General features: G+C 49.7%; 3 protein-coding genes across 6 annotated transcripts in view; 1 reads left to right on the forward strand and 2 right to left on the reverse strand.

Annotated features, from left to right (window-relative positions):
* Nucleotides 1–327,739: 327,739 nt before the first annotated feature.
* On the reverse strand, nucleotides 327,740–329,653 carry LOC142906568 (uncharacterized). Of its 4 annotated transcripts, none has more exons than XM_076054699.1 (2): nucleotides 329,479–329,653; nucleotides 327,740–329,315 (listed from the first exon to the last, which is right to left on the reverse strand). In XM_076054699.1, the coding sequence occupies exons 1-2, from the start codon at nucleotides 329,651–329,653 to the stop codon at nucleotides 327,787–327,789; spliced, it is 1,704 nt and encodes a 567-aa protein (XP_075910814.1). In that variant the 3' UTR covers nucleotides 327,740–327,786. The 4 variants fall into 4 exon arrangements, with proteins under 4 accessions (XP_075910814.1, XP_075910812.1, XP_075910815.1 ...); XM_076054697.1 differs by having other exon boundaries at nucleotides 327,740–329,120; nucleotides 329,185–329,653; XM_076054700.1 differs by having other exon boundaries at nucleotides 327,740–328,664; nucleotides 328,975–329,653.
* A 12,427-nt stretch (nucleotides 329,654–342,080) lies between these two features.
* LOC116938463 (fibroblast growth factor 14-like) lies at nucleotides 342,081–900,038 on the reverse strand. The gene is made up of 5 exons (XM_076054702.1): nucleotides 898,502–900,038; nucleotides 636,603–636,713; nucleotides 594,195–594,298; nucleotides 590,919–591,117; nucleotides 342,081–342,547 (listed from the first exon to the last, which is right to left on the reverse strand). The coding sequence occupies exons 1-5, from the start codon at nucleotides 898,677–898,679 to the stop codon at nucleotides 342,159–342,161; spliced, it is 981 nt and encodes a 326-aa protein (XP_075910817.1). The 5' UTR covers nucleotides 898,680–900,038; the 3' UTR covers nucleotides 342,081–342,158.
* A 214,570-nt stretch (nucleotides 900,039–1,114,608) lies between these two features.
* Nucleotides 1,114,609–1,153,433, forward strand: part of NALCN (sodium leak channel, non-selective) — a 164,462-nt gene continuing 125,637 nt past the window's right edge. The window contains exons 1-11 of the mRNA XM_032978490.2: nucleotides 1,114,609–1,114,913; nucleotides 1,132,408–1,132,547; nucleotides 1,134,572–1,134,754; nucleotides 1,136,232–1,136,315; nucleotides 1,139,481–1,139,620; nucleotides 1,140,244–1,140,372; nucleotides 1,144,261–1,144,412; nucleotides 1,146,872–1,147,014; nucleotides 1,151,010–1,151,114; nucleotides 1,152,186–1,152,326; nucleotides 1,152,978–1,153,109. Of these exons, the coding sequence (XP_032834381.2) occupies nucleotides 1,114,625–1,114,913; nucleotides 1,132,408–1,132,547; nucleotides 1,134,572–1,134,754; nucleotides 1,136,232–1,136,315; nucleotides 1,139,481–1,139,620; nucleotides 1,140,244–1,140,372; nucleotides 1,144,261–1,144,412; nucleotides 1,146,872–1,147,014; nucleotides 1,151,010–1,151,114; nucleotides 1,152,186–1,152,326; nucleotides 1,152,978–1,153,109 (1,638 nt within the window). The 5' untranslated portion in view covers nucleotides 1,114,609–1,114,624. The remainder of the gene's footprint in view (nucleotides 1,114,914–1,132,407; nucleotides 1,132,548–1,134,571; nucleotides 1,134,755–1,136,231; nucleotides 1,136,316–1,139,480; nucleotides 1,139,621–1,140,243; nucleotides 1,140,373–1,144,260; nucleotides 1,144,413–1,146,871; nucleotides 1,147,015–1,151,009; nucleotides 1,151,115–1,152,185; nucleotides 1,152,327–1,152,977; nucleotides 1,153,110–1,153,433) is intronic.

Here is a 1,153,433-nt window from a genome sequence, read left to right on the forward strand (position 1 = left end):
AGACTCACACAGAGACCCACAGACTCACACACAGAGACCCACAGACTTACACAGAGACCCACAGACTCACACAGAGACCCACAGAGACCCACAGACTCACACAGAGACCCACAGACTCATACAGAGACCCACAGACTCACACAGAGACCCACAGACTCACACAGAGACCCACAGACTCACGCAGAGACCCACAGACTCACATAGAGACCCACAGACTTACACAGAGGCCCACAGACTCACACAGAGAGACATAAGACTCACACAGAGACCCACAGACTCACAGAGACCCACAGACTCACACAGAGACCCACAGACTCACACAGAGACCCACAGACTCACACAGAGATCCACAGACTCACACAGAGACACACAGACTCACACAGAGACCCACAGACTCACACAGAGACCCACAGACTCACACAGAGACCCACAGACTCACACAGAGGCCCACAGACTCACACAGAGAGACATAAGCCTCACACAGACGCCCACAGACTCACACAGAGACCCACAGACTCACACACAGAAACCTACAGACTTACACAGAGACCCACAGACTCACACAGAGACCCACAGAGACCCACAGACTCACACAGAGACCCACAGCCTCATACAGAGACCCACAGACTCACACAGAGACACACAGACTCACACAGAGATCCACAGACTCACGCAGAGACCCACAGACTCACATAGAGACCCACAGACTTACACAGAGACCCACAGACTCACACAGAGACCCACAGACTCACACAGAGACCCAAAGACTCACACAGAGGCCCACAGACTCACACAGAGAGACATAAGCCTCACACAGAGACCCACAGACTCACACAGAGACCCACAGACTCACACACAGAAACCCACAGACTTACACAGAGACCCACAGACTCACACAGAGACCCACAGAGACCCACAGACTCACACAGAGACCCACAGACTCACACAGAGACCCACAGACTCACGCAGAGACCCACAGACTCACACAGAGACCCACAGACTCACACAGAGACCCACAGACTCACGTAGAGACCCACAGACTCACACAGAGACCCACAGACTCACACACAGAGACCCACAGACTTACACAGAGACCCACAGACTCACACAGAGACCCACAGACACCCACAGACTCACACAGAGACCCACAGACTCATACAGAGACCCACAGACTCACACAGAGACCCACAGACTCACACAGAGACCCACAGACTCACGCAGAGACCCACAGACTCACATAGAGACCCACAGACTTACACAGAGGCCCACAGACTCACACAGAGAGACATAAGACTCACACAGAGACCCACAGACTCACACAGAGACCCACAGACACACACACACAGAGACCCACAGACTTACACAGAGACCCACAGTCTCACACAGAGACCAACAGAGACCCACAGACTCAAACAGAGACCCACAGACTCACACAGAGACACACAGACTCACACAGAGAGACCCACAGACTCACACAGAGACCCACAGACTCACGCAGAGACCCATAGACTCACATAGAGACCCACAGACTCACACACAGAGACCCATAGACTCACACAGAGACCTACAGACTCACACATAGACCCACAGACTCACACAGAGACCCACAGACTCACACAGAGATCAACAGACTCACACAGAGACACACAGACTCACACAGAGACCCAAAGACTCACACAGAGGCCCACAGACTCACACAGAGAGTCATAAGACTCACACAGAGACCCACAGACTCACACAGAGACCCACAGACTCACACACAGAGACCCACAGACTTACACAGAGACCCACAGACTCACACAGAGACCCACAGAGACCCACAGACTCACACAGAGACCCACAGACTCATACAGAGACCCACAGACTCACACAGAGACCCACAGACTCACACAGAGACCCACAGACTCACGCAGAGACCCACAGACTCACATAGAGACCCACAGACTTACACAGAGGCCCACAGACTCACACAGAGAGACATAAGACTCACACAGAGACCCACAGACTCACACAGAGACCCACAGACACACACACAGAGACCCACAGACTTACACAGAGACCCACAGTCTCACACAGAGACCAACAGAGACCCACAGACTCACACAGAGACCCACATACTCATACAGAGACCCACAGACTCACACAGAGACCCACAGACTCACACAGAGACACACAGACTCACACAGAGAGACCCACAGACTCACACAGAGACCCACAGACTCACGCAGAGACCCACAGACTCACATAGAGACCCACAGACTCACACACAGAGACCCATAGACTCACACAGAGACCCACAGACTCACACAGAGACCCACAGACTCACACAGAGATCCACAGACTCACACAGAGACACACAGACTCACACAGAGACCCACAGTCTCAAACAGAGACCCACAGACTCACACAGAGACCCACAGACTCACACAGAGGCCCACAGACTCACACAGAGAGACATAAGCCTCACACAGAGACCCACAGACTCACACAGAGACCCACAGACTCACACACAGAGACCCACAGACTTACACAGAGACCCACAGACTCACACAGAGACCCAAAGAGACTCACAGACTTACACAGAGACCCACAGACTCACACAGAGACCCACAGACTCACACAGAGAGCCCACAGACTCACACAGAGACCCACAGACTCACGCAGAGACCCACAGACTCACATAGAGACCCACAGACTTACACAGAGGCCCACAGACTCACACAGAGAGCCCACAGTCTCACACAGAGACCCACAGACTCACGCAGAGACCCACAGACTCACATAGAGACCCACAGACTCACACACAGAGACCCATAGACTCACACAGAGACCCACAGACTCACACAGAGACCCACAGACTCACATAGAGATCCACAGACTCACACAGAGACACACAGACTCACACAGAGACCCACAGACTCACACAGAGACCCACAGACTCACACAGAGACCCACAGACTCACACAGAGGCCCACAGACTCACACAGAGAGACATAAGCCTCACACAGAGACCCACAGACTCACACAGAGACCCACAGACTCACACACAGAAACCCACAGACTTACACAGAGACCCACAGACTCACACAGAGACCCACAGAGACCCACAGACTCACACAGAGACCCACAGCCTCATACAGAGACCCACAGACTCACACAGAGACACACAGACTCACACAGAGACCCACAGACTCACGCAGAGACCCACAGACTCACATAGAGACCCACAGACTAACACAGAGACCCACAGACTCACACAGAGACCCACAGACTCACACAGAGACCCACAGACTCACACAGAGGCCCACAGACTCACACAGAGAGACATAAGCCTCACACAGAGACCCACAGACTCACACAGAGACCCACAGACTCACACACAGAAACCCACAGACTTACACAGAGACCCACAGACTCACACAGAGACCCACAGAGACCCACAGACTCACACAGAGACCCAAAGACTCATACAGAGACCCACAGACTCACACAGAGACCCACAGACTCACGCAAAGACCCACAGACTCACGCAGAGACCCACAGACTCACACAGAGACCCACAGACTCACACAGAGACCCACAGACTCACGCAGAGACCCACAGACCCACACAGAGACCCACAGACTCACACACAGAGACCCACAGACTTACACAGAGACCCACAGACTCACACAGAGACCCACAGAGACCCACAGACTCACACAGAGACCCACAGACTCATACAGAGACCCACAGACTCACACAGAGACCCACAGACTCACACAGAGACCCACAGACTCACGCAGAGACCCACAGACTCACATAGAGACCCACAGACTTACACAGAGGCCCATAGACTCACACAGAGAGACATAAGACTCACACAGAGACCCACAGACTCACACAGAGACCCACAGACCCACACACACAGAGACCCACAGACTTACACAGAGAGCCACAGTCTCACACAGAGACCAACAGAGACCCACAGACTCAAACAGAGACCCACAGACTCACACAGAGACACACAGACTCACACAGAGAGACCCACAGACTCACACAGAGACCCACAGACTCACGCAGAGACCCACAGACTCACATAGAGACCCACAGACTCACACACAGAGACCCATAGACTCACACAGAGACCCACAGACTCACACATAGACCCACAGACTCACACAGAGATCCAGAGACTCACACAGAGACAAACAGACTCACACAGAGACCCACAGACTCACACAGAGACCCACAGATTCACACAGAGACCCACAGACTCACACAGAGGCCCACAGACTCACACAGAGAGACATAAGCCTCACACAGAGACGCACAGACTCACACAGAGACCCACAGACTCACGCACAGAAACCCACAGACTTACACAGAGACCCACAGACTCACACAGAGACCCACAGAGACCCACAGACTCACACAGAGACACACAGACTCATACAGAGACCCACAGACTCACACAGAGACCCACAGACTCACACAGAGACCCACAGACCCACACAGAGACCCACAGACTCACACACAGAGACCCACAGACTTACACAGAGACCCACAGACTCACACAGAGACCCACAGAGACCCACAGACTCACACAGAGACCCACAGACTCATACAGAGACCCACAGACTCACACAGAGACCCACAGACTCACACAGAGACCCACAGACTCACGCAGAGACCCACAGACTCACATAGAGACCCACAGACTTACACAGAGGCCCATAGACTCACACAGAGAGACATAAGACTCACACAGAGACCCACAGACTCACACAGAGACCCACAGACCCACACACACAGAGACCCACAGACTTACACAGAGAGCCACAGTCTCACACAGAGACCAACAGAGACCCACAGACTCAAACAGAGACCCACAGACTCACACAGAGACACACAGACTCACACAGAGAGACCCACAGACTCACACAGAGACCCACAGACTCACGCAGAGACCCACAGACTCACATAGAGACCCACAGACTCACACACAGAGACCCATAGACTCACACAGAGACCCACAGACTCGCACATAGACCCACAGACTCACACAGAGATCCAGAGACTCACACAGAGACAAACAGACTCACACAGAGACCAACAGAGACCCACAGACTCAAACAGAGACCCACAGACTCACACAGAGACACACAGACTCACACAGAGAGACCCACAGACTCACACAGAGACCCACAGACTCACGCAGAGACCCACAGACTCACATAGAGACCCACAGACTCACACACAGAGACCCATAGACTCACACAGAGACCCACAGACTCACACATAGACCCACAGACTCACACAGAGATCCAGAGACTCACACAGAGACAAACAGACTCACACAGAGACCCACAGACTCACACAGAGACCCACAGATTCACACAGAGACCCACAGACTCACACAGAGGCCCACAGACTCACACAGAGAGACATAAGCCTCACACAGAGACGCACAGACTCACACAGAGACCCACAGACTCACACACAGAAACCCACAGACTTACACAGAGACACACAGACTCATACAGAGACCCACAGACTCACACAGAGACCCACAGACTCACACAGAGACCCACAGACTCACGCAGAGACCCACAGACTCACACAGAGACCCACAGACTCACGCAGAGACCCACAGACTCACATAGAGACCCACAGACTCACATAGAGACCCACAGACTTACACAGAGACCCACAGACTCACACAGAGACCCACAGACTCACACAGAGACCCACAGACTCACACAGAGGCCCACAGACTCACACAGAGAGACATAAGCCTCACACAGAGATCCACAGACTCACACAGATACGCACAGACTCACGCAGAGACCCACAGACTCACATAGAGACCCACAGACTCACACACAGAGACACAGACTCACACAGAGACCCACAGACTCACACAGAGACCCACAGACTCACGCAGAGACCCACAGACTCACACACAGAGACACACAGACTCACACAGAGACCCATAGACTCACACAGAGACCCACAGACTCACACAGAGACCCACAGACTCACACAGAGATCCACAGACTCACACAGAGACACACAGACTCACACAGAGACCCACAGACTCATACAGAGACACACAGACTCTCACAGAGACACACAGACTCACACAGAGACACACAGACTCACACAGAGACCCCAGACTCACACAGAGACCTACAGACTCACACAGAGACCCACAGACTCACCCAGAGACCCACAGACTCACACAGAGACCCACAGACTCACACAGAGAGACATAAGCCTCACACAGAGACCCACAGACTCACACAGAGACCCACAGACTCACGCACAGAAACCCACAGACTTACACAGAGACCCACAGACTCACGCAGAGACCCACAGAGACCCACAGACTCACACAGAGACCCACAGACTCACACAGAGACCCACAGACTCACACAGAGATCCACAGACTCACACAGAGACACACAGACTCACACAGAGACCCACAGACTCATACAGAGACACACAGACTCTCACAGAGACACACAGACTCACACAGAGACACACAGACTCACACAGAGACCCACAGACTCACCCAGAGACCCACAGCCTCACACAGAGGCCCACAGACTCACACAGAGAGACATAAGCCTCACACAGAGACCCACAGACTCACACAGAGACCCACAGACTCACGCACAGAAACCCACAGACTTACACAGAGACCCACAGACTCACACAGAGACCCACAGAGACCCACAGACTCACACAGAGACACACAGACTCATACAGAGACCCACAGACTCACACAGAGACCCACAGACTCACACAGAGACCCACAGACTCACGCAGAGACCCACAGACTCACATAGAGACCCACAGACTCACATAGAGACCCACAGACTTACACAGAGACCCACAGACTCACACAGAGACCCACAGACTCACACAGAGGCCCACAGACTCACACAGAGAGACATAAGACTCACACAGAGATCCACAGACTCACACAGAGACGCACAGACTCACGCAGAGACCCACAGACTCACATAGAGACCCACAGACTCACACACAGAGACACAGACTCACACAGAGACCCACAGACTCACACAGAGACCCACAGACTCACGCAGAGACCCACAGACTCACACACAGAGACACACAGACTCACACAGAGACCAATAGACTCACACAGAGACCCACAGACTCACACAGAGATCCACAGACTCACACAGAGACACACAGACTCACACAGAGACCCACAGACTCATACAGAGACAGACAGACTCTCACAGAGACACACAGACTCACACAGAGACACACAGACTCACACAGAGAGGCATAAGACTCACACAGAGACCCACAGACTCACACAGAGACCCACAGACACACACACAGAGACCCACAGACTTACACAGAGACCCACAGTCTCACACAGAGACCAACAGAGACCCACAGACTCACACAGAGACCCACATACTCATACAGAGACCCACAGACTCACACAGAGACCCACAGACTCACACAGAGACACACAGACTCACACAGAGAGACCCACAGACTCACACAGAGACCCACAGACTCACGCAGAGACCCACAGACTCACATAGAGACCCACAGACTCACACACAGAGACCCATAGACTCACACAGAGACCCACAGACTCACACAGAGACCCACAGACTCACACAGAGATCCACAGACTCACACAGAGACACACAGACTCACACAGAGACCCACAGACTCAAACAGAGACCCACAGACTCACACAGAGACCCACAGACTCACACAGAGGCCCACAGACTCACACAGAGAGACATAAGCCTCACACAGAGACCCACAGACTCACACAGAGACCCACAGACTCACACACAGAGACCCACAGACTTACACAGAGACCCACAGACTCACACAGAGACCCACAGAGACTCACAGACTCACACAGAGCCCACAGACTCACACAGAGACCCACAGACTCACACAGAGAGCCCACAGACTCACACAGATACCCACAGACTCACGCAGAGACCCACAGACTCACATAGAGACCCACAGACTTACACAGAGGCCCACAGACTCACACAGAGAGCCCACAGTCTCACACAGAGACCCACAGACTCACGCAGAGACCCACAGACTCACATAGAGACCCACAGACTCACACACAGAGACCCATAGACTCACACAGAGACCCACAGACTCACACAGAGACCCACAGACTCACACAGAGATCCACAGACTCACACAGAGACACACAGACTCACACAGAGACCCACAGACTCACACAGAGACCCACAGACTCACACAGAGACCCACAGACTCACACAGAGGCCCACAGACTCACACAGAGAGACATAAGCCTCACACAGAGACCCACAGACTCACACAGAGACCCACAGACTCACACACAGAAACCCACAGACTTACACAGAGACCCACAGACTCACACAGAGACCCACAGAGACCCACAGACTCACACAGAGACCCACAGCCTCATACAGAGACCCACAGACTCACACAGAGACACACAGACTCACACAGAGACCCACAGACTCACGCAGAGACCCACAGACTCACATAGAGACCCACATACTTACATAGAGACCCACAGACTCACACAGAGACCCACAGACTCACACAGAGACCCACAGACTCACACAGAGGCCCACAGACTCACACAGAGAGACATAAGCCTCACACAGAGACCCACAGACTCACACAGAGACCCACAGACTCACACACAGAAACCCACAGACTTACACAGAGACCCACAGACTCACACAGAGACCCACAGAGACCCACAGACTCACACAGAGACCCACAGACTCATACAGAGACCCACAGACTCACACAGAGACCCACAGACTCACGCAGAGACCCACAGACTCACGCAGAGACCCACAGACTCACACAGAGACCCACAGACTCACACAGAGACCCACAGACTCACGCAGAGACCCACAGACTCACACAGAGACCGACAGACTCACACACAGAGACCCACAGACTTACACAGAGACCCACAGACTCACACAGAGACCCACAGACTCACGCAGAGACCCACAGACTCACATAGAGACCCACAGACTCACACACAGAGACCCATAGACTCACACAGAGACCCACAGACTCACACAGAGACCCACAGACTCACACAGAGATCCACAGACTCACACAGAGACACACAGACTCACACAGAGACCCACAGACTCAAACAGAGACCCACAGACTCACACAGAGACCCACAGACTCACACAGAGGCCCACAGACTCACACAGAGAGACATAAGCCTCACACAGAGACCCACAGACTCACACAGAGACCCACAGACTCACACACAGAGACCCACAGACTTACACAGAGACCCACAGACTCACACAGAGACCCACAGAGACTCACAGACTCACACAGAGACCCACAGACTCACACAGAGACCCACAGACTCACACAGAGAGCCCACAGACTCACACAGAGACCCACAGACTCACGCAGAGACCCACAGACTCACATAGAGACCCACAGACTTACACAGAGGCCCACAGACTCACACAGAGAGCCCACAGTCTCACACAGAGACCTACAGACTCACGCAGAGACCCACAGACTCACATAGAGACCCACAGACTCACACACAGAGACCCATAGACTCACACAGAGACCCACAGACTCACACAGAGACCCACAGACTCACACAGAGATCCACAGACTCACACAGAGACACACAGACTCACACAGAGACCCACAGACTCACACAGAGACCCACAGACTCACACAGAGGCCCACAGACTCACACAGAGAGACATAAGCCTCACACAGAGACCCACAGACTCACACAGAGACCCACAGACTCACACACAGAAACCCACAGACTTACACAGAGACCCACAGACTCACACAGAGACCCACAGAGACCCACAGACTCACACAGAGACCCAAAGCCTCATACAGAGACCCACAGACTCACACAGAGACACACAGACTCACACAGAGACCCACAGACTCACGCAGAGACCCACAGACTCACATAGAGACCCACAGACTTACACAGAGACCCACAGACTCACACAGAGACCCACAGACTCACACAGAGACCCACAGACTCACACAGAGGCCCACAGACTCACACAGAGAGACATAAGCCTCACACAGAGACCCACAGACTCACACAGAGACCCACAGACTCACACACAGAAACCCACAGACTTACACAGAGACCCACAGACTCACACAGAGACCCACAGAGACCCACAGACTCACACAGAGACCCACAGACTCATACAGAGACCCACAGACTCACACAGAGACCCACAGACTCACACAGAGACCCACAGACTCACGCAGAGACCCACAGACTCACACAGAGACCGACAGACTCACACACAGAGACCCACAGACTTACACAGAGACCCACAGACTCACACAGAGACCCACAGAGACCCACAGACTCACACAGAGACCCACAGACTCATACAGAGACCCACAGACTCACACAGAGACCCACAGACTCACACAGAGACCCACAGACTCACACAGAGACCCACAGACTCACACAGAGGCCCACAGACTCACACAGAGAGACATAAGCCTCACACAGAGACCCACAGACTCACACAGAGACCCACAGACTCACGCACAGAAACCCACAGACTTACACAGAGACCCACAGACTCACACAGAGACCCACAGAGACCCACAGACTCACACAGAGACACACAGACTCATACAGAGACCCACAGACTCACACAGAGACCCACAGACTCACACAGAGACCCACAGACTCACGCAGAGACCCACAGACTCACATAGAGACTCACAGACTCACATAGAGACCCACAGACTTACACAGAGACCCACAGACTCACACAGAGACCCACAGACTCACACAGAGACCCACAGACTCACACAGAGGCCCACAGACTCACACAGAGAGACATAAGACTCACACAGAGATCCACAGACTCACACAGAGATGCACAGACTCACGCAGAGACCCACAGACTCACATAGAGACCCACAGACTCACACACAGAGACACAGACTCACACAGAGACCCACAGACTCACACAGAGACCCACAGACTCAGGCAGAGACCCACAGACTCACACACAGAGACACACAGACTCACACAGAGACCCATAGACTCACACAGAGACCCACAGACTCACACAGAGACCCACAGACTCACACAGAGATCCACAGACTCACACAGAGACACACAGACTCACACAGAGACCCACAGACTCATACAGAGACACACAGACTCTCACAGAGACACACAGACTCACACAGAGACACACAGACTCACACAGAGACCCCAGACTCACACAGAGACCTACAGACTCACACAGAGACCCACAGACTCACCCAGAGACCCACAGACTCACACAGAGACCCACAGACTCACACAGAGACCCGCAGACTCACACAGAGAGACACACAGACAGACACAGAGACCCACAGACTCACACAGAGACCCACAGACTCACACTGAGACCCACAGACTCACACAGAGACCCACAGACTCACCCAGAGACCCACAGACTCACACAGAGACCCACAGACTCACACTGAGACCCACAGACTCACACAGAGACCCACAGACTCACCCAGATACCCACAGACTCACACAGAGACCCACAGACTCAAACAGAGACCCACAGACTCACACAGAGACCCACAGACTCACACAGAGACCCACAGACTCACGCAGAGACCCACAGACTCACACAGAGACCCACAGACTCACACACAGAGACCCACAGACTTACACAGAGACCCACAGACTCACACAGAGACCCACAGAGACCCAAAGACTCACACAGAGACCCACAGACTCACACAGAGACCCACAAACTCACACAGAGAGACACACAGACTCACACAGAGACCCCCAGACTCACACAGAGACCCACAGACTCACACTGAGACCCACAGACTCACACAGAGACCCACAGACTCACCCAGAGACCCACAGACTCACACAGAGACCCACAGACTCAAACAGAGACCCACAGACTCACACAGAGACCCACAGACTCACACAGAGACCCACAGACTCACACAGAGACCCACAGACACAGAGAGACCCACAGAGACCAACAGACTCACACAGAGACCCACAGACTCACACAGAGGCCCACAGACTCACACAGAGAGACATAAAACTCACACAGAGAGACATAAGACTCACACAGAGACCCACAGACTCACACAGAGACCCACACACTCACACACAGAGACCCACAGACTTACACAGAGACCCACAGACTCACACAGAGACCCACAGACTCACACAGAGGCCCACAGACTCACACAGAGAGACATAAGACTCACACAGAGACCCACAGACTCACACAGAGACCCACAGACTCACACACAGAGACCCACAGACTTACACAGAGACCGACAGTCTCACACAGAGACCAACAGAGACCCACAGACTCACACAGAGACCCACAGACTCATACAGAGACCCACAGACTCACACAGAGACCCACAGACTCACACAGAGACACACAGACTCACACAGAGAGAACCAAAGACTCACACAGAGACACACAGACTCACGCAGAGACCCACAGACTCACATAGAGACCCACAGACTCACACACGGAGACCCATAGACTCACACAGAGACCCACAGACTCACACAGAGACCCACAGACTCACACAGAGACCCACAGACTCACACAGAGGCCCACAGACTCACACAGAGAGACATAAGACTCACACAGAGACCCACAGACTCACACACAGAGACACAGACTCACACAGAGACCCACAGACTCGCACAGAGACCCACAGACTCAGGCAGAGACCCACAGACTCACACACAGAGACACACAGACTCACACAGAGACCCATAGACTCACACAGAGACCCACAGACTCACACAGAGACCCACAGACTCACACAGAGATCCACAGACTCACACAGAGACACACAGACTCACACAGAGACCCACAGACTCATACAGAGACACACAGACTCTCACAGAGACACACAGACTCACACAGAGACACACAGACTCACACAGAGACCCCAGACTCACACAGAGACCTACAGACTCACACAGAGACCCACAGACTCACCCAGAGACCCACAGACTCACACAGAGACCCACAGACTCACACAGAGACCCGCAGACTCACACAGAGAGACACACAGACAGACACAGAGACCCACAGACTCACACAGAGACCCACAAACTCACACAGAGAGACACACAGACTCACACAGAGACCCCCAGACTCACACAGAGACCCACAGACTCACACTGAGACCCACAGACTCACACAGAGACCCACAGACTCACCCAGAGACCCACAGACTCACACAGAGACCCACAGACTCAAACAGAGACCCACAGACTCACACAGAGACCCACAGACTCACACAGAGACCCACAGACTCACACAGAGACCCACAGACACAGAGAGACCCACAGAGACCAACAGACTCACACAGAGACCCACAGACTCACACAGAGGCCCACAGACTCACACAGAGAGACATAAAACTCACACAGAGAGACATAAGACTCACACAGAGACCCACAGACTCACACAGAGACCCACAGACTTACACAGAGAGACCCACAGACTTACACAGAGACCCACAGACTCACACAGAGACCCACAGACTCACACAGAGGCCCACAGACTCACACAGAGAGACATAAGACTCACACAGAGACCCACAGACTCACACAGAGACCCACAGACTCACACACAGAGACCCACAGACTTACACAGAGACCGACAGTCTCACACAGAGACCAACAGAGACCCACAGACTCACACAGAGACCCACAGACTCATACAGAGACCCACAGACTCACACAGAGACCCACAGACTCACACAGAGACACACAGACTCACACAGAGAGACCCACAGACTCACACAGAGACCCACAGACTCATGCAGAGACCCACAGACTCACATAGAGACCCACAGACTCACACACGGAGACCCATAGACTCACACAGAGACCCACAGACTCACACAGAGACCCACAGACTCACACAGAGATCCACAGACTCACGCAGAGACACACAGACTCACACAGAGACCCAAAGACTCACACAGAGGCCCACAGACTCACACAGAGAGACATAAGACTCACACAGAGACCCACAGACTCACACAGAGACCCACAGACTCACACACAGAGACCCAAGACTTACACAGAGACCCACAGACTCACACAGAGACCCACAGAGACCCACAGACTCACACAGAGACCCACAGACTCATACAGAGACCCACAGACTCACACAGAGACCCACAGACTCACACAGAGACCCACAGACTCACGCAGAGACCCACAGACTCACATAGAGACCCACAGACTTACACAGAGGCCCACAGACTCACACAGATAGACATAAGACTCACACAGAGACCCACAGACTCACACAGAGACCCACAGGCACACACACAGAGACCCACAGACTTACACAGAGACCCACAGTCTCACACAGAGACCAACAGAGACCCACAGACTCACAGAGAGACCCACAGACTCACACAGAGACACACAGACTCACACAGAGAGACCCACAGACTCACGCAGAGACCCACAGACTCACACAGAGACCCACAGACTCACACAGAGATCCATAGACTCACACAGAGACACACAGACTCACACAGAGACCCACAGACTCACACAGAGACCCACAGACTCACGCAGAGACCCACAGACTCACATAGAGACCCACAGACTCACACACAGAGACCCATAGACTCACACAGAGACCCACAGACTCACACATAGACCCACAGACTCACACAGAGATCCAGAGACTCACACAGAGACACACAGACTCACACAGAGACCCACAGACTCACACAGAGACCCACAGACTCACACAGAGACCCACAGACTCACACAGAGGCCCACAGAATCACACAGAGAGACATAAGCCTCACACAGAGACCCACAGACTCACACAGAGACCCACAGACTCACGCACAGAAACCCACAGACTTACACAGAGACCCACAGACTCACACAGAGACCCACAGAGACCCACAGACTCACACAGAGACACACAGACTCATACAGAGACCCACAGACTCACACAGAGACCCACAGACTCACACAGAGACCCACAGACTCACGCAGAGACCCACAGACTCACATAGAGACCCATAGACTCACATAGAGACCCACAGACTTACACAGAGACCCACAGACTCACACAGAGACCCACAGACTCACACAGAGACCCACAGACTCACACAGAGGCCCACAGACTCACACAGAGAGACATAAGACTCACACAGAGATCCACAGACTCACACAGAGACGCACAAACTCACACAGAGACCCACAGACTCACATAGAGACCCACAGACTCACACACAGAGACACAGACTCACACAGAGACCCACAGTCTCACACAGAGACCCACAGACTCAGGCAGAGACCCACAGACTCACACACAGAGACACACAGACTCACACAGAGACCCATAGACTCACACAGAGACCCACAGACTCACACAGAGACCCACAGACTCACACAGAGATCCACAGACTCACACAGAGACACACAGACTCACACAGAGACCCACAGACTCATACAGAGACACACAGACTCTCACAGAGACACACAGACTCTCACAGAGACACACAGACTCACACAGAGACAAACAGACTCACACAGAGACCCCAGACTCACACAGAGACCTACAGACTCACACAGAGACCCACAGACTCACCCAGAGACCCACAGACTCACACAGAGACCCACAGACTAACACACAGTCCCGCAGACTCACACAGAGAGACACACAGACAGACACAGAGACCCACAGACTCACACAGAGACCCACAAACTCACACAGAGACCCACAGACTCACACTGAGACCCACAGACTCACACAGAGACCCACAGACTCACCCAGAGACCCACAGACTCACACAGAGACCCACAGACTCAAACAGAGACCCACAGACTCACACAGAGACCCACAGACTCACACAGAGACCCACAGACTCACACAGAGACCCACAGACACAGAGAGACCCACATAGACCAACAGACTCACACAGAGACCCACAGACTCACACAGAGGCCCACAGACTCACACAGAGAGCCATAAAACTCACACAGAGAGACATAAGACTCACACAGAGACCCACAGACTCACACAGAGACCCACAGACTCACACACAGAGACCCACAGACTTACACAGAGACCCACAGACTCACACAGAGACCCACAGACTCACACAGAGGCCCACAGACTCACACAGAGAGACATAAGACTCACACAGAGACCCACAGACTCACACAGAGACCCACAGACTCACACACAGAGACCCACAGACTTACACAGAGACCGACAGTCTCACACAGAGACCAACAGAGACCCACAGACTCACACAGAGACCCACAGACTCATACAGAGACCCACAGACTCACACAGAGACCCACAGACTCACACAGAGACACACAGACTCACACAGAGAGACCCACAGACTCACACAGAGACCCACAGACTCACGCAGAGACCCACAGACTCACATAGAGACCCACAGACTCACACACGGAGACCCATAGACTCACACAGAGACCCACAGACTCACACAGAGATCCACAGACTCACACAGAGATCTACAGACTCACACAGAGACACACAGACTCACACAGAGACCCAAAGACTCACACAGAGGCCCACAGACTCACACAGAGAGACATAAGACTCACACAGAGACCCACAGACTCACACAGAGACCCACAGACTCACACACAGAGACCCAAGACTTACACAGAGACCCACAGACTCACACAGAGACCCACAGAGACCCACAGACTCACACAGAGACCCACAGACTCATACAGAGACGCACAGACTCACACAGAGACCCACAGACTCACACAGAGACCCACAGACTCACGCAGAGACCCACAGACTCACATAGAGACCCACAGACTTACACATAGGCCCACAGACTCACACAGATAGACATAAGACTCACACAGAGACCCACAGACTCACACAGAGACCCACAGACACACACACAGAGACCCACAGACTTACACAGAGACCCACAGTCTCACACAGAGACCAACAGAGACCCACAGACTCACAGAGAGACCCACAGACTCACACAGAGACACACAGACTCACACAGAGAGACCCATAGACTCACACAGAGATCCACAGACTCACACAGAGACCCACAGACTCACACAGAGATCCACAGACTCACACAGAGACACACAGACTCACACAGAGACCCACAGACTCACACAGAGACCCACAGACTCACACAGAGACCCACAGACTCACACAGAGGCCCACAGACTCACACAGAGAGACATAAGCCTCACACAGAGACCCACAGACTCACACAGAGACCCACAGACTCACACACAGTAACCCACAGACTTACACAGAGACCCACAGACTCACACAGAGACCCACAGAGACCCACAGACTCACACAGAGACCCACAGACTCATACAGAGACGCACAGACTCACACAGAGACCCACAGACTCACACAGAGACCCACAGACTCACACAGAGACCCACAGACTCACACACAGTAACCCACAGACTTACACAGAGACCCACAGACTCACACAGAGACCCACAGAGACCCACAGACTCACACAGAGACCCACAGACTCATACAGAGACCCACAGACTCACACAGAGACCCACAGACTCACACAGAGACCCAAAGACTCACACAGAGGCCCACAGACTCACACACAGTAACCCACAGACTTACACAGAGACCCACAGACTCACACAGAGACCCACAGAGACCCACAGACTCACACAGAGACCCACAGACTCACACACAGAGACCCACAGACTTACACAGAGACCCACAGACTCACACAGAGGCCCACAGACTCACACAGAGGCCCACAGACTCACACAGAGAGACATAAGACTCACACAGAGACCCACAGACTCACACAGAGACCCACAGACTCACACACAGAGACCCACAGACTTACACAGAGACCGACAGTCTCACACAGAGACCAACAGAGACCCACAGACTCACACAGAGACCCACAGACTCATACAGAGACCCACAGACTCACACAGAGACCCACAGACTCACACAGAGACACACAGACTCACACAGAGAGACCCACAGACTCACACAGAGACCCACAGACTCACGCAGAGACCCACAGACTCACATAGAGACCCACAGACTCACACACGGAGACCCATAGACTCACACAGAGACCCACAGACTCACACAGAGACCCACAGACTCACACAGAGATCCACAGACTCACACAGAGTCACACAGACTCACACAGAGACCCAAAGACTCACACAGAGGCCCACAGACTCACACAGAGAGACATAAGACTCACACAGAGACCCACAGACTCACACAGAGACCCACAGACTCACACACAGAGACCCACAGACTTACACAGAGACCGACAGTCTCACACAGAGACCAACAGAGACCCACAGACTCACACAGAGACCCACAGACTCATACAGAGACCCACAGACTCACACAGAGACCCACAGACTCACACAGAGACACACAGACTCACACAGAGAGACCCACAGACTCACACAGAGACCCACAGACTCACGCAGAGACCCACAGACTCACATAGAGACCCACAGACTCACACACGGAGACCCATAGACTCACACAGAGACCCACAGACTCACACAGAGACCCACAGACTCACACAGAGATCCACAGACTCACACAGAGACACACAGACTCACACAGAGACCCAAAGACTCACACAGAGGCCCACAGACTCACTCAGAGAGACATAAGACTCACACAGAGACCCACAGACTCACACAGAGACCCACAGACTCACACACAGAGACCCACAGACTTACACAAGACCCACAGACTCACACAGAGACCCACAGAGACCCACAGACTCACACAGAGACCCACAGACTCATACATAGACCCACAGACTCAAACAGAGACCCACAGACTCACACAGAGACCCACAGACTCACGCAGAGACCCACAGACTCACATAGAGACCCACAGACTTACACAGAGGCCCACAGACTCACACAGAGAGACATAAGACTCACACAGAGACCCACAGACTCACACAGAGACCCACAGACACACACACAGAGACCCACAGACTTACACAGAGACCCACAGTCTCACACAGAGACCAACAGAGACCCACAGACTCACACAGAGACCCACAGACTCATACAGAGACCCACAGACTCACACAGAGACCCACAGACTCACACAGAGACACACAGACTCACACAGAGAGACCCACAGACTCACACAGAGACCCACAGACTCACGCAGAGACCCACAGACTCACATAGAGACCCACAGACTCACACACGGAGACCCATAGACTCACACAGAGACCCACAGACTCACACAGAGACCCACAGACTCACACAGAGATCCACAGACTCACACAGAGACACACAGACTCACACAGAGACCCAAAGACTCACACAGAGGCCCACAGACTCACTCAGAGAGACATACGACTCACACAGAGACCCACAGACTCACACAGAGACCCACAGACTCACACACAGAGACCCACAGACTTACACAAGACCCACAGACTCACACAGAGACCCACAGAGACCCACAGACTCACACAGAGACCCACAGACTCATACATAGACCCACAGACTCACACAGAGACCCACAGACTCACACAGAGACCCACAGACTCACGCAGAGACCCACAGACTCACATAGAGACCCACACACTTACACAGAGGCCCACAGACTCACACAGATAGATATAAGACTCACACAGAGACCCACAGACTCACACAGAGACCCACAGACACACACACAGAGACCCACAGACTTACACCGAGACCCACAGTCTCACACAGAGACCAACAGAGACCCACAGACTCACAGAGAGACCCACAGACTCACACAGAGACACACAGACTCACACAGAGAGACCCACAGACTCACACAGAGATCCACAGACTCACACAGAGACCCACAGACTCACACAGAGATCCACAGACTCACACAGAGACACACAGACTCACACAGAGACCCACAGACTCACACATAGACCCACAGACTCACACAGAGACCCACAGACTCACACAGAGGCCCACTGACTCACACAGAGAGACATAAGCCTCACACAGAGACCCACAGACTCACACAGAGACCCACAGACTCACACACAGTAACCCACAGACTTACACAGAGACCCACAGACTCACACAGAGACCCACAGAGACCCACAGACTCACACAGAGACCCACAGACTCATACAGAGACGCACAGACTCACACAGAGACCCACAGACTCACACAGAGACCCACAGACTCACACAGAGACCCACAGACTCACACACAGTAACCCACAGACTTACACAGAGACCCACAGACTCACACAGAGACCCACAGAGACCCACAGACTCACACAGAGACCCACAGACTCATACATAGACCCACAGACTCACACAGAGACCCACAGACTCACACAGAGACCCAAAGACTCACACAGAGGCCCACAGACTCACACACAGTAACCCACAGACTTACACAGAGACCCACAGACTCACACAGAGACCCACAGACTCACACAGAGACCCACAGACTCACACACAGAGACCCACAGACTTACACACAGTAACCCACAGACTTACACAGAGACCCACAGACTCACACAGAGACCCACAGAGACCCACAGACTCACACAGAGACCCACAGACTCATACAGAGACGCACAGACTCACACAGAGACCCACAGACTCACACAGAGACCCACAGACTCACACAGAGACCCACAGACTCACACACAGTAACCCACAGACTTACACAGAGACCCACAGACTCACACAGAGACCCACAGAGACCCACAGACTCACACAGAGACCCACAGACTCATACAGAGACCCACAGACTCACACAGAGACCCACAGACTCACACAGAGACCCAAAGACTCACACAGAGGCCCACAGACTCACACACAGTAACCCACAGACTTACACAGAGACCCACAGACTCACACAGAGACCCACAGACTCACACAGAGACCCACAGACTCACACACAGAGACCCACAGACTTACACAGAGACCCACAGACTCACACAGAGGCCCACAGACTCACACAGAGGCCCACAGACTCACACAGAGAGACATAAGACTCACACAGAGACCCACAGACTCACACAGAGACCCACAGACTCACACACAGAGACCCACAGACTTACACAGAGACCGACAGTCTCACACAGAGACCAACAGAGACCCACAGACTCACACAGAGACCCACAGACTCATACAGAGACCCACAGACTCACACAGAGACCCACAGACTCACACAAAGACACACAGACTCACACAGAGAGACCCACAGACTCACACAGAGACCCACAGACTCACGCAGAGACCCACAGACTCACATAGAGACCCACAGACTCACACACGGAGACCCATAGACTCACACAGAGACCCACAGACTCACACAGAGACCCACAGACTCACACAGAGATCCACAGACTCACACAGAGACACACAGACTCACACAGAGACCCACAGACTCACACAGAGACCCACAGACTCACACAGAGATCCACAGACTCACACAGAGACACACAGACTCACACAGAGACCCAAAGACTCACACAGAGGCCCACAGACTCACTCAGAGAGACATAAGACTCACACAGAGACCCACAGACTCACACAGAGACCCACAGACTCACACACAGAGACCCACAGACTTACACAAGACCCACAGACTCACACAGAGACCCACAGAGACCCACAGACTCACACAGAGACCCACAGACTCATACATAGACCCACAGACTCACACAGAGACGCACAGACTCACACAGAGACCCACAGACTCACGCAGAGACCCACAGACTCACAGAGAGACCCACAGACTTACACAGAGGCCCACAGACTCACACAGAGAGACATAAGACTCACACAGAGACCCACAGACTCACACAGAGACCCACAGACACACACACAGAGACCCACAGACTTACACAGAGACCCACAGTCTCACACAGAGACCAACAGAGACCCACAGACTCACACTGAGACCCACAGACTCACACAGAGACCCACAGACTCACCCAGAGACCCACAGACTCACACAGAGACCCACAGACTCAAACAGAGACCCACAGACTCACACAGAGACCCACAGACTCACACAGAGACCCACAGACTCACACAGAGACCCACAGACACAGAGAGACCCACAGAGACCAACAGACTCACACAGAGACCCACAGACTCACACAGAGGCCCACAGACTCACACAGAGAGACATAAAACTCACACAGAGAGACATAAGACTCACACAGAGACCCACAGACTCACACAGAGACCCACACACTCACACACAGAGACCCACAGACTTACACAGAGACCCACAGACTCACACAGAGACCCACAGACTCACACAGAGGCCCACAGACTCACACAGAGAGACATAAGACTCACACAGAGACCCACAGACTCACACAGAGACCCACAGACTCACACACAGAGACCCACAGACTTACACAGAGACCGACAGTCTCACACAGAGACCAACAGAGACCCACAGACTCACACAGAGACCCAAAGACCCATACAGAGACCCACAGACTCACACAGAGACCCACAGACTCACACAGAGACACACAGACTCACACAGAGAGACCCAAAGACTCACACAGAGACCCACAGACTCACGCAGAGACCCACAGACTCACATAGAGACCCACAGACTCACACACGGAGACCCATAGACTCACACAGAGACCCACAGACTCACACAGAGACCCACAGACTCACACAGAGACCCACAGACTCACACAGAGGCCCACAGACTCACACAGAGAGACATAAGACTCACACAGAGACCCACAGACTCACACACAGAGACACAGACTCACACAGAGACCCACAGACTCACACAGAGACCCACAGACTCACACAGAGATCCACAGACTCACACAGAGACACACAGACTCACACAGAGACCCACAGACTCATACAGAGACACACAGACTCTCACAGAGACACACAGACTCACACAGAGACACACAGACTCACACAGAGACCCCAGACTCACAGAGACCTACAGACTCACACAGAGACCCACAGACTCACCCAGAGACCCACAGACTCACACAGAGACCCACAGACTCACACAGAGACCCGCAGACTCACACAGAGAGACACACAGACAGACACAGAGACCCACAGACTCACACAGAGACCCACAAACTCACACAGAGAGACACACAGACTCACACAGAGACCCCCAGACTCACACAGAGACCCACAGACTCACACTGAGACCCACAGACTCACACAGAGACCCACAGACTCACCCAGAGACCCACAGACTCACACAGAGACCCACAGACTCAAACAGAGACCCACAGACTCACACAGAGACCCACAGACTCACACAGAGACCCACAGACTCACACAGAGACCCACAGACACAGAGAGACCCACAGAGACCAACAGACTCACACAGAGACCCACAGACTCACACAGAGGCCCACAGACTCACACAGAGAGACATAAAACTCACACAGAGAGACATAAGACTCACACAGAGACCCACAGACTCACACAGAGACCCACACACTCACACACAGAGACCCACAGACTTACACAGAGACCCACAGACTCACACAGAGACCCACAGACTCACACAGAGGCCCACAGACTCACACAGAGAGACATAAGACTCACACAGAGACCCACAGACTCACACAGAGACCCACAGACTCACACACAGAGACCCACAGACTTACACAGAGACCGACAGTCTCACACAGAGACCAACAGAGACCCACAGACTCACACAGAGACCCACAGACTCATACAGAGACCCACAGACTCACACAGAGACCCACAGACTCACACAGAGACCCACAGACTCACACAGAGACCCACAGACACAGAGAGACCCACAGAGACCAACAGACTCACACAGAGACCCACAGACTCACACAGAGGCCCACAGACTCACACAGAGAGACATAAAACTCACACAGAGAGACATAAGACTCACACAGAGACCCACAGACTCACACAGAGACCCACACACTCACACACAGAGACCCACAGACTTACACAGAGACCCACAGACTCACACAGAGACCCACAGACTCACACAGAGGCCCACAGACTCACACAGAGAGACATAAGACTCACACAGAGACCCACAGACTCACACAGAGACCCACAGACTCACACACAGAGACCCACAGACTTACACAGAGACCGACAGTCTCACACAGAGACCAACAGAGACCCACAGACTCACACAGAGACCCACAGACCCATACAGAGACCCACAGACTCACACAGAGACCCACAGACTCACACAGAGACACACAGACTCACACAGAGAGACCCAAAGACTCACACAGAGACCCACAGACTCACGCAGAGACCCACAGACTCACATAGAGACCCACAGACTCACACACGGAGACCCATAGACTCACACAGAGACCCACAGACTCACACAGAGACCCACAGACTCACACAGAGACCCACAGACTCACACAGAGGCCCACAGACTCACACAGAGAGACATAAGACTCACACAGAGACCCACAGACTCACACACAGAGACACAGACTCACACAGAGACCCACAGACTCACACAGAGACCCACAGACTCACACAGAGATCCACAGACTCACACAGAGACACACAGACTCACACAGAGACCCACAGACTCATACAGAGACACACAGACTCTCACAGAGACACACAGACTCACACAGAGACACACAGACTCACACAGAGACCCCAGACTCACACAGAGACCTACAGACTCACACAGAGACCCACAGACTCACCCAGAGACCCACAGACTCACACAGAGACCCACAGACTCACACAGAGACCCGCAGACTCACACAGAGAGACACACAGACAGACACAGAGACCCACAGACTCACACAGAGACCCACAAACTCACACAGAGAGACACACAGACTCACACAGAGACCCCCAGACTCACACAGAGACCCACAGACTCACACTGAGACCCACAGACTCACACAGAGACCCACAGACTCACCCAGAGACCCACAGACTCACACAGAGACCCACAGACTCAAACAGAGACCCACAGACTCACACAGAGACCCACAGACTCACACAGAGACCCACAGACTCACAAAGAGACCCACAGACACAGAGAGACCCACAGAGACCAACAGACTCACACAGAGACCCACAGACTCACACAGAGGCCCACAGACTCACACAGAGAGACATAAAACTCACACAGAGAGACATAAGACTCACACAGAGACCCACAGACTCACACAGAGACCCACACACTCACACACAGAGACCCACAGACTTACACAGAGACCCACAGACTCACACAGAGACCCACAGACTCACACAGAGGCCCACAGACTCACACAGAGAGACATAAGACTCACACAGAGACCCACAGACTCACACAGAGACCCACAGACTCACACACAGAGACCCACAGACTTACACAGAGACCGACAGTCTCACACAGAGACCAACAGAGACCCACAGACTCACACAGAGACCCACAGACTCATACAGAGACCCACAGACTCACACAGAGACCCACAGACTCACACAGAGACACACAGACTCACACAGAGAGACCCACAGACTCACACAGAGACCCACAGACTCACGCAGAGACCCACAGACTCACACAGAGAGACATAAGACTCACACAGAGACCCACAGACTCACACAGAGACCCACAGACACACACACACAGAGACCCACAGACTTACACAGAGACCCACAGTCTCACACAGAGACCAACAGAGACCCACAGACTCAAACAGAGACCCACAGACTCACACAGAGACACACAGACTCACACAGAGAGACGCACAGACTCACACAGAGACCCACAGACTCACGCAGAGACCCACAGACTCACATAGAGACCCACAGACTCACACACAGAGACCCATAGACTCACACAGAGACCCACAGACTCACACATAGACCCACAGACTCACACAGAGATCCAGAGACTCACACAGAGACCCACAGACTCACACAGAGACCCACAGACTCACACAGAGACCCACAGACTCACACAGAGGCCCACAGACTCACACAGAGAGACATAAGCCTCACACAGAGACCCACAGACTCACACAGAGACCCACAGACTCACGCACAGAAACCCACAGACTTACACAGAGACCCACAGACTCACACAGAGACCCACAGAGACCCACAGACTCACACAGAGACACACAGACTCATACAGAGACCCACAGACTCACACAGAGACCCACAGACTCACACAGAGACCCACAGACTCACGCAGAGACCCACAGACTCACATAGAGACCCACAGACTCACATAGAGACCCACAGACTTACACAGAGACCCACAGACTCACACAGAGACCCACAGACTCACACAGAGACCCACAGACTCACACAGAGGCCCACAGACTCACACAGAGAGACATAAGACTCACACAGAGATCCACAGACTCACACAGAGATGCACAGACTCACGCAGAGACCCACAGACTCACATAGAGACCCACAGACTCACACACAGAGACACAGACTCACACAGAGACCCACAGACTCACACAGAGACCCACAGACTCAGGCAGAGACCCACAGACTCACACACAGAGACACACAGACTCACACAGAGACCCATAGACTCACACAGAGACCCACAGACTCACACAGAGACCCACAGACTCACACAGAGATCCACAGACTCACACAGAGACACACAGACTCACACAGAGACCCACAGACTCATACAGAGACACACAGACTCTCACAGAGACACACAGACTCACACAGAGACACACAGACTCACACAGAGACCCCAGACTCACACAGAGACCTACAGACTCACACAGAGACCCACAGACTCACCCAGAGACCCACAGACTCACACAGAGACCCACAGACTCACACAGAGACCCGCAGACTCACACAGAGAGACACACAGACAGACACAGAGACCCACAGACTCACACAGAGACCCACAGACTCACACTGAGACCCACAGACTCACACAGAGACCCACAGACTCACCCAGAGACCCACAGACTCACACAGAGACCCACAGACTCACACTGAGACCCACAGACTCACACAGAGACCCACAGACTCACCCAGATACCCACAGACTCACACAGAGACCCACAGACTCAAACAGAGACCCACAGACTCACACAGAGACCCACAGACTCACACAGAGACCCACAGACTCACGCAGAGACCCACAGACTCACACAGAGACCCACAGACTCACACACAGAGACCCACAGACTTACACAGAGACCCACAGACTCACACAGAGACCCACAGAGACCCAAAGACTCACACAGAGACCCACAGACTCACACAGAGACCCACAAACTCACACAGAGTGACACACAGACTCACACAGAGACCCCCAGACTCACACAGAGACCCACAGACTCACACTGAGACCCACAGACTCACACAGAGACCCACAGACTCACCCAGAGACCCACAGACTCACACAGAGACCCACAGACTCAAACAGAGACCCACAGACTCACACAGAGACCCACAGACTCACACAGAGACCCACAGACTCACACAGAGACCCACAGACACAGAGAGACCCACAGAGACCAACAGACTCACACAGAGACCCACAGACTCACACAGAGGCCCACAGACTCACACAGAGAGACATAAAACTCACACAGAGAGACATAAGACTCACACAGAGACCCACAGACTCACACAGAGACACACAGACTCACACAGAGACCCCAGACTCACACAGAGACCTACAGACTCACACAGAGACCCACAGACTCACCCAGAGACCCACAGACTCACACAGAGACCCACAGACTCACACAGAGACCCGCAGACTCACACAGAGAGACACACAGACAGACACAGAGACCCACAGACTCACACAGAGACCCACAAACTCACACAGAGAGACACACAGACTCACACAGAGACCCCCAGACTCACACAGAGACCCACAGACTCACACTGAGACCCACAGACTCACACAGAGACCCACAGACTCACCCAGAGACCCACAGACTCACACAGAGACCCACAGACTCAAACAGAGACCCACAGACTCACACAGAGACCCACAGACTCACACAGAGACCCACAGACTCACAAAGAGACCCACAGACACAGAGAGACCCACAGAGACCAACAGACTCACACAGAGACCCACAGACTCACACAGAGGCCCACAGACTCACACAGAGAGACATAAAACTCACACAGAGAGACATAAGACTCACACAGAGACCCACAGACTCACACAGAGACCCACACACTCACACACAGAGACCCACAGACTTACACAGAGACCCACAGACTCACACAGAGACCCACAGACTCACACAGAGGCCCACAGACTCACACAGAGAGACATAAGACTCACACAGAGACCCACAGACTCACACAGAGACCCACAGACTCACACACAGAGACCCACAGACTTACACAGAGACCGACAGTCTCACACAGAGACCAACAGAGACCCACAGACTCACACAGAGACCCACAGACTCATACAGAGACCCACAGACTCACACAGAGACCCACAGACTCACACAGAGACACACAGACTCACACAGAGAGACCCACAGACTCACACAGAGACCCACAGACTCACGCAGAGACCCACAGACTCACACAGAGAGACATAAGACTCACACAGAGACCCACAGACTCACACAGAGACCCACAGACACACACACACAGAGACCCACAGACTTACACAGAGACCCACAGTCTCACACAGAGACCAACAGAGACCCACAGACTCAAACAGAGACCCACAGACTCACACAGAGACACACAGACTCACACAGAGAGACGCACAGACTCACACAGAGACCCACAGACTCACGCAGAGACCCACAGACTCACATAGAGACCCACAGACTCACACACAGAGACCCATAGACTCACACAGAGACCCACAGACTCACACATAGACCCACAGACTCACACAGAGATCCAGAGACTCACACAGAGACCCACAGACTCACACAGAGACCCACAGACTCACACAGAGACCCACAGACTCACACAGAGGCCCACAGACTCACACAGAGAGACATAAGCCTCACACAGAGACCCACAGACTCACACAGAGACCCACAGACTCACGCACAGAAACCCACAGACTTACACAGAGACCCACAGACTCACACAGAGACCCACAGAGACCCACAGACTCACACAGAGACACACAGACTCATACAGAGACCCACAGACTCACACAGAGACCCACAGACTCACACAGAGACCCACAGACTCACGCAGAGACCCACAGACTCACATAGAGACCCACAGACTCACATAGAGACCCACAGACTTACACAGAGACCCACAGACTCACACAGAGACCCACAGACTCACACAGAGACCCACAGACTCACACAGAGGCCCACAGACTCACACAGAGAGACATAAGACTCACACAGAGATCCACAGACTCACACAGAGATGCACAGACTCACGCAGAGACCCACAGACTCACATAGAGACCCACAGACTCACACACAGAGACACAGACTCACACAGAGACCCACAGACTCACACAGAGACCCACAGACTCAGGCAGAGACCCACAGACTCACACACAGAGACACACAGACTCACACAGAGACCCATAGACTCACACAGAGACCCACAGACTCACACAGAGACCCACAGACTCACACAGAGATCCACAGACTCACACAGAGACACACAGACTCACACAGAGACCCACAGACTCATACAGAGACACACAGACTCTCACAGAGACACACAGACTCACACAGAGACACACAGACTCACACAGAGACCCCAGACTCACACAGAGACCTACAGACTCACACAGAGACCCACAGACTCACCCAGAGACCCACAGACTCACACAGAGACCCACAGACTCACACAGAGACCCGCAGACTCACACAGAGAGACACACAGACAGACACAGAGACCCACAGACTCACACAGAGACCCACAGACTCACACTGAGACCCACAGACTCACACAGAGACCCACAGACTCACCCAGAGACCCACAGACTCACACAGAGACCCACAGACTCACACTGAGACCCACAGACTCACACAGAGACCCACAGACTCACCCAGATACCCACAGACTCACACAGAGACCCACAGACTCAAACAGAGACCCACAGACTCACACAGAGACCCACAGACTCACACAGAGACCCACAGACTCACGCAGAGACCCACAGACTCACACAGAGACCCACAGACTCACACACAGAGACCCACAGACTTACACAGAGACCCACAGACTCACACAGAGACCCACAGAGACCCAAAGACTCACACAGAGACCCACAGACTCACACAGAGACCCACAAACTCACACAGAGTGACACACAGACTCACACAGAGACCCCCAGACTCACACAGAGACCCACAGACTCACACTGAGACCCACAGACTCACACAGAGACCCACAGACTCACCCAGAGACCCACAGACTCACACAGAGACCCACAGACTCAAACAGAGACCCACAGACTCACACAGAGACCCACAGACTCACACAGAGACCCACAGACTCACACAGAGACCCACAGACACAGAGAGACCCACAGAGACCAACAGACTCACACAGAGACCCACAGACTCACACAGAGGCCCACAGACTCACACAGAGAGACATAAAACTCACACAGAGAGACATAAGACTCACACAGAGACCCACAGACTCACACAGAGACACACAGACTCACACAGAGACCCCAGACTCACACAGAGACCTACAGACTCACACAGAGACCCACAGACTCACCCAGAGACCCACAGACTCACACAGAGACCCACAGACTCACACAGAGACCCGCAGACTCACACAGAGAGACACACAGACAGACACAGAGACCCACAGACTCACACAGAGACCCACAAACTCACACAGAGAGACACACAGACTCACACAGAGACCCCCAGACTCACACAGAGACCCACAGACTCACACTGAGACCCACAGACTCACACAGAGACCCACAGACTCACCCAGAGACCCACAGACTCACACAGAGACCCACAGACTCAAACAGAGACCCACAGACTCACACAGAGACCCACAGACTCACACAGAGACCCACAGACTCACAAAGAGACCCACAGACACAGAGAGACCCACAGAGACCAACAGACTCACACAGAGACCCACAGACTCACACAGAGGCCCACAGACTCACACAGAGAGACATAAAACTCACACAGAGAGACATAAGACTCACACAGAGACCCACAGACTCACACAGAGACCCACACACTCACACACAGAGACCCACAGACTTACACAGAGACCCACAGACTCACACAGAGACCCACAGACTCACACAGAGGCCCACAGACTCACACAGAGAGACATAAGACTCACACAGAGACCCACAGACTCACACAGAGACCCACAGACTCACACACAGAGACCCACAGACTTACACAGAGACCGACAGTCTCACACAGAGACCAACAGAGACCCACAGACTCACACAGAGACCCACAGACTCATACAGAGACCCACAGACTCACACAGAGACCCACAGACTCACACAGAGACACACAGACTCACACAGAGAGACCCACAGACTCACACAGAGACCCACAGACTCACGCAGAGACCCACAGACTCACACAGAGAGACATAAGACTCACACAGAGACCCACAGACTCACACAGAGACCCACAGACACACACACACAGAGACCCACAGACTTACACAGAGACCCACAGTCTCACACAGAGACCAACAGAGACCCACAGACTCAAACAGAGACCCACAGACTCACACAGAGACACACAGACTCACACAGAGAGACGCACAGACTCACACAGAGACCCACAGACTCACGCAGAGACCCACAGACTCACATAGAGACCCACAGACTCACACACAGAGACCCATAGACTCACACAGAGACCCACAGACTCACACATAGACCCACAGACTCACACAGAGATCCAGAGACTCACACAGAGACCCACAGACTCACACAGAGACCCACAGACTCACACAGAGACCCACAGACTCACACAGAGGCCCACAGACTCACACAGAGAGACATAAGCCTCACACAGAGACCCACAGACTCACACAGAGACCCACAGACTCACACAGAGACCCACAGACTCACGCACAGAAACCCACAGACTTACACAGAGACCCACAGACTCACACAGAGACCCACAGAGACCCACAGACTCACACAGAGACACACAGACTCATACAGAGACCCACAGACTCACACAGAGACCCACAGACTCACACAGAGACCCACAGACTCACGCAGAGACCCACAGACTCACATAGAGACCCACAGACTCACATAGAGACCCACAGACTTACACAGAGACCCACAGACTCACACAGAGACCCACAGACTCACACAGAGACCCACAGACTCACACAGAGGCCCACAGACTCACACAGAGAGACATAAGACTCACACAGAGATCCACAGACTCACACAGAGATGCACAGACTCACGCAGAGACCCACAGACTCACATAGAGACCCACAGACTCACACACAGAGACACAGACTCACACAGAGACCCACAGACTCACACAGAGACCCACAGACTCAGGCAGAGACCCACAGACTCACACACAGAGACACACAGACTCACACAGAGACCCATAGACTCACACAGAGACCCACAGACTCACACAGAGACCCACAGACTCACACAGAGATCCACAGACTCACACAGAGACACACAGACTCACACAGAGACCCACAGACTCATACAGAGACACACAGACTCTCACAGAGACACACAGACTCACACAGAGACACACAGACTCACACAGAGACCCCAGACTCACACAGAGACCTACAGACTCACACAGAGACCCACAGACTCACCCAGAGACCCACAGACTCACACAGAGACCCACAGACTCACACAGAGACCCGCAGACTCACACAGAGAGACACACAGACAGACACAGAGACCCACAGACTCACACAGAGACCCACAGACTCACACTGAGACCCACAGACTCACACAGAGACCCACAGACTCACCCAGAGACCCACAGACTCACACAGAGACCCACAGACTCACACTGAGACCCACAGACTCACACAGAGACCCACAGACTCACCCAGATACCCACAGACTCACACAGAGACCCACAGACTCAAACAGAGACCCACAGACTCACACAGAGACCCACAGACTCACACAGAGACCCACAGACTCACGCAGAGACCCACAGACTCACACAGAGACCCACAGACTCACACACAGAGACCCACAGACTTACACAGAGACCCACAGACTCACACAGAGACCCACAGAGACCCAAAGACTCACACAGAGACCCACAGACTCACACAGAGACCCACAAACTCACACAGAGTGACACACAGACTCACACAGAGACCCCCAGACTCACACAGAGACCCACAGACTCACACTGAGACCCACAGACTCACACAGAGACCCACAGACTCACCCAGAGACCCACAGACTCACACAGAGACCCACAGACTCAAACAGAGACCCACAGACTCACACAGAGACCCACAGACTCACACAGAGACCCACAGACTCACACAGAGACCCACAGACACAGAGAGACCCACAGAGACCAACAGACTCACACAGAGACCCACAGACTCACACAGAGGCCCACAGACTCACACAGAGAGACATAAAACTCACACAGAGAGACATAAGACTCACACAGAGACCCACAGACTCACACAGAGACCCACACACTCACACACAGAGACCCACAGACTTACACAGAGACCCACAGACTCACACAGAGACCCACAGACTCACACAGAGGCCCACAGACTCACACAGAGAGACATAAGACTCACACAGAGACCCACAGACTCACACAGAGACCCACAGACTCACACACAGAGACCCACAGACTTACACAGAGACCGACAGTCTCACACAGAGACCAACAGAGACCCACAGACTCACACAGAGACCCACAGACTCATACAGAGACCCACAGACTCACACAGAGACCCACAGACTCACACAGAGACACACAGACTCACACAGAGAGAACCAAAGACTCACGCAGAGACCCACAGACTCACGCAGAGACCCACAGACTCACATAGAGACCCACAGACTCACACACGGAGACCCATAGACTCACACAGAGACCCACAGACTCACACAGAGACCCACAGACTCACACAGAGACCCACAGACTCACACAGAGGCCCACAGACTCACACAGAGAGACATAAGACTCACACAGAGACCCACAGACTCACACACAGAGACACAGACTCACACAGAGACCCACAGACTCGCACAGAGACCCACAGACTCAGGCAGAGACCCACAGACTCACACACAGAGACACACAGACTCACACAGAGACCCATAGACTCACACAGAGACCCACAGACTCACACAGAGACCCACAGACTCACACAGAGATCCACAGACTCACACAGAGACACACAGACTCACACAGAGACCCACAGACTCATACAGAGACACACAGACTCTCACAGAGACACACAGACTCACACAGAGACACACAGACTCACACAGAGACCCCAGACTCACACAGAGACCTACAGACTCACACAGAGACCCACAGACTCACCCAGAGACCCACAGACTCACACAGAGACCCACAGACTCACACAGAGACCCGCAGACTCACACAGAGAGACACACAGACAGACACAGAGACCCACAGACTCACACAGAGACCCACAAACTCACACAGAGAGACACACAGACTCACACAGAGACCCCCAGACTCACACAGAGACCCACAGACTCACACTGAGACCCACAGACTCACACAGAGACCCACAGACTCACCCAGAGACCCACAGACTCACACAGAGACCCACAGACTCAAACAGAGACCCACAGACTCACACAGAGACCCACAGACTCACACAGAGACCCACAGACTCACACAGAGACCCACAGACACAGAGAGACCCACAGAGACCAACAGACTCACACAGAGACCCACAGACTCACACAGAGGCCCACAGACTCACACAGAGAGACATAAAACTCACACAGAGAGGCATAAGACTCACACAGAGACCCACAGACTCACACAGAGACCCACACACTCACACACAGAGACCCACAGACTTACACAGAGACCCACAGACTCACACAGAGACCCACAGACTCACACAGAGGCCCACAGACTCACACAGAGAGACATAAGACTCACACAGAGACCCACAGACTCACACAGAGACCCACAGACTCACACACAGAGACCCACAGACTTACACAGAGACCGACAGTCTCACACAGAGACCAACAGAGACCCACAGACTCACACAGAGACCCACAGACTCATACAGAGACCCACAGACTCACACAGAGACCCACAGACTCACACAGAGACCCACAGACTCACACAGAGACCCACAGACTCACACACAGAGACCCACAGACTTACACAGAGACCGACAGTCTCACACAGAGACCAACAGAGACCCACAGACTCACACAGAGACCCACAGACCCATACAGAGACCCACAGACTCACACAGAGACCCACAGACTCACACAGAGACACACAGACTCACACAGAGACACACAGACTCATACAGAGACCCACAGACTCACACAGAGACCCACAGACTCACACAGAGACCCACAGACTCACGCAGAGACCCACAGACTCACATAGAGACCCACAGACTCACATAGAGACCCACAGACTTACACAGAGACCCACAGACTCACACAGAGACCCACAGACTCACACAGAGACCCACAGACTCACACAGAGGCCCACAGACTCACACAGAGAGACATAAGACTCACACAGAGATCCACAGACTCACACAGAGATGCACAGACTCACGCAGAGACCCACAGACTCACATAGAGACCCACAGACTCACACACAGAGACACAGACTCACACAGAGACCCACAGACTCACACAGAGACCCACAGACTCAGGCAGAGACCCACAGACTCACACACAGAGACACACAGACTCACACAGAGACCCATAGACTCACACAGAGACCCACAGACTCACACAGAGACCCACAGACTCACACAGAGATCCACAGACTCACACAGAGACACACAGACTCACACAGAGACCCACAGACTCATACAGAGACACACAGACTCTCACAGAGACACACAGACTCACACAGAGACACACAGACTCACACAGAGACCCCAGACTCACACAGAGACCTACAGACTCACACAGAGACCCACAGACTCACCCAGAGACCCACAGACTCACACAGAGACCCACAGACTCACACAGAGACCCGCAGACTCACACAGAGAGACACACAGACAGACACAGAGACCCACAGACTCACACAGAGACCCACAGACTCACACTGAGACCCACAGACTCACACAGAGACCCACAGACTCACCCAGAGACCCACAGACTCACACAGAGACCCACAGACTCACACTGAGACCCACAGACTCACACAGAGACCCACAGACTCACCCAGATACCCACAGACTCACACAGAGACCCACAGACTCAAACAGAGACCCACAGACTCACACAGAGACCCACAGACTCACACAGAGACCCACAGACTCACGCAGAGACCCACAGACTCACACAGAGACCCACAGACTCACACACAGAGACCCACAGACTTACACAGAGACCCACAGACTCACACAGAGACCCACAGAGACCCAAAGACTCACACAGAGACCCACAGACTCACACAGAGACCCACAAACTCACACAGAGTGACACACAGACTCACACAGAGACCCCCAGACTCACACAGAGACCCACAGACTCACACTGAGACCCACAGACTCACACAGAGACCCACAGACTCACCCAGAGACCCACAGACTCACACAGAGACCCACAGACTCAAACAGAGACCCACAGACTCACACAGAGACCCACAGACTCACACAGAGACCCACAGACTCACACAGAGACCCACAGACACAGAGAGACCCACAGAGACCAACAGACTCACACAGAGACCCACAGACTCACACAGAGGCCCACAGACTCACACAGAGAGACATAAAACTCACACAGAGAGACATAAGACTCACACAGAGACCCACAGACTCACACAGAGACCCACACACTCACACACAGAGACCCACAGACTTACACAGAGACCCACAGACTCACACAGAGACCCACAGACTCACACAGAGGCCCACAGACTCACACAGAGAGACATAAGACTCACACAGAGACCCACAGACTCACACAGAGACCCACAGACTCACACACAGAGACCCACAGACTTACACAGAGACCGACAGTCTCACACAGAGACCAACAGAGACCCACAGACTCACACAGAGACCCACAGACTCATACAGAGACCCACAGACTCACACAGAGACCCACAGACTCACACAGAGACACACAGACTCACACAGAGAGAACCAAAGACTCACGCAGAGACCCACAGACTCACGCAGAGACCCACAGACTCACATAGAGACCCACAGACTCACACACGGAGACCCATAGACTCACACAGAGACCCACAGACTCACACAGAGACCCACAGACTCACACAGAGACCCACAGACTCACACAGAGGCCCACAGACTCACACAGAGAGACATAAGACTCACACAGAGACCCACAGACTCACACACAGAGACACAGACTCACACAGAGACCCACAGACTCGCACAGAGACCCACAGACTCAGGCAGAGACCCACAGACTCACACACAGAGACACACAGACTCACACAGAGACCCATAGACTCACACAGAGACCCACAGACTCACACAGAGACCCACAGACTCACACAGAGATCCACAGACTCACACAGAGACACACAGACTCACACAGAGACCCACAGACTCATACAGAGACACACAGACTCTCACAGAGACACACAGACTCACACAGAGACACACAGACTCACACAGAGACCCCAGACTCACACAGAGACCTACAGACTCACACAGAGACCCACAGACTCACCCAGAGACCCACAGACTCACACAGAGACCCACAGACTCACACAGAGACCCGCAGACTCACACAGAGAGACACACAGACAGACACAGAGACCCACAGACTCACACAGAGACCCACAAACTCACACAGAGAGACACACAGACTCACACAGAGACCCCCAGACTCACACAGAGACCCACAGACTCACACTGAGACCCACAGACTCACACAGAGACCCACAGACTCACCCAGAGACCCACAGACTCACACAGAGACCCACAGACTCAAACAGAGACCCACAGACTCACACAGAGACCCACAGACTCACACAGAGACCCACAGACTCACACAGAGACCCACAGACACAGAGAGACCCACAGAGACCAACAGACTCACACAGAGACCCACAGACTCACACAGAGGCCCACAGACTCACACAGAGAGACATAAAACTCACACAGAGAGGCATAAGACTCACACAGAGACCCACAGACTCACACAGAGACCCACACACTCACACACAGAGACCCACAGACTTACACAGAGACCCACAGACTCACACAGAGACCCACAGACTCACACAGAGGCCCACAGACTCACACAGAGAGACATAAGACTCACACAGAGACCCACAGACTCACACAGAGACCCACAGACTCACACACAGAGACCCACAGACTTACACAGAGACCGACAGTCTCACACAGAGACCAACAGAGACCCACAGACTCACACAGAGACCCACAGACTCATACAGAGACCCACAGACTCACACAGAGACCCACAGACTCACACAGAGACCCACAGACTCACACAGAGACCCACAGACTCACACACAGAGACCCACAGACTTACACAGAGACCGACAGTCTCACACAGAGACCAACAGAGACCCACAGACTCACACAGAGACCCACAGACCCATACAGAGACCCACAGACTCACACAGAGACCCACAGACTCACACAGAGACACACAGACTCACACAGAGAGACCCAAAGACTCACACAGAGACCCACAGACTCACGCAGAGACCCACAGACTCACATAGAGACCCACAGACTCACACACGGAGACCCATAGACTCACACAGAGACCCACAGACTCACACAGAGACCCACAGACTCACACAGAGACCCACAGACTCACACAGAGGCCCACAGACTCACACAGAGAGACATAAGACTCACACAGAGACCCACAGACTCACACACAGAGACACAGACTCACACAGAGACCCACAGACTCACACAGAGACCCACAGACTCACACAGAGATCCACAGACTCACACAGAGACACACAGACTCACACAGAGACCCACAGACTCATACAGAGACACACAGACTCTCACAGAGACACACAGACTCACACAGAGACACACAGACTCACACAGAGACCCCAGACTCACACAGAGACCTACAGACTCACACAGAGACCCACAGACTCACCCAGAGACCCACAGACTCACACAGAGACCCACAGACTCACACAGAGACCCGCAGACTCACACAGAGAGACACACAGACAGACACAGAGACCCACAGACTCACACAGAGACCCACAAACTCACACAGAGAGACACACAGACTCACACAGAGACCCCCAGACTCACACAGAGACCCACAGACTCACACTGAGACCCACAGACTCACACAGAGACCCACAGACTCACCCAGAGACCCACAGACTCACACAGAGACCCACAGACTCAAACAGAGACCCACAGACTCACACAGAGACCCACAGACTCACACAGAGACCCACAGACTCACAAAGAGACCCACAGACACAGAGAGACCCACAGAGACCAACAGACTCACACAGAGACCCACAGACTCACACAGAGGCCCACAGACTCACACAGAGAGACATAAAACTCACACAGAGAGACATAAGACTCACACAGAGCCCCACAGACTCACACAGAGACCCACACACTCACACACAGAGACCCACAGACTTACACAGAGACCCACAGACTCACACAGAGACCCACAGACTCACACAGAGGCCCACAGACTCACACAGAGAGACATAAGACTCACACAGAGACCCACAGACTCACACAGAGACCCACAGACTCACACACAGAGACCCACAGACTTACACAGAGACCGACAGTCTCACACAGAGACCAACAGAGACCCACAGACTCACACAGAGACCCACAGACTCATACAGAGACCCACAGACTCACACAGAGACCCACAGACTCACACAGAGACACACAGACTCACACAGAGAGACCCACAGACTCACACAGAGACCCACAAACTCACGCAGAGACCCACAGACTCACACAGAGAGACATAAGACTCACACAGAGACCCACAGACTCACACAGAGACCCACAGACACACACACACAGAGACCCACAGACTTACACAGAGACCCACAGTCTCACACAGAGACCAACAGAGACCCACAGACTCAAACAGAGACCCACAGACTCACACAGAGACACACAGACTCACACAGAGAGACGCACAGACTCACACAGAGACCCACAGACTCACGCAGAGACCCACAGACTCACATAGAGACCCACAGACTCACACACAGAGACCCATAGACTCACACAGAGACCCACAGACTCACACATAGACCCACAGACTCACACAGAGATCCAGAGACTCACACAGAGACCCACAGACTCACACAGAGACCCACAGACTCACACAGAGACCCACAGACTCACACAGAGGCCCACAGACTCACACAGAGAGACATAAGCCTCACACAGAGACCCACAGACTCACACAGAGACCCACAGACTCACGCACAGAAACCCACAGACTTACACAGAGACCCACAGACTCACACAGAGACCCACAGAGACCCACAGACTCACACAGAGACACACAGACTCATACAGAGACCCACAGACTCACACAGAGACCCACAGACTCACACAGAGACCCACAGACTCACGCAGAGACCCACAGACTCACATAGAGACCCACAGACTCACATAGAGACCCACAGACTTACACAGAGACCCACAGACTCACACAGAGACCCACAGACTCACACAGAGACCCACAGACTCACACAGAGGCCCACAGACTCACACAGAGAGACATAAGACTCACACAGAGATCCACAGACTCACACAGAGATGCACAGACTCACGCAGAGACCCACAGACTCACATAGAGACCCACAGACTCACACACAGAGACACAGACTCACACAGAGACCCACAGACTCACACAGAGACCCACAGACTCAGGCAGAGACCCACAGACTCACACACAGAGACACACAGACTCACACAGAGACCCATAGACTCACACAGAGACCCACAGACTCACACAGAGACCCACAGACTCACACAGAGATCCACAGACTCACACAGAGACACACAGACTCACACAGAGACCCACAGACTCATACAGAGACACACAGACTCTCACAGAGACACACAGACTCACACAGAGACACACAGACTCACACAGAGACCCCAGACTCACACAGAGACCTACAGACTCACACAGAGACCCACAGACTCACCCAGAGACCCACAGACTCACACAGAGACCCACAGACTCACACAGAGACCCGCAGACTCACACAGAGAGACACACAGACAGACACAGAGACCCACAGACTCACACAGAGACCCACAGACTCACACTGAGACCCACAGACTCACACAGAGACCCACAGACTCACCCAGAGACCCACAGACTCACACAGAGACCCACAGACTCACACTGAGACCCACATACTCACACAGAGACCCACAGACTCACCCAGATACCCACAGACTCACACAGAGACCCACAGACTCAAACAGAGACCCACAGACTCACACAGAGACCCACAGACTCACACAGAGACCCACAGACTCACGCAGAGACCCACAGACTCACACAGAGACCCACAGACTCACACACAGAGACCCACAGACTTACACAGAGACCCACAGACTCACACAGAGACCCACAGAGACCCAAAGACTCACACAGAGACCCACAGACTCACACAGAGACCCACAAACTCACACAGAGTGACACACAGACTCACACAGAGACCCCCAGACTCACACAGAGACCCACAGACTCACACTGAGACCCACAGACTCACACAGAGACCCACAGACTCACCCAGAGACCCACAGACTCACACAGAGACCCACAGACTCACACAGAGACCCACAGACTCACACAGAGACACACAGACTCACACAGAGAGAACCAAAGACTCACGCAGAGACCCACAGACTCACGCAGAGACCCACAGACTCACATAGAGACCCACAGACTCACACACGGAGACCCATAGACTCACACAGAGACCCACAGACTCACACAGAGACCCACAGACTCACACAGAGACCCACAGACTCACACAGAGGCCCACAGACTCACACAGAGAGACATAAGACTCACACAGAGACCCACAGACTCACACACAGAGACACAGACTCACACAGAGACCCACAGACTCGCACAGAGACCCACAGACTCAGGCAGAGACCCACAGACTCACACACAGAGACACACAGACTCACACAGAGACCCATAGACTCACACAGAGACCCACAGACTCACACAGAGACCCACAGACTCACACAGAGATCCACAGACTCACACAGAGACACACAGACTCACACAGAGACCCACAGACTCATACAGAGACACACAGACTCTCACAGAGACACACAGACTCACACAGAGACACACAGACTCACACAGAGACCCCAGACTCACACAGAGACCTACAGACTCACACAGAGACCCACAGACTCACCCAGAGACCCACAGACTCACACAGAGACCCACAGACTCACACAGAGACCCGCAGACTCACACAGAGAGACACACAGACAGACACAGAGACCCACAGACTCACACAGAGACCCACAAACTCACACAGAGAGACACACAGACTCACACAGAGACCCCCAGACTCACACAGAGACCCACAGACTCACACTGAGACCCACAGACTCACACAGAGACCCACAGACTCACCCAGAGACCCACAGACTCACACAGAGACCCACAGACTCAAACAGAGACCCACAGACTCACACAGAGACCCACAGACTCACACAGAGACCCACAGACTCACACAGAGACCCACAGACACAGAGAGACCCACAGAGACCAACAGACTCACACAGAGACCCACAGACTCACACAGAGGCCCACAGACTCACACAGAGAGACATAAAACTCACACAGAGAGGCATAAGACTCACACAGAGACCCACAGACTCACACAGAGACCCACACACTCACACACAGAGACCCACAGACTTACACAGAGACCCACAGACTCACACAGAGACCCACAGACTCACACAGAGGCCCACAGACTCACACAGAGAGACATAAGACTCACACAGAGACCCACAGACTCACACAGAGACCCACAGACTCACACACAGAGACCCACAGACTTACACAGAGACCGACAGTCTCACACAGAGACCAACAGAGACCCACAGACTCACACAGAGACCCACAGACTCATACAGAGACCCACAGACTCACACAGAGACCCACAGACTCACACAGAGACCCACAGACTCACACAGAGACCCACAGACTCACACACAGAGACCCACAGACTTACACAGAGACCGACAGTCTCACACAGAGACCAACAGAGACCCACAGACTCACACAGAGACCCACAGACCCATACAGAGACCCACAGACTCACACAGAGACCCACAGACTCACACAGAGACACACAGACTCACACAGAGAGACCCAAAGACTCACACAGAGACCCACAGACTCACGCAGAGACCCACAGACTCACATAGAGACCCACAGACTCACACACGGAGACCCATAGACTCACACAGAGACCCACAGACTCACACAGAGACCCACAGACTCACACAGAGACCCACAGACTCACACAGAGGCCCACAGACTCACACAGAGAGACATAAGACTCACACAGAGACCCACAGACTCACACACAGAGACACAGACTCACACAGAGACCCACAGACTCACACAGAGACCCACAGACTCACACAGAGATCCACAGACTCACACAGAGACACACAGACTCACACAGAGACCCACAGACTCATACAGAGACACACAGACTCTCACAGAGACACACAGACTCACACAGAGACACACAGACTCACACAGAGACCCCAGACTCACACAGAGACCTACAGACTCACACAGAGACCCACAGACTCACCCAGAGACCCACAGACTCACACAGAGACCCACAGACTCACACAGAGACCCGCAGACTCACACAGAGAGACACACAGACAGACACAGAGACCCACAGACTCACACAGAGACCCACAAACTCACACAGAGAGACACACAGACTCACACAGAGACCCCCAGACTCACACAGAGACCCACAGACTCACACTGAGACCCACAGACTCACACAGAGACCCACAGACTCACCCAGAGACCCACAGACTCACACAGAGACCCACAGACTCAAACAGAGACCCACAGACTCACACAGAGACCCACAGACTCACACAGAGACCCACAGACTCACAAAGAGACCCACAGACACAGAGAGACCCACAGAGACCAACAGACTCACACAGAGACCCACAGACTCACACAGAGGCCCACAGACTCACACAGAGAGACATAAAACTCACACAGAGAGACATAAGACTCACACAGAGCCCCACAGACTCACACAGAGACCCACACACTCACACACAGAGACCCACAGACTTACACAGAGACCCACAGACTCACACAGAGACCCACAGACTCACACAGAGGCCCACAGACTCACACAGAGAGACATAAGACTCACACAGAGACCCACAGACTCACACAGAGACCCACAGACTCACACACAGAGACCCACAGACTTACACAGAGACCGACAGTCTCACACAGAGACCAACAGAGACCCACAGACTCACACAGAGACCCACAGACTCATACAGAGACCCACAGACTCACACAGAGACCCACAGACTCACACAGAGACACACAGACTCACACAGAGAGACCCACAGACTCACACAGAGACCCACAGACTCACGCAGAGACCCACAGACTCACACAGAGAGACATAAGACTCACACAGAGACCCACAGACTCACACAGAGACCCACAGACACACACACACAGAGACCCACAGACTTACACAGAGACCCACAGTCTCACACAGAGACCAACAGAGACCCACAGACTCAAACAGAGACCCACAGACTCACACAGAGACACACAGACTCACACAGAGAGACGCACAGACTCACACAGAGACCCACAGACTCACGCAGAGACCCACAGACTCACATAGAGACCCACAGACTCACACACAGAGACCCATAGACTCACACAGAGACCCACAGACTCACACATAGACCCACAGACTCACACAGAGATCCAGAGACTCACACAGAGACCCACAGACTCACACAGAGACCCACAGACTCACACAGAGACCCACAGACTCACACAGAGGCCCACAGACTCACACAGAGAGACATAAGCCTCACACAGAGACCCACAGACTCACACAGAGACCCACAGACTCACGCACAGAAACCCACAGACTTACACAGAGACCCACAGACTCACACAGAGACCCACAGAGACCCACAGACTCACACAGAGACACACAGACTCATACAGAGACCCACAGACTCACACAGAGACCCACAGACTCACACAGAGACCCACAGACTCACGCAGAGACCCACAGACTCACATAGAGACCCACAGACTCACATAGAGACCCACAGACTTACACAGAGACCCACAGACTCACACAGAGACCCACAGACTCACACAGAGACCCACAGACTCACACAGAGGCCCACAGACTCACACAGAGAGACATAAGACTCACACAGAGATCCACAGACTCACACAGAGATGCACAGACTCACGCAGAGACCCACAGACTCACATAGAGACCCACAGACTCACACACAGAGACACAGACTCACACAGAGACCCACAGACTCACACAGAGACCCACAGACTCAGGCAGAGACCCACAGACTCACACACAGAGACACACAGACTCACACAGAGACCCATAGACTCACACAGAGACCCACAGACTCACACAGAGACCCACAGACTCACACAGAGATCCACAGACTCACACAGAGACACACAGACTCACACAGAGACCCACAGACTCATACAGAGACACACAGACTCTCACAGAGACACACAGACTCACACAGAGACACACAGACTCACACAGAGACCCCAGACTCACACAGAGACCTACAGACTCACACAGAGACCCACAGACTCACCCAGAGACCCACAGACTCACACAGAGACCCACAGACTCACACAGAGACCCGCAGACTCACACAGAGAGACACACAGACAGACACAGAGACCCACAGACTCACACAGAGACCCACAGACTCACACTGAGACCCACAGACTCACACAGAGACCCACAGACTCACCCAGAGACCCACAGACTCACACAGAGACCCACAGACTCACACTGAGACCCACATACTCACACAGAGACCCACAGACTCACCCAGATACCCACAGACTCACACAGAGACCCACAGACTCAAACAGAGACCCACAGACTCACACAGAGACCCACAGACTCACACAGAGACCCACAGACTCACGCAGAGACCCACAGACTCACACAGAGACCCACAGACTCACACACAGAGACCCACAGACTTACACAGAGACCCACAGACTCACACAGAGACCCACAGAGACCCAAAGACTCACACAGAGACCCACAGACTCACACAGAGACCCACAAACTCACACAGAGACCCACAGACTCACACTGAGACCCACAGACTCACACAGAGACCCACAGACTCACCCAGAGACCCACAGACTCACACAGAGACCCACAGACTCAAACAGAGACCCACAGACTCACACAGAGACCCACAGACTCACACAGAGACCCACAGACTCACACAGAGACCCACAGACACAGAGAGACCCACAGAGACCAACAGACTCACACAGAGACCCACAGACTCACACAGAGGCCCACAGACTCACACAGAGAGACATAAAACTCACACAGAGAGACATAAGACTCACACAGAGACCCACAGACTCACACAGAGACCCACACACTCACACACAGAGACCCACAGACTTACACAGAGACCCACAGACTCACACAGAGACCCACAGACTCACACAGAGGCCCACAGACTCACACAGAGAGACATAAGACTCACACAGAGACCCACAGACTCACACAGAGACCCACAGACTCACACACAGAGACCCACAGACTTACACAGAGACCGACAGTCTCACACAGAGACCAACAGAGACCCACAGACTCACACAGAGACCCACAGACTCATACAGAGACCCACAGACTCACACAGAGACCCACAGACTCACACAGAGACACACAGACTCACACAGAGAGAACCAAAGACTCACGCAGAGACCCACAGACTCACGCAGAGACCCACAGACTCACATAGAGACCCACAGACTCACACACGGAGACCCATAGACTCACACAGAGACCCACAGACTCACACAGAGACCCACAGACTCACACAGAGACCCACAGACTCACACAGAGGCCCACAGACTCACACAGAGAGACATAAGACTCACACAGAGACCCACAGACTCACACACAGAGACACAGACTCACACAGAGACCCACAGACTCGCACAGAGACCCACAGACTCAGGCAGAGACCCACAGACTCACACACAGAGACACACAGACTCACACAGAGACCCATAGACTCACACAGAGACCCACAGACTCACACAGAGACCCACAGACTCACACAGAGATCCACAGACTCACACAGAGACACACAGACTCACACAGAGACCCACAGACTCATACAGAGACACACAGACTCTCACAGAGACACACAGACTCACACAGAGACACACAGACTCACACAGAGACCCCAGACTCACACAGAGACCTACAGACTCACACAGAGACCCACAGACTCACCCAGAGACCCACAGACTCACACAGAGACCCACAGACTCACACAGAGACCCGCAGACTCACACAGAGAGACACACAGACAGACACAGAGACCCACAGACTCACACAGAGACCCACAAACTCACACAGAGAGACACACAGACTCACACAGAGACCCCCAGACTCACACAGAGACCCACAGACTCACACTGAGACCCACAGACTCACACAGAGACCCACAGACTCACCCAGAGACCCACAGACTCACACAGAGACCCACAGACTCAAACAGAGACCCACAGACTCACACAGAGACCCACAGACTCACACAGAGACCCACAGACTCACACAGAGACCCACAGACACAGAGAGACCCACAGAGACCAACAGACTCACACAGAGACCCACAGACTCACACAGAGGCCCACAGACTCACACAGAGAGACATAAAACTCACACAGAGAGGCATAAGACTCACACAGAGACCCACAGACTCACACAGAGACCCACACACTCACACACAGAGACCCACAGACTTACACAGAGACCCACAGACTCACACAGAGACCCACAGACTCACACAGAGGCCCACAGACTCACACAGAGAGACATAAGACTCACACAGAGACCCACAGACTCACACAGAGACCCACAGACTCACACACAGAGACCCACAGACTTACACAGAGACCGACAGTCTCACACAGAGACCAACAGAGACCCACAGACTCACACAGAGACCCACAGACTCATACAGAGACCCACAGACTCACACAGAGACCCACAGACTCACACAGAGACACACAGACTCACACAGAGAGACCCACAGACTCACACAGAGACCCACAGACTCACGCAGAGACCCACAGACTCACATAGAGACCCACAGACTCACACACGGAGACCCATAGACTCACACAGAGACCCACAGACTCACACAGAGACCCACAGACTCACACAGAGATCCACAGACTCACGCAGAGACACACAGACTCACACAGAGACCCAAAGACTCACACAGAGGCCCACAGACTCACACAGAGAGACATAAGACTCACACAGAGACCCACAGACTCACACAGAGACCCACAGACTCACACACAGAGACCCAAGACTTACACAGAGACCCACAGACTCACACAGAGACCCACAGAGACCCACAGACTCACACAGAGACCCACAGACTCATACAGAGACCCACAGACTCACACAGAGACCCACAGACTCACACAGAGACCCACAGACTCACGCAGAGACCCACAGACTCACATAGAGACCCACAGACTTACACAGAGGCCCACAGACTCACACAGATAGACATAAGACTCACACAGAGACCCACAGACTCACACAGAGACCCACAGGCACACACACAGAGACCCACAGACTTACACAGAGACCCACAGTCTCACACAGAGACCAACAGAGACCCACAGACTCACAGAGAGACCCACAGACTCACACAGAGACACACAGACTCACACAGAGAGACCCACAGACTCACGCAGAGACCCACAGACTCACACAGAGACCCACAGACTCACACAGAGATCCATAGACTCACACAGAGACACACAGACTCACACAGAGACCCACAGACTCACACAGAGACCCACAGACTCACGCAGAGACCCACAGACTCACATAGAGACCCACAGACTCACACACAGAGACCCATAGACTCACACAGAGACCCACAGACTCACACATAGACCCACAGACTCACACAGAGATCCAGAGACTCACACAGAGACACACAGACTCACACAGAGACACACAGACTCACACAGAGAGACGCACAGACTCACACAGAGACCCACAGACTCACGCAGAGACCCACAGACTCACATAGAGACCCACAGACTCACACACAGAGACCCATAGACTCACACAGAGACCCACAGACTCACACATAGACCCACAGACTCACACAGAGATCCAGAGACTCACACAGAGACCCACAGACTCACACAGAGACCCACAGACTCACACAGAGACCCACAGACTCACACAGAGGCCCACAGACTCACACAGAGAGACATAAGCCTCACACAGAGACCCACAGACTCACACAGAGACCCACAGACTCACGCACAGAAACCCACAGACTTACACAGAGACCCACAGACTCACACAGAGACCCACAGAGACCCACAGACTCACACAGAGACACACAGACTCATACAGAGACCCACAGACTCACACAGAGACCCACAGACTCACACAGAGACCCACAGACTCACGCAGAGACCCACAGACTCACATAGAGACCCACAGACTCACATAGAGACCCACAGACTTACACAGAGACCCACAGACTCACTCAGAGACCCACAGACTCACACAGAGACCCACAGACTCACACAGAGGCCCACAGACTCACACAGAGAGACAGAAGACTCACACAGAGATCCACAGACTCACACAGAGATGCACAGACTCACGCAGAGACCCACAGAATCACATAGAGACCCACAGACTCACACACAGAGACACAGACTCACACAGAGACCCACAGACTCACACAGAGACCCACAGACTCAGGCAGAGACCCACAGACTCACACACAGAGACACACAGACTCACACAGAGACCCATAGACTCACACAGAGACCCACAGACTCACACAGAGACCCACAGACTCACACAGAGATCCACAGACTCACACAGAGACACACAGACTCACACAGAGACCCACAGACTCATACAGAGACACACAGACTCTCACAGAGACACACAGACTCACACAGAGACACACAGACTCACACAGAGACCCCAGACTCACACAGAGACCTACAGACTCACACAGAGACCCACAGACTCACCCAGAGACCCACAGACTCACACAGAGACCCACAGACTCACACAGAGACCCGCAGACTCACACAGAGAGACACACAGACAGACACAGAGACCCACAGACTCACACAGAGACCCACAGACTCACACTGAGACCCACAGACTCACACAGAGACCCACAGACTCACCCAGAGACCCACAGACTCACACAGAGACCCACAGACTCACACTGAGACCCACAGACTCACACAGAGACCCACAGACTCACCCAGATACCCACAGACTCACACAGAGACCCACAGACTCAAACAGAGACCCACAGACTCACACAGAGACCCACAGACTCACACAGAGACCCACAGACTCACGCAGAGACCCACAGACTCACACAGAGACCCACAGACTCACACACAGAGACCCACAGACTTACACAGAGACCCACAGACTCACACAGAGACCCACAGAGACCCAAAGACTCACACAGAGACCCACAGACTCACACAGAGACCCACAAACTCACACAGAGAGACACACAGACTCACACAGAGACGCCCAGACTCACACAGAGACGCCCAGACTCACACAGAGACCCACAGACTCACACTGAGACCCACAGACTCACACAGAGACCCACAGACTCACCCAGAGACCCACAGACTCACACAGAGACCCACAGACTCAAACAGAGACCCACAGACTCACACAGAGACCCACAGACTCACACAGAGACCCACAGACTCACACAGAGACCCACAGACACAGAGAGACCCACAGAGACCAACAGACTCACACAGAGACCCACAGACTCACACAGAGGCCCACAGACTCACACAAAGAGACATAAAACTCACACAGAGAGACATAAGACTCACACAGAGACCCACAGACTCACACAGAGACCCACACACTCACACACAGAGACCCACAGACTTACACAGAGACCCACAGACTCACACAGAGACCCACAGACTCACACAGAGGCCCACAGACTCACACAGAGAGACATAAGACTCACACAGAGACCCACAGACTCACACAGAGACCCACAGACTCACACACAGAGACCCACAGACTTACACAGAGACCGACAGTCTCACACAGAGACCAACAGAGACCCACAGACTCACACAGAGACCCACAGACTCATACAGAGACCCACAGACTCACACAGAGACCCACAGACTCACACAGAGACACACAGACTCACACAGAGAGAACCAAAGACTCACACAGAGACCCACAGACTCACGCAGAGACCCACAGACTCACATAGAGACCCACAGACTCACACACGGAGACCCATAGACTCACACAGAGACCCACAGACTCACACAGAGACCCACAGACTCACACAGAGACCCACAGACTCACACAGAGGCCCACAGACTCACACAGAGAGACATAAGACTCACACAGAGACCCACAGACTCACACACAGAGACACAGACTCACACAGAGACCCACAGACTCGCACAGAGACCCACAGACTCAGGCAGAGACCCACAGACTCACACACAGAGACACACAGACTCACACAGAGACCCATAGACTCACACAGAGACCCACAGACTCACACAGAGACCCACAGACTCACACAGAGATCCACAGACTCACACAGAGACACACAGACTCACACAGAGACCCACAGACTCATACAGAGACACACAGACTCTCACAGAGACACACAGACTCACACAGAGACACACAGACTCACACAGAGACCCCAGACTCACACAGAGACCTACAGACTCACACAGAGACCCACAGACTCACCCAGAGACCCACAGACTCACACAGAGACCCACAAACTCACACAGAGACCCGCAGACTCACACAGAGAGACACACAGACAGACACAGAGACCCACAGACTCACACAGAGACCCACAAACTCACACAGAGAGACACACAGACTCACACAGAGACCCCCAGACTCACACAGAGACCCACAGACTCACACTGAGACCCACAGACTCACACAGAGACCCACAGACTCACCCAGAGACCCACAGACTCACACAGAGACCCACAGACTCAAACAGAGACCCACAGACTCACACAGAGACCCACAGACTCACACAGAGACCCACAGACTCACACAGAGACCCACAGACACAGAGAGACCCACAGAGACCAACAGACTCACACAGAGACCCACAGACTCACACAGAGGCCCACAGACTCACACAGAGAGACATAAAACTCACACAGAGAGACATAAGACTCACACAGAGACCCACAGACTCACACAGAGACCCACACACTCACACACAGAGACCCACAGACTTACACAGAGACCCACAGACTCACACAGAGACCCACAGACTCACACAGAGGCCCACAGACTCACACAGAGAGACATAAGACTCACACAGAGACCCACAGACTCACACAGAGACCCACAGACTCACACACAGAGACCCACAGACTTACACAGAGACCGACAGTCTCACACAGAGACCAACAGAGACCCACAGACTCACACAGAGACCCACAGACTCATACAGAGACCCACAGACTCACACAGAGACCCACAGACTCACACAGAGACACACAGACTCACACAGAGAGACCCACAGACTCACACAGAGACCCACAGACTCACGCAGAGACCCACAGACTCACATAGAGACCCACAGACTCACACACGGAGACCCATAGACTCACACAGAGACCCACAGACTCACACAGAGACCCACAGACTCACACAGAGATCCACAGACTCACGCAGAGACACACAGACTCACACAGAGACCCAAAGACTCACACAGAGGCCCACAGACTCACACAGAGAGACATAAGACTCACACAGAGACCCACAGACTCACACAGAGACCCACAGACTCACACACAGAGACCCAAGACTTACACAGAGAGCCACAGACTCACACAGAGACCCACAGAGACCCACAGACTCACACAGAGACCCACAGACTCATACAGAGACCCACAGACTCACATAGAGACCCACAGACTCACACAGAGACCCACAGACTCACGCAGAGACCCACAGACTCACATAGAGACCCACAGACTTACACAGAGGCCCACAGACTCACACAGATAGACATAAGACTCCCACAGAGACCCACAGACTCACACAGAGACCCACAGGCACACACACAGAGACCCACAGACTTACACAGAGACCCACAGTCTCACACAGAGACCAACAGAGACCCACAGACTCACAGAGAGACCCACAGACTCACACAGAGACACACAGACTCACACAGAGAGACCCACAGACTCACGCAGAGACCCACAGACTCACACAGAGACCCACAGACTCACACAGAGATCCATAGACTCACACAGAGACACACAGACTCACACAGAGACCCACAGACTCACACAGAGACCCACAGACTCACGCAGAGACCCACAGACTCACATAGAGACCCACAGACTCACACACAGAGACCCATAGACTCACACAGAGACCCACAGACTCACACAGAGACCCACAGACTCATACAGAGACCCACAGACTCACACAGAGACCCACAGACTCACACAGAGACACACAGACTCACACAGAGAGAACCAAAGACTCACACAGAGACCCACAGACTCACGCAGAGACCCACAGACTCACATAGAGACCCACAGACTCACACACGGAGACCCATAGACTCACACAGAGACCCACAGACTCACACAGAGACCCACAGACTCACACAGAGGCCCACAGACTCACACAGAGAGACATAAGACTCACACAGAGACCCACAGACTCACACACAGAGACACAGACTCACACAGAGACCCACAGACTCGCACAGAGACCCACAGACTCAGGCAGAGACCCACAGACTCACACACAGAGACACACAGACTCACACAGAGACCCATAGACTCACACAGAGACCCACAGACTCACACAGAGACCCACAGACTCACACAGAGATCCACAGACTCACACAGAGACACACAGACTCACACAGAGACCCACAGACTCATACAGAGACACACAGACTCTCACAGAGACACACAGACTCACACAGAGACCCACAGACTCACACAGAGACCCGCAGACTCACACAGAGAGACACACAGACAGACACAGAGACCCACAGACTCACACAGAGACCCACAAACTCACACAGAGAGACACACAGACTCACACAGAGACCCCCAGACTCACACAGAGACCCACAGACTCACACTGAGACCCACAGACTCACACAGAGACCCACAGACTCACCCAGAGACCCACAGACTCACACAGAGACCCACAGACTCAAACAGAGACCCACAGACTCACACAGAGACCCACAGACTCACACAGAGACCCACAGACTCACACAGAGACCCACAGACACAGAGAGACCCACAGAGACCAACAGACTCACACAGAGACCCACAGACTCACACAGAGGCCCACAGACTCACACAGAGAGACATAAAACTCACACAGAGAGACATAAGACTCACACAGAGACCCACAGACTCACACAGAGACCCACACACTCACACACAGAGACCCACAGACTTACACAGAGACCCACAGACTCACACAGAGACCCACAGACTCACACAGAGGCCCACAGACTCACACAGAGAGACATAAGACTCACACAGAGACCCACAGACTCACACAGAGACCCACAGACTCACACACAGAGACCCACAGACTTACACAGAGACCGACAGTCTCACACAGAGACCAACAGAGACCCACAGACTCACACAGAGACCCACAGACTCATACAGAGACCCACAGACTCACACAGAGACCCACAGACTCACACAGAGACACACAGACTCACACAGAGAGACCCACAGACTCACACAGAGACCCACAGACTCACGCAGAGACCCACAGACTCACATAGAGACCCACAGACTCACACACGGAGACCCATAGACTCACACAGAGACCCACAGACTCACACAGAGACCCACAGACTCACACAGAGATCCACAGACTCACGCAGAGACACACAGACTCACACAGAGACCCAAAGACTCACACAGAGGCCCACAGACTCACACAGAGAGACATAAGACTCACACAGAGACCCACAGACTCACACAGAGACCCACAGACTCACACACAGAGACCCAAGACTTACACAGAGACCCACAGACTCACACAGAGACCCACAGAGACCCACAGACTCACACAGAGACCCACAGACTCATACAGAGACCCACAGACTCACACAGAGACCCACAGACTCACACAGAGACCCACAGACTCACGCAGAGACCCACAGACTCACATAGAGACCCACAGACTTACACAGAGGCCCACAGACTCACACAGATAGACATAAGACTCACACAGAGACCCACAGACTCACACAGAGACCCACAGGCACACACACAGAGACCCACAGACTTACACAGAGACCCACAGTCTCACACAGAGACCAACAGAGACCCACAGACTCACAGAGAGACCCACAGACTCACACAGAGACACACAGACTCACACAGAGAGACCCACAGACTCACGCAGAGACCCACAGACTCACACAGAGACCCACAGACTCACACAGAGATCCATAGACTCACACAGAGACACACAGACTCACACAGAGACCCACAGACTCACACAGAGACCCACAGACTCACGCAGAGACCCACAAACTCACATAGAGACCCACAGACTCACACACAGAGACCCATAGACTCACACAGAGACCCACAGACTCACACATAGACCCACAGACTCACACAGAGATCCAGAGACTCACACAGAGACACACAGACTCACACAGAGACCCACAGACTCACACAGAGACACACAGACTCACACAGAGACCCACAGACTCACACAGAGGCCCACAGAATCACACAGAGAGACATAAGCCTCACACAGAGACCCACAGACTCACACAGAGACCCACAGACTCACGCACAGAAACCCACAGACTTACACAGAGACCCACAGACTCACACAGAGACCCACAGAGACCCACAGACTCACACAGAGACACACAGACTCATACAGAGACCCACAGACTCACACAGAGACCCACAGACTCACACAGAGACCCACAGACTCACGCAGAGACCCACAGACTCACATAGAGACCCACAGACTCACAAAGAGGCCCACAGACTCACACAGAGAGACATAAGACTCACACAGAGACCCACAGACGCACACAGAGACCCACAGACACACACACAGAGACCCACAGACTTACACAGAGACCCACAGTCTCACACAGAGACCAACCGAGACCCACAGACTCACAGAGAGACCCACAGACTCACACAGAGACATACAGACTCACACAGAGAGACCCACGGACTCACGCAGAGACCCACAGACTCACACAGAGACCCACAGACTCACACAGAGATCCACAGACTAACACAGAGACCCACAGACTCACACAGAGGCCCACAGACTCACACAGAGAGACATAAGCCTCACACAGAGACCCACAGACTCACACAGAGACCCACAGACTCACACACAGTAACCCACAGACTTACACAGAGACCCACAGACTCACACAGAGACCCACAGAGACCCAAAGACTCACACAGAGACCCACAGACTCATACAGAGAACCACAGACTCACACAGAGACCCACAGACTCACACAGAGACCCACAGACTCACACAGAGACCCACAGACTCACACACAGTAACCCACAGACTTACACAGAGACCCACAGACTCACACAGAGACCCACAGAGACCCACAGACTCACACAGAGACCGACAGACTCATACAGAGACCCACAGACTCACACAGAGACCCACAGACTCACACAGAGACCCAAAGACTCACACAGAGGCCCGCAGACTCACACAGAGAGACATAAGACTCACACAGAGACCCACAGACTCACACAGAGACCCACAGACTCACACACAGAGACCCACAGACTTACACAGAGACCCACAGACTCACACAGAGACCCACAGAGACCCACAGACTCACACAGAGACCCACAGACTCATACAGAGACCCACAGACTCACACAGAGACCCACAGACTCACACAGAGACCCACAGACTCACGCAGAGACCCACAGACTCACATAGAGACCCACAGACTTACACAGAGGCCCACAGACTCACACAGAGAGACATAAGACTCACACAGAGACCCACAGACTCACACAGAGACCCACAGACACACACACAGAGACCCACAGACTTACACAGAGACCCACAGTCTCACACAGAGACCAACAGAGACCCACAGACTCACACAGAGACCCACAGACTCACACAGAGACACACAGACTCACACAGAGAGACCCACAGACTCACACAGAGACCCACAGACTCACGCAGAGACCCACAGACTCACATAGAGACCCACAGACTCACACACAGAGACCCATAGACTCACACAGAGACCCACAGACTCACACAGAGACCCACAGACTCACACAGAGATCTACAGACTCACACAGAGACACACAGACTCACACAGAGACCCACAGACTCACACAGAGACCCACAGACTCACACAGAGACCCACAGACTCACACAGAGGCCCACAGACTCACACAGAGAGACATAAGCCTCACACAGAGACCCACAGACTCACACAGAGACCCACAGACTCACACACAGTAACCCACAGACTTACACAGAGACCCACAGACTCACACAGAGACCCACAGAGACCCACAGACTCACACAGAGACCCACAGACTCATACAGAGACCCACAGACTCACACAGAGACCCACAGACTCACACAGAGACCCACAGACTCACGCAGAGACCCACAGACTCACATAGAGACCCACAGACTTACACAGAGACCCACAGACTCACACAGAGACCCACAGACTCACACAGAGACCCACAGACTCACACAGAGGCCCACAGACTTACACAGAGAGACATAAGCCTCACACAGAGACCCACAGACTCACACAGAGACCCACAGACTCACACACAGAAACCCACAGACTTACACAGAGACCCACAGACTCACACAGAGACCCACAGAGACCCACAGACTCACACAGAGACCCACAGACTCATACAGAGACCCACAGACTCACGCAGAGACCCACAGACTCACACAGAGACCCACAGACTCACGCAGAGACCCACAGACTCACATAGAGACCCACAGACTTACACAGAGACCCACAGACTCACACAGAGACCCACAGACTCACACAGAGACCCACAGACTCACACAGAGGCCCACAGACTCACACAGAGAGACATGAGACTCACACAGAGATCCACAGACTCACACAGAGACGCACAGACTCACGCAGAGACCCACAGACTCACATAGAGACCCACAGACTCACACACAGAGACACAGACTCACACAGAGACCCACAGACTCACACAGAGACCCACAGACTCACGCAGAGACCCACAGACTCACACACAGAGACACACAGACTCACACAGAGACCCATAGACTCACACAGAGACCCACAGACTCACACAGAGACCCACAGACTCACACAGAGATCCACAGATTCACACAGAGACACACAGACTCACACAGAGACCCACAGACTCACACAGAGACCCACAGACTCACACACAGTAACCCACAGACTTACACAGAGACCCACAGACTCACACAGAGACCCACAGAGACCCACAGACTCACACAGAGACCCACAGACTCATACAGAGACCCACAGACTCACACAGAGACCCACAGACTCACACAGAGACCCACAGACTCACACAGAGACCCACAGACTCACACACAGTAACCCACAGACTTACACAGAGACCCACAGACTCACACAGAGACCCACAGAGACCCACAGACTCACACAGAGACCCACAGACTCATACAGAGACCCACAGACTCACACAGAGACCCACAGACTCACACAGAGACCCAAAGACTCACACAGAGGCCCGCAGACTCACACAGAGAGACATAAGACTCACACAGAGACCCACAGACTCACACAGAGACCCACAGACTCACACACAGAGACCCACAGACTTACACAGAGACCCACAGACTCACACAGAGACCCACAGAGACCCACAGACTCACACAGAGACCCACAGACTCATACAGAGACCCACAGACTCACACAGAGACCCACAGACTCACACAGAGACCCACAGACTCACGCAGAGACCCACAGACTCACATAGAGACCCACAGACTTACACAGAGGCCCACAGACTCACACAGAGAGACATAAGACTCACACAGAGACCCACAGACTCACACAGAGACCCACAGACACACACACAGAGACCCACAGACTTACACAGAGACCCACAGTCTCACACAGAGACCAACAGAGACCCACAGACTCACACAGAGACCCACAGACTCACACAGAGACACACAGACTCACACAGAGAGACCCACAGACTCACACAGAGACCCACAGACTCACGCAGAGACCCACAGACTCACATAGAGACCCACAGACTCACACACAGAGACCCATAGACTCACACAGAGACCCACAGACTCACACAGAGACCCACAGACTCACACAGAGATCTACAGACTCACACAGAGACACACAGACTCACACAGAGACCCACAGACTCACACAGAGACCCACAGACTCACACAGAGACCCACAGACTCACACAGAGGCCCACAGACTCACACAGAGAGACATAAGCCTCACACAGAGACCCACAGACTCACACAGAGACCCACAGACTCACACACAGTAACCCACAGACTTACACAGAGACCCACAGACTCACACAGAGACCCACAGAGACCCACAGACTCACACAGAGACCCACAGACTCATACAGAGACCCACAGACTCACACAGAGACCCACAGACTCACACAGAGACCCACAGACTCACGCAGAGACCCACAGACTCACATAGAGACCCACAGACTTACACAGAGACCCACAGACTCACACAGAGACCCACAGACTCACACAGAGACCCACAGACTCACACAGAGGCCCACAGACTTACACAGAGAGACATAAGCCTCACACAGAGACCCACAGACTCACACAGAGACCCACAGACTCACACACAGAAACCCACAGACTTACACAGAGACCCACAGACTCACACAGAGACCCACAGAGACCCACAGACTCACACAGAGACCCACAGACTCATACAGAGACCCACAGACTCACGCAGAGACCCACAGACTCACACAGAGACCCACAGACTCACGCAGAGACCCACAGACTCACATAGAGACCCACAGACTTACACAGAGACCCACAGACTCACACAGAGACCCACAGACTCACACAGAGACCCACAGACTCACACAGAGGCCCACAGACTCACACAGAGAGACATGAGACTCACACAGAGATCCACAGACTCACACAGAGACGCACAGACTCACGCAGAGACCCACAGACTCACATAGAGACCCACAGACTCACACACAGAGACACAGACTCACACAGAGACCCACAGACTCACACAGAGACCCACAGACTCACGCAGAGACCCACAGACTCACACACAGAGACACAGAGACTCACACAGAGACCCATAGACTCACACAGAGACCCACAGACTCACACAGAGACCCACAGACTCACACAGAGATCCACAGATTCACACAGAGACACACAGACTCACACAGAGACCCACAGACTCATACAGAGACACACAGACTCACACAGAGACACACAGACTCACACAGAGACACACAGACTCACACAGAGACCCCAGACTCACACAGAGACCTACAGACTCACACAGAGACCCACAGACTCACACAGAGACCCACAGACTCATACAGAGACCCACAGACTCACACAGAGACCCACAGACTCACAGAGACCCACAGACTCACACAGAGAGACACATAGACAGACACAGAGACCCACAGACTCACACAGAGACCCATAAACTCACACAGAGAGACACACAGACTCACACAGAGACCCCCAGACTCACACAGAGACCCACAGACTCACCCAGAGACCCACAGACTCACACATAGACCCACAGACTCACCCAGAGACCCACAGACTCACACAGAGACCCACAGACTCAAACAGAGACCCACAGACTCACACAGAGACCCACAGACTCACACAGAGACCCACAGACTCATACAGAGACCCACAGACTCACACAGAGACCCACAGACTCACAGAGACCCACAGACTCACACAGAGACCCACAGACACAGAGAGACCCACCGAGACCAACAGACTCACACAGAGACCCACAGACTCACACAGAGGCCCACATACTCACACAGAGAGACATAAGACTCACACAGAGAGACATAAGACTCACACAGAGACCCACAGACTCAAACAGAGACCCACAGAGACCCACAGTCTCACACAGAGACCCACAGACTCACACAGAGACCCACAGACTCACAGAGAGACCCACAGACTCACACAGAGACCCACAGACTCACACAGAGACCCACAGACTCACACAGAGACCCACAGACTCAAACAGAGACCCACAGACTCACACAGAGACCCACAGACTCACACAGAGACCCACAGACTAATACAGAGACCCACAGACTCACACAGAGACCCACAGACTCACAGAGACCCACAGACTCACACAGAGACCCACAGACACAGAGAGACCCACAGAGACCAACAGACTCACACAGAGACCCACAGACTCACACAGAGACCCACAGACTCACAGAGACCCACAGACTCACGCAGAGACCCACAGACTCACATAGAGACCCACAGACTTACACAGAGGCCCACAGACTCACACAGATAGACATAAGACTCCCACAGAGACCCACAGACTCACACAGAGACCCACAGGCACACACACAGAGACCCACAGACTTACACAGAGACCCACAGTCTCACACAGAGACCAACAGAGACCCACAGACTCACAGAGAGACCCACAGACTCACACAGAGACACACAGACTCACACAGAGAGACCCACAGACTCACGCAGAGACCCACAGACTCACACAGAGACCCACAGACTCACACAGAGATCCATAGACTCACACAGAGACACACAGACTCACACAGAGACCCACAGACTCACACAGAGACCCACAGACTCACGCAGAGACCCACAGACTCACATAGAGACCCACAGACTCACACACAGAGACCCATAGACTCACACAGAGACCCACAGACTCACACAGAGACCCACAGACTCATACAGAGACCCACAGACTCACACAGAGACCCACAGACTCACACAGAGACACACAGACTCACACAGAGAGAACCAAAGACTCACACAGAGACCCACAGACTCACGCAGAGACCCACAGACTCACATAGAGACCCACAGACTCACACACGGAGACCCATAGACTCACACAGAGACCCACAGACTCACACAGAGACCCACAGACTCACACAGAGGCCCACAGACTCACACAGAGAGACATAAGACTCACACAGAGACCCACAGACTCACACACAGAGACACAGACTCACACAGAGACCCACAGACTCGCACAGAGACCCACAGACTCAGGCAGAGACCCACAGACTCACACACAGAGACACACAGACTCACACAGAGACCAATAGACTCACACAGAGACCCACAGACTCACACAGAGACCCACAGACTCACACAGAGATCCACAGACTCACACAGAGACACACAGACTCACACAGAGACACACAGACTCACACAGAGACACACAGACTCACACAGAGACCCCAGACTCACACAGAGACCTACAGACTCACACAGAGACCCACAGACTCACCCAGAGACCCACAGACTTACACAGAGACCCACAGACTCACACAGAGACCCACAGAGACCCACAGACTCACACAGAGACCCACAGACTCATACAGAGACCCACAGACTCACACAGAGACCCACAGACTCACACAGAGACCCACAGACTCACGCAGAGACCCACAGACTCACATAGAGACCCACAGACTTACACAGAGGCCCACAGACTCACACAGAGAGACATAAGACTCACACAGAGACCCACAGACTCACACAGAGACCCACAGACACACACACAGAGACCCACAGACTTACACAGAGACCCACAGTCTCACACAGAGACCAACAGAGACCCACAGACTCACACAGAGACCCACAGACTCACACAGAGACACACAGACTCACACAGAGAGACCCACAGACTCACACAGAGACCCACAGACTCACGCAGAGACCCACAGACTCACATAGAGACCCACAGACTCACACACAGAGACCCATAGACTCACACAGAGACCCACAGACTCACACAGAGACCCACAGACTCACACAGAGATCTACAGACTCACACAGAGACACACAGACTCACACAGAGACCCACAGACTCACACAGAGACCCACAGACTCACACAGAGACCCACAGACTCACACAGAGGCCCACAGACTCACACAGAGAGACATAAGCCTCACACAGAGACCCACAGACTCACACAGAGACCCACAGACTCACACACAGTAACCCACAGACTTACACAGAGACCCACAGACTCACACAGAGACCCACAGAGACCCACAGACTCACACAGAGACCCACAGACTCATACAGAGACCCACAGACTCACACAGAGACCCACAGACTCACACAGAGACCCACAGACTCACGCAGAGACCCACAGACTCACATAGAGACCCACAGACTTACACAGAGACCCACAGACTCACACAGAGACCCACAGACTCACACAGAGACCCACAGACTCACACAGAGGCCCACAGACTTACACAGAGAGACATAAGCCTCACACAGAGACCCACAGACTCACACAGAGACCCACAGACTCACACACAGAAACCCACAGACTTACACAGAGACCCACAGACTCACACAGAGACCCACAGAGACCCACAGACTCACACAGAGACCCACAGACTCATACAGAGACCCACAGACTCACGCAGAGACCCACAGACTCACACAGAGACCCACAGACTCACGCAGAGACCCACAGACTCACATAGAGACCCACAGACTTACACAGAGACCCACAGACTCACACAGAGACCCTCAGACTCACACAGAGACCCACAGACTCACACAGAGGCCCACAGACTCACACAGAGAGACATGAGACTCACACAGAGATCCACAGACTCACACAGAGACGCACAGACTCACGCAGAGACCCACAGACTCACATAGAGACCCACAGACTCACACACAGAGACACAGACTCACACAGAGACCCACAGACTCACACAGAGACCCACAGACTCACGCAGAGACCCACAGACTCACACACAGAGACACACAGACTCACACAGAGACCCATAGACTCACACAGAGACCCACAGACTCACACAGAGACCCACAGACTCACACAGAGATCCACAGATTCACACAGAGACACACAGACTCACACAGAGACCCACAGACTCACACAGAGACCCACAGACTCACACACAGTAACCCACAGACTTACACAGAGACCCACAGACTCACACAGAGACCCACAGAGACCCACAGACTCACACAGAGACCCACAGACTCATACAGAGACCCACAGACTCACACAGAGACCCACAGACTCACACAGAGACCCACAGACTCACACAGAGACCCACAGACTCACACACAGTAACCCACAGACTTACACAGAGACCCACAGACTCACACAGAGACCCACAGAGACCCACAGACTCACACAGAGACCCACAGACTCATACAGAGACCCACAGACTCACACAGAGACCCACAGACTCACACAGAGACCCAAAGACTCACACAGAGGCCCGCAGACTCACACAGAGAGACATAAGACTCACACAGAGACCCACAGACTCACACAGAGACCCACAGACTCACACACAGAGACCCACAGACTTACACAGAGACCCACAGACTCACACAGAGACCCACAGAGACCCACAGACTCACACAGAGACCCACAGACTCATACAGAGACCCACAGACTCACACAGAGACCCACAGACTCACACAGAGACCCACAGACTCACGCAGAGACCCACAGACTCACATAGAGACCCACAGACTTACACAGAGGCCCACAGACTCACACAGAGAGACATAAGACTCACACAGAGACCCACAGACTCACACAGAGACCCACAGACACACACACAGAGACCCACAGACTTACACAGAGACCCACAGTCTCACACAGAGACCAACAGAGACCCACAGACTCACACAGAGACCCACAGACTCACACAGAGACACACAGACTCACACAGAGAGACCCACAGACTCACACAGAGACCCACAGACTCACGCAGAGACCCACAGACTCACATAGAGACCCACAGACTCACACACAGAGACCCATAGACTCACACAGAGACCCACAGACTCACACAGAGACCCACAGACTCACACAGAGATCTACAGACTCACACAGAGACACACAGACTCACACAGAGACCCACAGACTCACATAGAGACCCACAGACTCACACAGAGACCCACAGACTCACACAGAGGCCCACAGACTCACACAGAGAGACATAAGCCTCACACAGAGACCCACAGACTCACACAGAGACCCACAGACTCACACACAGTAACCCACAGACTTACACAGAGACCCACAGACTCACACAGAGACCCACAGAGACCCACAGACTCACACAGAGACCCACAGACTCATACAGAGACCCACAGACTCACACAGAGACCCACAGACTCACACAGAGACCCACAGACTCACGCAGAGACCCACAGACTCACATAGAGACCCACAGACTTACACAGAGACCCACAGACTCACACAGAGACCCACAGACTCACACAGAGACCCACAGACTCACACAGAGGCCCACAGACTTACACAGAGAGACATAAGCCTCACACAGAGACCCACAGACTCACACAGAGACCCACAGACTCACACACAGAAACCCACAGACTTACACAGAGACCCACAGACTCACACAGAGACCCACAGAGACCCACAGACTCACACAGAGACCCACAGACTCATACAGAGACCCACAGACTCACGCAGAGACCCACAGACTCACACAGAGACCCACAGACTCACGCAGAGACCCACAGACTCACATAGAGACCCACAGACTTACACAGAGACCCACAGACTCACACAGAGACCCACAGACTCACACAGAGACCCACAGACTCACACAGAGGCCCACAGACTCACACAGAGAGACATGAGACTCACACAGAGATCCACAGACTCACACAGAGACGCACAGACTCACGCAGAGACCCACAGACTCACATAGAGACCCACAGACTCACACACAGAGACACAGACTCACACAGAGACCCACAGACTCACACAGAGACCCACAGACTCACGCAGAGACCCACAGACTCACACACAGAGACACACAGACTCACACAGAGACCCATAGACTCACACAGAGACCCACAGACTCACACAGAGACCCACAGACTCACACAGAGATCCACAGATTCACACAGAGACACACAGACTCACACAGAGACCCACAGACTCATACAGAGACACACAGACTCACACAGAGACACACAGACTCACACAGAGACACACAGACTCACACAGAGACCCCAGACTCACACAGAGACCTACAGACTCACACAGAGACCCACAGACTCACACAGAGACCCACAGACTCATACAGAGACCCACAGACTCACACAGAGACCCACAGACTCACAGAGACCCACAGACTCACACAGAGAGACACATAGACAGACACAGAGACCCACAGACTCACACAGAGACCCATAAACTCACACAGAGAGACACACAGACTCACACAGAGACCCCCAGACTCACACAGAGACCCACAGACTCACCCAGAGACCCACAGACTCACACATAGACCCACAGACTCACCCAGAGACCCACAGACTCACACAGAGACCCACAGACTCAAACAGAGACCCACAGACTCACACAGAGACCCACAGACTCACACAGAGACCCACAGACTCATACAGAGACCCACAGACTCACACAGAGACCCACAGACTCACAGAGACCCACAGACTCACACAGAGACCCACAGACACAGAGAGACCCACCGAGACCAACAGACTCACACAGAGACCCACAGACTCACACAGAGGCCCACATACTCACACAGAGAGACATAAGACTCACACAGAGAGACATAAGACTCACACAGAGACCCACAGACTCAAACAGAGACCCACAGAGACCCACAGTCTCACACAGAGACCCACAGACTCACACAGAGACCCACAGACTCACAGAGAGACCCACAGACTCACACAGAGACCCACAGACTCACACAGAGACCCACAGACTCACACAGAGACCCACAGACTCAAACAGAGACCCACAGACTCACACAGAGACCCACAGACTCACACAGAGACCCACAGACTGATACAGAGACCCACAGACTCACACAGAGACCCACAGACTCACAGAGACCCACAGACTCACACAGAGACCCACAGACACAGAGAGACCCACAGAGACCAACAGACTCACACAGAGACCCATAGACTCACACAGAGACCCACAGACTCACAGAAACCCACAGACTCACGCAGAGACCCACAGACTCACATAGAGACCCACAGACTTACACAGAGGCCCACAGACTCACACAGATAGACATAAGACTCCCACAGAGACCCACAGACTCACACAGAGACCCACAGGCACACACACAGAGACCCACAGACTTACACAGAGACCCACAGTCTCACACAGAGACCAACAGAGACCCACAGACTCACAGAGAGTCCCACAGACTCACACAGAGACACACAGACTCACACAGAGAGACCCACAGACTCACGCAGAGACCCACAGACTCACACAGAGACCCACAGACTCACACAGAGATCCATAGACTCACACAGAGACACACAGACTCACACAGAGACCCACAGACTCACACAGAGACCCACAGACTCACGCAGAGACCCACAGACTCACATAGAGACCCACAGACTCACACACAGAGACCCATAGACTCACACAGAGACCCACAGACTCACACAGAGACCCACAGACTCATACAGAGACCCACAGACTCACACAGAGACCCACAGACTCACACAGAGACACACAGACTCACACAGAGAGAACCAAAGACTCACACAGAGACCCACAGACTCACGCAGAGACCCACAGACTCACATAGAGACCCACAGACTCACACACGGAGACCCATAGACTCACACAGAGACCCACAGACTCACACAGAGACCCACAGACTCACACAGAGGCCCACAGACTCACACAGAGAGACATAAGACTCACACAGAGACCCACAGACTCACACACAGAGACACAGACTCACACAGAGACCCACAGACTCGCACAGAGACCCACAGACTCAGGCAGAGACCCACAGACTCACACACAGAGACACACAGACTCACACAGAGACCCATAGACTCACACAGAGACCCACAGACTCACACAGAGACCCACAGACTCACACAGAGATCCACAGACTCACACAGAGACACACAGACTCACACAGAGACCCACAGACTCATACAGAGACACACAGACTCTCACAGAGACACACAGACTCACACAGAGACACACAGACTCACACAGAGACCCCAGACTCACACAGAGACCTACAGACTCACACAGAGACCCACAGACTCACCCAGAGACCCACAGACTCACACAGAGACCCACAGACTCACACAGAGACCCGCAGACTCACACAGAGAGACACACAGACAGACACAGAGACCCACAGACTCACACAGAGACCCACAAACTCACACAGAGAGACACACAGACTCACACAGAGACCCCCAGACTCACACAGAGACCCACAGACTCACACTGAGACCCACAGACTCACACAGAGACCCACAGACTCACCCAGAGACCCACAGACTCACACAGAGACCCACAGACTCAAACAGAGACCCACAGACTCACACAGAGACCCACAGACTCACACAGAGACCCACAGACTCACACAGAGACCCACAGACACAGAGAGACCCACAGAGACCAACAGACTCACACAGAGACCCACAGACTCACACAGAGGCCCACAGACTCACACAGAGAGACATAAAACTCACACAGAGAGACATAAGACTCACACAGAGACCCACAGACTCACACAGAGACCCACACACTCACACACAGAGACCCACAGACTTACACAGAGACCCACAGACTCACACAGAGACCCACAGACTCACACAGAGGCCCACAGACTCACACAGAGAGACATAAGACTCACACAGAGACCCACAGACTCACACAGAGACCCACAGACTCACACACAGAGACCCACAGACTTACACAGAGACCGACAGTCTCACACAGAGACCAACAGAGACCCACAGACTCACACAGAGACCCACAGACTCATACAGAGACCCACAGACTCACACAGAGACCCACAGACTCACACAGAGACACACAGACTCACACAGAGAGACCCACAGACTCACACAGAGACCCACAGACTCACGCAGAGACCCACAGACTCACATAGAGACCCACAGACTCACACACGGAGACCCATAGACTCACACAGAGACCCACAGACTCACACAGAGACCCACAGACTCACACAGAGATCCACAGACTCACGCAGAGACACACAGACTCACACAGAGACCCAAAGACTCACACAGAGGCCCACAGACTCACACAGAGAGACATAAGACTCACACAGAGACCCACAGACTCACACAGAGACCCACAGACTCACACACAGAGACCCAAGACTTACACAGAGACCCACAGACTCACACAGAGACCCACAGAGACCCACAGACTCACACAGAGACCCACAGACTCATACAGAGACCCACAGACTCACACAGAGACCCACAGACTCACACAGAGACCCACAGACTCACGCAGAGACCCACAGACTCACATAGAGACCCACAGACTTACACAGAGGCCCACAGACTCACACAGATAGACATAAGACTCACACAGAGACCCACAGACTCACACAGAGACCCACAGGCACACACACAGAGACCCACAGACTTACACAGAGACCCACAGTCTCACACAGAGACCAACAGAGACCCACAGACTCACAGAGAGACCCACAGACTCACACAGAGACACACAGACTCACACAGAGAGACCCACAGACTCACGCAGAGACCCACAGACTCACACAGAGACCCACAGACTCACACAGAGATCCATAGACTCACACAGAGACACACAGACTCACACAGAGACCCACAGACTCACACAGAGACCCACAGACTCACGCAGAGACCCACAGACTCACATAGAGACCCACAGACTCACACACAGAGACCCATAGACTCACACAGAGACCCACAGACTCACACATAGACCCACAGACTCACACAGAGATCCAGAGACTCACACAGAGACACACAGACTCACACAGAGACCCACAGACTCACACAGAGACACACAGACTCACACAGAGACCCACAGACTCACACAGAGGCCCACAGAATCACACAGAGAGACATAAGCCTCACACAGAGACCCACAGACTCACACAGAGACCCACAGACTCACGCACAGAAACCCACAGACTTACACAGAGACCCACAGACTCACACAGAGACCCACAGAGACCCACAGACTCACACAGAGACACACAGACTCATACAGAGACCCACAGACTCACACAGAGACCCACAGACTCACACAGAGACCCACAGACTCACGCAGAGACCCACAGACTCACATAGAGACCCACAGACTCACATAGAGGCCCACAGACTCACACAGAGAGACATAAGACTCACACAGAGACCCACAGACGCACACAGAGACCCACAGACACACACACAGAGACCCACAGACTTACACAGAGACCCACAGTCTCACACAGAGACCAACCGAGACCCACAGACTCACAGAGAGACCCACAGACTCACACAGAGACATACAGACTCACACAGAGAGACCCACGGACTCACGCAGAGACCCACAGACTCACACAGAGACCCACAGACTCACACAGAGATCCACAGACTAACACAGAGACCCACAGACTCACACAGAGGCCCACAGACTCACACAGAGAGACATAAGCCTCACACAGAGACCCACAGACTCACACAGAGACCCACAGACTCACACACAGTAACCCACAGACTTACACAGAGACCCACAGACTCACACAGAGACCCACAGAGACCCAAAGACTCACACAGAGACCCACAGACTCATACAGAGAACCACAGACTCACACAGAGACCCACAGACTCACACAGAGACCCACAGACTCACACAGAGACCCACAGACTCACACACAGTAACCCACAGACTTACACAGAGACCCACAGACTCACACAGAGACCCACAGAGACCCACAGACTCACACAGAGACCCACAGACTCATACAGAGACCCACAGACTCACACAGAGACCCACAGACTCACACAGAGACCCAAAGACTCACACAGAGGCCCGCAGACTCACACAGAGAGACATAAGACTCACACAGAGACCCACAGACTCACACAGAGACCCACAGACTCACACACAGAGACCCACAGACTTACACAGAGACCCACAGACTCACACAGAGACCCACAGAGACCCACAGACTCACACAGAGACCCACAGACTCATACAGAGACCCACAGACTCACACAGAGACCCACAGACTCACACAGAGACCCACAGACTCACGCAGAGACCCACAGACTCACATAGAGACCCACAGACTTACACAGAGGCCCACAGACTCACACAGAGAGACATAAGACTCACACAGAGACCCACAGACTCACACAGAGACCCACAGACACACACACAGAGACCCACAGACTTACACAGAGACCCACAGTCTCACACAGAGACCAACAGAGACCCACAGACTCACACAGAGACCCACAGACTCACACAGAGACACACAGACTCACACAGAGAGACCCACAGACTCACACAGAGACCCACAGACTCACGCAGAGACCCACAGACTCACATAGAGACCCACAGACTCACACACAGAGACCCATAGACTCACACAGAGACCCACAGACTCACACAGAGACCCACAGACTCACACAGAGATCTACAGACTCACACAGAGACACACAGACTCACACAGAGACCCACAGACTCACACAGAGACCCACAGACTCACACAGAGACCCACAGACTCACACAGAGGCCCACAGACTCACACAGAGAGACACAAGCCTCACACAGAGACCCACAGACTCACACAGAGACCCACAGACTCACACACAGTAACCCACAGACTTACACAGAGACCCACAGACTCACACAGAGACCCACAGAGACCCACAGACTCACACAGAGACCCACAGACTCATACAGAGACCCACAGACTCACACAGAGACCCACAGACTCACACAGAGACCCACAGACTCACGCAGAGACCCACAGACTCACATAGAGACCCACAGACTTACACAGAGACCCACAGACTCACACAGAGACCCACAGACTCACACAGAGACCCACAGACTCACACAGAGGCCCACAGACTTACACAGAGAGACATAAGCCTCACACAGAGACCCACAGACTCACACAGAGACCCACAGACTCACACACAGAAACCCACAGACTTACACAGAGACCCACAGACTCACACAGAGACCCACAGAGACCCACAGAGACCCACAGACTCACACAGAGACCCACAGACTCATACAGAGACCCACAGACTCACGCAGAGACCCACAGACTCACACAGAGACCCACAGACTCACGCAGAGACCCACAGACTCACATAGAGACCCACAGACTTACACAGAGACCCACAGACTCACACAGAGACCCACAGACTCACACAGAGACCCACAGACTCACACAGAGGCCCACAGACTCACACAGAGAGACATGAGACTCACACAGAGATCCACAGACTCACACAGAGACGCACAGACTCACGCAGAGACCCACAGACTCACATAGAGACCCACAGACTCACACACAGAGACACAGACTCACACAGAGACCCACAGACTCACACAGAGACCCACAGACTCACGCAGAGACCCACAGACTCACACACAGAGACACACAGACTCACACAGAGACCCATAGACTCACACAGAGACCCACAGACTCACACAGAGACCCACAGACTCACACAGAGATCCACAGATTCACACAGAGACACACAGACTCACACAGAGACCCACAGACTCATACAGAGACACACAGACTCGCACAGAGACACACAGACTCACACAGAGACACACAGACTCACACAGAGACCCCAGACTCACACAGAGACCTACAGACTCACACAGAGACCCACAGACTCACACAGAGACCCACAGACTCATACAGAGACCCACAGACTCACACAGAGACCCACAGACTCACAGAGACCCACAGACTCACACAGAGAGACACATAGACAGACACAGAGACCCACAGACTCACACAGAGACCCATAAACTCACACAGAGAGACACACAGACTCACACAGAGACCCCCAGACTCACACAGAGACCCACAGACTCACCCAGAGACCCACAGACTCACACATAGACCCACAGACTCACCCAGAGACCCACAGACTCACACAGAGACCCACAGACTCAAACAGAGACCCACAGACTCACACAGAGACCCACAGACTCACACAGAGACCCACAGACTCATACAGAGACCCACAGACTCACACAGAGACCCACAGACTCACAGAGACCCACAGACTCACACAGAGACCCACAGACACAGAGAGACCCACCGAGACCAACAGACTCACACAGAGACCCACAGACTCACACAGAGGCCCACATACTCACACAGAGAGACATAAGACTCACACAGAGAGACATAAGACTCACACAGAGACCCACAGACTCAAACAGAGACCCACAGAGACCCACAGTCTCACACAGAGACCCACAGACTCACACAGAGACCCACAGACTCACAGAGAGACCCACAGACTCACACAGAGACCCACAGACTCACACAGAGACCCACAGACTCACACAGAGACCCACAGACTCAAACAGAGACCCACAGACTCACACAGAGACCCACAGACTCACACAGAGACCCACAGACTGATACAGAGACCCACAGACTCACACAGAGACCCACAGACTCACAGAGACCCACAGACTCACACAGAGACCCACAGACACAGAGAGACCCACAGAGACCAACAGACTCACACAGAGACCCACAGACTCACACAGAGGCCCACAGACTCACACAGAGAGACATAAGACTCACACAGAGAGACATAAGACTCACACAGAGACCCACAGACTCAAACAGAGACCCACAGACTCACACACAGAGACCCACAGACTTACACAGAGACCCACAGACTCACACAGAGACCTACAGAGACCCACAGACTCACACAGAGACCCACAGACTCACACAGAGACCCACAGACTCACACAGAGACACACAGACTCACACAGAGAAACCCACAGACTCACACAGAGAAACCCACAGACTCACACAGAGACCCACAGACTCACGCAGAGACCCACAGACTCACATAGAGACCCACAGACTCACACAGAGACACACAGACTCACACAGAGACACACAGACTCACACAGAGACACACAGACTCACACAGAGACCCCAGACTCACACAGAGACCTACAGACTCACACAGAGACCCACAGACTCACACAGAGACCCACAGTCTCATACAGAGACCCACAGACTCATACAGAGAAACACAGACTCACACAGAGACACACAGACTCACACAGAGACACACAGACTCACACAGAGACCCCAGACTCACACAGAGACCTACAGACTCACACAGAGACCCACAGACTCACACAGAGACCCACAGACTCATACAGAGACCCACAGACTCACAGAGACCCACAGACTCACACAGAGAGACACATAGACAGACACAGAGACCCACAGACTCACACAGAGACCCATAAACTCACACAGAGAGACACACAGACTCACACAGAGACCCCCAGACTCACACAGAGACCCACAGACTCACCCAGAGACCCACAGACTCACACATAGAACCACAGACTCACCCAGAGACCCACAGACTCACACAGAGACCCACAGACTCAAACAGAGACCCACAGACTCACACAGAGACCCACAGACTCACAAAGAGACCCACAGACTCATACAGAGACCCACAGACTCATACAGAGACACACAGACTCACACAGAGACACACAGACTCACACAGAGACACACAGACTCACACAGAGACCCCAGACTCACACAGAGACCTACAGACTCACACAGAGACCCACAGACTCACACAGAGACCCACAGACTCATACAGAGACCCACAGACTCACACAGAGACCCACAGACTCACAGAGACCCACAGACTCACACAGAGAGACACATAGACAGACACAGAGACCCACAGACTCACACAGAGACCCATAAACTCACACAGAGAGACACACAGACTTACACAGAGACCCCCAGACTCACACAGAGACCCACAGACTCACCCAGAGACCCACAGACTCACACATAGACCCACAGACTCACCCAGAGACCCACAGACTCACACAGAGACCCACAGACTCAAACAGAGACCCACAGACTCACACAGAGACCCACAGACTCACACAGAGACCCACAGACTCATACAGAGACCCACAGACTCACACAGAGACCCACAGACTCACAGAGACCCACAGACTCACACAGAGACCCACAGACACAGAGAGACCCACCGAGACCAACAGACTCACACAGAGTCCCACAGACTCACACAGAGGCCCACATACTCACACAGAGAGACATAAGACTCACACAGAGAGACATAAGACTCACACAGAGACCCACAGACTCAAACAGAGACCCACAGAGACCCACAGTCTCACACAGAGACCCACAGACTCACACAGAGACCCACAGACTCACAGAGCGACCCACAGACTCACACAGAGACCCACAGACTCACACAGAGACCCACAGACTCACACAGAGACCCACAGACTCAAACAGAGACCCACAGACTCACACAGAGACCCACAGACTCACACAGAGACCCACAGACTGATACAGAGACCCACAGACTCACACAGAGACCCACAGACTCACAGAGACCCACAGACTCACACAGAGACCCACAGACACAGAGAGACCCACAGAGACCAACAGACTCACACAGAGACCCACAGACTCACACAGAGGCCCACAGACTCACACAGAGAGACATAAGACTCACACAGAGAGACATAAGACTCACACAGAGACCCACAGACTCATACAGAGAGCCACAGACTCACACAGAGACCCACAGACTCACAGAGACCCACAGACTCACACAGAGAGACACATAGACAGACACAGAGACCCACAGACTCACACAGAGACCCATAAACTCACACAGAGAGACACACAGACTCACACAGAGACTCCCAGACTCACACAGAGACCCACAGACTCACCCAGAGACCCACAGACTCACACATAGACCCACAGACTCACCCAGAGACCCACAGACTCACACAGAGACCCACAGACTCAAACAGAGACCCACAGACTCACACAGAGACCCACAGACTCACAAAGAGACCCACAGACTCATACAGAGACCCACAGACTCATACAGAGACACACAGACTCACACAGAGACACAGAGACTCACACAGAGACACACAGACTCACACAGAGACCCCAGACTCACACAGAGACCTACAGACTCACACAGAGACCCACAGACTCACACAGAGACCCACAGACTCATACAGAGACCCACAGACTCACACAGAGACCCACAGACTCACAGAGACCCACAGACTCACACAGAGAGACACATAGACAGACACAGAGACCCACAGACTCACACAGAGACCCATAAACTCACACAGAGAGACACACAGACTCACACAGAGACCCCCAGACTCACACAGAGACCCACAGACTCACCCAGAGACCCACAGACATCACACATAGACCCACAGACTCACCCAGAGACCCACAGACTCACACAGAGACCCACAGACTCAAACAGAGACCCACAGACTCACACAGAGACCCACAGACTCACACAGAGACCCACAGACTCATACAGAGACCCACAGACTCACACAGAGACCCACAGACTCACAGAGACCCACAGACTCACACAGAGACCCACAGACACAGAGAGACCCACCGAGACCAACAGACTCACACAGAGACCCACAGACTCACACAGAGGCCCACATACTCACACAGAGAGACATAAGACTCACACAGAGACCCACAGACTCAAACAGAGACCCACAGAGACCCACAGTCTCACACAGAGACCCACAGACTCACACAGAGACCCACAGACTCACAGAGCGACCCACAGACTCACACAGAGACCCACAGACTCACACAGAGACCCACAGACTCACACAGAGACCCACAGACTCAAACAGAGACCCACAGACTCACACAGAGACCCACAGACTCACACAGAGACCCACAGACTGATACAGAGACCCACAGACTCACACAGAGACCCACAGACTCACAGAGACCCACAGACTCACACAGAGACCCACAGACACAGAGAGACCCACAGAGACCCACAGACTCACAAAGAGACCCACAGACTCATACAGAGGCCCACAGACTCACACAGAGCGCCATAAGACTCACACAGAGACCCACAGACTCACAGAGACCCACAGACTCACACAGAGACCCACAGACACAGAGAGACCCACCGAGACCAACAGACTCACACAGAGACCCACAGACTCACACAGAGGCCCACATACTCACACAGAGAGACATAAGACTCACACAGAGAGACATAAGACTCACACAGAGACCCACAGACTCAAACAGAGACCCACAGAGACCCACAGTCTCACACAGAGACCCACAGACTCACACAGAGACCCACAGACTCACAGAGCGACCCACAGACTCACACAGAGACCCACAGACTCACACAGAGACCCACAGACTCACACAGAGACCCACAGACTCAAACAGACCCACAGACTCACACAGAGACCCACAGACTCACACAGAGACCCACAGACTGATACAGAGACCCACAGACTCACACAGAGACCCACAGACTCACAGAGACCCACAGACTCACACAGAGACCCACAGACACAGAGAGACCCACAGAGACCAACAGACTCACACAGAGACCCACAGACTCACACAGAGGCCCACAGACTCACACAGAGAGACATAAGACTCACACAGAGAGACATAAGACTCACACAGAGACCCACAGACTCAAACAGAGACCCACAGACTCACACACAGAGACCCACAGACTTACACAGAGACCCACAGACTCACACAGAGACCTACAGAGACCCACAGACTCACACAGAGACCCACAGACTTACACAGAGACCCACAGACTCACACAGAGACACACAGACTCACACAGAGAAACCCACAGACTCACACAGAGAAACCCACAGACTCACACAGAGACCCACAGACTCACGCAGAGACCCACAGACTCACATAGAGACCCACAGACTCACACACAGAGACACAGACTCACACAGAGACCCACAGACTCACGCAGAGACCCACAGACTCACACACAGAGACACACAGACTCACACAGAGACCCATAGACTCTCACAGAGACCCACAGACTCACACAGAGACCTACAGACTCACACAGAGATCCACAGACTTACACAGAGACACACAGACTCACACAGAGACACACAGACTCACACAGAGACCCACAGACTTACACAGAGACACACAGACTCACACAGAGACCCACAGACTCACACAGAGGCCCACAGACTCACACAGAGAGCCATAAGACTCACACAGAGACGCACAGACTCACACAGAGACCCACAGACTCACACACAGAGACCCACAGACTTACACAGAGACCCATAGACTCACACAGAGACCCACAGACTTACACTGAGACCCACAGATTCACACAGAGACCCACAGACTCACACAGAGACCCACAGACTCACACAGAGGCCCACAGACTCACACAGAGAGACATAAGACTCACACAGAGACCCACAGACTCACACAGAGACCCACAGACTCACACACAGAGACCCACAGACTTACACAGAGACCGACAGTCTCACACAGAGACCAACAGAGACCCACAGACTCACACAGAGACCCACAGACTCATACAGAGACCCACAGACTCACACAGAGACCCACAGACTCACACAGAGACACACAGACTCACACAGAGAGACCCACAGACTCACACAGAGACCCACAGACTCACGCAGAGACCCACAGACTCACATAGAGACCCACAGACTCACACACAGAGACCCATAGACTCACACAGAGACCCACAGACTCACACAGAGACCCACAGACTCACACAGAGATCCACAGACTCACACAGAGACACACAGACTCACACAGAGACCCACAGACTCACACAGAGGCCCACAGACTCACACAGAGAGACATAAGACTCACACAGAGACCCACAGACTCACACAGAGACCCACAGACTCACACACAGAGACCCACAGACTTACACAGAGACCGACAGTCTAACACAGAGACCAACAGAGACCCACAGACTCACACAGAGACCCACAGACTCATACAGAGACCCACAGACTCACACAGAGACCCACAGACTCACACAGAGACACACAGACTCACACAGAGAGACCCACAGACTCACACAGAGACCCACAGACTCACGCAGAGACCCACAGACTCACATAGAGACCCACAGACTCACACACAGAGACCCATAGACTCACACAGAGACCCACAAACTCACACAGAGACCCACAGACTCACACAGAGATCCACAGACTCACACAGAGACACACAGACTCACACAGAGACCCACAGACTCACACAGAGGCCCATAGACTCACTTAGAGAGACATAAGACTCACACAGAGACCCACAGACTCACACAGAGACCCACAGACTCACATACAGAGACCCACAGACTTACACAGAGACCCACAGACTCACACAGAGACCCACAGAGACCCACAGACTCACACAGAGACCCACAGACTCATACAGAGACCCACAGACTCACACAGAGACCCACAGACTCACACAGAGACCCACAGACTCACGCAGAGACCCACAGACTCACATAGAGACCCACAGACTTACACAGAGGCCCACAGACTCACACAGAGAGACATAAGACTCACACAGAGACCCACAGACTCACACAGAGACCCACAGACACACACACAGAGACCCACAGACTTACGCAGAGACCCACATTCTCACATAGAGACCAACAGAGACCCACAGATTCATACAGAGACCCACAGACTCACACAGAGACCCACAGACTCACACAGAGACACACAGACTCACACAGAGAGACCCACAGACTCACACAGAGACCCACAGACTCACGCAGAGACCCACAGACTCACACAGAGACCCACAGACTCACACAGAGACCCACAGACTCACACAGAGACACACAGACTCACGCAGAGACCCACAGACTCACGCAGAGACCCACAGACTCACACAGAGGCCCACATACTCACACAGAGAGACATAAGACTCACACAGAGAGACATAAGACTCACACAGAGACCCACAGACTCAAACAGAGACCCACAGACTCACACAGAGACCCACAGAGACCCACAGTCTCACACAGAGACCCACAGACTCACACAGAGACCCACAGACTCACAGAGAGACCCACAGACTCACACAGAGACCCACAGACTCACACAGAGACCCACAGACGCACACAGAGACCCACAGACTCAAACAGAGACCCACAGACTCACACAGAGACCCACAGACTCACACAGAGACCCACAGACTGATACAGAGACCCACAGACTCACACAGAGACCCACAGACTCACAGAGACCCACAGACTCACACAGAGACCCACAGACACAGAGAGACCCACAGAGACCAACAGACTCACACAGAGACTCACAGACTCACACAGAGGCCCACAGACTCACACAGAGAGACATAAGACTCACACAGAGAGACATAAGACTCACACAGAGACCCACAGACTCAAACAGAGACCCACAGACTCACACACAGAGACCCACAGACTTACACAGAGACCCACAGACTCACACAGAGACCTACAGAGACCCACAGACTCACACAGAGACCCACAGACTCACACAAAGACCCACAGACTCATGCAGAGACACACAGACTCACACAGAGAAACCCACAGACTCACACAGAGACCCACAGACTCACGCAGAGACCCACAGACTCACATAGAGACCCACAGACTCACACACAGAGACACAGACTCACACAGAGACCCACAGACTCACGCAGAGACCCACAGACTCACACACAGAGACACACAGACTCACACAGAGACCCATAGACTCTCACAGAGACCCACCGACTCACACAGAGACCCACAGACTCACACAGAGACCCACAGACTCACACAGAGGCCCACAGACTCACACAGAGAGCCATAAGACTCACACAGAGACCCACAGACTCACACAGAGACCCACAGACTCACACACAGAGACCTGCAGACTTACACAGAGACCCACAGACTCACACAGAGACCCACAGACTTACACAGAGACCCACAGATTCACACAGAGACCCACAGACTCACACAGAGACCCACAGACTCACACAGAGGCCCACAGACTCACACAGAGAGACATAAGACTCACACAGAGACCCACAGACTCACACAGAGACCCACAGACTCACACACAGAGACCCACAGACTTACACAGAGACCGACAGTCTCACACAGAGACCAACAGAGACCCACAGACTCACACAGAGACCCACAGACTCACACAGAGACACACAGACTCACACAGAGACACACAGACTCACACAGAGAGACCCACAGACTCACACAGAGACCCACAGACTCACGCAGAGACCCACAGACTCACATAGAGACCCACAGACTCACACACAGAGACCCACAGACTCACACAGAGATCCACAGACTCACACAGAGACACACAAACTCACACAGAGACCCACAGACTCACACAGAGGCCCATAGACTCACTTAGAGAGACATAAGACTCACACAGAGACCCACAGACTCACACAGAGACCCACAGACTCACACACAGAGACCCACAGACTTAAACAGAGACCCACAGACTCACACAGAGACCCACAGAGACCCACAGACTCACACAGAGAACCACAGACTCATACAGAGACCCACAGACTCACACAGAGACCCACAGACTCATACAGAGACCCACAGACTCACACAGAGACCCACAGACTCACACAGAGATCCACAGACTCACACAGAGACACACAGACTCACACAGAGACCCACAGACTCACACAGAGGCCCATAGACTCACTTAGAGAGACATAAGACTCACACAGAGACCCACAGACTCACACAGAGACCCACAGACTCACACACAGAGACCCACAGACTTACACAGAGACCCACAGACTCACACAGAGACCCACAGAGACCCACAGACTCACACAGAGACCCACAGACTCATACAGAGACCCACAGACTCACACAGAGACCCACAGACTCACACAGAGACCCACAGACTCACGCAGAGACCCACAGACTCACATAGAGACCCACAGACTTACACAGAGGCCCACAGACTCACACAGAGAGACATAAGACTCACACAGAGACCCACAGACTCACACAGAGACCCACAGACACACACACAGAGACCCACAGACTTACACAGAGACCCACAAATCTCACATAGAGACCAACAGAGACCCACAGATTCATACAGAGACCCACAGACTCACACAGAGACCCGCAGACTCACACAGAGACACACAGACTCACACAGAGAGACCCACAGACTCACACAGAGACCCACAGACTCACGCAGAGACCCACAGACTCACACAGAGACCCACAGACTCACACAGAGACCCACAGACTCACACAGAGACACACAGACTCACGCAGAGACCCACAGACTCACGCAGAGACCCACAGACTCACACAGAGGCCCACATATTCACACAGAGAGACATAAGACTCACACAGAGAGACATAAGACTCACACAGAGACCCACAGACTCAAACAGAGACCCACAGACTCACACAGAGACCCACAGAGACCCACAGTCTCACACAGAGACCCGCAGACTCACACAGAGACCCACAGACTCACAGAGAGACCCACAGACTCACACAGAGTCCCACAGACTCACACAGAGACCCACAGACTCACACAGAGACCCACAGACTCAAACAGAGACCCACAGACTCACACAGAGACCCACAGACTCACACAGAGACCCACAGACTGATACAGAGACCCACAGACTCACACAGAGACCCACAGACTCACAGAGACCCACAGACTCACACAGAGACCCACAGACACAGAGAGACCCACAGAGACCAACAGACTCACACAGAGACCCACAAACTCACACAGAGGCCCACAGACTCACACAGAGAGACATAAGACTCACACAGAGAGACATAAGACTCACACAGAGACCCACAGACTCAAACAGAGACCCACAGACTCATACACAGAGACCCACAGACTTACACAGAGACCCACAGACTCACACAGAGACCTACAGAGACCCACAGACTCACACAGAGACCCACAGACTCACACAGAGACCCACAGACTCACGCAGAGACCCACAGACTCACACACAGAGACACACAGACTCACACAGAGACACATAGACTCTCACAGAGACCCACAGACTCACACAGAGACCCACAGACTCACACAGAGATCCACAGACTTACACAGAGACACACAGACTCACACAGAGACACACAGACTCACACAGAGACCCACAGACTTACACAGAGACCCACAGACTCACACAGAGACCCACAGACTCACACAGAGACCCACAGACTCACACAGAGGCCCACAGACTCACACAGAGAGCCATAAGACTCACACAGAGACCCACAGACTCACACAGAGACCCACAGACTCACACACAGAGACCCACAGACTTACACAGAGACCCACAGACTCACACAGAGACCCACAGACTTACACAGAGACCCACAGATTCACACAGAGACCCACAGACTCACACAGAGACCCACAGACTCACACAGAGGCCCACAGACTCACACAGAGAGACATAAGACTCACACAGAGACCCACAGACTCACACAGAGACCCACAGACTCACACACAGAGACCCACAGACTTACACAGAGACCGACAGTCTCACACAGAGACCAAAAGAGACCCACAGACTCACACAGAGACCCACAGACTCATACAGAGACCCACAGACTCACACAGAGACCCACAGACTCACACAGAGACACACAGACTCACACAGAGAGACCCACAGACTCATACAGAGACCCACAGACTCACGCAGAGACCCACAGACTCACATAGAGACCCACAGACTCACACACAGAGACCCACAGACTCACACAGAGATCCACAGACTCACACAGAGACACACAGACTCACACAGAGACCCACAGACTCACACAGAGGCCCATAGACTCACTTAGAGAGACATAAGACTCACACAGATACCCACAGACTCACACAGAGACCCACAGACTCACACACAGAGACCCACAGACTTAAACAGAGACCCACAGACTCACACAGAGACCCACAGAGACCCACAGACTCACACAGAGACCCACAGACTCATACAGAGACCCACAGACTCACACAGAGACCCACAGACTCACACAGAGACCCACAGACTCACGCAGAGACCCACAGACTCACATAGAGACCCACAGACTTACACAGAGGCCCACAGACTCACACAGAGAGACATAAGACTCACACAGAGACCCACAGACTCACACAGAGACCCACAGACACACACACAGAGACCCACAGACTTACACAGAGACCCACATTCTCACATAGAGACCAACAGAGACCCACAGATTCATACAGAGACCCACAGACTCACACAGAGACCCACAGACTCACACAGAGACACACAGACTCACACAGAGAGACCCACAGACTCACACAGAGACCCACAGACTCACGCAGAGACCCACAGACTCACACAGAGACCCACAGACTCACACAGAGACCCACAGACTCACACAGAGACACACAGACTCACACAGAGAAACCCACAGACTCACACAGAGACCCACAGACTCACGCAGAGACCCACAGACTCACATAGAGACCCACAGACTCACACACAGAGACACAGACTCACACAGAGACCCACAAACTCACACAGAGACCCACAGACTCACGCAGAGAACCACAGAGTCACACACAGAGACACACAGACTCACACAGAGACCCATAGACTCTCACAGAGACCCACAGACTCACACAGAGACCCACAGACTCACACAGAGACACACAGACTCACACAGAGACACACAGACTCACACAGAGACCCACAGACTTACACAGAGACCCACAGACTCATACAGAGACCCACAGACTCACAAAGAGACCCACAGACTCATACAGAGGCCCACAGACTCACACAGAGAGCCATAAGACTCACACAGAGACCCACAGACTCACACAGAGACCCACAGACTCACACACAGAGACCCACAGACTTACACAGAGACCCACAGACTCACACAGAGACCCACAGACTTACACAGAGACCCACAGACTCACACAGAGACCCACAGACTCACACAGAGACCCACAGACTCACACAGAGGCCCACAGACTCACACAGAGAGACATAAGACTCACACAGAGACCCACAGACTCACACAGAGACACACAGACTCACACAGAGACCCACAGACACACACACAGAGACCCACAGAATTACACAGAGACCCACAGTCTCACACAGAGACCAACAGAGACCCACAGACTCACACAGAGACCCACAGACTCATACAGAGACCCACAGACTCACACAGAGACCCACAGACTCACACAGAGATCCACAGACTCACACAGAGACACACAGACTCACACAGAGACCCACAGACTCACACAGAGGCCCATAGACTCACTTAGAGAGACATAAGACTCACACAGAGACCCACAGACTCACACAGAGACCCACAGACTCACACACAGAGACCCACAGACTTACACAGAGACCCACAGACTCACACAGAGACCCACAGAGACCCACAGACTCACACAGAGACCCACAGACTCATACAGAGACCCACAGACTCACACAGAGACCCACAGACTCACACAGAGACCCACAGACTCACGCAGAGACCCACAGACTCACATAGAGACCCACAGACTTACACAGAGGCCCACAGACTCACACAGAGAGACATAAGACTCACACAGAGACCCACAGACTCACACAGAGACCCACAGACACACACACAGAGACCCACAGACTTACACAGAGACCCACATTCTCACATAGAGACCAACAGAGACCCACAGATTCATACAGAGACCCACAGACTCACACAGAGACCCACAGACTCACACAGAGACACACAGACTCACACAGAGAGACCCACAGACTCACACAGAGACCCACAGACTCACGCAGAGACCCACAGACTCACACAGAGACCCACAGACTCACACAGAGACCCACAGACTCACACAGAGACACACAGACTCACGCAGAGACCCACAGACTCACGCAGAGACCCACAGACTCACACAGAGGCCCACATATTCACACAGAGAGACATAAGACTCACACAGAGAGACATAAGACTCACACAGAGACCCACAGACTCACACAGAGACCCACAGACACACACACAGAGACCCACAGACTTACACAGAGACCCACATTCTCACATAGAGACCAACAGAGACCCACAGATTCATACAGAGACCCACAGACTCACACAGAGACCCACAGACTCACACAGAGACACACAGACTCACACAGAGAGACCCACAGACTCACACAGAGACCCACAGACTCACGCAGAGACCCACAGACTCACACAGAGACCCACAGACTCACACAGAGACCCACAGACTCACACAGAGACACACAGACTCACACAGAGAAACCCACAGACTCACACAGAGACCCACAGACTCACGCAGAGACCCACAGACTCACATAGAGACCCACAGACTCACACACAGAGACACAGACTCACACAGAGACCCACAAACTCACACAGAGACCCACAGACTCACGCAGAGAACCACAGAGTCACACACAGAGACACACAGACTCACACAGAGACCCATAGACTCTCACAGAGACCCACAGACTCACACAGAGACCCACAGACTCACACAGAGACACACAGACTCACACAGAGACACACAGACTCACACAGAGACCCACAGACTTACACAGAGACCCACAGACTCATACAGAGACCCACAGACTCACAAAGAGACCCACAGACTCATACAGAGGCCCACAGACTCACACAGAGAGCCATAAGACTCACACAGAGACCCACAGACTCACACAGAGACCCACAGACTCACACACAGAGACCCACAGACTTACACAGAGACCCACAGACTCACACAGAGACCCACAGACTTACACAGAGACCCACAGACTCACACAGAGACCCACAGACTCACACAGAGACCCACAGACTCACACAGAGGCCCACAGACTCACACAGAGAGACATAAGACTCACACAGAGACCCACAGACTCACACAGAGACCCACAGACTCACACAGAGACCCACAGACACACACACAGAGACCCACAGAATTACACAGAGACCCACAGTCTCACACAGAGACCAACAGAGACCCACAGACTCACACAGAGACCCACAGACTCATACAGAGACCCACAGACTCACACAGAGACCCACAGACTCACACAGAGATCCACAGACTCACACAGAGACACACAGACTCACACAGAGACCCACAGACTCACACAGAGACACACAGACTCACGCAGAGACCCACAGACTCACGCAGAGACCCACAGACTCACACAGAGGCCCACATATTCACACAGAGAGACATAAGACTCACACAGAGAGACATAAGACTCACACAGAGACCCACAGACTCACACAGAGACCCACAGACACACACACAGAGACCCACAGACTTACACAGAGACCCACATTCTCACATAGAGACCAACAGAGACCCACAGATTCATACAGAGACCCACAGACTCACACAGAGACCCACAGACTCACACAGAGACACACAGACTCACACAGAGAGACCCACAGACTCACACAGAGACCCACAGACTCACGCAGAGACCCACAGACTCACACAGAGACCCACAGACTCACACAGAGACCCACAGACTCACACAGAGACACACAGACTCACACAGAGAAACCCACAGACTCACACAGAGACCCACAGACTCACGCAGAGACCCACAGACTCACATAGAGACCCACAGACTCACACACAGAGACACAGACTCACACAGAGACCCACAAACTCACACAGAGACCCACAGACTCACGCAGAGAACCACAGAGTCACACACAGAGACACACAGACTCACACAGAGACCCATAGACTCTCACAGAGACCCACAGACTCACACAGAGACCCACAGACTCACACAGAGACACACAGACTCACACAGAGACACACAGACTCACACAGAGACCCACAGACTTACACAGAGACCCACAGACTCATACAGAGACCCACAGACTCACAAAGAGACCCACAGACTCATACAGAGGCCCACAGACTCACACAGAGAGCCATAAGACTCACACAGAGACCCACAGACTCACACAGAGACCCACAGACTCACACACAGAGACCCACAGACTTACACAGAGACCCACAGACTCACACAGAGACCCACAGACTTACACAGAGACCCACAGACTCACACAGAGACCCACAGACTCACACAGAGACCCACAGACTCACACAGAGGCCCACAGACTCACACAGAGAGACATAAGACTCACACAGAGACCCACAGACTCACACAGAGACCCACAGACTCACACAGAGACCCACAGACACACACACAGAGACCCACAGAATTACACAGAGACCCACAGTCTCACACAGAGACCAACAGAGACCCACAGACTCACACAGAGACCCACAGACTCATACAGAGACCCACAGACTCACACAGAGATCCACAGACTCACACAGAGACACACAGACTCACACAGAGACCCACAGACTCACACAGAGGCCCATAGACTCACTTAGAGAGACATAAGACTCACACAGAGACCCACAGACTCACACAGAGACCCACAGACTCACACACAGAGACCCACAGACTTACACAGAGACCCACAGACTCACACAGAGACCCACAGAGACCCACAGACTCACACAGAGACCCACAGACTCATACAGAGACCCACAGACTCACACAGAGACCCACAGACTCACACAGAGACCCACAGACTCACGCAGAGACCCACAGACTCACATAGAGACCCACAGACTTACACAGAGGCCCACAGACTCACACAGAGAGACATAAGACTCACACAGAGACCCACAGACTCACACAGAGACCCACAGACACACACACAGAGACCCACAGACTTACACAGAGACCCACATTCTCACATAGAGACCAACAGAGACCCACAGATTCATACAGAGACCCACAGACTCAGACAGAGACCCACAGACTCACACAGAGACACACAGACTCACACAGAGAGACCCACAGACTCACACAGAGACCCACAGACTCACGCAGAGACCCACAGACTCACACAGAGACCCACAGACTCACACAGAGACCCACAGACTCACACAGAGACACACAGACTCACGCAGAGACCCACAGACTCACGCAGAGACCCACAGACTCACACAGAGGCCCACATATTCACACAGAGAGACATAAGACTCACACAGAGAGACATAAGACTCACACAGAGACCCACAGACTCAAACAGAGACCCACAGACTCACACAGAGACCCACAGAGACCCACAGTCTCACACAGAGACCCACAGACTCACACAGAGACCCACAGACTCACAGAGAGACCCACAGACTCACACAGAGACCCACAGACTCACACAGAGACCCACAGACTCACACAGAGACCCACAGACTCAAACAGAGACCCACAGACTCACACAGAGACCCACAGACTCACACAGAGACCCACAGACTGATACAGAGACCCACAGACTCACACAGAGACCCACAGACTCACAGAGACCCACAGACTCACACAGAGACCCACAGACACAGAGAGACCCACAGAGACCAACAGACTCACACAGAGACCCACAGACTCACACAGAGACCCACAGACTCACACAGAGACACACAGACTCACACAGAGAGACCCACAGACTCACACAGAGACCCACAGACTCACGCAGAGACCCACAGACTCACACAGAGACCCACAGACTCACACAGAGACCCACAGACTCACACAGAGACACACAGACTCACGCAGAGACCCACAGACTCACGCAGAGACCCACAGACTCACACAGAGGCCCACATATTCACACAGAGAGACATAAGACTCACACAGAGAGACATAAGACTCACACAGAGACCCACAGACTCAAACAGAGACCCACAGACTCACACAGAGACCCACAGAGACCCACAGTCTCACACAGAGACCCACAGACTCACACAGAGACCCACAGACTCACAGAGAGACCCACAGACTCACACAGAGACCCACAGACTCACACAGAGACCCACAGACTCACACAGAGACCCACAGACTCAAACAGAGACCCACAGACTCACACAGAGACCCACAGACTCACACAGAGACCCACAGACTGATACAGAGACCCACAGACTCACACAGAGACCCACAGACTCACAGAGACCCACAGACTCACACAGAGACCCACAGACACAGAGAGACCCACAGAGACCAACAGACTCACACAGAGACCCACAGACTCACACAGAGGCCCACAGACTCACACAGAGAGACATAAGACTCACACAGAGAGACATAAGACTCACACAGAGACCCACAGACTCAAACAGAGACCCACAGACTCATACACAGAGACCCACAGACTTACACAGAGACCCACAGACTCACACAGAGACCTACAGAGACCCACAGACTCACACAGAGACCCACAGACTCACACAGAGACCCACAGACTCACACAGAGACACACAGACTCACACAGAGAAACCCACAGACTCACACAGAGACCCACAGACTCACGCAGAGACCCACAGACTCACATAGAGACCCACAGACTCACACACAGAGACACAGACTCACACAGAGACCCACAGACTCACGCAGAGACCCACAGACTCACACACAGAGACACACAGACTCACACAGAGACCCATAGACTCTCACAGAGACCCACAGACTCACACAGAGACCCACAGACTCACACAGAGATCCACAGACTTACACAGAGACACACAGACTCACACAGAGATACACAGACTCACACAGAGACCCACAGACTTACACAGAGACCCACAGACTCACACAGAGACCCACAGACTCACACAGAGACCCACAGACTCACACAGAGGCCCACAGACTCACACAGAGAGCCATAAGACTCACACAGAGACCCACAGACTCACACAGAGACCCACAGACTCACACACAGAGACCCACAGACTTACACAGAGACCCACAGACTCACACAGAGACCCACAGACTTACACAGAGACCCACAGATTCACACAGAGACCCACAGACTCACACAGAGACCCACAGACTCACACAGAGGCCCACAGACTCACACAGAGAGACATAAGACTCACACAGAGACCCACAGACTCACACAGAGACCCACAGACTCACACACAGAGACCCACAGACTTACACAGAGACCGACAGTCTCACACAGAGACCAACAGAGACCCACAGACTCACACAGAGACCCACAGACTCATACAGAGACCCACAGACTCACACAGAGACCCACAGACTCACACAGAGACACACAGACTCACACAGAGAGACCCACAGACTCATACAGAGACCCACAGACTCACGCAGAGACCCACAGACTCACATAGAGACCCACAGACTCACACACAGAGACCCACAGACTCACACAGAGATCCACAGACTCACACAGAGACACACAGACTCACACAGAGACCCACAGACTCACACAGAGGCCCATAGACTCACTTAGAGAGACATAAGACTCACACAGAGACCCACAGACTCACACAGAGACCCACAGACTCACACAGAGACCCACAGACTCATACAGAGACCCACAGACTCACACAGAGACCCACAGACTCACACAGAGACCCACAGACTCACGCAGAGACCCACAGACTCACATAGAGACCCACAGACTTACACAGAGGCCCACAGACTCACACAGAGAGACATAAGACTCACACAGAGACCCACAGACTCACACAGAGACCCACAGACACACACACAGAGACCCACAGACTTACACAGAGACCCACATTCTCACATAGAGACCAACAGAGACCCACAGATTCATACAGAGACCCACAGACTCACACAGAGACCCACAGAATCACACAGAGACACACAGACTCACACAGAGAGACCCACAGACTCACACAGAGACCCACAGACTCACGCAGAGACCCACAGACTCACACAGAGACCGACAGACTCACACAGAGACCCACAGACTCACACAGAGACACACAGACTCACACAGAGAAACCCACAGACTCACACAGAGACCCACAGACTCACGCAGAGACCCACAGACTCACATAGAGACCCACAGACTCACACACAGAGACACAGACTCACACAGAGACCCACAGACTCACACAGAGACCCACAGACTCACGCAGAGACCCACAGAGTCACACACAGAGACACACAGACTCACACAGAGACCCATAGACTCTCACAGAGACCCACAGACTCACACAGAGACCCACAGACTCACACAGAGACACACAGACTCACACAGAGACACACAGACTCACACAGAGACCCACAGACTTACACAGAGACCCACAGACTCATACAGAGACCCACAGACTCACAAAGAGACCCACAGACTCATACAGAGGCCCACAGACTCACACAGAGAGCCATAAGACTCACACAGAGACCCACAGACTCACACAGAGACCCACAGACTCACACACAGAGACCCACAGACTTACACAGAGACCCACAGACTCACACAGAGACCCACAGACTTACACAGAGACCCACAGACTCACACAGAGACCCACAGACTCACACAGAGACCCACAGACTCACACAGAGGCCCACAGACTCACACAGAGAGACATAAGACTCACACAGAGACCCACAGACTCACACAGAGACCCACAGACTCAAACAGAGACCCACAGACACACACACAGAGACCCACAGAATTACACAGAGACCCACAGTCTCACACAGAGACCAACAGAGACCCACAGACTCACACAGAGACCCACAGACTCATACAGAGACCCACAGACTCACACAGAGACCCACAGACTCACACAGAGACACACAGACTCACACAGAGAGACCCACAGACTCACACAGAGACCCACAGAATTACACAGAGACCCACAGTCTCACACAGAGACCAACAGAGACCCACAGACTCACACAGAGACCCACAGACTCATACAGAGACCCACAGACTCACACAGAGACCCACAGACTCACACAGAGACACACAGACTCACACAGAGAGACCCACAGACTCACACAGAGACCCACAGACTCACGCAGAGACCCACAGACTCACACAGAGACCCACAGACTTACATAGAGACCCACAGACTCACACAGAAACCCACAGAGACCCACAGACTCACACAGAGACCCACAGACTCATACAGAGACCCACAGACTCACACAGAGACCCACAGACTCACACAGAGACCCACAGACTCACGCAGAGACCTACAGACTCATATAGAGACCCACAGACTTACACAGAGGCCCACAGACTCACACAGAGAGACATAAGACTCACACAGAGTCCCACAGACTCACACAGAGACCCACAGACTCACACAGAGGCCCACAGACTCACACAGAGAGATATAAGACTCACACAGAGACCCACAGACTCACACAGAGACCCACAGACTCACACACAGCAACCCACAGACTTACACAGAGACCCACAGACTCACACAGAGACCCACAGAGACCCACAGACTCACACAGAGACCCACAGACTCATACAGAGACCCACAGACTCACATAGAGACCGACAGACTCACACAGAGACCCACAGACTCACGCAGAGACCCACAGACTCACATAGAGACCCACAGACTTACACAGAGACCCACAGACTCACACAGAGACCCACAGACTCACACAGAGACCCACAGACTCACACAGAGAGACATAAGACTCACACAGAGATCCACAGACTCACACAGAGACGCACAGACTCACGCAGAGACCCACAGACTCACATAGAGACCCACAGACTCACACACAGAGACACAGACTCACACAGAGACCCACAGACTCACACAGAGACCAACAGACTCACGCAGAGAGCCACAGACTCACACACAGAGACCCACAGACTCACACAGAGACCCACAGACTCACACAGAGGCCCACAGACTCACACAGAGAGACCCACAGACTTACACAGAGACCCACAGGCTCACACAGAGACCAACAGAGACACACAGACTCACACAGAGAGACCCACAGACTCACACAGAGACCCACAGACTCACGCAGAGACCCACAGACTCACATAGAGACCCACAGACTCACACACAGAGATCCATAGACTCACACAGAGATCCACAGACTCACACAGAGACCCACAGACTCACACAGAGATCCACAGACTCACAAAGAGACACACAGACTCACACAGAGACCCACAGACTCACACAGCGGCCCACAGACTCACACAGAGAGACATAATACTCACACAGAGACCCACAGACTCACACAGAGACCCACAGACTCACACACAGAGACCCACAGACTTACACAGAGACCCACAGACTCACACAGAGACCCACAGAGACCCACAGACTCACACAGAGACCCACAGACTCATACAGAGACCCACAGACTCACACAGAGACCCACAGACTCACACAGAGACCCACAGACTCACGCAGAGACCCACAGACTCACATAGAGACCCACAGACTTACACAGAGGCCCACAGACTCACACAGAGAGACATAAGACTCACACAGAGACCCACAGACTCACACAGAGACCCACAGACACACACACAGAGACCCACAGACTTACACAGAGACCCACAGTCTCACACAGAGACCAACAGAGACCCACAGACTCACACAGAGACCCACCGACTCATACAGAGACCCACAGACTCACACAGAGACCCACAGACTCACACAGAGACACACAGACTCACACAGAGAGCCCACAGACTCACACAGAGACCCACAGACTCACGCAGAGACCCACAGACTCACATAGAGACCCACAGACTCACACACAGAGACCCATAGACTCACACAGAGACCCACAGACTCACACAGAGACCCACAGACTCACACAGAGATCCACAGACTCACACAGAGACACTCAGACTCACACACAGAGACATACAGACTCACACAGAGACCCATAGACTCACACAGAGACCCACAGACTCACACAGAGACCCACAGACTCACACAGAGATCCACAGACTCACACAGAGACACACAGACTCACACAGAGACACACAGACTCACACAGAGACCCACAGACTCACACAGAGACCCACAGACTCATACAGAGACCCACAGACTCACACAGAGACCCACAGACTCACACAGAGACACACAAACTCACACAGAGAGACCCACAGACTCACACAGAGACCCACAGACTCACGCAGAGACCCACAGACTCACATAGAGACCCACAGACTCACACACAGAGACCCATAGACTCACACAGAGACCCACAGACTCACACAGAGACCCACAGACTCACACAGAGATCCAAAGACTCACACAGAGACACACAGACTCACACAGAGACCCACAGACTCACAAACAGAGACCCACAGACTTACACAGAGACCCACAGGCTCACACAGAGACCAACAGAGACCCACAGACTCACACAGAGACCCACAGACTCATACAGAGACCCACAGACTCACACAGAGACCCACAGACTCACACAGAGACACACAGACTCACACAGAGAGACCCACAGACTCACACAGAGACCCACAGACTCACGCATATACCCACAGACTCACATAGAGACCCACAGACTCACACACAGAGACCCATAGACTCACACAGAGATCCACAGACTCACACAGAGACCCACAGACTCACACAGAGATCCACAGACTCACAAAGAGACACACAGACTCACACAGAGACCCACAAACTCACACAGCGGCCCACAGACTCACACAGAGAGACATAAGACTCACACAGAGACCCACAGACTCACACAGAGACCCACAGACTCACACACAGAGACCCACAGACTTACACAGAGACCAACAGACTCACACAGAGACCCACAGAGACCCACAGACTCACACAGAGACCCACAGACTCATACAGAGACCCACAGACTCACACAGAGACCCACAGACTCACACAGAGACCCACAGACTCACGCAGAGACCCACAGACTCACACAGAGACCCACAGACTCACACACAGAGACCCACAGACTCACACAGAGACCCACAGACTCACACAGAGGCCCACAGACTCACACAGAGAGACCCACAGACTTACACAGAGACCCACAGACTCACACACAGAGACACAGACTCACACAGAGACCCACAGACTCACACAGAGACCAACAGACTCACGCAGAGACCCACAGACTCACACACAGAGACCCACAGACTCACACAGAGACCCACAGACTCACACAGAGGCCCACAGACTCACACAGAGAGACCCACAGACTTACACAGAGACCCACAGGCTCACACAGAGACCAACAGAGACACACAGACTCACACAGAGAGACCCACAGACTCACACAGAGACCCACAGACTCACGCAGAGACCCACAGACTCACATAGAGACCCACAGACTCACACACAGAGACCCATAGACTCAGACAGAGATCCACAGACTCACACAGAGACCCACAGACTCACACAGAGATCCACAGACTCACAAAGAGACACACAGACTCACACAGAGACCCACAGACTCACACAGCGGCCCACAGACTCACACAGAGAGACATAAGACTCACACAGAGACCCACAGACTCACACAGAGACCCACAGACTCACACACAGAGACCCACAGACTTACACAGAGACCCACAGACTCACACAGAGACCCACAGAGACCCACAGACTCACACAGAGACCCACAGACTCATACAGAGACCCACAGACTCACACAGAGACCCACAGACTCACACAGAGACCCACAGACTCACGCAGAGACCCACAGACTCACATAGAGACCCACAGACTTACACAGAGGCCCACAGACTCACACAGAGAGACATAAGACTCACACAGAGACCCACAGACTCACACAGAGACCCACAGACACACACACAGAGACCCACAGACTTACACAGAGACCCACAGTCTCACACAGAGACCAACAGAGACCCACAGACTCACACAGAGACCCACAGACTCATACAGAGACCCACAGACTCACACAGAGACCCACAGACTCACACAGAGACACACAGACTCACACAGAGAGCCCACAGACTCACACAGAGACCCACAGACTCACGCAGAGACCCACAGACTCACATAGAGACCCACAGACTCACACACAGAGACCCATAGACTCACACAGAGACCCACAGACTCACACAGAGACCCACAGACTCACACAGAGATCCACAGACTCACACAGAGACACTCAGACTCACACACAGAGACATACAGACTCACACAGAGACCCATAGACTCACACAGAGACCCACAGACTCACACAGAGACCCACAGACTCACACAGAGATCCACAGACTCACACAGAGACACACAGACTCACACAGAGACACACAGACTCACACAGAGACCCACAGACTCACACAGAGACCCACAGACTCATACAGAGACCCACAGACTCACACAGAGACCCACAGACTCACACAGAGACACACAAACTCACACAGAGAGACCCACAGACTCACACAGAGACCCACAGACTCACGCAGAGACCCACAGACTCACATAGAGACCCACAGACTCACACACAGAGACCCATAGACTCACACAGAGACCCACAGACTCACACAGAGACCCACAGACTCACACAGAGATCCAAAGACTCACACAGAGACACACAGACTCACACAGAGACCCACAGACTCACAAACAGAGACCCACAGACTTACACAGAGACCCACAGGCTCACACAGAGACCAACAGAGACCCACAGACTCACACAGAGACCCACAGACTCATACAGAGACCCACAGACTCACACAGAGACCCACAGACTCACACAGAGACACACAGACTCACACAGAGAGACCCACAGACTCACACAGAGACCCACAGACTCACGCATAGACCCACAGACTCACATAGAGACCCACAGACTCACACACAGAGACCCATAGACTCACACAGAGATCCACAGACTCACACAGAGACCCACAGACTCACACAGAGATCCACAGACTCACAAAGAGACACACAGACTCACACAGAGACCCACAAACTCACACAGCGGCCCACAGACTCACACAGAGAGACATAAGACTCACACAGAGACCCACAGACTCACACAGAGACCCACAGACTCACACACAGAGACCCACAGACTTACACAGAGACCCACAGACTCACACAGAGACCCACAGAGACCCACAGACTCACACAGAGACCCACAGACTCATACAGAGACCCACAGACTCACACAGAGACCCACAGACTCACACAGAGACCCACAGACTCACGCAGAGACCCACAGACTCACACAGAGACCCACAGACTCACATACAGAGACCCACAGACTTACACAGAGACCCACAGACTCACACAGAGACCAACAGAGACCCACAGACTCACACAGAGACCCACAGACTCATACAGAGACCCACAGACTCACACAGAGACCCACAGACTCACACAGAGACACACAGACTCACACAGAGAGACCCACAGACTCACACAGAGACCCACAGACTCACGCAGAGACCCACAGACTCACATAGAGACCCACAGACTCACACACAGAGACCCATAGACTCACACAGAGACCCACAGACTCACACAGAGAACCACAGACTCACACAGAGATCCACAGACTCACACACAGACACACAGACTCACACAGAGACCCACAGACTCACACAGAGGCCCACAGACTCACACAGAGAGACATAAGACTCACACAGAGACCCACAGACTCACACAGAGACCCACAGACTCACACACCGAGACCCACAGACTTACACAGAGACCCAAAGACTCACACAGAGACCCACAGAGACCCACAGACTCACACAGAGACCCACAGACTCATACAGAGACCCACAGACTCACACACAGAGACACAGACTCACACAGAGACCCACAGACTCACACAGAGACCCACAGACTCACGCAGAGACCCACAGACTCACACACAGAGACACACAGACTCACACAGAGACCCATAGACTCTCACAGAGACCCACAGACTCACACAGAGACCCACAGACTCACACAGAGATCCACAGACTCACACAGAGACACACAGACTCACACAGAGACACACAGACTCACACAGAGACTCACAGACTTACACAGAGACCCACAGACTCACACAGAGGCCCACAGACTCACACAGAGAGCCATAAGACTCACACAGAGACACACAGAGACCCACAGACTCACACACAGAGACCCACAGACTTACACAGAGACCCACAGACTCACACAGAGACCCACAGACTTACACAGAGACCCACAGACTCACACAGAGACCCACAGACTCACACAGAGACCCACAGACTCACACAGAGACCCACAGACTCACACAGAGAGACATAAAACTCACACAGAGACCCACAGACTCACACAGAGACCCACAGACTCACAGACAGAGACCCACAGACTTACACAGAGACCCACAGTCTCACACAGAGACCAACAGAGACCCACAGACTCACACAGAGACCCACAGACTCATACAGAGACCCACAGACTCACACAGAGATCCACAGACTCACACAGAGACACACAGACTCACACAGAGAGACCCATAGACTCACACAGAGACCCACAGACTCACGCAGAGACCCACAGACTCACATAGAGACCCACAGACTCACACACAGAGACCCATAGACTCACACAGAGACCCACAGACTCAAACAGAGACCCACAGACTCACACAGAGATCCACAGACTCACACAGAGACCCACAGACTCACACAGAGACCCACAGACTCACACAGAGAGACATAAGACTCACACAGAGACCCACAGACTCACACACAGAGACCCACAGACTTACACAGAGACCCACAGTCTCACACAGAGACCAACAGAGACCCACAGACTCACACAGAGACCCACAGACTCATACAGAGACCCACAGACTCAAACAGAGATCCACAGACTCACACAGAGACACACAGACTCACACAGAGAGACCCACAGACTCACACAGAGACCCACAGACTCACGCAGAGACCCACAGACTCACATAGAGACCCACAGACTCACACACAGAGACCCATAGACTCACACAGAGACCCACAGACTCAAACAGAGACCCACAAACTCACACAGAGATCCACAGACTCACACAGAGACACACAGACTCACACAGAGACCCACAGACTCACACAGAGGCCCACAGACTCACACAGAGAGACATAAGACTCACACAGAGACCCACAGACTCACACAGAGACCCACAGACTCACACACAGAGACCCACAGACTTACTCAGAGACCCACAGACTCACAAAGAGACCCACAGAGACCCACTGACTCACACAGAGACCCACAGCCTCATACAGAGACCCACAGACTCACACAGAGACCCACAGACTCACACAGAGACCCACAGACTCACGCAGAGACCCACAGACTCACATAGAGACCCACAGACTTACACAGAGGCCCACAGACTCACACAGAGACCCACAGACACACACACAGAGACCCACAGACTTACACAGAGACCCAGAGTCTCACACAGAGACCAACAGAGACCCACAGACTCACACAGAGCCCCACAGACTCACACAGAGGCCCACAGACTCACACAGAGAGACATAAGACTCACACAGAGACCCACAGACTCACACAGAGACCCACAGACTCACACACAGAGACCCACAGACTTACACAGAGACCCACAGACTCACACAGAGACCCACAGACTTACACAGAGACCCACAGACTCAAACAGAGACCCACAGACTCACACAGAGACCCACAGACTCACACAGAGGCTCACAGACTCACACAGAGAGACATACGACTCACACAGAGACCCACAGACTCACACAGAGACCCACAGACTCACACACAGAGACCCACAGACTTACACAGAGACCCACAGGCTCACACAGAGACCCACAGACTCATACAGAGACCCACAGACTCACACAGAGACCCACAGACTCACACAGAGACACACAGACTCACACAGAGAGACCCACAGACTCACACAGAGACCCACAGACTCACGCAGAGACCCACAGACTCACATAGAGACCCACAGACTCACACACAGAGACCCATAGACTCACACAGAGACCCACAGACTCACACAGAGACCCACAGACTCACACAGAGATCCACAGACTCACACAGAGACACACATACTCACACAGAGACCCACAGACTCACACAGCGGCCCACAGACTCACACAGAGAGACATAAGACTCACACAGAGACCCACAGACTCACACAGAGACCCACAGACTCACACACAGAGACCCACAGACTTACACAGAGACCTACAGACTCACACAGAGACCCACAGAGACCCACAGACTCACACAGAGACCCACAGACTCACACAGAGACCCACAGACTCACACAGAGACCCACAGACTCACACAGAGACACACAGACTTACACAGAGAGCCCACAGACTCACACAGAGACCCACAGACTCACGCAGAGACCCACAGACTCACATAGAGACCCACAGACTCACACACAGAGACCCGTAGACTCACACAGAGACCCACAGACTCACACAGAGACCCACAGACTCACACAGAGATCCACAGACTCACACAGAGACACACAGACTCACACAGTGACCCACAGACTCACACAGAAACCCACAGACTCCCACAGAGACCCACAGACTCACACAGAGGCCCACAGACTCACACAGAGAGACATAAGACTCACACAGAGACCCACAGACTCACACAGAGACCCACAGACTCACACACAGAAACCCACAGACTTACACAGAGACCCACAGACTCACACAGAGACCCACAGAGACCCACAGACTCACACAGAGACCCACAGACTCATACAGAGACCCACAGACTCACACAGAGACCGACAGACTCACACAGAGACCCACAGACTCACGCAGAGACCCACAGACTCACATAGAGACCCACAGACTTACACAGAGACCCACAGACTCACACAGAAACCCACAGACTCACACACAGAGACACAGACTCACACAGAGACCCACAGACTCACACAGAGACCCACAGACTCACCCAGAGACCCACAGACTCACACACAGAGACCCACAGACTCAAACAGAGACCCATAGACTCACACAGAGACCCACAGACTCACACAGAGACCCACAGACTCATACAGAGACCCACAGACTCACACAGAGACCCACAGACTCACAGAGACCCACAGACTCACACAGAGACCCACAGACTCACACAGAGATCCACAGACTCACACAGAGACACACATACTCACACAGAGACCCACAGACTCACACAGCGGCCCACAGACTCACACAGAGAGACATAAGACTCACACAGAGACCCACAGACTCACACAGAGACCCACAGACTCACACACAGAGACCCACAGACTTACACAGAGACCTACAGACTCACACAGAGACCCACAGAGACCCACAGACTCACACAGAGACCCACAGACTCATACAGAGACCCACAGACTCACACAGAGACCCACAGACTCACACAGAGACACACAGACTCACACAGAGAGCCCACAGACTCACACAGAGACCCACAGACTCACATAGAGACCCACAGACTCACACACAGAGACCCGTAGACTCACACAGAGACCCACAGACTCACACAGAGACACACAGACTCACACAGAGACCCACAGACTAACACAGAGTCCCACAGACTCATACAGAGACCCACAGACTCACACAGAGACCCACAGACTCACACAGAGACACACAGACTCACACAGAGAGCCCACAGACTCACGCAGAGACCCACAGACTCACATAGAGACCCACAGACTCACACACAGAGACCCGTAGACTCATACAGAGACCCACAGACTCACACAGAGACCCACAGACTCACACAGAGATCCACAGACTCACACAGAGACACACAGACTCACACAGAGACCCACAGACTCACACAGAAACCCACAGACTCCCACAGAGACCCACAGACTCACACAGAGGCCCACAGACTCACACAGAGAGACATAAGACTCACACAGAGACCCACAGACTCACACAGAGACCCACAGACTCACACACAGAAACCCACAGACTTACACAGAGACCCACAGACTCACACAGAGACCCACAGAGACCCACAGACTCACACAGAGACCCACAGACTCATACAGAGACCCACAGACTCACACAGAGACCGACAGACTCACACAGAGACCCACAGACTCACGCAGAGACCCACAGACTCACATAGAGAGCCACAGACTTACACAGAGACCCACAGACTCACACAGAGACCCACAGACTCACACACAGAGACACAGACTCACACAGAGACCCACAGACTCACACAGAGACCCACAGACTCACGCAGAGACCCACAGACTCACACACAGAGACACACAGACTCACACAGAGACCCATAGACTCACACAGAGACCCACAGACTCACACAGAGACCCACAGACTCACACACAGAGACCCACAGACTTACACAGAGACCTACAGACTCACACAGAGACCCACAGAGACCCACAGACTCACACAGAGACCCACAGACTCATACAGAGACCCACAGACTCTCACAGAGACCCACAGACTCACACAGAGACACACAGACTCACACAGAGAGCCCACAGACTCACACAGAGACCCACAGACTCACGCAGAGACCCACAGACTCACATAGAGACCCACAGACTCACACACAGAGACCCGTAGACTCACACAGAGACCCACAGACTCACACAGAGACCCACAGACTCACACAGAGATCCACAGACTCACACAGAGACACACAGACTCACACAGAGACCCACAGACTCACACAGAAACCCACAGACTCCCACAGAGACCCACAGACTCACACAGAGGCCCACAGACTCACACAGAGAGACATAAGACTCACACAGAGACCCACAGACTCACACAGAGACCCACAGACTCACACACAGAGACCCACAGACTTACACAGAGACCCACAGACTCACACAGAGACCGACAGACTCACACAGAGACACACAGACTCACACAGAGACTCACAGACTTACACAGAGACCCACAGACTCACACAGAGATCCACAGACTCACACAGAGACACACAGACTCACACAGAGACACACAGACTCACACAGAGACTCACAGACTTACACAGAGACCCACAGACTCACACAGAGGCCCACAGACTCACACAGAGAGCCATAAGACTCACACAGAGACACACAGAGACCCACAGACTCACACACAGAGACCCACAGATTTACACAGAGACCCACAGACTCACACAGAGACCCACAGACTTACACAGAGACCCACAGACTCACACAGAGACCCACAGACTCACACAGAGACCCACAGACTCACACAGAGACCCACAGACTCACACAGAGAGACATAAAACTCACACAGAGACCCACAGACTCACACAGAGACCCACAGACTCACAGACAGAGACCCACAGACTTACACAGAGACCCACAGTCTCACACAGAGACCAACAGAGACCCACAGACTCACACAGAGACCCACAGACTCATACAGAGACCCACAGACTCACACAGAGATCCACAGACTCACACAGAGACACACAGACTCACACAGAGAGACCCATAGACTCACACAGAGACCCACAGACTCACGCAGAGACCCACAGACTCACATAGAGACCCACAGACTCACACACAGAGACCCATAGACTCACACAGAGACCCACAGACTCAAACAGAGACCCACAGACTCACACAGAGATCCACAGACTCACACAGAGACCCACAGACTCACACAGAGACCCACAGACTCACACAGAGAGACATAAGACTCACACAGAGACCCACAGACTCACACACAGAGACCCACAGACTTACACAGAGACCCACAGTCTCACACAGAGACCAACAGAGACCCACAGACTCACACAGAGACCCACAGACTCATACAGAGACCCACAGACTCAAACAGAGATCCACAGACTCACACAGAGACACACAGACTCACACAGAGAGACCCACAGACTCACACAGAGACCCACAGACTCACGCAGAGACCCACAGACTCACATAGAGACCCACAGACTCACACACAGAGACCCATAGACTCACACAGAGACCCACAGACTCAAACAGAGACCCACAAACTCACACAGAGATCCACAGACTCACACAGAGACACACAGACTCACACAGAGACCCACAGACTCACACAGAGGCCCACAGACTCACACAGAGAGACATAAGACTCACACAGAGACCCACAGACTCACACAGAGACCCACAGACTCACACACAGAGACCCACAGACTTACTCAGAGACCCACAGACTCACAAAGAGACCCACAGAGACCCACTGACTCACACAGAGACCCACAGACTCATACAGAGACCCACAGACTCACACAGAGACCCACAGACTCACACAGAGACCCACAGACTCACGCAGAGACCCACAGACTCACATAGAGACCCACAGACTTACACAGAGGCCCACAGACTCACACAGAGACCCACAGACACACACACAGAGACCCACAGACTTACACAGAGACCCAGAGTCTCACACAGAGACCAACAGAGACCCACAGACTCACACAGAGCCCCACAGACTCACACAGAGGCCCACAGACTCACACAGAGAGACATAAGACTCACACAGAGACCCACAGACTCACACAGAGACCCACAGACTCACACACAGAGACCCACAGACTTACACAGAGACCCACAGACTCACACAGAGACCCACAGACTTACACAGAGACCCACAGACTCAAACAGAGACCCACAGACTCACACAGAGACCCACAGACTCACACAGAGGCTCACAGACTCACACAGAGAGACATACGACTCACACAGAGACCCACAGACTCACACAGAGACCCACAGACTCACACACAGAGACCCACAGACTTACACAGAGACCCACAGGCTCACACAGAGACCCACAGACTCATACAGAGACCCACAGACTCACACAGAGACCCACAGACTCACACAGAGACACACAGACTCACACAGAGAGACCCACAGACTCACACAGAGACCCACAGACTCACGCAGAGACCCACAGACTCACATAGAGACCCACAGACTCACACACAGAGACCCATAGACTCACACAGAGACCCACAGACTCACACAGAGACCCACAGACTCACACAGAGATCCACAGACTCACACAGAGACACACATACTCACACAGAGACCCACAGACTCACACAGCGGCCCACAGACTCACACAGAGAGACATAAGACTCACACAGAGACCCACAGACTCACACAGAGACCCACAGACTCACACACAGAGACCCACAGACTTACACAGAGACCTACAGACTCACACAGAGACCCACAGAGACCCACAGACTCACACAGAGACCCACAGACTCACACAGAGACCCACAGACTCACACAGAGACCCACAGACTCACACAGAGACACACAGACTCACACAGAGAGCCCACAGACTCACACAGAGACCCACAGACTCACGCAGAGACCCACAGACTCACATAGAGACCCACAGACTCACACACAGAGACCCGTAGACTCACACAGAGACCCACAGACTCACACAGAGACCCACAGACTCACACAGAGATCCACAGACTCACACAGAGACACACAGACTCACACAGAGACCCACAGACTCACACAGAAACCCACAGACTCCCACAGAGACCCACAGACTCACACAGAGGCCCACAGACTCACACAGAGAGACATAAGACTCACACAGAGACCCACAGACTCACACAGAGACCCACAGACTCACACACAGAAACCCACAGACTTACACAGAGACCCACAGACTCACACAGAGACCCACAGAGACCCACAGACTCACACAGAGACCCACAGACTCATACAGAGACCCACAGACTCACACAGAGACCGACAGACTCACACAGAGACCCACAGACTCACGCAGAGACCCACAGACTCACATAGAGACCCACAGACTTACACAGAGACCCACAGACTCACACAGAAACCCACAGACTCACACACAGAGACACAGACTCACACAGAGACCCACAGACTCACACAGAGACCCACAGACTCACCCAGAGACCCACAGACTCACACACAGAGACCCACAGACTCAAACAGAGACCCATAGACTCACACAGAGACCCACAGACTCACACAGAGACCCACAGACTCATACAGAGACCCACAGACTCACACAGAGACCCACAGACTCACAGAGACCCACAGACTCACACAGAGACCCACAGACTCACACAGAGATCCACAGACTCACACAGAGACACACATACTCACACAGAGACCCACAGACTCACACAGCGGCCCACAGACTCACACAGAGAGACATAAGACTCACACAGAGACCCACAGACTCACACAGAGACCCACAGACTCACACACAGAGACCCACAGACTTACACAGAGACCTACAGACTCACACAGAGACCCACAGAGACCCACAGACTCACACAGAGACCCACAGACTCATACAGAGACCCACAGACTCACACAGAGACCCACAGACTCACACAGAGACACACAGACTCACACAGAGAGCCCACAGACTCACACAGAGACCCACAGACTCACATAGAGACCCACAGACTCACACACAGAGACCCGTAGACTCACACAGAGACCCACAGACTCACACAGAGACACACAGACTCACACAGAGACCCACAGACTAACACAGAGTCCCACAGACTCATACAGAGACCCACAGACTCACACAGAGACCCACAGACTCACACAGAGACACACAGACTCACACAGAGAGCCCACAGACTCACGCAGAGACCCACAGACTCACATAGAGACCCACAGACTCACACACAGAGACCCGTAGACTCACACAGAGACCCACAGACTCACACAGAGACCCACAGACTCACACAGAGATCCACAGACTCACACAGAGACACACAGACTCACACAGAGACCCACAGACTCACACAGAAACCCACAGACTCCCACAGAGACCCACAGACTCACACAGAGGCCCACAGACTCACACAGAGAGACATAAGACTCACACAGAGACCCACAGACTCACACAGAGACCCACAGACTCACACACAGAAACCCACAGACTTACACAGAGACCCACAGACTCACACAGAGACCCACAGAGACCCACAGACTCACACAGAGACCCACAGACTCATACAGAGACCCACAGACTCACACAGAGACCGACAGACTCACACAGAGACCCACAGACTCACGCAGAGACCCACAGACTCACATAGAGAGCCACAGACTTACACAGAGACCCACAGACTCACACAGAGACCCACAGACTCACACACAGAGACACAGACTCACACAGAGACCCACAGACTCACACAGAGACCCACAGACTCACGCAGAGACCCACAGACTCACACACAGAGACACACAGACTCACACAGAGACCCATAGACTCACACAGAGACCCACAGACTCACACAGAGACCCACAGACTCACACACAGAGACCCACAGACTTACACAGAGACCTACAGACTCACACAGAGACCCACAGAGACCCACAGACTCACACAGAGACCCACAGACTCATACAGAGACCCACAGACTCACACAGAGACCCACAGACTCACACAGAGACACACAGACTCACACAGAGAGCCCACAGACTCACACAGAGACCCACAGACTCACGCAGAGACCCACAGACTCACATAGAGACCCACAGACTCACACACAGAGACCCGTAGACTCACACAGAGACCCACAGACTCACACAGAGACCCACAGACTCACACAGAGATCCACAGACTCACACAGAGACACACAGACTCACACAGAGACCCACAGACTCACACAGAAACCCACAGACTCCCACAGAGACCCACAGACTCACACAGAGGCCCACAGACTCACACAGAGAGACATAAGACTCACACAGAGACCCACAGACTCACACAGAGACCCACAGACTCACACACAGAGACCCACAGACTTACACAGAGACCCACAGACTCACACAGAGACCGACAGACTCACACAGAGACACACAGACTCACACAGAGACTCACAGACTTACACAGAGACCCACAGACTCACACAGAGATCCACAGACTCACACAGAGACACACAGACTCACACAGAGACACACAGACTCACACAGAGACTCACAGACTTACACAGAGACCCACAGACTCACACAGAGGCCCACAGACTCACACAGAGAGCCATAAGACTCACACAGAGACACACAGAGACCCACAGACTCACACACAGAGACCCACAGACTTACACAGAGACCCACAGACTCACACAGAGACCCACAGACTTACACAGAGACCCACAGACTCACACAGAGACCCACAGACTCACACAGAGACCCACAGACTCACACAGAGACCCACAGACTCACACAGAGAGACATAAAACTCACACAGAGACCCACAGACTCACACAGAGACCCACAGACTCACAGACAGAGACCCACAGACTTACACAGAGACCCACAGTCTCACACAGAGACCAACAGAGACCCACAGACTCACACAGAGACCCACAGACTCATACAGAGACCCACAGACTCACACAGAGATCCACAGACTCACACAGAGACACACAGACTCACACAGAGAGACCCATAGACTCACACAGAGACCCACAGACTCACGCAGAGACCCACAGACTCACATAGAGACCCACAGACTCACACACAGAGACCCATAGACTCACACAGAGACCCACAGACTCAAACAGAGACCCACAGACTCACACAGAGATCCACAGACTCACACAGAGACCCACAGACTCACACAGAGACCCACAGACTCACACAGAGAGACATAAGACTCACACAGAGACCCACAGACTCACACACAGAGACCCACAGACTTACACAGAGACCCACAGTCTCACACAGAGACCAACAGAGACCCACAGACTCACACAGAGACCCACAGACTCATACAGAGACCCACAGACTCAAACAGAGATCCACAGACTCACACAGAGACACACAGACTCACACAGAGAGACCCACAGACTCACACAGAGACCCACAGACTCACGCAGAGACCCACAGACTCACATAGAGACCCACAGACTCACACACAGAGACCCATAGACTCACACAGAGACCCACAGACTCAAACAGAGACCCACAAACTCACACAGAGATCCACAGACTCACACAGAGACACACAGACTCACACAGAGACCCACAGACTCACACAGAGGCCCACAGACTCACACAGAGAGACATAAGACTCACACAGAGACCCACAGACTCACACAGAGACCCACAGACTCACACACAGAGACCCACAGACTTACTCAGAGACCCACAGACTCACAAAGAGACCCACAGAGACCCACTGACTCACACAGAGACCCACAGACTCATACAGAGACCCACAGACTCACACAGAGACCCACAGACTCACACAGAGACCCACAGACTCACGCAGAGACCCACAGACTCACATAGAGACCCACAGACTTACACAGAGGCCCACAGACTCACACAGAGACCCACAGACACACACACAGAGACCCACAGACTTACACAGAGACCCAGAGTCTCACACAGAGACCAACAGAGACCCACAGACTCACACAGAGCCCCACAGACTCACACAGAGGCCCACAGACTCACACAGAGAGACATAAGACTCACACAGAGACCCACAGACTCACACAGAGACCCACAGACTCACACACAGAGACCCACAGACTTACACAGAGACCCACAGACTCACACAGAGACCGACAGACTCACACAGAGACACACAGACTCACACAGAGACTCACAGACTTACACAGAGACCCACAGACTCACACAGAGATCCACAGACTCACACAGAGACACACAGACTCACACAGAGACACACAGACTCACACAGAGACTCACAGACTTACACAGAGACCCACAGACTCACACAGAGGCCCACAGACTCACACAGAGAGCCATAAGACTCACACAGAGACACACAGAGACCCACAGACTCACACACAGAGACCCACAGACTTACACAGAGACCCACAGACTCACACAGAGACCCACAGACTTACACAGAGACCCACAGACTCACACAGAGACCCACAGACTCACACAGAGACCCACAGACTCACACAGAGACCCACAGACTCACACAGAGAGACATAAAACTCACACAGAGACCCACAGACTCACACAGAGACCCACAGACTCACAGACAGAGACCCACAGACTTACACAGAGACCCACAGTCTCACACAGAGACCAACAGAGACCCACAGACTCACACAGAGACCCACAGACTCATACAGAGACCCACAGACTCACACAGAGATCCACAGACTCACACAGAGACACACAGACTCACACAGAGAGACCCATAGACTCACACAGAGACCCACAGACTCACGCAGAGACCCACAGACTCACATAGAGACCCACAGACTCACACACAGAGACCCATAGACTCACACAGAGACCCACAGACTCAAACAGAGACCCACAGACTCACACAGAGATCCACAGACTCACACAGAGACCCACAGACTCACACAGAGACCCACAGACTCACACAGAGAGACATAAGACTCACACAGAGACCCACAGACTCACACACAGAGACCCACAGACTTACACAGAGACCCACAGTCTCACACAGAGACCAACAGAGACCCACAGACTCACACAGAGACCCACAGACTCATACAGAGACCCACAGACTCAAACAGAGATCCACAGACTCACACAGAGACACACAGACTCACACAGAGAGACCCACAGACTCACACAGAGACCCACAGACTCACGCAGAGACCCACAGACTCACATAGAGACCCACAGACTCACACACAGAGACCCATAGACTCACACAGAGACCCACAGACTCAAACAGAGACCCACAAACTCACACAGAGATCCACAGACTCACACAGAGACACACAGACTCACACAGAGACCCACAGACTCACACAGAGGCCCACAGACTCACACAGAGAGACATAAGACTCACACAGAGACCCACAGACTCACACAGAGACCCACAGACTCACACACAGAGACCCACAGACTTACTCAGAGACCCACAGACTCACAAAGAGACCCACAGAGACCCACTGACTCACACAGAGACCCACAGACTCATACAGAGACCCACAGACTCACACAGAGACCCACAGACTCACACAGAGACCCACAGACTCACGCAGAGACCCACAGACTCACATAGAGACCCACAGACTTACACAGAGGCCCACAGACTCACACAGAGACCCACAGACACACACACAGAGACCCACAGACTTACACAGAGACCCAGAGTCTCACACAGAGACCAACAGAGACCCACAGACTCACACAGAGCCCCACAGACTCACACAGAGGCCCACAGACTCACACAGAGAGACATAAGACTCACACAGAGACCCACAGACTCACACAGAGACCCACAGACTCACACACAGAGACCCACAGACTTACACAGAGACCCACAGACTCACACAGAGACCCACAGACTTACACAGAGACCCACAGACTCAAACAGAGACCCACAGACTCACACAGAGACCCACAGACTCACACAGAGGCTCACAGACTCACACAGAGAGACATACGACTCACACAGAGACCCACAGACTCACACAGAGACCCACAGACTCACACACAGAGACCCACAGACTTACACAGAGACCCACAGGCTCACACAGAGACCCACAGACTCATACAGAGACCCACAGACTCACACAGAGACCCACAGACTCACACAGAGACACACAGACTCACACAGAGAGACCCACAGACTCACACAGAGACCCACAGACTCACGCAGAGACCCACAGACTCACATAGAGACCCACAGACTCACACACAGAGACCCATAGACTCACACAGAGACCCACAGACTCACACAGAGACCCACAGACTCACACAGAGATCCACAGACTCACACAGAGACACACATACTCACACAGAGACCCACAGACTCACACAGCGGCCCACAGACTCACACAGAGAGACATAAGACTCACACAGAGACCCACAGACTCACACAGAGACCCACAGACTCACACACAGAGACCCACAGACTTACACAGAGACCTACAGACTCACACAGAGACCCACAGAGACCCACAGACTCACACAGAGACCCACAGACTCACACAGAGACCCACAGACTCACACAGAGACCCACAGACTCACACAGAGACACACAGACTCACACAGAGAGCCCACAGACTCACACAGAGACCCACAGACTCACGCAGAGACCCACAGACTCACATAGAGACCCACAGACTCACACACAGAGACCCGTAGACTCACACAGAGACCCACAGACTCACACAGAGACCCACAGACTCACACAGAGATCCACAGACTCACACAGAGACACACAGACTCACACAGAGACCCACAGACTCACACAGAAACCCACAGACTCCCACAGAGACCCACAGACTCACACAGAGGCCCACAGACTCACACAGAGAGACATAAGACTCACACAGAGACCCACAGACTCACACAGAGACCCACAGACTCACACACAGAAACCCACAGACTTACACAGAGACCCACAGACTCACACAGAGACCCACAGAGACCCACAGACTCACACAGAGACCCACAGACTCATACAGAGACCCACAGACTCACACAGAGACCGACAGACTCACACAGAGACCCACAGACTCACGCAGAGACCCACAGACTCACATAGAGACCCACAGACTTACACAGAGACCCACAGACTCACACAGAAACCCACAGACTCACACACAGAGACACAGACTCACACAGAGACCCACAGACTCACACAGAGACCCACAGACTCACCCAGAGACCCACAGACTCACACACAGAGACCCACAGACTCAAACAGAGACCCATAGACTCACACAGAGACCCACAGACTCACACAGAGACCCACAGACTCATACAGAGACCCACAGACTCACACAGAGACCCACAGACTCACAGAGACCCACAGACTCACACAGAGACCCACAGACTCACACAGAGATCCACAGACTCACACAGAGACACACATACTCACACAGAGACCCACAGACTCACACAGCGGCCCACAGACTCACACAGAGAGACATAAGACTCACACAGAGACCCACAGACTCACACAGAGACCCACAGACTCACACACAGAGACCCACAGACTTACACAGAGACCTACAGACTCACACAGAGACCCACAGAGACCCACAGACTCACACAGAGACCCACAGACTCATACAGAGACCCACAGACTCACACAGAGACCCACAGACTCACACAGAGACACACAGACTCACACAGAGAGCCCACAGACTCACACAGAGACCCACAGACTCACATAGAGACCCACAGACTCACACACAGAGACCCGTAGACTCACACAGAGACCCACAGACTCACACAGAGACACACAGACTCACACAGAGACCCACAGACTAACACAGAGTCCCACAGACTCATACAGAGACCCACAGACTCACACACAGAAACCCACAGACTCCCACAGAGACCCACAGACTCACACAGAGGCCCACAGACTCACACAGAGAGACATAAGACTCACACAGAGACCCACAGACTCACACAGAGACCCACAGACTCACACACAGAAACCCACAGACTTACACAGAGACCCACAGACTCACACAGAGACCCACAGAGACCCACAGACTCACACAGAGACCCACAGACTCATACAGAGACCCACAGACTCACACAGAGACCGACAGACTCACACAGAGACCCACAGACTCACGCAGAGACCCACAGACTCACATAGAGACCCACAGACTTACACAGAGACCCACAGACTCACACAGAAACCCACAGACTCACACACAGAGACACAGACTCACACAGAGACCCACAGACTCACACAGAGACCCACAGACTCACCCAGAGACCCACAGACTCACACACAGAGACCCACAGACTCAAACAGAGACCCATAGACTCACACAGAGACCCACAGACTCACACAGAGACCCACAGACTCATACAGAGACCCACAGACTCACACAGAGACCCACAGACTCACAGAGACCCACAGACTCACACAGAGACCCACAGACTCACACAGAGATCCACAGACTCACACAGAGACACACATACTCACACAGAGACCCACAGACTCACACAGCGGCCCACAGACTCACACAGAGAGACATAAGACTCACACAGAGACCCACAGACTCACACAGAGACCCACAGACTCACACACAGAGACCCACAGACTTACACAGAGACCTACAGACTCACACAGAGACCCACAGAGACCCACAGACTCACACAGAGACCCACAGACTCATACAGAGACCCACAGACTCACACAGAGACCCACAGACTCACACAGAGACACACAGACTCACACAGAGAGCCCACAGACTCACACAGAGACCCACAGACTCACATAGAGACCCACAGACTCACACACAGAGACCCGTAGACTCACACAGAGACCCACAGACTCACACAGAGACACACAGACTCACACAGAGACCCACAGACTAACACAGAGTCCCACAGACTCATACAGAGACCCACAGACTCACACAGAGACCCACAGACTCACACAGAGACACACAGACTCACACAGAGAGCCCACAGACTCACGCAGAGACCCACAGACTCACATAGAGACCCACAGACTCACACACAGAGACCCGTAGACTCACACAGAGACCCACAGACTCACACAGAGACCCACAGACTCACACAGAGATCCACAGACTCACACAGAGACACACAGACTCACACAGAGACCCACAGACTCACACAGAAACCCACAGACTCCCACAGAGACCCACAGACTCACACAGAGGCCCACAGACTCACACAGAGAGACATAAGACTCACACAGAGACCCACAGACTCACACAGAGACCCACAGACTCACACACAGAAACCCACAGACTTACACAGAGACCCACAGACTCACACAGAGACCCACAGAGACCCACAGACTCACACAGAGACCCACAGACTCATACAGAGACCCACAGACTCACACAGAGACCGACAGACTCACACAGAGACCCACAGACTCACGCAGAGACCCACAGACCCACATAGAGAGCCACAGACTTACACAGAGACCCACAGACTCACACAGAGACCCACAGACTCACACACAGAGACACAGACTCACACAGAGACCCACAGACTCACACAGAGACCCACAGACTCACGCAGAGACCCACAGACTCACACACAGAGACACACAGACTCACACAGAGACCCATAGACTCACACAGAGACCCACAGACTCACACAGAGACCCACAGACTCACACACAGAGACCCACAGACTTACACAGAGACCTACAGACTCACACAGAGACCCACAGAGACCCACAGACTCACACAGAGACCCACAGACTCATACAGAGACCCACAGACTCACACAGAGACCCACAGACTCACACAGAGACACACAGACTCACACAGAGAGCCCACAGACTCACACAGAGACCCACAGACTCACGCAGAGACCCACAGACTCACATAGAGACCCACAGACTCACACACAGAGACCCGTAGACTCACACAGAGACCCACAGACTCACACAGAGACCCACAGACTCACACAGAGATCCACAGACTCACACAGAGACACACAGACTCACACAGAGACCCACAGACTCACACAGAAACCCACAGACTCCCACAGAGACCCACAGACTCACACAGAGGCCCACAGACTCACACAGAGAGACATAAGACTCACACAGAGACCCACAGACTCACACAGAGACCCACAGACTCACACACAGAGACCCACAGACTTACACAGAGACCCACAGACTCACACAGAGACCGACAGACTCACACAGAGACACACAGACTCACACAGAGACTCACAGACTTACACAGAGACCCACAGACTCACACAGAGATCCACAGACTCACACAGAGACACACAGACTCACACAGAGACACACAGACTCACACAGAGACTCACAGACTTACACAGAGACCCACAGACTCACACAGAGGCCCACAGACTCACACAGAGAGCCATAAGACTCACACAGAGACACACAGAGACCCACAGACTCACACACAGAGACCCACAGACTTACACAGAGACCCACAGACTCACACAGAGACCCACAGACTTACACAGAGACCCACAGACTCACACAGAGACCCACAGACTCACACAGAGACCCACAGACTCACACAGAGACCCACAGACTCACACAGAGAGACATAAAACTCACACAGAGACCCACAGACTCACACAGAGACCCACAGACTCACAGACAGAGACCCACAGACTTACACAGAGACCCACAGTCTCACACAGAGACCAACAGAGACCCACAGACTCACACAGAGACCCACAGACTCATACAGAGACCCACAGACTCACACAGAGATCCACAGACTCACACAGAGACACACAGACTCACACAGAGAGACCCATAGACTCACACAGAGACCCACAGACTCACGCAGAGACCCACAGACTCACATAGAGACCCACAGACTCACACACAGAGACCCATAGACTCACACAGAGACCCACAGACTCAAACAGAGACCCACAGACTCACACAGAGATCCACAGACTCACACAGAGACCCACAGACTCACACAGAGACCCACAGACTCACACAGAGAGACATAAGACTCACACAGAGACCCACAGACTCACACACAGAGACCCACAGACTTACACAGAGACCCACAGTCTCACACAGAGACCAACAGAGACCCACAGACTCACACAGAGACCCACAGACTCATACAGAGACCCACAGACTCAAACAGAGATCCACAGACTCACACAGAGACACACAGACTCACACAGAGAGACCCACAGACTCACACAGAGACCCACAGACTCACGCAGAGACCCACAGACTCACATAGAGACCCACAGACTCACACACAGAGACCCATAGACTCACACAGAGACCCACAGACTCAAACAGAGACCCACAAACTCACACAGAGATCCACAGACTCACACAGAGACACACAGACTCACACAGAGACCCACAGACTCACACAGAGGCCCACAGACTCACACAGAGAGACATAAGACTCACACAGAGACCCACAGACTCACACAGAGACCCACAGACTCACACACAGAGACCCACAGACTTACTCAGAGACCCACAGACTCACAAAGAGACCCACAGAGACCCACTGACTCACACAGAGACCCACAGACTCATACAGAGACCCACAGACTCACACAGAGACCCACAGACTCACACAGAGACCCACAGACTCACGCAGAGACCCACAGACTCACATAGAGACCCACAGACTTACACAGAGGCCCACAGACTCACACAGAGACCCACAGACACACACACAGAGACCCACAGACTTACACAGAGACCCAGAGTCTCACACAGAGACCAACAGAGACCCACAGACTCACACAGAGCCCCACAGACTCACACAGAGGCCCACAGACTCACACAGAGAGACATAAGACTCACACAGAGACCCACAGACTCACACAGAGACCCACAGACTCACACACAGAGACCCACAGACTTACACAGAGACCCACAGACTCACACAGAGACCCACAGACTTACACAGAGACCCACAGACTCAAACAGAGACCCACAGACTCACACAGAGACCCACAGACTCACACAGAGGCTCACAGACTCACACAGAGAGACATACGACTCACACAGAGACCCACAGACTCACACAGAGACCCACAGACTCACACACAGAGACCCACAGACTTACACAGAGACCCACAGGCTCACACAGAGACCCACAGACTCATACAGAGACCCACAGACTCACACAGAGACCCACAGACTCACACAGAGACACACAGACTCACACAGAGAGACCCACAGACTCACACAGAGACCCACAGACTCACGCAGAGACCCACAGACTCACATAGAGACCCACAGACTCACACACAGAGACCCATAGACTCACACAGAGACCCACAGACTCACACAGAGACCCACAGACTCACACAGAGATCCACAGACTCACACAGAGACACACATACTCACACAGAGACCCACAGACTCACACAGCGGCCCACAGACTCACACAGAGAGACATAAGACTCACACAGAGACCCACAGACTCACACAGAGACCCACAGACTCACACACAGAGACCCACAGACTTACACAGAGACCTACAGACTCACACAGAGACCCACAGAGACCCACAGACTCACACAGAGACCCACAGACTCACACAGAGACCCACAGACTCACACAGAGACCCACAGACTCACACAGAGACACACAGACTCACACAGAGAGCCCACAGACTCACACAGAGACCCACAGACTCACGCAGAGACCCACAGACTCACATAGAGACCCACAGACTCACACACAGAGACCCGTAGACTCACACAGAGACCCACAGACTCACACAGAGACCCACAGACTCACACAGAGATCCACAGACTCACACAGAGACACACAGACTCACACAGAGACCCACAGACTCACACAGAAACCCACAGACTCCCACAGAGACCCACAGACTCACACAGAGGCCCACAGACTCACACAGAGAGACATAAGACTCACACAGAGACCCACAGACTCACACAGAGACCCACAGACTCACACACAGAAACCCACAGACTTACACAGAGACCCACAGACTCACACAGAGACCCACAGAGACCCACAGACTCACACAGAGACCCACAGACTCATACAGAGACCCACAGACTCACACAGAGACCGACAGACTCACACAGAGACCCACAGACTCACGCAGAGACCCACAGACTCACATAGAGACCCACAGACTTACACAGAGACCCACAGACTCACACAGAAACCCACAGACTCACACACAGAGACACAGACTCACACAGAGACCCACAGACTCACACAGAGACCCACAGACTCACCCAGAGACCCACAGACTCACACACAGAGACCCACAGACTCAAACAGAGACCCATAGACTCACACAGAGACCCACAGACTCACACAGAGACCCACAGACTCATACAGAGACCCACAGACTCACACAGAGACCCACAGACTCACAGAGACCCACAGACTCACACAGAGACCCACAGACTCACACAGAGATCCACAGACTCACACAGAGACACACATACTCACACAGAGACCCACAGACTCACACAGCGGCCCACAGACTCACACAGAGAGACATAAGACTCACACAGAGACCCACAGACTCACACAGAGACCCACAGACTCACACACAGAGACCCACAGACTTACACAGAGACCTACAGACTCACACAGAGACCCACAGAGACCCACAGACTCACACAGAGACCCACAGACTCATACAGAGACCCACAGACTCACACAGAGACCCACAGACTCACACAGAGACACACAGACTCACACAGAGAGCCCACAGACTCACACAGAGACCCACAGACTCACATAGAGACCCACAGACTCACACACAGAGACCCGTAGACTCACACAGAGACCCACAGACTCACACAGAGACACACAGACTCACACAGAGACCCACAGACTAACACAGAGTCCCACAGACTCATACAGAGACCCACAGACTCACACAGAGACCCACAGACTCACACAGAGACACACAGACTCACACAGAGAGCCCACAGACTCACGCAGAGACCCACAGACTCACATAGAGACCCACAGACTCACACACAGAGACCCGTAGACTCACACAGAGACCCACAGACTCACACAGAGACCCACAGACTCACACAGAGATCCACAGACTCACACAGAGACACACAGACTCACACAGAGACCCACAGACTCACACAGAAACCCACAGACTCCCACAGAGACCCACAGACTCACACAGAGGCCCACAGACTCACACAGAGAGACATAAGACTCACACAGAGACCCACAGACTCACACAGAGACCCACAGACTCACACACAGAAACCCACAGACTTACACAGAGACCCACAGACTCACACAGAGACCCACAGAGACCCACAGACTCACACAGAGACCCACAGACTCATACAGAGACCCACAGACTCACACAGAGACCGACAGACTCACACAGAGACCCACAGACTCACGCAGAGACCCACAGACTCACATAGAGAGCCACAGACTTACACAGAGACCCACAGACTCACACAGAGACCCACAGACTCACACACAGAGACACAGACTCACACAGAGACCCACAGACTCACACAGAGACCCACAGACTCACGCAGAGACCCACAGACTCACACACAGAGACACACAGACTCACACAGAGACCCATAGACTCACACAGAGACCCACAGACTCACACAGAGACCCACAGACTCACACACAGAGACCCACAGACTTACACAGAGACCTACAGACTCACACAGAGACCCACAGAGACCCACAGACTCACACAGAGACCCACAGACTCATACAGAGACCCACAGACTCACACAGAGACCCAGAGACTCACACAGAGACACACAGACTCACACAGAGAGCCCACAGACTCACACAGAGACCCACAGACTCACGCAGAGACCCACAGACTCACATAGAGACCCACAGACTCACACACAGAGACCCGTAGACTCACACAGAGACCCACAGACTCACACAGAGACCCACAGACTCACACAGAGATCCACAGACTCACACAGAGACACACAGACTCACACAGAGACCCACAGACTCACACAGAAACCCACAGACTCCCACAGAGACCCACAGACTCACACAGAGGCCCACAGACTCACACAGAGAGACATAAGACTCACACAGAGACCCACAGACTCACACAGAGACCCACAGACTCACACACAAAAACCCACAGACTTACACAGAGACCCACAGACTCACACAGAGACCCACAGAGACCCACAGACTCACACAGAGACCCACAGACTCATACAGAGACCCACAGACTCACACAGAGACCGACAGACTCACACAGAGCCCACAGACTCACACAGAGACCCACAGACTCATACAGAGACCCACAGACTCACATAGAGAGCCACAGACTTACACAGAGACCCACAGACTCACACAGAGACCCACAGACTCACACACAGAGACACAGACTCACACAGAGACCCACAGACTCACACAGAGACCCACAGACTCACGCAGAGACCCACAGACTCACACACAGAGACACACAGACTCACACAGAGACCCATAGACTCACACAGAGACCCACAGACTCACACAGAGACCCACAGACTCACACAGAGACCCACAGACTCACACACAGAAACCCACAGACTTACACAGAGACCCACAGACTCACACAGAGACCCACAGAGATCCACAGACTCACACAGAGACCCACAGACTCATACAGAGACCCACAGACTCACACAGAGACCGACAGACTCACACAGAGACCCACAGACTCACACAGAGGCCCACAGACTCACATAGAGACCCACAGACTTACACAGAGACCCACAGACTCACACAGAGACCCACAGACTCACACACAGAGACACAGACTCACACAGAGACACAGACTCACACAGAGACCCACAAACTCACACAGAGACTCACAGACTCACCCAGAGACCCACAGACTCACACAGAGACCCACAGACTCAAACAGAGACCCACAGACTCACACAGAGACCCACAGACTCACACAGAGACCCACACACTCATACAGAGACCCACAGACTCACACAGAGACCCACAGACTCACAGAGACCCACAGACTCACACAGAGACCCACAGACACAGAGAGACCCACAGAGACCAACAGACTCACACAGAGACCCACAGACTCATACAGAGACCCACAGACTCACACAGAGACCGACAGACTCACACAGAGACCCACAGACTCACGCAGAGACCCACAGACTCACATAGAGACCCACAGACTTACACAGAGACCCACAGACTCACGCAGAGACCCACAGACTCACACACAGAGACACACAGACTCACACAGAGACCCATAGACTCACACAGAGACCCACAGACTCACACAGAGTCACACAGACTCACACAGAGACCCCAGACTCACACAGAGACCTACAGACTCACACAGAGACCCACAGACTCACCCAGAGACCCACAGACTCACACAGAGACCCACAGACTCACACAGAGACCCGCAGACTCACACAGAGAGACACAAAGACAGACACAGAGACCCACAGACTCACACAGAGACCGACAAACTCACACAGAGAGACACACAGACTCACACAGAGACCCCCAGACTCACACAGAGACCCACAGACTCACGCAGAGACCCACAGACTCACACAGAGACCCACAGACTCACCCAGAGACCCACAGACTCACACAGAGACCCACAGCCTCAAACAGAGACCCACAGACTCACACAGAGACCCACAGACTCACACACAGAGACACACAGACTCACACAGAGACCCATAGACTCACACAGAGACCCACAGACTCACACAGAGACACACAGACTCACACAGAGACCCCAGACTCACACAGAGACCTACAGACTCACACAGAGACCCACAGACTCACCCAGAGACCCACAGACTCACACAGAGACCCACAGACTCACACAGAGACCCGCAGACTCACACAGAGAGACACAAAGACAGACACAGAGACCCACAGACTCACACAGAGACCGACAAACTCACACAGAGAGACACACAGACTCACACAGAGACCCCCAGAATCACACAGAGACCCACAGACTCACACAGAGACCCACAGACTCACACAGAGACCCACAGACTCACCCAGAGACCCACAGACTCACACAGAGACCCACAGACTCAAACAGAGACCCACAGACTCACACAGAGACCCACAGACTCACACAGAGACCCACAGACTCATACAGAGACCCACAGACTCACACAGAGACCCACAGACTCACAGAGACCCACAGACTCACACAGAGACCCACAGACACAGAGAGACCCACAGAGACCAACAGACTCACACAGAGACCCACAGACTCACACAGAGGCCCACAGACTCACACAGAGAGAAATAAGACTCACACATAGAGACATAAGACTCACACAGAGACCCACAGACTCACACAGAGACCCACAAACTCACATACAGAGACCCACAGACTTACACAGAGCCCACAGACTCACACAGAGACCCACAGAGACCCACAGACTCACACAGAGACCTACAAACTCACACAGAGACCCACAGACTCACACAGAGACACACAGACTCACACAGAGAGACCCACAGACTCACACAGAGACCCACAGACTCACGCAGAGACCCACAGACTCACATAGAGACCCACAGACTCACACAGAGACCCACAGCCTCACGCAGAGACCCACAGACTCACACACAGAGACACACAGACTCACAAAGAGACCCATAGACTCACACAGAGACCCACAGACTCACACAGAGACCCACAGACTCACACAGAGATCCACAGACTCACACAGAGACACGCAGACTCACACAGAGACACACACAGACTCACACAGAGACCCACAGACTTACACAGAGACCCACAGACTCACACAGAGACCCACAGACTCACACAGAGACCCACAGACTCACACAGAGATCCACAGACTCACACAGAGACACACAGACTCACACAGAGACCCACAGACTCACACAGAGGCCCACAGACTCACACAGAGAGGCATAAGACTCACACAGAGACCCACAGACTCACACAGAGACCCACAGACTCACACAGAGACCCATAGACTCACACAGAGGCCCACAGACTCACACAGAGAGACATAAGACTCACACAGAGACCCACAGACTCACACAGAGACCCACAGACTCACACACAGAGACCCACAGACTTACACAGAGACCCACAGTGTCACACAGAGACCAACAGAGACCCACAGACTCACACAGAGACCCACAGACTCATACAGAGACGCACAGACTCACACAGAGACCCACAGACTCACACATAGACACACAGACTCACACAGAGAGACCCACAGACTCACACAGAGACCCACAGACTCACGCAGAGACCCACAGACTCACATAGAGACCCACAGACTCACACACAGAGACCCATAGACTCACACAGAGACCCACAGACTCACACAGAGACCCACAGACTCACACAGAGATCCACAGATTCACACAGAGACACACAGACTCACACAGAGACCCACAGACTCACACAGAGACCCACAGACTCACACAGAGACCCACAGACTCACACACAGAGACCCACAGACTTACACAGAGACCCACAGACTCACACAGAGACCCACAGAGACCCACAGACTCACACAGAGACCCACAGACTCATACAGAGACCCACAGACTCACACAGAGACCCACAGACTCACAGAGAGACCCACAGACTCACGCAGAGACCCACAGACTCACATAGAGACCCACAGACTTACACAGAGGCCCACAGACTCACACAGAGAGACATAAGACTCACACAGAGACCCACAGACTCACACAGAGACCCACAGACACACACACAGAGACCCACAGACTTACACAGAGACCCACAGTCTCACACAGAGACCAACAGAGACCCACAGACTCACACAGAGACCCACAGACTCACACAGAGGCCCACAGACTCACACAGAGAGACATAAGACTCACACAGAGACCCACAGACTCACACAGAGACCCACAGACTCACACACAGAGACCCACAGACTTACACAGAGACCCACAGACTCACACAGAGACCCACAGACTCACACAGAGACCCACAGACTCACACAGAGGCCCACAGACTCACACAGAGAGACATAAGACTCACACAGAGACCCACAGACTCACACAGAGACCCACAGACTCACACACAGAGACCCACAGACTTACACAGAGACCCACAGTGTCACACAGAGACCAACAGAGACCCACAGACTCACACAGAGACCCACAGACTCATACAGAGACGCACAGACTCACACAGAGACCCACAGACTCACACAGAGACACACAGACTCACACAGAGAGACCCACAGACTCACACAAAGACCCACAGACTCACGCAGAGACCCACAGACTCACATAGAGACCCACAGACTCACACACAGAGACCCATAGACTCACACAGAGACCCACAGACTCACACAGAGACCCACAGACTCACACAGAGATCCACAGATTCACACAGAGACACACAGACTCACACAGAGACCCACAGACTCACACAGAGACCCACAGACTCACACAGAGACCCACAGACTCACACACAGAGACCCACAGACTTACACAGAGACCCACAGACTCACACAGAGACCCACAGAGACCCACAGACTCACACAGAGACCCACAGACTCATACAGAGACCCACAGACTCACACAGAGACCCACAGACTCACAGAGAGACCCACAGACTCACGCAGAGACCCACAGACTCACATAGAGACCCACAGACTTACACAGAGGCCCACAGACTCACACAGAGAGACATAAGACTCACACAGAGACCCACAGACTCACACAGAGACCCACAGACACACACACAGAGACCCACAGACTTACACAGAGACCCACAGTCACACACAGAGACCAACAGAGACCCACAGACTCACACAGAGACCCACAGACTCACACAGAGGCCCACAGACTCACAGAGAGACATAAGACTCACACAGAGACCCACAGACTCACACAGAGACCCACAGACTCACACACAGAGACCCACAGACTTACACAGAGACCCACAGACTCACACAGAGACCCACAGACTTACACAGAGACCCACAGACTCACACAGAGACCCACAGACTCACACAGAGACCCACAGACTCACACACAGAGACCCACAGACTTACACAGAGACCCACAGACTCACACAGAGACCCACAGACTTACACAGAGGCCCACAGACTCACACAGAGAGACATACGACTCACACAGAGACCCACAGACTCACACAGAGACCCACAGACTCACGCAGAGATCCACAGACTCACACAGAGACACGCAGACTCACACAGAGACACACAGACTCACACAGAGACCCACAGACTTACACAGAGACCCACAGACTCACACAGAGACCCACAGACTCACACAGAGACCCACAGACTCACACAGAGACCCACAGACTCACACAGAGAGACATAAGACTCACACAGAGACCCACAGACTCACACAGAGGCCCACAGACTCACACAGAGGCCCACAGACTCACACAGAGAGACATAAGACTCACACAGAGACCCACAGACTCACACAGAGACCCACAGAATCACACACAGAGACCCACAGACTTACACAGAGACCCACAGTCTCACACAGAGACCAACAGAGACCCACAGACTCACACAGAGACCCACAGACTCATACAGAGACCCACAGACTCACACAGAGACCCACAGACTCACACAGAGACACACAGACTCACACAGAGAGACCCACAGACTCACACAGAGACCCACAGACTCACGCAGAGACCCACAGACTCACATAGAGACCCACAGACTCACACACAGAGACCCATAGACTCACACAGAGACCCACAGACTCACACAGAGACCCAAAGACTCACACAGAGATCCACAGACTCACACAGAGACACACAGACTCACACAGAGACCCACAGACTCACACAGAGGCCCACAGACTCACACAGAGAGACATAAGACTCACACAGAGACCCACAGACTCACACAGAGACCCACAGACTCACACACAGAGACCCACAGACTTACACAGAGACCCACAGACTCACTCAGAGACGCACAGCGACCCACAGACTCACACAGAGACCCACAGACTCACACAGAGACCCACAGACTCACAGAGAGTTCCACAGACACACACAGAGACCCACAGACTCACGCAGAGACCCACAGACTCACATAGAGACCCACAGACTCACACACAGAGACCCATAGACTCACACAGAGACCCACAGACTCACACAGAGACCCACAGACTCACACAGAGATCCACAGACTCACACAGAGACACACAGACTCACACAGAGACCCACAGACTCACACAGAGGCCCACAGACTCACACAGAGAGACATAAGACTCACACAGAGACCCACAGACTCACACAGAGACCCACAGACTCACACAGAGAGAAATACGACTCACACAGAGACCCACAGACTCACACAGAGACCCACAGACTCACACAGAGATCCACAGACTCACACAGAGACACGCAGACTCACACAGAGACACAGAGACTCACACAGAGACCCACAGACTTACACAGAGACCCACAGACTCACACAGAGACCCACAGACTCACACAGAGACCCACAGACTCACACAGAGAGACATAAGACTCACACAGAGACCCACAGACTCACACAGAGACCCACAGACTCACACACAGAGACCCACAGACTTACACAGAGACCCACAGACTCACACAGAGACCCACAGACTTACACAGAGACCCACAGACTCACACAGAGACCCACAGACTCACACAGAGACCCACAGACTCACACAGAGGCCCACAGACTCACACAGAGAGACATAAGACTCACACAGAGACCCACAGACTCACACAGAGACCCACAGAATCACACACAGAGACCCACAGACTTACACAGAGACCCACAGTCTCACACAGAGACCAACAGAGACCCACAGACTCACACAGAGACCCACAGACTCACACAGAGACACACAGACTCACACAGAGAGACCCACAGACTCACACAGAGACCCACAGACTCACGCAGAGACCCACAGACTCACATAGAGACCCACAGACTCACACACAGAGACCCATAGACTCACACAGAGACCCACAGACTCACACAGAGACCCACAGACTCACACAGAGATCCACAGACTCACACAGAGACACACAGACTCACACAGAGACCCACAGACTCACACAGAGGCCCACAGACTCACACAGAGAGACATAAGACTCACACAGAGACCCACAGACTCACACAGAGACCCACAGACTCACACACAGAGACCCACAGACTTACACAGAGACCCACAGACTCACTCAGAGACCCACAGCGACCCACAGACTCACACAGAGACCCACAGACTCATACAGAGACCCACAGACTCACACAGAGACCCACAGACTCACACAGAGACCCACAGACTCACGCAGAGACCCACAGACTCACATAGAGACCCACAGACTTACACAGATACCCACAAACTCACACAGAGACCCACAGACTCACACAGAGACCCACAGACTCACACAGAGGCCCACAGACCCACACAGAGAGACATAAGACTCACACAGAGATCCACAGACTCACACAGAGACCCACAGACTCACGCAGAGACCCACAGACTCACATAGAGACCCACAGACTCACACACAGAGACCCATAGACTCACACAGAGACCCACAGACTCACACAGAGACCCACAGACTCACACAGAGACCCACAGACTCACACAGAGACACACAGACTCACACAGAGACCCACAGACTCACACAGAGGCCCACAGACTCACACAGAGAGACAAAAGACTCTCACAGAGACCCACAGACTCACACAGAGACCCACAGACTCACACAGAGACCCACAGACTCACACAGAGGCCCACAGACTCACACAGAGAGACATAAGACTCACACAGAGACCCACAGACTCACACAGAGACCCACAGACTCACACACAGAGACCCACAGACTTACACAGAGACCCATAGTCTCACACAGAGACGAACAGAGACCCACAGACCCACACAGAGACCCACAGACTCATACAGAGACGCACAGACTCACACAGAGACCCACAGACTCACACAGAGACACACAGACTCACACAGAGAGACCCACAGACTCACACAGAGACCCACAGACTCACGCAGAGACCCACAGACTCACATAGAGACCCACAGACTCACACACAGAGACCCATAGACTCACACAGAGACCCACAGACTCACACAGAGACCCACAGACTCACACAGAGATCCACAGACTCACACAGAGACACACAGACTCACACAGAGACCCACAGACTCACACAGAGGCCCACAGACTCACACAGAGAGTCAAACGACTCACACAGAGACCCACAGACTCACACAGAGACCCACAGACTCACACACAGAGACCCACAGACTTACACAGAGACCCACAGACTCACACAGAGACCCACAGAGACCCACAGACTCACACAGAGACCCACAGACTCATACAGAGACCCACAGACTCACACAGAGACCCACAGACTCACACAGAGACCCACAGACTCACACAGAGACCCACAGACTCACATAGAGACCCACAGACTTACACAGAGGCCCACAGACTCACACAGAGATACATAAGACTCACACAGAGACCCACAGACTCACACAGAGACCCACAGACACACACACAGAGACCCACAGACTTACACAGAGACCCACAGTCTCACACAGAGACCAACAGAGACCCACAGACTCACACAGAGACCCACAGACTTACACAGAGACCCACAGACTCACACAGAGACCCACAGACTCACACAGAGACCCACAGACTCACACAGAGGCCCACAGACTCACACAGAGCGACATACGACTCACACAGAGACCCACAGACTCACACAGAGACCCACAGGCTCACACAGAGACCAACAGAGACCCACAGACTCACACAGAGACCCACAGACTCATACAGAGACCCACAGACTCACACAGAGACCCACAGATTCACACAGAGACACACAGACTCACACAGAGAGACCCACAGACTCACACAGAGACCCACAGACTCACGCAGAGACCCACAGACTCACATAGCGACCCACAGACTCACACACAAAGACCCATAGACTCACACAGAGACCCACAGACTCACACAGAGACCCACAGACTCACACAGAGACCCACAGACTCACACAGAGACACACAGACTCACACAGAGACCCACAGACTCACACAGCGGCCCACAGACTCACACAGAGAGACATAAGACTCACACAGAGACCCACAGACTCACACAGAGACCCACAGACTCACACACAGAGACCCACAGACTTACACAGAGACCCACAGACTCACACAGAGACCCACAGAGACCCACAGACTTACACAGAGACCCACAGACTCACACAGAGACCCACAGACTCACACAGAGACCCACAGACTCACACAGAGGCCCACAGACTCACACAGAGAGACATAAGACTCACACAGAGACCCACAGACTCACACAGAGACCCACAGACTCACACACAGAGACCCACAGACCTACACAGAGACCCACAGACTCACACAGAGACCCACAGACTTACACAGAGACCCACAGTCTCACACAGAGACCCACAGACTCACACAGAGACCCACAGACTCACACAGAGATCCACAGACTCACACAGAGACACACAGACTCACACAGAGACCCACAGACTCACACAGCGGCCCACAGACTCACACAGAGAGACATAAGACTCACACAGAGACCCACAGACTCACACAGAGACCCACAGACTCACACACAGAGACCCACAGACTTACACAGAGACCCACAGACTCACACAGAGACCCACAGAGACCCACAGACTTACACAGAGACCCACAGACTCACACAGAGACCCACAGACTCACACAGAGACCCACAGACTCACACAGAGGCCCACAGACTCACACAGAGAGACATAAGACTCACACAGAGACCCACAGACTCACACAGAGACCCACAGACTCACACACAGAGACCCACAGACCTACACAGAGACCCACAGACTCACACAGAGACCCACAGACTTACACAGAGACCCACAGTCTCACACAGAGACCCACAGACTCACACAGAGACCCACAGACTCACACAGAGATCCACAGACTCACACAGAGACACACAGACTCACACAGAGACCCACAGACTCACACAGCGGCCCACAGACTCACACAGAGAGACATAAGACTCACACAGAGACCCACAGACTCACACAGAGACCCACAGACTCACACACAGAGACCCACAGACTTACACAGAGACCCACAGACTCACACAGAGACCCACAGAGACCCACAGACTTACACAGAGACCCACAGACTCACACAGAGACCCACAGACTCACACAGAGACCCACAGACTCACACAGAGGCCCACAGACTCACACAGAGAGACATAAGACTCACACAGAGACCCACAGACTCACACAGAGACCCACAGACTCACACACAGAGACCCACAGAGTTACACAGAGACCCACAGACTCACACAGAGACCCACAGACTTACACAGAGACCCACAGACTCACACAGAGACCCACAGACTCACACAGAGACCCACAGACTCACACAGAGGCCCACAGACTCACACAGAGAGACATAAGACTCACACAGAGACCCACAGACTCACACAGAGACCCACAGAATCACACACAGAGACCCACAGACTTACACAGAGACCCACAGTCTCACACAGAGACCAACAGAGACCCACAGACTCACACAGAGACCCACAGACTCACATAGAGACCCACAGACTTACACAGATACCCACAAACTCACACAGAGACCCACAGACTCACACAGAGACCCACAGACTCACACAGAGGCCCACAGACCCACACAGAGAGACATAAGACTCACACAGAGATCCACAGACTCACACAGAGACCCACAGACTCACGCAGAGACCCACAGACTCACATAGAGACCCACAGACTAACACACAGAGACCCATAGACTCACACAGAGACCCACAGACTCACACAGAGACCCACAGACTCACACAGAGACCCACAGACTCACACAGAGATCCACAGACTCACACAGAGACACACAGACTCACACAGAGACCCACAGACTCACACAGAGGCCCACAGACTCACACAGAGAGACAAAAGACTCTCACAGAGACCCACAGACTCACACAGAGACCCACAGACTCACACAGAGACCCACAGACTCACACAGAGGCCCACAGACTCACACAGAGAGACATAAGACTCACACAGAGACCCACAGACTCACACAGAGACCCACAGACTCACACACAGAGACCCACAGACTTACACAGAGACCCATAGTCTCACACAGAGACGAACAGAGACCCACAGACCCACACAGAGACCCACAGACTCACACAGAGGCCCACAGACTCACACAGAGAGTCATACGACTCACACAGAGACCCACAGACTCACACAGAGACCCACAGACTCACACACAGAGACCCACAGACTTACACAGAGACCCACAGACTCACACAGAGACCCACAGAGACCCACAGACTCACACAGAGACCCACAGACTCATACAGAGACCCACAGACTCACACAGAGACCCACAGACTCACACAGAGACCCACAGACTCACACAGAGACCCACAGACTCACATAGAGACCCACAGACTTACACAGAGGCCCACAGACTCACACAGAGATACATAAGACTCACACAGAGACCCACAGACTCACACAGAGACCCACAGACACACACACAGAGACCCACAGACTTACACAGAGACCCACAGTCTCACACAGAGACCAACAGAGACCCACAGACTCACACAGAGACCCACAGACTTACACAGAGACCCACAGACTCACACAGAGACCCACAGACTCACACAGAGACCCACAGACTCACACAGAGGCCCACAGACTCACACAGAGAGACATACGACTCACACAGAGACCCACAGACTCACACACAGAGACCCACAGACTTACACAGAGACCCACAGGCTCACACAGAGACCAACAGAGACCCACAGACTCACACAGAGACCCACAGACTCATACAGAGACCCACAGACTCACACAGAGACCCACAGATTCACACAGAGACACACAGACTCACACAGAGAGACCCACAGACTCACACAGAGACCCACAGACTCATGCAGAGACCCACAGACTCACATAGCGACCCACAGACTCACACACAGAGACCCATAGACTCACACAGAGACCCACAGACTCACACAGAGACCCACAGACTCACACAGAGACCCACAGACTCACACAGAGACACACAGACTCACACAGAGACCCACAGACTCACACAGCGGCCCACAGACTCACACAGAGAGACATAAGACTCACACAGAGACCCACAGACTCACACAGAGACCCACAGACTCACACACAGAGACCCACAGACTTACACAGAGACCCACAGACTCACACAGAGACCCACAGAGACCCACAGACTTACACAGAGACCCACAGACTCACACAGAGACCCACAGACTCACACAGAGACCCACAGACTCACACAGAGGCCCACAGACTCACACAGAGAGACATAAGACTCACACAGAGACCCACAGACTCACACAGAGACCCACAGACTCACACACAGAGACCCACAGACTTACACAGAGACCCACAGACTCACACAGAGACCCACAGACTTACACAGAGACCCACAGTCTCACACAGAGACCCACAGACTCACACAGAGACCCACAGACTCACACAGAGATCCACAGACTCACACAGAGACACAGACTCACACAGAGACCCACAGACTCACACAGCGGCCCACAGACTCACACAGAGAGACATAAGACTCACACAGAGACCCACAGACTCACACAGAGACCCACAGACTCACACACAGAGACCCACAGACTTACACAGAGACCCACAGACTCACACAGAGACCCACAGAGACCCACAGACTTACACAGAGACCCACAGACTCACACAGAGACCCACAGACTCACACAGAGACCCACAGACTCACACAGAGGCCCACAGACTCACACAGAGAGACATAAGACTCACACAGAGACCCACAGACTCACACAGAGACCCACAGACTCACACACAGAGACCCACAGACTTACACAGAGACCCACAGACTCACACAGAGACCCACAGACTTACACAGAGACCCACAGACTCACAAAGAGACCCACAGACTCACACAGAGACCCACAGACTCACACAGAGGCCCACAGACTCACACAGAGAGACATAAGACTCACACAGAGACCCACAGACTCACACAGAGACCCACAGAATCACACACAGAGACCCACAGACTTACACAGAGACCCACAGTCTCACACAGAGACCAACAGAGACCCACAGACTCACACAGAGACCCACAGACTCACATAGAGACCCACAGACTTACACAGATACCCACAAACTCACACAGAGACCCACAGACTCACACAGAGACCCACAGACTCACACAGAGGCCCACAGACCCACACAGAGAGACATAAGACTCACACAGAGATCCACAGACTCACACAGAGACCCACAGACTCACGCAGAGACCCACAGACTCACATAGAGACCCACAGACTCACACACAGAGACCCATAGACTCACACAGAGACCCACAGACTCACACAGAGACCCACAGACTCACACAGAGACCCACAGACTCACACAGAGATCCACAGACTCACACAGAGACACACAGACTCACACAGAGACCCACAGACTCACACAGAGGCCCACAGACTCACACAGAGAGACAAAAGACTCTCACAGAGACCCACAGACTCACACAGAGACCCACAGACTCACACAGAGACCCACAGACTCACACAGAGGCCCACAGACTCACACAGAGAGACATAAGACTCACACAGAGACCCACAGACTCACACAGAGACCCACAGACTCACACACAGAGACCCACAGACTTACACAGAGACCCATAGTCTCACACAGAGACGAACAGAGACCCACAGACCCACACAGAGACCCACAGACTCATACAGAGACGCACAGACTCACACAGAGACCCACAGACTCACACAGAGACACACAGACTCACACAGAGAGACCCACAGACTCACACAGAGACCCACAGACTCACGCAGAGACCCACAGACTCACATAGAGACCCACAGACTCACACACAGAGACCCATAGACTCACACAGAGACCCACAGACTCACACAGAGACCCACAGACTCACACAGAGATCCACAGACTCACACAGAGACACACAGACTCACACAGAGACCCACAGACTCACACAGAGGCCCACAGACTCACACAGAGAGTCATACGACTCACACAGAGACCCACAGACTCACACAGAGACCCACAGACTCACACACAGAGACCCACAGACTTACACAGAGACCCACAGACTCACACAGAGACCCACAGAGACCCACAGACTCACACAGAGACCCACAGACTCATACAGAGACCCACAGACTCACACAGAGACCCACAGACTCACACAGAGACCCACAGACTCACACAGAGACCCACAGACTCACATAGAGACCCACAGACTTACACAGAGGCCCACAGACTCACACAGAGATACATAAGACTCACACAGAGACCCACAGACTCACACAGAGACCCACAGACACACACACAGAGACCCACAGACTTACACAGAGACGCACAGTCTCACACAGAGACCAACAGAGACCCACAGACTCACACAGAGACCCACAGACTTACACAGAGACCCACAGACTCACACAGAGACCCACAGACTCACACAGAGACCCACAGACTCACACAGAGGCCCACAGACTCACACAGAGAGACATACGACTCACACAGAGACCCACAGACTCACACAGAGACCCACAGACTCACACACAGAGACCCACAGACTTACACAGAGACCCACAGGCTCACACAGAGACCAACAGAGACCCACAGACTCACACAGAGACCCACAGACTCATACAGAGACCCACAGACTCACACAGAGACCCACAGATTCACACAGAGACACACAGACTCACACAGAGAGACCCACAGACTCACACAGAGACCCACAGACTCACGCAGAGACCCACAGACTCACATAGCGACCCACAGACTCACACACAGAGACCCATAGACTCACACAGAGACCCACAGACTCACACAGAGACCCACAGACTCACACAGAGACCCACAGACTCACACAGAGACACACAGACTCACACAGAGACCCACAGACTCACACAGCGGCCCACAGACTCACACAGAGAGACATAAGACTCACACAGAGACCCACAGACTCACACAGAGACCCACAGACTCACACACAGAGACCCACAGACTTACACAGAGACCCACAGACTCACACAGAGACCCACAGAGACCCACAGACTTACACAGAGACCCACAGACTCACACAGAGACCCACAGACTCACACAGAGACCCACAGACTCACACAGAGGCCCACAGACTCACACAGAGAGACATAAGACTCACACAGAGACCCACAGACTCACACAGAGACCCACAGACTCACACACAGAGACCCACAGACTTACACAGAGACCCACAGACTCACACAGAGACCCACAGACTTACACAGAGACCCACAGTCTCACACAGAGACCCACAGACTCACACAGAGACCCACAGACTCACACAGAGATCCACAGACTCACACAGAGACACAGACTCACACAGAGACCCACAGACTCACACAGCGGCCCACAGACTCACACAGAGAGACATAAGACTCACACAGAGACCCACAGACTCACACACAGAGACCCACAGACTTACACAGAGACCCACAGACTCACACAGAGACCCACAGACTTACACAGAGACCCACAGACTCACAAAGAGACCCACAGACTCACACAGAGACCCACAGACTCACACAGAGGCCCACAGACTCACACAGAGAGACATAAGACTCACACAGAGACCCACAGACTCACACAGAGACCCACAGAATCACACACAGAGACCCACAGACTTACACAGAGACCCACAGTCTCACACAGAGACCAACAGAGACCCACAGACTCACACAGAGACCCACAGACTCACATAGAGACCCACAGACTTACACAGATACCCACAAACTCACACAGAGACCCACAGACTCACACAGAGACCCACAGACTCACACAGAGGCCCACAGACCCACACAGAGAGACATAAGACTCACACAGAGATCCACAGACTCACACAGAGACCCACAGACTCACGCAGAGACCCACAGACTCACATAGAGACCCACAGACTCACACAGAGACCCACAGACTCACACAGAGACCCACAGACTCACACAGAGACCCACAGACTCACACAGAGATCCACAGACTCACACAGAGACACACAGACTCACACAGAGACCCACAGACTCACACAGAGGCCCACAGACTCACACAGAGAGACAAAAGACTCTCACAGAGACCCACAGACTCACACAGAGACCCACAGACTCACACAGAGACCCACAGACTCACACAGAGGCCCACAGACTCACACAGAGAGACATAAGACTCACACAGAGACCCACAGACTCACACAGAGACCCACAGACTCACACACAGAGACCCACAGACTTACACAGAGACCCATAGTCTCACACAGAGACGAACAGAGACCCACAGACCCACACAGAGACCCACAGACTCATACAGAGACGCACAGACTCACACAGAGACCCACAGACTCACACAGAGACACACAGACTCACACAGAGAGACCCACAGACTCACACAGAGACCCACAGACTCACGCAGAGACCCACAGACTCACATAGAGACCCACAGACTCACACACAGAGACCCATAGACTCACACAGAGACCCACAGACTCACACAGAGACCCACAGACTCACACAGAGATCCACAGACTCACACAGAGACACACAGACTCACACAGAGACCCACAGACTCACACAGAGGCCCACAGACTCACACAGAGAGTCATACGACTCACACAGAGACCCACAGACTCACACAGAGACCCACAGACTCACACACAGAGACCCACAGACTTACACAGAGACCCACAGACTCACACAGAGACCCACAGAGACCCACAGACTCACACAGAGACCCACAGACTCATACAGAGACCCACAGACTCACACAGAGACCCACAGACTCACACAGAGACCCACAGACTCACACAGAGACCCACAGACTCACATAGAGACCCACAGACTTACACAGAGGCCCACAGACTCACACAGAGATACATAAGACTCACACAGAGACCCACAGACTCACACAGAGACCCACAGACACACACACAGAGACCCACAGACTTACACAGAGACGCACAGTCTCACACAGAGACCAACAGAGACCCACAGACTCACACAGAGACCCACAGACTTACACAGAGACCCACAGACTCACACAGAGACCCACAGACTCACACAGAGACCCACAGACTCACACAGAGGCCCACAGACTCACACAGAGAGACATACGACTCACACAGAGACCCACACACTCACACAGAGACCCACAGACTCACACACAGAGACCCACAGACTTACACAGAGACCCACAGGCTCACACAGAGACCAACAGAGACCCACAGACTCACACAGAGACCCACAGACTCATACAGAGACCCACAGACTCACACAGAGACCCACAGATTCACACAGAGACACACAGACTCACACAGAGAGACCCACAGACTCACACAGAGACCCACAGACTCACGCAGAGACCCACAGACTCACATAGCGACCCACAGACTCACACACAGAGACCCATAGACTCACACAGAGACCCACAGACTCACACAGAGACCCACAGACTCACACAGAGATCCACAGACTCACACAGAGACACACAGACTCACACAGAGACCCACAGACTCACACAGCGGCCCACAGACTCACACAGAGAGACATAAGACTCACACAGAGACCCACAGACTCACACAGAGACCCACAGACTCACACACAGAGACCCACAGACTTACACAGAGACCCACAGACTCACACAGAGACCCACAGAGACCCACAGACTTACACAGAGACCCACAGACTCACACAGAGACCCACAGACTCACACAGAGACCCACAGACTCACACAGAGGCCCACAGACTCACACAGAGAGACATAAGACTCACACAGAGACCCACAGACTCACACAGAGACCCACAGACTCACACACAGAGACCCACAGACTTACACAGAGACCCACAGACTCACACAGAGACCCACAGACTTACACAGAGACCCACAGACTCACACAGAGACCCACAGACTCACACAGAGAGACATAAGACTCACACAGAGACGCACAGACTCACACAGAGACCCACAGACTCACACACAGAGACCCACAGACTTACACAGAGACCCACAGTCTCACACAGAGACCAACAGAGACCCACAGACTCACACAGAGACCCACAGACTCATACAGAGACCCACAGACTCACACAGAGATCCACAGACTCACACAGAGACACACAGACTCACACACAGAGACCCATAGACTCACACAGAGACCCACAGACTCACACAGAGACCCAAAGACTCACACAGAGATCCACAGACTCACACAGAGACACACAGACTCACACAGAGACCCACAGACTCACACAGAGGCCCACAGACTCACACAGAGAGACATAAGACTCACACAGAGACCCACAGACTCACACAGAGACCCACAGACTCACACACAGAGACCCACAGACTTACACAGAGACCCACAGACTCACTCAGAGACGCACAGCGACCCACAGACTCACACAGAGACCCACAGACTCATACACAGACCCACAGACTCACACAGAGACCCACAGACTCACACAGAGACCCACAGACTCACGCAGAGACCCACAGACTCACATAGAGACCCACAGACTTACACAGATACCCACAGACTCACACAGAGACCCACAGACTCACACAGAGACCCACAGACTCACACAGAGGCCCACAGACTCACACAGAGAGACATAAGACTCACACAGAGACCCACAGACTCACACAGAGAGACATACAACTCACACAGAGACCCACAGACTCACACAGAGACCCACAGACTCACAGAGAGATCCACAGACTCACACAGAGACCCACAGACTCACGCAGAGACCCACAGACTCACATAGAGACCCACAGACTCACACACAGAGACCCATAGACTCACACAGAGACCCACAGACTCACACAGAGACCCACAGACTCACACAGAGATCCACAGACTCACACAGAGACACACAGACTCACACAGAGACCCACAGACTCACACAGAGGCCCACAGACTCACACAGAGAGACATAAGACTCACACAGAGACCCACAGACTCACACAGAGACCCACAGACTCACACAGAGAGAAATACGACTCACGCAGAGACCCACAGACTCACACAGAGACCCACAGACTCACACAGAGATCCACAGACTCACACAGAGACACGCAGACTCACACAGAGACACACAGACTCACACAGAGACCCACAGACTTACACAGAGACCCACAGACTCACACAGAGACCCACAGACTCACACAGAGACCCACAGACTCACACAGAGAGACATAAGACTCACACAGAGACCCACAGACTCACACAGAGACCCACAGACTCACACACAGAGACCCACAGACTTACACAGAGACCCACAAACTCACACAGAGACCCACAGACTCACACAGAGACCCACAGACTCACACAGAGGCCCACAGACCCACACAGAGAGACATAAGACTCACACAGAGATCCACAGACTCACACAGAGACCCACAGACTCACGCAGAGACCCACAGACTCACATAGAGACCCACAGACTCACACACAGAGACCCATAGACTCACACAGAGACCCACAGACTCACACAGAGACCCACAGACTCACACAGAGACCCACAGACTCACACAGAGATCCACAGACTCACACAGAGACACACAGACTCACACAGAGACCCACAGACTCACACAGAGGCCCACAGACTCACACAGAGAGACAAAAGACTCTCACAGAGACCCACAGACTCACACAGAGACCCACAGACTCACACAGAGACCCACAGACTCACACAGAGGCCCACAGACTCACACAGAGAGACATAAGACTCACACAGAGACCCACAGACTCACACAGAGACCCACAGACTCACACACAGAGACCCACAGACTTACACAGAGACCCATAGTCTCACACAGAGACGAACAGAGACCCACAGACCCACACAGAGACCCACAGACTCATACAGAGACGCACAGACTCACACAGAGACCCACAGACTCACACAGAGACACACAGACTCACACAGAGAGACCCACAGACTCACACAGAGACCCACAGACTCACGCAGAGACCCACAGACTCACATAGAGACCCACAGACTCACACACAGAGACCCATAGACTCACACAGAGACCCACAGACTCACACAGAGACCCACAGACTCACACAGAGATCCACAGACTCACACAGAGACACACAGACTCACACAGAGACCCACAGACTCACACAGAGGCCCACAGACTCACACAGAGAGTCATACGACTCACACAGAGACCCACAGACTCACACAGAGACCCACAGACTCACACACAGAGACCCACAGACTTACACAGAGACCCACAGACTCACACAGAGACCCACAGAGACCCACAGACTCACACAGAGACCCACAGACTCATACAGAGACCCACAGACTCACACAGAGACCCACAGACTCACACAGAGACCCACAGACTCACACAGAGACCCACAGACTCACATAGAGACCCACAGACTTACACAGAGGCCCACAGACTCACACAGAGATACATAAGACTCACACAGAGACCCACAGACTCACACAGAGACCCACAGACACACACACAGAGACCCACAGACTTACACAGAGACCCACAGTCTCACACAGAGACCAACAGAGACCCACAGACTTACACAGAGACCCACAGACTCACACAGAGACCCACAGACTCACACAGAGACCCACAGACTCACACAGAGGCCCACAGACTCACACAGAGAGACATAAGACTCACACAGAGACCCACAGACTCACACAGAGACCCACAGACTCACACACAGAGACCCACAGACTTACACAGAGACCCACAGACTCACACAGAGACCCACAGACTTACACAGAGACCCACAGACTCACACAGAGACCCACAGACTCACACAGAGAGACATAAGACTCACACAGAGACCCACAGACTCACATAGAGACCCACAGACTCACACACAGAGACCCACAGACTTACACAGAGACCCACAGTCTCACACAGAGACCAACAGAGACCCACAGACTCACACAGAGACCCACAGACTCATACAGAGACCCACAGACTCACACAGAGATCCACAGACTCACACAGAGACACACAGACTCACACACAGAGACCCATAGACTCACACAGAGACCCACAGACTCACACAGAGACCCAAAGACTCACACAGAGATCCACAGACTCACACAGAGACACACAGACTCACACTGAGACCCACAGACTCACACAGAGGCCCACAGACTCACACAGAGAGACATAAGACTCACACAGAGACCCACAGACTCACACAGAGACCCACAGACTCACACACAGAGACCCACAGACTTACACAGAGACCCACAGACTCACTCAGAGACGCACAGCGACCCACAGACTCACACAGAGACCCACAGACTCATACACAGACCCACAGACTCACACAGAGACCCACAGACTCACACAGAGACCCACAGACTCACGCAGAGACCCACAGACTCACATAGAGACCCACAGACTTACACAGATACCCACAGACTCACACAGAGACCCACAGACTCACACAGAGACCCACAGACTCACACAGAGGCCCACAGACTCACACAGAGAGACATAAGACTCACACAGAGACCCACAGACTCACACAGAGAGACATACAACTCACACAGAGACCCACAGACTCACACAGAGACCCACAGACTCACAGAGAGATCCACAGACTCACACAGAGACCCACAGACTCACGCAGAGACCCACAGACTCACATAGAGACCCACAGACTCACACACAGAGACCCATAGACTCACACAGAGACCCACAGACTCACACAGAGACCCACAGACTCACACAGAGATCCACAGACTCACACAGAGACACACAGACTCACACAGAGACCCACAGACTCACACAGAGGCCCACAGACTCACACAGAGAGACATAAGACTCACACAGAGACCCACAGACTCACACAGAGACCCACAGACTCACACAGAGAGAAATACGACTCACACAGAGACCCACAGACTCACACAGAGACCCAAAGACTCACACAGAGATCCACAGACTCACACAGAGACACGCAGACTCACACAGAGACACACAGACTCACACAGAGACCCACAGACTTACACAGAGACCCACAGACTCACACAGAGACCCACAGACTCACACAGAGACCCACAGACTCACACAGAGAGACATAAGACTCACACAGAGACCCACAGACTCACACAGAGACCCACAGACTCACACACAGAGACCCACAGACTTACACAGAGACCCACAGACTCACACAGAGACCCACAGACTTACACAGAGACCCACAGACCTACACAGAGACCCACAGACTCACACAGAGACCCACAGACTCACACAGAGGCCCACAGACTCACACAGAGAGACATAAGACTCACACAGAGACCCACAGACTCACACAGAGACCCACAGAATCACACACAGAGACCCACAGACTTACACAGAGACCCACAGCCTCACACAGAGACCAACAGAGACCCACAGACTCACACAGAGACCCACAGACTCACACAGAGACACACAGACTCACACAGAGAGACCCACAGACTCACACAGAGACCCACAGACTCACGCAGAGACCCACAGACTCACATAGAGACCCACAGACTCACACACAGAGACCCGTAGACTCACACAGAGACCCACAGACTCACACAGAGACCCACAGACTCACACAGAGATCCACAGACTCACACAGAGACACACAGACTCACACAGAGACCCACAGACTCACACAGAGGCCCACAGACTCACACAGAGAGACATAAGACTCACACAGAGACCCACAGACTCACACAGAGACCCACAGACTCACACACAGAGACCCACAGACTTACACAGAGACCCACAGACTCACTCAGAGACCCACAGCGACCCACAAACTCACACAGAGACCCACAGACTCATACAGAGACCCACAGACTCACACAGAGACCCACAGACTCACACAGAGACCCACAGACTCACGCAGAGACCCACAGACTCACATAGAGACCCACAGACTTACACAGATACCCACAAACTCACACAGAGACCCACAGACTCACACAGAGACCCACAGACTCACACAGAGGCCCACAGACCCACACAGAGAGACATAAGACTCACACAGAGATCCACAGACTCACACAGAGACCCACAGACTCACGCAGAGACCCACAGACTCACATAGAGACCCACAGACTCACACACAGAGACCCATAGACTCACACAGAGACCCACAGACTCACACAGATACCCACAGACTCACACAGAGATCCACAGACTCACACAGAGACACACAGACTCACACAGAGACCCACAGACTCACACAGAGGCCCACAGACTCACACAGAGAGACAAAAGACCCTCACAGAGACCCACAGACTCACACAGAGACCCACAGACTCACACAGAGACCCACAGACTCACACAGAGGCCCACAGACTCACACAGAGAGACATAAGACTCACACAGAGACCCACAGACTCACACAGAGACCCACAGACTCACACACAGAGACCCACAGACTTACACAGAGACCCATAGTCTCACACAGAGACGAACAGAGACCCACAGACCCACACAGAGACCCACAGACTCATACAGAGACGCACAGACTCACACAGAGACCCACAGACTCACACAGAGACACACAGACTCACACAGAGAGACCCACAGACTCACACAGAGACCCACAGACTCACGCAGAGACCCACAGACTCACATAGAGACCCAAAGACTCACACACACAGACCCATAGACTCACACAGAGACCCACAGACTCACACAGAGACCCACAGACTCACACAGAGATCCACAGACTCACACAGAGACACACAGACTCACACAGAGTCCCACAGACTCACACAGAGGCCCACAGACTCACACAGAGAGTCATACGACTCACACAGAGACCCACAGACTCACACAGAGACCCACAGACTCACACACAGAGACCCACAGACTTACACAGAGACCCACAGACTCACACAGAGACCCACAGAGACCCACAGACTCACACAGAGACCCACAGACTCATACAGAGACCCACAGACTCACACAGAGACCCACAGACTCACACAGAGACCCACAGACTCACACAGAGACCCACAGACTCACATAGAGACCCACAGACTTACACAGAGGCCCACAGACTCACACAGAGATACATAAGACTCACACAGAGACCCACAGACTCACACAGAGACCCACAGACACACACACAGAGACCCACAGACTTACACAGAGACCCACAGTCTCACACAGAGACCAACAGAGACCCACAGACTCACACAGAGACCCACAGACTTACACAGAGACCCACAGACTCACACAGAGACCCACAGACTCACACAGAGACCCACAGACTCACACAGAGGCCCACAGACTCACACAGAGAGACATACGACTCACACAGAGACCCACAGACTCACACAGAGACCCACAGACTCACACACAGAGACCCACAGACTTACACAGAGACCCACAGGCTCACACAGAGACCAACAGAGACCCACAGACTCACACAGAGACCCACAGACTCATACAGAGACCCACAGACTCACACAGAGACCCACAGATTCACACAGAGACACACAGACTCACACAGAGAGACCCACAGACTCACACAGAGACCCACAGACTCACGCAGAGACCCACAGACTCACATAGCGACCCACAGACTCACACACAGAGACCCATAGACTCACACAGAGACCCACAGACTCACACAGAGACCCACAGACTCACACAGAGACCCACAGACTCACACAGAGACACACAGACTCACACAGAGACCCACAGACTCACACAGCGGCCCACAGACTCACACAGAGAGACATACGACTCACACAGAGACCCACAGACTCACACAGAGACCCACAGACTCACACACAGAGACCCACAGACTTACACAGAGACCCACAGACTCACACAGAGACCCACAGAGACCCACAGACTCACACAGAGACCCACAGACTCATACAGAGACCCACAGACTCACACAGAGACCCACAGACTCACACAGAGACCCACAGACTCACACAGAGACCCACAGACTCACATAGAGACCCACAGACTTACACAGAGGCCCACAGACTCACACAGAGATACATAAGACTCACACAGAGACCCACAGACTCACACAGAGACCCACAGACACACACACAGAGACCCACAGACTTACACAGAGACCCACAGTCTCACACAGAGACCAACAGAGACCCACAGACTTACACAGAGACCCACAGACTCACACAGAGACCCACAGACTCACACAGAGACCCACAGACTCACACAGAGGCCCACAGACTCACACAGAGAGACATAAGACTCACACAGAGACCCACAGACTCACACAGAGACCCACAGACTCACACACAGAGACCCACAGACTTACACAGAGACCCACAGACTCACACAGAGACCCACAGACTTACACAGAGACCCACAGACTCACACAGAGACCCACAGACTCACACAGAGAGACATAAGACTCACACAGAGACCCACAGACTCACATAGAGACCCACAGACTCACACACAGAGACCCACAGACTTACACAGAGACCCACAGTCTCACACAGAGACCAACAGAGACCCACAGACTCACACAGAGACCCACAGACTCATACAGAGACCCACAGACTCACACAGAGATCCACAGACTCACACAGAGACACACAGACTCACACACAGAGACCCATAGACTCACACAGAGACCCACAGACTCACACAGAGACCCAAAGACTCACACAGAGATCCACAGACTCACACAGAGACACACAGACTCACACTGAGACCCACAGACTCACACAGAGGCCCACAGACTCACACAGAGAGACATAAGACTCACACAGAGACCCACAGACTCACACAGAGACCCACAGACTCACACACAGAGACCCACAGACTTACACAGAGACCCACAGACTCACTCAGACACGCACAGCGACCCACAGACTCACACAGAGACCCACAGACTCATACACAGACCCACAGACTCACACAGAGACCCACAGACTCACACAGAGACCCACAGACTCACGCAGAGACCCACAGACTCACATAGAGACCCACAGACTTACACAGATACCCACAGACTCACACAGAGACCCACAGACTCACACAGAGACCCACAGACTCACACAGAGGCCCACAGACTCACACAGAGAGACATAAGACTCACACAGAGACCCACAGACTCACACAGAGAGACATACAACTCACACAGAGACCCACAGACTCACACAGAGACCCACAGACTCACAGAGAGATCCACAGACTCACACAGAGACCCACAGACTCACGCAGAGACCCACAGACTCAAATAGAGACCCACAGACTCACACACAGAGACCCATAGACTCACACAGAGACCCACAGACTCACACAGAGACCCACAGACTCACACAGAGATCCACAGACTCACACAGAGACACACAGACTCACACAGAGACCCACAGACTCACACAGAGGCCCACAGACTCACACAGAGAGACATAAGACTCACACAGAGACCCACAGACTCACACAGAGACCCACAGACTCACACAGAGAGAAATACGACTCACACAGAGACCCACAGACTCACACAGAGACCCAAAGACTCACACAGAGATCCACAGACTCACACAGAGACACGCAGACTCACACAGAGACACACAGACTCACACAGAGACCCACAGACTTACACAGAGACCCACAGACTCACACAGAGACCCACAGACTCACACAGAGACCCACAGACTCACACAGAGAGACATAAGACTCACACAGAGACCCACAGACTCACACAGAGACCCACAGACTCACACACAGAGACCCACAGACTTACACAGAGACCCACAGACTCACACAGAGACCCACAGACTTACACAGAGACCCACAGACCTACACAGAGACCCACAGACTCACACAGAGACCCACAGACTCACACAGAGGCCCACAGACTCACACAGAGAGACATAAGACTCACACAGAGACCCACAGACTCACACAGAGACCCACAGAATCACACACAGAGACCCACAGACTTACACAGAGACCCACAGCCTCACACAGAGACCAACAGAGACCCACAGACTCACACAGAGACCCACAGACTCACACAGAGACACACAGACTCACACAGAGAGACCCACAGACTCACACAGAGACCCACAGACTCACGCAGAGACCCACAGACTCACATAGAGACCCACAGACTCACACACAGAGACCCGTAGACTCACACAGAGACCCACAGACTCACACAGAGACCCACAGACTCACACAGAGATCCACAGACTCACACAGAGACACACAGACTCACACAGAGACCCACAGACTCACACAGAGGCCCACAGACTCACACAGAGAGACATAAGACTCACACAGAGACCCACAGACTCACACAGAGACCCACAGACTCACACACAGAGACCCACAGACTTACACAGAGACCCACAGACTCACTCAGAGACCCACAGCGACCCACAAACTCACACAGAGACCCACAGACTCATACAGAGACCCACAGACTCACACAGAGACCCACAGACTCACACAGAGACCCACAGACTCACGCAGAGACCCACAGACTCACATAGAGACCCACAGACTTACACAGATACCCACAAACTCACACAGAGACCCACAGACTCACACAGAGACCCACAGACTCACACAGAGGCCCACAGACCCACACAGAGAGACATAAGACTCACACAGAGATCCACAGACTCACACAGAGACCCACAGACTCACGCAGAGACCCACAGACTCACATAGAGACCCACAGACTCACACACAGAGACCCATAGACTCACACAGAGACCCACAGACTCACACAGATACCCACAGACTCACACAGAGATCCACAGACTCACACAGAGACACACAGACTCACACAGAGACCCACAGACTCACACAGAGGCCCACAGACTCACACAGAGAGACAAAAGACCCTCACAGAGACCCACAGACTCACACAGAGACCCACAGACTCACACAGAGACCCACAGACTCACACAGAGGCCCACAGACTCACACAGAGAGACATAAGACTCACACAGAGACCCACAGACTCACACAGAGACCCACAGACTCACACACAGAGACCCACAGACTTACACAGAGACCCATAGTCTCACACAGAGACGAACAGAGACCCACAGACCCACACAGAGACCCACAGACTCATACAGAGACGCACAGACTCACACAGAGACCCACAGACTCACACAGAGACACACAGACTCACACAGAGAGACCCACAGACTCACACAGAGACCCACAGACTCACGCAGAGACCCACAGACTCACATAGAGACCCAAAGACTCACACACACAGACCCATAGACTCACACAGAGACCCACAGACTCACACAGAGACCCACAGACTCACACAGAGATCCACAGACTCACACAGAGACACACAGACTCACACAGAGTCCCACAGACTCACACAGAGGCCCACAGACTCACACAGAGAGTCATACGACTCACACAGAGACCCACAGACTCACACAGAGACCCACAGACTCACACACAGAGACCCACAGACTTACACAGAGACCCACAGACTCACACAGAGACCCACAGAGACCCACAGACTCACACAGAGACCCACAGACTCATACAGAGACCCACAGACTCACACAGAGACCCACAGACTCACACAGAGACCCACAGACTCACACAGAGACCCACAGACTCACATAGAGACCCACAGACTTACACAGAGGCCCACAGACTCACACAGAGATACATAAGACTCACACAGAGACCCACAGACTCACACAGAGACCCACAGACACACACACAGAGACCCACAGACTTACACAGAGACCCACAGTCTCACACAGAGACCAACAGAGACCCACAGACTCACACAGAGACCCACAGACTTACACAGAGACCCACAGACTCACACAGAGACCCACAGACTCACACAGAGACCCACAGACTCACACAGAGGCCCACAGACTCACACAGAGAGACATACGACTCACACAGAGACCCACAGACTCACACAGAGACCCACAGACTCACACACAGAGACCCACAGACTTACACAGAGACCCACAGGCTCACACAGAGACCAACAGAGACCCACAGACTCACACAGAGACCCACAGACTCATACAGAGACCCACAGACTCACACAGAGACCCACAGATTCACACAGAGACACACAGACTCACACAGAGAGACCCACAGACTCACACAGAGACCCACAGACTCACGCAGAGACCCACAGACTCACATAGCGACCCACAGACTCACACACAGAGACCCATAGACTCACACAGAGACCCACAGACTCACACAGAGACCCACAGACTCACACAGAGACCCACAGACTCACACAGAGACACACAGACTCACACAGAGACCCACAGACTCACACAGCGGCCCACAGACTCACACAGAGAGACATAAGACTCACACAGAGACCCACAGACTCACACAGAGACCCACAGACTCACACACAGAGACCCACAGACTTACACAGAGACCCACAGACTCACACAGAGACCCACAGAGACCCACAGACTTACACAGAGACCCACAGACTCACACAGAGACCCACAGACTCACACAGAGACCCACAGACTCACACAGAGGCCCACAGACTCACACAGAGAGACATAAGACTCACACAGAGACCCACAGACTCACACAGAGACCCACAGACTCACACACAGAGACCCACAGACTTACACAGAGACCCACAGACTCACACAGAGACCCACAGACTTACACAGAGACCCACAGACTCACACAGAGACCCACAGACTCACACAGAGACCCACAGACTCACACAGAGATCCACAGACTCACACAGAGACACACAGACTCACACAGAGACCCACAGACTCACACAGCGGCCCACAGACTCACACAGAGAGACATAAGACTCACACAGAGACCCACAGACTCACACAGAGACCCACAGACTCACACACAGAGACCCACAGACTTACACAGAGACCCACAGACTCACACAGAGACCCACAGAGACCCACAGACTTACACAGAGACCCACAGACTCACACAGAGACCCACAGACTTACACAGAGACCCACAGACTCACACAGAGACCCACAGACTCACACAGAGACCCACAGACTCACACAGAGGCCCACAGACTCACACAGAGAGACATAAGACTCACACAGAGACCCACAGACTCACACAGAGACCCACAGAATCACACACAGAGACCCACAGACTTACACAGAGACCCACAGTCTCACACAGAGACCAACAGAGACCCACAGACTCACACAGAGACCCACAGACTCACATAGAGACCCACAGACTTACACAGATACCCACAAACTCACACAGAGACCCACAGACTCACACAGAGACCCACAGACTCACACAGAGGCCCACAGACCCACACAGAGAGACATAAGACTCACACAGAGACCCACAGACTCACACAGAGACCCACAGACTCACACAGAGACCCACAGACTCACACAGAGGCCCACAGACTCACACAGAGAGACATAAGACTCACACAGAGACCCACAGACTCACACAGAGACCCACAGACTCACACACAGAGACCCACAGACTTACACAGAGACCCACAGACTCACACAGAGACCCACAGACTTACACAGAGACCCACAGACTCACACAGCGACCCACAGACTCACACAGAGAGACATAAGACTCACACAGAGACCCACAGACTCACATAGAGACCCACAGACTCACACACAGAGACCCACAGACTTACACAGAGACCCACAGTCTCACACAGAGACCAACAGAGACCCACAGACTCACACAGAGACCCACAGACTCATACAGAGACCCACAGACTCACACAGAGATCCACAGACTCACACAGAGACACACAGACTCACACACAGAGACCCATAGACTCACACAGAGACCCACAGACTCACACAGAGACCCAAAGACTCACACAGAGATCCACAGACTCACACAGAGACACACAGACTCACACAGAGACCCACAGACTCACACAGAGCCCCACAGACTCACACAGAGAGACATAAGACTCACACAGAGACCCACAGACTCACACAGAGACCCACAGACTCACACACAGAGACCCACAGACTTACACAGAGACCCACAGACTCACTCAGAGACGCACAGCGACCCACAGACTCACACAGAGACCCACAGACTCATGCACAGACCCACAGACTCACACAGAGACCCACAGACTCACACAGAGACCCACAGACTCACGCAGAGACCCACAGACTCACATAGAGACCCACAGACTTACACAGATACCCACAGACTCACACAGAGACCCACAGACTCACACAGAGACCCACAGACTCACACAGAGGCCCACAGACTCACACAGAGAGACATAAGACTCACACAGAGACCCACAGACTCACACAGAGAGACATACAACTCACACAGAGACCCACAGACTCACACAGAGACCCACAGACTCACAGAGAGATCCACAGACTCACACAGAGACCCACAGACTCACGCAGAGACCCACAGACTCACATAGAGACCCACAGACTCACACACAGAGACCCATAGACTCACACAGAGACCCACAGACTCACACAGAGACCCACAGACTCACACAGAGATCCACAGACTCACACAGAGACACACAGACTCACACAGAGACCCACAGACTCACACAGAGGCCCACAGACTCACACAGAGAGACATAAGACTCACACAGAGACCCACAGACTCACACAGAGACCCACAGACTCACACAGAGAGAAATACGACTCACACAGAGACCCACAGACTCACACAGAGACCCACAGACTCACACAGAGATCCACAGACTCACACAGAGACACGAAGACTCACACAGAGACACACAGACTCACACAGAGACCCACAGACTTACACAGAGACCCACAGACTCACACAGAGACCCACAGACTCACACAGAGACCCACAGACTCACACAGAGAGACATAAGACTCACACAGAGACCCACAGACTCACACAGAGACCCACAGACTCACACACAGAGACCCACAGACTTACACAGAGACCCACAGACTCACACAGAGACCCACAGACTTACACAGAGACCCACAGACCTACACAGAGACCCACAGACTCACACAGAGACCCACAGACTCACACAGAGGCCCACAGACTCACACAGAGAGACATAAGACTCACACAGAGACCCACAGACTCACACAGAGACCCACAGAATCACACACAGAGACCCACAGACTTACACAGAGACCCACAGCCTCACACAGAGACCAACAGAGACCCACAGACTCACACAGAGACCCACAGACTCACTCAGAGACACACAGACTCACACAGAGAGACCCACAGACTCACACAGAGACCCACAGACTCACGCAGAGACCCACAGACTCACATAGAGACCCACAGACTCACACACAGAGACCCATAGACTCACACAGAGACCCACAGACTCACACAGAGACCCACAGACTCACACAGAGATCCACAGACTCACACAGAGACACACAGACTCACACAGAGACCCACAGACTCACACAGAGGCCCACAGACTCACACAGAGAGACATAAGACTCACACAGAGACCCACAGACTCACACAGAGACCCACAGACTCACACACAGAGACCCACAGACTTACACAGAGACCCACAGACTCACTCAGAGACCCACAGCGACCCACAGACTCACACAGAGACCCACAGACTCATGCAGAGACCCACAGACTCACACAGAGACCCACAGACTCACACAGAGACCCACAGACTCACGCAGAGACCCACAGACTCACATAGAGACCCACAGACTTACACAGATACCCACAAACTCACACAGAGACCCACAGACTCACACAGAGACCCACAGACTCACACAGAGGCCCACAGACCCACACAGAGAGACATAAGACTCACACAGAGATCCACAGACTCACACAGAGACCCACAGACTCACGCAGAGACCCACAGACTCACATAGAGACCCACAGACTCACACACAGAGACCCATAGACTCACACAGAGACGCACAGACTCACACAGAGACCCACAGACTCACACAGAGATCCACAGACTCACACAGAGACACACAGACTCACACAGAGACCCACAGACTCACACAGAGGCCCACAGACTCACACAGAGAGACAAAAGACCCTCACAGAGACCCACAGACTCACACAGAGACCCACAGACTCACACAGAGACCCACAGACTCACACAGAGGCCCACAGACTCACACAGAGAGACATAAGACTCACACAGAGACCCACAGACTCACACAGAGACCCACAGACTCACACACAGAGACCCACAGACTTACACAGAGACCCATAGTCTCACACAGAGACGAACAGAGACCCACAGACCCACACAGAGACCCACAGACTCATACAGAGACGCACAGACTCACACAGAGACCCACAGACTCACACAGAGACACACAGACTCACACAGAGAGACCCACAGACTCACACAGAGACCCACAGACTCACGCAGAGACCCACAGACTCACATAGAGACCCACAGACTCACACACACAGACCCATAGACTCACACAGAGACCCACAGACTCACACAGAGACCCACAGACTCACACAGAGATCCACAGACTCACACAGAGACACACAGACTCACACAGAGTCCCACAGACTCACACAGAGGCCCACAGACTCACACAGAGAGTCATACGACTCACACAGAGACCCACAGACTCACACAGAGACCCACAGACTCACACACAGAGACCCACAGACTTACACAGAGACCCACAGACTCACACAGAGACCCACAGAGACCCACAGACTCACACAGAGACCCACAGACTCATACAGAGACCCACAGACTCACACAGAGACCCACAGACTCACACAGAGACCCACAGACTCACACAGAGACCCACAGACTCACATAGAGACCCACAGACTTACACAGAGGCCCACAGACTCACACAGAGATACATAAGACTCACACAGAGACCCACAGACTCACACAGAGACCCACAGACACACACACACAGAGACCCACAGACTTACACAGAGACCCACAGTCTCACACAGAGACCAACAGAGACCCACAGACTCACACAGAGACCCACAGACTTACACAGAGACCCACAGACTCACACAGAGACCCACAGACTCACACAGAGACCCACAGACTCACACAGAGGCCCACAGACTCACACAGAGAGACATACGACTCACACAGAGACCCACAGACTCACACAGAGACCCACAGACTCACACACAGAGACCCACAGACTTACACAGAGACCCACAGGCTCACACAGAGACCAACAGAGACCCACAGACTCACACAGAGACCCACATACTCATACAGAGACCCACAGACTCACACAGAGACCCACAGATTCACACAGAGACACACAGACTCACACAGAGAGACCCACAGACTCACACAGAGACCCACAGACTCACGCAGAGACCCACAGACTCACATAGCGACCCACAGACTCACACACAGAGACCCATAGACTCACACAGAGACCCACAGACTCACACAGAGACCCACAGACTCACACAGAGACCCACAGACTCACACAGAGACACACAGACTCACACAGAGACCCACAGACTCACACAGCGGCCCACAGACTCACACAGAGAGACATAAGACTCACACAGAGACCCACAGACTCACACAGAGACCCACAGACTCACACACAGAGACCCACAGACTTACACAGAGACCCACAGACTCACACAGAGACCCACAGAGACCCACAGACTTACACAGAGACCCACAGACTCACACAGAGACCCACAGACTCACACAGAGACCCACAGACTCACACAGAGGCCCACAGACTCACACAGAGAGACATAAGACTCACACAGAGACCCACAGACTCACACAGAGACCCACAGACTCACACACAGAGACCCACAGACTTACACAGAGACCCACAGACTCACACAGAGACCCACAGACTTACACAGAGACCCACAGACTCACACAGAGACCCACAGACTCACACAGAGACCCACAGACTCACACAGAGATCCACAGACTCACACAGAGACACACAGACTCACACAGAGACCCACAGACTCACACAGCGGCCCACAGACTCACACAGAGAGACATAAGACTCACACAGAGACCCACAGACTCACACAGAGACCCACAGACTCACACACAGAGACCCACAGACTTACACAGAGACCCACAGACTCACACAGAGACCCACAGAGACCCACAGACTTACACAGAGACCCACAGACTCACACAGAGACCCACAGACTTACACAGAGACCCACAGACTCACACAGAGACCCACAGACTCACACAGAGACCCACAGACTCACACAGAGGCCCACAGACTCACACAGAGAGACATAAGACTCACACAGAGACCCACAGACTCACACAGAGACCCACAGAATCACACACAGAGACCCACAGACTTACACAGAGACCCACAGTCTCACACAGAGACCAACAGAGACCCACAGACTCACACAGAGACCCACAGACTCACATAGAGACCCACAGACTTACACAGATACCCACAAACTCACACAGAGACCCACAGACTCACACAGAGACCCACAGACTCACACAGAGGCCCACAGACCCACACAGAGAGACATAAGACTCACACAGAGATCCACAGACTCACACAGAGACCCACAGACTCACGCAGAGACCCACAGACTCACATAGAGACCCACAGACTCACACACAGAGACCCATAGACTCACACAGAGACCCACAGACTCACACAGAGACCCACAGACTCACACAGAGACCCACAGACTCACACAGAGATCCACAGACTCACACAGAGACACACAGACTCACACAGAGACCCACAGACTCACACAGAGGCCCACAGACTCACACAGAGAGACAAAAGACTCTCACAGAGACCCACAGACTCACACAGAGACCCACAGACTCACACAGAGACCCACAGACTCACACAGAGGCCCACAGACTCACACAGAGAGACATAAGACTCACACAGAGACCCACAGACTCACACAGAGACCCACAGACTCACACAGAGAGACCCACAGACTTACACAGAGACCCATAGTCTCACACAGAGACGAACAGAGACCCACAGACCCACACAGAGACCCACAGACTCATACAGAGACGCACAGACTCACACAGAGACCCACAGACTCACACAGAGACACACAGACTCACACAGAGAGACCCACAGACTCACACAGAGACCCACAGACTCACGCAGAGACCCACAGACTCACATAGAGACCCACAGACTCACACACAGAGACCCATAGACTCACACAGAGACCCACAGACTCACACAGAGACCCACAGACTCACACAGAGATCCACAGACTCACACAGAGACACACAGACTCACACAGAGACCCACAGACTCACACAGAGGCCCACAGACTCACACAGAGAGTCATAAGACTCACACAGAGACCCACAGACTCACACAGAGACCCACAGACTCACACACAGAGACCCACAGACTTACACAGAGACCCACAGCCTCACACAGAGACCAACAGAGACCCACAGACTCACACAGAGACCCACAGACTCAATCAGAGACACACAGACTCACACAGAGAGACCCACAGACTCACACAGAGACCCACAGACTCACGCAGAGACCCACAGACTCACATAGAGACCCACAGACTCACACACAGAGACCCATAGACTCACACAGAGACCCACAGACTCACACAGAGACCCACAGACTCACACAGAGATCCACAGACTCACACAGAGACACACAGACTCACACAGAGACCCACAGACTCACACAGAGGCCCACAGACTCACACAGAGAGACATAAGACTCACACAGAGACCCACAGACTCACACAGAGACCCACAGACTCACACACAGAGACCCACAGACTTACACAGAGACCCACAGACTCACTCAGAGACCCACAGCGACCCACAGACTCACACAGAGACCCACAGACTCATGCAGAGACCCACAGACTCACACAGAGACCCACAGACTCACACAGAGACCCACAGACTCACGCAGAGACCCACAGACTCACATAGAGACCCACAGACTTACACAGATACCCACAAACTCACACAGAGACCCACAGACTCACACAGAGACCCACAGACTCACACAGAGGCCCACAGACCCACACAGAGAGACATAAGACTCACACAGAGATCCACAGACTCACACAGAGACCCACAGACTCACGCAGAGACCCACAGACTCACATAGAGACCCACAGACTCACACACAGAGACCCATAGACTCACACAGAGACGCACAGACTCACACAGAGACCCACAGACTCACACAGAGATCCACAGACTCACACAGAGACACACAGACTCACACAGAGACCCACAGACTCACACAGAGGCCCACAGACTCACACAGAGAGACAAAAGACCCTCACAGAGACCCACAGACTCACACAGAGACCCACAGACTCACACAGAGACCCACAGACTCACGCAGAGGCCCACAGACTCACACAGAGAGACATAAGACTCACACAGAGACCCACAGACTCACACAGAGACCCACAGACTCACACACAGAGACCCACAGACTTACACAGAGACCCATAGTCTCACACAGAGACGAACAGAGACCCACAGACCCACACAGAGACCCACAGACTCATACAGAGACGCACAGACTCGCACAGAGACCCACAGACTCACACAGAGACACACAGACTCACACAGAGAGACCCACAGACTCACACAGAGACCCACAGACTCACGCAGAGACCCACAGACTCACATAGAGACCCACAGACTCACACACACAGACCCATAGACTCACACAGAGACCCACAGACTCACACAGAGACCCACAGACTCACACAGAGATCCACAGACTCACACAGAGACACACAGACTCACACAGAGTCCCACAGACTCACACAGAGGCCCACAGACTCACACAGAGAGTCATACGACTCACACAGAGACCCACAGACTCACACAGAGACCCACAGACTCACACACACAGACCCACAGACTTACACAGAGACCCACAGACTCACACAGAGACCCACAGAGACCCACAGACTCACACAGAGACCCACAGACTCATACAGAGACCCACAGACTCACACAGAGACCCACAGACTCACACAGAGACCCACAGACTCACACAGAGACCCACAGACTCACATAGAGACCCACAGACTTACACAGAGGCCCACAGACTCACACAGAGATACATAAGACTCACACAGAGACCCACAGACTCACACAGAGACCCACAGACACACACACACAGAGACCCACAGACTTACACAGAGACCCACAGTCTCACACAGAGACCAACAGAGACCCACAGACTCACACAGAGACCCACAGACTTACACAGAGACCCACAGACTCACACAGAGACCCACAGACTCACACAGAGACCCACAGACTCACACAGAGGCCCACAGACTCACACAGAGAGACATACGACTCACACAGAGACCCACAGACTCACACAGAGACCCACAGACTCACACACAGAGACCCACAGACTTACACAGAGACCCACAGGCTCACACAGAGACCAACAGAGACCCACAGACTCACACAGAGACCCACATACTCATACAGAGACCCACAGACTCACACAGAGACCCACAGATTCACACAGAGACACACAGACTCACACAGAGAGACCCACAGACTCACACAGAGACCCACAGACTCACGCAGAGACCCACAGACTCACATAGCGACCCACAGACTCACACACAGAGACCCATAGACTCACACAGAGACCCACAGACTCACACAGAGACCCACAGACTCACACAGAGACCCACAGACTCACACAGAGACACACAGACTCACACAGAGACCCACAGACTCACACAGCGGCCCACAGACTCACACAGAGAGACATAAGACTCACACAGAGACCCACAGACTCACACAGAGACCCACAGACTCACACACAGAGACCCACAGACTTACACAGAGACCCACAGACTCACACAGAGACCCACAGAGACCCACAGACTTACACAGAGACCCACAGACTCACACAGAGACCCACAGACTCACACAGAGACCCACAGACTCACACAGAGGCCCACAGACTCACACAGAGAGACATAAGACTCACACAGAGACCCACAGACTCACACAGAGACCCACAGACTCACACACAGAGACCCACAGACTTACACAGAGACCCACAGACTCACACAGAGACCCACAGACTTACACAGAGACCCACAGACTCACACAGAGACCCACAGACTCACACAGAGACCCACAGACTCACACAGAGATCCACAGACTCACACAGAGACACACAGACTCACACAGAGACCCACAGACTCACACAGCGGCCCACAGACTCACACAGAGAGACATAAGACTCACACAGAGACCCACAGACTCACACAGAGACCCACAGACTCACACACAGAGACCCACAGACTTACACAGAGACCCACAGACTCACACAGAGACCCACAGAGACCCACAGACTTACACAGAGACCCACAGACTCACACAGAGACCCACAGACTTACACAGAGACCCACAGACTCACACAGAGACCCACAGACTCACACAGAGACCCACAGACTCACACAGAGGCCCACAGACTCACACAGAGAGACATAAGACTCACACAGAGACCCACAGACTCACACAGAGACCCACAGAATCACACACAGAGACCCACAGACTTACACAGAGACCCACAGTCTCACACAGAGACCAACAGAGACCCACAGACTCACACAGAGACCCACAGACTCACATAGAGACCCACAGACTTACACAGATACCCACAAACTCACACAGAGACCCACAGACTCACACAGAGACCCACAGACTCACACAGAGGCCCACAGACCCACACAGAGAGACATAAGACTCACACAGAGATCCACAGACTCACACAGAGACCCACAGACTCACGCAGAGACCCACAGACTCACATAGAGACCCACAGACTCACACACAGAGACCCATAGACTCACACAGAGACCCACAGACTCACACAGAGACCCACAGACTCACACAGAGATCCACAGACTCACACAGAGACACACAGACTCACACAGAGACCCACAGACTCACACAGAGGCCCACAGACTCACACAGAGAGACAAAAGACTCTCACAGAGACCCACAGACTCACACAGAGACCCACAGACTCACACAGAGACCCACAGACTCACACAGAGGCCCACAGACTCACACAGAGAGACATAAGACTCACACAGAGACCCACAGACTCACACAGAGACCCACAGACTCACACAGAGAGACCCACAGACTTACACAGAGACCCATAGTCTCACACAGAGACGAACAGAGACCCACAGACCCACACAGAGACCCACAGACTCATACAGAGACGCACAGACTCACACAGAGACCCACAGACTCACACAGAGACACACAGACTCACACAGAGAGACCCACAGACTCACACAGAGACCCACAGACTCACGCAGAGACCCACAGACTCACATAGAGACCCACAGACTCACACACAGAGACCCATAGACTCACACAGAGACCCACAGACTCACACAGAGACCCACAGACTCACACAGAGATCCACAGACTCACACAGAGACACACAGACTCACACAGAGACCCACAGACTCACACAGAGGCCCACAGACTCACACAGAGAGTCATAAGACTCACACAGAGACCCACAGACTCACACAGAGACCCACAGACTCACACACAGAGACCCACAGACTTACACAGAGACCCACAGACTCACACAGAGACCCACAGAGACCCACAGACTCACACAGAGACCCACAGACTCATACAGAGACCCACAGACTCACACAGAGACCCACAGACTCACACAGAGACCCACAGACTCACACAGAGACCCACAGACTCACATAGAGACCCACAGACTTACACAGAGGCCCACAGACTCACACAGAGATACATAAGACTCACACAGAGACCCACAGACTCACACAGAGACCCACAGACACACACACAGAGACCCACAGACTTACACAGAGACCCACAGTCTCACACAGAGACCAACAGAGACCCACAGACTCACACAGAGACCCACAGACTTACACAGAGACCCACAGACTCACACAGAGACCCACAGACTCACACAGAGACCCACAGACTCACACAGAGGCCCACAGACTCACACAGAGAGACATACGACTCACACAGAGACCCACAGACTCACACAGAGACCCACAGACTCACACACAGAGACCCACAGACTTACACAGAGACCCACAGGCTCACACAGAGACCAACAGAGACCCACAGACTCACACAGAGACCCACAGACTCATACAGAGACCCACAGACTCACACAGAGACCCACAGATTCACACAGAGACACACAGACTCACACAGAGAGACCCACAGACTCACACAGAGACCCACAGACTCACGCAGAGACCCACAGACTCACATAGCGACCCACAGACTCACACACAGAGACCCATAGACTCACACAGAGACCCACAGACTCACACAGAGACCCACAGACTCACACAGAGATCCACAGACTCACACAGAGACACACAGACTCACACAGAGACCCACAGACTCACACAGCGGCCCACAGACTCACACAGAGAGACATAAGACTCACACAGAGACCCACAGACTCACACAGAGACCCACAGACTCACACACAGAGACCCACAGACTTACACAGAGACCCACAGACTCACACAGAGACCCACAGACTTACACAGAGACCCACAGACTCACACAGAGACCCACAGACTCACACAGAGACCCACAGACTCACACAGAGGCCCACAGACTCACACAGAGAGACATAAGACTCACACAGAGACCCACAGACTCACACAGAGACCCACAGACTCACACACAGAGACCCACAGACTTACACAGAGACCCACAGACTCACACAGAGACCCACAGACTTACACAGAGACCCACAGACTCACACAGAGACCCACAGACTCACACAGAGACCCACAGACTCACACAGAGATCCACAGACTCACACAGAGACACACAGACTCACACAGAAACCCACAGACTCACACAGCGGCCCACAGACTCACACAGAGAGACATAAGACTCACACAGAGACCCACAGACTCACACAGAGACCCACAGACTCACACACAGAGACCCACAGACTTACACAGAGACCCACAGACTCACACAGAGACCCACAGAGACCCACAGACTTACACAGAGACCCACAGACTCACACAGAGACCCACAGACTCACACAGAGACCCACAGACTCACACAGAGGCCCACAGACTCACACAGAGAGACATAAGACTCACACAGAGACCCACAGACTCACACAGAGACCCACAGAATCACACACAGAGACCCACAGACTTACACAGAGACCCACAGACTCACACAGAGACCCACAGACTTACACAGAGACCCACAGACTCACACAGAGACCCACAGACTCACACAGAGACCCACAGACTCACACAGAGGCCCACAGACTCACACAGAGAGACATAAGACTCACACAGAGACCCACAGACTCACACAGAGACCCACAGAATCACACACAGAGACCCACAGACTTACACAGAGACCCACAGTCTCACACAGAGACCAACAGAGACCCACAGACTCACACAGAGACCCACAGACTCACACAGAGACACACAGACTCACACAGAGAGGCCCACAGACTCACACAGAGACCCACAGACTCACGCAGAGACCCACAGACTCACATAGAGACCCACAGACTCACACACAGAGACCCATAGACTCACACAGAGACCCACAGGCTCACACAGAGACCCACAGACTCACACAGAGATCCACAGACTCACACAGAGACACACAGACTCACACAGAGACCCACAGACTCACACAGAGGCCCACAGACTCACACAGAGAGACATAAGACTCACACAAAGACCCACAGACTCACACAGAGACCCACAGACTCACACACAGAGACCCACAGACTTACACAGAGACCCACAGACTCACTCAGAGACCCACAGCGACCCACAGACTCACACAGAGACCCACAGACTCATACAGAGACCCACAGACTCACACAGAGACCCACAGACTCACACAGAAACCCACAGACTCACGCAGAGACCCACAGACTCACATAGAGACCCACAGACTTACACAGATACCCACAGACTCACACAGAGACCCACAGACTCACACAGAGACCCACAGACTCACACAGAGGCCCACAGACCCACAAAGAGAGACATAAGACTCACACAGAGATCCACAGACTCACACAGAGACCCACAGACTCACGCAGAGACCCACAGACTCACATAGAGACCCACAGACTCACACACAGAGACCCATAGACTCGCACAGAGACCCACAGACTCACACAGAGACCCACAGACTCACACAGAGATACACAGACTCACACAGAGACACACAGACTCACACAGAGACCCACACACTCACACAGAGGCCCACAGACTCACACAGAGAGACAAAAGACTCTCACAGAGACCCACAGACTCACACAGAGACCCACAGACTCACACAGAGACCCACAGACTCACACAGAGGCCCACAGACTCACACAGAGAGACATAAGACTCACACAGAGACCCGCAGACTCACACAGAGACCCACAGACTCACACACAGAGACCCACAGACTTACACAGAGACCCATAGTCTCACACAGAGACGAACAGAGACCCACAGACCCACACAGAGACCCATAGACTCATACAGAGACGCACAGACTCACACAGAGACCCACAGACTCACACAGAGACACACAGACTCACACAGAGAGAAGCACAGACTCACACAGAGACCCACAGACTCACGCAGAGACCCACAGACTCACATAGAGACCCACAGACTCACACACAGAGACCCATAGACTCACACAGAGACCCACAGACTCACACAGAGACCCACAGACTCACACAGAGATCCACAGACTCACACAGAGACACACAGACTCACACAGAGACCCACAGACTCACACAGAGGCCCACAGACTCACACAGAGAGTCATAAGACTCACACAGAGACCCACAGACTCACACAGAGACCCACAGACTCACACACAGAGACCCACAGACTTACACAGAGACCCACAGACTCACACAGAGACCCACAGAGACCCACAGACTCACACAGAGACCCACAGACTCATACAGAGACCCACAGACTCACACAGAGATCCACAGACTCACACAGAGACCCACAGACTCACGCAGAGACCCACAGACTCACATAGAGACCCACAGACTTACACAGAGGCCCACAGACTCACACAGAGATACATAAGACTCACACAGAGACCCACAGACTCACACAGAGACCCACAGACACACAGACAGAGACCCACAGACTTACACAGAGACCCACAGTCTCACACAGAGACCAACAGAGACCCACAGACTCACACAGAGACCCACAGACTTACACAGAGACCCACAGACTCACACAGAGACCCACAGACTCACACAGAGACCCACAGACTCACACAGAGGCCCACAGACTCACACAGAGAGACATCCGACTCACACAGAGACCCACAGACTCACACAGAGACCCACAGACTCACACACAGAGACCCACAGACTTACACAGAGACCCACAGGCTCACACAGAGACCAACAGAGACCCACAGACTCACACAGAGACCCACAAACTCATACAGAGACCCACAGACTCACACATAGACCCACAGACTCACACAGAGACACACAGACTCACACAGAGAGACCCACAGACTCACACAGAGACCCACAGACTCACGCAGAGACGCACAGACTCATATAGCGACCCACAGACTCACACACAGAGACCCATAGACTCACACAGAGACCCACAGACTCACACAGAGACCCACAGACTCACACAGAGATCCACAGACTCACACAGAGACACACAGACTCACACAGAGACCCACAGACTCACACAGCGGCCCACAGACTCACACAGAGAGACATAAGACTCACACAGAGACCCACAGACTCACACAGAGACCCACAGACTCACACACAGAGACCCACAGACTTACACAGAGACCCACAGACTCACACAGAGACCCACAGAGACCCACAGACTTACACAGAGACCCACAGACTCACACAGAGACCCACAGACTCACACAGAGACCCACAAACTCACACAGAGGCGCACAGACTCACACAGAGAGACATAAGACTCACACAGAGACCCACAGACTCACACAGAGACCCACAGAGTCACACACAGAGACCCACAGACTTACACAGAGACCCACAGACTCACACAGAGACCCACAGATTTACACAGAGACCCACAGACTCACACAGAGACCCACAGACTCACACAGAGACCCACAGACTCACACAGAGGCCCACAGACTCACACAGAGAGACATAAGACTCACACAGAGACCCACAGACTCACACAGAGACCCACAGAATCACACACAGAGACCCACAGACTTACACAGAGACCCACAGTCTCACACAGAGACCAACAGAGACCCACAGACTCACACAGAGACCCACAGACTCACACAGAGACCCACAGACTCACACAGAGACACACAGACTCACACAGAGAGACCCACAGACTCACACAGAGACCCACAGACTCACGCAGAGACCCACAGACTCACATAGAGACCCACAGACTCACACACAGAGACCCATAGACTCACACAGAGACCAACAGACTCACACAGAGACCCACAGACTCACACAGAGATCCACAGACTCAGACAGAGACACACAGACTCACACAGAGACCCACAGACTCACACAGAGGCCCACAGACTCACACAGAGAGACATAAGACTCACACAGAGACCCACAGACTCACACAGAGACCCACAGACTCACACACAGAGACCCACAGACTTACACAGAGACCCACAGACTCACTCAGAGACCCACAGCGACCCACAGACTCACACAGAGACCCACAGACTCATACAGAGACCCACAGACTCACACAGAGACCCACAGACTCACACAGAGACCAACAGACTCACGCAGAGACCCACAGACTCACATAGAGACCCACAGACTTACACAGATACCCACAAACTCACACAGAGACCCACAGACTCACACAGAGACCCACAGACTCACACAGAGGCCCACAGACTCACACAGAGAGACATAAGACTCACACAGAGATCCACAGACTCACACTGAGACCCACAGACTCACGCAGAGACCCACAGACTCACATAGAGACCCACAGACTCACACACAGAGACCCATAGACTCACACAGAGACCCACAGACTCACACAGAGACCCACAGACTCACACAGAGATCCACAGACTCACACAGAGACACACAGACTCACACAGAGACCCACAGACTCACACAGAGGCCCACAGACTCACACAGAGAGACAAAAGACTCACACAGAGACCCACAGACTCACACAGAGACCCACAGACTCACACAGAGACCCACAGACTCACACAGAGGCCCACAGACTCACACAGAGAGACATAAGACTCACACAGAGACCCACAGACTCACACAGAGACCCACAGTCTCACACAGAGACGAACAGAGACCCACAGACTCACACAGAGACCCACAGACTCATACAGAGACGCACAGACTCACACAGAGACCCACAGTCTCACACAGAGACACACAGACTCACACAGAGAGACGCACAGACTCACACAGAGACCCACAGACTCACGCAGAGACCCACAGACTCACATAGAGACCCACAGACTCACACAGAGACCCACAGACTCATACAGAGACCCACAGACTCACACAGAGACCCACAGACTCACACAGAGACACACAGACTCACACAGAGAGACCCACAGACTCACACAGAGACCCACAGACTCACGCAGAGACCCACAGACTCACATAGAGACCCACAGACTCACACACAGAGACCCATAGACTCACACAGAGACCCACAGACTCACGCAGAGACCCACAGACTCACACAGAGATCCACAGACTCACACAGAGACACAAAGACTCACACAGAGACCCACAGACTCACACAGCGGCCCACAGACTCACACAGAGAGACATAAAACTCACACAGAGACCCACAGACTCACACAGAGACCCACAGACTCACACACAGAGACCCACAGACTTACACAGAGACCCACAGACTCACACAGAGACCCACTGAGACCCACAGACTTACACAGAGACCCACAGACTCACACAGAGACCCACAGACTCACACAGAGACCCACAGACTCACACAGAGGCCCACAGACTCACACAGAGAGACATAAGACTCACACAGAGACCCACAGACTCACACAGAGACCCACAGACTCACACACAGAGACCCACAGACTTACACAGAGACCCACAGACTCACACAGAGACCCACAGACTTACACAGAGACCCACAGACTCACACAGAGACCCACAGACTCACACAGAGACCCACAGACTCACACAGAGGCCCACAGACTCACACAGAGAGACATAAGACTCACACGAGACCCACAGACTCACACAGAGACCCACAGACTCACACACAGAGACCCACAGACTTACACAGAGACCCATAGTCTCACACAGAGACGAACAGAGACCCACAGACCCACACAGAGACCCATAGACTCATACAGAGACGCACAGACTCACACAGAGACCCACAGACTCACACAGAGACACACAGACTCACACAGAGAGACGCACAGACTCACACAGAGACCCACAGACTCACGCAGAGACCCACAGACTCACATAGAGACCCACAGACTCACACACAGAGACCCATAGACTCACACAGAGACCCACAGACTCACACAGAGACCCACAGACTCACACAGAGATCCACAGACTCACACAGAGACACACAGACTCACACAGAGACCCACAGACTCACACAGAGGCCCACAGACTCACACAGAGAGTCATAAGACTCACACAGAGACCCACAGACTCACACAGAGACCCACAGACTCACACACAGAGACCCACAGACTTACACAGAGACCCACAGACTCACACAGAGACCCACAGAGACCCACAGACTCACACAGAGACCCACAGACTCATACAGAGACCCACAGACTCACACAGAGACCCACAGACTCACACAGAGACCCACAGACTCACGCAGAGACCCACAGACTCACATAGAGACCCACAGACTTACACAGAGGCCCACAGACTCACACAGAGATACATAAGACTCACACAGAGACCCACAGACTCACACAGAGACCCACAGACACACACACAGAGACCCACAGACTTACACAGAGACCCACAGGCTCACACAGAGACCAACAGAGACCCACAGACTCACACAGAGACCCACAGACTTACACAGAGACCCACAGACTCACACAGAGACCCACAGACTCACACAGAGACCCACAGACTCACACAGAGGCCCACAGACTCACACAGAGAGACATACGACTCACACAGAGACCCACAGACTCACACAGAGACCCACAGACTCACACACAGAGACCCACAGACTTACACAGAGACCCACAGGCTCACACAGAGACCAACAGAGACCCACAGACTCACACAGAGACCCACAGACTCATTCAGAGACCCACAGACTCACACATAGACCCACAGACTCACACAGAGACACACAGACTCACACAGAGAGCCCCACAGACTCACACAGAGACCCACAGACTCACGCAGAGACGCACAGACTCACATAGCGACCCACAGACTCACACACAGAGACCCATAGACTCACACAGAGACCCACAGACTCACACAGAGACCCACAGACTCACACAGAGATCCACAGACTCACACAGAGACACACAGACTCACACAGAGACCCACAGACTCACACAGCGGCCCACAGACTCACACAGAGAGACATAAGACTCACACAGAGATCCACAGACTCACACAGAGACCCACAGACTCACACACAGAGACCCACAGACTTACACAGAGACCCACAGACTCACACAGAGACCCACAGAGACCCACAGACTTACACAGAGACCCACAGACTCACACAGAGACCCACAGACTCACACAGAGACCCACAAACTCACACAGAGGCCCACAGACTCACACAGAGAGACATAAGACTCACACAGAGACCCACAGACTCACACAGAGACCCACAGAGTCACACACAGAGACCCACAGACTTACACAGAGACCCACAGACTCACACAGAGACCCACAGACTTACACAGAGACCCACAGACTCACACAGAGACCCACAGACTCACACAGAGACCCACAGACTCACACAGAGGCCCACAGACTCACACAGAGAGACATAAGACTCACACAGAGACCCACAGACTCACACAGAGACCCACAGAATCACACACAGAGACCCACAGACTTACACAGAGACCCACAGTCTCACACAGAGACCAACAGAGACCCACAGACTCACACAGAGACCCACAGACTCACACAGAGACACACAGACTCACACAGAGAGACCCACAGACTCACACAGAGACCCACAGACTCACGCAGAGACCCACAGACTCACATAGAGACCCACAGACTCACACACAGAGACCCATAGACTCACACAGAGACCCACAGACTCACACAGAGACCCACAGACTCACACAGAGATCCACAGACTCACACAGAGACACACAGACTCACACAGAGACCCACAGACTCACACAGAGGCCCACAGACTCACACAGAGAGACATAAGACTCACACAGAGACCCACAGACTCACATAGAGACCCACAGACTCACACACAGAGACCCACAGACTTACACAGAGACCCACAGACTCACTCAGAGACCCACAGCGACCCACAGACTCACACAGAGACCCACAGACTCATACAGAGACCCACAGACTCACACAGAGACCCACAGACTCACACAGAGACCCACAGACTCACGCAGAGACCCACAGACTCACATAGAGACCCACAGACTTACACAGATACCCACAGACTCACACAGAGACCCACAGACTCACACAGAGACCCACAGACTCACACAGAGGCCCACAGACTCACACAGAGAGACATAAGACTCACACAGAGATCCACAGACTCATACAGAGACCCACAGACTCACGCAGAGACCCACAGACTCACATAGAGACCCACAGACTCACACACAGAGACCCATAGACTCACACAGAGACCCACAGACTCACACAGAGACCCACAGACTCACACAGAGATCCACAGACTCACACAGAGACACACAGACTCACACAGAGACCCACAGACTCACACAGAGGCCCACAGACTCACACAGAGAGACAAAAGACTCACACAGAGACCCACAGACTCACACAGAGACCCACAGACTCACACAGAGACCCACAGACTCACACAGAGGCCCACAGACTCACACAGAGAGACATAAGACTCACACAGAGACCCACAGACTCACACAGAGACCCACAGACTCACACACAGAGACCCACAGACTTACACAGAGACCCACAGTCTCACACAGAGACGAACAGAGACCCACAGACTCATACAGAGACGCACAGACTCACACAGAGACCCACAGACTCACGCAGAGACCCACAGACTCACATAGAGACCCACAGACTCACACAGAGACCCACAGACTCATACAGAGACCCACAGACTCACACAGAGACCCACAGACTCACACAGAGACACACAGACTCACACAGAGAGACCCACAGACTCACACAGAGACCCACAGACACACGCAGAGACCCACAGACTCACATAGAGACCCACAGACTCACACACAGAGACCCATAGACTCACACAGAGACCCACAGACTCACACATAGACCCACAGACTCACACAGAGATCCACAGACTCACACAGAGACACAAAGACTCACACAGAGACCCACAGACTTACACAGCGGCCCACAGACTCACACAGAGAGACATAAGACTCACACAGAGACCCACAGACTCACACAGAGACCCACAGACTCACACACAGAGACCCACAGACTCACACACAGAGACCCACAGACTTACACAGAGACCCACAGACTCACACGGAGACCCACAGAGAACCACAGACTTACACAGAGACCCACAGACTCACACAGAGACCCACAGACTCACACAGAGACCCACAGACTCACACAGAGGCCCACAGACTCACACAGAGAGACATAAGACTCACACAGAGACCCACAGACTCACACAGAGACCCACAGACTCACACACAGAGACCCACAGACTTACACAGAGACCCACAGACTCACACAGAGACCCACAGACTTACACAGAGACCCACAGACTCACACAGAGACCCACAGACTCACACAGAGACCCACAGACTCACACAGAGGCCCACAGACTCACACAGAGAGACATAAGACTCACACAGAGACCCACAGACTCACACAGAGACCCACAGAATCACACACAGAGACCCACAGACTTACACAGAGACCCACAGTCTCACACAGAGACCAACAGAGACCCACAGACTCACACAGAGACCCACAGACTCACACAGAGACACACAGACTCACACAGAGAGACCCACAGACTCATACAGAGACCCACAGACTCACGCAGAGACCCACAGACTCACATAGAGACCCACAGACTCACACACAGAGACCCATAGACTCACACAGAGACCCACAGACTCACACAGAGACCCACAGACTCACACAGAGATCCACAGACTCACACAGAGACACACAGACTCACACAGAGACCCACAGACTCACACAGAGATCCACAGACTCACACAGAGACACACAGACTCACACAGAGACCCACAGACTCACACAGCGGCCCACAGACTCACACAGAGAGACATAAGACTCACACAGAGACCCACAGACTCACACAGAGAGTCATAAGACTCACACAGAGACCCACAGACTCCCACAGAGACCCACAGACTCACACACAGAGACCCACAGACTTACACAGAGACCCACAGACTCACACAGAGACCCACAGAGACCCACAGACTCACACAGAGACCCACAGACTCATACAGAGACCCACAGACTCACACAGAGACCCACAGACTCACACAGAGACCCACAGACTCACACAGAGACCCACAGACTCACATAGAGACCCACAGACTTACACAGAGGCCCACAGACTCACACAGAGATACATAAGACTCACACAGAGACCCACAGACTCACACAGAGACCCACAGACACACACACAGAGACCCACAGACTTACACAGAGACCCACAGTCTCACACAGAGACCAACAGAGACCCACAGACTCACACAGAGACCCACAGACTTACACAGAGACCCACAGACTCACACAGAGACCCACAGACTCACACAGAGACCCACAGACTCACACAGAGGCCCACAGACTCACACAGAGAGACATACGACTCACACAGAGACCCACAGACTCACACAGAGACCCACAGACTCACACACAGAGACCCACAGACTTACACAGAGACCCACAGGCTCACACAGAGACCAACAGAGACCCACAGACTCACACAGAGACCCACAGACTCATTCAGAGACCCACAGACTCACACAGAGACCCACAGATTCACACAGAGACACACAGACTCACACAGAGAGACCCACAGACTCACACAGAGACCCACAGACTCACGCAGAGACCCACAGACTCACATAGCGACCCACAGACTCACACACAGAGACCCATAGACTCACACAGAGACCCACAGACTCACACAGAGACCCACAGACTCACACAGAGATCCACAGACTCACACAGAGACACACAGACTCACACAGAGACCCACAGACTCACACAGCGGCCCACAGACTCACACAGAGAGACATAAGACTCACACAGAGACCCACAGACTCACACAGAGACCCACAGACTCACACACAGAGACCCACAGACTTACACAGAGACCCACAGACTCACACAGAGACCCACAGACTTACACAGAGACCCACAGACTCACACAGAGACCCACAGACTCACACAGAGACCCACAGACTCACACAGAGGCCCACAGACTCACACAGAGAGACATAAGACTCACACAGAGACCCACAGACTCACACAGAGACCCACAGACTCACACACAGAGACCCACAGACTTACACAGAGACCCACAGACTTACACAGAGACCCACAGACTCACACAGAGACCCACAGACTCACACAGAGACCCACAGACTCACACAGAGATCCACAGACTCACACAGAGACACACAGACTCACACAGAGACCCACAGACTCACACAGCGGCCCACAGACTCACACAGAGAGACATAAGACTCACACAGAGACCCACAGACTCACACAGAGACCCACAGACTCACACACAGAGACCCACAGACTTACACAGAGACCCACAGACTCACACAGAGACCCACAGAGACCCACAGACTTACACAGAGACCCACAGACTCACACAGAGACCCACAGACTCACACAGAGACCCACAGACTCACACAGAGGCCCACAGACTCACACAGAGAGACATAAGACTCACACAGAGACCCACAGACTCACACAGAGACCCACAGACTCACACACAGAGACCCACAGACTTACACAGAGACCCACAGACTCACACAGAGACCCACAGACTTACACAGAGACCCACAGACTCACACAGAGTCCCACAGACTCACACAGAGACCCACAGACTCACACAGAGGCCCACAGACTCACACAGAGAGACATAAGACTCACACAGAGACCCACAGACTCACACAGAGACCCACAGAATCACACACAGAGACCCACAGACTTACACAGAGACCCACAGTCTCACACAGAGACCAACAGAGACCCACAGACTCACACAGAGACCCACAGACTCACACAGAGACACACAGACTCACACAGAGAGACCCACAGACTCACACAGAGACCCACAGACTCACGCAGAGACCCACAGACTCACATAGAGACCCACAGACTCACACACAGAGACCCATAGACTCACACAGAGACCCACAGGCTCACACAGAGACCCACAGACTCACACAGAGATCCACAGACTCACACAGAGACACACAGACTCACACAGAGACCCACAGACTCACACAGAGGCCCACAGACTCACACAGAGAGACATAAGACTCACACAAAGACCCACAGACTCACACAGAGACCCACAGACTCACACACAGAGACCCACAGACTTACACAGAGACCCACAGACTCACTCAGAGACCCACAGCGACCCACAGACTCACACAGAGACCCACAGACTCATACAGAGACCCACAGACTCACACAGAGACCCACAGACTCACACAGAAACCCACAGACTCACGCAGAGACCCACAGACTCACATAGAGACCCACAGACTTACACAGATACCCACAGACTCACACAGAGACCCACAGACTCACACAGAGACCCACAGACTCACACAGAGGCCCACAGACCCACAAAGAGAGACATAAGACTCACACAGAGATCCACAGACTCACACAGAGACCCACAGACTCACGCAGAGACCCACAGACTCACATAGAGACCCACAGACTCACACACAGAGACCCATAGACTCACACAGAGACCCACAGACTCACACAGAGACCCACAGACTCACACAGAGATACACAGACTCACACAGAGACACACAGACTCACACAGAGACCCACAGACTCACACAGAGGCCCACAGACTCACACAGAGAGACAAAAGACTCTCACAGAGACCCACAGACTCACACAGAGACCCACAGACTCACACAGAGACCCACAGACTCACACAGAGGCCCACAGACTCACACAGAGAGACATAAGACTCACACAGAGACCCGCAGACTCACACAGAGACCCACAGACTCACACACAGAGACCCACAGACTTACACAGAGACCCATAGTCTCACACAGAGACGAACAGAGACCCACAGACCCACACAGAGACCCATAGACTCATACAGAGACGCACAGACTCACACAGAGACCCACAGACTCACACAGAGACACACAGACTCACACAGAGAGAAGCACAGACTCACACAGAGACCCACAGACTCACGCAGAGACCCACAGACTCACATAGAGACCCACAGACTCACACACAGAGACCCATAGACTCACACAGAGACCCACAGACTCACACAGAGACCCACAGACTCACACAGAGATCCACAGACTCACACAGAGACACACAGACTCACACAGAGACCCACAGACTCACACAGAGGCCCACAGACTCACACAGAGAGTCATAAGACTCACACAGAGACCCACAGACTCACACAGAGACCCACAGACTCACACACAGAGACCCACAGACTTACACAGAGACCCACAGACTCACACAGAGACCCACAGAGACCCACAGACTCACACAGAGACCCACAGACTCATACAGAGACCCACAGACTCACACAGAGACCCACAGGCTCACACAGAGACCAACAGAGACCCACAGACTCACACAGAGACCCACAGACTTACACAGAGACCCACAGACTCACACAGAGACCCACAGACTCACACAGAGACCCACAGACTCACACAGAGGCCCACAGACTCACACAGAGAGACATCCGACTCACACAGAGACCCACAGACTCACACAGAGACCCACAGACTCACACACAGAGACCCACAGACTTACACAGAGACCCACAGGCTCACACAGATACCAACAGAGACCCACAGACTCACACAGAGACCCACAGACTCATACAGAGACCCACAGACTCACACATAGACCCACAGACTCACACAGAGACACACAGACTCACACAGAGAGACCCACAGACTCACACAGAGACCCACAGACTCACGCAGAGACGCACAGACTCACATAGCGACCCACAGACTCTCACACAGAGACCCATAGACTCACACAGAGACCCACAGACTCACACAGAGACCCACAGACTCACACAGAGATCCACAGACTCACACAGAGACACACAGACTCACACAGAGACCCACAGACTCACACAGCGGCCCACAGACTCACACAGAGAGACATAAGACTCACACAGAGACCCACAGACTCACACAGAGACCCACAGACTCACACACAGAGACCCACAGACTTACACAGAGACCCACAGACTCACACAGAGACCCACAGAGACCCACAGACTTACACAGAGACCCACAGACTCACACAGAGACCCACAGACTCACACAGAGACCCACAAACTCACACAGAGGCCCACAGACTCACACAGAGAGACATAAGACTCACACAGAGACCCACAGACTCACACAGAGACCCACAGAGTCACACACAGAGACCCACAGACTTACACAGAGACCCACAGACTCACACAGAGACCCACAGAGACCCACAGACTCACACAGAGACCCACAGACTCATACAGAGACCCACAGACTCACACAGAGACCCACAGACTCACACAGAGACCCACAGACTCACGCAGAGACGAACAGAGACCCACAGACCCACACAGAGACCCATAGACTCATACAGAGACGCACAGACTCACACAGAGACCCACAGACTCACACAGAGACACACAGACTCACACAGAGAGAAGCACAGACTCACACAGAGACCCACAGACTCACGCAGAGACCCACAGACTCACATAGAGACCCACAGACTCACACACAGAGACCCATAGACTCACACAGAGACCCACAGACTCACACAGAGACCCACAGACTCACACAGAGATCCACAGACTCACACAGAGACACACAGACTCACACAGAGACCCACAGACTCACACAGAGGCCCACAGACTCACACAGAGAGTCATAAGACTCACACAGAGACCCACAGACTCACACAGAGACCCACAGACTCACACACAGAGACCCACAGACTTACACAGAGACCCACAGACTCACACAGAGACCCACAGAGACCCACAGACTCACACAGAGACCCACAGACTCATACAGAGACCCACAGACTCACACAGAGACCCACAGACTCACACAGAGACCCACAGACTCACGCAGAGACCCACAGACTCACATAGAGACCCACAGACTTACACAGAGGCCCACAGACTCAAACAGAGATACATAAGACTCACACAGAGACCCACAGACTCACACAGAGACCCACAGACACACAGACAGAGACCCACAGACTTACACAGAGACCCACAGTCTCACACAGAGACCAACAGAGACCCACAGACTCACACAGAGACCCACAGACTTACACAGAGACCCACAGACTCACACAGAGACCCACAGACTCACACAGAGACCCACAGACTCACACAGAGGCCCACAGACTCACACAGAGAGACATCCGACTCACACAGAGACCCACAGACTCACACAGAGACCCACAGACTCACACACAGAGACCCACAGACTTACACAGAGACCCACAGGCTCACACAGAGACCAACAGAGACCCACAGACTCACACAGAGACCCACAGACTCATACAGAGACCCACAGACTCACACATAGACCCACAGACTCACACAGAGACACACAGACTCACACAGAGAGACCCACAGACTCACACAGAGACCCACAGACTCACGCAGAGACGCACAGACTCACATAGCGACCCACAGACTCTCACACAGAGACCCATAGACTCACACAGAGACCCACAGACTCACACAGAGACCCACAGACTCACACAGAGATCCACAGACTCACACAGAGACACACAGACTCACACAGAGACCCACAGACTCACACAGCGGCCCACAGACTCACACAGAGAGACATAAGACTCACACAGAGACCCACAGACTCACACAGAGACCCACAGACTCACACACAGAGACCCACAGACTTACACAGAGACCCACAGACTCACACAGAGACCCACAGAGACCCACAGACTTACACAGAGACCCACAGACTCACACAGAGACCCACAGACTCACACAGAGACCCACAAACTCACACAGAGGCCCACAGACTCACACAGAGAGACATAAGACTCACACAGAGACCCACAGACTCACACAGAGACCCACAGAGTCACACACAGAGACCCACAGACTTACACAGAGACCCACAGACTCACACAGAGACCCACAGACTTACACAGAGACCCACAGACTCACACAGAGACCCACAGACTCACACAGAGACCCACAGACTCACACAGAGGCCCACAGACTCACACAGAGAGACATAAGACTCACACAGAGACCCACAGACTCACACAGAGACCCACAGAATCACACACAGAGACCCACAGACTTACACAGAGACCCACAGTCTCACACAGAGACCAACAGAGACCCACAGACTCACACAGAGACCCACAGACTCACACAGAGACCCACAGACTCACACAGAGACACACAGACTCACACAGAGAGACCCACAGACTCACACAGAGACCCACAGACTCACGCAGAGACCCACAGACTCACATAGAGACCCACAGACTCACACACAGAGACCCATAGACTCACACAGAGACCAACAGACTCACACAGAGACCCACAGACTCACACAGAGATCCACATACTCAGACAGAGACACACAGACTCACACAGAGACCCACAGACTCACACAGAGGCCCACAGACTCACACAGAGAGACATAAGACTCACACAGAGACCCACAGACTCACACAGAGACCCACAGACTCACACACAGAGACCCACAGACTTACACAGAGACCCACAGACTCACTCAGAGACCCACAGCGACCCACAGACTCACACAGAGACCCACAGACTCATACAGAGACCCACAGACTCACACAGAGACCCACAGACTCACACAGAGACCCACAGACTCACGCAGAGACCCACAGACTCACATAGAGACCCACAGACTTACACAGATACCCACAAACTCACACAGAGACCCACAGACTCACACAGAGACCCACAGACTCACACAGAGGCCCACAGACTCACACAGAGAGACATAAGACTCACACAGAGATCCACAGACTCACACTGAGACCCACAGACTCACGCAGAGACCCACAGACTCACATAGAGACCCACAGACTCACACACAGAGACCCATAGACTCACACAGAGACCCACAGACTCACACAGAGACCCACAGACTCACACAGAGATCCACAGACTCACACAGAGACACACAGACTCACACAGAGACCCACAGACTCACACAGAGGCCCACAGACTCACACAGAGAGACAAAAGACTCACACAGAGACCCACAGACTCACACAGAGACCCACAGACTCACACAGAGACCCACAGACTCACCTAGAGGCCCACAGACTCACACAGAGAGACATAAGACTCACACAGAGACCCACAGACTCACACAGAGACCCACAGTCTCACACAGAGACGAACAGAGACCCACAGACTCACACAGAGACCCACAGACTCATACAGAGACGCACAGACTCACACAGAGACCCACAGTCTCACACAGAGACACACAGACTCACACAGAGAGACGCACAGACTCACACAGAGACCCACAGACTCACGCAGAGACCCACAGACTCACATAGAGACCCACAGACTCACACAGAGACCCACAGACTCATACAGAGACCCACAGACTCACACAGAGACCCACAGACTCACACAGAGACACACAGACTCACACAGAGAGACCCACAGACTCACACAGAGACCCACAGACTCACGCAGAGACCCACAGACTCACATAGAGACCCACAGACTCACACACAGAGACCCATAGACTCACACAGAGACCCACAGACTCACACAGAGACCCACAGACTCACACAGAGATCCACAGACTCACACAGAGACACAAAGACTCACACAGAGACCCACAGACTCACACAGCGGCCCACAGACTCACACAGAGAGACATAAGACTCACACAGAGACCCACAGACTCACACAGAGACCCACAGACTCACACACAGAGACCCACAGACTTACACAGAGACCCACAGACTCACACAGAGACCCACAGAGACCCACAGACTTACACAGAGACCCACAGACTCACACAGAGACCCACAGACTCACACAGAGGCCCACAGACTCACACAGAGAGACATAAGACTCACACAGAGACCCACAGACTCACACAGAGACCCACAGACTCACACACAGAGACCCACAGACTCACACAGAGGCCCACAGACTCACACAGAGAGACATAAGACTCACACAGAGACCCACAGACTCACACAGAGACCCACAGACTCACACACAGAGACCCACAGACTTACACAGAGACCCACAGACTCACACAGAGACCCACAGACTTACACAGAGACCCACAGACTCACACAGAGACCCACAGACTCACACAGAGACCCACAGACTCACACAGAGGCCCACAGACTCACACAGAGAGACATAAGACTCACACGAGACCCACAGACTCACACAGAGACCCACAGACTCACACACAGAGACCCACAGACTTACACAGAGACCCATAGTCTCACACAGAGACGAACAGAGACCCACAGACCCACACAGAGACCCATAGACTCATACAGAGACGCACAGACTCACACAGAGACCCACAGACTCACACAGAGACACACAGACTCACACAGAGAGACGCACAGACTCACACAGAGACCCACAGACTCACGCAGAGACCCACAGACTCACATAGAGACCCACAGACTCACACACAGAGACCCATAGACTCACACAGAGACCCACAGACTCACACAGAGACCCACAGACTTACACAGAGATCCACAGACTCACACAGAGACACACAGACTCACACAGAGACCCACAGACTCACACAGAGGCCCACAGACTCACACAGAGAGTCATAAGACTCACACAGAGACCCACAGACTCACACAGAGACCCACAGACTCACACACAGAGACCCACAGACTTACACAGAGACCCACAGACTCACACAGAGACCCACAGAGACCCACAGACTCACACAGAGACCCACAGACTCATACAGAGACCCACAGACTCACACAGAGACCCACAGACTCACACAGAGACCCACAGACTCACGCAGAGACCCACAGACTCACATAGAGACCCACAGACTTACACAGAGGCCCACAGACTCACACAGAGATACATAAGACTCACACAGAGACCCACAGACTCACACAGAGACCCACAGACACACACACAGAGACCCACAGACTTACACAGAGACCCACAGTCTCACACAGAGACCAACAGAGACCCACAGACTCACACAGAGACCCACAGACTTACACAGAGACCCAAAGACTCACACAGAGACCCACAGACTCACACAGAGACCCACAGACTCACACAGAGGCCCACAGACTCACACAGAGAGACATACGACTCACACAGAGACCCACAGACTCACACAGAGACCCACAGACTCACACACAGAGACCCACAGACTTACACAGAGACCCACAGGCTCACACAGAGACCAACAGAGACCCACAGACTCACACAGAGACCCACAGACTCATTCAGAGACCCACAGACTCACACATAGACCCACAGACTCACACAGAGACACACAGACTCACACAGAGAGCCCCACAGACTCACACAGAGACCCACAGACTCACGCAGAGACGCACAGACTCACATAGCGACCCACAGACTCACACACAGAGACCCATAGACTCACACAGAGACCCACAGACTCACACAGAGACCCACAGACTCACACAGAGATCCACAGACTCACACAGAGACACACAGACTCACACAGAGACCCACAGACTCACACAGCGGCCCACAGACTCACACAGAGAGACATAAGACTCACACAGAGATCCACAGACTCACACAGAGACCCACAGACTCACACACAGAGACCCACAGACTTACACAGAGACCCACAGACTCACACAGAGACCCACAGAGACCCACAGACTTACACAGAGACCCACAGACTCACACAGAGACCCACAGACTCACACAGAGACCCACAAACTCACACAGAGGCCCACAGACTCACACAGAGAGACATAAGACTCACACAGAGACCCACAGACTCACACAGAGACCCACAGAGTCACACACAGAGACCCACAGACTTACACAGAGACCCACAGACTCACACAGAGACCCACAGACTTACACAGAGACCCACAGACTCACACAGAGACCCACAGACTCACACAGAGACCCACAGACTCACACAGAGGCCCACAGACTCACACAGAGAGACATAAGACTCACACAGAGACCCACAGACTCACACAGAGACCCACAGAATCACACACAGAGACCCACAGACTTACACAGAGACCCACAGTCTCACACAGAGACCAACAGAGACCCACAGACTCACACAGAGACCCACAGACTCACACAGAGACACACAGACTCACACAGAGAGACCCACAGACTCACACAGAGACCCACAGACTCACGCAGAGACCCACAGACTCACATAGAGACCCACAGACTCACACACAGAGACCCATAGACTCACACAGAGACCCACAGACTCACACAGAGACCCACAGACTCACACAGAGATCCACAGACTCACACAGAGACACACAGACTCACACAGAGACCCACAGACTCACACAGAGGCCCACAGACTCACACAGAGAGACATAAGACTCACACAGAGACCCACAGACTCACATAGAGACCCACAGACTCACACACAGAGACCCACAGACTTACACAGAGACCCACAGACTCACTCAGAGACCCACAGCGACCCACAGACTCACACAGAGACCCACAGACTCATACAGAGACCCACAGACTCACACAGAGACCCACAGACTCACACAGAGACCCACAGACTCACGCAGAGACCCACAGACTCACATAGAGACCCACAGACTTACACAGATACCCACAGACTCACACAGAGACCCACAGACTCACACAGAGACCCACAGACTCACACAGAGGCCCACAGACTCACACAGAGAGACATAAGACTCACACAGAGATCCACAGACTCACACAGAGACCCACAGACTCACGCAGAGACCCACAGACTCACATAGAGACCCACAGACTCACACACAGAGACCCATAGACTCACACAGAGACCCACAGACTCACACAGAGACCCACAGACTCACACAGAGATCCACAGACTCACACAGAGACACACAGACTCACACAGAGACCCACAGACTCACACAGAGGCCCACAGACTCACACAGAGAGACAAAAGACTCACACAGAGACCCACAGACTCACACAGAGACCCACAGACTCACACAGAGACCCACAGACTCACACAGAGGCCCACAGACTCACACAGAGAGACATAAGACTCACACAGAGACCCACAGACTCACACAGAGACCCACAGACTCACACACAGAGACCCACAGACTTACACAGAGACCCACAGTCTCACACAGAGACGAACAGAGACCCACAGACTCATACAGAGACGCACAGACTCACACAGAGACCCACAGTCTCACACAGAGACACACAGACTCACATAGAGAGACGCACAGACTCACACAGAGACCCACAGACTCACGCAGAGACCCACAGACTCACATAGAGACCCACAGACTCACACAGAGACCCACAGACTCATACAGAGACCCACAGACTCACACAGAGACCCACAGACTCACACAGAGACACACAGACTCACACAGAGAGACCCACAGACTCACACAGAGACCCACAGACTCACGCAGAGACCCACAGACTCACATAGAGACCCACAGACTCACACACAGAGACCCATAGACTCACACAGAGACCCACAGACTCACACAGAGACCCACAGACTCACACAGAGATCCACAGACTCACACAGAGACACAAAGACTCACACAGAGACCCACAGACTCACACAGCGGCCCACAGACTCACACAGAGAGACATAAGACTCACACAGAGACCCACAGACTCACACAGAGACCCACAGACTCACACACAGAGACCCACAGACTTACACAGAGACCCACAGACTCACACGGAGACCCACAGAGAACCACAGACTTACACAGAGACCCACAGACTCACACAGAGACCCACAGACTCACACAGAGACCCACAGACTCACACAGAGGCCCACAGACTCACACAGAGAGACATAAGACTCACACAGAGACCCACAGACTCACACAGAGACCCACAGACTCACACACAGAGACCCACAGACTTACACAGAGACCCACAGACTCACACAGAGACCCACAGACTTACACAGAGACCCACAGACTCACACAGAGACCCACAGACTCACACAGAGACCCACAGACTCACACAGAGGCCCACAGACTCACACAGAGAGACATAAGACTCACACAGAGACCCACAGACTCACACAGAGACCCACAGAATCACACACAGAGACCCACAGACTTACACAGAGACCCACAGTCTCACACAGAGACCAACAGAGACCCACAGACTCACACAGAGACCCACAGACTCACACAGAGACACACAGACTCACACAGAGAGACCCACAGACTCATACAGAGACCCACAGACTCACGCAGAGACCCACAGACTCACATAGAGACCCACAGACTCACACACAGAGACCCATAGACTCACACAGAGACCCACAGACTCACACAGAGACCCACAGACTCACACAGAGATCCACAGACTCACACATAGACACACAGACTCACACAGAGACCCACAGACTCACACAGAGATCCACAGACTCACACAGAGACACACAGACTCACACAGAGACCCACAGACTCACACAGCGGCCCACAGACTCACACAGAGAGACATAAGACTCACACAGAGACCCACAGACTCACACAGAGACCCACAGACTCACACACAGAGACCCACAGACTTACACAGAGACCCACAGACTCACACAGAGACCCACAGAGACCCACAGACTTACACAGAGACCCACAGACTCACACAGAGACCCACAGACTCACACAGAGACCCACAAACTCACACAGAGGCCCACAGACTCACACAGAGAGACATAAGACTCACACAGAGACCCACAGACTCACACAGAGACCCACAGAGTCACACACAGAGACCCACAGACTTACACAGAGACCCACAGACTCACACAGAGACCCACAGACTTACACAGAGACCCACAGACTCACACAGAGACCCACAGACTCACACAGAGACCCACAGACTCACACAGAGGCCCACAGACTCACACAGAGAGACATAAGACTCACACAGAGACCCACAGACTCACACAGAGACCCACAGAATCACACACAGAGACCCACAGACTTACACAGAGACCCACAGTCTCACACAGAGACCAACAGAGACCCACAGACTCACACAGAGACCCACAGACTCACGCAGAGACCCACAGACTCACATAGAGACCCACAGACTCACACACAGAGACCCATAGACTCACACAGAGACCCACAGACTCACACAGAGACCCACAGACTCACACAGAGATCCACAGACTCACACAGAGACACACAGACTCACACAGAGACCCACAGACTCACACAGAGGCCCACAGACTCACACAGAGAGACATAAGACTCACACAGAGACCCACAGACTCACACAGAGACCCACAGACTCACACACAGAGACCCACAGACTTACACAGAGACCCACAGACTCACTCAGAGACCCACAGCGACCCACAGACTCACACAGAGACCCACAGACTCATACAGAGACCCACAGACTCACACAGAGACCCACAGACTCACACAGAGACCCACAGACTCACGCAGAGACCCACAGACTCACATAGAGACCCACAGACTTACACAGATACCCACAGACTCACACAGAGACCCACAGACTCACACAGAGACCCACAGACTCACACAGAGGCCCACAGACTCACACAGAGTGACATAAGACTCACACAGAGATCCACAGACTCACACAGAGACCCACAGACTCACGCAGAGACCCACAGACTCACATAGAGACCCACAGACTCACACACAGAGACCCATAGACTCACACAGAGACCCACAGACTCACACAGTGACCCACAGACTCACACAGAGATCCACAGACTCACACAGAGACACACAGACTCACACAGAGACCCACAGACTCACACAGAGGCCCACAGACTCACACAGAGAGACAAAAGACTCACACAGAGACCCACAGACTCACACAGAGACCCACAGACTCACACAGAGACCCACAGACTCACACAGAGGCCCACAGACTCACACAGAGAGACATAAGACTCACACAGAGACCCACAGACTCACACAGAGACCCACAGACTCACACACAGAGACCCACAGACTCACACACAGAGACCCACAGACTTACACAGAGACCCACAGTCTCACACAGAGACGAACAGAGACCCACAGACTCACACAGAGACCCACAGACTCATACAGAGACGCACAGACTCACACAGAGACCCACAGTCTCACACAGAGACACACAGACTCACACAGAGAGACGCACAGACTCACACAGAGACCCACAGACTCACGCAGAGACCCACAGACTCACATAGAGACCCACAGACTCACACAGAGACCCTACAGACTCATACAGAGACCCACAGACTCACACAGAGACCCACAGACTCACACAGAGACACACAGACTCACACAGAGAGACCCACAGACTCACACAGAGACCCACAGACTCACGCAGAGACCCACAGACTCACATAGAGACCCACAGACTCACACACAGAGACCCATAGACTCACACAGAGACCCACAGACTCACACAGAGACCCACAGACTCACACAGAGATCCACAGACTCACACAGAGACACAAAGACTCACACAGAGACCCACAGACTCACACAGCGGCCCACAGACTCACACAGAGAGACATAAGACTCACACAGAGACCCACAGACTCACACAGAGACCCACAGACTCACACACAGAGACCCACAGACTTACACAGAGACCCACAGACTCACACAGAGACCCACAGAGACCCACAGACTTACACAGAGACCCACAGACTCACACAGAGACCCACAGACTCACACAGAGACCCACAGACTCACACAGAGGCCCACAGACTCACACAGAGAGACATAAGACTCACACAGAGACCCACAGACTCACACAGAGACCCACAGACTCACACACAGAGACCCACAGACTTACACAGAGACCCACAGACTCACACAGAGACCCACAGACTTACACAGAGACCCACAGACTCACACAGAGACCCACAGACTCACACAGAGACCCACAGACTCACACAGAGGCCCACAGACTCACACAGAGAGACATAAGACTCACACAGAGACCCACAGACTCACACAGAGACCCACAGAATCACACACAGAGACCCACAGACTTACACAGAGACCCACAGTCTCACACAGAGACCAACAGAGACCCACAGACTCACACAGAGACCCACAGACTCACACAGAGACACACAGACTCACACGGAGAGACCCACAGACTCATACAGAGACCCACAGACTCACGCAGAGACCCACAGACTCACATAGAGACCCACAGACTCACACACAGAGACCCATAGACTCACACAGAGACCCACAGACTCACACAGAGACACACAGACTCACACAGAGACCCACAGACTCACACAGAGGCCCACAGACTCACACAGAGAGACATAAGACTCACACAGAGACCCACAGACTCACACAGAGACCCACAGACTCACACACAGAGACGCACAGACTTACACAGAGACCCACAGACTCACTCAGAGACCCACAGCGACCCACAGACTCACACAGAGACCCACAGACTCATACAGAGACCCACAGACTCACACAGAGACCCACAGACTCACACAGAGACCCACAGACTCACGCAGAGACCCACAGACTCACATAGAGACCCACAGACTTATACAGATACCCACAGACTCACACAGAGACCCACAGAATCACACAGAGACCCACAGACTCACACAGAGGCCCACAGACTCACACAGAGAGACATAAGACTCACACAGAGATCCACAGACTCACACAGAGACCCACAGACTCACGCAGAGACCCACAGACTCACATAGAGACCCACAGACTCACACACAGAGACCCATAGACTCACACAGAGACCCACAGACTCACACAGAGACCCACAGACTCACACAGAGATCCACAGACTCACACAGAGACACACAGACTCACACAGAGACCCACAGACTCACACAGAGGCCCACAGACTCACACAGAGAGACAAAAGACTCACACAGAGACCCACAGACTCACACAGAGACCCACAGACTCACACAGAGACCCACAGACTCACACAGAGGCCCACAGACTCACACAGAGAGACATAAGACTCACACAGAGACCCACAGACTCACACAGAGACCCACAGACTCACACACAGAGACCCACAGACTTACACAGAGACCCACAGTCTCACACAGAGACGAACAGAGACCCACAGACTCACACAGAGACCCACAGACTCATACAGAGACGCACAGACTCACACAGAGACCCACAGACTCACACAGAGACACACAGACTCACACAGAGAGACGCACAGACTCACACAGATACCCACAGACTCACGCAGAGACCCACAGACTCACATAGAGACCCACAGACTCACACACAGAGACCCATAGACTCACACAGAGACCCACAGACTCACACAGAGATCCACAGACTCACACAGAGACACACAGACTCACACAGAGACCCACAGACTCACACAGAGGCCCACAGACTCACACAGAGAGACATAAGACTCACACAGAGGCCCACAGACTCACACAGAGACCCGCAGACTCACACACAGAGACCCACAGACTTACACAGAGACCCACAGACTCACACAGAGACCCACAGAGACCCACAGACTCACGCAGAGACCCACAGACTCATACAGAGACCCACAGACTCACACAGAGACCCACAGACTCACACAGAGACCCATAGACTCACGCAGAGACCCACAGACTCACATAGAGACCCACAGACTTACACAGAGGCCCACAGACTCACACAGAGATACATAAGACTCACACAGAGACCCACAGACTCACACAGAGACCCACAGACACACACACAGAGACCCACAGACTTACACAGAGACCCACAGTCTCACACAGAGACCAACAGAGACCCACAGACTCACACAGAGACCCACAGACTCACACAGAGGCCCACAGACTCACACAGAGAGACATAAGACTCACACAGAGACCCACAGACTCACACAGAGACCCACAGACTCACACACAGAGACCCACAGACTTACACAGAGACCCACAGACTCACACAGCGACCCACAGACTTACACAGAGACCCACAGACTCACACAGAGACCCACAGACTCACACAGAGACCCACAGACTCACACAGAGGCCCACAGACTCACACAGAGAGACATACGACTCACACAGAGACCCACAGACTCACACAGAGACCCACAGACTCACACACAGAGACCCACAGACTTACACAGAGACCCACAGACTCATACAGAGACCCACAGACTCACACAGAGACCCACAGACTCACACAGAGACACACAGACTCACACAGAGAGTCCCACAGACTCACACAGAGACCCACAGACTCACGCAGAGACCCACAGACTCACATAGAGACCCACAGACTCACACACAGAGACCCATAGACTCACACAGAGACCCACAGACTCACACAGAGACCCACAGACTCACACAGAGATCCACAGACTCACACAGAGACACACAGACTCACACAGAGACCCACAGACTCACACAGCGGCCCACAGACTCACACAAAGAGACATAAGACTCACAGAGACCCACAGACTCACACAGAGACCCACAGACTCACACACAGAGACCCACAGACTTACACAGAGACCCACAGACTCACACAGAGACCCACAGAGACCCACAGACTCACACAGAGACCCACAGACTCATACAGAGACCCACAGACTCACACAGAGACCCACAGACTTACACAGAGACCCACAGACTCACGCAGAGACCCACAGTCTCACATAGAGACCCACAGACTTACACAGAGGCCCACAGACTCACACAGAGAGACATAAGACTCACACAGAGACCCACAGACTCACACAGAGACCCACAGACACACACACAGAGACCCATAGACTTACACAGAGACCCACAGTCTCACACAGAGACCAACAGAGACTCACAGACTCACACAGAGACCCACAGACTCATGCAGAGACCCACAGACTCACACAGAGACCCACAGACTCACACAGAGACACACAGACTCACACAGAGAGCCCACAGACTCACACAGAGACCCACAGACTCACGCAGAGACCCACAGACTCACATAGAGACCCACAGACTCACACACAGAGACCCATAGACTCACACAGAGACCCACAGACTCACACAGAGACCCACAGACTCACACAGAGATCCACAGACTCACACAGAGACACACAGACTCACACAGAGACCCACAGACTCACACAGAGGCCCACAGACTCACACAGAGAGACAAAAGACTCACACAGAGACCCACAGACTCACACAGAGACCCACAGACTCACACAGAGACCCACAGACTCACACAGAGGCCCACGGACTCACACAGAGAGACATAAGACTCACACAGAGACCCACAGACTCACACAGAGACCCACAGACTCACACACAGAGACCCACAGACTTACACAGAGACCCACAGTCTCACACAGAGACGAACAGAGACCCACAGACTCACACAGAGACCCACAGACTCATACAGAGACGCACAGACTCACACAGAGACCCACAGACTCACACAGAGACACACAGACTCACACAGAGAGACGCACAGACTCACACAGATACCCACAGACTCACGCAGAGACCCACAGACTCACATAGAGACCCACAGACTCACACACAGAGACCCATAGACTCACACAGAGACCCACAGACTCACACAGAGATCCACAGACTCACACAGAGACACACAGACTCACACAGAGACCCACAGACTCACACAGAGGCCCACAGACTCACACAGAGAGACATAAGACTCACACAGAGGCCCACAGACTCACACAGAGACCCGCAGACTCACACACAGAGACCCACAGACTTACACAGAGACCCACAGACTCACACAGAGACCCACAGAGACCCACAGACTCACGCAGAGACCCACAGACTCATACAGAGACCCACAGACTCACACAGAGACCCACAGACTCACACAGAGACCCATAGACTCACGCAGAGACCCACAGACTCACATAGAGACCCACAGACTTACACAGAGGCCCACAGACTCACACAGAGATACATAAGACTCACACAGAGACCCACAGACTCACACAGAGACCCACAGACACACACACAGAGACCCACAGACTTACACAGAGACCCACAGTCTCACACAGAGACCAACAGAGACCCACAGACTCACACAGAGACCCACAGACTCACACAGAGGCCCACAGACTCACACAGAGAGACATAAGACTCACACAGAGACCCACAGACTCACACAGAGACCCACAGACTCACACACAGAGACCCACAGACTTACACAGAGACCCACAGACTCACACAGCGACCCACAGACTTACACAGAGACCCACAGACTCACACAGAGACCCACAGACTCACACAGAGACCCACAGACTAACACAGAGGCCCACAGACTCACACAGAGAGACATACGACTCACACAGAGACCCACAGACTCACACAGAGACCCACAGACTCACACACAGAGACCCACAGACTTACACAGAGACCCACAGACTCATACAGAGACCCACAGACTCACACAGAGACCCACAGACTCACACAGAGACACACAGACTCACACAGAGAGTCCCACAGACTCACACAGAGACCCACAGACTCACGCAGAGACCCACAGACTCACATAGAGACCCACAGACTCACACACAGAGACCCATAGACTCACACAGAGACCCACAGACTCACACAGAGACCCACAGACTCACACAGAGATCCACAGACTCACACAGAGACACACAGACTCACACAGAGACCCACAGACTCACACAGCGGCCCACAGACTCACACAAAGAGACATAAGACTCACACAGAGACCCACAGACTCACACAGAGACCCACAGACTCACACACAGAGACCCACAGACTTACACAGAGACCCACAGACTCACACAGAGACCCACAGAGACCCACAGACTCACACAGAGACCCACAGACTCATACAGAGACCCACAGACTCACACAGAGACCCACAGACTCACACAGAGACCCACAGACTCACGCAGAGACCCACAGTCTCACATAGAGACCCACAGACTTACACAGAGGCCCACAGACTCACACAGAGAGACATAAGACTCACACAGAGACCCACAGACTCACACAGAGACCCACAGACACACACACAGAGACCCATAGACTTACACAGAGACCCACAGTCTCACACAGAGACCAACAGAGACTCACAGACTCACACAGAGACCCACAGACTCATGCAGAGACCCACAGACTCACACAGAGACCCACAGACTCACACAGAGACACACAGACTCACACAGAGAGCCCACAGACTCACACAGAGACCCACAGACTCACGCAGAGACCCACAGACTCACATAGAGACCCACAGACTCACACACAGAGACCCATAGACTCACACAGAGACCCACAGACTCACACAGAGACCCACAGACTCACACAGAGATCCACAGACTCACACAGAGACACACAGACTCACACAGAGACCCACAGACTCACATAGAAACCCACAGACTCCCACAGAGACCCACAGACTCACACAGAGGCCCACAGACTCACACAGAGAGACATAAGACTCACACAGAGACCCACAGACTCACACAGAGACCCACAGACTCACACACAGGAACCCACAGACTTACACAGAGACCCACAGACTCACACAGAGACCCACAGAGACCCACAGACTCACACAGAGATACATAAGACTCACACACAGAGCCCCACAGACTTACACAGAGACCCACAGTCTCACACAGAGACCAACAGAGACCCACAGACTCAAACAGAGACCCACAGACTCACACAGAGGCCCACAGTCTCACACAGAGACCAACAGAGACCCACAGACTCACACAGAGACCCACAGACTCACACAGAGGCCCACAGACTCACACAGAGAGACATAAGACTCACACAGAAACCCACAGACTCACACAGAGACCCACAGACTCACACACAAAGACCCACAGACTTACACAGAGACCCACAGACTCACACAGAGACCCACAGACTTACACAGAGACCCACAGACTCACACAGAGACCCACAGACTCACACAGAGACCCACAGACTCACACAGAGGCCCACAGACTCACACAGAGAGACATACGACTCACACAGAGACCCACAGACTCACACAGAGACCCACAGACTCACACACAGAGACCCACAGACTTACACAGAGACCCACAGGCTCACACAGAGACCAACAGAGACCCACAGACTCACACAGAGACCCACAGACACACACACAGAGACCCACAGACTTACACAGAGACCCACAGTCTCACACAGAGACCAACAGAGACCCACAGACTCACACAGAGACCCACAGACTCACACAGAGGCCCACAGACTCACACAGAGAGACATAAGACTCACACAGAGACCCACAGACTCACACAGAGACCCACAGACTCACACACAGAGACCCACAGACTTACACAGAGACCCACAGACTCACACAGCGACCCACAGACTTACACAGAGACCCACAGACTCACACAGAGACCCACAGACTCACACAGAGACCCACAGACTCACACAGAGAGACATACGACTCACACAGAGACCCACAGACTCACACAGAGACCCACAGACTCACACACAGAGACCCACAGACTTACACAGAGACCCACAGACTCATACAGAGACCCACAGACTCACACAGAGACCCACAGACTCACACAGAGACACACAGACTCACACAGAGAGACCCACAGACTCACACAGAGACCCACAGACTCACGCAGAGACCCACAGACTCACATAGAGACCCACAGACTCACACACAGAGACCCATAGACTCACACAGAGACTCACACAGAGACCCACAGACTCACACAGAGATCCACAGACTCACACAGAGACACACAGACTCACACAGAGACCCACAGACTCACACAGCGGCCCACAGACTCACACAAAGAGACATAAGACTCACACAGAGACCCAAAGACTCACACAGAGACCCAAAGACTCACACACAGAGACCCACAGACTTACACAGAGACCCACAGACTCACACAGAGACCCACAGAGACCCACAGACTCACACAGAGACCCACAGACTCATACAGAGACCCACAGACTCACACAGAGACCCACAGACTCACACAGAGACCCACAGACTCACGCAGAGACCCACAGTCTCACATAGAGACCCACAGACTTACACAGAGGCCCACAGACTCACACAGAGAGACATAAGACTCACACAGAGACCCACAGACTCACACAGAGACCCACAGACACACACACAGAGACCCATAGACTTACACAGAGACCCACAGTCTCACACAGAGACCAACAGAGACTCACAGACTCACACAGAGACCCACAGACTCATGCAGAGACCCACAGACTTACACAGAGACCCACAGACTCACACAGAGACACACAGACTCACACAGAGAGCCCACAGACTCACACAGAGACCCACAGACTCACGCAGAGACCCACAGACTCACATAGAGACCCACAGACTCACACACAGAGACCCATAGACTCACACAGAGACCCACAGACTCACACAGAGACCAACAGACTCACACAGAGATCCACAGACTCACACAGAGAGACACAGACTCACACAGAGACCCACAGACTCACACACAGAAACCCACAGACTTACACAGAGACCCACAGACTCACACAGAGACCCACAGAGACCCACAGACTCACACAGAGATACATAAGACTCACACACAGAGCCCCACAGACTTACACAGAGACCCACAGTCTCACACAGAGACCAACAGAGACCCACAGACTCACACAGAGACCCAAAGACTCACACAGTGGCCCACAGTCTCACACAGAGACCAACAGAGACCCACAGACTCACACAGAGACCCACAGACTCACACAGAGGCCCACAGACTCACACAGAGAGACATACGACTCACACAGAGACCCACAGACTCACACAGAGACCCACAGACTCACACACAAAGACCCACAGACTTACACAGAGACCCACAGACTCACACAGAGACCCACAGACTTACACAGAGACCCACAGACTCACACAGAGACCCACAGACTCACACAGAGACCCACAGACTCACACAGAGGCCCACAGACTCACACAGAGAGACATACGACTCACACAGAGACCCACAGACTCACACAGAGACCCACAGACTCACACACAGAGACCCACAGACTTACACAGAGACCCACAGGCTCACACAGAGACCAACAGAGACCCACAGACTCACACAGAGACCCACAGACACACACACAGAGACCCACAGACTTACACAGAGACCCACAGTCTCACACAGAGACCAACAGAGACCCACAGACTCACACAGAGACCCACAGACTCACACAGAGGCCCACAGACTCACACAGAGAGACATAAGACTCACACAGAGACCCACAGACTCACACAGAGACCCACAGACTCACACACAGAGACCCACAGACTTACACAGAGACCCACAGACTCACACAGCGACCCACAGACTTACACAGAGAACCACAGACTCACACAGAGACCCACAGACTCACACAGAGACCCACAGACTCACACAGAGGCCCACAGACTCACACAGAGAGACATACGACTCACACAGAGACCCACAGACTCACACAGAGACCCACAGACTCACACACAGAGACCCACAGACTTACACAGAGACCCACAGGCTCACACAGAGACCAACAGAGACCCACAGACTCACACAGAGACCCACAGACACACACACAGAGACACACAGACTCACACAGAGAGACCCACAGACTCACACAGAGACCGACAGACTCACGCAGAGACCCACAGACTCACATAGAGACCCACAGACTCACACACAGAGACCCATAGACTCACACAGAGACTCACACAGAGACCCACAGACTCACACAGAGATCCACAGACTCACACAGAGACACACAGACTCACACAGAGACCCACAGACTCACACAGCGGCCCACAGACTCACACAAAGAGACATAAGACTCACACAGAGACCCAAAGACTCACACAGAGACCCACAGACTCACACACAGAGACCCACAGACTTACACAGAGACCCACAGACTCACACAGAGACCCACAGAGACCCACAGACTCACACAGAGACCCACAGACTCATACAGAGACCCACAGACTCACACAGAGACCCACAGACTCACACAGAGACCCACAGACTCACGTAGAGACCCACAGTCTCACATAGAGACCCACAGACTTACACAGAGGCCCACAGACTCACACAGAGAGACATAAGACTCACACAGAGACCCACAGACTCACACAGAGACCCACAGACACACACACAGAGACCCATAGACTTACACAGAGACCCACAGTCTCACACAGAGACCAACAGAGACTCACAGACTCACACAGAGACCCACAGACTCATGCAGAGACCCACAGACTCACACAGAGACCCACAGACTCACACAGAGACACACAGACTCACACAGAGAGCCCACAGACTCACACAGAGACCCACAGACTCACGCAGAGACCCACAGACTCACATAGAGACCCACAGACTCACACACAGAGACCCACAGACTCACACAGAGACTCACACAGAGACCCACAGACTCACACAGAGATCCACAGACTCACACAGAGACACACAGACTCACACAGAGACCCACAGACTCACACAGCGGCCCACAGACTCACACAAAGAGACATAAGACTCACACAGAGACCCAAAGACTCACACAGAGACCCAAAGACTCACACACAGAGACCCACAGACTTACACAGAGACCCACAGACTCACACAGAGACACACAGACTCACACAGAGAGCCCACAGACTCACACAGAGACCCACAGACTCACGCAGAGACCCACAGACTCACATAGAGACCCACAGACTCACACACAGAGACCCATAGACTCACACAGAGACCCACAGACTCACACAGAGACCCACAGACTCACACAGAGATCCACAGACTCACACAGAGAGACACAGACTCACACAGAGACCCACAGACTCACACACAGAAACCCACAGACTTACACAGAGACCCACAGACTCACACAGAGACCCACAGAGACCCACAGACTCACACAGAGATACATAAGACTCACACACAGAGCCCCACAGACTTACACAGAGACCCACAGTCTCACACAGAGACCAACAGAGACCCACAGACTCACACAGAGACCCAAAGACTCACACAGTGGCCCACAGTCTCACACAGAGACCAACAGAGACCCACAGACTCACACAGAGACCCACAGACTCACACAGAGGCCCACAGACTCACACAGAGAGACATAAGACTCACACAGAGACCCACAGACTCACACAGAGACCCACAGACTCACACACAAAGACCCACAGACTTACACAGAGACCCACAGACTCACACAGAGACCCACAGACTCACACAGAGACCCACAGACTCACGCAGAGACCCACAGTCTCACATAGAGACCCACAGACTTACACAGAGGCCCACAGACTTACACAGAGACCCACAGTCTCACAGAGAGACCAACAGAGACCCACAGACTCACACAGAGACCCAAAGACTCACACAGTGGCCCACAGTCTCACACAGAGACCAACAGAGACCCACAGACTCACACAGAGACCCACAGACTCACACAGAGGCCCACAGACTCACACAGAGAGACATAAGACTCACACAGAGACCCACAGACTCACACAGAGACCCACAGACTCACACACAAAGACCCACAGACTTACACAGAGACCCACAGACTCACACAGAGACCCACAGACTCACACAGAGACCCACAGACTCACGCAGAGACCCACAGTCTCACATAGAGACCCACAGACTTACACAGAGGCCCACAGACTCACACAGAGAGACATAAGACTCACACAGAGACCCACAGACTCACACAGAGACCCACAGACACACACACAGAGACCCATAGACTTACACAGAGACCCACAGTCTCACACAGAGACCAACAGAGACTCACAGACTCACACAGAGACCCACAGACTCATGCAGAGACCCACAGACTCACACAGAGACCCACAGACTCACACAGAGACACACAGACTCACACAGAGAGCCCACAGACTCACACAGAGACCCACAGACTCACGCAGAGACCCACAGACTCACATAGAGACCCACAGACTCACACACAGAGACCCATAGACTCACACAGAGACCCACAGACTCACACAGAGACCCACAGACTCACACAGAGATCCACAGACTCACACAGAGACACACAGACTCACACAGAGACCCACAGACTCACATAGAAACCCACAGACTCCCACAGAGACCCACAGACTCACACAGAGGCCCACAGACTCACACAGAGAGACATAAGACTCACACAGAGACCCACAGACTCACGCAGAGACCCACAGTCTCACATAGAGACCCACAGACTTACACAGAGGCCCACAGACTTACACAGAGACCCACAGTCTCACACAGAGACCAACAGAGACCCACAGACTCACACAGAGACCCAAAGACTCACACAGTGGCCCACAGTCTCACACAGAGACCAACAGAGACCCACAGACTCACACAGAGACCCACAGACTCACACAGAGGCCCACAGACTCACACAGAGAGACATAAGACTCACACAGAGACCCACAGACTCACACAGAGACCCACAGACTCACACACAAAGACCCACAGACTTACACAGAGACCCACAGACTCACACAGAGACCCACAGACTCACACAGAGACCCACAGACTCACGCAGAGACCCACAGTCTCACATAGAGACCCACAGACTTACACAGAGGCCCACAGACTCACACAGAGAGACATAAGACTCACACAGAGACCCACAGACTCACACAGAGACCCACAGACACACACACAGAGACCCATAGACTTACACAGAGACCCACAGTCTCACACAGAGACCAACAGAGACTCACAGACTCACACAGAGACCCACAGACTCATGCAGAGACCCACAGACTCACACAGAGACCCACAGACTCACACAGAGACACACAGACTCACACAGAGAGCCCACAGACTCACACAGAGACCCACAGACTCACGCAGAGACCCACAGACTCACATAGAGACCCACAGACTCACACACAGAGACCCATAGACTCACACAGAGACCCACAGACTCACACAGAGACCCACAGACTCACACAGAGATCCACAGACTCACACAGAGACACACAGACTCACACAGAGACCCACAGACTCACATAGAAACCCACAGACTCCCACAGAGACCCACAGACTCACACAGAGGCCCACAGACTCACACAGAGAGACATAAGACTCACACAGAGACCCACAGACTCACACAGAGACCCACAGACTCACACACAGAAACCCACAGACTTACACAGAGACCCACAGACTCACACAGAGACCCACAGAGACCCACAGACTCACACAGAGATACATAAGACTCACACACAGAGCCCCACAGACTTACACAGAGACCCACAGTCTCACACAGAGACCAACAGAGACCCACAGTCTCACACAGAGACCCACAGACTCACACAGAGGCCCACAGTCTCACACAGAGACCAACAGAGACCCACAGACTCACACAGAGACCCACAGACTCACACAGAGGCCCACAGACTCACACAGAGAGACATAAGACTCACACAGAGACCCACAGACTCACACAGAGACCCACAGACTCACACACAAAGACCCACAGACTTACACAGAGACCCACAGACTCACACAGAGACCCACAGACTTACACAGAGACCCACAGACTCACACAGAGACCCACAGACTCACACAGAGACCCACAGACTCACACAGAGGCCCACAGACTCACACAGAGAGACATACGACTCACACAGAGACCCACAGACTCACACAGAGACCCACAGACTCACACACAGAGACCCACAGACTTACACAGAGACCCACAGGCTCACACAGAGACCAACAGAGACCCACAGACTCACACAGAGACCCACAGACACACACACAGAGACCCACAGACTTACACAGAGACCCACAGTCTCACACAGAGACCAACAGAGACCCACAGACTCACACAGAGACCCACAGACTCACACAGAGGCCCACAGACTCACACAGAGAGACATAAGACTCACACAGAGACCCACAGACTCACACAGAGACCCACAGACTCACACACAGAGACCCACAGACTTACACAGAGACCCACAGACTCACACAGCGACCCACAGACTTACACAGAGACCCACAGACTCACACAGAGACCCACAGACTCACACAGAGACCCACAGACTCACACAGAGAGACATACGACTCACACAGAGACCCACAGACTCACACAGAGACCCACAGACTCACACACAGAGACCCACAGACTTACACAGAGACCCACAGACTCATACAGAGACCCACAGACTCACACAGAGACCCACAGACTCACACAGAGACACACAGACTCACACAGAGAGACCCACAGACTCACACAGAGACCCACAGACTCACGCAGAGACCCACAGACTCACATAGAGACCCACAGACTCACACACAGAGACCCATAGACTCACACAGAGACTCACACAGAGACCCACAGACTCACACAGAGATCCACAGACTCACACAGAGACACACAGACTCACACAGAGACCCACAGACTCACACAGCGGCCCACAGACTCACACAAAGAGACATAAGACTCACACAGAGACCCAAAGACTCACACAGAGACCCAAAGACTCACACACAGAGACCCACAGACTTACACAGAGACCCACAGACTCACACAGAGACCCACAGAGACCCACAGACTCACACAGAGACCCACAGACTCATACAGAGACCCACAGACTCACACAGAGACCCACAGACTCACACAGAGACCCACAGACTCACGCAGAGACCCACAGTCTCACATAGAGACCCACAGACTTACACAGAGGCCCACAGACTCACACAGAGAGACATAAGACTCACACAGAGACCCACAGACTCACACAGAGACCCACAGACACACACACAGAGACCCATAGACTTACACAGAGACCCACAGTCTCACACAGAGACCAACAGAGACTCACAGACTCACACAGAGACCCACAGACTCATGCAGAGACCCACAGACTTACACAGAGACCCACAGACTCACACAGAGACACACAGACTCACACAGAGAGCCCACAGACTCACACAGAGACCCACAGACTCACGCAGAGACCCACAGACTCACATAGAGACCCACAGACTCACACACAGAGACCCATAGACTCACACAGAGACCCACAGACTCACACAGAGACCCACAGACTCACACAGAGATCCACAGACTCACACAGAGAGACACAGACTCACACAGAGACCCACAGACTCACACACAGAAACCCACAGACTTACACAGAGACCCACAGACTCACACAGAGACCCACAGAGACCCACAGACTCACACAGAGATACATAAGACTCACACACAGAGCCCCACAGACTTACACAGAGACCCACAGTCTCACACAGAGACCAACAGAGACCCACAGACTCACACAGAGACCCAAAGACTCACACAGTGGCCCACAGTCTCACACAGAGACCAACAGAGACCCACAGACTCACACAGAGACCCACAGACTCACACAGAGGCCCACAGACTCACACAGAGAGACATAAGACTCACACAGAGACCCACAGACTCACACAGAGACCCACAGACTCACACACAAAGACCCACAGACTTACACAGAGACCCACAGACTCACACAGAGACCCACAGACTCACACAGAGACCCACAGACTCACACAGAGGCCCACAGACTCACACAGAGAGACATACGACTCACACAGAGACCCACAGACTCACACAGAGACCCACAGACTCACACACAGAGACCCACAGACTTACACAGAGACCCACAGGCTCACACAGAGACCAACAGAGACCCACAGACTCACACAGAGACCCACAGACACACACACAGAGACCCACAGACTTACACAGAGACCCACAGTCTCACACAGAGACCAACAGAGACCCACAGACTCACACAGAGACCCACAGACTCACACAGAGGCCCACAGACTCACACAGAGAGACATAAGACTCACACAGAGACCCACAGACTCACACAGAGACCCACAGACTCACACACAGAGACCCACAGACTTACACAGAGACCCACAGACTCACACAGAGGCCCACAGACTCACACAGAGAGACATACGACTCACACAGAGACCCACAGACTCACACAGAGACCCACAGACTCACACACAGAGACCCACAGACTTACACAGAGACCCACAGACTCATACAGAGACCCACAGACTCACACAGAGACCCACAGACTCACACAGAGACACACAGACTCACACAGAGAGACCCACAGACTCACACAGAGACCCACAGACTCACGCAGAGACCCACAGACTCACATAGAGACCCACAGACTCACACACAGAGACCCATAGACTCACACAGAGACACACAGAGACCCACAGACTCACACAGAGATCCACAGACTCACACAGAGACACACAGACTCACACAGAGACCCACAGACTCACACAGCGGCCCACAGACTCACACAAAGAGACATAAGACTCACACAGAGACCCAAAGACTCACACAGAGACCCACAGACTCACACACAGAGACCCACAGACTTACACAGAGACCCACAGACTCACACAGAGACCCACAGAGACCCACAGACTCACACAGAGACCCACAGACTCATACAGAGACCCACAGACTCACACAGAGACCCACAGACTCACACAGAGACCCACAGACTCACGTAGAGACCCACAGTCTCACATAGAGACCCACAGACTTACACAGAGGCCCACAGACTCACACAGAGAGACATAAGACTCACACAGAGACCCACAGACTCACACAGAGACCCACAGACACACACACAGAGACCCATAGACTTACACAGAGACCCACAGTCTCACACAGAGACCAACAGAGACTCACAGACTCACACAGAGACCCACAGACTCATGCAGAGACCCACAGACTCACACAGAGACCCACAGACTCACACAGAGACACACAGACTCACACAGAGAGCCCACAGACTCACACAGAGACCCACAGACTCACGCAGAGACCCACAGACTCACATAGAGACCCACAGACTCACACACAGAGACCCACAGACTCACACAGAGACTCACACAGAGACCCACAGACTCACACAGAGATCCACAGACTCACACAGAGACACACAGACTCACACAGAGACCCACAGACTCACACAGCGGCCCACAGACTCACACAAAGAGACATAAGACTCACACAGAGACCCAAAGACTCACACAGAGACCCACAGACTCACACAGCGACCCACAGACTTACACAGAGACCCACAGACTCACACAGAGACCCACAGACTCACACAGAGACCCACAGACTCACACAGAGAGACATACGACTCACACAGAGACCCACAGACTCACACAGAGACCCACAGACTCACACACAGAGACCCACAGACTTACACAGAGACCCACAGACTCATACAGAGACCCACAGACTCACACAGAGACCCACAGACTCACACAGAGACACACAGACTCACACAGAGAGACCCACAGACTCACACAGAGACCCACAGACTCACGCAGAGACCCACAGACTCACATAGAGACCCACAGACTCACACACAGAGACCCATAGACTCACACAGAGACTCACACAGAGACCCACAGACTCACACAGAGATCCACAGACTCACACAGAGACACACAGACTCACACAGAGACCCACAGACTCACACAGCGGCCCACAGACTCACACAAAGAGACATAAGACTCACACAGAGACCCAAAGACTCACACAGAGACCCAAAGACTCACACACAGAGACCCACAGACTTACACAGAGACCCACAGACTCACACAGAGACCCACAGAGACCCACAGACTCACACAGAGACCCACAGACTCATACAGAGACCCACAGACTCACACAGAGACCCACAGACTCACACAGAGACCCACAGACTCACGCAGAGACCCACAGTCTCACATAGAGACCCACAGACTTACACAGAGGCCCACAGACTCACACAGAGAGACATAAGACTCACACAGAGACCCACAGACTCACACAGAGACCCACAGACACACACACAGAGACCCATAGACTTACACAGAGACCCACAGTCTCACACAGAGACCAACAGAGACTCACAGACTCACACAGAGACCCACAGACTCATGCAGAGACCCACAGACTTACACAGAGACCCACAGACTCACACAGAGACACACAGACTCACACAGAGAGCCCACAGACTCACACAGAGACCCACAGACTCACGCAGAGACCCACAGACTCACATAGAGACCCACAGACTCACACACAGAGACCCATAGACTCACACAGAGACCCACAGACTCACACAGAGACCCACAGACTCACACAGAGATCCACAGACTCACACAGAGAGACACAGACTCACACAGAGACCCACAGACTCACACACAGAAACCCACAGACTTACACAGAGACCCACAGACTCACACAGAGACCCACAGAGACCCACAGACTCACACAGAGATACATAAGACTCACACACAGAGCCCCACAGACTTACACAGAGACCCACAGTCTCACACAGAGACCAACAGAGACCCACAGACTCACACAGAGACCCAAAGACTCACACAGTGGCCCACAGTCTCACACAGAGACCAACAGAGACCCACAGACTCACACAGAGACCCACAGACTCACACAGAGGCCCACAGACTCACACAGAGAGACATAAGACTCACACAGAGACCCACAGACTCACACAGAGACCCACAGACTCACACACAAAGACCCACAGACTTACACAGAGACCCACAGACTCACACAGAGACCCACAGACTCACACAGAGACCCACAGACTCACACAGAGGCCCACAGACTCACACAGAGAGACATACGACTCACACAGAGACCCACAGACTCACACAGAGACCCACAGACTCACACACAGAGACCCACAGACTTACACAGAGACCCACAGGCTCACACAGAGACCAACAGAGACCCACAGACTCACACAGAGACCCACAGACACACACACAGAGACCCACAGACTTACACAGAGACCCACAGTCTCACACAGAGACCAACAGAGACCCACAGACTCACACAGAGACCCACAGACTCACACAGAGGCCCACAGACTCACACAGAGAGACATAAGACTCACACAGAGACCCACAGACTCACACAGAGACCCACAGACTCACACACAGAGACCCACAGACTTACACAGAGACCCACAGACTCACACAGAGGCCCACAGACTCACACAGAGAGACATACGACTCACACAGAGACCCACAGACTCACACAGAGACCCACAGACTCACACACAGAGACCCACAGACTTACACAGAGACCCACAGACTCATACAGAGACCCACAGACTCACACAGAGACCCACAGACTCACACAGAGACACACAGACTCACACAGAGAGACCCACAGACTCACACAGAGACCCACAGACTCACGCAGAGACCCACAGACTCACATAGAGACCCACAGACTCACACACAGAGACCCATAGACTCACACAGAGACACACAGAGACCCACAGACTCACACAGAGATCCACAGACTCACACAGAGACACACAGACTCACACAGAGACCCACAGACTCACACAGCGGCCCACAGACTCACACAAAGAGACATAAGACTCACACAGAGACCCAAAGACTCACACAGAGACCCACAGACTCACACACAGAGACCCACAGACTTACACAGAGACCCACAGACTCACACAGAGACCCACAGAGACCCACAGACTCACACAGAGACCCACAGACTCATACAGAGACCCACAGACTCACACAGAGACCCACAGACTCACACAGAGACCCACAGACTCACGTAGAGACCCACAGTCTCACATAGAGACCCACAGACTTACACAGAGGCCCACAGACTCACACAGAGAGACATAAGACTCACACAGAGACCCACAGACTCACACAGAGACCCACAGACACACACACAGAGACCCATAGACTTACACAGAGACCCACAGTCTCACACAGAGACCAACAGAGACTCACAGACTCACACAGAGACCCACAGACTCATGCAGAGACCCACAGACTCACACAGAGACCCACAGACTCACACAGAGACACACAGACTCACACAGAGAGCCCACAGACTCACACAGAGACCCACAGACTCACGCAGAGACCCACAGACTCACATAGAGACCCACAGACTCACACACAGAGACCCACAGACTCACACAGAGACTCACACAGAGACCCACAGACTCACACAGAGATCCACAGACTCACACAGAGACACACAGACTCACACAGAGACCCACAGACTCACACAGCGGCCCACAGACTCACACAAAGAGACATAAGACTCACACAGAGACCCAAAGACTCACACAGAGACCCAAAGACTCACACACAGAGACCCACAGACTTACACAGAGACCCACAGACTCACACAGAGACACACAGACTCACACAGAGAGCCCACAGACTCACACAGAGACCCACAGACTCACGCAGAGACCCACAGACTCACATAGAGACCCACAGACTCACACACAGAGACCCATAGACTCACACAGAGACCCACAGACTCACACAGAGACCCACAGACTCACACAGAGATCCACAGACTCACACAGAGAGACACAGACTCACACAGAGACCCACAGACTCACACACAGAAACCCACAGACTTACACAGAGACCCACAGACTCACACAGAGACCCACAGAGACCCACAGACTCACACAGAGATACATAAGACTCACACACAGAGCCCCACAGACTTACACAGAGACCCACAGTCTCACACAGAGACCAACAGAGACCCACAGACTCACACAGAGACCCAAAGACTCACACAGTGGCCCACAGTCTCACACAGAGACCAACAGAGACCCACAGACTCACACAGAGACCCACAGACTCACACAGAGGCCCACAGACTCACACAGAGAGACATAAGACTCACACAGAGACCCCACAGACTCACACAGAGACCCACAGACTCACACACAAAGACCCACAGACTTACACAGAGACCCACAGACTCACACAGAGACCCACAGACTTACACAGAGACCCACAGACTCACACAGAGACCCACAGACTCACACAGAGACCCACAGACTCACACAGAGGCCCACAGACTCACACAGAGAGACATACGACTCACACAGAGACCCACAGACTCACACAGAGACCCACAGACTCACACACAGAGACCCACAGACTTACACAGAGACCCACAGGCTCACACAGAGACCAACAGAGACCCACAGACTCACACAGAGACCCACAGACACACACACAGAGACCCACAGACTTACACAGAGACCCACAGTCTCACACAGAGACCAACAGAGACCCACAGACTCACACAGAGACCCACAGACTCACACAGAGGCCCACAGACTCACACAGAGAGACATAAGACTCACACAGAGACCCACAGACTCACACAGAGACCCACAGACTCACACACAGAGACCCACAGACTTACACAGAGACCCACAGACTCACACAGCGACCCACAGACTTACACAGAGAACCACAGACTCACACAGAGACCCACAGACTCACACAGAGACCCACAGACTCACACAGAGGCCCACAGACTCACACAGAGAGACATACGACTCACACAGAGACCCACAGACTCACACAGAGACCCACAGACTCACACACAGAGACCCACAGACTTACACAGAGACCCACAGACTCATACAGAGACCCACAGACTCACACAGAGACCCACAGACTCACACAGAGACACACAGACTCACACAGAGAGACCCACAGACTCACACAGAGACCCACAGACTCACGAAGAGACCCACAGACTCACATAGAGACCCACAGACTCACACACAGAGACCCATAGACTCACACAGAGACTCACACAGAGACCCACAGACTCACACAGAGATCCACAGACTCACACAGAGATCCACAGACTCACACAGAGACACACAGACTCACACAGAGACCCACAGACTCACACAGCGGCCCACAGACTCACACAAAGAGACATAAGACTCACACAGAGACCCAAAGACTCACACAGAGACCCACAGACTCACACACAGAGACCCACAGACTTACACAGAGACCCACAGACTCACACAGAGACCCACAGAGACCCACAGACTCACACAGAGACCCACAGACTCATACAGAGACCCACAGACTCACACAGAGACCCACAGACTCACACAGAGACCCACAGACTCACGTAGAGACCCACAGTCTCACATAGAGACCCACAGACTTACACAGAGGCCCACAGACTCACACAGAGAGACATAAGACTCACACAGAGACCCACAGACTCACACAGAGACCCACAGACACACACACAGAGACCCATAGACTTACACAGAGACCCACAGTCTCACACAGAGACCAACAGAGACTCACAGACTCACACAGAGACCCACAGACTCATGCAGAGACCCACAGACTCACACAGAGACCCACAGACTCACACAGAGACACACAGACTCACACAGAGAGCCCACAGACTCACACAGAGACCCACAGACTCACGCAGAGACCCACAGACTCACATAGAGACCCACAGACTCACACACAGAGACCCACAGACTCACACAGAGACTCACACAGAGACCCACAGACTCACACAGAGATCCACAGACTCACACAGAGACACACAGACTCACACAGAGACCCACAGACTCACACAGCGGCCCACAGACTCACACAAAGAGACATAAGACTCACACAGAGACCCAAAGACTCACACAGAGACCCAAAGACTCACACACAGAGACCCACAGACTTACACAGAGACCCACAGACTCACACAGAGACACACAGACTCACACAGAGAGCCCACAGACTCACACAGAGACCCACAGACTCACGCAGAGACCCACAGACTCACATAGAGACCCACAGACTCACACACAGAGACCCATAGACTCACACAGAGACCCACAGACTCACACAGAGACCCACAGACTCACACAGAGATCCACAGACTCACACAGAGAGACACAGACTCACACAGAGACCCACAGACTCACACACAGAAACCCACAGACTTACACAGAGACCCACAGACTCACACAGAGACCCACAGAGACCCACAGACTCACACAGAGATACATAAGACTCACACACAGAGCCCCACAGACTTACACAGAGACCCACAGTCTCACACAGAGACCAACAGAGACCCACAGACTCACACAGAGACCCAAAGACTCACACAGTGGCCCACAGTCTCACACAGAGACCAACAGAGACCCACAGACTCACACAGAGACCCACAGACTCACACAGAGGCCCACAGACTCACACAGAGAGACATAAGACTCACACAGAGACCCCACAGACTCACACAGAGACCCACAGACTCACACACAAAGACCCACAGACTTACACAGAGACCCACAGACTCACACAGAGACCCACAGACTTACACAGAGACCCACAGACTCACACAGAGACCCACAGACTCACACAGAGACCCACAGACTCACACAGAGGCCCACAGACTCACACAGAGAGACATACGACTCACACAGAGACCCACAGACTCACACAGAGACCCACAGACTCACACACAGAGACCCACAGACTTACACAGAGACCCACAGGCTCACACAGAGACCAACAGAGACCCACAGACTCACACAGAGACCCACAGACACACACACAGAGACCCACAGACTTACACAGAGACCCACAGTCTCACACAGAGACCAACAGAGACCCACAGACTCACACAGAGACCCACAGACTCACACAGAGGCCCACAGACTCACACAGAGAGACATAAGACTCACACAGAGACCCACAGACTCACACAGAGACCCACAGACTCACACACAGAGACCCACAGACTTACACAGAGACCCACAGACTCACACAGCGACCCACAGACTTACACAGAGAACCACAGACTCACACAGAGACCCACAGACTCACACAGAGACCCACAGACTCACACAGAGGCCCACAGACTCACACAGAGAGACATACGACTCACACAGAGACCCACAGACTCACACAGAGACCCACAGACTCACACACAGAGACCCACAGACTTACACAGAGACCCACAGACTCATACAGAGACCCACAGACTCACACAGAGACCCACAGACTCACACAGAGACACACAGACTCACACAGAGAGACCCACAGACTCACACAGAGACCCACAGACTCACGCAGAGACCCACAGACTCACATAGAGACCCACAGACTCACACACAGAGACCCATAGACTCACACAGAGACTCACACAGAGACCCACAGACTCACACAGAGATCCACAGACTCACACAGAGACACACAGACTCACACAGAGACCCACAGACTCACACAGCGGCCCACAGACTCACACAAAGAGACATAAGACTCACACAGAGACCCAAAGACTCACACAGAGACCCACAGACTCACACACAGAGACCCACAGACTTACACAGAGACCCACAGACTCACACAGAGACCCACAGAGACCCACAGACTCACACAGAGACCCACAGACTCATACAGAGACCCACAGACTCACACAGAGACCCACAGACTCACACAGAGACCCACAGACTCACGTAGAGACCCACAGTCTCACATAGAGACCCACAGACTTACACAGAGGCCCACAGACTCACACAGAGAGACATAAGACTCACACAGAGACCCACAGACTCACACAGAGACCCACAGACACACACACAGAGACCCATAGACTTACACAGAGACCCACAGTCTCACACAGAGACCAACAGAGACTCACAGACTCACACAGAGACCCACAGACTCATGCAGAGACCCACAGACTCACACAGAGACCCACAGACTCACACAGAGACACACAGACTCACACAGAGAGCCCACAGACTCACACAGAGACCCACAGACTCACGCAGAGACCTACAGACTCACATAGAGACCCACAGACTCACACACAGAGACCCACAGACTCACACAGAGACTCACACAGAGACCCACAGACTCACACAGAGATCCACAGACTCACACAGAGACACACAGACTCACACAGAGACCCCAGACTCACACAGCGGCCCACAGACTCACACAAAGAGACATAAGACTCACACAGAGACCCAAAGACTCACACAGAGACCCAAAGACTCACACACAGAGACCCACAGACTTACACAGAGACCCACAGACTCACACAGAGACCCACAGAGACCCACAGACTCACACAGAGACCCACAGACTCATACAGAGACCCACAGACTCACACAGAGACCCACAGACTCACACAGAGACCCACAGACTCACGCAGAGACCCACAGTCTCACATAGAGACCCACAGACTTACACAGAGGCCCACAGACTCACACAGAGAGACATAAGACTCACACAGAGACCCACAGACTCACACAGAGACCCACAGACACACACACAGAGACCCATAGACTTACACAGAGACCCACAGTCTCACACAGAGACCAACAGAGACTCACAGACTCACACAGAGACCCACAGACTCATGCAGAGACCCACAGACTTACACAGAGACCCACAGACTCACACAGAGACACACAGACTCACACAGAGAGCCCACAGACTCACACAGAGACCCACAGACTCACGCAGAGACCCACAGACTCACATAGAGACCCACAGACTCACACACAGAGACCCATAGACTCACACAGAGACCCACAGACTCACACAGAGACCCACAGACTCACACAGAGATCCACAGACTCACACAGAGAGACACAGACTCACACAGAGACCCACAGACTCACACACAGAAACCCACAGACTTACACAGAGACCCACAGACTCACACAGAGACCCACAGAGACCCACAGACTCACACAGAGATACATAAGACTCACACACAGAGCCCCACAGACTTACACAGAGACCCACAGTCTCACACAGAGACCAACAGAGACCCACAGACTCACACAGAGACCCAAAGACTCACACAGTGGCCCACAGTCTCACACAGAGACCAACAGAGACCCACAGACTCACACAGAGACCCACAGACTCACACAGAGGCCCACAGACTCACACAGAGAGACATAAGACTCACACAGAGACCCACAGACTCACACAGAGACCCACAGACTCACACACAAAGACCCACAGACTTACACAGAGACCCACAGACTCACACAGAGACCCACAGACTTACACAGAGACCCACAGACTCACACAGAGACCCACAGACTCACACAGAGACCCACAGACTCACACAGAGGCCCACAGACTCACACAGAGAGACATACGACTCACACAGAGACCCACAGACTCACACAGAGACCCACAGACTCACACACAGAGACCCACAGACTTACACAGAGACCCACAGGCTCACACAGAGACCAACAGAGACCCACAGACTCACACAGAGACCCACAGACACACACACAGAGACCCACAGACTTACACAGAGACCCACAGTCTCACACAGAGACCAACAGAGACCCACAGACTCACACAGAGACCCACAGACTCACACAGAGGCCCACAGACTCACACAGAGAGACATAAGACTCACACAGAGACCCACAGACTCACACAGAGACCCACAGACTCACACACAGAGACCCACAGACTTACACAGAGACCCACAGACTCACACAGCGACCCACAGACTTACACAGAGACCCACAGACTCACACAGAGACCCACAGACTCACACAGAGACCCACAGGCTCACACAGAGGCCCACAGACTCACACAGAGAGACATACGACTCACACAGAGACCCACAGACTCACACAGAGACCCACAGACTCACACACAGAGACCCACAGACTTACACAGAGACCCACAGACTCATACAGAGACCCACAGACTCACACAGAGACCCACAGACTCACACAGAGACACACAGACTCACACAGAGAGACCCACAGACTCACACAGAGACCCACAGACTCACGCAGAGACCCACAGACTCACATAGAGACCCACAGACTCACACACAGAGACCCATAGACTCACACAGAGACTCACACAGAGACCCACAGACTCACACAGAGATCCACAGACTCACACAGAGACACACAGACTCACACAGAGACCCACAGACTCACACAGCGGCCCACAGACTCACACAAAGAGACATAAGACTCACACAGAGACCCAAAGACTCACACAGAGACCCACAGACTCACACACAGAGACCCACAGACTTACACAGAGACCCACAGACTCACACAGAGACCCACAGAGACCCACAGACTCACACAGAGACCCACAGACTCATACAGAGACCCACAGACTCACACAGAGACCCACAGACTCACACAGAGACCCACAGACTCACGTAGAGACCCACAGTCTCACATAGAGACCCACAGACTTACACAGAGGCCCACAGACTCACACAGAGAGACATAAGACTCACACAGAGACCCACAGACTCACACAGAGACCCACAGACACACACACAGAGACCCATAGACTTACACAGAGACCCACAGTCTCACACAGAGACCAACAGAGACTCACAGACTCACACAGAGACCCACAGACTCATGCAGAGACCCACAGACTCACACAGAGACCCACAGACTCACACAGAGACACACAGACTCACACAGAGAGCCCACAGACTCACACAGAGACCCACAGACTCACGCAGAGACCCACAGACTCACATAGAGACCCACAGACTCACACACAGAGACCCATAGTCTCACACAGAGACCCACAGACTCACACAGAGACCCACAGACTCACACAGAGATCCACAGACTCACACAGAGAGACACAGACTCACACAGAGACCCACAGACTCACATAGAAACCCACAGACTCCCACAGAGACCCACAGACTCACACAGAGGCCCACAGACTCACACAGAGAGACATAAGACTCACACAGAGACCCACAGACTCACACAGAGTCCCACAGACTCACACACAGAAACCCACAGACTTACACAGAGACCCACAGACTCACACAGAGACCCACAGAGACCCACAGACTCACACAGAGATACATAAGACTCACACACAGAGACCCACAGACTCACACAGAGACCCACAGACTCACACAGAGATCCACAGACTCACACAGAGAGACACAGACTCACACAGAGACCCACAGACTCACACACAGAAACCCACAGACTTACACAGAGACCCACAGACTCACACAGAGACCCACAGAGACCCACAGACTCACACAGAGATACATAAGACTCACACACAGAGCCCCACAGACTTACACAGAGACCCACAGTCTCACACAGAGACCAACAGAGACCCACAGACTCACACAGAGACCCAAAGACTCACACAGTGGCCCACAGTCTCACACAGAGACCAACAGAGACCCACAGACTCACACAGAGACCCACAGACTCACACAGAGGCCCACAGACTCACACAGAGAGACATAAGACTCACACAGAGACCCACAGACTCACACAGAGACCCACAGACTCACACACAAAGACCCACAGACTTACACAGAGACCCACAGACTCACACAGAGACCCACAGACTTACACAGAGACCCACAGACTCACACAGAGACCCACAGACTCACACAGAGACCCACAGACTCACACAGAGGCCCACAGACTCACACAGAGAGACATACGACTCACACAGAGACCCACAGACTCACACAGAGACCCACAGACTCACACACAGAGACCCACAGACTTACACAGAGACCCACAGGCTCACACAGAGACCAACAGAGACCCACAGACTCACACAGAGACCCACAGACACACACACAGAGACCCACAGACTTACACAGAGACCCACAGTCTCACACAGAGACCAACAGAGACCCACAGACTCACACAGAGACCCACAGACTCACACAGAGGCCCACAGACTCACACAGAGAGACATAAGACTCACACAGAGACCCACAGACTCACACAGAGACCCACAGACTCACACACAGAGACCCACAGACTTACACAGAGACCCACAGACTCACACAGCGACCCACAGACTTACACAGAGACCCACAGACTCACACAGAGACCCACAGACTCACACAGAGACCCACAGGCTCACACAGAGGCCCACAGACTCACACAGAGAGACATACGACTCACACAGAGACCCACAGACTCACACAGAGACCCACAGACTCACACACAGAGACCCACAGACTTACACAGAGACCCACAGACTCATACAGAGACCCACAGACTCACACAGAGACCCACAGACTCACACAGAGACACACAGACTCACACAGAGAGACCCACAGACTCACACAGAGACCCACAGACTCACGCAGAGACCCACAGACTCACATAGAGACCCACAGACTCACACACAGAGACCCATAGACTCACACAGAGACTCACACAGAGACCCACAGACTCACACAGAGATCCACAGACTCACACAGAGACACACAGACTCACACAGAGACCCACAGACTCACACAGCGGCCCACAGACTCACACAAAGAGACATAAGACTCACACAGAGACCCAAAGACTCACACAGAGACCCACAGACTCACACACAGAGACCCACAGACTTACACAGAGACCCACAGACTCACACAGAGACCCACAGAGACCCACAGACTCACACAGAGACCCACAGACTCATACAGAGACCCACAGACTCACACAGAGACCCACAGACTCACACAGAGACCCACAGACTCACGTAGAGACCCACAGTCTCACATAGAGACCCACAGACTTACACAGAGGCCCACAGACTCACACAGAGAGACATAAGACTCACACAGAGACCCACAGACTCACACAGAGACCCACAGACACACACACAGAGACCCATAGACTTACACAGAGACCCACAGTCTCACACAGAGACCAACAGAGACTCACAGACTCACACAGAGACCCACAGACTCATGCAGAGACCCACAGACTCACACAGAGACCCACAGACTCACACAGAGACACACAGACTCACACAGAGAGCCCACAGACTCACACAGAGACCCACAGACTCACGCAGAGACCCACAGACTCACATAGAGACCCACAGACTCACACACAGAGACCCATAGTCTCACACAGAGACCCACAGACTCACACAGAGACCCACAGACTCACACAGAGATCCACAGACTCACACAGAGAGACACAGACTCACACAGAGACCCACAGACTCACATAGAAACCCACAGACTCCCACAGAGACCCACAGACTCACACAGAGGCCCACAGACTCACACAGAGAGACATAAGACTCACACAGAGACCCACAGACTCACACAGAGTCCCACAGACTCACACACAGAAACCCACAGACTTACACAGAGACCCACAGACTCACACAGAGACCCACAGAGACCCACAGACTCACACAGAGATACATAAGACTCACACACAGAGACCCACAGACTCACACAGAGACCCACAGACTCACACAGAGATCCACAGACTCACACAGAGAGACACAGACTCACACAGAGACCCACAGACTCACACACAGAAACCCACAGACTTACACAGAGACCCACAGACTCACACAGAGACCCACAGAGACCCACAGACTCACACAGAGATACATAAGACTCACACACAGAGCCCCACAGACTTACACAGAGACCCACAGTCTCACACAGAGACCAACAGAGACCCACAGACTCACACAGAGACCCAAAGACTCACACAGTGGCCCACAGTCTCACACAGAGACCAACAGAGACCCACAGACTCACACAGAGACCCACAGACTCACACAGAGGCCCACAGACTCACACAGAGAGACATAAGACTCACACAGAGACCCACAGACTCACACAGAGACCCACAGACTCACACACAAAGACCCACAGACTTACACAGAGACCCACAGACTCACACAGAGACCCACAGACTTACACAGAGACCCACAGACTCACACAGAGACCCACAGACTCACACAGAGACCCACAGACTCACACAGAGGCCCACAGACTCACACAGAGAGACATACGACTCACACAGAGACCCACAGACTCACACAGAGACCCACAGACTCACACACAGAGACCCACAGACTTACACAGAGACCCACAGGCTCACACAGAGACCAACAGAGACCCACAGACTCACACAGAGACCCACAGACACACACACAGAGACCCACAGACTTACACAGAGACCCACAGTCTCACACAGAGACCAACAGAGACCCACAGACTCACACAGAGACCCACAGACTCACACAGAGGCCCACAGACTCACACAGAGAGACATAAGACTCACACAGAGACCCACAGACTCACACAGAGACCCACAGACTCACACACAGAGACCCACAGACTTACACAGAGACCCACAGACTCACACAGCGACCCACAGACTTACACAGAGACCCACAGACTCACACAGAGACCCACAGACTCACACAGAGACCCACAGGCTCACACAGAGGCCCACAGACTCACACAGAGAGACATACGACTCACACAGAGACCCACAGACTCACACAGAGACCCACAGACTCACACACAGAGACCCACAGACTTACACAGAGACCCACAGACTCATACAGAGACCCACAGACTCACACAGAGACCCACAGACTCACACAGAGACACACAGACTCACACAGAGAGACCCACAGACTCACACAGAGACCCACAGACTCACGCAGAGACCCACAGACTCACATAGAGACCCACAGACTCACACACAGAGACCCATAGACTCACACAGAGACTCACACAGAGACCCACAGACTCACACAGAGATCCACAGACTCACACAGAGACACACAGACTCACACAGAGACCCACAGACTCACACAGCGGCCCACAGACTCACACAAAGAGACATAAGACTCACACAGAGACCCAAAGACTCACACAGAGACCCACAGACTCACACACAGAGACCCACAGACTTACACAGAGACCCACAGACTCACACAGAGACCCACAGAGACCCACAGACTCACACAGAGACCCACAGACTCATACAGAGACCCACAGACTCACACAGAGACCCACAGACTCACACAGAGACCCACAGACTCACGTAGAGACCCACAGTCTCACATAGAGACCCACAGACTTACACAGAGGCCCACAGACTCACACAGAGAGACATAAGACTCACACAGAGACCCACAGACTCACACAGAGACCCACAGACACACACACAGAGACCCATAGACTTACACAGAGACCCACAGTCTCACACAGAGACCAACAGAGACTCACAGACTCACACAGAGACCCACAGACTCATGCAGAGACCCACAGACTCACACAGAGACCCACAGACTCACACAGAGACACACAGACTCACACAGAGAGCCCACAGACTCACACAGAGACCCACAGACTCACGCAGAGACCCACAGACTCACATAGAGACCCACAGACTCACACACAGAGACCCATAGTCTCACACAGAGACCCACAGACTCACACAGAGACCCACAGACTCACACAGAGATCCACAGACTCACACAGAGAGACACAGACTCACACAGAGACCCACAGACTCACATAGAAACCCACAGACTCCCACAGAGACCCACAGACTCACACAGAGGCCCACAGACTCACACAGAGAGACATAAGACTCACACAGAGACCCACAGACTCACACAGAGTCCCACAGACTCACACACAGAAACCCACAGACTTACACAGAGACCCACAGACTCACACAGAGACCCACAGAGACCCACAGACTCACACAGAGATACATAAGACTCACACACAGAGACCCACAGACTTACACAGAGACCCACAGTCTCACACAGAGACCAACAGAGACCCACAGACTCACACAGAGACCCACAGACTCACACAGAGGCCCACAGTCTCACACAGAGACCAACAGAGACCCACAGACTCACACAGAGACCCACAGACTCACACAGAGGCCCACAGACTCACACAGAGAGACAAAAGACTCACACAGAGACCCACAGACTCACACAGAGACCCACAGACTCACACAGAGACCCACAGACTCACACAGAGGCCCACAGACTCACACAGAGAGACATAAGACTCACACAGAGACCCACAGACTCACACAGAGACCCACAGACTCACACACAGAGACCCACAGACTTACACAGAGACCCACAGTCTCACACAGAGACGAACAGAGACCCACAGACTCACACAGAGACCCACAGACTCATACAGAGACGCACAGACTCACACAGAGACCCACAGACTCACACAGAGACACACAGACTCACACAGAGAGACGCACAGACTCACACAGATACCCACAGACTCACGCAGAGACCCACAGACTCACATAGAGACCCACAGACTCACACACAGAGACCCATAGACTCACACAGAGACCCACAGACTCACACAGAGATCCACAGACTCACACAGAGACACACAGACTCACACAGAGACCCACAGACTCACACAGAGGCCCACAGACTCACACAGAGAGACATAAGACTCACACAGAGGCCCACAGACTCACACAGAGACCCGCAGACTCACACACAGAGACCCACAGACTTACACAGAGACCCACAGACTCACACAGAGACCCACAGAGACCCACAGACTCACGCAGAGACCCACAGAGACCCACAGACTCACGCAGAGACCCACAGACTCATACAGAGACCCACAGACTCACACAGAGACCCACAGACTCACACAGAGACCCATAGACTCACGCAGAGACCCACAGACTCACATAGAGACCCACAGACTTACACAGAGGCCCACAGACTCACACAGAGATACATAAGACTCACACAGAGACCCACAGACTCACACAGAGACCCACAGACACACACACAGAGACCCACAGACTTACACAGAGACCCACAGTCTCACACAGAGACCAACAGAGACCCACAGACTCACACAGAGACCCACAGACTCACACAGAGGCCCACAGACTCACACAGAGAGACATAAGACTCACACAGAGACCCACAGACTCACACAGAGACCCACAGACTCACACACAGAGACCCACAGACTTACACAGAGACCCACAGACTCACACAGCGACCCACAGACTTACACAGAGACCCACAGACTCACACAGAGACCCACAGACTCACACAGAGACCCACAGACTCACACAGAGGCCCACAGACTCACACAGAGAGACATACGACTCACACAGAGACCCACAGACTCACACAGAGACCCACAGACTCACACACAGAGACCCACAGACTTACACAGAGACCCACAGACTCATACAGAGACCCACAGACTCACACAGAGACCCACAGACTCACACAGAGACACACAGACTCACACAGAGAGTCCCACAGACTCACACAGAGACCCACAGACTCACGCAGAGACCCACAGACTCACATAGAGACCCACAGACTCACACACAGAGACCCATAGACTCACACAGAGACCCACAGACTCACACAGAGACCCACAGACTCACACAGAGATCCACAGACTCACACAGAGAAACACAGACTCACACAGAGACCCACAGACTCACACAGCGGCCCAAAGACTCACACAAAGAGACATAAGACTCACACAGAGACCCACAGACTCACACAGAGACCCACAGACTCACACACAGAGACCCACAGACTTACACAGAGACCCACAGACTCACACAGAGACCCACAGAGACCCACAGACTCACACAGAGACCCACAGACTCATACAGAGACCCACAGACTCACACAGAGACCCACAGACTCACACAGAGACCCACAGACTCACGCAGAGACCCACAGTCTCACATATAGACCCACAGACTTACACAGAGGCCCACAGACTCACACAGAGAGACATAAGACTCACACAGAGACCCACAGACTCACACAGAGACCCACAGACACACACACAGAGACCCATAGACTTACACAGAGACCCACAGTCTCACACAGAGACCAACAGAGACTCACAGACTCACACAGAGACCCACAGACTCATGCAGAGACCCACAGACTCACACAGAGACCCACAGACTCACACAGAGACACACAGACTCACACAGAGAGCCCACAGACTCACACAGAGACCCACAGACTCACGCAGAGACCCACAGACTCACATAGAGACCCACAGACTCACACACAGAGACCCATAGACTCACACAGAGACCCACAGACTCACACAGAGACCCACAGACTCACACAGAGATCCACAGACTCACACAGAGACACACAGACTCACACATAGACCCACAGACTCACATAGAAACCCACAGACTCCCACAGAGACCCACAGACTCACACAGAGGCCCACAGACTCACACAGAGAGACATAAGACTCACACAGAGACCCACAGACTCACACAGAGACCCACAGACTCACACACAGAAACCCACAGACTTACACAGAGACCCACAGACTCACACAGAGACCCACAGAGACCCACAGACTCACACAGAGATACATAAGACTCACACACAGAGCCCCACAGACTTACACAGAGACCCACAGTCTCACACAGAGACCAACAGAGACCCACAGACTCACACAGAGACCCACAGACTCACACAGAGGCCCACAGTCTCACACAGAGACCAACAGAGACCCACAGACTCACACAGAGACCCACAGACTCACACAGAGGCCCACAGACTCACACAGAGAGACATAAGACTCACACAGAGACCCACAGACTCACACAGAGACCCACAGACTCACACACAAAGACCCACAGACTTACACAGAGACCCACAGACTCACACAGAGACCCACAGACTTACACAGAGACCCACAGACTCACACAGAGACCCACAGACTCACACAGAGACCCACAGACTCACACAGAGGCCCACAGACTCACACAGAGAGACATACGACTCACACAGAGACCCACAGACTCACACAGAGACCCACAGACTCACACACAGAGACCCACAGACTTACACAGAGACCCACAGGCTCACACAGAGACCAACAGAGACCCACAGACTCACACAGAGACCCACAGACACACACACAGAGACCCACAGACTTACACAGAGACCCACAGTCTCACACAGAGACCAACAGAGACCCACAGACTCACACAGAGACCCACAGACTCACACAGAGGCCCACAGACTCACACAGAGAGACATAAGACTCACACAGAGACCCACAGACTCACACAGAGAACCACAGACTCACACACAGAGACCCACAGACTTACACAGAGACCCACAGACTCACACAGCGACCCACAGACTTACACAGAGACCCACAGACTCACACAGAGACCCACAGACTCACACAGAGACCCACAGACTCACACAGAGGCCCACAGACTCACACAGAGAGACATACGACTCACACAGAGACCCACAGACTCACACAGAGACCCACAGACTCACACACAGAGACCCACAGACTTACACAGAGACCCACAGACTCATACAGAGACCCACAGACTCACACAGAGACCCACAGACTCACACAGAGACACACAGACTCACACAGAGAGACCCACAGACTCACACAGAGACCCACAGACTCACGCAGAGACCCACAGACTCACATAGAGACCCACAGACTCACACACAGAGACCCATAGACTCACACAGAGACTCACACAGAGACCCACAGACTCACACAGAGATCCACAGACTCACACAGAGACACACAGACTCACACAGAGACCCACAGACTCACACAGCGGCCCACAGACTCACACAAAGAGACATAAGACTCACACAGAGACCCAAAGACTCACACAGAGACCCACAGACTCACACACAGAGACCCACAGACTTACACAGAGACCCACAGACTCACACAGAGACCCACAGAGACCCACAGACTCACACAGAGACCCACAGACTCATACAGAGACCCACAGACTCACACAGAGACCCACAGACTCACACAGAGACCCACAGACTCACGCAGAGACCCACAGTCTCACATAGAGACCCACAGACTTACACAGAGGCCCACAGACTCACACAGAGAGACATAAGACTCACACAGAGACCCACAGACTCACACAGAGACCCACAGACACACACACAGAGACCCATAGACTTACACAGAGACCCACAGTCTCACACAGAGACCAACAGAGACTCACAGACTCACACAGAGACCCACAGACTCATGCAGAGACCCACAGACTTACACAGAGACCCACAGACTCACACAGAGACACACAGACTCACACAGAGAGCCCACAGACTCACACAGAGACCCACAGACTCACGCAGAGACCCACAGACTCACATAGAGACCCACAGACTCACACACAGAGACCCATAGACTCACACAGAGACCCACAGACTCACACAGAGACCCACAGACTCACACAGAGATCCACAGACTCACACAGAGAGACACAGACTCACACAGAGACCCACAGACTCACACACAGAAACCCACAGACTTACACAGAGACCCACAGACTCACACAGAGACCCACAGAGACCCACAGACTCACACAGAGATACATAAGACTCACACACAGAGCCCCACAGACTTACACAGAGACCCACAGTCTCACACAGAGACCAACAGAGACCCACAGACTCACACAGAGACCCAAAGACTCACACAGTGGCCCACAGTCTCACACAGAGACCAACAGAGACCCACAGACTCACATAGAGACCCACAGACTCACACAGAGGCCCACAGACTCACACAGAGAGACATAAGACTCACACAGAGACCCACAGACTCACACAGAGACCCACAGACTCACACACAAAGACCCACAGACTTACACAGAGACCCACAGACTCACACAGAGACCCACAGAGACCCACAGACTCACGCAGAGACCCACAGACTCATACAGAGACCCACAGACTCACACAGAGACCCACAGACTCACACAGAGACCCACAGACTCACACAGAGACCCACAGACTCACACACAGAGACCCACAGACTTACACAGAGACCCACAGACTCACACAGCGACCCACAGACTTACACAGAGACCCACAGACTCACACAGAGACCCACAGACTCACACAGAGGCCCACAGACTCACACAGAGAGACATACGACTCACACAGAGACCCACAGACTCACACAGAGACCCACAGACTCACACACAGAGACCCACAGACTTACACAGAGACCCACAGACTCATACAGAGACCCACAGACTCACACAGAGACCCACAGACTCACACAGAGACACACAGACTCACACAGAGAGTCCCACAGACTCACACAGAGACCCACAGACTCACGCAGAGACCCACAGACTCACATAGAGACCCACAGACTCACACACAGAGACCCATAGACTCACACAGAGACCCACAGACTCACACAGAGACCCACAGACTCACACAGAGATCCACAGACTCACACAGAGAAACACAGACTCACACAGAGACCCACAGACTCACACAGCGGCCCACAGACTCACACAAAGAGACATAAGACTCACACAGAGACCCACAGACTCACACAGAGACCCACAGACTCACACACAGAGACCCACAGACTTACACAGAGACCCACAGACTCACACAGAGACCCACAGAGACCCACAGACTCACACAGAGACCCACAGACTCATACAGAGACCCACAGACTCACACAGAGACCCACAGACTCACACAGAGACCCACAGACTCACGCAGAGACCCACAGTCTCACATATAGACCCACAGACTTACACAGAGGCCCACAGACTCACACAGAGAGACATAAGACTCACACAGAGACCCACAGACTCACACAGAGACCCACAGACACACACACAGAGACCCATAGACTTACACAGAGACCCACAGTCTCACACAGAGACCAACAGAGACTCACAGACTCACACAGAGACCCACAGACTCATGCAGAGACCCACAGACTCACACAGAGACCCACAGACTCACACAGAGACACACAGACTCACACAGAGAGCCCACAGACTCACACAGAGACCCTCAGACTCACGCAGAGACCCACAGACTCACATAGAGACCCACAGACTCACACACAGAGACCCATAGACTCACACAGAGACCCACAGACTCACACAGAGACCCACAGACTCACACAGAGATCCACAGACTCACACAGAGACACACAGACTCACACATAGACCCACAGACTCACATAGAAACCCACAGACTCCCACAGAGACCCACAGACTCACACAGAGGCCCACAGACTCACACAGAGAGACATAAGACTCACACAGAGACCCACAGACTCACACAGAGACCCACAGACTCACACACAGAAACCCACAGACTTACACAGAGACCCACAGACTCACACAGAGACCCACAGAGACCCACAGACTCACACAGAGATACATAAGACTCACACACAGAGCCCCACAGACTTACACAGAGACCCACAGTCTCACACAGAGACCAACAGAGACCCACAGACTCACACAGAGACCCACAGACTCACACAGAGGCCCACAGTCTCACACAGAGACCAACAGAGACCCACAGACTCACACAGAGACCCACAGACTCACACAGAGGCCCACAGACTCACACAGAGAGACATAAGACTCACACAGAGACCCACAGACTCACACAGAGACCCACAGACTCACACACAAAGACCCACAGACTTACACAGAGACCCACAGACTCACACAGAGACCCACAGACTTACACAGAGACCCACAGACTCACACAGAGACCCACAGACTCACACAGAGACCCACAGACTCACACAGAGGCCCACAGACTCACACAGAGAGACATACGACTCACACAGAGACCCACAGACTCACACAGAGACCCACAGACTCACACACAGAGACCCACAGACTTACACAGAGACCCACAGGCTCACACAGAGACCAACAGAGACCCACAGACTCACACAGAGACCCACAGACACACACACAGAGACCCACAGACTTACACAGAGACCCACAGTCTCACACAGAGACCAACAGAGACCCACAGACTCACACAGAGACCCACAGACTCACACAGAGGCCCACAGACTCACACAGAGAGACATAAGACTCACACAGAGACCCACAGACTCACACAGAGAACCACAGACTCACACACAGAGACCCACAGACTTACACAGAGACCCACAGACTCACACAGCGACCCACAGACTTACACAGAGACCCACAGACTCACACAGAGACCCACAGACTCACACAGAGACCCACAGACTCACACAGAGGCCCACAGACTCACACAGAGAGACATACGACTCACACAGAGACCCACAGACTCACACAGAGACCCACAGACTCACACACAGAGACCCACAGACTTACACAGAGACCCACAGACTCATACAGAGACCCACAGACTCACACAGAGACCCACAGACTCACACAGAGACACACAGACTCACACAGAGAGACCCACAGACTCACACAGAGACCCACAGACTCACGCAGAGACCCACAGACTCACATAGAGACCCACAGACTCACACACAGAGACCCATAGACTCACACAGAGACTCACACAGAGACCCACAGACTCACACAGAGATCCACAGACTCACACAGAGACACACAGACTCACACAGAGACCCACAGACTCACACAGCGGCCCACAGACTCACACAAAGAGACATAAGACTCACACAGAGACCCAAAGACTCACACAGAGACCCACAGACTCACACACAGAGACCCACAGACTTACACAGAGACCCACAGACTCACACAGAGACCCACAGAGACCCACAGACTCACACAGAGACCCACAGACTCATACAGAGACCCACAGACTCACACAGAGACCCACAGACTCACACAGAGACCCACAGACTCACGCAGAGACCCACAGTCTCACATAGAGACCCACAGACTTACACAGAGGCCCACAGACTCACACAGAGAGACATAAGACTCACACAGAGACCCACAGACTCACACAGAGACCCACAGACACACACACAGAGACCCATAGACTTACACAGAGACCCACAGTCTCACACAGAGACCAACAGAGACTCACAGACTCACACAGAGACCCACAGACTCATGCAGAGACCCACAGACTTACACAGAGACCCACAGACTCACACAGAGACACACAGACTCACACAGAGAGCCCACAGACTCACACAGAGACCCACAGACTCACGCAGAGACCCACAGACTCACATAGAGACCCACAGACTCACACACAGAGACCCATAGACTCACACAGAGACCCACAGACTCACACAGAGACCCACAGACTCACACAGAGATCCACAGACTCACACAGAGAGACACAGACTCACACAGAGACCCACAGACTCACACACAGAAACCCACAGACTTACACAGAGACCCACAGACTCACACAGAGACCCACAGAGACCCACAGACTCACACAGAGATACATAAGACTCACACACAGAGCCCCACAGACTTACACAGAGACCCACAGTCTCACACAGAGACCAACAGAGACCCACAGACTCACACAGAGACCCAAAGACTCACACAGTGGCCCACAGTCTCACACAGAGACCAACAGAGACCCACAGACTCACACAGAGACCCACAGACTCACACAGAGACCCACAGACTCACACAGAGGCCCACAGACTCACACAGAGAGACATAAGACTCACACAGAGACCCACAGACTCACACAGAGACCCACAGACTCACACACAAAGACCCACAGACTTACACAGAGACCCACAGACTCACACAGAGACCCACAGACTTACACAGAGACCCACAGACTCACACAGAGACCCACAGACTCACACAGAGACCCACAGACTCACACAGAGGCCCACAGACTCACACAGAGAGACATATGACTCACACAGAGACCCACAGACTCACACAGAGACCCACAGACTCACACACAGAGACCCACAGACTTACACAGAGACCCACAGGCTCACACAGAGACCAACAGAGACCCACAGACTCACACAGAGACCCACAGACACACACACAGAGACCCACAGACTTACACAGAGACCCACAGTCTCACACAGAGACCAACAGAGACCCACAGACTCACACAGAGACCCACAGACTCACACAGAGGCCCACAGACTCACACAGAGAGACATAAGACTCACACAGAGACCCACAGACTCACACAGAGACCCACAGACTCACACACAGAGACCCACAGACTTACAAAGAGACCCACAGACTCACACAGCGACCCACAGACTTACACAGAGACCCACAGACTCACACAGAGACCCACAGACTCACACAGAGACCCACAGACTCACACAGAGGCCCACAGACTCACACAGAGAGACATACGACTCACACAGAGACCCACAGACTCACACAGAGACCCACAGACTCACACACAGAGACCCACAGACTTACACAGAGACCCACAGACTCATACAGAGACCCACAGACTCACACAGAGACCCACAGACTCACACAGAGACACACAGACTCACACAGAGAGACCCACAGACTCACACAGAGACCCACAGACTCACGCAGAGACCCACAGACTCACATAGAGACCCACAGACTTACACACAGAGACCCATAGACTCACACAGAGACTCACACAGAGACCCACAGACTCACACAGAGATCCACAGACTCACACAGAGACACACAGACTCACACAGAGACCCACAGACTCACACAGCGGCCCACAGACTCACACAAAGAGACATAAGACTCACACAGAGACCCAAAGACTCACACAGAGACCCACAGACTCACACACAGAGACCCACAGACTTACACAGAGACCCACAGACTCACACAGAGACCCACAGAGACCCACAGACTCACACAGAGACCCACAGACTCATACAGAGACCCACAGACTCACACAGAGACCCACAGACTCACACAGAGACCCACAGACTCACGCAGAGACCCACAGTCTCACATAGAGACCCACAGACTTACACAGAGGCCCACAGACTCACACAGAGAGACATAAGACTCACACAGAGACCCACAGACTCACACAGAGACCCACAGACACACACACAGAGACCCATAGACTTACACAGAGACCCACAGTCTCACACAGAGACCAACAGAGACTCACAGACTCACACAGAGACCCACAGACTCATGCAGAGACCCACAGACTCACACAGAGACCCACAGACTCACACAGAGACACACAGACTCACACAGAGAGCCCACAGACTCACACAGAGACCCACAGACTCACGCAGAGACCCACAGACTCACATAGAGACCCACAGACTCACACACAGAGACCCATAGACTCACACAGAGACCCACAGACTCACACAGAGACCCACAGACTCACACAGAGATCCACAGACTCACACAGAGAGACACAGACTCACACAGAGACCCACAGACTCACATAGAAACCCACAGACTCCCACAGAGACCCACAGACTCACACAGAGGCCCACAGACTCACACAGAGAGACATAAGACTCACACAGAGACCCACAGACTCACACAGAGACCCACAGACTCACACACAGAAACCCACAGACTTACACAGAGACCCACAGACTCACACAGAGACCCACAGAGACCCACAGACTCACACAGAGATACATAAGACTCACACACAGAGACCCACAGACTTACACAGAGACCCACAGTCTCACACAGAGACCAACAGAGACCCACAGACTCACACAGAGACCCACAGACTCACACAGAGGCCCACTGTCTCACACAGAGACCAACAGAGACCCACAGACTCACACAGAGACCCACAGACTCACACAGAGGCCCACAGACTCACACAGAGAGACATAAGACTCACACAGAGACCCACAGACTCACACAGAGACCCACAGACTCACACACAGAGACCCACAGACTTACACAGAGACCCACAGACTCACACAGAGACCCACAGACTTACACAGAGACCCACAGACTCACACAGAGTCCCACAGACTCACACAGAGACCCACAGACTCACACAGAGGCCCACAGACTCACACAGAGAGACATACGACTCACACAGAGACCCACAGACTCACACAGAGACCCACAGACTCACACACAGAGACCCACAGACTTACACAGAGACCCACAGGCTCACACAGAGACCAACAGAGACCCACAGACTCACACAGAGACCCACAGACTCATACAGAGACCCACAGACTCACACAGAGACCCACAGACTCACACAGAGACACACAGACTCACACAGAGAGACCCACAGACTCACACAGAGACCCACAGACTCACGCAGAGACCCACAGACTCACATAGAGACCCACAGACTCACACAGAGACCCATAGACTCACACAGAGACCCACAGACTCACACAGAGACCCACAGACTCACACAGAGATCCACAGACTCACACAGAGACACACAGACTCACACAGAGACCCACAGACTCACACAGCGGCCCACAGACTCACACAGAGAGACATAAGACTCACACAGAGACCCACAGACTCACACAGAGACCCACAGACTCACACACAGAGACCCACAGACTTACACAGAGACCCACAGACTCACACAGAGACCCACAGAGACCCACAGACTTACACAGAGACCCACAGACTCACACAGAGACCCACAGACTCACACAGAGACCCACAGACTCACACAGAGGCCCACAGACTCACACAGAGAGACATAAGACTCACACAGAGACCCACAGACTCACACAGAGACCCACAGACTCACACACAGAGACCCACAGACTTACACAGAGACCCACAGACTCACACAGAGACCCACAGACTTACACAGAGACCCACAGACTCACAGAGAGACCCACAGACTCACACAGAGACCCACAGACTCACACAGAGGCCCACAGACTCACACAGAGAGACATAAGACTCACACAGAGACCCACAGACTCACACAGAGACCCACAGAATCACACACAGAGACCCACAGACTTACACAGAGACCCACAGTCTCACACAGAGACCAACAGAGACCCACAGACTCACACAGAGACCCACAGACTCACACAGAGACACACAGACTCACACAGAGAGACCCACAGACTCACACAGAGACCCACAGACTCACGCAGAGACCCACAGACTCACATAGAGACCCACAGACTCACACACAGAGACCCATAGACTCACACAGAGACCCACAGACTCACACAGAGACCCACAGACTCACACAGAGATCCACAGACTCACACAGAGACACACAGACTCACACAGAGACCCACAGACTCACACAGAGGCCCACAGACTCACACAGAGAGACATAAGACTCACACAGAGACCCACAGACTCACACAGAGACCCACAGACTCACACACAGAGACCCACAGACTTACACAGAGACCCACAGACTCACTCAGAGACCCACAGCGACCCACAGACTCACACAGAGACCCACAGACTGATACAGAGACCCACAGACTCACACAGAGACCCACAGACTCACACAGAGACCCACAGACTCACGCAGAGACCCACAGACTCACATAGAGACCCACAGACTTACACAGATACCCACAGACTCACACAGAGACCCACAGACTCACACAGAGACCCACAGACTCACACAGAGGCCCACAGACTCACACAGAGCGACATAAGACTCACACAGAGATCCACAGACTCACACAGAGACCCACAGACTCACGCAGAGACCCACAGACTCACATAGAGACCCACAGACTCACACACAGAGACCCATAGACTCACACAGAGACCCACAGACTCACACAGAGACCCACAGACTCACACAGAGATCCACAGACTCACACAGAGACACACAGACTCACACAGAGACCCACAGACTCACACAGAGGCCCACAGACTCACACAGAGAGACATAAGACTCACACAGAGACCCACAGACTCACACAGAGACCCACAGACTCACACAGAGACCCACAGACTCACACAGAGGCCCACAGACTCACACAGAGAGACATAAGACTCACACAGACCCACAGACTCACACAGAGACCCACAGACTCACACACAGAGACCCACAGACTTACACAGAGACCCACAGTCTCACACAGAGACGAACAGAGACCCACAGACTCACACAGAGACCCACAGACTCATACAGAGACGCACAGACTCACACAGAGACCCACAGACTCACACAGAGACACACAGACTCACACAGAGAGACGCACAGACTCACACAGAGCCCCACAGACTCACGTAGAGACCCACAGACTCACATAGAGACCCACAAACTCACACACAGAGACCCATAGACTCACACAGAGACCCACAGACTCACACAGAGATCCACAGACTCACACAGAGACACACAGACTCACACAGAGACCCACAGACTCACACAGAGGCCCACAGACTCACACAGAGAGACATAAGACTCACACAGAGACCCACAGACTCACACAGAGACCCACAGACTCACACACAGAGACCCACAGACTTACACAGAGACCCACAGACTCACACAGAGACCCACAGAGACCCACAGACTCACACAGAGACCCACAGACTCATACAGAGACCCACAGACTCACACAGAGACCCACAGACTCACACAGAGACCCACAGACTCACACAGAGACCCACAGACTCATACAGAGACCCACAGACTCACACAGAGACCCACAGACTCACACAGAGACACACAGACTCACACAGAGAGACCCACAGACTCACACAGAGACCCACAGACTCACGCAGAGACCCACAGACTCACATAGAGACCCACAGACTCACACAGAGACCCATAGACTCACACAGAGACCCACAGACTCACACAGAGACCCACAGACTCACACAGAGATCCACAGACTCACACAGAGACACACAGACTCACACAGAGACCCACAGACTCACACAGCGGCCCACAGACTCACACAGAGAGACATAAGACTCACACAGAGACCCACAGACTCACACAGAGACCCACAGACTCACACACAGAGACCCACAGACTTACACAGAGACCCACAGACTCACACAGAGACCCACAGAGACCCACAGACTTACACAGAGACCCACAGACTCACACAGAGACCCACAGACTCACACAGAGACCCACAGACTCACACAGAGGCCCACAGACTCACACAGAGAGACATAAGACTCACACAGAGACCCACAGACTCACACAGAGACCCACAGACTCACACACAGAGACCCACAGACTTACACAGAGACCCACAGACTCACACAGAGACCCACAGACTTACACAGAGACCCACAGACTCACACAGAGACCCACAGACTCACACAGAGACCCACAGACTCACACAGAGGCCCACAGACTCACACAGAGAGACATAAGACTCACACAGAGACCCACAGACTCACACAGAGACCCACAGAATCACACACAGAGACCCACAGACTTACACAGAGACCCACAGTCTCACACAGAGACCAACAGAGACCCACAGACTCACACAGAGACCCACAGACTCACACAGAGACACACAGACTCACACAGAGAGACCCACAGACTCACACAGAGACCCACAGACTCACGCAGAGACCCACAGACTCACATAGAGACCCACAGACTCACACACAGAGACCCATAGACTCACACAGAGACCCACAGACTCACGCAGAGACCCACAGACTCACACAGAGATCCACAGACTCACACAGAGACACACAGACTCACACAGAGACCCACAGACTCACACAGAGGCCCACAGACTCACACAGAGAGACATAAGACTCACACAGAGACCCACAGACTCACACAGAGACCCACAGACTCACACACAGAGACCCACAGACTTACACAGAGACCCACAGACTCACTCAGAGACCCACAGCGACCCACAGACTCACACAGAGACCCACAGACTGATACAGAGACCCACAGACTCACACAGAGACCCACAGACTCACACAGAGACCCACAGACTCACGCAGAGACCCACAGACTCACATAGAGACCCACAGACTTACACAGATACCCACAGACTCACACAGAGACCCACAGACTCACACAGAGACCCACAGACTCACACAGAGGCCCACAGACTCACACAGAGCGACATAAGACTCACACAGAGATCCACAGACTCACACAGAGACCCACAGACTCACGCAGAGACCCACAGACTCACATAGAGACCCACAGACTCACACACAGAGACCCATAGACTCACACAGAGACCCACAGACTCACACAGAGACCCACAGACTCACACAGAGATCCACAGACTCACACAGAGACACACAGACTCACACAGAGACCCACAGACTCACACAGAGGCCCACAGACTCACACAGAGAGACATAAGACTCACACAGAGACCCACAGACTCACACAGAGACCCACAGACTCACACAGAGACCCACAGACTCACACAGAGGCCCACAGACTCACACAGAGAGACATAAGACTCACACAGACCCACAGACTCACACAGAGACCCACAGACTCACACACAGAGACCCACAGACTTACACAGAGACCCACAGTCTCACACAGAGACGAACAGAGACCCACAGACTCACACAGAGACCCACAGACTCATACAGAGACGCACAGACTCACACAGAGACCCACAGACTCACACAGAGACACACAGACTCACACAGAGAGACGCACAGACTCACACAGAGCCCCACAGACTCACGTAGAGACCCACAGACTCACATAGAGACCCACAAACTCACACACAGAGACCCATAGACTCACACAGAGACCCACAGACTCACACAGAGATCCACAGACTCACACAGAGACACACAGACTCACACAGAGACCCACAGACTCACACAGAGGCCCACAGACTCACACAGAGAGACATAAGACTCACACAGAGACCCACAGACTCACACAGAGACCCACAGACTCACACACAGAGACCCACAGACTTACACAGAGACCCACAGACTCACACAGAGACCCACAGAGACCCACAGACTCACACAGAGACCCACAGACTCATACAGAGACCCACAGACTCACACAGAGACCCACAGACTCACACAGAGACCCACAGACTCACGCAGAGACCCACAGACTCACATAGAGACCCACAGACTTACACAGAGGCCCACAGACTCACACAGAGATACATAAGACTCACACAGAGACCCACAGACTCACACAGAGACCCACAGACACACACACAGAGACCCACAGACTTACACAGAGACCCACAGGCTCACACAGAGACCAACAGAGACCCACAGACTCACACAGAGACCCACAGACTCACACAGAGGCCCACAGACTCACACAGAGAGCCATAAGACTCACACAGAGACCCACAGACTCACACAGAGACCCACAGACTCACACACAGAGACCCACAGACTTACACAGAGACCCACAGACTCACACAGAGACCCATAGACTTACACAGAGACCCACAGACTCACACAGAGACCCACAGACTCACACAGAGACCCACAGACTTACACAGAGACCCACAGACTCACACAGAGACCCACAGACTCACACACAGAGACCTACAGACTTACACAGAGACCCACAGACTCACACAGAGACCCACAGACTTACACAGAGACCCATAGACTCACACAGAGACCCACAGACTCACACAGAGACCCACAGACTCACACAGAGGCCCACAGACTCACACAGAGAGACATAAGACTCACACAGAGACCCACAGACTCACACAGAGACCCACAGAATCACACACAGAGACCCACAGACTTACACAGAGACCCACAGTCTCACACATAGACCAACAGAGACCCACAGACTCACACAGAGACCCACAGACTCACACAGAGACACACAGACTCACACAGAGAGACCCACAGACTCACACAGAGACCCACAGACTCACGCAGAGACCCACAGACTCACATAGAGACCCACAGACTCACACACAGAGACCCATAGACTCACACAGAGACCCACAGACTCACACAGAGACCCACAGACTCACACAGAGATTCACAGACTCACACAGAGACACACAGACTCACACAGAGACCCACAGACTCACACAGAGGCCCACAGACTCACACAGAGAGACATAAGACTCACACAGAGACCCACAGACTCACACAGAGACCCACAGACTCAAACACAGAGACCCACAGACTTACACAGAGACCCACAGACTCACTCAGAGACCCACAGCGACCCACAGACTCACACAGAGACCCACAGACTGATACAGAGACCCACAGACTCACACAGAGACCCACAGACTCACACAGAGACCCACAGACTCACGCAGAGACCCACAGACTCACATAGAGACCCACAGACTTACACAGATACCCACAGACTCACACAGAGACCCACAGACTCACACAGAGACCCACAGACTCACACAGAGATCCACAGACTCACACAGAGACACACAGACTCACACAGAGACCCACAGACTCACACAGCGGCCCACAGACTCACACAGAGAGACATAAGACTCACACAGAGACCCACAGACTCACACAGAGACCCACAGACTCACACACAGAGACCCACAGACTTACAAAGAGACCCACATACTCACACAGAGACCCACAGAGACCCACAGACTTACACAGAGACCCACAGACTCACACAGAGACCCACAGACTCACACAGAGACCCACAGACTCACACAGAGGCCCACAGACTCACACAGAGAGACATAAGACTCACACAGAGACCCACAGACTCACACAGAGACCCACAGACTCACACACAGAGACCCACAGACTTACACAGAGACCCACAGACTCACACAGAGACCCACAGACTTACACAGAGACCCACAGACTCACACAGAGACCCACAGACTCACACAGAGACCCACAGACTCACACAGAGGCCCACAGACTCACACAGAGAGACATAAGACTCACACAGAGACCCACAGACTCACACAGAGACCCACAGAATCACACACAGAGACCCACAGACTTACACAGAGACCCACAGTCTCACACAGAGACCAACAGAGACCCACAGACTCACACAGAGACCCACAGACTCACACAGAGACACACAGACTCACACAGAGAGACCCACAGACTCACACAGAGACCCACAGACTCACGCAGAGACCCACAGACTCACATAGAGACCCACAGACTCACACACAGAGACCCATAGACTCACACAGAGACCCACAGACTCACGCAGAGACCCACAGACTCACACAGAGATCCACAGACTCACACAGAGACACACAGACTCACACAGAGACCCACAGACTCACACAGAGGCCCACAGACTCACACAGAGAGACATAAGACTCACACAGAGACCCACAGACTCACACAGAGACCCACAGACTCACACACAGAGACCCACAGACTTACACAGAGACCCACAGACTCACTCAGAGACCCACAGCGACCCACAGACTCACACAGAGACCCACAGACTGATACAGAGACCCACAGACTCACACAGAGACCCACAGACTCACACAGAGACCCACAGACTCACGCAGAGACCCACAGACTCACATAGAGACCCACAGACTTACACAGATACCCACAGACTCACACAGAGACCCACAGACTCACACAGAGACCCACAGACTCACACAGAGGCCCACAGACTCACACAGAGCGACATAAGACTCACACAGAGATCCACAGACTCACACAGAGACCCACAGACTCACGCAGAGACCCACAGACTCACATAGAGACCCACAGACTCACACACAGAGACCCATAGACTCACACAGAGACCCACAGACTCACACAGAGACCCACAGACTCACACAGAGATCCACAGACTCACACAGAGACACACAGACTCACACAGAGACCCACAGACTCACACAGAGGCCCACAGACTCACACAGAGAGACATAAGACTCACACAGAGACCCACAGACTCACACAGAGACCCACAGACTCACACAGAGACCCACAGACTCACACAGAGGCCCACAGACTCACACAGAGAGACATAAGACTCACACAGACCCACAGACTCACACAGAGACCCACAGACTCACACACAGAGACCCACAGACTTACACAGAGACCCACAGTCTCACACAGAGACGAACAGAGACCCACAGACTCACACAGAGACACACAGACTCACACAGAGACCCACAGACTCACACAGAGGCCCACAGACTCACACAGAGAGACATAAGACTCACACAGAGACCCACAGACTCACACAGAGACCCACAGACTCACACACAGAGACCCACAGACTTACACAGAGACCCACAGACTCACACAGAGACCCACAGAGACCCACAGACTCACACAGAGACCCACAGACTCATACAGAGACCCACAGACTCACACAGAGACCCACAGACTCACACAGAGACCCACAGACTCACGCAGAGACCCACAGACTCACATAGAGACCCACAGACTTACACAGAGGCCCACAGACTCACACAGAGATACATAAGACTCACACAGAGACCCACAGACTCACACAGAGACCCACAGACACACACACAGAGACCCACAGACTTACACAGAGACCCACAGGCTCACACAGAGACCAACAGAGACCCACAGACTCACACAGAGACCCACAGACTCACACAGAGGCCCACAGACTCACACAGAGAGCCATAAGACTCACACAGAGACCCACAGACTCACACAGAGACCCACAGACTCACACACAGAGACCCACAGACTTACACAGAGACCCACAGACTCACACAGAGACCCATAGACTTACACAGAGACCCACAGACTCACACAGAGACCCACAGACTCACACAGAGACCCACAGACTTACACAGAGACCCACAGACTCACACAGAGACCCACAGACTCACACACAGAGACCTACAGACTTACACAGAGACCCACAGACTCACACAGAGACCCACAGACTTACACAGAGACCCATAGACTCACACAGAGACCCACAGACTCACACAGAGACCCACAGACTCACACAGAGGCCCACAGACTCACACAGAGAGACATAAGACTCACACAGAGACCCACAGACTCACACAGAGACCCACAGAATCACACACAGAGACCCACAGACTTACACAGAGACCCACAGTCTCACACATAGACCAACAGAGACCCACAGACTCACACAGAGACCCACAGACTCACACAGAGACACACAGACTCACACAGAGAGACCCACAGACTCACACAGAGACCCACAGACTCACGCAGAGACCCACAGACTCACATAGAGACCCACAGACTCACACACAGAGACCCATAGACTCACACAGAGACCCACAGACTCACACAGAGACCCACAGACTCACACAGAGATCCACAGACTCACACAGAGACACACAGACTCACACAGAGACCCACAGACTCACACAGAGGCCCACAGACTCACACAGAGAGACATAAGACTCACACAGAGACCCACAGACTCACACAGAGACCCACAGACTCAAACACAGAGACCCACAGACTTACACAGAGACCCACAGACTCACTCAGAGACCCACAGCGACCCACAGACTCACACAGAGACCCACAGACTGATACAGAGACCCACAGACTCACACAGAGACCCACAGACTCACACAGAGACCCACAGACTCACGCAGAGACCCACAGACTCACATAGAGACCCACAGACTTACACAGATACCCACAGACTCACACAGAGACCCACAGACTCACACAGAGTCCCACAGACTCACACAGAGGCCCACAGACTCACACAGAGAGACATAAGACTCACACAGAGATCCACAGACTCACACAGAGACCCACAGACTCACATAGAGACCCACAGACTCACACACAGAGACCCATAGACTCACACAGAGACCCACAGACTCACACAGAGACCCACAGACTCACACAGAGATCCACAGACTCACACAGAGACACAGACTCACACAGAGACCCACAGACTCACACAGAGGCCCACAGACTCACACAGAGAGACATAAGACTCACACAGAGACCCACAGACTCACACAGAGACCCACAGACTCACACAGAGACCCAAAGACTCACACAGAGGCCCACAGACTCACACAGAGAGACATAAGACTCACACAGACCCACAGACTCACACAGAGACCCACAGACTCACACACAGAGACCCACAGACTTACACAGAGACCCACAGTCTCACACAGAGACGAACAGAGACCCACAGACTCACACAGAGACCCACAGACTCATACAGAGACGCAGAGACTCACACAGAGACCCACAGACTCACACAGAGACACACAGACTCACACAGAGAGACGCACAGACTCACACAGAGCCCCACAGACTCACGCAGAGACCCACAGACTCACATAGAGACCCACAAACTCACACACAGAGACCCATAGACTCACACAGAGACCCACAGACTCACACAGAGACCCACAGACTCACACAGAGATCCACAGACTCACACAGAGACACACAGACTCACACAGAGACCCACAGACTCACACAGAGGCCCACAGACTCACACAGAGAGACATAAGACTCACACAGAGACCCACAGACTCACACAGAGACCCACAGACTCACACACAGAGACCCACAGACTTACACAGAGACCCACACACTCACACAGAGACCCACAGAGACCCACAGACTCACACAGAGACCCACAGACTCATACAGAGACCCACAGACTCACACAGAGACCCACAGACTCACACAGAGACCCACAGACTCACGCAGAGACCCACAGACTCACATAGAGACCCACACACTTACACAGAGGCCCACAGACTCACACAGAGATACATAAGACTCACACAGAGACCCACAGACTCACACAGAGACCCACAGACACACACACAGAGACCCACAGACTTACACAGAGACCCACAGGCTCACACAGAGACCAACAGAGACCCACAGACTCACACAGAGACCCACAGACTCACACAGAGGCCCACAGACTCACACAGAGAGCCATAAGACTCACACAGAGACCCACAGACTCACACAGAGACCCACAGACTCACACACAGAGACCCACAGACTTACACAGAGACCCACAGACTCACACAGAGACCCACAGACTTACACAGAGACCCACAGACTCACACAGAGACCCACAGACTCACACAGAGACCCACAGACTTACACAGAGACCCACAGACTCACACAGAGACCCACAGACTCACACAGAGACCCACAGACTCACACAGAGGCCCACAGACTCACACAGAGAGACATACGACTCACACAGAGACCCACAGACTCACACAGAGACCCACAGACTCACACACAGAGACCCACAGACTTACACAGAGACCCACAGACTCATACAGAGACCCACAGACTCACACAGAGACCCACAGACTCACACAGAGACACACAGACTCACACAGCGGCCCACAGACTCACACAGAGAGACATAAGACTCACACAGAGACCCACAGACTCACACAGAGACCCACAGACTCACACACAGAGACCCACAGACTTACACAGAGACCCACAGACTCACACAGCGACCCACAGACTTACACAGAGACCCACAGTCTCACACATAGACCAACAGAGACCCACAGACTCACACAGAGACCCACAGACTCACACAGAGACACACAGACTCACACAGAGAGACCCACAGACTCACACAGAGACCCACAGACTCACGCAGAGACCCACAGACTCACACAGAGATCCACAGACTCACACAGAGACACACAGACTCACACAGAGACCCACAGACTCACACAGAGGCCCACAGACTCACACAGAGAAACATAAGACTCACACAGAGACCCACAGACTCACACAGAGACCCACAGACTCACACACAGAGACCCACAGACTTACACAGAGACCCACAGACTCACTCAGAGACCCACAGCGACCCACAGACTCACACAGAGACCCACAGACTCACATAGAGGCCCACAGACTCAGACAGAGAGACATAAGACTTACACAGAGACCCACAGACTCACATAGAGACCCACAAACTCACACACAGAGACCCATAGACTCACACAGAGACCCACAGACCCACACAGAGACCCACAGACTCACACAGAGATCCACAGACTCACACAGAGACACACAGACTCACACAGAGACCCACAGACTCACACAGAGGCCCACAGACTCACACAGAGAGACATAAGACTCACACAGAGACCCACAGACTCACACAGAGACCCACAGACTCACACACAGAGACCCACAGACTTACACAGAGACCCACACACTCACACAGAGACCCACAGAGACCCACAGACTCACACAGAGACCCACAGACTCATACAGAGACCCACAGACTCACACAGAGACCCACAGACTCACACAGAGACCCACAGACTCACGCAGAGACCCACAGACTCACATAGAGACCCACAGACTTACACAGAGGCCCACAGACTCACACAGAGATACATAAGACTCACACAGAGACCCACAGACTCACACAGAGACCCACAGACACACACACAGAGACCCACAGACTTACACAGAGACCCACAGGCTCACACAGAGACCAACAGAGACCCACAGACTCACACAGAGACCCACAGACTCACACAGAGGCCCACAGACTCACACAGAGAGCCATAAGACTCACACAGAGACCCACAGACTCACACAGAGACCCACAGACTCACACACAGAGACCCACAGACTTACACAGAGACCCACAGACTCACACAGAGACCCACAGACTTACACAGAGACCCACAGACTCACACAGAGACCCACAGACTCACACAGAGACCCACAGACTTACACAGAGACCCACAGACTCACACAGAGACCCACAGACTCACACAGAGACCCACAGACTCACACAGAGGCCCACAGACTCACACAGAGAGACATACGACTCACACAGAGACCCACAGACTCACACAGAGACCCACAGACTCACACACAGAGACCCACAGACTTACACAGAGACCCACAGACTCATACAGAGACCCACAGACTCACACAGAGACCCACAGACTCACACAGAGACACACAGACTCACACAGCGGCCCACAGACTCACACAGAGAGACATAAGACTCACACAGAGACCCACAGACTCACACAGAGACCCACAGACTCACACACAGAGACCCACAGACTTACACAGAGACCCACAGACTCACACAGCGACCCACAGACTTACACAGAGACCCACAGTCTCACACATAGACCAACAGAGACCCACAGACTCACACAGAGACCCACAGACTCACACAGAGACACACAGACTCACACAGAGAGACCCACAGACTCACACAGAGACCCACAGACTTACGCAGAGACCCACAGACTCACACAGAGATCCACAGACTCACACAGAGACACACAGACTCACACAGAGACCCACAGACTCACACAGAGGCCCACAGACTCACACAGAGAAACATAAGACTCACACAGAGACCCACAGACTCACACAGAGACCCACAGACTCACACACAGAGACCCACAGACTTACACAGAGACCCACAGACTCACTCAGAGACCCACAGCGACCCACAGACTCACACAGAGACCCACAGACTGATACAGAGACCCACAGACTCACACAGAGACCCACAGACTCACACAGAGACCCACAGACTCACGCAGAGACCCACAGACTCACATAGAGACCCACAGACTTACACAGATACCCACAGACTCACACAGAGACCCACAGACTCACACAGAGACCCACAGACTCACACAGAGGCCCACAGACTCACACAGAGAGACATAAGACTCACACAGAGATCCACAGACTCACACAGAGACCCACAGACTCACATAGAGACCCACAGACTCACACACAGAGACCCATAGACTCACACAGAGACCCACAGACTCACACAGAGACCCACAGACTCACACAGAGATCCACAGACTCACACAGAGACACACAGACTCACACAGAGACCCACAGACTCACACAGAGGCCCACAGACTCACACAGAGAGACATAAGACTCACACAGAGACCCACAGACTCACACAGAGACCCACAGACTCACACAGAGACCCACAGACTCACACAGACCCACAGACTCACACAGAGACCCACAGACTCACACACAGAGACCCACAGACTTACACAGAGACCCACAGTCTCACACAGAGACGAACAGAGACCCACAGACTCACACAGAGACCCACAGACTCATACAGAGACGCACAGACTCACACAGAGACCCACAGACTCACACAGAGACACACAGACTCACACAGAGAGACGCACAGACTCACACAGAGCCCCACAGACTCACGCAGAGACCCACAGACTCACATAGAGACCCACAAACTCACACACAGAGACCCATGGACTCACACAGAGACCCACAGACTCACACAGAGACCCACAGACTCACACAGAGATCCACAGACTCACACAGAGACACACAGACTCACACAGAGACCCACAGACTCACACAGAGGCCCACAGACTCACACAGAGAGACATAAGACTCACACAGAGACCCACAGACTCACACAGAGACCCACAGACTCACACACAGAGACCCACAGACTTACACAGAGACCCACAGACTCACACAGAGACCCACAGAGACCCACAGACTCACACAGAGACCCACAGACTCATACAGAGACCCACAGACTCACACAGAGACCCACAGACTCACACAGAGACCCACAGACTCACGCAGAGACCCACAGACTCACATAGAGACCCACAGACTTACACAGAGGCCCACAGACTCACACAGAGATACATAAGACTCACACAGAGACCCACAGACTCACACAGAGACCCACAGACTTACACAGATACCCACAGACTCACACAGAGACCCACAGACTCACACAGAGACCCACAGACTCACACAGAGGCCCACAGACTCACACAGAGAGACATAAGACTCACACAGAGATCCACAGACTCACACAGAGACCCACAGACTCACATAGAGACCCACAGACTCACACACAGAGACCCATAGACTCACACAGAGACCCACAGACTCACACAGAGACCCACAGACTCACACAGAGATCCACAGACTCACACAGAGACACACAGACTCACACAGAGACCCACAGACTCACACAGAGGCCCACAGACTCACACAGAGAGACATAAGACTCACACAGAGACCCACAGACTCACACAGAGACCCACAGACTCACACAGAGACCCACAGACTCACACAGACCCACAGACTCACACAGAGACCCACAGACTCACACACAGAGACCCACAGACTTACACAGAGACCCACAGTCTCACACAGAGACGAACAGAGACCCACAGACTCACACAGAGACCCACAGACTCATACAGAGACGCACAGACTCACACAGAGACCCACAGACTCACACAGAGACACACAGACTCACACAGAGAGACGCACAGACTCACACAGAGCCCCACAGACTCACGCAGAGACCCACAGACTCACATAGAGACCCACAAACTCACACACAGAGACCCATGGACTCACACAGAGACCCACAGACTCACACAGAGACCCACAGACTCACACAGAGATCCACAGACTCACACAGAGACACACAGACTCACACAGAGACCCACAGACTCACACAGAGGCCCACAGACTCACACAGAGAGACATAAGACTCACACAGAGACCCACAGACTCACACAGAGACCCACAGACTCACACACAGAGACCCACAGACTTACACAGAGACCCACAGACTCACACAGAGACCCACAGAGACCCACAGACTCACACAGAGACCCACAGACTCATACAGAGACCCACAGACTCACACAGAGACCCACAGACTCACACAGAGACCCACAGACTCACGCAGAGACCCACAGACTCACATAGAGACCCACAGACTTACACAGAGGCCCACAGACTCACACAGAGATACATAAGACTCACACAGAGACCCACAGACTCACACAGAGACCCACAGACACACACACAGAGACCCACAAACTTACACAGAGACCCACAGGCTCACACAGAGACCAACAGAGACCCACAGACTCACACAGAGACCCACAGACTCACACAGAGGCCCACAGACTCACACAGAGAGCCATAAGACTCACACAGAGACCCACAGACTCACACAGAGACCCACAGACTCACACACAGAGACCCACAGACTTACACAGAGACCCACAGACTCACACAGAGACCCACAGACTTACACAGAGACCCACAGACTCACACAGAGACCCACAGACTCACACAGAGACCCACAGACTTACACAGAGACCCACAGACTCACACAGAGACCCACAGACTCACACAGAGACCCACAGACTCACACAGAGGCCCACAGACTCACACAGAGAGACATACGACTCACACAGAGACCCACAGACTCACACAGAGACCCACAGACTCACACACAGAGACCCACAGACTTACACAGAGACCCACAGACTCATACAGAGACCCACAGACTCACACAGAGACCCACAGACTCACACAGAGACACACAGACTCACACAGCGGCCCACAGACTCACACAGAGAGACATAAGACTCACACAGAGACCCACAGACTCACACAGAGACCCACAGACTCACACACAGAGACCCACAGACTTACACAGAGACCCACAGACTCACACAGCGACCCACAGACTTACACAGAGACCCACAGTCTCACACAGAGACCAACAGAGACCCACAGACTCACACAGAGACCCACAGACTCACACAGAGGCCCACAGTCTCACACAGAGACCAACAGAGACCCACAGACTCACACAGAGACCCACAGACTCACACAGAGGCCCACAGACTCACACAGAGAGACATAAGACTCACACAGAGACCCACAGACTCACACAAAGACCCACAGACTCACACACAGAGACCCATAGACTTACACAGAGACCCACAGACTCACACAGAGACCCACAGACTTACACAGAGACCCACAAACTCACACAGAGACCCACAGACTCACACAGAGACCCACAGACTCACACAGAGGCCCACAGACTCACACAGAGAGACATACGACTCACACACAGACTCACAGACTCACACAGAGACCCACAGACTCACACACAGAGACCCACAGACTTACACAGAGACCCACAGGCTAACACAGAGACCAACAGAGACCCACAGACTCACACAGAGACCCACAGACTCATACAAAGACCCACAGACTCACACAGAGACCCACAGACTCACACAGAGACACACAGACTCACACAGAGAGACCCACAGACTCACACAGAGACCCACAGACTCACGCAGAGACCCACAGACTCACATAGAGACCCACAGACTCACACAGAGACCCATAGACTCACACAGAGACCCACAGACTCACACAGAGACCCACAGACTCACACAGAGATCCACAGACTCACACAGAGACACACAGACTCACACAGAGACCCACAGACTCACACAGCGGCCCACAGACTCACACAGAGAGACATAAGACTCACACAGAGACCCACAGACTCACACAGAGACCCACAGACTCACACACAGAGACCCACAGACTTACACAGAGACCCACAGACTCACACAGAGACCCACAGAGACCCACAGACTTACACAGAGACCCACAGACTCACACAGAGACCCACAGACTCACACAGAGACCCACAGACTCACACAGAGGCCCACAGACTCACACAGAGAGACATAAGACTCACACAGAGACCCACAGACTCACACAGAGACCCACAGACTCACACACAGAGACCCACAGACTTACACAGAGACCCACAGACTCACACAGAGACCCACAGACTCACACAGAGACCCACAGACTCACACAGAGACCCACAGACTCACACAGAGGCCCACAGACTCACACAGAGAGACATAAGACTCACACAGAGACCCACAGACTCACACAGAGACCCACAGAATCACACACAGAGACCCACAGACTTACACAGAGACCCACAGTCTCACACAGAGACCAACAGAGACCCACAGACTCACACAGAGACCCACAGACTCACACAGAGACACACAGACTCACACAGAGAGACCCACAGACTCACACAGAGACCCACAGACTCACGCAGAGACCCACAGACTCACATAGAGACCCACAGACTCACACACAGAGACCCATAGACTCACACAGAGACCCACAGACTCACACAGAGACCCACAGACTCACACAGAGATCCACAGACTCACACAGAGACACACAGACTCACACAGAGACCCACAGACTCACACAGAGGCCCACAGACTCACACAGAGAGACATAAGACTCACACAGAGACCCACAGACTCACACAGAGACCCACAAACTCACACACAGAGACCCACAGACTTACACAGAGACCCACAGACTCACTCAGAGACCCACAGCGACCCACAGACTCACACAGAGACCCACAGACTGATACAGAGACCCACAGACTCACACAGAGACCCACAGACTCACACAGAGACCCACAGACTCACGCAGAGACCCACAGACTCACATAGAGACCCACAGACTTACACAGATACCCACAGACTCACACAGAGACCCACAGACTCACACAGAGACCCACAGACTCACACAGAGGCCCACAGACTCACACAGAGAGACATTAGACTCACACAGAGATCCACAGACTCACACAGAGACCCACAGACTCACGCAGAGACCCACAGACTCACATAGAGACCCACAGACTCACACACAGAGACCCATAGACTCACACAGAGACCCACAGACTCACACAGAGACCCACAGACTCACACAGAGATCCACAGACTCACACAGAGACACACAGACTCACACAGAGACCCACAGACTCACATAGAGGCCCACAGACTCAGACAGAGAGACATAAGACTCACACAGAGACCCACAGACTCACACAGAGACCCACAGACTCACACACAGAGACCCACAGACTTACACAGAGACCCACAGACTCACACAGAGACCCACAGAGACCCACAGACTCACACAGAGACCCACAGACTCATACAGAGACCCACAGACTCACACAGAGACCCACAGACTCACACAGAGACCCACAGACTCACGCAGAGACCCACAGACTCACATAGAGACCCACAGACTTACACAGAGGCCCACAGACTCACACAGAGATACATAAGACTCACACAGAGACCCACAGACTCACACAGAGACCCACAGACACACACACAGAGACCCACAGACTTACACAGAGACCCACAGGCTCACACAGAGACCAACAGAGACCCACAGACTCACACAGAGACCCACAGACTCACACAGAGGCCCACAGACTCACACAGAGAGACATAAGACTCACACAGAGACCCACAGACTCACACAGAGACCCACAGACTCACACACAGAGACCCACAGACTTACACAGAGACCCACAGACTCACACAGAGACCCACAGACTTACACAGAGACCCACAGACTCACACAGAGACCCACAGACTCACACAGAGACCCACAGACTTACACAGAGACCCACAGACTCACACAGAGACCCACAGACTCACACAGAGACCCACAGACTCACACAGAGGCCCACAGACTCACACAGAGAGACATACGACTCACACAGAGACCCACAGACTCACACAGAGACCCACAGACTCACACACAGAGACCCACAGACTTACACAGAGACCCACAGACTCATACAGAGACCCACAGACTCACACAGAGACCCACAGACTCACACAGAGACACACAGACTCACACAGAGAGACCCACAGACTCACACAGAGACCCACAGACTCACGCAGAGACCCAAAGACTCACATAGAGACCCACAGACTCACACACAGAGACCCATAGACTCACACAGAGACCCACAGACTCACACAGAGACCCACAGACTCACACACAGAGACCCACAGACTTACACAGAGACCCACAGGCTCCCACAGAGACCAACAGAGATCCACAGACTCACACAGAGACACACAGACTCACACAGCGGCCCACAGACTCACACAGAGAGACATAAGACTCACACAGAGACCCACAGACTCACACAGAGACCCACAGACTCACACACAGAGACCCACAGACTTACACAGAGACCCACAGACTCACACAGAGACCCACAGAGACCCACAGACTCACACAGAGACCCACAAACTCATACAGAGACCCACAGACTCACACAGAGACCCACAGACTCACACAGAGACCCACAGACTCACGCAGAGACCCACAGTCTCACATAGAGACCCACAGACTTACACAGAGGCCCACAGACTCACACAGAGAGACATAAGACTCACACAGAGACCCACAGACTCACACAGAGACCCACAGCCACACACACAGAGACCCACAGACTTACACAGAGACCCACAGTCTCACACAGAGACCAACAGAGACTCACAGACTCACACAGAGACCCACAGACTCATGCAGAGACCCACAGACTCACACAGAGACCCACAGACTCACACAGAGACACACAGACTCACACAGAGAGCCCACAGACTCACGCAGAGACCCACAGACTCACGCAGAGACCCACAGACTCACATAGAGACCCACAGACTCACACACAGAGACCCATAGACTCACACAGAGACCCACAGACTCACACAGAGACCCACAGACTCACACAGAGATCCACAGACTCACACAGAGACACACAGACTCACACAGAGACCCACAGACTCACATAGAAACCCACAGACTCCCACAGAGACCCACAGACTCACACAGAGGCCCACAGACTCACACAGAGAGACATAAGACTCACACAGAGACCCACAGACTCACACAGACCCACAGACTCACACAGAGACCCACAGAGACCCACAGACTCACACAGAGACCCACAGACTCATACAGAGACCCACAGACTCACACAGAGACCGACAGACTCACACAGAGACCCACAGACTCACGCAGAGACCCACAGACTCACATAGAGACCCACAGACTTACACAGAGACCCACAGACTCACACAGAGACCCACAGACTCACACACAGAGACACAGACACACACACAGAGACCCACAGACTTACACAGAGACCCACAGTCTCACACAGAGACCAACAGAGACCCACAGACTCACACAGAGACCCACAGACTCATGCAGAGACCCACAGACTCACACAGAGACCCACAGACTCACACAGAGACACACAGACTCACACAGAGAGCCCACAGACTCACACAGAGACCCACAGACTCACGCAGAGACCCACAGACTCACATAGAGACCCACAGACTCACACACAGAGACCCATAGACTCACACAGAGACCCACAGACTCACACAGAGACCCACAGACTCACACAGAGATCCACAGACTCACACAGAGACACACAGACTCACACAGAGACCCACAGACTCACATAGAAACCCACAGACTCCCACAGAGACCCACAGACTCACACAGAGGCCCACAGACTCACACAGAGAGACATAAGACTCACACAGAGACCCACAGACTCACACATAGACCCACAGACTCACACAGAGACCCACAGACTCACACAGAGACCCACAGACTCACACAGAGGCCCACAGACTCACACAGAGAGACATAAGACTCACACAGAGATCCACAGACTCACACAGAGACCCACAGACTCACATAGAGACCCACAGACTCACACACAGAGACCCATAGACTCACACAGAGACCCACAGACTCACACAGAGACCCACAGACTCACACAGAGATCCACAGACTCACACAGAGACACACAGACTCACACAGAGACCCACAGACTCACACAGAGGCCCACAGACTCACACAGAGAGACATAAGACTCACACAGAGACCCACAGACTCACACAGAGACCCACAGACTCACACAGAGACCCACAGACTCACACAGACCCACAGACTCACACAGAGACCCACAGACTCACACACAGAGACCCACAGACTTACACAGAGACCCACAGTCTCACACAGAGACGAACAGAGACCCACAGACTCACACAGAGACCCACAGACTCATACAGAGACGCACAGACTCACACAGAGACCCACAGACTCACACAGAGACACACAGACTCACACAGAGAGACGCACAGACTCACACAGAGCCCCACAGACTCACGCAGAGACCCACAGACTCACATAGAGACCCACAAACTCACACACAGAGACCCATGGACTCACACAGAGACCCACAGACTCACACAGAGACCCACAGACTCACACAGAGATCCACAGACTCACACAGAGACACACAGACTCACACAGAGACCCACAGACTCACACAGAGGCCCACAGACTCACACAGAGAGACATAAGACTCACACAGAGACCCACAGACTCACACAGAGACCCACAGACTCACACACAGAGACCCACAGACTTACACAGAGACCCACAGACTCACACAGAGACCCACAGAGACCCACAGACTCACACAGAGACCCACAGACTCATACAGAGACCCACAGACTCACACAGAGACCCACAGACTCACACAGAGACCCACAGACTCACGCAGAGACCCACAGACTCACATAGAGACCCACAGACTTACACAGAGGCCCACAGACTCACACAGAGATACATAAGACTCACACAGAGACCCACAGACTCACACAGAGACCCACAGACACACACACAGAGACCCACAAACTTACACAGAGACCCACAGGCTCACACAGAGACCAACAGAGACCCACAGACTCACACAGAGACCCACAGACTCACACAGAGGCCCACAGACTCACACAGAGAGCCATAAGACTCACACAGAGACCCACAGACTCACACAGAGACCCACAGACTCACACACAGAGACCCACAGACTTACACAGAGACCCACAGACTCACACAGAGACCCACAGACTTACACAGAGACCCACAGACTCACACAGAGACCCACAGACTCACACAGAGACCCACAGACTTACACAGAGACCCACAGACTCACACAGAGACCCACAGACTCACACAGAGACCCACAGACTCACACAGAGGCCCACAGACTCACACAGAGAGACATACGACTCACACAGAGACCCACAGACTCACACAGAGACCCACAGACTCACACACAGAGACCCACAGACTTACACAGAGACCCACAGACTCATACAGAGACCCACAGACTCACACAGAGACCCACAGACTCACACAGAGACACACAGACTCACACAGCGGCCCACAGACTCACACAGAGAGACATAAGACTCACACAGAGACCCACAGACTCACACAGAGACCCACAGACTCACACACAGAGACCCACAGACTTACACAGAGACCCACAGACTCACACAGCGACCCACAGACTTACACAGAGACCCACAGTCTCACACAGAGACCAACAGAGACCCACAGACTCACACAGAGACCCACAGACTCACACAGAGGCCCACAGTCTCACACAGAGACCAACAGAGACCCACAGACTCACACAGAGACCCACAGACTCACACAGAGGCCCACAGACTCACACAGAGAGACATAAGACTCACACAGAGACCCACAGACTCACACAAAGACCCACAGACTCACACACAGAGACCCATAGACTTACACAGAGACCCACAGACTCACACAGAGACCCACAGACTTACACAGAGACCCACAAACTCACACAGAGACCCACAGACTCACACAGAGACCCACAGACTCACACAGAGGCCCACAGACTCACACAGAGAGACATACGACTCACACACAGACTCACAGACTCACACAGAGACCCACAGACTCACACACAGAGACCCACAGACTTACACAGAGACCCACAGGCTAACACAGAGACCAACAGAGACCCACAGACTCACACAGAGACCCACAGACTCATACAAAGACCCACAGACTCACACAGAGACCCACAGACTCACACAGAGACACACAGACTCACACAGAGAGACCCACAGACTCACACAGAGACCCACAGACTCACGCAGAGACCCACAGACTCACATAGAGACCCACAGACTCACACAGAGACCCATAGACTCACACAGAGACCCACAGACTCACACAGAGACCCACAGACTCACACAGAGATCCACAGACTCACACAGAGACACACAGACTCACACAGAGACCCACAGACTCACACAGCGGCCCACAGACTCACACAGAGAGACATAAGACTCACACAGAGACCCACAGACTCACACAGAGACCCACAGACTCACACACAGAGACCCACAGACTTACACAGAGACCCACAGACTCACACAGAGACCCACAGAGACCCACAGACTTACACAGAGACCCACAGACTCACACAGAGACCCACAGACTCACACAGAGACCCACAGACTCACACAGAGGCCCACAGACTCACACAGAGAGACATAAGACTCACACAGAGACCCACAGACTCACACAGAGACCCACAGACTCACACACAGAGACCCACAGACTTACACAGAGACCCACAGACTCACACAGAGACCCACAGACTCACACAGAGACCCACAGACTCACACAGAGACCCACAGACTCACACAGAGGCCCACAGACTCACACAGAGAGACATAAGACTCACACAGAGACCCACAGACTCACACAGAGACCCACAGAATCACACACAGAGACCCACAGACTTACACAGAGACCCACAGTCTCACACAGAGACCAACAGAGACCCACAGACTCACACAGAGACCCACAGACTCACACAGAGACACACAGACTCACACAGAGAGACCCACAGACTCACACAGAGACCCACAGACTCACGCAGAGACCCACAGACTCACATAGAGACCCACAGACTCACACACAGAGACCCATAGACTCACACAGAGACCCACAGACTCACACAGAGACCCACAGACTCACACAGAGATCCACAGACTCACACAGAGACACACAGACTCACACAGAGACCCACAGACTCACACAGAGGCCCACAGACTCACACAGAGAGACATAAGACTCACACAGAGACCCACAGACTCACACAGAGACCCACAAACTCACACACAGAGACCCACAGACTTACACAGAGACCCACAGACTCACTCAGAGACCCACAGCGACCCACAGACTCACACAGAGACCCACAGACTGATACAGAGACCCACAGACTCACACAGAGACCCACAGACTCACACAGAGACCCACAGACTCACGCAGAGACCCACAGACTCACATAGAGACCCACAGACTTACACAGATACCCACAGACTCACACAGAGACCCACAGACTCACACAGAGACCCACAGACTCACACAGAGGCCCACAGACTCACACAGAGAGACATTAGACTCACACAGAGATCCACAGACTCACACAGAGACCCACAGACTCACGCAGAGACCCACAGACTCACATAGAGACCCACAGACTCACACACAGAGACCCATAGACTCACACAGAGACCCACAGACTCACACAGAGACCCACAGACTCACACAGAGATCCACAGACTCACACAGAGACACACAGACTCACACAGAGACCCACAGACTCACATAGAGGCCCACAGACTCAGACAGAGAGACATAAGACTCACACAGAGACCCACAGACTCACACAGAGACCCACAGACTCACACACAGAGACCCACAGACTTACACAGAGACCCACAGACTCACACAGAGACCCACAGAGACCCACAGACTCACACAGAGACCCACAGACTCATACAGAGACCCACAGACTCACACAGAGACCCACAGACTCACACAGAGACCCACAGACTCACGCAGAGACCCACAGACTCACATAGAGACCCACAGACTTACACAGAGGCCCACAGACTCACACAGAGATACATAAGACTCACACAGAGACCCACAGACTCACACAGAGACCCACAGACACACACACAGAGACCCACAGACTTACACAGAGACCCACAGGCTCACACAGAGACCAACAGAGACCCACAGACTCACACAGAGACCCACAGACTCACACAGAGGCCCACAGACTCACACAGAGAGACATAAGACTCACACAGAGACCCACAGACTCACACAGAGACCCACAGACTCACACACAGAGACCCACAGACTCACACACAGAGACCCACAGACTTACACAGAGACCCACAGACTCACACAGAGACCCACAGACTTACACAGAGACCCACAGAGACCCACAGACTCACACAGAGACCCACAGACTCACACAGAGACCCACAGACTCACACAGAGACCCACAGACTCACACAGAGGCCCACAGACTCACACAGAGAGACATACGACTCACACAGAGACCCACAGACTCACACAGAGACCCACAGACTCACACACAGAGACCCACAGACTTACACAGAGACCCACAGACTCATACAGAGACCCACAGACTCACACAGAGACCCACAGACTCACACAGAGACACACAGACTCACACAGAGAGACCCACAGACTCACACAGAGACCCACAGACTCACGCAGAGACCCAAAGACTCACATAGAGACCCACAGACTCACACACAGAGACCCATAGACTCACACAGAGACCCACAGACTCACACAGAGACCCACAGACTCACACACAGAGACCCACAGACTTACACAGAGACCCACAGGCTCCCACAGAGACCAACAGAGATCCACAGACTCACACAGAGACACACAGACTCACACAGCGGCCCACAGACTCACACAGAGAGACATAAGACTCACACAGAGACCCACAGACTCACACAGAGACCCACAGACTCACACACAGAGACCCACAGACTTACACAGAGACCCACAGACTCACACAGAGACCCACAGAGACCCACAGACTCACACAGAGACCCACAAACTCATACAGAGACCCACAGACTCACACAGAGACCCACAGACTCACACAGAGACCCACAGACTCACGCAGAGACCCACAGTCTCACATAGAGACCCACAGACTTACACAGAGGCCCACAGACTCACACAGAGAGACATAAGACTCACACAGAGACCCACAGACTCACACAGAGACCCACAGCCACACACACAGAGACCCACAGACTCACACAGAGACACACAGACTCACACAGAGAGCCCACAGACTCACGCAGAGACCCACAGACTCACGCAGAGACCCACAGACTCACATAGAGACCCACAGACTCACACACAGAGACCCATAGACTCACACAGAGACCCACAGACTCACACAGAGACCCACAGACTCACACAGAGATCCACAGACTCACACAGAGACACACAGACTCACACAGAGACCCACAGACTCACATAGAAACCCACAGACTCCCACAGAGACCCACAGACTCACACAGAGGCCCACAGACTCACACAGAGAGACATAAGACTCACACAGAGACCCACAGACTCACACAGACCCACAGACTCACACAGAGACCCACAGAGACCCACAGACTCACACAGAGACCCACAGACTCATACAGAGACCCACAGACTCACACAGAGACCGACAGACTCACACAGAGACCCACAGACTCACGCAGAGACCCACAGACTCACATAGAGACCCACAGACTTACACAGAGACCCACAGACTCACACAGAGACCCACAGACTCACACACAGAGACACAGACACACACACAGAGACCCACAGACTTACACAGAGACCCACAGTCTCACACAGAGACCAACAGAGACCCACAGACTCACACAGAGACCCACAGACTCATGCAGAGACCCACAGACTCACACAGAGACCCACAGACTCACACAGAGACACACAGACTCACACAGAGAGCCCATAGACTCACACAGAGACCCACAGACTCACACAGAGACCCACAAACTTACACAGAGACCCACAGGCTCACACAGAGACCAACAGAGACCCACAGACTCACACAGAGACCCACAGACTCACACAGAGGCCCACAGACTCACACAGAGAGCCATAAGACTCACACAGAGACCCACAGACTCACACAGAGACCCACAGACTCACACACAGAGACCCACAGACTTACACAGAGACCCACAGACTCACACAGAGACCCACAGACTTACACAGAGACCCACAGACTCACACAGAGACCCACAGACTCACACAGAGACCCACAGACTTACACAGAGACCCACAGACTCACACAGAGACCCACAGACTCACACAGAGACCCACAGACTCACACAGAGGCCCACAGACTCACACAGAGAGACATACGACTCACACAGAGACCCACAGACTCACACAGAGACCCACAGACTCACACACAGAGACCCACAGACTTACACAGAGACCCACAGACTCATACAGAGACCCACAGACTCACACAGAGACCCACAGACTCACACAGAGACACACAGACTCACACAGCGGCCCACAGACTCACACAGAGAGACATAAGACTCACACAGAGACCCACAGACTCACACAGAGACCCACAGACTCACACACAGAGACCCACAGACTTACACAGAGACCCACAGACTCACACAGCGACCCACAGACTTACACAGAGACCCACAGTCTCACACAGAGACCAACAGAGACCCACAGACTCACACAGAGACCCACAGACTCACACAGAGGCCCACAGTCTCACACAGAGACCAACAGAGACCCACAGACTCACACAGAGACCCACAGACTCACACAGAGGCCCACAGACTCACACAGAGAGACATAAGACTCACACAGAGACCCACAGACTCACACAAAGACCCACAGACTCACACACAGAGACCCATAGACTTACACAGAGACCCACAGACTCACACAGAGACCCACAGACTTACACAGAGACCCACAAACTCACACAGAGACCCACAGACTCACACAGAGACCCACAGACTCACACAGAGGCCCACAGACTCACACAGAGAGACATACGACTCACACACAGACTCACAGACTCACACAGAGACCCACAGACTCACACACAGAGACCCACAGACTTACACAGAGACCCACAGGCTAACACAGAGACCAACAGAGACCCACAGACTCACACAGAGACCCACAGACTCATACAAAGACCCACAGACTCACACAGAGACCCACAGACTCACACAGAGACACACAGACTCACACAGAGAGACCCACAGACTCACACAGAGACCCACAGACTCACGCAGAGACCCACAGACTCACATAGAGACCCACAGACTCACACAGAGACCCATAGACTCACACAGAGACCCACAGACTCACACAGAGACCCACAGACTCACACAGAGATCCACAGACTCACACAGAGACACACAGACTCACACAGAGACCCACAGACTCACACAGCGGCCCACAGACTCACACAGAGAGACATAAGACTCACACAGAGACCCACAGACTCACACAGAGACCCACAGACTCACACACAGAGACCCACAGACTTACACAGAGACCCACAGACTCACACAGAGACCCACAGAGACCCACAGACTTACACAGAGACCCACAGACTCACACAGAGACCCATAGACTCACACAGAGACCCACAGACTCACACAGAGGCCCACAGACTCACACAGAGAGACATAAGACTCACACAGAGACCCACAGACTCACACAGAGACCCACAGACTCACACACAGAGACCCACAGACTTACACAGAGACCCACAGACTCACACAGAGACCCACAGACTCACACAGAGACCCACAGACTCACACAGAGACCCACAGACTCACACAGAGGCCCACAGACTCACACAGAGAGACATAAGACTCACACAGAGACCCACAGACTCACACAGAGACCCACAGAATCACACACAGAGACCCACAGACTTACACAGAGACCCACAGTCTCACACAGAGACCAACAGAGACCCACAGACTCACACAGAGACCCACAGACTCACACAGAGACACACAGACTCACACAGAGAGACCCACAGACTCACACAGAGACCCACAGACTCACGCAGAGACCCACAGACTCACATAGAGACCCACAGACTCACACACAGAGACCCATAGACTCACACAGAGACCCACAGACTCACACAGAGACCCACAGACTCACACAGAGATCCACAGACTCACACAGAGACACACAGACTCACACAGAGACCCACAGACTCACACAGAGGCCCACAGACTCACACAGAGAGACATAAGACTCACACAGAGACCCACAGACTCACACAGAGACCCACAAACTCACACACAGAGACCCACAGACTTACACAGAGACCCACAGACTCACTCAGAGACCCACAGCGACCCACAGACTCACACAGAGACCCACAGACTGATACAGAGACCCACAGACTCACACAGAGACCCACAGACTCACACAGAGACCCACAGACTCACGCAGAGACCCACAGACTCACATAGAGACCCACAGACTTACACAGATACCCACAGACTCACACAGAGACCCACAGACTCACACAGAGACCCACAGACTCACACAGAGGCCCACAGACTCACACAGAGAGACATTAGACTCACACAGAGATCCACAGACTCACACAGAGACCCACAGACTCACGCAGAGACCCACAGACTCACATAGAGACCCACAGACTCACACACAGAGACCCATAGACTCACACAGAGACCCACAGACTCACACAGAGACCCACAGACTCACACAGAGATCCACAGACTCACACAGAGACACACAGACTCACACAGAGACCCACAGACTCACATAGAGGCCCACAGACTCAGACAGAGAGACATAAGACTCACACAGAGACCCACAGACTCACACAGAGACCCACAGACTCACACACAGAGACCCACAGACTTACACAGAGACCCACAGACTCACACAGAGACCCACAGAGACCCACAGACTCACACAGAGACCCACAGACTCATACAGAGACCCACAGACTCACACAGAGACCCACAGACTCACACAGAGACCCACAGACTCACGCAGAGACCCACAGACTCACATAGAGACCCACAGACTTACACAGAGGCCCACAGACTCACACAGAGATACATAAGACTCACACAGAGACCCACAGACTCACACAGAGACCCACAGACACACACACAGAGACCCACAGACTTACACAGAGACCCACAGGCTCACACAGAGACCAACAGAGACCCACAGACTCACACAGAGACCCACAGACTCACACAGAGGCCCACAGACTCACACAGAGAGACATAAGACTCACACAGAGACCCACAGACTCACACAGAGACCCACAGACTCACACACAGAGACCCACAGACTTACACAGAGACCCACAGACTCACACAGAGACCCACAGACTTACACAGAGACCCACAGACTCACACAGAGACCCACAGACTCACACAGAGACCCACAGACTTACACAGAGACCCACAGACTCACACAGAGACCCACAGACTCACACAGAGACCCACAGACTCACACAGAGGCCCACAGACTCACACAGAGAGACATACGACTCACACAGAGACCCACAGACTCACACAGAGACCCACAGACTCACACACAGAGACCCACAGACTTACACAGAGACCCACAGACTCATACAGAGACCCACAGACTCACACAGAGACCCACAGACTCACACAGAGACACACAGACTCACACAGAGAGACCCACAGACTCACACAGAGACCCACAGACTCACGCAGAGACCCAAAGACTCACATAGAGACCCACAGACTCACACACAGAGACCCATAGACTCACACAGAGACCCACAGACTCACACAGAGACCCACAGACTCACACACAGAGACCCACAGACTTACACAGAGACCCACAGGCTCCCACAGAGACCAACAGAGATCCACAGACTCACACAGAGACACACAGACTCACACAGCGGCCCACAGACTCACACAGAGAGACATAAGACTCACACAGAGACCCACAGACTCACACAGAGACCCACAGACTCACACACAGAGACCCACAGACTTACACAGAGACCCACAGACTCACACAGAGACCCACAGAGACCCACAGACTCACACAGAGACCCACAAACTCATACAGAGACCCACAGACTCACACAGAGACCCACAGACTCACACAGAGACCCACAGACTCACGCAGAGACCCACAGTCTCACATAGAGACCCACAGACTTACACAGAGGCCCACAGACTCACACAGAGAGACATAAGACTCACACAGAGACCCACAGACTCACACAGAGACCCACAGCCACACACACAGAGACCCACAGACTTACACAGAGACCCACAGTCTCACACAGAGACCAACAGAGACTCACAGACTCACACAGAGACCCACAGACTCATGCAGAGACCCACAGACTCACACAGAGACCCACAGACTCACACAGAGACACACAGACTCACACAGAGAGCCCACAGACTCACGCAGAGACCCACAGACTCACGCAGAGACCCACAGACTCACATAGAGACCCACAGACTCACACACAGAGACCCATAGACTCACACAGAGACCCACAGACTCACACAGAGACCCACAGACTCACACAGAGATCCACAGACTCACACAGAGACACACAGACTCACACAGAGACCCACAGACTCACATAGAAACCCACAGACTCCCACAGAGACCCACAGACTCACACAGAGGCCCACAGACTCACACAGAGAGACATAAGACTCACACAGAGACCCACAGACTCACACAGACCCACAGACTCACACAGAGACCCACAGAGACCCACAGACTCACACAGAGACCCACAGACTCATACAGAGACCCACAGACTCACACAGAGACCGACAGACTCACACAGAGACCCACAGACTCACGCAGAGACCCACAGACTCACATAGAGACCCACAGACTTACACAGAGACCCACAGACTCACACAGAGACCCACAGACTCACACACAGAGACACAGACACACACACAGAGACCCACAGACTTACACAGAGACCCACAGTCTCACACAGAGACCAACAGAGACCCACAGACTCACACAGAGACCCACAGACTCATGCAGAGACCCACAGACTCACACAGAGACCCACAGACTCACACAGAGACACACAGACTCACACAGAGAGCCCACAGACTCACACAGAGACCCACAGACTCACGCAGAGACCCACAGACTCACATAGAGACCCACAGACTCACACACAGAGACCCATAGACTCACACAGAGACCCACAGACTCACACAGAGACCCACAGACTCACACAGAGATCCACAGACTCACACAGAGACACACAGACTCACACAGAGACCCACAGACTCACATAGAAACCCACAGACTCCCACAGAGACCCACAGACTCACACAGAGGCCCACAGACTCACACAGAGAGACATAAGACTCACACAGAGACCCACAGACTCACACATAGACCCACAGACTCACACAGAGACCCACAGACTCACACAGAGACCCACAGACTCACACAGAGGCCCACAGACTCACACAGAGAGACATAAGACTCACACAGAGATCCACAGACTCACACAGAGACCCACAGACTCACATAGAGACCCACAGACTCACACACAGAGACCCATAGACTCACACAGAGACCCACAGACTCACACAGAGACCCACAGACTCACACAGAGATCCACAGACTCACACAGAGACACACAGACTCACACAGAGACCCACAGACTCACACAGAGGCCCACAGACTCACACAGAGAGACATAAGACTCACACAGAGACCCACAGACTCACACAGAGACCCACAGACTCACACAGAGACCCACAGACTCACACAGACCCACAGACTCACACAGAGACCCACAGACTCACACACAGAGACCCACAGACTTACACAGAGACCCACAGTCTCACACAGAGACGAACAGAGACCCACAGACTCACACAGAGACCCACAGACTCATACAGAGACGCACAGACTCACACAGAGACCCACAGACTCACACAGAGACACACAGACTCACACAGAGAGACGCACAGACTCACACAGAGCCCCACAGACTCACGCAGAGACCCACAGACTCACATAGAGACCCACAAACTCACACACAGAGACCCATGGACTCACACAGAGACCCACAGACTCACACAGAGACCCACAGACTCACACAGAGATCCACAGACTCACACAGAGACACACAGACTCACACAGAGACCCACAGACTCACACAGAGGCCCACAGACTCACACAGAGAGACATAAGACTCACACAGAGACCCACAGACTCACACAGAGACCCACAGACTCACACACAGAGACCCACAGACTTACACAGAGACCCACAGACTCACACAGAGACCCACAGAGACCCACAGACTCACACAGAGACCCACAGACTCATACAGAGACCCACAGACTCACACAGAGACCCACAGACTCACACAGAGACCCACAGACTCACGCAGAGACCCACAGACTCACATAGAGACCCACAGACTTACACAGAGGCCCACAGACTCACACAGAGATACATAAGACTCACACAGAGACCCACAGACTCACACAGAGACCCACAGACACACACACAGAGACCCACAAACTTACACAGAGACCCACAGGCTCACACAGAGACCAACAGAGACCCACAGACTCACACAGAGACCCACAGACTCACACAGAGGCCCACAGACTCACACAGAGAGCCATAAGACTCACACAGAGACCCACAGACTCACACAGAGACCCACAGACTCACACACAGAGACCCACAGACTTACACAGAGACCCACAGACTCACACAGAGACCCACAGACTTACACAGAGACCCACAGACTCACACAGAGACCCACAGACTCACACAGAGACCCACAGACTTACACAGAGACCCACAGACTCACACAGAGACCCACAGACTCACACAGAGACCCACAGACTCACACAGAGGCCCACAGACTCACACAGAGAGACATACGACTCACACAGAGACCCACAGACTCACACAGAGACCCACAGACTCACACACAGAGACCCACAGACTTACACAGAGACCCACAGACTCATACAGAGACCCACAGACTCACACAGAGACCCACAGACTCACACAGAGACACACAGACTCACACAGCGGCCCACAGACTCACACAGAGAGACATAAGACTCACACAGAGACCCACAGACTCACACAGAGACCCACAGACTCACACACAGAGACCCACAGACTTACACAGAGACCCACAGACTCACACAGCGACCCACAGACTTACACAGAGACCCACAGTCTCACACAGAGACCAACAGAGACCCACAGACTCACACAGAGACCCACAGACTCACACAGAGGCCCACAGTCTCACACAGAGACCAACAGAGACCCACAGACTCACACAGAGACCCACAGACTCACACAGAGGCCCACAGACTCACACAGAGAGACATAAGACTCACACAGAGACCCACAGACTCACACAAAGACCCACAGACTCACACACAGAGACCCATAGACTTACACAGAGACCCACAGACTCACACAGAGACCCACAGACTTACACAGAGACCCACAAACTCACACAGAGACCCACAGACTCACACAGAGACCCACAGACTCACACAGAGGCCCACAGACTCACACAGAGAGACATACGACTCACACACAGACTCACAGACTCACACAGAGACCCACAGACTCACACACAGAGACCCACAGACTTACACAGAGACCCACAGGCTAACACAGAGACCAACAGAGACCCACAGACTCACACAGAGACCCACAGACTCATACAAAGACCCACAGACTCACACAGAGACCCACAGACTCACACAGAGACACACAGACTCACACAGAGAGACCCACAGACTCACACAGAGACCCACAGACTCACGCAGAGACCCACAGACTCACATAGAGACCCACAGACTCACACAGAGACCCATAGACTCACACAGAGACCCACAGACTCACACAGAGACCCACAGACTCACACAGAGATCCACAGACTCACACAGAGACACACAGACTCACACAGAGACCCACAGACTCACACAGCGGCCCACAGACTCACACAGAGAGACATAAGACTCACACAGAGACCCACAGACTCACACAGAGACCCACAGACTCACACACAGAGACCCACAGACTTACACAGAGACCCACAGACTCACACAGAGACCCACAGAGACCCACAGACTTACACAGAGACCCACAGACTCACACAGAGACCCACAGACTCACACAGAGACCCACAGACTCACACAGAGGCCCACAGACTCACACAGAGAGACATAAGACTCACACAGAGACCCACAGACTCACACAGAGACCCACAGACTCACACACAGAGACCCACAGACTTACACAGAGACCCACAGACTCACACAGAGACCCACAGACTCACACAGAGACCCACAGACTCACACAGAGACCCACAGACTCACACAGAGGCCCACAGACTCACACAGAGAGACATAAGACTCACACAGAGACCCACAGACTCACACAGAGACCCACAGAATCACACACAGAGACCCACAGACTTACACAGAGACCCACAGTCTCACACAGAGACCAACAGAGACCCACAGACTCACACAGAGACCCACAGACTCACACAGAGACACACAGACTCACACAGAGAGACCCACAGACTCACACAGAGACCCACAGACTCACGCAGAGACCCACAGACTCACATAGAGACCCACAGACTCACACACAGAGACCCATAGACTCACACAGAGACCCACAGACTCACACAGAGACCCACAGACTCACACAGAGATCCACAGACTCACACAGAGACACACAGACTCACACAGAGACCCACAGACTCACACAGAGGCCCACAGACTCACACAGAGAGACATAAGACTCACACAGAGACCCACAGACTCACACAGAGACCCACAAACTCACACACAGAGACCCACAGACTTACACAGAGACCCACAGACTCACTCAGAGACCCACAGCGACCCACAGACTCACACAGAGACCCACAGACTGATACAGAGACCCACAGACTCACACAGAGACCCACAGACTCACACAGAGACCCACAGACTCACGCAGAGACCCACAGACTCACATAGAGACCCACAGACTTACACAGATACCCACAGACTCACACAGAGACCCACAGACTCACACAGAGACCCACAGACTCACACAGAGGCCCACAGACTCACACAGAGAGACATTAGACTCACACAGAGATCCACAGACTCACACAGAGACCCACAGACTCACGCAGAGACCCACAGACTCACATAGAGACCCACAGACTCACACACAGAGACCCATAGACTCACACAGAGACCCACAGACTCACACAGAGACCCACAGACTCACACAGAGATCCACAGACTCACACAGAGACACACAGACTCACACAGAGACCCACAGACTCACATAGAGGCCCACAGACTCAGACAGAGAGACATAAGACTCACACAGAGACCCACAGACTCACACAGAGACCCACAGACTCACACACAGAGACCCACAGACTTACACAGAGACCCACAGACTCACACAGAGACCCACAGAGACCCACAGACTCACACAGAGACCCACAGACTCATACAGAGACCCACAGACTCACACAGAGACCCACAGACTCACACAGAGACCCACAGACTCACGCAGAGACCCACAGACTCACATAGAGACCCACAGACTTACACAGAGGCCCACAGACTCACACAGAGATACATAAGACTCACACAGAGACCCACAGACTCACACAGAGACCCACAGACACACACACAGAGACCCACAGACTTACACAGAGACCCACAGGCTCACACAGAGACCAACAGAGACCCACAGACTCACACAGAGACCCACAGACTCACACAGAGGCCCACAGACTCACACAGAGAGACATAAGACTCACACAGAGACCCACAGACTCACACAGAGACCCACAGACTCACACACAGAGACCCACAGACTCACACACAGAGACCCACAGACTTACACAGAGACCCACAGACTCACACAGAGACCCACAGACTTACACAGAGACCCACAGAGACCCACAGACTCACACAGAGACCCACAGACTCACACAGAGACCCACAGACTCACACAGAGACCCACAGACTCACACAGAGGCCCACAGACTCACACAGAGAGACATACGACTCACACAGAGACCCACAGACTCACACAGAGACCCACAGACTCACACACAGAGACCCACAGACTTACACAGAGACCCACAGACTCATACAGAGACCCACAGACTCACACAGAGACCCACAGACTCACACAGAGACACACAGACTCACACAGAGAGACCCACAGACTCACACAGAGACCCACAGACTCACGCAGAGACCCAAAGACTCACATAGAGACCCACAGACTCACACACAGAGACCCATAGACTCACACAGAGACCCACAGACTCACACAGAGACCCACAGACTCACACACAGAGACCCACAGACTTACACAGAGACCCACAGGCTCCCACAGAGACCAACAGAGATCCACAGACTCACACAGAGACACACAGACTCACACAGCGGCCCACAGACTCACACAGAGAGACATAAGACTCACACAGAGACCCACAGACTCACACAGAGACCCACAGACTCACACACAGAGACCCACAGACTTACACAGAGACCCACAGACTCACACAGAGACCCACAGAGACCCACAGACTCACACAGAGACCCACAAACTCATACAGAGACCCACAGACTCACACAGAGACCCACAGACTCACACAGAGACCCACAGACTCACGCAGAGACCCACAGTCTCACATAGAGACCCACAGACTTACACAGAGGCCCACAGACTCACACAGAGAGACATAAGACTCACACAGAGACCCACAGACTCACACAGAGACCCACAGCCACACACACAGAGACCCACAGACTCACACAGAGACACACAGACTCACACAGAGAGCCCACAGACTCACGCAGAGACCCACAGACTCACGCAGAGACCCACAGACTCACATAGAGACCCACAGACTCACACACAGAGACCCATAGACTCACACAGAGACCCACAGACTCACACAGAGACCCACAGACTCACACAGAGATCCACAGACTCACACAGAGACACACAGACTCACACAGAGACCCACAGACTCACATAGAAACCCACAGACTCCCACAGAGACCCACAGACTCACACAGAGGCCCACAGACTCACACAGAGAGACATAAGACTCACACAGAGACCCACAGACTCACACAGACCCACAGACTCACACAGAGACCCACAGAGACCCACAGACTCACACAGAGACCCACAGACTCATACAGAGACCCACAGACTCACACAGAGACCGACAGACTCACACAGAGACCCACAGACTCACGCAGAGACCCACAGACTCACATAGAGACCCACAGACTTACACAGAGACCCACAGACTCACACAGAGACCCACAGACTCACACACAGAGACACAGACACACACACAGAGACCCACAGACTTACACAGAGACCCACAGTCTCACACAGAGACCAACAGAGACCCACAGACTCACACAGAGACCCACAGACTCATGCAGAGACCCACAGACTCACACAGAGACCCACAGACTCACACAGAGACACACAGACTCACACAGAGAGCCCACAGACTCACACAGAGACCCACAGACTCACGCAGAGACCCACAGACTCACATAGAGACCCACAGACTCACACACAGAGACCCATAGACTCACACAGAGACCCACAGACTCACACAGAGACCCACAGACTCACACAGAGATCCACAGACTCACACAGAGACACACAGACTCACACAGAGACCCACAGACTCACATAGAAACCCACAGACTCCCACAGAGACCCACAGACTCACACAGAGGCCCACAGACTCACACAGAGAGACATAAGACTCACACAGAGACCCACAGACTCACACATAGACCCACAGACTCACACAGAGACCCACAGACTCACACAGAGACCCACAGACTCACACAGAGGCCCACAGACTCACACAGAGAGACATAAGACTCACACAGAGATCCACAGACTCACACAGAGACCCACAGACTCACATAGAGACCCACAGACTCACACACAGAGACCCATAGACTCACACAGAGACCCACAGACTCACACAGAGACCCACAGACTCACACAGAGATCCACAGACTCACACAGAGACACACAGACTCACACAGAGACCCACAGACTCACACAGAGGCCCACAGACTCACACAGAGAGACATAAGACTCACACAGAGACCCACAGACTCACACAGAGACCCACAGACTCACACAGAGACCCACAGACTCACACAGACCCACAGACTCACACAGAGACCCACAGACTCACACACAGAGACCCACAGACTTACACAGAGACCCACAGTCTCACACAGAGACGAACAGAGACCCACAGACTCACACAGAGACCCACAGACTCATACAGAGACGCACAGACTCACACAGAGACCCACAGACTCACACAGAGACACACAGACTCACACAGAGAGACGCACAGACTCACACAGAGCCCCACAGACTCACGCAGAGACCCACAGACTCACATAGAGACCCACAAACTCACACACAGAGACCCATGGACTCACACAGAGACCCACAGACTCACACAGAGACCCACAGACTCACACAGAGATCCACAGACTCACACAGAGACACACAGACTCACACAGAGACCCACAGACTCACACAGAGGCCCACAGACTCACACAGAGAGACATAAGACTCACACAGAGACCCACAGACTCACACAGAGACCCACAGACTCACACACAGAGACCCACAGACTTACACAGAGACCCACAGACTCACACAGAGACCCACAGAGACCCACAGACTCACACAGAGACCCACAGACTCATACAGAGACCCACAGACTCACACAGAGACCCACAGACTCACACAGAGAACCACAGACTCACGCAGAGACCCACAGACTCACATAGAGACCCACAGACTTACACAGAGGCCCACAGACTCACACAGAGATACATAAGACTCACACAGAGACCCACAGACTCACACAGAGACCCACAGACACACACACAGAGACCCACAGACTTACACAGAGACCCACAGGCTCACACAGAGACCAACAGAGACCCACAGACTCACACAGAGACCCACAGACTCACACAGAGGCCCACAGACTCACACAGAGAGCCATAAGACTCACACAGAGACCCACAGACTCACACAGAGACCCACAGACTCACACACAGAGACCCACAGACTTACACAGAGACCCACAGACTCACACAGAGACCCACAGACTTACACAGAGACCCACAGACTCACACAGAGACCCACAGACTCACACAGAGACCCACAGACTTACACAGAGACCCACAGACTCACACAGAGACCCACAGACTCACACAGAGACCCACAGACTCACACAGAGGCCCACAGACTCACACAGAGAGACATACGACTCACACAGAGACCCACAGACTCACACAGAGACCCACAGACTCACACACAGAGACCCACAGACTTACACAGAGACCCACAGACTCATACAGAGACCCACAGACTCACACAGAGACCCACAGACTCACACAGAGACACACAGACTCACACAGCGGCCCACAGACTCACACAGAGAGACATAAGACTCACACAGAGACCCACAGACTCACACAGAGACCCACAGACTCACACACAGAGACCCACAGACTTACACAGAGACCCACAGACTCACACAGCGACCCACAGACTTACGCAGAGACCCACAGTCTCACACAGAGACCAACAGAGACCCACAGACTCACACAGAGACCCACAGACTCACACAGAGGCCCACAGTCTCACACAGAGACCAACAGAGACCCACAGACTCACACAGAGACCCACAGACTCACACAGAGGCCCACAGACTCACACAGAGAGACATAAGACTCACACAGAGACCCACAGACTCACACAAAGACCCACAGACTCACACACAGAGACCCATAGACTTACACAGAGACCCACAGACTCACACAGAGACCCACAGACTTACACAGAGACCCACAGACTCACACAGAGACCCACAGACTCACACAGAGACCCACAGACTCACACAGAGGCCCACAGACTCACACAGAGAGACATACGACTCACACAGAGACCCACAGACTCACACAGAGACCCACAGACTCACACACAGAGACCCACAGACTTACACAGAGACCCACAGGCTCACACAGAGACCAACAGAGACCCACAGACTCACACAGAGACCCACAGACTCATACAGAGACCCACAGACTCACACAGAGACCCACAGACTCACACAGAGACACACAGACTCACACAGAGAGACCCACAGACTCACACAGAGACCCACAGACTCACGCAGAGACCCACAGACTCACATAGAGACCCACAGACTCACACAGAGACCCATAGACTCACACAGAGACCCACAGACTCACACAGAGACCCACAGACTCACACAGAGATCCACAGACTCACACAGAGACACACAGACTCACACAGAGACCCACAGACTCACACAGCGGCCCACAGACTCACACAGAGAGACATAAGACTCACACAGAGACCCACAGACTCACACAGAGACCCACAGACTCACACACAGAGACCCACAGACTTACACAGAGACCCACAGACTCACACAGAGACCCACAGAGACCCACAGACTTACACAGAGACCCACAGACTCACACAGAGACCCACAGACTCACACAGAGACCCACAGACTCACACAGAGGCCCACAGACTCACACAGAGAGACATAAGACTCACACAGAGACCCACAGACTCACACAGAGACCCACAGACTCACACACAGAGACCCACAGACTTACACAGAGACCCACAGACTCACACAGAGACCCACAGACTCACACAGAGACCCACAGACTCACACAGAGACCCACAGACTCACACAGAGGCCCACAGACTCACACAGAGAGACATAAGACTCACACAGAGACCCACAGACTCACACAGAGACCCACAGAATCACACACAGAGACCCACAGACTTACAAAGAGACCCACAGTCTCACACAGAGACCAACAGAGACCCACAGACTCACACAGAGACCCACAGACTCACACAGAGACACACAGACTCACACAGAGAGACCCACAGACTCACACAGAGACCCACAGACTCACGCAGAGACCCACAGACTCACATAGAGACCCACAGACTCACACACAGAGACCCATAGACTCACACAGAGACCCACAGACTCACACAGAGACCCACAGACTCACACAGAGATCCACAGACTCACACAGAGACACACAGACTCACACAGAGACCCACAGACTCACACAGAGGCCCACAGACTCACACAGAGAGACATAAGACTCACACAGAGACCCACAGACTCACACAGAGACCCACAAACTCACACACAGAGACCCACAGACTTACACAGAGACCCACAGACTCACTCAGAGACCCACAGCGACCCACAGACTCACACAGAGACCCACAGACTGATACAGAGACCCACAGACTCACACAGAGACCCACAGACTCACACAGAGACCCACAGACTCACGCAGAGACCCACAGACTCACATAGAGACCCACAGACTTACACAGATACCCACAGACTCACACAGAGACCCACAGACTCACACAGAGACCCACAGACTCACACAGAGGCCCACAGACTCACACAGAGAGACATTAGACTCACACAGAGATCCACAGACTCACACAGAGACCCACAGACTCACGCAGAGACCCACAGACTCACATAGAGACCCACAGACTCACACACAGAGACCCATAGACTCACACAGAGACCCACAGACTCACACAGAGACCCACAGACTCACACAGAGATCCACAGACTCACACAGAGACACACAGACTCACACAGAGACCCACAGACTCACATAGAGGCCCACAGACTCACACAGAGAGACATAAGACTCACACAGAGACCCACAGACTCACACAGAGACCCACAGACTCACACACAGAGACCCACAGACTTACACAGAGACCCACAGACTCACACAGAGACCCACAGAGACCCACAGACTCACACAGAGACCCACAGACTCATACAGAGACCCACAGACTCACACAGAGACCCACAGACTCACACAGAGACCCACAGACTCACGCAGAGACCCACAGACTCACATAGAGACCCACAGACTTACACAGAGGCCCACAGACTCACACAGAGATACATAAGACTCACACAGAGACCCACAGACTCACACAGAGACCCACAGACACACACAGAGACCCACAGACTCACACAGAGACCCACAGACTCACACAGAGACACACAGACTCACACAGAGAGACCCACAGACTCACACAGAGACCCACAGACTCACGCAGAGACCCACAGACTCACATAGAGACCCACAGACTCACACAGAGACCCATAGACTCACACAGAGACCCACAGACTCACACAGAGACCCACAGACTCACACAGAGATCCACAGACTCACACAGAGACACACAGACTCACACAGAGACCCACAGACTCACACAGCGGCCCACAGACTCACACAGAGAGACATAAGACTCACACAGAGACCCACAGACTCACACAGAGACCCACAGACTCACACACAGAGACCCACAGACTTACACAGAGACCCACAGACTCACACAGAGACCCACAGAGACCCACAGACTTACACAGAGACCCACAGACTCACACAGAGACCCACAGACTCACACAGAGACCCACAGACTCACGCAGAGACCCACAGACTCACATAGAGACCCACAGACTTACACAGAGGCCCACAGACTCACACAGAGATACATAAGACTCACACAGAGACCCACAGACTCACACAGAGACCCACAGACACACACAGAGACCCACAGACTCACACAGAGACCCACAGACTCACACAGAGACACACAGACTCACACAGAGAGACCCACAGACTCACACAGAGACCCACAGACTCACGCAGAGACCCACAGACTCACATAGAGACCCACAGACTCACACAGAGACCCATAGACTCACACAGAGACCCACAGACTCACACAGAGACCCACAGACTCACACAGAGATCCACAGACTCACACAGAGACACACAGACTCACACAGAGACCCACAGACTCACACAGCGGCCCACAGACTCACACAGAGAGACATAAGACTCACACAGAGACCCACAGACTCACACAGAGACCCACAGACTCACACACAGAGACCCACAGACTTACACAGAGACCCACAGACTCACACAGAGACCCACAGAGACCCACAGACTTACACAGAGACCCACAGACTCACACAGAGACCCACAGACTCACACAGAGACCCACAGACTCACACAGAGGCCCACAGACTCACACAGAGAGACATAAGACTCACACAGAGACCCACAGACTCACACAGAGACCCACAGACTCACACACAGAGACCCACAGACTTACACAGAGACCCACAGACTCACACAGAGACCCACAGACTCACACAGAGACCCACAGACTCACACAGAGACCCACAGACTCACACAGAGGCCCACAGACTCACACAGAGAGACATAAGACTCACACAGAGACCCACAGACTCACACAGAGACCCACAGAATCACACACAGAGACCCACAGACTTACACAGAGACCCACAGTCTCACACAGAGACCAACAGAGACCCACAGACTCACACAGAGACCCACAGACTCACACAGAGACACACAGACTCACACAGAGAGACCCACAGACTCACACAGAGACCCACAGACTCACGCAGAGACCCACAGACTCACATAGAGACCCACAGACTCACACACAGAGACCCATAGACTCACACAGAGACCCACAGACTCACACAGAGACCCACAGACTCACACAGAGATCCACAGACTCACACAGAGACACACAGACTCACACAGAGACCCACAGACTCACACAGAGGCCCACAGACTCACACAGAGAGACATAAGACTCACACAGAGACCCACAGACTCACACAGAGACCCACAAACTCACACACAGAGACCCACAGACTTACACAGAGACCCACAGACTCACTCAGAGACCCACAGCGACCCACAGACTCACACAGAGACCCACAGACTGATACAGAGACCCACAGACTCACACAGAGACCCACAGACTCACACAGAGACCCACAGACTCACGCAGAGACCCACAGACTCACATAGAGACCCACAGACTTACACAGATACCCACAGACTCACACAGAGACCCACAGACTCACACAGAGACCCACAGACTCACACAGAGGCCCACAGACTCACACAGAGAGACATTAGACTCACACAGAGATCCACAGACTCACACAGAGACCCACAGACTCACGCAGAGACCCACAGACTCACATAGAGACCCACAGACTCACACACAGAGACCCATAGACTCACACAGAGACCCACAGACTCACACAGAGACCCACAGACTCACACAGAGATCCACAGACTCACACAGAGACACACAGACTCACACAGAGACCCACAGACTCACATAGAGGCCCACAGACTCACACAGAGAGACATAAGACTCACACAGAGACCCACAGACTCACACAGAGACCCACAGACTCACACACAGAGACCCACAGACTTACACAGAGACCCACAGACTCACACAGAGACCCACAGAGACCCACAGACTCACACAGAGACCCACAGACTCATACAGAGACCCACAGACTCACACAGAGACCCACAGACTCACACAGAGACCCACAGACTCACGCAGAGACCCACAGACTCACATAGAGACCCACAGACTTACACAGAGGCCCACAGACTCACACAGAGATACATAAGACTCACACAGAGACCCACAGACTCACACAGAGACCCACAGACACACACACAGAGACCCACAGACTTACACAGAGACCCACAGGCTCACACAGAGACCAACAGAGACCCACAGACTCACACAGAGACCCACAGACTCACACAGAGGCCCACAGACTCACACAGAGAGACATAAGACTCACACAGAGACCCACAGACTCACACAGAGACCCACAGACTCACACACAGAGACCCACAGACTTACACAGAGACCCACAGACTCACACAGAGACCCACAGACTTACACAGAGACCCACAGACTCACACAGAGACCCACAGACTCACACAGAGACCCACAGACTTACACAGAGACCCACAGACTCACACAGAGACCCACAGACTCACACAGAGACCCACAGACTCACACAGAGGCCCACAGACTCACACAGAGAGACATACGACTCACACAGAGACCCACAGACTCACACAGAGACCCACAGACTCACACACAGAGACCCACAGACTTACACAGAGACCCACAGACTCATACAGAGACCCACAGACTCACACAGAGACCCACAGACTCACACAGAGACACACAGACTCACACAGAGAGACCCACAGACTCACACAGAGACCCACAGACTCACACAGAGACCCACAGACTCACATAGAGACCCACAGACTCACACACAGAGACCCATAGACTCACACAGAGACCCACAGACTCACACAGAGACCCACAGACTCACACACAGAGACCCACAGACTTACACAGAGACCCACAGGCTCCCACAGAGACCAACAGAGATCCACAGACTCACACAGAGACACACAGACTCACACAGCGGCCCACAGACTCACACAGAGAGACATAAGACTCACACAGAGACCCACAGACTCACACAGAGACCCACAGACTCACACACAGAGACCCACAGACTTACACAGAGACCCACAGACTCACACAGAGACCCACAGAGACCCACAGACTCACACAGAGACCCACAAACTCATACAGAGACCCACAGACTCACACAGAGACCCACAGACTCACACAGAGACCCACAGACTCACGCAGAGACCCACAGTCTCACATAGAGACCCACAGACTTACACAGAGGCCCACAGACTCACACAGAGAGACATAAGACTCACACAGAGACCCACAGACTCACACAGAGACCCACAGCCACACACACAGAGACCCACAGACTTACACAGAGACCCACAGTCTCACACAGAGACCAACAGAGACTCACAGACTCACACAGAGACCCACAGACTCATGCAGAGACCCACAGACTCACACAGAGACCCACAGACTCACACAGAGACACACAGACTCACACAGAGAGCCCACAGACTCACGCAGAGACCCACAGACTCACGCAGAGACCCACAGACTCACATAGAGACCCACAGACTCACACACAGAGACCCATAGACTCACACAGAGACCCACAGACTCACACAGAGACCCACAGACTCACACAGAGATCCACAGACTCACACAGAGACACACAGACTCACACAGAGACCCACAGACTCACATAGAAACCCACAGACTCCCACAGAGACCCACAGACTCACACAGAGGCCCACAGACTCACACAGAGAGACATAAGACTCACACAGAGACCCACAGACTCACACAGACCCACAGACTCACACAGAGACCCACAGAGACCCACAGACTCACACAGAGACCCACAGACTCATACAGAGACCCACAGACTCACACAGAGACCGACAGACTCACACAGAGACCCACAGACTCACGCAGAGACCCACAGACTCACATAGAGACCCACAGACTTACACAGAGACCCACAGACTAACACAGAGACCCACAGACTCACACACAGAGACACAGACACACACACAGAGACCCACAGACTTACACAGAGACCCACAGTCTCACACAGAGACCAACAGAGACCCACAGACTCACACAGAGACCCACAGACTCATGCAGAGACCCACAGACTCACACAGAGACCCACAGACTCACACACAGAGACCCACAGACTTACACAGAGACCCACAGACTCACACAGAGACCCACAGACTTACACAGAGACCCACAGACTCACACAGAGACCCACAGACTCACACAGAGACCCACAGACTTACACAGAGACCCACAGACTCACACAGAGACCCACAGACTCACACAGAGACCCACAGACTCACACAGAGGCCCACAGACTCACACAGAGAGACATACGACTCACACAGAGACCCACAGACTCACACAGAGACCCACAGACTCACACACAGAGACCCACAGACTTACACAGAGACCCACAGACTCATACAGAGACCCACAGACTCACACAGAGACCCACAGACTCACACAGAGACACACAGACTCACACAGAGAGACCCACAGACTCACACAGAGACCCACAGACTCACACAGAGACCCACAGACTCACATAGAGACCCACAGACTCACACACAGAGACCCATAGACTCACACAGAGACCCACAGACTCACACAGAGACCCACAGACTCACACACAGAGACCCACAGACTTACACAGAGACCCACAGGCTCCCACAGAGACCAACAGAGATCCACAGACTCACACAGAGACACACAGACTCACACAGCGGCCCACAGACTCACACAGAGAGACATAAGACTCACACAGAGACCCACAGACTCACACAGAGACCCACAGACTCACACACAGAGACCCACAGACTTACACAGAGACCCACAGACTCACACAGAGACCCACAGAGACCCACAGACTCACACAGAGACCCACAAACTCATACAGAGACCCACAGACTCACACAGAGACCCACAGACTCACACAGAGACCCACAGACTCACGCAGAGACCCACAGTCTCACATAGAGACCCACAGACTTACACAGAGGCCCACAGACTCACACAGAGAGACATAAGACTCACACAGAGACCCACAGACTCACACAGAGACCCACAGCCACACACACAGAGACCCACAGACTTACACAGAGACCCACAGTCTCACACAGAGACCAACAGAGACTCACAGACTCACACAGAGACCCACAGACTCATGCAGAGACCCACAGACTCACACAGAGACCCACAGACTCACACAGAGACACACAGACTCACACAGAGAGCCCACAGACTCACGCAGAGACCCACAGACTCACGCAGAGACCCACAGACTCACATAGAGACCCACAGACTCACACACAGAGACCCATAGACTCACACAGAGACCCACAGACTCACACAGAGACCCACAGACTCACACAGAGATCCACAGACTCACACAGAGACACACAGACTCACACAGAGACCCACAGACTCACATAGAAACCCACAGACTCCCACAGAGACCCACAGACTCACACAGAGGCCCACAGACTCACACAGAGAGACATAAGACTCACACAGAGACCCACAGACTCACACAGACCCACAGACTCACACAGAGACCCACAGAGACCCACAGACTCACACAGAGACCCACAGACTCATACAGAGACCCACAGACTCACACAGAGACCGACAGACTCACACAGAGACCCACAGACTCACGCAGAGACCCACAGACTCACATAGAGACCCACAGACTTACACAGAGACCCACAGACTAACACAGAGACCCACAGACTCACACACAGAGACACAGACACACACACAGAGACCCACAGACTTACACAGAGACCCACAGTCTCACACAGAGACCAACAGAGACCCACAGACTCACACAGAGACCCACAGACTCATGCAGAGACCCACAGACTCACACAGAGACCCACAGACTCACACAGAGACACACAGACTCACACAGAGAGCCCACAGACTCACACAGAGACCCACAGACTCACGCAGAGACCCACAGACTCACATAGAGACCCACAGACTCACACACAGAGACCCATAGACTCACACAGAGACCCACAGACTCACACAGAGACCCACAGACTCACACAGAGATCCACAGACTCACACAGAGACACACAGACTCACACAGAGACCCACAGACTCACATAGAAACCCACAGACTCCCACAGAGACCCACAGACTCACACAGAGGCCCACAGACTCACACAGAGAGACATAAGACTCACACAGAGACCCACAGACTCACACATAGACCCACAGACTCATACAAAGACCCACAGACTCACACAGAGACCGACAGACTCACACAGAGACCCACAGACCCACGCAGAGACCCACAGACTCACATAGAGACCCACAGACTTACACAGAGACCCACAGATTCACACAGAGACCCACAGACTCACACACAGAGACACAGACTCACACAGAGACCCACAGACTCACACAGAGACCCACAGACTCACGCAGAGACCCACAGACTCACACACAGAGACACACAGACTCACACAGAGACCCATAGACTCACACAGAGACCCACAGACTCACACAGAGACCCACAGACTCACACAGAGATCCACAGACTCACACAGAGATCCACAGACTCACACAGAGACACACAGACTCACACAGCGGCCCACAGACTCACACAGAGAGACATAAGACTCACACAGAGACCCACAGACTCACACAGAGACCCACAGACTCACATACAGAGACCCACAGACTTACACAGAGACCCACAGACTCACACAGAGACCCACAGAGACCCACAGACTCACACAGAGACCCACAAACTCATACAGAGACCCACAGACTCACACAGAGACCCACAGACTCACACAGAGACCCACAGACTCACGCAGAGACCCACAATCTCACATAGAGACCCACAGACTTACACAGAGGCCCACAGACTCACACAGAGAGACATAAGACTCACACAGAGACCCACAGACTCACACACAGAGACCCATAGACTCACACAGAGACCCACAGACTCACACAGAGACCCACAGACTCACACAGAGATCCACAGACTCACACAGAGACACACAGACTCACACAGAGACCCACAGACTCACACAGAGGCCCACAGACTCACACAGAGAGACATAAGACTCACACAGAGACCCACAGACTCACACAGAGACCCACAGACTCACACAGAGACCCACAGACTCACACAGAGGCCCACAGACTCACACAGAGAGACATAAGACTCACACAGACCCACAGACTCACACAGAGACCCACAGACTCACACACAGAGACCCACAGACTTACACAGAGACCCACAGTCTCACACAGAGACGAACAGAGACCCACAGACTCACACAGAGACGCACAGACTCATACAGAGACGCACAGACTCACACAGAGACCCACAGACTCACACAGAGACACACAGACTCACACAGAGAGACGCACAGACTCACACAGAGCCCCACAGACTCACGCAGAGACCCACAGACTCACATAGAGACCCACAAACTCACACACAGAGACCCATAGACTCACACAGAGACCCACAGACTCACACAGAGACCCACAGACTCACACAGAGATCCACAGACTCACACAGAGACACACAGACTCACACAGAGACCCACAGACTCACACAGAGGCCCACAGACTCACACAGAGAGACATAAGACTCACACAGAGACCCACAGACTCAAACAGAGACCCACAGACTCACACACAGAGACCCACAGACTCACACAGAGACCCACAGACTCACACAGAGACCCACAAACTCACACACAGAGACCCACAGACTTACACAGAGACCCACAGACTCACTCAGAGACCCACATCGACCCACAGACTCACACAGAGACCCACAGACTGATACAGAGACCCACAGACTCACACAGAGACCCACAGACTCACACAGAGATCCACAGACTCACGCAGAGACCCACAGACTCACATAGAGACCCACAGACTTACACAGATACCCACAGACTCACACAGAGACCCACAGACTCACACAGAGACCCACAGACTCACACAGAGGCCCACAGACTCACACAGAGAGACATAAGACTCACACAGAGATCCACAGACTCACACAGAGACCCACAGACTCACGCAGAGACCCACAGACTCACATAGAGACCCACAGACTCACACACAGAGACCCATAGACTCACACAGAGACCCACAGACTCACACAGAGACCCACAGACTCACACAGAGATCCACAGACTCACACAGAGACACACAGACTCACACAGAGACCCACAGACTCACACAGAGGCCCACAGACTCACACAGAGAGACATAAGACTCACACAGAGACCCACAGACTCACACAGAGACCCACAGACTCACACAGAGACCCACAGACTCACACAGAGGCCCACAGACTCACACAGAGAGACATAAGACTCACACAGACCCACAGACTCACACAGAGACCCACAAACTCACACACAGAGACCCACAGACTTACACAGAGACCCACAGACTCACTCAGAGACCCACAGCGACCCACAGACTCACACAGAGACCCACAGACTGATACAGAGACCCACAGACTCACACAGAGACCCACAGACTCACACAGAGACCCACAGACTCACGCAGAGACCCACAGACTCACATAGAGACCCACAGACTTACACAGATACCCACAGACTCACACAGAGACCCACAGACTCACACAGAGACCCACAGACTCACACAGAGGCCCACAGACTCACACAGAGAGACATAAGACTCACACAGAGATCCACAGACTCACACAGAGACCCACAGACTCACGCAGAGACCCACAGACTCACATAGAGACCCACAGACTCACACACAGAGACCCATAGACTCACACAGAGACCCACAGACTCACACAGAGACCCACAGACTCACACAGAAATCCACAGACTCACACAGAGACACACAGACTCACACAGAGACCCACAGACTCACACAGAGGCCCACAGACTCACACAGAGAGACATAAGACTCACACAGAGACCCACAGACTCACACAGAGACCCACAGACTCACACAGAGGCCCACAGACTCACACAGAGAGACATAAGACTCACACAGACCCACAGACTCACACAGAGACCCACAGTCTCACACAGAGACGAACAGAGACCCACAGACTCACACAGAGACCCACAGACTCATACAGAGACGCACAGACTCACACAGAGACCCACAGACTCACACAGAGACACACAGACTCACACAGAGAGACGCACAGACTCACACAGAGCCCCACAGACTCACGCAGAGACCCACAGACTCACATAGAGACCCACAAACTCACACACAGAGACCCATAGACTCACACAGAGACCCACAGACTCACACAGAGACCCACAGACTCACACAGAGATCCACAGACTCACACAGAGACACACAGACTCACACAGAGACCCACAGACTCACACAGAGGTCCACAGACTCACACAGAGAGACATAAGACTCACACAGAGACCCACAGACTCACACAGAGACCCACAGACTCACACACAGAGACCCACAGACTTACACAGAGACCCACAGACTCACACAGAGACCCACAGAGACCCACAGACTCACACAGAGACCCACAGACTCATACAGAGACCCACAGACTCACACAGAGACCCACAGACTCACACAGAGACCCACAGACTCACGCAGAGACCCACAGACTCCCATAGAGACCCACAGACTTACACAGAGGCCCACAGACTCACACAGAGATACATAAGACTCACACAGAGACCCACAGACTCACACAGAGACCCACAGACACACACACAGAGACCCACAGACTTACACAGAGACCCACAGGCTCACACAGAGACCAACAGAGACCCACAGACTCACACAGAGACCCACAGACTCACACAGAGGCCCACAGACTCACACAGAGAGACATAAGACTCACAGAGAGACCCACAGACTCACACAGAGACCCACAGACTCACACACAGAGACCCACAGACTTACACAGAGACCCACAGACTCACACAGAGACCCACAGACTTACACAGAGACCCACAGACTCACACAGAGACCCACAGACTCACACAGAGACCCACAGACTTACACAGAGACCCACAGACTAACACAGAGACCCACAGACTCACACAGAGACCCACAGACTCACACAGAGGCCCACAGACTCACACAGAGAGACATACGACTCACACAGAGACCCACAGACTCACACAGAGACCCACAGACTCACACACAGAGACCCACAGACTTACACAGAGACCCACAGACTCATACAGAGACCCACAGACTCACACAGAGACCCACAGACTCACACAGAGACACACAGACTCACACAGAGAGACCCACAGACTCACACAGAGACCCACAGACTCACGCAGAGACCCACAGACTCACATAGAGACCCACAGACTCACACACAGAGACCCATAGACTCACACAGAGACCCACAGACTCACACAGAGATCCACAGACTCACACAGAGATCCACAGACTCACACAGAGACACACAGACTCACACAGCGGCCCACAGACTCACACAGAGAGACATAAGACTCACACAGAGACCCACACACTCACATACAGAGACCCACAGACTTACACAGAGACCCACAGACTCACACAGAGACCCACAGAGACCCACAGACTCACACAGAGACCCACAAACTCATGCAGAGACCCACAGACTCACACAGAGACCCACAGACTCACACAGAGACCCACAGACTCACGCAGAGACCCACAGTCTCACATAGAGACCCACAGACTTACACAGAGGCCCACAGACTCACACAGAGAGACATAAGACTCACACAGAGACCCACAGACTCACACACAGAGACCCATAGACTCACACAGAGACCCACAGACTCACACAGAGACCCACAGACTCACACAGAGATCCACAGACTCACACAGAGACACACAGACTCACACAGAGACCCACAGACTCACACAGAGGCCCACAGACTCACACAGAGAGACATAAGACTCACACAGAGACCCACAGACTCACACAGAGACCCACAGACTCACACAGAGACCCACAGACTCACACAGAGGCCCACAGACTCACACAGAGAGACATAAGACTCACACAGACCCACAGACTCACACAGAGACCCACAGACTCACACACAGAGACCCACAGACTTACACAGAGACCCACAGTCTCACACAGAGACGAACAGAGACCCACAGACTCACACAGAGACCCACAGACTCATACAGAGACGCACAGACTCACACAGAGACCCACAGACTCACACAGAGACACACAGACTCACACAGAGAGACGCACAGACTCACACAGAGCCCCACAGACTCACGCAGAGACCCACAGACTCACATAGAGACCCACAAACTCACACACAGAGACCCATAGACTCACACAGAGGCCCACAGACTCACACAGAGACCCACAGACTCACACAGAGATCCACAGACTCACACAGAGACACACAGACTCACACAGAGACCCACAGACTCACACAGAGGCCCACAGACTCACACAGAGACCCACAGACTCACACACAGAGACCCACAGACTTACACAGAGACCCACAGACTCACACAGAGACCCACAGAGACCCACAGACTCACACAGAGACCCACAGACTCATACAGAGACCCACAGACTCACACAGAGACCCACAGACTCACACAGAGACCCACAGACTCACGCAGAGACCCACAGACTCACATAGAGACCCACAGACTTACACAGAGGCCCACAGACTCACACAGAGATACATAAGACTCACACAGAGACCCACAGACTCACACAGAGACCCACAGACAGGCACACAGAGACCCACAGACTTACACAGAGACCCACAGGCTCACACAGAGACCAACAGAGACCCACAGACTCACACAGAGACCCACAGACTCACACAGAGGCCCACAGACTCACAAAGAGAGACATAAGACTCACACAGAGACCCACAGACTCACACAGAGACCCACAGACTCACACACAGAGACCCACAGACTTACACAGAGACCCACAGACTCACACAGAGACCCACAGACTTACACAGAGACCCACAGACTCACACAGAGACCCACAGACTCACACAGAGACCCACAGACTTACACAGAGACCCACAGACTCACACAGAGACCCACAGACTCACACAGAGACCCACAGACTCACACAGAGGCCCACAGACTCACACAGAGAGACATACGACTCACACAGAGACCCACAGACTCACACAGAGACCCACAGACTCACATAGAGACCCACAGACTTACACAGAGACCCACAGACTCACACAGAGACCCACAGACTCACACACAGAGACACAGACTCACACAGAGAGCCCACAGACTCACGCAGAGACCCACAGACTCACGCAGAGACCCATAGACTCACACAGAGACCCACAGACTCACACACAGAGACCCACAGACTTACACAGAGACCCACAGACTCACACAGAGACCCACAGACTTACACAGAGATCCCACAGACTCACACAGAGACCCACAGACTCACACAGAGACCCACAGACTTACACAGAGACCCACAGACTCACACAGAGACCCACAGACTCACACAGAGACCCACAGACTCACACAGAGGCCCACAGACTCACACAGAGAGACATACGACTCACACAGAGACCCACAGACTCACACAGAGACCCACAGACTCACATAGAGACCCACAGACTTACACAGAGACCCACAGACTCACACAGAGACCCACAGACTCACACACAGAGACACAGACTCACACAGAGAGCCCACAGACTCACGCAGAGACCCACAGACTCACACAGAGACCCATAGACTCACACAGAGACCCACAGACTCAAACAGAGACCCACAGACTCACACAGAGATCCACAGACTCACACAGAGACACACAGACTCACACAGAGACCCACAGACTCACATAGAAACCCACAGACTCCCACAGAGACCCACAGACTCACACAGAGGCCCACAGACTCACACAGAGAGACATAAGACTCACACAGAGACCCACAGACTCACACAGACCCACAGACTCACACAGAGACCCACAGAGACCCACAGACTCACACAGAGACCCACAGACTCATACAGAGACCCACAGACTCACACAGAGACCGACAGACTCACACAGAGACCCACAGACTCACGCAGAGACCCACAGACTCACATAGAGACCCACAGACTTACACAGAGACCCACAGACTCACACAGAGACCCACAGACTCACACACAGAGACACAGACACACACACAGAGACCCACAGACTTACACAGAGACCCACAGTCTCACACAGAGACCAACAGAGACCCACAGACTCACACAGAGACCCACAGACTCATGCAGAGACCCACAGACTCACACAGAGACCCACAGACTCACACAGAGACACACAGACTCACACAGAGAGCCCACAGACTCACACAGAGACCCACAGACTCACGCAGAGACCCACAGACTCACATAGAGACCCACAGACTCACACACAGAGACCCATAGACTCACACAGAGACCCACAGACTCACACAGAGACCCACAGACTCACACAGAGATCCACAGACTCACACAGAGACACACAGACTCACACAGAGACCCACAGACTCACATAGAAACCCACAGACTCCCACAGAGACCCATAGACTCACACAGAGGCCCACAGACTCACACAGAGAGACATAAGACTCACACAGAGACCCACAGACTCACACATAGACCCACAGACTCACACACAGAAACCCACAGACTTACACAGAGACCCACAGACTCACACAGAGACCCACAGACTCATACAGAGACCCACAGACTCACACAGAGACCGACAGACTCACACAGAGACCCACAGACCCACGCAGAGACCCACAGACTCACATAGAGACCCACAGACTTACACAGAGACCCACAGACTCACACAGAGACCCACAGACTCACACACAGAGACACAGACTCACACAGAGACCCACAGACTCACACAGAGACCCACAGACTCACGCAGAGACCCACAGACTCACACACAGAGACACACAGACTCACACAGAGACCCATAGACTCACACAGAGACCCACAGACTCACACAGAGACCCACAGACTCACACAGAGATCCACAGACTCACACAGAGATCCACAGACTCACACAGAGACACACAGACTCACACAGAGACCCACAGACTCACATAGAAACCCACAGACTCCCACAGAGACCCACAGACTCACACAGAGGCCCACAGACTCACACAGAGAGACATAAGACTCACACAGAGACCCACAGACTCACACAGAGACCCACAGACTCACACACAGAAACCCACAGACTTACACAGAGACCCACAGACTCACACAGAGACCCACAGAGACCCACAGACTCACACAGAGACCCACAGACTCATACAGAGACCCACAGACTCACACAGAGACCGACAGACTCACACAGAGACCCACAGACTCACGCAGAGACCCACAGACTCACATAGAGACCCACAGACTTACACAGAGACCCACAGACTCACACAGAGACCCACAGACTCACACACAGAGTCACAGACACACACACAGAGACCCACAGACTTACACAGAGACCCACAGTCTCACACAGAGACCAACAGAGACCCACAGACTCACACAGAGAACCACAGACTCATGCAGAGACCCACAGACTCACACAGAGACCCACAGACTCACACAGAGACACACAGACTCACACAGAGAGCCCACAGACTCACACAGAGACCCACAGACTCACGCAGAGACCCACAGACTCACATAGAGACCCACAGACTCACACACAGAGACCCATAGACTCACACAGAGACCCACAGACTCACACAGAGACCCACAGACTCACACAGAGATCCATAGACTCACACAGAGACACACAGACTCACACAGAGACCCACAGACTCACATAGAAACCCACAGACTCCCACAGAGACCACAGACTCACACAGAGGCCCACAGACTCACACAGAGAGACATAAGACTCACACAGAGACCCACAGACTCACACAGAGACCCACAGACTCACACACAGAAACCCACAGACTTACACAGAGACCCACAGACTCACACAGAGACCCACAGAGACCCACAGACTCACACAGAGACCCACAGACTCATACAGAGACCCACAGACTCACACAGAGAGACATAAGACTCACACAGAGACCCACAGACCCACGCAGAGACCCACAGACTCACATAGAGACCCACAGACTTACACAGAGACCCACAGACTCACACAGAGACCCACAGACTCACACACAGAGACACAGACTCACACAGAGACCCACAGACTCACACAGAGACCCACAGACTCACGCAGAGACCCACAGACTCACACACAGAGACACACAGACTCACACAGAGACCCATAGACTCACACAGAGACCCACAGACTCACACAGAGACCCACAGACTCACACAGAGATCCACAGACTCACACAGAGAAACACAGACTCACACAGAGACCCACAGACTCACACAGAGACACACAGACTCACACAGAGACCCCAGACTCACACAGAGACCTACAGACTCACACAGAGACCCACAGACTCACCCAGAGACCCACAGACTCACACAGAGACCCACAGACTCACACAGAGACCCGCAGACTCACACAGAGAGACACACAGACAGACACAGAGACCCACAGACTCACACAGAGACCGACAAACTCACACAGAGAGACACACAGACTCACACAGAGACCCCCAGACTCACACAGAGACCCACAGACTCACAAAGAGACCCACAGACTCACACAGAGACCCACAGACTCACCCAGAGACCCACAGACTCACACAGAGACCCACAGACTCAAACAGAGACCCACAGACTCACACAGAGACCCACAGACTCACACAGAGACCCACAGACTCATACAGAGACCCACAGACTCACACAGAGACCCACAGACTCACAGAGACCCACAGACTCACACAGAGACCCACAGACACAGAGATACCCACAGACTCACACAGAGAGACATAAGACTCACACAGAGAGACATAAGACTCACACAGAGACCCACAGACTCACACAGAGACCCACAAACTCACACACAGAGACCCACAGACTTACACAGAGACCCACAGACTCACAGAGACCAACAGACTCACACAGAGACCCACAGACTCACACAGAGGCCCACAGACTCACACAGAGAGACATAAGACTCACACAGAGAGACATAAGACTCACACAGAGGCCCACAGACTCACACAGAGACCGACAAACTCACACACAGAGACCCACAGACTTACACAGAGACCCACAGACTCACACAGAGACCCACAGAGACCCACAGACTCACACAGAGACCCACAGACTCACACAGAGACCCACAGACTCACACAGAGACACACAGACTCACACAGAGAGCCCACAGACTCATACAGAGACCCACAGACTCACGCAGAGACCCACAGACTCACATAGAGACCCACAGACTCACACACAGAGACCCATAGACTCACACAGAGACCCACAGACTCACACAGAGACCCACAGACTCACACAGAGATCCACAGACTCACACAGAGACACACAGACTCACACAGAGACCCACAGACTCGCATAGAAACCCACAGACTCCCACAGAGACCCACAGACTCACACAGAGGCCCATAGACTCACACAGAGAGACATAAGACTCACACAGAGACCCACAGACTCACACAGAGACCCACAGACTCACACACAGAAACCCACAGACTTACACAGAGACCCACAGACTCACACAGAGACCCACAGAGACCCACAGACTCACACAGAGACCCACAGACTCATACAGAGACCCACAGACTCACACAGAGACCGACAGACTCACACAGAGACCCACAGACCCACGCAGAGACCCACAGACTCACATAGAGACCCACAGACTTATACAGAGACCCACAGACTCACACAGAGACCCACAGACTCACACACAGAGACACAGACTCACACAGAGACCCACAGACTCACACAGAGACCCACAGACTCACGCAGAGACCCACAGACTCACACACAGAGACACACAGACTCACACAGAGACCCACAGACTCACACAGAGACCCACAAACTCATACAGAGACCCACAGACTCACACAGAGACCCACAGACTCACACAGAGACCCACAGACTCACGCAGAGACCCACAGTCTCACATAGAGACCCACAGACTTACACAGAGGCCCACAGACTCACACAGAGAGACATAAGACTCACACAGAGACCCACAGACTCACACAGAGACCCACAGACACACACACAGAGACCCACAGACTTACACAGAGACCCACAGTCTCACACAGAGACCAACAGAGACTCACAGACTCACACAGAGACCCACAGACTCATGCAGAGACCCACAGACTCACACAGAGACCCACAGACTCACACAGAGACACACAGACTCACACAGAGAGCCCACAGACTCACACAGAGACCCACAGACTCACGCAGAGACCCACAGACTCACGCAGAGACCCACAGACTCACATAGAGACCCACAGACTCACACACAGAGACCCATAGACTCACACAGAGACCCACAGACTCACACAGAGACCCACAGACTCACACAGAGATCCACAGACTCACACAGAGACACACAGACTCACACAGAGACCCACAGACTCACATAGAAACCCACAGACTCCCACAGAGACCCACAGACTCACACAGAGGCCCACAGACACACACAGAGAGACATAAGACTCACACAGAGACCCACAGACTCACACAGAGACCCACAGACTCACACACAGAAACCCACAGACTTACACAGAGACCCACAGACTCACACAGAGACCCACAGAGACCCACAGACTCACACAGAGACCCACAGACTCATACAGAGACCCACAGACTCACACAGAGACCGACAGACTCACACAGAGACCCACAGACTCACGCAGAGACCCACAGACTCACATAGAGACCCACAGACTTACACAGAGACCCACAGACTCACACAGAGACCCACAGACTCACACACAGAGACACAGACACACACACAGAGACCCACAGACTTACACAGAGACCCACAGTCTCACACAGAGACCAACAGAGACCCACAGACTCACACAGAGACCCACAGACTCATGCAGAGACCCACAGACTCACACAGAGACCCACAGACTCACACAGAGACACACAGACTCACACAGAGAGCCCACAGACTCACACAGAGACCCACAGACTCACGCAGAGACCCACAGACTCACATAGAGACCCACAGACTCACACACAGAGACCCATAGACTCACACAGAGACCCACAGACTCACACAGAGACCCACAGACTCACACAGAGATCCACAGACTCACACAGAGACACACAGACTCACACAGAGACCCACAGACTCACATAGAAACCCACAGACTCCCATAGAGACCCACAGACTCACACAGAGGCCCACAGACTCACACAGAGAGACATAAGACTCACACAGAGACCCACAGACTCACACAGAGACCCACAGACTCACACACAGAAACCCACAGACTTACACAGAGACCCACAGACTCACACAGAGACCCACAGAGACCCACAGACTCACACAGAGACCCACAGACTCATACAGAGACCCACAGACTCACACAGAGACCGACAGACTCACACAGAGACCCACAGACCCAGGCAGAGACCCACAGACTCACATAGAGACCCACAGACTCACACAGAGACCCACAGACTCACACACAGAGACACAGACTCACACAGAGACCCACAGACTCACACAGAGACCCACAGACTCACGCAGAGACCCACAGACTCACACACAGAGACACACAGACTCACACAGAGACCCACAGACTCACACAGAGACCCACAGACTCACACAAAGATCCACAGACTCACACAGAGAAACACAGACTCACACAGAGACCCACAGACTCACACAGAGACACACAGACTCACACAGAGACCCCAGACTCACACAGAGACCTACAGACTCACACAGAGACCCACAGACTCACCCAGAGACCCACAGACTCACACAGAGACCCACAGACTCACACAGAGACCCGCAGACTCACACAGAGAGACACACAGACAGACACAGAGACCCACAGACTCACACAGAGACCGACAAACTCACACAGAGAGACACACAGACTCACACAGAGACCCCCAGACTCACACAGAGACCCACAGACTCACACAGAGACCCACAGACTCACACAGAGACCCACAGACTCACCCAGAGACCCACAGACTCACACAGAGACCCACAGACTCAAACAGAGACCCACAGACTCACACAGAGACCCACAGACTCACACAGAGACCCACAGACTCATACAGAGACCCACAGACTCACACAGAGACCCACAGACTCACAGAGACCCACAGACTCACACAGAGACCCACAGACACAGAGATACCCACAGACTCACACAGAGAGACATAAGACTCACACAGAGAGACATAAGACTCACACAGAGACCCACAGACTCACACAGAGACCGACAAACTCACACACAGAGACCCACAGACTTACACAGAGACCCACAGACTCACACAGAGACCCACAGAGACCCGCAGACTCACACAGAGACCCACAGACTCACACAGAGACCCACAGACTCACACAGAGACACACAGACTCACACAGAGAGACCCACAGACTCACACAGAGACCCACAGACTCACGCAGAGACCCACAGACTCACATAGAGACCCACAGACTCACACACAGAGACACAGACTCACACAGAGACCCACAGACTCACACAGAGACCCACAGACTCACGCAGAGACCCACAGACTCACACACAGAGACACACAGACTCACACAGAGACCCATAGACTCACACAGAGACCCACAGACTCACGCAGAGACCCACAGACTCACATAGAGACCCACAGACTTACACAGAGACCCACAGACTCACACAGAGACCCACAGACTCACACACAGAGACACAGACACACACACAGAGACCCACAGACTTACACAGAGACCCACAGTCTCACACAGAGACCAACAGAGACCCACAGACTCACACAGAGACCCACAGACTCATGCAGAGACCCACAGACTCACACAGAGACCCACAGACTCACACAGAGACACACAGACTCACACAGAGAGCCCACAGACTCACACAGAGACCCACAGACTCACGCAGAGACCCACAGACTCACATAGAGACCCACAGACTCACACACAGAGACCCATAGACTCACACAGAGACCCACAGACTCACACAGAGACCCACAGACTCACACAGAGATCCACAGACTCACACAGAGACACACAGACTCACACAGAGACCCACAGACTCACATAGAAACCCACAGACTCCCACAGAGACCCATAGACTCACACAGAGGCCCACAGACTCACACAGAGAGACATAAGACTCACACAGAGACCCACAGACTCACACATAGACCCACAGACTCACACACAGAAACCCACAGACTTACACAGAGACCCACAGACTCACACAGAGACCCACAGACTCATACAGAGACCCACAGACTCACACAGAGACCGACAGACTCACACAGAGACCCACAGACCCACGCAGAGACCCACAGACTCACATAGAGACCCACAGACTTACACAGAGACCCACAGACTCACACAGAGACCCACAGACTCACACACAGAGACACAGACTCACACAGAGACCCACAGACTCACACAGAGACCCACAGACTCACGCAGAGACCCACAGACTCACACACAGAGACACACAGACTCACACAGAGACCCATAGACTCACACAGAGACCCACAGACTCACACAGAGACCCACAGACTCACACAGAGATCCACAGACTCACACAGAGATCCACAGACTCACACAGAGACACACAGACTCACACAGAGACCCACAGACTCACATAGAAACCCACAGACTCCCACAGAGACCCACAGACTCACACAGAGGCCCACAGACTCACACAGAGAGACATAAGACTCACACAGAGACCCACAGACTCACACAGAGACCCACAGACTCACACACAGAAACCCACAGACTTACACAGAGACCCACAGACTCACACAGAGACCCACAGAGACCCACAGACTCACACAGAGACCCACAGACTCATACAGAGACCCACAGACTCACACAGAGACCGACAGACTCACACAGAGACCCACAGACTCACGCAGAGACCCACAGACTCACATAGAGACCCACAGACTTACACAGAGACCCACAGACTCACACAGAGACCCACAGACTCACACACAGAGTCACAGACACACACACAGAGACCCACAGACTTACACAGAGACCCACAGTCTCACACAGAGACCAACAGAGACCCACAGACTCACACAGAGAACCACAGACTCATGCAGAGACCCACAGACTCACACAGAGACCCACAGACTCACACAGAGACACACAGACTCACACAGAGAGCCCACAGACTCACACAGAGACCCACAGACTCACGCAGAGACCCACAGACTCACATAGAGACCCACAGACTCACACACAGAGACCCATAGACTCACACAGAGACCCACAGACTCACACAGAGACCCACAGACTCACACAGAGATCCATAGACTCACACAGAGACACACAGACTCACACAGAGACCCACAGACTCACATAGAAACCCACAGACTCCCACAGAGACCACAGACTCACACAGAGGCCCACAGACTCACACAGAGAGACATAAGACTCACACAGAGACCCACAGACTCACACAGAGACCCACAGACTCACACACAGAAACCCACAGACTTACACAGAGACCCACAGACTCACACAGAGACCCACAGAGACCCACAGACTCACACAGAGACCCACAGACTCATACAGAGACCCACAGACTCACACAGAGAGACATAAGACTCACACAGAGACCCACAGACCCACGCAGAGACCCACAGACTCACATAGAGACCCACAGACTTACACAGAGACCCACAGACTCACACAGAGACCCACAGACTCACACACAGAGACACAGACTCACACAGAGACCCACAGACTCACACAGAGACCCACAGACTCACGCAGAGACCCACAGACTCACACACAGAGACACACAGACTCACACAGAGACCCATAGACTCACACAGAGACCCACAGACTCACACAGAGACCCACAGACTCACACAGAGATCCACAGACTCACACAGAGAAACACAGACTCACACAGAGACCCACAGACTCACACAGAGACACACAGACTCACACAGAGACCCCAGACTCACACAGAGACCTACAGACTCACACAGAGACCCACAGACTCACCCAGAGACCCACAGACTCACACAGAGACCCACAGACTCACACAGAGACCCGCAGACTCACACAGAGAGACACACAGACAGACACAGAGACCCACAGACTCACACAGAGACCGACAAACTCACACAGAGAGACACACAGACTCACACAGAGACCCCCAGACTCACACAGAGACCCACAGACTCACAAAGAGACCCACAGACTCACACAGAGACCCACAGACTCACCCAGAGACCCACAGACTCACACAGAGACCCACAGACTCAAACAGAGACCCACAGACTCACACAGAGACCCACAGACTCACACAGAGACCCACAGACTCATACAGAGACCCACAGACTCACACAGAGACCCACAGACTCACAGAGACCCACAGACTCACACAGAGACCCACAGACACAGAGATACCCACAGACTCACACAGAGAGACATAAGACTCACACAGAGAGACATAAGACTCACACAGAGACCCACAGACTCACACAGAGACCCACAAACTCACACACAGAGACCCACAGACTTACACAGAGACCCACAGACTCACAGAGACCAACAGACTCACACAGAGACCCACAGACTCACACAGAGGCCCACAGACTCACACAGAGAGACATAAGACTCACACAGAGAGACATAAGACTCACACAGAGGCCCACAGACTCACACAGAGACCGACAAACTCACACACAGAGACCCACAGACTTACACAGAGACCCACAGACTCACACAGAGACCCACAGAGACCCACAGACTCACACAGAGACCCACAGACTCACACAGAGACCCACAGACTCACACAGAGACACACAGACTCACACAGAGAGCCCACAGACTCATACAGAGACCCACAGACTCACGCAGAGACCCACAGACTCACATAGAGACCCACAGACTCACACACAGAGACCCATAGACTCACACAGAGACCCACAGACTCACACAGAGACCCACAGACTCACACAGAGATCCACAGACTCACACAGAGACACACAGACTCACACAGAGACCCACAGACTCGCATAGAAACCCACAGACTCCCACAGAGACCCACAGACTCACACAGAGGCCCATAGACTCACACAGAGAGACATAAGACTCACACAGAGACCCACAGACTCACACAGAGACCCACAGACTCACACACAGAAACCCACAGACTTACACAGAGACCCACAGACTCACACAGAGACCCACAGAGACCCACAGACTCACACAGAGACCCACAGACTCATACAGAGACCCACAGACTCACACAGAGACCGACAGACTCACACAGAGACCCACAGACCCACGCAGAGACCCACAGACTCACATAGAGACCCACAGACTTATACAGAGACCCACAGACTCACACAGAGACCCACAGACTCACACACAGAGACACAGACTCACACAGAGACCCACAGACTCACACAGAGACCCACAGACTCACGCAGAGACCCACAGACTCACACACAGAGACACACAGACTCACACAGAGACCCACAGACTCACACAGAGACCCACAAACTCATACAGAGACCCACAGACTCACACAGAGACCCACAGACTCACACAGAGACCCACAGACTCACGCAGAGACCCACAGTCTCACATAGAGACCCACAGACTTACACAGAGGCCCACAGACTCACACAGAGAGACATAAGACTCACACAGAGACCCACAGACTCACACAGAGACCCACAGACACACACACAGAGACCCACAGACTTACACAGAGACCCACAGTCTCACACAGAGACCAACAGAGACTCACAGACTCACACAGAGACCCACAGACTCATGCAGAGACCCACAGACTCACACAGAGACCCACAGACTCACACAGAGACACACAGACTCACACAGAGAGCCCACAGACTCACACAGAGACCCACAGACTCACGCAGAGACCCACAGACTCACGCAGAGACCCACAGACTCACATAGAGACCCACAGACTCACACACAGAGACCCATAGACTCACACAGAGACCCACAGACTCACACAGAGACCCACAGACTCACACAGAGATCCACAGACTCACACAGAGACACACAGACTCACACAGAGACCCACAGACTCACATAGAAACCCACAGACTCCCACAGAGACCCACAGACTCACACAGAGGCCCACAGACACACACAGAGAGACATAAGACTCACACAGAGACCCACAGACTCACACAGAGACCCACAGACTCACACACAGAAACCCACAGACTTACACAGAGACCCACAGACTCACACAGAGACCCACAGAGACCCACAGACTCACACAGAGACCCACAGACTCATACAGAGACCCACAGACTCACACAGAGACCGACAGACTCACACAGAGACCCACAGACTCACGCAGAGACCCACAGACTCACATAGAGACCCACAGACTTACACAGAGACCCACAGACTCACACAGAGACCCACAGACTCACACACAGAGACACAGACACACACACAGAGACCCACAGACTTACACAGAGACCCACAGTCTCACACAGAGACCAACAGAGACCCACAGACTCACACAGAGACCCACAGACTCATGCAGAGACCCACAGACTCACACAGAGACCCACAGACTCACACAGAGACACACAGACTCACACAGAGAGCCCACAGACTCACACAGAGACCCACAGACTCACGCAGAGACCCACAGACTCACATAGAGACCCACAGACTCACACACAGAGACCCATAGACTCACACAGAGACCCACAGACTCACACAGAGACCCACAGACTCACACAGAGATCCACAGACTCACACAGAGACACACAGACTCACACAGAGACCCACAGACTCACATAGAAACCCACAGACTCCCATAGAGACCCACAGACTCACACAGAGGCCCACAGACTCACACAGAGAGACATAAGACTCACACAGAGACCCACAGACTCACACAGAGACCCACAGACTCACACACAGAAACCCACAGACTTACACAGAGACCCACAGACTCACACAGAGACCCACAGAGACCCACAGACTCACACAGAGACCCACAGACTCATACAGAGACCCACAGACTCACACAGAGACCGACAGACTCACACAGAGACCCACAGACCCAGGCAGAGACCCACAGACTCACATAGAGACCCACAGACTCACACAGAGACCCACAGACTCACACACAGAGACACAGACTCACACAGAGACCCACAGACTCACACAGAGACCCACAGACTCACGCAGAGACCCACAGACTCACACACAGAGACACACAGACTCACACAGAGACCCACAGACTCACACAGAGACCCACAGACTCACACAAAGATCCACAGACTCACACAGAGAAACACAGACTCACACAGAGACCCACAGACTCACACAGAGACACACAGACTCACACAGAGACCCCAGACTCACACAGAGACCTACAGACTCACACAGAGACCCACAGACTCACCCAGAGACCCACAGACTCACACAGAGACCCACAGACTCACACAGAGACCCGCAGACTCACACAGAGAGACACACAGACAGACACAGAGACCCACAGACTCACACAGAGACCGACAAACTCACACAGAGAGACACACAGACTCACACAGAGACCCCCAGACTCACACAGAGACCCACAGACTCACACAGAGACCCACAGACTCACACAGAGACCCACAGACTCACCCAGAGACCCACAGACTCACACAGAGACCCACAGACTCAAACAGAGACCCACAGACTCACACAGAGACCCACAGACTCACACAGAGACCCACAGACTCATACAGAGACCCACAGACTCACACAGAGACCCACAGACTCACAGAGACCCACAGACTCACACAGAGACCCACAGACACAGAGATACCCACAGACTCACACAGAGAGACATAAGACTCACACAGAGAGACATAAGACTCACACAGAGACCCACAGACTCACACAGAGACCGACAAACTCACACACAGAGACCCACAGACTTACACAGAGACCCACAGACTCACACAGAGACCCACAGAGACCCGCAGACTCACACAGAGACCCACAGACTCACACAGAGACCCACAGACTCACACAGAGACACACAGACTCACACAGAGAGACCCACAGACTCACACAGAGACCCACAGACTCACGCAGAGACCCACAGACTCACATAGAGACCCACAGACTCACACACAGAGACACAGACTCACACAGAGACCCACAGACTCACACAGAGACCCACAGACTCACGCAGAGACCCACAGACTCACACACAGAGACACACAGACTCACACAGAGACCCATAGACTCACACAGAGACCCACAGACTCACACAGAGATCCACAGACTCACACAGAGACACACAGACTCACACAGAGACACACAGACTCACACAGAGACACACAGACTCACACAGAGACCCACAGACTTACACAGAGACCCACAGACTCACACAGAGACCCACAGACTCACACAGAGACCCACAGACTCACACAGAGGCCCACAGACTCACACAGAGAGACATAAGACTCACACAGAGACCCACAGACTCACACAGAGACCCACAGACTCACACACAGAGACCCACAGACTTACACAGAGACCCACAGACTCACACAGAGACCCACAGACTTACACAGAGACCCACAGACTCACACAGAGACCCAAAGACTCACACAGAGACCCACAGACTCACACAGAGGCCCACAGACTCACACAGAGAGACATAAGACTCACACAGAGACCCACAGACTCACACAGAGACCCACAGACTCACACACAGAGACCCACAGACTTACACAGAGACCCACAGTCTCACACAGAGACCAAAAGAGACACACAGACTCACACAGAGACCCACAGACTCATACAGAGACCCACAGACTCACACAGAGACCCACAGACTCACACAGAGACCCACAGACTCACACACAGAGACCCATAGACTCACACAGAGACCCACAGACTCACACAGAGACCCACAGACTCACACAGAGATCCACAGACTCACACAGAGACACATAGACTCACACAGAGACCCACAGACTCACATAGAGGCCCACAGACTCACACAGAGAGACATAAGACTCACACAGAGACCCACAGACTCACACAGAGACCCACAGACTCACACACAGAGACCCACAGACTTACACAGAGACCCACAGACTCACTCAGAGACCCACAGCGACCCACAGACTCACACAGAGACCCACAGACTCATACAGAGACCCACAGACTCACACAGAGACCCACAGACTCACACAGAGACCCACAGACTCACGCAGAGACCCACAGACTCACATAGAGACCCACAGACTTACACAGATACCCACAGACTCACACAGAGACCCACAGACTCACACAGAGACCCACAGACTCACACAGAGGCCCACAGACTCACACAGAGAGACATAAGACTCACACAGAGATCCACAGACTCACACAGAGACCCACAGACTCACGCAGAGACCCACAGACTCACATAGAGACCCACAGACTCACACACAGAGACCCACAGACTCACACAGAGACCCACAGACTCACACAGAGACCCACAGACTCACGCAGAGACCCACAGACTCACACACAGAAACACACAGACTCACACAGAGACCCATAGACTCACACAGAGATCCACAGACTCACACAGAGACACACAGACTCACACAGAGACCCACAGACTCATACAGAGACACATAGACTCACACAGAGACCCACAGACTCACACAGAGACACACAGACTCACACAGAGAGACCCACAGACTCACACAGAGACCCACAGACTCACGCAGAGACCCAAAGACTCACATAGAGACCCACAGACTCACACACAGAGACACAGACTCACACAGAGACCCACAGACTCACACATAGACCCACAGACTCACGCAGAGACCCACAGACTCACACACAGAGACACACAGACTCACACAGAGACCCACAGACTCACACAGAGACCCACAGACTCACACAGAGATCCACAGACTCACACAGAGACACACAGACTCACACAGAGACACACAGACTCACACAGAGACCCACAGACTTACATAGAGACCCACAGACTCACACAGAGACCCACAGACTCACACAGAGACCCACAGACTCACACAGAGGCCCACAGACTCACACAGAGAGACATAAGACTCACACAGAGACCCACAGACTCACACAGAGACCCACAGACTCACACACAGAGACCCACAGACTTACACAGAGACCCACAGACTCACACAGAGACCCACAGACTTACACAGAGACTCACAGACTCACACAGAGACCCACAGACTCACACAGAGACCCACAGACTCACACAGAGGCCCACAGACTCACACAGAGAGACATAAGACTCAAACAGAGACCCACAGACTCACACAGAGACCCACAGACTCACACACAGAGACCCACAGACTTACACAGAGACCCACAGTCTCACACAGAGACCAACAGAGACCCACAGACTCACACAGAGACCCACAGACTCATACAGAGACCCACAGACTCACACAGAGACCCACAGACTCACATAGAGACCCACAGACTCACACACAGAGACCCATAGACTCACACAGAGACCCACAGACTCACACAGAGACCCACAGACTCACACAGAGATCCACAGACTCACACAGAGACACACAGACTCACACAGAGACCCACAGACTCACACAGAGGCCCACAGACTCACACAGAGAGACATAAGACTCACACAGAGACCCACAGACTCACACACAGAGACCCACAGACTTACACAGAGACCCACAGACTCACTCAGAGACCCACAGCGACCCACAGACTCACACAGAGACCCACAGACTCATACAGAGACCCACAGACTCACACAGAGACCCACAGACTCACACAGAGACCCACACACTCACGCAGAGTCCCACAGACTCACATAGAGACCCACAGACTTACACAGATACCCACAGACTCACACAGAGACCCACAGACTCACACAGAGACCCACAGACTCACACAGAGGCCCACAGACTCACACAGAGAGACATAAGACTCACACAGAGATCCACAGACTCACACAGAGACCCACAGACTCACGCAGAGACCCACAGACTCACATAGAGACCCACAGACTCACACACAGAGACCCACAGACTCACACAGAGACCCACAGACTCACACAGAGACCCACAGACCCACACACAGAAACACACAGACTCACACAGAGACCCATAGACTCACACAGAGACCCACAGACTCACACAGAGATCCACAGACTCACACAGAGCGAACAGACTCACACAGAGACCCACAGACTCAGAGACACACAGACTCACACAGAGACACACAGACTCACACAGAGACACACAGACTCACACAGAGACCTACAGACTCACACAGAGACCCACAGACTCATACAGAGACCCGCAGACTCACACAGAGAGGCACACAGACAGACACAGAGACCCACAGCCTCACACAGAGACCCACAAACTCACACAGAGAGACACACAGACTCACACAGAGACCCACAGACTCACACAGAGACCCACAGACTCACACAGAGACCCACAGACTCACCCAGAGACCCACAGACTCACACAGAGACCCACAGACTCAAACAGAGACCCACAGACTCACACAGAGACCCACAGACTCACACAGAGACCCACAGACTCATAGAGACCCACAGACTCACACAGAGACCCACAGACTCACAGAGACCCACAGACTCACACAGAGACCCACAGACACAGAGAGACCCACAGAGACCCACAGACTCACAGAGAGACCCACAGACTCACACAGAGGCCCACAGACTCACACAGAGAGACATAAGACTCACACAGAGAGACATAAGTCTCACACAGAGACCCACAGACTCACACAGAGACCCACAGACTCACACACAGAGACCCACAGACTTACACAGAGACCCACAGACTCACACAGAGACCCACAGAGACCCACAGACTCACACAGAGACCCACATACTCACACAGAGACCCACAGACTCACACAGAGACCCACAGACTCACACAGAGAGACCCACAGACTCACACAGAGACCCACAGACTCACGCAGAGACCCACAGACTCACGCAGAGACCCACAGACTCACATAGAGACCCACAGACTCACACACAGAGACACAGACTCACACAGAGACCCACAGACTCACACAGAGACCCACAGACTCACGCAGAGACCCACAGACTCACACAGAGACCCACAGACTCACACAGAGACCCACAGACTCACACAGAGGCCCACAGACTCACACAGAGAGACATAAGACTCACACAGAGATCCACAGACTCACACAGAGACCCACAGACTCACGCAGAGACCCACAGACTCACATAGAGACCCACAGACTCACACACAGAGACCCACAGACTCACACAGAGACCCACAGACTCACACAGAGACCCACAGACTCACGCAGAGACCCACAGACTCACACACAGAAACACACAGACTCACACAGAGACCCATAGACTCACACAGAGATCCACAGACTCACACAGAGACACACAGACTCACACAGAGACCCACAGACTCATACAGAGACCCACAGACTCACACAGAGACACACAGACTCACACAGAGAGACCCACAGACTCACACAGAGAGACCCACAGACTCACACAGAGACCCACAGACTCACGCAGAGACCCACAGACTCACATAGAGACCCACAGACTCACACACAGAGACACAGACTCACACAGAGACCCACAGACTCACACAGAGACCCACAGACTCACGCAGAGACCCACAGACTCACACACAGAGACACACAGACTCACACAGAGACCCACAGACTCACACAGAGACCCAAAGACTCACACAGAGATCCACAGACTCACACAGAGACACACAGACTCACACAGAGACACACAGACTCACACAGAGACCCACAGACTTACACAGAAACCCACAGACTCACACAGAGACCCACAGACTCACACAGAGACCCACAGACTCACACAGAGGCCCACAGACTCACACAGAGAGACATAAGACTCACACAGAGACCCACAGACTCACACAGAGACCCACAGACTCACACACAGAGACCCACAGACTTACACAGAGACCCACAGACTCACACAGAGACCCACAGACTTACACAGAGACTCACAGACTCACACAGAGACCCACAGACTCACACAGAGACCCACAGACTCACACAGAGGCCCACAGACTCACACAGAGAGACATAAGACTCAAACAGAGACCCACAGACTCACACAGAGACCCACAGACTCACACACAGAGACCCACAGACTTACACAGAGACCCACAGTCTCACACAGAGACCAACAGAGACCCACAGACTCACACAGAGACCCACAGACTCATACAGAGACCCACAGACTCACACAGAGACCCACAGACTCACATAGAGACCCACAGACTCACACACAGAGACCCATAGACTCACACAGAGACCCACAGACTCACACAGAGACCCACAGACTCACACAGAGGTCCACAGACTCACACAGAGACACACAGACTCACACAGAGACCCACAGACTCACACAGAGGCCCACAGACTCACACAGAGAGACATAAGACTCACACAGAGACCCACAGACTCACACAGAGACCCACAGACTCACACACAGAGACCCACAGACTTACACAGAGACCCACAGACTCACTCAGAGACCCACAGCGACCCACAGACTCACACAGAGACCCACAGACTCATACAGAGACCCACAGACTCACACAGAGACCCACAGACTCACACAGAGACCCACACACTCACGCAGAGTCCCACAGACTCACATAGAGACCCACAGACTTACACAGATACCCACAGACTCACACAGAGACCCACAGACTCACACAGAGACCCACAGACTCACACAGAGGCCCACAGACTCACACAGAGAGACATAAGACTCACACAGAGATCCACAGACTCACACAGAGACCCACAGACTCACGCAGAGACCCACAGACTCACATAGAGACCCACAGACTCACACACAGAGACCCACAGACTCACACAGAGACCCACAGACTCACACAGAGACCCACAGACTCACACACAGAAACACACAGACTCACACAGAGACCCATAGACTCACACAGAGACCCACAGACTCACACAGAGATCCACAGACTCACACAGAGCGAACAGACTCACACAGAGACCCACAGACTCAGAGACACACAGACTCACACAGAGACACACAGACTCACACAGAGACACACAGACTCACACAGAGACCTACAGACTCACACAGAGACCCACAGACTCATACAGAGACCCGCAGACTCACACAGAGAGGCACACAGACAGACACAGAGACCCACAGCCTCACACAGAGACCCACAAACTCACACAGAGAGCCACACAGACTCACACAGAGACCCACAGACTCACACAGAGACCCACAGACTCACACAGAGACCCACAGACTCACCCAGAGACCCACAGACTCACACAGAGACCCACAGACTCAAACAGAGACCCACAGACTCACACAGAGACCCACAGACTCACACAGAGACCCACAGACTCACAGAGACCCACAGACTCACACAGAGACCCACAGACACAGAGAGACCCACAGAGACCCACAGACTCACACAGAGACCCACAGACTCACACAGAGAGACATAAGACTCACACAGAGAGACATAAGTCTCACACAGAGACCCACAGACTCACACAGAGACCCACAGACTCACACACAGAGACCCACAGACTTACACAGAGACCCACAGACTCACACAGAGACCCACAGAGACCCACAGACTCACATAGAGACCCACATACTCACACATAAACCCACAGACTCACACAGAGACCCACAGACTCTCACAGAGAGACCCACAGACTCACACAGAGACCCACAGACTCACGCAGAGACCCACAGACTCACGCAGAGACCCACAGACTCACATAGAGACCCACAGACTCACACACAGAGACACAGACTCACACAGAGACCCACAGACTCACACAGAGACCCACAGACTCACGCAGAGACCCACAGACTCACACAGAGACCCACAGACTCACACAGAGACCCACAGACTCACACAGAGGCCCACAGACTCACACAGAGAGACATAAGACTCACACAGAGATCCACAGACTCACACAGAGACCCACAGACTCACGCAGAGACCCACAGACTCACATAGAGACCCACAGACTCACACACAGAGACCCACAGACTCACACAGAGACCCACAGACTCACACAGAGACCCACAGACTCACGCAGAGACCCACAGACTCACACACAGAAACACACAGACTCACACAGAGACCCATAGACTCACACAGAGATCCACAGACTCACACAGTGACACACAGACTCACACAGAGACCCACAGACTCATACAGAGACCCACAGACTCACACAGAGACCCACAGACTCACGCAGAGACCCACAGACTCACATAGAGACCCACAGACTCACACACAGAGACACAGACTCACACAGAGACCCACAGACTCACACAGAGACCCACAGACTCACGCAGAGACCCACAGACTCACACACAGAGACACACAGACTCACACAGAGACCCACAGACTCACACAGAGACCCAAAGACTCACACAGAGATCCACAGACTCACACAGAGACACACAGACTCACACAGAGACACACAGACTCACACAGAGACCCACAGACTTACACAGAAACCCACAGACTCACACAGAGACCCACAGACTCACACAGAGACCCACAGACTCACACAGAGGCCCACAGACTCACACAGAGAGACATAAGACTCACACAGAGACCCACAGACTCACACAGAGACCCACAGACTCACACACAGAGACCCACAGACTTACACAGAGACCCACAGACTCACACAGAGACCCACAGACTTACACAGAGACTCACAGACTCACACAGAGACCCACAGACTCACACAGAGACCCACAGACTCACACAGAGGCCCACAGACTCACACAGAGAGACATAAGACTCAAACAGAGACCCACAGACTCACACAGAGACCCACAGACTCACACACAGAGACCCACAGACTTACACAGAGACCCACAGTCTCACACAGAGACCAACAGAGACCCACAGACTCACACAGAGACCCACAGACTCATACAGAGACCCACAGACTCACACAGAGACCCACAGACTCACATAGAGACCCACAGACTCACACACAGAGACCCATAGACTCACACAGAGACCCACAGACTCACACAGAGACCCACAGACTCACACAGAGGTCCACAGACTCACACAGAGACACACAGACTCACACAGAGACCCACAGACTCACACAGAGGCCCACAGACTCACACAGAGAGACATAAGACTCACACAGAGACCCACAGACTCACACAGAGACCCACAGACTCACACACAGAGACCCACAGACTTACACAGAGACCCACAGACTCACTCAGAGACCCACAGCGACCCACAGACTCACACAGAGACCCACAGACTCATACAGAGACCCACAGACTCACACAGAGACCCACAGACTCACACAGAGACCCACACACTCACGCAGAGTCCCACAGACTCACATAGAGACCCACAGACTTACACAGATACCCACAGACTCACACAGAGACCCACAGACTCACACAGAGACCCACAGACTCACACAGAGGCCCACAGACTCACACAGAGAGACATAAGACTCACACAGAGATCCACAGACTCACACAGAGACCCACAGACTCACGCAGAGACCCACAGACTCACATAGAGACCCACAGACTCACACACAGAGACCCACAGACTCACACAGAGACCCACAGACTCACACAGAGACCCACAGACTCACACACAGAAACACACAGACTCACACAGAGACCCATAGACTCACACAGAGACCCACAGACTCACACAGAGATCCACAGACTCACACAGAGCGAACAGACTCACACAGAGACCCACAGACTCAGAGACACACAGACTCACACAGAGACACACAGACTCACACAGAGACACACAGACTCACACAGAGACCTACAGACTCACACAGAGACCCACAGACTCATACAGAGACCCGCAGACTCACACAGAGAGGCACACAGACAGACACAGAGACCCACAGCCTCACACAGAGACCCACAAACTCACACAGAGAGACACACAGACTCACACAGAGACCCACAGACTCACACAGAGACCCACAGACTCACACAGAGACCCACAGACTCACCCAGAGACCCACAGACTCACACAGAGACCCACAGACTCAAACAGAGACCCACAGACTCACACAGAGACCCACAGACTCACACAGAGACCCACAGACTCATAGAGACCCACAGACTCACACAGAGACCCACAGACTCAGAGACCCACAGACTCACACAGAGACCCACAGACACAGAGAGACCCACAGAGACCCACAGACTCACACAGAGACCCACAGACTCACACAGAGGCCCACAGACTCACACAGAGAGACATAAGACTCACACAGAGAGACATAAGTCTCACACAGAGACCCACAGACTCACACAGAGACCCACAGACTCACACACAGAGACCCACAGACTTACACAGAGACCCACAGACTCACACAGAGACCCACAGAGACCCACAGACTCACATAGAGACCCACATACTCACACAGAGACCCACAGACTCACACAGAGACCCATAGACTCACACAGAGAGACCCACAGACTCACACAGAGACCCACAGACTCACGCAGAGACCCACAGACTCACGCAGAGACCCACAGACTCACATAGAGACCCACAGACTCACACACAGAGACACAGACTCACACAGAGACCCACAGACTCACACAGAGACCCACAGACTCACGCAGAGACCCACAGATTCACACACAGAGACACACAGACTCACACAGAGACCCATAGACTCACACAGAGACCCACAGACTCACACAGAGACCCACAGACTCACACAGAGACCCACAGACTCACATAGAGACCCACAGACTCACACACAGAGACCCACAGACTCACACAGAGACCCACAGACTCACACAGAGACCCACAGACTCACGCAGAGACCCACAGACTCACACACAGAAACACACAGACTCACACAGAGACCCATAGACTCACACAGAGACCCACAGACTCACACAGAGATCCACAGACTCACACAGAGACACACAGACTCACACAGAGACCCACAGACTCAGAGACACACAGACTCACACAGAGACACACAGACTCACACAGAGACACACAGACTCACACAGAGACCCCCAGACTCACACAGAGACCTACAGACTCACACAGGGACCTACAGACTCACACAGAGACCCGCAGACTCACACAGAGAGACACACAGACAGACACAGAGACCCACAGCCTCACACAGAGACCCACAAACTCACACAGAGAGACACACAGACTCACACAGAGACCCCCAGACTCACACAGAGACCCACAGACTCACACAGAGACCCACAGACTCACACAGAGACCCACAGCCTCACACAGAGACCCACATACTTACACAGAGACCCACAGACTCACACAGAGACCCACAGACTCATAGAGACCCACAGACTCACACAGAGACCCACAGACTCACAGAGACCCACAGACTCACACAGAGACCCACAGACACAGAGAGGCCCACAGAGACCCACAGACTCACACAGACACAGAGAGACCCACAGAGACCCACAGACTCTAACAGAGACCCACAGACTCACACAGAGACCCACAGACTCACACAGAAACATAAGACTCACACAGAGAGACATAAGACTCACACAGAGACCCACAGACTCACACAGAGACCCACAGAGACCCACAGACTCACACAGAGACCCACATACTCACACAGAGACCCACAGACTCACACAGAGACCCACAGACTCACACAGAGACACACAGACTCACACAGAGAGACCCACAGACTCACACAGAGACCCACAGACTCACACAGAGGCCCACAGACTCACACAGAGACCCACAGACTCACACAGAGATCCACAGACTCACACAGAGACCCACAGACTCACACAGAGACCCACAGACTCACGCAGAGACCCACAGACTCACACACAGAGACACACAGACTCACACAGAGACCCATAGACTCACACAGAGACCCACAGACTCACACAGAGACCCACAGACTCACACAGAGATCCACAGACTCACACAGAGACACACAGACTCACACAGAGACACACAGACTCACACAGAGACACACAGACTCACACAGAGACACAGACTCAGAGACCCACAGACTCACACAGAGACCCACAGACTCACACAGAGACCCGCAGACTCACACAGAGACCCACAGACTCGCACAGAGACTCACACACTCACACAGAGACCCACAAACTCACACAGAGACCCACAGACTCACACAGAGAGACACACAGACAGACACAGAGACCCACAGACTCACACAGAGACCCACAGACTCACACAGAGAGACACACAGACTCACACAGAGACCCACAGACTCACACAGAGACCCACAGACTCACACAGAGACCCACAGACTCACCCAGAGACCCACAGACTCACACAGAGACCCACAGACTCAAACAGATACCCACAGACTCACACAGAGACCCACAGACTCACACAGAGACCCACAGACTCATAGAGACCCACAGACTCACACAGAGACCCACAGACTCACAGAGACCCTTAGACTCACACAGAGACCCACAGACACAGAGAGACCCACAGAGACCCACAGACTCTAACAGAGACCCACAGACTCACACAGAGGCCCACAGACTCACACAGAGAGACATAAGACTCACACAGAGAGACATAAGTCTCACACAGAGACCCACAGACTCACACAGAGACCCACAGACTCACACACAGAGACCCACAGACTTACACAGAGACCCACAGACTCACACAGAGACCCACAGAGACCCACAGACTCACACAGAGACCCACATACTCACACAGAGACCCACAGACTCACACAGAGACCCACAGACTCACACAGAGACACACAGACTCACACAGAGAGACCCACAGACTCACACAGAGACCCACAGACTCACATAGAGACCCACAGACTCACACACAGAGACACAGACTCACACAGAGACCCACAGACTCACACAGAGACCCACAGACTCACGCAAAGACCCACAGACTCACACACAGAGACACACAGACTCACACAGAGACCCATAGACTCACACAGAGACCCACAGACTCACCCAGAGACCCACAGACTCACACAGAGACCCACAGACTCACATAGAGACCCACAGACTCACACACAGAGACCCACAGACTCACACAGAGACCCACAGACTCACACAGAGACCCACAGCCTCACGCAGAGACCCACAGACTCACACACAGACTCACACAGAGACCCATAGACTCACACAGAGACCCACAGACTCACACAGAGATCCACAGACTCACACAGAGACACACAGACTCACACAGAGACCCACAGACTCAGAGACACACAGACTCACACAGAGACACACAGACTCACACAGAGACACACAGACTCACACAGAGACCCCCAGACTCACACAGAGACCTACAGACTCACACAGAGACCTACAGACTCACACAGAGACCCGCAGACTCACACAGAGAGACACACAGACAGACACAGAGACCCACAGCCTCACACAGAGACCCACAAACTCACACAGAGAGACACACAGACTCACACAGAGACCCACAGACTCACACAGAGACCCACAGACTCACCCAGAGACCCACAGACTCACCCAGAGACCCACAGACTCACACAGAGACCCACAGACTCAAACAGAGACCCACAGACTCACACAGAGACCCACAGACTCACACAGAGACCCACAGACTCATAGAGACCCACAGACTCACACAGAGACCCACAGACTCACAGAGACCCACAGACTCACACAGAGACCCACAGACTCACAGAGACCCACAGACTCACACAGAGACCCACAGACACAGAGAGACCCACAGAGACCCACAGACTCTAACAGAGACCCACAGACTCACACAGAGGCCCACAGACTCACACAGAGAGACATAAGACTCACACAGAGAGACATAAGACTCACACAGAGACCCACAGACTCACACAGAGACCCACAGACTCACACACAGAGACCCACAGACTTACACAGAGACCCACAGACTCACACAGAGACCCACAGAGACCCACAGACTCACACAGAGACCCACATACTCACACAGAGACCCACAGACTCACACAGAGACCCACAGACTCACACAGAGACACACAGACTCACACAGAGAGACCCACAGACTCACACAGAGACCCACAGACTCACGCAGAGACCCACAGACTCACATAGAGACCCACAGCCTCACACACAGAGACACAGACTCACACAGAGACCCACAGACTCACACAGAGACCCACAGACTCACGCAGAGACCCACAGACTCACACACAGAGACACACAGACTCACACAGAGACCCATAGACTCACACAGAGACCCACAGACTCACACAGAGACCCACAGACTCACACAGAGACCCACAGACTCACACAGAGACCCACAGACTCGCACAGAGACTCACACACTCACACAGAGACCCACAAACTCACACAGAGACCCACAGACTCACACAGAGAGACACACAGACAGACACAGAGACCCACAGACTCACACAGAGACCCACAGACTCACACAGAGAGACACACAGACTCACACAGAGACCCCCAGACTCACACAGAGACCCACAGACTCACACAGAGACCCACAGTCTCACACAGAGACCCACAGCCTCACACAGATACACAGAGACCCACAGACTCATACAGAGACCCACAGACTCACACAGAGACCCACAGACTCACAGAGACCCACAGACTCACACAGAGACCCACAGACACAGAGGGACCCACAGAGACCCACAGACTCACACAGACACCTACAGACGTACACACAGAGTCACAGACCCACAGAGACCCAAAGACTCACACAGAGACCCACAGATTCACACAGAGACTCACACAGAGACCCACAGACTCACACAGAGACTCACACAGAGACCCACAGACTCACACAGAGACTCACACAGAGGCTGCTGCTACTGCCACTTGGTTGAGCTATCATTTGTGATATCCAGTGTCGCTTGTGAAAAAGAGCGACGCAGCCACCACCACCACCACTCCACCCACACCACCCACACCACTCCACCAGCCCACACCAACCACACCACTCCACCCACACCACTCCACCCACATCACTCCACCCACACCACTCCATCCACATCACTCCACCAGCCCACACCAACCACACCACTCCACCCACATCACTCCACCCACACCACTCCACCCACACCACTCCACCCACATCACCCCACCCACACCACTCCACCAGCCCACACCAACCACACCACTCCACCCACACCACTCCACCCACTCCACCCACATCACTCCACCAGCCCACACCACCCACACCACTCCACCCACACCACTCCACCCACATCACTCCACCAGCCCACACCAACCACACCTCTCCACCCACATCACTCCACCCACACCACTCCACCCACACCACTCCACCAGCCCACACCAACCACACCACTCCACCCACACGACTCCACCCACACCACTCCACCCACACCACTTCAACCCACACCACCCCACCAGCGCACACCACACCACGCCACCACCCACACCACTACAATCCACCCACACCACCCACACCACTCCACCCACACCACCCACACCACTACAACCCACCCACACCACACCACCCACTCCACCCACACCACTCCACCCACACTCCACCACCCACACCACTACAACCCACCCACACCACTCCACCACCCACACAACCCACCCCACTCCACCCACACCACTCCACCACCCACCCCACTGCTGCAAACCGAGTAACTTCATTTCTGGAAGCAGAACAAGGATCGGGAATCGACGACGACGATGACGATGTTGTTGTTGTTAAGTTGTTGTTAAGTTGTTGTTGTTGTGGCTTCAAATGTTTAAGGTTTCTGTTAATTGAAAAATGCTAAACGCCCAAAATTAAACAGCGGTGTTGTGGTGGTTGTAGTTCTGGTTGTGATTGTCGTGGTGGTAGTTGTGGTGGTTGTAGTTATGGTTGTGATTGTTGTGGTGGTTGTAGTTCTGGTTGTGATTGTTGTGGTGGTAGTTGTTGTGGTGGTTGTAGCTGTTGTGGTTGTAGTTCTGGTTGTTGCTGCTGTTGTGGTTGTTGTTGTGGTTTATGTTGTGGCTGTTGTGGTTCATGTTGTGGTTGTTGGGGTGGTAGTTGTTGTGGTGGTTATGGTGGTTGTGGCTGTTGTGGTTGTGGTGGTTGTTGTGATTGTTGTGGCTGTATTTGTGGTGGTTGTGGCTGGTGTGGTGGTAGTTGTTGTGGTGGGTGTGGCTGTTGTGGTTCTGGATATTGTGGTTGTTATGGTGGTTGTTGTGATTGTTGTGGTGGTAGTTGTTGTGGTGGTTGTGGCTGTTGTGGTTGTTGTGATGGTTGTGGCTGTTGTGGTGCCTGCTGTTGTTGTTGTGGTTGTTGTTGTGATGGTTGTGGCTGTGGCTGTTGTGGTGCCTGCTGTTGTTGTTGTTGTGGCTGTTGTTATGGCTGTTGTTGTGGTTGTTGTGGTTGCTAAAAGAGAAGCGGAAGCAGAGAAATCCGACCCAGGTTTGTTGTGGTTGTTGTTGTTGTGGTTTATGTTGTGGCTGTTGTGGTTTATGTTGTTGTTGTGGTTTATCTTGTGATTGTTGTGGTTTATGCTGTTGTGGTTTATGCTGTTGTGGTTTATGTTGTTGTGGTTTATGTTGTGATTGTTGTGGTTTATGTTGTTGCTGTGGTTGTTGTGATTGTTGTGGTTTATGTTGTGATTGTTGTGGTTTATGTTGTGATTGTTGTGGTTTATGTTGTGGCTGTTGTGGTTTATGTTCTTGTTGTGATTTATGTTGTGATTGTTGTGGTTTATGTTGTGTTTGTTGTTGTTGTGGTTGTTGTGGCTGTTGTGGTTTATGTTGTTGTGGTTTATGTTGTTGTGTTTGTTGTTGTTGTGGTTTATGTTGTGATTGTTGTGGTTTATGTTGTTGTGGTTGTTGTTGTTTATGTTGGTGTGGTTGTTGTGATTGTTGTGGTTTATGTTGTTGTTTATGTTGTTGTGGTTTGTTGTTGTGGTTTATGTTGTTGTGGTTGTTGTGAGTGTTGTGGTTTATGTTGTTGTTGTGATTGTTGTTATTTATGTTGTTGTGGTTTGTTGTGATTGTTGTGGTTTATGTTGTTGTGTTTGTTGTTGTGGTTTTTGTTGTGGTTTGTTGTTGTGGTTGTTGTTGTGGTTTATGTTGTTGTGGTTTATGTTGTGGTTGTTGTGTTTGTTGTTGGTGGTTTTTGTTGTGATTGTTGTGGTTTGTTGTTGTTGTGGTTTATGTTGTGATTGTTGTGGTTTATGTTGTTGTGATTGTTGTGGTTTATGTTGTGATTGTTGTGGTTTATGTTGTTGTGATTGTTGTGGTTTATGTTGTTGTTATTGTTGTGGTTTATCTTGTTGTTGTTGTGATTGTTGTGGTTTATGTTGTTGTGTTTGTTGTTGTTGTGGTTTATGTTGTGATTGTTGTGGTTCATGTTGTTGTTGTGATTGTTGTGGTTTATGTTGTTGTTGTGTTTGTTGTTGTTGTGGTTATGTTGTGATTGTTGTGGTTTATGTTGTTGTGATTGTTGTGATTTATGTTGTTGTTGTTGTTGTTCTGTCATCTCGAGACGCGGTCGTCGTTTTGAATGTCGCTAGCGGTGTCCTGGGGAAGATTCTCCCCAAATCGTTACGGCAAAAGTGTTTTTTTATTATCATCAATCATGATCATCATTATTAATTATCGTTAATTACCGAGACTTTGTATTTAATAGTACAGTGACATGCATGGGCATGCGTCGATAAAATACCAACAGAGGAGAGATAGACGAAGCTCCACACAGAGACACACAGAGACACCTCCAGGCCAGAGACACACAGAGACACCTCCAGGCCAGAGACACACAGAGACACCTCCAGGCCAGAGACACACAGAGACACCTCCAGACCAGAGACACAGAGACACACAGAGACACACAGATACACCTCCAGAACAGAGACACAGAGACACACAGAGACACCTCCAGACCAGAGACACAGAGACACACAGAGACACCTCCAGACCAGAGACACACAGAGACACCTCCAGTCCAGAGACACACAGATACACCTCCAGACCAGAGACACAGAGACACACAGAGACACCTCCAGACCAGAGATACACAGAGACACCTCCAGTCCAGAGACACACAGAGACACACAGAGACACCTCCACACCAGAAACACAGAGATATACAGAGACACCTCCAGGCCAGAGACACACAGAAACACCTCCAGTCCAGAGACACACAGAGACACCTCCAGTCCAGAGACACACAGAGACACCTCCACACCAGAGACACACAGAGACACACAGAGACACCTCCAGGCCAGAGACACACAGAAACACCTCCAGTCCAGAGACACACAGAGACACCTCCAGTCCAGAGACACACAGAGACACCTCCACACCAGAGACACACAGAGACATCTCCAGTCCAGAGACACACAGAGACACCTCCACACCAGAGACACACAGAGACACACAGAGACATCTCCAGTCCAGAGACACACAGAGACATCTCCAGTCCAGAGACACACAGAGACACCTCCAGTCCAGAGACACACAGAGACACCTCCACACCAGAGACACACAGAGACACACAGAGACATCTCCAGTCCAGAGACACACAGAGACATCTCCAGTCCAGAGACACACAGAGACATCCCCAGTCCAGAGACACACAGAGACACCTCCAGGCCAGAAACACACAAAGACACCTCCAGCCCAGAGACACACAGAGACACCTCCAGTCCAGAGACACAAAGAGACACCTCCAGGCCAGAGACCCACAGACTCACACAGAGACCCACAGACTCACACAGAGACCCACAGACTCACACACAGAAACACACAGACTCACACAGAGACCCATAGACTCACACAGAGACCCACAGACTCACACAGAGATCCACAGACTCACACAGAGCGAACAGACTCACACAGAGACCCACAGACTCAGAGACACACAGACTCACACAGAGACACACAGACTCACACAGAGACACACAGACTCACACAGAGACCTACAGACTCACACAGAGACCCACAGACTCATACAGAGACCCGCAGACTCACACAGAGAGGCACACAGACAGACACAGAGACCCACAGCCTCACACAGAGACCCACAAACTCACACAGAGAGACACACAGACTCACACAGAGACCCACAGACTCACACAGAGACCCACAGACTCACACAGAGACCCACAGACTCACCCAGAGACCCACAGACTCACACAGAGACCCACAGACTCAAACAGAGACCCACAGACTCACACAGAGACCCACAGACTCACACAGAGACCCACAGACTCATAGAGACCCACAGACTCACACAGAGACCCACAGACTCAGAGACCCACAGACTCACACAGAGACCCACAGACACAGAGAGACCCACAGAGACCCACAGACTCACACAGAGACCCACAGACTCACACAGAGGCCCACAGACTCACACAGAGAGACATAAGACTCACACAGAGAGACATAAGTCTCACACAGAGACCCACAGACTCACACAGAGACCCACAGACTCACACACAGAGACCCACAGACTTACACAGAGACCCACAGACTCACACAGAGACCCACAGAGACCCACAGACTCACATAGAGACCCACATACTCACACAGAGACCCACAGACTCACACAGAGACCCATAGACTCACACAGAGAGACCCACAGACTCACACAGAGACCCACAGACTCACGCAGAGACCCACAGACTCACGCAGAGACCCACAGACTCACATAGAGACCCACAGACTCACACACAGAGACACAGACTCACACAGAGACCCACAGACTCACACAGAGACCCACAGACTCACGCAGAGACCCACAGATTCACACACAGAGACACACAGACTCACACAGAGACCCATAGACTCACACAGAGACCCACAGACTCACACAGAGACCCACAGACTCACACAGAGACCCACAGACTCACATAGAGACCCACAGACTCACACACAGAGACCCACAGACTCACACAGAGACCCACAGACTCACACAGAGACCCACAGACTCACGCAGAGACCCACAGACTCACACACAGAAACACACAGACTCACACAGAGACCCATAGACTCACACAGAGACCCACAGACTCACACAGAGATCCACAGACTCACACAGAGACACACAGACTCACACAGAGACCCACAGACTCAGAGACACACAGACTCACACAGAGACACACAGACTCACACAGAGACACACAGACTCACACAGAGACCCCCAGACTCACACAGAGACCTACAGACTCACACAGGGACCTACAGACTCACACAGAGACCCGCAGACTCACACAGAGAGACACACAGACAGACACAGAGACCCACAGCCTCACACAGAGACCCACAAACTCACACAGAGAGACACACAGACTCACACAGAGACCCCCAGACTCACACAGAGACCCACAGACTCACACAGAGACCCACAGACTCACACAGAGACCCACAGCCTCACACAGAGACCCACATACTTACACAGAGACCCACAGACTCACACAGAGACCCACAGACTCATAGAGACCCACAGACTCACACAGAGACCCACAGACTCACAGAGACCCACAGACTCACACAGAGACCCACAGACACAGAGAGGCCCACAGAGACCCACAGACTCACACAGACACAGAGAGACCCACAGAGACCCACAGACTCTAACAGAGACCCACAGACTCACACAGAGACCCACAGACTCACACAGAAACATAAGACTCACACAGAGAGACATAAGACTCACACAGAGACCCACAGACTCACACAGAGACCCACAGAGACCCACAGACTCACACAGAGACCCACATACTCACACAGAGACCCACAGACTCACACAGAGACCCACAGACTCACACAGAGACACACAGACTCACACAGAGAGACCCACAGACTCACACAGAGACCCACAGACTCACACAGAGGCCCACAGACTCACACAGAGACCCACAGACTCACACAGAGATCCACAGACTCACACAGAGACCCACAGACTCACACAGAGACCCACAGACTCACGCAGAGACCCACAGACTCACACACAGAGACACACAGACTCACACAGAGACCCATAGACTCACACAGAGACCCACAGACTCACACAGAGACCCACAGACTCACACAGAGATCCACAGACTCACACAGAGACACACAGACTCACACAGAGACACACAGACTCACACAGAGACACACAGACTCACACAGAGACACAGACTCAGAGACCCACAGACTCACACAGAGACCCACAGACTCACACAGAGACCCGCAGACTCACACAGAGACCCACAGACTCGCACAGAGACTCACACACTCACACAGAGACCCACAAACTCACACAGAGACCCACAGACTCACACAGAGAGACACACAGACAGACACAGAGACCCACAGACTCACACAGAGACCCACAGACTCACACAGAGAGACACACAGACTCACACAGAGACCCACAGACTCACACAGAGACCCACAGACTCACACAGAGACCCACAGACTCACCCAGAGACCCACAGACTCACACAGAGACCCACAGACTCAAACAGATACCCACAGACTCACACAGAGACCCACAGACTCACACAGAGACCCACAGACTCATAGAGACCCACAGACTCACACAGAGACCCACAGACTCACAGAGACCCTTAGACTCACACAGAGACCCACAGACACAGAGAGACCCACAGAGACCCACAGACTCTAACAGAGACCCACAGACTCACACAGAGGCCCACAGACTCACACAGAGAGACATAAGACTCACACAGAGAGACATAAGTCTCACACAGAGACCCACAGACTCACACAGAGACCCACAGACTCACACACAGAGACCCACAGACTTACACAGAGACCCACAGACTCACACAGAGACCCACAGAGACCCACAGACTCACACAGAGACCCACATACTCACACAGAGACCCACAGACTCACACAGAGACCCACAGACTCACACAGAGACACACAGACTCACACAGAGAGACCCACAGACTCACACAGAGACCCACAGACTCACATAGAGACCCACAGACTCACACACAGAGACACAGACTCACACAGAGACCCACAGACTCACACAGAGACCCACAGACTCACGCAAAGACCCACAGACTCACACACAGAGACACACAGACTCACACAGAGACCCATAGACTCACACAGAGACCCACAGACTCACCCAGAGACCCACAGACTCACACAGAGACCCACAGACTCACATAGAGACCCACAGACTCACACACAGAGACCCACAGACTCACACAGAGACCCACAGACTCACACAGAGACCCACAGCCTCACGCAGAGACCCACAGACTCACACACAGACTCACACAGAGACCCATAGACTCACACAGAGACCCACAGACTCACACAGAGATCCACAGACTCACACAGAGACACACAGACTCACACAGAGACCCACAGACTCAGAGACACACAGACTCACACAGAGACACACAGACTCACACAGAGACACACAGACTCACACAGAGACCCCCAGACTCACACAGAGACCTACAGACTCACACAGAGACCTACAGACTCACACAGAGACCCGCAGACTCACACAGAGAGACACACAGACAGACACAGAGACCCACAGCCTCACACAGAGACCCACAAACTCACACAGAGAGACACACAGACTCACACAGAGACCCACAGACTCACACAGAGACCCACAGACTCACCCAGAGACCCACAGACTCACCCAGAGACCCACAGACTCACACAGAGACCCACAGACTCAAACAGAGACCCACAGACTCACACAGAGACCCACAGACTCACACAGAGACCCACAGACTCATAGAGACCCACAGACTCACACAGAGACCCACAGACTCACAGAGACCCACAGACTCACACAGAGACCCACAGACTCACAGAGACCCACAGACTCACACAGAGACCCACAGACACAGAGAGACCCACAGAGACCCACAGACTCTAACAGAGACCCACAGACTCACACAGAGGCCCACAGACTCACACAGAGAGACATAAGACTCACACAGAGAGACATAAGACTCACACAGAGACCCACAGACTCACACAGAGACCCACAGACTCACACACAGAGACCCACAGACTTACACAGAGACCCACAGACTCACACAGAGACCCACAGAGACCCACAGACTCACACAGAGACCCACATACTCACACAGAGACCCACAGACTCACACAGAGACCCACAGACTCACACAGAGACACACAGACTCACACAGAGAGACCCACAGACTCACACAGAGACCCACAGACTCACGCAGAGACCCACAGACTCACATAGAGACCCACAGCCTCACACACAGAGACACAGACTCACACAGAGACCCACAGACTCACACAGAGACCCACAGACTCACGCAGAGACCCACAGACTCACACACAGAGACACACAGACTCACACAGAGACCCATAGACTCACACAGAGACCCACAGACTCACACAGAGACCCACAGACTCACACAGAGACCCACAGACTCACACAGAGACCCACAGACTCGCACAGAGACTCACACACTCACACAGAGACCCACAAACTCACACAGAGACCCACAGACTCACACAGAGAGACACACAGACAGACACAGAGACCCACAGACTCACACAGAGACCCACAGACTCACACAGAGAGACACACAGACTCACACAGAGACCCCCAGACTCACACAGAGACCCACAGACTCACACAGAGACCCACAGTCTCACACAGAGACCCACAGCCTCACACAGATACACAGAGACCCACAGACTCATACAGAGACCCACAGACTCACACAGAGACCCACAGACTCACAGAGACCCACAGACTCACACAGAGACCCACAGACACAGAGGGACCCACAGAGACCCACAGACTCACACAGACACCTACAGACGTACACACAGAGTCACAGACCCACAGAGACCCAAAGACTCACACAGAGACCCACAGATTCACACAGAGACTCACACAGAGACCCACAGACTCACACAGAGACTCACACAGAGACCCACAGACTCACACAGAGACTCACACAGAGGCTGCTGCTACTGCCACTTGGTTGAGCTATCATTTGTGATATCCAGTGTCGCTTGTGAAAAAGAGCGACGCAGCCACCACCACCACCACTCCACCCACACCACCCACACCACTCCACCAGCCCACACCAACCACACCACTCCACCCACACCACTCCACCCACATCACTCCACCCACACCACTCCATCCACATCACTCCACCAGCCCACACCAACCACACCACTCCACCCACATCACTCCACCCACACCACTCCACCCACACCACTCCACCCACATCACCCCACCCACACCACTCCACCAGCCCACACCAACCACACCACTCCACCCACACCACTCCACCCACTCCACCCACATCACTCCACCAGCCCACACCACCCACACCACTCCACCCACACCACTCCACCCACATCACTCCACCAGCCCACACCAACCACACCTCTCCACCCACATCACTCCACCCACACCACTCCACCCACACCACTCCACCAGCCCACACCAACCACACCACTCCACCCACACGACTCCACCCACACCACTCCACCCACACCACTTCAACCCACACCACCCCACCAGCGCACACCACACCACGCCACCACCCACACCACTACAATCCACCCACACCACCCACACCACTCCACCCACACCACCCACACCACTACAACCCACCCACACCACACCACCCACTCCACCCACACCACTCCACCCACACTCCACCACCCACACCACTACAACCCACCCACACCACTCCACCACCCACACAACCCACCCCACTCCACCCACACCACTCCACCACCCACCCCACTGCTGCAAACCGAGTAACTTCATTTCTGGAAGCAGAACAAGGATCGGGAATCGACGACGACGATGACGATGTTGTTGTTGTTAAGTTGTTGTTAAGTTGTTGTTGTTGTGGCTTCAAATGTTTAAGGTTTCTGTTAATTGAAAAATGCTAAACGCCCAAAATTAAACAGCGGTGTTGTGGTGGTTGTAGTTCTGGTTGTGATTGTCGTGGTGGTAGTTGTGGTGGTTGTAGTTATGGTTGTGATTGTTGTGGTGGTTGTAGTTCTGGTTGTGATTGTTGTGGTGGTAGTTGTTGTGGTGGTTGTAGCTGTTGTGGTTGTAGTTCTGGTTGTTGCTGCTGTTGTGGTTGTTGTTGTGGTTTATGTTGTGGCTGTTGTGGTTCATGTTGTGGTTGTTGGGGTGGTAGTTGTTGTGGTGGTTATGGTGGTTGTGGCTGTTGTGGTTGTGGTGGTTGTTGTGATTGTTGTGGCTGTATTTGTGGTGGTTGTGGCTGGTGTGGTGGTAGTTGTTGTGGTGGGTGTGGCTGTTGTGGTTCTGGATATTGTGGTTGTTATGGTGGTTGTTGTGATTGTTGTGGTGGTAGTTGTTGTGGTGGTTGTGGCTGTTGTGGTTGTTGTGATGGTTGTGGCTGTTGTGGTGCCTGCTGTTGTTGTTGTGGTTGTTGTTGTGATGGTTGTGGCTGTGGCTGTTGTGGTGCCTGCTGTTGTTGTTGTTGTGGCTGTTGTTATGGCTGTTGTTGTGGTTGTTGTGGTTGCTAAAAGAGAAGCGGAAGCAGAGAAATCCGACCCAGGTTTGTTGTGGTTGTTGTTGTTGTGGTTTATGTTGTGGCTGTTGTGGTTTATGTTGTTGTTGTGGTTTATCTTGTGATTGTTGTGGTTTATGCTGTTGTGGTTTATGCTGTTGTGGTTTATGTTGTTGTGGTTTATGTTGTGATTGTTGTGGTTTATGTTGTTGCTGTGGTTGTTGTGATTGTTGTGGTTTATGTTGTGATTGTTGTGGTTTATGTTGTGATTGTTGTGGTTTATGTTGTGGCTGTTGTGGTTTATGTTCTTGTTGTGATTTATGTTGTGATTGTTGTGGTTTATGTTGTGTTTGTTGTTGTTGTGGTTGTTGTGGCTGTTGTGGTTTATGTTGTTGTGGTTTATGTTGTTGTGTTTGTTGTTGTTGTGGTTTATGTTGTGATTGTTGTGGTTTATGTTGTTGTGGTTGTTGTTGTTTATGTTGGTGTGGTTGTTGTGATTGTTGTGGTTTATGTTGTTGTTTATGTTGTTGTGGTTTGTTGTTGTGGTTTATGTTGTTGTGGTTGTTGTGAGTGTTGTGGTTTATGTTGTTGTTGTGATTGTTGTTATTTATGTTGTTGTGGTTTGTTGTGATTGTTGTGGTTTATGTTGTTGTGTTTGTTGTTGTGGTTTTTGTTGTGGTTTGTTGTTGTGGTTGTTGTTGTGGTTTATGTTGTTGTGGTTTATGTTGTGGTTGTTGTGTTTGTTGTTGGTGGTTTTTGTTGTGATTGTTGTGGTTTGTTGTTGTTGTGGTTTATGTTGTGATTGTTGTGGTTTATGTTGTTGTGATTGTTGTGGTTTATGTTGTGATTGTTGTGGTTTATGTTGTTGTGATTGTTGTGGTTTATGTTGTTGTTATTGTTGTGGTTTATCTTGTTGTTGTTGTGATTGTTGTGGTTTATGTTGTTGTGTTTGTTGTTGTTGTGGTTTATGTTGTGATTGTTGTGGTTCATGTTGTTGTTGTGATTGTTGTGGTTTATGTTGTTGTTGTGTTTGTTGTTGTTGTGGTTATGTTGTGATTGTTGTGGTTTATGTTGTTGTGATTGTTGTGATTTATGTTGTTGTTGTTGTTGTTCTGTCATCTCGAGACGCGGTCGTCGTTTTGAATGTCGCTAGCGGTGTCCTGGGGAAGATTCTCCCCAAATCGTTACGGCAAAAGTGTTTTTTTATTATCATCAATCATGATCATCATTATTAATTATCGTTAATTACCGAGACTTTGTATTTAATAGTACAGTGACATGCATGGGCATGCGTCGATAAAATACCAACAGAGGAGAGATAGACGAAGCTCCACACAGAGACACACAGAGACACCTCCAGGCCAGAGACACACAGAGACACCTCCAGGCCAGAGACACACAGAGACACCTCCAGGCCAGAGACACACAGAGACACCTCCAGACCAGAGACACAGAGACACACAGAGACACACAGATACACCTCCAGAACAGAGACACAGAGACACACAGAGACACCTCCAGACCAGAGACACAGAGACACACAGAGACACCTCCAGACCAGAGACACACAGAGACACCTCCAGTCCAGAGACACACAGATACACCTCCAGACCAGAGACACAGAGACACACAGAGACACCTCCAGACCAGAGATACACAGAGACACCTCCAGTCCAGAGACACACAGAGACACACAGAGACACCTCCACACCAGAAACACAGAGATATACAGAGACACCTCCAGGCCAGAGACACACAGAAACACCTCCAGTCCAGAGACACACAGAGACACCTCCAGTCCAGAGACACACAGAGACACCTCCACACCAGAGACACACAGAGACACACAGAGACACCTCCAGGCCAGAGACACACAGAAACACCTCCAGTCCAGAGACACACAGAGACACCTCCAGTCCAGAGACACACAGAGACACCTCCACACCAGAGACACACAGAGACATCTCCAGTCCAGAGACACACAGAGACACCTCCACACCAGAGACACACAGAGACACACAGAGACATCTCCAGTCCAGAGACACACAGAGACATCTCCAGTCCAGAGACACACAGAGACACCTCCAGTCCAGAGACACACAGAGACACCTCCACACCAGAGACACACAGAGACACACAGAGACATCTCCAGTCCAGAGACACACAGAGACATCTCCAGTCCAGAGACACACAGAGACATCCCCAGTCCAGAGACACACAGAGACACCTCCAGGCCAGAAACACACAAAGACACCTCCAGCCCAGAGACACACAGAGACACCTCCAGTCCAGAGACACAAAGAGACACCTCCAGGCCAGAGACACACAGAGACACACAGAGACACCTCCAGTCCAGAGACACACAGAGGCACACAGAGACACCTCCAGTCCAGAGACACACAGAGACACACAGAGACACACAGAGACACCTCCAGTCCAGAGACACACAGAGACACCTCCAGACCAGAGACACACAGAGACACAGAGACACACAGAGACACCTCCAGGCCAGAGACACACAGAGACACCTCCAGTCCAGAGACACACAGAGGCACACAGAGACACCTCCACACCAGATACACACAGAGACACCCAGAGACACCTCCACACCTGAGACACACAGAGACACCTCCAGTCCAGAGACACACAGAGACACACAGAGACACACAGAGACACCTCCAGTCCAGAGACACACAGAGACACACAGAGACACACAGAGACACCTCCAGTCCAGAGACACACAGAGACACACAGAGACACCTCCAGTCCAGAGACACACAGAGACACCTCCAGACCAGAGACACACAGAGACACAGAGACACACAGAGACACCTCCAGGCCAGAGACACACAGAGACACACAGAGCCACCTCCAGTCCAGAGGCACACAGAGACACACAGAGACACCTCCACACCTGAGACACACAGAGACACCTCCAGTCCAGAGACACACAGAGACACACAGAGACACCTCCAGTCCAGAGACACACAGAGACACTGAGACGCAGACAACGGAGACAGCGAGACAGAGACATAAATACGCTGAGACACATGGACATGCAGACAGACAGACAAGGAGCAGCTGAGACTCATGGACATGGGGCGAGAAATACTGAGACATAGTCAGCGAGGCAAACGGACATAGAGACACCGGGATACACAGACAGCCACATTAGACGCACAGGAGAAAGACACGACACACACACAGAGCCATACAGACACACAGAGAGATACACACACCCAGAGACACAGAGATAAACACAGACACAGACAAACACACAGAAATAAACACAGACTACCCACACAGACACACAGAGACACAAACACACATTAGCACACATAGACACAGTGACACATACATAGATACACAGTAACACACACACATAGAGACACACCCAGAGATGCACAGAGATAAACACACACAAAGACACACACAGGCAAAGGAAGGGAGTAACCCCCCACTTTCCGAGGCAAATCGACGGTGCCTTTTTTTCAGCCCCGCGGGAAGACAAACAATCCACAACCGAACGTCCTTCCAACAATAACTCTCCCCTCCTGTCCAACACAGAGAGAGAGAGATCGTGAAATGTGTGCAAAGGTAGTATCATCGATCGGCAAGTTAAAAAAATAAATAAAATTAATTAACAAAACGAAAGTCCAACGAAAACTAAACTAGTGGGAGCCTACTGGCTGTTTCCCGTGAACCAGGCGTGGCCAGGCCTGTGATCAAACCAGAGACCTGGCCACCGCCAAGCCTTAACTCGATTTATTATATTATATTTTATTTATATATATGTACACACACACGCATGCACACATGCAAGCAATTTGGACCAAGGTGCGAGGCTCAGCCTTGGGTGCAAAATTCACGACCGACGGGGTCGGGGGGTGGGGGGGAGTTAAAATTAATTTAAAATTATTAAATGAATAAAATCACATTCCCGGCCACGTTCCTGTCACCATATTTGGCAGTCGGCGGTCGCCATCTTGCCAGTCGTTGACGGCCATCTGAGCAGTCCGCGGCCGCCATTTTTGGCAGTCGGCGGCCGCCATCTTGTTGCAGTGGCCGCCATTTTGGCAGCAGTCGGCGGCCGCCATCTTGTTGCAGTGGCCGCCATTTTGGCAGCAGTCGGCAGCCGCCATCTTGTTGCAGTGGCCGCCATTTTGGCAACAGTCGGCGGCCGCCATCTTGGCGAGGGTCGGCGGTGGCCGCCATCTTGGCGAGCGTCGGCGGCGGCCGCCATCTTGGCAATAGTCAGCGGCGGCCGCCATCTTGGCGGTGTCAGCAGCGGCCGCCATCTTGGCGAGGGTCGGCGGCGGCCGCCATCTTGGCGAAAGTCGGCGGCGGCCGCCATCTTGGCGAAAGTCGGCGGCGGCCGCCATCTTGGCGAAAGTCGGCGGCGGCCGCCATCTTGGCGAAAGTCGGCGGCGGCCGCCATCTTGGCAACAGTCGGCGGCGGCCGCCATCTTGGCAACAGTCGGTGGCGGCCGCCATCTTGGCAACAGTCGGCGGTGGCCGCCATCTTGGCAACAGTCGGCGGCGGCCGCCATTTTTGGCAGTGGGTGGCCGCCATCGTGGCAGTCCCGCGGCCGCCCATTCTCGGCCTGTGGTCTCCGTGGGGGGACACGAGCCGGCACGCCACGCGTCGAGTCTCGCGGCAGAGGCAGCATCGCTCGCCGGGATCCATTCTTTAACGAACGCGATGACGACGGCAGGAGGTGGTGGTGGTGGTGGCGGAAGAGGAGGTAGCAGCTGAGATGACGATTGGTGGCAGCGGCGGCGGTTGTGGTGGCTATTGTCAGCCGTGACCAATAACTGCCCGATCCCACAACCGGATTTGGCTTGTTGGCCCGCGGGAGTCCCCGTGGATGTGTCGCTGAAGCCGGCAGGGTCGGCGGGGAGGGGAGGCTTGCGGTGGGGGGAGTGGAACAGCACAGACGGCCTTCGACCCAGGTGGGCGCGGATAAGCGAAACCATACACAATGGCGATGATACGACGGCGAGCACAGTATCATGGATGCACATGTGCGTGCATGCGTGCACGGAGTGGCACGGACTTGCGTCCGGAACGGAACGTCCCTTCAAGTTTCCGGGGGGGTGGGGGGGGAGAGGCGCTGCCCGAATTTATTTTTTTTCTGTCAGAGGTGGCGGTTACGTCGGGCATACAAACTCAAATCTGTAGACCAGGGGGAGATCATACAAACTCCACTCACTCACTCTGTAGAACAGGGGGAGATCATACAAACTCCACTCACTCTGTAGAACAGGGGGAGATCATACAAACTCCACTCTCTCACTCTGTAGAACAGGGGGGGATCACACAAACTCCACTCACTCTGTAGTACAGGGGGAGATCATACAAACTCCACTCACTCACTCTGTAGAACAGGGGGAGATCATACAAACTCCACTCACTCACTCTGTAGTACAGGGGGAGATCATACAAACTCCACTCACTCGCTCTGTAGTACAGGGGGGAGATCATACAAACTCCACTCACTCACTCTGTAGAACAGGGGGAGATCATACAAACTCCACTCACTCACTCTGTAGAACAGGGGGAGATCATACAAACTCCACTCTCTCTGTAGTATACAGGGGGAGATCATACAAACTCCACTCACTCGCTCTGTAGAACAGGGGGAGATCATACAAACTCCACTCACTCGCTCTGTAGAACAGGGGGAGATCATACAAACTCCACTCACTCCACTCTGTAGAACAGGGGGAGATCACACAAACTCCACTCACTCACTCCGTAGAACAGGGAGAGATCATACAAACTCCACTCACTCACTCTGTAGAACAGGGGGAGATCACACAAACTCCACTCACTCACTCTGTAGAACAAGGAGAGTTCATGCAAACTCCACTCACTCTGTAGTACAGGGGGAGATCATACAAACTCTACTCACTCTGTAGTACAGGGGGAGATCATACAAACTCCACTCACTCACTCTGTAGAACAGGGGTAGATCATACAAACTCCACTTAATGTAGAACAGTGGGAGATCAAAAAAACCCCAATCACTCTGTAGAACAGGGGGAGATCATGCAAATTCCACTGACTCTGTAGAACAGGGGGTGATCATACAAACTCCACTCACTCTGTAGAACAGGGGGAGATCAAACTCCACTCACTCTCACTTTGTAGAACAGGGGGAGATCATACAAATTCCACTCACTCTGTAGACCGGTGGGTGATCATACAAACTCCACTCTCTCACTGTAGAACAGGGGGAGATCATACAAACTACACTCACTCTGTAGTACAGGGGAAGATCATACAAACTCTACTCGCTCTGTAGAACAGGGGTAGATCATACAAACTCCCCTTAATGTAGAACAGAGGGAGATCAAAAAAACCCCACTCACTCTGTAGAACAGGGGGGAAATCATACAAACGCCACTCACACTTACTCTGGAGAACAGGGGGAGATCATATAAACTCCACTCACTCTGTAGAACAGGGGGAGATCAAACTCCACTCACTCTGTAGACCGGTGGGTGATCATACAAACTCCACTCTCTCACTGTAGAACAGGGGGAGATCATACAAAATCCATTCACTCTCGCTCTGTAGAACAGGAGGGAGGTCACAGAAACTCCATTCCAGAGTGTGCGCTTGGGCTTTGGCAAACGACATCGGAGGAAAAGGTGGAAGAGGAGGCTACCGGCCGTGGAGATTCATGCCTGGGGCACCCCAAGGTGAACCGACAGGGAGAGGAATGGGGGAAGAGGCGGTGGCGGGGAGATGTGGAAGGGGAGTCCGGGAGATGAGATGGAGATAGATGAGTTGAGGTGTCCACGTTTGGTTTAAAAAACTATATATTTTCGTAATCTTACCGGGCGAAGGCCCCACTTACTGAGCTGATGTATAGTTCTCGTTCAGAAGCGACCTCGGCTCGCGCAAACGATAACTGCTCAACGAAGTGGCTCATCGTCATCCTCATCACGTGGACGTTCATGAAGACGACCCTCTAAAACGCGTGATATCGATTCAGAATGTGGATGGGGCGGGGGGGGGGGGGACCCCGGAGATCCACGGGGAAAAATCCACGCGACCACGGGGAGAGAGAGAGAGACATCCAGACTCCCAATATACAACAGGCGTCGTCAGCGTCGGGATCGAAACCCGCGACCTCCTGTAGACCAAGCCAAGTACTTTACATCTCCTAGCCACCTTAGCTGGGAGATGTTTACGTCTCTCTCTCTGTCTCTTTATGTCGACGGTGGAGAGATATTAACTACCGCGCCTGGTCTACAGGAGGTTTCGTGGGTTCGATGCCGGACCCTGACGGACGCCTGCTGTATACTTGGCCCCAAGAGATGTTATCTCTCTCGCCTGGTATACAGGAGGTTCGTGGGTTCGATCACGGCCGTGGCGAATGTAAAATTTGGAGTCTCTCCTGTCCAAGCTTGGCACGGTGAGTTCGGGCTTGGCACGTTGGGCTCAGATTTGGCACGGTGAGATCAGGTTTGGCACGGTGAGATCAGGTTTGGCTCAAGTTTGGCACGGTGGGCTCAGATTTGGCACGGTAAGATCAGGTTTTGGAACGGTGAGATCAGGTTTGGCACGGTGAGATCAGGTTTGGCACGGTGAGATCAGGTTTGGCTCAAGTTTTGCACGGTGGGCTCAGATTTGGCATGGTGGGCACAAGTTTGGCTCAAGTTTGGCACGGTAAGCTCCGGTTTGGCACGGTGGGCTCAGGTTTGGCTCAAGTTTGGCACGGTGGGCTCAGGTTTGGCTCAGGTTTGGCACGGCGAGCAGAGTCGCAGTTCCACTGTGGCTGTGTGATTAGCTATGGGAGGTGACCGGAGACCACGGCAGAACAGAGCGAGAGAACACAAACTCCACTCAGTCCCCACACTCACTCTCACTCACTCAGTCTGTAGAACAGGGGGAAATCACACAAACTCCACTCACTCTATGGAACAGGGGGAGATCATACAAACTCCACTCACTCTATAGAACAGGGGGAGATCATACAAACTCCACTCTCACTCACTCACATACTCCTCATGGATTCAGACTCGCTCACACACTCAGCCGTTCACTCACTCACCCATCTACCCACCCACTCACCCATCCTTGAAACCGCTGGAGAGGTTACCAGCGGTTTGGCTATGGTGTGGCTCGCCCCCTGACCCCATATCACCATAGGAATGTGGAATATCCCCAAGTGGCTCTGCAGGGTTGATAATTACGTCAAATTGGTAACACAGCGCCACCCCCCGAGGGGGAAACACACTATCCCCGTACAGACTGAACGGATGGAGATTAGTCCACCCACGAGTAGAAGGGAGTGAGATGGAACAGATGGAGATTATCCCACCCACGGTGGTAGAAGGGAGTGAGATGTAACAGATGGAGATTAGTCCACCCACGGGGGTAGAATGGAGTGAGAAGGAACAGATGGAGATTAGTCCACCCACGGGGTAGAAGGGAGTGAGATGGAACAGATGGAGATTATCCCACCCACGGTGGTAGAAGGGAGTGAGATGTAACAGATGGAGATTAGTCCACCCACGGGGGTAGAATGGAATGAGAAGGAACAGATGGAGATTAGTCCACCCACGGGGGTAGAATGGAGTGAGATGTAACAGATGGAGATTAGTCCACCCACGGGGGTAGAATGGAGTGAGAAGGAACAGATGGAGATTAGTCCACACTCTCCAGTGTACCGGCCTCTCCTGCCTCGAGCCAGGGAGAGAGTTTGGCAACGTCTGTGCGCGATCCACCGACCCCCCCCCCCCCCCACACGCTGCTGATTCCTCTAACAAACAGCAGCACGCGCTGGACAATCGAGGCGGTCACGTGCATAGCTATCACAACAGCATCATCATCATCACCATCATAGTCGTCGTCGTCGTCACGAGTAACGGCAGCAGTGGCCACTTTAACACGACCAATATCGTGCACAACAGAGGGTTTTGTTTTTTCTCGCGGTTAGACGCCGCCGCCGCCACCACCGCCAACAACAACAACAACCCGACACAGCCAATTAGTGAAACCCGCAGGATTCACATTATGAGGGTCGCACTCATTACACACGCACACAGGATGAGCCAAGCAACAATACCCTTGCTGATCTCGTCAAGGGTAGCTGTAAACCATCAGCGGGAGCAGCAGCGGCCGTCTGGAACGCTCTCTCCCCTTCCGATATTAAGAAGCCACTGCCTGGGAGCGCTGCTGCACTTTTACACCTTCGACATCATCTGCATTGACACAAAACTCGTTTCTTTAGAACTGCCGCCGCCGCTTGTTGTTGTTGTGTTTAGTTTGTTGTCCTTCCCCACGCACCTCCGATTTGCGCGGTTGGGCACGTACGGCGCGAAAGCAGTTCAACATACACGCGCAACATTTACAAGTGTTACTCTACGACCGCTTTAGTGCTGAACCAGCAAACCAATTGTGCACGCTCTGTGTTACGCGACACAAACCTTACTTAACGACACAACATTTATATACAGGGGCTCCTCTACTTACAAACATTCGACTTACGAACTTTCAGAGATACGAACAAACCTGTCCGCACGTCCAGTTGCCTGTTCGGAGTAAGAGTCGTAAGTTCAATAGATGGCCGTGGTGGCATCTACATCTGCAGAACGTGATGAACCAGTGGCATCTACATCTGCAGAACGTTAAGAACCAGTGGCATCTACATCTGCAGAACGTGATGAACCAGTGGCATCTACATCTGCAGAACGTGAAGAACCAGTGGCATCTACATCTGCAGAATGTGAAGAACCAGTGGCATCTACATCTGCCGAACGTGAAGAAAAAGTGGCATCTACATCTGCAGAACGTGAAGAACCAGTGACATCTACATCTGCAGAACGTGAAGAAACCAGTGGCATCTACATCTGCGGAACGTGAAGAACCAGTGGCATCTACATCTGCAGAACGTGAAGAACCAGTGGCATCTACATCTGCAGAACGTGAAGGACCAGTGGCATCTAAATCTGCAGAACGTAAAGAACCAGTGGCATCTACATCTGCAGAACGCGAAGAATCAGTGGCATCTACATCTGCGGAACGTGAAGAACCAGTGGCATCTACATCTGCAGAACGTGAAGAACCAGTGGCATCTACATCTATAGAATGTGAAGAACCAGTGGCATCTACATCTGCAGAACGTGAAGAACCAGTGGCATCTACATCTGCAGATCGCGAAGAACCAGTGCCATCTACATCTGCGGAACGTGAAGAACCAGTGGCATCTACATCTGCGGAACGTGAAGAACCAGTGGCATCTACAGAACGTGAAGAACCAGTGGCATCTACATCTGCAGATCGCGAAGAACCAGTGCCATCTACATCTGCGGAACGTGAAGAACCAGTGGCATCTACATCTGTGGAACGTGAAGAACCAGTGGCATCTACAGAACGTGAAGAACCAGTGGCATCTACATATGCGGAACGTGAAGAACCAGTGACATCTACATCTGCGGAACGTGAAGAACCAGTGACATCTACATCTACAGGAGATTATACAACTTTTAAAGCCACTCCCCCGTGGTCAGTGTATAACGTGTTTGGACTTGGTTCGTAAGTAGAGGAGTCCCTGTAGTGAACCCCCAAAAAACACACACAAACCCTCGATTGTGGAGTGGTCATGTCAGTATCATCATTAGCAGCAGCATCATCATCGTTATCATCGTCGTCGTCATCGTCATAAGCAGTGACCGAGAAAGAGATCTCTCCCCACGGCGTACCAAGCTCTACACAAGGGGTTTTGCAGGTGGGTTCAAGAGGGGGTAGGGTGGGTGGGTGAGTGGGTGGTCAGCCAATGGAGCCCTGACCCATCCACACACCCCACACACCCACCCACCTACCCATCCACTCACTCACCCTCCCACCCACCTACACACCCACTCACTTGCTCACCCACCTACTTACACTACTCACCCACCCACCTACACCCACTCACTCACCTACACACCCACTCACTCATTCACTCACCCATTCACTTTACTGGCCACTTATTCACCCACCCACCCACTTACACTAATCACCCACCCACCTACACACACTTATACACTCACCCACCCACTCACTCACCCACCCACCTACACACCCACTCATTCACTTGCCCACTCATTCACCCACCCACCCACTTACACTATTCACCCACCCACCTACACACCCACTCACACCCACCCACTCACTCACTCACCCACTCACTCACCCACCCACCTACACACCTACACACTCACCCACTCACTCACCCACCCACCCACATCCAATGTCCACACGTGGGGAGACAAGTGGCCGGGGGAGGCCCCCCCCCCTCTCTCTCCCTTTACCCCCCCCAGACCCCCACCAAGCACCCCCCCCCCCCAGACCCCCACCCACCCCTCCCCCCACCCCACGTGTTCTTTTTGGTAACAAACTTCTGGAAGACGTTCGCAGCAGCTCAAGGTTCTGGTGTTGTTATATCAAGTCGAGGTGAAGAGGGGGTGGAGGAGGTGGCAGCGGTGGCAGCAGCAGCAACAACAGTTGAATTCGAGTTGAAGGGAACCGTGGGTGGGTGGGCGTTGGGGTGACTTTCCTGCAACTGCAACAATGTTGCTTGCAACCACAGCGGTGGCGGTGGTGGTGGGCAGGCCGCTGCCGCCCATCGACGGCTCACCCGGTGAGTTGGAGAGCGTCTCTCATGCTCGATTGCTCACCCATCCACTCACTCACCCATCTACTCACTGACCCAGTCAGTCACTCACCCACCCACATCCACACTCACCAGGTGAGCTAAAGAGCAACTCTCAGCAGCAGATTCGCAATGCTGTCTCACCCCGCCACCCACTCACCCACCCACTCACCAACACTACTCACCCACCCACCCACTCACCCACTCATCAACACACCCACCCACTCACCCACTCATCAACTCACCCACCCACCCACTCATCAACACACCCACCCACTCACCCACCCACCTACCTACACGACTCACCCAACCACCTACCCACATCCACACTCGGCAGGTGAGCTAGCGAGCAGTGCAAGCCCTGTGATTGGGCTTCGACGGGGGTCACGTGGTGGGGGGTCATGTTGGGGTCGTCGTCATGGCAACGTGGTGAAAATCCTCCCTTCGTCTTTGGGGCGTTTTCTTTTTTTTGTTGTAAAACTAAAATACAAATAACTTCATCGGCACAACGAGGCTCTCTCCCGGCAACGCCACGCAGAGGAGAGAGAGGAGGGTACCGTGTGTGGCGCCGGTGTCTTTGGAGGCCCTGGGGGCTGTCGCGATAAGCCGCCAAGCTTCTACTGGGTGATGCCAAAAAACGCTACCGGCAGACTTTCACATTCACCGTCTGTAATGGGGAGACCCATTGGTTTCCTTGTCCAAGCTCCCGGGGAACAATTGGGCGCCGCGTTGCATAGGAGATGTCTACAGGAGGTCGTGGGTTCGATCCCGACCCTGACATCTGCTGTATATGTTGAGTCTGCGTCTGTCTCTCTCATCATCATCACGATGGCTAGGAGATGTTGACTACCTCGCCTGATCTACAGGAGGTCGTGGGTTCGATGCTGACCCTGACATCTGCTGTATATTTGGAGTCTGCGTCTCTCTCTCTCTCATCAACACGGTGGCTAGGAGATGTTCACTACCTCGCCTGGTCTACAGGAGGTCGTGGGTTCGATGCTGACCTTGACATCTGCTGTATATTTGGAGTCTGTGTCTCTCTCTCATCATCATCACGATGGCTAGATGTTGACTACCTCGTCTGGTCTACACGAGGTCGTGGGTTCATTCCTAACCCTGACAATGCCTGCTGCTGTATATTTGGAGTCTGCGTCTCTCATCATCATCACGGTGGCTAGGAGATGTTAACTACCTCGCCTGATCGACAGGAGGTCGTGGGTTCATTCCTAACCCTGACGACGCCTGCTGCTGCTATATATTTGGAGTACTGCCTCTCTCTCTCTCCCTCCCTCCCCCGGCGGCGGTGGTCACTGCGTGGATTCCCCCCCCCCCCCCCGCAACACCTCCGGTTTTCACCGCGTCCACGTTCGGAATCAACGCCCCCCCCCCCCCCCGCGCCTTCTGGGAGCTACGCGGCCGCCACATTCCGGCACGTGGGGGGCGCGACAACCCAGGGTCACATCCTGACGGCAGGGAGAGGCCACGCTACGGGAGCAGGCTCGGCAAGCGCCGGACGCCGTACACCTAGGCAAAATAATGAATCCTTGCAGTCACGAAAGCTTTAAATCGAAATAAAACATTTCGAAGTTGAGGCTGTTTCAGGCTCAAGGCGAGGGAGGTTGGGCGGACGGGCGGCGTCGTGGCCATGGTGATTACGGGCGTCGAGGTGACCGACGTTTGCTTCCTCCCTCACTCTCTCCCTCACTCTCGCTTTCTCTCGCTCTTGGGATAAAAGTGTAACGTCACAGACGGGGGATGTTCAAACAGCCGAATGGACGCGCCAGCGATCACTGCAGTAGGCATCGTCGAGTCTGCAAAAACCCACAGGCTTAATACTGCACCACAAACTCAGCACTGCGCCATCGACTCAACACTGCGCCATAGACTCAGCACTGCACCATAGACTCAGCACTGCACCATAGACTCAACACTGCACCATAGACTCAACACTGCACCATAGACTCAACACTGCACCATAGACTCAACAGTGCACCATAGACTCAACACTGTACCATAGACTCAGCACTGCAGCATAGACTCAACACTGCACCATAGACTCAGCACTGGCCATAGACTCAACACTGCACCATAGACTCAGCACTGCACCATAGACTCAACACTGTGCCATAGACTCAACACTGCACCACAGACTCAACACTGCACCATAGACTCAACACTACACCATAGACTCAGCACTGCAGCATAGACTCAACACTGCACCATAGACTCAGCACTGGCCATAGACTCAACACTGCACCATAGACTCAGCACTGCACCATAGACTCAACACTGCCATAGACTCAACACTGCACCACAGACTCAACACTGCACCATAGACTCAACACTGCACCACAGACTCAGCACTGCACCATAGACTCAACACTGCACCATAGACTCAGCACTGCACCATAGACTCAACACTGCACCATAGACTCAACACTGCACCATAGACTCAACACTACCACCTTGCCGTTGCTTCCTTCCTTCTGCCGGAATCTTCACGGGACAATCGACAGCCGACCTCCGAGGGCCTACGCTTACAGCCTCATCCTCGCCATTGCCGTCACCACCACCACGATCACCACCATCACCACGATCACCACCACGATCACCACCACCACCACCACGATCACCACCACCGTGACCTCTGGGTGCCACTCCAATGCCCATCTTGGGTGACCTGTCCTTCTCCCTACACACACACACATGCATGTCCCATCCATCACAACACACACACACGCGTGTCCCACCCAACACACACACACACGTGTACCACCTATCACAACCCTTACACACACACACACACTTCCCATCCAGGCCAACCCTTACACACAGACGCACACACGCGTCCCACCCATCACAACCCAGACACACACACGTGTCCGACCAATGACAACCCTTACACACACGTGTCCATGACAACCCTTACACACACGTGTCCATGACAACCCTTACACACACGTGTCGATGACAACCCTTACACACACGTGTCTATGACAACCCTTACACACACGTGTCCATGACAACCCTTACACACACGTGACCATGACAACCCTTACACACACGTGTCCATGACAACCCTTACACACACGTGTCCATGACAACCCTTACACACACGTGTCCATGACAACCCTTACACACACGTGTCCATGACAACCCTTACACACACGTGACCATGACAACCCTTACACACACGTGACCATGACAACCCTTACACACACGTGACCATGACAACCCTTACACACACGTGTCCATGACAACCCTTACACACACGTGACCATGACAACCCTTACACACACGTGTCCATGACAACCCTTACACACACGTGACCATGACAACCCTTACACACACGTGTCCATGACAACCCTTACACACACGTGTCCATGACAACCCTTACACACACGTGTCCATGACAACCCTTACACACACGTGTCCATGACAAACCTTACACACACGTGACCATGACAACCCTTACACACACGTGTCCACGACAACCCTTACACACGTGACCATGACAACCCTTACACACACGTGTCCATGACAACCCTTACATACACGTGACCATGACAACCCTTACACACACGTGACCATGACAACCCACGATCCACCGTGAGTCGTCCACCCTTCCCCTCCCGTCCACCGCCATCCATTCAACAGCGCCGATTCCAGCAGTCCGGCACCCACCACCCCCCCCACCACCCCCCCACCACCCCCCCACCAAGCCCCCCCCCCCCCTTAACCAATTCCGCATTTGGTTTGTTCCAGTTTCGATTGCCTGAGAAAAAATAATCCACGATGGTGGGGTTGGGTGGGGGGGTAGGTGGGGGTGGTGGGGGGGGGGGTAGGTGGGGGGGAGGGGTGGTGGGGGGAGAGGGGTGGTGGGGGGGCAGTTCATAAACTGCGGGGGGGTGGGGGGAGGTGGGGGTCCGTGCGGTCGCCCCCCCCCCTCCAACTACGTCGCCGCCGCCGCGGCCGCGTTAGCGGCGGTCGTCTTGCCAACGAGTTTGGCGTTGGCGGCCGCGGCCGCCTTGCCGCTCGACTTGCCGCCACCAGCGGCGGCGGCGGCGGCGGCGGCCGCCCGGCCGCCCGCTTGGGCCGACGCCGCGGCCCCCCTCGCCGTCGCGGTCCCCGCCGCGGAGGCCTCCGCCAAGGAGGCCGCCCCCGTGGCCGCCGCCGTGGGGGTTCCGCCGCCGCCGCTGCCGCCGCCGCTGGCCGCGCCGGCCGCCACCGCCGAGTTGCCGCCGTTCATGGCCACGGGCGTCCCCGTGGCCTTGGTGCCGCCGCGGGAAGTCCACGGGGACTCGCCCAGGTTGTGCAGCGACGGCTCGCGGTACATGGCCACTGTCGGGGGGTGGAGTGAGCGGGGGGGGGGGGGGATGGGAAGGTCAGAAAGGGGGGAGAGACAGAGGAGGGGAGGGAGAGTAAGGAGGGAGGGATGGGGGGGATGGGAGGGAGGGAGGGAGAGAGACGGAGGGGAGGGAGGCATGGGAGGCATGGGAGGGACGGAGGAAGAGGAGGGAGGGGAGGTTGGGGAGGGGGCCGGAGGGATGAGAAGAAGGGAGAGACGGGGATGGGAGGAGCAGAGGGAGCGAGTGGAGGGTTGTCTTAGCGGATAACGGGGTTCACCTACCGCGAGATTCCCCTCGCCTCAAACGAAAGTCAACAAATGGCAGCAAACGCGGAGCCGGGCAGTCAATACAATTGGCTACGTATGGCGCAAAGGAAGTTCAACATACGAACACACGTACATCACTGCCCATATACTCACATAGACCCACACGCTCACGTAGACCCACACGCTCACGTAGAGACTCACACGCTCACATAGAGACCCACACACACGTAGAGACCCACAAGCTCACGTAGACCCACACACTCACGTAGACCTACACACTCACGTAGAGACCCACACGCTCACGTAGAGACCCACGCGCTCACGTAGAGACCCACACACTCACGTAGACCCACACACTCACGTAGACCCACACACTCACGTAGACCCAGACTCAACACTGCCCATAAACTCAACACTGCACCATAGACTCAACACTGCACCAGAGACTCAACACTGCACCAGAGACTCAACACTGCACCAGAGACTCAACACTGCACCATAGACTCAACACTGCACCATAGTTTCAACACTGCCCATAAACTCAACACTGCACCATAGACTCAACACTGCACCATAGACTCAGCACTGCACCAGACTCAACACTGCACCATAGACTCAACACGGCACCATAGACAACACTGCACCAGAGACTCAACACTGCACCATAGACTCAACACTGCACCATAGTTTCAACACTGCCCATAAACTCAACACTGCACCATAGACTCAACACTGCACCATAGACTCAACACTGCCCATCGACTCAACACTGCACCAGAAACTCAACACTGCACCAGAAACTCAACACTGCACCAGAAACGCAACATTGCCCATAGACTCAACACTGCACCATAGATTCAACACTGCACCAGAGACTCAACACTGCACCATAAACTCAACACTGCACCATAGACTCAACACTGCACCATAGACTCAACACTGCCCATAGACTCAACACTGTACCATAGACTCAACACGGCACCATAGACTCAACACTGACCATAGACTCAACACTGCCCATCAACTCAACTCTGCACCAGAAACTCAACACTGCACCATAGACTCAACACTGCACCACAGACTCAACACTGTCCGTAGACTCAACACTGACCATAGACTCAACACTGCCCAAAGACTCAACACTGCACCAGAAACTCAACACTGCCCATAGACTCAACACTGCACCATATACTCAACACTGCACCATAGACTCAACACTGCACCATAGACTCACACTGCACCATAGACTCAACACTGCACCATAGACTCAACACTGCCCATAGACTCAACACTGCCATAGACTCAACACTGCACCATAGACTCAACACTGCACCATAGACTCAACACTGCGCCATAGACTCAACACTGCACCACAGACTCAACACTGCACCACAGACTCAACACTGCACCACAGACTCAACAATGTACCATAGACTCAACATTGCACCATAGACTCAACAGTGCACCATAGACTCAACACTGCACCATTGCACCATAGACTCAACACTGCACCATAGACTCAACACTGCCCGTAGACTCAACACTGACCATAGACTCAACACTGCCCATAGACTCAACACTGCACCAGAAACTCAACACTGCCCGTAGACTCAACACTGCACCATAGACTCAACACTGCACCATAGACTCAACACTGCACCATAGACTCAACACTGCACCATAGACTCAACACTGCCCGTAGACTCAACACTGCACCATAGACTCAACACTGCACCACAGACTCAACAATGCACCATAGACTCAACACTGCACCATAGACTCAACACTGCACCATAGACTCAACACTGCCCGTAGACTCAACACCTGAGACTCAACACTGCACCACAGACTGAACACTGCACCAGACTCAACAATGCACCATAGACTCAACACTGCCCGTAGACTCAACACCTGAGACTCAACACTGCACCATAGACTCAACACCTGAGACTCAACACTGCACCATAGACTCAACACTGCCCATAGACTCAACACTGCACCAGAGACTCAACACTGCACCACAGACTCAACACTGCACCATAGATTCAACACTGCACCAGAGACTCAACACTGCACCACAGACTCAACAATGCATCATAGACTCAACACTGCACCATAGACTCAACACTGCCCATAGACTCAACACTGCCCATAGACTCAACACTGCACCAGAAACTCAACACTGCCCACAGACTCAACACTGCCCCATAGACTCAACACTGCACCGTAGACTCAACACTGCACCATAGACTCAACACTGCCCATAGACTCAACACTGCACCATAGACTCAACACTGCACCGGAGACTCAACACTGCCCCGTAGACTCAACACTGCACATAGACTCAACACTGCCCCATAGACTCAACACTGCACCAGAGACTCAAGACTGCCCATAGACTCAACACTGCACCAGAGACTCAACACTGCACCATAGACTCACCACTGCCCATAGACTCAACACTGCACCATAGACTCAACACTGCACAATAAACTCAACACTGCACCATAGACTCAACACTGCACCATAGACTCACCACTGCACCACAGACGCAACACTGCACCACAAACTCAACAATGCACCATAGACTCAACACTGCACCATAGACTCAGCACTGCACCATAGAATCAACACTGCACCATAGACTCAACACTGCACCATAGACTCAACACTGCACCAGAGACTCAACACTGCACCATAGACTCAACACTGCACCATAGTTTCAACACTGCCCATAAACTCAACACTGCACCATAGACTCAACACTGCACCATAGACTCAGCACTGCACCATAGACTCAACACTGCACCATAGACTCAACACTGCACCATAGACTCAACACTGCACCATAGACTCAACACTGCACCAGAGACTCAACACTGCACCATAGACTCAACACTGTACCATAGACTCAAAACTGCACCATAGACTCAACACTGACCATAGACTCAACACTGCCCATCGACTCAACACTGCACCAGAAACTCAACACTGCACCATAGACTCAACACTGCACCAGAAACTCAACATTGCCCATAGACTCAACACTGCACCATAGATTCAACACTGCACCAGAGACTCAACACTGCACCATAGACTCAACACTGCCCATAAACTCAACACTGCACCAGAGACTCAACACTGCACCATAGACTCAACACCGCCCATAGACTCAACACTGTACCATAGACTCAACACGGCACCATAGACTCAACACTGACCATAGACTCAACACTGCCCATCGACTCAACTCTGCACCAGAAACTCAACACTGCACCATAGACTCAACACTGCACCACAGACTCAACACTGTCCGTAGACTCAACAATGACCATAGACTCAACACTGCCCAAAGACTCAACACTGCACCAGAAACTCAACACTGCCCATAGACTCAACACTGCACCATAGACTCAACACTGCACCATAGACTCAACTCTGCACCATAGACTCACACTGCACCATAGATTCAACACTGCACCATAGACTCAACACTGCCCATAGACTCAACACTGCCATAGACTCAACACTGCACCATAGACTCAACACTGCACCACAGACTCAACACAGCACCACAGACTCAACAATGTACCATAGACTCAACATTGCACCATAGACTCAACACTGCACAATAGACTCAACACTGCACCATTGCACCATAGACTCAACACTGCACCATAGACTCAACACTGCCCGTAGACTCAACACTGACCATAGACTCAACACTGCCCATAGACTCAACACTGCACCAGAAACTCAACACTGCCCGTAGACTCAACACTGCACCATAGACTCAACACTGCACCATAGACTCAACATTGCACCATAGACTCACACTGCACCATACACTCAACACTACCCATAGACTTAACACTGCCATAGACTCAACACTGCACCATAGACTCAACACTGCACCATAGACTCAACACTGCACCATAGACTCAACACTGCACCACAGACTCAACACTGCACCACAAACTCAACAATGCACCATAGACTCAACACTGCACCATAGACTCAACACTGCACCATAGACTCAACACTGCCCGTAGACTTAACACTGCACCATAGAATCAACACTGCACCACAGACTCAACAATGCACCATAGACTCAACACTGCACCATAGACTCAACACTGCACCATAGACTCAACACTGCCCGTAGACTCAATACCTGAGACTCAACACTGCACCATAGACTGAACACTGCACCACAGACTCAACAATGCACCATAGACTCAACACTGCACCATAGACTCAACACTGCCTGTAGACTCAACACCTGAGACTCAACACTGCACCATAGACTCAACACCTGAGACTCAACACTGCACCATAGACTCAACACTGCCCATAGACTCAACACTGCACCAGAGACTCAACACTGCACCACAGACTCAACACTGCACCATAGATTCAACACTGCACCAGAGACTCAACACTGCACCACAGACTCAACAATGCACCATAGACTCAACACTGCACCATAGACTCAACACTGCCCATAGACTCAACACTGCACCAGAAACTCAACACTGCCCATAGACTCAACACTGCACCATAGACTCAACACTGCACCGTAAACTCAACACTGCACCATAGACTCAACACTGCCCATAGACTCAACACTGCACCATAGACTCAACACTGCACCGTAGACTCAACACTGCGCCGTAGACTCAACACTGCACCATAGACTCAACACTGCCCGATAGACTCAACACTGCACCAGAGACTCAACACTGCCCATAGACTCAACACTGCACCAGAGACTCAACACTGCACCATAGACTCACCACTGCCCATAGACTCAACACTGCACCATAGACTCAACACTGCACAATAAACTCAACACTGCACCATAGACTCAACACTGCACCATAGACTCAACACTACCCATAGACTCAACACTGCCATAGACTCAACACTGCACTATAGACTCAACAATGCACCATAGACTCAACACTGCGCCATAGACTCAACACTGCGCCATAGACTCAACACTGCACCATAGACTCAACACTGCCCATAGACTCAACACTGCCATAGACTCAACACTGCACCATAGACTCAACACTGCACCATAGACTCAACACTGCGCCATAGACTCAACACTGCACCACAGACTCAACACTGCACCACAGAATCAACACTGCACCACAGACTCAACAATGTACCATAGACTCAACATTGCACCATAGACTCAACAGTGCACCATAGACTCAACACTGCACCATTGCACCATAGACTCAACACTGCACCATAGACTCAACACTGCCCGTAGACTCAACACTGACCATAGACTCAACACTGCCCATAGACTCAACACTGCACCAGAAACTCAACACTGCCCGTAGACTCAACAATGCACCATAGACTCAACACTGCACCATAGACTCAACACTGCACCATAGACTCAACACTGCACCATAGACTCAACACTGCCCGTAGACTCAACACTGCACCATAGACTCAACACTGCACCACAGACTCAACAATGCACCATAGACTCAACACTGCACCATAGACTCAACACTGCACCATAGACTCAACACTGCCCGTAGACTCAACACCTGAGACTCAACACTGCACCACAGACTGAACACTGCACCAGACTCAACAATGCACCATAGACTCAACACTGCCCGTAGACTCAACACCTGAGACTCAACACTGCACCATAGACTCAACACCTGAGACTCAACACTGCACCATAGACTCAACACTGCCCATAGACTCAACACTGCACCAGAGACTCAACACTGCACCACAGACTCAACACTGCACCATAGATTCAACACTGCACCAGAGACTCAACACTGCACCACAGACTCAACAATGCATCATAGACTCAACACTGCACCATAGACTCAACACTGCCCATAGACTCAACACTGCCCATAGACTCAACACTGCACCAGAAACTCAACACTGCCCACAGACTCAACACTGCCCCATAGACTCAACACTGCACCGTAGACTCAACACTGCACCATAGACTCAACACTGCCCATAGACTCAACACTGCACCATAGACTCAACACTGCACCGGAGACTCAACACTGCCCCGTAGACTCAACACTGCACATAGACTCAACACTGCCCCATAGACTCAACACTGCACCAGAGACTCAAGACTGCCCATAGACTCAACACTGCACCAGAGACTCAACACTGCACCATAGACTCACCACTGCCCATAGACTCAACACTGCACCATAGACTCAACACTGCACAATAAACTCAACACTGCACCATAGACTCAACACTGTACCATAGACTCACCACTGCACCACAGACGCAACACTGCACCACAAACTCAACAATGCACCATAGACTCAACACTGCACCATAGACTCAGCACTGCACCATAGAATCAACAATGCACCATAGACTCAACACTGCACCATAGACTCAACACCGCACCAGAGACTCAACACTGCACCATAGACTCAACACTGCACCATAGTTTCAACACTGCCCATAAACTCAACACTGCACCATAGACTCAACACTGCACCATAGACTCAGCACTGCACCATAGACTCAACACTGCACCATAGACTCAACACTGCACCATAGACTCAACACTGCACCATAGACTCAACACTGCACCAGAGACTCAACACTGCACCATAGACTCAACACTGTACCATAGACTCAAAACTGCACCATAGACTCAACACTGACCATAGACTCAACACTGCCCATCGACTCAACACTGCACCAGAAACTCAACACTGCACCATAGACTCAACACTGCACCAGAAACTCAACATTGCCCATAGACTCAACACTGCACCATAGATTCAACACTGCACCAGAGACTCAACACTGCACCATAGACTCAACACTGCCCATAAACTCAACACTGCACCAGAGACTCAACACTGCACCATAGACTCAACACCGCCCATAGACTCAACACTGTACCATAGACTCAACACGGCACCATAGACTCAACACTGACCATAGACTCAACACTGCCCATCGACTCAACTCTGCACCAGAAACTCAACACTGCACCATAGACTCAACACTGCACCACAGACTCAACACTGTCCGTAGACTCAACAATGACCATAGACTCAACACTGCCCAAAGACTCAACACTGCACCAGAAACTCAACACTGCCCATAGACTCAACAATGCACCATAGACTCAACACTGCACCATAGACTCAACACTGCACCATAGACTCAACACTGCCCGTAGACTTAACACTGCACCATAGAATCAACACTGCACCACAGACTCAACAATGCACCATAGACTCAACACTGCACCATAGACTCAACACTGCACCATAGACTCAACACTGCCCGTAGACTCAATACCTGAGACTCAACACTGCACCATAGACTGAACACTGCACCACAGACTCAACAATGCACCATAGACTCAACACTGCACCATAGACTCAACACTGCCTGTAGACTCAACACCTGAGACTCAACACTGCACCATAGACTCAACACCTGAGACTCAACACTGCACCATAGACTCAACACTGCCCATAGACTCAACACTGCACCAGAGACTCAACACTGCACCACAGACTCAACACTGCACCATAGATTCAACACTGCACCAGAGACTCAACACTGCACCACAGACTCAATAATGCACCATAGACTCAACACTGCACCATAGACTCAACACTGCCCATAGACTCAACACTGCACCAGAAACTCAACACTGCCCATAGACTCAACACTGCACCATAGACTCAACACTGCACCGTAAACTCAACACTGCACCATAGACTCAACACTGCCCATAGACTCAACACTGCACCATAGACTCAACACTGCACCGTAGACTCAACACTGCGCCGTAGACTCAACACTGCACCATAGACTCAACACTGCCCGATAGACTCAACACTGCACCAGAGACTCAACACTGCCCATAGACTCAACACTGCACCAGAGACTCAACACTGCACCATAGACTCACCACTGCCCATAGACTCAACACTGCACCATAGACTCAACACTGCACAATAAACTCAACACTGCACCATAGACTCAACACTGCACCATAGACTCAACACTACCCATAGACTCAACACTGCCATAGACTCAACACTGCACTATAGACTCAACAATGCACCATAGACTCAACACTGCGCCATAGACTCAACACTGCGCCATAGACTCAACACTGCACCATAGACTCAACACTGCCCATAGACTCAACACTGCCATAGACTCAACACTGCACCATAGACTCAACACTGCACCATAGACTCAACACTGCGCCATAGACTCAACACAGCACCACAGACTCAACACTGCACCACAGACTCAACACTGCACCACAGACTCAACAATGTACCATAGACTCAACATTGCACCATAGACTCAACAGTGCACCATAGACTCAACACTGCACCATTGCACCATAGACTCAACACTGCACCATAGACTCAACACTGCCCGTAGACTCAACACTGACCATAGACTCAACACTGCCCATAGACTCAACACTGCACCAGAAACTCAACACTGCACCATAGACTCAACACTGCACCATAGACTCAACACTGCACCATAGACTCAACACTGCACCATAGACTCAACACTGCCCGTAGACTCAACACTGCACCATAGACTCAACACTGCACCACAGACTCAACAATGCACCATAGACTCAACACTGCACCATAGACTCAACACTGCACCATAGACTCAACACTGCCCGTAGACTCAACACCTGAGACTCAACACTGCACCACAGACTGAACACTGCACCAGACTCAACAATGCACCATAGACTCAACACTGCCCGTAGACTCAACACCTGAGACTCAACACTGCACCATAGACTCAACACCTGAGACTCAACACTGCACCATAGACTCAACACTGCCCATAGACTCAACACTGCACCAGAGACTCAACACTGCACCACAGACTCAACACTGCACCATAGATTCAACACTGCACCAGAGACTCAACACTGCACCACAGACTCAACAATGCATCATAGACTCAACACTGCACCATAGACTCAACACTGCCCATAGACTCAACACTGCCCATAGACTCAACACTGCACCAGAAACTCAACACTGCCCACAGACTCAACACTGCCCCATAGACTCAACACTGCACCGTAGACTCAACACTGCACCATAGACTCAACACTGCCCATAGACTCAACACTGCACCATAGACTCAACACTGCACCGGAGACTCAACACTGCCCCGTAGACTCAACACTGCACATAGACTCAACACTGCCCCATAGACTCAACACTGCACCAGAGACTCAAGACTGCCCATAGACTCAACACTGCACCAGAGACTCAACACTGCACCATAGACTCACCACTGCCCATAGACTCAACACTGCACCATAGACTCAACACTGCACAATAAACTCAACACTGCACCATAGACTCAACACTGCACCATAGACTCACCACTGCACCACAGACGCAACACTGCACCACAAACTCAACACTGCACCATAGACTCAACACTGCACCATAGACTCAACACTGCACCAGAGACTCAACACTGCACCATAGACTCAACACTGCACCATAGTTTCAACACTGCCCATAAACTCAACACTGCACCATAGACTCAACACTGCACCATAGACTCAGCACTGCACCATAGACTCAACACTGCACCATAGACTCAACACTGCACCATAGACTCAACACTGCACCATAGACTCAACACTGCACCAGAGACTCAACACTGCACCATAGACTCAACACTGTACCATAGACTCAAAACTGCACCATAGACTCAACACTGACCATAGACTCAACACTGCCCATCGACTCAACACTGCACCAGAAACTCAACACTGCACCATAGACTCAACACTGCACCAGAAACTCAACATTGCCCATAGACTCAACACTGCACCATAGATTCAACACTGCACCAGAGACTCAACACTGCACCATAGACTCAACACTGCCCATAAACTCAACACTGCACCAGAGACTCAACACTGCACCATAGACTCAACACCGCCCATAGACTCAACACTGTACCATAGACTCAACACGGCACCATAGACTCAACACTGACCATAGACTCAACACTGCCCATCGACTCAACTCTGCACCAGAAACTCAACACTGCACCATAGACTCAACACTGCACCACAGACTCAACACTGTCCGTAGACTCAACAATGACCATAGACTCAACACTGCCCAAAGACTCAACACTGCACCAGAAACTCAACACTGCCCGTAGACTCAACACTGCACCATAGACTCAACACTGCCCGATAGACTCAACACTGCACCAGAGACTCAACACTGCCCATAGACTCAACACTGCACCAGAGACTCAACACTGCACCATAGACTCACCACTGCCCATAGACTCAACACTGCACCATAGACTCAACACTGCACAATAAACTCAACACTGCACCATAGACTCAACACTGCACCATAGACTCAACACTACCCATAGACTCAACACTGCCATAGACTCAACACTGCACTATAGACTCAACAATGCACCATAGACTCAACACTGCGCCATAGACTCAACACTGCGCCATAGACTCAACACTGCACCATAGACTCAACACTGCCCATAGACTCAACACTGCCATAGACTCAACACTGCACCATAGACTCAACACTGCACCATAGACTCAACACTGCGCCATAGACTCAACACTGCACCACAGACTCAACACTGCACCACAGACTCAACACTGCACCACAGACTCAACAATGTACCATAGACTCAACATTGCACCATAGACTCAACAGTGCACCATAGACTCAACACTGCACCATTGCACCATAGACTCAACACTGCACCATAGACTCAACACTGCCCGTAGACTCAACACTGACCATAGACTCAACACTGCCCATAGACTCAACACTGCACCAGAAACTCAACACTGCCCGTAGACTCAACACTGCACCATAGACTCAACACTGCACCATAGACTCAACACGGCACCATAGACTCAACACTGCACCATAGACTCAACACTGCCCGTAGACTCAACACTGCACCATAGACTCAACACTGCACCACAGACTCAACAATGCACCATAGACTCAACACTGCACCATAGACTCAACACTGCACCATAGACTCAACACTGCCCGTAGACTCAACACCTGAGACTCAACACTGCACCACAGACTGAACACTGCACCAGACTCAACAATGCACCATAGACTCAACACTGCCCGTAGACTCAACACCTGAGACTCAACACTGCACCATAGACTCAACACCTGAGACTCAACACTGCACCATAGACTCAACACTGCCCATAGACTCAACACTGCACCAGAGACTCAACACTGCACCACAGACTCAACACTGCACCATAGATTCAACACTGCACCAGAGACTCAACACTGCACCACAGACTCAACAATGCATCATAGACTCAACACTGCACCATAGACTCAACACTGCCCATAGACTCAACACTGCCCATAGACTCAACACTGCACCAGAAACTCAACACTGCCCACAGACTCAACACTGCCCCATAGACTCAACACTGCACCGTAGACTCAACACTGCACCATAGACTCAACACTGCCCATAGACTCAACACTGCACCATAGACTCAACACTGCACCGGAGACTCAACACTGCCCCGTAGACTCAACACTGCACATAGACTCAACACTGCCCCATAGACTCAACACTGCACCAGAGACTCAAGACTGCCCATAGACTCAACACTGCACCAGAGACTCAACACTGCACCATAGACTCACCACTGCCCATAGACTCAACACTGCACCATAGACTCAACACTGCACAATAAACTCAACACTGCACCATAGACTCAACACTGCACCATAGACTCACCACTGCACCACAGACGCAACACTGCACCACAAACTCAACAATGCACCATAGACTCAACACTGCACCATAGACTCAGCACTGCACCATAGAATCAACACTGCACCATAGACTCAACACTGCACCATAGACTCAACACTGCACCAGAGACTCAACACTGCACCATAGACTCAACACTGCACCATAGTTTCAACACTGCCCATAAACTCAACACTGCACCATAGACTCAACACTGCACCATAGACTCAGCACTGCACCATAGACTCAACACTGCACCATAGACTCAACACTGCACCATAGACTCAACACTGCACCATAGACTCAACACTGCACCAGAGACTCAACACTGCACCATAGACTCAACACTGTACCATAGACTCAAAACTGCACCATAGACTCAACACTGACCATAGACTCAACACTGCCCATCGACTCAACACTGCACCAGAAACTCAACACTGCACCATAGACTCAACACTGCACCAGAAACTCAACATTGCCCATAGACTCAACACTGCACCATAGATTCAACACTGCACCAGAGACTCAACACTGCACCATAGACTCAACACTGCCCATAAACTCAACACTGCACCAGAGACTCAACACTGCACCATAGACTCAACACCGCCCATAGACTCAACACTGTACCATAGACTCAACACGGCACCATAGACTCAACACTGACCATAGACTCAACACTGCCCATCGACTCAACTCTGCACCAGAAACTCAACACTGCACCATAGACTCAACACTGCACCACAGACTCAACACTGTCCGTAGACTCAACAATGACCATAGACTCAACACTGCCCAAAGACTCAACACTGCACCAGAAACTCAACACTGCCCATAGACTCAACAATGCACCATAGACTCAACACTGCACCATAGACTCAACACTGCACCATAGACTCAACACTGCCCGTAGACTTAACACTGCACCATAGAATCAACACTGCACCACAGACTCAACAATGCACCATAGACTCAACACTGCACCATAGACTCAACACTGCACCATAGACTCAACACTGCCCGTAGACTCAATACCTGAGACTCAACACTGCACCATAGACTGAACACTGCACCACAGACTCAACAATGCACCATAGACTCAACACTGCACCATAGACTCAACACTGCCTGTAGACTCAACACCTGAGACTCAACACTGCACCATAGACTCAACACCTGAGACTCAACACTGCACCATAGACTCAACACTGCCCATAGACTCAACACTGCACCAGAGGCTCAACACTGCACCACAGACTCAACACTGCACCATAGATTCAACACTGCACCAGAGACTCAACACTGCACCACAGACTCAACAATGCACCATAGACTCAACACTGCACCATAGACTCAACACTGCCCATAGACTCAACACTGCACCAGAAACTCAACACTGCCCATAGACTCAACACTGCACCATAGACTCAACACTGCACCGTAAACTCAACACTGCACCATAGACTCAACACTGCCCATAGACTCAACACTGCACCATAGACTCAACACTGCACCGTAGACTCAACACTGCGCCGTAGACTCAACACTGCACCATAGACTCAACACTGCCCGATAGACTCAACACTGCACCAGAGACTCAACACTGCCCATAGACTCAACACTGCACCAGAGACTCAACACTGCACCATAGACTCACCACTGCCCATAGACTCAACACTGCACCATAGACTCAACACTGCACAATAAACTCAACACTGCACCATAGACTCAACACTGCACCATAGACTCAACACTACCCATAGACTCAACACTGCCATAGACTCAACACTGCACTATAGACTCAACAATGCACCATAGACTCAACACTGCGCCATAGACTCAACACTGCGCCATAGACTCAACACTGCACCATAGACTCAACACTGCCCATAGACTCAACACTGCCATAGACTCAACACTGCACCATAGACTCAACACTGCACCATAGACTCAACACTGCGCCATAGACTCAACACTGCACCACAGACTCAACACTGCACCACAGACTCAACACTGCACCACAGACTCAACAATGTACCATAGACTCAACATTGCACCATAGACTCAACAGTGCACCATAGACTCAACACTGCACCATTGCACCATAGACTCAACACTGCACCATAGACTCAACACTGCCCGTAGACTCAACACTGACCATAGACTCAACACTGCCCATAGACTCAACACTGCACCAGAAACTCAACACTGCCCGTAGACTCAACACTGCACCATAGACTCAACACTGCACCATAGACTCAACACTGCACCATAGACTCAACACTGCACCATAGACTCAACACTGCCCGTAGACTCAACACTGCACCATAGACTCAACACTGCACCACAGACTCAACAATGCACCATAGACTCAACACTGCACCATAGACTCAACACTGCACCATAGACTCAACACTGCCCGTAGACTCAACACCTGAGACTCAACACTGCACCACAGACTGAACACTGCACCAGACTCAACAATGCACCATAGACTCAACACTGCCCGTAGACTCAACACCTGAGACTCAACACTGCACCATAGACTCAACACCTGAGACTCAACACTGCACCATAGACTCAACACTGCCCATAGACTCAACACTGCACCAGAGACTCAACACTGCACCACAGACTCAACACTGCACCATAGATTCAACACTGCACCAGAGACTCAACACTGCACCACAGACTCAACAATGCATCATAGACTCAACACTGCACCATAGACTCAACACTGCCCATAGACTCAACACTGCCCATAGACTCAACACTGCACCAGAAACTCAACACTGCCCACAGACTCAACACTGCCCCATAGACTCAACACTGCACCGTAGACTCAACACTACACCATAGACTCAACACTGCCCATAGACTCAACACTGCACCATAGACTCAACACTGCACCGGAGACTCAACACTGCCCCGTAGACTCAACACTGCACATAGACTCAACACTGCCCCATAGACTCAACACTGCACCAGAGACTCAAGACTGCCCATAGACTCAACACTGCACCAGAGACTCAACACTGCACCATAGACTCACCACTGCCCATAGACTCAACACTGCACCATAGACTCAACACTGCACAATAAACTCAACACTGCACCATAGACTCAACACTGCACCATAGACTCACCACTGCACCACAGACGCAACACTGCACCACAAACTCAACAATGCACCATAGACTCAACACTGCACCATAGACTCAGCACTGCACCATAGAATCAACACTGCACCATAGACTCAACACTGCACCATAGACTCAACACTGCACCAGAGACTCAACACTGCACCATAGACTCAACACTGCACCATAGTTTCAACACTGCCCATAAACTCAACACTGCACCATAGACTCAACACTGCACCATAGACTCAGCACTGCACCATAGACTCAACACTGCACCATAGACTCAACACTGCACCATAGACTCAACACTGCACCAGAGACTCAACACTGCACCATAGACTCAACACTGTACCATAGACTCAAAACTGCACCATAGACTCAACACTGACCATAGACTCAACACTGACCATAGACTCAACACTGCACCAGAAACTCAACACTGCACCATAGACTCAACACTGCACCAGAAACTCAACATTGCCCATAGACTCAACACTGCACCATAGATTCAACACTGCACCAGAGACTCAACACTGCACCATAGACTCAACACTGCCCATAAACTCAACACTGCACCAGAGACTCAACACTGCACCATAGACTCAACACCGCCCATAGACTCAACACTGTACCATAGACTCAACACGGCACCATAGACTCAACACTGACCATAGACTCAACACTGCCCATCGACTCAACTCTGCACCAGAAACTCAACACTGCACCATAGACTCAACACTGCACCACAGACTCAACACTGTCCGTAGACTCAACAATGACCATAGACTCAACACTGCCCAAAGACTCAACACTGCACCAGAAACTCAACACTGCCCATAGACTCAACACTGCACCATAGACTCAACACTGCAACATAGACTCAACTCTGCACCATAGACTCACACTGCACCATAGATTCAACACTGCACCATAGACTCAACACTGCCCATAGACTCAACACTGCCATAGACTCAACACTGCACCATAGACTCAACACTGCACCACAGACTCAACACAGCACCACAGACTCAACAATGTACCATAGACTCAACATTGCACCATAGACTCAACACTGCACAATAGACTCAACACTGCACCATTGCACCATAGACTCAACACTGCACCATAGACTCAACACTGCCCGTAGACTCAACACTGACCATAGACTCAACACTGCCCATAGACTCAACACTGCACCAGAAACTCAACACTGCCCGTAGACTCAACACTGCACCATAGACTCAACACTGCACCATAGACTCAACATTGCACCATAGACTCACACTGCACCATAGACTCAACACTACCCATAGACTTAACACTGCCATAGACTCAACACTGCACCATAGACTCAACACTGCACCATAGACTCAACACTGCACCATAGACTCAACACTGCACCACAGACTCAACACTGCACCACAAACTCAACAATGCACCATAGACTCAACACTGCACCATAGACTCAACACTGCACCATAGACTCAACACTGCCCGTAGACTTAACACTGCACCATAGAATCAACACTGCACCACAGACTCAACAATGCACCATAGACTCAACACTGCACCATAGACTCAACACTGCACCATAGACTCAACACTGCCCGTAGACTCAATACCTGAGACTCAACACTGCACCATAGACTGAACACTGCACCACAGACTCAACAATGCACCATAGACTCAACACTGCACCATAGACTCAACACTGCCTGTAGACTCAACACCTGAGACTCAACACTGCACCATAGACTCAACACCTGAGACTCAACACTGCAGCATAGACTCAACACTGCCCATAGACTCAACACTGCACCAGAGACTCAACACTGCACCACAGACTCAACACTGCACCATAGATTCAACACTGCACCAGAGACTCAACACTGCACCACAGACTCAACAATGCACCATAGACTCAACACTGCACCATAGACTCAACACTGCCCATAGACTCAACACTGCACCAGAAACTCAACACTGCCCATAGACTCAACACTGCACCATAGACTCAACACTGCACCGTAAACTCAACACTGCACCATAGACTCAACACTGCCCATAGACTCAACACTGCACCATAGACTCAACACTGCACCGTAGACTCAACACTGCGCCGTAGACTCAACACTGCACCATAGACTCAACACTGCCCGATAGACTCAACACTGCACCAGAGACTCAACACTGCCCATAGACTCAACACTGCACCAGAGACTCAACACTGCACCATAGACTCACCACTGCCCATAGACTCAACACTGCACCATAGACTCAACACTGCACAATAAACTCAACACTGCACCATAGACTCAACACTGCACCATAGACTCAACACTACCCATAGACTCAACACTGCCATAGACTCAACACTGCACTATAGACTCAACAATGCACCATAGACTCAACACTGTGCCATAGACTCAACACTGCGCCATAGACTCAACACTGCACCATAGACTCAACACTGCCCGTAGACTCAACACTGCACCATAGACTCAACACTGCACCACAGACTCAACAATGCACCATAGACTCAACACTGCACCATAGACTCAACACTGCACCATAGACTCAACACTACCCGTAGACTCAACACCTGAGACTCAACACTGCAACATAGACTGAACACTGCACCACAGACTCAACAATGCACCATAGACTCAACACTGCACCATAGACTCAACACTGCCCGTAGACTCAACACCTGAGACTCAACACTGCACCATAGACTCAACACTGCCCGTAGACTCAACACCTGAGACTCAACACTGCACCATAGACTCAACACTGCCCATAGACTCAACACTGCACCAGAAACTCAACACTGCCCATAGACTCAACACTGCACCATAGACTCAACACTGCACCGTAGACTCAACACTGCGCCGTAGACTCAACACTGCACCATAGACTCAACACTGCCCGATAGACTCAACACTGCACCAGAGACTCAACACTGCCCATAGACTCAACACTGCACCAGAGACTCAACACTGCACCATAGACTCACCACTGCCCATAGACTCAACACTGCACCATAGACTCAACACTGCACAATAAACTCAACACTGCACCATAGACTCAACACTGCACCATAGACTCAACACTACCCATAGACTCAACACTGCCATAGACTCAACACTGCACTATAGACTCAACAATGCACCATAGACTCAACACTGCACCATAGACTCAACACTGCGCCATAGACTCAACACTGCACCATAGACTCAACACTGCCCGTAGACTCAACACTGCACCATAGACTCAACACTGCACCACAGACTCAACAATGCACCATAGACTCAACACTGCACCATAGACTCAACACTGCACCATAGACTCAACACTACCCGTAGACTCAACACCTGAGACTCAACACTGCACCATAGACTGAACACTGCACCACAGACTCAACAATGCACCATAGACTCAACACTGCACCATAGACTCAACAATGCCCGTAGACTCAACACCTGAGACTCAACACTGCACCATAGACTCAACACTGCCCGTAGACTCAACACCTGAGACTCAACACTGCACCATAGACTCAACACTGCACCATAGACTCAACACTGCACCATAGACTCAACACTGCACCATAGACTCAACACTGCACCATAGACTCAACACTGCACCATAGACTCAACACTGCACCAGAGACTCAACACTGCACCATAGACTCAACACTGCCCATAGACTCAACACTGTACCATAGACTCAAAACTGCACCATAGACTCAACACTGTCCATAAACTCAACACTGCCCATCGACTCAACACTGCACCAGAAACTCAACACTGCACCATAGACTCAACACTGCACCAGAAATGCAACATTGCCCATAGACTCAACACTGCACCATAGATTCAACACTGCACCAGAGACTCAACACTGCACCATAGACTCAACACTGCCCATAAACTCAACACTGCACCATAGACTCAACACTGCACCATAGACTCAACACTGCCCATAGACTCAACACTGCACCACAGACTCAACACTGTCCGTAGACATAACACTGACCATAGACTTAACACTGCCCAAAGACTCAACACTGCACCAGAAACTCAACACTGCCCATAGACTCAACACTGCACCATAGACGCAAAACTACACCATAGACTCAACACTGCACCATAGACTCAACACTGCACCATAGACTCAACACTGCCCATAGACTCAACACTGCACCATAGACTCAACACTGCACCATAGACTCAACACTGCACCATAGACTCAACACTGCACCATAGACTCAACACTACCCGTAGACTCAACACCTGAGACTCAACACTGCACCATAGACTGAACACTGCACCACAGACTCAACAATGCATCATAGACTCAACACTGCACCATAGACTCAACACTGCCCGTAGACTCAACACCTGAGACTCAACACTGCACCATAGACTCAACACTGCCCGTAGACTCAACACCTGAGACTCAACACTGCACCATAGACTCAACACTGCACCATAGACTCAACACTGCACCATAGACTCAACACTGCACCATAGACTCAACACTGCACCATAGACTCAACACTGCACCAGAGACTCAACACTGCACCATAGACTCAACACTGCCCATAGACTCAACACTGTACCATAGACTCAAAACTGCACCATAGACTCAACACTGACCATAGACTCAACACTGCCCATCGACTCAACACTGCACCAGAAACTCAACACTGCACCATAGACTCAACACTGCACCAGAAATGCAACATTGCCCATAGACTCAACACTGCACCATAGATTCAACACTGCACCAGAGACTCAACACTGCACCATAGACTCAACACTGCCCATAAACTCAACACTGCACCATAGACTCAACACTGCACCATAGACTCAACACTGCCCATAGACTCAACACTGCACCACAGACTCAACACTGTCCGTAGACATAACACTGACCATAGACTTAACACTGCCCAAAGACTCAACACTGCACCAGAAACTCAACACTGCCCATAGACTCAACACTGCACCATAGACGCAAAACTACACCATAGACTCAACACTGCACCATAGACTCAACACTGCACCATAGACTCAACACTGCCCATAGACTCAACACTGCACCATAGACTCAACACTGCACCATAGACTCAACACTGCACCATAGACTCAACACTGCACCGGAGACTCAACACTGCCCCGTAGACTCAACACTGCACATAGACTCAACACTGCCCCATAGACTCAACACTGCACCAGAGACTCAAGACTGCCCATAGACTCAACACTGCACCAGAGACTCAACACTGCACCATAGACTCACCACTGCCCATAGACTCAACACTGCACCATAGACTCAACACTGCACAATAAACTCAACACTGCACCATAGACTCAACACTGCACCATAGACTCACCACTGCACCACAGACGCAACACTGCACCACAAACTCAACAATGCACCATAGACTCAACACTGCACCATAGACTCAGCACTGCACCATAGAATCAACACTGCACCATAGACTCAACACTGCACCATAGACTCAACACTGCACCAGAGACTCAACACTGCACCATAGACTCAACACTGCACCATAGTTTCAACACTGCCCATAAACTCAACACTGCACCATAGACTCAACACTGCACCATAGACTCAGCACTGCACCATAGACTCAACACTGCACCATAGACTCAACACTGCACCATAGACTCAACACTGCACCAGAGACTCAACACTGCACCATAGACTCAACACTGTACCATAGACTCAAAACTGCACCATAGACTCAACACTGACCATAGACTCAACACTGCGCATCGACTCAACACTGCACCAGAAACTCAACACTGCACCATAGACTCAACACTGCACCAGAAACTCAACATTGCCCATAGACTCAACACTGCACCATAGATTCAACACTGCACCAGAGACTCAACACTGCACCATAGACTCAACACTGCCCATAAACTCAACACTGCACCAGAGACTCAACACTGCACCATAGACTCAACACCGCCCATAGACTCAACACTGTACCATAGACTCAACACGGCACCATAGACTCAACACTGACCATAGACTCAACACTGCCCATCGACTCAACTCTGCACCAGAAACTCAACACTGCACCATAGACTCAACACTGCACCACAGACTCAACACTGTCCGTAGACTCAACAATGACCATAGACTCAACACTGCCCAAAGACTCAACACTGCACCAGAAACTCAACACTGCCCATAGACTCAACACTGCACCATAGACTCAACACTGCACCATAGACTCAACTCTGCACCATAGACTCACACTGCACCATAGATTCAACACTGCACCATAGACTCAACACTGCCCATAGACTCAACACTGCCATAGACTCAACACTGCACCATAGACTCAACACTGCACCACAGACTCAACACAGCACCACAGACTCAACAATGTACCATAGACTCAACATTGCACCATAGACTCAACACTGCACAATAGACTCAACACTGCACCATTGCACCATAGACTCAACACTGCACCATAGACTCAACACTGCCCGTAGACTCAACACTGACCATAGACTCAACACTGCCCATAGACTCAACACTGCACCAGAAACTCAACACTGCCCGTAGACTCAACACTGCACCATAGACTCAACACTGCACCATAGACTCAACATTGCACCATAGACTCACACTGCACCATAGACTCAACACTACCCATAGACTTAACACTGCCATAGACTCAACACTGCACCATAGACTCAACACTGCACCATAGACTCAACACTGCACCATAGACTCAACACTGCACCACAGACTCAACACTGCACCACAAACTCAACAATGCACCATAGACTCAACACTGCACCATAGACTCAACACTGCACCATAGACTCAACACTGCCCGTAGACTTAACACTGCACCATAGAATCAACACTGCACCACAGACTCAACAATGCACCATAGACTCAACACTGCACCATAGACTCAACACTGCACCATAGACTCAACACTGCCCGTAGACTCAATACCTGAGACTCAACACTGCACCATAGACTGAACACTGCACCACAGACTCAACAATGCACCATAGACTCAACACTGCACCATAGACTCAACACTGCCTGTAGACTCAACACCTGAGACTCAACACTGCACCATAGACTCAACACCTGAGACTCAACACTGCACCATAGACTCAACACTGCCCATAGACTCAACACTGCACCATAGACTCAACACTGCACCAGAGACTCAACACTGCACCATAGACTCAACACTGTACCATAGACTCAAAACTGCACCATAGACTCAACACTGACCATAGACTCAACACTGCGCATCGACTCAACACTGCACCAGAAACTCAACACTGCACCATAGACTCAACACTGCACCAGAAACTCAACATTGCCCATAGACTCAACACTGCACCATAGATTAAACACTGCACCAGAGACTCAACACTGCACCATAGACTCAACACTGCCCATAAACTCAACACTGCACCAGAGACTCAACACTGCACCATAGACTCAACACCGCCCATAGACTCAACACTGTACCATAGACTCAACACGGCACCATAGACTCAACACTGACCATAGACTCAACACTGCCCATCGACTCAACTCTGCACCAGAAACTCAACACTGCACCATAGACTCAACACTGCACCACAGACTCAACACTGTCCGTAGACTCAACAATGACCATAGACTCAACACTGCCCAAAGACTCAACACTGCACCAGAAACTCAACACTGCCCATAGACTCAACACTGCACCATAGACTCAACACTGCACCATAGACTCAACTCTGCACCATAGACTCACACTGCACCATAGATTCAACACTGCACCATAGACTCAACACTGCCCATAGACTCAACACTGCCATAGACTCAACACTGCACCATAGACTCAACACTGCACCACAGACTCAACACAGCACCACAGACTCAACAATGTACCATAGACTCAACATTGCACCATAGACTCAACACTGCACAATAGACTCAACACTGCACCATTGCACCATAGACTCAACACTGCACCATAGACTCAACACTGCCCGTAGACTCAACACTGACCATAGACTCAACACTGCCCATAGACTCAACACTGCACCAGAAACTCAACACTGCCCGTAGACTCAACACTGCACCATAGACTCAACACTGCACCATAGACTCAACATTGCACCATAGACTCACACTGCACCATAGACTCAACACTACCCATAGACTTAACACTGCCATAGACTCAACACTGCACCATAGACTCAACACTGCACCATAGACTCAACACTGCACCATAGACTCAACACTGCACCACAGACTCAACACTGCACCACAAACTCAACAATGCACCATAGACTCAACACTGCACCATAGACTCAACACTGCACCATAGACTCAACACTGCCCGTAGACTTAACACTGCACCATAGAATCAACACTGCACCACAGACTCAACAATGCACCATAGACTCAACACTGCACCATAGACTCAACACTGCACCATAGACTCAACACTGCCCGTAGACTCAATACCTGAGACTCAACACTGCACCATAGACTGAACACTGCACCACAGACTCAACAATGCACCATAGACTCAACACTGCACCATAGACTCAACACTGCCTGTAGACTCAACACCTGAGACTCAACACTGCACCATAGACTCAACACCTGAGACTCAACACTGCACCATAGACTCAACACTGCCCATAGACTCAACACTGCACCAGAGACTCAACACTGCACCACAGACTCAACACTGCACCATAGATTCAACACTGCACCAGAGACTCAACACTGCACCACAGACTCAACAATGCACCATAGACTCAACACTGCACCATAGACTCAACACTGCCCATAGACTCAACACTGCACCAGAAACTCAACACTGCCCATAGACTCAACACTGCACCATAGACTCAACACTGCACCGTAAACTCAACACTGCACCATAGACTCAACACTGCCCATAGACTCAACACTGCACCATAGACTCAACACTGCACCGTAGACTCAACACTGCGCCGTAGACTCAACACTGCACCATAGACTCAACACTGCCCGATAGACTCAACACTGCACCAGAGACTCAACACTGCCCATAGACTCAACACTGCACCAGAGACTCAACACTGCACCATAGACTCACCACTGCCCATAGACTCAACACTGCACCATAGACTCAACACTGCACAATAAACTCAACACTGCACCATAGACTCAACACTGCACCATAGACTCAACACTACCCATAGACTCAACACTGCCATAGACTCAACACTGCACTATAGACTCAACAATGCACCATAGACTCAACACTGTGCCATAGACTCAACACTGCGCCATAGACTCAACACTGCACCATAGACTCAACACTGCCCGTAGACTCAACACTGCACCATAGACTCAACACTGCACCACAGACTCAACAATGCACCATAGACTCAACACTGCACCATAGACTCAACACTGCACCATAGACTCAACACTACCCGTAGACTCAACACCTGAGACTCAACACTGCAACATAGACTGAACACTGCACCACAGACTCAACAATGCACCATAGACTCAACACTGCACCATAGACTCAACACTGCCCGTAGACTCAACACCTGAGACTCAACACTGCACCATAGACTCAACACTGCCCGTAGACTCAACACCTGAGACTCAACACTGCACCATAGACTCAACACTGCCCATAGACTCAACACTGCACCAGAAACTCAACACTGCCCATAGACTCAACACTGCACCATAGACTCAACACTGCACCGTAGACTCAACACTGCGCCGTAGACTCAACACTGCACCATAGACTCAACACTGCCCGATAGACTCAACACTGCACCAGAGACTCAACACTGCCCATAGACTCAACACTGCACCAGAGACTCAACACTGCACCATAGACTCACCACTGCCCATAGACTCAACACTGCACCATAGACTTAACACTGCACAATAAACTCAACACTGCACCATAGACTCAACACTGCACCATAGACTCAACACTACCCATAGACTCAACACTGCCATAGACTCAACACTGCACTATAGACTCAACAATGCACCATAGACTCAACACTGCACCATAGACTCAACACTGCGCCATAGACTCAACACTGCACCATAGACTCAACACTGCCCGTAGACTCAACACTGCACCATAGACTCAACACTGCACCACAGACTCAACAATGCACCATAGACTCAACACTGCACCATAGACTCAACACTGCACCATAGACTCAACACTACCCGTAGACTCAACACCTGAGACTCAACACTGCACCATAGACTGAACACTGCACCACAGACTCAACAATGCACCATAGACTCAACACTGCACCATAGACTCAACAATGCCCGTAGACTCAACACCTGAGACTCAACACTGCACCATAGACTCAACACTGCCCGTAGACTCAACACCTGAGACTCAACACTGCACCATAGACTCAACACTGCACCATAGACTCAACACTGCCCGTAGACTCAACACTGCACCATAGACTCAACACTGCACCACAGACTCAACAATGCACCATAGACTCAACACTGCACCATAGACTCAACACTGCACCATAGACTCAACACTACCCGTAGACTCAACACCTGAGACTCAACACTGCAACATAGACTGAACACTGCACCACAGACTCAACAATGCACCATAGACTCAACACTGCACCATAGACTCAACACTGCCCGTAGACTCAACACCTGAGACTCAACACTGCACCATAGACTCAACACTGCCCGTAGACTCAACACCTGAGACTCAACACTGCACCATAGACTCAACACTGCCCATAGACTCAACACTGCACCAGAAACTCAACACTGCCCATAGACTCAACACTGCACCATAGACTCAACACTGCACCGTAGACTCAACACTGCGCCGTAGACTCAACACTGCACCATAGACTCAACACTGCCCGATAGACTCAACACTGCACCAGAGACTCAACACTGCCCATAGACTCAACACTGCACCAGAGACTCAACACTGCACCATAGACTCACCACTGCCCATAGACTCAACACTGCACCATAGACTCAACACTGCACAATAAACTCAACACTGCACCATAGACTCAACACTGCACCATAGACTCAACACTACCCATAGACTCAACACTGCCATAGACTCAACACTGCACTATAGACTCAACAATGCACCATAGACTCAACACTGCACCATAGACTCAACACTGCGCCATAGACTCAACACTGCACCATAGACTCAACACTGCCCGTAGACTCAACACTGCACCATAGACTCAACACTGCACCACAGACTCAACAATGCACCATAGACTCAACACTGCACCATAGACTCAACACTGCACCATAGACTCAACACTACCCGTAGACTCAACACCTGAGACTCAACACTGCACCATAGACTGAACACTGCACCACAGACTCAACAATGCACCATAGACTCAACACTGCACCATAGACTCAACAATGCCCGTAGACTCAACACCTGAGACTCAACACTGCACCATAGACTCAACACTGCCCGTAGACTCAACACCTGAGACTCAACACTGCACCATAGACTCAACACTGCACCATAGACTCAACACTGCACCATAGACTCAACACTGCACCATAGACTCAACACTGCACCATAGACTCAACACTGCACCATAGACTCAACACTGCACCAGAGACTCAACACTGCACCATAGACTCAACACTGCCCATAGACTCAACACTGTACCATAGACTCAAAACTGCACCATAGACTCAACACTGTCCATAAACTCAACACTGCCCATCGACTCAACACTGCACCAGAAACTCAACACTGCACCATAGACTCAACACTGCACCAGAAATGCAACATTGCCCATAGACTCAACACTGCACCATAGATTCAACACTGCACCAGAGACTCAACACTGCACCATAGACTCAACACTGCCCATAAACTCAACACTGCACCATAGACTCAACACTGCACCATAGACTCAACACTGCCCATAGACTCAACACTGCACCACAGACTCAACACTGTCCGTAGACATAACACTGACCATAGACTTAACACTGCCCAAAGACTCAACACTGCACCAGAAACTCAACACTGCCCATAGACTCAACACTGCACCATAGACGCAAAACTACACCATAGACTCAACACTGCACCATAGACTCAACACTGCACCATAGACTCAACACTGCCCATAGACTCAACACTGCACCATAGACTCAACACTGCACCATAGACTCAACACTGCACCATAGACTCAACACTGCACCATAGACTCAACACTACCCGTAGACTCAACACCTGAGACTCAACACTGCACCATAGACTGAACACTGCACCACAGACTCAACAATGCATCATAGACTCAACACTGCACCATAGACTCAACACTGCCCGTAGACTCAACACCTGAGACTCAACACTGCACCATAGACTCAACACTGCCCGTAGACTCAACACCTGAGACTCAACACTGCACCATAGACTCAACACTGCACCATAGACTCAACACTGCACCATAGACTCAACACTGCACCATAGACTCAACACTGCACCATAGACTCAACACTGCACCAGAGACTCAAAACTGCACCATAGACTCAACACTGCCCATAGACTCAACACTGTACCATAGACTCAAAACTGCACCATAGACTCAACACTGACCATAGACTCAACACTGCCCATCGACTCAACACTGCACCAGAAACTCAACACTGCACCATAGACTCAACACTGCACCAGAAATGCAACATTGCCCATAGACTCAACACTGCACCATAGATTCAACACTGCACCAGAGACTCAACACTGCACCATAGACTCAACACTGCCCATAAACTCAACACTGCACCATAGACTCAACACTGCACCATAGACTCAACACTGCCCATAGACTCAACACTGCACCACAGACTCAACACTGTCCGTAGACATAACACTGACCATAGACTTAACACTGCCCAAAGACTCAACACTGCACCAGAAACTCAACACTGCCCATAGACTCAACACTGCACCATAGACGCAAAACTACACCATAGACTCAACACTGCACCATAGACTCAACACTGCACCATAGACTCAACACTGCCCATAGACTCAACACTGCACCATAGACTCAACACTGCACCATAGACTCAACACTGCACCATAGACTCAACACTGCACCATAGACTCAACACTGCCCATAGACTCAACACTGCCATAGACTCAACACTGCACCATAGACTCAACACTGCACCATAGACTCAACACTGCGCAATAGACTCAACACTGCACCACAGACTCAACACTGCACCAAAGACTCAACAATGTACCATAGACTCAACATTGCACCATAGACTCAACACTGCACCATAGACTCAACACTGCACCATTGCACCATAGACTCAACACTGCACCATAGACTCAACACTGCCCGTAGACTCAACACTGACCATAGACTCAACACTGCCCATAGACTCAACACTGCACCAGAAACTCAACACTGCCCGTAGACTCAACACTGCACCATAGACTCAAAACTGCACCATAGACTCAACACTGACCATAGACTCAACACTGCCCATCGACTCAACACTGCACCAAAAACTCAACACTGCACCATAGTCTCAACACTGCACCAGAAACGCAACATTGCCCATAGACTCAACACTGCACCATAGATTCAACACTGCACCAGAGACTCAACACTGCACCATAGACTCAACACTGCCCATAAACTCAACACTGCACCATAGACTCAACACTGCACCATAGACTCAACACTGCCCATAGACTCAACACTGCACCACAGACTCAACACTGTCCGTAGACTTAACACTGACCATAGACTTAACACTGCCCAAAGACTCAACACTGCACCAGAAACTCAACACTGCCCATAGACTCAACACTGCACCATAGACTCAAAACTACACCAAAGACTCAACACTGCCCATAGACTCAACACTGCACCATAGACTCAACACTGCACCATAGACTCAACACTGCACCATAGACTCAACACTGCACCATAGACTCAACACGGCCCATAGACTCAACACTGCCATAGACTCAACACTGCACCATAGACTCAACACTGCACCATAGACTCAACACTGCGCAATAGACTCAACACTGCACCACAGACTCAACACTGCACCAAAGACTCAACAATGTACCATAGACTCAACATTGCACCATAGACTCAACACTGCACCATAGACTCAACACTGCACCATTGCACCATAGACTCAACACTGCACCATAGACTCAACACTGCCCGTAGACTCAACACTGACCATAGACTCAACACTGCCCATAGACTCAACACTGCACCAGAAACTCAACACTGCCCGTAGACTCAACACTGCACCATAGACTCAACACTGCACCATAGACTCAACACTGCACCATAGACTCACACTGCACCATAGACTCAACACTGCACCATAGACTCAACACTGCACCATAGACTCAACACTGCACCATAGACTCAACACTGCACCACAGACTCAACACTGCACCACAAACTCAACAATGCACCATAGACTCAACACTGCACCATAGACTCAACACTGCACCATAGACTCTACACTGCCCATAGACTCAACACTGCACCAGAAACTCATCACTGCCCATAGACTCAACACTGCACCATAGACTCAAAACTGCACCACAGACTCAACACTGTACCATAGACTCACACTGCACCATAGACTCAACACTGCACCATAGACTCAACACTGCCCATAGACTCAACACTGCCATAGACTCAACACTGCCCAAAGACTCAACACTGCACCAGAAACTCAACACTGCCCATAGACTCAACACTGCACCATATACTCAACACTGCACCATAGACTCACCACTGCACCAGAGACGCAACACTGCACCACAAACTCAACAATGCACCATAGACTCAACACTGCACCATAGACTCAACACTGCCCATAGACTCAACACTGCACCATAGACTCACCACTGCCCATAGACTCAACACTGCACCATAGACTCAACACTGCACAATAAACTCAACACTGCACCATAGACTCAACACTGCACCATAGACTCAACACTACCCATAGACTCAACACTGCCATAGACTCAACACTGCACCATAGACTCAACACTGCACCATAGACTCAACACTGCACCATAGACTCACCACTGCACCACAGACGCAACACTGCACCACAAACTCAACAATGCACCATAGACTCAACACTGCACCATAGACTCAACACTGCACCATAGACTCAACACTGCACCAGAGACTCAACACTGCACCATAGACTCAACACTGCACCAGAGACTCAACACTGCGCCATAGAGTCAACACTGCGCCATAGACTCAACACTGCACCATAGACTCAACACTGCCCGTAGACTCAACACCTGAGACTCAACACTGCACCATAGACTCAACACTGCCCGTAGACTCAACACCTGAGACTCAACACTGCACCATAGACTCAACACTGCACCATAGACTCAACACTGCACCATAGACTCAACACTGCACCATAGACTCAACACTGCACCATAGACTCAACACTGCACCATAGACTCAACACTGCACCAGAGACTCAACACTGCACCATAGACTCAACACTGCCCATAGACTCAACACTGTACCATAGACTCAAAACTGCACCATAGACTCAACACTGACCATAGACTCAACACTGCCCATCGACTCAACACTGCACCAGAAACTCAACACTGCACCATAGACTCAACACTGCACCAGAAACGCAACATTGCCCATAGACTCAACACTGCACCATAGACTCAACACAGCCCATAAACTCAACACTGCACCATAGACTCAACACTGCACCATAGACTCAACACTGCCCATAGACTCAACACTGCCATAGACTCAACACTGCCCAAAGACTCAACACTGCACCAGAAACTCAACACTGCCCATAGACTCAACACTGCACCATAGACTCAACACTGCACCATAGACTCAACACTGCACCATAGACTCAACACTGCACCATAGACTCAACACTGCCCATAGACTCAACACTGCCATAGACTCAACACTGCACCATAGACTCAACACTGCACCATAGACTCAACACTGCGCAATAGACTCAACATTGCACCATAGACTCAACACTGCACCATAGACTCAACACTGCACCATTGCACAATAGACTCAACACTGCACCATAGACTCAACACTGCCCGTAGACTCAACACTGACCATAGACTCAACACTGCCCATAGACTCAACACTGCACCAGAAACTCAACACTGCCCGTAGACTCAACACTGCACCATAGACTCAACACTGCACCATAGACTCAACACTGCACCATAGACTCACACTGCACCATAGACTCACACTGCACCATAGACTCAACACTGCACCATAGACTCAACACTGCACCATAGACTCAACACTGCACCACAGACTCAACACTGCACCACAAACTCAACAATGCACCATAGACTCAACACTGCACCATAGACTCAAAACTGCACCATAGACTCAACACTGCACCATATACTCACACTGCACCATAGACTCAACACTGCACCATAGACTCAACACTGCCCATAGACTCAACACTGCCATAGACTCAACACTGCCCAAAGACTCAACACTGCACCAGAAACTCAACACTGCCCATAGACTCAACACTGCACCATAGACTCAACACTGCACCATAGACTCACCACTGCACCAGAGACGCAACACTGCACCACAAACTCAACAATGCACCATAGACTCAACACTGCACCATAGACTCAACACTGCACCAGAGACTCAACACTGCCCATAGACTCAACACTGCACCATAGACTCACCACTGCCCATAGACTCAACACTGCACCATAGACTCAACACTGCACAATAAACTCAACACTGCACCATAGACTCAACACTACCCATAGACTCAACACTGCCATAGACTCAACACTGCACCATAGACTCAACACTGCACCATAGACTCAACACTGCACCATAGACTCACCACTGCACCACAGACGCAACACTGCACCACAAACTCAACAATGCACCATAGACTCAACACTGCACCATAGACTCAACACTGCACCATAGACTCAACACTGCACCAGAGACTCAACACTGCACCATAGACTCAACACTGCACCATAGACTCAACACTGCCCATAGACTCAACACTGAACCAGAGACTCAACACTGCACCATAGACTCAACACTGCACCATAGATTGAACACTGCACCAGAGACTCAACACTGCACCACAGACTCAACAATGCACCATAGACTCAACACTGCACCATAGACTCAACACTGCCCATAGACTCAACACTGCCCATAGACTCAACACTGCACCAGAAACTCAACACTGCCCATAGACTCAACACTGCACCATAGACTCAACACTGCACCGTAGAATCAACACTGCACCATAGACTCAACACTGCCCATAGACTCAACACTGCCCTTAGACTCAACACCTGAGACTCAACACTGCACCATAGACTGAACACTGCACCACAGACTCAACAATGCACCATAGACTCAACACTGCCCGTAGACTCAACACCTGAGACTCAACACTGCACCATAGACTCAACACCTGAGACTCAACACTGCACCATAGACTCAACACTGCACCATAGACTCAACACTGTCCATAGACTCAACACTGCACGAGAGACTCAACACTGCACCACAGACTCAACACTGCACCATAGATTCAACACTGCACCAGAGACTCAACACTGCACCACAGACTCAACAATGCACCATAGACTCAACACTGCACCATAGACTCAACACTGCCCATAGACTCAACACTGCCCATAGACTCAACACTGCACCAGAAACTCAACACTGCCCATAGACTAAACACTGCACAATAGACTCAACACTGCACCGTAGACTCAACACTGCACCATAGACTCAACACTGCCCATAGACTCAACACTGCACCATAGACTCAACACTGCACCGTAGACTCAACACTGCCCCGTAGACTCAACACTGTACCATAGACTCAACACTGCCCCATAGACTCAACACTGCACCAGAGACTCAACACTGCCCATAGACTCAACACTGCACTAGAGACTCAACACTGCAACATAGACTCACCACTGCCCATAGACTCAACACTGCACCATAGACTCAACACTGCACAATAAACTCAACACTGCACCATAGACTCAACACTGCACCATAGACTCAACACTACCCATAGACTCAACACTGCCATAGACTCAACACTGCACCATAGACTCATCACTGCACCATAGACTCAACACTGCACCATAGACTCACCACTGCACCACATACGCAACACTGCACCACAAACTCAACAATGCACCATAGACTCAACACTGCACCACAGACTCAACACTGCACCACAAACTCAACAATGCACCATAGACTCAACACTGCACCATAGACTCAACACTGCACCATAGACTCTACACTGCCCATAGACTCAACACTGCACCAGAAACTCATCACTGCCCATAGACTCAACACTGCACCATAGACTCAAAACTGCACCACAGACTCAACACTGTACCATAGACTCACACTGCACCATAGACTCAACACTGCACCATAGACTCAACACTGCCCATAGACTCAACACTGCCATAGACTCAACACTGCCCAAAGACTCAACACTGCACCAGAAACTCAACACTGCCCATAGACTCAACACTGCACCATATACTCAACACTGCACCATAGACTCACCACTGCACCAGAGACGCAACACTGCACCACAAACTCAACAATGCACCATAGACTCAACACTGCACCATAGACTCAACACTGCCCATAGACTCAACACTGCACCATAGACTCACCACTGCCCATAGACTCAACACTGCACCATAGACTCAACACTGCACAATAAACTCAACACTGCACCATAGACTCAACACTGCACCATAGACTCAACACTACCCATAGACTCAACACTGCCATAGACTCAACACTGCACCATAGACTCAACACTGCACCATAGACTCAACACTGCACCATAGACTCACCACTGCACCACAGACGCAACACTGCACCACAAACTCAACAATGCACCATAGACTCAACACTGCACCATAGACTCAACACTGCACCATAGACTCAACACTGCACCAGAGACTCAACACTGCACCATAGACTCAACACTGCACCAGAGACTCAACACTGCGCCATAGAGTCAACACTGCGCCATAGACTCAACACTGCACCATAGACTCAACACTGCCCGTAGACTCAACACCTGAGACTCAACACTGCACCATAGACTCAACACTGCCCGTAGACTCAACACCTGAGACTCAACACTGCACCATAGACTCAACACTGCACCATAGACTCAACACTGCACCATAGACTCAACACTGCACCATAGACTCAACACTGCACCATAGACTCAACACTGCACCATAGACTCAACACTGCACCAGAGACTCAACACTGCACCATAGACTCAACACTGCCCATAGACTCAACACTGTACCATAGACTCAAAACTGCACCATAGACTCAACACTGACCATAGACTCAACACTGCCCATCGACTCAACACTGCACCAGAAACTCAACACTGCACCATAGACTCAACACTGCACCAGAAACGCAACATTGCCCATAGACTCAACACTGCACCATAGACTCAACACAGCCCATAAACTCAACACTGCACCATAGACTCAACACTGCACCATAGACTCAACACTGCCCATAGACTCAACACTGCCATAGACTCAACACTGCCCAAAGACTCAACACTGCACCAGAAACTCAACACTGCCCATAGACTCAACACTGCACCATAGACTCAACACTGCACCATAGACTCAACACTGCACCATAGACTCAACACTGCACCATAGACTCAACACTGCCCATAGACTCAACACTGCCATAGACTCAACACTGCACCATAGACTCAACACTGCACCATAGACTCAACACTGCGCAATAGACTCAACATTGCACCATAGACTCAACACTGCACCATAGACTCAACACTGCACCATTGCACAATAGACTCAACACTGCACCATAGACTCAACACTGCCCGTAGACTCAACACTGACCATAGACTCAACACTGCCCATAGACTCAACACTGCACCAGAAACTCAACACTGCCCGTAGACTCAACACTGCACCATAGACTCAACACTGCACCATAGACTCAACACTGCACCATAGACTCACACTGCACCATAGACTCACACTGCACCATAGACTCAACACTGCACCATAGACTCAACACTGCACCATAGACTCAACACTGCACCACAGACTCAACACTGCACCACAAACTCAACAATGCACCATAGACTCAACACTGCACCATAGACTCAAAACTGCACCATAGACTCAACACTGCACCATATACTCACACTGCACCATAGACTCAACACTGCACCATAGACTCAACACTGCCCATAGACTCAACACTGCCATAGACTCAACACTGCCCAAAGACTCAACACTGCACCAGAAACTCAACACTGCCCATAGACTCAACACTGCACCATAGACTCAACACTGCACCATAGACTCACCACTGCACCAGAGACGCAACACTGCACCACAAACTCAACAATGCACCATAGACTCAACACTGCACCATAGACTCAACACTGCACCAGAGACTCAACACTGCCCATAGACTCAACACTGCACCATAGACTCACCACTGCCCATAGACTCAACACTGCACCATAGACTCAACACTGCACAATAAACTCAACACTGCACCATAGACTCAACACTACCCATAGACTCAACACTGCCATAGACTCAACACTGCACCATAGACTCAACACTGCACCATAGACTCAACACTGCACCATAGACTCACCACTGCACCACAGACGCAACACTGCACCACAAACTCAACAATGCACCATAGACTCAACACTGCACCATAGACTCAACACTGCACCATAGACTCAACACTGCACCAGAGACTCAACACTGCACCATAGACTCAACACTGCACCATAGACTCAACACTGCCCATAGACTCAACACTGAACCAGAGACTCAACACTGCACCATAGACTCAACACTGCACCATAGATTGAACACTGCACCAGAGACTCAACACTGCACCACAGACTCAACAATGCACCATAGACTCAACACTGCACCATAGACTCAACACTGCCCATAGACTCAACACTGCCCATAGACTCAACACTGCACCAGAAACTCAACACTGCCCATAGACTCAACACTGCACCATAGACTCAACACTGCACCGTAGAATCAACACTGCACCATAGACTCAACACTGCCCATAGACTCAACACTGCCCTTAGACTCAACACCTGAGACTCAACACTGCACCATAGACTGAACACTGCACCACAGACTCAACAATGCACCATAGACTCAACACTGCCCGTAGACTCAACACCTGAGACTCAACACTGCACCATAGACTCAACACCTGAGACTCAACACTGCACCATAGACTCAACACTGCACCATAGACTCAACACTGTCCATAGACTCAACACTGCACGAGAGACTCAACACTGCACCACAGACTCAACACTGCACCATAGATTCAACACTGCACCAGAGACTCAACACTGCACCACAGACTCAACAATGCACCATAGACTCAACACTGCACCATAGACTCAACACTGCCCATAGACTCAACACTGCCCATAGACTCAACACTGCACCAGAAACTCAACACTGCCCATAGACTAAACACTGCACAATAGACTCAACACTGCACCGTAGACTCAACACTGCACCATAGACTCAACACTGCCCATAGACTCAACACTGCACCATAGACTCAACACTGCACCGTAGACTCAACACTGCCCCGTAGACTCAACACTGTACCATAGACTCAACACTGCCCCATAGACTCAACACTGCACCAGAGACTCAACACTGCCCATAGACTCAACACTGCACTAGAGACTCAACACTGCAACATAGACTCACCACTGCCCATAGACTCAACACTGCACCATAGACTCAACACTGCACAATAAACTCAACACTGCACCATAGACTCAACACTGCACCATAGACTCAACACTACCCATAGACTCAACACTGCCATAGACTCAACACTGCACCATAGACTCATCACTGCACCATAGACTCAACACTGCACCATAGACTCACCACTGCACCACATACGCAACACTGCACCACAAACTCAACAATGCACCATAGACTCAACACTGCACCATAGACTCAACACTGCACCATAGACTCAACACTGCACCATAGACTCAACACTGCACCATAGACTCAACACTGCACCATAGACTCAACACTGCACCAGAGACTCAACACTGCACCATAGACTCAACAATGCCCATAGACTCAACACTGCCCATAGACTCAACACTGTACCATAGACTCAAAACTGCACCATAGACTCAACACTGACCATAGACTCAACACTGCCCATCGACTCAACACTGCACCAGAAACTCAACACTGCACCATAGACTCAACACTGCACCAGAAACTCAACATTGCCCATAGACTCAACACTGCACCATAGATTCAACACTGCACCAGAGACTCAACACTGCACCATAGACTCAACACTGCCCATAAACTCAACACAGCACCATAGACTCAACACTGCACCATAGATTCAACACTGCACCAGAAACTCAACACTGCACCACAGACTCAACAATGCACCATAGACTCAACACTGCACAATAGACTCAACACTGCCCATAGACTCAACACTGCCCATAGACTCAACACTGCACCAGAAACTCAACACTGCCCATAGACTCAACACTGCACCATAGACTCAACACTGCACCGTAGACTCAACACTGCACCATAGACTCAACACTGCCCATAGACTCAACACTGCCCGTAGACTCAACACCTGAGACTCAACACTGCACCATAGACTGAACACTGCACCACAGACTCAACAATGCACCATAGACTCAACACTGCCCGTAGACTCAACACCTGAGACTCAACATTGCACCATAGACTCAACACTGCACCATAGACTCAACACTGCACCATTGCACCATAGACTCAACACTGCACCATAGACTCAACACTGCCCGTAGACTCAACACTGACCATAGACTCAACACTGCCCATAGACTCAACACTGCACCAGAAACTCAACACTGCCCGTAGACTCAACACTGCACCATAGACTCAACACTGCACCATAGACTCAACACTGCACCATAGACTCACACTGCACCATAGACTCAACACTGCACCATAGACTCAACACTGCACCATAGACTCAACACTGCACCATAGACTCAACACTGCACCACAGACTCAACACTGCACCACAAACTCAACAATGCACCATAGACTCAACACTGCACCATAGACTCAACACTGCACCATAGACTCAACACTGCCCATAGACTCAACACTGCACCAGAAACTCAACACTGCCCATAGACTCAACACTGCACCATAGACTCAAAACTGCACCATAGACTCAACACTGTACCATAGACTCACACTGCACCATAGACTCAACACTGCACCATAGACTCAACACTGCCCATAGACTCAACACTGCCATAGACTCAACACTGCCCAAAGACTCAACACTGCACCAGAAACTCAACACTGCCCATAGACTCAACACTGCACCATATACTCAACACTGCACCATAGACTCACCACTGCACCAGAGACGCAACACTGCACCACAAACTCAACAATGCACCATAGACTCAACACTGCACCATAGACTCAACACTGCCCATAGACTCAACACTGCACCATAGACTCACCACTGCCCATAGACTCAACACTGCACCATAGACTCAACACTGCACAATAAACTCAACACTGCACCATAGACTCAACACTGCACCATAGACTCAACACTACCCATAGACTCAACACTGCCATAGACTCAACACTGCACCATAGACTCAACACTGCACCATAGACTCAACACTGCACCATAGACTCACCACTGCACCACAGACGCAACACTGCACCACAAACTCAACAATGCACCATAGACTCAACACTGCACCATAGACTCAACACTGCACCATAGACTCAACACTGCACCAGAGACTCAACACTGCACCATAGACTCAACACTGCACCAGAGACTCAACACTGCGCCATAGACTCAACACTGCGCCATAGACTCAACACTGCACCATAGACTCAACACTGCCCGTAGACTCAACACCTGAGACTCAACACTGCACCATAGACTCAACACTGCACCATAGACTCAACACTGCACCATAGACTTAACACTGCACCATAGACTCAACACTGCACCATAGACTCAACACTGCACCATAGACTCAACACTGCACCAGAGACTCAACACTGCACCATAGACTCAACACTGCCCATAGACTCAACACTGTACCATAGACTCAAAACTGCACCATAGACTCAACACTGACCATAGACTCAACACTGCCCATCGACTCAACACTGCACCAGAAACTCAACACTGCACCATAGACTCAACACTGCACCAGAAACGCAACATTGCCCATAGACTCAACACTGCACCATAGATTCAACACTGCACCAGAGACTCAACACTTCATCATAGACTCAACACAGCCCATAAACTCAACACTGCACCATAGACTCAACACTGCACCATAGACTCAACACTGCCCATAGACTCAACACTGCACCAGAAACTCAACACTGCCCATAGACTCAACACTGCACCATAGACTCAACACTGCACCATAGACTCAACACTGCACCATAGACTCAACACTGCACCATAGACTCAACACTGCCCATAGACTCAACACTGCCATAGACTCAACACTGCACCATAGACTCAACACTGCACCATAGACTCAACACTGCGCAATAGACTCAACATTGCACCACAGACTCAACACTGCATTAAAGACTCAACAATGTACCATAGACTCAACATTGCACCATAGACTCAACACTGCACCATAGACTCAACACTGCACCATTGCACCATAGACTCAACACTGCACCATAGACTCAACACTGCCCGTAGACTCAACACTGACCATAGACTCAACACTGCCCATAGACTCAACACTGCACCAGAAACTCAACACTGCCCGTAGACTCAACACTGCACCATAGACTCAACACTGCACCATAGACTCAACACTGCACCATAGACTCACACTGCACCATAGACTCAACACTGCACCATAGACTCAACACTGCACCATAGACTCAACACTGCACCATAGACTCAACACTGCACCACAGACTCAACACTGCACCACAAACTCAACAATGCACCATAGACTCAACACTGCACCATAGACTCAACACTGCCCATAGACTCAACACTGTACCAGAAACTCAACACTGCCCATAGACTCAACACTGCACCATAGACTCAAAACTGCACCATAGACTCAACACTGCACCATAGACTCACACTGCACCATAGACTCAACACTGCACCATAGACTCAACACTGCCCATAGACTCAACACTGCCATAGACTCAACACTGCCCAAAGACTCAACACTGCACCAGAAACTCAACACTGCCCATAGACTCAACACTGCACCATAGACTCAACACTGCACCATAGACTCACCACTGCACCAGAGACGCAACACTGCACCACAAACTCAACAATGCACCATAGACTCAACACTGCACCATAGACTCAACACTGCACCATAGACTCAACACTGCACCAGAGACTCAACACTGCCCATAGACTCAACACTGCACCATAGACTCACCACTGCCCATAGACTCAACACTGCACCATAGACTCAACACTGCACAATAAACTCAACACTGCACCATAGACTCAACACTACCCATAGACTCAACACTGCCATAGACTCAACACTGCACCATAGACTCAACACTGCACCATAGACTCAACACTGCACCATAGACTCACCACTGCACCACAGACGCAACACTGCACCACAAACTCAACAATGCACCATAGACTCAACACTGCACCATAGACTCAACACTGCACCATAGACTCAACACTGCCCGTAGACTCAACACCTGAGACTCAACACTGCACCATAGACTCAACACTGCACCATAGACTCAACACTGCACCATAGACTTAACACTGCACCATAGACTCAACACTGCACCATAGACTCAACACTGCACCATAGACTCAACACTGCACCATAGACTCAACACTGCCCATAGACTCAACACTGCCATAGACTCAACACTGCACCATAGACTCAACACTGCACCATAGACTCAACACTGCACCATAGACTCAACACTGCCCGTAGACTCAACACCTGAGACTCAACACTGCACCATAGACTCAACACTGCACCATAGACTCAACACTGCACCATAGACTTAACACTGCACCATAGACTCAACACTGCACCATAGACTCAACACTGCACCATAGACTCAACACTGCACCAGAGACTCAACACTGCACCATAGACTCAACACTGCCCATAGACTCAACACTGTACCATAGACTCAAAACTGCACCATAGACTCAACACTGACCATAGACTCAACACTGCCCATCGACTCAACACTGCACCAGAAACTCAACACTGCACCATAGACTCAACACTGCACCAGAAACGCAACATTGCCCATAGACTCAACACTGCACCATAGATTCAACACTGCACCAGAGACTCAACACTTCATCATAGACTCAACACAGCCCATAAACTCAACACTGCACCATAGACTCAACACTGCACCATAGACTCAACACTGCCCATAGACTCAACACTGCACCAGAAACTCAACACTGCCCATAGACTCAACACTGCACCATAGACTCAACACTGCACCATAGACTCAACACTGCACCATAGACTCAACACTGCACCATAGACTCAACACTGCCCATAGACTCAACACTGCCATAGACTCAACACTGCACCATAGACTCAACACTGCACCATAGACTCAACACTGCGCAATAGACTCAACATTGCACCACAGACTCAACACTGCATTAAAGACTCAACAATGTACCATAGACTCAACATTGCACCATAGACTCAACACTGCACCATAGACTCAACACTGCACCATTGCACCATAGACTCAACACTGCACCATAGACTCAACACTGCCCGTAGACTCAACACTGACCATAGACTCAACACTGCCCATAGACTCAACACTGCACCAGAAACTCAACACTGCCCGTAGACTCAACACTGCACCATAGACTCAACACTGCACCATAGACTCAACACTGCACCATAGACTCACACTGCACCATAGACTCAACACTGCACCATAGACTCAACACTGCACCATAGACTCAACACTGCACCATAGACTCAACACTGCACCACAGACTCAACACTGCACCACAAACTCAACAATGCACCATAGACTCAACACTGCACCATAGACTCAACACTGCCCATAGACTCAACACTGTACCAGAAACTCAACACTGCCCATAGACTCAACACTGCACCATAGACTCAAAACTGCACCATAGACTCAACACTGCACCATAGACTCACACTGCACCATAGACTCAACACTGCACCATAGACTCAACACTGCCCATAGACTCAACACTGCCATAGACTCAACACTGCCCAAAGACTCAACACTGCACCAGAAACTCAACACTGCCCATAGACTCAACACTGCACCATAGACTCAACACTGCACCATAGACTCACCACTGCACCAGAGACGCAACACTGCACCACAAACTCAACAATGCACCATAGACTCAACACTGCACCATAGACTCAACACTGCACCATAGACTCAACACTGCACCAGAGACTCAACACTGCCCATAGACTCAACACTGCACCATAGACTCACCACTGCCCATAGACTCAACACTGCACCATAGACTCAACACTGCACAATAAACTCAACACTGCACCATAGACTCAACACTACCCATAGACTCAACACTGCCATAGACTCAACACTGCACCATAGACTCAACACTGCACCATAGACTCAACACTGCACCATAGACTCACCACTGCACCACAGACGCAACACTGCACCACAAACTCAACAATGCACCATAGACTCAACACTGCACCATAGACTCAACACTGCACCATAGACTCAACACTGCACCAGAGACTCAACACTGCACCATAGACTCAACACTGAACCAGAGACTCAACACTGCACCATAGACTCAACACTGCACCATAGATTCAACACTGCACCAGAGACTCAACACTGCACCACAGACTCAACAATGCACCATAGACTCAACACTGCACCATAGACTCAACACTGCCCATAGACTCAACACTGCCCATAGACTCAACACTGCACCAGAAACTCAACACTGCCCATAGACTCAACACTGCACCATAGACTCAACACTGCACCGTAGAATCAACACTGCACCATAGACTCAACACTGCCCATAGACTCAACACTGCCCTTAGACTCAACACCTGAGACTCAACACTGCACCATAGACTGAACACTGCACCACAGACTCAACAATGCACCATAGACTCAACACTGCCCGTAGACTCAACACCTGAGACTCAACACTGCACCATAGACTCAACACCTGAGACTCAACACTGCACCATAGACTCAACACTGCACCATAGACTCAACACTGTCCATAGACTCAACACTGCACCAGAGACTCAACACTGCACCACAGACTCAACACTGCACCATAGATTCAACACTGCACCAGAGACTCAACACTGCACCACAGACTCAACAATGCACCATAGACTCAACACTGCACCAGAAACTCAACACTGCCCATAGACTCAACACTGCACAATAGACTCAACACTGCACCGTAGACTCAACACTGCACCATAGACTCAACACTGCCCATAGACTCAACACTGCACCATAGACTCAACACTGCACCGTAGACTCAACACTGCCCCGTAGACTCAACACTGTACCATAGACTCAACACTGCCCCATAGACTCAACACTGCACCAGAGACTCAACACTGCCCATAGACTCAACACTGCACCAGAGACTCAACACTGCACCAGAGACTCAACACTGCCCATAGACTCAACACTGCACCAGAGACTCAACACTGCACCATAGACTCACCACTGCCCATAGACTCAACACTGCACCATAGACTCAACACTGCACAATAAACTCAACACTGCACCATAGACTCAACACTGCACCATAGACTCAACACTACCCATAGACTCAACACTGCCATAGACTCAACACTGCACCATAGACTCAACACTGCACCATAGACTCAACACTGCACCATAGACTCAACACTGCACCATAGACTCAACACTGCACCATAGACTCACCACTGCCCATAGACTCAACACTGCACCATAGACTCAACACTGCACAATAAACTCAACACTGCACCATAGACTCAACACTACCCATAGACTCAACACTGCCATAGACTCAACACTGCACCATAGACTCAACACTGCACCATAGACTCAACACTGCACCATAGACTCACCACTGCACCACAGACGCAACACTGCACCACAAACTCAACAATGCACCATAGACTCAACACTGCACCATAGACTCAACACTGCACCATAGACTCAACACTGCACCAGAGACTCAACACTGCACCATAGACTCAACACTGAACCAGAGACTCAACACTGCACCATAGACTCAACACTGCACCATAGATTCAACACTGCACCAGAGACTCAACACTGCACCACAGACTCAACAATGCACCATAGACTCAACACTGCACCATAGACTCAACACTGCCCATAGACTCAACACTGCCCATAGACTCAACACTGCACCAGAAACTCAACACTGCCCATAGACTCAACACTGCACCATAGACTCAACACTGCACCGTAGAATCAACACTGCACCATAGACTCAACACTGCCCATAGACTCAAAACTGCCCTTAGACTCAACACCTGAGACTCAACACTGCACCATAGACTGAACACTGCACCACAGACTCAACAATGCACCATAGACTCAACACTGCCCGTAGACTCAACACCTGAGACTCAACACTGCACCATAGACTCAACACCTGAGACTCAACACTGCACCATAGACTCAACACTGCACCATAGACTCAACACTGTCCATAGACTCAACACTGCACCAGAGACTCAACACTGCACCACAGACTCAACACTGCACCATAGATTCAACACTGCACCAGAGACTCAACACTGCACCACAGACTCAACAATGCACCATAGACTCAACACTGCACCAGAAACTCAACACTGCCCATAGACTCAACACTGCACAATAGACTCAACACTGCACCGTAGACTCAACACTGCACCATAGACTCAACACTGCCCATAGACTCAACACTGCACCATAGACTCAACACTGCACCGTAGACTCAACACTGCCCCGTAGACTCAACACTGTACCATAGACTCAACACTGCCCCATAGACTCAACACTGCACCAGAGACTCAACACTGCCCATAGACTCAACACTGCACCAGAGACTCAACACTGCACCAGAGACTCAACACTGCCCATAGACTCAACACTGCACCAGAGACTCAACACTGCACCATAGACTCACCACTGCCCATAGACTCAACACTGCACCATAGACTCAACACTGCACAATAAACTCAACACTGCACCATAGACTCAACACTGCACCATAGACTCAACACTACCCATAGACTCAACACTGCCATAGACTCAACACTGCACCATAGACTCAACACTGCACCATAGACTCAACACTGCACCATAGACTCACCACTGCACCACAGACGCAACACTGCACCACAAACTCAACAATGCACCATAGACTCAACACTGCACCATAGACTCAACACTGCACCATAGACTCAACACTGCACCATAGACTCAACACTGCACCATAGACTCAACACTGCACCAGAGACTCAACACTGCACCATAGACTCAACAATGCCCATAGACTCAACACTGCCCATAGACTCAACACTGTACCATAGACTCAAAACTGCACCATAGACTCAACACTGACCATAGACTCAACACTGCCCATCGACTCAACACTGCACCAGAAACTCAACACTGCACCATAGACTCAACACTGCACCAGAAACTCAACATTGCCCATAGACTCAACACTGCACCATAGATTCAACACTGCACCAGAGACTCAACACTGCACCATAGACTCAACACTGCCCATAAACTCAACACTGCACCATAGACTCAACACTGCACCATAGATTCAACACTGCACCAGAAACTCAACACTGCACCACAGACTCAACAATGCACCATAGACTCAACACTGCACAATAGACTCAACACTGCCCATAGACTCAACACTGCCCATAGACTCAACACTGCACCAGAAACTCAACACTGCCCATAGACTCAACACTGCACCATAGACTCAACACTGCACCGTAGACTCAACACTGCACCATAGACTCAACACTGCCCATAGACTCAACACTGCCCGTAGACTCAACACCTGAGACTCAACACTGCACCATAGACTGAACACTGCACCACAGACTCAACAATGCACCATAGACTCAACACTGCCCGTAGACTCAACACCTGAGACTCAACACTGCACCATAGACTCAACACCTGAGACTCAACACTGCACCATAGACTCAACACTGCACCATAGACTCAACACTGTCCATAGACTCAACACTGCACCAGAGAATCAAAACACTGCACCACAGACTCAACACTGCACCATAGATTCAACACTGCACCAGAGACTCAACACTGCACCACAGACTCAACAATGCACCATAGACTCAACACTGCACCATAGACTCAACACTGCCCATAGACTCAACACTGCCCATAGACTCAACACTGCACCAAAGACTCAACACTGCACCATAGACTCACCACTGCCCATAGACTCAACACTGCACCATAGACCCAACACTGCACAATAAACGCAACACTGCACCATAGACTCAACACTGCCCCATAGACTCAACACTACCCATAGACTCAACACTGCCATAGACTCAACACTGCACCATAGACTCAACACTGCACCATAGACTCAACACTGCACCATAGACTCACCACTGCACCAGAGACGCAACACTGCACCACAAACTCAACAATGCACCATAGAATCAACACTGCACCATAGACTCAACACTGCACCATAGACTCAACACTGCACCAGAGACTCAACACTGCACCATAGACTCAACACTGCACCATAGTTTCAACACTGCCCATAAACTCAACACTGCACCATAGACTCAACACTGCACCATAGACTCAGCACTGCACCATAGACTCAACACTGCACCATAGACTCAACACTGCACCATAGACTCAACACTGCACCATAGACTCACCACTGCACCACAGACGCAACACTGCACCATAGACTCAACAATGCCCATAGACTCAACACTGCGCATAGACTCAACACTGTACCATAGACTCAAAACTGCACCATAGACTCAACACTGACCATAGACTCAACACTGCCCATCGACTCAACACTGCACCAGAAACTCAACACTGCACCATAGACTCAACACTGCACCAGAAACTCAACATTGCCCATAGACTCAACACTTCACCATAGATTCAACACTGCACCAGAGACTCAACACTGCACCATAGACTCAACACTGCCCATAAACTCAACACTGCACCATAGACTCAACACTGCACCATAGACTCAACACTGCCCATAGACTCAACACTGTACCATAGACTCAACACGGCACCATAGACTCAACACTGCCCATCGACTCAACTCTGCACCAGAAACTCAACACTGCACCATAGACTCAACACTGCACCACAGACTCAACACTGTCCGTAGACTCAACACTGACCATAGAGTCAACACTGCCCAAAGACTCAACACTGCACCAGAAACTCAACACTGCCCATAGACTCAACACTGCACCATAGACTCAACACTGCACCATAGACTCAACACTGCACCATAGACTCAACACTGCCCATAGACTCAACACTGCCATAGACTCAACACTGCACCATAGACTCAACACTGCACCAGAAACTCAACACTGCCCATAGACTCAACACTGCACCATAGACTCACACTGCACCATAGACTCAACACTGCACCATAGACTCAACACTGCCCATAGACTCAACACTGCCATAGACTCAACACTGCACCATAGACTCAACACTGCACCATAGACTCAACACTGCGCCATAGACTCAACACTGCACCACAGACTCAACACTGCACCACAGACTCAACAATGTACCATAGACTCAACATTGCACCATAGACTCAACACTGCACCAAAGACTCAACACTGCACCATAGACTCAACACTGCACCATAGACTCACACTGCACCATAGACTCAACACTGCACCATAGACTCAACACTGCCCATAGACTCAACACTGCCAGAGACTCAACACTGCACCATAGACTCAACACTGCACCATAGACTCAACACTGCACCATAGACTCAACACTGCCCATAAACTCAACACTGCACCATAGACTCAACACTGCACCATAGACTCAACACTGCCCATAGACTCAACACTGTACCATAGGCTCAACACGGCACCATAGACTCAACACTGCCCATCGACTCAACTAAGCACCAGAAACTCAACACTGCACCATAGACTCAACACTGCACCATAGACTCAGCACTGCACCATAGACTCAACACTGCACCATAGACTCAACACTACACCATAGACTCAACACTGCACCATAGACTCAACACTGCACTATAGACTCACCACTGCACCACAGACGCAACACTGCACCATAGACTCAACAATGCCCATAGACTCAACACTGCCCATAGACTCAACACTGTACCATAGACTCAAAACTGCACCATAGACTCAACACTGACCATAGACTCAACACTGCCCATCGACTCAACACTGCACCAGAAACTCAACACTGCACCATAGACTCAACACTGCACCAGAAACTCAACATTGCCCATAGACTCAACACTGCACCATAGATTCAACACTGCACCATAGACTCAACACTGCACCGTAGACTCAACACTGCCCCGTAGACTCAACACTGCACCATAGACTCACACTGCACCATAGACTCAACACTGCACCATAGACTCAACACTGCACCATAGACTCAACACTGCACCATAGACTCAACACTGCACCACAGACTCAACACTGCACCACAAACTCAACAATGCACCATAGACTCAACACTGCACCATAGACTCAACACTGCACCATAGACTCAACACTGCCCATAGACTCAACACTGTACCAGAAACTCAACACTGCCCACAGACTCAACACTGCACCATAGACTCAAAACTGCACCATAGACTCAACACTGCACCATAGACTCACACTGCACCATAGACTCAACACTGCACCATAGACTCAACACTGCCCATAGACTCAACACTGCCATAGACTCAACACTGCCCAAAGACTCAACACTGCACCAGAAACTCAACACTGCCCATAGACTCAACACTGCACCATAGACTCAACACTGCACCATAGACTCACCACTGCACCAGAGACGCAACACTGCACCACAAACTCAACAATGCACCATAGACTCAACACTGCACCATAGACTCAACACTGCACCAGAGACTCAACACTGCCCATAGACTCAACACTGCACCATAGACTCACCACTGCCCATAGACTCAACACTGCACCATAGACTCAACACTGCACAATAAACTCAACACTGCACCATAGACTCAACACTACCCATAGACTCAACACTGCCATAGACTCAACACTGCACCATAGACTCAACACTGCACCATAGACTCAACACTGCACCATAGACTCACCACTGCACCACAGACGCAACACTGCACCACAAACTCAACAATGCACCATAGACTCAACACTGCACCATAGACTCAACACTGCACCATAGACTCAACACTGCACCAGAGACTCAACACTGCACCATAGACTCAACACTGCACCATAGACTCAACACTGCCCATAGACTCAACACTGAACCAGAGACTCAACACTGCACCATAGACTCAACACTGCACCATAGATTCAACACTGCACCAGAGACTCAACACTGCACCACAGACTCAACAATGCACCATAGACTCAACACTGCACCATACACTCAACACTGCCCATAGACTCAACACTGCCCATAGACTCAACACTGCACCAGAAACTCAACACTGCCCATAGACTCAACACTGCACCATAGACTCAACACTGCACCGTAGAATCAACACTGCCCCATAGACTCAACACTGCCCATAGACTCAACACTGCCCGTAGACTCAACACCTGAGACTCAACACTGCACCATAGACTGAACACTGCACCACAGACTCAACAATGCACCATAGACTCAACACTGCCCGTAGACTCAACACCTGAGACTCAACACTGCACCATAGACTCAACACCTGAGACTCAACACTGCACCATAGACTCAACACTGCACCATAGACTCAACACTGTCCATAGACTCAACACTGCACCAGAGACTCAACACTGCACCACAGACTCAACACTGCACCATAGATTCAACACTGCACCAGAGACTCAACACTGCACCACAGACTCAACAATGCACCATAGACTCAACACTGCACCATAGACTCAACACTGCCCATAGACTCAACACTGCCCATAGACTCAACACTGCACCAGAAACTCAACACTGCCCATAGACTCAACACTGCACAATAGACTCAACACTGCACCGTAGACTCAACACTGCACCATAGACTCAACACTGCCCATAGACTCAACACTGCACCATAGACTCAACACTGCACCGTAGACTCAACACTGCCCCGTAGACTCAACACTGTACCATAGACTCAACACTGCCCCATAGACTCAACACTGCACCAGAGACTCAACACTGCCCATAGACTCAACACTGCACCAGAGACTCAACACTGCACCATAGACTCACCACTGCCCATAGACTCAACACTGCACCATAGACTCAACACTGCACAATAAACTCAACACTGCACCATAGACTCAACACTGCACCATAGACTCAACACTACCCATAGACTCAACACTGCCATAGACTCAACACTGCACCATAGACTCAACACTGCACCATAGACTCAACACTGCACCATAGACTCACCACTGCACCACAGACGCAACACTGCACCACAAACTCAACAATGCACCATAGACTCAACACTGCACCATAGACTCAACACTGCACCATAGACTCAACAATGCCCATAGACTCAACACTGCCCATAGACTCAACACTGTACCATAGACTCAAAACTGCACCATAGACTCAACACTGACCATAGACTCAACACTGCCCATCGACTCAACACTGCACCAGAAACTCAACACTGCACCATAGACTCAACACTGCACCAGAAACTCAACATTGCCCATAGACTCAACACTGCACCATAGATTCAACACTGCACCAGAGACTCAACACTGCACCATAGACTCAACACTGCCCATAAACTCAACACTGCACCATAGACTCAACACTGCACCATAGATTCAACACTGCACCAGAAACTCAACACTGCACCACAGACTCAACAATGCACCATAGACTCAACACTGCACCATAGACTCAACACTGCCCATAGACTCAACACTGCCCATAGACTCAACACTGCACCAGAAACTCAACACTGCCCATAGACTCAACACTGCACCATAGACTCAACACTGCACCGTAGACTCAACACTGCACCATAGACTCAACACTGCCCATAGACTCAACACTGCCCGTAGACTCAACACCTGAGACTCAACACTGCACCATAGACTGAACACTGCACCACAGACTCAACAATGCACCATAGACTCAACACTGCCCGTACACTCAACACCTGAGACTCAACACTGCACCATAGACTCAACACCTGAGACTCAACACTGCACCATAGACTCAACACTGCACCATAGACTCAACACTGTCCATAGACTCAACACTGCACCAGAGAATCAAAACACTGCACCACAGACTCAACACTGCACCATAGATTCAACACTGCACCAGAGACTCAACACTGCACCAGAGACTCAACACTGCACCACAGACTCAACAATGCACCATAGACTCAACACTGCACCATAGACTCAACACTGCCCATAGACTCAACACTGCCCATAGACTCAACACTGCACCAAAGACTCAACACTGCACCATAGACTCACCACTGCCCATAGACTCAACACTGCACCATAGACCCAACACTGCACAATAAACGCAACACTGCACCATAGACTCAACACTGCCCCATAGACTCAACACTACCCATAGACTCAACACTGCCATAGACTCAACACTGCACCATAGACTCAACACTGCACCATAGACTCAACACTGCACCATAGACTCACCACTGCACCAGAGATGCAACACTGCACCACAAACTCAACAATGCACCATAGAATCAACACTGCACCATAGACTCAACACTGCACCATAGATTCAACACTGCACCAGAGACTCAACACTGCACCATAGACTCAACACTGCACCATAGTTTCAACACTGCCCATAAACTCAACACTGCACCATAGACTCAACACTGCACCATAGACTCAGCACTGCACCATAGACTCAACACTGCACCATAGACTCAACACTGCACCATAGACTCAACACTGCACCATAGACTCACCACTGCACCACAGACGCAACACTGCACCATAGACTCAACAATGCCCATAGACTCAACACTGCCCATAGACTCAACACTGTACCATAGACTCAAAACTGCACCATAGACTCAACACTGACCATAGACTCAACACTGCCCATCGACTCAACACTGCACCAGAAACTCAACACTGCACCATAGACTCAACACTGCACCAGAAACTCAACATTGCCCATAGACTCAACACTGCACCATAGATTCAACACTGCACCAGAGACTCAACACTGCACCATAGACTCAACACTGCCCATAAACTCAACACTGCACCATAGACTCAACACTGCACCATAGACTCAACACTGCCCATAGACTCAACACTGTACCATAGACTCAACACGGCACCATAGACTCAACACTGCCCATCGACTCAACTCTGCACCAGAAACTCAACACTGCACCATAGACTCAACACTGCACCACAGACTCAACACTGTCCGTAGACTCAACACTGTCCGTAGACTCAACACTGACCATAGAGTCAACACTGCCCAAAGACTCAACACTGCACCAGAAACTCAACACTGCACCATAGACTCAACACTGCACCATAGACTCAACACTGCACCATAGACTCAACACTGCCCATAGACTCAACACTGCCATAGACTCAACACTGCACCATAGACTCAACACTGCACCAGAAACTCAACACTGCCCATAGACTCAACACTGCACCATAGACTCACACTGCACCATAGACTCAACACTGCACCATAGACTCAACACTGCCCATAGACTCAACACTGCCATAGACTCAACACTGCACCATAGACTCAACACTGCACCATAGACTCAACACTGCGCCATAGACTCAACACTGCACCACAGACTCAACACTGCACCACAGACTCAACAATGTACCATAGACTCAACATTGCACCATAGACTCAACACTGCACCAAAGACTCAACACTGCACCATAGACTCAACACTGCACCATAGACTCACACTGCACCATAGACTCAACACTGCACCATAGACTCAACACTGCCCATAGACTCAACACTGCCAGAGACTCAACACTGCACCATAGACTCAACACTGCACCATAGACTCAACACTGCACCATAGACTCAACACTGCCCATAAACTCAACACTGCACCATAGACTCAACACTGCACCATAGACTCAACACTGCCCATAGACTCAACACTGTACCATAGGCTCAACACGGCACCATAGACTCAACTCTGCCCATCGACTCAACTAAGCACCAGAAACTCAACACTGCACCATAGACTCAACACTGCACCATAGACTCAGCACTGCACCATAGACTCAACACTGCACCATAGACTCAACACTACACCATAGACTCAACACTGCACCATAGACTCAACACTGCACTATAGACTCACCACTGCACCACAGACGCAACACTGCACCATAGACTCAACAATGCCCATAGACTCAACACTGCCCATAGACTCAACACTGTACCATAGACTCAAAACTGCACCATAGACTCAACACTGACCATAGACTCAACACTGCCCATCGACTCAACACTGCACCAGAAACTCAACACTGCACCATAGACTCAACACTGCACCAGAAACTCAACATTGCCCATAGACTCAACACTGCACCATAGATTCAACACTGCACCATAGACTCAACACTGCACCGTAGACTCAACACTGCCCCGTAGACTCAACACTGCACCATAGACTCAACACTGCCCCATAGACTCAACACTGCACCAGAGACTCAACACTCCCCATAGACTCAACACTGCACCAGAGACTCAACACTGCACCATAGACTCACCACTGCCCATAGACTCAACACTGCACAATAAACTCAACACTGCACCATAGACTCAACACTGCACCATAGACTCAACACTACCCATAGACTCAACACTGCCATAGACTCAACACTGCACCATAGACTCAATACTGCACCATAGACTCAACACTGCACCATAGACTCACCACTGCACCACAGACGCAACACTGCACCACAAACTCAACAATGCACCATAGACTCAACACTACACCATAGACTCAACACTGCACCATAGACTCAACACTGCCCGTAGACTCAACACCTGAGACTCAACACTGCACCATAGACTCAACACTGCACCATAGACTCAACACTGCACCATAGACTCAACACTGCACCATAGACTCAACACTGCACCATAGACTCAACACTGCACCAGAGACTCAACACTGCACCATAGACTCAACACTGCCCATAGACTCAACACTGTACCATAGACTCAAAACTGCACCATAGACTCAACACTGACCATAGACTCAACACTGCCCATCGACTCAACACTGCACCAGAAACTCAACACTGCACCATAGACTCAACACTGCACCAGAAATGCAACATTGCCCATAGACTCAACACTGCACCATAGATTCAACACTGCACCAGAGACTCAACACTGCACCATAGACTCAACACTGCCCATAAACTCAACACTGCACCATAGACTCAACACTGCACCATAGACTCAACACTGCCCATAGACTCAACACTGCACCACAGACTCAACACTGTCCGTAGACATAACACTGACCATAGACTTAACACTGCCCAAAGACTCAACACTGCACCAGAAACTCAACACTGCCCATAGACTCAACACTGCACCATAGACGCAAAACTACACCATAGACTCAACACTGCACCATAGACTCAACACTGCACCATAGACTCAACACTGCCCATAGACTCAACACTGCACCATAGACTCAACACTGCACCATAGACTCAACACTGCACCATAGACTCAACACTGCACCATAGACTCAACACTGCCCATAGACTCAACACTGCCATAGACTCAACACTGCACCATAGACTCAACACTGCACCATAGACTCAACACTGCGCAATAGACTCAACACTGCACCACAGACTCAACACTGCACCAAAGACTCAACAATGTACCATAGACTCAACATTGCACCATAGACTCAACACTGCACCATAGACTCAACACTGCACCATTGCACCATAGACTCAACACTGCACCATAGACTCAACACTGCCCGTAGACTCAACACTGACCATAGACTCAACACTGCCCATAGACTCAACACTGCACCAGAAACTCAACACTGCCCGTAGACTCAACACTGCACCATAGACTCAAAACTGCACCATAGACTCAACACTGACCTTAGACTCAACACTGCCCATCGACTCAACACTGCACCAAAAACTCAACACTGCACCATAGTCTCAACACTGCACCAGAAACGCAACATTGCCCATAGACTCAACACTGCACCATAGATTCAACACTGCACCAGAGACTCAACACTGCACCATAGACTCAACACTGCCCATAAACTCAACACTGCACCATAGACTCAACACTGCACCATAGACTCAACACTGCCCATAGACTCAACACTGCACCACAGACTCAACACTGTCCGTAGACTTAACACTGACCATAGACTTAACACTGCCCAAAGACTCAACACTGCACCAGAAACTCAACACTGCCCATAGACTCAACACTGCACCATATACTCAAAACTACACCATAGACTCAACACTGCCCATAGACTCAACACTGCACCATAGACTCAACACTGCACCATAGACTCAACACTGCACCATAGACTCAACACTGCACCATAGACTCAACACGGCCCATAGACTCAACACTGCCATAGACTCAACACTGCACCATAGACTCAACACTGCACCATAGACTCAACACTGCGCAATAGACTCAACACTGCACCACAGACTCAACACTGCACCAAAGACTCAACAATGTACCATAGACTCAACATTGCACCATAGACTCAACACTGCACCATAGACTCAACACTGCACCATTGCACCATAGACTCAACACTGCACCATAGACTCAACACTGCCCGTAGACTCAACACTGACCATAGACTCAACACTGCCCATAGACTCAACACTGCACCAGAAACTCAACACTGCCCGTAGACTCAACACTGCACCATAGACTCAACACTGCACCATAGACTCAACACTGCACCATAGACTCACACTGCACCATAGACTCAACACTGCACCATAGACTCAACACTGCACCATAGACTCAACACTGCACCATAGACTCAACACTGCACCACAGACTCAACACTGCACCACAAACTCAACAATGCACCATAGACTCAACACTGCACCATAGACTCAACACTGCACCATAGACTCAACACTGCCCATAGACTCAACACTGCACCAGAAACTCAACACTGCCCATAGACTCAACACTGCACCATAGACTCAAAACTGCACCATAGACTCAACACTGTACCATAGACTCACACTGCACCATAGACTCAACACTGCACCATAGACTCAACACTGCCCATAGACTCAACACTGCCATAGACTCAACACTGCCCAAAGACTCAACACTGCACCAGAAACTCAACACTGCCCATAGACTCAACACTGCACCATAGACTCAACACTGCACCATAGACTCACCACTGCACCAGAGACGCAACACTGCACCACAAACTCAACAATGCACCATAGACTCAACACTGCACCATAGACTCAACACTGCCCATAGACTCAACACTGCACCATAGACTCACCACTGCCCATAGACTCAACACTGCACCATAGACTCAACACTGCACAATAAACTCAACACTGCACCATAGACTCAACACTGCACCATAGACTCAACACTACCCATAGACTCAACACTGCCATAGACTCAACACTGCACCATAGACTCAACACTGCACCATAGACTCAACACTGCACCATAGACTCACCACTGCACCACAGACGCAACACTGCACCACAAACTCAACAATGCACCATAGACTCAACACTGCACCATAGACTCAACACTGCACCAGAGACTCAACACTGCACCACAGACTCAACAATGCACCATAGACTCAACACTGCACCATAGACTCAACACTGCCCATAGACTCAACACTGCCCATAGACTCAACACTGCACCAGAAACTCAACACTGCCCATAGACTCAACACTGCACCATAGACTCAACACTGCACCGTAGAATCAACACTGCACCATAGACTCAACACTGCCCATAGACTCAACACTGCCCGTAGACTCAACACTGCACCATAGACTCAACACTGCACCATAGACTCAACACTGCACCATAGACTCACACTGCACCATAGACTCAACACTGCACCATAGACTCAACACTGCACCATAGACTCAACACTGCACCATAGACTCAACACTGCACCACAGACTCAACACTGCACCACAAACTCAACAATGCACCATAGACTCAACACTGCACCATAGACTCAACACTGCACCATAGACTCAACACTGCCCATAGACTCAACACTGCACCAGAAACTCAACACTGCCCATAGACTCAACACTGCACCATAGACTCAAAACTGCACCATAGACTCAACACTGTACCATAGACTCACACTGCACCATAGACTCAACACTGCACCATAGACTCAACACTGCCCATAGACTCAACACTGCCATAGACTCAACACTGCCCAAAGACTCAACACTGCACCAGAAACTCAACACTGCCCATAGACTCAACACTGCACCATAGACTCAACACTGCACCATAGACTCACCACTGCACCAGAGACGCAACACTGCACCACAAACTCAACAATGCACCATAGACTCAACACTGCACCATAGACTCAACACTGCCCATAGACTCAACACTGCACCATAGACTCACCACTGCCCATAGACTCAACACTGCACCATAGACTCAACACTGCACAATAAACTCAACACTGCACCATAGACTCAACACTGCACCATAGACTCAACACTACCCATAGACTCAACACTGCCATAGACTCAACACTGCACCATAGACTCAACACTGCACCATAGACTCAACACTGCACCATAGACTCACCACTGCACCACAGACGCAACACTGCACCACAAACTCAACAATGCACCATAGACTCAACACTGCACCATAGACTCAACACCGCACCATAGACTCAACACTGCACCAGAGACTCAACACTGCACCATAGACTCAACACTGCACCAGAGACTCAACACTGCGCCATAGACTCAACACTGCGCCATAGACTCAACACTGCACCATAGACTCAACACTGCCTGTAGACTCAACACTGCACCATAGACTCAACACTGCACCACAGACTCAACAATGCACCATAGACTCAACACTGCACCATAGACTCAACACTGCACCATAGACTCAACACTACCCGTAGACTCAACACCTGAGACTCAACACTGCACCATAGACTGAACACTGCACCACAGACTCAACAATGCACCATAGACTCAACACTGCACCATAGACTCAACACTGCCCGTAGACTCAACACCTGAGACTCAACACTGCACCATAGACTCAACACTGCCCGTAGACTCAACACCTGAGACTCAACACTGCACCATAGACTCAACACTGCACCATAGACTCAACACTGCACCATAGACTCAACACTGCACCATAGACTCAACACTGCACCATAGACTCAACACTGCACCATAGACTCAACACTGCACCAGAGACTCAACACTGCACCATAGACTCAACACTGCCCATAGACTCAACACTGTACCATAGACTCAAAACTGCACCATAGACTCAACACTGACCATAGACTCAACACTGCCCATCGACTCAACACTGCACAAGAAACTCAACACTGCACCATAGACTCAACACTGCACCAGAAACGCAACATTGCCCATAGACTCAACACTGCACCATAGATTCAACACTGCACCAGAGACTCAACACTGCACCATAGACTCAACACAGCCCATAAACTCAACACTGCACCATAGACTCAACACTGCACCATAGACTCAACACTGCCCATAGACTCAACACTGCACCACAGACTCAACACTGTCCGTAGACTTAACACTGACCATAGACTTAACACTGCCCAAAGACTCAACACTGCACCAGAAACTCAACACTGCCCATAGACTCAACACTGCACCATAGACTCAAAACTACACCATAGACTCAACACTGCACCATAGACTCAACACTGCACCATAGACTCAACACTGCCCATAGACTCAACACTGCCATAGACTCAACACTGCCCAAAGACTCAACACTGCACCAGAAACTCAACACTGCCCATAGACTCAACACTGCACCATAGACTCAACACTGCACCATAGACTCAACACTGCACCATAGACTCAACACTGCACCATAGACTCAACACTGCCCATAGACTCAACACTGCCATAGACTCAACACTGCACCATAGACTCAACACTGCACAATAGACTCAACACTGCGCAATAGACTCAACACTGCACCACAGACTCAACACTGCATTAAAGACTCAACAATGTACCATAGACTCAACATTGCACCATAGACTCAACACTGCACCATAGACTCAACACTGCACCATTGCACCATAGACTCAACACTGCACCATAGACTCAACACTGCCCGTAGACTCAACACTGATCATAGACTCAACACTGCCCATAGACTCAACACTGCACCAGAAACTCAACACTGCCCGTAGACTCAACACTGCACCATAGACTCAACACTGCACCATAGACTCAACACTGCACCATAGACTCACACTGCACCATAGACTCAACACTGCACCATAGACTCAACACTGCACCATAGACTCAACACTGCACCATAGACTCAACACTGCACCACAGACTCAACACTGCACCACAAACTCAACAATGCACCATAGACTCAACACTGCACCATAGACTCAACACTGCACCATAGACTCAACACTGCCCATAGACTCAACACTGTACCAGAAACTCAACACTGCCCATAGACTCAACACTGCACCATAGACTCAAAACTGCACCATAGACTCAACACTGCACCATAGACTCACACTGCACCATAGACTCAACACTGCACCATAGACTCAACACTGCCCATAGACTCAACACTGCCATAGACTCAACACTGCCCAAAGACTCAACACTGCACCAGAAACTCAACACTGCCCATAGACTCAACACTGCACCATAGACTCAACACTGCACCATAGACTCACCACTGCACCAGAGACGCAACACTGCACCACAAACTCAACAATGCACCATAGACTCAACACTGCACCATAGACTCAACACTGCACCAGAGACTCAACACTGCCCATAGACTCAACACTGCACCATAGACTCACCACTGCCCATAGACTCAACACTGCACCATAGACTCAACACTGCACAATAAACTCAACACTGCACCATAGACTCAACACTACCCATAGACTCAACACTGCACCATAGACTCAACACTGCACCATAGACTCAACACTGCACCATAGACTCACCACTGCACCACAGACGCAACACTGCACCACAAACTCAACAATGCACCATAGACTCAACACTGCACCATAGACTCATCACTGCACCATAGACTCAACACTGCACCAGAGACTCAACACTGCACCATAGACTCAACACTGCACCATAGACTCAACACTGCCCATAGACTCAACACTGAACCAGAGACTCAACACTGCACCATAGACTCAACACTGCACCATAGATTCAACACTGCACCAGAGACTCAACACTGCACCACAGACTCAACAATGCACCATAGACTCAACACTGCACCATAGACTCAACACTGCCCATAGACTCAACACTGCCCATAGACTCAACACTGCACCAGAAACTCAACACTGCCCATAGACTCAACACTGCACCATAGACTCAACACTGCACCGTAGAATCAACACTGCACCATAGACTCAACACTGCCCATAGACTCAACACTGCCCGTAGACTCAACACCTGAGACTCAACACTGCACCATAGACTGAACACTGCACCACAGACTCAACAATGCACCATAGACTCAACACTGCCCGTAGACTCAACACCTGAGACTCAACACTGCACCATAGACTCAACACCTGAGACTCAACACTGCACCATAGACTCAACACTGCACCATAGACTCAACACTGTCCATAGACTCAACACTGCACCAGAGACTCAACACTGCACCACAGACTCAACACTGCACCATAGATTCAACACTGCACCAGAGACTCAACACTGCACCACAGATTCAACAATGCACCATAGACTCAACACTGCACCATAGACTCAACACTGCCCATAGACTCAACACTGCCCATAGACTCAACACTGCACCAGAAACTCAACACTGCCCATAGACTCAACACTGCACAATAGACTCAACACTGCACCGTAGACTCAACACTGCACCATAGACTCAACACTGCCCATAGACTCAACACTGCACCATAGACTCAACACTGCACCGTAGACTCAACACTGCCCCGTAGATTCAACACTGTACCATAGACTCAACACTGCCCCATAGACTCAACACTGCACCAGAGACTCAACACTGCCCATAGACTCAACACTGCACCAGAGACTCAACACTGCACCATAGACTCACCACTGCCCATAGACTCAACACTGCACCATAGACTCAACACTGCACAATAAACTCAACACTGCACCATAGACTCAACACTGCACCATAGACTCAACACTACCCATAGACTCAACACTGCCATAGACTCAACACTGCACTATAGACTCAACACTGCACCATAGACTCAACACTGCACCATAGACTCACCACTGCACCACAGACGCAACACTGCACCACAAACTCAACAATGCACCATAGACTCAACACTGCACCATAGACTCAACACTGCACCATAGACTCAACACTGCACCATAGACTCAACACTGCACCATAGACTCAACACTGCACCATAGACTCAACACTGCACCAGAAACTCAACACTGCACCATAGACTCAACAATGCCCATAGACTCAACACTGTCCATAGACTCAACACTGTACCATAGACTCAAAACTGCACCATAGACTCAACACTGACCATAGACTCAACACTGCCCATCGACTCAACACTGCACCAGAAACTCAACACTGCACCATAGACTCAACACTGCACCAGAAACTCAACATTGCCCATAGACTCAACACTGCACCATAGATTCAACACTGCACCAGAGACTCAACACTGCACCATAGACTCAACACTGCCCATAAACTCAACACTGCACCATAGACTCAACACTGCACCATAGATTCAACACTGCACCAGAAACTCAACACTGCACCACAGACTCAACAATGCACCATAGACTCAACACTGCACCATAGACTCAACACTGCCCATAGACTCAACACTGCCCATAGACTCAACACTGCACCAGAAACTCAACACTGCCCATAGACTCAACACTGCACCATAGACTCAACACTGCACCGTAGACTCAACACTGCACCATAGACTCAACACTGCCCATAGACTCAACACTGCCCGTAGACTCAACACCTGAGACTCAACACTGCACCATAGACTGAACACTGCACCACAGACTCAACAATGCACCATAGACTCAACACTGCCCGTAGACTCAACACCTGAGACTCAACACTGCACCATAGACTCAACACCTGAGACTCAACACTGCACCATAGACTCAACACTGCACCATAGACTCAACACTGTCCATAGACTCAACACTGCACCAGAGAATCAAAACACTGCACCACAGACTCAACACTGCCCATAGACTCAACACTGCACCAGAAACTCAACACTGCCCATAGACTCAACACTGCACAATAGACTCAACACTGCACCGTAGACTCAACACTGCACCATAGACTCAACACTGCCCATAGACTCAACACTGCACCATAGACTCAACACTGCACCGTAGACTCAACACTGCCCCGTAGACTCAACACTGTACCATAGACTCAACACTGCCCCATAGACTCAACACTGCACCAGAGACTCAACACTGCCCATAGACTCAACACTGCACCAGAGACTCAACACTGCACCATAGACTCACCACTGCCCATAGACTCAACACTGCACCATAGACTCAACACTGCACAATAAACTCAACACTGCACCATAGACTCAACACTGCACCATAGACTCAACACTACCCATAGACTCAACACTGCCATAGACTCAACACTGCACTATAGACTCAACACTGCACCATAGACTCAACACTGCACCATAGACTCACCACTGCACCACAGACGCAACACTGCACCACAAACTCAACAATGCACCATAGACTCAACACTGCACCATAGACTCAACACTGCACCATAGACTCAACACTGCACCATAGACTCAACACTGCACCATAGACTCAACACTGCACCATAGACTCAACACTGCACCAGAGACTCAACACTGCACCATAGACTCAACAATGCCCATAGACTCAACACTGCCCATAGACTCAACACTGTACCATAGACTCAAAACTGCACCATAGACTCAACACTGACCATAGACTCAACACTGCCCATCGACTCAACACTGCACCAGAAACTCAACACTGCACCATAGACTCAACACTGCACCAGAAACTCAACATTGCCCATAGACTCAACACTGCACCATAGATTCAACACTGCACCAGAGACTCAACACTGCACCATAGACTCAACACTGCCCATAAACTCAACACTGCACCATAGACTCAACACTGCACCATAGATTCAACACTGCACCAGAAACTCAACACTGCACCACAGACTCAACAATGCACCATAGACTCAACACTGCACCATAGACTCAACACTGCCCATAGACTCAACACTGCCCATAGACTCAACACTGCACCAGAAACTCAACACTGCCCATAGACTCAACACTGCACCATAGACTCAACACTGCACCGTAGACTCAACACTGCACCATAGACTCAACACTGCCCATAGACTCAACACTGCCCGTAGACTCAACACCTGAGACTCAACACTGCACCATAGACTGAACACTGCACCACAGACTCAACAATGCACCATAGACTCAACACTGCCCGTAGACTCAACACCTGAGACTCAACACTGCACCATAGACTCAACACCTGAGACTCAACACTGCACCATAGACTCAACACTGCACCATAGACTCAACACTGTCCATAGACTCAACACTGCACCAGAGAATCAAAACACTGCACCACAGACTCAACACTGCACCATAGATTCAACACTGCACCAGAGACTCAACACTGCACCACAGACTCAACAATGCACCATAGACTCAACACTGCACCATAGACTCAACACTGCCCATAGACTCAACACTGCCCATAGACTCAACACTGCACCAAAGACTCAACACTGCACCATAGACTCACCACTGCCCATAGACTCAACACTGCACCATAGACCCAACACTGCACAATAAACGCAACACTGCACCATAGACTCAACACTGCCCCATAGACTCAACACTACCCATAGACTCAACACTGCCATAGACTCAACACTGCACCATAGACTCAACACTGCACCATAGACTCAACACTGCACCATAGACTCACCACTGCACCAGAGACGCAACACTGCACCACAAACTCAACAATGCACCATAGAATCAACACTGCACCATAGACTCAACACTGCACCATAGACTCAACACTGCACCAGAGACTCAACACTGCACCATAGACTCAACACTGCACCATAGTTTCAACACTGCCCATAAACTCAACACTGCACCATAGACTCAACACTGCACCATAGACTCAGCACTGCACCATAGACTCAACACTGCACCATAGACTCAACACTGCACCATAGACTCAACACTGCACCATAGACTCAACACTGCACCATAGACTCACCACTGCACCACAGACGCAACACTGCACCATAGACTCAACAATGCCCATAGACTCAACACTACCCACAGACTCAACACTGTACCATAGACTCAAAACTGCACCATAGACTCAACACTGACCATAGACTCAACACTGCCCATCGACTCAACACTGCACCAGAAACTCAACACTGCACCATAGACTCAACACTGCACCAGAAACTCAACATTGCCCATAGACTCAACACTGCACCATAGATTCAACACTGCACCAGAGACTCAACACTGCACCATAGACTCAACACTGCCCATAAACTCAACACTGCACCATAGACTCAACACTGCACCATAGACTCAACACTGCCCATAGACTCAACACTGTACCATAGACTCAACACGGCACCATAGACTCAACACTGCCCATCGACTCAACTCTGCACCAGAAACTCAACACTGCACCATAGACTCAACACTGCACCACAGACTCAACACTGTCCGTAGACTCAACACTGACCATAGAGTCAACACTGCCCAAAGACTCAACACTGCACCAGAAACTCAACACTGCCCATAGACTCAACACTGCACCATAGACTCAACACTGCACCATAGACTCAACACTGCACCATAGACTCAACACTGCCCATAGACTCAACACTGCCATAGACTCAACACTGCACCATAGACTCAACACTGCACCAGAAACTCAACACTGCCCATAGACTCAACACTGCACCATAGACTCACACTGCACCATAGACTCAACACTGCACCATAGACTCAACAGTGCCCATAGACTCAACACTGCCATAGACTCAACACTGCACCATAGACTCAACACTGCACCATAGACTCAACACTGCGCCATAGACTCAACACTGCACCACAGACTCAACACTGCACCACAGACTCAACAATGTACCATAGACTCAACATTGCACCATAGACTCAACACTGCACCAAAGACTCAACACTGCACCATAGACTCAACACTGCACCATAGACTCACACTGCACCATAGACTCAACACTGCACCATAGACTCAACACTGCCCATAGACTCAACACTGCCAGAGACTCAACACTGCACCATAGACTCAACACTGCACCATAGACTCAACACTGCACCATAGACTCAACACTGCCCATAAACTCAACACTGCACCATAGACTCAACACTGCACCATAGACTCAACACTGCCCATAGCCTCAACACTGTACCATAGGCTCAACACGGCACCATAGACTCAACACTGCCCATCGACTCAACTAAGCACCAGAAACTCAACACTGCACCATAGACTCAACACTGCACCATAGACTCAGCACTGCACCATAGACTCAACACTGCACCATAGACTCAACACTACACCATAGACTCAACACTGCACCATAGACTCAACACTGCACTATAGACTCACCACTGCACCACAGACGCAACACTGCACCATAGACTCAACAATGCCCATAGACTCAACACTGCCCATAGACTCAACACTGTACCATAGACTCAAAACTGCACCATAGACTCAACACTGACCATAGACTCAACACTGCCCATCGACTCAACACTGCACCAGAAACTCAACACTGCACCATAGACTCAACACTGCACCAGAAACTCAACATTGCCCATAGACTCAACACTGCACCATAGATTCAACACTGCACCATAGACTCAACACTGCACCGTAGACTCAACACTGCCCCGTAGACTCAACACTGCACCATAGACTCAACACTGCCCCATAGACTCAACACTGCACCAGAGACTCAACACTCCCCATAGACTCAACACTGCACCAGAGACTCAACACTGCACCATAGACTCACCACTGCCCATAGACTCAACACTGCACAATAAACTCAACACTGCACCATAGACTCAACACTGCACCATAGACTCAACACTACCCATAGACTCAACACTGCCATAGACTCAACACTGCACCATAGACTCAACACTGCACCATAGACTCAACACTGCACCATAGACTCACCACTGCACCACAGACGCAACACTGCACCACAAACTCAACAATGCACCATAGACTCAACACTGCACCATAGACTCAACACTGCACCATAGACTCAACACTGCACCAGAGACTCAACACTGCACCATAGACTCAACAATGCCCATAGACTCAACACTGCCCATAGACTCAACACTGTACCATAGACTCAAAACTGCACCATAGACTCAACACTGACCATAGACTCAACACTGCCCATCGACTCAACACTGCACCAGAAACTCAACACTGCACCATCGACTCAACACTGCACCAGAAACTCAACACTGCCCATAGACTCAACACTGCACCATAGACTCAACACTGCACCAGAGACTCAACACTGCACCATAGACTCAACACTGCACCATAGTTTCAACACTGCCCATAAACTCAACACTGCACCATAGACTCAACACTGCACCATAGACTCAGCACTGCACCATAGACTCAACACTGCACCATAGACTCAACACTGCACCAGAGACTCAACACTGCACCATAGAATAAACAATGTCCATAGACTCAACACTGCCCATAGACTCAACACTGTACCATAGACTCAAAACTGCACCATAGACTCAACACTGACCATAGACTCAACACTGCCCATCGACTCAACACTGCACCAGAAACTCAACACTGCACCATAGACTCAACACTGCACCAGAAACTCAACATTGCCCATAGACTCAACACTGCACCATAGATTCAACACTGCACCAGAGACTCAACACTGCACCATAGACTCAACACTGCCCATAAACTCAACACTGCACCATAGACTCAACACTGCACCATAGATTCAACACTGCACCAGAGACTCAACACTGCACCACAGACTCAACAATGCACCATAGACTCAACACTGCACCATAGACTCAACACTGCCCATAGACTCAACACTGCCCATAGACTCAACACTGCACCAGAAACTCAACACTGCCCATAGACTCAACACTGCACCATAGACTCAACACTGCACCATAGACTCAACACTGCCCATAGACTCAACACTGCCCGTAGACTCAACACCTGAGACTAAACACTGCACCATAGACTGAACACTGCACCACAGACTCAACAATGCACCATAGACTCAACACTGCCCGTAGACTCAACACCTGAGACTCAACACTGCACCATAGACTCAACACCTGAGACTCAACACTGCACCATAGACTCAACACTGCACCATAGACTCAACACTGTCCATAGACTCAACACTGCACCAGAGAATCAAAACACTGCACCACAGACTCAACACTGCACCATAGATTCAACACTGCACCAGAGACTCAACACTGCACCACAGACTCAACAATGCACCATAGACTCAACACTGCACCATAGACTCAACACTGCCCATAGACTCAACACTGCACCATAGACTCACCACTGCACCACAGACGCAACACTGCACCACAAACTCAACAATGCACCATAGACTCAACACTGCACCATAGACTCAACACTGCACCATAGACTCAACACTGCACCAGAGACTCAACACTGCACCATAGACTCAACACTGCACCATAGTTTCCACACTGCCCATAAACTCAACACTGCACCATAGACTCAACACTGCACCATAGACTCAGCACTGCACCATAGACTCAACACTGCACCATAGACTCAACACTGCACCATAGACTCAACACTGCACCATAGACTCAACACTGCACCAGAGACTCAACACTGCACCATAGACTCAACAATGCCCATAGACTCAACACTGCCCATAGACTTAACACTGTACCATAGACTCAAAACTGCACCATAGACTCAACACTGACCATAGACTCAACACTGCCCATCGACTCAACACTGCACCAGAAACTCAACACTGCACCATAGACTCAACACTGCACCAGAAACTCAACATTGCCCATAGACTGAACACTGCACCATAGATTCAACACTGCACCAGAGACTCAACACTGCACCATAGACTCAACACTGCCCATAAACTCAACACTGCACCATAGACTCAACACTGCACCATAGATTCAACACTGCACCAGAGACTCAACACTGCACCACAGACTCAACAATGCACCATAGACTCAACACTGCACCATAGACTCAACACTGCCCATAGACTCAACACTGCCCATAGACTCAACACTGCACCAGAAACTCAACACTGCCCATAGACTCAACACTGCACCATAGACTCAACACTGCACCGTAGACTCAACACTGCACCATAGACTCAACACTGCCCATAGACTCAACACTGCCCGTAGACTCAACACCTGAGACTAAACACTGCACCATAGACTGAACACTGCACCACAGACTCAACAATGCACCATAGACTCAACACTGCCCGTAGACTCAACACCTGAGACTCAACACTGCACCATAGACTCAACACCTGAGACTCAACACTGCACCATAGACTCAACACTGCACCATAGACTCAACACTGTCCATAGACTCAACACTGCACCAGAGAATCAAAACACTGCACCACAGACTCAACACTGCACCATAGAATCAACACTGTACCAGAGACTCAACACTGCACCACAGACTCAACAATGCACCATAGACTCAACACTGCACCATAGACTCAACACTGCCCATAGACTCAACACTGCCCATAGACTCAACACTGCACCAGAGACTCAACACTGCACCATAGACTCACCACTGCCCATAGACTCAACACTGCACCATAGACTCAACACTGCACAATAAACTCAACACTGCACCATAGACTCAACACTGCACCATAGACTCAACACTACCCATAGACTCAACACTGCCATAGACTCAACACTGCACCATAGACTCAACACTGCACCATAGACTCACCACTGCACCAGAGACGCAACACTGCACCACAAACTCAACAATGCACCATAGACTCAACACTGCACCATAGACTCAACACTGCACCATAGACTCAACACTGCACCAGAGACTCAACACTGCACCATAGACTCAACACTGCACCATAGTTTCAACACTGCCCATAAACTCAACACTGCACCATAGACTCAACACTGCACCATAGACTCAGCACTGCACCATAGACTCAACACTGCACCATAGACTCAACACTGCACCATAGACTCAACACTGCACCATAGACTCAACACTGCACCATAGACTCACCACTGCACCACAGACGCAACACTGCACCATAGACTCAACAATGCCCATAGACTCAACATTGCCCAAAGACTCAACACTGTACCATAGACTCAAAACTGCACCATAGACTCAGCACTGACCATAGACTCAACACTGCCCATCGACTCAACACTGCACCACAAACTCAACACTGCACCATAGACTCAACACTGCACCAGAAACTCAACATTGCCCATAGACTCAACACTGCACCATAGATTCAACACTGCACCAGAGACTCAACACTGCACCATAGACTCAACACTGCCCATAAACTCAACACTGCACCATAGACTCAACACTGCACCATAGACTCAACACTGCCCATAGACTCAACACTGTACCATAGACTCAACACGGCACCATAGACTCAACACTGCCCATCGACTCAACTCTGCACCAGAAACTCAACACTGCACCATAGACTCAACACTGCACCACAGACTCAACACTGTCCGTAGACTCAACACTGACCATAGACTCAACACTGCCCAAAGACTCAACACTGCACCAGAAACTCAACACTGACCATAGACTCAACACTGCACCATAGACTCAACACTGCACCATAGACTCAACACTGCACCATAGACTCAACACTGCCCATAGACTCAACACTGCCATAGACTCAACACTGCACCATAGAATCAACACTGCACCATAGACTCAACACTGCGCCATAGACTCAACACTGCACCACAGACTCAACACTGCACCACAGACTCAACAATGTACCATAGACTCAACATTGCACCATAGACTCAACACTGCACCAAAGACTCAACACTGCACCATAGACTCACACTGCACCATAGACTCAACACTGCACCATAGACTCAACACTGCCCATAGACTCAACACTGCCAGAGACTCAACACTGCACCATAGACTCAACACTGCACCATAGACTCAACACTGCACCATAGACTCAACACTGCCCATAAACTCAACACTGCACCATAGACTCAACACTGCACCATAGACTCAACACTGCCCATAGACTCAACACTGTACCATAGACTCAACACGGCACCATAGACTCAACACTGCCCATCGACTCAACTCTGCACCAGAAACTCAACACTGCACCATAGACTCAACACTGCACCATAGACTCAGCACTGCACCATAGACTCAACACTGCACCATAGACTCAACACTGCAAGATAGACTCAACACTGCACCATAGACTCAACACTGCACCATAGACTCACCACTGCACCACAGACGCAACACTGCACCATAGACTCAACAATGCCCATAGACTCAACACTGCCCATAGACTCAACACTGCACCATAGACTCAACACTGCACCATAGACTCAACACTGCACCATAGACTCAACACTGCCCATAGACTCAACACTGCCATAGACTCAACACTGCACCATAGACTCAACACTGCACCATAGACTCAACACTGCGCCATAGACTCAACACTGCACCACAGACTCAACACTGCACCACAGACTCAAAACTGCACCACAGACTCAACAATGTACCATAGACTCAACACTGCACCATAGACTCAACACTGCACCATAGACTCAACACTGCACCATAGACTCACACTGCACCATAGACTCAACACTGCACCCTAGACTCAACACTGCCCATAGACTCAACACTGCCAGAGACTCAACACTGCACCATAGACTCAACATTGCACCATAGACTCAACACTGCACCATAGACTCAACACTACCCATAGACTCAACACTGCACCATAGACTCAACACTGCACCATAGACTCAACACTGCACCATAGACTCAACACTGCCCATAAACTCAACACTGCACCATAGACTCAACACTGCACCATAGACTCAACACTGCCCATAGACTCAACACTGTACCATAGACTCAACACGGCACCATAGACTCAACACTGCCCATCGACTCAACTCTGCACCAGAAACTCAACACTGCACCATAGACTCAACACTGCACCACAGACGCAACACTGCACCATAGACTCAACAATGCCCATAGACTCAACACTGCCCATAGACTCAACACTGCACCATAGACTCAACACTGCACCATAGACTCAACACTGCACCATAGACTCAACACTACCCATAGACTCAACACTGCACCATAGACTCAACACTGCACCATAGACTCAACACTGCACCATAGACTCAACACTGCCCATAAACTCAACACTGCACCATAGACTCAACACTGCACCATAGACTCAACACTGCCCATAGACTCAACACTGTACCATAGACTCAACACGGCACCATAGACTCAACACTGCCCATCGACTCAACTCTGCACCAGAAACTCAACACTGCACCATAGACTCAACACTGCACCATAGACTCAACACTGCACCATAGACTCAACACTGCACCATAGACTCAACACTGCACCATAGACTCAACACTGCACCATAGACTCAACACTGCACCATAGACTCAACACTGCCCATAGACTCAACACTGCCATAGACTCAACACTGCACCATAGACTCAACACTGCACCATAGACTCAACACTGCGCCATAGACTCAACACTGCACCACAGACTCAACACTGCACCACAGACTCAAAACTGCACCACAGACTCAACAATGTACCATAGACTCAACACTGCACCATAGACTCAACACTGCACCATAGACTCAACACTGCACCATAGACTCACACTGCACCATAGACTCAACACTGCACCATAGACTCAACACTGCCCATAGACTCAACACTGCCAGAGACTCAACACTGCACCATAGACTCAACATTGCACCATAGACTCAACACTGCACCATAGACTCAACACTACCCATAGACTCAACACTGCACCATAGACTCAACACTGCACCATAGACTCAACACTGCACCATAGACTCAACACTGCCCATAAACTCAACACTGCACCATAGACTCAACACTGCACCATAGACTCAACACTGCCCATAGACTCAACACTGTACCATAGACTCAACACGGCACCATAGACTCAACACTGCCCATCGACTCAACTCTGCACCAGAAACTCAACACTGCACCATAGACTCAACACTGCACCACAGACGCAACACTGCACCATAGACTCAACAATGCCCATAGACTCAACACTGCCCATAGACTCAACACTGCACCATAGACTCAACACTGCACCATAGACTCAACACTGCACCATAGACTCAACACTACCCATAGACTCAACACTGCACCATAGACTCAACACTGCACCATAGACTCAACACTGCACCATAGACTCAACACTGCCCATAAACTCAACACTGCACCATAGACTCAACACTGCACCATAGACTCAACACTGCCCATAGACTCAACACTGTACCATAGACTCAACACGGCACCATAGACTCAACACTGCCCATCGACTCAACTCTGCACCAGAAACTCAACACTGCACCATAGACTCAACACTGCACCATAGACTCAACACTGCACCATAGACTCAACACTGCACCATAGACTCAACACTGCACCATAGACTCAACACTGCACCATAGACTCACCACTGCACCACAGACGCAACACTGCACCATAGACTCAACAATGCCCATAGACTCAACACTGCCCATAGACTCAACACTGCACCATAGACTCAACACTGCACCATAAACTCAACACTGCACCATAGACTCAACACTGCCCATAGACTCAACACTGCCATAGACTCAACACTGCACCATAGACTCAACTCTGCACCATAGACTCAACACTGCGCCATAGACTCAACACTGCACCACAGACTCAACACTGCACCACAGACTCAACAATGTACCATAGACTCAACACTGCACCATAGACTCAACACTGCACCATAGACTCAACACTGCACCATAGACTCAACACTGCCCATAGACTCAACACTGCCAGAGACTCAACACTGCACCATAGACTCAACACTGCACCATAGACTCAACACTGCACCATAGACTTAACACTACCCATAGACTCAACACTACCCATAGACTCAACACTGCACCATAGACTCACCACTGCACCACAGACACAACACTGCACCACAAACTCAACAATGCACCATAGACTCAACACTGCCCGTAGACTCAACACTGCACCATAGACTCAACACTGCACCACAGACTCAACAATGCACCATAGACTCAACACTGCACCATAGACTCAACACTGCCCCATAGACTCAACACTGCACCAGAGACTCAACACTGCCCATAGACTCAAAACTGCACCATAGACTCACCACTGCCCATAGACTCAACACTGCACCATAGACTCAACACTGCACAATAAACTCAACACTGCACCATAGACTCAACACTGCACCATAGACTCAACACTACCCATAGACTCAACACTGCCATAGACTCAACACTGCACAATAGACTCAACACTGCACCACAGACTCAACAATGCACCATAGACTCAACACTGTACCATAGACTCAACACTGCCCATAGACTCAACACTGCCCATAGACTCAACACGGCACCAGAAACTCAACACTGCCCATAGACTCAACACTGCACCATAGACTCAACACTGCACCGTAGACTCAACACTGCACCATAGACTCAACACTGCCCATAGACTCAACACTGCACCATAGACTCAACACTGCACCATAGACTCAACACTGCACCGTAGACTCAACACTGCCCCGTAGACTCAACACTGCACCATAGACTCAACACTGCCCCATAGACTCAACACTGCAGTAGAGACTCAACACTGCCCATAGACTCAACACTGCACCAGAGACTCAACACTGCACCATAGACTCACCACTGCCTATAGACTCAACACTGCACCATAGACTCAACACTGCACAATAAACTCAACACTGCACCATAGACTCAACACTGCACCATAGACTCAACACTACCCATAGACTCAACACTGCCATAGACTCAACACTGCACCATAGACTCACCACTGCACCACAGACGCAACACTGCACCACAAACTCAACAATGCACCATAGACTCAACACTGCACCATAGACTCAACACTGCACCATAGACTCAACACTGCCCGTAGACTCAACACTGCACCATAGACTCAACACTGCACCACAGACTCAACAATGCACCATAGACTCAACACTGCACCATAGACTCAACACTGCACCACAGACTCAACACTGCCCATAGACTCAACACTGCACCAGAGACTCAACACTGCACCATAGACTCACCACTGCCCATAGACTCAACACTGCACCATAGACTCAACACTGCACAATAAACTCAACACTGCACCATAGACTCAACACTGCACCATAGACTCAACACTACCCAAAGACTCAACACTGCCATAGACTCAACACTGCACCATAGACTCAACACTGCACCACAGACTCAACAATGCACCATAGACTCAACACTGTACCATAGACTCAACACTGCCCATAGACTCAACACTGCCCATAGACTCAACACTGCACCAGAAACTCAACACTGCCCATAGACTCAACACTGCACCATAGACTCAACACTGCACCGTAGACTCAACACTGCACCATAGACTCAACACTGCCCATAGACTCAACACTGCACCATAGACTCAACACTGCACCATAGACTCAACACTGCACCGTAGACTCAACACTGCCCCGTAGACTCAACACTGCACCATAGACTCAACACTGCCCCATAGACTCAACACTGCAGTAGAGACTCAACACTGCCCATAGACTCAACACTGCACCAGAGACTCAACACTGCACCATAGACTCACCACTGCCTATAGACTCAACACTGCACCAAAGACTCAACACTGCACGAATAAACTCAACACTGCACCATAGACTCAACACTGCACCATAGACTCAACACTACCCATAGACTCAACACTGCCATAGACTCAACACTGCACCATAGACTCACCACTGCACCACAGACGCAACACTGCACCACAAACTCAACAATGCACCATAGACTCAACACTGCACCATAGACTCAACACTGCACCATAGACTCAACACTGCCCGTAGACTCAACACTGCACCATAGACTCAACACTGCACCACAGACTCAACAATGCACCATAGACTCAACACTGCACCATAGACTCAACACTGCACCACAGACTCAACACTGCCCATAGACTCAACACTGCACCAGAGACTGAACACTGCACCATAGACTCACCACTGCCCATAGACTCAACACTGCACCATAGGCTCAACACTGCCCGTAGACTCAACACTGCACCATAGACTCAACACTGCACCACAGACTCAACAATGCACCATAGACTCAACACTGCACCATAGACTCAACACTGCCCCATAGACTCAACACTGCACCAGAGACTCAACACTGCCCATAGACTCAACACTGCACCAGAGACTCAACACTGCACCATAGACTCAACACTACCCATAGACTCAACACTGCCATAGACTCAACACTGCACCATAGACTCAACACTGCACCATAGACTCAACACTGCACCATAGACTCACCACTGCACCAAAGACGCAACACTACACCAGAAACTCAACAATGCACCATAGACTCAACACTGCACCATAGACTCAACACTGCACCATAGACTCAACACTGCCCGTAGACTCAACACTGCACCATAGACTCAACACTGCACCACAGACTCAACAATGCACCATAGACTCAACACTGCACCATAGACTCAACACTGCACCATAGACTCAACACTGCCCGTAGACTCAACACCTGAGACTCAACACTGCACCATAGACTGAACACTGCACCACAGACTCAACACCTGAGACTCAACACTGCACCATAGACTCAACACTGCCCATAGACTCAACACTGCACCAGAGACTCAACACTGTACCATAGACTCAACACAGCACCATAGATTCAACACTGCACCAGAGACTCAACACTGCACCACAGACTCAACAATGCACCATAGACTCAACACTGCACCATCGACTCAACACTGCCCATAGACTCAACACTGCCCATAGACTCAACACTGCACCAGAAACTCAACACTGCCCATAGACTCAACACTGCACCATAGACTCAACACTGCACCGTAGACTCAACACTGCACCATAGACTCAACACTGCCCATAGACTCAACACTGCCTGTAGACTCAACACCTGAGACTCAACACTGCACCATAGACTGAACACTGCACCACAGACTCAACAATGCACCATAGACTCAACACTGCCCGTAGACTCAACACCTGAGACTCAACACTGCACCATAGACTCAACACTGCACCAGAGACTCAACACTGCACCACAGACTCAACACTGCACCATAGATTCAACACTGCACCAGAGACTCAACACTGCACCACAGACTCAACAATGCACCAGACTCAACACTGCATCATAGACTCAACACTGCCCATAGACTCAACACTGCCCATAGACTCAACACTGCACCAGAAACTCAACAATGCCCATAGACTCAACACTGCACCATAGACTCAACACTGCACCGTAGACTCAACACTGCACCATAGACTCAACACTGCCCATAGACTCAACACTGCACCATAGACTCAACACTGCACCGTAGACTTAACACTGCCCCGTAGACTCAACACTGCACCATAGACTCAACACTGCCCCATAGACTCAACACTGCACCAGAGACTCAACACTGCCCATAGACTCAACACTGCACCAGAGACTCAACACTGCACCATAGACTCACCACTGCCCATAGACTCAACACTGCACCATAGACTCAACACTGCACAATAAACTCAACACTGCACCATAGACTTAACACTACCCATAGACTCAACACTGCCATAGACTCAACACTGCACCATAGACTCAACACTGCACCATAGACTCAACACTGCACCATAGACTAACCACTGCACCACAGACGCAACACTGCACCACAAACTCAACAATGCACCATAGACTCAACACTGCACCATAGACTCAACACTGCACCATAGACTCAACACTGCACCAGAGACTCAACACTGCACCATAGACTCAACACTGCCCATAGTCTCAACACTGCCCGTAGACTCAACACCTGAGACTCAACACTGCACCATAGACTGAACACTGCACCACAGACTCAACAATGCACCATAGACTCAACACTGCCCATAGACTCAACACTGCCTGTAGACTCAACACCTGAGACTCAACACTGCACCATAGACTGAACACTGCACCACAGACTCAACAATGCACCATAGACTCAACACTGCCCGTAGACTCAACACCTGAGACTCAACACTGCACCATAGACTCAACACTGCACCAGAGACTCAACACTGCACCACAGACTCAACACTGCACCATAGATTCAACACTGCACCAGAGACTCAACACTGCACCACAGACTCAACAATGCACCAGACTCAACACTGCATCATAGACTCAACACTGCCCATAGACTCAACACTGCCCATAGACTCAACACTGCACCAGAAACTCAACACTGCCCATAGACTCAACACTGCACCATAGACTCAACACTGCACCGTAGACTCAACACTGCACCATAGACTCAACACTGCCCATAGACTCAACACTGCACCATAGACTCAACACTGCACCGTAGACTCAACACTGCCCCGTAGACTCAACACTGCACCATAGACTCAACACTGCCCCATAGACTCAACACTGCAGTAGAGACTCAACACTGCCCATAGACTCAACACTGCACCAGAGACTCAACACTGCACCATAGACTCACCACTGCCTATAAACTCAACACTGCACCATAGACTCAACACTGCACAATAAACTCAACACTGCACCATAGACTCAACACTGCACCATAGACTCAACACTACCCATAGACTCAACACTGCCATAGACTCAACACTGCACCATAGACTCACCACTGCACCACAGACGCAACACTGCACCACAAACTCAACAATGCACCATAGACTCAACACTGCACCATAGACTCAACACTGCACCAAAGACTCAACACTGCCCGTAGACTCAACACTGCACCATAGACTCAACACTGCACCACAGACTCAACAATGCACCATAGACTCAACACTGCACCATAGACTCAACACTGCACCACAGACTCAACACTGCCCATAGACTCAACACTGCACCAGAGACTCAACACTGCACCATAGACTCACCACTGCCCATAGACTCAACACTGCACCATAGGCTCAACACTGCCCGTAGACTCAACACTGCACCATAGACTCAACACTGCACCACAGACTCAACAATGCACCATAGACTCAACACTGCACCATAGACTCAACACTGCCCCATAGACTCAACACTGCACCAGAGACTCAACACTGCCCATAGACTCAACACTGCACCAGAGACTCAACACTGCACCATAGACTCAACACTACCCATAGACTCAACACTGCCATAGACTCAACACTGCACCATAGACTCAACACTGCACCATAGACTCAACACTGCACCATAGATTCACCACTGCACCACAGACGCAACACTGCACCAGAAACTCAACAATGCACCATAGACTCAACACTGCACCATAGACTCAACACTGCACCATAGACTCAACACTGCCCGTAGACTCAACACTGCACCATAGACTCAACACTGCACCACAGACTCAACAATGCACCATAGACTCAACACTGCACCATAGACTCAACACTGCACCATAGACTCAACACTGCCCATAGACTCAACACCTGAGACTCAACACTGCACCATAGACTGAACACTGCACCACAGACTCAACACCTGAGACTCAACACTGCACCATAGACTCAACACTGCCCATAGACTCAACACTGCACCAGAGACTCAACACTGTACCATAGACTCAACACAGCACCATAGATTCAACACTGCACCAGAGACTCAACACTGCACCACAGACTCAACAATGCACCATAGACTCAACACTGCACCATCGACTCAACACTGCCCATAGACTCAACACTGCCCATAGACTCAACACTGCACCAGAAACTCAACACTGCCCATAGACTCAACACTGCACCATAGACTCAACACTGCACCGTAGACTCAACACTGCACCATAGACTCAACACTGCCCATAGACTCAACACTGCCTGTAGACTCAACACCTGAGACTCAACACTGCACCATAGACTGAACACTGCACCACAGACTCAACAATGCACCATAGACTCAACACTGCCCGTAGACTCAACACCTGAGACTCAACACTGCACCATAGACTCAACACTGCACCAGAGACTCAACACTGCACCACAGACTCAACACTGCACCATAGATTCAACACTGCACCAGAGACTCAACACTGCACCACAGACTCAACAATGCACCAGACTCAACACTGCATCATAGACTCAACACTGCCCATAGACTCAACACTGCCCATAGACTCAACACTGCACCAGAAACTCAACAATGCCCATAGACTCAACACTGCACCATAGACTCAACACTGCACCGTAGACTCAACACTGCACCATAGACTCAACACTGCCCATAGACTCAACACTGCACCATAGACTCAACACTGCACCGTAGACTTAACACTGCCCCGTAGACTCAACACTGCACCATAGACTCAACACTGCCCCATAGACTCAACACTGCACCAGAGACTCAACACTGCCCATAGACTCAACACTGCACCAGAGACTCAACACTGCACCATAGACTCACCACTGCCCATAGACTCAACACTGCACCATAGACTCAACACTGCACAATAAACTCAACACTGCACCATAGACTCAACACTACCCATAGACTCAACACTGCCATAGACTCAACACTGCACCATAGACTCAACACTGCACCATAGACTCAACACTGCACCATAGACTAACCACTGCACCACAGACGCAACACTGCATCACAAACTCAACAATGCACCATAGACTCAACACTGCACCATAGACTCAACACTGCACCATAGACTCAACACTGCACCAGAGACTCAACACTGCACCATAGACTCAACACTGCCCATAGACTCAACACTGCCCGTAGACTCAACACCTGAGACTCAACACTGCACCATAGACTGAACACTGCACCACAGACTCAACAATGCACCATAGACTCAACACTGCCCATAGACTCAACACTGCCTGTAGACTCAACACCTGAGACTCAACACTGCACCATAGACTGAACACTGCACCACAGACTCAACAATGCACCATAGACTCAACACTGCCCGTAGACTCAACACCTGAGACTCAACACTGCACCATAGACTCAACACTGCACCAGAGACTCAACACTGCACCACAGACTCAACACTGCACCATAGATTCAACACTGCACCAGAGACTCAACACTGCACCACAGACTCAACAATGCACCAGACTCAACACTGCATCATAGACTCAACACTGCCCATAGACTCAACACTGCCCATAGACTCAACACTGCACCAGAAACTCAACACTGCCCATAGACTCAACACTGCACCATAGACTCAACACTGCACCGTAGACTCAACACTGCACCATAGACTCAACACTGCCCATAGACTCAACACTGCACCATAGACTCAACACTGCACCGTAGACTCAACACTGCCCCGTAGACTCAACACTGCACCATAGACTCAACACTGCCCCATAGACTCAACACTGCACCAGAGACTCAACACTGCCCATAGACTCAACACTGCACCAGAGACTCAACACTGCACCATAGACTCACCACTGCCCATAGACTCAACACTGCACCATAGACTCAAAACTGCACAATAAACTCAACACTGCACCATAGACTCAACACTACCCATAGACTCAACACTGCCATAGACTCAACACTGCACCATAGACTCAACACTGCACCATAGACTCAAAACTGCACCATAGACTAACCACTGCACCACAGACGCAACACTGCACCACAAACTCAACAATGCACCATAGACTCAACACTGCACCATAGACTCAACACTGCACCATAGACTCAACACTGCACCAGAGACTCAACACTGCACCATAGACTCAACACTGCCCATAGACTCAACACTGCCCGTAGACTCAACACCTGAGACTCAACACTGCACCATAGACTGAACACTGCACCACAGACTCAACAATGCACCATAGACTCAACACTGCCCGTAGACTCAACACCTGAGACTCAACACTGCACCATAGACTCAACACCTGAGACTCAACACTGCACCATAGACTCAACACTGCACCAGAGACTCAACACTGCACCACAGACTCAACACTGCACCATAGATTCAACACTGCACCACAGACGCAACACTGCACCACAAACTCAACAATGCACCATAGACTCAACACTGCACCATAGACTCAACACTGCACGATAGACTCAAGACTGCACCAGAGACTCAACACTGCACCATAGACTCAACACTGCACCATAGTTTCAACACTGCCCATAAACTCAACACTGCACCATAGACTCAACACTGCACCATAGACTCAGCACTGCACCATAGACTCAACACTGCACCATAGACTCAACACTGCACGATAGACTCAACACTGCACCATAGACGCAACACTGCACCAGAGACTCAACACTGCACCATAGACTCAACACTGCCCATAGACTCAACACTGCCCATAGACTCAACACTGTACCATAGACTCAAAACTGCACCATAGACTCAACACTGACCATAGACTCAACACTGCCCATCGACTCAACACTGCACCAGAAACTCAACACTGCACCATAGACTCAACACTGCACCAGAAACTCAACATTGCCCATAGACTCAACACTGCACCATAGATTCAACACTACACCAGAGACTCAACACTGCACCATAGACTCAACACTGCCCATAAACTCAACACTGCACCATAGACTCAACAATGCACCATAGACTCAACACTGCCCATAGACTCAACACTGTACCATAGACTCAACACGGCACCATAGACTCAACACTGACCAAAGACTCAACACTGCCCATCGACTCAACTCTGCACCAGAAACTCAACACTGCACCATAGACTCAACACTGCACCACAGACTCAACACTGTCCGTAGACTCAACACTGACCATAGACTCAACACTGCCCAAAGACTCAACACTGCACCAGAAACTCAACACTGCACCATAGACTCAACACTGCACCAGAGACTCAACACTGCACCACAGACTCAACACTGCACCATAGATTCAACACTGCACCACAGACGCAACACTGCACCACAAACTCAACAATGCACCATAGACTCAACACTGCACCATAGACTCAACACTGCACGATAGACTCAAGACTGCACCAGAGACTCAACACTGCACCATAGACTCAACACTGCACCATAGTTTCAACACTGCCCATAAACTCAACACTGCACCATAGACTCAACACTGCACCATAGACTCAGCACTGCACCATAGACTCAACACTGCACCATAGACTCAACACTGCACGATAGACTCAACACTGCACCATAGACGCAACACTGCACCAGAGACTCAACACTGCACCATAGACTCAACACTGCCCATAGACTCAACACTGCCCATAGACTCAACACTGTACCATAGACTCAAAACTGCACCATAGACTCAACACTGACCATAGACTCAACACTGCCCATCGACTCAACACTGCACCAGAAACTCAACACTGCACCATAGACTCAACACTGCACCAGAAACTCAACATTGCCCATAGACTCAACACTGCACCATAGATTCAACACTACACCAGAGACTCAACACTGCACCATAGACTCAACACTGCCCATAAACTCAACACTGCACCATAGACTCAACAATGCACCATAGACTCAACACTGCCCATAGACTCAACACTGTACCATAGACTCAACACGGCACCATAGACTCAACACTGACCAAAGACTCAACACTGCCCATCGACTCAACTCTGCACCAGAAACTCAACACTGCACCATAGACTCAACACTGCACCACAGACTCAACACTGTCCGTAGACTCAACACTGACCATTGACTCAACACTGCCCAAAGACTCAACACTGCACCAGAAACTCAACACTGCCCATAGACTCAACACTGCACCATAGACTCAACACTGCACAATAGACTCAACACTGCACCATAGACTCACACTGCACCATAGACTCAACACTGCACCATAGACTCAACACTGCCCATAGACTCAACACTGCCATAGACTCAACACTGCACCATAGACTCAACACTGCGCCATAGAATCAACACTGCACCACAGACTCAACACTGCACCACAGACTCAATAATGCACCATAGACTCAACATTGCACCATTGCACCATAGACTCAACACTGCACCATAGACTCAACACTGCCCCGTAGACTCAACACTGACCATAGACTCAACACTGCCCATAGACTCAACACTGCACCAGAAACTCAACACTGCCCGTAGACTCAACACTGCACCATAGACTCAACACTGCACCATAGACTCAACATTGCACCATAGACTCACACTGCACCATAGACTCAACACTACCCATAGACTCAACACTGCCATAGACTCAACACTGCACCATAGACTCAACACTGCACCATAGACTCAACACTGCACCATAGACTCAACACTGCACCACAGACTCAACACTGCACCACAAACTCAACAATGCACCATAGACTCAACACTGCACCATAGACTCAACACTGCACCATAGACTCAACACTGCCCGTAGACTCAACACTGCACCATAGACTCAACACTGCACCATAGACTCAACACTGACCATAGACTCAACACTGCCCATCGACTCAACACTGCACCAGAAACTCAACATTGCCCATAGACTCAACACTGCACCATAGATTCAACACTACACCAGAGACTCAACACTGCACCATAGTTTCAACACTGCCCATAAACTCAACACTGCACCATAGACTCAACACTGCACCATAGACTCAGCACTGCACCATAGACTCAACACTGCACCATAGACTCAACACTGCACCATAGACTCAACACTGCACCATAGACTCAACACTGCACCAGAGACTCAACACTGCACCATAGACTCAACAGTGCCCATAGACTCAACACTGCCCATAGACTCAACACCGTACTATAGACTCAAAACTGCACCATAGACTCAACACTGACCATAGACTCAACACTGCCCATCGACTCAACACTGCACCAGAAACTCAACACTGCACCATAGACTCAACACTGCACCAGAAACTCAACATTGCCCATAGACTCAACACTGCACCATAGATTCAACACTACACCAGAGACTCAACACTGCACCATAGACTCAACACTGCCCATAAACTCAACACTGCACCATAGACTCAACAATGCACCATAGACTCAACACTGCCCATAGACTCAACACTGTACCATAGACTCAACACGGCACCATAGACTCAACACTGACCAAAGACCCAACACTGCCCATCGACTCAACTCTGCACCAGAAACTCAACACTGCACCATAGACTCAACACTGCACCACAGACTCAACACTGTCCGTAGACTCAACACTGACCATAGACTCAACACTGCCCAAAGACTCAACACTGCACCAGAAACTCAACACTGCCCATAGACTCAACACTGCACCATAGACTCAACACTGCACAATAGACTCAACACTGCACCATAGACTCACACTGCACCATAGACTCAACACTGCACCATAGACTCAACACTGCACCATAGACTCAACACTGCACCAGAGACTCAACACTGCACCATAGACTCAACAGTGCCCATAGACTCAACACTGCCCATAGACTCAACACCGTAAAATAGACTCAAAACTGCACCATAGACTCAACACTGACCATAGACTCAACACTGCCCATCGACTCAACACTGCACCAGAAACTCAACACTGCACCATAGACTCAACACTGCACCAGAAACTCAACATTGCCCATAGACTCAACACTGCACCATAGATTCAACACTACACCAGAGACTCAACACTGCACCATAGACTCAACACTGCCCATAAACTCAACACTGCACCATAGACTCAACAATGCACCATAGACTCAACACTGCCCATAGACTCAACACTGTACCATAGACTCAACACGGCACCATAGACTCAACACTGACCAAAGACTCAACACTGCCCATCGACTCAACTCTGCACCAGAAACTCAACACTGCACCATAGACTCAACACTGCACCACAGACTCAACACTGTCCGTAGACTCAACACTGACCATAGACTCAACACTGCCCAAAGACTCAACACTGCACCAGAAACTCAACACTGCCCATAGACTCAACACTGCACCATAGACTCAACACTGCACAATAGACTCAACACTGCACCATAGACTCACACTGCACCATAGACTCAACACTGCACCATAGACTCAACACTGCGCCATAGAATCAACACTGCACCACAGACTCAACACTGCACCACAGACTCAACAATGCACCATAGACTCAAAATTGCACCATTGCACCATAGACTCAACACTGCACCATAGACTCAACACTGCCCGTAGACTCAACACTGACCATAGACTCAACACTGCCCATAGACTCAACACTGCACCAGAAACTCAACACTGCCCGTAGACTCAACACTGCACCATAGACTCAACACTGCACCATAGACTCAACATTGCACCATAGACTCACACTGCACCATAGACTCAACACTACCCATAGACTCAACACTGCCATAGACTCAACACTGCACCACAGACTCAACACTGCACCATAGACTCAACACTGCACCATAGACTCAACACTGCACCACAGACTCAACACTGCACCACAAACTCAACAATGCACCATAGACTCAACACTGCACCATAGACTCAACACTGCACCATAGACTCAACACTGCCCGTAGACTCAACACTGCACCATAGACTCAACACTGCACCATAGACTCAACACTGACCATAGACTCAACACTGCCCATCGACTCAACACTGCACCAGAAACTCAACATTGCCCATAGACTCAACACTGCACCATAGATTCAACACTACACCAGAGACTCAACACTGCACCATAGTTTCAACACTGCCCATAAACTCAACACTGCACCATAGACTCAACACTGCACCATAGACTCAGCACTGCACCATAGACTCAACACTGCACCATAGACTCAACACTGCACCATAGACTCAACACTGCACCATAGACTCAACACTGCACCAGAGACTCAACACTGCACCATAGACTCAACAGTGCCCATAGACTCAACACTGCCCATAGACTCAACACTGTACCATAGACTCAAAACTGCACCATAGACTCAACACTGACCATAGACTCAACACTGCCCATCGACTCAACACTGCACCAGAAACTCAACACTGCACCATAGACTCAACACTGCACCAGAAACTCAACATTGCCCATAGACTCAACACTGCACCATAGATTCAACACTACACCAGAGACTCAACACTGCACCATAGACTCAACACTGCCCATAAACTCAACACTGCACCATAGATTCAACACTGCACCATAGACTCAACACTGCCCATAGACTCAACACTGCCATAGACTCAACACTGCACCATAGACTCAACACTGCACCACAGACTCAACACTGCACCACAGACTCAACAATGTACCATAGACTCAACACTGCACCAGAGACTCAACAATGCACCATAGACTCAACATTGCACCATTGCACCATAGACTCAACACTGCACCATAGACTCAACACTGCCCGTAGACTCAACACTGACCATAGACTCAACACTGCCCATAGACTCAACACTGCACCAGAAACTCAACACTGCCCGTAGACTCAACACTGCACCATAGACTCAACACTGCACCATAGACTCAACATTGCACCATAGACTCACACTGCACCATAGACTCAACACTACCCATAGACTCAACACTGCCATAGACTCAACACTGCACCATAGACTCAACACTGCACCATAGACTCAACACTGCACCATAGACTCAACACTGCACCACAGACTCAACACTGCACCACAAACTCAACAATGCACCATAGACTCAACACTGCACCATAGACTCAACACTGCACCATAGACTCAACACTGCACCATAGACTCAACACTGCACCAGAGACTCAACACTGCACCATAGACTCAACACTGCCCATAGACTCAACACTGCCCGTAGACTCAACACCTGAGACTCAACACTGCACCATAGACTGAACACTGCACCACAGACTCAACAATGCACCATAGACTCAACACTGCACCATAGACTCAACACCTGAGACTCAACACTGCACCATAGACTCAACACCTGAGACTCAACACTGCACCATAGACTCAACACTGCACCAGAGACTCAACACTGCACCACAGACTCAACACTGCACCATAGATTCAACACTGCACCAGAGACTCAACACTGCACCACAGACTCAACAATGCACCATAGACTCAACACTGCACCATAGACTCAACACTGACCATAGACTCAACACTGCCCATCGACTCAACACTGCACCAGAAACTCAACACTGCACCATAGACTCAACACTGCACCAGAAACTCAACATTGCCCATAGACTCAACACTGCACCATAGATTCAACACTACACCAGAGACTCAACACTGCACCATAGACTCAACACTGCCCATAAACTCAACACTGCACCATAGATTCAACACTGCACCATAGACTCAACACTGCCCATAGACTCAACACTGCCATAGACTCAACACTGCACCATAGACTCAACACTGCGCCATAGAATCAACACTGCACCACAGACTCAACACTGCACCACAGACTCAACAATGTACCATAGACTCAACACTGCACCAGAGACTCAACAATGCACCATAGACTCAACATTGCACCATTGCACCATAGACTCAACACTGCACCATAGACTCAACACTGCCCGTAGACTCAACACTGACCATAGACTCAACACTGCCCATAGACTCAACACTGCACCAGAAACTCAACACTGCCCGTAGACTCAACACTGCACCATAGACTCAACACTGCACCATAGACTCAACATTGCACCATAGACTCACACTGCACCATAGACTCAACACTACCCATAGACTCAACACTGCCATAGACTCAACACTGCACCATAGACTCAACACTGCACCATAGACTCAACACTGCACCATAGACTCAACACTGCACCACAGACTCAACACTGCACCACAAACTCAACAATGCACCATAGACTCAACACTGCACCATAGACTCAACACTGCACCATAGACTCAACACTGCACCATAGACTCAACACTGCACCAGAGACTCAACACTGCACCATAGACTCAACACTGCCCATAGACTCAACACTGCCCGTAGACTCAACACCTGAGACTCAACACTGCACCATAGACTGAACACTGCACCACAGACTCAACAATGCACCATAGACTCAACACTGCACCATAGACTCAACACCTGAGACTCAACACTGCACCATAGACTCAACACCTGAGACTCAACACTGCACCATAGACTCAACACTGCACCAGAGACTCAACACTGCACCACAGACTCAACACTGCACCATAGATTCAACACTGCACCAGAGACTCAACACTGCACCACAGACTCAACAATGCACCATAGACTCAACACTGCACCATAGACTCAACACTGCCCATAGACTCAACACTGCCCATAGACTCAACACTGCACCAGAAACTCAACACTGCCCATAGACTCAACACTGCACCATATACTCAACACTGCACCGTAGACTCAACACTGCACCATAGACTCAACACTGCCCATAGACTCAACACTGCACCATAGACTCAACACTGCACCGTAGACTCAACACTGCCCCGTAGACTCAACACTGCACCATAGACTCAACACTGCCCCATAGACTCAACACTGCACCAGAGACTCAACACTGCCCATAGACTCAACACTGCACCAGAGACTCAACACTGCACCATAGACTCACCACTGCCCATAGACTCAACACTGCACCAGAAACTCAACACTGCCCATAGACTCAACACTGCACCATAGACTCAACACTGCACCGTAGACTCAACAATGCACCATAGACTCAACACTGCCCATAGACTCAACACTGCACCATAGACTCAACACTGCACCGTAGACTCAACACTGCCCCGTAGACTCAACACTGCACCATAGACTCAACACTGCCCCATAGACTCAACACTGCACCAGAGACTCAACACTGCCCATAGACTCAACACTGCACCATAGACTCAACACTGCCCCATAGACTCAACACTGCACCAGAGACTCAACACTGCCCATAGACTCAACACTGCACCAGAGACTCAACACTGCACCATAGACTCAACACTGCACAAGAGACTCAACACTGCACCATAGACTCAACACTGCACCATAGTTTCAACACTGCCCATAAACTCAACACTGCACCATAGACTCAACACTGCACCATAGACTCAGCACTGCACCATAGACTCAACACTGCACCATAGACTCAACACTGCACCATAGACTCAACACTGCACCATAGACGCAACACTGCACCAGAGACTCAACACTGCACCATAGACTCAACACTGCCCATAGACTCAACACTGCCCATAGACTCAACACTGTACCATAGACTCAAAACTGCACCATAGACTCAACACTGACCATAGACTCAACACTGCCCATCGACTCAACACTGCACCAGAAACTCAACACTGCACCATAGACTCAACACTGCACCAGAAACTCAACATTGCCCATAGACTCAACACTGCACCATAGATTCAACACTACACCAGAGACTCAACACTGCACCATAGACTCAACACTGCCCATAAACTCAACACTGCACCATAGACTCAACACTGCACCATAGACTCAACACTGCCCATAGACTCAACACTGTACCATAGACTCAACACGGCACCATAGACTCAACACTGACCAAAGACTCAACACTGCCCATCGACTCAACTCTGCACCAGAAACTCAACACTGCACCATAGACTCAACACTGCACCACAGACTCAACACTGTCCGTAGACTCAACACTGACCATAGACTCAACACTGCCCAAAGACTCAACACTGCACCAGAAACTCAACACTGCCCATAGACTCAACACTGCACCATAGACTCAACACTGCACAATAGACTCAACACTGCACCATAGACTCACACTGCACCATAGACTCAACACTGCACCATAGACTCAACACTGCCCATAGACTCAACACTGCCATAGACTAAACACTGCACCATAGACTCAACACTGCGCCATAGAATCAACACTGCACCACAGACTCAACACTGCACCACAGACTCAACAATGCACCATAGACTCAACATTGCACCATTGCACTATAGACTCAACACTGCACCATAGACTCAACACTGCCCGTAGACTCAACACTGCACCATAGACTCAACACTGCACCGTAGACTCAACACTGCCCCGTAGACTCAACACTGCACCATAGACTCAACACTGCCCCATAGACTCAACACTGCACCAGAGACTCAACACTGCCCATAGACTCAACACTGCACCAGAGACTCAACACTGCACCATAGACTCACCACTGCCCATAGACTCAACACTGCACCAGAAACTCAACACTGCCCATAGACTCAACACTGCACCATAGACTCAACACTGCACCGTAGACTCAACAATGCACCATAGACTCAACACTGCCCATAGACTCAACACTGCACCATAGACTCAACACTGCACCGTAGACTCAACACTGCCCCGTAGACTCAACACTGCACCATAGACTCAACACTGCCCCATAGACTCAACACTGCACCAGAGACTCAACACTGCCCATAGACTCAACACTGCACCATAGACTCAACACTGCCCCATAGACTCAACACTGCACCAGAGACTCAACACTGCCCATAGACTCAACACTGCACCAGAGACTCAACACTGCACCATAGACTCAACACTGCACAAGAGACTCAACACTGCACCATAGACTCAACACTGCACCATAGTTTCAACACTGCCCATAAACTCAACACTGCACCATAGACTCAACACTGCACCATAGACTCAGCACTGCACCATAGACTCAACACTGCACCATAGACTCAACACTGCACCATAGACTCAACACTGCACCATAGACGCAACACTGCACCAGAGACTCAACACTGCACCATAGACTCAACACTGCCCATAGACTCAACACTGCCCATAGACTCAACACTGTACCATAGACTCAAAACTGCACCATAGACTCAACACTGACCATAGACTCAACACTGCCCATCGACTCAACACTGCACCAGAAACTCAACACTGCACCATAGACTCAACACTGCACCAGAAACTCAACATTGCCCATAGACTCAACACTGCACCATAGATTCAACACTACACCAGAGACTCAACACTGCACCATAGACTCAACACTGCCCATAAACTCAACACTGCACCATAGACTCAACACTGCACCATAGACTCAACACTGCCCATAGACTCAACACTGTACCATAGACTCAACACGGCACCATAGACTCAACACTGACCAAAGACTCAACACTGCCCATCGACTCAACTCTGCACCAGAAACTCAACACTGCACCATAGACTCAACACTGCACCACAGACTCAACACTGTCCGTAGACTCAACACTGACCATAGACTCAACACTGCCCAAAGACTCAACACTGCACCAGAAACTCAACACTGCCCATAGACTCAACACTGCACCATAGACTCAACACTGCACAATAGACTCAACACTGCACCATAGACTCACACTGCACCATAGACTCAACACTGCACCATAGACTCAACACTGCCCATAGACTCAACACTGCCATAGACTCAACACTGCACCATAGACTCAACACTGCGCCATAGAATCAACACTGCACCACAGACTCAACACTGCACCACAGACTCAACAATGCACCATAGACTCAACATTGCACCATTGCACTATAGACTCAACACTGCACCATAGACTCAACACTGCCCGTAGACTCAACACTGACCATAGACTCAACACTGCCCATAGACTCAACACTGCACCAGAAACTCAACACTGCCCGTAGACTCAACACTGCACCATAGACTCAACACTGCACCATAGACTCAACATTGCACCATAGACTCACACTGCACCATAGACTCAACACTACCCATAGACTCAACACTGCCATAGACTCAACACTGCACCATAGACTCAACACTGCACCATAGACTCAACACTGCACCATAGACTCAACACTGCACCACAGACTCAACACTGCACCACAAACTCAACAATGCAGCATAGACTCAACACTGCACCATAGACTCAACACTGCAACATAGACTCAACACTGCCCGTAGACTCAACACTGCACCATAGACTCAACACTGCACCATAGACTCAACACTGACCATAGACTCAACACTGCACCATAGATTCAACACTACACCAGAGACTCAACACTGCACCATAGTTTCACACTGCCCATAAACTCAACACTGCACCATAGACTCAACACTGCACCATAGACTCAGCACTGCACCACAGACTCAACACTGCACCATAGACTCAACACTGCACCATAGACTCAACACTGCACCATAGACTCAACACTGCACCAGAGACTCAACACTGCACCATAGACTCAACACTGCCCATAGACTCAACACTGCCCATAGACTCAACACTGTACCATAGACTCAAAACTGCACCATAGACTCAACACTGACCATAGACTCAACACTGCCCATCGACTCAACACTGCACCAGAAACTCAACACTGCACCATAGACTCAACACTGCACCAGAAACTCAACATTGCCCATAGACTCAACACTGCACCATAGATTCAACACTACACCAGAGACTCAACACTGTACCATAGACTCAACACGGCACCATAGACTCAACACTGACCAAAGACTCAACACTGCCCATCGACTCAACTCTGCACCAGAAACTCAACACTGCACCATAGACTCAACACTGCACCACAGACTCAACACTGTCCGTAGACTCAACACTGACCATAGACTCAACACTGCCCAAAGACTCAACACTGCACCAGAAACTCAACACTGCCCATAGACTCAACACTGCACCATAGACTCAACACTGCACAATAGACTCAACACTGCACCATAGACTCACACTGCACCATAGACTCAACACTGCACCATAGACTCAACACTGCCCATAGACTCAACACTGCCATAGACTCAACACTGCACCATAGACTCAACACTGCGCCATAGAATCAACACTGCACCACAGACTCAACACTGCACCACAGACTCAACAATGCACCATAGACTCAACATTGCACCATTGCAATATAGACTCAACACTGCACCATAGACTCAACACTGCCCGTAGACTCAACACTGACCATAGACTCAACACTGCCAATAGACTCAACACTGCACCAGAAACTCAACACTGCCCGTAGACTCAACACTGCACCATAGACTCAACACTGCACCATAGACTCAACATTGCACCATAGACTCACACTGCACCATAGACTCAACACTACCCATAGACTCAACACTGCCATAGACTCAACACTGCACCATAGACTCAACACTGCACCATAGACTCAACACTGCACCATAGACTCAACACTGCACCACAGACTCAACACTGCACCACAAACTCAACAATGCAGCATAGACTCAACACTGCACCATAGACTCAACACTGCAACATAGACTCAACACTGCCCGTAGACTCAACACTGCACCATAGACTCAACACTGCACCATAGACTCAACACTGACCATAGACTCAACACTGCCCATCGACTCAACACTGCACCAGAAACTCAACATTGCCCATAGACTCAACACTGCACCATAGATTCAACACTACACCAGAGACTCAACACTGCACCATAGTTTCACACTGCCCATAAACTCAACACTGCACCATAGACTCAACACTGCACCAGAGACTCAACACTGCACCATAGACTCAACACTGCCCATAGACTCAACACTGCCCATAGACTCAACACTGTACCATAGACTCAAAACTGCACCATAGACTCAACACTGACCATAGACTCAACACTGCCCATCGACTCAACACTGCACCAGAAACTCAACACTGCACCATAGACTCAACACTGCACCAGAAACTCAACATTGCCCATAGACTCAACACTGCACCATAGATTCAACACTACACCAGAGACTCAACACTGTACCATAGACTCAACACGGCACCATAGACTCAACACTGACCAAAGACTCAACACTGCCCATCGACTCAACTCTGCACCAGAAACTCAACACTGCACCATAGACTCAACACTGCACCACAGACTCAACACTGTCCGTAGACTCAACACTGACCATAGACTCAACACTGCCCAAAGACTCAACACTGCACCAGAAACTCAACACTGCCCATAGACTCAACACTGCACCATAGACTCAACACTGCACCATAGACTCAACACTGCAACATAGACTCAACACTGCCCGTAGACTCAACACTGCACCATAGACTCAACACTGCACCATAGACTCAACACTGACCATAGACTCAACACTGCCCATCGACTCAACACTGCACCAGAAACTCAACATTGCCCATAGACTCAACACTGCACCATAGATTCAACACTACACCAGAGACTCAACACTGCACCATAGTTTCACACTGCCCATAAACTCAACACTGCACCATAGACTCAACACTGCACCAGAGACTCAACACTGCACCATAGACTCAACACTGCCCATAGACTCAACACTGCCCATAGACTCAACACTGTACCATAGACTCAAAACTGCACCATAGACTCAACACTGACCATAGACTCAACACTGCCCATCGACTCAACACTGCACCAGAAACTCAACACTGCACCATAGACTCAACACTGCACCAGAAACTCAACATTGCCCATAGACTCAACACTGCACCATAGATTCAACACTACACCAGAGACTCAACACTGTACCATAGACTCAACACGGCACCATAGACTCAACACTGACCAAAGACTCAACACTGCCCATCGACTCAACTCTGCACCAGAAACTCAACACTGCACCATAGACTCAACACTGCACCACAGACTCAACACTGTCCGTAGACTCAACACTGACCATAGACTCAACACTGCCCAAAGACTCAACACTGCACCAGAAACTCAACACTGCCCATAGACTCAACACTGCACCATAGACTCAACACTGCACAATAGACTCAACACTGCACCATAGACTCACACTGCACCATAGACTCAACACTGCACCATAGACTCAACACTGCCCATAGACTCAACACTGCCATAGACTCAACACTGCACCATAGACTCAACACTGCGCCATAGAATCAACACTGCACCACAGACTCAACACTGCACCACAGACTCAACAATGCACCATAGACTCAACATTGCACCATTGCACTATAGACTCAACACTGCACCATAGACTCAACACTGCCCGTAGACTCAACACTGACCATAGACTCAACACTGCCCATAGACTCAACACTGCACCAGAAACTCAACACTGCCCGTAGACTCAACACTGCACCATAGACTCAACACTGCACCATAGACTCAACATTGCACCATAGACTCACACTGCACCATATACTCAACACTACCCATAGACTCAACACTGCCATAGACTCAACACTGCACCATAGACTCAACACTGCACCATAGACTCAACACTGCACCATAGACTCAACACTGCACCACAGACTCAACACTGCACCACAAACTCAACAATGCAGCATAGACTCAACACTGCACCATAGACTCAACACTGCAACATAGACTCAACACTGCCCGTAGACTCAACACTGCACCATAGACTCAACACTGCACCATAGACTCAACACTGACCATAGACTCAACACTGCCCATCGACTCAACACTGCACCAGAAACTCAACATTGCCCATAGACTCAACACTGCACCATAGATTCAACACTACACCAGAGACTCAACACTGCACCATAGTTTCACACTGCCCATAAACTCAACACTGCACCATAGACTCAACACTGCACCAGAGACTCAACACTGCACCATAGACTCAACACTGCCCATAGACTCAACACTGCCCATAGACTCAACACTGTACCATAGACTCAAAACTGCACCATAGACTCAACACTGACCATAGACTCAACACTGCCCATCGACTCAACACTGCACCAGAAACTCAACACTGCACCATAGACTCAACACTGCACCAGAAACTCAACATTGCCCATAGACTCAACACTGCACCATAGATTCAACACTACACCAGAGACTCAACACTGCACCATAGACTCAACACTGCCCATAAACTCAACACTGCACCATAGACTCAACACTGCACCATAGACTCAACACTGCCCATAGACTCAACACTGCCATAGACTCAACACTGCACCAAAGACTCAACACTGCGCCATAGAATCAACACTGCACCACAGACTCAACACTGCACCACAGACTCAACAATGTACCATAGACTCAACACTGCACCAGAGACTCAACAATGCACCATAGACTCAACATTGCACCATTGCACCATAGACTCAACACTGCACCATAGACTCAACACTGCCCGTAGACTCAACACTGACCATAGACTCAACACTGCCCATAGACTCAACACTGCACCAGAAACTCAACACTGCCCGTAGACTCAACACTGCACCATAGACTCAACACTGCACCATAGACTCAACATTGCACCATAGACTCACACTGCACCATAGACTCAACACTACCCATAGACTCAACACTGCCATAGACTCAACACTGCACCATAGACTCAACACTGCACCATAGACTCAACACTGCACCATAGACTCAACACTGCACCATAGACTCAACACTGCACCACAGACTCAACACTGCACCACAAACTCAACAATGCACCATAGACTCAACACTGCACCATAGACTCAACACTGCACCATAGACTCAACACTGCACCATAGCCTCAACACTGCACCAGAGACTCAACACTGCACCATAGACTCAACACTCCCCATAGACTCAACACTGCCCGTAGACTCAACACCTGAGACTCAACACTGCACCATAGACTGAACACTGCACCACAGACTCAACAATGCACCATAGACTCAACACTGCCCGTAGACTCAACACCTGAGACTCAACACTGCACCATAGACTCAACACCTGAGACTCAACACTGCACCATAGACTCAACACTGCACCAGAGACTCAACACTGCACCACAGACTCAACACTGCACCATAGATTCAACACTGCACCAGAGACTCAACACTGCACCACAGACTCAACAATGCACCATAGACTCAACACTGCACCATAGACTCAACACTGCCCATAGACTCAACACTGCCCATAGACTCAACACTGCACCAGAAACTCAACACTGCCCATAGACTCAACACTGCACCATAGACTCAACACTGCACCGTAGACTCAACACTGCACCATAGACTCAACACTGCCCATAGACTCAACAGTGCACCATAGACTCAACACTGCACCGTAGACTCAACACTGCCCCGTAGACTCAACACTGCACCATAGACTCAACACTGCCCCATAGACTCAACACTGCACCAGAGACTCAACACTGCCCATAGACTCAACACTGCACCAGAGACTCAACACTGCACCATAGACTCACCACTGCCCATAGACTCAACACTGCACCAGAAACTCAACACTGCCCATAGACTCAACACTGCACCATAGACTCAACACTGCACCGTAGACTCAACACTGCACCATAGACTCAACACTGCCCATAGACTCAACACTGCACCATAGACTCAACACTGCACCGTAGACTCAACACTGCCCCGTAGACTCAACACTGCACCATAGACTCAACACTGCCCCATAGACTCAACACTGCACCAGAGACTCAACACTGCCCATAGACGCAACACTGCACCAGAGACTCAACACTGCACCATAGACTCAACACTGCCCATAGACTCAACACTGCCCATAGACTCAACACTGTACCATAGACTCAAAACTGCACCATAGACTCAACACTGACCATAGACTCAACACTGCCCATCGACTCAACACTGCACCAGAAACTCAACACTGCACCATAGACTCAACACTGCACCAGAAACTCAACATTGCCCATAGACTCAACACTGCACCATAGATTCAACACTACACCAGAGAATCAACACTGCACCATAGACTCAACACTGCCCATAAACTCAACACTGCACCATAGACTCAACACTGCACCATAGACTCAACACTGCCCATAGACTCAACACTGTACCATAGACTCAACACGGCACCATAGACTCAACACTGACCAAAGACTCAACACTGCCCATCGACTCAACTCTGCACCAGAAACTCAACACTGCACCATAGACTCAACACTGCACCACAGACTCAACACTGTCCGTAGACTCAACACTGACCATAGACTCAACACTGCCCAAAGACTCAACACTGCACCAGAAACTCAACACTGCCCATAGACTCAACACTGCACCATAGACTCAACACTGCACAATAGACTCAACACTGCACCATAGACTCACACTGCACCATAGACTCAACACTGCACCATAGACTCAACACTGCCCATAGACTCAACACTGCCATAGACTCAACACTGCACCATAGACTCAACACTGCGCCATAGAATCAACACTGCACCACAGACTCAACACTGCACCACAGACTCAACAATGCATCATAGACTCAACATTGCACCATTGCACTATAGACTCAACACTGCACCATAGACTCAACACTGCCCGTAGACTCAACACTGACCATAGACTCAACACTGCCCATAGACTCAACACTGCACCAGAAACTCAACACTGCCCGTAGACTCAACACTGCACCATAGACTCAACACTGCACCATAGACTCAACATTGCACCATAGACTCACACTGCACCATAGACTCAACACTACCCATAGACTCAACACTGCCATAGACTCAACACTGCACCATAGACTCAACACTGCACCACAGACTCAACACTGCACCACAAACTCAACAATGCAGCATAGACTCAACACTGCACCATAGACTCAACACTGCAACATAGACTCAACACTGCCCGTAGACTCAACACTGCACCATAGACTCAACACTGCACCATAGACTCAACACTGACCATAGACTCAACACTGCCCATCGACTCAACACTGCACCAGAAACTCAACATTGCCCATAGACTCAACACTGCACCATAGATTCAACACTACACCAGAGACTCAACACTGCACCATAGTTTCACACTGCCCATAAACTCAACACTGCACCATAGACTCAACACTGCACCATAGACTCAGCACTGCACCACAGACTCAACACTGCACCATAGACTCAACACTGCACCATAGACTCAACACTGCACCATAGACTCAACACTGCACCAGAGACTCAACACTGCACCATAGACTCAACACTGCCCATAGACTCAACACTGCCCATAGACTCAACACTGTACCATAGACTCAAAACTGCACCATAGACTCAACACTGACCATAGACTCAACACTTCCCATCGACTCAACACTGCACCAGAAACTCAACACTGCACCATAGACTCAACACTGCACCAGAAACTCAACATTGCCCATAGACTCAACACTGCACCATAGATTCAACACTACACCAGAGACTCAACACTGCACCATAGACTCAACACTGCCCATAGACTCAACACTGCCATAGACTCAACACTGCACCATAGACTCAACACTGCGCCATAGAATCAACACTGCACCACAGACTCAACACTGCACCACAGACTCAACAATGTACCATAGACTCAACACTGCACCAGAGACTCAACAATGCACCATAGACTCAACATTGCACCATTGCACCATAGACTCAACACTGCACCATAGACTCAACACTGCCCGTAGACTCAACACTGACCATAGACTCAACACTGCCCATAGACTCAACACTGCACCAGAAACTCAACACTGCCCGTAGACTCAACACTGCACCATAGACTCAACACTGCACCATAGACTCAACATTGCACCATAGACTCACACTGCACCATAGACTCAACACTACCCATAGACTCAACACTACCCATAGACTCAACACTGCCATAGACTCAACACTGCACCATAGACTCAACACTGCACCATAGACTCAACACTGCACCATAGACTCAACACTGCACCAGAGACTCAACACTGCACCATAGACTCAACTCTGCCCATAGACTCAACACTGCCCGTAGACTTAACACCTGAGACTCAACACTGCACCATAGACTGAACACTGCACCACAGACTCAACAATGCACCATAGACTCAACACTGCCCGTAGTCTCAACACCTGAGACTCAACACTGCACCATAGACTCAACACCTGAGACTCAACACTGCACCATAGACTCAACACTGCACCAGAGACTCAACACTGCACCACAGACTCAACACTGCACCATAGATTCAACACTGCACCAGAGACTCAACACTGCACCACAGACTCAACAATGCACCATAGACTCAACACTGCACCATAGACTCAACACTGCCCATAGACTCAACACTGCCCATAGACTCAACACTGCACCAGAAACTCAACACTGCCCATAGACTCAACACTGCACCATAGACTCAACACTGCACCGTAGACTCAACACTGCACCATAGACTCAACACTGCCCATAGACTCAACAGTGCACCATAGACTCAACACTGCACCGTAGACTCAACACTGCCCCGTAGACTCAACACTGCACCATAGACTCAACACTGCCCCATAGACTCAACACTGCACCAGAGACTCAACACTGCCCATAGACTCAACACTGCACCAGAGACTCAACACTGCACCATAGACTCACCACTGCCCATAGACTCAACACTGCACCAGAAACTCAACACTGCCCTTAGACTCAACACTGCACCATAGACTCAACACTGCACCGTAGACTCAACACTGCACCATAGACTCAACACTGCCCATAGACTCAACACTGCACCATAGACTCAACACTGCACCGTAGACTCAACACTGCCCCGTAGACTCAACACTGCACCATAGACTCAACACTGCCCCATAGACTCAACACTGCACCAGAGACTCAACACTGCCCATAGACTCAACACTGCACCAGAGACTCAACACTGCACCATAGACTCACCACTGCCCATAGACTCAACACTGCACCATAGACTCAACACTGCACAATAAACTCAACACTGCACCATAGACTCAACACTGCACCATAGACTCAACACTACCCATAGACTCAACACTGCACCAGAGACTCAACACTGCACCATAGACTCAACACTGCCCATAGACTCAACACTGCCCGTAGACTCAACACCTGAGACTCAACACTGCACCATAGACTGAACACTGCACCACAGACTCAACAATGCACCATAGACTCAACACTGCCCGTAGACTCAACACCTGAGACTCAACACTGCACCATAGACTCAACACCTGAGACTCAACACTGCACCATAGACTCAACACTGCACCAGAGACTCAACACTGCACCACAGACTCAACACTGCACCATAGATTCAACACTGCACCACAGACGCAACACTGCACCACAAACTCAACAATGCACCATAGACTCAACACTGCACCATAGACTCAACACTGCACCAGAGACTCAACACTGCACCATAGACTCAACACTGCACCATAGTTTCAACACTGCCCATAAACTCAACACTGCACCATAGACTCAACACTGCACCATAGACTCAGCACTGCACCATAGACTCAACACTGCACCATAGACTCAACACTGCACCATAGACTCAACACTGCACCATAGACGCAACACTGCACCAGAGACTCAACACTGCACCATAGACTCAACACTGCCCATAGACTCAACACTGCCCATAGACTCAACACTGTACCATAGACTCAAAACTGCACCATAGACTCAACACTGACCATAGACTCAACACTGCCCATCGACTCAACACTGCACCAGAAACTCAACACTGCACCATAGACTCAACACTGCACCAGAAACTCAACATTGCCCATAGACTCAACACTGCACCATAGATTCAACACTACACCAGAGACTCAACACTGCACCATAGACTCAACACTGCCCATAAACTCAACACTGCACCATATATTCAACACTGCACCATAGACTCAACACTGCCCATAGACTCAACACTGTACCATAGACTCAACACAGCACCATAGACTCAACACTGACCAAAGACTCAACACTGCCCATCGACTCAACTCTGCACCAGAAACTCAACACTGCACCATAGACTCAACACTGCACCACAGACTCAACACTGTCCGTAGACTCAACACTGACCATAGACTCAACACTGCCCAAAGACTCAACACTGCACCAGAAACTCAACACTGCCCATAGACTCAACACTGCACCATAGACTCAACACTGCACAATAGACTCAACACTGCACCATAGACTCACACTGCACCATAGACTCAACACTGCACCATAGACTCAACACTGCCCATAGACTCAACACTGCCATAGACTCAACACTGCACCATAGACTCAACACTGCGCCATAGAATCAACACTGCACCACAGACTCAACACTGCACCACAGACTCAACAATGCACCATAGACTCAACATTGCACCATTGCACCATAGACTCAACACTGCACCATAGACTCAACACTGCCCGTAGACTCAACACTGACCATAGACTCAACACTGCCCATAGACTCAACACTGCACCAGAAACTCAACACTGCCCGTAGACTCAACACTGCACCATAGACTCAACACTGCACCATAGACTCAACATTGCACCATAGACTCACACTGCACCAAAGACTCAACACTACCCATAGACTCAACACTGCCATAGACTCAACACTGCACCATAGACTCAACACTGCACCATAGACTCAACACTGCACCATAGACTCAACACTGCACCACAGACTCAACACTGCACCACAGACTCAACACTGCACCACAAACTCAACAATGCACCATAGACTCAACACTGCACCATAGACTCAACACTGCACCATAGACTCAACACTGCCCGTAGACTCAACACTGCACCATAGACTCAACACTGCACCATAGACTCAACACTGACCATAGACTCAACACTGCCCATCGACTCAACACTGCACCAGAAACTCAACATTGCCCATAGACTCAACACTGCACCATAGATTCAACACTACACCAGAGACTCAACACTGCACCATAGTTTCAACACTGCCCATAAACTCAACACTGCACCATAGACTCAACACTGCACCATAGACTCAGCACTGCACCATAGACTCAACACTGCACCATAGACTCAACACTGCACCATAGACTCAAAACTGCACCATAGACTCAACACTGCCCGTAGACTCAACACTGCACCATAGACTCAACACTGCACCATAGACTCAACACTGACCATAGACTCAACACTGCCCATCGACTCAACACTGCACCAGAAACTCAACATTGCCCATAGACTCAACACTGCACCATAGATTCAACACTACACCAGAGACTCAACACTGCACCATAGTTTCAACACTGCCCATAAACTCAACCCTGCCATAGACTCAACACTGCACCATAGACTCAACACTGCGCCATAGAATCAACACTGCACCACAGACTCAACACTGCACCACAGACTCAACAATGCACCATAGACTCAACATTGCACCATTGCACCATAGACTCAACACTGCACCATAGACTCAACACTGCCCGTAGACTCAACACTGACCATAGACTCAACACTGCCCATAGACTCAACACTGCACCAGAAACTCAACACTGCCCGTAGACTCAACACTGCACCATAGACTCAACATTGCACCATAGACTCACACTGCACCATAGACTCAACACTACCCATAGACTCAACACTGCCATAGACTCAACACTGCACCATAGACTCAACACTGCACCATAGACTCAACACTGCACCATAGACTCAACACTGCACCACAGACTCAACACTGCACCACAAACTCAACAATGCAGCATAGACTCAACACTGCACCATAGACTCAACACTGCAACATAGACTCAACACTGCCCGTAGACTCAACACTGCACCATAGACTCAACACTGCACCATAGACTCAACACTGACCATAGACTCAACACTGCCCATCGACTCAACACTGCACCAGAAACTCAACATTGCCCATAGACTCAACACTGCACCATAGATTCAACACTACACCAGAGACTCAACACTGCACCATAGTTTCACACTGCCCATAAACTCAACACTGCACCATAGACTCAACACTGCACCATAGACTCAGCACTGCACCACAGACTCAACACTGCACCATAGACTCAACACTGCACCATAGACTCAACACTGCACCATAGACTCAACACTGCACCAGAGACTCAACACTGCCCCATAGACTCAACACTGCCCATAGACTCAACACTGCCCATAGACTCAACACTGTACCATAGACTCAAAACTGCACCACAGACTCAACACTGCACCACAGACTCAACAATGTACCATAGACTCAACACTGCACCAGAGACTCAACAATGCACCATAGACTCAACATTGCACCATTGCACCATAGACTCAACACTGCACCATAGACTCAACACTGCCCGTAGACTCAACACTGACCATAGACTCAACACTGCCCATAGACTCAACACTGCACCAGAAACTCAACACTGCCCGTAGACTCAACACTGCACCATAGACTCAACACTGCACCATAGACTCAACATTGCACCATAGACTCACACTGCACCATAGACTCAACACTACCCATAGACTCAACACTGCCATAGACTCAACACTGCACCATAGATTCAACACTGCACCATAGACTCAACACTGCACCATAGACTCAACACTGCACCACAGACTCAACACTGCACCACAAACTCAACAATGCACCATAGACTCAACACTGCACCATAGACTCAACACTGCACCATAGACTCAACACTGCACCATAGCCTCAACACTGCACCAGAGACTCAACACTGCACCATAGACTCAACACTGCCCATAGACTCAACACTGCCCGTAGACTCAACACCTGAGACTCAACACTGCACCATAGACTGAACACTGCACCACAGACTCAACAATGCACCATAGACTCAACACTGCCCGTAGACTCAACACCTGAGACTCAACACTGCACCATAGACTCAACACCTGAGACTCAACACTGCACCATAGACTCAACACTGCACCAGAGACTCAACACTGCACCACAGACTCAACACTGCACCATAGACTCAACACTGCACCATAGACTCAACACTGTGCAATAGAATCAACACTGCACCACAGACTCAACACTGCACCACAGACTCAACAATGCACCATAGACTCAACATTGCACCATTGCACCATAGACTCAACACTGCACCATAGACTCAACACTGCCCGTAGACTCAACACTGACCATAGACTCAACACTGCCCATAGACTCAACACTGCACCAGAAACTCAACACTGCCCGTAGACTCAACACTGCACCATAGACTCAACATTGCACCATAGACTCACACTGCACCATAGACTCAACACTACCCATAGACTCAACACTGCCATAGACTCAACACTGCACCATAGACTCAACACTGCACCATAGACTCAACACTGCACCATAGACTCAACACTGCACCACAGACTCAACACTGCACCACAAACTCAACAATGCAGCATAGACTCAACACTGCACCATAGACTCAACACTGCAACATAGACTCAACACTGCCCGTAGACTCAACACTGCACCATAGACTCAACACTGCACCATAGACTCAACACTGACCATAGACTCAACACTGCCCATCGACTCAACACTGCACCAGAAACTCAACATTGCCCATAGACTCAACACTGCACCATAGATTCAACACTACACCAGAGACTCAACACTGCACCATAGTTTCACACTGCCCATAAACTCAACACTGCACCATAGACTCAACACTGCACCATAGACTCAGCACTGCACCACAGACTCAACACTGCACCATAGACTCAACACTGCACCATAGACTCAACACTGCACCATAGACTCAACACTGCACCAGAGACTCAACACTGCACCATAGACTCAACACTGCCCATAGACTCAACACTGCCCATAGACTCAACACTGTACCATAGACTCAAAACTGCACCACAGACTCAACACTGCACCACAGACTCAACAATGTACCATAGACTCAACACTGCACCAGAGACTCAACAATGCACCATAGACTCAACATTGCACCATTGCACCATAGACTCAACACTGCACCATAGACTCAACACTGCCCGTAGACTCAACACTGACCATAGACTCAACACTGCCCATAGACTCAACACTGCCCATAGACTCAACACTGCACCAGAAACTCAACACTGCCCGTAGACTCAACACTGCACCATAGACTCAACACTGCACCATAGACTCAACATTGCACCATAGACTCACACTGCACCATAGACTCAACACTACCCATAGACTCAACACTGCCATAGACTCAACACTGCACCATAGACTCAACACTGCACCATAGACTCAACACTGCACCATAGACTCAACACTGCACCATAGACTCAACACTGCACCATAGCCTCAACACTGCACCAGAGACTCAACACTGCACCATAGACTCAACACTGCCCATAGACTCAACACTGCCCGTAGACTCAACACCAGAGACTCAACACTGCACCATAGACTGAACACTGCACCACAGACTCAACAATGCACCATAGACTCAACACTGCCCGTAGACTCACCACCTGAGACTCAACACTGCACCATAGACTCAACACCTGAGACTCAACACTGCACCATAGACTCAACACTGCACCAGAGACTCAACACTGCACCACAGACTCAACACTGCACCATAGATTCAACACTGCACCAGAGACTCAACACTGCACCACAGACTCAACAATGCACCATAGACTCAACACTGCACCATAGACTCAACACTGCCCATAGACTCAACACTGCCCATAGACTCAACACTGCACCAGAAACTCAACACTGCCCATAGACTCAACACTGCACCATAGACTCAACACTGCACCGTAGACTCAACACTGCACCATAGACTCAACACTGCACCATAGACTCAACACTGCAACATAGACTCAACACTGCCCGTAGACTCAACACTGCACCATAGACTCAACACTGCACCATAGACTCAACACTGACCATAGACTCAACACTGCCCATCGACTCAACACTGCACCAGAAACTCAACATTGCCCATAGACTCAACACTGCACCATAGATTCAACACTACACCAGAGACTCAACACTGCACCATAGTTTCACACTGCCCATAAACTCAACACTGCACCATAGACTCAACACTGCACCATAGACTCAGCACTGCACCACAGACTCAACACTGCACCATAGACTCAACACTGCACCATAGACTCAACACTGCACCATAGACTCAACACTGCACCAGAGACTCAACACTGCACCATAGACTCAACACTGCCCATAGACTCAACACTGCCCATAGACTCAACACTGTACCATAGACTCAAAACTGCACCATAGACTCAACACTGACCATAGACTCAACACTTCCCATCGACTCAACACTGCACCAGAAACTCAACACTGCACCATAGACTCAACACTGCACCAGAAACTCAACATTGCCCATAGACTCAACACTGCACCATAGATTCAACACTACACCAGAGACTCAACACTGCACCATAGACTCAACACTGCCCATAGACTCAACACTGCCATAGACTCAACACTGCACCATAGACTCAACACTGCGCCATAGAATCAACACTGCACCACAGACTCAACACTGCACCACAGACTCAACAATGTACCATAGACTCAACACTGCACCAGAGACTCAACAATGCACCATAGACTCAACATTGCACCATTGCACCATAGACTCAACACTGCACCATAGACTCAACACTGCCCGTAGACTCAACACTGACCATAGACTCAACACTGCCCATAGACTCAACACTGCACCAGAAACTCAACACTGCCCGTAGACTCAACACTGCACCATAGACTCAACACTGCACCATAGACTCAACATTGCACCATAGATTCACACTGCACCATAGACTCAACACTACCCATAGACTCAACACTACCCATAGACTCAACACTGCCATAGACTCAACACTGCACCATAGACTCAACACTGCACCATAGACTCAACACTGCACCATAGACTCAACACTGCACCAGAGACTCAACACTGCACCATAGACTCAACACTGCCCATAGACTCAACACTGCCCGTAGACTTAACACATGAGACTCAACAATGCACCATAGACTGAACATGCACCACAGACTCAACAATGCACCATAGACTCAACACTGCCCGTAGACTCAACACCTGAGACTCAACACTGCACCATAGACTCAACACCTGAGACTCAACACTGCACCATAGACTCAACACTGCACCAGAGACTCAACACTGCACCACAGACTCAACACTGCACCATAGATTCAACACTGCACCAGAGACTCAACACTGCACCACAGACTCAACAATGCACCATAGACTCAACACTGCACCATAGACTCAACACTGCCCATAGACTCAACACTGCCCATAGACTCAACACTGCACCAGAAACTCAACACTGCCCATAGACTCAACACTGCACCATAGACTCAACACTGCACCGTAGACTCAACACTGCACCATAGACTCAACACTGCCCATAGACTCAACAGTGCACCATAGACTCAACACTGCACCGTAGACTCAACACTGCCCCGTAGACTCAACACTGCACCATAGACTCAACACTGCCCCATAGACTCAACACTGCACCAGAGACTCAACACTGCCCATAGACTCAACACTGCACCAGAGACTCAACACTGCACCATAGACTCACCACTGCCCATAGACTCAACACTGCACCAGAAACTCAACACTGCCCTTAGACTCAACACTGCGCCATAGAATCAACACTGCACCACAGACTCAACACTGCACCACAGACTCAACAATGCACCATAGACTCAACATTGCACCATTGCACCATAGACTCAACACTGCACCATAGACTCAACACTGCCCGTAGACTCAACACTGACCATAGACTCAACACTGCCCATAGACTCAACACTGCACCAGAAACTCAACACTGCCCGTAGACTCAACACTGCACCATAGACTCAACATTGCACCATAGACTCACACTGCACCACAAACTCAACAATGCAGCATAGACTCAACACTGCACCATAGACTCAACACTGCAACATAGACTCAACACTGCCCGTAGACTCAACACTGCACCATAGACTCAACACTGCACCATAGACTCAACACTGACCATAGACTCAACACTGCCCATCGACTCAACACTGCACCAGAAACTCAACATTGCCCATAGACTCAACACTGCACCATAGATTCAACACTACACCAGAGACTCAACACTGCACCATAGTTTCACACTGCCCATAAACTCAACACTGCACCATAGACTCAACACTGCACCATAGACTCAGCACTGCACCACAGACTCAACACTGCACCATAGACTCAACACTGCACCATAGACTCAACACTGCACCATAGACTCAACACTGCACCAGAGACTCAACACTGCACCATAGACTCAACACTGCCCATAGACTCAACACTGCCCATAGACTCAACACTGTACCATAGACTCAAAACTGCACCACAGACTCAACACTGCACCACAGACTCAACAATGTACCATAGACTCAACACTGCACCAGAGACTCAACAATGCACCATAGACTCAACATTGCACCATTGCACCATAGACTCAACACTGCACCATAGACTCAACACTGCCCGTAGACTCAACACTGACCATAGACTCAACACTGCCCATAGACTCAACACTGCCCATAGACTCAACACTGCACCAGAAACTCAACACTGCCCGTAGACTCAACACTGCACCATAGACTCAACACTGCACCATAGACTCAACATTGCACCATAGACTCACACTGCACCATAGACTCAACACTACCCATAGACTCAACACTGCCATAGACTCAACACTGCACCATAGACTCAACACTGCACCATAGACTCAACACTGCACCATAGACTCAACACTGCACCATAGACTCAACACTGCACCATAGCCTCAACACTGCACCAGAGACTCAACACTGCACCATAGACTCAACACTGCCCATAGACTCAACACTGCCCGTAGACTCAACACCTGAGACTCAACACTGCACCATAGACTGAACACTGCACCACAGACTCAACAATGCACCATAGACTCAACACTGCCCGTAGACTCAACACCTGAGACTCAACACTGCACCATAGACTCAACACCTGAGACTCAACACTGCACCATAGACTCAACACTGCACCAGAGACTCAACACTGCACCACAGACTCAACACTGCACCATAGATTCAACACTGCACCAGAGACTCAACACTGCACCACAGACTCAACAATGCACCATAGACTCAACACTGCACCATAGACTCAACACTGCCCATAGACTCAACACTGCCCATAGACTCAACACTGCACCAGAAACTCAACACTGCCCATAGACTCAACACTGCACCATAGACTCAACACTGCACCGTAGACTCAACACTGCACCATAGACTCAACACTGCACCATAGACTCAACACTGCAACATAGACTCAACACTGCCCGTAGACTCAACACTGCACCATAGACTCAACACTGCACCATAGACTCAACACTGACCATAGACTCAACACTGCCCATCGACTCAACACTGCACCAGAAACTCAACATTGCCCATAGACTCAACACTGCACCATAGATTCAACACTACACCAGAGACTCAACACTGCACCATAGTTTCACACTGCCCATAAACTCAACACTGCACCATAGACTCAACACTGCACCATAGACTCAGCACTGCACCACAGACTCAACACTGCACCATAGACTCAACACTGCACCATAGACTCAACACTGCACCATAGACTCAACACTGCACCAGAGACTCAACACTGCACCATAGACTCAACACTGCCCATAGACTCAACACTGCCCATAGACTCAACACTGTACCATAGACTCAAAACTGCACCATAGACTCAACACTGACCATAGACTCAACACTTCCCATCGACTCAACACTGCACCAGAAACTCAACACTGCACCATAGACTCAACACTGCACCAGAAACTCAACATTGCCCATAGACTCAACACTGCACCATAGATTCAACACTACACCAGAGACTCAACACTGCACCATAGACTCAACACTGCCCATAGACTCAACACTGCCATAGACTCAACACTGCACCATAGACTCAACACTGCGCCATAGAATCAACACTGCACCACAGACTCAACACTGCACCACAGACTCAACAATGTACCATAGACTCAACACTGCACCAGAGACTCAACAATGCACCATAGACTCAACATTGCACCATTGCACCATAGACTCAACACTGCACCATAGACTCAACACTGCCCGTAGACTCAACACTGACCATAGACTCAACACTGCCCATAGACTCAACACTGCACCAGAAACTCAACACTGCCCGTAGACTCAACACTGCACCATAGACTCAACACTGCACCATAGACTCAACATTGCACCATAGACTCACACTGCACCATAGACTCAACACTACCCATAGACTCAACACTACCCATAGACTCAACACTGCCATAGACTCAACACTGCACCATAGACTCAACACTGCACCATAGACTCAACACTGCACCATAGACTCAACACTGCACCAGAGACTCAACACTGCACCATAGACTCAACACTGCCCATAGACTCAACACTGCCCGTAGACTTAACACCTGAGACTCAACACTGCACCATAGACTGAACACTGCACCACAGACTCAACAATGCACCATAGACTCAACACTGCCCGTAGACTCAACACCTGAGACTCAACACTGCACCATAGACTCAACACCTGAGACTCAACACTGCACCATAGACTCAACACTGCACCAGAGACTCAACACTGCACCACAGACTCAACACTGCACCATAGATTCAACACTGCACCAGAGACTCAACACTGCACCACAGACTCAACAATGCACCATAGACTCAACACTGCACCATAGAATCAACACTGCCCATAGACTCAACACTGCCCATAGACTCAACACTGCACCAGAAACTCAACACTGCCCATAGACTCAACACTGCACCATAGACTCAACACTGCACCGTAGACTCAACACTGCACCATAGACTCAACACTGCCCATAGACTCAACAGTGCACCATAGACTCAACACTGCACCGTAGACTCAACACTGCCCCGTAGACTCAACACTGCACCATAGACTCAACACTGCCCCATAGACTCAACACTGCACCAGAGACTCAACACTGCCCATAGACTCAACACTGCACCAGAGACTCAACACTGCACCATAGACTCACCACTGCCCATAGACTCAACACTGCACCAGAAACTCAACACTGCCCTTAGACTCAACACTGCACCATAGACTCAACACTGCACCGTAGACTCAACACTGCACCATAGACTCAACACTGCCCATAGACTCAACACTGCACCATAGACTCAACACTGCCCGTAGACTCAACACCTGAGACTCAACACTGCACCATAGACTCAACACCTGAGACTCAACACTGCACCATAGACTCAACACTGCACCAGAGACTCAACACTGCACCACAGACTCAACACTGCACCATAGATTCAACACTGCACCACAGACGCAACACTGCACCACAAAATCAACAATGCACCATAGACTCAACACTGCACCATAGACTCAACACTGCACCAGAGACTCAACACTGCACCATAGACTCAACACTGCACCATAGTTTCAACACTGCCCATAAACTCAACACTGCACCATAGACTCAACACTGCACCATAGACTCAGCACTGCACCATAGACTCAACACTGCACCATAGACTCAACACTGCACCATAGACTCAACACTGCACCATAGACGCAACACTGCACCAGAGACTCAACACTGCCCATAGACTCAACACTGCCCATAGACTCAACACTGTACCATAGACTCAAAACTGCACCATAGACTCAACACTGACCATAGACTCAACACTGCCCATCGACTCAACACTGCACCAGAAACTCAACACTGCACCATAGACTCAACACTGCACCAGAAACTCAACATTGCCCATAGACTCAACACTGCACCATAGATTCAACACTACACCAGAGACTCAACACTGCACCATAGACTCAACACTGCCCATAAACTCAACACTGCACCATATATTCAACACTGCACCATAGACTCAACACTGCCCATAGACTCAACACTGTACCATAGACTCAACACAGCACCATAGACTCAACACTGACCAAAGACTCAACACTGCCCATCGACTCAACTCTGCACCAGAAACTCAACACTGCACCATAGACTCAACACTGCACCACAGACTCAACACTGTCCGTAGACTCAACACTGACCATAGACTCAACACTGCCCAAAGACTCAACACTGCACCAGAAACTCAACACTGCCCATAGACTCAACACTGCACCATAGACTCAACACTGCACAATAGACTCAACACTGCACCATAGACTCACACTGCACCATAGACTCAACACTGCACCATAGACTCAACACTGCCCATAGACTCAACACTGCCATAGACTCAACACTGCACCATAGACTCAACACTGCGCCATAGAATCAACACTGCACCACAGACTCAACACTGCACCACAGACTCAACAATGCACCATAGACTCAACATTGCACCATTGCACCATAGACTCAACACTGCACCATAGACTCAACACTGCCCGTAGACTCAACACTGACCATAGACTCAACACTGCCCATAGACTCAACACTGCACCAGAAACTCAACACTGCCCGTAGACTCAACACTGCACCATAGACTCAACACTGCACCATAGACTCAACATTGCACCATAGACTCACACTGCACCAAAGACTCAACACTACCCATAGACTCAACACTGCCATAGACTCAACACTGCACCATAGACTCAACACTGCACCATAGACTCAACACTGCACCATAGACTCAACACTGCACCACAGACTCAACACTGCACCACAGACTCAACACTGCACCACAAACTCAACAATGCACCATAGACTCAACACTGCACCATAGACTCAACACTGCACCATAGACTCAACACTGCCCGTAGACTCAACACTGCACCATAGACTCAACACTGCACCATAGACTCAACACTGACCATAGACTCAACACTGCCCATCGACTCAACACTGCACCAGAAACTCAACATTGCCCATAGACTCAACACTGCACCATAGATTCAACACTACACCAGAGACTCAACACTGCACCATAGTTTCAACACTGCCCATAAACTCAACACTGCACCATAGACTCAACACTGCACCATAGACTCAGCACTGCACCATAGACTCAACACTGCACCATAGACTCAACACTGCACCATAGACTCAACACTGCACCATAGACTCAACACTGCCCGTAGACTCAACACTGCACCATAGACTCAACACTACACCATAGACTCAACACTGACCATAGACTCAACACTGCCCATCGACTCAACACTGCACCAGAAACTCAACATTGCCCATAGACTCAACACTGCACCATAGATTCAACACTACACCAGAGACTCAACACTGCACCATAGTTTCAACACTGCCCATAAACTCAACACTGCCATAGACTCAACACTGCACCATAGACTCAACACTGCGCCATAGAATCAACACTGCACCACAGACTCAACACTGCACCACAGACTCAACAATGCACCATAGACTCAACATTGCACCATTGCACCATAGACTCAACACTGCACCATAGACTCAACACTGCCCGTAGACTCAACACTGACCATAGACTCAACACTGCCCATAGACTCAACACTGCACCAGAAACTCAACACTGCCCGTAGACTCAACACTGCACCATAGACTCAACATTGCACCATAGACTCACACTGCACCATAGACTCAACACTGCACCATAGACTCAACACTGCACCACAGACTCAACACTGCACCACAAACTCAACAATGCAGCATAGCCTCAACACTGCACCATAGACTCAACACTGCAACATAGACTCAACACTGCCCGTAGACTCAACACTGCACCATAGACTCAACACTGCACCATAGACTCAACACTGACCATAGACTCAACACTGCCCATCGACTCAACACTGCACCAGAAACTCAACATTGCCCATAGACTCAACACTGCACCATAGATTCAACACTACACCAGAGACTCAACACTGCACCATAGTTTCACACTGCCCATAAACTCAACACTGCACCATAGACTCAACACTGCACCATAGACTCAGCACTGCACCACAGACTCAACACTGCACCATAGACTCAACACTGCACCATAGACTCAACACTGCACCATAGACTCAACACTGCACCAGAGACTCAACACTGTACCATAGACTCAACACTGCCCATAGACTCAACACTGCCCATAGACTCAACACTGTACCATAGACTCAAAACTGCACCACAGACTCAACAATGTACCATAGACTCAACACTGCACCAGAGACTCAACAATGCACCATAGACTCAACATTGCACCATTGCACCATAGACTCAACACTGCACCATAGACTCAACACTGCCCGTAGACTCAACACTGACCATAGACTCAACACTGCCCATAGACTCAACACTGCACCAGAAACTCAACACTGCCCGTAGACTCAACACTGCACCATAGACTCAACACTGCACCATAGACTCAACATTGCACCATAGACTCACACTGCACCATAGACTCAACACTACCCATAGACTCAACACTGCCATAGACTCAACACTGCACCATAGACTCAACACTGCACCATAGACTCAACACTGCACCATAGACTCAACACTGCACCACAGACTCAACACTGCACCACAAACTCAACAATGCACCATAGACTCAACACTGCACCATAGACTCAACACTGCACCATAGACTCAACACTGCACCATAGCCTCAACACTGCACCAGAGACTCAACACTGCACCATAGACTCAACACTGCCCATAGACTCAACACTGCCCGTAGACTCAACACCTGAGACTCAACACTGCACCATAGACTGAACACTGCACCACAGACTCAACAATGCACCATAGACTCAACACTGCCCGTAGACTCAACACCTGAGACTCAACACTGCACCATAGACTCAACACCTGAGACTCAACACTGCACCATAGACTCAACACTGCACCAGAGACTCAACACTGCACCACAGACTCAACACTGCACCATAGATTCAACACTGCACCAGAGACTCAACACTGCACCACAGACTCAACAATGCACCATAGACTCAACACTGCACCATAGACTCAACACTGCCCATAGACTCAACACTGCCCATAGACTCAACACTGCACCAGAAACTCAACACTGCCCATAGACTCAACACTGCACCATAGACTCAACACTGCACCGTAGACTCAACACTGCACCATAGACTCAACACTGCCCATAGACTCAACAGTGCACCATAGACTCAACACTGCACCGTAGACTCAACACTGCCCCGTAGACTCAACACTGCACCATAGACTCAACACTGCCCCATAGACTCAACACTGCACCAGAGACTCAACACTGCCCATAGACTCAACACTGCACCAGAGACTCAACACTGCACCATAGACTCACCACTGCCCATAGACTCAACACTGCACCAGAAACTCAACACTGCCCATAGACTCAACACTGCACCATAGACTCAACACTGCACCGTAGACTCAACACTGCACCATAGACTCAACACTGCCCATAGACTCAACACTGCACCATAGACTCAACACGGCACCGTAGACTCAACACTGCCCCGTAGACTCAACACTGCACCATAGACTCAACACTGCCCCATAGACTCAACACTGCACCAGAGACTCAACACTGCCCATAGACGCAACACTGCACCAGAGACTCAACACTGCACCATAGACTCAACACTGCCCATAGACTCAACACTGCCCATAGACTCAACACTGTACCATAGACTCAAAACTGCACCATAGACTCAACACTGACCATAGACTCAACACTGCCCATCGACTCAACACTGCACCAGAAACTCAACACTGCACCATAGACTCAACACTGCACCAGAAACTCAACATTGCCCATAGACTCAACACTGCACCATAGATTCAACACTACACCAGAGACTCAACACTGCACCATAGACTCAACACTGCCCATAAACTCAACACTGCACCATAGACTCAACACTGCACCATAGACTCAACACTGCCCATAGACTCAACACTGTACCATAGACTCAACACGGCACCATAGACTCAACACTGACCAAAGACTCAACACTGCCCATCGACTCAACTCTGCACCAGAAACTCAACACTGCACAATAGACTCAACACTGCACCACAGACTCAACACTGTCCGTAGACTCAACACTGACCATAGACTCAACACTGCCCAAAGACTCAACACTGCACCAGAAACTCAACACTGCCCATAGATTCAACACTGCACCATAGACTCAACACTGCACAATAGACTCAACACTGCACCATAGACTCACACTGCACCATAGACTCAACACTGCACCATAGACTCAACACTGCCCATAGACTCAACACTGCCATAGACTCAACACTGCACCATAGACTCAACACTGCGCCATAGAATCAACACTTCACCACAGACTCAACACTGCACCACAGACTCAACAATGCACCATAGACTCAACATTGCACCATTGCACTATAGACTCAACACTGCACCATAGACTCAACACTGCACCACAAACTCAACAATGCAGCATAGACTCAACACTGCACCATAGACTCAACACTGCAACATAGACTCAACACTGCCCGTAGACTCAACACTGCACCATAGACTCAACACTGCACCATAGACTCAACACTGACCATAGACTCAACACTGCCCATCGACTCAACACTGCACCAGAAACTCAACATTGCCCATAGACTCAACACTGCACCATAGATTCAACACTACACCAGAGACTCAACACTGCACCATAGTTTCACACTGCCCATAAACTCAACACTGCACCATAGACTCAACACTGCACCATAGACTCAGCACTGCACCACAGACTCAACACTGCACCATAGACTCAACACTGCACCATAGACTCAACACTGCACCAGAGACTCAACACTGCACCATAGACTCAACACTGCCCATAGACTCAACACTGCCCATAGACTCAACAATGTACCATAGACTCAAAACTGCACCATAGACTCAACACTGACCATAGACTCAACACTTCCCATCGACTCAACACTGCACCAGAAACTCAACACTGCACCATAGACTCAACACTGCACCAGAAACTCAACATTGCCCATAGACTCAACACTGCACCATAGATTCAACACTACACCAGAGACTCAACACTGCACCATAGACTCAACACTGCCCATAGACTCAACACTGCCATAGACTCAACACTGCACCATAGACTCAACACTGCGCCATAGAATCAACACTGCACCACAGACTCAACACTGCACCACAGACTCAACAATGTACCATAGACTCAACACTGCACCAGAGACTCAACAATGCACCATAGACTCAACATTGCACCATTGCACCATAGACTCAACACTGCACCATAGACTCAACACTGCCCGTAGACTCAACACTGACCATAGACTCAACACTGCCCATAGACTCAACACTGCACCAGAAACTCAACACTGCCCGTAGACTCAACACTGCACCATAGACTCAACACTGCACCATAGACTCAACATTGCACCATAGACTCACACTGCACCATAGACTCAACACTACCCATAGACTCAACACTACCCATAGACTCAACACTGCCATAGACTCAACACTGCACCATAGACTCAACACTGCACCATAGACTCAACACTGCACCATAGACTCAACACTGCACCAGAGACTCAACACTGCACCATAGACTCAACACTGCCCATAGACTCAACACTGCCCGTAGACTTAACACCTGAGACTCAACACTGCACCATAGACTGAACACTGCACCACAGACTCAACAATGCACCATAGACTCAACACTGCCCGTAGACTCAACACCTGAGACTCAACACTGCACCATAGACTCAACACCTGAGACTCAACACTGCACCATAGACTCAACACTGCACCAGAGACTCAACACTGCACCACAGACTCAACACTGCACCATAGATTCAACACTGCACCAGAGACTCAACACTGCACCACAGACTCAACAATGCACCATAGACTCAACACTGCACCATAGACTCAACACTGCCCATAGACTCAACACTGCCCATAGACTCAACACTGCACCAGAAACTCAACACTGCCCATAGACTCAACACTGCACCATAGACTCAACACTGCACCGTAGACTCAACACTGCACCATAGACTCAACACTGCCCATAGACTCAACAGTGCACCAGAGACTCAACACTGCACCGTAGACTCAACACTGCCCCGTAGACTCAACACTGCACCATAGACTCAACACTGCCCCATAGACTCAACACTGCACCAGAGACTCAACACTGCCCATAGACTCAACACTGCACCAGAGACTCAACACTGCACCATAGACTCACCACTGCCCATAGACTCAACACTGCACCAGAAACTCAACACTGCCCATAGACTCAACACTGCACCATAGACTCAACACTGCACCGTAGACTCAACACTGCACCATAGACTCAACACTGCCCATAGACTCAACACTGCACCATAGACTCAACACTGCACCGTAGACTCAACACTGCCCCGTAGACTCAACACTGCACCATAGACTCAACACTGCCCCATAGACTCAACACTGCACCAGAGACTCAACACTGCCCATAGACTCAACACTGCACCAGAGACTCAACACTGCACCATAGACTCACCACTGCCCATAGACTCAACACTGCACCAGAAACTCAACACTGCCCATAGACTCAACACTGCACCATAGACTCAACACTGCACCGTAGACTCAACACTGCACCATAGACTCAACACTGCCCATAGACTCAACACTGCACCATAGACTCAACACTGCACCGTAGACTCAACACTGCCCCGTAGACTCAACACTGCACCATAGACTCAACACTGCCCCATAGACTCAACACTGCACCAGAGACTCAACACTGCCCATAGACTCAACACTGCACCAGAGACTCAACACTGCACCATAGACTCACCACTGCCCATAGACTCAACACTGCACCATAGACTCAACACTGCACAATAAACTCAACACTGCACCATAGACTCAACACTGCACCATAGACTCAACACTACCCATAGACTCAACACTGCACCAGAGACTCAACACTGCACCATAGACTCAACACTGCCCATAGACTCAACACTGCCCGTAGACTCAACACCTGAGACTCAACACTGCACCATAGACTGAACACTGCACCACAGACTCAACAATGCACCATAGACTCAACACTGCCCGTAGACTCAACACCTGAGACTCAACACTGCACCATAGACTCAACACCTGAGACTCAACACTGCACCATAGACTCAACACTGCACCAGAGACTCAACACTGCACCACAGACTCAACACTGCACCATAGATTCAACACTGCACCACAGACGCAACACTGCACCACAAACTCAACAATGCACCATAGACTCAACACTGCACCATAGACTCAACACTGCACCAGAGACTCAACACTGCACCATAGACTCAACACTGCACCATAGTTTCAACACTGCCCATAAACTCAACACTGCACCATAGACTCAACACTGCACCATAGACTCAGCACTGCACCATAGACTCAACACTGCACCATAGACTCAACACTGCACCATAGACTCAACACTGCACCATAGACGCAACACTGCACCAGAGACTCAACACTGCACCATAGACTCAACACTGCCCATAGACTCAACACTGCCCATAGACTCAACACTGTACCATAGACTCAAAACTGCACCATAGACTCAACACTGACCATAGACTCAACACTGCCCATCGACTCAACACTGCACCAGAAACTCAACACTGCACCATAGACTCAACACTGCACCAGAAACTCAACATTGCCCATAGACTCAACACTGCACCATAGATTCAACACTACACCAGAGACTCAACACTGCACCATAGACTCAACACTGCCCATAAACTCAACACTGCACCATATATTCAACACTGCACCATAGACTCAACACTGCCCATAGACTCAACACTGTACCATAGACTCAACACAGCACCATAGACTCAACACTGACCAAAGACTCAACACTGCCCATCGACTCAACTCTGCACCAGAAACTCAACACTGCACCATAGACTCAACACTGCACCACAGACTCAACACTGTCCGTAGACTCAACACTGACCATAGACTCAACACTGCCCAAAGACTCAACACTGCACCAGAAACTCAACACTGCCCATAGACTCAACACTGCACCATAGACTCAACACTGCACAATAGACTCAACACTGCACCATAGACTCACACTGCACCATAGACTCAACACTGCATCATAGACTCAACACTGCCCATAGACTCAACACTGCCATAGACTCAACACTGAACCATAGACTCAACACTGCGCCATAGAATCAACACTGCACCACAGACTCAACACTGCACCACAGACTCAACAATGCACCATAGACTCAACATTGCACCATTGCACCATAGACTCAACACTGCACCATAGACTCAACACTGCCCGTAGACTCAACACTGACCATAGACTCAACACTGCCCATAGACTCAACACTGCACCAGAAACTCAACACTGCCCGTAGACTCAACACTGCACCATAGACTCAACACTGCACCATAGACTCAACATTGCACCATAGACTCACACTGCACCAAAGACTCAACACTACCCATAGACTCAACACTGCCATAGACTCAACACTGCACCATAGACTCAACACTGCACCATAGACTCAACACTGCACCACAGACTCAACACTGCACCACAGACTCAACACTGCACCACAGACTCAACACTGCACCACAAACTCAACAATGCACCATAGACTCAACACTGCACCATAGACTCAACACTGCACCATAGACTCAACACTGCCCGTAGACTCAACACTGCACCATAGACTCAACACTGCACCATAGACTCAACACTGACCATAGACTCAACACTGCCCATCGACTCAACACTGCACCAGAAACTCAACATTGCCCATAGACTCAACACTGCACCATAGATTCAAAACTACACCAGAGACTCAACACTGCACCATAGTTTCAACACTGCCCATAAACTCAACACTGCACCATAGACTCAACACTGCACCATAGACTCAGCACTGCACCATAGACTCAACACTGCACCATAGACTCAACACTGCACCATAGACTCAACACTGCACCATAGACTCAACACTGCCCGTAGACTCAACACTGCACCATAGACTCAACACTGCACCACAGACTCAACACTGCACCATGGATTCAACACTGCACCAGAGACTCAACACTGCACCATAGACTCACCACTGCCCATAGACTCAACACTGCACCAGAAACTCAACACTGCCCATAGACTCAACACTGCACCGTAGACTCAACACTGCACCATAGACTCAACACTGCCCATAGACTCAACACTGCACCATAGACTCAACACTGCACCGTAGACTCAACACTGCCCCGTAGACTCAACACTGCACCATAGACTCAACACTGCCCCATAGACTCAACACTGCACCAGAGACTCAACACTGCCCATAGACTCAACACTGCACCAGAGACTCAACACTGCACCATAGACTCACCACTGCCCATAGACTCAACACTGCACCATAGACTCAACACTGCACAATAAACTCAACACTGCACCATAGACTCAACACTGCACCATAGACTCAACACTACCCATAGACTCAACACTGCACCAGAGACTCAACACTGCACCATAGACTCAACACTGCCCATAGACTCAACACTGCCCGTAGACTCAACACCTGAGACTCAACACTGCACCATAGACTGAACACTGCACCACAGACTCAACAATGCACCATAGACTCAACACTGCCCGTAGACTCAACACCTGAGACTCAACACTGCACCATAGACTCAACACCTGAGACTCAACACTGCACCATAGACTCAACACTGCACCAGAGACTCAACACTGCACCACAGACTCAACACTGCACCATAGATTCAACACTGCACCACAGACGCAACACTGCACCACAAACTCAACAATGCACCATAGACTCAACACTGCACCATAGACTCAACACTGCACCAGAGACTCAACACTGCACCATAGACTCAACACTGCACCATAGTTTCAACACTGCCCATAAACTCAACACTGCACCATAGACTCAACACTGCACCATAGACTCAGCACTGCACCATAGACTCAACACTGCACCATAGACTCAACACTGCACCATAGACTCAACACTGCACCATAGACGCAACACTGCACCAGAGACTCAACACTGCACCATAGACTCAACACTGCCCATAGACTCAACACTGCCCATAGACTCAACACTGTACCATAGACTCAAAACTGCACCATAGACTCAACACTGACCATAGACTCAACACTGCCCATCGACTCAACACTGCACCAGAAACTCAACACTGCACCATAGACTCAACACTGCACCAGAAACTCAACATTGCCCATAGACTCAACACTGCACCATAGATTCAACACTACACCAGAGACTCAACACTGCACCATAGACTCAACACTGCCCATAAACTCAACACTGCACCATATATTCAACACTGCACCATAGACTCAACACTGCCCATAGACTCAACACTGTACCATAGACTCAACACAGCACCATAGACTCAACACTGACCAAAGACTCAACACTGCCCATCGACTCAACTCTGCACCAGAAACTCAACACTGCACCATAGACTCAACACTGCACCACAGACTCAACACTGTCCGTAGACTCAACACTGACCATAGACTCAACACTGCCCAAAGACTCAACACTGCACCAGAAACTCAACACTGCCCATAGACTCAACACTGCCCATCGACTCAACACTGCACCAGAAACTCAACATTGCCCATAGACTCAACACTGCACCATAGATTCAACACTACACCAGAGACTCAACACTGCACCATAGTTTCAACACTGCCCATAAACTCAACACTGCACCATAGACTCAACACTGCACCATAGACTCAGCACTGCACCATAGACTCAACACTGCACCATAGACTCAACACTGCACCATAGACTCAACACTGCACCATAGACTCAACACTGCCCGTAGACTCAACACTGCACCATAGACTCAACACTGCACCATAGACTCAACACTGACCATAGACTCAACACTGCCCATCGACTCAACACTGCACCAGAAACTCAACATTGCCCATAGACTCAACACTGCACCATAGATTCAACACTACACCAGAGACTCAACACTGCACCATAGTTTCAACACTGCCCATAAACTCAACACTGCCATAGACTCAACACTGCACCATAGACTCAACACTGCGCCATAGAATCAACACTGCACCAGAAACTCAACACTGCCCGTAGACTCAACACTGCACCATAGACTCAACACTGCACCATAGACTCAACATTGCACCATAGACTCACACTGCACCAAAGACTCAACACTACCCATAGACTCAACACTGCCATAGACTCAACACTGCACCATAGACTCAACACTGCACCATAGACTCAACACTGCACCATAGATTCAACACTGCACCACAGACTCAACACTGCACCACAGACTCAACACTGCACCACAAACTCAACAATGCACCATAGACTCAACACTGCACCATAGACTCAACACTGCACCATAGACTCAACACTGCCCGTAGACTCAACACTGCACCATAGACTCAACACTGCACCATAGACTCAACACTGACCATAGACTCAACACTGCCCATCGACTCAACACTGCACCAGAAACTCAACATTGCCCATAGACTCAACACTGCACCATAGATTCAACACTACACCAGAGACTCAACACTGCACCATAGTTTCAACACTGCCCATAAACTCAACACTGCACCATAGACTCAACACTGCACCATAGACTCAGCACTGCACCATAGACTCAACACTGCACCATAGACTCAACACTGCACCATAGACTCAACACTGCACCATAGACTCAACACTGCACCAGAGACTCAACACTGCACCAGAGACTCAACACTGCACCATAGACTCAACACTGCCCATAGACTCAACACTGCCCGTAGACTTAACACCTGAGACTCAACACTGCACCATAGACTGAACACTGCACCACAGACTCAACAATGCACCATAGACTCAACACTGCCCGTAGACTCAACACCTGAGACTCAACACTGCACCATAGACTCAACACCTGAGACTCAACACTGCACCATAGACTCAACACTGCACCAGAGACTCAACACTGCACCACAGACTCAACACTGCACCATAGATTCAACACTGCACCAGAGACTCAACACTGCACCACAGACTCAACAATGCACCATAGACTCAACACTGCACCATAGACTCAACACTGCCCATAGACTCAACACTGCCCATAGACTCAACACTGCACCAGAAACTCAACACTGCCCATAGACTCAACACTGCACCATAGACTCAACACTGCACCGTAGACTCAACACTGCACCATAGACTCAACACTGCCCATAGACTCAACAGTGCACCATAGACTCAACACTGCACCGTAGACTCAACACTGCCCCGTAGACTCAACACTGCACCATAGACTCAACACTGCCCCATAGACTCAACACTGCACCAGAGACTCAACACTGCCCATAGACTCAACACTGCACCAGAGACTCAACACTGCACCATAGACTCACCACTGCCCATAGACTCAACACTGCACCAGAAACTCAACACTGCCCATAGACTCAACACTGCACCGTAGACTCAACACTGCACCATAGACTCAACACTGCCCATAGACTCAACACTGCACCATAGACTCAACACTGCACCGTAGACTCAACACTGCACCGTAGACTCAACACTGCCCCGTAGACTCAACACTGCACCATAGACTCAACACTGCCCCATAGACTCAACACTGCACCAGAGACTCAACACTGCCCATAGACTCAACACTGCACCAGAGACTCAACACTGCACCATAGACTCACCACTGCCCATAGACTCAACACTGCACCATAGACTCAACACTGCACAATAAACTCAACACTGCACCATAGACTCAACACTGCACCATAGACTCAACACTACCCATAGACTCAACACTGCACCAGAGACTCAACACTGCACCATAGACTCAACACTGCCCATAGACTCAACACTGCCCGTAGACTCAACACCTGAGACTCAACACTGCACCATAGACTGAACACTGCACCACAGACTCAACAATGCACCATAGACTCAACACTGCCCGTAGACTCAACACCTGAGACTCAACACTGCACCATAGACTCAACACCTGAGACTCAACACTGCACCATAGACTCAACACTGCACCAGAGACTCAACACTGCACCACAGACTCAACACTGCACCATAGATTCAACACTGCACCACAGACGCAACACTGCACCACAAACTCAACAATGCACCATAGACTCAACACTGCACCATAGACTCAACACTGCACCAGAGACTCAACACTGCACCATAGACTCAACACTGCACCATAGTTTCAACACTGCCCATAAACTCAACACTGCACCATAGACTCAACACTGCACCATAGACTCAGCACTGCACCATAGACTCAACACTGCACCATAGACTCAACACTGCACCATAGACTCAACACTGCACCATAGACGCAACACTGCACCAGAGACTCAACACTGCACCATAGACTCAACACTGCCCATAGACTCAACACTGCCCATAGACTCAACACTGTACCATAGACTCAAAACTGCACCATAGACTCAACACTGACCATAGACTCAACACTGCCCATCGACTCAACACTGCACCAGAAACTCAACACTGCACCATAGACTCAACACTGCACCAGAAACTCAACATTGCCCATAGACTCAACACTGCACCATAGATTCAACACTACACCAGAGACTCAACACTGCACCATAGACTCAACACTGCCCATAAACTCAACACTGCACCATATATTCAACACTGCACCATAGACTCAACACTGCCCATAGACTCAACACTGTACCATAGACTCAACACAGCACCATAGACTCAACACTGACCAAAGACTCAACACTGCCCATCGACTCAACTCTGCACCAGAAACTCAACACTGCACCATAGACTCAACACTGCACCACAGACTCAACACTGTCCGTAGACTCAACACTGACCATAGACTCAACACTGCCCAAAGACTCAACACTGCACCAGAAACTCAACACTGCCCATAGACTCAACACTGCACCATAGACTCAACACTGCACAATAGACTCAACACTGCACCATAGACTCACACTGCACCATAGACTCAACACTGCACCATAGACTCAACACTGCCCATAGACTCAACACTGCCATAGACTCAACACTGCACCATAGACTCAACACTGCGCCATAGAATCAACACTGCACCACAGACTCAACACTGCACCACAGACTCAACAATGCACCATAGACTCAACATTGCACCATTGCACCATAGACTCAACACTGCACCATAGACTCAACACTGCCCGTAGACTCAACACTGACCATAGACTCAACACTGCCCATAGACTCAACACTGCACCAGAAACTCAACACTGCCCGTAGACTCAACACTGCACCATAGACTCAACACTGCACCATAGACTCAACATTGCACCATAGACTCACACTGCACCAAAGACTCAACACTACCCATAGACTCAACACTGCCATAGACTCAACACTGCACCATAGACTCAACACTGCACCATAGACTCAACACTGCACCATAGACTCAACACTGCACCACAGACTCAACACTGCACCACAGACTCAACACAGCACCACAAACTCAACAATGCACCATAGACTCAACACTGCACCATAGACTCAACACTGCACCATAGACTCAACACTGCCCGTAGACTCAACACTGCACCATAGACTCAACACTGCACCATAGACTCAACACTGACCATAGACTCAACATTGCCCATCGACTCAACACTGCACCAGAAACTCAACATTGCCCATAGACTCAACACTGCACCATAGATTCAACACTACACCAGAGACTCAACACTGCACCATAGTTTCAACACTGCCCATAAACTCAACACTGCACCATAGACTCAACACTGCACCATAGACTCAGCACTGCACCATAGACTCAACACTGCACCATAGACTCAACACTGCACCATAGACTCAACACTGCACCATAGACTCAACACTGCACCATAGACTCAACACTGCACCATAGACTCAACACTGACCATAGACTCAACACTGCCCATCGACTCAACACTGCACCAGAAACTCAACATTGCCCATAGACTCAACACTGCACCATAGATTCAACACTACACCAGAGACTCAACACTGCACCATAGTTTCAACACTGCCCATAAACTCAACACTGCCATAGACTCAACACTGCACCATAGACTCAACACTGCGCCATAGAATCAACACTGCACCACAGACTCAACACTGCACCACAGACTCAACAATGCACCATAGACTCAACATTGCACCATTGCACCATAGACTCAACACTGCACCATAGACTCAACACTGCCCGTAGACTCAACACTGACCATAGACTCAACACTGCCCATAGACTCAACACTGCACCAGAAACTCAACACTGCCCGTAGACTCAACACTGCACCATAGACTCAACACTGCACCATAGACTCAACATTGCACCATAGACTCACACTGCACCAAAGACTCAACACTACCCATAGACTCAACACTGCCATAGACTCAACACTGCACCATAGACTCAACACTGCACCATAGACTCAACACTGCACCATAGACTCAACACTGCACCACAGACTCAACACTGCACCACAGACTCAACACTGCACCACAAACTCAACAATGCACCATAGACTCAACACTGCACCATAGACTCAACACTGCACCATAGACTCAACACTGCCCGTAGACTCAACACTGCACCATAGACTCAACACTGCACCATAGACTCAACACTGACCATAGACTCAACACTGCCCATCGACTCAACACTGCACCAGAAACTCAACATTGCCCATAGACTCAACACTGCACCATAGATTCAACACTACACCAGAGACTCAACACTGCACCATAGTTTCAACACTGCCCATAAACTCAACACTGCACCATAGACTCAACACTGCACCATAGACTCAGCACTGCACCATAGACTCAACACTGCACCATAGACTCAACACTGCACCATAGACTCAACACTGCACCATAGACTCAACACTGCACCAGAGACTCAACACTGCACCATAGACTCAACACTGCCCATAGACTCAACACTGCCCATAGACTCAACACTGTACCATAGACTCAAAACTGCACCATAGACTCAACACTGACCATAGACTCAACACTGCCCATCGACTCAACACTGCACCAGAAACTCAACACTGCACCATAGACTCAACACTGCACCAGAAACTCAACATTGCCCATAGACTCAACACTGCACCATAGATTCAACACTACACCAGAGACTCAACACTGCACCATAGACTCAACACTGCCCATAAACTCAACACTGCACCATAGACTCAACACTGCACCATAGACTCAATACTGCCCATAGACTCAACACTGCCATAGACTCAACACTGCACCATAGACTCAACACTGCGCAATAGAATCAACACTGCACCACAGACTCAACACTGCACCACAGACTCAACAATGTACCATAGACTCAACACTGCACCAGAGACTCAACAATGCACCATAGACTCAACATTGCACCATTGCACCATAGACTCAACACTGCACCATAGACAAAACACTGCCCGTAGACTCAACACTACCATAGACTCAACACTGCCCATAGACTCAACACTGCACCAGAAACTCAACACTGCCCGTAGACTCAACACTGCACCATAGACTCAACACTGCACCATAGACTCAACATTGCACGATAGACTCACACTGCACCATAGACTCAACACTACCCATAGACTCAACACTGCCATAGACTCAACACTGCACCATAGACTCAACACTGCACCATAGACTCAACACTGCACCATAGACTCAACACTGCACCACAGACTCAACACTGCACCAAACTCAACAATGCACCATAGACTCAACACTGCACCATAGACTCAACACTGCACCATAGACTCAACATTGCACCATAGACTCAACACTGCACCAGAGACTCAACACTGCACCATAGACTCAACACTGCCCATAGACTCAACACTGCCCGTAGACTCAACACCTGAGACTCAACACTGCACCATAGACTCAACACTGCACCAGAGACTCAACACTGCACCACAGACTCAACACTGCACCATAGATTCAACACTGCACCAGAGACTCAACACTGCACCACAGACTCAACAATGCACCATAGACTCAACACTGCACCATAGACTCAACACTGCCCATAGACTCAACACTGCCTATAGACTCAACACTGCACCAGAAACTCAACACTGCCCATAAATCAACACTGCACCATAGACTCAACACTGCACCGTAGACTCAACACTGCACCATAGACTCAACACTGCCCATAGACTCAACACTGCACCATAGACTCAACACTGCACCGTAGACTCAACACTGCCCCGTAGACTCAACACTGCACCATAGACTCAACACTGCCCCATAGACTCAACACTGCACCAGAGACTCAACACTGCCCATAGACTCAACACTGCACCAGAGACTCAACACTGCACCATAGACTCACCACTGCCCATAGACTCAACACTGCACCATAGACTCAACACTGCACAATAAACTCAACACTGCACCATAGACTCAACACTGCACCATAGACTCAACACTACCCATAGACTCAACACTGCCATAGACTCAACACTGCACCATAGACTCAACACTGCACCATAGACTCAACACTGCACCATAGACTCACCACTGCACCACAGACGCAACACTGCACCACAAACTCAACAATGCACCATAGACTCAACACTGCACCAAACTCAACAATGCACCATAGACTCAACACTGCACCATAGACTCAACACTGCACCATAGACTCAACATTGCACCATAGACTCAACACTGCACCAGAGACTCAACACTGCACCATAGACTCAACACTGCCCATAGACTCAACACTGCCCGTAGACTCAACACCTGAGACTCAACACTGCACCATAGACTCAACACTGCACCAGAGACTCAACACTGCACCACAGACTCAACACTGCACCATAGATTCAACACTGCACCAGAGACTCAACACTGCACCACAGACTCAACAATGCACCATAGACTCAACACTGCACCATAGACTCAACACTGCCCATAGACTCAACACTGCCTATAGACTCAACACTGCACCAGAAACTCAACACTGCCCATAAATCAACACTGCACCATAGACTCAACACTGCACCGTAGACTCAACACTGCACCATAGACTCAACACTGCCCATAGACTCAACACTGCACCATAGACTCAACACTGCACCGTAGACTCAACACTGCCCCGTAGACTCAACACTGCACCATAGACTCAACACTGCCCCATAGACTCAACACTGCACCAGAGACTCAACACTGCCCATAGACTCAACACTGCACCAGAGACTCAACACTGCACCATAGACTCACCACTGCCCATAGACTCAACACTGCACCATAGACTCAACACTGCACAATAAACTCAACACTGCACCATAGACTCAACACTGCACCATAGACTCAACACTACCCATAGACTCAACACTGCCATAGACTCAACACTGCACCATAGACTCAACACTGCACCATAGACTCAACACTGCACCATAGACTCACCACTGCACCACAGACGCAACACTGCACCACAAACTCAACAATGCACCATAGACTCAACACTGCACCAGAGACTCAACACTGCACCATAGACTCAACACTGCACCATAGTTTCAACACTGCCCATAAACTCAACAATGGACCATAGACTCAACACTGCACCATAGACTCAGCACTGCACCATAGACTCAACACTGCACCATAGACTCAACACTGCACCATAGACTCAACACTGCACCAGAGACTCAACACTGCACCATAGACTCAACACTGCCCATAGACTCAACACTGCCATAGACTCAACACTGCACCATAGACTCAACACTGCACCATAGACTCAACACTGCACCATAGACTCACCACTGCACCACAGACGCAACACTGCACCACAAACTCAACAATGCACCATAGACTCAACACTGCACCAGAGACTCAACACTGCACCATAGACTCAACACTGCACCATAGTTTCAACACTGCCCATAAACTCAACAATGGACCATAGACTCAACACTGCACCATAGACTCAGCACTGCACCATAGACTCAACACTGCACCATAGACTCAACACTGCACCATAGACTCAACACTGCACCAGAGACTCAACACTGCACCATAGACTCAACACTGCCCATAGACTCAACACTGCCCATAGACTCAAAACTGTACCATAGACTCAAAACTGCACCATAGACTCAACACTGACCATAGACTCAACACTGCCCATCGACTCAACACTGCACCAGAAACTCAACACTGCACCATAGACTCAACACTGCACCAGAAACTCAACATTGCCCATAGACTCAACACTGCACCATAGATTCAACACTACACCAGAGACTCAACACTGAACCATAGACTCAACACTGCCCATAAACTCAACACTGCACCATAGACTCAACACTGCACCATAGACTCAACACTGCCCATAGACTCAACACTGTACCATAGACTCAACACGGCACCATAGACTCAACACTGACCAAAGACTCAACACTGCCCATCGACTCAACTCTGCACCAGAAACTCAACACTGCACCATAGACTCAACACTGCACCACAGACTCAACACTGTCCGGAGACTCAACACTGGCCATAGACTCAACACTACACCAGAGACTCAACACTGCACCAGAAACTCAACACTGCCCATAGACTCAACACTGCACCATAGACTCAACACTGCACCATAGACTCAACACTGCACCATAGACTCACACTGCACCATAGACTCAACACTGGACCATAGACTCAACACTGCCCATAGACTCAACACTGCCATAGACTCAACACTGCACCATAGACTCAACACTGCGCCATAGAATCAACACTGCACCACAGACTCAACAATGCACCATAGACTCAACATTGCACCATTGCACCATAGACTCAACACTGCACCATAGACTCAACACTGCCCGTAGACTCAACACTGACCATAGACTCAACACTGCCCATAGACTCAACACTGCACCAGAAACTCAACACTGCCCGTAGACTCAACACTGCACCATAGACTCAACACTGCACCATAGACTCAACATTGCACCATAGACTCACACTGCACCATAGACTCAATACCACCCATAGACTCAACACTGCCATAGACTCAACACTGCACCATAGACTCAACACTACACCATAGACTCAACACTGCACCATAGACTCAACACTGCACCACAGACTCAACACTGCAGCACAAACTCAATAATGCACCATAGACTCAACACTGCACCATAGACTCAACACTGCACCATAGACTCAACACTGCCCGTAGACTCAACACTGCACCATAGACTCAACACTGCACCACAGACTCAACAATGCACCATAGACTCAACACTCCACCATAGACTCAACACTGCACCATAGACTCAACACTGCCCGTAGACTCAACACCTGAGACTCAACACTGCACCATAGACTGAACACTGCACCACAGACTCAATAATGCACCATGGACTCAACACTGCACCATAGACTCAACACTGCCCGTAGACTCAACACCTGAGACTCAACACTGCACCATAGACTCAACACCTGAGACTCAACACTGCACCATAGACTCAACACTGCACCATAGACTCAACACTGCCCATAGACTCAACACTGCACCAGAGACTCAACACTGCACCACAGACTCAACAATGCACCATAGACTCAACACTGCACCATAGACTCAACACTGCCCATAGACTCAACACTGCCCATAGACTCAACACTGCACCAGAAACTCAACACTGCCCATAGACTCAACACTGCACCATAGACTCAACACTGCACCGTAGACTCAACACTGCACCATAGACTCAACACTGCCCATAGACTCAACACTGCACCATAGACTCAACACTGCACCGTAGACTCAACACTGCGCCGTAGACTCAACACTGCACCATAGACTCAACACTGCCCCATAGACTGAACACTGCACCAGAGACTCAACACTGCCCATAGACTCAACACTGCACCAGAGACTCAACACTGCACCATAGACTCACCACTGCCCATAGACTCAACACTGCACCATAGACTCAACACTGCACAATAAACTCAACACTGCACCATAGACTCAAAACTGCACCATAGACTCAACACTGCACCATAGACTCAACAGTGCACCATAGACTCACCACTGCACCACAGACGCAACACTGCACCACAAACTCAACAATGCACCATAGACTCAACACTGCACCATAGACTCAACACTGCACCATAGACTCAACACTGCCAGTAGACTCAACACTGCACCATAGACTCAACACTGCACCACAGACTCAACACTGCACCATAGACTCAACACTGCCCCATAGACTCAACACTGCACCAGAGACTCAACACTGCACCAGAAACTCAACACTGCACCATAGACTCAACACTGCACCAGAAACTCAACATTGCCCATAGACTCAACACTGCACCATAGATTCAACACTACACCAGAGACTCAACACTACCCATAGACTCAACACTGCCATAGACTCAACACTGCACCATAGACTCAACACTGCACCATAGACTCAACACTGCACCATAGACTCACCACTGCGCCATAGAATCAACACTGCACCACAGACTCAACACTGCACCACAGACTCAACAATGCACCATAGACTCAACATTGCACCATTGCACCATAGACTCAACACTGCACCATAGACTCAACACTGCCCGTAGACTCAACACTGACCATAGACTCAACACTGCCCATAGACTCAACACTGCACCAGAAACTCAACACTGCCCGTAGACTCAACACTGCACCATAGACTCAACACTGCACCATAGACTCAACATTGCACCATAGACTCACACTGCACCAAAGACTCAACACTACCCATAGACTCAACACTGCCATAGACTCAACACTGCACCATAGACTCAACACTGCACCATAGACTCAACACTGCACCATAGACTCAACACTGCACCACAGACTCAACACTGCACCACAGACTCAACACTGCACCACAAACTCAACAATGCACCATAGACTCAACACTGCACCATAGACTCAACACTGCACCATAGACTCAACACTGCCCGTAGACTCAACACTGCACCATAGACTCAACACTGCACCATAGACTCAACACTGACCATAGACTCAACACTGCCCATCGACTCAACACTGCACCAGAAACTCAACATTGCCCATAGACTCAACACTGCACCATAGATTCAACACTACACCAGAGACTCAACACTGCACCATAGTTTCAACACTGCCCATAAACTCAACACTGCACCATAGACTCAACACTGCACCATAGACTCAGCACTGCACCATAGACTCAACACTGCACCATAGACTCAACACTGCACCATAGACTCAACACTGCACCATAGACTCAACACTGCACCAGAGACTCAACACTGCACCATAGACTCAACACTGCCCATAGACTCAACACTGCCCATAGACTCAACACTGTACCATAGACTCAAAACTGCACCATAGACTCAACACTGACCATAGACTCAACACTGCCCATCGACTCAACACTGCACCAGAAACTCAACACTGCACCATAGACTCAACACTGCACCAGAAACTCAACATTGCCCATAGACTCAACACTGCACCATAGATTCAACACTACACCAGAGACTCAACACTGCACCATAGACTCAACACTGCCCATAAACTCAACACTGCACCATAGACTCAACACTGCACCATAGACTCAATACTGCCCATAGACTCAACACTGCCATAGACTCAACACTGCACCATAGACTCAACACTGCGCAATAGAATCAACACTGCACCACAGACTCAACACTGCACCACAGACTCAACAATGTACCATAGACTCAACACTGCACCAGAGACTCAACAATGCACCATAGACTCAACATTGCACCATTGCACCATAGACTCAACACTGCACCATAGACAAAACACTGCCCGTAGACTCAACACTACCATAGACTCAACACTGCCCATAGACTCAACACTGCACCAGAAACTCAACACTGCCCGTAGACTCAACACTGCACCATAGACTCAACACTGCACCATAGACTCAACATTGCACCATAGACTCACACTGCACCATAGACTCAACACTACCCATAGACTCAACACTGCCATAGACTCAACACTGCACCATAGACTCAACACTGCACCATAGACTCAACACTGCACCATAGACTCAACACTGCACCACAGACTCAACACTGCACCAAACTCAACAATGCACCATAGACTCAACACTGCACCATAGACTCAACACTGCACCATAGACTCAACATTGCACCATAGACTCAACACTGCACCAGAGACTCAACACTGCACCATAGACTCAACACTGCCCATAGACTCAACACTGCCCGTAGACTCAACACCTGAGACTCAACACTGCACCATAGACTCAACACTGCACCAGAGACTCAACACTGCACCACAGACTCAACACTGCACCATAGATTCAACACTGCACCAGAGACTCAACACTGCACCACAGACTCAACAATGCACCATAGACTCAACACTGCACCATAGACTCAACACTGCCCATAGACTCAACACTGCCTATAGACTCAACACTGCACCAGAAACTCAACACTGCCCATAAATCAACACTGCACCATAGACTCAACACTGCACCGTAGACTCAACACTGCACCATAGACTCAACACTGCCCATAGACTCAACACTGCACCATAGACTCAACACTGCACCGTAGACTCAACACTGCCCCGTAGACTCAACACTGCACCATAGACTCAACACTGCCCCATAGACTCAACACTGCACCAGAGACTCAACACTGCCCATAGACTCAACACTGCACCAGAGACTCAACACTGCACCATAGACTCACCACTGCCCATAGACTCAACACTGCACCATAGACTCAACACTGCACAATAAACTCAACACTGCACCATAGACTCAACACTGCACCATAGACTCAACACTACCCATAGACTCAACACTGCCATAGACTCAACACTGCACCATAGACTCAACACTGCACCATAGACTCAACACTGCACCATAGACTCACCACTGCACCACAGACGCAACACTGCACCACAAACTCAACAATGCACCATAGACTCAACACTGCACCAGAGACTCAACACTGCACCATAGACTCAACACTGCACCATAGTTTCAACACTGCCCATAAACTCAACAATGGACCATAGACTCAACACTGCACCATAGACTCAGCACTGCACCATAGACTCAACACTGCACCATAGACTCAACACTGCACCATAGACTCAACACTGCACCAGAGACTCAACACTGCACCATAGACTCAACACTGCCCATAGACTCAACACTGCCCATAGACTCAAAACTGTACCATAGACTCAAAACTGCACCATAGACTCAACACTGACCATAGACTCAACACTGCCCATCGACTCAACACTGCACCAGAAACTCAACACTGCACCATAGACTCAACACTGCACCAGAAACTCAACATTGCCCATAGACTCAACACTGCACCATAGATTCAACACTACACCAGAGACTCAACACTGAACCATAGACTCAACACTGCCCATAAACTCAACACTGCACCATAGACTCAACACTGCACCATAGACTCAACACTGCCCATAGACTCAACACTGTACCATAGACTCAACACGGCACCATAGACTCAACACTGACCAAAGACTCAACACTGCCCATCGACTCAACTCTGCACCAGAAACTCAACACTGCACCATAGACTCAACACTGCACCACAGACTCAACACTGTCCGGAGACTCAACACTGGCCATAGACTCAACACTACACCAGAGACTCAACACTGCACCAGAAACTCAACACTGCCCATAGACTCAACACTGCACCATAGACTCAACACTGCACCATAGACTCAACACTGCACCATAGACTCACACTGCACCATAGACTCAACACTGGACCATAGACTCAACACTGCCCATAGACTCAACACTGCCATAGACTCAACACTGCACCATAGACTCAACACTGCGCCATAGAATCAACACTGCACCACAGACTCAACAATGCACCATAGACTCAACATTGCACCATTGCACCATAGACTCAACACTGCACCATAGACTCAACACTGCCCGTAGACTCAACACTGACCATAGACTCAACACTGCCCATAGACTCAACACTGCACCAGAAACTCAACACTGCCCGTAGACTCAACACTGCACCATAGACTCAACACTGCACCATAGACTCAACATTGCACCATAGACTCACACTGCACCATAGACTCAATACCACCCATAGACTCAACACTGCCATAGACTCAACACTGCACCATAGACTCAACACTACACCATAGACTCAACACTGCACCATAGACTCAACACTGCACCACAGACTCAACACTGCAGCACAAACTCAACAATGCACCATAGACTCAACACTGCACCATAGACTCAACACTGCACCATAGACTCAACACTGCACCACAGACTCAACAATGCACCATAGACTCAACACTCCACCATAGACTCAACACTGCACCATAGACTCAACACTGCCCGTAGACTCAACACCTGAGACTCAACACTGCACCATAGACTGAACACTGCACCACAGACTCAATAATGCACCATGGACTCAACACTGCACCATAGACTCAACACTGCCCGTAGACTCAACACCTGAGACTCAACACTGCACCATAGACTCAACACCTGAGACTCAACACTGCACCATAGACTCAACACTGCACCATAGACTCAACACTGCCCATAGACTCAACACTGCACCAGAGACTCAACACTGCACCACAGACTCAACAATGCACCATAGACTCAACACTTCACCATAGACTCAACACTGCCCATAGACTCAACACTGCCCATAGACTCAACACTGCACCAGAAACTCAACACTGCCCATAGACTCAACACTGCACCATAGACTCAACACTGCACCGTAGACTCAACACTGCACCATAGACTCAACACTGCCCATAGACTCAACACTGCACCATAGACTCAACACTGCACCGTAGACTCAACACTGCGCCGTAGACTCAACACTGCACCATAGACTCAACACTGCCCCATAGACTGAACACTGCACCAGAGACTCAACACTGCCCATAGACTCAACACTGCACCAGAGACTCAACACTGCACCATAGACTCACCACTGCCCATAGACTCAACACTGCACCATAGACTCAACACTGCACAATAAACTCAACACTGCACCATAGACTCAAAACTGCACCATAGACTCAACACTGCACCATAGACTCAACAGTGCACCATAGACTCACCACTGCACCACAGACGCAACACTGCACCACAAACTCAACAATGCACCATAGACTTAACACTGCACCATAGACTCAACACTGCACCATAGACTCAACACTGCCAGTAGACTCAACACTGCACCATAGACTCAACACTGCACCACAGACTCAACACTGCACCATAGACTCAACACTGCCCCATAGACTCAACACTGCACCAGAGACTCAACACTGCACCAGAAACTCAACACTGCACCATAGACTCAACACTGCACCAGAAACTTAACATTGCCCATAGACTCAACACTGCACCATAGATTCAACACTACACCAGAGACTCAACACTACCCATAGACTCAACACTGCCATAGACTCAACACTGCACCATAGACTCAACACTGCACCATAGACTCAACACTGCACCATAGACTCACCACTGCACCACAGACGCAACACTGCACCACAAACTCAACAATGCACCGTAGACTCAACACTGCACCATAGACTCAACACTGCACCAGAGACTCAACACTGCACCATAGACTCAACACTGCACCATAGTTTCAACACTGCCCATAAAATCAACAATGGACCATAGACTCAACACTGCACCATAGACTCAGCACTGCACCATAGACTCAACACTGCACCATAGACTCAACACTGCACCATAGACTCAACACTGCGCCATAGAATCAACACTGCACCACAGACTCAACAATGCACCATAGACTCAACATTGCACCATTGCACCATAGACTCAACACTGCACCATAGACTCAACACTGCCCGTAGACTCAACACTGACCATAGACTCAACACTGCCCATAGACTCAACACTGCACCAGAAACTCAACACTGCCCGTAGACTCAACACTGCACCATAGACTCAACACTGCACCATAGACTCAACATTGCACCATAGACTCACACTGCACCATAGACTCAATACCACCCATAGACTCAACACTGCCATAGACTCAACACTGCACCATAGACTCAACACTGCACCATAGACTCAACACTGCACCATAGACTCAACACTGCACCACAGACTCAACACTGCAGCACAAACTCAACAATGCACCATAGACTCAACACTGCACCATAGACTCAACACTGCACCATAGACTCAACACTGCCCGTAGACTCAACACTGCACCATAGACTCAACACTGCACCACAGACTCAACAATGCACCATAGACTCAACACTCCACCATAGACTCAACACTGCACCATAGACTCAACACTGCCCGTAGACTCAACACCTGAGACTCAACACTGCACCATAGACTGAACACTGCACCACAGACTCAATAATGCACCATGGACTCAACACTGCACCATAGACTCAACACTGCCCGTAGACTCAACACCTGAGACTCAACACTGCACCATAGACTCAACACCTGAGACTCAACACTGCACCATAGACTCAACACTGCACCATAGACTCAACACTGCCCATAGACTCAACACTGCACCAGAGACTCAACACTGCACCACAGACTCAACAATGCACCATAGACTCAACACTGCACCATAGACTCAACACTGCCCATAGACTCAACACTGCCCATAGACTCAACACTGCACCAGAAACTCAACACTGCCCATAGACTCAACACTGCACCATAGACTCAACACTGCACCGTAGACTCAACACTGCACCATAGACTCAACACTGCCCATAGACTGAACACTGCACCATAGACTCAACACTGCACCGTAGACTCAACACTGCGCCGTAGACTCAACACTGCACCATAGACTCAACACTGCCCCATAGACTGAACACTGCACCAGAGACTCAACACTGCCCATAGACTCAACACTGCACCAGAGACTCAACACTGCACCATAGACTCACCACTGCCCATAGACTCAACACTGCACCATATACTCAACACTGCACAATAAACTCAACACTGCACCATAGACTCAAAACTGCACCATAGACTCAACACTGCACCATAGACTCAACACTGCACCATAGACTCACCACTGCACCACAGACGCAACACTGCACCACAAACTCAACAATGCACCATAGACTCAACACTGCACCATAGACTCAACACTGCACCATAGACTCAACACTGCCAGTAGACTCAACACTGCACCATAGACTCAACACTGCACCACAGACTCAACACTGCACCATAGACTCAACACTGCCCCATAGACTCAACACTGCACCAGAGACTCAACACTGCACCAGAAACTCAACACTGCACCATAGACTCAACACTGCACCAGAAACTCAACATTGCCCATAGACTCAACACTGCACCATAGATTCAACACTACACCAGAGACTCAACACTACCCATAGACTCAACACTGCCATAGACTCAACACTGCACCATAGACTCAACACTGCACCATAGACTCAACACTGCACCATAGACTCACCACTGCACCACAGACGCAACACTGCACCACAAACTCAACAATGCACCGTAGACTCAACACTGCACCATAGACTCAACACTGCACCAGAGACTCAACACTGCACCATAGACTCAACACTGCACCATAGTTTCAACACTGCCCATAAACTCAACAATGGACCATAGACTCAACACTGCACCATAGACTCAGCACTGCACCATAGACTCAACACTGCACCATAGACTCAACACTGCACCATAGACTCAACACTGCACCATAGACTCAACACTGCACCAGAGACTCAACACTGCACAATAGACTCAACACTGCCCATAGACTCAACACTGCCCATAGACTCAAAACTGTACCATAGACTCAAAACTGCACCATAGACTCAACACTGACCATAGACTCAACACTGCCCATCGACTCAACACTGCACCAGAAACTCAACACTGCACCATAGACTCAACACTGCACCAGAAACTCAACATTGCCCATAGACTCAACACTGCACCATAGATTCAACACTACACCAGAGACTCAACACTGCACCATAGACTCAACACTGCCCATAAACTCAACACTGCACCATAGACTCAACACTGCACCATAGACTCAACACTGCCCATAGACTCAACAGTGTACCATAGACTCAACACGGCACCATAGACTCAACACTGACCAAAGACTCAACACTGCCCATCGACTCAACTCTGCACCAGAAACTCAACACTGCACCATAGACTCAACACTGCACCACAGACTCAACACTGTCCGTAGACTCAACACTGCCCATAGACTCAACACTGCACCATAGACTCAACACTGCACCATAGACTCAACACTGCACCATAGACTCAACATTGCACCATTGCACCATAGACTCAACACTGCCCCATAGACTCAACACTGCACCAGAGACTCAACACTGCACCAGAAACTCAACACTGCACCATAGACTCAACACTGCACCAGAAACTCAACATTGCCCATAGACTCAACACTGCACCATAGATTCAACACTACACCAGAGACTCAACACTACCCATAGACTCAACACTGCCATAGGCTCAACACTGCACCATAGACTCAACACTGCACCATAGACTCAACACTGCACCATAGACTCACCACTGCACCACAGACGCAACACTGCACCACAAACTCAACAATGCACCGTAGACTCAACACTGCACCATAGACTCAACACTGCACCAGAGACTCAACACTGCACCATAGACTCAACACTGCACCATAGTTTCAACACTGCCCATAAACTCAACAATGGACCATAGACTCAACACTGCACCATAGACTCAGCACTGCACCATAGACTCAACACTGCACCATAGACTCAACACTGCACCATAGACTCAACACTGCACCATAGACTCAACACTGCACCAGAGACTCAACACTGCACAATAGACTCAACACTGCCCATAGACTCAACACTGCCCATAGACTCAAAACTGTACCATAGACTCAAAACTGCACCATAGACTCAACACTGACCATAGACTCAACACTGCCCATCGACTCAACACTGCACCAGAAACTCAACACTGCACCATAGACTCAACACTGCACCAGAAACTCAACATTGCCCATAGACTCAACACTGCACCATAGATTCAACACTACACCAGAGACTCAACACTGCACCATAGACTCAACACTGCCCATAAACTCAACACTGCACCATAGACTCAACACTGCACCATAGACTCAACACTGCCCATAGACTCAACAGTGTACCATAGACTCAACACGGCACCATAGACTCAACACTGACCAAAGACTCAACACTGCCCATCGACTCAACTCTGCACCAGAAACTCAACACTGCACCATAGACTCAACACTGCACCACAGACTCAACACTGTCCGTAGACTCAACACTGCCCATAGACTCAACACTGCACCATAGACTCAACACTGCACCATAGACTCAACACTGCACCATAGACTCAACATTGCACCATTGCACCATAGACTCAACACTGCACCATAGACTCAACACTGCCCGTAGACTCAACACTGACCATAGACTCAACACTGCCCATAGACTCAACACTGCACCAGAAACTCAACACTGCCCGTAGACTCAACACTGCACCATAGACTCAACACTGCACCATAGACTCAACATTGCACCATAGACTCACACTGCACCATAGACTCAACACTACCCATAGACTCAACACTGCCATAGACTCAACACTGCACCATAGACTCAACACTGCACCACAGACTCAACACTGTACCATAGACTCAACACTGCACCACAGACTCAACACTGCACCACAAACTCAACAATGCACCATAGACTCAACACTGCACCATAGACTCAACACTGCACTATAGACTCAACACTGCCCGTAGACTCAACACTGCACCATAGACTCAACAGTGCACCACAGACTCAACAATGCACCATAGACTCAACACTCCACCATAGACTCAACACTGCACCATAGACTCAACACTGCCCGTAGACTCAACACCTGAGACTCAACACTGCACCATAGACTGAACACTGCACCACAGACTCAATAATGCACCATGGACTCAACACTGCACCATAGACTCAACACTGCCCGTAGACTCAACACCTGAGACTCAACACTGCACCATAGACTCAACACCTGAGACTCAACACTGCACCATAGACTCAACAATGCACCATAGACTCAACGCTGCCCATAGACTCAACACTGCACCAGAGACTCAACACTGCACCACAGACTCAACACTGCACCATAGATTCAACACTGCACCAGAGACTCAACACTGCACCACAGACTCAACAATGCACCATAGACTCAACACTGCACCATAGACTCAACACTGCCCATAGACTCAACACTGCCCATAGACTCAACACTGCACCAGAAACTCAACACTGCCCATAGACTCAACACTGCACCATAGATTCAACACTACACCAGAGACTCAACACTGCACCATAGACTCAACACTGCCCATAAACTCAACACTGCACCATAGACTCAACACTGCACCATAGACTCAACACTGCCCATAGACTCAACAGTGTACCATAGACTCAACACGGCACCATAGACTCAACACTGACCAAAGACTCAACACTGCCCATCGACTCAACTCTGCACCAGAAACTCAACACTGCACCATAGACTCAACACTGCACCACAGACTCAACACTGTCCGTAGACTCAACACTGCCCATAGACTCAACACTGCACCATAGACTCAACACTGCACCATAGACTCAACACTGCACCATAGACTCAACATTGCACCATTGCACCATAGACTCAACACTGCACCATAGACTCAACACTGCCCGTAGACTCAACACTGACCATAGACTCAACACTGCCCATAGACTCAACACTGCACCAGAAACTCAACACTGCCCGTAGACTCAACACTGCACCATAGACTCAACACTGCACCATAGACTCAACATTGCACCATAGACTCACACTGCACCATAGACTCAACACTACCCATAGACTCAACACTGCCATAGACTCAACACTGCACCATAGACTCAACACTGCACCACAGACTCAACACTGTACCATAGACTCAACACTGCACCACAGACTCAACACTGCACCACAAACTCAACAATGCACCATAGACTCAACACTGCACCATAGACTCAACACTGCACTATAGACTCAACACTGCCCGTAGACTCAACACTGCACCATAGACTCAACAGTGCACCACAGACTCAACAATGCACCATAGACTCAACACTCCACCATAGACTCAACACTGCACCATAGACTCAACACTGCCCGTAGACTCAACACCTGAGACTCAACACTGCACCATAGACTGAACACTGCACCACAGACTCAATAATGCACCATGGACTCAACACTGCACCATAGACTCAACACTGCCCGTAGACTCAACACCTGAGACTCAACACTGCACCATAGACTCAACACCTGAGACTCAACACTGCACCATAGACTCAACACTGCACCATAGACTCAACGCTGCCCATAGACTCAACACTGCACCAGAGACTCAACACTGCACCACAGACTCAACACTGCACCATAGATTCAACACTGCACCAGACACTCAACACTGCACCACAGACTCAACAATGCACCATAGACTCAACACTGCACCATAGACTCAACACTGCCCATAGACTCAACACTGCCCATAGACTCAACACTGCACCAGAAACTCAACACTGCCCATAGACTCAACACTGCACCATAGACTCAACACTGCACCGTAGACTCAACACTGCACCATAGACTCAACACTGCCCATAGACTCAACACTGCACCATAGACTCAACACTGCCCGTAGACTCAACACTGCCCCATAGACTCAACACTGCCCATAGACTCAACAATGCCCCATAGACTCAACACTGCACCAGAGACTCAACACTGCACCAGAAACTCAACACTGCACCATAGACTCAACACTGCACCAGAAACTCAACATTGCCCATAGACTCAACACTGCACCATAGATTCAACACTACACCAGAGACTCAACACTGCACCATAGACTCAACACTGCCCATAGACTCAACACTGTACCATAGACTCAACACGGCACCATAGACTCAACACGGCACCATAGACTCAACACTGACCATAGACTCAACACTGCCCATCGACTCAACTCTGCACCAGAAACTCAACACTGCACCATAGACTCAACACTGCACCACAGACTCAACACTGTCCGTAGACTCAACACTGCCCATAGACTCAACACTGCACCATAGACTCAACACTGCACCATAGACTCAACACTGCACCATAGACTCAACATTGCACCATTGCACCATAGACTCAACACTGCACCATAGACTCAACACTGCCCGTAGACTCAACACTGACCATAGACTCAACACTGCCCATAGACTCAACACTGCACCAGAAACTCAACACTGCCCGTAGACTCAACACTGCACCATAGACTCAACACTGCACCATAGACTCAGCATTGCACCATAGACTCACACTGCACCATAGACTCAACACTACCCATAGACTCAACACTGCCATAGACTCAACACTGCACCATAGACTCAACACTGCACCACAGACTCAACACTGTACCATAGACTCAACACTGCACCACAGACTCAACACTGCACCACAAACTCAACAATGCACCATAGACTCAACACTGCACCATAGACTCAACACTGCACTATAGACTCAACACTGCCCGTAGACTCAACACTGCACCATAGACTCAACAGTGCACCACAGACTCAACAATGCACCATAGACTCAACACTCCACCATAGACTCAACACTGCACCATAGACTCAACACTGCCCGTAGACTCAACACCTGAGACTCAACACTGCACCATAGACTGAACACTGCACCACAGACTCAATAATGCACCATGGACTCAACACTGCACCATAGACTCAACACTGCCCGTAGACTCAACACCTGAGACTCAACACTGCACCATAGACTCAACACCTGAGACTCAACACTGCACCATAGACTCAACACTGCACCATAGACTCAACGCTGCCCATAGACTCAACACTGCACCAGAGACTCAACACTGCACCACAGACTCAACACTGCACCATAGATTCAACACTGCACCAGAGACTCAACACTGCACCACAGACTCAACAATGCACCATAGACTCAACACTGCACCATAGACTCAACACTGCCCATAGACTCAACACTGCCCATAGACTCAACACTGCACCAGAAACTCAACACTGCCCATAGACTCAACACTGCACCATAGATTCAACACTACACCAGAGACTCAACACTGCACCATAGACTCAACACTGCCCATAAACTCAACACTGCACCATAGACTCAACACTGCACCATAGACTCAACACTGCCCATAGACTCAACAGTGTACCATAGACTCAACACGGCACCATAGACTCAACACTGACCAAAGACTCAACACTGCCCATCGACTCAACTCTGCACCAGAAACTCAACACTGCACCATAGACTCAACACTGCACCACAGACTCAACACTGTCCGTAGACTCAACACTGCCCATAGACTCAACACTGCACCATAGACTCAACACTGCACCATAGACTCAACACTGCACCATAGACTCAACATTGCACCATTGCACCATAGACTCAACACTGCACCATAGACTCAACACTGCCCGTAGACTCAACACTGACCATAGACTCAACACTGCCCATAGACTCAACACTGCACCAGAAACTCAACACTGCCCGTAGACTCAACACTGCACCATAGACTCAACACTGCACCATAGACTCAACATTGCACCATAGACTCACACTGCACCATAGACTCAACACTACCCATAGACTCAACACTGCCATAGACTCAACACTGCACCATAGACTCAACACTGCACCACAGACTCAACACTGTACCATAGACTCAACACTGCACCACAGACTCAACACTGCACCACAAACTCAACAATGCACCATAGACTCAACACTGCACCATAGACTCAACACTGCACTATAGACTCAACACTGCCCGTAGACTCAACACTGCACCATAGACTCAACAGTGCACCACAGACTCAACAATGCACCATAGACTCAACACTCCACCATAGACTCAACACTGCACCATAGACTCAACACTGCCCGTAGACTCAACACCTGAGACTCAACACTGCACCATAGACTGAACACTGCACCACAGACTCAATAATGCACCATGGACTCAACACTGCACCATAGACTCAACACTGCCCGTAGACTCAACACCTGAGACTCAACACTGCACCATAGACTCAACACCTGAGACTCAACACTGCACCATAGACTCAACACTGCACCATAGACTCAACGCTGCCCATAGACTCAACACTGCACCAGAGACTCAACACTGCACCACAGACTCAACACTGCACCATAGATTCAACACTGCACCAGACACTCAACACTGCACCACAGACTCAACAATGCACCATAGACTCAACACTGCACCATAGACTCAACACTGCCCATAGACTCAACACTGCCCATAGACTCAACACTGCACCAGAAACTCAACACTGCCCATAGACTCAACACTGCACCATAGACTCAACACTGCACCGTAGACTCAACACTGCACCATAGACTCAACACTGCCCATAGACTCAACACTGCACCATAGACTCAACACTGCCCGTAGACTCAACACTGCCCCATAGACTCAACACTGCCCATAGACTCAACAATGCCCCATAGACTCAACACTGCACCAGAGACTCAACACTGCACCAGAAACTCAACACTGCACCATAGACTCAACACTGCACCAGAAACTCAACATTGCCCATAGACTCAACACTGCACCATAGATTCAACACTACACCAGAGACTCAACACTGCACCATAGACTCAACACTGCCCATAGACTCAACACTGTACCATAGACTCAACACGGCACCATAGACTCAACACGGCACCATAGACTCAACACTGACCATAGACTCAACACTGCCCATCGACTCAACTCTGCACCAGAAACTCAACACTGCACCATAGACTCAACACTGCACCACAGACTCAACACTGTCCGTAGACTCAACACTGACCATAGACTCAACACTGCCCAAAGACTCAACACTGCACCAGAAACTCAACACTGCCCATAGACTCAACACTGCACCATAGACTCAACACTGCACCACAAACTCAACAATGCACCATAGACTCAACACTGAACCATAGACTCAACACTGCACCATAGACTCAACACTGCCCGTAGACTCAACACTGCACCATAGACTCAACACTGCACCACAGACTCAACAATGCACCATAGACTCAACACTCCACCATAGACTCAACACTGCACCATAGACTCAACACTGCCCGTAGACTCAACACCTGAGACTCAACACTGCACCATAGACTGAACACTGCACCACAGACTCAATAATGCACCATGGACTCAACACTGCACCATAGACTCAACACTGCCCGTAGACTCAACACCTGAGACTCAACACTGCACCATAGACTCAACACCTGAGACTCAACACTGCACCATAGACTCAACACTGCACCATAGACTCAACACTGCCCATAGACTCAACACTGCACCAGAGACTCAACACTGCACCACAGACTCAACACTGCACCATAGATTCAACACTGCACCAGAGACTCAACACTGCACCACAGACTCAACAATGCACCATAGACCCAACACTGCCCATAGACTCAACACTGCCCATAGACTCAACACTGCACCAGAAACTCAACACTGCCCATAGACTCAACACTGCACCATAGACTCAACACTGCACTGTAGACTCAACACTGCACCATAGACTCAACACTGCCCATAGACTCAACACTGCACCATAGACTCAACACTGCACCGTAGACTCAACACTGCGCCGTAGACTCAACACTGCACCATAGACTCAACACTGCCCCATAGACTCAACACTGCACCAGAGACTCAACACTGCCCATAGACTCAACACTGCACCAGAGACTCAACACTGCACCATAGACTCACCACTGCCCATAGACTCAACACTGCACCATAGACTCAACACTGCACAATAAACTCAACACTGCACCATAGACTCAAAACTGCACCATAGACTCAACACTGCACCATAGACTCAACACTGCACCATAGACTCACCACTGCACCACAGACGCAACACTGCACCACAAACTCAACAATGCACCATAGACTCAACACTGCACCATAGACTCAACACTGCACCATAGACTCAACACTGCCCGTAGACTCAACACTGCACCATAGACTCAACACTGCACCACAGACTCAACACTGCACCATAGACTCAACACTGCCCCATAGACTCAACACTGCACCAGAGACTCAACACTGCACCAGAAACTCAACACTGCACCATAGACTCAACACTGCACCAGAAACTCAACATTGCCCATAGACTCAACACTGCACCATAGATTCAACACTACACCAGAGACTCAACACTGCACCATAGACTCAACACTGCCCATAGACTCAACACTGTACCATAGACTCAACACGGCACCATAGACTCAACACGGCACCATAGACTCAACACTGACCATAGACTCAACACTGCCCATCGACTCAACTCTGCACCAGAAACTCAACACTGCACCATAGACTCAACACTGCACCACAGACTCAACACTGTCCGTAGACTCAACACTGACCATAGACTCAACACTGCCCAAAGACTCAACACTGCACCAGAAACTCAACACTGCCCATAGACTCAACACTGCACCATAGACTCAACACTGCACCATAGACTCAACACTGCACCATAGACTCACACTGCACCATAGACTCAACACTGCACCATAGACTCAACACTGCCCATAGACTCAACACTGCCATAGACTCAACACTGCACCACAAACTCAACAATGCACCATAGACTCAACACTGCACCATAGACTCAACACTGCACCATAGACTCAACACTGCCCGTAGACTCAACACTGCACCATAGACTCAACACTGCACCACAGACTCAACAATGCACCATAGACTCAACACTCCACCATAGACTCAACACTGCACCATAGACTCAACACTGCCCGTAGACTCAACACCTGAGACTCAACACTGCACCATAGACTGAACACTGCACCACAGACTCAATAATGCACCATGGACTCAACACTGCACCATAGACTCAACACTGCCCGTAGACTCAACACCTGAGACTCAACACTGCACCATAGACTCAACACCTGAGACTCAACACTGCACCATAGACTCAACACTGCACCATAGACTCAACACTGCCCATAGACTCAACACTGCACCAGAGACTCAACACTGCACCACAGACTCAACACTGCACCATAGATTCAACACTGCACCAGAGACTCAACACTGCACCACAGACTCAACAATGCACCATAGACTCAACACTGCAGCATAGACTCAACACTGCCCATAGACTCAACACTGCCCATAGACTCAACACTGCACCAGAAACTCAACACTGCCCATAGACTCAACACTGCACCATAGACTCAACACTGCACCGTAGACTCAACACTGCACCATAGACTCAACACTGCCCATAGACTCAACACTGCACCATAGACTCAACACTGCCCGTAGACTCAACACTGCCCCATAGACTCAACACTGCACCAGAGACTCAACACTGCACCAGAAACTCAACACTGCACCATAGACTCAACACTGCACCAGAAACTCAACATTGCTCATAGACTCAACACTGCACCATAGATTCAACACTACACCAGAGACTCAACACTGCACCATAGACTCAACACTGCCCATAGACTCAACACTGTACCATAGACTCAACACGGCACCATAGACTCAACACGGCACAATAGACTCAACACTGACCATAGACTCAACACTGCCCATCGACTCAACTCTGCACCAGAAACTCAACACTGCACCATAGACTCAACACTGCACCACAGACTCAACACTGTCCGTAGACTCAACACTGACCATAGACTCAACACTGCCCAAAGACTCAACACTGCACCAGAAACTCAACACTGCCCATAGACTCAACACTGCACCATAGACTCAACACTGCACCACAAACTCAACAATGCACCATAGACTCAACACTGCACCATAGACTCAACACTGCACCATAGACTCAACACTGCCCGTAGACTCAACACTGCACCATAGACTCAACACTGCACCACAGACTCAACAATGCACCATAGACTCAACACTCCACCATAGACTCAACACTGCACGATAGACTCAACACTGCCAGTAGACTCAACACCTGAGACTCAACACTGCACCATAGACTGAACACTGCACCACAGACTCAATAATGCACCATGGACTCAACACTGCACCATAGACTCAACACTGCCCGTAGACTCAACACCTGAGACTCAACACTGCACCATAGACTCAACACCTGAGACTCAACACTGCACCATAGACTCAACACTGCACCATAGACTCAACACTGCCCATAGACTCAACACTGCACCAGAGACTCAACACTGCACCACAGACTCAACACTGCACCATAGATTCAACACTGCACCAGAGACTCAACACTGCACCACAGACTCAACAATGCACCATAGACCCAAAACTGCCCATAGACTCAACACTGCCCATAGACTCAACACTGCACCAGAAACTCAACACTGCCCATAGACTCAACACTGCACCATAGACTCAACACTGCACCGTAGACTCAACACTGCACCATAGACTCAACACTGCCCATAGACTCAACACTGCACCATAGACTCAACACTGCACCGTAGACTCAACACTGCGCCGTAGACTCAACACTGCACCATAGACTCAACACTGCCCCATAGACTCAACACTGCACCAGAGACTCAACACTGCCCATAGACTCAACACTGCACCAGAGACTCAACACTGCACCATAGACTCACCACTGCCCATAGACTCAACACTGCACCATAGACTCAACACTGCACAATAAACTCAACACTGCACCATAGACTCAAAACTGCACCATAGACTCAACACTGCACCATAGACTCAACACTGCATCATAGACTCACCACTGCACCACAGACGCAACACTGCACCACAAACTCAACAATGCACCATAGACTCAACACTGCACCATAGACTCAACACTGCACCATAGACTCAACACTGCCCGTAGACTCAACACTGCACCATAGACTCAACACTGCACCACAGACTCAACACTGCACCATAGACTCAACACTGCCCCATAGACTCAACACTGCACCAGAGACTCAACACTGCACCAGAAACTCAACACTGCACCATAGACTCAACACTGCACCAGAAACTCAACATTGCCCATAGACTCAACACTGCACCATAGATTCAACACTACACCAGAGACTCAACACTGCACCATAGACTCAACACTGCCCATAGACTCAACACTGTACCATAGTCTCAACACGGCACCATAGACTCAACACGGCACCATAGACTCAACACTGACCATAGACTCAACACTGCCCATCGACTCAACTCTGCACCAGAAACTCAACACTGCACCATAGACTCAACACTGCACCACAGACTCAACACTGTCCGTAGACTCAACACTGACCATAGACTCAACACTGCCCAAAGACTCAACACTGCACCAGAAACTCAACACTGCCCATAGACTCAACACTGCACCATAGACTCAACACTGCACCATAGACTCAACACTGCACCATAGACTCACACTGCACCATAGACTCAACACTGCACCATAGACTCAACACTGCCCATAGACTCAACACTGCCATAGACTCAACACTGCACCATAGACTCAACACTGCACCATAGACTCAACACTGCGCCATAGAATCAACACTGCACCACAGACTCAACACTGCACCACAGACTCAACAATATACCATAGACTCAACACTGCACCACAGACTCAACAATGCACCATAGACTCAACATTGCACCATTGCACCATAGACTCAACACTGCACCATAGACTCAACACTGCCCGTAGACTCAACACTGACCATAGACTCAACACTGCCCATAGACTCAACACTGCACCAGAAACTCAACACTGCCCGTAGACTCAACACTGCACCATAGACTCAACACTGCACCATAGACTCAACATTGCACCATAGACTCACACTGCACCATAGACTCAACACTACCCATACACTCAACACTGCCATAGACTCAACACTGCACCATAGACTCAACACTGCCCGTAGACTCAACACCTGAGACTCAACACTGCACCATAGACTGAACACTGCACCACAGACTCAATAATGCACCATGGACTCAACACTGCACCATAGACTCAACACTGCCCGTAGACTCAACACCTGAGACTCAACACTGCACCATAGACTCAACACCTGAGACTCAACACTGCACCATAGACTCAACACTGCACCATAGACTCAACACTGCCCATAGACTCAACACTGCACCAGAGACTCAACACTGCACCACAGACTCAACACTGCACCATAGATTCAACACTGCACCAGAGACTCAACACTGCACCACAGACTCAACAATGCACCATAGACTCAACACTGCCCGTAGACTCAACACCTGAGACTCAACACTGCACCATAGACTCAACACTGCACCATAGACTCAACACTGTCCATAGACTCAACACTGCACCAGAGACTCAACACTGCACCACAGACTCAACACTGCACCATAGATTCAACACTGCACCAGAGACTCAACACTGCACCAGAGACTCAACAATGCACCATAGACTCAACACTGCACCATAGACTCAACACTGCCTATAGACTCAACACTGCCCATAGACTCAACACTGCACCAAAAACTCAACACTGCCCATAGACTCAACACTGCACCATAGACTCAACACTGCACCGTAGACTCAAGACTGCACCATAGACTCTGCACTGCCCATAGACTCAACACTGCACCATAGACTCAACACTGCACCGTAGACTCAACACTGCCCCGTAGACTCAACACTGCACCATAGACTCAACACTGCCCCATAGACTCAACACTGCACCAGAGACTCAACACTGCCCATAGACTCAACACTGCGCCAGAGACTCAACACTGCACCATAGACTCAACACTGCACAATAAACTCAACACTGCACCATAGACTCAACACTGCACCATAGACTCAACACTACCCATAGACTCAACACTGCCATTGACTCAACACTGCACCATAGACTCAACACTGCACCATAGACTCACCACTGCACCACAGACGCAACACTGCACCACAAACTCAACAATGCACCATAGACTCAACACTTGACCAGAAACTCAACATTGCCCATAGACTCAACACTGCCCATAAAATCAACACTGCACCATAGACTCAACACTGCACCATAGACTCAACACTGCCCATAGACTCAACACTGTACCATAGACTCAACACGGCACCAACGAAATCAACACTGCACCATAGACTCAACACTGCACCATAGACTCAACACTGCCCATAGACTCAACACTGTACCATAGACTCAACACGGCACCATAGACTCAACACTGACCATAGACTCAACACTGCCCATCGACTCAACTCTGCACCAGAAACTCAACACTGCCCCATAGACTCAACACTGCACCAGAGACTCAACACTGCCCATAGACTCAACACTGCACCAGAGACTCAACACTGCACCATAGACTCACCACTGCCCATAGACTCAACACTGCACAATAGACTCAACACTGCACAATAAACTCAACACTGCACCATAGACTCAACACTGCACCATAGACTCAACACTACCCATAGACTCAACACTGCCATAGACTCAACACTGCACGATAGACTCAACACTGCACCATAGACTCAACACTGCACCATAGACTCACCACTGCACCACAGACGCAACACTGCACCACAAACTCAACAATGCACCATAGACTCAACACTCCTCCATAGACTCTACACTGCCCGTAGACTCAACACTGCGCCATAGACTCAACACTCCTCCATAGACTCAACACTGCACCGTAGACTCAACACTGCCCCGTAGACTCAACACTGCACCATAGACTCAACACTGCCCCATAGACTCAGCACTGCACCAGAGACTCAACACTGCCCATAGACTCAACACTGCGCCAGAGACTCAACACTGCACCATAGACTCAACACTGCACAATAAACTCAACACTGCACCATAGACTCAACACTGCACCATAGACTCAACACTACCCATAGACTCAACACTGCCATTGACTCAACACTGCACCATAGACTCAACACTGCACCATAGACTCACCACTGCACCACAGACGCAACACTGCACCACAAACTCAACAATGCACCATAGACTCAACACTGGACCAGAAACTCAACATTGCCCATAGACTCAACACTGCACCATAGATTCAACACTGCACCAGAGACTCAACACTGCACCATAGACTCAACACTGCCCATAAAATCAACACTGCACCATAGACTCAACACTGCACCATAGACTCAACACTGCCCATAGACTCAACACTGTACCATAGACTCAACACGGCACCATAGACTCAACACTGACCATAGACTCAACACTGCCCATCGACTCAACTCTGCACCAGAAACTCAACACTGCACCATAGACTCAACACTGCACCACAGACTCAACACTGCACCATAGACTCAACACTGCACCACAGACTCAACACTGCACCATAGACTCAACACTGCCCCATAGACTCAACACTGCACCAGAGACTCAACACTGCCCATAGACTCAACACTGCACCAGAGACTCAACACTGCACCATAGACTCACCACTGCCCATAGACTCAACACTGCACCATAGACTCAACACTGCACAATAAACTCAACACTGCACCATAGACTCAACACTGCACCATAGACTCAACACTACCCATAGACTCAACACTGCCATAGACTCAACACTGCACCATAGACTCAACACTGCACCAGAGACTCAACACTGCCCATAGACTCAACACTGCCCATAGACTCAACACTGCTCATAGACTCAACACTGCACCAGAAACTCAACACTGCCCATAGACTCAACACTGCACCAGACTCAACACTGCACCGTAGACTCAACACTGCACCATAGACTCAACACTGCCCATAGACTCAACACTGCCCGTAGACTCAACACCTGAGACTCAACACTGCACCATAGACTGAACACTGCACCACAGACTCAACAATGCACCATAGACTCAACACTGCCCGTAGACTCAACACCTGAGACTCAACACTGCACCATAGACTCAACACCTGAGACTCAACACTGCACCATAGACTCAACACTGCACCATAGACTCAACACTGTCCATAGACTCAACACTGCACCAGAGACTCAACACTGCACCACAGACTCAACACTGCACCATAGATTCAACACTGCACCAGAGACTCAACACTGCACCAGAGACTCAACAATGCACCATAGACTCAACACTGCACCATAGACTCAACACTGCCCATAGACTCAACACTGCCCATAGACTCAACACTGCACCAAAAACTCAACACTGCCCATAGACTCAACACTGCACCATAGACTCAACACTGCACCATAGACTCAACACTGCACCGTAGACTCAAGACTGCACCATAGACTCTACACTGCCCATAGACTCAACACTGCACCATAGACTCAACACTGCCCCATAGACTCAACACTGCACCATAGACTCAACACTGCCCCATAGACTCAACACTGCACCAGAGACTCAACACTGCCCATAGACTCAACACTGCCCATAGACTCAACACTGCTCATAGACTCAACACTGCACCAGAAACTCAACACTGCCCATAGACTCAACACTGCACCAGACTCAACACTGCACCGTAGACTCAACACTGCACCATAGACTCAACACTGCCCATAGACTCAACACTGCCCATAGACTCAACACCTGAGACTCAACACTGCACCATAGACTGAACACTGCACCACAGACTCAACAATGCACCATAGACTCAACACTGCCCGTAGACTCAACACCTGAGACTCAACACTGCACCATAGACTCAACACTGCCCCATAGACTCAACACTGCACCATAGACTCAACACTGCCCCATAGACTCAACACTGCAACAGAGACTCAACACTGCCCATAGACTCAACACTGCCCATAGACTCAACACTGCTCATAGACTCAACACTGCACCAGAAACTCAACACTGCCCATAGACTCAACACTGCACCAGACTCAACACTGCACCGTAGACTCAACACTGCACCATAGACTCAAGACTGCCCATAGACTCAACATTGCCCATAGACTCAACACCTGAGACTCAACACTGCACCATAGACTGAACACTGCACCACAGACTCAACAATGCACCATAGACTCAACACTGCCCGTAGACTCAACACCTGAGACTCAACACTGCACCATAGACTCAACACTGCACCATAGACTCAACACTGTCCATAGACTCAACACTGCACCAGAGACTCAACACTGCACCACAGACTCAACACTGCACCATAGATTCAACACTGCACCAGAGACTCAACACTGCACCAGAGACTCAACAATGCACCATAGACTCAACACTGAACCATAGACTCAACACTGCCCATAGACTCAACACTGCCCATAGACTCAACACTGCACCAAAAACTCAACACTGCCCATAGACTCAACACTGCACCATAGACTCAACACTGCACCGTAGACTCAAGACTGCACCATAGACTCTACACTGCCCATAGACTCAACACTGCACCATAGACTCAACACTGCACCGTAGACTCAACACTGCCCCGTAGACTCAACACTGCACCATAGACTCAACACTGCCCCATAGACTCAACACTGCACCAGAGACTCAACACTGCCCATAGACTCAACACTGCGCCAGAGACTCAACACTGCACCATAGACTCAACACTGCACAATAAACTCAACACTGCACCATAGACTCAACACTGCACCATAGACTCAACACTACCCATAGACTCAACACTGCCATTGACTCAACACTGCACCATAGACTCAACACTGCACCATAGACTCACCACTGCACCACAGACGCAACACTGCACCACAAACTCAACAATGCACCATAGACTCAACACTGGACCAGAAACTCAACATTGCCCATAGACTCAACACTGCACCATAGATTCAACACTGCACCAGAGACTCAAAACTGCACCATAGACTCAACACTGCCCATAAAATCAACACTGCACCATAGACTCAACACTGCACCATAGACTCAACACTGCCCATAGACTCAACACTGTACCATAGACTCAACACGGCACCATAGACTCAACACTGACCACAGACTCAACACTGCCCATCGACTCAACTCTGCACCAGAAACTCAACACTGCACCATAGACTCAACACTGCACCACAGACTCAACACTGCACCATAGACTCAACACTGCACCACAGACTCAACACTGCACCATAGACTCAACACTGCCCCATAGACTCAACACTGCACCACAGACTCAACACTGCACCATAGATTCAACACTGCACCAGAGACTCAACACTGCACCAGAGACTCAACAATGCACCATAGACTCAACACTGCACCATAGACTCAACACTGCCCATAGACTCAACACTGCCCATAGACTCAACACTGCACCAAAAACTCAACACTGCCCATAGACTCAACACTGCACCATAGACTCAACACTGCACCATAGACTCAACACTGCACCGTAGACTCAAGACTGCACCATAGACTCTACATTGCCCATAGACTCAACACTGCACCATAGACTCAACACTGCCCCATAGACTCAACACTGCACCATAGACTCAACACTGCCCCATAGACTCAACACTGCACCAGAGACTCAACACTGCCCATAGACTCAACACTGCCCATAGACTCAACACTGCTCATAGACTCAACACTGCACCAGAAACTCAACACTGCCCATAGACTCAACACTGCACCAGACTCAACACTGCACCGTAGACTCAACACTGCACCATAGACTCAACACTGCCCATAGACTCAACACTGCCCATAGACTCAACACCTGAGACTCAACACTGCACCATAGACTGAACACTGCACCACAGACTCAACAATGCACCATAGACTCAACACTGCCCGTAGACTCAACACCTGAGACTCAACACTGCACCATAGACTCAACACTGCCCCATAGACTCAACACTGCACCATAGACTCAACACTGCCCCATAGACTCAACACTGCACCAGAGACTCAACACTGCCCATAGACTCAACACTGCCCATAGACTCAACACTGCTCATAGACTCAACACTGCACCAGAAACTCAACACTGCCCATAGACTCAACACTGCACCAGACTCAACACTGCACCGTAGACTCAACACTGCACCATAGACTCAACACTGCCCATAGACTCAACACTGCCCATAGACTCAACACCTGAGACTCAACACTGCACCATAGACTGAACACTGCACCACAGACTCAACAATGCACCATAGACTCAACACTGCCCGTAGACTCAACACCTGAGACTCAACACTGCACCATAGACTCAACACTGCACCATAGACTCAACACTGTCCATAGACTCAACACTGCACCAGAGACTCAACACTGCACCACAGACTCAACACTGCACCATAGATTCAACACTGCACCAGAGACTCAACACTGCACCAGAGACTCAACAATGCACCATAGACTCAACACTGCACCATAGACTCAACACTGCCCATAGACTCAACACTGCCCATAGACTCAACACTGCACCAAAAACTCAACACTGCCCATAGACTCAACACTGCACCATAGACTCAACACTGCACCGTAGACTCAAGACTGCACCATAGACTCTACACTGCCCATAGACTCAACACTGCACCATAGACTCAACACTGCACCGTAGACTCAACACTGCCCCGTAGACTCAACACTGCACCATAGACTCAACACTGCCCCATAGACTCAACACTGCACCAGAGACTCAACACTGCCCATAGACTCAACACTGCGCCAGAGACTCAACACTGCACCATAGACTCAACACTGCCCCATAGACTCAACACTGCACCACAGACTCAACACTGCACCATAGATTCAACACTGCACCAGAGACTCAACACTGCACCAGAGACTCAACAATGCACCATAGACTCAACACTGCACCATAGACTCAACACTGCCCATAGACTCAACACTGCCCATAGACTCAACACTGCACCAAAAACTCAACACTGCCCATAGACTCAACACTGCACCATAGACTCAACACTGCACCATAGACTCAACACTGCACCGTAGACTCAAGACTGCACCATAGACTATACACTGCCCATAGACTCAACACTGCACCATAGACTCAACACTGCCCCATAGACTCAACACTGCACCATAGACTCAACACTGCCCCATAGACTCAACACTGCACCAGAGACTCAACACTGCCCATAGACTCAACACTGCCCATAGACTCAACACTGCTCATAGACTCAACACTGCACCAGAAACTCAACACTGCCCATAGACTCAACACTGCACCAGATTCAACACTGCACCGTAGACTCAACACTGCACCATAGACTCAACACTGCCCATAGACTCAACACTGCCCATAGACTCAACACCTGAGACTCAACACTGCACCATAGACTGAACACTGCACCACAGACTCAACAATGCACCATAGACTCAACACTGCCCGTAGACTCAACACCTGAGACTCAACACTGCACCATAGACTCAACACTGCCCCATAGACTCAACACTGCACCATAGACTCAACACTGCCCCATAGACTCAACACTGCACCAGAGACTCAACACTGCCCATAGACTCAACACTGCCCATAGACTCAACACTGCTCATAGACTCAACACTGCACCAGAAACTCAACACTGCCCATAGACTCAACACTGCACCAGACTCAACACTGCACCGTAGACTCAACACTGCACCATAGACTCAACACTGCCCATAGACTCAACACTGCCCATAGACTCAACACCTGAGACTCAACACTGCACCATAGACTGAACACTGCACCACAGACTCAACAATGCACCATAGACTCAACACTGCCCGTAGACTCAACACCTGAGACTCAACACTGCACCATAGACTCAACACTGCACCATAGACTCAACACTGTCCATAGACTCAACACTGCACCAGAGACTCAACACTGCACCACAGACTCAACACTGCACCATAGATTCAACACTGCACCAGAGACTCAACACTGCACCAGAGACTCAACAATGCACCATAGACTCAACACTGCACCATAGACTCAACACTGCCCATAGACTCAACACTGCCCATAGACTCAACACTGCACCAAAAACTCAACACTGCCCATAGACTCAACACTGCACCATAGACTCAACACTGCACCCTAGACTCAAGACTGCACCATAGACTCTACACTGCCCATAGACTCAACACTGCACCATAGACTCAACACTGCACCGTAGACTCAACACTGCCCCGTAGACTCAACACTGCACCATAGACTCAACACTGCCCCATAGACTCAACACTGCACCAGAGACTCAACACTGCCCATAGACTCAACACTGCGCCAGAGACTCAACACTGCACCATAGACTCAACACTGCACAATAAACTCAACACTGCACCATAGACTCAACACTGCACCATAGACTCAACACTACCCATAGACTCAACACTGCCATTGACTCAACACTGCACCATAGACTCAACACTGCACCATAGACTCACCACTACACCACAGACGCAACACTGCACCACAAACTCAACAATGCACCATAGACTCAACACTGGACCAGAAACTCAACATTGCCCATAGACTCAACACTGCACCATAGATTCAACACTGCACCAGAGACTCAACACTGCACCATAGACTCAACACTGCCCATAAAATCAACACTGCACCATAGACTCAACACTGCACCATAGACTCAACACTGCCCATAGACTCAACACTGTACCATAGACTCAACACGGCACCATAGACTCAACACTGACCACAGACTCAACACTGCCCATCGACTCAACTCTGCACCAGAAACTCAACACTGCACCATAGACTCAACACTGCACCACAGACTCAACACTGCACCATAGACTCAACACTGCACCACAGACTCAACACTGCACCATAGACTCAACACTGCCCCATAGACTCAACACTGCACCAGAAACTCAACACTGCCCATAGACTCAACACTGCACCAGAGACTCAACACTGCACCATAGACTCACCACTGCCCATAGACTCAACACTGCACCATAGACTCAACACTGCACAATAAACTCAACACTGCACCATAGACTCAACACTGCACCATAGACTCAACACTACCCATAGACTCAACACTGCCATAGACTCAACACTGCACCATAGACTCAACACTGCACCATAGACTCAACACTGCAGCATAGACTCACCACTGCACCACAGACGCAACACTGCACCACAAACTCAACAATGCACCATAGACTCAACACTCCTCCATAGACTCTACACTGCCCGTAGACTCAACAGTGCACCATAGACTCAACACTCCTCCATAGACTCAACACTGCACCGTAGACTCAACACTGCCCCGTAGACTCAACACTGCACCATAGACTCAACACTGCCCCATAGACTCAACACTGCACCAGAGACTCAACACTGCCCATAGACTCAACACTGCGCCAGAGACTCAACACTGCACCATAGACTCAACACTGCACAATAAACTCAACACTGCACCATAGACTCAACACTGCACCATAGACTCAACACTACCCATAGACTCAACACTGCCATTGACTCAACACTGCACCATAGACTCAACACTGCACCATAGACTCACCACTGCACCACAGACGCAACACTGCACCACAAACTCAACAATGCACCATAGACTCAACACTGGACCAGAAACTCAACATTGCCCATAGACTCAACACTGCACCATAGATTCAACACTGCACCAGAGACTCAACACTGCACCATAGACTCAACACTGCCCATAAAATCAACACTGCACCATAGACTCAACACTGCACCATAGACTCAACACTGCCCATAGACTCAACACTGTACCATAGACTCAACACGGCACCATAGACTCAACACTGACCATAGACTCAACACTGCCCATCGACTCAACTCTGCACCAGAAACTCAACACTGCACCATAGACTCAACACTGCACCACAGACTCAACACTGCACCATAGACTCAACACTGCACCACAGACTCAACACTGCACCATAGACTCAACACTGCCCCATAGACTCAACACTGCACCAGAGACTCAACACTGCCCATAGACTCAACACTGCACCAGAGACTCAACACTGCACCATAGACTCACCACTGCCCATAGACTCAACACTGTACCATAGACTCAACACTGCACAATAAACTCAACACTGCACCATAGACTCAACACTGCACCATAGACTCAACACTACCCATAGACTCAACACTGCCATAGACTCAACACTGCACCATAGACTCAACACTGCACCATAGACTCAACACTGCACCATAGACTCACCACTGCACCACAGACGCAACACTGCACCACAAAATCAACAATGCACCATAGACTCAACACTCCTCCATAGACTCTACACTGCCCGTAGACTCAACACTGCACCATAGACTCAACACTGCACCACAGACTCAACAATGCACCATAGACTCAACACTGCACCATAGACTCAACACTGCACCATAGACTCAACACTGCCTGTAGACTCAACACCTGAGACTCAACACTGCACCATAGACTGAACACTGCACCACAGACTCAACAATGCACCATAGACTCAACACTGCACCATAGACTCAACACTGCCCGTAGACTCAACACCTGAGACTTAACACTGCACCATAGACTCAACACTGCCCGTAGACTCAACACCTGAGACTCAACACTGCACCATAGACTCAACACTGCACCATAGACTCAACACTGCCCATAGACTCAACACTGCACCAGAGAATCAACACTGCACCATAGACTCAACACTGCACCATAGATTCAACACTGCACCAGAGACTCAACACTGCACCACAGACTCAACAATGCACCATAGACTCAACACTGCACCATAGACTCAACACTGCCCATAGACTCAACACTGCCCATAGACTCAACACTGCACCAGAAACTCAACACTGCCCATAGACTCAACACCGCACCATAGACTCAACACTGCACCGTAGACTCAACACTGCACCATAGACTCAACACTGCCCATAGACTCAACACTCCCCGTAGACTCAACACCTGAGACTCAACACTGCACCATAGACTGAACACTGCACCACAGACTCAACAATGCACCATAGACTCAACACTGCCCGTAGACTCAACACCTGAGACTCAACACTGCACCATAGACTCAACACCTGAGACTCAACACTGCACCATAGACTCAACACTGCATCATAGACTCAACACTGTCCATAGACTCAACACTGCACCAGAGACTCAACACTGCACCACAGACTCAACACTGCACCATAGATTCAACACTGCACCAGAGACTCAACACTGCACCAGAGACTCAACAATGCACCATAGACGCAACACTGCACCATAGACTCAACACTGCCCATAGACTCAACACTGCCCATAGACTCAACATTGCACCAAAAACTCAACACTGCCCATAGACTCAACACTGCACCATAGACTCAACACTGCCCCATAGACTCAACACTGCACCAGAGACTCAACACTGCCCATAGACTCAACACTGCCCATAGACTCAACACTGCCCATAGACTCAACACTGACCAAAGACTCAACACTGCCCATCGACTCAACACTGCACCAGAAACTCAACACTGCCCATAGACTCAACACTGCACCAGACTCAACACTGCACCGTAGACTCAACACTGCACCATAGACTCAACACTGCCCATAGACTCAACACTGCCCATAGACTCAACACCTGAGACTCAACACTGCACCATAGACTGAACACTGCACCACAGACTCAACAATGCACCATAGACTCAACACTGCCCGTAGACTCAACACCTGAGACTCAACACTGCACCATAGACTCAACACTGCACCATAGACTCAACACTGTCCATAGACTCAACACTGCACCAGAGACTCAACACTGCACCACAGACTCAACACTGCACCATAGATTCAACACTGCACCAGAGACTCAACACTGCACCAGAGACTCAACAATGCACCATAGACTCAACACTGCACCATAGACTCAACACTGCCCATAGACTCAACACTGCCCATAGACTCAACACTGCACCAAAAACTCAACACTGCCCATAGACTCAACACTGCACCATAGACTCAACACTGCACCGTAGACTCAAGACTGCACCATAGACTCTACACTGCCCATAGACTCAACACTGCACCATAGACTCAACACTGCACCGTAGACTCAACACTGCCCCGTAGACTCAACACTGCACCATAGACTCAACACTGCCCCATAGACTCAACACTGCACCAGAGACTCAACACTGCCCATAGACTCAACACTGCGCCAGAGACTCAACACTGCACCATAGACTCAACACTGCACAATAAACTCAACACTGCACCATAGACTCAACACTGCACCATAGACTCAACACTACCCATAGACTCAACACTGCCATTGACTCAACACTGCACCATAGACTCAACACTGCACCATAGACTCACCACTGCACCACAGACGCAACACTGCACCACAAACTCAACAATGCACCATAGACTCAACACTGGACCAGAAACTCAACATTGCCCATAGACTCAACACTGCACCATAGATTCAACACTGCACCAGAGACTCAACACTGCACCATAGACTCAACACTGCCCATAAAATCAACACTGCACCATAGACTCAACACTGCACCATAGACTCAACACTGCCCATAGACTCAACACTGTACCATAGACTCAACACGGCACCATAGACTCAACACTGACCATAGACTCAACACTGCCCATCGACTCAACTCTGCACCAGAAACTCAACACTGCACCATAGACTAAACACTGCACCACAGACTCAACACTGCACCATAGACTCAACATTGCACCACAGACTCAACACTGCACCATAGACTCAACACTGCCCCATAGACTCAACACTGCACCAGAGACTCAACACTGCCCATAGACTCAACACTGCACCAGAGACTCAACACTGCACCATAGACTCACCACTGCCCATAGACTCAACACTGCACCATAGACTCAACACTGCACAATAAACTCAACACTGCACCATAGACTCAACACTGCACCATAGACTCAACACTACCCATAGACTCAACACTGCCATAGACTCAACACTGCACCATAGACTCAACACTGCACCATAGACTCAACACTGCACCATAGACTCACCACTGCACCACAGACGCAACACTGCACCACAAACTCAACAATGCACCATAGACTCAACACTCCTCCATAGACTCTACACTGCCCGTAGACTCAACACTACACCATAGACTCAACACTGCACCACAGACTCAACAATGCACCATAGACTCAACACTGCACCAGAGACTCAACACTGCACCATAGACTCACCACTGCCCATAGACTCAACACTGCACCATAGACTCAACACTGCACAATAAACTCAACACTGCACCATAGACTCAACACTGCACCATAGACTCAACACTACCCATAGACTCAACACTGCCATAGACTCAACACTGCACCATAGACTCAACACTGCACCATAGACTCAACACTGCACCATAGACTCACCACTGCACCACAGACGCAACACTGCACCACAAACTCAACAATGCACCATAGACTCAACACTCCTCCATAGACTCTACACTGCCCGTAGACTCAACACTACACCATAGACTCAACACTGCACCACAGACTCAACAATGCACCATAGACTCAACACTGCACCATAGACTTAACACTGCACCATAGACTCAACACTGCCTGTAGACTCAACACCTGAGACTCAACACTGCACCATAGACTGAACACTGCACCACAGACTCAACAATGCACCATAGACTCAACACTGCACCATAGACTCAACACTGCCCGTAGACTCAACACCTGAGACTTAACACTGCACCATAGACTCAACACTGCCCGTAGACTCAACACCTGAGACTCAACACTGCACCATAGACTCAACACTGCACCATAGACTCAACACTGCCCATAGACTCAACACTGCACCAGAGAATCAACACTGCACCATAGACTCAACACTGCACCATAGATTCAACACTGCACCAGAGACTCAACACTGCACCACAGACTCAACAATGCACCATAGACTCAACACTGCACCATAGACTCAACACTGCCCATAGACTCAACACTGCCCATAGACTCAACACTGCACCAGAAACTCAACACTGCCCGTAGACTCAACACCTGAGACTCAACACTGCACCATAGACTCAACGCTGCACCATAGACTCAACACTGTCCATAGACTCAACACTGCACCAGAGACTCAACACTGCACCACAGACTCAACACTGCACCATAGATTCAACACTGCACCAGAGACTCAACACTGCACCAGAGACTCAACAATGCACCATAGACTCAACACTGCACCATAGACTCAACACTGCCCATAGACTCAACACTGCCCATAGACTCAACACTGCACCAAAAACTCAACACTGCCCATAGACTCAACACTGCACCATAGACTCAACACTGCACCGTAGACTCAAGACTGCACCATAGACTCTACACTGCCCATAGACTCAACACTGCACCATAGACTCAACACTGCACCGTAGACTCAACACTGCACCAGAGACTCAACAATGCACCATAGACGCAACACTGCACCATAGACTCAACACTGCCCATAGACTCAACACTGCCCATAGACTCAACATTGCACCAAAAACTCAACACTGCCCATAGACTCAACACTGCACAATAAACTCAACACTGCACCATAGACTCAACACTGCACCATAGACTCAACACTACCCATAGACTCAACACTGCCATTGACTCAACACTGCACCATAGACTCAACACTGCACCATAGACTCACCACTGCACCACAGACGCAACACTGCACCACAAACTCAACAATGCACCATAGACTCAACACTGGACCAGAAACTCAACATTGCCCATAGACTCAACACTGCACCATAGATTCAACACTGCACCAGAGACTCAACACTGCACCATAGACTCAACACTGCCCATAAAATCAACACTGCACCATAGACTCAACACTGCACCATAGACTCAACACTGCCCATAGACTCAACACTGTCCATCGACTCAACTCTGCACCAGAAACTCAACACTGCACCATAGACTCAACACTGCACCACAGACTCAACACTGCACCATAGACTCAACACTGCACCACAGACTCAACACTGCACCATAGACTCAACACTGCCCCATAGACTCAACACTGCACCAGAGACTCAACACTGCCCATAGACTCAACACTGCACCAGAGACTCAACACTGCACCATAGACTCACCACTGCCCATAGACTCAACACTGCACCATAGACTCAACACTGCACAATAAACTCAACACTGCACCATAGACTCAACACTGCACCATAGACTCAACACTACCCATAGACTCAACACTGCCATAGACTCAACACTGCACCATAGACTCAACACTGCACCATAGACTCAACACTGCACCATAGACTCACCACTGCACCACAGACGCAACACTGCACCACAAACTCAACAATGCACCATAGACTCAACACTCCTCCATAGACTCTACACTGCCCGTAGACTCAACACTGCACCATAGACTCAACACTGCACCACAGACTCAACAATGCACCATAGACTCAACACTGCACCATAGACTCAACACTGCACCATAGACTCAACACTGCCCGTAGACTCAACACCTGAGACTCAACACTGCACCATAGACTGAATACTGCACCACAGACTCAACAATGCACCATAGACTCAACACTGCACCATAGACTCAACACTGCCCGTAGACTCAACACCTGAGACTGAACACTGCACCATAGACTCAACACTGCCCGTAGACTCAACACCTGAGACTCAACACTGCACCATAGACTCAACACTGCACCATAGACTCAACACTGCCCATAGACTCAACACTGCACCAGAGAATCAACACTGCACCATAGACTCAACACTGCACCATAGATTCAACACTGCACCAGAGACTCAACACTGCACCACAGACTCAACAATGCACCATAGACTCAACACTGCACCATAGACTCAACACTGCCCATAGACTCAACACTGCCCATAGACTCAACACTGCACCAGAAACTCAACACTGCCCATAGACTCAACACTGCACCATAGACTCAACACTGCACCGTAGACTCAACACTGCACCATAGACTCAACACTGCCCATAGACTCAACACTGCCCGTAGACTCAACACCTGAGACTCAACACTGCACCATAGACTGAACACTGCACCACAGACTCAACAATGCACCATAGACTCAACACTGCCCGTAGACTCAACACCTGAGACTCAACACTGCACCATAGACTCAACACCTGAGACTCAACACTGCACCATAGACTCAACACTGCACCATAGACTCAACACTGTCCATAGACTCAACACTGCACCAGAGACTCAACACTGCACCACAGACTCAACACTGCACCATAGATTCAACACTGCACCAGAGACTCAACACTGCACCAGAGACTCAACAATGCACCATAGACGCAACACTGCACCATAGACTCAACACTGCCCATAGACTCAACACTGCCCATAGACTCAACATTGCACCAAAAACTCAACACTGCCCATAGACTCAACACTGCACCATAGACTCAACACTGCCCCATAGACTCAACACTGCACCAGAGACTCAACACTGCCCATAGACTCAACACTGCCCATAGACTCAACACTGCCCATAGACTCAACACTGCACCAGAAACTCAACACTGCCCATAGACTCAACACTGCACCAGACTCAACACTGCACCGTAGACTCAACACTGCACCATAGACTCAACACTGCCCATAGACTCAACACTGCCCGTAGACTCAACACCTGAGACTCAACACTGCACCATAGACTCAACACTGCCCCATAGACTCAACACTGCACCAGAGACTCAACACTGCCCATAGACTCAACACTGCCCATAGACTCAACACTGCCCATAGACTCAACAATGTACCATAGACGCAACACTGCACAATAGACTCAACACTGCCCATAGACTCAACACTGCCCATAGACTCAACACTGCACCAAAAACTCAACACTGCCCATAGACTCAACACGGCACCATAGACTCAACACTGCCCCATAGACTCAACACTGCACCAGAGACTCAACACTGCCCATAGACTCAACACTGCCCATAGACTCAACACTGCCCATAGACTCAACACTGCACCAGAAACTCAACACTGCCCATAGACTCAACACTGCACCAGACTCAACATTGCACCACAGACTCAACAATGCACCATAGACTCAACACTGCCCGTAGACTCAACACCTGAGACTCAACACTGCACCATAGACTCAACACTGCACCATAGACTCAACACTGTCCATAGACTCAACACTGCACCAGAGACTCAACACTGCACCACAGACTCAACACTGCACCATAGATTCAACACTGCACCAGAGACTCAACACTGCACCAGAGACTCAACAATGCACCATAGACTCAACACTGCACCATAGACTCAACACTGCCCATAGACTCAACACTGCCCATAGACTCAACACTGCACCAAAAACTCAACACTGCCCATAGACTCAACACTGCACCATAGACTCAACACTGCACCGTAGACTCAAGACTGCACCATAGACTCAACACTGCACCGTAGACTCAACACTGCCGCGTAGACTCAACACTGCACCATAGACTCAACACTGCCCCATAGACTCAACACTGCACCAGAGACTCAACACTGCACCATAGACTCAACACTGCACCATAGACTCACCACTGCACCACAGACGCAACACTGCACCACAAACTCAACAATGCACCATAGACTCAACACTGGACCAGAAACTCAACATTGCCCATAGACTCAACACTGCACCATAGATTCAACACTGCACCAGAGACTCAACACTGCACCATAGACTCAACACTGCCAATAAAATCAACACTGCACCATAGACTCAACACTGCACCATAGACTCAACACTGCCCATAGACTCAACACTGTACCATAGACTCAACACGGCACCATAGACTCAACACTGACCATAGACTCAACACTGCCCATCGACTCAACTCTGCACCAGAAACTCAACACTGCACCATAGACTCAACACTGCACCACAGACTCAACACTGCACCATAGACTCAACACTGCACCACAGACTCAACACTGCACCATAGACTCAACACTGCCCCATAGACTCAACACTGCACCAGAGACTCAACACTGCCCATAGACTCAACACTGCACCAGAGACTCAACACTGCACCATAGACTCACCACTGCCCATAGACTCAACACTGCACCATAGACTCAACACTGCACAATAAACTCAACACTGCACCATAGACTCAACACTGCACCATAGACTCAACACTACCCATAGACTCAACACTGCCATAGACTCAACACTCCTCCATAGACTCTACACTGCCCGTAGACTCAACACTGCACCATAGACTCAACACTGCACCACAGACTCAACAATGCACCATAGACTCAACACTGCACCATAGACTCAACACTGCACCATAGACTCAACACTGCCCGTAGACTCAACACCTGAGACTCAACACTGCACCATAGACTGAACACTGCACCACAGACTCAACAATGCACCATAGACTCAACACTGCACCATAGACTCAACACTGCCCGTAGACTCAACACCTGAGACTTAACACTGCACCATAGACTCAACACTGCCCGTAGACTCAACACCTGAGACTCAACACTGCACCATAGACTCAACACTGCACCATAGACTCAACACTGCCCATAGACTCAACACTGCACCAGAGAATCAACACTGCACCATAGACTCAACACTGCACCATAGATTCAACACTGCACCAGAGACTCAACACTGCACCACAGACTCAACAATGCACCATAGACTCAACACTGCACCATAGACTCAACACTGCCCATAGACTCAACACTGCCCATAGACTCAACACTGCACCAGAAACTCAACACTGCCCATAGACTCAACACTGCACCATAGACTCAACACTGCACCGTAGACTCAACACTGCACCATAGACTCAACACTGCCCATAGACTCAACACTGCCCGTAGACTCAACACCTGAGACTCAACACTGCACCATAGACTGAACACTGCACCACAGACTCAACAATGCACCATAGACTCAACACTGCCCGTAGACTCAACACCTGAGACTCAACACTGCACCATAGACTCAACACCTGAGACTCAACACTGCACCATAGACTCAACACTGCACCATAGACTCAACACTGTCCATAGACTCAACACTGCACCAGAGACTCAACACTGCACCACAGACTCAACACTGCACCATAGATTCAACACTGCACCAGAGACTCAACACTGCACCAGAGACTCAACAATGCACCATAGACGCAACACTGCACCATAGACTCAACACTGCCCATAGACTCAACACTGCCCATAGACTCAACATTGCACCAAAAACTCAACACTGCCCATAGACTCAACACTGCACCATAGACTCAACACTGCCCCATAGACTCAACACTGCACCAGAGACTCAACACTGCCCATAGACTCAACACTGCCCATAGACTCAACACTGCCCATAGACTCAACACTGCACCAGAAACTCAACACTGCCCATAGACTCAACACTGCACCAGACTCAACACTGCACCGTAGACTCAACACTGCACCATAGACTCAACACTGCCCATAGACTCAACACTGCCCGTAGACTCAACACCTGAGACTCAACACTGCACCATAGACTCAACACTGCCCCATAGACTCAACACTGCACCAGAGACTCAACACTGCCCATAGACTCAACACTGCCCATAGACTCAACACTGCCCATAGACTCAACAATGCACCATAGACGCAACACTGCACCATAGACTCAACACTGCCCATAGACTCAACACTGCCCATAGACTCAACACTGCACCAAAAACTCAACACTGCCCATAGACTCAACACGGCACCATAGACTCAACACTGCCCCATAGACTCAACACTGCACCAGAGACTCAACACTGCCCATAGACTCAACACTGCCCATAGACTCAACACTGCCCATAGACTCAACACTGCACCAGAAACTCAACACTGCCCATAGACTCAACACTGCACCAGACTCAACATTGCACCACAGACTCAACAATGCACCATAGACTCAACACTGCCCGTAGACTCAACACCTGAGACTCAACACTGCACCATAGACTCAACACTGCACCATAGACTCAACACTGTCCATAGACTCAACACTGCACCAGAGACTCAACACTGCACCACAGACTCAACACTGCACCATAGATTCAACACTGCACCAGAGACTCAACACTGCACCAGAGACTCAACAATGCACCATAGACTCAACACTGCACCATAGACTCAACACTGCCCATAGACTCAACACTGCCCATAGACTCAACACTGCACCAAAAACTCAACACTGCCCATAGACTCAACACTGCACCATAGACTCAACACTGCACCGTAGACTCAAGACTGCACCATAGACTCAACACTGCACCGTAGACTCAACACTGCCCCGTAGACTCAACACTGCACCATAGACTCAACACTGCCCCATAGACTCAACACTGCACCAGAGACTCAACACTGCACCATAGACTCAACACTGCACCATAGTTTCAACACTGCCCATAAACTCAACACTGCACCATAGACTCAACACTGCACCATAGACTCAGCACTGCACCATAGACTCAACACTGCACCAGAGACTCAACACTGCCCATAGACTCAACACTGCGCCAGAGACTCAACACTGCACCATAGACTCACCGCTGCCCATAGACTCAACACTGCACCATAGACTCAACACTGCACCGTAGACTCAACACTGCACCATAGACTCAACACTGCCCATAGACTCAACACTGCCCATAGACTCAACACTGCACCAGAAACTCAACACTGCCCATAGACTCAACACTGCACCAGACTCAACACTGCACCGTAGACTCAACACTGCACCATAGACTCAACACTGCCCATAGACTCAACACTGCCCGTAGACTCAACACCTGAGACTCAACACTGCACCATAGACTGAACACTGCACCACAGACTCAACAATGCACCATAGACTCAACACTGCCCGTAGACTCAACACCTGAGACTCAACACTGCACCATAGACTCAACACTGCACCATAGACTCAACACTGTCCATAGACTCAACACTGCACCAGAGACTCAACACTGCACCACAGACTCAACACTGCACCATAGATTCAACACTGCACCAGAGACTCAACACTGCACCAGAGTCTCAACAATGCACCATAGACTCAACACTGCACCATAGACTCAACACTGCCCATAGACTCAACACTGCCCATAGACTCAACACTGCACCAAAAACTCAACACTGCCCATAGACTCAACACTGCACCATAGACTCAAGACTGCACCGTAGACTCAAGACTGCACCATAGACTCTACACTGCCCATAGACTCAACACTGCACCATAGACTCAACACTGCACCGTAGACTCAACACTGCCCCGTAGACTCAACACTGCACCATAGACTCAACACTGCCCCATAGACTCAACACTGCACCAGAGACTCAACACTGCCGATAGACTTAACACTGCACCATAGACTCAACACTGCACCATAGACTCAACACTGCACCATAGACTCACCACTGCACCACAGACGCAACACTGCACCACAAACTCAACAATGCACCATAGACTCAACACTGGACCAGAAACTCAACATTGCCCATAGACTCAACACTGCACCATAGATTCAACACTGCACCAGAGACTCAACACTGCACCATAGACTCACCGCTGCCCATAGACTCAACACTGCACCATAGACTCAACACTGCACAATAAACTCAACACTGCACCATAGACTCAACACTACACCATAGACTCAACACTACCCATAGACTCAACACTGCCATTGACTCAACACTGCACCATAGACTCAACACTGCACCGTAGACTCAACACTGCACGATAGACTCAACACTGCCCATAGACTCAACACTGCCCATAGACTCAACACTGCACCAGAAACTCAACACTGCCCATAGACTCAACACTGCACCAGACTCAACACTGCACCGTAGACTCAACACTGCACCATAGACTCAACACTGCCCATAGACTCAACACTGCCCGTAGACTCAACACCTGAGACTCAACACTGCACCATAGACTGAACACTGCACCACAGACTCAACAATGCACCATAGACTCAACACTGCCCGTAGACTCAACACCTGAGACTCAACACTGCACCATAGACTCAACACTGCACCATAGACTCAACACTGTCCATAGACTCAACACTGCACCAGAGACTCAACACTGCACCACAGACTCAACACTGCACCATGGATTCAACACTGCACCAGAGACTCAACACTGCACCAGAGTCTCAACAATGCACCATAGACTCTACACTGCACCATAGACTCAACACTGCCCATAGACTCAACACTGCCCATAGACTCAACACTGCACCAAAAACTCAACACTGCCCATAGACTCAACAATGCACCATAGACTCAAGACTGCACCGTAGACTCAAGACTGCACCATAGACTCTACACTGCCCATAGACTCAACACTGCACCATAGACTCAACACTGCACCGTAGACTCAACACTGCCCCGTAGACTCAACACTGCACCATAGACTCAACACTGCCCCATAGACTCAACACTGCACCAGAGACTCAACACTGCCGATAGACTCAACACTGCACCATAGACTCAACACTGCACCATAGACTCAACACTGCACCATAGACTCACCACTGCACCACAGACGCAACACTGCACCACAAACTCAACAATGCACCATAGACTCAACACTGGACCAGAAACTCAACATTGCCCATAGACTCAACACTGCACCATAGATTCAACACTGCACCAGAGACTCAACACTGCACCATAGACTCAACACTGCCCATAAAATCAACACTGCACCATAGACTCAACACTGCACCATAGACTCAACACTGCCCATAGACTCAACACTGTACCATAGACTCAACACGGCACCAGACTCAACACTGACCATAGACTCAACACTGCCCATCGACTCAACTCTGCACCAGAAACTCAACACTGCACCATAGACTCAACACTGCACCACAGACTCAACACTGCACCATAGACTCAACACTGCACCACAGACTCAACACTGCACCATAGACTCAACACTGCCCCATAGACTCAACACTGCACCAGAGACTCAACACTGCCCATAGACTCAACACTGCACCAGAGACTCAACACTGCACCATAGACTCACCACTGCCCATAGACTCAACACTGCACCATAGACTCAACACTGCACAATAAACTCAACACTACACCATAGACTCAACACTGCACCATAGACTCAACACTACCCATAGACTCAACACTGCCATAGACTCAACACTGCACCATAGACTCAACACTGCACCATAGACTCAACACTGCACCATAGACTCACCACTGCACCACAGACGCAACACTGCACCACAAATTCAACAATGCACCATAGACTCAACACTGCACCATAGACTCAACACTGCCCGTAGACTCAACACTGCACCATAGACCCAACACTGCACCACAGACTCAACAATGCACCATAGACTCAACACTGCACCATAGACTCAACACTGCACCATAGACTCAACACTGCCCGTAGACTCAACACCTGAGACTCAACACTGCACCATAGACTGAACACTGCACCACAGACTCAACAATGCACCATAGACTCAACACTGCACCATAGACTCAACACTGCCCGTAGACTCAACACCTGAGACTTAACACTGCACCATAGACTCAACACTGCCCGTAGACTCAACACCTGAGACTCAACACTGCACCATAGACTCAACACTGCACCATAGACTCAACACTGCCCATAGACTCAACACTGCACCAGAGACTCAACACTGCACCATAGACTCAACACTGCACCATAGATTCAACACTGCACCAGAGACTCAACACTGCACCACAGACTCAACAATGCACCATAGACTCAACACTGCACCATAGACTCAACACTGCCTATAGACTCAACACTGCCCATAGACTCAACACTGCACCAGAAACTCAACAATGCCCATAGACTCAACACTGCACCATAGACTCAACACTGCACCGTAGACTCAACACTGCACCATAGACTCAACACTGCCCATAGACTCAACACTGCCCGTAGACTCAACACCTGAGACTCAACACTGCACCATAGACTGAACACTGCACCACAGACTCAACAATGCACCATAGACTCAACACTGCCCGTAGACTCAACACCTGAGACTCAACACTGCACCATAGACTCAACACCTGAGACTCAACACTGCACCATAGACTCAACACTGCACCATAGACTCAACACTGTCCATAGACTCAACACTGCACCAGAGACTCAACACTGCACCACAGACTCAACACTGCACCATAGATTCAACACTGCACCAGAGACTCAACACTGCACCAGAGACTCAACAATGCACCATAGACGCAACACTGCACCATAGACTCAACACTGTCCATAGACTCAACACTGCACCAGAGACTCAACACTGCACCACAGACTCAACACTGCACCATAGATTCAACACTGCACCAGAGACTCAACACTGCACCAGAGTCTCAACAATGCACCATAGACTCTACACTGCACCATAGACTCAACACTGCCAATAGACTCAACACTGCCCATAGACTCAACACTGCACCAAAAACTCAACACTGCCCATAGACTCAACACTGCACCATAGACTCAAGACTGCATCATAGACTCAAGACTGCACCATAGACTCTACACTGCCCATAGACTCAACACTGCACCATAGACTCAACACTGCACCGTAGACTCAACACTGCCCCGTAGACTCAACACTGCACCATAGACTCAACACTGCCCCATAGACTCAACACTGCACCAGAGACTCAACACTGCCGATAGACTCAACACTGCACCATAGACTCAACACTGCACCATAGACTCAACACTGCACCATAGACTCACCACTGCACCACAGACGCAACACTGCACCACAAACTCAACAATGCACCATAGACTGAACACTGGACCAGAAACTCAACATTGCCCATAGACTCAACACTGCACCATAGATTCAACACTGCACCAGAGACTCAACACTGCACCATAGACTCAACACTGCCCATAAAATCAACACTGCACCATAGACTCAACACTGCACCATAGACTCAACACTGCCCATAGACTCAACACTGTACCATAGACTCAACACGGCACCATAGACTCAACACTGACCATAGACTCAACACTGCCCATCGACTCAACTCTGCACCAGAAACTCAACACTGCACCATAGACTCAACACTGCACCACAGACTCAACACTGCATCATAGACTCAACACTGCACCACAGACGCAACACTGCACCATAGACTCAACACTGCCCCATAGACTCAACACTGCACCAGAGACTCAACACTGACCATAGACTCAACACTGCACCAGAGACTCAACACTGCACCATAGACTCACCACTGCCCATAGACTCAACACTGCACCATAGACTCAACACTGCACAATAAACTCAACACTGCACCATAGACTCAACACTGCACCATAGACTCAACACTACCCATAGACTCAACACTGCCATAGACTCAACACTGCACCATAGACTCAACACTGCACCATAGACTCAACACTGCACCATAGACTCACCACTGCACCACAGAAGCAACACTGCACCACAAATTCAACAATGCACCATAGACTCAACACTGCACCATAGACTCAACACTGCCCGTAGACTCAACACTGCACCATAGACCCAACACTGCACCACAGACTCAACAATGCACCATAGACTCAACACTGCACCATAGACTCAACACTGCACCATAGACTCAACACTGCCCGTAGACTCAACACCTGAGACTCAACACTGCACCATAGACTCAACACTGCACCATAGACTCAACACTGCCCATAGACTCAACACTGCACCAGAGACTCAACACTGCACCATAGACTCAACAATGCACCATAGACTCAACACTGCACCATAGACTCAACACTGCCTATAGACTCAACACTGCCCATAGACTCAACACTGCACCAGAAACTCAACAATGCCCATAGACTCAACACTGCACCATAGACTCAACACTGCACCGTAGACTCAACACTGCACCATAGACTCAACACTGCCCATAGACTCAACACTGCCCGTAGACTCAACACCTGAGACTCAACACTGCACCATAGACTGAACACTGCACCACAGACTCAACAATGCACCATAGACTCAACACTGCCCGTAGACTCAACACCTGAGACTCAACACTGCACCATAGACTCAACACCTGAGACTCAACACTGCACCATAGACTCAACACTGCACCATAGACTCAACACTGTCCATAGACTCAACACTGCACCAGAGACTCAACACTGCACCACAGACTCAACACTGCACCATAGATTCAACACTGCACCAGAGACTCAACACTGCACCAGAGACTCAACAATGCACCATAGACGCAACACTGCACCATAGACTCAACACTGCCCATAGACTCAACACTGCCCATAGACTCAACACTGCAGCCTAGACTCAACACTGCCCCATAGACTCAACACTGCACCAGAGACTCAACACTGCCCATAGACTCAACATTGCCCATAGACTCAACACTGCCCATAGACTCAACACTGCACCAGAAACTCAACACTGCCCATAGACTCAACACTGCACCAGACTCAACACTGCACCGTAGACTCAACACTGCACCATAGACTCAACACTGCCCATAGACTCAACACTGCCCGTAGACTCAACACCTGAGACTCAACACTGCACCATAGACTGAACACTGCACCACAGACTCAACAATGCACCATAGACTCAACACTGCCCGTAGACTCAACACCTGAGACTCAACACCTGAGACTCAACACTGCACCATAGACTCAACACTGCACCATAGACTCAACACTGTCCATAGACTCAACACTGCACCAGAGACTCAACACTGCACCACAGACTCAACACTGCACCATGGATTCAACACTGCACCAGAGACTCAACACTGCACCAGAGACTCAACAATGCACCATAGACTCAACACTGCACCATAGACTCAACACTGCCCATAGACTCAACACTGCCCATAGACTCAACACTGCACCAAAAACTCAACACTGCCCATAGACTCAACACTGCACCATAGACTCAACACTGCACCAGAGACTCAACACTGCACCAGAGACTCAACAATGCACCATAGACGCAACACTGCACCATAGACTCAACACTGTCCATAGACTCAACACTGCACCAGAGACTCAACACTGCACCACAGACTCAACACTGCACCATAGATTCAACACTGCACCAGAGACTCAACACTGCACCAGAGTCTCAACAATGCACCATAGACTCTACACTGCACCATAGACTCAACACTGCCAATAGACTCAACACTGCCCATAGACTCAACACTGCACCAAAAACTCAACACTGCCCATAGACTCAACACTGCACCATAGACTCAAGACTGCAACGTAGACTCAAGACTGCACCATAGACTCTACACTGCCCATAGACTCAACACTGCACCATAGACTCAACACTGCACCGTAGACTCAACACTGCCCCGTAGACTCAACACTGCACCATAGACTCAACACTGCCCCATAGACTCAACACTGCACCAGAGACTCAACACTGCCGATAGACTCAACACTGCACCATAGACTCAACACTGCACCATAGACTCAACACTGCACCATAGACTCACCACTGCACCACAGACGCAACACTGCACCACAAACTCAACAATGCACCATAGACTCAACACTGGACCAGAAACTCAACATTGCCCATAGACTCAACACTGCACCATAGATTCAACACTGCACCAGAGACTCAACACTGCACCATAGACTCAACACTGCCCATAAAATCAACACTGCACCATAGACTCAACACTGCACCATAGACTCAACACTGCCCATAGACTCAACACTGTACCATAGACTCAACACGGCACCATAGACTCAACACTGACCATAGACTCAACACTGCCCATCGACTCAACTCTGCACCAGAAACTCAACACTGCACCATAGACTCAACACTGCACCACAGACTCAACACTGCATCATAGACTCAACACTGCACCACAGACTCAACACTGCACCAGAGACTCAACACTGCCCATAGACTCAACACTGCACCAGAGACTCAACACTGCACCATAGACTCACCACTGCCCATAGACTCAACACTGCACCATAGACTCAACACTGCACCATAGACTCAACACTGCACAATAAACTCAACACTGCACCATAGACTCAACACTGCACCATAGACTCAACACTACCCATAGACTCAACACTGCCATAGACTCAACACTGCACCATAGACTCAACACTGCACCATAGACTCAACACTGCACCATAGACTCACCACTGCACCACAGACGCAACACTGCACCACAAATTCAACAATGCACCATAGACTCAACACTGCACCATAGACTCAACACTGCCCGTAGACTCAACACTGCACCATAGACCCAACACTGCACCACAGACTCAACAATGCACCATAGACTCAACACTGCACCATAGACTCAACACTGCACCATAGACTCAACACTGCCCGTAGACTCAACACCTGAGACTCAACACTGCACCATAGACTGAACACTGCACCACAGACTCAACAATGCACCATAGACTCAACACTGCACCATAGACTCAACACTGCCCGTAGACTCAACACCTGAGACTTAACACTGCACCATAGACTCAACACTGCCCGTAGACTCAACACCTGAGACTCAACACTGCACCATAGACTCAACACTGCACCATAGACTCAACACTGCCCATAGACTCAACACTGCACCAGAGACTCAACACTGCACCATAGACTCAACACTGCACCATAGATTCAACACTGCACCAGAGACTCAACACTGCACCACAGACTCAACAATGCACCATAGACTCAACACTGCACCATAGACTCAACACTGCCTATAGACTCAACACTGCCCATAGACTCAACACTGCACCAGAAACTCAACAATGCCCATAGACTCAACACTGCACCATAGACTCAACACTGCACCGTAGACTCAACACTGCACCATAGACTCAACAATGCACCATAGACTCAACACTGCCCGTAGACTCAACACCTGAGACTCAACACTGCACCATAGACTGAACACTGCACCACAGACTCAACAATGCACCATAGACTCAACACTGCCCGTAGACTCAACACCTGAGACTCAACACTGCACCATAGACTCAACACCTGAGACTCAACACTGCACCATAGACTCAACACTGCACCATAGACTCAACACTGTCCATAGACTCAACACTGCACCAGAGACTCAACACTGCACCACAGACTCAACACTGCACCATAGATTCAACACTGCACCAGAGACTCAACACTGCACCAGAGACTCAACAATGCATCATAGACGCAACACTGCACCATAGACTCAACACTGCCCATAGACTCAACACTGCCCATAGACTCAACACTGCACCAAAAACTCAACACTGCCCATAGACTCAACACTGCAGCCTAGACTCAACACTGCCCCATAGACTCAACACTGCACCAGAGACTCAACACTGCCCATAGACTCAACACTGCCCATAGACTCAACACTGCCCATAGACTCAACACTGCACCAGAAACTCAACACTGCCCATAGACTCAACACTGCACCAGACTCAACACTGCACCGTAGACTCAACACTGCACTATAGACTCAACACTGCCCATAGACTCAACACTGCCCGTAGACTCAACACCTGAGACTCAACACTGCACCATAGACTGAACACTGCACCACAGACTCAACAATGCACCATAGACTCAACACTGCCCGTAGACTCAACACCTGAGACTCAACACCTGAGACTCAACACTGCACCATAGACTCAACACTGCACCAAAGACTCAACACTGTCCATAGACTCAACACTGCACCAGAGACTCAACACTGCACCACAGACTCAACACTGCACCATGGATTCAACACTGCACCAGAGACTCAACACTGCACCAGAGACTCAACAATGCACCATAGACTCAACACTGCACCATAGACTCAACACTGCCCATAGACTCAACACTGCCCATAGACTCAACACTGCACCAAAAACTCAACACTGCCCATAGACTCAACACTGCATCATAGACTCAACACTGCACCACAGGCTCAACAATGCACCATAGACTCAACACTGCCCGTAGACTCAACACCTGAGACTCAACACTGCACCACAAATTCAACACTGCACCATAGATTCAACACTGCACCAGAGACTCAACACTGCCCGTAGACTCAACACTGCACCATAGACCCAACACTGCACCACAGACTCAACAATGCACCATAGACTCAACACTGCACCATAGACTCAACACTGCACCATAGACTCAACACTGCCCGTAGACTCAACACCTGAGACTCAACACTGCACGAAAGACTGAACACTGCACCACAGACTCAACAATGCACCATAGACTCAACACTGCACCATAGACTCAACACTGCCCGTAGACTCAACACCTGAGACTTAACACTGCACCATAGACTCAACACTGCCCGTAGACTCAACACCTGAGACTCAACACTGCACCATAGACTCAACACTGCACCATAGACTCAACACTGCCCATAGACTCAACACTGCACCAGAGACTCAACACTGCACCATAGACTCAACACTGCACCATAGATTCAACACTGCACCAGAGACTCAACACTGCACCACAGACTCAACAATGCACCATAGACTCAACACTGCACCATAGACTCAACACTGCCTATAGACTCAACACTGCCCATAGACTCAACACTGCACCAGAAACTCAACAATGCCCATAGACTCAACACTGCACCATAGACTCAACACTGCACCGTAGACTCACCAATGCACCATAGACTCAACACTGCCCATAGACTCAACACTGCCCGTAGACTCAACACCTGAGACTCAACACTGCACCATAGACTGAACACTGCACCACAGACTCAACAATGCACCATAGACTCAACACTGCCCGTAGACTCAACACCTGAGACTCAACACTGCACCATAGACTCAACACCTGAGACTCAACACTGCACCATAGACTCAACACTGCACCATAGACTCAACACTGTCCATAGACTCAACACTGCACCAGAGACTCAACACTGCACCACAGACTCAACACTGCACCATAGATTCAACACTGCACCAGAGACTCAACACTGCACCAGAGACTCAACAATGCACCATAGACGCAACACTGCACCATAGACTCACCACTGCCCATAGACTCAACACTGCCCATAGACTCAACACTGCACAAAAAACTCAACACTGCCCATAGACTCAACACTGCAGCCTAGACTCAACACTGCCCCATAGACTCAACACTGCACCAGAGACTCAACACTGCCCATAGACTCAACACTGCCCATAGACTCAACACTGCCCATAGACTCAACACTGCACCAGAAACTCAACACTGCCCATAGACTCAACACTGCACCAGACTCAACACTGCACCGTGGACTCAACACTGCACCATAGACTCAACACTGCCCATAGACTCAACACTGCACCAGAGACTCAACACTGCACCAGAGACTCAACAATGCACCATAGACTCAACACTGCACCATAGACTCAACACTGCCCATAGACTCAACACTGCCCATAGACTCAACACTGCACCAAAAACTCAACACTGCCCATAGACTCAACACTGCACCATAGACTCAACACTGCACCACAGACTCAACAATGCACCATAGACTCAACACTGCCCGTAGACTCAACACTGCACCAAAAACTCAACACTGCCCATAGACTCAACACTGCACCATAGACTCAACACTGCACGGTAGACTCAAGACTGCACAATAGACTCTACACTGCCCATAGACTCAACACTGCACCATAGACTCAACACTGCACCGTAGACTCAACACTGCCCCGTAGACTCAACACTGCCCCGTAGACTCAACACTGCACCATAGACTCAACACTGCCCATAGACTCAACACTGCGCCAGAGACTCAACACTGCACCATAGACTCACCGCTGCCCATAGACTCAACACTGCACCATAGACTCAACACTGCACAATAAACTCAACACTGCACCATAGACTCAACACTGCACCATAGACTCAACACTACCCATAGACTCAACACTGCCATTGAATCAACACTGCACCATAGACTCAACACTGCACCATAGACTCAACACTGCACCATAGACTCACCACTGCACCACAGACGCAACACTGCACCACAAACTCAACAATGCACCATAGACTCAACACTGCACCATAGACTCAACACTGCACCATAGACTCAACACTGCACCAGAGACTCAACACTGCACCATAGACTCAACACTGCACCATAGTTTCAACACTGCCCATAAACTCAACACTGCACCATAGACTCAACACTGCACCATAGACTCAGCACTGCACCATAGACTCAACACTGCACCATAGACTCAACACTGCACCATAGACTCAACACTGCCCATAGACTCAACACTGCACCATAGACTCAACACTGCCCATAGACTCAACACTGCACCAGAGACTCAACACTGCACCATAGACTCAACACTGCACCATAGATTCAACACTGCACCAGAGACTCAACACTGCACCACAGAATCAACAATGCACCATAGACTCAACACTGCACCATAGACTCAACACTGCCTATAGACTCAACACTGCCCATAGACTCAACACTGCACCAGAAACTCAACAATGCCCATAGACTCAACACTGCACCATAGACTCAACACTGCACCGTAGACTCAACACTGCACCATAGACTCAACAATGCACCATAGACTCAACACTGCCCGTAGACTCAACACCTGAGACTCAACACTGCACCATAGACTGAACACTGCACCACAGACTCAACAATGCACCATAGACTCAACACTGCCCGTAGACTCAACACCTGAGACTCAACACTGCACCATAGACTCAACACCTGAGACTCAACACTGCACCATAGACTCAACACTGCACCATAGACTCAACACTGTCCATAGACTCAACACTGCACCAGAGACTCAACACTGCACCACAGACTCAACACTGCACCATAGATTCAACACTGCACCAGAGACTCAACACTGCACCAGAGACTCAACAATGCATCATAGACGCAACACTGCACCATAGACTCAACACTGCCCATAGACTCAACACTGCCCATAGACTCAACACTGCACCAAAAACTCAACACTGCCCATAGACTCAACACTGCAGCCTAGACTCAACACTGCCCCATAGACTCAACACTGCACCAGAGACTCAACACTGCCCATAGACTCAACACTGCCCATAGACTCAACACTGCCCATAGACTCAACACTGCACCAGAAACTCAACACTGCCCATAGACTCAACACTGCACCAGACTCAACACTGCACCGTAGACTCAACACTGCACTATAGACTCAACACTGCCCATAGACTCAACACTGCCCGTAGACTCAACACCTGAGACTCAACACTGCACCATAGACTGAACACTGCACCACAGACTCAACAATGCACCATAGACTCAACACTGCCCGTAGACTCAACACCTGAGACTCAACACCTGAGACTCAACACTGCACCATAGACTCAACACTGCACCAAAGACTCAACACTGTCCATAGACTCAACACTGCACCAGAGACTCAACACTGCACCACAGACTCAACACTGCACCATGGATTCAACACTGCACCAGAGACTCAACACTGCACCAGAGACTCAACAATGCACCATAGACTCAACACTGCACCATAGACTCAACACTGCCCATAGACTCAACACTGCCCATAGACTCAACACTGCACCAAAAACTCAACACTGCCCATAGACTCAACACTGCACCATAGACTCAACACTGCACCACAGACTCAACAATGCACCATAGACTCAACACTGCCCGTAGACTCAACACCTGAGACTCAACACTGCACCACAAATTCAACACTGCACCATAGATTCAACACTGCACCAGAGACTCAACACTGCCCGTAGACTCAACACTGCACCATAGACCCAACACTGCACCACAGACTCAACAATGCACCATAGACTCAACACTGCACCATAGACTCAACACTGCACCATAGACTCAACACTGCCCGTAGACTCAACACCTGAGACTCAACACTGCACCAAAGACTGAACACTGCACCACAGACTCAACAATGCACCATAGACTCAACACTGCACCATAGACTCAACACTGCCCGTAGACTCAACACCTGAGACTTAACACTGCACCATAGACTCAACACTGCCCGTAGACTCAACACCTGAGACTCAACACTGCACCATAGACTCAACACTGCACCATAGACTCAACACTGCCCATAGACTCAACACTGCACCAGAGACTCAACACTGCACCATAGACTCAACACTGCACCATAGATTCAACACTGCACCAGAGACTCAACACTGCACCACAGACTCAACAATGCACCATAGACTCAACACTGCACCATAGACTCAACACTGCCTATAGACTCAACACTGCCCATAGACTCAACACTGCACCAGAAACTCAACAATGCCCATAGACTCAACACTGCACCATAGACTCAACACTGCACCGTAGACTCACCAATGCACCATAGACTCAACACTGCCCATAGACTCAACACTGCCCGTAGACTCAACACCTGAGACTCAACACTGCACCATAGACTGAACACTGCACCACAGACTCAACAATGCACCATAGACTCAACACTGCCCGTAGACTCAACACCTGAGACTCAACACTGCACCATAGACTCAACACCTGAGACTCAACACTGCACCATAGACTCAACACTGCACCATAGACTCAACACTGTCCATAGACTCAACACTGCACCAGAGACTCAACACTGCACCACAGACTCAACACTGCACCATAGATTCAACACTGCACCAGAGACTCAACACTGCACCAGAGACTCAACAATGCACCATAGACGCAACACTGCACCATAGACTCACCACTGCCCATAGACTCAACACTGCCCATAGACTCAACACTGCACAAAAAACTCAACACTGCCCATAGACTCAACACTGCAGCCTAGACTCAACACTGCCCCATAGACTCAACACTGCACCAGAGACTCAACACTGCCCATAGACTCAACACTGCCCATAGACTCAACACTGCCCATAGACTCAACACTGCACCAGAAACTCAACACTGCCCATAGACTCAACACTGCACCAGACTCAACACTGCACCGTGGACTCAACACTGCACCATAGACTCAACACTGCCCATAGACTCAACACTGCACCAGAGACTCAACACTGCACCAGAGACTCAACAATGCACCATAGACTCAACACTGCACCATAGACTCAACACTGCCCATAGACTCAACACTGCCCATAGACTCAACACTGCACCAAAAACTCAACACTGCCCATAGACTCAACACTGCACCATAGACTCAACACTGCACCACAGACTCAACAATGCACCATAGACTCAACACTGCCCGTAGACTCAACACTGCACCAAAAACTCAACACTGCCCATAGACTCAACACTGCACCATAGACTCAACACTGCACGGTAGACTCAAGACTGCACAATAGACTCTACACTGCCCATAGACTCAACACTGCACCATAGACTCAACACTGCACCGTAGACTCAACACTGCCCCGTAGACTCAACACTGCCCCGTAGACTCAACACTGCACCATAGACTCAACACTGCCCCATAGACTCAACACTGCACCAGAGACTCAACACTGCCCATAGACTCAACACTGCGCCAGAGACTCAACACTGCACCATAGACTCACCGCTGCCCATAGACTCAACACTGCACCATAGACTCAACACTGCACAATAAACTCAACACTGCACCATAGACTCAACACTGCACCATAGACTCAACACTACCCATAGACTCAACACTGCCATTGAATCAACACTGCACCATAGACTCAACACTGCACCATAGACTCAACACTGCACCATAGACTCACCACTGCACCACAGACGCAACACTGCACCACAAACTCAACAATGCACCATAGACTCAACACTGCACCATAGACTCAACACTGCACCATAGACTCAACACTGCACCAGAGACTCAACACTGCACCATAGACTCAACACTGCACCATAGTTTCAATACTGCCCATAAACTCAACACTGCACCATAGACTCAACACTGCACCATAGACTCAGCACTGCACCATAGACTCAACACTGCACCATAGACTCAACACTGCACCATAGACTCAACACTGCACCATAGACTCAACACTGCACCAGAGACTCAACACTGCACCATAGACTCAACACTGCCCATAGACTCAACACTGCCCATAGACTCAACACTGTACCATAGACTCAAAACTGCACCATAGACTCAACACTGACCACAGACTCAACACTGCCCATCGACTCAACTCTGCACCAGAAACTCAACACTGCACCATAGACTCAACACTGCACCACAGACTCAACACTGCACCATAGACTCAACACTGCACCACAGACTCAACACTGCACCATAGACTCAACACTGCCCCATAGACTCAACACTGCACCAGAGACTCAACACTGCCCATAGACTCAACACTGCACCAGAGACTCAACACTGCACCATAGACTCACCACTGCCCATAGACTCAACACTGCACCATAGACTCAACACTGCACAATAAACTCAACACTGCACCATAGACTCAACACTGCACCATAGACTCAACACTACCCATAGACTCAACACTGCCATAGACTCAACACTGCACCATAGACTCAACACTGCACCATAGACTCAACACTGCACCATAGACTCACCACTGCACCACAGACGCAACACTGCACCACAAACTCAACAATGCACCATAGACTCAACACTGCACCATAGACTCAACACTGCACCATAGACTCAACACTGCCCGTAGACTCAACACTGCACCATAGACTCAACACTGCACCACAGACTCAACAATGCACCATAGACTCAACACTGCACCATAGACTCAACACTGCACCATAGACTGAACACTGCCCGTAGACTCAACACCTGAGACTCAACACTGCACCATAGACTGAACACTGCACCACAGACTCAACAATGCACCATAGACTCAACACTGCACCATAGACTCAACACTGCCCGTAGACTCAACACCTGAGACTTAACACTGCACCATAGACTCAACACTGCCCGTAGACTCAACACCTGAGACTCAACACTGCACCATAGACTCAACACTGCACCATAGACTCAACACTGCCCATAGACTCAACACTGCACCAGAGACTCAACACTGCACCATAGACTCAACACTGCACCATAGATTCAACACTGCACCAGAGACTCAACACTGCACTACAGACTCAACAATGCACCATAGACTCAACACTGCACCATAGACTCAACACTGCCCATAGACTCAACACTGCCCATAGACTCAACACTGCACCAGAAACTCAACACTGCCCATAGACTCAACACTGCACCATAGACTCAACACTGCACCGTAGACTCAACACTGCACCATAGACTCAACACTGCCCATAGACTCAACACTGCCCGTAGACTCAACACCTGAGACTCAACACTGCACCATAGACTCAACACCTGAGACTCAACACTGCACCATAGACTCAACACTGCACCATAGACTCAACACTGTCCATAGACTCAACACTGCACCAGAGACTCAACACTGCACCACAGACTCAACACTGCACCATAGATTCAACACTGCACCAGAGACTCAACACTGCACCACAGACTCAACAATGCACCATAGACTCAACACTGCACCATAGACTCAACACTGCCCATAGACTCAACACTGCCCATAGACTCAACACTGCACCAGAAACTCAACACTGCCCATAGACTCAACACTGCCATAGACTCAACACTGCACCATAGACTCAACACTGCACCATAGACTCAACACTGCACCATAGACTCACCACTGCACCACAGACGCAACACTGCACCACAAACTCAACAATGCACCATAGACTCAACACTGCCCCATAGACTCAACACTGCACCATAGACTCAACACTGCACCAGAGACTCAACACTGCACCAAAGACTCAACACTGCCCGTAGACTCAACACCTGAGACTCAACACTGCACCATAGACTGAACACTGCACCACAGACTCAACAATGCACCATAGACTCAACACTGCACCATAGACTCAACACTGCCCGTAGACTCAATACCTGAGACTCAACACTGCACCATAGACTCAACACTGCACCATAGACTCAACACTGCCCATAGACTCAACACTGCACCAGAGACTCAACACTGCACCATAGACTCAACACTGCACCATAGATTCAACACTGCACCAGAGACTCAATACTGCACCACAGACTCAACAATGAACCATAGACTCAACACTGCCCATAGACTCAACACTGCCCATAGACTCAACACTGCACCAGAAACTCAACACTGCCCATAGACTCAACACTGCACAATAGAGTCAACACTGCACCGTAGACTCAACACTGCACCATAGACTCAACACTGTCCATAGACTCAACACTGCCCATAGACTCAACACTGCACCAGAAACTCAACACTGCCCATAGACTCAACACTGCACCATAGACTCAACACTGCACCGTAGACTCAACACTGCACCATAGACTCAACACTGCCCATAGACTCAACACTGCACCATAGACTCAACACTGCACCACAGACTCAACAATGTACCATAGACTCAACACTGCACCATAGACTCAACACTGCACCATAGACTCAACACTGCACCATAGACTCAACACTGCACCATAGACTCAACACTGCCCGTAGACTCAACACTGACCATAGAGTCAACACTGCCCATAGACTCAACACTGCACCAGAAACTCAACACTGCCCGTAGACTCAACACTGCACCATAGACTCAACACTGCACCATAGACTCACACTGCACTATAGACTCAACACTGCACCATAGACTCAACACTACCCATAGACTCAACACTGCCATAGACTCAACACTGCACCATAGACTCAACACTGCACCATAGACTCAACACTGCACCATAGACTCAACACTGCACCACAGACTCAACACTGCACCACAAACTCAACAATGCACCATAGACTCAACACTGCACCATAGACTCAACACTACACCATAGACTCAACACTGCCCATAGACTCAACACTGCACCATAGACTCAACACTGCACCACAGACTCAACAATGCAACATAGACTCAACACTGCACCATAGACTCAACACTGCACCAAAGACTCAACACTGCCCGTAGACTCAACACCTGAGACTCAACACTGCACCATAGACTGAACACTGCACCACAGACTCAACAATGCACCATAGACTCAACACTGCCCGTAGACTCAATACCTGAGACTCAACACTGCACCATAGACTCAACACTGCACCATAGACTCAACACTGCCCATAGACTCAACACTGCACCAGAGACTCAACACTGCACCATAGACTCAACACTGCACCATAGATTCAACACTGCACCAGAGACTCAATACTGCACCACAGACTCAACAATGAACCATAGACTCAACACTGCCCATAGACTCAACACTGCCCATAGACTCAACACTGCACCAGAAACTCAACACTGCCCATAGACTCAACACTGCACAATAGAGTCAACACTGCACCGTAGACTCAACACTGCACCATAGACTCAACACTGTCCATAGACTCAACACTGCACCATAGACTCAACACTGCACCGTAGTCTCAACACTGCCCCGTAGACTCAACACTGCACCATAGACTCAACACTGCCCCATAGACTCAACACTGCACCAGAGACTCAACACTGCCCATAGACTCAACACTGCACCAGAGACTCACCACTGCACCATAGACTCACCACTGCCCATAGACTCAACACTCCACCATAGACTCAACACTGCACCATAGACTCACACTGCACCATAGACTCAACACTGCACCATAGACTCAACACTGCCCATAGACTCAACACTGCCATAGACTCAACACTGCACCATAGACTCAACACTGCACCATAGACTTAACACTGCGCCATAGAATCAACACTGCACCACAGACTCAACACTGCACCACAGACTCAACAATGTACCATAGACTCAACATTGCACCATAGACTCAACACTGCACCATTGCACCATAGACTCAACACTGCACCATAGACTCAACACTGCCCGTAGACTCAACACTGACCATAGACTCAACACTGCCCATAGACTCAACACTGCACCAGAAACTCAACAATGTCCGTAGACTCAACACTGCACCATAGACTCAACACTGCACCATAGACTCAACACTGCACCATAGACTCACACTGCACCATAGACTCAACACTGCACCATAGACTCAACACTACTCATAGACTCAACACTGCCATAGACTCAACACTGCACCATAGACTCAACACTGCACCATAGACTCAACACTGCACCATAGACTCAACACTGCACCACAGACTCAACACTGCACCACAAACTCAACAATGCACCATAGACTCAACACTGCACCATAGACTCAACACTGCACCATAGACTCAACACTGCCCGTAGACTCAACACTGCACCATAGACTCAACACTGCACCACAGACTCAACAATGCACCATAGACTCAACAATGCACCATAGACTCAACACTGCACCATAGACTCAACACTGCCCGTAGACTCAACACCTGAGACTCAAGACTGCACCATAGACTCAACACCTGAGACTCAACACTGCACCATAGACTCAACACTGCACCATAGACTCAACACTGCCCATAGACTCAACACTGGACCAGAGACTCAACACTGCCCCACAGACTCAACACTGCACCATAGATTCAACACTGCACCAGAGACTCAACACTGCACCATAGACTCAACACTGCACCACAGACTCAACACTGCACCACAAACTCAACAATGCACCATAGACTCAACACTGCACCATAGACTCAACACTACACCATAGACTCAACACTGCCCATAGACTCAACACTGCACCATAGACTCAACACTGCACCACAGACTCAACAATGCAACATAGACTCAACACTGCACCGTAGACTCAACACTGCACCAAAGACTCAACACTGCCCGTAGACTCAACACCTGAGACTCAACACTGCACCATAGACTGAACACTGCACCACAGACTCAACAATGCACCATAGACTCAACACTGCACCATAGACTCAACACTGCCCGTAGACTCAATACCTGAGACTCAACACTGCACCATAGACTCAACACTGCACCATAGACTCAACACTGCCCATAGACTCAACACTGCACCAGAGACTCAACACTGCACCATAGACTCAACACTGCACCATAGATTCAACACTGCACCAGAGACTCAATACTGCACCACAGACTCAACAATGAACCATAGACTCAACAATGAACCATAGACTCAACACTGCCCATAGACTCAACACTGCCCATAGACTCAACACTGCACCAGAAACTCAACACTGCCCATAGACTCAACACTGCACAATAGAGTCAACACTGCACCGTAGACTCAACACTGCACCATAGACTCAACACTGTCCATAGACTCAACACTGCCCATAGACTCAACACTGCACCAGAAACTCAACACTGCCCATAGACTCAACACTGCACCATAGACTCAACACTGCACCGTAGACTCAACACTGCACCATAGACTCAACACTGCCCATAGACTCAACACTGCACCATAGACTCAACACTGCACCACAGACTCAACAATGTACCATAGACTCAACACTGCACCATAGACTCAACACTGCACCATAGACTCAACACTGCACCATAGACTCAACACTGCACCATAGACTCAACACTGCCCGTAGACTCAACACTGACCATAGAGTCAACACTGCCCATAGACTCAACACTGCACCAGAAACTCAACACTGCCCGTAGACTCAACACTGCACCATAGACTCAACACTGCACCATAGACTCACACTGCACTATAGACTCAACACTGCACCATAGACTCAACACTACCCATAGACTCAACACTGCCATAGACTCAACACTGCACCATAGACTCAACACTGCACCATAGACTCAACACTGCACCATAGACTCAACACTGCACCACAGACTCAACACTGCACCACAAACTCAACAATGCACCATAGACTCAACACTGCACCATAGACTCAACACTACACCATAGACTCAACACTGCCCATAGACTCAACACTGCACCATAGACTCAACACTGCACCACAGACTCAACAATGCAACATAGACTCAACACTGCACCATAGACTCAACACTGCACCAAAGACTCAACACTGCCCGTAGACTCAACACCTGAGACTCAACACTGCACCATAGACTGAACACTGCACCACAGACTCAACAATGCACCATAGACTCAACACTGCACCATAGACTCAACACTGCCCGTAGACTCAATACCTGAGACTCAACACTGCACCATAGACTCAACACTGCACCATAGACTCAACACTGCCCATAGACTCAACACTGCACCAGAGACTCAACACTGCACCATAGACTCAACACTGCACCATAGATTCAACACTGCACCAGAGACTCAATACTGCACCACAGACTCAACAATGAACCATAGACTCAACACTGCCCATAGACTCAACACTGCCCATAGACTCAACACTGCACCAGAAACTCAACACTGCCCATAGACTCAACACTGCACAATAGAGTCAACACTGCACCGTAGACTCAACACTGCACCATAGACTCAACACTGTCCATAGACTCAACACTGCACCATAGACTCAACACTGCACCGTAGTCTCAACACTGCCCCGTAGACTCAACACTGCACCATAGACTCAACACTGCCCCATAGACTCAACACTGCACCAGAGACTCAACACTGCCCATAGACTCAACACTGCACCAGAGACTCACCACTGCACCATAGACTCACCACTGCCCATAGACTCAACACTCCACCATAGACTCAACACTGCACCATAGACTCACACTGCACCATAGACTCAACACTGCACCATAGACTCAACACTGCCCATAGACTCAACACTGCCATAGACTCAACACTGCACCATAGACTCAACACTGCACCATAGACTTAACACTGCGCCATAGAATCAACACTGCACCACAGACTCAACACTGCACCACAGACTCAACAATGTACCATAGACTCAACATTGCACCATAGACTCAACACTGCACCATTGCACCATAGACTCAACACTGCACCATAGACTCAACACTGCCCGTAGACTCAACACTGACCATAGACTCAACACTGCCCATAGACTCAACACTGCACCAGAAACTCAACAATGTCCGTAGACTCAACACTGCACCATAGACTCAACACTGCACCATAGACTCAACACTGCACCATAGACTCACACTGCACCATAGACTCAACACTGCACCATAGACTCAACACTACCCATAGACTCAACACTGCACCATAGACTCAACACTGCACCATAGACTCAACACTGCACCATAGACTCAACACTGCACCACAGACTCAACACTGCACCACAAACTCAACAATGCACCATAGACTCAACACTGCACCATAGACTCAACACTGCACCATAGACTCAACACTGCCCGTAGACTCAACACTGCACCATAGACTCAACACTGCCCATAGACTCAACACTGCACCATAGACTCAACACTGCACCACAGACTCAACAATGTACCATAGACTCAACACTGCACCATAGACTCAACACTACACCATAGACTCAACACTGCCCATAGACTCAACACTGCACCATAGACTCAACACTGCACCACAGACTCAACAATGCAACATAGACTCAACACTGCACCATAGACTCAACACTGCACCAAAGACTCAACACTGCCCGTAGACTCAACACCTGAGACTCAACACTGCACCATAGACTGAACACTGCACCACAGACTCAACAATGCACCATAGACTCAACACTGCCCGTAGACTCAATACCTGAGACTCAACACTGCACCATAGACTCAACACTGCACCATAGACTCAACACTGCCCATAGACTCAACACTGCACCAGAGACTCAACACTGCACCATAGACTCAACACTGCACCATAGATTCAACACTGCACCAGAGACTCAATACTGCACCACAGACTCAACAATGAACCATAGACTCAACACTGCCCATAGACTCAACACTGCCCATAGACTCAACACTGCACCAGAAACTCAACACTGCCCATAGACTCAACACTGCACAATAGAGTCAACACTGCACCGTAGACTCAACACTGCACCATAGACTCAACACTGTCCATAGACTCAACACTGCACCATAGACTCAACACTGCACCGTAGTCTCAACACTGCCCCGTAGACTCAACACTGCACCATAGACTCAACACTGCCCCATAGACTCAACACTGCACCAGAGACTCAACACTGCCCATAGACTCAACACTGCACCAGAGACTCACCACTGCACCATAGACTCACCACTGCCCATAGACTCAACACTCCACCATAGACTCAACACTGCACCATAGACTCACACTGCACCATAGACTCAACACTGCACCATAGACTCAACACTGCCCATAGACTCAACACTGCCATAGACTCAACACTGCACCATAGACTCAACACTGCACCATAGACTTAACACTGCGCCATAGAATCAACACTGCACCACAGACTCAACACTGCACCACAGACTCAACAATGTACCATAGACTCAACATTGCACCATAGACTCAACACTGCACCATTGCACCATAGACTCAACACTGCACCATAGACTCAACACTGCCCGTAGACTCAACACTGACCATAGACTCAACACTGCCCATAGACTCAACACTGCACCAGAAACTCAACAATGTCCGTAGACTCAACACTGCACCATAGACTCAACACTGCACCATAGACTCAACACTGCACCATAGACTCACACTGCACCATAGACTCAACACTGCACCATAGACTCAACACTACCCATAGACTCAACACTGCCATAGACTCAACACTGCACCATAGACTCAACACTGCACCATAGACTCAACACTGCACCATAGACTCAACACTGCACCACAGACTCAACACTGCACCACAAACTCAACAATGCACCATAGACTCAACACTGCACCATAGACTCAACACTGCACCATAGACTCAACACTGCCCGTAGACTCAACACTGCACCATAGACTCAACACTGCACCACAGACTCAACAATGCACCATAGACTCAACAATGCACCATAGACTCAACACTGCACCATAGACTCAACACTGCCCGTAGACTCAACACCTGAGACTCAAGACTGCACCATAGACTCAACACCTGAGACTCAACACTGCACCATAGACTCAACACTGCACCATAGACTCAACACTGCCCATAGACTCAACACTGGACCAGAGACTCAACACTGCCCCACAGACTCAACACTGCACCATAGATTCAACACTGCACCAGAGACTCAACACTGCACCATAGACTCAACACTGCACCACAGACTCAACACTGCACCACAAACTCAACAATGCACCATAGACTCAACACTGCACCATAGACTCAACACTACACCATAGACTCAACACTGCCCATAGACTCAACACTGCACCATAGACTCAACACTGCACCACAGACTCAACACTGCACCACAAACTCAACAATGCACCATAGACTCAACACTGCACCATAGACTCAACACTGCACCATAGACTCAACACTGCCCGTAGACTCAACACTGCACCATAGACTCAACACTGCCCATAGACTCAACACTGCACCATAGACTCAACACTGCACCACAGACTCAACAATGTACCATAGACTCAACACTGCACCATAGACTCAACACTACACCATAGACTCAACACTGCCCATAGACTCAACACTGCACCATAGACTCAACACTGCACCACAGACTCAACAATGCAACATAGACTCAACACTGCACCATAGACTCAACACTGCACCAAAGACTCAACACTGCCCGTAGACTCAACACCTGAGACTCAACACTGCACCATAGACTGAACACTGCACCACAGACTCAACAATGCACCATAGACTCAACACTGCCCGTAGACTCAATACCTGAGACTCAACACTGCACCATAGACTCAACACTGCACCATAGACTCAACACTGCCCATAGACTCAACACTGCACCAGAGACTCAACACTGCACCATAGACTCAACACTGCACCATAGATTCAACACTGCACCAGAGACTCAATACTGCACCACAGACTCAACAATGAACCATAGACTCAACACTGCCCATAGACTCAACACTGCCCATAGACTCAACACTGCACCAGAAACTCAACACTGCCCATAGACTCAACACTGCACAATAGAGTCAACACTGCACCGTAGACTCAACACTGCACCATAGACTCAACACTGTCCATAGACTCAACACTGCACCATAGACTCAACACTGCACCGTAGTCTCAACACTGCCCCGTAGACTCAACACTGCACCATAGACTCAACACTGCCCCATAGACTCAACACTGCACCAGAGACTCAACACTGCCCATAGACTCAACACTGCACCAGAGACTCACCACTGCACCATAGACTCACCACTGCCCATAGACTCAACACTCCACCATAGACTCAACACTGCACCATAGACTCACACTGCACCATAGACTCAACACTGCACCATAGACTCAACACTGCCCATAGACTCAACACTGCCATAGACTCAACACTGCACCATAGACTCAACACTGCACCATAGACTTAACACTGCGCCATAGAATCAACACTGCACCACAGACTCAACACTGCACCACAGACTCAACAATGTACCATAGACTCAACATTGCACCATAGACTCAACACTGCACCATTGCACCATAGACTCAACACTGCACCATAGACTCAACACTGCCCGTAGACTCAACACTGACCATAGACTCAACACTGCCCATAGACTCAACACTGCACCAGAAACTCAACAATGTCCGTAGACTCAACACTGCACCATAGACTCAACACTGCACCATAGACTCAACACTGCACCATAGACTCACACTGCACCATAGACTCAACACTGCACCATAGACTCAACACTACCCATAGACTCAACACTGCCATAGACTCAACACTGCACCATAGACTCAACACTGCACCATAGACTCAACACTGCACCATAGACTCAACACTGCACCACAGACTCAACACTGCACCACAAACTCAACAATGCACCATAGACTCAACACTGCACCATAGACTCAACACTGCACCATAGACTCAACACTGCCCGTAGACTCAACACTGCACCATAGACTCAACACTGCACCACAGACTCAACAATGCACCATAGACTCAACAATGCACCATAGACTCAACACTGCACCATAGACTCAACACTGCCCGTAGACTCAACACCTGAGACTCAAGACTGCACCATAGACTCAACACCTGAGACTCAACACTGCACCATAGACTCAACACTGCACCATAGACTCAACACTGCCCATAGACTCAACACTGGACCAGAGACTCAACACTGCCCCACAGACTCAACACTGCACCATAGATTCAACACTGCACCAGAGACTCAACACTGCACCATAGACTCAACACTGCACCACAGACTCAACACTGCACCACAAACTCAACAATGCACCATAGACTCAACACTGCACCATAGACTCAACACTACACCATAGACTCAACACTGCCCATAGACTCAACACTGCACCATAGACTCAACACTGCACCACAGACTCAACAATGCAACATAGACTCAACACTGCACCGTAGACTCAACACTGCACCAAAGACTCAACACTGCCCGTAGACTCAACACCTGAGACTCAACACTGCACCATAGACTGAACACTGCACCACAGACTCAACAATGCACCATAGACTCAACACTGCACCATAGACTCAACACTGCCCGTAGACTCAATACCTGAGACTCAACACTGCACCATAGACTCAACACTGCACCATAGACTCAACACTGCCCATAGACTCAACACTGCACCAGAGACTCAACACTGCACCATAGACTCAACACTGCACCATAGATTCAACACTGCACCAGAGACTCAATACTGCACCACAGACTCAACAATGAACCATAGACTCAACAATGAACCATAGACTCAACACTGCCCATAGACTCAACACTGCCCATAGACTCAACACTGCACCAGAAACTCAACACTGCCCATAGACTCAACACTGCACAATAGAGTCAACACTGCACCGTAGACTCAACACTGCACCATAGACTCAACACTGTCCATAGACTCAACACTGCCCATAGACTCAACACTGCACCAGAAACTCAACACTGCCCATAGACTCAACACTGCACCATAGACTCAACACTGCACCGTAGACTCAACACTGCACCATAGACTCAACACTGCCCATAGACTCAACACTGCACCATAGACTCAACACTGCACCACAGACTCAACAATGTACCATAGACTCAACACTGCACCATAGACTCAACACTGCACCATAGACTCAACACTGCACCATAGACTCAACACTGCACCATAGACTCAACACTGCCCGTAGACTCAACACTGACCATAGAGTCAACACTGCCCATAGACTCAACACTGCACCAGAAACTCAACACTGCCCGTAGACTCAACACTGCACCATAGACTCAACACTGCACCATAGACTCACACTGCACTATAGACTCAACACTGCACCATAGACTCAACACTACCCATAGACTCAACACTGCCATAGACTCAACACTGCACCATAGACTCAACACTGCACCATAGACTCAACACTGCACCATAGACTCAACACTGCACCACAGACTCAACACTGCACCACAAACTCAACAATGCACCATAGACTCAACACTGCACCATAGACTCAACACTACACCATAGACTCAACACTGCCCATAGACTCAACACTGCACCATAGACTCAACACTGCACCACAGACTCAACAATGCAACATAGACTCAACACTGCACCATAGACTCAACACTGCACCAAAGACTCAACACTGCCCGTAGACTCAACACCTGAGACTCAACACTGCACCATAGACTGAACACTGCACCACAGACTCAACAATGCACCATAGACTCAACACTGCACCATAGACTCAACACTGCCCGTAGACTCAATACCTGAGACTCAACACTGCACCATAGACTCAACACTGCACCATAGACTCAACACTGCCCATAGACTCAACACTGCACCAGAGACTCAACACTGCACCATAGACTCAACACTGCACCATAGATTCAACACTGCACCAGAGACTCAATACTGCACCACAGACTCAACAATGAACCATAGACTCAACACTGCCCATAGACTCAACACTGCCCATAGACTCAACACTGCACCAGAAACTCAACACTGCCCATAGACTCAACACTGCACAATAGAGTCAACACTGCACCGTAGACTCAACACTGCACCATAGACTCAACACTGTCCATAGACTCAACACTGCACCATAGACTCAACACTGCACCGTAGTCTCAACACTGCCCCGTAGACTCAACACTGCACCATAGACTCAACACTGCCCCATAGACTCAACACTGCACCAGAGACTCAACACTGCCCATAGACTCAACACTGCACCAGAGACTCACCACTGCACCATAGACTCACCACTGCCCATAGACTCAACACTCCACCATAGACTCAACACTGCACCATAGACTCACACTGCACCATAGACTCAACACTGCACCATAGACTCAACACTGCCCATAGACTCAACACTGCCATAGACTCAACACTGCACCATAGACTCAACACTGCACCATAGACTTAACACTGCGCCATAGAATCAACACTGCACCACAGACTCAACACTGCACCACAGACTCAACAATGTACCATAGACTCAACATTGCACCATAGACTCAACACTGCACCATTGCACCATAGACTCAACACTGCACCATAGACTCAACACTGCCCGTAGACTCAACACTGACCATAGACTCAACACTGCCCATAGACTCAACACTGCACCAGAAACTCAACAATGTCCGTAGACTCAACACTGCACCATAGACTCAACACTGCACCATAGACTCAACACTGCACCATAGACTCACACTGCACCATAGACTCAACACTGCACCATAGACTCAACACTACCCATAGACTCAACACTGCACCATAGACTCAACACTGCACCATAGACTCAACACTGCACCATAGACTCAACACTGCACCACAGACTCAACACTGCACCACAAACTCAACAATGCACCATAGACTCAACACTGCACCATAGACTCAACACTGCACCATAGACTCAACACTGCCCGTAGACTCAACACTGCACCATAGACTCAACACTGCCCATAGACTCAACACTGCACCATAGACTCAACACTGCACCACAGACTCAACAATGTACCATAGACTCAACACTGCACCATAGACTCAACACTGCACCATAGACTCAACACTGCACCATAGACTCAACACTGCACCATAGACTCAACACTGCCCGTAGACTCAACACTGACCATAGTCAACACTGCCCATAGACTCAACACTGCACCAGAAACTCAACACTGCCCGTAGACTCAACACTGCACCATAGACTCAACACTGCACCATAGACTCACACTGCACTATAGACTCAACACTGCACCATAGACTCAACACTACCCATAGACTCAACACTGCCATAGACTCAACACTGCACCATAGACTCAACACTGCACCATAGACTCAACACTGCACCATAGACTCAACACTGCACCACAGACTCAACACTGCACCACAAACTCAACAATGCACCATAGACTCAACACTGCACCATAGACTCAACACTACACCATAGACTCAACACTGCCCATAGACTCAACACTGCACCATAGACTCAACACTGCACCACAGACTCAACAATGCAACATAGACTCAACACTGCACCATAGACTCAACACTGCACCAAAGACTCAACACTGCCCGTAGACTCAACACCTGAGACTCAACACTGCACCATAGACTGAACACTGCACCACAGACTCAACAATGCACCATAGACTCAACACTGCACCATAGACTCAACACTGCCCGTAGACTCAATACCTGAGACTCAACACTGCACCATAGACTCAACACTGCACCATAGACTCAACACTGCCCATAGACTCAACACTGCACCAGAGACTCAACACTGCACCATAGACTCAACACTGCACCATAGATTCAACACTGCACCAGAGACTCAATACTGCACCACAGACTCAACAATGAACCATAGACTCAACACTGCCCATAGACTCAACACTGCCCATAGACTCAACACTGCACCAGAAACTCAACACTGCCCATAGACTCAACACTGCACAATAGAGTCAACACTGCACCGTAGACTCAACACTGCACCATAGACTCAACACTGTCCATAGACTCAACACTGCACCATAGACTCAACACTGCACCGTAGTCTCAACACTGCCCCGTAGACTCAACACTGCACCATAGACTCAACACTGCCCCATAGACTCAACACTGCACCAGAGACTCAACACTGCCCATAGACTCAACACTGCACCAGAGACTCACCACTGCACCATAGACTCACCACTGCCCATAGACTCAACACTCCACCATAGACTCAACACTGCACCATAGACTCACACTGCACCATAGACTCAACACTGCACCATAGACTCAACACTGCCCATAGACTCAACACTGCCATAGACTCAACACTGCACCATAGACTCAACACTGCACCATAGACTTAACACTGCGCCATAGAATCAACACTGCACCACAGACTCAACACTGCACCACAGACTCAACAATGTACCATAGACTCAACATTGCACCATAGACTCAACACTGCACCATTGCACCATAGACTCAACACTGCACCATAGACTCAACACTGCCCGTAGACTCAACACTGACCATAGACTCAACACTGCCCATAGACTCAACACTGCACCAGAAACTCAACAATGTCCGTAGACTCAACACTGCACCATAGACTCAACACTGCACCATAGACTCAACACTGCACCATAGACTCACACTGCACCATAGACTCAACACTGCACCATAGACTCAACACTACCCATAGACTCAACACTGCCATAGACTCAACACTGCACCATAGACTCAACACTGCACCATAGACTCAACACTGCACCATAGACTCAACACTGCACCACAGACTCAACACTGCACCACAAACTCAACAATGCACCATAGACTCAACACTGCACCATAGACTCAACACTGCACCATAGACTCAACACTGCCCGTAGACTCAACACTGCACCATAGACTCAACACTGCACCACAGACTCAACAATGCACCATAGACTCAACAATGCACCATAGACTCAACACTGCACCATAGACTCAACACTGCCCGTAGACTCAACACCTGAGACTCAAGACTGCACCATAGACTCAACACCTGAGACTCAACACTGCACCATAGACTCAACACTGCACCATAGACTCAACACTGCCCATAGACTCAACACTGGACCAGAGACTCAACACTGCCCCACAGACTCAACACTGCACCATAGATTCAACACTGCACCAGAGACTCAACACTGCACCACAGACTCAACAATGCACCATAGACTCAAGACTGTACCATAGACTCAACACTGCCCATAGACTCAACACTGCCCATAGACTCAAAACTGCACCAGAAACTCAACACTGCCCATAGACTCAACACTGCACCATAGACTCAACACTGCACCGTAGACTCAACACTGCACCATAGACTCAACACTGCCCATAGACTCAACACTGCACCATAGACTCAACACTGCACCGTAGACTCAACACTGCCCCGTAGACTCAACACTGCACGATAGACTCAACACTGCCCCATAGACTCAACACTGCAGCAGAGACTCAACACTGCCCATAGACTCAACACTGCACCAGACTCAACACTGCACCATAGACTCACCACTGCCCATAGACTCAACACTGCACCATAGACTCAACACTGCACAATAAACTCAACACTGCACCATAGACTCAACACTGCACCATAGACTCAACACTACCCATAGACTCAACACTGCCATAGACTCAACACTGCACCATCGACTCAACACTGCACCATAGACTCAACACTGCACCATAGACTCACCACTGCACCACAGACGCAACACTGCACCACAAACTCAACAATGCACCATAGACTCAACACTGCACCATAGACTCAACACTGCACCATAGACGCAACACTGCCCGTAGACTCAACACTGCACCATAGACTCAACACTGCACCACAGACTCAACAATGCACCATAGACTCAACACTGCACCATAGACTCAACACTGCCCCATAGACTCAACACTGCACCAGAGACTCAACACTGCCCATAGACTCAACACTGCACCAGAGACTCAACACTGCACCATAGACTCACCACTGCCCATAGACTCAACACTGCACCATAGACTCAACACTGCACAATAAACTCAACACTGCGCCATAGACTCAACACTGCACCATAGACTCAACACTACTCATAGACTCAACACTGCCATAGACTCAACACTGCACCATAGACTCAACACTGCACCATAGACTCAACACTGCACCATAGACTCAACACTGCACCATAGACTCACCACTGCACCACAGACGCAACACTGCACGACAAACTCAACAATGCACCATAGACTCAACACTGCACCATAGACTCAACACTGCACCATAGACTCAACACTGCCTGTAGACTCAACACTGCACTATAGACTCAACACTGCACCACAGACTCAACAATGCACCATAGACTCAACACTGCACCATAGACTCAACACTGCACCATAGAATCAACACTGCCCGTAGACTCAACACCTGAGACTCAACACTGCACCATAGACTGAACACTGCACCACAGACTCAACAATGCACCATAGACTCAACACAGCACCATAGACTTAACACTGCCCGTAGACTCAACACCTGAGACTTAACACTGCACCATAGACTCAATACTGCACCATAGACTCAACACTGCCCATAGACTCAACACTGCACCATAGACTCAACACTGCACCATAGACTCAACACTGCACCATAGATTCAACACTGCACCAGAGACTCAACACTGCACCACAGACTCAACAATGCACCATAGACTCAAAACTGCACCATAGACTCAACACTGCCCATAGACTCAACACTGCCCATAGACTCAACACTGCACCAGAAACTCAACACTGCCCATAGACTCAACACTGCACCATAGACTCAACACTGCACCGTAGACTCAACACTGCCCCGTAGACTCAACACTGCACCATAGACTCAACACTGCCCCATAGACTCAACACTGCACCAGAGACTCAACACTGCCCATAGACTCAACACTGCACCATAGACTCACCACTGCCCATAGACTCAACACTGCACCATAGACTCAACACGGCACAATAAACTCAACACTGCACCATAGACTCAACACTGCACCATAGACTCAACACTACCCATAGACTCAACACTGCACCATAGACTCAACACTGCACCATAGACTCAACACTGCACCATAGACTCAACACTGCACCATAGACTCAACACTGCACCACAGACTCAACACTGTACCGCAAACTCAACAATGCACCATAGACTCAACACTGCCCGTAGACTCAACACTGCACCATAGACTCAACACTGCACCATAGACTCAACACTACCCATAGACTCAACACTTCCATAGACTCAACACTGCACCATAGACTCAACACTGCACCATAGACTCAACACTGCACCATAGACTCACCACTGCACCACAGACGCAACACTGCACCACAGACTCAACAATGCACCATAGACTCAACACTGCACCATAGACTCAACACTGCACCATAGAATCAACACTGCGCCGAGACTCAACACTGCCCGTAGACTCAACACCTGAGACTTAACACTGCACCATAGACTCAACACTGCCCGTAGACTCAACACCTGAGACTCAACACTGCACCATAGACTCAATACTGCACCATAGACTCAACACTGCCCATAGACTCAACACTGCACCATAGACTCAACACTGCACCATATACTCAACACTGCACCATAGATTCAACACTGCACCAGAGACTCAACACTGCACCACAGACTCAACAATGCACCATAGACTCAACACTGCACCATAGACTCAACACTGCCCATAGACTCAACACTGCCCATAGACTCAACACTGCACCAGAAACTCAACACTGCCCATAGACTCAACACTGCACCATAGACTCAACACTGCACCGTAGACTCAACACTGCCCCGTAGACTCAACACTGCACCAGAGACTCAACACTGCCCATAGACTCAACACTGCAATAGAGACTCAACACTGCACCATAGACTCACCACTGCCCATAGACTCAACACTGCACCATAGACTCAACACTGCACAATAAACTCAACACTGCACCATAGACTCAAGACTGCACCGTAGACTCAACACTACCCATAGACTCAACACTGCCATAGACTCAACACTGCACCATAGACTCAACACTGCACCATAGACTCAACACTGCACCATAGACTCAACACTGCACCACAGACTCAACACTGCACCGCAAACTCAACAATGCACCATAGACTCAACACTGCCCGTAGACTCAACACTGCACCATAGACTCAACACTGCACCATAGACTCAACACTACCCATAGACTCAACACTGCCATAGACTCAACACTGCACCATAGACTCAACACTGCACCATAGACTCAACACTGCACCATAGACTCACCACTGCACCACAGACGCAACACTGCACCACAAACTCAACAATGCACCAGAGACTCAACACTGCACCATAGACTCAACACTGCACCATAGACGCAACACTGCCCGTAGACTCAACACTGCACCATAGACTCAACACTGCACCACAGACTCAACAATGCACCATAGACTCAACACTGCACCATAGACTCAACACTGCCCCATAGACTCAACACTGCACCAGAGACTCAACACTGCCCATAGACTCAACACTGCACCAGAGACTCAACACTGCACCATAGACTCACCACTGCCCATAGACTCAACACTGCACCATAGACTCAACACTGCACAATAAACTCAACACTGCGCCATAGACTCAACACTGCACCATAGACTCAACACTACCCATAGACTCAACACTGCCATAGACTCAACACTGCACCATAGACTCAACACTGCACCATAGACTCAACACTGCACCATAGACTCAACACTGCACCATAGACTCACCACTGCACCACAGACGCAACACTGCACGACAAACTCAACAATGCACCATAGACTCAACACTGCACCATAGACTCAACACTGCGCCATAGATTCAACACTGCCCGTAGACTCAACACTGCACCATAGACTCAACACTGCACCACAGACTCAACAATGCACCATAGACTCAACACTGCACCATAGACTCAACACTGCACCAGAGACTCAACACTGCCCATAGACTCAACACTGCACCAGAGACTCAACACTGCACCATAGACTCACCACTGCCCATAGACTCAACACTGCACCATAGACTCAACACTGCACAATAAACTCAACACTGCGCCATAGACTCAACACTGCACCATAGACTCAACACTACCCATAGACTCAACACTGCCATAGACTCAACACTGCACCATAGACTCAACACTGCACCATAGATTCAACACTGCACCATAGACTCACCACTGCACCACAGACGCAACACTGCACGACAAACTCAACAATGCACCATAGACTCAACACTGCACCATAGACTCAACACTGCACCATAGATTCAACACTGCCCGTAGACTCAACACTGCACCATAGACTCAACACTGCACCACAGACTCAACAATGCACCATAGACTCAACACTGCACCATAGACTCAACACTGCACCACAGACTCAACAATGTACCACGGACTCAACACTGCACCATAGACTCAACACTGCACCATAGACTCAACACTGCACCATAGACTCAACACTGCACCATAGACTCAACACTGCCCGTAGACTCAACACTGACCATAGACTCAACACTGCCCATAGACTCAACACTGCATCAGAAACTCAACACTGCCCGTAGACTCAACACTGCACCATAGACTCAACACTGCACCATAGACTCACACTGCACCATAGACTCAACACTGCACCATAGACTCAACACTACCCATAGACTCAACACTGCCATAGACTCAACACTGCACCATAGACTCAACACTGCCCGTAGACTCAACACCTGAGACTCAACACTGCACCATAGACTCAACACTGCCCGTAGACTCAACACCTGAGACTCAACACTGCACCATAGACTCAACACTGCACCATAGACTCAACACTGCCCATAGACTCAACACTGCACCAGAGACTCAACACAGCACCATAGACTCAACACTGCACCATAGATTCAACACTGCACCAGAGACTCAACACTGCACCACGGACTCAACAATGCACCTTAGACTCAACACAGCACCATAGACTCAACACTGCCCATAGACTCAACACTGCCCATAGACTCAACACTGCACCAGAAACTCAACACTGCCCATAGACTCAACACTGCACCATAGACTCAACACTGCACCGTAGACTCAACACTGCACCATAGACTCAACACTGCCCATAGACTCAACACTGCACCATAGACTCAACACTGCACCGTAGACTCAACACTGCCCCGTAGAATCAACACTGCACCATAGACTCAACACTGCCCCATAGACTCAACACTGCACCAGAGACTCAACACTGCCCATAGACTCAACACTGCACCAGAGACTCAACACTGCACCATAGACTCACCACTGCCCATAGACTCAACACTGCACCATAGACTCAACACTGCACAATAAACTCAACACTGCACCATAGACTCAACACTGCACCATAGACTCAACACTACCCATAGACTCAACACTGCCATAGACTCAACACTGCACCATAGACTCAACACTGCACCATAGACTCAACACTGCACCATAGACTCAACACTGCACCACAGACTCAACACTGCTCCACAAACTCAACAATGCACCATAGACTCAACACTGCCCGTAGACTCAACACTGCACCATAGACTCAACACTGCACCACAGACTCAACAATGCACCATAGACTCAACACTGCACCATAGACTCAACACTGCACCACAGACTCAACAATGTACCATAGACTCAACACTGCACCATAGACTCAACACTGCACCATAGACTCAACACTGCACCATAGACTCAACACTGCACCATAGACTCAACACTGCCCGTAGACTCAACACTGATCATAGACTCAACACTGCCCATAGACTCAACACTGCACCAGAAACTCAACACTGCCCGTAGACTCAACACTGCACCATAGACTCAACACTGCACCATAGACTCAACACTGCACCATAGACTCAACACTGCACCATAGACTCAACACTACCCATAGACTCAACACTGCCATAGACTCAACACTGCACCATAGACTCAACACTGCACCATAGACTCAACACTGCACCATAGACTCAACACTGCACCACAGACTCAACACTGCACCACAAACTCAACAATGCACCATAGACTCAACACTGCACCATAGACTCAACACTGCCCGTAGACTCACCACTGCACCATAGACTCAACAATGCACCATAGACACAACACTGCCCGTAGACTCAACACTGCACCATAGACTCAACACTGCACCACAGACTCAACAATGCACCATAGACTCAACACTGCACCATAGACTCAACACTGCACCACAGACTCAACAATGTACCATAGACTCAACACTGCACCATAGACTCAACACTGCACCATAGACTCAACACTGCACCATAGACTCAACACTGCACCATAGACTCAACACTGCCCGTAGACTCAACACTGATCATAGACTCAACACTGCCCATAGACTCAACACTGCACCAGAAACTCAACACTGCCCGTAGACTCAACACTGCACCATAAACTCAACACTGCACCATAGACTCAACACTGCACCATAGACTCAACACTGCACCATAGACTCAACACTACCCATAGACTCAACACTGCCATAGACTCAACACTGCACCATAGACTCAACACTGCACCATAGACTCAACACTGCACCATAGACTCAACACTGCACCACAGACTCAACACTGCACCACAAACTCAACAATGCACCATAGACTCAACACTGCACCATAGACTCAACACTGCCCGTAGACTCAACACCTGAGACTCAACACTGCACCATAGACTCAACACTGCAACATAGACTCAACACTGCCCGTAGACTCAACACCTGAGACTCAACACTGCACCATAGACTCAACACTGCCCGTAGACTCAACACCTGAGACTCAACACTGTACCATAGACTCAAAACTGCACCATAGACTCAACACTGCCCATAGACACAACACTGCACCAGAGACTCAACACTGCACCATAGACTCAACACTGCACCATAGATTCAACACTGCACCACAGACTCAACACTGCCCATAGACTCAACACTGCCCATAGACTCAACACTGCCCATCGACTCAACACTGCACTAGAAACTCAACACTGCCCATAGACTCAACACTGCACCATAGACTCAACCCTGCACCGTAGACTCAACACTGCACCATAGACTCAACACTGCCCATAGACTCAACACTGCACCATAGACTCAACACTGCAACCTAGACTCAACACTGCCCCGTAGACTCAACACTGCACCAGAGACTCAACACTGCCCATAGACTCAACACTGCACTAGAGACTCAACACTGCACCATAGACTCACCACTGCCCATAGACTCAACACTGCACCATAGACTCAACACTGCACAATAAACTCAACACTGCACCATAGACTCAACACTGCACCATAGACTCAACACTACCCATAGACTCAACACTGCCATAGACTCAACACTGCACCATAGACTCAACACTGCACCATAGACTCAACACTGCACCACAGACTCAACACTGCACCACAAACTCAACAATGCACCATAGAATCAACACTGCCCGTAGACTCAACACTGCACCATAGACTCAACACTGCACCACAGACTCAACAATGCACCATAGACTCAACACTGCACCATAGACTCAACACTGCACCACAGACTCAACAATGTACCATAGACTCAACACTGCACCATAGACTCATCACTGCACCATAGACTCAACACTGCCCGTAGACTCAACATTGACCATAGACTCAACACTGCCCATAGACTCAACACTGCACCATAGACTCAACACTGCACCCTAGACTCAACACTGCCCCGTAGACTCAACACTGCACCAGAGACTCAACACTGCCCATAGACTCAACACTGCACCATAGACTCAACACTGCACCATAGACTCAACACTACCCATAGACTCAACACTGCCATAGACTCAACACTGCACCATAGACTCAACACTGCACCATAAACTCAACACTGCACCACAGACTCAACACTGCACCACAAACTCAACAATGCACCATAGACTCAACACTGCCCGTAGACTCAACACTGCACCATAGACTCAACACTGCACCACAGACTCAACAATGCACCATAGACTCAACACTGCACCATAGACTCAACACTGCACCACAGACTCAACAATGTACCATAGACTCAACACTGCACCATAGACTCACCACTGCACCATAGACTCAACACTGCCCGTAGACTCAACACTGACCATAGACTCAACACTGCACCCTAGACTCAACACTGCCCCGTAGACTCAACACTGCACCCTAGACTCAACACTGCCCCGTAGACTCAACACTGCACCAGAGACTCAACACTGTCCATAGACTCAACACTGCCCATAGACTCAACACTGCACCATAGACTCAACACTGCACAATAAACTCAACACTGCACCATAGACTCAACACTGCACCATAGACTCAACACTACCCATAGACTCAACACTGCCATAGACTCAACACTGCACCATAGACTCAACACTGCACCATAGACTCAACACTGCACCACAGACTCAACACTGCACCACAAACTCAACAATGCACCATAGACTCAACACTGCCCGTAGACTCAACACTGCACCATAGACTCAACACTGCACCACAGACTCAACAATGCACCATAGACTCAACACTGCACCATAGACTCAACACTGCACCACAGACTCAACAATGTACCATAGACTCAACACTGCACCATAGACTCACCACTGCACCATAGACTCAACACTGCCCGTAGACTCAACACTGACCATAGACTCAACACTGCCCATAGACTCAACACTGCACCAGAAACTCAACACTGCCCGTAGACTCAACACTGCACCATAGACTCAACACTGCACCATAGACTCAACACTGCACCATAGACTCAACACTGCACCACAGACTCAACACTGCACCACAAACTCAACAATGCACCACAGACTCAACACTGCCCGTAGACTCAACACTGCACCATAGACTCAACACTGCACCACAGACTCAACAATGCACCATAGACTCAACACTGCACCATAGACTCAACACTGCACCACAGACTCAACAATGTACCATAGACTCAACACTGCACCATAGACTCACCACTGCACCATAGACTCAACACTGCCCGTAGACTCAACACTGACCATAGACTCAACACTGCCCATAGACTCAACACTGCACCAGAAACTCAACACTGCCCATAGACTCAACACTGCACCATAGACTCAACACTGCACCATAGACTCACACTGCACCATAGACTCAACACTGCACCATAGACTCAACACTACCCATAGACTCAACACTGCCATAGACTCAACACTGCACCATAGACTCAACACTGCACCATAGACTCAACACTGCACCATAGACTCAACACTGCACCACAGACTCAACACTGCACCACAAACTCAACAATGCACCATAGACTCAACACTGCACCATAGACTCAACACTGCCCGTAGACTCAACACCTGAGACTCAACATTGCACCATAGACTGAACACTGCACCACAGACTCAACAATGCACCATAGACTCAACACTGCACCAGACTCAACACTGCCCGTAGACTCAACACCTGAGACTCAACACTGCACCATAGACTCAACACCTGAGACTCAACACTGCACCATAGACTCAACACTGCACCATAGACTCAACACTGCCCATAGACTCTACACTGCACCAGAGACTCAACACTGCACCATAGACTCAACACTGCACCATAGATTCAACACTGCACCAGAGACTCAACACTGCACCACAGACTCAACAATGCACCATAGACTCAACACTGCACCATAGACTCAACACTGCCCATAGACTCAACACTGCCCATAGACTCAACACTGCACCAGAAACTCAACACTGCCCATAGACTCAACACTGCACAATAGACTCAACACTGCACCGTAGACTCAACACTGCACCATAGACTCAACACTGCCCATAGACTCAACACTGCACCATAGACTCAACACTGCACCGTAGACTCAACACTGCCCCGTAGACTCAACACTGCACCATAGACTCAACACTGCCCCATAGACTCAACACTGCACCAGAGACTCAACACTGCCCATAGACTCAACACTGCACCAGAGACTCAACACTGCACCATAGACTCACCACTGCCCATAGACTCAACACTGCACCATAGACTCAACACTGCACAATAAACTCAACACTGCACCATAGACTCAACACTGCACCATAGACTCAACACTACCCATAGACTCAACACTGCCATAGACTCAACACTGCACCATAGACTTACACTGCACCATAGACTCAACACTGCACCATAGACTCACCACTGCACCACAGACTCAACACTGCACCACAAACTCAACAATGCACCATAGACTCAACACTGCACCATAGACTAAACACTGCACCATAGACTCAACACTGCCCGTAGACTCAACACTGCACCATAGACTCAACACTGCACCACAGACTCAACAATGCACCATAGACTCAACACTGCACCATAGACTCAACACTGCACCATAGACTCAACACTGCCCGTAGACTCAACACCTGAGACTCAACACTGCACCATAGACTCAACACTGCACCATAGACTCAACACTGCCCGTAGACTCAACACCTGAGACTCAACACTGCACCATAGACTCAACACTGCACCATAGACCCAACACTGCCCATAGACTCAACACTGCACCAGAGACTCAACACTGCATCATAGACTCAACACTGCACCATAGATTCAACACTGCACCAGACTCAACACTGCACCACAGACTCAACAATGCACCATAGACTCAACACTGCACCATAGACTCAACACTGCCCATAGACTCAACACTGCCCATAGACTCAACACTGCACCAGAAACTCAACACTGCACCGTAGACTCAACACTGCACCATAGAATCAACACTGCCCCATAGACTCAACACTGCACCAGAGACTCAACACTGCCCATAGACTCAACACTGCACCAGAGACTCAAGACTGCACCACAGACTCAACAATGCACCATAGACTCAACACTGCACCATAGACTCAACACTGCCCATAGACTCAACACTGCCCATAGACTCAACACTGCACCAGAAACTCAACACTGCCCATAGACTCAACACTGCACAATAGACTCAACACTGCACCGTAGACTCAACACTGCACCATAGACTCAACACTGCCCATAGACTCAACACTGCACCATAGACTCAACACTGCACCGTAGACTCAACACTGCCCCGTAGACTCAACACTGCACCATAGACTCAACACTGCCCCATAGACTCAACACTGCACCAGAGACTCAACACTGCCCATAGACTCAACACTGCACCAGAGACTCAACACTGCACCATAGACTCACCACTGCCCATAGACTCAACACTGCACCATAGACTCAACACTGCACAATAAACTCAACACTGCACCATAGACTCAACACTGCACCATAGACTCAACACTACCCATAGACTCAACACTGCCATAGACTCAACACTGCACCATAGACTTACACTGCACCATAGACTCAACACTGCACCATAGACTCACCACTGCACCACAGACTCAACACTGCACCACAAACTCAACAATGCACCATAGACTCAACACTGCACCATAGACTAAACACTGCACCATAGACTCAACACTGCCCGTAGACTCAACACTGCACCATAGACTCAACACTGCACCACAGACTCAACAATGCACCATAGACTCAACACTGCACCATAGACTCAACACTGCACCATAGACTCAACACTGCCCGTAGACTCAACACCTGAGACTCAACACTGCACCATAGACTCAACACTGCACCATAGACTCAACACTGCCCGTAGACTCAACACCTGAGACTCAACACTGCACCATAGACTCAACACTGCACCATAGACCCAACACTGCCCATAGACTCAACACTGCACCAGAGACTCAACACTGCATCATAGACTCAACACTGCACCATAGATTCAACACTGCACCAGACTCAACACTGCACCACAGACTCAACAATGCACCATAGACTCAACACTGCACCATAGACTCAACACTGCCCATAGACTCAACACTGCCCATAGACTCAACACTGCACCAGAAACTCAACACTGCACCGTAGACTCAACACTGCACCATAGAATCAACACTGCCCCATAGACTCAACACTGCACCAGAGACTCAACACTGCCCATAGACTCAACACTGCACCAGAGACTCAACACTGCACCATAGACTCAACACTGCACATTAAACTCAACACTGCAGCATAGACTCAACACTGCACCATAGACTCAACACTACCCATAGACTCAACACTGCCATAGACTCAACACTGCACCATAGACTCAACACTGCACCATAGACTCAACACTGAACCATAGACTCAACACTGCACCACAAACTCAACAATGCACCATAGACTCAACACTGCCCGTAGACTCAACACTGCACCATAGACTCAACACTGCCCGTAGACTCAACACCTGAGACTCAACACTGCACCATAGACTCAACACTGCACCATAGACTCAACACTGCCCATAGACTCAACACTGCACCAGAGACTCAACACTGCACCATAGACTCAACACTGCACCATAGATTCAACTGCACCAGAGACTCAACACTGCACCACAGACTCAACAATGCACCATAGACTCAACACTGCACCATAGACTCAACACTCCCCATAGACTCAACACTGCCCATAGACTCAACACTGCACCAGAAACTCAACACTGCCCATAGACTCAACACTGCACCATAGACTCAACACTGCACCGTAGACTCAACACTGCCCCATAGACTCAACACTGCACCATAGACTCAACACTGCACCATAGACTCAACACTGCACCATAGACTCAACACTGCACCATAGACTCAACACTGCACCATAGACTCAACACTGCCCCATAGACTCAACACTGCCCATAGACTCAACACTGCACCATAGACTCAACACCGCACCGTAGACTCAACACTGCCCCGTAGACTCAACACTGCCCCATAGACTCAACACTGCCCCATAGACTCAACACTGCACCAGAGACTCAACACTGCCCATAGACTCAACACTGCACCAGAGACTCAACACTGCACCATAGACTCACCACTGCCCATAGACTCAACACTGCACCATAGACTCAACACTGCACAATAAACTCAACACTGCACCATAGACTCAACACTGCCTGTAGACTCAACACTGCACCATAGACTCAACACTGCCCATAGACTCAAAACTGCCCATAGACTCAACACTGCACCAGAAACTCAACACTGCGCATTGACTCAATACTGCACAATAGACTCAACACTGCACCGTAGACTCAACACTGCACCATAGACTCAACACTGCCCATAGACTCAACACTGCACCATAGACTCAACACTGCACCGTAGACTCAACACTGCCCCGTAGACTCAACACTGCACCATAGACTCAACACTCCCCCATAGACTCAACACTGCACCAGAGACTCAACACTGCCCATAGACTCAACACTTCACCAGAGACTCAACACTGCACCATAGACTCACCACTGCCCATAGACTCAACACTGCACCATAGACTCAACACTGCACAATAAACTCAACACTGCACCATAGACTCAACACTGCACCATAGACTCAACACTACCCATAGACTCAACACTGCCATAGACTCAACACTGCACCATAGACTTACACTGCACCATAGACTCAACACTGCACCATCGACTCGCCACTGCACCACAGACTCAACACTGCACCACAAACTCAACAATGCAACATATACTCAACACTGCACCATAGACTAAACACTGCACCATAGACTCAACACTGCCCGTAGACTCAACACTGCACCATAGACTCAACACTGCACCACAGACTCAACAATGCACCATAGACTCAACACTGCCCGTAGACTCAACACCTGAGACTCTACACTGCACCATAGACTCACACTGCACCATAGACTCAACACTGCACCATAGACTCAACACTACCCATAGACTCAACACTGCACCATAGACTAAACACTGCACCATAGACTCAAAACTGCCCGTAGACTCAACACTGCACCATAGACTCAACACTGCACCACAGACTCAACAATGCACCATAGACTCAACACTGCCCGTAGACTCAACACCTGAGACTCAACACTGAACCATAGACTGAACACTGCACCACAGACTCAACAATGCACCATAGACTCAACACTGCACCATAGACTCAACACTGCCCGTAGACTCAACACCTGAGACTCAACACTGCACCATAGACTCAACACTGCCCGTAGACTCAACACCTGAGACTCAACACTGCACGATAGACTCAACACTGCACCAGAGACTCAACACTGCACCATAGATTCAACACTGCACCAGAGACTCAACACTGCACCACAGACTCAACAATGCACCATAGACTCAACACTGCACCATAGACTCAACACTGCCCATAGACTCAACACTGCCCATAGACTCAACACTGCACCAGAAACTCAACACTGCACCGTAGACTCAACACTGCACCATAGACTCAACACTGCCCCATAGACTCAACACTGCACCAGAGACTCAACACTGCCCATAGACTCAACACTGCACCAGAGACTCAACACTGCACCATAGACTCAACACTTCACATTAAACTCAACACTGCACCATAGACTCAACACTGCACCATAGACTCAACACTACCCATAGACTCAACACTGCCATAGACTCAACACTGCACCATAGACTCAACACTGCACCATAGACTCAACACTGCACCATAGACTCAACACTGCACCACAGACTCAACACTACACCACAAACTCAACAATGCACCATAGACTCAACACTGCCCGTAGACTCAACACTGCACCATAGACTCAACACTGCACCACAGACTCAAAAAAGCACCATAGACTCAACACTGCACCATAGACTCAACACTGCACCATAGACTCAAAACTGCCCGTAGACTCAGCACTGCACCATAGACTCCACACTTTCCGTAGACTCAACACCTGAGACTCAACACTGCACCATAGACTCAACACTGCACCATAGACTCAACACTGCCCATAGACTCAACACTGCACCAGAGACTCAACACTGCACCATAGACTCAACACTGCACCATAGATTCAACACTGCACCAGAGACTCAACACTGCACCACAGACTCAACAATGCACCATAGACTCAACACTGCACCATAGACTCAACACTGCCCATAGACTCAACACTGCCCATAGACTCAACACTGCACCAGAAACTCAACACTGCCCATAGACTCAACACTGCACAATAGACTCAACACTGCACCATAGACTCAACACTGCACCATAGACTCAACACTGCCCATAGACTCAACACTGCACCATAGACTCAACACTGCACCGTAGACTCAACACTGCCCCGTAGACTCAACACTGCACCATAGACTCAACCCTGCCCCATAGACTCAACACTGCACCAGAGACTCAACACTGCCCATAGACTCAACACTGCACCAGAGACTCAACACTGCACCATAGACTCACCACTGCCCATAGACTCAACACTGCACCATAGACTCAACACTACCCATAGACTCAACACTGCACCATAGACTAAACACTGCACCATAGACTCAAAACTGCCCGTAGAGTCAACACTGCACCATAGACTCAACACTGCACCACAGACTCAACAATGCACCATAGACTCAACACTGCCCGTAGACTCAACACCTGAGACTCAACACTGAACCATAGACTGAACACTGCACCACAGACTCAACAATGCACCATAGACTCAACACTGCACCATAGACTCAACACTGCCCGTAGACTCAACACCTGAGACTCAACACTGCACCATAGACTCAACACTGCCCGTAGACTCAACACCTGAGACTCAACACTGCACCATAGACTCAACACTGCACCAGAGACTCAACACTGCACCATAGATTCAACACTGCACCAGAGACTCAACACTGCACCACAGACTCAACAATGCACCATAGACTCAACACTGCACCATAGACTCAACACTGCCCATAGACTCAACACTGCCCATAGACTCAACACTGCACCAGAAACTCAACACTGCACCGTAGACTCAACACTGCACCATAGACTCAACACTGCCCCATAGACTCAACACTGCACCAGAGACTCAACACTGCCCATAGACTCAACACTGCACCAGAGACTCAACACTGCACCATAGACTCAACACTTCACATTAAACTCAACACTGCACCATAGACTCAACACTGCACCATAGACTCAACACTACCCATAGACTCAACACTGCCATAGACTCAACACTGCACCATAGACTCAACACTGCACCATAGACTCAACACTGCACCATAGACTCAACACTGCACCACAGACTCAACACTACACCACAAACTCAACAATGCACCATATACTCAACACTGCCCGTAGACTCAACACTGCACCATAGACTCAACACTGCACCACAGACTCAAAAAAGCACCATAGACTCAACACTGCACCATAGACTCAACACTGCACCATAGACTCAAAACTGCCCGTAGACTCAGCACTGCACCATAGACTCCACACTTTCCGTAGACTCAACACCTGAGACTCAACACTGCACCATAGACTCAACACTGCACCATAGACTCAACACTGCCCATAGACTCAACACTGCACCAGAGACTCAACACTGCACCATAGACTCAACACTGCACCATAGATTCAACACTGCACCAGAGACTCAACACTGCACCACAGACTCAACAATGCACCATAGACTCAACACTGCACCATAGACTCAACACTGCCCATAGACTCAACACTGCCCATAGACTCAACACTGCACCAGAAACTCAACACTGCCCATAGACTCAACACTGCACAATAGACTCAACACTGCACCGTAGACTCAACACTGCACCATAGACTCAACACTGCCCATAGACTCAACACTGCACCATAGACTCAACACTGCACCGTAGACTCAACACTGCCCCGTAGACTCAACACTGCACCATAGACTCAACACTGCCCCATAGACTCAACACTGCACCAGAGACTCAACACTGCCCATAGACTCAACACTGCACCAGAGACTCAACACTGCACCATAGACTCACCACTGCCCATAGACTCAACACTGCACCATAGACTCAACACTGCACAATAAACTCAACACTGCACCATAGACTCAACACTGCACCATAGACTCAACACTACCCATAGACTCAACACTGCCATAGACTCAACACTGCACCATAGACTTACACTGCACCATAGACTCAACACTGCACCATAGACTCACCACTGCACCACAGACTCAACACTGCACCACAAACTCAACAATGCACCATAGACTCAACACTGCACCATAGACTAAACACTGCACCATAGACTCAACACTGCCCGTAGACTCAACACTGCACCATAGACTCAACACTGCACCACAGACTCAACAATGCACCATAGACTCAACACTGCACCATAGACTCAACACTGCACCATAGACTCAACACTGCCCGTAGACTCAACACCTGAGACTCAACACTGCACCATAGACTGAACACTGCACCACAGACTCAACAATGCACCATAGACTCAACACTGCACCATAGACTCAACACTGCCCGTAGACTCAACACCTGAGACTCAACACTGCACCATAGACTCAACACTGCACCATAGACTCAACACTGCCCATAGACTCAACACTGCACCAGAGACTCAACACTGCATCATAGACTCAACACTCACCATAGATTCAACACTGCACCAGAGACTCAACACTGCACCACAGACTCAACAATGCACCATAGACTCAACACTGCACCATAGACTCAACACTGCCCATAGACTCAACACTGCCCATAGACTCAACACTGCACAGGAAACTCAACACTGCACCGTAGACTCAACACTGCACCATAGACTCAACACTGCCCCATAGACTCAACACTGCACCAGAGACTCAACACTGCCCATAGACTCAACACTGCACCACAGACTCAACAAAGCACCATAGACTCAACACTGCACCATAGACTCAACACTGCACCATAGACTCAAAACTGCCCGTAGACTCAGCACTGCACCATAGACTCCACACTTTCCGTAGACTCAACACCTGAGACTCAACACTGCACCATAGACTCAACACTGCACCATAGACTCAACACTGCCCATAGACTCAACACTGCACCAGAGACTCAACACTGCACCATAGACTCAACACTGCACCATAGATTCAACACTGCAACAGAGACTCAACACTGCACCACAGACTCAACAATGCACCATAGACTCAACACTGCACCATAGACTCAACACTGCCCATAGACTCAACACTGCCCATAGACTCAACACTGCACCAGAAACTCAACACTGCCCATAGACTCAACACTGCACAATAGACTCAACACTGCACCGTAGACTCAACACTGCACCATAGACTCAACACTGCCCATAGACTCAACACTGCACCATAGACTCAACACTGCACCGTAGACTCAACACTGCCCCGTAGACTCAACACTGCACCATAGACTCAACACTGCCCCATAGACTCAACACTGCACCAGAGACTCAACACTGCCCATAGACTCAACACTGCACCAGAGACTCAACACTGCACCATAGACTCACCACTGCCCATAGACTCAACACTGCACCATAGACTCAACACTGCACAATAAACTCAACACTGCACCATAGACTCAACACTGCTCCATAGACTCAACACTACCCATAGACTCAACACTGCCATAGACTCAACACTGCACCATAGACTTACACTGCACCATAGACTCAACACTGCACCATAGACTCACCACTGCACCACAGACTCAACACTGCACCACAAACTCAACAATGCACCATAGACTCAACACTGCACCATAGACTAAACACTGCACCATAGACTCAACACTGCCCGTAGACTCAACACTGCACCATAGACTCAACACTGCACCACAGACTCAACAATGCACCATAGACTCAACACTGCACCATAGACTCAACACTGCACCATAGACTCAACACTGCCCGTAGACTCAACACCTGAGACTCAACACTGCACCATAGACTGAACACTGCACCACAGACTCAACAATGCACCATAGACTCAACACTGCACCATAGACTCAACACTGCCCGTAGACTCAACACCTGAGACTCAACACTGCACCATAGACTCAACACTGCACCATAGACTCAACACTGCCCATAGACTCAACACTGCACCAGAGACTCAACACTGCATCATAGACTCAACACTCACCATAGATTCAACACTGCACCAGAGACTCAACACTGCACCACAGACTCAACAATGCACCATAGACTCAACACTGCACCATAGACTCAACACTGCCCATAGACTCAACACTGCCCATAGACTCAACACTGCACCAGAAACTCAACACTGCACCGTAGACTCAACACTGCACCATAGACTCAACACTGCACCATAGACTCAACACTGCCCCATAGATTCAACACTGCACCATAGACTCAACACTGCACCATAGACTCAAAACTGCCCGTAGACTCAACACTGCACCATAGACTCAACACTGCACCACAGACTCAACAATGCACCATAGACTCAACACTGCCCGTAGACTCAACACCTGAGACTCAACACTGAACCATAGACTGAACACTGCACCACAGACTCAACAATGCACCATAGACTCAACACTGCACCATAGACTCAACACTGCCCGTAGACTCAACACCTGAGACTCAACACTGCACCATAGACTCAACACTGCCCGTAGACTCAACACCTGAGACTCAACACTGCACCATAGACTCAACACTGCACCAGAGACTCAACACTGCACCATAGATTCAACACTGCACCAGAGACTCAACACTGCACCACAGACTCAACAATGCACCATAGACTCAACACTGCACCATAGACTCAACACTGCCCATAGACTCAACACTGCCCATAGACTCAACACTGCACCAGAAACTCAACACTGCACCGTAGACTCAACACTGCACCATAGACTCAACACTGCCCCATAGACTCAACACTGCACCAGAGACTCAACACTGCCCATAGACTCAACACTGCACCAGAGACTCAACACTGCACCATAGACTCAACACTTCACATTAAACTCAACACTGCACCATAGACTCAACACTGCACCATAGACTCAACACTACCCATAGACTCAACACTGCCATAGACTCAACACTGCACCATAGACTCAACACTGCACCATAGACTCAACACTGCACCATAGACTCAACACTGCACCACAGACTCAACACTACACCACAAACTCAACAATGCACCATAGACTCAACACTGCCCGTAGACTCAACACTGCACCATAGACTCAACACTGCACCACAGACTCAAAAAAGCACCATAGACTCAACACTGCACCATAGACTCAACACTGCACCATAGACTCAAAACTGCCCGTAGACTCAGCACTGCACCATAGACTCCACACTTTCCGTAGACTCAACACCTGAGACTCAACACTGCACCATAGACTCAACACTGCACCATAGACTCAACACTGCCCATAGACTCAACACTGCACCAGAGACTCAACACTGCACCATAGACTCAACACTGCACCATAGATTCAACACTGCACCAGAGACTCAACACTGCACCACAGACTCAACAATGCACCATAGACTCAACACTGCACCATAGACTCAACACTGCCCATAGACTCAACACTGCCCATAGACTCAACACTGCACCAGAAACTCAACACTGCCCATAGACTCAACACTGCACAATAGACTCAACACTGCACCGTAGACTCAACACTGCACCATAGACTCAACACTGCCCATAGACTCAACACTGCACCATAGACTCAACACTGCACCGTAGACTCAACACTGCCCCGTAGACTCAACACTGCACCATAGACTCAACACTGCCCCATAGACTCAACACTGCACCAGAGACTCAACACTGCCCATAGACTCAACACTGCACCAGAGACTCAACACTGCACCATAGACTCACCACTGCCCATAGACTCAACACTGCACCATAGACTCAACACTGCACAATAAACTCAACACTGCACCATAGACTCAACACTGCACCATAGACTCAACACTACCCATAGACTCAACACTGCCATAGACTCAACACTGCACCATAGACTTACACTGCACCATAGACTCAACACTGCACCATAGACTCACCACTGCACCACAGACTCAACACTGCACCACAAACTCAACAATGCACCATAGACTCAACACTGCACCATAGACTAAACACTGCACCATAGACTCAACACTGCCCGTAGACTCAACACTGCACCATAGACTCAACACTGCACCACAGACTCAACAATGCACCATAGACTCAACACTGCACCATAGACTCAACACTGCACCATAGACTCAACACTGCCCGTAGACTCAACACCTGAGACTCAACACTGCACCATAGACTGAACACTGCACCACAGACTCAACAATGCACCATAGACTCAACACTGCACCATAGACTCAACACTGCCCGTAGACTCAACACCTGAGACTCAACACTGCACCATAGACTCAACACTGCACCATAGACTCAACACTGCCCATAGACTCAACACTGCACCAGAGACTCAACACTGCATCATAGACTCAACACTCACCATAGATTCAACACTGCACCAGAGACTCAACACTGCACCACAGACTCAACAATGCACCATAGACTCAACACTGCACCATAGACTCAACACTGCCCATAGACTCAACACTGCCCATAGACTCAACACTGCACAGGAAACTCAACACTGCACCGTAGACTCAACACTGCACCATAGACTCAACACTGCCCCATAGACTCAACACTGCACCAGAGACTCAACACTGCCCATAGACTCAACACTGCACCACAGACTCAACAAAGCACCATAGACTCAACACTGCACCATAGACTCAACACTGCACCATAGACTCAAAACTGCCCGTAGACTCAGCACTGCACCATAGACTCCACACTTTCCGTAGACTCAACACCTGAGACTCAACACTGCACCATAGACTCAACACTGCACCATAGACTCAACACTGCCCATAGACTCAACACTGCACCAGAGACTCAACACTGCACCATAGACTCAACACTGCACCATAGATTCAACACTGCACCAGAGACTCAACACTGCACCACAGACTCAACAATGCACCATAGACTCAACACTGCACCATAGACTCAACACTGCCCATAGACTCAACACTGCCCATAGACTCAACACTGCACCAGAAACTCAACACTGCCCATAGACTCAACACTGCACAATAGACTCAACACTGCACCGTAGACTCAACACTGCACCATAGACTCAACACTGCCCATAGACTCAACACTGCACCGTAGACTCAACACTGCCCCGTAGACTCAACACTGCACCATAGACTCAACACTGCCCCATAGACTCAACACTGCACCAGAGACTCAACACTGCCCATAGACTCAACACTGCACCAGAGACTCAACACTGCACCATAGACTCACCACTGCCCATAGACTCAACACTGCACCATAGACTCAACACTGCACAATAAACTCAACACTGCACCATAGACTCAACACTGCTCCATAGACTCAACACTACCCATAGACTCAACACTGCCATAGACTCAACACTGCACCATAGACTTACACTGCACCATAGACTCAACACTGCACCATAGACTCACCACTGCACCACAGACTCAACACTGCACCACAAACTCAACAATGCACCATAGACTCAACACTGCACCATAGACTAAACACTGCACCATAGACTCAACACTGCCCGTAGACTCAACACTGCACCATAGACTCAACACTGCACCACAGACTCAACAATGCACCATAGACTCAACACTGCACCATAGACTCAACACTGCACCATAGACTCAACACTGCCCGTAGACTCAACACCTGAGACTCAACACTGCACCATAGACTGAACACTGCACCACAGACTCAACAATGCACCATAGACTCAACACTGCACCATAGACTCAACACTGCCCGTAGACTCAACACCTGAGACTCAACACTGCACCATAGACTCAACACTGCACCATAGACTCAACACTGCCCATAGACTCAACACTGCACCAGAGACTCAACACTGCATCATAGACTCAACACTCACCATAGATTCAACACTGCACCAGAGACTCAACACTGCACCACAGACTCAACAATGCACCATAGACTCAACACTGCACCATAGACTCAACACTGCCCATAGACTCAACACTGCCCATAGACTCAACACTGCACCAGAAACTCAACACTGCACCGTAGACTCAACACTGCACCATAGACTCAACACTGCCCCATAGACTCAACACTGCACCATAGACTCAACACTGCACCATAGACTCAACACTACCCATAGACTCAACACTGCCATAGACTCAACACTGCACCATAGACTCAACACTGCACCATAGACTCAACACTGCACCATAGACTCAACACTGCACCACAGACTCAACACTGCACCACAAACTCAACAATGCACCATAGACTCAACACTGCCCGTAGACTCAACACTGCACCATAGACTCAACACTGCCCGTAGACTCAACACCTGAGACTCAACACTGCACCATAGACTCAACTCTGCACCATAGACTCAACACTGCCCATAGACTCAACACTGCACCAGAGACTCAACACTGCACCATAGACTCAACACTGCACCATAGATTCAACTGCACCAGAGACTCAACACTGCACCACAGACTCAACAATGCACCATAGACTCAACACTGCACCATAGACTCAACACTCCCCATAGACTCAACACTGCCCATAGACTCAACACTGCACCAGAAACTCAACACTGCCCATAGACTCAACACTGCACCATAGACTCAACACTGCACCGTAGACTCAACACTGCACCATAGACTCAACACTGCCCCATAGATTCAACACTGCACCATAGACTCAACACTGCACCATAGACTCAACACTGCCCCATAGACTCAACACTGCACCATAGACTCAACACTGCACCATAGACTCAACACTGCACCATAGATTCAACTGCACCACAGACTCAACACTCCCCATAGACTCAACACTGCCCATAGACTCAACACTGCACCAGAAACTCAACACTGCCCATAGACTCAACACTGCACCATAGACTCAACACTGCACCGTAGACTCAACACTGCACCATAGACTCAACACTGCCCCATAGACTCAACACTGCACCATAGACTCAACACTGCACCATAGACTCAACACTGCCCCATAGACTCAACACTGCACCATAGACTCAACACTGCACCATAGACTCAACACTGCCCCATAGATTCAACTGCACCACAGACTCAACACTCCCCATAGACTCAACACTGCCCATAGACTCAACACTGCACCAGAAACTCAACACTGCCCATAGACTCAACACTGCCCCATAGACTCAACACTGCCCATAGACTCAACACTGCACCATAGACTCAACACCGCACCGTAGACTCAACACTGCCCCGTAGACTCAACACTGCCCCATAGACTCAACACTGCCCATAGACTCAACACTGCACCATAGACTCAACACCGCACCGTAGACTCAACACTGCCCCGTAGACTCAACACTGCCCCATAGACTCAACACTGCCCCATAGACTCAACACTGCACCAGAGACTCAACACTGCCCATAGACTCAACACTGCACCAGAGACTCAACACTGCACCATAGACTCACCACTGCCCATAGACTCAACACTGCACCATAGACTCAACACTGCACAATAAACTCAACACTGCACCATAGACTCAACACTGCCTGTAGACTCAACACTGCACCATAGACTCAACACTGCCCATAGACTCAAAACTGCCCATAGACTCAACACTGCACCAGAAACTCAACACTGCCCATAGATTCAATACTGCACAATAGACTCAACACTGCACCGTAGACTCAACACTGCACCATAGACTCAACACTGCCCATAGACTCAACACTGCACCATAGACTCAACACTGCACCGTAGAATCAACAATGCCCCGTAGACTCAACACTCCACCATAGACTCAACACTGCCCCATAGACTCAACACTGCACCAGAGACTCAACACTGCCCATAGACTCAACACTTCACCAGAGACTCAACACTGCACCATAGACTCACCACTGCCCATAGACTCAACACTGCACCATAGACTCAACACTGCACAATAAACTCAACACTGCACCATAGACTCAACACTGCACCATAGACTCAACACTACCCATAGACTCAACACTGCCATAGACTCAACACTGCACCATAGACTTACACTGCACCATAGACTCAACACTGCACCACAGACTCAACAATGCACCATAGACTCAACACTGCCCGTAGACTCAACACCTGAGACTCAACACTGCACCATAGACTCACACTGCACCATAGACTCAACACTGCACCATAGACTCAACACTACCCATAGACTCAACACTGCACCATAGACTAAACACTGCACCATAGACTCAAAACTGCCCGTAGACTCAACACTGCACCATAGACTCAACACTGCACCACAGACTCAACAATGCACCATAGACTCAACACTGCCCGTAGACTCAACACCTGAGACTCAACACTGAACCATAGACTGAACACTGCACCAGACTCAACAATGCACCATAGACTCAACACTGCACCATAGACTCAACACTGCCCGTAGACTCAACACCTGAGACTCAACACTGCACCATAGACTCAACACTGCCCGTAGACTCAACACCTGAGACTCAACACTGCACCATAGACTCAACACTGCACCAGAGACTCAACACTGCACCATAGATTCAACACTGCACCATAGACTCAACACTGCACCACAGACTCAACAATGCACCATAGACTCAACACTGCACCATAGACTCAACACTGCCCATAGACTCAACACTGCCCATAGACTCAACACTGCACCAGAAACTCAACACTGCACCGTAGACTCAACACTGCACCATAGACTCAACACTGTCCCATAGACTCAACACTGCACCAGAGACTCAACACTGCCCATAGACTCAACACTGCACCAGAGACTCAACACTGCACCATAGACTCAACACTTCACATTAAACTCAACACTGCACCATAGACTCAACACTGCACCATAGACTCAACACTACCCATAGACTCAACACTGCCATAGACTCAACACTGCACCATAGACTCAACACTGCACCATAGACTCAACACTGCACCATAGACTCAACACTGCACCACAGACTCAACACTGCACCACAAACTCAACAATGCACCATAGACTCAACACTGCCCGTAGACTCAACACTGCACCATAGACTCAACACTGCACCACAGACTCAACAAAGCACCATAGACTCAACACTGCACCATAGACTCAACACTGCCCCATAGACTCAACACTGCACCAGAGACTCAACACTGCCCATAGACTCAACACTTCACCAGAGACTCAACACTGCACCATAGACTCACCACTGCCCATAGACTCAACACTGCACCATAGACTCAACACTACACAATAAACTCAACACTGCACCATAGACTCAACACTGCACCATAGACTCAACACTACCCATAGACTCAACACTGCCATAGACTTAACACTGCACCATAGACTTACACTGCACCATAGACTCAACACTGCACCACAGACTCAACACTGCACCACAAACTCAACAATGCAACACATACTCAACACTGCACCATAGACTAAACACTGCACCATAGACTCAACACTGCCCGTAGACTCAACACTGCACCATAGACTCAACACTGCACCACAGACTCAACAATGCACCATAGACTCAACACTGCCCGTAGACTCAACACCTGAGACTCAACACTGCACCATAGACTCACACTGCACCATAGACTCAACACTGCACCATAGACTCAACACTACCCATAGACTCAACACTGCACCATAGACTAAACACTGCACCATAGACTCAAAACTGCCCGTAGACTCAACACTGCACCATAGACTCAACACTGCACCAGAGACTCAACAATGCACCATAGACTCAACACTGCCCGTAGACTCAACACCTGAGACTCAACACTGAACCATAGACTCAACACTGCACCATAGACTCAACACTGCACCACAGACTCAACAATGCACCATAGACTCAACACTGCCCGTAGACTCAACACCTGAGACTCAACACTGAACCATAGACTGAACACTGCACCAGACTCAACAATGCACCATAGACTCAACACTGCACCATAGACTCAACACTGCCCGTAGACTCAACACCTGAGACTCAACACTGCACCATAGACTCAACACTGCCCGTAGACTCAACACCTGAGACTCAACACTGCACCATAGACTCAACACTGCACCAGAGACTCAACACTGCACCATAGATTCAACACTGCACCATAGATTCAACACTGCACCATAGACTCAACACTGCACCACAGACTCAACAATGCACCATAGACTCAACACTGCACCATAGACTCAACACTGCCCATAGACTCAACACTGCCCATAGACTCAACACTGCACCAGAAACTCAACACTGCACCGTAGACTCAACACTGCACCATAGACTCAACACTGTCCCATAGACTCAACACTGCACCAGAGACTCAACACTGCCCATAGACTCAACACTGCACCAGAGACTCAACACTGCACCATAGACTCAACACTTCACATTAAACTCAACACTGCACCATAGACTCAACACTGCACCATAGACTCAACACTACCCATAGACTCAACACTGCCATAGACTCAACACTGCACCATAGACTCAACACTGCACCATAGACTCAACACTGCACCATAGACTCAACACTGCACCACAGACTCAACACTGCACCACAAACTCAACAATGCACCATAGACTCAACACTGCCCGTAGACTCAACACTGCACCATAGACTCAACACTGCACCACAGACTCAACAAAGCACCATAGACTCAACACTGCACCATAGACTCAACACTGCCCCATAGACTCAACACTGCACCAGAGACTCAACACTGCCCATAGACTCAACACTTCACCAGAGACTCAACACTGCACCATAGACTCACCACTGCCCATAGACTCAACACTGCACCATAGACTCAACACTGCACAATAAACTCAACACTGCACCATAGACTCAACACTGCACCATAGACTCAACACTACCCATAGACTCAACACTGCCATAGACTCAACACTGCACCATAGACTTACACTGCACCATAGACTCAACACTGCACCACAGACTCAACACTGCACCACAAACTCAACAATGCAACACATACTCAACACTGCACCATAGACTAAACACTGCACCATAGACTCAACACTGTACGTAGACTCAACACTGCACCATAGACTCAACACTGCACCACAGACTCAACAATGCACCATAGACTCAACACTGCCCGTAGACTCAACACCTGAGACTCAACACTGCACCATAGACTCACACTGCACCATAGACTCAACACTGCACCATAGACTCAACACTACCCATAGACTCAACACTGCACCATAGACTAAACACTGCACCATAGACTCAAAACTGCCCGTAGACTCAACACTGCACCATAGACTCAACACTGCACCAGAGACTCAACAATGCACCATAGACTCAACACTGCCCGTAGACTCAACACCTGAGACTCAACACTGAACCATAGACTGAACACTGCACCACAGACTCAACAATGCACCATAGACTCAACACTGCACCATAGACTCAACACTGCCCGTAGACTCAACACCTGAGACTCAACACTGCACCATAGACTCAACACTGCCCGTAGACTCAACACCTGAGACTCAACACTGCACCATAGACTCAACACTGCACCAGAGACTCAACACTGCACCATAGATTCAACACTGCACCATAGATTCAACACTGCACCATAGACTCAACACTGCACCACAGACTCAACAATGCACCATAGACTCAACACTGCACCATAGACTCAACACTGCCCATAGACTCAACACTGCCCATAGACTCAACACTGCACCAGAAACTCAACACTGCACCGTAGACTCAACACTGCACCATAGACTCAACACTGTCCCATAGACTCAACACTGCACCAGAGACTCAACACTGCCCATAGACTCAACACTGCACCAGAGACTCAACACTGCACCATAGACTCAACACTTCACATTAAACTCAACACTGCACCATAGACTCAACACTGCACCATAGACTCAACACTACCCATAGACTCAACACTGCCATAGACTCAACACTGCACCATAGACTCAACACTGCACCATAGACTCAACACTGCACCATAGACTCAACACTGCACCACAGACTCAACACTGCACCACAAACTCAACAATGCACCATAGACTCAACACTGCCCGTAGACTCAACACTGCACCATAGACTCAACACTGCACCACAGACTCAACAAAGCACCATAGACTCAACACTGCACCATAGACTCAACACTGCACCATAGACTCAACACTGCCCGTAGACTCAGCACTGCACCATAGACTCCACACTTCCCGTAGACTCAACACCTGAGACTCAACACTGCACCATAGACTCAACACTGCACCATAGACTCAACACTGCCCATAGACTCAACACTGCACCAGAGACTCAACACTGCACCATAGACTCAACACTGCACCATAGATTCAACACTGCACCAGAGACTCAACACTGCACCACAGACTCAACAATGCACCATAGACTCAACACTGCACCATAGACTCAACACTCCCCATAGACTCAACACTGCCCATAGACTCAACACTGCACCAGAAACTCAACACTGCCCATAGACTCAACACTGCACCATAGACTCAACACTGCACCGTAGACTCAACACTGCACCATAGACTCAACACTGCCCCATAGACTCAACACTGCACCATAGACTCAACACTGCACCATAGACTCAACACTGCCCCATAGACTCAACACTGCACCATAGACTCAACACTGCACCATAGACTCAACACTGCACCATAGACTCAACACTGCACCATAGACTCAACACTGCCCCATAGACTCAACACTGCCCATAGACTCAACACTGCACCATAGACTCAACACCGCACCGTAGACTCAACACTGCCCCGTAGACTCAACACTGCCCCATAGACTCAACACTGCCCAATAGACTCAACACCGCACCAGAGACTCAACACTGCCCGTAGACTCAACACTGCACCATAGACTCAACACTGCACCACAGACTCAACAATGCACCATAGACTCAACACTGCCCGTAGACTCAACACCTGAGACTCAACACTGCACCATAGACTCACACTGCACCATAGACTCAACACTGCACCATAGACTCAACACTACCCATAGACTCAACACTGCACCATAGACTAAACACTGCACCATAGACTCAAAACTGCCCGTAGACTCAACACTGCACCATAGACTCAACACTGCACCAGAGACTCAACAATGCACCATAGACTCAACACTGCCCGTAGACTCAACACCTGAGACTCAACACTGAACCATAGACTGAACACTGCACCACAGACTCAACAATGCACCATAGACTCAACACTGCACCATAGACTCAACACTGCCCGTAGACTCAACACCTGAGACACAACACTGCACCATAGACTCAACACTGCCCGTAGACTCAACACCTGAGACTCAACACTGCACCATAGACTCAACACTGCACCAGAGACTCAACACTGCACCATAGATTCAACACTGCACCATAGATTCAACACTGCACCATAGACTCAACACTGCACCACAGACTCAACAATGCACCATAGACTCAACACTGCACCATAGACTCAACACTGCCCATAGACTCAACACTGCCCATAGACTCAACACTGCACCAGAAACTCAACACTGCACCGTAGACTCAACACTGCACCATAGACTCAACACTGTCCCATAGACTCAACACTGCACCAGAGACTCAACACTGCCCATAGACTCAACACTGCACCAGAGACTCAACACTGCACCATAAACTCAACACTTCACATTAAACTCAACACTGCACCATAGACTCAACACTGCACCATAGACTCAACACTACCCATAGACTCAACACTGCCATAGACTCAACACTGCACCATAGACTCAACACTGCACCATAGACTCAACACTGCACCATAGACTCAACACTGCACCACAGACTCAACACTGCACCACAAACTCAACAATGCACCATAGACTCAACACTGCCCGTAGACTCAACACTGCACCATAGACTCAACACTGCACCACAGACTCAACAAAGCACCATAGACTCAACACTGCACCATAGACTCAACACTGCACCATAGACTCAACACTGCCCGTAGACTCAGCACTGCACCATAGACTCCACACTTCCCGTAGACTCAACACCTGAGACTCAACACTGCACCGTAGACTCAACACTGCACCATAGACTCAACACTGCCCATAGACTCAACACTGCACCAGAGACTCAACACTGCACCATAGACTCAACACTGCACCATAGATTCAACACTGCACCAGAGACTCAACACTGCACCACAGACTCAACAATGCACCATAGACTCAACACTGCACCATAGACTCAACACTCCCCATAGACTCAACACTGCCCATAGACTCAACACTGCACCAGAAACTCAACACTGCCCATAGACTCAACACTGCACCATAGACTCAACACTGCACCGTAGACTCAACACTGCACCATAGACTCAACACTGCCCCATAGACTCAACACTGCACCATAGACTCAACACTGCACCATAGACTCAACACTGCCCCATAGACTCAACACTGCACCATAGACTCAACACTGCACCATAGACTCAACACTGCACCATAGACTCAACACTGCACCATAGACTCAACACTGCCCCATAGACTCAACACTGCCCATAGACTCAACACTGCACCATAGACTCAACACCGCACCGTAGACTCAACACTGCCCCGTAGACTCAACACTGCCCCATAGACTCAACACTGCCCAATAGACTCAACACCGCACCAGAGACTCAACACTGCCCATAGACTCAACACTGCACCAGAGACTGAACACTGCACCATAGACTCACCACTGCCCATAGACTCAACACTGCACCATAGACTCAAAACTGCACAATAAACTCAACACTCCACCATAGACTCAACACTGCCCATAGACTCAAAACTGCCCATAGACTCAACACTGCACCAGAAACTCAACACTGCCCATAGACTCAACACTGCACAATAGACTCAACACTGCACCGTAGACTCAACACTGCACCATAGACTCAACACTGCCCATAGACTGAACACTGCATCATAGACTCAACACTGCACCGTAGACTCAACACTGCCCCGTAGACTCAACACTGCACCATAGACTCAACACTGCCCCATAGACTCAACACTGCACCAGAGACTCAACACTGCCCATAGACTCAACACTGCACCAGAGACTCAACACTGCACCATAGACTCACCACTGCCCATAGACTTAACACTTCACCATAGACTCAACACTGCACAATAAACTCAACACTGCACCATAGACTCAACACTGCCTGTAGACTCAACACTGCACCATAGACTCAACACTGCCCATAGACTCAAAACTGCCCATAGACTCAACACTGCACCAGAAACTCAACACTGCCCATAGACTCAACACTGCACAATAGACTCAACACTGCACCGTAGACTCAACACTGCACCATAGTCTCAACACTGCCCATAGATTCAACACTGCACCATAGACTCAACACTGCACCGTAGACTCAACACTGCCCCGTAGACTCAACACTGCACCATAGACTCAACACTGCCCGTAGACTCAACACTGCACCATAGACTCAACACTGCACCACAGACTCAATAATGCACCATAGACTCAACACTGCACCATAGACTCAACACTGCACCATAGACTCAACACTGCCCGTAGACTCAACACTGCACCATAGACTCTACACTTCCCGTAGACTCAACACCTGAGACTCAACACTGCACCATAGACTCAACACTGCACCATAGACTCAACACTGCCCATAGACTCAACACTGCACCAGAGACTCAACACTGCACCATAGACTCAACACTGCACCATAGACTCAACACTGCACCATAGACTCAACACTGCACCATAGACTCAACACTGCACCATAGACTCAACACTGCACCACAGACTCAACACTGCACCAAAAACTCAACAATGCACCATAGACTCAACACTGCCCGTAGACTCAACACTGCACCATAGACTCAACACTGCACCACAGACTCAACAAAGCACCATAGACTCAACACTGCACCATAGACTCAACACTGCACCATAGACTCAACACTGCCCGTAGACTCAGCACTGCACCATAGACTCCACACTTCCCGTAGACTCAACACCTGAGACTCAACACTGCACCATAGACTCAACACTGCACCATAGACTCAACACTGCCCATAGACTCAACACTGCACCAGAGACTCAACACTGCACCATAGACTCAACACTGCACCATAGATTCAACACTGCACCAGAGACTCAACACTGCACCACAGACTCAACAATGCACCATAGACTCAACACTGCACCATAGACTCAACACTCCCCATAGACTCAACACTGCCCATAGACTCAACACTGCACCAGAAACTCAACACTGCCCATAGACTCAACACTGCACCATAGACTCAACACTGCACCGTAGACTCAACACTGCACCATAGACTCAACACTGCCCCATAGACTCAACACTGCACCATAGACTCAACACTGCCCCATAGACTCAACACTGCACCATAGACTCAACACTGCACCATAGACTCAACACTGCACCATAGACTCAACACTGCACCATAGACTCAACACTGCCCCATAGACTCAACACTGCCCATAGACTCAACACTGCACCATAGACTCAACACCGCACCGTAGACTCAACACTGCCCCGTAGACTCAACACTGCCCCATAGACTCAACACTGCCCAATAGACTCAACACCGCACCAGAGACTCAACACTGCCCATAGACTCAACACTGCACCAGAGACTGAACACTGCACCATAGACTCACCACTGCCCATAGACTCAACACTGCACCATAGACTCAAAACTGCACAATAAACTCAACACTCCACCATAGACTCAACACTGCCCATAGACTCAAAACTGCCCATAGACTCAACACTGCACCAGAAACTCAACACTGCCCATAGACTCAACACTGCACAATAGACTCAACACTGCACCGTAGACTCAACACTGCACCATAGACTCAACACTGCCCATAGACTGAACACTGCATCATAGACTCAACACTGCACCATAGACTCAACACTGCCCCATAGACTCAACACTGCACCAGAGACTCAACACTGCCCATAGACTCAACACTGCACCAGAGACTCAACACTGCACCATAGACTCACCACTGCCCATAGACTTAACACTTCACCATAGACTCAACACTGCACAATAAACTCAACACTGCACCATAGACTCAACACTGCCTGTAGACTCAACACTGCACCATAGACTCAACACTGCCCATAGACTCAAAACTGCCCATAGACTCAACACTGCACCAGAAACTCAACACTGCCCATAGACTCAACACTGCACAATAGACTCAACACTGCACCGTAGACTCAACACTGCACCATAGTCTCAACACTGCCCATAGATTCAACACTGCACCATAGACTCAACACTGCACCGTAGACTCAACACTGCCCCGTAGACTCAACACTGCACCATAGACTCAACACTGCCCGTAGACTCAACACTGCACCATAGACTCAACACTGCACCACAGACTCAATAATGCACCATAGACTCAACACTGCACCATAGACTCAACACTGCACCATAGACTCAACACTGCCCGTAGACTCAACACTGCACCATAGACTCTACACTTCCCGTAGACTCAACACCTGAGACTCAACACTGCACCATAGACTCAACACTGCACCATAGACTCAACACTGCCCATAGACTCAACACTGCACCAGAGACTCAACACTGCACCATAGACTCAACACTGCACCATAGACTCAACACTGCACCATAGACTCAACACTGCACCATAGACTCAACACTGCACCATAGACTCAACACTGCACCACAGACTCAACACTGCACCACAAACTCAACAATGCACCATAGACTCAACACTGCCCGTAGACTCAACACTGCACCATAGACTCAACACTGCACCACAGACTCAACAAAGCACCATAGACTCAACACTGCACCATAGACTCAACACTGCACCATAGACTCAACACTGCCCGTAGACTCAGCACTGCACCATAGACTCCACACTTCCCGTAGACTCAACACCTGAGACTCAACACTGCACCATAGACTCAACACTGCACCATAGACTCAACACTGCCCATAGACTCAACACTGCACCAGAGACTCAACACTGCACCATAGACTCAACACTGCACCATAGATTCAACACTGCACCAGAGACTCAACACTGCACCACAGACTCAACAATGCACCATAGACTCAACACTGCACCATAGACTCAACACTCCCCATAGACTCAACACTGCCCATAGACTCAACACTGCACCAGAAACTCAACACTGCCCATAGACTCAACACTGCACCATAGACTCAACACTGCACCGTAGACTCAACACTGCACCATAGACTCAACACTGCCCCATAGACTCAACACTGCACCATAGACTCAACACTGCACCATAGACTCAACACTGCCCCATAGACTCAACACTGCACCATAGACTCAACACTGCACCATAGACTCAACACTGCACCATAGACTCAACACTGCACCATAGACTCAACACTGCCCCATAGACTCAACACTGCCCATAGACTCAACACTGCACCATAGACTCAACACCGCACCGTAGACTCAACACTGCCCCGTAGACTCAACACTGCCCCATAGACTCAACACTGCCCAATAGACTCAACACCGCACCAGAGACTCAACACTGCCCATAGACTCAACACTGCACCAGAGACTGAACACTGCACCATAGACTCACCACTGCCCATAGACTCAACACTGCACCATAGACTCAAAACTGCACAATAAACTCAACACTCCACCATAGACTCAACACTCCCCATAGACTCAAAACTGCCCATAGACTCAACACTGCACCAGAAACTCAACACTGCCCATAGACTCAACACTGCACAATAGACTCAACACTGCACCGTAGACTCAACACTGCACCATAGACTCAACACTGCCCATAGACTGAACACTGCATCATAGACTCAACACTGCACCGTAGACTCAACACTGCCCCGTAGACTCAACACTGCACCATAGACTCAACACTGCCCCATAGACTCAACACTGCACCAGAGACTCAACACTGCCCATAGACTCAACACTGCACCAGAGACTCAACACTGCACCATAGACTAACCACTGCCCATAGACTTAACACTTCACCATAGACTCAACACTGCACAATAAACTCAACACTGCACCATAGACTCAACACTGCCTGTAGACTCAACACTGCACCATAGACTCAACACTGCCCATAGACTCAAAACTGCCCATAGACTCAACACTGCACCAGAAACTCAACACTGCCCATAGACTCAACACTGCACAATAGACTCAACACTGCACCGTAGACTCAACACTGCACCATAGTCTCAACACTGCCCATAGATTCAACACTGCACCATAGACTCAACACTGCACCGTAGACTCAACACTGCCCCGTAGACTCAACACTGCACCATAGACTCAACACTGCCCGTAGACTCAACACTGCACCATAGACTCAACACTGCACCACAGACTCAATAATGCACCATAGACTCAACACTGCACCATAGACTCAACACTGTACCATAGACTCAACACTGCCCGTAGACTCAACACTGCACCATAGACTCTACACTTCCCGTAGACTCAACACCTGAGACTCAACACTGCACCATAGACTCAACACTGCACCATAGACTCAACACTGCCCATAGACTCAACACTGCACCAGAGACTCAACACTGCACCATAGACTCAACACTGCACCATAGACTCAACACTGCACCATAGACTCAACACTGCACCAGAGACTCAACACTGCACCATAGACTCAACACTGCACCATAGATTCAACACTGCACCAGAGACTCAACACTGCACCACAGACTCAACAATGCACCATAGACTCAACACTGCACCATAGACTCAACACTGCCCATAGACTCAACACTGCCTGTAGACTCAACACTGCACCATAGACTCAACACTGCCCATAGACTCAACACTGCCCATAGACTCAACACTGCCCATAGACTCAACACCGCACCATAGACTCAACACTGCCCCATAGACTTAACACTGCACGATAGACTCAACACTGCCTGTAGACTCAACACTGCACCATAGACTCAACACTGCCCATAGACTCAACACTGCCCATAGACTCAACACTGCACCAGAGACTCAACACTGCACCATAGACTCAACACTGCACCATAGATTCAACACTGCACCAGAGACTCAACACTGCACCACAGACTCAACAATGCACCATAGACTCAACACTGCACCATAGACTCAACACTGCCCATAGACTCAACACTGCACTATAGACTCAACACTGCCCCATAGACTCAACACTGCCCATAGACTCAACACTGCACCATAGACTCAACACCGCACCGTAGACTCAACACTGCCCCATAGACTCCACACTGCACGATAGACTCAACACTGCCTGTAGACTCAACACTGCACCATAGACTCAACACTGCCCATAGACTCAACACTGCCCATAGACTCAACACTGCACCAGAGACTCAACACTGCACCATAGACTCAACACTGCACCATAGACTCAACACTGCACCATAGATTCAACACTGCACCAGAGACTCAACACTGCACCATAGACTCAACACTGCACCATAGACTCAACACTGCACCATAGATTCAACACTGCACCAGAGACTCAACACTGCACCACAGACTCAACAATGCACCATAGACTCAACACTGCATGATAGACTCAACACTGCCCATAGACTCAACACTGCACCATAGACTCAACACTGCACCGTAGACTCAACACTGCCCCATAGACTCAACACTGCCCCATAGACTCAACACTGCACCATAGACTCAACACTGCACCATAGACTCAACACTGCCCCATAGACTCAACACTGCCCCATAGACTCAACACTGCACCATAGACTCAACACTGCACCATAGACTCAACACTGCACTATAGACTCAACACTGCACTATAGACTCAACACTGCCCCATAGACTCAACACTGCCCATAGACTCAACACTGCACCATAGACTCAACACCGCACCGTAGACTCAACACTGCCCCGTAGACTCAACACTGCACCATAGACTCAACACTGCCCCATAGACTCAACACTGCACGATAGACTCAACACTGCCTGTAGACTCAACACTGCACCATAGACTCAACACTGCACCATAGATTCAACACTGCACCAGAGACTCAACACTGCACCACAGACTCAACAATGCACCATAGACTCAACACTGCACCATAGACTCAACACTGCCCATAGATTCAACACTGCCCATAGACTCAACACTGCACCAGAAACTCAACACTGCCCATAGACTCAACACTGCACCATAGACTCAACACTGCACCGTAGACTCAACACTGCCCCATAGACTCAACACTGCACCATAGACTCAACACTGCACCATAGACTCAACACTGCCCCATAGACTCAACACTGCACCATAGACTCAACACTGCACCATAGACTCAACACTGCACTATAGACTCAACACTGCACTATAGACTCAACACTGCCCCATAGACTCAACACTGCCCATAGACTCAACACTGCACCATAGACTCAACACCGCACCGTAGACTCAACACTGCCCCGTAGACTCAACACTGCACCATAGACTCAACACTGCCCCATAGACTCAACACTGCACGATAGACTCAACACTGCCTGTAGACTCAACACTGCACCATAGACTCAACACTGCCCATAGACTCAACACTGCACCATAGACTCAACACTCCAACATAGACTCAACACTGCACCAAAGACTCAACACTGCCCATCGACTCAACACTGCACCATAGACTCAACAATGCACCATAGACTCAACACTGCACCATAGACTCAACACTGCCCGTAGACTCAACACCTGAGACTCAACACTGCACTATAGACTCAACACTGCCCCATAGACTCAACACTGCCCATAGACTCAACACTGCACCATAGACTCAACACCGCACCGTAGACTCAACACTGCCCCGTAGACTCAACACTGCACCATAGACTCAACACTGCCCCATAGACTCAACACTGCACGATAGACTCAACACTGCCTGTAGACTCAACACTGCACCATAGACTCAACACTGCCCATAGACTCAACACTGCACCATAGACTCAACACTCCAACATAGACTCAACACTGCACCAAAGACTCAACACTGCCCATCGACTCAACACTGCACCATAGACTCAGCACTGCACCATAGACTAAACACTGCACCATAAACTCAACACTGCACAATAGACTCAACACTGCTCCGGAGACTCAACAATGCACCAGAGACTCAACACCGCCCATACAGAGAGGCGTAACCCCCCACCCAGCGCGACCACCCCCCCCCCCCACCCCCCCACACGGTCATGCCGCCACCTTCGATGGGCTTGGGCAGGAAGTGCGCACAGGGCTTGGTCTTCTTCACGTGATTCCCCTTCATGGGCCCTCCGTCCTTGCCCAGGCCCAGGAACCAGGAGCGGCCCGATTCGTGCTGCTTGTAGAGGGTGGAGGCGTAGATGACGTAGTAGTTCTGGTACACCGATTCCTTGAAGCGGCACTCCGGGGTGAAGCGTTCCTGATGACGTGGGGGGGGGGGTTATGGGGGGGGGGAACGCACCGTGGCGCATCAATAAAATAAAGGTGGTGCCGCTTTTGTCGGGCGGTGGTGGCTGTGGTGGTGGTGGGGGATGTGTTGGTGGTAGTGGTGCTGTGGTGGTGGCTGTGGTGGTGGTGGTGGCTGTGGCGGTGGTGGTGGTGGCGGTGGCAGTGGTGGTGGCTGTGGTGGTGGTCGCTGTTCCGGCATCGGCGCATCCACACAACATCATGGATGCCTGCCGGGTCCAAGCAAGAACATCTGCTGGACTACATAGTGACGGACCAGCGGATGCGGGTCCATGTCCTTGAGACCAGGACCTACCGTGGAGCTGATCTGGCTTCTGACCATCGACTTGTCATCTGTAAGATACGCCTGCCATTCTTCCACTCCGGTGGTGGGTGTACACCCAGGACGCCATTCAAATATAAGGTGGCCTGGTCTCAGCAAGCTGATGAATGTTGCAAGCGAGAATTTCATCATCGCTCGCGGCTGGGGTTGGCATCGTCCCCCACTCCTCCAGACGTCGAGGGTAAATGGGCGAGGTTTAGGACTGTGACTCAGGCAGCTGCAATGGCTGCTTTGGGTATGCGGTCCAGACCTCCCCAGAGACCCTGGCTGGCAGAGGAGGTGTTCAGCATGGTTGAGAAAAAACGACAGGCCCACTCTAATCGGCTGCATCATCCCATGTCAGAGAATGAGGAGGCTTACTGCAACCTTCGCTTTGAGGTTCAGAGAGCCATGAGGTGCTGCAAGGATGGGTGGTGGTCGCGGGTTGCTCAGGAGATGGAGTCTACCTCAATGGCCCACGATCACAAATCTCTATTTAACTCCATAAAAAAGTAACTTGCAGCACCACACCTATTACCATAATTAGGGGAAAAAACGGTGATCCAATCTCCGACCCCCAGCATTTCTGTGAAGTCCTGCGGGAGGGGAAATCTCTCGACATGGAAAACATCGTGGGACAAAGTGGGGATGACCCTGCTGAGGCTGCGGTGCCTCAAATATTAGAAGAAGTCACCCTCTGTGAGTGGCTGGCTGAGGTGTCAACTGTTGAGGAAGTACTAAAGGCGATCCAGAGTCTGAGACCGGGAAAGGCACCGGGCAGAGATGATCTCCCAAGCGAAATGCTGAAAGAGGGTGGCGTTTGTGCACAGACTGCCCTACATGACATCAAAACAGTCTGGACCACTGGATAGGTTCCGCAGGATTTGAAGGATGCCCTGCTGGTACCCCTCTTTAAGAAGGGGGACCGCACAGACTGCGGTCCCCCTTCTTAAAGAGGGGTACTACAGGGGCATCTCACTCCTCAGTGTGCTGGGAAAGGTCCTGGCAAGGATTATTCAACATTGCCTTACCAGGCACGCTGAGGAGAGGCTTGCGGAGCCCCAATGTGGTTTCAGGAAAGGGCGGTCCTGCACAGATGCCATATTTTCTGTCCGTTTGCTACAGCAGAGGTGTAGGGAATTCCAACAAGACCTACATCGCTGCGTTATTGACCTTTTCAAGGCCTATGATGCCATCAGTAGGCCTGGGCTCTGGGTTGTTCTTCGTGCTTCCGGAGTCCCTGACCCTCTGCTCACGATCATGAAGGACGTTCATGATGGTGAGCGGGCCCGGGTAAAACTACGTGGCCGGGAGTCGGAGCCATTCCCTGTTCACCTTGGGGTGCAACAGGGATGTCCTCTGGCTCCAACATTTAACATATTTTTCGACCACATAGATCGTGAAGCCTTTGATGGCTGTACCTGAGGAATTTCAATCTGGTACAGATACAATGGGAGGCTGATCAATGCCCGGGTGCAGTCAAGAGATGGCTCCCTATTGGTCAACTACGTTATGTATGCCGATGATCTGGTAATTTCCGCTCACTCAGAGGAGGAGTTGGAGGCGCTGCTGCTGAAACTGGAGCGTGCCACGAAGAGGTGAGGCCTTACCATCAGCCCCACCAACACTAAGCACCTGCCTAGGTATTTTGTACCATCGGGCGCTCCACCCCCACAACTCCCAATCGGTGATGGAGAAGTTGTGGAGAGAGTGGAGAGTTTCCCATACCTGGGCAGTGTGCTTATGACCGGCTCTGGATTGACAGCAGAGGTCTCACTCAGAATCAGTCGAGCGGCAATATCTTTTCATCGGTTGCGTAATGCTGTGTGGAAACTACCTGGTATGTCACTCCAAGTCTTCTCGGCCACGGTCATTCCCTCCCTTCTCTACGCTTGCGAAACATGGAGCATCTTCGCCGATTGGAAACATTTAGGCTGGCCTGCCTACGATCCATCCTCGGTTTAACCAGGCTGGATTGTGTGAGGAGCTCAAAAATCCTTGAAAGATCTGTGCAAGGTCCCATCGGTGAGCTCCTCCGGCAGGCAAGGCTGCGTTGGCTGGGTCATGTAGCCCACATGCCCAGTCACCGCATGCCTAAACAGCTTTTGTTTGCCGGATCGAGGGGGCTAAACGGGTGCGGCACGGGCTAGAGAAGAGATGGAGTGATGTGGTATAGGAGGACGTGGAGCTGAGTGGACTTGCCAATTACTGGTACCAGCGGTGTCAAGATCGGCCTCTGTGGAGGAGGCTCGTGAAAGACGCTGCTGGGCAGTTGGAGGCAGTCGCCCTCCAACAACAACGGAGGGCGGAGGAGCGATGCTCACAACAACGAGCGGACCGCCGGGTGGCTAAAGCATGGCAAATTGTAACAGCAGGAGGGACAGGTGGTGCATCAGCTACTCATCTCAGTCAGTCGACCCGTGGCACTTGGGTCTGCCCCGTGACCTCCTGCCAGCGGGCGTTCGACACTTCACGTGGCCTCAAGGTGCACATGGCCTGGCACAAGCGTTGTGGTGACGTCACCGCCACTTAGTGGCGAATGGCGGTTGTTGTTGTTGTTGTGGTGTTGGTTGCTGTCGTCGTGATGTTGGTGGTGGCTGTGGTGTTAGTGGCTGTCGTGGTCGTGGCGGTGGCTGTGGTGGTTGCGATGCCTACCCACACCCTTGCCCTGCCCCCGTGCCCCTGTGACCCCGTGCCCCCGTGACCCCGTGCCCCTGTGCCCCCCCCACCGAGGTGTAGAGGAAGCCGCTGACGTTCATGGCGATGTAGAGGCCGGACTTTACTCCCTGGATGGCGACGACGCGGAGGCCCACGGGGATCAGGTTAAAGAGCGCTGCACACAGAGAGCACACACACACACAGAAAGCACACACACACACACAGAGCACACACACACACAGAGGGGATCAGGTTAAAGAGCGCTGCACACAGAGTGCACAGAGCACACACAGAGCACATACACATACACAGAGCAGACACACACACAGAGCACACACACACACAGAGAACACACACACACACAGAGCACACACACAGAGAGAGGGGAGCAGGTTAAAGAGCGCTGCACACAGAGAGCGCACGCACACACAGAGCACATGCACACACAGAGAGCACACACACACAGAGCACACACACACACAGAGAGCACACACACACACAGAGCACACACACACACAGACAGCACACACACACAGAGCACACACACACAGAGGAAGCACACACGCACAGAGAGCACATACACACACATAGAGCACATACACACACACAGAGCACACACACACAGAGCACACACACACACAGAGCACACACACACAGAGCACACACACACACACACAGAGCACACACACACAGAGGGGATCAGGTTAAAGAGCGCTGCACACAGAGAGCACACACACACACAGAGCACACACACACACACAGAGACACACACAGAGCACACACACACACACACAGAGCACACACACACACACAGAGCACACACACACACACAGAGCACACACACACAGAGAGACACACACAGAGCACACACACACATAGAGCACACACACACACAGAGAGCACACACACACACACAGAGCACACACACACAGAGCACACACACACACAGAGCACACACGCACACAGAGCACACACACACACAGACACACACACACAGAGCACACACACACACACACAGAGCACACACACACATAGAGGGGATCAGGTTAAAGAGCGCTGCACACAGAGAGCACACACACACAGAGCACACACAAAGAGCACACACACACACAGAGCACACACACACACACAGAGCACACACACACAGAGCACACACACACAGAGCACACACACACAGAGCACACACACACAGATGGTGTAGTGGGTGTAGTGGTGGGCAGAGTGGTTGTAGTGGGTGGAGTGGGGGGCAGGGTGGGTGAAGTGAGTGGAGTGGGGGGCAGAGTGGTTGTAGTGGGTGGAGTGGGGGACAGGGTGGGTGGAGTGGGGGGCAGGGTGGTTTTAGTGGGTGGAGTGGGGGGCAGAGTGGTTGTAGTGGGTGGAGTGCGGGGTAGGGTGGGTGTAGTGGGTGGCAGGGTGGGTGGGTGTAGTGGGTGGCAGGGTGGCTGGGTGTAGTGGGGGGCAGGGTGGGTGTAGTGGGTGGCAGGGTGGGTGGGTGTAGTGGGTGGCAGGGTGGGTGTAGTGGGTGGCAGGGTGGGTGTAGTGGGTGGCAGGATGGGTGTCGTGGTGTAGTGGGGGGTGGAGTGGGTGGATGGTGGGGGTGAGTGTAGTGGGTGGCAGGGTGGGTGTAGTGGGGGGCAAGATGGGTGTCGTGGTGTAGTGGGGGGTGGAGTGGGTGGATGGTGGGGGTGAGTGTAGTGGGTGGCAGGGTGGGTGTAGTGGGGGGCAGGATGGGTGTCGTGGTGTAGTGGGGGGTGGAGTGGGTGGATGGTGGGGGTGAGTGTAGTGGGTGGCAGGGTGGGTGTAGTGGGGGGCAGGATGGGTGTCGTGGTATAGTGGGGGGTGGAGTGGGTGGATGGTGGGGGTGGGTGTAGTGGGGGGCAGGATGGGTGTCGTGGTGTAATGGGGGGGTGGAGTGGGTGGATGGTGGGGGTGAGTGTAGTGGGTGGCAGGGTGGGTGTAGTGGGGGGCAGGATGGGTGTCGTGGTATAGTGGGGGGTGGAGTGGGTGGATGGTGGGGGTGGGTGTAGTGGGGGGCAGGATGGGTGTCGTGGTGTAATGGGGGGTGGAGTGGGTGGATGGTGGGGGTGGGGAGCGACTTGCCAAGGTGACACGCGCTGTCATTATTATTATTAACCGGCGCGTCGGAGAGATTCCAGTAGCACAAAGATCACCACAACCGCCACCAATTGACATCGCTACCATCACACTCATCACTCTCACCACTACCATCATCATCATCATTCATCATCACTACCATCATCATCACTACCATCATCATCACTGTCACTACCATCATCATCATCACTGTCACTGCCATCACGCTCATCACTCTCACCATTCATCATCACTACCATCATCATCATTCATCATCACTACCATCATCATCATTCATCATCACTACCATCATCATCACTGTCACTAACATGACACTCATCACTCTCACCATTCATCATCACTACCATCATCATCATCATTCATCATCACTACCATCATCATAATCATTCATCATCACTACCATCATCATCACTGTCACTACCATCATCATCATCACTGTCACTGCCATCACGCTCATCACTCTCACCATTCATCATCACTACCATCATCATCATCACCATTCATCATCACTACCATCATCATCACTGTCACTACCATCACACTCATCACTCTCACCATTCATCATCACTACCATCATCACCATTCATCATCACTACCATCATCATCATCACTGTCACTACCATCATCATCATCACTGTCACTGCCATCACGCTCATTACTCTCAACATTCATCATCACTACCATCATCGTCATCACCATTCATCATCACCACCATCATCATCGTCACTAACATCACACTCATCACTCTCACCATTCATGATCACTACAATCATCATTATCATAAGTCATCATCACTACAATCATCATCACTGTCACTAAAATCACACGCATCACTCTCACCATTCATGATCATTACCATCATCATCATTCATCATCACTACCATCATCATTCATCATCATTACCATCATCATCACTGTCACTACCATCATCATCACTGTCACTACCATCATCATCATAATCACTGTCATTACCATCACGCTCATCACTCTCACCATTCATGATCACTACCATCATCATCATCACTGTCACTACCATCACGCTCATCACTCTCACCATTCATCATCACTACCATCATCATCATCATTCATCATCACTACAATCACTAACATCATCATCACTGTCACTACCATGATCATCATCACTGTCACTGCCATCACACTCATCACTCTCACCATTCATCATCACTACCATCATCATCATCACTGTCACTACCATCACGCTCATCACTCTCACCATTCATCATCACTACCATCATCATCATCAACATTCATCATCACTACAATCATCATCACTGTCACTACCATCACACTCATCACCATCGTCACTACCATCACACTCATCACGCTCACCATTCATCATCACTACCATCATCATCATCACTGCCACTACCATCATCATCACTGTCACTACCATCACACTCATCACCATCGTCACTACCATCACACTCATCAACACCATCATCATCGTCACTAACATCACAGTCATCACCATTGCTATCAAACTTATGACTTATCGTCCTGGGTCTGGGTGTCTCTCAATCTCTCAGGGGGTTCACAATGGCCGTGTCAAAGACACTGAGATCCTGGATTCAAGCCCTGGGTCTGGGTGTCTCTCTCTCTCAGGGGGTTCACAATGGCCGTGTCAAAGACACTGAGATCCTGGGTTCAAGCCCTGGGTCTGGGTGTCTTTCTCTCTCAGGGGGTTCACAATGGCCGTGTCACACACACTGAGAACCTGGGTTCAAGCCCTGGGTCTGGGTGTCTCTCTCTCTCAGGGGGTTCACAACGGCCGTGTCACAGACACTGAGATCCTGGGTTCAAGCCCTGGGTCTGGGTGTCTCTCTCTCTCAGGAGGTTCACAATGGCCATGTCAGAGACACTGAGAACCTTGGTTTCAAGCCCTGGGTCTGGGTTTCTCTCTCTCTAAGGGGGTTCACAATGGCCGTGTCACAGACACTGATGGTCTGGGTTCAATCCCTGGGTCTGGGTGTCTCTCTCTCTCTCTCAGGGGGTTCACAATGGCCGTGTCACAGACACTGAGATCCTGGGTTCAAGCCCTGGGTCTGGGTGTCTCTCTCTCAGGGGGTTCACAACGGCCGTGTCACAGACACTGAGAGTCTGGGTTCAAGCCCTGGGTCTGGGTGTCTCTCTCTCTCACGGGGTTCACGATGGCCGTGTCCAAGACACTGAGATCCTGGGTTCAAGCCCTGGGTCTGGGTGTGTCACTCTCTCAGGGGGTTCACAATGGCCGTGTCACACACACTGAGGACCTGGGTTCAAGCCCTGGGTCTGGGTATCTCTCTCTCAGGGGGTTCACAACGGCCGTGTCACAGACACTGAGATCCTGGGTTCAAGCCCTGGGTCTGGGTGTCTCTCTCCCTCAGGAGGTTCACAATGGCCATGTCAGAGACACTGAGAACCTTGGTTTCAAGCCCTGGGTCTGGGTTTCTCTCTCTCTAAGGGGGTTCACAATGGCCGTGTCACAGACACTGAGAGTCTGGGTTCAATCCCTGGGTCTGGGTGTCTCTCTCTCTCTCTCAGGGGGTTCACAATGGCCGTGTCACAGACACTGATTACCTGGGTTCAAGCCCTGGGTCTGGGTGTCTCTCTCTCTCAGGGGGTTCACGATGGCCATGTCACAGATACTGAAATCCTGGGTTTAAGCCCTGGGTCTGGGTGTCCCTCTCTCTCAGGGGGTTCATAATTGCCGTGTCAGAGACAATGAGATCCTGGGTTCAAGCCCTGGGTCTGGGTGTCTCTCTCAGGGGGTTCACGCTGGCCGTGTCACAGACACTGAGAGTCTGGGTTCAAGCCCTGGGTCTGGGTGTCTCTCTCTCTCAGGGGGTTCACAATGGCCGTGTCACAGACACTGAGAGTCTGGGTTCAAGTCCTGGGTCTGGGTGTCTCTCTCTCTCAGGGGGTTCACAATGGCCGTGTCACAGACACTGAGATCCTGGGTTCAAGCCCTGGGTCTGGGTGTCTCTCTCTCTCTCAGGGGGTTCACAATGGCCGTGTCACAGACACTGAGAACCTGGGTTCAAGCCCTGAGTCTGGGTGTCTCTCTCTCTCAGGGGGTTAACAATGGCCGTGTCAGAGGCACTGAGAGGCTGGGTTCAAGCCCTGGGTCTGGGTGTCTCTCACTCTCAGGGGGTTCACAATGGCCGTGTCACAGACACTGAGAGTCTGGGTTCAAGCCCTGGGTCTGGGTGTCTCTCTCTCTCAGGGGTTCACAATGGCCGTGTCACAGACACTGAGATCCTGGATTCAAGCCCTGGGTCTGGATATCTCGCTCTCTCAGGGGGTTCACGCTGGCCGTGTCACAGACACTGAGAGTCTGGGTTCAAGCCCTGGGTCTGGGTGTCTCTATCTCTCAGGGGGTTCACGATGGCCGTGTCACAGACACTAAGAGTCTGGGTTCAAGCCCTGGGTCTGGGTGTCTCTCTCTCTCAGGAGGTTCACAATGGCCATGTCAGAGACAGTGAGAGTCTGGGTTAAAGCCCTGGGTCTGGGTGTCTCTCTCAGGGGGTTCACGATGGCCGTGTCACAGACACTGAAATCCTGGGTTTAAGCCCTGGGTCTGGGTGTCTCTCTCTCTCTCAGGGGGTTCACAATCGCCGTGTCAGAGACAATGAGATCCTGGGTTCAAGCCCTGGGTCTGGGTGTCTCTCTCACGGGGTTCACGCTGGCCGTGTCACAGACACTGAAAGTCTGGGTTCAAGCCCTGGGTCTGGGTGTCTCTCTCTCTAAGGGGGTTCACAATTGCCGTGTCACAGACACTGAGAGTCTGGGTTCAAGCCCCGGGTCTGGGTGTTTCTCTCTCTCAGGGGGTTCACAATGGCCGTGTCACAGACACTGAGATCCTGGGTTCAAGCCCTGGGTCTGGGTATCTCTCTCTCTCAGGGGGTTCACAATGGCCGTGTCACAGACACTGAGAGTCTGGGTTCAAGCCCTGGTCTGGGTGTCTCTCTCTCTCAGGGGGTTCACAATGGCCGTGTCACAGACACTGAGAGTCTGTGTTCAAGCCCTGGGTCTGGGTGTCTCTCTCTCTCTCAGGGGGTTTCACAATGGCCGTGTCACAGACACTGAGATCCTGGGTTCAAGCCCTGGGTCTGGGTGTCTCTCTCTCTCTCTCTCATGGGGTTCACGATGGCCGTGTCACAGACACTGAAAGTCTGGGTTCAAGCCTTGGTCTGGGTGTCTCTCTCTCTCTCTCTCAGGGGGTTCACGATGGCCGTGTCAGAGACACTGATAACCTGGGTTCAAGCCCTGGGTCTGGGTGTCTCTCTCTCTCAGGGGGTTCACAATGGCCGTGTCACAGACACTGAGAGTCTGGGTTCAAGCCCTGGGTCTGGGTGTCTCTCTCTCTGAGGGGGTTTCACAATGGCCGTGTCACAGACACTGAGACCCTGGGTTCAAGCCCTGGGTCTGGGTGTCTCTGCTTCTCTCTTATGGGGTTCACGATGGCCGTGTCACAGACACTGAGAGTCTGGGTTCAAGCCCTGGGTCTGGGTGTCTCTCTCTCTCAGGGGGTTCACGATGGCCGTGTCAGAGACACTGATAACATGGGTTCAAGCCCTGGGTCTGGGTGTCTCTCTCTCAGGCGGTTCACGATGACCGTGTCACAGACACTGAGATCCTGGGTTCAAGCCCTGGGTCTGGGTGTCTCTCTCTCTCAGGGGGGTTCACGATGGCCGTGTCACAGACACTGAGAGTCTGGGTTCAAGCCCTGGGTCTGGGTGTCTCTCTCTCTCTCTCAAGGGGTTCACGATGGCCGTGTCAGAGACACTGATAACCTGGGTTCAAGCCCTGGGTCTGGGTCTCTCTCTCTCTCTCTCAGGGGGTTCACAATGGCCGTGTCACAGACACTGAGATCCTGGGTTCAAGCCCTGGGTCTGCGTGTCTCTCTCTCTCTCAGGGGGTTCACAATGGCCGTGTCCCAGACACTGAGATGCTGGGTTCAAGCCCTGGGTCTGGGTGTCTCTCTCTCTCTCAGGGGGTTCACGAAGGCCGTGTAATAGACACTGAGATCCTGGGTTCAAGCCCTGGGTCTGGGTGTCTCTCCCTCTCTCTTATGGGGTTCACGATGGCCGTGTCACAGACACTGAGAGTCTGGGTTCAAGCCCTGGGTCTGGGTGTCTCTCTCTCTCTCTCTCAGGGGGTTCACGATGGCCGTGTCAGAGACACTGATAACATGGGTTCAAGCCCTGGGTCTGGGTGTCTCTCTATCTCTCAGGGGGTTCACAATGGCCGTGTCACAGACACTGAGATGCTGGGTTCAAGCCCTGGGTCTGGGTGTCTCTCTCTCTCAGGGGGTTCACAATGGCCGTGTCACAGACACTGAGATCCTGGGTTCAAGCCCTGGGTCTGGGTGTCTCTCTCTCTCTCAGGGGGTTCACAATGGCCGTGTCACAGACACTGAGAACCTGGGTTCAAGCCCTGAGTCTGGGTGTCTTTCTCTCTCAGGGGGTTAACAATGGCCGTGTCAGAGGCACTGAGATGCTGGGTTCAAGCCCTGGGTCTGGGTGTCTCTCTCTCTCAGGGGGTTAACAATGGCCGTGTCACAGATACTGAGAGTCTGGGTTCAAGCCCTGGTTCTGGGTGTCTCTCTCTCTCTCTCAGGGGGCTCACGATGGCCGTGTCACAGACACTGGGAACCTGGGTTCAAGCCCTGGGTCTGGGTGTCTCTCTCTCTCAGGGCTTCACAATGGCCGTGTCACAGACACTGAGAGTCTGGGTTCAAGCCCTGGGTCTGGGTGTCTCTCTCTCTCAGGGGGTTCACAATGGCCGTGTCACAGACACTGAGATCCTGGGTTCAAGCCCTGGGTCTGGGTGTCTCTCTCTCTCTCAGAGGGTTCATAATGGCCGTGTCACAGACACTGAGATCCTGGATTCAAGCCCTGGGTCTGGATGTCTCGCTCTCTCAGGGGGTTCACGCTGGCCGTGTCACAGACACTGAGAGTCTGGGTTCAAGCCCTGGGTCTGGGTGTCTCTATCTCTCAGGGGGTTGACGATGGCCGTGTCACAGACACAGAGAGTCTGGGTTCAAACCCTGGGTCTGGGTATCTCTCTCAGGGGGTTCACGATGGCCGTGTCACAGACACTGATAACCTGGGTTCAAGCCCTAGGTGTGGGTCTCTCTCTCTCAGGGGGTTCACGTTGGCCGTGTCAGACGCACTGAGATCCTGGGTTCAAGCCCTGAGTCTGGGTGTCTCTCTCTCTCAGGGGGTTCACAATGGCCGTGTCACAGACAATGAGATCCTGGGTTCAAGCCCTGGGTCTGGGTGTCTCTCTCTCTCAGGGGGTTCACAATGGCCGTGTCAGAGACAATGAGACCCTAGGTTCAATCCCTGGGTCTGGGTGTCTCTCTCAGGGGGTTCACGCTGGCCGTGTCACAGACACTGAGAGTGTGGGTTCAAGCCCTGGGTCTGGGTGTCTCTCTCTCTCAGCGGGTTCACAATGGCCGTGTCATAGACACTGAGATCCTGGGTTCAAGCCCAGGGTCTGGGTGTCTCTCTCTCTCTCAGGGGGTTCACAATGGCCGTGTCAGAGACACTGAGAGTCTGGGTTCAAGCCCTGGGTCTGGGTGTCTCTCTCTCAGGGGGTTTCACAATGGCCGTGTCACAGACACTGAGATCCTGGGTTCAAGCCCTGGGTCTGGGTGTCTCTCTCTCTCTCTCTCATGCGGTTCAGGATGGCCATGTCACAGACACTGAGAGTCTGGGTTCAAGCCCTGGGTCTGGGTGTCTCTCTCTCTCAGGGGGTTCACGATGGCCGTGTCAGAGACACTGATAACCTGGGTTCAAGCCCTGGGTCTGGGTGTCTCTCTCTCTCTCTCAGGCGGTTCACGATGACCGTGTCACAGACACTGAAATCCTGGGTTCAAGCCCTGGGTCTGGGTGTCTCTCTCTCTCAGGGGGGTTCACGATGGCCGTGTCACAGACACTGAGAGTCTAGGTTCAAGCCCTGGGTCTGGGTGTCTCTCTCTCTCAGGGGGTTCACAATGACAGTGTCACAGACACTGAGATCCTGGGTTCAAGCCCTGGATCTGGGTGTCTCTCTCTCTAAAGGGGGTTCACAATGGCCATGTCAGAGACACTGAGAGTCTGGGTTCAAGCCCTGGGTCTGGGTGTCTCTCTCTCTCAGGGGGTTCACAATGGCCGTGTCAGAGACAATGAGATCATGGGTTCAAGCCCTGGGTCTGGGTGTCTTTCTCAGGGGGTTCACGCTGGCCGTGTCACAGACACTGAGAGTCTGGGTTCAAGCCCTGGGTCTGGGTGTCTCTCTTTCTCAGGGGGTTCACAATGGCCGTGTCACAGACACTGAGACTCTGGGTTCAAGCCCTGGTTCTGGGTGTCTCTCTCTCTCAGGGGGTTCACAATGGCCGTGTCACAGACACTGAGATCCTGGGTTCAAGCCCTGAGTCTGGGTGTCTCTCTCTCTCTCTCAGGGGGTTCACAATGGCCGTGTCACAGACACTGACAGTCTTGGTTCAAGCCCTGGGTCTGGGTGTCTCTCTCTCTCAGGGGGTTCACAATGGCCGTGTCAGAGACAATGAGATCCTGGGTTCAAGCCCTGGGTCTGGGTGTCTCTCTCAGGGGGTTCACGCTGGCCGTGTCACAGACAATGAGAGTCTGGGTTCAAGCCCTGGGTCTGGGTGTCTCTCTCTCTCAGGGGGTTCACAATGGCCGTGTCACAGACACTGAGATCCTGGGTTCAAGCCCAGGGTCTGGGTGTCTCTCTCTCTCTCTCTGGGGGTTCACAATGGCCGTGTCACAGACACTGAGAGGCTGGGTTCAAGCCCTGGGTCTGGGTGTATCTCTCTCTCAGGGGGTTCACGATGGCCGTGTCAGAGACACTGATAACCTGGGTTCAAGCCCTGGGTCTGGGTGTCTCTCTCTCTCTCTCAGGCGGTTCACGATGACCGTGTCACAGACACTGAAATCCTGGGTTCAAGCCCTGGGTCTGGGTGTCTCTCTCTCTCAGGGGGGTTCACGATGGCCGTGTCACAGACACTGAGAGTCTAGGTTCAAGCCCTGGGTCTGGGTGTCTCTCTCTCTCAGGGGGTTCACAATGACAGTGTCACAGACACTGAGATCCTGGGTTCAAGCCCTGGATCTGGGTGTCTCTCTCTCTAAAGGGGGTTCACAATGGCCATGTCAGAGACACTGAGAGTCTGGGTTCAAGCCCTGGGTCTGGGTGTCTCTCTCTCTCAGGGGGTTCACAATGGCCGTGTCAGAGACAATGAGATCATGGGTTCAAGCCCTGGGTCTGGGTGTCTTTCTCAGGGGGTTCACGCTGGCCGTGTCACAGACACTGAGAGTCTGGGTTCAAGCCCTGGGTCTGGGTGTCTCTCTTTCTCAGGGGGTTCACAATGGCCGTGTCACAGACACTGAGACTCTGGGTTCAAGCCCTGGTTCTGGGTGTCTCTCTCTCTCAGGGGGTTCACAATGGCCGTGTCACAGACACTGAGATCCTGGGTTCAAGCCCTGAGTCTGGGTGTCTCTCTCTCTCTCTCTCAGGGGGTTCACAATGGCCGTGTCACAGACACTGAGAGTCTTGGTTCAAGTCCTGGGTCTGGGTGTCTCTCTCTCTCTCAGGGGGTTCACAATGGCCGTGTCAGAGACAATGAGATCCTGGGTTCAAGCCCTGGGTCTGGGTGTCTCTCTCAGGGGGTTCACGCTGGCCGTGTCACAGACAATGAGAGTCTGGGTTCAAGCCCTGGGTCTGGGTGTCTCTCTCTCTCAGGGGGTTCACAATGGCCGTGTCACAGACACTGAGATCCTGGGTTCAAGCCCAGGGTCTGGGTGTCTCTCTCTCTCTCTCTGGGGGTTCACATTGGCCGTGTCACAGACACTGAGAGGCTGGGTTCAAGCCCTGGGTCTGGGTGTATCTCTCTCTCAGGGGGTTCACAATGGCCGTGTCACAGACACTGAGAGTCTGGGTTCAAGCCCTGGGTCTGGGTGTCTCTCTCTCAGGGGGTTTCACAATGGCCGTGTCACAGACACTGAGATCCTGGGTTCAAGCCCTGGGTCTGGGTGTCTCTCTCTCTCTCTCATGCGGTTCAGGATGGCCATGTCACAGACACTGAGAGTCTGGGTTCAAGCCCTCGGTCTGGGTGTCTCTCTCTCTCTCTGGGGGTTCACGATGGCCGTGTCAGAGACACTGATAACCTGGGTTCAAGCCCTGGGTCTGGGTGTCTCTCTCTCTCAGGCGCTTCACGATAACCGTGTCACAGACACTGAGATCCTGGGTTCAAGCCCTGGGTCTGGGTGTCTCTCTCTCTCAGGTGGGTTCACGATGGCCGTGTCACAGACACTGAGAGTCTAGGTTCAAGCCCTGGGTCTCGGTGTCTCTCTCTCTCAGGGGGTTCACAATGACAGTGTCACAGACACTGAGATCCTGGGTTCAAGCCCTGGATTTGGGTGTCTCTCTCTCTAAGGGGGTTCACAATGGCCATGTCAGAGACACTGAGAGTCTGGGTTCAAGCCCTGGGTCTGGGTGTCTCTCTCAGGGGGTTCACGATGGCCGTGTCACAGACACTGAAATCGTGTTTTAAGCCCTGGGTCTGGGTGTCTCTCTCTCTCTCAGGGGGTTCACAATGGCCGTGTCAGAGACAATGAGATCCTGGGTTCAAGCCCTGGGTCTGGGTGTCTCTCTTAGGGGGTTCACGCTGGCCGTGTCACAGACACTGAGAGTCTGGATTCAAGCCCTGGGTCTGGGTGTCTCTCTTTCTCAGGGGGTTCACAATGGCCGTGTCACAGACACTGAGAGTCTGGGTTCAAGCCCTGGGTCGGGGTGTCTCTTTCTCTCAGGGGGTTCACAATGGCCGTGTCACAGACACTGAGATCCTGGGTTCAAGCCCTGGGTCTGGGTGTCTCTCTCTCTCAGGGGGTTCACAATGGCCGTGTCACAGACACTGAGAGTCTGTGTTCAAGCCCTGGGTCTGGGTGTCTCTCTCTCAGGGGGTTTCACAATGGCCGTGTCACAGACACTGAGACCCTGGGTTCAAGCCCTGGGTCTGGGTGTCTCTCTCTCTCAGGGGGTTCACAATGGCCGTGTCACAGACACTGAGATCCTGGGTTCAAGCCCTGGGTCTGGGTGTCTCTCTCTCTCAGGGGGTTCACAATGGCCGTGTCACAGATACTGAGAGTCTGGGTTCAAGCCCTGGGTCTGGGTGTCTCTCTCTCTCAGGGAGTTCACAATGGCCGTGTCACAGACACTGAGATCCTGGGTTCAAGCCCTGGGTCTGGGTGTCTTTCTCTCTCAGGGGGTTCACAATGGCCGTGTCACAGACACTGAGATCCTGGGTTCAAGCCCTGGGTCTGGGTGTCTCTCCCTCTCTCTTATGGGGTTCACGATGGCCGTGTCACAGACACTGAGAGTCTGGGTTCAAGCCCTGGGTCTGGGTTTCTCTCTCTCTCTCAGGGGGTTCACGATGGCCGTGTCAGAGACACTGATAACATGGGTTCAAGCCCTGGGTCTGGGTGTCTCTCTCTCTCAGGCGGTTCACGATGACCGTGTCACAGACACTGAGAACCTGGGTTCAAGCCCTGGGTCTGGGTGTCTCTCTCTCTCAGGGGGGTTCACGATGGCCGTGTCACAGACACTGAGAGTCTGGGTTCAAGCCCTGGGTCTGGGTGTCTCTCTCTCTCAGGGGGTTCACGATGGCCGTGTCAGAGACACTGATAACCTGGGTTCAAGCCCTGGGTCTGGGTCTCTCTCAGGGGGTTCACAATGGCCGTGTCACAGACACTGAGATCCTGGGTTCAAGCCCTGGGTCTGGGTGTCTCTTTCTCTCTCAGGGGGTTCACAATGGCCGTGTCACAGACACTGAGATGCTGGGTTCAAGCCCTGTGTCTGGGTGTCTCTCTCTCTCAGGGGGTTCACGATGGCCGTGTCACAGACACTGAAATTCTGGGTTCAAGCCCTGGGTCTGGGTGTCTCTCTCTCTCAGGGCTTCACAATGGCCGTGTCACAGACACTGAGAGTCTGGGTTCAAGCCCTGGGTCTGGGTGTCTCTCTCTCTCTCTCAGGGGGCTCACGATGGCCGTGTCACAAACACTGAGAGTCTGGGTTCAAGCCCTGGGTCTGGGTGTCTCTCTCTCAGGGGGTTCACAATGGCCGTGTCACAGACACTGAGATCCTGGGTTCAAGCCCTGGGTCTGGGTGTATCTCTCTCTCTCAGGGGGTTCACAATGGCCGTGTCACAGACACTGAGAGTCTGGGTTCAAGCCCTGGGTCTGGGTGTCTCTCTCTCTCTGGGGGTTCACAATGGCCGTGATACAGACACTGAGATCCTGGGTTCAAGCCCTGGGTCTGGGTGTCTCTCTCTCTCTCTCTCTCATGGGGTTCACGATGGTCGTGTCACAGACACTGAGAGTCTGGGTTCAAGCCCTGGGTCTGGGTGTCTCTCTCTCTCTCTCAGGGGTTTTACGATGGCCGTGTCAGAGACACTGATAACATGGGTTCAAGCCCTGGGTCTGGGTGTCTCTCTCTCTCAGGCGGTTCACGATGACCGTGTCACATACACTGAGATCCTGGGTTCAAGCCCTGGGTCTGGGTGTCTCTCTCTCTCAGGGGGTTCACGATGGCCGTGTCAGAGACACTGATAACCTTGGTTCAAGCCCTGGGTCTGGGTCTCTCTCTCTCTCAGGGGGTTCACAATGGCCGTGTCACAAACACTGAGAGTCTGGGTTCAAGCACTGGGTCTGGGTGTCTCTCTCTCAGGGGGTTCACAATGGCCGTGTCACAGACACTGAGATCCTGGGTTCAAGCCCTGGGTCTGGGTGTATCTCTCTCTCTCAGGGGGTTCACAATGGCCGTGTCACAGACACTGAGAGTCTGGGTTCAAGCCCTGGGTCTGGGTGTCTCTCTCTCTCTCTGGGGGTTCACAATGGCCGTGTCACAGACACTGAGATCCTGGGTTCAAGCCCTGGGTCTGGGTGTCTCTCTCTCTCTCTCATGGGGTTCACGATGGTCGTGTCACAGACACTGAGAGTCTGGGTTCAAGCCCTGGGTCTGGGTGTCTCTCTCTCTCTCTCAGGGGTTTTACGATGGCCGTGTCAGAGACACTGATAACATGGGTTCAAGCCCTGGGTCTGGGTGTCTCTCTCTCTCAGGCGGTTCACGATGACCGTGTCACATACACTGAGATCCTGGGTTCAAGCCCTGGGTCTGGGTGTCTCTCTCTCTCAGGGGGTTCACGATGGCCGTGTCAGAGACACTGATAACCTTGGTTCAAGCCCTGGGTCTGGGTCTCTCTCTCTCTCTCAGGGGGTTCACAATGGCCGTGTCACAGACACTGAGATCCTGGGTTCAAGCCCTGGGTCTGGGTGTCTCTTTCTCTCTCAGGGGGTTCACAATGGCCGTGTCACAGACACTGAGATGCTGGGTTCAAGCCCTGGGTCTGGGTGTCTCTCTCTCTCAGGGGGTTCACGATGGCCGTGTCACAGACACTGAGATCCTGGGTTCAAGCCCTGGGTCTGGGTGTCTCTCTCTCTCAGGGGGTTCACGATGGCCGTGTCACAGACACTGAAATTCTGGGTTCAAGCCCTGGGTCTGGGTGTCTCTCTCTCTCTCTCAGGGGGTTCACAATGGCCGTGTCAGAGACAATGAGATCCTGGGCTCAAGCCCTGGGTCTGGGTGTCTCTCCCTCTCTCTTATGGGGTTCACGATGGCCGTGTCACAGACACTGAGAGTCTGGGTTCAAGCCCTGGGTCTGGGTGTCTCTCTCTCTCTCAGGGGGTTCACGATGGCCGTGTCAGAGACACTGATAATATGGGTTCAAGCCCTGGGTCTGGGTGTCTCTCTCTCTCAGGCGGTTCACGATGACCGTGTCACAGACACTGAGAACCTGGGTTCAAGCCCTGGGTCTGGGTGTCTCTCTCTCTCAGGGGGGTTCACGATGGCCGTGTCACAGACACTGAGAGTCTGGGTTCAAGCCCTGGGTCTGGGTGTCTCTCTCTCTCAGGGGGTTCACGATGGCCGTGTCAGAGACACTGATAACCTGGGTTCAAGCCCTGGGTCTGGGTCTCTCTCAGGGGGTTCACAATGGCCGTGTCACAGACACTGAGATCCTGGGTTCAAGCCCTGGGTCTGGGTGTCTCTTTCTCTCAGGGGGTTCACAATGGCCGTGTCACAGACACTGAGAGTCTGGGTTCAAACCCTGGGTCTGGGTGTCTCTCTCTCTCAGGGGGTTCACAATGGCCGTGTCACAGACACTGAGAGTCTGTGTTCAAGCCCTGGGTCTGGGTGTCTCTCTCTCTCAGGGGGTTTCACAATGGCCGTGTCACAGACACTGAGATCCTGGGTTCAAGCCCTGGGTCTGGGTGTCACTCTCACTCTCTCATGGGGTTCACGATGGCCGTGTCAGAGACACTGATAACCTGGGTTCAAGCCCTGGGTCTGGGTGTCTCTCTCTCTCTCTCAGGGGGTTCACAATGGCCGTGTCAGAGACAATGAGATCCTGGGTTCAAGCCCTGGGTTTGGGTGTGTCTCTCAGGGGGTTCACGCTGGCCGTTTCACAGACACTGAGAGTCTGGGTTCAAGCCCTGGGTCTGCGTGTCTCTCTCTCTCAGGGGGTTCACAATGGCCGTGTCACAGACACTGAGATCCTGGGTTCAAGCCCTGGGTCTGGGTGTCTCTCTCTCTCAGGGGGTTCACAATGGCCGTGTCACAGACACTGAGATCCTGGGTTCAAGCCCTGGGTCTGGGTGTCTCTCTCTCTCAGGGGGTTCACAATGGCCGTGTCACAGATACTGAGAGTCTGGGTTCAAGCCCTGGGTCTGGGTGTCTCTCTCTCTCAGGGAGTTCACAATGGCCGTGTCACAGACACTGAGAGTCTGGGTTCATGCCCTGGGTCTGGGTGTCTCTCTCAGGGGGTTTCACAATGGCCGTGTCACAGACACTGAGATCCTGGGTTCAAGCCCTGGGTCTGGGTGTCTCTCCCTCTCTCTTATGGGGTTCACGATGGCCGTGTCACAGACACTGAGAGTCTGGGTTCAAGCCCTGGGTCTGGGTGTCTCTCTCTCTCTCAGGGGGTTCACGATGGCCGTGTCAGAGACACTGATAACATGGGTTCAAGCCCTGGGTCTGGGTGTCTCTCTCTCAGGCGGTTCACGATGACCGTGTCACAGACACTGAGAACCTGGGTTCAAGCCCTGGGTCTGGGTGTCTCTCTCTCTCAGGGGGGTTCACGATGGCCGTGTCACAGACACTGAGAGTCTGGGTTCAAGCCCTGGGTCTGGGTGTCTCTCTCTCTCAGGGGGTTCACAATGGCCGTGTCACAGACACTGAGAGTCTGGGTTCAAGCCCTGGGTCTGGGTGTCTCTCTCTCAGGGGGTTTCACAATGGCCGTGTCACAGACACTGAGATCCTGGGTTCAAGCCCTGGGTCTGGGTGTCTCTCTCTCTCTCTCTCATGCGGTTCAGGATGGCCATGTCACAGACACTGAGAGTCTGGGTTCAAGCCCTGGGTCTGGGTGTCTCTCTCTCTCAGGGGGTTCACGATGGCCGTGTCAGAGACACTGATAACCTGGGTTCAAGCCCTGGGTCTGGGTGTCTCTCTCTCTCTCAGGCGGTTCACGATGACCGTGTCACAGACACTGAGATCCTGGGTTCAAGCCCTGGGTCTGGGTGTCTCTCTCTCTCAGGGGGGTTCACGATGTTCGTGTCACAGACACTGAGAGTCTAGGTTCAAGCCCTGGGTCTGGGTGTCTCTCTCTCTCAGGGGGTTCACAATGACAGTGTCAAAGACACTGAGATCCTGGGTTCAAGCCCTGGATCTGGGTGTCTCTCTCTCTAAAGGGGGTTCACAATGGCCATGTCAGAGACACTGAGAGTCTGGGTTCAAGCCCTGGGTCTGGGTGTCTCTCTCAGGGGGTTCACGATGGCCGTGTCACAGACACTGAAATCGTGTTTTTAAGCCCTGGGTCTGGGTGTCTCTCTCTCTCTCAGGGGGTTCACAATGGCCGTGTCAGAGACAATGAGATCATGGGTTCAAGCCCTGGGTCTGGGTGTCTTTCTCAGGGGGTTCACGCTGGCCGTGTCACAGACACTGAGAGTCTGGGTTCAAGCCCTGGGTCTGGGTGTCTCTCTTTCTCAGGGGGTTCACAATGGCCGTGTCACAGACACTGAGACTCTGGGTTCAAGCCCTGGTTCTGGGTGTCTCTCTCTTTCAGGGGGTTCACAATGGCCGTGTCACAGACACTGAGATCCTGGGTTCAAGCCCTGAGTCTGGGTGTCTCTCTCTCTCTCTCAGGGGGTTCACAATGGCCGTGTCACAGACACTGAGAGTCTTGGTTCAAGTCCTGGGTCTGGGTGTCTCTCTCTCTCAGGGGGTTCACAATGGCCGTGTCAGAGACAATGAGATCCTGGGTTCAAGCCCTGGGTCTGGGTGTCTCTCTCAGGGGGTTCACGCTGGCCGTGTCACAGACAATGAGAGTCTGGGTTCAAGCCCTGGGTCTGGGTGTCTCTCCCTCTCAGGGGGTTCACAATGGCCGTGTCACAGACACTGAGATCCTGGGTTCAAGCCCAGGGTCTGGGTGTCTCTCTCTTTCTCTCTGGGGGTTCACATTGGCCGTGTCACAGACACTGAGAGGCTGGGTTCAAGCCCTGGGTCTGGGTGTATCTCTCTCTCAGGGGGTTCACAATGGCCGTGTCACAGACACTGAGAGTCTGGGTTCAAGCCCTGGGTCTGGGTGTCTCTCTCTCAGGGGGTTTCACAATGGCCGTGTCACAGACACTGAGATCCTGGGTTCAAGCCCTGGGACTGGGTGTCTCTCTCTCTCTCTCATGCGGTTCAGGATGGCCATGTCACAGACACTGAGAGTCTGGGTTCAAGCCCTCGGTCTGGGTGTCTCTCTCTCTCTCTGGGGGTTCACGATGGCCGTGTCAGAGACACTGATAACCTGGGTTCAAGCCCTGGGTCTGGGTGTCTCTCTCTCTCAGGCGCTTCACGATAACCGTGTCACAGACACTGAGATCCTGGGTTCAAGCCCTGGGTCTGGGTGTCTCTCTCTCTCAGGTGGGTTCACGATGGCCGTGTCACAGACACTGAGAGTCTAGGTTCAAGCCCTGGGTCTCGGTGTCTCTCTCTCTCAGGGGGTTCACAATGACAGTGTCACAGACACTGAGATCCTGGGTTCAAGCCCTGGATTTGGGTGTCTCTCTCTCTAAGGGGGTTCACAATGGCCATGTCAGAGACACTGAGAGTCTGGGTTCAAGCCCTGGGTCTGGGTGTCTCTCTCAGGGGGTTCACGATGGCCGTGTCACAGACACTGAAATCGTGTTTTAAGCCCTGGGTCTGGGTGTCTCTCTCTCTCTCAGGGGGTTCACAATGGCCATGTCAGAGACAATGAGATCCTGGGTTCAAGCCCTGGGTCTGGGTGTCTCTCTTAGGGGGTTCACGCTGGCCGTGTCACAGACACTGAGAGTCTGGATTCAAGCCCTGGGTCTGGGTGTCTCTCTTTCTCAGGGGGTTCACAATGGCCGTGTCACAGACACTGAGAGTCTGGGTTCAAGCCCTGGGTCGGGGTGTCTCTTTCTCTCAGGGGGTTCACAATGGCCGTGTCACAGACACTGAGATCCTGGGTTCAAGCCCTGGGTCTGGGTGTCTCTCTCTCTCAGGGGGTTCACAATGGCCGTGTCACAGACACTGAGAGTCTGTGTTCAAGCCCTGGGTCTGGGTGTCTCTCTCTCAGGGGGTTTCACAATGGCCGTGTCACAGACACTGAGATCCTGGGTTCAAGCCCTGGGTCTGGGTGTCACTCTCACTCTCTCATGGGGTTCACGATGGCCGTGTCAGAGACACTGATAACCTGGGTTCAAGCCCTGGGTCTGGGTGTCTCTCTCTCTCTCTCTCAGGGGGTTCACAATGGCCGTGTCAGAGACAATGAGAGTCTGGGTTCAAGCCCTGGGTCTGGGTGTCTCTTTCTCTCAGGGGGTTCACAATGGCCGTGTCACAGACACTGAGAGTCTGGGTTCAAACCCTGGGTCTGGGTGTCTCTCTCTCTCAGGGGGTTCACAATGGCCGTGTCACAGACACTGAGAGTCTGTGTTCAAGCCCTGGGTCTGGGTGTCTCTCTCTCTCAGGGGGTTTCACAATGGCCGTGTCACAGACACTGAGATCCTGGGTTCAAGCCCTGGGTCTGGGTGTCACTCTCACTCTCTCATGGGGTTCACGATGGCCGAGTCAGAGACACTGATAACCTGGGTTCAAGCCCTGGGTCTGGGTGTCTCTCTCTCTCTCTCAGGGGGTTCACAATGGCCGTGTCAGAGACAATGAGATCCTGGGTTCAAGCCCTGGGTTTGGGTGTCTCTCTCAGGGGGTTCACGCTGGCCGTTTCACAGACACTGAGAGTCTGGGTTCAAGCCCTGGGTCTGCGTGTCTCTCTCTCTCAGGGGGTTCACAATGGCCGTGTCACAGACACTGAGATCCTGGGTTCAAGCCCTGGGTCTGGGTGTCTCTCTCTCTCAGGGGGTTCACAATGGCCGTGTCACAGACACTGAGATCCTGGGTTCAAGCCCTGGGTCTGGGTGTCTCTCTCTCTCAGGGGGTTCACAATGGCCGTGTCACAGATACTGAGAGTCTGGGTTCAAGCCCTGGGTCTGGGTGTCTCTCTCTCTCAGGGAGTTCACAATGGCCGTGTCACAGACACTGAGATCCTGGGTTCAAGCCCTGGGTCTGGGTGTCTCTCCCTCTCTCTTATGGGGTTCACGATGGCCGTGTCACAGACACTGAGAGTCTGGGTTCAAGCCCTGGGTCTGGGTGTCTCTCTCTCTCTCAGGGGGTTCACGATGGCCGTGTCAGAGACACTGATAACATGGGTTCAAGCCCTGGGTCTGGGTGTCTCTCTCTCTCAGGCGGTTCACGATGACCGTGTCAGAGACACTGATAACATGGGTTCAAGCCCTGGGTCTGGGTGTCTCTCTCTCTCAGGCGGTTCACGATGACCGTGTCACAGACACTGAGAACCTGGGTTCAAGCCCTGGGTCTGGGTGTCTCTCTCTCTCAGGGGGGTTCACGATGGCCGTGTCACAGACACTGAGAGTCTGGGTTCAAGCCCTGGGTCTGGGTGTCTCTCTCTCTCAGGGGGTTCACGATGGCCGTGTCAGAGACACTGATAACCTGGGTTCAAGCCCTGGGTCTGGGTCTCTCTCAGGGGGTTCACAATGGCCGTGTCACAGACACTGAGATCCTGGGTTCAAGCCCTGGGTCTGGGTGTCTCTTTCTCTCTCAGGGGGTTCACAATGGCCGTGTCACAGACACTGAGATGCTGGGTTCAAGCCCTGTGTCTGGGTGTCTCTCTCTCTCAGGGGGTTCACGATGGCCGTGTCACAGACACTGAAATTCTGGGTTCAAGCCCTGGGTCTGGGTGTCTCTCTCTCTCTCTCAGGGGGTTCACAATGGCCGTGTCAGAGACAATGAGATCCTGGGTTCAAGCCCTGGGTCTGGGTGTCTCTCTCAGGGGGTTCACGCTGGCCGTGTCACAGACACTGAGAGTCTGGGTACAAGCCCTGGGTCTGGGTGTTTCTCTCTCTCAGGGGGTTCACAATGGCCGTGTCACAAACACTGAGAGTCTGGGTTCAAGCCCTGGGTCTGGGTGTCTCTCTCTCAGGGGGTTCACAATGGCCGTGTCACAGACACTGAGATCCTGGGTTCAAGCCCTGGGTCTGGGTGTATCTCTCTCTCTCAGGGGGTTCACAATGGCCGTGTCACAGACACTGAGAGTCTGGGTTCAAGCCCTGGGTCTGGGTGTCTCTCTCTCTCTGGGGGTTCACAATGGCCGTGATACAGACACTGAGATCCTGGGTTCAAGCCCTGGGTCTGGGTGTCTCTCTCTCTCTCTCATGGGGTTCACGATGGTCGTGTCACAGACACTGAGAGTCTGGGTTCAAGCCCTGGGTCTGGGTGTCTCTCTCTCTCTCTCAGGGGTTTTACGATGGCCGTGTCAGAGACACTGATAACATGGGTTCAAGCCCTGGATCTGGGTGTCTCTCTCTCTCAGGCGGTTCACGATGACCGTGTCACATACACTGAGATCCTGGGTTCAAGCCCTGGGTCTGGGTGTCTCTCTCTCTCAGGGGGTTCACGATGGCCGTGTCAGAGACACTGATAACCTTGGTTCAAGCCCTGGGTCTGGGTCTCTCTCTCTCTCTCTCTCAGGGGGTTCACAATGGCCGTGTCACAAACACTGAGAGTCTGGGTTCAAGCCCTGGGTCTGGGTGTCTCTCTCTCAGGGGGTTCACAATGGCCGTGTCACAGACACTGAGATCCTGGGTTCAAGCCCTGGGTCTGGGTGTATCTCTCTATCTCAGGGGGTTCACAATGGCCGTGTCACAGACACTGAGAGTCTGGGTTCAAGCCCTGGGTCTGGGTGTCTCTCTCTCTCTGGGGGTTCACAATGGCCGTGTCACAGACACTGAGATCCTGGGTTCAAGCCCTGGGTCTGGGTGTCTCTCTCTCTCTCTCATGGGGTTCACGATGGTCGTGTCACAGACACTGAGAGTCTGGGTTCAAGCCCTGGGTCTGGGTGTCTCTCTCTCTCTCTCAGGGGTTTTACGATGGCCGTGTCAGAGACACTGATAACATGGGTTCAAGCCCTGGGTCTGGGTGTCTCTCTCTCTCAGGCGGTTCACGATGACCGTGTCACATACACTGAGATCCTGGGTTCAAGCCCTGGGTCTGGGTGTCTCTCTCTCTCAGGGGGTTCACGATGGCCGTGTCAGAGACACTGATAACCTTGGTTCAAGCCCTGGGTCTGGGTCTCTCTCTCTCTCTCAGGGGGTTCACAATGGCCGTGTCACAGACACTGAGATCCTGGGTTCAAGCCCTGGGTCTGGGTGTCTCTTTCTCTCTCAGGGGGTTCACAATGGCCGTGTCACAGACACTGAGATGCTGGGTTCAAGCCCTGGGTCTGGGTGTCTCTCTCTCTCAGGGGGTTCACGATGGCCGTGTCACAGACACTGAGATCCTGGGTTCAAGCCCTGGGTCTGGGTGTCTCTCTCTCTCAGGGGGTTCACGATGGCCGTGTCACAGACACTGAAATTCTGGGTTCAAGCCCTGGGTCTGGGTGTCTCTCTCTCTCTCTCAGGGGGTTCACAATGGCCGTGTCAGAGACAATGAGATCCTGGGCTCAAGCCCTGGGTCTGGGTGTCTCTCCCTCTCTCTTATGGGGTTCACGATGGCCGTGTCACAGACACTGAGAGTCTGGGTTCAAGCCCTGGGTCTGGGTGTCTCTCTCTCTCTCAGGGGGTTCACGATGGCCGTGTCAGAGACACTGATAATATGGGTTCAAGCCCTGGGTCTGGGTGTCTCTCTCTCTCAGGCGGTTCACGATGACCGTGTCACAGACACTGAGAACCTGGGTTCAAGCCCTGGGTCTGGGTGTCTCTCTCTCTCAGGGGGGTTCACGATGGCCGTGTCACAGACACTGAGAGTCTGGGTTCAAGCCCTGGGTCTGGGTGTCTCTCTCTCTCAGGGGGTTCACGATGGCCGTGTCAGAGACACTGATAACCTGGGTTCAAGCCCTGGGTCTGGGTCTCTCTCAGGGGGTTCACAATGGCCGTGTCACAGACACTGAGATCCTGGGTTCAAGTCCTGGGTCTGGGTGTCTCTTTCTCTCTCAGGGGGTTCACAATGGCCGTGTCACAGACACTGAGATGCTGGGTTCAAGCCCTGGGTCTGGGTGTCTCTCTCTCTCAGGGGGTTCACGATGGCCGTGTCACAGACACTGAAATTCTGGGTTCAAGCCCTGGGTCTGGGTGTCTCTCTCTCTCTCAGGGGGTTCACAATGGCCGTGTCAGAGACAATGAGATCCTGGGTTCAAGCCCTGTGTCTGGGTGTCTCTCTCAAGGGGTTCACGCTGGCCGTGTCACAGACACTGAGAGTCTGGGTACAAGCCCTGGGTCTGGGTGTCTCTCTCTCTCAGGGGGTTCACAATGGCCGTGTCACAAACACTGAGAGTCTGGGTTCAAGCCCTGGGTCTGGGTGTCTCTCTCTCAGGGGGTTCACAATGGCCGTGTCACAGACACTGAGATCCTGGGTTCAAGCCCTGGGTCTGGGTGTATCTCTCTCTCTCAGGGGGTTCACAATGGCCGTGTCACAGACACTGAGAGTCTGGGTTCAAGCCCTGGGTCTGGGTGTCTCTCTCTCTCTGGGGGTTCACAATGGCCGTGTCACAGACACTGAGATCCTGGGTTCAAGCCCTGGGTCTGGGTCTCTCTCTCTCTCATGGGGTTCACGATGGTCGTGTCACAGACACTGAGAGTCTGGGTTCAAGCCCTGGGTCTGGGTGTCTCTCTCTCTCTCTCTCAGGGGTTTTACGATGGCCGTGTCAGAGACACTGATAACATGGGTTCAAGCCCTGGGTCTGGGTGTCTCTCTCTCTCAGGCGGTTCACGATGACCGTGTCACATACACTGAGATCCTGGGTTCAAGCGCTGGGTCTGGGTGTCTCTCTCTCTCAGGGGGTTCACGATGGCCGTGTCAGAGACACTGATAACCTTGGTTCAAGCCCTGGGTCTGGGTCTCTCTCTCTCTCTCTCAGGGGGTTCACAATGGCCGTGTCACAGACACTGAGATCCTGGGTTCAAGCCCTGGGTCTGGGTGTCTCTTTCTCTCTCAGGGGGTTCACAATGGCCGTGTCACAGACACTGAGATGCTGGGTTCAAGCCCTGGGTCTGGGTGTCTCTCTCTCTCAGGGGGTTCACGATGGCCGTGTCACAGACACTGAGATCCTGGGTTCAAGCCCTGGGTCTGGGTGTCTCTCTCTCTCTCTCAGGGGTTTTACGATGGCCGTGTCAGAGACACTGATAACATGGGTTCAAGCCCTGGATCTGGGTGTCTCTCTCTCTCTCAGGCGGTTCACGATGACCGTGTCACATACACTGAGATCCTGGGTTCAAGCCCTGGGTCTGGGTGTCTCTCTCTCTCAGGGGGTTCACGATGGCCGTGTCAGAGACACTGATAACCTTGGTTCAAGCCCTGGGTCTGGGTCTCTCTCTCTCTCTCTCTCAGGGGGTTCACAATGGCCGTGTCACAAACACTGAGAGTCTGGGTTCAAGCCCTGGGTCTGGGTGTCTCTCTCTCAGGGGGTTCACAATGGCCGTGTCACAGACACTGAGATCCTGGGTTCAAGCCCTGGGTCTGGGTGTATCTCTCTCTCTCAGGGGGTTCACAATGGCCGTGTCACAGACACTGAGAGTCTGGGTTCAAGCCCTGGGTCTGGGTGTCTCTCTCTCTCTGGGGGTTCACAATGGCCGTGTCACAGACACTGAGATCCTGGGTTCAAGCCCTGGGTCTGGGTGTCTCTCTCTCTCTCTCATGGGGTTCACGATGGTCGTGTCACAGACACTGAGAGTCTGGGTTCAAGCCCTGGGTCTGGGTGTCTCTCTCTCTCTCTCAGGGGTTTTACGATGGCCGTGTCAGAGACACTGATAACATGGGTTCAAGCCCTGGGTCTGGGTGTCTCTCTCTCTCAGGCGGTTCACGATGACCGTGTCACATACACTGAGATCCTGGGTTCAAGCCCTGGGTCTGGGTGTCTCTCTCTCTCAGGGGGTTCACGATGGCCGTGTCAGAGACACTGATAACCTTGGTTCAAGCCCTGGGTCTGGGTCTCTCTCTCTCTCTCAGGGGGTTCACAATGGCCGTGTCACAGACACTGAGATCCTGGGTTCAAGCCCTGGGTCTGGGTGTCTCTTTCTCTCTCAGGGGGTTCACAATGGCCGTGTCACAGACACTGAGATGCTGGGTTCAAGCCCTGGGTCTGGGTGTCTCTCTCTCTCAGGGGGTTCACGATGGCCGTGTCACAAACACTGAGATCCTGGGTTCAAGCCCTGGGTCTGGGTGTCTCTCTCTCTCAGGGGGTTCACGATGGCCGTGTCACAGACACTGAGAGTCTGGGTACAAGCCCTGGGTCTGGGTGTCTCTCTCTCTCAGGGGGTTCACAATGGCCGTGTCAGAGACAATGAGATCCTGGGCTCAAGCCCTGGATCTGGGTGTCTCTCCCTCTCTCTTATGGGGTTCACGATGGCCGTGTCACAGACACTGAGAGTCTGGGTTCAAGCCCTGGGTCTGGGTGTCTCTCTCTCTCTCTCAGGGGGTTCACGATGGCCGTGTCAGAGACACTGATAATATGGGTTCAAGCCCTGGGTCTGGGTGTCTCTCTCTCTCAGGCGGTTCACGATGACCGTGTCACAGACACTGAGAACCTGGGTTCAAGCCCTGGGTCTGGGTGTCTCTCTCTCTCAGGGGGGTTCACGATGGCCGTGTCACAGACACTGAGAGTCTGGGTTCAAGCCCTGGGTCTGGGTGTCTCTCTCTCTCAGGGGGTTCACGATGGCCGTGTCAGAGACACTGATAACCTGGGTTCAAGCCCTGGGTCTGGGTCTCTCTCAGGGGGTTCACAATGGCCGTGTCACAGACACTGAGATCCTGGGTTCAAGTCCTGGGTCTGGGTGTCTCTTTCTCTCTCAGGGGGTTCACAATGGCCGTGTCACAGACAGTGAGATGCTGGGTTCAAGCCCTGGGTCTGGGTGTCTCTCTCTCTCAGGGGGTTCACGATGGCCGTGTCACAGACACTGAAATTCTGGGTTCAAGCCCTCGGTCTGGGTGTCTCTCTCTCTCTCAGGGGGTTCACAATGGCCGTGTCAGAGACAATGAGATCCTGGGTTCAAGCCCTGTGTCTGGGTGTCTCTCTCAAGGGGTTCACGCTGGCCGTGTCACAGACACTGAGAGTCTGGGTACAAGCCCTGGGTCTGGGTGTCTCTCTCTCTCAGGGGGTTCACAATGGCCGTGTCACAAACACTGAGAGTCTGGGTTCAAGCCCTGGGTCTGGGTGTCTCTCTCTCAGGGGGTTCACAATGGCCGTGTCACAGACACTGAGATCCTGGGTTCAAGCCCTGGGTCTGGGTGTATCTCTCTCTCTCAGGGGGTTCACAATGGCCGTGTCACAGACACTGAGAGTCTGGGTTCAAGCCCTGGGTCTGGGTGTCTCTCTCTCTCTGGGGGTTCACAATGGCCGTGTCACAGACACTGAGATCCTGGGTTCAAGCCCTGGGTCTGGGTCTCTCTCTCTCTCTCTCATGGGGTTCACGATGGTGGTGTAACAGACACTGAGAGTCTGGGTTCAAGCCCTGGGTCTGGGTGTCTCTCTCTCTCTCTCAGGGGTTTTACGATGGCCGTGTCAGAGACACTGATAACATGGGTTCAAGCCCTGGGTCTGGGTGTCTCTCTCTCTCAGGCGGTTCACGATGACCGTGTCACATACACTGAGATCCTGGGTTCAAGCGCTGGGTCTGGGTGTCTCTCTCTCTCAGGGGGTTCACGATGGCCGTGTCAGAGACACTGATAACCTTGGTTCAAGCCCTGGGTCTGGGTCTCTCTCTCTCTCTCTCAGGGGGTTCACAATGGCCGTGTCACAGACACTGAGATCCTGGGTTCAAGCCCTGGGTCTGGGTGTCTCTTTCTCTCTCAGGGGGTTCACAATGGCCGTGTCACAGACACTGAGATGCTGGGTTCAAGCCCTGGGTCTGGGTGTCTCTCTCTCTCAGGGGGTTCACGATGGCCGTGTCACAGACACTGAGATCCTGGGTTCAAGCCCTGGGTCTGGGTGTCTCTCTCTCTCAGGGGGTTCACGATGGCCGTGTCACAGACACTGAAATTCTGGGTTCAAGCCCTGGGTCTGGGTGTCTCTCTCTCTCTCTCTCTCAGGGGGTTCACAATGGCCGTGTCAGAGACAATGAGATCCTGGGTTCAAGCCCTGGGTCTGGGTGTCTCTCCCTCTCTCTTATGGGGTTCACGATGGCCGTGTCACAGACACTGAGAGTCTGGGTTCAAGCCCTGGGTCTGGGTGTCTCTCTCTCTCTCAGGGGGTTCACGATGGCCGTGTCAGAGACACTGATAACATGGGTTCAAGCCCTGGGTCTGGGTGTCTCTCTCTCTCAGGCGGTTCACGATGACCGTGTCACAGACACTGAGAACCTGGGTTCAAGCCCTGGGTCTGGGTGTCTCTCTCTCTCAGGGGGGTTCACGATGGCCGTGTCACAGACACTGAGAGTCTGGGTTCAAGCCCTGGGTCTGGGTGTCTCTCTCTCTCAGGGGGTTCACGATGGCCGTGTCAGAGACACTGATAACCTGGGTTCAAGCCCTGGGTCTGGGTCTCTCTCAGGGGGTTCACAATGGCCGTGTCACAGACACTGAGATCCTGGGTTCAAGCCCTGGGTCTGGGTGTCTCTTTCTCTCTCAGGGGGTTCACAATGGCCGTGTCACAGACACTGAGATGCTGGGTTCAAGCCCTGGGTCTGGGTGTCTCTCTCTCTCAGGGGGTTCACGATGGCCGTGTCACAGACACTGAAATTCTGGGTTCAAGCCCTGGGTCTGGGTGTCTCTCTCTCTCTCAGGGGGTTCACAATGGCCGTGTCAGAGACAATGAGATCCTGGGTTCAAGCCCTGTGTCTGGGTGTCTCTCTCAAGGGGTTCACGCTGGCCGTGTCACAGACACTGAGAGTCTGGGTACAAGCCCTGGGTCTGGGTGTCTCTCTCTCTCAGGGGGTTCACAATGGCCGTGTCACAAACACTGAGAGTCTGGGTTCAAGCCCTGGGTCTGGGTGTCTCTCTCTCAGGGGGTTCACAATGGCCGTGTCACAGACACTGAGATCCTGGGTTCAAGCCCTGGGTCTGGGTGTATCTCTCTCTCTCAGGGGGTTCACAATGGCCGTGTCACAGACACTGAGAGTCTGGGTTCAAGCCCTGGGTCTGGGTGTCTCTCTCTCTCTGGGGGTTCACAATGGCCGTGTCACAGACACTGAGATCCTGGGTTCAAGCCCTGGGTCTGGGTCTCTCTCTCTCTCTCTCATGGGGTTCACGATGGTGGTGTAACAGACACTGAGAGTCTGGGTTCAAGCCCTGGGTCTGGGTGTCTCTCTCTCTCTCTCAGGGGTTTTACGATGGCCGTGTCAGAGACACTGATAACATGGGTTCAAGCCCTGGGTCTGGGTGTCTCTCTCTCTCAGGCGGTTCACGATGACCGTGTCACATACACTGAGATCCTGGGTTCAAGCGCTGGGTCTGGGTGTCTCTCTCTCTCAGGGGGTTCACGATGGCCGTGTCAGAGACACTGATAACCTTGGTTCAAGCCCTGGGTCTGGGTCTCTCTCTCTCTCTCTCAGGGGGTTCACAATGGCCGTGTCACAGACACTGAGATCCTGGGTTCAAGCCCTGGGTCTGGGTGTCTCTTTCTCTCTCAGGGGGTTCACAATGGCCGTGTCACAGACACTGAGATGCTGGGTTCAAGCCCTGGGTCTGGGTGTCTCTCTCTCTCAGGGGGTTCACGATGGCCGTGTCACAGACACTGAGATCCTGGGTTCAAGCCCTGGGTCTGGGTGTCTCTCTCTCTCAGGGGGTTCACGATGGCCGTGTCACAGACACTGAAATTCTGGGTTCAAGCCCTGGGTCTGGGTGTCTCTCTCTCTCTCTCAGGGGGTTCACAATGGCCGTGTCAGAGACAATGAGATCCTGGGTTCAAGCCCTGGGTCTGGGTGTCTCTCCCTCTCTCTTATGGGGTTCACGATGGCCGTGTCACAGACACTGAGAGTCTGGGTTCAAGCCCTGGGTCTGGGTGTCTCTCTCTCTCTCAGGGGGTTCACGATGGCCGTGTCAGAGACACTGATAACATGGGTTCAAGCCCTGGGTCTGGGTGTCTCTCTCTCTCAGGCGGTTCACGATGACCGTGTCACAGACACTGAGAACCTGGGTTCAAGCCCTGGGTCTGGGTGTCTCTCTCTCTCAGGGGGGTTCACGATGGCCGTGTCACAGACACTGAGAGTCTGGGTTCAAGCCCTGGGTCTGGGTGTCTCTCTCTCTCAGGGGGTTCACGATGGCCGTGTCAGAGACACTGATAACCTGGGTTCAAGCCCTGGGTCTGGGTCTCTCTCAGGGGGTTCACAATGGCCGTGTCACAGACACTGAGATCCTGGGTTCAAGCCCTGGGTCTGGGTGTCTCTTTCTCTCTCAGGGGGTTCACAATGGCCGTGTCACAGACACTGAGATGCTGGGTTCAAGCCCTGGGTCTGGGTGTCTCTCTCTCTCAGGGGGTTCACGATGGCCGTGTCACAGACACTGAAATTCTGGGTTCAAGCCCTGGGTCTGGGTGTCTCTCTCTCTCTCAGGGGGTTCACAATGGCCGTGTCAGAGACAATGAGATCCTGGGTTCAAGCCCTGTGTCTGGGTGTCTCTCTCAAGGGGTTCACGCTGGCCGTGTCACAGACACTGAGAGTCTGGGTACAAGCCCTGGGTCTGGGTGTCTCTCTCTCTCAGGGGGTTCACAATGGCCGTGTCACAAACACTGAGAGTCTGGGTTCAAGCCCTGGGTCTGGGTGTCTCTCTCTCAGGGGGTTCACAATGGCCGTGTCACAGACACTGAGATCCTGGGTTCAAGCCCTGGGTCTGGGTGTATCTCTCTCTCTCAGGGGGTTCACAATGGCCGTGTCACAGACACTGAGAGTCTGGGTTCAAGCCCTGGGTCTGGGCGTCTCTCTCTCTCTGGGGGTTCACAATGGCCGTGTCACAGACACTGAGATCCTGGGTTCAAGCCCTGGGTCTGGGTGTATCTCTCTCTCTCTCTCATGGGGTTCACGATGGTCGTGTCACAGACACTGAGAGTCTGGGTTCAAGCCCTGGGTCTGGGTGTCTCTCTCTCTCTCTCAGGGGTTTTACGATGGCCGTGTCAGAGACACTGATAACATGGGTTCAAGCCCTGGGTCTGGGTGTCTCTCTCTCTCACGCGGTTCACGATGACCGTGTCACATACACTGAGATCCTGGGTTCAAGCGCTGGGTCTGGGTGTCTCTCTCTCTCAGGGGGTTCACGATGGCCGTGTCAGAGACACTGATAACCTTGGTTCAAGCCCTGGGTCTGGGTCTCTCTCTCTCTCTCAGGGGGTTCACAATGGCCGTGTCACAGACACTGAGATCCTGGGTTCAAGCCCTGGGTCTGGGTGTCTCTTTCTCTCTCAGGGGGTTCACAATGGCCGTGTCACAGACACTGAGATGCTGGGTTCAAGCCCTGGGTCTGGGTGTCTCTCTTTCTCAGGGGGTTCACGATGGCCGTGTCACAGACACTGAGATCCTGGGTTCAAGCCCTGGGTCTGGGTGTCTCTCTCTCTCAGGGGGTTCACGATGGCCGTGTCACAGACACTGAAATTCTGGGTTCAAGCCCTGGGTCTGGGTGTCTCTCTCTCTCTCTCAGGGGGTTCACAATGGCCGTGTCAGAGACAATGAGATCCTGGGTTCAAGCCCTGGGTCTGGGTGTCTCTCCCTCTCTCTTATGGGGTTCACGATGGCCGTGTCACAGACACTGAGAGTCTGGGTTCAAGCCCTGGGTCTGGGTGTCTCTCTCTCTCTCAGGGGGTTCACGATGGCCGTGTCAGAGACACTGATAACATGGGTTCAAGCCCTGGGTCTGGGTGTCTCTCTCTCTCAGGCGGTTCACGATGACCGTGTCACAGACACTGAGAACCTGGGTTCAAGCCCTGGGTCTGGGTGTCTCTCTCTCTCAGGGGGGTTCACGATGGCCGTGTCACAGACACTGAGAGTCTGGGTTCAAGCCCTGGGTCTGGGTGTCTCTCTCTCTCAGGGGGTTCACGATGGCCGTGTCAGAGACACTGATAACCTGGGTTCAAGCCCTGGGTCTGGGTCTCTCTCAGGGGGTTCACAATGGCCGTGTCACAGACACTGAGATCCTGGGTTCAAGCCTTGGGTCTGGGTGTCTCTTTCTCTCTCAGGGGGTTCACAATGGCCGTGTCACAGACACTGAGTGCTGGGTTCAAGCCCTGGGTCTGGGTGTCTCTCTCTCTCAGGGGGTTCACGATGGCCGTGTCACAGACACTGAAATTCTGGGTTCAAGCCCTGGGTCTGAGTGTCTCTCTCTCTCTCAGGGGGTTCACAATGGCCGTGTCAGAGACAATGAGATCCTGGGTTCAAGCCCTGTGTCTGGGTGTCTCTCTCAAGGGGTTCACGCTGGCCGTGTCACAGACACTGAGAGTCTGGGTACAAGCCCTGGGTCTGGGTGTCTCTCTCTCTCAGGGGGTTCACAATGGCCGTGTCACAAACACTGAGAGTCTGGGTTCAAGCCCTGGGTCTGGGTGTCTCTCTCTCAGGGGGTTCACAATGGCCGTGTCACAGACACTGAGATCCTGGGTTCAAGCCCTGGGTCTGGGTGTATCTCTCTCTCTCAGGGGGTTCACAATGGCCGTGTCACAGACACTGAGAGTCTGGGTTCAAGCCCTGGGTCTGGGTGTCTCTCTCTCTCTGGGGGTTCACAATGGCGGTGTGACAGACACTGAGATCCTGGGTTCAAGCCCTGGGTCTGGGTGTCTCTCTCTCTCTCTCATGGGGTTCACGATGGTCGTGTCACAGACACTGAGAGTCTGGGTTCAAGCCCTGGGTCTGGGTGTCTCTCTCTCTCAGGGGGTTCACGATGGCCGTGTCACAGACACTGAGATCCTGGGTTCAAGCCCTGGGTCTGGGTGTCTCTCTCTCTCAGGGGGTTCACGATGGCCGTGTCACAGACACTGAAATTCTGGGTTCAAGCCCTGGGTCTGGGTGTCTCTCTCTCTCTCTCAGGGGGTTCACAATGGCCGTGTCAGAGACAATGAGATCCTGGGTTCAAGCCCTGGGTCTGGGTGTCTCTCCCTCTCTCTTATGGGGTTCACGATGGCCGTGTCACAGACACTGAGAGTCTGGGTTCAAGCCCTGGGTCTGGGTGTCTCTCTCTCTCTCAGGGGGTTCACGATGGCCGTGTCAGAGACACTGATAACATGGGTTCAAGCCCTGGGTCTGGGTGTCTCTCTCTCTCAGGCGGTTCACGATGACCGTGTCACAGACACTGAGAACCTGGGTTCAAGCCCTGGGTCTGGGTGTCTCTCTCTCTCAGGGGGGTTCACGATGGCCGTGTCACAGACACTGAGAGTCTGGGTTCAAGCCCTGGGTCTGGGTGTCTCTCTCTCTCAGGGGGTTCACGATGGCCGTGTCAGAGACACTGATAACCTGGGTTCAAGCCCTGGGTCTGGGTCTCTCTCAGGGGGTTCACAATGGCCGTGTCACAGACACTGAGATCCTGGGTTCAAGCCCTGGGTCTGGGTGTCTCTTTCTCTCTCAGGGGGTTCACAATGGCCGTGTCACAGACACTGAGATGCTGGGTTCAAGCCCTGGGTCTGGGTGTCTCTCTCTCTCAGGGGGTTCACGATGGCCGTGTCACAGACACTGAAATTCTGGGTTCAAGCCCTGGGTCTGGGTGTCTCTCTCTCTCTCAGGGGGTTCACAATGGCCGTGTCAGAGACAATGAGATCCTGGGTTCAAGCCCTGTGTCTGGGTGTCTCTCTCAAGGGGTTCACGCTGGCCGTGTCACAGACACTGAGAGTCTGGGTACAAGCCCTGGGTCTGGGTGTCTCTCTCTCTCAGGGGGTTCACAATGGCCGTGTCACAAACACTGAGAGTCTGGGTTCAAGCCCTGGGTCTGGGTGTCTCTCTCTCAGGGGGTTCACAATGGCCGTGTCACAGACACTGAGATCCTGGGTTCAAGCCCTGGGTCTGGGTGTATCTCTCTCTCTCAGGGGGTTCACAATGGCCGTGTCACAGACACTGAGAGTCTGGGTTCAAGCCCTGGGTCTGGGTGTCTCTCTCTCTCTGGGGGTTCACAATGGCCGTGTCACAGACACTGAGATCCTGGGTTCAAGCCCTGGGTCTGGGTCTCTCTCTCTCTCTCTCATGGGGTTCACGATGGTGGTGTAACAGACACTGAGAGTCTGGGTTCAAGCCCTGGGTCTGGGTGTCTCTCTCTCTCTCTCAGGGGTTTTACGATGGCCGTGTCAGAGACACTGATAACATGGGTTCAAGCCCTGGGTCTGGGTGTCTCTCTCTCTCAGGCGGTTCACGATGACCGTGTCACATACACTGAGATCCTGGGTTCAAGCGCTGGGTCTGGGTGTCTCTCTCTCTCAGGGGGTTCACGATGGCCGTGTCAGAGACACTGATAACCTTGGTTCAAGCCCTGGGTCTGGGTCTCTCTCTCTCTCTCTCAGGGGGTTCACAATGGCCGTGTCACAGACACTGAGATCCTGGGTTCAAGCCCTGGGTCTGGGTGTCTCTTTCTCTCTCAGGGGGTTCACAATGGCCGTGTCACAGACACTGAGATGCTGGGTTCAAGCCCTGGGTCTGGGTGTCTCTCTCTCTCAGGGGGTTCACGATGGCCGTGTCACAGACACTGAGATCCTGGGTTCAAGCCCTGGGTCTGGGTGTCTCTCTCTCTCAGGGGGTTCACGATGGCCGTGTCACAGACACTGAAATTCTGGGTTCAAGCCCTGGGTCTGGGTGTCTCTCTCTCTCTCTCAGGGGGTTCACAATGGCCGTGTCAGAGACAATGAGATCCTGGGTTCAAGCCCTGGGTCTGGGTGTCTCTCCCTCTCTCTTATGGGGTTCACGATGGCCGTGTCACAGACACTGAGAGTCTGGGTTCAAGCCCTGGGTCTGGGTGTCTCTCTCTCTCTCAGGGGGTTCACGATGGCCGTGTCAGAGACACTGATAACATGGGTTCAAGCCCTGGGTCTGGGTGTCTCTCTCTCTCAGGCGGTTCACGATGACCGTGTCACAGACACTGAGAACCTGGGTTCAAGCCCTGGGTCTGGGTGTCTCTCTCTCTCAGGGGGGTTCACGATGGCCGTGTCACAGACACTGAGAGTCTGGGTTCAAGCCCTGGGTCTGGGTGTCTCTCTCTCTCAGGGGGTTCACGATGGCCGTGTCAGAGACACTGATAACCTGGGTTCAAGCCCTGGGTCTGGGTCTCTCTCAGGGGGTTCACAATGGCCGTGTCACAGACACTGAGATCCTGGGTTCAAGCCCTGGGTCTGGGTGTCTCTTTCTCTCTCAGGGGGTTCACAATGGCCGTGTCACAGACACTGAGATGCTGGGTTCAAGCCCTGGGTCTGGGTGTCTCTCTCTCTCAGGGGGTTCACGATGGCCGTGTCACAGACACTGAAATTCTGGGTTCAAGCCCTGGGTCTGGGTGTCTCTCTCTCTCTCAGGGGGTTCACAATGGCCGTGTCAGAGACAATGAGATCCTGGGTTCAAGCCCTGTGTCTGGGTGTCTCTCTCAAGGGGTTCACGCTGGCCGTGTCACAGACACTGAGAGTCTGGGTACAAGCCCTGGGTCTGGGTGTCTCTCTCTCTCAGGGGGTTCACAATGGCCGTGTCACAAACACTGAGAGTCTGGGTTCAAGCCCTGGGTCTGGGTGTCTCTCTCTCAGGGGGTTCACAATGGCCGTGTCACAGACACTGAGATCCTGGGTTCAAGCCCTGGGTCTGGGTGTATCTCTCTCTCTCAGGGGGTTCACAATGGCCGTGTCACAGACACTGAGAGTCTGGGTTCAAGCCCTGGGTCTGGGCGTCTCTCTCTCTCTGGGGGTTCACAATGGCCGTGTCACAGACACTGAGATCCTGGGTTCAAGCCCTGGGTCTGGGTGTATCTCTCTCTCTCTCTCATGGGGTTCACGATGGTCGTGTCACAGACACTGAGAGTCTGGGTTCAAGCCCTGGGTCTGGGTGTCTCTCTCTCTCTCTCAGGGGTTTTACGATGGCCGTGTCAGAGACACTGATAACATGGGTTCAAGCCCTGGGTCTGGGTGTCTCTCTCTCTCAGGCGGTTCACGATGACCGTGTCACATACACTGAGATCCTGGGTTCAAGCGCTGGGTCTGGGTGTCTCTCTCTCTCAGGGGGTTCACGATGGCCGTGTCAGAGACACTGATAACCTTGGTTCAAGCCCTGGGTCTGGGTCTCTCTCTCTCTCTCAGGGGGTTCACAATGGCCGTGTCACAGACACTGAGATCCTGGGTTCAAGCCCTGGGTCTGGGTGTCTCTTTCTCTCTCAGGGGGTTCACAATGGCCGTGTCACAGACACTGAGATGCTGGGTTCAAGCCCTGGGTCTGGGTGTCTCTCTTTCTCAGGGGGTTCACGATGGCCGTGTCACAGACACTGAGATCCTGGGTTCAAGCCCTGGGTCTGGGTGTCTCTCTCTCTCAGGGGGTTCACGATGGCCGTGTCACAGACACTGAAATTCTGGGTTCAAGCCCTGGGTCTGGGTGTCTCTCTCTCTCTCTCAGGGGGTTCACAATGGCCGTGTCAGAGACAATGAGATCCTGGGTTCAAGCCCTGGGTCTGGGTGTCTCTCCCTCTCTCTTATGGGGTTCACGATGGCCGTGTCACAGACACTGAGAGTCTGGGTTCAAGCCCTGGGTCTGGGTGTCTCTCTCTCTCTCAGGGGGTTCACGATGGCCGTGTCAGAGACACTGATAACATGGGTTCAAGCCCTGGGTCTGGGTGTCTCTCTCTCTCAGGCGGTTCACGATGACCGTGTCACAGACACTGAGAACCTGGGTTCAAGCCCTGGGTCTGGGTGTCTCTCTCTCTCAGGGGGGTTCACGATGGCCGTGTCACAGACACTGAGAGTCTGGGTTCAAGCCCTGGGTCTGGGTGTCTCTCTCTCTCAGGGGGTTCACGATGGCCGTGTCAGAGACACTGATAACCTGGGTTCAAGCCCTGGGTCTGGGTCTCTCTCAGGGGGTTCACAATGGCCGTGTCACAGACACTGAGATCCTGGGTTCAAGCCTTGGGTCTGGGTGTCTCTTTCTCTCTCAGGGGGTTCACAATGGCCGTGTCACAGACACTGAGTGCTGGGTTCAAGCCCTGGGTCTGGGTGTCTCTCTCTCTCAGGGGGTTCACGATGGCCGTGTCACAGACACTGAAATTCTGGGTTCAAGCCCTGGGTCTGAGTGTCTCTCTCTCTCTCAGGGGGTTCACAATGGCCGTGTCAGAGACAATGAGATCCTGGGTTCAAGCCCTGTGTCTGGGTGTCTCTCTCAAGGGGTTCACGCTGGCCGTGTCACAGACACTGAGAGTCTGGGTACAAGCCCTGGGTCTGGGTGTCTCTCTCTCTCAGGGGGTTCACAATGGCCGTGTCACAAACACTGAGAGTCTGGGTTCAAGCCCTGGGTCTGGGTGTCTCTCTCTCAGGGGGTTCACAATGGCCGTGTCACAGACACTGAGATCCTGGGTTCAAGCCCTGGGTCTGGGTGTATCTCTCTCTCTCAGGGGGTTCACAATGGCCGTGTCACAGACACTGAGAGTCTGGGTTCAAGCCCTGGGTCTGGGTGTCTCTCTCTCTCTGGGGGTTCACAATGGCGGTGTGACAGACACTGAGATCCTGGGTTCAAGCCCTGGGTCTGGGTGTCTCTCTCTCTCTCTCATGGGGTTCACGATGGTCGTGTCACAGACACTGAGAGTCTGGGTTCAAGCTCTGGGTCTGGGTGTCTCTCTCTCTCTCTCTCAGGGGTTTTACGATGGCCGTGTCAGAGACACTGATAACATGGGTTCAAGCCCTGGGTCTGGGTGTCTCTCTCTCTCAGGCGGTTCACGATGACCGTGTCACAGACACTGAGATCCTGGGTTCAAGCCCTGGGTCTGGGTGTCTCTCTCTCTCAGGGGGTTCACGATGGCCGTGTCAGAGACACTGATAACCTGGGTTCAAGCCCTGGGTCTGTGTCTCTCTCTCTCTCAGGGGGTTCACAATGGCCGTGTCACAGACACTGAGATCCTGGGTTCAAGCCCTGGGTCTGGGTGTCTCTTTCTCTCTCAGGGGGTTCACAATGGCCGTGTCACAGACACTGAGATGCTGGGTTCAAGCCCTGGGTCTGGGTGTCTCTCTCTCTCAGGGGGTTCACGATGGCCGTGTCACAGACACTGAGATCCTGGGTTCAAGCCCTGGGTCTGGGTGTCTCTCTCTCTCAGGGGGTTCACGATGGCCGTGTCACAGACACTGAAATTCTGGGTTCAAGCCCTGGGTCTGGGTGTCTCTCTCTCTCTCTCTCAGGTGGTTCACAATGGCCGTGTCAGAGACAATGAGATCCTGGGTTCAAGCCGTGGGTCTGGGTGTCTCTCTCAGGGGGTTCACGCTGGCCGTGTCACAGACACTGAGAGTCTGGGTACAAGCCCTGGGTCTGGGTGTCTCTCTCTCTCAGGGGGTTCACAATGGCCGTGTCACAAACACTGAGAGTCTGGGTTCAAGCCCTGGGTCTGGGTGTCTCTCTCTCAGGGGGTTCACAATGGCCGTGTCACAGACACTGAGATCCTGGGTTCAAGCCCTGGGTCTGGGTGTCTCTCTCTCTCTCAGGGGGTTCACAATGGCCGTGTCACAGACACTGAGAGTCTGGGTTCAAGCCCTGGGTCTGGGTGTCTCTCTCTCTCTGGGGGTTCACAATGGTCGTGTCACAGACACTGAGAGTCTGGGTTCAAGCCCTGGGTCTGGGTGTCTCTCTCTCTCTCTCTCAGGGGTTTCACGATGACCGTGTCACAGACACTGAGATCCTGGGTTCAAGCCCTGGGTCTGGGTGTCTCTCTCTCAGGGGGGTTCACGATGGCCGTGTCACAGACACTGAGAGTCTGGGTTCAAGCCCTGGGTCTGGGTGTCTCTCTCTCTCAGGGGGTTCACGATGGCCGTGTCAGAGACACTGACAACCTGGGTTCAAGCCCTGGGTCTGGGTCTCTCTCTCTCTCAGGGGGTTCACAATGGCCGTGTCACAGACACTGAGGTCCTGGGTTCAAGCCCTGGGTCTGGGTGTCTCTTTCTCTCTCAGGGGGTTCACAATGGCCGTGTCACAGACACTGAGATGCTGGGTTCAAGCCCTGGGTCTGGGTGTCTCTCTCTCTCAGGGGGTTCACGATGGCCGTGTCACAGACACTGAGATCCTGGGTTTAAGCCCTGGTTCTGGGTGTCTCTCTCTCTCTCAGGGGGTTCACGATGGCCGTGTCACAGACACTGAAATTCTGGGTTCAAGCCCTGGGTCTGGGTGTCTCTCTCTCTCTCTCAGGGGGTTCACAATGGCCGTGTCAGAGACAATGAGATCCTGTGTTCAAGCCCTGGGTCTGGGTGTCTCTCTCAGGGGGTTCACGCTGGCCGTGTCACAGACACTGAGAGTCTGGGTACAAGCCCTGGGTCTGGGTGTCTCTCTCTCTCAGGGGGTTCACAATGGCCGTGTCACAAACACTGAGAGTCTGGGTTCAAGCCCTGGGTCTGTGTGTCTCTCTCTCAGGGGGTTCACAATGGCCGTGTCACAGACACTAAGATCCTGGGTTCAAGCCCTGGGTCTGGTTGTCTCTCTCTCTCAGGGGGTTCACAATGGCCGTGTCACAGACACTGAGAGTCTGGGTTCAAGCCCTGGGTCTGGGTGTCTCTCTCTCTCTCTCTCATGGGGTTCACGATGGTCGTGTCACAGACACTGAGAGTCTGGGTTCAAGCCCTGGGTCTGGGTGTCTCTCTCTCAGGGGTTTCACGATGGCCGTGTCAGAGACACTGAGATCCTGGGTTCAAGCCCTGGGTCTGGGTGTCTCTCTCTCTCAGGCGGTTCACGATGGCCGTGTCACAGACACTGAGAGTCTGGGTTCAAGCCCTGGGTCTGGGTGTCTCTCTCTCTCAGGGGGTTCACAATGGTCGTGTCACAGACACTGTGTGGGCCTTGCCTAGGGTCACCCGTCAGTGGCAGCTGGGGAGGAGGGGGGGGTAGGGGAATGAAGGTGGCGAGGGGTGTAAAGAGGGAGGTGGGTTTGGACAGGAGGGGTGGGGGGCGAGCATTGGTGGGGGGCGAGCATTGGTGGGGGGGGGACGGAGGGGGGAGTGGAGGGGAGGGGCGTGGGGGAGTGGAGGGGAGTGGGGAGTGGAGGGGAGGGGCGTGGGGGAGTGGAGGGGCGGGGGGTGGGGGAGTGGTGGGGAGGGGCGTGGGGGAGTGGAGGGGAGGGGCGAGTGGAGGGGAGGGGCGAGTGGAGGGGAGGGGCGAGTGGAGGGGAGGGGCGTGGGGGCGTGGGGGGCTCCGCGAGGAGTAAAAATCCGGTGGTTGCCGTGGCAACGCCGTAGGCGGTGCGGCGAGGCAACGCTCTCCTCGCGAGCGTGACGAGCAGCGCGGCAAGGGCGCGGCGCTCGTGCGCATGCGCGGGAAACCCCCCCGCCCCCCAAACCCCTCCACCTCCACCCACTTCACACCTCCCCCACAGGCTCACAATGGCAGTGGGTGGCGGATGGCAGTGGTGACGATTCGCCGTCTCCCGAACACTGACCCGCTGCTCACTCACTCACCCACTCAGTCACTCACTCAGTCACTCACTCACCCACCCACTCACCCACTCACTCACCCACTCAGTCACTCACCCACTCAGTCACTCACTCACTCAGTCACTCACTCACCCACTCAGTCACTCACTCACCCACTCAGTCACTCACTCACCCACTCAGTCACTCACTCACCTACTCACTCACTCACTCACCCACATACTCACTCACTCACCTACTCAGTCACTCACTCACTCACCCACTCAGTCACTCACCCACTCAGTCACTCACTCACCCCTTTAGTCACTCACTCACTCACCCCTTTAGTCACTCACTCACCCACTCACTCAGTCACTCACTCACCCACTCACCCAATCAGTCACTCACTCACCCACTCAGTCACTCACCCACTCAGTCACACACTCACCCGCTGCTCACTCACTCACCCACTCACTCACCCACTCACCCACTCAGTCACTCACTCACCCACTCAGTCACTCACTCACCCTCTGCTCACTCACTCACTCACCCACTCACTCACCCACTCACCCACTCACTCACCCACTCACCCACTCATTCACTCACCCACTCAGTCACTCACCCACTCAGTCACTCAGTCACTCAGTCACTCACTCACTCACCCACACACTCACTCACCCACTCACCCACACACTCACTCACTCACCCACACACTCACTCACTCAACCACTCAGTCACTCACTAACACACCCACTCACTCACTCACCCACTCACTCACCCACTCAGTCACCCACTCACTCACACACTCACTCACTCAGTCACTCACCCACTCAGTCACTCACTCACCCACTCACTCACCCACTCAGTCACTCACTCACCCACTCAGTCACTCACTCACCCGCTGCTCACTTACTCACTCACCCACTCACTCACTCACCCACTCAGTCACTCACTCACTCACCCACACACTCACTCACTCACCCACACACTCACTCACTCACCCACTCAGTGTCCGTGCGTGTGTCCATGAGTGTGTGTCTGAGTGTGTCCGTGAGTGTGTCTGTGTGAGTGTGTCTGTGTGCGTGTGTCCATGTGTGCGTGTGTGTGGGTCTGTGTGTGTCTGTGTTTGTGTCTGTGTGTCTGTGTGCGTGTGCCATCTGTGCCATCTGTTGAGGAAGTACTGAGGGCGATCCGGAGTCTGAGACCAGGAAAGGCAGCGGGCAGAGATGATCTCCCAAGCGAAATGCTGAGGGAGGGTGGAGTTTGTGCACTGCCCTAAATGACATCATAACAACAGTCTGGACCACTGGACGGGTTCCACAGGATTGGAAGGATGCCCTGGTGGTCCCCCTCTTTAAGAAGGGGGACCGCACAGACTGTAACAACTACAGGGGCATTTCACTCCTCAGTAAGCCGGGAAAGGTCCTGGCAAGGATTATTCAACATCGCCTTGCCAGGCACGCTGAGGAGAGGCTTGCGGAGCCCCAGTGCGGTTTCAGGAAAGGGCGGTCCTGCACAGATGCCATATTTTCTGTCCGTCTGCTACAGCAGAGGTGTAGGGAATTCCAGCAAGACCTACATCTCTGCTTTATTGACCTGGTCAAGGCCTATGATACCATCAATAGGCCTGGGCTCTGGGTTGTTCTTCGTGCTTTTGGAGTACCTGACCCTCTGCTCACGATCATTAAGGACCTTCATGATGGTGAGCGGGCCCGGGTAAAACTACGTGGCCGGGAGTCCGAGCCTTTCCCTGTACACCTTGGGGTGCGACAGGGATGTCCGCTGGCTCCCACATTATTTAACATCTATTTCGACGACGTAGTTCATGAAGCCTTCAATAGCTGTACCGGGGGAATCTCCATATGGTACAGATATAATGGGAGAATGATCGATGCCCGGGTGTGGTCAAGGGATGGCTCCCTATTGCTCAACCACGTTATGTATGCTGATGATTTGGTAATAGCTGCTCATTCAGAGGAGGAGTTGGAGACGCTGCTGCTGAGACTAGAGCGTGCCACTAAGAGATGGGGCCTTACCATCAGCCCCACCAAAACTAAGCACCTGCCTGGGTATTTTGTACCATCGGACACTCCACCCCCACAACTCCCAATCGGTGATGGGGCAGTTGTGGAGAGAGTGGAGAGTTTCCCATACCTGGAAAGTGTGCTTATGACCGGCTCCAGTTTAACAGCAGAGGTCTCACTCCGAATCAGTCGAGCGGCAATATCTTTTCATCGGTTGCGTAACGCTGTGTGGAAGCTACCTGGTCTGTCGCTCCGCACTAAGCTTCAGGTCTTCTCGGCCACGGTCATTCCCTCCCTTCTCTATGCTTGCAAAACGTGGACCCCCCTAATGGAACATCTTCGCCGGTTAGAAACATTTAGGCTGGCCTGCCTACGATCCATCCTGGGTTTAACCAGACTGGATTGTGTGAGGAGCTCACAAATCCTTGAAAGTTCTGGGCAAGGTCCCATCGGTGAGCTCCTCCGGCGGGCAAGGCTGCGATGGCTGGGTCATGTAGCCCGCATGCCCAGCCACCGCATGCCGAAACAGCTTTTGTTCGGCCAGATCGAGGGGGCTAAGCGGGCGCGGCACGGGCTAGAGAAGAGATGGAGTGATGTGGTACAGGAGAACGTGGAGCTGAATGGACTTGCCGATGACTGGTACCAGCGGTGTCAAGATCGGTCTCTGTGGAGGAGGCTCGTGAAGGACGCTACTGGGGAGTTGGAGGCAGTCGCCCTCCAACAACAACGGAGGGCGGAGGAGCGACGCTCACAACAACGAGCGGAGCGCCGGGTGGCTAAAGCACAGCAGGTTGGCACAGTAGGGGGCACAGGTGGTGCATCGGCCAGTCATCTCAGTCAGTCGACCTGTGGCACCTGGGTCTGCCCCGTGACCTCCTGCCAGCGGGCGTTCGACACTCCACGTGGCCTCAAGGTGCACAAGTCCTGGCACAAGCGTCGTGGTGACGTCACTGCCACTTAGTGGCGAATGGCGGTTGTTGTTGTTGTTGTTGTGTGTGTGTCTGTTTGCACGTGTCTGTGTGTGCGTGTCTGTGTGTGCGTGTCTGTGTGTGTGTGTCCATGTGTGCGTGTGTCTGTGTGTGTGTCTGTGTGTGTGTCTGTGTATCTGCGCGTGTGTCCGTGTGTCTGTGTGTGTGTCTGTGTGTCTGTGTGTGTGTCTGTGTGTCTGTGTGTGTGTCTTTCCGTGTGCGCGTGCACAGCGCCCTCACCCAGGTGGCTGCCCTCGTCCTTGGTGCCGCCGATGGCGCCTTCGCCGTGAATCTGCAGGTAGTAGCCCTGCCGGCAGTAGAGGCGCGTCACGATGCCCTTCAGCTGGAGCTCTGCGGAGAGACGCGCGCACCCACAAAGGGGTCCCACTTCTAGCAAGAGATGGGGGCAAGTGCTGTTACACCGGCAACACCAGCAGTGATAGCGATTCTCTGAACCGGTCCTGGGCCTCCCCTAGGTTGGCTCAGCCTCAAATGAGCGCCTGGTGCTGTGTGTGGTGTGTAGTGAACATCGCCACTGGGGGGGGAGACAAAGGCGGCCGGGCGTCGTGCTGGTAGCCACCCACCCCCTCGTGTGTACCGCAGTGCCGGTAGCCTTCACAGGTGCTGCTCGTTAACAGCACTTGCCCCTGCAGTCTGTTAGAGGCTACACGGGGGACCTTTGTCTGTGTCTACCTTCACAGGTGCTGCTGCTACTCGCTACTAACAGCAATTGCCCCTGCAGTCTGTTAGAGGCTACACGGGGGACCTTTGTCTGTGTCTACCTTCATAGGTGCTGCTGCTACTCGCTACTAACAGCACTTGCCCCTACAGCCTGTTAGAGGCTACACGAGGGACCTTTGTCTCTTTGGTGGCCGTGAGCTGGGATCGAACTCAGTTGCGATAATTGCCGATGCAAAGACAAAGGTCCCTCGTGTAGTGCACGCAGGCTGTAGGGGCAAGTGCAGTTAGTGAGTAGCAGCAGTGCCTGTGAGGGCTACCGGCACTGTGGTACACACGAGGGGGTGGGTGGGCAGCACCACGCCCGGCCGCCTTTGTCTCCCCCCCCAGTGACGATGTTTACTACGCACCGCACTCACACACACACATACACCCACATACACACACACTCACACACACACTCACACACACTCACACACACATACAACAACAACCGCCATTCGCCACTAAGTGGCGGTGACGTCACCACGACGCTTGTGCCAGGCTATGTGCACCCTCAGGCCACGTGAAGTGTCGAACGCCCGCTGGCAGGAGGTCACGGGGCAGACCCAGGTGCCACGGGTCGACTGACTGAGATGACTGGCTGATGCACCACCTGTGCCCCCTACTGTGCCAACCTGCTGTGCTTTAGCCACCCGGCGCTCCGCTCGCTGTTGTGAGCGTCGCTCCTCCGCCCTCCGTTGTTGTTGGAGGGCGACTGCCTCCAACTGCCCAGTAGCATCCTTCACGAGCCTCCTCCACAGAGGCCGATCTTGACACCGCTGGTACCAGTCATCGGCAAGTCCACTCAGCTCCACGTCCTCCTGTACCACATCACTCCATCTCTTCTCTAGCCCGTGCCGCGCCCGCTTAGCCCCCTCAATCCGGCCAAACAAAAGCTGTTTCGGCATGCGGTGGCTGGGCATGCGGGCTACATGACCCAGCCATCGCAGCCTTGCCTGCCGGAGGAGCTCACCGATGGGACCCTGCCCAGATCTTTCAAGGATTTGTGAGCTCCTCACACAATCCAGTCTGGTTAAACCCAGGATGGATCGTAGGCAGGCCAGCCTAAATGTTTCTAACCGGCGAAGATGTTCCATTAGGGGGGTCCACGTTTCGCAAGCGTAGAGAAGGGAGGGAATGACCGTGGCCGAGAAGACCTGAAGCTTAGTGCGGAGCGACAGACCAGGTAGCTTCCACACAGCGTTATGCAACCGATGAAAAGATATTGCCGCTCGACTGATTCGGAGTGAGACCTCTGCTGTTAAACTGGAGCCAGTCATAAGCACACTGCCCAGGTATGGGAAACTCTCCACTCTCTCCACAACTGCCCCATCACCGATTGGGAGTTGTGGGGGTGGAGTGTCCGATGGTACAAAATACCCAGGCAGGTGCTTAGTTTTGGTGGGGCTGATGGTAAGGCCCCACCTCTTAGTGGCACGCTCCAGTCTCAGCAGCAGCGTCTCCAACTCCTCCTCTGACTGAGCAGCTATTACCAAATCATCAGCATACATAACGTGGTTGAGCAATAGGGAGCCATCCCTTGACCGCACCCGGGCATCGATTAGCCTCCCATTATATCTGTACCATATGGAGATTCCCCCGGTACAGCTATTGAAGGCTTCACGAACTACGTGGTCAAAATAGATGTTAAATAATGTGTGAGCCAGAGGACATCCCTGTCGCACCCCAAGGTGTACAGGGAATGGCTCTGACTCCCGGCCACGTAGTTTTACCCGGGCCCGCTCACCATCATGAAGGTCCTTAATGATCGTGAGCAGAGGGTCAGGTACTCCAAAAGCACAAAGAACGACCCAGAGCCCAGGCCTACTGATGGTATCATAGGCCTTGACCAGGTCAATAAAGCAGAGATGTAGGTCTTGTTGGAATTCCCTACACCTCTGCTGTAGCAGACGGACAGAAAATATGGCATCTGTGCAGGACCGCCCTTTCCTGAAACCGCATTGGGGCTCCGCAAGCCTCTCCTCAGCGTGCCTGGCAAGGCGATGCTGAATAATCCTTGCCAGGACCTTTCCCGGTACACTGAGGAGTGAGATGCCCCATCAAAAACACACACACACGTGTACGTACACACACACACATACACACACATACACACATCAACAACAACAACAACAACAACCGCCATTCACCACTAAGTGGCGGTGACGTCACCACGACGCTTGTGCCAGGCTATGTGCACCCTGAGGCCACGTGAAGTGTCGAACGCCCGCTGGCAGGAGGTCACGGGGCAGACCCAGGTGCCACGGGTCGACTGACTGAGATGACTGGCTGATGCACCACCTGTGCCCCCTACTGTGCCAACCTGCTGTGCTTTAGCCACCCGGCGCTCCGCTCGCTGTTGTGAGCGTCGCTCCTCCGCCCTCCGTTGTTGTTGGAGGGCGACTGCCTCCAACTGCCCAGTAGCATCCTTCACGAGCCTCCTCCACAGAGGCCGATCTTGACACCGCTGGTACCAGTCATCGGCAAGTCCACTCAGCTCCACGTCCTCCTGTACCACATCACTCCATCTCTTCTCTAGCCCGTGCCGCGCCCGCTTAGCCCCCTCAATCCGGCCAAACAAAAGCTGTTTCGGCATGCGGTGGCTGGGCATGCGGGCTACATGACCCAGCCATCGCAGCCTTGCCTGCCGGAGGAGCTCACCGATGGGACCCTGCCCAGATCTTTCAAGGATTTGTGAGCTCCTCACACAATCCAGTCTGGTTAAACCCAGGATGGATCGTAGGCAGGTCAGCCTAAATGTTTCTAACCGGCGAAGATGTTCCATTAGGGGGGTCCACGTTTCGCAAGCGTAGAGAAGGGAGGGAATGACCGTGGCCGAGAAGACCTGAAGCTTAGTGCGGAGCGACAGACCAGGTAGCTTCCACACAGCGTTACGCAACCGATGAAAAGATATTGCCGCTCGACTGATTCGGAGTGAGACCTCTGCTGTTAAACTGGAGCCAGTCATAAGCACACTGCCCAGGTATGGGAAACTCTCCACTCTCTCCACAACTGCCCCATCACCGATTGGGAGTTGTGGGGGTGGAGTGTCCGATGGTACAAAATACCCAGGCAGGTGCTTAGTTTTGGTGGGGCTGATGGTAAGGCCCCACCTCTTAGTGGCACGCTCCAGTCTCAGCAGCAGCGTCTGCAACTCCTCCTCTGACTGAGCAGCTATTACCAAGTCATCAGCATACATAACGTGGTTGAGCAATAGGGAGCCATCCCTTGACCGCACCCGGGCATCGATTAGCCTCCCATTATATCTGTACCATATGGAGATTCCCCCGGTACAGCTATTGAAGGCTTCACGAACTACGTGGTCAAAATAGATGTTAAATAATGTGGGAGCCAGAGGACATCCCTGTCGCACCCCAAGGTGTACAGGGAATGGCTCTGACTCCCGGCCACGTAATTTTACCCGGGCCCGCTCACCATCATGAAGGTCCTTAATGATCGTGAGCAGAGGGTCAGGTACTCCAAAAGCACGAAGAACGACCCAGAGCCCAGGCCTACTGATGGTATCATAGGCCTTGACCAGGTCAATAAAGCAGAGATGTAGGTCTTGTTGGAATTCCCTACACCTCTGCTGTAGCAGACGGACAGAAAATATGGCATCTGTGCAGGACCGCCCTTTCCTGAAACCGCATTGGGGCTCCGCAAGCCTCTCCTCAGCGTGCCTGGCAAGGCGATGCTGAATAATCCTTGCCAGGACCTTTCCCGGCACACTGAGGAGTGAGATGCCCCTGTAGTTGTTACAGTCTGTGCGGTCCCCCTTCTTAAAAAGGGGGACCACCAGGGCATCCTTCCAATCCTGCCGAACCCGTCCAGTGGTCCAGACTGTTGTTATGATGTCATATAGGGCAGTCTGTGCACAAACGCCACCCTCCCTCAGCATTTCGCTTGGGAGATCATCTCTGCCCGCTGCCTTTCCTGGTCTCAGACTCCGGATCGCCTTCAATACTTCCTCAGCAGATGGCACCTCAGCCAGCCACTCACAGGGGGTGACTTCATCCAATATTTGGATGAAGTCACACATACATACACACACACGTGTACGTACACTCACACACATACACACACACATACACACACACACATACACATACATACACACATACATACATACACATACATACACACACGTGTACGTACACTCACAGACACACGTGTACGTACACTCACACATACACAAAGACAAAGGTCCCCCGTGTAGCTTCTAATAGGCTGCAGGGGCAAGTGCTGTTAGCGAGCAGCACCAATGAAGGCTACTGGCACTGTGGCACACGAGGGAGTGGGTGGCTACCTGCACCACGCCCGGCCGCCTTTGTCTCCCCAGTAGGCGATGTTTACACATCGCACCAGGTACTCAGCTGAGGCCAAGTCGACCTAGGGGAGGCCCAGAACCGGTTCCAATAATCGTCACCGGTGGTGTTAGTGGCCGTGAGCGGGAATCGAACTCGGCACTTTCCACTCCACTTCCGCTCCATCAAAAACAAAAAGTTAACCTAAAACGTTTTGTTTAACACATTCTCCTGCGGAGGGAGGAGCTGGTAGGAACGTTGGGTTGCTCGGTCAATGGCCAGGGTCAACAACGGCGGCACCACGTGGTGGTGCGTTCCGCACAATATGCCCCACTGTGAGGGCGGGCACAAGCCGGCGTGTGTAGGTTAAACGTTGAGTTTTATAAGGGCACCACGGGGTGACCAGCCCCTCCCCACCCAGCCCCTCCCCACCCAGCCCCATCCCACCCAGCCCCATCCCTCCCACCCCTCCCACTCCCCACCCAGCCCCTCCCCAAACCCTCCCCTCTCCACCCAGCCCCACCCCTCCCACGTGGACAGACATCCACAGACATACACAACAATTAATCCCGTGCCTCCTGTGAGATTTAATCCTGGTTGGGCTTCCAGTCCACGACGTTTCCTACCAGTACATTTTTTTTTTTTTACCAGGTATGGCCTCACTCCTGAGCTGCTACGTAGCTCTTGTTCACAAGCGACCCCGGCCATCACGAATGACAGCTCACGGGAAGTGGCGGCTCGTCGGCGTCGTTGTCGTCGTCGGCGTCATCGCCGTGGACATTTATAGCGGCAGCCATCAATTACTCTCGGAGGGCGCGGTGACGCTCATTACAAATTTGGAGCGGAAGAACCGGCAGGGTGGCGGTGAAAAGTCCACGCGGCCATGAGGAGAGAGATAGAGAGACGCAGACTCCAAATATACAGCAGCAGCAGGCATAGTCAGGGTCGGGATCGCACCCACGACTTCCTGAGCACCAGGCGAGGTAGTCAACATCTCCTAGCCAAAGAGATGATGATGATGAGAAAGACACAGACTCCAAATACACAGCAGCAGGTCGGGATGGAACCCACGACCTCCTGTAGACCAGGCGAGATAGCCAACATCTCCCAGCCACCATGATGATGAGAGAGACGCAGACTCCAAATACACAGCAGCAGGTCGGGATGGAACCCACGACCTCCTGAGAAACAGGCGAGGTAGTCAACATCTAGCCACCATGATGATGATGAGAAAGACGCAGACTCCAAGTATACAGCAGTAGGCATCGTCAGGGGTCAGGATCGAACCCACGACTTCCTGAGCACCAGGGGAGGTAGTTAACATCTCCTAGCCACCGTGATGATGATGATGAGAGAGATGCAAACTCCAAATATACAGCAGCAGGCATCGTCAGGGTCGGGATCGCACCCACGACCTCCTGTAGACCAGGCGAGGTAGTCAACATCTCCTAGCCACCGTGATGATGATGATGAGAGAGACGCAGACTCCAAATACACAGCAGCAGGTCGGGATGGAACCCACGACCTTCTGAGCATCAGGCGAGGTAGTCAACATCTCCTAGCCACCACGATGATGATGATGATGAGAAAGACGCAGACTCCAAATACACAGCAGCAGGTCGAGATGGAACCCACGACCTCCTGAGCACCAGGCGAGGTAGTCAACATCTCCTAGCCACCGTGGTGATGAGAGAGACGCAGACTCCAAATACACAGCAGCAGGTCGGGATGGAACCCACGACCTCCTGAGCACCAGGCGAGGTAGTCAACATCTCCTAGCCACCATGATGATGATGAGAGAGATGCAGACTCCAAATACACAGCAGCAGGTCGGGATGGAACCCACGACCTCCTGAGAACCAGGCGAGGTAGTCGACATCTCGTAGCCACCGTGATGATGATGAGAAAGACGCAGACTCCAAATACACAGCAGCAGGTCGGGATGGAACCCACGACCTCCTGAGCACCAGGCGAGGTAGTCAACATCTCCTAGCCACCACGATAATGATGAGAGAAACGCAGACTCCAAATAGACAGCAGCAGGTCGGGATGGAACCCACGACCTCCTGAGCACCAGGTGAGGTAATCAACATCTCCTAGCCACGGTGATGATGATGAGAGAGACGCAAACTCCAAATAGACAGCAGCAGGCATTGTCAGGGGTCGGGATCGAACCCACGACCTCCTGAGCACCAGGCAAGGTAGTTAACATCTCATAGCCACCGTGATGATGATGATGAGAGAGACGCAAACTCCAAATATACAGCAGCAGCAGCAGGCATCGTCAGGGTCGGGATCGCACCCACGACCTCCTGTAGACCAGGCGAGGTAGTCAACATCTCCTAGCCACCACGATGATGATGATGATGAGAGAGACGCAGACTCCAAATACACAGCAGCAGGTCGGGATGGAACCCACGACCTCCTGAGCACCAGGCGAGGTAGTCAACATCTCCTAGCCACCACAATGATGATGATGAGAGAGACGCAGACTCTAAATACACAGCAGCAGGTCGGGATGGAACCCACGACCTCCTGAGCACCAGGCGAGGTAGTCAATATCTCCTAGCCACCGTGATGATGATGAGTGAGAGATGCAGACTCCACATGTACAGGGTCGGGATGGAACCCACGACCTCCTGAGCACCAGGCGAGGTAGTCAACATCTCATAGCCACCGTGATGATGATGATGATGATGGGAGACGCAGACTCCACATGTACAGGGTCGGGATGAAACCCACGACCTCCTGAGCACCAGGCGAGGTAGTCAACATCTCCTAGCCACCACGGTGATGATGATGATGATGAGAAAGACGCAGACTCCAAATACACAGCAGCAGGTCGGGATAGAACGCACGACCTCCTGTAGACCAGGTGAGGTAGTCAACATCTAGCCACCACGATGATGATGATGATGAGAAAGACGCAGACTCCAAATACACAGCAGCAGGTCGGGATGGAACCCACGACCTCCTGAGCACCAGGCGAGGTAGTCAACATCTCACAGCCACCGTGGTGATGAGAGAGACGCAGACTCCAAATAGACAGCAGCAGGTCGGGATGGAACCCACGACCTCCTGAGCACCAGGCGAGGTAGTCAACATCTGCCCGTATGCCGCCTGAGCCCCGTGGTGACGCCGCGAGGTCGCCCGCAGTGACGCCGACGAAAGAAGCCAAATGCCGGAAGGGACGCGGGGAGGGAGGCGTGAAGATGTTCAGACACGGAACAGATGACGATCGCCGCCGCAAGGGCATTGCAAGAGGCGGCCTTTAAAAGACAACTACCTATCCACGCCGGGCGGACTTGAGCATGCAGACAAAACGCGCCCGGAAAAATAATGACGATGATGCCGGTGTACGCATCGCCCTTTAAACTTGAAAACAAAAATGAGAAACCGCCTCTGGATCCTTTGTTTCTCTCCGTAAAGTCACCACGTAGTCGGTATAAAATACAATAAATCACGACGTTTCGGGCGCAATACCAAGCGCCCATCAGCAGGTGGGAAAGCACGACGGACGCTTGGTGTCGCGCCCGGGAACGTCGTGATCTATTTTGTTTTTCCCGCCTACGTTGACGGCTTGACGGAACAAACCAAAGAGCATGGATCCTTGCAGTCACGGAAAGCTTCAAATCAAGGATTCAACCGTTTAAATATTATTGTATCCGTTTGCTAAAGCCTCGTTGTTATTTTTTATTTAACCAGGTGTAAGGGCCTCACCGCTGAGCTTGGCACGGAGATCTTCCGTCGCAATTATTCTAAATGTGGAAAGAGAAAGAGGAGAGGAGAGGGGGGGTGGGGGGGTCACCCGCAGGGAACCGGAGAAAAATAAATCCACGTGACCACAGGGGAGAAAGGGAGACACGCAAAATGTCGACTTAGAACTTTCCTGACTGCAGGATGTCATATTCTTTGGTTCTTATGGTAAGGTCACGCAGATAGTCACGCAAACTCCGAATAAACAACCGGCGTCAGGGTCGCGATCGAACCGGCGGCCTCCTGTGTATACCAGCCGAGGCAGCGAACATCTAAACTAAAGCCATCAACTATTATTTGATCAAGTAAGGCCCACTGCCCGAGGCTATGTGGCTCTATTTCAGAAGCGGCTCTGCCTATCGTAACAATTGAGAGCTCAACGGAGCGGGTTCATCGTCGTCAAAGTGGACATTTAAATCGGGGGCGGGGGGGGGGGGAACGGAGGACACGGAGAAAAATCCATGCAAACACAGGGAGAAAGAAACCGCAAAACTCCGAATATACAACAGGCACCAGAGTCGGGATCGAACCCACGACTTCCTGTATACCAGGCGAAGCAGTTGACATCTCCTTGCCACCGCTACACTAACTGATTGGCCTACATCAGAGCCACAGCCTCCTCTATCGCCTCGTTTCTGACACCAGTGTTAGACCAGAGAATGTCAAAATGTGTAACAGTACAAGGACAACACAAACCTCAACACGCCTTGATCATGATTATAATAACCATGTGCGCGTTGTCCTTGTAACTGATTGGCCTACATCAAAGCCACAGCCTCCTGTATCGCCTCGTTTCTGACACCGGTGTTAGACCAGATAACGTCGAAATGTGAGCAGCAGCACAAGGAGAATGCATATATCAAATAATTAATATCTTGGGTCACACAGTAATATATGTACACGGGATCATTTTTGCCCGGTCAGCGTTATTATGATTAAAAAAATATAAAGGAAGTGTTAAGATTTTGATTTAAAGCTTTCGTGACTGCAGTGATTAATATGCTTGGTTCTTTCGGTAAAGTCACCACCACGTAGAAGGGAAACAATAAAATAATAAAAATATAAAACAATAAAATTCTCACGACGTTTCGACTGCAACACAAGCAATCATCAACAGGTGTGAAAACCACAGCAAGAAAATTTGAAAAAAGAAATTCTTGCTGTGGTTTTCACACCTGATGATGATTGCTTGTGTTGCAGTCGAAACGTCGTGAGAATTTTATTGTTTTATATTTTTATTATTTTATTGTTTCCCTTCTACTTGGTGACTTTACCGAAAGAACCAAGAATATAATCTCCATCTGTTCCATCTCACGCCCTTCTACACCGTGGGTGGACTAATCTACATCTGTTCCATCTCACTCCCTTCTACCCCGTGTGTGGACTAATCTCCATCTGTTACATCTCACTCCCTGCTACCCGTGGGTGGACTAATCTCCATCTGTTCCATCTCATGCCCTTCTACACCGTGTATGGACTAATCTCCATCTGTTCCATCTCACTCCCTTCTACCCCGTGTGTGGACTAATCTCCATCTGTTACATCTCACTCCCTGCTACCCGTGGGTGGACTAATCTCCATCTGTTCCATCTCACTCCCTTCTACACTGTGTGTGGACTATTCTCCATCTGTTACATCTCACTCCCTTCTACACCGTGGGTGGACTAATCTCCATCTGATTTAAAGCTTTCGTGACTGCAGGGATTAATATTCTTGGTTCTTTCGGTAAAGTCACCACGTTAGAAGGGAAACAATAAAATAATAAAAATATAAAACAATACAATTCTCACGACGTTTCGACTGCAACACAAGCAATCATCATTAGGTGTGAAAACCACAGCAAGAAAATTTGAAAAAAAAATTCTTGCTGTGGTTTTCACACCTGATGATGATTGCTTGTGTTGCAGTCGAAACGTCGTGAGAATTTTATTGTTTTATATTTTTATTATTTTATTGTTTCCCTTCTAACGTGGTGGTGACTTTACCGAAAGAACCACGAATATGAAGTGCTAAGATGTTCAAACACCACGGACGCACCACAAGGCATCATCGAGTCTGCATTAACGACACACTTGTGGTTAAACATGTGAACAAACATGCCCTTGGTGATAATACACTAAACTAAACTTTTTTTTAATTCAGCCAGGTAAAAAGCCCACTAAGCTACCACAGATTCTGTTTTTCGGAAGTGAATCTGGCCATCGCAAATTATAGCCACGTGATGATGGCTCACCGTGATCACGTGCAAATTGACAGCAGTACTCAAATACTCTAAATGCGTGAAATTAATACGAAACGTGGAGGGGAGAAATCGACCGACCATGGGGAGAGAGACGCAAACTCCAAATATACAGCAGCAGCAGCAGGAGTTGTCCGGATCTGGATCAAACCCGCGACCTCCTGTAGACCAGGCGAGGTAGTTAACATCTCCTAGCCACCGTGGTGATGATGATGATGAGAGAGAGAGATGCAGACTCTAAATATACAGCAGCAGCAGGCATCGTCAGGGTCGGGATCGAACCCACGACCTCCTGTATACCAGGCGAGGTAGTTAACGTCTCATAGCCACCGTGATGATGATGAGAGAGAGAGACGCAGACATACCAAGCGAGGTTGTTAACATTTGTGTTGCTGGCTGTGGTTGAGAACCGCTACCACCAAACCAGCAGCAGCAAATAATCAGTTTAACTCTGGAAGCAAACTAAACGCTCATTAACCAGGTAAAGCCCACTGAGCTCTGGGCTCTTATTCAGTGCGGGCGACTTGCCCATACGTTTCACTCACCCACTCACCCACTCACTCACTCACTCACCCACTCACTCACCCACCCACTCACTCACCCACCCACTCACTCACCCACCCACTCACCCACCCACCCACTCACCCATCCACTCACTCACTCACCCACTCACCCACTCATTCACCTACACATTTACTCACCCACACACTCACTCACCCACTCAACCCGCTCATCCACCCACTCACTCACCCACCTACTCACTCACACACTCACTCATTCATCCACACACATCCACTCAAACATTTACTCACCCACTCACGTGAATGAGACTCATCTGTCCTGGTCTCCTGAGACCTCACCTGGTTGACGCAACAATCAACTTGACACCCGAATGTGTCAGGCACAAACACGCACACACTGTGCGCGTGCCACACATCCAGCGGGGTGTGGCGGCGCATCGGTGAGCACGCCCCGCTACGAACCCCGATTGCCGCTCACGGCCACAAACAACCGGTGTTAGATTATCTGGGCACTACGCCCGACCGCCTTTGCCTCCCCCAGTGGTGATGTTCACTACACACACAGCACCAGGTACTCATTTGAGGCTGAGTCGACCTAGGGGAGGGCCCCAGGACCGGCTCAAACAATCGTCGCTGCTGTTGGCCGTGAGCGGGAATCAAACCCGGGGTCACCGGGTTTACTGCGCAGTGTAGCGCTAACCGCTACACTACCGCTACCCACACACACGTACACACGTAAAACATAGAGCAAGAGGGGGAGTAACCCCTGATGAGTCGCCTTTGGGACCCGAGTAAGATGGTTGATGATTGCTGCTGCTGCTGCTATGTGGGTCTAGCCTAGAGCACTCAAAGTGGCAGCTGTCCCTGTGCATCAGTCTGCCCGTAGTGAAAGGAGGGGGGGGGGTTTGATTGAAACTAAAAGTATGAACTATTTTTATAAAACAACCCACTGAGCTATGTATCTCTTGTCGTCAGAAGCGACCCTGCCTGTCGCAAATTATAGCTCAACGAGTTTACAGCAGCCGTGTGGTGTAGCCTAGAGTAACCCCAGTGGCAGCAGCCGTCCATGTGAATTAAGTCTGCAAGTAACGGGCGCACATCCACATGGCTGAATTGTTACAAGTCTGAACATTGACATGGCTGAATTGTCGCAAGTCTAAACACTCACAAGGCTGAATTGTCACGAGTCTGAACATCCACATGGCTGAATTGTCACGAGTCTGAACATTCACATGGCTGAATTGTCGCGAGTCTGAACATTCACATGGCTTAATTGTCACAAGTCTGAACATTCACATGGCTGAATTGTCACGAGTCTGAACATTTACATGGCTGAATTTTCACGAGTCTGAACATCCACATGGCTGAATTGTCACGAGTCGCAACATTTACATGGCTGAATTGTAGCAAGTCTGAACATTCACGTGGTTGAGTTATCACATGTCTGAACATTCACATGGCTGGATTGTCACGAGTCTGAACATTCACATGGCTGAATTGTCACGAGTCTGAACATTCACAAGGCTGAATTATCACGAGTATGAACATTCACATGTCTGAATTGTCGCAAGTCTGAACATTCACATGGCTGAATTATTACAAGTTTGAACATTCACATGGCTGAATTGTCACGAGTCTAAATATTCACATGGCTGAATTGTCACGAGTCTGAACATTCACATAGCTGAATTGTCACAAGTCTGAACATTCACATGGCTGAATTATCACGAGCCTGAACATTCACATGGCTGAATTTTAACGAGTCTGACCATTCACATGGCTGAATTGTCACGAGTCTGAACATCCACATGGCTGAATTGTCACGAGTCCCAACATTTACATGGCTGAATTGTCGCAAGTCTGAACATTCACGTGGTTGAATTATCACAAGTCTGAACATTCACATGACTGAATGGTCACAAGTCTGAACATTCACATGTCTGAATTGTCCTTAGTCTGAACATTCACGTGGTTGAATTATCACATGTTTGAACATCCACATGGCTGAATTGTCACGAGTCTGAACATTCACATGGCTGAATTGTCACGAGTCTGAGCATTCACATGGCTGAATTGTCACGAGTCTGAACATTCACATGGCTGAATTGTCACAAGTCTGAACATTCACAAGTCTGAACATTCACATGGCTGAATTGTCACGAGTCTGAACATTCACATGGCTGAATTGTTACAAGTCTGAACATTCACAAGTACGAACATTCACATGGCTGAATTGTCACGAGTCTGAACATTCACATGGCTGAATTGTCACGAGTCTGAACATTCACATGGCTGAATTGTCACAAGCCTGAAAATTCACTAGTCTGAACATTCACATGGCTGAATTGTCACGAGTCTGAACATTCACATGGCTGAATTGTCGCAAGTCTGAACATTCACATGGGTGAATTGTCACGACTCTGAGCATTCACTTGGCTGAATTGTCACGAGTCTGAAAATTCACATGGCTGAATTGTCACAAGTCTGAACATTCACATGGCTGAATTGTCGCAAGTCTGAAAATTCACATGTCTGAATTGTCCTTAGTCTGAACATTCACGTGGTTGAATTATCACATGTTTGAACATCCACATGGCTGAATTGTCACGAGTCTGAACATTCACATGGCTGAATTGTCACGAGTCTGAGCATTCACATGGCTGAATTGTCACGAGTCTGAACATTCACATGGCTGAATTGTCACAAGTCTGAACATTCACAAGTCTGAACATTCACATGGCTGAATTGTCACGAGTCTGAACATTCACATGGCTGAATTGTTACAAGTCTGAACATTCACAAGTACGAACATTCACATGGCTTAATTGTCACGAGTCTGAACATTCACATGGCTGAATTGTCACGAGTCTAAACATTCACATGGCTGAATTGTCACAAGTCTGAAAATTCACTAGTCTGAACATTCACATTGCTGAATTGCCGCAAGTCTGAACATTCACATGGCTGAATTGTCACGACTCTGAGCATTCACTTGGCTGAATTGTCACGAGTCTGAACATCCACATGGCTGAATTGTCACGAGTCGCAACATTTACATGGCTGAATTGTAGCAAGTCTGAACATTCACGTGGTTGAGTTATCACATGTCTGAACATTCACATGGCTGGATTGTCACGAGTCTGAACATTCACATGGCTGAATTGTCACGAGTCTGAACATTCACATGGCTGAATTATCACGAGTATGAACATTCACATGTCTGAATTGTCGCAAGTCTGAACATTCACATGGCTGAATTATTACAAGTTTGAACATTCACATGGCTGAATTGTCACGAGTCTAAATATTCACATGGCTGAATTGTCACGAGTCTGAACATTCACATAGCTGAATTGTCACAAGTCTGAACATTCACATGGCTGAATTATCACGAGCCTGAACATTCACATGGCTGAATTTTAACGAGTCTGACCATTCACATGGCTGAATTGTCACGAGTCTGAACATCCACATGGCTGAATTGTCACGAGTCCCAACATTTACATGGCTGAATTGTCGCAAGTCTGAACATTCACGTGGTTGAATTATCACAAGTCTGAACATTCACATGACTGAATGGTCACAAGTCTGAACATTCACATGTCTGAATTGTCCTTAGTCTGAACATTCACGTGGTTGAATTATCACATGTTTGAACATCCACATGGCTGAATTGTCACGAGTCTGAACATTCACATGGCTGAATTGTCACGAGTCTGAGCATTCACATGGCTGAATTGTCACGAGTCTGAACATTCACATGGCTGAATTGTCACAAGTCTGAACATTCACAAGTCTGAACATTCACATGGCTGAATTGTCACGAGTCTGAACATTCACATGGCTGAATTGTCACGAGTCTGAACATTCACATGGCTGAATTGTCACAAGCCTGAAAATTCACTAGTCTGAACATTCACATGGCTGAATTGTCACGAGTCTGAACATTCACATGGCTGAATTGTCGCAAGTCTGAACATTCACATGGGTGAATTGTCACGACTCTGAGCATTCACTTGGCTGAATTGTCACGAGTCTGAAAATTCACATGGCTGAATTGTCACAAGTCTGAACATTCACATGGCTGAATTGTCGCAAGTCTGAACATTCACATGTCTGAATTGTCCTTAGTCTGAAGATTCACGTGGTTGAATTATCACATGTTTGAACATCCACATGGCTGAATTGTCACGAGTCTGAACATTCACATGGCTGAATTGTCACGAGTCTGAGCATTCACATGGCTGAATTGTCACGAGTCTGAACATTCACATGGCTGAATTGTCACAAGTCTGAACATTCACAAGTCTGAACATTCACATGGCTGAATTGTCACGAGTCTGAACATTCACATGGCTGAATTGTTACAAGTCTGAACATTCACAAGTACGAACATTCACATGGCTGAATTGTCACGAGTCTGAACATTCACATGGCTGAATTGTCACGAGTCTAAACATTCACATGGCTGAATTGTCACAAGTCTGAAAATTCACTAGTCTGAACATTCACATTGCTGAATTGCCGCAAGTCTGAACATTCACATGGCTGAATTGTCACGACTCTGAACATTCACTTGGCTGAATTGTCACGAGTCTGAAAATTCACATGGCTGAATTGTCACAAGTCTGAACATTCACAAGTCTGAACATTCACATGGCTGAATTGTCACAAGTCTGAACATTCACAAGTCTGAACATCCACGTGGTTGAATTATCACAAGTCTGAACATTCACATGGCTGAATTGTCACAAGTATGAACATTCACATGGCTGAATTGTCACGAGTCTGAACATTCACATGGCTGAAATGTCGCGAGTCTAAACATTCACATGGCTGAATTGTCACGAGTCTGAAAATTCACATGGCTGAATTGTCACAAGTCTGAACATTCACATGGCTGAATTATCACGAGGCTGAACATTCACATGGCTGAATTGTCACGAGTCTGAACATCCACATGGCTGAATTGTCACGAGTCGCAACATTTATATGGCTGAATTGTCACAAGTCTGAACATTCACGTGGTTGAATGATCACATGTCTGAATTGTCACTAGTCTGAACATTCACATGGCTGAATTGTCACGAGTCTGACCATTCACATGGCTGAATTGTCACGAGTCTGAACATTCACATGGCTGAATTATCACGAGTATGAACATTCACATGTCTGAATTGTCGAAAGTCTGAACATTCACATGGCTGAATTATTACAAGTCTGAACATTCACATGGCTGAATTGTCACGAGTCTAAATATTCACATGCCTGAATTGTCACGAGTCTGAACATTCACATAGCTGAATTGTCACGAGGCTGAACATTCACATGGCTGAATTTTAACGAGTCTGACCATTCACATGGCTGAATTGTCACGAGTCTGAACATCCACATGGCTGAATTGTCACGAGTCCCAACATTTACATGGCTGAATTGTCGCAAGTCTGAACATTCACGTGGTTGGATTATCACAAGTCTGAACATTCACATGGCTGAATGGTCACAAGTCTCAACATTCACATGGCTGAATGGTCACAAGTCTGAACATTCACATGGCTGAATTGTCACAAGTCTGAACATTCACGTGGTTGAATTATCACATGTCTGAACATCCACATGGCTGAATTGTCACGAGTCTGAACATTCACATGGCTGAATTGTCACGAGTCTGAGCATTCACATGGCTTAATTGTCACGCGTCTGAACATTCACATGGCTGAATTGTCACGAGTCTGAACATTCACATGGCTGAATTGTCACAAGTCTGAACATTCACAAGTCTGAACATCCACGTGGTTGAATTATCACAAGTCTGAACATTCACATGGCTGAATTGTCACAAGTATGAACATTCACATGGCTGAATTGTCACGAGTCTGAACATTCACATGGCTGAAATGTCGCGAGTCTAAACATTCACATGGCTGAATTGTCACGAGTCTGAAAATTCACATGGCTGAATTGTCACAAGTCTGAACATTCACATGGCTGAATTATCACGAGGCTGAACATTCACATGGCTGAATTTTCACGAGTCTGACCATTCACATGGCTGAATTGTCACGAGTCTGAACATCCACATGGCTGAATTGTCACGAGTCGCAACATTTATATGGCTGAATTGTCGCAAGTCTGAACATTCACGTGGTTGAATGATCACATGTCTGAATTGTCACTAGTCTGAACATTCACATGGCTGAATTGTCACGAGTCTGACCATTCACATGGCTGAATTGTCACGAGTCTGAACATTCACATGGCTGAATTATCACGAGTATGAACATTCACATGTCTGAATTGTCGAAAGTCTGAACATTCACATGGCTGAATTATTACAAGTCTGAACATTCACATGGCTGAATTGTCACGAGTCTAAATATTCACATGCCTGAATTGTCACGAGTCTGAACATTCACATAGCTGAATTGTCACGAGGCTGAACATTCACATGGCTGAATTTTAACGAGTCTGACCATTCACATGGCTGAATTGTCACGAGTCTGAACATCCACATGGCTGAATTGTCACGAGTCCCAACATTTACATGGCTGAATTGTCGCAAGTCTGAACATTCACGTGGTTGGATTATCACAAGTCTGAACATTCACATGGCTGAATGGTCACAAGTCTCAACATTCACATGGCTGAATGGTCACAAGTCTGAACATTCACATGGCTGAATTGTCACAAGTCTGAACATTCACGTGGTTGAATTATCACATGTCTGAACATCCACATGGCTGAATTGTCACGAGTCTGAACATTCACATGGCTGAATTGTCACGAGTCTGAGCATTCACATGGCTTAATTGTCACGCGTCTGAACATTCACATGGCTGAATTGTCACGAGTCTGAACATTCACATGGCTGAATTGTCGCAAGTCTGAACATTCACATGTCTGAATTGTCCTTAGTCTGAACATTCACGTGGTTGAATTATCACATGTTTGAACATCCACATGGCTGAATTGTCACGAGTCTGAACATTCACATGGCTGAATTGTCACGAGTCTGAGCATTCACATGGCTGAATTGTCACGAGTCTGAACATTCACATGGCTGAATTGTCGCAAGTCTGAACATTCACATGGGTGAATTGTCACGACTCTGAGCATTCACTTGGCTGAATTGTCACGAGTCTGAAAATTCACATGGCTGAATTGTCACAAGTCTGAACATTCACATGGCTGAATTGTCACGAGTCTGAACATTCACATGGCTGAATTGTCGCAAGTCTGAACATTCACATGGGTGAATTGTCACGACTCTGAGCATTCACTTGGCTGAATTGTCACGAGTCTGAAAATTCACATGGCTGAATTGTCACAAGTCTGAACATTCACATGGCTGAATTGTCGCAAGTCTGAAAATTCACATGTCTGAATTGTCCTTAGTCTGAACATTCACGTGGTTAAATTATCACATGTTTGAACATCCACATGGCTGAATTGTCACGAGTCTGAACATTCACATGGCTGAATTGTCACGAGTCTGAGCATTCACATGGCTGAATTGTCACGAGTCTGAACATTCACATGGCTGAATTGTCACAAGTCTGAACATTCACAAGTCTGAACATTCACATGGCTGAATTGTCACGAGTCTGAACATTCACATGGCTGAATTGTTACAAGTCTGAACATTCACAAGTACGAACATTCACATGGCTTAATTGTCACGAGTCTGAACATTCACATGGCTGAATTGTCACGAGTCTAAACATTCACATGGCTGAATTGTCACAAGTCTGAAAATTCACTAGTCTGAACATTCACATTGCTGAATTGCCGCAAGTCTGAACATTCACATGGCTGAATTGTCACGACTCTGAGCATTCACTTGGCTGAATTGTCACGAGTCTGAACATCCACATGGCTGAATTGTCACGAGTCGCAACATTTACATGGCTGAATTGTAGCAAGTCTGAACATTCACGTGGTTGAGTTATCACATGTCTGAACATTCACATGGCTGGATTGTCACGAGTCTGAACATTCACATGGCTGAATTGTCACGAGTCTGAACATTCACATGGCTGAATTATCACGAGTATGAACATTCACATGTCTGAATTGTCGCAAGTCTGAACATTCACATGGCTGAATTATTACAAGTTTGAACATTCACATGGCTGAATTGTCACGAGTCTAAATATTCACATGGCTGAATTGTCACGAGTCTGAACATTCACATAGCTGAATTGTCACAAGTCTGAACATTCACATGGCTGAATTATCACGAGCCTGAACATTCACATGGCTGAATTTTAACGAGTCTGACCATTCACATGGCTGAATTGTCACGAGTCTGAACATCCACATGGCTGAATTGTCACGAGTCCCAACATTTACATGGCTGAATTGTCGCAAGTCTGAACATTCACGTGGTTGAATTATCACAAGTCTGAACATTCACATGACTGAATGGTCACAAGTCTGAACATTCACGTCTGAATTGTCCTTAGTCTGAACATTCACGTGGTTGAATTATCACATGTTTGAACATCCACATGGCTGAATTGTCACGAGTCTGAACATTCACATGGCTGAATTGTCACGAGTCTGAGCATTCACATGGCTGAATTGTCACGAGTCTGAACATTCACATGGCTGAATTGTCACAAGTCTGAACATTCACAAGTCTGAACATTCACATGGCTGAATTGTCACGAGTCTGAACATTCACATGGCTGAATTGTCACGAGTCTGAACATTCACATGGCTGAATTGTCACAAGCCTGAAAATTCACTAGTCTGAACATTCACATGGCTGAATTGTCACGAGTCTGAACATTCACATGGCTGAATTGTCGCAAGTCTGAACATTCACATGGGTGAATTGTCACGACTCTGAGCATTCACTTGGCTGAATTGTCACGAGTCTGAAAATTCACATGGCTGAATTGTCACAAGTCTGAACATTCACATGGCTGAATTGTCGCAAGTCTGAACATTCACATGTCTGAATTGTCCTTAGTCTGAACATTCACGTGGTTGAATTATCACATGTTTGAACATCCACATGGCTGAATTGTCACGAGTCTGAACATTCACATGGCTGAATTGTCACGAGTCTGAGCATTCACATGGCTGAATTGTCACGAGTCTGAACATTCACATGGCTGAATTGTCACAAGTCTGAACATTCACAAGTCTGAACATTCACATGGCTGAATTGTCACGAGTCTGAACATTCACATGGCTGAATTGTTACAAGTCTGAACATTCACAAGTACGAACATTCACATGGCTGAATTGTCACGAGTCTGAACATTCACATGGCTGAATTGTCACGAGTCTAAACATTCACATGGCTGAATTGTCACAAGTCTGAAAATTCACTAGTCTGAACATTCACATTGCTGAATTGCCGCAAGTCTGAACATTCACATGGCTGAATTGTCACGACTCTGAGCATTCACTTGGCTGAATTGTCACGAGTCTGAAAATTCACATGGCTGAATTGTCACAAGTCTGAACATTCACAAGTCTGAACATTCACATGGCTGAATTGTCACAAGTCTGAACATTCACAAGTCTGAACATCCACGTGGTTGAATTATCACAAGTCTGAACATTCACATGGCTGAATTGTCACAAGTATGAACATTCACATGGCTGAATTGTCACGAGTCTGAACATTCACATGGCTGAAATGTCGCGAGTCTAAACATTCACATGGCTGAATTGTCACGAGTCTGAAAATTCACATGGCTGAATTGTCACAAGTCTGAACATTCACATGGCTGAATTATCACGAGGCTGAACATTCACATGGCTGAATTGTCACGAGTCTGAACATCCACATGGCTGAATTGTCACGAGTCGCAACATTTATATGGCTGAATTGTCGCAAGTCTGAACATTCACGTGGTTGAATGATCACATGTCTGAATTGTCACTAGTCTGAACATTCACATGGCTGAATTGTCACGAGTCTGACCATTCACATGGCTGAATTGTCACGAGTCTGAACATTCACATGGCTGAATTATCACGAGTATGAACATTCACATGTCTGAATTGTCGAAAGTCTGAACATTCACATGGCTGAATTATTACAAGTCTGAACATTCACATGGCTGAATTGTCACGAGTCTAAATATTCACATGCCTGAATTGTCACGAGTCTGAACATTCACATAGCTGAATTGTCACGAGGCTGAACATTCACATGGCTGAATTTTAACGAGTCTGACCATTCACATGGCTGAATTGTCACGAGTCTGAACATCCACATGGCTGAATTGTCACGAGTCCCAACATTTACATGGCTGAATTGTCGCAAGTCTGAACATTCACGTGGTTGGATTATCACAAGTCTGAACATTCACATGGCTGAATGGTCACAAGTCTCAACATTCACATGGCTGAATGGTCACAAGTCTGAACATTCACATGGCTGAATTGTCACAAGTCTGAACATTCACGTGGTTGAATTATCACATGTCTGAACATCCACATGGCTGAATTGTCACGAGTCTGAACATTCACATGGCTGAATTGTCACGAGTCTGAGCATTCACATGGCTTAATTGTCACGCGTCTGAACATTCACATGGCTGAATTGTCACGAGTCTGAACATTCACATGGCTGAATTGTCACAAGTCTGAACATTCACATGGCTGAATTGTCACAAGTCTGAACATTCACAAGTCTGAACATCCACGTGGTTGAATTATCACAAGTCTGAACATTCACATGGCTGAATTGTCACAAGTATGAACATTCACATGGCTGAATTGTCACGAGTCTGAACATTCACATGGCTGAAATGTCGCGAGTCTAAACATTCACATGGCTGAATTGTCACGAGTCTGAAAATTCACATGGCTGAATTGTCACAAGTCTGAACATTCACATGGCTGAATTATCACGAGGCTGAACATTCACATGGCTGAATTTTCACGAGTCTGACCATTCACATGGCTGAATTGTCACGAGTCTGAACATCCACATGGCTGAATTGTCACGAGTCGCAACATTTATATGGCTGAATTGTCGCAAGTCTGAACATTCACGTGGTTGAATGATCACATGTCTGAATTGTCACTAGTCTGAACATTCACATGGCTGAATTGTCACGAGTCTGACCATTCACATGGCTGAATTGTCACGAGTCTGAACATTCACATGGCTGAATTATCACGAGTATGAACATTCACATGTCTGAATTGTCGAAAGTCTGAACATTCACATGGCTGAATTATTACAAGTCTGAACATTCACATGGCTGAATTATCACGAGTCTAAATATTCACATGCCTGAATTGTCACGAGTCTGAACATTCACATAGCTGAATTGTCACGAGGCTGAACATTCACATGGCTGAATTTTAACGAGTCTGACCATTCACATGGCTGAATTGTCACGAGTCTGAACATCCACATGGCTGAATTGTCACGAGTCCCAACATTTACATGGCTGAATTGTCGCAAGTCTGAACATTCACGTGGTTGGATTATCACAAGTCTGAACATTCACATGGCTGAATGGTCACAAGTCTCAACATTCACATGGCTGAATGGTCACAAGTCTGAACATTCACATGGCTGAATTGTCACAAGTCTGAACATTCACGTGGTTGAATTATCACATGTCTGAACATCCACATGGCTGAATTGTCACGAGTCTGAACATTCACATGGCTGAATTGTCACGAGTCTGAGCATTCACATGGCTTAATTGTCACGCGTCTGAACATTCACATGGCTGAATTGTCACGAGTCTGAACATTCACATGGCTGAATTGTCGCAAGTCTGAACATTCACATGTCTGAATTGTCCTTAGTCTGAACATTCACGTGGTTGAATTATCACATGTTTGAACATCCACATGGCTGAATTGTCACGAGTCTGAACATTCACATGGCTGAATTGTCACGAGTCTGAGCATTCACATGGCTGAATTGTCACGAGTCTGAACATTCACATGGCTGAATTGTCGCAAGTCTGAACATTCACATGGGTGAATTGTCACGACTCTGAGCATTCACTTGGCTGAATTGTCACGAGTCTGAAAATTCACATGGCTGAATTGTCACAAGTCTGAACATTCACATGGCTGAATTGTCGCAAGTCTGAACATTCACATGTCTGAATTGTCCTTAGTCTGAACATTCACGTGGTTGAATTATCACATGTTTGAACATCCACATGGCTGAATTGTCACGAGTCTGAACATTCACATGGCTGAATTGTCACGAGTCTGAGCATTCACATGGCTGAATTGTCACGAGTCTGAACATTCACATGGCTGAATTGTCACAAGTCTGAACATTCACAAGTCTGAACATTCACATGGCTGAATTGTCACGAGTCTGAACATTCACATGGCTGAATTGTTACAAGTCTGAACATTCACAAGTACGAAAATTCACATGGCTTAATTGTCACGAGTCTGAACATTCACATGGCTGAATTGTCACGAGTCTAAACATTCACATGGCTGAATTGTCACAAGTCTGAAAATTCACTAGTCTGAACATTCACATTGCTGAATTGCCGCAAGTCTGAACATTCACATGGCTGAATTGTCACGACTCTGAGCATTCACTTGGCTGAATTGTCACGAGTCTGAACATCCACATGGCTGAATTGTCACGAGTCGCAACATTTACATGGCTGAATTGTAGCAAGTCTGAACATTCACGTGGTTGAGTTATCACATGTCTGAACATTCACATGGCTGGATTGTCACGAGTCTGAACATTCACATGGCTGAATTGTCACGAGTCTGAACATTCACATGGCTGAATTATCACGAGTATGAACATTCACATGTCTGAATTGTCACGAGTCTGAACATTCACATGGCTGAAATGTCGCGAGTCTAAACATTCACATGGCTGAATTGTCACGAGTCTGAAAATTCACATGGCTGAATTGTCACAAGTCTGAACATTCACATGGCTGAATTATCACGAGGCTGAACATTCACATGGCTGAATTTTCACGAGTCTGACCATTCACATGGCTGAATTGTCACGAGTCTGAACATCCACATGGCTGAATTGTCACGAGTCGCAACATTTATATGGCTGAATTGTCGCAAGTCTGAACATTCACGTGGTTGAATGATCACATGTCTGAATTGTCACTAGTCTGAACATTCACATGGCTGAATTGTCACGAGTCTGACCATTCACATGGCTGAATTGTCACGAGTCTGAACATTCACATGGCTGAATTATCACGAGTATGAACATTCACATGTCTGAATTGTCGAAAGTCTGAACATTCACATGGCTGAATTATTACAAGTCTGAACATTCACATGGCTGAATTATCACGAGTCTAAATATTCACATGCCTGAATTGTCACGAGTCTGAACATTCACATAGCTGAATTGTCACGAGGCTGAACATTCACATGGCTGAATTTTAACGAGTCTGACCATTCACATGGCTGAATTGTCACGAGTCTGAACATCCACATGGCTGAATTGTCACGAGTCCCAACATTTACATGGCTGAATTGTCGCAAGTCTGAACATTCACGTGGTTGGATTATCACAAGTCTGAACATTCACATGGCTGAATGGTCACAAGTCTCAACATTCACATGGCTGAATGGTCACAAGTCTGAACATTCACATGGCTGAATTGTCACAAGTCTGAACATTCACGTGGTTGAATTATCACATGTCTGAACATCCACATGGCTGAATTGTCACGAGTCTGAACATTCACATGGCTGAATTGTCACGAGTCTGAGCATTCACATGGCTTAATTGTCACGCGTCTGAACATTCACATGGCTGAATTGTCACGAGTCTGAACATTCACATGGCTGAATTGTCGCAAGTCTGAACATTCACATGTCTGAATTGTCCTTAGTCTGAACATTCACGTGGTTGAATTATCACATGTTTGAACATCCACATGGCTGAATTGTCACGAGTCTGAACATTCACATGGCTGAATTGTCACGAGTCTGAGCATTCACATGGCTGAATTGTCACGAGTCTGAACATTCACATGGCTGAATTGTCGCAAGTCTGAACATTCACATGGGTGAATTGTCACGACTCTGAGCATTCACTTGGCTGAATTGTCACGAGTCTGAAAATTCACATGGCTGAATTGTCACAAGTCTGAACATTCACATGGCTGAATTGTCGCAAGTCTGAACATTCACATGTCTGAATTGTCCTTAGTCTGAACATTCACGTGGTTGAATTATCACATGTTTGAACATCCACATGGCTGAATTGTCACGAGTCTGAACATTCACATGGCTGAATTGTCACGAGTCTGAGCATTCACATGGCTGAATTGTCACGAGTCTGAACATTCACATGGCTGAATTGTCACAAGTCTGAACATTCACAAGTCTGAACATTCACATGGCTGAATTGTCACGAGTCTGAACATTCACATGGCTGAATTGTTACAAGTCTGAACATTCACAAGTACGAAAATTCACATGGCTTAATTGTCACGAGTCTGAACATTCACATGGCTGAATTGTCACGAGTCTAAACATTCACATGGCTGAATTGTCACAAGTCTGAAAATTCACTAGTCTGAACATTCACATTGCTGAATTGCCGCAAGTCTGAACATTCACATGGCTGAATTGTCACGACTCTGAGCATTCACTTGGCTGAATTGTCACGAGTCTGAACATCCACATGGCTGAATTGTCACGAGTCGCAACATTTACATGGCTGAATTGTAGCAAGTCTGAACATTCACGTGGTTGAGTTATCACATGTCTGAACATTCACATGGCTGGATTGTCACGAGTCTGAACATTCACATGGCTGAATTGTCACGAGTCTGAACATTCACATGGCTGAATTATCACGAGTATGAACATTCACATGTCTGAATTGTCGCAAGTCTGAACATTCACATGGCTGAAATATTACAAGTTTGAACATTCACATGGCTGAATTGTCACGAGTCTAAATATTCACATGGCTGAATTGTCACGAGTCTGAACATTCACATAGCTGAATTGTCACAAGTCTGAACATTCACATGGCTGAATTATCACGAGCCTGAACATTCACATGGCTGAATTTTAACGAGTCTGACCATTCACATGGCTGAATTGTCACGAGTCTGAACATCCACATGGCTGAATTGTCACGAGTCCCAACATTTACATGGCTGAATTGTCGCAAGTCTGAACATTCACGTGGTTGAATTATCACAAGTCTGAACATTCACATGACTGAATGGTCACAAGTCTGAACATTCACATGTCTGAATTGTCCTTAGTCTGAACATTCACATGGCTGAATTGTCACGAGTCTGAGCATTCACATGGCTGAATTGTCACGAGTCTGAACATTCACATGGCTGAATTGTTACAAGTCTGAACATTCACAAGTACGAACATTCACATGGCTGAATTGTCACGAGTCTGAACATTCACATGGCTGAATTGTCACGAGTCTAAACATTCACAAGTACGAACATTCACATGGCTGAATTGTCACGAGTCTAAACATTAACATGGCTGAATTGTCACAAGTCTGAAAATTCACTAGTCTGAACATTCACATTGCTGAATTGCCGCAAGTCTGAACATTCACATGGCTGAATTGTCACGACTCTGAGCATTCACTTGGCTGAATTGTCACGAGTCTGAACATCCACATGGCTGAATTGTCACGAGTCCCAACATTTACATGGCTGAATTGTCGCAAGTCTGAACATTCACGTGGTTGGATTATCACAAGTCTGAACATTCACATGGCTGAATGGTCACAAGTCTCAACATTCACATGGCTGAATGGTCACAAGTCTGAACATTCACATGGCTGAATTGTCACAAGTCTGAACATTCACGTGGTTGAATTATCACATGTCTGAACATCCACATGGCTGAATTGTCACGAGTCTGAACATTCACATGGCTGAATTGTCACGAGTCTGAGCATTCACATGGCTTAATTGTCACGCGTCTGAACATTCACATGGCTGAATTGTCACGAGTCTGAACATTCACATGGCTGAATTGTCGCAAGTCTGAACATTCACATGTCTGAATTGTCCTTAGTCTGAACATTCACGTGGTTGAATTATCACATGTTTGAACATCCACATGGCTGAATTGTCACGAGTCTGAACATTCACATGGCTGAATTGTCACGAGTCTGAGCATTCACATGGCTGAATTGTCACGAGTCTGAACATTCACATGGCTGAATTGTCGCAAGTCTGAACATTCACATGGGTGAATTGTCACGACTCTGAGCATTCACTTGGCTGAATTGTCACGAGTCTGAAAATTCACATGGCTGAATTGTCACAAGTCTGAACATTCACATGGCTGAATTGTCGCAAGTCTGAACATTCACATGTCTGAATTGTCCTTAGTCTGAACATTCACGTGGTTGAATTATCACATGTTTGAACATCCACATGGCTGAATTGTCACGAGTCTGAACATTCACATGGCTGAATTGTCACGAGTCTGAGCATTCACATGGCTGAATTGTCACGAGTCTGAACATTCACATGGCTGAATTGTCACAAGTCTGAACATTCACAAGTCTGAACATTCACATGGCTGAATTGTCACGAGTCTGAACATTCACATGGCTGAATTGTTACAAGTCTGAACATTCACAAGTACGAAAATTCACATGGCTTAATTGTCACGAGTCTGAACATTCACATGGCTGAATTGTCACGAGTCTAAACATTCACATGGCTGAATTGTCACAAGTCTGAAAATTCACTAGTCTGAACATTCACATTGCTGAATTGCCGCAAGTCTGAACATTCACATGGCTGAATTGTCACGACTCTGAGCATTCACTTGGCTGAATTGTCACGAGTCTGAACATCCACATGGCTGAATTGTCACGAGTCGCAACATTTACATGGCTGAATTGTAGCAAGTCTGAACATTCACGTGGTTGAGTTATCACATGTCTGAACATTCACATGGCTGGATTGTCACGAGTCTGAACATTCACATGGCTGAATTGTCACGAGTCTGAACATTCACATGGCTGAATTATCACGAGTATGAACATTCACATGTCTGAATTGTCGCAAGTCTGAACATTCACATGGCTGAAATATTACAAGTTTGAACATTCACATGGCTGAATTGTCACGAGTCTAAATATTCACATGGCTGAATTGTCACGAGTCTGAACATTCACATAGCTGAATTGTCACAAGTCTGAACATTCACATGGCTGAATTATCACGAGCCTGAACATTCACATGGCTGAATTTTAACGAGTCTGACCATTCACATGGCTGAATTGTCACGAGTCTGAACATCCACATGGCTGAATTGTCACGAGTCCCAACATTTACATGGCTGAATTGTCGCAAGTCTGAACATTCACGTGGTTGAATTATCACAAGTCTGAACATTCACATGACTGAATGGTCACAAGTCTGAACATTCACATGTCTGAATTGTCCTTAGTCTGAACATTCACATGGCTGAATTGTCACGAGTCTGAGCATTCACATGGCTGAATTGTCACGAGTCTGAACATTCACATGGCTGAATTGTTACAAGTCTGAACATTCACAAGTACGAACATTCACATGGCTGAATTGTCACGAGTCTGAACATTCACATGGCTGAATTGTCACGAGTCTAAACATTCACAAGTACGAACATTCACATGGCTGAATTGTCACGAGTCTAAACATTAACATGGCTGAATTGTCACAAGTCTGAAAATTCACTAGTCTGAACATTCACATTGCTGAATTGCCGCAAGTCTGAACATTCACATGGCTGAATTGTCACGACTCTGAGCATTCACTTGGCTGAATTGTCACGAGTCTGAAAATTCACATGGCTGAATTGTCACAAGTCTGAACATTCACAAGTCTGAACATTCACATGGCTGAATTGTCACAAGTCTGAACATTCACAAGTCTGAACATCCACGTGGTTGAATTATCACAAGTCTGAACATTCACATGGCTGAATTGTCACAAGTATGAACATTCACATGGCTGAATTGTCACGAGTCTGAACATTCACATGGCTGAAATGTCGCGAGTCTAAACATTCACATGGCTGAATTGTCACGAGTCTGAAAATTCACATGGCTGAATTGTCACAAGTCTGAACATTCACATGGCTGAATTATCACGAGGCTGAACATTCACATGGCTGAATTGTCACGAGTCTGAACATCCACATGGCTGAATTGTCACGAGTCGCAACATTTATATGGCTGAATTGTCGCAAGTCTGAACATTCACGTGGTTGAATGATCACATGTCTGAATTGTCACTAGTCTGAACATTCACATGGCTGAATTGTCACGAGTCTGACCATTCACATGGCTGAATTGTCACGAGTCTGAACATTCACATGGCTGAATTATCACGAGTATGAACATTCACATGTCTGAATTGTCGAAAGTCTGAACATTCACATGGCTGAATTATTACAAGTCTGAACATTCACATGGCTGAATTGTCACGAGTCTAAATATTCACATGCCTGAATTGTCACGAGTCTGAACATTCACATAGCTGAATTGTCACGAGGCTGAACATTCACATGGCTGAATTTTAACGAGTCTGACCATTCACATGGCTGAATTGTCACGAGTCTGAACATCCACATGGCTGAATTGTCACGAGTCCCAACATTTACATGGCTGAATTGTCGCAAGTCTGAACATTCACGTGGTTGGATTATCACAAGTCTGAACATTCACATGGCTGAATGGTCACAAGTCTCAACATTCACATGGCTGAATGGTCACAAGTCTGAACATTCACATGGCTGAATTGTCACAAGTCTGAACATTCACGTGGTTGAATTATCACATGTCTGAACATCCACATGGCTGAATTGTCACGAGTCTGAACATTCACATGGCTGAATTGTCACGAGTCTGAGCATTCACATGGCTTAATTGTCACGCGTCTGAACATTCACATGGCTGAATTGTCACGAGTCTGAACATTCACATGGCTGAATTGTCACAAGTCTGAACATTCACAAGTCTGAACATCCACGTGGTTGAATTATCACAAGTCTGAACATTCACATGGCTGAATTGTCACAAGTATGAACATTCACATGGCTGAATTGTCACGAGTCTGAACATTCACATGGCTGAAATGTCGCGAGTCTAAACATTCACATGGCTGAATTGTCACGAGTCTGAAAATTCACATGGCTGAATTGTCACAAGTCTGAACATTCACATGGCTGAATTATCACGAGGCTGAACATTCACATGGCTGAATTTTCACGAGTCTGACCATTCACATGGCTGAATTGTCACGAGTCTGAACATCCACATGGCTGAATTGTCACGAGTCGCAACATTTATATGGCTGAATTGTCGCAAGTCTGAACATTCACGTGGTTGAATGATCACATGTCTGAATTGTCACTAGTCTGAACATTCACATGGCTGAATTGTCACGAGTCTGACCATTCACATGGCTGAATTGTCACGAGTCTGAACATTCACATGGCTGAATTATCACGAGTATGAACATTCACATGTCTGAATTGTCGAAAGTCTGAACATTCACATGGCTGAATTATTACAAGTCTGAATATTCACATGCCTGAATTGTCACGAGTCTGAACATTCACATAGCTGAATTGTCACGAGGCTGAACATTCACATGGCTGAATTTTAACGAGTCTGACCATTCACATGGCTGAATTGTCACGAGTCTGAACATCCACATGGCTGAATTGTCACGAGTCCCAACATTTACATGGCTGAATTGTCGCAAGTCTGAACATTCACGTGGTTGGATTATCACAAGTCTGAACATTCACATGGCTGAATGGTCACAAGTCTCAACATTCACATGGCTGAATGGTCACAAGTCTGAACATTCACATGGCTGAATTGTCACAAGTCTGAACATTCACGTGGTTGAATTATCACATGTCTGAACATCCACATGGCTGAATTGTCACGAGTCTGAACATTCACATGGCTGAATTGTCACGAGTCTGAGCATTCACATGGCTTAATTGTCACGCGTCTGAACATTCACATGGCTGAATTGTCACGAGTCTGAACATTCACATGGCTGAATTGTCGCAAGTCTGAACATTCACATGTCTGAATTGTCCTTAGTCTGAACATTCACGTGGTTGAATTATCACATGTTTGAACATCCACATGGCTGAATTGTCACGAGTCTGAACATTCACATGGCTGAATTGTCACGAGTCTGAGCATTCACATGGCTGAATTGTCACGAGTCTCAACATTCACATGGCTGAATTGTCGCAAGTCTGAACATTCACATGGGTGAATTGTCACGACTCTGAGCATTCACTTGGCTGAATTGTCACGAGTCTGAAAATTCACATGGCTGAATTGTCACAAGTCTGAACATTCACATGGCTGAATTGTCGCAAGTCTGAACATTCACATGTCTGAATTGTCCTTAGTCTGAACATTCACGTGGTTGAATTATCACATGTTTGAACATCCACATGGCTGAATTGTCACGAGTCTGAACATTCACATGGCTGAATTGTCACGAGTCTGAGCATTCACATGGCTGAATTGTCACGAGTCTGAACATTCACATGGCTGAATTGTCACAAGTCTGAACATTCACAAGTCTGAACATTCACATGGCTGAATTGTCACGAGTCTGAACATTCACATGGCTGAATTGTTACAAGTCTGAACATTCACAAGTACGAACATTCACATGGCTTAATTGTCACGAGTCTGAACATTCACATGGCTGAATTGTCACGAGTCGCAACATTTACATGGCTGAATTGTAGCAAGTCTGAACATTCACGTGGTTGAGTTATCACATGTCTGAACATTCACATGGCTGGATTGTCACGAGTCTGAACATTCACATGGCTGAATTGTCACGAGTCTGAACATTCACATGGCTGAATTATCACGAGTATGAACATTCACATGTCTGAATTGTCGCAAGTCTGAACATTCACATGGCTGAATTATTACAAGTTTGAACATTCACATGGCTGAATTGTCACGAGTCTGAACATTCACATGGCTGAATTGTCGCAAGTCTGAACATTCACATGGGTGAATTGTCACGACTCTGAGCATTCACTTGGCTGAATTGTCACGAGTCTGAAAATTCACATGGCTGAATTGTCACAAGTCTGAACATTCACATGGCTGAATTGTCGCAAGTCTGAACATTCACATGTCTGAATTGTCCTTAGTCTGAACATTCACGTGGTTGAATTATCACATGTTTGAACATCCACATGGCTGAATTGTCACGAGTCTGAACATTCACATGGCTGAATTGTCACGAGTCTGAGCATTCACATGGCTGAATTGTCACGAGTCTGAACATTCACATGGCTGAATTGTCACAAGTCTGAACATTCACAAGTCTGAACATTCACATGGCTGAATTGTCACGAGTCTGAACATTCACATGGCTGAATTGTTACAAGTCTGAACATTCACAAGTACGAAAATTCACATGGCTTAATTGTCACGAGTCTGAACATTCACATGGCTGAATTGTCACGAGTCTAAACATTCACATGGCTGAATTGTCACAAGTCTGAAAATTCACTAGTCTGAACATTCACATTGCTGAATTGCCGCAAGTCTGAACATTCACATGGCTGAATTGTCACGACTCTGAGCATTCACTTGGCTGAATTGTCACGAGTCTGAACATCCACATGGCTGAATTGTCACGAGTCGCAACATTTACATGGCTGAATTGTAGCAAGTCTGAACATTCACGTGGTTGAGTTATCACATGTCTGAACATTCACATGGCTGGATTGTCACGAGTCTGAACATTCACATGGCTGAATTGTCACGAGTCTGAACATTCACATGGCTGAATTATCACGAGTATGAACATTCACATGTCTGAATTGTCGCAAGTCTGAACATTCACATGGCTGAAATATTACAAGTTTGAACATTCACATGGCTGAATTGTCACGAGTCTAAATATTCACATGGCTGAATTGTCACGAGTCTGAACATTCACATAGCTGAATTGTCACAAGTCTGAACATTCACATGGCTGAATTATCACGAGCCTGAACATTCACATGGCTGAATTTTAACGAGTCTGACCATTCACATGGCTGAATTGTCACGAGTCTGAACATCCACATGGCTGAATTGTCACGAGTCCCAACATTTACATGGCTGAATTGTCGCAAGTCTGAACATTCACGTGGTTGAATTATCACAAGTCTGAACATTCACATGACTGAATGGTCACAAGTCTGAACATTCACATGTCTGAATTGTCCTTAGTCTGAACATTCACATGGCTGAATTGTCACGAGTCTGAGCATTCACATGGCTGAATTGTCACGAGTCTGAACATTCACATGGCTGAATTGTTACAAGTCTGAACATTCACAAGTACGAACATTCACATGGCTGAATTGTCACGAGTCTGAACATTCACATGGCTGAATTGTCACGAGTCTAAACATTCACAAGTACGAACATTCACATGGCTGAATTGTCACGAGTCTAAACATTAACATGGCTGAATTGTCACAAGTCTGAAAATTCACTAGTCTGAACATTCACATTGCTGAATTGCCGCAAGTCTGAACATTCACATGGCTGAATTGTCACGACTCTGAGCATTCACTTGGCTGAATTGTCACGAGTCTGAAAATTCACATGGCTGAATTGTCACAAGTCTGAACATTCACAAGTCTGAACATTCACATGGCTGAATTGTCACAAGTCTGAACATTCACAAGTCTGAACATCCACGTGGTTGAATTATCACAAGTCTGAACATTCACATGGCTGAATTGTCACAAGTATGAACATTCACATGGCTGAATTGTCACGAGTCTGAACATTCACATGGCTGAAATGTCGCGAGTCTAAACATTCACATGGCTGAATTGTCACGAGTCTGAAAATTCACATGGCTGAATTGTCACAAGTCTGAACATTCACATGGCTGAATTATCACGAGGCTGAACATTCACATGGCTGAATTGTCACGAGTCTGAACATCCACATGGCTGAATTGTCACGAGTCGCAACATTTATATGGCTGAATTGTCGCAAGTCTGAACATTCACGTGGTTGAATGATCACATGTCTGAATTGTCACTAGTCTGAACATTCACATGGCTGAATTGTCACGAGTCTGACCATTCACATGGCTGAATTGTCACGAGTCTGAACATTCACATGGCTGAATTATCACGAGTATGAACATTCACATGTCTGAATTGTCGAAAGTCTGAACATTCACATGGCTGAATTATTACAAGTCTGAACATTCACATGGCTGAATTGTCACGAGTCTAAATATTCACATGCCTGAATTGTCACGAGTCTGAACATTCACATAGCTGAATTGTCACGAGGCTGAACATTCACATGGCTGAATTTTAACGAGTCTGACCATTCACATGGCTGAATTGTCACGAGTCTGAACATCCACATGGCTGAATTGTCACGAGTCCCAACATTTACATGGCTGAATTGTCGCAAGTCTGAACATTCACGTGGTTGGATTATCACAAGTCTGAACATTCACATGGCTGAATGGTCACAAGTCTCAACATTCACATGGCTGAATGGTCACAAGTCTGAACATTCACATGGCTGAATTGTCACAAGTCTGAACATTCACGTGGTTGAATTATCACATGTCTGAACATCCACATGGCTGAATTGTCACGAGTCTGAACATTCACATGGCTGAATTGTCACGAGTCTGAGCATTCACATGGCTTAATTGTCACGCGTCTGAACATTCACATGGCTGAATTGTCACGAGTCTGAACATTCACATGGCTGAATTGTCACAAGTCTGAACATTCACAAGTCTGAACATCCACGTGGTTGAATTATCACAAGTCTGAACATTCACATGGCTGAATTGTCACAAGTATGAACATTCACATGGCTGAATTGTCACGAGTCTGAACATTCACATGGCTGAAATGTCGCGAGTCTAAACATTCACATGGCTGAATTGTCACGAGTCTGAAAATTCACATGGCTGAATTGTCACAAGTCTGAACATTCACATGGCTGAATTATCACGAGGCTGAACATTCACATGGCTGAATTTTCACGAGTCTGACCATTCACATGGCTGAATTGTCACGAGTCTGAACATCCACATGGCTGAATTGTCACGAGTCGCAACATTTATATGGCTGAATTGTCGCAAGTCTGAACATTCACGTGGTTGAATGATCACATGTCTGAATTGTCACTAGTCTGAACATTCACATGGCTGAATTGTCACGAGTCTGACCATTCACATGGCTGAATTGTCACGAGTCTGAACATTCACATGGCTGAATTATCACGAGTATGAACATTCACATGTCTGAATTGTCGAAAGTCTGAACATTCACATGGCTGAATTATTACAAGTCTGAATATTCACATGCCTGAATTGTCACGAGTCTGAACATTCACATAGCTGAATTGTCACGAGGCTGAACATTCACATGGCTGAATTTTAACGAGTCTGACCATTCACATGGCTGAATTGTCACGAGTCTGAACATCCACATGGCTGAATTGTCACGAGTCCCAACATTTACATGGCTGAATTGTCGCAAGTCTGAACATTCACGTGGTTGGATTATCACAAGTCTGAACATTCACATGGCTGAATGGTCACAAGTCTCAACATTCACATGGCTGAATGGTCACAAGTCTGAACATTCACATGGCTGAATTGTCACAAGTCTGAACATTCACGTGGTTGAATTATCACATGTCTGAACATCCACATGGCTGAATTGTCACGAGTCTGAACATTCACATGGCTGAATTGTCACGAGTCTGAGCATTCACATGGCTTAATTGTCACGCGTCTGAACATTCACATGGCTGAATTGTCACGAGTCTGAACATTCACATGGCTGAATTGTCGCAAGTCTGAACATTCACATGTCTGAATTGTCCTTAGTCTGAACATTCACGTGGTTGAATTATCACATGTTTGAACATCCACATGGCTGAATTGTCACGAGTCTGAACATTCACATGGCTGAATTGTCACGAGTCTGAGCATTCACATGGCTGAATTGTCACGAGTCTCAACATTCACATGGCTGAATTGTCGCAAGTCTGAACATTCACATGGGTGAATTGTCACGACTCTGAGCATTCACTTGGCTGAATTGTCACGAGTCTGAAAATTCACATGGCTGAATTGTCACAAGTCTGAACATTCACATGGCTGAATTGTCGCAAGTCTGAACATTCACATGTCTGAATTGTCCTTAGTCTGAACATTCACGTGGTTGAATTATCACATGTTTGAACATCCACATGGCTGAATTGTCACGAGTCTGAACATTCACATGGCTGAATTGTCACGAGTCTGAGCATTCACATGGCTGAATTGTCACGAGTCTGAACATTCACATGGCTGAATTGTCACAAGTCTGAACATTCACAAGTCTGAACATTCACATGGCTGAATTGTCACGAGTCTGAACATTCACATGGCTGAATTGTTACAAGTCTGAACATTCACAAGTACGAACATTCACATGGCTTAATTGTCACGAGTCTGAACATTCACATGGCTGAATTGTCACGAGTCGCAACATTTACATGGCTGAATTGTAGCAAGTCTGAACATTCACGTGGTTGAGTTATCACATGTCTGAACATTCACATGGCTGGATTGTCACGAGTCTGAACATTCACATGGCTGAATTGTCACGAGTCTGAACATTCACATGGCTGAATTATCACGAGTATGAACATTCACATGTCTGAATTGTCGCAAGTCTGAACATTCACATGGCTGAATTATTACAAGTTTGAACATTCACATGGCTGAATTGTCACGAGTCTAAATATTCACATGGCTGAATTGTCACGAGTCTGAACATTCACATAGCTGAATTGTCACAAGTCTGAACATTCACATGGCTGAATTATCACGAGCCTGAACATTCACATGGCTGAATTTTAACGAGTCTGACCATTCACATGGCTGAATTGTCACGAGTCTGAACATCCACATGGCTGAATTGTCACGAGTCCCAACATTTACATGGCTGAATTGTCGCAAGTCTGAACATTCACGTGGTTGAATTATCACAAGTCTGAACATTCACATGACTGAATGGTCACAAGTCTGAACATTCACATGTCTGAATTGTCCTTAGTCTGAACATTCACGTGGTTGAATTATCACATGTTTGAACATCCACATGGCTGAATTGTCACGAGTCTGAACATTCACATGGCTGAATTGTCACGAGTCTGAGCATTCACATGGCTGAATTGTCACGAGTCTGAACATTCACATGGCTGAATTGTCACAAGTCTGAACATTCACAAGTCTGAACATTCACATGGCTGAATTGTCACGAGTCTGAACATTCACATGGCTGAATTGTTACAAGTCTGAACATTCACAAGTACGAACATTCACATGGCTGAATTTTCACGAGTCTGAACATTCACATGGCTGAATTGTCACGAGTCTGAACATTCACATGGCTGAATTGTCACAAGCCTGAAAATTCACTAGTCTGAACATTCACATGGCTGAATTGTCACGAGTCTGAACATTCACATGGCTGAATTGTCGCAAGTCTGAACATTCACATGGGTGAATTGTCACGACTCTGAGCATTCACTTGGCTGAATTGTCACGAGTCTGAAAATTCACATGGCTGAATTGTCACAAGTCTGAACATTCACATGGCTGAATTGTCGCAAGTCTGAACATTCACATGTCTGAATTGTCCTTAGTCTGAACATTCACGTGGTTGAATTATCACATGTTTGAACATCCACATGGCTGAATTGTCACGAGTCTGAACATTCACATGGCTGAATTGTCACGAGTCTGAGCATTCACATGGCTGAATTGTCACGAGTCTGAACATTCACATGGCTGAATTGTCACAAGTCTGAACATTCACAAGTCTGAACATTCACATGGCTGAATTGTCACGAGTCTGAACATTCACATGGCTGAATTGTTACAAGTCTGAACATTAACAAGTACGAACATTCACATGGCTGAATTGTCACGAGTCTGAACATTCACATGGCTGAATTGTCACGAGTCTGAACATTCACATGGCTGAATTGTCACGAGTCTGAGCATTCACATGGCTTAATTGTCACGCGTCTGAACATTCACATGGCTGAATTGTCACGAGTCTGAACATTCACATGGCTGAATTGTCGCAAGTCTGAACATTCACATGTCTGAATTGTCCTTAGTCTGAACATTCACGTGGTTGAATTATCACATGTTTGAACATCCACATGGCTGAATTGTCACGAGTCTGAACATTCACATGGCTGAATTGTCACGAGTCTGAGCATTCACATGGCTGAATTGTCACGAGTCTGAACATTCACATGGCTGAATTGTCGCAAGTCTGAACATTCACATGGGTGAATTGTCACGACTCTGAGCATTCACTTGGCTGAATTGTCACGAGTCTGAAAATTCACATGGCTGAATTGTCACAAGTCTGAACATTCACATGGCTGAATTGTCGCAAGTCTGAACATTCACATGTCTGAATTGTCCTTAGTCTGAACATTCACGTGGTTGAATTATCACATGTTTGAACATCCACATGGCTGAATTGTCACGAGTCTGAACATTCACATGGCTGAATTGTCACGAGTCTGAGCATTCACATGGCTGAATTGTCACGAGTCTGAACATTCACATGGCTGAATTGTCACAAGTCTGAACATTCACAAGTCTGAACATTCACATGGCTGAATTGTCACGAGTCTGAACATTCACATGGCTGAATTGTTACAAGTCTGAACATTCACAAGTACGAACATTCACATGGCTTAATTGTCACGAGTCTGAACATTCACATGGCTGAATTGTCACGAGTCTAAACATTCACATGGCTGAATTGTCACGAGTCGCAACATTTACATGGCTGAATTGTAGCAAGTCTGAACATTCACGTGGTTGAGTTATCACATGTCTGAACATTCACATGGCTGGATTGTCACGAGTCTGAACATTCACATGGCTGAATTGTCACGAGTCTGAACATTCACATGGCTGAATTATCACGAGTATGAACATTCACATGTCTGAATTGTCGCAACTCTGAACATTCACATGGCTGAATTATTACAAGTTTGAACATTCACATGGCTGAATTGTCACGAGTCTAAATATTCACATGGCTGAATTGTCACGAGTCTGAACATTCACATAGCTGAATTGTCACAAGTCTGAACATTCACATGGCTGAATTATCACGAGCCTGAACATTCACATGGCTGAATTTTAACGAGTCTGACCATTCACATGGCTGAATTGTCACGAGTCTGAACATCCACATGGCTGAATTGTCACGAGTCCCAACATTTACATGGCTGAATTGTCGCAAGTCTGAACATTCACGTGGTTGAATTATCACAAGTCTGAACATTCACATGACTGAATGGTCACAAGTCTGAACATTCACATGTCTGAATTGTCCTTAGTCTGAACATTCACGTGGTTGAATTATCACATGTTTGAACATCCACATGGCTGAATTGTCACGAGTCTGAACATTCACATGGCTGAATTGTCACGAGTCTGAGCATTCACATGGCTGAATTGTCACGAGTCTGAACATTCACATGGCTGAATTGTCACAAGTCTGAACATTCACAAGTCTGAACATTCACATGGCTGAATTGTCACGAGTCTGAACATTCACATGGCTGAATTGTTACAAGTCTGAACATTCACAAGTACGAACATTCACATGGCTGAATTGTCACGAGTCTGAACATTCACATGGCTGAATTGTCACGAGTCTGAACATTCACATGGCTGAATTGTCACAAGCCTGAAAATTCACTAGTCTGAACATTCACATGGCTGAATTGTCACGAGTCTGAACATTCACATGGCTGAATTGTCGCAAGTCTGAACATTCACATGGGTGAATTGTCACGACTCTGAGCATTCACTTGGCTGAATTGTCACGAGTCTGAAAATTCACATGGCTGAATTGTCACAAGTCTGAACATTCACATGGCTGAATTGTCGCAAGTCTGAACATTCACATGTCTGAATTGTCCTTAGTCTGAACATTCACGTGGTTGAATTATCACATGTTTGAACATCCACATGGCTGAATTGTCACGAGTCTGAACATTCACATGGCTGAATTGTCACGAGTCTGAGCATTCACATGGCTGAATTGTCACGAGTCTGAACATTCACATGGCTGAATTGTCACAAGTCTGAACATTCACAAGTCTGAACATTCACATGGCTGAATTGTCACGAGTCTGAACATTCACATGGCTGAATTGTTACAAGTCTGAACATTCACAAGTACGAACATTCACATGGCTGAATTGTCACGAGTCTGAACATTCACATGGCTGAATTGTCACGAGTCTGAACATTCACATGGCTGAATTGTCACGAGTCTGAGCATTCACATGGCTTAATTGTCACGCGTCTGAACATTCACATGGCTGAATTGTCACGAGTCTGAACATTCACATGGCTGAATTGTCGCAAGTCTGAACATTCACATGTCTGAATTGTCCTTAGTCTGAACATTCACGTGGTTGAATTATCACATGTTTGAACATCCACATGGCTGAATTGTCACGAGTCTGAACATTCACATGGCTGAATTGTCACGAGTCTGAGCATTCACATGGCTGAATTGTCACGAGTCTGAACATTCACATGGCTGAATTGTCGCAAGTCTGAACATTCACATGGGTGAATTGTCACGACTCTGAGCATTCACTTGGCTGAATTGTCACGAGTCTGAAAATTCACATGGCTGAATTGTCACAAGTCTGAACATTCACATGGCTGAATTGTCGCAAGTCTGAACATTCACATGTCTGAATTGTCCTTAGTCTGAACATTCACGTGGTTGAATTATCACATGTTTGAACATCCACATGGCTGAATTGTCACGAGTCTGAACATTCACATGGCTGAATTGTCACGAGTCTGAGCATTCACATGGCTGAATTGTCACGAGTCTGAACATTCACATGGCTGAATTGTCACAAGTCTGAACATTCACAAGTCTGAACATTCACATGGCTGAATTGTCACGAGTCTGAACATTCACATGGCTGAATTGTTACAAGTCTGAACATTCACAAGTACGAACATTCACATGGCTTAATTGTCACGAGTCTGAACATTCACATGGCTGAATTGTCACGAGTCTAAACATTCACATGGCTGAATTGTCACGAGTCGCAACATTTACATGGCTGAATTGTAGCAAGTCTGAACATTCACGTGGTTGAGTTATCACATGTCTGAACATTCACATGGCTGGATTGTCACGAGTCTGAACATTCACATGGCTGAATTGTCACGAGTCTGAACATTCACATGGCTGAATTATCACGAGTATGAACATTCACATGTCTGAATTGTTGCAACTCTGAACATTCACATGGCTGAATTATTACAAGTTTGAACATTCACATGGCTGAATTGTCACGAGTCTAAATATTCACATGGCTGAATTGTCACGAGTCTGAACATTCACATAGCTGAATTGTCACAAGTCTGAACATTCACATGGCTGAATTATCACGAGCCTGAACATTCACATGGCTGAATTTTAACGAGTCTGACCATTCACATGGCTGAATTGTCACGAGTCTGAACATCCACATGGCTGAATTGTCACGAGTCCCAACATTTACATGGCTGAATTGTCGCAAGTCTGAACATTCACGTGGTTGAATTATCACAAGTCTGAACATTCACATGACTGAATGGTCACAAGTCTGAACATTCACATGTCTGAATTGTCCTTAGTCTGAACATTCACGTGGTTGAATTATCACATGTTTGAACATCCACATGGCTGAATTGTCACGAGTCTGAACATTCACATGGCTGAATTGTCACGAGTCTGAGCATTCACATGGCTGAATTGTCACGAGTCTGAACATTCACATGGCTGAATTGTCACAAGTCTGAACATTCACAAGTCTGAACATTCACATGGCTGAATTGTCACGAGTCTGAACATTCACATGGCTGAATTGTTACAAGTCTGAACATTCACAAGTACGAACATTCACATGGCTGAATTGTCACGAGTCTGAACATTCACATGGCTGAATTGTCACGAGTCTGAACATTCACATGGCTGAATTGTCACAAGCCTGAAAATTCACTAGTATGAACATTCACATGGCTGAATTGTCACGAGTCTGAACATTCACATGGCTGAATTGTCGCAAGTCTGAACATTCACATGGGTGAATTGTCACGACTCTGAGCATTCACTTGGCTGAATTGTCACGAGTCTGAAAATTCACATGGCTGAATTGTCACAAGTCTGAACATTCACATGGCTGAATTGTCGCAAGTCTGAACATTCACATGTCTGAATTGTCCTTAGTCTGAACATTCACGTGGTTGAATTATCACATGTTTGAACATCCACATGGCTGAATTGTCACGAGTCTGAACATTCACATGGCTGAATTGTCACGAGTCTGAGCATTCACATGGCTGAATTGTCACGAGTCTGAACATTCACATGGCTGAATTGTCACAAGTCTGAACATTCACAAGTCTGAACATTCACATGGCTGAATTGTCACGAGTCTGAACATTCACATGGCTGAATTGTTACAAGTCTGAACATTCACAAGTACGAACATTCACATGGCTGAATTGTCACGAGTCTGAACATTCACATGGCTGAATTGTCACGAGTCTAAACATTCACATGGCTGAATTGTCACAAGTCTGAAAATTCACTAGTCTGAACATTCACATTGCTGAATTGCCGCAAGTCTGAACATTCACATGGCTGAATTGTCACGACTCTGAGCATTCACTTGGCTGAATTGTCACGAGTCTGAAAATTCACATGGCTGAATTGTCACAAGTCTGAACATTCACAAGTCTGAACATTCACATGGCTGAATTGTCACAAGTCTGAACATTCACAAGTCTGAACATCCACGTGGTTGAATTATCACAAGTCTGAACATTCACATGGCTGAATTGTCACAAGTATGAACATTCACATGGCTGAATTGTCACGAGTCTGAACATTCACATGGCTGAAATGTCGCGAGTCTAAACATTCACATGGCTGAATTGTCACGAGTCTGAAAATTCACATGGCTGAATTGTCACAAGTCTGAACATTCACATGGCTGAATTATCACGAGGCTGAACATTCACATGGCTGAATTGTCACGAGTCTGAACATCCACATGGCTGAATTGTCACGAGTCGCAACATTTATATGGCTGAATTGTCGCAAGTCTGAACATTCACGTGGTTGAATGATCACATGTCTGAATTGTCACTAGTCTGAACATTCACATGGCTGAATTGTCACGAGTCTGACCATTCACATGGCTGAATTGTCACGAGTCTGAACATTCACATGGCTGAATTATCACGAGTATGAACATTCACATGTCTGAATTGTCGAAAGTCTGAACATTCACATGGCTGAATTATTACAAGTCTGAACATTCACATGGCTGAATTGTCACGAGTCTAAATATTCACATGCCTGAATTGTCACGAGTCTGAACATTCACATAGCTGAATTGTCACGAGGCTGAACATTCACATGGCTGAATTTTAACGAGTCTGACCATTCACATGGCTGAATTGTCACGAGTCTGAACATCCACATGGCTGAATTGTCACGAGTCTGAACATCCACATGGCTGAATTGTCACGAGTCCCAACATTTACATGGCTGAATTGTCGCAAGTCTGAACATTCACGTGGTTGGATTATCACAAGTCTGAACATTCACATGGCTGAATGGTCACAAGTCTCAACATTCACATGGCTGAATGGTCACAAGTCTGAACATTCACATGGCTGAATTGTCACAAGTCTGAACATTCACGTGGTTGAATTATCACATGTCTGAACATCCACATGGCTGAATTGTCACGAGTCTGAACATTCACATGGCTGAATTGTCACGAGTCTGAGCATTCACATGGCTTAATTGTCACGCGTCTGAACATTCACATGGCTGAATTGTCACGAGTCTGAACATTCACATGGCTGAATTGTCACAAGTCTGAACATTCACAAGTCTGAACATCCACGTGGTTGAATTATCACAAGTCTGAACATTCACATGGCTGAATTGTCACAAGTATGAACATTCACATGGCTGAATTGTCACGAGTCTGAACATTCACATGGCTGAAATGTCGCGAGTCTAAACATTCACATGGCTGAATTGTCACGAGTCTGAAAATTCACATGGCTGAATTGTCACAAGTCTGAACATTCACATGGCTGAATTATCACGAGGCTGAACATTCACATGGCTGAATTTTCACGAGTCTGACCATTCACATGGCTGAATTGTCACGAGTCTGAACATCCACATGGCTGAATTGTCACGAGTCGCAACATTTATATGGCTGAATTGTCGCAAGTCTGAACATTCACGTGGTTGAATGATCACATGTCTGAATTGTCACTAGTCTGAACATTCACATGGCTGAATTGTCACGAGTCTGACCATTCACATGGCTGAATTGTCACGAGTCTGAACATTCACATGGCTGAATTATCACGAGTATGAACATTCACATGTCTGAATTGTCGAAAGTCTGAACATTCACATGGCTGAATTATTACAAGTCTGAACATTCACATGGCTGAATTGTCACGAGTCTAAATATTCACATGCCTGAATTGTCACGAGTCTGAACATTCACATAGCTGAATTGTCACGAGGCTGAACATTCACATGGCTGAATTTTAACGAGTCTGACCATTCACATGGCTGAATTGTCACGAGTCTGAACATCCACATGGCTGAATTGTCACGAGTCCCAACATTTACATGGCTGAATTGTCGCAAGTCTGAACATTCACGTGGTTGGATTATCACAAGTCTGAACATTCACATGGCTGAATGGTCACAAGTCTCAACATTCACATGGCTGAATGGTCACAAGTCTGAACATTCACATGGCTGAATTGTCACAAGTCTGAACATTCACGTGGTTGAATTATCACATGTCTGAACATCCACATGGCTGAATTGTCACGAGTCTGAACATTCACATGGCTGAATTGTCACGAGTCTGAGCATTCACATGGCTAAAATTGTCACGCGTCTTAACATTCACATGGCTGAATTGTCACGAGTCTGAACATTCACATGGCTGAATTGTCGCAAGTCTGAACATTCACATGTCTGAATTGTCCTTAGTCTGAACATTCACGTGGTTGAATTATCACATGTTTGAACATCCACATGGCTGAATTGTCACGAGTCTGAACATTCACATGGCTGAATTGTCACGAGTCTGAGCATTCACATGGCTGAATTGTCACGAGTCTGAACATTCACATGGCTGAATTGTCACAAGTCTGAACATTCACAAGTCTGAACATTCACATGGCTGAATTGTCACGAGTCTGAACATTCACATGGCTGAATTGTTACAAGTCTGAACATTCACAAGTACGAACATTCACATGGCTGAATTGTCACGAGTCTGAACATTCACATGGCTGAATTGTCACGAGTCTAAACATTCACATGGCTGAATTGTCACAAGTCTGAAAATTCACTAGTCTGAACATTCACATTGCTGAATTGCCGCAAGTCTGAACATTCACATGGCTGAATTGTCACGACTCTGAGCATTCACTTGGCTGAATTGTCACGAGTCTGAAAATTCACATGGCTGAATTGTCACAAGTCTGAACATTCACAAGTCTGAACATTCACATGGCTGAATTGTCACAAGTCTGAACATTCACAAGTCTGAACATCCACGTGGTTGAATTATCACAAGTCTGAACATTCACATGGCTGAATTGTCACAAGTATGAACATTCACATGGCTGAATTGTCACGAGTCTGAACATTCACATGGCTGAAATGTCGCGAGTCTAAACATTCACATGGCTGAATTGTCACGAGTCTGAAAATTCACATGGCTGAATTGTCACAAGTCTGAACATTCACATGGCTGAATTATCACGAGGCTGAACATTCACATGGCTGAATTTTCACGAGTCTGACCATTCACATGGCTGAATTGTCACGAGTCTGAACATCCACATGGCTGAATTGTCACGAGTCGCAACATTTATATGGCTGAATTGTCGCAAGTCTGAACATTCACGTGGTTGAATGATCACATGTCTGAATTGTCACGAGTCTGAACATTCACATGGCTGAATTGTCACGAGTCTGACCATTCACATGGCTGAATTGTCACGAGTCTGAACATTCACATGGCTGAATTATCACGAGTATGAACATTCACATGTCTGAATTGTCGCAAGTCTGAACATTCACATGGCTGAATTATTACAAGTCTGAACATTCACATGGCTGAATTGTCACGAGTCTAAATATTCACATGCCTGAATTGTCACGAGTCTGAACATTCACATAGCTGAATTGTCACAAGTCTGAACATTCACATGGCTGAATTATCACGAGGCTGAACATTCACATGGCTGAATTTTAACGAGTCTGACCATTCACATAGCTGAATTGTCACGAGTCTGAACATCCACATGGCTGAATTGTCACGAGTCCCAACATTTACATGGCTGAATTGTCGCAAGTCTGAACATTCACGTGGTTGGATTATCACAAGTCTGAACATTCACATGGCTGAATGGTCACAAGTCTCAACATTCACATGGCTGAATGGTCACAAGTCTGAACATTCACATGGCTGAATTGTCACAAGTCTGAACATTCACGTGGTTGAATTATCACATGTCTGAACATCCACATGGCTGAATTGTCACGAGTCTGAACATTCACATGGCTGAATTGTCACGTGTCTGAGCATTCACATGGCTTAATTGTCACGCGTCTGAACATTCACATGGCTGAATTGTCACGAGTCTGAACATTCACATGGCTGAATTGTTACAAGTCTGAACATTCACAAGTACGAACATTCACATGGCTGAATTGTCACGAGTCTGAACATTCACATGGCTGAATTGTCACGAGTCTGAACATTCACATGGCTGAATTGTCATAAGCCTGAAAATTCACTAGTCTGAACATTCACATGGCTGAATTGTCACGAGTCTGAACATTCACATGGCTGAATTGTCACAAGTCTGAACATTCACATGGCTGAATTGTCGCAAGTCTGAACATTCACATGTCTGAATTGTCCTTAGTCTGAACATTCACGTGGTTGAATTATCACATGTTTGAACATCCACATTGCTGAATTGTCGCAAGTCTGAACATTCACATGGCTGAATTGTCACGACTCTGAGCATTCACTTGGCTGAATTGTCACGAGTCTGAAAATTCACATGGCTGAATTGTCACAAGTCTGAACATTCACATGGCTGAATTGTCGCAAGTCTGAACATTCACATGTCTGAATTGTCCTTAGTCTGAACATTCACGTGGTTGAATTATCACATGTTGGAACATCCACATGGCTGAATTGTCACGAGTCTGAACATTCACATGGCTGAATTGTCACGAGTCTGAGCATTCACATGGCTGAATTGTCACGAGTCTGAACATTCACATGGCTGAATTGTCACAAGTCTGAACATTCACAAGTCTGAACATTCACATGGCTGAATTGTCACGAGTCTGAACATTCACATGGCTGAATTGTTACAAGTCTGAACATTCACAAGTACGAACATTCACATGGCTGAATTGTCACGAGTCTGAACATTCACATGGCTGAATTGTCACGAGTCTAAACATTCACATGGCTGAATTGTCACAAGTCTGAAAATTCACTAGTCTGAACATTCACATTGCTGAATTGCCACAAGTCTGAACATTCACATGGCTGAATTGTCACGACTCTGAGCATTCACTTGGCTGAATTGTCACGAGTCTGAAAATTCACATGGGTGAATTGTCACAAGTCTGAACATTCACAAGTCTGAACATTCACATGGCTGAATTGTCACAAGTCTGAACATTCACAAGTCTGAACATCCACGTGGTTGAATTATCACAACTCTGAACATTCACAAGTCTGAACATCCACGTGGTTGAATTATCACAAGTCTGAACATTCACATGGCTGAATTGTCACAAGTATGAACATTCACATGGCTGAAATGTCACGAGTCTAAACATTCACATGGCTGAATTGTCACGAGTCTGAAAATTCACATGGCTGAATTGTCACAAGTCTGAACATTCACATGGCTGAATTATCACGAGGCTGAACATTCACATGGCTGAAATGTCACGAGTCTAAACATTCACATGGCTGAATTGTCACGAGTCTGAAAATTCACATGGCTGAATTGTCACAAGTCTGAACATTCACATGGCTGAATTATCACGAGTCTAAACATTCACATGGCTGAATTGTCACGAGTCTGAAAATTCACATGGCTGAATTGTCACAAGTCTGAACATTCACATGGTTGAATTATCACGAGGCTGAACATTCACATGGCTGAATTTTCCCGAGTCTGACCATTCACATGGCTGAATTGTCACGAGTCTGAACATCCACATGGCTGAATTGTCACGAGTCGCAACATTTACATGGCTGAATTGTCGCAAGTCTGAACATTCACGTGGTTGAATGATCACATGTCTGAACATCCACATGGCTGAATTGTCACGAGTCTGAACATTCACATGGCTGAATTGTCACGAGTCTGACCATTCACATGGCTGAATTGTCACGAGTCTGAACATTCACATGGCTGAATTATCACGAGTATGAACATTCATATGTCTGAATTGTCGCAAGTCTGAACATTCACATGGCTGAATTATTACAAGTCTGAACATTCACATGGCTGAATTGTCACGAGTCTAAATATTCACATGCCTGAATTGTCACGAGTCTGAACATTCACATAGCTGAATTGTCACAAGTCTGAACATTCACATGGCTGAATTATCACGAGGCTGAACATTCAAATGGCTGAATTTTAACGAGTCTGACCATTCACATGGCTGAATTGTCACGAGTCTGAACATCCACATGGCTGAATTGTCACGAGTCCCAACATTTACATGGCTGAATTGTCGCAAGTCTGAACATTCACGTGGTTGGATTATCACAAGTCTGAACATTCACATGGCTGAATGGTCACAAGTCTCAACATTCACATGGCTGAATGGTCACAAGTCTCAACATTCACATGGCTGAATTGTCACAAGTCTGAACATTCACGTGGTTGAATTATCACATGTCTGAACATCCACATGGCTGAATTGTCACGAGTCTGAACATTCACATGGCTGAATTGTCACGAGTCTGAGCATTCACATGGCTTAATTGTCACGCGTCTGAACATTCACATGGCTGAATTGTCACGAGTCTGAACATTCACATGGCTGAATTGTTACAAGTCTGAACATTCACAAGTACGAACATTCACATGGCTGAATTGTCACGAGTCTGAACATTCACATGGCTGAATTGTCACGAGTCTAAACATTCACATGGCTGAATTGTCACAAGTCTGAAAATTCACTAGTCTGAACATTCACATTGCTGAATTGCCACAAGTCTGAACATTCACATGGCTGAATTGTCACGACTCTGAGCATTCACTTGGCTGAATTGTCACGAGTCTGAAAATTCACATGGGTGAATTGTCACAAGTCTGAACATTCACAAGTCTGAACATTCACATGGCTGAATTGTCACAAGTCTGAACATTCACAAGTCTGAACATCCACGTGGTTGAATTATCACAACTCTGAACATTCACAAGTCTGAACATCCACGTGGTTGAATTATCACAAGTCTGAACATTCACATGGCTGAATTGTCACAAGTATGAACATTCACATGGCTGAAATGTCACGAGTCTAAACATTCACATGGCTGAATTGTCACGAGTCTGAAAATTCACATGGCTGAATTGTCACAAGTCTGAACATTCACATGGCTGAATTATCACGAGGCTGAACATTCACATGGCTGAAATGTCACGAGTCTAAACATTCACATGGCTGAATTGTCACGAGTCTGAAAATTCACATGGCTGAATTGTCACAAGTCTGAACATTCACATGGCTGAATTATCACGAGTCTAAACATTCACATGGCTGAATTGTCACGAGTCTGAAAATTCACATGGCTGAATTGTCACAAGTCTGAACATTCACATGGCTGAATTATCACGAGGCTGAACATTCACATGGCTGAATTTTCCCGAGTCTGACCATTCACATGGCTGAATTGTCACGAGTCTGAACATCCACATGGCTGAATTGTCACGAGTCGCAACATTTACATGGCTGAATTGTCGCAAGTCTGAACATTCACGTGGTTGAATGATCACATGTCTGAACATCCACATGGCTGAATTGTCACGAGTCTGAACATTCACATGGCTGAATTGTCACGAGTCTGACCATTCACATGGCTGAATTGTCACGAGTCTGAACATTCACATGGCTGAATTATCACGAGTATGAACATTCATATGTCTGAATTGTCGCAAGTCTGAACATTCACATGGCTGAATTATTACAAGTCTGAACATTCACATGGCTGAATTGTCACGAGTCTAAATATTCACATGCCTGAATTGTCACGAGTCTGAACATTCACATAGCTGAATTGTCACAAGTCTGAACATTCACATGGCTGAATTATCACGAGGCTGAACATTCACATGGCTGAATTTTAACGAGTCTGACCATTCACATGGCTGAATTGTCACGAGTCTGAACATCCACATGGCTGAATTGTCACGAGTCCCAACATTTACATGGCTGAATTGTCGCAAGTCTGAACATTCACGTGGTTGGATTATCACAAGTCTGAACATTCACATGGCTGAATGGTCACAAGTCTCAACATTCACATGGCTGAATGGTCACAAGTCTCAACATTCACATGGCTGAATTGTCGCAAGTCTGAACATTCACGTGGTTGGATTATCACAAGTCTGAACATTCACATGGCTGAATGGTCACAAGTCTCAACATTCACATGGCTGAATGGTCACAAGTCTGAACATTCACATGGCTGAATTGTCACAAGTCTGAACATTCACGTGGTTGAATTATCACATGTCTGAACATCCACATGGCTGAATTGTCACGAGTCTGAACATTCACATGGCTGAATTGTCACGAGTCTGAGCATTCACATGGCTTAATTGTCACGCGTCTGAACATTCACATGGCTGAATTGTCACGAGTCTGAACATTCACATGGCTGAATTGTTACAAGTCTGAACATTCACAAGTACGAACATTCACATGGCTGAATTGTCACGAGTCTGAACATTCACATGGCTGAATTGTCACGAGTCTGAACAATCACATGGCTGAATTGTCACAAGCCTGAAAATTCACTAGTCTGAACATTCACATGGCTGAATTGTCACGAGTCTGAACATTCACATGGCTGAATTGTCACAAGTCTGAACATTCACATGGCTGAATTGTCGCAAGTCTGAACATTCGCATGTCTGAATTGTCCTTAGTCTGAACATTCACGTGGTTGAATTATCACATGTTTGAACATCCACATTGCTGAATTGTCGCAAGTCTGAACATTCACATGGCTGAATTGTCACGACTCTGAGCATTCACTTGGCTGAATTGTCACGAGTCTGAAAATTCACATGGCCGAATTGTCACAAGTCTGAACATTCACATGGCTGAATTGTCGCAAGTCTGAACATTCACATGTCTGAATTGTCCTTAGTCTGAACATTCACATGGCTGAATTGTCACGAGTCTGAGCATTCACATGGCTGAATTGTCACGAGTCTGAACATTCACATGGCTGAATTGTCACAAGTCTGAACATTCACAAGTCTGAACATTCACATGGCTGAATTGTCACGAGTCTGAACATTCACATGGCTGAATTGTTACAAGTCTGAACATTCACAAGTACGAACATTCACATGGCTGAATTGTCACGAGTCTAAACATTCACATGGCTGAATTGTCACAAGTCTGAAAATTCACTAGTCTGAACATTCACATTGCTGAATTGCCGCAAGTCTGAACATTCACATGGCTGAATTGTCACGACTCTGAGCATTCACTTGGCTGAATTGTCACGAGTCTGAAAATTCACATGGCTGAATTGTCACAAGTCTGAACATTCACTAGTCTGAACATTCACATGGCTGAATTGTCAAAAGTCTGAACATTCACAAGTCTGAACATCCACGTGGTTGAATTATCACAACTCTGAACATTCACAAGTCTGAACATCCACGTGGTTGAATTATCACAAGTCTGAACATTCACATGGCTGAATTGTCACAAGTATGAACATTCACATGGCTGAATTGTCACGAGTCTGAACATTCACATGGCTGAATTGTCACGAGTCTGAAAATTCACATGGCTGAATTGTCACAAGTCTGAACATTCACATGGCTGAATTGTTACAAGTCTGAACATTCACAAGTACGAACATTCACATGGCTGAATTGTCACGAGTCTGAACATTCACATGGCTGAATTGTCACGAGTCTAAACATTCACATGGCTGAATTGTCACAAGTCTGAAAATTCACTAGTCTGAACATTCACATTGCTGAATTGCCGCAAGTCTGAACATTCACATGGCTGAATTGTCACGACTCTGAGCATTCACTTGGCTGAATTGTCACGAGTCTGAAAATTCACATGGCTGAATTGTCACAAGTCTGAACATTCACAAGTCTGAACATTCACATGGCTGAATTGTCACAAGTCTGAACATTCACAAGTCTGAACATCCACGTGGTTGAATTATCACAAGTCTGAACATTCACATGGCTGAATTGTCACAAGTATGAACATTCACATGGCTGAATTGTCACGAGTCTGAACATTCACATGGCTGAAATGTCGCGAGTCTAAACATTCACATGGCTGAATTGTCACGAGTCTGAACATTCACATGGCTGAATTATCACGAGGCTGAACATTCACATGGCTGAATTTTCACGAGTCTGACCATTCACATGGCTGAATTGTCACGAGTCTGAACATCCACATGGCTGAATTGTCACGAGTCGCAACATTTATATGGCTGAATTGTCGCAAGTCTGAACATTCACGTGGTTGAATGATCACATGTCTGAATTGTCACGAGTCTGAACATTCACATGGCTGAATTGTCACGAGTCTGACCATTCACATGGCTGAATTGTCACGAGTCTGAACATTCACATGGCTGAATTATCACGAGTATGAACATTCACATGTCTGAATTGTCGCAAGTCTGAACATTCACATAGCTGAATTATTACAAGTCTGAACATTCACATGGCTGAATTGTCACGAGTCTAAATATTCACATGCCTGAATTGTCACGAGTCTGAACATTCACATAGCTGAATTGTCACAAGTCTGAACATTCACATGGCTGAATTATCACGAGGCTGAACATTCACATGGCTGAATTTTAACGAGTCTGACCATTCACATGGCTGAATTGTCACGAGTCTGAACATCCACATGGCTGAATTGTCACGAGTCCCAACATTTACATGGCTGAATTGTCGCAAGTCTGAACATTCACGTGGTTGGATTATCACAAGTCTGAACATTCACATGGCTGAATGGTCACAAGTCTCAACATTCACATGGCTGAATGGTCACAAGTCTCAACATTCACATGGCTGAATTGTCACAAGTCTGAACATTCACGTGGTTGAATTATCACATGTCTGAACATCCACATGGCTGAATTGTCACGAGTCTGAACATTCACATGGCTGAATTGTCACGAGTCTGAGCATTCACATGGCTTAATTGTCACGCGTCTGAACATTCACATGGCTGAATTGTCACGAGTCTGAACATTCACATGGCTGAATTGTTACAAGTCTGAACATTCACAAGTACGAACATTCACATGGCTGAATTGTCACGAGTCTGAACATTCACATGGCTGAATTGTCACGAGTCTGAACATTCACATGGCTGAATTGTCATAAGCCTGAAAATTCACTAGTCTGAACATTCACATGGCTGAATTGTCACGAGTCTGAACATTCACATGGCTGAATTGTCACAAGTCTGAACATTCACATGGCTGAATTGTCGCAAGTCTGAACATTCACATGTCTGAATTGTCCTTAGTCTGAACATTCACGTGGTTGAATTATCACATGTTTGAACATCCACATTGCTGAATTGTCGCAAGTCTGAACATTCACATGGCTGAATTGTCACGACTCTGAGCATTCACTTGTCTGAATTGTCACGAGTCTGAAAATTCACATGGCTGAATTGTCACAAGTCTGAACATTCACATGGCTGAATTGTCGCAAGTCTGAACATTCACATGTCTGAATTGTCCTTAGTCTGAACATTCACGTGGTTGAATTATCACATGTTGGAACATCCACATGGCTGAATTGTCACGAGTCTGAACATTCACATGGCTGAATTGTCACGAGTCTGAGCATTCACATGGCTGAATTGTCACGAGTCTGAACATTCACATGGCTGAATTGTCACAAGTCTGAACATTCACAAGTCTGAACATTCACATGGCTGAATTGTCACGAGTCTGAACATTCACATGGCTGAATTGTTACAAGTCTGAACATTCACAAGTACGAACATTCACATGGCTGAATTGTCACGAGTCTGAACATTCACATGGCTGAATTGTCACGAGTCTAAACATTCACATGGCTGAATTGTCACAAGTCTGAAAATTCACTAGTCTGAACATTCACATTGCTGAATTGCCACAAGTCTGAACATTCACATGGCTGAATTGTCACGACTCTGAGCATTCACTTGGCTGAATTGTCACGAGTCTGAAAATTCACATGGGTGAATTGTCACAAGTCTGAACATTCACAAGTCTGAACATTCACATGGCTGAATTGTCACAAGTCTGAACATTCACAAGTCTGAACATCCACGTGGTTGAATTATCACAACTCTGAACATTCACAAGTCTGAACATCCACGTGGTTGAATTATCACAAGTCTGAACATTCACATTGCTGAATTGTCACAAGTATGAACATTCACATGGCTGAATTGTCACGAGTCTGAACATTCACATGGCTGAATTGTTACAAGTCTGAACATTCACAAGTACGAACATTCACATGGCTGAATTGTCACGAGTCTAAACATTCACATGGCTGAATTGTCACAAGTCTGAAAATTCACTAGTCTGAACATTCACATTGCTGAATTGCCGCAAGTCTGAACATTCACATGGCTGAATTGTCACGACTCTGAGCATTCACTTGGCTGAATTGTCACGAGTCTGAAAATTCACATGGCTGAATTGTCACAAGTCTGAACATTCACTAGTCTGAACATTCACATGGCTGAATTGTCAAAAGTCTGAACATTCACAAGTCTGAACATCCACGTGGTTGAATTATCACAACTCTGAACATTCACAAGTCTGAACATCCACGTGGTTGAATTATCACAAGTCTGAACATTCACATGGCTGAATTGTCACAAGTATGAACATTCACATGGCTGAATTGTCACGAGTCTGAACATTCACATGGCTGAATTGTCACGAGTCTAAACATTCACATGGCTGAATTGTCACGAGTCTGAAAATTCACATGGCTGAATTGTCACAAGTCTGAACATTCACATGGCTGAATTGTTACAAGTCTGAACATTCACAAGTACGAACATTCACATGGCTGAATTGTCACGAGTCTGAACATTCACATGGCTGAATTGTCACGAGTCTAAACATTCACATGGCTGAATTGTCACAAGTCTGAAAATTCACTAGTCTGAACATTCACATTGCTGAATTGCCGCAAGTCTGAACAATCACATGGCTGAATTGTCACGACTCTGAGCATTCACTTGGCTGAATTGTCACGAGTCTGAAAATTCACATGGCTGAATTGTCACAAGTCTGAACATTCACAAGTCTGAACATTCACATGACTGAATTGTCACAAGTCTGAACATTCACAAGTCTGAACATCCACGTGGTTGAATTATCACAAGTCTGAACATTCACATGGCTGAATTGTCACAAGTATGAACATTCACATGGCTGAATTGTCACGAGTCTGAACATTCACATGGCTGAAATGTCGCGAGTCTAAACATTCACATGGCTGAATTGTCACGAGTCTGAAAATTCACATGGCTGAATTGTCACAAGTCTGAACATTCACATGGCTGAATTATCACGAGGCTGAACATTCACATGGCTGAATTTTCACGAGTCTGACCATTCACATGGCTGAATTGTCACGAGTCTGAACATCCACATGGCTGAATTGTCACGAGTCGCAACATTTATATGGCTGAATTGTCGCAAGTCTGAACATTCACGTGGTTGAATGATCACATGTCTGAATTGTCACGAGTCTGAACATTCACATGGCTGAATTGTCACGAGTCTGACCATTCACATGGCTGAATTGTCACGAGTCTGAACATTCACATGGCTGAATTATCACGAGTATGAACATTCACATGTCTGAATTGTCGCAAGTCTGAACATTCACATGGCTGAATTATTACAAGTCTGAACATTCACATGGCTGAATTGTCACGACTCTAAATATTCACATGCCTGAATTGTCACGAGTCTGAACATTCACATAGCTGAATTGTCACAAGTCTGAACATTCACATGGCTGAATTATCACGAGGCTGAACATTCACATGGCTGAATTTTAACGAGTCTGACCATTCACATGGCTGAATTGTCACGAGTCTGAACATCCACATGGCTGAATTGTCACGAGTCCCAACATTTACATGGCTGAATTGTCGCAAGTCTGAACATTCACGTGGTTGGATTATCACAAGTCTGAACATTCACATGGCTGAATGGTCACAAGTCTCAACATTCACATGGCTGAATGGTCACAAGTCTCAACATTCACATGGCTGAATTGTCACAAGTCTGAACATTCACGTGGTTGAATTATCACATGTCTGAACATCCACATGGCTGAATTGTCACGAGTCTGAACATTCACATGGCTGAATTGTCACGAGTCTGAGCATTCACATGGCTTAATTGTCACGCGTCTGAACATTCACATGGCTGAATTGTCACGAGTCTGAACATTCACATGGCTGAATTGTTACAAGTCTGAACATTCACAAGTACGAACATTCACATGGCTGAATTGTCACGAGTCTGAACATTCACATGGCTGAATTGTCACGAGTCTGAACATTCACATGGCTGAATTGTCATAAGCCTGAAAATTCACTAGTCTGAACATTCACATGGCTGAATTGTCACGAGTCTGAACATTCACATGGCTGAATTGTCACAAGTCTGAACATTCACATGGCTGAATTGTCGCAAGTCTGAACATTCACATGTCTGAATTGTCCTTAGTCTGAACATTCACGTGGTTGAATTAACACATGTTTGAACATCCACATTGCTGAATTGTCGCAAGTCTGAACATTCACATGGCTGAATTGTCACGACTCTGAGCATTCACTTGTCTGAATTGTCACGAGTCTGAAAATTCACATGGCTTAATTGTCACAAGTCTGAACATTCACATGGCTGAATTGTCGCAAGTCTGAACATTCACATGTCTGAATTGTCCTTAGTCTGAACATTCACGTGGTTGAATTATCACATGTTGGAACATCCACATGGCTGAATTGTCACGAGTCTGAACATTCACATGGCTGAATTGTCACGAGTCTGAGCATTCACATGGCTGAATTGTCACGAGTCTGAACATTCACATGGCTGAATTGTCACAAGTCTGAACATTCACAAGTCTGAACATTCACATGGCTGAATTGCCACGAGTCTGAACATTCACATGGCTGAATTGTCACGAGTCTGAGCATTCACATGGCTGAATTGTCACGAGTCTGAACATTCACATGGCTGAATTGTCACAAGTCTGAACATTCACAAGTCTGAACATTCACATGGCTGAATTGTCACGAGTCTGAACATTCACATGGCTGAATTATTACAAGTCTGAACATTCACAAGTACGAACATTCACATGGCTGAATTGTCACGAGTCTGAACATTCACATGGCTGAATTGTCACGAGTCTAAACATTCACATGGCTGAATTGTCACAAGTCTGAAAATTCACTAGTCTGAACATTCACATTGCTGAATTGCCACAAGTCTGAACATTCACATGGCTGAATTGTCACGACTCTGAGCATTCACTTGGCTGAATTGTCACGAGTCTGAAAATTCACATGGGTGAATTGTCACAAGTCTGAACATTCACAAGTCTGAACATTCACATGGCTGAATTGTCACAAGTCTGAACATTCACAAGTCTGAACATCCACGTGGTTGAATTATCACAACTCTGAACATTCACAAGTCTGAACATCCACGTGGTTGAATTATCACAAGTCTGAACATTCACATTGCTGAATTGTCACAAGTATGAACATTCACATGGCTGAATTGTCACGAGTCTGAACATTCACATGGCTGAAATGTCACGAGTCTAAACATTCACATGGCTGAATTGTCACGAGTCTGAAAATTCACATGGCTGAATTGTCACAAGTCTGAACATTCACATGGCTGAATTATCACGAGGCTGAACATTCACATGGCTGAATTTTCCCGAGTCTGACCATTCACATGGCTGAATTGTCACGAGTCTGAAAATTCACATGGGTGAATTGTCACAAGTCTGAACATTCACAAGTCTGAACATTCACATGGCTGAATTGTCACAAGTCTGAACATTCACAAGTCTGAACATCCACGTGGTTGAATTATCACAACTCTGAACATTCACAAGTCTGAACATTCACATGGCTGAATTGTCACAAGTATGAACATTCACATGGCTGAATTGTCACGAGTCTGAACATTCACATGGCTGAAATGTCACGAGTCTGAAAATTCACATGGGTGAATTGTCACAAGTCTGAACATTCACAAGTCTGAACATTCACATGGCTGAATTGTCACAAGTCTGAACATTCACAAGTCTGAACATCCACGTGGTTGAATTATCACAACTCTGAACATTCACAAGTCTGAACATTCACATGGCTGAATTGTCACAAGTATGAACATTCACATGGCTGAATTGTCACGAGTCTGAACATTCACATGGCTGAAATGTCACGAGTCTAAACATTCACATGGCTGAATTGTCACGAGTCTGAAAATTCACATGGCTGAATTGTCACAAGTCTGAACATTCACATGGCTGAATTATCACGAGGCTGAACATTCACATGGCTGAATTTTCCCGAGTCTGACCATTCACATGGCTGAATTGTCACGAGTCTGAACATCCACATGGCTGAATTGTCACGAGTCGCAACATTTACATGGCTGAATTGTCGCAAGTCTGAACATTCACGTGGTTGAATGATCACATGTCTGAACATCCACATGGCTGAATTGTCACGAGTCTGAACATTCACATGGCTGAATTGTCACGAGTCTGAACATTCACATGGCTAAATTGTCACGAGTCTGAACATTCACATGGCTGAATTATCACGAGTATGAACATTCACATGTCTGAATTGTCGCAATTCTGAACATTCACATGGCTGAATTGTCACGAGTCTGAACATTCACATGGCTGAATTGTCACGAGTCTGAACATTCACATGGCTGAATTGTCACGAGTCTGAACATTCACATGGCTGAATTATCACGAGTATGAACATTCACATGTCTGAATAGTCGCAAGTCTGAACATTCACATGGCTGAATTGCCACAAGTCTGAACATTCACATGGCTGAATTGTCACGACTCTGAGCATTCACTTGGCTGAATTGTCACGAGACTGAAAATTCACATGGGTGAATTGTCACAAGTCTGAACATTCACAAGTCTGAACATTCACATGGCTGAATTGTCACAAGTCTGAACATTCACAAGTCTGAACATCCACGTGGTTGAATTATCACAACTCTGAACATTCACAAGTCTGAACATCCACGTGGTTGAATTATCACAAGTCTGAACATTCACATGGCTGAATTGTCACAAGTATGAACATTCACATGGCTGAATTGTCACGAGTCTGAACATTCACATGGCTGAAATGTCACGAGTCTAAACATTCACATGGCTGAATTGTCACGAGTCTGAAAATTCACATGGCTGAATTGTCACAAGTCTGAACATTCACATGGCTGAATTATCACGAGGCTGAACATTCACATGGCTGAATTTTCCCGAGTCTGACCATTCACATGGCTGAATTGTCACGAGTCTGAAAATTCACATGGGTGAATTGTCACAAGTCTGAACATTCACAAGTCTGAACATTCACATGGCTGAATTGTCACAAGTCTGAACATTCACAAGTCTGAACATCCACGTGGTTGAATTATCACAACTCTGAACATTCACAAGTCTGAACATTCACATGGCTGAATTGTCACAAGTATGAACATTCACATGGCTGAATTGTCACGAGTCTGAACATTCACATGGCTGAAATGTCACGAGTCTGAAAATTCACATGGGTGAATTGTCACAAGTCTGAACATTCACAAGTCTGAACATTCACATGGCTGAATTGTCACAAGTCTGAACATTCACAAGTCTGAACATCCACGTGGTTGAATTATCACAACTCTGAACATTCACAAGTCTGAACATTCACATGGCTGAATTGTCACAAGTATGAACATTCACATGGCTGAATTGTCACGAGTCTGAACATTCACATGGCTGAAATGTCACGAGTCTAAACATTCACATGGCTGAATTGTCACGAGTCTGAAAATTCACATGGCTGAATTGTCACAAGTCTGAACATTCACATGGCTGAATTATCACGAGGCTGAACATTCACATGGCTGAATTTTCCCGAGTCTGACCATTCACATGGCTGAATTGTCACGAGTCTGAACATCCACATGGCTGAATTGTCACAAGTCTGAACATTCACAAGTCTGAACATCCACGTGGTTGAATTATCACAACTCTGAACATTCACAAGTCTGAACATTCACATGGCTGAATTGTCACAAGTATGAACATTCACATGGCTGAATTGTCACGAGTCTGAACATTCACATGGCTGAAATGTCACGAGTCTGAAAATTCACATGGGTGAATTGTCACAAGTCTGAACATTCACAAGTCTGAACATTCACATGGCTGAATTGTCACAAGTCTGAACATTCACAAGTCTGAACATCCACGTGGTTGAATTATCACAACTCTGAACATTCACAAGTCTGAACATTCACATGGCTGAATTGTCACAAGTATGAACATTCACATGGCTGAATTGTCACGAGTCTGAACATTCACATGGCTGAAATGTCACGAGTCTAAACATTCACATGGCTGAATTGTCACGAGTCTGAAAATTCACATGGCTGAATTGTCACAAGTCTGAACATTCACATGGCTGAATTATCACGAGGCTGAACATTCACATGGCTGAATTTTCCCGAGTCTGACCATTCACATGGCTGAATTGTCACGAGTCTGAACATCCACATGGCTGAATTGTCACGAGTCGCAACATTTACATGGCTGAATTGTCGCAAGTCTGAACATTCACGTGGTTGAATGATCACATGTCTGAACATCCACATGGCTGAATTGTCACGAGTCTGAACATTCACATGGCTGAATTGTCACGAGTCTGAACATTCACATGGCTAAATTGTCACGAGTCTGAACATTCACATGGCTGAATTATCACGAGTATGAACATTCACATGTCTGAATTGTCGCAATTCTGAACATTCACATGGCTGAATTGTCACGAGTCTGAACATTCACATGGCTGAATTGTCACGAGTCTGAACATTCACATGGCTGAATTGTCACGAGTCTGAACATTCACATGGCTGAATTATCACGAGTATGAACATTCACATGTCTGAATAGTCGCAAGTCTGAACATTCACATGGCTGAATTGCCACAAGTCTGAACATTCACATGGCTGAATTGTCACGACTCTGAGCATTCACTTGGCTGAATTGTCACGAGTCTGAAAATTCACATGGGTGAATTGTCACAAGTCTGAACATTCACAAGTCTGAACATTCACATGGCTGAATTGTCACAAGTCTGAACATTCACAAGTCTGAACATCCACGTGGTTGAATTATCACAACTCTGAACATTCACAAGTCTGAACATCCACGTGGTTGAATTATCACAAGTCTGAACATTCACATGGCTGAATTGTCACAAGTATGAACATTCACATGGCTGAATTGTCACGAGTCTAAACATTCACATGGCTGAATTGTCACGAGTCTGAAAATTCACATGGCTGAATTGTCACAAGTCTGAACATTCACATGGCTGAATTATCACGAGGCTGAACATTCACATGGCTGAATTTTCCCGAGTCTGACCATTCACATGGCTGAATTGTCACGAGTCTGAAAATTCACATGGGTGAATTGTCACAAGTCTGAACATTCACAAGTCTGAACATTCACATGGCTGAATTGTCACAAGTCTGAACATTCACAAGTCTGAACATCCACGTGGTTGAATTATCACAACTCTGAACATTCACAAGTCTGAACATTCACATGGCTGAATTGTCACAAGTATGAACATTCACATGGCTGAATTGTCACGAGTCTGAACATTCACATGGCTGAAATGTCACGAGTCTGAAAATTCACATGGGTGAATTGTCACAAGTCTGAACATTCACAAGTCTGAACATTCACATGGCTGAATTGTCACAAGTCTGAACATTCACAAGTCTGAACATCCACGTGGTTGAATTATCACAACTCTGAACATTCACAAGTCTGAACATTCACATGGCTGAATTGTCACAAGTATGAACATTCACATGGCTGAATTGTCACGAGTCTGAACATTCACATGGCTGAAATGTCACGAGTCTAAACATTCACATGGCTGAATTGTCACGAGTCTGAAAATTCACATGGCTGAATTGTCACAAGTCTGAACATTCACATGGCTGAACTATCACGAGGCTGAACATTCACATGGCTGAATTTTCCCGAGTCTGACCATTCACATGGCTGAATTGTCACGAGTCTGAACATCCACATGGCTGAATTGTCACGAGTCGCAACATTTACATGGCTGAATTGTCGCAAGTCTGAACATTCACGTGGTTGAATGATCACATGTCTGAACATCCACATGGCTGAATTGTCACGAGTCTGAACATTCACATGGCTGAATTGTCACGAGTCTGAACATTCACATGGCTAAATTGTCACGAGTCTGAACATTCACATGGCTGAATTATCACGAGTATGAACATTCACATGTCTGAATTGTCGCAATTCTGAACATTCACATGGCTGAATTGTCACGAGTCTGAACATTCACATGGCTGAATTGTCACGAGTCTGAACATTCACATGGCTGAATTGTCACGAGTCTGAACATTCACATGGCTGAATTATTACGAGTATGAACATTCACATGTCTGAATAGTCGCAAGTCTGAACATTCACATGGCTGAATTATTACAAGTCTGAACATTCACATGGCTGAATTGTCACGAGTCTAAATATTCACATGCCTGAATTGTCACGAGTCTGAACATTCACATAGCTGAATTTTCACAAGTCTGAACATTCACATGGCTGAATTATCACGAGGCTGAACATTCACATGGCTGAATTTTAACGAGTCTGACCATTCACATGGCTGAATTGTCACGAGTCTGAACATCCACATGGCTGAATTGTCACGAGTCCCAACATTTACATGGCTGAATTGTCGCAAGTCTGAACATTCACGTGGTTGGATTATCACAAGTCTGAACATTCACATGGCTGAATGGTCACAAGTCTGAACATTCACATGGCTGAATGGTCACAAGTCTGAACATTCACATGGCTGAATTGTCACAAGTCTGAACATTCACGTGGTTGAATGATCACATGTCTGAACATCCACATGGCTGAATTGTCACGAGTCTGAACATTCACATGGCTGAATTGTCACGAGTCTGAACATTCACATGGCTAAATTGTCACGAGTCTGAACATTCACGTGGCTGAATTATCACGAGTATGAACATTCACATGTCTGAATTGTCGCAATTCTGAACATTCACATGGCTGAATTGTCACGAGTCTGAACATTCACATGGATGAATTGTCACGAGTCTGAACATTCACATGGCTGAATTGTCACGAGTCTGAACATTCACATGGCTGAATTATCACGAGTATGAACATTCACATGTCTGAATTGTCGCAAGTCTGAACATTCACATGGCTGAATTATTACAAATCTGAACATTCACATGGCTGAATTGTCACAAGTCTGAACATTCACATGGCTGAATGGTCACAAGTCTGAACATTCACATGGCTGAATGGTCATAAGTCTGAACATTCACATGGCTGAATTGTCACAAGTCTGAACATTCACGTGGTTGAATTATCACATGTCTGAACATCCACATGGCTGAATTGTCACGAGTCTGAGCATTCACATGGCTTAATTGTCATGCGTCTGAACATTCATATGGCTGAATTGTCACGAGTCTGAACATTCACATGGCTGAATTGTTACAAGTCTGAACATTCACAAGTATGAACATTCACATGGCTGAATTGTCACGAGTCTGAACATTCACATGGCTGAATTATCACGAGTCTGAACATTCACATGGCTGAATTGTCACAAGTCTGAACATTCACAAGTCTGAACCTTCACATGGCTGAATTGTCACGAGTCTGAACATTCACATGGCTGAATTGTCGCAAGTCTGAACATTCACATTGCTGAAATGTCGCAAGTCTGAACATTCACATGGCTGAATTGTCACGACTCTGAGCATTCCCTTGGCTGAATTGTCACGAGTCTGAAAATTAACATGGCTGAATTGTCACAAGTCTGAACATTCACAAGTCTGAACATTCACATGGCTGAATTGTCACAAGTCTGCACATTCACAAGTCTGAACATCCACGTGGCTGAATTGTCACAAGTCTGACCATTCACATGGCTTAATTGCCACAAGTATGAACATTCACATTGCTGAAATGTCGCAAGTCTGAACATTCACATGGCTGATTTGTCACAAGTCTGAAAATTCACAAGTCTGAACATTCACATGGCTGAATTGTCACAAGTCTGAACATTCACAAGTCTGAACATCCATGTGGCTGAATTGTCACAAGTCTGAACATTCACATGGCTGAATTGTCACAAGTATGAACATTCACATGGCTGAATTGTCACGAGTCTGAACATCTACATGGCTGAATTGTCACGAGTCTGAACATTCACATGGCTGAAATGTCGCGAGTCTGAACATTCACATGGCTGAATTGTCACAAGTCTGAACATTCACATGGCTGAATTGTCACAATTCTGAACATTCACATGGCTGAATTGTCACGAGTCTGAACATTCACATGGCTGAATTGTCACAAGTCTGAACATTCACATGGCTGAATTGTCACGAGTCTGAACATTCACATGGTTGAATTGTCACAAGTCTGAACATTCACCTTGCTGAATTGTCGCAAGTCTGAACATTCACATGGCTGAATTGTCACGAGTCTGAGCATTCACATGGCTGAATTGTCACGAGTCTGAACATTCACATGGCTGAATTGTCACAAGTCTGAACATTCACAAGTCTGTACATTCACATGGCTGAATTGTCACGAGTCTGAACATTCACATGGCTGAATTGTTACAAGTCTGAACATTCACAAGTATGAACATTCACATGGCTAAATTGTCACGAGTCTGAACATTCACATGGCTGAATTGTCACGAGTCTGAACATTCACATGGCTGAATTGTCACGAGTCTGAACATTCACATGGCTGAATTATCACGAGTATGAACATTCACATGTCTGAATAGTCGCAAGTCTGAACATTCACATGGCTGAATTGCCACAAGTCTGAACATTCACATGGCTGAATTGTCACGACTCTGAGCATTCACTTGGCTGAATTGTCACGAGTCTGAAAATTCACATGGGTGAATTGTCACAAGTCTGAACATTCACAAGTCTGAACATTCACATGGCTGAATTGTCACAAGTCTGAACATTCACAAGTCTGAACATCCACGTGGTTGAATTATCACAACTCTGAACATTCACAAGTCTGAACATCCACGTGGTTGAATTATCACAAGTCTGAACATTCACATGGCTGAATTGTCACAAGTATGAACATTCACATGGCTGAATTGTCACGAGTCTGAACATTCACATGGCTGAAATGTCACGAGTCTAAACATTCACATGGCTGAATTGTCACGAGTCTGAAAATTCACATGGCTGAATTGTCACAAGTCTGAACATTCACATGGCTGAATTATCACGAGGCTGAACATTCACATGGCTGAATTTTCCCGAGTCTGACCATTCACATGGCTGAATTGTCACGAGTCTGAAAATTCACATGGGTGAATTGTCACAAGTCTGAACATTCACAAGTCTGAACATTCACATGGCTGAATTGTCACAAGTCTGAACATTCACAAGTCTGAACATCCACGTGGTTGAATTATCACAACTCTGAACATTCACAAGTCTGAACATTCACATGGCTGAATTGTCACAAGTATGAACATTCACATGGCTGAATTGTCACGAGTCTGAACATTCACATGGCTGAAATGTCACGAGTCTGAAAATTCACATGGGTGAATTGTCACAAGTCTGAACATTCACAAGTCTGAACATTCACATGGCTGAATTGTCACAAGTCTGAACATTCACAAGTCTGAACATCCACGTGGTTGAATTATCACAACTCTGAACATTCACAAGTCTGAACATTCACATGGCTGAATTGTCACAAGTATGAACATTCACATGGCTGAATTGTCACGAGTCTGAACATTCACATGGCTGAAATGTCACGAGTCTAAACATTCACATGGCTGAATTGTCACGAGTCTGAAAATTCACATGGCTGAATTGTCACAAGTCTGAACATTCACATGGCTGAATTATCACGAGGCTGAACATTCACATGGCTGAATTTTCCCGAGTCTGACCATTCACATGGCTGAATTGTCACGAGTCTGAACATCCACATGGCTGAATTGTCACGAGTCGCAACATTTACATGGCTGAATTGTCGCAAGTCTGAACATTCACGTGGTTGAATGATCACATGTCTGAACATCCACATGGCTGAATTGTCACGAGTCTGAACATTCACATGGCTGAATTGTCACGAGTCTGAACATTCACATGGCTAAATTGTCACGAGTCTGAACATTCACATGGCTGAATTATCACGAGTATGAACATTCACATGTCTGAATTGTCGCAATTCTGAACATTCACATGGCTGAATTGTCACGAGTCTGAACATTCACATGGCTGAATTGTCACGAGTCTGAACATTCACATGGCTGAATTGTCACGAGTCTGAACATTCACATGGCTGAATTATTACGAGTATGAACATTCACATGTCTGAATAGTCGCAAGTCTGAACATTCACATGGCTGAATTATTACAAGTCTGAACATTCACATGGCTGAATTGTCACGAGTCTAAATATTCACATGCCTGAATTGTCACGAGTCTGAACATTCACATAGCTGAATTTTCACAAGTCTGAACATTCACATGGCTGAATTATCACGAGGCTGAACATTCACATGGCTGAATTTTAACGAGTCTGACCATTCACATGGCTGAATTGTCACGAGTCTGAACATCCACATGGCTGAATTGTCACGAGTCCCAACATTTACATGGCTGAATTGTCGCAAGTCTGAACATTCACGTGGTTGGATTATCACAAGTCTGAACATTCACATGGCTGAATGGTCACAAGTCTGAACATTCACATGGCTGAATGGTCACAAGTCTGAACATTCACATGGCTGAATTGTCACAAGTCTGAACATTCACGTGGTTGAATGATCACATGTCTGAACATCCACATGGCTGAATTGTCACGAGTCTGAACATTCACATGGCTGAATTGTCACGAGTCTGAACATTCACATGGCTAAATTGTCACGAGTCTGAACATTCACATGGCTGAATTATCACGAGTCTGAACATTCACAAGTCTGAACATTCAAATGGCTGAATTGTCACGAGTCTGAACATTCACAAGTCTGAACATTCACATGGCTGAATTGTCACGAGTCTGAACATTCACATGGCTGAATTGTCACGAGTCTGAACATTCACATGGCTGAATTATCACGAGTATGAACATTCACATGTCTGAATTGTCGCAAGTCTGAACATTCACATGGCTGAATTATTACAAATCTGAACATTCACATGGCTGAATTGTCACAAGTCTGAACATTCACATGGCTGAATGGTCACAAGTCTGAACATTCACATGGCTGAATGGTCATAAGTCTGAACATTCACATGGCTGAATTGTCACAAGTCTGAACATTCACGTGGTTGAATTATCACATGTCTGAACATCCACATGGCTGAATTGTCACGAGTCTGAGCATTCACATGGCTTAATTGTCATGCGTCTGAACATTCATATGGCTGAATTGTCACGAGTCTGAACATTCACATGGCTGAATTGTTACAAGTCTGAACATTCACAAGTATGAACATTCACATGGCTGAATTGTCACGAGTCTGAACATTCACATGGCTGAATTATCACGAGTCTGAACATTCACATGGCTGAATTGTCACAAGTCTGAACATTCACAAGTCTGAACCTTCACATGGCTGAATTGTCACGAGTCTGAACATTCACATGGCTGAATTGTCGCAAGTCTGAACATTCACATTGCTGAAATGTCGCAAGTCTGAACATTCACATGGCTGAATTGTCACGACTCTGAGCATTCCCTTGGCTGAATTGTCACGAGTCTGAAAATTAACATGGCTGAATTGTCACAAGTCTGAACATTCACAAGTCTGAACATTCACATGGCTGAATTGTCACAAGTCTGCACATTCACAAGTCTGAACATCCACGTGGCTGAATTGTCACAAGTCTGACCATTCACATGGCTTAATTGCCACAAGTATGAACATTCACATTGCTGAAATGTCGCAAGTCTGAACATTCACATGGCTGATTTGTCACAAGTCTGAAAATTCACAAGTCTGAACATTCACATGGCTGAATTGTCACAAGTCTGAACATTCACAAGTCTGAACATCCATGTGGCTGAATTGTCACAAGTCTGAACATTCACATGGCTGAATTGTCACAAGTATGAACATTCACATGGCTGAATTGTCACGAGTCTGAACATCTACATGGCTGAATTGTCACGAGTCTGAACATTCACATGGCTGAAATGTCGCGAGTCTGAACATTCACATGGCTGAATTGTCACAAGTCTGAACATTCACATGGCTGAATTGTCACAATTCTGAACATTCACATGGCTGAATTGTCACGAGTCTGAACATTCACATGGCTGAATTGTCACAAGTCTGAACATTCACATGGCTGAATTGTCACGAGTCTGAACATTCACATGGTTGAATTGTCACAAGTCTGAACATTCACCTTGCTGAATTGTCGCAAGTCTGAACATTCACATGGCTGAATTGTCACGAGTCTGAGCATTCACATGGCTGAATTGTCACGAGTCTGAACATTCACATGGCTGAATTGTCACAAGTCTGAACATTCACAAGTCTGTACATTCACATGGCTGAATTGTCACGAGTCTGAACATTCACATGGCTGAATTGTTACAAGTCTGAACATTCACAAGTATGAACATTCACATGGCTGAATTGTCACGAGTCTGAACATTCACATGGCTGAATTGTCACGAGTCTGAACATTCACATGGCTGAATTGTCACAAGTCTGAACATTCACAAGTCTGAACATTCAAATGGCTGAATTGTCACGAGTCTGAACATTCACATGGCTGAATTGTCACAAGTCTGAACATTCACATTGCTGAATTTTCGCAAGTCTGAACATTCACATGGCTGAATTGTCACAACTAGTGAGCATTCACTTGGCTGAATTGTCACGAGTCTGAAAATTCACATGGCTGAATTGTCACAAGTCTGAACATTCACAAGTCTGAACATCCACGTGGCTGAATTGTCACGACTCTGAGCATTCACTTGGCTGAATTGTCACGAGTCTGAAAATTCACATGGCTGAATTGTCACAAGTCTGACCATTCACAAGTCTGAACATTCACATGGCTGAATTGTCACAAGTCTGAACATTCACAAGTCTGAACATTCACATGGCTGAATTGTCGCAAGTCTGAACATTCACATGGCTGAATTGTCACGACTCAGAGCATTCACTTGGCTGAATTGTCACGAGTCTGAAAATTCACATGGCTGAATTATCACGAGGCTGAACATTCACATGGCTGAATTTTAACGAGTCTCACCATTCACATGGCTGAATTGTCACGAGTCTGAACATCCACATGGCTGAATTGTCACGACTCTGAGCATTCACTTGGCTGAATTGTCACGAGTCTGAAAATTCACATGGCTGAATTGTCACAAGTCTGAACATTCACATGGCTGAATTGTCGCAAGTCTGAACATTCACATGTCTGAATTGTCCTTAGTCTGAACATTCACGTGGTTGAATTATCACATGTTTGAACATCCACTTGGCTGAATTGTCACGAGTCTGAACATTCACATGGCTGAATTGTCACGAGTCTGAGCATTCACATGGCTGAATTTTCACGAGTCTGAACATTCACATGGCTGAATTGTCACAAGTCTGAACATTCACAAGTCTGAACATTCACATGGCTGAATTGTCACGAGTCTGAACATTCACATGGCTGAATTGTTACAAGTCTGAACATTCACAAGTACGAACATTCACATGGCTGAATTGTCACGAGTCTGAACATTCACATGGCTGAATTGTCACGACGCTGAGCATTCACTTGGCTGAATTGTCACGAGTCTGAAAATTCACATGGCTGAATTGTCACAAGTCTGAACATTCACAAGTCTGAACATTCACATGGCTGAATTGTCACAAGTCTGAACATTCACAAGTCTGAACATTCACAAGTCTGAATTGTCACGACTCTGAGCATTCACTTGGCTGAATTGTCACGAGTCTGAACATTCACATGGCTGAATTGTCACAAGTCTGAACATTCACAAGTCTGAACATTCACATGGCTGAATTGTCACAAGTCTGAACATTCACAAGTCTGAACATCCACGTGATTGAATTATCACAAGTCTGAACATTCACATGGCTGAATTGTCACAAGTATGAACATTCACATGGCTGAATTGTCACGAGTCTGAACATTCACATGGCTGAAATGTCGCGAGTCTAAACATTCACATGGCTGAATTGTCACGAGTCTGAACATTCACATGGCTGAATTGTCACAAGTCTGAACATTCACATGGCTGAATTATCACGAGGCTGAACATTCACATGGCTGAATTTTCACGAGTCTGACTATTCACATGGCTGAATTGTCACGAGTCTGAACATCCACATGGCTGAATTGTCACGAGTCTGAACATTCACATGGCTGAATTGTCACGAGTCTGAACATTCACATGGCTGAATTGTCACGAGTCTGAACAATCACATGGCTGAATTATCACGAGTATGAACATTCACATGTCTGAATTGTCGCAAGTCTGAACATTCACATGGCTGAATTGTCACAAGTCTGAACATTCACAAGTCTGAACATCCATGTGGCTGAATTGTCACAAGTCTGAACATTCACATGGCTGAATTGTCACAAGTATGAACATTCACATGGCTGAATTGTCACGAGTCTGAACATCTACATGGCTGAATTGTCACGAGTCTGAACATTCACATGGCTGAAATGTCGCGAGTCTGAACATTCACATGGCTGAATTGTCACAAGTCTGAACATTCACATGGCTGAATTGTCACAATTCTGAACATTCACATGGCTGAATTGTCACGAGTCTGAACATTCACATGGCTGAATTGTCACAAGTCTGAACATTCACATGGCTGAATTGTCACGAGTCTGAACATTCACATGGTTGAATTGTCACAAGTCTGAACATTCACCTTGCTGAATTGTCGCAAGTCTGAACATTCACATGGCTGAATTGTCACGAGTCTGAGCATTCACATGGCTGAATTGTCACGAGTCTGAACATTCACATGGCTGAATTGTCACAAGTCTGAACATTCACAAGTCTGTACATTCACATGGCTGAATTGTCACGAGTCTGAACATTCACATGGCTGAATTGTTACAAGTCTGAACATTCACAAGTATGAACATTCACATGGCTGAATTGTCACGAGTCTGAACATTCACATGGCTGAATTGTCACGAGTCTGAACATTCACATGGCTGAATTGTCACAAGTCTGAACATTCACAAGTCTGAACATTCAAATGGCTGAATTGTCACGAGTCTGAACATTCACATGGCTGAATTGTCACAAGTCTGAACATTCACATTGCTGAATTTTCGCAAGTCTGAACATTCACATGGCTGAATTGTCACAACTAGTGAGCATTCACTTGGCTGAATTGTCACGAGTCTGAAAATTCACATGGCTGAATTGTCACAAGTCTGAACATTCACAAGTCTGAACATCCACGTGGCTGAATTGTCACGACTCTGAGCATTCACTTGGCTGAATTGTCACGAGTCTGAAAATTCACATGGCTGAATTGTCACAAGTCTGACCATTCACAAGTCTGAACATTCACATGGCTGAATTGTCACAAGTCTGAACATTCACAAGTCTGAACATTCACATGGCTGAATTGTCACGACTCAGAGCATTCACTTGGCTGAATTGTCACGAGTCTGAAAATTCACATGGCTGAATTATCACGAGGCTGAACATTCACATGGCTGAATTTTAACGAGTCTCACCATTCACATGGCTGAATTGTCACGAGTCTGAACATCCACATGGCTGAATTGTCACGACTCTGAGCATTCACTTGGCTGAATTGTCACGAGTCTGAAAATTCACATGGCTGAATTGTCACAAGTCTGAACATTCACATGGCTGAATTGTCGCAAGTCTGAACATTCACATGTCTGAATTGTCCTTAGTCTGAACATTCACGTGGTTGAATTATCACATGTTTGAACATCCACTTGGCTGAATTGTCACGAGTCTGAACATTCACATGGCTGAATTGTCACGAGTCTGAGCATTCACATGGCTGAATTTTCACGAGTCTGAACATTCACATGGCTGAATTGTCACAAGTCTGAACATTCACAAGTCTGAACATTCACATGGCTGAATTGTCACGAGTCTGAACATTCACATGGCTGAATTGTTACAAGTCTGAACATTCACAAGTACGAACATTCACATGGCTGAATTGTCACGAGTCTGAACATTCACATGGCTGAATTGTCACGACGCTGAGCATTCACTTGGCTGAATTGTCACGAGTCTGAAAATTCACATGGCTGAATTGTCACAAGTCTGAACATTCACAAGTCTGAACATTCACATGGCTGAATTGTCACAAGTCTGAACATTCACAAGTCTGAACATTCACAAGTCTGAATTGTCACGACTCTGAGCATTCACTTGGCTGAATTGTCACGAGTCTGAACATTCACATGGCTGAATTGTCACAAGTCTGAACATTCACAAGTCTGAACATTCACATGGCTGAATTGTCACAAGTCTGAACATTCACAAGTCTGAACATCCACGTGATTGAATTATCACAAGTCTGAACATTCACATGGCTGAATTGTCACAAGTATGAACATTCACATGGCTGAATTGTCACGAGTCTGAACATTCACATGGCTGAAATGTCGCGAGTCTAAACATTCACATGGCTGAATTGTCACGAGTCTGAACATTCACATGGCTGAATTGTCACAAGTCTGAACATTCACATGGCTGAATTATCACGAGGCTGAACATTCACATGGCTGAATTTTCACGAGTCTGACTATTCACATGGCTGAATTGTCACGAGTCTGAACATCCACATGGCTGAATTGTCACGAGTCTGAACATTCACATGGCTGAATTGTCACGAGTCTGAACATTCACATGGCTGAATTGTCACGAGTCTGAACAATCACATGGCTGAATTATCACGAGTATGAACATTCACATGTCTGAATTGTCGCAAGTCTGAACATTCACATGGCTGAATTGTCACGAGTCTGAACATCCACATGGCTGAATTGTCACGAGTCCCAACATTTACATGGCTGAATTGTCGCAAGTCTGAACATTCACGTGGTTGGATTATCACAAGTCTGAACATTCACATGGCTGAATGGTCACAAGTCTGAACATTCACATGGCTGAATTGTCACAAGTCTGACCATTCACGTGGTTGAATTATCAAATGTCTGAACATCCACATGGCTGAATTGTCACGAGTCTGAACATTTACATGGCTGAATTGTCACGAGTCTGAGCATTCACATGGCTTAATTGTCACGCGTCTGAACATTCACATGGCTGAATTGTCACAAGTCTGAACATTCACATGGCTGAATTGTCACGAGTCTGAACATTCACATGGCTGAATTGTTACAAGTCTGAACATTCACAAGTATGAACATTCACATGGCTGAATTGTCACGAGTCTGAACATTCACATGGATGAATTGTCACGAGTCTGAACATTCACATGGCTGAATTGTCACAAGTGTGAACATTCACAAGTCTGAACATTCACATGGCTGAATTGTCACGAGTCTGAACATTCACATGGCTGAATTGTCACAAGTCTGAACATTCACATTGCTGAATTGTCGCAAGTCTGAACATTCACATGGCTGAATTGTCACGACTCTGAGCATTCCCTTGGCTGAATTGTCACGAGTCTGAAAATTAACATGGCTGAATTGTCACAAGTCTGAACATTCACATGGCTGAATTGTCACGAGTCTGAACATCCACATGTCTGAACATCCATGTGGCTGAATTGTCACAAGTCTGAACATTCACATGGCTGACTTGTCACAAGAATGAACATTCACATGGCTGAATTGTCACGAGTCTGAACATCTACATGGCTTAATTGTCACGAGTCTGAACATTCACATGGCTGAAATGTCGCGAGTCTGAACATTCACATGGCTGAATTGTCACAAGTCTGAACATTCACATGGCTGAATTGTCACAATTCTGAACATTCACATGGCTGAATTGTCACGAGTCTTAACATTCACATGGCTGAATTGTCACAAGTCTGAACATTCACAAGTCTGAACATTGACATGGCTGAATTGTCACGAGTCTGAACATTCACATGGTTGAATTGTCACAAGTCTGAACATTCACAAGTCTGTACATTCACATGGCTGAATTGTCACGAGTCTTAACATTCACATGGCTGAATTGTCACAAGTCTGAACATTCACAAGTCTGAACATTCACATGGCTGAATTGTCACGAGTCTGAACATTCACATGGCTGAATTGTCACAAGTCTGAACATTCACAAGTCTGTACATTCACATGGCTGAATTGTCACGAGTCTGAACATTCACATGGCTGAATTGTCACGAGTCTGAACATTCACATGGCTGAATTGTCACAAGTCTGAACATTCACAAGTCTGAACATTCACATGGCTGAATTGTCACGAGTCTGAACATTCACATGGCTGAACTGTCACAAGTCTGAACATTCACATTGCTGAATTTTCGCAAGTCTGAACATTCACATGGCTGAATTGTCACAACTCTGAGCATTCACTTGGCTGAATTGTCACGAGTCTGAAAATTCACATGGCTGAATTGTCACAAGTCTGACCATTCACAAGTCTGAACATTCACATGGCTGAATTGTCACAAGTCTGAACATTCACAAGTCTGAACATTCACATGGCTGAATTGTCGCAAGTCTGAACATTCACATGGCTGAATTGTCACGACTCTGAGCATTCACTTGGCTGAATTGTCACGAGTCTGAAAATTCACATGGCTGAATTATAACGAGGCTGAACATTCACATGGCTGAATTTTAACGAGTCTGACCATTCACATGGCTGAATTGTCACGAGTCTGAACATCCACATGGTTGAATTGTCACGACTCTGAGCATTCACTTGGCTGAATTGTCACGAGTCTGAAAATTCACATGGCTGAATTGTCACAAGTCTGAACATTCACTTGGCTGAATTGTCGCAAGTCTGAACATTCACATGTCTAAATTGTCCTTAGTCTGAACATTCACGTGGTTGAATTATCACATGTTTGAACATCCACTTGGCTGAATTGTCACGAGTCTGAACATTCACATGGCTAAATTGTCACGAGTCTGAGCATTCACATGGCTGAATTGTCACGAGTCTGAACATTCACATGGCTGAATTGTCACAAGTCTGAACATTCACAAGTCTGAACATTCACATGGCTGAATTGTCACGAGTCTGAACATTCACATGGCTGAATTGTTACAAGTCTGAACATTCACAAGTAAGAACATTCACATGGCTGAATTGTCACGAGTCTGAACATTCACATGGCTGAATTGTCACGAGTCTGAAAATTCACATGGCTGAATTGTCACAAGTCTGAACATTCACAAGTCTGAACATTCACATGGCTGAATTGTCACAAGTCTGAACATTCACTTGGCTGAATTGTCACGAGTCTGAAAATTCACATGGCTGAATTGTCACAAGTCTGAACATTCACAAGTCTGAACATTCACATGGCTGAATTGTCACAAGTCTGAACATTCACAAGTCTGAACATTCACAAGTCTGAATTGTCACGACTCTGAGCATTCACTTGGCTGAATTGTCACGAGTCTGAACATTCACATGGCTGAATTGTCGCAAGTCTGAACATTCACATTGCTGAAATGTCGCAAGTCTGAACATTCACATGGCTGAATTGTCACGACTCTGAGCATTCCCTTGGCTGAATTGTCACGAGTCTGAAAATTAACATGGCTGAATTGTCACAAGTCTGAACATTCACAAGTCTGAACATTCACATGGCTGAATTGTCACAAGTCTGCACATTCACAAGTCTGAACATCCACGTGGCTGAATTGTCACAAGTCTGACCATTCACATGGCTTAATTGCCACAAGTATGAACATTCACATTGCTGAAATGTCGCAAGTCTGAACATTCACATGGCTGATTTGTCACAAGTCTGAAAATTCACAAGTCTGAACATTCACATGGCTGAATTGTCACAAGTCTGAACATTCACAAGTCTGAACATCCATGTGGCTGAATTGTCACAAGTCTGAACATTCACATGGCTGAATTGTCACAAGTATGAACATTCACATGGCTGAATTGTCACGAGTCTGAACATCTACATGGCTGAATTGTCACGAGTCTGAACATTCACATGGCTGAAATGTCGCGAGTCTGAACATTCACATGGCTGAATTGTCACAAGTCTGAACATTCACATGGCTGAATTGTCACAATTCTGAACATTCACATGGCTGAATTGTCACGAGTCTGAACATTCACATGGCTGAATTGTCACAAGTCTGAACATTCACATGGCTGAATTGTCACGAGTCTGAACATTCACATGGTTGAATTGTCACAAGTCTGAACATTCACCTTGCTGAATTGTCGCAAGTCTGAACATTCACATGGCTGAATTGTCACGAGTCTGAGCATTCACATGGCTGAATTGTCACGAGTCTGAACATTCACATGGCTGAATTGTCACAAGTCTGAACATTCACAAGTCTGTACATTCACATGGCTGAATTGTCACGAGTCTGAACATTCACATGGCTGAATTGTTACAAGTCTGAACATTCACAAGTATGAACATTCACATGGCTGAATTGTCACGAGTCTGAACATTCACATGGCTGAATTGTCACGAGTCTGAACATTCACATGGCTGAATTGTCACAAGTCTGAACATTCACAAGTCTGAACATTCAAATGGCTGAATTGTCACGAGTCTGAACATTCACATGGCTGAATTGTCACAAGTCTGAACATTCACATTGCTGAATTTTCGCAAGTCTGAACATTCACATGGCTGAATTGTCACAACTAGTGAGCATTCACTTGGCTGAATTGTCACGAGTCTGAAAATTCACATGGCTGAATTGTCACAAGTCTGAACATTCACAAGTCTGAACATCCACGTGGCTGAATTGTCACGACTCTGAGCATTCACTTGGCTGAATTGTCACGAGTCTGAAAATTCACATGGCTGAATTGTCACAAGTCTGACCATTCACAAGTCTGAACATTCACATGGCTGAATTGTCACAAGTCTGAACATTCACAAGTCTGAACATTCACATGGCTGAATTGTCGCAAGTCTGAACATTCACATGGCTGAATTGTCACGACTCAGAGCATTCACTTGGCTGAATTGTCACGAGTCTGAAAATTCACATGGCTGAATTATCACGAGGCTGAACATTCACATGGCTGAATTTTAACGAGTCTCACCATTCACATGGCTGAATTGTCACGAGTCTGAACATCCACATGGCTGAATTGTCACGACTCTGAGCATTCACTTGGCTGAATTGTCACGAGTCTGAAAATTCACATGGCTGAATTGTCACAAGTCTGAACATTCACATGGCTGAATTGTCGCAAGTCTGAACATTCACATGTCTGAATTGTCCTTAGTCTGAACATTCACGTGGTTGAATTATCACATGTTTGAACATCCACTTGGCTGAATTGTCACGAGTCTGAACATTCACATGGCTGAATTGTCACGAGTCTGAGCATTCACATGGCTGAATTTTCACGAGTCTGAACATTCACATGGCTGAATTGTCACAAGTCTGAACATTCACAAGTCTGAACATTCACATGGCTGAATTGTCACGAGTCTGAACATTCACATGGCTGAATTGTTACAAGTCTGAACATTCACAAGTACGAACATTCACATGGCTGAATTGTCACGAGTCTGAACATTCACATGGCTGAATTGTCACGACGCTGAGCATTCACTTGGCTGAATTGTCACGAGTCTGAAAATTCACATGGCTGAATTGTCACAAGTCTGAACATTCACAAGTCTGAACATTCACATGGCTGAATTGTCACAAGTCTGAACATTCACAAGTCTGAACATTCACAAGTCTGAATTGTCACGACTCTGAGCATTCACTTGGCTGAATTGTCACGAGTCTGAACATTCACATGGCTGAATTGTCACAAGTCTGAACATTCACAAGTCTGAACATTCACATGGCTGAATTGTCACAAGTCTGAACATTCACAAGTCTGAACATCCACGTGATTGAATTATCACAAGTCTGAACATTCACATGGCTGAATTGTCACAAGTATGAACATTCACATGGCTGAATTGTCACGAGTCTGAACATTCACATGGCTGAAATGTCGCGAGTCTAAACATTCACATGGCTGAATTGTCACGAGTCTGAACATTCACATGGCTGAATTGTCACAAGTCTGAACATTCACATGGCTGAATTATCACGAGGCTGAACATTCACATGGCTGAATTTTCACGAGTCTGACTATTCACATGGCTGAATTGTCACGAGTCTGAACATCCACATGGCTGAATTGTCACGAGTCTGAACATTCACATGGCTGAATTGTCACGAGTCTGAACATTCACATGGCTGAATTGTCACGAGTCTGAACAATCACATGGCTGAATTATCACGAGTATGAACATTCACATGTCTGAATTGTCGCAAGTCTGAACATTCACATGGCTGAATTGTCACAAGTCTGAACATTCACAAGTCTGAACATCCATGTGGCTGAATTGTCACAAGTCTGAACATTCACATGGCTGAATTGTCACAAGTATGAACATTCACATGGCTGAATTGTCACGAGTCTGAACATCTACATGGCTGAATTGTCACGAGTCTGAACATTCACATGGCTGAAATGTCGCGAGTCTGAACATTCACATGGCTGAATTGTCACAAGTCTGAACATTCACATGGCTGAATTGTCACAATTCTGAACATTCACATGGCTGAATTGTCACGAGTCTGAACATTCACATGGCTGAATTGTCACAAGTCTGAACATTCACATGGCTGAATTGTCACGAGTCTGAACATTCACATGGTTGAATTGTCACAAGTCTGAACATTCACCTTGCTGAATTGTCGCAAGTCTGAACATTCACATGGCTGAATTGTCACGAGTCTGAGCATTCACATGGCTGAATTGTCACGAGTCTGAACATTCACATGGCTGAATTGTCACAAGTCTGAACATTCACAAGTCTGTACATTCACATGGCTGAATTGTCACGAGTCTGAACATTCACATGGCTGAATTGTTACAAGTCTGAACATTCACAAGTATGAACATTCACATGGCTGAATTGTCACGAGTCTGAACATTCACATGGCTGAATTGTCACGAGTCTGAACATTCACATGGCTGAATTGTCACAAGTCTGAACATTCACAAGTCTGAACATTCAAATGGCTGAATTGTCACGAGTCTGAACATTCACATGGCTGAATTGTCACAAGTCTGAACATTCACATTGCTGAATTTTCGCAAGTCTGAACATTCACATGGCTGAATTGTCACAACTAGTGAGCATTCACTTGGCTGAATTGTCACGAGTCTGAAAATTCACATGGCTGAATTGTCACAAGTCTGAACATTCACAAGTCTGAACATCCACGTGGCTGAATTGTCACGACTCTGAGCATTCACTTGGCTGAATTGTCACGAGTCTGAAAATTCACATGGCTGAATTGTCACAAGTCTGACCATTCACAAGTCTGAACATTCACATGGCTGAATTGTCACAAGTCTGAACATTCACAAGTCTGAACATTCACATGGCTGAATTGTCACGACTCAGAGCATTCACTTGGCTGAATTGTCACGAGTCTGAAAATTCACATGGCTGAATTATCACGAGGCTGAACATTCACATGGCTGAATTTTAACGAGTCTCACCATTCACATGGCTGAATTGTCACGAGTCTGAACATCCACATGGCTGAATTGTCACGACTCTGAGCATTCACTTGGCTGAATTGTCACGAGTCTGAAAATTCACATGGCTGAATTGTCACAAGTCTGAACATTCACATGGCTGAATTGTCGCAAGTCTGAACATTCACATGTCTGAATTGTCCTTAGTCTGAACATTCACGTGGTTGAATTATCACATGTTTGAACATCCACTTGGCTGAATTGTCACGAGTCTGAACATTCACATGGCTGAATTGTCACGAGTCTGAGCATTCACATGGCTGAATTTTCACGAGTCTGAACATTCACATGGCTGAATTGTCACAAGTCTGAACATTCACAAGTCTGAACATTCACATGGCTGAATTGTCACGAGTCTGAACATTCACATGGCTGAATTGTTACAAGTCTGAACATTCACAAGTACGAACATTCACATGGCTGAATTGTCACGAGTCTGAACATTCACATGGCTGAATTGTCACGACGCTGAGCATTCACTTGGCTGAATTGTCACGAGTCTGAAAATTCACATGGCTGAATTGTCACAAGTCTGAACATTCACAAGTCTGAACATTCACATGGCTGAATTGTCACAAGTCTGAACATTCACAAGTCTGAACATTCACAAGTCTGAATTGTCACGACTCTGAGCATTCACTTGGCTGAATTGTCACGAGTCTGAACATTCACATGGCTGAATTGTCACAAGTCTGAACATTCACAAGTCTGAACATTCACATGGCTGAATTGTCACAAGTCTGAACATTCACAAGTCTGAACATCCACGTGATTGAATTATCACAAGTCTGAACATTCACATGGCTGAATTGTCACAAGTATGAACATTCACATGGCTGAATTGTCACGAGTCTGAACATTCACATGGCTGAAATGTCGCGAGTCTAAACATTCACATGGCTGAATTGTCACGAGTCTGAACATTCACATGGCTGAATTGTCACAAGTCTGAACATTCACATGGCTGAATTATCACGAGGCTGAACATTCACATGGCTGAATTTTCACGAGTCTGACTATTCACATGGCTGAATTGTCACGAGTCTGAACATCCACATGGCTGAATTGTCACGAGTCTGAACATTCACATGGCTGAATTGTCACGAGTCTGAACATTCACATGGCTGAATTGTCACGAGTCTGAACAATCACATGGCTGAATTATCACGAGTATGAACATTCACATGTCTGAATTGTCGCAAGTCTGAACATTCACATGGCTGAATTGTCACGAGTCTGAACATCCACATGGCTGAATTGTCACGAGTCCCAACATTTACATGGCTGAATTGTCGCAAGTCTGAACATTCACGTGGTTGGATTATCACAAGTCTGAACATTCACATGGCTGAATGGTCACAAGTCTGAACATTCACATGGCTGAATTGTCACAAGTCTGACCATTCACGTGGTTGAATTATCAAATGTCTGAACATCCACATGGCTGAATTGTCACGAGTCTGAACATTTACATGGCTGAATTGTCACGAGTCTGAGCATTCACATGGCTTAATTGTCACGCGTCTGAACATTCACATGGCTGAATTGTCACAAGTCTGAACATTCACATGGCTGAATTGTCACGAGTCTGAACATTCACATGGCTGAATTGTTACAAGTCTGAACATTCACAAGTATGAACATTCACATGGCTGAATTGTCACGAGTCTGAACATTCACATGGATGAATTGTCACGAGTCTGAACATTCACATGGCTGAATTGTCACAAGTGTGAACATTCACAAGTCTGAACATTCACATGGCTGAATTGTCACGAGTCTGAACATTCACATGGCTGAATTGTCACAAGTCTGAACATTCACATTGCTGAATTGTCGCAAGTCTGAACATTCACATGGCTGAATTGTCACGACTCTGAGCATTCCCTTGGCTGAATTGTCACGAGTCTGAAAATTAACATGGCTGAATTGTCACAAGTCTGAACATTCACATGGCTGAATTGTCACGAGTCTGAACATCCACATGTCTGAACATCCATGTGGCTGAATTGTCACAAGTCTGAACATTCACATGGCTGACTTGTCACAAGAATGAACATTCACATGGCTGAATTGTCACGAGTCTGAACATCTACATGGCTTAATTGTCACGAGTCTGAACATTCACATGGCTGAAATGTCGCGAGTCTGAACATTCACATGGCTGAATTGTCACAAGTCTGAACATTCACATGGCTGAATTGTCACAATTCTGAACATTCACATGGCTGAATTGTCACGAGTCTTAACATTCACATGGCTGAATTGTCACAAGTCTGAACATTCACAAGTCTGAACATTGACATGGCTGAATTGTCACGAGTCTGAACATTCACATGGTTGAATTGTCACAAGTCTGAACATTCACAAGTCTGTACATTCACATGGCTGAATTGTCACGAGTCTTAACATTCACATGGCTGAATTGTCACAAGTCTGAACATTCACAAGTCTGAACATTCACATGGCTGAATTGTCACGAGTCTGAACATTCACATGGCTGAATTGTCACAAGTCTGAACATTCACAAGTCTGTACATTCACATGGCTGAATTGTCACGAGTCTGAACATTCACATGGCTGAATTGTCACGAGTCTGAACATTCACATGGCTGAATTGTCACAAGTCTGAACATTCACAAGTCTGAACATTCACATGGCTGAATTGTCACGAGTCTGAACATTCACATGGCTGAACTGTCACAAGTCTGAACATTCACATTGCTGAATTTTCGCAAGTCTGAACATTCACATGGCTGAATTGTCACAACTCTGAGCATTCACTTGGCTGAATTGTCACGAGTCTGAAAATTCACATGGCTGAATTGTCACAAGTCTGACCATTCACAAGTCTGAACATTCACATGGCTGAATTGTCACAAGTCTGAACATTCACAAGTCTGAACATTCACATGGCTGAATTGTCGCAAGTCTGAACATTCACATGGCTGAATTGTCACGACTCTGAGCATTCACTTGGCTGAATTGTCACGAGTCTGAAAATTCACATGGCTGAATTATAACGAGGCTGAACATTCACATGGCTGAATTTTAACGAGTCTGACCATTCACATGGCTGAATTGTCACGAGTCTGAACATCCACATGGTTGAATTGTCACGACTCTGAGCATTCACTTGGCTGAATTGTCACGAGTCTGAAAATTCACATGGCTGAATTGTCACAAGTCTGAACATTCACTTGGCTGAATTGTCGCAAGTCTGAACATTCACATGTCTAAATTGTCCTTAGTCTGAACATTCACGTGGTTGAATTATCACATGTTTGAACATCCACTTGGCTGAATTGTCACGAGTCTGAACATTCACATGGCTAAATTGTCACGAGTCTGAGCATTCACATGGCTGAATTGTCACGAGTCTGAACATTCACATGGCTGAATTGTCACAAGTCTGAACATTCACAAGTCTGAACATTCACATGGCTGAATTGTCACGAGTCTGAACATTCACATGGCTGAATTGTTACAAGTCTGAACATTCACAAGTAAGAACATTCACATGGCTGAATTGTCACGAGTCTGAACATTCACATGGCTGAATTGTCACGAGTCTGAAAATTCACATGGCTGAATTGTCACAAGTCTGAACATTCACAAGTCTGAACATTCACATGGCTGAATTGTCACAAGTCTGAACATTCACTTGGCTGAATTGTCACGAGTCTGAAAATTCACATGGCTGAATTGTCACAAGTCTGAACATTCACAAGTCTGAACATTCACATGGCTGAATTGTCACAAGTCTGAACATTCACAAGTCTGAACATTCACAAGTCTGAATTGTCACGACTCTGAGCATTCACTTGGCTGAATTGTCACGAGTCTGAACATTCACATGGCTGAATTGTACAAGTTTGAACATTCACAAGTCTGAACATTCACATGGCTGAATTGTCACAAGTCTGAACATTCACTTGGCTGAATTGTCACAAGTCTGAACATTCACAAGTCTGAACATTCACATGGCTGAATTGTCACAAGTCTGAACATTCACTTGGCTGAATTGTCACGAGTCTGAAAATTCACATGGCTGAATTGTCACAAGTCTGAACATTCACAAGTCTGAACATTCACATGGCTGAATTGTCACAAGTCTGAACATTCACAAGTCTGAACATTCACAAGTCTGAATTGTCACGACTCTGAGCATTCACTTGGCTGAATTGTCACGAGTCTGAACATTCACATGGCTGAATTGTACAAGTCTGAACATTCACAAGTCTGAACATTCACATGGCTGAATTGTCACAAGTCTGAACATTCACTTGGCTGAATTGTCGCAAGTCTGAACATTCACATGTCTGAATTGTCCTTAGTCTGAACATTCACGTGGTTGAATTATCACATGTTTGAACATCCACTTGGCTGAATTGTCACGAGTCTGAACATTCACATGGCTAAATTGTCACGAGTCTGAGCATTCACATGGCTGAATTGTCACGAGTCTGAACATTCACATGGCTGAATTGTCACAAGTCTGAACATTCACAAGTCTGAACATTCACATGGCTGAATTGTCACGAGTCTGAACATTCACATGGCTGAATTGTTACAAGTCTGAACATTCACAAGTACGAACATTCACATGGCTGAATTGTCACGAGTCTGAACATTCACATGGCTGAATTGTCACGAGTCTGAAAATTCACATGGCTGAATTGTCACAAGTCTGAACATTCACAAGTCTGAACATTCACATGGCTGAATTGTCACAAGTCTGAACATTCACTTGGCTGAATTGTCACGAGTCTGAAAATTCACATGGCTGAATTGTCACAAGTCTGAACATTCACAAGTCTGAACATTCACATGGCTGAATTGTCACAAGTCTGAACATTCACAAGTCTGAACATTCACAAGTCTGAATTGTCACGACTCTGAGCATTCACTTGGCTGAATTGTCACGAGTCTGAACATTCACATGGCTGAATTGTACAAGTCTGAACATTCACAAGTCTGAACATTCACATGGCTGAATTGTCACAAGTCTGAACATTCACAAGTCTGAACATCCACGTGATTGAATTATCACAAGTCTGAACATTCACATGGCTGAATTGTCACAAGTATGAACATTCACATGGCTGAATTGTCACGAGTCTGAACATTCACATGGCTGAAATGTCGCGAGTCTAAACATTCACATGGCTGAATTGTCACGAGTCTGAACATTCGCATGGCTGAATTGTCACAAGTCTGAACATTCACATGGCTGAATTATCACGAGGCTGAACATTCACATGGCTGAATTTTCACGAGTCTGACTATTCACATGGCTGAATTGTCACGAGTCTGAACATCCACATGGCTGAATTGTCACGAGTCTGAACATTCACATGGCTGAATTGTCACGAGTCTGAACATTCACATGGCTGAATTGTCACGAGTCTGAACAATCACATGGCTGAATTATCACGAGTATGAACATTCACATGTCTGAATTGTCGCAAGTCTGAACATTCACATGGCTGAATTGTCACGAGTCTGAACATCCACATGGCTGAATTGTCACGAGTCCCAACATTTACATGGCTGAATTGTCGCAAGTCTGAACATTCACGTGGTTGAATTATCACATGTCTGAACATCCACATGGCTGAATTGTCACGAGTCTGAACATTCACATGGCTGAATTGTCACGAGTCTGAGCATTCACATGGCTTAATTGTCACGCGTCTGAACATTCACATGGCTGAATTGTCACAAGTCTGAACATTCACATGGCTGAATTGTCACGAGTCTGAACATTCACATGGCTGAATTGTTACAAGTCTGAACATTCACAAGTATGAACATTCACATGGCTGACTTGTCACAAGAATGAACATTCACATGGCTGAATTGTCACGAGTCTGAACATCTACATGGCTTAATTGTCACGAGTCTGAACATTCACATGGCTGAAATGTCGCGAGTCTGAACATTCACATGGCTGAATTGTCACAAGTCTGAACATTCACATGGCTGAATTGTCACAATTCTGAACATTCACATGGCTGAATTGTCACGAGTCTTAACATTCACATGGCTGAATTGTCACAAGTCTGAACATTCACAAGTCTGAACATTCACATGGCTGAATTGTCACGAGTCTGAACATTCACATGGTTGAATTGTCACAAGTCTGAACATTCACAAGTCTGTACATTCACATGGCTGAATTGTCACGAGTCTTAACATTCACATGGCTGAATTGTCACAAGTCTGAACATTCACAAGTCTGAACATTCACATGGCTGAATTGTCACGAGTCTGAACATTCACATGGCTGAATTGTCACAAGTCTGAACATTCACAAGTCTGTACATTCACATGGCTGAATTGTCACGAGTCTGAACATTCACATGGCTGAATTGTCACGAGTCTGAACATTCACATGGCTGAATTGTCACAAGTCTGAACATTCACAAGTCTGAACATTCACATGGCTGAATTGTCACGAGTCTGAACATTCACATGGCTGAATTGTCACAAGTCTGAACATTCACATTGCTGAATTTTCGCAAGTCTGAACATTCACATGGCTGAATTGTCACAACTCTGAGCATTCACTTGGCTGAATTGTCACGAGTCTGAAAATTCACATGGCTGAATTGTCACAAGTCTGAACATTCACAAGTCTGAACATCCACGTGGCTGAATTGTCACGACTCTGAGCATTCACTTGGCTGAATTGTCACGAGTCTGAAAATTCACATGGCTGAATTGTCACAAGTCTGACCATTCACAAGTCTGAACATTCACATGGCTGAATTGTCACAAGTCTGAACATTCACAAGTCTGAACATTCACATGGCTGAATTGTCGCAAGTCTGAACATTCACATGGCTGAATTGTCACGACTCTGAGCATTCACTTGGCTGAATTGTCACGAGTCTGAAAATTCACATGGCTGAATTATAACGAGGCTGAACATTCACATGGCTGAATTTTAACGAGTCTGACCATTCACATGGCTGAATTGTCACGAGTCTGAACATCCACATGGTTGAATTGTCACGACTCTGAGCATTCACTTGGCTGAATTGTCACGAGTCTGAAAATTCACATGGCTGAATTGTCACAAGTCTGAACATTCACTTGGCTGAATTGTCGCAAGTCTGAACATTCACATGTCTGAATTGTCCTTAGTCTGAACATTCACGTGGTTGAATTATCACATGTTTGAACATCCACTTGGCTGAATTGTCACGAGTCTGAACATTCACATGGCTAAATTGTCACGAGTCTGAGCATTCACATGGCTGAATTGTCACGAGTCTGAACATTCACATGGCTGAATTGTCACAAGTCTGAACATTCACAAGTCTGAACATTCACATGGCTGAATTGTCACGAGTCTGAACATTCACATGGCTGAATTGTTACAAGTCTGAACATTCACAAGTACGAACATTCACATGGCTGAATTGTCACGAGTCTGAACATTCACATGGCTGAATTGTCACGAGTCTGAAAATTCACATGGCTGAATTGTCACAAGTCTGAACATTCACAAGTCTGAACATTCACATGGCTGAATTGTCACAAGTCTGAACATTCACTTGGCTGAATTGTCACGAGTCTGAAAATTCACATGGCTGAATTGTCACAAGTCTGAACATTCACAAGTCTGAACATTCACATGGCTGAATTGTCACAAGTCTGAACATTCACAAGTCTGAACATTCACAAGTCTGAATTGTCACGACTCTGAGCATTCACTTGGCTGAATTGTCACGAGTCTGAACATTCACATGGCTGAATTGTACAAGTTTGAACATTCACAAGTCTGAACATTCACATGGCTGAATTGTCACAAGTCTGAACATTCACTTGGCTGAATTGTCACAAGTCTGAACATTCACTTGGCTGAATTGTCACAAGTCTGAACATTCACAAGTCTGAACATTCACATGGCTGAATTGTCACAAGTCTGAACATTCACTTGGCTGAATTGTCACGAGTCTGAAAATTCACATGGCTGAATTGTCACAAGTCTGAACATTCACAAGTCTGAACATTCACATGGCTGAATTGTCACAAGTCTGAACATTCACAAGTCTGAACATTCACAAGTCTGAATTGTCACGACTCTGAGCATTCACTTGGCTGAATTGTCACGAGTCTGAACATTCACATGGCTGAATTGTACAAGTCTGAACATTCACAAGTCTGAACATTCACATGGCTGAATTGTCACAAGTCTGAACATTCACTTGGCTGAATTGTCGCAAGTCTGAACATTCACATGTCTGAATTGTCCTTAGTCTGAACATTCACGTGGTTGAATTATCACATGTTTGAACATCCACTTGGCTGAATTGTCACGAGTCTGAACATTCACATGGCTAAATTGTCACGAGTCTGAGCATTCACATGGCTGAATTGTCACGAGTCTGAACATTCACATGGCTGAATTGTCACAAGTCTGAACATTCACAAGTCTGAACATTCACATGGCTGAATTGTCACGAGTCTGAACATTCACATGGCTGAATTGTTACAAGTCTGAACATTCACAAGTACGAACATTCACATGGCTGAATTGTCACGAGTCTGAACATTCACATGGCTGAATTGTCACGAGTCTGAAAATTCACATGGCTCAATTGTCACAAGTCTGAACATTCACAAGTCTGAACATTCACATGGCTGAATTGTCACAAGTCTGAACATTCACTTGGCTGAATTGTCACGAGTCTGAAAATTCACATGGCTGAATTGTCACAAGTCTGAACATTCACAAGTCTGAACATTCACATGGCTGAATTGTCACAAGTCTGAACATTCACAAGTCTGAACATTCACAAGTCTGAATTGTCACGACTCTGAGCATTCACTTGGCTGAATTGTCACGAGTCTGAACATTCACATGGCTGAATTGTACAAGTCTGAACATTCACAAGTCTGAACATTCACATGGCTGAATTGTCACAAGTCTGAACATTCACAAGTCTGAACATCCACGTGATTGAATTATCACAAGTCTGAACATTCACATGGCTGAATTGTCACAAGTATGAACATTCACATGGCTGAATTGTCACGAGTCTGAACATTCACATGGCTGAAATGTCGCGAGTCTAAACATTCACATGGCTGAATTGTCACGAGTCTGAACATTCGCATGGCTGAATTGTCACAAGTCTGAACATTCACATGGCTGAATTATCACGAGGCTGAACATTCACATGGCTGAATTTTCACGAGTCTGACTATTCACATGGCTGAATTGTCACGAGTCTGAACATCCACATGGCTGAATTGTCACGAGTCTGAACATTCACATGGCTGAATTGTACAAGTCTGAACATTCACAAGTCTGAACATTCACATGGCTGAATTGTCACAAGTCTGAACATTCACTTGGCTGAATTGTCGCAAGTCTGAACATTCACATGTCTGAATTGTCCTTAGTCTGAACATTCACGTGGTTGAATTATCACATGTTTGAACATCCACTTGGCTGAATTGTCACGAGTCTGAACATTCACATGGCTAAATTGTCACGAGTCTGAGCATTCACATGGCTGAATTGTCACGAGTCTGAACATTCACATGGCTGAATTGTCACAAGTCTGAACATTCACAAGTCTGAACATTCACATGGCTGAATTGTCACGAGTCTGAACATTCACATGGCTGAATTGTTACAAGTCTGAACATTCACAAGTACGAACATTCACATGGCTGAATTGTCACGAGTCTGAACATTCACATGGCTGAATTGTCACGAGTCTGAAAATTCACATGGCTGAATTGTCACAAGTCTGAACATTCACAAGTCTGAACATTCACATGGCTGAATTGTCACAAGTCTGAACATTCACAAGTCTGAACATTCACAAGTCTGAATTGTCACGACTCTGAGCATTCACTTGGCTGAATTGTCACGAGTCTGAACATTCACATGGCTGAATTGTACAAGTCTGAACATTCACAAGTCTGAACATTCACATGGCTGAATTGTCACAAGTCTGAACATTCACTTGGCTGAATTGTCGCAAGTCTGAACATTCACATGTCTGAATTGTCCTTAGTCTGAACATTCACGTGGTTGAATTATCACATGTTTGAACATCCACTTGGCTGAATTGTCACGAGTCTGAACATTCACATGGCTAAATTGTCACGAGTCTGAGCATTCACATGGCTGAATTGTCACGAGTCTGAACATTCACATGGCTGAATTGTCACAAGTCTGAACATTCACAAGTCTGAACATTCACATGGCTGAATTGTCACGAGTCTGAACATTCACATGGCTGAATTGTTACAAGTCTGAACATTCACAAGTACGAACATTCACATGGCTGAATTGTCACGAGTCTGAACATTCACATGGCTGAATTGTCACGAGTCTGAAAATTCACATGGCTGAATTGTCACAAGTCTGAACATTCACAAGTCTGAACATTCACATGGCTGAATTGTCACAAGTCTGAACATTCACTTGGCTGAATTGTCACGAGTCTGAAAATTCACATGGCTGAATTGTCACAAGTCTGAACATTCACAAGTCTGAACATTCACATGGCTGAATTGTCACAAGTCTGAACATTCACAAGTCTGAACATTCACAAGTCTGAATTGTCACGACTCTGAGCATTCACTTGGCTGAACTGTCACGAGTCTGAACATTCACATGGCTGAATTGTACAAGTCTGAACATTCACAAGTCTGAACATTCACATGGCTGAATTGTCACAAGTCTGAACATTCACAAGTCTGAACATCCACGTGATTGAATTATCACAAGTCTGAACATTCACATGGCTGAATTGTCACAAGTATGAACATTCACATGGCTGAATTGTCACGAGTCTGAACATTCACATGGCTGAAATGTCGCGAGTCTAAACATTCACATGGCTGAATTGTCACGAGTCTGAACATTCGCATGGCTGAATTGTCACAAGTCTGAACATTCACATGGCTGAATTATCACGAGGCTGAACATTCACATGGCTGAATTTTCACGAGTCTGACTATTCACATGGCTGAATTGTCACGAGTCTGAACATCCACATGGCTGAATTGTCACGAGTCTGAACATTCACATGGCTGAATTGTACAAGTCTGAACATTCACAAGTCTGAACATTCACATGGCTGAATTGTCACAAGTCTGAACATTCACTTGGCTGAATTGTCGCAAGTCTGAACATTCACATGTCTGAATTGTCCTTAGTCTGAACATTCACGTGGTTGAATTATCACATGTTTGAACATCCACTTGGCTGAATTGTCACGAGTCTGAACATTCACATGGCTAAATTGTCACGAGTCTGAGCATTCACATGGCTGAATTGTCACGAGTCTGAACATTCACATGGCTGAATTGTCACAAGTCTGAACATTCACAAGTCTGAACATTCACATGGCTGAATTGTCACGAGTCTGAACATTCACATGGCTGAATTGTTACAAGTCTGAACATTCACAAGTACGAACATTCACATGGCTGAATTGTCACGAGTCTGAACATTCACATGGCTGAATTGTCACGAGTCTGAAAATTCACATGGCTGAATTGTCACAAGTCTGAACATTCACAAGTCTGAACATTCACATGGCTGAATTGTCACAAGTCTGAACATTCACTTGGCTGAATTGTCACGAGTCTGAAAATTCACATGGCTGAATTGTCACAAGTCTGAACATTCACAAGTCTGAACATTCACATGGCTGAATTGTCACAAGTCTGAACATTCACAAGTCTGAACATTCACAAGTCTGAATTGTCACGACTCTGAGCATTCACTTGGCTGAATTGTCACGAGTCTGAACATTCACATGGCTGAATTGTACAAGTCTGAACATTCACAAGTCTGAACATTCACATGGCTGAATTGTCACAAGTCTGAACATTCACAAGTCTGAACATCCACGTGATTGAATTATCACAAGTCTGAACATTCACATGGCTGAATTGTCACAAGTATGAACATTCACATGGCTGAATTGTCACGAGTCTGAACATTCACATGGCTGAAATGTCGCGAGTCTAAACATTCACATGGCTGAATTGTCACGAGTCTGAACATTCGCATGGCTGAATTGTCACAAGTCTGAACATTCACATGGCTGAATTATCACGAGGCTGAACATTCACATGGCTGAATTTTCACGAGTCTGACTATTCACATGGCTGAATTGTCACGAGTCTGAACATCCACATGGCTGAATTGTCACGAGTCTGAACATTCACATGGCTGAATTGTCACGAGTCTGAACATTCACATGGCTGAATTGTCACGAGTCTGAACAATCACATGGCTGAATTATCACGAGTATGAACATTCACATGTCTGAATTGTCGCAAGTCTGAACATTCACATGGCTGAATTGTCACGAGTCTGAACATCCACATGGCTGAATTGTCACGAGTCCCAACATTTACATGGCTGAATTGTCGCAAGTCTGAACATTCACGTGGTTGGATTATCACAAGTCTGAACATTCACATGGCTGAATGGTCACAAGTCTGAACATTCACATGGCTGAATTGTCACAAGTCTGAACATTCACGTGGTTGAATTATCACATGTCTGAACATCCACATGGCTGAATTGTCACGAGTCTGAACATTCACATGGCTGAATTGTCACGAGTCTGAGCATTCACATGGCTTAATTGTCACGCGTCTGAACATTCACATGGCTGAATTGTCACAAGTCTGAACATTCACATGGCTGAATTGTCACGAGTCTGAACATTCACATGGCTGAATTGTTACAAGTCTGAACATTCACAAGTATGAACATTCACATGGCTGAATTGTCACGAGTCTGAACATTCACATGGATGAATTGTCACGAGTCTGAACATTCACATGGCTGAATTGTCACAAGTCTGAACATTCACAAGTCTGAACATTCACATGGCTGAATTGTCACGAGTCTGAACATTCACATGGCTGAATTGTCACAAGTCTGAACATTCACATTGCTGAATTGTCGCAAGTCTGAACATTCACATGGCTGAATTGTCACGACTCTGAGCATTCCCTTGGCTGAATTGTCACGAGTCTGAAAATTAACATGGCTGAATTGTCACAAGTCTGAACATTCACATGGCTGAATTGTCACGAGTCTGAACATTCACATGTCTGAACATCCATGTGGCTGAATTGTCACAAGTCTGAACATTCACATGGCTGACTTGTCACAAGAATGAACATTCACATGGCTGAATTGTCACGAGTCTGAACATCTACATGGCTTAATTGTCACGAGTCTGAACATTCACATGGCTGAAATGTCGCGAGTCTGAACATTCACATGGCTGAATTGTCACAAGTCTGAACATTCACAAGGCTGAATTGTCACAATTCTGAACATTCACATGGCTGAATTGTCACGAGTCTTAACATTCACATGGCTGAATTGTCACAAGTCTGAACATTCACAAGTCTGAACATTCACATGGCTGAATTGTCACGAGTCTGAACATTCACATGGTTGAATTGTCACAAGTCTGAACATTCACAAGTCTGTACATTCACATGGCTGAATTGTCACGAGTCTTAACATTCACATGGCTGAATTGTCACAAGTCTGAACATTCACAAGTCTGAACATTCACATGGCTGAATTGTCACGAGTCTGAACATTCACATGGCTGAATTGTCACAAGTCTGAACATTCACAAGTCTGTACATTCACATGGCTGAATTGTCACGAGTCTGAACATTGACATGGCTGAATTGTTACAAGTCTGAACATTCACAAGTATGAACATTCACATGGCTGAATTGTCACGAGTCTGAACATTCACATGGCTGAATTGTCACGAGTCTGAACATTCACATGGCTGAATTGTCACAAGTCTGAACATTCACAAGTCTGAACATTCACATGGCTGAATTGTCACAAGTCTGAACATTCACATTGCTGAATTGTCGCAAGTCTGAACATTCACATGGCTGAATTGTCACAACTCTGAGCATTCACTTGGCTGAATTGTCACGAGTCTGAAAATTCACATGGCTGAATTGTCACAAGTCTGAACATTCACAAGTCTGAACATTCACATGGCTGAATTGTCACGAGTCTGAACATTCACATGGCTGAATTGTTACAAGTCTGAACATTCACAAGTACGAACATTCACATGGCTGAATTGTCACGAGTCTGAACATTCACATGGCTGAATTGTCACGAGTCTGAAAATTCACATGGCTGAATTGTTACAAGTCTGAACATTCACAAGTACGAACATTCACATGGCTGAATTGTCACGAGTCTGAACATTCACATGGCTGAATTGTCACGAGTCTGAAAATTCACATGGCTGAATTGTCACAAGTCTGAACATTCACAAGTCTGAACATTCACATGGCTGAATTGTCACAAGTCTGAACATTCACTTGGCTGAATTGTCACGAGTCTGAAAATTCACATGGCTGAATTGTCACAAGTCTGAACATTCACAAGTCTGAACATTCACATGGCTGAATTGTCACAAGTCTGAACATTCACAAGTCTGAACATTCACAAGTCTGAATTGTCACGACTCTGAGCATTCACTTGGCTGAATTGTCACGAGTCTGAACATTCACATGGCTGAATTGTACAAGTCTGAACATTCACAAGTCTGAACATTCACATGGCTGAATTGTCACAAGTCTGAACATTCACAAGTCTGAACATCCACGTGATTGAATTATCACAAGTCTGAACATTCACATGGCTGAATTGTCACAAGTATGAACATTCACATGGCTGAATTGTCACGAGTCTGAACATTCACATGGCTGAAATGTCGCGAGTCTAAACATTCACATGGCTGAATTGTCACGAGTCTGAACATTCGCATGGCTGAATTGTCACAAGTCTGAACATTCACATGGCTGAATTATCACGAGGCTGAACATTCACATGGCTGAATTTTCACGAGTCTGACTATTCACATGGCTGAATTGTCACGAGTCTGAACATCCACATGGCTGAATTGTCACGAGTCTGAACATTCACATGGCTGAATTGTCACGAGTCTGAACATTCACATGGCTGAATTGTCACGAGTCTGAACAATCACATGGCTGAATTATCACGAGTATGAACATTCACATGTCTGAATTGTCGCAAGTCTGAACATTCACATGGCTGAATTGTCACGAGTCTGAACATCCACATGGCTGAATTGTCACGAGTCCCAACATTTACATGGCTGAATTGTCGCAAGTCTGAACATTCACGTGGTTGGATTATCACAAGTCTGAACATTCACATGGCTGAATGGTCACAAGTCTGAACATTCACATGGCTGAATTGTCACAAGTCTGAACATTCACGTGGTTGAATTATCACATGTCTGAACATCCACATGGCTGAATTGTCACGAGTCTGAACATTCACATGGCTGAATTGTCACGAGTCTGAGCATTCACATGGCTTAATTGTCACGCGTCTGAACATTCACATGGCTGAATTGTCACAAGTCTGAACATTCACATGGCTGAATTGTCACGAGTCTGAACATTCACATGGCTGAATTGTTACAAGTCTGAACATTCACAAGTATGAACATTCACATGGCTGAATTGTCACGAGTCTGAACATTCACATGGATGAATTGTCACGAGTCTGAACATTCACATGGCTGAATTGTCACAAGTCTGAACATTCACAAGTCTGAACATTCACATGGCTGAATTGTCACGAGTCTGAACATTCACATGGCTGAATTGTCACAAGTCTGAACATTCACATTGCTGAATTGTCGCAAGTCTGAACATTCACATGGCTGAATTGTCACGACTCTGAGCATTCCCTTGGCTGAATTGTCACGAGTCTGAAAATTAACATGGCTGAATTGTCACAAGTCTGAACATTCACATGGCTGAATTGTCACGAGTCTGAACATTCACATGTCTGAACATCCATGTGGCTGAATTGTCACAAGTCTGAACATTCACATGGCTGACTTGTCACAAGAATGAACATTCACATGGCTGAATTGTCACGAGTCTGAACATCTACATGGCTTAATTGTCACGAGTCTGAACATTCACATGGCTGAAATGTCGCGAGTCTGAACATTCACATGGCTGAATTGTCACAAGTCTGAACATTCACAAGGCTGAATTGTCACAATTCTGAACATTCACATGGCTGAATTGTCACGAGTCTTAACATTCACATGGCTGAATTGTCACAAGTCTGAACATTCACAAGTCTGAACATTCACATGGCTGAATTGTCACGAGTCTGAACATTCACATGGTTGAATTGTCACAAGTCTGAACATTCACAAGTCTGTACATTCACATGGCTGAATTGTCACGAGTCTTAACATTCACATGGCTGAATTGTCACAAGTCTGAACATTCACAAGTCTGAACATTCACATGGCTGAATTGTCACGAGTCTGAACATTCACATGGCTGAATTGTCACAAGTCTGAACATTCACAAGTCTGTACATTCACATGGCTGAATTGTCACGAGTCTGAACATTGACATGGCTGAATTGTTACAAGTCTGAACATTCACAAGTATGAACATTCACATGGCTGAATTGTCACGAGTCTGAACATTCACATGGCTGAATTGTCACGAGTCTGAACATTCACATGGCTGAATTGTCACAAGTCTGAACATTCACAAGTCTGAACATTCACATGGCTGAATTGTCACAAGTCTGAACATTCACATTGCTGAATTGTCGCAAGTCTGAACATTCACATGGCTGAATTGTCACAACTCTGAGCATTCACTTGGCTGAATTGTCACGAGTCTGAAAATTCACATGGCTGAATTGTCACAAGTCTGAACATTCACAAGTCTGAACATTCACATGGCTGAATTGTCACGAGTCTGAACATTCACATGGCTGAATTGTTACAAGTCTGAACATTCACAAGTACGAACATTCACATGGCTGAATTGTCACGAGTCTGAACATTCACATGGCTGAATTGTCACGAGTCTGAAAATTCACATGGCTGAATTGTCACAAGTCTGACCATTCACAAGTCTGAACATTCACATGGCTGAATTGTCACAAGTCTGAACATTCACAAGTCTGAACATTCACATGGCTGAATTGTCGCAAGTCTGAACATTCACATGGCTGAATTGTCATGACTCTGAGCATTCACTTGGCTGAATTTTCACGAGTCTGAAAATTCACATGGCTGAATTATCACGAGGCTGAACATTCACATGGCTGAATTTTAACGAGTCTGACCATTCACATGGCTGAATTGTCACGAGTCTGAACATCCACATGGCTGAATTGTCACGACTCTGAGCATTCACTTGGCTGAATTGTCACGAGTCTGAAAATTCACATGGCTGAATTGTCACAAGTCTGAACATTCACATGGCTGAATTGTCGCAAGTCTGAACATTCACATGTCTGAATTGTCCTTAGTCTGAACATTCACGTGGTTGAATTGTCACGAGTCTGAGCATTCACATGGCTGAATTGTCACGAGGCTGAACATTCACATGGCTGAATTGTCACAAGTCTGAACATTCACAAGTCTGAACATTCACATGGCTGAATTGTCACGAGTCTGAACATTCACATGGCTGAATTGTTACAAGTCTGAACATTCACAAGTACGAACATTCACATGTCTGAATTGTCACGAGTCTGAACATTCACATGGCTGAATTGTCACGAGTCTGAACATTCACATGGCTGAATTGTCACAAGTCTGAAAATTCACTAGTCTGAACATTCACATGGCTGAATTGTCACGAGTCTGAACATTCACATGGCTGAATTGTCACAAGTCTGAACATTCACATTGCTGAATTGTCGCAAGTCTGAACATTCACATGGCTGAATTGTCACGAGTCTGAACATTCACATGGCTGAATTGTCACGAGTCTGACCATTCACATGGCTGAATTGTCACGAGTCTGAACATCCACATGGCTGAATTGTCACGACTCTGAGCATTCACTTGGCTGAATTGTCACGAGTCTGAAAATTCACATGGCTGAATTGTCACAAGTCTGAACATTTACATGGCTGAATTGTCGCAAGTCTGAACATTCACATGTCTGAATTGTCCTTAGTCTGAACATTCACGTGGTTGAATTGTCACGAGTCTGAGCATTCACATGGCTTAATTGTCACAAGTCTGAACATTCACAAGTCTGAACATTCACATGGCTGAATTGTCACAAGTCTGAACATTCACATGGCTGAATTGTCACGAGTCTGAACATTCACATGGCTGAATTGTTACAAGTCTGAACATTCACAAGTACGAACATTCACATGTCTGAATTGTCACGAGTCTGAACATTCACATGGCTGAATTGTCACGAGTCTGAACATTCACATGGCTGAATTGTCACAAGTCGGAAAATTCACTAGTCTGAACATTCACATGGCTGAATTGTCACGAGTCTGAACATTCACATGGCTGAATTGTCACAAGTCTGAACATTCACATTGCTGAATTGTCGCAAGTCTGAACATTCACATGGCTGAATTGTCACGAGTCTGAACATTCACATGGCTGAATTGTCACGAGTCTGAGCATTCACATGGCTGAATTGCACGAGTCTGAACATTCACATGGCTGAATTGTCACAAGTCTGAACATTCACAAGTCTGAACATTCACATGGCTGAATTGTCACGAGTCTGAACATTCACATGGCTGAATTGTTACAAGTCTGAACATTCACAAGTACGAACATTCACATGGCTGAATTGTCACGAGTCTGAACATTCACATGGCTGAATTGTCACGAGTCTGAACATTCACATGGCTGAATTGTCACGAGTCTGAACATTCACATGGCTGAATTGTCACAAGTCTGAACATTCACATTGCTGAATTGTCGCAAGTCTGAACATTCACATGGCTGAATTGTCACGACTCTGAGCATTCCCTTGGCTGAATTGTCACGAGTCTGAAAATTAACATGGCTGAATTGTCACAAGTCTGAACATTCACATGACTGAATTGTCACGAGTCTGAACATTCACATGTCTGAACATCCATGTGGCTGAATTGTCACAAGTCTGAACATTCACATGGCTGACTTGTCACAAGAATGAACATTCACATGGCTGAATTGTCACGAGTCTGAACATCTACATGGCTTAATTGTCACGAGTCTGAACATTCACATGGCTGAAATGTCGCGAGTCTGAACATTCACATGGCTGAATTGTCACAAGTCTGAACATTCACAAGGCTGAATTGTCACAATTCTGAACATTCACATGGCTGAATTGTCACGAGTCTTAACATTCACATGGTTGAATTGTCACAAGTCTGAACATTCACAAGTCTGTATATTCACATGGCTGAATTGTCACGAGTCTTAACATTCACATGGCTGAATTGTCACAAGTCTGAACATTCACAAGTCTGAACATTCACATGGCTGAATTGTCACGAGTCTGAACATTCACATGGCTGAATTGTCACAAGTCTGAACATTCACAAGTCTGTACATTCACATGGCTGAATTGTCACGAGTCTGAACATTCACATGGCTGAATTGTTACAAGTCTGAACATTTACATGGCTGAATTGTCGCAAGTCTGAACATTCACATGTCTGAATTGTCCTTAGTCTGAACATTCACGTGGTTGAATTGTCACGAGTCTGAGCATTCACATGGCTGAATTGTCACAAGTCTGAACATTCACAAGTCTGAACATTCACATGGCTGAATTGTCACAAGTCTGAACATTCACATGGCTGAATTGTCACGAGTCTGAACATTCACATGGCTGAATTGTTACAAGTCTGAACATTCACAAGTACGAACATTCACATGTCTGAATTGTCACGAGTCTGAACATTCACATGGCTGAATTGTCACGAGTCTGAACATTCACATGGCTGAATTGTCACAAGTCGGAAAATTCACTAGTCTGAACATTCACATGGCTGAATTGTCACGAGTCTGAACATTCACATGGCTGAATTGTCACAAGTCTGAACATTCACATTGCTGAATTGTCGCAAGTCTGAACATTCACATGGCTGAATTGTCACGAGTCTGAACATTCACATGGCTGAATTGTCACGAGTCTGAGCATTCACATGGCTGAATTGCACGAGTCTGAACATTCACATGGCTGAATTGTCACAAGTCTGAACATTCACAAGTCTGAACATTCACATGGCTGAATTGTCACGAGTCTGAACATTCACATGGCTGAATTGTTACAAGTCTGAACATTCACAAGTACGAACATTCACATGGCTGAATTGTCACGAGTCTGAACATTCACATGGCTGAATTGTCACGAGTCTGAACATTCACATGGCTGAATTGTCACGAGTCTGAACATTCACATGGCTGAATTGTCACAAGTCTGAACATTCACATTGCTGAATTGTCGCAAGTCTGAACATTCACATGGCTGAATTGTCACGACTCTGAGCATTCCCTTGGCTGAATTGTCACGAGTCTGAAAATTAACATGGCTGAATTGTCACAAGTCTGAACATTCACATGACTGAATTGTCACGAGTCTGAACATTCACATGTCTGAACATCCATGTGGCTGAATTGTCACAAGTCTGAACATTCACATGGCTGACTTGTCACAAGAATGAACATTCACATGGCTGAATTGTCACGAGTCTGAACATCTACATGGCTTAATTGTCACGAGTCTGAACATTCACATGGCTGAAATGTCGCGAGTCTGAACATTCACATGGCTGAATTGTCACAAGTCTGAACATTCACAAGGCTGAATTGTCACAATTCTGAACATTCACATGGCTGAATTGTCACGAGTCTTAACATTCACATGGTTGAATTGTCACAAGTCTGAACATTCACAAGTCTGTATATTCACATGGCTGAATTGTCACGAGTCTTAACATTCACATGGCTGAATTGTCACAAGTCTGAACATTCACAAGTCTGAACATTCACATGGCTGAATTGTCACGAGTCTGAACATTCACATGGCTGAATTGTCACAAGTCTGAACATTCACAAGTCTGTACATTCACATGGCTGAATTGTCACGAGTCTGAACATTCACATGGCTGAATTGTTACAAGTCTGAACATTCACAAGTATGAACATTCACATGGCTGAATTGTCACGAGTCTGAACATTCACATGGCTGAATTGTCACGAGTCTGAACATTCACATGGCTGAATTGTCACAAGTCTGAACATTCACAAGTCTGAACATTCACATGGCTGAATTGTCACAAGTCTGAACATTCACATTGCTGAATTGTCGCAAGTCTGAACATTCACATGGCTGAATTGTCACAACTCTGAGCATTCACTTGGCTGAATTGTCACGAGTCTGAAAATTCACATGGCTGAATTGTCACAAGTCTGAACATTCACAAGTCTGAACATTCACATGGCTGAATTGTCACGAGTCTGAACATTCACATGGCTGAATTGTTACAAGTCTGAACATTCACAAGTACGAACATTCACATGGCTGAATTGTCACGAGTCTGAACATTCACATGGCTGAATTGTCACGAGTCTGAAAATTCACATGGCTGAATTGTCACAAGTCTGACCATTCACAAGTCTGAACATTCACATGGCTGAATTGTCACAAGTCTGAACATTCACAAGTCTGAACATTCACATGGCTGAATTGTCGCAAGTCTGAACATTCACATGGCTGAATTGTCACGACTCTGAGCATTCACTTGGCTGAATTTTCACGAGTCTGAAAATTCACATGGCTGAATTATCACGAGGCTGAACATTCACATGGCTGAATTTTAACGAGTCTGACCATTCACATGGCTGAATTGTCACGAGTCTGAACATCCACATGGCTGAATTGTCACGACTCTGAGCATTCACTTGGCTGAATTGTCACGAGTCTGAAAATTCACATGGCTGAATTGTCACAAGTCTGAACATTCACATGGCTGAATTGTCGCAAGTCTGAACATTCACATGTCTGAATTGTCCTTAGTCTGAACATTCACGTGGTTGAATTATCACATGTTTGAACATCCACATGGCTGAATTGTCACGACTCTGAGCATTCACTTGGCTGAATTGTCACGAGTCTGAAAATTCACATGGCTGAATTGTCACGAGTCTGAGCATTCACATGGCTGAATTGTCACGAGGCTGAACATTCACATGGCTGAATTGTCACAAGTCTGAACATTCACAAGTCTGAACATTCACATGGCTGAATTGTCACGAGTCTGAACATTCACATGGCTGAATTGTTACAAGTCTGAACATTCACAAGTACGAACATTCACATGTCTGAATTGTCACGAGTCTGAACATTCACATGGCTGAATTGTTACAAGTCTGAACATTCACAAGTACGAACATTCACATGTCTGAATTGTCACGAGTCTGAACATTCACATGGCTGAATTGTCACGAGTCTGAACATTCACATGGCTGAATTGTCACAAGTCGGAAAATTCACTAGTCTGAACATTCACATGGCTGAATTGTCACGAGTCTGAACATTCACATGGCTGAATTGTCACAAGTCTGAACATTCACATTGCTGAATTGTCGCAAGTCTGAACATTCACATGGCTGAATTGTCACGAGTCTGAACATTCACATGGCTGAATTGTCACGAGTCTGAGCATTCACATGGCTGAATTGCACGAGTCTGAACATTCACATGGCTGAATTGTCACAAGTCTGAACATTCACAAGTCTGAACATTCACATGGCTGAATTGTCACGAGTCTGAACATTCACATGGCTGAATTGTTACAAGTCTGAACATTCACAAGTACGAACATTCACATGGCTGAATTGTCACGAGTCTGAACATTCACATGGCTGAATTGTCACGAGTCTGAACATTCACATGGCTGAATTGTCACGAGTCTGAACATTCACATGGCTGAATTGTCACAAGTCTGAACATTCACATTGCTGAATTGTCGCAAGTCTGAACATTCACATGGCTGAATTGTCACGACTCTGAGCATTCCCTTGGCTGAATTGTCACGAGTCTGAAAATTAACATGGCTGAATTGTCACAAGTCTGAACATTCACATGACTGAATTGTCACGAGTCTGAACATTCACATGTCTGAACATCCATGTGGCTGAATTGTCACAAGTCTGAACATTCACATGGCTGACTTGTCACAAGAATGAACATTCACATGGCTGAATTGTCACGAGTCTGAACATCTACATGGCTTAATTGTCACGAGTCTGAACATTCACATGGCTGAAATGTCGCGAGTCTGAACATTCACATGGCTGAATTGTCACAAGTCTGAACATTCACAAGGCTGAATTGTCACAATTCTGAACATTCACATGGCTGAATTGTCACGAGTCTTAACATTCACATGGTTGAATTGTCACAAGTCTGAACATTCACAAGTCTGTATATTCACATGGCTGAATTGTCACGAGTCTTAACATTCACATGGCTGAATTGTCACAAGTCTGAACATTCACAAGTCTGAACATTCACATGGCTGAATTGTCACGAGTCTGAACATTCACATGGCTGAATTGTCACAAGTCTGAACATTCACAAGTCTGTACATTCACATGGCTGAATTGTCACGAGTCTGAACATTCACATGGCTGAATTGTTACAAGTCTGAACATTCACAAGTATGAACATTCACATGGCTGAATTGTCACGAGTCTGAACATTCACATGGCTGAATTGTCACGAGTCTGAACATTCACATGGCTGAATTGTCACAAGTCTGAACATTCACAAGTCTGAACATTCACATGGCTGAATTGTCACAAGTCTGAACATTCACATTGCTGAATTGTCGCAAGTCTGAACATTCACATGGCTGAATTGTCACAACTCTGAGCATTCACTTGGCTGAATTGTCACGAGTCTGAAAATTCACATGGCTGAATTGTCACAAGTCTGAACATTCACAAGTCTGAACATTCACATGGCTGAATTGTCACGAGTCTGAACATTCACATGGCTGAATTGTTACAAGTCTGAACATTCACAAGTACGAACATTCACATGGCTGAATTGTCACGAGTCTGAACATTCACATGGCTGAATTGTCACGAGTCTGAAAATTCACATGGCTGAATTGTCACAAGTCTGACCATTCACAAGTCTGAACATTCACATGGCTGAATTGTCACAAGTCTGAACATTCACAAGTCTGAACATTCACATGGCTGAATTGTCGCAAGTCTGAACATTCACATGGCTGAATTGTCACGACTCTGAGCATTCACTTGGCTGAATTTTCACGAGTCTGAAAATTCACATGGCTGAATTATCACGAGGCTGAACATTCACATGGCTGAATTTTAACGAGTCTGACCATTCACATGGCTGAATTGTCACGAGTCTGAACATCCACATGGCTGAATTGTCACGACTCTGAGCATTCACTTGGCTGAATTGTCACGAGTCTGAAAATTCACATGGCTGAATTGTCACAAGTCTGAACATTCACATGGCTGAATTGTCGCAAGTCTGAACATTCACATGTCTGAATTGTCCTTAGTCTGAACATTCACGTGGTTGAATTATCACATGTTTGAACATCCACATGGCTGAATTGTCACGACTCTGAGCATTCACTTGGCTGAATTGTCACGAGTCTGAAAATTCACATGGCTGAATTGTCACGAGTCTGAGCATTCACATGGCTGAATTGTCACGAGGCTGAACATTCACATGGCTGAATTGTCACAAGTCTGAACATTCACGTGGTTGAATTATCACATGTTTGAACATCCACATGGCTGAATTGTCACGACTCTGAGCATTCACTTGGCTGAATTGTCACGAGTCTGAAAATTCACATGGCTGAATTGTCACGAGTCTGAGCATTCACATGGCTGAATTGTCACGAGGCTGAACATTCACATGGCTGAATTGTCACAAGTCTGAACATTCACAAGTCTGAACATTCACATGGCTGAATTGTCACGAGTCTGAACATTCACATGGCTGAATTGTTACAAGTCTGAACATTCACAAGTACGAACATTCACATGTCTGAATTGTCACGAGTCTGAACATTCACATGGCTGAATTGTTACAAGTCTGAACATTCACAAGTACGAACATTCACATGTCTGAATTGTCACGAGTCTGAACATTCACATGGCTGAATTGTCACGAGTCTGAACATTCACATGGCTGAATTGTCACAAGTCGGAAAATTCACTAGTCTGAACATTCACATGGCTGAATTGTCACGAGTCTGAACATTCACATGGCTGAATTGTCACAAGTCTGAACATTCACATTGCTGAATTGTCGCAAGTCTGAACATTCACATGGCTGAATTGTCACGAGTCTGAACATTCACATGGCTGAATTGTCACGAGTCTGAGCATTCACATGGCTGAATTGCACGAGTCTGAACATTCACATGGCTGAATTGTCACAAGTCTGAACATTCACAAGTCTGAACATTCACATGGCTGAATTGTCACGAGTCTGAACATTCACATGGCTGAATTGTTACAAGTCTGAACATTCACAAGTACGAACATTCACATGGCTGAATTGTCACGAGTCTGAACATTCACATGGCTGAATTGTCACGAGTCTGAACATTCACATGGCTGAATTGTCACGAGTCTGAACATTCACATGGCTGAATTGTCACAAGTCTGAACATTCACATTGCTGAATTGTCGCAAGTCTGAACATTCACATGGCTGAATTGTCACGACTCTGAGCATTCCCTTGGCTGAATTGTCACGAGTCTGAAAATTAACATGGCTGAATTGTCACAAGTCTGAACATTCACATGACTGAATTGTCACGAGTCTGAACATTCACATGTCTGAACATCCATGTGGCTGAATTGTCACAAGTCTGAACATTCACATGGCTGACTTGTCACAAGAATGAACATTCACATGGCTGAATTGTCACGAGTCTGAACATCTACATGGCTTAATTGTCACGAGTCTGAACATTCACATGGCTGAAATGTCGCGAGTCTGAACATTCACATGGCTGAATTGTCACAAGTCTGAACATTCACAAGGCTGAATTGTCACAATTCTGAACATTCACATGGCTGAATTGTCACGAGTCTTAACATTCACATGGTTGAATTGTCACAAGTCTGAACATTCACAAGTCTGTATATTCACATGGCTGAATTGTCACGAGTCTTAACATTCACATGGCTGAATTGTCACAAGTCTGAACATTCACAAGTCTGAACATTCACATGGCTGAATTGTCACGAGTCTGAACATTCACATGGCTGAATTGTCACAAGTCTGAACATTCACAAGTCTGTACATTCACATGGCTGAATTGTCACGAGTCTGAACATTCACATGGCTGAATTGTTACAAGTCTGAACATTCACAAGTATGAACATTCACATGGCTGAATTGTCACGAGTCTGAACATTCACATGGCTGAATTGTCACGAGTCTGAACATTCACATGGCTGAATTGTCACAAGTCTGAACATTCACAAGTCTGAACATTCACATGGCTGAATTGTCACAAGTCTGAACATTCACATTGCTGAATTGTCGCAAGTCTGAACATTCACATGGCTGAATTGTCACAACTCTGAGCATTCACTTGGCTGAATTGTCACGAGTCTGAAAATTCACATGGCTGAATTGTCACAAGTCTGAACATTCACAAGTCTGAACATTCACATGGCTGAATTGTCACGAGTCTGAACATTCACATGGCTGAATTGTTACAAGTCTGAACATTCACAAGTACGAACATTCACATGGCTGAATTGTCACGAGTCTGAACATTCACATGGCTGAATTGTCACGAGTCTGAAAATTCACATGGCTGAATTGTCACAAGTCTGACCATTCACAAGTCTGAACATTCACATGGCTGAATTGTCACAAGTCTGAACATTCACAAGTCTGAACATTCACATGGCTGAATTGTCGCAAGTCTGAACATTCACATGGCTGAATTGTCACGACTCTGAGCATTCACTTGGCTGAATTTTCACGAGTCTGAAAATTCACATGGCTGAATTATCACGAGGCTGAACATTCACATGGCTGAATTTTAACGAGTCTGACCATTCACATGGCTGAATTGTCACGAGTCTGAACATCCACATGGCTGAATTGTCACGACTCTGAGCATTCACTTGGCTGAATTGTCACGAGTCTGAAAATTCACATGGCTGAATTGTCACAAGTCTGAACATTCACATGGCTGAATTGTCGCAAGTCTGAACATTCACATGTCTGAATTGTCCTTAGTCTGAACATTCACGTGGTTGAATTATCACATGTTTGAACATCCACATGGCTGAATTGTCACGACTCTGAGAATTCACTTGGCTGAATTGTCACGAGTCTGAAAATTCACATGGCTGAATTGTCACGAGTCTGAGCATTCACATGGCTGAATTGTCACGAGGCTGAACATTCACATGGCTGAATTGTCACAAGTCTGAACATTCACAAGTCTGAACATTCACATGGCTGAATTGTCACGAGTCTGAACATTCACATGGCTGAATTGTTACAAGTCTGAACATTCACAAGTACGAACATTCACATGTCTGAATTGTCACGAGTCTGAACATTCACATGGCTGAATTGTCACGAGTCTGAACATTCACATGGCTGAATTGTCACAAGTCTGAAAATTCACTAGTCTGAACATTCACATGGCTGAATTGTCACGAGTCTGAACATTCACATGGCTGAATTGTCACAAGTCTGAACATTCACATTGCTGAATTGTCGCAAGTCTGAACATTCACATGGCTGAATTGTCACGAGTCTGAACATTCACATGGCTGAATTGTCACGAGTCTGAGCATTCACATGGCTGAATTGTCACGAGTCTGAACATTCACATGGCTGAATTGTCACAAGTCTGAACATTCACAAGTCTGAACATTCACATGGCTGAATTGTCACGAGTCTGAACATTCACATGGCTGAATTGTTACAAGTCTGAACATTCACAAGTACGAACATTCACATGGCTGAATTGTCACGAGTCTGAACATTCACAAGTCTGAACATCCACGTGGTTGAATTATCACAAGTCTGAACATTCACATGGCTGAATTGTCACAAGTATGAACATTCACATGGCTGAATTGTCACGAGTCTGAACATTCACATGGCTGAATTGTCACGAGTCTGAACATTCACATGGCTGAATTGTCACGAGTCTGAACATTCACATGGCTGAATTGTCACGAGTCTGAGCATTCACATGGCTGAATTGTCACGAGTCTGAACATTCACATGGCTGAATTGTCACAAGTCTGAACATTCACAAGTCTGAACATTCACATGGCTGAATTGTCACGAGTCTGAACATTCACATGGCTGAATTGTTACAAGTCTGAACATTCACAAGTACGAACATTCACATGGCTGAATTGTCACGAGTCTGAACATTCACATGGCTGAATTGTCACGAGTCTGAACATTCACATGGCTGAATTGTCACGATTCTGAACATTCACATGGCTGAATTGTTACAAGTCTGAACATTCACATTGCTGAATTGTCGCAAGTCTGAACATTCACATGGCTGAATTGTCACGACTCTGAGCATTCCCTTGGCTGAATTGTCACGAGTCTGAAAATTAACATGGCTGAATTGTCACAAGTCTGAACATTCACATGGCTGAATTGTCACGAGTCTGAACATTCACATGTCTGAACATCCATGTGGCTGAATTGTCACAAGTCTGAACATTCACATGGCTGACTTGTCACAAGAATGAACATTCACATGGCTGAATTGTCACGAGTCCGAACATCTACATGGCTTAATTGTCACGAGACTGAACATTCACATGGCTGAAATGTCGCGAGTCTGAACATTCACATGGCTGAATTGTCACAAGTCTGAACATTCACAAGGCTGAATTGTCACAATTCTGAACATTCACATGGCTGAATTGTCACGAGTCTTAACATTCACATGGCTGAATTGTCACAAGTCTGAACATTCACAAGTCTGAACATTCACATGGCTGAATTGTCACGAGTCTGAACATTCACATGGTTGAATTGTCACAAGTCTGAACATTCACAAGTCTGTACATTCACATGGCTGAATTGTCACGAGTCTTAACATTCACATGGCTGAATTGTCACAAGTCTGAACATTCACAAGTCTGAACATTCACATGGCTGAATTGTCACGAGTCTGAACATTCACATGGCTGAATTGTCACAAGTCTGAACATTCACAAGTCTGTACATTCACATGTCTGAATTGTCACGAGTCTGAACATTCACATGGCTGAATTGTTACAAGTCTGAACATTCACAAGTATGAACATTCACATGGCTGAATTGTCACGAGTCTGAACATTCACATGGCTGAATTGTCACGAGTCTGAACATTAACATGGCTGAATTGTCACAAGTCTGAACATTCACAAGTCTGAACATTCACATGGCTGAATTGTCACAAGTCTGAACATTCACATTGCTGAATTGTCGCAAGTCTGAACATTCACATGGCTGAATTGTCACAACTCTGAGCATTCACTTGGCTGAATTGTCACGAGTCTGAAAATTCACATGGCTGAATTGTCACAAGTCTGAACATTCACAAGTCTGAACATTCACATGGCTGAATTGTCACGAGTCTGAACATTCACATGGCTGAATTGTTACAAGTCTGAACATTCACAAGTACGAACATTCACATGGCTGAATTGTCACGAGTCTGAACATTCACATGGCTGAATTGTCACGAGTCTGAAAATTCACATGGCTGAATTGTCACAAGTCTGACCATTCACAAGTCTGAACATTCACATGGCTGAATTGTCACAAGTCTGAACATTCACAAGTCTGAACATTCACATGGCTGAATTGTCGCAAGTCTGAACATTCACATGGCTGAATTGTCACGACTCTGAGCATTCACTTGGCTGAATTTTCACGAGTCTGAAAATTCACATGGCTGAATTATCACGAGTCTGAACATTCACATGGCTGAATTGTCACGAGTCTGAAAATTCACATGGCTGAATTGTCACAAGTCTGACCATTCACAAGTCTGAACATTCACATGGCTGAATTGTCACAAGTCTGAACATTCACAAGTCTGTACATTCACATGTCTGAATTGTCACGAGTCTGAACATTCACATGGCTGAATTGTTACAAGTCTGAACATTCACAAGTATGAACATTCACATGGCTGAATTGTCACGAGTCTGAACATTCACATGGCTGAATTGTCACGAGTCTGAACATTAACATGGCTGAATTGTCACAAGTCTGAACATTCACAAGTCTGAACATTCACATGGCTGAATTGTCACAAGTCTGAACATTCACATTGCTGAATTGTCGCAAGTCTGAACATTCACATGGCTGAATTGTCACAACTCTGAGCATTCACTTGGCTGAATTGTCACGAGTCTGAAAATTCACATGGCTGAATTGTCACAAGTCTGAACATTCACAAGTCTGAACATTCACATGGCTGAATTGTCACGAGTCTGAACATTCACATGGCTGAATTGTTACAAGTCTGAACATTCACAAGTACGAACATTCACATGGCTGAATTGTCACGAGTCTGAACATTCACATGGCTGAATTGTCACGAGTCTGAAAATTCACATGGCTGAATTGTCACAAGTCTGACCATTCACAAGTCTGAACATTCACATGGCTGAATTGTCACAAGTCTGAACATTCACAAGTCTGAACATTCACATGGCTGAATTGTCGCAAGTCTGAACATTCACATGGCTGAATTGTCACGACTCTGAGCATTCACTTGGCTGAATTTTCACGAGTCTGAAAATTCACATGGCTGAATTATCACGAGGCTGAACATTCACATGGCTGAATTTTAACGAGTCTGACCATTCACATGGCTGAATTGTCACGAGTCTGAACATCCACATGGCTGAATTGTCACGACTCTGAGCATTCACTTGGCTGAATTGTCACGAGTCTGAAAATTCACATGGCTGAATTGTCACAAGTCTGAACATTCACATGGCTGAATTGTCGCAAGTCTGAACATTCACATGTCTGAATTGTCCTTAGTCTGAACATTCACGTGGTTGAATTATCACATGTTTGAACATCCACATGGCTGAATTGTCACCAGTCTGAACATTCACATGGCTGAATTGTCACGAGTCTGAGCATTCACATGGCTGAATTGTCACGAGGCTGAACATTCACATGGCTGAATTGTCACAAGTCTGAACATTCACAAGTCTGAACATTCACATGGCTGAATTGTCACGAGTCTGAACATTCACATGGCTGAATTGTTACAAGTCTGAACATTCACAAGTACGAACATTCACATGTCTGAATTGTCACGAGTCTGAACATTCACATGGCTGAATTGTCACGAGTCTGAACATTCACATGGCTGAATTGTCACAAGTCTGAAAATTCACTAGTCTGAACATTCACATGGCTGAATTGTCACGAGTCTGAACATTCACATGGCTGAATTGTCACAAGTCTGAACATTCACATTGCTGAATTGTCGCAAGTCTGAACATTCACATGGCTGAATTGTCACGAGTCTGAACATTCACATGGCTGAATTGTCACGAGTCTGAGCATTCACATGGCTGAATTGTCACGAGTCTGAACATTCACATGGCTGAATTGTCACAAGTCTGAACATTCACAAGTCTGAACATTCACATGGCTGAATTGTCACGAGTCTGAACATTCACATGGCTGAATTGTTACAAGTCTGAACATTCACAAGTACGAACATTCACATGGCTGAATTGTCACGAGTCTGAACATTCACATGGCTGAATTGTCACGAGTCTGAACATTCACATGGCTGAATTGTCAGAAGTCTGAAAATTCACTAGTCTGAACATTCACATTGCTGAATTGTCGCAAGTCTGAACATTCACATGGCTGAATTGTCACGACTCTGAGCATTCACTTGGCTGAATTGTCACGAGTCTGAAAATTCACATGGCTGAATTGTCACAAGTCTGAACATTCACAAGTCTGAACATTCACATGGCTGAATTGTCACAAGTCTGAACATTCACAAGTCTGAACATCCACGTGGTTGAATTATCACAAGTCTGAACATTCACATGGCTGAATTGTCACAAGTATGAACATTCACATGGCTGAATTGTCACGAGTCTGAACATTCACATGGCTGAATTGTCACGAGTCTGAACATTCACATGGCTGAATTGTCACAAGTCTGAACATTCACATGGCTGAATTATCACGAGGCTGAACATTCACATGGCTGAATTTTCACGAGTCTGACCATTCACATGGCTGAATTGTCACGAGTCTGAACATCCACATGGCTGAATTGTCACGAGTCGCAACATTTACATGGCTGAATTGTCGCAAGTCTGAACATTCACGTGGTTGAATTATCACATGTCTGAACATCCACATGGCTGAATTGTCACGAGTCTGAACATTCACATGGCTGAATTGTCACGAGTCTGAACATTCACATGGCTGAATTGTCACGAGTCTGAACATTCACATGGCTGAATTATCACGAGTATGAACATTCACATGTCTGAATTGTCGCAAGTCTGAACATTCACATGGCTGAATTATTACAAGTCTGAACATTCACATGGCTGAATTGTCACGAGTCTAAATATTCACATGCCTGAATTGTCACGAGTCTGAACATTCACATAGCTGAATTGTCACAAGTCTGAACATTCACATGGCTGAATTATCACGAGGCTGAACATTCACATGGCTGAATTTTAACGAGTCTGACCATTCACATGGCTGAATTGTCACGAGTCTGAACATCCACATGGCTGAATTGTCACGAGTCCCAACATTTACATGGCTGAATTGTCGCAAGTCTGAACATTCACGTGGTTGGATTATCACAAGTCTGAACATTCACATGGCTGAATGGTCACAAGTCTGAACATTCACATGGCTGAATGGTCACAAGTCTGAACATTCACATGGCTGAATTGTCACAAGTCTGAACATTCACGTGGTTGAATTATCACATGTCTGAACATCCACATGGCTGAATTGTCACGAGTCTGAACATTCACATGCTGAATTGTCACGAGTCTGAGCATTCACATGGCTTAATTGTCACGCGTCTGAACATTCACATGGCTGAATTGTCACAAGTCTGAACATTCACATGGCTGAATTGTCACGAGTCTGAACATTCACATGGCTGAATTGTTACAAGTCTGAACATTCACAAGTATGAACATTCACATGGCTGAATTGTCACGAGTCTGAACATTCACATGGCTGAATTGTCACGAGTCTGAACATTCACATGGCTGAATTGTCACAAGTCTGAACATTCACAAGTCTGAACATTCACATGGCTGAATTGTCACGAGTCTGAACATTCACATGGCTGAATTGTCACAAGTCTGAACATTCACATTGCTGAATTGTCGCAAGTCTGAACATTCACATGGCTGAATTGTCACGACTCTGAGCATTCCCTTGGCTGAATTGTCACGAGTCTGAAAATTAACATGGCTGAATTGTCACAAGTCTGAACATTCACAAGTCTGAACATTCACATGGCTGAATTGTCACAAGTCTGAACATTCACAAGTCTGAACATCCACGTGGCTGAATTGTCACAAGTCTGACCATTCACATGGCTTAATTGCCACAAGTATGAACATTCACATTGCTGAAATGTCGCAAGTCTGAACATTCACATGGCTGAATTGTCACGACTCTGAGCATTCACTTGGCTGAATTGTCACGAGTCTGAACATTCACATGGCTGATTTGTCACAAGTCTGAAAATTCACACGTCTGAACATTCACATGGCTGAATTGTCACAAGTCTGAACATTCACAAGTCTGAACATCCATGTGGCTGAATTGTCACAAGTCTGAACATTCACATGGCTGAATTGTCACAAGTATGAACATTCACATGGCTGAATTGTCACGAGTCTGAACATCTACATGGCTGAATTGTCACGAGTCTGAACATTCACATGGCTGAAATGTCGCGAGTCTGAACATTCAGATGGCTGAATTATCACGAGGCTGAACATTCACATGGCTGAATTTTCACGAGTCTGACCATTCACATGGCTGAATTGTCACGAGTCTGACCATCCGCATGGCTGAATTGTCACGAGTCGCAACATTTGCATGGCTGAATTGTCGCAAGTCTGAACATTCACGTGGTTGAATTATCACATGTCTGAACATCCACATGGCTGAATTGTCACGAGTCTGAACATTCACATGGCTGAATTGTCACGAGTCTGAACATTCACATGGCTGAATTGTCACGAGTCTGAACATTCACATGGCTGAATTATCACGGGTATGAACATTCACATGTCTGAATTGTCGCAAGTCTGAACATTCACATGGCTGAATTGTCACGAGTCTGAACATTCACATGGCTGAATTGTCACGAGTCTGAACATTCACATGGCTGAATTGTCACGAGTCTGAACATTCACATGGCTGAATTATCACGAGTATGAACATTCACATGTCTGAATTGTCGCAAGTCTGAACATTAACATGGCTGAATTATTACAAGTCTAAATATTCACATGCCTGAATTGTCACGAGTCTGAACATTCACATAGCTGAATTGTCACAAGTCTGAACATTCACATGGCTGAATTATCACGAGGCTGAACATTCACATGGCTGAATTTTAACGAGTCTGACCATTCACATGGCTGAATTGTCACGAGTCTGAACATCCACATGGCTGAATTGTCACGAGTCCCAACATTTACATGGCTGAATTGTCGCAAGTCTGAACATTCACGTGGTTGGATTATCACAAGTCTGAACATTCACATGGCTGAATGGTCACAAGTCTGAACATTCACATGGCTGAATGGTCACGAGTCTGAACATTCACATGGCTGAATCGTCACAAGTCTGAACATTCACGTGGTTGAATTATCACATGTCTGAACATCCACATGGCTGAATTGTCACGAGTCTGAACATTCACATGGCTGAATTGTCACGAGTCTGAGCATTCACATGGCTTAATTGTCACGCGTCTGAACATTCACATGGCTGAATTGTCACAAGTCTGAACATTCACATGGCTGAATTGTCACGAGTCTGAACATTCACATGGCTGAATTGTTACAAGTCTGAACATTCACAAGTATGAACATTCACATGGCTGAATTGTCACGAGTCTGAACATTCACATGGCTGAATTGTCACGAGTCTGAACATTCACATGGCTGAATTGTCACAAGTCTGAACATTCACAAGTCTGAACATTCACAAGTCTGAACATTCACATGGCTGAATTGTCACGAGTCTGAACATTCACATGGCTGAATTGTTACAAGTCTGAACATTCACAAGTATGAACATTGACATGGCTGAATTGTCACGAGTCTGAACATTCACATGGCTGAATTGTCACGAGTCTGAACATTCACATGGCTGAATTGTCACAAGTCTGAACATTCACAAGTCTGAACATTCACAAGTCTGAACATTCACATGGCTGAATTGTCACGAGTCTGAACATTCACATGGCTGAATTGTCACAAGTCTGAACATTCACATTGCTGAATTGTCGCAAGTCTGAACATTCACATGGCTGAATTGTCACGACTCTGAGCATTCCCTTGGCTGAATTGTCACGAGTCTGAAAATTAACATGGCTGAATTGTCACAAGTCTGAACATTCACAAGTCTGAACATTCACATGGCTGAATTGTCACAAGTCTGAACATTCACAAGTCTGAACATCCACGTGGCTGAATTGTCACAAGTATGAACATTCACATTGCTGGAATGTCGCAAGTCTGATCATTCACATGGCTGAATTGTCACGACTCTGAGCATTCACTTGGCTGAATTGTCACGAGTCTGAACATTCACATGGCTGAATTTTCACAAGTCTGAAAATTCACACGTCTGAACATTCACATGGCTGAATTGTCACAAGTCTGAACATTCACAAGTCTGAACATCCATGTGGCTGAATTGTCACAAGTCTGAACATTCACATGGCTGAATTGTCACAAGTATGAACATTCACATGGCTGAATTGTCACGAGTCTGAACATCTACATGGTTGAATTGTCACGAGTCTGAACATTCACATGGCTGAAATGTCGCGAGTCTGAACATTCACATGGCTGAATTATCACGAGGCTGAACATTCACATGGCTGAATTTTCACGAGTCTGACCATTCACATGGCTGAATTGTCACGAGTCTGAACATCCACATGGCTGAATTGTCACGAGTCGCAACATTTACATGGCTGAATTGTCGCAAGTCTGAACATTCACGTGGTTGAATTATCACATGTCTGAACATCCACATGGCTGAATTGTCACGAGTCTGAACATTCACATGGCTGAATTGTCACGAGTCTGAACATTCACATGGCTGAATTGTCACGAGTCTGAAGATTCACATGGCAGAATTATCACGGGTATGAACATTCACATGTCTGAATTGTCGCAAGTCTGAACATTCACATGGCTGAATTGTCACGAGTCTGAACATTCACATGGCTGAATTGTCACGAGTCTGAACATTCACATGGATGAATTGTCACGAGTCTGAACATTCACATGGCTGAATTATCACGAGTATGAACATTCACATGTCTGAATTGTCGCAAGTCTGAACATTCACATGGCTGAATTATTACAAGTCTAAATATTCACATGCCTGAATTGTCACGAGTCTGAACATTCACATAGCTGAATTGTCACAAGTCTGAACATTCACATGGCTGAATTATCACGAGGCTGAACATTCACATGGCTGAATTTTAACGAGTCTGACCATTCACATGGCTGAAATGTCACGAGTCTGAACATCCACATGGCTGAATTGTCACGAGTCCCAACATTTACATGGCTGAATTGTCGCAAGTCTGAACATTCACGTGGTTGGATTATCACAAGTCTGAACATTCACATGGCTGAATGGTCACAAGTCTGAACATTCACATGGCTGAATGGTCACGAGTCTGAACATTCACATGGCTGAATTGTCACAAGTCTGAACATTCACGTGGTTGAATTATCACATGTCTGAACATCCACATGGCTGAATTGTCACGAGTCTGAACATTCACATGGCTGAATTGTCACGAGTCTGAGCATTCACATGGCTTAATTGTCACGCGTCTGAACATTCACATGGCTGAATTGTCACAAGTCTGAACATTCACATGGCTGAATTGTCACGAGTCTGAACATTCACATGGCTGAATTGTTACAAGTCTGAACATTCACAAGTATGAACATTCACATGGCTGAATTGTCACGAGTCTGAACATTCACATGGCTGAATTGTCACGAGTCTGAACATTCACATGGCTGAATTGTCACAAGTCTGAACATTCACAAGTCTGAACATTCACATGACTGAATTGTCACCAGTCTGAACATTCACATGGCTGAATTGTCACAAGTCTGAACATTCACATTGCTGAATTGTCGCAAGTCTGAACATTCACATGGCTGAATTGTCACGACTCTGAGCATTCCCTTGGCTGAATTGTCACGAGTCTGAAAATTAACATGGCTGAATTGTCACAAGTCTGAACATTCACATGGCTGAATTGTCACAAGTCTGAACATTCACAAGTCTGAACATCCATGTGGCTGAATTGTCACAAGTCTGAACATTCACATGGCTGACTTGTCACAAGTATGAACATTCACATGGCTGAATTGTCACGAGTCTGAACATCTACACGGCTGAATTGTCACGAGTCTGAACATTCACATGGCTGAAATGTCGCGAGTCTGAACATTCACATGGCTGAATTGTCACAAGTCTGAACATTCACATGGCTGAATTGTCACAATTCTGAACATTCACATGGCTGAATTGTCACGAGTCTGAACATTCACATGGCTGAATTGTCACATGTCTGAACATTCACAAGTCTGAACATTCACATGGCTGAATTGTCACGAGTCTGAACATTCACATGGTTGAATTGTCACAAGTTTGAACATTCACATTGCTGAATTGTCGCAAGTCTGAACATTCACATGGCTGAATTGTCACGAGTCTGAGCATTCACATGGCTGAATTGTCACGAGTCTGAACATTCACATGGCTGAATTGTCACGAGTCTGAACATTCACATGGCTGAATTGTCACAAGTCTGAACATTCACAAGTCTGTACATTCACATGGCTGAATTGTCACGAGTCTGAACATTCACATGGCTGAATTGTTACAAGTCTGAACATTCACAAGTATGAACATTCACATGGCTGAATTGTCACGAGTCTGAACATTCACATGGCTGAATTGCCACGAGTCTGAACATTCACATGGCTGAATTGTCACAAGTCTGAACATTCACAAGTCTGAACATTCACATGGCTGAATTGTCACGAGTCTGAACATTCACATGGCTGAATTGTCACAAGTCTGAACATTCACATTGCTGAATTGTCGCAAGTCTGAACATTCACATGGCTGAATTGTCACAACTCTGAGCATTCACTTGGCTTGAATTGTCACGAGTCTTAAAATTCACATGGCTGAATTGTCACAAGTCTGAACATTCACAAGTCTGAACATCCACGTGGCTGAATTGTCACGACTCTCAGCATTCACTTGGCTGAATTGTCACGAGTCTGAAAATTCACATGGCTGAATTGTCACAAGTCTGACCATTCACAAGTCTGAACATTCACATGGCTGAATTGTCACAAGTCTGAACATTCACAAGTCTGAACATTCACATGGCTGAATTGTCGCAAGTCTGAACATTTACATGGCTGAATTGCCACGACTCTGAGCATTCACTTGGCTGAATTTTCACGAGTCTGAGAATTCACATGGCTGAATTATCACGAGGCTGAACATTCACATGGCTGAATTTTAACGAGTCTGACCATTCACATGGCTGAATTGTCACGAGTCTGAACATTCACATGGCTGAATTGTCACGACTCTGAGCATTCCCTTGGCTGAATTGTCACGAGTCTGAAAATTAACATGGCTGAATTGTCACAAGTCTGAACATTCACATGGCTGAATTGTCACAAGTCTGAACATTCACAAGTCTGAACATCCATGTGGCTGAATTGTCACAAGTCTGAACATTCACATGGCTGACTTGTCACAAGTATGAACATTCACATGGCTGAATTGTCACGAGTCTGAACATCTACACGGCTGAATTGTCACGAGTCTGAACATTCACATGGCTGAAATGTCGCGAGTCTGAACATTCACATGGCTGAATTGTCACAAGTCTGAACATTCACATGGTTGAATTGTCACAATTCTGAACATTCACATGGCTGAATTATTACAAGTCTAAATATTCACATGCCTGAATTGTCACGAGTCTGAACATTCACATAGCTGAATTGTCACAAGTCTGAACATTCACATGGCTGAATTATCACGAGGCTGAACATTCACATGGCTGAATTTTAACGAGTCTGACCATTCACATGGCTGAAATGTCACGAGTCTGAACATCCACATGGCTGAATTGTCACGAGTCCCAACATTTACATGGCTGAATTGTCGCAAGTCTGAACATTCACGTGGTTGGATTATCACAAGTCTGAACATTCACATGGCTGAATGGTCACAAGTCTGAACATTCACATGGCTGAATGGTCACGAGTCTGAACATTCACATGGCTGAATTGTCACAAGTCTGAACATTCACGTGGTTGAATTATCACATGTCTGAACATCCACATGGCTGAATTGTCACGAGTCTGAACATTCACATGGCTGAATTGTCACGAGTCTGAGCATTCACATGGCTTAATTGTCACGCGTCTGAACATTCACATGGCTGAATTGTCACAAGTCTGAACATTCACATGGCTGAATTGTCACGAGTCTGAACATTCACATGGCTGAATTGTTACAAGTCTGAACATTCACAAGTATGAACATTCACATGGCTGAATTGTCACGAGTCTGAACATTCACATGGCTGAATTGTCACGAGTCTGAACATTCACATGGCTGAATTGTCACAAGTCTGAACATTCACAAGTCTGAACATTCACATGACTGAATTGTCACCAGTCTGAACATTCACATGGCTGAATTGTCACAAGTCTGAACATTCACATTGCTGAATTGTCGCAAGTCTGAACATTCACATGGCTGAATTGTCACGACTCTCAGCATTCACTTGGCTGAATTGTCACGAGTCTGAAAATTCACATGGCTGAATTGTCACAAGTCTGACCATTCACAAGTCTGAACATTCACATGGCTGAATTGTCACAAGTCTGAACATTCACAAGTCTGAACATTCACATGGCTGAATTGTCGCAAGTCTGAACATTTACATGGCTGAATTGCCACGACTCTGAGCATTCACTTGGCTGAATTTTCACGAGTCTGAGAATTCACATGGCTGAATTATCATGAGGCTGAACATTCACATGGCTGAATTTTAACGAGTCTGACCATTCACATGGCTGAATTGTCACGAGTCTGAACATTCACATGGCTGAATTGTCACGACTCTGAGCATTCCCTTGGCTGAATTGTCACGAGTCTGAAAATTAACATGGCTGAATTGTCACAAGTCTGAACATTCACATGGCTGAATTGTCACAAGTCTGAACATTCACAAGTCTGAACATCCATGTGGCTGAATTGTCACAAGTCTGAACATTCACATGGCTGACTTGTCACAAGTATGAACATTCACATGGCTGAATTGTCACGAGTCTGAACATCTACACGGCTGAATTGTCACGAGTCTGAACATTCACATGGCTGAAATGTCGCGAGTCTGAACATTCACATGGCTGAATTGTCACAAGTCTGAACATTCACATGGCTGAATTGTCACAATTCTGAACATTCACATGGCTGAATTATTACAAGTCTAAATATTCACATGCCTGAATTGTCACGAGTCTGAACATTCACATAGCTGAATTGTCACAAGTCTGAACATTCACATGGCTGAATTATCACGAGGCTGAACATTCACATGGCTGAATTTTAACGAGTCTGACCATTCACATGGCTGAAATGTCACGAGTCTGAACATCCACATGGCTGAATTGTCACGAGTCCCAACATTTACATGGCTGAATTGTCGCAAGTCTGAACATTCACGTGGTTGGATTATCACAAGTCTGAACATTCACATGGCTGAATGGTCACAAGTCTGAACATTCACATGGCTGAATGGTCACGAGTCTGAACATTCACATGGCTGAATTGTCACAAGTCTGAACATTCACGTGGTTGAATTATCACATGTCTGAACATCCACATGGCTGAATTGTCACGAGTCTGAACATTCACATGGCTGAATTGTCACGAGTCTGAGCATTCACATGGCTTAATTGTCACGCGTCTGAACATTCACATGGCTGAATTGTCACAAGTCTGAACATTCACATGGCTGAATTGTCACGAGTCTGAACATTCACATGGCTGAATTGTTACAAGTCTGAACATTCACAAGTATGAACATTCACATGGCTGAATTGTCACGAGTCTGAACATTCACATGGCTGAATTGTCACGAGTCTGAACATTCACATGGCTGAATTGTCACAAGTCTGAACATTCACAAGTCTGAACATTCACATGACTGAATTGTCACCAGTCTGAACATTCACATGGCTGAATTGTCACAAGTCTGAACATTCACATTGCTGAATTGTCGCAAGTCTGAACATTCACATGGCTGAATTGTCACGACTCTGAGCATTCCCTTGGCTGAATTGTCACGAGTCTGAAAATTAACATGGCTGAATTGTCACAAGTCTGAACATTCACATGGCTGAATTGTCACAAGTCTGAACATTCACAAGTCTGAACATCCATGTGGCTGAATTGTCACAAGTCTGAACATTCACATGGCTGACTTGTCACAAGTATGAACATTCACATGGCTGAATTGTCACGAGTCTGAACATCTACACGGCTGAATTGTCACGAGTCTGAACATTCACATGGCTGAAATGTCGCGAGTCTGAACATTCACATGGCTGAATTGTCACAAGTCTGAACATTCACATGGCTGAATTGTCACAATTCTGAACATTCACATGGCTGAATTGTCACGAGTCTGAACATTCACATGGCTGAATTGTCACATGTCTGAACATTCACAAGTCTGAACATTCACATGGCTGAATTGTCACGAGTCTGAACATTCACATGGTTGAATTGTCACAAGTTTGAACATTCACATTGCTGAATTGTCGCAAGTCTGAACATTCACATGGCTGAATTGTCACGAGTCTGAGCATTCACATGGCTGAATTGTCACGAGTCTGAACATTCACATGGCTGAATTGTCACGAGTCTGAACATTCACATGGCTGAATTGTCACAAGTCTGAACATTCACAAGTCTGTACATTCACATGGCTGAATTGTCACGAGTCTGAACATTCACATGGCTGAATTGTTACAAGTCTGAACATTCACAAGTATGAACATTCACATGGCTGAATTGTCACGAGTCTGAACATTCACATGGCTGAATTGCCACGAGTCTGAACATTCACATGGCTGAATTGTCACAAGTCTGAACATTCACAAGTCTGAACATTCACATGGCTGAATTGTCACGAGTCTGAACATTCACATGGCTGAATTGTCACAAGTCTGAACATTCACATTGCTGAATTGTCGCAAGTCTGAACATTCACATGGCTGAATTGTCACAACTCTGAGCATTCACTTGGCTGAATTGTCACGAGTCTTAAAATTCACATGGCTGAATTGTCACAAGTCTGAACATTCACAAGTCTGAACATCCACGTGGCTGAATTGTCACGACTCTCAGCATTCACTTGGCTGAATTGTCACGAGTCTGAAAATTCACATGGCTGAATTGTCACAAGTCTGACCATTCACAAGTCTGAACATTCACATGGCTGAATTGTCACAAGTCTGAACATTCACAAGTCTGAACATTCACATGGCTGAATTGTCGCAAGTCTGAACATTTACATGGCTGAATTGTCACGACTCTGAGCATTCACTTGGCTGAATTTTCACGAGTCTGAGAATTCACATGGCTGAATTATCACGAGGCTGAACATTCACATGGCTGAATTTTAACGAGTCTGACCATTCACATGGCTGAATTGTCACGAGTCTGAACATTCACATGGCTGAATTGTCACGACTCTGAGCATTAACTTGGCTGAATTGTCACGAGTCTGAAAATTAACATGGCTGAATTGTCACAAGTCTGAACATTCACATGGCTGAATTGTCACAAGTCTGAACATTCACAAGTCTGAACATCCATGTGGCTGAATTGTCACAAGTCTGAACATTCCCATGGCTGACTTGTCACAAGTATGAACATTCACATGGCTGAATTGTCACGAGTCTGAACATCTACACGGCTGAATTGTCACGAGTCTGAACATTCACATGGCTGAAATGTCGCGAGTCTGAACATTCACATGGCTGAATTGTCACAAGTCTGAACATTCACATGGCTAAATTGTCACAATTCTGAACATTCACATGGCTGAATTGTCACGAGTCTGAACATTCACATGACTGAATTGTCACAAGTCTGAACATTCACAAGTCTGAACATTCACATGGCTGAATTGTCACGAGTCTGAACATTCACATGGTTGAATTGTCACAAGTTTGAACATTCAAAATTGCTGAATTGTCGCGAGTCTGAACATTCACATGGCTGAATTGTCACGAGTCTGAGCATTCACATGGCTGAATTGTCACGAGTCTGAACATTCACATGGCTGAATTGTCACAAGTCTGAACATTCACAAGTCTGTACATTCACATGGCTGAATTGTCACGAGTCTGAACATTCACATGGCTGAATTGTTACAAGTCTGAACATTCACAAGTATGAACATTCACATGGCTGAATTGTCACGAGTCTGAACATTCACATGGCTGAATTGCCACGACTCTGAACATTCACATGGCTGAATTGTCACAAGTCTGAACATTCACAAGTCTGAACATTCACATGGCTGAATTGTCACGAGTCTGAACATTCACATGGCTGAATTGTCACAAGTCTGAACATTCACATTGCTGAATTGTCGCAAGTCTGAACATTCACATGGCTGAATTGTCACAACTCTGAGCATTCACTTGGCTGAATTGTCACGAGTCTTAAAATTCACATGGCTGAATTGTCACAAGTCTGAACATTCACAAGTCTGAACATCCACGTGGCTGAATTGTCACGACTCTCAGCATTCACTTGGCTGAATTGTCACGAGTCTGAAAATTCACATGGCTGAATTGTCACAAGTCTGACCATTCACAAGTCTGAACATTCACATGGCTGAATTGTCACAAGTCTGAACATTCACAAGTCTGAACATTCACATGGCTGAATTGTCGCAAGTCTGAACATTTACATGGCTGAATTGCCACGACTCTGAGCATTCACTTGGCTGAATTTTCACGAGTCTGAGAATTCACATGGCTGAATTATCACGAGGCTGAACATTCACATGGCTGAATTTTAACGAGTCTGACCATTCACATGGCTGAATTGTCACGAGTCTGAACATTCACATGGCTGAATTGTCACGACTCTGAGCATTCCCTTGGCTGAATTGTCACGAGTCTGAAAATTAACATGGCTGAATTGTCACAAGTCTGAACATTCACATGGCTGAATTGTCACAAGTCTGAACATTCACAAGTCTGAACATCCATGTGGCTGAATTGTCACAAGTCTGAACATTCACATGGCTGACTTGTCACAAGTATGAACATTCACATGGCTGAATTGTCACGAGTCTGAACATCTACACGGCTGAATTGTCACGAGTCTGAACATTCACATGGCTGAAATGTCGCGAGTCTGAACATTCACATGGCTGAATTGTCACAAGTCTGAACATTCACATGGCTAAATTGTCACAATTCTGAACATTCACATGGCTGAATTGTCACGAGTCTGAACATTCACATGACTGAATTGTCACAAGTCTGAACATTCACAAGTCTGAACATTCACATGGCTGAATTGTCACGAGTCTGAACATTCACATGGTTGAATTGTCACAAGTTTGAACATTCAAAATTGCTGAATTGTCGCGAGTCTGAACATTCACATGGCTGAATTGTCACGAGTCTGAGCATTCACATGGCTGAATTGTCACGAGTCTGAACATTCACATGGCTGAATTGTCACAAGTCTGAACATTCACAAGTCTGTACATTCACATGGCTGAATTGTCACGAGTCTGAACATTCACATGGCTGAATTGTTACAAGTCTGAACATTCACAAGTATGAACATTCACATGGCTGAATTGTCACGAGTCTGAACATTCACATGGCTGAATTGCCACGACTCTGAACATTCACATGGCTGAATTGTCACAAGTCTGAACATTCACAAGTCTGAACATTCACATGGCTGAATTGTCACGAGTCTGAACATTCACATGGCTGAATTGTCACAAGTCTGAACATTCACATTGCTGAATTGTCGCAAGTCTGAACATTCACATGGCTGAATTGTCACAACTCTGAGCATTCACTTGGCTGAATTGTCACGAGTCTTAAAATTCACATGGCTGAATTGTCACAAGTCTGAACATTCACAAGTCTGAACATCCACGTGGCTGAATTGTCACGACTCTCAGCATTCACTTGGCTGAATTGTCACGAGTCTGAAAATTCACATGGCTGAATTGTCACAAGTCTGACCATTCACAAGTCTGAACATTCACATGGCTGAATTGTCACAAGTCTGAACATTCACAAGTCTGAACATTCACATGGCTGAATTGTCGCAAGTCTGAACATTTACATGGCTGAATTGCCACGACTCTGAGCATTCACTTGGCTGAATTTTCACGAGTCTGAGAATTCACATGGCTGAATTATCACGAGGCTGAACATTCACATGGCTGAATTTTAACGAGTCTGACCATTCACATGGCTGAATTGTCACGAGTCTGAACATTCACATGGCTGAATTGTCACGACTCTGAGCATTCCCTTGGCTGAATTGTCACGAGTCTGAAAATTAACATGGCTGAATTGTCACAAGTCTGAACATTCACATGGCTGAATTGTCACAAGTCTGAACATTCACAAGTCTGAACATCCATGTGGCTGAATTGTCACAAGTCTGAACATTCACATGGCTGACTTGTCACAAGTATGAACATTCACATGGCTGAATTGTCACGAGTCTGAACATCTACACGGCTGAATTGTCACGAGTCTGAACATTCACATGGCTGAAATGTCGCGAGTCTGAACATTCACATGGCTGAATTGTCACAAGTCTGAACATTCACATGGCTGAATTGTCACAATTCTGAACATTCACATGGCTGAATTGTCACGAGTCTGAACATTCACATGGCTGAATTGTCACAAGTCTGAACATTCACAAGTCTGAACATTCACATGGCTGAATTGTCACGAGTCTGAACATTCACATGGTTGAATTGTCACAAGTTTGAACATTCAAAATTGCTGAATTGTCGCGAGTCTGAACATTCACATGGCTGAATTGTCACGAGTCTGAGCATTCACATGGCTGAATTGTCACGAGTCTGAACATTCACATGGCTGAATTGTCACAAGTCTGAACATTCACAAGTCTGTACATTCACATGGCTGAATTGTCACGAGTCTGAACATTCACATGGCTGAATTGTTACAAGTCTGAACATTCACAAGTATGAACATTCACATGGCTGAATTGTCACGAGTCTGAACATTCACATGGCTGAATTGCCACGAGTCTGAACATTCACATGGCTGAATTGTCACAAGTCTGAACATTCACAAGTCTGAACATTCACATGGCTGAATTGTCACGAGTCTGAACATTCACATGGCTGAATTGTCACAAGTCTGAACATTCACATTGCTGAATTGTCGCAAGTCTGAACATTCACATGGCTGAATTGTCATAACTCTGAGCATTCACTTGGCTGAATTGTCACGAGTCTTAAAATTCACATGGCTGAATTGTCACAAGTCTGAACATTCACAAGTCTGAACATCCACGTGGCTGAATTGTCACGACTCTCAGTATTCACTTGGCTGAATTGTCACGAGTCTGAAAATTCACATGGCTGAATTGTCACAAGTCTGACCATTCACAAGTCTGAACATTCACATGGCTGAATTGTCACAAGTCTGAACATTCACAAGTCTGAACATTCACATGGCTGAATTGTCGCAAGTCTGAACATTTACATGGCTGAATTGCCACGACTCTGAGCATTCACTTGGCTGAATTTTCACGAGTCTGAGAATTCACATGGCTGAATTATCACGAGGCTGAACATTCACATGGCTGAATTTTAACGAGTCTGACCATTCACATGGCTGAATTGTCACGAGTCTGAACATCCACATGGCTGAATTGTCACGACTCTGAGCATTCACTTGGCTGAATTGTCACGAGTCTGAAAATTCACATGGCTGAATTGTCACAAGTCTGAACATTCACATGGCTGAATTGTCGCAAGTCTGATCATTCACATGTCAGAATTGTCCTTAGTCTGAACATTCACGTGGTTGAATTATCACATGTTTGAACATCCACATGGCTGAATTGTCACGAGTCTGAACATTCACATGGCTGAATTGTCACGAGTCTGAACATTCACATGGCTGAATTGTCACGAGTCTGAACATTCACATGGCTGAATTGTCACAAGTCTGAACATTCACAAGTCTGAACATTCACATGGCTGAATTGTCACGAGTCTGAACATTCACATGGCTGAATTGTTACAAGTCTGAACATTCACAAGTACGAACATTCACATGGCTGAATTGTCACGAGTCTGAACATTCACATGGCTGAATTGTCACGAGTCTGAACATTCACATGGCTGAATTGTCACAAGTCTGAAAATTCACTAGTCTGAACATTCACATTGCTGAATTGTCACAAATCTGAACATTCACATGGCTGAATTGTCACGAGTCTGAGCATTCACTTGGCTGAATTGTCACGAGTCTGAAAATTCACATGGCTGAATTGTCACAAGTCTGAACATTCACATGGCTGAATTGTCACAAGTCTGAACATTCACAAGTCTGAACATCCACGTGGTTGAATTATCACAAGTCTGAACATTCACATGGCTGAATTGTCACAAGTATGAACATTCACATGGCTGAATTGTCACGAGTCTGAACATTCACATGGCTGAAATGTCGCGAGTCTAAACATTCACATGGCTGAATTGTCACGAGTCTGAACATTCACATGGCTGAATTGTCACAAGTCTGAACATTCACATGGCTGAATTATCACGAGGCTGATAATTCACATGCCTGAATTTTCACGAGTCTGACCATTCAAATGGCTGAATTGTCACGAGTCTGAACATCCACATGGCTGAATTGTCACGAGTCGCAACATTTACATGGCTGAATTGTCGCAAGTCTGAACATTCACGTGGTTGAATTATCACATGTCTGAACATCCACATGGCTGAATTGTCACGAGTCTGAACATTCACATGGCTGAATTGTCACGAGTCTGAACATTCACATGTCTGAATTGTCGCAAGTCTGAACATTCACATGGCTGAATTGTCACGAGTCTGAACATTCACATGGCTGAATTGTCACGAGTCTGACCATTCACATGGCTGAATTGTCACGAGTCTGAACATTCACATGGCTGAATCATCATGAGTATGAACATTCACATGTCTGAATTGTCGCAAGTCTGAACATTCACATGGCTGAATTATTACAAGTCTGAACATTCACATGGCTGAATTGTCACGAGTCTAAATATTCACATGCCTGAATTGTCACGAGTCTGAACATTCACATAGCTGAATTGTCACAAGTCTGAACATTCACATGGCTGAATTATCACGGGGCTGAACATTCACATGGCTGAATTTTAACGAGTCTGACCATTCACATGGCTGAATTGTCACGAGTCTGAACATCCACATGGCTGAATTGTCACGAGTCCCAACATTTACATGGCTAAATTGTCGCAAGTCTGAACATTCACGTGGTTGGATTATCACAAGTCTGAACATTCACATGGCTGAATGGTCACAAGTCTGAACATTCACATGGCTGAATGGTCACAAGTCTGAACATTCACGTGGTTGAATTATCACATGTCTAAACATCCACATGGCTGAATTGTCACGAGTCTGAACATTCACATGGCTGAATTGTCACGAGTCTGAGCATTCACATGGCTTAATTGTCACGCGTCTGAACATTCACATGGCTGAATTGTCACAAGTCTGAACATTCACATGGCTGAATTGTCACGAGTTTGAACATTCACATGGCTGAATTGTTACAAGTCTGAACATTCACAAGTATGAACATTCACATGGCTGAATTGTCACGAGTCTGAACATTCACATGGCTGAATTGTCACGAGTCTGAACATTCACATGGCTGAATTGTCACAAGTCTGAACATTCACAAGTCTGAACATTCACATGGCTGAATCGTCACGAGTCTGAACATTCACATGGCTGAATTGTCACGAGTCTGAACATTCACATGGCTGAATTGTCACGAGTCTAAACATTCACATGGCTGAATTGTCACAAGTCTGAACATTCACAAGTACGAACATTCACATGGCTGAATTGTCACGAGTCTGAACATTCACATGGCTGAATTGTCACGAGTCTGAACATTAACATGGCTGAATTGTCACAAGTCTGAAAATTCACTAGTCTGAACATTCACATTGCTGAATTGTCGCAAGTCTGAACATCCACATGGCTGAATTGTTTCGAGTCTGAACATTCACATGGCTGAATTGTCACGAGTCTGAACATTCACATGGCTGAATTGTCACGAGTCTGAACATTCACATGGCTGAATTATCACGAGTATGAACATTCACATGTCTGAATTGTCGCAAGTCTGAACATTCACATGGCTGAATTGTCACGAGTCTGAACATTCACATGGCTGAATTGTCACGAGTTTGAACATTCACATGGCTGAATTGTCACAAGTCTGAACATTCACATGGCTGAATTATGACGAGGCTGAACATTCACATGCCTGAATTTTCACGAGTCTGACCATTCACATGGCTGAATTGTCACGAGTCTGAACATCCACATGGCTGAATTGTCACGAGTCTAAATATTCACATGCCTGAATTGTCACGAGTCTGAACATTCACATAGCTGAATTTTCACAAGTCTGAACATTCACATGGCTGAATTATCACTAGGCTGAACATTCACATGGCTGAATTTTAACGAGTCTGACCATTCACATGGCTGAATTGTCACGAGTCTGAACATCCACATGGCTGAATTGTCACGAGTCCCAACATTTACATGGCTGAATTGTCGCAAGTCTGAACATTCACGTGGTTGGATTATCACAAGTCTGAACATTCACATGGCTGAATGGTCACAAGTCTGAACATTCACATGGCTGAATGGTCACAAGTCTGAACATTCACGTGGTTGAATTATCACATGTCTAAACATCCACATGGCTGAATTGTCACGAGTCTGAACATTCACATGGCTGAATTGTCACAAGTCTGAACATTCACATGGCTGAATTGTCACGAGTTTGAACATTCACATGGCTGAATTGTTACAAGTCTGAACATTCACAAGTATGAACATTCACATGGCTGAATTGTCACGAGTCTGAACATTCACATGGCTGAATTGTCACGAGTCTGAACATTCACATGGCTGAATTGTCACAAGTCTGAACATTCACAAGTCTGAACATTCACATGGCTGAATTGTCACGAGTCTGAACATTCACATGGCTGAATTGCCACAAGTCTGAACATTCACATTGCTGAATTGTCGCAAGTCTGAACATTCACATGGCTGAATTGTCACGACTGAGCATTCACTTGGCTGAATTGTCACGAGTCTGAACATTCACAAGTCTGAACATCCATGTGGCTGAATTGTCACAAGTCTGAAAATTCACAAGTCTGAACATTCACATGGCTGAATTGTCACAAGTCTGAACATTCACAAGTCTGAACATCCATGTGGCTGAATTGTCACAAGTCTGAACATTCACATGGCTGAATTGTCACAAGTATGAACATTCACATGGCTGAATTGTCACGAGTCTGAACATCTACATGGCTGAATTGTCACGAGTCTGAACATTCACATGGCTGAAATGTCGCGAGTCTGAACATTCACATGGCTGAATTGTCACAAGTCTGAACATTCACATGGCTGAATCGTCACGAGTCTGAACATTCACATGGCTGAATTGTCACGAGTCTGAACATTCACATGGCTGAATTGTCACGAGTCTGAACATTCACATGGCTGAATTGTCACAAGTCTGAACATTCACAAGTCTGAACATTCACATGGCTGAATTGTCACGAGTCTGAACATTCACATGGCTGAATTGTTACAAGTCTGAACATTCACAAGTACGAACATTCACATGGCTGAATTGTCACGAGTCTGAACATTCACATGGCTGAATTGTCACAAGTCTGAAAATTCACTAGTCTGAACATTCACATTGCTGAATTGTCGCAAGTCTGAACATTCACATGGCTGAATTGTCACGACTCTGAGCATTTACATGGCTGAATTGTCGCAAGTCTGAACATTCACGTGGTTGAATTATCACATGTCTGAACATCCACATGGCTGAATTGTTTCGAGTCTGAACATTCACATGGCTGAATTGTCACGAGTCTGAACATTCACATGGCTGAATTGTCACGAGTCTGAACATTCACATGGCTGAATTATCACGAGTATGAACATTCACATGTCTGAATTGTCGCAAGTCTGAACATTCACATGGCTGAATTGTCACGAGTCTGAACATTCACATGGCTGAATTGTCACGAGTTTGAACATTCACATGGCTGAATTGTCACGAGTTTGAACATTCACATGGCTGAATTGTCACAAGTCTGAACATTCACATGGCTGAATTATGACGAGGCTGAACATTCACATGCCTGAATTTTCACGAGTCTGACCATTCACATGGCTGAATTGTCACGAGTCTGAACATCCACATGGCTGAATTGTCACGAATCTGAACATTCACATGGCTGAATTGTCACAAGTCTGAACATTCACAAGTCTGAACATTCACATGGCTGAATTGTCACGAGTCTGAACATTCACATGGCTGAATTGCCACAAGTCTGAACATTCACATTGCTGAATTGTCGCAAGTCTGAACATTCACATGGCTGAATTGTCACGACTGAGCATTCACTTGGCTGAATTGTCACGAGTCTGAACATTCACAAGTCTGAACATCCATGTGGCTGAATTGTCACAAGTCTGAAAATTCACAAGTCTGAACATTCACATGGCTGAATTGTCACAAGTCTGAACATTCACAAGTCTGAACATCCATGTGGCTGAATTGTCACAAGTCTGAACATTCACATGGCTGAATTGTCACAAGTATGAACATTCACATGGCTGAATTGTCACGAGTCTGAACATCTACATGGCTGAATTGTCACGAGTCTGAACATTCACATGGCTGAAATGTCGCGAGTCTGAACATTCACATGGCTGAATTGTCACAAGTCTGAACATTCACATGGCTGAATTGTCACAAGTCTGAACATTCACATGGCTGAATTGTCACAAGTCTGAACATTCACAAGTCTGAACATCCATGTGGCTGAATTGTCACAAGTCTGAACATTCACATGGCTGAATTGTCACAAGTATGAACATTCACATGGCTGAATTGTCACGAGTCTGAACATCTACATGGCTGAATTGTCACGAGTCTGAACATTCACATGGCTGAAATGTCGCGAGTCTGAACATTCACATGGCTGAATTGTCACAAGTCTGAACATTCACATGGCTGAATTGTCACAATTCTGAACATTCACATGGCTGAATTGTCACGAGTCTGAACATTCACATGGCTGAATTGTCACAAGTCTGAACATTCACAAGTCTGAACATTCACATGGCTGAATCGTCACGAGTCTGAACATTCACATGGCTGAATTGTCACGAGTCTGAACATTCACATGGCTGAATTGTCACGAGTCTGAACATTCACATGGCTGAATTGTCACAAGTCTGAACATTCACAAGTCTGAACATTCACATGGCTGAATTGTCACGAGTCTGAACATTCACATGGCTGAATTGTTACAAGTCTGAACATTCACAAGTACGAACATTCACATGGCTGAATTGTCACGAGTCTGAACATTCACATGGCTGAATTGTCACAAGTCTGAAAATTCACTAGTCTGAACATTCACATTGCTGAATTGTCGCAAGTCTGAACATTCACATGGCTGAATTGTCACGACTCTGAGCATTTACATGGCTGAATTGTCGCAAGTCTGAACATTCACGTGGTTGAATTATCACATGTCTGAACATCCACATGGCTGAATTGTTTCGAGTCTGAACATTCACATGGCTGAATTGTCACGAGTCTGAACATTCACATGGCTGAATTGTCACGAGTCTGAACATTCACATGGCTGAATTATCACGAGTATGAACATTCACATGTCTGAATTGTCGCAAGTCTGAACATTCACATGGCTGAATTGTCACGAGTCTGAACATTCACATGGCTGAATTGTCACGAGTTTGAACATTCACATGGCTGAATTGTCACAAGTCTGAACATTCACATGGCTGAATTATGACGAGGCTGAACATTCACATGCCTGAATTTTCACGAGTCTGACCATTCACATGGCTGAATTGTCACGAGTCTGAACATCCACATGGCTGAATTGTCACAAGTCTGAACATTCACAAGTCTGAACATTCACATGGCTGAATTGTCACGAGTCTGAACATTCACATGGCTGAATTGTTACAAGTCTGAACATTCACAAGTACGAACATTCACATGGCTGAATTGTCACGAGTCTGAACATTCACATGGCTGAATTGTCACAAGTCTGAAAATTCACTAGTCTGAACATTCACATTGCTGAATTGTCGCAAGTCTGAACATTCACATGGCTGAATTGTCACGACTCTGAGCATTTACATGGCTGAATTGTCGCAAGTCTGAACATTCACGTGGTTGAATTATCACATGTCTGAACATCCACATGGCTGAATTGTTTCGAGTCTGAACATTCACATGGCTGAATTGTCACGAGTCTGAACATTCACATGGCTGAATTGTCACGAGTCTGAACATTCACATGGCTGAATTATCACGAGTATGAACATTCACATGTCTGAATTGTCGCAAGTCTGAACATTCACATGGCTGAATTGTCACGAGTCTGAACATTCACATGGCTGAATTGTCACGAGTTTGAACATTCACATGGCTGAATTGTCACAAGTCTGAACATTCACATGGCTGAATTATGACGAGGCTGAACATTCACATGCCTGAATTTTCACGAGTCTGACCATTCACATGGCTGAATTGTCACGAGTCTGAACATCCACATGGCTGAATTGTCACGAGTCTAAATATTCACATGCCTGAATTGTCACGAGTCTGAACATTCACATAGCTGAATTTTCACAAGTCTGAACATTCACATGGCTGAATTATCACTAGGCTGAACATTCACATGGCTGAATTTTAACGAGTCTGACCATTCACATGGCTGAATTGTCACGAGTCTGAACATCCACATGGCTGAATTGTCACGAGTCCCAACATTTACATGGCTGAATTGTCGCAAGTCTGAACATTCACATGGCTGAATTATGACGAGGCTGAACATTCACATGCCTGAATTTTCACGAGTCTGACCATTCACATGGCTGAATTGTCACGAGTCTGAACATCCACATGGCTGAATTGTCACGAGTCTAAATATTCACATGCCTGAATTGTCACGAGTCTGAACATTCACATAGCTGAATTTTCACAAGTCTGAACATTCACATGGCTGAATTATCACTAGGCTGAACATTCACATGGCTGAATTTTAACGAGTCTGACCATTCACATGGCTGAATTGTCACGAGTCTGAACATCCACATGGCTGAATTGTCACGAGTCCCAACATTTACATGGCTGAATTGTCGCAAGTCTGAACATTCACGTGGTTGGATTATCACAAGTCTGAACATTCACATGGCTGAATGGTCACAAGTCTGAACATTCACATGGCTGAATGGTCACAAGTCTGAACATTCACGTGGTTGAATTATCACATGTCTAAACATCCACATGGCTGAATTGTCACGAGTCTGAACATTCACATGGCTGAATTGTCACAAGTCTGAACATTCACAGGGCTGAATTGTCACGAGTTTGAACATTCACATGGCTGAATTGTCACGAGTCTGAACATTCACATGGCTGAATTGTCACGAGTCTGAACATTCACATGGCTGAATTATCACGAGTATGAACATTCACATGTCTGAATTGTCGCAAGTCTGAACATTCACATGGCTGAATTGTCACGAGTCTGAACATTCACATGGCTGAATTGTCACGAGTTTGAACATTCACATGGCTGAATTGTCACAAGTCTGAACATTCACATGGCTGAATAATGACGAGGCTGAACATTCACATGCCTGAATTTTCACGAGTCTGACCATTCACATGGCTGAATTGTCACGAGTCTGAACATCCACATGGCTGAATTGTCACGAGTCTAAATATTCACATGCCTGAATTGTCACGAGTCTGAACATTCACATAGCTGAATTTTCACAAGTCTGAACATTCACATGGCTGAATTATCACTAGGCTGAACATTCACATGGCTGAATTTTAACGAGTCTGACCATTCACATGGCTGAATTGTCACGAGTCTGAACATCCACATGGCTGAATTGTCACGAGTCCCAACATTTACATGGCTGAATTGTCGCAAGTCTGAACATTCACGTGGTTGGATTATCACAAGTCTGAACATTCACATGGCTGAATGGTCACAAGTCTGAACATTCACATGGCTGAATGGTCACAAGTCTGAACATTCACGTGGTTGAATTATCACATGTCTAAACATCCACATGGCTGAATTGTCGCAAGTCTGAACATTCACGTGGTTGGATTATCACAAGTCTGAACATTCACATGGCTGAATGGTCACAAGTCTGAACATTCACATGGCTGAATGGTCACAAGTCTGAACATTCACGTGGCTGAATTATCACATGTCTAAACATCCACATGGCTGAATTGTCACGAGTCTGAACATTCACATGGCTGAATTGTCACAAGTCTGAACATTCACATGGCTGAATGGTCACAAGTCTGAACATTCACGTGGTTGAATTATCACATGTCTAAACATCCACATGGCTGAATTGTCACGAGTCTGAACATTCACATGGCTGAATTGTCACAAGTCTGAACATTCACAGGGCTGAATTGTCACGAGTTTGAACATTCACATGGCTGAATTGTCACGAGTCTGAACATTCACATGGCTGAATTGTCACGAGTCTGAACATTCACATGGCTGAATTATCACGAGTATGAACATTCACGTCTGAATTGTCGCAAGTCTGAACATTCACATGGCTGAATTGTCACGAGTCTGAACATTCACATGGCTGAATTGTCACGAGTTTGAACATTCACATGGCTGAATTGTCACAAGTCTGAACATTCACATGGCTGAATAATGACGAGGCTGAACATTCACATGCCTGAATTTTCACGAGTCTGACCATTCACATGGCTGAATTGTCACGAGTCTGAACATCCACATGGCTGAATTGTCACGAGTCTAAATATTCACATGCCTGAATTGTCACGAGTCTGAACATTCACATAGCTGAATTTTCACAAGTCTGAACATTCACATGGCTGAATTATCACTAGGCTGAACATTCACATGGCTGAATTTTAACGAGTCTGACCATTCACATGGCTGAATTGTCACGAGTCTGAACATCCACATGGCTGAATTGTCACGAGTCCCAACATTTACATGGCTGAATTGTCGCAAGTCTGAACATTCACGTGGTTGGATTATCACAAGTCTGAACATTCACATGGCTGAATGGTCACAAGTCTGAACATTCACATGGCTGAATGGTCACAAGTCTGAACATTCACGTGGTTGAATTATCACATGTCTAAACATCCACATGGCTGAATTGTCGCAAGTCTGAACATTCACGTGGTTGGATTATCACAAGTCTGAACATTCACATGGCTGAATGGTCACAAGTCTGAACATTCACATGGCTGAATGGTCACAAGTCTGAACATTCACGTGGTTGAATTATCACATGTCTAAACATCCACATGGCTGAATTGTCACGAGTCTGAACATTCACATGGCTGAATTGTCACAAGTCTGAACATTCACAGGGCTGAATTGTCACGAGTTTGAACATTCACATGGCTGAATTGTTACAAGTCTGAACATTCACAAGTATGAACATTCACATGGCTGAATTGTCACGAGTCTGAACATTCACATGGCTGAATTGTCACGAGTCTGAACATTCACATGGCTGAATTGTCACAAGTCTGAACATTCACAAGTCTGAACATTCACATGGCTGAATTGTCACGAGTCTGAACATTCACATGGCTGAATTGCCACAAGTCTGAACATTCACATTGCTGAATTGTCGCAAGTCTGAACATTCACATGGCTGAATTGTCACGACTGAGCATTCACTTGGCTGAATTGTCACGAGTCTGAACATTCACATGGCTGATTTGTCACAAGTCTGAAAATTCACAAGTCTGAACATTCACATGGCTGAATTGTCACAAGTCTGAACATTCACAAGTCTGAACATCCATGTGGCTGAATTGTCACAAGTCTGAACATTCACATGGCTGAATTGTCACAAGTATGAACATTCACATGGCTGAATTGTCACGAGTCTGAACATCTACATGGCTGAATTGTCACGAGTCTGAACATTCACATGGCTGAAATGTCGCGAGTCTGAACATTCACATGGCTGAATTGTCACAAGTCTGAACATTCACATGGCTGAATTGTCACAATTCTGAACATTCACATGGCTGAATTGTCACGAGTCTGAACATTCACATGGCTGAATTGTCACAAGTCTGAACATTCACAAGTCTGAACATTCACATGGCTGAATCGTCACGAGTCTGAACATTCACATGGCTGAATTGTCACGAGTCTGAACATTCACATGGCTGAATTGTCACGAGTCTGAACATTCACATGGCTGAATTGTCACAAGTCTGAACATTCACAAGTCTGAACATTCACATGGCTGAATTGTCACGAGTCTGAACATTCACATGGCTGAATTGTTACAAGTCTGAACATTCACATGGCTGAATTGTCACAAGTCTGAAAATTCACTAGTCTGAACATTCACATTGCTGAATTGTCGCAAGTCTGAACATTCACATGGCTGAATTGTCAAGACTCTGAGCATTTACATGGCTGAATTGTCGCAAGTCTGAACATTCACGTGGTTGAATTATCACATGTCTGAACATCCACAGGTCAGAATTGTATCGAGTCTGAACATTCACATGGCTGAATTGTCACGAGTCTGAACATTCACATGGCTGAATTGTCACGAGTCTGAACATTCACATGGCTGAATTGTCACGAGTTTGAACATTCACATGGCTGAATTGTCACGAGTCTGAACATTCACATGGCTGAATTGTCACGAGTCTGAACATTCACATGGCTGAATTATCACGAGTATGAACATTCACATGTCTGAATTGTCGCAAGTCTGAACATTCACATGGCTGAATTGTCACGAGTCTGAACATTCACATGGCTGAATTGTCACGAGTTTGAACATTCACATGGCTGAATTGTCACAAGTCTGAACATTCACATGGCTGAATTATGACGAGGCTGAACATTCACATGCCTGAATTTTCACGAGTCTGACCATTCACATGGCTGAATTGTCACGAGTCTGAACATCCACATGGCTGAATTGTCACGAGTCTAAATATTCACATGCCTGAATTGTCACGAGTCTGAACATTCACATAGCTGAATTTTCACAAGTCTGAACATTCACATGGCTGAATTATCACTAGGCTGAACATTCACATGGCTGAATTTTAACGAGTCTGACCATTCACATGGCTGAATTGTCACGAGTCTGAACATCCACATGGCTGAATTGTCACGAGTCCCAACATTTACATGGCTGAATTGTCGCAAGTCTGAACATTCACGTGGTTGGATTATCACAAGTCTGAACATTCACATGGCTGAATGGTCACAAGTCTGAACATTCACATGGCTGAATGGTCACAAGTCTGAACATTCACGTGGTTGAATTATCACATGTCTGAACATCCACATGGCTGAATTGTTTCGAGTCTGAACATTCACATGGCTGAATTGTCACGAGTCTGAACATTCACATGGCTGAATTGTCACGAGTCTGAACATTCACATGGCTGAATTATCACGAGTATGAACATTCACATGTCTGAATTGTCGCAAGTCTGAACATTCACATGGCTGAATTGTCACGAGTCTGAACATTCACATGGCTGAATTGTCACGAGTTTGAACATTCACATGGCTGAATTGTCACGAGTTTGAACATTCACATGGCTGAATTGTCACAAGTCTGAACATTCACATGGCTGAATTATGACGAGGCTGAACATTCACATGCCTGAATTTTCACGAGTCTGACCATTCACATGGCTGAATTGTCACGAGTCTGAACATCCACATGGCTGAATTGTCACGAGTCTGAACATTCACATGGCTGAATTGTCACAAGTCTGAACATTCACAAGTCTGAACATTCACATGGCTGAATTGTCACGAGTCTGAACATTCACATGGCTGAATTGCCACAAGTCTGAACATTCACATTGCTGAATTGTCGCAAGTCTGAACATTCACATGGCTGAATTGTCACGACTGAGCATTCACTTGGCTGAATTGTCACGAGTCTGAACATTCACAAGTCTGAACATCCATGTGGCTGAATTGTCACAAGTCTGAAAATTCACAAGTCTGAACATTCACATGGCTGAATTGTCACAAGTCTGAACATTCACAAGTCTGAACATCCATGTGGCTGAATTGTCACAAGTCTGAACATTCACATGGCTGAATTGTCACAAGTATGAACATTCACATGGCTGAATTGTCACGAGTCTGAACATCTACATGGCTGAATTGTCACGAGTCTGAACATTCACATGGCTGAAATGTCGCGAGTCTGAACATTCACATGGCTGAATTGTCACAAGTCTGAACATTCACATGGCTGAATTGTCACAAGTCTGAACATTCACATGGCTGAATTGTCACAAGTCTGAACATTCACAAGTCTGAACATCCATGTGGCTGAATTGTCACAAGTCTGAACATTCACATGGCTGAATTGTCACAAGTCTGAACATTCACATGGCTGAATTATCACTAGGCTGAACATTCACATGGCTGAATTTTAACGAGTCTGACCATTCACATGGCTGAATTGTCACGAGTCTGAACATCCACATGGCTGAATTGTCACGAGTCCCAACATTTACATGGCTGAATTGTCGCAAGTCTGAACATTCACGTGGTTGGATTATCACAAGTCTGAACATTCACATGGCTGAATGGTCACAAGTCTGAACATTCACATGGCTGAATGGTCACAAGTCTGAACATTCACGTGGTTGAATTATCACATGTCTGAACATCCACATGGCTGAATTGTTTCGAGTCTGAACATTCACATGGCTGAATTGTCACGAGTCTGAACATTCACATGGCTGAATTGTCACGAGTCTGAACATTCACATGGCTGAATTATCACGAGTATGAACATTCACATGTCTGAATTGTCGCAAGTCTGAACATTCACATGGCTGAATTGTCACGAGTCTGAACATTCACATGGCTGAATTGTCACGAGTTTGAACATTCACATGGCTGAATTGTCACGAGTTTGAACATTCACATGGCTGAATTGTCACAAGTCTGAACATTCACATGGCTGAATTATGACGAGGCTGAACATTCACATGCCTGAATTTTCACGAGTCTGACCATTCACATGGCTGAATTGTCACGAGTCTGAACATCCACATGGCTGAATTGTCACGAGTCTGAACATTCACATGGCTGAATTGTCACAAGTCTGAACATTCACAAGTCTGAACATTCACATGGCTGAATTGTCACGAGTCTGAACATTCACATGGCTGAATTGCCACAAGTCTGAACATTCACATTGCTGAATTGTCGCAAGTCTGAACATTCACATGGCTGAATTGTCACGACTGAGCATTCACTTGGCTGAATTGTCACGAGTCTGAACATTCACAAGTCTGAACATCCATGTGGCTGAATTGTCACAAGTCTGAAAATTCACAAGTCTGAACATTCACATGGCTGAATTGTCACAAGTCTGAACATTCACAAGTCTGAACATCCATGTGGCTGAATTGTCACAAGTCTGAACATTCACATGGCTGAATTGTCACAAGTATGAACATTCACATGGCTGAATTGTCACGAGTCTGAACATCTACATGGCTGAATTGTCACGAGTCTGAACATTCACATGGCTGAAATGTCGCGAGTCTGAACATTCACATGGCTGAATTGTCACAAGTCTGAACATTCACATGGCTGAATTGTCACAAGTCTGAACATTCACATGGCTGAATTGTCACAAGTCTGAACATTCACAAGTCTGAACATCCATGTGGCTGAATTGTCACAAGTCTGAACATTCACATGGCTGAATTGTCACAAGTATGAACATTCACATGGCTGAATTGTCACGAGTCTGAACATCTACATGGCTGAATTGTCACGAGTCTGAACATTCACATGGCTGAAATGTCGCGAGTCTGAACATTCACATGGCTGAATTGTCACAAGTCTGAACATTCACATGGCTGAATTGTCACAATTCTGAACATTCACATGGCTGAATTGTCACGAGTCTGAACATTCACATGGCTGAATTGTCACAAGTCTGAACATTCACAAGTCTGAACATTCACATGGCTGAATCGTCACGAGTCTGAACATTCACATGGCTGAATTGTCACGAGTCTGAACATTCACATGGCTGAATTGTCACGAGTCTGAACATTCACATGGCTGAATTGTCACAAGTCTGAACATTCACAAGTCTGAACATTCACATGGCTGAATTGTCACGAGTCTGAACATTCACATGGCTGAATTGTTACAAGTCTGAACATTCACAAGTACGAACATTCACATGGCTGAATTGTCACGAGTCTGAACATTCACATGGCTGAATTGTCACAAGTCTGAAAATTCACTAGTCTGAACATTCACATTGCTGAATTGTCGCAAGTCTGAACATTCACATGGCTGAATTGTCACGACTCTGAGCATTTACATGGCTGAATTGTCGCAAGTCTGAACATTCACGTGGTTGAATTATCACATGTCTGAACATCCACATGGCTGAATTGTTTCGAGTCTGAACATTCACATGGCTGAATTGTCACGAGTCTGAACATTCACATGGCTGAATTGTCACGAGTCTGAACATTCACATGGCTGAATTATCACGAGTATGAACATTCACATGTCTGAATTGTCGCAAGTCTGAACATTCACATGGCTGAATTGTCACGAGTCTGAACATTCACATGGCTGAATTGTCACGAGTTTGAACATTCACATGGCTGAATTGTCACAAGTCTGAACATTCACATGGCTGAATTATGACGAGGCTGAACATTCACATGCCTGAATTTTCACGAGTCTGACCATTCACATGGCTGAATTGTCACGAGTCTGAACATCCACATGGCTGAATTGTCACAAGTCTGAACATTCACAAGTCTGAACATTCACATGGCTGAATTGTCACGAGTCTGAACATTCACATGGCTGAATTGTTACAAGTCTGAACATTCACAAGTACGAACATTCACATGGCTGAATTGTCACGAGTCTGAACATTCACATGGCTGAATTGTCACAAGTCTGAAAATTCACTAGTCTGAACATTCACATTGCTGAATTGTCGCAAGTCTGAACATTCACATGGCTGAATTGTCACGACTCTGAGCATTTACATGGCTGAATTGTCGCAAGTCTGAACATTCACGTGGTTGAATTATCACATGTCTGAACATCCACATGGCTGAATTGTTTCGAGTCTGAACATTCACATGGCTGAATTGTCACGAGTCTGAACATTCACATGGCTGAATTGTCACGAGTCTGAACATTCACATGGCTGAATTATCACGAGTATGAACATTCACATGTCTGAATTGTCGCAAGTCTGAACATTCACATGGCTGAATTGTCACGAGTCTGAACATTCACATGGCTGAATTGTCACGAGTTTGAACATTCACATGGCTGAATTGTCACAAGTCTGAACATTCACATGGCTGAATTATGACGAGGCTGAACATTCACATGCCTGAATTTTCACGAGTCTGACCATTCACATGGCTGAATTGTCACGAGTCTGAACATCCACATGGCTGAATTGTCACGAGTCTAAATATTCACATGCCTGAATTGTCACGAGTCTGAACATTCACATAGCTGAATTTTCACAAGTCTGAACATTCACATGGCTGAATTATCACTAGGCTGAACATTCACATGGCTGAATTTTAACGAGTCTGACCATTCACATGGCTGAATTGTCACGAGTCTGAACATCCACATGGCTGAATTGTCACGAGTCCCAACATTTACATGGCTGAATTGTCGCAAGTCTGAACATTCACGTGGTTGGATTATCACAAGTCTGAACATTCACATGGCTGAATGGTCACAAGTCTGAACATTCACATGGCTGAATGGTCACAAGTCTGAACATTCACGTGGTTGAATTATCACATGTCTAAACATCCACATGGCTGAATTGTCACGAGTCTGAACATTCACATGGCTGAATTGTCACAAGTCTGAACATTCACAGGGCTGAATTGTCACGAGTTTGAACATTCAAATGGCTGAATTGTCACGAGTCTGAACATTCACATGGCTGAATTGTCACGAGTCTGAACATTCACATGGCTGAATTATCACGAGTATGAACATTCACATGTCTGAATTGTCGCAAGTCTGAACATTCACATGGCTGAATTGTCACGAGTCTGAACATTCACATGGCTGAATTGTCACGAGTTTGAACATTCACATGGCTGAATTGTCACAAGTCTGAACATTCACATGGCTGAATAATGACGAGGCTGAACATTCACATGCCTGAATTTTCACGAGTCTGACCATTCACATGGCTGAATTGTCACGAGTCTGAACATCCACATGGCTGAATTGTCACGAGTCTAAATATTCACATGCCTGAATTGTCACGAGTCTGAACATTCACATAGCTGAATTTTCACAAGTCTGAACATTCACATGGCTGAATTATCACTAGGCTGAACATTCACATGGCTGAATTTTAACGAGTCTGACCATTCACATGGCTGAATTGTCACGAGTCTGAACATCCACATGGCTGAATTGTCACGAGTCCCAACATTTACATGGCTGAATTGTCGCAAGTCTGAACATTCACGTGGTTGGATTATCACAAGTCTGAACATTCACATGGCTGAATGGTCACAAGTCTGAACATTCACATGGCTGAATGGTCACAAGTCTGAACATTCACGTGGTTGAATTATCACATGTCTAAACATCCACATGGCTGAATTGTCGCAAGTCTGAACATTCACGTGGTTGGATTATCACAAGTCTGAACATTCACATGGCTGAATGGTCACAAGTCTGAACATTCACATGGCTGAATGGTCACAAGTCTGAACATTCACGTGGCTGAATTATCACATGTCTAAACATCCACATGGCTGAATTGTCACGAGTCTGAACATTCACATGGCTGAATTGTCACAAGTCTGAACATTCACATGGCTGAATGGTCACAAGTCTGAACATTCACGTGGTTGAATTATCACATGTCTAAACATCCACATGGCTGAATTGTCACGAGTCTGAACATTCACATGGCTGAATTGTCACAAGTCTGAACATTCACAGGGCTGAATTGTCACGAGTTTGAACATTCACATGGCTGAATTGTCACGAGTCTGAACATTCACATGGCTGAATTGTCACGAGTCTGAACATTCACATGGCTGAATTATCACGAGTATGAACATTCACGTCTGAATTGTCGCAAGTCTGAACATTCACATGGCTGAATTGTCACGAGTCTGAACATTCACATGGCTGAATTGTCACGAGTTTGAACATTCACATGGCTGAATTGTCACAAGTCTGAACATTCACATGGCTGAATAATGACGAGGCTGAACATTCACATGCCTGAATTTTCACGAGTCTGACCATTCACATGGCTGAATTGTCACGAGTCTGAACATCCACATGGCTGAATTGTCACGAGTCTAAATATTCACATGCCTGAATTGTCACGAGTCTGAACATTCACATAGCTGAATTTTCACAAGTCTGAACATTCACATGGCTGAATTATCACTAGGCTGAACATTCACATGGCTGAATTTTAACGAGTCTGACCATTCACATGGCTGAATTGTCACGAGTCTGAACATCCACATGGCTGAATTGTCACGAGTCCCAACATTTACATGGCTGAATTGTCGCAAGTCTGAACATTCACGTGGTTGGATTATCACAAGTCTGAACATTCACATGGCTGAATGGTCACAAGTCTGAACATTCACATGGCTGAATGGTCACAAGTCTGAACATTCACGTGGTTGAATTATCACATGTCTAAACATCCACATGGCTGAATTGTCGCAAGTCTGAACATTCACGTGGTTGGATTATCACAAGTCTGAACATTCACATGGCTGAATGGTCACAAGTCTGAACATTCACATGGCTGAATGGTCACAAGTCTGAACATTCACGTGGTTGAATTATCACATGTCTAAACATCCACATGGCTGAATTGTCACGAGTCTGAACATTCACATGGCTGAATTGTCACAAGTCTGAACATTCACAGGGCTGAATTGTCACGAGTTTGAACATTCACATGGCTGAATTGTTACAAGTCTGAACATTCACAAGTATGAACATTCACATGGCTGAATTGTCACGAGTCTGAACATTCACATGGCTGAATTGTCACGAGTCTGAACATTCACATGGCTGAATTGTCACAAGTCTGAACATTCACAAGTCTGAACATTCACATGGCTGAATTGTCACGAGTCTGAACATTCACATGGCTGAATTGCCACAAGTCTGAACATTCACATTGCTGAATTGTCGCAAGTCTGAACATTCACATGGCTGAATTGTCACGACTGAGCATTCACTTGGCTGAATTGTCACGAGTCTGAACATTCACATGGCTGATTTGTCACAAGTCTGAAAATTCACAAGTCTGAACATTCACATGGCTGAATTGTCACAAGTCTGAACATTCACAAGTCTGAACATCCATGTGGCTGAATTGTCACAAGTCTGAACATTCACATGGCTGAATTGTCACAAGTATGAACATTCACATGGCTGAATTGTCACGAGTCTGAACATCTACATGGCTGAATTGTCACGAGTCTGAACATTCACATGGCTGAAATGTCGCGAGTCTGAACATTCACATGGCTGAATTGTCACAAGTCTGAACATTCACATGGCTGAATTGTCACAATTCTGAACATTCACATGGCTGAATTGTCACGAGTCTGAACATTCACATGGCTGAATTGTCACAAGTCTGAACATTCACAAGTCTGAACATTCACATGGCTGAATCGTCACGAGTCTGAACATTCACATGGCTGAATTGTCACGAGTCTGAACATTCACATGGCTGAATTTTCACGAGTCTGAACATTCACATGGCTGAATTGTCACAAGTCTGAACATTCACAAGTCTGAACATTCACATGGCTGAATTGTCACGAGTCTGAACATTCACATGGCTGAATTGTTACAAGTCTGAACATTCACATGGCTGAATTGTCACAAGTCTGAAAATTCACTAGTCTGAACATTCACATTGCTGAATTGTCGCAAGTCTGAACATTCACATGGCTGAATTGTCAAGACTCTGAGCATTTACATGGCTGAATTGTCGCAAGTCTGAACATTCACGTGGTTGAATTATCACATGTCTGAACATCCACAGGTCAGAATTGTATCGAGTCTGAACATTCACATGGCTGAATTGTCACGAGTCTGAACATTCACATGGCTGAATTGTCACGAGTCTGAACATTCACATGGCTGAATTGTCACGAGTTTGAACATTCACATGGCTGAATTGTCACGAGTCTGAACATTCACATGGCTGAATTGTCACGAGTCTGAACATTCACATGGCTGAATTATCACGAGTATGAACATTCACATGTCTGAATTGTCGCAAGTCTGAACATTCACATGGCTGAATTGTCACGAGTCTGAACATTCACATGGCTGAATTGTCACGAGTTTGAACATTCACATGGCTGAATTGTCACAAGTCTGAACATTCACATGGCTGAATTATGACGAGGCTGAACATTCACATGCCTGAATTTTCACGAGTCTGACCATTCACATGGCTGAATTGTCACGAGTCTGAACATCCACATGGCTGAATTGTCACGAGTCTAAATATTCACATGCCTGAATTGTCACGAGTCTGAACATTCACATAGCTGAATTTTCACAAGTCTGAACATTCACATGGCTGAATTATCACTAGGCTGAACATTCACATGGCTGAATTTTAACGAGTCTGACCATTCACATGGCTGAATTGTCACGAGTCTGAACATCCACATGGCTGAATTGTCACGAGTCCCAACATTTACATGGCTGAATTGTCGCAAGTCTGAACATTCACGTGGTTGGATTATCACAAGTCTGAACATTCACATGGCTGAATGGTCACAAGTCTGAACATTCACATGGCTGAATGGTCACAAGTCTGAACATTCACGTGGTTGAATTATCACATGTCTAAACATCCACATGGCTGAATTGTCGCAAGTCTGAACATTCACGTGGTTGGATTATCACAAGTCTGAACATTCACATGGCTGAATGGTCACAAGTCTGAACATTCACATGGCTGAATGGTCACAAGTCTGAACATTCACGTGGTTGAATTATCACATGTCTAAACATCCACATGGCTGAATTGTCACGAGTCTGTACATTCACATGGCTGAATTGTCACAAGTCTGAACATTCACAGGGCTGAATTGTCACGAGTTTGAACATTCACATGGCTGAATTGTTACAAGTCTGAACATTCACAAGTATGAACATTCACATGGCTGAATTGTCACGAGTCTGAACATTCACATGGCTGGATTGTCACGAGTCTGAACATTCACATGGCTGAATTGTCACAAGTCTGAACATTCACAAGTCTGAACATTCACAAGTCTGAACATTCACATGGCTGAATTGTCACGAGTCTGAACATTCACATGGCTGAATTGCCACAAGTCTGAACATTCACATTGCTGAATTGTCGCAAGTCTGAACATTCACATGGCTGAATTGTCACGACTGAGCATTCACTTGGCTGAATTGTCACGAGTCTGAACATTCACATGGCTGATTTGTCACAAGTCTGAAAATTCACAAGTCTGAACATTCACATGGCTGAATTGTCACAAGTCTGAACATTCACAAGTCTGAACATCCATGTGGCTGAATTGTCACAAGTCTGAACATTCACATGGCTGAATTGTCACAAGTATGAACATTCACATGGCTGAATTGTCACGAGTCTGAACATCTACATGGCTGAATTGTCACGAGTCTGAACATTCACATGGCTGAAATGTCGCGAGTCTGAACATTCACATGGCTGAATTGTCACAAGTCTGAACATTCACATGGCTGAATTGTCACAATTCTGAACATTCACATGGCTGAATTGTCACGAGTCTGAACATTCACATGGCTGAATTGTCACAAGTCTGAACATTCACAAGTCTGAACATTCACATGGCTGAATCGTCACGAGTCTGAACATTCACATGGCTGAATTGTCACGAGTCTGAACATTCACATGGCTGAATTGTCACGAGTCTGAACATTCACATGGCTGAATTGTCACAAGTCTGAACATTCACAAGTCTGAACATTCACATGGCTGAATTGTCACGAGTCTGAACATTCACATGGCTGAATTGTTACAAGTCTGAACATTCACAAGTACGAACATTCACATGGCTGAATTGTCACGAGTCTGAACATTCACATGGCTGAATTGTCACGAGTCTGAACATTCACATGGCTGAATTGTCACAAGTCTGAAAATTCACTAGTCTGAACATTCACATTGCTGAATTGTCGCAAGTCTGAACATTCACATGGCTGAATTGTCAAGACTCTGAGCATTTACATGGCTGAATTGTCGCAAGTCTGAACATTCACGTGGTTGAATTATCACATGTCTGAACATCCAGATGGCTGAATTGTTTCGAGTCTGAACATTCACATGGCTGAATTGTCACGAGTCTGAACATTCACATGGCTGAATTGTCACGAGTCTGAACATTCACATGGCTGAATTATCACGAGTATGAACATTCACATGTCTGAATTGTCGCAAGTCTGAACATTCACATGGCTGAATTGTCACGAGTCTGAACATTCACATGGCTGAATTGTCACGAGTCTGAACATTCACATGGCTGAATTGTCACAAGTCTGAACATTCACATGGCTGAATTATCACGAGGCTGAACATTCACATGCCTGAATTTTCACGAGTCTGACCATTCACATGGCTGAATTGTCACGAGTCTGAACATCCACATGGCTGAATTGTCACGAGTCCCAACATTTACATGGCTGAATTGTCACAAGTCTGAACATTCACGTGGTTGGATTATCACAAGTCTGAACATTCACATGGCTGAATGGTCACAAGTCTGAACATTCACATGGCTGAATGGTCACGAGTCTGAGCATTCACATGGCTTAATTGTCACGCGTCTGAGCATTCACATGGCTTAATTGTCACGCGTCTGAACATTCACATGGCTGAATTGTCACAAGTCTGAACATTCACATGGCTGAATTGTCACGAGTTTGAACATTCACATGGCTGAATTGTTACAAGTCTGAACATTCACAAGTATGAACATTCACATGGCTGAATTGTCACGAGTCTGAACATTCACATGGCTGAATTGTCACGAGTCTGAATATTCACATGGCTGAATTGTCACAAGTCTGAACATTCACAAGTCTGAACATTCACATGGCTGAATTGTCACGAGTCTGAACATTCACATGGCTGAATTGCCACAAGTCTGAACATTCACATTGCTGAATTGTCGCAAGTCTGAACATTCACATGGCTGAATTGTCACGACTGAGCATTCACTTGGCTGAATTGTCACGAGTCTGAACATTCACATGGCTGATTTGTCACAAGTCTGAACATTCACAGGGCTGAATTGTCACGAGTTTGAACATTCACATGGCTGAATTGTTACAAGTCTGAACATTCACAAGTATGAACATTCACATGGCTGAATTGTCACGAGTCTGAACATTCACATGGCTGAATTGTCACGAGTCTGAACATTCACATGGCTGAATTGTCACAAGTCTGAACATTCACAAGTCTGAACATTCACATGGCTGAATTGTCACGAGTCTGAACATTCACATGGCTGAATTGTCACGAGTCTGAACATTCACATGGCTGAATTATCACGAGTATGAACATTCACATGTCTGAATTGTCGCAAGTCTGAACATTCACATGGCTGAATTGTCACGAGTCTGAACATTCACATGGCTGAATTGTCACGAGTCTGAACATTCACATGGCTGAATTGTCACAAGTCTGAACATTCACATGGCTGAATTATCACGAGGCTGAACATTCACATGCCTGAATTTTCACGAGTCTGACCATTCACATGGCTGAATTGTCACGAGTCTGAACATCCACATGGCTGAATTGTCACGAGTCTAAATATTCACATGCCTGAATTGTCACGAGTCTGAACATTCACATAGCTGAATTTTCACAAGTCTGAACATTCACATGGTTGAATTATCACGAGGCTGAACATTCACATGGCTGAATTTTAACGAGTCTGACCATTCACATGGCTGAATTTTCACGAGTCTGAACATCCACATGGCTGAATTGTCACGAGTCCCAACATTTACATGGCTGAATTGTCGCAAGTCTGAACATTCACGTGGTTGGATTATCACAAGTCTGAACATTCACATGGCTGAATGGTCACAAGTCTGAACATTCACATGGCTGAATGGTCACAAGTCTGAACATTCACGTGGTTGAATTATCACATGTCTAAACATCCACATGGCTGAATTGTCACGAGTCTGAACATTCACATGGCTGAATTGTCACGAGTCTGAGCATTCACATGGCTTAATTGTCACGCGTCTGAACATTCACATGGCTGAATTGTCACAAGTCTGAACATTCACATGGCTGAATTGTCACAAGTCTGAACATTCACAAGTCTGAACATTCACATGGCTGAATTGTCACGAGTCTGAACATTCACATGGCTGAATTGCCACAAGTCTGAACATTCACATTGCTGAATTGTCGCAAGTCTGAACATTCACATGGCTGAATTGTCACGACTGAGCATTCACTTGGCTGAATTGTCACGAGTCTGAACATTCACATGGCTGATTTGTCACAAGTCTGAACATTCACAGGGCTGAATTGTCACGAGTTTGAACATTCACATGGCTGAATTGTTACAAGTCTGAACATTCACAAGTATGAACATTCACATGGCTGAATTGTCACGAGTCTGAACATTCACATGGCTGAATTGTCACGAGTCTGAACATTCACATGGCTGAATTGTCACAAGTCTGAACATTCACAAGTCTGAACATTCACATGGCTGAATTGTCACGAGTCTGAACATTCACATGGCTGAATTGTCACGAGTCTGAACATTCACATGGCTGAATTATCACGAGTATGAACATTCACATGTCTGAATTGTCGCAAGTCTGAACATTCACATGGCTGAATTGTCACGAGTCTGAACATTCACATGGCTGAATTGTCACGAGTCTGAACATTCACATGGCTGAATTGTCACAAGTCTGAACATTCACATGGCTGAATTATCACGAGGCTGAACATTCACATGCCTGAATTTTCACGAGTCTGACCATTCACATGGCTGAATTGTCACGAGTCTGAACATCCACATGGCTGAATTGTCACGAGTCTAAATATTCACATGCCTGAATTGTCACGAGTCTGAACATTCACATAGCTGAATTTTCACAAGTCTGAACATTCACATGGCTGAATTATCACGAGGCTGAACATTCACATGGCTGAATTTTAACGAGTCTGACCATTCACATGGCTGAATTTTCACGAGTCTGAACATCCACATGGCTGAATTGTCACGAGTCCCAACATTTACATGGCTGAATTGTCGCAAGTCTGAACATTCACGTGGTTGGATTATCACAAGTCTGAACATTCACATGGCTGAATGGTCACAAGTCTGAACATTCACATGGCTGAATGGTCACAAGTCTGAACATTCACGTGGTTGAATTATCACATGTCTAAACATCCACATGGCTGAATTGTCACGAGTCTGAACATTCACATGGCTGAATTGTCACGAGTCTGAGCATTCACATGGCTTAATTGTCACGCGTCTGAACATTCACATGGCTGAATTGTCACAAGTCTGAACATTCACATGGCTGAATTGTCACAAGTCTGAACATTCACAAGTCTGAACATTCACATGGCTGAATTGTCACGAGTCTGAACATTCACATGGCTGAATTGCCACAAGTCTGAACATTCATATTGCTGAATTGTCGCAAGTCTGAACATTCACATGGCTGAATTGTCACGACTGAGCATTCACTTGGCTGAATTGTCACGAGTCTGAACATTCACATGGCTGATTTGTCACAAGTCTGAAAATTCACAAGTCTGAACATTCACATGGCTGAATTGTCACAAGTCTGAACATTCACAAGTCTGAACATCCATGTGGCTGAATTGTCACAAGTCTGAACATTCACATGGCTGAATTGTCACAAGTATGAACATTCACATGGCTGAATTGTCACGAGTCTGAACATCTACATGGCTGAATTGTCACGAGTCTGAACATTCACATGGCTGAAATGTCGCGAGTCTGAACATTCACATGGCTGAATTGTCACAAGTCTGAACATTCACATGGCTGAATTGTCACAATTCTGAACATTCACATGGCTGAATTGTCACGAGTCTGAACATTCACATGGCTGAATTGTCACAAGTCTGAACATTCACAAGTCTGAACATTCACATGGCTGAATCGTCACGAGTCTGAACATTCACATGGCTGAATTGTCACGAGTCTGAACATTCACATGGCTGAATTGTCACGAGTCTGAACATTCACATGGCTGAATTGTCACAAGTCTGAACATTCACAAGTCTGAACATTCACATGGCTGAATTGTCACGAGTCTGAACATTCACATGGCTGAATTGTTACAAGTCTGAACATTCACAAGTACGAACATTCACATGGCTGAATTGTCACGAGTCTGAACATTCACATGGCTGAATTGTCACGAGTCTGAACATTCACATGGCTGAATTGTCACAAGTCTGAAAATTCACTAGTCTGAACATTCACATTGCTGAATTGTCGCAAGTCTGAACATTCACATGGCTGAATTGTCAAGACTCTGAGCATTTACATGGCTGAATTGTCGCAAGTCTGAACATTCACGTGGTTGAATTATCACATGTCTGAACATCCAGATGGCTGAATTGTTTCGAGTCTGAACATCCACATGGCTGAATTGTCACGAGTCTAAATATTCACATGCCTGAATTGTCACGAGTCTGAACATTCACATAGCTGAATTTTCACAAGTCTGAACATTCACATGGCTGAATTATCACGAGGCTGAACATTCACATGGCTGAATTTTAACGAGTCTGAACATTCACATGGCTGAATTTTCACGAGGCTGAACATTCACATGGCTGAATTTTAACGAGTCCCAACATTTACATGGCTGAATTGTCGCAAGTCTGAACATTCACGTGGTTGGATTATCACAAGTCTGAACATTCACATGGCTGAATGGTCACAAGTCTGAACATTCACATGGCTGAATGGTCACAAGTCTGAACATTCACGTGGTTGAATTATCACATGTCTAAACATCCACATGGCTGAATTGTCACGAGTCTGAACATTCACATGGCTGAATTGTCACGAGTCTGAGCATTCACATGGCTTAATTGTCACGCGTCTGAACATTCACATGGCTGAATTGTCACAAGTCTGAACATTCACATGGCTGAATTGTCACAAGTCTGAACATTCACAGGGCTGAATTGTCACGAGTTTGAACATTCACATGGCTGAATTGTTACAAGTCTGAACATTCACAAGTATGAACATTCACATGGCTGAATTGTCACGAGTCTGAACATTCACATGGCTGAATTGTCACGAGTCTGAACATTCACATGGCTGAATTGTCACAAGTCTGAACATTCACAAGTCTGAACATTCACATGGCTGAATTGTCACGAGTCTGAACATTCACATGGCTGAATTGCCACAAGTCTGAACATTCACATTGCTGAATTGTCGCAAGTCTGAACATTCACATGGCTGAATTGTCACGACTGAGCATTCACTTGGCTGAATTGTCACGAGTCTGAACATTCACATGGCTGATTTGTCACAAGTCTGAAAATTCACAAGTCTGAACATTCACATGGCTGAATTGTCACAAGTCTGAACATTCACAAGTCTGAACATCCATGTGGCTGAATTGTCACAAGTCTGAACATTCACATGGCTGAATTGTCACAAGTATGAACATTCACATGGCTGAATTGTCACGAGTCTGAACATCTACATGGCTGAATTGTCACGAGTCTGAACATTCACATGGCTGAAATGTCGCGAGTCTGAACATTTACATGGCTGAATTGTCACAAGTCTGAACATTCACATGGCTGAATTGTCACAATTCTGAACATTCACATGGCTGAATTGTCACGAGTCTGAACATTCACATGGCTGAATTGTCACAAGTCTGAACATTCACAAGTCTGAACATTCACATGGCTGAATCGTCACGAGTCTGAACATTCACATGGCTGAATTGTCACGAGTCTGAACATTCACATGGCTGAATTGTCACGAGTCTGAACATTCACATGGCTGAATTGTCACAAGTCTGAACATTCACAAGTCTGAACATTCACATGGCTGAATTGTCACGAGTCTGAACATTCACATGGCTGAATTGTTACAAGTCTGAACATTCACATGGCTGAATTGTCACAAGTCTGAACATTCACATGGCTGAATTGTCACAAGTCTGAACATTCACAGGGCTGAATTGTCACGAGTTTGAACATTCACATGGCTGAATTGTTACAAGTCTGAACATTCACAAGTATGAACATTCACATGGCTGAATTGTCACGAGTCTGAACATTCACATGGCTGAATTGTCACGAGTCTGAACATTCACATGGCTGAATTGTCACAAGTCTGAACATTCACAAGTCTGAACATTCACATGGCTGAATTGTCACGAGTCTGAACATTCACATGGCTGAATTGCCACAAGTCTGAACATTCACATTGCTGAATTGTCGCAAGTCTGAACATTCACATGGCTGAATTGTCACGACTGAGCATTCACTTGGCTGAATTGTCACGAGTCTGAACATTCACATGGCTGATTTGTCACAAGTCTGAAAATTCACAAGTCTGAACATTCACATGGCTGAATTGTCACAAGTCTGAACATTCACAAGTCTGAACATCCATGTGGCTGAATTGTCACAAGTCTGAACATTCACATGGCTGAATTGTCACAAGTATGAACATTCACATGGCTGAATTGTCACGAGTCTGAACATCTACATGGCTGAATTGTCACGAGTCTGAACATTCACATGGCTGAAATGTCGCGAGTCTGAACATTTACATGGCTGAATTGTCACAAGTCTGAACATTCACATGGCTGAATTGTCACAATTCTGAACATTCACATGGCTGAATTGTCACGAGTCTGAACATTCACATGGCTGAATTGTCACAAGTCTGAACATTCACAAGTCTGAACATTCACATGGCTGAATCGTCACGAGTCTGAACATTCACATGGCTGAATTGTCACGAGTCTGAACATTCACATGGCTGAATTGTCACGAGTCTGAACATTCACATGGCTGAATTGTCACAAGTCTGAACATTCACAAGTCTGAACATTCACATGGCTGAATTGTCACGAGTCTGAACATTCACATGGCTGAATTGTTACAAGTCTGAACATTCACAAGTACGAACATTCACATGGCTGAATTGTCACGAGTCTGAACATTCACATGGCTGAATTGTCACGAGTCTGAACATTCACATGGCTGAATTGTCACAAGTCTGAAAATTCACTAGTCTGAACATTCACATTGCTGAATTGTCGCAAGTCTGAACATTCACATGGCTGAATTGTCAAGACTCTGAGCATTTACATGGCTGAATTGTCGCAAGTCTGAACATTCACGTGGTTGAATTATCACATGTCTGAACATCCACATGGCTGAATTTTTTCGAGTCTGAACATTCACATGGCTGAATTGTCACGAGTCTGAACATTCACATGGCTGAATTGTCACGAGTCTGAACATTCACATGGCTGAATTATCACGAGTATGAACATTCACATGTCTGAATTGTCGCAAGTCTGAACATTCACATGGCTGAATTGTCACGAGTCTGAACATTCACATGGCTGAATTGTCACGAGTCTGAACATTCACATGGCTGAATTGTCACAAGTCTGAACATTCACATGGCTGAATTATCACGAGGCTGAACATTCACATGCCTGAATTTTCACGAGTCTGACCATTCACATGGCTGAATTGTCACGAGTCTGAACATCCACATGGCTGAATTGTCACGAGTCTAAATATTCACATGCCTGAATTGTCACGAGTCTGAACATTCACATAGCTGAATTTTCACAAGTCTGAACATTCACATGGCTGAATTATCACGAGGCTGAACATTCACATGGCTGAATTTTAACGAGTCTGACCATTCACATGGCTGAATTGTCACGAGTCTGAACATCCACATGGCTGAATTGTCACGAGTCCCAACATTTACATGGCTGAATTGTCGCAAGTCTGAACATTCACGTGGTTGGATTATCACAAGTCTGAACATTCACATGGCTGAATGGTCACAAGTCTGAACATTCACATGGCTGAATGGTCACAAGTCTGAACATTCACGTGGTTGAATTATCACATGTCTAAACATCCACATGGCTGAATTGTCACGAGTCTGAACATTCACATGGCTGAATTGTCACGAGTCTGAGCATTCACATGGCTTAATTGTCACGCGTCTGAACATTCACATGGCTGAATTGTCACAAGTCTGAACATTCACATGGCTGAATTGTCACGAGTTTGAACATTCACATGGCTGAATTGTTACAAGTCTGAACATTCACAAGTATGAACATTCACATGGCTGAATTGTCACGAGTCTGAACATTCACATGGCTGAATTGTCACGAGTCTGAATATTCACATGGCTGAATTGTCACAAGTCTGAACATTCACAAGTCTGAACATTCACATGGCTGAATTGTCACGAGTCTGAACATTCACATGGCTGAATTGCCACAAGTCTGAACATTCACATTGCTGAATTGTCGCAAGTCTGAACATTCACATGGCTGAATTGTCACGACTGAGCATTCACTTGGCTGAATTGTCACGAGTCTGAACATTCACATGGCTGATTTGTCACAAGTCTGAAAATTCACAAGTCTGAACATTCACATGGCTGAAGTGTCACAAGTCTGAACATTCACAAGTCTGAACATCCATGTGGCTGAATTGTCACAAGTCTGAACATTCACATGGCTGAATTGTCACAAGTATGAACATTCACATGGCTGAATTGTCACGAGTCTGAACATCTACATGACTGAATTGTCACGAGTCTGAACATTCACATGGCTGAAATGTCGCGAGTCTGAACATTCACATGGCTGAATTGTCACAAGTCTGAACATTCACATGGCTGAATTGTCACAATTCTGAACATTCACATGGCTGATTTGTCACGAGTCTGAACATTCACATGGCTGAATTATTACAAGTCTGAACATTCACATGGCTGAATTGTCACGAGTCCAAATATTCACATGCCTGAATTGTCACGAGTCTGAACATTCACATAGCTGAATTGTCACAAGTCTGAACATTCACATGTCTGAATTATCACGAGGCTGAACATTCACATGGCTGAATTTTAACGAGTCTGACCATTCACATGGCTGAATTTTCACGAGTCCCAACATTTACATGGCTGAATTGTCGCAAGTCTGAACATTCACATGGCTGAATGGTCACAAGTCTGAACATTCACATGGCTGAATGGTCACAAGTCTGAACATTCACATGGCTGAATTGTCACAAGTCTGAACATTCACGTGGTTGAATTATCACATGTCTGAACATCCACATGGCTGAATTGTCACGAGTCTGAACATTCACATGGCTGAATTGTCACGAGTCTGAGCATTCACATGGCTTAATTGTCACGCGTCTGAACATTCACATGGCTGAATTGTCACAAGTCTGAACATTCACATGGCTGAATTGTCACGAGTCTGAACATTCACATGGCTGAATTATTACAAGTCTGAACATTCACATGGCTGAATTGTCACAAGTCTGAACATTCACAAGTCTGAACATTCACATGGCTGAATTGTCACGAGTCTGAACATTCACATGGCTGAATTGTCACGAGTCTGAACATTCACATGGCTGAATTGTCACAAGTCTGAAAATTCACTAGTCTGAACATTCACATTGCTGAATTGTCGCAAGTCTGAACATTCACATGGCTGAATTGTCAAGACTCTGAGCATTTACATGGCTGAATTGTCGCAAGTCTGAACATTCACATGGCTGAATTATCACGAGGCTGAACATTCACATGGCTGAATTTTAACGAGTCTGACCATTCACATGGCTGAATTGTCACAAGTCTGAACATTCACATGGCTGAATTGTCACGAGTCTGAACATTCACATGGCTGAATTATTACAAGTCTGAACATTCACATGGCTGAATTGTCACAAGTCTGAACATTCACAAGTCTGAACATTCACATGGCTGAATTGTCACGAGTCTGAACATTCACATGGCTGAATTGTTACAAGTCTGAACATTCACAAGTACGAACATTCACATGGCTGAATTGTCACGAGTCTGAACATTCACATGGCTGAATTGTCACGAGTCTGAACATTCACATGGCTGAATTGTCACAAGTCTGAAAATTCACTAGTCTGAACATTCACATTGCTGAATTGTCGCAAGTCTGAACATTCACATGGCTGAATTGTCAAGACTCTGAGCATTTACATGGCTGAATTGCCGCAAGTCTGAACATTCACGTGGTTGAATTATCACATGTCTGAACATCCACATGGCTGAATTGTTTCGAGTCTGAACATTCACATGGCTGAATTGTCACGAGTCTGAACATTCACATGGCTGAATTGTCACGAGTCTGAACATTCACATGGCTGAATTATCACGAGTATGAACATTCACATGTCTGAATTGTCGCAAGTCTGAACATTCACATGACTGAATTGTCACGAGTCTGAACATTCACATGGCTGAATTGTCACGAGTCTGAACATTCACATGGCTGAATTGTCACAAGTCTGAACATTCACATGGCTGAATTATCACGAGGCTGAACATTCACATGCCTGAATTTTCACGAGTCTGACCATTCACATGGCTGAATTGTCACGAGTCTGAACATCCACATGGCTGAATTGTCACGAGTCTAAATATTCACATGCCTGAATTGTCACGAGTCTGAACATTCACATAGCTGAATTTTCACAAGTCTGAACATTCACATGGCTGAATTATCACGAGGCTGAACATTCACATGGCTGAATTTTAACGAGTCTGACCATTCACATGGCTGAATTGTCACGAGTCTGAACATCCACATGGCTGAATTGTCACGAGTCCCAACATTTACATGGCTGAATTGTCGCAAGTCTGAACATTCACGTGGTTGGATTATCACAAGTCTGAACATTCACATGGCTGAATGGTCACAAGTCTGAACATTCACATGGCTGAATGGTCACAAGTCTGAACATTCACGTGGTTGAATTATCACATGTCTAAACATCCACATGGCTGAATTGTCACGAGTCTGAACATTCACATGGCTGAATTGTCACGAGTCTGAGCATTCACATGGCTTAATTGTCACGCGTCTGAACATTCACATGGCTGAATTGTCACAAGTCTGAACATTCACATGGCTGAATTGTCACGAGTTTGAACATTCACATGGCTGAATTGTTACAAGTCTGAACATTCACAAGTATGAACATTCACATGGCTGAATTGTCACGAGTCTGAACATTCACATGGCTGAATTGTTACGAGTCTGAACATTCACATGGCTGAATTGTCACAAGTCTGAACATTCACAAGTCTGAACATTCACATGGCTGAATTGTCACGAGTCTGAACATTCACATTGCTGAATTGTCGCAAGTCTGAACATTCACATGGCTGAATTGTCACGACTGAGCATTCACTTGGCTGAATTGTCACGAGTCTGAACATTCACATGGCTGATTTGTCACAAGTCTGAAAATTCACAAGTCTGAACATTCACATGGCTGAATTGTCACAAGTCTGAACATTCACAAGTCTGAACATCCATGTGGCTGAATTGTCACAAGTCTGAACATTCACATGGCTGAATTGTCACAAGTATGAACATTCACATGGCTGAATTGTCACGAGTCTGAACATCTACATGGCTGAATTGTCACGAGTCTGAACATTCACATGGCTGAAATGTCGCGAGTCTGAACATTCACATGGCTGAATTGTCACAATTCTGAACATTCACATGGCTGAATTGTCACGAGTCTGAACATTCACATGGCTGAATTATTACAAGTCTGAACATTCACATGGCTGAATTGTCACGAGTCTAAATATTCACATGCCTGAATTGTCACGAGTCTGAACATTCACATAGCTGAATTGTCACAAGTCTGAACATTCACATGGCTGAATTATCACGAGGCTGAACATTCACATGGCTGAATTTTAACGAGTCTGACCATTCACATGGCTGAATTTTCACGAGTCCCAACATTTACATGGCTGAATTGTCGCAAGTCTGAACATTCACATGGCTGAATGGTCACAAGTCTGAACATTCACATGGCTGAATGGTCACAAGTCTGAACATTCACATGGCTGAATTGTCACAAGTCTGAACATTCACGTGGTTGAATTATCACATGTCTGAACATCCACATGGCTGAATTGTCACGAGTCTGAACATTCAGATGGCTGAATTGTCACGAGTCTGAGCATTCACATGGCTTAATTGTCACGCGTCTGAACATTCACATGGCTGAATTGTCACAAGTCTGAACATTCACATGGCTGAATTGTCACGAGTCTGAACATTCACATGGCTGAATTGTTACAAGTCTGAACATTCAAAAGTATGAACATTCACATGGCTGAATTGTCACGAGTCTGAACATCCACATGGCTGAATTGTCACGAGTCCCAACATTTACATGGCTGAATTGTCGCAAGTCTGAACATTCACGTGGTTGGATTATCACAAGTCTGAACATTCACATGGCTGAATTGTCACGAGTCTGAACATTCACATGGCTGAATTGTCACAAGTCTGAACATTCACATTGCTGAATTGTCGCAAGTCTGAACATTCACATGGCTGAATTGTCACGACTCTGAGCATTCCCTTGGCTGAATTGTCACGAGTCTGAAAATTAACATGGCTGAATTGTCACAAGTCTGAACATTCACAAGTCTGAACATTCACATGGCTGAATTGTCACAAGTCTGAACATTCACAAGTCTGAACATCCATGTGGCTGAATTGTCACAAGTCTGAACATTCACATGGCTGAATTGTCACAAGTATGAACATTCACGTGGTTGAATTATCACATGTCTGAACATCCACATGGCTGAATTGTTACAAGTCTGAACATTCACAAGTATGAACATTCACATGGCTGAATTGTCACGAGTCTGAACTTTCACATGGCTGAATTGTCACGAGTCTGAACATTCACATGGCTGAATTGTCACAAGTCTGAACATTCACAAGTCTGAACATTCACATGGCTGAATTGTCACGAGTCTGAACATTCACATGGCTGAATTGTCACGAGTTTGAACATTCACATGGCTGAATTGTTACAAGTCTGAACATTCACAAGTATGAACATTCACATGGCTGAATTGTCACGAGTCTGAACATTCACATGGCTGAATTGTCACGAGTCTGAACATTCACATGGCTGAATTGTCACAAGTCTGAACATTCACAAGTCTGAACATTCACATGGCTGAATTGTCACGAGTCTGAACATTCACATGGCTGAATTGTCACAAGTCTGAACATTCACATTGCTGAATTGTCGCAAGTCTGAACATTCACATGGCTGAATTGTCACGACTCTGAGCATTCCCTTGGCTGAATTGTCACGAGTCTGAAAATTAACATGGCTGAATTGTCACAAGTCTGAACATTCACAAGTCTGACCATTCACATGGCTTAATTGCCACAAGTATGAACATTCACATTGCTGAAATGTCGCAAGTCTGAACATTCACATGGCTGAATTGTCACGACTGAGCATTCACTTGGCTGAATTGTCACGAGTCTGAACATTCACATGGCTGATTTGTCACAAGTCTGAAAATTCACAAGTCTGAACATTCACATGGCTGAATTGTCACAAGTCTGAACATTCACAAGTCTGAACATCCATGTGGCTGAATTGTCACAAGTCTGAACATTCACATGGCTGAATTGTCACAAGTATGAACATTCACATGGCTGAATTGTCACGAGTCTGAACATCTACATGGCTGAATTGTCACGAGTCTGAACATTCACATGGCTGAAATGTCGCGAGTCTGAACATTCACATGGCTGAATTGTCACAAGTCTGAACATTCACATGGCTGAATTGTCACAATTCTGAACATTCACATGGCTGAATTGTCACGAGTCTGAACATTCACATGGCTGAATTATTACAAGTCTGAACATTCACATGGCTGAATTGTCACGAGTCCAAATATTCACATGCCTGAATTGTCACGAGTCTGAACATTCACATAGCTGAATTGTCACAAGTCTGAACATTCACATGTCTGAATTATCACGAGGCTGAACATTCACATGGCTGAATTTTAACGAGTCTGACCATTCACATGGCTGAATTTTCACGAGTCCCAACATTTACATGGCTGAATTGTCGCAAGTCTGAACATTCACATGGCTGAATGGTCACAAGTCTGAACATTCACATGGCTGAATGGTCACAAGTCTGAACATTCACATGGCTGAATTGTCACAAGTCTGAACATTCACGTGGTTGAATTATCACATGTCTGAACATCCACATGGCTGAATTGTCACGAGTCTGAACATTCACATGGCTGAATTGTCACGAGTCTGAGCATTCACATGGCTGAATTATTACAAGTCTGAACATTCACATGGCTGAATTGTCACAAGTCTGAACATTCACAAGTCTGAACATTCACATGGCTGAATTGTCACGAGTCTGAACATTCACATGGCTGAATTGTTACAAGTCTGAACATTCACAAGTACGAACATTCACATGGCTGAATTGTCACGAGTCTGAACATTCACATGGCTGAATTGTCACGAGTCTGAACATTCACATGGCTGAATTGTCACAAGTCTGAAAATTCACTAGTCTGAACATTCACATTGCTGAATTGTCGCAAGTCTGAACATTCACATGGTTGAATTGTCAAGACTCTGAGCATTTACATGGCTGAATTGTCGCAAGTCTGAACATTCACGTGGTTGAATTATCACATGTCTGAACATCCACATGGCTGAATTGTTTCGAGTCTGAACATTCACATGGCTGAATTGTCACGAGTCTGAACATTCACATGGCTGAATTGTCACGAGTCTGAACATTCACATGGCTGAATTATCACGAGTATGAACATTCACATGTCTGAATTGTCGCAAGTCTGAACATTCACATGGCTGAATTGTCACGAGTCTGAACATTCACATGGCTGAATTGTCACGAGTCTGAACATTCACATGGCTGAATTGTCACAAGTCTGAACATTCACATGGCTGAATTATCACGAGGCTGAACATTCACATGCCTGAATTTTCACGAGTCTGACCATTCACATGGCTGAATTGTCACGAGTCTGAACATCCACATGGCTGAATTGTCACGAGTCTAAATATTCACATGCCTGAATTGTCACGAGTCTGAACATTCACATAGCTGAATTTTCACAAGTCTGAACATTCACATGGCTGAATTATCACGAGGCTGAACATTCACATGGCTGAATTTTAACGAGTCTGACCATTCACATGGCTGAATTGTCACAAGTCTGAACATTCACATGGCTGAATTGTCACGAGTCTGAACATTCACATGGCTGAATTATTACAAGTCTGAACATTCACATGGCTGAATTGTCACAAGTCTGAACATTCACAAGTCTGAACATTCACATGGCTGAATTGTCACGAGTCTGAACATTCACATGGCTGAATTGTTACAAGTCTGAACATTCACAAGTACGAACATTCACATGGCTGAATTGTCACGAGTCTGAACATTCACATGGCTGAATTGTCACGAGTCTGAACATTCACATGGCTGAATTGTCACAAGTCTGAAAATTCACTAGTCTGAACATTCACATTGCTGAATTGTCGCAAGTCTGAACATTCACATGGCTGAATTGTCAAGACTCTGAGCATTTACATGGCTGAATTGCCGCAAGTCTGAACATTCACGTGGTTGAATTATCACATGTCTGAACATCCACATGGCTGAATTGTTTCGAGTCTGAACATTCACATGGCTGAATTGTCACGAGTCTGAACATTCACATGGCTGAATTGTCACGAGTCTGAACATTCACATGGCTGAATTATCACGAGTATGAACATTCACATGTCTGAATTGTCGCAAGTCTGAACATTCACATGGCTGAATTGTCACGAGTCTGAACATTCACATGGCTGAATTGTCACGAGTCTGAACATTCACATGGCTGAATTGTCACAAGTCTGAACATTCACATGGCTGAATTATCACGAGGCTGAACATTCACATGCCTGAATTTTCACGAGTCTGACCATTCACATGGCTGAATTGTCACGAGTCTGAACATCCACATGGCTGAATTGTCACGAGTCTAAATATTCACATGCCTGAATTGTCACGAGTCTGAACATTCACATAGCTGAATTTTCACAAGTCTGAACATTCACATGGCTGAATTATCACGAGGCTGAACATTCACATGGCTGAATTTTAACGAGTCTGACCATTCACATGGCTGAATTGTCACGAGTCTGAACATCCACATGGCTGAATTGTCACGAGTCCCAACATTTACATGGCTGAATTGTCGCAAGTCTGAACATTCACGTGGTTGGATTATCACAAGTCTGAACATTCACATGGCTGAATGGTCACAAGTCTGAACATTCACATGGCTGAATGGTCACAAGTCTGAACATTCACGTGGTTGAATTATCACATGTCTAAACATCCACATGGCTGAATTGTCACGAGTCTGAACATTCACATGGCTGAATTGTCACGAGTCTGAGCATTCACATGGCTTAATTGTCACGCGTCTGAACATTCACATGTCTGAATTGTCGCAAGTCTGAACATTCACATGGCTGAATTGTCACGAGTCTGAACATTCACATGGCTGAATTGTCACGAGTCTGAACATTCACATGGCTGAATTGTCACAAGTCTGAACATTCACATGGCTGAATTATCACGAGGCTGAACATTCACATGCCTGAATTTTCACGAGTCTGACCATTCACATGGCTGAATTGTCACGAGTCTGAACATCCACATGGCTGAATTGTCACGAGTCTAAATATTCACATGCCTGAATTGTCACGAGTCTGAACATTCACATAGCTGAATTTTCACAAGTCTGAACATTCACATGGCTGAATTATCACGAGGCTGAACATTCACATGGCTGAATTTTAACGAGTCTGACCATTCACATGGCTGAATTGTCACGAGTCTGAACATCCACATGGCTGAATTGTCACGAGTCCCAACATTTACATGGCTGAATTGTCGCAAGTCTGAACATTCACGTGGTTGGATTATCACAAGTCTGAACATTCACATGGCTGAATGGTCACAAGTCTGAACATTCACATGGCTGAATGGTCACAAGTCTGAACATTCACGTGGTTGAATTATCACATGTCTAAACATCCACATGGCTGAATTGTCACGAGTCTGAACATTCACATGGCTGAATTGTCACGAGTCTGAGCATTCACATGGCTTAATTGTCACGCGTCTGAACATTCACATGGCTGAATTGTCACAAGTCTGAACATTCACATGGCTGAATTGTCACGAGTTTGAACATTCACATGGCTGAATTGTTACAAGTCTGAACATTCACAAGTATGAACATTCACATGGCTGAATTGTCACGAGTCTGAACATTCACATGGCTGAATTGTTACGAGTCTGAACATTCACATGGCTGAATTGTCACAAGTCTGAACATTCACAAGTCTGAACATTCACATGGCTGAATTGTCACGAGTCTGAACATTCACATGGCTGAATTGCCACAAGTCTGAACATTCACATTGCTGAATTGTCGCAAGTCTGAACATTCACATGGCTGAATTGTCACGACTGAGCATTCACTTGGCTGAATTGTCACGAGTCTGAACATTCACATGGCTGATTTGTCACAAGTCTGAAAATTCACAAGTCTGAACATTCACATGGCTGAATTGTCACAAGTCTGAACATTCACAAGTCTGAACATCCATGTGGCTGAATTGTCACAAGTCTGAACATTCACATGGCTGAATTGTCACAAGTATGAACATTCACATGGCTGAATTGTCACGAGTCTGAACATCTACATGGCTGAATTGTCACGAGTCTGAACATTCACATGGCTGAAATGTCGCGAGTCTGAACATTCACATGGCTGAATTGTCACAATTCTGAACATTCACATGGCTGAATTGTCACGAGTCTGAACATTCACATGGCTGAATTATTACAAGTCTGAACATTCACATGGCTGAATTGTCACGAGTCTAAATATTCACATGCCTGAATTGTCACGAGTCTGAACATTCACATAGCTGAATTGTCACAAGTCTGAACATTCACATGGCTGAATTATCACGAGGCTGAACATTCACATGGCTGAATTTTAACGAGTCTGACCATTCACATGGCTGAATTTTCACGAGTCCCAACATTTACATGGCTGAATTGTCGCAAGTCTGAACATTCACATGGCTGAATGGTCACAAGTCTGAACATTCACATGGCTGAATGGTCACAAGTCTGAACATTCACATGGCTGAATTGTCACAAGTCTGAACATTCACGTGGTTGAATTATCACATGTCTGAACATCCACATGGCTGAATTGTCACGAGTCTGAACATTCAGATGGCTGAATTGTCACGAGTCTGAGCATTCACATGGCTTAATTGTCACGCGTCTGAACATTCACATGGCTGAATTGTCACAAGTCTGAACATTCACATGGCTGAATTGTCACGAGTCTGAACATTCACATGGCTGAATTGTTACAAGTCTGAACATTCACAAGTATGAACATTCACATGGCTGAATTGTCACGAGTCTGAACATCCACATGGCTGAATTGTCACGAGTCCCAACATTTACATGGCTGAATTGTCGCAAGTCTGAACATTCACGTGGTTGGATTATCACAAGTCTGAACATTCACATGGCTGAATGGTCACAAGTCTGAACATTCACATGGCTGAATGGTCACAAGTCTGAACATTCACGTGGTTGAATTATCACATGTCTAAACATCCACATGGCTGAATTGTCACGAGTCTGAACATTCACATGGCTGAATTGTCACGAGTCTGAGCATTCACATGGCTTAATTGTCACGCGTCTGAACATTCACATGGCTGAATTGTCACAAGTCTGAACATTCACATGGCTGAATTGTCACGAGTTTGAACATTCACATGGCTGAATTGTTACAAGTCTGAACATTCACAAGTATGAACATTCACATGGCTGAATTGTCACGAGTCTGAACATTCACATGGCTGAATTGTCACGAGTCTGAACATTCACATGGCTGAATTGTCACAAGTCTGAACATTCACAAGTCTGAACATTCACATGGCTGAATTGTCACGAGTCTGAACATTCACATGGCTGAATTGTCACAAGTCTGAACATTCACATTGCTGAATTGTCGCAAGTCTGAACATTCACATGGCTGAATTGTCACGACTCTGAGCATTCCCTTGGCTGAATTGTCACGAGTCTGAAAATTAACATGGCTGAATTGTCACAAGTCTGAACATTCACGTGGTTGAATTATCACATGTCTGAACATCCACATGGCTGAATTGTCACGAGTCTGAACATTCACATGGCTGAATTGTCACGAGTCTAAGCATTCACATGGCTTAATTGTCACGCGTCTGAACATTCACATGGCTGAATTGTCACAAGTCTGAACATTCACATGGCTGAATTGTCACGAGTCTGAACATTCACATGGCTGAATTGTTACGAGTCTGAACATTCACAAGTATGAACATTCACATGGCTGAATTGTCACGCGTCTGAACATTCACATGGCTGAATTGTCACAAGTTTGAACATTCACATGGCTGAATTGTTACGAGTTTGAACATTTACATGGCTGAATTGTTACAAGTCTGAACAATCTCAAGTATGAACATTCACATGGCTGAATTGTCACGAGTCTGAACATTCACATGGCTGAATTGTCACGAGTCTGAACATTCACATGGCTGAATTGTCACAAGTCTGAACATTCACAAGTCTGAACATTCACATGGCTGAATTGTCACGAGTCTGAACATTCACATGGCTGAATTGTCACAAGTCTGAACATTCACATTGCTGAATTGTCGCAAGTCTGAACATTCACATGGCTGAATTGTCACGACTCTGAGCATTCCCTTGGCTGAATTGTCACGAGTCTGAAAATTAACATGGCTGAATTGTCACAAGTCTGAACATTCACAAGTCTGAACATTCACATGGCTGAATTGTCACAAGTCTGAACATTCACAAGTCTGAACATCCACGTGGCTGAATTGTCACAAGTCTGACCATTCACATGGCTTAATTGCCACAAGAATGAACATTCACATGGCTGAATTGTCACGAGTCTGAACATTCACATGGCTGAATTGTCACGAGTCTGAGCATTCACATGGCTTAATTGTCACGCGTCTGAACATTCACATGGCTGAATTGTCACAGGTCTGAACATTCACATGGCTGAATTATCACGAGGCTGAACATTCACATGCCTGAATTTTCACGAGTCTGACCATTCACATGGCTGAATTGTCACGAGTCTGAACATCCACATGGCTGAATTGTCACGAGTCTAAATATTCACATGCCTGAATTGTCACGAGTCTGAACATTCACATAGCTGAATTTTCACAAGTCTGAACATTCACATGGCTGAATTATCACGAGGCTGAACATTCACATGGCTGAATTTTAACGAGTCTGACCATTCACATGGCTGAATTGTCACGAGTCTGAACATCCACATGGCTGAATTGTCACGAGTCCCAACATTTACATGGCTGAATTGTCGCAAGTCTGAACATTCACGTGGTTGGATTATCACAAGTCTGAACATTCACATGGCTGAATGGTCACAAGTCTGAACATTCACATGGCTGAATGGTCACAAGTCTGAACATTCACGTGGTTGAATTATCACATGTCTAAACATCCACATGGCTGAATTGTCACGAGTCTGAACATTCACATGGCTGAATTGTCACGAGTCTGAGCATTCACATGGCTTAATTGTCACGCGTCTGAACATTCACATGGCTGAATTGTCACAAGTCTGAACATTCACATGGCTGAATTGTCACGAGTTTGAACATTCACATGGCTGAATTGTTACAAGTCTGAACATTCACAAGTATGAACATTCACATGGCTGAATTGTCACGAGTCTGAACATTCACATGGCTGAATTGTTACGAGTCTGAACATTCACATGGCTGAATTGTCACAAGTCTGAACATTCACAAGTCTGAACATTCACATGGCTGAATTGTCACGAGTCTGAACATTCACATGGCTGAATTGCCACAAGTCTGAACATTCACATTGCTGAATTGTCGCAAGTCTGAACATTCACATGGCTGAATTGTCACGACTGAGCATTCACTTGGCTGAATTGTCACGAGTCTGAACATTCACATGGCTGATTTGTCACAAGTCTGAAAATTCACAAGTCTGAACATTCACATGGCTGAATTGTCACAAGTCTGAACATTCACAAGTCTGAACATCCATGTGGCTGAATTGTCACAAGTCTGAACATTCACATGGCTGAATTGTCACAAGTATGAACATTCACATGGCTGAATTGTCACGAGTCTGAACATCTACATGGCTGAATTGTCACGAGTCTGAACATTCACATGGCTGAAATGTCGCGAGTCTGAACATTCACATGGCTGAATTGTCACAATTCTGAACATTCACATGGCTGAATTGTCACGAGTCTGAACATTCACATGGCTGAATTATTACAAGTCTGAACATTCACATGGCTGAATTGTCACGAGTCTAAATATTCACATGCCTGAATTGTCACGAGTCTGAACATTCACATGGCTGAATTGTCACGACTGAGCATTCACTTGGCTGAATTGTCACGAGTCTGAACATTCACATGGCTGATTTGTCACAAGTCTGAAAATTCACAAGTCTGAACATTCACATGGCTGAATTGTCACAAGTCTGAACATTCACAAGTCTGAACATCCATGTGGCTGAATTGTCACAAGTCTGAACATTCACATGGCTGAATTGTCACAAGTATGAACATTCACATGGCTGAATTGTCACGAGTCTGAACATCTACATGGCTGAATTGTCACGAGTCTGAACATTCACATGGCTGAAATGTCGCGAGTCTGAACATTCACATGGCTGAATTGTCACAATTCTGAACATTCACATGGCTGAATTGTCACGAGTCTGAACATTCACATGGCTGAATTATTACAAGTCTGAACATTCACATGGCTGAATTGTCACGAGTCTAAATATTCACATGCCTGAATTGTCACGAGTCTGAACATTCACATAGCTGAATTGTCACAAGTCTGAACATTCACATGGCTGAATTATCACGAGGCTGAACATTCACATGGCTGAATTTTAACGAGTCTGACCATTCACATGGCTGAATTTTCACGAGTCCCAACATTTACATGGCTGAATTGTCGCAAGTCTGAACATTCACATGGCTGAATGGTCACAAGTCTGAACATTCACATGGCTGAATGGTCACAAGTCTGAACATTCACATGGCTGAATTGTCACAAGTCTGAACATTCACGTGGTTGAATTATCACATGTCTGAACATCCACATGGCTGAATTGTCACGAGTCTGAACATTCAGATGGCTGAATTGTCACGAGTCTGAGCATTCACATGGCTTAATTGTCACGCGTCTGAACATTCACATGGCTGAATTGTCACAAGTCTGAACATTCACATGGCTGAATTGTCACGAGTCTGAACATTCACATGGCTGAATTGTTACAAGTCTGAACATTCACAAGTATGAACATTCACATGGCTGAATTGTCACGAGTCTGAACATCCACATGGCTGAATTGTCACGAGTCCCAACATTTACATGGCTGAATTGTCGCAAGTCTGAACATTCACGTGGTTGGATTATCACAAGTCTGAACATTCACATGGCTGAATGGTCACAAGTCTGAACATTCACATGGCTGAATGGTCACAAGTCTGAACATTCACGTGGTTGAATTATCACATGTCTAAACATCCACATGGCTGAATTGTCACGAGTCTGAACATTCACATGGCTGAATTGTCACGAGTCTGAGCATTCACATGGCTTAATTGTCACGCGTCTGAACATTCACATGGCTGAATTGTCACAAGTCTGAACATTCACATGGCTGAATTGTCACGAGTTTGAACATTCACATGGCTGAATTGTTACAAGTCTGAACATTCACAAGTATGAACATTCACATGGCTGAATTGTCACGAGTCTGAACATTCACATGGCTGAATTGTCACGAGTCTGAACATTCACATGGCTGAATTGTCACAAGTCTGAACATTCACAAGTCTGAACATTCACATGGCTGAATTGTCACGAGTCTGAACATTCACATGGCTGAATTGTCACAAGTCTGAACATTCACATTGCTGAATTGTCGCAAGTCTGAACATTCACATGGCTGAATTGTCACGACTCTGAGCATTCCCTTGGCTGAATTGTCACGAGTCTGAAAATTAACATGGCTGAATTGTCACAAGTCTGAACATTCACGTGGTTGAATTATCACATGTCTGAACATCCACATGGCTGAATTGTCACGAGTCTGAACATTCACATGGCTGAATTGTCACGAGTCTAAGCATTCACATGGCTTAATTGTCACGCGTCTGAACATTCACATGGCTGAATTGTCACAAGTCTGAACATTCACATGGCTGAATTGTCACGAGTCTGAACATTCACATGGCTGAATTGTTACGAGTCTGAACATTCACAAGTATGAACATTCACATGGCTGAATTGTCACGCGTCTGAACATTCACATGGCTGAATTGTCACAAGTTTGAACATTCACATGGCTGAATTGTTACGAGTTTGAACATTTACATGGCTGAATTGTTACAAGTCTGAACAATCTCAAGTATGAACATTCACATGGCTGAATTGTCACGAGTCTGAACATTCACATGGCTGAATTGTCACGAGTCTGAACATTCACATGGCTGAATTGTCACAAGTCTGAACATTCACAAGTCTGAACATTCACATGGCTGAATTGTCACGAGTCTGAACATTCACATGGCTGAATTGTCACAAGTCTGAACATTCACATTGCTGAATTGTCGCAAGTCTGAACATTCACATGGCTGAATTGTCACGACTCTGAGCATTCCCTTGGCTGAATTGTCACGAGTCTGAAAATTAACATGGCTGAATTGTCACAAGTCTGAACATTCACAAGTCTGAACATTCACATGGCTGAATTGTCACAAGTCTGAACATTCACAAGTCTGAACATCCACGTGGCTGAATTGTCACAAGTCTGACCATTCACATGGCTTAATTGCCACAAGAATGAACATTCACATGGCTGAATTGTCACGAGTCTGAACATTCACATGGCTGAATTGTCACGAGTCTGAGCATTCACATGGCTTAATTGTCACGCGTCTGAACATTCACATGGCTGAATTGTCACAGGTCTGAACATTCACATGGCTGAATTATCACGAGGCTGAACATTCACATGCCTGAATTTTCACGAGTCTGACCATTCACATGGCTGAATTGTCACGAGTCTGAACATCCACATGGCTGAATTGTCACGAGTCTAAATATTCACATGCCTGAATTGTCACGAGTCTGAACATTCACATAGCTGAATTTTCACAAGTCTGAACATTCACATGGCTGAATTATCACGAGGCTGAACATTCACATGGCTGAATTTTAACGAGTCTGACCATTCACATGGCTGAATTGTCACGAGTCTGAACATCCACATGGCTGAATTGTCACGAGTCCCAACATTTACATGGCTGAATTGTCGCAAGTCTGAACATTCACGTGGTTGGATTATCACAAGTCTGAACATTCACATGGCTGAATGGTCACAAGTCTGAACATTCACATGGCTGAATGGTCACAAGTCTGAACATTCACGTGGTTGAATTATCACATGTCTAAACATCCACATGGCTGAATTGTCACGAGTCTGAACATTCACATGGCTGAATTGTCACGAGTCTGAGCATTCACATGGCTTAATTGTCACGCGTCTGAACATTCACATGGCTGAATTGTCACAAGTCTGAACATTCACATGGCTGAATTGTCACGAGTTTGAACATTCACATGGCTGAATTGTTACAAGTCTGAACATTCACAAGTATGAACATTCACATGGCTGAATTGTCACGAGTCTGAACATTCACATGGCTGAATTGTTACGAGTCTGAACATTCACATGGCTGAATTGTCACAAGTCTGAACATTCACAAGTCTGAACATTCACATGGCTGAATTGTCACGAGTCTGAACATTCACATGGCTGAATTGCCACAAGTCTGAACATTCACATTGCTGAATTGTCGCAAGTCTGAACATTCACATGGCTGAATTGTCACGACTGAGCATTCACTTGGCTGAATTGTCACGAGTCTGAACATTCACATGGCTGATTTGTCACAAGTCTGAAAATTCACAAGTCTGAACATTCACATGGCTGAATTGTCACAAGTCTGAACATTCACAAGTCTGAACATCCATGTGGCTGAATTGTCACAAGTCTGAACATTCACATGGCTGAATTGTCACAAGTATGAACATTCACATGGCTGAATTGTCACGAGTCTGAACATCTACATGGCTGAATTGTCACGAGTCTGAACATTCACATGGCTGAAATGTCGCGAGTCTGAACATTCACATGGCTGAATTGTCACAATTCTGAACATTCACATGGCTGAATTGTCACGAGTCTGAACATTCACATGGCTGAATTATTACAAGTCTGAACATTCACATGGCTGAATTGTCACGAGTCTAAATATTCACATGCCTGAATTGTCACGAGTCTGAACATTCACATAGCTGAATTGTCACAAGTCTGAACATTCACATGGCTGAATTATCACGAGGCTGAACATTCACATGGCTGAATTTTAACGAGTCTGACCATTCACATGGCTGAATTTTCACGAGTCCCAACATTTACATGGCTGAATTGTCGCAAGTCTGAACATTCACATGGCTGAATGGTCACAAGTCTGAACATTCACATGGCTGAATGGTCACAAGTCTGAACATTCACATGGCTGAATTGTCACAAGTCTGAACATTCACGTGGTTGAATTATCACATGTCTGAACATCCACATGGCTGAATTGTCACGAGTCTGAACATTCAGATGGCTGAATTGTCACGAGTCTGAGCATTCACATGGCTTAATTGTCACGCGTCTGAACATTCACATGGCTGAATTGTCACAAGTCTGAACATTCACATGGCTGAATTGTCACGAGTCTGAACATTCACATGGCTGAATTGTTACAAGTCTGAACATTCACAAGTATGAACATTCACATGGCTGAATTGTCACGAGTCTGAACATCCACATGGCTGAATTGTCACGAGTCCCAACATTTACATGGCTGAATTGTCGCAAGTCTGAACATTCACGTGGTTGGATTATCACAAGTCTGAACATTCACATGGCTGAATGGTCACAAGTCTGAACATTCACATGGCTGAATGGTCACAAGTCTGAACATTCACGTGGTTGAATTATCACATGTCTAAACATCCACATGGCTGAATTGTCACGAGTCTGAACATTCACATGGCTGAATTGTCACGAGTCTGAGCATTCACATGGCTTAATTGTCACGCGTCTGAACATTCACATGGCTGAATTGTCACAAGTCTGAACATTCACATGGCTGAATTGTCACGAGTTTGAACATTCACATGGCTGAATTGTTACAAGTCTGAACATTCACAAGTATGAACATTCACATGGCTGAATTGTCACGAGTCTGAACATTCACATGGCTGAATTGTCACGAGTCTGAACATTCACATGGCTGAATTGTCACAAGTCTGAACATTCACAAGTCTGAACATTCACATGGCTGAATTGTCACGAGTCTGAACATTCACATGGCTGAATTGTCACAAGTCTGAACATTCACATTGCTGAATTGTCGCAAGTCTGAACATTCACATGGCTGAATTGTCACGACTCTGAGCATTCCCTTGGCTGAATTGTCACGAGTCTGAAAATTAACATGGCTGAATTGTCACAAGTCTGAACATTCACGTGGTTGAATTATCACATGTCTGAACATCCACATGGCTGAATTGTCACGAGTCTGAACATTCACATGGCTGAATTGTCACGAGTCTAAGCATTCACATGGCTTAATTGTCACGCGTCTGAACATTCACATGGCTGAATTGTCACAAGTCTGAACATTCACATGGCTGAATTGTCACGAGTCTGAACATTCACATGGCTGAATTGTTACGAGTCTGAACATTCACAAGTATGAACATTCACATGGCTGAATTGTCACGCGTCTGAACATTCACATGGCTGAATTGTCACAAGTTTGAACATTCACATGGCTGAATTGTTACGAGTTTGAACATTTACATGGCTGAATTGTTACAAGTCTGAACAATCTCAAGTATGAACATTCACATGGCTGAATTGTCACGAGTCTGAACATTCACATGGCTGAATTGTCACGAGTCTGAACATTCACATGGCTGAATTGTCACAAGTCTGAACATTCACAAGTCTGAACATTCACATGGCTGAATTGTCACGAGTCTGAACATTCACATGGCTGAATTGTCACAAGTCTGAACATTCACATTGCTGAATTGTCGCAAGTCTGAACATTCACATGGCTGAATTGTCACGACTCTGAGCATTCCCTTGGCTGAATTGTCACGAGTCTGAAAATTAACATGGCTGAATTGTCACAAGTCTGAACATTCACAAGTCTGAACATTCACATGGCTGAATTGTCACAAGTCTGAACATTCACAAGTCTGAACATCCACGTGGCTGAATTGTCACAAGTCTGACCATTCACATGGCTTAATTGCCACAAGAATGAACATTCACATGGCTGAATTGTCACGAGTCTGAACATTCACATGGCTGAATTGTCACGAGTCTGAGCATTCACATGGCTTAATTGTCACGCGTCTGAACATTCACATGGCTGAATTGTCACAAGTCTGAACATTCACATGGCTGAATTGTCACGAGTTTGAACATTCACATGGCTGAATTGTCACGAGTCTGAACATTCACATGGCTGAATTGTCACGAGCCTGAACATTCACATGGCTGAATTGTCACAAGTCTGAACATTCACAAGTCTGAACATTCACATGGCTGAATTGTCACGAGTCTGAACATTCACATGGCTGAATTGTCACAAGTCTGAACATTCACATTGCTGAATTGTCGCAAGTCTGAACATTCACATGGCTGAATTGTCACGACTCTGAGCATTCCCTTGGCTGAATTGTCACGAGTCTGAAAATTAACATGGCTGAATTGTCACAAGTCTGAACATTCACAAGTCTGACCATTCACATGGCTTAATTGCCACAAGTATGAACATTCACATTGCTGAAATGTCGCAAGTCTGAACATTCAGATGGCTGAATTGTCACGACTGAGCATTCACTTGGCTGAATTGTCACGAGTCTGAACATTCACATGGCTGATTTGTCACAAGTCTGAAAATTCACAAGTCTGAACATTCACATGGCTGAATTGTCACAAGTCTGAACATTCACAAGTCTGAACATCCATGTGGCTGAATTGTCACAAGTCTGAACATTCACATGGCTGAATTGTCACAAGTATGAACATTCACATGGCTGAATTGTCACGAGTCTGAACATCTACATGGCTGAATTGTCACGAGTCTGAACATTCACATGGCTGAAATGTCGCGAGTCTGAACATTCACATGGCTGAATTTTCACAAGTCTGAACATTCACATGGCTGAATTGTCACAATTCTGAACATTCACATGGCTGAATTGTCGTAAGTCTGAACATTCACATTGCTGAAATGTCGCAAGTCTGAACATTCACATGGCTGAATTGTCACGACTGAGCATTCACTTGGCTGAATTGTAACGATTCTGAACATTCACATGGCTGATTTGTCACAAGTCTGAAAATTCACAAGTCTGAACATTCACATGGCTGAATTGTCACAAGTCTGAACATTCACAAGTCTGAACATCCATGTGGCTGAATTATCACAAGTCTGAACATTCACATGGCTGAATTGTCACGAGTCTGAACATTCACATGGCTGAATTGTCACAAGTCTGAACATTCACATTGCTGAATTGTCGCAAGTCTGAACATTCACATGGCTGAATTGTCACGACTCTGAGCATTCCCTTGGCTGAATTGTCACGAGTCTGAAAATTAACATGGCTGAATTGTCACAAGTCTGAACATTCACAAGTCTGAACATTCACATGGCTGAATTGTCACAAGTCTGAACATTCACAAGTCTGAACATCCACGTGGCTGAATTGTCACAAGTCTGACCATTCACATGGCTTAATTGCCACAAGAATGAACATTCACATGGCTGAATTGTCACGAGTCTGAACATTCACATGGCTGAATTGTCACGAGTCTGAGCATTCACATGGCTTAATTGTCACGCGTCTGAACATTCACATGGCTGAATTGTCACAAGTCTGAACATTCACATGGCTGAATTGTCACGAGTTTGAACATTCACATGGCTGAATTGTTACAAGTCTGAACATTCACAAGTATGAACATTCACATGGCTGAATTGTCACGAGTCTGAACATTCACATGGCTGAATTGTCACGAGCCTGAACATTCACATGGCTGAATTGTCACAAGTCTGAACATTCACAAGTCTGAACATTCACATGGCTGAATTGTCACGAGTCTGAACATTCACATGGCTGAATTGTCACAAGTCTGAACATTCACATTGCTGAATTGTCGCAAGTCTGAACATTCACATGGCTGAATTGTCACGACTCTGAGCATTCCCTTGGCTGAATTGTCACGAGTCTGAACATTCACATGGCTGAATTGTCACAAGTCTGAACATTCACATGGCTGAATTGTCACAAGTCTGAACATTCACATTGCTGAATTGTCACAAGTCTGAACATTCACAAGTCTGACCATTCACATGGCTTAATTGCCACAAGTATGAACATTCACATTGCTGAAATGTCGCAAGTCTGAACATTCAGATGGCTGAATTGTCACGACTGAGCATTCACTTGGCTGAATTGTCACGAGTCTGAACATTCACATGGCTGAATTGTCACAAGTCTGAACATTCACAAGTCTGAACATCCATGTGGCTGAATTGTCACAAGTCTGAACATTCACATGGCTGAATTGTCACAAGTATGAACATTCACATGGCTGAATTGTCACAAGTCTGAACATCTACATGGCTGAATTGTCACGAGTCTGAACATTCACATGGCTGAAATGTCGCGAGTCTGAACATTCACATGGCTGAATTTTCACAAGTCTGAACATTCACATGGCTGAATTGTCACAATTCTGAACATTCACATGGCTGAATTGGCGCAAGTCTGAACATTCACATTGCTGAAATGTCGCAAGTCTGAACATTCACATGGCTGAATTGTCACGACTGAGCATTCACTTGGCTGAATTGTCACGATTCTGAACATTCACATGGCTGATTTGTCACAAGTCTGAAAATTCACAAGTCTGAACATTCACATGGCTGAATTGTCACAAGTCTGAACATTCACAAGTCTGAACATCCATGTGGCTGAATTGTCACAAGTCTGAACATTCACATGGCTGAATTGTCACAATTCTGAACATTCACATGGCTGAATTGTCGCAAGTCTGAACATTCACATGGCTGAATTGTCACGAGTCTGAACATTCACATGGCTGAATTGTCACGAGTCTGAACATTCACATGGCTGAATTATCACGAGTATGAACATTCACATGTCTGAATTGTCGCAAGTCTGAACATTCACATGGCTGAATTATCACGAGTATGAACATTCACATGTCTGAATTGTCGCAAGTCTGAACATTCACATGGCTGAATTGTCACGAGTGTGAACATTCACATTGCTGAATTGTCACGAGTCTGAACATTCACATGGCTGAATTGTCACGAGTCTGAACATCCACGTGGTTGAATTATCACAAGTCTGAACATTCACATGGCTGAATTGTCACAAGTATGAACATTCACATGGCTGAATTGTCACGAGTCTGAACATTCACATGGCTGAAATGTCGCGAGTCTAAACATTCACATGGCTGAATTGTCACGAGTCTGAACATTCACATGGCTGAATTGTCACAAGTCTGAACATTCACATGGCTGAATTATCACGAGGCTGAACATTCACATGCCTGAATTTTCACGAGTCTGACCATTCACATGGCTGAATTGTCACAAGTCTGAACATCCACATGGCTGAATTGTCACGAGTCGCAACATTTACATGGCTGAATTGTCGCAAGTCTGAACATTCACGTGGTTGAATTATCACATGTCTGAACATCCACATGGCTGAATTGTCACGAGTCTGAACATTCACATGGCTGAATTGTCACGAGTCTGAACATTCACATGGCTGAATTGTCACGAGTCTGAACATTCACATGGCTGAATTATCACGAGTATGAACATTCACATGTCTGAATTGTCGCAAGTCTGAACATTCACATGGCTGAATTGTCACGAGTCTGAACATTCACATGGCTGAATTGTCACGAGTCTGAACATTCACATGGCTGAATTGTCACGAGTCTGAACATTCACATGGCTGAATTATCACGAGTATGAACATTCACATGTCTGAATTATCGCAAGTCTGAACATTCACATGGCTGAATTATTACAAGTCTGAACATTCACATGGCTGAATTGTCACGAGTCTAAATATTCACATGCCTGAATTGTCACGAGTCTGAACATTCACATAGCTGAATTGTCACAAGTCTGAACATTCACATGGCTGAATTATCACGAGGCTGAACATTCACATGGCTGAATTTTAACGAGTCTGACCATTCACATGGCTGAATTGTCACGAGTCTGAACATCCACATGGCTGAATTGTCACGAGTCCCAACATTTACATGGCTGAATTGTCGCAAGTCTGAACATTCACGTGGTTGGATTATCACAAGTCTGAACATTCACATGGCTGAATGGTCACAAGTCTGAACATTCACATGGCTGAATGGTCACAAGTCTGAACATTCACGTGGTTGAATTATCACATGTCTAAACATCCACATGGCTGAATTGTCACGAGTCTGAACATTCACATGGCTGAATTGTCACGAGTCTGAGCATTCACATGGCTTAATTGTCACGCGTCTGAACATTCACATGGCTGAATTGTCACAAGTCTGAACATTCACATGGCTGAATTGTCACGAGTTTGAACATTCACATGGCTGAATTGTTACAAGTCTGAACATTCACAAGTATGAACATTCACATGGCTGAATTGTCACGAGTCTGAACATTCACATGGCTGAATTGTCACGAGTCTGAACATTCACATGGCTGAAATGTCGCGAGTCTGAACATTCACATGGCTGAATTTTCACAAGTCTGAACATTCACATGGCTGAATTGTCACAATTCTGAACATTCACATGGCTGAATTGTCGCAAGTCTGAACATTCACATTGCTGAAATGTCGCAAGTCTGAACATTCACATGGCTGAATTGTTACAAGTCTGAACATTCACAAGTATGAACATTCACATGGCTGAATTGTCACGAGTCTGAACATTCACATGGCTGAATTGTCACGAGTCTGAACATTCACATGGCTGAAATGTCGCGAGTCTGAACATTCACATGGCTGAATTGTCACAAGTCTGAACATTCACATGGCTGAATTATCACGAGGCTGAACATTCACATGCCTGAATTTTCACGAGTCTGACCATTCACATGGCTGAATTGTCACGAGTCTGAACATCCACATGGCTGAATTGTCACGAGTCGCAACATTTACATGGCTGAATTGCCGCAAGTCTGAACATTCACGTGGTTGAATTATCACATGTCTGAACATCCACATGGCTGAATTGTCACGAGTCTGAACATTCACATGGCTGAATTGTCACGAGTCTGAACATTCACATGGCTGAATTGTCACGAGTTTGAACATTCACATGGCTGAATTGTTACAAGTCTGAACATTCACAAGTATGAACATTCACATGGCTGAATTGTCACGAGTCTGAACATTCACATGGCTGAATTGTCACGAGTCTGAACATTCACATGGCTGAAATGTCGCGAGTCTGAACATTCACATGGCTGAATTTTCACAAGTCTGAACATTCACATGGCTGAATTGTCACAATTCTGAACATTCACATGGCTGAATTGTCGCAAGTCTGAACATTCACATTGCTGAAATGTCGCAAGTCTGAACATTCACATGGCTGAATTGTTACAAGTCTGAACATTCACAAGAATGAACATTCACATGGCTGAATTGTCACGAGTCTGAACATTCACATGGCTGAATTGTCACGAGTCTGAACATTCACATGGCTGAAATGTCGCGAGTCTGAACATTCACATGGCTGAATTTGCACAAGTCTGAACATTCACATGGCTGAATTGTCACAATTCTGAACATTCACATGGCTGAATTGTCGCAAGTCTGAACATTCAAATTGCTGAAATGTCGCAAGTCTGAACATTCACATGGCTGAATTGTCACGACTGAGCATTCACTTGGCTGAATTGTCACGATTCTGAACATTCACATGGCTGATTTGTCACAAGTCTGAAAATTCACAAGTCTGAACATTCACATGGCTGAATTGTCACAAGTCTGAACATTCACAAGTCTGAACATCCATGTGGCTGAATTGTCACAAGTCTGAACATTCACATGGCTGAATTGTCACAAGTATGAACATTCACATGGCTGAATTGTCACAAGTATGAACATTCACATGGCTGAATTGTCACGAGTCTGAACATCTACATGGCTGAATTGTCACGAGTCTGAACATTCACATGGCTGAAATGTCGCGAGTCTGAACATTCACATGGCTGAATTGTCACAAGTCTGAACATTCACATGGCTGAATTGTCACAATTCTGAACATTCACATGGCTGAATTGTCGCAAGTCTGAACATTCACATGGCTGAATTGTCACGAGTCTGAACATTCACATGGCTGAATTGTCACGAGTCTGAACATTCACATGGCTGAATTATCACGAGTATGAACATTCACATGTCTGAATTGTCGCAAGTCTGAACATTCACATGGCTGAATTATCACGAGTATGAACATTCACATGTCTGAATTGTCGCAAGTCTGAACATTCACATGGCTGAATTGTCACGAGTGTGAACATTCACATTGCTGAATTGTCACGAGTCTGAACATTCACATGGCTGAATTGTCACGAGTCTGAACATCCACGTGGTTGAATTATCACAAGTCTGAACATTCACATGGCTGAATTGTCACAAGTATGAACATTCACATGGCTGAATTGTCACGAGTCTGAACATTCACATGGCTGAAATGTCACGAGTCTAAACATTCACATGGCTGAATTGTCACGAGTCTGAACATTCACATGGCTGAATTGTCACAAGTCTGAACATTCACATGGCTGAATTATCACGAGGCTGAACATTCACATGCCTGAATTTTCACGAGTCTGACCATTCACATGGCTGAATTGTCACGAGTCTGAACATCCACATGGCTGAATTGTCACGAGTCGCAACATTTACATGGCTGAATTGTCGCAAGTCTGAACATTCACGTGGTTGAATTATCACATGTCTGAACATCCACATGGCTGAATTGTCACGAGTCTGAACATTCACATGGCTGAATTGTCACGAGTCTGAACATTCACATGGCTGAATTGTCACGAGTCTGAACATTCACATGGCTGAATTATCACGAGTATGAACATTCACATGTCTGAATTGTCGCAAGTCTGAACATTCACATGGCTGAATTGTCACGAGTCTGAACATTCACATGGCTGAATTGTCACGAGTCTGAACATTCACATGGCTGAATTGTCACGAGTCTGAACATTCACATGGCTGAATTATCACGAGTATGAACATTCACATGTCTGAATTGTCGCAAGTCTGAACATTCACATGGCTGAATTATTACAAGTCTGAACATTCACATGGCTGAATTGTCACGAGTCTAAATATTCACATGCCTGAATTGTCACGAGTCTGAACATTCACATAGCTGAATTGTCACAAGTCTGAACATTCACATGGCTGAATTATCACGAGGCTGAACATTCACATGGCTGAATTTTAACGAGTCTGACCATTCACATGGCTGAATTGTCACGAGTCTGAACATCCACATGGCTGAATTGTCACGAGTCCCAACATTTACATGGCTGAATTGTCGCAAGTCTGAACATTCACGTGGTTGGATTATCACAAGTCTGAACATTCACATGGCTGAATGGTCACAAGTCTGAACATTCACATGGCTGAATGGTCACAAGTCTGAACATTCACGTGGTTGAATTATCACATGTCTAAACATCCACATGGCTGAATTGTCACGAGTCTGAACATTCACATGGCTGAATTGTCACGAGTCTGAACATTCACATGTCTGAATTGTCGCAAGTCTGAACATTCACATGGCTGAAATGTCGCGAGTCTGAACATTCACATGGCTGAATTTTCACAAGTCTGAACATTCACATGGCTGAATTGTCACAATTCTGAACATTCACATGGCTGAATTGTCGCAAGTCTGAACATTCACATTGCTGAAATGTCGCAAGTCTGAACATTCACATGGCTGAATTGTCACGACTGAGCATTCACTTGGCTGAATTGTCACGATTCTGAACATTCACATGGCTGATTTGTCACAAGTCTGAAAATTCACAAGTCTGAACATTCACATGGCTGAATTGTCACAAGTCTGAACATTCACAAGTCTGAACATCCATGTGGCTGAATTGTCACAAGTCTGAACATTCACATGGCTGAATTGTCACAAGTATGAACATTCACATGGCTGAATTGTCACAAGTATGAACATTCACATGGCTGAATTGTCACGAGTCTGAACATCTACATGGCTGAATTGTCACGAGTCTGAACATTCACATGGCTGAAATGTCGCGAGTCTGAACATTCACATGGCTGAATTGTCACAAGTCTGAACATTCACATGGCTGAATTGTCACAATTCTGAACATTGACATGGCTGAATTGTCGCAAGTCTGAACATTCACATGGCTGAATTGTCACGAGTCTGAACATTCACATGGCTGAATTGTCACGAGTCTGAACATTCACATGGCTGAATTATCACGAGTATGAACATTCACATGTCTGAATTGTCGCAAGTCTGAACATTCACATGGCTGAATTATCACGAGTATGAACATTCACATGTCTGAATTGTCGCAAGTCTGAACATTCACATGGCTGAATTGTCACGAGTGTGAACATTCACATTGCTGAATTGTCACGAGTCTGAACATTCACATGGCTGAATTGTCACGAGTCTGAACATCCACGTGGTTGAATTATCACAAGTCTGAACATTCACATGGCTGAATTGTCACAAGTATGAACATTCACATGGCTGAATTGTCACGAGTCTGAACATTCACGTGGCTGAAATGTCGCGAGTCTAAACATTCACATGGCTGAATTGTCACGAGTCTGAACATTCACATGGCTGAATTGTCACAAGTCTGAACATTCACATGGCTGAATTATCACGAGGCTGAACATTCACATGCCTGAATTTTCACGAGTCTGACCATTCACATGGCTGAATTGTCACGAGTCTGAACATCCACATGGCTGAATTGTCACGAGTCGCAACATTTACATGGCTGAATTGTCGCAAGTCTGAACATTCACGTGGTTGAATTATCACATGTCTGAACATCCACATGGCTGAATTGTCACGAGTCTGAACATTCACATGGCTGAATTGTCACGAGTCTGAACATTCACATGGCTGAATTGTCACGAGTCTGAACATTCACATGGCTGAATTATCACGAGAATGAACATTCACATGTCTGAATTGTCGCAAGTCTGAACATTCACATGGCTGAATTGTCACGAGTCTGAACATTCACATGGCTGAATTGTCACGAGTCTGAACATTCACATGGCTGAATTGTCACGAGTCTGAACATTCACATGGCTGAATTATCACGAGTATGAACATTCACATGTCTGAATTGTCGCAAGTCTGAACATTCACATGGCTGAATTATTACAAGTCTGAACATTCACATGGCTGAATTGTCACGAGTCTAAATATTCACATGCTTGAATTGTCACGAGTCTGAACATTCACATAGCTGAATTGTCACAAGTCTGAACATTCACATGGCTGAATTATCACGAGGCTGAACATTCACATGGCTGAATTTTAACGAGTCTGACCATTCACATGGCTGAATTGTCACGAGTCTGAACATCCACATGGCTGAATTGTCACGAGTCCCAACATTTACATGGCTGAATTGTCGCAAGTCTGAACATTCACGTGGTTGGATTATCACAAGTCTGAACATTCACATGGCTGAATGGTCACAAGTCTGAACATTCACATGGCTGAATGGTCACAAGTCTGAACATTCACGTGGTTGAATTATCACATGTCTAAACATCCACATGGCTGAATTGTCACGAGTCTGAACATTCACATGGCTGAATTGTCACGAGTCTGAACATTCACATGTCTGAATTGTCGCAAGTCTGAACATTCACATAGCTGAAATGTCGCGAGTCTGAACATTCACATGGCTGAATTTTCACAAGTCTGAACATTCACATGGCTGAATTGTCACAATTCTGAACATTCACATGGCTGAATTGTCGCAAGTCTGAACATTCACATTGCTGAAATGTCGCAAGTCTGAACATTCACATGGCTGAATTGTCACGACTGAGCATTCACTTGGCTGAATTGTCACGATTCTGAACATTCACATGGCTGATTTGTCACAAGTCTGAAAATTCACAAGTCTGAACATTCACATGGCTGAATTGTCACAAGTCTGAACATTCACAAGTCTGAACATCCATGTGGCTGAATTGTCACAAGTCTGAACATTCACATGGCTGAATTGTCACAAGTATGAACATTCACATGGCTGAATTGTCACAAGTATGAACATTCACATGGCTGAATTGTCACGAGTCTGAACATCTACATGGCTGAATTGTCACGAGTCTGAACATTCACATGGCTGAAATGTCGCGAGTCTGAACATTCACATGGCTGAATTGTCACAAGTCTGAACATTCACATGGCTGAATTGTCACAATTCTGAACATTCACATGGCTGAATTGTCGCAAGTCTGAACATTCACATGGCTGAATTGTCACGAGTCTGAACATTCACATGGCTGAATTGTCACGAGTCTGAACATTCACATGGCTGAATTATCACGAGTATGAACATTCACATGTCTGAATTGTCGCAAGTCTGAACATTCACATGGCTGAATTGTCACGAGTGTGAACATTCACATTGCTGAATTGTCACGAGTCTGAACATTCACATGGCTGAATTGTCACGAGTCTGAACATCCACGTGGTTGAATTATCACAAGTCTGAACATTCACATGGCTGAATTGTCACAAGTATGAACATTCACATGGCTGAATTGTCACGAGTCTGAACATTCACATGGCTGAAATGTCGCCAGTCTAAACATTCACATGGCTGAATTGTCACGAGTCTGAACATTCACATGGCTGAATTGTCACAAGTCTGAACATTCACATGGCTGAATTATCACGAGGCTGAACATTCACATGCCTGAATTTTCACGAGTCTGACCATTCACATGGCTGAATTGTCACGAGTCTGAACATCCACATGGCTGAATTGTCACGAGTCGCAACATTTACATGGCTGAATTGTCGCAAGTCTGAACATTCACGTGGTTGAATTATCACATGTCTGAACATCCACATGGCTGAATTGTCACGAGTCTGAACATTCACATGGCTGAATTGTCACGAGTCTGAACATTCACATGGCTGAATTGTCACGAGTCTGAACATTCACATGGCTGAATTATCACGAGTATGAACATTCACATGTCTGAATTGTCGCAAGTCTGAACATTCACATGGCTGAATTGTCACGAGTCTGAACATTCACATGGCTGAATTGTCACGAGTCTGAACATTCACATGGCTGAATTGTCACGAGTCTGAACATTCACATGGCTGAATTATCACGAGTATGAACATTCACATGTCTGAATTGTCGCAAGTCTGAACATTCACATGGCTGAATTATTACAAGTCTGAACATTCACATGGCTGAATTGTCACGAGTCTAAATATTCACATGCCTGAATTGTCACGAGTCTGAACATTCACATAGCTGAATTGTCACAAGTCTGAACATTCACATGGCTGAATTGTCACAAGTCTGAACATTCACATGGCTGAATTATCACGAGGCTGAACATTCACATGGCTGAATTTTAACGAGTCTGACCATTCACATGGCTGAATTGTCACGAGTCTGAACATTCACATGGCTGAATTGTCACGAGTCTGAACATTCACATGGCTGAATTATCACGAGTATGAACATTCACATGTCTGAATTGTCGCAAGTCTGAACATTCACATGGCTGAATTATTACAAGTCTGAACATTCACATGGCTGAATTGTCACGAGTCTAAATATTCACATGCCTGAATTGTCACGAGTCTGAACATTCACATAGCTGAATTGTCACAAGTCTGAACATTCACATAGCTGAATTGTCACAAGTCTGAACATTCACATGGCTGAATTATCACGAGGCTGAACATTCACATGGCTGAATTTTAACGAGTCTGACCATTCACATGGCTGAATTGTCACGAGTCTGAACATCCACATGGCTGAATTGTCACGAGTCCCAACATTTACATGGCTGAATTGTCGCAAGTCTGAACATTCACGTGGTTGGATTATCACAAGTCTGAACATTCACATGGCTGAATGGTCACAAGTCTGAACATTCACATGGCTGAATGGTCACAAGTCTGAACATTCACGTGGTTGAATTATCACATGTCTAAACATCCACATGGCTGAATTGTCACGAGTCTGAACATTCACATGGCTGAATTGTCACGAGTCTGAGCATTCACATGGCTTAATTGTCATGCGTCTGAACATTCACATGGCTGAATTGTCACAAGTCTGAACATTCACATGGCTGAATTGTCACGAGTTTGAACATTCACATGGCTGAATTGTTACAAGTCTGAACATTCACAAGTATGAACATTCACATGGCTGAATTGTCACGAGTCTGAACATTCACATGGCTGAATTGTCACGAGTCTGAACATTCACATGGCTGAATTGTCACAAGTCTGAACATTCACAAGTCTGAACATTCACATGGCTGAATTGTCACGAGTCTGAACATTCACATGGCTGAATTGTCACAAGTCTGAACATTCACATTGCTGAATTGTCGCAAGTCTGAACATTCACATGGCTGAATTGTCACGACTCTGAGCATTCCCTTGGCTGAATTGTCACGAGTCTGAAACTTAACATGGCTGAATTGTCACAAGTCTGAACATTCACGTGGTTGAATTATCACATGTCTGAACATCCAGATGGCTGAATTGTCACGAGTCTGAACATTCACATGGCTGAATTGTCACGAGTCTGAGCATTCACATGGCTTAATTGTCACGCGTCTGAACATTCACATGGCTGAATTGTCACAAGTCTGAACATTCACATGGCTGAATTGTCACGAGTCTGAACATTCACATGGCTGAATTGTTACGAGTCTGAACATTCACAAGTATGAACATTCACATGGCTGAATTGTCACGCGTCTGAACATTCACATGGCTGAATTGTCACAAGTCTGAACATTCACATGGCTGAATTGTTACGAGTTTGAACATTCACATGGCTGAATTGTTACAAGTCTGAACAATCTCAAGTATGAACATTCACATGGCTGAATTGTCACGAGTCTGAACATTCACATGGCTGAATTGTCACGAGTCTGAACATTCACATGGCTGAATTGTCACAAGTCTGAACATTCACAAGTCTGAACATTCACATGGCTGAATTGTCACGAGTCTGAACATTCACATGGCTGAATTGTCACAAGTCTGAACATTCACATTGCTGAATTGTCGCAAGTCTGAACATTCACATGGCTGAATTGTCACGACTCTGAGCATTCCCTTGGCTGAATTGTCACGAGTCTGAAAATTAACATGGCTGAATTGTCACAAGTCTGAACATTCACAAGTCTGAACATTCACATGGCTGAATTGTCACAAGTCTGAACATTCACAAGTCTGAACATCCACGTGGCTGAATTGTCACAAGTCTGACCATTCACATGGCTTAATTGCCACAAGTATGAACATTCACATGGCTGAATTGTCACGAGTCTGAACATTCACATGGCTGAATTGTCACGAGTCTGAACATCCACATGGCTGAATTGTCACGAGTCCCAACATTTACATGGCTGAATTGTCGCAAGTCTGAACATTCACGTGGTTGGATTATCACAAGTCTGAACATTCACATGGCTGAATGGTCACAAGTCTGAACATTCACATGGCTGAATGGTCACAATTCTGAACATTCACGTGGTTGAATTATCACATGTCTAAACATCCACATGGCTGAATTGTCACGAGTCTGAACATTTACATGGCTGAATTGTCACGAGTCTGAGCATTCACATGGCTTAATTGTCACGCGTCTGAACATTCACATGGCTGAATTGTCACAAGTCTGAACATTCACATGGCTGAATTGTCACGAGTCTGAACATTCACATGGCTGAATTGTTACGAGTCTGAACATTCACAAGTATGAACATTCACATGGCTGAATTGTCACGCGTCTGAACATTCACATGGCTGAATTGTCACAAGTCTGAACATTCACATGGCTGAATTGTCACAAGTCTGAACATTCACAAGTCTGAACATTCACATGGCTGAATTGTCACGAGTCTGAACATTCACATGGCTGAATTGTCACAAGTCTGAACATTCACATTGCTGAATTGTCGCAAGTCTGAACATTCACATGGCTGAATTGTCACGACTCTGAGCATTCCCTTGGCTGAATTGTCACGAGTCTGAAAATTAACATGGCTGAATTGTCACAAGTCTGAACATTCACAAGTCTGAACATTCACATGGCTGAATTGTCACAAGTCTGAACATTCACAAGTCTGAACATCCACGTGGCTGAATTGTCACAAGTCTGACCATTCACATGGCTTAATTGCCACAAGTATGAACATTCACATGGCTGAATTGTCACGAGTCTGAACATTCACATGGCTGAATTGTCACGAGTCTGAACATCCACATGGCTGAATTGTCACGAGTCCCAACATTTACATGGCTGAATTGTCGCAAGTCTGAACATTCACGTGGTTGGATTATCACAAGTCTGAACATTCACATGGCTGAATGGTCACAAGTCTGAACATTCACATGGCTGAATGGTCACAATTCTGAACATTCACGTGGTTGAATTATCACATGTCTAAACATCCACATGGCTGAATTGTCACGAGTCTGAACATTCACATGGCTGAATTGTCACGAGTCTGAGCATTCACATGGCTTAATTGTCACGCGTCTGAACATTCACATGGCTGAATTGTCACAAGTCTGAACATTCACATGGCTGAATTGTCACGAGTCTGAACATTCACATGGCTGAATTGTTACGAGTCTGAACATTCACAAGTATGAACATTCACATGGCTGAATTGTCACGCGTCTGAACATTCACATGGCTGAATTGTCACAAGTCTGAACATTCACATGGCTGAATTGTCACAAGTCTGAACATTCACAAGTCTGAACATTCACATGGCTGAATTGTCACGAGTCTGAACATTCACATGGCTGAATTGTCACAAGTCTGAACATTCACATTGCTGAATTGTCGCAAGTCTGAACATTCACATGGCTGAATTGTCACGACTCTGAGCATTCCCTTGGCTGAATTGTCACGAGTCTGAAAATTAACATGGCTGAATTGTCACAAGTCTGAACATTCACAAGTCTGAACATTCACATGGCTGAATTGTCACAAGTCTGAACATTCACAAGTCTGAACATCCACGTGGCTGAATTGTCACAAGTCTGACCATTCACATGGCTTAATTGCCACAAGTATGAACATTCACATGGCTGAATTGTCACGAGTCTGAACATTCACATGGCTGAATTGTCACGAGTCTGAACATCCACATGGCTGAATTGTCACGAGTCCCAACATTTACATGGCTGAATTGTCGCAAGTCTGAACATTCACGTGGTTGGATTATCACAAGTCTGAACATTCACATGGCTGAATGGTCACAAGTCTGAACATTCACATGGCTGAATGGTCACAATTCTGAACATTCACGTGGTTGAATTATCACATGTCTAAACATCCACATGGCTGAATTGTCACGAGTCTGAGCATTCACATGGCTTAATTGTCACGCGTCTGAACATTCACATGGCTGAATTGTCACAAGTCTGAACATTCACATGGCTGAATTGTCACGAGTTTGAACATTCACATGGCTGAATTGTTACAAGTCTGAACATTCACAAGTATGAACATTCACATGGCTGAATTGTCACGAGTCTGAACATTCACATGGCTGAATTGTCACGAGTCTGAACATTCACATGGCTGAATTGTCACAAGTCTGAACATTCACAAGTCTGAACATTCACATGGCTGAATTGTCACGAGTCTGAACATTCACATGGCTGAATTGTCACAAGTCTGAACATTCACATTGCTGAATTGTCGCAAGTCTGAACATTCACATGGCTGAATTGTCACAAGTCTGAACATTCACAAGTCTGAACATCCACGTGGCTGAATTGTCACAAGTCTGACCATTCACAAGGCTTAATTGCCACAAGTATGAACATTCACATGGCTGAATTGTCACGAGTCTGAACATTCACATGGCTGAATTGTCACGAGTCTGAGCATTCACATGGCTTAATTGTCACGCGTCTGAACATTCACATGGCTGAATTGTCACAAGTCTGAACATTCACATGGCTGAATTGTCACGAGTTTGAACATTCACATGGCTGAATTGTTACAAGTCTGAACATTCACAAGTATGAACATTCACATGGCTGAATTGTCACGAGTCTGAACATTCACATGGCTGAATTGTCACGAGTCTGAACATTCACATGGCTGAATTGTCACAAGTCTGAACATTCACAAGTCTGAACATTCACATGGCTGAATTGTCACGAGTCTGAACATTCAGATGGCTGAATTGTCACAAGTCTGAACATTCACATTGCTGAATTGTCGCAAGTCTGAACATTCACATGGCTGAATTGTCACGACTCTGAGCATTCCCTTGGCTGAATTGTCACGAGTCTGAAAATTAACATGGCTGAATTGTCACAAGTCTGAACATTCACAAGTCTGACCATTCACATGGCTTAATTGCCACAAGTATGAACATTCACATTGCTGAAATGTCGCAAGTCTGAACATTCACATGGCTGAATTGTCACGACTGAGCATTCACTTGGCTGAATTGTCATGAGTCTGAACATTCACATGGCTGATTTGTCACAAGTCTGAAAATTCACAAGTCTGAACATTCACATGGCTGAATTGTCACAAGTCTGAACATTCACAAGTCTGAACATCCATGTGGCTGAATTGTCACAAGTCTGAACATTCACATGGCTGAATTGTCACAAGTATGAACATTCACATGGCTGAATTGTCACGAGTCTGAACATCTACATGGCTGAATTGTCACGAGTCTGAACATTCACATGGCTGAAATGTCGCGAGTCTGAACATTCACATGGCTGAATTTTCACAAGTCTGAACATTCACATGGCTGAATTGTCACAATTCTGAACATTCACATGGCTGAATTGTCGCAAGTCTGAACATTCACATGGCTGAATTGTCACGAGTCTGAACATTCACATGGCTGAATTATCACGAGTATGAACATTCACATGTCTGAATTGTCGCAAGTCTGAACATTCACATGGCTGAATTATCACGAGTATGAACATTCACATGTCTGAATTGTCGCAAGTCTGAACATTCACATGGCTGAATTGTCACGAGTGTGAACATTCACATTGCTGAATTGTCACGAGTCTGAACATTCACATGGCTGAATTGTCACGAGTCTGAACATCCACGTGGTTGAATTATCACAAGTCTGAACATTCACATGGCTGAATTGTCACAAGTATGAACATTCACATGGCTGAATTGTCACGAGTCTGAACATTCACATGGCTGAAATGTCGCGAGTCTAAACATTCACATGGCTGAATTGTCACGAGTCTGAACATTCACATGGCTGAATTGTCACAAGTCTGAACATTCACATGGCTGAATTATCACGAGGCTGAACATTCACATGCCTGAATTTTCACGAGTCTGACCATTCACATGGCTGAATTGTCACGAGTCTGAACATCCACATGGCTGAATTGTCACGAGTCGCAACATTTACATGGCTGAATTGTCGCAAGTCTGAACATTCACGTGGTTGAATTATCACATGTCTGAACATCCACATGGCTGAATTGTCACGAGTCTGAACATTCACATGGCTGAATTGTCACGAGTCTGAACATTCACATGGCTGAATTGTCACGAGTCTGAACATTCATATGGCTGAATTATCACGAGTATGAACATTCACATGTCTGAATTGTCGCAAGTCTGAACATTCACATGGCTGAATTGTCACAAGTCTGAACATTCACATGGCTGAATTGTCACGAGTCTGAACATTCACATGGCTGAATTGTCACGAGTCTGAACATTCACAAGTCTGACCATTCACATGGCTTAATTGCCACAAGTATGAACATTCACATTGCTGAAATGTCGCAAGTCTGAACATTCACATGGCTGAATTGTCACGACTGAGCATTCACTTGGCTGAATTGTCACGAGTCTGAACATTCACATGGCTGATTTGTCACAAGTCTGAAAATTCACAAGTCTGAACATTCACATGGCTGAATTGTCACAAGTCTGAACATTCACAAGTCTGAACATCCATGTGGCTGAATTGTCACAAGTCTGAACATTCACATGGCTGAATTGTCACAAGTATGAACATTCACATGGCTGAATTGTCACGAGTCTGAACATTCACATGGCTGAATTGTCACGAGTCTGAACATTCACATGGCTGAATTGTCACAAGTCTGAACATTCACGTGGTTGAATTATCACATGTCTGAACATCCAGATGGCTGAATTGTCACGAGTCTGAACATTCACATGGCTGAATTGTCACGAGTCTGAACATTCACATGGCTGAATTGTCACGAGTCTGAACATTCACATGGCTGAATTATCACGAGTATGAACATTCACATGTCTGAATTGTCGCAAGTCTGAACATTCACATGGCTGAATTGTCACAAGTCTGAACATTCACATGGCTGAATTGTCACGAGTCTGAACATTCACATGGCTGAATTGTCACGAGTCTGAACATTCACAAGTCTGACCATTCACATGGCTTAATTGCCACAAGTATGAACATTCACATTGCTGAAATGTCGCAAGTCTGAACATTCACATGGCTGAATTGTCACGACTGAGCATTCACTTGGCTGAATTGTCACGAGTCTGAACATTCACATGGCTGATTTGTCACAAGTCTGAAAATTCACAAGTCTGAACATTCACATGGCTGAATTGTCACAAGTCTGAACATTCACAAGTCTGAACATCCATGTGGCTGAATTGTCACAAGTCTGAACATTCACATGGCTGAATTGTCACAAGTATGAACATTCACATGGCTGAATTGTCACGAGTCTGAACATTCACATGGCTGAATTGTCACGAGTCTGAACATTCACATGGCTGAATTGTCACAAGTCTGAACATTCACAAGTCTGAACATTCACGTGGCTGAATTGTCACGAGTCTGAACATTCAGATGGCTGAATTGTCACAAGTCTGAACATTCACATTGCTGAATTGTCGCAAGTCTGAACATTCACATGGCTGAATTGTCACGACTCTGAGCATTCCCTTGGCTGAATTGTCACGAGTCTGAAAATTAACATGGCTGAATTGTCACAAGTCTGAACATTCACAAGTCTGACCATTCACATGGCTTAATTGCCACAAGTATGAACATTCACATTGCTGAAATGTCGCAAGTCTGAACATTCACATGGCTGAATTGTCACGACTGAGCATTCACTTGGCTGAATTGTCACGAGTCTGAACATTCACATGGCTGATTTGTCACAAGTCTGAAAATTCACAAGTCTGAACATTCGCATGGCTGAATTGTCACAAGTCTGAACATTCACAAGTCTGAACATCCATGTGGCTGAATTGTCACAAGTCTGAACATTCACATGGCTGAATTGTCACAAGTATGAACATTCACATGGCTGAATTGTCACGAGTCTGAACATCTACATGGCTGAATTGTCACGAGTCTGAACATTTACATGGCTGAATTGTTGCAAGTCTGAACATTCACGTGGTTGAATTATCACAAGTCTGAACATTCACATGGCTGAATGGTCACAAGTCTGAAAATTCACATGGCTGAATTGTCACAAGTCTGAACATTCACGTGGTTGAATTATCACATGTCTGAACATCCACATGGCTGAATTGTCACGAGTCTGAACATTCACATGGCTGAATTGTCACGAGTCTGAGAATTCACATGGCTGAATTGTCACGAGTCTGAACATTCACATGGCTGAATTGTCACAAGTCTGAACATTCACAAGTCTGAACATTCACATGGCTGAATTGTCACGAGTCTGAACATTCACATGGCTGAATTGTTACAAGTCTGAACATTCACAAGTATGAACATTCACATGGCTGAATTGTCACGAGTCTGAACATTCACATGGCTGAATTGTCACGAGTCTGAACATTCACGTGGCTGAATTGTCACGAGTCTGAACATTCACATGGCTGAATTGTCACAAGTCTGAACATTCACAAGTCTGAACATTCACATGGCTGAATTGTCACAAGTCTGAACATTCACAAGTCTGAACATCCACGTGGCTGAATTGTCACAAGTCTGAACATTCACATGGCTGAATTGTCACAAGTATGAACATTCACATGGCTGAATTGTCACGAGTCTGAACATCCACATGGCTGAATTGTCACGAGTCTGAACATTCACATGGCTGAAATGTCGCGAGTCTGAACATTCACATGGCTGAATTGTCACAAGTCTGAACATTCACATGGCTGAATTGTCACAATTCTGAACATTCACATGGCTGAATTGTCACGATTCTGAACATTCACATGGCTGAATTGTCACAAATCTGAACATTCACACGTCTGAACATTCACATGGCTGAATTGTCACGAGTCTGAACATTCACATGGCTGAAATGTCGCGAGTCTGAACATTCACATGGCTGAAATGTCGCGAGTCTGAACATTCACATGGCTGAATTGTCACAATTCTGAACATTCACATGGCTGAATTGTCACGAGTCTGAACATTCACATGGCTGAATTGTCACGAGTCTGAACATTCACATGGCTGAATTGTCGCGAGTCTGCACATTTACATGGATGAACATTCACAAGTTTGAACATTCACATGGCTGAATTGTCGCGAGTCTGTTAATTCACATAGCTGAATTGTCACAGGTCTAAATATTCACATGGCTGAATTGTCATGAGTCTGAACATTCACATGGCTGAACTGTCACGAGTCTGTTAATTCACATAGCTGAATTGTCACAAGTCTGAACGTTCACATGGCTGAATTATTACAAGTCTGAACATTCACATGGCTGAATTGTCACGAGTCTAAATATTCACATGGCTGAATTATCACGAGGCTGAACATTCACATGGCTGAATTTTAACGAGTCTGACCATTCTCATGGCTGAATTGTCACGAGTCTAAATATTCACATGTCTGAATTGTCGCAAGTCTGAACATTCACATGGCTGAATTGTCACAAGTCTGAACATTCACATGGCTGAATTGTCACGAGTCTGAACATTCACATGGCTGAATTGTCACGAGTCTGAACATTCACAAGTCTGACCATTCACATGGCTTAATTGCCACAAGTATGAACATTCACATTGCTGAAATGTCGCAAGTCTGAACATTCACATGGCTGAATTGTCACGACTGAGCATTCACTTGGCTGAATTGTCACGAGTCTGAACATTCACATGGCTGATTTGTCACAAGTCTGAAAATTCACAAGTCTGAACATTCACATGGCTGAATTGTCACAAGTCTGAACATTCACAAGTCTGAACATCCATGTGGCTGAATTGTCACAAGTCTGAACATTCACATGGCTGAATTGTCACAAGTATGAACATTCACATGGCTGAATTGTCACGAGTCTGAACATTCACATGGCTGAATTGTCACGAGTCTGAACATTCACATGGCTGAATTGTCACAAGTCTGAACATTCACAAGTCTGAACATTCACGTGGCTGAATTGTCACGAGTCTGAACATTCAGATGGCTGAATTGTCACAAGTCTGAACATTCACATTGCTGAATTGTCGCAAGTCTGAACATTCACATGGCTGAATTGTCACGACTCTGAGCATTCCCTTGGCTGAATTGTCACGAGTCTGAAAATTAACATGGCTGAATTGTCACAAGTCTGAACATTCACAAGTCTGACCATTCACATGGCTTAATTGCCACAAGTATGAACATTCACATTGCTGAAATGTCGCAAGTCTGAACATTCACATGGCTGAATTGTCACGACTGAGCATTCACTTGGCTGAATTGTCACGAGTCTGAACATTCACATGGCTGATTTGTCACAAGTCTGAAAATTCACAAGTCTGAACATTCGCATGGCTGAATTGTCACAAGTCTGAACATTCACAAGTCTGAACATCCATGTGGCTGAATTGTCACAAGTCTGAACATTCACATGGCTGAATTGTCACAAGTATGAACATTCACATGGCTGAATTGTCACGAGTCTGAACATCTACATGGCTGAATTGTCACGAGTCTGAACATTTACATGGCTGAATTGTTGCAAGTCTGAACATTCACGTGGTTGAATTATCACAAGTCTGAACATTCACATGGCTGAATGGTCACAAGTCTGAAAATTCACATGGCTGAATTGTCACAAGTCTGAACATTCACGTGGTTGAATTATCACATGTCTGAACATCCACATGGCTGAATTGTCACGAGTCTGAACATTCACATGGCTGAATTGTCACGAGTCTGAGAATTCACATGGCTGAATTGTCACGAGTCTGAACATTCACATGGCTGAATTGTCACAAGTCTGAACATTCACAAGTCTGAACATTCACATGGCTGAATTGTCACGAGTCTGAACATTCACATGGCTGAATTGTTACAAGTCTGAACATTCACAAGTATGAACATTCACATGGCTGAATTGTCACGAGTCTGAACATTCACATGGCTGAATTGTCACGAGTCTGAACATTCACGTGGCTGAATTGTCACGAGTCTGAACATTCACATGGCTGAATTGTCACAAGTCTGAACATTCACAAGTCTGAACATTCACATGGCTGAATTGTCACAAGTCTGAACATTCACAAGTCTGAACATCCACGTGGCTGAATTGTCACAAGTCTGAACATTCACATGGCTGAATTGTCACAAGTATGAACATTCACATGGCTGAATTGTCACGAGTCTGAACATCCACATGGCTGAATTGTCACGAGTCTGAACATTCACATGGCTGAAATGTCGCGAGTCTGAACATTCACATGGCTGAATTGTCACAAGTCTGAACATTCACATGGCTGAATTGTCACAATTCTGAACATTCACATGGCTGAATTGTCACGATTCTGAACATTCACATGGCTGAATTGTCACAAATCTGAACATTCACACGTCTGAACATTCACATGGCTGAATTGTCACGAGTCTGAACATTCACATGGCTGAAATGTCGCGAGTCTGAACATCCACATGGCTGAAATGTCGCGAGTCTGAACATTCACATGGCTGAATTGTCACAATTCTGAACATTCACATGGCTGAATTGTCACGAGTCTGAACATTCACATGGCTGAATTGTCACGAGTCTGAACATTCACATGGCTGAATTGTCGCGAGTCTGCACATTTACATGGATGAACATTCACAAGTTTGAACATTCACATGGCTGAATTGTCGCGAGTCTGTTAATTCACATAGCTGAATTGTCACAGGTCTAAATATTCACATGGCTGAATTGTCATGAGTCTGAACATTCACATGGCTGAACTGTCACAAGTCTGTTAATTCACATAGCTGAATTGTCACAAGTCTGAACGTTCACATGGCTGAATTATTACAAGTCTGAACATTCACATGGCTGAATTGTCACGAGTCTAAATATTCACATGGCTGAATTATCACGAGGCTGAACATTCACATGGCTGAATTTTAACGAGTCTGACCATTCTCATGGCTGAATTGTCACGAGTCTAAATATTCACATGGCTGAATAGGCACGAGTCTGAACATTCACATAGCTGAATTGTCACAAGTCTGAACATTCACATGGCTGAATTATCACGAGGCTGAACATTCACATGGCTGAATTTTAACGAGTCTGACCATTCTCATGGCTGAATTGTCACGAGTCTGAACATCCACATGGCTGAATTGTCACGAGTCCCAACATTTACATGGCTGAATTGTTGCAAGTCTGAACATTCACGTGGTTGAATTATCACAAGTCTGAACATTCACATGGCTGAATGGTCACAAGTCTGAAAATTCACATGGCTGAATTGTCACAAGTCTGAACATTCACGTGGTTGAATTATCACATGTCTGAACATCCACATGGCTGAATTGTCACGAGTCTGAACATTCACATGGCTGAATTGTCACGAGTCTGAGAATTCACATGGCTGAATTGTCACGAGTCTGAACATTCACATGGCTGAATTGTCACGAGTCTGAACATTCACATGGCTGAATTGTTACAAGTCTGAACATTCACAAGTATGAACATTCACATGGCTGAATTGTCACGAGTCTGAACATTCACATGGCTGAATTGTCACGAGTCTGAACATTCACGTGGCTGAATTGTCACGAGTCTGAACATTCACATGGCTGAATTGTCACAAGTCTGAACATTCACAAGTCTGAACATTCACATGGCTGAATTGTCACAAGTCTGAACATTCACAAGTCTGAACATCCACGTGGCTGAATTGTCACAAGTCTGAACATTCACATGGCTGAATTGTCACAAGTCTGAACATTCACATGGCTGAATTGTCACAAGTATGAACATTCACATGGCTGAATTGTCACGAGTCTGAACATCCACATGGCTGAATTGTCACGAGTCTGAACATTCACATGGCTGAAATGTCGCGAGTCTGAACATTCACATGGCTGAATTGTCACAAGTCTGAACATTCACATGGCTGAATTGTCACAATTCTGAACATTCACATGGCTGAATTGTCACGATTCTGAACATTCACATGGCTGAATTGTCACAAATCTGAACATTCACACGTCTGAACATTCACATGGCTGAATTGTCACGAGTCTGAACATTCACATGGCTGAAATGTCGCGAGTCTGAACATTCACATGGCTGAATTGTCACAATTCTGAACATTCACATGGCTGAATTGTCACGAGTCTGAACATTCACATGGCTGAATTGTCACGAGTCTGAACATTCACATGGCTGAATTGTCGCGAGTCTGCACATTCACATGGATGAACATTCACAAGTTTGAACATTCACATGGCTGAATTGTCGCGAGTCTGTTAATTCACATAGCTGAATTGTCACAGGTCTAAATATTCACATGGCTGAATTGTCATGAGTCTGAACATTCACATGGCTGAATTGTCATGAATCTGACCAATCAAATGGCTGAATTGTCACAAGTCTGAACATTCACATGGCTGAACTGTCACGAGTCTGTTAATTCACATAGCTGAATTGTCACAAGTCTGAACGTTCACATGGCTGAATTATTACAAGTCTGAACATTCACATGGCTGAATTGTCACGAGTCTAAATATTCACATGGCTGAATTATCACGAGGCTGAACATTCACATGGCTGAATTTTAACGAGTCTGACCATTCTCATGGCTGAATTGTCACGAGTCTGAACATCCACATGGCTGAATTGTCACGAGTCCCAACATTTACATGGCTGAATTGTTGCAAGTCTGAACATTCACGTGGTTGAATTATCACAAGTCTGAACATTCACATGGCTGAATGGTCACAAGTCTGAAAATTCACATGGCTGAATTGTCACAAGTCTGAACATTCACGTGGTTGAATTATCACATGTCTGAACATCCACATGGCTGAATTGTCACGAGTCTGAACATTCACATGGCTGAATTGTCACGAGTCTGAGAATTCACATGGCTGAATTGTCACGAGTCTGAACATTCACATGGCTGAATTGTCACAAGTCTGAACATTCAGAAGTCTGAACATTCACATGGCTGAATTGTCACGAGTCTGAACATTAACATGGCTGAATTGTTACAAGTCTGAACATTCACAAGTATGAACATTCACATGGCTGAATTGTCACGAGTCTGAACATTCACATGGCTGAATTGTCACGAGTCTGAACATTCACGTGGCTGAATTGTCACTAGTCTGAACATTCACATGGCTGAATTGTCACAAGTCTGAACATTCACAAGTCTGAACATTCACATGGCTGAATTGTCACAAGTCTGAACATTCACAAGTCTGAACATCCACGTGGCTGAATGGTCACAAGTTTGAACATTCACATGGCTGAATTGTCACAAGTATGAACATTCACATGGCTGAATTGTCACGAGTCTGAACATTCACAAGTCTGAACATCCACGTGGCTGAATTGTCACAAGTCTGAACATTCACATGGCTGAATTGTCACAAGTCTGAACATTCACATGGCTGAATTGTCACAAGTATGAACATTCACATGGCTGAATTGTCACGAGTCTGAACATCCACATGGCTGAATTGTCACGAGTCTGAACATTCACATGGCTGAAATGTCGCGAGTCTGAACATTCACATGGCTGAATTGTCACAAGTCTGAACATTCACATGGCTGAATTGTCACAATTCTGAACATTCACATGGCTGAATTGTCACGATTCTGAACATTCACATGGCTGAATTGTCACAAATCTGAACATTCACACGTCTGAACATTCACATGGCTGAATTGTCACGAGTCTGAACATTCACATGGCTGAAATGTCGCGAGTCTGAACATTCACATGGCTGAATTGTCACAATTCTGAACATTCACATGGCTGAATTGTCACGAGTCTGAACATTCACATGGCTGAATTGTCACGAGTCTGAACATTCACATGGCTGAATTGTCGCGAGTCTGCACATTCACATGGATGAACATTCACAAGTTTGAACATTCACATGGCTGAATTGTCGCGAGTCTGTTAATTCACATAGCTGAATTGTCACAGGTCTAAATATTCACATGGCTGAATTGTCATGAGTCTGAACATTCACATGGCTGAATTGTCATGAATCTGACCAATCAAATGGCTGAATTGTCACAAGTCTGAACATTCACATGGCTGAACTGTCACGAGTCTGTTAATTCACATAGCTGAATTGTCACAAGTCTGAACGTTCACATGGCTGAATTATTACAAGTCTGAACATTCACATGGCTGAATTGTCACGAGTCTAAATATTCACATGGCTGAATTATCACGAGGCTGAACATTCACATGGCTGAATTTTAACGAGTCTGACCATTCTCATGGCTGAATTGTCACGAGTCTGAACATCCACATGGCTGAATTGTCACGAGTCCCAACATTTACATGGCTGAATTGTTGCAAGTCTGAACATTCACGTGGTTGAATTATCACAAGTCTGAACATTCACATGGCTGAATGGTCACAAGTCTGAAAATTCACATGGCTGAATTGTCACAAGTCTGAACATTCACGTGGTTGAATTATCACATGTCTGAACATCCACATGGCTGAATTGTCACGAGTCTGAACATTCACATGGCTGAATTGTCACGAGTCTGAGAATTCACATGGCTGAATTGTCACGAGTCTGAACATTCACATGGCTGAATTGTCACAAGTCTGAACATTCAGAAGTCTGAACATTCACATGGCTGAATTGTCACGAGTCTGAACATTAACATGGCTGAATTGTTACAAGTCTGAACATTCACAAGTATGAACATTCACATGGCTGAATTGTCACGAGTCTGAACATTCACATGGCTGAATTGTCACGAGTCTGAACATTCACGTGGCTGAATTGTCACTAGTCTGAACATTCACATGGCTGAATTGTCACAAGTCTGAACATTCACAAGTCTGAACATTCACATGGCTGAATTGTCACAAGTCTGAACATTCACAAGTCTGAACATCCACGTGGCTGAATGGTCACAAGTTTGAACATTCACATGGCTGAATTGTCACAAGTATGAACATTCACATGGCTGAATTGTCACGAGTCTGAACATCCACATGGCTGAATTGTCACGAGTCTGAACATTCACATGGCTGAAATGTCGCGAGTCTGAACATTCACATGGCTGAATTGTCACAAGTCTGAACATTCACATGGCTGAATTGTCACAATTCTGAACATTCACATGGCTGAATTGTCACGATTCTGAACATTCACATGGCTGAATTGTCACAAATATGAACATTCACAAGTCTGAACATTCACATGGCTGAAATGTCGCGAGTCTGAACATTCACATGGCTGAATTGTCACAATTCTGAACATTCACATGGCTGAATTGTCGCGAGTCTGAACATTCACATGGATGAACATTCACAAGTCTGAACATTCACATGGCTGAATTGTCGCGAGTCTGTTAATTCACATAGCTGAATTGTCACAGGTCTAAATATTCACATGGCTGAATTGTCATGAGTCTGAACATTCACATGGCTGAATTGTCATGAATCTGACCAATCAAATGGCTGAATTGTCACAAGTCTGAACATTCACATGGCTGAACTGTCACGAGTCTGTTAATTCACATAGCTGAATTGTCACAAGTCTAAATATTCACATGGCTGAATTGTCATGAGTCTGAACATTCACAAGGCTGAATTGTCATGAATCTGACCAATCAAATGGCTGAATTGTCACAAGTCTGAACGTTCACATGGCTGAATTGTCACGAGTCTGAACATTCACATGGCTGAATTATCACGAGTATGAACATTCACGTCTGAATTGTCGCAAGTCTGAACATGCACATGGCTGAATGATCACAAGTATTAACATTCACATGGCTGAATTGTCACGAGTCTGAACATTCACGTGGCTGAATTGTCACTAGTCTGAACATTCACATGGCTGAATTGTCACAAGTCTGAACATTCACAAGTCTGAACATTCACATGGCTGAATTGTCACAAGTCTGAACATTCACAAGTCTGAACATCCACGTGGCTGAATGGTCACAAGTTTGAACATTCACATGGCTGAATTGTCACAAGTATGAACATTCACATGGCTGAATTGTCACGAGTCTGAACATCCACATGGCTGAATTGTCACGAGTCTGAACATTCACATGGCTGAAATGTCGCGAGTCTGAACATTCACATGGCTGAATTGTCACAAGTCTGAACATTCACATGGCTGAATTGTCACAATTCTGAACATTCACATGGCTGAATTGTCACGATTCTGAACATTCACATGGCTGAATTGTCACAAATATGAACATTCACAAGTCTGAACATTCACATGGCTGAATTGTCACGAGTCTGAACATTCACATGGCTAAAATGTCGCGAGTCTGAACATTCACATGGCTGAATTGTCACAATTCTGAACATTCACATGGCTGAATTGTCACGAGTCTGAACATTCACATGGCTGAATTGTCACGAGTCTGAACATTCACATGGCTGAATTGTCACGAGTCTGAACATTCACATGGATGAACATTCACAAGTCTGAACATTCACATGGCTGAATTGTCGCGAGTCTGTTAATTCACATAGCTGAATTGTCACAGGTCTAAATATTCACATGGCTGAATTGTCATGAGTCTGAACATTCACATGGCTGAATTGTCATGAATCTGACCAATCAAATGGCTGAATTGTCACAAGTCTGAACATTCACATGGCTGAACTGTCACGAGTCTGTTAATTCACATAGCTGAATTGTCACAAGTCTGAACATTCACATGGCTGAATTGTTACAAGTCTGAACATTCAAAAGTATGAACATTCACATGACTGAATTGTCACGAGTCTGAACATTCACATGGCTGAATTGTCACGAGTCAGAACATTCACATGGCTGAATTGTCACAAGTCTGAACATTCACAAGTCTGAACATTCACATGGCTGCATTGTCGCGAGTCTGAACATTCACATTTCTGAATTGTCACAAGTCTGAACGTTCACATGGCTGAATTGTCACAAGTCTGTTAATTCACATAGCTGAATTGTCACAAGTCTAAATATTCACATGGCTGAATTGTCATGAGTCTGAACATTCACATGGCTAAATTGTCATGAATCTGACAAATCAAATGGCTGAATTGTCACAAGTCTGAACATTCACGTGGCTGAACTGTCACGAGTCTGAACATCCACATGGCTGAATTGTCACGAGTCTGAACATTCACATGGCTGAATTGTCACGATTCTGAACATTCACATGGCTGAATTGTCACAAGTCTGAACATTCAAAAGTCTGAACATTCACATGGCTGAATTGTCACGAGTCTGAACATTCACATGGCTGAATTGTCACAAGTCTGAACATTCACATGGCTGAATTGTCACAATTCTGAACATTCACATGGCTGAATTGTCACGATTCTGAACATTCACATGGCTGAATTGTCACAAATCTGAACATTCACAAGTCTGAACATTCACATGGCTGAATTGTCACGAGTCTGAACATTCACATGGCTGAAATGTCGCGAGTCTGAACATTCACATGGTTGAATTGTCACAATTCTGAACATTCACATGGCTGAATTCTCACGAGTCTGAACATTCACATGGCTGAATTGTCACGAGTCTGAACATTCACATGGCTGAATTGTCGCGAGTCTGAACATTCACATGGATGAACATTCACAAGTCTGAACATTCACATGGCTGAATTGTCGCGAGTCTGTTAATTCACATAGCTGAATTGTCACAGGTCTAAATATTCACATGGCTGAATTGTCATGAGTCTGAACATTCACATGGCTGAATTGTCATGAATCTGACCAATCAAATGGCTGAATTGTCACAAGTCTGAACATTCACATGGCTGAACTGTCACGAGTCTGTTAATTCACATGGCTGAATTGTCGCAAGTCTGAACATTCACGTGGTTGAATTATCACAAGTCTGAACATTCACATGGCTGAATGGTCACAAGTCTGAAAATTCACATGGCTGAATTGTCACAAGTCTGAACATTCACGTGGTTGAATTATCACATGTCTGAACATCCACATGGCTGAATTGTCACGAGTCTGAACATTCACATGGCTGAATTGTCACGAGTCTGAGCATTCACATGGCTGAATTGTCACGAGTCTGAACATTCACATGGCTGAATTGTCACAAGTCTGAACATTCACAAGTCTGAACATTCACATGGCTGAATTGTCACGAGTCTGAACATTCACATGGCTGAATTGTTACAAGTCTGAACATTCAAAAGTATGAACATTCACATGACTGAATTGTCACGAGTCTGAACATTCACATGGCTGAATTGTCACGAGTCTGAACATTCACATGGCTGAATTGTCACGATTCTGAACATTCACATGGCTGAATTGTCACAAGTCTGAACATTCAAAAGTCTGAACATTCACATGGCTGAATTGTCACGAGTCTGAACATTCACATGGCTGAATTGTCACAAGTCTGAATATTCACATGGCTGAATTGTCACAATTCTGAACATTCACATGGCTGAATTGTCACGATTCTGAACATTCACATGGCTGAATTGTCACAAATCTGAACATTCACAAGTCTGAACATTCACATGGCTGAATTGTCACGAGTCTGAACATTCACATGGCTGAAATGTCGCGAGTCTGAACATTCACATGGCTGAATTGTCACAATTCTGAACATTCACATGGCTGAATTCTCACGAGTCTGAACATTCACATGGCTGAATTGTCACGAGTCTGAACATTCACATGGCTGAATTGTCGCGAGTCTGAACATTCACATGGATGAACATTCACAAGTCTGAACATTCACATGGCTGAATTGTCGCGAGTCTGTTAATTCACATAGCTGAATTGTCACAGGTCTAAATATTCACATGGCTGAATTGTCATGAGTCTGAACATTCACATGGCTGAATTGTCATGAATCTGACCAATCAAATGGCTGAATTGTCACAAGTCTGAACATTCACATGGCTGAACTGTCACGAGTCTGTTAATTCACATGGCTGAATTGTCGCAAGTCTGAACATTCACGTGGTTGAATTATCACAAGTCTGAACATTCACATGGCTGAATGGTCACAAGTCTGAAAATTCACATGGCTGAATTGTCACAAGTCTGAACATTCACGTGGTTGAATTATCACATGTCTGAACATCCACATGGCTGAATTGTCACGAGTCTGAACATTCACATGGCTGAATTGTCACGAGTCTGAGCATTCACATGGCTGAATTGTCACGAGTCTGAACATTCACATGGCTGAATTGTCACAAGTCTGAACATTCACAAGTCTGAACATTCACATGGCTGAATTGTCACGAGTCTGAACATTCACATGGCTGAATTGTTACAAGTCTGAACATTCAAAAGTATGAACATTCACATGACTGAATTGTCACGAGTCTGAACATTCACATGGCTGAATTGTCACGAGTCAGAACATTCACATGGCTGAATTGTCACAAGTCTGAACATTCACAAGTCTGAACATTCACATGGCTGCATTGTCGCGAGTCTGAACATTCACATTTCTGAATTGTCACAAGTCTGAACGTTCACATGGCTGAATTGTCACAAGTCTGTTAATTCACATAGCTGAATTGTCACAAGTCTAAATATTCACATGGCTGAATTGTCATGAGTCTGAACATTCACATGGCTGAATTGTCGCGAGTCTGAACATTCACATGGATGAACATTCACAAGTCTGAACATTCACATGGCTGAATTGTCGCGAGTCTGTTAATTCACATAGCTGAATTGTCACAGGTCTAAATATTCACATGGCTGAATTGTCATGAGTCTGAACATTCACATGGCTGAATTGTCATGAATCTGACCAATCAAATGGCTGAATTGTCACAAGTCTGAACATTCACATGGCTGAACTGTCACGAGTCTGTTAATTCACATGGCTGAATTGTCGCAAGTCTGAACATTCACGTGGTTGAATTATCACAAGTCTGAACATTCACATGGCTGAATGGTCACAAGTCTGAAAATTCACATGGCTGAATTGTCACAAGTCTGAAGATTCACGTGGTTGAATTATCACATGTCTGAACATCCACATGGCTGAATTGTCACGAGTCTGAACATTCACATGGCTGAATTGTCACGAGTCTGAGCATTCACATGGCTGAATTGTCACGAGTCTGAACATTCACATGGCTGAATTGTCACAAGTCTGAACATTCACAAGTCTGAACATTCACATGGCTGAATTGTCACGAGTCTGAACATTCACATGGCTGAATTGTTACAAGTCTGAACATTCAAAAGTATGAACATTCACATGACTGAATTGTCACGAGTCTGAACATTCACATGGCTGAATTGTCACGAGTCTGAACATTCACATGGCTGAATTGTCACGATTCTGAACATTCACATGGCTGAATTGTCACAAGTCTGAACATTCAAAAGTCTGAACATTCACATGGCTGAATTGTCACGAGTCTGAACATTCACATGGCTGAATTGTCACAATTCTGAACATTCACATGGCTGAATTGTCACGATTCTGAACATTCACATGGCTGAATTGTCACAAATCTGAACATTCACAAGTCTGAACATTCACATGGCTGAATTGTCACGAGTCTGAACATTCACATGGCTGAAATGTCGCGAGTCTGAACATTCACATGGCTGAATTGTCACAATTCTGAACATTCACATGGCTGAATTCTCACGAGTCTGAACATTCACATGGCTGAATTGTCACGAGTCTGAACATTCACATGGCTGAATTGTCGCGAGTCTGAACATTCACATGGATGAACATTCACAAGTCTGAACATTCACATGGCTGAATTGTCGCGAGTCTGTTAATTCACATAGCTGAATTGTCACAGGTCTAAATATTCACATGGCTGAATTGTCATGAGTCTGAACATTCACATGGCTGAATTGTCATGAATCTGACCAATCAAATGGCTGAATTGTCACAAGTCTGAACATTCACATGGCTGAACTGTCACGAGTCTGTTAATTCACATGGCTGAATTGTCGCAAGTCTGAACATTCACGTGGTTGAATTATCACAAGTCTGAACATTCACATGGCTGAATGGTCACAAGTCTGAAAATTCACATGGCTGAATTGTCACAAGTCTGAACATTCACGTGGTTGAATTATCACATGTCTGAACATCCACATGGCTGAATTGTCACGAGTCTGAACATTCACATGGCTGAATTGTCACGAGTCTGAGCATTCACATGGCTGAATTGTCACGAGTCTGAACATTCACATGGCTGAATTGTCACAAGTCTGAACATTCACAAGTCTGAACATTCACATGGCTGAATTGTCACGAGTCTGAACATTCACATGGCTGAATTGTTACAAGTCTGAACATTCAAAAGTATGAACATTCACATGACTGAATTGTCACGAGTCTGAACATTCACATGGCTGAATTGTCACGAGTCAGAACATTCACATGGCTGAATTGTCACAAGTCTGAACATTCACAAGTCTGAACATTCACATGGCTGCATTGTCGCGAGTCTGAACATTCACATTTCTGAATTGTCACAAGTCTGAACGTTCACATGGCTGAATTGTCACAAGTCTGCTAATTCACATAGCTGAATTGTCACAAGTCTAAATATTCACATGGCTGAATTGTCATGAGTCTGAACATTCACATGGCTGAATTGTCATGAATCTGACGAATCAAATGGCTGAATTGTCACAAGTCTGAACATTCACGTGGCTGAACTGTCACGAGTCTGAACATCCACAAGGCTGAATTGTCACGAGTCTGAACATTCACAAGTCTGAACATTCACATGGCTGAATTGTCACAAGTCTGAACATTCACAAGTCTGAACATCCACGTGGCTGAATGGTCACAAGTTTGAACATTCACATGGCTGAATTGTCACAAGTATGAACATTCACATGGCTGAATTGTCACGAGTCTGAACATCCACATGGCTGAATTGTCACGAGTCTGAACATTCACATGGCTGAAATGTCGCGAGTCTGAACATTCACATGGCTGAATTGTCACAAGTCTGAACATTCACATGGCTGAATTGTCACAATTCTGAACATTCACATGGCTGAATTGTCACGATTCTGAACATTCACATGGCTGAATTGTCACAAATATGAACATTCACAAGTCTGAACATTCACATGGCTGAATTGTCACGAGTCTGAACATTCACATGGCTGAAATGTCGCGAGTCTGAACATTCACATGGCTGAATTGTCACAATTCTGAACATTCACATGGCTGAATTGTCACGAGTCTGAACATTCACATGGCTGAATTGTCACGAGTCTGAACATTCACATGGCTGAATTGTCACGAGTCTGAACATTCACATGGATGAACATTCACAAGTCTGAACATTCACATGGCTGAATTGTCGCGAGTCTGTTAATTCACATAGCTGAATTGTCACAGGTCTAAATATTCACATGGCTGAATTGTCATGAGTCTGAACATTCACATGGCTGAATTGTCATGAATCTGACCAATCAAATGGCTGAATTGTCACAAGTCTGAACATTCACATGGCTGAACTGTCACGAGTCTGTTAATTCACATAGCTGAATTGTCACAAGTCTGAACATTCACATGGCTGAATTGTTACAAGTCTGAACATTCAAAAGTATGAACATTCACATGACTGAATTGTCACGAGTCTGAACATTCACATGGCTGAATTGTCACGAGTCAGAACATTCACATGGCTGAATTGTCACAAGTCTGAACATTCACAAGTCTGAACATTCATATGGCTGCATTGTCGCGAGTCTGAACATTCACATTTCTGAATTGTCACAAGTCTGAACGTTCACATGGCTGAATTGTCACAAGTCTGTTAATTCACATAGCTGAATTGTCACAAGTCTAAATATTCACATGGCTGAATTGTCATGAGTCTGAACATTCACATGGCTGAATTGTCATGAATCTGACAAATCAAATGGCTGAATTGTCACAAGTCTGAACATTCACGTGGCTGAACTGTCACGAGTCTGAACATCCACATGGCTGAATTGTCACGAGTCTGAACATTCACATGGCTGAATTGTCACGATTCTGAACATTCACATGGCTGAATTGTCACAAGTCTGAACATTCAAAAGTCTGAACATTCACATGGCTGAATTGTCACGAGTCTGAACATTCACATGGCTGAATTGTCACAAGTCTGAACATTCACATGGCTGAATTGTCACAATTCTGAACATTCACATGGCTGAATTGTCACGATTCTGAACATTCACATGGCTGAATTGTCACAAATCTGAACATTCACAAGTCTGAACATTCACATGGCTGAATTGTCACGAGTCTGAACATTCACATGGCTGAAATGTCGCGAGTCTGAACATTCACATGGCTGAATTGTCACAATTCTGAACATTCACATGGCTGAATTCTCACGAGTCTGAACATTCACATGGCTGAATTGTCACGAGTCTGAACATTCACATGGCTGAATTGTCGCGAGTCTGAACATTCACATGGATGAACATTCACAAGTCTGAACATTCACATGGCTGAATTGTCGCGAGTCTGTTAATTCACATAGCTGAATTGTCACAGGTCTAAATATTCACATGGCTGAATTGTCATGAGTCTGAACATTCACATGGCTGAATTGTCATGAATCTGACCAATCAAATGGCTGAATTGTCACAAGTCTGAACATTCACATGGCTGAACTGTCACGAGTCTGTTAATTCACATGGCTGAATTGTCGCAAGTCTGAACATTCACGTGGTTGAATTATCACAAGTCTGAACATTCACATGGCTGAATGGTCACAAGTCTGAAAATTCACATGGCTGAATTGTCACAAGTCTGAACATTCACGTGGTTGAATTATCACATGTCTGAACATCCACATGGCTGAATTGTCACGAGTCTGAACATTCACATGGCTGAATTGTCACGAGTCTGAGCATTCACATGGCTGAATTGTCACGAGTCTGAACATCCACATGGCTGAATTGTCACAAGTCTGAACATTCACAAGTCTGAACATTCACATGGCTGAATTGTCACGAGTCTGAACATTCACATGGCTGAATTGTTACAAGTCTGAACATTCAAAAGTATGAACATTCACATGACTGAATTGTCACGAGTCTGAACATTCACATGGCTGAATTGTTCCGAGTCTGAACATTCACATGGCTGAATTGTCACGATTCTGAACATTCACATGGCTGAATTGTCACAAGTCTGAACATTCAAAAGTCTGAACATTCACATGGCTGAATTGTCACGAGTCTGAACATTCACATGGCTGAATTGTCACAAGTCTGAACATTCACATGGCTGAATTGTCACAATTCTGAACATTCACATGGCTGAATTGTCACGATTCTGAACATTCACATGGCTGAATTGTCACAAATCTGAACATTCACAAGTCTGAACATTCACATGGCTGAATTGTCACGAGTCTGAACATTCACATGACTGAAATGTCGCGAGTCTGAACATTCACATGGCTGAATTGTCACAATTCTGAACATTCACATGGCTGAATTCTCACGAGTCTGAACATTCACATGGCTGAATTGTCACGAGTCTGAACATTCACATGGCTGAATTGTCGCGAGTCTGAACATTCACATGGATGAACATTCACAAGTCTGAACATTCACATGGCTGAATTGTCGCGAGTCTGAACATTCACATGGATGAACATTCACAAGTCTGAACATTCACATGGCTGAATTGTCGCGAGTCTGTTAATTCACATAGCTGAATTGTCACAGGTCTAAATATTCACATGGCTGAATTGTCATGAGTCTGAACATTCACATGGCTGAATTGTCATGAATCTGACCAATCAAATGGCTGAATTGTCACAAGTCTGAACATTCACATGGCTGAACTGTCACGAGTCTGTTAATTCACATGGCTGAATTGTCGCAAGTCTGAACATTCACGTGGTTGAATTATCACAAGTCTGAACATTCACATGGCTGAATGGTCACAAGTCTGAAAATTCACATGGCTGAATTGTCACAAGTCTGAACATTCACGTGGTTGAATTATCACATGTCTGAACATCCACATGGCTGAATTGTCACGAGTCTGAACATTCACATGGCTGAATTGTCACGAGTCTGAGCATTCACATGGCTGAATTGTCACGAGTCTGAACATTCACATGGCTGAATTGTCACAAGTCTGAACATTCACAAGTCTGAACATTCACATGGCTGAATTGTCACGAGTCTGAACATTCACATGGCTGAATTGTTACAAGTCTGAACATTCAAAAGTATGAACATTCACATGACTGAATTGTCACGAGTCTGAACATTCACATGGCTGAATTGTCACGAGTCAGAACATTCACATGGCTGAATTGTCACAAGTCTGAACATTCACAAGTCTGAACATTCACATGGCTGCATTGTCGCGAGTCTGAACATTCACATTTCTGAATTGTCACAAGTCTGAACGTTCACATGGCTGAATTGTCACAAGTCTGTTAATTCACATAGCTGAATTGTCACAAGTCTAAATATTCACATGGCTGAATTGTCATGAGTCTGAACATTCACATGGCTGAATTGTCATGAATCTGACGAATCAAATGGCTGAATTGTCACAAGTCTGAACATTCACGTGGCTGAACTGTCACGAGTCTGAACATCCACAAGGCTGAATTGTCACGAGTCTGAACATTCACAAGTCTGAACATTCACATGGCTGAATTGTCACAAGTCTGAACATTCACAAGTCTGAACATCCACGTGGCTGAATGGTCACAAGTTTGAACATTCACATGGCTGAATTGTCACAAGTATGAACATTCACATGGCTGAATTGTCACGAGTCTGAACATCCACATGGCTGAATTGTCACGAGTCTGAACATTCACATGGCTGAAATGTCGCGAGTCTGAACATTCACATGGCTGAATTGTCACAAGTCTGAACATTCACATGGCTGAATTGTCACAATTCTGAACATTCACATGGCTGAATTGTCACGATTCTGAACATTCACATGGCTGAATTGTCACAAATATGAACATTCACAAGTCTGAACATTCACATGGCTGAATTGTCACGAGTCTGAACATTCACATGGCTGAAATGTCGCGAGTCTGAACATTCACATGGCTGAATTGTCACAATTCTGAACATTCACATGGCTGAATTGTCACGAGTCTGAACATTCACATGGCTGAATTGTCACGAGTCTGAACATTCACATGGCTGAATTGTCACGAGTCTGAACATTCACATGGATGAACATTCACAAGTCTGAACATTCACATGGCTGAATTGTCGCGAGTCTGTTAATTCACATAGCTGAATTGTCACAGGTCTAAATATTCACATGGCTGAATTGTCATGAGTCTGAACATTCACATGGCTGAATTGTCATGAATCTGACCAATCAAATGGCTGAATTGTCACAAGTCTGAACATTCACATGGCTGAACTGTCACGAGTCTGTTAATTCACATAGCTGAATTGTCACAAGTCTGAACATTCACATGGCTGAATTGTTACAAGTCTGAACATTCAAAAGTATGAACATTCACATGACTGAATTGTCACGAGTCTGAACATTCACATGGCTGAATTGTCACGAGTCAGAACATTCACATGGCTGAATTGTCACAAGTCTGAACATTCACAAGTCTGAACATTCACATGGCTGCATTGTCGCGAGTCTGAACATTCACATTTCTGAATTGTCACAAGTCTGAACGTTCACATGGCTGAATTGTCACAAGTCTGTTAATTCACATAGCTGAATTGTCACAAGTCTAAATATTCACATGGCTGAATTGTCATGAGTCTGAACATTCACATGGCTGAATTGTCATGAATCTGACAAATCAAATGGCTGAATTGTCACAAGTCTGAACATTCACGTGGCTGAACTGTCACGAGTCTGAACATCCACATGGCTGAATTGTCACGAGTCTGAACATTCACATGGCTGAATTGTCACGATTCTGAACATTCACATGGCTGAATTGTCACAAGTCTGAACATTCAAAAGTCTGAACATTCACATGGCTGAATTGTCACGAGTCTGAACATTCACATGGCTGAATTGTCACAAGTCTGAACATTCACATGGCTGAATTGTCACAATTCTGAACATTCACATGGCTGAATTGTCACGATTCTGAACATTCACATGGCTGAATTGTCACAAATCTGAACATTCACAAGTCTGAACATTCACATGGCTGAATTGTCACGAGTCTGAACATTCACATGGCTGAAATGTCGCGAGTCTGAACATTCACATGGCTGAATTGTCACAATTCTGAACATTCACATGGCTGAATTCTCACGAGTCTGAACATTCACATGGCTGAATTGTCACGAGTCTGAACATTCACATGGCTGAATTGTCGCGAGTCTGAACATTCACATGGATGAACATTCACAAGTCTGAACATTCACATGGCTGAATTGTCGCGAGTCTGTTAATTCACATAGCTGAATTGTCACAGGTCTAAATATTCACATGGCTGAATTGTCATGAGTCTGAACATTCACATGGCTGAATTGTCATGAATCTGACCAATCAAATGGCTGAATTGTCACAAGTCTGAACATTCACATGGCTGAACTGTCACGAGTCTGTTAATTCACATGGCTGAATTGTCGCAAGTCTGAACATTCACGTGGTTGAATTATCACAAGTCTGAACATTCACATGGCTGAATGGTCACAAGTCTGAAAATTCACATGGCTGAATTGTCACAAGTCTGAACATTCACGTGGTTGAATTATCACATGTCTGAACATCCACATGGCTGAATTGTCACGAGTCTGAACATTCACATGGCTGAATTGTCACGAGTCTGAGCATTCACATGGCTGAATTGTCACGAGTCTGAACATCCACATGGCTGAATTGTCACAAGTCTGAACATTCACAAGTCTGAACATTCACATGGCTGAATTGTCACGAGTCTGAACATTCACATGGCTGAATTGTTACAAGTCTGAACATTCAAAAGTATGAACATTCACATGACTGAATTGTCACGAGTCTGAACATTCACATGGCTGAATTGTTCCGAGTCTGAACATTCACATGGCTGAATTGTCACGATTCTGAACATTCACATGGCTGAATTGTCACAAGTCTGAACATTCAAAAGTCTGAACATTCACATGGCTGAATTGTCACGAGTCTGAACATTCACATGGCTGAATTGTCACAAGTCTGAACATTCACATGGCTGAATTGTCACAATTCTGAACATTCACATGGCTGAATTGTCACGATTCTGAACATTCACATGGCTGAATTGTCACAAATCTGAACATTCACATGGCTGAATTGTTACAAGTCTGAACATTCAAAAGTATGAACATTCACATGACTGAATTGTCACGAGTCTGAACATTCACATGGCTGAATTGTTCCGAGTCTGAACATTCACATGGCTGAATTGTCACGATTCTGAACATTCACATGGCTGAATTGTCACAAGTCTGAACATTCAAAAGTCTGAACATTCACATGGCTGAATTGTCACGAGTCTGAACATTCACATGGCTGAATTGTCACAAGTCTGAACATTCACATGGCTGAATTGTCACAATTCTGAACATTCACATGGCTGAATTGTCACGATTCTGAACATTCACATGGCTGAATTGTCACAAATCTGAACATTCACAAGTCTGAACATTCACATGGCTGAATTGTCACGAGTCTGAACATTCACATGACTGAAATGTCGCGAGTCTGAACATTCACATGGCTGAATTGTCACAATTCTGAACATTCACATGGCTGAATTCTCACGAGTCTGAACATTCACATGGCTGAATTGTCACGAGTCTGAACATTCACATGGCTGAATTGTCGCGAGTCTGAACATTCACATGGATGAACATTCACAAGTCTGAACATTCACATGGCTGAATTGTCGCGAGTCTGTTAATTCACATAGCTGAATTGTCACAGGTCTAAATATTCACATGGCTGAATTGTCATGAGTCTGAACATTCACATGGCTGAATTGTCATGAATCTGACCAATCAAATGGCTGAATTGTCACAAGTCTGAACATTCACATGGCTGAACTGTCACGAGTCTGTTAATTCACATGGCTGAATTGTCGCAAGTCTGAACATTCACGTGGTTGAATTATCACAAGTCTGAACATTCACATGGCTGAATGGTCACAAGTCTGAAAATTCACATGGCTGAATTGTCACAAGTCTGAACATTCACGTGGTTGAATTATCACATGTCTGAACATCCACATGGCTGAATTGTCACGAGTCTGAACATTCACATGGCTGAATTGTCACGAGTCTGAGCATTCACATGGCTGAATTGTCACGAGTCTGAACATTCACATGGCTGAATTGTCACAAGTCTGAACATTCACAAGTCTGAACATTCACATGGCTGAATTGTCACGAGTCTGAACATTCACATGGCTGAATTGTTACAAGTCTGAACATTCAAAAGTATGAACATTCACATGACTGAATTGTCACGAGTCTGAACATTCACATGGCTGAATTGTCACGAGTCTGAACATTCACATGGCTGAATTGTCACAAGTCTGAACATTCACAAGTCTGAACATTCACATGGCTGCATTGTCGCGAGTCTGAACATTCACATTTCTGAATTGTCACAAGTCTGAACGTTCACATGGCTGAATTGTCACAAGTCTGTTAATTCACATAGCTGAATTGTCACAAGTCTAAATATTCACATGGCTGAATTGTCATGAGTCTGAACATTCACATGGCTGAATTGTCATGAATCTGACGAATCAAATGGCTGAATTGTCACAAGTCTGAACATTCACGTGGCTGAACTGTCACAAGTCTGAACATCCACAAGGCTGAATTGTCACGAGTCTGAACATTCACATGGCTGAATTGTCACGATTCTGAACATTCACATGGCTGAATTGTCACAAGTCTGAACATTCACAAGTCTGAACATTCACATGGCTGCATTGTCGCGAGTCTGAACATTCACATTTCTGAATTGTCACAAGTCTGAACGTTCACATGGCTGAATTGTCACAAGTCTGTTAATTCGCATAGCTGAATTGTCACAAGTCTAAATATTCACATGGCTGAATTGTCATGAGTCTGAACATTCACATGGCTGAATTGTCATGAATCTGACAAATCAAATGGCTGAATTGTCACAAGTCTGAACATTCACGTGGCTGAACTGTCACGAGTCTGAACATCCACATGGCTGAATTGTCACGAGTCTGAACATTCACGTGGCTGAATTGTCACGATTCTGAACATTCACATGGCTGAATTGTCACAAGTCTGAACATTCAAAAGTCTGAACATTCACATGGCTGAATTGTCACGAGTCTGAACATTCACATGGCTGAATTGTCACAAGTCTGAACATTCACATGGCTGAATTGTCACAATTCTGAACATTCACATGGCTGAATTGTCACGATTCTGAACATTCACATGGCTGAATTGTCACAAATCTGAACATTCACAAGTCTGAACATTCACATGGCTGAATTGTCACGAGTCTGAACATTCACATGGCTGAAATGTCGCGAGTCTGAACATTCACATGGCTGAATTGTCACAATTCTGAACATTCACATGGCTGAATTCTCACGAGTCTGAACATTCACATGGCTGAATTGTCACGAGTCTGAACATTCACATGGCTGAATTGTCGTGAGTCTGAACATTCACATGGATGAACATTCACAAGTCTGAACATTCACATGGCTGAATTGTCGCGAGTCTGTTAATTCACATAGCTGAATTGTCACAGGTCTAAATATTCACATGGCTGAATTGTCATGAGTCTGAACATTCACATGGCTGAATTGTCATGAATCTGACCAATCAAATGGCTGAATTGTCACAAGTCTGAACATTCACATGGCTGAACTGTCACGAGTCTGTTAATTCACATGGCTGAATTGTCGCAAGTCTGAACATTCACGTGGTTGAATTATCACAAGTCTGAACATTCACATGGCTGAATGGTCACAAGTCTGAAAATTCACATGGCTGAATTGTCACAAGTCTGAACATTCACGTGGTTGAATAATCACATGTCTGAACATCCACATGGCTGAATTGTCACGAGTCTGAACATTCACATGGCTGAATTGTCACGAGTCTGAGCATTCACATGGCTGAATTGTCACGAGTCTGAACATTCACATGGCTGAATTGTCACAAGTCTGAACAATCTCAAGTATGAACATTCACATGGCTGAATTGTCACGAGTCTGAACATTCACATGGCTGAATTGTCACAAGTCTGAACATTCACATGGCTGAATTGTCACGAGTCTGAACATTCACATGGCTGAAATGTCGCGAGTCTGAACATTCACATGGCTGAATTGTCACAATTCTGAACATTCACATGGCTGAATTCTCACGAGTCTGAACATTCACATGGCTGAATTGTCACGAGTCTGAACATTCACATGGCTGAATTGTCGTGAGTCTGAACATTCACATGGATGAACATTCACAAGTCTGAACATTCACATGGCTGAATTGTCGCGAGTCTGTTAATTCACATAGCTGAATTGTCACAGGTCTAAATATTCACATGGCTGAATTGTCATGAGTCTGAACATTCACATGGCTGAATTGTCATGAATCTGACCAATCAAATGGCTGAATTGTCACAAGTCTGAACATTCACATGGCTGAACTGTCACGAGTCTGTTAAATCACATGGCTGAATTGTCGCAAGTCTGAACATTCACGTGGTTGAATTATCACAAGTCTGAACATTCACATGGCTGAATGGTCACAAGTCTGAAAATTCACATGGCTGAATTGTCACAAGTCTGAACATTCACGTGGTTGAATTATCACATGTCTGAACATCCACATGGCTGAATTGTCACGAGTCTGAACATTCACATGGCTGAATTGTCACGAGTCTGAGCATTCACATGGCTGAATTGTCACGAGTCTGAACATTCACATGGCTGAATTGTCACAAGTCTGAACATTCACAAGTCTGAACATTCACATGGCTGAATTGTCACGAGTCTGAACATTCACATGGCTGAATTGTTACCAGTCTGAACATTCAAAAGTATGAACATTCACATGACTGAATTGTCACGAGTCTGAACATTCACATGGCTGAAATGTCGCGAGTCTGAACATTCACATGGCTGAATTGTCACAATTCTGAACATTCACATGGCTGAATTCTCACGAGTCTGAACATTCACATGGCTGAATTGTCACGAGTCTGAACATTCACATGGCTGAATTGTCGTGAGTCTGAACATTCACATGGATGAACATTCACAAGTCTGAACATTCACATGGCTGAATTGTCGCGAGTCTGTTAATTCACATAGCTGAATTGTCACAGGTCTAAATATTCACATGGCTGAATTGTCATGAGTCTGAACATTCACATGGCTGAATTGTCATGAATCTGACCAATCAAATGGCTGAATTGTCACAAGTCTGAACATTCACATGGCTGAACTGTCACGAGTCTGTTAATTCACATGGCTGAATTGTCGCAAGTCTGAACATTCACGTGGTTGAATTATCACAAGTCTGAACATTCACATGGCTGAATGGTCACAAGTCTGAAAATTCACATGGCTGAATTGTCACAAGTCTGAACATTCACGTGGTTGAATAATCACATGTCTGAACATCCACATGGCTGAATTGTCACGAGTCTGAACATTCACATGGCTGAATTGTCACGAGTCTGAGCATTCACATGGCTGAATTGTCACGAGTCTGAACATTCACATGGCTGAATTGTCACAAGTCTGAACATTCACAAGTCTGAACATTCACATGGCTGAATTGTCACGAGTCTGAACATTCACATGGCTGAATTGTTACCAGTCTGAACATTCAAAAGTATGAACATTCACATGACTGAATTGTCACGAGTCTGAACATTCACATGGCTGAATTGTCACGAGTCAGAACATTCACATGGCTGAATTGTCACAAGTCTGAACATTCACAAGTCTGAACATTCACATGGCTGCATTGTCGCGAGTCTGAACATTCACATTTCTGAATTGTCACAAGTCTGAACGTTCACATGGCTGAATTGTCACAAGTCTGTTAATTCACATAGCTGAATTGTCACAAGTCTAAATATTCACATGGCTGAATTGTCATGAGTCTGAACATTCACATGGCTGAATTGTCATGAATCTGACGAATCAAATGGCTGAATTGTCACAAGTCTGAACATTCACGTGGCCGAACTGTCACGAGTCTGAACATCCACATGGCTGAATTGTCACGAGTCTGAACATTCACATGGCTGAATTGTCACGATTCTGAACATTCACATGGCTGAATTGTCACAAGTCTGAACATTCAAAAGTCTGAACATTCACATGGCTGAATTGTCACGAGTCTGAACATTCACATGGCTGAATTGTCACGAGTCTGCACATTCACATGGCTGAATTATCACGAGTATGAACATTCACATGTCTGAATTGTCGCAAGTCTCAACATTCACATGGCTGAATTTTAACGAGTCTGACCATTCTCATGGCTGAATTGTCACGAGTCTGAACATCCACATGGCTGAATTGTCACAAGTCTGAAAATTCACATGGCTGAATTGTCACAAGTCTGAACATTCACGTGGTTGAATTATCACATGTCTGAACATCCACATGGCTGAATTGTCACAAGTCTGAACATTCACAAGTCGGAACATTCACATGGCTGAATTGTCACGAGTCTGAACATTCACATGGCTGAATTGTCACGAGTCTGAACATTCACGTGGCTGAATTGTCACGAGTCTGAACATTCACATGGCTGAATTGTCACGAGTCTGAGCATTCACATGGCTGAATTGTCACGAGTCTGAACATTCACATGGCTGAATTGTCACAAGTCTGAACATTCACAAGTCTGAACATTCACATGGCTGAATTGTCACGAGTCTGAACATTCACATGGCTGAATTGTTACAAGTCTGAACATTCAAAAGTATGAACATTCACATGACTGAATTGTCACGAGTCTGAACATTCACATGGCTGAATTGTCACGAGTCAGAACATTCACATGGCTGAATTGTCACAAGTCTGAACATTCACAAGTCTGAACATTCACATGGCTGCATTGTCGCGAGTCTGAACATTCACATTTCTGAATTGTCACAAGTCTGAACGTTCACATGGGTGAATTGTCACAAGTCTGTTAATTCACATAGCTGAATTGTCACAAGTCTAAATATTCACATGGCTGAATTGTCATGAGTCTGAACATTCACATGGCTGAATTGTCATGAATCTGACGAATCAAATGGCTGAATTGTCACAAGTCTGAACATTCACGTGGCTGAACTGTCACGAGTCTGAACATCCACATGGCTGAATTGTCACGAGTCTGAACATTCACATGGCTGAATTGTCACGATTCTGAACATTCACATGGCTGAATTGTCACAAGTCTGAACATTCAAAAGTCTGAACATTCACATGGCTGAATTGTCACGAGTCTGAACATTCACATGGCTGAATTGTCACGAGTCTGAACATTCACATGGCTGAATTATCACGAGTATGAACATTCACATGTCTGAATTGTCGCAAGTCTCAACATTCACATGGCTGAATTTTAACAAGTCTGACCATTCTCATGGCTGAATTGTCACGAGTCTGAACATCCACATGGCTGAATTGTCACAAGTCTGAAAATTCACATGGCTGAATTGTCACAAGTCTGAACATTCACGTGGTTGAATTATCACATGTCTGAACATCCACATGGCTGAATTGTCACGAGTCTGAACATTCACATGGCTGAATTGTCACGAGTCTGAGAATTCACATGGCTGAATTGTCACGAGTCTGAACATTCACATGGCTGAATTGTCACAAGTCTGAACATTCACAAGTCTGAACATTCACATGGCTGAATTGTCACGAGTCTGAACATTCACATGGCTGAATTGTTACAAGTCTGAACATTCACAAGTATGAACATTCACATGGCTGAATTGTCACGAGTCTGAACATTCACATGGCTGAATTGTCACGAGTCTGAACATTCACGTGGCTGAATTGTCACGAGTCTGAACATTCACATGGCTGAATTGTCACAAGTCTGAACATTCACAAGTCTGAACATTCACATGGCTGAATTGTCACGAGTCTGAACATTCACATGGCTGAATTGTTCCGAGTCTGAACATTCACATGGCTGAATTGTCACGATTCTGAACATTCACATGGCTGAATTATCACAAGTCTGAACATTCAAAAGTCTGAACATTCACATGGCTGAATTGTCACGAGTCTGAACATTCACATGGCTGAATTGTCACAAGTCTGAACATTCACATGGCTGAATTGTCACAATTCTGAACATTCACATGGCTGAATTGTCACGATTCTGAACATTCACATGGCTGAATTGTCACAAATCTGAACATTCACAAGTCTGAACATTCACATGGCTGAATTGTCACGAGTCTGAACATTCACATGACTGAAATGTCGCGAGTCTGAACATTCACATGGCTGAATTGTCACAATTCTGAACATTCACATGGCTGAATTCTCACGAGTCTGAACATTCACATGGCTGAATTGTCACGAGTCTGAACATTCACATGGCTGAATTGTCGCGAGTCTGAACATTCACATGGATGAACATTCACAAGTCTGAACATTCACATGGCTGAATTGTCGCGAGTCTGTTAATTCACATAGCTGAATTGTCACAGGTCTAAATATTCACATGGCTGAATTGTCATGAGTCTGAACATTCACATGGCTGAATTGTCATGAATCTGACCAATCAAATGGCTGAATTGTCACAAGTCTGAACATTCACATGGCTGAACTGTCACGAGTCTGTTAATTCACATGGCTGAATTGTCGCAAGTCTGAACATTCACGTGGTTGAATTATCACAAGTCTGAACATTCACATGGCTGAATGGTCACAAGTCTGAAAATTCACATGGCTGAATTGTCACAAGTCTGAACATTCACGTGGTTGAATTATCACATGTCTGAACATCCACATGGCTGAATTGTCACGAGTCTGAACATTCACATGGCTGAATTGTCACGAGTCTGAGCATTCACATGGCTGAATTGTCACGAGTCTGAACATTCACATGGCTGAATTGTCACAAGTCTGAACATTCACAAGTCTGAACATTCACATGGCTGAATTGTCACGAGTCTGAACATTCACATGGCTGAATTGTTACAAGTCTGAACATTCAAAAGTATGAACATTCACATGACTGAATTGTCACGAGTCTGAACATTCACATGGCTGAATTGTCACGAGTCTGAACATTCACATGGCTGAATTGTCACAAGTCTGAACATTCACAAGTCTGAACATTCACATGGCTGCATTGTCGCGAGTCTGAACATTCACATTTCTGAATTGTCACAAGTCTGAACGTTCACATGGCTGAATTGTCACAAGTCTGTTAATTCACATAGCTGAATTGTCACAAGTCTAAATATTCACATGGCTGAATTGTCATGAGTCTGAACATTCACATGGCTGAATTGTCATGAATCTGACGAATCAAATGGCTGAATTGTCACAAGTCTGAACATTCACGTGGCTGAACTGTCACAAGTCTGAACATCCACAAGGCTGAATTGTCACGAGTCTGAACATTCACATGGCTGAATTGTCACGATTCTGAACATTCACATGGCTGAATTGTCACAAGTCTGAACATTCACAAGTCTGAACATTCACATGGCTGCATTGTCGCGAGTCTGAACATTCACATTTCTGAATTGTCACAAGTCTGAACGTTCACATGGCTGAATTGTCACAAGTCTGTTAATTCGCATAGCTGAATTGTCACAAGTCTAAATATTCACATGGCTGAATTGTCATGAGTCTGAACATTCACATGGCTGAATTGTCATGAATCTGACAAATCAAATGGCTGAATTGTCACAAGTCTGAACATTCACGTGGCTGAACTGTCACGAGTCTGAACATCCACATGGCTGAATTGTCACGAGTCTGAACATTCACGTGGCTGAATTGTCACGATTCTGAACATTCACATGGCTGAATTGTCACAAGTCTGAACATTCAAAAGTCTGAACATTCACATGGCTGAATTGTCACGAGTCTGAACATTCACATGGCTGAATTGTCACAAGTCTGAACATTCACATGGCTGAATTGTCACAATTCTGAACATTCACATGGCTGAATTGTCACGATTCTGAACATTCACATGGCTGAATTGTCACAAATCTGAACATTCACAAGTCTGAACATTCACATGGCTGAATTGTCACGAGTCTGAACATTCACATGGCTGAAATGTCGCGAGTCTGAACATTCACATGGCTGAATTGTCACAATTCTGAACATTCACATGGCTGAATTCTCACGAGTCTGAACATTCACATGGCTGAATTGTCACGAGTCTGAACATTCACATGGCTGAATTGTCGTGAGTCTGAACATTCACATGGATGAACATTCACAAGTCTGAACATTCACATGGCTGAATTGTCGCGAGTCTGTTAATTCACATAGCTGAATTGTCACAGGTCTAAATATTCACATGGCTGAATTGTCATGAGTCTGAACATTCACATGGCTGAATTGTCATGAATCTGACCAATCAAATGGCTGAATTGTCACAAGTCTGAACATTCACATGGCTGAACTGTCACGAGTCTGTTAATTCACATGGCTGAATTGTCGCAAGTCTGAACATTCACGTGGTTGAATTATCACAAGTCTGAACATTCACATGGCTGAATGGTCACAAGTCTGAAAATTCACATGGCTGAATTGTCACAAGTCTGAACATTCACGTGGTTGAATAATCACATGTCTGAACATCCACATGGCTGAATTGTCACGAGTCTGAACATTCACATGGCTGAATTGTCACGAGTCTGAGCATTCACATGGCTGAATTGTCACGAGTCTGAACATTCACATGGCTGAATTGTCACAAGTCTGAACAATCTCAAGTATGAACATTCACATGGCTGAATTGTCACGAGTCTGAACATTCACATGGCTGAATTGTCACAAGTCTGAACATTCACATGGCTGAATTGTCACGAGTCTGAACATTCACATGGCTGAAATGTCGCGAGTCTGAACATTCACATGGCTGAATTGTCACAATTCTGAACATTCACATGGCTGAATTCTCACGAGTCTGAACATTCACATGGCTGAATTGTCACGAGTCTGAACATTCACATGGCTGAATTGTCGTGAGTCTGAACATTCACATGGATGAACATTCACAAGTCTGAACATTCACATGGCTGAATTGTCGCGAGTCTGTTAATTCACATAGCTGAATTGTCACAGGTCTAAATATTCACATGGCTGAATTGTCATGAGTCTGAACATTCACATGGCTGAATTGTCATGAATCTGACCAATCAAATGGCTGAATTGTCACAAGTCTGAACATTCACATGGCTGAACTGTCACGAGTCTGTTAAATCACATGGCTGAATTGTCGCAAGTCTGAACATTCACGTGGTTGAATTATCACAAGTCTGAACATTCACATGGCTGAATGGTCACAAGTCTGAAAATTCACATGGCTGAATTGTCACAAGTCTGAACATTCACGTGGTTGAATTATCACATGTCTGAACATCCACATGGCTGAATTGTCACGAGTCTGAACATTCACATGGCTGAATTGTCACGAGTCTGAGCATTCACATGGCTGAATTGTCACGAGTCTGAACATTCACATGGCTGAATTGTCACAAGTCTGAACATTCACAAGTCTGAACATTCACATGGCTGAATTGTCACAATTCTGAACATTCACATGGCTGAATTGTCACGATTCTGAACATTCACATGGCTGAATTGTCACAAATCTGAACATTCACAAGTCTGAACATTCACATGGCTGAATTGTCACGAGTCTGAACATTCACATGGCTGAAATGTCGCGAGTCTGAACATTCACATGGCTGAATTGTCACAATTCTGAACATTCACATGGCTGAATTCTCACGAGTCTGAACATTCACATGGCTGAATTGTCACGAGTCTGAACATTCACATGGCTGAATTGTCGTGAGTCTGAACATTCACATGGATGAACATTCACAAGTCTGAACATTCACATGGCTGAATTGTCGCGAGTCTGTTAATTCACATAGCTGAATTGTCACAGGTCTAAATATTCACATGGCTGAATTGTCATGAGTCTGAACATTCACATGGCTGAATTGTCATGAATCTGACCAATCAAATGGCTGAATTGTCACAAGTCTGAACATTCACATGGCTGAACTGTCACGAGTCTGTTAATTCACATGGCTGAATTGTCGCAAGTCTGAACATTCACGTGGTTGAATTATCACAAGTCTGAACATTCACATGGCTGAATGGTCACAAGTCTGAAAATTCACATGGCTGAATTGTCACAAGTCTGAACATTCACGTGGTTGAATAATCACATGTCTGAACATCCACATGGCTGAATTGTCACGAGTCTGAACATTCACATGGCTGAATTGTCACGAGTCTGAGCATTCACATGGCTGAATTGTCACGAGTCTGAACATTCACATGGCTGAATTGTCACAAGTCTGAACAATCTCAAGTATGAACATTCACATGGCTGAATTGTCACGAGTCTGAACATTCACATGGCTGAATTGTCACAAGTCTGAACATTCACATGGCTGAATTGTCACGAGTCTGAACATTCACATGGCTGAAATGTCGCGAGTCTGAACATTCACATGGCTGAATTGTCACAATTCTGAACATTCACATGGCTGAATTCTCACGAGTCTGAACATTCACATGGCTGAATTGTCACGAGTCTGAACATTCACATGGCTGAATTGTCGTGAGTCTGAACATTCACATGGATGAACATTCACAAGTCTGAACATTCACATGGCTGAATTGTCGCGAGTCTGTTAATTCACATAGCTGAATTGTCACAGGTCTAAATATTCACATGGCTGAATTGTCATGAGTCTGAACATTCACATGGCTGAATTGTCATGAATCTGACCAATCAAATGGCTGAATTGTCACAAGTCTGAACATTCACATGGCTGAACTGTCACGAGTCTGTTAAATCACATGGCTGAATTGTCGCAAGTCTGAACATTCACGTGGTTGAATTATCACAAGTCTGAACATTCACATGGCTGAATGGTCACAAGTCTGAAAATTCACATGGCTGAATTGTCACAAGTCTGAACATTCACGTGGTTGAATTATCACATGTCTGAACATCCACATGGCTGAATTGTCACGAGTCTGAACATTCACATGGCTGAATTGTCACGAGTCTGAGCATTCACATGGCTGAATTGTCACGAGTCTGAACATTCACATGGCTGAATTGTCACAAGTCTGAACATTCACAAGTCTGAACATTCACATGGCTGAATTGTCACGAGTCTGAACATTCACATGGCTGAATTGTTACCAGTCTGAACATTCAAAAGTATGAACATTCACATGACTGAATTGTCACGAGTCTGAACATTCACATGGCTGAAATGTCGCGAGTCTGAACATTCACATGGCTGAATTGTCACAATTCTGAACATTCACATGGCTGAATTCTCACGAGTCTGAACATTCACATGGCTGAATTGTCACGAGTCTGAACATTCACATGGCTGAATTGTCGTGAGTCTGAACATTCACATGGATGAACATTCACAAGTCTGAACATTCACATGGCTGAATTGTCGCGAGTCTGTTAATTCACATAGCTGAATTGTCACAGGTCTAAATATTCACATGGCTGAATTGTCATGAGTCTGAACATTCACATGGCTGAATTGTCATGAATCTGACCAATCAAATGGCTGAATTGTCACAAGTCTGAACATTCACATGGCTGAACTGTCACGAGTCTGTTAATTCACATGGCTGAATTGTCGCAAGTCTGAACATTCACGTGGTTGAATTATCACAAGTCTGAACATTCACATGGCTGAATGGTCACAAGTCTGAAAATTCACATGGCTGAATTGTCACAAGTCTGAACATTCACGTGGTTGAATAATCACATGTCTGAACATCCACATGGCTGAATTGTCACGAGTCTGAACATTCACATGGCTGAATTGTCACGAGTCTGAGCATTCACATGGCTGAATTGTCACGAGTCTGAACATTCACATGGCTGAATTGTCACAAGTCTGAACATTCACAAGTCTGAACATTCACATGGCTGAATTGTCACGAGTCTGAACATTCACATGGCTGAATTGTTACCAGTCTGAACATTCAAAAGTATGAACATTCACATGACTGAATTGTCACGAGTCTGAACATTCACATGGCTGAATTGTCACGAGTCAGAACATTCACATGGCTGAATTGTCACAAGTCTGAACATTCACAAGTCTGAACATTCACATGGCTGCATTGTCGCGAGTCTGAACATTCACATTTCTGAATTGTCACAAGTCTGAACGTTCACATGGCTGAATTGTCACAAGTCTGTTAATTCACATAGCTGAATTGTCACAAGTCTAAATATTCACATGGCTGAATTGTCATGAGTCTGAACATTCACATGGCTGAATTGTCATGAATCTGACGAATCAAATGGCTGAATTGTCACAAGTCTGAACATTCACGTGGCCGAACTGTCACGAGTCTGAACATCCACATGGCTGAATTGTCACGAGTCTGAACATTCACATGGCTGAATTGTCACGATTCTGAACATTCACATGGCTGAATTGTCACAAGTCTGAACATTCAAAAGTCTGAACATTCACATGGCTGAATTGTCACGAGTCTGAACATTCACATGGCTGAATTGTCACGAGTCTGAACATTCACATGGCTGAATTGTTACCAGTCTGAACATTCAAAAGTATGAACATTCACATGACTGAATTGTCACGAGTCTGAACATTCACATGGCTGAATTGTCACGAGTCAGAACATTCACATGGCTGAATTGTCACAAGTCTGAACATTCACAAGTCTGAACATTCACATGGCTGCATTGTCGCGAGTCTGAACATTCACATTTCTGAATTGTCACAAGTCTGAACGTTCACATGGCTGAATTGTCACAAGTCTGTTAATTCACATAGCTGAATTGTCACAAGTCTAAATATTCACATGGCTGAATTGTCATGAGTCTGAACATTCACATGGCTGAATTGTCATGAATCTGACGAATCAAATGGCTGAATTGTCACAAGTCTGAACATTCACGTGGCCGAACTGTCACGAGTCTGAACATCCACATGGCTGAATTGTCACGAGTCTGAACATTCACATGGCTGAATTGTCACGATTCTGAACATTCACATGGCTGAATTGTCACAAGTCTGAACATTCAAAAGTCTGAACATTCACATGGCTGAATTGTCACGAGTCTGAACATTCACATGGCTGAATTGTCACGAGTCTGCACATTCACATGGCTGAATTATCACGAGTATGAACATTCACATGTCTGAATTGTCGCAAGTCTCAACATTCACATGGCTGAATTTTAACGAGTCTGACCATTCTCATGGCTGAATTGTCACGAGTCTGAACATCCACATGGCTGAATTGTCACAAGTCTGAAAATTCACATGGCTGAATTGTCACAAGTCTGAACATTCACGTGGTTGAATTATCACATGTCTGAACATCCACATGGCTGAATTGTCACAAGTCTGAACATTCACAAGTCGGAACATTCACATGGCTGAATTGTCACGAGTCTGAACATTCACATGGCTGAATTGTCACGAGTCTGAACATTCACGTGGCTGAATTGTCACGAGTCTGAACATTCACATGGCTGAATTGTCACGAGTCTGAGCATTCACATGGCTGAATTGTCACGAGTCTGAACATTCACATGGCTGAATTGTCACAAGTCTGAACATTCACAAGTCTGAACATTCACATGGCTGAATTGTCACGAGTCTGAACATTCACATGGCTGAATTGTTACAAGTCTGAACATTCAAAAGTATGAACATTCACATGACTGAATTGTCACGAGTCTGAACATTCACATGGCTGAATTGTCACGAGTCAGAACATTCACATGGCTGAATTGTCACAAGTCTGAACATTCACAAGTCTGAACATTCACATGGCTGCATTGTCGCGAGTCTGAACATTCACATTTCTGAATTGTCACAAGTCTGAACGTTCACATGGGTGAATTGTCACAAGTCTGTTAATTCACATAGCTGAATTGTCACAAGTCTAAATATTCACATGGCTGAATTGTCATGAGTCTGAACATTCACATGGCTGAATTGTCATGAATCTGACGAATCAAATGGCTGAATTGTCACAAGTCTGAACATTCACGTGGCTGAACTGTCACGAGTCTGAACATCCACATGGCTGAATTGTCACGAGTCTGAACATTCACATGGCTGAATTGTCACGATTCTGAACATTCACATGGCTGAATTGTCACAAGTCTGAACATTCAAAAGTCTGAACATTCACATGGCTGAATTGTCACGAGTCTGAACATTCACATGGCTGAATTGTCACGAGTCTGAACATTCACATGGCTGAATTATCACGAGTATGAACATTCACATGTCTGAATTGTCGCAAGTCTCAACATTCACATGGCTGAATTTTAACAAGTCTGACCATTCTCATGGCTGAATTGTCACGAGTCTGAACATCCACATGGCTGAATTGTCACAAGTCTGAAAATTCACATGGCTGAATTGTCACAAGTCTGAACATTCACGTGGTTGAATTATCACATGTCTGAACATCCACATGGCTGAATTGTCACGAGTCTGAACATTCACATGGCTGAATTGTCACGAGTCTGAGAATTCACATGGCTGAATTGTCACGAGTCTGAACATTCACATGGCTGAATTGTCACAAGTCTGAACATTCACAAGTCTGAACATTCACATGGCTGAATTGTCACGAGTCTGAACATTCACATGGCTGAATTGTTACAAGTCTGAACATTCACAAGTATGAACATTCACATGGCTGAATTGTCACGAGTCTGAACATTCACATGGCTGAATTGTCACGAGTCTGAACATTCACGTGGCTGAATTGTCACGAGTCTGAACATTCACAAGTCTGAACATCCACGTGGCTGAATTGTCACAAGTCTGAACATTCACATGGCTGAATTGTCACAAGTCTGAACATTCACATGGCTGAATTGTCACAATTCTGAACATTCACATGGCTGAATTGTCACGATTCTGAACATTCACATGGCTGAATTGTCACAAATCTGAACATTCACAAGTCTGAACATTCACATGGCTGAATTGTCACGAGTCTGAACATTCACATGGCTGAAATGTCGCGAGTCTGAACATTCACATGGCTGAATTGTCACAAGTCTGAACATTCACAAGTCTGAACATTCACATGGCTGAATTGTCACGAGTCTGAACATTCACATGGCTGAATTGTTACAAGTCTGAACATTCAAAAGTATGAACATTCACATGACTGAATTGTCACGAGTCTGAACATTCACATGGCTGAATTGTCACGAGTCAGAACATTCACATGGCTGAATTGTCACAAGTCTGAACATTCACAAGTCTGAACATTCAAATGGCTGCATTGTCGCGAGTCTGAACATTCACATTTCTGAATTGTCACAAGTCTGAACGTTCACATGGCTGAATTGTCATGAGTCTGAACATTCACATGGCTGAATTGTCATGAATCTGACGAATCAAATGGCTGAATTGTCACAAGTCTGAACATTCACGTGGCTGAACTGTCACGAGTCTGAACATCCACATGGCTGAATTGTCACGAGTCTGAACATTCACATGGCTGAATTGTCACGATTCTGAACATTCAAAAGTCTGAACATTCACATGGCTGAATTGTCACGAGTCTGAACATTCACATGGCTGAATTGTCACGATTCTGAACATTCACATGGCTGAATTGTCACAAGTCTGAACATTCAAAAGTCTGAACATTCACATGGCTGAATTGTCACGAGTCTGAACATTCACATGGCTGAATTGTCACGAGTCTGAACATTCACATGGCTGAATTATCACGAGTATGAACATTCACATGTCTGAATTGTCGCAAGTCTCAACATTCACATGGCTGAATTTTAACAAGTCTGACCATTCTCATGGCTGAATTGTCACGAGTCTGAACATCCACATGGCTGAATTGTCACAAGTCTGAAAATTCACATGGCTGAATTGTCACAAGTCTGAACATTCACGTGGTTGAATTATCACATGTCTGAACATCCACATGGCTGAATTGTCACGAGTCTGAACATTCACATGGCTGAATTGTCACGAGTCTGAGAATTCACATGGCTGAATTGTCACGAGTCTGAACATTCACATGGCTGAATTGTCACAAGTCTGAACATTCACAAGTCTGAACATTCACATGGCTGAATTGTCACGAGTCTGAATTGTCACGAGTCTGAACATTCACATGGCTGAATTGTTACAAGTCTGAACATTCACAAGTATGAACATTCACATGGCTGAATTGTCACGAGTCTGAACATTCACATGGCTGAATTGTCACGAGTCTGAACATTCACGTGGCTGAATTGTCACGAGTCTGAACATTCACATGGCTGAATTGTCACAAGTCTGAACATTCACAAGTCTGAACATTCACATGGCTGAATTGTCACAAGTCTGAACATTCACAAGTCTGAACATCCACGTGGCTGAATTGTCACAAGTCTGAACAATCACATGGCTGAATTGTCACAAGTATGAACATTCACATGGCTGAATTGTCACGAGTCTGAACATCCACATGGCTGAATTGTTACGAGTCTGAACATTCACATGGCTGAAATGTCGCGAGTCTGAACATTCACATGGCTGAATTGTCACAATTCTGAACATTCACATGGCTGAATTGTCACGATTCTGAACATTCACATGGCTGAATTGTCACGAGTCTGAACATTCACATGGCTGAAATGTCGCGAGTCTGAACATTCACATGGCTGAATTGTCACAATTCTGAACATTCACATGGCTGAATTGTCACGAGTCTGAACATTCACATGGCTGAATTGTCACAAGTCTGAACATTCACAAGTCTGAACATTCACATGGCTGAATTGTCACGAGTCTGATCATTCACAAGTATGAACATTCACATGGCTGAATTGTCACGAGTCTGAACATTCACATGGCTGAATTGTCACGAGTCTGAACATTCACATGGCTGAATTGTCACGAGTCTGAACATTCACATGGCTGAAATGTCGCGAGTCTGAACATTCACATGGCTGAATTGTCACAAGTCTGAATATTCACATGGCTGAATTGTCACAATTCTGAACATTCACATGGCTGAATTGTCACGATTCTGAACATTCACATGGCTGAATTGTCACAAGTCTGAACATTCAAAAGTCTGAACATTCACATGGCTGAATTGTCACGCGTCTGAACATTCACATGGCTGAATTGTCACGCGTCTGAACATTCACATGGCTGCATTGTCGCGAGTCTGAACATTCACATTTCTGAATTGTCACAAGTCTGAACGTTCACATGGCTGAATTGTCACAAGTCTGTTAATTCACATAGCTGAATTGTCACAAGTCTAAATATTCACATGGCTGAATTGTCATGAGTCTGAACATTCACATGGCTGAATTGTCATGAATCTGACGAATCAAATGGCTGAATTGTCACAAGTCTGAACATTCACGTGGCTGAACTGTCACGAGTCTGAACATCCACATGGCTGAATTGTCACGAGTCTGAACATTCACATGGCTGAATTGTCACGATTCTGAACATTCAAAAGTCTGAACATTCACATGGCTGAATTGTCACGAGTCTGAACATTCACATGGCTGAATTGTCACGATTCTGAACATTCACATGGCTGAATTGTCACAAGTCTGAACATTCAAAAGTCTGAACATTCACATGGCTGAATTGTCACGAGTCTGAACATTCACATGGCTGAATTGTCACGAGTCTGAACATTCACATGGCTGAATTATCACGAGTATGAACATTCACATGTCTGAATTGTCGCAAGTCTCAACATTCACATGGCTGAATTTTAACAAGTCTGACCATTCTCATGGCTGAATTGTCACGAGTCTGAACATCCACATGGCTGAATTGTCACGAGTCTGAACATTCACATGGCTGAATTGTCACGAGTCTGAGAATTCACATGGCTGAATTGTCACGAGTCTGAACATTCACATGGCTGAATTGTCACAAGTCTGAACATTCACAAGTCTGAACATTCACATGGCTGAATTGTCACGAGTCTGAACATTCACATGGCTGAATTGTTACAAGTCTGAACATTCACAAGTATGAACATTCACATGGCTGAATTGTCACGAGTCTGAACATTCACATGGCTGAATTGTCACGAGTCTGAACATTCACGTGGCTGAATTGTCACGAGTCTGAACATTCACATGGCTGAATTGTCACAAGTCTGAACATTCACAAGTCTGAACATTCACATGGCTGAATTGTCACAAGTCTGAACATTCACAAGTCTGAACATCCACGTGGCTGAATTGTCACAAGTCTGAACATTCACATGGCTGAATTGTCACAAGTATGAACATTCACATGGCTGAATTGTCACGAGTCTGAACATCCACATGGCTGAATTGTCACGAGTCTGAACATTCACATGGCTGAAATGTCGCGAGTCTGAACATTCACATGGCTGAATTGTCACAATTCTGAACATTCACATGGCTGAATTGTCACGATTCTGAACATTCACATGGCTGAATTGTCACGAGTCTGAACATTCACATGGCTGAAATGTCGCGAGTCTGAACATTCACATGGCTGAATTGTCACAATTCTGAACATTCACATGGCTGAATTGTCACGAGTCTGAACATTCACATGGCTGAATTGTCACAAGTCTGAACATTCACAAGTCTGAACATTCACATGGCTGAATTGTCACGAGTCTGATCATTCACAAGTATGAACATTCACATGGCTGAATTGTCACGAGTCTGAACATTCACATGGCTGAATTGTCACGAGTCTGAACATTCACATGGCTGAATTGTCACGAGTCTGAACATTCACATGGCTGAAATGTCGCGAGTCTGAACATTCACATGGCTGAATTGTCACAAGTCTGAATATTCACATGGCTGAATTGTCACAATTCTGAACATTCACATGGCTGAATTGTCACGATTCTGAACATTCACATGGCTGAATTGTCACAAGTCTGAACATTCAAAAGTCTGAACATTCACATGGCTGAATTGTCACGCGTCTGAACATTCACATGGCTGAATTGTCACGAGTCTGAACATTCACATGGCTGAATTATCACGAGTATGAACATTCACATGTCTGAATTGTCGCAAGTCTCAACATTCACATGGCTGAATTATTACAAGTCTGAACATTCACATGGCTGAATTGTCACGAGTCTAAATATTCACATGGCTGAATAGGCACGAGTCTGAACATTCACATAGCTGAATTGTCACAAGTCTGAACATTCACATGGCTGAATTATCACGAGGCTGAACATTCACATGGCTGAATTTTAACGAGTCTGACCATTCTCATGGCTGAATTGTCACGAGTCTGAACATACACATGGCTGAATTGTCACGAGTCCCAACATTTACATGGCTGAATTGTTGCAAGTCTGAACATTCACGTGGTTGAATTATCACAAGTCTGAACATTCACATGGCTGAATGGTCACAAGTCTGAAAATTCACATGGCTGAATTGTCACAATTCTGAACATTCACATGGCTGAATTGTCACGAGTCTGAACATTCACATGGCTGAATTGTCACAAGTCTGAACATTCACAAGTCTGAACATTCACATGGCTGAATTGTCACGAGTCTGATCATTCACAAGTATGAACATTCACATGGCTGAATTGTCACGAGTCTGAACATTCACATGGCTGAATTGTCACGAGTCTGAACATTCACATGGCTGAATTGTCACGAGTCTGAACATTCACATGGCTGAAATGTCGCGAGTCTGAACATTCACATGGCTGAATTGTCACAAGTCTGAATATTCACATGGCTGAATTGTCACAATTCTGAACATTCACATGGCTGAATTGTCACGATTCTGAACATTCACATGGCTGAATTGTCACAAGTCTGAACATTCAAAAGTCTGAACATTCACATGGCTGAATTGTCACGCGTCTGAACATTCACATGGCTGAATTGTCACGCGTCTGAACATTCACATGGCTGCATTGTCGCGAGTCTGAACATTCACATTTCTGAATTGTCACAAGTCTGAACGTTCACATGGCTGAATTGTCACAAGTCTGTTAATTCACATAGCTGAATTGTCACAAGTCTAAATATTCACATGGCTGAATTGTCATGAGTCTGAACATTCACATGGCTGAATTGTCATGAATCTGACGAATCAAATGGCTGAATTGTCACAAGTCTGAACATTCACGTGGCTGAACTGTCACGAGTCTGAACATCCACATGGCTGAATTGTCACGAGTCTGAACATTCACATGGCTGAATTGTCACGATTCTGAACATTCAAAAGTCTGAACATTCACATGGCTGAATTGTCACGAGTCTGAACATTCACATGGCTGAATTGTCACGATTCTGAACATTCACATGGCTGAATTGTCACAAGTCTGAACATTCAAAAGTCTGAACATTCACATGGCTGAATTGTCACGAGTCTGAACATTCACATGGCTGAATTGTCACGAGTCTGAACATTCACATGGCTGAATTATCACGAGTATGAACATTCACATGTCTGAATTGTCGCAAGTCTCAACATTCACATGGCTGAATTTTAACAAGTCTGACCATTCTCATGGCTGAATTGTCACGAGTCTGAACATCCACATGGCTGAATTGTCACGAGTCTGAACATTCACATGGCTGAATTGTCACGAGTCTGAGAATTCACATGGCTGAATTGTCACGAGTCTGAACATTCACATGGCTGAATTGTCACAAGTCTGAACATTCACAAGTCTGAACATTCACATGGCTGAATTGTCACGAGTCTGAACATTCACATGGCTGAATTGTTACAAGTCTGAACATTCACAAGTATGAACATTCACATGGCTGAATTGTCACGAGTCTGAACATTCACATGGCTGAATTGTCACGAGTCTGAACATTCACGTGGCTGAATTGTCACGAGTCTGAACATTCACATGGCTGAATTGTCACAAGTCTGAACATTCACAAGTCTGAACATTCACATGGCTGAATTGTCACAAGTCTGAACATTCACAAGTCTGAACATCCACGTGGCTGAATTGTCACAAGTCTGAACATTCACATGGCTGAATTGTCACAAGTATGAACATTCACATGGCTGAATTGTCACGAGTCTGAACATCCACATGGCTGAATTGTCACGAGTCTGAACATTCACATGGCTGAAATGTCGCGAGTCTGAACATTCACATGGCTGAATTGTCACAATTCTGAACATTCACATGGCTGAATTGTCACGATTCTGAACATTCACATGGCTGAATTGTCACGAGTCTGAACATTCACATGGCTGAAATGTCGCGAGTCTGAACATTCACATGGCTGAATTGTCACAATTCTGAACATTCACATGGCTGAATTGTCACGAGTCTGAACATTCACATGGCTGAATTGTCACAAGTCTGAACATTCACAAGTCTGAACATTCACATGGCTGAATTGTCACGAGTCTGATCATTCACAAGTATGAACATTCACATGGCTGAATTGTCACGAGTCTGAACATTCACATGGCTGAATTGTCACGAGTCTGAACATTCACATGGCTGAATTGTCACGAGTCTGAACATTCACATGGCTGAAATGTCGCGAGTCTGAACATTCACATGGCTGAATTGTCACAAGTCTGAATATTCACATGGCTGAATTGTCACAATTCTGAACATTCACATGGCTGAATTGTCACGATTCTGAACATTCACATGGCTGAATTGTCACAAGTCTGAACATTCAAAAGTCTGAACATTCACATGGCTGAATTGTCACGCGTCTGAACATTCACATGGCTGAATTGTCACGAGTCTGAACATTCACATGGCTGAATTATCACGAGTATGAACATTCACATGTCTGAATTGTCGCAAGTCTCAACATTCACATGGCTGAATTATTACAAGTCTGAACATTCACATGGCTGAATTGTCACGAGTCTAAATATTCACATGGCTGAATAGGCACGAGTCTGAACATTCACATAGCTGAATTGTCACAAGTCTGAACATTCACATGGCTGAATTATCACGAGGCTGAACATTCACATGGCTGAATTTTAACGAGTCTGACCATTCTCATGGCTGAATTGTCACGAGTCTGAACATACACATGGCTGAATTGTCACGAGTCCCAACATTTACATGGCTGAATTGTTGCAAGTCTGAACATTCACGTGGTTGAATTATCACAAGTCTGAACATTCACATGGCTGAATGGTCACAAGTCTGAAAATTCACATGGCTGAATTGTCACGAGTCTGAACATTCACATGGCTGAATTGTCACGAGTCTGAACATTCACATGGCTGAAATGTCGCGAGTCTGAACATTCACATGGCTGAATTGTCACAAGTCTGAATATTCACATGGCTGAATTGTCACAATTCTGAACATTCACATGGCTGAATTGTCACGATTCTGAACATTCACATGGCTGAATTGTCACAAGTCTGAACATTCAAAAGTCTGAACATTCACATGGCTGAATTGTCACGCGTCTGAACATTCACATGGCTGAATTGTCACGAGTCTGAACATTCACATGGCTGAATTATCACGAGTATGAACATTCACATGTCTGAATTGTCGCAAGTCTCAACATTCACATGGCTGAATTATTACAAGTCTGAACATTCACATGGCTGAATTGTCACGAGTCTAAATATTCACATGGCTGAATAGGCACGAGTCTGAACATTCACATAGCTGAATTGTCACAAGTCTGAACATTCACATGGCTGAATTATCACGAGGCTGAACATTCACATGGCTGAATTTTAACGAGTCTGACCATTCTCATGGCTGAATTGTCACGAGTCTGAACATACACATGGCTGAATTGTCACGAGTCCCAACATTTACATGGCTGAATTGTTGCAAGTCTGAACATTCACGTGGTTGAATTATCACAAGTCTGAACATTCACATGGCTGAATGGTCACAAGTCTGAAAATTCACATGGCTGAATTGTCACAAGTCTGAACATTCACGTGGTTGAATTATCACATGTCTGAACATCCACATGGCTGAATTGTCACGAGTCTGAACATTCACATGGCTGAATTGTCACGAGTCTGAGAATTCACATGGCTGAATTGTCACGAGTCTGAACATTCACATGGCTGAATTGTCACAAGTCTGAACATTCACAAGTCTGAACATTCACATGGCTGAATTGTCACGAGTCTGAACATTCACATGGCTGAATTGTTACAAGTCTGAACATTCACAAGTATGAACATTCACATGGCTGAATTGTCACGAGTCTGAACATTCACATGGCTGAATTGTCATGAGTCTGAACATTCACGTGGCTGAATTGTCACGAGTCTGAACATTCACATGGCTGAATTGTCACAAGTCTGAACATTCACAAGTCTGAACATTCACATGGCTGAATTGTCACAAGTCTGAACATTCACAAGTCTGAACATCCACGTGGCTGAATTGTCACAAGTCTGAACATTCACATGGCTGAATTGTCACAAGTATGAACATTCACATGGCTGAATTGTCACGAGTCTGAACATCCACATGGCTGAATTGTCACGAGTCTGAACATTCACATGGCTGAAATGTCGCGAGTCTGAACATTCACATGGCTGAATTGTCACAAGTCTGAACATTCACATGGCTGAATTGTCACAATTCTGAACATTCACATGGCTGAATTGTCACGATTCTGAACATTCACATGGCTGAATTGTCACAAATCTGAACATTCACACGTCTGAACATTCACATGGCTGAATTGTCACGAGTCTGAACATTCACATGGCTGAAATGTCGCGAGTCTGAACATTCACATGGCTGAATTGTCACAATTCTGAACATTCACATGGCTGAATTGTCACGAGTCTGAACATTCACATGGCTGAATTGTCACGAGTCTGAACATTCACATGGCTGAATTGTCGCGAGTCTGCACATTCACATGGATGAACATTCACAAGTTTGAACATTCACATGGCTGAATTGTCGCGAGTCTGTTAATTCACATAGCTGAATTGTCACAGGTCTAAATATTCACATGGCTGAATTGTCATGAGTCTGAACATTCACATGGCTGAATTGTCATGAATCTGACCAATCAAATGGCTGAATTGTCACAAGTCTGAACATTCACATGGCTGAATTGTCACGAGTCTGAACATTCACATGGCTGAATTATCACGAGTATGAACATTCACATGTCTGAATTGTCGCAAGTCTCAACATTCACATGGCTGAATTATTACAAGTCTGAACATTCACATGGCTGAATTGTCACAATTATGAACATTCACATGGCTGAATTGTCACGATTCTGAACATTCACATGGCTGAATTGTCACAAGTCTGAACATTCAAAAGTCTGAACATTCACATGGCTGAATTGTCACGCGTCTGAACATTCACATGGCTGAATTGTCACGCGTCTGAACATTCACATGGCTGCATTGTCGCGAGTCTGAACATTCACATTTCTGAATTGTCACAAGTCTGAACGTTCACATGGCTGAATTGTCACAAGTCTGTTAATTCACATAGCTGAATTGTCACAAGTCTAAATATTCACATGGCTGAATTGTCATGAGTCTGAACATTCACATGGCTGAATTGTCATGAATCTGACGAATCAAATGGCTGAATTGTCACAAGTCTGAACATTCACGTGGCTGAACTGTCACGAGTCTGAACATCCACATGGCTGAATTGTCACGAGTCTGAACATTCACATGGCTGAATTGTCACGATTCTGAACATTCAAAAGTCTGAACATTCACATGGCTGAATTGTCACGAGTCTGAACATTCACATGGCTGAATTGTCACGATTCTGAACATTCACATGGCTGAATTGTCACAAGTCTGAACATTCAAAAGTCTGAACATTCACATGGCTGAATTGTCACGAGTCTGAACATTCACATGGCTGAATTGTCACGAGTCTGAACATTCACATGGCTGAATTATCACGAGTATGAACATTCACATGTCTGAATTGTCGCAAGTCTCAACATTCACATGGCTGAATTTTAACAAGTCTGACCATTCTCATGGCTGAATTGTCACGAGTCTGAACATCCACATGGCTGAATTGTCACAAGTCTGAAAATTCACATGGCTGAATTGTCACAAGTCTGAACATTCACGTGGTTGAATTATCACATGTCTGAACATCCACATGGCTGAATTGTCACGAGTCTGAACATTCACATGGCTGAATTGTCACGAGTCTGAGAATTCACATGGCTGAATTGTCACGAGTCTGAACATTCACATGGCTGAACATTCACAAGTCTGAACATTCACATGGCTGAATTGTCACGAGTCTGAACATTCACATGGCTGAATTGTTACAAGTCTGAACATTCACAAGTATGAACATTCACATGGCTGAATTGTCACGAGTCTGAACATTCACATGGCTGAATTGTCACGAGTCTGAACATTCACGTGGCTGAATTGTCACGAGTCTGAACATTCACATGGCTGAATTGTCACAAGTCTGAACATTCACAAGTCTGAACATTCACATGGCTGAATTGTCACAAGTCTGAACATTCACAAGTCTGAACATCCACGTGGCTGAATTGTCACAAGTCTGAACATTCACATGGCTGAATTGTCACAAGTATGAACATTCACATGGCTGAATTGTCACGAGTCTGAACATCCACATGGCTGAATTGTCACGAGTCTGAACATTCACATGGCTGAAATGTCGCGAGTCTGAACATTCACATGGCTGAATTGTCACAATTCTGAACATTCACATGGCTGAATTGTCACGATTCTGAACATTCACATGGCTGAATTGTCACGAGTCTGAACATTCACATGGCTGAAATGTCGCGAGTCTGAACATTCACATGGCTGAATTGTCACAATTCTGAACATTCACATGGCTGAATTGTCACGAGTCTGAACATTCACATGGCTGAATTGTCACAAGTCTGAACATTCACAAGTCTGAACATTCACATGGCTGAATTGTCATGAATCTGACCAATCAAATGGCTGAATTGTCACAAGTCTGAACATTCACATGGCTGAACTGTCACGAGTCTGTTAATTCACATAGCTGAATTGTCACAAGTCTGAACGTTCACATGGCTGAATTATTACAAGTCTGAACATTCACATGGCTGAATTGTCACGAGTCTAAATATTCACATGGCTGAATTATCACGAGGCTGAACATTCACATGGCTGAATTTTAACGAGTCTGACCATTCTCATGGCTGAATTGTCACGAGTCTGAACATCCACATGGCTGAATTGTCACGAGTCCCAACATTTACATGGCTGAATTGTTGCAAGTCTGAACATTCACGTGGTTGAATTATCACAAGTCTGAACATTCACATGGCTGAATGGTCACAAGTCTGAAAATTCACATGGCTGAATTGTCACAAGTCTGAACATTCACGTGGTTGAATTATCACATGTCTGAACATCCACATGGCTGAATTGTCACGAGTCTGAACATTCACATGGCTGAATTGTCACGAGTCTGAGAATTCACATGGCTGAATTGTCACGAGTCTGAACATTCACATGGCTGAATTGTCACAAGTCTGAACATTCACAAGTCTGAACATTCACATGGCTGAATTGTCACGAGTCTGAACATTAACATGGCTGAATTGTTACAAGTCTGAACATTCACAAGTATGAACATTCACATGGCTGAATTGTCACGAGTCTGAACATTCACATGGCTGAATTGTCACGAGTCTGAACATTCACGTGGCTGAATTGTCACTAGTCTGAACATTCACATGGCTGAATTGTCACAAGTCTGAACATTCACAAGTCTGAACATTCACATGGCTGAATTGTCACAAGTCTGAACATTCACAAGTCTGAACATCCACGTGGCTGAATGGTCACAAGTTTGAACATTCACATGGCTGAATTGTCACAAGTATGAACATTCACATGGCTGAATTGTCACGAGTCTGAACATCCACATGGCTGAATTGTCACGAGTCTGAACATTCACATGGCTGAAATGTCGCGAGTCTGAACATTCACATGGCTGAATTGTCACAAGTCTGAACATTCACATGGCTGAATTGTCACAATTCTGAACATTCACATGGCTGAATTGTCACGATTCTGAACATTCACATGGCTGAATTGTCACAAATATGAACATTCACAAGTCTGAACATTCACATGGCTGAATTGTCACGAGTCTGAACATTCACATGGCTGAAATGTCGCGAGTCTGAACATTCACATGGCTGAATTGTCACAATTCTGAACATTCACATGGCTGAATTGTCACGAGTCTGAACATTCACATGGCTGAATTGTCACGAGTCTGAACATTCACATGGCTGAATTGTCGCGAGTCTGAACATTCACATGGATGAACATTCACAAGTCTGAACATTCACATGGCTGAATTGTCGCGAGTCTGTTAATTCACATAGCTGAATTGTCACAGGTCTAAATATTCACATGGCTGAATTGTCATGAGTCTGAACATTCACATGGCTGAATTGTCATGAATCTGACCAATCAAATGGCTGAATTGTCACAAGTCTGAACATTCACATGGCTGAACTGTCACGAGTCTGTTAATTCACATAGCTGAATTGTCACAAGTCTGAACGTTCACATGGCTGAATTGTCACAAGTCTGTTAATTCACATAGTTGAATTGTCACAAGTCTAAATATTCACATGGCTGAATTGTCATGAGTCTGAACATTCACAAGGCTGAATTGTCATGAATCTGACCAATCAAATGGCTGAATTGTCACAAGTCTGAACGTTCACATGGCTGAATTGTCACGAGTCTGAACATTCACATGGCTGAATTATCACGAGTATGAACATTCACGTCTGAATTGTCGCAAGTCTGAACATGCACATGGCTGAATGATCACAAGTATTAACATTCACATGGCTGAATTGTCACGAGTCTGAACATTCACGTGGCTGAATTGTCACTAGTCTGAACATTCACATGGCTGAATTGTCACAAGTCTGAACATTCACAAGTCTGAACATTCACATGGCTGAATTGTCACAAGTCTGAACATTCACAAGTCTGAACATCCACGTGGCTGAATGGTCACAAGTTTGAACATTCACATGGCTGAATTGTCACAAGTATGAACATTCACATGGCTGAATTGTCACGAGTCTGAACATCCACATGGCTGAATTGTCACGAGTCTGAACATTCACATGGCTGAAATGTCGCGAGTCTGAACATTCACATGGCTGAATTGTCACAAGTCTGAACATTCACATGGCTGAATTGTCACAATTCTGAACATTCACATGGCTGAATTGTCACGATTCTGAACATTCACATGGCTGAATTGTCACAAATATGAACATTCACAAGTCTGAACATTCACATGGCTGAATTGTCACGAGTCTGAACATTCACATGGCTGAAATGTCGCGAGTCTGAACATTCACATGGCTGAATTGTCACAATTCTGAACATTCACATGGCTGAATTGTCACGAGTCTGAACATTCACATGGCTGAATTGTCACGAGTCTGAACATTCACATGGCTGAATTGTCACGAGTCTGAACATTCACATGGATGAACATTCACAAGTCTGAACATTCACATGGCTGAATTGTCGCGAGTCTGTTAATTCACATAGCTGAATTGTCACAGGTCTAAATATTCACATGGCTGAATTGTCATGAGTCTGAACATTCACATGGCTGAATTGTCATGAATCTGACCAATCAAATGGCTGAATTGTCACAAGTCTGAACATTCACATGGCTGAACTGTCACGAGTCTGTTAATTCACATAGCTGAATTGTCACAAGTCTGAACGTTCACATGGCTGAATTGTCACAAGTCTGTTAATTCACATAGCTGAATTGTCACAAGTCTAAATATTCACATGGCTGAATTGTCATGAGTCTGAACATTCACATGGCTGAATTGTCATGAATCTGACCAATCAAATGGCTGAATTGTCACAAGTCTGAACGTTCACATGGCTGAATTGTCACGAGTCTGAACATTCACATGGCTGAATTATCACGAGTATGAACATTCACATGGCTGAATAGGCACGAGTCTGAACATTCACATAGCTGAATTGTCACAAGTCTGAACATTCACATGGCTGAATTATCACGAGGCTGAACATTCACATGGCTGAAATGTCGCGAGTCTGAACATTCACATGGCTGAATTGTCACAAGTCTGAATATTCACATGGCTGAATTGTCACAATTCTGAACATTCACATGGCTGAATTGTCACGATTCTGAACATTCACATGGCTGAATTGTCACAAGTCTGAACATTCAAAAGTCTGAACATTCACATGGCTGAATTGTCACGCGTCTGAACATTCACATGGCTGAATTGTCACGAGTATGAACATTCACATGTCTGAATTGTCGCAAGTCTCAACATTCACATGGCTGAATTATTACAAGTCTGAACATTCACATGGCTGAATTGTCACGAGTCTAAATATTCACATGGCTGAATAGGCACGAGTCTGAACATTAACATAGCTGAATTGTCACAAGTCTGAACATTCACATGGCTGAATTATCACGAGGCTGAACATTCACATGGCTGAATTTTAACGAGTCTGACCATTCTCATGGCTGAATTGTCACGAGTCTGAACATACACATGGCTGAATTGTCACGAGTCCCAACATTTACATGGCTGAATTGTTGCAAGTCTGAACATTCACGTGGTTGAATTATCACAAGTCTGAACATTCACATGGCTGAATGGTCACAAGTCTGAAAATTCACATGGCTGAATTGTCACAAGTCTGAACATTCACGTGGTTGAATTATCACATGTCTGAACATCCACATGGCTGAATTGTCACGAGTCTGAACATTCACATGGCTGAATTGTCACGAGTCTGAGAATTCACATGGCTGAATTGTCACGAGTCTGAACATTCACATGGCTGAATTGTCACAAGTCTGAACATTCACAAGTCTGAACATTCACATGGCTGAATTGTCACGAGTCTGAACATTCACATGGCTGAATTGTTACAAGTCTGAACATTCACAAGTATGAACATTCACATGGCTGAATTGTCACGAGTCTGAACATTCACATGGCTGAATTGTCACGAGTCTGAACATTCACGTGGCTGAATTGTCACGAGTCTGAACATTCACATGGCTGAATTGTCACAAGTCTGAACATTCACAAGTCTGAACATTCACATGGCTGAATTGTCACAAGTCTGAACATTCACAAGTCTGAACATCCACGTGGCTGAATTGTCACAAGTCTGAACATTCACATGGCTAAATTGTCACAAGTATGAACATTCACATGGCTGAATTGTCACGAGTCTGAACATCCACATGGCTGAATTGTCACGAGTCTGAACATTCACATGGCTGAAATGTCGCGAGTCTGAACATTCACATGGCTGAATTGTCACAAGTCTGAACATTCACATGGCTGAATTGTCACAATTCTGAACATTCACATGGCTGAATTGTCACGATTCTGAACATTCACATGGCTGAATTGTCACAAATCTGAACATTCACACGTCTGAACATTCACATGGCTGAATTGTCACGAGTCTGAACATTCACATGGCTGAAATGTCGCGAGTCTGAACATTCACATGGCTGAATTGTCACAATTCTGAACATTCACATGGCTGAATTGTCACGAGTCTGAACATTCACATGGCTGAATTGTCACGAGTCTGAACATTCACATGGCTGAATTGTCGCGAGTCTGCACATTCACATGGATGAACATTCACAAGTTTGAACATTCACATGGCTGAATTGTCGCGAGTCTGTTAATTCACATAGCTGAATTGTCACAGGTCTAAATATTCACATGGCTGAATTGTCATGAGTCTGAACATTCACATGGCTGAATTGTCATGAATCTGACCAATCAAATGGCTGAATTGTCACAAGTCTGAACATTCACATGGCTGAACTGTCACGAGTCTGTTAATTCACATAGCTGAATTGTCACAAGTCTGAACGTTCACATGGCTGAATTATTACAAGTCTGAACATTCACATGGCTGAATTGTCACGAGTCTAAATATTCACATGGCTGAATTATCACGAGGCTGAACATTCACATGGCTGAATTTTAACGAGTCTGACCATTCTCATGGCTGAATTGTCACGAGTCTAAATATTCACATGGCTGAATAGGCACGAGTCTGAACATTCACATAGCTGAATTGTCACAAGTCTGAACATTCACATGGCTGAATTATCACGAGGCTGAACATTCACATGGCTGAATTTTAACGAGTCTGACCATTCTCATGCCTGAATTGTCACGAGTCTGAACATCCACATGGCTGAATTGTCACGAGTCCCAACATTTACATGGCTGAATTGTTGCAAGTCTGAACATTCACGTGGTTGAATTATCACAAGTCTGAACATTCACATGGCTGAATGGTCACAATTCTGAAAATTCACATGGCTGAATTGTCACAAGTCTGAACATTCACGTGGTTGAATTATCACATGTCTGAACATCCACATGGCTGAATTGTCACGAGTCTGAACATTCACATGGCTGAATTGTCACGAGTCTGATAATTCACATGGCTGAATTGTCACGAGTCTGAACATTCACATGGCTGAATTGTCACGAGTCTGAACATTCACATGGCTGAATTGTTACAAGTCTGAACATTCACAAGTATGAACATTCACATGGCTGAATTGTCACGAGTCTGAACATTCACATGGCTGAATTGTCACGAGTCTGAACATTCACGTGGCTGAATTCTCACGAGTCTGAACATTCACATGGCTGAATTGTCACAAGTCTGAACATTCACAAGTCTGAACATTCACATGGCTGAATTGTCACAAGTCTGAACATTCACAAGTCTGAACATCCACGTGGCTGAATTGTCACAAGTCTGAACATTCACATGGCTGAATTGTCACAAGTCTGAACATTCACATGGCTGAATTGTCACAAGTATGAACATTCACATGGCTGAATTGTCACGAGTCTGAACATCCACATGGCTGAATTGTCACGAGTCTGAACATTCACATGGCTGAAATGTCGCGAGTCTGAACATTCACATGGCTGAATTGTCACAAGTCTGAACATTCACATGGCTGAATTGTCACAATTCTGAACATTCACATGGCTGAATTGTCACGATTCTGAACATTCACATGGCTGAATTGTCACAAATCTGAACATTCACACGTCTGAACATTCACATGGCTGAATTGTCACGAGTCTGAACATTCACATGGCTGAAATGTCGCGAGTCTGAACATTCACATGGCTGAATTGTCACAATTCTGAACATTCACATGGCTGAATTGTCACGAGTCTGAACATTCACATGGCTGAATTGTCACGAGTCTGAACATTCACATGGCTGAATTGTCGCGAGTCTGCACATTCACATGGATGAACATTCACAAGTTTGAACATTCACATGGCTGAATTGTCGCGAGTCTGTTAATTCACATAGCTGAATTGTCACAGGTCTAAATATTCACATGGCTGAATTGTCATGAGTATGAACATTCACATGGCTGAATTGTCATGAATCTGACCAATCAAATGGCTGAATTGTCACAAGTCTGAACATTCACATGGCTGAACTGTCACGAGTCTGTTAATTCACATAGCTGAATTGTCACAAGTCTGAACGTTCACATGGCTGAATTATTACAAGTCTGAACATTCACATGGCTGAATTGTCACGAGTCTAAATATTCACATGGCTGAATTATCACGAGGCTGAACATTCACATGGCTGAATTTTAACGAGTCTGACCATTCTCATGGCTGAATTGTCACGAGTCTGAACATCCACATGGCTGAATTGTCACGAGTCCCAACATTTACATGGCTGAATTGTTGCAAGTCTGAACATTCACGTGGTTGAATTATCACAAGTCTGAACATTCACATGGCTGAATGGTCACAAGTCTGAAAATTCACATGGCTGAATTGTCACAAGTCTGAACATTCACGTGGTTGAATTATCACATGTCTGAACATCCACATGGCTGAATTGTCACGAGTCTGAACATTCACATGGCTGAATTGTCACGAGTCTGAGAATTCACATGGCTGAATTGTCACGAGTCTGAACATTCACATGGCTGAATTGTCACAAGTCTGAACATTCACAAGTCTGAACATTCACATGGCTGAATTGTCACGAGTCTGAACATTAACATGGCTGAATTGTTACAAGTCTGAACATTCACAAGTATGAACATTCACATGGCTGAATTGTCACGAGTCTGAACATTCACATGGCTGAATTGTCACGAGTCTGAACATTCACGTGGCTGAATTGTCACTAGTCTGAACATTCACATGGCTGAATTGTCACAAGTCTGAACATTCACAAGTCTGAACATTCACATGGCTGAATTGTCACAAGTCTGAACATTCACAAGTCTGAACATCCACGTGGCTGAATGGTCACAAGTTTGAACATTCACATGGCTGAATTGTCACAAGTATGAACATTCACATGGCTGAATTGTCACGAGTCTGAACATCCACATGGCTGAATTGTCACGAGTCTGAACATTCACATGGCTGAAATGTCGCGAGTCTGAACATTCACATGGCTGAATTGTCACAAGTCTGAACATTCACATGGCTGAATTGTCACAATTCTGAACATTCACATGGCTGAATTGTCACGATTCTGAACATTCACATGGCTGAATTGTCACAAATATGAACATTCACAAGTCTGAACATTCACATGGCTGAGTTGTCACGAGTCTGAACATTCACATGGCTGAAATGTCGCGAGTCAGAACATTCACATGGCTGAATTGTCACAATTCTGAACATTCACATGGCTGAATTGTCACGAGTCTGAACATTCACATGGCTGAATTGTCACGAGTCTGAACATTCACATGGCTGAATTGTCGCGAGTCTGAACATTCACATGGATGAACATTCACAAGTCTGAACATTCACATGGCTGAATTGTCGCGAGTCTGTTAATTCACATAGCTGAATTGTCACAGGTCTAAATATTCACATGGCTGAATTGTCATGAGTCTGAACATTCACATGGCTGAATTGTCATGAATCTGACCAATCAAATGGCTGAATTGTCACAAGTCTGAACATTCACATGGCTGAACTGTCACGAGTCTGTTAATTCACATAGCTGAATTGTCACAAGTCTGAACGTTCACATGGCTGAATTGTCACAAGTCTGTTAATTCACATAGCTGAATTGTCACAAGTCTAAATATTCACATGGCTGAATTGTCATGAGTCTGAACATTCACAAGGCTGAATTGTCATGAATCTGACCAATCAAATGGCTGAATTGTCACAAGTCTGAACGTTCACATGGCTGAATTGTCACGAGTCTGAACATTCACATGGCTGAATTATCACGAGTATGAACATTCACGTCTGAATTGTCGCAAGTCTGAACATGCACATGGCTGAATGATCACAAGTATTAACATTCACATGGCTGAATTGTCACGAGTCTGAACATTCACGTGGCTGAATTGTCACTAGTCTGAACATTCACATGGCTGAATTGTCACAAGTCTGAACATTCACAAGTCTGAACATTCACATGGCTGAATTGTCACAAGTCTGAACATTCACAAGTCTGAACATCCACGTGGCTGAATGGTCACAAGTTTGAACATTCACATGGCTGAATTGTCACAATTCTGAACATTCACATGGCTGAAATGTCGCGAGTCTGAACATCCACATGGCTGAATTGTCACGAGTCTGAACATTCACATGGCTGAAATGTCGCGAGTCTGAACATTCACATGGCTGAATTGTCACAAGTCTGAACATTCACATGGCTGAATTGTCACAATTCTGAACATTCACATGGCTGAATTGTCACGATTCTGAACATTCACATGGCTGAATTGTCACAAATATGAACATTCACAAGTCTGAACATTCACATGGCTGAATTGTCACGAGTCTGAACATTCACATGGCTGAAATGTCGCGAGTCTGAACATTCACATGGCTGAATTGTCACAATTCTGAACATTCACATGGCTGAATTGTCACGAGTCTGAACATTCACATGGATGAATTGTCACGAGTCTGAACATTCACATGGCTGAATTGTCGCGAGTCTGAACATTCACATGGATGAACATTCACAAGTCTGAACATTCACATGGCTGAATTGTCGCGAGTCTGTTAATTCACATAGCTGAATTGTCACAGGTCTAAATATTCACATGGCTGAATTGTCATGAGTCTGAACATTCACATGGCTGAATTGTCATGAATCTGACCAATCAAATGGCTGAATTGTCACAAGTCTGAACATTCACATGGCTGAACTGTCACGAGTCTGTTAATTCACATAGCTGAATTGTCACAAGTCTGAACGTTCACATGGCTGAATTGTCACGAGTCTGTTAATTCACATAGCTGAATTGTCACAAGTCTAAATATTCACATGGCTGAATTGTCATGAGTCTGAACATTCACAAGGCTGAATTGTCATGAATCTGACCAATCAAATGGCTGAATTGTCACAAGTCTGAACGTTCACATGGCTGAATTGTCACGAGTCTGAACATTCACATGGCTGAATTATCACGAGTATGAACATTCACGTCTGAATTGTCGCAAGTCTGAACATGCACATGGCTGAATGATCACAAGTATTAACATTCACATGGCTGAATTGTCACGAGTCTGAACATTCACGTGGCTGAATTGTCACTAGTCTGAACATTCACATGGCTGAATTGTCACAAGTCTGAACATTCACAAGTCTGAACATTCACATGGCTGAATTGTCACAAGTCTGAACATTCACAAGTCTGAACATCCACGTGGCTGAATGGTCACAAGTTTGAACATTCACATGGCTGAATTGTCACAAGTATGAACATTCACATGGCTGAATTGTCACGAGTCTAAACATCCACATGGCTGAATTGTCACGAGTCTGAACATTCACATGGCTGAAATGTCGCGAGTCTGAACATTCACATGGCTGAATTGTCACAAGTCTGAACATTCACATGGCTGAATTGTCACAATTCTGAACATTCACATGGCTGAATTGTCATGATTCTGAACATTCACATGGCTGAATTGTCACAAATATGAACATTCACAAGTCTGAACATTCACATGGCTGAATTGTCACGAGTCTGAACATTCACATGGCTGAAATGTCGCGAGTCTGAACATTCACATGGCTGAATTGTCACAATTCTGAACATTCACATGGCTGAATTGTCACGAGTCTGAACATTCACATGGCTGAATTGTCACGAGTCTGAACATTCACATGGCTGAATTGTCACGAGTCTGAACATTCACATGGATGAACATTCACAAGTCTGAACATTCACATGGCTGAATTGTCGCGAGTCTGTTAATTCACATAGTTGAATTGTCACAGGTCTAAATATTCACATGGCTGAATTGTCATGAGTCTGAACATTCACATGGCTGAATTGTCATGAATCTGACCAATCAAATGGCTGAATTGTCACAAGTCTGAACATTCACATGGCTGAACTGTCACGAGTCTGTTAATTCACATAGCTGAATTGTCACAAGTCTGAACGTTCACATGGCTGAATTGTCACAAGTCTGTTAATTCACATAGCTGAATTGTCACAAGTCTAAATATTCACATGGCTGAATTGTCATGAGTCTGAACATTCACATGGCTGAATTGTCATGAATCTGACCAATCAAATGGCTGAATTGTCACATGTCTGAACGTTCACATGGCTGAATTGTCACGAGTCTGAACATTCACATGGCTGAATTATCACGAGTATGAACATTCACGTCTGAATTGTCGCAAGTCTGAACATGCACATGGCTGAATGATCACAAGTATTAACATTCACATGGCTGAATTGTCACGAGTCTAAACATTCACATGGCTGAATTGTCACGAGTCTGAACATTCACATGGCTGAATTGTCACAAGTCTGAACATTCACATGGCTGAATTATCACGAGGCTGAACATTCACATGGCTGAATTTTCACGAGTCTGACCATTCACATGGCTGAATTGTCACGAGTCTGAACATTCACAAGTCTGAACATTCACATGGCTGAATTGTCACGAGTCTGAACATTCACATGGCTGAATTGTCACGAGTCTGAACATTCACGTGGCTGAATTGTCACTAGTCTGAACATTCACATGGCTGAATTGTCACAAGTCTGAACATTCACAAGTCTGAACATTCACATGGCTGAATTGTCACAAGTCTGAACATTCACAAGTCTGAACATCCACGTGGCTGAATGGTCACAAGTTTGAACATTCACATGGCTGAATTGTCACAAGTATGAACATTCACATGGCTGAATTGTCACGAGTCTGAACATTAACATGGCTGAATTGTTACAAGTCTGAACATTCACAAGTATGAACATTCACATGGCTGAATTGTCACGAGTCTGAACATTCACATGGCTGAATTGTCACGAGTCTGAACATTCACGTGGCTGAATTGTCACTAGTCTGAACATTCACATGGCTGAATTGTCACAAGTCTGAACATTCACAAGTCTGAACATTCACAAGTCTGAACATCCACGTGGCTGAATGGTCACAAGTTTGAACATTCACATGGCTGAATTGTCACAAGTATGAACATTCACATGGCTGAATTGTCACGAGTCTGAACATCCACATGGCTGAATTGTCACGAGTCTGAACATTCACATGGCTGAAATGTCGCGAGTCTGAACATTCACATGGCTGAATTGTCACAAGTCTGAACATTCACATGGCTGAATTGTCACAATTCTGAACATTCACATGGCTGAATTGTCACGATTCTGAACATTCACATGGCTGAATTGTCACAAATATGAAAATTCACAAGTCTGAACATTCACATGGCTGAATTGTCACGAGTCTGAACATTCACATGGCTGAAATGTCGCGAGTCTGAACATTCACATGGCTGAATTGTCACAATTCTGAACATTCACATGGCTGAATTGTCACGAGTCTGAACATTCACATGGCTGAATTGTCACGAGTCTGAACATTCACATGGCTGAATTGTCGCGAGTCTGAACATTCACATGGATGAACATTCACAAGTCTGAACATTCACATGGCTGAATTGTCGCGAGTCTGTTAATTCACATAGCTGAATTGTCACAGGTCTAAATATTCACATGGCTGAATTGTCATGAGTCTGAACATTCACATGGCTGAATTGTCATGAATCTGACCAATCAAATGGCTGAATTGTCACAAGTCTGAACATTCACATGGCTGAACTGTCACGAGTCTGTTAATTCACATAGCTGAATTGTCACAAGTCTGAACGTTCACATGGCTGAATTGTCACAAGTCTGTTAATTCACATAGCTGAATTGTCACAAGTCTAAATATTCACATGGCTGAATTGTCATGAGTCTGAACATTCACATGGCTGAATTGTCATGAATCTGACCAATCAAATGGCTGAATTGTCACAAGTCTGAACGTTCACATGGCTGAATTGTCACGAGTCTGAACATTCACATGGCTGAATTATCACGAGTATGAACATTCACGTCTGAATTGTCGCAAGTCTGAACATGCACATGGCTGAATGATCACAAGTATTAACATTCACATGGCTGAATTGTCACGAGTCTAAACATTCACATGGCTGAATTGTCACGAGTCTGAACATTCACATGGCTGAATTGTCACAAGTCTGAACATTCACATGGCTGAATTATCACGAGGCTGAACATTCACATGGCTGAATTTTCACGAGTCTGACCATTCACATGGCTGAATTGTCACGAGTCTGAACATCCACATGTCTGAATTGTCACGAGTGACAACATTTACATGGCTGAATTGTCGCAAGTCTGAACATTCACGTGGTTGAATTATGACATGTCTGAACATCCACATGGCTGAATTTTCACGAGTCTGAACATTCACATGGCTGAATTGTCACGAGTCTGAACATTCACATGGCTGAATTGTCACGAGTCTGAACATTCACATGGCTGAATTATCACGAGTATGAACATTCACATGTCTGAATTGTCGCAAGTCTGAACATTCACATGGCTGAATTATTACAAGTCTGAACATTCACATGGCTGAATTGTCACGAGTCTAAATATTCACATGGCTGAATTGTCACGAGTCTGAACATTCACATAGCTGAATTGTCACAAGTCTGAACATTCACATGGCTGAATTTTAACGAGTCTGAACATTCACATGGCTGAATTGTCACAAGTCTGAACATTCACAAGTCTGAACATTCACATGGCTGAATTGTCACGAGTCTGAACATTCACATGGCTGAATTGTCACGAGTCTGAACATTCACGTGGCTGAATTGTCACTAGTCTGAACATTCACATGGCTGAATTGTCACAAGTCTGAACATTCAAAAGTCTGAACATTCACATGGCTGAATTGTCACAAGTCTGAACATTCACAAGTCTGAACATCCACGTGGCTGAATGGTCACAAGTTTGAACATTCACATGGCTGAATTGTCACAAGTATGAACATTCACATGGCTGAATTGTCACGAGTCTGAACATTCACATGGCTGAATTGTCACGAGTCTGAACATTCACATGGCTGAATTGTCACGAGTCTGAACATTCACATGGCTGAATTATCACGAGTATGAACATTCACATGTCTGAATTGTCGCAAGTCTGAACATTCACATGGCTGAATTATTACAAGTCTGAACATTCACATGGCTGAATTGTCACGAGTCTAAATATTCACATGGCTGAATTGTCACGAGTCTGAACATTCACATAGCTGAATTGTCACAAGTCTGAACATTCACATGGCTGAATTTTAACGAGTCTGAACATTCACATGGCTGAATTGTCACAAGTCTGAAAATTTACAAGTCTGAACATTCACATGGCTGAATTGTCACGAGTCTGAACATTCACATGGCTGAATTGTCACGAGTCTGAACATTCACGTGGCTGAATTGTCACTAGTCTGAACATTCACATGGCTGAATTGTCACAAGTCTGAACATTCACAAGTCTGAACTTTCACATGGCTGAATTGTCACAAGTCTGAACATTCACAAGTATGAACATTCACATGGCTGAATTGTCACGAGTCTGAACATCCACATGGCTGAATTGTCACGAGTCTGAACATTCACATGGCTGAAATGTCGCGAGTCTGAACATTCACATGGCTGAATTGTCACAATTCTGAACATTCACATGGCTGAATTGTCACGATTCTGAACATTCACATGGCTGAATTGTCACAAATATGAACATTCACAAGTCTGAACATTCACATGGCTGAATTGTCACGAGTCTGAACATTCACATGGCTGAAATGTCACGAGTCTGAACATTCACATGGCTGAATTGTCACAATTCTGAACATTCACATGGCTGAATTGTCACGAGTCTGAACATTCACATGGCTGAATTGTCACGAGTCTGAACATTCACATGGCTGAATTGTCGCGAGTCTGAACATTCACATGGATGAACATTCACAAGTCTGAACATTCACATGGCTGAATTGTCGCGAGTCTGTTAATTCACATAGCTGAATTGTCACAGGTCTAAATATTCACATGGCTGAATTGTCATGAGTCTGAACATTCACATGGCTGAATTGTCATGAATCTGACCAATCAAATGGCTGAATTGTCACAAGTCTGAACATTCACATGGCTGAACTGTCACGAGTCTGTTAATTCACATAGCTGAATTGTCACAAGTCTGAACGTTCACATGGCTGAATTGTCACAAGTCTGTTAATTCACATAGCTGAATTGTCACAAGTCTAAATATTCACATGGCTGAATTGTCATGAGTCTGAACATTCACATGGCTGAATTGTCATGAATCTGACCAATCAAATGGCTGAATTGTCACAAGTCTGAACGTTCACATGGCTGAATTGTCACGAGTCTGAACATTCACATGGCTGAATTATCACGAGTATGAACATTCACGTCTGAATTGTCGCAAGTCTGAACATGCACATGGCTGAATGATCACAAGTATTAACATTCACATGGCTGAATTGTCACGAGTCTAAACATTCACATGGCTGAATTGTCACGAGTCTGAACATTCACATGGCTGAATTGTCACAAGTCTGAACATTCACATGGCTGAATTATCACGAGGCTGAACATTCACATGGCTGAATTTTCACGAGTCTGAACATCCACATGTCTGAATTGTCACGAGTGACAACATTTACATGGCTGAATTGTCGCAAGTCTGAACATTCACGTGGTTGAATTATCACATGTCTGAACATCCACATGGCTGAATTTTCACGAGTCTGAACATTCACATGGCTGAATTGTCACGAGTCTGAACATTCACATGGCTGAATTGTCACGAGTCTGAACATTCACATGGCTGAATTATCACGAGTATGAACATTCACATGTCTGAATTGTCGCAAGTCTGAACATTCACATGGCTGAATTATTACAAGTCTGAACATTCACATGGCTGAATTGTCACGAGTCTAAATATTCACATGGCTGAATTGTCACGAGTCTGAACATTCACATAGCTGAATTGTCACAAGTCTGAACATTCACATGGCTGAATTTTAACGAGTCTGACCATTCACATGGCTGAATTGTCACAAGTCCCAACATTTGCATGGCTGAATTGTCGCAAGTCTGAACATGCACATGGCTGAATGATCACAAGTCTTAACATTCACATGGCTGAATTGTCACAAGTCTGAACATTCACATGGCTGAATTGTCACAAGTCTGAACACTCACCTGGCTGGATTGTCACGAGTCTGAACATTCACATGTCTGAACATCCACATGTCTGAATTTTCACAATTCTGAACATTCACAAGCCTGAACATTCACATGGCTGAATTGTCACGAGTCAGAACATTCACATGACTGACTTGTCACAAGTCTGAACATTCACATTGCTGAACTGTCACGAGTCTGAGCATTCACATGGCTGAATTGTCACAAATCTGAACATTCACATGGCTGAATTGTCACGAGGCTGAACATTCACATGGCTGAATTGTCACGAGGCTGAACATTCACATGGCTGAATTGTCACGAGTCTGAACATTCACATGGCTGAATTGTCACGAGTCTGAACATTCACTTGGCTGAATTGTCACGAGGCTGAACATTCACATGGCTGAATTGTCACGAGTCTGAACATTCACATGGCTGAATTGTCACGAGTCTGAACATTCACATGGCTGAATTGTCACGAGTATGAACATTCACATGGCTGAATTGTCACAAGTCTGAACATTCACATGGCTGAATTGTCACGAGTCTGAACATTCACATGGCTGAATTGTCACGAGTCTGAACATTCACATGGCTGAACATTCACATGTCTGAATTGTCACGAGTCTGAATTGTCACGAGTCTGAACATTCACAAGTCTGAACATTCACATGTCTGAATTGTCACAAGTCTGAACATTCACATGTCTGAATTGTCACGAGTCTGAACATTCACAAGTCTGAACATTCACATGTCTGAATTGTCACGAGTCTGAACATTCACAAGTCTGAACATTCACATGTCTGAATTGTCACGAGTCTGAACATCCACGTGCCACCGGTATTCCCCGGTAACCACCCCCCCCACCCCTTCCCTCGCCACCGCGCACCCCCACCGCCCGCGTCTTCACCCACCCGATCTCTTTTTCCTCCGTTTGTGCACGCCGCAAATGCGCACGCGCGAGAAGATGGCGAGCAGGTCCTTCTCGGCGGGGCTGGAGGCCCTGGTGGGTACCTGGGGCCTCTCCCCTCCACCGCTGTCCCTCGCCTGCCGTTTCTGGCGAATGAGCGAGCTCGCTATGGCCGCCGCCATCGCGCTCCAGGCCCCATCGCTTAGGGCGCGGCCCCTCTGGCCGCGGTCCCCTTAGCCGGCCGCTCGGCCGGCCGCCCCCTACCTAAGACGGCGGAGGGGGGGCGGCCCGGCCGTGTGCCCCCCCCACCGTGGCCTCAGCGGCGACGCCGAGGCCCGGGGGTCGGGGGTCGCGACGCCGCCGACTTCCCTGCCGCCGTGGCCATCGCCGGCCCGCCGCTTCCCCTGCCGCTTGCCTCCCCGCGCGGCTGTCACACCGGGGAACGTTCCAGCCGGCCCGTCTCCGCTTCCAGCGCGGGGGAGCACCTCCGCTCAGTATCTCCCCCCACCCCACCCCCCCCAGCGGTTTGCCTCCGCAACCCCCTCTGCCTCCTCCGCTGTCGTCTCTCTCTCTGGTGTCTCTCTGTCTCTTTGTGTCTCTGTGTCTCTGTCTCTCTCTCTGGTGTCTCTCTGTGTCTCTGTCTTTTTGTGTGTCTCTCTGTGTCTCTGTGTCTTTGTGTGTCTCTCTGTGTCTCTGTCTCTTTGTGTGTCTCTCTGTCTCTTTGTGTCTCTGTCTCTCTGCGTCTCTGTCTCTTTGTGTGTCTCTCTGTGTCTCTGTCTCTTTGCGTGTCTGTGTCTCTGTCTCTTTGTGTGTCTCTGTCTCTTTGTGTCTCTCTGTGTCTCTGTCTCTCTGTGTGTCTCTGCGGCCTCGTTACCTCCCAGCGTCTGGCCCCCTTCTCATCTGCTCCTCCTCCTGTACCTCTCCACTGCTCCTCCCGTTCCTCTGTTCCTCTCCCTCTTGCTTCTCCTCGCTTCTCCTCACTTCTTCTCCCTCATTACCGCTTCCCCTGGCTCCTTCACGCTTCTTCTGCTATTCCAGCCTCCCTGCGTGTGCCTGTCTCTCGGCTTCGTGTGTGTGTGTCTGTCAGCGAGCCGGTGTGTCTGCCTGTGTGCAAGTAGTCGGTCACCCGCCTTGGAGGGGTGTCTCTGTGTGTCTCAGTCTCCTGTCCGTGGCTTTGTACGAGTCCCTCCGTGTCTACGTCCGTCTCGAAAGTGCGTACCTTTCCCTACCTGTCCCTGTCCGTGTCTGTCCCTGTCTGCTTAAGCTCCCCTCATCCGTCTCTCCCTCTGCCCTCACCTTCCTAATGATGATGTCTCCCTCTGTCTGCCTTCCTTACGTCAGACTTGGCTCCCTGTGTCTCTCCCCGTCTCCCCCGTGTCTCTCCCTCTGCTTTCTTACATCTGTCTGTCTTGCCCCCTGTGCCACCAGTCCAACATTTCAGTGTCTCCGACGTGTTCTCTCTTTTTCAACGTCTGCTCACCTCCCTACGTATGCGTCTCTCTCTGTCTCCCTCTCTCCCTGTCTCACTCACTCACTATTCCTGTGTCTCCCCGTGTCTCCCTCCCTCTCCCCGTGTCTGCCCGTGTCTCCCTCCCTCCCTGTCTCCCTCCCTCCCTGTCTCACTCACTCTCCCCGTGTCTCCCCGTGTCTCCCTCCCTCTCCCCCCCTCCCTGTCTCACTCTCTCTCCCCGTGTCTCCCCGTGTCTCCCTCCCTCTCCCCGTGTCTCCCCGTGCCTCCCTCCCTCCCTGTCTCACTCTCCCTCCCTGTGTCTCTCCGTGTCTCCCTCCCTCCCTGTCTCACTCTCTCTCCCCGTGTCTCCCCGTGTCTCCCTCCCTGTCTCACTCTCGTCTCCCCGTGTCTCCCCGTATCTCCCTCCCTCCCTGTCTCACTCACTCACTCTCCCTGTGTCTCCCTCTCGTCTCCCTGTGTCTCCCCGTATCTCCCTCCCTCTGTGTCTCCCCGTATTTCCCTCTCTCCCTTGCTGTGTCTCCCTCTCTATCTGTGTCTCCCCCCCCTCTCTCTCCCAGTCTTCCCCCTGGTTCTCCCTCTCCCCGTGTCTCCCTCTCTCTGTCTCTGTGTCTCCCCGACCAGTGTCACTCACGTCCCATCCCCTGAGCTCAGTGTGTCTCAGTGTCTGCCGGTTGGCCGGAGAGACAGGAGGCAGACGACGCCCGGATCCGTGCGTCCGTGTGCCCGTCTGTGTCTCAGTCTACGCTTACGTTCGTGTCTCAGTGTGCGTGTGTGTGTATCTGTATCATCAGTATCCCTGCGTCTTGTGTGCCTGTGTGTGTGTCTGTCGGTGTCTGTATCTGTGTGTGTGTCTGTGTGGGTCTCCGTCTCTGTGTTCCCTAACCCCTGTGATTTGTGTCTGTGTGTCTGCGAGTGTGTGTCTGTGTGCGTTCGTGCGTGTGATTCCCTGCGTTTTTTTCTCCGTCTGTCTCCCGATATGTGTGTCACTGCGTCTGTTGCGCGCCTCTGCCCGTCTCTGTGTTTGTACGTGTGTACGATGGTACGTGTCAATCCGTCTGCGTGCGGTCTGCCTGTACGTCTGCCTGTCCTCGCGGCGTCTCCCTTTGATGGCTCGCTCGTACGTCCGCCTGTGCGCCTATACGCAGACAAGTGACTGTCTGTCAATTCGGGTCAGTCAGCCGGTTGGTCTGCCCGTCTGCCTGGCCAGTCTATTTACAAGGCTGCCTGCACGATCAGGCTGCATCCAAGGCCATCAGTCAGTCGGCGAGGCTGGCTGCCTGCCTGCAAGCCACTCCACCAGTCAGTGTCCAAGCCTGCCTGCCTGCTAGGCACTCCACCAGTCAGTGTCCAAGCCTGCCTGCCTGCTAGGCACTCTACCAATCAGTGTCCAAGCCTGCCTGCCTGCCTGCCAAGCCGGTCCACCAGTCAGTGTCCAAGCGTGCCTGCCTGCCTGCTAGGCAATCTACCAGTCAGTTTCCAAGCCACTCCACCAGTCAGTGTCCAAGCCACTCCACCAGTCAGTGTCCAAGCCACTCCACCAGTCAGTGTCCAAGCCACTCCACCAGTCAGTGTCCAAGCCTGTCTACCAGTCAGTGTCCAAGCCTGCCTGCAAACAAGCCACTCTACCAGTCAGTGTCCAAGCCTGCCTGCCTGCCAAGCCGGTCTACCAGTCAGTGTCCAAGCCACTCTACCAGTCAGTGTCCAAGCCACTCCACTAGTCAGTGTCCAAGCCACTCCACCAGTCAGTGTCCAAGCCACTCCACCAGTCAGTGTCCAAGCCGGTCTACTAGTCAGTGTCCAAGCCACTCCACTAGTCAGTGTCCAAGCCACTCTACCAGTCAGTGTCCAAGCCTGCCTGCCTGCAAGCCACTCCACCAGTCAGTGTCCAAGCCGGTCTATCAGTCAGTGTCCAAGCCACTCCACCAGTCAGTGTCAAAGCCGGTCTACTAGTCAGTGTCCAAGCCACTCCACTAGTCAGTGTCCAAGCCACTCTACCAGTCAGTGTCCAAACCTGCCTGCCTGCCTGCAAGCCACTCCACCAGTCAGTGTCCAAGCCGGTCTACTAGTCAGTGTCCAAGCCACTCCACTAGTCAGTGTCCAAGCCACTCTACCATTCAGTGTCCAAGCCTGCCTGCCTGCCTGCAAGCCACTCCACCAGTCAGTGTCCAAGCCGGTTTACTAGTCAGTGTCCAAGCCTGCCTGCCTGCTAGGCAATCCACCGATCGATGTTTTATGTTTGATGATGTTGTTGTTGTTCCAAGCCTATCCGTCAAATCAGCCAGCACAGCCACCCCGCCTGCCTGCCTGACTGCCCGCCTGACTGCCTGCCTGACTGACTGCCTGACTGACTGCCTGCCTGACTGCTTACGACTGGCGAGGCCTCAAGCTCCCTCCCCCCCCCCAGCTAGACAACACCGGTCCGAGTCTGGACCATCACGGAGAGGTTAAGACCAGCGCTGCCCGGTTGGTGTCCCGTTCCTCACGTCTCTCTCCTCCTCCTCCTCCTCCCGGAGCGGTGGAGGAGGAAGGAGGGAAGGAAGGAGGGAAGGAGGGAGGCAGGGAGGGAGGGAGCACGGCCAAAAACAAAAACGAAACAAAGCCGGCGAGAGAGACGCGAAGCGTTCGGTCCGAGCGTCGTCGGCGGCGGCGGCGTCAATGCCGGTGCCGGTGTCAACGCAGAGTCAGCAGCGCATCACCGCTGCAGCAGCAGCAGCCACCACCGTCACCGTCTCACTGAGAGGGCGCAGGGAGTAGCGTGGGGGTGGTGGGGGAGGAGGAGGAGCGAGGGACGAGGAGGAGGAGCGGGGGAGGGGGACGACGACGACGACACCGCGAGGTGAAGCGATGCAGCGTGGCACCTCGCGGTGTTCATCGCCCACCATTCCTCAGCAGCCACCCGCCCCGTGATTCCCCCCCATCTACCCACACGACCCCTCATAGTGGTCACGTCCACCCCTCTCTAGTGGTCGCGTCCATCCCTCTCTAGTGGTCGCGTCCACCCCCCTCTCTAGTGGTCGCGTCCACCCCTCTCTTTAGTGGTCGCGTCCACCCCTCACAGTGGTCGCGTCCACCCCTCTTTAGTGGTCGCGTCCACAACCTCTTTAGTGGTCGCGTCCACAACCTCTTTAGTGGTCGCGTCCACCCCTCTTTAGTGGTCGCGTCCACCCCCTCTTTAGTGGTCGCGTCCACCCCTCTCTTTAGTGGTTGCGTCCACCCCTCTTTAGTGGTCGCGTCCACCCCTCTTTAGTGGTCGCGTCCACCCCCCTCTTTAGTGGTCGCGTCCACCCCTCTTTAGTGGTCGCGTCCACCCCCCCCCTCTTTAGTGGTCGCGTCCACCCCCCTCTTTAGTGGTCGCGTCCACCCCCCTCTTTAGTGGTCGCGTCCACCCTTCTTAGTGGTCGCGTCCACCCCCCTCTTTAGTGGTCGCGTCCACCCCTCTATTAAGTGGTCGCGTCCACCCCTCTCTTTAGTGGTCGCGTCCACAACCTCTTTAGTGGTCGCGTCCACAACTTCTTTAGTGGTCGCGTCCACAACTTCTTTAGTGGTCGCGTCCACCCCTCTTTAGTGGTCGCGTCCACCCCCTCTTTAGTGGTCGCGTCCACAACCTCTTTAGTGGTCGCGTCCACCCCTCTTTAGTGGTCGCATCCACCCCCTCTTTAGTGGTCGCGTCCACCCCTCTTTAGTGGTCGCGTCCACCCCTCTTTAGTGGTCGCGTCCACCCCTCTTTAGTGGTCGCGTCCATCCCTCTTTAGTGGTCGCGTCCACCCCTCTTAGTGGTCGCATCCACCCCCCCTCTTTAGTGGTCGCGTCCACCCCCTCTTTAGTGGTCGCGTCCACCCCCCTCTTTAGTGATCGCGTCCACCCCCTCCTTAGTGGTCGCGTCCACCCCTCTTAGTGGTCGCGTCCACCCCTCTTAGTGGTCGCGTCTACCCCCCTCTTTAGTGGTCGCGTCCACCCCCCCTCTTTAGTGGTCGCGTCCACCCCCTCTCTTTAGTGGTCGCGTCCACCCCTCTTTAGTGGTCACATCCACCCCTCTTAGTGGTCGCGTCCACCCCCCTCTTTAGTGGTCACGTCCACCCCTCTTTAGTGGTCGCGTCCACCCCTCTTTAGTGGTCACGTCCACCCCTCTCTTTAGTGGTCGCGTCCACCCCTCTTTAGTGGTCACGTCCACCCCCTCTTAGTGGTCGCGTCCACCCCTCTCTAATGGTCGCGTCCACCCCCTTTAGTGGTCGCGTCCACCCCTCTCTTTAGTGGTCGCGTCCACCCCTCTTTAGTGGTCGCGTCCACCCTCTTTACTGGTCGCGTCCACCCCTCACAGTGGTCGCGTCCACCCCTCTTTAGTGGTCGCGTCCACCCCTCTTTAGTGGTCGCGTCCACCCTCTCTTTAGTGGTCGCGTCCACCCCTCTTTAGTGGTCGCGTCCACCCCTCTTTAGTGGTCGCGTCCACCCCCCTCTTTAGTGGTCGCGTCCACCCCTCTTTAGTGGTCGCGTCCACCCCCCCTCTTTAGTGGTCGCGTCCACCCCACTTAGTGGTCGCGTCCACCCCCCCTCTTTAGTGGTCGCGTCCACCCCCCTCATTAGTGGTCGCGTCCACCCCCTCTTTAGTGATCGCGTCCACCCCTTCCTTAGTGGTCGCGTCCACCCCTCTTAGTGGTCGCGTCCACCCCCCTCTTTAGTGGTCGCGTCCACCCCTCTCTTTAGTGGTCGCGTCCACCCCTCTTTAGTGGTCGCGTCCACCCCCCTCTTTAGTGGTCGCGTCCACCCCTCTTTAGTGGTCGCGTCCACCCACCCTCTTTAGTGGTCGCGTCCACCCCTCTTCAGTGGTCACATCCACCCACTTAGTGGTCGCGTCCACCCCCCTCTTTAGTGGTCACGTCCACCCCTCTTTAGTGGTCGCGTCCACCCCTCTTTAGTGGTCGCGTCCACCCCTCTTTAGTGGTCACGTCCACCCCTCTCTTTAGTGGTTGCGTCCACCCCTCTTTAGTGGTCACGTCCACCCCTCTTAGTGGTCGCGTCCACCCCCTTTAGTGGTCGCGTCCACCCCTCTCTTTAGTGGTCGCGTCCACCCCTCTTTAGTGGTCGCGTCCACCCCTCTTTAGTGGTCGCGTCCACCCCTCACAGTGGTCGCGTCCACCCCTCACAGTGGTCGCGTCCACCCCTCTTTAGTGGTCGCGTCCACAACCTCTTTAGTGGTCGCGTCCACAACCTCTTTAGTGGTCGTGTCCACCCCTCTTTAGTGGTCGCGTCCACCCTCTCTTTAGTGGTCGCGTCCACCCTCTCTTTATTGGTCGCGTCCACCCCTCTTTAGTGGTCGCGTCCACCCCCCTCTTTATAGGTCGCGTCCACCCCTCTTTAGTGGTCGCGTCCACCCCCCCCCTCTTTAGTGGTCGCGTCCACCCCCCCCTCTTTAGTGGTCGCGTCCACCCCTCTTAGTGGTCGCGTCCACCCCCCCTCTTTAGTGGTCGCGTCCACCCCCTCTTTAGTGATCGCGTCCACCCCTTCTTTAGTGGTCGCGTCCACCCCTCTTAGTGGTCGCGTCCACCCCTCTTAGTGGTCGCGTCCACCCCCCCTCTTTAGTGGTCGCGTCCACCCCCCCTCTTTAGTGGTCGCGTCCACCCCTCTCTTTAGTGGTAGCGTCCACCCCTCTCTTTAGTGGTCGCGTCCACCCCTTACAGTGGTCGCGTCCACCCCCCCCCCCTCTTTAGTGGTCGCGTCCACCCCTCTTAGTGGTCGCGTCCACCCCCCCTCTTTAGTGGTCGCGTCCACCCCCCTCTTTAGTGATCGCGTCCACCCCTCTTTAGTGGTCACGTCCACCCCTCTCTTTAGTGGTCGCGTCCACCCCTCTTTAGTGGTCACGTCCACCCCTCTTAGTGGTCGCGTCCACCCCTCTCTAATGGTCGCGTCCACCCCCTTTAGTGGTCGCGTCCACCCCTCTCTTTAGTGGTCGCGTCCACCCCTCTTTAGTGGTCGCATCCACCCCTCTTTAGTGGTCGCGTCCACCCCTCTTAGTGGTAGCGTCCACCCCTCTCTAGTGGTCGCGTCCACCCCCTTCTTTAGTGGTCGCGTCCACCCCTCTTTAGTGGTCGCGTCCACCGCACCCCTCTTAGTGGTCGCGTCCACCCCTCTCTAGTGGTCGCGTCCACCCCCTTCTTTAGTGGTCGCGTCCACCCCTCTTAGTGGTCGCGTCCACCCCTCTCTAGTGGTCGCGTCCACCCCCTTCTTTAGTGGTCGCGTTCACCCCTCTTTAGTGGTCGTGTCCACCCCTCTTTAGTGGTCACGTCCACAACCTCTTTAGTGGTCGCGTCCACCCCTCTTAGTGGTCGCGTCCACCCCTCTTTAGTGGTCGCGTCCACCCCTCCCACTCCACCACCCGCACGGCTTATTTAAGTGACAGCGCTTTTACGGAGATTGGACCGAGTGGGATTTTATTAACAAGGAACTCTCTCCCCACACTCTCTCTGAACTCTCCCTGAACTCTCTCCCCCGCACTCTCCCCCTGCACTCACCCCCTGACTGACCGAGTGACTGGGTGATTGGGTGAGTGACTGACCGAGTGACTGGGTGATTGAGTGAGTGACTGACCGAGTGACCAGGGGACTAGCTGATTGACTAACCGAGTGACTGGGTGAGTGACTGACCGAGTGACTGGGTGATTTGGTGAGTGACTGACCGAGTGACTAGGTGATTGAGTGAGTGATTGACCGAGTGACCAAGGGACTGGGTGATTGACTGACCGAGTGACTGGGTGAGTGACTGACCAGTTAACTGGGTGAGTGACTGACCGAGTGACTGGGTGATTGAGTGAGTGACTGACCGAGTGACCAGGGGACTGGGTGAGTGACTGACCAGGTAACTGGGTGAGTGACTGACCGAGTGATTGGGTAACTCGGTGAGTGACTGACCAGGTAACTGGGTGAGTGACTGACCGAGTGACCAGGTAACTGGGTGACTGGACTGACCAGATAACTGAGTGACTGACCGTGTGTATGGCTAACTGGGTGATTGACTGACCGCGGAGTGACTGAACGAGTGAGGGACTGGGACGTTAATTCACGACCTCCCGACATCCACATATTACGACCAAAAAACTCCCGTGTACTAAGTAGATTTTCTGAAGTAAATTAATCGGGAGCATTGCCAGTGGCAAGCCGCACACACACACACACACCGACAGACACACACACTTACACGCAAAGATCAAAGGTCCCCCGTGTAGCCTCTAACTGACTGTAGGGGCAAGTGCTGTTAGTAGCGAGTAGCAGCAGCACCTATGAAGGTAGACACAGACAAAGGTCCCCCGTGTAGCCTCTAACAGACTGTAGGGGCAAGTGCTGTTAGTAGCGAGTAGCAGCAGCACCTATGAAGGTAGACACAGACAAAGATCCCCCGTGTAGCCTCTCACAGACTGCAGAGGCAAGTGCTATTAGCGAGCAGCACCTGTGAAGGCTACCGGCACCGTGGCACACACGAGGGGAGTGGGTGGCCACCAGCACCACGCCCGGCCGCCTTTGTCTCCCAAGCGGCGACGTTCACTACTTCACACCGCACCAGGTAACTCATTTTAGGCCGAGTCGACCAATGGGTAGGTCCAGGACCGGTTCGTATAATCGCCAGTGTGCGTTGTTGGTGTAAGAGCATCTGCCTTAATCGCTTGCCAAGAGGGCCACGCGTTTGGTCCTGGAGTCCCAGGGATTCCGTTCAGCGTTGTCCGTGAGTGGGGAATCAAACCCCGGGGCCGCGAGGTTTCGCAGCGCAGCGCACTGACCGCTACACTCGCTACTACGCCCCCCACACACGCGGTCATTAATAGCGAGTGGGGAGCGGTGGCGCAGCGGTTAGCACGACGCCGCGTGAGAACCCCGTCAGAGACTCCCGGCTCAACAGCAAAGTGAACATCGGTGGCGGTCATCTGAACCCTGAACTAAAACTAAACAATTTTTTTAATATAATAATAGGGGTTTTTCCCCGTTTTTCTGGCGACAAAACTGAAACCTTTTTTTTACAAGGATTAATGTTTACTGCATTGACCACAATACCTGCAGTCAAAATGCAAACAAAGAACATACACTATGATAATATTTGTGGCATTGTCCTTGAAACTGATTGGTCCACACCAAGGGACGGCTTTCTTTTGAGCCTCGACCCAATTGGTGCTCGACCAGGTGACGCCAAAAGGCGTCAAACAGCTCAAAGACAATGCCGCTAGCAAAGTAATGAGGGCTCGGGCGGAGCATCTACATCACTAGACCTCCTTTGCCAGTACCAAAATATAATAATAGGGGTTTTCCCCTTTTTTCTGGCAACAAAACTGAAACCTTTTACAAGGATTCATGTTTACTGCATTAACCACAATACCTGCAGTCAAAATGCAAACAAAAAAACACACACTATGATAATATGAGGATGCATTGTCCTTGAAACTGATTGGTCCACACCAAGGGACGGCTTTCTTTTTTACTGTACCAGGCAAGGCCTCAGTCAGCTGTGTAGGCCTTTGTTTCCTCAGAAGCTATCAGAGATGATAGCTCGACCAAGTAAGTGGCTTACCATCACCGCCATCGTCATCCTCATCACGTGAGCACTTAAGAGCAGCAGACAAATTTCGATTGTAAATGGTTGAGGTGGTGGGAGGGGTGGTGGGTAGAGGGGGAGGAACGTGAGTGGACCCGGAGAAAAATCCACGTGAGCACGGGGAGAGCAGGCGAGAGCAGACGCAGACTCCACATTGACAAGAGCAGGGGTCATCAGGGGTCATCAAGCGTCGGGGTCGAACCCACGAAACCTGTAGAAAATAACATCGAGCGGGGGGGGGGGATGATGGCGTGACGCAGGGCCTGAACAAAGACCGAGGCAGCGTGGTGGGTAGTAGCGTCTCGAAGCATCCAGCAGCATCCCCAATGTCCTCTTTGTGTTACGACGACGCCACTCCGGGACAGCAGCAGCCGCAGCGGACCAACGCTGTATTCCGCCGGCTCAATCGCTGTTGTGGACGTAGCAGTACGAGTAGTAGTACGTGTACACGCTTTGTACTGCCGAGCGTCACGTGATCACAACTGATATACAAGCGAGGGTCTTGGCAATACGAGTAGTGTACGTGTACACGCTTTGTACTGCCGAGCGTCACGTGATCACGCAACTGATATACGAGTGCTTTGGATATTACGAGCACGTTTCCGGAACGAATTCTGCTGGCAAATCCAAGGTTTCACTGTGCATGCAATTCGCGTTATGAAACGCCAACAAGCGGCGCTACGGGAGAGCGGACTGCAGTTGAGTCGGTCGCTGGGTCAGTCCGTCAATTGATTGATCGAGCGCCAGATCCAATGATGCGACCAACTAGCCACGGCATCGTTCCCTTCCCGCTGGCGAGGTCGACCGGAGATTAGTCCACACACGGGGTAGAAGGGAGTGAGATGGAACAGATGGAGATTAGTCCACACACGGGGTAGAAGGGAGTGAGATGGAATAGATGGAGATTAGTCTACACACGATGTAGAAGGGAGTGAGATGGAACAGATGGAGATTAGTCCATACACGGTGTAGAAGGGAGTGAGATGGAACAGATGTAGATTAGTCCACCCACGGTGTAGAAGGGCGTTAGATGGAACAGATGGAGATTATATTCTTGGTTCTTTCGGCAAAGTCACCACGTAGAAGGGAAACAATAAAATAATAAAAATATAAAACAATACAATCCTCACGACGTTTCGACTGCAACACAAGCAATCATCATCAGGTGTGAAAACCCACATCAAGAAATTTTGAAAAAAGTGGTTTTCACACCTGATGATGATTGCTTCTTGTGTTGCAGTTGAAACGACGTGAGAATTTTATCGTTTTATATTTTTATTATTTTATTGTTTCCCTTCTGACGTGGTGACTTTACCGAAGGAACCAAGAATATGAATCTAGACAATGATTTTAAAGTGCAGCATCGCTCCCAGTAGATTCCTAACGTCGCAAGGAAGAGCGTTCCAGACGGTCGCGGAAGGGCATCTGAACGTGCCGCGATGTGGTGACCCCCCACGCCGTCTTTGTTAGATGGCCAGCCACGGGTGATCTTGTTGTTGTTGTTTGACTTGCATCCCACTGGGATTCTTTTGCATACAGCGTTGGTGGTGTACGGTGCTGACTTGCATCCCACTAGGATTCTTTCGCACACAGCGTTGGTGGTGTACGGTGCTATTTCAGGAATATTTTTGCTGTTTTTTTCCCCCATGGATTTTCTGTTTTGCACAGTCACACAAAGTCACTTGAAGATGTTTTTCTTGTTCGTGTTTTAGTTTTTTTTTCGTTGTGGTTGCACTCCGATTCAAGAGCCGGATGGCTCACAGGGCTGTACCAAAAAATATAAACTGAAATCTTTTAACGTCCGCTGTGAAAGACGCGGCTGTCGCAATGCATCATTGTCATTACAACTCCTAATACTACTAATACTACCACTACGGTGAATACACGCACAGCGTGGATTGCTAAACTATCAAAGTATTTATTTCTTACCGGGTAAGGGCCCACTGAGATATACAAAGTAAAACCTTGGATTGCGAGTAACTTGGCCTGCGAGTGTTTTGCAAGACGAGAAAACAATTTTAAGTAAATATTAATTTGATATACGATCGAGGGTCTTAGCAATACGAGTAGTGTAACGTGTACACGCTTTGTACTGCCGAGCGTCACGTGATCACAACTGATATACGAGCGAGGGTTTTAACAATACGAGTAGTAGTACGTGTACACGCTTTGTACTGCCGAGCGTCACGTGATCACAACTGATATACAAGCGAGGGTCTTGGCAATACGAGTAGTGTACGTGTACACGCTTTGTACTGCCGAGCGTCACGTGATCACGCAACTGATATACGAGTGCTTTGGATATTACGAGCACGTTTCCGGAACGAATTCTGCTGGCAAATCCAAGGTTTCACTGTGCATGCAATTCGCGTTATGAAACGCCAACAAGCGGCGCTACGGGAGAGCGGACTGCAGTTGAGTCGGTCGCTGGGTCAGTCCGTCAATTGATTGATCGAGCGCCAGATCCAATGATGCGACCAACTAGCCACGGCATCGTTCCCTTCCCGCTGGCGAGGTCGACCGGAGATTAGTCCACACACGGGGTAGAAGGGAGTGAGATGGAATAGATGGAGATTAGTCTACACACGATGTAGAAGGGAGTGAGATGGAACAGATGGAGATTAGTCCATACACGGTGTAGAAGGGAGTGAGATGGAACAGATGTAGATTAGTCCACCCACGGTGTAGAAGGGCGTTAGATGGAACAGATGGAGATTATATTCTTGGTTCTTTCGGCAAAGTCACCACGTAGAAGGGAAACAATAAAATAATACAAATATAAAACAATACAATCCTCACGACGTTTCGACTGCAACACAAGCAATCATCATCAGGTGTGAAAACCCACATCAAGAAATTTTGAAAAAGTGGTTTTCACACCTGATGATGATTGCTTCTTGTGTTGCAGTTGAAACGACGTGAGAATTTTATCGTTTTATATTTTTATTATTTTATTGTTTCCCTTCTGACGTGGTGACTTTACCGAAGGAACCAAGAATATGAATCTAGACAATGATTTTAAAGTGCAGCATCGCTCCCAGTAGATTCCTAACGTCGCAAGGAAGAGCGTTCCAGACGGTCGCGGAAGGGCATCTGAACGTGCCACGATGTGGTGACCCCCCACGCCGTCTTTGTTAGATGGCCAGCCACGGGTGATCTTCTTGTTGTTTGACTTGCATCCCACTGGGATTCTTTTGCATACAGCGTTGGTGGTGTACGGTGCTGACTTGCATCCCACTAGGATTCTTTCGCACACAGCGTTGGTGGTGTACGGTGCTATTTCAGGAATATTTTTGCTGGTTTTTTCCCCCATGGATTTTCTGTTTTGCACAGTCACACAAAGTCACTTGAAGATGTTTTTCTTGTTCGTGTTTTAGGTTTTTTTTCGTTGTGGTTGCACTCCGATTCAAGAGCCGGATGGCTCACAGGGCTGTACCAAAAAATATAAACTGAAATCTTTTAACGTCCGCTGTGAAAGACGCGGCTGTCGCAATGCATCATTGTCATTACAACTCCTAATACTACTAATACTACCACTACGGTGAATACACGCACAGCGTGGATTGCTAAACTATCAAAGTATTTATTTCTTCCCGGGTAAGGGCCCACTGAGATATACAAAGTAAAACTTTGGATTGCGAGTAACTTGGCCTGCGAGTGTTTTGCAAGACGAGAAAACAGTTTTAAGTAAATATTAATTTGATATACGATCGAGGGTCTTAGCAATACGAGTAGTGTAACGTGTACACGCTTTGTACTGCCGAGCGTCACGTGATCACAACTGATATACAAGCGAGGGTCTTGGCAATACGAGTAGTGTACGTGTACACGCTTTGTACTGCCGAGCGTCACGTGATTACGCAACTGATATACGAGTGCTTTGGATATTACGAGCACGTTTCCGGAACGAATTCTGCTGGCAAATCCAAGGTTTCACTGTGCATGCAATTCGCGTTATGAAACGCCAACAAGCGGCGCTACGGGAGAGCGGACTCCAGTTGAGTCGGTCGCTGGGTCAGTCCGTCAATTGATTGATCGAGCGCCAGATCCAATGATGCGACCAACTAGCCACGGCATCGTTCCCTTCCCGCTGGCGATGTCGACCGGAGATTAGTCCACACACGGGGTAGAAGGGAGTGAGATGGAACAGATGGAGATTAGTCCACACACGGGGTAGAAGGGAGTGAGATGGAACAGATGGAGATTAGTCCACACACGGGGTAGAAGGGAAAGAGATGGAACAGATGGAGATTAGTCCACCCACGGGTAGAAGGGAGTGAGATGGAACAGATGGAGATTAGTCCACACACAGAGGGTAGAAGGGAGTGAGAGATGGAACGGATGGAGATTAGTCCACACACGGGGAAGAGGGGAGTGAGAGATGGAACAGATGGAGATTATTCCACACACGGGGTAGAGGGGAGTGAGATGGAACAGATGGAGATTAGTCCACACAAGGGGTAGAGGGGAGTGAGATGGAACAGATGGAGATTAGTCCACACACACAGGGTAGAAGGGAGTGAGAGATGGAACGGATGGAGATTAGTCCACACACGGGGTGGAAGGGAATGAGATGGAACAGATGGAGATTAGTCCACACACGGGGTAGAAGGGAGTGAGATGGAACAGATGGAGATTAGTCCACACACGGGGTAGAAGGGAGTGAGATGGAACAGATGGAGATTAGTCCACACACGTTGTGGAAGGGAGTGAGATGGAACAGATGGAGATTAGTCCACCCACGGTGTAGAAGGGAGTGAGATGGAACAGATGGAGTTTAGTCCACCCACGGTGTAGAAAGGAGTGAGATGGAACAGATGGAGATTAGTCCACACACGGTGTAGAAGGGAGTGAGATGGAACAGATGGAGATTAGTCCACACACGGTGTAGAAGGGAGTGAGATGGAACAGATTGAGATTAGCCCACACACGGGGTAGAAGGGAGTGAGATGGAACAGATGGAGATTAGTCCACACACGGGTGTAGAAGGCAGTGAGATGGAACAGATGGAGATTAGTCCACACACGGTGTAGAAGGGATTGAGATGGAACAGATGGAGAATAGTCCACACACGGTGTAGCAGGCAGCTATAAAACTCTAAATTAAACGATTTTTTAAATTTTATTTTACCAGGTGAGGCCCACTGAGCTCTGTATCTCTTGTTCGGAAGCGATTTGGTCACAAATGATAGCTCAGCGAAGTGGCTTATCACGTGGACATTTATAGCGGTCACCAAATAACCCTCTGAACGCGTGACGTCGCTTCTAAATGTGGAGGGAGAAACCGGAGGACTCAGAGTCCACACGGAGAGAGACACGCAAACTCCAAACATATAGACACCAGGGTGGGGATGGAACCCACGACTTCCTGTAGACCATTCGAGGTAGTCAACATCCCATAGCCACCGTGATGATGATGAGAGAGAGACGCAGACTCCACATGTACAGGGTCGGGATGGAACCCACGACCTCCTGTAGACCAGGCGAGGTAGTCAACCTCTCATAGCCACCGTTATGATGATGATGAGAGAGAGAGACGCAGACTCTAAATCTACAGGAGCAGCAGGCATCGTCAGGGTCGGGATGGAACCCACGACCTCCTGTATACCTGGCGAGGTAGTCAACATCTCATAGCCACCGTGATGATGATGATGAGAGAGAGAGAGAGACGAAGACTCTAAATATACAGCAGCAGCAGGCGTCGTCAGGGTCGGGATGGACTCATCATGCGGACTCATCACGAGGAATCGTCACGAGGACTCGTCACGAGGACTCGTCACGAGGACTCGTCACGAGGACTCATCACGATGACTCGTCACCAGGACTCGTCACGAGGACTCGTCACGAGGACTCGTCACGAGGACTCGTCACGAGGACTCGTCACGAGGACTCGTCACGAGGACTCGTCACGAGGACTCGTCACGAGGACTCGTCACGAGGACTCATCAGCACAGACCACCATCCCAACGGGCAGCACTTAGAGAGTCACGGATGGTGTCACCATTTTTTTTACGATCAGAGTTTTTTTTCAATGCTTCGCTTTATGTAACCCCCCCTCCCCCAACCTTTTTAAATGAAAGATTTAACAAAAGATTTCACGCTCTGCTCTCCTTACCCCTTCCCTCTCTCTCTCTACCCCCTCTCTCTCTCTCTCTCCCGCTCTCTCGTTCTCTCACTCTCTCGCTTGCTCTCTCTCTCTCCCGCTCTCTCTCTCTCTGTTTCGCTCTCTCTCTCTCCCGCTCTCCCTCTCTCTCCCTCGCTTTTTTATAACTACGACAAGTGCTGCATCTGCACGCAGCCCTTCCCACAGTCCTACGGCCTCCGACGGGTAGCTCACAATCTGCACGCAGAGCTCTCCGTCATCTGCCACCGAGCACACGGCCCTCCTCCAGCGCTCACTTGCTCCTTGAAGGCCGGCACGGCGTGGGTCAGCCGCGCACGGCGGAAACTCCCGTCGCACCCTGGCTCCGACCAGAGCGCGGAAGATGCCCAGGCTGCTGGCCGGACGTTGCCCTCTCTCTTTATTATTATTTATTATTATTATTTTTAAACTACGACAAGTTCTGCATCTGCACGCAGCCCAACGGCCTCCGATGGGTAGCTCGTAAAAAAATAAAAAATATGGAAGGCTTCACGAATTTGCGTGTCACCCGTGCGCAGGTCAACTTCGTGAAGATTAATCAGCACAGGAAGACTCGGAGCGTGGGTACAGAGAGGTTTGACAGGGAGACAGAGAGACAGAGAGAGAGGTTTGACAGGGAGACCAGAGAGACTGAGAGACAGAAAGAGAGACAGACAGGGAGACAGAGACACTGAGAGACAGACAGAGACAGACAGAGAGACAGACAGAGAGACAGACAGAGAGACAGAGACAGACAGAGAGACAGACAGAGAGACAGAGACAGACAGAGAGACAGACAGGGAGAAAGAGAGACTGAGAGACAGACAGAGAGACAGACAGGGAGACAGAGAGACTGAGAGACAGACAGGGAGACAGAGAGACTGAGACACAGACAGAGAGACAGACAGAGAGACTGAGACACAGACAGAGAGACTGAGAGACAGACAGAGAAGTTTGACAGGGAGACAGAGAGACAGACAGAGAGACAGAGAGACAGACAAAGACACTGAGAGACAGACAGAGAGACAGAGAGAGACAGACAGGGAGACAGAGACACTGAGAGACAGACAGAGAGACAGACAGGGAGACAGACAGACTGAGAGACAGACAGAGAGACAGACAGAGACACTGAGAGACAGACAGATAGGTTTGACAGGGAGACAGACAGAGACACTGAGAGACAGACAGAGAGACAGACAGAGAGACAGACAGACAGGGAGACAGGGAGACTGAGAGACAGACAGAGAGAGAGGTTTGACAGGAAGACAGAGAGACTGAGAGACAGAAAGAGAGACAGACAGGGAGACAGAGACACAGAGAGACAGAGAGACAGACAGAGAGACTGAGAGACAGACAGACATAGAGACAGACAGGGAGACAGAGAGACAGACAGAGAGACAGACAGGGAGACAGAGATACTGAGAGACAGACAGAGAGACAGACAGGGAGACAGAGAGACTGAGAGACAGACAGGGAGACAGAGAGACTGAGACACAGACAGAGAGACAGACAGAGAGACTGAGACACAGACAGAGAGACTGAGAGACAAACAGAGAGGTTTGACAGGGAGACAGAGAGACAGAGAGACAGACAGAGAGACAGAGACAGACAAAGACACTGAGAGACAGACAGAGAGACAGAGAGACAGACAGGGAGACAGAGACACTGAGAGACAGACAGATAGGTTTGACAGGGAGACAGACAGAGACACTGATAGACAGACAGAGAGACAGACAGAGAGACAGACAGGGAGACAGGGAGACTGAGAGACAGACAGACAGAGAGACAGACAGGGAGACAGAGAGACTGAGAGACAGAAAGAGAGACTGAGAGACAGACAGACTGAGAGATAGACAGGGAGACAGAGAGACTGAGAGACAGCGAGACTGAGAGACACACAGGGAGACAGAGAGACTGAGAGATAGACAGACTAAGAGACCACGACCACAACAATCACTACGAACCTCAACCACCACCACAACAACCACCACAACCACAACAACCACCACCACAACCACCACAACCACCACCACAACCTCAACCACCACCACAACCACAACAACCACCACAACCACAACAACCACCACAACCACCACAACCACACCCACAACAACCACCACCACAACCTCAACCACCACAACAACCACCAAAACCACAACAACCACCACCACAACCACCACAACCACCACCACAACAATCACTACCAACCTCAACCACGGCCACAACCACCAACCACCGCCACATCACTACCAACCTCAACCACCACCACAACCACCACAACCACACCCACAAGAACCACCACCACAACTTCAACCACCACCATCACAACCTCAACCACCACAACCACAACAACCACCACAACCTCAACCACCACCACCACAACCACCACCACAACAATCACTACCAACCTCAACCGCGGCCACAACCACCAACCACCGCCACATCACTACCAACCTCAACCACCACCACCACAACAACCACAACCACACCCACAACAACCATCACCACAACCTCAACCAACCCACCACAACCACAGCTACCACAACAACTACCGTAACAACAACCACAACAACGAAATCCTTTGATGACAAGCGGTGCTGTGTCGGGGACACGGGAGATGAGTGGGGGGGGGGGGCATGGGGAGGACAGGAGGGGGAGGAGGGAGGGGTGAGGAGTGGGGGGGTGAAGGAGGGAGGGGTGAGGAGTGGGGGGGGGTGAAGGAGAGGGAAGGAGAGGAGGGGGGGTTGGGAAGGAGGGAGGGGTGAGGAGTGGAGGGGTGAAGGAGGGGGAAGGAGGGGGGAGGAGAGGAGGGGGAAGGAGGGAGGGGTGAGGGGGGGAAGGAGGGGAGAGGAGTGGGGGGGTGAAGGAGGGGGAAGGAGGGAGGGGTGAGGAGTGGGGGGGGGGTGAAGGTGGAGGAAGGAGGGGGGAGGAGAGGAGGGGGAAGGAGGGAGGGGGGGAGGTGGGAAGTGGGGGAAGGAGTGGGGGGGGGGAAGAAGGGGTCGGGGAAGGAGGGGGTAGGGGTGGGGGTAGTGGGGGAGGGGAGTAGGGGGGAGGGGTGTGCGAGGAGCCTGCATTGCCGTGCGCAGTGCGACGTGACTAGGGCGGCAAAGCCAGCCGGAGTGCACACACACTGAACTCTACTGTACACACTGCACTGTACTCTACTGTACACACTGCACTGTACTCTACTGTACACACACAAAGATCCCCCACACGGCCGCCTTTGTCTCTCCAGTGGCGATGTTTACGAATGCACACGCAGCACACACGCAGCACACACACACAGCACACACAGCACACACTAACACACACACACAGCACACACACACTAACACACACAGCACACACACAGGACACGCAGCACACACACACAGCACACACAGCACACACTAACACACACAGCACACACACACAGCACATACACAACACACACACACAGCACACACAGCACACACGCAGCACAGCACACACAGCACACACGCAGCACACGCAGGACACACGCAGCATACACAGCACACACACAGCACACACACAGCACATACAGCACACACACACCTCACACGCAGCACACACAGCACACACACAGCACACACACACAGCACACACACAGCACACACACAGCACACACAGCACACACACAGCACACACACACAGCACACACACAGCACACACACACAGCACACACACAGCACACACACACAGCACACACACACAGCACACACACATACAGCACACACAGCACACACACACAGCACACACACACACAGCACACACACAACACACACAGCACACACACATACAGCACACACAGCACACACACAGCACACATACAGCACACACAGCACACACACACAGCACACACACAGCACACATGTAGCGGGGACTCGTCTTGAGGCTGAGTCGACCTAAGGGAGGCCCAGGGCCCGGTTCAAGAAATGTCGTCTCCTGGTGCTGATTGTACAAAGACGATCACGGCACACACAGCGCTCACAGCCTATTGAGGTGTGTGTCATGCTGTGCCAGGCTAGGTGCATGTGTCAGGACAGACCCAGGTGTCATGGGTTGTAGTGCTGTGCCAGGCTAGGTGCATGTGTCACGACAGACCCAGGTGTCATGGGTTGTAGTGCTGTACCAGGCTAGGTGCATGTGTCAAGACTGACCCAGGTGCCATGGGTTGTACTGCTGTGCCAGGCTAGGTGCAGGAAGTCACCGGACAGACCCAGGCCATAGACTCAACACTGCACCATAGACTCAACACTGCACCATAGAATCAGCACTGCACCATAGACTCAATACTACCCACAGACTCAACACTGCCCATAGATATAGGAATAGGTTTTACCCTTTTAACTGGCACAAAAACTGACACCTTTATTCAAGGCATCATGTTTGCAATAACCACAACACAAGCAGTCAAAATGCAAACAAAAAAGACAACTCTGATAATAATATGCATTGTCCTTGAATTTGATTGGTCCACACCCGAGACAGCTTTTCTTAGAGCCTAGTCTCCATTGGTGTTGGACCAGAAGACGCCAAAAGGCGTACAACTCAAAAACAGCACACTATCAGAGTATTGAGGGCTCGGGGTGAGCATGTGCATAATGAGACCTCCTTTGCCAGTAACAAGATATAGGAATAGGTTTTACCCTTTTAACTGGCACAAAAACTGACACCTTTATTCAAGGCATCATGTTTGCAATAACCACAACACAAGCAGTCAAAATGCAAACAAAAAAGACAACTCTGATAATAATATGCATTGTCCTTGAATTTGATTGGTCCACACCCGAGACAGCTTTTCTTAGAGCCTAGTCTCCATTGGTGTTGGACCAGAAGACGCCAAAAGGCGTACAACTCAAAAACAGCACACTATCAGAGTATTGAGGGCTCGGGGTGAGCATGTGCATAATGAGACCTCCTTTGCCAGTAACAAGATATAGGAATAGGTTTTACCCTTTTAACTGGCACAAAAACTGACACCTTTATTCAAGGCATCATGTTTGCAATAACCACAACACAAGCAGTCAAAATGCAAACAAAAAAGACAACTCTGATAATAATATGCATTGTCCTTGAATTTGATTGGTCCACACCCGAGACAGCTTTTCTTAGAGCCTAGTCTCCATTGGTGTTGGACCAGAAGATGCCAAAAGGCGTACAACTCAAAAACAGCACACTATCAGAGTATTGAGGGCTCGGGGTGAGCATGTGCATAATGAGACCTCCTTTGCCAGTAACAAGATATAGGAATAGGTTTTACCCTTTTAACTGGCACAAAAACTGACACCTTTATTCAAGGCATCATGTTTGCAATAACCACAACACAAGCAGTCAAAATGCAAACAAAAAAGACAACTCTGATAATAATATGCATTGTCCTTGAATTTGATTGGTCCACACCCGAGACAGCTTTTCTTAGAGCCTAGTCTCCATTGGTGTTGGACCAGAAGACGCCAAAAGGCGTACAACTCAAAAACAGCACACTATCAGAGTATTGAGGGCTCGGGGTGAGCATGTGCATAATGAGACCTCCTTTGCCAGTAACAAGATATAGGAATAGGTTTTACCCTTTTAACTGGCACAAAAACTGACACCTTTATTCAAGGCATCATGTTTGCAATAACCACAACACAAGCAGTCAAAATGCAAACAAAAAAGACAACTCTGATAATAATATGCATTGTCCTTGAATTTGATTGGTCCACACCCGAGACAGCTTTTCTTAGAGCCTAGTCTCCATTGGTGTTGGACCAGAAGACGCCAAAAGGCGTACAACTCAAAAACAGCACACTATCAGAGTATTGAGGGCTCGGGGTGAGCATGTGCATAATGAGACCTCCTTTGCCAGTAACAAGATATAGGAATAGGTTTTACCCTTTTAACTGGCACAAAAACTGACACCTTTATTCAAGGCATCATGTTTGCAATAACCACAACACAAGCAGTCAAAATGCAAACAAAAAAGACAACTCTGATAATAATATGCATTGTCCTTGAATTTGATTGGTCCACACCCGAGACAGCTTTTCTTAGAGCCTAGTCTCCATTGGTGTTGGACCAGAAGACGCCAAAAGGCGTACAACTCAAAAACAGCACACTATCAGAGTATTGAGGGCTCGGGGTGAGCATGTGCATAATGAGACCTCCTTTGCCAGTAACAAGATATAGGAATAGGTTGAATAAAGGTGTCAGTTTTTGTGCCAGTTAAAAGGGTAAAACCTATTCCTATATCTTGTTACTGGCAAAGGAGGTCTCATTATGCACATGCTCACCCCGAGCCCTCAATACTCTGATAGTGTGCTGTTTTTGAGTTGTACGCCTTTTGGCGTCTTCTGGTCCAACACCAATGGAGACTAGGCTCTAAGAAAAGCTGTCTCGGGTGTGGACCAATCAAATTCAAGGACAATGCATATTATTATCAGAGTTGTCTTTTTTGTTTGCATTTTGACTGCTTGTGTTGTGGTTATTGCAAACATGATGCCTTGAATAAAGGTGTCAGTTTTTGTGCCAGTTAAAAGGGTAAAACCTATTCCTATATCTTGTTACTGGCAAAGGAGGTCTCATTATGCACATGCTCACCCCGAGCCCTCAATACTCTGATAGTGTGCTGTTTTTGAGTTGTACGCCTTTTGGCGTCTTCTGGTCCAACACCAATGGAGACTAGGCTCTAAGAAAAGCTGTCTCGGGTGTGGACCAATCAAATTCAAGGACAATGCATATTATTATCAGAGTTGTCTTTTTTGTTTGCATTTTGACTGCTTGTGTTGTGGTTATTGCAAACATGATGCCTTGAATAAAGGTGTCAGTTTTTGTGCCAGTTAAAAGGGTAAAACCTATTCCTATATCTTGTTACTGGCAAAGGAGGTCTCATTATGCACATGCTCACCCCGAGCCCTCAATACTCTGATAGTGTGCTGTTTTTGAGTTGTACGCCTTTTGGCGTCTTCTGGTCCAACACCAATGGAGACTAGGCTCTAAGAAAAGCTGTCTCGGGTGTGGACCAATCAAATTCAAGGACAATGCATATTATTATCAGAGTTGTCTTTTTTGTTTGCATTTTGACTGCTTGTGTTGTGGTTATTGCAAACATGATGCCTTGAATAAAGGTGTCAGTTTTTGTGCCAGTTAAAAGGGTAAAACCTATTCCTATATCTTGTTACTGGCAAAGGAGGTCTCATTATGCACATGCTCACCCCGAGCCCTCAATACTCTGATAGTGTGCTGTTTTTGAGTTGTACGCCTTTTGGCGTCTTCTGGTCCAACACCAATGGAGACTGGGCTCTAAGAAAAGCTGTCTCGGGTGTGGACCAATCAAATTCAAGGACAATGCATATTATTATCAGAGTTGTCTTTTTTGTTTGCATTTTGACTGCTTGTGTTGTGGTTATTGCAAACATGATGCCTTGAATAAAGGTGTCAGTTTTTGTGCCAGTTAAAAGGGTAAAACCTATTCCTATATCTTGTTACTGGCAAAGGAGGTCTCATTATGCACATGCTCACCCCGAGCCCTCAATACTCTGATAGTGTGCTGTTTTTGAGTTGTACGCCTTTTGGCGTCTTCTGGTCCAACACCAATGGAGACTAGGCTCTAAGAAAAGCTGTCTCGGGTGTGGACCAATCAAATTCAAGGACAATGCATATTATTATCAGAGTTGTCTTTTTTGTTTGCATTTTGACTGCTTGTGTTGTGGTTATTGCAAACATGATGCCTTGAATAAAGGTGTCAGTTTTTGTGCCAGTTAAAAGGGTAAAACCTATTCCTATATCTTGTTACTGGCAAAGGAGGTCTCATTATGCACATGCTCACCCCGAGCCCTCAATACTCTGATAGTGTGCTGTTTTTGAGTTGTACGCCTTTTGGCGTCTTCTGGTCCAACACCAATGGAGACTAGGCTCTAAGAAAAGCTGTCTCGGGTGTGGACCAATCAAATTCAAGGACAATGCATATTATTATCAGAGTTGTCTTTTTTGTTTGCATTTTGACTGCTTGTGTTGTGGTTATTGCAAACATGATGCCTTGAATAAAGGTGTCAGTTTTTGTGCCAGTTAAAAGGGTAAAACCTATTCCTATATCTTGTTACTGGCAAAGGAGGTCTCATTATGCACATGCTCACCCCGAGCCCTCAATACTCTGATAGTGTGCTGTTTTTGAGTTGTACGCCTTTTGGCGTCTTCTGGTCCAACACCAATGGAGACTAGGCTCTAAGAAAAGCTGTCTCGGGTGTGGACCAATCAAATTCAAGGACAATGCATATTATTATCAGAGTTGTCTTTTTTGTTTGCATTTTGACTGCTTGTGTTGTGGTTATTGCAAACATGATGCCTTGAATAAAGGTGTCAGTTTTTGTGCCAGTTAAAAGGGTAAAACCTATTCCTATATCTTGTTACTGGCAAAGGAGGTCTCATTATGCACATGCTCACCCCGAGCCCTCAATACTCTGATAGTGTGCTGTTTTTGAGTTGTACGCCTTTTGGCGTCTTCTGGTCCAACACCAATGGAGACTAGGCTCTAAGAAAAGCTGTCTCGGGTGTGGACCAATCAAATTCAAGGACAATGCATATTATTATCAGAGTTGTCTTTTTTGTTTGCATTTTGACTGCTTGTGTTGTGGTTATTGCAAACATGATGCCTTGAATAAAGGTGTCAGTTTTTGTGCCAGTTAAAAGGGTAAAACCTATTCCTATATCTTGTTACTGGCAAAGGAGGTCTCATTATGCACATGCTCACCCCGAGCCCTCAATACTCTGATAGTGTGCTGTTTTTGAGTTGTACGGCTTTTGGCGTCTTCTGGTCCAACACCAATGGAGACTAGGCTCTAAGAAAAGCTGTCTCGGGTGTGGACCAATCAAATTCAAGGACAATGCATATTATTATCAGAGTTGTCTTTTTTGTTTGCATTTTGACTGCTTGTGTTGTGGTTATTGCAAACATGATGCCTTGAATAAAGGTGTCAGTTTTTGTGCCAGTTAAAAGGGTAAAACCTATTCCTATATCTTGTTACTGGCAAAGGAGGTCTCATTATGCACATGCTCACCCCGAGCCCTCAATACTCTGAGAGTGTGCTGTTTTTGAGTTGTACGCCTTTTGGCGTCTTCTGGTCCAACACCAATGGAGACTAGGCTCTAAGAAAAGCTGTCTCGGGTGTGGACCAATCAAATTCAAGGACAATGCATATTATTATCAGAGTTGTCTTTTTTGTTTGCATTTTGACTGCTTGTGTTGTGGTTATTGCAAACATGATGCCTTGAATAAAGGTGTCAGTTTTTGTGCCAGTTAAAAGGGTAAAACCTATTCCTATATCTTGTTACTGGCAAAGGAGGTCTCATTATGCACATGCTCACCCCGAGCCCTCAATACTCTGATAGTGTGCTGTTTTTGAGTTGTACGCCTTTTGGCGTCTTCTGGTCCAACACCAATGGAGACTAGGCTCTAAGAAAAGCTGTCTCGGGTGTGGACCAATCAAATTCAAGGACAATGCATATTATTATCAGAGTTGTCTTTTTTGTTTGCATTTTGACTGCTTGTGTTGTGGTTATTGCAAACATGATGCCTTGAATAAAGGTGTCAGTTTTTGTGCCAGTTAAAAGGGTAAAACCTATTCCTATATCTTGTTACTGGCAAAGGAGGTCTCATTATGCACATGCTCACCCCGAGCCCTCAATACTATGATAGTGTGCTGTTTTTGAGTTGTACGCCTTTTGGCGTCTTCTGGTCCAACACCAATGGAGACTAGGCTCTAAGAAAAGCTGTCTCGGGTGTGGACCAATCAAATTCAAGGACAATGCATATTATTATCAGAGTTGTCTTTTTTGTTTGCATTTTGACTGCTTGTGTTGTGGTTATTGCAAACATGATGCCTTGAATAAAGGTGTCAGTTTTTGTGCCAGTTAAAAGGGTAAAACCTATTCCTATATCTTGTTACTGGCAAAGGAGGTCTCATTATGCACATGCTCACCCCGAGCCCTCAATACTCTGAGAGTGTGCTGTTTTTGAGTTGTACGCCTTTTGGCGTCTTCTGGTCCAACACCAATGGAGACTAGGCTCTAAGAAAAGCTGTCTCGGGTGTGGACCAATCAAATTCAAGGACAATGCATATTATTATCAGAGTTGTCTTTTTTGTTTGCATTTTGACTGCTTGTGTTGTGGTTATTGCAAACATGATGCCTTGAATAAAGGTGTCAGTTTTTGTGCCAGTTAAAAGGGTAAAACCTATTCCTATATCTTGTTACTGGCAAAGGAGGTCTCATTATGCACATGCTCACCCCGAGCCCTCAATACTCTGATAGTGTGCTGTTTTTGAGTTGTACGCCTTTTGGCGTCTTCTGGTCCAACACCAATGGAGACTAGGCTCTAAGAAAAGCTGTCTCGGGTGTGGACCAATCAAATTCAAGGACAATGCATATTATTATCAGAGTTGTCTTTTTTGTTTGCATTTTGACTGCTTGTGTTGTGGTTATTGCAAACATGATGCCTTGAATAAAGGTGTCAGTTTTTGTGCCAGTTAAAAGGGTAAAACCTATTCCTATATCTTGTTACTGGCAAAGGAGGTCTCATTATGCACATGCTCACCCCGAGCCCTCAATACTCTGATAGTGTGCTGTTTTTGAGTTGTACGCCTTTTGGCGTCTTCTGGTCCAACACCAATGGAGACTAGGCTCTAAGAAAAGCTGTCTCGGGTGTGGACCAATCAAATTCAAGGACAATGCATATTATTATCAGAGTTGTCTTTTTTGTTTGCATTTTGACTGCTTGTGTTGTGGTTATTGCAAACATGATGCCTTGAATAAAGGTGTCAGTTTTTGTGCCAGTTAAAAGGGTAAAACCTATTCCTATATCTTGTTACTGGCAAAGGAGGTCTCATTATGCACATGCTCACCCCGAGCCCTCAATACTCTGATAGTGTGCTGTTTTTGAGTTGTACGCCTTTTGGCGTCTTCTGGTCCAACACCAATGGAGACTAGGCTCTAAGAAAAGCTGTCTCGGGTGTGGACCAATCAAATTCAAGGACAATGCATATTATTATCAGAGTTGTCTTTTTTGTTTGCATTTTGACTGCTTGTGTTGTGGTTATTGCAAACATGATGCCTTGAATAAAGGTGTCAGTTTTTGTGCCAGTTAAAAGGGTAAAACCTATTCCTATATCTTGTTACTGGCAAAGGAGGTCTCATTATGCACATGCTCACCCCGAGCCCTCAATACTCTGATAGTGTGCTGTTTTTGAGTTGTACGCCTTTTGGCGTCTTCTGGTCCAACACCAATGGAGACTAGGCTCTAAGAAAAGCTGTCTCGGGTGTGGACCAATCAAATTCAAGGACAATGCATATTATTATCAGAGTTGTCTTTTTTGTTTGCATTTTGACTGCTTGTGTTGTGGTTATTGCAAACATGATGCCTTGAATAAAGGTGTCAGTTTTTGTGCCAGTTAAAAGGGTAAAACCTATTCCTATATCTTGTTACTGGCAAAGGAGGTCTCATTATGCACATGCTCACCCCGAGCCCTCAATACTCTGATAGTGTGCTGTTTTTGAGTTGTACGCCTTTTGGCGTCTTCTGGTCCAACACCAATGGAGACTAGGCTCTAAGAAAAGCTGTCTCGGGTGTGGACCAATCAAATTCAAGGACAATGCATATTATTATCAGAGTTGTCTTTTTTGTTTGCATTTTGACTGCTTGTGTTGTGGTTATTGCAAACATGATGCCTTGAATAAAGGTGTCAGTTTTTGTGCCAGTTAAAAGGGTAAAACCTATTCCTATATCTTGTTACTGGCAAAGGAGGTCTCATTATGCACATGCTCACCCCGAGCCCTCAATACTCTGATAGTGTGCTGTTTTTGAGTTGTACGCCTTTTGGCGTCTTCTGGTCCAACACCAATGGAGACTAGGCTCTAAGAAAAGCTGTCTCGGGTGTGGACCAATCAAATTCAAGGACAATGCATATTATTATCAGAGTTGTCTTTTTTGTTTGCATTTTGACTGCTTGTGTTGTGGTTATTGCAAACATGATGCCTTGAATAAAGGTGTCAGTTTTTGTGCCAGTTAAAAGGGTAAAACCTATTCCTATATCTTGTTACTGGCAAAGGAGGTCTCATTATGCACATGCTCACCCCGAGCCCTCAATACTCTGATAGTGTGCTGTTTTTGAGTTGTACGCCTTTTGGCGTCTTCTGGTCCAACACCAATGGAGACTAGGCTCTAAGAAAAGCTGTCTCGGGTGTGGACCAATCAAATTCAAGGACAATGCATATTATTATCAGAGTTGTCTTTTTTGTTTGCATTTTGACTGCTTGTGTTGTGGTTATTGCAAACATGATGCCTTGAATAAAGGTGTCAGTTTTTGTGCCAGTTAAAAGGGTAAAACCTATTCCTATATCTTGTTACTGGCAAAGGAGGTCTCATTATGCACATGCTCACCCCGAGCCCTCAATACTCTGATAGTGTGCTGTTTTTGAGTTGTACGCCTTTTGGCGTCTTCTGGTCCAACACCAATGGAGACTAGGCTCTAAGAAAAGCTGTCTCGGGTGTGGACCAATCAAATTCAAGGACAATGCATATTATTATCAGAGTTGTCTTTTTTGTTTGCATTTTGACTGCTTGTGTTGTGGTTATTGCAAACATGATGCCTTGAATAAAGGTGTCAGTTTTTGTGCCAGTTAAAAGGGTAAAACCTATTCCTATATCTTGTTACTGGCAAAGGAGGTCTCATTATGCACATGCTCACCCCGAGCCCTCAATACTCTGATAGTGTGCTGTTTTTGAGTTGTACGCCTTTTGGCGTCTTCTGGTCCAACACCAATGGAGACTAGGCTCTAAGAAAAGCTGTCTCGGGTGTGGACCAATCAAATTCAAGGACAATGCATATTATTATCAGAGTTGTCTTTTTTGTTTGCATTTTGACTGCTTGTGTTGTGGTTATTGCAAACATGATGCCTTGAATAAAGGTGTCAGTTTTTGTGCCAGTTAAAAGGGTAAAACCTATTCCTATATCTTGTTACTGGCAAAGGAGGTCTCATTATGCACATGCTCACCCCGAGCCCTCAATACTCTGATAGTGTGCTGTTTTTGAGTTGTACGCCTTTTGGCGTCTTCTGGTCCAACACCAATGGAGACTAGGCTCTAAGAAAAGCTGTCTCGGGTGTGGACCAATCAAATTCAAGGACAATGCATATTATTATCAGAGTTGTCTTTTTTGTTTGCATTTTGACTGCTTGTGTTGTGGTTATTGCAAACATGATGCCTTGAATAAAGGTGTCAGTTTTTGTGCCAGTTAAAAGGGTAAAACCTATTCCTACTGCCCATAGACTCAACACTGCCCATAGACTCAGCACTGCACCATAGACTCAACACTGCCCACAGACTCAACACTGTACCACAGGCTCAACACTGCACATAGACTCAACACTGCCCATAGACTCAACACTGCCCACAGACTCAACACTGCCCATAGACTCAACACTACCCATAGACTCAACTGTGCACCATAGACTCAACACTGCACCATAGACTCAACATTGCACCATAGACTTAGCACTGCACCATAGACTCAACACTGCCCACAGACTCAACACTGCAACTAGACTCAACACTGCACCATAGATTCAACACTGCCTATAGACTCAACACTGCACTTAGATTCAACACTGCACCATAGACTCAACACTGCCCACAGACTCAACACTGCCCACAGACTCAACACTGCCCACAGACTCAACACTGCCCACAGACTCAACACTGCCCATAGACTCAACACCGTCCATAGACTCAACACTGCACCACAGACTCAACACTGCCCATAGACTCAACACTGCACCATAGACTCAACACTGCACCATAGACTCAACAATGCCTATAGACTCAACACTGCCCATAGACTCAACACTGCACCATAGACTCGACACTGCCCCATAGACTCAACACTGCACCACAGACTCATCAATGCCTATAGACTCAACACTGCCCATAGACTCAACACTGCACCATAGACTCAACACTGCCCCATAGACTCAACACTGCCCCATAGACTCAACACTGCACCATAGACGTAGCACTGCACCTAGATTCAACACTGCACCATAGACTCAACACTGCCCACAGACTCAACACTGCCCACAGACTCAACACTGCACATAGGCTCAACACTGAACCATAGACTCAACACTGCACCATAGACTCAACACTGCACCATAGCCTAAACATTGCCCATCGACTCAACACTGCACCTAGACTCAACACTGCCCACAGACTCAACACTGCACCAAGACTCAACACTGCACCATAGACTCAACACTGCCCATAGACTCAACACTGCACCTAGATTCAACACTGCACCATAGACTCAACACTGCCCACAGACTCAACACTGCCCACAGAATCAACACTGCCCACAGACTCAACACTGCCCACAGACTCAACACTGTCCATAGACTCAACACTGCACCACAGACTCAATAATGCCTATAGACTCAACACTGCCCACAGACTCAACACTGCACCACAGACTCAACACTGCCCATAGACTCAACACTGCCCATAGACTCAACACTGCCCACAGACTCAACACTGCCCATAGACTCAACACCGTCCATAGACTCAACACTGCACCACAGACTCAACACTGCCCATAGACTCAACACTGCACCATAGACTCAACACTGCACCATAGACTCAACAATGCCTATAGACTCAACACTGCCCATAGACTCAACACTGCACCATAGACTCGACACTGCCCCATAGACTCAACACTGCACCACAGACTCATCAATGCCTATAGACTCAACACTGCCCATAGACTCAACACTGCACCATAGACTCAACACTGCCCCATAGACTCAACACTGCCCCATAGACTCAACACTGCACCATAGACGTAGCACTGCACCTAGATTCAACACTGCACCATAGACTCAACACTGCCCACAGACTCAACACTGCCCACAGACTCAACACTGCACATAGGCTCAACACTGAACCATAGACTCAACACTGCACCATAGACTCAACACTGCACCATAGCCTAAACATTGCCCATCGACTCAACACTGCATCTAGACTCAACACTGCCCACAGACTCAACACTGCACCAAGACTCAACACTGCACCATAGACTCAACACTGCCCATAGACTCAACACTGCACCTAGATTCAACACTGCACCATAGACTCAACACTGCCCACAGACTCAACACTGCCCACAGAATCAAAACTGCCCACAGACTCAACACTGCCCACAGACTCAACACTGTCCATAGACTCAACACTGCACCACAGACTCAATAATGCCTATAGACTCAACACTGCCCACAGACTCAACACTGCACCACAGACTCAACACTGCCCATAGACTCAACACTGCCCATAGACTCAACACTGCCCACAGACTCAACACTGCACCATAGACTCAACACTACACCATAGACTCAACACTGCCCACAGACTCAACACTGCACCATAGACTCAACACTGCCCACAGACTCAACACTGCCCATAGACTCAATGCTGCCCATAAACTCAACACTGCACCATAGACTCAGCACTGCCCATAGACTCAACACTGCACCATAGACTCAGCACTGCCCATAAACTCAACACTGCACCATAGACTCAACACTGCCCATAGACGCAACACTGTACAATAGACTGAACACTATACCATAAACTTAACACTGCACCATAGACTCAACACTGCACCATAAACTTAACACTGCACCATAGACTCAACATTGCACCATAGACTTAGCACTGCACCATAGACTCAACACTGCAACTAGACTCAACACTGCACCATAGACTCAACACTGCCCATAGACTCAACACTGCATCGTAGACTCAACACTGCCCATACACTCAACACTGCACCATAGACTCAACACTGCACCATAGACTCAACACTGCCCATAGACTCAACACTGCACCATAGACTCAACACTGCACCATAAACTTAACACTGCACCATAGACTCAACATTGCACCATAGACTTAGCACTGCACCAGAGACTAAACACTGCCCATAGACTCAACACTGCCCATAGACTCACCACTGCCCACAGACTCAACACTGCACCATAGACTCAACACTGCCCATAGACTCAACACTGCCCATAGACTCAACACTGCATCATAGACTCAACACTGCCCATACACTCAACACTGCACCATAGACTCAACACTGCACCATAGACTCAACACTGCACCATAGAATCAGCACTGCACCATAGTCTCAATATTACCCACAGACTCAACACTGCCCATAGACTCAACACTGCCCATAGACTCAACACTACACCATAGACTCAACACTACACCATAGACTCAACACTGCACCATAGACTCAACACTGCCCATAGACTCAGCACTGCCCATAGACTCAACACTGCATCATAGACTCAACACTGCCCATAGACTCAACACTGCACCATAGACTCAACACTGCACCATAGACTCAACACTGCACCATAGAATCAGCACTGCACCATAGACCCAATACTACCCACAGACTCAACACTGCCCTTAGACTCAACATTGCCCATAGACTCAACACTACACCATAGACTCAACACTGCCCACAGACTCAACACTGCACCATAGACTCAACACTGCCCACAGACTCAACACTGCCCATAGACTCAATGCTGCCCATAAACTCAACACTGCACCATAGATTCAGCACTGCCCATAGACTCAACACTGCACCATAGACTCAGCACTGCCCATAGACTCAACACTGCACCATAGACTCAACACTGCCCATAGACTCAACACTGAACCATAGACTCAACACTGCACCATAAACTTAACACTGCACCATAGACTCAACATTGCACCATAGACTTAGCACTGCACCATAGAGTCAACACTGCACCTTGACTCAACACTGCCCACAGACTCAACACTGCAACTAGACTCAACACTGCACCATAGACTCAACACTGCCCATAGACTCAACACTGCATCATAGACTCAACACTGCCCATACACTCAACACTGCACCATAGACTCAACACTGTACCATAAACTTAACACTGTACCATAGACTCAACATTGCACCATAGACTTAGCACTGCACCATAGACTAAACACTGCCCATAGACTCAACACTGCCCATAGACTCAACACTGCCCACAGACTCAACACTGCACCATAGACTCAACACTGCACCATAGACTCAACACTGCCCATAGACTCAACACTGCCCATAGACTCAACACGGCATCATAGACTCAACACTGCCCATACACTCAACACTGCACCGTAGACTCAACACTGCACCATAGAATCAGCACTGCACCATAGTCTCAATATTACCCACATACTCAACACTGCCCATAGACTCAACACTACACCATAGACTCAACACTGCCCACAGACTCAACACTGCACCATAGACTCAACACTGCCCATAGACTCAGCACTGCCCATAGACTCAACACTGCATCATAGACTCAACACTGCCCATAGACTCAACACTGCACCATAGACTCAACACTGCACCATAGACTCAACACTGCACCATAGAATCAGCACTGCACCATAGACTCAATACTACCCACAGACTCAACACTGCCCTTAGACTCAACACTGCCCATAGACTCAACACTGCACCATAAACTCAACACTACACCATAGACTCAACACTGCCCACAGACTCAACACTGCACCATAGACTCAACACTGCCCACAGACTCAACACTGCCCATAGACTCAATGCTGCCCATAAACTCAACACTGCACCATAGATTCAGCACTGCCCATAGACTCAACACTGCAGCATAGACTCAGCACTGCCCATAGACTCAACACTGCACCACAGACTCAACACTGCCCATAGACTCAACACTGCACCATAGACTCAACACTGCACCATAAACTTAACACTGCACCATATACTCAACATTGCACCATAGACTTAGCACTGCACCATAGAGTCAACACTGCACCTTGACTCAACACTGCCCACAGACTCAACACTGCAACTAGACTCAACACTGCACCATAGACTCAACACTGCCCATAGACTCAACACTGCATCATAGACTCAACACTGCCCATACACTCAACACTGCACCATAGACTCAACACTGCACCATAGACTCAACACTGCCCATAGACTCAACACTGCACCATAGACTCAACACTGCACCATAAACTTAACACTGCACCATAGACTCAACATTGCACCATAGACTTAGCACTGCACCATAGACTAAACACTGCCCATAGACTCAACACTGCCCATAGACTCAACACTGCCCACAGACTCAACACTGCACCATAGACTCAACACTGCCCATAGACTCAACACTACACCATAGACTCAACACTGCCCCAGACTCAACACTGCACCATAGACTCAACACTGCACCATAGACTCAACACTGCACCATAGAATCAGCACTGCACCATAGTCTCAATATTACCTACAGACTCAACACTGCCCATAGACTCAACACTACACCATAGACTCAACACTGCCCCAGACTCAACATTGCACCATAGACTCAACACTGCCCATAGACTCAACACTGCACAATAGACTCAACAATGCACCATAGACTCAACACTGCACCATAGAATCAGCACTGCACCATAGACTCAATACTACCCACAGACTCAACACTGCCCTTAGACTCAACACTGCCCATAGACTCAGCACTGCACCATAGACTCAACACTGCCCACAGACTCAACACTGCACCACAGACTCAACACTGCACCACAGACTCAACACTGCACATAGACTCAACACTGCCCATAGACTCAAAACTGCCCACAGACTCAACACTGCCCTTAGACTCAACACTGCCCATAGACTCAACACTGCACCATAGACTCAACACTACACCATAGACTCAACACTGCCCACAGACTCAACACTGCACCATAGACTCAACACTGCCCACAGACTCAACACTGCCCATAGACTCAATGCTGCCCATAAACTCAACACTGCACCATATATTCAGCACTGCCCATAGACTCAACACTGCACCATAGACTCAGCACTGCCCATAGACTCAACACTGCACCATAGACTCAACACTGCCCATAGACTCAACACTGCACCATAGACTCAACACTGCACCATTAACTTAACACTGCACCATAGACTCAACATTGCACCATAGACTTAGCACTGCACCATAGAGTCAACACTGCACCTTGACTCAACACTGCCCACAGACTCAACACTGCAACTAGACTCAACACTGCACCATAGACTCAACACTGCCCATAGACTCAACACTGCATCATAGACTCAACACTGCCCATACACTCAACACTGCACCATAGACTCAACACTGCACCATAGACTCAACACTGCCCATAGACTCAACACTGCACCATAGACTCAACACTGCACCATAAACTTAACACTGCACCATAGACTCAACATTGCACCATAGACTTAGCACTGCACCATAGACTAAACACTGCACATAGACTCAACACTGCCCATAGACTCAACACTGCCCACAGACTCAACACTGCACCATAGACTCAACACTGCCCATAGACTCAACACTACCCATAGACTCAACACTGCATCATAGACTCAACACTGCCCATAGACTCAACACTGCCCATACACTCAACACTGCACCATAGAATCAGCACTGCACCATAGTCTCAATATTACCTACAGACTCAACACTGCCCATAGACTCAACACTACACCATAGACTCAACACTGCCCCAGACTCAACACTGCACCATAGACTCAACACTGCCCATAGACTCAGCACTGCCCATAGACTCAACACTGCACAATAGACTCAACAATGCACCATAGACTCAACACTGCACCATAGAATCAGCACTGCACCATAGACTCAATACTACCCACAGACTCAACACTGCCCTTAGACTCAACACTGCCCATAGACTCAGCACTGCACCATAGACTCAACACTGCCCACAGACTCAACACTGCACCACAGACTCAACACTGCACATAGACTCAACACTGCCCATAGACTCAAAACTGCCCACAGACTCAACACTACCCATAGACTCAACACTACCCACAGACTCAACAGTGCACCATAGACTCAACACTGCACCATAGACTCAACATTGCACCATAGACTTAGCACTGCACCATAGACTCAACACTGCACCATAGACTAAACACTGCCCATAGACTCAACACTGCACCTAGACTCAACACTGCCCACAGACTCAACACTGCAACTAGACTCAACACTGCACCACAGATTCAACACTGCCTATAGACTCAACACTGCACTTAGATTCAACACTGCACCATAGACTCAACACTGCCCACAGACTTAACACTGTCCATAGACTCAACACTGCACCACAGACTCAACACTGCCCATAGACTCAACACTGCACCATAGACTCAACACTGCACCATAGACTCAACAATGCCTATAGACTCAACACTGCCCATAGACTCAACACTGCACCATAGATTCGACACTGCCCCATAGACTCAACACTGCACCACAGACTCATCAATGCCTATAGACTCAACACTGCCCATAGACTCAACACTGCACCATAGACTCAACACTGCCCCATAGACTCAACACTGCCCCATAGACTCAACACTGCACCATAGACTCAACACTGCACCATAGACCCAACAATGCCTATAGACTCAACACTGCACCATAGACTCAACACTGCACATAGACTCAACATTGCCCGTAAACTCAACACTGCACCATAGACTCAGCACTGCCCATAGACTCAACACTGCACCATAGACTCAACACTGCCCATAGACTCAACACTGCACCATAGACTCAACACTGCACCATAAACTTAACACTGCACCACAGACTCAACATTGCACCATAGACTTAGCACTGCACCATAGAGTCAACACTGCACCTTGACTCAACACTGCCCACAGACTCAACACTGCAACTAGACTCAACACTGCACCATAGACTCAACACTGCCCATAGACTCAACACTGCATCATAGACTCAACACTGCCCATACACTCAACACTGCACCATAGACTCAACACTGCACCATAGACTCAACACTGCCCATAGACTCAACACTGCACAAAAAGACTCAACACTGCACCATAAACTTAACACTGCACCATAGACTCAACATTGCACCATAGACTTAGCACTGCACCATAGACTAAACACTGCCCATAGACTCAACACTGCCCATAGACTCAACACTGCCCACAGACTCAACACTGCACCATAGACTCAACACTGCCCATAGACTCAACACTACCCATAGACTCAACACTGCATCATAGACTCAACACTGCCCATACACTCAACACTGCACCATAGACTCAACACTGCACCATAGAATCAGCACTGCACCATAGTCTCAATATTACCTACAGACTCAACACTGCCCATAGACTCAACACTACACCATAGACTCAACACTGCCCAAGACTCAACACTGCACCAAAGACTCAACACTGCCCATAGACTCAGCACTGCCCATAGACTCAACACTGCACAATAGACTCAACAATGCACCATAGACTCAACACTGCACCATAGAATCAGCACTGCACCATAGACTCAATACTACCCACAGACTCAACACTGCCCTTAGACTCAACACTGCCCATAGACTCAGCACTGCACCATAGACTCAACACTGCCCACAGACTCAACACTGCACCACAGACTCAACACTGCACATAGACTCAACACTGCCCATAGACTCAAAACTGCCCACAGACTCAACACTACCCATAGACTCAACACTACCCACAGACTCAACAGTGCACCATAGACTCAACACTGCACCATAGACTCAACATTGCACCATAGACTTAGCACTGCACCATAGACTCAACACTGCACCATAGACTAAACACTGCCCATAGACTCAACACTGCACCTAGACTCAACACTGCCCACAGACTCAACACTGCAACTAGACTCAACACTGCACCATAGATTCAACACTGCCTATAGACTCAACACTGCACTTAGATTCAACACTGCACCATAGACTCAACACTGCCCACAGACTCAACACTGTCCATAGACTCAACACTGCACCACAGACTCAACACTGCCCATAGACTCAACACTGCACCATAGACTCAACACTGCACCATAGACTCAACAATGCCTATAGACTCAACACTGCCCATAGACTCAACACTGCACCATAGACTCGACACTGCCCCATAGACTCAACACTGCACCACAGACTCATCAATGCCTATAGACTCAACACTGCCCATAGACTCAACACTGCACCATAGACTCAACGCTGCCCCATAGACTCAACACTGCCCCATAGACTCAACACTGCACCATAGACTCAACACTGCACCATAGACTCAACAATGCCTATAGACTCAACACTGCACCATAGACTCAACACTGCACATAGACTCAACATTGCCCGTAAACTCAACACTGCACAGTAGTCTCAACACCTCCCATAGACTTAACACTTCCCATAGATTCAACATTTCCCGAGGACTCAACACTGCACCATAGACTCAAAACTGCCCACAGACTCAACAATGCCCTTAGACTCAACACTGCCCATAGACTCAACACTGCACCATAGACTCAACACTACACCATAGACTCAACACTGCCCACAGACTCAACACTGCACCATAGACTCAACACTGCCCACAGACTCAACACTGCCCATAGACTCAATGCTGCCCATAAACTCAACACTGCACCATAGATTCAGCACTGCCCATAGACTCAACACTGCACCATAGACTCAGCACTGCCCATAGACTCAACACTGCACCATAGACTCAACACTGCCCATAGACTCAACACTGCACCATAGACTCAACACTGCACCATTAACTTAACACTGCACCATAGACTCAACATTGCACCATAGACTTAGCACTGCACCATAGAGTCAACACTGCACCTTGACTCAACACTGCCCACAGACTCAACACTGCAACTAGACTCAACACTGCACCATAGACTCAACACTGCCCATAGACTCAACACTGCATCATAGACTCAACACTGCCCATACACTCAACACTGCACCATAGACTCAACACTGCACCATAGACTCAACACTGCCCATAGACTCAACACTGCACCATAGACTCAACACTGCACCATAAACTTAACACTGCACCATAGACTCAACATTGCACCATAGACTTAGCACTGCACCATAGACTAAACACTGCCCATAGACTCAACACTGCCCACAGACTCAACACTGCACCATAGACTCAACACTGCCCATAGACTCAACACTACCCATAGACTCAACACTGCATCATAGACTCAACACTGCCCATAGACTCAACACTGCCCATACACTCAACACTGCACCATAGAATCAGCACTGCACCATAGTCTCAATATTACCTACAGACTCAACACTGCCCATAGACTCAACACTACACCATAGACTCAACACTGCCCCAGACTCAACACTGCACCATAGACTCAACACTGCCCATAGACTCAGCACTGCCCATAGACTCAACACTGCACAATAGACTCAACAATGCACCATAGACTCAACACTGCACCATAGAATCAGCACTGCACCATAGACTCAATACTACCCACAGACTCAACACTGCCCTTAGACTCAACACTGCCCATAGACTCAGCACTGCACCATAGACTCAACACTGCCCACAGACTCAACACTGCACCACAGACTCAACACTGCACATAGACTCAACACTGCCCATAGACTCAAAACTGCCCACAGACTCAACACTACCCATAGACTCAACACTACCCACAGACTCAACAGTGCACCATAGACTCAACACTGCACCATAGACTCAACATTGCACCATAGACTTAGCACTGCACCATAGACTCAACACTGCACCATAGACTAAACACTGCCCATAGACTCAACACTGCACCTAGACTCAACACTGCCCACAGACTCAACACTGCAACTAGACTCAACACTGCACCATAGATTCAACACTGCCTATAGACTCAACACTGCACTTAGATTCAACACTGCACCATAGACTCAACACTGCCCACAGACTTAACACTGTCCATAGACTCAACACTGCACCACAGACTCAACACTGCCCATAGACTCAACACTGCACCATAGACTCAACACTGCACCATAGACTCAACAATGCCTATAGACTCAACACTGCCCATAGACTCAACACTGCACCATAGATTCGACACTGCCCCATAGACTCAACACTGCACCACAGACTCATCAATGCCTATAGACTCAACACTGCCCATAGACTCAACACTGCACCATAGACTCAACACTGCCCCATAGACTCAACACTGCCCCATAGACTCAACACTGCACCATAGACTCAACACTGCACCATAGACCCAACAATGCCTATAGACTCAACACTGCACCATAGACTCAACACTGCACATAGACTCAACATTGCCCGTAAACTCAACACTGCACCATAGACTCAGCACTGCCCATAGACTCAACACTGCACCATAGACTCAACACTGCCCATAGACTCAACACTGCACCATAGACTCAACACTGCACCATAAACTTAACACTGCACCACAGACTCAACATTGCACCATAGACTTAGCACTGCACCATAGAGTCAACACTGCACCTTGACTCAACACTGCCCACAGACTCAACACTGCAACTAGACTCAACACTGCACCATAGACTCAACACTGCCCATAGACTCAACACTGCATCATAGACTCAACACTGCCCATACACTCAACACTGCACCATAGACTCAACACTGCACCATAGACTCAACACTGCCCATAGACTCAACACTGCACAAAAAGACTCAACACTGCACCATAAACTTAACACTGCACCATAGACTCAACATTGCACCATAGACTTAGCACTGCACCATAGACTAAACACTGCCCATAGACTCAACACTGCCCATAGACTCAACACTGCCCACAGACTCAACACTGCACCATAGACTCAACACTGCCCATAGACTCAACACTACCCATAGACTCAACACTGCATCATAGACTCAACACTGCCCATACACTCAACACTGCACCATAGACTCAACACTGCACCATAGAATCAGCACTGCACCATAGTCTCAATATTACCTACAGACTCAACACTGCCCATAGACTCAACACTACACCATAGACTCAACACTGCCCAAGACTCAACACTGCACCAAAGACTCAACACTGCCCATAGACTCAGCACTGCCCATAGACTCAACACTGCACAATAGACTCAACAATGCACCATAGACTCAACACTGCACCATAGAATCAGCACTGCACCATAGACTCAATACTACCCACAGACTCAACACTGCCCTTAGACTCAACACTGCCCATAGACTCAGCACTGCACCATAGACTCAACACTGCCCACAGACTCAACACTGCACCACAGACTCAACACTGCACATAGACTCAACACTGCCCATAGACTCAAAACTGCCCACAGACTCAACACTACCCATAGACTCAACACTACCCACAGACTCAACAGTGCACCATAGACTCAACACTGCACCATAGACTCAACATTGCACCATAGACTTAGCACTGCACCATAGACTCAACACTGCACCATAGACTAAACACTGCCCATAGACTCAACACTGCACCTAGACTCAACACTGCCCACAGACTCAACACTGCAACTAGACTCAACACTGCACCATAGATTCAACACTGCCTATAGACTCAACACTGCACTTAGATTCAACACTGCACCATAGACTCAACACTGCCCACAGACTCAACACTGTCCATAGACTCAACACTGCACCACAGACTCAACACTGCCCATAGACTCAACACTGCACCATAGACTCAACACTGCACCATAGACTCAACAATGCCTATAGACTCAACACTGCCCATAGACTCAACACTGCACCATAGACTCGACACTGCCCCATAGACTCAACACTGCACCACAGACTCATCAATGCCTATAGACTCAACACTGCCCATAGACTCAACACTGCACCATAGACTCAACGCTGCCCCATAGACTCAACACTGCCCCATAGACTCAACACTGCACCATAGACTCAACACTGCACCATAGACTCAACAATGCCTATAGACTCAACACTGCACCATAGACTCAACACTGCACATAGACTCAACATTGCCCGTAAACTCAACACTGCACAGTAGTCTCAACACCTCCCATAGACTTAACACTTCCCATAGATTCAACATTTCCCGAGGACTCAACACTGCACCATAGACTCAACACTGCACCATAGACTCAACACTGCACTATAGACTCAACACTGCCCATAGACTCAACACTGGACCATAGTCTCAACACTGCACCATAGACTCAACACTGCACCATAGATTCAACACTGCCCATAAACTGAACACTGCACAATAGGCTCAACACTGCACCATAGACTCAACACTGCACCATAGACTCAACATTGTACCACAGACTCAACACTGCACCATAGACTCAACACTGCCCACAGACTCAACACTGCACCATAGACTCAACACTGCCCATAGACTCAACACTGCACCATAGACTCAACACTGCCCATAGACTCAACACTGCCCATAGACTCAACACTGCCCATAGACTCAACACTGCCCATAGACTCAACACTGCATCATAGACTCAACACTGCCCATAGACTCAACACAGCACCATAGACTCAACACTGCACCATAGACTCAACACTGCACCAGACTCAACACTGCACCATAGAATCAGCACTGCACCATAGACTCAATACTACCCACAGACTCAACACTGCCCATAGACTCAACACTGCCCATAGACTCAGCACTGCACCATAGACTCAACACTGCCCACAGACTCAACACTGCACCACAGACTCAACACTGCACCATAGACTCAACACTGCACCATAAACTTAACACTGCACCATAGACTCAACATTGCACCATAGACTTAGCACTGCACCATAGAGTCAACACTGCACCTTGACTCAACACTGCACCTTGACTCAACACTGCCCACAGACTCAACACTGCAACTAGACTCAACACTGCACCAGACTCAACACTGCCCATAGACTCAATACTGCATCATAGACTCAACACTGCCCATACACTCAACACTGCACCATAGACTCAACACTGCACCATAGACTCAACACTGCCCATAGACTCAACACTGCACCATAGACTCAACACTGCACCATAAACTTAACACTGCACCATAGACTCAACATTGCACCATAGACTTAGCACTGCACCATAGACTAAACACTGCCCATAGACTCAACACTGCCCATAGACTCAACACTGCCCACAGACTAAACACTGCACCATAGACTCAACACTGCCCATAGACTCAACACTGCCCATAGACTCAACACTGCATCATAGACTCAACACTGCCCATACACTCAACACTGCACCATAGACTCAACACTGCACCATAGAATCAGCACTGCACCATAGTCTCAATATTACCCACAGACTCAACACTGCCCATAGACTCAACACTACACCATAGACTCAACACTACACCATAGACTCAACACTGCCCCAGACTCAACACTGCACCATAGACTCAACACTGCCCATAGACTCAGCACTGCCCATAGACTCAACACTGCACAATAGACTCAACAATGTACCATAGACTCAACACTGCCCATAGACTCAACACTACCCATAGACTCAACACTGCATCATAGACTCAACACTGCCCATACACTCAACACTGCACCATAGACTCAACACTGCACCATAGAATCAGCACTGCACCATAGTCTCAATATTACCTACAGACTCAACACTGCCCATAGACTCAACACTACACCATAGACTCAACACTGCCCCAGACTCAACACTGCACCATAGACTCAACACTGCCCATAGACTCAGCACTGCCCATAGACTCAACACTGCACAATAGACTCAACAATGCACCATAGACTCAACACTGCACCATAGAATCAGCACTGCACCATAGACTCAATACTACCCACAGACTCAACACTGCCCTTAGACTCAACACTGCCCATAGACTCAACATTGCACCATAGACTTAGCACTGCACCATAGACTCAACACTGCCCACAGACTCAACACTGCACCACAGACTCAACACTGCACATAGACTCAACACTGCCCATAGACTCAAAACTGCCCACAGACTCAACACTACCCATAGACTCAACACTACCCACAGACTCAACAGTGCACCATAGACTCAACACTGCACCATAGACTCAACATTGCACCATAGACTTAGCACTGCACCATAGACTCAACACTGCACCATAGACTAAACACTGCCCATAGACTCAACACTGCACCTAGACTCAACACTGCCCACAGACTCAACACTGCAACTAGACTCAACACTGCACCATAGATTCAACACTGCCTATAGACTCAACACTGCACTTAGATTCAACACTGCACCATAGACTCAACACTGCCCACAGACTCAACACTGTCCATAGACTCAACACTGCACCACAGACTCAACACTGCCCATAGACTCAACACTGCACCATAGACTCAACACTGCACCATAGACTCAACAATGCCTATAGACTCAACACTGCCCATAGACTCAACACTGCACCATAGACTCGACACTGCCCCATAGACTCAACACTGCACCACAGACTCATCAATGCCTATAGACTCAACACTGCCCATAGACTCAACACTGCACCATAGACTCAACACTGCCCCATAGACTCAACACTGCTCCATAGACTCAACACTGCACCATAGACTCAACACTGCACCATAGACTCAACAATGCCTATAGACTCAACACTGCACCATAGACTCAACACTGCACAAAGACTCAACATTGCCCGTAAACTCAACACTGCACAGTAGACTCAACACCTCCCATAGACTTAACACTTCCCATAGATTCAACATTTCCCGAGGACTCAACACTGCACCATAGACTCAACACTGCACCATAGACTCAACACTGCACTATAGACTCAACACTGCCCATAGACTCAACACTGCACCATAGTCTCAACACTGCACCATAGACTCAACACTGCACCATAGATTCAACACTGCCCATAGACTGAACACTGCACAATAGGCTCAACACTGCACCATAGACTCAACACTGCACCATAGACTCAACATTGTACCACAGACTCAACACTGCACCATAGACTCAACACTGCCCACAGACTCAACACTGCACCATAGACTCAACACTGCCCATAGACTCAACACTGCCCATAGACTCAACACTGCACCATAGACTCAACACTGCCCATAGACTCAACACTGCCCATAGACTCAACACTGCCCATAGACTCAATACTGCCCATAGACTCAACACTGCATCATAGACTCAACACTGCCCATAGACTCAACACAGCACCATAGACTCAACACTGCACCATAGACTCAACACTGCACCAGACTCAACACTGCACCATAGAATCAGCACTGCACCATAGACTCAATACTACCCACAGACTCAACACTGCCCATAGACTCAACACTGCCCATAGACTCAGCACTGCACCATAGACTCAACACTGCCCACAGACTCAATACTGCACCACAGACTCAACACTGCACCATAGACTCAACACTGCACCATAAACTTAACACTGCACCATAGACTCAACATTGCACCATAGACTTAGCACTGCACCATAGAGTCAACACTGCACCTTGACTCAACACTGCCCACAGACTCAACACTGCAACTAGACTCAACACTGCACCAGACTCAACACTGCCCATAGACTCAATACTGCATCATAGACTCAACACTGCCCATACACTCAACACTGCACCATAGACTCAACACTGCACCATAGACTCAACACTGCCCATAGACTCAACACTGCACCATAGACTCAACACTGCACCATAAACTTAACACTGCACCATAGACTCAACATTGCACCATAGACTTAGCACTGCACCATAGACTAAACACTGCCCATAGACTCAACACTGCCCATAGACTCAACACTGCCCACAGACTAAACACTGCACCATAGACTCAACACTGCCCATAGACTCAACACTGCCCATAGACTCAACACTGCATCATAGACTCAACACTGCCCATACACTCAACACTGCACCATAGACTCAACACTGCACCATAGAATCAGCACCGCACCATAGTCTCAATATTACCCACAGACTCAACACTGCCCATAGACTCAACACTACACCATAGACTCAACACTACACCATAGACTCAACACTGCCCCAGACTCAACACTGCACCATAGACTCAACACTGCCCATAGACTCAGCACTGCCCATAGACTCAACACTGCACAATAGACTCAACAATGCACCATAGACTCAACACTGCCCATAGACTCAACACTACCCATAGACTCAACACTGCATCATAGACTCAACACTGCCCATACACTCAACACTGCACCATAGACTCAACACTGCACCATAGAATCAGCACTGCACCATAGTCTCAATATTACCTACAGACTCAACACTGCCCATAGACTCAACACTACACCATAGACTCAACACTGCCCCAGACTCAACACTGCACCATAGACTCAACACTGCCCATAGACTCAGCACTGCCCATAGACTCAACACTGCACAATAGACTCAACAATGCACCATAGACTCAACACTGCACCATAGAATCAGCACTGCACCATAGACTCAATACTACCCACAAACTCAACACTGCCCTTAGACTCAACACTGCCCATAGACTCAACATTGCACCATAGACTTAGCACTGCACCATAGACTCAACACTGCCCACAGACTCAACACTGCACCACAGACTCAACACTGCACATAGACTCAACACTGCCCATAGACTCAAAACTGCCCACAGACTCAACACTACCCATAGACTCAACACTACCCACAGACTCAACAGTGCACCATAGACTCAACACTGCACCATAGACTAAACACTGCCCATAGACTCAACACTGCACCTAGACTCAACACTGCCCACAGACTCAACACTGCAACTAGACTCAACACTGCACCATAGATTCAACACTGCCTATAGACTCAACACTGCACTTAGATTCAACACTGCACCATAGACTCAACACTGCCCACAGACACAACACTGTCCATAGACTCAACACTGCACCACAGACTCAACACTGCCCATAGACTCAACACTGCACCATAGACTCAACACTGCACCATAGACTCAACAATGCCTATAGACTCAACACTGCCCATAGACTCAACACTGCACCAAAGACTCGACACTGCCCCATAGACTCAACACTGCACCACAGACTCATCAATGCCTATAGACTCAACACTGCCCATAGACTCAACACTGCACCATAGACTCAACACTGCCCCATAGACTCAACACTGCCCCATAGACTCAACACTGCACCATAGACTCAACACTGCACCATAGACTCAACAATGCCTATAGACTCAACACTGCACCATAGACTCAACACTGCACATAGACTCAACATTGCCCGTAAACTCAACACTGCACAGTAGACTCAACACCTCCCATAGACTTAACACTTCCCATAGATTCAACATTTCCCGAGGACTCAACACTGCACCATAGACTCAACACTGCACCATAGACTCAACACTGCACTATAGACTCAACACTGCGCCATAGACTCAACACTGCACCATAGTCTCAACACTGCACCATAGACTCAACACTGCACCATAGATTCAACACTGCCCATAAACTGAACACTGCACAATAGGCTCAACACTGCACCATAGACTCAACACTGCACCATAGACTCAACATTGTACCACAGACTCAACACTGCACCATAGACTCAACACTGCCCACAGACTCAACACTGCACCATAGACTCAACACTGCCCATAGACTCAACACTGCCCATAGACTCAACACTGCCCATAGACTCAACACTGCCCATAGACTCAACACTGCCCATAGACTCAACACTGCCCATAGACTCAACACTGCATCATAGACTCAACACTGCCCATAGACTCAACACAGCACCATAGACTCAACACTGCACCATAGACTCAACACTGCACCATAGAATCAGCACTGCACCATAGACTCAATACTACCCACAGACTCAACACTGCCCATAGACTCAACACTGCCCATAGACTCAGCACTGCACCATAGACTCAACACTGCCCACAGACTCAACACTGCACCATAGACTCAACACTGCCCATAGACTCAACACTGCCCATAGACTCAACACTGCATCATAGACTCAACACTGCCCATAGACTCAACACTGCACCATAGACTCAACACTGCACCAGACTCAACACTGCACCAGAGAATCAGCACTGCACCATAGACTCAATACTACCCACAGACTCAACACTGCCCATAGACTCAACACTGCCCATAGACTCAGCACTGCACCATAGACTCAACACTGCCCACAGACTCAACACTGCACCACAGACTCAACACTGCACCATAGACTCAACACTGCACCATAAACTTAACACTGCACCATAGACTCAACATTGCACCATAGACTTAGCACTGCACCATAGAGTCAACACTGCACCTTGACTCAACACTGCCCACAGACTCAACACTGCAACTAGACTCAACACTGCACCAGACTCAACACTGACCATAGACTCAATACTGCATCATAGACTCAACACTGCCCATACACTCAACACTGCACCATAGACTCAACATTGCACCATAGACTCAACACTGCCCATAGACTCAACACTGCACCATAGACTCAACACTGCACCATAAACTTAACACTGCACCATAGACTCAACATTGCACCATAGACTTAGCACTGCACCATAGACTAAACACTGCCCATAGACTCAACACTGCCCATAGACTCAACACTGCCCACAGACTAAACACTGCACCATAGACTCAACACTGCCCATAGACTCAACAATGCCCATAGACTCAACACTGCATCATAGACTCAACACTGCCCATACACTCAACACTGCACCATAGACTCAACACTGCACCATAGAATCAGCACTGCACCATAGTCTCAATATTACCCACAGACTCAACACTGCCCATAGACTCAACACTACAGCATAGACTCAACACTACACCATAGACTCAACACTGCCCCAGACTCAACACTGCACCATAGACTCAACACTACCCATAGACTCAGCACTGCCCATAGACTCAACACTGCACAATAGACTCAACAATGCACCATAGACTCAACACTGCACCATAGAATCAGCACTGCACCATAGACTCAATACTACCCACAGACTCAACACTGCCCTTAGACTCAACACTGCCCATAGACTCAGCACTGCACCATAGACTCAACACTGCCCACAGACTCAACACTACCCATAGACTCAACACTACCCACAGACTCAACAGTGCACCATAGACTCAACACTGCACCATAGACTCAACATTGCACCATAGACTTAGCACTGCACCATATACTCAACACTGCACCATAGACTAAACACTGCCCATAGACTCAACACTGCACCTAGACTCAACACTGCCCACAGACTCAACACTGCAACTAGACTCAACACTGCACCATAGATTCAACACTGCCTATAGACTCAACACTGCACTTAGATTCAACACTGCACCATTGACTCAACACTGCCCACAGACTCAACACTGTCCATAGACTCAACACTGCACCACAGACTCAACACTACCCATAGACTCAACACTGCACCATAGACTCAACACTGCACCATAGACTCAACAATGCCTATAGACTCAACACTGCCTATAGACTCAACACTGCCCATAGACTCAACACTGCACCATAGTCTCGACACTGCCCCATAGACTCAACACTGCACCACAGACTCATCAATGCCTATAGACTCAACACTGCCCATAGACTCAACACTGCACCATAGACTCAACACTGCCCCATAGACTCAACACTGCCCCATAGACTCAACACTGCACCATAGACTCAACACTGCACCATAGACTCAACAATGCCTATAGACTCAACACTGCACCATAGACTCAACACTGCACATAGACTCAACATTGCCCGTAAACTCAACACTGCACAGTAGACTCAACACCTCCCATAGACTTAACACTTCCCATAGATTCAACATTTCCCGAGGACTCAACACTGCACCATAGACTCAACACTGCACCATAGACTCAACACTGCACTATAGACTAAACACTGCCCATAGACTCAACACTGCACCATAGACTCAACACTGCACCATAGACTCAACACTGCACCATAGATTCAACACTGCCCATAAACTGAACACTGCACAATAGGCTCAACACTGCACCATAGACTCAACACTGCACCATAGACTCAACATTGTACCAAAGACTCAACACTGCACCATAGACTCAACACTGCCCACAGACTCAACACTGCACCATACACTCAACACTGCCCATAGACTCAACACTGCCCATAGACTCAACACTGCACCATAGACTCAACAATGCACAATAAACTCAACACTGCACCATAGACTCAACACTGCACCATAGACTCAACACTACCCATAGACTCAACACTGCCCATAGACTCAACACTGCCCATAGACTCAACACTGCCCATAGACTCAACACTGCATCATAGACTCAACACTGCCCATAGACTCAACACTGCACCATAGACTCAACACTGCACCATAGACTCAACACTGCACCATAGAATCAGCACTGCACCATAGACTCAATACTACCCACAGACTCAACACTGCCCATAGACTCAACACTGCCCATAGACTCAGCACTGCACCATAGACTCAACACTGCCCACAGACTCAACACAGCACCATAGACTCAACACTGGCCATAGACTCAACACTGCCCATAGACTCAACACTGCATCATAGACTCAACACTGCACCATAGACTCAACACTGCACCATAGACTCAACACTGCACCAGACTCAACACTGCACCATAGAATCAGCACTGCACCATAGACTCAATACTACCCACAGACTCAACACTGCCCATAGACTCAACACTGCCCATAGACTCAGCACTGTACCATAGACTCAACACTGCCCACAGACTCAACACTGCACCACAGACTCAACACTGCACATAGACTCAACACTGCCCATAGACTCAACACTGCCCACAGACTCAACACTACCAATAGACTCAACACTGCCCATAGACTCAACAGTGCACCATAGACTCAACACTGCACCATAGACTCAACATTGCACCATAGACTTAGCACTGCACCATAGACTCAACACTGAACCATAGACTAAACACTGCCCATAGACTCAACACTGCACCTAGACTCAACACTGCCCACAGACTCAACACTGCAACTAGACTCAACACTGCACCATAGATTCAACACTGCCCATAGACTCAACACTGCACTTAGATTCAACACTGCACCATAGACTCAACACTGCCCACAGACTCAACACTGCCCACAGACTCAACACGGCCCACAGACTCAACACTGCCCATAGACTCAACACTGCACCATAGACTCAACACTGCACCATAGACTCAACAATGCCTATAGACTCAACACTGCAACATAGTCTCGACACTGCCCCATAGACTCAACACTGCACCACAGACTCATCAATGCCTATAGACTCAACACTGCCCATAGACTCAACACTGCACCATAGACTCAACACTGCCCCATAGACTCAACACTGCCCCATAGACTCAACACTGCACCATAGACTCAACACTGCACCATAGACTCAACAATGCCTATAGACTCAACACTGCACCATAGACTCAACACTGCACATAGACTCAACATTGCCCGTAAACTCAACACTGCACAGTAGACTCAACACCTCCCATAGACTTAACACTTCCCATAGATTCAACATTTCCCGAGGACTCAACACTGCACCATAGACTCAACACTGCACCATAGACTCAACACTGCACTATAGACTCAACACTGCCCATAGACTCAACACTGCACCATAGACTCAACACTGCACCATAGACTCAACACTGCACCATAGATTCAACACTGCCCATAAACTGAACACTGCACAATAGGCTCAACACTGCACCATAGACTCAACACTGCACCATAGACTCAACATTGTACCAAAGACTCAACACTGCACCATAGACTCAACACTGCCCACAGACTCAACACTGCACCATACACTCAACACTGCCCATAGACTCAACACTGCCCATAGACTCAACACTGCACCATAGACTCAACAATGCACAATAAACTCAACACTGCACCATAGACTCAACACTGCACCATAGACTCAACACTACCCATAGACTCAACACTGCCCATAGACTCAACACTGCCCATAGACTCAACACTGCCCATAGACTCAACACTGCACCATAGACTCAACACTGCACCATAGACTCAACACTGCACCATAGAATCAGCACTGCACCATAGACTCAATACTACCCACAGACTCAACACTGCCCATAGACTCAACACTGCCCATAGACTCAGCACTGCACCATAGACTCAACACTGCCCACAGACTCAACACAGCACCATAGACTCAACACTGGCCATAGACTCAACACTGCCCATAGACTCAACACTGCATCATAGACTCAACACTGCACCATAGACTCAACACTGCACCATAGACTCAACACTGCACCAGACTCAACACTGCACCATAGAATCAGCACTGCACCATAGACTCAATACTACCCACAGACTCAACACTGCCCATAGACTCAACACTGCCCATAGACTCAGCACTGTACCATAGACTCAACACTGCCCACAGACTCAACACTGCACCACAGACTCAACACTGCACATAGACTCAACACTGCCCATAGACTCAACACTGCCCACAGACTCAACACTACCAATAGACTCAACACTGCCCATAGACTCAACAGTGCACCATAGACTCAACACTGCACCATAGACTCAACATTGCACCATAGACTTAGCACTGCACCATAGACTCAACACTGAACCATAGACAAAACACTGCCCATAGACTCAACACTGCACCTAGACTCAACACTGCCCACAGACTCAACACTGCAACTAGACTCAACACTGCACCATAGATTCAACACTGCCCATAGACTCAACACTGCACTTAGATTCAACACTGCACCATAGACTCAACACTGCCCACAGACTCAACACTGCCCACAGACTCAACACTGCCCACAGACTCAACACTGCCCATAGACTCAACACTGCACCATAGACTCAACACTGCACCATAGACTCAACAATGCCTATAGACTCAACACTGCACCATAGACTTGACACTGCCCATAGACTCAACACTGCACCACAGACTCATCAATGCCTATAGACTCAACACTGCCCATAGACTCAACACTGCACCATAGACTCACCACTGCCCCATAGACTCAACACTGTCCCATAGACTCAACACTGCACCATAGACTCAACACTGCACCATCGACTCAACAATGCCTATAGACTCAACACTGCACCAGACTCAACACTGCACATAGACTCAACATTGCCCGTAAACTCAACACTGCACAGTAGACTCAACACCTCCCATAGACTCAACACTTCCCATAGATTCAACACTTCCCGAGGACTCAACACTGCACCATAGACTCAACACTGCACCATAGACTCAACACTGCCCATAGACTCAACACTGCACCATAGACTCAACACTGCACCATAGACTCAACACTGCACCATAGATTCAACACTGCCCATAAACTCAACACTGCACAATAGGCTCAACACTGCACCATAGACTCAACACTGCACCATAGACTCAACACTGCACCACAGACTCAACACTGCACCATAGACTCAACACTGCACCATAGACTCAACACTGCCCCATAGACTCAACATTGCCCGTAAACTCAACACTGCACAGTAGACTCAACACCTCCCATAGACTTAACACTTCCCATAGATTCAACATTTCCCGAGGACTCAACACTGCACCATAGACTCAACACTGCACCATAGACTCAACACTGCACTATAGACTCAACACTGCCCATAGACTCAATACTGCACCATAGACTCAACACTGCACCATAGACTCAACACTGCACCATAGATTCAACACTGCCCATAAACTGAACACTGCACAATAGGCTCAACACTGCACCATAGACTCAACACTGCACCATAGACTCAACATTGTACCACAGACTCAACACTGCACCATAGACTCAACACTGCCCACAGACTCAACACTGCACCATAGACTCAACACTGCCCATAGACTCAACACTGCCCATAGACTCAACACTGCACCATAGACTCAACAATGCACAATAAACTCAACACTGCACCATAGACTCAACACTGCACCATAGACTCAACACTACCCATAGACTCAACACTGCCCATAGACTCAACACTGCCCATAGACTCAACACTGCCCATAGACTCAACACTGCATCATAGACTCAACACTGCCCATAGACTCAACACTTCACCATAGACTCAACACTGCACCATAGACTCAACACTGCACCATAGAATCAGCACTGCACCATAGACTCAATACTACCCACAGACTCAACACTGCCCATAGACTCAACACTGCCCATAGACTCAGCACTGCACCATAGACTCAATACTACCCACAGACTCAACACTGCCCATAGACTCAACACTGCCCATAGACTCAGCACTGCACCATAGACTCAACACTGCCCACAGACTCAACACTGCACCATAGACTCAACACTGGCCATAGACTCAACACTGCCCATAGACTCAACACTGCATCATAGACTCAACACTGCACCATAGACTCAACACTGCACCATAGACTCAACACTGCACCAGACTCAACACTGCACCATAGAATCAGCACTGCACCATAGACTCAATACTACCCACAGACTCAACACTGCCCATAGACTCAACACTGCCCATAGACTCAGCACTGTACCATAGACTCAACACTGCCCACAGACTCAACACTGCACCACAGACTCAACACTGCACATAGACTCAACACTGCCCATAGACTAAACACTGCCCACAGACTCAACACTACCAATAGACTCAACACTGCCCATAGACTCAACAGTGCACCATAGACTCAACACTGCACCATAGACTCAACATTGCACCATAGACTTAGCACTGCACCATAGACTCAACACTGAACCATAGACTAAACACTGCCCATAGACTCAACACTGCACCTAGACTCAACACTGCCCACAGACTCAACACTGCAACTAGACTCAACACTGCACCATAGATTCAACACTGCCCATAGACTCAACACTGCACTTAGATTCAACACTGCACCATAGACTCAACACTGCCCACAGACTCAACACTGCCCACAGACTCAACACTGCCCACAGACTCAACACTGCCCATAGACTCAACACTGCACCATAGACTCAACACTGCACCATAGACTCAACATTGCCCGTAAACTCAACACTGCACAGTAGACTCAACACCTCCCATAGACTCAACACTTCCCATAGATTCAACACTTCAAGGACTCAACACTGCACCATAGACTCAACACTGCACCATAGACTCAACACTGCCCATAGACTCAACACTGCACCATAGACTCAACACTGCACCATAGACTCAACACTGCACCATAGATTCAACACTGCCCATAAACTCAACACTGCACAATAGGCTCAACACTGCACCATAGACTCAACACTGCACCATAGACTCAACACTGCACCACAGACTCAACACTGCACCATAGACTCAACACTGCACCATAGACTCAACACTGCCCCATAGACTCAACATTGCCCGTAAACTCAACACTGCACAGTAGACTCAACACCTCCCATAGACTTAACACTTCCCATAGATTCAACATTTCCCGAGGACTCAACACTGCACCATACACTCAACACTGCACCATAGACTCAACACTGCACCATAGACTCAACACTGCCCATAGACTCAACACTGCACCATAGACTCAACACTGCACCATAGACTCAACACTGCACCATAGATTCAACACTGCCCATAAACTGAACACTGCACAATAGGCTCAACACTGCACCATAGACTCAACACTGCACCATAGACTCAACATTGTACCACAGACTCAACACTGCACCATAGACTCAACACTGCCCACAGACTCAACACTGCACCATAGACTCAACACTGCCCATAGACTCAACACTGCCCATAGACTCAACACTGCACCATAGACTCAACACTGCCCATAGACTCAACACTGCTCATAGACTCAACACTGCCCATAGACTCAACACTGCCCATCGACCCAACACTGCATCATAGACTCAACACTGCCCATAGACTCAACACAGCACCATAGACTCAACACTGCACCATAGAATCAGCACTGCACCATAGACTCAATACTACCCACAGACTCAACACTGCCCATAGACTCAACACTGCCCATAGACTCAGCACTGCACCATAGACTCAACACTGCCCACAGACTCAACACTGCACCATAGACTCAACACTGCCCAAAGACTCAACACTGCCCATAGACTCAACACTGCATCATAGACTCAACACTGCCCATAGACTCAACACTGCACCATAGACTCAACACTGCACCAGACTCAACACTGCACCATAGAATCAGCACTGCACCATAGACTCAATACTACCCACAGACTCAACACTGCCCATAGACTCAACACTGCCCATAGACTCAGCACTGCACCATAGACTCAACACTGCCCACAGACTCAACACTGCACCACAGACTCAACACTGCACCATAGACTCAACACTGCACCATAAACTTAACACTGCACCATAGGCTCAACACTGCACCATAGACTCAACACTGCACCAGACTCAACACTGCACCATAGAATCAGCACTGCACCATAGACTCAATACTACCCACAGACTCAACACTGCCCATAGACTCAACACTGCCCATAGACTCAGCACTGTACCATAGACTCAACACTGCCCACAGACTCAACACTGCACCACAGACTCAACACTGCACATAGACTCAACACTGCCCATAGACTCAACACCGCCCACAGACTCAACACTACCAATAGACTCAACACTGCCCATAGACTCAACAGTGCACCATAGACTCAACACTGCACCATAGACTCAACATTGCACCATAGACTTAGCACTGCACCATAGACTCAACACTGAACCATAGACTAAACACTGCCCATAGACTCAACACTGCACCTAGACTCAACACTGCCCACAGACTCAACACTGCAACTAGACTCAACACTGCACCATAGATTCAACACTGCCCATAGACTCAACACTGCACTTAGATTCAACACTGCACCATAGACTCAACACTGCCCACAGACTCAACACTGCCCACAGACTCAACACTGCCCACAGACTCAACACTGCCCATAGACTCAACACTGCACCATAGACTCAACACTGCACCATAGACTCAACAATGCCTATAGACTCAACACTGCACCATAGACTTGACACTGCCCCATAGACTCAACACTGCACCACAGACTCATCAATGCCTATAGACTCAACACTGCCCATAGACTCAACACTGCACCATAGACTCACCACTGCCCCATAGACTCAACACTGCCCCATAGACTCAACACTGCACCATAGACTCAACACTGCACCATAGACTCAACAATGCCTATAGACTCAACACTGCACCAGACTCAACACTGCACATAGACTCAACATTGCCCGTAAACTCAACACTGCACAGTAGACTCAACACCTCCCATAGACTCAACACTTCCCATAGATTCAACACTTCCCAAGGACTCAACACTGCACCATAGACTCAACACTGCACCATAGACTCAGCACTGCCCATAGACTCAACACTGCACCATAGACTCAACACTGCACCATAGACTCAACACTGCACCATAGATTCAACACTGCCCATAAACTCAACACTGCACAATAGGCTCAACACTGCACCATAGACTCAACACTGCACCATAGACTCAACACTGCACCACAGACTCAACACTGCACCATAGACTCAACACTGCACCATAGACTCAACACTGCCCCATAGACTCAACATTGCCCGTAAACTCAACACTGCACAGTAGACTCAACACCTCCCATAGACTTAACACTTCCCATAGATTCAACATTTCCCGAGGACTCAACACTGCACCATAGACTCAACACTGCACCATAGACTCAACACTGCACTATAGACTCAACACTGCCCATAGACTCAACACTGCACCATAGACTCAACACTGCACCATAGACTCAACACTGCACCATAGATTCAACACTGCCCATAAACTGAACACTGCACAATAGGCTCAACACTGCACCATAGACTCAACACTGCACCATAGACTCAACATTGTACCACAGACTCAACACTGCACCATAGACTCAACACTGCCCACAGACTCAACACTGCACCATAGACTCAACACTGCCCATAGACTCAACACTGCCCATAGACTCAACACTGCACCATAGACTCAACACTGCCCATAGACTCAACACTGCTCATAGACTCAACACTGCCCATAGACTCAACACTGCCCATCGACCCAACACTGCATCATAGACTCAACACTGCCCATAGACTCAACACAGCACCATAGACTCAACACTGCACCATAGACTCAACACTGCACCATAGAATCAGCACTGCACCATAGACTCAATACTACCCACAGACTCAACACTGCCCATAGACTCAACACTGCCCATAGACTCAGCACTGCACCATAGACTCAACACTGCCCACAGAATCAACACTGCACCATAGACTCAACACTGCCCATAGACTCAACACTGCCCATAGACTCAACACTGCATCATAGACTCAACACTGCCCATAGACTCAACACTGCACCATAGACTCAACACTGCACCAGACTCAACACTGCACCATAGAATCAGCACTGCACCATAGACTCAATACTACCCACAGACTCAACACTGCCCATAGACTCAACACTGCCCATAGACTCAGCACTGCACCATAGACTCAACACTGCCCACAGACTCAACACTGCACCACAGACTCAACACTGCACCATAAACTTAACACTGCACCATAGACTTAGCACTGCACCATAGAGTCAACACTGCACCTTGACTCAACACTGCCCACAGACTCAACACTGCAACTAGACTCAACACTGCACCAGACTCAACACTGCCCATAGACTCAATACTGCATCATAGACTCAACACTGCCCATACACTCAACACTGCACCATAGACTCAACACTGCACCATAGACTCAACACTGCCCATAGACTCAACACTGCACCATAGACTCAACACTGCACCATAAACTTAACACTGCACCATAGACTCAACATTGCACCATAGACTTAGCACTGCACCATAGACTAAACACTGCCCATAGACTCAACACTGCCCATAGACTCAACACTGCCCACAGACTAAACACTGCACCATAGACTCAACACTGCCCATAGACTCAACACTGCATCATAGACTCAACACTGCCCATACACTCAACACTGCACCATAGACTCAACACTGCACCATAGAATCAGCACTGCACCATAGTCTCAATATTACCCACAGACTCAACACTGCCCATAGACTCAACACTACACCATAGACTCAACACTGCCCCAGACTCAACACTGCACCATAGACTCAACACTGTCCATAGACTCAGCACTGCCCATAGACTCAACACTGCACAATAGACTCAACAATGCACCATAGACTCAACACTGCACCATAGAATCAGCACTGCACCATAGACTCAATACTACCCACAGACTCAACACTGCCCTTAGACTCAACACTGCCCATAGACTCAGCACTGCACCATAGACTCAACACTGCCCACAGACTCAACACTGCACCACAGACTCAACACTGCACATAGACTCAACACTGCCCATAGACTCAAAACTGCCCACAGACTCAACACTACCCATAGACTCAACACTACCCACAGACTCAACAGTGCACCATAGACTCAACACTGCACCATAGACTCAACATTGCACCATAGACTTAGCACTACACCATAGACTCAACACTGCACCATAGACTAAACACTGCCCATAGACTCAACACTGCACCTAGACTCAACACTGCCCACAGACTCAACACTGCAACTAGACTCAACACTGCACCATAGATTCAACACTGCCTATAGACTCAACACTGCACTTAGATTCAACACTGCACCATAGACTCAACACTGCCCACAGACTCAACACTGTCCATAGACTCAACACTGCACCACAGACTCAACACTACCCATAGACTCAACACTGCACCATAGACTCAACACTGCACCATAGACTCAACAATGCCTATAGACTCAACACTGCCCATAGACTCAATACTGCACCATAGACTCGACACTGCCCCATAGACTCAACACTGCACCACAGACTCATCAATGCCTTTAGACTCAACACTGCCCATAGACTCAACACTGCACCATAGACTCAACACTGCCCCATAGACTCAACACTGCCCCATAGACTCAACACTGCACCATAGACTCAACACTGCACCATAGACTCAACAATGCCTATAGACTCAACACTGCACCATAGACTCAACACTGCACATAGACTCAACATTGCCCGTAAACTCAACACTGCACAGTAGACTCAACACCTCCCATAGACTTAACACTTCCCATAGATTCAACATTTCCCGAGGACTCAACACTGCACCATAGACTCAACACTGCACCATAGACTCAACACTGCACTATAGACTCAACACTGCCCATAGACTCAACACTGCACCATAGACTCAACACTGCACCATAGACTCAACACTGCACCATAGATTCAACACTGCCCATAAACTGAACACTGCACAATAGGCTCAACACTGCACCATAGACTCAACACTGCACCATAGACTCAACATTGTACCACAGACTCAACACTGCACCATAGACTCAACACTGCCCACAGACTCAACACTGCACCATAGACTCAACACTGCCCATAGACTCAACACTGCCCATAGACTCAACACTGCCCATAGACTCAACACTGCCCATAGACTCAACACTGCATCATAGACTCAACACTGCCCATAGACTCAACACTGCACCATAGACTCAACACTGCACCATAGACTCAACACTGCACCATAGAATCAGCACTGCACCATAGACTCAATACTACCCACAGACTCAACACTGCACCATAGACTCAACAATGCCTATAGACTCAACACTGCACCATAGACTCAACACTGCACATAGACTCAACATTGCCCGTAAACTCAACACTGCACAGTAGACTCAACACCTCCCATAGACTTAACACTTCCCATAGATTCAACATTTCCCGAGGACTCAACACTGCACCATAGACTCAACACTGCACCATAGACTCAACACTGCACTATAGACTCAACACTGCCCATAGACTCAACACTGCACCATAGACTCAACACTGCACCATAGACTCAACACTGCACCATAGATTCAACACTGCCCATAGACTCAGCACTGCACCATAGACTCAACACTGCCCATAGACTCAACACTGCACCATAGACTCAACACTGCACCAGACTCAACACTGCACCATAGAATCAGCACTGCACCATAGACTCAATACTACCCACAGACTCAACACTGCCCATAGACTCAACACTGCCCATAGACTCAGCACTGCACCATAGACTCAACACTGCCCATAGACTCAACACTGCACCATAGACTCAACACTGCACCAGACTCAACACTGCACCATAGAATCAGCACTGCACCATAGACTCAATACTACCCACAGACTCAACACTGCCCATAGACTCAACACTGCCCATAGACTCAGCACTGCACCATAGACTCAACACTGCCCATAGACTCAACACTGCACCATAGACTCAACACTGCACCAGACTCAACACTGCACCATAGAATCAGCACTGCACCATAGACTCAATACTACCCACAGACTCAACACTGCCCATAGACTCAACACTGCCCATAGACTCAGCACTGCACCATAGACTCAACACTGCCCATAGACTCAACACTGCACCATAGACTCAACACTGCACCAGACTCAACACTGCACCATAGAATCAGCACTGCACCATAGACTCAATACTACCCACAGACTCAACACTGCCCATAGACTCAACACTGCCCATAGACTCAGCACTGCACCATAGACTCAACACTGCCCATAGACTCAACACTGCACCATAGACTCAACACTGCACCAGACTCAACACTGCACCATAGAATCAGCACTGCACCATAGACTCAATACTACCCACAGACTCAACACTGCCCATAGACTCAACACTGCCCATAGACTCAGCACTGCACCATAGACTCAACACTGCCCATAGACTCAACACTGCATCATAGACTCAACACTGCCCATAGACTCAACACTGCACCATAGACTCAACACTGCACCAGACTCAACACTGCACCATAGAATCAGCACTGCACCATAGACTCAATACTACCCACAGACTCAACACTGCCCATAGACTCAACACTGCCCATAGACTCAGCACTGCACCATAGACTCAACACTGCCCACAGACTCAACACTGCACCACAGACTCAACACTGCACCATAAACTTAACACTGCACCATAGACTTAGCACTGCACCATAGAGTCAACACTGCACCTTGACTCAACACTGCCCACAGACTCAACACTGCAACTAGACTCAACACTGCACCAGACTCAACACTGCCCATAGACTCAATACTGCATCATAGACTCAACACTGCCCATACACTCAACACTGCACCATAGACTCAACACTGCACCATAGACTCAACACTGCCCATAGACTCAACACTGCACCATAGACTCAACACTGCACCATAAACTTAACACTGCACCATAGACTCAACATTGCACCATAGACTTAGCACTGCACCATAGACTAAACACTGCCCATAGACTCAACACTGCCCATAGACTCAACACTGCCCACAGACTAAACACTGCACCATAGACTCAACACTGCCCATAGACTCAACACTGCATCATAGACTCAACACTGCCCATACACTCAACACTGCACCATAGACTCAACACTGCACCATAGAATCAGCACTGCACCATAGTCTCAATATTACCCACAGACTCAACACTGCCCATAGACTCAACACTACACCATAGACTCAACACTGCCCCAGACTCAACACTGCACCATAGACTCAACACTGCCCATAGACTCAGCACTGCCCATAGACTCAACACTGCACAATAGACTCAACAATGCACCATAGACTCAACACTGCACCATAGAATCAGCACTGCACCATAGACTCAATACTACCCACAGACTCAACACTGCCCTTAGACTCAACACTGCCCATAGACTCAGCACTGCACCATAGACTCAACACTGCCCACAGACTCAACACTGCACCACAGACTCAACACTGCACATAGACTCAACACTGCCCATAGACTCAAAACTGCCCACAGACTCAACACTACCCATAGACTCAACACTACCCACAGACTCAACAGTGCACCATAGACTCAACACTGCACCATAGACTCAACATTGCACCATAGACTTAGCACTACACCATAGACTCAACACTGCACCATAGACTAAACACTGCCCATAGACTCAACACTGCACCTAGACTCAACACTGCCCACAGACTCAACACTGCAACTAGACTCAACACTGCACCATAGATTCAACACTGCCTATAGACTCAACACTGCACTTAGATTCAACACTGCACCATAGACTCAACACTGCCCACAGACTCAACACTGTCCATAGACTCAACACTGCACCACAGACTCAACACTACCCATAGACTCAACACTGCACCATAGACTCAACACTGCACCATAGACTCAACAATGCCTATAGACTCAACACTGCCCATAGACTCGACACTGCCCCATAGACTCAACACTGCACCACAGACTCATCAATGCCTTTAGACTCAACACTGCCCATAGACTCAACACTGCACCATAGACTCAACACTGCCCCATAGACTCAACACTGCCCCATAGACTCAACACTGCACCATAGACTCAACACTGCACCATAGACTCAACAATGCCTATAGACTCAACACTGCACCATAGACTCAACACTGCACATAGACTCAACATTGCCCGTAAACTCAACACTGCACAGTAGACTCAACACCTCCCATAGACTTAACACTTCCCATAGATTCAACATTTCCCGAGGACTCAACACTGCACCATAGACTCAACACTGCACCATAGACTCAACACTGCACTATAGACTCAACACTGCCCATAGACTCAACACTGCACCATAGACTCAACACTGCACCATAGACTCAACACTGCACCATAGATTCAACACTGCCCATAAACTGAACACTGCACAATAGGCTCAACACTGCACCATAGACTCAACACTGCACCATAGACTCAACATTGTACCACAGACTCAACACTGCACCATAGACTCAACACTGCCCACAGACTCAACACTGCACCATAGACTCAACACTGCCCATAGACTCAACACTGCCCATAGACTCAACACTGCCCATAGACTCAACACTGCCCATAGACTCAACACTGCCCATAGACTCAACACTGCATCATAGACTCAACACTGCCCATAGACTCAACACTGCACCATAGACTCAACACTGCACCATAGACTCAACACTGCACCATAGAATCAGCACTGCACCATAGACTCAATACTACCCACAGACTCAACACTGCACCATAGACTCAACAATGCCTATAGACTCAACACTGCACCATAGACTCAACACTGCACATAGACTCAACATTGCCCGTAAACTCAACACTGCACAGTAGACTCAACACCTCCCATAGACTTAACACTTCCCATAGATTCAACATTTCCCGAGGACTCAACACTGCACCATAGACTCAACACTGCACCATAGACTCAACACTGCACTATAGACTCAACACTGCCCATAGACTCAACACTGCACCATAGACTCAACACTGCACCATAGACTCAACACTGCACCATAGATTCAACACTGCCCATAGACTCAGCACTGCACCATAGACTCAACACTGCCCATAGACTCAACACTGCACCATAGACTCAACACTGCACCAGACTCAACACTGCACCATAGAATCAGCACTGCACCATAGACTCAATACTACCCACAGACTCAACACTGCCCATAGACTCAACACTGCCCATAGACTCAGCACTGCACCATAGACTCAACACTGCCCATAGACTCAACACTGCACCATAGACTCAACACTGCACCAGACTCAACACTGCACCATAGAATCAGCACTGCACCATAGACTCAATACTACCCACAGACTCAACACTGCCCATAGACTCAACACTGCCCATAGACTCAGCACTGCACCATAGACTCAACACTGCCCATAGACTCAACACTGCACCATAGACTCAACACTGCACCAGACTCAACACTGCACCATAGAATCAGCACTGCACCATAGACTCAATACTACCCACAGACTCAACACTGCCCATAGACTCAACACTGCCCATAGACTCAGCACTGCACCATAGACTCAACACTGCCCATAGACTCAACACTGCACCATAGACTCAACACTGCACCAGACTCAACACTGCACCATAGAATCAGCACTGCACCATAGACTCAATACTACCCACAGACTCAACACTGCCCATAGACTCAACACTGCCCATAGACTCAGCACTGCACCATAGACTCAACACTGCCCATAGACTCAACACTGCACCATAGACTCAACACTGCACCAGACTCAACACTGCACCATAGAATCAGCACTGCACCATAGACTCAATACTACCCACAGACTCAACACTGCCCATAGACTCAACACTGCCCATAGACTCAGCACTGCACCATAGACTCAACACTGCCCATAGACTCAACACTGCACCATAGACTCAACACTGCACCAGACTCAACACTGCACCATAGAATCAGCACTGCACCATAGACTCAATACTACCCACAGACTCAACACTGCCCATAGACTCAACACTGCCCATAGACTCAGCACTGCATCATAGACTCAACACTGCCCATAGACTCAACACTGCACCATAGACTCAACACTGCACCAGACTCAACACTGCACCATAGAATCAGCACTGCACCATAGACTCAATACTACCCACAGACTCAACACTGCCCATAGACTCAACACTGCCCATAGACTCAACACTGCCCATAGACTCAACACTGCCCATAGACTCAACACTGCACCATAGACTCAACACTGCCCATAGACTCAACACAGCACCATAGACTCAACACTGCACCATAGACTCAACACTGCACCATAGAATCAGCACTGCACCATAGACTCAATACTACCCACAGACTCAACACTGCCCATAGACTCAACACTGCCCATAGACTCAGCACTGCACCATAGACTCAACACTGCCCACAGACTCAACACTGCACCATAGACTCAACACTGCCCATAGACTCAACACTGCCCATAGACTCAACACTGCATCATAGACTCAACACTGCCCATAGACTCAACACTGCACCATAGACTCAACACTGCACCAGACTCAACACTGCACCATAGAATCAGCACTGCACCATAGACTCAATACTACCCACAGACTCAACACTGCCCATAGACTCAACACTGCCCATAGACTCAGCACTGCACCATAGACTCAACACTGCCCACAGACTCAACACTGCACCACAGACTCAACACTGCACCATAGACTCAACACTGCACCATAAACTTAACACTGCACCATAGACTCAACATTGCACCATAGACTTAGCACTGCACCATAGAGTCAACACTGCACCTTGACTCAACACTGCCCACAGACTCAACACTGCAACTAGACTCAACACTGCAACAGACTCAACACTGCCCATAGACTCAATACTGCATCATAGACTCAACACTGCCCATACACTCAACACTGCACCATAGACTCAACACTGCACCATAAACTCAACACTGCCCATAGACTCAACACTGCACCATAGACTCAACACTGCACCATAAACTTAACACTGCACCATAGACTCAACATTGCAACATAGACTTAGCACTGCACCATAGACTAAACACTGCCCATAGACTCAACACTGCCCATAGACTCAACACTGCCCACAGACTAAACACTGCACCATAGACTCAACACTGCCCATAGACTCAACACTGCATCATAGACTCAACACTGCCCATACACTCAACACTGCACCATAGACTCAACACTGCACCATAGAATCAGCACTGCACCATAGTCTCAATATTACCCACAGACTCAACACTGCCCATAGACTCAACACTACACCATAGACTCAACACTGCCCCAGACTCAACACTGCACCATAGACTCAACACTGCCCATAGACTCAGCACTGCCCATAGACTCAACACTGCACAATAGACTCAACAATGCACCATACACTCAACACTGCACCATAGAATCAGCACTGCACCATAGACTCAATACTACCCACAGACTCAACACTGCCCTTAGACTCAACACTGCCCATAGACTCAGCACTGCACCATAGACTCAACACTGCCCACAGACTCAACACTGCACCACAGACTCAACACTGCACATAGACTAAACACTGCCCATAGACTCAACACTGCACCTAGACTCAACACTGCCCACAGACTCAACACTGCAACTAGACTCAACACTGCACCATAGATTCAACACTGCCTATAGACTCAACACTGCACTTAGATTCAACACTGCACCATAGACTCAACACTGCCCACAGACTCAACACTGTCCATAGACTCAACACTGCACCACAGACTCAACACTACCCATAGACTCAACACTGCACCATAGACTCAACACTGCACCATAGACTCAACAATGCCTATAGACTCAACACTGCCCATAGACTCAACACTGCACCATAGACTCGACACTGCCCCATAGACTCAACACTGCACCACAGACTCATCAATGCCTATAGACTCAACACTGCCCATAGACTCAACACTGCACCATAGACTCAACACTGCCCCATAGACTCAACACTGCCCCATAGACTCAACACTGCACCATAGACTCAACACTGCACCATAGACTCAACAATGCCTATAGACTCAATACTGCACCATAGACTCAACACTGCACATAGACTCAACATTGCCCGTAAACTCAACACTGCACAGTAGACTCAACACCTCCCATAGACTTAACACTTCCCATAGATTCAACATTTCCCAAGGACTCAACACTGCACCATAGACTCAACACTGCACCATAGACTCAACACTGCACTATAGACTCAACACTGCCCATAGACTCAACACTGCACCATAGACTCAACACTGCACCATAGATTCAACACTGCCCATAAACTGAACACTGCACAATAGGCTCAACACTGCACCATAGACTCAACACTGCACCATAGACTCAACATTGTACCACAGACTCAACACTGCACCATAGACTCAACACTGCCCACAGACTCAACACTGCACCATAGACTCAACAATGCACAGACTCAACACTGCCCATAGACTCAACACTGCCCACAGACTCAACACTACCAATAGACTCAACACTGCCCATAGACTCAACAGTGCACCATAGACTCAACACTGCACCATAGACTCAACATTGCACCATAGACTTAGCACTGCACCATAGACTCAACACTGCACCATAGACTAAACACTGCCCATAGACTCAACACTGCCCATAGACTCAACACTGCCCATAGACTCAGCACTGCACCATAGACTCAACACTGCCCACAGACTCAACACTGCACCACAGACTCAACAATGCACATAGACTCAACACTGCCCATAGACTCAACACTGCCCACAGACTCAACACTACCAATAGACTCAACACTGCCCATAGACTCAACAGTGCACCATAGACTCAACACTGCACCATAGACTCAACATTGCACCATAGACTTAGCACTGCACCATAGACTCAACACTGCACCATAGACTAAACACTGCCCATAGACTCAACACTGCCCATAGACTCAACACTGCCCACAGACTCAACACTGCATCTAGACTCAACACTGCACCATAGATTCAACACTGCCCATAGACTCAACACTGCACTTAGATTCAACACTGCACCATAGACTCAACACTGCCCACAGACTCAACACTGCCCACAGACTCAACACTGCCCATAGACTCAACACTGCACCATAGACTCAACACTGCACCATAGACTCAACAATGCCTATAGACTCAACACTGCACCATAGACTTGACACTGCCCCATAGACTCAACACTGCACCACAGACTCATCAATGCCTATAGACTCAACACTGCCCATAGACTCAACACTGCACAATAGACTCAACACTGCCCCATAGACTCAACACTGCCCCATAGACTCAACACTGCACCATAGACTCAACACTGCACCATAGACTCAACAATGCCTATAGACTCAACACTGCACCATAGACTCAACACTGCACATAGACTCAACATTGCCCGTAAACTCAACACTGCACAGTAGACTCAACACCTCCCATAGACTCAACACTTCCCATAGATTCAACACTTCCCGAGGACTCAACACTGCACCATAGACTCAACACTGCACCATAGACTCAACACTGCCCATAGACTCAACACTGCACCATAGACTCAACACTGCACCATAGACTCAACACTGCACCATAGATTCAACACTGCCCATAAACTCAACACTGCACAATAGGCTCAACACTGCACCATAGACTCAACACTGCACCATAGACTCAACACTGCACCACAGACTCAACACTGCACCATAGACTCAACACTGCACCATAGACTCAACACTGCACCATAGACTCAACATTCCGCACCTCCAATGAGCAAGTTTGGCTACGTACGGTGCAAAAGAAGTTCAACGGAACGCATCTCGAGCACTTTCGCGTCAAAAGCACTGCACTGTGCAATGTCAAACACTCTATTGTGACGTCACAACACTCCACACATTACTTATCAATGCTCCACTCTTCGATTAGACGACCTAATAATTACTTTAAAACACTCAACTTTATTGCCAAAGGCACTGCACAGTGGAATAAAAAAAACACTCCTTTGTGACGTCACGCCACTCGGTTGTGACGCCACAACATGCCACTGCGATGTCACAACACTCCAGCGTGACGTCATAACACTCCACTGTGACGCCATGACAGTAAATAGGCGTCTTCCCAAACAACGCAGCGTGGTAAATAAAATAGCGCACCGGTTTTTTCTGCGGTCCCTGGGCGGTCAACGACAAATCACTTTCTTGAGCTAAGCTAGTAACTTGGACAATTATTTATTTTACGCGCTTTTATTGAACTCACTCAATTGTAACCTAATTCCAAATGTGGTATCGACTGCAAACTTGGTATACCAATGTCATACCGATGACGATAACTATATTCTATCATTAAAATTATATATTTTATTGAACTCACTCTGTTGTTATTGTTGTATCCTCAAATCTTGTAACTCGATTGTAACCCACTTCCCCAATGTGGTCTCGACTGCAAACTTGGTATACCAATGTCATACCGATGACGATAACTAGATTCCAACATAAATAATATATTTTTTTAAACAATTTTTTTTATACGTTACGTTTCGGCTTGGCTCTAATTGCCCAGGCTCAACTGACGTTGGCTGTAATTGACCACGGCCCCCTTACGTTGTGGTAAACTTCGGGTCCACTTCCTGGAGTCGTGGGCTTCTTCCCATTACCAGTACGTTTTCAATTCATGAAATCGTGTTTTTTTTTCAAGTAAAAAAAAAGATTACTTATTACCAGGTAAGGCCCACTCCTGAGTGACTATTTAGCTTTTTCATCACCATCATCATCATCACGTCGACATTTGTATCATTAATCTTGATCTGAAGCTTTCGTGACTGCAGGAATCCATTTACTCTTTGGTTCTTTCGGTAAAAAAATAAAATAAAGAAAATAATTCCACGCGATTCATTTTCATCGTGACGTGTTAATTTTGGTTCAATTAGATTTTTTCTACCTACGCGACTTTACCAAAAGAAACCAAAGAGTATTTACACCAGGAGCCAAATAACTCTCTAAGTGCGGAACGTTGATTCAAAACGTGGAGGGGGAAAAACCGGAGGGACACGGAGAAAAATCCACGCTAGCACGGGGAGAGCGAGACGCAGATTCCAGGCGAGGTAGTCAACATCTCCTAGCCACCGTGATGATGATGATGATGAGAGATGCAGACTCCAAATATACAGCAGCAGCAGGCGTCGTCAGGGTTAGGATCGAACCCACGACCTCCTGTAGACCAGGCGAGGTGGTTAACATCTCCTAGCCACCGATGATGATGAGAGACGCAGACTCCAAATATACAGCAGCAGGCATCAGGGTAGGGATCGACCCCATGACCTCCTGTAAACCAGGCGAGGTAGTTAACATCTCATAGCCACCGTGATGATGATGAGAGACGCAGACTCCAAATATACAGCAGTAGGCATCGTCAGGGTTAGGAATGAACCCACGACCTCCTGTAAACCAGGCGAGGTAGTTAACATCTCATAGCCACCGTGATGATGATGAGAGACGCAGACTCCAAATATCCAGCAGTAGGCATCGTCAGGGTTAGGAATGAACCCACGACCTCCTGTAAACCAGGCGAGGCAGTTAACATCTCCTAGCCACCGTGATGATGATGATGAGAGAGACGCAGACTCCAAATATACAGCAGCAGCAGCAGGCGTCGTCAGGGTTAGGATCGAACCCACGACCTCCTGTATACCAGGCGAGGTAGTCAACATCTCCTAGCCACCGTGATGATGAGAGAGACGCAGACTCCAAATATACAGCAGTAGGCATCGTCAGAGTTAGGAATGAACCCACGACCTCCTGTAAACCAGGCGAGGTAGCTAACATCTCCTAGCCACCGATGATGATGAGAGAGACGCAGACTCCACATATACAGCAGCAGCAGGCGTCGTCAGGGTCAGGAATGGACCCACGACCTCCTGTGTACCAGGCGCCACTTTTCAGGAACACGTCGACCGCCGCGTTAAACGGCAAATTTCTGCACTCACAGAGTGAGTTGTGGACTTCAAACTTTGGACACAAAGACAACGGCCTCCTAAGAGATTGTTTTGGAGTAAGTGGACGTATTTGGTGGACACACCGGTGCAGCAGAACACCACCACGTGCTAAGAAAACAGACTCAAAATATAAATTTTTATCGGCAAAATGAATCCGATTTCATCGGTCTTTAAGTTGACCCCCCTGTCGCCAAGACTGACGTGATTCGAAGGCTTCATCGGTCTACTGGGGTCAACGCTGACCGCTGATTTGGGGGGGGGGGCAGTCCTGCTGAATCGAGGAGGAACAACCGCCACGACCCAAGTCTCTCGGGGGCACGTGGAGTACAAATCTTGCCGCCTTTGGAACACGGAGAGCCAGCCCGATCGTCGTCATCATCAGGGGATTGCTGCTGCTGCTGCTATGATTCTGCGACGGACCGTGTGAAGTCTCCGTGCGTGTTATGGCCCCGCTCACAGAAACCGTTCTGCCTTTCCAAATTGCTTCGACAGTCACCGTCGTCACCACCAAGAAGCGCCGCGAGATTTCCTGAACGGGGTTTGCGAATATCTGGGAAAATAATGAAACATTACATAGCAAGGTCTCACGAGTACGTGGCAGGCTCAGAGTACGTGGCAGGTTCAGAGTACGTGGCGGGTTCAGAGTACGTGGCGGGATTAAAAAGTACGTGGCAGGCTAAGAGTACGTGGCAGGCATCAGAGACTCGTAGGCACCCACAGAGAGACTCAGAGAGACTCAAGAGACCCATAGACACCCACAGAGACTCGTAGGCACCCACAGAGAGACTCAGAGAGACCCATAGACACCCACAGAGACTCGTAGGTACCCACAGAGAGACGCAGAGAGACCCGTAGACACCCACAGAGAGACTCACAGAGAGACTCACAGAGACTCATAGACACCCACAGAGACTCATAGACACCCACAGAGACTCGTAGCCACCCACAGAGAGACTCACAGAGACTCATAGACACCCACAGAAACTCATAAACACCCACAGAGAGACTCACAGAGAGACTCACAGAGACTCATAGACACCCACAGAGACTCGTAGCCACCCACAGAGAGACTCACAGAGAGACTCACAGAGACTCATAGACACCCACAGAGACTCATAGACACCCATAGAGAGACTCACAGAGAGACTCACAGAGAGACTCACAGAGACTCATAGACACCCACAGAAACTCGTAGGCACCCACAGAGAGACTCACAGAGACATAGACACCCACAGAGAGACTCACAGAGAGACTCACAGAGACTCATAGACACCCACAGAGACTCATAGACACAGAAACTCGTAGGGACCCACAGAGAGACTCACAGAGAGATTCACAGAGACTCATAGACACCCACAGAGACTCGTAGCCACCCACAGAGACTCGTAGACACCCACAGAGAGTCTCACAGAGACTCAAGAGACCCATAGACACTCACAGACTCCTCAGTGTTGTCTGGACTCGACCACCTGAGTGTGACATTTGTAGCTGTGCCATAGACATCAGCAGCCATACGGAAGACAGAAATCGAACTCGTGGTAGGAGAGAGACCGAGTTCTTGAGTAGAAGATGAAACGTACAACTACTCAAACTGCAAACTATTTTACGTTTAACCGGGCGCAAAGGCCCGCCCACTCACTATCACTCACTCACTGGTATCATTTTTCATAGGCGACCCCGGCTATCACAAATGACAGCGGCTCAAATCAAGTGGCTTATCATCGCCGCGTGCACAATCATAGCACAGCGGCACAGCGGCGAAACGGAGGCGCGGGGGGGGGGAGGGCTCCTTGATGCGACCGCGAGAATCCTTTGAAAGATATTTCGTGTGGCAGGGCTTTAAAAATTAACACCACGAGGAGGAAGGAAGGAGGAGGTGGAAGGGGAGGGAATAAATTTAGGAGCACGGGGAGCGGTGGCGCAGTGGTCAGCGCCTCGCTGCGCTCCGAACCCGGCAGAGGCCCCGAGTTCGATTCCCGCTCACGGCCACTGTGGCTCTCGACGTGAGCTCAACGTCCCCCCAACTTTTACCACGAACGTATAACCAAGACCCTAGTCCTGACCTTCTTGTATGCCTGTATGCTGAACTTTTTTCACAACGCGCGTAGCCAACCGCTGACTATACCCTCAACCCCACGACTCTGGCTGGGTTCTAACGCTAGCCCCGACGCACTAACTCCTTAACCCCTAGCGCTAGCTGTCCCTAGTCCTGACCTTAGAAACAGTCCCTGACCCTACCCTCAACCCCACGACTCTGGCTGGGTTCTAACGCTAGCCCCGACGCACTAACTCCTTAACCGCAGGCATCAAAAGCTTCACCCCTCAACCTCTCTCTCTCTCTCGCTCTATTTAGTCCAACCCTCATGCAGAATTTAAGACCGAAGCAGCATTGGAGGAGGATTTCTCCACAATCCTGGCTGTTACGTAACGAGGCTGTGAGAGTGAGTGAGAGTGGGTGAGTGAGAGTGAGTGAGTGGAGTTTGTAGGGTTTCCCCCTGTTCTACAGAGTGAGTGATAGTGAGTGAGTGATAGTGAGTGATAGTGAGTGAGAGAGAGTGAGAGAGAGTGTGAGTGATAGTGAGTGATAGTGAGTGAGTGAGTGAGAGTGAGTGAGAGTGGGTGAGTGAGAGTGAGTGGAGTTTGTAGGGTTTCCCCTGTTCTACAGAGTGAGTGATAGTGAGTGAGAGTGAGTGAGTGAGAGTGGATGAATGAGAGCGAGTGAGAGAGAGTGTGAGTGATAGTGAGTGATAGTGAGTGAGTGAGAGTGAGTGAGAGTGGGTGAGTGAGAGTGAGTGGAGTTTTTAGGGTATCCCCCTGTTCTACAGTAAGTGATAGTGAGTGAGATTGAGTGAGTGTGAGTGAGTGATAGTGAGTGATAGTGGGTGAGTGGAGATTGTAGGGTTTCCCCCTGTTCTACAGAGTGAGTGATAGTGAGTGATAGTGAGTGAGTAAGTGAGTGAGAGTGAGTGTGAATGAGTTGGAATGAGTGGGTGTTAGTGAGTGAATAAGTGATAGTGAGTGAGTGATAGTGAGTAAGAGTGATAGTGAGTGAATGAGTGATAGTGAGTGAGACTGTGAGTGAGAATGAGTCAGAGTGATAGTGAGTGATAGTGAGTGAATGAGAGTGAGTTGGAGTGAGTTGGAGTGAGTGAGTGAGAGTGATAGAGAGTGAGTGAGAGTGATAGTGAGTAAGATTGTGAGTGAGTGAATGAGTGAGAGTGAGTGAGTGATAGTGAGTGAGTGAGAGTGAGTGAGAGTGAGTGAGAGTGAGTGAATTGGAGTGAGTGATAGTGAGTGAATTAGTAAAAGTGATAGTGAGTGATAGTGAGTGAATTAGTAAAAGTGATAGTGAGTGATAGTGAGTGAGAGTCACAGTGAGTGAATGAGTGAGTGAGTTGGGGTGAGTGAGTGAGAGTGATAGTGAGTGAATGAGTGAGAGTAAGTGAGTTGGGGTGAGTGAGTGATAGTGAGTGAATGAGTGAGAGTGAGTGAGTTGGAGTGGTAGTGAGTGAGAGTGATAGTGAGTGAGTGAGAGTGATAGCGAGTGAATGAGTGAGAGTGTGAGTGAATGATAGTGAGTGAGAGTGAATGAATGATAGTGAGTGAGTTGGAGTGAGTGGGTGAGAGAGTGAAAGAGAGTGAGTGAATGAGTGATAGTGAGTGATAGTGAGTGATAGTGAGTGATAGTGAGTGAGTGATATAGTGAGTGAGTTGGAGTGATAGTGAGTGAGAGTGATAGTGAGTGAATGAGTGAGAGTGAGTGAGTTGGAGTGAGTGAGTGAGAGTAATAGTGAGTGAGTGAGTGATAGTGAGTGAGTGAGAGTGATAGTGAGTGAATGAGTGAGAGTGTGAGTGAGTGATAGTGAGTGAGAGAGTGAGTGAGTGATATAGTGAGTGAGTTGGAGTGAGTGAGTGAATGAGTGAGTGAGAGAGTGAGTGAATGAGTGAGTTGGAGTAAGTGAGTGATAGTGAGTGATATAGTGAGTGATAGAGTGAGTGAGTGATATAGTGAGTGAGTTGGAGTGAGTTGGAGTGAGTGAGTGAGTGATAGTGAGTGAGTGAGTGATAGTGAGTGAATAAGTGATAGTGAGTGAGAGTGATAGTGAGTGAGAGAGTGAGTGAGTGATATAGTGAATGAGTTGGAGTGAGTGATAGTGAGTGATATAGTGAGTGACTTAGTGAGTGAATGAGTGAGTGAATGAGTTGGAGTGAGTTGGAGTGAATGAGTGATAATGAGTGAGAGTGATATAGTAAGTGAGTGAATGAGTGAGTGAATGAGTGAGTGAATGAGTTGGAGTGAGTTGGAGTGAGTGATAGTGAGTGGGAGTGATATAGTGAGTGAGTGAATGAGTGAGTGAATGAGTGATTGAGTTGGAGTGAGTTGGAGTGTGTTCTCTCTCCCTGTTCTGCGTGAGGTCTCCACCGGAATCTCCAGTCCCCCATTCTCATGCAGCTAAACCCACACCCACGGTGGAACAAATAGGGACTCCAATCCACCACATCCTCACGAATCAGCGCTGTGGGATCTCCCCTGAAGAAGATCCCTCCACTGAGACCTCACACAAGCAGCAGAAGCGGCAGTAGCGGCAGTCACAACAAAGACAAAGGTCCCCCGTGTAGCCTCTAACAGTCTGCAGGGGCAAGTGTTGTTAGCGAGTAGCAGCGCCTATAACACACAAAGACAACGGTCTCCCGTGTAGCCTCTAACTGATTGCAGGGGCGAATGCTGTTAGTAGCGAGTAGCAGCAGCGCCTGTGAAGGAAGACACAGACAAAGGTCCCCCGTGTAGCCTCTAACAGGCTGTAGGGGCAAGTGCTGTTAGTAGTGAGTAGCAGCAGCACCTGTGAAGGTAGACACAGACAAAGGTCCCCCGTGTAGCCTCTAACAGACTGTAGGGGCAAGTGCCGTGAGTAGCGAGTAGCAGCAGCACCTGTGAAGGTAGACACAGACAAAGGTCCCCCGTGTAGCCTCTAACAGACTGTAGGGGCAAGGGCTGTTAACAAGCAGCACCTATGAAGGCTACCGGCACTGTGGCACACGAGGAGGTGGGTGGCTACCAGCACCACGCCCGGCCGCCTTTGTCTCTCCCAGTGTCGATGTTTACTCCACACAGCACCAGGTGACTCATTTGAGGCTGAGTCGACCTAGGGGTAAGGCCCAGGACCCGGTTCAGAAAATAATAATACCAATCATGATGATTAAAATCGCAACAGATAAGACAGGTTCGCGAGCAGCCGATACACACGGCACAACACAACGCTTCAAAACTGTACAAACTTTGAAAAAAAAACTCCGTGCTCCTACCATGAACGTCATTACTTTATGACAGCCGAAATCGTCTTTAAATCCGAGAGAATACATCCGTGCACGACAGCACGTGTATATTATTTAACGCATTCCATCACAATACTTAGTCTTAGTAGTAGCAGAGGTATTTTTGTATCATCCCAGCATCGGGTGATTACGTAACATCACTCTGCAGGGGCCACAGTTGCGAGAGGAACACGTGACCAGCAACGACATCAGCTGGCTCCTCATCTGTTACAGATGAACGGGGCCGTGACAGATGAACCGGTTATAGTGGAACCAGTTACAGATGAAGCCCGTTCATTTGTAACATGGTGCAGTGTTGAGTCTATGGTGCAGTGTTGAGACTATGGGCAGTGTTGAGTCTATGGGCAGTGTTGAGTCTATGGGCAGTGTTGAGTATATGGTGCAGTGTTGATTTTATGGGCTGTGTTGAGTCTATGGTGCAGAGTTGAGTCTATGGTGCAGTGCTGAGTCTATGGTGCAGTGTTGAGTCTATGGTGCAGTGTTGAGTCTATGGTGCAGAGTTGAGTCTATGGTGCAGTGTTGAGTCTATGGTGCAGTGGTGAGTCTATGGTGCAGTGTTGAGTCTATGGTGCAGTGTTGAGTCTACGGGCAGTGCTGAGTCTATGGTGCAGTGTTGAGTCTATGGTCAGTGTTGAGTCTATGGTGCAGTGTTGAGTCTATGGGCAGTGTTGAGTCTATGGTACATTGTTGAGTCTATGGGCAGTGTTGAGTCTATGGGCAGTGTTGAGTCTATGTGCAGTGTTGAGTCTATGGTGCAGTGTTGAGTTATCGGGCAGTGCTGAGTCTATGGTGCAGCGGTGAGTCCATAGGCAGTGTTGAGTCTATGGGCAGTGTCGAGTTTATGGTGCAGTGTTGAGTCTATGCTGCAGTGCTGAGTCTATGGTGCAGTGTTGAGTCTATGGGTAGTGTTGAGTCTATGGGCAGTGCTGAGTCTATGGTGCAGTGTTGAGTCTATGGGCAGAGGTGAGTCTATGGTGCAGTGTTGAGTCTATGGTGCAGTGTTGAGTCTATGGTGCAGTGTGAGTCTATGGTGCAGTGCTGAGTCTATGGTGCAGTGTTGAGTCTATGGTGCAGTGTTGAATCTAAGTGCAGTGTTGAGTCTATAGGCAGTGTTGAATCTATGGTGCAGTGTTGAGTCTAGTTGCAGTGTTGAGTCTGTGGGCAGTGTTGAGTCTAGGTGCAGTGTTGAGTCTATGGGCAGTGTTTAGTCTATGGTGCAGTGTTGAGTCTATGGGCAGTGTTGAGTCTATGGTGCAGTGTTGATTCTATGGTGCAGTGTTGAGTCTATGGTGCAGTGTTGAGTCTATGGTGCAGTGTTGAGTCTATTGGCAGTGTTGAGTCTATGGTGCAGCGGTGAGTCCATAGGCAGTGTTGAGTCTATGGGCAGTGTTGTGTTTATGGTGCAGTGTTGAGTCTATGGTGCAGTGTTGAGTCTATGGTTCAGTGTTGAGTCTATCGGCAGTGGTGAGTCTATGGTGCAGTGCTGAGTCTATGGTGCAGTGTTGAGTCTATGATGCAGTGTGAGTCTATGGTGCAGTGTTGAGTCTATGGGCAGTGGTGAGTCTATGGTGAAGTGCTGAGTCTATGGGCAGTGTTGAGTCTATGGTGCAGTGCTGAGTCTATGGTGCAGTGTTGAGTCTATGGGTAGTGTTGAGTCTATGGGCAGTGCTGAGTCTATGGTGCAGTGTTGAGTCTATGGGCAGCGGTGAGTCTATGGTGCAGTGTTGAGTCTATGGTGCAGTGTTGAGTCTATGGTGCAGTGTTGGGTCTATGGGCAGTGTTGAGTCTATGGTGCAGTGTTGAGTCTATGGTGCAGTGTTGAGTCTATGGTGCAGTGTTGAGTCTATGGTGTAGTGCTGAGTCTATGGTGCAGTGTTGACTCTATGGTGCAGTGTTGAGTCTATGGGCAGTGCTGAGTCTATGGTGCAGTGTTGAGTCTATGGGCAGTGCTGAGTCTATGGTGCAGTGTTGGGTCTATGGGCAGTGGTGAGTCTATGGTGCAGTGTTGAGTCTATGGTGCAGTTTTGAGTCTATGGTGCAGTGTGAGTCTATGGTGCAGTGCTGAGTCTATGGTGCAGTGTTGAGTCTATGGTGCAGTGTTGAATCTATGGTGCAGTGCTGAGTTTATGGTGCAGTGTTGAGTCTATGGTGCAGTGTTGAGTCTATGGTGCAGTGTTGAGTCTATGGTGCAGTGTTGAGTCTATGGGCAGTGTTGAGTCTATGGGCAGTGTTGAGTCTATGGTGCATTGTTGAATCTATGGGCAGCGGTGAGTCTATGGTGCAGTGTTGAGTCTATGGTGCAGTGTTGAGTCTATGGTGCAGTGCTGAGTCTATGGGCAGTCTTGAGTCTATGGTGCAGTGTTGAGTCTATGGGCAGTGTTGAGTCTATGGTGCAGTGTTGAGTCTATGGTGCAGTGTTGAGTCTATGGTGTAGTGCTGAGTCTATGGTGCAGTGTTGAGTCTATGGTGCAGTGTTGAGTCTATGGTGCAGTGCTGAGTCTATGGGCAGTGCTGAGTCTATGGTTCAGTGTTGAGTCTATGGGCAGTGCTGAGTCTATGGTGCAGTGTGAGTCTATGGTGCAGTGCTGAGTCTATGGTGCAGTGTTGAGTCTATGGTGCAGTGTTGAATCTATGGTGCAGTGCTGAGTTTATGGTGCAGTGTTGAGTCTATGGTGCAGTGTTGAGTCTATGGTGCAGTGTTGAGTCTATGGTGCAGTGTTGAGTCTATGGGTAGTGTTGAGTCTATGGGTAGTGTTGAGTCTATGGGCAGTGTTGAGTCTATGGGCAGTGTTGAGTCTATGGTGCAGTGTTGATTCTATGGTGCAGTGTTGAGTCTATGGTGCAGTGTTGAGTCTATGGTGCAGTGTTGAGTCTATTGGCAGTGTTGAGTCTATGGGTAGTGTTGAGTCTATGGTGCAGTGTTGAGTCTATGGTGCAGTGTTGAGTCTATGGGCAGTGTTGAGTCTGTGGGCAGTGTTGAGTCTATGGGCAGTGTTGAGTCTATGTGCAGTGTTGAGTCTATGGTGCAGTGTTGAGTCTATGGTGCAGTGTTGAGTCTATGGTGCAGTGTTGAGTCTATGGGCAGTGTTGAGTCTATGGGCAGTGTTGAGTCTATGGTGCAGTGTTGATTCTATGGTGCAGTGTTGAGTCTATGGTGCAGTGTTGAGTCTATTGGCAGTGTTGAGTCTATGGGTAGTGTTGAGTCTATGGTGCAGTGTTGAGTCTATGGTGCAGTGTTGAGTCTATGGGCAGTGTTGAGTCTGTGGGCAGTGTTGAGTCTATGGGCAGTGTTGAGTCTATGTGCAGTGTTGAGTCTATGGTGCAGTGTTGAGTCTATGGTGCAGTGTTGAGTCTATGGGCAGTGTTGAGTCTATGTGCAGTGTTGAGTCTATGGTCCAGTGTTGATTCTATGGTGCAGTGTTGAGTCTATGGTGCAGTGTTGAGTCTATGGTGCAGTGTTGAGTCTATTGGCAGTGTTGAGTCTATGGGTAGTGTTGAGTCTATGGTGCAGTGTTGAATCTATGGTGCAGTGTTGAGTCTATGGGCAGTTTCGATTTAAAGCTTTCGTGACTGCAAGGATTCATCTTCTTTGGTTCTTTCGGTAAGGTCACGTAGAATGAGAATAAAACAATAAAATAACACAATAAAATTCTCACGACGTTTCGGCCACAACGCAAGCGGCCATCTTCAGGTGAAAGGTACAGACCTGTCGGGACGACAGAGCTTCCATTGAAGCTCTGTCGTCCCCTCCCAGTACGCGTAGAAGGAAGAGTAGGCAAGATACCCCGCCTCCGACAACCCCCACCCCTCCCCCACCGCTCCCCCTCCCCATCAGCCCGGGCCCCCCACCCATCCTCACCCCTCTCCCCCACCACCCCTCTCCACTCCCTGCCACCACTCCCCCCCATCACAACCCACCACTCCCCCCCATCACATCCCACCACTCCCCCCCATCACATCCCACCACTCCCCCCATCACATCCCACCACTCCCCCCCATCACATCCCACCACTCCCCCCATCATATCCCACCACTCCCCCCCATCACATCCCACCACTCCCCCATCACAACCCACCACCCCTCTCCACCCACTGCCACCACTCCCCCCATCACATCCCACCACTCCCCCCATCACATCCCACCACTCCCCCCATCACATCCCACCACTCCCCCCCATCACATCCCACCACTCCCCCCATCGCATCCCACCACTCCCCCCATCACATCTCACCACTCCCCCCATCACATCCCACCACTCCCCCCCATCACATCCCACCACTCCCCCCATCACATCCCACCACTCCCCCCATCACATCCCACCACTCCCCCCCATCACATCCCACCACTCCCCCCATCACATCCCACCACTCCCCCCATCACATCCCACCACTCCCCCCATCACATCCCACCATCCCCCCATCACATCCCACCACTCCCCCCATCACATCTCACCACTCCCCCCCATCACATCTCACCACTCCCCCATCACATCCCACCACTCCCCCCATCACATCCCACCACTCCCCCCATCACATCCCACCACTCCCCCCATCACATCCCACCATCCCCCCATCACATCCCACCACTCCCCCCATCACATCCCACCATCCCCCTATCACATCCCACCACTCCCCCCATCACATCCCACCACTCCCCCCATCACATCCCACCACTCCCCCCATCACATCCCACCACTCCCCCCCATCACATCTCACCACTCCCCCCACCACGCCTTTGCTTAAAACCGGTTACAATCGGTTCAACGATTACAACCGGACGCAGTTGGGAAGTGAGGGGGGGTAGGGCCCCCCTCCCCCGCTCCCCCCCTCCCTCACACCGGGGGGGGGGGGGGGGGTAGCCCGAGGTGGAACAGAGCCCTCGATATTTGTGTCGTGTCTCTGGTGGTTGATCGCCACCACGTGGCCACGGGACGAACGGATCCAAGATTTTACAAAAGGTAAGAATCGGTGGTGGTGGTTGGTGGTGGTGGTGATGGTGGTTGGTGGTGGTTGGTGGTTGATGGTGGTGATGGTGGTGGTGATGGTGGTGGTGATGGTGGTGGTGATGGTGGTGATGGTGGTGATGGTGGTGGGGATGGTGGTGGTGGTTGGTGGTGATGGTGGTGGTGGCGGTGGTGATGGTGGCGATGGTGGTGGTGGTGATGGCGGTGGTGGTTGGTGGTGATGGTGGTGATGATGGTGGTGGTGATGGTGGTGATGGTGGTGGGGGTGATGGTGGTGATGGTGGTGATGGTGGTGGTGGTGATGGTGGTGGTGATGGTGGTGGTTGGTGGTGATGGTGGTGATGGTGGTGATGATGGTGATGGTGGTGGTGATGGTGGTGGTGGTGGTTGGTGGTGATGATGGTGATGGTGGTGGTGATGGTGGTGGTTGGTGGTGGTGGTTTCATCCTTGGCAGTCGTCAAACGGGCAGGATTTGCGTGAAGATGTTCGAACAACCAAACAGAAACATTTCGCTACGAATCGAGTCACTGCATTCAGCACGCACGGCATCCGTGGTGACAATGCAAACGAACTTGGCTCTCTGATGATGACGCTTTGTCCTTGAAACTGATTGGCCTACACCAGAGACAGCCGCCTTCCTTATGGCTTAAGGGGGCCGTCCATAAATGACGTCACGAGATTTTGGACGATTTTTTACCCCCCCACCACTCAAACATGACGTCACAAAAAGTCAGACCCTCCCCCCCCTCAAACATGATGTCACAAAAAGTCAGACCCCCCCCCTCAAACATGACGTCACAAAAAGTCAGACCCTCCCCCCCTGAAACATGACGTCACTCAAAGTCAGACCCTCCCCCCCCTCTTAACAAAGGAGTTTAAGTATCAAAGCAGGATAATTTAGCATTGAAATAGCTGAGGGATTAGCTTGTGACAGAAATAGCTATGTTAGAGTCAAAGATTACCTATCAACAGAGGCATTTAGTATATGGACGCTAAAGGCCTCCAACTACCCAACTATCATACAGTAAAACCGATGTGAAAAAAAACTGGGTCTGTATTACATCAATATAATAAATGTACTTAATATATTCTTCAATAAGCTGAGCTATTAATCACATGGCAACTGGGTAAGGTAATGCCAGCGAAAGAGCTGCGGTCTGACGGTCACCGTAAAATACAATTAATTAAGAACCGAAATGGTTTAAAACATCTTTCCAATGGTTACTAAGCCAGAATCCATGTTCTCGGTTGAAATTGTCTCTGTGCTTGTACATGTGGATGGCCTCATGAACGAATCTCTCATGGTAGCCGGTTGGTTTGCAAAGAACCTCTGTCTTGGAGAAGTCAATGTCATGTGAGCCCACTGAATTATAACAGTGATCTGCCACGGCAGAGGAGTTCGTTCTACCGTGTTTCAAGTCTGCTTTATGTTCGCGGATGCGGTCCGAGATATGTCGTTTGGTTTCTCCAATGTAGTTGCTACCACAGAGGCACTTGAGTTTGTAAACGCCCGGGTACTGTATGTCTGGAACAGCATCTTTTACAGATGGAACCAGATCACGGATTTTATGTACTGTGTTGAATCGGACCTGGATCTTGTGTTTATTCAGGATTTTGGAGATCTTTTTAGTGACCCCTGCAATGTAGGATAAGGTGATGGTTTTGAGTGGCTCCTCAAGAGGATCCTTCTTCGTGACTGGAGTGATGGCTTTGCGGATTGTGTAGTCGGAGTAACCATTAGCCCTGAGAGCCTGGTGTACGTGCTTGAGTTCACTGGCAATGTGTTCCGGGTCGGAAATGCAAGACTCTATACCATAGAGCCCAATGCATCTGAAGTCAGCACCCCCCCCCCTCCCCCCCCCCAAGTCAAAATCCTGGCTCCGCCCCTGAGCACAGGTGACATAACAACCCTTCGCTGTCACGTGACACCTGCAAGTTGCAAGGGGCTGGTGGGTGTCCCGTTCAACCGCTGAATCTCGGAACGCTCCGGGCCCTCCCAATGCCACGGATGCCAGATTATTGTTCAGCCCCCCCCCTCCCCCCAGCTCTCTGTCGCAAACCTCAGCTACTACCCAGGCCTATCTCAACCCTTCCTTATCGATACCTCTTGTTTTCCTGCAATCAAAAACCACACCGCCATTTACAACAACCCCAATTATTAAAGTTTGATTTAAAACTTTCGTGACTGCAGGGATTCATGTTCTTGGTTCTTTTGGTAAAGTCACCACCACGTTAGAGGGGAAACAATAAAATAATAAAAAATATAAAACAATATTTTCATGTTATTTTATTGTTTCCCTTCCACGTGACTTTACCGAAATAACCAAGAATATAATTGTATTTCAATTATCCTTAATAAAGCTAAAGGTTTGGCTTCGTTAAGACTTAAAAGTATCCTTCATTATCTTTAAATTATACTTCAATTATATTTAAATTATCCTTTAAATTATCTTACAATTTTCTTAAAATTTTTATTTAAAGCTTTCGTGACCGCAGGGATTAATAATCTTGGTTCTTTCGGTAAAGTCACCACGTTAGAAGGGAAACAATAAAATAATAAAAACATAAAACAATAAACTTCTCACGGCGTTTCGACTGCCACACCAAGCAATCATCGTCAGGTGTGAAAACCAAGGCAAGAAAATTTGAAAAAAGTGGCCGTGGTTTTTCATTTATTTATTCTCATTTCATTGTTTCCCTTCTACGCGACTTCGCCAAAATGACCAAAAGCACAATTGTTAATTTAAAATTATCATCATGCCGCGTACAATTTTTATAAGTTGCTGTAAAGCGCCATTGTGTTGGAGGCGCTGTACGAATCTCATGAAGATGCGATTCGGCGGTAGTCGTAGGAGCAGCAGTGCTGCTGTTTATAAAGACGTCGTCGTCACCAGAGAACCGTAGGGACACGACCGCACACGGCTCCCTCCCCTGCACCCGCACGTGCTTCTACTTAGCGAATCGAACAGGAAGAAAAGCTGACGACGTACACGCCCACCGTGTACGTCGTACGTCATCGGAATGGGCAGAGGGGGTTAATGCCGTGCAACAGGAGGCCGTCTCTGGTGGCAGGCCAATCGGTTGGGTACACCATCACAAAGCGCGCATTTGGGGGTTGTTGTTTAGCCACTCGCGCGCGTAGACGCAATGCCTCGTGATGATCGGTGTCGGCTTGTGCACACGTTGAACGTCTGTGGCGCTGTGACGTAGTCGACTGTGGTAATTGTAGGTGCAGGGAAGTTACAACAAACTAAGGGGCCGTCCATAAATGACGTCACGCGATTTTTGGACGATTTTTGACACCCCCCCCCCTCTCTCATCACACGTCGTCACAAAATATGACGTCACAAGAGATATGACGTCACAAAGCTCTGCCCACCCCCCGCCCCACCCCCTCCAAAAATAAAACACGTGCTTCAAATCGCTTTAAACTCTTGTCACGTTGTAGTAGTGCGTACTTAATATGGCGCTGCACTCTGATGTTGTAGGAGATAACATTTATTAAAAAAAGTCTATTTCATTAAGTAGAACGTGTTGTCTGTATTTATTTATAAAGTTGCGCATTTTGATGTGACGTCACATTTCTCGACCCCCCCCCCCCCATGCTAGTGACGTCATTTATGGACGCCCCCCTTAAGCCATAAAGAAGGCGGCTGTCTCTGTTGTAGGCCAATCAGTTTCAAGGACAAAGCGTCATCATCAGAGAGCCAAGTTCGTTTGCATTGTCACCACAGATGCCGTGCGTGCTGAATGCAGTGACTCGATTCGTAGCAAAATGTTTCTGTTTGGTTGTTCGAACATCTTCACGCAAATCCTGCCCGTTTGACGACTCCCAAGGGTGAAACCACCACCACCATCACCACCATCACCACCACCACCATCACCACCACCATCACCACCACCACCAACCACCACCACCACCACCAACCACCACCACTACCACCATCACCACCAACCACCACCGCCATCACCACCACCATCACCACCACCACCACCACAATAACCACCACCACCATCACCACCACCACCACCGACACCACCACCACCAACCACCACCACCACCGACACCACCACCACCAACCACCACCACCACCACCAACCACCATCACCACCATCACCACCACCAACCACCACCATCACTACCACCACCACCACGGCCACCACCACCATCACCACCATCACCACCACCAACCACCACCACCATCACCACCACCATCACCACCACCACCACCATCACCACCACCACCACCGTTTGCATTTTGACCACAAGTATTGTGCTCAGAATGCAGCAACATGATTTCCTTGTAAAAGGTTTCAGTTTGGTGTTTTAACAACTTAACACAACTATTTTGTTACCAGATAAAAGGGGGACCCCCCCCCCCCCCATATTAGCATACTGCTATAAATGTGCACGTAATGCCACTTCGTTGAGTCGCTATCATTTGCGGTAGCCAGGGTCGCTGGTGACAAAGAGCTACACAGAATAAACTTTGGATTGCGAGCATAATTCGTTTCGGGAACGTGTTTGTAATCCGAAGCACTCGTATATCAAAGCACTCGTTATATCAGTTGTGTGATCACGTGACGCTCGGCAGTACAAAGCGTGTACACGTTACACTACTCGTATTGCTAAGACCCTCGATCGTATATCAAATTAATATTTACTTAAAACTGTTTTCTCGTCTTGCAAAACACTCGCAGGCCAAGTTACTCGCAATCCAAGGTTTTACTTTGTATATCTCAGTGGGCCCTTACCCGGTAAGAAATAAATACTTTGATAGTTTAGCAATCCACGCTGTGGGTGTATTCACCGTAGTGGTAGTATTAGTAGTATTAGGAGTTGTAATGACAATGATGCATTGCGACAGCCGCGTCTTTCACAGCGGACGTTAAAAGATTTCAGTTTATATATTTTGGTACAGCCCTGTGAGCCATCCGGCTCTTGAATCGGAGTGCAACCACAACGAAAAAAAACTAAAACACGAACAAGAAAAACATCTTCAAGTGACTTTGTGTGACTGTGCAAAACAGAAAATCCATGGGGGAAAAAAACAGCAAAAATATTCCTGAAATAGCACCGTACACCACCAACGCTGTGTGCAAAAGAATCCTAGTGGGATGCAAGTCAGCACCGTACACCACCAACGCTGTATGCAAAAGAATCCCAGTGGGATGCAAGTCAAACAACAACAACAAGATCACCCGTGGCTGGCCATCTAACAAAGACGGCGTGGGGGGTCACCACATCGCGGCACGTTCAGATGCCCTTCCGCGACCGTCTGGAACGCTCTTCCTTGCGACGTTAGGAATCTACTGGGAGCGATGCTGCACTTTAAAATCATTGTCTAGATTCATATTCTTGGTTCCTTCGGTAAAGTCACCACGTCAGAAGGGAAACAATAAAATAATAAAAATATAAAACGATAAAATTCGCACGTCGTTTCAACTGCAACACAAGAAGCAATCATCATCAGGTGTGAAAACCACTTTTTTCAAAATTTCTTGATGTGGGTTTTCACACCTGATGATGATTGCTTGTGTTGCAGTCGAAACGTCGTGAGGATTGTATTGTTTTATATTTTTATTATTTTATTGTTTCCCTTCTACGTGGTGACTTTGCCGAAAGAACCAAGAATATAATCTCCATCTGTTCCATCTAACGCCCTTCTACACCGTGGGTGGACTAATCTACATCTGTTCCATCTCACTCCCTTCTACACCGTGTATGGACTAATCTCCATCTGTTCCATCTCACTCCCTTCTACATCGTGTGTAGACTAATCTCCATCTATTCCATCTCACTCCCTTCTACCCCGTGTATGGACTAATCTCCATCTGTTACATCTCACTTCCTCCTACACCGTGTATGGACTAATCTCCATCTGTTCCATCTCACGCCCTTCTACACCGTGGGTGGACTAATCTACATCTGTTCCATCTCACCCTTCTACACCGTGGGTGGACTAATCTTCATCTGTTACATCTCACTCCCTGCTACCCATGGGTGGACTAATCTCCATCTGATTTAAGCTTTCGTGACTGCAGGGATTCATATTCTTGGTTCTTTCGGTAAAGTCACCACGTTAGAAGGGAAACAATAAAATAATACAAATATAAAACAATACAATTCTCACGTCGTTTCGACTGCAACACAAGCAATCATCATCAGGTGTGAAAACCACAGCAAGAACATTTGAAAAAAGTGGCGTTTTTTAACGTTAGCACCACGGAGAGCAATTTGGCAGTTATTCAGTTGGACGAGTCCATCTATGTTCGGAAAAGAGGAGGGGGAAGACGAAAAATAATGGATGCAGTCTGAAAGCCACCTTAAGCGTGATCAATCAATTAAGACCCGAAATGGTTTATCAAATCCTTCCAATGATTTCTAAGCCAGAATCCATCTTCTCGGTTGAAATTGTCTCTGTGTTTGTATATGTGGATTGCCAAACTAATTACCTTTGGAACTGATTTTTGCAATTACGTTGTCCTTCCTCCTGCACCTCCGATTAGCACGGCTGGCTACGTACAAGGCCAAAAGAAGTTCAATGTACATACAGAGAGCTACAAACTCACACAGAGAACCACAGACTCACACAGAGACCCACAGACTCACACAGAGACCCACAGACTCACACATAAACCCACAGACTCACACAGAGACACACAGACTCACACACCCACAGACTCACACAGAGACCCACAGACTCATCCAAAGACCCACAGACTCACACAGAGAGCTATAGACTCACACAGAGACCCACAGACTCACACATAGACCCACAGACTCACACAGAGAGCTATAGACTCACACAGAGACCCACAGACTCACACAGAGACCCACAGGCTCACACAGAGACCCACAGACTCACACAGAGACCCACAGACTCACACAGAGACCCACAGACTCACACAGAGACCCCCAGACTCACAAAGAGACCCACAGACTCACACATAGACCCACAGACTCACACAGAGACACAGACTTACACAGAGACCCACAGGCTCACACAGAGACCCACAGACTCACACAGAGACCCACAGACTCACACAGAGACCCCAGACTCACACAGAGACCCACAGACTCACACATAGACCCACAGACTCACACAGACCCACAGACGCACACAGAGACACACAGACTCACACACCCACAGACTCACACAGATACCCACAGACTCATCCAGAGACCCACAGACTCACAGAGAGAGCTACAGACTCACAGAGAGCTACAGACTCACACAGAGACCCACAGACTCACACATAGACCCACAGACTCACACAGAGACACACAGACTTACACAGAGACCCACAGGCTCACACAGAGACCCACAGACTCACACAGGGACCCACAGACTCACACAGAGACCCCCAGACTCACACAGAGACTCACACATAGACCCACAGACTCACACAGAGACCCACAGACTCACACAAAGACCCACAGACTCACACAGAGACCCACAGACTCACACAGAGACCCACAGACTCACACAGAGACCCACAGACTCACACAGAGACCCCCAGACTCACACACAGAGAGCCCCAGACTCACACACAGAGACCCACAGACTCACACAGAGACCCACAGGCTCACACAGAGACCCACAGGCTCACACAGAGACCCACAGGTTCACACAGAGACCCACAGACTCACACAGAGACCCCCAGACTCACACAGAGACACACAGACTCACACACCCACAGACTCACACAGAGACCCACAGACTCATCCAGAGACCCACAGACTCACAGAGAGAGCTACAGACTCACAGAGAGCTACAGACTCACACAGAGACCCACAGACTCACACATAGACCCACAGACTCACACAGAGACACACAGACTTACACAGAGACCCACAGGCTCACACAGAGACCCACAGACTCACACAGAGACCCACAGACTCACACAGAGACCCCCAGACTCACACAGAGACTCACACATAGACCCACAGACTCACACAGAGACCCACAGACTCACACAAAGACCCACAGACTCACACAGAGACCCACAGACTCACACAGAGACCCACAGACTCACACAGAGACCCACAGACTCACACAGAGACCCCCAGACTCACACACAGAGACCCCCAGACTCACACACAGAGACCCCCAGACTCACACACAGAGACCCACAGACTCACACAGAGAGCTATAGACTCACACAGAGACCCACAGACTCACACATAGACCCACAGACTCACACAGAGAGCTATAGACTCACACAGAGACCCACAGACTCACACAGAGACCCACAGGCTCACACAGAGACCCACAGACTCACACAGAGACCCACAGACTCACACAGAGACCCACAGACTCACACAGAGACCCCCAGACTCACAAAGAGACCCACAGACTCACACATAGACCCACAGACTCACACAGAGACACAGACTTACACAGAGACCCACAGGCTCACACAGAGACCCACAGACTCACACAGAGACCCACAGACTCACACAGAGAGCTATAGACTCACACAGAGACCCACAGACTCACACATAGACCCACAGACTCACACAGAGAGCTATAGACTCACACAGAGACCCACAGACTCACACAGAGACCCACAGGCTCACACAGAGACCCACAGACTCACACAGAGACCCACAGACTCACACAGAGACCCACAGACTCACACAGAGACCCCCAGACTCACAAAGAGACCCACAGACTCACACATAGACCCACAGACTCACACAGAGACACAGACTTACACAGAGACCCACAGGCTCACACAGACACCCACAGACTCACACAGAGACCCACAGACTCACACAGAGACCCCAGACTCACACAGAGACCCACAGACTCACACATAGACCCACAGACTCACACAGACCCACAGACGCACACAGAGACACACAGACTCACACACCCACAGACTCACACAGAGACCCACAGACTCATCCAGAGACCCACAGACTCACAGAGAGAGCTACAGACTCACAGAGAGCTACAGACTCACACAGAGACCCACAGACTCACACATAGACCCACAGACTCACACAGAGACACACAGACTTACACAGAGACCCACAGGCTCACACAGAGACCCACAGACTCACACAGGGACCCACAGACTCACACAGAGACCCCCAGACTCACACAGAGACTCACACATAGACCCACAGACTCACACAGAGACCCACAGACTCACACAAAGACCCACAGACTCACACAGAGACCCACAGACTCACACAGAGACCCACAGACTCACACAGAGACCCACAGACTCACACAGAGACCCCCAGACTCACACACAGAGAGCCCCAGACTCACACACAGAGACCCACAGACTCACACAGAGACCCACAGGCTCACACAGAGACCCACAGGCTCACACAGAGACCCACAGGTTCACACAGAGACCCACAGACTCACACAGAGACCCCCAGACTCACACAGAGACACACAGACTCACACACCCACAGACTCACACAGAGACCCACAGACTCATCCAGAGACCCACAGACTCACAGAGAGAGCTACAGACTCACAGAGAGCTACAGACTCACACAGAGACCCACAGACTCACACATAGACCCACAGACTCACACAGAGACACACAGACTTACACAGAGACCCACAGGCTCACACAGAGACCCACAGACTCACACAGAGACCCACAGACTCACACAGAGACCCCAGACTCACACAGAGACTCACACATAGACCCACAGACTCACACAGAGACCCACAGACTCACACAAAGACCCACAGACTCACACAGAGACCCACAGACTCACACAGAGACCCACAGACTCACACAGAGACCCACAGACTCACACAGAGACCCCCAGACTCACACACAGAGACCCCCAGACTCACACACAGAGACCCCCAGACTCACACACAGAGACCCACAGACTCACACAGAGACCCACAGGCTCACACAGAGACCCACAGACTCACACAGAGACCCCCAGACTCACACAGAGACCCACAGACTCACGCAGAGACCCACAGACTCACACAGAGACCCACAGACTCACAGAAACCTATAGACTTACAAAGAGACCGAACGACTCGTATAGAGACCCATACTCACGTAAATTGAAAACTAATTTATTTGCGCTAACCACTACCGTCTCCCGCATCTCCCATTAGCATGAGTGGCAGCAGAGTGGTGACAATCGGTCTTCACAGCAAGAAGAGCCCTGAGTTCGATTCCCCGATGTGGGCGCCAAGAATATAGAGTGTGTATGACCTCCCCCTGTCCTACAGAGTGAGTGGAGTTTGTATGATCTCCACTGTTCTACAGAGTGAGTGAGTGGAGTTTGTATGATCTCCCCCTGTTCTACAGAGTGAGTGAGTGAGTGGAGTTTGTATGATCTCCCCCTGTCCTACAGGGTGAGTGGAGTTTGTGTGATCTCCCCCTGTTCTAGAAAACGTGGAGTTTGTATGATCTCCCCCTGTTCTAGAGAGAGTGAATGATCTCCCCCCTGTTCTAGAGATGAGAGTGAGTGAGTGGAGTTTGTATGATCTCCCTTTGTTCACTCTTACACACACAGTAACACCACTCTTACACACACAGTGACAACACTCTTACACACACAGTAACACACACAGTAACACACACACACAGTAACAACACACACACAGTAAAAACACTCTCACACACAACAACAACCGCTATTCGCCACTAAGTGGCGGTGACGTCACCACGACGCTTGTGCCAGGCTATGTGCACCCTGAGGCCACGTGAAGTGTCGAACGCCTTGCTGGCAGGAGGTCACGGGGCAGACCCAGGTGCCACGGGTCGACTAACTGAGATGACTGGATGATGCACCACCTGTGCCCCCTACAGTGCCAACCTGCTGTGCTTTAGCCACCCGGCGCTCCGCTCGTTGTTCTGAGCATCGCTCCTCCGCCCTCCGTTGTTGTTGGAGGGCGACTACCTCCAACTGCCCAGTAGCATCCTTCACGAGCCTCCTCCACAGAGGCCGATCTTGACACCGCTGGTACCAGTCATCGGCAAGTCCACTCAGCTCCACGTCCTCCTGTACCACATCACTCCATCTCTTCTCTAGCCCGTGCCGCACCCGCTTAGCCCCCTCAATCCGGCCGAACAAAAGCTGTTTCGGCATGCGGTGGCTGGGCATGCGGGCTACATGACCCAGCCATCACAGCCTTCCCCGCCGGAGGAGCTCACTGATGGGACCTTGCCCAGATCTTTCAAGGATTTGTGAGCTCCTCACACAATCCAGTCTGGTTAAACCCAGGATGGATCGTAGGCAGGCCAGCCTAAATGTTTCTAACCGGCGAAGATGTTGCATTAGGGGGGTCCACGTTTCGCAAGCGTAGAGAAGGGAGGAAATGACCGTGGCCGAGAAGACCTGAAGCTTAGTGCGGAGCGACAGACCAGGTAGCTTCCACACAGCGTTACGCAACCGATGAAAAGATATTGTCGCTCGACTGATTCGGAGTGAGACCTCTGCTGTTAAACTGGAGCCAGTCATAAGCACACTGCCCAGGTATGGGAAACTCTCCACTCTCTCCACAACTGCCCCATCACCGATTGGGAGTTGTGAGGGTGGAGTGTCCGATGGTACAAAATACCCAGGCAGGTGCTTAGTTTTGGTGGGGCTGATGGTAAGGCCCCACCTCTTAGTGGCACGCTCCAGTCTGAGCAGCAGCGTCTCCAACTCCTCCTCAGAATGAGCAACTATTACCAAATCATCAGCATACATAACGTGGTTGAGCAATAGGGAGCCATCCCATGACCGCACCCGGGCATCGATCAGCCTCCCATTATATCTGTACCATATGGAGATTCCCCCGGTGCAGCTATTGAAGGCTTCACGAACTCGTGGCCAAAATAGATGTTAAATAATGTGGGAGCCAGAGGGCATCCCTGTCGCACCCCAAGGTGTACAGGGAATGGCTCTGACTCCCGGCCACGTAGTTTTACCCGGGCCTGCTCACCATCATGAAGGTCCTTAATGATCGTGAGCAGAGGGTCAGGTACTCCAAAAGCACGAAGAACAACCCAGAGCCCAGGCCTACTGATGGTATCATAGGCCTTGACCAGGTCAATAAAGCAGCGATGTAGGTCTTGTTGGAATTCCCTACACCTCTGCTGTAGCAGACGGACAGAAAATATGGCATCTGTGCAGGACCGCCCTTTCCTGAAACCGCATTGGGGCTCCGCAAGCCTCTCCTCAGCGTGCCTGGCAAGGCGATGTTGAATAATCCTTGCCAGGACCTTTCCCGGCACACTGAGGAGTGAGATGCCCCTGTAGTGGTTACAGTCTGTGCGGTCCCCCTTCTTAAAAAGGGGGACCACCAGGGCATCCTTCCAATCCTGCGGAACCCGTCCAGTGGTCCAGACTGTTGTTATGATGTCATATAGGGCAGTCTGTGCACAAATGCTGCCCTCCCTCAGCATTTCGCTTGGGAGATCATCTCTGCCCGCTGCCTTTCCTGGTCTCAGACTCCGGATCGCCTTCAGTACTTCCTCAACAGATGACACCTCAGCCAGCCACTCACAGGGGGTGACTTCTTCCAATATTTGAGGCACCACAGCCTCAGCAGGGTCATCCTCACTTTGTGCCACGATGTTTTCCTGGCTGAGGGATTTTCCCTCCCCCAGGACCTCACAGAAATGCTCAGCAAATCTGCAAACCTGTTCCTGGGGGATGGAGATTGGGTCACCGTTTTTTCCCCTAATGATGGTAATAGGTGTGGCGCTGCAGATTACTTTTTTGATGGAGTTAAATAGAGATTTGTGATCATGGGCCACTGAGGCAGACTCCATCTCCTCAGCAACCCGCGACCACCACCCATCCTTGCAGCGCCTCACGGCTCTCCGAACCTCCGAGCGAAGGCTGCGGTAAGCCTCCTCATTCTCCTGACGTGGGATTCTGTAGCTGATGACAGTGGGCCTGTCGCTTTTTCTCAACCATCCTGAACACCTCCTCTGTCAGCCAGGGTCTCTGGGGAGGTCTAGACCGTGTACCCAAAGCAGCCATTGCAGCTGCATGAGTCACAGTCCTAAACCTCGCCCATTTACCCTCGACATCAGGAGTAGTCGGGGACGATGCCAATCCCAGCCGCAAGCGATGATGAAATTCTCGCTTGCAACTTTCATCAGATAACTGAGACCAGGCCACTTTAGGTTGGAATGGGGTCCTGGGTGTACACCCACCACCGGAGTGGAAGAATGGCAGGTGCATCTTACAGATGACTAGTCGATGGTCAGAGGGCAGATCAGCTCCACAGTAGGTCCTGGTGTCAAGGACATGGGCTCGCATCCGCTGGTCCGTCACTCTGTAGTCCAGCAGATGTTCTTGCTTGGACCCGGCATGCATCCATGATGTTGTGTGGATGCGCCGATGCCGGAACAGCATGTTGGTAATTACAAGCCCATGGTCTGCACAGAAATCTAGCAGCCTCCTACCGTTGTTATTGAGCTGATCTGGCCCATGCCCTCCAATCACTCCAGACCAGGTGCCAGTATCATGACCAACTCGGGCATTGAAGTCACCCAACATGATGACTCTATCCCAAGGGGCCACATCCCTCCACGGATGTTCATCTTCGGTGGGGGCATAAGTAACCACGACCACCATTCCTCGCCTCCGGTTGATGGGAAGGCGAGCCCAAAGTAGCCTGGGGCTTACAGCTTCCCACACCTCACCGCCACACTCCCACGCCCCCTTCATTCTTTTGTTCAAAAGAAGACCCACACCCTGTTGTTTGGCAGTCTGCTGCCCCGAGTAGAGGACACTCCACCCCTCATGTTGGCAGGAGCTAGAGCCGGTCCACCGGACCTCCTGAATGCCACATAGATCCAGGCGGTACCGGTCCAGCTCCCGACAGAGGAGTGGCAGCCTCTCCTCCGCAGTGAGCGTTCGAACATTCCACGTAACACACACACAGTAACACACACTATAACACCACTCTCACACGTGAACAATAACAAAAAATACAAACACTCCCCGTATAGCCTCAACGGACTGTTGGGGCAAGTGCTGTACCACCGACGAAGGCGGGAACGTAGTTACAGCACCACCACGCCCGACCGCCTGTCTCCCCAGTGGTGACGTTTACCACACACCACACGCAATCACAAAGCCGCACAGCAGAGGGTGCTCTTCACCAAGTTACACAGAGGCAGTGTTACCCACGTACGTGACCAGCATAGAGGGTGCACGTGTGGGGGGCAAGGGAGCGTGTGTGAGTGAGGAGTGTGTGTGTGTACGTGTGTGTGTGCACGTGTGTGTGTACGTGTGTGTGGGGAGCGGTGGCGTAGTGGTTAGCGCTACGCTGCGCTACGAACCCGGCGACCCGGGTTCGATTCCCGCTCACGGCCAACGCCACCGGTGACGATTATCTGAACCGGTCCTGGGCCTCCCCTAGGTCGACTCAGCCTCAAATGAGTACCTGGTGCGATGTGTAAACATCGCCACTAGGGAGACAAAGGCGGTCGGGCGTGGTGCTGGCCACCCACCCCTTCGTGTACCGTGCCGGCCTTTATAGGTGCTGCTCGCTAACAGCACTTGCCCCTAGTCTGTTAAGGCTATACGGGGGGGATCTTTGTCTTGTAACGTATGCGTGTGTGAATGTGTGTGAATGTGTGTACGTGTGTGTTAACGTTTGAGTGTGTGTACGTGTGTGTTAACGTATGAGAGTGTGAATGTGTGTGAATGTGTGTGTTAACGTATGAGTGTGTGAATGTGTGTGTACATGTGTGTAAATGTATGAGTGAATATGTGTGTACGAGTGTTAACGTATGAGTGTATAAATATGTGTACGTGTGTGTTAATGTATGAGTGTGTGAATGTGTGTGTACGTGTGTGTTAATGTATGAGTGTGTGAATGTGTGTGTACGTGTGTGTTAATGTATGAGTGTGTGAATGTGTGTGTACGTGTATTAATGTATGAGTGTGTGAATGTGTGTGTACGTGTGTGTTAATGTATGAGTGTGTGAATGTGTACGTGTGTGTTAACGTTTGAGTGTGTGTACGTGTGTGTACTTGTGTGTGTACTTGTGTGTTAATGTATGAATGTGAATGTGTACGTGTGTTAATGTATGAGTGTGAATGTGTGTGTGTACGAGTGTATAAATATGTGTACGTGTGTGTTAACGTATGAGTGTGTAAAGATGTGTACGTGTGTGTTAACGTGTGAGTGTATGAATTTGTGTTTTAACGTATAAGTGTGTGGATGTGTGTGTCAATGTACGAGTGTGTGAATGTGTGTGTACGTGTGTTAATGTATGAGTGTGTGAATGTGTGTGTACGTGTGTATTAATGTATGAGTGTGTGAATGTGTGTACGTGTGTGTTAATGTATGAGTGTGTGAATGTGTGTGTACGTATGTGTTAATGTATGAGTGTGTGGATGTGTGCACGTGTGTTAACGTATGAGTGTGTAAAGATGTGTACGTGTGTGTTAACGTATGAGTGTATCAATTTGTGTGTTACCGTATGAGTGTGTGGATGTGTGTATTAACGTATGAGCGTGTGGATGTGTGTATTAATGTATGAGTGTGTGGATGTGTGTATTAATGTATGAGTGTGTGGATATGTGTATTAATGTATGAGTATGTGGATGTGTGTATTAATATATGAGTGTGTGGGTGTGTGTATTAATGTACGAGTGTGTGGATGTGTGTATTAATGTATGTGTGTGGATGTGTGTATTAATTAATGAGTGTGTGGATGTGTGTATTAATGTATGAATGTGTGGATGTGTGTATTAATGTATGAGTGTGTGGATGTGTGTATTAATGTATGAGTGTGTGAATTTGTGCTTTAACGTATGAGTGTGTGGATGTGTATTAATGTATGAGTGTGTGGATGTGTGTATTAATGTACGAGTGTGTGGATGTGTGTATTAACGTACGAGTGTGTGGATGTGTATTAATGTATGAGTGTGTGGATGTGTGTATTAATGTATGAGTGCGTGGATGTGTGTATTAGTGTATGAGTGTGTGAATTTGTGCTTTGACGTATGAGTGTGTGGATGTGTGTATTAACGTATGAGCGTGTGGATGTGTGTATTAATGAATGAGTGTGTGGATGTGTGTATTAATGTACGAGTGTGTGGATGGGTGTGGAGTGACATCGCGGGAGGCCCCAGAGGGTCACGGCGTGCTGTGTGACGACATCAGCGGACACCACAATCGTGTGGGTGTAGTACCGGTCCTAGAGGGAACCGGTCAGCGCTGATTGAGACCTCTAGATGGCACCACGCTTGGCGTGGCAGTGCCGTGCGTAGGAATGAGCTTACTAAAGGCCATGGCACTCTGGTTGACCCGAGAGGACACGTGACCAGTTAAGTCTACAAAGGTGCCCCAAGTGAGGGGTAGGGGGGGGTCACGTGGTTAGCATCCAGATCCTTCCCGAGGATTCTGGAAGGTGGGCATGGCCCCAAGGGCGGAGCCGACCAGAAAACAGAAGCCGGGTCCCCCAGAGGGACCGGAGTTGTTCATCCTGAAGAAACCTTCGTCAACGTTCTACGTTCTCCGCCCAACGAGTCTCAAACACGCGGACCTGGACCCGAACTGTTGGTCCCAGTCCGTAGTAGCGTTGCAATTATGGCTTTATTTTTTGGTGATTTCGAAAAGTTTTTTGGTTTGGACATGTGCGTTTTGTACGGAGTTAGACTGATCGCCTAAATCTAAGTTTTCTTGTGGTTGAGGTTGTTTTTGTTGTTGTTGTTGTTTGACTTGCATCCCACTGGGATTTTTTTGCACACAGCGTTGGTGTACGGTGCTTTTTTTTGTTGGGGAATATTTTTTCTGTTTTTTTTTCTTCTCATGGATTTTCTGTTTGCACAGTCACACGCAGTCACTTGAAGATGTTTTTCTTGTTCGTGTTGTTTTTGTTTGTTGTGGTTGCGCCCCATTCAAGAGCCGAATGGCTCACAGGGCTATACCAAAATAAACTGAAACTACAAGTTATGTTGTAATTAGCGTAGTTAGCCTGGTGGTCACCAACAATTACTTGTTATTGTATTAAGGGGAAGTTAGCCCGTTTGTTGGAGTTAAATAAATGTGTTGCCTCCAAGTATACGTCTGCGACTCAGTTGAACTCACTAGAGGCATATTAATGTATGAGTGTGTAAATCTGTGTGTACGTGCGTTAATGTACGAGTGTGTGAATGTACGCGTGTGTTAATGTTTGTGGGAGCGGTAGTGTAGCGGTTAGTGCTGCGCTACACACCTGGTGATTCCCGCTTACGGCCAACACCAGTAACGATGATCAGAACCGGTGCTGGGCCTCCCCTAGGTCAACTCAGACTCAAATGAAAACCTGGTGCGGTGTGTAGTAACCATCGCCACTGGGGAGACAAAGGCAGTCGGGCGTGGTGCTGGCCACCCACCCACTCGTTTGCTATCCTGGACTTTGTAGGTGCTCGCTAACAGCACTTACCCCTAGAGTCTGTTACAGGCTATACGGGGGATATATCTTTTTTTTATCTTTGTTAATGTATGAGTGTGTGTGTGTACGTGTGTTTACGTGTGTGTTAATGTATGAGTGTGTGAATGTGTTAATGTATGAGTGTGTGCCTCAATCGCCCGTGATCACAAATGGATTAAAAAAGTAAGCTGCAGCGCCACACCTATTACCATCATTAGGGGAAAGAACTGTGGATCCAATCTCCGAACTCCAGGAACAGGTTTGCAGATTTGCTGAGCATTTCTGTGAGGTCCTGGGGGAGGGAAAATCCCTGATCCTGGAAAACATCGTGGGACAAAGTGGGGATGACCCCAGTGAGTGGCTGGCTGAGGAAGTACTGAAAGCAATCCAGAGCCTGAGACCAGGAAAGGCACCGGGCAGAGATGATCTCCCAAGCGAAATGCGGAGGGAGGGTGGCGTTTGTGCACAGACTGCCCTATATGACATCATAGCAACAGTCTGCACCACTGGACGGGTTCCGCAGTATTGGAAGGATACCCTGGTGGTCGCCCTCTTTAAGAAGGGGGACCGCACAGACTAACAACTACAGGGGCATCTCACTCCTCAGTGTGCCGGGAAAGGTCTTGGCATGGATTATTCAACATCGCCTTGCCAGGCACGCTGAGGAGAGGCTTGCGGAGCCCCAATGTGGCTTCAGGAAAGGGCGGTCCTGAACAGATGCCATATTTTTTGTCCGTCTGCTACAGCAGAGGTATAAGGAATTCCAACAAGACCTACATCTCTGCTTTATTGACCTGGTCAAGGCCTATGATACTATCAGTAGGCCTGGGCTCTGGATTGTTCTTCGTGCTTTCGGAGTCCCTGACCCGCTGCTCACGATCATTAAGGACCTTCATGATGGTGAGCGGGCCCGGGTAAAACTACGTGGCCGGGAGTCTGTGCCATTCCCTGTTCAGCTTGGGGTGCGACAGGGATGTCCTCTGGCTCCCACATTATTTAACATCTATCTTGACCACGTAGTTCGTGAAGCCTTCAATCGCTGTACGGGAGGAATTTCCATCTGGTACAGATACAATGGGAGGCTGATCGATGCCCGGGTGTGGTCAAGGGATGGCTCCCTATTGGTCAACCACGTTATGTATGCCGATGATCTGCTAATTGCTGTTCACTCAGAGGAGGAGTTGGAGGCGCTGCTGCAGAACGTGGAGCGTGCCACTAAGAGGTGGGGCCTTACCATCAGCCCCACCAAAACTAAGCACCTGCCTGGGAATTTTGTACCATCGGACACTCCACCCCCACAACTTCCAATTGGTGATAGGGCAGTTGTGGAGAGAGTAGAGAGTTTCCCATACCTGGGCAGTGTGCTCATGACCAGCTCCGGTTTCACAGCGGAGGTCTCAATCCGAATCGGTCGAGCGGCATTACCTTTTCATCGGTAGTGTAATGCTGTGTGGAAGCTACCTGGTCTGTCACTCCGCACTAAGCTTCAGGTCTTCTCGGCCACAGTCATTCCCTCCCTTCTCTACACTTGCGAAACATGGACCCCCCCATAATGGAACAACTTCGCCGGTTAGAAACATTTAGCCTGGCCTGCCTACGATCCATCCTGGGTTTAACCAGGCTGGATTGTGAGCTCACACATCCTTTACAAATCTGGACAAAGTCCCATCGGTGTGCTCCTCCGGCAGGCAAGGCTGCGTTGGCTGGGTCATGTAGCCCGCATGCCCAGCCACCGCATGCCTCAACAGCTTTTGTTCGGCCGGATCGAGGGGGCTAAACGGACGCGGCACGGGCTAGAGAAGAGATGGAGTGATGTGGTACAGGAGAACGTGGAGCTGAGTGGACTTGCCGATGACTGGTACCAGCGGTGTCAAGATCGGCCTCTGTGGAGGAGGCTCATGAAGGACGCTACTGGGGAGTTGGAGGCAGTCGCCCTCCAACAACAACGGAGGGGGAGGAACGATGCTCACAACAACGGGCGGAGCGCTGGGTGGCTAAAGCACAACAAGTTGGCACAGTAGGGGGCACAGGTGGTGCATCAGCCAGTCATCTCAGTCAGTCGACCCATGGTACCTGGGTCTGCCCAGTGACCTCCTGCCAGCGGGCGTTCGACACTTCACGTGGCCTCAGGGTGCACATAGCCTGGCACAAGCGTCGTGGTGACGTCACCGCCACTTAGTGGCGAATGGTATATGCATGTTGATATATGCATGTGTACGTGTGGGTGTGTGCGTGATAGTGAGTGATATGTGACTGTGTGTGACTGTGGTGGATGTGTGTAAGGGTGATGTGTGACAATCTGCGATTGTATACGCGTGTGTCTGTGTGAATGTGAGTGTGTGTATATATCCACGTGTAAGTGTGGGTGTGTGTGTGCACGTGCAATAGTGATTGATACGTGACTCGGCGTGTGTGACAGTGTGTGATTGTGTGTGTGTGCGCGTGCATCATACGGGAGTGTAGCGGTTAGCGCGCAATTAATCCGGCGGACCGAGTTAGGATTCCTGAACGTGGCCAACACTCGTGACGATTATCTGAACCGGTCCTGCGTAAAATGAATGAACATCTGGAACGACGTGAGTGTGTGGGGAGTGGTGGTGCAATGGTTAGCGTGCTGTGTGTGTGGTGAGTGTGTGGGGAGTGGTGGTGCAGTGGTTAGCGTGCTGTGTGTGTGTGGGGAGTGGTGGTGCAGTGGTTAGCGTGCTGTGTGTGTGGTGAGTGTGTGGGGAGTGGTGGTGCAGTGGTTAGCGTGCTGTGTGTGTAGTAAGTGTGTGGGGAGTGGTGGTGCAGTGGTTAGCGCGCTGTGGGTGTAGTGTGTGGGGAGTGGTGGTGCAGTGGTTAGCGTGCTGTGTGTGTGTGTGTGTAGTGAGTGTGTGGGGAGTGGTGGTGCAGTGGATAGCGTGCTGTGTGTGTGTAGTGAGTGTGTGGAGAGTGGTGGTGCAGTGGTTAGCGTGTTGTGTGTGTGTAGTGAGTGTGTGGGGAGTGGTGGTGCAGTGGTTAGCGTGCTGTGTGTGTGTGGTGAGTGTGTGGGGAGTGGTGGTGCAGTGGTTAGCGTGCTGTGTGTGTAGTGTGTGAGGAGTGGTGATGCAGTGGTTAGCGTGCTGTGTGTGTAGTGAGTGTGTGGGGAGTGGTGGTGCAGTGGTTAGCGTGCTGTGTGTAGTGAGTGTGGGGAGTTGTGGTGCAGTGGTTAGCGTGCTGTGTGTGTGTGTAGTGAGTGTGTGGGGAGTGGTGGTGCAGTGGTTAGCGTGCTGTGTGTAGTGAGTGTGGGGAGTGGTGGTGCAGTGGTTAGCGTGCTGTGTGTGTGTAGTAAGTGTGTGGGGAGTGGTGGTGCAGTGGTAAGCGCGCTGTGTGTGTAGTGTGTGGGGAGTGGTGGTGCAGTGCTTAGCGTGCTGTGTGTGTGGTGAGTGTGTGGGGAGTGGTGGTGCAGTGGTTAGCACGCTGTGTGTGTAGTGTGTGGGGAGTGGTGGTGCAGTGGTTAGCGTGCTGTGTGTGTGTAGTAAGTGTGTGGGGAGTGGTGGTGCAGTGGTTAGCGTGCTGTGTGTGTGGTGAGTGTGTGGGGAGTGGTGGTGCAGTGGTTAGTGTGCTGAGTGTGTGTGTAGTGTGTGAGGAGTGGTGATGCAGTGGTTAGCGTGCTGTGAGTGTAGTGAGTGTGTGGGGAGTGGTGGTGCAGTGGTTACCGTGCTGTGTGTGTGTGGTGAGTGTGTGGGGAGTGGTGGTGCAGTGGTTAGCGTGCTGTGTGTGTGTAGTGTGTGAGGAGTGGTGATGCAGTGGTTAGCGTGCTGTGTGTGTAGTGAGTGTGTGGGGAGTGGTGGTGCAGTGGTTAGCGTGCTATGTGTAGTGAGTGTGGGGAGTTGTGGTGCAGTGGTTAGCGTGCTGTGTGTGTGTGTGTAGTAAGTGTGTGGGGAGTGGTGGTGCAGTGGTTAGCGTGCTGTGTGTGTGTAGTAAGTGTGTGGGGAGTGGTGGTGCAGTGGTTAGCGCGCTGTGTGTGTAGTGTGTGGGGAGTGGTGGTGCAGTGGTTAGCGTGCTGTGTGTGTGGTGAGTGTGTGGGGAGTGGTGGTGCAGTGGTTAGCACGCTGTGTGTGTAGTGTGTGGGGAGTGGTGGTGCAGTGGTTAGCGTGCTGTGTGTGTAGTAAGTGTGTGGGGAGTGGTGGTGCAGTGGTTAGCGTGCTGTATGTGTGGTGAGTGTGTGGGGAGTGGTGGTGCAGTGGTTAGCGTGCTGAGTGTGTGTGTAGTGTGTGAGGAGTGGTGATGCAGTGGTTAGCGTGCTGTGAGTGTAGTGAGTGTGTGGGGAGTGGTGGTGCAGTGGTTAGCGTGCTGTGTGTGTAGTAAGTGTGTGGGGAGTGGTGGTGCAGTGGTTAGCGCGCTGTGTGTGTAGTGTGTGAGGAGTGGTGATGCAGTGGTTAGCGTGCTGTGAGTGTAGTGAGTGTGTGGGGAGTGGTGGTGCAGTGGTTAGCGTGCTGTGTGTGTGTGTGTGTAGTGAGTGTGTGGGGAGTGGTGGTGCAGTGGATAGCGTGCTGTGTGTGTGTAGTGAGTGTGTGGAGAGTGGTGGTGCAGTGGTTAGCGTGTTGTGTGTGTGTAGTGAGTGTGTGGGGAGTGGTGGTGCAGTGGATAGCGTGCTGTGTGTGTGTAGTGAGTGTGTGGGAGTGGTGGTGCAGTGGTTAGCGTGCTGTGTGTGTGTAGCGTGTGAAAAGTGGTGATGCAGTGGTTAGCGTGCTGTGTGTGTAGTGAGTGTGTGGGGAGTGGTGGTGCAGTGGTTAGCGTGCTGTGTGTGTGTAGTAAGTGTGTGGGGAGTGGTGGTGCAGTGGTTAGCGTGCTGTGTGTGTGTAGTAAGTGTGTGGGGAGTGGTGGTGCAGTGGTTAGCGCGCTGTGTGTGTAGTGTGTGGGGAGTGGTGGTGCAGTGATTAGCGTGCTGTGTGTGTGGTGAGTGTGTGGGGAGTGGTGGTGCAGTGGTTAGCACGCTGTGTGTGTAGTGTGTGGGGAGTGGTGGTGCAGTGGTTAGCGTGCTGTGTGTGTAGTAAGTGTGTGGGGAGTGGTGGTGCAGTGATTAGCGTGCTGTGTGTGTGGTGAGTGTGTGGGGAGTGGTGGTGCAGTGGTTAGCGCGCTGTGTGTGTAGTGTGTGGGGAGTAGTGGTGCAGTGGTTAGCGTGCTGTGTATGTGTAGTGAGTGTGTGGGGAGTGGTGGTGCAGTGGTTAGCGTGCTGTGTGTGTGTAGTGAGTGTGTGGGGAGTGGTGGTGCAGTGGTTAGCGTGCTGTGTGTGTGTGTGGTGAGTGTGTGGTGAGTGTGTGGAGAATGTTGCTGCAGTGCTTAGCGTGCTGTGTGTGTGGTGAGTGTGTGGGGAGTGGTGATGCAGTGGTTAGCGCGCTGTGTGTGTAGTGTGTGGGGAGTGGTGGTGCAGTGGTTAGCGTGCTGTGTGTGTGGTGAGTGTGTGGGGAGTGGTGGTGCAGTAGTTAGCGTGCTGTGTGTGCGTGGTGTGTGTGGGGAGTGGTGGTGCAGTGGTTAGCGTGCTGTGTGTGTGGTGAGTGTGTGGGGAGTGGTGGTGCCGTGGTTAGCGTGCTGTGTGTGTGTGTAGTGAGTGTGTGGGGAGTGGTGGTGCAGTGGTTAGCGTGCTGTGTGTGTGTGGTGAGTGTGTGGGGAGTGGTGGTGCAGTGGTTAGTGTGCTGTGAGTGTGTAGTGAGTGTGTGGGGAGTGGTGTGTGTAGTGTGGGAAGTGGTGGTGCAGTGGTGAGCGTGCTGTGTGTGTGTGGTGAGTGTGTGGGGAGTGGTGGTGCAGTGGTTAGCGTGCTGTGTGTGTGTGTGGTGAGTGTGTGGGGAGTGGTGGTGCAGTGGTTAGCATGCTGTGTGTGTGTGTGGTGAGTGTGTGGTGAGTGTGTGGAGAATGGTGGTGCAGTGCTTAGCGTGCTGTGTGTGTGGTGAGTGTGTGGGGAGTGGTGGTGCAGTGGTTAGCGCGCTGTGTGTGTAGTGTGTGGTGAGTGGTGGTGCAGTGGTTAGCATGCTGTGTGTGAAGTGAGTGTGTGGGGAGTGGTGGTGCAGTGGTTAGCGTGCTGTGTGTGCGTGGTGTGTGTGGGGAGTGGTGGTGCAGTGGGTAGCGTGCTGTGTGTGTGGTGAGTGTGTGAGGAGTGGTGGTGCCGTGCTTAGCGTGCTGTGTGTGTGTGTAGTGAGTGTGTGGGGAGTGGTGGTGCAGTGGTTAGCGTGCTGTGTGTGTGTAGTGAGTGTGTGGGGAGTGTTGGTGCAGTGGTTAGCGTGCTGTGTGTGTGTGGTGAGTGTGTGGGGAGTGGTGGTGCAGTGGTTAGTGTGCTGTGAGTGTGTGGTGAGTGTGTGGTGAGTGTGTGGGGAGTGGTGGTGCAGTGGTTAGCGTGCTGTGTGTGTGTAGTGTGTGAGGAGTGGTGATGCAGTGGTTAGCGTGCTGTGTGTGTAGTGAGTGTGTGGGGAGTGGTGGTGCAGTGGTTAGCGTGCTGTGTGTAGTGAGTGTGGGGAGTTGTGGTGCAGTGGTTAGCATGCTGTGTGTGTGTGTAGTAAGTGTGTGGGGAGTGGTGGTGCAGTGGTTAGCGTGCTGTGTGTGTAGTAAGTGTGTGGGGAGTGGTGGTGCAGTGGTTAGCGCGCTGTGTGTGTAGTGTGTGGGGAGTGGTGGTGCAGTGCTTAGCGTGCTGTGTGTGTGGTGAGTGTGTGGGGAGTGGTGGTGCAGTGGTTAGCACGCTGTGTGTGTAGTGTGTGGGGAGTGGTGGTGCAGTGGTTAGCGTGCTGTGTGTGTGTAGTAAGTGTGTGGGGAGTGGTGGTGCAGTGGTTAGCGTGCTGTGTGTGTGGTGAGTGTGTGGGGAGTGGTGGTGCAGTGGTTAGTGTGCTGAGTGTGTGTGTAGTGTGTGAGGAGTGGTGATGCAGTGGTTAGCGTGCTGTGAGTGTAGTGAGTGTGTGGGGAGTGGTGGTGCAGTGGTTACCGTGCTGTGTGTGCGTGGTGAGTGTGTGGGGAGTGGTGGTGCAGTGGTTAGCGTGCTGTGTGTGTGTAGTGTGTGAGGAGTGGTGATGCAGTGGTTAGCGTGCTGTGTGTGTAGTGAGTGTGTGGGGAGTGGTGGTGCAGTGGATAGCGTGCTGTGTGTAGTAAGTGTGGGGAGTGGTGGTGCAGTGGTTAGCGTGCTGTGTGTGTGTAGTAAGTGTGTGGGGAGTGGTGGTGCAGTGGTAAGCGCGCTGTGTGTGTAGTGTGTGGGGAGTGGTGGTGCAGTGCTTAGCGTGCTGTGTGTGAGGTGAGTGTGTGGGGAGTGGTGGTGCAGTGGTTAGCACGCTGTGTGTGTAGTGTGTGGGGATTGGTGGTGCAGTGGTTAGCGTGCTGTGTGTGTGTAGTAAGTGTGTGGGGAGTGGTGGTGCAGTGGTTAGCGTGCTGTGTGTGTGGTGAGTGTGTGGGGAGTGGTGGTGCAGTGGTTAGTGTGCTGAGTGTGTGTGTAGTGTGTGAGGAGTGGTGATGCAGTGGTTAGCGTGCTGTGAGTGTAGTGAGTGTGTGGGGAGTGGTGGTGCAGTGGTTACCGTGCTGTGTGTGTGTGGTGAGTGTGTGGGGAGTGGTGGTGCAGTGGTTAGCGTGCTGTGTGTGTGTAGTGTGTGAGGAGTGGTGATGCAGTGGTTAGCGTGCTGTGTGTGTAGTGAGTGTGTGGGGAGTGGTGGTGCAGTGGTTAGCGTGCTGTGTGTAGTGAGTGTGGGGAGTTGTGGTGCAGTGGTTAGCGTGCTGTGTGTGTGTGTGTGTAGTAAGTGTGTGGGGAGTGGTGGTGCAGTGGTTAGCGTGCTGTGTGTGTGTAGTAAGTGTGTGGGGAGTGGTGGTGCAGTGGTTAGCGCGCTGTGTGTGTAGTGTGTGGGGAGTGGTGGTGCAGTGCTTAGCGTGCTGTGTGTGTGGTGAGTGTGTGGGGAGTGGTGGTGCAGTGGTTAGCACGCTGTGTGTGTAGTGTGTGGGGAGTGGTGGTGCAGTGGTTAGCGTGCTGTGTGTGTGTAGTAAGTGTGTGGGGAGTGGTGGTGCAGTGGTTAGCGTGCTGTATGTGTGGTGAGTGTGTGGGGAGTGGTGGTGCAGTGGTTAGCGTGCTGAGTGTGTGTGTAGTGTGTGAGGAGTGGTGATGCAGTGGTTAGCGTGCTGTGAGTGTAGTGAGTGTGTGGGGAGTGGTGGTGCAGTGGTTAGCGTGCTGTGTGTGTAGTAAGTGTGTGGGGAGTGGTGGTGCAGTGGTTAGCGCGCTGTGTGTGTAGTGTGTGAGGAGTGGTGATGCAGTGGTTAGCGTGCTGTGAGTGTAGTGAGTGTGTGGGGAGTGGTGGTGCAGTGGTTAGCGTGCTGTGTGTGTGTGTAGTGAGTGTGTGGGGAGTGGTGGTGCAGTGGATAGCGTGCTGTGTGTGTGTAGTGAGTGTGTGGAGAGTGGTGGTGCAGTGATTAGCGTGTTGTGTGTGTGTAGTGAGTGTGTGGGGAGTGGTGGTGCAGTGGATAGCGTGCTGTGTGTGTGTGTAGTGAGTGTGTGGGGAGTGGTGGTGCAGTGGTTAGCGTGCTGTGTGTGTGTAGCATGTGAGGAGTGGTGATGCAGTGGTTAGCGTGCTGTGTGTGTAGTGAGTGTGTGGGGAGTGGTGGTTGCAGTGGTTAGCGTGCTGTGTGTAGTGAGAGTGGGGAGTGGTGGTTCAGTGGTTAGCGTGCTGTGTGTGTGGTGAGTGTGTGGGGAGTGGTGGTGCAGTGGTTAGCACGCTGTGTGTGTAGTGTGTGGGGAGTGGTGGTGCAGTGGTTAGCGTGCTGTGTGTGTAGTAAGTGTGTGGGGAGTGGTGGTGCAGTGATTAGCGTGCTGTGTGTGTGGTGAGTGTGTGGGGAGTGGTGGTGCAGTGGTTAGCGCGCTGTGTGTGTAGTGTGTGGGGAGTAGTGGTGCAGTGGTTAGCGTGCTGTGTATGTGTAGTGAGTGTGTGGGGAGTGGTGGTGCAGTGGTTAGCGTGCTGTGTGTGTGTAGTGAGTGTGTGGGGAGTGGTGGTGCAGTGGTTAGCGTGCTGTGTGTGTGTGGTGAGTGTGTGGTGTGTGGAGAATGTTGGTGCAGTGCTTAGCGTGCTGTGTGTGTGGTGAGTGTGTGGGGAGTGGTGATGCAGTGGTTAGCGCACTGTGTGTGTAGTGTGTGGGGAGTGGTGGTGCAGTGGTTAGCGTGCTGTGTGTGTGGTGAGTGTGTGGGGAGTGGTGGTGCAGTGGTTAGCGTGCTGTGTGTGCGTGGTGTGTGTGGGGAGTGGTGGTGCAGTGGTTAGCGTGCTGTGTGTGTGGTGAGTGTGTGGGGAGTGGTGGTGCCGTGGTTAGCGTGCTGTGTGTGTGTGTAGTGAGTGTGTGGGGAGTGGTGGTGCAGTGGTTAGCGTGCTGTGTGTGTAGTGAGTGTGTGGGGAGTGGTGGTGTAGTGGTTAGCGTGCTGTGTGTGTGTGGTGAGTGTGTGGGGAGTGGTGGTGCAGTGGTTAGTGTGCTGTGAGTGTGTAGTGAGTGTGTGGGGAGTGGTGTGTGTAGTGTGGGAAGTTGTGGTGCAGTGGTTAGCGTGCTGTGTGTGTGTGGTGAGTGTGTGGGGAGTGGTGGTGCAGTGGTTAGCGTGCTGTGTGTGTGGTGAGTGTGAGGGGAGTGGTGGTGCAGTGGTTAGCGTGTTGCATGTGTGTAGTGAGTGTGTGTGGAGTAGTGTGTGTAATGTGTGGGGAGTGTTGGTGCAGTGGTAAGCGTGCTGTGTGTGTGTAGTATGTGAGGAGTGGTGGTGCAGTGGTTAGCGTGTTGTGTGTGTGTAGTGAGTGTGTGGGGAGTGGTGGTGCAGTGGTTAGCATGCTGTGTGTGTGGTGAGTGTGTGGGGAGTGGTGGTGCAGTGGTTCAATTGCTGTGTGTGTGTGCTTAGTGTGTGGGGAGTGGTGGTGCAGTGGTTAGCGCGCTGTGTGTGTGTGGTGAGTGTGTGGTGAGTGTGTGGAGAATAGTGGTGCAGTTCTTAGCGTGCTGTGTGTGTGGTGAGTGTGTGGAGAGTGGTGGTGCAGTGGTTAGCGCGCTGTGTGTGTAGTAAGTGTGTGGGGAGTGGTGGTGCAGTGGTTAGCGCGCTGTGTGTGTAGTGTGTGGGGAGTGGTGGTGCAGTGCTTAGCGTGCTGTGTGTGTGGTGAGTGTGTGGGGAGTGGTGGTGCAGTGGTTAGCACGCTGTGTGTGTAGTGTGTGGGGAGTGGTGGTGCAATGGTTAGCGTGCTGTGTGTGTGTAGTAAGTGTGTGGGGAGTGGTGGTGCAGTGATTAGCGTGCTGTGTGTGTGGTGAGTGTGTGGGGAGTGGTGGTGCAGTGGTTAGCGTGCTGTGTGTGTAGTGTGTGGGGAGTAGTGGTGCAGTGGTTAGCGTGCTGTGTATGTGTAGTGAGTGTGTGGGGAGTGGTGGTGCAGTGGTTAGCGTGCTGTGTGTGTGTAGTGAGTGTGTGGGGAGTGGTGGTGCAGTGGTTAGCGTGCTGTGTGTGTGTGGTGAGTGTGTGGTGAGTGTGTGGAGAATGTTGGTGCAGTGCTTAGCGTGCTGTGTGTGTGGTGAGTGTGTGGGGAGTGGTGGAGCAGTGGTTAGCGCGCTGTGTGTGTAGTGTGTGGGGAGTGGTGGTGCAGTGGTTAGCGTGCTGTGTGTGTGGTGAGTGTGTGGGGAGTGGTGGTGCAGTGGTTAGCGTGCTGTGTGTGCGTGGTGTGTGTGGGGAGTGGTGGTGCAGTGGTTAGCGTGCTGTGTGTGTGGTGAGTGTGTGGGGAGTGGTGGTGCCGTGGTTAGCGTGCTGTGTGTGTGTAGTGAGTGTGTGGGGAGTGGTGGTGCAGTGGTTAGCGTGCTGTGTGTGTGTGTGTAGTGAGTGGCGAACGGTGGTGCAGTGGTTAGCGTGCTGTGTGTGTGTGGGGAGTGGTGGTGCAGTGGTTAGCGTGCTGTGTGTGTAGTGTGTGTGTGGGGAGTGGTGGTGCAGTGGTTAGCGTGATGTGTGTGTAGTGAGTGTGTGGGGAGTGGTGGTGGAGTGGTTAGCGTGTTGTGTGTGTGTGTGTGGGGAGTGGTGGTGCAGTGGTTACCGTGCTGTGTGTGTGTGGTGAGTGTGTTGAGAGTGGTGGTGCAGTGGTTAGCGTGCTGTGTGTGTGGTGAGTGTGTGGGGAGTGGTGGTGCCGTGGTTAGCGTGCTGTGTGTGTGTGTAGTGAGTGTGTGGGGAGTGGTGGTGCAGTGGTTAGCGTGCTGTGTGTGTAGTGAGTGTGTGGGGAGTGGTGGTGTAGTGGTTAGCGTGCTGTGTGTGTGTGGTGAGTGTGTGGGGAGTGGTGGTGCAGTGGTTAGTGTGCTGTGAGTGTGTAGTGAGTGTGTGGGGAGTGGTGTGTGTAGTGTGGGAAGTGGTGGTGCAGTGGTTAGCGTGCTGTGTGTGTGTGGTGAGTGTGTGGGGAGTGGTGGTGCAGTGGTTAGCGTGCTGTGTGTGTGTGTGGTGAGTGTGTGGGGAGTGGTGGTGCAGTGGTTAGCATGCTGTGTGTGTGTGTGTGGTGAGTGTGTGGTGAGTGTGTGGAGAATGGTGGTGCAGTGCTTAGCGTGCTGTGTGTGTGGTGAGTGTGTGGGGAGTGGTGGTGCAGTGGTTAGCGCGCTGTGTGTGTAGTGTGTGGTGAGTGGTGGTGCAGTGGTTAGCGTGCTGTGTGTGAAGTGAGTGTGTGGGGAGTGGTGGTGCAGTGGTTAGCGTGCTGTGTGTGCGTGGTGTGTGTGGGGAGTGGTGGTGCAGTGGGTAGCGTGCTGTGTGTGTGGTGAGTGTGTGGGGAGTGGTGGTGCCGTGCTTAGCGTGCTGTGTGTGTGTGTAGTGAGTGTGTGGGGAGTGGTGGTGCAGTGGTTAGCGTGCTGTGTGTGTGTAGTGAGTGTGTGGGGAGTGTTGGTGCAGTGGTTAGCGTGCTGTGTGTGTGTGGTGAGTGTGTGGGGAGTGGTGGTGCAGTGGTTAGTGTGCTGTGAGTGTGTGGTGAGTGTGTGGGGAGTGGTGGTGCAGTGGTTAGCGTGCTGTGTGTGTGTAGTGTGTGAGGAGTGGTGATGCAGTGGTTAGCGTGCTGTGTGTGTAGTGAGTGTGTGGGGAGTGGTGGTGCAGTGGTTAGCGTGCTGTGTGTAGTGAGTGTGGGGAGTTGTGGTGCAGTGGTTAGCATGCTGTGTGTGTGTGTAGTAAGTGTGTGGGGAGTGGTGGTGCAGTGGTTAGCGTGCTGTGTGTGTAGTAAGTGTGTGGGGAGTGGTGGTGCAGTGGTTAGCGCGCTGTGTGTGTAGTGTGTGGGGAGTGGTGGTGCAGTGCTTAGCGTGCTGTGTGTGTGGTGAGTGTGTGGGGAGTGGTGGTGCAGTGGTTAGCACGCTGTGTGTGTAGTGTGTGGGGAGTGGTGGTGCAGTGGTTAGCGTGCTGTGTGTGTGTAGTAAGTGTGTGGGGAGTGGTGGTGCAGTGGTTAGCGTGCTGTGTGTGTGGTGAGTGTGTGGGGAGTGGTGGTGCAGTGGTTAGTGTGCTGAGTGTGTGTGTAGTGTGTGAGGAGTGGTGATGCAGTGGTTAGCGTGCTGTGAGTGTAGTGAGTGTGTGGGGAGTGGTGGTGCAGTGGTTACCGTGCTGTGTGTGCGTGGTGAGTGTGTGGGGAGTGGTGGTGCAGTGGTTAGCGTGCTGTGTGTGTGTAGTGTGTGAGGAGTGGTGATGCAGTGGTTAGCGTGCTGTGTGTGTAGTGAGTGTGTGGGGAGTGGTGGTGCAGTGGATAGCGTGCTGTGTGTAGTGAGTGTGGGGAGTGGTGGTGCAGTGGTTAGCGTGCTGTGTGTGTGTAGTAAGTGTGTGGGGAGTGGTGGTGCAGTGGTAAGCGCGCTGTGTGTGTAGTGTGTGGGGAGTGGTGGTGCAGTGCTTAGCGTGCTGTGTGTGTGGTGAGTGTGTGGGGAGTGGTGGTGCAGTGGTTAGCGTGCTGTGTGTGAAGTGAGTGTGTGGGGAGTGGTGGTGCAGTGGTTAGCGTGCTGTGTGTGCGTGGTGTGTGTGGGGAGTGGTGGTGCAGTGGGTAGCGTGCTGTGTGTGTGGTGAGTGTGTGGGGAGTGGTGGTGCCGTGCTTAGCGTGCTGTGTGTGTGTGTAGTGAGTGTGGGGGAGTGGTGGTGCAGTGGTTAGCGTGCTGTGAGTGTAGTGAGTGTGTGGGGAGTGTTGGTGCAGTGGTTAGCGTGCTGTGTGTGTGTGGTGAGTGTGTGGGGAGTGATGGTGCAGTGGTTAGTGTGCTGTGAGTGTGTGGTGAGTGTGTGGGGAGTGGTGGTGCAGTGGTTAGCGTGCTGTGTGTGTGTAGTGTGTGAGGAGTGGTGATGCAGTGGTTAGCGTGCTGTGTGTGTAGTGAGTGTGTGGGGAGTGGTGGTGCAGTGGTTAGCGTGCTGTGTGTAGTGAGTGTGGGGAGTTGTGGTGCAGTGGTTAGCATGCTGTGTGTGTGTGTAGTAAGTGTGTGGGGAGTGGTGGTGCAGTGGTTAGCGTGCTGTGTGTGTAGTAAGTGTGTGGGGAGTGGTGGTGCAGTGGTTAGCGCGCTGTGTGTGTAGTGTGTGGGGAGTGGTGGTGCAGTGCTTAGCGTGCTGTGTGTGTGGTGAGTGTGTGGGGAGTGGTGGTGCAGTGGTTAGCACGCTGTGTGTGTAGTGTGTGGGGAGTGGTGGTGCAGTGGTTAGCGTGCTGTGTGTGTGTAGTAAGTGTGTGGGGAGTGGTGGTGCAGTGGTTAGCGTGCTGTGTGTGTGGTGAGTGTGTGGGGAGTGGTGGTGCAGTGGTTAGTGTGCTGAGTGTGTGTGTAGTGTGTGAGGAGTGGTGATGCAGTGGTTAGCGTGCTGTGAGTGTAGTGAGTGTGTGGGGAGTGGTGGTGCAGTGGTTACCGTGCTGTGTGTGCGTGGTGAGTGTGTGGGGAGTGGTGGTGCAGTGGTTAGCGTGCTGTGTGTGTGTAGTGTGTGAGGAGTGGTGATGCAGTGGTTAGCGTGCTGTGTGTAGTGAGTGTGTGGGGAGTGGTGGTGCAGTGGATAGCGTGCTGTGTGTAGTGAGTGTGGGGAGTGGTGGTGCAGTGGTTAGCGTGCTGTGTGTGTGTAGTAAGTGTGTGGGGAGTGGTGGTGCAGTGGTAAGCGCGCTGTGTGTGTAGTGTGTGGGGAGTGGTGGTGCAGTGCTTAGCGTGCTGTGTGTGTGGTGAGTGTGTGGGGAGTGGTGGTGCAGTGGTTAGCACGCTGTGTGTGTAGTGTGTGGGGATTGGTGGTGCAGTGGTTAGCGTGCTGTGTGTGTGTAGTAAGTGTGTGGGGAGTGGTGGTGCAGTGGTTAGCGTGCTGTGTGTGTGGTGAGTGTGTGGGGAGTGGTGGTGCAGTGGTTAGTGTGCTGAGTGTGTGTGTAGTGTGTGAGGAGTGGTGGTGCAGTGGTTAGCGTGCTGTGAGTGTAGTGAGTGTGTGGGGAGTGGTGGTGCAGTGGTTACCGTGCTGTGTGTGTGTGGTGAGTGTGTGGGGAGTGGTGGTGCAGTGGTTAGCGTGCTGTGTGTGTGTAGTGTGTGAGGAGTGGTGATGCAGTGGTTAGCGTGCTGTGTGTAGTGAGTGTGGGGAGTTGTGGTGCAGTGGTTAGCGTGCTGTGTGCGTGTGTAGTAAGTGTGTGGGGAGTGGTGGTGCAGTGGTTAGCGTGCTGTGTGTGTGTAGTAAGTGTGTGGGGAGTGGTGGTGCAGTGGTTAGCGCGCTGTGTGTGTAGTGTGTGGGGAGTGGTGGTGCAGTGCTTAGCGTGCTGTGTGTGTGGTGAGTGTGTGGGGAGTGGTGGTGCAGTGGTTAGCACGCTGTGTGTGTAGTGTGTGGGGAGTGGTGGTGCAGTGGTTAGCGTGCTGTGTGTGTGTAGTAAGTGTGTGGGGAGTGGTGGTGCAGTGGTTAGCGTGCTGTATGTGTGGTGAGTGTGTGGGGAGTGGTGGTGCAGTGGTTAGCGTGCTGAGTGTGTGTGTAGTGTGTGAGGAGTGGTGATGCAGTGGTTAGCGTGCTGTGAGTGTAGTGAGTGTGTGGGGAGTGGTGGTGCAGTGGTTAGCGTGCTGTGTGTGTAGTAAGTGTGTGGGGAGTGGTGGTGCAGTGGTTAGCGCGCTGTGTGTGTAGTGTGTGAGGAGTGGTGATGCAGTGGTTAGCGTGCTGTGAGTGTAGTGAGTGTGTGGGGAGTGGTGGTGCAGTGGTTAGCGTGCTGTGTGTGTGTGTAGTGAGTGTGTGGGGAGTGGTGGTGCAGTGGATAGCGTGCTGTGTGTGTGTAGTGAGTGTGTGGAGAGTGGTGGTGCAGTGATTAGCGTGTTGTGTGTGTGTAGTGAGTGTGTGGGGAGTGGTGGTGCAGTGGATAGCGTGCTGTGTGTGTGTGTAGTGAGTGTGTGGGGAGTGGTGGTGCAGTGGTTAGCGTGCTGTGTGTGTGTAGCATGTGAGGAGTGGTGATGCAGTGGTTAGCGTGCGGTGTGTGTAGTGAGTGTGCGGGGAGTGGTGGTTGCAGTGGTTAGCGTGCTGTGTGTAGTGAGAGTGGGGAGTGGTGGTGCAGTGGTTAGCGTGCTGTGTGTGTGTAGTAAGTATGTGGGGAGTGGTGGTGCAGTGGTTAGCGTGCTGTGTGTGTGTAGTAAGTGTGTGGGGAGTGGTGGTGCAGTGGTTAGCGCGCTGTGTGTGTAGTGTGTGGGGAGTGGTGGTGCAGTGCTTAGCGTGCTGTGTGTGTGGTGAGTGTGTGGGGAGTGGTGGTGCAGTGGTTAGCACGCTGTGTGTGTAGTGTGTGGGGAGTGGTGGTGCAGTGGTTAGCGTGCTGTGTGTGTGTAGTAAGTGTGTGGGGAGTGGTGGTGCAGTGGTTAGCGTGCTGTATGTGTGGTGAGTGTGTGGGGAGTGGTGGTGCAGTGGTTAGCGTGCTGAGTGTGTGTGTAGTGTGTGAGGAGTGGTGATGCAGTGGTTAGCGTGCTGTGAGTGTAGTGAGTGTGTGGGGAGTGGTGGTGCAGTGGTTAGCGTGCTGTGTGTGTAGTAAGTGTGTGGGGAGTGGTGGTGCAGTGGTTAGCGCGCTGTGTGTGTAGTGTGTGAGGAGTGGTGATGCAGTGGTTAGCGTGCTGTGAGTGTAGTGAGTGTGTGGGGAGTGGTGGTGCAGTGGTTAGCGTGCTGTGTGTGTGTGTAGTGAGTGTGTGGGGAGTGGTGGTGCAGTGGATAGCGTGCTGTGTGTGTGTAGTGAGTGTGTGGAGAGTGGTGGTGCAGTGATTAGCGTGTTGTGTGTGTGTAGTGAGTGTGTGGGGAGTGGTGGTGCAGTGGATAGCGTGCTGTGTGTGTGTGTAGTGAGTGTGTGGGGAGTGGTGGTGCAGTGGTTAGCGTGCTGTGTGTAGTGAGTGTGTGGGGAGTGGTGGTGCAGTGGATAGCGTGCTGTGTGTAGTGAGTGTGGGGAGTGGTGGTGCAGTGGTTAGCGTGCTGTGTGTGTGTAGTAAGTGTGTGGGGAGTGGTGGTGCAGTGGTAAGCGCGCTGTGTGTGTAGTGTGTGGGGAGTGGTGGTGCAGTGCTTAGCGTGCTGTGTGTGTGGTGAGTGTGTGGGGAGTGGTGGTGCAGTGGTTAGCACGCTGTGTGTGTAGTGTGTGGGGATTGGTGGTGCAGTGGTTAGCGTGCTGTGTGTGTGTAGTAAGTGTGTGGGGAGTGGTGGTGCAGTGGTTAGCGTGCTGTGTGTGTGGTGAGTGTGTGGGGAGTGGTGGTGCAGTGGTTAGTGTGCTGAGTGTGTGTGTAGTGTGTGAGGAGTGGTGATGCAGTGGTTAGCGTGCTGTGAGTGTAGTGAGTGTGTGGGGAGTGGTGGTGCAGTGGTTACCGTGCTGTGTGTGTGTGGTGAGTGTGTGGGGAGTGGTGGTGCAGTGGTTAGCGTGCTGTGTGTGTGTAGTGTGTGAGGAGTGGTGATGCAGTGGTTAGCGTGCTGTGTGTAGTGAGTGTGGGGAGTTGTGGTGCAGTGGTTAGCGTGCTGTGTGCGTGTGTAGTAAGTGTGTGGGGAGTGGTGGTGCAGTGGTTAGCGTGCTGTGTGTGTGTAGTAAGTGTGTGGGGAGTGGTGGTGCAGTGGTTAGCGCGCTGTGTGTGTAGTGTGTGGGGAGTGGTGGTGCAGTGCTTAGCGTGCTGTGTGTGTGGTGAGTGTGTGGGGAGTGGTGGTGCAGTGGTTAGCACGCTGTGTGTGTAGTGTGTGGGGAGTGGTGGTGCAGTGGTTAGCGTGCTGTGTGTGTGTAGTAAGTGTGTGGGGAGTGGTGGTGCAGTGGTTAGCGTGCTGTATGTGTGGTGAGTGTGTGGGGAGTGGTGGTGCAGTGGTTAGCGTGCTGAGTGTGTGTGTAGTGTGTGAGGAGTGGTGATGCAGTGGTTAGCGTGCTGTGAGTGTAGTGAGTGTGTGGGGAGTGGTGGTGCAGTGGTTAGCGTGCTGTGTGTGTAGTAAGTGTGTGGGGAGTGGTGGTGCAGTGGTTAGCGCGCTGTGTGTGTAGTGTGTGAGGAGTGGTGATGCAGTGGTTAGCGTGCTGTGAGTGTAGTGAGTGTGTGGGGAGTGGTGGTGCAGTGGTTAGCGTGCTGTGTGTGTGTGTAGTGAGTGTGTGGGGAGTGGTGGTGCAGTGGATAGCGTGCTGTGTGTGTGTAGTGAGTGTGTGGAGAGTGGTGGTGCAGTGATTAGCGTGTTGTGTGTGTGTAGTGAGTGTGTGGGGAGTGGTGGTGCAGTGGATAGCGTGCTGTGTGTGTGTGTAGTGAGTGTGTGGGGAGTGGTGGTGCAGTGGTTAGCGTGCTGTGTGTGTGTAGCATGTGAGGAGTGGTGATGCAGTGGTTAGCGTGCGGTGTGTGTAGTGAGTGTGCGGGGAGTGGTGGTTGCAGTGGTTAGCGTGCTGTGTGTAGTGAGAGTGGGGAGTGGTGGTGCAGTGGTTAGCGTGCTGTGTGTGTGTAGTAAGTATGTGGGGAGTGGTGGTGCAGTGGTTAGCGTGCTGTGTATGTGTAGTAAGTGTGTGGGGAGTGGTGGTGCAGTGGTTAGCGCGCTGTGTGTGTAGTGTGTGGGGAGTGGTGGTGCAGTGATTAGCGTGCTGTGTGTGTGGTGAGTGTGTGGGGAGTGGTGGTGCAGTGGTTAGCACGCTGTGTGTGTAGTGTGTGGGGAGTGGTGGTGCAGTGGTTAGCGTGCTGTGTGTGTAGTAAGTGTGTGGGGAGTGGTGGTGCAGTGATTAGCGTGCTGTGTGTGTGGTGAGTGTGTGGGGAGTGGTGGTGCAGTGGTTAGCGCGCTGTGTGTGTAGTGTGTGGGGAGTAGTGGTGCAGTGGTTAGCGTGCTGTGTATGTGTAGTGAGTGTGTGGGGAGTGGTGGTGCAGTGGTTAGCGTGCTGTGTGTGTGTAGTGAGTGTGTGGGGAGTGGTGGTGCAGTGGTTAGCGTGCTGTGTGTGTGTGTGGTGAGTGTGTGGTGAGTGTGTGGAGAATGTTGGTGCAGTGCTTAGCGTGCTGTGTGTGTGGTGAGTGTGTGGGGAGTGGTGATGCAGTGGTTAGCGCACTGTGTGTGTAGTGTGTGGGGAGTAGTGGTGCAGTGGTTAGCGTGCTGTGTGTGTGGTGAGTGTGTGGGGAGTGGTGGTGCAGTGGTTAGCGTGCTGTGTGTGCGTGGTGTGTGTGGGGAGTGGTGGTGCAGTGGTTAGCGTGCTGTGTGTGTGGTGAGTGTGTGGGGAGTGGTGGTGCCGTGGTTAGCGTGCTGTGTGTGTGTGTAGTGAGTGTGTGGGGAGTGGTGGTGCAGTGGTTAGCGTGCTGTGTGTGTAGTGAGTGTGTGGGGAGTGGTGGTGTAGTGGTTAGCGTGCTGTGTGTGTGTGGTGAGTGTGTGGGGAGTGGTGGTGCAGTGGTTAGTGTGCTGTGAGTGTGTAGTGAGTGTGTGGGGAGTGGTGTGTGTAGTGTGGGAAGTTGTGGTGCAGTGGTTAGCGTGCTGTGTGTGTGTGGTGAGTGTGTGGGGAGTGGTGGTGCAGTGGTTAGCGTGCTGTGTGTGTGTGGTGAGTGTGTGGGGAGTGGTGGTGCAGTGGTTAGTGTGCTGTGAGTGTGTAGTGAGTGTGTGGGGAGTGGTGTGTGTAGTGTGGGAAGTGGTGGTGCAGTGGTTAGCGTGCTGTGTGTGTGTGGTGAGTGTGTAGGGAGTGGTGGTGCAGTGGTTAGCGTGCTGTGTGTGTGTGTGGTGAGTGTGTGGGGAGTGGTGGTGCAGTGGTTAGCACGCTGTGTGTGTAGTGTGTGGGGAGTGGTGGTGCAGTGGTTAGCGTGCTGTGTGTGTGTAGTGTGTGAGGAGTGGTGATGCAGTGGTTAGCGTGCTGTGTGTGTAGTGAGTGTGTGGGGAGTGGTGGTGCAGTGGTTAGCGTGCTGTGTGTAGTGAGTGTGGGGAGTTGTGGTGCAGTGGTTAGCATGCTGTGTGTGTGTGTAGTAAGTGTGTGGGGAGTGGTGGTGCAGTGGTTAGCGTGCTGTGTGTGTAGTAAGTGTGTGGGGAGTGGTGGTGCAGTGGTTAGCGCGCTGTGTGTGTAGTGTGTGGGGAGTGGTGGTGCAGTGCTTAGCGTGCTGTGTGTGTGGTGAGTGTGTGGGGAGTGGTGGTGCAGTGGTTAGCACGCTGTGTGTGTAGTGTGTGGGGAGTGGTGGTGCAGTGGTTAGCGTGCTGTGTGTGTGTAGTAAGTGTGTGGGGAGTGGTGGTGCAGTGGTTAGCGTGCTGTGTGTGTGGTGAGTGTGTGGGGAGTGGTGGTGCAGTGGTTAGTGTGCTGAGTGTGTGTGTAGTGTGTGAGGAGTGGTGATGCAGTGGTTAGCGTGCTGTGAGTGTAGTGAGTGTGTGGGGAGTGGTGGTGCAGTGGTTACCGTGCTGTGTGTGCGTGGTGAGTGTGTGGGGAGTGGTGGTGCAGTGGTTAGCGTGCTGTGTGTGTGTAGTGTGTGAGGAGTGGTGATGCAGTGGTTAGCGTGCTGTGTGTAGTGAGTGTGTGGGGAGTGGTGGTGCAGTGGATAGCGTGCTGTGTGTAGTGAGTGTGGGGAGTGGTGGTGCAGTGGTTAGCGTGCTGTGTGTGTGTAGTAAGTGTGTGGGGAGTGGTGGTGCAGTGGTAAGCGCGCTGTGTGTGTAGTGTGTGGGGAGTGGTGGTGCAGTGCTTAGCGTGCTGTGTGTGTGGTGAGTGTGTGGGGAGTGGTGGTGCAGTGGTTAGCACGCTGTGTGTGTAGTGTGTGGGGATTGGTGGTGCAGTGGTTAGCGTGCTGTGTGTGTGTAGTAAGTGTGTGGGGAGTGGTGGTGCAGTGGTTAGCGTGCTGTGTGTGTGGTGAGTGTGTGGGGAGTGGTGGTGCAGTGGTTAGTGTGCTGAGTGTGTGTGTAGTGTGTGAGGAGTGGTGATGCAGTGGTTAGCGTGCTGTGAGTGTAGTGAGTGTGTGGGGAGTGGTGGTGCAGTGGTTACCGTGCTGTGTGTGTGTGGTGAGTGTGTGGGGAGTGGTGGTGCAGTGGTTAGCGTGCTGTGTGTGTGTAGTGTGTGAGGAGTGGTGATGCAGTGGTTAGCGTGCTGTGTGTAGTGAGTGTGGGGAGTTGTGGTGCAGTGGTTAGCGTGCTGTGTGCGTGTGTAGTAAGTGTGTGGGGAGTGGTGGTGCAGTGGTTAGCGTGCTGTGTGTGTGTAGTAAGTGTGTGGGGAGTGGTGGTGCAGTGGTTAGCGCGCTGTGTGTGTAGTGTGTGGGGAGTGGTGGTGCAGTGCTTAGCGTGCTGTGTGTGTGGTGAGTGTGTGGGGAGTGGTGGTGCAGTGGTTAGCACGCTGTGTGTGTAGTGTGTGGGGAGTGGTGGTGCAGTGGTTAGCGTGCTGTGTGTGTGTAGTAAGTGTGTGGGGAGTGGTGGTGCAGTGGTTAGCGTGCTGTATGTGTGGTGAGTGTGTGGGGAGTGGTGGTGCAGTGGTTAGCGTGCTGAGTGTGTGTGTAGTGTGTGAGGAGTGGTGATGCAGTGGTTAGCGTGCTGTGAGTGTAGTGAGTGTGTGGGGAGTGGTGGTGCAGTGGTTAGCGTGCTGTGTGTGTAGTAAGTGTGTGGGGAGTGGTGGTGCAGTGGTTAGCGCGCTGTGTGTGTAGTGTGTGAGGAGTGGTGATGCAGTGGTTAGCGTGCTGTGAGTGTAGTGAGTGTGTGGGGAGTGGTGGTGCAGTGGTTAGCGTGCTGTGTGTGTGTGTAGTGAGTGTGTGGGGAGTGGTGGTGCAGTGGATAGCGTGCTGTGTGTGTGTAGTGAGTGTGTGGAGAGTGGTGGTGCAGTGATTAGCGTGTTGTGTGTGTGTAGTGAGTGTGTGGGGAGTGGTGGTGCAGTGGATAGCGTGCTGTGTGTGTGTGTAGTGAGTGTGTGGGGAGTGGTGGTGCAGTGGTTAGCGTGCTGTGTGTGTGTAGCATGTGAGGAGTGGTGATGCAGTGGTTAGCGTGCGGTGTGTGTAGTGAGTGTGCGGGGAGTGGTGGTTGCAGTGGTTAGCGTGCTGTGTGTAGTGAGAGTGGGGAGTGGTGGTGCAGTGGTTAGCGTGCTGTGTGTGTGTAGTAAGTATGTGGGGAGTGGTGGTGCAGTGGTTAGCGTGCTGTGTATGTGTAGTAAGTGTGTGGGGAGTGGTGGTGCAGTGGTTAGCGCGCTGTGTGTGTAGTGTGTGGGGAGTGGTGGTGCAGTGATTAGCGTGCTGTGTGTGTGGTGAGTGTGTGGGGAGTGGTGGTGCAGTGGTTAGCACGCTGTGTGTGTAGTGTGTGGGGAGTGGTGGTGCAGTGGTTAGCGTGCTGTGTGTGTAGTAAGTGTGTGGGGAGTGGTGGTGCAGTGATTAGCGTGCTGTGTGTGTGGTGAGTGTGTGGGGAGTGGTGGTGCAGTGGTTAGCGCGCTGTGTGTGTAGTGTGTGGGGAGTAGTGGTGCAGTGGTTAGCGTGCTGTGTATGTGTAGTGAGTGTGTGGGGAGTGGTGGTGCAGTGGTTAGCGTGCTGTGTGTGTGTAGTGAGTGTGTGGGGAGTGGTGGTGCAGTGGTTAGCGTGCTGTGTGTGTGTGTGTGGTGAGTGTGTGGTGAGTGTGTGGAGAATGTTGGTGCAGTGCTTAGCGTGCTGTGTGTGTGGTGAGTGTGTGGGGAGTGGTGATGCAGTGGTTAGCGCACTGTGTGTGTAGTGTGTGGGGAGTGGTGGTGCAGTGGTTAGCGTGCTGTGTGTGTGGTGAGTGTGTGGGGAGTGGTGGTGCAGTGGTTAGCGTGCTGTGTGTGCGTGGTGTGTGTGGGGAGTGGTGGTGCAGTGGTTAGCGTGCTGTGTGTGTGGTGAGTGTGTGGGGAGTGGTGGTGCCGTGGTTAGCGTGCTGTGTGTGTGTGTAGTGAGTGTGTGGGGAGTGGTGGTGCAGTGGTTAGCGTGCTGTGTGTGTAGTGAGTGTGTGGGGAGTGGTGGTGTAGTGGTTAGCGTGCTGTGTGTGTGTGGTGAGTGTGTGGGGAGTGGTGGTGCAGTGGTTAGTGTGCTGTGAGTGTGTAGTGAGTGTGTGGGGAGTGGTGTGTGTAGTGTGGGAAGTTGTGGTGCAGTGGTTAGCGTGCTGTGTGTGTGTGGTGAGTGTGTGGGGAGTGGTGGTGCAGTGGTTAGCGTGCTGTGTGTGTGTGGTGAGTGTGTGGGGAGTGGTGGTGCAGTGGTTAGTGTGCTGTGAGTGTGTAGTGAGTGTGTGGGGAGTGGTGTGTGTAGTGTGGGAAGTGGTGGTGCAGTGGTTAGCGTGCTGTGTGTGTGTGGTGAGTGTGTAGGGAGTGGTGGTGCAGTGGTTAGCGTGCTGTGTGTGTGTGTGGTGAGTGTGTGGGGAGTGGTGGTGCAGTGGTTAGCACGCTGTGTGTGTAGTGTGTGGGGAGTGGTGGTGCAGTGGTTAGCGTGCTGTGTGTGTAGTGTGTGTGTGGGGAGTGGTGGTGCAGTGGTTAGCGTGATGTGTGTGTAGTGAGTGTGTGGGGAGTTATGGTGGAGTGGCTAGCGTGTTGTGTGTGTGTGTGGGGAGTGGTGGTGCAGTGGTTAGCGTGCTGTGTGTGTGTGTAGTGAGTGTCGATTTAAAGCTTTCGTGACTGCAATGATTCATCTTCTTTGGTTCTTTCGGTAAAGTCACGTAGAATGAGAATAAAATAATAAATTGATAAAATAAAATAACACAATAATATTCTCACGACGTTTCGGCCACAACACAAGCGGCCTTCATCAGGTGAAGGGAGCGAGACTGTCTGGTAGGACAGCGCTGGAGTGAGAGAGCCACGTTCAGATCACGGCTTTTAAGCTGTGTGAGAGGAACAAAGAGCCTTGACGAAGGAATTAGCATAAAATTTAGCATTGAAAAGGCTGAATGATTAGCTTGTGACTGGTCACAGAAATAGCTATGTTAAAAGTTAAAGCATACACATCCGCAGAGGCACCCATTGTTAAAAGGAATTAGCATAGAATTTAGCATTGAAATAGCTAAATTAAGGCATTCGCTTGTAACTGCTACAGAAATAGTTACGTTGAAGTCAGAGCATACACATTCACCGAGGCACTTAGTACAAATCAAAACAGGAGAATTTAGCATTGAAATAACTAGGCGAATTTAGCATTGAAATAACTGGGTGATTTGCTGGTGACTGGTCACAGAAATGACTACACATCTGAGCTATTCACAGTACTATATAGTGAACCAATAAAAACTAAAATATAAATTACCTTCATGTTATCAATAAACTCTATATTCTCCAATCAGCTAAGCTACCAACCATAAGTCGTTATATATCACAATGCTATATGGCGAAAAAATGGGTGGATTCTTACCCTCAAATTTCCGTACCACGGATAGCTACGGGCCCCGTTCAGACGGACGAGTTCGTCCATGGTCGGAACAGAGGAGGGGGAGAGAGACAGCTGCGAAGCCCTAGTATACTCCATGTTGTAAACCATACCATTAACCGTGGTGTGAGAGGTATTAAGAGGCAATGCTGGCGAAAGAGCTGCGGTCTGAAGGTCATCGTAAAATTACAATTAATTAAGAACAGAAATGATTTAACACATCTTTCCAGTGGTTACTAAGCCTGAATCCATCTTCTCGGTTGAAATTGTCTCTGTGCTTGTATATGTGAATGGCCTCATGAACGAATCTCTCATGGTAGCCAGTTGGTTTGCAAAGAACCTCCGTCTTGGAGAAGTCAATGTCATGTGAGCCCACTGAATTGTAACAGTGATCTGCCACGGCCGAGGAGTTCGTCTTACCGTGTTTCAAGTCTGCTTTATGTTCGCGGATGCGGTCCGAGATATGTCTTTTGGTTTCTCCAATGTAGCTACTACCACAGAGGCACTTTAGTTTGTAAACGCCCGGGTACTGTATGTCTGGAAGAGCATCTTTTACAGATGGAACTAAATCACGGATTTTGTGTACTGTGTTGAATCGGACCTGGATCTTGTGTTTATTCAGGATTTTGGAGATCTTTTTAGTGACCCCTGCAATGTAGGGTAAGGTGATGGTTTTGAGTGGCTCCACAAGAGGATCCTTCTTCATGACTGGAGTGATGGCTTTGCGGATTGTGTAGTCGGAGTAGCCATTAGCCCTGAGAGCCTGGTGTACGTGCTTGAGTTCACTGGTAATGTGTTCCTGGTCGGAAATGCATTGGGCTCTATGGTATAGAGTCTTGATGAGGCAGTTCTTCTGGGATGGATGGTGGTGGGAATCCGGTTTCAAGTAAGCATCTGTATGGGTAGCTTTCCTGTAGACAGAGTGGCTCATTGAACCATCATGTCTCCTTTTAATTAAGACATCTAGAAAGGGTAGTTTGCCATCTTTTTCGACCTCCATGGTAAATCTGATGGCTGGGTGTATGGAATTGATGTGGTCGCGGAATTGGTCTAGAGCAGGCTGGCCATGTGGCCAGATGACAAAGGTGTCATCAACGTACCTCTTCCATAAGGTCGGGCGTAGAGTGGCAGTCTGGATGGCGTCAGTTTCAAATTTTTCCATGAATACGTTGGCTACAACCGGAGATAGGGGGGAGCCCATTGGGGTGCCCTCAGTTTGTTTGTAGAAAGTTCCATTCCAGGTGAAGTATGTGTTGGTTAAGCAATGTCTCACCAGGGGGGGTACATCAGTATGCAGTCCTTGATGAACCAGGTCTTCAATGATAGCGATGGTGTCAGGTACCGGGACTTTGGTGAACAAGGACACCACATCAAAACTGACAAGCAGGTCGTTTGGGGACAGGGAAATGTCTTTGATTGTCGATACCAGGTGAGTAGAATTTAGTACCGCAGAGGTGGTTTTTCCAGTGAAAGGTCGCAGTATATCAGCCAGAAAACATGCCAGTTTGTAGGTGGGGGAGCTGATAGTAGAGACGATGGGACGAAGGGGTGTATCTTCTTTGTGTATCTTTGGAAGGCCATATAATCTTGGTGGTCTGGCAGCAGAGGGTTTCAACAAGAACTGTTTGTTCTCATCAATTAATGCTGTTGAATCAGAGATAATTTTGTTCGTTTTGGTGACCAGGCTGTTGGTGGGATCTCTTTTTATTTTTGTATAGCTGCCATCGTTGAGTAGTTCTTGAATTTTGTTGTTATATTCTGTTTTGTCAATGATGACAGTGGCATTGCCTTTGTCGGCTGAGAGAACGACAATATCATCCCTCTTTTTTAATTGAGATAATTCAAAACGTTCGTCTTTGCTGATGTTGCTAGGTGGCAACTTAGCGTTTTTGAGGGTTGCAGCGATTTCAGATCTTGCTACGTCTGCAGAGATGTGACTCAAGCCCTTGAGTGCAACGTCGACATGGGCAATGATATCATTAACCGGTAAGTGTCTCGGTGTGACAGCAAAGTTTAGACCTTTAGCTAAAACGGATTTCAGACCATCAGAAATGGAACTGTTACTGCGATTAATTACGACTTTGTTGACGTCTATCTTTTCGGTGTGTGGATCCGATTTTTTGCTGGAGAGGTGATTGAATTTGGAAATCAAATTGTCCCTACATTTGTTCGACATAGTGGCAGCCGAAGAGGTAGTCATATTGTCTACATGTTCCCAATCCGATGTAGACATTGTTGCTGTCAATTTTAAGTGTGATTTGTAGAGTGTCTTGTCTAACTGATCGAGTTCGGTGCGTGTAAGTCTGATTTTTTCCGAGATAAGAGCGAAGGTAGTTCTAGCTAGAATTCGTTTTGCATTGAGAGAAGTTGCAACAGCAGAGGTTAGTGTAAATGCGGTTGGTATTACCTTAGAGTCGCGGCATCTCTTCAGAAAGGTGAGAGACTCGATTAGTTGAGCCTTCTTATCCCGAAGTCCTTAAGATCATTCAACAGACTTCGGGATAAGAAGGCTCAACTAATCGAGTCTCTCACCTTTCTGAAGAGATGCCGCGACTCTAAGGTAATACCAACCGCATTTACACTAACCTCTGCTGTTGCAACTTCTCTCAATGCAAAACGAATTCTAGCTAGAACTACCTTCGCTCTTATCTCGGAAAAAATCAGACTTACACGCACCGAACTCGATCAGTTAGACAAGACACTCTACAAATCACACTTAAAATTGACAGCAACAATGTCTACATCGGATTGGGAACATGTAGACAATATGACTACCTCTTCGGCTGCCACTATGTCGAACAAATGTAGGGACAATTTGATTTCCAAATTCAATCACCTCTCCAGCAAAAAATCGGATCCACACACCGAAAAGATAGACGTCAACAAAGTCGTAATTAATCGCAGTAACAGTTCCATTTCTGATGGTCTGAAATCCGTTTTAGCTAAAGGTCTAAACTTTGCTGTCACACCGAGACACCGGTTAATGATATCATTGCCCATGTCGACGTTGCACTCAAGGGCTTGAGTCACATCTCTGCAGACGTAGCAAGATCTGAAATCGCTGCAACCCTCAAAAACGCTAAGTTGCCACCTAGCAACATCAGCAAAGACGAACGTTTTGAATTATCTCAATTAAAAAAGAGGGATGATATTGTCGTTCTCTCAGCCGACAAAGGCAATGCCACTGTCATCATTGACAAAACAGAATATAACAACAAAATTCAAGAACTACTCAACGATGGCAGCTATACAAAAATAAAAAGAGATCCCACCAACAGCCTGGTCACCAAAACGAACAAAATTATCTCTGATTCAACAGCATTAATTGATGAGAACAAACAGTTCTTGTTGAAACCCTCTGCTGCCAGACCACCAAGATTATATGGCCTTCCAAAGATACACAAAGAAGATACACCCCTTCGTCCCATCGTCTCTACTATCAGCTCCCCCACCTACAAACTGGCATGTTTTCTGGCTGATATACTGCGACCTTTCACTGGAAAAACCACCTCTGCGGTACTAAATTCTACTCACCTGGTATCGACAATCAAAGACATTTCCCTGTCCCCAAACGACCTGCTTGTCAGTTTTGATGTGGTGTCCTTGTTCACCAAAGTCCCGGTACCTGACACCATCGCTATCATTGAAGACCTGGTTCATCAAGGACTGCATACTGATGTACCCCCCCTGGTGAGACATTGCTTAACCAACACATACTTCACCTGGAATGGAACTTTCTACAAACAAACTGAGGGCACCCCAATGGGCTCCCCCCTATCTCCGGTTGTAGCCAACGTATTCATAAAAAAATTTGAAACTGACGCCATCCAGACTGCCACTCTACGCCCGACCTTATGGAAGAGGTACGTTGATGACACCTTTGTCATCTGGCCACATGGCCAGCCTGCTCTAGACCAATTCCGCGACCACATCAATTCCATACACCCAGCCATCAGATTTACCATGGAGGTCGAAAAAGATGGCAAACTACCCTTTCTGGATGTCTTAATTAAAAGGAGACATGATGGTTCAATGAGCCACTCTGTCTACCCATACAGATGCTTACTTGAAACCGGATTCCCACCACCATCCATCCCAGAAGAACTGCCTCATCAAGACTCTATACCATAGAGCCCAATGCATTTCCGACCAGGAACACATTACCAGTGAACTCAAGCACGTACACCAGGCTCTCAGGGCTAATGGCTACTCCGACTACACAATCCGCAAAGCCATCACTCCAGTCATGAAGAAGGATTCTCTTGTGGAGCCACTCAAAACCATCACCTTACCCTACATTGCAGGGGTCACTAAAAAGATCTCCAAAATCCTGAATAAACACAAGATCCAGGTCCGATTCAACACAGTACACAAAATCCGTGATTTAGTTCCATCTGTAAAAGATGCTCTTCCAGACATACAGTACCCGGGCGTTTACAAACTAAAGTGCCTCTGTGGTAGTAGCTACATTGGAGAAACCAAAAGACATATCTCGGACCGCATCCGCGAACATAAAGCAGACTTGAAACACGGTAAGACGAACTCCTCGGCCGTGGCAGATCACTGTTACAATTCAGTGGGCTCACATGACATTGACTTCTCCAAGACGGAGGTTCTTTGCAAACCAACTGGCTACCATGAGAGATTCGTTCATGAGGCCATTCACATATACAAGCACAGAGACAATTTCAACCGAGAAGATGGATTCAGGCTTAGTAACCACTGGAAAGATGTGTTAAATCATTTCTGTTCTTAATTAATTGTAATTTTACGATGACCTTCAGACCGCAGCTCTTTCGCCAGCATTGCCTCTTAATACCTCTCACACCACGGTTAATGGTATGGTTTACAACATGGAGTATACTAGGGCTTCGCAGCTGTCTCTCTCCCCCTCCTCTGTTCCGACCATGGACGAACTTGTCCGTCTGAACGGGGCCCGTAGCTATCCGTGGTACGGAAATTTGAGGGTAAGAATCCACCCATTTTTTCGCCATATAGCATTGTGATATATAACGACTTATGGTTGGTAGCTTAGCTGATTGGAGAATATAGAGTTTATTGATAACATGAAGGTAATTTATATTTTAGTTTTTATTGGTTCACTATATAGTACTGTGAATAGCTCAGATGTGTAGTCATTTCTGTGACCAGTCACCAGCAAATCACCCAGTTATTTCAATGCTAAATTCGCCTAGTTATTTCAATGCTAAATTCTCCTGTTTTGATTTGTACTAAGTGCCTCGGTGAATGTGTATGCTCTGACTTCAACGTAACTATTTCTGTAGCAGTTACAAGCGAATGCCTTAATTTAGCTATTTCAATGCTAAATTCTATGCTAATTCCTTTTAACAATGGGTGCCTCTGCGGATGTGTATGCTTTAACTTTTAACATAGCTATTTCTGTGACCAGTCACAAGCTAATCATTCAGCCTTTTCAATGCTAAATTTTATGCTAATTCCTTCGTCAAGGCTCTTTGTTCCTCTCACACAGCTTAAAAGCCGTGACCTGAACGTGGCTCTCTCACTCCAGCGCTGTCCTACCAGACAGTCTCGCTCCCTTCACCTGATGAAGGCCGCTTGTGTTGTGGCCGAAACGTCGTGAGAATATTATTGTGTTATTTTATTTTATCAATTTATTATTTTATTCTCATTCTACGTGACTTTACCGAAAGAACCAAAGAAGATGTAGTGAGTGTGTTGAGAGTGGTGGTGCAGTGGTTAGCGTGCTGTGTGTGTGTAGTGTGTGGGGAGTGGTGGCGCAGTGGTTAGCGTGCGGTGTGTGTAGTGAGTGTGTGGGGAGTGTTGGTGCAGTGGATAGCGTGCTGTGTGTGTGGTGAGTGTGTGGGGAGTGGTGGTGCAGTGGTTAGCGTGCTGTGTGTAGTGAGTGTGGGGAGTGGTGGTGCAGTGGTCAGCGTGCTGTGTGTGAGTGTAGTAAGTGCGTGGGGAGTGGTGGTGCAGTGGTTAGCGTCCTGTGTGTGTGTAGTAAGTGTGTGGGGAGCGGTGGTGTAGTGGTTAGCGTGATGTGTGTGTGAGGAGTGTGTGGGGAGTGGTGGTGCAGTGGTTAGCGTGCTGTTTGTGTGGTGAGTGTGTGGGGAGTGGTGGTGCAGTGGTTAGCGTGCTGTATGTGTAGTAAGTGTGTGGGGAGTGGTGGTGCAGTGGTTAGCGTGCTGTGTGTGTGGTGAGTGTGTGGGGAGTGGTGGTGCAATGGTTAGCGTGCTGTGTGTGTAGTGAGTGTGTGGGGAGTGGTGGTGCAGTGGATAGCGTGCTGTGTGTGTGGTGAATGTGTGGGGAGTGGTGGTGCAGTGGTTAGCGTGCTGTGTGTAGTGAGTGTGGGGAGTGGTGGTGCAGTGGTTAGCGTGCGGTGTGTTTGTAGTAAGTGTGTGGGGAGTGGTAGTGCAGTGGTTAGCATCCTGTGTGTGTGTGTAGTAAGTGTGTGGGGAGTGGTGGTGTAGTAGTAAGCGTGATGTGTGTGTGGTGAGTGTGCGTAGTGGTGGTGCAGTGGTTAGCGTGCTGTGTGTGTGGTGTGTGGGGAGTGGTGGTTCAGTGGTTAGCGTGATGTGTGTGTGTGGTGAGTGTGTGGGGAGTGGTGGTGCAGTGGTTAGCGTGCTGCGTGTGTGTAGTGAGTGTGTGGGGAGTGGTGGTGCAGTGGTTAGCGTGCTGTGTGTGAGTGTAGTGAGTGTGTGGGGAGTGGTGGTGCAGTGGTTAGCGTGCTGTGTGTGTGGTTAGTGTGTGGGGAGTGGTGGTGCAGTGGTTAGGGTGCTGCGTGTGTGTAGTGAGTGTGTGGGGAGTGGTGTGTGTAGTGTGTGGGGAGTGTTGGTGCAGTGGTAAGCGTGCTGTGTGTGTGTGTAGTGTGTGGGGAGTTGTGGTGCAGTGGTTAGCGTGTTGTGTGTGTAGTGAGTGTGTGGGGAGTGGTGGTGCAGTGGTTAGCATGCTGTGTGTGTGGTGAGTGTGTGGAGAGTGGTGGTGCAGTGGTTCAATTGCTGTGTGTGTGTGCTTCGTGTGTGGGGAGTGGTGGTGCAGTGGTTAGCGCGCTGTGTGTGTAGTGTGTGGGGAGTGGTGGTGCAGTGGTTAGCGTGCTGTGTGTGTGGTGAGTGTATGGGGAGTGGTGGTGCAGTGGTTAGCGTGCTGTGTGTGTGGTGTGTGGGGAGTGGTGGTTCAGTGGTTAGCGTGATGTGTGTGTGTGGTGAGTGTGTGGGGAGTGGTGGTGCAGTGGTTAGCGTGCTGCGTGTGTGTAGTGAGTGTGTGGGGAGTGGTGTGTGTAGTGTGTGGGAAGTGGTGGTGCAGTGGTTAGCGTGTTGTGTGTGTGTAGTGAGTGTGTGTAGTGAGTGTGTGGGGAGTGGTGGTGCAGTGGTTAGAATGCTGTGTGTGTGGTGAGTGTGTGGGGAGTGGTGGTGCAGTGGTTAGCGTGCTGTGTGTGTAGTGAGTGTGTGGGGAGTGGTGGTGCAGTGGTTAGCGTGCTGTGTGTGTGTAGTGAGTGGCGAACGGTGGTGCAGTGGTTAGCGTGCTGTGTGTGTGGTGAGGGTGTGGGGAGCGGTGGTGCAGTGGTTAGCGTGCTGTGTGTGTGGTGAGTGTGTGGAGAGTGGTGGTGCAGTGGTTAGCGTGCTGTGTGTGTGGTGAGTGTGTGGGGAGTGGTGGTGCAGTGGTTAGCGTGCGGTGTGTGTGGTGAGTGTGTGGGGAGTGGTGGTGCAGTGGTTAGAATGCTGTGTGTGTGGTGAGTGTGTGGGGAGTTGTGGTGCAGTGGTTAGCGTGCTGTGTGTGTAGTGAGTGTGTGGGGAGTGGTGGTGCAGTGGTTAGCGTGCTGTGTGTGTGTAGTGAGGGGCGAACGGTGGTGCAGTGGTTAGCGTGCTGTGTGTGTGGTGAGTGTGTGGGGAGCGGTGGTGCAGTGGTTAGCGTGCTGTGTGTGTGGTGAGTGTGTGGAGAGTGGTGGTGCAGTGGTTAGCGTGCTGTGTGTGTGGTGAGTGTGTGGGGAGTGGTGGTGCAGTGGTTAGCGTGCTGTGTGTGTGGTGAGTGTGTGTGGAGTGGTGGTGCAATGGTTAGCATGCTGTGTGTGTGGTGAATGTGTGGGGAGTGGTGGTGCAGTGGTTAGCGTGCTGTGTGTGTGTGGTGAGTGTGTGGGGAGTGGTGGTGCAGTGGTTAGCGTGCTGTGTGTAGTGAGTGTGGGGAGTGGTGGTGCAGTGGTTAGCGTGCTGTGTTTGTGTAGTAAGTGTGTGGGGAGTGGTGGTGCAGTGGTTAGCGTCCTGTGTGTGTGTGTGGTAAGTGTGTGGGGAGTGGTGGTGTAGTGGTTAGCGTGATGTGTGTGTGGTGAGTGTGCGGAGTGGTGGTGCAGTGGTTAGCGTGCTGTGTGTGTGGGGAGTGGTGGTTCAGTGGTTAGCGTGATGTGTGTGTGTGGTGAGTGTGTGGGGAGTGGTGGTGCAGTGGTTAGCGTGCTGTGTGTGAGTGTAGTGAGTGTGTGGGGAGTGGTGGTGCAGTGGTTAGCGTGCTGTGTGTGTGGTTAGTGTGTGGGGAGTGGTGGTGCAGTGGTTAGGGTGCTGCGTGTGTGTAGTGAGTGTGTGGGGAGTGGTGTGTGTAGTGTGTGGGGAGTGTTGGTGCAGTGGTAAGCGTGCTGTGTGTGTGTGTAGTGTGTGGGGAGTTGTGGTGCAGTGGTTAGCGTGTTGTGTGTGTAGTGAGTGTGTGGGGAGTGGTGGTGCAGTGGTTAGCATGCTGTGTGTGTGGTGAGTGTGTGGAGAGTGGTGGTGCAGTGGTTCAATTGCTGTGTGTGTGTGCTTCGTGTGTGGGGAGTGGTGGTGCAGTGGTTAGCGCGCTGTGTGTGTAGTGTGTGGGGAGTGGTGGTGCAGTGGTTAGCGTGCGGTGTGTGTGGTGAGTGTATGGGGAGTGGTGGTGCAGTGGTTAGCGTGCTGTGTGTGTGGTGTGTGGGGAGTGGTGGTTCAGTGGTTAGCGTGATGTGTGTGTGTGGTGAGTGTGTGGGGAGTGGTGGTGCAGTGGTTAGCGTGCTGCGTGTGTGTAGTGAGTGTGTGGGGAGTGGTGTGTGTAGTGTGTGGGAAGTGGTGGTGCAGTGGTTAGCGTGTTGTGTGTGTGTAGTGAGTGTGTGTAGTGAGTGTGTGGGGAGTGGTGGTGCAGTGGTTAGAATGCTGTGTGTGTGGTGAGTGTGTGGGGAGTGGTGGTGCAGTGGTTAGCGTGCTGTGTGTGTAGTGAGTGTGTGGGGAGTGGTGGTGCAGTGGTTAGCGTGCTGTGTGTGTGTAGTGAGTGGCGAACGGTGGTGCAGTGGTTAGCGTGCTGTGTGTGTGGTGAGGGTGTGGGGAGCGGTGGTGCAGTGGTTAGCGTGCTGTGTGTGTGGTGAGTGTGTGGAGAGTGGTGGTGCAGTGGTTAGCGTGCTGTGTGTGTGGTGAGTGTGTGGGGAGTGGTGGTGCAGTGGTTAGCGTGCGGTGTGTGTGGTGAGTGTGTGGGGAGTGGTGGTGCAGTGGTTAGAATGCTGTGTGTGTGGTGAGTGTGTGGGGAGTTGTGGTGCAGTGGTTAGCGTGCTGTGTGTGTAGTGAGTGTGTGGGGAGTGGTGGTGCAGTGGTTAGCGTGCTGTGTGTGTGTAGTGAGGGGCGAACGGTGGTGCAGTGGTTAGCGTGCTGTGTGTGTGGTGAGTGTGTGGGGAGCGGTGGTGCAGTGGTTAGCGTGCTGTGTGTGTGGTGAGTGTGTGGAGAGTGGTGGTGCAGTGGTTAGCGTGCTGTGTGTGTGGTGAGTGTGTGGGGAGTGGTGGTGCAGTGGTTAGCGTGCTGTGTGTGTGGTGAGTGTGTGTGGAGTGGTGGTGCAATGGTTAGCATGCTGTGTGTGTGGTGAATGTGTGGGGAGTGGTGGTGCAGTGGTTAGCGTGCTGTGTGTGTGTTGTGAGTGTGTGGGGAGTGGTGGTGCAGTGGTTAGCGTGCTGTGTAGTGAGTGTGGGGAGTGGTGGTGCAGTGGTTAGCGTGCTGTGTTTGTGTAGTAAGTGTGTGGGGAGTGGTGGTGCAGTGGTTAGCGTCCTGTGTGTGTGTGTGGTAAGTGTGTGGGGAGTGGTGGTGTAGTGGTTAGCGTGATGTGTGTGTGGTGAGTGTGCGGAGTGGTGGTGCAGTGGTTAGCGTGCTGTGTGTGTGGGGAGTGGTGGTTCAGTGGTTAGCGTGATGTGTGTGTGTGGTGAGTGTATGGGGAGTGGTGGTGCAGTGGTTAGCGTGCTGTGTGTGAGTGTAGTGAGTGTGTGGGGAGTGGTGGTGCAGTGGTTAGCGTGCTGTGTGTGTGGTTAGTGTGTGGGGAGTGGTGGTGCAGTGGTTAGGGTGCTGCGTGTGTGTAGTGAGTGTGTGGGGAGTGGTGTGTGTAGTGTGTGGGGAGTGTTGGTGCAGTGGTAAGCGTGCTGTGTGTGTGTGTAGTGTGTGGGGAGTGGTGGTGCAGTGGTTAGCGTGTTGTGTGTGTAGTGAGTGTGTGGGGAGTGGTGGTGCAGTGGTTAGCATGCTGTGTGTGTGGTGAGTGTGTGGAGAGTGGTGGTGCAGTGGTTCAATTGCTGTGTGTGTGTGCTTCGTGTGTGGGGAGTGGTGGTGCAGTGGTTAGCGCGCTGTGTGTGTAGTGTGTGGGGAGTGGTGGTGCAGTGGTTAGCGTGCTGTGTGTGTGGTGAGTGTATGGGGAGTGGTGGTGCAGTGGTTAGCGTGCTGTGTGTGTGGTGTGTGGGGAGTGGTGGTTCAGTGGTTAGCGTGATGTGTGTGTGTGGTGAGTGTGTGGGGAGTGGTGGTGCAGTGGTTAGCGTGCTGCGTGTGTGTAGTGAGTGTGTGGGGAGTGGTGTGTGTAGTGTGTGGGAAGTGTTGGTGCAGTGGTCAGCGTGCTGTGTGTGTGTAGTGTGTGGGGAGTGGTGGTGCAGTGGTTAGCGTGCTGTGTGTGTGGTGAGTGTATGGGGAGTGGTGGTGCAGTGGTTAGCGTGCTGTGTGTGTGGTGTGTGGGGAGTGGTGGTTCAGTGGTTAGCGTGATGTGTGTGTGTGGTGAGTGTGTGGGGAGTGGTGGTGCAGTGGTTAGCGTGCTGCGTGTGTGTAGTGAGTGTGTGGGGAGTGGTGTGTGTAGTGTGTGGGAAGTGGTGGTGCAGTGGTTAGCGTGTTGTGTGTGTGTAGTGAGTGTGTGTAGTGAGTGTGTGGGGAGTGGTGGTGCAGTGGTTAGAATGCTGTGTGTGTGGTGAGTGTGTGGGGAGTGGTGGTGCAGTGGTTAGCGTGCTGTGTGTGTAGTGAGTGTGTGGGGAGTGGTGGTGCAGTGGTTAGCCTGCTGTGTGTGTGTAGTGAGTGGCGAACGGTGGTGCAGTGGTTAGCGTGCTGTGTGTGTGGTGAGGGTGTGGGGAGCGGTGGTGCAGTGGTTAGCGTGCTGTGTGTGTGGTGAGTGTGTGGAGAGTGGTGGTGCAGTGGTTAGCGTGCTGTGTGTGTGGTGAGTGTGTGGGGAGCGGTGGTGCAGTGGTTAGCGTGCTGTGTGTGTGGTGAGTGTGTGGAGAGTGGTGGTGCAGTGGTTAGCGTGCTGTGTGTGTGGTGAGTGTGTGGGGAGTGGTGGTGCAGTGGTTAGCGTGCTGTGTGTGTGGTGAGTGTGTGGGGAGTGGTGGTGCAGTGGTTAGCGTGCTGTGTGTGTGGTGAGTGTGTGTGGAGTGGTGGTGCAATGGTTAGCATGCTGTGTGTGTGGTGAATGTATGGGGAGTGGTGGTGCAGTGGTTAGCGTGCTGTGTGTGTGTGATGAGTGTGTGGGGAGTGGTGGTGCAGTGGTTAGCGTGCTGTGTGTAGTGAGTGTGGGGAGTGGTGGTGCAGTGGTTAGCGTGCTGTGTTTGTGTAGTAAGTGTGTGGGGAGTGGTGGTGCAGTGGTTAGCGTCCTGTGTGTGTGTGTGGTAAGTGTGTGGGGAGTGGTGGTGTAGTGGTTAGCGTGATGTGTGTGTGGTGAGTGTGCGGAGTGGTAGTGCAGTGGTTAGCGTGCTGTGTGTGTGGGGAGTGGTGGTTCAGTGGTTAGCGTGATGTGTGTGTGTGGTGAGTGTATGGGGAGTGGTGGTGCAGTGGTTAGCGTGCTGTGTGTGAGTGTAGTGAGTGTGTGGGGAGTGGTGGTGCAGTGGTTAGCGTGCTGTGTGTGTGGTTAGTGTGTGGGGAGTGGTGGTGCAGTGGTTAGGGTGCTGCGTGTGTGTAGTGAGTGTGTGGGGAGTGGTGTGTGTAGTGTGTGGGGAGTGTTGGTGCAGTGGTTAGCGTGCTGTGTGTGTGTGTAGTGTGTGGGGAGTGGTGGTGCAGTGGTTAGCGTGTTGTGTGTGTAGTGAGTGTGTGGGGAGTGGTGGTGCAGTGGTTAGCATGCTGTGTGTGTGGTGAGTGTGTGGAGAGTGGTGGTGCAGTGGTTCAATTGCTGTGTGTGTGTGCTTCGTGTGTGGGGAGTGGTGGTGCAGTGGTTAGCGCGCTGTGTGTGTAGTGTGTGGGGAGTGGTGGTGCAGTGGTTAGCGTGCTGTGTGTGTGGTGAGTGTATGGGGAGTGGTGGTGCAGTGGTTAGCGTGCTGTGTGTGTGGTGTGTGGGGAGTGGTGGTTCAGTGGTTAGCGTGATGTGTGTGTGTGGTGAGTGTGTGGGGAGTGGTGGTGCAGTGGTTAGCGTGCTGCGTGTGTGTAGTGAGTGTGTGGGGAGTGGTGTGTGTAGTGTGTGGGAAGTGTTGGTGCAGTGGTCAGCGTGCTGTGTGTGTGTAGTGTATGGGGAGTGGTGGTGCAGTGGTTAGCGTGCTGTGTGTGTGGTGTGTGGGGAGTGGTGGTTCAGTGGTTAGCGTGATGTGTGTGTGTGGTGAGTGTGTGGGGAGTGGTGGTGCAGTGGTTAGCGTGCTGCGTGTGTGTAGTGAGTGTGTGGGGAGTGGTGTGTGTAGTGTGTGGGAAGTGGTGGTGCAGTGGTTAGCGTGTTGTGTGTGTGTAGTGAGTGTGTGTAGTGAGTGTGTGGGGAGTGGTGGTGCAGTGGTTAGAATGCTGTGTGTGTGGTGAGTGTGTGGGGAGTGGTGGTGCAGTGGTTAGCGTGCTGTGTGTGTAGTGAGTGTGTGGGGAGTGGTGGTGCAGTGGTTAGCGTGCTGTGTGTGTGTAGTGAGTGGCGAACGGTGGTGCAGTGGTTAGCGTGCTGTGTGTGTGGTGAGGGTGTGGGGAGCGGTGGTGCAGTGGTTAGCGTGCTGTGTGTGTGGTGAGTGTGTGGAGAGTGGTGGTGCAGTGGTTAGCGTGCTGTGTGTGTGGTGAGTGTGTGGGGAGTGGTGGTGCAGTGGTTAGAATGCTGTGTGTGTGGTGAGTGTGTGGGGAGTTGTGGTGCAGTGGTTAGCGTGCTGTGTGTGTAGTGAGTGTGTGGGGAGTGGTGGTGCAGTGGTTAGCGTGCAGTGTGTGTAGTGAGGGGCGAACGGTGGTGCAGTGGTTAGCGTGCTGTGTGTGTGGTGAGGGTGTGGGGAGCGGTGGTGCAGTGGTTAGCGTGCTGTGTGTGTGGTGAGTGTGTGGAGAGTGGTGGTGCAGTGGTTAGCGTGCTGTGTGTGTGGTGAGTGTGTGGGGAGTGGTGGTGCAGTGGTTAGCGTGCTGTGTGTGTGGTGAGTGTGTGTGGAGTGGTGGTGCAATGGTTAGCATGCTGTGTGTGTGGTGAATGTGTGGGGAGTGGTGGTGCAGTGGTTAGCGTGCTGTGTGTGTGTGGTGAGTGTGTGGGGAGTGGTGGTGCAGTGGTTAGCGTGCTGTGTGTAGTGAGTGTGGGGAGTGGTGGTGCAGTGGTTAGCGTGCTGTGTTTGTGTAGTAAGTGTGTGGGGAGTGGTGGTGCAGTGGTTAGCGTCCTGTGTGTGTGTGTGGTAAGTGTGTGGGGAGTGGTGGTGTAGTGGTTAGCGTGATGTGTGTGTGGTGAGTGTGCGGAGTGGTGGTGCAGTGGTTAGCGTGCTGTGTGTGTGGGGAGTGGTGGTTCAGTGGTTAGCGTGATGTGTGTGTGTGGTGAGTGTATGGGGAGTGGTGGTGCAGTGGTTAGCGTGCTGTGTGTGAGTGTAGTGAGTGTGTGGGGAGTGGTGGTGCAGTGGTTAGCGTGCTGTGTGTGTGGTTAGTGTGTGGGGAGTGGTGGTGCAGTGGTTAGGGTGCTGCGTGTGTGTAGTGAGTGTGTGGGGAGTGGTGTGTGTAGTGTGTGGGGAGTGTTGGTGCAGTGGTAAGCGTGCTGTGTGTGTGTGTAGTGTGTGGGGAGTGGTGGTGCAGTGGTTAGCGTGTTGTGTGTGTAGTGAGTGTGTGGGGAGTGGTGGTGCAGTGGTTAGCATGCTGTGTGTGTGGTGAGTGTGTGGAGAGTGGTGGTGCAGTGGTTCAATTGCTGTGTGTGTGTGCTTCGTGTGTGGGGAGTGGTGGTGCAGTGGTTAGCGCGCTGTGTGTGTAGTGTGTGGGGAGTGGTGGTTCAGTGGTTAGCGTGATGTGTGTGTGTGGTGAGTGTGTGGGGAGTGGTGGTGCAGTGGTTAGCGTGCTGTGTGTGTGTGGTGTGAGTGTGTGGGGAGTGGTGTGTGTAGTGTGTGGGAAGTGTTGGTGCAGTGGTCAGCGTGCTGTGTGTGTGTAGTGTGTGGGGAGTGGTGGTGCAGTGGTTAGCGTGTTGTGTGTGTGTAGTGAGTGTGTGTAGTGAGTGTGTGGGGAGTGGTGGTGCAGTGGTTAGAATGCTGTGTGTGTGGTGAGTGTGTGGGGAGTGGTGGTGCAGTGGTTAGCGTGCTGTGTGTGTAGTGAGTGTGTGGGGAGTGGTGGTGCAGTGGTTAGCGTGCTGTGTGTGTGTAGTGAGTGGCGAACGGTGGTGCAGTGGTTAGCGTGCTGTGTGTGTGGTGAGGGTGTGGGGAGCGGTGGTGCAGTGGTTAGCGTGCTGTATGTGTGGTGAGTGTGGAGAGTGGTGGTGCAGTGGTTAGCGTGCTGTGTGTGTGGTGAGTGTGTGGGGAGTGGTGGTGCAGTGGTTAGCGTGCTGTGTGTGTGGTGAGTGTGTGGGGAGTGGTGGTGCAATGGTTACCATGCTGTGTGTGTGGTGAATGTGTGGGGAGTGGTGGTGCAGTGGTTAGCGTGCTGTGTGTGTGTGGTGAGTGTGTGGGGAGTGGTGGTGCAGTGGTTAGCGTGCTGTGTATGTGTGTAGTGAGTGTGTGGGGAGTGGTGGTGCAGTGGTTAGCATGCTGTGCGTGTAGTGAGTGTGTGGGGAGCGGTGGTGCAGTGGTTAGCATGCTGTGTGTGTGGTGAGTGTTTGGGGAGCGGTGATGCAGTGGTTAGCGTGCTGTGTGTGTGTGTGGTGAGTGTGTGGGGAGTGGTGGTGCAGTGGTTAACGTGCTGTGTGTGTAGTGAGTGTGTGGGGAGTGGTGTTCAGTGGTTAGCGTGCTTTGTGTGTAGTGAGTGTGTGGGGAGTGGTGGTGCAGTGGTTAGCGTGCTGTGTGTGTGTAGTGAGTGTGTGGGGAGTGATGGTGCAGTGGTTAGCGTGCTGTGTGTGTGTGGGGAGTGGTGGTGCAGTGGTTAGCGTGCTGTGTGTGTAGTGTGTGTGTGGGGAGTGGTGGTGCAGTGGTTAGCGTGATGTGTGTGTAGTGAGTGTGTGGGGAGTTGTGGTGGAGTGGCTAGCGTGTTGTGTGTGTGTGTGGGGAGGGGTGGTGCAGTGGTTAGCGTGCTGTGTGTGTGGTGAGTGTGTGGGGAGTGTTGGTGCAGTGGATAGCGTGCTGTGTGTGTGGGGAGTGTGTGGGGAGTGGTGGTGCAGTGGTTAGCGTGCTGTATGTGTAGTACGTGTGTGGGGAGTGGTGGTGCAGTGGTTAGCGTGCTGTGTGTGTGGTGAGTGTGTGGGGAGTGGTGGTGCAGTGGTTAGCGTGCTGTGTGTGTAGTGAGTGTGTGGGGAGTGGTGGTGCAGTGGTTAGCGTGCTGTGTGTAGTGAGTGTGGGGAGTGGTGGTGCAGTGGTTAGCGTGCTGTGTGTTTGTAGTAAGTGTGTGGGGAGTGGTAGTGCAGTGGTTAGCGTCCTGTGTGTGTGTAGTAAGTGTGTGGGGAGTGGTGGTGTAGTAGTTAGCGTGATGTGTGTGTGGTGAGTGTGCGGAGTGGTGGTGCAGTGGTTAGCGTGCTGTGTGTGTGGTGTGTGGGGAGTGGTGGTTCAGTGGTTAGCGTGATGTGTGTGTGTGGTGAGTGTGTGGGGAGTGGTGGTACAGTGGTTAGCGTGCTGCGTGTGTGTAGTGAGTGTGTGGGGAGTGGTGTGTGTAGTGTGTGGGAAGTGTTGGTGCAGTGGTCAGCGTGCTGTGTGTGTGTAGTGTGTGGGGAGTGGTGGTGCAGTGGTTAGCGTGTTGTGTGTGTGTGTAGTGAGTGTGTGGGGAGTGGTGGTGCAGTGGTTAGCGTGCTGTGTGTGTAGTGAGTGTGTGGGGAGTGGTGGTGTAGTGGTTAGCGTGCTGTGTGTGTGTGGTGAGTGTGTGGGGAGTGGTGGTGCAGTGGTTAGTGTGCTGTGAGTGTGTAGTGAGTGTGTGGGGAGTGGTGTGTGTAGTGTGGGAAGTTGTGGTGCAGTGGTTAGCGTGCTGTGTGTGTGTGGTGAGTGTGTGGGGAGTGGTGGTGCAGTGGTTAGCGTGCTGTGTGTGTGTGGTGAGTGTGTGGGGAGTGGTGGTGCAGTGGTTAGTGTGCTGTGAGTGTGTAGTGAGTGTGTGGGGAGTGGTGTGTGTAGTGTGGGAAGTGGTGGTGCAGTGGTTAGCGTGCTGTGTGTGTGTGGTGAGTGTGTAGGGAGTGGTGGTGCAGTGGTTAGCGTGCTGTGTGTGTGTGTGGTGAGTGTGTGGGGAGTGGTGGTGCAGTGGTTAGCACGCTGTGTGTGTAGTGTGTGGGGAGTGGTGGTGCAGTGGTTAGCGTGCTGTGTGTGTAGTGTGTGTGTGGGGAGTGGTGGTGCAGTGGTTAGCGTGATGTGTGTGTAGTGAGTGTGTGGGGAGTTATGGTGGAGTGGCTAGCGTGTTGTGTGTGTGTGTGGGGAGTGGTGGTGCAGTGGTTAGCGTGCTGTGTGTGTGTGTAGTGAGTGTCGATTTAAAGCTTTCGTGACTGCAATGATTCATCTTCTTTGGTTCTTTCGGTAAAGTCACGTAGAATGAGAATAAAATAATAAATTGATAAAATAAAATAACACAATAATATTCTCACGACGTTTCGGCCACAACACAAGCGGCCTTCATCAGGTGAAGGGAGCGAGACTGTCTGGTAGGACAGCGCTGGAGTGAGAGAGCCACGTTCAGATCACGGCTTTTAAGCTGTGTGAGAGGAACAAAGAGCCTTGACGAAGGAATTAGCATAAAATTTAGCATTGAAAAGGCTGAATGATTAGCTTGTGACTGGTCACAGAAATAGCTATGTTAAAAGTTAAAGCATACACATCCGCAGAGGCACCCATTGTTAAAAGGAATTAGCATAGAATTTAGCATTGAAATAGCTAAATTAAGGCATTCGCTTGTAACTGCTACAGAAATAGTTACGTTGAAGTCAGAGCATACACATTCACCGAGGCACTTAGTACAAATCAAAACAGGAGAATTTAGCATTGAAATAACTAGGCGAATTTAGCATTGAAATAACTGGGTGATTTGCTGGTGACTGGTCACAGAAATGACTACACATCTGAGCTATTCACAGTACTATATAGTGAACCAATAAAAACTAAAATATAAATTACCTTCATGTTATCAATAAACTCTATATTCTCCAATCAGCTAAGCTACCAACCATAAGTCGTTATATATCACAATGCTATATGGCGAAAAAATGGGTGGATTCTTACCCTCAAATTTCCGTACCACGGATAGCTACGGGCCCCGTTCAGACGGACGAGTTCGTCCATGGTCGGAACAGAGGAGGGGGAGAGAGACAGCTGCGAAGCCCTAGTATACTCCATGTTGTAAACCATACCATTAACCGTGGTGTGAGAGGTATTAAGAGGCAATGCTGGCGAAAGAGCTGCGGTCTGAAGGTCATCGTAAAATTACAATTAATTAAGAACAGAAATGATTTAACACATCTTTCCAGTGGTTACTAAGCCTGAATCCATCTTCTCGGTTGAAATTGTCTCTGTGCTTGTATATGTGAATGGCCTCATGAACGAATCTCTCATGGTAGCCAGTTGGTTTGCAAAGAACCTCCGTCTTGGAGAAGTCAATGTCATGTGAGCCCACTGAATTGTAACAGTGATCTGCCACGGCCGAGGAGTTCGTCTTACCGTGTTTCAAGTCTGCTTTATGTTCGCGGATGCGGTCCGAGATATGTCTTTTGGTTTCTCCAATGTAGCTACTACCACAGAGGCACTTTAGTTTGTAAACGCCCGGGTACTGTATGTCTGGAAGAGCATCTTTTACAGATGGAACTAAATCACGGATTTTGTGTACTGTGTTGAATCGGACCTGGATCTTGTGTTTATTCAGGATTTTGGAGATCTTTTTAGTGACCCCTGCAATGTAGGGTAAGGTGATGGTTTTGAGTGGCTCCACAAGAGGATCCTTCTTCATGACTGGAGTGATGGCTTTGCGGATTGTGTAGTCGGAGTAGCCATTAGCCCTGAGAGCCTGGTGTACGTGCTTGAGTTCACTGGTAATGTGTTCCTGGTCGGAAATGCATTGGGCTCTATGGTATAGAGTCTTGATGAGGCAGTTCTTCTGGGATGGATGGTGGTGGGAATCCGGTTTCAAGTAAGCATCTGTATGGGTAGCTTTCCTGTAGACAGAGTGGCTCATTGAACCATCATGTCTCCTTTTAATTAAGACATCTAGAAAGGGTAGTTTGCCATCTTTTTCGACCTCCATGGTAAATCTGATGGCTGGGTGTATGGAATTGATGTGGTCGCGGAATTGGTCTAGAGCAGGCTGGCCATGTGGCCAGATGACAAAGGTGTCATCAACGTACCTCTTCCATAAGGTCGGGCGTAGAGTGGCAGTCTGGATGGCGTCAGTTTCAAATTTTTCCATGAATACGTTGGCTACAACCGGAGATAGGGGGGAGCCCATTGGGGTGCCCTCAGTTTGTTTGTAGAAAGTTCCATTCCAGGTGAAGTATGTGTTGGTTAAGCAATGTCTCACCAGGGGGGGTACATCAGTATGCAGTCCTTGATGAACCAGGTCTTCAATGATAGCGATGGTGTCAGGTACCGGGACTTTGGTGAACAAGGACACCACATCAAAACTGACAAGCAGGTCGTTTGGGGACAGGGAAATGTCTTTGATTGTCGATACCAGGTGAGTAGAATTTAGTACCGCAGAGGTGGTTTTTCCAGTGAAAGGTCGCAGTATATCAGCCAGAAAACATGCCAGTTTGTAGGTGGGGGAGCTGATAGTAGAGACGATGGGACGAAGGGGTGTATCTTCTTTGTGTATCTTTGGAAGGCCATATAATCTTGGTGGTCTGGCAGCAGAGGGTTTCAACAAGAACTGTTTGTTCTCATCAATTAATGCTGTTGAATCAGAGATAATTTTGTTCGTTTTGGTGACCAGGCTGTTGGTGGGATCTCTTTTTATTTTTGTATAGCTGCCATCGTTGAGTAGTTCTTGAATTTTGTTGTTATATTCTGTTTTGTCAATGATGACAGTGGCATTGCCTTTGTCGGCTGAGAGAACGACAATATCATCCCTCTTTTTTAATTGAGATAATTCAAAACGTTCGTCTTTGCTGATGTTGCTAGGTGGCAACTTAGCGTTTTTGAGGGTTGCAGCGATTTCAGATCTTGCTACGTCTGCAGAGATGTGACTCAAGCCCTTGAGTGCAACGTCGACATGGGCAATGATATCATTAACCGGTAAGTGTCTCGGTGTGACAGCAAAGTTTAGACCTTTAGCTAAAACGGATTTCAGACCATCAGAAATGGAACTGTTACTGCGATTAATTACGACTTTGTTGACGTCTATCTTTTCGGTGTGTGGATCCGATTTTTTGCTGGAGAGGTGATTGAATTTGGAAATCAAATTGTCCCTACATTTGTTCGACATAGTGGCAGCCGAAGAGGTAGTCATATTGTCTACATGTTCCCAATCCGATGTAGACATTGTTGCTGTCAATTTTAAGTGTGATTTGTAGAGTGTCTTGTCTAACTGATCGAGTTCGGTGCGTGTAAGTCTGATTTTTTCCGAGATAAGAGCGAAGGTAGTTCTAGCTAGAATTCGTTTTGCATTGAGAGAAGTTGCAACAGCAGAGGTTAGTGTAAATGCGGTTGGTATTACCTTAGAGTCGCGGCATCTCTTCAGAAAGGTGAGAGACTCGATTAGTTGAGCCTTCTTATCCCGAAGTCCTTAAGATCATTCAACAGACTTCGGGATAAGAAGGCTCAACTAATCGAGTCTCTCACCTTTCTGAAGAGATGCCGCGACTCTAAGGTAATACCAACCGCATTTACACTAACCTCTGCTGTTGCAACTTCTCTCAATGCAAAACGAATTCTAGCTAGAACTACCTTCGCTCTTATCTCGGAAAAAATCAGACTTACACGCACCGAACTCGATCAGTTAGACAAGACACTCTACAAATCACACTTAAAATTGACAGCAACAATGTCTACATCGGATTGGGAACATGTAGACAATATGACTACCTCTTCGGCTGCCACTATGTCGAACAAATGTAGGGACAATTTGATTTCCAAATTCAATCACCTCTCCAGCAAAAAATCGGATCCACACACCGAAAAGATAGACGTCAACAAAGTCGTAATTAATCGCAGTAACAGTTCCATTTCTGATGGTCTGAAATCCGTTTTAGCTAAAGGTCTAAACTTTGCTGTCACACCGAGACACCGGTTAATGATATCATTGCCCATGTCGACGTTGCACTCAAGGGCTTGAGTCACATCTCTGCAGACGTAGCAAGATCTGAAATCGCTGCAACCCTCAAAAACGCTAAGTTGCCACCTAGCAACATCAGCAAAGACGAACGTTTTGAATTATCTCAATTAAAAAAGAGGGATGATATTGTCGTTCTCTCAGCCGACAAAGGCAATGCCACTGTCATCATTGACAAAACAGAATATAACAACAAAATTCAAGAACTACTCAACGATGGCAGCTATACAAAAATAAAAAGAGATCCCACCAACAGCCTGGTCACCAAAACGAACAAAATTATCTCTGATTCAACAGCATTAATTGATGAGAACAAACAGTTCTTGTTGAAACCCTCTGCTGCCAGACCACCAAGATTATATGGCCTTCCAAAGATACACAAAGAAGATACACCCCTTCGTCCCATCGTCTCTACTATCAGCTCCCCCACCTACAAACTGGCATGTTTTCTGGCTGATATACTGCGACCTTTCACTGGAAAAACCACCTCTGCGGTACTAAATTCTACTCACCTGGTATCGACAATCAAAGACATTTCCCTGTCCCCAAACGACCTGCTTGTCAGTTTTGATGTGGTGTCCTTGTTCACCAAAGTCCCGGTACCTGACACCATCGCTATCATTGAAGACCTGGTTCATCAAGGACTGCATACTGATGTACCCCCCCTGGTGAGACATTGCTTAACCAACACATACTTCACCTGGAATGGAACTTTCTACAAACAAACTGAGGGCACCCCAATGGGCTCCCCCCTATCTCCGGTTGTAGCCAACGTATTCATAAAAAAATTTGAAACTGACGCCATCCAGACTGCCACTCTACGCCCGACCTTATGGAAGAGGTACGTTGATGACACCTTTGTCATCTGGCCACATGGCCAGCCTGCTCTAGACCAATTCCGCGACCACATCAATTCCATACACCCAGCCATCAGATTTACCATGGAGGTCGAAAAAGATGGCAAACTACCCTTTCTGGATGTCTTAATTAAAAGGAGACATGATGGTTCAATGAGCCACTCTGTCTACCCATACAGATGCTTACTTGAAACCGGATTCCCACCACCATCCATCCCAGAAGAACTGCCTCATCAAGACTCTATACCATAGAGCCCAATGCATTTCCGACCAGGAACACATTACCAGTGAACTCAAGCACGTACACCAGGCTCTCAGGGCTAATGGCTACTCCGACTACACAATCCGCAAAGCCATCACTCCAGTCATGAAGAAGGATTCTCTTGTGGAGCCACTCAAAACCATCACCTTACCCTACATTGCAGGGGTCACTAAAAAGATCTCCAAAATCCTGAATAAACACAAGATCCAGGTCCGATTCAACACAGTACACAAAATCCGTGATTTAGTTCCATCTGTAAAAGATGCTCTTCCAGACATACAGTACCCGGGCGTTTACAAACTAAAGTGCCTCTGTGGTAGTAGCTACATTGGAGAAACCAAAAGACATATCTCGGACCGCATCCGCGAACATAAAGCAGACTTGAAACACGGTAAGACGAACTCCTCGGCCGTGGCAGATCACTGTTACAATTCAGTGGGCTCACATGACATTGACTTCTCCAAGACGGAGGTTCTTTGCAAACCAACTGGCTACCATGAGAGATTCGTTCATGAGGCCATTCACATATACAAGCACAGAGACAATTTCAACCGAGAAGATGGATTCAGGCTTAGTAACCACTGGAAAGATGTGTTAAATCATTTCTGTTCTTAATTAATTGTAATTTTACGATGACCTTCAGACCGCAGCTCTTTCGCCAGCATTGCCTCTTAATACCTCTCACACCACGGTTAATGGTATGGTTTACAACATGGAGTATACTAGGGCTTCGCAGCTGTCTCTCTCCCCCTCCTCTGTTCCGACCATGGACGAACTTGTCCGTCTGAACGGGGCCCGTAGCTATCCGTGGTACGGAAATTTGAGGGTAAGAATCCACCCATTTTTTCGCCATATAGCATTGTGATATATAACGACTTATGGTTGGTAGCTTAGCTGATTGGAGAATATAGAGTTTATTGATAACATGAAGGTAATTTATATTTTAGTTTTTATTGGTTCACTATATAGTACTGTGAATAGCTCAGATGTGTAGTCATTTCTGTGACCAGTCACCAGCAAATCACCCAGTTATTTCAATGCTAAATTCGCCTAGTTATTTCAATGCTAAATTCTCCTGTTTTGATTTGTACTAAGTGCCTCGGTGAATGTGTATGCTCTGACTTCAACGTAACTATTTCTGTAGCAGTTACAAGCGAATGCCTTAATTTAGCTATTTCAATGCTAAATTCTATGCTAATTCCTTTTAACAATGGGTGCCTCTGCGGATGTGTATGCTTTAACTTTTAACATAGCTATTTCTGTGACCAGTCACAAGCTAATCATTCAGCCTTTTCAATGCTAAATTTTATGCTAATTCCTTCGTCAAGGCTCTTTGTTCCTCTCACACAGCTTAAAAGCCGTGACCTGAACGTGGCTCTCTCACTCCAGCGCTGTCCTACCAGACAGTCTCGCTCCCTTCACCTGATGAAGGCCGCTTGTGTTGTGGCCGAAACGTCGTGAGAATATTATTGTGTTATTTTATTTTATCAATTTATTATTTTATTCTCATTCTACGTGACTTTACCGAAAGAACCAAAGAAGATGTAGTGAGTGTGTTGAGAGTGGTGGTGCAGTGGTTAGCGTGCTGTGTGTGTGTAGTGTGTGGGGAGTGGTGGCGCAGTGGTTAGCGTGCGGTGTGTGTAGTGAGTGTGTGGGGAGTGTTGGTGCAGTGGATAGCGTGCTGTGTGTGTGGTGAGTGTGTGGGGAGTGGTGGTGCAGTGGTTAGCGTGCTGTGTGTAGTGAGTGTGGGGAGTGGTGGTGCAGTGGTCAGCGTGCTGTGTGTGAGTGTAGTAAGTGCGTGGGGAGTGGTGGTGCAGTGGTTAGCGTCCTGTGTGTGTGTAGTAAGTGTGTGGGGAGCGGTGGTGTAGTGGTTAGCGTGATGTGTGTGTGAGGAGTGTGTGGGGAGTGGTGGTGCAGTGGTTAGCGTGCTGTTTGTGTGGTGAGTGTGTGGGGAGTGGTGGTGCAGTGGTTAGCGTGCTGTATGTGTAGTAAGTGTGTGGGGAGTGGTGGTGCAGTGGTTAGCGTGCTGTGTGTGTGGTGAGTGTGTGGGGAGTGGTGGTGCAATGGTTAGCGTGCTGTGTGTGTAGTGAGTGTGTGGGGAGTGGTGGTGCAGTGGATAGCGTGCTGTGTGTGTGGTGAATGTGTGGGGAGTGGTGGTGCAGTGGTTAGCGTGCTGTGTGTAGTGAGTGTGGGGAGTGGTGGTGCAGTGGTTAGCGTGCGGTGTGTTTGTAGTAAGTGTGTGGGGAGTGGTAGTGCAGTGGTTAGCATCCTGTGTGTGTGTGTAGTAAGTGTGTGGGGAGTGGTGGTGTAGTAGTAAGCGTGATGTGTGTGTGGTGAGTGTGCGTAGTGGTGGTGCAGTGGTTAGCGTGCTGTGTGTGTGGTGTGTGGGGAGTGGTGGTTCAGTGGTTAGCGTGATGTGTGTGTGTGGTGAGTGTGTGGGGAGTGGTGGTGCAGTGGTTAGCGTGCTGCGTGTGTGTAGTGAGTGTGTGGGGAGTGGTGGTGCAGTGGTTAGCGTGCTGTGTGTGAGTGTAGTGAGTGTGTGGGGAGTGGTGGTGCAGTGGTTAGCGTGCTGTGTGTGTGGTTAGTGTGTGGGGAGTGGTGGTGCAGTGGTTAGGGTGCTGCGTGTGTGTAGTGAGTGTGTGGGGAGTGGTGTGTGTAGTGTGTGGGGAGTGTTGGTGCAGTGGTAAGCGTGCTGTGTGTGTGTGTAGTGTGTGGGGAGTTGTGGTGCAGTGGTTAGCGTGTTGTGTGTGTAGTGAGTGTGTGGGGAGTGGTGGTGCAGTGGTTAGCATGCTGTGTGTGTGGTGAGTGTGTGGAGAGTGGTGGTGCAGTGGTTCAATTGCTGTGTGTGTGTGCTTCGTGTGTGGGGAGTGGTGGTGCAGTGGTTAGCGCGCTGTGTGTGTAGTGTGTGGGGAGTGGTGGTGCAGTGGTTAGCGTGCTGTGTGTGTGGTGAGTGTATGGGGAGTGGTGGTGCAGTGGTTAGCGTGCTGTGTGTGTGGTGTGTGGGGAGTGGTGGTTCAGTGGTTAGCGTGATGTGTGTGTGTGGTGAGTGTGTGGGGAGTGGTGGTGCAGTGGTTAGCGTGCTGCGTGTGTGTAGTGAGTGTGTGGGGAGTGGTGTGTGTAGTGTGTGGGAAGTGGTGGTGCAGTGGTTAGCGTGTTGTGTGTGTGTAGTGAGTGTGTGTAGTGAGTGTGTGGGGAGTGGTGGTGCAGTGGTTAGAATGCTGTGTGTGTGGTGAGTGTGTGGGGAGTGGTGGTGCAGTGGTTAGCGTGCTGTGTGTGTAGTGAGTGTGTGGGGAGTGGTGGTGCAGTGGTTAGCGTGCTGTGTGTGTGTAGTGAGTGGCGAACGGTGGTGCAGTGGTTAGCGTGCTGTGTGTGTGGTGAGGGTGTGGGGAGCGGTGGTGCAGTGGTTAGCGTGCTGTGTGTGTGGTGAGTGTGTGGAGAGTGGTGGTGCAGTGGTTAGCGTGCTGTGTGTGTGGTGAGTGTGTGGGGAGTGGTGGTGCAGTGGTTAGCGTGCGGTGTGTGTGGTGAGTGTGTGGGGAGTGGTGGTGCAGTGGTTAGAATGCTGTGTGTGTGGTGAGTGTGTGGGGAGTTGTGGTGCAGTGGTTAGCGTGCTGTGTGTGTAGTGAGTGTGTGGGGAGTGGTGGTGCAGTGGTTAGCGTGCTGTGTGTGTGTAGTGAGGGGCGAACGGTGGTGCAGTGGTTAGCGTGCTGTGTGTGTGGTGAGTGTGTGGGGAGCGGTGGTGCAGTGGTTAGCGTGCTGTGTGTGTGGTGAGTGTGTGGAGAGTGGTGGTGCAGTGGTTAGCGTGCTGTGTGTGTGGTGAGTGTGTGGGGAGTGGTGGTGCAGTGGTTAGCGTGCTGTGTGTGTGGTGAGTGTGTGTGGAGTGGTGGTGCAATGGTTAGCATGCTGTGTGTGTGGTGAATGTGTGGGGAGTGGTGGTGCAGTGGTTAGCGTGCTGTGTGTGTGTGGTGAGTGTGTGGGGAGTGGTGGTGCAGTGGTTAGCGTGCTGTGTGTAGTGAGTGTGGGGAGTGGTGGTGCAGTGGTTAGCGTGCTGTGTTTGTGTAGTAAGTGTGTGGGGAGTGGTGGTGCAGTGGTTAGCGTCCTGTGTGTGTGTGTGGTAAGTGTGTGGGGAGTGGTGGTGTAGTGGTTAGCGTGATGTGTGTGTGGTGAGTGTGCGGAGTGGTGGTGCAGTGGTTAGCGTGCTGTGTGTGTGGGGAGTGGTGGTTCAGTGGTTAGCGTGATGTGTGTGTGTGGTGAGTGTGTGGGGAGTGGTGGTGCAGTGGTTAGCGTGCTGTGTGTGAGTGTAGTGAGTGTGTGGGGAGTGGTGGTGCAGTGGTTAGCGTGCTGTGTGTGTGGTTAGTGTGTGGGGAGTGGTGGTGCAGTGGTTAGGGTGCTGCGTGTGTGTAGTGAGTGTGTGGGGAGTGGTGTGTGTAGTGTGTGGGGAGTGTTGGTGCAGTGGTAAGCGTGCTGTGTGTGTGTGTAGTGTGTGGGGAGTTGTGGTGCAGTGGTTAGCGTGTTGTGTGTGTAGTGAGTGTGTGGGGAGTGGTGGTGCAGTGGTTAGCATGCTGTGTGTGTGGTGAGTGTGTGGAGAGTGGTGGTGCAGTGGTTCAATTGCTGTGTGTGTGTGCTTCGTGTGTGGGGAGTGGTGGTGCAGTGGTTAGCGCGCTGTGTGTGTAGTGTGTGGGGAGTGGTGGTGCAGTGGTTAGCGTGCGGTGTGTGTGGTGAGTGTATGGGGAGTGGTGGTGCAGTGGTTAGCGTGCTGTGTGTGTGGTGTGTGGGGAGTGGTGGTTCAGTGGTTAGCGTGATGTGTGTGTGTGGTGAGTGTGTGGGGAGTGGTGGTGCAGTGGTTAGCGTGCTGCGTGTGTGTAGTGAGTGTGTGGGGAGTGGTGTGTGTAGTGTGTGGGAAGTGGTGGTGCAGTGGTTAGCGTGTTGTGTGTGTGTAGTGAGTGTGTGTAGTGAGTGTGTGGGGAGTGGTGGTGCAGTGGTTAGAATGCTGTGTGTGTGGTGAGTGTGTGGGGAGTGGTGGTGCAGTGGTTAGCGTGCTGTGTGTGTAGTGAGTGTGTGGGGAGTGGTGGTGCAGTGGTTAGCGTGCTGTGTGTGTGTAGTGAGTGGCGAACGGTGGTGCAGTGGTTAGCGTGCTGTGTGTGTGGTGAGGGTGTGGGGAGCGGTGGTGCAGTGGTTAGCGTGCTGTGTGTGTGGTGAGTGTGTGGAGAGTGGTGGTGCAGTGGTTAGCGTGCTGTGTGTGTGGTGAGTGTGTGGGGAGTGGTGGTGCAGTGGTTAGCGTGCGGTGTGTGTGGTGAGTGTGTGGGGAGTGGTGGTGCAGTGGTTAGAATGCTGTGTGTGTGGTGAGTGTGTGGGGAGTTGTGGTGCAGTGGTTAGCGTGCTGTGTGTGTAGTGAGTGTGTGGGGAGTGGTGGTGCAGTGGTTAGCGTGCTGTGTGTGTGTAGTGAGGGGCGAACGGTGGTGCAGTGGTTAGCGTGCTGTGTGTGTGGTGAGTGTGTGGGGAGCGGTGGTGCAGTGGTTAGCGTGCTGTGTGTGTGGTGAGTGTGTGGAGAGTGGTGGTGCAGTGGTTAGCGTGCTGTGTGTGTGGTGAGTGTGTGGGGAGTGGTGGTGCAGTGGTTAGCGTGCTGTGTGTGTGGTGAGTGTGTGTGGAGTGGTGGTGCAATGGTTAGCATGCTGTGTGTGTGGTGAATGTGTGGGGAGTGGTGGTGCAGTGGTTAGCGTGCTGTGTGTGTGTTGTGAGTGTGTGGGGAGTGGTGGTGCAGTGGTTAGCGTGCTGTGTAGTGAGTGTGGGGAGTGGTGGTGCAGTGGTTAGCGTGCTGTGTTTGTGTAGTAAGTGTGTGGGGAGTGGTGGTGCAGTGGTTAGCGTCCTGTGTGTGTGTGTGGTAAGTGTGTGGGGAGTGGTGGTGTAGTGGTTAGCGTGATGTGTGTGTGGTGAGTGTGCGGAGTGGTGGTGCAGTGGTTAGCGTGCTGTGTGTGTGGGGAGTGGTGGTTCAGTGGTTAGCGTGATGTGTGTGTGTGGTGAGTGTATGGGGAGTGGTGGTGCAGTGGTTAGCGTGCTGTGTGTGAGTGTAGTGAGTGTGTGGGGAGTGGTGGTGCAGTGGTTAGCGTGCTGTGTGTGTGGTTAGTGTGTGGGGAGTGGTGGTGCAGTGGTTAGGGTGCTGCGTGTGTGTAGTGAGTGTGTGGGGAGTGGTGTGTGTAGTGTGTGGGGAGTGTTGGTGCAGTGGTAAGCGTGCTGTGTGTGTGTGTAGTGTGTGGGGAGTGGTGGTGCAGTGGTTAGCGTGTTGTGTGTGTAGTGAGTGTGTGGGGAGTGGTGGTGCAGTGGTTAGCATGCTGTGTGTGTGGTGAGTGTGTGGAGAGTGGTGGTGCAGTGGTTCAATCGCTGTGTGTGTGTGCTTCGTGTGTGGGGAGTGGTGGTGCAGTGGTTAGCGCGCTGTGTGTGTAGTGTGTGGGGAGTGGTGGTGCAGTGGTTAGCGTGCTGTGTGTGTGGTGAGTGTATGGGGAGTGGTGGTGCAGTGGTTAGCGTGCTGTGTGTGTGGTGTGTGGGGAGTGGTGGTTCAGTGGTTAGCGTGATGTGTGTGTGTGGTGAGTGTGTGGGGAGTGGTGGTGCAGTGGTTAGCGTGCTGCGTGTGTGTAGTGAGTGTGTGGGGAGTGGTGTGTGTAGTGTGTGGGAAGTGTTGGTGCAGTGGTCAGCGTGCTGTGTGTGTGTAGTGTGTGGGGAGTGGTGGTGCAGTGGTTAGCGTGCTGTGTGTGTGGTGAGTGTATGGGGAGTGGTGGTGCAGTGGTTAGCGTGCTGTGTGTGTGGTGTGTGGGGAGTGGTGGTTCAGTGGTTAGCGTGATGTGTGTGTGTGGTGAGTGTGTGGGGAGTGGTGGTGCAGTGGTTAGCGTGCTGCGTGTGTGTAGTGAGTGTGTGGGGAGTGGTGTGTGTAGTGTGTGGGAAGTGGTGGTGCAGTGGTTAGCGTGTTGTGTGTGTGTAGTGAGTGTGTGTAGTGAGTGTGTGGGGAGTGGTGGTGCAGTGGTTAGAATGCTGTGTGTGTGGTGAGTGTGTGGGGAGTGGTGGTGCAGTGGTTAGCGTGCTGTGTGTGTAGTGAGTGTGTGGGGAGTGGTGGTGCAGTGGTTAGCCTGCTGTGTGTGTGTAGTGAGTGGCGAACGGTGGTGCAGTGGTTAGCGTGCTGTGTGTGTGGTGAGGGTGTGGGGAGCGGTGGTGCAGTGGTTAGCGTGCTGTGTGTGTGGTGAGTGTGTGGAGAGTGGTGGTGCAGTGGTTAGCGTGCTGTGTGTGTGGTGAGTGTGTGGGGAGCGGTGGTGCAGTGGTTAGCGTGCTGTGTGTGTGGTGAGTGTGTGGAGAGTGGTGGTGCAGTGGTTAGCGTGCTGTGTGTGTGGTGAGTGTGTGGGGAGTGGTGGTGCAGTGGTTAGCGTGCTGTGTGTGTGGTGAGTGTGTGTGGAGTGGTGGTGCAATGGTTAGCATGCTGTGTGTGTGGTGAATGTATGGGGAGTGGTGGTGCAGTGGTTAGCGTGCTGTGTGTGTGTGATGAGTGTGTGGGGAGTGGTGGTGCAGTGGTTAGCGTGCTGTGTGTAGTGAGTGTGGGGAGTGGTGGTGCAGTGGTTAGCGTGCTGTGTTTGTGTAGTAAGTGTGTGGGGAGTGGTGGTGCAGTGGTTAGCGTCCTGTGTGTGTGTGTGGTAAGTGTGTGGGGAGTGGTGGTGTAGTGGTTAGCGTGATGTGTGTGTGGTGAGTGTGCGGAGTGGTAGTGCAGTGGTTAGCGTGCTGTGTGTGTGGGGAGTGGTGGTTCAGTGGTTAGCGTGATGTGTGTGTGTGGTGAGTGTATGGGGAGTGGTGGTGCAGTGGTTAGCGTGCTGTGTGTGAGTGTAGTGAGTGTGTGGGGAGTGGTGGTGCAGTGGTTAGCGTGCTGTGTGTGTGGTTAGTGTGTGGGGAGTGGTGGTGCAGTGGTTAGGGTGCTGCGTGTGTGTAGTGAGTGTGTGGGGAGTGGTGTGTGTAGTGTGTGGGGAGTGTTGGTGCAGTGGTTAGCGTGCTGTGTGTGTGTGTAGTGTGTGGGGAGTGGTGGTGCAGTGGTTAGCGTGTTGTGTGTGTAGTGAGTGTGTGGGGAGTGGTGGTGCAGTGGTTAGCATGCTGTGTGTGTGGTGAGTGTGTGGAGAGTGGTGGTGCAGTGGTTCAATTGCTGTGTGTGTGTGCTTCGTGTGTGGGGAGTGGTGGTGCAGTGGTTAGCGCGCTGTGTGTGTAGTGTGTGGGGAGTGGTGGTGCAGTGGTTAGCGTGCTGTGTGTGTGGTGAGTGTATGGGGAGTGGTGGTGCAGTGGTTAGCGTGCTGTGTGTGTGGTGTGTGGGGAGTGGTGGTTCAGTGGTTAGCGTGATGTGTGTGTGTGGTGAGTGTGTGGGGAGTGGTGGTGCAGTGGTTAGCGTGCTGCGTGTGTGTAGTGAGTGTGTGGGGAGTGGTGTGTGTAGTGTGTGGGAAGTGTTGGTGCAGTGGTCAGCGTGCTGTGTGTGTGTAGTGTGTGGGGAGTGGTGGTGCAGTGGTTAGCGTGCTGTGTGTGTGGTGAGTGTATGGGGAGTGGTGGTGCAGTGGTTAGCGTGCTGTGTGTGTGGTGTGTGGGGAGTGGTGGTTCAGTGGTTAGCGTGATGTGTGTGTGTGGTGAGTGTGTGGGGAGTGGTGGTGCAGTGGTTAGCGTGCTGCGTGTGTGTAGTGAGTGTGTGGGGAGTGGTGTGTGTAGTGTGTGGGAAGTGGTGGTGCAGTGGTTAGCGTGTTGTGTGTGTGTAGTGAGTGTGTGTAGTGAGTGTGTGGGGAGTGGTGGTGCAGTGGTTAGAATGCTGTGTGTGTGGTGAGTGTGTGGGGAGTGGTGGTGCAGTGGTTAGCGTGCTGTGTGTGTAGTGAGTGTGTGGGGAGTGGTGGTGCAGTGGTTAGCGTGCTGTGTGTGTGTAGTGAGTGGCGAACGGTGGTGCAGTGGTTAGCGTGCTGTGTGTGTGGTGAGGGTGTGGGGAGCGGTGGTGCAGTGGTTAGCGTGCTGTGTGTGTGGTGAGTGTGTGGAGAGTGGTGGTGCAGTGGTTAGCGTGCTGTGTGTGTGGTGAGTGTGTGGGGAGTGGTGGTGCAGTGGTTAGAATGCTGTGTGTGTGGTGAGTGTGTGGGGAGTTGTGGTGCAGTGGTTAGCGTGCTGTGTGTGTAGTGAGTGTGTGGGGAGTGGTGGTGCAGTGGTTAGCGTGCAGTGTGTGTAGTGAGGGGCGAACGGTGGTGCAGTGGTTAGCGTGCTGTGTGTGTGGTGAGGGTGTGGGGAGCGGTGGTGCAGTGGTTAGCGTGCTGTGTGTGTGGTGAGTGTGTGGAGAGTGGTGGTGCAGTGGTTAGCGTGCTGTGTGTGTGGTGAGTGTGTGGGGAGTGGTGGTGCAGTGGTTAGCGTGCTGTGTGTGTGGTGAGTGTGTGTGGAGTGGTGGTGCAATGGTTAGCATGCTGTGTGTGTGGTGAATGTGTGGGGAGTGGTGGTGCAGTGGTTAGCGTGCTGTGTGTGTGTGGTGAGTGTGTGGGGAGTGGTGGTGCAGTGGTTAGCGTGCTGTGTGTAGTGAGTGTGGGGAGTGGTGGTGCAGTGGTTAGCGTGCTGTGTTTGTGTAGTAAGTGTGTGGGGAGTGGTGGTGCAGTGGTTAGCGTCCTGTGTGTGTGTGTGGTAAGTGTGTGGGGAATGGTGGTGTAGTGGTTAGCGTGATGTGTGTGTGGTGAGTGTGCGGAGTGGTGGTGCAGTGGTTAGCGTGCTGTGTGTGTGGGGAGTGGTGGTTCAGTGGTTAGCGTGATGTGTGTGTGTGGTGAGTGTATGGGGAGTGGTGGTGCAGTGGTTAGCGTGCTGTGTGTGAGTGTAGTGAGTGTGTGGGGAGTGGTGGTGCAGTGGTTAGCGTGCTGTGTGTGTGGTTAGTGTGTGGGGAGTGGTGGTGCAGTGGTTAGGGTGCTGCGTGTGTGTAGTGAGTGTGTGGGGAGTGGTGTGTGTAGTGTGTGGGGAGTGTTGGTGCAGTGGTAAGCGTGCTGTGTGTGTGTGTAGTGTGTGGGGAGTGGTGGTGCAGTGGTTAGCGTGTTGTGTGTGTAGTGAGTGTGTGGGGAGTGGTGGTGCAGTGGTTAGCATGCTGTGTGTGTGGTGAGTGTGTGGAGAGTGGTGGTGCAGTGGTTCAATTGCTGTGTGTGTGTGCTTCGTGTGTGGGGAGTGGTGGTGCAGTGGTTAGCGCGCTGTGTGTGTAGTGTGTGGGGAGTGGTGGTTCAGTGGTTAGCGTGATGTGTGTGTGTGGTGAGTGTGTGGGGAGTGGTGGTGCAGTGGTTAGCGTGCTGTGTGTGTGTGGTGTGAGTGTGTGGGGAGTGGTGTGTGTAGTGTGTGGGAAGTGTTGGTGCAGTGGTCAGCGTGCTGTGTGTGTGTAGTGTGTGGGGAGTGGTGGTGCAGTGGTTAGCGTGTTGTGTGTGTGTAGTGAGTGTGTGTAGTGAGTGTGTGGGGAGTGGTGGTGCAGTGGTTAGAATGCTGTGTGTGTGGTGAGTGTGTGGGGAGTGGTGGTGCAGTGGTTAGCGTGCTGTGTGTGTAGTGAGTGTGTGGGGAGTGGTGGTGCAGTGGTTAGCGTGCTGTGTGTGTGTAGTGAGTGGCGAACGGTGGTGCAGTGGTTAGCGTGCTGTGTGTGTGGTGAGGGTGTGGGGAGCGGTGGTGCAGTGGTTAGCGTGCTGTATGTGTGGTGAGTGTGGAGAGTGGTGGTGCAGTGGTTAGCGTGCTGTGTGTGTGGTGAGTGTGTGGGGAGTGGTGGTGCAGTGGTTAGCGTGCTGTGTGTGTGGTGAGTGTGTGGGGAGTGGTGGTGCAATGGTTACCATGCTGTGTGTGTGGTGAATGTGTGGGGAGTGGTGGTGCAGTGGTTAGCGTGCTGTGTGTGTGTGGTGAGTGTGTGGGGAGTGGTGGTGCAGTGGTTAGCGTGCTGTGTATGTGTGTAGTGAGTGTGTGGGGAGTGGTGGTGCAGTGGTTAGCATGCTGTGCGTGTAGTGAGTGTGTGGGGAGCGGTGGTGCAGTGGTTAGCATGCTGTGTGTGTGGTGAGTGTTTGGGGAGCGGTGATGCAGTGGTTAGCGTGCTGTGTGTGTGTGTGGTGAGTGTGTGGGGAGTGGTGGTGCAGTGGTTAACGTGCTGTGTGTGTAGTGAGTGTGTGGGGAGTGGTGTTCAGTGGTTAGCGTGCTTTGTGTGTAGTGAGTGTGTGGGGAGTGGTGGTGCAGTGGTTAGCGTGCTGTGTGTGTGTAGTGAGTGTGTGGGGAGTGATGGTGCAGTGGTTAGCGTGCTGTGTGTGTGTGGGGAGTGGTGGTGCAGTGGTTAGCGTGCTGTGTGTGTAGTGTGTGTGTGGGGAGTGGTGGTGCAGTGGTTAGCGTGATGTGTGTGTAGTGAGTGTGTGGGGAGTTGTGGTGGAGTGGCTAGCGTGTTGTGTGTGTGTGTGGGGAGGGGTGGTGCAGTGGTTAGCGTGCTGTGTGTGTGGTGAGTGTGTGGGGAGTGTTGGTGCAGTGGATAGCGTGCTGTGTGTGTGGGGAGTGTGTGGGGAGTGGTGGTGCAGTGGTTAGCGTGCTGTATGTGTAGTACGTGTGTGGGGAGTGGTGGTGCAGTGGTTAGCGTGCTGTGTGTGTGGTGAGTGTGTGGGGAGTGGTGGTGCAGTGGTTAGCGTGCTGTGTGTGTAGTGAGTGTGTGGGGAGTGGTGGTGCAGTGGTTAGCGTGCTGTGTGTAGTGAGTGTGGGGAGTGGTGGTGCAGTGGTTAGCGTGCTGTGTGTTTGTAGTAAGTGTGTGGGGAGTGGTAGTGCAGTGGTTAGCGTCCTGTGTGTGTGTAGTAAGTGTGTGGGGAGTGGTGGTGTAGTAGTTAGCGTGATGTGTGTGTGGTGAGTGTGCGGAGTGGTGGTGCAGTGGTTAGCGTGCTGTGTGTGTGGTGTGTGGGGAGTGGTGGTTCAGTGGTTAGCGTGATGTGTGTGTGTGGTGAGTGTGTGGGGAGTGGTGGTACAGTGGTTAGCGTGCTGCGTGTGTGTAGTGAGTGTGTGGGGAGTGGTGTGTGTAGTGTGTGGGAAGTGTTGGTGCAGTGGTCAGCGTGCTGTGTGTGTGTAGTGTGTGGGGAGTGGTGGTGCAGTGGTTAGCGTGTTGTGTGTGTGTAGTGAGTGTGTGGGGAGTGGTGGTGCAGTGGTTAGCATGCTGTGTGTGTGGTGAGTGTGTGGGGAGAGGTGGTGCAGTGGTTCAATTGCTGTGTGTGTGTGCTTAGTGTGTGGGGAGTGGTGGTGCAGTGGTTAGCGCGCTGTGTGTGTAGTGTGTGGGGAGTGGTGGTGCAGTGGTTAGCGTGCTGTGTGTGTGGTGAGTGTGTGGGGAGTGGTGGTGCAGTGGTTAGCGTGTTGTGTGTGTGGTTTGTGTGGGGAGTGGTGGTGCAGTGGTTAGCGTGATGTGTGTGAGTGTCGTGAGTGTGTGGGGAGTGGTGTTGCAGTGGTTAACGTGCTGTGTGTGTGTAGTGAGTGTGTGGGGAGTGGTGGTGCAGTGGTGAGCGTGCTGTGTGTGTGTGTAGTGAGTGGCGAACGGTGGTGCAGTGGTTAGCGTGCTGTGTGTGTGGTGAGGGTGTGGGGAGCGGTGGTGCAGTGGTTAGCGTGCTGTGTGTGTGGTGAGTGTGTGGAGAGTGGTGGTGCAGTGGTTAGCGTGCTGTGTGTGTGGTGAGTGTGTGGGGAGTGGTGGTTCAGTGGTTAGCGTGCTGTGTGTGTGGTGAGTGTGTGGGGAGTGGTGGTGCAATGGTTAGCGTGCTGTGTGTGTGGTGAATGTGTGGGGAGTGGTGGTGCAGTGGTTAGCGTGCTGTGTGTGTGTGGTGAGTGTGTGGGGAGTGGTGGTGCAGTGGTTAGCGTGCTGTGTATGTGTGTAGTGAGTGTGTGGGGAGTGGTGGTACAGTGGTTAGCATGCTGTGTGTGTAGTGAGTGTGTGGGGAGTGGTGGTGCATTGGTTAGCGTGATGTGTGTGAGTGTCGTGAGTGTGTGGGGAGTGGTGGTGCAGTGGTTAGCGTGCTGTGTGTGTGTAGTGAGTGTGTGGGGAGTGGTGGTGCAGTGGTTAGCGTGCTGTGTGTGTGTAGTGAGTGGCGAACGGTGGTGCAGTGGTTAGCGTGCTGTGTGTGTGGTGAGGGTGTGGGGAGCGGTGGTGCAGTGTTTAGCGTGCTGTGTGTGTGGTGAGTGTGTGGAGAGTGGTGGTGCAGTGGTTAGCGTGCTGTGTGTGTGGTGAGTGTGTGGGGAGTGGTGGTGAAGTGGTTAGCGTGCTGTGTGTGTGTAGTGTGTGGGGAGTGATGGTGCAATGGTTAGCGTGCTGTGTGTGTGGTGAATGTGTGGGGAGTGGTGGTGCAGTGGTTAGCGTGCTGTGTGTGAGTGTCGTGAGTGTGTGGGGAGTGGTGGTGCAGTGGTTAGCGTGATGTGTGTGTGTAATGAGTGTGTGGGGAGTGGTGGTGTAGTGGTTAGCGTGCTTTGTGTGTGGTGAGTGTGTGGGGAGTGGTGGTGCAGTGGTTAGCGTGCTTTATGTGTGGGGAGTGGTGGTGCAGTGGTTAGCGTCCTGTGTGTGTGGTGAGTGTGTGGGGAGTGGTGGTACAGTGGTTGGCGTGCTTTATCTGTGGGGAGTGGTGGTGCAGTGGTTAGCGTGCTGTGTGTGTGTTGAGTGTGTGGGGAGTGGTGGTACAGCGGTTAGAGTGGTGTGTGTGGTGAGTGTGTGGGGAGTGGTGGTGCAGTGGTTAGCGTGTTGTGTGTGTGGTTTGTGTGGGGAGTGGTGGTGCAGTGGTTAGCGTGATGTGTGTGAGTGTCGTGAGTGTGTGGGGAGTGGTGTTGCAGTGGTTAACGTGCTGTGTGTGTGTAGTGAGTGTGTGGGGAGTGGTGGTGCAGTGGTTAGCGTGCTGTGTGTGTGTGTAGTGAGTGGCGAACGGTGGTGCAGTGGTTAGCGTGCTGTGTGTGTGGTGAGGGTGTGGGGAGCGGTGGTGCAGTGGTTAGCGTGCTGTGTGTGTGGTGAGTGTGTGGAGAGTGGTGGTGCAGTGGTTAGCGTGCTGTGTGTGTGGTGAGTGTGTGGGGAGTGGTGGTTCAGTGGTTAGCGTGCTGTGTGTGTGGTGAGTGTGTGGGGAGTGGTGGTGCAATGGTTAGCGTGCTGTGTGTGTGGTGAATGTGTGGGGAGTGGTGGTACAGTGGTTAGCATGCTGTGTGTGTAGTGAGTGTGTGGGGAGTGGTGGTGCATTGGTTAGCGTGATGTGTGTGAGTGTCGTGAGTGTGTGGGGAGTGGTGGTGCAGTGGTTAGCGTGCTGTGTGTGTGTAGTGAGTGTGTGGGGAGTGGTGGTGCAGTGGTTAGCGTGCTGTGTGTGTGTAGTGAGTGGCAAACGGTGGTGCAGTGGTTAGCGTGCTGTGTGTGTGGTGAGGGTGTGGGGAGCGGTGGTGCAGTGTTTAGCGTGCTGTGTGTGTGGTGAGTGTGTGGAGAGTGGTGGTGCAGTGGTTAGCGTGCTGTGTGTGTGGTGAGTGTGTGGGGAGTGGTGGTGAAGTGGTTAGCGTGCTGTGTGTGTGTAGTGTGTGGGGAGTGATGGTGCAATGGTTAGCGTGCTGTGTGTGTGGTGAATGTGTGGGGAGTGGTGGTGCAGTGGTTAGCGTGCTGTGTGTGAGTGTCGTGAGTGTGTGGGGAGTGGTGGTGCAGTGGTTAGCGTGCTGTGTGAGTGTAGTGAGTGTGTGGGGAGTGGTGGTGTAGTGGTTAGCGTGCTTTGTGTGTGGTGAGTGTGTGGGGAGTGGTGGTGCAGTGGTTAGCGTGCTTTATGTGTGGGGAGTGGTGGTGCAGTGGTTAGCGTCCTGTGTGTGTGGTGAGTGTGTGGGGAGTGGTGGTACAGTGGTTGGCGTGCTTTATCTGTGGGGAGTGGTGGTGCAGTGGTTAGCGTGCTGTGTGTGTGGTGAGTGTGTGGGGAGTGGTGGTACAATGGTTAGAGTGCTGTGTGTGTGGTGAGTGTTTGGGGAGTGGTGGTGCAGTGGTTAGCGCGCTGTGTGTGTGGTGTGTGGGGAGCGGTGGTGCAGTGGTTAGCGTGCTGTGTGTGTGGTGAGTGTGTGGGGAGTGGTGGTACAGTGGTTAGAGTGCTGTGTGTGTGGTGAGTGTGTGGGGAGTGGTGGTGCAGTGGTTAGCGGGCTGTGTGTGTGTAGTGTGTGGGGAGTGATGGTGCAATGGTTAGCGTGCTGTGTGTGTGGTGAATGTGTGGGGAGTGGTGGTGCAGTGGTTAGCGTGCTGTGTGTGAGTGTCGTGAGTGTGTGGGGAGTGGTGGTGCAGTGGTTAGCGTGCTGTGTGTGTGTAGTGAGTGTGTGGGGAGTGGTGGTGTAGTGGTTAGCGTGCTTTGTGTGTGGTGAGTGTGTGGGGAGTGGTGGTGCAGTGGTTAGCGTGCTTTATGTGTGGGGAGTGGTGGTGCAGTGGTTAGCGTCCTGTGTGTGTGGTGAGTGTGTGGGGAGTGGTGGTACAGTGGTTGGCGTGCTTTATCTGTGGGGAGTGGTGGTGCAGTGGTTAGCGTGCTGTGTGTGTGGTGAGTGTGTGGGGAGTGGTGGTACAGTGGTTAGAGTGCTGTGTGTGTGGTGAGTGTGTGGGGAGTGGTGGTGCAGTGGTTAGCGTGTTGTGTGTGTGGTTTGTGTGGGGAGTGGTGGTGCAGTGGTTAGCGTGATGTGTGTGAGTGTCGTGAGTGTGTGGGGAGTGGTGTTGCAGTGGTTAACATGCTGTGTGTGTGTAGTGAGTGTGTGGGGAGTGGTGGTGCAGTGGTTAGCGTGCTGTGTGTGTGTAGTGAGTGGCGAACGGTGGTGCAGTGGTTAGCGTGCTGTGTGTGTGGTGAGGGTGTGGGGAGCGGTGGTGCAGTGGTTAGCGTGCTGTGTGTGTGGTGAGTGTGTGGAGAGTGGTGGTGCAGTGGTTAGCGTGCTGTGTGTGTGGTGAGTGTGTGGGGAGTGGTGGTTCAGTGGTTAGCGTGCTGTGTGTGTGGTGAGTGTGTGGGGAGTGGTGGTGCAATGGTTAGCGTGCTGTGTGTGTGGTGAATGTGTGGGGAGTGGTGGTGCAGTGGTTAGCGTGCTGTGTGTGTGTGGTGAGTGTGTGGGGAGTGGTGGTGCAGTGGTTAGCGTGCTGTGTATGTGTGTAGTGAGTGTGTGGGGAGTGGTGGTACAGTGGTTAGCATGCTGTGTGTGTAGTGAGTGTGTGGGGAGTGGTGGTGCATTGGTTAGCGTGATGTGTGTGAGTGTCGTGAGTGTGTGGGGAGTGGTGGTGCAGTGGTCAGCGTGCTGTGTGTGTGTAGTGAGTGTGTGGGGAGTGGTGGTGCAGTGGTTAGCGTGCTGTGTGTGTGTAGTGAGTGGCGAACGGTGGTGCAGTGGTTAGCGTGCTGTGTGTGTGGTGAGGGTGTGGGGAGCGGTGGTGCAGTGTTTAGCGTGCTGTGTGTGTGGTGAGTGTGTGGAGAGTGGTGGTGCAGTGGTTAGCGTGCAGTGTGTGTGGTGAGTGTGTGGGGAGTGGTGGTGAAGTGGTTAGCGTGCTGTGTGTGTGTAGTGTGTGGGGAGTGATGGTGCAATGGTTAGCGTGCTGTGTGTGTGGTGAATGTGTGGGGAGTGGTGGTGCAGTGGTTAGCGTGCTGTGTGTGAGTGTCGTGAGTGTGTGGGGAGTGGTGGTGCAGTGGTTAGCGTGCTGTGTGTGTGTAGTGAGTGTGTGGGGAGTGGTGGTGTAGTGGTTAGCGTGCTTTGTGTGTGGTGAGTGTGTGGGGAGTGGTGGTGCAGTGGTTAGCGTCCTGTGTGTGTGGTGAGTGTGTGGGGAGTGGTGGTACAGTGGTTGGCGTGCTTTATCTGTGGGGAGTGGTGGTGCAGTGGTTAGCGTGCTGTGTGTGTGGTGAGTGTGTGGGGAGTGGTGGTACAGTGGTTAGAGTGCTGTGTGTGTGGTGAGTGTGTGAGGAGTGGTGGTGCAGTGGTTAGCGCGCTGTGTGTGTGGTGTGTGGGGAGCGGTGGTGCAGTGGTTAGCGTGCTGTGTGTGTGGTGAGTGTGTGGGGAGTGGTGGTACAGTGGTTAGAGTGCTGTGTGTGTGGTGAGTGTGTGGGGAGTGGTGGTGCAGTGGTTAGCGGGCTGTGTGTGTGGTGTGTGGGGAGTGGTGGTGCAGTGGTTAGCGCGCTGCGTGTGTGGTGAGTGTGTAGGGAGCGGTGGTGCAGTGGTTAGCGTGCTGTGTGTGTAGTGAGTGTGTGGGGAGTGGTGGTGCAGTGGTTAGCGTGCTGTGTGTGTGTAGTGAGTGTGTGGGGAGCGGTGGCGCAATGGTTAGCGTGCCGTGTGTGGGTAGTGAGGGTGTGGGGAGTGGTGGTGCAGTGGTTAGCGTGCTGTGTGTGTGGTGAGTGTGGGGGGAGTGGTGGTGCCGTGGTTAGCGTGCTGTGTGTGTAGTGAGTGTGTGGGGAGTGGTGGTGCAGTGGTTAGCGTGCCGTGTGTGTGTAGTGAGTGTGTGGGGAGTGGTGGTGCAGTGGTTAGCGTGCTGTGTGTGTGTGGTAAGTGTGTGGGGAGTGGTGGTGCAGTGGTTAGCGTGCTGTGTGTGTGTAGTGTGTGGGGAGTGGTGGTGCAGTGGTTAGCGCGCTGTGTGTGTAGTGTGTGGGGAGTGGTGGTGCAGTGGTTAGCGTGCTGTGTGTGTGGTGAGTGTGTGGGGAGTGGTGGTGCAGTGGTTAGCGTGCTGTGTGTGTGTGGTGTGTGTGGGGAGTGGTGGTGCAGTGGTTAGCGTGCTGTGTGTGAGTGTCGTGAGTGTGTGGGGAGTGGTAGTGTAGTGGTTAGCGTGCTCTGTGTGAGTGTCGTGAGTGTGTGGGGAGTGGTGGTGCAGTGGTTAGCGTACTGTGTGTGTGTAGTGAGTGTGTGGGAAGTGGTGGTGCAGTGGTTAGCGTGCTGTGTGTGTGTGTAGTGAGTGGGGAGCGGTGGTGCAGTGGTTAGCGCGCTGTGTGTGTGTGTAGTGTGTGGGGAGTGGTAGTGCAGTGGTTAAAGTGCTGTGTGTGTGTAGTGAGTGTGTGGGGAGTGGTGGTGCCGTGGTTAGCGTGCTGTGTGTGTGTAGTGAGTCTGTGGGGTGTGGTGGTGCAGTGGTTAGCGTGCGGTGTGTGTGTAGTGAGTGTGTGGGGAGTGGTGGTGTAGTGGTTAGCGTGCTGTGTGTGTGTGGTGAGTGTGTGGGGAGTGGTGGTGCAGTGGTTAGCGTGCTGTGTGTGTGTAGTGTGTGGGGAGTGGTGGTGCAGTGGTAAGCGTGCTGTGCGTGTGTGTAGGGTGTGGGGAGTGGTGGTGCAGTGGTTAGCGTGTTGTGTGTGTAGTGAGTGTGTGGGGAGTGGTGGTGCAGTGGTTGCATTGCTGTGTGTGTGTGTAGTGTGTGGGGAGTGGTGGTGCAGTGGTTAGCGCGCTGTGTGTGTAGTGTGTGGGGAGTGGTGGTGCAGTGGTTAGCGTGCTGTGTGTGTGGTGAATGTGTGGGGAGTGGTGGTGCAGTGGTTAGCGTGCTGTGTGTGTGTGGTGTGTGTGGGGAGTGGTGGTGCAGTGGTTAGCGTGCTCTGTGTGAGAGTCGTGAGTGTGTGGGGAGTGGTGGTGCAGTGGTTAGCGTGCTGTGTGTGTGTAGTGAGTGTGTGGGGAGTGGTGGTGCAGTGGTTAGCGTGCTGTGTGTGTGTGTAGTGAGGGGAGTGGTGGTGCAGTGGTTAGCGTGCTGTGTGTGTGTAGTGAATGGCGAACGGTGGTGCAGTGGTTAGCGTGCTGTGTGTGTGGTGAGTGTGTGGGGAGCGGTTGTGCAGTGGTTAGCGTGCTGTGTGTGTGGTGAGTGTGTGGAGAGTGGTGGAGCAGTGGTTAGCGTGCTGTGTGTGTGCTGAGTGTGTGGGGAGTGGTGGTGCAGTTGTTAGCGTGCTGTGTGTGTGGTGAGTGTGTGGGGAGTGGTGGTGCAATGGTTAGCGTGCTGTGTGTGTGGTGAATGTGTGGAGAGTGGTGGTGCAGTGGTTAGCGTGCTGTGTGTGTGTGGGGAGTGGTGGTGCAGTGGTTAGCGTGCTGTGTGTGTAGTGTGTGTGTGGGGAGTGGTGGTGCAGTGGTTAGCGTGATGTGTGTGTAGTGAGTGTGTGGGGAGTTGTGGTGGAGTGGCTAGCGTGTTGTGTGTGTGTGTGGGGAGGGGTGGTGCAGTGGTTAGCGTGCTGTGTGTGTGTAGTGAGTGTGTTGAGAGTGGTGGTGCAGTGGTTAGCGTGCTGTGTGTGTAGTGAGTGTGTGGGGAGTGTTGGTGCAGTGGATAGCGTGCTGTGTGTGTGGGGAGTGTGTGGGGAGTGGTGGTGCAGTGGTTAGCGTGCTGTGTGTGTAGTGAGTGTGTGGGGAGTGGTGGTGCAGTGGTTAGCGTGCTGTGTGTAGTGAGTGTGGGGAGTGGTGGTGCAGTGGTTAGCGTGCTGTGTGTTTGTAGTAAGTGTGTGGGGAGTGGTAGTGCAGTGGTTAGCGTCCTGTGTGTGTGTAGTGTGTGGGGAGTGGTGGTGTAGTAGTTAGCGTGATGTGTGTGTGGTGAGTGTGCGGAGTGGTGGTGCAGTGGTTAGCGTGCTGTGTGTGTGGTGTGTGGGGAGTGGTGGTTCAGTGGTTAGCGTGATGTGTGTGTGTGGTGAGTGTGTGGGGAGTGGTGGTACAGTGGTTAGCGTGCTGCGTGTGTGTAGTGAGTGTGTGGGGAGTGGTGTGTGTAGTGTGTGGGAAGTGTTGGTGCAGTGGTCAGCGTGCTGTGTGTGTGTAGTGTGTGGGGAGTGGTGGTGCAGTGGTTAGCGTGTTGTGTGTGTGTAGTGAGTGTGTGGGGAGTGGTGGTGCAGTGGTTAGCATGCTGTGTGTGTGGTGAGTGTGTGGGGAGTGGTGGTGCAGTGGTTCAATTGCTGTGTGTGTGTGCTTAGTGTGTGGGGAGTGGTGGTGCAGTGGTTAGCGCGCTGTGTGTGTAGTGTGTGGGGAGTGGTGGTGCAGTGGTTAGCGTGCTGTGTGTGTGGTGAGTGTGTGGGGAGTGGTGGTGCAGTGGTTAGCGTGTTGTGTGTGTGGTTTGTGTGGGGAGTGGTGGTGCAGTGGTTAGCGTGCTGTGTGTGTGTAGTGAGTGTGTGGGGAGTGGTGGTGCAGTGGTTAGCGTGCTGTGTGTGTGTGGTGAGTGTGTGGGGAGTGGTGGTGCAGTGGTTAGCGTGCTGTGTATGTGTGTAGTGAGTGTGTGGGGAGTGGTGGTACAGTGGTTAGCATGCTGTGTGTGTAGTGAGTGTGTGGGGAGTGGTGGTGCATTGGTTAGCGTGATGTGTGTGAGTGTCGTGAGTGTGTGGGGAGTGGTGGTGCAGTGGTTAGCGTGCTGTGTGTGTGTAGTGAGTGTGTGGGGAGTGGTGGTGCAGTGGTTAGCGTGCTGTGTGTGTGTAGTGAGTGGCGAACGGTGGTGCAGTGGTTAGCGTGCTGTGTGTGTGGTGAGGGTGTGGGGAGCGGTGGTGCAGTGTTTAGCGTGCTGTGTGTGTGGTGAGTGTGTGGAGAGTGGTGGTGCAGTGGTTAGCGTGCAGTGTGTGTGGTGAGTGTGTGGGGAGTGGTGGTGAAGTGGTTAGCGTGCTGTGTGTGTGTAGTGTGTGGGGAGTGATGGTGCAATGGTTAGCGTGCTGTGTGTGTGGTGAATGTGTGGGGAGTGGTGGTGCAGTGGTTAGCGTGCTGTGTGTGAGTGTCGTGAGTGTGTGGGGAGTGGTGGTGCAGTGGTTAGCGTGCTGTGTGTGTGTAGTGAGTGTGTGGGGAGTGGTGGTGTAGTGGTTAGCGTGCTTTGTGTGTGGTGAGTGTGTGGGGAGTGGTGGTGCAGTGGTTAGCGTGCTTTAAGTGTGGGGAGTGGTGGTGCAGTGGTTAGCGTCCTGTGTGTGTGGTGAGTGTGTGGGGAGTGGTGGTACAGTGGTTGGCGTGCTTTATCTGTGGGGAGTGGTGGTGCAGTGGTTAGCGTGCTGTGTGTGTGGTGAGTGTGTGGGGAGTGGTGGTACAGTGGTTAGAGTGCTGTGTGTGTGGTGAGTGTGTGAGGAGTGGTGGTGCAGTGGTTAGCGCGCTGTGTGTGTGGTGTGTGGGGAGCGGTGGTGCAGTGGTTAGCGTGCTGTGTGTGTGGTGAGTGTGTGGGGAGTGGTGGTACAGTGGTTAGAGTGCTGTGTGTGTGGTGAGTGTGTGGGGAGTGGTGGTGCAGTGGTTAGCGGGCTGTGTGTGTGGTGTGTGGGGAGTGGTGGTGCAGTGGTTAGCGCGCTGCGTGTGTGGTGAGTGTGTAGGGAGCGGTGGTGCAGTGGTTAGCGTGCTGTGTGTGTAGTGAGTGTGTGGGGAGTGGTGGTGCAGTGGTTAGCGTGCTGTGTGTGTAGTGAGTGTGTGGGGAGCGGTGGCGCAATGGTTAGCGTGCCGTGTGTGTGTAGTGAGGGTGTGGGGAGTGGTGGTGCAGTGGTTAGCGTGCTGTGTGTGTGGTGAGTGTGGGGGGAGTGGTGGTGCCGTGGTTAGCGTGCTGTGTGTGTAGTGAGTGTGTGGGGAGTGGTGGTGCAGTGGTTAGCGTGCCGTGTGTGTGTAGTGAGTGTGTGGGGAGTGGTGGTGCAGTGGTTAGCGTGCTGTGTGTGTGTGGTAAGTGTGTGGGGAGTGGTGGTGCAGTGGTTAGCGTGCTGTGTGTGTGTAGTGTGTGGGGAGTGGTGGTGCAGTGGTTAGCGCGCTGTGTGTGTAGTGTGTGGGGAGTGGTGGTGCAGTGGTTAGCGTGCTGTGTGTGTGGTGAGTGTGTGGGGAGTGGTGGTGCAGTGGTTAGCGTGCTGTGTGTGTGTGGTGTGTGTGGGGAGTGGTGGTGCAGTGGTTAGCGTGCTGTGTGTGAGTGTCGTGAGTGTGTGGGGAGTGGTAGTGTAGTGGTTAGCGTGCTCTGTGTGAGTGTCGTGAGTGTGTGGGGAGTGGTGGTGCAGTGGTTAGCGTACTGTGTGTGTGTAGTGAGTGTGTGGGAAGTGGTGGTGCAGTGGTTAGCGTGCTGTGTGTGTGTGTAGTGAGTGGGGAGCGGTGGTGCAGTGGTTAGCGCGCTGTGTGTGTGTAGTGTGTGGGGAGTGGTAGTGCAGTGGTTAAAGTGCTGTGTGTGTGTAGTGAGTGTGTGGGGAGTGGTGGTGCCGTGGTTAGCGTGCTGTGTGTGTGTAGTGAGTGTGGGGTGTGGTGGTGCAGTGGTTAGCGTGCTGTGTGTGTGTAGTGAGTGTGTGGGGAGTGGTGGTGTAGTGGTTAGCGTGCTGTGTGTGTGTGGTGAGTGTGTGGGGAGTGGTGGTGCAGTGGTTAGCGTGCTGTGTGTGTGTAGTGTGTGGGGAGTGGTGGTGCAGTGGTAAGCGTGCTGTGCGTGTGTGTAGGGTGTGGGGAGTGGTGGTGCAGTGGTTAGCGTGTTGTGTGTGTAGTGAGTGTGTGGGGAGTGGTGGTGCAGTGGTTGCATTGCTGTGTGTGTGTGTAGTGTGTGGGGAGTGGTGGTGCAGTGGTTAGCGCGCTGTGTGTGTAGTGTGTGGGGAGTGGTGGTGCAGTGGTTAGCGTGCTGTGTGTGTGGTGAATGTGTGGGGAGTGGTGGTGCAGTGGTTAGCGTGCTGTGTGTGTGTGGTGTGTGTGGGGAGTGGTGGTGCAGTGGTTAGCGTGCTCTGTGTGAGAGTCGTGAGTGTGTGGGGAGTGGTGGTGCAGTGGTTAGCGTGCTGTGTGTGTGTAGTGAGTGTGTGGGGAGTGGTGGTGCAGTGGTTAGCGTGCTGTGTGTGTGTGTAGTGAGGGGAGTGGTGGTGCAGTGGTTAGCGTGCTGTGTGTGTGTAGTGAATGGCGAACGGTGGTGCAGTGGTTAGCGTGCTGTGTGTGTGGTGAGTGTGTGGGGAGCGGTTGTGCAGTGGTTAGCGTGCTGTGTGTGTGGTGAGTGTGTGGAGAGTGGTGGAGCAGTGGTTAGCGTGCTGTGTGTGTAGTGAGTGTGTGGGGAGTGTTGGTGCAGTGGATAGCGTGCTGTGTGTGTGGGGAGTGTGTGGGGAGTGGTGGTGCAGTGGTTAGCGTGCTGTGTGTGTAGTGAGTGTGTGGGGAGTGGTGGTGCAGTGGTTAGCGTGCTGTGTGTAGTGAGTGTGGGGAGTGGTGGTGCAGTGGTTAGCGTGCTGTGTGTTTGTAGTAAGTGTGTGGGGAGTGGTAGTGCAGTGGTTAGCGTCCTGTGTGTGTGTAGTGTGTGGGGAGTGGTGGTGTAGTAGTTAGCGTGATGTGTGTGTGGTGAGTGTGCGGAGTGGTGGTGCAGTGGTTAGCGTGCTGTGTGTGTGGTGTGTGGGGAGTGGTGGTTCAGTGGTTAGCGTGATGTGTGTGTGTGGTGAGTGTGTGGGGAGTGGTGGTACAGTGGTTAGCGTGCTGCGTGTGTGTAGTGAGTGTGTGGGGAGTGGTGTGTGTAGTGTGTGGGAAGTGTTGGTGCAGTGGTCAGCGTGCTGTGTGTGTGTAGTGTGTGGGGAGTGGTGGTGCAGTGGTTAGCGTGTTGTGTGTGTGTAGTGAGTGTGTGGGGAGTGGTGGTGCAGTGGTTAGCATGCTGTGTGTGTGGTGAGTGTGTGGGGAGTGGTGGTGCAGTGGTTCAATTGCTGTGTGTGTGTGCTTAGTGTGTGGGGAGTGGTGGTGCAGTGGTTAGCGCGCTGTGTGTGTAGTGTGTGGGGAGTGGTGGTGCAGTGGTTAGCGTGCTGTGTGTGTGGTGAGTGTGTGGGGAGTGGTGGTGCAGTGGTTAGCGTGTTGTGTGTGTGGTTTGTGTGGGGAGTGGTGGTGCAGTGGTTAGCGTGCTGTGTGTGTGTAGTGAGTGTGTGGGGAGTGGTGGTGCAGTGGTTAGCGTGCTGTGTGTGTGTGGTGAGTGTGTGGGGAGTGGTGGTGCAGTGGTTAGCGTGCTGTGTATGTGTGTAGTGAGTGTGTGGGGAGTGGTGGTACAGTGGTTAGCATGCTGTGTGTGTAGTGAGTGTGTGGGGAGTGGTGGTGCATTGGTTAGCGTGATGTGTGTGAGTGTCGTGAGTGTGTGGGGAGTGGTGGTGCAGTGGTTAGCGTGCTGTGTGTGTGTAGTGAGTGTGTGGGGAGTGGTGGTGCAGTGGTTAGCGTGCTGTGTGTGTGTAGTGAGTGGCGAACGGTGGTGCAGTGGTTAGCGTGCTGTGTGTGTGGTGAGGGTGTGGGGAGCGGTGGTGCAGTGTTTAGCGTGCTGTGTGTGTGGTGAGTGTGTGGAGAGTGGTGGTGCAGTGGTTAGCGTGCAGTGTGTGTGGTGAGTGTGTGGGGAGTGGTGGTGAAGTGGTTAGCGTGCTGTGTGTGTGTAGTGTGTGGGGAGTGATGGTGCAATGGTTAGCGTGCTGTGTGTGTGGTGAATGTGTGGGGAGTGGTGGTGCAGTGGTTAGCGTGCTGTGTGTGAGTGTCGTGAGTGTGTGGGGAGTGGTGGTGCAGTGGTTAGCGTGCTGTGTGTGTGTAGTGAGTGTGTGGGGAGTGGTGGTGTAGTGGTTAGCGTGCTTTGTGTGTGGTGAGTGTGTGGGGAGTGGTGGTGCAGTGGTTAGCGTGCTTTAAGTGTGGGGAGTGGTGGTGCAGTGGTTAGCGTCCTGTGTGTGTGGTGAGTGTGTGGGGAGTGGTGGTACAGTGGTTGGCGTGCTTTATCTGTGGGGAGTGGTGGTGCAGTGGTTAGCGTGCTGTGTGTGTGGTGAGTGTGTGGGGAGTGGTGGTACAGTGGTTAGAGTGCTGTGTGTGTGGTGAGTGTGTGAGGAGTGGTGGTGCAGTGGTTAGCGCGCTGTGTGTGTGGTGTGTGGGGAGCGGTGGTGCAGTGGTTAGCGTGCTGTGTGTGTGGTGAGTGTGTGGGGAGTGGTGGTACAGTGGTTAGAGTGCTGTGTGTGTGGTGAGTGTGTGGGGAGTGGTGGTGCAGTGGTTAGCGGGCTGTGTGTGTGGTGTGTGGGGAGTGGTGGTGCAGTGGTTAGCGCGCTGCGTGTGTGGTGAGTGTGTAGGGAGCGGTGGTGCAGTGGTTAGCGTGCTGTGTGTGTAGTGAGTGTGTGGGGAGTGGTGGTGCAGTGGTTAGCGTGCTGTGTGTGTAGTGAGTGTGTGGGGAGCGGTGGCGCAATGGTTAGCGTGCCGTGTGTGTGTAGTGAGGGTGTGGGGAGTGGTGGTGCAGTGGTTAGCGTGCTGTGTGTGTGGTGAGTGTGGGGGGAGTGGTGGTGCCGTGGTTAGCGTGCTGTGTGTGTAGTGAGTGTGTGGGGAGTGGTGGTGCAGTGGTTAGCGTGCCGTGTGTGTGTAGTGAGTGTGTGGGGAGTGGTGGTGCAGTGGTTAGCGTGCTGTGTGTGTGTGGTAAGTGTGTGGGGAGTGGTGGTGCAGTGGTTAGCGTGCTGTGTGTGTGTAGTGTGTGGGGAGTGGTGGTGCAGTGGTTAGCGCGCTGTGTGTGTAGTGTGTGGGGAGTGGTGGTGCAGTGGTTAGCGTGCTGTGTGTGTGGTGAGTGTGTGGGGAGTGGTGGTGCAGTGGTTAGCGTGCTGTGTGTGTGTGGTGTGTGTGGGGAGTGGTGGTGCAGTGGTTAGCGTGCTGTGTGTGAGTGTCGTGAGTGTGTGGGGAGTGGTAGTGTAGTGGTTAGCGTGCTCTGTGTGAGTGTCGTGAGTGTGTGGGGAGTGGTGGTGCAGTGGTTAGCGTACTGTGTGTGTGTAGTGAGTGTGTGGGAAGTGGTGGTGCAGTGGTTAGCGTGCTGTGTGTGTGTGTAGTGAGTGGGGAGCGGTGGTGCAGTGGTTAGCGCGCTGTGTGTGTGTAGTGTGTGGGGAGTGGTAGTGCAGTGGTTAAAGTGCTGTGTGTGTGTAGTGAGTGTGTGGGGAGTGGTGGTGCCGTGGTTAGCGTGCTGTGTGTGTGTAGTGAGTGTGGGGTGTGGTGGTGCAGTGGTTAGCGTGCTGTGTGTGTGTAGTGAGTGTGTGGGGAGTGGTGGTGTAGTGGTTAGCGTGCTGTGTGTGTGTGGTGAGTGTGTGGGGAGTGGTGGTGCAGTGGTTAGCGTGCTGTGTGTGTGTAGTGTGTGGGGAGTGGTGGTGCAGTGGTAAGCGTGCTGTGCGTGTGTGTAGGGTGTGGGGAGTGGTGGTGCAGTGGTTAGCGTGTTGTGTGTGTAGTGAGTGTGTGGGGAGTGGTGGTGCAGTGGTTGCATTGCTGTGTGTGTGTGTAGTGTGTGGGGAGTGGTGGTGCAGTGGTTAGCGCGCTGTGTGTGTAGTGTGTGGGGAGTGGTGGTGCAGTGGTTAGCGTGCTGTGTGTGTGGTGAATGTGTGGGGAGTGGTGGTGCAGTGGTTAGCGTGCTGTGTGTGTGTGGTGTGTGTGGGGAGTGGTGGTGCAGTGGTTAGCGTGCTCTGTGTGAGAGTCGTGAGTGTGTGGGGAGTGGTGGTGCAGTGGTTAGCGTGCTGTGTGTGTGTAGTGAGTGTGTGGGGAGTGGTGGTGCAGTGGTTAGCGTGCTGTGTGTGTGTGTAGTGAGGGGAGTGGTGGTGCAGTGGTTAGCGTGCTGTGTGTGTGTAGTGAATGGCGAACGGTGGTGCAGTGGTTAGCGTGCTGTGTGTGTGGTGAGTGTGTGGGGAGCGGTTGTGCAGTGGTTAGCGTGCTGTGTGTGTGGTGAGTGTGTGGAGAGTGGTGGAGCAGTGGTTAGCGTGCTGTGTGTGTGCTGAGTGTGTGGGGAGTGGTGGTGCAGTTGTTAGCGTGCTGTGTGTGTGGTGAGTGTGTGGGGAGTGGTGGTGCAATGGTTAGCGTGCTGTGTGTGTGGTGAATGTGTGGGGAGTGGTGGTGCAGTGGTTAGCGTGCTGTGTGTGTGTGGGGAGTGGTGGTGCAGTGGTTAGCGTGCTGTGTGTGTAGTGTGTGTGTGGGGAGTGGTGGTGCAGTGGTTAGCGTGATGTGTGTGTAGTGAGTGTGTGGGGAGTTGTGGTGGAGTGGCTAGCGTGTTGTGTGTGTGTGTGGGGAGGGGTGGTGCAGTGGTTAGCGTGCTGTGTGTGTGTAGTGAGTGTGTTGAGAGTGGTGGTGCAGTGGTTAGCGTGCTGTGTGTGTAGTGAGTGTGTGGGGAGTGTTGGTGCAGTGGATAGCGTGCTGTGTGTGTGGGGAGTGTGTGGGGAGTGGTGGTGCAGTGGTTAGCGTGCTGTATGTGTAGTACGTGTGTGGGGAGTGGTGGTGCAGTGGTTAGCGTGCTGTGTGTGTGGTGAGTGTGTGGGGAGTGGTGGTGCAGTGGTTAGCGTGCTGTGTGTGTAGTGAGTGTGTGGGGAGTGGTGGTGCAGTGGTTAGCGTGCTGTGTGTAGTGAGTGTGGGGAGTGGTGGTGCAGTGGTTAGCGTGCTGTGTGTTTGTAGTAAGTGTGTGGGGAGTGGTAGTGCAGTGGTTAGCGTCCTGTGTGTGTGTAGTGTGTGGGGAGTGGTGGTGTAGTAGTTAGCGTGATGTGTGTGTGGTGAGTGTGCGGAGTGGTGGTGCAGTGGTTAGCGTGCTGTGTGTGTGGTGTGTGGGGAGTGGTGGTTCAGTGGTTAGCGTGATGTGTGTGTGTGGTGAGTGTGTGGGGAGTGGTGGTACAGTGGTTAGCGTGCTGCGTGTGTGTAGTGAGTGTGTGGGGAGTGGTGTGTGTAGTGTGTGGGAAGTGTTGGTGCAGTGGTCAGCGTGCTGTGTGTGTGTAGTGTGTGGGGAGTGGTGGTGCAGTGGTTAGCGTGTTGTGTGTGTGTAGTGAGTGTGTGGGGAGTGGTGGTGCAGTGGTTAGCATGCTGTGTGTGTGGTGAGTGTGTGGGGAGTGGTGGTGCAGTGGTTAGCGTGTTGTGTGTGTGGTTTGTGTGGGGAGTGGTGGTGCAGTGGTTAGCGTGATGTGTGTGAGTGTCGTGAGTGTGTGGGGAGTGGTGTTGCAGTGGTTAACGTGCTGTGTGTGTGTAGTGAGTGTGTGGGGAGTGGTGGTGCAGTGGTTAGCGTGCTGTGTGTGTGTAGTGAGTGGCGAACGGTGGTGCAGTGGTTAGCGTGCTGTGTGTGTGGTGAGGGTGTGGGGAGCGGTGGTGCAGTGGTTAGCGTGCTGTGTGTGTGGTGAGTGTGTGGAGAGTGGTGGTGCAGTGGTTAGCGTGCTGTGTGTGTGGTGAGTGTGTGGGGAGTGGTGGTTCAGTGGTTAGCGTGCTGTGTGTGTGGTGAGTGTGTGGGGAGTGGTGGTGCAATGGTTAGCGTGCTGTGTGTGTGGTGAATGTGTGGGGAGTGGTGGTGCAGTGGTTAGCGTGCTGTGTGTGTGTGGTGAGTGTGTGGGGAGTGGTGGTGCAGTGGTTAGCGTGCTGTGTATGTGTGTAGTGAGTGTGTGGGGAGTGGTGGTACAGTGGTTAGCATGCTGTGTGTGTAGTGAGTGTGTGGGGAGTGGTGGTGCATTGGTTAGCGTGATGTGTGTGAGTGTCGTGAGTGTGTGGGGAGTGGTGGTGCAGTGGTTAGCGTGCTGTGTGTGTGTAGTGAGTGTGTGGGGAGTGGTGGTGCAGTGGTTAGCGTGCTGTGTGTGTGTAGTGAGTGGCGAACGGTGGTGCAGTGGTTAGCGTGCTGTGTGTGTGGTGAGGGTGTGGGGAGCGGTGGTGCAGTGTTTAGCGTGCTGTGTGTGTGGTGAGTGTGTGGAGAGTGGTGGTGCAGTGGTTAGCGTGCTGTGTGTGTGGTGAGTGTGTGGGGAGTGGTGGTGAAGTGGTTAGCGTGCTGTGTGTGTGTAGTGTGTGGGGAGTGATGGTGCAATGGTTAGCGTGCTGTGTGTGTGGTGAATGTGGGGAGTGGTGGTGCAGTGGTTAGCGTGCTGTGTGTGAGTGTCGTGAGTGTGTGGGGAGTGGTGGTGCAGTGGTTAGCGTGCTGTGTGTGTGTAGTGAGTGTGTGGGGAGTGGTGGTGTAGTGGTTAGCGTGCTTTGTGTGTGGTGAGTGTGTGGGGAGTGGTGGTGCAGTGGTTAGCGTGCTTTATGTGTGGGGAGTGGTGGTGCAGTGGTTAGCGTCCTGTGTGTGTGGTGAGTGTGTGGGGAGTGGTGGTACAGTGGTTGGCGTGCTTTATCTGTGGGGAGTGGTGGTGCAGTGGTTAGCGTGCTGTGTGTGTGTTGAGTGTGTGGGGAGTGGTGGTACAGTGGTTAGAGTGGTGTGTGTGGTGAGTGTGTGGGGAGTGGTGGTGCAGTGGTTAGCGTGTTGTGTGTGTGGTTTGTGTGGGGAGTGGTGGTGCAGTGGTTAGCGTGATGTGTGTGAGTGTCGTGAGTGTGTGGGGAGTGGTGTTGCAGTGGTTAACGTGCTGTGTGTGTGTAGTGAGTGTGTGGGGAGTGGTGGTGCAGTGGTTAGCGTGCTGTGTGTGTGTGTAGTGAGTGGCGAACGGTGGTGCAGTGGTTAGCGTGCTGTGTGTGTGGTGAGGGTGTGGGGAGCAGTGGTGCAGTGGTTAGCGTGCTGTGTGTGTGGTGAGTGTGTGGAGAGTGGTGGTGCAGTGGTTAGCGTGCTGTGTGTGTGGTGAGTGTGTGGGGAGTGGTGGTTCAGTGGTTAGCGTGCTGTGTGTGGTGAGTGTGTGGGGAGTGGTGGTGCAATGGTTAGCGTGCTGTGTGTGTGGTGAATGTGTGGGGAGTGGTGGTACAGTGGTTAGCATGCTGTGTGTGTAGTGAGTGTGTGGGGAGTGGTGGTGCATTGGTTAGCGTGATGTGTGTGAGTGTCGTGAGTGTGTGGGGAGTGGTGGTGCAGTGGTTAGCGTGCTGTGTGTGTGTAGTGAGTGTGTGGGGAGTGGTGGTGCAGTGGTTAGCGTGCTGTGTGTGTGTAGTGAGTGGCGAACGGTGGTGCAGTGGTTAGCGTGCTGTGTGTGTGGTGAGGGTGTGGGGAGCGGTGGTGCAGTGTTTAGCGTGCTGTGTGTGTGGTGAGTGTGTGGAGAGTGGTGGTGCAGTGGTTAGCGTGCTGTGTGTGTGGTGAGTGTGTGGGGAGTGGTGGTGAAGTGGTTAGCGTGCTGTGTGTGTGTAGTGTGTGGGGAGTGATGGTGCAATGGTTAGCGTGCTGTGTGTGTGGTGAATGTGTGGGGAGTGGTGGTGCAGTGGTTAGCGTGCTGTGTGTGAGTGTCGTGAGTGTGTGGGGAGTGGTGGTGCAGTGGTTAGCGTGCTGTGTGAGTGTAGTGAGTGTGTGGGGAGTGGTGGTGTAGTGGTTAGCGTGCTTTGTGTGTGGTGAGTGTGTGGGGAGTGGTGGTGCAGTGGTTAGCGTGCTTTATGTGTGGGGAGTGGTGGTGCAGTGGTTAGCGTCCTGTGTGTGTGGTGAGTGTGTGGGGAGTGGTGGTACAGTGGTTGGCGTGCTTTATCTGTGGGGAGTGGTGGTGCAGTGGTTAGCGTGCTGTGTGTGTGGTGAGTGTGTGGGGAGTGGTGGTACAGTGGTTAGAGTGCTGTGTGTGTGGTGAGTGTTTGGGGAGTGGTGGTGCAGTGGTTAGCGCGCTGTGTGTGTGGTGTGTGGGGAGCGGTGGTGCAGTGGTTAGCGTGCTGTGTGTGAGTGTCGTGAGTGTGTGGGGAGTGGTGGTGCAGTGGTTAGCGTGCTGTGTGAGTGTAGTGAGTGTGTGGGGAGTGGTGGTGTAGTGGTTAGCGTGCTTTGTGTGTGGTGAGTGTGTGGGGAGTGGTGGTGCAGTGGTTAGCGTGCTTTATGTGTGGGGAGTGGTGGTGCAGTGGTTAGCGTCCTGTGTGTGTGGTGAGTGTGTGGGGAGTGGTGGTACAGTGGTTGGCGTGCTTTATCTGTGGGGAGTGGTGGTGCAGTGGTTAGCGTGCTGTGTGTGTGGTGAGTGTGTGGGGAGTGGTGGTACAGTGGTTAGAGTGCTGTGTGTGTGGTGAGTGTTTGGGGAGTGGTGGTGCAGTGGTTAGCGCGCTGTGTGTGTGGTGTGTGGGGAGCGGTGGTGCAGTGGTTAGCGTGCTGTGTGTGTGGTGAGTGTGTGGGGAGTGGTGGTACAGTGGTTAGAGTGCTGTGTGTGTAGTGAGTGTGTGGGGAGTGGTGGTGCAGTGGTTAGCGGGCTGTGTGTGTGTAGTGTGTGGGGAGTGATGGTGCAATGGTTAGCGTGCTGTGTGTGTGGTGAATGTGTGGGGAGTGGTGGTGCAGTGGTTAGCGTGCTGTGTGTGAGTGTCGTGAGTGTGTGGGGAGTGGTGGTGCAGTGGTTAGCGTGCTGTGTGTGTGTAGTGAGTGTGTGGGGAGTGGTGGTGTAGTGGTTAGCGTGCTTTGTGTGTGGTGAGTGTGTGGGGAGTGGTGGTGCAGTGGTTAGCGTGCTTTATGTGTGGGGAGTGGTGGTGCAGTGGTTAGCGTCCTGTGTGTGTGGTGAGTGTGTGGGGAGTGGTGGTACAGTGGTTGGCGTGCTTTATCTGTGGGGAGTGGTGGTGCAGTGGTTAGCGTGCTGTGTGTGTGGTGAGTGTGTGGGGAGTGGTGGTACAGTGGTTAGAGTGCTGTGTGTGTGGTGAGTGTTTGGGGAGTGGTGGTGCAGTGGTTAGCGCGCTGTGTGTGTGGTGTGTGGGGAGCGGTGGTGCAGTGGTTAGCGTGCTGTGTGTGAGTGTCGTGAGTGTGTGGGGAGTGGTGGTGCAGTGGTTAGCGTGCTGTGTGAGTGTAGTGAGTGTGTGGGGAGTGGTGGTGTAGTGGTTAGCGTGCTTTGTGTGTGGTGAGTGTGTGGGGAGTGGTGGTGCAGTGGTTAGCGTGCTTTATGTGTGGGGAGTGGTGGTGCAGTGGTTAGCGTCCTGTGTGTGTGGTGAGTGTGTGGGGAGTGGTGGTACAGTGGTTGGCGTGCTTTATCTGTGGGGAGTGGTGGTGCAGTGGTTAGCGTGCTGTGTGTGTGGTGAGTGTGTGGGGAGTGGTGGTACAGTGGTTAGAGTGCTGTGTGTGTGGTGAGTGTTTGGGGAGTGGTGGTGCAGTGGTTAGCGCGCTGTGTGTGTGGTGTGTGGGGAGCGGTGGTGCAGTGGTTAGCGTGCTGTGTGTGTGGTGAGTGTGTGGGGAGTGGTGGTACAGTGGTTAGAGTGCTGTGTGTGTAGTGAGTGTGTGGGGAGTGGTGGTGCAGTGGTTAGCGGGCTGTGTGTGTGTAGTGTGTGGGGAGTGATGGTGCAATGGTTAGCGTGCTGTGTGTGTGGTGAATGTGTGGGGAGTGGTGGTGCAGTGGTTAGCGTGCTGTGTGTGAGTGTCGTGAGTGTGTGGGGAGTGGTGGTGCAGTGGTTAGCGTGCTGTGTGTGTGTAGTGAGTGTGTGGGGAGTGGTGGTGTAGTGGTTAGCGTGCTTTGTGTGTGGTGAGTGTGTGGGGAGTGGTGGTGCAGTGGTTAGCGTGCTTTATGTGTGGGGAGTGGTGGTGCAGTGGTTAGCGTCCTGTGTGTGTGGTGAGTGTGTGGGGAGTGGTGGTACAGTGGTTGGCGTGCTTTATCTGTGGGGAGTGGTGGTGCAGTGGTTAGCGTGCTGTGTGTGTGGTGAGTGTGTGGGGAGTGGTGGTACAGTGGTTAGAGTGCTGTGTGTGTGGTGAGTGTTTGGGGAGTGGTGGTGCAGTGGTTAGCGCGCTGTGTGTGTGGTGTGTGGGGAGCGGTGGTTCAGTGGTTAGCGTGCTGTGTGTGTGGTGAGTGTGTGGGGAGTGGTGGTGCAATGGTTAGCGTGCTGTGTGTGTGGTGAATGTGTGGGGAGTGGTGGTGCAGTGGTTAGCGTGCTGTGTGTGTGTGGTGAGTGTGTGGGGAGTGGTGGTGCAGTGGTTAGCGTGCTGTGTATGTGTGTAGTGAGTGTGTGGGGAGTGGTGGTACAGTGGTTAGCATGCTGTGTGTGTAGTGAGTGTGTGGGGAGTGGTGGTGCATTGGTTAGCGTGATGTGTGTGAGTGTCGTGAGTGTGTGGGGAGTGGTGGTGCAGTGGTTAGCGTGCTGTGTGTGTGTAGTGAGTGTGTGGGGAGTGGTGGTGCAGTGGTTAGCGTGCTGTGTGTGTGTAGTGAGTGGCGAACGGTGGTGCAGTGGTTAGCGTGCTGTGTGTGTGGTGAGGGTGTGGGGAGCGGTGGTGCAGTGTTTAGCGTGCTGTGTGTGTGGTGAGTGTGTGGAGAGTGGTGGTGCAGTGGTTAGCGTGCTGTGTGTGTGGTGAGTGTGTGGGGAGTGGTGGTGAAGTGGTTAGCGTGCTGTGTGTGTGTAGTGTGTGGGGAGTGATGGTGCAATGGTTAGCGTGCTGTGTGTGTGGTGAATGTGGGGAGTGGTGGTGCAGTGGTTAGCGTGCTGTGTGTGAGTGTCGTGAGTGTGTGGGGAGTGGTGGTGCAGTGGTTAGCGTGCTGTGTGTGTGTAGTGAGTGTGTGGGGAGTGGTGGTGTAGTGGTTAGCGTGCTTTGTGTGTGGTGAGTGTGTGGGGAGTGGTGGTGCAGTGGTTAGCGTGCTTTATGTGTGGGGAGTGGTGGTGCAGTGGTTAGCGTCCTGTGTGTGTGGTGAGTGTGTGGGGAGTGGTGGTACAGTGGTTGGCGTGCTTTATCTGTGGGGAGTGGTGGTGCAGTGGTTAGCGTGCTGTGTGTGTGTTGAGTGTGTGGGGAGTGGTGGTACAGTGGTTAGAGTGGTGTGTGTGGTGAGTGTGTGGGGAGTGGTGGTGCAGTGGTTAGCGTGTTGTGTGTGTGGTTTGTGTGGGGAGTGGTGGTGCAGTGGTTAGCGTGATGTGTGTGAGTGTCGTGAGTGTGTGGGGAGTGGTGTTGCAGTGGTTAACGTGCTGTGTGTGTGTAGTGAGTGTGTGGGGAGTGGTGGTGCAGTGGTTAGCGTGCTGTGTGTGTGTGTAGTGAGTGGCGAACGGTGGTGCAGTGGTTAGCGTGCTGTGTGTGTGGTGAGGGTGTGGGGAGCAGTGGTGCAGTGGTTAGCGTGCTGTGTGTGTGGTGAGTGTGTGGAGAGTGGTGGTGCAGTGGTTAGCGTGCTGTGTGTGTGGTGAGTGTGTGGGGAGTGGTGGTTCAGTGGTTAGCGTGCTGTGTGTGGTGAGTGTGTGGGGAGTGGTGGTGCAATGGTTAGCGTGCTGTGTGTGTGGTGAATGTGTGGGGAGTGGTGGTACAGTGGTTAGCATGCTGTGTGTGTAGTGAGTGTGTGGGGAGTGGTGGTGCATTGGTTAGCGTGATGTGTGTGAGTGTCGTGAGTGTGTGGGGAGTGGTGGTGCAGTGGTTAGCGTGCTGTGTGTGTGTAGTGAGTGTGTGGGGAGTGGTGGTGCAGTGGTTAGCGTGCTGTGTGTGTGTAGTGAGTGGCGAACGGTGGTGCAGTGGTTAGCGTGCTGTGTGTGTGGTGAGGGTGTGGGGAGCGGTGGTGCAGTGTTTAGCGTGCTGTGTGTGTGGTGAGTGTGTGGAGAGTGGTGGTGCAGTGGTTAGCGTGCTGTGTGTGTGGTGAGTGTGTGGGGAGTGGTGGTGAAGTGGTTAGCGTGCTGTGTGTGTGTAGTGTGTGGGGAGTGATGGTGCAATGGTTAGCGTGCTGTGTGTGTGGTGAATGTGTGGGGAGTGGTGGTGCAGTGGTTAGCGTGCTGTGTGTGAGTGTCGTGAGTGTGTGGGGAGTGGTGGTGCAGTGGTTAGCGTGCTGTGTGAGTGTAGTGAGTGTGTGGGGAGTGGTGGTGTAGTGGTTAGCGTGCTTTGTGTGTGGTGAGTGTGTGGGGAGTGGTGGTGCAGTGGTTAGCGTGCTTTATGTGTGGGGAGTGGTGGTGCAGTGGTTAGCGTCCTGTGTGTGTGGTGAGTGTGTGGGGAGTGGTGGTACAGTGGTTGGCGTGCTTTATCTGTGGGGAGTGGTGGTGCAGTGGTTAGCGTGCTGTGTGTGTGGTGAGTGTGTGGGGAGTGGTGGTACAGTGGTTAGAGTGCTGTGTGTGTGGTGAGTGTTTGGGGAGTGGTGGTGCAGTGGTTAGCGCGCTGTGTGTGTGGTGTGTGGGGAGCGGTGGTGCAGTGGTTAGCGTGCTGTGTGTGAGTGTCGTGAGTGTGTGGGGAGTGGTGGTGCAGTGGTTAGCGTGCTGTGTGAGTGTAGTGAGTGTGTGGGGAGTGGTGGTGTAGTGGTTAGCGTGCTTTGTGTGTGGTGAGTGTGTGGGGAGTGGTGGTGCAGTGGTTAGCGTGCTTTATGTGTGGGGAGTGGTGGTGCAGTGGTTAGCGTCCTGTGTGTGTGGTGAGTGTGTGGGGAGTGGTGGTACAGTGGTTGGCGTGCTTTATCTGTGGGGAGTGGTGGTGCAGTGGTTAGCGTGCTGTGTGTGTGGTGAGTGTGTGGGGAGTGGTGGTACAGTGGTTAGAGTGCTGTGTGTGTGGTGAGTGTTTGGGGAGTGGTGGTGCAGTGGTTAGCGCGCTGTGTGTGTGGTGTGTGGGGAGCGGTGGTGCAGTGGTTAGCGTGCTGTGTGTGTGGTGAGTGTGTGGGGAGTGGTGGTACAGTGGTTAGAGTGCTGTGTGTGTAGTGAGTGTGTGGGGAGTGGTGGTGCAGTGGTTAGCGGGCTGTGTGTGTGTAGTGTGTGGGGAGTGATGGTGCAATGGTTAGCGTGCTGTGTGTGTGGTGAATGTGTGGGGAGTGGTGGTGCAGTGGTTAGCGTGCTGTGTGTGAGTGTCGTGAGTGTGTGGGGAGTGGTGGTGCAGTGGTTAGCGTGCTGTGTGTGTGTAGTGAGTGTGTGGGGAGTGGTGGTGTAGTGGTTAGCGTGCTTTGTGTGTGGTGAGTGTGTGGGGAGTGGTGGTGCAGTGGTTAGCGTGCTTTATGTGTGGGGAGTGGTGGTGCAGTGGTTAGCGTCCTGTGTGTGTGGTGAGTGTGTGGGGAGTGGTGGTACAGTGGTTGGCGTGCTTTATCTGTGGGGAGTGGTGGTGCAGTGGTTAGCGTGCTGTGTGTGTGGTGAGTGTGTGGGGAGTGGTGGTACAGTGGTTAGAGTGCTGTGTGTGTGGTGAGTGTTTGGGGAGTGGTGGTGCAGTGGTTAGCGCGCTGTGTGTGTGGTGTGTGGGGAGCGGTGGTGCAGTGGTTAGCGTGCTGTGTGTGAGTGTCGTGAGTGTGTGGGGAGTGGTGGTGCAGTGGTTAGCGTGCTGTGTGAGTGTAGTGAGTGTGTGGGGAGTGGTGGTGTAGTGGTTAGCGTGCTTTGTGTGTGGTGAGTGTGTGGGGAGTGGTGGTGCAGTGGTTAGCGTGCTTTATGTGTGGGGAGTGGTGGTGCAGTGGTTAGCGTCCTGTGTGTGTGGTGAGTGTGTGGGGAGTGGTGGTACAGTGGTTGGCGTGCTTTATCTGTGGGGAGTGGTGGTGCAGTGGTTAGCGTGCTGTGTGTGTGGTGAGTGTGTGGGGAGTGGTGGTACAGTGGTTAGAGTGCTGTGTGTGTGGTGAGTGTTTGGGGAGTGGTGGTGCAGTGGTTAGCGCGCTGTGTGTGTGGTGTGTGGGGAGCGGTGGTGCAGTGGTTAGCGTGCTGTGTGTGTGGTGAGTGTGTGGGGAGTGGTGGTACAGTGGTTAGAGTGCTGTGTGTGTAGTGAGTGTGTGGGGAGTGGTGGTGCAGTGGTTAGCGGGCTGTGTGTGTGTAGTGTGTGGGGAGTGATGGTGCAATGGTTAGCGTGCTGTGTGTGTGGTGAATGTGTGGGGAGTGGTGGTGCAGTGGTTAGCGTGCTGTGTGTGAGTGTCGTGAGTGTGTGGGGAGTGGTGGTGCAGTGGTTAGCGTGCTGTGTGTGTGTAGTGAGTGTGTGGGGAGTGGTGGTGTAGTGGTTAGCGTGCTTTGTGTGTGGTGAGTGTGTGGGGAGTGGTGGTGCAGTGGTTAGCGTGCTTTATGTGTGGGGAGTGGTGGTGCAGTGGTTAGCGTCCTGTGTGTGTGGTGAGTGTGTGGGGAGTGGTGGTACAGTGGTTGGCGTGCTTTATCTGTGGGGAGTGGTGGTGCAGTGGTTAGCGTGCTGTGTGTGTGGTGAGTGTGTGGGGAGTGGTGGTACAGTGGTTAGAGTGCTGTGTGTGTGGTGAGTGTGTGGGGAGTGGTGGTGCAGTGGTTAGCGTGTTGTGCGTGTGGTTTGTGTGGGGAGTGGTGGTGCAGTGGTTAGCGTGATGTGTGTGAGTGTCGTGAGTGTGTGGGGAGTGGTGTTGCAGTGGTTAACGTGCTGTGTGTGTGTAGTGAGTGTGTGGGGAGTGGTGGTGCAGTGGTTAGCGTGCTGTGTGTGTGTAGTGAGTGGCGAACGGTGGTGCAGTGGTTAGCGTGCTGTGTGTGTGGTGAGGGTGTGGGGAGCGGTGGTGCAGTGGTTAGCGTGCTGTGTGTGTGGTGAGTGTGTGGAGAGTGGTGGTGCAGTGGTTAGCGTGCTGTGTGTGTGGTGAGTGTGTGGGGAGTGGTGGTTCAGTGGTTAGCGTGCTGTGTGTGTGGTGAGTGTGTGGGGAGTGGTGGTGCAATGGTTAGCGTGCTGTGTGTGTGGTGAATGTGTGGGGAGTGGTGGTGCAGTGGTTAGCGTGCTGTGTGTGTGTGGTGAGTGTGTGGGGAGTGGTGGTGCAGTGGTTAGCGTGCTGTGTATGTGTGTAGTGAGTGTGTGGGGAGTGGTGGTACAGTGGTTAGCATGCTGTGTGTGTAGTGAGTGTGTGGGGAGTGGTGGTGCATTGGTTAGCGTGATGTGTGTGAGTGTCGTGAGTGTGTGGGGAGTGGTGGTGCAGTGGTTAGCGTGCTGTGTGTGTGTAGTGAGTGTGTGGGGAGTGGTGGTGCAGTGGTTAGCGTGCTGTGTGTGTGTAGTGAGTGGCGAACGGTGGTGCAGTGGTTAGCGTGCTGTGTGTGTGGTGAGGGTGTGGGGAGCGGTGGTGCAGTGTTTAGCGTGCTGTGTGTGTGGTGAGTGTGTGGAGAGTGGTGGTGCAGTGGTTAGCGTGCAGTGTGTGTGGTGAGTGTGTGGGGAGTGGTGGTGAAGTGGTTAGCGTGCTGTGTGTGTGTAGTGTGTGGGGAGTGATGGTGCAATGGTTAGCGTGCTGTGTGTGTGGTGAATGTGTGGGGAGTGGTGGTGCAGTGGTTAGCGTGCTGTGTGTGAGTGTCGTGAGTGTGTGGGGAGTGGTGGTGCAGTGGTTAGCGTGCTGTGTGTGTGTAGTGAGTGTGTGGGGAGTGGTGGTGTAGTGGTTAGCGTGCTTTGTGTGTGGTGAGTGTGTGGGGAGTGGTGGTGCAGTGGTTAGCGTGCTTTATGTGTGGGGAGTGGTGGTGCAGTGGTTAGCGTCCTGTGTGTGTGGTGAGTGTGTGGGGAGTGGTGGTACAGTGGTTGGCGTGCTTTATCTGTGGGGAGTGGTGGTGCAGTGGTTAGCGTGCTGTGTGTGTGGTGAGTGTGTGGGGAGTGGTGGTACAGTGGTTAGAGTGCTGTGTGTGTGGTGAGTGTGTGAGGAGTGGTGGTGCAGTGGTTAGCGCGCTGTGTGTGTGGTGTGTGGGGAGCGGTGGTGCAGTGGTTAGCGTGCTGTGTGTGTGGTGAGTGTGTGGGGAGTGGTGGTACAGTGGTTAGAGTGCTGTGTGTGTGGTGAGTGTGTGGGGAGTGGTGGTGCAGTGGTTAGCGTGCTGTGTGTGTGGTGAGTGTGTGGGGAGTGGTGGTTCAGTGGTTAGCGTGCTGTGTGTGTGGTGAGTGTGTGGGGAGTGGTGGTGCAATGGTTAGCGTGCTGTGTGTGTGGTGAATGTGTGGGGAGTGGTGGTGCAGTGGTTAGCGTGCTGTGTGTGTGTGGTGAGTGTGTGGGGAGTGGTGGTGCAGTGGTTAGCGTGCTGTGTATGTGTGTAGTGAGTGTGTGGGGAGTGGTGGTACAGTGGTTAGCATGCTGTGTGTGTAGTGAGTGTGTGGGGAGTGGTGGTGCATTGGTTAGCGTGATGTGTGTGAGTGTCGTGAGTGTGTGGGGAGTGGTGGTGCAGTGGTTAGCGTGCTGTGTGTGTGTAGTGAGTGTGTGGGGAGTGGTGGTGCAGTGGTTAGCGTGCTGTGTGTGTGTAGTGAGTGGCGAACGGTGGTGCAGTGGTTAGCGTGCTGTGTGTGTGGTGAGGGTGTGGGGAGCGGTGGTGCAGTGTTTAGCGTGCTGTGTGTGTGGTGAGTGTGTGGAGAGTGGTGGTGCAGTGGTTAGCGTGCTGTGTGTGTGGTGAGTGTGTGGGGAGTGGTGGTGAAGTGGTTAGCGTGCTGTGTGTGTGTAGTGTGTGGGGAGTGATGGTGCAATGGTTAGCGTGCTGTGTGTGTGGTGAATGTGGGGAGTGGTGGTGCAGTGGTTAGCGTGCTGTGTGTGAGTGTCGTGAGTGTGTGGGGAGTGGTGGTGCAGTGGTTAGCGTGCTGTGTGTGTGTAGTGAGTGTGTGGGGAGTGGTGGTGTAGTGGTTAGCGTGCTTTGTGTGTGGTGAGTGTGTGGGGAGTGGTGGTGCAGTGGTTAGCGTGCTTTATGTGTGGGGAGTGGTGGTGCAGTGGTTAGCGTCCTGTGTGTGTGGTGAGTGTGTGGGGAGTGGTGGTACAGTGGTTGGCGTGCTTTATCTGTGGGGAGTGGTGGTGCAGTGGTTAGCGTGCTGTGTGTGTGGTGAGTGTGTGGGGAGTGGTGGTACAGTGGTTAGAGTGCTGTGTGTGTGGTGAGTGTGTGGGGAGTGGTGGTGCAGTGGTTAGCGTGTTGTGTGTGTGGTTTGTGTGGGGAGTGGTGGTGCAGTGGTTAGCGTGATGTGTGTGAGTGTCGTGAGTGTGTGGGGAGTGGTGTTGCAGTGGTTAACGTGCTGTGTGTGTGTAGTGAGTGTGTGGGGAGTGGTGGTGCAGTGGTTAGCGTGCTGTGTGTGTGTAGTGTGTGGGGAGTGGTGGTGCAGTGGTAAGCGTGCTGTGCGTGTGTGTAGGGTGTGGGGAGTGGTGGTGCAGTGGTTAGCGTGTTGTGTGTGTAGTGAGTGTGTGGGGAGTGGTGGTGCAGTGGTTGCATTGCTGTGTGTGTGTGTAGTGTGTGGGGAGTGGTGGTGCAGTGGTTAGCGCGCTGTGTGTGTAGTGTGTGGGGAGTGGTGGTGCAGTGGTTAGCGTGCTGTGTGTGTGGTGAATGTGTGGGGAGTGGTGGTGCAGTGGTTAGCGTGCTGTGTGTGTGTGGTGTGTGTGGGGAGTGGTGGTGCTGTGGTTAGCGTGCTCTGTGTGAGAGTCGTGAGTGTGTGGGGAGTGGTGGTGCAGTGGTTAGCGTGCTGTGTGTGTGTAGTGAGTGTGTGGGGAGTGGTGGTGCAGTGGTTAGCGTGCTGTGTGTGTGTGTAGTGAGGGGAGTGGTGGTGCAGTGGTTAGCGTGCTGTGTGTGTGTAGTGAATGGCGAACGGTGGTACAGTGGTTAGCGTGCTGTGTGTGTGGTGAGTGTGTGGGGAGCGGTTGTGCAGTGGTTAGCGTGCTGTGTGTGTGGTGAGTGTGTGGAGAGTGGTGGAGCAGTGGTTAGCGTGCTGTGTGTGTGCTGAGTGTGTGGGGAGTGGTGGTGCAGTTGTTAGCGTGCTGTGTGTGTGGTGAGTGTGTGGGGAGTGGTGGTGCAATGGTTAGCGTGCTGTGTGTGTGGTGAATGTGTGGGGAGTGGTGGTGCAGTGGTTAGCGTGCTGTGTGTGTGTGGGGAGTGGTGGTGCAGTGGTTAGCGTGCTGTGTGTGTAGTGTGTGTGTGGGGAGTGGTGGTGCAGTGGTTAGCGTGATGTGTGTGTAGTGAGTGTGTGGGGAGTTGTGGTGGAGTGGCTAGCGTGTTGTGTGTGTGTGTGGGGAGGGGTGGTGCAGTGGTTAGCGTGCTGTGTGTGTGTAGTGAGTGTGTTGAGAGTGGTGGTGCAGTGGTTAGCGTGCTGTGTGTGTAGTGAGTGTGTGGGGAGTGTTGGTGCAGTGGATAGCGTGCTGTGTGTGTGGGGAGTGTGTGGGGAGTGGTGGTGCAGTGGTTAGCGTGCTGTATGTGTAGTACGTGTGTGGGGAGTGGTGGTGCAGTGGTTAGCGTGCTGTGTGTGTGGTGAGTGTATGGGGAGTGGTGGTGCAGTGGTTAGCGTGCTGTGTGTGTAGTGAGTGTGTGGGGAGTGGTGGTGCAGTGGTTAGCGTGCTGTGTGTAGTGAGTGTGGGGAGTGGTGGTGCAGTGGTTAGCGTGCTGTGTGTTTGTAGTAAGTGTGTGGGGAGTGGTAGTGCAGTGGTTAGCGTCCTGTGTGTGTGTAGTGTGTGGGGAGTGGTGGTGTAGTAGTTAGCGTGATGTGTGTGTGGTGAGTGTGCGGAGTGGTGGTGCAGTGGTTAGCGTGCTGTGTGTGTGGTGTGTGGGGAGTGGTGGTTCAGTGGTTAGCGTGATGTGTGTGTGTGGTGAGTGTGTGGGGAGTGGTGGTACAGTGGTTAGCGTGCTGCGTGTGTGTAGTGAGTGTGTGGGGAGTGGTGTGTGTAGTGTGTGGGAAGTGTTGGTGCAGTGGTCAGCGTGCTGTGTGTGTGTAGTGTGTGGGGAGTGGTGGTGCAGTGGTTAGCGTGTTGTGTGTGTGTAGTGAGTGTGTGGGGAGTGGTGGTGCAGTGGTTAGCATGCTGTGTGTGTGGTGAGTGTGTGGGGAGTGGTGGTGCAGTGGTTCAATTGCTGTGTGTGTGTGCTTAGTGTGTGGGGAGTGGTGGTGCAGTGGTTAGCGCGCTGTGTGTGTAGTGTGTGGGGAGTGGTGGTGCAGTGGTTAGCGTGCTGTGTGTGTGGTGAGTGTGTGGGGAGTGGTGGTGCAGTGGTTAGCGTGTTGTGTGTGTGGTTTGTGTGGGGAGTGGTGGTGCAGTGGTTAGCGTGATGTGTGTGAGTGTCGTGAGTGTGTGGGGAGTGGTGTTGCAGTGGTTAACGTGCTGTGTGTGTGTAGTGAGTGTGTGGGGAGTGGTGGTGCAGTGGTTAGCGTGCTGTGTGTGTGTGTAGTGAGTGGCGAACGGTGGTGCAGTGGTTAGCGTGCTGTGTGTGTGGTGAGGGTGTGGGGAGCGGTGGTGCAGTGGTTAGCGTGCTGTGTGTGTGGTGAGTGTGTGGAGAGTGGTGGTGCAGTGGTTAGCGTGCTGTGTGTGTGGTGAGTGTGTGGGGAGTGGTGGTTCAGTGGTTAGCGTGCTGTGTGTGTGGTGAGTGTGTGGGGAGTGGTGGTGCAATGGTTAGAGTGCTGTGTGTGTGGTGAATGTGTGGGGAGTGGTGGTGGAGTGGTTAGCGTGCTGTGTGTGTGTGGTGAGTGTGTGGGGAGTGGTGGTGCAGTGGTTAGCGTGCTGTGTATGTGTGTAGTGAGTGTGTGGGGAGTGGTGGTACAGTGGTTAGCATGCTGTGTGTGTAGTGAGTGTGTGGGGAGTGGTGGTGCATTGGTTAGCGTGATGTGTGAGTGTCGTGAGTGTGTGGGGAGTGGTGGTGCAGTGGTTAGCGTGCTGTGTGTGTGTAGTGAATGTGTGGGGAGTGGTGGTGCAGTGGTTAGCGTGCTGTGTGTGTGTAGTGAGTGGCGAACGGTGGTGCAGTGGTTAGCGTGCTGTGTGTGTGGTGAGGGTGTGGGGAGCGGTGGTGCAGTGTTTAGCGTGCTGTGTGTGTGGTGAGTGTGTGGAGAGTGGTGGTGCAGTGGTTAGCGTGCTGTGTGTGTGGTGAGTGTGTGGGGAGTGGTGGTGAAGTGGTTAGCGTGCTGTGTGTGTGTAGTGTGTGGGGAGTGATGGTGCAATGGTTAGCGTGCTGTGTGTGTGGTGAATGTGGGGAGTGGTGGTGCAGTGGTTAGCGTGCTGTGTGTGAGTGTCGTGAGTGTGTGGGGAGTGGTGGTGCAGTGGTTAGCGTGCTGTGTGTGTGTAGTGAGTGTGTGGGGAGTGGTGGTGTAGTGGTTAGCGTGCTTTGTGTGTGGTGAGTGTGTGGGGAGTGGTGGTGCAGTGGTTAGCGTGCTTTATGTGTGGGGAGTGGTGGTGCAGTGGTTAGCGTCCTGTGTGTGTGGTGAGTGTGTGGGGAGTGGTGGTACAGTGGTTGGCGTGCTTTATCTGTGGGGAGTGGTGGTGCAGTGGTTAGCGTGCTGTGTGTGTGTTGAGTGTGTGGGGAGTGGTGGTACAGTGGTTAGAGTGGTGTGTGTGGTGAGTGTGTGGGGAGTGGTGGTGCAGTGGTTAGCGTGTAGTGTGTGTGGTTTGTGTGGGGAGTGGTGGTGCAGTGGTTAGCGTGATGTGTGTGAGTGTCGTGAGTGTGTGGGGAGTGGTGTTGCAGTGGTTAACGTGCTGTGTGTGTGTAGTGAGTGTGTGGGGAGTGGTGGTGCAGTGGTTAGCGTGCTGTGTGTGTGTAGTGAGTGGCGAACGGTGGTGCAGTGGTTAGCGTGCTGTGTGTGTGGTGAGGGTGTGGGGAGCGGTGGTGCAGTGGTTAGCGTGCTGTGTGTGTGGTGAGTGCGTGGAGAGTGGTGGTGCAGTGGTTAGCGTGCTGTGTGTGTGGTGAGTGTGTGGGGAGTGGTGGTTCAGTGGTTAGCGTGCTGTGTGTGTGGTGAGTGTGTGGGGAGTGGTGGTGCAATGGTTAGCGTGCTGTGTGTGTGGTGAATGTGTGGGGAGTGGTGGTACAGTGGTTAGCATGCTGTGTGTGTAGTGAGTGTGTGGGGAGTGGTGGTGCATTGGTTAGCGTGATGTGTGTGAGTGTCGTGAGTGTGTGGGGAGTGGTGGTGCAGTGGTTAGCGTGCTGTGTGTGTGTGTAGTGAGTGTGTGGGGAGTGGTGGTGCAGTGGTTAGCGTGCTGTGTGTGTGTAGTGAGTGGCGAACGGTGGTGCAGTGGTTAGCGTGCTGTGTGTGTGGTGAGGGTGTGGGGAGCGGTGGTGCAGTGTTTAGCGTGCTGTGTGTGTGGTGAGTGTGTGGAGAGTGGTGGTGCAGTGGTTAGCGTGCTGTGTGTGTGGTGAGTGTGTGGGGAGTGGTGGTGAAGTGGTTAGCGTGCTGTGTGTGTGTGTGTAGTGTGTGGGGAGTGATGGTGCAATGGTTAGCGTGCTGTGTGTGTGGTGAATGTGTGGGGAGTGGTGGTGCAGTGGTTAGCGTGCTGTGTGTGAGTGTCGTGAGTGTGTGGGGAGTGGTGGTGCAGTGGTTAGCGTGCTGTGTGAGTGTAGTGAGTGTGTGGGGAGTGGTGGTGTAGTGGTTAGCGTGCTTTGTGTGTGGTGAGTGTGGGGAGTGGTGGTGCAGTGGTTAGCGTGCTTTATGTGTGGGGAGTGGTGGTGCAGTGGTTAGCGTTCTGTGTGTGTGGTGAGTGTGTGGGGAGTGGTGGTACAGTGGTTGGCGTGCTTTATCTGTGGGGAGTGGTGGTGCAGTGGTTAGCGTGCTGTGTGTGTGGTGAGTGTGTGGGGAGTGGTGGTACAGTGGTTAGAGTGCTGTGTGTGTGGTGAGTGTTTGGGGAGTGGTGGTGCAGTGGTTAGCGCGCTGTGTGTGTGGTGTGTGGGGAGCGGTGGTGCAGTGGTTAGCGTGCTGTGTGTGTGGTGAGTGTGTGGGGAGTGGTGGTACAGTGGTTAGAGTGCTGTGTGTGTAGTGAGTGTGTGGGGAGTGGTGGTGCAGTGGTTAGCGGGCTGTGTGTGTGTAGTGTGTGGGGAGTGATGGTGCAATGGTTAGCGTGCTGTGTGTGTGGTGAATGTGTGGGGAGTGGTGGTGCAGTGGTTAGCGTGCTGTGTGTGAGTGTCGTGAGTGTGTGGGGAGTGGTGGTGCAGTGGTTAGCGTGCTGTGTGTGTGTAGTGAGTGTGTGGGGAGTGGTGGTGTAGTGGTTAGCGTGCTTTGTGTGTGGTGAGTGTGTGGGGAGTGGTGGTGCAGTGGTTAGCGTGCTTTATGTGTGGGGAGTGGTGGTGCAGTGGTTAGCGTCCTGTGTGTGTGGTGAGTGTGTGGGGAGTGGTGGTACAGTGGTTGGCGTGCTTTATCTGTGGGGAGTGGTGGTGCAGTGGTTAGCGTGCTGTGTGTGTGGTGAGTGTGTGGGGAGTGGTGGTACAGTGGTTAGAGTGCTGTGTGTGTGGTGAGTGTGTGGGGAGTGGTGGTGCAGTGGTTAGCGTGTTGTGTGTGTGGTTTGTGTGGGGAGTGGTGGTGCAGTGGTTAGCGTGATGTGTGTGAGTGTCGTGAGTGTGTGGGGAGTGGTGTTGCAGTGGTTAACGTGCTGTGTGTGTGTAGTGAGTGTGTGGGGAGTGGTGGTGCAGTGGTTAGCGTGCTGTGTGTGTGTAGTGAGTGGCGAACGGTGGTGCAGTGGTTAGCGTGCTGTGTGTGTGGTGAGGGTGTGGGGAGCGGTGGTGCAGTGGTTAGCGTGCTGTGTGTGTGGTGAGTGTGTGGAGAGTGGTGGTGCAGTGGTTAGCGTGCTGTGTGTGTGGTGAGTGTGTGGGGAGTGGTGGTTCAGTGGTTAGCGTGCTGTGTGTGTGGTGAGTGTGTGGGGAGTGGTGGTGCAATGGTTAGCGTGCTGTGTGTGTGGTGAATGTGTGGGGAGTGGTGGTGCAGTGGTTAGCGTGCTGTGTGTGTGTGGTGAGTGTGTGGGGAGTGGTGGTGCAGTGGTTAGCGTGCTGTGTATGTGTGTAGTGAGTGTGTGGGGAGTGGTGGTACAGTGGTTAGCATGCTGTGTGTGTAGTGAGTGTGTGGGGAGTGGTGGTGCATTGGTTAGCGTGATGTGTGTGAGTGTCGTGAGTGTGTGGGGAGTGGTGGTGCAGTGGTTAGCGTGCTGTGTGTGTGTAGTGAGTGTGTGGGGAGTGGTGGTGCAGTGGTTAGCGTGCTGTGTGTGTGTAGTGAGTGGCGAACGGTGGTGCAGTGGTTAGCGTGCTGTGTGTGTGGTGAGGGTGTGGGGAGCGGTGGTGCAGTGTTTAGCGTGCTGTGTGTGTGGTGAGTGTGTGGAGAGTGGTGGTGCAGTGGTTAGCGTGCTGTGTGTGTGGTGAGTGTGTGGGGAGTGGTGGTGAAGTGGTTAGCGTGCTGTGTGTGTGTAGTGTGTGGGGAGTGATGGTGCAATGGTTAGCGTGCTGTGTGTGTGGTGAATGTGTGGGGAGTGGTGGTGCAGTGGTTAGCGTGCTGTGTGTGAGTGTCGTGAGTGTGTGGGGAGTGGTGGTGCAGTGGTTAGCGTGCTGTGTGTGTGTAGTGAGTGTGTGGGGAGTGGTGGTGTAGTGGTTAGCGAGCTTTGTGTGTGGTGAGTGTGTGGGGAGTGGTGGTGCAGTGGTTAGCGTGCTTTATGTGTGGGGAGTGGTGGTGCAGTGGTTAGCGTCCTGTGTGTGTGGTGAGTGTGTGGGGAGTGGTGGTACAGTGGTTGGCGTGCTTTATCTGTGGGGAGTGGTGGTGCAGTGGTTAGCGTGCTGTGTGTGTGGTGAGTGTGTGGGGAGTGGTGGTACAGTGGTTAGAGTGCTGTGTGTGTGGTGAGTGTGTGAGGAGTGGTGGTGCAGTGGTTAGCGCGCTGTGTGTGTGGTGTGTGGGGAGCGGTGGTGCAGTGGTTAGCGTGCTGTGTGTGTGGTGAGTGTGTGGGGAGTGGTGGTACAGTGGTTAGAGTGCTGTGTGTGTGGTGAGTGTGTGGGGAGTGGTGGTGCAGTGGTTAGCGGGCTGTGTGTGTGGTGTGTGGGGAGTGGTGGTGCAGTGGTTAGCGCGCTGCGTGTGTGGTGAGTGTGTAGGGAGCGGTGGTGCAGTGGTTAGCGTGCTGTGTGTGTAGTGAGTGTGTGGGGAGTGGTGGTGCAGTGGTTAGCGTGCTGTGTGTGTAGTGAGTGTGTGGGGAGCGGTGGCGCAATGGTTAGCGTGCCGTGTGTGTGTAGTGAGGGTGTGGGGAGTGGTGGTGCAGTGGTTAGCGTGCTGTGTGTGTGGTGAGTGTGGGGGGAGTGGTGGTGCCGTGGTTAGCGTGCTGTGTGTGTAGTGAGTGTGTGGGGAGTGGTGGTGCAGTGGTTAGCGTGCCGTGTGTGTGTAGTGAGTGTGTGGGGAGTGGTGGTGCAGTGGTTAGCGTGCTGTGTGTGTGTGGTAAGTGTGTGGGGAGTGGTGGTGCAGTGGTTAGCGTGCTGTGTGTGTGTAGTGTGTGGGGAGTGGTGGTGCAGTGGTTAGCGCGCTGTGTGTGTAGTGTGTGGGGAGTGGTGGTGCAGTGGTTAGCGTGCTGTGTGTGTGGTGAGTGTGTGGGGAGTGGTGGTGCAGTGGTGAGCGTGCTGTGTGTGTGTGGTGTGTGTGGGGAGTGGTGGTGCAGTGGTTAGCGTGCTGTGTGTGAGTGTCGTGAGTGTGTGGGGAGTGGTACTGTAGTGGTTAGCGTGCTCTGTGTGAGTGTCGTGAGTGTGTGGGGAGTGGTGGTGCAGTGGTTAGCGTACTGTGTGTGTGTAGTGAGTGTGTGGGAAGTGGTGGTGCAGTGGTTAGCGTGCTGTGTGTGTGTGTAGTGAGTGGGGAGCGGTGGTGCAGTGGTTAGCGCGCTGTGTGTGTGTAGTGTGTGGGGAGTGGTAGTGCAGTGGTTAAAGTGCTGTGTGTGTAGTGAGTGTGTGGGGAGTGGTGGTGCCGTGGTTAGCGTGCTGTGTGTGTGTAGTGAGTCTGTGGGGTGTGGTGGTGCAGTGGTTAGCGTGCTGTGTGTGTGTAGTGAGTGTGTGGGGAGTGGTGGTGTAGTGGTTAGCGTGCTGTGTGTGTGTGGTGAGTGTGTGGGGAGTGGTGGTGCAGTGGTTAGCGTGCTGTGTGTGTGTAGTGTGTGGGGAGTGGTGGTGCAGTGGTAAGCGTGCTGTGCGTGTGTGTAGGGTGTGGGGAGTGGTGGTGCAGTGGTTAGCGTGTTGTGTGTGTAGTGAGTGTGTGGGGAGTGGTGGTGCAGTGGTTGCATTACTGTGTGTGTGTGTAGTGTGTGGGGAGTGGTGGTGCAGTGGTTAGCGCGCTGTGTGTGTAGTGTGTGGGGAGTGGTGGTGCAGTGGTTAGCGTGCTGTGTGTGTGGTGAATGTGTGGGGAGTGGTGGTGCAGTGGTTAGCGTGCTGTGTGTGTGTGGTGTGTGTGGGGAGTGGTGGTGCAGTGGTTAGCGTGCTCTGTGTGAGAGTCGTGAGTGTGTGGGGAGTGGTGGTGCAGTGGTTAGCGTGCTGTGTGTGTGTAGTGAGTGTGTGGGGAGTGGTGGTGCAGTGGTTAGCGTGCTGTGTGTGTGTGTAGTGAGGGGAGTGGTGGTGCAGTGGTTAGCGTGCTGTGTGTGTGTAGTGAATGGCGAACGGTGGTGCAGTGGTTAGCGTGCTGTGTGTGTGGTGAGTGTGTGGGGAGCGGTTGTGCAGTGGTTAGCGTGCTGTGTGTGTGGTGAGTGTGTGGAGAGTGGTGGAGCAGTGGTTAGCGTGCTGTGTGTGTGCTGAGTGTGTGGGGAGTGGTGGTGCAGTTGTTAGCGTGCTGTGTGTGTGGTGAGTGTGTGGGGAGTGGTGGTGCAATGGTTAGCGTGCTGTGTGTGTGGTGAATGTGTGGGGAGTGGTGGTGCAGTGGTTAGCGTGCTGTGTGTGTGTGGTGAGTGTGTGGGGAGTGGTGGTGCAGTGGTTAGCGTGCTGTGAATGTGTGTAGTGAGTGTGTGGGGAGTGGTGGTACATTGGTTAGCATGCTGTGTGTGTAGTGAGTGTGTGGGGAATGGTGGTGCATTGGTTAGCGTGATGTGTGTGAGTGTCGTGAGTGTGTGGGGAGTGGTGGTGCAGTGGTTAGCGTGCTGTGTGTGTGTAGTGAGTGTGTGGGGAGTGGTGGTGCAGTGGTTAGCGTGCTGTGTGTGTAGTGAGTGGCGAACGGTGGTGCAGTGGTTAGCGTGCTGTGTGTGTGGTGAGGGTGTGGGGAGCGGTGGTGCAGTGTTTAGCGTGCTGTGTGTGTGGTGAGTGTGTGGAGAGTGGTGGTGCAGTGGTTAGCGTGCTGTGTGTGTGGTGAGTGTGTGGGGAGTGGTGGTGAAGTGGTTAGCGTGCTGTGTGTGTGTAGTGTGTGGGGAGTGATGGTGCAATGGTTAGCGTGCTGTGTGTGTGGTGAATGTGTGGGGAGTGGTGGTGCAGTGGTTAGCGTGCTGTGTGTGAGTGTCGTGAGTGTGTGGGGAGTGGTGGTGCAGTGGTTAGCGTGCTGTGTGTGTGTAGTGAGTGTGTGGGGAGTGGTGGTGTAGTGGTTAGCGTGCTTTGTGTGTGGTGAGTGTGTGGGGAGTGGTGGTGCAGTGGTTAGCGTGCTTTATGTGTGGGGAGTGGTGGTGCAGTGGTTAGCGTCCTGTGTGTGTGGTGAGTGTGTGGGGAGTGGTGGTACAGTGGTTGGCGTGCTTTATCTGTGGGGAGTGGTGGTGCAGTGGTTAGCGTGCTGTGTGTGTGGTGAGTGTGTGGGGAGTGGTGGTACAGTGGTTAGAGTGCTGTGTGTGTGGTGAGTGTGTGGGGAGTGGTGGTGCAGTGGTTAGCGCGCTGTGTGTGTGGTGTGTGGGGAGCGGTGGTGCAGTGGTTAGCGTGCTGTGTGTGTGGTGAGTGTGTGGGGAGTGGTGGTACAGTGGTTAGAGTGCTGTGTGTGTGGTGAGTGTGTGGGGAGTGGTGGTGCAGTGGTTAGCGGGCTGTGTGTGTGGTGTGTGGGGAGTGGTGGTGCAGTGGTTAGCGCGCTGCGTGTGTGGTGAGTGTGTAGGGAGCGGTGGTGCAGTGGTTAGCGTGCTGTGTGTGTAGTGAGTGTGTGGGGAGTGGTGGTGCAGTGGTTAGCGTGCTGTGTGTGTAGTGAGTGTGTGGGGAGCGGTGGCGCAATGGTTAGCGTGCCGTGTGTGTGTAGTGAGGGTGTGGGGAGTGGTGGTGCAGTGGTTAGCGTGCTGTGTGTGTGGTGAGTGTGGGGGGAGTGGTGGTGCCGTGGTTAGCGTGCTGTGTGTGTAGTGAGTGTGTGGGGAGTGGTGGTGCAGTGGTTAGCGTGCCGTGTGTGTGTAGTGAGTGTGTGGGGAGTGGTGGTGCAGTGGTTAGCGTGCTGTGTGTGTGTGGTAAGTGTGTGGGGAGTGGTGGTGCAGTGGTTAGCGTGCTGTGTGTGTGTAGTGTGTGGGGAGTGGTGGTGCAGTGGTTAGCGCGCTGTGTGTGTAGTGTGTGGGGAGTGGTGGTGCAGTGGTTAGCGTGCTGTGTGTGTGGTGAGTGTGTGGGGAGTGGTGGTGCAGTGGTTAGCGTGCTGTGTGTGTGTGGTGTGTGTGGGGAGTGGTGGTGCAGTGGTTAGCGTGCTGTGTGTGAGTGTCGTGAGTGTGTGGGGAGTGGTAGTGTAGTGGTTAGCGTGCTCTGTGTGAGTGTCGTGAGTGTGTGGGGAGTGGTGGTGCAGTGGTTAGCGTACTGTGTGTGTGTAGTGAGTGTGTGGGAAGTGGTGGTGCAGTGGTTAGCGTGCTGTGTGTGTGTGTAGTGAGTGGGGAGCGGTGGTGCAGTGGTTAGCGCGCTGTGTGTGTGTAGTGTGTGGGGAGTGGTAGTGCAGTGGTTAAAGTGCTGTGTGTGTGTAGTGAGTGTGTGGGGAGTGGTGGTGCCGTGGTTAGCGTGCTGTGTGTGTGTAGTGAGTCTGTGGGGTGTGGTGGTGCAGTGGTTAGCGTGCTGTGTGTGTGTAGTGAGTGTGTGGGGAGTGGTGGTGTAGTGGTTAGCGTGCTGTGTGTGTGTGGTGAGTGTGTGGGGAGTGGTGGTGCAGTGGTTAGCGTGCTGTGTGTGTGTAGTGTGTGGGGAGTGGTGGTGCAGTGGTAAGCGTGCTGTGCGTGTGTGTAGGGTGTGGGGAGTGGTGGTCCAGTGGTTAGCGTGTTGTGTGTGTAGTGAGTGTGTGGGGAGTGGTGGTGCAGTGGTTGCATTGCTGTGTGTGTGTGTAGTGTGTGGGGAGTGGTGGTGCAGTGGTTAGCGCGCTGTGTGTGTAGTGTGTGGGGAGTGGTGGTGCAGTGGTTAGCGTGCTGTGTGTGTGGTGAATGTGTGGGGAGTGGTGGTGCAGTGGTTAGCGTGCTGTGTGTGTGTGGTGTGTGTGGGGAGTGGTGGTGCAGTGGTTAGCGTGCTCTGTGTGAGAGTCGTGAGTGTGTGGGGAGTGGTGGTGCAGTGGTTAGCGTGCTGTGTGTGTGTAGTGAGTGTGTGGGGAGTGGTGGTGCAGTGGTTAGCGTGCTGTGTGTGTGTGTAGTGAGGGGAGTGGTGGTGCAGTGGTTAGCGTGCTGTGTGTGTGTAGTGAATGGCGAACGGTGGTGCAGTGGTTAGCGTGCTGTGTGTGTGGTGAGTGTGTGGGGAGCGGTTGTGCAGTGGTTAGCGTGCTGTGTGTGTGGTGAGTGCGTGGAGAGTGGTGGAGCAGTGGTTAGCGTGCTGTGTGTGTGCTGAGTGTGTGGGGAGTGGTGGTGCAGTTGTTAGCGTGCTGTGTGTGTGGTGAGTGTGTGGGGAGTGGTGGTGCAATGGTTAGCGTGCTGTGTGTGTGGTGAATGTGTGGGGAGTGGTGGTGCAGTGGTTAGCGTGCTGTGTGTGTGTGGTGAGTGTGTGGGGAGTGGTGGTGCAGTGGTTAGCGTGCTGTGAATGTGTGTAGTGAGTGTGTGGGGAGTGGTGGTGCAGTGGTTAGCGTGCTGTGTGTGTAGTGAGTGTGTGGGGAGCGGTGGTGCAGTGGTTAGCATGCTGTGTGTGTGGTGAGTGTTTGGGGAGCGGTGGTGCAGTGGTTAGCGTGCTGTGTGTGTGTGGTGAGTGCGTGGGGAGTGGTGGTGCAGTGGTTAGCGTGCTGTGTTTGTAGTGAGTGTGTGGGGAGTGGTGTTCAGTGGTTAGCGTGCTTTCTGTGTAGTGAGTGTGTGGGGAGTGGTGGTGCAGTGGTTAGCGTGCTGTGTGTGTGTGGGGAGTGGTGGTGCAGTGGTTAGCGTGCTGTGTGTGTAGTGTGTGTGTGGGGAGTGGTGGTGCAGTGGTTAGCGTGATGTGTGTGTAGTGAGTGTGTGGGGAGTGGTGGTGGAGTGGTTAGCGTGTTGTGTGTGTGTGTGTGGGGAGTGGTGGTGCAGTGGTTAGCGTGCTGTGTGTGTGTGGTGAGTGTGTGGGGAGTGGTGGTGCAGTGGTTAGCGTGCTGTGTGTGTGTGTAGTGAGGGGAGTGGTGGTGCAGTGGTTAGCGTGCTGTGTGTGTGTAGTGAATGGCGAACGGTGGTGCAGTGGTTAGCGTGCTGTGTGTGTGGTGAGTGTGTGGGGAGCGGTTGTGCAGTGGTTAGCGTGCTGTGTGTGTGGTGAGTGTGTGGAGAGTGGTGGAGCAGTGGTTAGCGTGCTGTGTGTGTGCTGAGTGTGTGGGGAGTGGTGGTGCAGTTGTTAGCGTGATGTGTGTGTGGTGAGTGTGTGGGGAGTGGTGGTGCAATGGTTAGCGTGCTGTGTGTGTGGTGAATGTGTGGGGAGTGGTGGTGCAGTGGTTAGCGTGCTGTGTGTGTGTGGTGAGTGTGTGGGGAGTGGTGGTGCAGTGGTTAGCGTGCTGTGAATGTGTGTAGTGAGTGTGTGGGGAGTGGTGGTGCAGTGGTTAGCGTGCTGTGTGTGTAGTGAGTGTGTGGGGAGCGGTGGTGCAGTGGTTAGCATGCTGTGTGTGTGGTGAGTGTTTGGGGAGCGGTGGTGCAGTGGTTAGCGTGCTGTGTGTGTGGTGAGTGTTTGGGGAGCGGTGGTGCAGTGGTTAGCGTGCTGTGAATGTGTGTAGTGAGTGTGTGGGGAGTGGTGGTGCAGTGGTTAGCGTGCTGTGTGTGTAGTGAGTGTGTGGGGAGCGGTGGTGCAGTGGTTAGCATGCTGTGTGTGTGGTGAGTGTTTGGGGAGCGGTGGTGCAGTGGTTAGCGTGCTGTGTGTGTGTGGTGAGTGCGTGGGGAGTGGTGGTGCAGTGGTTAGCGTGCTGTGTTTGTAGTGAGTGTGTGGGGAGTGGTGTTCAGTGGTTAGCGTGCTTTCTGTGTAGTGAGTGTGTGGGGAGTGGTGGTGCAGTGGTTAGCGTGCTGTGTGTGTGTGGGGAGTGGTGGTGCAGTGGTTAGCGTGCTGTGTGTGTAGTGTGTGTGTGGGGAGTGGTGGTGCAGTGGTTAGCGTGATGTGTGTGTAGTGAGTGTGTGGGGAGTGGTGGTTGAGTGGTTAGCGTGTTGTGTGTGTGTGTGTGGGGAGTGGTGGTGCAGTGGTTAGCGTGCTGTGTGTGTGTGGTGAGTGTGTTGAGAGTGGTGGTGCAGTGGTTAGCGTGCTGTGTGTATAGTTAGTGTGTGGGGAGTGTTGGTGCAGTGGATAGCGTGCTATGTGTGGGTTGAGTGTGTGGGGAGTGGTGGTGCAGTGGTTAGCGTGCTGTGTGTAGTGAGTGTGGGGAGTGGTGGTGCAGTGGTCAGCGTGCTGTGTGTGAGTGTAGTAAGTGTGTGGGGAGTGGTGGTGCAGTGGTTAGCGTCCTGTGTGTGTGTAGTAAGTGTGTGGGGAGTGCTGGTGTAGTGGTTAGCGTGCTGTGTGTGTAGTTAGTGTGTGGGGAGTGTTGGTGCAGTGGATAGCGTGCTATGTGTGGGTTGAGTGTGTGGGGAGTGGTGGTGCAGTGGTTAGCGTGCTGTGTGTAGTGAGTGTGGGGAGTGGTGGTGCAGTGGTCAGCGTGCTGTGTGTGAGTGTAGTAAGTGTGTGGGGAGTGGTGGTGCAGTGGTTAGCGTCCTGTGTGTGTGTAGTAAGTGTGTGGGGAGTGCTGGTGTAGTGGTTAGCGTGATGTGTGTGTGGTGAGTGTGTGGGGAGTGGTGGTGCAGTTGATAGCGTGCTGTATGTGTGGTGAGTGTGTGGGGAGTGGTGGTGCAGTGGTTAGCGTGCTGTGTGTGTAGTAAGTGTGTGGGGAGTGGTGGTGCAGTGGTTAGCGTGCTGTGTGTGTGTGGTGAGTGTGTGGTGAGTGTGTGGGGAGTGGTGGTGCAGTGGTTAGCGTGCTGTGTGTGTGTGTAGTGTGTGGAGAGTGGTGGTGCAGTGGTTAGCGTGCTGTGTGTGTAGTGAGTGTGTGGGGACTGGTGGTGCAGTGGTTAGCATGCTGTGTGTGTAGTGAGTGTGTGGGGAGTGGTGGTGCATTGGTTAGCGTGATGTGTGTGAGTGTCGTGAGTGTGTGGGGAGTGGTGGTGCAGTGGTTAGCGTGCTGTGTGTGTGTAGTGAGTGTGTGGGGAGTGGTGGTGCAGTGGTTAGCGTGCTGTGTGTGTGTAGTGAGTGGCGAACGGTGGTGCAGTGGTTAGCGTGCTGTGTGTGTGGTGAGGGTGTGGGGAGCGGTGGTGCAGTGTTTAGCGTGCTGTGTGTGTGGTGAGTGTGTGGAGAGTGGTGGTGCAGTGGTTAGCGTGCTGTGTGTGTGGTGAGTGTGTGGGGAGTGGTGGTGAAGTGGTTAGCGTGCTGTGTGTGTGTAGTGTGTGGGGAGTGATGGTGCAATGGTTAGCGTGCTGTGTGTGTGGTGAATGTGTGGGGAGTGGTGGTGCAGTGGTTAGCGTGCTGTGTGTGAGTGTCGTGAGTGTGTGGGGAGTGGTGGTGCAGTGGTTAGCGTGCTGTGTGTGTGTAGTGAGTGTGTGGGGAGTGGTGGTGTAGTGGTTAGCGTGCTTTGTGTGTGGTGAGTGTGTGGGGAGTGGTGGTGCAGTGGTTAGCGTGCTTTATGTGTGGGGAGTGGTGGTGCAGTGGTTAGCGTCCTGTGTGTGTGGTGAGTGTGTGGGGAGTGGTGGTACAGTGGCTAGAGTGCTGTGTGTGTGGTGAGTGTGTGGGGAGTGGTGATGCAGTGGTTAGCGCGCTGTGTGAGTGGTGTGTGGGGAGCGGTGGTGCAGTGGTTAGCGTGCTGTGTGTGTGGTGAGTGTGTGGGGAGTGGTGGTACAGTGGTTAGAGTGCTGTGTGTGTGGTGAGTGTGTGGGGAGTGGTGGTGCAGTGGTTAGCGGGCTGGGTGTGTGGTGTGTGGGGAGTGGTGGTGCAGTGGTTAGCGCGCTGCGTGTGTGGTGAGTGTGTAGGGAGCGGTGGTGCAGTGGTTAGCGTGCTGTGTGTGTAGTGAGTGTGTGGGGAGTGGTGGTGCAGTGGTTAGCGTGCTGTGTGTGTAGTGAGTGTGTGGGGAGCGGTGGCGCAATGGTTAGCGTGCCGTGTGTGTGTAGTGAGGGTGTGGGGAGTGGTGGTGCAGTGGTTAGCGTGCTGTGTGTGTGGTGAGTGTGGGGGGAGTGGTGGTGCCGTGGTTAGCGTGCTGTGTGTGTAGTGAGTGTGTGGGGAGTGGTGGTGCAGTGGTTAGCGTGCCGTGTGTGTGTAGTGAGTGTGTGGGGAGTGGTGGTGCAGTGGTTAGCGTGCTGTGTGTGTGTGGTAAGTGTGTGGGGAGTGGTGGTGCAGTGGTTAGCGTGCTGTGTGTGTGTAGTGTGTGGGGAGTGGTGGTGCAGTGGTTAGCGCGCTGTGTGTGTAGTGTGTGGGGAGTGGTGGTGCAGTGGTTAGCGTGCTGTGTGTGTGGTGAGTGTGTGGGGAGTGGTGGTGCAGTGGTTAGCGTGCTGTGTGTGTGTGGTGTGTGTGGGGAGTGGTGGTGCAGTGGTTAGCGTGCTGTGTGTGAGTGTCGTGAGTGTGTGGGGAGTGGTAGTGTAGTGGTTAGCGTGCTCTGTGTGAGTGTCGTGAGTGTGTGGGGAGTGGTGGTGCAGTGGTTAGCGTACTGTGTGTGTGTAGTGAGTGTGTGGGAAGTGGTGGTGCAGTGGTTAGCGTGCTGTGTGTGTGTGTAGTGAGTGGGGAGCGGTGGTGCAGTGGTTAGCGCGCTGTGTGTGTGTAGTGTGTGGGGAGTGGTAGTGCAGTGGTTAAAGTGCTGTGTGTGTGTAGTGAGTGTGTGGGGAGTGGTGGTGCCGTGGTTAGCGTGCTGTGTGTGTGTAGTGAGTCTGTGGGGTGTGGTGGTGCAGTGGTTAGCGTGCTGTGTGTGTGTAGTGAGTGTGTGGGGAGTGGTGGTGTAGTGGTTAGCGTGCTGTGTGTGTGTGGTGAGTGTGTGGGGAGTGGTGGTGCAGTGGTTAGCGTGCTGTGTGTGTGTAGTGTGTGGGGAGTGGTGGTGCAGTGGTAAGCGTGCTGTGCGTGTGTGTAGGGTGTGGGGAGTGGTGGTGCAGTGGTTAGCGTGTTGTGTGTGTAGTGAGTGTGTGGGGAGTGGTGGTGCAGTGGTTGCATTGCTGTGTGTATGTGTAGTGTGTGGGGAGTGGTGGTGCAGTGGTTAGCGCGCTGTGTGTGTAGTGTGTGGGGAGTGGTGGTGCAGTGGTTAGCGTGCTGTGTGTGTGGTGAATGTGTGGGGAGTGGTGGTGCAGTGGTTAGCGTGCTGTGTGTGTGTGGTGTGTGTGGGGAGTGGTGGTGCAGTGGTTAGCGTGCTCTGTGTGAGAGTCGTGAGTGTGTGGGGAGTGGTGGTGCAGTGGTTAGCGTGCTGTGTGTGTGTAGTGAGTGTGTGGGGAGTGGTGGTGCAGTGGTTAGCGTGCTGTGTGTGTGTGTAGTGAGGGGAGTGGTGGTGCAGTGGTTAGCGTGCTGTGTGTGTGTAGTGAATGGCGAACGGTGGTGCAGTGGCTAGCGTGCTGTGTGTGTGGTGAGTGTGTGGGGAGCGGTTGTGCAGTGGTTAGCGTGCTGTGTGTGTGGTGAGTGTGTGGAGAGTGGTGGAGCAGTGGTTAGCGTGCTGTGTGTGTGCTGAGTGTGTGGGGAGTGGTGGTGCAGTTGTTAGCGTGCTGTGTGTGTGGTGAATGTGTGGGGAGTGGTGGTGCAGTGGTTAGCGTGCTGTGTGTGTGTGGTGAGTGTGTGGGGAGTGGTGGTGCAGTGGTTAGCGTGCTGTGAATGTGTGTAGTGAGTGTGTGGGGAGTGGTGGTGCAGTGGTTAGCGTGCTGTGTGTGTAGTGAGTGTGTGGGGAGCGGTGGTGCAGTGGTTAGCATGCTGTGTGTGTGGTGAGTGTTTGGGGAGCGGTGGTGCAGTGGTTAGCGTGCTGTGTGTGTGTGGTGAGTGCGTGGGGAGTGGTGGTGCAATGGTTAGCGTGCTGTGTGTGTGGTGAATGTGTGGGGAGTGGTGGTGCAGTGGTTAGCGTGCTGTGTGTGTGGTGAGTGTGTGGGGAGTGGTGGTGCAGTGGTTAGCGTGCTGTGAATGTGTGTAGTGAGTGTGTGGGGAGTGGTGGTGCAGTGGTTAGCGTGCTGTGTGTGTAGTGAGTGTGTGGGGAGCGGTGGTGCAGTGGTTAGCATGCTGTGTGTGTGGTGAGTGTTTGGGGAGCGGTGGTGCAGTGGTTAGCGTGCTGTGTGTGTGTGGTGAGTGCGTGGGGAGTGGTGGTGCAGTGGTTAGCGTGCTGTGTTTGTAGTGAGTGTGTGGGGAGTGGTGGTACAGTGGTTAGAGTGCTGTGTGTGTGGTGAGTGTGTGGGGAGTGGTGGTGCAGTGGTTAGCGGGCTGTGTGTGTGGTGTGTGGGGAGTGGTGGTGCAGTGGTTAGCGCGCTGCGTGTGTGGTGAGTGTGTAGGGAGCGGTGGTGCAGTGGTTAGCGTGCTGTGTGTGTAGTGAGTGTGTGGGGAGTGGTGGTGCAGTGGTTAGCGTGCTGTGTGTGTAGTGAGTGTGTGGGGAGCGGTGGCGCAATGGTTAGCGTGCCGTGTGTGTGTAGTGAGGGTGTGGAGAGTGGTGGTGCAGTGGTTAGCGTGCTGTGTGTGTGGTGAGTGTGGGGGGAGTGGTGGTGCCGTGGTTAGCGTGCTGTGTGTGTAGTGAGTGTGTGGGGAGTGGTGGTGCAGTGGTTAGCGTGCCGTGTGTGTGTAGTGAGTGTGTGGGGAGTGGTGGTGCAGTGGTTAGCGTGCTGTGTGTGTGTGTGGTAAGTGTGTGGGGAGTGGTGGTGCAGTGGTTAGCGTGCTGTGTGTGTGTAGTGTGTGGGGAGTGGTGGTGCAGTGGTTAGCGCGCTGTGTGTGTAGTGTGTGGGGAGTGGTGGTGCAGTGGTTAGCGTGCTGTGTGTGTGGTGAGTGTGTGGGGAGTGGTGGTGCAGTGGTTAGCGTGCTGTGTGTGTGTGGTGTGTGTGGGGAGTGGTGGTGCAGTGGTTAGCGTGCTGTGTGTGAGTGTCGTGAGTGTGTGGGGAGTGGTAGTGTAGTGGTTAGCGTGCTCTGTGTGAGTGTCGTGAGTGTGTGGGGAGTGGTGGTGCAGTGGTTAGCGTACTGTGTGTGTGTAGTGAGTGTGTGGGAAGTGGTGGTGCAGTGGTTAGCGTGCTGTGTGTGTGTGTAGTGAGTGGGGAGCGGTGGTGCAGTGGTTAGCGCGCTGTGTGTTTGTAGTGTGTGGGGAGTGGTAGTGCAGTGGTTAAAGTGCTGTGTGTGTGTAGTGAGTGTGGGGAGTGGTGGTGCCGTGGTTAGCGTGCTGTGTGTGTGTAGTGAGTCTGTGGGGTGTGGTGGTGCAGTGGTTAGCGTGCTGTGTGTGTGTAGTGAGTGTGTGGGGAGTGGTGGTGTAGTGGTTAGCGTGCTGTGTGTGTGTGGTGAGTGTGTGGGGAGTGGTGGTGCAGTGGTTAGCGTGCTGTGTGTGTGTAGTGTGTGGGGAGTGGTGGTGCAGTGGTAAGCGTGCTGTGCGTGTGTGTAGGGTGTGGGGAGTGGTGGTGCAGTGGTTAGCGTGTTGTGTGTGTAGTGAGTGTGTGGGGAGTGGTGGTGCAGTGGTTGCATTGCTGTGTGTGTGTGTAGTGTGTGGGGAGTGGTGGTGCAGTGGTTAGCGCGCTGTGTGTGTAGTGTGTGGGGAGTGGTGGTGCAGTGGTTAGCGTGCTGTGTGTGTGGTGAATGTGTGGGGAGTGGTGGTGCAGTGGTTAGCGTGCTGTGTGTGTGTGGTGTGTGTGGGGAGTGGTGGTGCAGTGGTTAGCGTGCTCTGTGTGAGAGTCGTGAGTGTGTGGGGAGTGGTGGTGCAGTGGTTAGCGTGCTGTGTGTGTGTAGTGAGTGTGTGGGGAGTGGTGGTGCAGTGGTTAGCGTGCTGTGTGTGTGTGTAGTGAGGGGAGTGGTGGTGCAGTGGTTAGCGTGCTGTGTGTGTGTAGTGAATGGCGAACGGTGGTGCAGTGGTTAGCGTGCTGTGTGTGTGGTGAGTGTGTGGGGAGCGGTTGTGCAGTGGTTAGCGTGCTGTGTGTGTGCTGAGTGTGTGGGGAGTGGTGGTGCAGTTGTTAGCGTGCTGTGTGTGTGGTGAGTGTGTGGGGAGTGGTGGTGCAATGGTTAGCGTGCTGTGTGTGTGGTGAATGTGTGGGGAGTGGTGGTGCAGTGGTTAGCGTGCTGTGTGTGTGTGGTGAGTGTGTGGGGAGTGGTGGTGCAGTGGTTAGCGTGCTGTGAATGTGTGTAGTGAGTGTGTGGGGAGTGGTGGTGCAGTGGTTAGCGTGCTGTGTGTGTAGTGAGTGTGTGGGGAGCGGTGGTGCAGTGGTTAGCATGCTGTGTGTGTGGTGAGTGTTTGGGGAGCGGTGGTGCAGTGGTTAGCGTGCTGTGTGTGTGTGGTGAGTGCGTGGGGAGTGGTGGTGCAGTGGTTAGCGTGCTGTGTTTGTAGTGAGTGTGTGGGGAGTGGTGTTCAGTGGTTAGCGTGCTTTCTGTGTAGTGAGTGTGTGGGGAGTGGTGGTGCAGTGGTTAGCGTGCTGTGTGTGTGTGGGGAGTGGTGGTGCAGTGGTTAGCGTGCTGTGTGTGTAGTGTGTGTGTGGGGAGTGGTGGTGCAGTGGTTAGCGTGATGTGTGTGTAGTGAGTGTGTGGGGAGTGGTGGTGGAGTGGTTAGCGTGTTGTGTGTGTGTGTGTGTGGGGAGTGGTGGTGCAGTGGTTAGCGTGCTGTGTGTGTGTGGTGAGTGTGTGGGGAGTGGTGGTGCAGTGGTTAGCGTGCTGTGTGTGTGTAGTGAGGGGAGTGGTGGTGCAGTGGTTAGCGTGCTGTGTGTGTGTAGTGAATGGCGAACGGTGGTGCAGTGGTTAGCGTGCTGTGTGTGTGGTGAGTGTGTGGGGAGCGGTTGTGCAGTGGTTAGCGTGCTGTGTGTGTGGTGAGTGTGTGGAGAGTGGTGGAGCAGTGGTTAGCGTGCTGTGTGTGTGCTGAGTGTGTGGGGAGTGGTGGTGCAGTTGTTAGCGTGATGTGTGTGTGGTGAGTGTGTGGGGAGTGGTGGTGCAATGGTTAGCGTGCTGTGTGTGTGGTGAATGTGTGGGGAGTGGTGGTGCAGTGGTTAGCGTGCTGTGTGTGTGTGGTGAGTGTGTGGGGAGTGGTGGTGCAGTGGTTAGCGTCCTGTGAATGTGTGTAGTGAGTGTGTGGGGAGTGGTGGTGCAGTGGTTAGCGTGCTGTGTGTGTAGTGAGTGTGTGGGGAGCGGTGGTGCAGTGGTTAGCATGCTGTGTGTGTGGTGAGTGTTTGGGGAGCGGTGGTGCAGTGGTTAGCGTGCTGTGTGTGTGTGGTGAGTGCGTGGGGAGTGGTGGTGCAGTGGTTAGCGTGCTGTGTTTGTAGTGAGTGTGTGGGGAGTGGTGTTCAGTGGTTAGCGTGCTTTCTGTGTAGTGAGTGTGTGGGGAGTGGTGGTGCAGTGGTTAGCGTGCTGTGTGTGTGTGGGGAGTGGTGGTGCAGTGGTTAGCGTGCTGTGTGTGTAGTGTGTGTGTGGGGAGTGGTGGTGCAGTGGTTAGCGTGATGTGTGTGTAGTGAGTGTGTGGGGAGTGGTGGTTGAGTGGTTAGCGTGTTTTGTGTGTGTGTGTGGGGAGTGGTGGTGCAGTGGTTAGCGTGCTGTGTGTGTGTGGTGAGTGTGTTGAGAGTGGTGGTGCAGTGGTTAGCGTGCTGTGTGTGTGTAGTGTGTGGGGACTGGTGGTGCAGTGGTTAGCGTGCTGTGTGTGTAGTTAGTGTGTGGGGAGTGTTGGTGCAGTGGATAGCGTGCTATGTGTGGGTTGAGTGTGTGGGGAGTGGTGGTGCAGTGGTTAGCGTGCTGTGTGTAGTGAGTGTGGGGAGTGGTGGTGCAGTGGTCAGCGTGCTGTGTGTGAGTGTAGTAAGTGTGTGGGGAGTGGTGGTGCAGTGGTTAGCGTCCTGTGTGTGTGTAGTAAGTGTGTGGGGAGTGCTGGTGTAGTGGTTAGCGTGATGTGTGTGTGGTGAGTGTGTGGGGAGTGGTGGTGCAGTGGATAGCGTGCTGTATGTGTGGTGAGTGTGTGGGGAGTGGTGGTGCAGTGGTTAGCGTGCTGTGTGTGTAGTAAGTGTGTGGGGAGTGGTGGTGCAGTGGTTAGCGTGCTGTGTGTGTGTGGTGAGTGTGTGGTGAGTGTGTGGGGAGTGGTGGTGCAGTGGTTAGCGTGCTGTGTGTGTGTGTAGTGTGTGGAGAGTGGTGGTGCAGTGGTTAGCGTGCTGTGTGTGTAGTGAGTGTGTGGGGACTGGTGGTGCAGTGGTTAGCCTGCTGTGTGTAGTGAGTGTGGGGAGTGGTGGTGCAGTGGTTAGCGTGCTGTGTGTGTGTAGTAAGTGTGTGGGGAGTGGTGGTGCAGTGGTTAGCGTCCTGTGTGTGTGTGTAGTAAGTGTGTGGGGAGTGGTGGTGCAGTGGTTAGCGTGCTGTGTGTGTGGTGAGTGTGTGGGGGAGTAGTGGTGCAGTGGTTAGCGTGCTGTGCGTGTGTAGTGAGTGTGTGGGGAGTGGTGGTGCAGTGGTTAGCGCGCTGTGCGTGCGGCGAGTGTGTGGGGAGCGGTGGCGCAGTGGTTAGCGCCCTCTCTGTGCATCACCACCACCACTGGGGAGACAAAGGCGGCCGGGGCGTGGTGCTGGCAACCCCCACACCCCCTCACATGACACACACACACACAGTGCCGTTAGCCTTCATAGGTGCTCGCTAACAGCACTTGCCACGACAGTCTGTTTCAGGCTATTCGGGGGATCTTTGTCATTGTGTAAAAGCGACAATATTTGAAGGCGGCTAAACACCAAAGCCTCCGTCTGGTTCAGTCCATCAATCAGCACTGGAAGCACGGAGATATATTTGCTGATGCTGCTGATGATGGGGGGTGGAATGGTGATGATGCTGCTGATGCTGCTGCTGTTGATGGTAATATTGATGGAGGAGGTGGTGATGATGATGGAAGTGATGATGGTGATGGTAGTGATGTCTGTGGTGATGAAGGTGGCGATGATGATGATGATGATGGGGGGTAATGATGATGCTGGCGATGATGAAGATGATGATGATAATCACCACTACCATCATCATCACCGCGACTACCATCATCATCACCACTTCCATCATTACCACCACTACCACCATCACCAACACTACTGTACCATCATCACCAACACTACTGTACCATCATCACCAACACTACTGTACCATCATCACCGCCACTACCATCATCACTGCCACCACAATATCACCACGACCACCACCACGACCATCATCATAACCATCACTACCATCTTCACCACCACCACTATCAACACCACCACCATCATCAATATCACTATCATCAACTACCTCTCCCGTCATCAACACTATCATCGCCACTACCTCTATCATAATTACCACAAATACCATCATCCTCAGCACCACTACCACCATCATAAACACAAGTACCATCATCATCAATATCACCACTGTTACCATCACCAGCATTACACACCGCTACAATCACCACCACCATCAAATATCATCAACACCATGAACTACCACCACCACAACTATTACTGTACGATCAGTACCATCACATACCGCTATTGTCAGCACCACCACCATCAATGTCACCATCATGACCACAATCACTATCCCCACCACCACACCCCGCTACCATCATCAATATCACCATCACCACCCCTACCATCACCACAACCACCTCGACTATCACCGCCACCTTTACTATCACCACCATCACCACCACCACCAACTCTACCATCACCACCACCAACTCTACCATCACCACCACCAAACACCACCACTACCAGCATCACCACTACGGTATTACCATCAGCACCATCAATATCACCATCATCATCAACCACCACCAAAAACACCACCACGATTACCATCAGAACCACCATCTATATCACCACCAAACACTACCACTATTACTATCACCAGCATCGCACACCGCTACCATCGGCGGCACCACCACCATCAATATCATCAACCATCAGCACCACCACCGCCGCCAAGATTACTATCACCACCATCAACGTCACTTTCATCACCAGCCACCTGAAACTACTAAACCACGTCCCATGCATATTCTTGGTTCTTTCGGTAAAGTCACGTAGAAGGGAAACAATAAAATAATAATACAAATATAAAAATATAAAACAATATTTTTACGTTTTTTTATTATTTTATTGTTTTTCTTCTACGTGGTGGTGACTTTACCCAAAGAACCAAGAATATGAATCCCTGCAGTCACGAAAGCTTTAAATCAACATTTCACGTCCCATGTGACAAGAGAGACACGAGGCGCTGTGTGGAGGCCCCAGTGTGGGACAACCCCGTGTCTCCCCGTGTGTCCCCGTGTCTCCCCCCGTGTGTCTCCCCCCGTGTGTCCCCTCTGTGTCTCCACCCCGTGTCTCCACCCCGTGTGTCCCCTCTGTGTGTCCCACCGTGTCTCCCTGCGTCTCCACGTGTCTCCCTGCTGTTTGTCCCCTCCCCACCCCCCGTGTGTGTCCTGGCGACCCGGGTTCGATTCCCGCTCACGGCCACCACCCCCAGTGCCAGAGATTCACTTGAAACGGTCCTCGGCCTTCTCCCCAAGGTCGACTCGGCCTCAAATGAGTACCTGGGTGGTGGTGTGCAAACAATCGCCACTGGGGGGGGAGACAAAGGCGGCCCGGCGTGGTGCTGGTAGCCACCACCCCCCTCGTGTGCCACAGTGCCGGTAGCCTTCACAGGTGCTGCTCGCTAACAGCAATTGCCCCTACAGTCTGTTAGAGGCTACACGGGGGATCTTTGTCTTTGTGTCCCCCCCACCTACCCCACCTCCCCACCACCTACCCCACCTCCCCACCACCTACCCCACCTCCCCACCACCTAACCACCCACCCCACCAACTAACCACCCACCCCACCACCTAACCACCCACCCCACCACCACTCACCCACCCCACCACCTAACCAGCCACCCCACCAACTAACCACCCACCCCACCACCTAACCACCCACCCCACCACCTAACCACCCACCCCACCACCTAACCACCCACCCCACCACCTAACCACCCACCCCACCACCTAACCACCCACCCCACCACCTAACCACCCACCCCACCACCTAACCACCCACCCCACCACCTAACCACCCACCCCACCACCTAACCACCCACCCCACCACCTAACCACCCACCCCACCACCTAACCACCCACCCCACCACCTAACCACCCACCCCACCACCTAACCACCCACCCCACCACCTAACCACCCACCCCACCAACTAACCACCCCCCCCACCACCACCACCCCCACCACCACCACCCCCACCCCCCCACCCACCACCACCCCCCCACCCACCACCACCCCCCCCCCACCACCACCCCCCCCCCACCACCACCCCCCCCCACCACCACCCCCCCCCACCACCACCACCGCCGTTGTGTTTCCCGAGAGTTGTCTCCAACTCACCCTGAGGACTCTTGGGAGCTTTGGCCGTCCTGGCACAAAGACACCGCAACATGTGCATGGCGAATCCACCCCGCTTGGGTGTCTCCTCCTCCTCTTCTTCCTCCTCCTCCTCGTCCTCCTCGCCCTGCTCCCCGTCTCCACCTCGTCGCCTCCTCCTCCTCCGCCTACAGCTGTCCCCGCTCTCCGCGGGCTCTGCTGCTCCCGTGTCTCCTCCGCCTGGCTCCGAGGCTCTCCGCCGCCGCCGTCGCGTCTCCACGTCCTGTCTCTGGGACTCGCCGCCGTCCCCGTGTCTCCGCCACGTGGACCGGTGTCCCCGTGTCTCCGCCACGTCTTGTGACTCTCCGCCGTCCACGTGTCTCCGCCACGTGGCCCGGTGTCCCCGTGTCTCCGCCACGTCCTGTCTCTGGGACTCGCCGCTGTCCACGTGTCTCCACCACGTGGCCCGGTGTCCCCGTGTCTCTGCCACGTCTTGTGACTCTCCGCCGTCCACGTGTCTCCGCCACGTGGCCCGGTGTCCCCGTGTCTCCGCCACGTCCTGTCTCTGTGACTCGCCGCCGTCCACGTGTCTCCACCACGTGGCCCGGTGTCCCCGTGTCTCCGCCACGTCTCGTGACTCGCCGTCCACGTGTCTCCGCCACGTGGCCAGGTGTCCCCGTGTCTCTACGTCTCGGCCCGGGGACTCGCCGCCGTCCCCGTGTCTCCACCACGTGATCTTGTGTCTCCACCACGTGATCTTGTGTCTCCACCACGTGATCTTGTGTCTCCACCACGTGATCTTGTATCTCCACCACGTGATCTTGTGTCTCCACCACGTGATCTTGTGTCCCCGTGTCTCCACCACGCTTTGGTTCAGGGACTCGCTGTCCCCGTGTCTCCTCCACGTGTTGGTCTCAGAGACTCGTTGTCCCCGTGTCTCCTCCACGTGTTGGTCTCAGAGAATCAATGTCCCCGTCGTGTCTCCGTCTTGTGTCCCCGTGTCTCCACGTCTTGTCTCAGAAAGTCGTTGTCCCCGTGTCTCCACCACGTCTTGTCTCAGAGACTCAACGTCCCCGTCGTGTCTCCACGTCTTGTCTCACTGTCCCCGTGTCTCCTTGCCTTGTCTCAGTCCCCGCGGTGTCTCCTTGCCTTGTCTCACTGTCCCCGCGGTGTCTCCACCACGTCCTGTCTCACTGTCCCCGTGTCTCCTTGCCTTGTCTCAGTCCCCGTGGTGTCTCCTTGCCTTGTCTCAGTCCCCGTGGTGTCTCCACCCACGTCCTGTCTCACTGTCCCCGTGTCTCCTTGCCTTGTCTCACAGTCCCCTTGTCTCCTTGCCTTGTCTCACTGTCCCCGCGGTGTCTCCTTGCCTTGTCTCACTGTCCCCGTGGTGTCTCCACCAACGTCTTGTCTCACTGTCCCCGTGTCTCCTTGCCTTGTCTCACAGTCTCCGTAGTGTCTCCACCAACGTCTTGTCTCACTGTCCCCGCGGTGTCTCCTTGCCTTGTCTCACTGTCCCCGTGTCTCCTTGCCTTGTCTCACTGTCCCCGTGTCTCCTTGCCTTGTCTCACTGTCCCAGTGTCTCCTTGCCTTGTCTCAGTCCCCGCGGTGTCTCCTTGCCTTGTCTCAGTCCCCGCGGTGTCTCCACCAACGTCCTGTCTCACTGTCCCCGTGTCTCCTTGCCTTGTCTCACAGTCCCCGTGGTGTCTCCACCAACGTCTTGTCTCACTGTCCCCGTGTCTCCTTGCCTTGTCTCACAGTCTCCGTGGTGTCTCCACCACGTCCTGTCTCACTGTCCCCGTGTCTCCTTGCCTTGTCTCACTGTCCCAGTGTCTCCTTGCCTTGTCTCACTGTCCCCGTGTCTCCTTGCCTTGTCTCACAGTCTCCGTGGTGTCTCCACCACGTCCTGTCTCACTGTCCCCACGGTGTCTCCTTGCCTTGTCTCACTGTCTCCGCGGTGTCTCCTTGCCTTGTCTCACTGTCCCCGCGGTGTCTCCTTGCCTTGTCTCACTGTCCCCGCGGTGTCTCCTTGCCTTGTCTCACTGTCCCCGCGGTGTCTCCACCGGGCCCCAAGGCCCGGCCTGAGACGCGAGCGGCGGAGCGAGCAGCGGCAGCTCGGGGAGACCACGGGGGGGGTGGGGGGAGGGGGGTGGGGGGAGAGTGAGGGGTGGAGGGGCGGGGTGGTTCTGTGTGGCGTACAGGGTGGTGCTGTGTGGCGTACAGGGTGGTGCTGTGTGGTGTACAGGGTGGTGCTGTGTGGTGTACAGGGTGGTGCTGTGTGGTGTACAGGGTGGTGCTGTGTGGTGTACAGGGTGGTGCTGTGTAGTGTACAGGGTGGTGCTGTGTAGTGTACAGGGTGGTGCTGTGTGGTGCTGTGTAGTGTACAGGGTGGTGCTGTGTGGTGTACAGGGTGGTGCTGTGTAGTGTACAGGGTGGTGCTGTGTGGTGTACCGGGTGGTGCTGTGTGGTGTACAGGGTGGTGTTGTGTGGTGTACCGGGTGGTGCTGTGTAGTGTACAGGGTGGTGCTGTGTAGTGTACAGGGTGGTGCTGTGTGGTGTACCGGGTGGTGCTGTGTGGTGTACAGGGTGGTGCTGTGTAGTGTACAGGGTGGTGCTGTGTGGTGTACAGGGTGGTGCTGTGTGGTGTACAGGGTGGTGCTGTGTAGTGTACAGGGTGGTGCTGTGTAGTGTACAGGGTGGTGCTGTGTAGTGTACAGGGTGGTGCTGTGTAGTGTACAGGGTGGTGCTGTGTAGTGTACAGGGTAGTGCTGTGTAGTGCACAGGGTGGTGCTGTGTAGTGTACAGGGTGGTGCTGTGTGGTGTACAGGGTGGTGCTGTGTGGTGTGCAGGGTGGTGCTGTGTGGTGTACAGGGTGGTGCTGTCACTACCCCAACCCCTATCGCTACCCCAACCCCTATCACTATCCCAACCCCTATCACTACCCCAACCCCTATCACTACCCCTATCACTACCCCTACCACTACCCCAACCCCTATCACTACCCCAACCCCTATCACTACCCCAACCCCTATCACTACCCCAACCCCTATCACTACCCCTATCACTACCCCAAAGCCCATCACTACCCCTATCACTACCCCTATCACTACCCCTATCACTACCCCTATCACTACCCCTATCACTACCCCTATCACTACCCCTATCACTACCCCTATCACTACCCCTATCACTACCCCTATCACTACCCCTATCACTACCCCTATCACTACCCCAACCCCCATCACTACCCCTATCACTACCCCTATCACTACCCCAACCCCCTATCACTACCCCTATCACTACCCCAACCCCCATCACTACCCCTATCACTACCCCTATCACTACCCCAACCCCTATCACTACCCCTACCACAACCCCAACCCCTATCACTACCCCAACCCCTATCACTACCCCAACCCCTATCACTACCCCAACCCCTATCACTACACCAACCCCTATCACTACCCCAACCCCTATCACTACCCCAACCCCTATCACTACCCCAACCCCTATCACTACCCCAACCCCTATCACTACCCCTATCACTACCCCAAAGCCCATCACTACCCCTATCACTACCCCTATCACTACCCCTATCACTACCCCTATCACTACCCCAACCCCCATCACTACCCCTATCACTACCCCTATCACTACCCCAACCCCCTATCACTACCCCTATCACTACCCCAACCCCCATCACTACCCCTATCACTACCCCTATCACTACCCCAACCCCTATCACTACCCCTACCACAACCCCAACCCCTATCACTACCCCAACCCCTATCACTACCCCAACCCCTATCACTACCCCAACCCCTATCACTACACCAACCCCTATCACTACCCCAACCCCTATCACTACCCCAACCCCTATCACTACCCCTATCACTACCACAACCCCTATCACTACCCCTATCACTACCACAACCCCTATCACTACCCCTATCACTACCACAACCCCTATCACAACCCCTATCACTATTCCAACCCCAACCCCTATCACTACCCCTATCACTACCCCAACCCCTATCACTACCCCAACCCCTATCACTACCCCAGCCCCTATCACTACCCCAACCCCTATCACTACCCCAACCCCTATCACTACCCCAACCCCTATCACTACCCAACTCCTATCACTACCCCAACCCCTATCACAACCCCTATCACTACCCCAACCCCTATCACAACCCCTATCACTATCCACAACCCCTATCACTATCCACAACCCCTATCACTATCCACAACCCCTATCACTATCCACAACCCCTATCACTACCCCAACCCCTATCACTATCCACAACCCCTATCACTATCCACAACCCCTATCACTACCCCAACCCCTATCACTATCCACAACCCCTATCACTATCCACAACCCCTATCACTACCACAACCCCTATCACTACCCCAACCCCTATCACTACCCCATTCTTTATCTCATGTACAATTGTATAATTGTTGTAAAGCGCTTTGAATAAAAGGCGGCGCTAAATATACATCCATATGAGATAAGATAATTACGTTAAGTTAATACAAAATATAAATCTGAAGTAATGTTTTGTTTACCTCAGAGTCAAATCGGTAACGGCGGCGTTCAGGGCGAGCACGATTGAAATTCCCGCCAAAAACCCCCAGGGCGACGTCACCCGCGATGACGTCACCGAGAGAGGAGCCTGACGTGCGACGTCATCGCGAAAAACGGTCCGCGGCGTATGACGTCACTATCGCAGGACACTGATGTGTGACGTCAGAAGCCACAGACGGGGCGGCGGGGTGGTGGTGTGACGTCATCCGCGCAGGAAACGCGACGTGTGATGTCAGGCGGGCTGCCGTGTGAAAAATTAACTAGGTTTGGGACTGTGTCGCTTGACAGAAATTTGACGTCATCATCGCGGAATCGCGGAGTGACGTCATGGCAGTGGAGCGCGAGGCGTTCGACGACATTGAACAGACGAGCGTGACGCTGTGTGGAGGGGGGGGTCGAAAGGCGAGTGTGTGGGACGTAACGTCATCTGGAATGATATCTCGGCTTGTGACGTCATCCGAAGAGCGTGGCGCGTATGACGTCACTCCTGGAGGACTTGATGTTGACATTACAACCGTGCGTGGCGCTGATGGGATGTATAAAACATATACAGTGTACTGTATACACTAAATATGTTAACTGTCTGACCATATTACTCATTCTTGCTCCCTATTACCTACTGGACATGTGTGGGAAAAAAACGCTTTATAGCTCATCGGATTCCTGCAGTGTAAACCATTTTCTTTTTTTAAACAACTTTGAACAATTTTTATATTTTACCACGACTGACCTAAGCAGCTCAACGAAGTGGCATCATCGTCGTCGTCATAATCGTGATCATCGTCGTCGTAATCGTCATCATTATCGTCGTCATCGTCGTCATCATCGTCGTCATCATCATCATCGTGATCATCATCGTGATCATCGTCATCATCATGGTCGTCGTCATCATCGTGATTATCGTCGTTATCGTCGTCATTGTCGTGATCATCGTCATCATCATCGTCATCATCGTCGTCATCGTCGTCATCATGATCATCATCGTAATCATCGTCGTCATCGTCATCATCATCATCGTCGTGACCAAATAAGAAGAGGTTTCACCCTTTTTGGAAAGGAGGTGTTTAAGATGTTCAAACACCAAACATAAACCCCTTACATCATCATCATCGTCATCATCGTCGTCATTATCGTCATCATCATCGTCATCATGATCACCATCGTCGTCGTGATCATCGTCGTCATCGGCATCACGTGGGAAATTAAAAGTAGTCACGATCATTCTGCGTACGATTTACATAATAGAGGGGTGCGTTGGGGTTAGATCGATTAAATATATAAATGTTATGTCGTTAAACCCGCCACCACCCGAGACAGCCCATTAGTGAGGGGTTTGTCACGTAAACAGAACGTGACAATTCGTTACTAGTCCAGCACTAGTGTGTAGTGTAGTGTATAGAGTAGTGTATAGTGCAGACATCTCTCCCCCCCCCCCCACCCGCCTGCGTGGTGCAGAAATTAGAATGGTTGCCCTCACTCGTGGGGGCTCAGTAACACCCCCCGTGGTGCAGAAGAATGGTTTCTCCCACCGGTGAGTCTCAGGAATCGCCCCCCCCCCCACCCCCCGGAGTGCTGAGACGAGAATGGTTTCTCCCACCGGTGAATCTCTGGAATCGCCCCCCCCTCGGGAGTGCTGAGACGAGAATGGTTTCTCCCACCGGTGAATCTCAGGAATCCCCCCCCCCCCGGGAGTGCTGAGACGAGAATGGTTTCTCCCACCGGTGAATCTCAGGAATCCCCCCCCCCCCCGGCAGCGCTGAGACGAGAATGGTTTCTCCCACCGGTGGAGCCGACCCCGCACTCCGGGCGCGGTGCTGAAACGGACAGCGCCGGTGACGTCACGCGCGAGCTCTCTGAGGCCAGGGCCCTGCTGCACCAACGCGCAACTCCTGCGACAATCACAGGCGACCCCCACCCCTCGACACCTCCTGCACAAGTGAAAATGGTTTCTCCCGCCGGTGGAGCCAGAGAACCCCCCCCATGCGTGGTGCTGAAATGAGAATGGTTTCTCCCACCGGTGGATCCCATCCCCCGCCCCTGCCTGAACCACCGCGCAATCACAGCCACAACCACACATAGCCACCCCCCACCTCCCCGTAGTGCTGAAATGAGAATGGTTTCTCCCACTGGTGGAACCCAGGAGTCTCCCCGCCTAGTGCTGAAACGAGAATGGTTTCTCCCAACCGTGGAGGGCGGGGGGGGGGGTTTGAACTCCCCCCCCTCCATGCCGTAGTGCTGAGACGAGAATGGTTTCTCCCAACCGTGGAGGGGGGGGCTCAACCCCCCCCCCCGGGGGGCTCAACCCCCCCCCCCCATTTTGTAGTGCTGAGACGAGAATGGTTTCTCCCACCCGTGGAGGGGGGGGGGCTCAACACTCCCCCCCCCCCATGCCGAGACAAGAATGGTTTCTCCCACCGGTGGACTCCCCCCCCACCCCCATACGGGGCGTGGTGCTGAAATGGACAGCGCCGGTGACGTCACGCGCGGCCCCTCCGAGTCCAGGGCCCCGCTCAACCACCACCGCTCAACCACCACAGCAACAACAACAACAACGGCAACAGCCAATGCCGCGACAACAACAACAACAACAACCACGCACAGCCACAAACACCGACAACAACAACCGCAACCGTCGCCTGCCCCCGCCGCCACCACGACCAGCAACGAGACGAAGCGCGCTGTCAAATACAGCAGCCGCTGTAGTGCCATCACTTCTCGACACCATCTCGCCGCCCTGCATAACACAGGTGGTGGTGTGTGTGTGTGGTGGTGTGTGTGTGGTGGTGTGTGTGTGGTGGTGTGTGTGTGGTGGTGTGTGGTGGTGTGTGTGTGGTGGTGTGTGTGGTGGTGTGTGTGTGGTGGTGTGTGTGGTGGTGTGTGTGTGTGGTGGTGTGTGTGTGGTGGTGTGTGTGTGTGGTGGTGTGTGTGTGGTGGTGTGTGTGTGTGGTGTGTGTGTGTGGTGGTGTGTGTGTGGTGTGTGTGTGGTGGTGTGTGTGTGTGGAGGTGGTGTGTGTGTGGTGGTGTGTGTGGTGTGTGTGTGTGTGGTGTGTGTGTGTGGTGGTGTGTGTGTGTGGTGGTGTGTGTGTGTGGTGTGTGTGTGGTGGTGTGTGTGTGTGGTGTGTGGTGGTGTGTGTGTGGTGTGTGTGTGGGAGTGTGTGGTGGTATGTGTGTGGTGGTGTCTGCGGTGGTGTGTGTGTGTGGTGTGTGTGTGGTAGTGTGTGTGTGGTGTGTGTGGTGGTGTGTGTGTGGTGGTGTGTGTGTGTGGTGTGTGGTGGTGTGTGTGTGGTGGTGTGTGTGTGTGGTGGTGTGTGTGTGTGGTGGTGTGTGGTGGTGTGTGTGAGGTGTGTGTGGTGGTGTGTGTGTGTGGTGTGTGTGTGGTGGTGTGTGTGGTGGTGTGTGTGTGGTGGTGTGTGTGTGGGTGGTGTGTGTGTGGTGGTGGTGTGTGTGGTGGTGGTGTGTGTGTGGTGGTGTGTGTGGTGGTGTGTGTGTGGTGGTGTGTGTGGTGGTGTGTGTGTGGTGTTGTGTGTGTGGTGGTGTGTGTGTGGTGGTGTGTGTGTAGTGGTGTGTGTGGTGTGTGTGTGTGTGGTGTGTGTGTGTGGTGGTGTGTGTGGTGTGTGTGTGTGGTAGTGTGTGTGTGGTGGTGTGTGTGTGTGTGGTGTGTGTGTGTGGTGTGTGTGGTGGTGTGTGTGGTGGTGTGTGTGTGGTGTGTGTGTGTGTGTGTGTGTGGTGGTGTGTGTGTGTGGTGGTGTGTGTGTGTGTGGTGTGTGTGTGGTGGTGTGTGTGTGGTGGTGTGTGTGGTGTGTGTGTGTGGTAGTGTGTGTGTGGTGTGTGTGTGGTGATGTGTGTGTGTGGTGTGTGTGTGGTGTGTGTGTGGTGGTGTGTGTGTGTGTGGTGGTGTGTGTGTGGTGGTGTGTGTGTGGTGTGTGTGTGTGGGTGTGGTGGTGTGTGTGTGGTGGTGATGTGTGTGGTGGTGTGTGTGTGGTGGTGTGTGTGTGGTTGCTTGTGTGTGTGGTGGTGTGTGTGTGTGTGGTGGTGTGTGTGTGGTGGTGTGTGTGTGGTGGTGTGTGTGGTGTGTGTGTGGTAGTGTGTGTGTGGTGTGTGTGGTGGTGTGTGTGTGGTGGTGTGTGTGTGTGGTGTGTGGTGGTGTGTGTGTGGTGATGTGTGTGTGGTGGTGTGTGTGTGGTGTGTGTGGTGGTGTGTGTGTGGTGGTGTGTGTGTGGTGGTGTGTGTGTGGTGGTGTGTGTGGTGTGTGTGTGTGGGTGTGGTGTGTGTGTGTGTGGTGGTGTGTGTGGTGGTGTGTGTGGTGGTGTGTGTGTGGTGGTGTGTGTGTGGTGTGTGTGTGGTGGTGTGTGTGTGTGTGGTGTGTGTGTGGTGGTGTGTGTGTGGTGGTGTGTGTGGTAGTGTGTGTGTGGTATGTGTGTGGTGATGTGTGTGTTTGGTGTGTGTGTGGTGTGTGTGTGGTGGTGTGTGTGTGTGTGTGTGGTGTGTGTGTGGTGGTGTGTGTGTGTGGTGTGTGTGTGGGTGTGGTGGTGTGTGTGTGGTGGTGATGTGTGTGGTGGTGTGTGTGTGGTGGTGTGTGTGTGGTTGCTTGTGTGTGTGGTGGGGTGTGTGTGTGTGGTGGTGTGTGTGTGGTGGTGTGTGTGTGGTGGTGTGTGTTTGGTGTGTGTGTGGTAGTGTGTGTGTGGTGTGTGTGGTGGTGTGTGTGTGGTGGTGTGTGTGTGTGGTGTGTGGTGGTGTGTGTGTGGTGGTTTGTGTGTGTGTGGTGTGTGTGTGTGGTGGTGTGTGGTGGTGTGTGTGAGGTGTGTGTGGTGGTGTGTGTGTGTGGTGTGTGTGTGGTGGTGTGTGTGTGGTGGTGTGTGTGTGGTGGTGTGTGTGTGGTGGTGGTGTGTGTGGTGGTGGTGTGTGTGTGGTGGTGTGTGTGGTGGTGTGTGTGTGGTGGTGTGTGTGGTGGTGTTGTGTGGTGTTGTGTGTGTGGTGGTGTGTGTGTGGTGGTGTGTGTGTGGTGGTGTGTGTGTAGTGGTGTGTGTGGTGTGTGTGTGTGTGGTGTGTGTGTGTGGTGGTGTGTGTGTGGTGTGTGTGTGGTAGTGTGTGTGTGGTGGTGTGTGTGTGTGGTGGTGTGTGTGTGTGGTGTGTGTGGTGGTGTGTGTGGTGGTGTGTGTGTGGTGGTGTGTGTGTGGTGTGTGTGTGGTGGTGTGTGTGTGTGTGGTGTGTGTGTGGTGGTGTGTGTGTGGTGGTGTGTGTGGTGTGTGTGTGGTAGTGTGTGTGTGGTGTGTGTGTGGTGATGTGTGTGTGTGGTGTGTGTGTGGTGTGTGTGTGGTGGTGTGTGTGTGTGGTGGTGTGTGTGTGGTGGTGTGTGTGTGGTGTGTGTGTGTGGGTGTGGTGGTGTGTGTGTGGTGGTGATGTGTGTGGTGGTGTGTGTGTGTGGTGGTGTGTGTGTGGTTGCTTGTGTGTGTGGTGGTGTGTGTGTGGTGGTGTGTGTGTGGTGGTGTGTGTGTGTGTGTGGTGGTGTGTGTGTGGTGGTGTGTGTGTGGTGGTGTGTGTGTGGTGTGTGTGTGGTAGTGTGTGTGTGGTGTGTGTGGTGGTGTGTGTGTGGTGGTGTGTGTGTGTGGTGTGTGGTGGTGTGTGTGTGTGGTGTGTGTGTGTGGTGGTGTGTGTGTGTGTGGTGGTGTGTGGTGGTGTGTGTGAGGTGTGTGTGTGGTGTGTGTGTGTGGTGTGTGTGTGTTGGGGTGTGTGGTGGTGTGTGTGTGGTGGTGTGTGTGTGGTGGTGTGTGTGTGGTGGTGGTGTGTGTGTGGTGGTCTGTGTGGTGGTGTGTGTGGTGGTGTGTGTGTGGTGGTGTGTGTGGTGGTGTGTGTGTGGTGTTGTGTGTGTGGTGGTGTGTGTGTGGTGGTGTGTGTGTAGTAGTGTGTGTGGTGGTGCGTGTGTAGTGGTGTGTGTGGTGTGTGTGTGTGTGGTGGTGTGTGTGTGGTGGTGTGTGTGTGGTGGTGCGTGTGTGGTGGTGGTGTGTGTGGTGGTGTGTGGTGGTGTGTGTGTGGTAGTGTGTGTGTGGTGTGTGAGTGGTGATGTGTGTGTGTGGTGTGTGTGTGGTGTGTGTGTGGTGGTGTGTGTGTGTGTGTGGTGGTGTGTGTGTGGTGGTGTGTGTGTGTGTGGTGGTGTGTGGTGGTGTGTGTGAGGTGTGTGTGGTGGTGTGTGTGTGTGGTGGTGTGTGTGTGGTGGTGTGTGTGTGGTGGTGTGTGTGTGGTGGTGGTGTGTGTGGTGGTGGTGTGTGTGTGGTGGTGTGTGTGGTGGTGTGTGTGTGGTGGTGTGTGTGGTGGTGTGTGTGTGGTGTTGTGTGTGTGGTGGTGTGTGTGTGGTGGTGTGTGTGTGGTGGTGTGTGTGTAGTGGTGTGTGTGGTGTGTGTGTGTGTGGTGTGTGTGTGTGGTGGTGTGTGTGTGGTGTGTGTGTGGTAGTGTGTGTGTGGTGGTGTGTGTGTGTGGTGGTGTGTGTGTGTGGTGTGTGTGGTGGTGTGTGTGGTGGTGTGTGTGTGGTGGTGTGTGTGTGGTGTGTGTGTGGTGGTGTGTGTGTGTGTGGTGTGTGTGTGGTGGTGTGTGTGTGGTGGTGTGTGGTGGTGTGTGTGGTGTGTGTGTGGTAGTGTGTGTGTGGTGTGTGTGTGGTGATGTGTGTGTGTGGTGTGTGTGTGGTGTGTGTGTGGTGGTGTGTGTGTGTGTGGTGGTGTGTGTGTGGTGGTGTGTGTGTGGTGTGTGTGTGTGGGTGTGGTGGTGTGTGTGTGGTGGTGATGTGTGTGGTGGTGTGTGTGTGTGGTGGTGTGTGTGTGGTTGCTTGTGTGTGTGGTGGTGTGTGTGTGGTGGTGTGTGTGTGGTGGTGTGTGTGTGGTGGTGTGTGTGTGGTGTGTGTGTGGTAGTGTGTGTGTGGTGTGTGTGGTGGTGTGTGTGTGGTGGTGTGTGTGTGTGGTGTGTGGTGGTGTGTGTGTGTGGTGTGTGTGTGTGGTGGTGTGTGTGTGTGTGGTGGTGTGTGGTGGTGTGTGTGAGGTGTGTGTGTGGTGTGTGTGTGTGGTGTGTGTGTGTTGGGGTGTGTGGTGGTGTGTGTGTGTGGTGGTGTGTGTGTGGTGGTGTGTGTGTGGTGGTGGTGTGTGTGTGGTGGTCTGTGTGGTGGTGTGTGTGGTGGTGTGTGTGTGGTGGTGTGTGTGGTGGTGTGTGTGTGGTGTTGTGTGTGTGGTGGTGTGTGTGTGGTGGTGTGTGTGTAGTAGTGTGTGTGGTGGTGCGTGTGTAGTGGTGTGTGTGGTGTGTGTGTGTGTGGTGGTGTGTGTGTGGTGGTGCGTGTGTGGTGGTGGTGTGTGTGGTGGTGTGTGGTGGTGTGTGTGTGGTAGTATGTGTGTGGTGTGTGAGTGGTGATGTGTGTGTGTGGTGTGTGTGTGGTGTGTGTGTGGTGGTGTGTGTGTGTGTGTGGTGGTGTGTGTGTGGTGGTGTGTGTGTGTGTGTGTGTGTGGGTGTGGTGGTGTGTGTGTGGTGGTGATGTGTGTGGTGGTGTGTGTGTGGTGGTGTGTGTGTGGTTGCTTGTGTGTGTGGTGGTGTGTGTGTGTGTGGTGGTGTGTGTGTGGTGGTGTGTGTGTGGTGGTGTGTGTGTGGTGTGTGTGTGGTAGTGTGTGTGTGGTGTGTGTGGTGGTGTGTGTGTGGTGGTGTGTGTGTGGTGTGTGGTGGTGTGTGTGTGGTGTGTGTGTGGTGATGTGTGTGTGGTGGTGTGTGTGTGGTGTGTGTGGTGGTGTGTGTGTGTGGTGTGTGTGTGGTGGTGTTTGTGTGGTGGTGTGTGTGGTGTGTGTGTGTGGGTGTGGTGTGTGTGTGTGTGTGGTGGTGTGTGGTGGTGTGTGTGGTGGTGTGTGTGTGGTGGTGTGTGTGTGGTGTGTGTGTGGTGGTGTGTGTGTGTGTGGTGTGTGTGTGGTGGTGTGTGTGTGGTGGTGTGTGTGGTGTGTGTGTGGTAGTGTGTGTGTGGTATGTGTGTGGTGATGTGTGTGTTTGGTGTGTGTGTGGTGTGTGTGTGGTGGTGTGTGTGTGTGGTGGTGTGTGTGTGGTGGTGTGTGTGTGTGGTGTGTGTGTGGGTGTGGTGGTGTGTGTGTGGTGGTGATGTGTGTGGTGGTGTGTGTGTGGTGGTGTGTGTGTGGTTGCTTGTGTGTGTGGTGGGGTGTGTGTGTGTGGTGGTGTGTGTGTGGTGGTGTGTGTGTGGTGTGTGTGTGGTAGTGTGTGTGTGGTGTGTGTGGTGGTGTGTGTGTGGTGGTGTGTGTGTGTGGTGTGTGGTGGTGTGTGTGTGGTGGTGTGTGTGTGGTGGTGTGTGTGTGTGGTGGTGTGTGGTGGTGTGTGTGAGGTGTGTGTGGTGGTGTGTGTGTGTGGTGTGTGGTGGTGTGTGTGTGGTGGTGTGTGTGTGGTGGTGTGTGTGTGGTGGTGGTGTGTGTGGTGGTGGTGTGTGTGTGGTGGTGTGTGTGGTGGTGTGTGTGTGGTGGTGTGTGTGGTGGTGTGTGTGTGGTGTTGTGTGTGTGGTGGTGTGTGTGTGGTGGTGTGTGTGTAGTGGTGTGTGTGGTGTGTGTGTGTGTGGTGTGTGTGTGTGGTGGTGTGTGTGTGGTGTGTGTGTGTTAGTGTGTGTGTGGTGGTGTGTGTGTGTGGTGGTGTGTGTGTGTGGTGTGTGTGGTGGTGTGTGTGGTGGTGTGTGTGTGGTGTGTGTGTGGTGGTGTGTGTGTGTGTGGTGTGTGTGTGGTGGTGTGTGTGTGGTGGTGTGTGTGGTGTGTGTGTGGTAGTGTGTGTGTGGTGTGTGTGTGGTGATGTGTGTGTGTGGTGTGTGTGTGGTGTGTGTGTGGTGGTGTGTGTGTGTGTGGTGGTGTGTGTGTGGTGGTGTGTGTGTGGTGTGTGTGTGTGGGTGTGGTGGTGTGTGTGTGGTGGTGATGTGTGTGGTGGTGTGTGTGTGTGGTGGTGTGTGTGTGGTTGCTTGTGTGTGTGGTGGTGTGTGTGTGGTGGTGTGTGTGTGGTGGTGCGTGTGGTGGTGTGTGTGTGGTGTGTGTGTGGTAGTGTGTGTGTGGTGTGTGTGGTGGTGTGTGTGTGGTGGTGTGTGTGTGGTGTGTGGTGGTGTGTGTGTGTGGTGTGTGTGTGGTGGTGTGTGTGTGTGTGGTGGTGTGTGGTGGTGTGTGTGAGGTGTGTGTGGTGGTGTGTGTGTGTGGTGTGTGGTGGTGTGTGTGTGGTGGTGTGTGTGTGGTGGTGTGTGTGTGGTGGTGGTGTGTGTGGTGGTGGTGTGTGTGTGGTGGTGTGTGTGGTGGTGTGTGTGTGGTGGTGTGTGTGGTGGTGTGTGTGTGGTGTTGTGTGTGTGGTGGTGTGTGTGTGGTGGTGTGTGTGTAGTGGTGTGTGTGGTGTGTGTGTGTGGTGTGTGTGTGTGGTGGTGTGTGTGTGGTGTGTGTGTGGTAGTGTGTGTGTGGTGGTGTGTGTGTGTGGTGGTGTGTGTGTGTGGTGTGTGTGGTGGTGTGTGTGGTGGTGTGTGTGTGTTGGTGTGTGTGTGGTGTGTGTGTGGTGGTGTGTGTGTGGTGTGTGTGTGTGGTGGTGTGTGTGTGGTGGTGTGTTTGGTGTGTGTGTGGTAGTGTGTGTGTGGTGTGTGTGTGGTGATGTGTGTGGTGTGTGTGTGGTGTGTGTGTGGTGGTGTGTGTGTGTGGTGGTGTGTGTGTGGTGGTGTGTGTGTGGTGTGTGTGTGTTGGGGTGTGTGGTGGTGTGTGTGTGGTGGTGTGTGTGTGGTGGTGTGTGTGTGGTGGTGGTGTGTGTGTGGTGGTCTGTGTGGTGGTGTGTGTGGTGGTGTGTGTGTGGTGGTGTGTGTGGTGGTGTGTGTGTGGTGTTGTGTGTGTGGTGGTGTGTGTGTGGTGGTGTGTGTGTAGTGGTGTGTGTGGTGGTGCGTGTGTAGTGGTGTGTGTGGTGTGTGTGTGTGTGGTGGTGTGTGTGTGGTGGTGCGTGTGTGGTGGTGGTGTGTGTGGTGGTGTGTGGTGGTGTGTGTGTGGTAGTGTGTGTGTGGTGGTGTGTGTGTGTGGTGGTGTGTGTGTGTGGTGGTGTGTGTGTGGTGGTGTGTGTGGTGTATGTGTGGTAGTGTGTGTGTGGTGTGTGTGTGGTGATGTGTGTGTTTGGTGTGTTTGTGGTGTGTGTGTGGTGGTGTGTGTGTGTGTGGTGGTGTGTGTGTGGTGGTGTGTGTGTGGTGTGTGTGTGTGGGTGTGGTGGTGTGTGTGTGGTGGTGATGTGTGTGGTGGTGTGTGTGTGGTGGTGTGTGTGTGGTTGCTTGTGTGTGTGGTGGGGTGTGTGTGTGTGGTGGTGTGTGTGTGGTGGTGTGTGTGTGGTGGTGTGTGTGTGGTGTGTGTGTGGTAGTGTGTGTGTGGTGTGTGTGGTGGTGTGTGTGTAGTGGTGTGTGTGTGTGGTGTGTGGTGGTGTGTGTGTGGTGGTGTGTGTGTGTGGTGCTGTGTGTGTGTGGTGGTGTGTGGTGGTGTGTGTGAGGTGTGTGTGGTGGTGTGTGTGTGTGGTGTGTGTGTGGTGGTGTGTGTGGTGGTGTGTGTGTGGTGGTGTGTGTGTGGTGGTGTGTGTGTGGTGGTGGTGTGTGTGGTGGTGTGTGTGTGGTGGTGTGTGTGTGTGGTGTGTGTGTGGTGTGTGTGTGGTGTGTGTGTGGTGTGTGTGGTGGTGTGTGTGGTGGTGTGTGTGTGTGTGGTGTGTGTGTGTGTGTGGTGTGTGTGTGTGGTGGTGTGTGTGTGTGGTGGTGTGTGTGTGTGGTGGTGGTGTTTGTGGTGGTGTGTGTGTGTGGTGTGTGTGTGGTGGTGTGTGTGTGGTGTGTGTGTGGGAGTGTGTGGTGGTATGTGTGTGGTGGTGTGTGCGGTGGTGTGTGTGTGTGGTGTGTGTGTGGTGGTGTGTGTGTGGTGTGTGTGTGTGGTGGTGTGTGTGTGTGGTGGTGTGTGTGGTGGTGTGTGTGTGGTGTGTGTGTGGTAGTGTGTGTGTGGTGTGTGTGTGGTGATGTGTGTGGTGGTGTGTGTGTGTGGTGTGTGTGGTGGTGTGTGTGTGGTGGTGTGTGTGTGTGTTGGGGTGTGTGGTGGTGTGTGTGTGGTGATGTGTGTGTGGTGGTGTGTGTGTGTGTTGGTGGGGTGTGTGTAGTGGTGTGTGTGGTGGTGGGTGTGGTGGTGTGTGTGTGGTGGTGTGTGTGTGGTGGTGTGTGTGTGAGGTGGTGTGTGTGTAGTGGTGTGTGTGTGGTGTGTGTGTGGTGTGTGTGTGGTGGTGTGTGTGGTGGTGCGTGTGTGGTGGTGGTGTGTCTGTGGTGGTGTGTGTGGTGGTGTGTGTGTGGTGGTGTGTGTGTGGTGTGTGTGTGTGTGGTGTATGTGGTGGTGTGTGTTTGGTGCTGTGTATGTGGTGGTGTGTGTGTGGTGTGTGTGGTGGGGTGTGTGTGTGTGGTGGTGTGTGTGGTGTGTGTGGTGGTGTGTGTGGTGGTGTGTGTGTGTCTGGTGTGTGTGTGGTGGTGTATGTGTGGTGGTGTGTGTGTGGTGTGTGTGGTAGTGTGTGTGTGGTGGTGTGTGTGTGTGGTGTGTGTGTGGAGTGTGTGTGGTGGTGTGTGTGGTGTGTGGTGGTATGTGTGTGGTGGTGGTTGTGTGTGTGGGTGGTGGTGTGTGGTGTGTTTGTGGTGGTGTGTCTGTGGTGGTGTGTGTGTGGTGGTGTGTGTGTGGTGGTGTGTGTGTAGTGTGTGTGGTTATGTGTGTGTGTGGTGGTGTGTGTGTGTGTGTGGTGTGTGTGTGGTGTGTGTGTGGTGGTGTGTGTGTGTGGTGTGTGTGTGGTGTGTGTGGTGGTGTGTGTGTGGTGTGTGTTTGTGGTGGTGTGTGTGTGGTGGTGGTGTGTGGTGGTGTGTGGTGTGTGTGTGGTGGTGTGTGTGGTGGTGTGTGTGGTAGTGTGTGGTGGTGTGTGTGTGGTGGTGTGTGTGTGGTGTGTGTGGTGGTGTGTGTGGTGGTGTTTGTGGTGGTGTGTGTGTGTGGTGGTGTGTGTGTGTGTGTGGTGTGTGTGTGGTGGTCTGTGTGGTGTGTGTGTGTAGTGTGTGTGTGGTGGTGTATGTGTGGTGGTGTGTGTGTGGTGTGTGTGGTAGTGTGTGTGTGTGGTGTGTGTTTGTGTGGGGTGTGTGTGGAGTGTGTGTGGTGGTGTGTGAGTGGTTTGTGTGGTGGTGTGTGTGTGTGGTGTGTGTGTGGTGTGTGTGTGGTGGTGTGTGTGGTGGTGTGTTTGTGGTGTGTGTGTGGTGTGTGTGTGTGGTGGTATGTGTGTGTGGTGTGTGTGTTGTGGTGTGTGTGGTGGTGTGTGTTTGTGTGGTTTGTGTGTGGTGGTGTATGTGTGGTGGTGTGTGTGTGGTGGTGTGTGTGTGTGGTGTGTGTGGTGGTGTGTGTGTGGTGGTGTGTGTGTGGTGGTTTGTGTGTGGTGTGTGTGGTAGTGTGTGTGTGTGGTGTGTGTTTGTGTGGTGTGTGTGTGGAGTGTGTGTGGTGGTGTGTGTGTGGTGTGTGTGTGGTGGTGTGTGTGTGGTGGTGTGTGTGTGGTCGTGTGTGTAGTGTGTATGTGATAGTGTGTGTGTGGTGTGTATGGTGGTGTGTGTGTGGTGGTGTGTGTGTGGTGTGTGGTGGTGTGTGTGTGGTGTGTGGTGGTGTGTGTGTGGTGGTGTGTGTGTGTGGTGGTGTGTGGTGGTGTGTGTGTGTGGTGTGTGTGGTGGTGTGTGTGTGGTGGTGTGTGTGTGTTGGGGTGTGCGGTGGTGTGTGTGTGGTGATGTGTGTGTGGTGGTGTGTGTGTGGTGGTGGTGTGTGTGTAGTGGTGTGTGTGGTGGTGTGTGTGGTGGTGTGTGTTTGGTGGTGTGTGTGTGGTGGTGTGTGTGTGAGGTGGTGTGTGTGTAGTGGTGTGTGTGTGGTGGGTGTGTGGTATGTGTGTGGTGTGTGTGTGGTGGTGTGTGTGGTGGTGCGTGTGTGGTGGTGGTGTGTCTGTGGTGGTGTGTGTGGTGCAGAGGAGAGGCTGCCACTCCTCTGTCGGGAGCTGGACCGGTACCGCCTGGATCTATGCGGCATTCAGGAGGTCTGGTGGACAGGCTCTGGCTCCTGCCACCATGAGGGGTGGACAGTCCTCTACTCGGGGCAGCAGACTGCCAAACAACAGGGTGTGGGTCTTCTTTTGAACAAAAGAATGAAGGGGGCGTGGGAGCGTGGCGGTGAGGTGTGGGAAGCTGTAAGCCCCAGGCTACTTTGGGCTCGCCTTCCCATCAACCGGAGGCGAGGAATGGTGGTCGTGGTTACTTATGCCCCCACCGAAGATGAACATCCGTGGAGGGATGCAGGCAAAGCCGATGAGTCAGATGCCTTCTATGACCTCCTGTCACAGGTGCTGGCTAAAGTGGCCCCTCGGGATAGAGTCATCATGTTGGGTGACTTCAATGCCCGAGTTGGTCATGATACTGGCACCTGGTCTGGAGTGATTGGAGGGCATGGGCCAGATCAGCTCAATAACAACGGTAGGAGGCTGCTAGATTTTTGTGCAGCCCATGGGCTTGTAATTACCAACACGCTGTTCCGGCATCGGCGCATCCACACAACATCATGGATGCATGCCGGGTCCAAGCAAGAACATCTGCTGGACTACATAGTGACGGACCAGCGAATGCGAGCCCATGTCCTTGACACCAGGACCTACCGTGGAGCTGATCTGCCCTCTGACCATCGACTAGTCATCTGTAAGATGTGCCTGCCATTCTTCCACTCCGGTGGTGGGTGTACACCCAGGACCCCATTCCAACCTAAAGTGGCCTGGTCTCAGTTATCTGATGAAAGTTGCAAGCGAGAATTTCATCATCGCTTGCGGCTGGGATTGGCATCGTCCCCGACTCCTCCTGATGTCGAGGGTAAATGGGCGAGGTTTAGGACTGTGACTCATGCAGCTGCAATGGCTGCTTTGGGTACGCGGTCCAGACCTCCCCAGACAACCTGGATGACAGAGGAGTTGCTCAGGATGGTTGAGAAAAAGCGACAGGCCCACTGTCATCGGCTACAGAATCCCACGTCAGAGAATGAGGAGGCTTACCGCAGCCTTCGCTCGGAGGTTCGGAGAGCCGTGAGGCGCTGCAACGATGGGTGGTGGTCGCGGGTTGCTGAGGAGATGGAGTCTGCCTCAGTGGCCCGTGATCACAAATCTCTATTTAACTCCATCAAAAAAGTAACCTGCAGCGCCACACCTATTACCATCATTAGGGGAAAAAACGGTGATCCAATTTCCGACCCCCAGGAATAGGTTCGCAGATCTGCTGAGCATTTCTGTGAGGTCCTGGGGGAGGGAAAATCCCTCAGCCAGGAAAACATCGTGGCACAAAGTGAGGATGACCCTGCTGAGGCTGCGGTGCCTCAAATATTGGATGAAGTCACCCCCTGTGAGTGGCTGGCTGAGGTGCCAGCTGCTGATGAAGTATTGAAGGCGATCCGGAGTCTGAGACCAGGAAAGGCAGCGGGCAGAGATGATCTCCCAAGCGAAATGCTGAGGGAGGATGGCGTTTGTGCACAGACTGCCCTATATGACATCATAACAACAGTCTGGACCACTGGACGGGTTCCGCAGGATTGGAAGGATGCCCTGGTGGTCCCCCTTTTTAAGAAGGGGGACCGCACAGACTGTAACAACTACAGGGGCATCTCACTCCTCAGTGTGCCGGGAAAGGTCCTGGCAAGGATTATTCAGCATCGCCTTGCCAGGCACGCTGAGGAGAGGCTTGCGGAGCCCCAATGCGGTTTCAGGAAAGGGCGGTCCTGCACAGATGCCATATTTTCTGTCCGTCTGCTACAGCAGAGGTGTAGGGAATTCCAACAAGACCTACATCTCTGCTTTATTGACCTGGTCAAGGCCTATGATACCATCAGTAGGCCTGGGCTCTGGGTCGTTCTTCGTGCTTTTGGAGTACCTGACCCTCTGCTCACGATCATTAAGGACCTTCATGATGGTGAGCGGGCCCGGGTAAAACTACATGGCCGGGAGTCAGAGCCATTCCCTTTACACCTTGGGGTGCGACAGGGATGTCCTCTGGCTCCCACATTATTTAACATCTATTTTGACCACGTAGTTCGTGAAGCCTTCAATAGCTGTACCGGGGGAATCTCCATATGGTACAGATATAATGGGAGGCTAATCGATGCCCGGGTGCGGTCAAGGGATGGCTCCCTATTGCTCAACCACGTTATGTATGCTGATGACTTGGTAATAGCTGCTCAGTCAGAGGAGGAGTTGGAGACGCTGCTGCTGAGACTGGAGCGTGCCACTAAGAGGTGGGGCCTTACCATCAGCCCCACCAAAACTAAGCACCTGCCTGGGTATTTTGTACCATCGGACCCTCCACCCCCACAACTCCCAATCGGTGATGGGGCAGTTGTGGAGAGAGTGGAGAGTTTCCCATACCTGGGCAGTGTGCTTATGACTGGCTCCAGTTTAACAGCAGAGGTCTCACTCTGAATCAGTCGAGCGGCAATATCTTTTCATCGGTTGCGTAACGCTGTGTGGAAGCTACCTGGTCTGTCGCTCCGCACTAAGCTTCAGGTCTTCTCGGCCACGGTCATTCCCTCCCTTCTCTACGCTTGTGAAACGTGGACCCCCCTAATGGAACATCTTCGCCGGTTAGAAACATTTAGGCTGGCCTGCCTACGATCCATCCTGGGTTTAACCAGACTGGATTGTGTGAGGAGCTCACAAATCCTTGAAAGATCTGGGCAGGGTCCCATCGGTGAGCTCCTCCGGCAGGCAAGGCTGCGATGGCTGGGTCATGTAGCCCGCATGCCCAGCCACCGCATGCCGAAACAGCTTTTGTTTGGCCGGATTGAGGGGGCTAGGCGGGCGCGGCACGGGCTAGAGAAGAGATGGAGTGATGTGGTACAGGAGGACGTGGAGCTGAGTGGACTTGCCGATGACTGGTACCAGCGGTGTCAAGATCGGCCTCTGTGGAGGAGGCTCGTGAAGGATGCTACTGGGCAGTTGGAGGCAGTCGCCCTCCAACAACAACGGAGGGCGGAGGAGCGACGCTCACAACAGCGAGCGGAGCGCCGGGTGGCTAAAGCACAGCAGGTTGGCACAGTAGGGGGCACAGGTGGTGCATCAGCCAGTCATCTCAGTCAGTCGACCCGTGGCACCTGGGTCTGCCCCGTGACCTCCTGCCAGCGGGCTTTCGACACTTCACGTGGCCTCAGGGTGCACATAGCCTGGCACAAGCGTCGTGGTGACGTCACCGCCACTTAGTGGCGAATGGCGGTTGTTGTTGTTGTGGTAGTGTGTGTGTGGGGGTGTGTGTGTGGTGGTGTGTGTGTGTGGTGTGTGTGGTGGTGTGTGTGTGGTGGTGTGTATGTGGTGGTGTGTGTGTGGTGTGTGTGGTGGTGTGTGTGTGTGTGGTGTGTGTGGTGTGTGTGGTGGTGTGTGTAGTGGTGTGTGTGTGTGTGTGGTGTGTGTGTGGTGGTGTATGTGTGGTGGTGTGTGTGTGGTGTGTGTGGTAGTGTGTGTGTGGTGGTGTGTGTGTGTGGTGTGTGTGTGGAGTGTGTGTGGTGGTGTGTGTGGTGTGTGGTGGTATGTGTGTGGTGGTGGTGTGTGGTTGTGTGTGTGGGTGGTGGTGTGTGGTGTGTGTGTGGTGGTGCGTCTGTGGTGGTGTGTGTGTGGTAGTGTGTGTGTGGTTGTGTGTGTGTAGTGTGTGTGGTTATGTGTGTGTGTGGTGGTGTGTGTGTGTGTGTGTGTGTGTGTGGTGTGTGTGTGGTGGTGTGTGTGGTGTGTGTGTGGTGTGTGTGGTGGTGTGTGTGTGGTGGTGTGTTTGTGGTGGTGTGTGGTGGTGTGTGTGTGTGTGTGGTGTGTGATGTGTGTGTGGTGGTGTGTGTGGTGGTGTGTGTGGTAGTGTGTGGTGGTGTGTGTGTGGTGGTGTGTGGTGGTGTGTGTGGTGGTGTGTGTGGTGGTGTGTGTGGTGGTGTGTGTGTGTGGTGGTGTGTGTGTGTGATGTGTGTGTGGTGGTGTGTGTGTGTGGTGGTGTATGTGTGGTGGTGTGTGTGTGGTGTGTGTGGTAGTGTGTGTGTGGTGTGTGTTTGTGTGGGGTGTGTGTGGAGTGTGTGTGGTGGTGTGTGTGTGGTTTGTGTGGTGGTGTGTGTGTGTGGTGTGTGTGTGGTGTGTGTGTGGTGGTGTGTGTGGTGGTGTGTTTGTGGTGTGTGTGTGGTGTGTGTGTGTGGTGGTGTGTGTGTGTGTGGTGTGTGTGTGGTGGTGTGTGTGGTGGTGTGTGTTTGTGTGGTGTGTGTGTGGTCGTGTATGTGTGGTGGTGTGTGTGTGGTGGTGTGTGTGTGTGGTGTGTGTGGTGGTGTGTGTGGTGGTGTGTGTGTGGTGGTTTGTGTGTGGTGTGTGTGGTAGTGTGTGTGTGTGTGTGTGGTGTGTGTTTGTGTGGTGTGTGTGTGGAGTGTGTGTGGTGGTGTGTGTGTGGTGTGTGTGTGGTGGTGTGTGTGTGGTTTGTGTGTGTGGTGGTGTGTGGTGGTGTGTGTGTGGTGGTGTGTGGTGTGTGTGTGGTGTGTGTGTGGTGGTGTGTGTGGTGGTGTGTGGTGGTGGTGTGTGTGGTGGTGTGTGTGGTGTTTGTGGTGGTGGTGTGTGTGGTGGTGTGTGTGTGTGGTGGTGTGTGTGTGTGTGTGTGGTGTGTGTGTGGTGGTGTGTGTGGTGGTGTGTGTGTGTGGTGTGTGTGTGGTGGTGTATGTGTGGTGGTGTGTGTGTGGTGTGTGTGGTAGTGTGTGTGTGGTGTGTGTTTGTGTGGGGTGTGTGTGGAGTGTGTGTGGTGGTGTGTGTGTGGTTTGTGTGGTGGTGTGTGTGTGGTGTGTGTGTGGTGTGTGTGTGGTGGTGTGTGTGGTGGTGTGTTTGTGGTGTGTGTGTGGTGTGTGTGTGTGGTGGTGTGTGTGTGTGTGTTGTGTGTGTGGTGGTGTGTGTGGTGGTGTGTGTTTGTGTGGTGTGTGTGTGGTCGTGTATGTGTGGTGGTGTGTGTGTGGTGGTGTGTGTGTGTGGTGTGTGTGGTGGTGTGTGTGTGGTGGTGTGTGTGTGGTGGTTTGTGTGTGGTGTGTGTGTGTGTGTGGTGTGTGTTTGTGTGGTGTGTGTGTGGAGTGTGTGTGGTGGTGTGTGTGTGGTGTGTGTGTGGTGGTGTGTGTGTGGTTTGTGTGTGTGGTGGTGTGTGGTGGTGTGTGTGTGGTGGTGTGTGGTGTGTGTGTGGTGTGTGTGTGGTGGTGTGTGTGGTGGTGTGTGGTGGTGGTGTGTGTGGTGGTGTGTGTGGTGTTTGTGGTGGTGGTGTGTGTGGTGGTGTGTGTGTGTGGTGGTATGTGTGTGTGGTGGTTTGTGTGTGGTGGTGTGTGTGTGTGTGTAGCGGTTAGCGCGCTGCGCTATGAAACTGACGACCCGGGTTCGATTCCCGCTCATGGCCAACACCAGTGACGATTATCTGAACCGGTCCCGGGCCTCCCCTAGGTCGACTCAGCCTCAAATGAGTACCTGGTTTGGTGTAAACATTGCCACTGGGGAGACAAAGGCGGTCGGGCGTGGTGCTGGCCACCCACCCCCTCGTGTACCGTTCCGGCCTTCATAGGTGCTCCGTAGCAGCACTTGCCCCAACAGTCTGTTAAGGCTATATGGGGGTTCTTTGTATTTTTTGTGTGGTTGTGTGTGTGGTTGTGTGTGTGTGATTGATGTGGTGTGTTGTTGAGTGTGTGGTTGATGTGAGCTCCTCACACAATCCAGCCTGGTTACTTCCAGGATGGATCGTAGGCAGGCCAGCCTAAATGTTTCTAACCGGCGAAGATGTTCCATTAGGGGGTTCCACGTTTCGCAAGCGTAGAGAAGGGAGGGGATGACCGTGGCCGAGAAGACCTCAAGCGTAGTGCGGAGCGACAGACCAGGAAGCTTCCACACAGCGTTACTCAACCGATGAAAAGATATTGCCGCTCGACTGATTCGGAGTGAGACCTCTGCTCTTAAACTGGAGCGGGTCACAAATCCTCACAAATCCTTGAAAGATCTGGGCAAGGTCCCATCGGTGAGCTCCTCCGGCAGGCAAGGCTGCGTTGGCTGGGTCATGTAGCCCGCATGCCCAGCCACCGCATGCCGAAACAGCTTTTGTTCGTCCGGATCGAGGGGGCTAAACGGGCGCGGCACGGGCTAGAGAAGAGATGGAGTGATGTGGTACAGGAGGACGTGGAGCTGAGTGGACTTGCCGATGACTGGTACCAGCGGTGTCAAGATGGCCTCTGTGGAGGAGGCTCGTGAAGGACGCTACTGGGCAGTTGGAGGCAGTCGCCCTCCAACAACAACGGAGGGCGGAAGAGCGACGCTCACAACAACGAGCGGAGCGCCGGGTAGCTAAAGCATAGCAGGTTGGCATAGTAGGGGGCACAGGTGGTGCATCAGCCAGTCATCTCAGTCATCTCAATCAGTCGACCCGTGGCACTTGGGTCTGCCCCGTGACCTCCTGCTGGGTCTGCCCTGTGACCTCCTGCCAGCGGGCATTCGACACTTCACGTGGCCTCAAGGTGCACATGGTCTGGCACAAGCGTCGTGGTGACGTCACCGCCACTTAGTGGCGAATGGCGGTTGTTGTTGTTGTTGATGTGGTGGTGGTGGTTGATGTGGTGTGTGTGTGTGGTTGTGTGTGTGTTTGATGTGGTGGTGGTTGATGTGTGTGGTTGTGTGTGTGGTTGTGTGTGTGGTTGTGTGTGTGGTTGTGTGTGTGTTTGATGTGGTGGTGGTTGATGTGTGTGGCTGTGTGTGTGGTTGTGTGTGTGTTTGATGTGGTGGTGTGGTTGTGTGTGGTTGTGTGTGTGGTTGTGTGTGTGGTTATGTTTGTGGTTGTGTGTGTGTTTGATGTGGTGGTGTGGTTGTGTGTGGTTGTGTGTGTGGTTGTGTGTGTGGTTGTGTGTGTGTTTGATGTGGTCGTGTGGTTGTGTGTGGTTTTGTGTGTGGGCTTGTGTGTGGTTGTGTGTGTGTTTGATGTGGTGGTGTGTGGTTGTGTGGGTGGTTGCGTGTGTGTGGTTGTGTGTGTGGTTGTGTTTGTGGTTGTGTGTGTGTGTTTGATGTGGTGGTGTGGTTGTGTGTGGTTGCGTGTGTGGTGCGATGTGGCTGATGTGGTATGTGGTGGTGGTTGTTGTTGTGGTTATTCTTGTTGTGGTTATTGTTGTTGTGGTTGTTTTGTGGTTGTTGTTATTGTTGTGGCTGCAGGAGTCCCCGGAGCGCTGGTGGCGCAGGCCGCCATGCTGAAACGGAAACAAAGTTCACGACTCGAGTCCCAGGCCGTGACCGACTTCGGGCCCGACGAGAACCTCGTGGACAACGCGGACATCGTGTGGATTAACAAGCCCGTGAGTGACTCACACTGGGGGTGGACTCACACTGGGGGTGGACACACACTGGGGGTGGACAACGAGGACATCGTGTGGATCAACAAGCCCATGAGTGACTCACACTGGGGGTGGACTCACACTGGGGGTGGACACACACTAGGGGTGGACAACGAGGACATCGTGTGGATCAACAAGCCCATGAGTGACTCACACTGGGGGTGGACTCACACGGGGGGTAGACACACACTGGGGGTGGACACACACTGGGGGTGGACTCACACGGGGGGTGGACAACGAGGACATCGTGTGGATCAACAAGCCCGTGAGTGACTCACACTGGGGGTGGACTCACACGGGGGTGGACAATGAGGACATCGTGTGGATCAACAAGCCCGTGAGTGACTCCCTAGGGGGTGGACACACACTGGGGGTGGACTCACACGGGGGGTGGACAATGAGGACATCGTGTGGATCAACAAGCCCGTGAGTGACTCCCTAGGGGGTGGACACACACTGGGGGTGGACAATGAGGACATCGTGTGGATCAACAAGCCCGTGAGTGACTCACACTGGGGGTGGACTCACACGGGAGGTGGACAATGAGGACATCGTGTGGATCAACAAGCCCGTGAGTGACTCCCTAGGGGGTGGACACACACTGGGGGTGGACTCACACGGGGGGTGGACAATGAGGACATCGTGTGGCTCAACAAGCCCGTGAGTGACTCCCTAGGGGGTGGACACACACTGGGGGTGGACTCACACTGGGGGTGGACTCACACTGGGGGTAGACACACACTGGGGGTGGACACACACAGGGGGTGGACTCACACTGGGGGTGACACGCGGCCTCTGCTACTCACTAACCACGGCACTTGCCCCGACGTTCCATTAGAGGCTACGCAGAGGAACCTTTGTCTTTGTGGTTCCTAGCCACCCACAACACCCACCCAAACCCCCCACACCACCCACACCACCCACCCACTCACCCACTCATCCACTCACCCACCCACACCCCCCACCCACCAACCACTCACCCACCCACCCACTCACTCACCCACTCACCCACCCACTCATCCACTTACCCACCCACCCACCCAATCACCCACCCACCCACTTACCCACCCACCCACACAACCCACCCACACCCCCCACACCACCCACACCACCCACCCACACCCCCCTCACCATCCACCCCACCCACTGACCAAACCACCCACCTACCCACCAACCCACTCACTCACCCACCCACCCATCCACCCACTCACCCATCCATCCACCCACTCACCCACTCACCCACCCACACAAAGACCTCGATCTGTACTCTTTGGTTCTATTCGGTAAAGTCACGTAGGTAAAAAAGTAAAACAACAAAAATCACGACGTTTCGGCCACAACACAAGTGGCCTTCATCAGGTGAAGGGGACCGTACTGTCACGAGGACAGTGTTGGAGTGAAGAAGACAGTCCAGCCCAGGTCGCGTCCTTTTAAGCTGTGTGGGAGGAAACAAAACGCTTTGACAACGGAATTAGCATAAAATGACCAAAAAGCACAAGAGGACCGGCACGGTGGGGGGGGGGGGGGGGGGGAGTTTACAAATGTAGGTGTGAAGTGAAATAAGCTTCTATGAAAGTTTGGTATGTCACTATTTGGATAAATACCATTGAAAATTAGTTTTAATGTTTGGTATGATTTAGAACATCTTTCCAATGCTTGCTTAATTTGAAACCATCTTCTCGGTTGAAATTGTGTCTGTGTTTGTAGATCTGAATTGCCTCGTGGATAAATCTTTGATGAAAACCCGTGGGTTTGCAAAGGACCTTGGTATCGGAGAAAACTATATCGTGATCCCCCGCAGCGTTGTAACAGTGATCAGCCACGGCAGAAGAATTCGTTTTGCCGTGTTTCAGATCTGATTTGTGCTCGCGAATTCGGTCAGAGACATGTCGCTTCGTCTCCCCGATATAGCAGTCACCGCAGGTGCAGCTCAATTTGTAAACCCCGGGGTACCGTAAGTCGATCTGTGTGCCCTTCCTTGGCAGTGGGTCCACACGCTTCTCCGCATCAGCGCCATCGTGAGCGTCACCTCGGTGTGCATGAACACGCCGCGCTCCTTCTCCGACTGCCCCTCGCTGCAGGTGGCCACGGCCGCCACCGACACCACGCTGCTGCTCCTCTTCACCGCAGAGATGATCGCCAAGATTCACGTGCGGGGCATCCTCAGGGTGAGGGGAGGGGAGGGGGGGGCAGGGGGGGAGTGGTGGGGGGAGTGGGATCGGGGGTGGTACGGGGTCAGTCTATAGGGTCAGGCTATGGGGTCAGGCTCCAGGGTCAGGCTATGGGGTCAGGCTCCGGGGTCAGGCTACGGGGTCAGGCTATGGGGTCAAGTTATGAGGTCAGGCTATGGGGTCAGGCTATGGGGTCAGGCTATGGGGTCAGGCTATGGGGTCAGGGTACAGGGTAAGGCTATGGGGTCAGGCTATGGGGTCAGGATATGGGGTCAGGCTATGGGGTCAGGGTACGGGGTCAGGCTACGGGGTCAGGCTATGGGGTCAGGCTATGGGGTCAGGCTATGGGGTCAGGCTATGGGGTCAGGGTACGGGGTCAGGCTGCGGGGTCAGGCTATGGGGTCAGGCTATGGGGTCAGGCTATGGGGTCAGGGTACGGGGTCAGGCTGCGGGGTCAGGCTATGGGGTCAGGCTATGGGGTCAGGCTAAGGGGTCAGGGTACGGGGTCAGACTATGGGGTCAAGCTACGGGGTCAGGCTATGGGGTCAGGCTATGGGGTCAGGCTATGGGGTCAGGCTATGGGGTCAGGGTACGGGGTCAGGCTGCGGGGTCAGGCTATGGGGTCAGGCTCTGGGGTCAGGCTATGGGGTCAGGGTACGGGGCCAGGCTATGGGGTCAAGCTACGGGGTCAGGCTATGGGGTCAGGCTATGGGGTTCGTGCTTCGCCAACGGCACTTGCCCCAACGCCCTCGCCAGCCTACCTTGGTGAACCTTTGTCTCTGTGTGCGCCACGTTGGGGAGCGGTGGCGCAGCGGTTAGCGCATCGGCAGGGGCCCGGGGTTGAACTCTCGCTCACCGCCACCGCCGGCGATTACCACGGTCCTGGGCCTCCCTTAGGTCGACTCAGCCTCAAAACAAGTACCTGGTGCTGTGTGTAGTAGTGAACGTCGCCACTGGGGAGACAAAGGCGGCCGGGCGTGGTGCTGGTAGCCACCCACCCCCTCGTGTGCCACAGTGCCGGTAGCCTTCATAGGTGCTGCTCGCTAACAGCACTTGCCCCTACAGTCTGTTAGAGGCTACACGGGGGACCTTTGTCTGTGTCTACCTTCACAGGCGCTGCTGCTACTCGCTACTCACAGCACTTGCCCCTACAGCCTGTTAGAGGCTACACGGGGGACCATTGTCTGTGTCTACCTTCATAGGTGCTGCTGCTACTCGCAATTAACAGCACTTGCCCCTACAGCCTGTTAGAGCCTACACGGGGGACCTTTGTCTGTGTCTACCTTCATAGGTGCTGCTGCTGCTACTCGCTACTAAAAGCACTTGTCCTTACAGCCTGTTAGAGGCTAAACGGGGGATCTTTGTCTTTGTGTGTTATAGGCGCTGCTGCTACTCGCTAACAGCACTTGCCCCTGCAGTCTGTTAAGGCTACACGGGGGATCTTTGTCTTTGCCTGTCCACGTGTCCTGTGCAGGGAGAGAACCCATACCTCAAGGACCGCTGGTGCGTGTTTGATGGCTTCATGGTGCTCTTCCTGTGGGTGTCGCTCGTCCTGCAGGTAACGTCTCATCACAATCACTACCATCATCACCACCATCATCATCACAACCATCATCATCACAACCATCATTACCATCATCATCACAATCACTACCATCATCACCACCACCATCATCATAACCATCATAACCATCATCACCACCACCACCATCATCACAACCATCATAACCATCATCATCACAATCATCATCATCATCATCACCATCACTACCACCATCATCATCATCACCATCATAACCATCATCATCATCACCACCACCATCATCACCATCATAACCATCATCATCACCATCACTAACACCATCACTACCACCATGATCATCCCCATCACTACCACCATCATCATCACCATCACTACCACCATCATCACCATCACTACCACCATCATCATCACCATCACTACCACCATCATCATCACTATCATCACAACCATCATAACCATCATCATCACCATCATAACCATCATCATCATCACCATCATCATCACTACCACCATCATAACCATCACTACCACCACCACCATCATCATCACCATCATAACCATCATCATCACCATCATCATCACTACCACCATCATAACCATCATCATCACCATCATCATCACTACCACCATCATAACCATCATCATCACCATCATCACTACCACCATCATAACCATCATCACCATCACTACCACCATGATCATCACCATCACTACCACCATGATCATCACTATCACTACCACCATCATCACCATCACTACCACCATCATCACCATCACCACCACGATCATTACCACCATGATCATCCCCATCACTACCACCATGATCATCACCATCACTACCACCATGATCATCACCATCACTACCACCATCATCCCCATCACTACCACCATCATCACCATCATCAATACAACTATGATCATCACCATCACTACAACCATGATCATCATCATCACTACCACCATCATCACCATCACTACCACCATCATCACCATCATCATCACCATCACCACCACCATCACTACCAAAATGATCATCACCATCACTACCACCATGATCATCCCCATCACTACCACCATGATCATCACCATCACTACAACCATGATCATCACCATCACTACCACCATCATCATCACCATCACTACCACGATCATCATCATCATAACCATCATCAGCATCACCATCATCATCACTACCACCATCACCACCATGATCATCACCATCACTACCACCATCATCACCATCATCAAAACCATCATCCCCACCACCATCACACACCCACACTTGTGTGGGTGTTTCCGTGTGTCTCTGTGTCCGCGTGTCTCTGTGTCTCTGTGTCCGCGTGTCTCTGTGTCTGTGTGTCTCTGTGTCTGTGTGTCTCTGTGTCTCTGTGTCCGCGTGTCTCTGTGTCTGTGTCTCTGTGTCTGTGTGTCTCTGTGTCTGTGTGTCTGTGTGTCTGTGTGTCTGTGTGTCTTTGTGTCGGTGTGTTTCTGTCTGTGTGTCTCTGTGTCTCTGTGTCTCTGTGTCCGCGTGTCTCTGTGTCTCTGTGTCTCTGTGTCCGCGTGTCTCTGTGTCTCTGTGTCTGTGTATCTGTGTGTCTCTGTGTCTCTGTGTCTGTGTGTCTGTGTGTCTCTGTGTCTCTGTGTCTCTGTGTCTGTGTGTCTCTGTGTGTCTCTGTGTCTGTGTGTCTGTGTGTCTGTGTGTCTCTGTGTCTGTGTGTCTGTGTGTCTCTGTGTCTCTGTGTCTGTGTGTCTCTGTGTCTCTGTGTCTGTGTGTCTCTGTGTGTGTCTGTGTCTCTGTGTCTGTGTGTCTCTGTGTCTCTGTGTCTGCATCTCTGTGTGTGTGTGTCTCTGCGTCTCTGTGTCTGCGTGTCTCTGTGTCTGTGTGTCTCTGTGTCTCTGTGTCTGTGTGTCTCTGTGTCTCTGTGTCCGCGTGTCTCTGTGTCTCTGTGTCTGTGTGTCTCTGTGTCTGTGTGTCTGTGTGTCTGTGTGTCTTTGTGTCGGTGTGTTTCTGTCTGTGTCTCTGTGTCTCTGTGTCTCTGTGTCCGCGTGTCTCTGTGTCTCTGTGTCTCTGTGTCCGCGTGTCTCTGTGTCTCTGTGTCTGTGTGTCTGCGTGTCTCTGTGTCTCTGTGTCTGTGTGTCTGTGTGTCTGTGTGTCTCTGTGTCTCTGTGTCTGTGTGTCTCTGTCTGTGTGTCTCTGTGTCTGTGTGTCTGTGTGTCTGTGTGTCTCTGTGTCTGTGTGTCTGTGTGTCTCTGTGTCTCTGTGTCTGTGTGTCTCTGTGTCTGTGTGTCAGTGTGTCTGCGTGTCTCTGTGTCTGTGTGTCTCTGTGTCTCTGTGTCTGCATCTCTGTGTGTGTGTGTCTCTGTGTCTCTGTGTCTGTGTGTCTGTGTGTCTGTGTATGTGTGTCTGTGTGTCTCTGTGTCTGTCTGTGTGTCTCTGTGTCTGTGTGTCTCTGTGTCTGTGTGTCTGTGTGTCTGTGTGTCTCTGTCTCTGCGTCTCTGTGTCTCTGTGTCTGCGTCTGTGTGCCTCTGTGTCTGTGTGTCTCTGTGTCCGCGTGTCCCTGCGTCTCTGTGTCTGTGTGTCTGAACCGGTCCTGGGCCACCCCTAGGTAGACTCAGCCTTAAATGAGTACCTGGTGCGGCGCGTAAACATCGCCACTGGGGAGACAAAGTTGGTCGGGCGTGGTGCTGGTAGCCACCCACCCCCCTCGTGCACCGTTCCGGCCTTCATAGGCGCTGCTCGCTAACAGCACTTGCCCCTACAGTCTGTTAGAGGCTACACGGGGGATCTTTGTCTGTCTACCTTCACAGGTGCTGCTGCTACTCGCTACTCACAGCACTTGCCCCTACAGCCCGTTAGAGGCTGCACGGGAGACCTTTGTCTGTGTCTACCTTTACAGGTGCTGCTGCTACTCGCTACTCACAGCACTTGCCCCTACAGCCTGTTAGAGGCTACACGGGGGACCTTTGTCTGTGTCTACCTTCACAGGCGTTGCTGCTACTCGCTACTCACAGCACTTGCCCCTACAGTCTGTTAGAGGCTACACGGGGGACCTTTGTCTGTGTCTACCTTCACAGGCGCTGCTGCTACTCGCTACTCACAGCACTTGCCCCTACAGCCTGTTAGAGGCTACACGGGGGATCTTTGTCTTTGCGTGTCTGTGTGTCCGTGCATGGGAGCAGGTGTTTGAGATCGCAGGCACGGTCCATGATCGCTCCCCGTTACGAATGCTGAGAATTCCCCGGCCTCTCATCATGATCCGCTCGTTCCGCGTCTACTTCCGCTTCGAGCTACCACGGACTCGCATCACCAACATCCTCAAGTGAGACTCCTCACCTACTCACTCACCTACTCACTCACCTACCCACTCACTCACTCACCTACTCACTCACTCACTTACCTACTCACTCACCTATTCACTCACTCACTCACTCACCTACTCACTCACCTACTCACTCACTCACCTACTCACTCACTCACTCACCTACTCACTCACCCACTCACCTACTCACTCACCCACTCACCTACTCACTCACTCACCTACTCACTCACTCACCTACTCACTCACCTACTCACTCACTCACCTACTCACTCACCTACTCACTCACCTACTCACTCACCTACTCACTCACCTACTCACTCACTCACTCACCTACTCACTCACTCACCTACTCACCTACTCACTCACTCACCTACTCACTCACTCACCTACTCACTCACTCACTCACCTACTCACTCACTCACCTACTCACTCACTCACCTACTCACTCACTCACCTACTCACTCACCTACTCACTCACTCACCTACTTACTTACTCACTCACCCACTCACTCAGATTCCTTCGGCGGGGGGGTGGGGGGGTGCGCAAGGAGTCTGGGCTCCTCCGCCATGGGAACGTGGAATTGCCGCCGCGTCTGAGCGTGCGTGGGGGTGTGTCGGGACAGGCGCTCGGGCGAACAGATCTGGAGCGTGTCCATCTTCTTACTCTTCTTCCTGCTCCTCTACGGCATCCTGGGGGTGCAGATGTTTGGAACGTTCAGCCACCACTGCGTGACCAACGACACGGAGCCCGGGTGAGGAGACACGCGGGGAGACACGGGGAGAGAAGATACGGGGGGAGAAGACACGGGGGGAGACACGCGGGGAGACACGGGGAGACACACAAGGAGACACACGGGGAGACACACGGGGAGAAGACACGGGGGCATAGGGGAGACACGGGGAGACACGGGGAGACGCGGGGGGAGACACACGGGGAGACACACGGGGAGACACGGGGGCATGGGGGAGACACGGGGAGACGCAAGGGCATGGGGGAGACACGGGGAGACGCGGGGGGAGAGACACGGGGAGACACACGGGGAGGCACGCGGCGAGACACGGGGACATGGTGGAGACACGGGGGGGGGGGGGGGTGGAGACACGCGGGGAGACACGGGGAGACACGAGGGGAGAGACACGGGGAGACACGAGGAGACACACGGGGAGACACACGGGGGGAGACGCACGGGGAGACACGAGGGGAGACACACAGGGAGACACACAGGGAGACACGGGGAGACGCGGGGGGGGGGGTGACACGGGGAGACACGCGGGGAGACACGAGGGGAGAGACACGGGGGGAGAGACACGGGGTGTGAGACACGGGGAGACACACGGGGAGACACGAGGGGAGAGACACGGGGGAGAGACACGGGGGGAGAGACACGGGGAGACACAGGGAGACACGGGGGGAGACACACAGGGAGACACACAGGGAGACACGGGGGGAGACACACAGGGAGACACGAGGAGACACACGAGGAGACACACGGGGAGACACACGGGGAGACACACGGGGAGACACGGGGGGAGACACACAGGGAGACACGGGGAGACACACATGGAGACACACAGGGAGACACACGGAGACACACGGGGAGACACACAGGGAGACACGGGGAGAGACACGGGGAGAGACACACAGGGAGACACACAGGGAGACACACAGGGAGACACGGGGAGAGACACAGGGAGACACACAGGGAGACACACAGGGAGACACACGGGGAGACAAACGGGGGGAGACACACAGGGAGACACGGGGAGACACACAGGGAGACACACGGAGACACACGGGGAGACGCACAGGGAGACACGGGGGGAGACACACAGGGAGACACACAGGGAGACACGGGGAGACACACAGGGAGACACACAGGGAGACACACGGGGAGACACACGGGGAGACACACAGGGAGACACACGGGGGGAGACACACAGGGAGACACACGGGGAGACACACGGGGAGAGACACACAGGGAGACACGGGGGGAGACACACAGGGAGACACACAGGGAGACACACGGGGAGACACACAGGGAGACACACGGGGAGACACACAGGGAGACACACAGGGAGACACGGGGGGAGACACACAGGGAGACACACAGGGAGACACGGGGGGAGACACACAGGGAGACACACAGGGAGACACACAGGGAGACACACAAGGAGACACACGGGGAGACACACAGGGAGACACACAGGGAGACACACGGGGAGACACACGGGGAGACACACGGGGAGACACACAGGGAGACACACGGGGAGACACACGGGGGGAGACACGGGGGGGAACACGGGGGGAGACACGGGGGGAGAAGACACGGGGGGAGAAGACACAGGGGCATGGGGGAGACACGGGGAGACGCGGGGGGGGGGGAGACACACGGGGAGACACACGGGGAGACACACAGGGAGACACACAGGGAGACACGGGGGGAGACACACAGGGAGACACACAGGGAGACACACAGGGAGACACGGGGAGACACACAGGGAGACACACAGGGAGACACACAGGGAGACACACAGGGAGACACACAGGGAGACACGGGAGACACACAGGGAGACACACAGGGAGACACACAGGGAGATACACAGGGAGACACACAGGGAGACACGGGGAGACACACAGGGAGACACACAGGGAGACACACAGGGAGACACGGGGAGACACACAGGGAGACACACAGGGAGACACGGGGAGACACACAGGGAGACACACAGGGAGACACGGGGAGACACACAGGGAGACACACAGGGAGACACACAGGGAGACACACGGGGAGACACACGGGGAGACACACAGGGAGACACGGGGAGACACACGGGGAGACACACAGGAGACACACAGGAAGACACAGGGAGACACGGGGAGACACACAGGGAGACACGAGGAGACACACAGGGAGGCACACAGGGAGACACGGGGGGTTAGAGGAAGAGGCGAGTGAGCGAGCGAGGGAGGGCGGGAGATAAAATTCACTGTTACCACGTGACCCACATCATTACCCCCTCGTCCTGCCACGTGACCCACATCATTACCCCCTTGTCCTGCCACGTGACCCACATCGTTACCCCTTCGTCCTGCCACGTGACCCCCATCATTACCCCCTCGTCCTGCTACGTGACCCTCATCAATACCACTTCGTCCTACCACGTGACCCCCATCATTACCCCTTCGTCCTACCACGTGACCCCCATCATTACCTCTTCGTCCTACCACGTGACCCACATCATTACCCCCTTGTCCTGCCACGTGACCCACATCATTACCCCCTCGTCCTGCCACGTGACCCTCATCATTACCCCCTTGTCATGCCACGTGACCCCCATCATTACCCCTTCGTCCTGCCACGTGACCCCCATCATTACCCCCTCGTCCTGCCACGTGACCCCCATCATTACCCCCTTGTCCTGCCACGTGACCAACATCATTACCCCCTCGTCCTGCCACGTGACGCACATCATTACCCCTTCGTCCTGCCACGTGACCCACATCACTACTCCTTCGCCCTGCCACATGACCCCCACCACTACCCCCTTGTCCTGCCACGTGACCCCCATCACTACCCCCTCGGCCTACCACGTGACCCCCATCATTACCCCTTTGTCCTACCACGTGACCCCCATCATTACCCCCTCGTCCTACCACGTGACCCTCATCATTACCCCTTCAACCTACCACGTGACCCCCATCATGACCCCTTCGTCCTGCCACGTGACCCCCATCATTACCCCTTCGCCCTGCCACGTGACCGCCATCATTACCCCTTCGTCCTGCCACGTGACCCCCATCATTACCCCCTCGTCCTACCACGTGACCCCCATCATTACTCCCTCGTCCTACCACGTGACCCTCATCATTACCCCTTCGTCCTACCACGTGACCCTCATTATTACCCCTTCGTCCTACCACGTGACCCCGATCCCTTCTCCTTCGTCCTACCACGTGACCCCCATCATTACTCGCTCGTCCTACCACGTGACCCCCATCATTACCCCTTCGTCCTGCCACGTGACCCTCATCATTAACCCCTCGTCCTACCACGTGACCCCATCATGACCCCTTCGTCCTGCCACGTGACCCCCATCATTACCCCTTCGCCCTGCCACGTGACCCACATCATTACCCCCTCATCCTACCACGTGACCCCCATCATTACCCCCTTGTCCTACCACGTGACCCACATCATTACCCCCTTGTCCTACCACGTGACTCCCATCATTACCCCCTCGTCCTGCCACGTGACCCCCATCACTACCCCCTTGTCCTGCCACGTGACCCCCATCACTACCCCCTCGTCCTGCCACGTGACCCACATCATTACCCCCTCGTCCTACCACGTGACCCCCATCATTACCCCCTTGTCCTACCACGTGACCCACATCATTACCCCCTTGTCCTACCACGTGACCTCCATCATTCCCCCCTCGTCCTGCCACGTGACCCCCATCATTACTCCCTCGTCCTACCACGTGACCCTCATCATTACCCCTTCGTCCTACCACGTGACCCTCATCATTACCCCTTCATCCTACCACGTGACACCCATCATTAACCTTCTGTGCCCCCCCTCCGTGTGTCCCCCCCCCATTCCCCTACCACCCCTCCGCCCCCCCCCCCCCCTCTTCAGAGCGGTGTCGTGGAACAACCTGGCGATCCCGGACACGCACTGCTCCCCCAGCGGGCAAGGCTTCTCGTGCCCGCTGGGATTCCGCTGTGTGGATCTTCTGGACATGGGACTCAGTCGCCAAGAGCTGGGATACAGCGGCTTCAACGAAATCGGTAGGACGACTCGCACAGACTCAGTCACAGACACAGACACATTCACTCAGACTCAGTCACACAGACTCACGCACTCACTCACACAGACTCACTCAGACTCAGTCGCTCAGATTCACTCACTGACTCACTCACTAACTCACTCAGACTCACTGGCTCAGACTCAGTCACTCAGACTCACTCACTCAGACTAACTCACTCGCTCAGACTCACTCACTCACTCAGACTCACTCACTCAGACTCACTCACTCGCACAGACTCACTCACTCACTCAGACTCACTCACTCACTCAGACTCACTCACTCAGACTCACAGACTCACTCAGACTCACTCACTCACTCAGACTCACTCACTCACTCAGACTCACTCACTCAGACTCACTCACTCAGACTCACTCACTCACTCAGACTCACTCACAGACTCACTCAGACTCATTCACTCAGACTCACTCACTCGCTCAGACTCACTCACTCACTCAGACTCACTCAGACTCACTCACTCAGACTCACTCACTCACTCAGACTCACTCACTCGCTCAGACTCACTCACTCAAACTCACTCACTCAGACTCACTCACTCAGACTCACTCACTCACTCAGACTCACTGACTCAGACTCACTCAGACTCACTCACTCACTCAGACTCACTCACTCACTCAGACTCACTCACTCAGACTCACTCACTCACTCAGACTCACTCACTCAGACTCACTCACTCACTCAGACTCACTCACTCACTCAGACTCACTCACAGACTCACTCAGACTCATTCACTCAGACTCACTCACTCGCTCAGACTCACTCACTCGCTCAGACACACTCACTCACTCAGACTCACTCAGACTCACTCACTCAGACTCACTCACTCACTCAGACTCACTCACTCACTCAGACTCACTGGCTCAGACTCACTCAGACTCACTCACTCACTCAGACTCACTCACTCACTCAGACTCACTCACTCAGACTCACTCACTCACTCAGACTCACTCACTCAGACTCACTCACTCACTCAGACTCACTCACTCACTCAGACTCACTCACAGACTCACTCAGACTCATTCACTCAGACTCACTCACTCGCTCAGACTCATTCACTCACTCAGACTCACTCAGACTCACTCACTCAGACTCACTCACTCACTCAGACTCGCTCAGACTCACTCACTCAAACTCACTCACTCAGACTCACTCACTCAGACTCACTGACTCAGACTCACTCAGACTCACTCACTCACTCAGACTCACTCACTCAGACTCACTCACTCACTCAGACGGTGTGATGGTGATGGTGCGTGGTGATGGTGCGGTGTGATGGTGTGATGTGATGGTGTGGTGTGATGGTGTGATGTGATGGTGCATGGTGATGGTGACAGCGTGATGGTGCTTGGTGATGGTGCTTGGTGATGGTGCAGTGTGATGGTGCGTGGTGATGGTGCGTGGTGATGGTGCGTGGTGATGGTGCGGTGTGATGGTGTAGTGTGATGGTGCGGTGTGATGGTGCGTGGTAATGGTGCGTAGTGATGGTGCGTGGTGATGGTGCGGTGTGATGGTGCGTGGTGATGGTGCAGTGTGATGGTGTAGTGTGATGGTGCGGTGTGACGGTGTGATGGTGACGGTGTGATGGTGCGTGGTGATGGTGCGTGGTGATGGTGTAGTGTGATGGTGCGGTGTGATGGTGCGTGGTGATGGTGCGTGGTGATGGTGCGGTGTGATGGTGCGTGGTGATGGTGCGGTGTGATGGTGTAGTGTGATGGTGCGTGGTGATGGTGCGTGGTGATGGTGCGGTGTGATGGTGTAGTGTGATGGTGCGGTGTGATGGTGCGTGGTAATGGTGCGTAGTGATGGTGCGTGGTGATGGTGCGGTGTGATGGTGCGTGGTGATGGTGCAGTGTGATGGTGTAGTGTGATGGTGCGGTGTGACGGTGTGATGGTGACGGTGTGATGGTGCGTGGTGATGGTGCGTGGTGATGGTGTAGTGTGATGGTGCGGTGTGATGGTGCGTGGTGATGGTGCGGTGTGATGGTGCGTGGTGATGGTGCGGTGTGATGGTGTAGTGTGATGGTGCGTGGTGATGGTGTGATGGTGCGGTGTGATGGTGCGTGGTGATGGTGCGTGGTGATAGTGTGATGGTGTGATGGTGTGATGGTGTGGTGTGATGGTGTAACGGTGATGGTGTGATGGTGTTACGGTGTGATGGTGTGACGGTGATGGTGTGATGGTGTGACGTTGTTACGGTGTGATGGTGTGACGGTGATGGTGTGATGGTGTGACGGTGCGGTGTGATGGTGTGACTGTGACGGTGTGATGGTGATGGTGTGACTGTGACGGTGTGACTGTGACGGTGTGACTGTGACAGTGTGACGGTGTTACGGTGACGGTGTTACGGTGTGATGGTGTGACGGTGCGGTGTGATGGTGTGATGGCGACGGTGTGACTGTGACGGTGTGACGGTCACGGCAGGCACCAGCATCTTCACGGTGTACGAGGCGGCATCGCAGGAGGGGTGGGTCTTCCTCATGTACCGCGCCATCGACAGCTTCCCCGGCTGGCGAGCTTACTTCTACTTCATCACCCTCATCTTCTTCCTCGCCTGGCTCGTCAAGGTGAGCTCACTCGCTCACTCACTCACCCGCTCGCTCACCCACTGGCTCACCTACTCACTCACTCGCTCGCTCGCTCACCCGCTCACTCACTCACTCGCTCGCTCATCCGCTCACTCACTCGCTCGCTCACCTACTCACGCACTCACTTTCCCGGCTGGCGAGCTTACTTCTCCTTCATCACCCTCATCTTCTTTCTTGTCTGGCTCGTCAAGGTGAGCTCACTCGCTCGCTCACCCACTCACTCGCTCGCTCACCCGCTCACTCACTCACTCACTCGCTCACCCGCTCACTCACCCACTCGCTCGCTCGCTCGCTCACCCGCTCACTCACTCACTCGCTCGCTCACCCACTCGCAAGCTCCCTCACTCGCTCGCTCACTCGATCGTTCACTCGCTCACTCACTCGCTCACTAGCTCGCTCACCTGCTCGCTCACTCACTCACTTCCCCGGCTGGCGAGCTTACTTCTACTTCATCACCCTCATCTTTTTCCTCGCCTGGCTCGTCAAGGTGAGCTCAGTCGCTCACTCACCCGCTCACTCACTCACTCGCTTGCTCACCCGCTCGCTCACCTACTCACCCGCTCACTCACTCACGCGCTCGCTCACCTACTCACTCACTCACTCGCTCGCTCACCTACTCATTCACTCACCTTCTCACTCACTCGCTCGCTCACCTACTCACCCGCTCGCTCACCCGTTCACTCACTCACTCGCTCACTCGCTCACTCAGTCACTCGCTCACCTACTCACTCACTCGCTCGCTCACCCGAGTGGAGAGTTTCCCATACCTGGGCAATGTGCTTATGACTGCCTGAAGTTTAACAGCAGAGGTCTCACTCCGAATCAGTCGAGCGGCAATATCTTTTCATCGGTTGCGTAACGCTGTGTGGAACCTACCTGGTCTGTCGCTCCACACTAAGCTTCAGGTCTTATCGGCCATGGTCATTCCCTCCCTTCTCTACGCTTGCGAAACGTGGACCCCCCTAATGGAACATCTTCGCCGGTTAGAAACATTTAGGCTGGCCTGCCTCCGATCCATCCTGGGTTTAACCAGACTGGATTGTGTGAGGAGCTCACAAATCCTTGAAAGATCTGGGCAAGGTCCCATCGGTGAGCTCCTCCGGTGGGGAAGGCTGCGATGGCTGGGTCATGTAGCCCGCATGCCCAGCCACCGCATGCTTCAGCTTTTGTTCGGCCGGATTGAGGGGGCTAAACGGGCGAGGCACGGGCTAGAGAAGAGATGGAGTGATGTGGTACAGGAGGACGTGGAGCTGAGTGGATTGGCCGATGACTGGTACCAGCGGTGTCAAGATCGGCCTCTGTGGAGGAGGCTCGTGAAGGACGCTACTGGGCAGTTGGAGGTAGTCGCCCTCCAACAACAACAGAGGGCGGAGGAGCGACGCTCAGAACAACGAGCGGAGCGCCGGGTGGCTAAAGCACAGCAGGTTGGCACAGTAGGGGGCACAGGTGGTGCATCAGCCAGTCATCTCAGTCAGTCGACCCGTGGCACCTGGGTCTGCCCAATGACCTCCTGCCAGCGGGCGTTCGACACTTCACGTGGCCTCAGGGTGCACATAGCCTGGCACAAGCGTCGTGGTGACGTCACCGCCACATAGTGGCGAATGGTGGTTGTTGTTGTTGTGTGTATACGTGTGTATATGGCTGTGTGTGTGGTGTGTGTGTGTATACGTGTGTGTGTGTATATATACGTATGTGTGTATGACTGTGTGGTGTGTGTGTGTATGTGTGTTCCTGGGAACAGGTTTGCAGATTTGCTGAGCATTTCTGTGAGGTCCTGGGGGAGGGAAATCCCTCAGCCAGGAAAACATCGTGGCACAAAGTGAGGATGACCCTGCTGAGGCTGCGGTGCCTCAAATATTGGAATAAGTCACCCCCTGTGAGTGGCTGGCTGACATGCCATCTGGTGAGGAAGTGCTGAGGGCGATCCGGAGTCTGAGACCAGGAAAGGCAGCGGGTAGAGATGATCTCCCAAGCTAAATGCTGAGGGAGGGTGGCGTTTGTGCACAGACTGCCCTATATGACATCACAACAACGGTCTGGACCACTGAACAGGTTCCGCAGGATTGGAAGGATGCCCTGGTGGTCCCCCTCTTTAAAAAGGGGGACCGCACAGACTGTAACAACTACAGGGGCATCTCACTCCTCAGTGTGCCAGGAAAGGTCCTGGCAAGGATTATTCAGCATCGCCTTGCCAGGCACGCTGAGGAGAGGCTTGCGGAGCCCCAATGCGGTTTCAGGAAAGGGCGGTCCTGCACAGATGCTATATTTTCTGTCCGTCTGCTACAGCAGAGGTGTAGGGAATTCCAACAAGACCTACATCTCTGCTTTATTGACCTGGTCAAGGCCTATGATACCATCAGTAGGCCTGGGCTCTGGGTTGTTCTTCGTGCTTTTGGAGTACCTGACCCTCTGCTCACGATCATTAAGGACCTTCATGATGGTGAGCGGGCCCGGGTAAAACTACGTGGCCGGGAGTCAGAGCCATTCCCTGTACACCTTGGGGTGCGTCAGGGATGTCCTCTGGCTCCCACATTATTTAACATCTATTTTGACCACGTAGTTCGTGAAGCCTTCAATAGCTTTACCGGGGGAATCTCCATATGGTACAGATATAATGGGTGGCTGATCGATGCCCGGGTGCGGTCAAGGGATGGCTCCCTATTGCTCAACCACATTATGAATGCTGATGATTTGGTAATAGCTGCTCAGTCAGAAGAGGAGTTGGAGACGCTGCTGCTGAGACTGGAGCGTGCCACTAAGGGGTGGGCCTTACCATCAGCCCCACCAAAACTAAGCACCTGCCTGGGTATTTTGTACCATCGGACACTCCACCCCCACAACTCCCAATCGGTGATGGGGCAGTTGTGGAGAGAGTGGAGAGTTTCCCATACCTGGGCAGTGTGCTTATGACTGGCTCCAGTTTAACAGCAGAGGTCTCACTCCGAATCAGTCGAGCGGCAATATCTTTTCATCGGTTGCGTAACGCTGTGTGGAAGCTACCTGGTCTGTCGCTCCGCACTAAGCTTCAGGTCTTATCGGCCACGGTCATTCCCTCCCTTCTCTATGCTTGCGAAACGTGGACCCCCCCAATGGAACATCTTCGCCGGTTAGAAACATTTAGGCTGGCCTGCCTACGATCCATCCTGGGTTTAACCCGACTGGATAGTGTGAGGAGCTCACAAATCCTTGAAAGATCTGGGCAAGGTCCCATCGGTGAGCTCCTCCGGCGGGCAAGGCTGCGATGGCTGGGTCATGTAGCCCGCATGCCCAGCCACCGCATGCCGAAACAGCTTTTGTTCGGCCGGATTGAGGGGGCTAAGCGGGCGCGGCATGGGCTAGAGAAGAGATGGAGTGATGTGGTACAGGAGGACGTGGAGCTGAGTGGACTTGCCGATGACCGGTACCAGCGGTGTCAAGATCGGCCTCTGTGGAGGAGGCTCGTGAAGGATGCTACTGGGCAGTTGGAGGTAGTCGCCCTCCAACAACAACGGAGGGCGGAGGAGCGACGTTCAGAACAACGAGCGGAGCGCCGGGTGGCTAAAGCACAGCAGGTTGGCACAGTAGGGGGCACAGGTGGTGCATCAGCCAGTCATCTCAGTCAGTCGACCCGTGGCACCTGGGTCTGCCCCGTGACCTCCTGCCAGCGGGCGTTCGACACTTCACGTGGCCTCAGGGTGAACATAGCCTGGTACAAGCGTCGTGGTGACATCACCGCCACTTAGTGGCGAATGGCGGTTGTTGTTGTATGTGTGTGTATGTGTGTGTGTATGTGTGTGTGTATGACTGTGTGTGTATGTGTGTGTGTATGTGTGTATGTGTGTGTCTGCGCGCGTGCGTGTCCGCGTCATGCTGGCCACCCACACCCAGCTCGCTGTTCGCGGCACTTGCCCCTGCACCCCGCCGGAGGCTACATGGGGCACCTTTGCCTGTGCCTCTGTGCCCCTCCCCCCCCCCCCCCCCATTGCGCCCTGCAGAACGTCTTCATCGCGGTGATTATCGAGACTTTTGCCGAGATCCGAGTCCAGTTTCAGCAGATGTGGGGATCACGTGGTAACACGACCTCCACGGCGACCACGCAGGTGAGGGGCGTGCCGGGTGGGGTGGGGGTGGCGGTCGCCGTAGCAACGGAGATCGCCATGGCAACGGAGATCGCCGTGGCAACGGACATTACCGTAGCAACGGACATTGCCTCGGCAACGGAGATTGCCGTGGCAACGGAGATTGCCGTGGCAACGGAGATTGCCGTAGCAACGGAGATTGTCGTGGCAACGGAGATTGCCCTAGCAACGGAGATTGCCGTGGCAACGGACATTGCCGTAGCAACAGACATTGCCATAGCAACGGACATCGCCGTAGCAACGGCTATGACAATCGCGACAAATAACCATAGCGACACTCGTCACCGTGGCAACGCGCATCGCCATAGCAACTCCCCACAAGGCGGGGGGGGGGGGGACACGGGGAGATGCAGGGAGATTGTTGTTGTTGCTGCTGTTCTTGTTGTTCTTGCTGTTGTTGTTGCTCTTGTTGTTGTTGCTGTTGTTGCTGTTGTTGTTGCTGTTGTTGTTGCTGCTGTTGTTGTTGCTGTTGTTGCTGTTGTTGTTGCTGTTGTTGTTGCTGTTGTCGCTGTTGTTGTTGCTGTTGTTGCTGTTGTTGTTGCTGTTGTTGCTGTTGTTGTTGTTGCTGTTGTTGTTGCTGTTGTTGTTGTTGCTGTTGTTGCTGTTGTTGTTGCTGTTGTTGTTGCTGCTGTTGTTGTTGCTGTTGTTGATGTTGTTGTTGCTGTTGTTGCTGTTGTTGATGTTGTTGCTGTTGTTGCTGTTGTTGTTGTTGCTGTTGTTGTTGTGGCTGTTGCTGTTGTTGTTGCTGTTGATGTTGTTGTTGTTGTTGCTGTTGTTGTTGCTGTTGTTGTTGCTGTTGCTGCTGTTGTTGTTGCTGTTGCTGCTGTTGGTGTTGTTGTAGTTATTGCTGTTGGTGTTGTTGTAGTTGTTGTTGTAGTTGTTGTTGTTGCTGTTGTTGTTGGTGCTGTTGTTGTTGTTGCTGCTGTTGTTGTTGTTGCTGTTGCTGCTGTTGCTGCTGTTTTTGTTGCTGTTGTTGTTGTGGCTGATTTTGCTGTTGTTGTTGTGGCTGATTTTGCTGTTGTTGTTGTGTAGGTCTTTCATGAAGGGAGTGGTGGTGGCAGTGGTGGTGGTGGTGGTGGCGGTGGTGGTGGCGGTGGTGGTGGTGGTGGTGGCTGGCAGCTCGTGACTGTGGACGTCAGCAAACCACGTGGCTGGGCACCCTCCTGCCTGCAGGTGACACTCACCACACTCACCACTAGTACACTCACCACTAGTACACTCACCATACTCACCACTAGTACACTCACCACTACTCCACTCACCACTAGTATACTCACCACTATACTGACCACACTCACCACACTCACCACTACACTCACCACCACACTCACCACTAGTACACTCACCACTACACTCACCACTAGTACACTCACCACTAGTACACTCACCACTAGTACATTCACCACTAGTACACTCACCACTAGTACACTCACCACTAGTACACTCACCATTACACTCACCACTACACTCACCACGAGTACACTCACCACACTCACCACTACACTCACCACTACACTCACCACTAGTACACTCACCACTACACTCACCACTCACCACTACACTCACCATTTCTCCCCACACCCTGATCCAGGCCACCGCCTTCCACACTCACCACTACACTCACTACTTACCACTAAACTCACCACTAGTACACACACCACTCACCACTACACTCACCCCTACCACACTCACCACTCACCACTACACTCACTACTCCCCACTACACTCCCCACTACTACACTCACCACTACACTCACCACTAGTACACTCACCACTAGTACACTCACCACTACACTCACCACTACCCTCATTGTTTCTCCCCAGACCCTGATCCAGGCCACTGCTTTCCACATGTCCATCTTGAGCCTCGTGGCCGTGGACGTGGTGATGGCCGCCAGCAACCACAGCGCCTCGCCAGAAGCCTCGCTCGGTGTGGACGTCTTCCACGTTGCTGAGGTGCTCACAGACTCACAGACTCACACACAGGCTCACACACAGACTCACTCACAGACTCACTCACTCACAGACTCACACACAGACTCACACACAGACTCACACACAGACTCACTCACACACAGACTCACTCACAGACTCACTCACAGACTCACACACAGACTCACACACAGACTCACTCACAGACTCACTCACAGAATCACAGACTCACTCACTCACAGACTCACTCACTCACAGACTCACACACAGACTCACACACAGACTCACAGACTCACTCACACACAGACTCACTCACAGACTCACTCATAGACTCACTCATAGAGTCAC

This window comes from Petromyzon marinus, chromosome 67 (genome assembly GCF_048934315.1).
Source record: "Petromyzon marinus isolate PM22_M1 ecotype Great Lakes invasive population chromosome 67, UKy_Petmar_22M1.pri1.0, whole genome shotgun sequence".
Taxonomy (NCBI): domain Eukaryota; kingdom Metazoa; phylum Chordata; class Hyperoartia; order Petromyzontiformes; family Petromyzontidae; genus Petromyzon; species Petromyzon marinus.

Coding starts and splice junctions, on each gene's coding strand:
- LOC116938463 (XM_076054702.1), bottom strand. CDS start 898,679: ATGGCGGCGGCCATAGCGAGCTCGCTCATTCGCCAGAAACGGCAGGCG. Junction 636,714..898,501: donor ACGGAGGAAAAAGAGATCGG/GTGGGTGAAGAC, acceptor GTCTCTCCGCAG/AGCTCCAGCTGAAGGGCATC. Junction 591,118..594,194: donor GCGGCTTCCTCTACACCTCG/GTGGGGGGGGCA, acceptor CCACGTCATCAG/GAACGCTTCACCCCGGAGTG.
- LOC142906568 (XM_076054697.1), bottom strand. CDS start 329,653: ATGTCCATGAGTCTCAGCTGCTCCTTGTCTGTCTGTCTGCATGTCCAT. Junction 329,121..329,184: donor TGTGTGTCTCTGGACTGGAG/GTGTCTCTGTGT, acceptor TCTGGTGTGGAG/GTGTCTCTGTGTGCCTCTGT.